At 30.2% G+C, this 953,796-nt stretch overlaps 76 protein-coding genes, 12 long non-coding RNA genes and 1 other non-coding gene across 158 annotated transcripts; 42 read left to right on the top strand and 47 right to left on the bottom strand.

The window, feature by feature from the left end:
• Nucleotides 1–312: 312 nt before the first annotated feature.
• On the bottom strand, nucleotides 313–9,060 carry LOC111422292 (putative inorganic phosphate cotransporter). 2 transcript variants are annotated; one of them, XM_023055499.2, is made up of 7 exons: nucleotides 8,873–9,060; nucleotides 8,639–8,820; nucleotides 8,139–8,381; nucleotides 1,436–1,535; nucleotides 891–1,385; nucleotides 597–835; nucleotides 313–541 (listed from the first exon to the last, which is right to left on the bottom strand). In XM_023055499.2, the coding sequence occupies exons 1-7, from the start codon at nucleotides 8,904–8,906 to the stop codon at nucleotides 365–367; spliced, it is 1,470 nt and encodes a 489-aa protein (XP_022911267.2). In that variant the 5' UTR covers nucleotides 8,907–9,060; the 3' UTR covers nucleotides 313–364. The 2 variants fall into 2 exon arrangements, with proteins under 2 accessions (XP_022911267.2, XP_071052200.1); XM_071196099.1 differs by having other exon boundaries at nucleotides 8,883–9,060.
• A 4,132-nt stretch (nucleotides 9,061–13,192) lies between these two features.
• LOC111422274 (putative inorganic phosphate cotransporter) lies at nucleotides 13,193–20,898 on the bottom strand. The gene is made up of 7 exons (XM_023055472.2): nucleotides 20,687–20,898; nucleotides 15,038–15,228; nucleotides 14,732–14,974; nucleotides 14,266–14,554; nucleotides 13,909–14,208; nucleotides 13,618–13,856; nucleotides 13,193–13,561 (listed from the first exon to the last, which is right to left on the bottom strand). The coding sequence occupies exons 1-7, from the start codon at nucleotides 20,745–20,747 to the stop codon at nucleotides 13,328–13,330; spliced, it is 1,557 nt and encodes a 518-aa protein (XP_022911240.2). The 5' UTR covers nucleotides 20,748–20,898; the 3' UTR covers nucleotides 13,193–13,327.
• LOC111422275 (serine/arginine-rich splicing factor 4-like) lies at nucleotides 13,780–76,069 on the top strand. Of its 8 annotated transcripts, XM_071195748.1 has the most exons (8): nucleotides 13,780–13,870; nucleotides 49,104–49,227; nucleotides 70,857–70,936; nucleotides 71,535–71,614; nucleotides 71,664–71,821; nucleotides 72,420–72,687; nucleotides 75,181–75,607; nucleotides 75,674–76,069. In XM_071195748.1, the coding sequence occupies exons 4-8, from the start codon at nucleotides 71,598–71,600 to the stop codon at nucleotides 75,986–75,988; spliced, it is 1,185 nt and encodes a 394-aa protein (XP_071051849.1). In that variant the 5' UTR covers nucleotides 13,780–13,870; nucleotides 49,104–49,227; nucleotides 70,857–70,936; nucleotides 71,535–71,597; the 3' UTR covers nucleotides 75,989–76,069. The 8 variants fall into 8 exon arrangements, with proteins under 8 accessions (XP_071051849.1, XP_022911244.2, XP_071051853.1 ...); XM_023055476.2 differs by lacking the exons at nucleotides 13,780–13,870; nucleotides 49,104–49,227 and adding an exon at nucleotides 70,641–70,728; XM_071195752.1 differs by lacking the exons at nucleotides 13,780–13,870; nucleotides 49,104–49,227 and adding an exon at nucleotides 70,641–70,728 and having other exon boundaries at nucleotides 71,664–71,988.
• On the bottom strand, nucleotides 36,583–44,311 carry LOC111422272 (SET and MYND domain containing, class 4, member 2). Its single transcript, XM_023055470.2, has 4 exons — nucleotides 43,959–44,311; nucleotides 43,730–43,901; nucleotides 37,232–38,297; nucleotides 36,583–37,149 (listed from the first exon to the last, which is right to left on the bottom strand). The coding sequence occupies exons 1-4, from the start codon at nucleotides 44,151–44,153 to the stop codon at nucleotides 36,600–36,602; spliced, it is 1,983 nt and encodes a 660-aa protein (XP_022911238.2). The 5' UTR covers nucleotides 44,154–44,311; the 3' UTR covers nucleotides 36,583–36,599.
• On the bottom strand, nucleotides 49,350–69,452 carry LOC111422271 (transcription elongation factor Spt6). 2 transcript variants are annotated; one of them, XM_023055468.2, is made up of 13 exons: nucleotides 69,295–69,452; nucleotides 68,998–69,079; nucleotides 68,753–68,943; nucleotides 68,596–68,703; nucleotides 68,486–68,503; nucleotides 68,233–68,402; nucleotides 67,823–68,177; nucleotides 62,959–63,740; nucleotides 58,740–60,125; nucleotides 53,418–54,919; nucleotides 53,220–53,356; nucleotides 50,091–50,373; nucleotides 49,350–50,033 (listed from the first exon to the last, which is right to left on the bottom strand). In XM_023055468.2, exons 1-13 carry the CDS (start codon nucleotides 69,334–69,336, stop codon nucleotides 49,669–49,671), a joined length of 5,421 nt encoding a protein of 1,806 aa, XP_022911236.2. In that variant the 5' UTR covers nucleotides 69,337–69,452; the 3' UTR covers nucleotides 49,350–49,668. The 2 variants fall into 2 exon arrangements, with proteins under 2 accessions (XP_022911236.2, XP_022911237.2); XM_023055469.2 differs by lacking the exon at nucleotides 68,486–68,503.
• LOC111422276 (carbonyl reductase [NADPH] 1-like) lies at nucleotides 69,505–70,645 on the top strand. Its single transcript, XM_023055481.2, has 3 exons — nucleotides 69,505–69,612; nucleotides 69,666–70,165; nucleotides 70,218–70,645. The coding sequence occupies exons 1-3, from the start codon at nucleotides 69,589–69,591 to the stop codon at nucleotides 70,534–70,536; spliced, it is 843 nt and encodes a 280-aa protein (XP_022911249.2). The 5' UTR covers nucleotides 69,505–69,588; the 3' UTR covers nucleotides 70,537–70,645.
• A 5,949-nt stretch (nucleotides 76,070–82,018) lies between the features above and the next one.
• LOC111422285 (poly(A)-specific ribonuclease PARN-like) lies at nucleotides 82,019–89,872 on the bottom strand. Its single transcript, XM_023055493.2, has 6 exons — nucleotides 89,782–89,872; nucleotides 89,541–89,733; nucleotides 88,766–89,485; nucleotides 82,654–83,003; nucleotides 82,517–82,603; nucleotides 82,019–82,467 (listed from the first exon to the last, which is right to left on the bottom strand). Exons 1-6 carry the CDS (start codon nucleotides 89,798–89,800, stop codon nucleotides 82,079–82,081), a joined length of 1,758 nt encoding a protein of 585 aa, XP_022911261.2. The 5' UTR covers nucleotides 89,801–89,872; the 3' UTR covers nucleotides 82,019–82,078.
• Nucleotides 89,873–91,436: 1,564 nt separating this feature from the next.
• LOC111422286 (phosphatidylinositol glycan anchor biosynthesis class Q) lies at nucleotides 91,437–96,076 on the top strand. The gene is made up of 7 exons (XM_023055494.2): nucleotides 91,437–91,584; nucleotides 91,639–92,110; nucleotides 92,160–92,399; nucleotides 92,455–92,735; nucleotides 95,445–95,637; nucleotides 95,698–95,812; nucleotides 95,871–96,076. Exons 2-7 carry the CDS (start codon nucleotides 91,646–91,648, stop codon nucleotides 96,038–96,040), a joined length of 1,464 nt encoding a protein of 487 aa, XP_022911262.2. The 5' UTR covers nucleotides 91,437–91,584; nucleotides 91,639–91,645; the 3' UTR covers nucleotides 96,041–96,076.
• LOC111422283 (kinase suppressor of ras) lies at nucleotides 96,057–121,184 on the bottom strand. 3 transcript variants are annotated; one of them, XM_023055488.2, is made up of 16 exons: nucleotides 121,101–121,184; nucleotides 120,770–120,859; nucleotides 109,016–109,355; nucleotides 108,656–108,929; nucleotides 108,330–108,602; nucleotides 108,090–108,249; nucleotides 105,328–105,464; nucleotides 105,017–105,274; nucleotides 104,561–104,670; nucleotides 104,390–104,507; nucleotides 104,105–104,322; nucleotides 103,686–104,045; nucleotides 97,203–97,336; nucleotides 97,018–97,152; nucleotides 96,834–96,963; nucleotides 96,057–96,779 (listed from the first exon to the last, which is right to left on the bottom strand). In XM_023055488.2, exons 2-16 carry the CDS (start codon nucleotides 120,829–120,831, stop codon nucleotides 96,627–96,629), a joined length of 2,862 nt encoding a protein of 953 aa, XP_022911256.1. In that variant the 5' UTR covers nucleotides 120,832–120,859; nucleotides 121,101–121,184; the 3' UTR covers nucleotides 96,057–96,626. The 3 variants fall into 3 exon arrangements, with proteins under 3 accessions (XP_022911256.1, XP_022911257.1, XP_022911258.1); XM_023055489.2 differs by having other exon boundaries at nucleotides 105,017–105,271; XM_023055490.2 differs by having other exon boundaries at nucleotides 108,432–108,602.
• LOC111422284 (MOXD1 homolog 1) lies at nucleotides 114,669–139,722 on the top strand. Its single transcript, XM_023055491.2, has 8 exons — nucleotides 114,669–115,065; nucleotides 121,071–121,538; nucleotides 133,556–134,183; nucleotides 138,016–138,278; nucleotides 138,390–138,506; nucleotides 138,555–138,859; nucleotides 138,920–139,250; nucleotides 139,306–139,722. Exons 2-8 carry the CDS (start codon nucleotides 121,086–121,088, stop codon nucleotides 139,498–139,500), a joined length of 2,292 nt encoding a protein of 763 aa, XP_022911259.2. The 5' UTR covers nucleotides 114,669–115,065; nucleotides 121,071–121,085; the 3' UTR covers nucleotides 139,501–139,722.
• On the bottom strand, nucleotides 124,419–170,183 carry LOC139429853 (uncharacterized). 3 transcript variants are annotated; one of them, XR_011640430.1, is made up of 4 exons: nucleotides 169,940–170,183; nucleotides 125,803–126,591; nucleotides 125,363–125,743; nucleotides 124,419–125,293 (listed from the first exon to the last, which is right to left on the bottom strand). It is a non-coding gene; the product is annotated as an uncharacterized lncRNA (long non-coding RNA). The 3 variants fall into 3 exon arrangements; XR_011640428.1 differs by having other exon boundaries at nucleotides 124,419–125,743; XR_011640429.1 differs by lacking the exon at nucleotides 169,940–170,183 and adding an exon at nucleotides 127,004–127,149 and having other exon boundaries at nucleotides 124,419–125,743.
• Nucleotides 144,763–146,100, top strand: LOC111422287 (beta-1,4-glucuronyltransferase 1-like). The gene is made up of 3 exons (XM_023055495.2): nucleotides 144,763–144,820; nucleotides 144,874–145,366; nucleotides 145,513–146,100. The coding sequence occupies exons 2-3, from the start codon at nucleotides 145,013–145,015 to the stop codon at nucleotides 146,083–146,085; spliced, it is 927 nt and encodes a 308-aa protein (XP_022911263.2). The 5' UTR covers nucleotides 144,763–144,820; nucleotides 144,874–145,012; the 3' UTR covers nucleotides 146,086–146,100.
• On the top strand, nucleotides 159,152–160,473 carry LOC111422291 (beta-1,4-glucuronyltransferase 1-like). The gene is made up of 3 exons (XM_023055498.2): nucleotides 159,152–159,547; nucleotides 159,606–160,199; nucleotides 160,249–160,473. The coding sequence occupies exons 1-3, from the start codon at nucleotides 159,260–159,262 to the stop codon at nucleotides 160,450–160,452; spliced, it is 1,086 nt and encodes a 361-aa protein (XP_022911266.2). The 5' UTR covers nucleotides 159,152–159,259; the 3' UTR covers nucleotides 160,453–160,473.
• Nucleotides 170,184–170,239: 56 nt separating the features above from the next.
• Nucleotides 170,240–215,997, bottom strand: LOC111422290 (neuropeptide CCHamide-1 receptor-like). 5 transcript variants are annotated; one of them, XR_011640268.1, is made up of 7 exons: nucleotides 215,921–215,997; nucleotides 195,546–195,792; nucleotides 184,702–184,928; nucleotides 184,013–184,329; nucleotides 171,351–171,592; nucleotides 170,946–171,291; nucleotides 170,240–170,856 (listed from the first exon to the last, which is right to left on the bottom strand). XR_011640268.1 is itself a non-coding variant. In XM_071195725.1 (7 exons), the coding sequence occupies exons 2-7, from the start codon at nucleotides 195,749–195,751 to the stop codon at nucleotides 170,840–170,842; spliced, it is 1,209 nt and encodes a 402-aa protein (XP_071051826.1). In that variant the 5' UTR covers nucleotides 195,752–195,792; nucleotides 215,921–215,997; the 3' UTR covers nucleotides 170,240–170,839. The 5 variants fall into 5 exon arrangements, 2 of the variants coding, with proteins under 2 accessions (XP_071051826.1, XP_071051825.1); XR_011640269.1 differs by lacking the exon at nucleotides 215,921–215,997 and adding an exon at nucleotides 215,456–215,661; XR_011640270.1 differs by lacking the exon at nucleotides 215,921–215,997 and adding an exon at nucleotides 201,184–201,351.
• Nucleotides 215,836–224,428, top strand: LOC111422080 (glutathione hydrolase 1 proenzyme-like). Of its 2 annotated transcripts, none has more exons than XM_071195723.1 (5): nucleotides 215,836–216,098; nucleotides 216,157–216,371; nucleotides 222,872–223,076; nucleotides 223,141–223,758; nucleotides 223,810–224,428. In XM_071195723.1, the coding sequence occupies exons 1-5, from the start codon at nucleotides 215,944–215,946 to the stop codon at nucleotides 224,339–224,341; spliced, it is 1,725 nt and encodes a 574-aa protein (XP_071051824.1). In that variant the 5' UTR covers nucleotides 215,836–215,943; the 3' UTR covers nucleotides 224,342–224,428. The 2 variants fall into 2 exon arrangements, with proteins under 2 accessions (XP_071051824.1, XP_022911053.2); XM_023055285.2 differs by having other exon boundaries at nucleotides 222,872–223,080; nucleotides 223,145–223,758.
• LOC111413575 (ketimine reductase mu-crystallin) lies at nucleotides 223,344–233,369 on the bottom strand. 2 transcript variants are annotated; one of them, XR_011640271.1, is made up of 3 exons: nucleotides 232,504–233,369; nucleotides 231,896–232,453; nucleotides 223,344–224,337 (listed from the first exon to the last, which is right to left on the bottom strand). XR_011640271.1 is itself a non-coding variant. In XM_023044599.2 (2 exons), exons 1-2 carry the CDS (start codon nucleotides 233,189–233,191, stop codon nucleotides 232,179–232,181), a joined length of 963 nt encoding a protein of 320 aa, XP_022900367.2. In that variant the 5' UTR covers nucleotides 233,192–233,369; the 3' UTR covers nucleotides 231,792–232,178. The 2 variants fall into 2 exon arrangements, 1 of the variants encoding a protein (XP_022900367.2); XM_023044599.2 differs by lacking the exon at nucleotides 223,344–224,337 and having other exon boundaries at nucleotides 231,792–232,453.
• A 2,345-nt stretch (nucleotides 233,370–235,714) lies between these two features.
• LOC111413626 (peritrophin-1-like) lies at nucleotides 235,715–236,518 on the bottom strand. The gene is made up of 2 exons (XM_023044661.2): nucleotides 236,443–236,518; nucleotides 235,715–236,386 (listed from the first exon to the last, which is right to left on the bottom strand). Exons 1-2 carry the CDS (start codon nucleotides 236,447–236,449, stop codon nucleotides 235,767–235,769), a joined length of 627 nt encoding a protein of 208 aa, XP_022900429.2. The 5' UTR covers nucleotides 236,450–236,518; the 3' UTR covers nucleotides 235,715–235,766.
• Nucleotides 236,519–238,072: 1,554 nt separating this feature from the next.
• On the bottom strand, nucleotides 238,073–238,880 carry LOC111418005 (peritrophin-1-like). The gene is made up of 2 exons (XM_071196218.1): nucleotides 238,800–238,880; nucleotides 238,073–238,747 (listed from the first exon to the last, which is right to left on the bottom strand). Exons 1-2 carry the CDS (start codon nucleotides 238,804–238,806, stop codon nucleotides 238,125–238,127), a joined length of 630 nt encoding a protein of 209 aa, XP_071052319.1. The 5' UTR covers nucleotides 238,807–238,880; the 3' UTR covers nucleotides 238,073–238,124.
• Nucleotides 238,881–239,023: 143 nt separating this feature from the next.
• LOC111418001 (peritrophin-1-like) lies at nucleotides 239,024–239,855 on the top strand. Its single transcript, XM_023050440.2, has 2 exons — nucleotides 239,024–239,118; nucleotides 239,175–239,855. The coding sequence occupies exons 1-2, from the start codon at nucleotides 239,112–239,114 to the stop codon at nucleotides 239,801–239,803; spliced, it is 636 nt and encodes a 211-aa protein (XP_022906208.2). The 5' UTR covers nucleotides 239,024–239,111; the 3' UTR covers nucleotides 239,804–239,855.
• Nucleotides 239,856–244,267: 4,412 nt separating this feature from the next.
• LOC139429894 (uncharacterized) lies at nucleotides 244,268–245,911 on the bottom strand. Its single transcript, XR_011640487.1, has 3 exons — nucleotides 245,520–245,911; nucleotides 245,368–245,438; nucleotides 244,268–245,035 (listed from the first exon to the last, which is right to left on the bottom strand). It is a non-coding gene; the product is annotated as an uncharacterized lncRNA (long non-coding RNA).
• Nucleotides 245,912–247,283: 1,372 nt separating this feature from the next.
• LOC111417999 (forkhead box K) lies at nucleotides 247,284–262,202 on the bottom strand. The gene is made up of 7 exons (XM_023050438.2): nucleotides 261,775–262,202; nucleotides 254,673–254,914; nucleotides 251,707–252,161; nucleotides 250,552–250,697; nucleotides 250,232–250,494; nucleotides 248,696–248,816; nucleotides 247,284–248,639 (listed from the first exon to the last, which is right to left on the bottom strand). Exons 1-7 carry the CDS (start codon nucleotides 262,197–262,199, stop codon nucleotides 248,501–248,503), a joined length of 1,791 nt encoding a protein of 596 aa, XP_022906206.1. The 5' UTR covers nucleotides 262,200–262,202; the 3' UTR covers nucleotides 247,284–248,500.
• A 206-nt stretch (nucleotides 262,203–262,408) lies between these two features.
• Nucleotides 262,409–272,770, bottom strand: LOC111417997 (transmembrane channel-like protein 5). Of its 2 annotated transcripts, XM_071196217.1 has the most exons (13): nucleotides 272,407–272,770; nucleotides 271,572–272,147; nucleotides 271,386–271,521; nucleotides 269,405–269,775; nucleotides 269,202–269,352; nucleotides 268,908–269,149; nucleotides 268,636–268,756; nucleotides 268,464–268,579; nucleotides 268,049–268,336; nucleotides 267,851–267,991; nucleotides 267,659–267,789; nucleotides 262,618–262,710; nucleotides 262,409–262,558 (listed from the first exon to the last, which is right to left on the bottom strand). In XM_071196217.1, exons 2-12 carry the CDS (start codon nucleotides 272,057–272,059, stop codon nucleotides 262,625–262,627), a joined length of 2,271 nt encoding a protein of 756 aa, XP_071052318.1. In that variant the 5' UTR covers nucleotides 272,060–272,147; nucleotides 272,407–272,770; the 3' UTR covers nucleotides 262,409–262,558; nucleotides 262,618–262,624. The 2 variants fall into 2 exon arrangements, with proteins under 2 accessions (XP_071052318.1, XP_022906205.2); XM_023050437.2 differs by lacking the exons at nucleotides 268,464–268,579; nucleotides 268,636–268,756.
• A 1,681-nt stretch (nucleotides 272,771–274,451) lies between these two features.
• On the bottom strand, nucleotides 274,452–276,914 carry LOC111417995 (SAM_USH1G_HARP domain-containing protein Sans). Of its 2 annotated transcripts, XM_071196195.1 has the most exons (6): nucleotides 276,652–276,840; nucleotides 276,506–276,556; nucleotides 276,139–276,282; nucleotides 275,804–276,083; nucleotides 275,275–275,577; nucleotides 274,452–275,221 (listed from the first exon to the last, which is right to left on the bottom strand). In XM_071196195.1, exons 2-6 carry the CDS (start codon nucleotides 276,526–276,528, stop codon nucleotides 274,508–274,510), a joined length of 1,464 nt encoding a protein of 487 aa, XP_071052296.1. In that variant the 5' UTR covers nucleotides 276,529–276,556; nucleotides 276,652–276,840; the 3' UTR covers nucleotides 274,452–274,507. The 2 variants fall into 2 exon arrangements, with proteins under 2 accessions (XP_071052296.1, XP_022906201.2); XM_023050433.2 differs by having other exon boundaries at nucleotides 276,506–276,914.
• A 27-nt stretch (nucleotides 276,915–276,941) lies between these two features.
• Nucleotides 276,942–287,286, top strand: LOC111417994 (dyslexia-associated protein KIAA0319-like protein). 2 transcript variants are annotated; one of them, XM_071196193.1, is made up of 12 exons: nucleotides 276,942–277,155; nucleotides 277,225–278,738; nucleotides 278,808–279,436; nucleotides 279,488–279,858; nucleotides 279,913–280,126; nucleotides 284,063–284,233; nucleotides 285,015–285,390; nucleotides 285,443–285,606; nucleotides 285,661–286,076; nucleotides 286,135–286,606; nucleotides 286,660–286,810; nucleotides 287,066–287,286. In XM_071196193.1, the coding sequence occupies exons 3-12, from the start codon at nucleotides 278,821–278,823 to the stop codon at nucleotides 287,100–287,102; spliced, it is 2,988 nt and encodes a 995-aa protein (XP_071052294.1). In that variant the 5' UTR covers nucleotides 276,942–277,155; nucleotides 277,225–278,738; nucleotides 278,808–278,820; the 3' UTR covers nucleotides 287,103–287,286. The 2 variants fall into 2 exon arrangements, with proteins under 2 accessions (XP_071052294.1, XP_071052295.1); XM_071196194.1 differs by having other exon boundaries at nucleotides 276,944–277,155; nucleotides 286,865–287,286.
• A 236-nt stretch (nucleotides 287,287–287,522) lies between these two features.
• Nucleotides 287,523–311,627, top strand: LOC139429831 (uncharacterized). The gene is made up of 7 exons (XR_011640392.1): nucleotides 287,523–287,610; nucleotides 287,818–287,989; nucleotides 288,197–288,368; nucleotides 295,726–295,792; nucleotides 304,853–304,993; nucleotides 307,952–308,366; nucleotides 310,692–311,627. It is a non-coding gene; the product is annotated as an uncharacterized lncRNA (long non-coding RNA).
• LOC111417996 (protein amun) lies at nucleotides 289,766–311,290 on the bottom strand. Of its 2 annotated transcripts, none has more exons than XM_023050435.2 (5): nucleotides 311,213–311,290; nucleotides 298,126–298,282; nucleotides 296,877–297,133; nucleotides 296,566–296,820; nucleotides 289,766–291,508 (listed from the first exon to the last, which is right to left on the bottom strand). In XM_023050435.2, exons 2-5 carry the CDS (start codon nucleotides 298,272–298,274, stop codon nucleotides 291,135–291,137), a joined length of 1,035 nt encoding a protein of 344 aa, XP_022906203.1. In that variant the 5' UTR covers nucleotides 298,275–298,282; nucleotides 311,213–311,290; the 3' UTR covers nucleotides 289,766–291,134. The 2 variants fall into 2 exon arrangements, with proteins under 2 accessions (XP_022906203.1, XP_022906202.1); XM_023050434.2 differs by lacking the exon at nucleotides 311,213–311,290 and adding an exon at nucleotides 298,403–298,624.
• On the top strand, nucleotides 308,374–310,500 carry LOC111424212 (piggyBac transposable element-derived protein 4-like). The gene is made up of 2 exons (XM_023057667.1): nucleotides 308,374–308,687; nucleotides 308,739–310,500. The coding sequence occupies exon 2, from the start codon at nucleotides 308,747–308,749 to the stop codon at nucleotides 310,493–310,495; it is 1,749 nt and encodes a 582-aa protein (XP_022913435.1). The 5' UTR covers nucleotides 308,374–308,687; nucleotides 308,739–308,746; the 3' UTR covers nucleotides 310,496–310,500.
• A 6,560-nt stretch (nucleotides 311,628–318,187) lies between the features above and the next one.
• Nucleotides 318,188–325,798, bottom strand: LOC111418006 (RAD50 interactor 1). The gene is made up of 6 exons (XM_023050443.2): nucleotides 325,648–325,798; nucleotides 325,360–325,595; nucleotides 324,842–325,303; nucleotides 319,575–319,680; nucleotides 318,474–319,522; nucleotides 318,188–318,424 (listed from the first exon to the last, which is right to left on the bottom strand). Exons 1-6 carry the CDS (start codon nucleotides 325,762–325,764, stop codon nucleotides 318,211–318,213), a joined length of 2,184 nt encoding a protein of 727 aa, XP_022906211.2. The 5' UTR covers nucleotides 325,765–325,798; the 3' UTR covers nucleotides 318,188–318,210.
• On the top strand, nucleotides 325,795–334,589 carry LOC111418007 (alcohol dehydrogenase [acceptor]-like). Its single transcript, XM_023050444.2, has 3 exons — nucleotides 325,795–326,323; nucleotides 326,374–326,579; nucleotides 332,945–334,589. The coding sequence occupies exons 1-3, from the start codon at nucleotides 326,176–326,178 to the stop codon at nucleotides 334,469–334,471; spliced, it is 1,881 nt and encodes a 626-aa protein (XP_022906212.2). The 5' UTR covers nucleotides 325,795–326,175; the 3' UTR covers nucleotides 334,472–334,589.
• Nucleotides 334,590–338,392: 3,803 nt separating this feature from the next.
• Nucleotides 338,393–358,542, top strand: LOC111418008 (ankyrin repeat domain-containing protein 12-like). 3 transcript variants are annotated; one of them, XR_011640334.1, is made up of 7 exons: nucleotides 338,393–339,043; nucleotides 339,104–339,434; nucleotides 339,488–339,592; nucleotides 343,691–347,407; nucleotides 353,993–354,200; nucleotides 357,592–358,272; nucleotides 358,353–358,542. XR_011640334.1 is itself a non-coding variant. In XM_023050445.2 (6 exons), exons 1-6 carry the CDS (start codon nucleotides 338,746–338,748, stop codon nucleotides 357,886–357,888), a joined length of 4,956 nt encoding a protein of 1,651 aa, XP_022906213.2. In that variant the 5' UTR covers nucleotides 338,393–338,745; the 3' UTR covers nucleotides 357,889–358,542. The 3 variants fall into 3 exon arrangements, 1 of the variants encoding a protein (XP_022906213.2); XR_011640333.1 differs by having other exon boundaries at nucleotides 358,347–358,542; XM_023050445.2 differs by having other exon boundaries at nucleotides 357,592–358,542.
• Nucleotides 354,220–356,865, bottom strand: LOC111418009 (mitochondrial intermediate peptidase). The gene has a single exon (XM_071195820.1). It carries the CDS (start codon nucleotides 356,321–356,323, stop codon nucleotides 354,266–354,268), a length of 2,058 nt encoding a protein of 685 aa, XP_071051921.1. The 5' UTR covers nucleotides 356,324–356,865; the 3' UTR covers nucleotides 354,220–354,265.
• A 94-nt stretch (nucleotides 358,543–358,636) lies between the features above and the next one.
• On the bottom strand, nucleotides 358,637–390,104 carry LOC111413567 (neuron derived neurotrophic factor nord). Of its 3 annotated transcripts, XM_071195822.1 has the most exons (10): nucleotides 390,086–390,104; nucleotides 389,849–389,928; nucleotides 389,681–389,792; nucleotides 386,104–386,183; nucleotides 385,968–386,047; nucleotides 370,127–370,347; nucleotides 369,685–369,803; nucleotides 369,361–369,625; nucleotides 359,371–359,767; nucleotides 358,637–359,317 (listed from the first exon to the last, which is right to left on the bottom strand). In XM_071195822.1, exons 6-10 carry the CDS (start codon nucleotides 370,285–370,287, stop codon nucleotides 358,676–358,678), a joined length of 1,584 nt encoding a protein of 527 aa, XP_071051923.1. In that variant the 5' UTR covers nucleotides 370,288–370,347; nucleotides 385,968–386,047; nucleotides 386,104–386,183; nucleotides 389,681–389,792; nucleotides 389,849–389,928; nucleotides 390,086–390,104; the 3' UTR covers nucleotides 358,637–358,675. The 3 variants fall into 3 exon arrangements, with proteins under 3 accessions (XP_071051923.1, XP_071051924.1, XP_071051922.1); XM_071195823.1 differs by lacking the exons at nucleotides 389,681–389,792; nucleotides 389,849–389,928; nucleotides 390,086–390,104 and adding an exon at nucleotides 386,337–386,353; XM_071195821.1 differs by lacking the exons at nucleotides 385,968–386,047; nucleotides 386,104–386,183; nucleotides 389,681–389,792; nucleotides 389,849–389,928; nucleotides 390,086–390,104 and adding an exon at nucleotides 384,183–384,327.
• Nucleotides 390,105–392,758: 2,654 nt separating this feature from the next.
• LOC111413541 (adenylosuccinate lyase) lies at nucleotides 392,759–419,898 on the bottom strand. Its single transcript, XM_023044551.2, has 3 exons — nucleotides 419,608–419,898; nucleotides 402,775–403,070; nucleotides 392,759–393,824 (listed from the first exon to the last, which is right to left on the bottom strand). Exons 1-3 carry the CDS (start codon nucleotides 419,761–419,763, stop codon nucleotides 392,807–392,809), a joined length of 1,470 nt encoding a protein of 489 aa, XP_022900319.2. The 5' UTR covers nucleotides 419,764–419,898; the 3' UTR covers nucleotides 392,759–392,806.
• On the top strand, nucleotides 403,304–404,458 carry LOC111413545 (smooth septate junction protein snakeskin). The gene is made up of 4 exons (XM_023044557.2): nucleotides 403,304–403,509; nucleotides 403,735–403,931; nucleotides 403,987–404,116; nucleotides 404,181–404,458. Exons 1-4 carry the CDS (start codon nucleotides 403,459–403,461, stop codon nucleotides 404,286–404,288), a joined length of 486 nt encoding a protein of 161 aa, XP_022900325.1. The 5' UTR covers nucleotides 403,304–403,458; the 3' UTR covers nucleotides 404,289–404,458.
• On the bottom strand, nucleotides 408,132–409,508 carry LOC111413546 (uncharacterized). The gene is made up of 3 exons (XR_011640332.1): nucleotides 409,403–409,508; nucleotides 408,642–409,351; nucleotides 408,132–408,582 (listed from the first exon to the last, which is right to left on the bottom strand). It is a non-coding gene; the product is annotated as an uncharacterized lncRNA (long non-coding RNA).
• Nucleotides 409,918–412,777, top strand: LOC111413544 (uncharacterized). The gene is made up of 2 exons (XM_023044556.2): nucleotides 409,918–410,433; nucleotides 410,485–412,777. Exons 1-2 carry the CDS (start codon nucleotides 410,326–410,328, stop codon nucleotides 410,875–410,877), a joined length of 501 nt encoding a protein of 166 aa, XP_022900324.2. The 5' UTR covers nucleotides 409,918–410,325; the 3' UTR covers nucleotides 410,878–412,777.
• Nucleotides 417,035–418,402, top strand: LOC111413542 (uncharacterized). Of its 2 annotated transcripts, XM_023044553.2 has the most exons (5): nucleotides 417,035–417,393; nucleotides 417,460–417,788; nucleotides 417,845–417,993; nucleotides 418,045–418,126; nucleotides 418,174–418,402. In XM_023044553.2, exons 1-5 carry the CDS (start codon nucleotides 417,316–417,318, stop codon nucleotides 418,367–418,369), a joined length of 834 nt encoding a protein of 277 aa, XP_022900321.2. In that variant the 5' UTR covers nucleotides 417,035–417,315; the 3' UTR covers nucleotides 418,370–418,402. The 2 variants fall into 2 exon arrangements, with proteins under 2 accessions (XP_022900321.2, XP_022900322.2); XM_023044554.2 differs by lacking the exon at nucleotides 417,460–417,788 and having other exon boundaries at nucleotides 417,044–417,393; nucleotides 418,174–418,399.
• LOC111413543 (uncharacterized) lies at nucleotides 418,512–419,606 on the top strand. 2 transcript variants are annotated; one of them, XM_023044555.2, is made up of 4 exons: nucleotides 418,512–418,872; nucleotides 418,928–419,088; nucleotides 419,144–419,307; nucleotides 419,383–419,606. In XM_023044555.2, exons 1-4 carry the CDS (start codon nucleotides 418,585–418,587, stop codon nucleotides 419,583–419,585), a joined length of 816 nt encoding a protein of 271 aa, XP_022900323.2. In that variant the 5' UTR covers nucleotides 418,512–418,584; the 3' UTR covers nucleotides 419,586–419,606. The 2 variants fall into 2 exon arrangements, with proteins under 2 accessions (XP_022900323.2, XP_071051920.1); XM_071195819.1 differs by having other exon boundaries at nucleotides 419,144–419,329.
• Nucleotides 419,899–420,315: 417 nt separating the features above from the next.
• Nucleotides 420,316–432,966, bottom strand: LOC139429850 (uncharacterized). Its single transcript, XR_011640426.1, has 4 exons — nucleotides 432,681–432,966; nucleotides 432,533–432,626; nucleotides 429,724–429,861; nucleotides 420,316–420,791 (listed from the first exon to the last, which is right to left on the bottom strand). It is a non-coding gene; the product is annotated as an uncharacterized lncRNA (long non-coding RNA).
• On the top strand, nucleotides 421,514–427,704 carry LOC111413580 (Pumilio and CPL domain-containing protein penguin). Its single transcript, XM_023044605.2, has 3 exons — nucleotides 421,514–422,034; nucleotides 426,288–427,451; nucleotides 427,511–427,704. The coding sequence occupies exons 1-3, from the start codon at nucleotides 421,594–421,596 to the stop codon at nucleotides 427,679–427,681; spliced, it is 1,776 nt and encodes a 591-aa protein (XP_022900373.2). The 5' UTR covers nucleotides 421,514–421,593; the 3' UTR covers nucleotides 427,682–427,704.
• On the top strand, nucleotides 428,099–429,529 carry LOC111413620 (innexin inx2-like). The gene is made up of 2 exons (XM_023044654.2): nucleotides 428,099–428,431; nucleotides 428,485–429,529. Exons 1-2 carry the CDS (start codon nucleotides 428,188–428,190, stop codon nucleotides 429,342–429,344), a joined length of 1,104 nt encoding a protein of 367 aa, XP_022900422.2. The 5' UTR covers nucleotides 428,099–428,187; the 3' UTR covers nucleotides 429,345–429,529.
• An 87-nt stretch (nucleotides 432,967–433,053) lies between the features above and the next one.
• Nucleotides 433,054–435,782, top strand: LOC111413595 (integrator complex subunit 9). The gene is made up of 6 exons (XM_023044619.2): nucleotides 433,054–433,162; nucleotides 433,218–433,612; nucleotides 433,670–433,871; nucleotides 433,922–434,585; nucleotides 435,028–435,425; nucleotides 435,478–435,782. Exons 1-6 carry the CDS (start codon nucleotides 433,154–433,156, stop codon nucleotides 435,736–435,738), a joined length of 1,929 nt encoding a protein of 642 aa, XP_022900387.1. The 5' UTR covers nucleotides 433,054–433,153; the 3' UTR covers nucleotides 435,739–435,782.
• A 441-nt stretch (nucleotides 435,783–436,223) lies between these two features.
• Nucleotides 436,224–437,138, bottom strand: LOC111413528 (28 kDa heat- and acid-stable phosphoprotein-like). The gene is made up of 2 exons (XM_023044533.2): nucleotides 436,992–437,138; nucleotides 436,224–436,919 (listed from the first exon to the last, which is right to left on the bottom strand). The coding sequence occupies exons 1-2, from the start codon at nucleotides 437,002–437,004 to the stop codon at nucleotides 436,375–436,377; spliced, it is 558 nt and encodes a 185-aa protein (XP_022900301.2). The 5' UTR covers nucleotides 437,005–437,138; the 3' UTR covers nucleotides 436,224–436,374.
• Nucleotides 437,139–437,314: 176 nt separating this feature from the next.
• Nucleotides 437,315–437,998, top strand: LOC111413586 (BUD31-like protein). Its single transcript, XM_023044609.2, has 3 exons — nucleotides 437,315–437,499; nucleotides 437,548–437,837; nucleotides 437,887–437,998. The coding sequence occupies exons 1-3, from the start codon at nucleotides 437,406–437,408 to the stop codon at nucleotides 437,935–437,937; spliced, it is 435 nt and encodes a 144-aa protein (XP_022900377.1). The 5' UTR covers nucleotides 437,315–437,405; the 3' UTR covers nucleotides 437,938–437,998.
• Nucleotides 437,999–438,054: 56 nt separating this feature from the next.
• On the top strand, nucleotides 438,055–446,350 carry LOC111413585 (guanine nucleotide-binding protein G(o) subunit alpha-like). The gene is made up of 6 exons (XM_023044608.2): nucleotides 438,055–438,453; nucleotides 438,511–438,695; nucleotides 438,745–438,905; nucleotides 438,957–439,200; nucleotides 445,371–445,545; nucleotides 445,596–446,350. Exons 1-6 carry the CDS (start codon nucleotides 438,318–438,320, stop codon nucleotides 445,784–445,786), a joined length of 1,092 nt encoding a protein of 363 aa, XP_022900376.1. The 5' UTR covers nucleotides 438,055–438,317; the 3' UTR covers nucleotides 445,787–446,350.
• Nucleotides 446,351–446,889: 539 nt separating this feature from the next.
• On the top strand, nucleotides 446,890–453,039 carry LOC111413573 (synaptogyrin). Its single transcript, XM_023044596.2, has 5 exons — nucleotides 446,890–447,222; nucleotides 447,416–447,653; nucleotides 447,702–447,841; nucleotides 447,913–448,090; nucleotides 452,109–453,039. The coding sequence occupies exons 1-5, from the start codon at nucleotides 447,121–447,123 to the stop codon at nucleotides 452,138–452,140; spliced, it is 690 nt and encodes a 229-aa protein (XP_022900364.2). The 5' UTR covers nucleotides 446,890–447,120; the 3' UTR covers nucleotides 452,141–453,039.
• On the bottom strand, nucleotides 452,958–467,897 carry LOC111413531 (lethal (2) 41Ab). The gene is made up of 7 exons (XM_023044536.2): nucleotides 466,898–467,897; nucleotides 458,920–459,767; nucleotides 458,658–458,866; nucleotides 458,392–458,607; nucleotides 458,153–458,341; nucleotides 453,483–453,641; nucleotides 452,958–453,429 (listed from the first exon to the last, which is right to left on the bottom strand). Exons 1-7 carry the CDS (start codon nucleotides 467,890–467,892, stop codon nucleotides 453,190–453,192), a joined length of 2,856 nt encoding a protein of 951 aa, XP_022900304.2. The 5' UTR covers nucleotides 467,893–467,897; the 3' UTR covers nucleotides 452,958–453,189.
• LOC111413529 (probable serine/threonine-protein kinase DDB_G0282963) lies at nucleotides 459,828–615,280 on the top strand. 2 transcript variants are annotated; one of them, XM_071196088.1, is made up of 7 exons: nucleotides 459,828–459,896; nucleotides 468,354–468,429; nucleotides 513,389–513,462; nucleotides 544,971–547,193; nucleotides 597,432–597,616; nucleotides 613,992–614,349; nucleotides 614,411–615,280. In XM_071196088.1, the coding sequence occupies exons 4-7, from the start codon at nucleotides 544,981–544,983 to the stop codon at nucleotides 614,871–614,873; spliced, it is 3,219 nt and encodes a 1,072-aa protein (XP_071052189.1). In that variant the 5' UTR covers nucleotides 459,828–459,896; nucleotides 468,354–468,429; nucleotides 513,389–513,462; nucleotides 544,971–544,980; the 3' UTR covers nucleotides 614,874–615,280. The 2 variants fall into 2 exon arrangements, with proteins under 2 accessions (XP_071052189.1, XP_022900302.2); XM_023044534.2 differs by lacking the exons at nucleotides 459,828–459,896; nucleotides 468,354–468,429 and adding an exon at nucleotides 476,934–477,206.
• On the top strand, nucleotides 491,327–495,324 carry LOC111413532 (SAFB-like transcription modulator). Of its 10 annotated transcripts, none has more exons than XM_071196091.1 (5): nucleotides 491,352–491,456; nucleotides 492,543–492,676; nucleotides 492,746–492,858; nucleotides 493,428–493,672; nucleotides 493,723–495,324. In XM_071196091.1, the coding sequence occupies exons 4-5, from the start codon at nucleotides 493,432–493,434 to the stop codon at nucleotides 495,291–495,293; spliced, it is 1,812 nt and encodes a 603-aa protein (XP_071052192.1). In that variant the 5' UTR covers nucleotides 491,352–491,456; nucleotides 492,543–492,676; nucleotides 492,746–492,858; nucleotides 493,428–493,431; the 3' UTR covers nucleotides 495,294–495,324. The 10 variants fall into 10 exon arrangements, with proteins under 10 accessions (XP_071052199.1, XP_071052192.1, XP_071052190.1 ...); XM_071196089.1 differs by having other exon boundaries at nucleotides 492,336–492,676; XM_071196095.1 differs by having other exon boundaries at nucleotides 492,336–492,676; nucleotides 493,410–493,672.
• Nucleotides 512,773–524,342, bottom strand: LOC111413533 (carboxylic ester hydrolase-like). Its single transcript, XM_023044538.2, has 9 exons — nucleotides 524,186–524,342; nucleotides 518,616–518,753; nucleotides 518,426–518,560; nucleotides 517,841–518,260; nucleotides 517,498–517,789; nucleotides 517,278–517,453; nucleotides 513,396–513,537; nucleotides 513,221–513,344; nucleotides 512,773–513,161 (listed from the first exon to the last, which is right to left on the bottom strand). Exons 1-9 carry the CDS (start codon nucleotides 524,276–524,278, stop codon nucleotides 512,969–512,971), a joined length of 1,713 nt encoding a protein of 570 aa, XP_022900306.2. The 5' UTR covers nucleotides 524,279–524,342; the 3' UTR covers nucleotides 512,773–512,968.
• On the bottom strand, nucleotides 596,047–605,524 carry LOC139429849 (uncharacterized). 2 transcript variants are annotated; one of them, XR_011640425.1, is made up of 5 exons: nucleotides 605,317–605,524; nucleotides 605,071–605,256; nucleotides 604,612–605,019; nucleotides 604,367–604,551; nucleotides 596,047–596,581 (listed from the first exon to the last, which is right to left on the bottom strand). It is a non-coding gene; the product is annotated as an uncharacterized lncRNA (long non-coding RNA). The 2 variants fall into 2 exon arrangements; XR_011640424.1 differs by lacking the exon at nucleotides 596,047–596,581 and adding an exon at nucleotides 602,973–604,315.
• A 158-nt stretch (nucleotides 615,281–615,438) lies between the features above and the next one.
• On the bottom strand, nucleotides 615,439–617,091 carry LOC111413596 (STIP1 homology and U-box containing protein 1). Its single transcript, XM_023044620.2, has 5 exons — nucleotides 616,654–617,091; nucleotides 616,085–616,519; nucleotides 615,970–616,026; nucleotides 615,795–615,911; nucleotides 615,439–615,741 (listed from the first exon to the last, which is right to left on the bottom strand). Exons 1-5 carry the CDS (start codon nucleotides 616,771–616,773, stop codon nucleotides 615,616–615,618), a joined length of 855 nt encoding a protein of 284 aa, XP_022900388.2. The 5' UTR covers nucleotides 616,774–617,091; the 3' UTR covers nucleotides 615,439–615,615.
• Nucleotides 617,092–618,244: 1,153 nt separating this feature from the next.
• LOC139429744 (uncharacterized) lies at nucleotides 618,245–619,080 on the bottom strand. The gene is made up of 3 exons (XR_011640312.1): nucleotides 619,051–619,080; nucleotides 618,519–618,611; nucleotides 618,245–618,436 (listed from the first exon to the last, which is right to left on the bottom strand). It is a non-coding gene; the product is annotated as an uncharacterized lncRNA (long non-coding RNA).
• Nucleotides 619,081–619,394: 314 nt separating this feature from the next.
• Nucleotides 619,395–675,167, bottom strand: LOC111413605 (uncharacterized). Of its 3 annotated transcripts, XR_011640417.1 has the most exons (7): nucleotides 674,072–674,403; nucleotides 670,712–670,810; nucleotides 637,160–638,354; nucleotides 630,921–631,043; nucleotides 630,335–630,793; nucleotides 620,591–622,030; nucleotides 619,395–619,463 (listed from the first exon to the last, which is right to left on the bottom strand). XR_011640417.1 is itself a non-coding variant. In XM_071196083.1 (6 exons), exons 3-6 carry the CDS (start codon nucleotides 637,838–637,840, stop codon nucleotides 621,485–621,487), a joined length of 1,809 nt encoding a protein of 602 aa, XP_071052184.1. In that variant the 5' UTR covers nucleotides 637,841–638,354; nucleotides 670,712–670,810; nucleotides 675,078–675,167; the 3' UTR covers nucleotides 619,528–621,484. The 3 variants fall into 3 exon arrangements, 2 of the variants coding, with proteins under 2 accessions (XP_071052184.1, XP_071052183.1); XM_071196083.1 differs by lacking the exons at nucleotides 619,395–619,463; nucleotides 674,072–674,403 and adding an exon at nucleotides 675,078–675,167 and having other exon boundaries at nucleotides 619,528–622,030; XM_071196082.1 differs by lacking the exon at nucleotides 619,395–619,463 and having other exon boundaries at nucleotides 619,528–622,030.
• LOC139429848 (uncharacterized) lies at nucleotides 631,052–632,810 on the bottom strand. The gene is made up of 3 exons (XR_011640421.1): nucleotides 632,735–632,810; nucleotides 631,467–631,770; nucleotides 631,052–631,416 (listed from the first exon to the last, which is right to left on the bottom strand). It is a non-coding gene; the product is annotated as an uncharacterized lncRNA (long non-coding RNA).
• A 1,457-nt stretch (nucleotides 675,168–676,624) lies between the features above and the next one.
• LOC111413610 (uncharacterized) lies at nucleotides 676,625–679,206 on the top strand. Of its 2 annotated transcripts, XR_011640418.1 has the most exons (5): nucleotides 676,625–677,058; nucleotides 677,117–677,232; nucleotides 677,280–677,484; nucleotides 677,536–678,219; nucleotides 678,282–679,206. XR_011640418.1 is itself a non-coding variant. In XM_023044645.2 (4 exons), the coding sequence occupies exons 1-4, from the start codon at nucleotides 676,895–676,897 to the stop codon at nucleotides 677,615–677,617; spliced, it is 567 nt and encodes a 188-aa protein (XP_022900413.1). In that variant the 5' UTR covers nucleotides 676,625–676,894; the 3' UTR covers nucleotides 677,618–678,234. The 2 variants fall into 2 exon arrangements, 1 of the variants encoding a protein (XP_022900413.1); XM_023044645.2 differs by lacking the exon at nucleotides 678,282–679,206 and having other exon boundaries at nucleotides 677,536–678,234.
• A 4,483-nt stretch (nucleotides 679,207–683,689) lies between these two features.
• On the bottom strand, nucleotides 683,690–685,340 carry LOC111413606 (NAD-dependent methylenetetrahydrofolate dehydrogenase). Of its 2 annotated transcripts, none has more exons than XM_023044638.2 (4): nucleotides 685,205–685,340; nucleotides 684,647–684,825; nucleotides 683,979–684,590; nucleotides 683,690–683,921 (listed from the first exon to the last, which is right to left on the bottom strand). In XM_023044638.2, exons 1-4 carry the CDS (start codon nucleotides 685,213–685,215, stop codon nucleotides 683,809–683,811), a joined length of 915 nt encoding a protein of 304 aa, XP_022900406.2. In that variant the 5' UTR covers nucleotides 685,216–685,340; the 3' UTR covers nucleotides 683,690–683,808. The 2 variants fall into 2 exon arrangements, with proteins under 2 accessions (XP_022900406.2, XP_071052185.1); XM_071196084.1 differs by lacking the exon at nucleotides 685,205–685,340 and adding an exon at nucleotides 684,927–685,074.
• A 629-nt stretch (nucleotides 685,341–685,969) lies between these two features.
• Nucleotides 685,970–688,203, bottom strand: LOC111413608 (clavesin-1-like). 2 transcript variants are annotated; one of them, XM_071196085.1, is made up of 2 exons: nucleotides 688,130–688,203; nucleotides 685,970–687,055 (listed from the first exon to the last, which is right to left on the bottom strand). In XM_071196085.1, exon 2 carries the CDS (start codon nucleotides 687,041–687,043, stop codon nucleotides 686,204–686,206), a length of 840 nt encoding a protein of 279 aa, XP_071052186.1. In that variant the 5' UTR covers nucleotides 687,044–687,055; nucleotides 688,130–688,203; the 3' UTR covers nucleotides 685,970–686,203. The 2 variants fall into 2 exon arrangements, with proteins under 2 accessions (XP_071052186.1, XP_022900407.1); XM_023044639.2 differs by lacking the exon at nucleotides 688,130–688,203 and adding an exon at nucleotides 687,534–687,623.
• On the top strand, nucleotides 687,754–693,891 carry LOC111413609 (androgen-induced gene 1 protein-like). Of its 5 annotated transcripts, XM_023044644.2 has the most exons (4): nucleotides 687,754–687,828; nucleotides 691,055–691,197; nucleotides 693,271–693,381; nucleotides 693,430–693,891. In XM_023044644.2, the coding sequence occupies exons 2-4, from the start codon at nucleotides 691,153–691,155 to the stop codon at nucleotides 693,865–693,867; spliced, it is 594 nt and encodes a 197-aa protein (XP_022900412.2). In that variant the 5' UTR covers nucleotides 687,754–687,828; nucleotides 691,055–691,152; the 3' UTR covers nucleotides 693,868–693,891. The 5 variants fall into 5 exon arrangements, with proteins under 5 accessions (XP_022900412.2, XP_022900408.2, XP_022900409.2 ...); XM_023044640.2 differs by lacking the exons at nucleotides 687,754–687,828; nucleotides 691,055–691,197 and adding an exon at nucleotides 687,974–688,244; XM_023044641.2 differs by lacking the exons at nucleotides 687,754–687,828; nucleotides 691,055–691,197 and adding an exon at nucleotides 691,894–692,138.
• A 7,596-nt stretch (nucleotides 693,892–701,487) lies between these two features.
• On the bottom strand, nucleotides 701,488–705,119 carry LOC111413568 (GRIP and coiled-coil domain-containing protein-like). Its single transcript, XM_023044592.2, has 6 exons — nucleotides 704,995–705,119; nucleotides 702,638–704,931; nucleotides 702,392–702,588; nucleotides 702,204–702,340; nucleotides 702,021–702,142; nucleotides 701,488–701,945 (listed from the first exon to the last, which is right to left on the bottom strand). Exons 2-6 carry the CDS (start codon nucleotides 704,809–704,811, stop codon nucleotides 701,726–701,728), a joined length of 2,850 nt encoding a protein of 949 aa, XP_022900360.2. The 5' UTR covers nucleotides 704,812–704,931; nucleotides 704,995–705,119; the 3' UTR covers nucleotides 701,488–701,725.
• Nucleotides 705,120–705,462: 343 nt separating this feature from the next.
• On the top strand, nucleotides 705,463–712,952 carry LOC111413527 (peptidyl-prolyl cis-trans isomerase G-like). 2 transcript variants are annotated; one of them, XM_023044532.2, is made up of 7 exons: nucleotides 705,463–705,585; nucleotides 705,707–705,877; nucleotides 706,221–707,346; nucleotides 707,404–708,225; nucleotides 711,199–711,360; nucleotides 711,663–711,778; nucleotides 712,455–712,952. In XM_023044532.2, exons 1-7 carry the CDS (start codon nucleotides 705,562–705,564, stop codon nucleotides 712,458–712,460), a joined length of 2,427 nt encoding a protein of 808 aa, XP_022900300.2. In that variant the 5' UTR covers nucleotides 705,463–705,561; the 3' UTR covers nucleotides 712,461–712,952. The 2 variants fall into 2 exon arrangements, with proteins under 2 accessions (XP_022900300.2, XP_022900299.2); XM_023044531.2 differs by having other exon boundaries at nucleotides 711,663–712,952.
• A 120-nt stretch (nucleotides 712,953–713,072) lies between these two features.
• LOC111413536 (uncharacterized) lies at nucleotides 713,073–716,322 on the bottom strand. Of its 2 annotated transcripts, XR_011640420.1 has the most exons (5): nucleotides 716,085–716,322; nucleotides 715,039–715,415; nucleotides 713,727–714,984; nucleotides 713,495–713,662; nucleotides 713,076–713,432 (listed from the first exon to the last, which is right to left on the bottom strand). It is a non-coding gene; the product is annotated as an uncharacterized lncRNA (long non-coding RNA). The 2 variants fall into 2 exon arrangements; XR_011640419.1 differs by having other exon boundaries at nucleotides 713,073–713,432; nucleotides 713,495–714,984.
• Nucleotides 716,323–719,928: 3,606 nt separating this feature from the next.
• On the bottom strand, nucleotides 719,929–732,596 carry LOC111413633 (DNA mismatch repair protein Msh6). Its single transcript, XM_023044669.2, has 7 exons — nucleotides 732,388–732,596; nucleotides 726,847–727,763; nucleotides 726,319–726,785; nucleotides 726,108–726,263; nucleotides 721,395–721,641; nucleotides 720,637–721,341; nucleotides 719,929–720,583 (listed from the first exon to the last, which is right to left on the bottom strand). Exons 1-7 carry the CDS (start codon nucleotides 732,530–732,532, stop codon nucleotides 720,005–720,007), a joined length of 3,216 nt encoding a protein of 1,071 aa, XP_022900437.2. The 5' UTR covers nucleotides 732,533–732,596; the 3' UTR covers nucleotides 719,929–720,004.
• Nucleotides 732,597–732,675: 79 nt separating this feature from the next.
• Nucleotides 732,676–734,098, bottom strand: LOC111413638 (uncharacterized). Its single transcript, XM_023044675.2, has 2 exons — nucleotides 733,092–734,098; nucleotides 732,676–733,038 (listed from the first exon to the last, which is right to left on the bottom strand). The coding sequence occupies exons 1-2, from the start codon at nucleotides 734,045–734,047 to the stop codon at nucleotides 732,705–732,707; spliced, it is 1,290 nt and encodes a 429-aa protein (XP_022900443.2). The 5' UTR covers nucleotides 734,048–734,098; the 3' UTR covers nucleotides 732,676–732,704.
• Nucleotides 734,099–734,155: 57 nt separating this feature from the next.
• Nucleotides 734,156–739,406, bottom strand: LOC111413640 (myeloid leukemia factor). Of its 4 annotated transcripts, XM_023044679.2 has the most exons (5): nucleotides 739,257–739,406; nucleotides 738,528–739,124; nucleotides 738,338–738,427; nucleotides 738,181–738,233; nucleotides 734,517–734,608 (listed from the first exon to the last, which is right to left on the bottom strand). In XM_023044679.2, exons 1-4 carry the CDS (start codon nucleotides 739,307–739,309, stop codon nucleotides 738,212–738,214), a joined length of 762 nt encoding a protein of 253 aa, XP_022900447.1. In that variant the 5' UTR covers nucleotides 739,310–739,406; the 3' UTR covers nucleotides 734,517–734,608; nucleotides 738,181–738,211. The 4 variants fall into 4 exon arrangements, with proteins under 4 accessions (XP_022900446.1, XP_022900445.1, XP_022900448.1 ...); XM_023044678.2 differs by lacking the exon at nucleotides 738,181–738,233 and having other exon boundaries at nucleotides 734,156–734,608; nucleotides 738,338–738,424; XM_023044677.2 differs by lacking the exon at nucleotides 738,181–738,233 and having other exon boundaries at nucleotides 734,156–734,608; nucleotides 739,257–739,405.
• A 190-nt stretch (nucleotides 739,407–739,596) lies between these two features.
• LOC111413644 (uncharacterized) lies at nucleotides 739,597–743,806 on the bottom strand. Of its 2 annotated transcripts, XM_071195815.1 has the most exons (4): nucleotides 743,634–743,806; nucleotides 742,933–743,574; nucleotides 742,409–742,874; nucleotides 739,597–740,012 (listed from the first exon to the last, which is right to left on the bottom strand). In XM_071195815.1, exons 2-4 carry the CDS (start codon nucleotides 743,465–743,467, stop codon nucleotides 739,655–739,657), a joined length of 1,359 nt encoding a protein of 452 aa, XP_071051916.1. In that variant the 5' UTR covers nucleotides 743,468–743,574; nucleotides 743,634–743,806; the 3' UTR covers nucleotides 739,597–739,654. The 2 variants fall into 2 exon arrangements, with proteins under 2 accessions (XP_071051916.1, XP_071051917.1); XM_071195816.1 differs by having other exon boundaries at nucleotides 742,933–743,806.
• A 628-nt stretch (nucleotides 743,807–744,434) lies between these two features.
• LOC111413645 (UPAR/Ly6 domain-containing protein crok) lies at nucleotides 744,435–745,168 on the top strand. The gene is made up of 2 exons (XM_023044684.2): nucleotides 744,435–744,787; nucleotides 744,840–745,168. Exons 1-2 carry the CDS (start codon nucleotides 744,538–744,540, stop codon nucleotides 745,046–745,048), a joined length of 459 nt encoding a protein of 152 aa, XP_022900452.2. The 5' UTR covers nucleotides 744,435–744,537; the 3' UTR covers nucleotides 745,049–745,168.
• A 60-nt stretch (nucleotides 745,169–745,228) lies between these two features.
• On the top strand, nucleotides 745,229–750,586 carry LOC111413636 (chloride channel protein 7). 3 transcript variants are annotated; one of them, XM_071195812.1, is made up of 12 exons: nucleotides 745,229–745,382; nucleotides 745,430–745,588; nucleotides 745,640–745,838; nucleotides 745,916–746,025; nucleotides 746,088–746,231; nucleotides 746,290–746,467; nucleotides 746,977–747,268; nucleotides 747,317–748,109; nucleotides 748,165–748,407; nucleotides 748,461–748,541; nucleotides 748,603–748,722; nucleotides 750,509–750,586. In XM_071195812.1, the coding sequence occupies exons 1-11, from the start codon at nucleotides 745,314–745,316 to the stop codon at nucleotides 748,702–748,704; spliced, it is 2,370 nt and encodes a 789-aa protein (XP_071051913.1). In that variant the 5' UTR covers nucleotides 745,229–745,313; the 3' UTR covers nucleotides 748,705–748,722; nucleotides 750,509–750,586. The 3 variants fall into 3 exon arrangements, with proteins under 3 accessions (XP_071051913.1, XP_071051914.1, XP_022900441.2); XM_071195813.1 differs by lacking the exon at nucleotides 750,509–750,586 and adding an exon at nucleotides 749,007–750,311; XM_023044673.2 differs by lacking the exon at nucleotides 750,509–750,586 and having other exon boundaries at nucleotides 748,603–748,783.
• Nucleotides 749,030–750,181, bottom strand: LOC111413643 (cation-dependent mannose-6-phosphate receptor-like). Its single transcript, XM_023044682.2, has 5 exons — nucleotides 749,951–750,181; nucleotides 749,782–749,897; nucleotides 749,644–749,728; nucleotides 749,286–749,495; nucleotides 749,030–749,232 (listed from the first exon to the last, which is right to left on the bottom strand). Exons 1-5 carry the CDS (start codon nucleotides 750,179–750,181, stop codon nucleotides 749,158–749,160), a joined length of 717 nt encoding a protein of 238 aa, XP_022900450.2. The 3' UTR covers nucleotides 749,030–749,157.
• LOC111413634 (death-associated protein kinase dapk-1-like) lies at nucleotides 750,578–760,508 on the top strand. 3 transcript variants are annotated; one of them, XM_023044670.2, is made up of 10 exons: nucleotides 751,035–751,167; nucleotides 751,225–751,357; nucleotides 751,475–751,629; nucleotides 751,756–752,054; nucleotides 752,106–752,224; nucleotides 754,288–754,498; nucleotides 754,549–754,790; nucleotides 755,127–755,519; nucleotides 758,703–758,885; nucleotides 759,583–760,508. In XM_023044670.2, the coding sequence occupies exons 1-10, from the start codon at nucleotides 751,085–751,087 to the stop codon at nucleotides 760,351–760,353; spliced, it is 2,589 nt and encodes an 862-aa protein (XP_022900438.2). In that variant the 5' UTR covers nucleotides 751,035–751,084; the 3' UTR covers nucleotides 760,354–760,508. The 3 variants fall into 3 exon arrangements, with proteins under 3 accessions (XP_022900439.2, XP_022900438.2, XP_022900440.2); XM_023044671.2 differs by lacking the exons at nucleotides 751,035–751,167; nucleotides 751,225–751,357 and adding an exon at nucleotides 750,578–750,666; XM_023044672.2 differs by lacking the exons at nucleotides 751,035–751,167; nucleotides 751,225–751,357 and having other exon boundaries at nucleotides 751,364–751,624.
• A 10,601-nt stretch (nucleotides 760,509–771,109) lies between these two features.
• Nucleotides 771,110–776,022, bottom strand: LOC111413637 (Inositol phosphate kinase 2). The gene is made up of 5 exons (XM_023044674.2): nucleotides 775,861–776,022; nucleotides 774,882–775,139; nucleotides 772,076–772,371; nucleotides 771,876–772,011; nucleotides 771,110–771,818 (listed from the first exon to the last, which is right to left on the bottom strand). The coding sequence occupies exons 2-5, from the start codon at nucleotides 775,102–775,104 to the stop codon at nucleotides 771,169–771,171; spliced, it is 1,305 nt and encodes a 434-aa protein (XP_022900442.2). The 5' UTR covers nucleotides 775,105–775,139; nucleotides 775,861–776,022; the 3' UTR covers nucleotides 771,110–771,168.
• Nucleotides 776,023–776,141: 119 nt separating this feature from the next.
• LOC111413639 (U2 small nuclear riboprotein auxiliary factor 50) lies at nucleotides 776,142–786,884 on the top strand. The gene is made up of 8 exons (XM_023044676.2): nucleotides 776,142–776,427; nucleotides 776,490–776,607; nucleotides 776,668–777,077; nucleotides 779,729–779,889; nucleotides 781,104–781,226; nucleotides 781,281–781,454; nucleotides 786,343–786,486; nucleotides 786,549–786,884. The coding sequence occupies exons 1-8, from the start codon at nucleotides 776,409–776,411 to the stop codon at nucleotides 786,678–786,680; spliced, it is 1,281 nt and encodes a 426-aa protein (XP_022900444.1). The 5' UTR covers nucleotides 776,142–776,408; the 3' UTR covers nucleotides 786,681–786,884.
• A 5,301-nt stretch (nucleotides 786,885–792,185) lies between these two features.
• LOC111413581 (calcium-binding and coiled-coil domain-containing protein 2-like) lies at nucleotides 792,186–793,133 on the bottom strand. The gene is made up of 3 exons (XM_023044606.2): nucleotides 793,010–793,133; nucleotides 792,758–792,953; nucleotides 792,186–792,701 (listed from the first exon to the last, which is right to left on the bottom strand). The coding sequence occupies exons 1-3, from the start codon at nucleotides 793,052–793,054 to the stop codon at nucleotides 792,295–792,297; spliced, it is 648 nt and encodes a 215-aa protein (XP_022900374.1). The 5' UTR covers nucleotides 793,055–793,133; the 3' UTR covers nucleotides 792,186–792,294.
• Nucleotides 793,134–793,308: 175 nt separating this feature from the next.
• Nucleotides 793,309–793,776, top strand: LOC111413579 (mitochondrial ribosomal protein S33). The gene has a single exon (XM_023044603.2). The coding sequence runs from the start codon at nucleotides 793,359–793,361 to the stop codon at nucleotides 793,707–793,709; it is 351 nt and encodes a 116-aa protein (XP_022900371.2). The 5' UTR covers nucleotides 793,309–793,358; the 3' UTR covers nucleotides 793,710–793,776.
• Nucleotides 793,730–794,603, bottom strand: LOC111413578 (protein canopy b). The gene is made up of 3 exons (XM_023044602.2): nucleotides 794,413–794,603; nucleotides 794,010–794,356; nucleotides 793,730–793,953 (listed from the first exon to the last, which is right to left on the bottom strand). Exons 1-3 carry the CDS (start codon nucleotides 794,510–794,512, stop codon nucleotides 793,765–793,767), a joined length of 636 nt encoding a protein of 211 aa, XP_022900370.2. The 5' UTR covers nucleotides 794,513–794,603; the 3' UTR covers nucleotides 793,730–793,764.
• Nucleotides 794,604–794,667: 64 nt separating this feature from the next.
• LOC111413577 (host cell factor 1-like) lies at nucleotides 794,668–796,443 on the top strand. The gene is made up of 2 exons (XM_023044601.2): nucleotides 794,668–794,824; nucleotides 794,908–796,443. The coding sequence occupies exon 2, from the start codon at nucleotides 794,936–794,938 to the stop codon at nucleotides 796,307–796,309; it is 1,374 nt and encodes a 457-aa protein (XP_022900369.1). The 5' UTR covers nucleotides 794,668–794,824; nucleotides 794,908–794,935; the 3' UTR covers nucleotides 796,310–796,443.
• A 59-nt stretch (nucleotides 796,444–796,502) lies between these two features.
• LOC111413576 (Sec7 domain-containing protein garz) lies at nucleotides 796,503–812,157 on the bottom strand. The gene is made up of 10 exons (XM_023044600.2): nucleotides 810,265–812,157; nucleotides 809,809–810,135; nucleotides 809,492–809,700; nucleotides 805,719–807,168; nucleotides 801,801–802,026; nucleotides 801,596–801,747; nucleotides 801,378–801,539; nucleotides 797,398–797,901; nucleotides 797,195–797,341; nucleotides 796,503–797,136 (listed from the first exon to the last, which is right to left on the bottom strand). The coding sequence occupies exons 1-10, from the start codon at nucleotides 812,050–812,052 to the stop codon at nucleotides 796,723–796,725; spliced, it is 5,379 nt and encodes a 1,792-aa protein (XP_022900368.2). The 5' UTR covers nucleotides 812,053–812,157; the 3' UTR covers nucleotides 796,503–796,722.
• LOC111413652 (U6atac minor spliceosomal RNA) lies at nucleotides 801,106–801,198 on the bottom strand. The gene has a single exon (XR_002706199.1). It is a non-coding gene; the product is annotated as a U6atac minor spliceosomal RNA (small nuclear RNA).
• A 380-nt stretch (nucleotides 812,158–812,537) lies between the features above and the next one.
• Nucleotides 812,538–813,759, top strand: LOC111413587 (glyoxylate reductase/hydroxypyruvate reductase). Its single transcript, XM_071195817.1, is given in 1 exon segment — nucleotides 812,538–813,759. A coding segment is annotated over 1 exon segment (1,113 nt). The 5' UTR covers nucleotides 812,538–812,612; the 3' UTR covers nucleotides 813,726–813,759.
• A 23-nt stretch (nucleotides 813,760–813,782) lies between these two features.
• LOC111413588 (thioredoxin domain-containing protein bug) lies at nucleotides 813,783–814,776 on the top strand. The gene is made up of 2 exons (XM_023044612.2): nucleotides 813,783–813,892; nucleotides 813,944–814,776. Exons 1-2 carry the CDS (start codon nucleotides 813,844–813,846, stop codon nucleotides 814,732–814,734), a joined length of 840 nt encoding a protein of 279 aa, XP_022900380.2. The 5' UTR covers nucleotides 813,783–813,843; the 3' UTR covers nucleotides 814,735–814,776.
• A 206-nt stretch (nucleotides 814,777–814,982) lies between these two features.
• On the top strand, nucleotides 814,983–820,291 carry LOC111413540 (zinc finger protein 260-like). Of its 2 annotated transcripts, XM_023044549.2 has the most exons (3): nucleotides 814,983–815,085; nucleotides 815,193–815,719; nucleotides 818,532–820,291. In XM_023044549.2, exons 2-3 carry the CDS (start codon nucleotides 815,225–815,227, stop codon nucleotides 820,116–820,118), a joined length of 2,082 nt encoding a protein of 693 aa, XP_022900317.2. In that variant the 5' UTR covers nucleotides 814,983–815,085; nucleotides 815,193–815,224; the 3' UTR covers nucleotides 820,119–820,291. The 2 variants fall into 2 exon arrangements, with proteins under 2 accessions (XP_022900317.2, XP_022900318.2); XM_023044550.2 differs by lacking the exon at nucleotides 814,983–815,085 and having other exon boundaries at nucleotides 815,096–815,719.
• A 741-nt stretch (nucleotides 820,292–821,032) lies between these two features.
• On the top strand, nucleotides 821,033–826,947 carry LOC139429755 (uncharacterized). The gene is made up of 2 exons (XR_011640330.1): nucleotides 821,033–821,259; nucleotides 826,433–826,947. It is a non-coding gene; the product is annotated as an uncharacterized lncRNA (long non-coding RNA).
• LOC111413564 (phosphatase and tensin-like protein) lies at nucleotides 826,704–861,927 on the bottom strand. 8 transcript variants are annotated; one of them, XR_011640329.1, is made up of 7 exons: nucleotides 845,517–845,680; nucleotides 844,763–845,074; nucleotides 844,271–844,704; nucleotides 838,860–839,333; nucleotides 835,246–838,802; nucleotides 834,173–834,803; nucleotides 826,704–833,295 (listed from the first exon to the last, which is right to left on the bottom strand). XR_011640329.1 is itself a non-coding variant. In XM_023044584.2 (6 exons), exons 1-6 carry the CDS (start codon nucleotides 861,371–861,373, stop codon nucleotides 833,592–833,594), a joined length of 1,731 nt encoding a protein of 576 aa, XP_022900352.2. In that variant the 5' UTR covers nucleotides 861,374–861,927; the 3' UTR covers nucleotides 826,704–833,591. The 8 variants fall into 8 exon arrangements, 5 of the variants coding, with proteins under 5 accessions (XP_022900352.2, XP_022900355.2, XP_022900353.2 ...); XR_011640328.1 differs by having other exon boundaries at nucleotides 826,704–834,803; nucleotides 835,246–838,259; nucleotides 838,341–838,802; XR_011640327.1 differs by having other exon boundaries at nucleotides 826,704–834,803.
• Nucleotides 853,062–853,591, top strand: LOC111413566 (uncharacterized). The gene is made up of 2 exons (XR_002706184.2): nucleotides 853,062–853,301; nucleotides 853,353–853,591. It is a non-coding gene; the product is annotated as an uncharacterized lncRNA (long non-coding RNA).
• Nucleotides 861,928–862,658: 731 nt separating the features above from the next.
• Nucleotides 862,659–864,233, bottom strand: LOC111413574 (outer mitochondrial transmembrane helix translocase-like). The gene is made up of 2 exons (XM_023044598.2): nucleotides 863,906–864,233; nucleotides 862,659–863,853 (listed from the first exon to the last, which is right to left on the bottom strand). The coding sequence occupies exons 1-2, from the start codon at nucleotides 864,079–864,081 to the stop codon at nucleotides 862,890–862,892; spliced, it is 1,140 nt and encodes a 379-aa protein (XP_022900366.1). The 5' UTR covers nucleotides 864,082–864,233; the 3' UTR covers nucleotides 862,659–862,889.
• Nucleotides 864,234–864,927: 694 nt separating this feature from the next.
• On the top strand, nucleotides 864,928–866,215 carry LOC111413535 (UbiA prenyltransferase domain-containing heix). Its single transcript, XM_023044546.2, has one exon. It carries the CDS (start codon nucleotides 865,004–865,006, stop codon nucleotides 865,976–865,978), a length of 975 nt encoding a protein of 324 aa, XP_022900314.2. The 5' UTR covers nucleotides 864,928–865,003; the 3' UTR covers nucleotides 865,979–866,215.
• Nucleotides 866,216–867,025: 810 nt separating this feature from the next.
• On the bottom strand, nucleotides 867,026–950,917 carry LOC111413558 (Ig-like and fibronectin type-III domain-containing protein 2). The gene is made up of 10 exons (XM_023044573.2): nucleotides 950,651–950,917; nucleotides 916,765–916,819; nucleotides 910,982–911,014; nucleotides 895,137–895,340; nucleotides 893,109–893,252; nucleotides 892,447–892,854; nucleotides 891,425–892,389; nucleotides 878,240–879,199; nucleotides 877,942–878,188; nucleotides 867,026–868,912 (listed from the first exon to the last, which is right to left on the bottom strand). The coding sequence occupies exons 2-10, from the start codon at nucleotides 916,817–916,819 to the stop codon at nucleotides 867,642–867,644; spliced, it is 4,287 nt and encodes a 1,428-aa protein (XP_022900341.2). The 5' UTR covers nucleotides 950,651–950,917; the 3' UTR covers nucleotides 867,026–867,641.
• Nucleotides 879,257–884,708, top strand: LOC139429741 (galactose mutarotase-like). The gene is made up of 2 exons (XM_071195774.1): nucleotides 879,257–879,762; nucleotides 883,276–884,708. The coding sequence occupies exons 1-2, from the start codon at nucleotides 879,318–879,320 to the stop codon at nucleotides 884,637–884,639; spliced, it is 1,809 nt and encodes a 602-aa protein (XP_071051875.1). The 5' UTR covers nucleotides 879,257–879,317; the 3' UTR covers nucleotides 884,640–884,708.
• Nucleotides 896,868–937,582, top strand: LOC111418004 (uncharacterized). 3 transcript variants are annotated; one of them, XR_011640310.1, is made up of 19 exons: nucleotides 896,868–897,245; nucleotides 897,323–897,537; nucleotides 897,896–898,114; nucleotides 898,412–899,105; nucleotides 918,144–918,264; nucleotides 918,588–918,708; nucleotides 918,952–919,072; nucleotides 919,396–919,516; nucleotides 919,839–919,959; nucleotides 920,283–920,403; nucleotides 920,647–920,767; nucleotides 922,379–922,715; nucleotides 934,712–935,034; nucleotides 935,121–935,443; nucleotides 935,529–935,851; nucleotides 935,938–936,260; nucleotides 936,347–936,703; nucleotides 936,756–937,078; nucleotides 937,165–937,582. It is a non-coding gene; the product is annotated as an uncharacterized lncRNA (long non-coding RNA). The 3 variants fall into 3 exon arrangements; XR_011640308.1 differs by having other exon boundaries at nucleotides 936,347–936,669; nucleotides 937,165–937,490; XR_011640309.1 differs by having other exon boundaries at nucleotides 936,340–936,669; nucleotides 937,165–937,490.
• Nucleotides 950,918–953,796: the final 2,879 nt, after the last annotated feature.

The raw sequence follows: 953,796 nt of genomic DNA, 5'->3' as shown, positions 1-953,796 counted from the left end.
TTAGAAAAATGTGTTAAAATTTCTGAACTTTGATGGCCCATATCTTGGCCATTTGAAGACTTTTATAATAATTTTTTTTCACGAATCGTCATCACTTTTGCTCTAGTATATGAGGTTAATTTTATGCCCCGAGTCACCGGAACACCCTGTATACACTTGACACAAGTTCAAGCCAACTCCAAATCAACATAACATAAGGCACTTACAGATAGTTTCTGCTCTTCTGGAAGATTCGACAGATTCCAAAGTATACAAAATTCCAAAGAATCAAAAAAGATTAAACTAAATTTTATTTATAATAATTTTTATTATTATTTTTTTACAAAAAATAATTACTACATTTACAAATAATCTCATCATATTTTTAATAAACTTCCGTCATACGTATATCCTTTTCTTTAATACATTTATCATTATTTTCATTTGGTGGTTGATCCCACCATTGAGTTTTTGCAGTTCCAAAATACAAATATTGAAGATTTGTTGCAGCTAAAACTCCCAAAGTTATCCAAAACACCAATCTCCATTGGCTTAGAGTATGCTTTAAAAAAACTTGATTGATTTCAAAATATTTTGAAAATTATTCAAAATCTTACATCTTCAGTTAACGCCCCTATCAAATAAGGTGTTATAATTCCAGAAACCGCCCCTAAGCCATTAACAATAGCCATCGTAATCCCTGCGTAATTCGGGGATAAATCTAAAGCGTTTACTTTCGTGCTGCAAAAATATGGTCCCATAAAACCCATCGATATTGTAAACAAACTAACTGCTAAAGCTCGATTACATTCAGCGTAAGATGCAGCTACTATAAAAATTCCAGGACCGATAGAAGCTAGAAGAAAAAAATAATAATTACAAGTTCTTTCTGATAAAAAAATAACTTTTACCAATGGTTGTAAAAAATTTTCTTGCAAAACTAATCGAAAACCAATTCTTTTTTAGACAATAATCTGAAAAATAACCCATTCCAACTGCAACGATCCACATTACAATATATGGAAGTGACGACCACAACCCATTTTCACCAACATTAAATTTCATAACATCAGACATATACTTAGGAAGATCAGTTACCATTGAAAAAAAACCCCAATCGTGTCCAATCTGAACAATAACCAACGACCAAAGTGGAATCGACGTTAAAATACTCCTCCAAGGAACGATTTTTCGCTCATTTTCTTGATGCAAATGACTCAATTCATCCTTTAAAAACAAGCGTTCCCGGTCGCTTATAAAAGGATGATTTTCCGGGTCAGAAAATGTTAAAACCAACGACAACAAAAACCATATTATTCCAATTACACCAAAAACGTAAAAAACCGAAGACCAAGTTCCGGTTATTTCAATTAAATAACCACTTAAAACATTTCCAATTACAGTACCTTAAAAAAATTTGTTAAAAATTGTTATTTCAAATTTTCTTTATTTCAACCTAAATGTGAACCGGAAAATACGATTCCACTCATTCTTGCTCGTTCACCTAACGGCACCCAACGTGCTAAAAGAGCGGTTACAGCAGGATATGTTGTACCCTTACAACAATTATAAATTAATAATAATTATGAATGATAACGATTTAATTTGTGTTGACTAATCATAGGATAAAATTTAATTAATTAGCAATTTCTAACGGAGATATCAACGTTCTTATCGATTCCTCTTGAGATTATTCTTTTATTGGGTTTTGTGGAAAAATCGGATCATAAAAACATTCATAAAGTTATAAAAAATGATCAGGCTACTGAGTAATGCCGAGATTAAAATTTTTTAAACTTGAGTTTCGTATTCCAATATTTTATCTATCAATATTGACATTGATGTGTTTTTTGATGGTTTAAATTTATTGCAAAATTGTACCAATATGTTTCTTATTTCAATCATTTTGTTCAAATTATCACGTTTTTAGTTAACTATTATTAATGATAACACAATGTGTGATTTTGTAAGAGAACGCGCGTGGTGATGTTTATGCTTAGATACAATTCAAAGGAAATAAATTAAAGGTATCTTGACTAGATTATAGAAAACCTTGATCTCCAGGTGAAGGATACACACCACGATATCATGTCAGAATCAAAATCAAAATGGTCAGTATTGGGCAAAAGGAAATCCCAGATGGATGAGAAAACAATACACCCAGTATCCTGAAAAAAATAATGTTTGGGGAGGAATTATCAACAATCAAATTATTGGACCTTACTTTTTTGAAGAAACATGAACGGTCCATGATATCTTGATTTTTAGGCGTCTGATGGATGAATTGAGAAATCAAGCAAATAAGGCAGTGAGAATATAAAGCTATCTAGTTGTAAGAGATATAATATGGCACAATACATACATGGGTGTAGAAACCAAAGTCCGAATATACAAGACGTTTCATACTAAAGTCATAATGAGGACTACAGAAATGAGGAAAACTTGGTAACTTTGATACCAAACGCAGCCTCCTCAACCTCAATCCTACCCAACTACATTTTACACGTATTCATTTACATTATTGGATTACCCAATTAATAATATTAGTATTTATTTAATTCAGAAAAGTGGGTCATTTTTAAAAGAAGCATCATTATAACTTGTAGGCAAATTACTATGAGAAAAAATGGAGAAGGGAAATCCAGGAGTAGTGAGGGATTAATGGATCCCCACAAAGAGTGATTTGAAAAACTTTAGTCAAATTCGAAGGCGATGACAAACCTAAAATCATGGTCAAGAAACCAGTTCAATTTAGGTACTAAGTTTTTTTTATTGCGATTTAATAATTAATAAAATTTGACCTAAAAAATTATTAGTGGGTGGATTGAGTAGCTCATTGGGTATAACTGCCTGTCCCCCCAAGTCATGATAAAGGAGGAGGATCTATAGTCTATAGGTTAGGTTCACTAAGCTCACAGAACTACTGGTAAAGCATCGAGAAATGAACGATTGACATGATGGACAAATGCATCACAAGAATAGCTTGTTGGAATATAACTTCATGGAATGGAAGGGACTAGGAGATCGTGGCTGATATACCACCAAGAAGAGTCAGGCAAGGTGACAGTCTCAGTCCATTCTTATTTAATCTGCTAATGGACAATGTTATAGAAACTATGCACCTTGGTTACACAATAGGACAAAAACAACTTTACAAGATCTACCAAATGAACAAAGAACTGAACATGCTGGTCTCTACTGATTAAACCAAATGCATGGTGATAGCAAAGGGAGCCAATAAGATGTAAATTGGTCGTTGGAAACACTCTAATCGAGTAGGTCATAAAGTTTGTCTACCTGGGCGTACAAACTTCCAGCTACAATGATGCTGTTAAAGACCTAAGACCACAAACTAATAAGACAGCAGTAAAATCATTCGCCTTAGAGACCTTTGGTATAATAAATACATAAGAACTGACAGCAAAGTTAGAATATATAAGACGTGCATAATGTCCAACAATAATAACAAAAAGAAGAATGTCACGAGGGAGAATGAAAAAAATAGAAAGAAGCGAAAACGCTTATAATACGATGGTTATGGCTTATGATTTTTACTACACATTCAAATTTTTAATGCAAAAATAGTGCTTTTTGTTTTTCATTTACATTCAGCAGTTATCAATATGTTTCTTTGAAACAGATTTTTCAGTCACTAAGTTGAAGATTTGTATAATTACACTTCAAATGTTCGCTAGTGAAATAAATACAACTAATTACAGTTGTATTGATCTACAGGATGGCCAAAAACTGAAGTAGATGTGATATTAATCACTGGTCTACAATTTCATGTGATAAAGCCGAGGCGCAGTAATATGATCACCAGTTTCAGCTTGTTAAAATATTAATCGCAGAGCCTCGGTCGCAAGCAACCTCAGTTTAATGAGATAACATACAGTTCCCATTTTAATTACAGCCGAGGCCGCTTTTACGATTTCACGTCATGAAAAGCTGAGTCTGTTTGCGACTGAGGCATAGTAATATGAAAACCAGATTCATTTTCATATAATATTAATTACTGAGCCTCGGCCGCAAGCGACCTCGGCTTTAATTATAGCTGAGGTTGTTTGCGGCCGAGGCACAGCGATATAACCAGTTTTGTTAATTTCTTGACCAGTTGATTAGATCGGCTAAATTAGACCGGAAGCGGCGAACATATTGTAACTATTTTAGATCGAAAGATAGGGATGAACACTTCATATACAGGGTGTGCCAAATGTCTGGAATATAATCAATAATTTCGCCATTTGTGATTTCTAAGGAAAATGTTTCAAATATTAGTTTCTTAAGCCGCAACCTCGGCTTAATTAGATAAAATCATACACTTCCCACTTTAATTAAAACTGGGACCGCTTACGACGACGTTAATCATAATTACAGCCGAGGCACAGCAATGTTACAACCTTTTTCAGGTTGATATGACATTAATCAATGAGCCTCGGCCGCAAGCGACCTCAGTTTAATGAGATAACATACAGTTAACATTTTAATTACAGCCGAGGCCGGTTTTTCGATTTCACGTTATGAAAAGCTTGCGACGAAACCAGATTCATTTTCATATAATATTAATCACCGAGCCTCGGCCGCAAGCGACCTCGGCTTTAATTATAGCTGAGGTCGTTTGCGGCCGAGGCACAGCGATATAATGACCAGTTTTGTTAATTTCTTGACCAGTTGATTAGATCGGTTAAATTAGACCGGAAGCGGCGAACATGTTGTAACTATTTTAGATCGAAAGATAGGGATGAACACTTCATATACAGGGTGTGCCAAATGTCTGGAATATAATCAATAATTTCGCCATTTGTGATTTCAAAGAAAAATGTTTCAAATATTAGTTTCTTAAGCCGCAACCTCGGCTTAATTAGATAAAATCATACACTTCTCACTTTAATTAAAACCGGGACCGCTTACGACGACGTTAATCATAATTACAGCCGAGGCACAGCAATGTTACGACCTTTTTCAGGTTGATATGACATTACTCAATGAGCCTCGGCCTCAAGCGACCTCGTCTTAATTAATCAAAAGATTTACAATGTCACGTGATAAAACCGAGGCGCGGTAATATGATCACCAGTTTCAACTTGTTATAATATTAATCGCAGAGCCTCGGTCGCAAGCAACCTCAGTTTAATGAGATAACATACAGTTAACATTTTAATTACAGCCGAGGCCGATTTTTCAATTTCACGTTATGAAAAGCTTGCGACGAAATCAGATTCATCTTCATATAATATTAATCACTGAGCCTCGGCAGCAAACGACCTCAGCTATAATTAATGCCGAGGCAATATAATTAATTTGCGGCCGAGGCACAGCGATATAATGACCAGTTGATTAGATCGGCTAAATTAGACCGGAAGCGGCGAACATGTTGTAACTATTTTAGATCGAAAGATAGGGATGAACACTTCATATACAGGTGTGCCAAATGTCTGGAATATAATTTTACCATTTGTGATTTCAAAGAAAAATGTTTCACATACTTGTTTCTTTATTAATCGAGGCGCATTTTTTGGCAATATTTGTTTGTATTGTTTTTTGTTTCGTTGTTATGGCAACTAACATTATTATTTTAAGTGAGATGCATATATTTTTTTGCATACTTTGATAGAGGATAAATCCTTCTATGCAATGAACATATCAAATCATATGGTTGTGTAGGAATAAAATCGAGAAAAAATGCGTTTTCTAAAATTTTAAATAAAATAAGGCCCTTGACAGCTTTAAATGTCAAAAAAATGACAGTTTAAACAAATATGGCGCAATTAAGCGAACGCAAGGAATCCAAATGTTAATAATGTATGGGTACGGTGCAGGTTATAGATTTGATTTGATCCTTTATCAAAAAATGCAAAAAAACATATGAATCCCGTTTAAAATAACAATGTTGGTTGCCATAGCAACGAAACAAAAACAATACAAACAAGAGGATATCGCCAAAAAATGCGCAGCGATTAATAAAGAAACTTATATTTGAAACATTTTTCTTTGTTGGCGAAGTTATTGACTATATTCCAGACATTTGACACACCCTGTATACAGGGTGTTTCGGTGACTCGGGGAACAAATTTAATCACATATACTAGAGTGAAAATGATAACGATTCATGTAAAAACAATAGTATCTAACTTCGCGGGAACAATACTATACAGGCTGTTCCTAAAGTTTGTTTGCTCAGAACTTTTTTATTCCATCATAACCCTACATTTATTTTTACAGTTTCTAATAGTAAATTTAGTTTAGAAACTTTTATTACTCTTAGATAATATTGATAAAAATCGCCGGTTTTGTGTTAAGTGTAAAAATGTTCCGATTTCAATAATAGCATTAAAAAAAAAAAGAAATCTAAGTTATCACATTAGTTATGACAGCTCAGTTCGATTTTCACTTGTCATTGCCAATTCAGATTATTTATTTATTTTTTTTTAGTGTTATTGAATTCGGAACCTAACATTTTTGCATTTAATACGAAAAGGGTGGTTTTTATCAATGTTCTCTAAGAGTGATAAAAGTTTTTAAACTAAATTTACTATTAGAAACTGCAAAAATAAATGTAGGGTTTTGATAGAATAAAAAAGTTCTGATCAAACAAACTTTAGGAACACCCTGTATAGCATTGTTCCCGCGTACCGATCCAACTCAAAAATTGCCTAGTGATTTTTGGTGATATTAGTTTACACTATACCAAATTTCAACGCTTTACCATAAATAGTTATTTTAGGAATATAGGTGTAATGGAACCAAAATAAACAGGGTGTCCCTAAACTTTTGGCGGACACTATATGTTGTGTTCATACTACACTGACAGTGTTAAAGTGTTGTTTTTGTGACAAATATTAAGACATTTTATAAAAATTATGAATATGTCAAAATTGACGTTGACATTCTTAACCGGAAGTTGAGCATAACTTCATTAATATTGAAGATAAATATGTCGTGTTTGTACTCATTTTAAAGGATTTTTAATGAAGATTATAAATATGTCAAAATTGAGGTTGACATTTTAAACCTGAAGTTAGTTATCATATAATAGACAAATGGACAACTTCATGGTGTACTTTCATGATGTATTCTTTATTAAAAAAAACCTTTAAAATTTGTCAAAACACGACGCATTTATCTTAAAAAACAAAAAAGTTAAAATAAAAAACATTAAACCCGAAGTTAGCAACAATGAAGATGGTAATTTAATTTTTAAATGTTAATACCAACCTCAATTTTTTATTTTTTTTTATTATATTTTTGTTTTTGTGCCAAAATTTAACACGTTTTTTAAAAATTATGAATATGTCAAAATGACATTGACATTTCAAACCGGAAGTTGTTTATATCTCGAGCAATATTGGAATTAAACCTATTGTGTTTGGACTCATTTTAAAGGATTTTTCACGACGATTACAAATATGTCAAAATTGACGTTGACATTCTTAACCGGAAGTTGACCATAACTTCATTAATATTGAAGATAAATATGTCGTGTTTGTACTCATTTAACAGGATTTTTAATGAAGATTACAAATATGTCAAAATTGAGGTTGACATTTTAAACCTGAACCTTGTCATTGCCAATTCAGATTATTTATTTATTTTTTTTTAGTGTTATGGAATTCGGAACCTAACATTTTTGCATTTAATACGAAAAGGGTGGTTTTTATCAATGTTCTCTAAGAGTGATAAAAGTTTTTAAACTAAATTTAATATTAGAAACTGCAAAAATAAATGTAGGGTTTTGATAGAATAAAAAAGTTCTGATCAAACAAACTTTAGGAACACCCTGTATAGCATTGTTCCCGCGTACCGATCCAACTCAAAAATTGCCTAGTGATTTTACGTGATATTAGTTTACACTATACCAAATTTCAACGCTTTACCATAAATAGTTATTTTAGGAATATAGGTGTAATGGAACCAAAATAAACAGGGTGTCCCTAACCTTTTGGCGGACACTGTATGTTGTGTTCATACTCCTAACAGTATTAAAGTGTTGTTAAGCAACATCTTTCCTTTAATTTATGAAATTATTATTTTGTTATAATTGATTTCTCCTTTATATTGTCCAAAAAAGTGCTAAAGTGATTTTTGGCACAAAAAGTGAATTGCCAAATTTTCCTCACAAAATTAATACTTAAATTATGAAAACTTTTTATATATCTTACTTCTCCAAGTCCTTCCAACGCTCTTAAAGTAATCAATCCTTGCCATTCAAATTTTTCGACGACAATCGGAGTTAATAGCGTAAAAATAGCGGTCGATAAAATACCTAAATTTAACAGATATTTTCCTCCATATCTTCCAGCTAAGATTCCACCTGGAAGATGGGTAATTACATAGCCCCAATAAAACGATGAAAGTATTAATCCTTGCCTGGTCTCGCTCCAATCATACAAATTATCAGTATCCTTAAATATACCAACTTATTAAAACAAAAATAAATAAAAAGGAAATGCGATTTAAAATATAAAAAGGAAATCATTGATCAAACAAATCTAATAATCTTTAAGGATTAACAAAATTCCAAACGCTTATTTTTACTTAAATTATTTTGATCGATGCAATTCGTTTTTTATCTAAATTATAGATTGACATCGTAATCTATAATTCTTATCAAAATTGAGTTTTATTTTTATTAAAAATCATTGTTCGTCATTTTTCTTACCATAATCGTTTTATTTCCCGAATTCGGATTTGGGCACGTATCATCGTGGTTGATGGAACTTGAATTTTTTGGCAGAACCATTTCTGTTATTGCCACCGATAAACAAATTCTCATCGTGTAAGCGTTAAAAATCGCGAAAAACCCCATTATTGCAATAACATATCTTTGTGGGATTAAAAATGCTAAAATATGAATTAAATTTTTGTTAATTTTTATTATTTTTTTTTTACTTACTTTTTGATACAGATTTTTTCCAACCCAACAACATTATTGATTTGATCTTTTTGTTAGCTTTTGTGATTTGCTTTCACAACAAATTTTCATTTAGTAGTGTTCAATGCAATAGTGATGTTAATATTAACATTTTATCTTATATTTTATCTTTATGGTTTGCATAAAAATGGTTTGGATTTAATGTTCCTCAGTTTCATTTCGTTTGATAGAGGTATTGTGATGAATGCAAATAATAGATAAGAATTTTTTGTAATAAACTTGATTTATATGTTTTATTGTTGGGATTTTATTTTGATGGAAATATTGCATAAAGTATAAGAAATTCCAACGTTTAAAAAAATATTTTTTGTTTGGTAGACCACTAATCATAATACAATTGACCGTTAAACCGTTTTAAGTGTGTAATTGTGTCCTGCACATTCATTGTTTCATTATTAACAAACATAGGCCCATTTTATTATTATTACTATTCATTACTTTTATTTTCAAATTACATCATCATGCCTAATTATATTAATTTAAATAGGTAGTGTATGGAAAAATATTCGACACATATATTGTTATTTCTGCCCGATCGCCGATTAATAATAATTTAGTAATAATTAGTAATAATTCAAAATCTAGAACAATCTAGAACTATACTCTGTTTTTAAACCAGGAGGAGTAATCTGACTTTCGCGCTTACTCCTCCTGGTTTAAAAACAGAGTATAGTTCTAGTGCAAGTGTTAGTTCTAGTTTTAATTGTTATTCAGCGCTAAGTTGTATATTTTTAAGTTTCGGCTTTAGCCCTGTGTCTTCAGACGCTGAATGTTAGGTAAGGTTAGTTTTGTTTACAAACATTAATTATACCATGAAGTATTCTTTGGCAATTAGTAATGGCAATTATAGCGTGAAGTTTTCTTTTGTAATGTCAATTATAGCGTGAAGGAATGTTCGGTAAGGTTAGTTTTGTTTACAAACATTAATTATACCATGAAGTTTTCTTTGGCAATTAGTAATGGCAATTATAGCGTGAAGTTTTCTTTTGTAATGTCAATTATAGCGTGAAGGAATGTGAGGTAAGGTTAGTTTTGTTTACAAACATTAATTATACCTTGAAGTTTTCTTTGGCAATTATATAGAATCGTTCGGGTTTAGCCGTCTTGAGAGACGTGCGGCTAAATCCGAATGTTTCTAGTTCTCGGTCTAGTGTTAGTTCTAGTGGCAGTGGTAGGTAGCGCTTGTTAGTTGTCAATGTCAACTTTAATTTTATTATTATATTCGTAATCTTCATAAAATAACCTTTAAAGTGAGTCCAAACTTGACGCATTTATCTCAAAAAACCAAAAAGTTCGAACTTTCAACCTCAATTTTGACATATTTGTAATCTTCATTAAAAATCCTTTAAAATGAGTCCAAACTCGACATATTTAACTTTAATAGCAATGGAAATACAATCACTTCCGGTTTGAAACGTCAACGTCAATTTTGACATATTTGTCATCTTCATTAAAAGACCTTTAAAATAAGTCCAAACATGACGCACTTATCTCAAAAAACAAAAAAGTTTGAATAAAAAACATTAAACACGAAGTTGGCAACAATGAAGATAGCAATTTAATTTTTAAAAATTAATACCAACCTCAATTTTTTATTTTTTTTTATTATCTTTTTATTTTGTTTTTGTGACAAATATTAAGACATTTTATAAAAATTATGAATATATCAAAATGACATTGACATTTCAAACCGGAAGTTGTTTATATCTCGAGTAATATTGGAATTAAACGTATCATGTTTGGACTCATTTTAAAGGATTTTTCACGACGATTACAAATCTGTCAAAATTGACGTTGACATTCTTAACCGGAAGTTGACCATAACTTTATTAATATTGAAGATAAATATGTCGTGTTTGTACTCATTTTAAAGGATTTTTAATGTAGATTGCAAATATATCAAAATTGAGGTTGACATTTTACACCTGAAGGTAGTTGTCATATAATAGACAATGGACAACTTCATGGTGTACTTTCATGATGTATTCTTTATTAAAAAAACCTTTAAAATGTGTCAAAACATGACGCATTTATCTCAAAAAACAAAAAAGTTAAAATAAAAAATATTAAACCTGAAGTTGGCAACAATGAAGATAGCAATTTAATTTTTAAAAATTAATACCAACCTCAATTTTTTATTTCTTTTTATTATATTTTTGTTTTTGTGACAAATATTAAGACATTTTATAAAAATTATGAATATGTCAAAATGACATTGACATTTCAAACCGGAAGTTGCTTATATCTCGAGTAATATTGGAATTAAACGTATCATGTTTGGACTCATTTTAAAGGATTTTTCACGACGATTACAAATCTGTCAAAATTGACGTTGACATTCTTAACCGGAAGTTGACCATAACTTCATTAATATTGAAGATAAATATGTCGTGTTTGTACTCATTTTAAAGGATTTTTAATGTAGATTGCAAATATATCAAAATTGAGGTTGACATTTTACACCTGAAGGTAGTTGTCATATAATAGACAAATGGACAACTTCATGGTGTACTTTCATGATGTATTCTTTATTAAAAAAACCTTTAAAATGTGTCAAAACATGACGCATTTATCTCAAAAAACAAAAAAGTTAAAATAAAAAATATTAAACCCGAAGTTAGCAACCATGAAGATGGCAATTTAATTTTTAAATATTAATACCAACCTCAATTTTTTATTTTTTTTTATTATATTTTTGTTTTTGTGATAAATATTAAGACATTTTATAAAAATTAAGAATATGTCAAAATTGACGTTGACATTCTTAACCGGAAGTTGACCATAACTTCATTAATATTGAAGATAAATATGTCGTGTTTGTACTCATTTTAAAGGATTTTTAATGTAGATTGCAAATATGTCAAAATTGAGGTTGACATTTGACACCTGAAGGTAGTTGTCATATAATAAACAACTGGACAACTTCATGGTGTACTTTTATGATGTATTCTTTATTAAAAAAACCTTTAAAATTTGTCAAAACATGACGCATTTATTTCAAAAAACAAAAAAGTTAGAATAAAAGACATTAAACCCGAAGTTAGCAACAATGAAGATAGCAATTTAATTTTTAAAAATTAATACCAACCTCAATTTTTTATTTTTTTTTAATATATTTTTTTTTGTGACAAATATTAAGACATTTTATAAAAATTATGAATATGTCAAAATGACATTGACATTTCAAAGCGGAAGTTGTTTATATCTCGAGTAATATTGGAATTAAACCTATCGTGTTTGGACTCATTTTAAAGGATTTTTCACGACGATTACAAATATGTCAAAATTGACGTTGACATTCTTAACCGGAAGTTGAGCATAACTTCATTAATATTGAAGATAAATATGTCGTGTTTGTACTCATTTTAAAGGATTTTTAATGAAGATTACAAATATGTCAAAATTGAGGTTGACATTTTAAACCTGAAGTTAGTTATCATGTAATAGAAGTTTTATAACCAGAGCCCGGACAGTTTAGGAAAATTATCCTAAAACGCCTCCCACTCCAGTCTCAATATTCAATCGAAGCGTGCGAAGCTGTCGGATACGTCATACCTTATGTCACGAAATAAATTATAATTAATTTATTAATTATAAATTTAATAAAACCAAAAATGAATAATTCAGTGCGTATCTTTATATTATTTTTATTAATTCATTAGTTAATGTTGCGCTGCAAGTTCTTCGCTAAGGTACGCTCATCGCTCTTCGAAATTCAATTTTGAAGAGTAACTTAAAAGGTGTCAAAAGCGACAACAACGTACTTACGTCATTGTCATGGAAATCGTTTCGTGTAGAGGGGCGCACTTTTCCTAAACTGTCCGGGCTCTGTTTATAACTGAAGTTAATCTAGTGTTGGTCACTTTTTCGCACTTTCTTTTTATTTTTAACGTGTTTTTGGGTCATTCTTGATTTTTTCTCAAGTTTCCTAATATTTCGAATCGTCATGTAAAGTTCAATTGTCTTGCCATCTTTTTTATAGTCTTCTGCTGATTTTCTGTCCATTGCTATACGTGGCAGTTTATGTTTGCCCTTTTCTCTTCTAATCTAGGATAGTTCTTAAAGTTTTCATTTGCTGTAATGTATTTTGTAGTTCTGAGTTCTTTTGCATTCTTGTTTATGTATGAGATGTTTTATGTTGACTCCATAATGTGCTCTCCATAATTTTGCCATCCCACTAAATAGTAAGGTGTACTCTCCATATTTTGATGCTCCTTAACCCCGTTTTGCAATCTTCATTTAAATTATTAAAGTATTTAAATGGAAACAAGAAAAAATTGGTATGATTAAAAATTTCGTATTCAATTTTATTTCTAATTTAACAATTTCATAGAAACTATTCAATAAATAAGTAAAATTAAAGAAAAAGATCTGTACAAGTTTATCTTAAAATATAACAAAAAATATCACAAAAGATTAAAGTTTAGTCGTTTCGTTTTTCGTCACTACTTTATCTTTATTTTTCAAATCTTGGTTTTTATCGCTTTGATTTGCTTCTACATTGTTTTTATTGGTTTTGGTGAAATTTGAATGATTTGGATTGTTCCACCATTGCTCTTCGCCACTACCAAAAAGAACGAACACCACGTTCGAGGTTAATAGCACCCCCAACGTGATCCAAAAAACTAATCTCCACTGCGATAATGAATGCTAGAATAAAAAATAATTACTTTTTCTTTCTTTTCTAGGTTATGATGGATACTTACATCTTCTGTTAAAGTTCCAATTAAATATGGAGTAATCATCCCGCTAATTGCCCCAATACCATTAACAATCGCCATCAAAGTTCCTGCATAATTCGGAGATAAATCCAAAGCGTTCACTTTCATCCCACAATAAAAGGTGCCCATAAAACCCATCGCTATGGTAAATAACAAGACCACGGTTACTCTATCGCAGCCAGCATAAGAAGCCCCAATTATAAAGATTCCAGGACCAATTGAAGCTAAAAAATGAAATGTAAGTACCCCTTTTTGTTGTCTTTTTTTGTGCTTTACCTATTGATGTAAAGAATTTCCTTGCAAACGTAATCTTCATGTAATTCTTTTGGATAATGTGGTCACATAACCACCCGGAACTTAACGAGATAATCCACATAAACAAATAAGGCAAAGATGACCAAAACCCGTTCTCTTTTACTTTAAATTTTAATATATCAGACATATATTTGGGGAGATCAGTGACCATAGCGAAAAATCCCCAATCGTGACCAATTTGGGCGGCTACCAAAGCCCATAAAGGTATCGAAGTTAAAATGGGTTTCCAAGGGATCTTTTTATCCTTATTTGAAATTGTAACTAAAAAAAATTAATTATTTATTTACAAACATAAGAATGTGTTTAAAAAGTTTTTACCTAATTGTTTCCTAAGATACCGTTTTTCATCCTCGGTGATAAAAGGATGCGATTCTGGGTCATTGTAACAAAGAAAAGTCCAAAAAATGAACCAAACGATACCGAAACCGCCGAATAAATAGAAAACGCTCGCCCAATCTTCCGTAACGTGAATAATATAACCGCTTAAAAAGTTTGAAACGATCGTCCCTATTTGACTTCCGGCGAAAACTAAGGTACCAATTTTTGATTTTTCACTAGGAGGGACCCATTTCCCCAACAAAGCGTTTAAAGCGGGAAAAGTTGTACCCTAAAATTATATAATGTCACTTTTTTATAACTAGTGATGTAATGATTTCATTATATCACTTAGTGATGTAATGATTTCATTATATCACTAGTGATGTAATGAATTACCAGAATAAGTCAAGTTTTGAACTAAAATTGCTTTTTTTAATGGAATTAGATAAAATTACTATTTATTTACCTCCCCAGCTCCTTCTAAAACCCTCAAAACAATTAACCATTTATAATCGCCTAAATAAACAACGGCTGGTGTTAAAATCGTAAAAATCGCTGTTGATAAAATTCCAAAACCCAAAGAATGTTTTCCGCCGTATCTTTCAGCTAAAATTCCTCCCGGAAGATGGGTGATTACATAACCCCAATAAAATGAGCTTAAAATTAAGCCTTGCGTTGTTTCGTCCCAGTTATACAATTTATCCGGATGCTAAAAAAACATTAATATGTAGTAATCGATGTCAATTAAAAATGTTAATGAGATTATTCTTACTGTAACCGTTCCTGTATTTGTAAATGTTCCGTCCGGATTTGGGCACGAATCGATTATATGTTTTTCGGTCCGATTTATTGGAGCTACCATTTCTGTAATTGCTACGGATAATGTCGTTCGCATCGTATATGCGTTTATTACAGCTAAAAAACCCATTATTCCTAAAACGTAGCGTTGGGGAATTATAAAACCTGGAAGAAAAAAAATTATTAATAATTTGTAACTGCCTTAAAACAGATTTTTAATCTCAAACAACATCTTTTACGTGTGTTAAACCCATATCCTTAACTTTTTATCCCCTAAGACACTGTTTCATCCGGAAAGTCATGATATAACTTAAAATATACAAGCTGCGAAAGCATAAAATGAGGTTGTAAGGGGTTTAGATCATCTGGAATAACACTTAATGTCGGCTCTAATAATACATAGTCCTTGACATCCCTTAATGTTGTCTTTATTACTACTTCAAGCATCCCTCAATATCACCTTGGGAAGCTCTCACTGTGATCTTAAACATCCTTCAATATCATCCCTACGATACCACAACGTCATCCTGACAGCCCTCAATATCGTTATCGACATCTCCCATCATCTCTAACACACCTCAACATCATCCTGATCAGCGCCTCTTGTCATCTTTGTCAACCCTAGAATCATCTCTATCTTGGACAGCTATCACTGTCAACCTTAAACATCTCTCAATATTCTCTTAGACAACGATCAGCATCGTTCTGTACAATAACATCAACCTGGATCACCTATCATTCCTCAATATCATACTTTGGATTTCCCTCCATATCGTCCTTGTCAAAACATGCTCCTTCAAACATCCTCTTATTAACATCATCATTTTATTCTTGGAATTTCTGCTCCTTCATTTACAACAATGAAATATTGGATGGCAAAGGTTAAGCAAGGTCTTGTGACTGAATAAAAACATTATCCAGGATACCTCTTTACATCAACCTTGGCACATCGTTCTGTGTATCGCCCAATTTAATTCCTGGAACCTCTTAACATTGTCCCAATTGTTGTTTCTCAATATAGTTTCTAATAAATCAACATCACCCCGAATGGCAATTCATTTTGACTCTTTGATATCATCTCAAATATATTAATATTATTCAAAGAACCTCTCAATATCGTTTCAATAACATCTTATTACCCACAAATCAATATCGTCCCGATGATCTCTCGATATCATATCATGCCTATGATATCGACATCAACCCAAACAGCGTTTAATTTCGCCTCTGGCAATTTCGATATCATATAATATCCCTTAATATTGTCTCTGACAACCCACAGCATTATTCTGGAGATCTTCCTGTAACACTCTTGTTCGTTAGATTTCCTCCTTCTGGGCTACGTCAATTATAAGGTTGTTTATTTAATGTAATTTATTACTGGAATTACGATTATTTTGAGATTAGGCTGGGTTGTCGTTTACAATAACGAGTGAATTGTCTTAACATTCGAAATAATAGTTCCATAAACTCCAGCTACACACTTTCTATTACCAACCTTAATGTTTCTGTCCAACTTGTTTAATATGGCTTCCTTGTCCACTTTTTCTATGGCAGTTGTTAAATTTTCTATATGATCATCGATGTTTTTGTCCATGATGTTCGGACACCCTCAACGGATTGCCTCTGACAACCCTCAACATCATTCCGGACATCTCTCAATATCACTCTTGATACAGCAGTTAATAAATAAACATCGTCTCAACTGTCCCTTAATATCGTTCCTGGCATTTTTCAGTATTATCTCTGGCAACCGTCAAGATCGTCCTGAACATCTCTGTCTATCTCAATATTGGTACTTAGAATCTTCCGAGTCATCAACCAACATTGTCCTGGCCTTTCCTTAATAGAATTTTAGATCGCACTCATTGTCATCTATGATAAGCCTAGAAATAGATAGCACTCAATGTCGTCTCGGAAACCTCAATATCATACCAAACATCACTCAGTATTGTCGCTGACAACTCTTAAGATCGTTCCATACGTCTCTCTATCAAACAATATCATCCTGACTATAGTCTGTTTTTAAACTAGGAGGAGCATTTTAAATTTGTCACCAGATTGACCTTGCACGTGATTGGTTGAATGCGAGGAAGGTTCACATAGGCAATTTTGAATGTGACGGTTAAGTTATTAATCAATCGACAGTTTCAATGAAGTCCAGCTTATATCAACATTGTCTAGATTTTATCATCATTATCATACTTGACATCTCTTAACATAGTTTATGGCCTTCCACAACATTCTCCAAATATTATTTTCAATATCGTTTTTGACATTAACCACAATTAAAATCCTAATTCCTTTTCCTCAACATCATTGATAAGATATTGTCCTCGAACAATATGATTCCCAACATTTATCAATATCTATATATCAATTTAGGATTTGCTGAAGCAAGCAAAACAAAAATACTTTCACCTTTATGTATAGCTTTTATGTATAGCAAATTCTGGGTTACAAAGAATTTCTCATCAATTTAGTTTGAAGTACATCTTTTTCCTCATCATATCTAAAACAGCAAAAGTTGTTTAGAAAACCAGTTTTTTTTTTGGATTTTTTCAAATTTCGAGTTAAGCAGAATATTTGATTTTAAATTAATTAAACTAACTTTTCTGTCTTTCGTTTTTCTCTTCGTTTTTGTGGTATTTCTGCAAATTTCGAGTTGTGTAGAAGTTTTGATCAATTTAATTTGAAGTAAATCGTATTCCTCGTCCTTAAAGTCACAAATGAGCACAGAAGATTTTTCTTGGTTAAATTGATTATCATTTTATTTTTTTCCTCTAAAAATCTATTAACAAATCTTGCAAAATAAGTAAGGAAAATGATTACAAAATTGATAGCCAATTAAAATCGACAATTTTTTTTAATCAATGTGAAATGATCCAAAAAACACGTTAAAAATAAAAACAAAGTGCGGAAAAGTTACTAACTTCAGTTATAAAACTTCTATTACATGATAACTAACTTCAGGTTTAACATGTCAACCTCAATTTTGACATATTTGTAATCTTCATTAAAAATCCTTTAAAATGAGTACAAACACGACATATTTATCTTTAATATTAATGAAGTTATGGTCAACTTCCGGTTTGAAATGTCAATGTCATTTTGATATATTCTTAATTTTTATAAACTGTCTTAATATTTGTCACAAAAACAAAAAGATAATAATAAAGATCCAAAATTTAAGGTTGGTATTAATATTTAAAAATTAAATTGCTATCTTCATTGTTGCCAACTTCGGATTTAATGCTTTTTATTCAAACTTTTTTGTTTTTTGAGATAAGTGCATCATGTTTGGACTCATTTTAAAGGTTTTTTAATGAAGATGACAAATATGTCAAAATTGACGTTGACGTTTCAAACCGGAAGTGATTGTATTTCCATTAATATTAAAGTCAAATATGTCGAGTTTGGACTCATTTTAAAGGATTTTTTATGAAGTTGACAAATATGTCAAAATAAAGATATATTCATAATTTTTATAAAATATCTTAATATTTGTCACAAAAAAAAATCAAAAATTAAGGTTGGTATTAATATTTAAAAATTAAATTGCTATCTTCATTGTTGCTAACTTCGGATTTAATGTTTTTTATTCTAACTTTTTTGTTTTTTGAGATAAATGCGTCATGTTTTGACACATTTTAAAGGTTTTTTTAATAAAGAATACATCATGAAAGTACACCATGAAGTTGTCCATTTGCCTATTATATGATAACTACCTTCAGGTGTAAAATGTCAACCTCAATTTTGATATATTTGCAATCTACGTTAAAAATCCTTTAAAATGGGTACAAACACGACGTATTTATCTTCAATATTAATGAAGTTATGGCCAACTTCCGGTTAAGAATGTCAATGTAAATTTTGACATATTTGTAATCGTCGTGAAAAATCCTTTAAAATGAGTCCAAACATGATACGTTTAATTCCAATATTACTCGAGATATAAGCAACTTCCGGTTTGAAATGTCAATGTCATTTTGACATATTCTTAATTTTTATAAACTGTCTTAATATTTGTCACAAAAACAAAAAGATAATAAAAAAGAATCAAAAGTTAAGGTTGGTATTAATATTTAAAAATTAAATTGCTATCTTCATTGTTGCCAACTTCGGGTTTAATGCTTTTTATTCAAACTTTTTTGTTTTTTGAGATAAGTGCATCATGTTTGGGCTCATTTTAAAGGATTTTTAATGAAGATGACAAATATGTCAAAATTGACGTTGACGTTTCAAACCGGAAATAATTGTATTTCCATTAATATTAAAGTCAAATATGTCGAGTTTCTACTCATTTTAAAGGATTTTTTATGAAGTTGACAAATATGTCAAAATAAAGATATATTCATAATTTTTATAAAATATCTTAATATTTGTCACAAAAAAAAATCAAAAATTAAGGTTGGTATTAATATTTAAAAATTAAATTGCTATCTTCATTGTTGCTAACTTCGGATTTAATGTTTTTTATTCTAACTTTTTTGTTTTTTGAGATAAATGCGTCATGTTTTGACACATTTTAAAGGTTTTTTTAATAAAGAATACATCATGAAAGTACACCATGAAGTTGTCCATTTGCCTATTATATGATAACTACCTTCAGGTGTAAAATGTCAACCTCAATTTTGATATATTTGCAATCTACGTTAAAAATCCTTTAAAATGAGTACAAACACGACGTATTTATCTTCAATATTAATGAAGTTATGGCCAACTTCCGGTTAAGAATGTCAATGTAAATTTTGACATATTTGTAATCGTCGTGAAAAATCCTTTAAAATGAGTCCAAACATGATACGTTTAATTCCAATATTACTCGAGATATAAGCAACTTCCGGTTTGAAATGTCAATGTCATTTTGACATATTCTTAATTTTTATAAACTGTCTTAATATTTGTCACAAAAACAAAAAGATAATAAAAAAGAATCAAAAATTAAGGTTGGTATTAATATTTAAAAATTAAATTGCTATCTTCATTGTTGCCAACTTCGGGTTTAATGCTTTTTATTCAAACTTTTTTGTTTTTTGAGATAAGTGCATCATGTTTGGACTCATTTTAAAGGTTTTTTAATGAAGATGACAAATATGTCAAAATTGACGTTGACGTTTCAAACCGGAAGTGATTGTATTTCCATTAATATTAAAGTCTTTCCTTTTAAAGTTTTTCCAATAAATTTTGAATCAAAAAATTAGTGTCTCGCTAAAATCTATTAACAAATCTTGCAAAATAAGTAAGGAAAATGATTACAAAATTGATAGTCAATTAAAATCGATAAAATTCTATTAAAATTCCTTTTTGAATTCCTTTAAAATCGCCGTTGTTACTATTTCAAGAGAGATACAATTAATCACACCGGATCACCAAGCAAAGCAAAACTTGCACAAGAAGAGAATGTCACTTGAATTTCGAATCGAACCGGTGGCGGCAACTTTGCGAAGAAAGTTTCCGCGAGAATTTCAATCGGAAAGTTTTTTGTTTCTCTTTTTTTTCTTTCTTTTGCAAAACATGCGCCGCCGCAAAAGACAACTAATTATAATAAACACGTTCTGTTCGGTACCTTTTACTTTTCAACTCGTACCAAAATAAAATCGCTATAAAAAAGTATACTTACATTTCGATATCGACTTTTTCCAATCTTTTTTTATCGGAATCTTTTCTTCACTTTTCTTCATATTTAAGATTCACTCACAACAAAAATCACTTTCACTCTAATATAAGATATAGTAAATAATGTTACACGATTTATTTTGATTGAAATTTCGTTGTGGCACAATTCGTAATTTTATTGTCAGGTGTTGAATTGACGTTTCGACTCTTAAGAACCGCTTAATTAGCCGGACGGTAATTTTATAAAACGTGCGGCTTCCACCTCCGCCTCTTGTGGCCACCACGCCAATGTTCTAGAATGCCTAACCTTTCGTGAAATTATTTCAAACATTCAGAGGTGAAGAGGCTCCAACAGCTGATAAAATCACTAATACGCTTTTTGTATAATAAATAGTTACGCCAAATGTGTCATAAAACATTTTTGTGGAAAAATGTTTCAAATTGATGATTCTCAACATCAAGTTAAAAAAAATATTTGACATTGAAACGTATTCAAGAATTAGAAAAAAAAATTCTAGATAAGTGATCCATTCTATGTAAAACAGCGAATCTATCCTCCGTGATTTATCTCTTGAAGTATCTAGGCCAAGTTAAGTTAATGTAAACGCAAAAAAAAATCTTAAAAATTTAAAAAATTAAGTTATAACAATAACAAAAAAAAAGGGAAAGGGAAACTGCAAAAAAAGGTCAAACAAATTTAAATTTCGGAAATATTTTCTGACTCGAATACGTAATTACAATAGAATCTAATACGTTTAACATATCACGAACGAATGTTTTGCGGTCAAGGGTAAACAAAAAGGTTTTTTTTATAATGTTCTTTCTTTCGTGTCCGATTGAAAATGAAAAAACGGGCGCCAGAAGATTCAGCAGGGGCTAAGAAGGTCTTTTCCTCGTTCCGTTGAGGACGTATGTTAATCAACAACCACGTCGCGTTTACAAAAAAGGAACTACCGTTTTTTTTATTCTTCGTTCCTTCTTTCTTTGAGGACTAATAACAAATAACCGACTTTTTTCGTTAGTATTCACCCGGCGAAATCAACAAACCGACGCAGCTCCGAATCCCTTTTTAATCACAAATTAAACCGTTTATAAGCTATAAGCGATTAAGCAATTACAATTGTTAAACCATTTTTGGAATAAGTTCTTTGAATACGGTATTATTTTTTGGTTTAATATAATATGATGATAATTGTAATATTTCGTTAAAACAAATCTGCAATGGCAGAATAATGTGTGAAATGTGCAGAAAATTATTCGTTGGAGATTTTTTATGCCACCCACCAGAAAAATCTTGTCCAGGAGCTCCCAAATCACTCAAGAAACAAGTTCATTGCGAAGCCACGTGTCAATAAAGCATTTAAACAGCAAATCATAAACTTCACTCCAACAGAACACAAAGATGAAGCAACTTAGGAAAAATTTTGTAGTCAGCTTGAAGCAGCTTATTGACTTATTATCCTCAAATGAGATCAAGATACAGACGACTTCGCTTGCAACATGAATATCGTGGTGAGCTTAAAGTGCTTCTAGACATCCATAAGAAAAAACATGGGCGTCACTTGATGGAAATATATTTAACTTAAAAATCGACGATTTTTTTTAATCAATGTGAAATGATCCAAAAAAACACGTTAAAAATAAAAAGAAAGTGCGGAAAAGTTCCTAACTTCAGTTATAAAACTTCTATTACATGATAACTAACTTCAGGTTTAACATGTCAACCTCAATTTTGACATATTTGCAATCTTCATTAAAAATCCTTTAAAATGAGTACAAACACGACATATTTATCTTCAATATTAATGAAGTTATGGTCAACTTCCGGTTAAGAATGTCAACGTCAATTTTGACATATTTGTAATCGTCGTGAAAAATCCTTTAAAATGAGTCCAAACATGATACGTTTAATTCCAATATTACTCGAGATATAAGCAACTTCTGGTTTGAAATGTCAATGTCATTTTGACACATTCATAATTTTTATAAAATGTCTTAATATTTGTCACAAAAACAAAAAGATAATAAAAAAAATCAAAAATTAAGGTTGGTATTACTATTTAAAAATTAAATTGCTATCTTCATTGTTGCCAACTTCAGGTTTAATGTTTTTTATTTAAACTTTTTTTGTTTTTTGAGATAAATGCGTCATCTTTTGACACATTTTTTTAATAAAAATACATCATGAAAGTACACCATGAAGTTGTCCATTTGTCTATTATATGATAACTACCTTCAGGTGTAAAATGTCAACCTCAATTTTGATATATTTGCAATCTACATTAAAAATCCTTTAAAATGAGTACAAACACGACATATTTATCTTCAATATTAATGGAGTTATGGTCAACTTCCGGTTAAGAATGTCAACGTCAATTTTGACATATTTGTAATCGTCGTGAAAAATCCTTTAAAATGAGTCCAAACATGATACGTTTAATTCCAATATTACTCGAGATATAAGCAACTTCCGGTTTGAAATGTCAATGTCATTTTGACATATTCATAATTTTTATAAAATGTCTTAATATTTGTCACAAAAACAAAAAGATAATAAAAAAAAATCAAAAATTAAGGTTGGTATTAATATTTAAAAATTAAATTGCTATCTTCATTGTTGCTAACTTCGGGTTTAATGTTTTTTATTCTAACTTTTTTGTTTTTTGAGATAAATACGTCATGTTTGGACTCATTTTAAAGGTTTTTTAATGAAGATGACAAATATGTCAAAATTGACGTTGACGTTTCAAACCGGAAGTGATTGTATTTCCATTAATATTAAAGTTAAATATGTCGAGTTTGGGCTCATTTTAAAGGATTTTTTATAAAGTTGACAAATATGTCAAAATTAAAAGTTGAAAGTTCGAACTTTTTGGTTTTTTGAAATAAATGCACCATGTTTGGACACATTTTAAAGGTTTTTTTAATAAAGAATACATCATGAAAGTACACCTTGAAGTTATCCATTTGTCTATTATATGATAACTACCTTCAGGTGTAAAATGTCAACCTCAATTTTGATATATTTGCAATCTACATTAAAAATCCTTTAAAATGAGTACAAACACGACATATTTATCTTCAATATTAATGGAGTTATGGTCAACTTCCGGTTAAGAATGTCAACGTCAATTTTGACATATTTGTAATTGTCGTGAAAAATCCTTTAAAATGAGTCCAAACATGATACGTTTAATTCCAATATTACTCGAGATATAAACAACTTCCGGTTTGAAATGTCAATGTCATTTTGACATATTCATAATTTTTATAAAATGTCTTAATATTTGCCACAAAAACAAAAAGATAATAAAAAAAAATAAAAAATTAAGGTTGGTATTAATATTTAAAAATTAAATTGCTATCTTCATTGTTGCTAACTTCGGGTTTAATGTTTTTTATTCTAACTTTTTTGTTTTTTGAGATAAATACGTCATGTTTGGACTCATTTTAAAGGTTTTTTAATGAAGATGACAAATATGTCAAAATTGACGTTGACGTTTCAAACCGGAAGTGATTGTATTTCCATTAATATTAAAGTTAAATATGTCGAGTTTGGGCTCATTTTAAAGGATTTTTTATAAAGTTGACAAATATGTCAAAATTAAAAGTTGAAAGTTCGAACTTTTTGGTTTTTTGAAATAAATGCACCATGTTTGGACACATTTTAAAGGTTTTTTTAATAAAGAATACATCATGAAAGTACACCATGAAGTTGTCTATTTGTCTATTATATGATAACTACCTTCAGATGTAAAATGTCAACCTCAATTTTGATATATTTGCAATCTACGTTAAAAATCCTTTAAAATGAGTACAAACACGACGTATTTATCTTCAATATTAATGAAGTTATGGCCAACTTCCGGTTAAGAATATCAATGTAAATTTTGACATATTTGTAATCGTCGTGAAAAATCCTTTAAAATGAGTCCAAACATGATACGTTTAATTCCAATATTACTCGAGATATAAGCAACTTCCGGTTTGAAATGTCAATGTCATTTTGACATATTCATAATTTTTATAAAATGTCTTAATATTTGTCACAAAAACAAAAATATAATAAAAAAAAATCAAAAATTAAGGTTGGTATTAATATTTAAAAATTAAATTGCTGTCTTCATTGTTGCTAACTTCGGGTTTAATGTTTTTTATTCTAACTTTTTTGTTTTTTGAGATAAATACGTCATGTTTGGACTCATTTTAAAGGTTTTTTAATGAAGATGACAAATATGTTAAAATTGACGTTGACGTTTCAAACCGGAAGTGATTGTATTTCCATTAATATTAAAGTTAAATATGTCGAGTTTGGACTCATTTTAAAGGATTTTTTATAAAGTTGACAAATATGTCAAAATTAAAAGTTGAAAGTTCGAACTTTTTGGTTTTTTGAGATAAATGCACCATGTTTTGACACGTTTTAAAGGTTTTTTTAATAAAGAATACATCATGAAAGTACACCTTGAAGTTATCCATTTGTCTATTATATGATAACTACCTTCAGGTGTAAAATGTCAACCTCAATTTTGATATATTTGCAATCTACATTAAAAATCCTTTAAAATGAGTACAAACACGACATATTTATCTTTAATATTAATGAAGTTATGGTCAACTTCCGGTTAAGAATGTCAATTTTGATATATTTGTAATCGTCGTGACAAATCCTTTAAAATGAGTCCAAACATGATACGTTTAATTCCAATATTATTCGAGATATAAGCAACTTCCGGTTTGAAATGTCAATGTCATTTTGACATATTTATAATTTTTATAAAATGTCTTAATATTTGCCACAAAAACAAGAAGATAATAAAAAAAATCAGAAATTAAGGTTGGTATTAATATTTATTGCTATCTTCATTGTTGCTAACTTCGGATTAAATGTTTTTTATTCTAACTTTTTTGTTTTTTGAGATAAATACGTCATGTTTGGACTCATTTTAAAGTTTTTTTAATGAAGATGACAAATATGTCAAAATTGACGTTGACGTTTCAAACCGGAAGTGATTGTATCTCCATTAATATTAAAGTCAAATATGTCGAGTTTGGACTCATTTTAAAGGATTTTTTATGAAGATTACGAATATAATAATAAAATTAATGTTGACACTGACAACTGAAAGTAGTAATAATAGTAATTTTAATATATGTCTGTATTTAATCTACTTATAGCTACTTTGTAGTTATAATATTCATCAACGATGAACAAATCAAGAATGTATAAGTGCGATCTTATAGATTAGACATAGTGATGCAATACAAATTGATAAAACTTAACTCGATAAAAAATTGTTTTTATATCGATGTATTTATTTTGAACTTGACTTTTTTTTGTAAAAATCAATATTGTGAAAGTCAGGTATCAGAATTAATTAGAAACTATTAATTCGATTGTTGAAATGTAGTTTAATGTATAACTAAGTTTTGATAGATAATCTGGTTGTAGCGGCTAATGTCAATAGCCATTTCCAGTAATGCAGTATTAGGCATTACAAGTTTGTTGAATCATTTGCCATTTTAGCAAATTAATTTCCTTGCCCATCAAATTATTTCTATTTAATCTTGAACATTTTTAAATCATTCCTGGCAGAAAGCAAAGAAACAGAGACAACAAATAAGTAATATGGTGCATCCTGCTGTATTTTATTTAAGTCAAGAAGTTCAAAAACTGCATTTATTTATTACCCTATTTCTTGGTATATCTCTTTCTTGGTATTTCCTGGTTTCACTCATCTTTAAGATATATCTCATCCATCTTATACTTTGAGCTTTGGCAAACCTAACAAGGTTGTTAAATTCTTTATTAAAAAAATGTTATGAACATTTTTCTCAATGCAACACAATGATATCCGGGTTTTTAAAAAAAAATCGAAAGATCTTCAATTAATATTTTTAAATCATCTAATAAACATTAAATACATCTCAAATAAAATAACTTCGTGATCTTCGAAGAGATCATTAAAAACAATTCCGTCACGAAAAATTAAAAATTGAAAGAAAATCAACACGTGTTCTTAATTTAATTAAGATTAATAAAAACGAAACAAATTAAATTTTCTTTTAAATAAAATAACACTAAATTTATTTAATTTAATCGTTACAACGATCTTAACGATTTAAACATTATCCTTTTTGTATTTTCCGTGCTCGGAATTACGAAAAAAAAGAATAAAATAGTTTAAACCTTGGTTTCTATGCGTTGCTTTTTAAATGGCATTGAATTAACATTGGATTAAACACTAGATTGTTGTTATAAATATTTTCGGACCAGTTTTTTTTTTGATATCAATTTCAACTACCTACTTTAAATCGTAATTTATTTCAATTTTAATTTAATTTCTTGGGTAAAACAAAAACAAAGTTTATTGATCCTTTGTTTTTATAAAATAAATGTGTTTATTATCTATCGTCTCGGTTCGAAATAAAAAAAAATAAAAATAATTTTCTTTTTTGAAAAAATCAAATTGATAAAAACAGCGATAAAGGTGTAAATCGTAACTAAATAAATCACAATCGAGTATCTTTACAATATATCCTTAATCCGATAGTTGATTGACGAACAATGTGTTTATTATTAATTATTACACATGGAGCGATTTCTTTAAGTTTATTGGGGTTAATAAAGCATCGCAAAAATACGATTGAAAATGACCTTAACCGTATCAGATTCGCGATTAAATTTAATGTGATCAATGATAAATTAATAAACTTACCGCTTCGTTTATTTTTTTCTAATAATGGAGAGGTTTCGTTTAAAACCATTCTATTTTCTTGATTATTACAACAATTAAAACAGAACTTAACACAACACCGTGTTTATACAAATTGGAATTTAAACTCGATTATTTAGGTTTTATGTAAACTCTTCGTTATCTTTGTACAAACTATATTAATTGATGGAATATTCCTATTAAAAGAATTAAAAGAAAAAAAATATTTTGAATTATGTACAGGGTGTCCAAATTTACAATGCCGCAAACCAAATTTTCATCCTCTTCCTTTTTGATATACAGGGAGTATTTCAAAAAGTTCAATAAAAAAATAAAATATAGGTGGTTCCATTTAAAAAAAACCTAAGTTGTGTTTATAACTCAAAAACCGTGATGACTAGAAAAATTTTACGTGCACCATTGGATTCTCCGTGAAAAAATCTATTAGAACCCGTTTTTACTTTTTTACTAAGTTTCCGAATAGCCGAGATACGGAGAAATTTTGAAATACTCCCTGTATATCAAAAACGAAGAGGTCTATGAAAATTTGGTTTGCGGCATTATAAGTTTCACAAAAAAGTAGCTAAGGTTCGCGAAAACCGCAACTTTCTATCTTACATAATAACTGAGATATCCTGCAAACCCATCGAAATTTGGACACCCTGTATAGTTTCCGATATTTCTGGTGGTTTAACGCCAGAGTTTAGGGTTTATAAACCACCTGTTTACAACCCCGTCTTTGTTCGTTATAGGATTGCAATTAAGTCATAAAAACCACCAGAAATATCGGAAACTATACAGGGTGTCCCAATTCCGATGTCCGCATAGGCTATCTCCGAAACTAAAAGAGATAGAAAAAAAGCAGCTTACATGTCATGATCTCGTTTTTCGAGAAAATGTTAATGCCGAAAACTCCGAACAGCTATCGTCTTTTGTTTTCGCCCTATCGGCAAAAACTGAAAATTTTGCACATATCTCACTTGAGATCATGACATGTAAGCTACTTTTTTTGTATCTCTTTTAGTTTCGGAGATAGCCTATGCGGACATCGAAATTGAGACACCCTGTACTTTTCTGGAATCAGCTAAAAACATTTTGCCCAATATGAACATACTGCTTTTTGAACATACTCCTTGATATTATCTAACTCTCCTGAACCAGTTATTTATTGCGCACAACCAAAATATGGAGTCTTACAGACATCCTTTGCTTATCCAGTATTTTGCATTCTCGCTCTCCATAAACTTAGCAGCCGGGAGAACCCATTCTCTCCAAAAACCTTGCTTCAATAAAGCTTGTACAGTTCCATCCTCTCCTCAACAATATCCTACCCTCTCTCTCTATGAACGATAAAATTTTCTGCACTTTTCTATGGCGAAGGCCAAATAAATCGGTCTGACCCAGCCCTGTGGTTTCAGTAGCCACAGAACCCTGTATTTCTTCCACTCCTCGAGAAACACTTCCTGGCGCAGACATCCCTCAATCACTCTTCTCCATTCACGCTTAAAAACCTCCCATGACTTTTTCACCACTTGCCCATGCTTGATTTTGTTCCTTCCTTCTTTATCCATAACCTTCCTATCCAGCTTGATTAGCTTGCTTTGTAGTTGACTTACATTAACCCACTAGCTGCCACGATCCTCATTTGGGGATTGTAGATTTTAACGTACTTTGCTTGGTGCGAAATGTATATTAGCTATATGTCTTAACCCAAGCTACGAAAGCATTTGGTACTTTTTTTAAATATAAAATATTTTTATTGACTGTTAATGAGTTAAGGATAGAATGGGTTGCTTTGAAGTTTGCTTTGAATTGAAGCTAATTTATAGATACCCAACCCAACTCAACTACGTGTTAAAGTTGAATTACAATTTTTGGTTGGGTTGGTTTCGGGTTGAGTTGCTGTGAGGTTGCGATTTGAAGCGAAATCGTTCCTTATACAGGCTGTCCCGAATCATCCCGTATAATGCTCTGATGCGGAAGATACGGGACAGCCTGTATGCTTTGATAAAGATATAAGTGTCTCATAAGAAGATATTTATCCTCAAATCGCCGAGGTCTCTAAAACTGACGAAATTGAGTTGATCTATCAAATAATGCGCCTCGCCCGTGAGCGACTTCGGCGATTTGAGGATAAATATCTTCTTATGACAGATTTGTACCTTTATCAAAATATGTAAGGAACGATTTCGCCTCATTTCGCCAAGGTCACTTGGCTAATACCTTCCAAAGTTAATAATTTCATGCTGATGTATGAAAATCTTGATGAAGATACAAAAACTTTAGCTTCAAACCTTGCAGGATTCTAGCGCCTCGCTCGCAAGCGACCTTGACGATTTGAGAGGAAATTATTGTTTATACAGGATGTTTCTAAATGAATATCGCGGTTTTAACGCTTTGTAGTATGGTTTTAAGTTTCATGTAATAAATACTACGATATTCATTTAGAAACACATATACAGGATGTTTCACGTAACTGGTTCGTTAAAACTTTTTTAGGTTCCGCTATTCGTGTAGTTTTGAAATGTTGGTATCATGGATTGTTCATTCGGAACTTTCGATCTAAAATATTTTCAAGATGGCTGCCATTTCCGGTCTACCGGAAGCATCGTTCGTTTTCGTGTTATTTTGATTTTAAGTTTTTTTTGGCAAATTTCACCATGCTCTATAAAATCTCATATCCCAACCAACATTCATTCAAAAAAGCTCTAAATTGACACGATTACTCTTCAGATGCTGTGAAATAGATTGTCATTTATTGTACCAGAGTATCTTATACAGGGTGGTTAAAAATTGAATTTCTCCATATTTAATCGCAAGAAAGTCGAAAATTTTAAATGGAACGATCAATATTTTATTAGCCTACCCGAAAGGGAATTTAATTCTCTACAATTTATCTATAAACATTCTTATACTTACCTATTTATTGTAGTACCTGTATAAATTTCCCAATATGAGGTAAACTACAATAAATAGGTATAGGAATGTTCATAGATAATTTGTAGAGAATTAAATTCCCTTTCTGATAGCCTAAAAAAATATGGAGCGTTCCATTTAAAATTTTCAAGTTCCTCACAATTGAATATGGAGAAAACAGTAATTCAATTTTTGACCACCCTGTATCAGATACCCCGATACAACAAATGACAATCCATTTGACAACATCTGAAGAGTAATCGTGCCAATGTAGATGTTTTTTGAATGAACATTGCCTGAGATATGGGGTACAATTAAACGGTGTAATAAAAACTATAGCATTCAAGCTTTTAAATATACAGGGTGTCTCACGTAACTGGTTCGTTAGAACTTTTTTAGGTTCCACTATTTGTAGAGGTTTGAAATTTTGGTAGCATGGCTTGTTCATTTTAAACTTTCGATCTAAAATATTTTCAAGATGGCCACCCCTTCCGGTCTACCGGAAGTAGACCACAACTTCGTTATTTTAAATGGAATGCTATAGTTTTTATTACACCTTTCAATTATACATAAAAAAATACGTTGACTTTGATAAAAGTTGTTGGTACCTACCATTTTTTGTTTTCGAGTTATTTTGATTTTAAGCTTTTTTTAGCAAATTTCACCATGCTCTTTAAAAGCTTATATCTCAGTTAACGTTCATTAAAAAAACCTCTAAATTGGCACGATTACTCTTCAGATGTTGCCAAATAGATTGTCATTTATTGTACCAGAGTATCTTATACAGGGTGGTTAAAAATTGAATTTCTCCATATTTAATCGCAAGAAAGTCGAAAATTTTAAATGGAACGATCAATATTTTATTAGCCTACCCGAAAGGGAATTTAATTCTCTACAATTTATCTATAAACATTCTTATACCTATTTATTGTAGTTTCTCTCATATTGGGAAATTTATCAAAACATGCAGGGAATGCAATAAACCGTTTGTATTTTATTAGAAGGCCAATTTCGTTTAATTTATTTCTATTATTATTTGTACTATTAATCTTTTAGTTTACTAGCTTTTACTTACCAAAAATAACAAAGAAAAGATCTAATCATTATGTCCACATAATCTCATTATGTGTTCGACACATTCTGTCCAAAAGTTTACTACATTCGCCATCGATACAAAATAAATTTCAAATATCAGCGTTGGAATAATCTGCCTCATAGATCAGCCTAATGTTCAATGACAATAATACAAACATGGACCAGAAACTGTCAAAATTCCATAGCTTTCTAATAAAAGAACCGATGAGGTAAACTACAATAAATAGGTATAGGAATGTTCATAGATAATTTGTAGAGAATTAAATTCCCTTTCTGATAGCCTAAAAAAATACGGGGCGTTCCATTTAAAATTTTCAAGTTCCTCACAATTGAATATGGAGAAAACAGTAATTCAATTTTTGACCACCTGTATCAGATACTCCGATACAACAAATGACAATCCATTTGACAACATCTAAAGAGTAATCGTGCCAATGTAGATCTTTTTTGAATGAACATTGCCTGAGATATGGGGTACAATTAAACGGTGTAATAAAAACTATAGCATTCAAGCTTTTAAATATACAGGTGTCTCACGTAACTGGTTCGTTAGCACTTCTTTAGGTTCCACTATTCGTAGAGGTTTGAAATTTTGGTAGCATGGGTTGTTCATTCTAAACTTTCAATCTAAAATATTTTCAAGATGGCCACCACTTCCGGTCTACCGGAAGTAGACCACAACTTCGTTATTTTAAATGGAATGCTATAGTTTTTATTACACCTTTCAATTATACATCAAAAAATATGTTGACTTTGATAAAAGATATTGGTACCTACCATTTTTTGTTTTCGAGTTATTTTGATTTTAAGCTTTTTTTTAGCAAATTTCACCATGCTCTTTAAAAGCTTATATCTCAGTTAACGTTCATTAAAAAAACCTCTAAATTGGCACGATTACTCTTCAGATGTTGCCAAATAGATTGTCATTTCTTGTATCAGAATATACTTATACTTATACAGGGTGGTCAAAAATTGAATTACCGTTTCTCCATATTCAATGGCTAGAAAGTCGAAAATTTTAAATGGAATACCCCGTATTTTTTTACCCTATCAGAAAGGGAATTTAATTCTCTACAAATTATCTATAAACATTCCTATACCTATTTATAGTAGTTTCCCTGATATTGGTAAATTAATCAAAATCAGACATAAAATCCCAAAGCCCGTTTGTGTTTTTGTTAGCAGGCCAAGACATTTTGACAGTTCATCGTTTAATTTATTTAAATTATGCTATAAAAACTGTAGCTTCAAAAAGTTTTAACGAACCAGTTACGTGAGACACCTGTATACAGGCTGTCCCGTTAAGCGTACGGAGCGGCTGTATCTCGACAACGGTAAGGCCTAGAGGTTTGGGAAAAAAATCTTTATAAGCAAAGTGACCAAGAGAAATAGCTGGAAATTATTTTGAACTTCGTAATTCGACCGCTAGGGGCGTAACTGCCATTGAGAAACATAAAATTGCCGCTATCTCAGAAACTTAGACGATGAGCTATAATTTTGACAACATCATTTAATAGCTTGGATAATACCGCATCGCTTTTGTTTTGCGATATTTCTCATATCTGTCATAATAAGGGAGGGGGAGGCCAATGCGTTTTCATATGTTTACATTTTAATATCTCCTGGACCATTCAACCGATTTGAATATTTTTGGTGTTGTTTGAAAGAGCATTTTATGCTCTTTTTAAAGATATTTTCAGTAAGACCGTTTGCTTTAAAACAAATAAGCTAGAGGGCGTTATCTGCAGCGATTACATATTTTTGTGATTTTTGAAGAAAAGTTAAATGGAACGATACTATCTACTTCACAAATTCTTAGTCACCTTAAAATTTGCTAAATTTTAGTGAAAACCGCATCTCGATATCGCTACCCGTTCTCGAATTATAGAAGAAAATGTTAAAAACTCGAGTGCCATCAATCGCATCCAGTTACCTCATTGATAAAAACAAATCACATAACCATGGTAACTGTAAACATGTCATTTATCAACGCAGAAGCGTATGATTGATAGAGCGTATGATGATTTATTTTCAATGTTTCGAATACGATGCAACTGCGTGGCAAAAATGTGCAATGCAATTACGACAAAGAAAGACATTTTTCTCTAGAAGTGTTTTTAAGATTGATTTAGTGATTACGGAAAACTGGCAACATGTAGCCCATTCAGACATCCCTATGACTTCGTAAACCACATTGGTGCGCAATGCATGGAGTTCACACATAATCTGGATTCCTCAAGAGAATAATATCTTCACCACGTTGTTTTACATCAGGCCTTAACAGATACCGATTATAATAACAGACTGCACTATTATCATTGACTTTTAAATATGATTTGGACAAATCCTTTTATCACAAATGCTATGGATGCATGAAGCATCTGTCCACAAGCTGGTGTAAACTTGCATAATATGCATTCTTGGTTAGAGCAAAACCCACATTGCTTTCACCCCTTTATCTATTGCGTAGACTAAACGACCTGACCTGAAAGGAGGGCCTCAACTAAAAAGAGGAGCCCTAGCCTGGTACACCGATGCTTCAAAGACAGTAAGATCTGGAGTAGGCATGGGCATCAGTGGACCAAATAGCCACATCAAATTGCCCCTCAGCTCGGACTTAACAATTTTCCAAGCAGAAGTTCTTGCTATAAACTTCTGCACCGCTTTGAACCTACAGAAGGGACAAAAAGGTGCATCCATAAACATTTTCACAGACAGTCGGGCCGCCTTAAAGGCAATTCAGACCTACACGTGTGGCTAGAGAGTGCACCAACAACCTGAGAGAACTCGCTAGGGGCAATGATGTTACCCTATGGTGGGTTCCAGGTCACAGCAACATTGAGGGTAATGAGAAGGCCGACAAGCTGGCCAAAGAGGCAGCAAACACGCCCTTCATTGGACCCCAACCTGGATGTGGACTACAAAAAAGCCATCTAAAACAAATAATCAACAATTGAGAGGCTTCAAAGATAGCCTTACGCTGGAAAGAACTTCCAGGTCACAGACAAGCGAAGAGTATGATAACTCCGTCGCAAAACAAAACCAAAGAGGTTTTATGCCTCAGCAAAGGGGATCTAAGAACGCTCTCAGGCTACCTGACCGGCCATGTGCCCCTAAAATACCACCTCTTCCACATTGGACAAGCTGAGGATCAAACTTGTCGACTATGCAACGACGAGTCAGAAACTGCTGAACATATACTGTGCAATTGTTTCCTCCAAGAATTTGTTTCCTAAGGTAACTTGATCCGATTAAGATATACGAATTTTTAACATTTTCTTCTATAATTCGAGAATGGATGGAGATATCGAGATGCGGTTTTCACTATTATTTAGCAAATTTTATAGTGATTAAGGGTCTGTGAAGAAAACAGTACCGTTCCATTTAACTTTTTTTCAAAAATCACAAAAATATGTAACCGCTGCAGATAACGCCCTCTAGCTTATTTGTTTTAAACCAAGCGGTCTTACTGAAAATATCTTTTAAAAGAGCATGTAATGCTCTTTCAAACAAGATCAAAAATATTCAAATCGGTTGAACGGTCCAGGAGATATTAAAATGTAAACATTTGAAAACGCATTGGCCTCCCCCTCCCTTATTATGACAGATATGAGAAATATCGCAAAACAAAAGCGATGCGGTATTATCCAAGCTACTAAATGATGTTGTCAAAGTTATGGCTCATCGTCTAATTTTCTGAGATAGCGGGAATTTTATGTTTCTCTATGGCAGTTACGCCCCCTAGGGGTCGAATTACGAACTTCAAAATAATTTCCGGCTATTTGTCTTGCTCACTTTGGGTAAAAGGATTTTTTTCCCAAAGCTCTAGGCCTTACCGTTCTAGAGATACAGCCGCTCCGTACGCTTAACGGGACAGCCTGTATACAGGTGTCTCACGTAACTGGTTCGTTAAAACTTTTTGAAGTTATAGTTTTTATAGCATAATTTAAATAAATTAAACGATGAACTGTCAAAATGTCTTGGCCTGCTAACAAAAACACAAACGGGCTGTGGGATTTTATGTCTGATTTTGATTAATTTTCCAATATCAGGGAAACTACTATAAATAGGTATAGGAATGTTTATAGATAATTTGTAGAGAATTAAATTCCCTTTCTGATAGGGTAAAAAAAATACGGGGTATTCCATTTAAAATTTTCGACTTTCTAGCCATTGAATATGGAGAAACGGTAATTCAATTTTTGACCACCCTGTATAAGATATTCTGATACAAGAAATGACAATCTATTTGGCAACATCTGAAGAGTAATCGTGCCAATTTAGAGTTTTTTTTAATGAACGTTAACTGAGATATAGACTTTTAAAGAGCATGGTGAAATTTGCCAAAAAAAGCTTAAAATCAAAATAACTCGAAAACCAAAAATGGTAGGTACCAACAACTTTTATCAAAGTCAACATGTTTTTTTTATGTATAATTGAAAGGTGTAATAAAAACTATAGCATTCTATTTAAAATAACGAAGTTGTGGTCTACTTCCGGTAGACCGGAAGGGGTGGCCATCTTGAAAATATTTTAGATCGAAAGTTTAAAATGAACAACCCATGCTACCAAAATTTCAAACCTCTACGAATAGTGGAACCTAAAAAAGTCCTAACGAACCAGTTACGTGAGACACCCTGTATATTTAAAAGCTTGAATGCTATAGTTTTTATTACACCGTTTAATTGTACCCCATATCTCAGGCAATGTTCATTCAAAAAAGATCTACATTGGCACGATTACTCTTCAGATGTTGTCAAATGGATTGTCATTTGTTGTATCGGAGTATCTGATACAGGGTGGTCAAAAATTGAATTACTGTTTTCTCCATATTCAATTGTGAGGAACTTGAAAATTTTAAATGGAACGCCCTGTATTTTTTTAGGTTATCAGAAAGGGAAGCTACTAAATGATGTTGTCAAAGTTATAGCTCATCGTCTAACTTTCTGAGATAGCGGGAATTTTATGTTTCTCTATGGCAGTTACGCCCCCTAGGGGTCGAATTACGAACTGCAAAATAATTTCCGGCTATTTGTCTTGCTCACTTTGGTTAAAAGGATTTTTTTCCCAAAGCTCTAGGCCTTACCGTTCTAGAGATACAGCCGCTCCGTACGCTTAACGGGACACTCTGTATAGAGAGGTTTCGTTAAAAATGATTAATTAATAAATCAAGTTATTTAGAAAAAAATTTTATTCAGAATCAGGATAAGGTTTTAAACAAACATGTACATTCCCAGAATCGGCTAAAAACGATCTTAAAACTTCTTGCCCAATATGAACATCTTTATGCGGAGGAGTCGAAACTTTATGAAACAATTCAATCGCATTATTCAACAATGGTATTCCCTTTTCGGGTTCTTGCGTTTCAACAAGTTCGAACGCCGCTTGGAGTTGTTCCTCGCATATTTTCATTTGCAAGATGTTATCGGTTAAAGACACCTTCTTTTTGCAACGGGGACACTTCATCGTTTCGTTTTGAACGGGTAATGTAAAAAAGTAGGAACATTTTTGAGTTGGACAGCGGATTTTTCGCGGATACGTTTCTAACCCATTTTCGTATGTTGGCCAATCTTGAGTGCAAGCGGTGCATTGGCAGGTAAACCAATATCTCCCAGATAAAGATTTTTGTCTATCGGATAACGGGCGGCGGGTAAAAACGGGGCCGTAATTTTCTGCTATTAATTCTCCCGGTGATATTGGCCGCACTGCGTTTATTACGATGTTTTTTCCAACGAAATATCTAAAAATTAAATTATTTTTTTTAATTACTTAATACGATTTATGATAAGATTATTAATTAATCCTTTTATTGAGCTTCTTACCTCGTAACTCCTGGATAACAATCGTGATTAAATAAAGCTACCGTAGGATAAATTGCAACTCCAATATAAGAAGCTCGAGATCCTCTTAATCTGTGCTGAGGAGTGATTCGAGTTTCATAAATTTCGTGCGCATTAAATTGCAACATTTGTAAACAAAACAAAATTAACTCTCCGATTTTAAATTCAACATCCGTCGGAATACAATTATCCTCATCTTCGCGTCCGAAATATCCACTCTTTTGCAAAATTCTTAACAAAAACGCTGCCATTATGGTTCTTTGGATAAAATCTCTTGGTGGTCGCAAACTTGAATTTGTACATAACGAATAAACTTGCTCCAAGCTGCGATTTTCATGGATTTTTAAGTTTTTTTCTAAACTATTTTGAGTTATCATCCTCAAACAAGTATGGGCTAAAATACTCATACCAGATCCGATCAACAAATCAATAAATTTGCATTCAAAACGATGATAACTCGACAAAGCGATATCACGACACTCGGGTTTACAAAACGCAACATTCGAACATTCTGGACATCCAACAGGAGAAATTAATCGCTCAAAACAATGATGACAATTCGTCCCAAAACATTCCGGGAGTAAACAAGAAGCATGAGGTGGCTCAACAACAATAACCTCTCCAGTTTTAATATGTTCTTTAGCAACAACGAATCTCCCAAAACCCTCTTCTTCTTTAACCAACATTTTCTTCGTCGCATTCGGGTAATCGGGATGTTTTTTAGTTACAAACGGCATAACTCTGCGATTTTCGTGTTTATTTTCTTTGTATTCTTTATCAATATCGTTTCGAAGACTTTCGAGCTCATTTTCTGGAAGCAATTTAGCCGCTATGTTGAATGACACTCTCGCCCGGTTCAATTCGTTGATGGCTTTGTAACAAATTCCCATTCGACGGAAAGCTTCGGCTTTATCGGTTATGTTCTCTTTTAAAGCCGTTTGAATGTCTCGTAATGCTAAAGAATATTCTCCCAATCTCATTAAAACTTCTGATCGACCCCATAATGATAGGGTTAATGATAAACCATCATCGACGTGAATGTTTTCACCTAAAAGAAAATAAGAAATTAGTTAATTTGTGTCAAAAAGTCTCTAACATATAAAGTTGTATTGAAACAACCCATTTTATCACGTCGGAAATAAAAAATCCTTTAAAACGAGTCCAAACACGACTTATTTATTCCAAAAAATAAAAAAGTTACAACCGGAAGTTAGTAATAAAAAGTGAGGTTAATAATAATAATTAATATTATTACCCCGCTCATTTTTAAAAATAACCACATCGAGTTTGGGCTCATTTTGAATCATTTTTAATCGCGATTATGAATTTATTACCATAAAATTAAAAAACGGAAGTTGATAACCGGAAGTTAAGTTAATTATTACTTTTAAACATAATCGTATTGGGTTGGAGCTTATTTTAAACGATTATAATCGGGATTAAAATCGATATTTAAAAATTTTTAATCGAATTTTATGGCATAAAGGGTTAAGAAACACCGGAAGTTATTTAATAAGCAAGAGTTGTATTAAAATAGCCCATTTTATCACGTCGGAAATAAAAAATCCTTTAAAATGAGTCCAAACACGACTTATTTATTCCAAAAAATAAAAAAGTTACAACCGGAAGGTAATAATAAAAAGTGAGGTTAATAATAATAATTAATATTATTACCTCGCTCATTTTTAAAGATAACCACATCGAGTTTGGGCTCATTTTGAATCATTTTTAATCGCGATTATGAATTTATTAGCATAAAATTAAAAAACGGAAGTTGATAACCGGAAGTTAAGTTAATTATTACTTTTAAACATAATCGTATTGGGTTGGAGCTTATTTTAAACGATTATAATCGGGATTAAGATCGATATTTAAAAATTTTTAATCGAATTTTATGGCATAAAGGGTTAAAAAAACGCCGGAAGTTATTTAATAAGCAAGAATTGTATTAAAATAGCCCATTTTATCACGTCGGAAATAAAAAATCCTTTAAAATGAGTCCAAACACGACGTATTTATTCCAAAAAATAAAAAAGTTACAACCGGAAGTTAGTAATAAAAAGTGAGGTTAATAATAATAATTAATATTATTACCTCGCTCATTTTTAAAGATAACCACATCGAGTTTGGGCTCATTTCAAATCATTTTTAATCGCGATTGTGAATTTATTTGCTAAAATTAAAAAGCGGAAGTTGATAACCGGAAGTTAAGTTAATTATTACTTTTAAACATAATCGTATTGGGTTGGAACTTATTTTAAACGATTATAATCGGGATTAAAATCGATATTTAAAAATTTTTAATCGAATTTTATGGCATAAAGGGTTAAGAAACACCGGAAGTTATTTCATAAGCAAGAGTTGTATTAAAATAGCCCATTTTATCACGTCGGAAATAAAAAATCCTTTAAAATGAGTCCAAACACGACCTATTTATTCCAAAAAATAAAAAAGTTACAACCGGAAGTTAGTAATAAAAAGTGAGGTTAATAATAATAATTAATATTATTACCCCGCTCATTTTTAAAGATAACCATATCGAGTTTGGGCTCATTTTAAATCATTTTTAATCGCGATTATGAATTTATTACCATAAAATTAAAAAACGGAAGTTGATAACCGGAAGTTAAGTTAATTATTACTTTTAAACATAATCGTATTGGGTTGGAGCTTATTTTAAACGATTATAATCGGGATTAAAATCGATATTTAAAAATTTTTAATCGAATTTTATGGCATAAAGGGTTAAGAAACACCGGAAGTTATTTAATAAACAAGAGTTGTGTTAAAATAGCCCATTTTATCACGTCGGAAATAAAAAATCCTTTAAAATGAGTCCAAACACGACTTATTTATTCCAAAAAATAAAAAAGTTACAACCGGAAGTTAGTAATAAAAAGTGAGGTTAATAATAATAATTAATATTATTACCCCGCTCATTTTTAAAGATAACCATATCGAGTTTGGGCTCATTTTAAATCATTTTTAATCGCGATTATGAATTTATTTACATAAAATTAAAAAACGGAAGTTGATAACCGGAAGTTAAGTTAATTATTACTTTTAAACATAATCGTATTGGGTTGGAGCTTATTTTAAACGATTATAATCGGGATTAAAATCGATATTTAAAAATTTTTAATCGAATTTTATGGCATAAAGGGTTAAAAACACCGGAAGTTATTTAATAAACAAGAGTTGTGTTAAAATAGCCCATTTTATCACGTCGGAAATAAAAAATCCTTTAAAATGAGTCCAAACACGACTTATTTATTCCAAAAAATAAAAAAGTTACAACCGGAAGTTAGTAATAAAAAGTGAGGTTAATAATAATGATTAATATTATTACCTCGCTCATTTTTAAAGATAACCACATCGAGTTTGGGCTCATTTTAAACCATTTTTAATCGCGATTATGAATTTATTTGCTAAAATTAAAAAACGGAAGTTGATAACCGGAAGTTAAGTTAATTATTACTTTTAAACATAATCGTATTGGGTTGGAGCTTATTTTAAACGATTATAATCGGGATTAAAATCGATATTTAAAAATTTTGAATCGAATTTTATGGCATAAAAGGTTAAGAAACACCGGAAGTTATTTAATAAACAAGAGTTGTATTAAAATAGCCCATTTTATCACGTCGGAAATAAAAAATCCTTTAAAATGAGTCCAAACACGACGTATTTATTCCAAAAAATAAAAAAGTTACAACCGGAAGTTAGTAATAAAAAGTGAGGTTAATAATAATAATTAATATTATTACCTCGCTCATTTTTAAAGATAACCACATCGAATTTGGGCTCATTTTGAATCATTTTTAATCGCGATTATGAATTTATTACCATAAAATTAAAAAACGGAAGTTGATAACCGGAAGTTAAGTTAATTATTACTTTTAAACATAATCGTATTGGGTTGGAGCTTATTTTAAACGATTATAATCGGGATTAAGATCGATATTTAAAAATTTTTAATCGAATTTTGTGGCATAAAGGGTTAAGAAACACCGGAAGTTATTTAATAAGCAAGAGTTGTATTAAAATGGCCCATTTTATCATGTAGGAAATAAAAAATCCTTTAAAATGAGTCCAAACACGACTTATTTATGTCAAAAAATAAAAAAGTTACAACCGGAAGTTAGTAATAAAAAGTGAGGTTAATAATAATAATTAATATTATTACCTCGCTCATTTTTAAAGATAACCACATCGAGTTTGGGCTCATTTTAAATCATTTTTGATCGCGATTATGAATTTATTACCATAAAATTAAAAAACGGAAGTTGATAACCGGAAGTTAAGTTAATTATTACTTTTAAACATAATCGTATTGGGTTGGAGCTTATTTTAAACGATTATAATCGGGATTAAGATCGATATTTAAAAATTTTTAATCGAATTTTGTGGCATAAAGGGTTAAGAAACACCGGAAGTTATTTAATAAGCAAGAGTTGTATTAAAATGGCCCATTTTATCATGTAGGAAATAAAAAATCCTTTAAAATGAGTCCAAACACGACTTATTTATGTCAAAAAATAAAAAAGTTACAACCGGAAGTTAGTAATAAAAAGTGAGGTTAATAATAATAATTAATATTATTACCTCGCTCATTTTTAAAGATAACCACATCGAGTTTGGGCTCATTTTAAATCATTTTTGATCGCGATTATGAATTTATTACCATAAAATTAAAAAACGGAAGTTGATAACCGGAAGTTAAGTTAATTATTACTTTTAAACATAATCGTATTGGGTTGGAGCTTATTTTAAACGATTATAATCGGGATTAAAATCGATATTTAAAAATTTTTAATCGAATTTTATGGCATAAAGGGTTAAGAAACACCGGAAGTTATTTAATAAGCAAGAGTTGTATTAAAATAGCCCATTTTATCACGTCGGAAATAAAAAATCCTTTAAAATGAGTCCAAACACGACGTATTTATTCCAAAAAATAAAAAAGTTACAACCGGAAGTTAGTAATAAAAAGTGAGGTTAATAATAATAATTAATATTATTACCTCGCTCATTTTTAAAGATAACCACATCGAGTTTGGGCTCATTTTAAATCATTTTTAATCGCGATTATGAATTTATTTGCATAAAATTAAAAAACGGAAGTTGATAACCGGAAGTTAAGTTAATTATTACTTTTAAACATAATCGTATTGGGTTGGAGCTTATTTTAAACGATTATAATCGGGATTAAAATCGATATTTAAAAATTTTTTATCAAATTTTATGGCATAAAGGGTTAAGAAACACCGGAAGTTATTTAATAAGCAAGAGTTGTATTAAAATAGCCCATTTTATCACGTCGGAAATAAAAAATCCTTTAAAATGAGTCCAAACACGACATATTTATGTCAAAAAATAAAAAAGTTACAACCGGAAGGTAATAATAAAAAGTGAGGTTAATAGTAATAATTAATATTATTACCTCGCTCATTTTTAAAGATAACCACATCGAGTTTGGGCTCATTTTAAATCATTTTTAATCGCGATTATGTATTTATTAACATAAAATTAAAAAACGGAAGTTGATAACCGGAAGTTAAGTTATTATTACTTTTAAACATAATCGTATTGGGTTGGAGCTTATTTTAAACGATTATAATCGGGATTAAAATCGATATTTAAAAATTTTTAATCGAATTTTATGGCATAAAGGGTTAAGAAACACCGGAAGTTATTTAATAAGCAAGAGTTGTATTAAAATAGCCCATTTTATCACGTCGGAAATAAAAAATCCTTTAAAATGAGTCCAAACACGACATATTTATGTCAAAAAATAAAAAAGTTACAACCGGAAGGTAATAATAAAAAGTGAGGTTAATAGTAATAATTAATATTATTACCTCGCTCATTTTTAAAGATAACCACATCGAGTTTGGGCTCATTTTAAATCATTTTTAATCGCGATTATGTATTTATTAACATAAAATTAAAAAACGGAAGTTGATAACCGGAAGTTAAGTTATTATTACTTTTAAACATAATCGTATTGGGTTGGAGCTTATTTTAAACGATTATAATCGGGATTAAAATCGATATTTAAAAATTTTTAATCGAATTTTATGGCATAAAGGGTTAAGAAACACCGGAAGTTATTTAATAAGCAAGAGTTGTATTAAAATAGCCCATTTTATCACGTCGGAAATAAAAAATCCTTTAAAATGAGTCCAAACACGACATATTTATGTCAAAAAATAAAAAAGTTACAACCGGAAGGTAATAATAAAAAGTGAGGTTAATAGTAATAATTAATATTATTACCTCGCTCATTTTTAAAGATAACCACATCGAGTTTGGGCTCATTTTAAATCATTTTTAATCTTGTCGTCATTTTTGTGATTATTTTTAAGTTTTATGGAAGATTTTTTTCACTATTGATAAGAAGAGCCATCAAATTAGCACTTTTCGCATCAGATATTTAAATGAATTCAATTTAATCGTTTTCTATTTAATTTTATTTACCTGTATTTGGGGCTCTTAAAACACTTTGACTATAAAACATCAAAGATTTTTCCAAATCTCCATTTCGAAAATATTTCTCAGCTTCGTGTCTCCTCGCCTTTGAAACATCAGCACTGTTTTTGCGATAAATTTCTTGAACGTGCGTTAAAGTGTACACAATCACACTTTTAGCCTATTACATTATAATATATTTTTTGATTAAATAAGTTATTAATATTAACTAACTTACCGGTTCATATTCGTATAAAATTCTTAACCTCTCATTATCGTTGGTTAACGATCCAAAAACGTTTTCAATCCAATCATCACCGACACTCTCAAGCGTGTTATAAACAAATTGCATGAAAAATCCTTTATCATTTGATTGTAGTGTTTTTTCACTACAAATCGTAGTGTAAACCGGGTCGTGAAAACGTCCGCCCATCGTTTTTTGATGTACTTACTAATTTAATTTTGTCTTCGGCTTTTGGAACGTTTTTCCGAGTTAATTTTAGTTCCAGTTCGGACGAACTATAAATATAAAGTGAAAGAGAGCGAGAGAACCATCAAACGAATTTTAATCGTTGTTCTTAATCAACGTTTTAATATTTAAACGCGGATGTTTATGTTATATAAGACGAAATCGGATGATTTCTTTAACCTATATTTATAGAAACGATAAGAATTTGTTTAATTTTTCTATCTTATTTAATCTCTATTTTAGTGATAGTTTATTAATTTATTTCAAGGATTTTGAAGTTAATAATATTTTCAATAACATACAAGGTATCACAAAAATTCGGTAGCACGATATTATTTTTATTGATAAAAACGGAACGGAAGTACAGTGTGTTAATTAATTATCGTACCCGACGTCATCATTGCAAGTATGCAACCAATATCACAGTATTAGTATTGCAATACGCATATTGTGATATTGGTTGCATACTTAATTAACACACTGTATATAGAGACATGAAATTAGGCATAATTCGCCTTCACACAAGTCCCTAAACGGGTGTGCTTCAGAATGCGCCACCTTAGCTTTGTGGTTCAGCTTAGTCTTGTTGGGTATCCGTTCAAGTGAGCCCAGCTCCAAGGAATCATTTCTTTCATCTGAATCTCTTCAAAGCAGTTTTGATAGTAAATTTTCGCCTCCTACACCAAATTTTCTTCTTTATCTATTGCTATCTATCATTGGTATGCATACCAAAGACTTCAGATAACCATTCGTATGGTTCAAATTACATCAAATACCCAAAAGGTTTGCAGAGGCAAAATAGTTTTTCACCGTGCTTACCAAAGTCATCAATACTCAGCCTTTCTTGGAGTTCAAAAATTATCAATTCAGCATTTGCATCAATTCTCGTAGTTTTGCAAATTTGTCGCCCAGAGGAAGGTTATTATTATCTGCACAGTGGAGATATCTTTTTATCATTCCTCATAGAATTTACTAGTGCTATATTGCAAGATTCGGTTCCTAGCTCCCACCACATTGGGTGCTGATTGCATCAATTTCTCAAAATTCGGAAATCCAGAAATAAGAACGGATTTTTGCCAAATTCTCTTTTTCGGTAACTTCTTTTCTATTTCTGACAAAGGTTCGTTGTCACTATTTGACTCTTCGTTAGTGTTGCTATCACCAATTGTGAAAGTCCGTCTTTGTTTCGTAATTTTAGCTTCTGCTTGAAGCTGACGACCATCTAAACTGTCAAATTTACAAATATGACATTATATTTTCAAAAAATCGTATCATCTCTATTTTTAATGGTAATGATATGATATATATGTTAAATTACAGCTTGGAGATCCTAGTTTATGATATGATATAAAAACCATATGATAATATTAATAGAATTTCCTGAAAAAAGGTACTGAAGAAAACAGTCAAATTTGCAAATATAGAATGACGTCATATTTTCAAAAAATCGTATCATCTCTATTCTTAATGATAATGATATGATGTATATGTTAAATTGAAGCTTGGAGATTGTAGTTTATGATATGATATAAAAACTATATGATAACATTAATAAAATTTTCTGAAAAAAGGTATTAAAGAAAACTGTCAAATTTGCAAATATAAAATGACGTCATATTTTCAAAAAATCATATCATGTTTATTTTTAATGATAATGATATGATGTATATGTTAAATTGAAGCTTGGAGATCCTAGTTTATGACATGATATAAAAACTATATGATAATATTAATAAAATTTCCTGAAAAAAGGTATTGAAGAAAACACTGTCAAATTTGCAAATATAAAATGACATTATATTTTCAAAAAATCGTATCATCTCTATTTTTAATGGTAATGATATGATATATATGTTAAATTGAAGCATGGAGATCCTAGTTTATGATATGATATAAAAACTATATGATAATATTAATAAAATTTCCTGAAAAAAGGTATTTAAGAAAACACTGTCAAATTTGCAAATATAAAATGACGTCATATTTTCAAAAAATCGTATCATCTCTATTTTTAATGATAATGATATGATGTATATGTTAAATTGAAGCTTGGAGATCCTAGTTTATGATATGATATAAAAACTATATGATAATATTAATAAAATTTTCTGAAAAAGGGTATTAAAGAAAACATTGTCAAATTTGCAAATATAAAATGACGTAAGATTTTCAAAAAATCATATCATCTCTATTTTTAATGGTAATGATATGATGTATATGTTAAATTAAAGCTTGGAGATCCTAGTTTATGATATGATATAAAAACTATATGATAATATTAATAAAATTTCCTGAAAAAAGGTATTGAAGAAAACACTGTCAAATTTACAAATATGACATATTTTCAAAAAATCGTATCATCTCTATTTTTAATGGTAATGATATGATATATATGTTAAATTGAAGCTTGGAGATCCTAGTTTATGATATGATATAAAAACCATATGATAATATTAATAAAATTTCCTGAAAAAAGGTATTGAAGAAAACACTGTCAAATTTGCAAATATAAAATGACGTCATATTTGCAAAAAATCGTATCATCTCTATTTTTAATGGTAATGATATGATATATATGTTACATTTAAGCTTGAACATTGTAGTTTATGATATGATATAAAAACTGTATGATAATATTAATAAAATTTCCTGAAAAAACACTGTCAAATCTGCAAATATAAAATGACGTCATATTTTCAAAAAATCATATCATGTTTATTTTTAATGATAATGATATGATGTATATGTTAAATTGAAGCTTGGAGATCCTAGTTTATGACATGATATAAAAACTATATGATAATATTAATAAAATTTCCTGAAAAAAGGTATTGAAGAAAACACTGTCAAATTTGCAAATATAAAATGACATTATATTTTCAAAAAATCGTATCATCTCTATTTTTAATGGTAATGATATGATATATATGTTAAATTGAAGCATGGAGATCCTAGTTTATGATATGATATAAAAACTATATGATAATATTAATAAAATTTTCTGAAAAAGGGTATTAAAGAAAACATTGTCAAATTTGCAAATATAAAATGACGTAAGATTTTCAAAAAATCATATCATCTCTATTTTTAATGGTAATGATATGATGTATATGTTAAATTAAAGCTTGGAGATCCTAGTTTATGATATGATATAAAAACTATATGATAATATTAATAAAATTTCCTGAAAAAAGGTATTGAAGAAAACACTGTCAAATTTACAAATATGACATATTTTCAAAAAATCGTATCATCTCTATTTTTAATGGTAATGATATGATATATATGTTAAATTGAAGCTTGGAGATCCTAGTTTATGATATGATATAAAAACCATATGATAATATTAATAAAATTTCCTGAAAAAAGGTATTGAAGAAAACACTGTCAAATTTGCAAATATAAAATGACGTCATATTTGCAAAAAATCGTATCATCTCTATTTTTAATGGTAATGATATGATATATATGTTACATTTAAGCTTGAACATTGTAGTTTATGATATGATATAAAAACTGTATGATAATATTAATAAAATTTCCTGAAAAAACACTGTCAAATCTGCAAATATAAAATGACGTCATATTTTCAAAAAATCGTATCATCTCTATTTTTAATGGTAATGATATGATGTATATGTTAAATTTAAGCTTGGAGATCCTAGTTTATGATATGATATAAAAACTATATGATAACATTAATAAGATTTTCTGAAAAAAGTTATTAAAGAAAACTGTCAAATTTGCAAATATAAAATGACGTCATATTTTCAAAAAATCATATCATCTTTATTTTTAATGGTAATGATATGATGTATATGTTAAATTAAAGCTTGGAGATTCTAGTTTATGATACGATATAAAAACTATATGATAATATTAATAAAATTTCCTGAAAAAAGGTATTAAAGAAAATATTGTCAAATTAGCAAATATAAAATGACGTAACATTTTCAAAAAATCGTATCATCTCTATTTTTAATGGTAATGATATGATATATATGTTAAATTGAAGCTTGGAGATCCTAGTTTATGACATGATATAAAAACTATATGATAATATTAATAAAATTTCTTCAAAAAACGTATTAAAAAAAACACTGTCAAATCTGCAAATATAAAATGACGTCATATTTTCAAAAAATCATAGCATCTCTATTTTTAATGGCAATGATATGATATATATGTTAAATTGCAGCTTGGAGATCCTAGTTTATGATATGATATAAAAATTATATGATAATATTAATAAAATTTCCTGAAAAAAGGTATTGAAGAAAACACTGTCAAATTTGCAAATATAAAATGACATCATATTTTCAAAAAATCATATCATCTCTATTTTTAATGGTAATGATATGATATATATGTTAAATTTAAGCTTGAACATTGTAGTTTATGATATGATATAAAAACTATATGATCATATCAATAAAATTTCCTGAAAAAAGGTATTAAAGAAGACACTGTCAAATTTGCAAATATAAAATGACATCATATTTTCAAAAAATCATATCATCTCTATCTTTAATGGTAATGATATGATATATATGTTAAATTGAACCTTGGAGATCCTAGTTTATGATATGATATAAAAACTATATGATAATATCAATAAAATTTCCTGAAAAAAGGTATTAAAGAAAACACTTGAAGCTGACGACCATCTAGTTATTGATGTCGTTGCAGAAATCTTCATTGCCGCAAGGCACAATAATTCGTCAAACAATCAGCATGTTTCCTGAAAACATGTTACTGCCTGCAAAATCACGTTGTGACTAATTCCATTATTGGAACTGTGGGCATAAACACAAGAAATGCCACAAAATGACATTGTAGGGAACCCTAAATTATTTTTATTTATAGATAATTCTTCAAATATAAATTTTATATAAATTTTCTGTTTATTTTCAGATCGTGTTACATCTTGATATTTCATCACCTAATTTCTACATTACCACATACGATGGAAAAAACTAGAAAGTTGCTGCAATAACACACCGATGTAATTTCATGGTCCCAAAAACTACAACGAAAGGTAGGAGATGTAATTATTATGTTAATTTTTTAATAAATTTTAATTAGTCAAGTTTCAAACCCTCAAATACTGTCTCTGTAACTAAACTAATTATGGTTACGTTGTCAAAAAACAGATGGCACTTCGTTTCAAATACTAATTTATTGAATTTGGAATATTATGCATCATACAATGAAAAAAAAATTATCTTTATTCTTCAATAATACAATTAAAAAAAAAAAAGAACAAATTATATACATCGAATAACTTCCGGTTAACAAACTACAAAAGAAAATGGTTTATCAAATCATAACATCTTTGCATATCTTATAAGAAAGTTCTAAATTTAGAACAACATAACCTAATAACTTTTCCTACAATCATAAAACCTAACCAATTTCAATAATAATTATCATACCAGCTGTAGTAAAAAAGATAAAAATCGTCTTTTTTAAGAATTCTTTAAATATTTTCGTCATAAAGCGGGGTAGCATCGCCCAAAGACATGGAATGTGGGGACGTATTCGTCCTTGGCGTCGACCGCATCGATCTGGGACTTTTCCCTTTTCCGCGCATCTCTTCAAAACGAGGCGTACGCGTCCCCACAGATCGTGGGGTATTTTTCCCCCCACTTTCACTGCGAGGCGTTGCCCCATCACGTTTCGATCGAGCCCAAGCTTCCGCCGCTTTTTGCCAATCCATCGACTCCTGACTATTTGAGTATCTCCCCGAACGTTCCGAATTATAACTCCCACTTCCTCCGCGATGATCTTGGTGATGATAATTTCGAGGTGATTCAATTGCGTGATGATGATAATTTTTTGAACCTAAATTTGATTCGATTTGATTTAATTTAATTAATTTTTCTATTGATTTTGATTTACCTTCATATTGTCGATGATGATCACTTCCTCCTCCTCCACTACTTGATGTGTTATACCTAGCATGGGGGCTTGGTTGCATAACGGGTGATTGAGTAACGCTTCGATACGATGGGGTTCGTTGCGATGGGGTTACAGCGCTTGGATGCAAAAAGGGGCCGTTCATGTGTGGGGCGGTGTTGGGGATTTGTTGCCCTGGAGTTTGTTGGCCATATCGCGGGGTTTGTTGAGTGTGAGGTGTTTGATAGGGTGTCATAAATGGGGTTTGTCCACTTGGGGTGTATGGCTAAACAAAAATTAAATCAATTAAATTAATAATTGGACCGCAATGATATGATATAAAAACTATATGATAATATTTAAAGAAAACATTGTCAAGTTTATAAATATGACATTATATTTACAAAAAATCGTATCATCTCTATTTTTAATGATAATGATATGATATATATGTTAAATTGAAGCTTGGAGATCCTAGATTATGATATGATATAAAAACTATATGATAATATTAATAAAATTTCCTGAAAAAAGATATTGAAGAAAACACTATCAAATTTGCAAATATAAAATGACATCATATTTTCAAAAAATCGTATCATCTCTATTTTTAATGATAATGATATGATATATATGTTAAATTGAAGCTTGGAGATCCTAGTTTATGATATGATATAAAAACTATATGATAATATTTATGAAATTTTTTCAAAAAAGGTATTGAAGAAAACATTGTCAAATTTACAAATATGACATTATATTTTCAAAAAATCGTATCATCTCTATTTTTAATGGTAATGATATGATATATATGTTAAGTTTAAGCTTGGACATTGTAGTTTATGATATGATATAAAAACTATATGATAATATTAATAAAATTTCCTGAAAAAAGGAATTAAGGAAAACACTGTCAAATTTGCAAATATAAAATGACGTCATATTTTCAAAAAATCATATCATCTCTATTTTTAATGGTAATGATATGATATATATATTAAATTGAAGGTTGGAGATCCTAGTGTATGACATGATATAAAAACTATATGATAATATTAATAAAATTTCCTGAAAAAAGGAATTAAGGAAAACACTGTCAAATTTGCAAATATAAAATGACGTCATATTTTCAAAAAATCGTATCATCTCTATTTTTAATGGTAATGATATGATATATATGTTAAATTGAAGCTTGGAGATCCTAGTTTATGATATGATATAAAAACTATATGATAATATTAATAAAATTTCCTGAAAAAAGGTATTAAAAGAAAACACTGTCAAATTTGCAAATATAAAATGACGTCATATTTTCAAAAAATCATATCATCTCTATTTTTAATGGTAATGATATGATATATATATTAAATTGAAGGTTGGAGATCCTAGTGTATGACATGATATAAAAACTATATGATAATATTAATAAAATTTCCTGAAAAAAGGAATTAAGGAAAACACTGTCAAATTTGCAAATATAAAATGACGTCATATTTTCAAAAAATCATATCATCTCTATTTTTAAAGGTAATGATATGATATATATGTTAAATTAAAGCTTGGAGATCCTAGTTTATGACATGATATAAAAACTATATGATAATATTAATAAAATTTCCTGAAAAAACGTATTAAAGAAAACACTGTCAAATTTGCAAATATAAAATGACATGATATTTTCAAAAAATCATATCATCTCTATTTTTAATGGTAATAATATGATGTATATGTTAAATTAAAGCTTGGAGATTCTAGTTTATGATATGATATAAAAAAAATATGATAATATTAATAAAATTTCCTGAAAAAAGGTATTAAAGAAAACATTGTCAAATTTACAAATATGACATTATATTTTCAAAAAATCGTATCATCTCTATTTTTAATGGTAATGATATGATGTATATGTTAAATTAAAGCTTGGAGATCCTAGTTTATGATATGATATAAAAACTTTATGATAATAATAATAAAATTTTCTGAAAAAAGGTATTATAGAAAACACTGTCAAATTTGCAAGTATAAAATGACATCATATTTTCTAAAAATCATATCATCTCTATTTTTAATGGTAATGATATGATATATATGTTAAATTGAAGGTTGGAGATCCTAGTGTATGACATGATATAAAAACTATATGATAATATTAATAAAATTTCCTGAAAAAAGGAATTAAGGAAAACACTGTCAAATTTGCAAATATAAAATGACGTCATATTTTCAAAAAATCATATCATCTCTATTTTTAAAGGTAATGATATGATATATATGTTAAATTAAAGCTTGGAGATCCTAGTTTATGACATGATATAAAAACTATATGATAATATTAATAAAATTTCCTGAAAAAACGTATTAAAGAAAACACTGTCAAATTTGCAAATATAAAATGACATGATATTTTCAAAAAATCATATCATCTCTATTTTTAATGGTAATGATATGATGTATATGTTAAATTAAAGCTTGGAGATTCTAGTTTATGATATGATATAAAAAAAAATGATAATATTAATAAAATTTCCTGAAAAAAGGTATTAAAGAAAACATTGTCAAATTTACAAATATGACATTATATTTTCAAAAAATCGTATCATCTCTATTTTTAATGGTAATGATATGATATATATGTTAAATTTAAGCTAGGACATTGTAGTTTATGATATGATATAAAAACTATATGATAATATTTATGAAATTTTTTGATTAAACAAAATTATTAAATTTGACATTTAATATCTAAATTACGCTCTGATGGTAATTTATGTTCTTTACGTTTATATTTTTAGATCATAATATTTAGGGTAATTTCTGGATTATTCTATATCCCTTCTAATACATTTTTTATTATTGTAGTTGTGCCTGAAGATGGTCGAATACTATAATAAGCACTGAATATTCTATTTTAATTTCGTCCTTAATTTCATTTTACACCTTTTTCAACTTTAATTTTATAAATTAATAACTAATAATCTGATTTCGACTTTGAGTCTCTGAAGATGACCACTATAAAATAAAAACCAGTTTCAAAGTACAAAATCAAACGACTTACAGAAACACCTGTATAGTTGTAAAACGTAACAAGTTATATTTTTAAAGAGATGAAATTAAATTAAATAAGTAACTTACCGTATTTATATAAGTGTTAGCACCAAAAGCAGTCGGGGTGTGGGGATAATGCGGAGTTTGATTCGCCACAGCTGATAAAGTTTGCATTAATTGCGAAGGGAGGTTTTGAGCGACTCTTTGAATTGCCTCCGAATTCACTGCAACAACAAAAAATTAATTAATTACCTCAATTAATTTTTTTAACATTTTTTAACTAACCAGTATTGAAACTTGGCGTGGCACCCCCACCAGGTTGATAACTTTTTTGTATCCTCGGAGTCCCGGGCGTTCCAGGAATGGGGTCCCGAAAATGTTCCTTAAACCACTTAAACAACGAACCCACCGAATCAAACATTTGCCCCCTAAATCTAAATCCATCGGGAGTTACAGTAACGAATTCGTGCCGAACTTTATTCCTTGGGAGATACGATAAAAGGAATTTTCCGGGATAATTTTTCGACGCGCTAATAACGTAATGAATCTTATTGGGTTGCTTTTTTTTCTCGTCGATTAAAAACTCGGAGGCTTTATCTTTTAACCCCCCCTCCATGTCTTTATAATATTTAAAATAAAGCAAATCGCGAGCATGTCCCGCCATTGGAGTCACATAACGCGCGATTATTTCATCTAAATCCTCGAATTCTTCGCCATTAATCCATAAAGATTTCCCCAAAGAAAACGCGTTTTCTTTACCTTCTTCGCGGACGTCAATGTGTTGATAAATCTTTTCGGCGACTTTCCACGTTATCGTTAAATGATTCGCCCCTTTACTCGATGGTCTAATTATAATTTCGCCTTGTTCCATCGCAGACATCATCTTTTCGGCTTCAACGTAAGAAATATTTTGAAATGAAGGATGTACGATGACTCGTTTGATGTAGGTTTGTCTTTGTTTGTTTTGTTTTTGTTCCCTTTCGTGTCTCATTTCTTTTTCTTCGGAATCGTGGTCGTAATAAGGATCTTTTTTGGGTCTCCACTCGTTATTTTTGTCGGCTAAATCGCTCGATTTCGATGTGCAATCGACAGAGAATCGATCAACGTCGATTTTGGTCATCCGACAATGAATTAATTGCCCGATTTCAACGCGTTCTTCCGGGTTAGAAACGTGCTTATCACTCAAATTTTTGATATGGATGTAACCGGATAATCCATTATCTAATTTTAATTTAACCCCGGTTGCTTGTCCGCAACAAGCACCCGCATCAAAATGATTCCAAACGTCTGATAACTCGGGAAAATCGTTTTTTAAACAAAACGGGCACTGCCATAACCCCGTTTCGTCGTTTCTCACCGGATTCGCTTGATCTAATTGTTCCCCTTGAGGTTTTCTTCGCGTTATTCCCGAAACCATCGCTGTAATCATTTTGCCCACGTAAAAAGTTTCTGGGTTCTCTTTAGTAAGCATGTCAAATAATTCTTCGGGGCCGGGTGCTGCGTAAGGTTGGCGTAAATCGCGGTAGCGCGAATTTAACTCGGCTCGGATGTCGTATAAAGTGATGCTTTTGTTGCCGAAACCTTGCCGTTCAAGTTCCTCGGCGAATGCGTCGAGATCTAAATCGCGGAGACGTTCCGGGGTTTCTAAAATTTCTTCTAAAGCCCCCGCCGGGTTCGCTCCTTCATCGTCGTCGTATTCTAAAGCGTCAACTGCCATTTTTCTAGCCCATTCGTAAGTCTCGGGATGGACACGAGAACCATCTAAGATTTCTACATAAGCTTCCGTGCTAAATAAATAAATAAATAATTTAATTAATTATTATGGGCTAGAATGCTGGAATTTTGTCAAAAAATTAATTGGAAATACTAAGTGAAGTCAGAGGAGGTAAAAATTATAATAATAATAAACTAAGGCAGGAGGAAGAAAGACTAAAATACCAAAAAAAAACAATTTAACACTGAACATGGCAGGATTTTTATGCAGAAAAGTTCAAAGATGAAAAACGGACACTAGAGACATAGCAACTGAAGAGATAACAAAGAAAGAACCACTTTCGGCCGAAACAACCGAAAGTGATGAAACAAAAGCTAATTGCAAACTGTGCAAGTAAGTTTCATTTAAAAAACTTCATTTAAAACGACACCATGAAGATGAATATAAGAAATACCAAGAAAACAAAACTGAAGATAAGAAACTTGAGAAAACGTTAATAGACAAGAATACTAAACGAAAAAATAAACCTTGGGATACAAACGATCCATGAGCTAAAAAAATTACTGTTAAAAATGTTAAAAAGTATTACAAGACATTGGATAACAAATAAATGGGAGAGGGAAAACATTGTGCTGAGTTGCGAGAGCTTTCCAGGAAGTCAAAATAACATGATTAAAGGCTGCAAGGATGCCAAAATTGAATACAAAATCCATTATGACATATTAAATATGTACCATTCCTCATGAAACACCCTGTATATCAAAATTGACGGTTTTTATTACAAAAGTCGATCATAACTCAATAACTAAAAGTGTTGGAGTAAAAAATGTTGAACGTAAATTGTTTATAATGATGCAAGAATACACAATCCATAACCAGATATAGCTTAATTATAATTATGTTATCTAGAAATCTAAAACGTATCAAAGTTGATGGTTTTTGCTACTAAAGTCGATCATAACTCAATAACTAAAGGTGTTGGAGCAAAAAATGTTGAACATAAATTGTTTATAATGATGCAAGAATACGCAATCCATAACCAGATATAGCTCAGTTAGGATTATGTTATCTGGAAATCTACAACATATCAAAATTGATGATTTTTGCTACTAAAGTCCCTGAGGAACTCCAGAAGGAACCGGAAGGGGATCCGAGTATTCGTTGCCCAATCGAACCAACTGACGGCGACCAAACAGGTAACTCCTCAAAAGATCCACAGAACAATTTTCGAAACCAATATGACCCAAAATGGACAACAGTAACTTGTGATTAATAGTGTCAAAAGCTTTACTGTAGTCAAGCAAAACCAATGCACACATCCTACCCCTATCAATTGCCGAGATTATATCATCCAACACATTCAACAGTAACGTAGTACAACTATACCCCTCTCTAAACCCTGATTGCTGTTTTGGTAGAATAGAATTTTGAGTCAAATACTCTTTAATTTGCCTGGCCAGTATCTTTTCAAAAATCTTGGATAAAGTAGGAAGGATGCTGATCGGCCGCAGGTGAGAAAACTCAGCTGGATTGCCATTTTTTGGGATTGGAGTCACGAGAGACGTTCTCCACTCCCGTGGAAAGCAACTATTTTCAATGCAGAAATTGTAGATATGAGTAATGTGAGGCAAAATTAATGGACAAAACAATTGCACAACCGACAACCCCAACCCGTCCGCTCCCACCGCTGTCGATGATTGCTGCAGAACAAGATTAGCTACCTCTGTTTCAGTAGTAGCGATGAACTTAAAAGATTTAGTACTAAACTTGTTAGAAGAATAATAACGTCTGGTATAAGGGTCGGGGGGCTCCGCATTATTATTATTGGCAACAAAGAAATTATTTAGATCATTTGCAGTTCCCAAGTGCGACAAATCCATGTGACAATGAGTTTTATTTAAGATATTTAAATCTCTCAGATGTTTCCAAACGTTGCCCGGATCAGCACCGCTACGATACCGCAGATATGCCTTCTTTTCATGACGAACACTAGAGTTCACCAAATTGCGGAGCTGCCTAAAATACATAAAATCATTATGATTCCTAGAATGCTTAAACTTTCGGTAAGCTTTATCTCTTAGGTTCATCATAAATTTCAAATTCTCGATTATCCACGGTGCGGGAGGCCTCGTGATACGTACAGTTTTTACAGGAGCATGAAAGTCGATCAAACTTAACAAACCCGCATTTAAGAATGAAATTTTGTCGTCAATGTCATGCAACTCATAAATTAAATCCCAACCATAATTGCTAACATCAGCCTCAAATAAATCCAAGTTTATATTTTTAAGATTTCTAAATTGTTTGTACTGATGGGGATTAGAATTTATCTTTCTCAGTCCGATGCTGCAGAAGACCAGAGCATGGTCCGATATAGCTAGAGTTTCATCAACAAGGGCATCCCGCACCGTTAATTCATTAGAAACAATAATAAAATCTATAAGCGTTGAGGTAGTGTGCGTCACCCTTGTAGGCTCCTGAACTACTTGAGTCATATCCAAGGAGTCCAATAAGAGGTTGAACGACAGAACAGGACGCGAGCCACGGTCCAACAAATTGATATTAAAATCGCCCAAACATACCACATGTGAACAGAGTTGTTTTGCCAGCATCAATGTCTCCTCCAGGTTCTCAAAAAATAAATCACCGACATAATTCGGGGGTCTGTACACCACACCCACAGCCAAGACAGCGCCTCTCGAACGTAACTTAACCCAAACATGCTCGTAAGTACCGTTGTCTACTAAATTTAAATGTAAGACATCATATTTGAATTTTTTTCTAATATACAATCCCACTCCCCCTCCTCTGGCGCCGCGGTCCCTCCTCACGAAATTGTATCCCGTAATATCTACAACGTCATCGGTAATAGTCTCTGATAACCACGTTTCAGTAATAGCACAAACATCATAATTTCGCAAATATAATAAATCCTTAACCGATCCAAAATCAGACATAAGTGAACCCACATTCAAATGCGCAAAAGTCACTGTATCATTCGCTAACATACTAAGAAACTTTTCCAATAACAAACCTCAACGCTCACGCTCGCGGGTAGCTCTAAAAAATTTAGGATGATGATGATGGGCAATTCAACCAGCACACAATATACATGGTGTTCCATTTAAAAAACTTATGAAAAAGCCATTTGAAAAACATCAAAAGTAATTAAGCTTTATGAACACGCTGTATAGCGTATCTAACATCTTTGGTTACTATCATTTATCTACTGGCTTTGAATATTATCTGACAAAGTTTCAAGGCAAAATTGGAATCGCTTTTAAAAAGATCCTGCAATGGACACATCTTGGAAAAAACAATTGAATATCGCAGGAACTATGAACGGTATGAGTTAGTAACATATACGGTTGTATAAGCAAATTTAATTCTATTCATAATATGATAAAATGTATAGGGTGTTCCATTTATTTTTTAAGAATCCCGTTACGCTTAAATGGGACATCCTGTATAAGTGAAAATAATTTTACGTAATAAAAAGTGGAAACTTTTGTATAAAACATTTTTGTCTTTCTCAAACGGTTTAGAAACTATAACTCACCTGTATATATTCATATACAGGGTGAGTTATTAATATATTATTATTATTAATATATGAAGGACCCTTGTTATTTGTAATATTAATGGACAGAATGATAAAAAAATAGAAGAACAAATAAATATCAAACAGTAATAAGTTATAAAAGTTTGGAACCAGTAAAAATAGATATTAGGACATAGTGCTGATAGCAGAGAACCATAAAAAGGCAAGGTATTTGAAACAAAGTATAAGGATAAGAAAAAGAGAGAGAAAAAGAAGCACAGAATTACACAAGAACCAGAGGGAATGGAAAAAGTGGAGAAGAATTATTATTAATTAAATTTAAAAAACTCACCTATCTCCAAGACTATTAGTATCAATTTTAACAAATCCAGAACAATTAATAAATACTTTCGGCCCCATATGACACGCAGTAACCAATTGAGTACGATTTTCTAATCGTTGATTAGTCTGTTTCAAAACCCTCAACAAAGCTTGCCCCTTCCTCGGCCCCAATCCGCAAATAAACTGCACCAAATGACTTTTATGCGCTTGTTGAACCGCCAAATTAATATCAACACCAACTTCATTCGTCCGATTAACAAACTCCAAATACAAATTCTCTAATAATTCCTCCTTTTGAAGTTGTTCTTGTAAACTGTGATATCTCAAACTTAAAATTTCGTTATCGGTGTTACATAATTGCGAATACTCTATTAAAGGATCTTGCATTTTCCGTGCGATTGAGATCGCTTGGCGTAATAATTCGGGGTATTCGCGAAAATCGGCGGTTCCTTTATGCGAGTTTGAATAAACTTTGGCTAATTCGTTGTCGACGATTTCCACCGAAATGTTTGGAAATTGTTCCGATTCGACTAAATCGGCTATTATCCCTTTGAAATCTTCCACTAACATCAAAGCTTCGCGGGATTCCCCCCCGATGGCGATTACGTGGGGTTTTTTCGTTGCTATAAAATTTCTTAACGCCGCTAAATCGGATTCTTTTAATAACTTCTCATCATCTCGATAGCTATTTTTACGTTTCAATAAATGTGGGAGACGCAAATAATCGGTGATGTCACCATCGGGACTCGCGATGCAAGTAAAAGCTGATTGGGTGTAATCAGGTACGTAGGCAACCCCCATCACTTTAACACCCTTCGAAGTATCCCAATCGTCGTCTTCTTCTTCAGGAAATTCGGTTTTATACGGAGCGAATTTAATCCAGTTGTATAATTTTCGACAACACGCTTTTAGAACCGCCTCTTTCGCTTCGTTTAACAAATTTCTTTTTAACTCCATTTTTAAGTCGGGGAAAATGCATCGCGTTAAAGCCCTTTCGACGCATTCGACTCGCAATGCGTTCCAATCTTGGACATTTTTGCTAAATTCGTCTTTAATGTATAATTGTTTTACTTCGTCGATGTACGAATTTGATGTGCTACCTTCGATTGATTCATTTATCGTGATTTTTATGAGTTGTTCTTCTTCTGCTAAGGATAATTTAAGGAATTGTTCGTTGGTTAAATCACGAACTGGCTTATCTTTAACGTATTTTAACGTGTAACAATTATGGGTTTCATCAATTTCTTTTATACCTTTCTTTGTGGGGTGAATTGAAATTTTTGCGCGCTCAAAAAACACTTCTCTTACGCATTTTCTAACTAAAGGTTCTCGCGCTATTTGTAAAGCTACCATGTATTTTGCTGCTTGTAATACTTCTTCTACTGTTACAAATTTACTATAAAAAAATAAAATAATTTGGGTTATTTTTTAATTATTTTCTTAATTGGACCACGTTATACATCACTTGACAAAAGGTTCAACTTTTAATTTTGACATATTTGTCAACTTCATAAAAAATCCTTTAAAATGAGTCCAAACTCGACATATTTAACTTTAATATTAATGGAAATACAATCACTTCCGGTTTAAAATGTCAACGTCAATTTTGACATATTTGTCATCTTCATTAAAAAACCTTTAAAATGAGCCCAAAGATGACGCACTTATCTCAAAAAACAAAAAAGTTAGAATAAAAAACATTAAACCCGAAGTTAGCAACAATTTAATTCTTAAATATTAATACCAACCTTAATTTTTTATTTTTTTGTATTATATTTTTATTTTTGTGACAAATATTAATAATAATTGACACACATTTCATATCACGACGTTATTATAGTTTTTATGTGAAAGAAAAAATTTTTTAAAGTAAACAAAATCAATATTTTTTGATTAAATTCGTTTAGGAAATTAAATTTGCTTTAATTTGATACCAAACACGATATATTTCCGGTAAAAATCAAAAATGTTAGGTTAAAAATCAACAAAGAAGCCGCCATTTTGTTTTTGCCTTAATTCCTATATTGTCCAAAATAGGGCGTGTTTGGTATCAAAATTCACGAAATTTTCTATACTTTCACGCTAGAGGGCTTTTAGATCGCTTTTCTCGAATTTATTTATTAATCAATTTCATAAAAATTGTTCTAAATTAAGTAAAATCAATATTTTTTGATTAAATTCGCTTAGGAAATTAAATTTGCTTTAATTTGATACCAAACACGATATATTTCCGGTAAAAATAAAAAATGTTAGGTTAAAAATCAACAAAGAAGCCGCCATTTTGTTTTTGCCTTAATTCCTATATTGTCCAAAATAGGGCGTGTTTGGTATCAAAATTCACGAAATTTTCTATACTTTCACGCTAGAGGGCTTTTAGATCGCTTTTCTCGAATTTATTTATTAATCAATTTCACAAAAATTGTTCTAAATTAAGTAAAATCAATATTTTTTGATTAAATTCGCTTAGGAAATTAAATTTGCTTTAATTTGATACCAAACACGATATATTTCCGGTAAAAATCAAAAATGTTAGGTTAAAAATCAACAAAGAAGCCGCCATTTTGTTTTTGCCTTAATTCCTATATTGTCCAAAATAGGGCGTGTTTGGTATCAAAATTCACGAAATTTTCTATACTTTCACGCTAGAGGGCTTTTAGATCGCTTTTCTCGAATTTATTTATTAATCAGTTTCATAAAAATTGTTCTAAATTAAGTAAAATCAATATTTTTTGATTAAATTCGCTTAGGAAATTAAATTTGCTTTAATTTGATACCAAACACGATATATTTCCGGTAAAAATCAAAAATGTTAGGTTAAAAATCAACAAAGAAGCCGCCATTTTGTTTTTGCCTTAATTCCTATATTGTCGTAAATAGGGCGTGTTTGGTATCAAAATTCACGAAATTTTCTATACTTTCACGCTAGAGGGCTTTTAGATCGCTTTTCTCGAATTTATTTATTAATCAATTTCACAAAAATTTTCTAAATGAAATAAAATTAATATTTTTTGATTAAATTCGCTTAGGGAATTAAATTTGCTTTAATTTGATACCAAACACGATATATTTCCGGTAAAAATCAAAAATGTTAGGTTAAAAATCAACAAAGAAGCCGCCATTTTGTTTTTGCCTTAATTCCTATATTGTCCAAAATAGGGCGTGTTTGGTATCAAAATTCACGAAATTTTCTATACTTTCACGCTAGAGGGCTTTTAGATCGCTTTTCTCGAATTTATTTATTAATCAATTTCACAAAAATTTTCTAAATGAAATAAAATTAATATTTTTTGATTAAATTCGCTTAGGGAATTAAATTTGCTTTAATTTGATACCAAACACGATATATTTCCGGTAAAAATCAAAAATGTTAGGTTAAAAATCAACAAAGAAGCCGCCATTTTGTTTTTGCCTTAATTCCTATATTGTCGTAAATAGAGCGTGTTTGGTATCAAAATTCACGAAATTTTCTATACTTTCACGCTAGAGGGCTTTTAGATCGCTTTTCTCGAATTTATTTATTAATCAATTTCACAAAAATTTTCTAAATGAAATAAAATTAATATTTTTTGATTAAATTCGCTTAGGGAATTAAATTTGCTTTAATTTGATACCAAACACGATATATTTCCGGTAAAAATCAAAAATGTTAGGTTAAAAATCAACAAAGAAGCCGCCATTTTGTTTTTGCCTTAATTCCTATATTGTCCTAAATAGGGCGTGTTTGGTATCAAAATTCATGAAATTTTCTGTACTTTCACGCTAGAGGCGTTTTAGATCGCTTTTCTTGAATTTATTTATTAAACAAACGTCAACGTCAATTTTGACATATTTGTCATCAATTTAATTTTTAAATATTAATACCAACCTTAATTTTTTATTTTTTTTTTATTATATTTTATAAAAATTATGAATATGTCAAAATGACATTGACATTTCAAACCGGAAGTTGCTTATATCTCGAGTAATATTGGAATTAAACGTATCATGTTTGGACTCATTTTAAAGGATTTTTTACGACGATTACAAATATGTCAAAATTGACGTTGAAATTTGTAACCGGAAGTTGACCATAACTTCATTAATATTGAAGATAAATATGTCGTGTTTGTACTCATTTTAAAGGATTTTTAATGAAGAATACAAATATCTTCTTATATTTTTAGAAAAATGAAAAAATTATTCATTTGTCGCTTAGTCAAGTGATACATAACGCGGTCTAATTAACTTACGGTGATAAAAATTCTTTAGCTACTTCAGATGGTTCAATTCCTTCCTGTTCAACTTCATGCCTTTGATAATTATCTCTTAAATTTTCAGCAAAATGTTCGGGGGTTAACCCAAATCGCTTGGCTAAAGCTCCAATTTTCGCTTTAACGCATAAAGCGTACGATCCGGATCTATTGGCGTACTTCAACGTTTCCGGTTCGGGTTCATCGTCTTCCTCATCGGCTTCATCCCCCAAATCAACCCCATCTTCATTATCGGCCAATCTTTGCATCTTCGCCGCCTTTTTCTCAGCCCGTTTTCTCTCTCGTTCTTTTTCCCGCCACGCGGCGTGCATCGCCGGCAAATCCGCCGCGTAATACAACACGAAATGATTATGAACGTCTTGTAGTTCTTCGGCGGTTTGGACATTCTTCAACCTCTCGATGTCGCTTTCTTTCATGACGCGAACCGACTCAGGAATCGGCGCATCCGGGTCTTTCGTTAACTGATCGATTTGATACGAACGCATTTTTTCGAATAATTTTAATAAGTTTTCTTTGCGCGATTTTAATTGGCACCATTTCGCATCGTATTTGTAAATTTTCCATAAATCGTTTATGTTTAATTCCGGCTGTACGTATTCTTTACGATAAAACGCGATAAATGGCACCTCTAGTTGTTGATTTCGCATAAAATCGAGAGCTTTTCTAATTTTTCCAATCGTTTGAGGACCTTTGCGTTGTCTCTCGCGAGCTTCCGCGCTTAAATGTGCGTCTTGTGTTGAAATTGATGGTTTACAGAAAGCCTAAAACAAGAAATTATTTCAAAATTGTAGCACTTTAGTATTTAATTCCTAACAAAATGGTAAAAACATTTAGAGGAAATAAATTATAATAAAGAATATAGTCTTGAATTGCAAGTAGGTACTTTATGTACTTGTACATTATGATACTAAACCAAATTGTTCAAAATCTTTGGAAAAACGTAGCAAAAATGATTACAGAATTGCAAAAGTGTTCAAAATGATAAAAACCTTTATGATGTTTGTTGATAAGTTGTCTAAAATGATTGAAAAGTAATAATTGGTGTCACTGTTAGTTATAAAATTATTTAAAATGATTTAAACCTGATTAGTTATAACAGAAAAGTGGTCTAAATGATTTTAAATCCAAGTTCTTAAAAATCTTTGGAAAAATTATTATAGAATTGCAAAACTGTTCAAAATGACCAAAACTTCGTTGATAATTATCGAAAATTTGTTTTAACGATTAAAAACCGATTCATTGTTAGTCCCAGATGTTTACAATGTTTGCAAAATTGTTGCAAATATGAATATAGTATTGCAAAACTGTCCAAAATAATCAAAACCTGGTTGATGTTCATTAAAAAGTTGTCTAAATGTTTTGCTGCCGGTTGGTGATAAAGATATTTATTCCATCAATCAGCATTACCAACCCAACTAAAGAAAAATAGAAATTTTGACGTTTTCAACAATTTTCTTTTATAACTCATTAATTATATCTGATGGAAAAAAACTTTTCATGCAAAAAAGATTTAGAATTAACCCGTAAAACATATCCAATAAGTTATTTTATTCCATCGATCAGTAGTACCAACCCAACTCAAAAATAAAACCAAATTTTGATGTTTTTGATCATTTTCGGTTATAACTTATTAATTGTGCATGATGGAGAATCATTTTTTAAACAAAAAATGTTTAGAATTGACTCATAAAACGTATTGAATAAAGATATTTATTTCATCAATCAGCATTACCAACTCAACTTAAGAAAAATAGAAATTTTGACGTTTTCAACAATTCTCTTTTATAACTCATTAATTATATCTGATGGAAAAAAACTTTTCATACAAAAAAGATTTAGAATTAACCCGTAAAACATATCCAATAAGTTATTTTATTCCATCGATCAGTAGTACCAACTTAATTTTGATGTTTTTGATCGTTTTCGGTTATAACTTATTAATTGTGCATGATGGAGAATCATTTTTTAAACAAAAAATGTTTATAATTGATTCATAAGACGTATTGAATAAAGATATTTATTCCATCAATCAGCATTACCAACCCAACTAAAGAAAAATAGAAATTTTGACGTTTTCAACAATTTTCTTTTATAACTCATTAATTATATCTGATGAAAAAAAACTTTTCATACAAAAAAGATTTAGAATTAACCCGTAAAACGTATCCAATAAGTTCTTTTATTCCATCGATCAGTAGTACCAACCCAACTCAAAAATAAAACTTAATTTTGATGTTTTTGATCGTTTTCAGTTATAACTTATTAATTGTGCATGATGGAGAATCATTTTTTAAACAAAAAATGTTTAGAATTGACTCATAGGACGTATTGAATAAAGATATTTATTCCATCAATCAGCATCACCAACCCAACTTAAGAAAAATATAAATTTTGACGTTTTCAACAATTCTCTTTTATAACTCATTAATTATATCTGATGGAAAAAAACTTTTCATACAAAAAAGATTTAGAATTAACCCGTAAAACGTATCCAATAAGTTATTTTATTCCATCGATCAGTAGTACCAACCCAACTCAAAAATAAAACTTAATTTTGATGTTTTTGATCGTTTTCGGTTATAACTTATTAATTGTGCATGATGGAGAATCATTTTTTAAACAAAAAATGTTTAGAATTGACTCATAAGACGTATTGAATAAAGATATTTATTCCATCAATCAGCATCACCAACCCAACTTAAGAAAAATATAAATTTTGACGTTTTCAACAATTCTCTTTTATAACTCATTAATTATATCTGATGGAAAAAAACTTTTCATACAAAAAAGATTTAGAATTAACCCGTAAAACATATCCAATAAGTTATTTAATTCCATCGATCAGTAGTACCAACCAAACTCAAAAATAAAACCAAATTTTGATGTTTTTGAACATTTTCGGTTGTAACTTATTAATTGTGCATGATGGAGAATTATTTTTTAAACAAAAAATGTTTAGAATTGACTCATAAGACGTATTGAATAAAGATATTTATTCCATCAATCAGCATTACCAATCCAAATTTAAAAAAATATAAATTTTGACGTTTACAACCATTTTCTTTTATAACTCATTAATTATATCTGATGGAAAAAAACTTTTCATACAAAAAAGATTTAGAATTATCCCGTAAAACGTATCCAATAAGTTATTTTATTCCATCGATCAGTAGTACCAACCCAACTCAAAAATAAAACCAAATTTTGATGTTTTTGATCGTTTTCGGTTATAACTTATTAATTGTGCATGATGGAGAATCATTTTTTAAACAAAAAATGTTTAGAATTGACTCATAGGACGTATTAAATAAAGATATTTATTCCATCAATCAGCATTACCAACCCAACTCAAGAAAAATAGAAATTTTGACGTTTTCAACCATTTTCTTTTATAACTCATTAATTATATCTGATGGAAAAAAACTTTTCATACAAAAAAGATTTAGAATTAACCCGTAAAACGTATCCAATAAGTTATTTTATTCCATCGATCAGTAGTACCAACCCAACTCAAAAATAAAACCAAATTTTGATGTTTTTGATCGTTTTCGGTTATAACTTATTACTTGTGCATGATGGAGAATCATTTTTTAAACAAAAAATGTTTAGAATTGACTCATAAAACGTATTGAATAAAGATATTTATTTCATCAATCAGCATTACCAACTCAACTTAAGAAAAATAGAAATTTTGACGTTTTCAACAATTTTCTTTTATAACTCATTAATTATATCTGATGGAAAAAAACTTTTCATACAAAAAAGATTTAGAATTAACCCGTAAAACATATCCAATAAGTTATTTTATTCCATCGATCAGTAGTACCAACCCAACTTAAAAATAAAACCAAATTTTGATGTTTTTGGTCGTTTTCGGTTATAACTTATTACTTGTGCATGATGGAGAATCATTTTTTAAACAAAAAATGTTTAGTATTGACTCATAAGACGTATTGAATAAAGATATTTATTCCATCAATCAGCATTACCAACCCAACTAAAGAAAAATAGAAATTTTGACGTTTTCAACAATTTTCTTTTATAACTCATTAATTATATCTGATGAAAAAAAACTTTTCATACAAAAAAGATTTAGAATTAACCCGTAAAACGTATCCAATAAGTTATTTTATTCCATCGATCAGTAGTACCAACCCAACTCAAAAATAAAACTTAATTTTGATGTTTTTGATCATTTTCGGTTATAACTTATTAATTGTGCATGAAAAATTTTTAGAATTGACTCATAAGACGTATTGAATAAAGGTATTTACATATTCCATCAATCAGAATCCTCAACCCAACTGACCCAATGTTACCAACTTGAACTGGTTCCATAAAATGTTACTAAAATCGCATTACAACATTAGATGATGTAAAGAGTCTCATTACAGCACCCGTTTTAGTACTGTAATAGCTTTCATTACCGTCGCAAATTACAAAAAAACAACTTACAGTTCGTTTTTTTTTTTTTCTATAATACCTGTCAAATTGTTGTAAAGTTGTCAAAATTAACAGGGAGTTTTGTTTTATCATGTTTTGAAATAAATATGTCACACTGACGTTTATTTGAGCTTTCCTTATTTAAAATATATATTCATTTATCTAAAAATGTATTAATATTTTAACCTCAACTGTTTAGTTACTAAAAATGTTACTAGAAAACAACATAAATTTTATGGTAATACCAACAGAAACAATAAAAAATGTACCTTGATAAGCATTATAGAAAAAAAAAAAACAAACTATACCAGCTGTAATTTAATGTCAAAGTTTTTAATTATGTGGAGCAACTTCATTGGGTTTGTCCTTTTTGTTGAAAATTGATAATTTTTTGAATTACCTGTTTATAAATCCACTCAGCTTCATCATCCAACTCAGTCGAATCTTCAGGAACAACAGTAATGGGAACTTCCCTCAATTGCATCCTTTCAGGAGCGTCCGTATTGCGAATTTCGTTATCCAAATCGGTAAAAAACCCGCGTTTCAACTCGCTAGGTTCGTACACTTCAAAAATCGATTTTTTCGTTGCCTTTTTCCGTTGCGTTTTTTTCATGGGGCGTCTTCTCTCCCCATCGTCGTCGTAATCATAATCATCATCTTCTTCATCTTCATCATCCTCATACTCATCTTCATATTTAGCAAAATCATCATAATCAAAATCGACACCAAACGTTTCTTGCGCTTCTTGTAAAGCACTAAAAAGATAATTTTAACAAAAAAATTTTTTGTTTTAACTTAATTTCAAATTACGCGTCTGTAAAAATAGGTTTTCTCCGTTTTTTCTTATCAGCAATTGGTCTGCCATCGTCATCAACGATAAAATCATCCCCATCAGAGTATTCCCCTTCTTCTTCTTCTTCAGGGAAGTGTTCAGGTTCAGTGACATGTCGGTGACTTCGTTCTGATCTTCTTTCATCATCCTGTTAAATACAAAAAAAGGGTTTTTTATGTATTTAAAATTTATTTAAATAAAAGCAGGTTAAATTAAAAGTGAATTACTCACATGACCATCATCCCTGTCCTTTATTTATTTTGAAAATAAGACCACAAATGTTTAATTGTGTTATAAAAATGAAATTGATTAGAAATGATAAATATAATCAACAAACTTACATCATCTGAGAATAATTCCCCTGCAATTGCCTCACGATCTTGAGTGTTATCAGCTCCTTCTTCATTATCACTTTCTTCATCATTTATTTTTCTTAATCGTTTAAATTTCTAAACAAACTTAATTTTATTACAATCATTATAATTAACAAAAATTTACCCTTCTTTCAACTTTAACCCCTAAATTTTCCTCAATAAGATCATAATCTTCATCCTCTAATTGATCATCATACTCTTCATCATCAGATTTTTTTCGTTTAGGCCCCGCCGAAGTATCAGAATCCCCATCACTCTCCTGAATCGGTGTATCATCAATCAAATCATTAATCTCTTCATGCATGCGGTCATCATCTTTAAAAACACATAATAAAATTTAAAATAACACAAAATTGTTTCAAAACAAACCATCATCATCATCCTCTTCACTACTATCTTGCACTTTTTTAATTTTTTTTAACTTCTTTCGATCATTAGTCTCTAATTCCTCCTAAAATAAAAAAAATTTTTTGTAGGTTATGTCACAAAACTTTACTTTTTAATCAAATAAATATTGAATCATCAAAATATGATCTAAAACGTATTTATTACTTTAACAAATAATTAGATTGCGGTAAATTTTTCGTTTTTGATAGCGTTTATTGTGCAAAAATGTAAAAATGCGCCGAGTTCAATGAAAAAATTAAAAATTAAGAGTTTCCTCACCTCGCTACTTTCCTCAGCCTCCAATTCGATAAAATCGGACATTTCCACACGATCTCGGCGGTTTTCCGCGCGGAAATCGACCAGAAAACGCTAAATATGTTAAATATTTTTTGAGAAAGTAAATATGGAGTAAGGTTGACAGATCCGATTACAGCCTAACTTCATAACCTTCATAACATTCAAAGCAGTAACTTTTTTGTTAATATTTAGGGATATTTCATTTTGACATTTCATTTTAATACAAATTTTTAGGTTATAAACTTAAAGTCGAGTCATTTTGATTAAATAAAAATCATGTCTCAACAAAAATTAGCAATCGTATTTAAATAAAAATTACTTTAATTGTTATAATTAAACGAAATTATTTTTAGGTTACCGGTGGTAATAAAGGTATAGGTTTTGCGATTGTGCAAGGTTTATGCAAAAAATTCCAAGGAATCGTGTATTTAACATCGCGCGATGAAAAATTAGGGAAAGAAGCTGTGGATAAATTAAAAGAATTAGGATTAAACCCTCGTTTTCATCAATTAAACATTGATGACCCAAAAAGTGTTGAAACGTTTAAAAATTACGTCAAAACTAATTACGGCGGTGTCGATATTTTAATTAATAACGCGGGGATTGCATTTAAAGGCGCTTCAACAGAACCTTTTGGTGTTCAAGCTGAGGTTACAATTAAAACTAATTATTATGGTACTCTTCGAATGAGCGAAGCCTTTTTGCCTTTATTAAAGAATGGGGCTCAACTCATCCAAATGTCTAGTTCTGCTGGGCATTTATTTAAAGTGCCTTCCCCTGAATTAAGAAGTAAACTGTCTAGTGATCAACTTACAATCGAAAATTTATCTTTGTTAATGGAGGAATTTATTAGGTTAGGATTTTTTGACACTCAAACTTAATTTATAAAGTTATTATCGTTTTAGAAGCGCTAAAAGCGGGAATAATGTTGAATTGGGTTGGGGATCCTCTGCTTATAGCATTTCGAAAGTCGGTGTGAGCGCTTTAGCTAGGATTCAACAAAGAATGGTCGATGCATTGTATCCAGACAAAAATATTTCAGTTAATAGTTGCCACCCAGGTTATGTTTCTACTGATATGAGTAGTCATAAGGGGCCTTTGACTATTGAAGAAGGAGCTGTTAGTGCTTTATATTTAGCTTTGGCTCCTCATGGATTAAAGGGGAAATATATTTGGAGTGATTGTGCTGTAATTGAATGGACTGCTCCTAATGCTCCATATTAATAACTTTTTTATTCATAAATATATTATTAATATTTTTTTAAAGGCTATGTACTAATTTGGGAATTTGGGTTCTTTTTTCGTTAAAAATAAATTAAGTTGGCAATCTTGATTACACCATAAATGAATAACCTTGCAATTCTTATTAAAAAACGGAAATTGTTTCATTTTTGCGCAATATTAAATAAAATTAAAGTAAGTTCTAACAAAAATATTGATAAACAATCATTTTATAAAGACATTTAAAAAAAAATTAGGTTATGTTTACCATTGTTATTGATTGCTTTTTGGTGCATTTCTGTTAATTCTTAATTTTTATTAAGCATTTCAGATGTAAAGGATCATCTTTAACGTAATTACATTAATCGGTATGAAAAATAATTAGAATGGAATCAAATAAAAGGTAAATTATCAACATAACCTCAAAAATTTCAATCTAAAATGTCTTAAAATTTAACGCCTTTTTTAAAAAGCTTGTTCCAAGTATCTGGACAAAAATGTTTCAAGTAATAGTTGCCATCCGAGTTATGTTTCTACTGATAAGTCATAAGGGGCCTTTGACTATTGAAGAAGGAACGGATAGTCCTTTATATTTAGCTTTGGCTCCTCATGGATTAAAAGGGAAATATATTTGCAAGAATTGTGCTGTAATCGAATGGATAGCTCCTAATGCTCCATATTAATAACTTTCTTATTATATTTTTCATAGAATTAATTTTTTTTTAAGGTTATTTATAAATTTGGGTTCTTTTTATGTTAAAAAAAAATTAGGTTGGCAATATTGATCACACCATAACACAATTTTTTATTAAAAAACAGAAATTGTTTAATTTTTGCGCAATATTAAATACAATTAAAGTAAGTTTTAACTAAAACATTAATAAACAATCATTTTCTAAAGACTTTTTTAAAAGTTTTAGGTTAATTTTGATAGGTTATGTTTACCATTGTTATTGATTGCTTTTTGATGCAATTTTTATTAATTCTTAATTTTTATTAAGCATTTCAGATGTAAAGGATCATCTTTAACGTAATTACATTAACCGGAACGAAAAATAAAAAGGATGGAATCAAATAAAGGGTAAATCATCAACATAACCTCAAAATTTTTCATCTAAAATGTGTTAAAGTTTAAGGCCTTTAAAACGATTGCCGCAAGTAACGTTATGGGAGCTTCGTCGACACACCATCACGGTTAGGAATCCTTTAGCTTGGGATAAAACTGGTTCTGATAAGCCCATACAACGCGATATAGGAGATTTAAGTGAATTGTGTTTGCATCGAGCAGGTAAAACAATAAATAATGACTTACAACTTCAATTAAGTATGTATATTTGCTTAGGAAGCGTTTAAAACATTTTTTGTTTTGTATAAATCGGTAATTGAGCTAGTTTCAGAGAAAGGAAAAGTTTTAGGGTGACCAAAAAGGGGATTGAAGTGGAAACCAACAATGTTGTAAGTATTTTACTTATTATATAAAAGTCTTTTTAAAATAAATTGGTTATTTATTTAATTTTTAATATATTAAGCATTATTTATTACAACAATTCCAGCTTCTTGAAGATTGTGGGTTCCCAAAATAATTATTTTTTCAATATATTTCAATTAACTAATTAAATTCATTAAAAAAAATTAGTTTTATGCATGCTATAAATTCATTAAATAGTCATTTTTATGTTTATTTGTTTAAATATGAATGGAAAATGTTCAAGATCTCTTTTTGGAGTCTCATCGTGGGAGGTTCACCTCGTTTTCTTCTAAATATTAATTAAAATTCTTGAAAATTTCATCTAATTAGTCAAAAAATTTGCTTTTACTCAAATAATCAATATTTTTTGAAATAACTTTCAATTAAATGTTGGATAAATTTGTTTTAAAACTTAAAGGTGAAGGTGCAACGCCCCTTTTCGAAAGGGACGATATCTTAGTTAATCAAGATGGAATGGAACAACGCACGATGCGTATCAAAAGACCACCAGGAGCAAATCGTCGCTCTCAATCAACATCAAGCGATTCAAGTTCAGATTCATCGCGATCAAAAAGTAGCGCGCCTCGATCGAAAGGATGGCGAGCAGAGACAAAACCGATTTATCCAAAACCATTAAGATTTACTTGTGAACGAAAAAACTCGCCAGCTAAAGAAGATTCCTATAGGTTTGTTTGATTGCTTCATTTTTTAACACTAAAATTGGTCAACTATTAGTTTATCTATATTAAATTCTTAAAAACTAAACACTAAAGTGAATATTATGTTCCGGTTAAGAATGTCAACGTCAATTTTGACATATTTGTATTCGTCGTGAAAAATCCTTTAAAATGAGTCCAAACTCGACATATTTAACTTTAATATTAATGGAAATACAATCACTTCCGGTTTGAAACGTCAACGTCAATTTTGACGTATTCGTCATCTTCATTAAAAAACCTTTAAAATGAGTACAAACACGACGCACTTATCTCAAAAAACAAAAAAGTTAGAATAAAAAATATTAAACCTGAAGTTAGCAACAAAGAAGATAGCAATTTAATTTTTAAATATTAATACCAACCTTAATTTTTTTTTTTTATTATATTTTTGTTTTTGTGACAAATAAAATTTTATAAAAATTATGAATATGTCAAAATGACATTGACATTTCAAACCGGAAGTTGCTTATATCTCGATTAATATTGGAATTAAACGTATCATGTTTGGACTCATTTTAAAGGATTTTTCACGGCGATTACAAATATGTCAAAATTGACGTTGACATTCTTAACCGGAAGTTGACCATAACTTCATTAATATTGAAGATAAATATGTCGTGTTTGTACTCATTTTAAAGGATTTTTAATGAAGATTACAAATATGTCAAAATTGAGGTTGACATTTTACACCTGAAGGTAGTTATCATATAATAGACAAATGGACAACTTCATGGTGTTCTTTCATGATGTATTCTTTATTAAAAAAACCTTTAAAATGTGTCAAAATATGACGCATTTACCTCAAAAAAACAAAAAAATTAGAATAAAAAATATTAAACCTGAAGTTGGCAATAATGAAAATGGAAATTTAATTTTTAAATATTAATACCAACCTTAATTTTTTGTATTATATTTTTATTTTTGTGACAAATATTAATAATAATTGTAATACGTCAAAATTGAGGTTGATATTTCAAAGTTGACAACTTCATGGTGTTAATGTCAACTTTAATGTTGATATATTCGTAATCCTTATTAAATAACCTTTAAAATGAGCCCAAACATGACGCATTTATCTCGAAAAACAAAAAAGTTTGAATAAAAAAATATTAAACCTGAAGTTGGCAATAATGAAATTAGCAACATAATTTTTAAATACTAATACCAACCTTAATTTTTGGGATCTTTTCTTGTATTTTCGTTTTTTATGAAAAATTATATTTATTTTAAGACATTTTGATAAAATTACAGATATGTCAAAATCAACGTTGACATTTCTAACCGGAAATTGACCATAACTTCATTAATATTGAAATGAAATATATCGTGTTGGTACTCATTTCAAAGGATTCTTAATGACGATTACAAATACGTCAAAATTGAGGTTGACATTTCAAAGTTGACAACTTCATGGTGTTAATGTCAACTTTAATGTTGATATATTCGTAATCCTTATTAAATAACCTTTAAAATGAGCCCAAACATGACGCATTTATCTCGAAAAACAAAAAAGTTAAAATAAAAAAATATTAAACCTGAAGTTGGCAATAATGAAATTAGCAACATAATTTTTAAATACTAATACCAACCTTAATTTTTGGGATTTTTTCTTGTATTTTCGTTTTTTATGAACAATTATATTTATTTTAAGACATTTTGATAAAATTACGGATATGTCAAAATTGACGTTGACATTTCTAACCGGAAATTGGCCATAACTTCATTAATATTGAAATGAAATATGTCGTGTTGGTACTCATTTCAAAGGATTTTTAATGACGATTACAAATACGTCAAAATTGAGGTTGACATTTCAAAGTTGACAACTTCATGGTGTTAATGTCAACTTTAATGTTGATATATTCGTAATCCTTATTAAATAACCTTTAAAATGAGCCCAAACATGACGCATTTATCTCGAAAAACAAAAAAATTAGAATAAAAAACATTAAACCGGAAGTTAGCAACAATGAAGATAGCAATTTAATTTTTAAATATTAATACCAACCTTAATTTTTGATTTTTTTTAATTATATTTCCGTTTTTGTGACAAATTTTAACACATTTTATAAAAATTAAGAATATGTCAAGATGACATTGACATTTCAAACCGGAAGTTGCTTATATCTCGATTAATATTGGCATTAAACGTATCATGTTTGGACTCATTTTAAAGGATTTTTCACGACGATTACAAATATGTCAAAATTGACGTTGACATTCTTAACCGGAAGTTGACCATAACTTCATTAATATTAAAGATAAATATGTCGTGTTTGTACTCATTTTAAAGGATTTTTCACGACGATTACAAATATGTCAACATTGAGGTTGACATTTTAAACCTGAAGTTAGTTGTCATGTAACACTGTATAAAGTTTAATTTCTATTGCATTCACTCGCGAAATCGCAACCTTTATTCAATATTGAACATTTAGCAAAACAAATTTTTTTAATTAGATCACCACCGCGTCGAAGACAAAGCGTTTCGCCTTATCGAAGAGGAACAAAACGAAAAACGCCGGATAAATCACCTCAAAGACAAGAAAAAGGTTCTTTCAGAACCCGCGATAGAAATAGATCACCACCAAGAAGTGCGAAATCGTCGGAACGAAACGCCGGGAGTTCACATTCCAAATCGGAGAGATCGCGAAGATCCAAATCACCATTACGATCGAGGGAAACTCGCCGAAGATCTCGATCGAGGGATCGATTTAAACGAAATTCCCCCCCGAGTTCAAGACGAAGCCGATCGCCGAGACGGTTAAGTAGAAATCGACACAGAGTTAGGAATCAAACTCCACCTCCAAGTCGATATTCCCCACATAAAGATCAAATCCCACCGATTGATTATGCGCATTTAGCTCATGTAATCACTCAGATGTATGTAAGTATATTTAAAATTGTTTTAATTAATTAATATTATTAATAAACAATTTTTTTTTGTTTTTAGCCAAGACAACCTTTTATCCCACCACATATTGTACCCCCAGTTCCTGAATTTTACCCCCCATACGCGATTCCTCCAGGTCCAATTCCTCCAAGACCTAGATTTCCACCACGACCACCGATTATTTACAATAATAGATCGATAAAAATCTTTAAACCGAATGAAACATCAACTACAGCGTCAAGTACTGTTACAACAACCGTTACGACTGCTTCTTCATCTTCGAATGCGGCCCCTGCGTCTTCTACAGTTACTTCTAATGAAGAATCGTATTCGGAAACGCGAACTGATGAAATACCGAGCGGAACTGATAAATGATGTCGACGTGAGTTTAATTTAAAATCATTTTTTTCTTGAATTTTCGATTTTCGGGTCTAAAAAATAAATGAGTTAGTTAAGGAGGATTCTTTTTGTGGAAATACCTTTGATTTATTAAATTTTCCAAGATCCAGTCATCATTTCCTGTTATAATAAACGAAATTGGTGTTTAAAAATTCATATAAAATCGATTTCTTGGAATATGAGTATGAAAATTTCCCAAAGTGTTAATAAAAGTGTCCTCTTTCCAATGAACCAAACCGTTTTGAAAAATAACTTTTAGTTTTTGAGAAAATAATCTTGGTTTGACGTTTATAGGAAATGAGGTTAATGAAAAAATTGTTTTCTCCAAAACGGTTAGGAACCAAGAAATGAAACTTTTTGAGGTTATAAAGGAACGTTTGAGGTTGGTTTATACCGAATTACAAGGTTCCAGGGTCATTGTTTCGTTTCACACAAACTTTTAAAAATCACCTATTTGATTTGACGTTTATAGGAAGTGAGGTTAATGTAAAAATTATTTTCTCCAAAACGGTTAGGCACCAAGAAATGAAATTTTTTGAGGTTATAAAGGAACGTTTGAGGTTGGTTTATACCGAATTACAAGCTTCCAGGGTCATTGTTTCGTTTCACACAAACTTTTAAAAATCACCTATTTGATTTGACGTTTATAGGAAGTGAGGTTAATGAAAAAATTGTTTTTTAAGTTTTGTTTCAACATTTTCTTTCTCAATATTTTTCCAATCCAACTCAACGATTATTATACATCATTTTAAAGAGAAAGCTTTGAGCTTTAATTTAGAACAAGTCTCATTCCTTAATTTCAATAAATACGGCTTCCAGGAATTTTTAAATTAGCATCTTTTTTGACACTTTTAGGTTATACGAAAATGTAAGTTTTGTTTCAACATTTTTTTTCTCAATATTTTTCCAATCCAACCCAACAATTATTATATATCATTTTAAAGAGAAAACTTTGAGCTTTAATTTAGAATAAGTCTCATTAATTAATTTCAATAAATACGGCTTCCAGGAATTTTTAAATTAGCATCTTTTTTGACACTTTTAGGTTATACGAAAATGTAAGTTTTGTTTCAACATTTTTTTTCTCAATATTTTTCCAATCCAACCCAACAATTATTATATATCATTTTAAAGAGAAAGCTTTGAGCTTTAATTTAGAATAAGTCTCATTAATTAATTTCAATAAATACGGCTTCCAGGAATTTTTAAATTAGCATCTTTTTTGACACTTTTAGGTTATACGAAAATGTAAGTTTTGTTTCAAAATTTTTTTTCTCAATATTTTTCCAATCCAACCCAACAATTATTATACATCATTTTAAAGAGAAAGCTTTGAGCTTTAATTTAGAACAAGTCTCATTCCTTAATTTCAATAAATACGGCTTCCAGGAATTTTTAAATTAGCATCTTTTTTGACACTTTTAGGTTATACGAAAATGTAAGTTTTGTTTCAACATTTTTTTTCTCAATATTTTTCTAATCCAACCCAACGATTATTATACATCATTTTAAAGAGAAAGCTTTGAGCTTTAATTTAGAACAAGTCTCATTCCTTAATTTCAATAAATACGGCTTCCAGGAATTTTTAAATTAGCATCTTTTTTGACACTTTTAGGTTATACGAAAATGTAAGTTTTGTTTCAAAATTTTTTTCTCAATATTTTTCCAATCCAACCCAACGATTATTATACATCATTTTAAAGAGAAAGCTTTGAGCTTTAATTTAGAACAAGTCTCATTAATTAATTTCAATAAATACGGCTTCCAGGAATTTTTAAATTAGCATCTTTTTTGACACTTTTAGGTTATACGAAAATGTAAGTTTTGTTTCAACATTTTTTTTCTCAATATTTTTCCAATCCAACCCAGCGATTATTATACATCATTTTAAAGAGAAAGCTTTGAGCTTTAATTTAAAACAAGTCTCATTCCTTAATTTCAATAAATACGGCTTCCAGGAATTTTTAAATTAGCATCTTTTTTGACACTTTTAGGTTATACGAAAATGTAAGTTTTGTTTCAACATTTTTTTTCTCAATATTTTTCCAATCCAACCCAACGATTATTATACATCATTTTAAAGAGAAAGCTTTGATCTTTAATTTAGAACAAGTCTCATTCCTTAATTTCAATAAATACGGCTTCCAGGTATTTTTAAATTAGCATCTTTTTTGACACTTTTAGGTTATACGAAAATGTAAGTTTTGTTTCAACATCTTTTTTCTCAATATTTTTCCAATCCAACCCAGCGATTATTATACATCATTTTAAAGAGAAAGCTTTGAGCTTTAATTTAAAACAAGTCTCATTCCTTAATTTCAATAAATACGGCTTCCAGGAATTTTTAAATTAGCATCTTTTTTGACACTTTTAGGTTATACGAAAATGTAAGTTTTGTTTCAAAATTTTTTTTCTCAATATTTTTCCAATCCAACCCAACGATTATTATACATCATTTTAAAGAGAAAGCTTTGAGCTTTAATTTAGAACAAGTCTCATTCCTTAATTTCAATAAATACGGCTTCCAGGAATTTTTAAATTAGCATCTTTTTTGACACTTTTAGGTTATACGAAAATGTAAGTTTTGTTTCAACATTTTTTTTCTCAATATTTTTCCAATCCAACCCAACGATTATTATACATCATTTTAAAGAGAAAGCTTTGATCTTTAATTTAGAACAAGTCTCATTCCTTAATTTCAATAAATACGGCTTCCAGGTATTTTTAAATTAGCATCTTTTTTGACACTTTTAGGTTATACGAAAATGTAAGTTTTGTTTCAACATTTTTTTTCTCAATATTTTTCCAATCCAACCCAACGATTATTATACATCATTTTAAAAAGAAAGCTTTGATCTTTAATTTAGAACAAGTCTCATTCCTTAATTTCAATAAATACGGCTTCCAGGAATTTTTAAATTAGCATCTTTTTTGACACTTTTAGGTTATACGAAAATGTAAGTTTTGTTTCAACATTTTTTTTCTCAATATTTTTCCAATCCAACCCAGCGATTATTATACATCATTTTAAAAAGAAAGCTTTGAGCTTTAATTTAAAACAAGTCTCATTCCTTAATTTCAATAAATACGGCTTCCAGGAATTTTTAAATTAGCATCTTTTTTGACACTTTTAGGTTATACGAAAATGTAAGTTTTGTTTCAACATTTTTTTTCTCAATATTTTTCCAATCCAACCCAACGATTATTATACATCATTTTAAAGAGAAAGCTTTGATCTTTAATTTAGAACAAGTCTCATTCCTTAATTTCAATAAATACGGCTTCCAGGTATTTTTAAATTAGCATCTTTTTTGACACTTTTAGGTTATACGAAAATGTAAGTTTTGTTTCAACATCTTTTTTCTCAATATTTTTCCAATCCAACCCAGCGATTATTATACATCATTTTAAAGAGAAAGCTTTGAGCTTTAATTTAAAACAAGTCTCATTCCTTAATTTCAATAAATACGGCTTCCAGGAATTTTTAAATTAGCATCTTTTTTGACACTTTTAGGTTATACGAAAATGTAAGTTTTGTTTCAAAATTTTTTTTCTCAATATTTTTCCAATCCAACCCAACGATTATTATACATCATTTTAAAGAGAAAGCTTTGAGCTTTAATTTAGAACAAGTCTCATTCCTTAATTTCAATAAATACGGCTTCCAGGAATTTTTAAATTAGCATCTTTTTTGACACTTTTAGGTTATACGAAAATGTAAGTTTTGTTTCAACATTTTTTTTCTCAATATTTTTCCAATCCAACCCAACGATTATTATACATCATTTTAAAGAGAAAGCTTTGATCTTTAATTTAGAACAAGTCTCATTCCTTAATTTCAATAAATACGGCTTCCAGGTATTTTTAAATTAGCATCTTTTTTGACACTTTTAGGTTATACGAAAATGTAAGTTTTGTTTCAACATTTTTTTTCTCAATATTTTTCCAATCCAACCCAACGATTATTATACATCATTTTAAAAAGAAAGCTTTGATCTTTAATTTAGAACAAGTCTCATTCCTTAATTTCAATAAATACGGCTTCCAGGAATTTTTAAATTAGCATCTTTTTTGACACTTTTAGGTTATACGAAAATGTAAGTTTTGTTTCAACATTTTTTTTCTCAATATTTTTCCAATCCAATCCAACGATTATTATACATCATTTTAAAGAGAAAGCTTTGAGCTTTAATTTAGAATAAGTCTCATTCCTTAATTTCAATAAATACGGCTTCCAGGAATTTTTAAATTAGCATCTTTTTTGACACTTTTAGATTATACAAAAATGTAAGTTTTGTTTCAAAATTTTTTTTCTTAATATTTTTCCAATCCAACCCAACAATTATTATACATCATTTTAAAGAGAAAGCTTTGATCTTTAATTTAGAACAAGTCTCATTCCTTAATTTCAATAAATACGGCTTCCAGGAATTTTTAAATTAGCATCTTTTTTGACACTTTTAGGTTATACGAAAATGTAAGTTTTGTTTCAACATTTTTTTTTCTCAATATTTTTCTAATCCAACCTAACGATTATTATACATCATTTTAAAGACAAAGCTTTGAGCTTTAATTTAGAATAAGTCTCATTCCTTAATTTCAATAAATACGGCTTGGAGGAATTTTTAAATTAGCATCTTTTTTGACACTTTTAGGTTATACGAAAATGTAAGTTTTGTTTCAATATTTTTTTTCTCAATATTTTTCTAATCCAACCCAACGATTATTATACATCATTTTAAAGAGCAAGCTTTGAGCTTTAATTTAGAACAAGTCTCATTCCTTAATTTCAATAAATACGGCTTCCAGGAATTTTTAAATTAGCATCTTTTTTGACACTTTTAGGTTATACGAAAATGTAAGTTTTGTTTCAACATTTTTTTTCTCAATATTTTTCCAATCCAACCCAACGATTATTATACATCATTTTAAAGAGAAAGCTTTGATCTTTAATTTAGAATAAGTCTCATTCCTTAATTTCAATAAATACGGCTTCCAGGAATTTTTAAATTAGCATCTTTTTTGACACTTTTAGGTTATACGAAAATGTAAGTTTTGTTTCAACATTTTTTTTCTCAATATTTTTCCAATCCAACCTAACGATTATTATACATCATTTTAAAGAGAAAGCTTTGAGCTTTAATTTAGAACAAGTCTCATAACTTAATTTCAATAAATACGGCTTCCAGGAATTTTTAAATTAGCATCTTTTTTGACACTTTTAGGTTATACGAAAATGTAAGTTTTGTTTCAACATTTTTTTTCTCAATATTTTTCCAATCCAACCCAACGATTATTATACATCATTTTAAAGAGAAAGCTTTGAGCTTTAATTTAGAACAAGTCTCATTCCTTAATTTCAATAAATACGGCTTCCAGGAATTTTTAAATTAGCATCTTTTTTGACACTTTTAGGTTATACGAAAATGTAAGTTTTGTTTCAACATTTTTTTTCTCAATATTTTTCCAATCCAACCCAACGATTATTATACATCATTTTAAAGAGAAAGCTTTGAGCTTTAATTTAGAACAAGTCTCATTCCTTAATTTCAATAAATACGGCTTCCAGGAATTTTTAAATTAGCATCTTTTTTGACACTTTTAGGTTATACGAAAATGTAAGTTTTGTTTCAACATTTTTTTTCTCAATATTTTTCTAATCCAACCCAACGATTATTATACATCATTTTAAAGAGAAAGCTTTGAGCTTTAATTTAGAACAAGTCTCATTCCTTAATTTCAATAAATACGGCTTCCAGGAATTTTTAAATTAGCATCTTTTTTAACACTTTTAGGTTATACGAAAATGTAAGTTTTTTTTCAATATTTATCTCCATATCAGGTACCCAATCGTTATCTTAATGAGTCACAGAGAAGCCCAAAATTACATAGCAAAAACATTTTGCAAAACAGAGTTCTCTTTGATGTTAATTGCTTTATAGGATTGTGCTGAATAATCTCATTGGAGACTTGGCGATAGAATTTGTGATAAAAATAAAACAAAAATTAATTAAAACATGTATCTATTGTTTACAAAAACACCTTTTCTTATTAAAAAAGTAGTCCTCATTCCCAACTATTATCTTCAGCGAACGTTTTCGAAATAGTTCGTTTCCGGCTCGGTTTAACAATGGGCACCGGTTCGGACGTTATTAAAGAATCAACAAACGCATCTCCTTTTCCGGGCGAATCCATGTCCGAATTTTGATTTCTATCGGATTCGTGTCGCTCCGAGATTTTCCTCCGTTTCGTGGCATGACCCTCGGGCCACTTACTCCGGGTTAAAGTCTCTTTATTCAACGAAGCAGCCCCCAATTGAATTTGTCGGCTATCGTAGGTCATTATCCTGTAGGTGTCGCTCTGTGACAATGTGTTAAGTACTATTGCCGCTTGATTGCGTTTCGCTAATCCTACATAAGCAGATCTATCGTTTATCCATGAAATATGTACAGATCCTAAACATTCAAGAAATTAATTTAAATTTTTGATAGTTTTTAAAGTTACCGAAAGGACTAAAAAGTTGTACTATATCATTTTGTTTCCATTCCTTGGGAAAAGTTAGATAAAAAACGTGATCTCGTGGGGGAATCGCTACAAAAAAAATTTAAATATATAAATTCCTTTTTTTTTAATTATCTTACGATCGTCTCCTCCTAAATGGATGTACGGAGTGTCTTGTAATCGCATTAAAAATAATTTATTAATATAAGGTGTTAAAAGTCGAAAATTTCCAAAATTTTGGTCGTAATCGAAATTTTCAATCGACCCCAAATGGCGCCACATCGCCAAAAACGCTACCCCGGTTATAAAAGCGTCATAACCAGCCTCATGTTCCCTTTTATCTTCCAAACTATAACCTTCACTTTCAACGTTTATTCGTGGCGTTTCAAAAGGATCTTTCGAAACCGTTTCTAAAAGGTGCCCCAAAACGTTTGATGTAATCAGCGATTTAAACGGGTCCATACAAGACATAAATTTTGTATCTAAAACTCTTTAGGCAAGATTAAATTGTTAATTAATTTGGTAAAATTCAAGAATTATCAAGTCGCTTAAAAATCGACTCAAATAAAGCGTTACAAATTAAAAAAAAGTGAGAAAAATCGCTTTAAAATTGGCAAAAGACTAATTATTGCTGCCAAAAAATTAAATACTGCTAGTAAATGCAAAAAAAGTAAATTTCAAAAAGTTATTTACTGCCAACCAACATAAAAAGACCAAAATAACTGTTTTCAAAATAATACCTAAAAAACTATCTTTTTAAAAATTATCTACTTTTAAATGTTGTTAGATTGTGCTATATTTTTATTGAAAGTATTTTTTTGGAACAGTTTCGACGCACGGCTAAAAAAAACTTTCACGTCAACTTTAATTTCATCGTTATATTCGTAATCGTTATTAAATCAGCTTTAAAATGAGCCCAAACATGACGCATTTATCTCGAAAAACAAAAAAGTTAGAATAAAAAATATTAAATCTGAAGTTGGCAACAATGAATGAATACTAATACCAACCTTAATTTTTGGGATTTTTTCTTGTATTTTCGTTTTTTATGAAAAATTATATTTATTTTGAGACATTTTGATAAAATTACGGATATGTCAAAATTGACGTTGACATTTCTAACCGGAAATTGGCCATAACTTCATTAATATTGAAATGAAATATGTCGTGTTGGTACTCATTTCAAAGGATTCTTAATGACGATTACAAATACGTCAAAATTGAGGTTGACATTTCAAAGTTGATAACTTCATGGTGTTAATGTCAACTTTAATCTTGATATATTCGTAATCCTTATTAAATAACCTTTAAAATGAGCCCAAACATGACGCATTTATCTCGAAAAACGAAAAAGTTAGAAAAAATATTAAACCTGAAGTTGGCAACAATGAAGTTAGCAATATAATTTTTAAATACTAATACCAACCTTAATTTTTGGGATTTTTTCTTGTATTTTCGTTTTTTATGAAAAATTATATTTATTTTAAGACATTTTGATAAAATTACGGATATATCAAAATTGACGTTGACATTTCTAACCGGAAATTGGCCATAACTTCATTAATATTGAAATGAAATATGTCGTGTTGGTACTCATTTCAAAGGATTTTTAATGACGATTACAAATACGTCAAAATTGAGGTTGACATTTCAAAGTTGACAACTTCATGGGATTAATGTCAACTTTAATCTTGATATATTCGTAATCCTTATTAAATGACCTTTAAAATGAGCCCAAACATGACGTATTTATCTCGAAAAACGAAAAAGATAGAATAAAAAATATTAAACCTAAAGTTGGCAATAATGAAGTTAGCAATATAATTTTTAAATACTAATACCAACCTTAATTTTTGGGATTTTTTCTTATATTTTCGTTTTTTATGAACAATTATATTTATTTTAAGACATTTTGATAAAATTACGGATATATCAAAATTGACGTTGACATTTCAAACCGAAAATTGGCCATAATTTCATTAATATTGAAATGAAATATGTCGTGTTGGTACTCATTTCAAAGGATTTTTAATGACGATTACAAATACGTCAAAATTGAGGTTGACATTTCGAACTTAACAACTTCATGGTGTTAATGTCAACTTTAATGTTGATATATTCGTAATCCTTATTAAATAACCTTTAAAATGAGCCCAAACATGACGCATTTATCTCGTAAAACGAAAAAGTTAGAATAAAAAATATTAAACCTAAAGTTGGCAACAATGAAGTTAGCAATATAATTTTTAAATACTAATACCAACCTTAATTTTTGGGATTTTTTCTTGTATTTTTGTTTTTTATGAAAAATTATATTTATTTTAAGACATTTTGATAAAATTACGGATATGTCAAAATTGACGTTGACATTTCTAACCGGAAATTGGCCATAACTTCATTAATATTGAAATGAAATATGTCGTGTTGATACTCATTTCAAAGGATTCTTAATGACGATTACAAATACGTCAAAATTGAGGTTGACATTTCAAAGTTGATAACTTCATGGTGTTAATGTCAGCTTTAATCTTGATATATTCGTAATCCTTATTAAATGACCTTTAAAATGAGCCCAAACATGACGTATTTATCTCGAAAAACGAAAAAGATAGAATAAAAAATATTAAACCTAAAGTTGGCAATAATGAAGTTAGCAATATAATTTTTAAATACTAATACCAACCTTAATTTTTGGGATTTTTTCTTGTATTTTCGTTTTTTATGAAAAATTATATTTATTTTAAGACGTTTTGATAAAATTACGGATATGTCAAAATTGACGTTGACATTTCAAACCGGAAATTGGCCAAAACTTTATTAATATTGAAATGAAATATGTCGTGTTGGTACTCAATTCAAAGGATTCTTAATGACGATTACAAGTACGTCAAAATTGAGGTTGTCATTTCAAAGTTGACAACTTCATGGTGTTAATGTCAACTTTAATCTTGATATATTCGTAATCCTTATTAAATGACCTTTAAAATGAGCCCAAACATGACGCATTTATCTCGAAATACAAAAAAATTAGAATAAAAAATATTAACCCTGAAGTTGGCAATAATTAAATTAGCAATATAATTTTTAAATACTAATACCAACCTTAATTTTTGAGATTTTTTCATGTATTTTTGTTTTTTATGAAAAATTATATTTATTTTAAGACATTTTGATAAAATTACGGACATGTCAAAATTGACGTTGACATTTCAAACCGGAAATTGGCCATAACTTCATTAATATTGAAATGAAATATGTCGTGTTGGTACTCATTTCAAAGGATTTTTAATGACGATTACAAATACGTCAAAATTGAGGTTGACATTTCAAAGTTGACAACTTCATGGTGTTAATGTCAACTTTAATGTTGATATATTCGTAATCCTTATTAAATAACCTTTAAAATGAGCCCAAACATGACGCATTTATCTCGAAAAACGAAAAAGTTAGAATAAAAAATATTAAACCTGAAGTTGGCAACAATGAAGTTAGCAATATAATTTTTAAATACTAATACCAACCTTAATTTTTGGGATTTTTTCTTGTATTTTCGTTTTTTATGAAAAATTATATTTATTTTAAGAAATTTTGATAAAATGACGGATATGTCAAAATTGACGTTGACATTTCAAACCGGAAATTGGCCATAACTTCATTAATATTGAAATGAAATATGTCGTGTTGGTACTCATTTCAAAGGATTTTTAATGACGATTACAAATACGTCAAAATTGAGGTTGACATTTCGAACTTGACAACTTCATGGGGTTAATGTCAATTTTAATGTTGATATATTCGTAATCCTCATTAAATAACCTTTAAAATGAGCCCAAACATGCCGCATTTATCTCGAAAAACAAAAAAGTTAGAATAAAAAATATTAAACCTGAAGTTGGCAATAATGAATATAATTTTTAAATACTAATACCAACCTTAATTTTTGAGATTTTTTCTTGTATTTTCGTTTTTTTATGTAAAATTATATTTATTTTAAGACATTTTGATAAAATTACGGATATGTCAAAATTGACGTTGACATTTCTAACCGGAAATTGGCCATAACTTCATTAATATTAAAATGAAATATGTCGTGTTGGTACTCATTTCAAAGGATTTTTAATGACGATTACAAATACGTCAAAATTGAGGTTGACATTTCAAAGTTGATAACTTCATGGTGTTAATGTCAACTTTAATCTTGATATATTCGTAATCCTTATTAAATGACCTTTAAAATGAGCCCAAACATGACGCATTTATCTCGAAAAACGAAAAAGTTGGAATAAAAAATATTAAACCTGAAGTTGGCAACAATGAAGTTAGCTACATAATTTTTAAATACTAATACCAACCTTAATTTTTGAGATTTTTTCTTGTATTTTTTATATTTGTTTTAAGAAATTTTGATAAAATGACGGATATGTCAAAATTGACGTTGACATTTTAAACCGGAAATTAGCCATAACTTCATTAATATTAAAATGAAATATGTCGTGTTGGTACTCATTTCAAAGGATTTTTAATGACGATTACAAATACGTCAAAATTGAGGTTGACATTTCAAAGTTGACAACTTCATGGTGTTAATGTCAACTTTAATGTTGATATATTCGTAATCCTTATTAAATAACCTTTAAAATGAGCCCAAACATGACGCATTTATCTCGAAAAACGAAAAAGTTAGAATAAAAAATATTAAACCTGAAGTTGGCAACAATGAAGTTAGCAATATAATTTTTAAATACTAATACCAACCTTAATTTTTGGGATTTTTTCTTGTATTTTCGTTTTTTATGAAAAATTATATTTATTTTAAGAAATTTTGATAAAATGACGGATATGTCAAAATTGACGTTGACATTTCAAACCGGAAATTGGCCATAACTTCATTAATATTGAAATGAAATATGTCGTGTTGGTACTCATTTCAAAGGATTTTTAATGACGATTACAAATACGTCAAAATTGAGGTTGACATTTCGAACTTGACAACTTCATGGGGTTAATGTCAACTTTAATGTTGATATATTCGTAATCCTCATTAAATAACCTTTAAAATGAGCCCAAACATGCCGCATTTATCTCGAAAAACAAAAAAGTTAGAATAAAAAATATTAAACCTGAAGTTGGCAATAATGAATATAATTTTTAAATACTAATACCAACCTTAATTTTTGAGATTTTTTCTTGTATTTTCGTTTTTTTATGTAAAATTATATTTATTTTAAGACATTTTGATAAAATTACGGATATGTCAAAATTGACGTTGACATTTCTAACCGGAAATTGGCCATAACTTCATTAATATTAAAATGAAATATGTCGTGTTGGTACTCATTTCAAAGGATTTTTAATGACGATTACAAATACGTCAAAATTGAGGTTGACATTTCAAAGTTGACAACTTCATGGGGTTAATGTCAACTTTAATGTTGATATATTCGTAATCCTTATTAAATAACCTTTAAAATGAGCCCAAACATGACGCATTTATCTCGAAAAACAAAAAAGATAGAATAAAACAATATTAAAGGTGAAGTTGGCAACAATGAAGTTAGCAACCTAATTTTTAAATACTAATACCAACCTTAATTTTTGAGATTTTTTCTTGTATTTTCGTTTTTTATGTAAAATTATATTTATTTTAAGACATTTTGATAAAATTACGGATATGTCAAAATTGACGTTGACATTTCAAACCGAAAATTAGCCATAATTTCATTAATATTGAAATGAAATATGTCGTGTTGGTACTCATTTCAAAGGATTTTTAATGACGATTACAAATACGTCAAAATTGAGGTTGACATTTCAAAGTTGACAACTTCATGGTGTTAATGTCAACTTTAATCTTGATATATTCGTAATACTCATTAAATAATCTATTTTGTGATAAATTTTAAGACATTTTAATAAAAATTAAGAATATATCAAAATGAAATTGACATTTCAAACCGGAAGTTGCTTATATCTCGGGTAATATTGAAGTTAAACATATCATGTTTGGACTCATTTTAAAGGATTTTTAATGAAGATTACAAATATGTCAAAATTGACATTTTTAACCGGAAGTTGACCATAACTTCATTAATATCAAAGATAAATATGTCGTGTTTGTACTCATTTTAAAGGATTTTTAATGAAGATTATTATTAATATAATTAATTTTTTAACGTATTTTTTTGGATTGATTTAAAAAAATCGTCGATTTTTAAGCAACATGATTCATTAATTTTTTAAAATATAAATTACTGCGAAAAAAGCATATGGGCGCAATCCTTAAATTCGTTGTAATCCTCAGGAAGGGGAATTAAAAATTTATCTATGGTGTGTAAAAGATCCAAGCACATGTTATGTCCAATAACCAACTTTCCTGATTGAGTGATACATTGAATAACTTTTGAAAACCCAATTGTGCCATCTAACTCATTTTCCTCTTCCTGGACGGTCCTTTTTTCTTCATCCAACCGATCTTGAATCCCTTTAAACTTTGTAACCACCAAGACTTTATCGCGATCGCGACTTTTAACATTAACTTTATCATCAAAATCGTGCTTAATTAATTGGAAAACCAAAAATTGTAAAAATCCGTTACATTTTGGTAAAACTAATTCTTCATCTTTCGATTTAATAAAGTCTTTAATTGACTTGGTTACGTTTTCAATAAAAATTTTATCTTGCTCTTTCGAAGAAACAACGCGACTTTCGTTCAAATTGTTTGAAGATGCTTGAGTTGCGCGAACTTTTTGTACTTCTTTCAAAGAATCGCGGTATTTCGCTTCTTGGTGTTCGTTTAAATAAGGAATACCGTCCCTAAATAACTTATTAAAATCGAAATTTTGAGTTATTAAGAAATCTATGCTCGAAGCTTGGCACAAAAATCGTTGATCGGGGACGTGTTTTGGTACGGCTTTTGGAAAAATGTAGAAATTAAATGCTTGGTGTTTAAACGATTTCGATTTTTCGTCATATCTACGAAATTAAAATCAAATTATTTACGAAATAAGTAATAATTTGAAGAGATAACCTAAAAGTACAAATTCCGTATTGAATAACGAGGAAATCTTTACATCCTTTTCTAACTTTTTCATAATACGATTTTTGCGTATCATAACTGTTAACGTCGTTGGTGGTGCTTAATCCGGTTAATTCACAATCGATGGTTAAAAAGGTTGATTTGTCCACCGATTCTTTAATTTTTGGGAGAACTTCTTCAAAATCTAAAAATAAATTTTAATTGATACGAATTAAAACAAGATTGTACTTACTTGTTTTAGTAACTTCCATATTTTTGTGGTATTTTTGAACGGTTTTCTTTAAAATAACATCAACAACCACAAAACGTGAACTTTATAGGTTATGTTACGGCTTTTTTTTTGTAGTCGAATTTTTATCTTCGTGTTTTCTTCATTTGGATTTAGAGACGATTTTTTTATGAATAATTAACGGCTAATTAATTAATCGATTTAAACTCAACGGGTTCATTATTTTTTTAAAACGTTTTTTTTACACTTCGGTTTTTTAGGTTTACATCGTGCTGCCATCTAACGGAATTTTAAATTTTTTTGACGTTGACAACATTTTTTTTAGGTTACTTCTTTTTTTATTTATTTATCTCAATGTGGTACAATAACATTGTACAACAAACAACCAGTTGTATACAAATTAAATTATAGATCACAATAACAATAATGAGTTAAGTTTAGGTGATATAAATATCATATCTCAAATGAGCGCCCAAGGCAACACATCAACTGCAACAAAGAGCAATTTTTTAAATGCATAGAAAGAAAGCTGATAAAGAAACACTATCATGTAAGTGCATTTTCAAAATTAACATTTAATAAAGTATCTTACAAAACGTTCTCCGACGTTTGTATAAATTAACATTCGTACAGATTTCTATTTTATCAACATATTTTACAGATCCCTGTACTCGATAATTGTCAAAAGTCAAAACGGTAAATCGATTAAACGATTTCGATTTTTCGTCATATCTGCTATTATTAACAAAATAACGTAATAATTTGAAGAGTTAACCTAAAAGTGCAAATTCCCTATTGAATAAGGAGGAAATCATTACATCCTTTTCGAACTTTTGAGTATCATAACTGTTAAGGTCGTCGAATTAGATGTTAACATTGATATGAAAGAGAAGAACTTATTTAATTGTAAGTAATTACTTTAATTTTACTAAACTTTTAATTCATTTAATTAAATTTGATTAATTAATTTTAAAACATAACCTAAAATAATTGCCCAAGGAGCCCAAAACAAACATCGCCATTTTGGCTCGCAAGTCAAGCGGGAAATTTAAAACTATGTCGTTCTATTGATAACATTACGCCAAAACTCCATTTTCTTTCATTTTATTTTGATCACCCGGTATAATTTTTTACTTAGGAGAGAAACAAATTATCTCAAAATAAATTTTAATTGACCTTTAGCGACATTTCTTATTCATTAGTTGAACTAATAGTAATTAGTTAAGTTGCGAACGCATTTTTTTGAAAATTTAATCTTATATATTGGTTAATTCGTATTATTATATTATTTGTTATCAAGCGAAGAAATAAAAATCGCATTTTGTTCAACAATTTTATTAATATAAATTAGTATTTGTACAGATTTCTATTTTACCAACACATTTTACAGTTCCCTGTAATCGATAATTGTCAAAACGGTAAATATAAAACTAAAATAATAAATTTAACGATGTTAAGACGTCCGATGACCGAAATTGAATTAAACCCCGATGATATTTCGGAGTACGAAAGCGTAAGAAGAGAAGTTGAAAGCGCCAAGGATAAGAATAAAAGTAAAACTTTGAAAGAATGTGATCTCCCTAACCTTAACGTGGTGCCGAAAACTTACAAAGAAATTAACGCGAGAATTGGATATAACGTTCCTAAAAAATAAGTTAATTATGTAATAATAATAATAATAATGTAAAATAATTATTATTAATAACAAAAAAAAAATTAACCTCACTTTTATGAACCTAACCTCACTTTAATCGGCGTCAATACACCGGATTACAACCGGCTTTAAACGTTTTTTTCTTAACCAAAGTAAGTATAAATTATTAATTTAACTAAAAAATGAATAATCAAATTGATTTTTAGGTTAATCATGAAATCAATCCTAATTTTTCATCCAAACACTTTCAAAGCAAACCAAATCGGCCTTTTAGAAGGTGTTACCATTAATTCGGGTGATAGTTTAATATTTTTCATCACAAATCCGGATGTTGTTATTTCTGGAAATCAAACTATCGGGTATTGCAGTTATAACACTCCGAATGAATCGAAAATGGATAAATCGGAATTGCTGCACTTAAATATTTCCACCAAAGAATACAGTATTTTTAACGTTAATTTCGAGGAGTACGACGAAAATTATTTATGTGTTAATTACGATTTAAACAAATTGAGTCAATGTGATGGAGCTACATTTAAATCATTAAAGTATGGAGAATTAATTAATAATTTACATGAGATTGTTTATGATAAAAAAAGTGATTATAAAAGGGATAAGAAAGGATTTTTGGAGGTATTTTTTGGTTCTTTTATTATGTTTTTGTGTTATTTATTAAAGGTAAGATTTATTCTGTAAGATTTTTCGATATTATCTTAAATTTTGACAGTTTCTAGCAAAAATTGAAGATTTAACTAAATATTGCACAACAATAACTCATCTAAAGGACAGTTTGAGTACATTAAAAGATGTTTTGGAGGAGATTTTTGTAAAAAAACGTGAAATCTCACTAAAAATAATCAACACTTTATTATCAAAGTTAATCGATTTCTTTTGTGGTTATGTTTTGTTGTACATCTTTTTTAAGTATGAACATTTAATATTTCAAAATTTAAACACAACAATTGAGGTGATTATTTTAATTAATTTTGTGATTAAACTTGATTTTTTTTTCTTTGTTGCAGTTAATTATTGAAAATTTAAAAACGCTTTTATTGTTTCTTCGAGGATCTCCAATAGGATTAAAACTCAATCATAATTTCAATACGACGCTAAACTCGTTTTTCTTTTATCACATATTTTTATGGAAAACTTTTGTGGAGTTTATTAAACCCCATTTGTACTCCATTTTTTATGTGTTGTTGATACCAGCTGGTTTTGGAGTTAGTTATCAAGCAGCTGTCATTGATGATTTAATTAAATTTTGTACTATTCATGTTTATTGCATTTATAATTATGCAGCAAGGTAAGAAATTATAATTTCAACTAAAACTATAACTAACACTACATCTAGGAACTTTTCTTGTGATTATTTGGTAATAATTTGTGGCTCTGGTCTTATTGAAATCTACATTGCGTTCCTTTCTTGGTTTGTGACACTTTTTGTTTGTTGTGGATTTTGTCCCTTTCCCATTAAAATCGTTTTTTGCAACAATTTTATTAATATAAATTAGCATTTGTACAGTTTTCTATTGTACCGACATATTTTACAGTTTTCTGTAATCGGTGATTGTCAAAACAGCAAATGCAAACATAAAATAATAAATTTAACAACGTTAAGACGTTCGATGATCGAAATTGTATTTTATTAACGATAAACAAAGAAATTTGAAGCCGAGGTCGCTTGCGACCGAGGCAGTAGATGAAGTATGCAATATTTCAATTTTCCTGCCTTATCATTGGCGAACGAAAAAGTTTGAAGCCGAGGTCGCTTGCGGCCGAGGCAGTAGAGTAGGTAAACAACTTACAAGTTTTTCTGCTTTATTACCGACGAACAAAGAAATTTGAAGCCGAGGTCGCTTGCGGCTGAGGCAGTAGATTAAGTATGCAACATTTCAATTTTTCTGCCTTATCGTTAGCGAACGAAAAAGTTTGAAGCCGAGGTCGCTTGCGGCCGAGGCAGTAGAGTAGGTAAACAACTTACAAGTTTTTCTGCTTTATTACCAACGAACAAAGAAATTTGAAGCCGAGGTCGCTTGCGGCTGAGGCAGTAGATTAAGTATATAACATTTAAGTTTTTCTGCCTTATCATTGACGAACGAGGAAGTTTGAAGCCGAGGTCGCTTGCGGCCGAGGCAAAAGCGTATGTAAACAACTTATAAGTTTTTCTGCTTTATTACCGACGAACAAAGAAATTTGAAGCCGAGGTCGCTTGCGGCCGAGGCATTAGATTAAAAATGCATCATTTAATTTTTTTGTTTTATTAACAATTAACAAAGAAATTTGAAAGCCGAGGTTGCTTGCAGCTGAGGCAATAGATTCACCGTTTGGGTCTTTTCATACTTATTTAACAAAAGTGCGGATACCGCAAGAGACAAAAGCAAATTAAATGACTTAAACGTTGCATACTTGATATACTGCCTCGGCCGCAAACATTTTCGGCTTGAAACTTGTTTGCTCGTCATTGATACACCAGAAATGAATTAAATGTTGTATACTTAATCTTCTATCGCAGCCGCAAGCAACCTCGGTTTCAAACTTTTGTTCCTCATTCATACACCAGAAATGACTTAAATGTTGTATACTTGATCTACTGCCTCGGCCGCAAGCGACCTCGGCTTCAAACTTGTTTGCTCGTCATTAATACACCAGAAATGACTTAAATGTTACATATTTAATCTACTACCTCGGTCTTCAAACTTATTTGCTCATCATTGATACCCCAGAAATAACTTAATTGTTGTTACTTAATCTTCATATTAATAGTTAGATAACTAACTTCAGGTTTAAAATGTCAACCTCAATTTGGACATATTTGTAATATTCATTAAAAATCCTTTAAAATGAGTACAAACACGACATATTTATCTTCAATATTAACGAAGTTATGGTCAACTTCCGGTTAAGAATGTCAACGTCAATTTTGACATATTTGTAATCGTCGTGAAATATCCTTTAAAATGAGTCCAAACATGATACGTTTAATTCCAATATTACTCGAGATATAAGCAATTTCCTGTTTGAAATGTCAATGTCATTTTGACATAATCTTAATTTTTATAAAATGTATTAAAATTTGTCACAAAAACGGAAATATAATTAAAAAAAATTAAGGTTGGTATTAATATTTAAAAATTAAATTGCTATCTTCATTGTTGCCAACTTCGTGTTTAATGTTTTTTATTCAAACTTTTTTTTTTTTGAGATAAGACATCCTGTTTGGACTAATTTTAAAGGTTTTTTAATAAAGAATACATCATGAAAGAACACCATGAAGTTGTCCATTTGTCTATTATATGATAACTAACTTCAGGTTTAAAATGTCAACCTCAATTTTGACACATTTGCAATCTTCATTAAAATTCCTTTAAAATGAGTACAAACACGACATATTTATCTTCAATATTAACGAAGTTATGGTCAACTTCCGGTTAAGAATGTCAATGTCATTTTGACATATTCTTAATTTTTATAAAACGTGTTAAAATTTGTCACAAAAACGAAAATATAATTAAAAAAAATCAAAAATTAAGGTTGGTATTAATATTTAAAAATTAAATTGCTATCTTCATTGTTGCCAACTTCGTGTTTAATGTTTTTTATTCCAACTTTTTTGTTTTTCGAGATAAGTGCGTCATGTTTGGACTCATTTTAAAGGTTTTTTAATGAAGATGACAAATATGTCAAAATTGACGTTGACGTTTCAAACCGGAAGTGATTGTATTTCCATTAATATTAAAGTTAAATACGTCGAGTTTGGACTCATTTTAAAGGATTTTTTATGAAGATGACGAATATGTCAAAATTAAAAGTTGGAATTTTTTGGGATAAATGCGAGAAATCAACAATCATATTGTGTCAAATCAATCTCACCATCTTTTCACTCCCAGCCTCCAAACCATCCAAGTCTAGTCTTTCTTATTTCAATTTTAAGACGTTTCACTAGACGCAAAAGTGTTCTATACATGCAGTAATCGTGACTTATTATTATTTATTAAAAAATTTTTTCTTTTAGATTATATGGAGTACAAATTTATGCGTTAATATCATTATGGCGCCTCTTCATTGGAAGGAAATTTAATCCTTTAAGGAACCGCGTCGATTCTTACCAATACAATCATAACCAATTATTTATAGGAACTTTAACGTTCACCATATTATTGTTTTTGTTACCCACTACTTTGTTATATTACGTCGTATTTACAACGGTGAGTTAATTTCAGTTGTAATTAATTAATTAATCGGAGATAACCTTTTTAATTTTTCAGTTTCGATTGTTCCTGAAAGTTTTGAATTATTTATTGAGTTCGATTAGAATTTTATTACAACACCTCCCAATTTATTCTTTGATTTTGTGGGGTATTCGATCGCCGAAGATTGCAGGTTAAATTAATTAATTAAATCACTTAGATCAATTAATTAAGAGAAAATTCTTTTTTAGGTTTAATCATACTAAAATCGTCCAAAAATAATTCTAACCTCAATTTGGAATTAAAATCGTTACCTTTAATAAATTGTTTAACCAATACGATTCCCACAACGAAGTTCGTCGCACCAAAAATTAATTTTAAGGATGGATTGAATAAGATTGTTGGTGGAAAATTGTTGTGAATAAAACTTCTTGGTCTATTTTTTTTCTTGAACATATCTTGATTCTTTTTTTGTGGTTTTTATTCATTTTTTAAAGTATTTATTGATAACATTAGTTCCCTTATACAATTACATTGACTGTGAACCAGAATGTATTTAGTAATAGGCGTTCAAAGATCAAATAAAATCGATCTTAAACAAAAAAAAAATTGACTAGAACATATCGGGAATGCATCTTTTCATTAATCATATCGAATACATTTACAAAAAAAATGTTCTCCATTAACTTAAAAACAAGAACATTTTTTTATTTTAATATGTACAAGTGTTGCAACAAATTCCTTTTTAATAATCATAATTTTTTAATTCGGGGTTTAAGAAATGAACCCCGCCACAAAATACGATATAACTTTATCCCTTAATTATCTTCCTAACGTTTCGAAAAATACTGATTTAAAAATAAAAACATTTCCGTGATGAAATAAATTAATTAAATCGAGGAACGTGAAATTAACCGACGAGATCATAAACACGATTAATTAACGAATGAATTAATTAAAAATGTTTTCTTTTTTTAACAAGCGAACCCCCTCTCCTGCAGGATTAACTAAAACACCGACTCTGCCGATCGTGAAAGATGAACCGGATGAGATGGGCTCCGCGCCAAGCGCTTTTTCGGCAGCCGATCGAGGATTTCAAAGAGTTTATTAAAGTTGGGGCGGTCTTTTACCAAAAACGACCAACACAGCATTAAAATATCCTGCGTTTTTTTAGTATTAATCAATTAATAAATAAAAAGAATTAATTAACCTACCTTTACGTCTCTTGAAGCTTGGAGATTAGCTAAAGATTGTTTCATCCCTTTCCCAACCTGCCAAATAATCGTTTCTGGGGGTTGATCTTTAAAGGGCCATTCCCCACAAAGTAATTCATACCAAACCGTTCTAAACGAAATTGTTTGATGATATAGTTAAAAAAAATTGTTAGTGGTTTTTTACCCGAATGCATAAACATCTGAGGCGTTGCTAAATGGTAAATCTTCGTTATGGGCTTGATCGGCGTGCAAACTGCGGATTAATTCGGGGGCTAAGTAACAAAGCCAACCTGGGGGGATCCCCAAAGAGTCTCCTTTTCTAAAATTTGAGCTCAATTTTTGTTTGTAATTTATTTTTTATGGTCTAACCTGTCTCCGTGGCATAATTTAGTGACGCTGAAAAGTCCAAAATCTGTTATAACAACTTTACCATTTTCCAAGAAAATGTTTTTTGTTTTCAAATCTTTGTGGAGGATTCCTTTAGCGTGTAAATATCCCATTCCCTACAACACCAAAACGATTAAATTCAATTTAAAGTTGTATAAGAATAGCGTAGAAATGTCATCAAGAAATAATGAGTACAAAAAAACGCAATAAAAACATCAAAATTTCTATTTTTATTACGTTGGGTTGGTAATGCTGATTGATGATTTATTCAATGCGTCTTATGAGTCAATTCTAAACATTTTTTATTTAAAAAATAATTCTCCATCATGCTCAATTAATAAGTTACAACCAAAAATGATCAAAAACATCAAAATTAGGATTTATTTTTGAATTGGGTTGGTACTACTGATCGATGGAATAAAATAAGTTAATGGATATGTTTTGCGGGTTAATTCAAAATCTTTTTCGTATGAAAAGTTTTTCTCCAACACATATAATTAATGAGCTATAAAAGAAAATTGATGAAAACGTCAAAATTTCTATTTCTCTTACGTTGGGTTGGTAATGCTGATTGATGGAATAAATATCTTTATTCAATGCGTCCTATGAGTCAATTCTAAACATTTTTTGTTTAAAAAATAATTCTCCATCATGCACAATTAATAAGTTACAACCGAAAATGATCAAAAACATCAAAATTAGGTTTTATTTTCGAGTTGGGTTGGTACTACTGATCGATGGAATAAAATAACTTATTGGATATGTTTTACGGGTTAATTCTAAATCTTTTTTGCATGAAAAGTTTTTTTCCATCAGATATAATTAATGAGTTATAAAAGAAAATTGTTGAAAACGTCAAAATTTCTATTTTTCTTTAGTTGGGTTGGTAATGCTGATTGATGGAATAAATATATTTATTCAATACGTCTTATGAGTCAATTCTAAATATTTTTTGTTTAAAAAATAATTCTCCATCATGCACAATTAAGAAGTTACAACCGAAAATGATCAAAAACATCAAAATTAGGTTTTATTTTTGAGTTGGGTTGGTACTACTGATCGATGGAATAAAATAAGTTAATGGATATGTTTTGCAGGTTAATTCTAAATCTTTTTTGTATGAAAAGTTTTTTTCCATCAGATATAATTAATGAGCTATAAAAGAAAATTGATGAAAACGTCAAAATTTCCATTTCTTTCACGCTGGGTTGGTAATGCTGATTGATGGAATAAATATCTTTATTCAATGCGTCTTATGAGTCAATTCTAAACATTTTTTGTTTAAAAAATAATTCTCCATCATGCACAATTAATAAGTTATAACCGAAAATGATCAAAAACATCAAAATTAGGTTTTATTTTTGAGTTGGGTTGGTACTACTGATCGATGGAATAAAATAACTTATTGGATATGTTTTGCGGATTAATTCTAAATCTTTTTTGTATGAAAAGTTTTTTTCCAACAGATATAATTAATGAGCTATAAAAGAAAATTGATGAAAACGTCAAAATTTCTATTTCTCTCACGTTGGGTTGGTAATGCTGATTGGGGGAATAAATATCTTTATTCAGTGCGTCTTATGAGTCAATTCTAAACATTTTTTGTTTAAAAAATAATTCTCCATCATGCTCAATTAATAAGTTACAACTGAAAACGATCAAAAACATCAAAATTAGGTTTTATTTTTGAATTGGGTTGGTACTACTGATCGATGGAATAAAATAAGTTAATGGATATGTTTTGCGGGTTAATTCTAAATCTTTTTCGTATGAAAAGTTTTTTTTCAACACCTATAATTAATGAGTTATAAAAGAAAATTGATGAAAACGTCAAAATTTCTATTTCTCTCACGTTGGGTTGGTAATGCTGATTGATGGAATAAATATCTTTATTCAATGCGTCCTATGAGTCAATTCTAAACATTTTTTGTTTAAAAAATAATTCTCCATCATGCACAATTAATAAGTTACAACCGAAAACGATCAAAAACATCAAAATTTGGTTTTATTTTTGAGTTGGGTTGGTGCTACTGATCGATGGAATAAAATAACTTAATGGATATGTTTTGCGGGTTAATTCTAAATCTTTTTTGTATGAAAAGTTTTTTTCCATCAGACATAATTAATGAGTTATAAAAGAAAATTGATGAAAACATCAAAATTTCTCTTTCTCTTACGTTGGGTAGGTAACGCTGATTGATGGAATAAATATCTTTATTCAATGCGTCTTATGAGTCAATTCTAAACATTTTTTGTTTAAAAAATAATTCTCCATCACGCACAATTAATAAGTTACAACCGAAAATAATCAAAAACATCAAAACTAGGTTTTATTTTTGAGTTGGGTTGGTACTACTGATGGATGGAATAAAATAAGTTAATGGACATGTTTTGCGGATTAATTCTAAATCTTTTTTGTATGAAAAGTTTTTTTCCAACACATATAATTAATGAGTTATAAAAGAAAATTGATGAAAACGTCAAAATTTCTATTTCTCTCACGTTGGGTTGGTAATGCTGATTGGGGGAATAAATATATTTATTCAATGCGTATTATGAGTCAATTCTAAACATTTTTTGTTTAAAAAATAATTCTCCATCATGCACAATTAATAAGTTACAACCGAAAATGATCAAAAACATCAAAATTAGGTTTTATTTTTGAGTTGGGTTGGTACTACTGATCGATGGAATAAAATAACTTATTGGATATGTTTTGCGGGTTAATTCTAAATCTTTTTTGTATGAAAAGTTTTTTTCCAACACATATAATTAATGAGTTATAAAAGAAAATTGATGAAAACGTCAAAATTTCTATTTCTCTCACGTTAGGTTGGTAATGCTGATTAACGGAATAAATATCTTTATTCAATGCGTCTTATGAGTCAATTCTAAATATTTTTTGTTTAAAAAATAATTCTCCATCATGCACAATTAATAAGTTACAACCGAAAATTATCAAAAACATCGAAATTAGGTTTTATTTTTGAGTTGGGTTGGTACTACTGATCGATGGAATAAAATAAGTTAATGGATATGTTTTGCGGGTTAATTCTAAATCTTTTTTGTATGAAAAGTTTTTTTCCATCAGATATAATAATTAATGAGCTATAAAAGAAAATTGATGAAAACGTCAAAATTTCCATTTCTTTCACGCTGGGTTGGTAATGCTGATTGATGGAATAAATATCTTTATTCAATGCGTCTTATGAGTCAATTCTAAACATTTTTTGTTTAAAAAATAATTCTCCATCATGCATAATTAATAAGTTACAACCGAAAATGATGAAAAACATCAAAATTAGGTTTTATTTTCGAGTTGGGTTGGTACTACTGATCGATGGAATAAAATAAGTAATGGATATGTTTTGCGGGTTAATTCTAAATCTTTTTTGTATGAAAAGTTTTTTTCCAACACATATGATTAATGAGTTATAAAAGAAAATTTATGAAAACGTCAAAATTTCTATTTCTCTCACGTTGGGTAGGTAATGCTGATTGATGGAATAAATATCTTTATTCAATACGTCTTATGAGTCAATTCTAAACATTTTTTATTTAAAAAATAATTCTCCATCATGCTCAATTAATAAGTTACAACCGAAAATGATCAAAAACATCAAAATTAGGTTTTATTTTTGAGTTGGGTTGGTACTACTGATCGATGGAATAAAATAACTTATTGGATATGTTTTACGGGTTAATTCTAAATCTTTTTTGTATGAAAAGTTTTTTTCCAACACATATAATTAATGAGATATAAAAGAAAATTGATGAAAACGTCAAAATTTCTATTTCTCTCACGTTGGGTTGGTAATGCTGATTGATGGAATAAATATCTTTATTCAATACGTCTTATGAGTCAATTCTAAACATTTTTTATTTAAAAAATAATTCTCCATCATGCTCAATTAATAAGTTACAACCGAAAATGATCAAAAACATCAAAATTAGGTTTTATTTTTGAGTTGGGTTGGTACTACTGATCGATGGAATAAAATAACTTATTGGATATGTTTTACGGGTTAATTCTAAATCTTTTTTGTATGAAAAGTTTTTTTCCAACACATATAATTAATGAGATATAAAAGAAAATTGATGAAAACGTCAAAATTTCTATTTCTCTCACGTTGGGTTGGTAATGCTGATTGATGGAATAAATATCTTTATTCAATACGTCTTATGAGTCAATTCTAAACATTTTTTATTTAAAAAATAATTCTCCATCATGCTCAATTAATAAGTTACAACCGAAAATGATCAAAAACATCAAAATTAGGTTTTATTTTTGAGTTGGGTTGGTACTACTGATCGATGGAATAAAATAACTTATTGGATATGTTTTACGGGTTAATTCTAAATCTTTTTTGTATGAAAAGTTTTTTTCCAACACATATAATTAATGAGATATAAAAGAAAATTGATGAAAACGTCAAAATTTCTATTTCTCTCACGTTGGGTTGGTAATGCTGATTGATGGAATAAATATCTTTATTCAATGCGTCTTATGAGTCAATTCTAAACGTTTTTTGTTTAAAAAATAATTCTCCATCACGCACAATTAATAAGTTACAAGCGAAAATGATTAAAAACATCAAAATTAGGTTTTATTTTTGAGTTGGGTTGATAGTACTGATCGATGGAATAAAATAACTTATTGGATATGTTTTACAGGTTAATTCTAAATCTTTTTCGTATGAAAAGTTTTTTTCCAACACATAATTAATGAGTTATAAAAGAAAATTGATGAAAACGTCAAAATTTCTATTTCTCTCACGTTGGGTTGGTAATGCTGATTGATGGAATAAATATCTTTATTCAATACGTCTTATGAGTCAATTCTAAACATTTTTTATTTAAAAAATAATTCTCCATCACGCACAATTAATAAGTTACAACCGAAAATAATCAAAAACATCAAAACTAGGTTTTATTTTTGAGTTGGGTTGGTACTACTGATCGATGGAATAAAATAACTTATTGGATATGTTTTGCGGGTTAATTCTAAATCTTTTTCGTATGAAAAGTTTTTTTCCAACACATATAATTAATGAGCTATAAAAGAAAATTGATGAAAACGTCAAAATTTCTATTTCTCTCACGTTGGGTTGGTAATGCTGATTAACGGAATAAATATCTTTATTCAATGCGTCTTATGACTCAATTCTAAACATTTTTTGTTTAAAAAATAATTCTCCATCATGCACAATTAAGAAGTTACAACCGAAAATGATCAAAAACATCAAAATTAGGTTTTATTTTTGAGTTGGGTTGGTACTACTGATCGATGGAATAAAATAAGTTAATGGACATGTTTTGCGGGTTAATTCTAAATCTTTTTTGTATGAAAAGTTTTTTTCCAACACATATAATTAATGAGTTATAAAAGAAAATTGATGAAAACGTCAAAATTTCTATTTCTCTTTCGTTGGGTTGGTAATGCTGATTGGGGGAATAAATATCTTTATTCAATGCGTCTTATGAGTCAATTCTAAACATTTTTTGTTTAAAAAATAATTCTCCATCACGCACAATTAATAAGTTACAACCGAAAATAATCAAAAACATCAAAATTAGGTTTTATTTTTGAGTTGGGTTGGTACTACTGATCGATGGAATAAAATAAGTTAATGGATATGTTTTGTGGGTTAATTCTAAATCTTTTTTGTATGAAAAGTTTTTTTCCAACACATATAATTAATGAGTTATAAAAGAAAATTGATGAAAACGTCAAAATTTCTATTTCTCTCACGTTGGGTTGGTAATGCTGATTGGGGGAATAAATATATCGTTATTCAATGCGTCTTATGAGTCAATTCTAAACATTTTTTGTTTAAAAAATAATTCTCCATCATGCACAATTAATAAGTTACAACCGAAAATGATCAAAAACATCAAAATTAGGTTTTATTTTTGAGTTGGGTTGGTACTACTGATCGATGGAATAAAATAACTTATTGGATATGTTTTGCGGGTTAATTCTAAATCTTTTTTGTATGAAAAGTTTTTTTCCAACAGATATAATTAATGAGCTATAAAAGAAAATTGATGAAAACGTCAAAATTTCTATTTCTCTCACGTTGGGTTGGTAATGCTGATTGATGGAATAAATATCTTTATTCAATGCGTCTTATGAGTCAATTCTAAACGTTTTTTGTTTAAAAAATAATTCTCCATCATCCACAATTAATAAGTTATAACCGAAAATGATCAAAAACATCAAAATTAGGTTTTATTTTCGAGTTGGGTTGGTACTACTGTGCTAGTGTAAAACTAGAACTAACAGTTCGAGAGAATCGTGCGTATCATAAGACGGACTCAAGAGTGTCATAAGGATACATACTTTAACTGCTACGATTTTTTTTGTATCAGACCTTTCTAAAAGTTTAACAAATTTGGATCCCTGCCCATATTGATATAACAAGACATTTCATAATATTAAACATTTTTAATTAAATTAATTACCTGAGTGATTTGTTGCGCAACAATCGTAGTTTTATTCATATTAAATTTGTCCTTCCTCAAATGTATAAGAGTATACAACGTGTGCCCCTTGCTCAAACTGGTTACAATAGCCAATCTGGGCGGTTTCATACACGCCCCCATAAACAAAACCAAATTTTCGTGCCGCGTCTTTCGAAACGTCGACACCTCCATTTTAAAATGTTCCAACGTTGTCTCGTCATTAACATATTCCATGTTTAACACTTTAATAGCGACGTCTCCATACCAATAACCGCGATAAACTTTGCCGAATCTTCCAGTACCGATTAAATCTTCAACGTCAAGTTCATCGTATGGTATATCCCATTCTTTCATTGATAACTAATCAAAAAAATTGTAATTATTTTTAATTAAATTAATTTTATTAATTTTTAACTTACACTATTTTGTCTATTTGTCCATCTAGGTCCATCGGTTAATGTATCGGTATCGGAAACTTGGCTATCTTGAGAATCGACGCGAACGGGAGTTCGATCGGAATCGCTTGTACTCGTACTTCCGGTTACCGTTTGATCGCTACCTTCGCTTTGTTGTTCTTCCACGACTGAAGGTACAGTCAGGAGGGGAAAAGTTTGTAAAGTTACACCATTTTCAACATCTATGTATTTCAAATAATAAAAAGAAATTGTAGAATTTAAGAAATAATTAATAATTTTTTGTTGTACCTGGAAAATGAAAAGCTGGTGGAACATACTGGTGTTGAGGTGGGGTCTGTGCTGGTTGTAAAGCGGGGCTTGACGGTGTAGAACTATTACAACTCGAGTTCGAACTTGAATCATGTAACTAAAAATTTTTTCGTTTAATTTTTTATTTAATTTTTTTTTAAATAAATTTACCGGAAAAGGGATGTTATTTCCGGGTTGCGGGTGCGAATGTTTTCTTGGTTTCTTTAAATTTTTAAAATTTTTATTCGCCCTTCCTGTATTGGGGGAATAAAAAACAACTTCTACAAAATATAATTAATATTAATATATTAATAGCTCATTATATATGAGTAAAATACTAATACTTTGCCCAAGACTATTGAAATGGATTCCATACATTTATTTTTTTAAATAAAGTTTAAACGTCAATGTGACACAAATTGATTGTTACTAACTTCACAATTTGTCAATTTTATGAAACGTCATGTTGGTTTGAAATTTTGACGTTTCAACTTCACGTGAATAATGATTATTCAATGTGTGAAAAATGACAACCCTTTTCTTTTAGAAATCTTATTTATAAGGTATGTATATATTATAAGGTAGTCGTGGACAAAATATATTAATATAATTAATAATTAAATTAACCTTCGCAATTCTTTTTAAATTCATCCAAAAGTTCGGGTGGTAACCCGCAAGATGGCGTCACTTTATCTTCGCATTCCCTATGACACTTGTATTTACACTCTTTACATTTTAATCCCGTTCCGAAATAAATCGGTTTTAAACAAACTCCGCAAGTTGTTACTACTTTAAAGGTTTTCGTGAAACGATGGGCTATTTGATGACCCATCCCTCGCCCTATTGTAGGAGTTCTCGGTGATTTTGGTACTTGAAGAGTTGCTGCTAAAATTTTCGAATCATTATTTTCATCAAAATTTTTATCTCTTCTTTATTACATTTAAAACTGTTATCATCACTATCTGTGTTATACGGTGGGGATCGTACAGGACTTGGTAATAAGGGGCTGTTATAACCTTGAGTTCCCTCAGGTCCGGGTTCTGTTGGTAATCTTGCACGTCTTCCGGTTGTTTCACTACAAATTAAATATAATTATTATTGTAGCGCCATCTATTAATTTCATATGGTAGCAAAATGAAAATTAAAGTTAGATACCGGGAATCACGCTTGGATTTCAAGAGACTTTGGTGTGATTGTCTTTTATATATTCGAAATATTAGAACGTACCCTAAAGCGACAAGTTCAAATTGTTGAATTGTCATTTTTAACTTCAAATCAGTGTTTCAACAAAAACGTTAAATTCAAAGCGTCATTTTGAACCTAAAACGTTTAATTCCAAGATATTTAAAACGTCAAAAACAAGATTTCAATATTCATAATTTCAAGTTGACGTAAAGCGGTATATTCGACATTTTAGAACGTTGCCTAAACCGACAAGTTCAAATTGTCGAATTGTCATTTTTAACTTCAAACGTTTAATTCAAAGCGACATTTTGAACCTCAAACGTTTAATTCCAAGATATTTAAAACGTCAAAAACAGGATTCCAAATTGACGTGAAGCGGTATATTTGAAATTTTAGAACGTTGCCTAAAGCGACAAGTTCAAATTGTCATTTTTAACTACAAATCAGTGTTTCAACTAAAACGTTAAATTCAAAGCGACATTTCGAACCTGAAACGTTTAATTCCAAGATATTTAAAATATCAAAAACAAGATTTCAAAATTTATAATTTTAAATTGTCGTAAAGCGGTGTATTCGTAATTTTAGAACGTTGCCTAAAGCGACAAGTTCAAATTGTCGAATTGTCATTTTTAACTTCAAATCAGTGTTTCAACTAAAACGTTAAATTCAAAGTGTTATTTCGAACCTAAAACGTTTAATTCCAAGATATTTAAAACGTCAAAAACAAAATTTCAATATTTATAATTTCAAATTGTCGTAAAGCGGTATATTTGAAATTTTAGAACGTTGCCTAAAGCGACAAGTTCAAATTGTCATTTTTAACTACAAATCAGTGTTTCAACTAAAACATTAAATTCGAAGCGACATTTTGAACCTGAAACGTTTAATTCCAAGATGTTTAAAACGTCAAAAACAAAATTTATAATAATTAAATTGTCGTAAAGCGGTGTATTCGTAATTTTAGAACGTTGCCCAAAGCGACAAGTTCAAATCGTTGAATTGTCATTTTTACCTTCAAATCAGTGTTTCAACTAAAACGTTAAATTCAAAGTGTTATTTCGAACCTAAAACGTTTAATTCCAAGATATTTAAAACGTCAAAAACAAAATTTCAATATTTATAATTTCAAATTGTCGTAAAGCGGTATATTTGAAATTTTAGAACGTTGCCTAAAGCGACAAGTTCAAATTGTCATTTTTAACTACAAATCAGTGTTTCAACTAAAACATTAAATTCGAAGCGACATTTTGAACCTGAAACGTTTAATTCCAAGATGTTTAAAACGTCAAAAACAAAATTTATAATAATTAAATTGTCGTAAAGCGGTGTATTCGTAATTTTAGAACGTTGCCCAAAGCGACAAGTTCAAATCGTTGAATTGTCATTTTTACCTTCAAATCAGTGTTTCAACTAAAACGTTAAATTCAAAGTGTTATTTCGAACCTAAAACGTTTAATTCCAAGATATTTAAAACGTCAAAAACAAAATTTCAAAATTTATAATTTTAAATTGACGTAAAGCGGTATATTCGAAATTTTAGAACGTTGCCTAAAGCGACAAGTTCAAATCGTTGAATTGTCATTTTTAACTTCAAATCAGTGTTTAAATTCAAAGTGTTATTTCGAACCTAAAACGTTTAATTCCAAGATATTTAAAATATCAAAAACAACATTTCAAAATTCATAATTTTAAATTGTCGTAAAGCGGTATATTCGAAATTTTAGAACGTTGCCTAAAGCGACACGTTCAAATTGTTGAATTGTCATTTTTAACTTGAAACCAATGTTTCAAAAAAAAACGTTAAATTCAAAATGTCTATATTCCAGACATTTGACACACCTGTATAAGTAAATCTATCGAGTGTCAAAGATATAAAGCGACTCAGAAACCTGCTGGGTTGGCTCAAAGATTTGAGACCATCGCATCCTGGATAGTGGAGGATGTGTCATCTAAGTACGTGGAACTATTTGGGTTGGAGAAGTCTTTTGCGGAAGAATGCGCCAAGGCCCTAATTATCGAAATATTCCTTAGATATGGAGTACCACGACGAATGATATCTGTCAATGGAGTCCTATTTGTAAGTAACATAATGTAATGTGTCACATCAAAACCTAATTTCGCAATACCACCCCAAGGTAACAAAATCAAAAAAATTTGGTCCCAGAGATCATCTGTATCTACAACAATTACTCAAAATTGCTCAAAAACGTTGTTGTTATAAAAATTATCAGCCCTACTACGTCTTTTTGCCTTTGGAGATGCAAAATTAGCAGTAAGAAGGGCTTTCGACTCTTCAAAGTACCAGGAGAAAAAAAAAAAAATAAAATTTAGCAAAATTTTATCAACGACTTTTAAATTTCCCGCTTGACTTTCACCAAAATGGCGCTAGGGAGAGCCTGTAACGCCATCTATTGATTCCATACGGTAACAAAATAAATCGGTAATGAAGAAAACCGCGCGAAAAAATTTATTTATTAAAAATAAATATTAATAATTAATTAAAAAATTAACTCACTTTGAATTGTGTATCTCGTTATTATCATTTTTTGTAGCAGCCAATTGAAGTTCGTGCGATCTACTTTTAGTTAAAGGATATATTTCTGGAGAAAAAACCGTCGATTGTACCCCAATATTTAAACGATGTTGCGGTGGTGGAGTTGTGGGTAATTTAACAACTAAAAATTAATTTTTTATTATAAATAATTTTCTTTTAAAAACTTAAGGTAGCAATTAAGGAAGCATGCAATGTTTATACCTTTTCCCCTGCCCTGTGGGGGTGGTGTTAATGGGGACCACGGGTTAGTTTGAGCATTCAAGGAACTGATACTAGAGACAGAACATGAAGGCGGCAGCGCACCTCCTCGATTATTATTCAATCCTAAACTTTCTACCGAAGGAACTGAAGCTCTTGAAGAACGCCCGCGAGGGGGGCGCGGCGAATTGTTTAACTTTAAAGCGGTGTTTTGGCGATCCCAAGAATCCCAATGTAGTGGTTGTTCACAGTCTTTATCACCCCTTTTTAATACATCTACAATTTAATCATTAAATACAAAACAATTAACACAAAAATAATTAATTTACCCATGCATTTTTTTAAATTTTTAACAGCTCGACACAATCTACTCAATTCTTCAGTTCTAGCCCCCTTATCTGATAAAATACTCTTCAATTCATATTCGCTCCTTTCTTGTAATTCCTCAACTGAAGATATTTTTTGACACAATCCTTGAATGGAATTTTGACACAACCCAACAACTTGTAACCACTGGGTTAAAGATGGACTATGGGGCATCTCACCATATCTCAATTTCCCCTTCATCACTAATAATTCCGAAAACATCTTAATCAATTTTCCCTAAAATCAAAACAAATTTTTTAGGTTATGTTGCTCAATCGGTTGAAATTTCGAGAGGAAAACGATGTATTTGTTGCGGTACTCACCTCGAGGGTACGAATTTCTTGTTGAGTGAGCTCCGCGCTCGTTGCACATTGAGTGCGGAGCCCCTCGAGCCGTTCGGCCGAAGCGTCTATCATCGATTGCATTATAGCGATGTTTTTCTTTAACTCCTTGTCGGCCGTTTCATCTGCCATCACAGAGAAGTCGTTTACGGTCGCACTTTCACTACCGAGAGAGACTAACCCCCCGTTTTTATTTAACACAGAAACTTCATCGGAATTATCTACCTTTTTCCCCGTTTCTATCTTGTATTTATCTTGAAAAAGGGGCGCATCACTTTGACATGTAAACGTTTTAACTGATCGGCGCCATTTTGAAAATTGTCTATACATAAGTTAATGTCGGTAAAGAAGGAAAATATAAAATTATTTTTATAAATAAGGATAAATAATCGAAATATTAATTGTAAAAATAAGTAAGAATAAAAATGATTAAAATTAATTTGTTTATAATAAATTAATGCATTTGTAACGAATTAATTTTTGAAATTACAAATTTTTGTCCATAGATGTCGCTAGTTTGTATTAAAACAAATTAATCAAAAAAAAATTAATTATTAAATACGTATCTTTTTAATTGATTAATTTAATTAATTAAATCATATTTTTTAATATTTTTAAAATAATCGGTTAAAAATGCATTATATTTTTTAAGTCGATAAATTAGAAATTTTTGATAAGTCAAAATTAATTTTTAAAATAACTTTTAAATAAAAAAAAAATTCTTTGTGAGTAAAAAAAAAGGAAGATTAATGAGGGTTTTAGCGCGACAAATATTTTTTTGTGCTCGAAGAAAATCTCCATAGCAAAACCATTAGGGGGATTTCAACACTTCTTTTTTATTTCCCTTTTCCACACAAATAAATAGTTTTCGTCTCAAGTAGAGCGCATTTTATTCGCGTATAAATTAAACCAAGATGTAATATCAATATTTATGTGAGGTTATTAAGTTGGGATTTAATTTAGTTGCAATATATCATCTTAAAATATGTTAGTTTATCTTTTGAGTTTGAATTAATTAGTTTTAGATTTTTAGCTTCGAAGTTATTATCTCAATAGGTTCAAGAAGAACGTATTGTTAAGGTTTGGCATAATCCCTTCTATTATCCGTAGCCGCTAAATCCCACATCCCATCTCAATTTAGGCCCCTTTAGAATTTAGATTAATCAATTAAATCAACATGGAACTAAAATACAATCAATTGAAAACGCGAAATGAAAAATAAATTTCCGTATTAATAGATTTAATTAAGGTGGTGCAATTTAATAGTTTGTAGATGTACTTCCTGTTAGCTCGCACCCTCTTCATTTATAGTTTCTGCAGTTGACATCTTTGACACCAAACTTGCTGTCGACGATGCGTTCAAACAAATTGCGTTGGATGGAATGATTAAGTAGTTGCGAATTGAAAAGTTTTAATTACTTTTTAAGACTTGGTGGTGTTGATGACGATCAAAATTAGTTTATTATTCGCTGTTTGTTACTCTTAACGTCCTTGATGGGGTATGACGAGGAAGTTTTATTGGAAACTGTTGGAATCGAGGGATTTGACGGATAAAATGTTTCGGATCGATTGAAAAAACTAGCCATTTCGTGGGAATTTTTTTAATCCGATTTTCAGTTGAAAATGTAAATGGGGTTCGATGTGGGGTAAAGGTTTTTAATGGAAAAAACGGAAAAATATAATAACATAATCTTCAAAGGTTGTAAAGAAGATATAAAAGTAGATTTGCCTGAAATTTCAATTGATTTCAAAAATGTATATCTCAATTACTGAGAAAGATAAATCAAAACGGATTTTATCGTTGAAAAGTAGACACTTTGATTCATAATTGGTGATAATTTCGTAATGATTTTCCAAAAAATCGATTTTCTACGTATTTTTAAAATGAATTGACGAAAGCTTGAAATTTTCAAAAAATTTCGATTGATTTCAAACATTTATAACTCAACTATTGAGAGAGATACATCAAAACGAATTTTATGGTTGAAAAGTAGACACTTTGATTCATAATTGGTGAAAATTTCGTAATGATTTTCCAAAAAATCGATTTTCTACGTATTTTTAAAATGAATTCACGAAAATTTGAAATTTTCCAAAAATTTCGATCGAATTCAAAAATTTATATCTCAATTGCTGAGAGAGATAAATCAAAACGGATTTTATGGTTGAAAAGTAGACACTTTGATTCATAATTGGTGATAATTTCGTAATGATTTTCCAAAAAATCGATTTTCTACGTATTTTTAAAATGAATTCACGAAAACTTTAAATTTTCCAGAAATTTCGATCGATTTCAAAAATTTATATCTCAATTGCTGAGAGAGATAAATCAAAACGGATTTGATGGTTGAAAAGTAGACACTTTGATTCATAATTGGTGAAAATTTCGTAATGATTTTCCAAAAAATCGATTTTTTACGTGTTTTTAAAATGAATTGACGAAAACTTGAAATTTCCAGAAATTTTGACTGATTTCAAAGAGTTATATCTCAACTGGTGTGAGAGATAAATCAAAATGGATTTTATGGTCGAAAAGTAGACACTTTGATTCATAATTGGTGATAATTTCGTAATGATTTTCCAAAAAATCGATTTTGTACGTATTTTTAAAATGAATTCACGAAAACTTTAAATTTTCCAGAAATTTCGATCGATTTCAAAAATTTATATCTCAATTGCTGAGAGAGATAAATCAAAACGGATTTTATGGTTGAAAAGTAGACACTTTGAAAAGTATACTTATGTTTTATTAATAAGCCGAGGTCGCGTAGCGGGCGAGGCACAGCCTCGATAGCATTTTCTAAGGATGTCGATTATAACACCTCGACTATAAATAATCTCAGCCATATGAATTGGCAACCAGCATCTTCATTGTCTTAATATAAAATAGTTGTATAACAAACATCACAATGTTTTATCATTAAGCCGAGGTCGCGTAGCGGGCGAGGCAGAGCCTCGATAGCATCTCGACTATAAAGCATCTCAGCTATAACAATTCACGACCAACTTCTTCACTATAATAATTAGTTGTATAATAAGAAGATGATTTTTTATTAATAAGCCGAGGTCGCGTAGCGGGCGAGGCACTGCCTCGATAGCATTCTTCTTTAAGAATTGATTGTAACGCCTCGGCTATAAATAATCTCAGCAATATGAATTCGCGACCAGCATCTCTATTGTGTTAACATAAAATAGTTGTATAACAAAGATCACGATGTTTTATCATTAAGCCGAGGTCGCGTAGCGGGCGAGGCAGAGCCTCGATAGCATCTCGACTATAAAGCATCTCAGCTATAACAATTCACGACCAACTTCTTCACTATAATAATTAGTTGTATAACAAGAAGATGATTTTTTATTAATAAGTGAGGTCGCGTAGCGGGCGAGGCACTGCCTCGATAGCATTCTTCTTTAAGAATCGATTGTAACGCCTCGGCTATAAATAATCTCAGCAATATGAATTCGCGACCAGCATCTCTATTTTGTTAACATAAAATAGTTGTATAACAAAGATCACGATGTTTTATCATTAAACCGAGGTCGCGTAGCGGGCGAGGCAGAGCCTCGATAGCATTTCGACTATAAAGCATCTCAGCTATAACAATTCACGACCAACTTCTTCACTATAATAATTAGTTGTATCACAAGATGATGATTTTTTATTAATAAGCCGAGGTCGCGTAGCGGGCGAGGCACTGCCTCCATAGCATTTTTCTTTAAGAATCGATTGTAACGCCTCGGCTATAAATAATCTCAGCAATATGAATTCGCGACCAGCATCTCTATTGTGTTAACATAAAATAGTTGTATAACAAAGATCACGATGTTTTATCATTAAGCCGAGGTCGCGTAGCGGGCGAGGCAGAGCCTCGATAGCATCTCGACTATAAAGCATCTCAGCTATAACAATTCACGACCAACTTCTTCACTATAATAATTAGTTGTATAACAAGAAGATGATTTTTTATTAATAAGCCGAGGTCGCGTAGCGGGCGAGGCACTGCCTCGATAGCATTTTTCTTTAAGAATCAATTGTAACGCCTCGGCTATAAATAATCTCAGCAATATGAATTCGCGATCTCTATTGTGTTAACATAAAATAGTTGTATAACAAAGATCACGATGTTTTATCATTAGCTCTATCATGAGCTCGATAGCTTTTTTCTTTAATAGTCGATTGCAACACCTCGGCTATAAAGGATCTCAATTATAACAATTCACGACCAACTTCTTCACTATCTTAAAATGTAATAATTAGTTGTATAATAAAATGATGATGTTATTAATAAGCCGAGGTCGCGTAGCGGGCGAGGCACTGCCTCGATAGCATTTTCTTTAAGGGTGTCAATTATAACACGTCGACCTTGTTTGACCAGGTCATAAGGTTTTATCATTAAAAGTCATGTAGTGGCCGAGGCAGTACATAGAAAAGCATTTTTTTTTAAGAGTCTTGATTGTAACACCTCGTCCTTAAGTGGTCTTAGCTATAATAATTTGCAACCACTACCTTCGCTGTCTTAATATAAAATAGTTAGTTGTATTACGTCGAGGTCGCTTGCGGCCGAGGCAGTAACAATATTGACTACTAAAAACGTACAGGGTGAGGCAATATTCACTCTCCAGATCTCGGAGATGTGTTCTACACTTAAAAATAAGGCAAAAACTAAGAATATTAAAATCCCAATAGCAAAGTTATTTTCAGGTAAGATTTATATGACTATAGGATATTAAGAATACAGGATATTGCTGATGCTGGAGATTATATATTGAAGAGTATGATAAATGGGACTTGCAAAAAATTGAATACATCTGTATTGCAGAAAAAGAACAATATGTGCTTATCTCGGAGAAACAAAACATTAAACATTGCAGGTCATACAAATATCTCTTATTTCTTATTTATATAAATATCTCTTATTTCTCTTATTACCTCGGACATTCATTTTTTGGTAAAAACGCGTTAAATCCAACTTCCAATTTCACGAGTTCGTCAAAATATCCATTGACATATTTAGAGTTTTTATCTTCAACTCAGATATTTTTTATTTTACTCATATTAGTCGAAACATTTTCAATTCCAATACGAATTATCCGCAAAATCCGCAACAAACAAAACCGCAAAAACAATTAGATGTCTTCATTTCCTGTTTGTAACAATTTTTTTTATAAAAACATGATAAAATATGAAACCGCAAAATACTTTTCCAGAAAAAAATGCATTTGGTTAAATACAAATAAATCTTATTTCATATTTCCTTCCTCTTTCTTCTTTATCGTCATCTCTTATTAGTTAACAGCTGATCGACCCTGAATGATTTTTTTTTCAAACTGAGCGTCATAATGAGTCAGTTTTTCCGTTACGTAAACTCAAGGTGCGTTCTTCTTACACGTGCCCTCTAAATTCAGGTCCAGATGGTCCCTTTTTTCTCCTTTTCCATTTAGATCAAAGGGAATTTCTTAGAAATTCGGCTTCTTTTAAACATTAAAGCACCTTGGGTACACAGGAACCTCTTTTATCGTGCGTTGTGTGTCTTTAAAAAAGAAATTCCTTTCGTTTACCTTTAAATCATTTCTTGTGTAAATATACATTTTTTAAAACAATCAAAATTGTTTTACAAAATTTTTGTGTAGTTATTTTTGGATTTAATCGTCATTTCTTTTTTGTTTTCGTTGTGTTGAGACGGGATGATTGAAGAAAAGGTAGCCATAGGTAGCAAAAGAACGGCTGGCTGCTGGTTTCTCTCCCAACTCCTAATTCTCCCCAACAACAACTGGAGTTGAGGTTGGCTGGTTGTGGTTCGGTTGGTTCATAGTTGGTTCAGTTATGCCACGACCAACGTGATGTTAAGAACAAATTTAGTTTTTAAAATTCCGGTGAAGTAATCTTAAATAATCTAAATACTACAATTTTAAATTTATCAGTGAGAGTTTATATTTAAATCAAACTTTGTGGATTCAATGAATGAAAAGGAGACCAAAAATTATTGTGTATTAACTAAAATCTTTAATTTCTTTTGAGTTTTTTTGAAAAGGTATGATTTTTTTTCCTTATATTAAACCCCTGTTAATAAGAACTGCCCACGACAGCTTCATAAGTTGTGCAATCAACGTCTAATTAGAGATCGAACCGTAAAAGAGGCTTTCGTACGCAGACATTTATTTTAATTATAAGGTTGTTTGTGGGAGAATTTGTAAATATAACATTTGTTTAGGGGAGTTGAAATGATGAGTGTTGTTTCTGGCAGATTTAAAAGATAATATTAAAACGCCCAAATTATATAATTAATAATCTTACAGACTTGAAATTATTACCAAAATAAAGATGAATTGTTCTTTTATTACCTCAAAAAGTTTTATTCCTTAAGACCCATTAGTTATTTAGAAAAGAATTTTTTTTTAACAATCATGTCAAAAATTATTTCGATTTTAGGTTATGTCTACTTTATGATTTTTTATCAAAAAAACAAAATCCTACAAATTTGAAATTATTACCAAATTAAAGAAGAATCTTTCTTTTATTACCTCAAAAAGTTTAATTCTTTAAGACCCATTAGTTTCTTAGAAAAGAATTTTTAAAATCTATTATGTCAAAATTACTTCAATTTTAGGTTATGTCTACTTTATGATTTTTTATCAAATAAACTAAAAATCCTACAGACTTGAAATTATCCCCAAATTAAAGAAGGATTCTTCTTTTATTACCTCAAAAAGTTTAATTCTTTAAGACCCAAAAGTTTGTTAGAAAAGAATTTTTAAAACCTATTATGTCAAAATTAGTTCAATTTTAGGTTATGTCTACTTTATGATTTTTTATCAAAAAAACTAAAAATCCTACAGGGTTGAAATTATTACCAAATTAAAGAAGAATTCTTCTTTTATTACCTCAAAAAGTTTAATTCTTTAAGACCCAAAAGTTCCTTAGAAAAGAATTTTTAAAATCTATTATGTCAAAATTACTTCAATTTTAGGTTATGTCTACTTTATGATTTTTTATCAAATAAACTAAAAATCCTACAGACTTGAAATTATCACCAAATTAAGGAAGAATCCTTCTTTTATTATCTCAAAAAGTTTAGTTCTTTAAGACCCATTAGTTTCTTAGAAAAGAATTTTTAAAATCTATTATGTCAAAATTACTTCAATTTTGGGATAAGTCTACTTTATGATTTTTTATCAAAAAAACTAAAAATCCTACAGACTTGAAATTATCACCAAATTAAAGAAGAATTCTTCTTTTATTACCTCAAAAAGTTTTATTCCTTAAGACCCATTCATTATTTAGAAAAGAATTTTTTTAAACAATCATGTCAAAAATTATTTCGATTTTAGGTTATGTTGGGTTTATCATTTTTTATCAAAGAAACTAAAAACCCTACAGACTTGAAATTATTACCAAATTAAAGATGAATTCTTCTTTTATTACCTCAAAAAGTTTAATTCTTTAAGACCCATTAGTTTCTTAGAAAAGAATTTTTAAAATCTATTATGTCAAAATTACTTCAATTTTAGGTTATGTCTACTTTATGATTTTTTATCAAAAAAACTGAAAATCCTACAGACTTGAAATTATAACCAAATTAAAGAAGAATCCTTCTTTTATTATCTCAAAAAGTTTAATTCTTTAAGACCCATTAATTTCTTAGAAAAGAATTTTTAAAATGTATTATGTCAAAATTACGTCAATTTTGGGATAAGTCTACTTTATGATTTTTTATCAAATAAACTAAAAATCCTACATACTTGAAATTATCACCAAATTAAAGAAGGGTTCTTCTTTTGTTACCTCAAAATGTTTTATTCCTTAAGACCCATTCATTATTCAGAAAAGAATTTTTTAAAACAGTCATGTCAAAAATTATTTCGATTTTAGGTTATGTCTACTTTATGATTTTTTATCAAAAAAACTAAAAATCCTACAGACTTGAAATTATCACCAAATTAAAGAAGAATTATTCTTTTATTACCTCAAAAAGTTTAATTCTTTAAGACCCATTAGTTTCTTAGAAAAGAATTTTTAAAATCTATTATGTCAAAATTACTTCAATTTTAGGTTATGTCTACTTTATGATTTTTTATCAAATAAACTAAAAATCCTACAAACTTGAAATTATTACCAAATTAAAGAAGAATTCTTCTTTTATTATCTCAAAAAGTTTAATTCCTTAACACCCAAAAGTTTCTTAGAAAAGAATTTTTAAAATCTATTATGTCAAAATTACTTCAATTTTAGGTTATGTCTACTTTATGATTTTTTATCAAAAAAACTAAAAATCCTACAGACTTGAAATTATCACCAAATTAAAGAAGGATTCTTCTTTTATTACCTCAAAATGTTTTATTCCTTAAGACCCATTCATTATTCAGAAAAGAATTTTTTTAAACAATCATGTCAAAAATTATTTCGATTTTAGGTTATGTTGGGTTTATCATTTTTTATCAAAGAAACTAAAAACCCTACAGACTTGAAATTATTACCAAATAAAAGAAGAATTCTTCTTTTATTACCTCAAAAAGTTTAATTCTTTAAGACCCAAAAGTTTCTTAGAAAAGAATTTTTAAAATCTATTATGTCAAAATTACTTCCATTTTAGGTTATGGCTACTTTATGATTTTTTATCAAAAAAACTAAAAATCCTACAGACTTGAAATTATCACCAAATTAAAGAAGGATTCTTCTTTTATTACCTCAAAATGTTTTATTCCTTAAGACCCATTCATTATTCAGAAAAGAATTTTTTTAAACAATCATGTCAAAAATTATTTCGATTTTAGGTTATGTTGGGTTTATCATTTTTTATCAAAGAAACTAAAAACCCTACAGACTTGAAATTATTACCAAATTAAAGAAGAATTCTTATTTTATTACCTCAAAAAGTTTAATTCTTTAAGACCCAAAAGTTTCTTAGAAAAGAATTTTTAAAATCTATTATGTCAAAATTACTTCCATTTTAGGTTATGGCTCCTTTATGATTTTTTATCAAATAAACTAAAAATCCTACAAACTTGAAATTATTACCAAATTAAAGAAGAATTCTTCTTTTATTATCTCAAAAAGTTTAATTCCTTAACACCCAAAAGTTTCTTAGAAAAGAATTTTTAAAATCTATTATGTCAAAATTACTTCAATTTTAGGTTATGTCTACTTTATGATTTTTTATCAAAAAAACTAAAAATCCTACAGACTTGAAATTATCACCAAATTAAAGAAGGATTCTTCTTTTATTACCTCAAAATGTTTTATTCCTTAAGACCCATTCATTATTCAGAAAAGAATTTTTTTAAACAATCATGTCAAAAATTATTTCGATTTTAGGTTATGTTGGGTTTATCATTTTTTATCAAAGAAACTAAAAACCCTACAGACTTGAAATTATTACCAAATAAAAGAAGAATTCTTCTTTTATTACCTCAAAAAGTTTAATTCTTTAAGACCCAAAAGTTTCTTAGAAAAGAATTTTTAAAATCTATTATGTCAAAATTACTTCCATTTTAGGTTATGGCTACTTTATGATTTTTTATCAAAAAAACTAAAAATCCTACAGACTTGAAATTATCACCAAATTAAAGAAGGATTCTTCTTTTATTACCTCAGAAAGTTTTATTCCTTAAGACCCATTCATTATTCAGAAAAGAATTTTTTTAAACAATCATGTCAAAAATTATTTCGATTTTAGGTTATGTCTACTTTATGATTTTTTATCAAAAAAACAAAATCCTACAAATTTGAAATTATTACCAAATTAAAGAAGAATCTTTCTTTTATTACCTCAAAAAGTTTAATTCTTTAAGACCCATTAGTTTCTTAGAAAAGAATTTTTAAAATCTATTATGTCAAAATTACTTCAATTTTAGGTTATGTCTACTTTATGATTTTTTATCAAATAAACTAAAAATCCTACAGACTTGAAATTATCCCCAAATTAAAGAAGGATTCTTCTTTTATTACCTCAAAAAGTTTAATTCTTTAAGACCCAAAAGTTTGTTAGAAAAGAATTTTTAAAACCTATTATGTCAAAATTAGTTCAATTTTAGGTTATGTCTACTTTATGATTTTTTATCAAAAAAACTAAAAATCCTACAGGGTTGAAATTATTACCAAATTAAAGAAGAATTCTTCTTTTATTACCTCAAATAGTTTAATTCTTTAAGACCCAAAAGTTCCTTAGAAAAGAATTTTTAAAATCTATTATGTCAAAATTACTTCAATTTTAGGTTATGTCTACTTTATGATTTTTTATCAAATAAACTAAAAATCCTACAGACTTGAAATTATCACCAAATTAAGGAAGAATCCTTCTTTTATTATCTCAAAAAGTTTAGTTCTTTAAGACCCATTAGTTTCTTAGAAAAGAATTTTTAAAATCTATTATGTCAAAATTACTTCAATTTTGGGATAAGTCTACTTTATGATTTTTTATCAAAAAAACTAAAAATCCTACAGACTTGAAATTATCACCAAATTAAAGAAGAATTCTTCTTTTATTACCTCAAAAAGTTTTATTCCTTAAGACCCATTCATTATTTAGAAAAGAATTTTTTTAAACAATCATGTCAAAAATTATTTCGATTTTAGGTTATGTTGGGTTTATCATTTTTTATCAAAGAAACTAAAAACCCTACAGACTTGAAATTATTACTAAATTAAAGATGAATCCTTCTTTTATTACCTCAAAAAGTTTTATTCTTTAAGACCCATTAGTTTCTTAGAAAAGAATTTTTAAAATCTATTATGTCAAAATTACTTCAATTTTAGGTTATGTCTACTTTATGATTTTTTATCAAAAAAACTAAAAATCCTACAAATTTGAAATTATTACCAAATTAAAGAAGAATTCTTCTTTTATTACCTCAAAAAGTTTAATTCTTTAAGACCCATTAGTTACTTAGAAAAGAATTTTTAAAATCTATTATGTCAAAATTACTTCAATTTTAGGTTATGTCTACTTTATGATTTTTTATCAAATAAACTAAAAATCCTACAGACTTGAAATTATCACCAAATTAAAGAAGAAATCTTCTTTTATTACCTCAAAAAGTTTTATTCCTTAAGACCCATTCATTATTTAGAAAAGAATTTTTTTAAACAATCATGTCAAAAATTATTTCGATTTTAGGCTATGTTGGGTTTCTCATTTTTCATCAAAGAAACTAAAAACCCTACAAACTTGAAATTATTACCAAATTAAAGATGAATCCTTCTTTTATTACCTTAAAAAGTTTCATTCTTTAAGATCCATTAATTTCTTAGAAAAGAATTTTTAAAATCTATTATGTCAAAATTACTTCAATTTTAGGTTATGTCTACTTTATGATTTTTTATCAAATAAACTAAAAATCCTACAGACTCGAAATTATTACCAAATTAAAGAAGGGTTCTTCTTTTATTACCTCAAAATGTTTTATTCCTTAAGACCCATTCATTATTCAGAAAAGAATTTTTTTAAACAATCATGTCAAAAATTATTTCGATTTTAGGTTATGTCTACTTTATGATTTTTTATCAAAAAAACTAAAAATCCTACAGACTTGGAATTATCACCAAATTAAAGAAGAATTCTTCTTTTATTACTTCAAAAAGTTTTATTCTTTAAGACCCATTAGTTTCTTAAAAAGGCATTGTTGAAATCAATCGTGTTAAGAATTGGCAAAGTTATGTCATTTTCTTAAGTTATGTTTTTTCTGTTTTAATAAATGTTTTCGAGGAAAAATTAGCAACATATAAAAAAAATCACTCACCTTGTTATAAGTCCCTTGTATCTGAGGAAAGCAGATTGCATCTTCCTTGGTTCATGAATCATCAATGTTGGATTTATGGCAGAATGCGATCTAAGACTGATAAAAATAATACATTAAATACATGAATATTATTTTAAAATTTCTTTCTAATATTGAATGTTTTATGACTCATTCCATTCAGTAAGATCAATAGAAACTTTCCAAACTCATAAAACCTAACTAAAAGTAGTTAAACTTTCTAGAAAAAAAATTCATTAAAAACTTTATGGTCTAATAATCTAAAATATCTTTTCTTTTTCAGGTTATCAAAAATACAATGTTAATTTCTCACCGAAAAATGATTCCATCCAATTTCTATTTAATTTTCTTTAACTTCCTCCTCATCAAATCCTCCTTTTCTTCACCATCATCATCACCATCAGAAGAAGACTTATTAGATGAATACGTTAACCACGTGGGACGAGTGAACAGTGTTCGTAAACCTACAAAGAACGAAAACAAAGTTATTTTTAATTTCGGTGCTAACAGAAAACTGAAAAGTGTAGTTGATAGCGCGTTAATCGAAGAGGAACAATGGACCCATTCCGAATTTTTAGACGCCGAGCGAAAAGTGCTATTGAGGTGGCAACCCCGGCATCAAGAAATTTTATTTCGCATCGAAGCCAAAACTTTAGGATATGTAGGAATTGGATTTAGCCCAAACGGCGGTATGGAACAAGCCGATATCGTTATTGGATGGGTTGATAAGTATGGAAAGGCCGTGTTATTGGTGAGTTAATAAAGTTTTTTTCTTAGAATTTGAATAATAGAAATGTTATTAAACAATTTTCGTAACAATCTATTGTTCCATTGAAACGATTCGGTTTAAAAGGGGCTCAATTCTTATTTCGTTCGATTGTTCAATCTGAATTGAAGATGAATATAACTCACTCGATTTTATTCCCGGTTTGGGTCTACATATTCTTTTTGATTGGCCTTGTCCAATTAGAACGTGAGTAATTAATTAATTTTTGTTAAATTTTTTGTTACATTAAGAATAGTTTTAGGTCCTTTTTGTAAAACCCACGAAGATTGCCAAAATTATTGCTTCCAACGTTCTTATCAATCGGAATATTGCACCGAATTCGGTTGCGGGTGTTACAGGCCAATCATAAAAGGGGATTAATCATGTTAAATGAAACGATTTTAAATGAATAAAAATAATCGCAGCATACAAATTCTTAATCTTTTTGAAAAATCCTTTAAAATGAATCCAAACACGACCTACTTTGCAATTAAAGTTTCCGAGATATTTCGATTTTTAAATTTTTTTTAAATTCAAGATGGCCGAAAACAAATGCTACATAAATATTGTGATAGATAATTAAAAATTATGTGCAATGAGTCCAAACTCGACATATCTAGGTGTAATAATACCGCAGATATCTAGATTTTTGTAAAAACAAGATGGCCGAAAACAAAACACTAAGAAATCGTGTCATCTAAATGAATTTTATGATAGATATAGGGTGTGATATATCAAATTATGTTAAATTTTTTTGATCTTTACAAAAATCTTATTCTTTTTGGTGTTTATGAAAAATTTAATAAATGTTGCTCTTTTAATTAACACAAAAAATAAATATTTGTTATTTTCATGACCAATCCTTTAAAGTGGATCTAAACACGACGTATTTTGCTATAAAATTGTTCGAGGTATTTTGATTTTGACAATTTTGATAACATCCAAGATGGCCGAAAATTAATGATTCGTAAATATTAATGTAGATAATTAAAAATTATGTAAAATGAGTCCAAACTCGACATATCTAGGTGTAATAACACCGCAGATATCTGCATTTTTATAAAAACAAGATGGCCGAAAACAAAACACTAAAAAATCGTGTCATCTATGCTTTTAAGAATGAATTTTATGCTAGATATAGGGTGTGATATATCAAATTATGTTAAATTTTTCTGATATTTACGAAAATCTTATTATTTTTGATGTTTATGAAATATTTAATAAATGTTGCTCTTTTAATTAAAACAAAAAATAAATATTTGTTATTTTCATGAAGAATCCTTTGAAGTGGATCTAAACATGACGTATTTTATTATAAAACTGTTCGAGGTATTTTGATTTTGACAGTTTTGATAACATCCAAGATGGCCGAAAATTAATGATTCGTAAATATTAATGTAGATAATTAAAAATTATGTAAAATGAGTCCAAACTCGACATATCTAGGTGTAATAACACCGCAGATATCTGCATTTTTATAAAAACAAGATGGCCGAAAACAAAACACTAAAAAGTCGTGTCATCTATGCTTTTAAGAATGAATTTTATGCTAGATATAGGGTGTGATATATCAAATTATGTTAAATTTTTCTGATCTTTACGAAAATCTTATTCTTTTTGATGTTTATGAAATATTTAATAAATGTTGCTCTTTTAATTAAAACAAAAAATAAATATTTGTTATTTTCATGAAGAATCCTTTGAAGTGGATCTAAACATGACGTATTTTATTATAAAACTGTTCGAGGTATTTTGATTTTGACAGTTTTGATAACATCCAAGATGGCCGAAAATTAATGATTCGTAAATATTAATGTAGATAATTAAAAATTATGTAAAATGAGTCCAAACTCGACATATCTAGGTGTAATAACACCGCAGATATCTGCATTTTTATAAAAACAAGATGGCCGAAAACAAAACACTAAAAAGTCGTGTCATCTATGCTTTTAAGAATGAATTTTATGCTAGATATAGGGTGTGATATATCAAATTATGTTAAATTTTTCTGATCTTTACGAAAATCTTATTCTTTTTGATGTTTATGAAATATTTAATAAATGTTGCTCTTTTAATTAAAACAAAAAATAAATATTTGTTATTTTCATGAAGAATCCTTTGAAGTGGATCTAAACATGACGTATTTTATTATAAAACTGTTCGAGGTATTTTGATTTTGACAGTTTTGATAACATCCAAGATGGCCGAAAATTAATGATTCGTAAATATTAGCGTAGATAATTAAAAATTATGTAAAATGAGTCCAAACTCGACATATCTAGGTGTAATAACACCGCAGATATCTGCATTTTTATAAAAACAAGATGGCCGAAAACAAAACACTAAAAAATCGTGTCATCTAAATGAATTTTATGATAGATATAGGGTGTGATATATCAAATTAGGTTAAATTTTTCTGATCTTTACGAAAATCTTATTCTTTTTGATGTTTATGAAAAATTTGATAAATGTTGCTCTTTTAATTAAAACAAAAAATAAATATTTGTTATTTTCATGAAGAATTCTTTGAAGTGGATCTAAACATGACGTATTTTATTATAAAACTGTTCGAGGTATTTTGATTTTGACAGTTTTGATAACATCCAAGATGGCCGAAAATTAATGATTCATAAATATTAATGTAGATAATTAAAAATTATGTAAAATGAGTCCAAACTCGACATATCTAGGTGTAATAACACCGCAGATATCTGCATTTTTATAAAAACAAGATGGCCGAAAACAAAACACTAAAAAATCGTGTCATCTAAATGAATTTTATGATAGATATAGGGTGTGATATATCAAATTATGTTAAATTTTTCTGATATTTACAAAAATCTTATTCTTTTTGATGTTTATGAAAAATTTGATAAATGTTGCTCTTTTAATTAAAACAAAAAATAAATATTTGTTATTTTCATGAAGAATCCTTTGAAGTGGATCTAAACATGACGTATTTTATTATAAAACTGTTCGAGGTATTTTGATTTTGACAGTTTTGATAACATCCAAGATGGCCGAAAATTAATGATTCATAAATATTAATGTAGATAATTAAAAATTATGTAAAATGAGTCCAAACTCGACATATCTAGGTGTAATAACACCGCAGATATCTAGATTTTTATAAAAACAAGATGGCCGAAAACAAAACACTAAAAAATCGTGTCATCTATGCTTTTAAGAATGAATTTTATGATAGATATAGGGTGTGATATATCAAATTATGTTAAATTTTTCTGATCTTTACGAAAATCTTATTCTTTTTGATGTTTATGAAAAATTTAATAAATGTTGTTCTTTTGATTAACACAAAAAATAAATATTTCTTATTTTCATGACCAATCCTTTGAAGAAAATGGATCTAAACACGAAAAATATTTTTGTATATTGCATCTAAAATAAAATTCCCTATATAATAAAGAATAATTACCATTTTAGTGCTTGAATTCAAGCGGAGAACGGTAAATCAGTCGCGTCTTAATTAATTAGGAGCGTGAAACAACGCTAATGTTTCACGGCGGTTTAAATTTGCAATTTCCTCCGAGAGGAAATTCGTGCCCGTTCGATTTCGTTCATTTTCGCCGACTCACTTCGGGGTTCCCATTCGGTTTTTAAAGACGTGCGAAGTACGAAGCATATGGGATGGGAAAAACAGCTGTCGTTCATTTGAAGTCTTAAAAACACCTGCTTTGAAACTTTGAACAACTAGAGTAGTTCCATTTCCTTTCACCTGCCTAATTTTTTAAATAAAAACTTAAATGATAAAGTTGAAATAGATTGAGAAATATAACAGTTATAATCACCCTGGGAAACAATTTTAGCCCCTTTTAAAAACTGGTAGTTCCGATATCGTTACCTGAATTGGGGAGCAAGAATTTTTTGTACCCCTCTATTGTCGGAGCGACGATACGTTCCCGTGAGAAATTTTTAAAAGTGTCTTTGAGACGATTCTGTCTAAAGAACGGGATTCTTTGTTCGTTTAACACATTTTATGTTTGATATTCGATGCTTATTTAATTATCTCCGAAACTTTTGGTTCCATTTCGTGCGGGAAAGAGCACGTGTCGAAGACAGGTGCGAGTTAAACTGGCGACATATGCGTACTTGAACCAAACAGAGGGGGTAATTCTCTTTATTAAAATGGAAAAAAGGTTTTTTTGCACCACCAACTGTTCAATCTAAAGCTAAAATAAAGAAAAATCGAAATTAACTTCCAATAAAACTAAAACTATCTAACAACTACCTGGAGCCAAAAGTTTTAATGTGAACGCGTAGACAGGATACAGCCTCCATTACACCGGTCGACTTCCTGTTTCTGCGCCGGCGGTTCGAGGACGTCTCGTTAATTTAATTCATTCATCTCGTTTTATTATTTTTTACTTTTCCTAGGATCTAATAACGATTAACTTCTACAAAATGATTTTTTTCACATCAATTCATCCCAGGATTCGTGTCTTTGTGAAACCCTCTTCAACGTCGAGAATGAAATATGAAGTTTTAACACTTGGGTGTCAATAAAATTGATGAAATATCCTTAAATTAGGTAAAATTTGTGTAGAAAACGATGTGGTTTAGTAATTTCGGTTCCTTCTGGTTTCCTTTGGATGAGTTTGAGACCGGAAACGGTTCCGCTGTACGCTAAAGATTTCATCCAGAGCGTGACAGCGAATAGGATCAAACACCGGAAGTCCGTTTTTTTACACGCATTGTTTTTTTTTATTCTACAAGAATAAAAAAACGAATAAGGAAGGTATTCTTGAATTGGAATGGTTTTGGTGTTGGCATCTTAGGCGTTTGATGGTATTTGCGTTCGTTTAATTCACGAATAACTAGAATCACGTAACACGACGAGTCTTGATACTCGATTCGAGTCATGCACCTTCCTCATAAGTCGCAGCAGCTACTTTGCATGCAGTACGTTTTCCGTCGGTACTGGTTCGAAAGGTGTGGGAAAATATGAGTCAAGCAGTCGAAATGTATTTTGTGGATCACAAAAACAAATTTTTGAAAAATTCCATTTATTCTTTTCTTCCTAGAAAAACAGAAAAAAATAATTTAATCAAAAAACTCATTTGTATTAAAAATTTATAATTAATAAAACTTTTTAAATTATGGTATGAATTAATTAGTAACAAAATGAATTAAAATCTTGAAACACTTTGAATAGCGGGGTAAAATAATTAGGTTATGTTATATATCAAACAATTTTTTTTTAATTTAGAGCGATAAAATTACTTCGTGGAATCCTATATCACTAAAAATAAATAGATTGAATGTGAAAAAACGTATATAATAAGTAATAAGTTGAAAATCCACGAATTGCAAAAGAAATGATTGAGGTTATGTTTCCTGTCAAACCCTTCGTTGCTTAATTAGGGCGATAAAATCATTTCGGGAAATCTTAAATCACTAAAACTAAATAACTTGAGTATTTAAATACGTACTTTGAACGTTATTGAGGTTCAATTAAACTTTTTTTCGAAGAAAATCTTAAATTTTAAAGAATAACGTGCAGAATGTCAATCGGAATCGAAACTTCAAAAATACTTTCATTAATTATCACTAGATGGAGTGAGAAATTGTTTTATTTAAAAATTAATTTTTTGATAATTTTTAAAGAATTATTAATTGTAAAAATTTGTATCTAAATAAGGTTCGTTATTAAAAAATTCATCTATAATTAATTTTTTTTTCATATAAATAATTCAAAATACAATTTAATACACGTAATTACTAATAGATGGAGTAACTATAAAATCGTTTAAATCATAACCTCACCAGGCTCAGACTGGATTAATCCCATCATATCTCCATAAAATTAAGGTAAAAGAAAATCCAAACTGTGAATGCGGAGATGAGGGATCCCAGTCTATCTAAATAAAGATTAATTTTCTTCTTTTATTTTCATTCTGTTACTATGTGTGTTCTTAAATAACTTAAAAATCCACGAATTGCAAAAGAAATGATTGAGGTTATGTTTCCTGTCAAACTCTTCGTTGCTTAATTAGGGCGATAAAATCATTTCGGGGAACCTTAAATCACTAAAACTAAATAACTTGAGTATTTAAATACGTACTTTGAACGTTATTGAGGTTCAATTAAACTTTTTTTCGAAGAAAATCTTAAATTTTAAAGAATAACGTGCAGAATGTCAATCGGAATCGAAACTTCAAAAATACTTTCATTAATTATCACTAGATGGAGTGAGAAATTGTTTTATTTAAAAATTAATTTTTTGATAATTTTTAAAGAATTATTAATTGTAAAAATTTGTATCTAAATAAGGTTCGTTATTAAAAAATTCATCTATAATTAATTTTTTTTTCATATAAATAATTCAAAATACAATTTAATACAGGTAATTACTAATAGATGGAGTAACTATAAAATCGTTTCAATCATAACCTCACCAGGCTCAGACTGGATTAATCCCATCATATCTCCATAAAATTAAGGTAAAAGAAAATCCAAACTGTGAATGCGGAGATGAGGGATCCCAGTCTATCTAAATAAAAATTAATTTTCTTCTTTTATCTTCATTCTATTACTATGCGTGTTCTTAAATAACTTAAAAATCCACGAATTGCAAAAGAAATGATTGAGGTTATGTTTCCTGTCAAACTCTTCGTTGCTTAATTAGGGCGATAAAATCATTTCGGGGAATCTTAAATCACTAAAACTAAATAACTTGAGTATTTAAATACGTACTTTGAACGTTATTGAGGTTCAATTAAACTTTTTTTCGAAGAAAATCTTAAATTTTAAAGAATAACGTGCAGAATGTCAATCGGAATCGAAACTTCAAAAATACTTTCATTAATTATCACTAGATGGAGTGAGAACTTGTTTTATTTAAAAATTAATTTTTTGATAATTTTTAAAGAATTATTAATTGTAAAAATTTGTATCTAAATAAGGTTCGTTATTAAAAAATTCATCTATAATTAATTTTTTTTTCATATAAATAATTCAAAATACAATTTAATACAGGTAATTACTAATAGATGGAGTAACTATAAAATCGTTTCAATCATAACCTCACCAGGCTCAGACTGGATTAATCCCATCATATCTCCATAAAATTAAGGTAAAAGAAAATCCAAACTGTGAATGCGGAGATGAGGGATCCCAGTCTATCTAAATAAAGATTAATTTTCTTCTTTTATCTTCATTCTACTACTATGCGTGTTCTTAAATAACTTAAAAATCCACGAATTTCAAAAGAAATGATTGAGGTTATGTTTCCTGTCAAACTCTTCGTTGCTTAATTAGGGCGATAAAATCATTTCGGAGAATCTTAAATCACTAAAACTAAATAACTTGAGTATTTAAATACGTACTTTGAACGTTATTGAGGTTCAATCAAACTTTTTTTCGAAGAAAATCCTAAATTTCAAAAAATAATATGCAGACTGTCAATCAGAATCGAAACTTCAAAAATACTTTCATTAATTATCACTAGATGGAGTGAGAAATTGTTTTATTTAAAAATTAATTTTTTGATAATTTTTAAAGAATTATTAATTGTAAAAATTTGTATCTAAATAAGGTTCGTTATTAAAAAATTCATCTATAATTAATTTTTTTTTCATATAAATAATTCAAAATACAATTTAATACAGGTAATTACTAATAGATGGAGTAACTATAAAATCGTTTCAATCATAACCTCACCAGGCTCAGACTGGATTAATCCCATCATATCTCCATAAAATTAAGGTAAAAGAAAATCCAAACTGTGAATGCGGAGATGAGGGATCCCAGTCTATCTAAATAAAAATTAATTTTCTTCTTTTATCTTCATTCTATTACTATGCGTGTTCTTAAATAACTTAAAAATCCACGAATTGCAAAAGAAATGATTGAGGTTATGTTTCCTGTCAAACTCTTCGTTGCTTAATTAGGGCGATAAAATCATTTCGGGGAATCTTAAATCACTAAAACTAAATAACTTGAGTATTTAAATACGTACTTTGAACGTTATTGAGGTTCAATTAAACTTTTTTTCGAAGAAAATCTTAAATTTTAAAGAATAACGTGCAGAATGTCAATCGGAATCGAAACTTCAAAAATACTTTCATTAATTATCACTAGATGGAGTGAGAACTTGTTTTATTTAAAAATTAATTTTTTGATAATTTTTAAAGAATTATTAATTGTAAAAATTTGTATCTAAATAAGGTTCGTTATTAAAAAATTCATCTATAATTAATTTTTTTTTCATATAAATAATTCAAAATACAATTTAATACAGGTAATTACTAATAGATGGAGTAACTATAAAATCGTTTCAATCATAACCTCACCAGGCTCAGACTGGATTAATCCCATCATATCTCCATAAAATTAAGGTAAAAGAAAATCCAAACTGTGAATGCGGAGATGAGGGATCCCAGTCTATCTAAATAAAGATTAATTTTCTTCTTTTATCTTCATTCTACTACTATGCGTGTTCTTAAATAACTTAAAAATCCACGAATTTCAAAAGAAATGATTGAGGTTATGTTTCCTGTCAAACTCTTCGTTGCTTAATTAGGGCGATAAAATCATTTCGGGGAATCTTAAATCACTAAAACTAAATAACTTGAGTATTTAAATACGTACTTTGAACGTTATTGAGGTTCAATTAAACTTTTTTTCGAAGAAAATCCTAAATTTCAAAAAATAATATGCAGACTGTCAATCAGAATCGAAACTTCAAAAATACTTTCATTAATTATCACTAGATGGAGTGAGAAATTGTTTTATTTAAAAACTAATTTTTTGATAGTTTTTAAAGAATTATTAATTGTAAAAATTTGTATCTAAATAAGGTTCGTTATTAAAAAATTCTTCTATAATTAATTTTTTTTTCATATAAATAATTCAAAATACAATTTAATACAGGTAATTACTAATAGATGGAGTAACTATAAAATCGTTTAAATCATAACCTCACCAGGCTCAGACTGGATTAATCCCATCATATCTCCATAAAATTAAGGTAAAAGAAAATCCAAACTGTGAATGCGGAGATGAGGGATCCCAGTCTATCTAAATAAAGATTAATTTTCTTCTTTTATCTTCATTCTATTACTATGCGTGTTCTTAAATAACTTAAAAATCCACGAATTGCAAAAGAAATGATTGAGGTTATGTTTCCTGTCAAACTCTTCGTTGCTTAATTAGGGCGATAAAATCATTTCGGGAAATCTTAAATCACTAAAACTAAATAACTTGAGTATTTAAATACGTACTTTGAACGTTATTGAGGTTCAATTAAACTTTTTTTCGAAGAAAATCTTAAATTTTAAAGAATAACGTGCAGATTGTCAATCGGAATCGAAACTTCAAAAATACTTACATTAATTATCACTAGATGGAGTGAGAAATTGTTTTATTTAAAAACTAATTTTTTGATAGTTTTTAAAGAATTATTAATTGTAAAAATTTGTATCTAAATAAGGTTCGTTATTAAAAAATTCTTCTATAATTAATTTTTTTTTCATATAAATAATTCAAAATACAATTTAATACAGGTAATTACTAATAGATGGAGTAACTATAAAATCGTTTAAATCATAACCTCACCAGGCTCAGACTGGATTAATCCCATCATATCTCCATAAAATTAAGGTAAAAGAAAATCCAAACTGTGAATGCGGAGATGAGGGATCCCAGTCTATCTAAATAAAGATTAATTTTCTTCTTTTATCTTCATTCTATTACTATGCGTGTTCTTAAATAACTTAAAAATCCACGAATTTCAAAAGAAATGATTGAGGTTGTGTTTCCTGTCAAACTCTTCGTTGCTTAATTAGGATGATAAAATCATTTCGGGAAATCTTAAATCACTAAAACTAAATAACTTGAGTATTTAAATACGTACTTTGAACGTTATTGAGGTTCAATTAAACTTTTTTTCGAAGAAAATCTTAAATTTTAAAGAATAACGTGCAGAATGTCAATCGGAATCGAAACTTCAAAAATACTTTCATTAATTATCACTAGATGGAGTGAGAACTTGTTTTATTTAAAAATTAATTTTTTGATAATTTTTAAAGAATTATTAATTGTAAAAATTTGTATCTAAATAAGGTTCGTTATTAAAAAATTCATCTATAATTAATTTTTTTTTCATATAAATAATTCAAAATACAATTTAATACAGGTAATTACTAATAGATGGAGTAACTATAAAATCGTTTAAATCATAACCTCACCAGGCTCAGACTGGATTAATCCCATCATATCTCCATAAAATTAAGGTAAGAGAAAATCCAAACTGTGAATGCGGAGATGAGGGATCCCAGTCTATCTAAATAAAGATTAATTTTCTTCTTTTATCTTCATTCTACTACTATGCGTGTTCTTAAATAACTTAAAAATCCACGAATTGCGAAAGAAATGATTGAGGTTATGTTTCCTGTCAAACTCTTCGTTGCTTAATTAGGGCGTAAAATCATTTCGGGGAATCTTAAATCACTAAAACTAAATAACTTGAGTATTTAAATACGTACTTTGAACGTTATTGAGGTTCAATTAAACTTTTTTTCGAAGAAAATCTTAAATTTTAAAGAATAACGTGCAGAATGTCAATCGGAATCGAAACTTCAAAAATACTTTCATTAATTATCACTAGATGGAGTGAGAACTTGTTTTATTTAAAAATTAATTTTTTGATAATTTTTAAAGAATTATTAATTGTAAAAATTTGTATCTAAATAAGGTTCGTTATTAAAAAATTCCTCTCTAATTAATTTTTTTTTCATATAAATAATTCAAAATACAATTTAATACAGGTAATTACTAATAGATGGAGTAACTATAAAATCGTTTAAATCATAACCTCACCAGGCTCAGACTGGATTAATCCCAAGGTCTATAGAACATAAGGTTACCCAATACCGATTCTCCTCCTCTGAGAGGCAAGGTGGGTCAGTGACGTAGCTGGTTCTATGAACAACACAACACGATGCGAGGTTTAAATATTTTATATAGACTGTACCACAGTATAGGCACGTGTATAGGCTATCTTTTATTCTGACTGTATCGAACCAGTGACGTCAATTTGCGGGGTAATAATCGATACTACAGAGGCATAGGGAATGAGGTAACCTTATGTTCTATAAACCTTGGATTAATCCCATCATATCTCCATAAAATTAAAGTAAAAGAAAATCCAAACTGTGAATGCGGAGATGAGGGATCCCAGTCTATCTAAATAAAAATTAATTTTCTTCTTTTATCTTCATTCTATTACTATGCGTGTTCTTAAATAACTTAAAAATCCACGAATTTCAAAAGAAATGATTGAGGTTATGTTTCCTGTCAAACTCTTCGTTGCTTAATTAGGGCGATAAAATCATTTCGGGGAATCTTAAATCACTAAAACTAAATAACTTGAGTATTTAAATACGTACTTTGAACGTTATTGAGGTTCAATTAAACTTTTTTTCGAAGAAAATCTTAAATTTTAAAGAATAACGTGCAGAATGTCAATCGGAATCGAAACTTCAAAAATACTTTCATTAATTATCACTAGATGGAGTGAGAAATTGTTTTATTTTTATTTTATTTAAAAATAAATTATGTGATAGTTTTTAAAGAATTATTAATTGTAAAAATTTGTATCTAAATTAAAAAATTCGTCTATAATTAATTTTTTTTTCATATAAATAATTCAAAATATAATTTAATACATGTAATTACTGATAGATGGAGTAACTATAAAATCTTTTTTATGAAGTTTATCATAAATTGGATGGTAGATTCTTGTTTAGAACTCAATTTCGCGTCGGAATTAACAATAAATCAGAACAACTTACACCGATTGTGCATTAAATTGCAAACAATCCCCATTTTGTCCAAGTTACACGTTTGGGATATCAAAACAAACAGCAAATTCGTGTAGGGAAGGTAATTTTCCTTACGAATCGTCTCAATGGATATATTTCAATTTTAATTCATTTAAAATTAATTTATAAAGTTATTAATATTTTATTTGTGTGTTTAAGGATTGTCACGGTGTTCCAAAATCCCAAGGAAGCGCCCCAGTAAAAGACGAACACGACAATTACACTTTAATGAAAGGCATCGAAAACGGCACCCACACAATTCTCGAGTTTCGCCGAGCTTTGGATACTTGCGATCCAGACGATTATGCATTAAGTTCCGATACGGTTCGTGCAATTTGGGCTTTACACGATAAAGATCCGCACGCCGATTTCGAAATGATTTATCACGGCGAGAAGCGAGGTTCGCAAAGTTTACATTTATTCGGGCCACCTCCGATCGTACAGAACGAAAATCCCGATTTTTTACGGACTTGGGATGTGACGTTGAAGGATTTTACGATTAACGATAGTATGGATACGGTGTATTGGTGCAAGATATTTAAGGCGCCCACTTTGCAATTGAAGCATCACATCATCGGATATGAGCCGGTTATTGGGACGAATCATACCGGGTTTGTTCATCATATGCTTTTGCACGAATGCGAGGTCGATTTGAATCAATTACAAAAACGCATGGAGTGGGATAGTTTTTCGAAAGAAAAGGGGAGGAGGTGTTATACTCCGGAAATGCCATTGGAGTGGGAAAAATGTACTACGCCTATTGTTGCTTGGGCTATTGGGTCTAAAGGTGATTTTTTTAATTAAACTAAAACTAGAACTAAAATTAACACTATCAAAGATTTCTAAAACTTTTCCTTCTAATTCTACATACAAGACTTCTTAGATTTTTAATTTATCAAAAATAAGTGTGAAATTCGAAAAGATCACCCTCAAATTATTCGAAATGATACCCAACAACACAGATTTTCAAAAAAAAACCATAATGGTAGCCATCTTGATTTTTTTTGTAAATAATTATAACTTTTAGTATTAAATTTGGATAGAGGAGGTCAAATTCATTCGAATTGATACCCAAGAATGTTAATTTTGGTGAAAAAATGAAAAAGTTACGTTGAAATGTCAACAATGACAGGCGGCCATTTTGTTTTTTGTCTCTCTTTATCATTTATTGAAAAACCAAAATAACTATCGAAGTAATTAAGATAACTTAGTCGTGTTTGGAATTAAATTAACGCATTTTTGATCGAATTAGTGAGGTTAGAATTAAAAAAGTTGCATTGCGACCATCTTAGATTTTTAATTTATTAAAAATAAGTGTGAAATTCGAAAAGATCACCCTCAAATTATTCGAAATGATACTCAATAAAGCACATTTTCAAAAAAAAAACCTATTGGTAGCCATCTTGATTTTTTTTGTAAATAATTATAACTTTTAGTATTAAATTTGGATAGAGGATGTCAAATTTATTCGAATTGATACCCAAGAATGTTAATTTTGGTGAAAAAATGAAAAAGTTACTTTGAAATGTCAACAATGACAGGCGGCCATTTTGTTTTCTATCTCTCTCTATTATTTATAAAAAAACTAAAATAAATAGCGAAGTAATTAAGATAACTTAGCCGTGTTTTGAATTAAATTAAAGCATTTTTGATTTTTGATCGAATTAGTGAGGTTAGAATTAAAAAATGTTGTATTGCGACCATCTTAGATTTTTAATTTATTAAAAATAAGTGTGAAATTCGAAAAGATCACCCTCAAATTATTCGAAATAATACCCAACACCACACATTTTCAAAAAAAAAAACCATATTGGTAGCCATCTTGATTTTTTTTGTAAAAAATTATAACTTTTAGCACTAAATTTGGATAGAGGAGGTCAAATTTATTCGAATTGATACCCAAGAATGTTAATTTTGGTGAAAAAATGAAAAAGTTACGTTGAAATGTCAACAATGACAGGCGGCCATTTTGTTTTCTATCTCTCTTTATTATTTATACAAAAACTAATATAACTAGAGAAGTAATTAAGATAACTTAGCCGTGTTTTGAATTAAATTAAAGAATTTTTGATTTTTGATCGAATTAGTGAGGTTAGAATTGAAAAATGTTGCATTGCGACCATCTTAGATTTTTAATTTATTAAAAATAAGTGTGAAATTCGAAAAGATCACCCTCAAATTATTCGAAATGATACCCAACAACACACATTTTCAAAAAAAAAAACCATATTGGTAGCCATCTTGATTTTTTTTGTAACTAATTATAAGTTTTAGTACTAAATTTGGATAGAGGAGGTCAAATTTATTCGAATTGATACCCAAGAATGTTAATTTTGGTGAAAAAATGAAAAAGTTACTTTGATATGTCACAATGACAGGCGGCCATTTTGTTTTCTATCTCTCTTTATTATTTATACAAAAACTAATATAACTAGAGAAGTCATTAAGATAACTTAGTCGTGTTTGGAGTTAAATTAAAGAATTTTTGATTTTTGATCCAATTAGTGAGGTTAGAATTAAAAAATGTTGCATTGCGACTATCTTAGATTTTTAATTTATTAAAAATAAGTGTGAAATTCGAAAAGATCACCCTCAAATTACTCGAAATGATACCCAATAACACACATTTTCAAAAAAAATCATATTGGTAGCCATCTTGATTTTTTTTGTAAATAATTATAACTTTTAGTACTAAATTTGGATAGAAGAGGTCAAATTTATTCGAATTGATACCCAAGAATGTTAATTTTGGTGAAAAAATGAAAAAGTTACTTTGAAATGTCAACAATGACAGGCGGCCATTTTGTTTTCTATCTCTCTTTATTATTTATAGAAAAATTAAAATAATTAGAGAATTAATTAAGATAACTTAGTCGTGTTTGGACTTAAATTAAAGCATTTTTGATCCAATTAGCGAGGTTAGAATTAAAAATGTTGCATTGCAACCATCTTAGATTTTTATTTAATTAAAAATTAGTTTGAAATTCGAAAAGATCACCCTCAAATTATTCGAAATGATATCCAACAACACACATTTTCAAAAAAAAAACCTATTGGTAGCCATCTTGATTTTTTTTGTAAATAATTATAACTTTTAGTATTAAATTTGGATCGAGGATGTCAAATTTATTCGAATTGATACCCAAGAATGTTAATTTTGGTGAAAAAATGAAAAAGTTACTTTGATATGTCACAATGACAGGCGGCCATTTTGTTTTCTATCTCTCTTTATTATTTATACAAAAACTAATATAACTAGAGAAGTCATTAAGATAACTTAGTCGTGTTTGGAGTTAAATTAAAGAATTTTTGATTTTTGATCCAAGTAGTGAGGTTAGAATTAAAAAATGTTGCATTGCGACTATCTTAGATTTTTAATTTATTAAAAATAAGTGTGAAATTTGAAAAGATCACCCTCAAATTACTCGAAATGATACCCAATAACACACATTTTCAAAAAAAAATCATATTGGTAGCCATCTTGATTTTTTTTGTAAATAATTATAACTTTTAGTACTAAATTTGGATAGAAGAGGTCAAATTTATTCGAATTGATACCCAAGAATGTTAATTTTGGTGAAAAAATGAAAAAGTTACTTTGAAATGTCAACAATGACAGGCGGCCATTTTGTTTTCTATCTCTCTTTATTATTTATAGAAAAATTAAAATAATTAGAGAATTAATTAAGATAACTTAGTCGTGTTTGGACTTAAATTAAAGCATTTTTGATCCAATTAGCGAGGTTAGAATTAAAAATGTTGCATTGCAACCATCTTAGATTTTTATTTAATTAAAAATTAGTTTGAAATTCGAAAAGATCACCCTCAAATTATTCGAAATGATATCCAACAACACACATTTTCAAAAAAAAAACCTATTGGTAGCCATCTTGATTTTTTTTGTAAATAATTATAACTTTTAGTATTAAATTTGGATCGAGGATGTCAAATTTATTCGAATTGATACCCAAGAATGTTAATTTTGGTGAAAAAATGAAAAAGTTACTTTGAAATGTCAACAATGACAGGCGGCCATTTTGTTTTCTACCTCTCTTTATCATTTATAGAAAAACTAAAATAACTAGAGAAGTAATTAAGATAACATAGCCGTGTTTGGTATTAAATTAAAGCATTTTTGATTTTTGATCCAATTAGTGAGGTTAGAATAAAAAAATGTTGGATCGTGACCATCTTAGATTTTTAATTTATTAAAAATAAGTGTGAAATTCGAAAAGATCACCCTCAAATTACTCGAAATGATACCCAATAAAGCACATTTTCAAAAAAAAAACCATATTGGTAGCCATCTTGATTTTTTTTGTAAAAAATTATAACTTTTAGTACTAAATTTGGATAGAGGAGGTCAAATTTATTCGAATTGATACCCAAGAAAGTTAATTTTGGTGGAAAAATAAGAAAGTTACGCTGAAATGTCAACAATGACAGGCGGCCATTTTGTTTTCTATCTCTCTTTATTATTTATAGAAAAACTAAAATAACTAGCGAATTAATTGAGATAACTTAGTCGTGTTTGGACTTAAATTAAAGCATTTTTGATTTTTGATCCAATTAGCGAGGTTGGAACTATTTAATATTAATTATTAATTTTGTTGGTTTAGGTGAAAACTTCCCACCTCACGTTGGGCTCCCTTTGGACAACGCGAAAACGAAATATTACATGTTAGAAGTTCATTTCGATAATCCCCGAATGCGTCGTGCGCAAGATACCTCTGGAATCGCTCTTAAATACACCGGGAAGCTGCGTAATCACGATGGTGGTGTCATGGCAACAGGGATTTCAATCTCGGAATTTCACATTGTCCCCCCACGACAAAAAGAATATAAATCTGTCGGATTCTGCACGGCAGATTGTACGAAAGAGGTACTCTTCTTTACTCTATTCTATTTAAATAGATTACGTCATTGCTGAGAGGGTTTGAAATCCCTTTGAAGCGTTACTCGGAGCTCCCTTTTTAGTCTTTTATAATTATAGGTTTTTCCGCGGGATGGCGTCAACGTCGTTTCGGTGTTGTTACATTCGCATTTAGCCGGGAGGAAGTTGAAATTGCGACATTTGAGGGGTGGGAAGGAGTTGATCCCTTTGGCTGAGGTAAATTTTTTTTAAATTTAATGTTTTGATTTAAAATGAACTTTTTAGGATGATCACTACGATTTTAATTACCAACAATCTCGCCAATTATCGCACGAAATCAAGATTTTACCGGGTGATTCATTAATAACGGAGTGTAGTTACAAAACGAGTGATAGGAAATCGCCTACTTTCGGGGGGTATTCCACGCAAGAAGAGATGTGCTTAGCCTTTATTTTGTATTACCCCAAAACGGAGTTAGCGGGGTGTTTCTCAATGCCTCCGATTAAATATTTTTTTGAAACTTTGGGGGTTAAGGAATTCTATAACACTTCATGGAACGAGTTGCAAGAAGAAATTCTTCACGCAGAAACGTAATTTAAATACAAAAATTAAGATGTTATTGAAGAAATAATTAATAATTTCGTTTTTAGTGTTGAAACTAGCTCGGTTTCGCCTAAAAAAGATCGCCCTTTATTCACATATCAACCGGGGGATGAATATTCCGCGGAAGCCCATCAAAGAGCTGTCGAAGCAATTTTGAAAGCGGATCCTTACTTAATAGAAACAGACCCAGAGCAGCAACAATCTCCTTTCGGGAGATTGATTATAAAGGAACCGTTCGAGTTTCAAAACAAGAGCTTTCTAGCTCATTTGCAGGATATACCGTACGAGGAAGCTTTGATAACGAAAAAAATTGAGGAGTACTTCCACAAAGGGCTACACTTGACGTTTTGTAGGAAAAGGGATGGATCTTTAGCGATTGTAAGTTGATTAAAATTTAATTAAATCAAAAAAACAAATTCTTTTTTTGTTGTAGAAAGAAAATGTAGAAAGATTCCCGAATTTTACCGAATACAATTTGAGTAAACAATCTCAATGTAGTTATAGATCGCGAGTTTCGAGGAATAATAAAAATTCGGCGGTGGGAATTTGCGTTCGTGATGATATGTTTTTGAATTTAACTCGGGTTTTTCTCGCTTCTTTTGTGTTTTGGATAAATACGACTTTTTAAAAACTGTATCGAATCGAAGAAAAAGAAGTTTGCTTGTAAATAGTCCATTTCTTACCAAAAAATATCTTAAAAAAATAAAAACGAGTACTTATACAAAAAAATGATGCGAAAATTTAGTTTTAAGATATTTTAGGTTAAATTTACGTTTAAAAAATGCTGTGAAATAGATTTATAATTAATTTATTCTTCAATACACCAATTTAAAATTGGAAAAAATGTGTTTTGAAAATTGAAATGTTCCTTCTCGTCTACTTAAGTAAATTTTAAGAATTTTGAAAAATTTTTCAAACAAAAAATATTAATAATTTGATTTTAAACAAATTTTATTTGAAAATTTTTTTGATACGACCTTTAATTATCGAGATAACCTCAAAAAATATCAATTCTATATGAGTATACAGCGCCATCTTGTGGAAATATTAAAAGTTTAAATTAAAAAAAACGATTTTAAATCGTACTCTAATTAAGTATTATATGAAACATTTTTCGAAAAAAACAAAAATACGTATCTTGAAATGCCGTACTATTCAGAGGGAAATAAAAAACACCTTATACTAGCAAACAGTATCATCTAGCAGGAAATTTAAAAAATGTTTCAAACGAAAATTATGTTAAATTTGATTTTAAACAAATTTTATTTGAAAAACTTTTTGATACGACCTTTAATTATTAAGATATCCTCAAAAAATGTCAATTCTATACGAGTATACAGCGCCATCTTGTGGAAATATCAAAAGTTTGTTTTGATAAAACGATTTTAAATCGTATTCTAATTAAGTATTATATGAAACATTTTTCGAAAAAAACAACAATACGTATTTTGAAATGCCATACTATGCAGAGGGAAATAAAAAACATCTCATACTGGTAAACAGCGCCCCTAGCAAGAACTTTAAAAAATTTTTCAAACAAAAAATATTTCTCATTTCATTTTAAACAAATTTTATTTGAATAACTTTTTGATACGACCTTTAATTATTAAGGTAACCTCAAAAAATGTCAATTCTATATCAGTATACAGCGCCACCTTGTGGAAATATTAAACGTTTGTTTTGATAAAACGATTTTAAATCGTATTCTAAGTAAGTATTATATGAAACATTTTTCGAAAAAAACAACAATACGTATTTTGAAATGCCATACTATGCAGAGGGAAATAAAAAACATCTCATACTGGTAAACAGCGCCCCTAGCAAGAATTTTGAAAAATTTTTCAAACAAAAAATGTTTCTAATTTGATTCTAAACAAATTTTAGTTGAAAAACTTTTTGATACGACCTTTAATTAATAAGATAACCTCAAAAAATGTCAATTTTATATCAGTATACAGCGCCACCTTGTGGAAATATTAAACGTTTGTTTTGATAAAACGATTTTAAATCGTATTCTAATTAAGTATTATATGAAACATTTTTCGAAAAAAACAAAAATACGTATTTTGAAATGCCATACTATGCAGAGGGAAATTAATCTCATACTAGTAAACAGCGCCACCTAGCAAGAATTTTCAAAATTTTTTCAAACAAAGAATATTTCTAATTTGATTTTAAACAAATTTTATTTGAAAAACTTTTTGATACGACCTTTAATTATTGAGATAACCTCAAAAAATATCAATTCTATATGAGTATACAGCGCCATCTTGTGGAAATATTAAAAGTTTGTTTTGATAAAACGATTTTAAATTATATTCTAATTAAGTATTATATGAAACATTTTTCGAAAAAAACAAAAATACGTATCTTGAAATGCCGTACTATTCAGAGGGAAATAAAAAAACCCCTTATACTAGCAAACAGTATCATCTAGCAGGAAATTTAAAAAATTTTTCAAACGAAAATTATGTTAAATTTGATTTTAAACAAATTTTATTTGAAAAATTTTTTGATACGACCTTTAATTATTAAGATAACCTCAAAAAATATCAATTCTATACGAGTATACAGCGCCATCTTGTGGAAATATTAAAAGTTTGAATTTAAAATAACGATTTTAAATCGTATTCTAAATATGTATTATATGAAACATTTTTCGAAAAAAACAAAAATAAGGTTTAGATATATCTTAAAATGTCGTACTATTCAGAGGGAAATAAAAAACATCTCATACTAGTAAACAGCGCCACCTAGCAAGAATATTAAAAAAATTTTCAAACAAAAAATATTTCTAATTTGATTCTAAACAAATTCTATTTGAAAAATTTTTTGATACGACCTTTAATTATTAAGATAACCTCAAAAAATATCAATTCTATATCAGTATACAGCGCCACCTTGTGGAAATATTAAAAGTTTGTTTTGAAAAAACGATTTTAAATCGTACTCTAATTAAGTATTATATGAAACATTTTTCGAAAAAAACAAAAATGCGAATCTTGAAATGCCGTACTATTCAGAGGGAAATAAAAAACCCCTTATACTAGCAAACAGTATCATCTAGCAGGAATTTTGAAAACTTTTTCAAACGAAAATTATGTTAAATTTGATTTTAATCAAATTTTATTTGAAAAATTTTTTGATACGACCTTTAATTATTAAGATAACCTCAAAAAATATCAATTCTATACGAGTATACAGCGCCATCTTGTGGAAATATTAAAAGTTTGAATTAAAAAAAACGATTTTAAATCGTATTCTAAATATGTATTACATGAAACATTTTTCGAAACAAACAAAAATAAGGTTTAGATATATCTTAAAATGTCGTACTATTCAGAGGGAAATAAAAAACATCTCATACTAGTAAACAGCGCCACCTAGCAAGAATTTTGAAAAATTTTTCATACAAAAAATATTTCTAATTTGATTTTAAACAAATTTCATTTGAAAAACTTTTTGATACGACCTTTAATTATTAAGATAACCTCAAAAAATATCAATTCTATATGAGTATACAGCGCCATCTTGTGGAAATATTAAAAGTTTGAATTAAAAAAAACGATTTTAAATCGTATTCTAAATATGTATTATATGAAACATTTTTCGAAAAAAACAAAAATAAGGTTTAGATATATCTTAAAATGTCGTACTATTCAGAGGGAAATAAAAAACATCTCATACTAGTAAACAGCGCCACCTAGCAAGAATTTTAAAAAAATTTTCAAACAAAAAATGTTTCTAATTTGATTCTAAACCAATTTTATTTGAAAAATTTTTTTATATAACCTTTAATTATTAAGATAACCTCAAAAAATATCAATTCTATATGAGTATACAGCGCCATCTTGTGGAAATATTAAACGTTTGTTTTGATAAAACGATTTTAAATCGTACTCTAATTAAGTATTATATGAAACATTTTTCGAAAAAAACAAAAATACTAATCTTGAAATGCCGTACTATTCAGAGGGAAATAAAAAACCCCTTATACTAGCAAACAGTATCATCTAGCAGGAATTTTGAAAACTTTTTCAAACGAAAATTATGTTAAATTTGATTTTAATCAAATTTTATTTGAAAATTTTTTTGATACGACCTTTAATTATTAAGATAACCTCAAAAAATGTCAATTCTATATCAGTATACAGCGCCACCTTGTGGAAATATTAAACGTTTGTTTTGATAAAACGATTTTAAATCGTATTCTAATTAAGTATTATATGAAACATTTTTCGAAAAAAACAAAAATGCGTATTTTGAAATGCCATACTATGCAGAGGGAAATTAATCTCATACTAGTAAACAGCGCCACCTAACAAGAATTTTAAAAAAATGTTCAAACAAAAAATATTTCTCATTTCATTTTAACCAAATTTTATTTGAATAACTTTTTGATACGACCTTTAATTATTAAGATAACCTCAAAAAATGTCAATTCTATATCAGTATACAGCGCCACCTTGTGGAAATATTAAAAGTTTGTTTTGATAAAACGATTTTAAATTGTATTCTAATTAAGTATTATATGAAACATTTTTCGAAAAAAACAAAAATACGTATTTTGAAATGCCATACTACGCAGAGGGAAATAAAAAACATCTCATACTAGTAAACAGCGCCGCCCAATAATAATTTTGAAAAATTTTTCAAACAAAAAATATTTCTAATTTGATTCTAAACAAATTTTATTTGAAAAAATTTTTTATATAACCTTTAATTATTAAGATAACCTCAAAAAATATCAATTCTATATGAGTATACAGCGCCATCTTGTGGAAATATTAAACGTTTGTTTTGATAAAACGATTTTAAATCGTATTCTAAGTAAGTATTATATGAAACATTTTTCGAAAAAAACAAAAATGCGTATTTTGAAATGCCATACTATGCAGAGGGAAATTAATCTCATACTAGTAAACAGCGCCACCTAACAAGAATTTTAAAAAAATGTTCAAACAAAAAATATTTCTCATTTCATTTTAAACAAATTTTATTTGAATAACTTTTTGATACGACCTTTAATTATTAAGATAACCTCAAAAAATGTCAATTCTATATCAGTATACAGCGCCACCTTGTGGAAATATTAAACGTTTGTTTTGATAAAACGATTTTAAATCGTATTCTAATTAAGTATTATATGAAACATTTTTCGAAAAAAACAAAAATACGTATCTTGAAATGCCGTACTATTCAGAGGGAAATAAAAAACACCTTATACTAGCAAACAGTATCATCTAGCAGGAAATTTAAAAAATGTTTCAAACGAAAATTATGTTAAATTTGATTTTAAACAAATTTTATTTGAAAAACTTTTTGATACGACCTTTGATTATTAAGATAACCTCAAAAAATGTCAATTTTATGTCAATATGCAGCGCCACCTGGTGGAAGCATTGAAAGTTTGTGTTAAAAAATTGATTTTAAATCACATTCAAAACAGTTACGATAAAAATAAGAATAAATGGCAAGCTTTGAACAATATTTAGATAAGTAATGAGAGTTTTGGATCAAAAGTTAATTCTTTTATAGTGTAGGGGTAGGGTATAAAAGTAACTAGATTTAGGTTGGTATTGGAAAAGCTGCCCTTGGCCTTCCGTATCTAGTTACTTTTTTCCCCCAGATTTAGGTTGGTCACTTTCGCTATAGTTATAACATTGGAGCGTGACGTCATAGGGGATTAAATTTTGATCCAGAACTCTCTTGACTTGTCTACTAATGAAGCTCTTCTCAAATAATAATAGCTGAAGTATTCAACTCAATGACCATGTTGTTATTACCTTCATTATATTAATATTGGCAAGTAATATATGTATCAAAATTAAATCAGAAAAATAATTGAAATAAACGTCAAAAATAATTTGTGACAATTCAAAACACAAAATGTACTCTCGTTATAAAAAAAGAAATAAATCGAATTTTACAACATTCAAGAAGAACAGGTAACATCTAATGAAAGTAAATAAGTATGTAAAATAAATTAAGTTATTTTTAGGAAACTTTTTAAAAAACCTGAAGATTCCTCAACGATCCACTCCGAAAACAGAAAAAACCGCTTTATATTCGCAATAATATTCATAGCGGTCGCAATTTTTGGATTATCTTACGACCAATTTCGTTTAAAAAATCCAAAAATGAGCTACCTAAAAAACCTAACAAAGTGCGAAAACATCCGTATTGAATCGAAATTCGAAACCGTCGACGATTATCGCGTCTTTTACAATTTTATTGCCGCCGGTAAACGTTTCGAATGCGACGAAAGCATCACTTTCGCCACTTACGCGCGCTCGTTACCTGAAGACCTGTTACGTCTTGAAGATGCCGTTTCATCCTTTGACGGACCTTTTAGCATCGCCGTTTATTTGCCGGGAGATCAATTTTACAACGTAATGGAAATTATTTCTTACCTAAGACGCTGTCGAACGAAAAAGATTAAAAAAATGGTTACCTTTCATTTGATATTTAAACGAGACGATTTACCCAAAACGGTAAATTTAATTTCATATTCATTTTGGTAACAAAATAATTATTGCCGTTAATTTACGGTTGACGCATTAATTTTATTATTAAATTTGTCGCGTTCATGTATAATCAATAATTTAACGTTTATTTTTGTTTTTATTTTTATTTTTAGGATTCCTCGTCTCAATTAATAAAAGCGTTTAGCGACGATTTTAAATGTTCCGAATCCAACGATTTTAAACAAAAATTTAAGAATGTCCAAAACAAAAAATATCCGATTAATTTAGCCGAGAATGTTGCTAAATACGCGAGTCAAACTCATTTTATTTTTTCTTCAAGAATCGATTTGATCCCCCCGAAAAATTTGGTGAATTCATTTTTTAACATGTTAAAAAATCATCGTGATTATTACGATTTTAAACCGGCGATCTTTGTTTTACCCCTTTTTCAAATCGATGAGAATGTTGGGGTGCCAAGAAATAAAAGGGAGTTGAAGGAGGTTTTATTGAACGGAACTGGGAGGGTTTATTTAAAAACTAATTGTTTTGGGTGTAAGGAAATTAATATTTCCGATTATTTATCGCGCGATTTTGAGGAGTTAGAGGGCGATTTTGATGTGGTTAGTTTTGATAAGAAGTTGCCTAATTTGAAATTATTTTACATTGGCAGTAAGGATGAAGATGAGAAAAATCGATTCGAAGATTATAATTTTTTGATTTTAAATACGTTTTTGATTCAGAAATAAATGTTCGATTCATTACTCTGTATTTATTTTAATATAAAGAAACACAGACGATAAACGAGTCAATTTTAACGCGATTAAGTGATTCCATGATTATCACAGTTCTCAAGAATGTATGAGTCGAAGCCGAGGTTGCTCGCGGCCGAGGCGCTACATCGATAAGATAACGATACAAAAGTAGACAGTTTTTAAGAATTTGAGTCAACTAAGACATTACATTGATATGATATCAAGTGACCTATTAAAGTGTTTTGAATTCTAGACCACTTCTACAACTAAAGAGACTTAGAATTACAAAACGCCGAAGCGCTTTAAGTCGAAACTATGTTTTGTTGTGATAATTTGAAGAAATGACCTTGAACAAATTAAATACTAATTAAATTTACTTTTAAATGCTTGTTATTTCATGTTGATATCTAAATTCGTTCGTGAGATATGATTCCATAAAGGTCGTTGTTTTTCAACCTAATATCTATTGGTATGGTTGAAACAAAAAAAAATGTTTCTTCGGAATTTGAAAATTTGAAGAAATGACCTTGAACGTACTAAATATAAATTAAATTCTCTATAAAATGCTTTTTATCTCATTGCATTATCTCAATTAGTTCTTGAGATATAATATTTTAAAGATTGATGTCTTTGAATCTTCTGTGTATGATTGTGTTTATATTCAAAAAATCATAACCTCAAAGTTTGAAAATACGAAGATATGACATTGAACATACCGGTTATGAATTAAATTTCCTATAAAATGCTTTTTATCTCAGGACAATATCTCAATTAGTTCTTAAGATATAACTTGACAAAAATTCATGTCTTTTAACTCATTGTATGTGAGTGTGATTGAAGTCAAAAAAGGATTTACTCGAAATTGGAAGTTTTGAAGAAATGACCTTGAAAGTACTAAATATAAATTAAATTCTCTATAAAATGCTTTTTATCTCATTGCATTAACTCAATTAGTTCTTGAGATATAACATTTTAAAGATTGATGTCTTTGAATCTTCTGTGTATGATTGTGATTGTATTCAAAAAATCATAACCTCAAAGTTTGAAAATACGAAGATATGACATTGAACATACCGGTTATGAATTAAATTTCCTATAAAATGCTTTTTATCTCAGGACAATATCTCAATTAGTTCTTAAGATATAACTTGACAAAAATTCATGTCTTTTAACTCATTGTATGTGAGTGTGATTGAAGTCAAAAAAGGATTTACTCGAAATTGGAAGTTTTGAAGAAATGACCTTGAAAGTACTAAATATAAATTAAATTCTCTATAAAATGCTTTTTATCTCATTGCATTAACTCAATTAGTTCTTGAGATATAACATTTTAAAGATTGATGTCTTTGAATCTTCTGTGTATGATTGTGATTGTATTCAAAAAATCATAACCTCAAAGTTTGAAAATACGAAGATATGACATTGAACATACCGGTTATGAATTAAATTTCCTATAAAGTGCTTTTTATCTCAGGACAATATCTCAATTAGTTCTTAAGATATAACTTGACAAAAATTCATGTCTTTTAACTCATTGTATGCGAGTGTGATTGAAGTCAAAAAAGGATTTACTCGAAATTGGAAGTTTTGAAGAAATGACCTTGAGCGTACTAAATATAAATTAAATTCTCTATAAAATGCTTTTTATCTCATTGCATTAACTAAATTAGTTCTTGAGATATAACATTTTAAAGATTGATGTCTTTGAATCTTCTGGGTATGATCATGATTGTATTCAAAAAATCATAACCTCAAAGATTGAAAATACGAAGATATGACATTGAACATACCGGTTATGAATTAAATTTCCTATAAAATGCTTTTTATCTCAGGACAATATCTCAATTAGTTCCTAAGATATAACTTGACAAAAATTCATGTCTTTTAACTCATTGTATGCGAGTGTGATTGAAATCAAAAAAGGATTTACTCGAAATTGGAAGTTTTGAAGAAATGACCTTGAACGTACTAAATATAAATTAAATTCTCTATAAAATGCTTTTTATCTCATTGCATTAACTCAATTAGTTCTTGAGATATAACATTTTAAAGATTGATGTCTTTGAATCTTCTGTGTGTGATTGTGATTGTATTCAAAAAATCATAACCTCAAAGTTTGAAAATACGAAGATGTGACATTGAACATACCGGTTATGAATTAAATTTCCTATAAAATGCTTTTTATCTCAGGACAATATCTCAATTAGTTCTTAAGATATAACTTGACAAAAATTCATGTCTTTTAACTCATTGTATGCTAGTGTGATTGAAATCAAAAAAGGATTTACTCGAAATTGGAAGTTTTGAAGAAATGACCTTGAACGTACTAAATATAAATTAAAATTCTCTATAAAATGCTTTTTATCTCATTGCATTAACTCAATTAGTTCTTGAGATATAACATTTTAAAGATTGATGTCTTTGAATCTTCTGTGTATGATTGTGTTTATATTCAAAAAATCATAACCTCAAAGTTTGAAAATACGAAGATATGACATTGAACATACCGGTTATGAATTAAATTTCCTATAAAGTGCTTTTTATCTCAGGACAATATCTCAATTAGTTCTTAAGATATAACTTGACAAAAATTCATGTCTTTTAACTCATTGTATGCGAGTGTGATTGAAGTCAAAAAAGGATTTACTCGAAATTGGAAGTTTTGAAGAAATGACCTTGAACGTACTAAATATAAATTAAAATTCTCTATAAAATGCTTTTTATCTCATTGCATTAACTCAATTAGTTCTTGAGATATAACATTTTAAAGATTGATGTCTTTGAATCTTCTGTGTATGATTGTGATTGCATTCAAAAAATCATAACCTCAAAGTTTGAAAATACGAAGATATGACATTGAACATACAGGTTATGAATTAAATTTCCTATAAAATGCTTTTTATCTCAGGACAATATCTCAATTAGTTCTTAAGATATAACTTGACAAAAATTCATGTCTTTTAACTCATTGTATGTGAGTGTGATTGAAGTCAAAAAAGGATTTACTCGAAATTGGAAGTTTTGAAGAAATGACCTTGAAAGTACTAAATATAAATTAAATTCTCTATAAAATGCTTTTTATCTCATTGCATTAACTCAATTAGTTCTTGAGATATAATATTTTAAAGATTGATGTCTTTGAATCTTCTGTGTATGATTGTGATTGTATTCAAAAAATCATAACCTCAAAGTTTGAAAAATCGAAGATATGACATTGAACATACCGGTTATGAATTAAATTTCCTATAAAATGCTTTTTATCTCAGGACAATATCTCAATTAGTTCTTAAGATATAACTTGACAAAAATTCATGTCTTTTAACTCATTGTATGCGAGTGTGATTGAAGTCAAAAAAGGATTTACTCGAAATTGGAAGTTTTGAAGAAATGACCTTGAGCGTACTAAATATAAATTAAATTCTCTATAAAATGCTTTTTATCTCATTGCATTAACTAAATTAGTTCTTGAGATATAACATTTTAAAGATTGATGTCTTTGAATCTTCTGGGTATGATCATGATTGTATTCAAAAAATCATAACCTCAAAGATTGAAAATACGAAGATATGACATTGAACATACCGGTTATGAATTAAATTTCCTATAAAATGCTTTTTATCTCAGGACAATATCTCAATTAGTTCCTAAGATATAACTTGACAAAAATTCATGTCTTTTAACTCATTGTATGCGAGTGTGATTGAAATCAAAAAAGGATTTACTCGAAATTGCAAGTTTTGAAGAAATGACCTTGAACGTACTAAATATAAATTAAATTCTCTATAAAATGCTTTTTATCTCATTGCATTAACTCAATTAGTTCTTGAGATATAACATTTTAAAGATTGATGTCTTTGAATCTTCTGTGTATGATCGTGATTGCATTCAAAAAATCATAACCTCAAAGTTTGAAAATACGAAGATATGACATTGAACATACCGGTTATGAATTAAATTTCCTATAAAATGCTTTTTATCTCAGGACAATATCTCAATTAGTTCCTAAGATATAACTTGACAAAAATTCATGTCTTTTAACTCATTGTATGTGAGTGTGATTGAAGTCAAAAAAGGATTTACTCGAAATTGGAAGTTTTGAAGAAATGACCTTGAGCGTACTAAATATAAATTAAATTCTCTATAAAATGCTTTTTATCTCATTGCATTAACTCAATTAGTTCTTGAGATATCACATTTTAAAGATTGATGTCTTTGAATCTTCTGTGTATGATTGTGATTGTATTCAAAAAATCATAACCTCAAAGTTTGAAAATACGAAGATGTGACATTGAACATACCGGTTATGAATTAAATTTCCTGTAAAATGCTTTTTATCTCAGGACAATATCTCAATTAGTTCTTAAGATATAACTTGACAAAAATTCATGTCTTTTAACTCATTGTATGCGAGTGTGATTGAAGTCAAAAAAGGATTTACTCGAAATTGGAAGTTTTAAAGAAATGACCTTGAACGTACTAAATATAAATTAAATTCTCTATAAAATGCTTTTTATCTCATTACATTAACTCAATTAGTTCTTGAGATATAACATTTTAAAGATTGATGTCTTTGAATCTTCTGTGTATGATTGTGATTGTATTCAAAAAATCATAACCTCAAAGTTTAAAAATACGAAGATATGACATTGAACATACCGGTTATGAATTAAATTTCCTATAAAATGCTTTTTATCTCAGGACAATATCTCAATTAGTTCTTAAGATATAACTTGACAAAAATTCATGTCTTTTAACTCATTGGATGTGAGTGTGATTGAAGTCAAAAAAGGATTTACTCGAAATTGGAAGTTTTGAAGAAATGACCTTGAACGTACTAAACATAAACTAAATTCTCTATAAAACGCTTTTTATCTCATTGCATTAACTCAATTAGTTCTTGAGATATCACATTTTAAAGATTGATGTCTTTGAATCTTCTGTGTATGATTGTGATTGTATTCAAAAAATCATAACCTCAAAGTTTGAAAATACGAAGATATGACATTGAACATACCGGTTATGAATTAAATTTCCTATAAAATGCTTTTTATCTCAGGACAATATCTCAATTAGTTCTTAAGATATAACTTGACAAAAATTCATGTCTTTTAACTCATTGTATGTGAGTGTGATTGAAGTCAAAAAAGGATTTACTCGAAATTGGAAGTTTTGAAGAAATGACCTTGAACGTACTAAATATAAATTAAATTCTCTATAAAATGCTTTTTATCTCATTGCATTAACTCAATTAGTTCTTGAGATATCACATTTTAAAGATTGATGTCTTTGAATCTTCTGTGTATGATTGTGATTGTATTCAAAAAATCATAACCTCAAAGTTTGAAAATACGAAGATATGACATTGAACATACCGGTTATGAATTAAATTTCCTATAAAATGCTTTTTATCTCAGGACAATATCTCAATTAGTTCCTAAGATATAACTTGACAAAAATTCATGTCTTTTAACTCATTGTATGTAAGTGTGATTGAAGTCAAAAAAGGATTTACTCGAAATTGGAAGTTTTGAAGAAATGACCTTGAAAGTACTAAATATAAATTAAATTCTCTATAAAATGCTTTTTATCTCATTGCATTAACTCAATTAGTTCTTGAGATATCACATTTTAAAGATTGATGTCTTTGAATCTTCTGTGTATGATTGTGATTGTATTCAAAAAATCATAACCTCAAAGTTTGAAAATACGAAGATATGACATTGAACATACCGGTTATGAATTAAATTTCCTATAAAATGCTTTTTATCTCAGGACAATATCTCAATTAGTTCTTAAGATATAACTTGACAAAAATTCATGTCTTTTAACTCATTGTATGTGAGTGTGATTGAAGTCAAAAAAGGATTTACTCGAAATTGGAAGTTTTGAAGAAATGACCTTGAACGTACTAAACATAAACTAAATTCTCTATAAAACGCTTTTTATCTCATTGCATTAACTCAATTAGTTCTTGAGATATCACATTTTAAAGATTGATGTCTTTGAATCTTCTGTGTATGATTGTGATTGTATTCAAAAAATCATAACCTCAAAGTTTGAAAATACGAAGATCTGACATTGAACATATCGGTTATGAATTAAATTTCCTGTAAAATGCTTTTTATCTCAGGACAATATCTCAATTAGTTCTTAAGATATAACTTGACAAAAATTCATGTCTTTTAACTCATTGTATGTGAGTGTGATTGAAGTCAAAAAAGGATTTACTCGAAATTGGAAGTTTTGAAGAAATGACCTTGAACGTACTAAATATAAATTAAAATTCTCTATAAAATGCTTTTTATCTCATTGCATTAACTCAATTAGTTCTTGAGATATAACATTTTAAAGATTGATGTCTTTGAATCTTCTGTGTATGATTGTGTTTATATTCAAAAAATCATAACCTCAAAGTTTGAAAATACGAAGATATGACATTGAACATACCGGTTATGAATTAAATTTCCTATAAAGTGCTTTTTATCTCAGGACAATATCTCAATTAGTTCTTAAGATATAACTTGACAAAAATTCATGTCTTTTAACTCATTGTATGCGAGTGTGATTGAAGTCAAAAAAGGATTTACTCGAAATTGGAAGTTTTGAAGAAATAACCTTGAACGTACTAAATATAAATTAAATTCTCTATAAAATGCATTTTATCTCATTGCATTAACTCAATTAGTTCTTGAGATATAACATTTTAAAGATTGATGTCTTTGAATCTTCTGTGTATGATTGTGATTGTATTCAAAAAATCATAACCTCAAAGTTTGAAAATACGAAGATATGACATTGAACATACCGGTTATGAATTAAATTTCCTATAAAATGCTTTTTATCTCAGGACAATATCTCAATTAGTTCTTAAGATATAACTTGACAAAAATTCATGTCTTTTAACTCATTGTATGTGAGTGTGATTGAAGTCAAAAAAGGATTTACTCGAAATTGGAAGTTTTGAAGAAATGACCTTGAACGTACTAAACATAAACTAAATTCTCTATAAAACGCTTTTTATCTCATTGCATTAACTCAATTAGTTCTTGAGATATCACATTTTAAAGATTGATGTCTTTGAATCTTCTGTGTATGATTGTGATTGTATTCAAAAAATCATAACCTCAAAGTTTGAAAAATCGAAGATATGACATTGAACATACCGGTTATGAATTAAATTTCCTATAAAATGCTTTTTATCTCAGGACAATATCTCAATTAGTTCTTAAGATATAACTTGACAAAAATTCATGTCTTTTAACTCATTGTATGCTAGTGTGATTGAAATCAAAAAAGGATTTACTCGAAATTGAAAGTTTTGAAGAAATGACCTTGAACATACTAAATATAAATTAAATTCTCTATAAAATGCTTTTTATCTCATTGCATTAACTCAATTAGTTCTTGAGATATAACATTTTAAAGATTGATGTCTTTGAATCTTCTGTGTATGATTGTGATTGCATTCAAAAAATCATAACCTCAAAGTTTGAAAATACGAAGATATGACATTGAACATACAGGTTATGAATTAAATTTCCTATAAAATGCTTTTTATCTCAGGACAATATCTCAATTAGTTCTTAAGATATAACTTGACAAAAATTCATGTCTTTTAACTCATTGGATGTGAGTGTGATTGAAGTCAAAAAAGGATTTACTCGAAATTGGAAGTTTTGAAGAAATGACCTTGAACGTACTAAATATAAATTAAATTCTCTATAAAATGCTTTTTATCTCATTGCATTAACTCAATTAGTTCTTGAGATATAATATTTTAAAGATTGATGTCTTTGAATCTTCTGTGTATGATTGTGATTGTATTCAAAAAATCATAACCTCAAAGTTTGAAAATACGAAGATATGACATTGAACATTCCGGTTATGAATTAAATTTCCTATAAAATGCTTTTTATCTCAGGACAATATCTCAATTAGTTCTTAAGATATAACTTGACAAAAATTCATGTCTTTTAATTCATTGTATGTGAGTGTGATTGAAGTCAAAAAAGGATTTATTCGAAATTGGAAGTTTTGAAGAAATGACCTTGAACGTACTAAATATAAATTAAATTCTCTATAAAATGCTTTTTATCTCATTGCATTAACTCAATTAGTTCTTGAGATATAATATTTTAAAGATTGATGTCTTTGAATCTTCTGTGTATGATTGTGATTGTATTCAAAAAATCATAACCTCAAAGTTTGAAAATACGAAGGTATGACATTGAACATTCCGGTTATGAATTAAATTTCCTATAAAATGCTTTTTATCTCAGGACAATATCTCAATTAGTTCTTAAGATATAACTTGACAAAAATTCATGTCTTTTAACTCATTGGATGTGAGTGTGATTGAAGTCAAAAAAGGATTTACTCGAAATTGGAAGTTTTGAAGAAATGACCTTGAGCGTACTAAATATAAACTAAATTCTCTATAAAATGCTTTTTATCTCATTGCATTAACTCAATTAGTTCTTGAGATATAATATTTTAAAGATTGATGTCTTTGAATCTTCTGTGTATGATTGTGATTGTATTCAAAAAATCATAACCTCAAAGTTTGAAAATACGAAGATATGACATTAAACATACCGGTTATGAATTAAATTTCCTATAAAATGCTTTTTATCTCAGGACAATATCTCAATTAGTTCTTAAGATATAACTTGACAAAAATTCATGTCTTTTAACTCATTGGATGTGAGTGTGATTGAAGTCAAAAAAGGATTTATTCGAAATTGGAAGTTTTGAAGAAATGACCTTGAACGTACTAAATACAAATTAAATTTTCTATAAAATGCTTTTTATCTCATTGCATTAACTCAATTGGTTCTTGAGATATAATATTTTAAAGATTGATGTCTTTGAATCTTCTGTGTATGATTGTGATTGTATTCAAAAAATCATAACCTCAAAGTTTGAAAATACGAAGATGTGACATTGAACATTCCGGTTATGAATTAAATTTCCTATAAAATGCTTTTTATCTCAGGACAATATCTCAATTAGTTCTTAAGATATAACTTGACAAAAATTCATGTCTTTTAACTCATTGTATGCGAGTGTGATTGAAATCAAAAAAGGATTTACTCGAAATTGGAAGTTTTGAAGAAATGACCTTGAACGTACTAAACATAAATTAAATTTTCTATAAAATGCTTTTTATCTCATTGCATTAACTCAATTAGTTCTTGAGATATAACATTTTAAAGATTGATGTCTTTGAATCTTCTGGGTATGATCGTGATTGTATTCAAAAAATCATAACCTCAAAGATTGAAAATACGAAGATATGACATTGAACGTACCGGTTATGAATTAAATTTCCTATAAAATGCTTTTTATCTCAGGACAATATCTCAATTAGTTCCTAAGATATAACTTGACAAAAATTCATGTCTTTTAACTCATTGTATGCGAGTGTGATTGAAATCAAAAAAGGATTTACTCGAAATTGGAAGTTTTGAAGAAATGACCTTGAACGTACTAAATATAAACTAAATTCTCTATAAAATGCTTTTTATCTCATTGCATTAACTCAATTAGTTCTTGAGATATAACATTTTAAAGATTGATGTCTTTGAATCTTCTGTGTATGATTATAATTGTATTCAAAAAATCATAACCTCAAAGTTTGAAAATACGAAGATATGACATTGAACATACCGGTTATGAATTAAATTTCCTATAAAATGCTTTTTATCTCAGGACAATATCTCAATTAGTTCTTAAGATATAACTTGACAAAAATTCATGTCTTTTAACTCATTGGATGTGAGTGTGATTGAAGTCAAAAAAGGATTTACTCGAAATTGGAAGTTTTGAAGAAATGACCTTGAACGTACTAAATATAAATTAAATTCTCTATAAAATGCTTTTTATCTCATTGCATTAACTCAATTAGTTCTTGAGATATAACATTTTAAAGATTGATGTCTTTGAATCTTCTGTGTATGATTATAATTGTATTCAAAAAATCATAACCTCAAAGTTTGAAAATACGAAGATATGACATTGAACATACCGGTTATGAATTAAATTTCCTATAAAATGCTTTTTATCTCAGGACAATATCTCAATTAGTTCCTAAGATATAACTTGACAAAAATTCATGTCTTTTAACTCGTTGTATGTGAGTGTGATTGAAATCAAAAAAGGATTTACTCGAAATTGGAAGTTTTGAAGAAATGACCTTGAACGCACTAAATATAAATTAAATTCTCTATAAAATGCTTTTTATCTCATTGCATTAACTCAATTAGTTCTTGAGATATAACATTTTAAAGATTGATGTCTTTGAATCTTCTGTGTATGATTATAATTGTATTCAAAAAATCATAACCTCAAAGTTTGAAAATACGAAGATATGACATTGAACATACCGGTTATGAATTAAATTTCCTATAAAATGCTTTTTATCTCAGGACAATATCTCAATTAGTTCTTAAGATATAACTTGACAAAAATTCATGTCTTTTAACTCATTGTATGCGAGTGTGATTGAAATCAAAAAAGGATTTACTCGAAATTGGAAGTTTTGAAGAAATGACCTTGAACGTACTAAACATAAATTAAATTTTCTATAAAATGCTTTTTATCTCATTGCATTAACTCAATTAGTTCTTGAGATATAACATTTTAAAGATTGATGTCTGAATCTTCTGTGTATGATTGTGATTGTATTCAAAAAATCATAACCTCAAAGATGGAAAATACGAAGATATGACATTGAACATTCCAGTTATGAATTAAATTTCCTTTAAAATGCTTTTTATCTCAGGACAATATCTCAATTAGTTCTTAAGATATAACTTGACAAAAACTCATGTCTTTTAACTCATTGTATGCGAGTGTGATTGAAATCAAAAAAGGATTTACTCGAAATTGGAAGTTTTGAAGAAATAACCTTGAACGTACTAAATATAAATTAAATTCTCTATAAAATGCTTTTTATCTCATTGCATTAACTCAATTAGTTCTTGAGATATAACATTTTAAAGATTGATGTCTTTGAATCTTCTGGGTATGATCGTGATTGTATTCAAAAAATCATAACCTCAAAGATTGAAAATACGAAGATATGACATTGAACGTACCGGTTATGAATTAAATTTCCTATAAAATGCTTTTTATCTCAGGACAATATCTCAATTAGTTCTTAAGATATAACTTGACAAAAATTCATGTCTTTTAACTCGTTGTATGTGAACGTGATTGAAATCAAAAAAGGATTTACTCGAAATTGGAAGTTTTGAAGAAATGACCTTGAAAGTACTAAATATAAATTAAATTCTCTATAAAATGCTTTTTATCTCATTGCATTAACTCAATTAGTTCTTGAGATATAATATTTTAAAGATTGATGTCTTTGAATCTTCTGTGTATGATTGTGATTGCATTCAAAAAATCATAACCTCAAAGTTTGAAAATACGAAGATATGACATTGAACATACCGGTTATGAATTAAATTTCCTATAAAATGCTTTTTATCTCAGGACAATATCTTAATTAGTTCTTAAGATATAACTTGACAAAAATTCATGTCTTTTAACTCATTGTATGCGAATGTGATTGAAGTCAAAAAAGGATTTACTCGAAATTGGAAGTTTTGAAGAGATGACCTTGAAAGTACTAAATATAAATTAAATTTGCTATAAAATGTTTTTTATCTCAGGACAATATCTCAATTAGTTCTTAAGATATAACTTAATAACCAAGATAATTGCACTTGTTGGTTTTACGATATTTTCAGTTTTGGCCTCTAGGGGAAAAACAAAAGACGATAGCGTTTTGAGGTTTTCGGCATTAGCAGTTTCTCGAAAAACGAGATCATGACATGTAAGCTACTTTTTTTCTAACTCTTATAGTTTCCGAGTTAGCCCATTCGGACATCGAATTTGAACCACCCTGTGTACAGGGGGTTAAAAAGATATGGATGCATAATTTATTGTGACAATATATTATTTTCGAAATTAGGTGATCTTGCGTTGTACACGTCATTTCAAGGACAAGGAAAGTTTATACATATAAAGTCCGGTCCGAAAATGCTTCCTAAGAACTCAAAAAATACTTTTTTAGCGTTATCTCAAAAACGGCAAGGGTTAGAATGCCGAAATTTGGTGTATATCTTTATTTTTTCTGCTGTTTTAATTGCATTAAAAATTGTTTACAACCAGTTGTTTCCAAATATATAAATATTATTCTAAATATCCTAGTAAATATTCTATTACTGTCAAACGATGAATAAAAAGCAGTTGTAACCTATTTTTGAATTCAAATTGCTATTAAAATTCTCAAAATGGTTGAATATTCATTCGACGTGTATACCAATATCCATTTTATGCATGGTAAGGCCGATGGAAATGCTCGGGAAGCTCGAATTTGTATGCAAAAGAGTTTGTAAAAGTTTTACAACTTTTAATATGAAAGAACTAGGATAATATACTTATGTCGCAAATCGTTTAATGCAATTTTTCTTCGAAACGACTAGTTTTAAACATTTCGTTTATAAACGCAATTTCCGGACACGCTGTATAGAGAACCAAATGAAGTGGGGGTTTGAAAATTTTTTAACTAAAATATTTTCAGTTTCCAGGTACTTGTGGTTATACCGGAAGAGGTAACAGTTTGATATTTCAAATAGCCTACATTTTTGAAATCTTTCCCTGTATACAGGGTGTCCAATTAGTGCGATATCGGACGATATCTCCTTACAGGGTGTCGCTAGAAGAAAATGTTTATATATAAAGTTGTTTGATGCTCGAAGGTGCATAATCTAAAAATATTTTTGTTTATACAGGGTGCTGCAAAAACAAAGTACAAGGTACAACTTCGTAAATTTAAATGGAACACCCCATATTTTATTACATTTTATTACACTAATTGGACACCCGGTATATTCAGAATATAAATAAATATAAAAAGGTCTTAAAGAATGTGTTAAAGAATGCTTTAAAACTAGGTTATCGTTATCCTCAACCTCATTTCAACTTTAAATCGCAATGAAAATGAGCCAAGTTAAAACTCAAAATGAATTTTAAAGCGTTATATTTTTTAATAATTAATTTAATTGATTTCTCGACAAGTTCCGATGAATTAAGTCTCGGGAAAAGGCTTTTAAAATTAATCGACTGCAATAATCGGGTTTTGGTGAAAAGTATCGGGATGCGAGGGAAGTATTTCGTTCTTTACAATTACGTTTTACCAAGTTTAAGCTTTAATTGTCGCGAAAGTGTCACTTACACCACTCACGGCGATTTTAGTTTCTTGGAAAATATAGAAACTTTAGTTGATCGTTGGGACGGGCCAATTAGCTTGGCAGTTTACGCACCTGGAAGCGATTTTGAGCTCTCTTTAAGAAGTATTAAGTATTTGAGGAATTGTAGACACTCGAAAATTAAAAAATTTGTCACGTTCCACGTTTTTTTTGATTGGGAGCATTTCCCGGTTAAGGTAAAAATGTTAAAAAATAATACAATAAGTTAAAACATTAAAAAAAATTCTTTTATAGGAGTCTAAACCCCCGATTATTAATCGGTACAACGACGAAATTAATTGCAACCAAAAACCGCCTTACTCAATAAAAGAATCATCAAGTTACAGATTCTCAAAGAATTTAACTTACCCCATAAACACCGCGAGGAACATCGCAAGACAAACATCTCAAACCCATTTCGTTTTAGCCAGCGACATCGAGCTTTACCCCCCGATTAATTTTTCGGCAAAATTTTTAAATATGATCGCAAATAAAAGCCACATCAACCAAATAAACGTTAAGAAACCCCACGTTTTTGTAACCCCCGTTTTTGAATTGGCGAAACATTCCAAAATCCCCAACAATAAAACCCAACTACAAACACTCCTAAAAGAAAAGTTAGCGCAACTATTTCATCACGACATCTGTTCGATTTGCCACCGAATCCCAAAACTAAATGAATGGATCGAAAGCAAAGAAGAAATTGATGATGAAGCTTACGATGTTTTCGCCGTTGGTGAGAGGACGAAAAAATACTCTCATTGGGAGCCTTTTTATGTGGGAACGAGAAATGATCCACCTTTTGATGAACGATTAACGTGGGAGGGGCAAAGCAATAAAATCCCACAGGTAAAATTTAAATTTACCAAATTCACGTTTAATTTTTAAATAATTTTAGGCTTATTCGATGTGCCTCTTGGATTACCAATACTTAGTTCTAAACAACGCCTTTTTAGTACATCGTCCTGGAATTAAAAAAAGCAAAGATCAACTCACAAAATTTTCGAAATTAGTCGCAAAAACGAATTATTTGCTAAGAAACGTAATTCATCACGAATTAATGAGTTTGTATGGTAAAAAGAAAGGTTGTAGGTTATATTAAAAGAATTTGAAATCATTAAAGGAGTTTGTTTTGGAAAAGAAAGGGTTTTAATGAAAAGAATGTACAAAAAAGGGAGTTTAAAAGACTTGGTGGTTTATTTTTTTAATTAACGCCACGCCGACTTTTATGGATAATTGTTGGGGATTCCCAACGGATTATCCCTTCGTTTTCATTCAAACCACCCTAAGTAACTTTGAAATTGTTTGTACTTAATTAATTTTGGAAAAGAAATTTCATCATTATGATCACCACAAAATGAAAGCAATAGGGTTATTTATCATGCTAGAAAAGGCTAAAACTGTAGTGTTAAGTAGCGAGAATAAATTGTAAAAAGCTCAAAAATATGGAATGTAATTCCTAAGTTCAAAATTCCACCAAATTACCAAAAGATTTGGTGTGATAGAGATCATACAACGCTCAAATAGGTGTTTTAAAATCTCCATTGTTGCCCGAAATGTGTAAGCTGTTGTTTATAAAATAAAATAACCTTTAAAGTGAGTCCAAACTCTCAAAAAACCAAAAAATTACTATTAATTCTGACATATTTGTCAACTTCATAAAAAATCCTTTAAAATGAGTCCAAACTCGACATATTTAACATTAATATTAATGGAAATACAATCACTTCCGGTTTGAAACGTCAACGTCAATTTTGACATATTTGTCATCTTCATTAAAAAACCTTTAAAATGAGTCCAAAGATGACGCACTTATCTCAAAAAACAAAAAAGTTAGAATAAAAAGCATTAAACCCGAAGTTAGCCGCAATGAAGACAGCAATTTAATTTTTAAATATTAATACCAACCTTAATTTTTGATCTTTTTTAATAAATTTTTGTTTTTGTGACAAATATTAAGACATTTTATAAAAATTAAGAATATGTCAAAATGACATTGACATTTCAAACCGGAAGTTGCTTATATCTCGAGTAATATTGGAATTAAACGTATCATGTTTGGACTCATTTTAAAGCATTTTTCATCAAACATGACGCATTTATCTCGAAAAACAAAAAAGTTAGAATAAAAAACATTAAACCTGAAGTTGGCAAAAATGAAGTTAGCAACATAATTTTTAAATACTAATACCAACCTTAATTTTTGAGATTTTATCTTGTATTTTCGCTTTTTATGAAAAATTAAAATTGACGTTGACATTTCTAACCGGAAATTGGCCATAACTTCATTAATATTGAAATGAAATATGTCGTGTTGGTACTCATTTCAAAGGATTCTTAATGACGATTACAAATACGTCAAAATTGAGGTTGACATTTCAAAGTTGACAACTTCATGGTGTTAATGTCAACTTTAATGTTGATATATTCGTAATCCTTATTAAATAACCTTTAAAATGAGCCCAAACATGACGCATTTATCTCGAAAAACAAAAAAGTTAGAATAAAAAAATATTAAACCTGAAGTTGCCAATAATGAAATTAGCAATATAATTTTTAAATACTAATACCAACCTTAATTTTTGAGATTTTTACATGTATTTTCGTTTTTTATGAAAAATTATATTTATTTTAAGACGTTTTGATAAAATTACGGATATGTCAAAATTGACGTTGACATTTCAAACCGAAAATTGGCCATAACTTCATTAATATTGAAATGAAATATGTCGTGTTGGTACTCATTTCAAAGGATTCTTAATGACGACTACAAATACGTCAAAATTGAGGTTGACATTTCAAAGTTGACAACTTCATGGGGTTAATGTCAACTTTAATGTTGATATATTCGTAATCTTTATTAAATAACCTTTAAAATGAGCCCAAACATGACGCATTTATCTCGAAAAACAAAAAAGTTAGAATAAAAAAATATTAAACCTGAAGTTGCCAATAATGAAATTAGCAATATAATTTTTAAATACTAATACCAACCTTAACTTTTGAGATTTTTTCATGTATTTTCGTTTTTTATGAAAAATTATATTTATTTTAAGACGTTTTGATAAAATTACGGATATGTCAAAACTGACGTTGACATTTCAAACCGAAAATTGGCCATAACTTCATTAATATTGAAATGAAATATGTCGTGTTGGTACTCATTTCAAAGGATTCTTAATGACGATTACAAATACGTCAAAATTGAGGTTGACATTTCAAAGTTGACAACTTCATGGGGTTAATGTCAACTTTAATGTTGATATATTCGTAATCCTTATTAAATAACCTTTAAAATGAGCCCAAACATGACGCATTTATCTCGAAAAACAAAAAAGTTAGAATAAAAAAATATTAAACCTGAAGTTGCCAATAATGAAATTAGCAATATAATTTTTAAATACTAATACCAACCTTAATTTTTGAGATTTTTACATGTATTTTCGTTTTTTATGAAAAATTATATTTATTTTAAGACGTTTTGATAAAATTACGGACATGTCAAAATTGACGTTGACATTTCAAACCGAAAATTGGCCATAACTTCATTAATATTGAAATGAAATATGTCGTGTTGGTACTCATTTCAAAGGATTTTTAATGACGATTACAAATACGTCAAAATTGAGGTTGACATTTCAAAGTTGACAACTTCATGGTGTTAATGTCAACTTTAATGTTGATATATTCGTAATCCTTATTAAATAACCTTTAAAATGAGCCCAAACATGACGCATTTATCTCGAAAAACAAAAAAGTTAGAATAAAAAAATATTAAACCTGAAGTTGCCAATAATGAAATTAGCAATATAATTTTTAAATACTAATACCAACCTTAATTTTTGAGATTTTTACATGTATTTTCGTTTTTTATGAAAAATTATATTTATTTTAAGACGTTTTGATAAAATTACGGATATGTCAAAATTGACGTTGACATTTCAAACCGAAAATTGGCCATAACTTCATTAATATTGAAATGAAATATGTCGTGTTGGTACTCATTTCAAAGGATTCTTAATGACGACTACAAATACGTCAAAATTGAGGTTGACATTTCAAAGTTGACAACTTCATGGGGTTAATGTCAACTTTAATGTTGATATATTCGTAATCTTTATTAAATAACCTTTAAAATGAGCCCAAACATGACGCATTTATCTCGAAAAACAAAAAAGTTAGAATAAAAAAATATTAAACCTGAAGTTGCCAATAATGAAATTAGCAATATAATTTTTAAATACTAATACCAACCTTAACTTTTGAGATTTTTTCATGTATTTTCGTTTTTTATGAAAAATTATATTTATTTTAAGACGTTTTGATAAAATTACGGATATGTCAAAACTGACGTTGACATTTCAAACCGAAAATTGGCCATAACTTCATTAATATTGAAATGAAATATGTCGTGTTGGTACTCATTTCAAAGGATTCTTAATGACGATTACAAATACGTCAAAATTGAGGTTGACATTTCAAAGTTGACAACTTCATGGGGTTAATGTCAACTTTAATGTTGATATATTCGTAATCCTTATTAAATAACCTTTAAAATGAGCCCAAACATGACGCATTTATCTCGAAAAACAAAAAAGTTAGAATAAAAAAATATTAAACCTGAAGTTGCCAATAATGAAATTAGCAATATAATTTTTAAATACTAATACCAACCTTAATTTTTGAGATTTTTACATGTATTTTCGTTTTTTATGAAAAATTATATTTATTTTAAGACGTTTTGATAAAATTACGGACATGTCAAAATTGACGTTGACATTTCAAACCGAAAATTGGCCATAACTTCATTAATATTGAAATGAAATATGTCGTGTTGGTACTCATTTCAAAGGATTTTTAATGACGATTACAAATACGTCAAAATTGAGGTTGACATTTCAAAGTTGACAACTTCATGGTGTTAATGTCAACTTTAATGTTGATATATTCGTAATCCTTATTAAATAACCTTTAAAATGAGCCCAAACATGACGCATTTATCTCGAAAAACAAAAAAGTTAGAATAAAAAAATATTAAACCTGAAGTTGCCAATAATGAAATTAGCAATATAATTTTTAAATACTAATACCAACCTTAATTTTTGAGATTTTTACATGTATTTTCGTTTTTTATGAAAAATTATATTTATTTTAAGACGTTTTGATAAAATTACGGATATGTCAAAATTGACGTTGACATTTCAAACCGAAAATTGGCCATAACTTCATTAATATTGAAATGAAATATGTCGTGTTGGTACTCATTTCAAAGGATTCTTAATGACGACTACAAATACGTCAAAATTGAGGTTGACATTTCAAAGTTGACAACTTCATGGGGTTAATGTCAACTTTAATGTTGATATATTCGTAATCTTTATTAAATAACCTTTAAAATGAGCCCAAACATGACGCATTTATCTCGAAAAACAAAAAAGTTAGAATAAAAAAATATTAAACCTGAAGTTGCCAATAATGAAATTAGCAATATAATTTTTAAATACTAATACCAACCTTAACTTTTGAGATTTTTTCATGTATTTTCGTTTTTTATGAAAAATTATATTTATTTTAAGACGTTTTGATAAAATTACGGATATGTCAAAACTGACGTTGACATTTCAAACCGAAAATTGGCCATAACTTCATTAATATTGAAATGAAATATGTCGTGTTGGTACTCATTTCAAAGGATTCTTAATGACGATTACAAATACGTCAAAATTGAGGTTGACATTTCAAAGTTGACAACTTCATGGGGTTAATGTCAACTTTAATGTTGATATATTCGTAATCCTTATTAAATAACCTTTAAAATGAGCCCAAACATGACGCATTTATCTCGAAAAACAAAAAAGTTAGAATAAAAAAATATTAAACCTGAAGTTGCCAATAATGAAATTAGCAATATAATTTTTAAATACTAATACCAACCTTAATTTTTGAGATTTTTACATGTATTTTCGTTTTTTATGAAAAATTATATTTATTTTAAGACGTTTTGATAAAATTACGGACATGTCAAAATTGACGTTGACATTTCAAACCGAAAATTGGCCATAACTTCATTAATATTGAAATGAAATATGTCGTGTTGGTACTCATTTCAAAGGATTTTTAATGACGATTACAAATACGTCAAAATTGAGGTTGACATTTCAAAGTTGACAACTTCATGGTGTTAATGTCAACTTTAATGTTGATATATTCGTAATCCTTATTAAATAACCTTTAAAATGAGCCCAAACATGACGCATTTATCTCGAAAAACAAAAAAGTTAGAATAAAAAAATATTAAACCTGAAGTTGCCAATAATGAAATTAGCAATATAATTTTTAAATACTAATACCAACCTTAATTTTTGAGATTTTTACATGTATTTTCGTTTTTTATGAAAAATTATATTTATTTTAAGACGTTTTGATAAAATTACGGACATGTCAAAATTGACGTTGACATTTCAAACCGAAAATTGGCCATAACTTCATTAATATTGAAATGAAATATGTCGTGTTGGTACTCATTTCAAAGGATTCTTAATGACGATTACAAATACGTCAAAATTGAGGTTGACATTTCAAAGTTGACAACTTCATGGTGTTAATGTCAACTTTAATGTTGATATATTCGTAATCCTTATTAAATAACCTTTAAAATGAGCCCAAACATGACGCATTTATCTCGAAAAACAAAAAAGTTAGAATAAAAAAATATTAAACCTGAAGTTGCCAATAATGAAATTAGCAATATAATTTTTAAATACTAATACCAACCTTAATTTTTGAGATTTTTACATGTATTTTCGTTTTTTATGAAAAATTATATTTATTTTAAGACGTTTTGATAAAATTACGGATATGTCAAAATTGACGTTGACATTTCAAACCGAAAATTGGCCATAACTTCATTAATATTGAAATGAAATATGTCGTGTTGGTACTCATTTCAAAGGATTCTTAATGACGACTACAAATACGTCAAAATTGAGGTTGACATTTCAAAGTTGACAACTTCATGGGGTTAATGTCAACTTTAATGTTGATATATTCGTAATCTTTATTAAATAACCTTTAAAATGAGCCCAAACATGACGCATTTATCTCGAAAAACAAAAAAGTTAGAATAAAAAAATATTAAACCTGAAGTTGCCAATAATGAAATTAGCAATATAATTTTTAAATACTAATACCAACCTTAATTTTTGAGATTTTTTCATGTATTTTCGTTTTTTATGAAAAATTATATTTATTTTAAGACGTTTTGATAAAATTACGGATATGTCAAAATTGACGTTGACATTTCAAACCGAAAATTGGCCATAACTTCATTAATATTGAAATGAAATATGTCGTGTTGGTACTCATTTCAAAGGATTCTTAATGACGATTACAAATACGTCAAAATTGAGGTTGACATTTCAAAGTTGACAACTTCATGGTGTTAATGTCAACTTTAATGTTGATATATTCGTAATCCTTATTAAATAACCTTTAAAATGAGCCCAAACATGACGCATTTATCTCGAAATACAAAAAAAAATAGAATAAAAAATATTAAACCTAAAGTTGGCAACAATGAAGTTAGCAACATAATTTTTAAATACTAATACCAACCTTAATTTTTGGGATTTTTTCTTATATTTTCGTTTTTTGTGAACAATTATATTTATTTTAAGACATTTTGATAAAATTACGGATATGTCAAAATTGACGTTGACATTTCAAACCGAAAATTGGCCATAACTTCATTAATATTGAAATGAAATATGTCGTGTTGGTACTCATTTCAAAGGATTCTTAATGACGATTACAAATACGTCAAAATTGAGGTTGACATTTCAAAGTTGACAACTTCATGGGGTTAATGTCAACTTTAATGTTGATATATTCGTAATCTTTATTAAATAACCTTTAAAATGAGCCCAAACATGACGCATTTATCTCGAAAAACAAAAAAGTTAGAATAAAAAAATATTAAACCTGAAGTTGCCAATAATGAAATTAGCAATATAATTTTTAAATACTAATACCAACCTTAATTTTTGAGATTTTTTCATGTATTTTCGTTTTTTATGAAAAATTATATTTATTTTAAGACGTTTTGATAAAATTACGGATATGTCAAAATTGACGTTGACATTTCAAACCGAAAATTGGCCATAACTTCATTAATATTGAAATGAAATATGTCGTGTTGGTACTCATTTCAAAGGATTCTTAATGACGACTACAAATACGTCAAAATTGAGGTTGACATTTCAAAGTTGACAACTTCATGGTGTTAATGTCAACTTTGATGTTGATATATTCGTAATCCTTATTAAATAACCTTTAAAATGAGCCCAAACATGACGCATTTATCTCGAAAAACAAAAAAGTTAGAATAAAAAAATATTAAACCTGAAGTTGCCAATAATGAAATTAGCAATATAATTTTTAAATACTAATACCAACCTTAATTTTTGAGATTTTTACATGTATTTTCGTTTTTTATGAAAAATTATATTTATTTTAAGACGTTTTGATAAAATTACGGACATGTCAAAATTGACGTTGACATTTCAAACCGAAAATTGGCCATAACTTCATTAATATTGAAATGAAATATGTCGTGTTGGTACTCATTTCAAAGGATTCTTAATGACGATTACAAATACGTCAAAATTGAGGTTGACATTTCAAAGTTGACAACTTCATGGGGTTAATGTCAACTTTAATGTTGATATATTCGTAATCCTTATTAAATAACCTTTAAAATGAGCCCAAACATGACGCATTTATCTCGAAATACAAAAAAATTAGAATAAAAAATATTAAACCTAAAGTTGGCAACAATGAAGTTAGCAACATAATTTTTAAATACTAATACCAACCTTAATTTTTGGGATTTTTTCTTGTATTTTCGTTTTTTATGAAAAATTATATTTATTTTAAGACATTTTGATAAAATTACGGATATGTCAAAATTGACGTTGACATTTCTAACTGGAAATTGGCCATAACTTCATTAATACTGAAATTAAATATGTCGTGTTGGTACTCATTTCAAAGGATTTTTAATGACGATTACAAATACGTCAAAATTGAGGTTGACATTTCAAAGTTGACAACTTCATGGGGTTAATGTCAACTTTAATGTTGATATATTCGTAATCCTTATTAAATAACCTTTAAAATGAGCCCAAACATGACGCATTTATCTCGAAATACAAAAAAATTAGAATAAAAAATATTAAACCTAAAGTTGGCAACAATGAAGTTAGCAACATAATTTTTAAATACTAATACCAACCTTAATTTTTGAGATTTTTACATGTATTTTCGTTTTTTATGAAAAATTATATTTATTTTAAGACGTTTTGATAAAATTACGGATATGTCAAAATTGACGTTGACATTTCTAACTGGAAATTGGCCATAACTTCATTAATACTGAAATTAAATATGTCGTGTTGGTACTCATTTCAAAGGATTTTTAATGACGATTACAAATACGTCAAAATTGAGGTTGACATTTCAAAGTTGACAACTTCATGGGGTTAATGTCAACTTTAATCTTGATATATTCGTAATCCTCATTAAATAACTTTTCGAATGAGACCAAACGTCAATTAATTTATCTTAAAAAACAAAAAAGTTTGTATAAAAAATATCATACCTGAAGTTAGCAACATAATTTTTAAATATTAATACCGAAATTTAATTTTTAAGCTTATTTTTTTATATTTTCGTTTTTTGTGATAAATTTTAAGACATTTAATTAATAAAAATTAAGAATATATCAAAATGACATTGACATTTCAAACCGGAAGTTGCTTATATCTCGGGTAATATTGAAGTTAAACATATCATGTTTGGACTCATTTTAAAGGATTTTTAATGAAGATTACAAATATGTCAAAATTGAGGTTGAATGGCAAAGGATCACAAAAAACTACAAAGGCAGGAAATTAACACTCAACATCACTCCTTAAAGCCACCAAGCAATTCCTTAAGACCTCTCAATGTCAGACATCAAGAGTTAAGAAATGAAAATGAAAATAATAAGTCTTGAAAGGTCTTGAAAGCACTCATCGTGCTCAAGTTGCAGTCTATGCTTTAAATCATGTTACCAAACAACGTAGCACGTTTACTTGAATGATTATAATAAATTCCTAATATCAAGCAATCCTAAGTAATCCCTAATACCTCTCCACGTGGATTAATTACTCCGAATGGCTTTCAATAAATTTTAATATTATTCCCAATACTTTTCATTGATTACTAATTAATCCGAGTGATTTTTAATGCCTCCCAATTGTTCTCAAGTAATTCCTAAGACCTCTCAATACATCCCAATTACTCCGAATGGCTTTAAATCAATTTTAATGTTATTCCCAATACTTTTCATTGGTTACAAATTACTCCGAGTGATTTAGAATACTTCCCAATGGCTCTCGATTACTCCAAAAATTATTTACTTACTACAATAACTTGTGTCTAATCTATAGTTGTAATGGAATTGGATTAATTCCCCTTGGAGCTTATTAAGTTTAATATAAAAGTGCGTATTCATGTTAGAAGGAAAAATAATACTTGAGTGTACTTACATTGCACCTTGCTGTAGCTTCGCATCATTTGGAGTATGGATAAGGTGGTCGTTATTGTTCCTCTTGACTAAGATTTATGAGTTTCTTTTCCCTACGTATTTCCTTGGCTTTCTCAAAACGCTACCGAACCTAAATGTTCTCGCCGACATCGTTTTCAATTTCTCACATCGTTTAAATTAGGATATCTGCAGAAACACAGTTAACTAAGTTTTAATCCAAATTCAACATTTTTTCAAAATATAACAAATTGTTACAAAAAATAACTAATTAAGAAAATAAAAATAAAACTTCTTAAAATAATTAATTTAATTAGTTTTTATTTCTAAGAGAAAATAAATAGCTTAATTATTCCTTTTTTTTAATCACATTTCCTTATTTTTTAATACACATTACTCAAAAATAAGTTATCGTATTTACACAGATAAATTATTTATTTCCGTTTCCGTTAGACGTTTCAATTTTTCACGGCATGTTTGTTTTATCTAAAAAGTTAATATAATTTTCTAGTTTTCTCGGGAGTTTGAAATGATAAAATGAAAATCCAATAAAGTTGGTTTGTTCGGGGCTAACAAACAGAATGGGATTCATTTCGCGCCCTGAATCTATTATTATTATTATTACGTTACGTGTACATACATATACAATGACAACAAGAAAGGTTTTCGGTTATTATTTGTGTAAATATTCAAAATGTACATACAACATACGCACGAACGAATTTTCCACCTCATTTTCTATTTTACAACGAAAATAACTCCGAGTTTTAATTAAATTTTTTTTCTTGAATTCCGGGCAAGTTTTCTTTTGATTAGATTTTAGTTTTAATTAAAAAAAAAAAACATTATTAATGTAAATTATTGTGTAATGTAATAAGCGTTGTATTATCCCCTTTTTTCTTATTTATTTTGAACTGAAATCTGAAAAAATAAATAATTAAAAATAAAATTAAAATTAAATTAAATTCTTTTTGGATTAATTTGAAGATAAAGCAAAAAAAATCACCTACTTTGTTATTAATTATTATTTTCCTCCACCCACACATTTTTATTTTAACACTTTTCACAAGTTAAAGCGCACTTTTCACTTAAAATTATTTTGTTAGCAACAAAGAGTTAATAAAGAGTCACATTTTAGTACAAGCATGATCCATACCATTCCCTAGTAGTGTAATCGATGTTTCTTGGCCCAAAATGTGCTCGTTATTCTTGCGGTTAATCGACACTTGACGCCCTTGGTGTCTTTTAACACAAAAAGATTGGTGCCGTTTTGAAGATGCCATCGACATCGACGTCGCGCGATTACCTTGACACGTATCGCATCTTACCCTTTTCGGTTTTATACAAAGAAGATATCTTTAAATAAATTTTTTTTTAATTAATTAATTAATTAACATTAAAATCTTAATTCTTACCTGTTAAAATGCTTTCTAAACGCGCCGCTAACCCAATAAAGCGCAATAGGATTGGCGCAAGAGTTAAGATAACGCAAACAGAATCCGAGAATTCGGAAATAATGCCAGAAATCGTTGTAGACGTTGTCCGCGCTAGGATAGAAGTAAAAGAAGAGCATGAAGGCGTGATATGGCAGCAGGCAGATGGCGAAAACGAAGACGAATATCAGTACGGTTATCGCCACCTTTTTCCTGGCACGAATCTACGACAAAGATACATAATACACAAAGAGGGAACAAGAGACGAGTTTTATGTATGTTTTAAGAACGAAAAATCTCGTTGTTTTACGACGTTCAATTCGATGCGAAAATAAAAAGTAAAACGGTTTTAAAAGAAAGGGATATGATGGATAATAAGATTTGTAAGGCATCGATTTTTTTTTAAATGGCGTTTCGTGGTTTTGATAATGGAGATAATTATCATAAATAATCGGAAGTTATTGGTGATTTTGACGTAACGGGTTTATGAGCATTAATTACAATTTACAACGTTGACGTTGGCCGTTCTCGTTACGCGAGGGTGAGAACCTCGCCGGGATCAGATCCGATACGGGAGAAAATTTACACAGGACGAACCGACGTCCGTCCGTTTATTTATCCCTCGGATAACACCCATTCATTGTTATATACGAGCTAGAATTGGATTTAATCAATCTATTAACTTCAATTTGTAAATTTTATATCATTAAAACCATTCTAACTTTTTTTTTAATCATGAAAGATCACCATGAAGTTGTCCATTTGTCTATTATATCATAACTAACTTCAGGTTTAAAATGTAAACCTCAATTTTGACATATTTGTAATCTTCATTAAAAATCCTTTAAAATGAGTACAAACACGACATATTTATCTTCAATATTAGTGAAGTTATGGTCAACTTCCGGTTAAGAATGTCAATGTCAATTTTGACATATTTGTAATCGTGGTGAAAAATCCTTTAAAATGAGTCCAAACATGATACGTTTAATTTCAATATTAATCGAGATATAAGCAACTTCCGGTTTGAAATGTCAACGTCATTTCGATATATTCTTAATTTTTATAAAGTGGCTTAATATTTGGTACAAAAATAAAAATATAATAGAAAAAAATAATAAATTAAGGTTGGTATTAATATTTAAAAATTAAATTGCTATCTTCATTGTTGCTAACTTCAAGTTTAATGTTTTTATTCTAACTTTTTTGTTTTTTTAGATAAGTGCGTCTTGTTTGGACTCATTTTAAAGGTTTTTTTAATAAAAAATACATCATTAAAGAACACCATGAAGTTGTCCATTTGTCTATTATATGATAACTAACTTCAGGTTTAAAAATGTCAACCTCAATTTTGACATATTCGTAATCTTCATTAAAAATCCTTTAAAATGAGTACAAACACGACATATTTGTCTTCAATATTAATGAAGTTATGGTCAACTTCCGGTTAAGAATGTCAACGTTAATTCTGACATATTTGTAATCGTCGTAAAAAATCCTTTAAAATGAGTACAAACATGATACGTTTAATTTCAATATTACTCGAGATATAAACAACTTCCGGTTTGAAATGTCAATGTCATTTTGACATATTCTTAATTTTTATAAAATATCTTAATATTTGTCACAAAAACAAAAATATAACAAAAAAAATCAAAAATTAAGGTTGGTATTAATATTTTAAAATTAAATTGCTATCTTCATTGTTGCTAACTTCAGGTTTAATGTTTTTTATTGTAACTTTTTTGTTTCTTGAGATAAGTGCGTCATCTTTGGACTCATTTTAAAGGTTTTTTAATGAAGATGACAAATATGTCAAAATTGACGTTTCAAACCGGAAGTGATTGTATTTCCATTAATATTAAAGTTAAATATGTCGAGTTTGGACTCATTTTAAAGGATTTTTTATAAAGTTGACAAATATGTCAAAATTAAAAGTTGAAAGTTCGAACTTTTTGGTTTTTTGAGATAAATGCATCATGTTTGGACACATTTTAAAGGTTTTTTTAATATAGAATACATCATGAAAGAACACCACGAAGTTGTCCATTTGTCTATTATATGAATAACTAACTTCAGGTTTGAAAAGACAACCTCAATTTTGACATATTTGTAATTTTCATTAAAAATCCTTTAAAATGAGTACAAACACGACATATTTATCTCCAATATTAGTGAAGTTATGGTCAACTTCCGGTTAAGAATGTCAACGTCAATTTTGACATATTTGTAATCGTCGTGAAAAATCCTTTAAAATGAGTCCAAACATGATACGTTTAATTTCAATATTACTCGAGATATAAACAACTTCCGGTTTGAAATGTCAATGTCATTTTGACATATTCTTAATTTTTATAAAATATCTTAATATTTGTCACAAAAACAAAAATATAACAAAAAAAATCAAAAATTAAGGTTGGTATTAATATTTAAAAATTAAATTGCTATCTTCATTGTTGCTAACTTCAGGTTTAATGTTTTTTATTGTAACTTTTTTGTTTCTTGAGATAAGTGCGTCATCTTTGGACTCATTTTAAAGGTTTTTTAATGAAGATGACAAATATGTCAAAATTGACGTTTCAAACCGGAAGTGATTGTATTTCCATTAATATTAAAGTTAAATATGTCGAGTTTGGACTCATTTTAAAGGATTTTTATAAAGTTGACAAATATGTCAAAATTAAAAGTTGACAAATATGTCAAAATTAAAAGTTGAAAGTTCGAACTTTTTGGTTTTTTGAGATAAATGCATCATGTTTGAACACATTTTAAAGGTTTTTTTAATACATGAATCATGAAAGAACACCACGAAGTTGTCCATTTGTCTATTATATGAATAACTAACTTCAAGTTTAAAAATGTCAACCTCAATTTTGACATATTTGTAATCTTCATTAAAAATCCTTTAAAATGAGTACAAACACGACATATTTGTCTTCAATATTAATGAAGTTATGGTCAACTTCCGGTTAAGAATGTCAACGTCAATTCTGACATATTTGTAATCGTCGTGAAAAATCCTTTAAAATGAGTCCAAACATGATACGTTTAATTTCAATATTACTCGAGATATAAACAACTTCCGGTTTGAAATGTCAATGTCATTTTGACATATTCTTAATTTTTATAAAATATCTTAATATTTGTCACAAAAACAAAAATACAACAAAAAAAATCAAAAATTAAGGTTGGTATTAATACTTAAAAATTAAATTGCTATCTTCATTGTTGCTAACTTCAGGTTTAATGTTTTTTATTGTAACTTTTTTGTTTCTTGAGATAAGTGCGTCATCTTTGGACTCATTTTAAAGGTTTTTTAATGAAGATGACAAATATGTCAAAATTGACGTTTCAAACCGGAAGTGATTGTATTTCCATTAATATTAAAGTTAAATATGTCGAGTTTGGACTCATTTTAAAGGATTTTTATAAAGTTGACAAATATGTCAAAATTAAAAGTTGACAAATATGTCAAAATTAAAAGTTGAAAGTTCGAACTTTTTGGTTTTTTGAGATAAATGCATCATGTTTGAACACATTTTAAAGGTTTTTTTAATACATGAATCATGAAAGAACACCACGAAGTTGTCCATTTGTCTATTATATGAATAACTAACTTCAAGTTTAAAAATGTCAACCTCAATTTTGACATATTTGTAATCTTCATTAAGAATCCTTTAAAATGAGTACAAACACGACATATTTATCTCCAATATTAGTGAAGTTATGGTCAACTTCCGGTTAAGAATGTCAATGTCAATTCTGACATATTTCTAATCGTCGTGAAAAATCCTTTAAAATGAGTCCAAACATGATACGTTTAATTTCAATATTACTCGAGATATAAACAACTTCCGGTTTGAAATGTCAATGTCATTTTGACATATTCTTAATTTTTATAAAATATCTTAATATTTGTCACAAAAACAAAAATATAACAAAAAAAATCAAAAATTAAGGTTGGTATTAATATTTTAAAATTAAATTGCTATCTTCATTGTTGCTAACTTCCGGTTTAATGTTTTTTATTGTAACTTTTTTGTTTCTTGAGATAAGTGCGTCATCTTTGGACTCATTTTAAAGGTTTTTTAATGAAGATGACAAATATGTCAAAATTGACGTTTCAAACCGGAAGTGATTGTATTTCCATTAATATTAAAGTTAAATATGTCGAGTTTGGACTCATTTTAAAGGATTTTTTATAAAGTTGACAAATATGTCAAAATTAAAAGTTGAAAGTTCGAACTTTTTGGTTTTTTGAGATAAATGCATCATGTTTGGACACATTTTAAAGGTTTTTTTAATATAGAATACATCATGAAAGAACACCACGAAGTTGTCCATTTGTCTATTATATGAATAACTAACTTCAGGTTTGAAAAGACAACCTCAATTTTGACATATTTGTAATTTTCATTAAAAATCCTTTAAAATGAGTACAAACACGACATATTTATCTCCAATATTAGTGAAGTTATGGTCAACTTCCGGTTAAGAATGTCAACGTCAATTTTGACATATTTGTAATCGTCGTGAAAAATCCTTTAAAATGAGTCCAAACATGATACGTTTAATTTCAATATTACTCGAGATATAAACAACTTCCGGTTTGAAATGTCAATGTCATTTTGACATATTCTTAATTTTTATAAAATATCTTAATATTTGTCACAAAAACAAAAATATAACAAAAAAAATCAAAAATTAAGGTTGGTATTAATATTTAAAAATTAAATTGCTATCTTCATTGTTGCTAACTTCAGGTTTAATGTTTTTTATTGTAACTTTTTTGTTTCTTGAGATAAGTGCGTCATCTTTGGACTCATTTTAAAGGTTTTTTAATGAAGATGACAAATATGTCAAAATTGACGTTTCAAACCGGAAGTGATTGTATTTCCATTAATATTAAAGTTAAATATGTCGAGTTTGGACTCATTTTAAAGGATTTTTATAAAGTTGACAAATATGTCAAAATTAAAAGTTGAAAGTTCGAACTTTTTGGTTTTTTGAGATAAATGCATCATGTTTGGACACATTTTAAAGGTTTTTTTAATATAGAATACATCATGAAAGAACACCACGAAGTTGTCCATTTGTCTATTATATGAATAACTAACTTCAGGTTTGAAAAGACAACCTCAATTTTGACATATTTGTAATTTTCATTAAAAATCCTTTAAAATGAGTACAAACACGACATATTTATCTCCAATATTAGTGAAGTTATGGTCAACTTCCGGTTAAGAATGTCAACGTCAATTTTGACATATTTGTAATCGTCGTGAAAAATCCTTTAAAATGAGTCCAAACATGATACGTTTAATTTCAATATTACTCGAGATATAAACAACTTCCGGTTTGAAATGTCAATGTCATTTTGACATATTCTTAATTTTTATAAAATATCTTAATATTTGTCACAAAAACAAAAATATAACAAAAAAAATCAAAAATTAAGGTTGGTATTAATATTTAAAAATTAAATTGCTATCTTCATTGTTGCTAACTTCAGGTTTAATGTTTTTTATTGTAACTTTTTTGTTTCTTGAGATAAGTACGTCATCTTTGGACTCATTTTAAAGGTTTTTTAATGAAGATGACAAATATGTCAAAATTGACGTTGACGTTTCAAACCGGAAGTGATTGTATCTCCATTAATATTAAAGTTAAATATGTCGAGTTTGGACTCATTTTAAAGGATTTTTTATAAAGTTGACAAATATGTCAAAATTAAAAGTTGAAAGTTCGAACTTTTTGGTTTTTTGAGATAAATGCATCATGTTTGGACACATTTTAAAGGTTTTTTTAATATAGAATACATCATGAAAGAACACCACGAAGTTGTCCATTTGTCTATTATATGAATAACTAACTTCAGGTTTGAAAAGACAACCTCAATTTTGACATATTTGTAATTTTCATTAAAAATCCTTTAAAATGAGTACAAACACGACATATTTATCTTCAATATTAATGAAGTCATGGTCAACTTCCGGTTAAGAATGTCAACGTCAATTCTGACATATTTGTAATCGTCGTGAAAAATCCTTTAAAATGAGTCCAAACATGATACGTTTAATTTCAATATTACTCGAGATATAAACAACTTCCGGTTTGAAATGTCAATGTCATTTTGACATATTCTTAAGTTTTATAAAATATCTTAATATTTGTCACAAAAACAAAAATATAACAAAAAAAATCAAAAATTAAGGTTGGTATTAATATTTAAAAATTAAATTGCTATCTTCATTGTTGCTAACTTCAGGTTTAATGTTTTTTATTGTAACTTTTTTGTTTCTTGAGATAAGTGCGCCATCTTTGGACTCATTTTAAAGGTTTTTTAATGAAGATGACAAATATGTCAAAATTGACGTTGACGTTTCAAACCGGTAGTGATTGTATCTCCATTAATATTAAAGTTAAATATGTCGAGTTTGGACTCATTTTAAAGGATTTTTTATGAAGATGACGAATATAATAATAAATTTTGTCTTATTTTTGTAATAGTAATTAGGAATTAACCGACTGAAATGTCAAATTTAATAATTAACATTTTATGAAATATTTTTAATTACTCAATTTATCGCGAACAACACACTAAATGAAAATCCGAAATTGTATGAATCTAGTTTGAACTAGAAAGCAAAGTCTAATATTACACTATCACAGTTTGTATCTGCAAGATTTATTTTATTGCGAAAGCATTATGTGCACGTTTAAGTCCTCACAATAAACGAATGAGAAATCAATATCCTGTTTCGCATTATGGAAGTGAAACACTCGTTTATCATCAATAGGACTATTCGTTATTCGAAATAACTTTTTGTGAAGAGTCTCTCGAGCCGTTACTTCAAATATTTAAATGAGTATAAAAATATATTTCCATAGAAACCAGGAAATTTTAATTTGCAAATAATGAAATGATAAAAAGAACCTATTCTGAGCCTCAACCGCAAGACTTAAATAATCAAAATCAGACATTTCCTTTTCTTAGTTAATCCAAAGTCGTAAATGTGTATTGAGTTGATAATCCGAAAAATGCACTGTGTAATATGTACTATAAGCTGGTTGCCCAAATTCCAGAAAAATGGCAAAAGACCCAATTGCTGCCAAAATACAAGGTCTCAATGCGTGCTACGTTCGGGAAGATACTGCCACAAAAAACAATCTCAGTATAAGCCATAAAATTCAACACTGCTAGTGTTAGATCACTAGAACAAACAGTAGATCTAGAAATAGAAATATTCAGGTTTAGCCGAACGTCTTTTAAGGCAAAACCCGAATATTTCTAGTTCTAGGTCTAGTGTTAATTCTAGTTTTACACTAGCACTATCACTAGAACTAACACAACACCTAGAACTAGACTTATTCGGGTTTAGCCGCCTTGAGAGACGCAGAATACTGCAGAGAAAGACCACAACTTACTTGGAAAAGACTAGATACTGTTTTCAAAATTATACGTATTACTTCCAGAATGCTAAACACTGCTGTTAAAGGTTGTGACTTTGTTGGACAGGCAGAATACTGCTTCAAGACCACTTATTGCTTTCAAAGACTTGTTTGGAAAAGAGATTTGCTTTTCAAAAAGTTACCTATCGCTTCCAGAATGTTAGATATTGCTGGAAAAGATTAATAACTACTTGGAAAGAAGAGTTATGCTCTTCAAAGAAGGTACCAAAATGCTAGATACTGGTGGAAAAGATTATAATCTGCTTGGAGAAGACTAGATACTGCTTCCATAACACCACTTACTGCTTTCAGGATCTGGAACTACTCCTAGCTGCTACAAGCGAATGACATTGCGGTCGTTTTATAGTAGGGCGTCGATTTACCTTCTAGAGCATCTTGATACGACAAGTTCTTTGAGGTTAATTCTTTAAAACAAATGCCATTCTATTGGCGCGAATTGTTTTTAGACATATATTTCAATAAATAATTCAAAACTGTAACTTTTGGGTTACTCCTGAAATTTTCTTTTATCTGTATCATTCGTGGTGTTATCTATCAAAAAGAGAGTAGGGACTATGAAAGTTTCACGCACACTTCCCCTAAAACAATTGTAATAAAAATGTTGAGAAACGTCTTTGATGGGCTATAACATAAATAAGATAGTTTCATATCGTGTAAACCTACTTAGGTGAATGGATCGAGAAGATTCCAAATGGCATGGAATGAATTATGGAAGTTGAAACTACAAATTAACCAAGGATAGCAAAAAGGTCTTCTTATCGTGTTCAACGCACCGTGGTTCTTGCCCCATTTTTCTTAGTCTAAAATTGATCCGTCGAGCTGGATACTCGGATTATCGCCATTTATTATACTACATATCAATTCATTCATTTTGAATTAACTACTTCTTAAGCAGCTCATTTAAAAAATCGTCGTGTTAGTTAATTGGAATTGAATCGAGTTATATTATGATATTTATGATATATTGCAAGAGATATACATTCATATAAGTTGATAAGATGTTTTTATTGGGTTAAGATTCCATTTTAATGAAAATATGACCCTAAAGGAAAATCTTATCCGCAGAAAAACTGTATTTCCGGGCCCGAAATAGCGGAGAAATTGCAATCTTTATTAAATTATAACCAAGAAGATTTTTATGGCTCGTTTATGCTGCGATGAATAATTAACCTTCATAAATAAATCAAACGGAGAGTTATAAAACTTTATAACCTCACTTTTTAAGAAATGTTAACAAGTTTCTATAAATAATAATAACTCAATCAGAACCAGCCGACATTAATTTTCCATTAAGTTTGAGAAATAAGAGTAAATAAAACGAAACCGGATGAGATAGAGAAATACCAAGAAATATTGAATATTCAAAAGCCCTCAATTTATCTTGGCAATTTAGGATTTACTTTTCCAGTGGCGGTATAAAATGAATCCTTCCCGACAAGTTCGATTTTATGTACAACCCATTTTCAACCTTTTCGCATCGTTCCCGTCTCGAGCAGAGACGGCGAAACAACGTTTTGAGCGAACGCGATAAGTTCAAGCTAAAGACCTCTCCCTAATTGAATTTACAACGGGATTAACTCCCGCGAGTCATAAATTTAAGATGAAATAAATGCATCACTTGACTAAGCGACTAATGAATTATGGTGAGAAAAACGGGATTTTCGTTTTCATCTCTTTAAAAATATAAAACTTCTCAGAATAGACAGGCTCAAACTATTGAAAATTGTTTGGTACCTGTCCCTTTTTATTTATCACAGAACACTGATGACAGCTATCACAAGCACAGAGGGCATACAGGGTGTTTCTGTAAGTCGTGGCATAAATTTAATCACTAAAACTAGAGAGAGTGTAAAAATGTTTGAAGAAAATAAGCTAGAGTTTGATTTTGTACTCTTAACTAACTTCAGATTTAAAATATCAACCTCAATTTTGACATATTTATAATCTTCCTTAAAAATCCTTTAAAATGAGTACAAACACGACATATTTATCTTCAATATTAATGAAGTTATGGTCAACTTCCGGTTAAGAATGTCAACGTCAATTTTGACATATTTGTAATTGTCGTGAAAAATCCTTTAAAATGAGTCCAAACATGATACGTTTAATTCCAATATTACTCGAGATATAAGCGACTTCCGGTTTGAAATGTCAATGCCAGTCTGATATATTAATAATTTTTATAAAATGTTTTAATATTTGTCATAAAAACAAAAATTAATAAAAGTTATATTAAAAAAAAAAAAATTAAGGTTGGTATTAATATTTAATAATTAAATTGCTATCTTCATTGTTGCTAACTTCGGGTTTAACTTTTTCTAACTTTTTTGTTTTTTTAGATAAGTACGTCATCTTTGGATTCATTTTAAAGGTTTTTTAATGAAGATGACAAATATGTCAAAATTGACGTTGACGTTTCAAACCGGAAGTGATTGTATTTCCATTACTATTAACGTTAAATATGTCGAGTTTGGACTCATTTTAAAGGATTTTTTATGGAGTTGACAAATATGTCAAAATTAAAGGTTCAAGAACACTCTTTTATAACAAAAGAAATATTAAGAAACTTGGGAAAAATTCAATAATCATCATGTGCCTTAAAAATCGGGGATCCAAGAAAAACACGTTAAAAATAAAAAGAAAGTGCGGAAAAGTGACTAACACTAGATTAACATCAGTTATAAGACTTCTATTATATGATAATTAACTTTAGGTTTAAAATGACAACCTCAATTTTGACATATTTGTAATCTTCATTAAAAATCCTTTGAAATGAGTGCAAACACGACATATTTATCTTCAATATTAATGAAGTTATGGTCAACTTCCGGTTAAGAATGTCAACGTCAATTTTGACATATTTGTAATCGTTGTGAAAAATCCTTTAAAATAAGTCCAAACATGATACTTTAAATTCCTATATTACTCGAGATATAAGCAACTTCCGGTTTGAAATGTCAATGTCATTTTGACATTTATAATTTTTATAAAATGTGTTAATATTTGTCATAAAAACAAAAATATAACAAAAAAAAATTAAAAATTAAGGTTGGTATTAATATCTAAAAACTAAATTGCTATTTTCATTGTTGCTAACTTCGGGTTTAATGTTTTTTATTCTAATTTTTTTGTTTATTGAGATAAATGCGTCATCTTTGGGCTCATTTTTAAGGTTTTTTAATGAAGATGACAAATATGTCAAAATTGACGTTGACATTTCAAACCGGAAGTGATTGTATTTCCATTACTATTAACGTTAAATATGTCGAGTTTGGACTTGTTTTAAAGGATTTTTTATGGAGTTGACAAATACATCAAAATTAAAAGTTCAAACACTCTTTTATAACAAAAGAAATATTAAGAACCTTGGGAAAAATTCAATAATCATCATGTGCCTTAATAATCGACGATTTTTTTTTAATCAATGTGAAATGATCCAAGAAAAACACGTTAAAAATAAAAAGAAAGTGCGGAAAAGTGCTAACACTAGATTAAGTTCAGTTATAAAACTTCTATTATACGATAACTAACTTCAGGTTTAAAATGTCAACCTCAATTTTGATATATTTGTAATCTTCATTAAAAATCCTTTAAAATGAGTACAAACACGACATATTTATCTTCAATATTAATGAAGTTATGGTCAACTTCCGGTTAAGAATGTCAACGTCAATTTTGACATATTTGTAATCGTTGTGAAAAATCCTTTAAAATAAGTCCAAACATGATACTTTAAATTCCTATATTACTCGAGATATAAGCAACTTCCGGTTTGAAATGTCAATGTCATTTTGACATTTATAATTTTTATAAAATGTGTTAATATTTGTCATAAAAACAAAAATATAACAAAAAAAAATTAAAAATTAAGGTTGGTATTAATATCTAAAAACTAAATTGCTATTTTCATTGTTGCTAACTTCGGGTTTAATGTTTTTTATTCTAATTTTTTTGTTTATTGAGATAAATGCGTCATCTTTGGGCTCATTTTAAAGGTTTTTTAATGAAGATGACAAATATGTCAAAATTGACGTTGATGTTTCAAACCGGAAGTGATTGTATTTCCATTATTATTAACGTTAAATATGTCGAGTTTAGACTCATTTTAAAGGATTTTTTATGAAGTTGACAAATATGTCAAAATTAAAAGTTCAAGAACACTCTTTTATAACAAAAGAAATATTAAGAAACTTGGGAAAAATTCAATAATCATCATCTGCCTTAAAAATCGACGATTTTTTTTTTAATCAATGTGAAATGATCCAAGAAGAACACGTTAAAAATAAAAAGAAAGTGCGGAAAAGTGCTAACACTAGATTAACTTCAGTTATAAAACTTCTATTATATAATAACTAACTTCAGGTTTAAAATGTCAACCTCAATTTTGACATATTTGTAATCTTCATTAAAAACTCTTTAAAATGAGTACAAACATGACATATTTATCTTCAATATTAATGAAGTTATGGTCAACTTTCGGTTAAGAATGTCAACGTCAATTTTGACATATTCTTAATTTTTATAAAATGTCTTAATATTTGGCATAAAAACAAAAATATAATAAAAAATTAAGGTTGGTATTAATTTTTAAAAATTAAATTGCTATTTTCATTGTTGCTAACTTCAGGTTTAATATTTTTTATTCTAACTTTTTTGTTTATTGAGATAAATGCGTCATCTTTGGGCTCATTTTAAAGGTTTTTTAATGAAGATGACAAATATGTCAAAATTGACGTTGACGTTTCAAACCGGAAGTGATTGTATTTCCATTAATATTAAAGTTAAATATGTCGAGTTTGGACTCATTTTAAAGGATTTTTTATGAAGTTGACAAATATGTCAAAATTAAAAGTTGAAAATTCGAACTTTTTGGTTTTTTGAGATAAATGCGTCAAGTTTGGACTCATTTTAAAGGTTATTTTATGAAAATTACTAATATAATAACAAAATTAAAGTTGACATCTTATGCTAACTAGCGCTACCTACTGCTGTCGTTTGTAAAATGGATAAAATAAGAGATATTAATCTATTTGTAGAGTCTGTGAAGATAACCAAGAACTGAAACTAGTTGGACTTTAATTCTATATAAAATAAAAGACATAAACTTTTAATTTTATACTAATATCTAGAAAACAAAATATCTAACAAAAATTAAAATTATCCTAACTAACCTGTCTTTGTGTTCCTTGAATTTCCCCGGGAACGTTTCTTGTGCTCACGATGAGGTAATTTGCCATGTTCAAATAGAAAACGGCAATAATCGTCAGCGGGATTACGTAAAGTATTAAAAATTTCAGCATGACGTTTACTTGTGGGTATTTATTGTTGAGCCAGTTTTTCGGGAATGGATAGCAAACGGTGAATATGATGCGGCCTTCGAAATCTACGAGATGCGAACCGATTGCGGAAGGAATCGCCAAAATTATTGCCAAAATCCAAATTGAAATTGCCACTCCGAAGGTGAAACTGGTCGCTCCTTTTACACTCCCTTAAAATAAATAAGAATTAATTTTTTATGATTTCGTGTCAAAAAATCATTTCTTTAACTTGGATTTTTATGTTTTATGTAAATTTTTTTGGAATCAAAGTTCACGAGGCAATTATACACATGTATTGCGTGACTTTGTTGATTTTAGAGTTAACATTTACCACTGTTGTAAAGAAAAATGCAACGCAAGGGGTAAAAATTAATATGCAACGGTTGACGTTTCTAAAAATAAACGTTCAAGCTTAAAGGATTATATTGTTCATCGTTGAGTTTTAAGAAGGTCGTAATACTAAAAGTGCTCTTCTCCGTCGCAATAAACGTCTTGGAAAATTAAACATTAAACCGACAACAAAAAATAACTATTTTACTTACCACTGTTGTGAAATTTCTTCATGGGATCGACGATTGCGAAAAATCTATCCGCTGAAAGGGCTGTTAATGTAAAAACTGAAACACCGATTGAAACATCTTGAGCTGTTTCAGATATTTTGCAGATGATTTCACCCCATGGCCAAGACTCGTACGTGTAAACGATTGAAGTGAAGGGTACTGATGTTAACAAGACGACGAGGTCGCCCAAAGCCAAAGACAGGATATAGCTGAAATAGAAAGAAAATAAAATTAAAATTGAGGGAATAAAACATTTAAAATACAGAGAAAAGGTAATTTACATTCATTTCAAAAGAGATTGGAAGCGTCGTTTTTCCTCTTTGTAGTTTAAAGTCACTTATACGGCGGATAAAGAGGATGAAAATTCGTTTTCAAACGAGAATTAATTGGTGAACATCGGCGTAGACAAATTAAATTATCGATATGTATTCATGAACTTTTCCGATTTTAACTCGATTCTAATTCAAATTTTAAACAACTCCGTTATGGTCTAAAAATATAAAATTTTGTATTTGATAATAAATTGAAAAGTTTAATTTCCATATTTAAATGTAAATGTATTTATTATAGTACAAAAATGTAAAAATTCATTAAAAAATAAAATTTTATTATATCAAAACATTTTTATTTCATTTATAAAAGTTAATTACGAAGACTTTTGATATAAAAATTTCAACAAAAGTATTTTTGTTGAAGGCGTCTTTGGAAATTTTCTATTCGAAAAGTTTTAATATCGTTCGTGTGTCAGGTTTAATCACGTTTCTAGCAATATCTAATATTAACCGTTACAATCCAGTGCACGTGACAAGCTCTATTCTTTTCATCGGCGATAATTAAGGCCACTTTATTATAAAAATAACTTATTTTGTTTATATATTTCCAAACTTCACCCTCTTGTCTCACCCTTCTAATCTCTTCCGCCTCCCTCTCCCTCAATTCTTTCTTTTTTCTTTTGCATATCTCTTTATATCCCCTCAATGCTTCCCTATATTCTTCCACCCCCGCCAACCCTCTCCGCCACTGTCTCAACTTCCTTCTCGCCTCTCTCTTCGCCCCCATGCACTCACCATCCCACCATTCGTTCCTGCCTAGCTTTGCACTGCCCCCTCGTACGTACTCTTTCTTCGATATCGCTTCCCCCGCCACCCGCGCCAGCTCGTCCACCCCCCTAGACATCTCCACTCTCCGTCGCCACCCTTCCAACTTTTCCCTAAAGTGTTTCCGACCAGTCAGCCCTTATACTTTTTCTTTCCCGATTCAAACTCCCTCTCCCCCACGCGCCCCTTAGTACCAATTCCAGCGGTTGGTGATCCGATTCTACTGATTCTCCCACCCTATCCCACATCTCTTGGTCCACCACCACGTAATCAATTACCGACGCCCCCCTTGTCCCTGTATATGTGTACTCCCCTTCTTCTCCCTCCTCCTTATTACCGTTCAGTATCTCCCATCCGTTCTTCTCCACCCACTGCAACAATTCTCTTCCTTTCCCATTCTGCACCTTATCCTTCAACCCTCGCCCCCTCTCCTCTCCCCATGTCCCCAGCCTTCCTCCCCCTTCCCCCACTCTCGCGTTGAAGTCTCCTCCCATTATTATATACCCCTCCTTCCCTTCTCCCAACATCCCTTCCCATTGATTCTTTGTCTCCTTCATAGATCTGCTGTACACCGTGACTATTTGCACCTTTTCCCTTCCCAGCCTGATCTCCCTCTTCACCATCCCTTTTTTTCTCCACTCCGCCTCCATCTCGCTTTCCTCCACCCTCCCCCTGGTGATTCCAGTTATAATTCCACCACTCGCCCTCCCCTTCTTGCTCCTCCTTTCTGCATGGACGCAGTCCCATCTGTACCCCCCTGGCATTTTCCCCTTTATCCTCTCCCACCCCGCTTCGTCTACCCATGTCTCCGCCAAACAGATCACGTCAAAGCCCTTCAAGTATTCCCAGAACTGCGTTCCTTTATTCGTTACACCTGCCACATTCCAAAACACCACTTTCGTCCGGCCCCTGTCTCCCACCAACTCGCTCGTATCCTTTGCCATTCCTCCTTCCCCCCCTCACCTAGTTTTTTGGTAAATTTCCCCGGACCTTTTCCATTACCACACCCTCTCCTTCATAATCAGTCATCCTGTCCCTTCTCTCCAACTCCCTCACCCTCTGTGGACACTCCTTGCTCCCAGCTTCATGATCCCCCTTCATCCCTACCTCCCTGCAGTTTGCGCATGCCGGGTCCTGTCCCTTCTGTTTGCACTCTCTATATTCATGTCCCTCAGTCGCACAATGTCCGCACCTCTTTCCGTTCTTGGCATCTTTGGCATCTATAACACCTAGTCAGCCCCCTGTAATCCTCTACTCCGCATGATCCCCAGATACACCCTCCCTCTCCTCAATAGCCCAACCCTCAGCCTCGCCGTCACTTCCATCACATAATTTACCAGATCCTCCCCCTTTCGCCCCGTTTTGAACTTAATTTTCGCCCCTTTCAAAAACTCCTCATACCCCATCCCCAAGCTTTCTAAGTTCTTCTCCCACATCTGCCTCATTATCTTTTCCTCCTCCATTTCCCTTGGCACACCAAATACCACAATCTTCGGGTCTATCTCCTCCTTTATCAGGTCTACGTCCCTCTTGGACTCCCCCTCTACCAACACCCTATTTCCCTTCGTTCCCCACACCGCATTTACCCTTAGATCCCCCTCTTTTCCCTTTAATCCTTCCATCACCTCCGCCTTCAAATCCCTTCCCTCACCGTCTTCCTTCCCTTCCCCTCTCTGATCTTCAATAACTATCACCCTTCCTTTAGCACGTCTTCTATCTTTCCCTACAACCCCCGCGTAGTTTCTGCCCAACAACCCCCCTTCCTCATATCTTTCCTTCCCGGTAATCAAGTTTTTCATCTCCTCCATCCTTTTCCCCATTTCCGTCTCCAACCGCCCCCACATCTCTCTCATTCTCTCCCCCTCTCCCATCCTGAACCTCTCTCTCTCCTCCAGCTCTCTGTTCTTAATTTCCAAATTCAAAACCAAGTCCTCCATTCTCACGAATGCCCCTAATACCTCTTGTATAACTCCTTTCTGGTTGTCCGTCAACTCCTCCATCAAGGTCTTCTCCAGCCTCCTCCTCTCCTCCCTCGCCATCTCCCATCCTCCACAGTGTTCTCCTCCCTCGCCTTTCTCTTTCCGTCCCCTTTTTCTCCCTTGCGACCTCGTCTCCGACACCCCTGAAGATACCGATCCTGCCCTGGATCGGTCTAACTAGCGGTATAACTAGGGAAAGGGGGTTACGGGCAACGAGGGAGGGAGGAATATTTCAGAAGGGTGGGGTACTCAGTGAAAGCGGTAGATGATAGAAGGAGGGAAGGGATTGAGATGTGGAAAGAGCTGGAGAGCAGGGATAGAGACGTACAGAGGCAAGAAAGAAGGGGGCAGATAAGGGAGAGCAGGTACAACCCTAAGTACGAGGAAATAATAACGGAAGGATTGCCGAAGTACCTGTCGGTGGAGGGGGATGAGGAGGGGAAAAGGATGGTGGCAAGATTCAGATGCAGCAATGAGGAGAGAGCGCATAGGTATTGGATGAGAGATGATGAGAGGGGTTGTAGGCTATGTGGGGGGGAGTGGGAGTCGTTGGAGCACCTACTGAGGGAGTGTGACGAGCTAAGAGAGGAGGTGATCGGCTAGAAGCAGGTGCTGGGGGAGAGGGCAGAGGTGGTGGCGACAAGGAAGCGTAGGGAGATGCGGGGAGGAGATATATACCTATGTAGGATGCGCTTCACTAAAGATAAAAGATAAGGATCTTATTATGATTTTGGAAGATTGTAGTTAAGTTGGTTTGTGATCAAGATTCACCAAAAGAAGATACTAAGACAGCTAACCTCCTACTATCCGTGCAGAAAGTCAAGACCCCTCACTTTAGAGATCGATATCTTCGCAACCGCTCCATAAAAAAAATTGCAACAAAGTTTGTTGTAATCACTGAACATTTCTACGTAACTTATGTTAATCTGAAAATTTTCGGATCCACGTTTTTTTTGTTACCGCGAGTTAAATGAAAAATGTACCCGATTTTTTACGGAATTAGCAACTTTATCAACTTTGCGATTTTTTTTCTCGAAAACTATCGTACGAAAAAATTTTAATTTTGAACAGGTGGTAGTCTGATGTGTTCTCAATGAGTGGCATGTTTTATTTTTTCGATATTCCATACAGTTTCGCGGAAAATCGCGGTTTAGTATGACGCCGTTATGTCGAAAACGGTTGGGTGGATTTCTTCGCGGATTTGACCAAAATATGTCAAATAATGTTGGTTGTCGGATTCCGTTATCAGTTTTTCAAAATTAAGGCTCTCTATTTTTTTAAGAGCGATTTAATGGAATTACAAATTAAAAAGAAACAGAAATAAGCTCTGCGGGGTGACGAGGGTTCCAGACAGGACGTCGCGCCTTATTTCTTTATGTAGGCAAGATAAAGGCGCGACGTACTGTCTGGGACGCACCATCTGTTCCGATTGGACGGAACCTTCCTCTCCCCGCATAACTCATTTCTGTTTCTCTTTAATTTGTAATTCCATTAAATTGCTCTTAAAAAATTAGGGAGCCTTATTTTTGAAAAACTGATAACGGAATCCGAAAATCCGCGTTATTTGACATATTTTGGTAAAAACCGCGTTGAAATTCGCAAGGTCGTTTTCGAAATAACCGCATCCTACTAAACCGCGATTTTCCGCGAAATAATATGGAATATCGAAAAAATAAAATATACCCCACATTAAGAACACATCGGTTTGCCACCAGTTCAAATTTGAAATTTTTTCGTCAAATAGTGTTGGAGAGAAAAAATCGCAAAGTAGACAAAGTTGCTGGCACTCTCAAAAATCGGGTACTTTTTTCACTTAACTTGCGATAAAAGTAAAACCGCGGACCCGAAAATTTCCAAATTAACATGTGATACGCAGAAATGTTCACTGATTACAATAAACTTTACAGCAATTTTTTCCATCGAGCGGTTACGAAGATATCGATCTCTAAAGTGAGGGGCCTTGACTTTTTGCACGGATAGTAGGAGCTGTAGTTCTGTATATTATAGACAACAACAATAAAGGTGATTTTGCAAATTTGGGGTTGTCATTGAAAAGAGGGCACTTTTATTAATAAGTAGTGAAGAAGATATCAACAAAATTTAAAATTTAACATAATTACGATTATGTTCAAAATATTGTATCTCAAAAACTAAGAGTGATTTAGTAAATCTGACTTCTTCGCCAGAAAGAGGATGCTTTAATTAATATATAGTGAAAAATTCATAAAGATTTTCCACCAAATCGATTTTTCCCAACATTTTAAAATTTCCCCAAAAAATTTCAATTTTTCATAATTTCTTTTATGTTTAAAGTACTGTATTTCAGAATCTAAAGGTGATTTTGCAAAGCGGGGGTTATCATTGAAAAGAGGACACTTTTATTAATAAGTAGTGAAGAAGCAGCAGAGTTCTTTTGGCAAGCTGATTTTTAACAAATTTTTAAAGCGATTTCAATAAAATTTAAAATTTAACATAATTACGATTATGTTCAAAACATTGTATCTCAAAAACTAAGAGTGATTTAGTAAATCTGACTTCTTCGTTAGAAAAAGGATGCTTTAATTAATATATAGTGAAAAATTCATAAAGATTTTCCACCAAATCGATTTTTCCCAACATTTTAAAATTTCCCCAAAAAATTTCAATTTTCCATAATTTCGTTTATGTTTACAGCACTGTATTTCAGAATCTAAAGGTGATTTTGCAAAACGGGGGTTGTCATTGAAAAGAGGACACTTTTATTAATAAGTAGTGAAGAAGCAGCAAAGTTCTTTTGGCAACTTGATTTTTTCCAATTTTCTAAAGCGATTTCAATAAAATTTAAAATTTAACATAATTACGATTATGTTCAAAATATTGTATCTCAAAAACTAAGAGTGATTTAGTAAATCTGACTTCTTCGCCAGAAAGAGGATGCTTTAATTAATATATAGTGAAAAATTTATAAAGATTTTCCACCAAATCGATTTTTCCCAACATTTTAAAATTTTCCCAAAAAATTTCAATTTTCCTTAATTTCGTTTATGTTTAAAGCAATGTATCTCAGAATCTAAAGGTGATTTTGCAAAGCGGGGGTTGTCATTGAAAAGAGGACACTTTTATTAATAAGTAGTGAAGAAGCAGCAGAGTTCTTTTGGCAACTTGATTTTTTCCAATTTTCTAAAGCAATTTCAACAAAATTTAAAATTTAACATAATTACGATTATGTTCAAAATATTGTATCTCAAAAACTAAAAGTGATTTAGTAAATCTGACTTCTTCGTTAGAAAAAGGATGCTTTATTTAATATATAGTGAAAAATTCATAAAGATTTTCCACCAAATCGATTTTTCCCAACATTTTAAAATTTCCCCAAAAAATTTCATTTTTCGATAATTTCGTTTATGTTTAAAGCACTGTATTTCAGAATCTAAAGGTGATTTTGCAAAGCGGGGGTTGTCATTGAAAAGAGGACACTTTTATTAATAAGTAGTGAAGAAGCAGCAAAGTTCTTTTGGCAACTTGATTTTTTCCAATTTTCTAAAGCGATTTCAACAAAATTTAAAATTTAACATAATTATGATTATGTTCAAAACATTGTATCTCAAAAACTAAAAGTGATTTAGTAAATCTGACTTCTTCGCCAGAAAGAGGATGCTTTAATTAATATATAGTGAAAAATTCATAAAGATTTTCCACCAAATTGATTTTTCCCAACATTTTAAAGTTTCCCCAAAAAATTTCAATTTTCCATAATTTCGTTTATGTTTAAAGCAATGTATTTCAGAATCTAAAGGTGATTTTGCAAAGCGGGGGTTGTCATTGAAAAGAGGACACTTTTATTAATAAGTAGTGAAGAAGCAGCAGAGTTCTTTTGGCACGCTGATTTTTAACAAATTTTTAAAGCGATTTCAACAAAATTTAAAATTTAACATAATTACGATTATGTTCAAAATATTGTATCTCAAAAACCAGGAGTGATTTAGTAAATCTGACTTCTTCGTTAGAAAAAGGATGCTTTAATTAATATACAGTGAAAAATTTATAAAGATTTTCCACCAAATTGATTTTTCCCAACATTTTAAAATTTCCCCAAAAAATTTCAATTTTCCTTAATTTCGTTTATGTTTAAAGTACTGTATCTCAGAAACTAAAGGTGATTTTGCAAAGCCGGGGTTGTTATTAAAAAGAGGACACTTTTATTAATAAGTAGTGAAGAAGCAGCAAAGTTTTTTTGGCAACTTGATTTTTTCCAATTTTCTAAAGCGATTTCAATAAAATTTAAAATTTAACATAATTACGATTATGTTCAAAATATTGTATCTCAAAAACTAAAAGTGATTTAGTAAATCTGACTTCTTTGCCAGAAAGAGGATGCTTTAATTAATATATAGTGAAAAATTTATAAAGATTTTCCACCAAATCGATTTTTCCCAACGTTTTAAAATTTCCCCAAAAAATTTCAATTTTCCTTAATTTCGTTTATGTTTAAAGCACTGTATTTCAGAATATAAAGGTGATTTTGCAAAGCCGGGGTTGTCATTGAAAAGAGGACTCTTTTATTAATAAGTAGTGAAAAAGCAGCAGAGTTCTTTTGGCAACCTGATTTTTTCCAATTTTCTAAAGCGATTTCTACAAAATTTAAAATTTAACATAATTGCGATTATGTTCAAAATATTGTATCTCAAAAACTAAGAGTGATTTAGTAAATCTGACTTCTTCGTTAGAAAAAGGATGCTTTAATTAATATATAGTGAAAAATTCATAAAGATTTTCCACCAAATCGATTTTTCCCAACATTTTAAAATTTCCCCAAAAAATTTAAATTTTCCATAATTTCGTTTATGTTTAAAGCAATGTATCTCAGAATCTAAAGGTGATTTTGCAAAGCGGGGGTTGTCATTGAAAAGAGGACTCTTTTATTAATGAGTAGTGAAGAAGCAGCAGAGTTCTTTTGGCAACTTGATTTTTTCCAATTTTCTAAAGCGATTTCAATAAAATTTAAAATTTAACATAATTACGATTATGTTCAAAATATTGTATCTCAAAAACTGAAAGTGATTTAGTAAATCTGACTCCTTCGCCAGAAAGAGGATGCTTTAATTAATATATAGTGAAAAATTTATAAAGATTTTCCACCAAATCGATTTTTCCCAACATTTTAAAGCTTCCCCAAAAAATTTCAATTTTCCTTAATTTCGTTTATGTTTAAAGCAATGTATCTCAGAATCTAAAGGTGATTTTGAAAAGTGGGGGTTGTCATTGAAAAGAGGACACTTTTATTAATAAGTAGTGAAGAAGCAGCAGAGTTCTTTTGGCAAGCTGATTTTTAACAAATTTTTAAAGCGATTTCAACAAAATTTAAAATTTAACATAATTACGATTATGTTCAAAACATTGTATCTCAAAAACTAAGAGTGATTTAGTAAATCTGACTTCTTCGCCAGAAAGAGGATGCTTTAATTAATATATAGTGAAAAATTTATAAAGATTTTCCACCAAATCGATTTTTCCCAACGTTTTAAAATTTCCCCAAAAAATTTCATTTTTCCATAATTTCGTTTATGTTTACAGCACTGTATTTCAGAATCTAAAGGTGATTTTGCAAAACGGGGGTTGTCATTGAAAAGAGGACACTTTTATTAATAAGTAGTGAAGAAGCAGCAAAGTTTTTTTGGCAACCTGATTTTTTCCAATTTTCTAAAGCGATTTCTACAAAATTTAAAATTTAACATAATTGCGATTATGTTCAAAATATTGTATCTCAAAAACTAAGAGTGATTTAGTAAATCTGACTTCTTCGCCAGAAAGAGGATGCTTTAATTAATATATAGTGAAAAATTCATAAAGATTTTCCACCAAATCGATTTTTCCCAACATTTTAAAATTTCCCCAAAAAATTTAAATTTTCCATAATTTCGTTTATGTTTAAAGCAATGTATCTCAGAATCTAAAGGTGATTTTGCAAAGCGGGGGTTGTCATTGAAAAGAGGGCACTTTTATTAATAAGTAGTGAAGAAGCAGCAGAGTTCTTTTGGCAAGCTGATTTTTAACAAATTTTTAAAGCGATTTCAATAAAATTTAAAATTTAACATAATTACGATTATGTTCAAAACATTGTATCTCAAAAACTAAAAGTGATTTAGTAAATCTGACTTCTTCGTTAGAAAAAGGATGCTTTAATTAATATATAGTGAAAAATTTATAAAGATTTTCCACCAAATCGATTTTTCCCAACATTTTAAAATTTCCCCAAAAAATTTCAATTTTCCATAATTTCGTTTATGTTTAAAGCAATGTATTTCAGAATCTAAAGGTGATTTTGCAAAGCGGGGGTTGTCATTGAAAAGAGGACTCTTTTATTAATAAGTAGTGAAGAACCAGCAGAGTTTTTTTGGCAACCTGATTTTTTCCAATTTTCTAAAGCGATTCAACAAAATTTAAAATTTAACATAATTACGATTATGTTCAAAATATTGTATCTCAAAAACTAAGAGTGATTTAGTAAATCTGACTTCTTCGCCAGAAAGAGGATGCTTTAATTAATATATAGTGAAAAATTTATAAAGATTTTCCACCAAATCGATTTTTCCCAACGTTTTAAAATTTCCCCAAAAAATTTCATTTTTCCATAATTTCGTTTATGTTTACAGCACTGTATTTCAGAATCTAAAGGTGATTTTGCAAAACGGGGGTTGTCATTGAAAAGAGGACACTTTTATTAATAAGTAGTGAAGAAGCAGCAAAGTTCTTTTGGCAACTTGATTTTTTCCAATTTTCTAAAGCGATTTCAATAAAATTTAAAATTTAACATAATTACGATTATGTTCAAAACATTGTATCTCAAAAACTAAAAGTGATTTAGTAAATCTGACTCCTTCGCCAGAAAGAGGATGCTTTAATTAATATATAGTGAAAAATTTATAAAGATTTTCCACCAAATCGATTTTTCCCAACGTTTTAAAATTTCCCCAAAAAATTTCAATTTTCCTTAATTTCGTTTATGTTTAAAGCAATGTATCTCAGAATCTAAAGGTGATTTTGAAAAGTGGGGGTTGTCATTGAAAAGAGGACACTTTTATTAATAAGTAGTGAAGAAGCAGCAGAGTTCTTTTGGCAACTTAATTTTTTCCAATTTTCTAAAGCGATTTCAATAAAATTTAAAATTTAACATAATTACGATTATGTTCAAAATATTGTATCTCAAAAACTAAAAGTGATTTAGTAAATCTGACTTCTTCGTTAGAAAAAGGATGCTTTATTTAATATATAGTGAAAAATGTATAAAGATTTTCCAACAAATCGATTTTTCCCAACATTTTAAAGATTCCCTAAAAAATCTAAAAGTGATTTTAGAAAAAATTCTTATATATCTCGTAGTTTGATTTGAAGCCTTCCAGCGATTCCAACTTAGTTAGACTTGCTACCTAGTTAGTGTGTCTGGTTAGATTTCTTCACCGGAGATTCTGTATTAGTTGCACTTCAGAGTTCCCAGAATTATCGAACTACACATTCGTATCCATTCGAGGGCTTTCAAATATTGACCTGAATTTTCCGATGAATCGCTTGATTCGAGCTTAGGACATTTTATAACTTTTGTAACAATAATTTATGATTTATGGATAAATCTTTCAACATGAATTCAAGAAGAGTTATCAATATTTTTAATAAATTGATATTATTCGATTTATAATATGAATTTGATTCAATTTAATGTTGCTATACATTTTTCACCTTTCCTTTAAAAGAATCAACTTGATTTAGAACTTACGTGTTAGGAACATTTCTCATCGTCCTATGTCGTACAAAAATAACAACCAAAGTTCCATTTCCAAGCACTCCGATAACAAATATCAGGAAGAACAGTACAGGAACGAAGTAAGTTTCTGGTCGTTTATGATAAGGAATATATTCCGATTCGTTCCCCGCGAAAGAACCATTCAAACCCAACGTCTTATTGAAAAAATTTTCATCCATTTTTCTTCTAAATAAATTTTCTTCCAATCTCCTTATTACATCTAGAATCAAAAATAAAACAAATTAACGCAAATTCTTTTTTAATTAAAACATGAACGATTTATTAAATAACAAATATGTTAATTGTCAACGGCTAATTAACACGAACTACATCCACAAAGTGTTAAAAAGTGTTAGTAAAAGGTTAACAAGATTATTTTAACGACGATATTCGTGGAAAAGTTTTCTTTCCAGCCAACAAGTTCAAGTTTTCAAAGTCAAAGAGAACGAGAAGGACGAATAAGTTTATCCAGTAATCTCCGAAATGCACACAAGAAAATTTTGTTGAAACTTGTTGTGAATTATGAACAACTTCCTTTCTTTAACGACCGGATTTATTTAATTAAATTAAAATCAACTGAAATTAGGTGTCAAGTATAAATTGAGAAAATCTGCGTACGATGGGATGTAATTACAAAAGAAAGGTAAGTAAGAGAAATTAAGGAGATAAGAAGAATAAATTGGCAATCTCAGAATCCAACTAGAAACCATTTTCGTTTGAGATTAAAACGAATTTATTTTCGAATTATGATTCGGATTTTCATTTTTGAAACCAAATTGATTTGTTAGCGAGTTATTTTTAAAGAAAAAGTTGTTAATTTGCGAAATTATGAACTTTACTGGCACAAACGAGGTATTAATTTTTAAAATCATTTTTTTTATTGCAAAAAAGGCAATTTTAAAATGTAATTACCGAATATTGAGGGTTTTATTATCCATCGATGTGTAGATAAAAGGAATTTTGTGTTAATAAAGAGTATTTTATAACGTGAAAGGATCCCTATTGGATAATAAATATCTATCTTTCATTTTTTGTAAATAATTTGCTATGATTATGATGATATTGAGGTGCTAATCTATGTATATTGGATGGGATAGAAACCTGGTCAATGCAAGATAAGCAGAATAATAGCTGCAGAAATGAGTTAACTAAAGCGAAGAAGGGATAAAACCATAAGAGAGGAATTAGAGATAGATCCTTTAATGAAAACCAAAACGCTGGACAGCATCAAGAGTGCAATTCTGGAGAAGGAAAAGAACATTGAGGAAGTAAAGAGGATAGCGCAGAATAGAACAAAGAACTAAAAATGGATCGAGGATGAAGTTGTCAAAAAAATGTAAAAATTTCCATAACTTAAAAATAATATAACAACTATTAGGCATTAATTAGATTTGTGACGAAATGGAAATTGAGTGAATTGAGTCTGAGTGACATTTAATGGATAAGAACAAGATGGAACGTGACAAGTAGTGTAATAATGAGAGTTCTGCATCCCCCAAATCCCCCTGTGACGTCACGCTCCAATGTTATAAGTATAGGGAGCGGTGCCAACCTAAACTTAGGGGAGAAAAATTAGGTAAGAATTTTCATTCAAAAAGCCAAAAAGTGTACTGTCAGAAAAGTTATTGTTATTTTAATCCGTAAAGAATACATTACAAACTCTACCGTTTCAAATTTCGGGTTATCAAATAATTTAGAAGTTGTTGCAGAAGTTATTACAGGTCACTGTAAGTGGGCACTGTGAGTTAGTGAACCTAGAACTAGAAAATTTTAGGTGTAGCCGGGCCTCTTACAATTAGACAAGAACTTAGAAAAGTCTGAAAACGCATGACTAAACTCGATTATTATTTCTAATTTTACACTATTACCAGAACTAACACAAGACCTAGAACTAGAAACAGTCGAGTTTAGTCGTGAAAAAAACTGTCAGTTGTCAATGTCAATTTTAATTTTATTATATTCGTAATCTTCATAAAATAATCTTTAAAGTAAGTCCAAACTTGACGCATTTATCTCAAAAAACCAAAAAGTTCGAACTTCCAACTTTTAATTTTGACATATTTGTCAACTTCATAAAAAATCCTTTAAAATGAGTCCAAACTCGACGTATTTAATTTTAATAGTAATGGAAATACAATCACTTCCGGTTTGAAACGTCAACGTCAATTTTGACATATTTGTCATCTTCATTAAACAACCTTTAAAATGAGCCCAAAGATGACGCATTTATCTCAAAAAACAAAAAAGTTTGAATAAAAAACGTTAAACCCGAAGTTAGCAACAATGAAGATAACAATTTAATTTTTAAATATTAATACCAACCTTAATTTTTGATTTTTTTTAATTATATTTTTGTTTTTGTGACAAATATTAAGACATTTTATAAAAATTAAGAATATGTCAAAATGACATTGACATTTCAAACCGGAAGTTGCTTATATCTCGAGTAATATTGGAATTAAACGTATCATGTTTGGACTCATTTCAAAGGATTTTTCACAACCATTACAAATATGTCAAAATTGAGGTTGACATTCTTAACCGGAAGTTGACCATAACTTCATTAATATTGAAGATAAATATGTCGTGTTTGTACTCATTTTAAAGGATTTTTAATGAAGATTATAAATATGTCAAAATTGAGGTTGTCTTTTTAAACCTGAAGTTAGTTATTCATATAATAGACAAATGGACAACTTCGTGGTGTTCTTTCATGATGTATTCTTTATTAAAAAAACCTTTAAAATGTGTCCAAACATAATGCATTTATCTCAAAAAATCAAAAAGTTCGAACTTTCAACTTTTAATTTTGACATATTTGTCAACTTTATAAAAAATCCTTTAAAATGAGTCCAAACTCGACGTATTTAATTTTAATAGTAATGAAAATACAATCACTTTCGGTTTGAAACGTCAACGTCAATTTTGACATATTTGTCATCTTCATTAAACAACCTTTAAAATGAGCCCAAAGATGACGCATTTATCTCAAAAAACAAAAAAGTTTGAATAAAAAACGTTAAACCCGAAGTTAGCAACAATGAAGATAACAATTTAATTTTTAAATATTAATACCAACCTTAATTTTTGATTTTTTTTAATTATATTTTTGTTTTTGTGACAAATATTAAGACTTTTTATAAAAATTAAGAATATGTCAAAATGACATTGACATTTCAAATCGGAAGTTGCTGATATCTCGAGTAATATTGGAATTAAACGTATCATGTTTGGGCTCTTTTTAAAGGATTTTTCACAACGATTACAAATATGTCAAAATTGACGTTGACATTTCAAACCGGAAGTTGCTTATATCTCGAGTAATATTGGAATTACACGTATCATGTTTGGACTCATTTTAAAGGATTTTTCACGACGATTACAAATATGTCAAAATTGACGTTGACATTCTTAACCGGAAGTTGACCATAACTTCATTAATATTGAAGATAAATATGTCGTGTTTGTACTCATTTTAAAGGATTTTTAATGAAGTTTATAAATATGTCAAAATTGAGGTTGTTTTTTTAAACCTGAAGTTAGTTATTCATATAATATGGACAACTTCGTGGTGTTCTTTCATGATGTATTCTTTATTAAAAAAACCTTTAAAAATAAAATGTGTCCAAACATGATGCATTTAATTTTAATTGTAATGGAAATATAATCACTTCCGGTTTAAAACGTCAACGTCAATTTTGACATATTTGTCATCTTCATTAAACAACCTTTAAAATGAGCCCAAAGATGACGCATTTATCTCAAAAAACAAAAAAGTTTGAATAAAAAACGTTAAACCCGAAGTTAGCAACAATGAAGATATCAATTTAATTTTTAAATATTAATACCAACCTTAATTTTTGATTTTTTTTAATTATATTTTTGTTTTTGTGACAAATATTAAGACATTTTATAAAAATTAAGAATATGTCAAAATGACATTGACATTTCAAACCGGAAGTTGCTTATATCTCGAGTAATATTGGAATTAAACGCATCATGTTTGGACTCATTTCAAAGGATTTTTCACAACCATTACAAATATGTCAAAATTGAGGTTGACATTCTTAACCGGAAGTTGACCATAACTTCATTAATATTGAAGATAAATATGTCGTGTTTGTACTCATTTTAAAGGATTTTTAATGAAGAATATAAATATGTCAAAATTGAGGTTGTCTTTTTAAACGTGAAGTTAGTTATTCATATAATAGACAAATGGACAACTTCGTGGTGTTCTTTCATGATGTATTCTTTATTAAAAAAACCTTTAAAATGTTTCTTGCATCTACAATCCTTTCCCACTTATTTTTTCAATCACTTTTCAAGCTTTTCTTCTATTACTTTCCACATTCCTGTCTTCCTAATCTCTATGCAGTATATTTCTATTACCAGAGTTTTTCCAGTCTAGATAATATCTGGAACTTATTTTTGCTTTTAAAGTCTCACTCCACTCTCCCAATTTTCTACCTAGATTTTCATTCTTTTTAGTGTTTCGGTTTAGGTTATTTCTATTTTCAATCTTTTTCCACTCATCAAAAGATGAGACATGACTTTCCAACCTAAGTCAACACCTCTCTTTTATTTCCATTTTCAATGCCTTCATTAGATGCTTATTCATTTCTATTCTCCAAATTCGTTGGTTCTAAATATATCTCACTTGATGTCTTTGTAGTTTTGTACAGATAGATAAATTAATAGATAAGATTGGATTATGTTTTATCGATGCAATTTTCCATGCAATTAAATACACTAAATGCGAATATTAATACATCTTTAAAAAAAACGATTTGATTCGAAAAAACGTAATAAAAGCAGAGTGGGTCCATATAAAACACAAAATTTCCAGGTAAAAACTAATTTTTGGGGAGATTTTTGAACTTTGAAGCCCACGCAGTTACAAAATGAAACGAAGTTATTACAACAACAAAAACATCAGTTTCCGGTGCAAATTTGCTTTTAATTATGTGCGCACGTGAAATGAAAACGGTTCAGAAGCGAAACAATTAATTGAGACCCACGCAATTCTCCTCGTATCCCAACCACCAGGTTCACAACATCATTGGTAGCCCGTAACCCGAGGGGTCCAAAACAAGAGATATTAAATGAACGGAGAGAAAAAGTTAGATTTTATACAGCAAGAAGAGATCGTAAATCTTTTTCATATGGTAATGAAAAGAGCAGTAGCAGCTGTTGTTGAGACGACTACGATTAAGAACTAAGAACATGAAGAATAATATCATTTCAAGACAACGTAGTGTTAAGATTAATTATCGGTTATTTTCTTAAATTTTATACAAAGTCTCAACGAAATGAGATGATAATTAAAACGGAGTTTTCTTAAATTAAATTAACAAATTAGTAAGATGTAAATTTTTTTTCTCATAAAACAACTCAAAGGATCCTCTTTTAATCTTCAATCTTCGTTTTAAAAGGTCTGGTTCGAAATGGATCCAAAAAGAAAGTACAAAATAAACCTTAAGGAACTATTATAGAAAAGGGTTTTAAATCGTCCAGAAGTACTTACTTCTATCAAAAAAGGGAGTCGTAAATCACAAAATAAAAGGAAAAAAATCGGAAATAAACCGCCCTCTTTCGAGGATGTACTCACAAAAGACCGAATCAATATATCCGTTTCAGGTTTTATGAACAAATTGGTTTTTTTTCACTATTTAAATCACCACTAAAATGCACAAAACAAACTGGGTATTTGATACGAAGTTTACTAGTTAATAGTCAAGATGGTAAACTCGATAAACTTGGGCAAACATTGTAAAATTAACAAACCAACGCTAATATAAAGCACCGACACCGTTCGAAAAGGACTAATTCAGTTGTTATCTGGGGATTTTTACACAAAGTGGTTTGGTTTTATGTTTAAATATATAACCTGTTTTTTTTAGTTTCTATTTTGAAGAAGATGATGAATCGAATTAAATAAATCAAAATGTTAATTTATACAAGATCAATAAAGATTTGTTTTATACCGTAAAATATTTCCATTGGATTTATTATGTTTTAATTAGACAGCAAATATTTTCGTGAAATCACTAAATTAATTCCCTAGTAGAAATAAATTCGGACATTTTGAACACTTTATTCACATTCTTCTTTCTTTCACTTCCAGTACTCAGAATCCATTTCAACCCACCAACAACCCATCTCATTTGAAAGATCTTAGGCCTATAAGTATTTTGCCTGTTCTCATATTTTTAATTTAGTTCTTTTAATTAGAATCGATTTAAATTAACTACAATTAACGAATTTGTTATGAATGCGAAATAATCGTAATGAAAAATGTTTTTGAAAAATAATTGATAAAAAAATCGGAATAAAATTTTATTATTTTAAGGTTATCCAACTTGACTGGGTTACCATGGTGATTAAGATCCAAATATTGCAGTTGCTTGTCAAAATTGACGTTGAATTTAAGTTTTTTTTGTGAAAAACACCTAATTAATAGGATTTAAAGGTCGTATTTAATTCAAAATGGGTAAATGGATGAAATTATAAGCAAGGTAAGTGGATTAAATCAAAAAAAAATTTTTTAGATCAATTAAAATGTACAAGAACTAAATTAAAGTATAATTGCCAAAGAAAACTTCAAGGTATAATTAATGTTTGTAAACAAAACTAACCTTACCGAACATTCCTTCACGCTATAATTGACATTACAAAAGAAAACTTCACGCTATAATTGCCATTACTAATTGCCAAAGAAAACTTCATGGTATAATTAATGTTTGTAAACAAAACTAACCTTACCTAACATTCAGCGTCTGAAGACACAGGGCTAAACCCGAAACTTAAAAATATACAACTTAGCGCTGAATAATAATTAAAACTAGAACTAACACCTGCACTAGAACTATACTCTGTTTTTAAACCAGGAGGAGTAAACGCGAAAGTCAGATTTACACTGGGAAAAATCACCAGAAAATATCACTAGATATTTTGGCGGTAAATTTAAATTAATAATTATTATTTATTTATTTACTTATTATTGTATTTATTTTCGTTTGTTATCGTCAACACTATACATTATTATAAAATAATTTATAAAATAATAATACATTATTATATTCGTAATCTTCATAAAATAACCTTTAAAGTGAGTCCAAACTTGACACATTTATCTCAAAAAACCAAAAAGTTCGAACTTCCAACTTTTAATTTTGACATATTTGTCAACTTCATAAAAATTCCTTTAAAATGAGTCCAAACTCGACATATTTAACTTTAATATTAATGGAGATATAATCACTTCCGGTTTGAAACGTCAACGTCAATTTTGACATATTTGTCATCTTCATTAAACAACCTTTAAAATGAGCCCAAAGATGACGCATTTATCTCAATAAACAAAAAAATTTAAACAAAAAACGTTAAACCCGAAGTTAGCAACAATAAAGATAACAATTTAATTTTTAAATATTAATACCAACCTTAATTTTTGATTTTTTCTTAATAAATTTTTGTTTTTGTGACAAATATTAAAACATTTTATAAAAATTAAGAATATGTCAAAATGACATTGACATTTCAAACCGGAAGTTGGTTATATCTCGAGTAATATTGGAATTAAACGTATCATGTTTGGACTCATTTCAAAGGATTTTTCACAACCATTACAAATATGTCAAAATTGAGGTTGACATTCTTAACCGGAAGTTGACCATAACTTCATTAATATTGAAGATAAATATTCGTGTTTGTACTCATTTTAAAGGATTTTTAATGAAGATTATAAATATGTCAAAATTGAGGTTGTCTTTTTAAACCTGAAGTTAGTTATTCATATAATAGACAAATGGACAACTTCGTGGTGTTCTTTCATGATGTATTCTTTATTAAAAAAACCTTTAAAATATGTCCAAACATGATACATTTATCTCAAAAAACCAAAAAGTTCGAACTTTCAAATTTAATTTTGACATATTTGTCAACTTCATAAAAAATCCTTTAAAATGAGTCCAAACTCGACATATTTAACTTTAATATTAATGGAGATATAATCACTTCCGGTTTGAAACGTCAACGTCAATTTTGACATATTTGTCATCTTCATTAAACAACCTTTAAAATGAGCCCAAAGATGACGCATTTATCTCAATAAACAAAAAAGTTTGAATAAAAAACGTTAAACCCGAAGTTAGCAACAATAAAGATAACAATTTAATTTTGAAATATTAATACCAACCTTAATTTTGGATTTTTTTTTAATATATTTTTGTTTTTGTGACAAATATTAAGACATTTTATAAAAATTAAGAATATGTCAAAATGACATTGACATTTCAAACCGGAAGTTGGTTATATCTCGAGTAATATTGGAATTAAACGTATCATGTTTGAACTCATTTCAAAGGATTTTTCACAACCATTACAAATATGTCAAAATTGAGGTTGACATTCTTAACCGGAAGTTGACCATAACTTCATTAATATTGAAGATAAATATGTCGTGTTTGTACTCATTTTAAAGGATTTTTAATGAAGATTATAAATATGTCAAAATTGAGGTTGTCTTTTTAAACCTGAAGTTAGTTATTCATATAATAGACAAATGGACAACTTCGTGGTGTTCTTTCATGATGTATTCTTTATTAAAAAAACCTTTAAAATGTGTCCAAACATGATACATTTATCTCAAAAAACCAAAAAGTTCGAACTTTCAAATTTAATTTTGACATATTTGTCAACTTCATAAAAAATCCTTTAAAATGAGTCCAAACTCGACATATTTAACTTTAATATTAATGGAGATATAATCACTTCCGGTTTGAAACGTCAACGTCAATTTTGACATATTTGTCATCTTCATTAAACAACCTTTAAAATGAGCCCAAAGATGACGCATTTATCTCAATAAACAAAAAAGTTTGAATAAAAAACGTTAAACCCGAAGTTAGCAACAATGAAGATAACAATTTAATTTTTAAATATTAATACCAACCTTAATTTTTGATTTTTTTTTAATTATATTTTTGTTTTTGTGACAAATATTAAGACATTTTATAAAAATTAAGAATATGTCAAAATGACATTGACATTTCAAACCGGAAGTTGGTTATATCTCGAGTAATATTAGAATTAAACGTATCATGTTTGGACTCATTTCAAAGGATTTTTCACAACGATTACAAATATGTCAGAATTGACGTTGACATTCTTAACCGGAAGTTGACCATAACTTCATTAATATTGAAGATAAATATGTCGTGTTTGTACTCATTTTAAAGGATTTTTAATGAAGATTACAAATATGTCAAAATTGAGGTTGACATTTTAAATCTGAAGTTAGTTATCGTATAATAGACAACTTCATGGTGTTCTCTTATGATGTATTCTTTATTAAAAAAACCATTAAAATGAGTTCAAACATGATGTTGCTAGATATTATTATGTTGTATATTTTTATTGCACTAAAACTAGAACTAACTAAAAGTTTCGGGTTTAGCCGCACGTCTCTAAAAACGGCTAAACTCGAATATTTCTAATTGTATATTTAGTGTTCGGAATTCGAGGTACTTGACGATCTCGGATATCTAGATTAATGTTATTAGTTAAATTTTCTTAATAAACAATTTTTAAATTTTTTTCAAAAATGTTTTGATATAAGAGTACTAAAATTTTACATAATCGTAAAGAGAAAACATGTGTTATTCGTTGCTCATTTGTTTTCTGAAATAAAAACAATTGAATGCTGTCTTATTATGGCAAATAAAATATTAAACAGCTTTTGTATAAAATGTTTTTTTATAAAATTGATACTTATATACCAAGATATATACCAGGGGTGGCCAAGCTCTTTGATCGTTCGAGCCATTTTTCGCGAGCCGCAATTAAATACGTATATATGAAAAAGATATGCAAAAACAGTATTACAAAAATTTTTGTTACAGAATGTACATACATACATTTATCGAGAGCCACAAAAATAATCCTTCAAAGAGTCACAAATCCCCGTCAACGTCAATTTGTTCGACTTGGTTAACCTTATAACCAATACTCAACGGACTTTGGTTTTCGGCATTAACAGTTTCTCGAAAAACGAGATCATGACATGTAAGCTACTTTTTTTTTAACTCTTATAGTTTCCGAGATAGCCTATTTGGACATCGAATTTGAACCACCCTGTACAGATAATATGTTATTATTGAAAACCTTGAACTACTGCCTTGGCTTGTAAGTAATGCATTTGTATTAAAAAAAACTTTACTTTATTTTAAGTACCAAAACCAATTTTATAAAATTCAACTTAATTTTAGCTTTAAACAGCTTTTATATTTCAATTCAATTTATCATAATTACTTTGTTTGATTATGCTATTCGATTAAACAAAAGGAAATAATGAAAGCTTCCGTTTGCTATTGTCACCGTCAACATCAATGTTTATAATCTCCCTTTTACTAAAAGGGGGTTGTGAGGCGATTATTGTAGACCTCCGTGTTTACAACCTGCCCACCGTACCGTACTACAGTTATATTATAATGCCCAGACCGAATATGATTAATTAACCGACCCGGTTTCCATTACGTTGATCGATTTTGACGTTGGGAATTGACGGAATCGCCATCGACGCAAAGATAATAGGATATTGATAATAATAACATTCACGATAATAACTCTATCTATAAGTATTATCTTTAAGCACTTCTTTTTTGTTACAAAAAATTACAAAAAAAATTAAATTAAAATAATAAGCCACTTTGACGTAAAACTTGGGAAAGATGATTAAAACTTTAAGAATTAAACGCGCCTCGAGCTAATTATAGACATCTGTACCTTTTAAAGATCGTTTAAAATATCATATTAAAATTTAAATCATTTCGTGTTATTACACTACTTTCAGTAACTCTTAATCTATCGGCAAAGATTGCTGATTTTGCCAGTATATGTGTTTATATTAGACCACACCAATTTAAACTTCAATGAGATCAACATAATCCAAAAATTCTCTTTAAACTCCGAACAAAACGCAAAAAGCACGAGAGATTTTCCTTTTAGGTAAGAGTTATTTCGAAAAAGCTTCTAGTTTAATGATGTTCTACAAGAAAGGAGTATATATAAACGAGCATCGTTACAAGCAAAACGATACGCCAAAGGTATGGATTCATGTCGTTTGGATATCGATGATAACCCACAAAGTAACGAATCAGTTCTTAAACCACATATAATAATTTGAAGGGGGGGAAAATATTTTATGTCTTACACAATGGTAAGAAGATGACAGGACATATACCAGGGGTGGGCATAACGCGACTGTCAAAATCAAAACACCTCGAACAATTTTATAGGAAAATACGTCGCGTGTTTACATCTACTTTTTTTCAAAGGATTGTTCATAAACATAAGATATATTCAATTTCTTTTTAATTAAAAGAACAACATTTATTAAATTTTTCATAAACATCAAAAACAATAAGATTTTCGTAAAGATCAGAAAAATTTAACCTAATTTGATATATCACACGATATATCTATCATAAAATTCATTCGTAAAAGCATAGATGACACGATTTTTTAGTGTTTTGTTTTCGGCCATCTTGTTTTTATACAAATCTAGATATCTGCGGTATTATTACACCTAGATATGTCGAGTTTGGACTCATTTTACATAACTTTTAATTATCTACAGTAATATTTATGCATCATTAATTTTCGGCCATCTTGGATGTTATCAAAACTGTCAAAATCAAAATACCTCGAACAATTTTATAGGAAAATACGTCGTGTTTACATCTACTTTTTTTCAAAGGATTGTTCATAAACATAAGATATATTCAATTTCTTTTTAATTAAAAGAACAACATTTATTAAATTTTTCATAAACATCAAAAACAATAAGATTTTCGTAAAGATCGGAAAAATTTAACCTAATTTGATATATCACACGATATATCTATCATAAAATTCATTCTTAAAAGCATAGATGACACGATTTTTTAGTGTTTTGTTTTCGGCCATCTTGTTTTTTTAAAAATCTTGATATCTGCGGTATTATTACACCTAGATATGTCGAGTTTGGACTCATTTTACGTAACTTTTAATTATCTATAGTAATATCTACGAATCATTAATTTTCGGCCATCTTGGATGTTATCAAAACTGTCAAAATCAAAATACCTCGAATAGTTTTATAGCAAAATACATCGTGTTTAGATCCACTTCAAGGCCTTATTTATGAACATAAAAAGTATTCAATTTTTGTTTTAATTAAAAGAACAACATTTATTAAATTTTTCATAAACATCAAAAACAAGAAGATTTTCGTAAAGATCAGAAAAATTTAACCTAATTTGATATATCACACGATATATCTATCATAAAATTCATTCTTAAAAGCATAGATGACACGATTTTTTAGTGTTTTGTTTTCGGCCATCTTGTTTTTATAAAAATCTTGATATCTGCGGTATTATTACACCTAGATATGTCGAGTTTGGACTCATTTTACATAACTTTTAATTATCTACAGTAATATTTATGCATCATTAATTTTCGGCCATCTTGGATGTTATCAAAACTGTCAAAATCAAAATACCTCGAATAGTCTTATAGCAAAATACGTCGTATTTAGATCCACTTCCTTCAAAGGATTGTTCATAAACATAAGATATATTCAATTTCTTTTTAATTAAAAGAGCAACATTTATTAAATTTTTCATAAACATCAAAAACAATAAGATTTTCGTAAAGATCGGAAAAATTTAACCTAATTTGATATATCACACGATATATCTATCATAAAATTCATTCTTAAAAGCATAAATGACACGATTTTTTAGTGTTTTGTTTTCGGCCATCTTGTTTTTATAAAAATCTTGATATCTGCGGTATTATTACACCTAGATATGTCGAGTTTGGACTCATTTTACATAACTTTTAATTATCTACAGTAATATCTACGAATCATTAATTTTCGGCCATCTTGGATGTTATCAAAACTGTCAAAATCAAAATACCTCGAACAATTTTATAGGAAAATACGTCGTGTTTACATCTACTTTTTTTCAAAGGATTGTTCATAAACATAAGATATATTCAATTTCTTTTTAATTAAAAGAACAACATTTATTAAATTTTTCATAAACATCAAAAACAATAAGATTTTCGTAAAGATCGGAAAAATTTAACCTAATTTGATATATCACACGATATATCTATCATAAAATTCATTCTTAAAAGCATAGATGACACGATTTTTTAGTGTTTTGTTTTCGGCCATCTTGTTTTTATAAAAATCTTGATATCTGCGATATTATTACACCTAGATATGTCGAGTTTGGACTCATTTTACATAACTTTTAATTATCTACAATAATATCTACGAATCATTAATTTTCGGCCATCTTGGATTTTATCAATACTGTTAAAATCAAAATACCTCGAACAGTTTTATAGCAAATACGTCGTGTTTAGATCTATTTTCTTCAAAGGATTGTTCATAAACATAAGAAATATTCATTTTTTTTAAATTAAAAGAACAACATTTATTAAATTTTTCATAAACATCAAAAACAATAAGATTTTCGTAAAGATCAGAAAAATTTAACCTAATTTGATATATCACACGATATATCTATCATAAAATTCATTCTTAAAAGCATAGATGACACGATTTTTTAGTGTTTTGTTTTCGGCCATCTTGTTTTTATAAAAATCTTGATATCTGCGGTATTATTACACCTAGATATGTCGAGTTTGGACTCATTTTACATAACTTTTAATTATCTACAGTAATATTTATGAATCATTAATTTTCGGCCATCTTGGATGTAATCAAAACTGTCAAAATCAAAATACCTCGAACAGTTTTATAGCAAAATACGTCGTGTTTAGATCCATTTTCTTCAAAGGATTGTGCATGAACATAAGAAATATTCATTTTTTTTAAATTAAAAGAACAACAATTATTAAATTTTTCATAAACATCAAAAACAATAAGATTTTCGTAAAGATCAGAAAAATTTAACCTAATTTGATATATCACACGATATATCTATCATAAAATTCATTCTTAAAAGCATAGATGACACGATTTTTTAGTGTTTTGTTTTCGGCCATCTTGTTTTTATAAAAATCTTGATATCTGCGATATTATTACACCTAGATATGTCGAGTTTGGACTCATTTTGCATATTTTTTAATGATCTATCACAATATTTATGTACGATTTGTTTTCGGACATCTTGAATTTTACAAAAAATTTAAAAATCGAACTTTATTTTAAAGGATGTTTCAAAAAGATTAAAAACTTCTGGGTCTAGTGTTAGTTCTAATGGTAGTGTTAGGTTCAGTTTTAGTTTTAGAGATCCGTTATATCCAGGTTTTACTGTATTGTTATTACAACGTTCTTCAGAGGTAGAATTTAGTAGGACGTAATTTTGAGTAAAGGTACTTTAATTTTATTACCCTCGTAAAATTAACTTTGAAATGTTCACAGCAAATAAATAATAAGCGCCCTCTTCACTTTCCGCCCGCAAATAAAAATACGATTTAACTTTGAATTCAAACTTCAAAGTTTAATCGAGAAAAATGTTTCTTTCATAAACAATTAAGTTAATACGTTCCTGTTTCTCGTTTATTTAAATAAAAAACCTACTTAACCTTAATTTCTACTTCAATTATCATTTCTTAACATAAATTTTTGATTAGAATCGATAAACAATTTACGTAAACTTTTTTACTATCTGGTTACGCGGTGCTAATGGGGTAAAGAGGGCGACTTTCCATTAACACGTTCAATTTAGCTCAACCCCTAGTTCGCGGTAATGGTTAAAGCAGGTACGATAATTGAGCGAGTAATTAACGAAACCATTCCACACTTTGACATTCTGTGGTAAACATCCAAACAGAACAAACATTGTATTTTAAAGTCTTAATTTATTTTTGAAATAAAATCATTTTTATTCTCCAATTTATTACGAAGTCTTAAATGAAAGTAAAACGAAAGATGGGAGAGAGTATTAAGTTAGCCTTGGTACGAATTTTTTTCGTGGGGGAAAATACAATATTGTGCTCCGGCGATATTTTCGTATGTAAAATTGATTTTATGCACAGTTCGATGGGTACTATATATCTGCTCGATTTTTCCAATATCAAAAAGCAATTTTTCCCATCGTCGATTCACCACCCGTCGATATTTCCTATAAAATACAGCGTATCTCGATCAAAAGCGTCCAAATATTTAATAAGCGGCCGAAACGTGATCATAATAAATTAATTTTAATGCGTGACAAAAAAACAACATTTTAAAAATTGCGTGCGATGCATATTAATGCATCATAGTTTTTTAAAACTTATATTGCACCATTTCAAACTAGGTTAATTTGTGGTGAAGAGATTCGCAACGTAGTTTCTAGCGTAACATAGTTAGTTAGCAACTTTGTCCAACTGCAGATAAATCTTAAACGTCGCTGTAATTAAAATTGATTCAATAAACAACGATTACTGCAGAAATTAGTTCACTCCTTGTATTGAAACCGAATTAATCTTAACGCTTGAAGACCAAACAGAAAGCAAATGTTCCCAAAAGTTGGTTCAAATGTATTAGGCTGAAAGATTCCCTTTGAAAGAATGCTGCATTAATCCTTTGTCTGTGTATTGCTTTCGGGTAGTAATCAAATTCCGCTCGACGATTTTTTGTTAATTTAGACCTGTTGGATAAATTCTTCTTTTTTCCTTTTAAATGATTAAATTATTCGTTGCAATATATCCTATTTGATTCTGAAACTAAGTTCCTGCTTTATGACTCTTTTAATTTTTTGTATCTCATCCAAGCTGTAAAAGCTTTTGGGCAAGTTACCAAACTTATAATCGAAGTGCTTTGGGTCATAATCTCTTACGTTTAATATTGTTGTTGATAACACATTTCTTATTTCAAGCCTTGCTGTATCAGCTGTCAAAATATGTTATGATTATATTATACGGCTTAAGTGTGAAGTTGGTTGTGATGAGTCACTCTGTTGGGAAAAAACAGAATTACTTTCTGGATAAAAGTTCTAATATATTACCATAACTGTATTATCGATGTTTGTTCTGATCGAATTTAGTACTCGTTAAGTACTTTCGTTATATCTCTTCAATAAGCTTATAAGCTTGAATTGACTTAATTTTGCAACAAGTTTGCGTAAGTGGATCTTCATCATATACTAAGAACTAGTAGCATTTCTGTCTAAAATGTACAGGGTGGTTCAAATTCGATGTCCGAATAGGCTAACTCGGAAACTATAAGAGTTAGAAAAAAAGGAGCTTACATGTCATGATCTCGTTTTTCGAGAAACTGCTAATGCCGAAAACCTTATAGCGCTATCGTCTTTTGTTTTTCCCCTAGAGGCCAAAATTGAAAATATCGTAATAAGTGCAATTATCTTGGTTATTATTATAGGTGGAGTATTATAACTACGACATTATATGGACACTTTTTTACAGAGAATTTCAAGACATAGTCAAAAAGAATTTTTCGGTTTTAGATTTTGAGATATCATGATAATTTTGGTTTTTTTAAATGGAAACAACCACTTATTAAATTCGTTATTTTTTTCTGATTACAAAAATATAGGGTCTATTTCTTATTGTTTTAGAATAAAGCTAAAAATAAACTTTTTTTATAAAATTTCCATCTAGTGTCGTCGAGGAAATTAAATTTACAGTTTCCTGTAAGTTACGGGGCGGTAGGTAAAATCTAAAAAGTTAACAATTAAATACGAAGATAACTTCTGGTATTTAAAAACAAATCATTTTTCAATATGTAACATTCTACGATGTCAAACTTTTCAAAATTTTCGTAATTGATCTTAAAAACAGGATTTTTAAAGTGACATTTCAGAAAATTTTTGAATACAAACAAATGTTGCTGTTTATTTGAATTTTAAAAAAATAAAGCGCCATCTATCGATAATTTATTAAGTAATTTAAAAATAATATTAAATCGTAATAAAAAATGTGAAATAATGCAATCTATTCCAACTTTTGTGTAAAACATTTATAAATTAAACAGTTCAACAAATATATTTGTTTCAAATATCAGAAATATGTTTTTTTAATTTTTAGTTATAATTTACAGGAAACTGTAAATTTAATTTCTTCGACGACACTAAAAGAAAAGTTTATTTTTAGTTTTATTCTAAAACAATAAGAAATAGACCCGTCAAACCCTATATTTTTGTAATCAGAAAAAAATAACGAATTTATTAAGCGAATAATCAGTGGTTGTTTCCATTTAAAAAAACGAAAATTGTGATAATATCTCAAAATCTAAAACCGACAAAATTTTTTTGACTACGTCATCAAATTCTCTGTAAAAAAGTGTCCATATAATGTCTTAGTTATAATACTCCACCTATAATAATAACCAAGATAGCGAGATGATAGCAAGATAACCAAAAAACGATAGCGTTTTGAGGTTTTCTCGAAAAACGAGATCATGACATGTCAGCTACTTTTCTTCCAACTCTTATAGTTTTCAAGTTAGCCTATTCGGACATCGAATTTGAACCACCCTGTACATGCTTCCTAAGACATGCAGCTAAAATTTTATTTCTGCCAATAATACTTTACTTCCACAAATAAGATTCTCTTTTGCAAAACAGATTTTAGACTTTGTCTAAAAATTTGCCCATGATATTTTGCTTCTGAACATGATATTTTGTTTCTCCTCAAGATGTTTTGCTCCCGAAAATAACACTATTTTTCTGCCTTTGATATCAATCCATAATATTATTTTTGCCCATAATATTTTGAAAGCTAAATATGGTGTATTATTCAGCTTTAAGTGCCTTATTTCTGAAAACATAAAGCACAAGTTGATGCAGGGTAACCTCTTGAAATCCTCAAAGACCCATGTCTAAATCACTTGATTGAAATTAAAACGAACGTTATACCGACAGAATACAAGTTCGACCAGCCGTATAAGGTCCTATTTCGAAGCAGGGATGATTGGACGAAGGGTTGGGTTGGGTTCATTGTGCCTATTGAGTGTTCTGGGAAAATATTGGAGAGGCTCATAAACAGAAGGATGACGGTGGAGATCAGGAGTAAACTCCCTTAACACATAAAGATCTCTCTATAATGGTAATTCTAGATATAAGAAATACATTCAACTCAGCACCGTGGGGGAAGATAACGGAGGATGGAGGAGGGAGGATTCTCAAAAGGAGTAAAAAGAATTGTCAGATCATATCTCTCAGAAAGGAAGATAATATTTCCAGGAGGAAGAGAAGGGAGTACATGTGGTGTACCTCAAGGTTCAATCATAGGAGCGACGTTCAAATAAAACTTGCTCATTTTGTCATGAAGAATAGCATAGTGATGAAAAATATATACAGGGTGTTCCGGTGACTCGGGGCATAAAATTAACCTCATATAGTAGAGCAAAAATGATGACGATTCGTGAAAAAAAATTATTATAAGAGTCTTCAAATGGCCAAGATATGGGCCATCCAAGTTCAGAAATTTTAACACATTTTTCTAAATATTTTCAATACCATTTATGGTAGAGCGTTGAAATTTGGTAGAAGATAAACAAATATCAAGCAAAATCATTGAACCAATTTTGACTTTGATCGGGCGGCGGCAACCATGCTATACAGGCTGTCCCTAAAATTTGTTTGCTCAGAACTTTTTTGTTCGCTCTATTAGTATCTATAGTTCTATTAGTTAGTTATTATTAATTTTAAGGGTTCAAAATGGAGAGTTACACATTTAGTGAACAAACTGACATGATTTTGACATTAGGGCAATGTCAATGCATATTGCAGCCGCAGTGGGCAATTGGCCAGTCTGCGCATTTGGCATATTGCCAAATAATGCAGCACAAAATCCAAATTGATGATCAGTTTTTAGAAAAAGTACTTTTTACAGATAAATTCACTTTTTCTAAAGATGGAATCATCTCTTTGAGAAATTTACATAGTTGGGCAGACGAAAATCCAAGATTTAAGAAAACTTGGAAATCACAATGGAGATTTTCTCATAACGTTTGGGCTGGCATTGTGGGCGATGTAATTATTGGACCCGTTTTCTTACCATCAAGGCTGGATGGACATACATACAGGCGACATTTAGAGAAATTAGATGATTTTTGAGATGATGTTCTTTTAAACACAAGGCAAGTAATGTGGTATATGCATGATGGTGCTCCTGCGCATAACACACAGGCTGTCCAAGAATTTCTGAGGGAACGTTTTCCGGGACGGTTTTAACTGAAACTTTTTTCAGCATTTCATACTCAGCTCCTAATAGCTCGCATCTTCGTCTAACGATTTATTTCTGACATGATATTTTTTAGCCATAGCACATCTTATATCTTCTAAAATGTTTTGCTTTTTGGCATGACATCTTGTTTCTGCAAATAACATTTTGAATCTGATCATAACGTTTTATTTCTTTACACCTTTCCAAGATATTTTTTTCTCTTAGGATATTTTGTTACTACATGACAAGTAATTAATGGAGAAAAGCTTGTAAGATTTCACAGAAAGCTAAAATACAAGGGCTGCGGATGTGTCTAAAACCATCGTATCACCACAAAGGTTTATATTGGGGTGACAACGAAATATATTTCAAATGGATATAGTTACAACCCTACAAAGACAGAAGAGAGATGCAAGTGATTAATGAAATAGTGCTAAATTACAAGTAATGTAGGCAACTTTTTCACCATTTGAAAGAACTCAAGGTAAGGATTTCATGGCAAATATAGTCCATCAAACAAAATTTGTTATCTGCCTTATCAACATTTAATGAGACATGTTAATGACAAAAAAAGGCAAGATTCGATATACTTGTAAACATTATAAATACAAAAATGTATAAACTTTTTTATATACAGACTTAAAATTAGATAATAAATCATGTAATTTTTTATACAAGCTTACCTTTAGCTTAACACAGAAATAAATTTGCTTAGAACCCAACTTTAAAAGCAATACCGACGTAAACTTTATAATAAGCTTTTCTAAGAGTACTTTTTTGAATTAAAATCGACACGATTTCCCTTTTAAAAGGGTTTCTCGCGTGATATATCGCGTAATTTCCCTAATAACAACGTACAACCTCCCCGAATGGTAGGCAACGACGCACTGAAAGCTGAAAGCGCCACTGAAAATTTATCCCGGCTGCGTTGAATTCGTAAAACCCAAAGTTGCGCGAAACGACACGGAAATTCACGAAATAAAAAGCTTCCATAAAAAATTTAAACATTAAAAAAAATTATTATTAATCTTATAAATCAATTTGATTGATTGAAATTTTATGATTGAAATTGTCAATCAAATTTTAATTAATTTTAATTTTTTTTGTTGGTTTTTTAAGGAAGAAGAAAAAAGTTATTAATGACTCACCTTATTAAAGTGAATTCGAACATATGGAGGTGAAGTTCTTCGCGTTTTGGTTGTTGACGCTGTGTTGTTTGATGGAAAAACCGAATTCATCATTTGAGCACGTCCACCGGAAACAAAGCGATTCCCTCAATAAAGCGGCCGTTGTTACGAATTCTTTTGAATGCACCAACATTGGATTGTAAGTCATGTTTCTTTCTACAAAAAAAAAAAATGAAAAATAACTCAACGTTAAATAGAAATATTTTAAAATGTGGTGGAAGTGTCGCCGACGCAGCCATAGCAGCGCTTTTTTGTGAGGGCGTTTCAAATCCGCAAAGTATGGGGTTAGGAGGTGGTTTTCTTTTGACCATTTTTAAGAAATCTTCAGGAACAGTTCAAGTTTTAAACGCTCGGGAAAATGCTCCGTATAAAGCTCATAAAGATATGTTTAATGAATGTGGTTCGGAAAACGGTAAGTAAATTTTTTTTTTACAAAGATTATTGTAAAATGTACTAAATTTGCATAAAAAATTGTATTCAATAAAACAAGTATCGTTTTTTACGATATCTAAAGCCGATATCTATCAGTCATCTCAAAATTTAAAGTCGAGGTAATAAAGTTTGGCAGTTCCTGGCTTTTGTTGACCTCTGTTAGTTAAGTGATGGTTGATCTCATATTTTTTCCAAGCGTGAAATAATGTCACTCCCATTTCACGCTTCCCATCGATTTTCGAGCAATATTTCCTCTTTATTGCTGCAAATCCGGATTCAAATAAATCGCAAAAGGAATGAAAAAATCTTATAATTTCCAAAATCGCACTCTTTTTTTAATGTAGACTTCTCGGCAAAGTTCTGGAAAATAAAGTTGAACCGTTTAATTATAAAACTAAGGAATGTTATAAACGGAATTTATGAACACCCCAGAATGTTGAGCTGGGCTAGTTGCATCTAAGCACTTGTGTAATTCACAAGAGGCGTTCTTTTATAATTTAAGTTTCATTAATAACTTATTCTCTCTGTTAATACGAATTTTCTGAGTACAAGTCAAAATTATTCGACTTCACTTTTAAACTAATTAATCTCAGGGTACTAAGAAAAATAGTATATTATAATACGAATATAGTATATTATAAATGAGGGCTATTTATAGAGATATGTGAATATGTGAGATATGATTCCATAAATTAAATTTTTTTAAAGAAATGTTTGAATAAGATTTAAACGTCAATGTGACACAAATTCAATGTTACCAACTGTAACCAACTTCACAACAATTTGTCAAAATTAAATGTCAATTTTATGAAACGTCATGTTCCTTTTTACGAAAATTAATTAATTTTAGCCTAATTCATACGAAAAAAGTAATTTTGTTTTCTAAAACTCATCTATAAGGTATATATTATAAGGATAAAATTGTTTAACGACATCCATGAAGGATTTAATTTATCGCAGTTAACACTTTGTTAAGATTTATCACGTAGTTAAGACGAAGTCTTATACAACATAATGTGGTAAAGATACAAGAAGTTCATCTGCGCCACATAGGATACATACTCCCTCTATGAATGTGTAGCATAAATAGTGAACAAGGGTTACAAATTACCTTAAATAATATGATGTTAATTTCATCATAACTATAATAAGAAGAGGAGCGTGTAACAAAGAAAATGTAGGAAAAAAATGTTTGAACCCTCTTTTTGGTGGATGAATTTGTTCTTTATGAACCTGAAAAACGTATTCTATTAAAATTTTTGACACGTTGATCAGTTACACCAACTAAAATTAGATACAAAAGGATATATCTGAAGTTGGCGTTTTTGACATAATAAAAAATGGGAAAAAAATCATGATTGAAAAGAGATTGAAGAAAGTGTTTCGGACAAAAAATGTTCTTTATCAATCTAAAGACATATTCCATAAATAATTTTAATACATTGATTTGGTTAGAAAGTAAATGTTTCTGAAATTGGTGTTGTTGGCATAAAAATTAAATAAAATTCCGAGAATGAAAAGAGATGGAAGAAAATGTTTCGGACAAAAAATGTTCCTTATCAACCTAAAAACATATTCCAAAAACATTTGTAACACATTGATCAGTAATACCAATTTTATTTGGTTAGAAAATAAATATTTCTGAAATTGACGTTTTTGGCATAAAAATCAGATAAAATTCCGAGAATGAAAAGAGATGGAAGAAAATGTTTCGGACAAAAAATGTTCCTTATCAACTTAAAGACATATCCCAAAAACATTTGTAACACATTGATCAGTAATACCAATTTTATTTGGTTAGAAAGTAAATATTTCTGAAATTGACGTTTTTGGCATAAAAATTAGATAAAATTCCGAGAATGAAAAGAGATGGAAGAAAATGTTTCGGACAAAAAATGTTCCTTAGCAACCTAAAGACATATTCCAAAAACATTTGTAACACATTGATCAGTAATACCAATTTTATTTGGTTAGAAAATAAATATTTCTGAAATTGACGTTTTTGGCATAAAAATCAGATAAAATTCCGAGAATGAAAAGAGATGGAAGAAAATGTTTCGGACAAAAAATGTTCCTTATCAACTTAAAGACATATCCCAAAAACATTTGTAACACATTGATCAGTAATACCAATTTTATTTGGTTAGAAAGTAAATATTTCTGAAATTGACGTTTTTGGCATAAAAATTAGATAAAATTCCGAGAATGAAAAGAGATGGAAGAAAATGTTTCGGACAAAAAATGTTCCTTAGCAACCTAAAGACATATTCCAAAAACATTTGTAACACATTGATCAGTAATACCAATTTTATTTGGTTAGAAAATAAATATTTCTGAAATTGACGTTTTTGGCATAAAAATTAGATAAAATTCCGAGAATGAAAAGAGATGGAAGAAAATGTTTCGGACAAAAAATGTTCCTTATCAACTTAAAGATATATTCCAGAAATAATTGTAATACATTGATCAGTTATACCAATTTTATTTGGTTAGAAAATAAATATTTCTGAAATTGACGTTTTTGGCATAAAAATCAGATAAAATTCCGAGAATGAAAAGAGATGGAAGAAAATGTTTCGGACAAAAAATGTTCCTTATCAACCTAAAAACATATTCCAAAAACATTTGTAACACATTGATCAGTAATACCAATTTTATTTGGTTAGAAAGTAAATGTTTCTGAAATTGGCGTTTTTGGCATAAAAATCAGATAAAATTCCGAGAATGAAAAGAGATGGAAGAAAATGTTTCGGACAAAAAATGTTCCTTATCAACCTAAAGATATATTCCAGAAATAATTGTAATACATTGATCAGTTATACCAATTTTATTTGGTTAGAAAATAAATATTTCTGAAATTGACGTTTTTGGCATAAAAATCAGATAAAATTCCGAGAATGAAAAGAGATGGAAGAAAATGTTTCGGACAAAAAATGTTCCTTATCAACCTAAAGACATATTCCAAAAACATTTGTAATACATTGATCAGTAATACCAATTTTATTTGGTTAGAAAATAAATATTTCTGAAATTGACGTTTTTGGCATAAAAATCAGATAAAATTCCGAGAATGAAAAGAGATGGAAGAAAATTTTTCGGACAAAAAATGTTCCTTATCAACTTAAAGACATATTCCAAAAACATTTGTAACACATTGATCAGTAATACCAATTTTATTTGGTTAGAAAATAAATATTTCTGAAATTGACGTTTTTGGCATAAAAATTAGATAAAATTCCGAGAATGAAAAGAGATGGAAGAAAATGTTTCGGAGAAAAAATGTTCCTTATCAACCTAAAGACATATTCCAAAAACATTTGTAACACATTGATCAGTTATACCAATTTTATTTGGTTAGAAAATAAATATTTCTGAAATTGACGTTTTTGGCATAAAAATCAGATAAAATTCCGAGAATGAAAAGAGATGGAAGAAAATGTTTCGGACAAAAAATGTTCCTTATCAACTTAAAGACATATCCCAAAAACATTTGTAACACATTGATCAGTAATACCAATTTTATTTGGTTAGAAAATAAATATTTCTGAAATTGACGTTTTTGGCATAAAAATTAGATAAAATTCCGAGAATGAAAAGAGATGGAAGAAAATGTTTCGGAGAAAAAATGTTCCTTATCAACCTAAAGACATATTCCAAAAACATTTGTAACACATTGATCAGTTATACCAATTTTATTTGGTTAGAAAATAAATATTTCTGAAATTGACGTTTTTGGCATAAAAATCAGATAAAATTCCGAGAATGAAAAGAGATGGAAGAAAATGTTTCGGACAAAAAATGTTCCTTATCAACTTAAAGACATATCCCAAAAACATTTGTAACACATTGATCAGTAATACCAATTTTATTTGGTTAGAAAGTAAATGTTTCTGAAATTGGCGTTTTTGGCATAAAAATCAGATAAAATTCCGAGAATGAAAAGAGATGGAAGAAAATGTTTCGGACAAAAAATGTTCCTTATCAACCTAAAGATATATTCCAGAAATAATTGTAATACATTGATCAGTTATACCAATTTTATTTGGTTAGAAAATAAATATTTCTGAAATTGACGTTTTTGGCATAAAAATCAGATAAAATTCCGAGAATGAAAAGAGATGGGAAAATGTTTCGGACAAAAAATGTTCCTTATCAACCTAAAGATATATTCCAGAAATAATTGTAATACATTGATCAGTTATACCAATTTTATTTGGTTAGAAAATAAATATTTCTGAAATTGACGTTTTTGGCATAAAAATCAGATAAAATTCCGAGAATGAAAAGAGATAGAAGAAAATGTTTCGGACAAAAAATGTTCCTTATCAACCTAAAGATATATTCCAGAAATAATTGTAATACATTGATCAGTTATACCAATTTTATTTGGTTAGAAAATAAATATTTCTGAAATTGACGTTTTTGGCATAAAAATCAGATAAAATTCCGAGAATGAAAAGAGATGGAAGAAAATGTTTCGGACAAAAAATGTTCCTTATCAACTTAAAGACATATCCCAAAAACATTTGTATCACATTAATCAGTAATACCAATTTTATTTGGTTAGAAAATAAATATTTCTGAAATTGACGTTTTTGGCATAAAAATCAGATAAAATTCCGAAAATGAAAAGAGATGGAAGAAAATGTTTCGGACAAAAAATGTTCCTTATCAACTTAAAGACATATCCCAAAAACATTTGTAATACATTGATCAGTTATACCAATTTTATTTGGTTAGAAAATAAATATTTCTGAAATTGACGTTTTTGGCATAAAAATCAGATAAAATTCCGAGAATGAAAAGAGATGGAAGAAAATGTTTCGGACAAAAAATGTTCCTTATCAACCTAAAGACATATTCCAAAAACATTTGTAACACATTGATCAGTAATACCAATTTTATTTGGTTAGAAAATAAATATTTCTGAAATTGACGTTTTTGGCATAAAAATCAGATAAAATTCCGAGAATGAAAAGAGATGGAAGAAAATGTTTCGGACAAAAAATGTTCCTTATCAACCTAAAGATATATTCCAGAAATAATTGTAATACATTGATCAGTTATACCAATTTTATTTGGTTAGAAAATAAATATTTCTGAAATTGACGTTTTTGGCATAAAAATCAGATAAAATTCCGAGAATGAAAAGAGATGGAAGAAAATGTTTCGGACAAAAAATGTTCCTTATCAACCTAAAGACATATCCCAAAAACATTTGTAACACATTGATCAGTAATACCAATTTTATTTGGTTAGAAAATAAATATTTCTGAAATTGACGTTTTTGGCATAAAAATCAGATAAAATTCCGAGAATGAAAAGAGATGGAAGAAAATGTTTCGGACAAAAAATGTTCCTTATCAACTTAAAGACATATTCCAAAAACATTTGTAACACATTAATCAGTAATACCAAGTTTAGTTACTAATTTACAAAATTAAAGTATAAAAAGTTGTAAAATGAAATTAAGGACGAAGTGCGAAAAATTCAAGAATCATCATGTGATTTTGTTTTAATCAATGTGAAATAACCCAAAAAACACGTTAAGTGACTAACACTAGATTAATTTCAATTGTAAAACTTCTATTATATGATAACTAATTTCAAGTTTAAAATGTCAACCTCAATTTTGACACATTTGTAATCTTCATTAAAAATCCTTTAAAATGAGTACAAACACGACATATTTATCTTCAATATTAAGGAAGTTATGGTCAACTTCCGGTTAAAAATGTCAACGTCAATTTTGATATATTTGTAATCGTCGTGAAAAATCCTTTAAAATGAGTCTAAACATAATACGTTTAATTCCAATATTACTCGAGATATAACCAACTTCCGGTTTGAAATGTCAATGTCATTTTGACATATTGTTAATTTTTATAAAATGTATTAAAATTTGTCACAAAAACAAACATATAATAAAAAAAAAAAATTAAGGTTGGTATTAATATTTAAAAATTAAATTGCTATCTTCATTGCGGCTAACTTCGGGTTTAATGTTTTTTATTCTAACTTGTTGGTTTTTTGAGATAAGTACGTCTTGTTTGGACTCATTTTATAGGTTTTTTAATGAAGATGACAAATATGTCAAAATTGACGTTGACGTTTCAAACCGGAAGTGATTGTATTTCCATTAATATTAAAGTTAAATATGCCGAGTTTGGACTCATTTTAAAGGATTTTTAATGAAGATTACAAATATGTCAAAATTGAGGTTGAAATTTCGAACTAGTGCAAAAACATATCGAATTCTGTGCACAATCAATAATTTTCAGCTTGTTGTTAATTAGTAACATTAATAACATAACCTAATAATAAATAAATTATTATTTATATCATAATGAATTTCAATTATGTATGAATTTATTAATCAAACATGGTTTAAAAACGAAATTAGAATTCTAACATTAACAGTACATTTTATAATAACAACTAAATCATTTTCTTTTAATTAAATTTATCTCTAATATTTAGAAATGTCTTCCGGTGGTTTATCCGTTGCAGTTCCCGGCGAACTAAAAGGTTATTGGGAGCTCCATAAAAAATACGGTAAACTCCCGTGGTCTCATCTAGTAAAGCCAACGATAAAACTCCTCCAAAGGGGAATTTACGTTAGCAATTATCTCTCAAAAATGATTAAAGCTTTAGAAAACGAAATCGTACGCTCCCCCAGTTTGAAGTTAGTAAGTTTCAAAAATTCAATTTCAATTCGAACCATCTTTTTTCCCATCGTTTCGTTTTAGAAAGATTTTTTTAAACAGACAAACAGGGAAACTTTACCAAGAAGGTGACGTCATGAATCGGCCGAGACTTGCCGAAACGCTCGCTAAAATCGCAGAAAAAGGCCCGAATGTGTTATATAACGGTCCATTAACGGATTGTTTTATTCAGGATATTCAAGATGCGGGTGGGGTAATTACAAAGGATGATCTAAAAAAATACAAACCTCGATGGATGAAACCGTTGTCGACAACAATCGCTACAGATTTCACCATTTATACAGTCCCATCTCCAGGAGCTGGTTCATTTCTTTTATTAATCACCGATTTAATGTCTCGAATGATTATTAATTGTTCTCCGGTGACGTTTTGGCACCGTTTAATCGAAGTGTGGAAGTTCGCTTATGGTTTAAAAACTCAACAATCCGGTCCGAATATGGCAATAAGAAATTTAGATGAGCATTGTTATAATTCAACGGTTACTCATTTTATTCGGTGTCGCATTAAAGATTCTTGTACAAGTAATGATCCAAGTAATTATTTTGGGGTTTATGAGCAACCCGAGGACCACGGAACTGCTCATATTAGTATTTTAGCACCGAATGGGGATGCAATTTCTGTTACAAGTACAATTAATTTGGTGTAATTAATGTAATTCTTAATTTTTCGAGTTTTAATCATTTTATGTTTTAGTTTCGGGGCTTTTTTTGCTTCACCATCAACCGGAATCATCTTAAACAACCAAATGATGGACTTTGCAATTCCTAATCGTCATCCGTGGAAAGCAAACCCATCGAATTATATTAAACCCCAACGCCAGCCAGTTTCAACGATGTGTCCAACGATTATTTTAAGCTCAATTGATAATTCCGTTAGGATGATTGTGGGGGCTTCTGGTGGATTTAAAATACTTTCGGCGACTTCTCTAGTGGTGATAAGACATCTACTTTTAGGGGAGTGCCTCGAAGAAGCCGTCGCGCAACCGAGATTACATCATCAATTGGTGCCGATGGAGATCGAATATGAACCGGGGTTTCCCCCGGCGATTTTAAAAGGGTTATCTCGCCGTGGGCATGTTATTAAGCAGTATAAAACGGATGTCCAATGTGCTGAAGGTTCGCTTAATATGCCGATTACTTCCGCTGTTAATGCCATCTCGGTTTGTAACGATAATATTGAGGCGATTGGTGATCGAAGACGACATGGTTATGGTGAAGGGTTCTGAAATTAAAAAAAAAATTAAATTAAGATTATTATTATATTATATTTATATAATTTTTACGGATAATTAAACAAAAACTAAATTAAAAAAGACAAATCTATGCAATTAATCTCGTTTTTAATTAACTAAACCAAGGTGATGGGATCAAAAAAATCAAACAAAAATGTACGTAATAAAATCCGTTTTGTTATTAACGTTACTTGTTGGATTTAATTCAATAACAACAATAAAATTAAACCCTTTTTTTTTCAAAAAACACGTTACGGAAAAGTGACTAACACTAGATTAATTAATTAACTAACTTCAGGTTTAAAATGTCAACCTCAATTTTGACATATTTGTAATCTCCATTAAAAATCCTTTAAAATGAGTACAAACACGACATATTTATTTTCAATATTAATGGAGTTATGGTCAACTTCCGGTTAAGAATGTCAACGTCAATTTTGACATATTTGTCATCGTTGTGAAAAATCCTTTAAAATGAGTCCAAACATGATACGTTTAATTTCAATATTACTCGAGATATAGCCAACTTCCGGTTTGAAATGTCAATGTCATTTTGACATATTCTTAATTTTTATAAAATGTCTTAATATTTGTCACAAAAACAAAGATATCATAAAAAGAATCAAAAATTAAGGTTGGTGTTAATATTTAAAAATTAAATTGCTATCTTCATTGCGGCTAACTTCGGGTTTAATGCTTTTTATTCTAACTTTTCTGTTTTTTGAGGTAAGTGTTAATCTTCATCTTTGGACTCATTTTAAAGGCTTTTTTTAATAAAGAATACATCATGGAAGGACACCATGAAGTTGCCCATTTGTCTATTATATGATAGCTAACTTCAGGTTTAAAAACGTCAACCTCAATTTTGACATATTTGTAATCTTCATTAAAAATCCTTTAAAATGAGTACAAACACGACATATTTATTTTCAATATTAATGGAGTTATGGTCAACTTCCGGTTAAGAATGTCAACGTCAATTTTGACATATTTGTCATCGTTGTGAAAAATCCTTTAAAATGAGTCCAAACATGATAGGTTTAATTTCAATATTACTCGAGATATAACCAACTTCCGGTTTGAAATGTCAATGTCATTTTGACATATTCTTAATTTTTATAAAATGTCTTAATATTTGTCACAAAAACAAAGATATCATAAAAAGAATCAAAAATTAAGGTTGGTATTAATATTTAAAAATTAAATTGTTGCTAACTTCGGGTTTAATGCTTTTTATTCTAACTTTTCTGTTTTTTGAGATAAGTGTTAATCTTCATCTTTGGACTCATTTTAAAGGCTTTTCTTAATAAAGAATACATCATGGAAGGACACCATGAAGTTGCCCATTTGTCTATTATATGATAGCTAACTTCAGGTTTAAAAACGTCAACCTCAATTTTGACATATTTGTAATCTTCATTAAAAATCCTTTAAAATGAGTACAAACACGACATATTTATTTTTAATATTAACGAAGTTATGGTCAACTTCCGGTTAAGAATGTCAACGTCAATTTTGACATATTTGTCATCGTTGTGAAAAATCCTTTAAAATGAGTCCAAACATGATAGGTTTAATTTCAATATTACTCGAGATATAACCAACTTCCGGTTTGAAATGTCAATGTCATTTTGACATATTCTTAATTTTTATAAAATGTCTTAATATTTGTCACAAAAACAAAGATATCATAAAAAGAATCAAAAATTAAGGTTGGTATTAATATTTAAAAATTAAATTGTTGCTAACTTCGGGTTTAATGCTTTTTATTCTAACTTTTCTGTTTTTTGAGATAAATGTTAATCTTCATCTTTGGACTCATTTTAAAGGCTTTTTTTAATAAAGAATACATCATGGAAGGACACCATGAAGTTGCCCATTTGTCTATTATATGATAGCTAACTTCAGGTTTAAAAACGTCAACCTCAATTTTGACATATTTGTAATCTCCATTAAAAATCCTTTAAAATGAGTACAAACACGACATATTTATCTTCAATATTAATGAAGTTATGGTCAACTTCCGGTTAAGAATGTCAACGTCAATTTTGACATATTTGTAATCGTCGTGAAAAGTCCTTTAAAATGAGTCCAAACATGATACGTTTAATTTCAATATTACTCGAGATATAACCAACTTCCGGTTTGAAATGTCAATGTCATTTTGACATATTTTTAATTTTTATAAAATGTATTAAAATTTGTCACAAAACAAAGATATAATAAAAAGAAAAAAATTAAGGTTGGTATTAATATTTAAAAATTAAATTGCTATCTTCATTGCGGCTAACTTCGGGTTTAATGCTTTTTATTCTAACTTTTTTGTTTTTTGAGATAAGTGCGTCTTGTTTGGACTCATTTTATAGGGTTTTTAATGAAGATGGCAAATATGTCAAAATTGACGTTGACATTTCAAACCGGAAGTGATTGTATTTCCATTAATATTAAAGTTAAATATGTCGAGTTTGGACTCATTTTAAAGGATTTTTAATGAAGATTACAAATATGTCAAAATTGAGGTTGAAATTTCGAACTAGTGCAAAAACATATCGAATTCTGTGCACAATCAATAATTTTCAGCTTGTTGTTAATTAGTAACATTAATAACATAACCTAATAATAAATAAATTATTATTTATATCATAATGAATTTCAATTATGTATGAATTTATTAATCAAACATGGTTTAAAAACGAAATTAGAATTCTAACATTAAAAATTGAGGTTGAAAGTTCGATCTTTTTGGTTTTTTGAGATAAATGCGTCATGTTTGGACTCACTTTAAAGGTTATTTTATGAAGATTACGAATATAATAACAAAATTAAAGTTGACATTAACAACTGAAAGATAGTCTAAACCCGAATGATTCTAGTTTTAAGTTAAAAAAATTAAATTAAGATTATTATTATATTATATTTATATTGATATTTATATAATTTTTACGGATAATTAAGCAAAAACTAAATTAAAAAAGACAAATCTATGCAATTAATCTCGTTTTTAATTAACTAAACCAACGTGATGGGATCAAAAAATCAGTCTTTCATTAAAATCAAACAAAAATGTACGTAATAAAATCCGTTTTGTTATTAACGTTACTTGTTGGATTTAATTCAATAACAACAATAAAATTAAACCCTTTTTCGCAAAACAAATATACAGTAACGTTCAATTACGGAGTAATTAAACATCAAGATTCCGAGTACATTTACGATTTGGAATTAAAAAACGTTATGGTTAATAAAACGAAAAAAGCTTTCAGTGTGATTTATTGTGTTAAACAAAAATTGGATGGGCCTAGTTTTAAAGTAAATTATTTACTAATTTATTGTTTTTATTTAATTATTCATTTCATTTTAGTTAAATATAAAAGCTTTGACGTTATCTTATAACATTCCGAGAGATGTTTTGTTTCAATTCGACGTAAAAGTTTGCGAAATGTTAAATAATAATTTTTTCGGGGCAAAAAATACTTTAAAAAGTGGAAATGGAACGACTTGTCCTATCGAGAAAGGGTGTTATAAGCAAGATAACTTTGTTTTGGATGAGAAGAAATTTCCCCCTTTCATCCCACCGAACGTGTATAGGCTCGATTTGAGTTATTTTTATTATAAAAAGGTTATTGTTGAAGCTCAAATTACGATTGAAGTTAAATATGGATTATGATTTAATATGATTCAACACTAAAATGGATTGTATTACAAAGTTACAAATTGTATGGTTCGATTAATTTTATACACGTTTGTTTTAAATTAAAAGTTTTTTCTGAATAAAATAAAATTATCTATCTACAGGTGTTTCCGAAATGCGTGTACAACGGAAGACCACAGATTCCTTGGCTCAAAATAGGTCGATTTAAGCTAAGTTATCTATATCTTCAAGTTAGATTTCAAAGTTAGCAAAAAAATTCTTTTATTTTTTATAACTCGTAAATCAATTGAAACCATTTTTCAGAAGTGAGTTCCTAGGTTCAATTAACGTGTTTTTATGGTATTCGATACAATTTTAGAAACACAGGAATGATGGAAAAGTCATGTATTCACCGAATATTTTTCCATTTTTTTTTTTCTGGCCAGGCGACAATTACATTATTATAGTTTTTGAATAGTCCATTTATTTCTAAACCGTTTTTGCCTCTTATAAGATTTTGATTACATAAGTGGTTAAGCCAGAAAAAAGGTATTTTTAAATATCTGCAAGCCTTGTTTACGTCATTGCAGTTACCAGAGGGGGCGCTACCACCCGGGCGCTGCTTAAAAGGGGGCGCCGGCGCCTTTTTAATGTTTTCTCCAACAATATCTTATCTTTCTTTTATAGTATTTAGACCTGTCAGCAGTATCTAGTCTTCAGAAAGCAGTATTTAATCTCCACAAAGCAATTTTAGTCTTTAGAAAGCAGTATTTAGTGTTCCAGACGCTGTATTTAGACCTGTCGGCAGTATCTAGTCTTCAGAAAGCAGTATTTAGTGTTCTAGAAGCAGTATCTAGTCTTCTGCCAAAGTTATGTATGTTTTTTCCAAAATATTTTATCTTTCTTTTGCAGTATTTAGACCTGTCAGTAGTATCTAGTCTTCAGAAAGCAGTATTTAATCTCCACAAAGCAATTTTAGTCTTTAGAAAGCAGTATTTAGTGTTCCAGACGCTGTATTTAGACCTGTCGGCAGTATCTAGTCTTCAGAAAGCAGTATTTAGTCTTCTAGAAGCAGTATCTAGTCTTCTGCCAAAGTTATGTATGTTTTCTCCAAAATATTTTATCTTTCTTTTGCAGTATTTAGACCTGTCAGTAGTAGTTAGTCTTCAGAAAGCAGTATTTAATCTCCACAAAGCAATTTTAGTCTTTAGAAAGCAGTATTTAGTGTTCCAGACGCTGTATTTAGACCTGTCGGCAGTATCTAGTCTTCAGAAAGCAGTATTTAGTCTTCTAAAAGCAGTATCTAGTCTTCTGCCAAAGTTATGTATGTTTTCTCCAAAATATTTTATCTTTCTTTTGCAGTATTTAGACCTGTCAGTAGTAGTTAGTCTTCAGAAAGCAGTATTTAATCTCCACAAAGCAATTTTAGTCTTTAGAAAGCAGTATTTAGTGTTCCAGACGCTGTATTTAGACCTGTCGGCAGTATCTAGTCTTCAGAAAGCAGTATTTAGTCTTCTAGAAGCAGTATCTAGTCTTCTGCCAAAGTTATGTATGTTTTCTCCAATATATTTTATCTTTCTTTTGCAGTATTTAGACCTGTCAGTAGTAGTTAGTCTTCAGAAAGCAGTATTTAATCTGCACAAAGCAATTTTAGTCCTTAGAAAGCAGTATTTAGTGTTCCAGATGTTGTATTTAGACCTGTCGGCAGTATCTAGTCTTCAGAAACCAGTATTTAGTCTTCTAGAAGCAGTATCTAGTCTTCTGCCAAAGTTATGTATGTTTTCTCCAATATATTTTATCTTTCTTTTGCAGTATTTAGACCTGTCAGTAGTAGTTAGTCTTCAGAAAGCAGTATTTAATCTGCACAAAGCAATTTTAGTCCTTAGAAAGCAGTATTTAGTGTTCCAGATGTTGTATTTAGACCTGTCGGCAGTATCTAGTCTTCAGAAACCAGTATTTAGTCTTCTAGAAGCAGTATCTAGTCTTCTGCCAAAATTATGTATGTTTTCTCCAATATATTTTATCTTTCTTTTGCAGTATTTAGACCTGTCAGTAGTAGTTAGTCTTCAGAAAGCAGTATTTAATCTCCACAAAGCAATTTTAGTCTTTAGAAAGCAGTATTTAGTGTTCCAGATGCTGTATTTAGACCTGTCGGCAGTATCTAGTCTTCAGAAACCAGTATTTAGTCTTCTAGAAGCAGTATCTAGTCTTCTGCCAAAGTTATGTATGTTTTCTCCAATATATTTTATCTTTCTTTTGCAGTATTTAGACCTGTCAGTAGTAGTTAGTCTTCAGAAAGCAGTATTTAATCTCCACAAAGCAATTTTAGTCTTTAGAAAGCAGTATTTAGTGTTCCAGATGTTGTATTTAGACCTGTCGGCAGTATCTAGTCTTCAGAAAGCAGTATTTTATCTTCCAGAGCAGTATCTAGTCTTCAGAAAGCAGTATTTAGTTTTTTAGAAGTAGTATCTAGTCTTCTGCCAACGTTATGTATGTTTTGTTCTTGATACTGACAGCTACTTCTTTCTGGGTGTCTATCATCTTTTTGGGAGCCTCTTATTATCCATACGGATCTTGTACCACCCGGTACCTCATTTCTGCAGTTGTTACTTTACTTTTGTGCTTATCCTGCATTGGCAAAGTTTCCGTATTGGTGATTTCCTGTCCTCTGCAATAACAAGACAAGTCCATTGGTTTCTTGTTCATATTTTTCGCATTCTTTTATTGAACACATAAGTATTGCCATGAAAAATCATGTTTGGTTTATAATCAATTTTTTGTTTTCTCTGAACAGTAATTTCAGACTTCATATGGACTTTGGACAATGTAATTCCTGTTTTTTGCTGAAGTCTAGTTTATAACTACTTTATTTTTTTAAATGGAACACATATATTTTTACATATTTGGATCTGTTTTCAAGATTTATGAATAACTTTACAGGATGTTCCAAAACTCCTAATTAAAATAACTCAAAAACTAAAAGCACCAGATATCAACATGTCTCATCACAGTCAATACATTTTTATACAGGTTGTTTCTGTAAGTCGTGTTATCACCAATACTAGAATCATAACGATGACAATTCGTGTAAAAATGTTTGGTTTAACCAAACTTCTGATAAACACCCTGTATAATAACATCCAATAGTATTAGCGGCGTTCGAAAGACTCTATCTTTGTTTATGCATTTAAAATTTGATATGTAAAAAGATACAAAGTTCCATTTAAAAAAATTAAATTGAATACGATCCTGGAATAGCAAAACATCCTGTATACATCCTATAACATAAAAACATTTTTTTAATTTTCAACAATAAACCCACTATCTTCCGTCCTCGCATTGACTCACCCTGTATAATAAAATCTATATCATTCCATTTAAACTAACATGTTTATTTTGATACGTCGTTATGAAACATCCTGTATGTATAAAAATAGTTTCAACTTTTCTCCAAAGAAGAACTTTTGTATTTTACCGCTTATTTAAGACACCTGTATATTTAGCCCCGCTGTAGATGTTAGAACAGGTTAAAAAAAGGGTTAATAATGAAATTCCCTCAATATTTCACCTTAATTAATACCACATATTATTTTATTTCGTATTACTTACTCTTTAAATTGGCTTCAAACGCGAATAAAATAATCTGATTTACATTATCTAACTTTCAACACAAGAACAGCCGGTTAAAAAAAAACTGCGATGTTTTTGCCCGAACAAGTTTTCGTTGCTAAGCAACCTACAATCGCAACTAAGGGAAATTAACCTAAAAAGGTTGAAAAAAAAGGTTGAAATTATTAACTTAAAATAAATGAATGATTTAAAACAAGCTTTATTGGTTAAAATAGTACTTTAACGAGAATAAAAATAAGATATTTATGTTATTTACGTGTTGATTTTAAATTATTAAAAAAACTTACGTTTTTGTCCCTTTTCAAACACCAAATTAAAAAAAACGTGATTATTGATAACTTTACAGAACTAAACACTGAATTTGATTAAACCAAACTTAAACAAAATTAGATTAACTATAATTAAAACTTTCGTTGTTGTAATGGCGACGATTGTTGGTTTTCTGATCGTCAATTATTTTAAAAGACGCCAAGTTATAAATCAACGCCACCTCTGGTTTAATAAGGCGATTCAAATAAGAACCAAGAGATGGCGCTACCTAACTAATTTAATTTTTTAAAATTATTTTAATTAATTATTCTTATTAATAAACTTAGAATAAATTAATTGAGCGACAACGCAATCTTCTACGGCCATTCCCAAACTTTGAAAAACCGTATTTTGTTGATTAACAGGATAAGGTTCAATCTTTTCAATTAAAGCACCAATTTCGTTTTTAAAAACAACCCCTTTTTCGAGTAAATGTTTTAACTCCTCTTTCGCCCCAGATAAATGATCAACATAAACGTGAGCATTCTGATACGTTTCCAAATCAATTTCCATCGGATTACTTCCAGCACCAACGGCTAAAATATAAATTAATTATTAATTTAATTATAATTAATTAATTAATTACCGCAAATGTGATAACCACTTTTTAACCACTCAAACTTTAAAATTGGCTCTTTAGCGTAAGTTGTTGTTATAACAACATCGGCGTTTTCAACGCAACTTTTTGGATCAGAAACTAATTCGATTTCATTTAGCCCCAATTCTTGTATTAATTTTTCAACATTTTTTTGGGTTCTTCCCCAAATCTTCACCTTTTTGAATTTGAAAAAATGTTGGAACGCTAAGATGTGAATTTTCGCTTGTATTCCACTTCCTAATATTGCCAAAATTTCCTTTTTCGGTTTATTCATTGTTAAATATTTAGTTGCAACAGCCGAGGCAGCCGCAGTTCTCCAAGAAGTGATCTCAGTGGCGTCAATAACCGCTTGAAGTTGTCCCGTTTCTTGATTAAAAAGTAAAATGTTTGCTAAAATCGATGGTAACCCTTTTTTGGTGTTCTCGGGGAACGAAGTAACCAATTTACATGCTAAAGCGTTAATTTCGGCGTTATTTCCAATAAATCCTGGCATCGAAAAGAGGATGTTTTGGGTTTCTGGTATTTGGGTCAATGAACGAGGATTTTGAATTACCCGCTTTTTTGTTACACTTTTTAATGCGATTTCGATCGCTTTAAAGATTTCGTCCCAGTTTAATAAGGTTAAAACTTCTTTTTCGGTTATGTATAACATGTTCTTCGTGGGTTTTTGCAACATTATGTAATTATTAATAATAACAACAAAAATTATGATAAGTTTAGGCTTGGTTTATATCATTACAAAAAAAAGCATTTATTTTAAAGAATTATTTTTAAATTCTATTAATTAAGTTAAATAATTGTTTAAATAAATGTTTTTGTTTCAATTTGTACTTTAATTTTTTCATAAAGAGTGTTTAAAGAAAATTATTTGTAACGTATCAACTAAGCCTTAAAAAATTTTTGGTGACGCACCCTAAATAAAGATTAACGTGTTAATTAGTAATTAATTAATTATTAACGCAAAATTGATTGTAAATGATTGTTTTATAAACATTTTTGGATTAAAAATAATTAATTAATAATTTTTAATCGAATCAACAAAAATAATTTGACGTGGCGTGTCAATAACCTCAAAAAATTTTCCCACCTAACCTTGATTTCCGCACATTGCGCACCAAGTTATTAATTTCCTTTAGTATTATTTAATTAAACCGTTTTAGAATAATGGATGTTTGGCAAACAACGGAAGATATGGATTTCGATTTGTTCACAATATCGGAATTTACCGATGGGCAAAGATACGAACCTCCAACTCCAACGTTAATGACAACAAAAAAAGACGAAAAGGTGATATCTACAAGACCGAAATTTAAAAGTTTGTACGATTTCGATGATTTATCTGATATGGACGAAGTGGAGAGGCAAAAACTCGCGAGAAAACATTTACAATCAGCAGGGAGAGGTTATGTTGTGAAAAAATATCAGCACATGAACAAAGGAAATAACGTGATGTCACCACGTGTTTTGGCGCAAACGGAACGCGATATACGAGAAGTTTGTCCAATGGGTTACTCGAATGAGATTATTGAAGCTGTGTATAAGAATGCTAAGGATGAAATACCGACAAATGAAAAATTCAAATTTATTCCAAGCTCGGATATAACCAAAGGGGCGATTCCAAAAAAATTAAATGAAAACACGTCTTCTAACGATTTACCAAATGGATTTATTGAATATAATGTAGACTCCAATTTAAAATTAAGCGATAATGGTGAATTTCCAAAGTTGTAAGATCTTTTTTAAACAGCTGTCTAAGTGTTGTAATATTTGTATTGCAATTTGTGATCGATTTTTGACTTAAGCACTTTTGCAATCTTGTTGACTAAACTATTATTTGGTGTTATATAGTGATAAAGACATTAAACATTAACAAATATTAAGATATTAAACAGCTGGTTAAAAAAATGTCAAGACTCAAGAACCAATGTTATTCAAACAAAGGATGTATATATATATTAATAATTAAATAGTATCAATTGTTTTATAATTAATTTGTTGTAGAAAAGAAAATATATTTTTATTACCATTCAATTTTGTTTTGAATGTGCAGGAAATTGTGGGGATTAAAAATGTTAAAACAATAATTAAAACTTTTAAAATTCTTAGCTGCAATTTAAAAATTGGAATCACCTTTTAAATTAAAAAAACGATAATATACCAAGGGTTGATTTACTGTTTTGACAATTATCGAAACAGGGAACTGTAAAATATGTTGGTAAAATAAAAATCTGTACGAATACTAATTTATATAAATAAATAATAAAATTGTTGGAAAAAAGCGATTTTTATTTCTTCCCACCTAATAAACAATTAATTTTATGTTTAAATTAACTCAAATTATTATTAATTAAAAATATATTGCCGAAAAAAAGATAGATTGAAAAAGTTATAAATTCATATTTTATATTTCCCGCTAATTACTCCTGGTATTTTAATTTACCTCCTCGATTTGATCTCATAATATCGAGAAGTTATTTCTCAAAGTATTAGGGGGTATAATTTTAAAGCGGGAATGTTTATAGTATTCAGTTGACAGCTGTATATTGGGTTGCATACTTCTAAAAATAATTTGAAAATTATCAATTTTATTAGTAAAGTATGTTTTATTAATCTTTTAGGTTACAAAAAACGTTTTTTTAGGCACAATATTCATTATATTATTAAATTAAGGTTACTTTAAACATAAATAAATTTTATGTTTTTTTTTTGTAACAAAATTTTAGGTTGGTACGAAAATTAAACGTGAATACGTCAACGTCGGATCAAATTCGTTCAATGGATTTTCGTTCTCAATATTTTTTAGTTCCAATAACTAAATCAAGAAAAAAATGTGTAAAAGTGAGTTTGGGTATAGGCTTTCGTGTTTTTTAGTCCATAAATGCGAAATTAAAGCTTAAAATTGAACTGAGATAACCGAGAATTATTCAAATCAGTACGTTCTATAAAAAATTGTTTTGATTCAATCCATAAATGCAGGTGAGTTCCAAATATAACTTTATTTATTATCCTATGTCCCTTAATAACCTCCTAAACGATGGCATGAAGCTTCTTATTCAAATCAGATAATGGGTAAAAATTTGTTGGATATGAATAGTTTTAAAATTGGATAATAGATGTCGCTTTAACAAAATCTAACTTTTCAGCGAGGTAATTAAATAAATTCAATTCAGCAAATTTTAATTGAAAGAAAAATAAGAAATAATTTATAATAATGCAGTATATTTTATTTCTTTATATCAATTACAAAACATTTAGATATCGCATCCTGCATCAGCTGGCCAATCACAAACATTAAGTTCGGTGTTGAAGTGAAGACCATCTGGGCATGGCATATCGTAGGCAACCCCCCAATCGCATTGGCAGAATCTTCCGCAAGTTTCAGGGTGGGCGAAATAAACTGGGTATTCATCATTAACAGCTGGGCATTTGTCGTTGGGGCATTTTCCGCTGTTTCCTTCATTGCTTCCGGTTTCATTGCTTTCAGAACTAGAGCTGGAGCTAGAACTATCGGATTCTTCTTCTTCTGGTTCTGGTGCTGCTTCGGTTGGAGTCTCAGTAACTACTTCTTCTTCATCTTCATCGCTTTCACTGCTGCTACTATCGCTGTTAGAGTTACCTTCTTCAGAGTTACCACCACATCCAGCTCTATCTGGCCAGTCGCAAACTTCCAAGTCTTTGTTGAAATGTAATCCAGATGGGCAATCGAATTTAACAGCTTTTCCCCAATCGCATTTGTAGAAAACGGTGCAATCTCCATCATCGACCAAAAAATCGACTTTCTCTGGGTTCATGTCGCTGGGGCATGTTCCAACTGGTTCGGCTTGAGTGTATTGGAGAGCAGCCACGAAGGTGGCGAATAAAACGAAAGCAACTAAAAAGTTTTTTTAATAAAAACCAATTTAATTTATTAATTTAAAATTAACTTACCTTTCATGTTGATTGAGTCTTCACAAATTGTCGAACAAACTTGAATGACACCCTCGACGTTTCTTACTCCCCCTTATATAGGTACCCAATATATTTTTTTATTTAAAACAATAGATTAATTTATTAAAATCATTAAGATAAAACCAATTAATTTAAGTGATTGACTATTCACCTTTGATTAAATCAATTATTAATTACTAATTAATTGGATCAGATAAAGTAATCAAGTAAAAAAATAATTTGGGTATAAAATAGACGCATCAAATAGTTTGACAAAGGATTATATAATTCAAAATTTTTAAAAAACTTTCAGTTGCCAATGTCAACTTTAATTATATTCATAATCTTCATAAAATAAGCTTTAAAGAGAGTCCAAACTTGACGCATTTATCTCAAAAAACCAAAAAGTTCGAACTTTTAATTTTGACATATTTGTCATCTTCATTAAAATACCTTTAAAATGAGTCCAAAGATGACGCCCTTATCCCAAAAAACAAAAATGTTCATTAATATTGAAGATAAATATGTCGTGAAAAATTTTTACTGCAATTTATTTGAATCACCCGGTATAATTTTTTATTTAGCCGTGTTACGAACCCTCCAAAAATTCGTTGGTAACTTGACTAGTTCCATTAATGAATGAAAGATGTCGCTTAAGGTTGTTTAAAAATAAAGTACCTAGATTCACAAAGTACCAGTTGACAACTTGTCACTGCATCTCACCACTTATTTACAAAAATATTGCCGTCTTGTTGCCTTTGGAGTTGCAAAAATAGCAGTAAGGAGAGCTTTCGACTCTTAAGAGTACCACGAGAAAAAATAATGGAATTTTGGCGTAATGTTATCGACATAGTCTTAAATTTCCCGCTTGACTTTCGAGCTAAAATGGCGGCAAACCGGTACTTAGTAAATCTAGGGACTTTATTTAAAAATTATTTTTGAATGGTTTGCGTCTTTGTTAAGTAAAAAATTATATCCGGCGATCCAAATAGGAAATTTTTGCGAAAAAATTGCGTTTCAATCAATTTTATTTGGATTACCCGGTATAATTTTTCGTTTAGCCGAGCAACAAACCCGTAAAAAATTGGTTCGCAACTTAGCTAACTGTCAATGGTTTTATTATTGAATAATAGATGTCGCTTGGAATTTTTTAAAGTTTAATAAAATAGTACTAAAAATACTTTTCATCATTTATTTGAAATCAATCAAGTATAATACGATAAACTACTTAAATTGAACATCAATTATGCAGGGTGCTGCATCCCCAATAATAATACTCTTCTATTTAGTGCCCTCGTTAAACTCCCTAACTCTCATCACTTATTTCATCCCTTTACATCATGATATTTTTGAATAAACTTAACGCACATTGCTTCAAAAACACTTTAAAAGGAATTTTACCTTCCACATCCATGAGTTTTCTGGAAAAAGTTGCAAAAACGACAGGAATAAGAGGACGCTTACAAAATGGCGATGTTTGTTTAGGGTTCGTTGGGCAATTGTTTTGAGGTTATGTTTTAAAATTAATCAAATTTAATTAAATGAATTAAAAGTTATTATAATAGTAACTTAGTAGTCATTTTGACTCTAGCATTTGTGATTAAATTTATATAAGAAAAATAAAGCAAAATTTATAATAATGCAAAATATTTTATTTCTTTATATTAATTATTACAAAACATTTAGATATCGCATCCTGCATCAGCTGGCCAATCACAAACATTAAGTTCGGTGTTGAAGTGAAGACCATCTGGGCATGGCATATCGTAGGCAACCCCCCAGTCGCATTGGCAGAATCTTCCGCAAGTTTCAGGGTGGGCAAAATAAACTGGGTATTCATCATTAACAGCTGGGCATTTGTCGTTGGGGCATTTTCCGCTGTTTCCTTCATTGCTTCCGGTTTCATTGCTTTCAGAACTAGAGCTGGAGCTAGAACTATTTGATTCTTCTTCTTCTGATTCCGGTTCTGCTTCAGTTTGAGTCTCAGTAACTACTTCTTCTTCATCTTCATCGCTTTCGCTGCTGCTGCTGCTATCGCTGTTAGAGTTACCTTCTTCAGAGTTACCACCACATCCAGCTCTATCTGGCCAATCGCAAACTTCCAAGTCTTTGTTGAAGTGTAATCCAGATGGGCAATCGAATTTGACGGCTTTTCCCCAATCGCATTTGTAGAAAACGGTGCAATCTCCATCATCGACCAAAAAATCGACTTTCTCTGGGTTCATGTCGCTGGGGCATGTTCCAACTGGTTCGGCTTGAGTGTATTGGAGAGCAACCACGAAGGTGGCGAATAAAACGAAAGCAACTAAAAAAATTTGAATAAAAAATTTTGAATTAAAACATTTTTTTGTGCTTACCTTTCATGATTGTAGTTTTATTGGGAGTCAAACAAACTATTTGATGCTTCGAGTTGTTCTCACCCTATTTTATACCCAAATTATTTTTTTATTTGATTACTTTATCTGATCCAATTAATTAGTAATTAATAATTGATTTAATCAAAGGTGAATAGTCAATCACTTAAATTAATTGGTTTTATCTTAACGATTTTAATAAATTAATCTATTGTTTTAAATAAAAAAATGTATTGGGTACCTATATAAGGGGGAGTAAGAAACGTTGAGGGTGTCATTCAAGTTTGTTCGACAATTTGTGAAGACTCAATCAACATGAAAGGTAAATTAATTTTAAATTAATTAATTAAATTTGTTTTTATTAAAAAAACTTTTTAGTTGCTTTCGTTTTATTCGCCACCTTCGTGGCTGCTCTCCAATACACTCAAGCCGAACCAGTTGGAACATGCCCCAGCGACATGAACCCAGAGAAAGTCGATTTTTTGGTCGATGATGGAGATTGCACCGTTTTCTACAAATGCGATTGGGGAAAAGCCGTCAAATTCGATTGCCCATCTGGATTACACTTCAACAAAGACTTGGAAGTTTGCGATTGGCCAGATAGAGCTGGATGTGGTGGTAACTCTGAAGAAGGTAACTCTAACAGCGATAGCAGCAGCAGCAGCGAAAGCGATGAAGATGAAGAAGAAGTAGTTACTGAGACTCAAACTGAAGCAGAACCAGAACCAGAACCAGAAGAAGAAGAATCCGATAGTTCTAGCTCCAGCTCTAGTTCTGAAAGCAATGAAACCGGAAGCAATGAAGGAAACAGCGGAAAATGCCCCAACGACAAATGCCCAGCTGTTAATAATGAATACCCAGTTTATTTTGCCCACCCTGAAACTTGCGGAAGATTCTGCCAATGCGACTGGGGGGTTGCCTACGATATGCCATGCCCAGATGGTCTTCACTTCAACACCGAACTTAATGTTTGCGATTGGCCAGCTGATGCAGGATGCGATATCTAAATATTTTCTAATTGATATAAACAAATAAAATATACTGCATTATTATAAATTATTTCTTATTTTTCTTTCAATTAAAATTTGCTGAATTGAATTTTTTTGAAATAAAAATTTATTTAATTACCTCGCTGAAAAGTTAGATTTTGTTAAAGCGACATCTATTATCCAATTTTAAAACTATTCATATCCAACAAATTTTTACCCATTATCTAATTTGAATAGGAAGCTTCATGCCATCGTTTAGGAGGTTATTAAGGGACATAGGATAATAAATAAAGTTATATTTGGAACTCACCTGCATTTATGGATAGAATCACAACAATTTTTTATAGAAAGTAATGATTTGAATAATTCTCGGTTATCTCAGTTCAATTTTAAGCTTTAATTTCGCATTTATGGACTAAAAAACACGAAAGCCTATACCCAAACTCACTTTTACACATTTTTTTCTTGATTTAGTTATTGGAACTAAAAGATATTGAGAACGAAAATCCATCGAACGAATTTGATCTGACGTTGACGTATTCACGTTTAATTTTCGTACCAACCTAAAATTTTGTTACAAAAAAAAAACATAAAATTTATTTATGTTTAAAGTAACCTTAATTTAATAATATAATGAATATTGTGCTTAAAAAAACGTTTTTTTGTAACCTAAAAGATTAATAAAAACATACTTTACTAATAAAATTGATAATTTTCAAATTATTTTTAAAAGTATGCAACCCAATATACAGCTGTCAACTGCATACTATAAACATTCCCGCTTTAAAATTATACCTCTGAATGGCAAACTCTTAAAGAATAGTCTTGAAACGCAATGGGACGATGCGACATGGAAGAACAGGGTGGTTTCCGAGCAAAAAGATCTTGAACTAATAATGTTTTTCGTCCCTCAACAAATAATAGAAAAGCGCAAAGCGAGGGATTTGTCACCCATTTAGTTTTTATAGATCTAGAAACATTTATAGGAACCCAAGATAGTCATTAAGGTGATTATTAAGACCCAGTGATATCACTGCCTATGTGGTTGGACTACCTCTCCTTGCTGTGTCGCCATCGCAAATATAATTTGTATACCTCACTCCCAAGATCTTTCCAACATCTCTTTTATAGCATCTATCTTATCAGATGATCCTTCATGATTTGCCTAACAATTCTCTTCATGTTCATCCAAGTATTATATTCCTCAGCCCCAGATCTTGATTTAAATAGTCGACAAGCCTAACGATTTCACTCACTTTTCCACTATATTTTCCGATAAGAGTTGTCATTCCAAATACTGAATTAAATCCCCTCTATGTATATATTTTCTAGAGCAGTATAGTATAATGTCGAACTAAACCCTTGCGATAAATCCTAATCTCATGACCAACATTAACCTTCTATTTACTTCGTAGGATATGTTTTCAATCATAGGAGAAGATAGTATATATCAGTGGTGTCCATAACTATAGGTTCACTATAATTTCGTAGCTGATGTACTTGTAAACGTAGTTTTCGTCTCCTCCGTATATCTATTCCCGACTTTTTGAATGTTTTCTATCTATTCTTTCTGCCGCCTTCTCCCTCCTAACTCCTTCAATTGCACCTCCAACAGTTGATGATACGAATCTACCATATCTCCCACCCTGGCAGTGCCCATTAGACCTTGATCGTACTGTCATGTTTTCACTCTTCTCTCAAGAAGGATTTAGCACAGAAATACTTCAATCTGAAATACAGTACACTACATACTCCAGCTGTAAGCTTGCTTAATCCGAAGTTTCTGGTAGTATAGTCCTGCCCCGACATTTTTGATCCATCTCTGAATATGTAAATGTCTGCCAGAACGAGAGAATTTCAAGTAACACACAATCTGGTATAGTGTCTTCCGCAGCCTATTGATAGAACACGTCGGAGCAGTTTTGCGAGTATTACTTAAACCTGTGAATGGTAGTTCTAGCCACTTTCTCCATATGCAAATGAGATAGGCCAAACAAACCATTTATTGCTAGAGTTGGTGTTGAGTTTATCGAACCAGAGATTGCCGATCCAATTCAATTATTACACTGAACTTGCTCTATACTACACAGTCATACAGAGTCTTTCAGACCCAAATTTTTTCCACAAGGATTACGACAAGTCCACAAGGATAATCTAGTTTTGTGTAAAACATTCTTCAAATATCCATTCCCTGAGAGTTTTGTCTAGGATTGCTCCTAGATACTTTTCTTCTAATAGATCTTCTGTCATAAATGATTTATCACAAATAGTTGACAATTTGTACCATGAAGGAGACACGAATCTATCGAAAACCAAATTATCTTCACCAAGTCTTGCATTTTAAGTACTGTAAAAACATCGTTTAAGAACACAACATTTCCGAAATATTTGGACACATGGCAACTTAATTAACTTTTTATTACTGCTTATGTACAGTAGGAAAATGGATGGGTGGTAAAGTATGTACAGCTAACCGGATCTAAGATTTATACCGGACTAGAGTGGCAGAAAGATGCTTTTACTAATTGCTAGAAGTCTAAAGTTGGTACCAAAATTCGAATCAAAGCAGCTAAAGTTTCTCGAATCAAAGCCATTTCTCGCATTTCAACCACCAACGGTCCTTATCATTCCAATTATTTTCACCCAGTCCTCTTCATCTCCACATTGATATTCTGGATCAATTTTTTCCTAGGCCAAGTTTCAAACCTTAAGTGGGATTTTCTCTTTACTCATTCGGCGTAGATGTCCATACAATTTTAGTTGCTTTTTATTTATAGTGTATATTATTGAGTTTTGTGTAAATATTCTTCTTAGTTATTTCCACACTTCTAACTTAATGGTTCTATAATGGCCATAAAAATATTTTTCTTTTAAATATTTATTGTGCTACCGGTCTACATGTTTTAGTATGTCAGTCTCTTCCTGTTCCTCCAATTACCATATACAGGGTGTACAAAAAGTATGGAATAATGGTTCTACAACTTAAACTTCAACTTATATTAAAAAAAGTTTTAAATAAAAAGATTTGACGTAACGACAACCAAATTATGGCGTCGTTATGGAATAGACAACCTAAGCCTTGACGTCACAGAGATAAATCACCATATACAATTTTCTATTAGTGTTAAAATAAAATAAACTAAGTGATGACATTTCAAATGACATTTTTTGGCGATTTATCTTAGCAACGAAATTGTTTAGAGTCAGTATGAGCTACGTCCATCTTTGTGACGTCACGTCTATTCCATAATGACCCTATAATTTGGTTCTCGCTACGTTTTAGACACTACAGTTTAAAGCATTAAAACCTTATGGCATTTTGCAACACTTTGTCAAAAGGAATCCAAAAACCTTCAAATATACAGGGTGTTCTATTTAAAAAACACACTCAGACGCCATTTTACATCATTTTTATTTTATTTCTACGCCAACATATGCGGAAAATAGTTTTAATAGTTAACTTTTTTTAAGATAAGTTACAACCATTATTCCATACTTTTTGTACACCCTGTATTATCTTTGTTCATTTCCAAGCTCCATTTATTCGATTTTTCTTCTAGTTACAGCATGAACTAGAAGAACTTAGGTTGCATTTCCTTTTCCAACGTTTTAGGCTTGAGTGAATATAGATCTTGAATATTGTGGGAGAGAAGCAGCATCACTGTTAGACACCTTTTTTAGGAGATAAAGCATCAGTTATGAGTTTTTTTTACCTGAACCTATGACGCATTATCCATGTAATAAGTTCTATTCATACCTACATCTATCAGGGCAATCCATAATTTCTGAAGCGGGGCCACATCTAACGCTTTTCTCAACTAGGTGTCTAAACGTCAAATTATCTACGCAAAATCTTTCAAGACTGAAACCACTTTGCTCCTTAATTTCCCTTTCTATCCTAGTTTTCAGGATTCTTCCATATAACCTTCTTTATCGATCTTGTGATATTATAGCTCACTTACCACACTCAAATTGATGAAATAAACATCAATATACCGAACAGTAAAAAATTCATCTTGGTGTATAAAAAATTTATAGACGCCAAAGATTAACTTTTTCATAAAAAAAAATTATCAGCTTAAAATTTTATAATCAGGAATAAACCTGCGATTAATTTATCGCAAGCACTAAACCCATCTTTTATTACTCAGTCAAATAAAAAATTATTTGCATAATAACCCAAAACGTTTAATTTCATATTTCTAATCCTAATCAAATTTTATTTATAACAACAATAATTAGGAGCTTTCATCACTTTCGCTAGAAGAACTTGATGATTTACTTTCACTGCTATTTCCATCTTCAACCTCTCCACCATTAATTTCGCACCCCGCCTCATTTGGCCAATCGCAAACTTGTAATTCCCGGTTGAAATGCAAACCGTGGGGGCAATTTAATTTGATGGGGTTCCCCCAGCTGCATTGGTAAAAAATGTTACAATCGGTATCGTCGGGTAAGAACTCAACAGCTCCTTCAGAACATTCCCCAACTGGGTTCGCTTTAACATGATAGAAAGTAACCAAGAAAGTGGCACACAAAAAAAAGGCAACTAAAAAATTTGAAATTAATTTTGATTTGTATTAAAAAATAATTTTATTTTTACCTTTCATGTTTAAAGAGTTAACTTGTCAAAGGATAATTTTTTAATGGATTTGGTTAATTAAATAGATCTTTTTTATAGTAGCGAGATTTATTGCTAATCCATCAATTTTTTAAATCCATGATAACATCTTATTTTAAATGAGTTAAAAAAAAACAAATAATTTTAATAATATAAAAGACTAATGAATGAATACTTATAACTTATAATTAATTAATAGATTGTAATCTAAAAATTAGTGCAAATATCTATAATGACACTGTTTTAGATAAGAATTTAATTATTTTAATAAAAATCAATTTTTTTAGTTGCATTTCTTATACATAAAGTTTGCAATTGGCCAAATTGGCTTTGGAAGCTCTAATTAATTGAAAATTATTAATTATTTACCACGAATAGCATTGGGATAAGTGTCCAATGAAACTCCAACCACATAAAAATTCTAATTAATGATATAATCAACTTTAAAAACATAGATAAATAAAGACCAAAACTTGCATGAGCATTACTTTAAGGAAAATTCCACTAAAAGAGTATCTTTTGCATATAAAGGATGCTAATTCCGCCTTATTAATCATTTTTATCAATCAACACAACAAACTTTCTGACATTCATGACTTTATATATGTATCCTTGACGTTGAAGTAGACCTGTGATAAATACATAACAATTTAATACATATTAAAGGAAATATATGAAAAAAGTTTGGTTAGGTTATTAATCAGGTGATTTTAATCAATCTATTTCAAGTTCACGATCGATTTGATTTGATAAACCTATTAAGTGAAGTGTTAATAACAATTATTTATACCTATATCACAATTATTGTATTATTTATTATCTTGTAGTCAATAATTTTTCAATACTGAGAAACACTATTTTTAACTGTCAAATTTTGTGACAGTTCTTTCAAAGCTACCAACTTCAATAAATGAAAAAAAAAATTTTTGAGGTTAGAAAATATTGTTTAAAAATTACTTACATGCAAAATCTTTTTTAACATTATAAATGAATCTTGTTTAAACAATAACCAACCTCATTTTCGTACTAAACCTACAAAAAAAGTTAATGTAATTAATTAACCTCCACTTTTTGAAGTGTATAATTAATAAAGTTTTAAATTTTGTTACTAACCTGTGTAATGTTTTATAACTTCTTGTTGTTTAGAAGTCGTTTACACAAAAAATCACCGAATTTGTTAATATTTCTCGATTTAATTATAACATTATTTTTTATCTGTCAAATTTGACTTAGTTTCTTCAAAGCTACCAACTTCACTTAATAAAAGAAACAACTTTATAACACAAATAGCGCCATCTATTGAACGTTTTTGAAATAATTTTAATAAACAAATTAAAATTAACAATATTAAATTAATAATCTTATAAATTACGTGATAATATCAATAAACATAATGAAATTCAAAATTACGCAAAAAAAAGCATGTTACTAAAAAAAAAAAACGTTATTTTTAATTTGTTTAAACCCATAGTTGATGACATAATTAATAAATAACATTTTTATTGTTTCACTAACCTGTATAATATTCCATAACTTCTTGTTGAATTCCTAAATTGTTTAAATCCGCATTTTTAATCTCCTAAATTGAGAATTATTTATGAACTGTCAAATTATAATTTAGTTACTTCAAAGCTACCAACCTCACTTAATAAAAAAAACTTTAAAAAACCTAACTTCATCAACAATATTATCATTTAAAATATCATTTTAATTTATTTTTAACACTTAATAATTGTTGATTTAATTCAATTTTATTGTTAAAACAATTTTAAAATTTTTCTCATTTTGACGATTTTTTATTTTATAGCACAAATAGCGCCATCTGTTAAAAAATTTTAGAACAACTTTAATAAACAAATTAAAATTAACACAATAATCTTATAAATTATATGTTAATATCAATAAACATAATAAAATCGACGTTAAATGAGTCATATTTAAGCAAAAAACAGCATGTTTTCGTTGTTACTAAACAAAAACGTTATTTTAAGTTCTGTTTAAACCCATATTTGATGACACAATTAATAAATAACATTTTGATTGTTTCACTAACCTGTATAATATTCCATAATATCTTGTTGAATCCCTCACACAAGATTTAATTCCAAAAACGTTGGGAATTGGGAATTATTTCTGAACTGTCAAATTATGACTTAGTTTCTTCACAGCTACCAACCTCACTTAGTAAAAAAAACTTAATTACAACAAATTATTTAAAAAGATCATTAAATTCAGTTAATAATCACTAAAAATTGTTGATTTACCTGAAGTTAACCATTATTAAAATCATTTTTGATCAAATTTATTATTTTCTCAATTCTACAAATTTTTTTTATCTTATTTAATTAGATAGCGCCATCTTTGGAGAAAAACTTCAGTAATAATTTGTAATAATATTTAAAACATTAATTTTTAAGTTCTGTTTAAACCCATATTTGATGACACAATTAATAAATAACATTTTGATTGTTTCACTAACCTGTATAATATTCCATAAAATCTTGTTGAATTCCTAAATTGTTTACACAAGATTCGATTCCAAAAACGTTGGGAATTAGGAACTGTCAAATTATGACTTAGTTTCTTCAAAGCTACCAACCTCACTTAGTAAAAAAAACTTAATTACAACAAATTATTTCAAAAAAATCATTAAATTGAGTTAATAATCATTAAAAATTATTGATTTAGTTTAACTTAATCATTATTAAAATCATTTTTAATCAAATTTATTATTTTCTGATTTCTACAATAATTGATCTTATCTAATTATGTAGCGCCATCTTTGGAAAGAAACCTCAATAATAAATAGTAATAAAATAATTAATGTTAAAATGTTCTTTTTTTGTTAAAGATTGAAAAGGATATTAAAAGAAAGGATCAAATTTCAACAAATCTCTCTTTAATCAATTTAAAAACTGAAACATATACAAACCATACCACGTTAACAATAAAATATCTCAACAAATAGATCATAAAGTCGGTATTATTTTTTTTTAGTAATTAATTATTTATTTATAAATTGAGGGTGGAGAGGTCGGTTTTCATTTTTAAAAATGCTACTATAGAATAATAGATGCGTTTTATTATTTTTGTTTATTATCAGTTTTCTTTTCTTTTCCTTTTAATAATACGATTTTTCGCTTGAAACTTTGTGGATAATAAAAAGCCCTTTTAATAATCACTCCTAACTCTAAACGCTACGATTTGTACCGGCGGGTGGTGTGAAAAACATCTTCCTTTTTTCTTTTTCATTCTCTTCATCGTTTTTTTACCATTCTCGAATAGTTTTGTTAAAAATTATAATTTGATTTCAAAAAATACAATTTTTTTTTTAATGTTTTAGGTTTTTTTTACAAAAGAAAAAGGTAGGCGAGTATAATTTCGGTCTTTTTTCCCTAATAATTAATTATTTTATTAATTTATCTTATTTTTCTTTTAATGTATACACAAGTAAAAACAATTTGTATAGCATTAAATATAATAATCACTGTTTTTCTTATTTAATTTTTTTTAAATTTTATTTTAAATTAATTATTTTTTTTTTCTAAAGCAGCTGTAGCTACTTAATGCTGATGCTGGTGACTTAATTCTTTTTATTTTTGTAAAATAAAAAAAAGATACACTTTTTTTGCTACGCCCTGTATATTTTATACAAACTATTCATTTTTTTTACTTATCTTGTACGAAATATCAAGTTAAATCTTAACTTTATGTATTATACAACTCTTTTTATATATATAATTAAATTATACAAATCAATTAATAAAATGTAAACAAAATCAAATCAATACAGAAATCTTTGGCTGAAACAATTAATTATTAAAAAAGAAATAATAATCATCTCATTTATTATTCTATTTTGTTGAGTAATTCGAGATTCTTAAAACAAACCCAAAAAATACTGCTTTTTTTATAAAATCTTGACCTAATTTTTATTAATATTGCAGTCAAAAATTAATATGCGAGGTACACAATTAATTTAAAAAATGCATTTCACCATAATCATTTAAAAATTATTAATTTTAAACTTGATATTTCGACATCTATCTTACAAAAAAAAAAAAAAAACAAACAAAAAAAGAAAAAACTTAAACTCACTCCGTCTCGTACGGCTCGGACTTAGGCCTTTTGCACTTATGAAAGGGATCCTGGGGTTCCTCACCACTTTCCGGGCTCCCCTGATCGTCAATGTGTCTTTTTAAATCCAACCCCGGATCCCCATAATTAATTTCACTAATCAAAATAAAATAAATTACTTTTTTTTAAAAAAAGTTAGGTTAAGTACTTACGTTGTATAAGCATAATTCGCCGGTTGTACTATTACCGGTTGTGGTTGCGGTGAATAAGCAGCTGGAGATAAAGACCTATCTTCTAACGTAGCACCAGATGTAATTACATGATACTTTTCCACTACAAAATAAAAATTAATTATAATTTTGACACTGACAGACGTCAAATTGCAACTAGAATTGAGGTTAAGTACGCAAAATCTTTTTATTTGTTTAACTTTGTTTATACCATATTAAAAATTGTAATTTTTTGATAAATCAACTCAAATTGAATCATTTTTTAAAAATTAATTGAATAAATAATTAAAAAATTTCGTTAAAATAAAAAAAAAATTTACATTTTTCTCGCGCCATCTAGTAGTAAATAACTTAAATAAAAATTAATTATAATCTTGACAGTTGTCAAATCAACGTTGAGGTTATTTACCCAAAATCTTTTTATTTGTTTAACTTTGTTTATAGCATATTAAAAATTGTAATTTTTTGAAAAATCAACTCAAATTGAATCATCTTTTAAAAATTAATTGAATAAATAATTAAAAAATTTCGTTAAAATAAAAAAAAAATTTACATTTTTCTCGCGCCATCTAGTAGTAAATAACTTAAATAAAAATTAATTATAATCTTGACAGATGTCAAATCAACATTGAGGTTATTTACCCAAAATCTTTTTATTTGTTTAACTTTGTTTATAGCATATTAAAAATTGCAATTTTTTGAAAAATCAATTCAAATTGAATCATTTTTTTAAAATTAATTGAATAAATAATTAAAAAATTTCGTTAAAATAAAAAAAAATTTTACATTTTTCTTGCGCCATCTAGTAGTAAATAACTTAAATAAAAATTAATTATAATGTTGACAGAATAGATATCAAATCAACATTGAGGATATTTACCCAAAATCTTTTTATCTGTTTAACTTTGTTTATAGCATATTAAAAATTGTAATTTTTTGAAAAATCAACTCAAATTGAATCATTTTTTAAAAATTAATTGAATAAATAATTAAAAAATTTCGTTAAAATAAAAAAAAAAATTTACATTTTTCTCACGCCATCTAGTAGTAAATAACTTAAATAAAAATTAATTATAATCTTGACAGATGTCAAATCAACATTGAGGTTATTTACCCAAAATCTTTTTATTTGTTTAACTTTGTTTATAGCATATTAAAAAATTTAATTTTTTGATAAATCAACTCAAATTGAATCATTTTTTAAAAATTAATTGAATAAATAATTAAAAAATTTCGTTAAAAATAAAAAAAAATTTTACATTTTTCTCGCGCCATCTAGTAGTAAATAACTTAAATAAAAATTAATTAAAATCTTGACAGATATCAAATCAACATTGAGGTTATTTACCCAAAATCTTTTTATTTGTTTAACTTTGTTAATAGCATATTAAAAATTGTAATTTTTTGAAAAATCGACTCAAATTGAATCATTTTTTAAAAATTAATTGAATAAATAAATAAAACATTACGTTAAAATTCAAAAAAATTAAATTTCTTTTTAATAATGAATTTAATTACCTTCTCTATGTTCTTGACCATTAGAACTTCCACCCAAATGTTCCTGGTCACGATGGGGTAATAATAATCGTGCTTTCGACATGGATTGGTGTCCAATAACCCCCGCAGAGGTCTGATACACAATACCTTGGGCCCCCGGACTTCCGGGAGCTGATTGGCTAATTTCTATAATGTGTTCAGGTGCGGGGGAACCTTCCCTCGATAGACATTCGGGCGTCATCAAACCAGACATGCTTACATGACTTGGGGAGGCTGGTGCGCTTCTAAAAAAATATTATAATCACATTTAATGATAATAAATTAAATACAAAATTTATTACCTTGAACTGAGACCAAACGGTGCTCTAAAACAAGGAACTCCACGTTGCCGCCTTCGTCTGAACGCCTGTTCAATTAATTTTGTTTCAGACTGAGCGTCTATCCTCCAAAAACTACCTTTTCCCGGTTCTTCTTGACTCCTAGGTACCTAGAAAAAAATTTAGAATAAATACGTTGTATTTGAATAAATTGATCAGATTTAATAGTTTTAGAACGTAAAAAATAGTAATGTGAGGTTAGAAACGACGATTTTGAAGTGACAGTTCAATTAGGATGCACATAACCTCACTTATAATTTGATGAAAATATATTCGGTCATAAAATACAGTTTTTAAAGCTAAAACTAAATAACTTGAGTACTTAAATACGTACTTTGAACGTTATTGAGGTTCACTTAAACTATTTTTCGAAGAAAATCCTAAATTTTAAAGAATAATATGCGAAATGTCAATCGGAATCGAAACTTCAAAAATACTTTCATTAACTATCACTAGATGGAGTGAGGAATTGTTTTATTTAAAAATAAATTTTTTGAAATTTTTTAGAGAATTGATAATTGTAAAAATTTGTATCTAAATAAGGTTTGTTATTAAAAAATTCCTCTCTAATTAATCTTTTTTTTTTTCATATAAATAATTCAAAATACAATTTAATACAGGTAATTACTGATAGATGGAGTAACTATAAAATCGTTTAAATCATAACCTATTAATTTTACAAACTGTTATTAGTTTTACAATCTACATCATATTTGAATAAATCGATATCAAATTAAGAGATTTAATACTTTTAGAACGTAAATGTCAGTATTCTGAGGTTTGAAACAACGATTTTGAAGTGACAGTTCAATTAGAATGAACATAACCTCACTTATTATTTGATGAAAATATATTCGGTCATAAAATATAGTTTTTAAAGTATCTATAAGGTAATTCAGTCAAATAAAATAGCTTAATTTATAAAGAAGTTGACGAAAATGGGTCTTTGTGAAAAACGAAAATTCAAACGTCAAAGTGGTACCAACACATGATTTAACAAAATTCCCTATTAATCTTACAAACTGTTATTAGTTTTATAATAATTTGAAGCATTTAGCCATTGAAGCAGGTTTTAAAACACGAAAAAGCTATTTTACAAGTTAATTTTTTAATAATTACCTTAATAAAATATCTATTCAAACTTAAATTGTGTCTTATAGAATTTTGCCATCCCTTATCAGCGGTCCTATAGTACGGATAGTTCTTGGTAATGTAACTGTAGATCCCAGACAGGGTTAATTGTTTGTCGTGCGCGCTTGCGATCGCTTGCACTATCAACTGGGCATACGAATATGGCGGTTTTGAATCATCTTTTCCGCCACCGCCGCCGGAAACCCCTCCGACAACGGAACCGGATGAACCATAACCACCGCCTTCGTTTATAACCACGGACGGCGGCATCGAACCACTTCCGTTCGATGTCGGCTGTTGGTGGTGTCTCGGATGGTATTGGTCCGACGGCGGACTGTGTTGACCCTGCTGGTGAATTTGGTGTCCTTCTTCAGTTTTTTGTACGATTTGGGCCGCGTACGTTACGGCCATGTGTAAATCTGCAGGAACACTTCTATGACCACCTAAAAATAAATTATTTATTAAATTATTAACTCAAAAATAACTTGTATCTTAAAAACTAAAAGAAATTTAGTAAATCTGACTTCTTCGTTAGAAAGAAGACGCTTTAATTAATACATAGTGAGAAATTCATGATGATTTTCCAACAAATTGATTTTTCCCAACATTTTAAAATTACCCCAAAAAATTGTTGGGTTGGTACTACTGATCGATGGAATAAAATAACTTATTGGATATTTTTTAAAGGTTAATTCTAAATCTTTTTTGTATGAAAAGTTTTTTTCCAACAGATATAATTAATGAGTTATAAAAGAAAATTGATGAAAACGTCAAAATTTCTATTTCTTTTACGTTGGGTTGGTAATGCTGATTGATGGAATAAATATCTTTATTTAATACGTCTTATGAGTCAATTCTAAACATTTTTTGTTTAAAAAATAATTCTCCATCATGCATAATTAATAAGTTACAACCGAAAATGATCAAAAACATCAAAATTAGGTTTTATTTTTGAGTTGGGTTGGTACTACTGATCAATGGAATAAAATAACTTAATGGATATTTTTTAAGGGTTAATTCTAAATCTTTTTCGTATGAAAAGTTTTTTTCCAACACATATAATTAATGAGTTATAAAAGAGAATTGTTGAAAACGTCAAAATTTCTATTTCTCTCACGTTGGGTTGGTAATGCTGATTGATGGAATAAATATCTTTATTTAATACGTCTTATGAGTCAATTCCAAACATTTTTTGTTTAAAAATAATTCTCCATCATGCACAATTAATGAGTTACAACCGAAAATGATCAAAAACATCAAAATTAGGTTTTATTTTCGAGTTGGGTTGGTACTACTGATCGATGGAATAAAATAAGTTAATGGATATGTTTTACGGGTTAATTCTAAATCTTTTTCGTATGAAAAGTTTTTTTCCAACACATATAATTAATGAGTTATAAAAGAAAATTGATGAAAACGTCAAAATTTCTATTTCTTTTACGTTGGGTTGGTAATGCTGATTGATGGAATAAATATCTTTATTTAATACGTCTTATGAGTCAATTCTAAACATTTTTTGTTTAAAAAATAATTCTCCATCATGCACAATTAATAAGTTATAGCCGAAAATGATCAAAAACATTAAAATTATGTTTTATTTTTGAGTTGGGTTGGTACTACTGATCGATGGAATAAAATAAGTTAATGGATGTGTTTTGCAAGTTAATTCTAAATCTTTTTTGTATGAAAGGTTTTTTTCCAACAGATATAATTAATGAGTTATAAAAGAGAATTGATGAAAACGTCAAAATTTCTATTTCTCTTACGTTGGGTTGGTAATGCTGATTGATGGAATAAATATCTTTATTTAATACGTCTTATGAGTCAATTCTAAACATTTTTTGTTTAAAAAATAATTCTCCATCATGCACAATTAAGAAGTTATAACCGAAAATGATCAAAAACATCAAAATTAGGTTTTATTTTTGAGTTGGGTTGGTACTACTGATCGATGCAATAAAATAACTTATTGGATATGTTTTACGGGTTAATTCTAAATCTTTTTCGTACGAAAAGTTTTTTTCCAACACATATAATTAATGAGTTATAAAAGAAAATTGATGAAAACGTCAAAATTTCTATTTCTCTTATGTTGGGTTGGTAATGCTGATTGATGGAATAAATATCTTTATTTAATACGTCTTATGAGTCAATTCTAAATATTTTTCGTTTAAAAAATAATTCTCCATCATGCACTATTAATAAGTTATAACCGAAAATGATCAAAAACATTAAAATTATGTTTTATTTTTGAGTTGGGTTGGTACTACTGGTCGATGGAATAAAATAACTTAATGGATATGTTTTACGGGTTAATTCTAAATCTTTTTTGTATGAAAAGTTTTTTTCCAACAGATATAATTAATGAGTTATAAAAGAAAATTGATGAATACGTCAAAATTTCTGTTTCTCTTATGTTGGGTTGGTAATGCTGATTGATGGAATAAATATCTTTATTTAATACGTCTTATGAGTCAATTCTAAATATTTTTCGTTTAAAAAATAATTCTCCATCATGCACTATTAATAAGTTATAACCGAAAATGATCAAAAACATTAAAATTATGTTTTATTTTTGAGTTGGGTTGGTACTACTGATCGATGGAATAAAATAACTTAATGGATATGTTTTACGGGTTAATTCTAAATCTTTTTTGTATGAATAGTTTTTTCCAACACATATAATTAATGAGTTATAAAAGAAAATTGATGAAAACGTCAAAATTTCTATTTCTCTTACGTTGGGTTGGTAATGCTGATTGATGGAATAATTATTGTTATTCAATACGTCTTATGAGTCAATTCCAAACATTTTTTGTTTAAAAAATAATTCTCCATCATGCACAATTAATAAGTTATAACCGAAAATGATCAAAAACATCAAAATTAGGTGTTAGTTTTGAGTTGGGTTGGTACTATCTCTACATATGCAGTTTTGACTGTATTTTGTTTACCTCTTGGACTGGCTGGGCAACTATTAGCAGCACTAATAGTTCCTGTAGGTGACGGAAACGGACTACTATAACTATCAGTTTCCGGTATGTTGATCCTTAAAGGAGGTAGAGGGTGGTATCTCGATGCATTATTGGCAAATCTATTTTGTCTTTCTCTTAATTTCGGAGGGGGATCACCATTTTCGTCTATTAATGAATGAAAAGCCAGTTTTATTGTAGTGCTAGGGAACCTAAACATGCACCTAAAACAGAAAAGAAACAAATATTAGAATTAATTAAACAATCAACTTTTTTTTAAGATAAAACAAAGTTTTCAGATAAAGTAAGTTTTAAAAATAAAACTATGTGTTTACACTTAAGTTAGTTAAAGCGACCTTGAATAAAGAAAATATCCTCGGAATGTCCTTTTTTAAATGGATATAAATAAATACCCGTTAGATATGTCTTTTTTTCTTTTCTTTAACTTGAATATAAAAGACGTTAAATCGCTTCAAAACAAACGGCAAAGTAATAATAAATAGATTAAATATAAATTAATTAATCAAGAAATTGAAAGGATAAAGAAGAATCCGAAAAAACTTATAAATAAACTAATCTTAACACATTTAGCCAAGATTAAAGGTCGCTTTGTTACTATTCCCAGCAACCTTATCCGAATTGGCTAATTATAATGAATCAAAAACATGTTCGTTGTAAATAACGTAGTGTGGAGTATATTCTAAGTAAGAGTGCATAAAAATAACCCAAAATAACCTTGATGCGGATTTCAAGTTAATAAAAAAAATCGATTTAATAAATTTACATAAAAAAAAAAGATCGAACATAAATAAATTTTCCATCAAAAAATACACCAAAAAGATATTGCGAAACTTTTAAATAAACTTTTTTTTGTGTACTTTTCAAATTTAAATATCTAATTCGAATTCGCAACAACAGATGGCGTCCGACTACCGAATCCATTGAATCAAGCCGTCCGTATATTTGTAAATAAAAGCGAAGGCCGCGCGTCTCGATTGAAAAATAATGGTGGGGGATAAAGAGAAGGGGTAAAGGTCACTCAATAAGCGCGGCTCACTACGACGATGACGACGCCGTCACTATGACGCTTGCGTTACAATTTTGATCGGAATTATGAACAATCGAGAAATAGTGGTTCACTTCGTAGTAGTAGGAGGCGTTGTAAATAGGCGAAAACGAACCAAACCAAACGAGGAAAAGAAACGGGGAAAAAAGTAGTGGGGGGAAGAACCGCCACGTGACTGAATAACAAATGCTTGCGGCGAATCCGGACGAAAGGTCTATTTTCGGATACAAACACTTTGGTTGCCATGTGCGGAGTTTTCGCCTTTTTTTTTTCGTTAGGTTGTTTCGAGTCGCGATTGTTTTGATCGGAGAGTGAGATGGAAAATGGAGGATGACGAAATGAGAGAGTAATAATGCGCTGGAAGGAGATAGATTCTAATATCGATACGTGTGGTGGCGTTTATGAGTAACATGTAAACACACAATTTCGTTTTATTTTGTTGTTATTACTCATTTACGGGGAATTTTATTTCGTTTGACGAAAAAATCAATGACAAACTTTTAAGATTAAACTGTGAAGGTTGAAAATGGCGAGTTGAGATAATTTTTTGAATATTTAGTTAATCAAATAATGTTTTTTTAAAATATGAATACATTATAAAAGAACATCATGAAGTTATCAATTTGTCTATTACATGATAACTAACTTCAGGTTTTAAATGTCAACCTCAATATTGACATATTTGTAATCTTCATTAAAAATCCTTTAAAATGAGTACAAACATGATATGTTTAATTTCAATATTACTCGAGATATAAGCAACTTCCGGTTTGAAATGTCAATGTCATTTTGACATATTCTTAATTTTAATAAAATGTCTTAATATTTGGCACAAAAAGAAAAATATAATAATAAAAAAAAAAAAAATTAAGGTTGGTATTAATATTTAAAAATTAAATTGCTATCTTCATTGTTGCTAACTTTGGGTTTAATGTTTTTTATTCTAACTTTTTTGTTTTGACAAGCTAAAAATGTCATTTCTCAGGTTTAAATATGATATGTCAAATTGAAAATGCCATTTTTATACTATAAACATCATCTGTCAAGATACAACTGTAGTATGTCAAGCTAGAAATGTCATTTCTAAGGTATAAATAACATATAGTAAGTTAGAAATGTCATTTCTATACTATAAATGTCATCTGTCAAATTAGAACTTCTATATGACAAGCTAAAAATGTCATTTCTCAAGTTTAAATGTCATATGTCAAATCGAAAATGCCATTTTTATACTATAAATATCATCTGTCAAGTTACAACTGTAGCATATCAAACTAGAAATGTCATTTCTAAGGTATAAATAACATATAGTAAGTTAGAAATGTCATTTTCAAAGTAGAAATGTCATTTCTATACTATAAATGTCATCTGTCAAGTTAGAACTTCTGTATGACAAGTTAAAAATGTCATTTCTCAAGTTTAAATGTCATATGTCAAATTGAAAATGCCATTTTTATACTATAAATATCATCTGTCAAGATACAACTGTAGCATGTCAAGCTAGAAATGTCATTTCTAAGGTATAAATAACATATAGTAAGTTAGAAATGTCATTTTCAAAGTAGAAATGTCATTTCTATACTATAAATGTCATCTGTCAAGTTAGAACTTCTGTATGACAAGCTAAAAATGTCATTTCTCAAGTTTAAATGTCATATGTCAAATTGAAAATTCCATTTCTATACTATAAATATCAACTGTCCAGTTACAACTGTAGCATGTCAAACTAGAAATGTCATTTCTAAGGTATAAATAACATATAGTAAGTTAGAAATGTCATTTTCAAAGTAGAAATGTCATTTCTATACTATAAATGTCATCTGTCAAGTTAGAACTTCTGTATGACAAGCTAAAAATGTCATTTCTCAAGTTGAAATGTCATATGTCAAATTGAAAATGCCATTTTTATACTATAAATATCATCTGTCAAAATACAACTGTAGCATGTCAAGCTAGAAATGTCATTTCTAAGGTATAAATAACATATAGTAAGTTAGAAATGTCATTTCTATACTATAAATGTTATCTGTCACGTTAGAACTTCTGTATGACAAGCTAAAAATGTCATTTCTCAAGTTTAAATGTCATATGTCAAATTGAAAATACCATTTCTATACTATAAATATCATCTGTTCAGTTACAACTGTAGCATGTCAAACTAGAAATGTCATTTCTAAGGTATAAATAACATATAGTAAGTTAGAAATGTCATTTTCAAAGTAGAAATGTCATTTCTATACTATAAATGTCATCTGTCAAGTTAGAACTTCTGTATGACAAGTTAAAAATGTCATTTCTCAAGTTGAAATGTCATATGTCAAATTGAAAATGCCGTTTTTATACTTCAAATATCATCTGTCAAGTTACAACTATAGCATGTCAAGCTAGAAATGTCATTTCTAGGGTATAAATAACATATGGTAAGTTATAAATGTCATTTTCAAAGTAGAAATGTCATTTCTATACTATAAATGTCATCTGTCAAATTAGAACTTCTGTATGACAAGTTAAAAATGTCATTTCTCAAGTTTAAATGTCATATGTCAAATTGAAAATGCCATTTTTACACTATAAATATCATCTGTCAAGATACAACTGTAGTATGTCAAGCTAGAAATGTCATTTCTAAGGTATAAATAACATATAGTAAGTTAGAAATGTAATTTCTATACTATAAATGTCATCTGTCAAGTTAGAACTTCTGTAAGACAAGCTAGAAATGTCATTTCTCACGTTTAAATGTCATATGTCAAATTGAAAATGCCATTTTTATACTATAAATATCATCTGTCAAGTTACAACTGTAGCATGTCAAACTAGAAATGTCATTTCTAAGGTATAAATAACATATAGTAAGTTAGAAATGTCATTTTCAAAGTAGAAATGTCATTTCTATACTATAAATGTCATCTGTCAAGTTAGAACTTCTGTATGACAAGCTAAAAATGTCATTTCTCAAGTTTAAATGTCAAATGTCAAATTGAAAATGCCATTTTTATAATATAAATATCATCTGTCAAGTTACAACTGTAGCATGTCAAACTAGAAATGTCATTTTCAAAGTACAAATGTCATTTCTATACTATAAATGTCATCTGTCAAGTTAGAACTTCTGTATGACAAGCTAAAAATGTCATTCCTACGGTTTAAATGTCATATGTCAAATTGAAAATGCCATTTTTATACTATAAATATCATCTGTCAAGATACAACTGTAGCATGTCAAACTAGAAATGTAATTTCTAAGGTATAAATAACATATAGTAAGTTAGAAATATCATTTTCAAAGTAGAAATGTCATTTCTATACTATAAATGTCATCTGTCAAGTTAGAACTTCTGTATGACAAGCTAAAAATGTCATTTCTCAAGTTTAAATGTCAAATGTCAAATTGAAAATGCCATTTTTATAATATAAATATCATCTGTCAAGTTACAACTGTAGCATGTCAAACTAGAAATGTCATTTTCAAAGTACAAATGTCATTTCTATACTATAAATGTCATCTGTCAAGTTAGAACTTCTGTATGACAACCTAAAAATGTCATTCCTAGGGTTTAAATGTCATATGTCAAATTGAAAATGCCATTTTTATACTATAAATATCATCTGTCAAGATACAACTGTAGCATGTCAAACTAGAAATGTCATTTCTAAGGTATAAATAACATATAGTAAGTTAGAAATGTCATTTCTATACTATAAATGTCATCTGTCAAGTTAGAACTTCTGTATGACAAGCTAAAACTGTCATTCCTGGGGTTTAAATGTCATATGTCAAATTGGAAATGCCATTTTCAAAGCAGAAATGTCATTTTTATATCGTAAATGTCCTGTGTCAAGTCACAATTGTTGTATGTCAAGCTATAAATGTCAATCCTAGGGTTTAAATGTCATATGTTAAATGGGAAATGTCATTTTCAACTTTGAAATGTCATTTTGATACTGTAAATGTCATCCGTCAAGTGAGAACTGTGGTATGTCAAGCTAGAAATGTCATTTTTATACTATAAATGTCATCTGTCAAGTCAGAACTTCCGTTTGACAAGCTATAAATGTCATCTCTCAGGTTTAAATGGTTAATTAAATTAAAGGCATTGCAATTAATATCATCTCTACAGAAAGCTTATAAATACATATTAGAACGCCTCGGCTAATCAATGTGCAGAAATTCGCGACTTTGCCTGAGTATTAATTGCAATTAATGCCATGAAAGCTCATTAATGCATATTAACATGTCTCGGTCGTCGGCAACCTCGTCTCAAAGCTCCTAAGCTCATAAATACATATTAGAATGCTTCGGTAATCTAAACCTCAAACTTGATGCACAAAATTTGTCTCTATCGCTTATAATTTCTGATTTATGGCAGATTTATGGCAGATTTATGAATATGACGGCTGGTATAAGACTAAATATTGCAGGTAGAGAACTAAGTACTGCTTGCAGAAAAGTAGATACTGCTGGCAGAGGACTACTTCTAATGAAACCCGTGATATTACTTTCAGATCTTTAAATGCTGATAGCAGAACACTGCATACTGCAGACAGAAAATAAGATACTGCTAATAGAAGATTACATACTACTAGAAGAAGGTTTGTCTTCTTTTACTGCTTGCAAAAAAGTAAATACTGCTGACCTTTATGCAGAAATCCGTGATTTATACATATTAGAACTCGGCTGCGAGCAACCTCGGGTAATAGCTAGATGGAGAATATATATTTTAGTCTGATTATAATGAAGTCATTTGCGACCAAGAATTCAGAACAGAGGTTATAAGATATTCCTTGATTAAATTGAGAGCGATTCCAGGCGGTGCTCTACATTTAACACGATACCAACCTAAAAGTGGTCAATACAGTGTACTTACTTTCCTTGTAATACTGATAATGGATAAGTTCTTCGGACAAATATTGCAAGTCCAAACTTGTTCTAAAACCGGTGAGCGGATTAAGTATTTCATAGAAATACGAAATCCCGGGAACATTCCGAAACCAAATACTGAGGCTGGAATCTTTGTTTGTCAACATTCTAAAGAACAGACAAAGGCAATTTTTGTAGCTAATCCTTATTTATACATAAATCCGTAGTTTCTGAAAATAAACGGATAAACTATGCATTAACAGTTTATAAATACCGACAAAATGATTCCTAGTGCTTCCTTAACACATTAGTGGTCATTGCTTAACTAACTTAATAAAACCCGTACAGTTTTATATCCCTTGAACCTACAAAATATATTCAAAAATTATTTTTGACAGATATAGGTAAACATCTGTCAAGTATGATTAAATGTCAACGTCAAGTAAATAGTGTTACCAACTTAACTATAAATAATTTATCTAAAATACCAAAACGTGCTTAATTCTAACCTTAAAACAATAAAAAAGAAAAAAAATACGGCGATAAATTATATCTAACCTCATTTTTAAGGAATGCTAAGATTTATTTTAGAAAAACAATTCTATTTTTAGAATAAGAATTGAATAGTTATACCAAAAATGTTTAAATTTGTTTGTTACAAACGATGTATTTAATGACTTTCTATTTAATCCTAACCTCAAAATAAACAACGTGGAAAATAACATTTTCGCATGAATCGTTCGTTTAGGCAACCACACCAACGAAAACGATCCACTCGCATACACGTATTGTGTGTACAAACACCAGAACCACGTGGGCAATAATGGTGGACCAAAACTCGATAACAAAAAAAAAATAACATAACCTATTTATTGAGAGATCACACAAAAAAAAATTAATAAAAAATCGTTTAAAATCGATTCGTTTAGGGCGAATTAACGATTTTATTTGTTAAAATTTAGGTTAGGTTAACTCCGATTATGAATGAATGATATAATCTATGCGCGGTGATGACGTCACCCATTTTCCACAAACGCAAAACAACAAAAACAAATCCATCAATAATACCAATAGAATAAAAAAAATGATTTTGTTTTTCTTAAAATCTTGTTTTGATTGTATCTTTTAAGATTGATAAAACGTGCGTGAATACTTACGATCTGGGTAATTTAATAGAAGGACTTCCTTTTCCTTGGAACACGCCGTCAATGAAAATTCCATTTTTGCCGCTACACTGTAGGTAAAAATTCGGATGGTCGAAGACGAGCTCGAGGTGGCGCCTAGAGATAAAACTCGAGTGCCCCATGTTTACATCGACGGCCCCCCGCGAACTATTTCTTCCAATAACAACCGGACTATGTCTCACCATATACTCAAAATCGCGACCCTCGATCCTCGCGATAGGGCCCATCATCGTGGTGGTTGTACCTTCGTCGGCGATGGGGCTCCATGGTTGGGCCGTTTTAGCCGGACTGCTCGGTGCTGATTTTCTGAGTGCTAAGAGGGCCCACGCGTCGTCACTTTCCGCTGCTGTGGTGGTGCGATGATGCGCGGCGGCCGCCTGCGATGGGGCCGCGGTCATGGCACGCTACGACGCGAACTTACTGTTCAGACTCCGTTCCGTAGTCTATTTCATAACACGGCGACTCGATGAGACGGCGGCGCCACGATCGACCGTCGGTTTGTAAACACGTGAGGTCGCAGACGGCGACTTATTCGATTAGAAAAGGAAAAAAATATTGGTGAGATTATTATTAACGCCATCTAACTATCAAAACGTACACTACAATATCATGTCATCCTAATTTAACTTCATTGATTTATTAATAGATGGCGTCACATATGTATATATAAATATTTTATAAAATTTATTTATTATTAAAATTAATTTAATATATTACCTAAGAACACTTTCTTATTCATAATTATCGCGTGGATTGTCTAAAAAATAAAATGATTTGACAGTTTTCACCATCATTTTAAATCAACTTGCTACAAACCATCATTTCAACTAGTTGATTTATAAATACGTGGGGCTACTATCGTTGGATCCATATAAACTTCTTGATTGTCAGACTTTCTATAATTAAAACCTAAACGGAAAGTAATTAAATATACAGGTTGTCTCAGCGAGATCGCTAATTATGGTTCATAAGACATTTATGGGGCTCTCTCATCGGTTATAGCTTCTGACTTATGGCAGATTTATGAACATAAGTGCTGAAATTTGACATTTAGAAGATTATGGATTAGTTTGCAAAAAATGCAGCCATCTAGAAGAGATCTTTGTTCTGGATTATGCTTTTTTGGTTCTAAATGAAGAATTTTGGTCCACAACTTTTTTCTCCATCGCTAATAATTTCTGACTTATGGTAAATTTATGAACATAAGTGCTGTAATTTGACATTTAGAAGATTATGGGTTGCTTTGCATAAAATGCAGACAACTAGAAGAAATCTTTGTTATGGATTATGCATTTCTGGTTCAAAATGAACAATTTTGGTGCAAAACATTTTTCTCTATCGCTTATAGTTTCTGACTTATGGCCAGATTTATGAAGTGATCGATGTTGACATTTAGAAGATTATAGATTAGTTTGCAGAAAATGCAGCCATCTGGAAGAGATCTTTGTTATGGATTATGCTTTTTTGGTTCAAAATGAACAATTTTGGTCTACAACATTTTCTTCCACCGCTTATAGTTTCTGACTTATGGTAAATGTATGAACATAAGTGCTGTAATTTGACATTTAGAAGATTATGGGTTGCTTTGCAGAAAATGCAGACAACTAGAAGAAATCTTTGTTATGGATTATGCATTTCTGGTTCAAAATGAACAATTTTGGTGCAAAACATTTTTCTCTATCGCTTATAATTTCTGGCTTATGGCCAGATTTATGAAGTGATCGATTTTGACATTTAGAAGATTATGGATTAGTTTGCAAAAAATGCAGCCATCTAGAAGAGATCTTTGTTCTGGATTATGCTTTTTTGGTTCTAAATGAACAATTTTGGTCTACAACATTTTCTTCCATCGCTTATAGTTTCTGACTTATGGTAAATTTATGAACATAAGTGCTGTAATTTGACATTTAGAAGATTATGGGTTGCTTTGAAGAAAATGCAGACAACTAGAAGAAATCTTTGTTATGGATTATGCATTTCTGGTTCAAAATGAACAATTTTGGTGCAAAACATTTTTCTCTATCACTTATAGTTTCTGACTTATGGCCAGATTTATGAAGTGATCGATTTTGACATTTAGAAGATTATGGATTAGTTTGCAGAAAATGCAGCCATCTAGAAGAGATCTTTGTTATGGATTATGCTTTTTTGGTTCAAAATGAACAATTTTGGTCTACAACATTTTCTTCCATCGCTTATAGTTTCTGACTTATGGTAAATTTATGAACATAAGTGCTGCAATTTGACATTTAGAAGATTATGGGTTGCTTTGCAGAAAATGCAGACAACTAGAAGAAATCTTTGTTATGGATTATGCATTTCTGGTTCAAAATGAACAATTTTTGTGCAAAACATTTTTCTCTATCACTTATAGTTTCTGACTTATGGCCAGATTTATGAAGTGATCGATTTTGACATTTAGAAGATTATGGATTAGTTTCCAAAAAGTGCAGCCATCTAGAAGAGATCTTTGTTATGGATTATGCTTTTTTGGTTCTAAATGAAGAATTTTGGTCCACAACTTTTTTCTCCATCGCTAATAATTTCTGACTTATGGTAAATTTATGAACATAAGTGCTGTAATTTGACATTTAGAAGATTATGGGTTGCTTTGCATAAAATGCAGACAACTAGAAGAAATCTTTGTTATGGATTATGCATTTCTGGTTCAAAATGAACAATTTTGGTGCAAAACATTTTTCTCTATCGCTTATAGTTTCTGACTTATGGCCAGATTTATGAAGTGATCGATTTTGACATTTAGAAGATTATGGATTAGTTTACAAAAAATGTAGCCATCTAGAAGAGATCTTTGTTATGGATTATGCTTTTTTGGTTCAAAATGAAGAATTTTGGTCCACAACTTTTTTCTCCATCGCTAATAATTTCTGACTTATGGTAAATTTATGAACATAAGTGCTGTAATTTGACATTTAGAAGATTATGGGTTGCTTTGCATAAAATGCAGACAACTAGAAGAAATCTTTGTTATGGATTATGCATTTCTGGTTCAAAATGAACAATTTTGGTGCAAAACATTTTTCTCTATCGCTTATAGTTTCTGACTTATGGCCAGATTTATGAAGTGATCGATTTTGACATTTAGAAGATTATGGATTAGTTTGCAAAAAATGTAGCCATCTAGAAGAGATCTTTGTTATGGATTATGCTTTTTTGGTTCAAAATGAAGAATTTTGGTCCACAACTTTTTTCTCCATCGCTAATAATTTCTGACTTATGGTAAATTTATGAACATAAGTGCTGCAATTTGACATTTAGAAGATTATGGGTTGCTTTGCAGAAAATGCAGACAACTAGAAGAAATCTTTGTTATGGATTATGCATTTCTGGTTCAAAATGAACAATTTTTGTGCAAAACATTTTTCTCTATCACTTATAGTTTCTGACTTATGGCCAGATTTATGAAGTGATCGATTTTGACATTTAGAAGATTATGGATTAGTTTGCAAAAAATGTAGCCATCTAGAAGAGATCTTTGTTATGGATTATGCTTATTTGGTTCAAAATGAAGAATTTTGGTCCACAACTTTTTTCTCCATCGCTAATAATTTCTGACTTATGGTAAATTTATGAACATAAGTGCTGCAATTTGACATTTAGAAGATTATGGGTTGCTTTGCAGAAAATGCAGACAACTAGAAGAAATCTTTGTTATGGATTATGCATTTCTGGTTCAAAATGAACAATTTTTGTGCAAAACATTTTTCTCTATCACTTATAGTTTCTGACTTATGGCCAGATTTATGAAGTGATCGATTTTGACATTTAGAAGATTATGGATTAGTTTCCAAAAAGTGCAGCCATCTAGAAGAGATCTTTGTTATGGATTATGCTTTTTTGGTTCTAAATGAAGAATTTTGGTCCACAACTTTTTTCTCCATCGCTAATAATTTCTGACTTATGGTAAATTTATGAACATAAGTGCTGTAATTTGACATTTAGAAGATTATGGGTTGCTTTGCATAAAATGCAGACAACTAGAAGAAATCTTTGTTATGGATTATGCATTTCTGGTTCAAAATGAACAATTTTGGTGCAAAACATTTTTCTCTATCGCTTATAGTTTCTGACTTATGGCCAGATTTATGAAGTGATCGATTTTGACATTTAGAAGATTATGGATTAGTTTACAAAAAATGTAGCCATCTAGAAGAGATCTTTGTTATGGATTATGCTTTTTTGGTTCAAAATGAAGAATTTTGGTCCACAACTTTTTTCTCCATCGCTAATAATTTCTGACTTATGGTAAATTTATGAACATAAGTGCTGTAATTTGACATTTAGAAGATTATGGGTTGCTTTGCATAAAATGCAGACAACTAGAAGAAATCTTTGTTATGGATTATGCATTTCTGGTTCAAAATGAACAATTTTGGTGCAAAACATTTTTCTCTATCGCTTATAGTTTCTGACTTATGGCCAGATTTATGAAGTGATCGATTTTGACATTTAGAAGATTATGGATTAGTTTGCAAAAAATGTAGCCATCTAGAAGAGATCTTTGTTATGGATTATGCTTTTTTGGTTCAAAATGAAGAATTTTGGTCCACAACTTTTTTCTCCATCGCTAATAATTTCTGACTTATGGTAAATTTATGAACATAAGTGCTGTAATTTGACATTTAGAAGATTATGGGTTGCTTTGAAGAAAATGTAGACAACTAGAAGAAATCTTTGTTATGGATTATGCATTTCTGGGTCAAAATGAACAATTTTGGTGCAAAACATTTTTCTCTATCACTTATAGTTTCTGACTTATGGCCAGATTTATGAAGTGATCGATTTTGACATTTAGAAGATTATGGATTAGTTTGCAGAAAATGCAGCCATCTAGAAGAGATCTTTGTTATGGATTATGCTTTTTTGGTTCAAAATGAACAATTTTGGTCTACAACTTTTTTCTCCATCGCTTATAGTTTCTGACTTATGGTAAATTTATGAACATAAGTGCTGTAATTTGACATTTAGAAGATTATGGGTTGCTTTGAAGAAAATGCAGACAACTAGAAGAAATCTTTGTTATGGATTATGCATTTCTGGTTCAAAATGAACAATTTTGGTGCAAAACATTTTTCTTTATCACTTATAGTTTCTGACTTATGGCCAGATTTATGAAGTGATCGATTTTGACATTTAGAAGATTATGGATTAGTTTACAAAAAATGCAGCCATCTAGAAGAGATCTTTGTTATGGATTATGCTTTTTTGGTTCTAAATGAACAATTTTGGTCTACAACATTTTCTTCCATCGCTTATAGTTTCTGACTTATGGTAAATTTATGAACATAAGTGCTCTAATTTGACATTTAGAAAATTATGGGTTGCTTTGCAGAAAATGCAGACAACTAGAAGAAATCTTTGTTATGGATTATGCATTTTTGGATCAAAATTAACAATTTTGATGCACAACATTTTTTTCTATCGCTTATAGTTTCTGACTTATGGTAGATTTATGAATATGACTGCTGGCAGAGAAATAGATACTGCTAATGCAAGTCGTGATGTTACTTGCGGAACATTAAATGCTGAAAGTAAGATACTAGAATCCACTGCTTGCAGAAAAGTAGATACTGCAGACAGAGGACTAGATAATTCTAATGAAAGCTGTGATATTACTTTCAAATCTTTGAATGTTCATAGCAGAACACTGGATACTGCAGGCAGAAAAATAAATACTGCTGACCGATGACTAAAGACTTTTTGCATGGATAGTAAGTACTAGAAAGCTGTGTTAGAAGTCTGAAAATATTTTACTCCAAGCCATTTTAGCCAGCACCCCATAAACGTCTAATGAACGGTCTTGTTGAGACATGTATAAAATGTAATAAATAATTACCATGAGAAGCTTCAGTAATTCTTTCCAACAAAAACGTTTTATCAATTGAAACTAAAGATAAACGATATCTTAAAAATTCAACCATTTCAATTTGTGCATTAGCCACGGCTCTTAAATAATACACACCAAACCTAAAAAGTAAACAAATTTAACAAATAAATCTAAAATGATAATAACAAAAATAAAACGTACGCCAAAGCGATTAAAATACAAGTTACAACTCCCGGTTTTATAAAGAATAAAAGAATTTCATCAAAAAGATTCTCTCCTGTTAAACTGGTGAAGTCGCTGCTTGTTAAAGGACCGCAATTACGGGAAGACTTAATTTGGTCACTGCAAATAAAATATAACAATAAAATTAACGTTTTAAAAGAAAAAAAGCTTAATTACCTAAAAATATGAAACCCGTGTACGAAAAGGAGCAAGAGCGACCATAAAAACGCGATTATAAGGAACCAAGTTTGCGTTTGGGCGGCTCTCCACGATTTTTTCGGCGCTTGACAACAATTTAACAACACAATACTTCTCACGTAAAATATCAGGAACAATTTTAACACAATTACCACCCCCAACAACGGCGAGAAGTAGAATCCGACCCAAAATAATGTTTGATTATAAATTATTGAGAGCGTATTTGTTGCTATATCAAATTCAGGAGCTTCAATCAAATCGGTTAACCTAAAAATTATTTGATTTAAATTGAGTGGCTAACTTCATGGCGTAAAATTAATTCGTTGAGGTAATACTAGATGGCGGGAGATAATTAATTTAAATTATAAATAATTTAATAAATAATAATAATTACTTGTGTATGAGAAACCAAGATAAATCAATAAGTGTTTTAAATAAAGTTGAAAAGAAAAAATCGAATATGATTAAACGATATACTTCTTTGGCAAAATTATTTTCCCAACAGTTTTCCTAAACAAAAAAAAAATTATAATAATAAAATTAAAATAATTGTTAATAAAATTTACCGTATCACTTGATGCTTTTAAATAATAATAAATTAAAACTGCTACAACACATAATTCTAAAAATATCGTCCTAGCTAATGTAATAAATAATGTAATTCTCGGACTTTTATAATCTTCGTAACTAAAAAAAGAATAAATTAATAATTTATTTATATTTTTATAATTATTTAATTAAATCAAAATAATAAAAAATTTTAATTAAATTTTTAGCAACCTAATTAACTTCTTTGTTATTTGGGTTGCATATCTGTAAACGTCAAAAATTTACACACCTTGCAATTATCCTAAAAATCATTGGAATTACGACCATAACAATATTAATACAAACTGCGAGTACAATACTCTTCTCGCCATCATCATGTTCATCAGATTCTAATAACGTGTACATCAAATACCCAGCGCCTAATGAAACGGCGATAGAAAATAAGTGGGCCACCCCCTGCATGGTATAGAGGCGAAATTTATCGCATGGACTTAATTTGCGTTTGGTGTTGTTTACATCGTTTAATGATTCCTATTAAAAAGATTGTTTTTGAATCAATAATTTAAAATTAAGATTATTTTACCATTAATTCGTTATAAATTGATTTCATTTTTAAATCAGCTGCGTTTCTCGTTTGTATACTATAATCCCAACCACAAAAAATTTTGTTGGCGAAAATGTTTTGTACTCCACCTTCAGTCATGATAAAACTTTTCTTATAAGAACTTGCCATACTAAAAAAAGAATTATTTATAAAGTTAAATTAAAAAAAATTAATTTTCTTACCTGATACTGATTAAAATAAATATGGCGATATAAAGAACTGGCATTGTAAAGAAATAAGCTGAGGGTATGTTATAACCTCCAATGGTACCATTCGAATATGATCCATAATATAGCAATGATTCACTTAAATAACCATTTCCGTCTAATAAATCCATAGCGGAAAAATTTGTCCCAGTTGGTACTTCCAAAACGATTTGTGGAATTATTATAAAGCAAAGAGATAATATGGTCATCGCTAAGTTTATAATAAAGAGCCATCGAAGGAATTTAAAATAACTTGCCACTCCACTACCGAAATTTCCTTCAATTTTCTTTAACCAACTATACCAAAGTTCAAACGTATACGATAAATCCTTTATGTTTCCTTTTAACTACAACAAAAAATAATAATTAGTTTTATGATTACGCGCCATTTCTTCTTCTATTTGAGTATTTTGGTTTTTTTTTTACAAAATAATAATTTAGCGAGTTCAGGCTCAAAAATAAAGTTTAAATTACAGATTTTTATTTTCAAATAATGACAGATGTCAAAAAATCTTTAGAAGTTCGTAAAAACGCCATCTAGCGGATTTCTTTCGTACCGCTCAAAATTCCAAAACTTATTTTATTTATATCTTCTTTAATTCTTCACTAATCCGGATGAAACTTCGTATTTGAAGCATATATCCTTGTATTTCAACCGTCCATTGGAAGTTTCAAGATTCTCCAACCACAAAAAAAGCTTGAATTTAACAAATTTTAAATCCAATTTTCAAGGTTAAATCATTCAAAATCTTCGAAATGTAATAAATTAGATGTAACTGATACTGATTTTCCCGTTTTGGATGGTCTTAAAAAAGATACTTTAAGCTTTAATTTGATACCCAGATCGTTTGTTAATTCCAATAAATAAAGTAGATACGACGATTTTTTAAAGTTTGACATTTTTAAGGATACGTTCTAAAATGACCAAGCTTTAGAATTTGCTTAAAAAATTCTTTTCTCTAAAATTTTATGGATCTACTCAAAACTATTTATATGGTCTTAAAATAGATACTTTAAACTTTAATTCGACACACAGATTGTGGGTTAATTCCAACAAATAAAGTAGATACGATTCTTTAAAGTTTGACATTTATAAGAGTACGTTCTAAAATAACCAATTTTTAGGGGTTGTTTAAAAAATTCTTTTCTCCTAAATTTTATGGATCTACTCAAAACTATTTATATGATCTTAAAATAGATACTTTAAACTTTAATTCGACACACAGATTGTGGATTAATTCCAACAAATAAAGTAGATACGATTCTTTAAAGTTTGACATTTATAAGAGTACGTTCTAAAATAACCAATTTTTAGGGGTTGTTTAAAAAATTCTTTTCTCCTAAATTTTATGTATCTACTCAAAACTATTTATATGGTCTTAAAATAGATACTTTAAACTTTAATTCGACACACAGATTGTGGATTAATTCCAACAAATAAAGTAGATACGATTCTTTAAAGTTTGACATTTATAAGAGTACGTTCTAAAATAACCAATTTTTAGGATGTCAAAGAAGATATGAATAAAATAAGTTATTTCATTTAATTCTTCACTAATCCGGATGAAACTTAGCATTTGAAGCATATATCCTTCTATTTCAGCCGTCCATTGGAAGTTTCAAGATTCTCCAACCACAAAAGAAGTTTGATTTTACAAATTTTAAATTCAATTTTTAAGGTTAAATCGTTCAAAATCTTCCGAAATTTAATAAATTAGATGTAACTGATACTGATTTTTCCGTTTTGGATGGTTTAGAAAGGATATTAACAGTTTTAAGAGAATTATGAGTAAATAAAAATTAACTGTCAAATAAATTGAGGTTATGTTTCTCTCTCTGGGGTAAAACCTGTTTTGGAAGCTTTATTACAATATTTTATCAAGACAAGAACGACAGAGACGAAATAACTATAAAGGAAAGACAAGAAAAAATGATAAAGAATCAATTAATTACTTACATGTGCCCAAGACATAGCAATTTGATACTTCATCATTTTAAACATTCCAACAGTTTTTCTGGATCTTCTATTTGAAGTGGTTTGTTTAACACGTTTCTTTACAGCTAAGCTTTGAGGCATATCTCTTAAAGTTTGCCTTAAATATGATAAATAAATTATTTAAATTAACTCATATTAAATACTTACATTCGTAATAACTCAGCTTCTTGACTATCAGTCTTTGACTCCATCTCTTTGTACTCCTTATCCATATGTTCAACAATTGCTTTAATGTGTTGGTCAAAATCTTGTTCTACATAAGCCTTTGGAAGTGATATATTGGGTGTGGCACCCTTACGATGAAGAGAAACCGTTCGTCTTTGTAAAGAAGTTTCATAAGAAGGTCTAGGAGTTAAATAATCAGATGGTGCAAGTTCTAAATATGTAGGATCCTGGATTTCTTCGGCGTAATTTCTTGGATAATCATAATATTGATGTTGTGATGATTCTGATTGGAGGATTTCTTCAGGATAATTTCTTGGGTTTTCATAATATTGATGTTGTGATGATTCTGATTGTAATTCTTCAGAAGGAAGATAATTTTCTTCAATATCATCAAAATTATTATCGATGAAGCTATCGAGTCGTTCTAAATGATCATCACCCCTAATATCGGGGTTGTTTTGTTGTGCCATGAGTTGCTGTCGTTGTTGAAATGCTCGCCCCAAATTGCTTCCACCTTCAAAGGCGTTTTCAAGCCCTCCCGGGTAGTTTAGAATGGATCTAAAAGAGAAATTTTAATTTTAGAGGTAATAAATATGATTCATAATGCGCCTCACCGTCGCATCGTTTTAAAGGTAACTGAATCAACAAAGATTTGGAACATAAACTTATCATCATGCTGTTTTATTAAACATTTTTTTGGGGAGTGAGATAAGAGGGAAAACATGTTATTTTTGTAAAGAATTTGAAGAGAATTTTCAAGTTGTACAAATCGTTGATAAAGTTATATGTTTTAAGATAAATTGTGGTAAGTACAAACCTGATTTAGATTTAAGTGGTCAAATCTGGGCCCATCGAGTCTGCATCATGTTTTTCACAATGTTTTTTTTTTTATGGAAATAAACCACTTAATGCGTATCCTGTTTTGTTCAATATCTACGGCTGTGATTAGATATATCTGCGAATATATTATTGATAAGACGGATTTGTGACTAAAAAATTGGATGGGTTAAAGTCAAGGGTTTGTCACTATTTTTGCTATCGGATTATAAATAATAATTTTGGATTAAAAAATAACTTGAACTTAAAAGATTAAGTAGTCAATAAAGCAATAAAAACACTTTTAAAAGGGTAAAAACATAAAAAATAAAAACATAACCTCAAAAAAAAAGATTATGACATTTAAACATAACCTCAAAAAAAAAATTATGAAAAATAATTAAAAAAAAAATAGTTAACAGGATAAAATATTGTATTGAAAGATATCAACTTAACTTAAACGATATTTTTTGTATTTTTATTCTATTTCATTTACAATGACTTACAGAAACACCTTGTATAAAGTTGTATAAGAAGAAAGTTGCCAACATGGTGATACAATAAAGAATTTAAAGGAAAGGTTTTGTCGATTTAATGTATTTTTTAATAATTATTGTTAATTGTTTAATTTAAATTAATTTTTCAATTAGCAATACAATATACGATTGTGTATGTTTGGTTGCCTATTTAATAAGTAAGATATATTAAATTAATATTTATTGCCAAAAAGTTATTATTAATAAAATTTATTGCTAAATATTAAATAAATATAAAAAATCTATTCTGAATTGTCGTTTTAATTAGGTAAATTTAAAAGAGATTTATTATTGTTAGTGGAGTTACTAAATCATAGATGTCGCTGGATAACTCATCTAAAATTAAACCTCCTAATACTAATGGGTACTATTTAACATTAAATAAATGCGCTCTCGACGGTAATGGTTAAACCCTTTCCAAGGTCTTTTTCAAGACGCACAGAACCGACGTAATTCATTTAAAATGTTTCACGATTTAAAATGTCAACCTCAATTTTGACATATTTGTAATCTTCATTAAAAATTCTTTAAAATGAGTACTAAAAATCTAAAAATATTCTTTTTTGATTTAATCCACTTACCTTGCTTATAATTTCATCCATTTTGATTTAAATACAACCTTTAAATCCAATTAATTATGCGTTTTTCATTAAAAAGAACTTAAATTCAACGTCAATTTTGAGAAGCAACTGCCATATTTGATTCTTAATCACCATGGTAACCGAGCGAAGTTGGATAACCTTAAAATAATAAAATTTTATTCCGATTTTTTTATCAATTCGAATTCTTTACGATTATCTCGCATTCATAACAAATTTGTTAATTGTAGTTAATTTAAATCGATTCTAATTAAGAGAAATAAATTAAAAATATCTTTTTTTGATTTAATCCAACGGTTAAAATTTTATTATTTTTAGGTTATCCAACTTGACTCGGTTACCATGGTGATTAAGCTCCAAATATTACAGGTGCTTGTCAAAATTGAATTTTAAGTTTTTTTTTAAGGAAAAAGTCTTATTTAATTGGTTTAAAAGGCTGTATATAACTCAAAATTGGTTTATCTAAGGAATTATAAACAAGGTAAGTTTATATCATAACTCCTAAAGAGATAATGATGGGGCAAAATGTTATGAATAAATTTTGTTCATTATAAATCCTAAAAGATATGATTCTTAACCGATTTTATTCTAGCTCTATTAGTTTCTCTATTACATACGTAAGAAGCTGAAAACCTAAAAATTAACGATTTTGAAGACTAAAATCGGTCATAATTCTTAAATTTAAAATCATGGGGCAAAATTTTATGAATAAATTTTGTTCATTATGAATCCTAGAAGATATATTTCTTAATCGATTTAATTCCAACTTTATTAGTTTCTCTGTTATATACCAAAGATGTTGAAAACGTCAAAATTTTTTTTTTAGTATTTAAGGTTATGTTATTATCGTAAATGTCAAATAATTGGGATACGTTCATAAAATCATATGAATGATTAACAATTTATTAAAATTGCATTAATAAATTTTTATTTAGATATTCAAAAAATATAATAATATAATCCTCAATTATAATTTTCCATCGATTATTTCACCAGGACTCTCCAAAGCCAATTTTCGTTCATTAATCGCGGTGATTAATTTTCTATGTGGCCCCAAAGGCAAATTTAAACTTTTCAAATCACCCTCCGTCAACAAAAGTAGTGTATCCAAATCAATTTTTTGCTCCTCGAATTTATCCAAATACTCTTTCAACCCCCACGCGGTTAAAAATCGCTCCAACGGACTTTTTTCGTCGGTTTCTTCGTCAGACGAAGAATCCATATCGCTTATATTATCTTCAGAAAAACCGAAATTTTTCGGTCGCGAAGCTAAACTTCCCGCCGAACCAATCGAATTTACATCTAATCGTGCTTGTTCCGCCATCGACATAGCTTGTAAAGTATTTGTAATGCTTTTTCGAAACGCTAAAGACCCAATCCCTGGACGAATAAATATACTAGGTGCTTCAACATTCGGGGTGGATTCTTGCGGTGTTTCTGACGCGTTTTTGATGTCGTTTAAAATGTTTGGTTGAGATATTGACCGAGTTAAAGTCCCAATTTGTTGTCCAATGAATGTGTCGTTTTCCTCATGGTTAAGATCATCATTATTACCATTAAACACATCGTTTAATTTACCCCGTTTACTATCGACTTGACCGGTGTAAAGAACTTCGGATCCGCGTCCTTTTAACCCCCTTATTGAGCGAACTGAGCGTTTTCCATCTTCAATTTCACTTATCTAAAAAATAATTTTTTAATTCTTTGATTTAATTAAAAAAAAAATAATCTAACTTTAAAATCGTCATTTGCAGCGTCGTTATTTCGTTGTTTGGATCGCGCCTTTCTCTCGACGGCGCTAAAAACACCTCTCGTTGTTCCATTTCCGCTTACGATCGTGCTAAATCTTGGTGTTGAGCTAATTTGACTTGGATTTGTGCTGATTTGTTCTAAACCGGCGTTTTGTAAATTGGGGTTTGAGGCGTATTGGCGACTTTTAATTCGATTTTTTAGGGTGTTAAATAATCTCCCGTTTGATTTTTTCCCGATTTTTGGTTCCACCGATTCGTAAAGTTTAGCTTGACGTTTGTTGAATTTCTAAAAAGAAAATTGAGGTAACTTGGGTTGCCTAACTAAAATATAGATGTAAAAATATAGATTAAGTAGAAATGTGAGTGTGACTGGAGTTTTAAAAATATTTAACTGAATGAGATACAAACTAATTTGAATTATTAAATATAGGTAAATTTAAATTAAATTTTAAAAAAATAAATATAAAAAAATATAGGCAACCAATTTTACGCCATTTTAATTTTTTTCTAACCTTAATTCGTTTTTCAGTCTCTTTTTTCGCTTTTTCTTTCATTTCTTTTGATTTCTTCTTATCAATCGACTCCAATTTAGCGGTTGCTTGATCTAAGAAGATCATTATATCTTCTCGGTTGCTAATTCCTGCTAATTCTTTCGCAGTTCTTTCATCGATGTCCATTGCATAAATGTTGGCCCCAAAATTGACGAGGAACGTCACAACGGCTTTGTGGCCTTGAGCCGCGGCTAAATGAAGGGCGGTGTTTCCGAAATGGTCGGCTTTATCTGGATTTCCACTGTTAAATTAAAAAAAATTAAGTTTGATCTTTTTTGACATTAATTTGAGCGCACCCTCGCCCACATAATAACCGTAAGGAGTCTAAATGGCCATAAAAAGCTGCATATAAAGTTGGTGTCATCCCTTGTTCATCTTTTGTGTTGCAATCGCTTCTTGTTGCTTCTTTTAGTACCTCAATATAACCATCTTTAGCTGCTCTAAGGGTTTAAAAGGATTGTATTAAAATTAGTAATAATTTATTAATACTTTAGATGATTTTTGGAGATTAGTTTGAACATCATTTATCTAAATTGGATCGCAAAAAACAATGAATCGATTGATTTATCCGCTCATTGTTATCTATTGGTTATCTATTTCTCAATAAAATGAATATGATAAAGGAAAGAATTTTCGATATTGACTAATTAAAAAAAAACTTACTTGTGGAACCTTAAACTAGCCATTTTCGTTATTTTATATAGCAAAAATTATCTGGAAAACGAAGTTTTTGAATTAATCCATTTGAATGTTTTAAATGAATTTAAGTAATAAAGTAGATACAACACTCAAAACCAAACCAAACTCACTCAACTAAACTAAAAAAACGAAATATTATGTTATTATATTGTTGTAAAGAGTTGATAAAACGCAACTAATTCAATGCGAATCTGAGAATTTAAGTGAACCGAGCTAACAGGTGAAACGTAGGTGAAAATATGGGGGGGATGATAATAAAGGTCAATAGAAAGTAGTGGGAATAAAACATTAAAACGCTTTTAAACAATAAATTACGATTACATTGATTATTTAATTGAGTAAGTTACTTAAAAGTTGTAATCGAAAAGATTCAAAAATAAGTTTTAGAAATATGTGACAAAAATTTGGGGAATTTCACAATATCATTTTAATAATTGGCGACCCTTACTGTCACATGTCACATGTCCAATCAGATAACCATCACAAATCGTCAAATCAACACAAAACAATTAATTTATTAAGAAATATCATCAAAAAAATTGGTTTTGCGAAGTATAGATTAAAAAGTAGACATCGCGGATGTAATATATCAAAAATTCAATAAGTAATAAGAGGTTAGTACGAAATAATCGTATCAATAATAATAACATAACCTAAAATAAATTTTCTTTATCCACAATTAGAAAAAAATGATGAATCCTATTTTATTACTACTTTATATGCTAAATTTAAAGATATATATCAATATATACCACAATTTCTTGAAGTAAATCTGAGAAAATTGAAATTTCATCGAAAATTGGGGTTGAATTAACGATTTATATCTTAAGAACTAAGAGTGATTTTTAAAAATGAACTTATTCCTTAAAAAGTAGATGATTTCCTTGATGTTTGGCGAATGTTTCATAGATTTTCAAAAAAATAGAATTTCTACAAATTTAATATAAGAAAACTTAAATATGTTCAACAATTATGATTGAGTTCAGAAGATGGAATCTCAAAAACTAAAGGTGATTTTTCAAAACGGGTTACTTCGTTAAAAAGTAGATGCATTAATTAATAATTGATGAAAATTTCATAATTATTATCCAAGAAATCGAATTTCCATAATTTTTTAAAATAAATCTAAGAAAATTGAAATTTCATCAAAAATTGGGGTTGAGTTTAAAGATTTATATCTTAAGAACTAAGAGTGATTTTTAAAAACGGATTTCTTAAAAAATAGACGATTTCCTTGATGGTTGACAAATTGTTGTGAAGTTGGTTATAGTTGGTAACATTGAATTTGTGTCACATTGACGTTTAAATTTAGTTCAAAAATTTATTAAAAAAAATAAATTTGTCCACTACTACCTTATAAATGAGTTTTAACATTTTAAAGTTTGACGTTCAAAAGACGTAATCCCTTTTTTCGTATGATTTAAGCATAAATTAATTAATTTTCATAAAAAAAAAATATGACGTTTCATAAAATTGACATTTAATTTTGACAAATTGTTGTGAAGTTGGTTACAGTTGGTGACATTGAATTTGTGTCACATTGAGTTGAATTTAAACTTTTTTCAAATGTGTATTTAAAAAAATAAATTTATGTAATCATCTTATAACCTTATTAATCTTTAGCCGCTCTAAGTGTTTAAAAAGATTGTATTAAAATGTGTAATAATTATATTGGTTATATATTTAACAATAAACCAATAGGGATAAAGGAAAGAATTCGTGATATTGACTAATTAAAAAAAACTTCCTTGTGGAACCTAAACTAGTTATTTTCGTTATTTTATATAATAAAAATGATCTGGAAAACAATGTTTTTGAATTAATCCGTTTGAAGGTCCCTTTTGATGATTTAATATCCTAAATTGAATGTTTTAAATGAATTTAAATTATAAAGTAATTAAATTGCGACCACATTGATTATTTAATCGAGTAAATTATTTAAAGTTATAATCCAAAAGAACCAAAAATAAGTTTTTGAAATATGTTCCAAAAATTTGGGGAATTTCATAATATTATTTTAATAATTGGCAACCCTTACTGTCACATGTCAAATCAGATAACCATCACAAATCCTCAAATCAACCGAAACAATTCGTTTATTAAGAAATATCAGCAAAAAAAATTGGTTTTACGAAATATAGATTATAAAGTAGACATCGCGGATGTAATATCTCAAAAATCCGATAAGTAATAAGAGGTTAGTACGAAATAATCTTATCAATAATAATAACATAACCTAAAATAAATTTTCCTTATCCACAATTAGAAAAAAAAAAAAAATGTGGACGAAACCTATTTTATTACTACTTATAACGACTCTTTTCTTCGAATATAACCGCGCTAAAAAAAACACGTTATGCCCGAAATTATATGGGAAACTATTTAATGGTTATGTTCCTGCCGGTAATATGTCCTCTGGAGTATTTAGCGCAGTTCCCGACGCTGAAGATCAACGATCATGTGTATTAGATTGTTGTGAAAAGAATGATTGCAACGTAGCGTTTATCGCGGACGAGAAATGTTATCATATTAAATGTCAAAATTCAACAATTTGTTTACCAATTTATATCGGGAGTGGAAACAGCAAAGAAGAAGACGACTATGCAAGCCGTGTTAGTATGGTTTTGGTAAAACCGGTTGAGGAAGATGTAGAATGGGTCGAATTACTCCTGGAAAATCGAAAAAACGACGAAGCGACATCTATGGAGGCGAAAGATAACTACGAATTTGCATCAATGTTTTCGCGCAAAGAAGAATTGGAAAATGATTATAATAAGTTATTGCAAATGGAAGAAACGCGGTTTCCTACTTTTGGCGACGGTTGTGAAGTTAATATCCCTGATAATTGTCCTTTAAATGAAGAATGTATTCAAAATAACGTTAGAGGGCGTGGAGGTAAAAAATTAATTTAATAATTTTATTTCTATATTATATCATTTTGTTAAGGTACTTGCAAATGTAAAAGTGGTTATCTACGAAATAGTGAAAATGAATGCATTTTTATGGAAAAAACGATCACAACAACCCCTAAAATATTTGACATAACCTCAAAAATGAATTTGACTCAATCAATTCCCACAAAAGGTTCATTAGATGTAACAGCTGAATCAAAAGTGGTTAAACTCCCAGAAAGTGAAGTAAGTTTAACAGCTGTAGTCAATCAACAACCCGAATCAGAAATAAATCCCTTAAAAGATGTTCAATATCGTTATGAGTGGACTGCTTTAACACAACCTGATGGAAGTGGTGCTGTTAAACATCAAAACGGGGAAACGTTACAATTAACGAAATTATCTGAAGGATTGTACACATTTAAAGTAAGTATTAAAACAACTAGTTTTATCTGAAATAATTTTTATTTTTTAATTTAGGTTGCAGTTTCAAATGAAACCATGTACGGGGAAACCTTTGTGAATGTGACAGTATTACCACCATCAAGAATTAATAAACCTCCAGAAATTGTTATAACACCTGCTAATCAAACGATTAAATTACCAAATAATGGCGCTGTTTTGGATGCTTCTTCATCAACTGATGATGATGGGATTGTTACATTCCATTGGGAACTTCAACAAGGACCACTTGGTAAAAAAATTCATTTAAATTAACAACTTGAATTATTGTTTGTCAGGGCTTCAACTCTGAATGTTAAAGTTTTCCATCTTGTTGGCAGCATGAGCTTTTCTACATCTAGAGTTCCATTTTGTCTTTTAAATTCTGCCAACTTGTTGGCAACATGACCTGTCTTGTCTTGAAACAGCAATTCTGCATGTTATAAGCTGCCAACTTGTTGGCAGCATGAGCTCTTTTGTCTAGAGAGATCAATTTTGATTTTTAAGCTGCCAACTTGCTGGCAGCATGAGCTCTTTTATCTAGAGACATCAATTTTGACTTATAAGCTGCCAACTTGTTGGCAGCATGAGCTCTTTTGTCTAGAGAGATCAATTTTGACTTTTAAGCTGCCAACTTGTTGGCAGCATGAGCTCTTTTGTCTAGAGAGATCAATTTTGATTTTTAAGCTGCCAACTTGTTGGCAGCATGAGCTCTTTTATCTAGAGACATCAATTCTGGACTTTATAAGCTGCCATCTTGTTGCTAGCATGAGCTTTTTTACATCTAGACTTCCATTTTGTCTTCTAAAGGCTGCCAACTTGTTGGCAGCATGGGCTCTTTTATCCAGAAACATCAATTCTGGACCTTATAGGCTGCTAACTTGTTGGCAGCATGAGCTGTCTTATCTGGAGACATCAATTCAGCATCTTATAAGCTGCCAACTTGTTGGCAGCATGAGCCGTCTTGTCTTGAAACACCAATTCTGCATGTTATAAGCTGCCAACTTGTTGGCAGCATGAGCTCTTTTGTCTAGAGAGATCAATTTTGACTTTTAAGCTGCCAACTTGTTGGCAGCATGAGCTCTTTTATCTAGAGACGTCAATTTTGACTTATAAGCTGCCAACTTGTTGGCAGCATGAGCTCTTTTATCTAGAGACATCAATTCTGGACCTTATAAGCTGCCAACTTGTTGCTAGCATGAGCTTTTTTACATCTAGACTTCCATTTTGTCTTCTAAAGGCTGCCAACTTGTTGGCAGCATGGGCTCTTTTATCTAGAAACATCAATTCTGGACCTTATAAGCTGCTAACTTGTTGGCAGCATGAGCTGTCTTATCTGGAGACACCAATTCAGCATCTTATAAGCTGCCAACTTGTTGGCAGCATGAGCTGTCTTGTCTTGAAACACCAATTCTGCATGTTATAAGCTGCCAACTTGTTGGCAGCATGAGCTCTTTTGTCTAGACAGATCAATTTTGATTTTTAAGCTGCCAACTTGTTGGCAGCATGAGCTCTTTTATCTAGAGACATCAATTTTGACTTATAAGCTGCCAACTTGTTGGCAGCATGAGCTCTTTTATCTAGAGACATCAATTCTGGACCTTATAAGCTGCCAACTTGTTGCTAGCATGAGCTTTTTTACATCTAGACTTCCATTTTGTCTTCTAAAGGCTGCCAACTTGTTGACAGCATGGGCTCTTTTATCTAGAAACATCAATTCTGGACCTTATAAGCTGCTAACTTCTTGGCAGCATGAGCTGTCTTATCTGGAGACATCAATTCAGCATCTTATAAGCTGCCAACTTGTTGGCAGCATGAGCTGTCTTGTCTTGAAACACCAATTCTGCATGTTATAAGCTGCCAACTTGTTGGCAGCATGAGCTCTTTTGTCTAGAGAGATCAATTTTGATTTTTAAGCTGCCAACTTGTTGGCAGCATGAGCTCTTTTATCTAGAGACATCAATTCTGGACCTTATAAGCTGCCAACTTGTTGCTAGCATGAGCTTTTTTACATCTAGACTTCCATTTTGTCTTCTAAAGGCTGCCAACTTGTTGGCAGCATGGGCTCTTTTATCTAGAAACATCAATTCTGGACCTTATAAGCTGCTAACTTCTTGGCAGCATGAGCTGTCTTAACTGGAGACATCAATTCAGCATCTTATAAGCTGCCAACTTGTTGGCAGCATGAGCTGTCTTGTCTTGAAACACCAATTCTGCATGTTATAAGCTGCCAACTTGTTGGCAGCATGAGCTCTTTTGTCTAGAGAGATCAATTTTGATTTTTAAGCTGCCAACTTGTTGGCAGCATGAGCTCTTTTATCTAGAGACATCAATTTTGACTTATAAGCTGCCAACTTGTTGGCAGCATGAGCTCTTTTATCTAGAGACATCAATTCTGGACCTTATAAGCTGCCAACTTGTTGCTAGCATGAGCTTTTTTACATCTAGACTTCCATTTTGTCTTCTAAAGGCTGCCAACTTGTTGGCAGCATGGGCTCTTTTATCTAGAAACATCAATTCTGGACCTTATAAGCTGCTAACTTCTTGGCAGCATGAGCTGTCTTATCTGGAGACATCAATTCAGCATCTTATAAGCTGCCAACTTGTTAGCAGCATGAGCTGTCTTGTCTTGAAACACCAATTCTGCATGTTATAAGCTGCCAACTTGTTGGCAGCATGAGCTCTTTTGTCTAGAGAGATCAATTTTGATTTTTAAGCTGCCAACTTGTTGGCAGCATGAGCTCTTTTATCTAGAGACATCAATTTTGACTTATAAGCTGCCAACTTGTTGGCAGCATGAGCTCTTTTATCTAGAGACATCAATTCTGGACCTTATAAGCTGCCAACTTGTTGCTAGCATGAGCTTTTTTACATCTAGACTTCCATTTTGTCTTCTAAAGGCTGCCAACTTGTTGGCAGCATGGGCTCTTTTATCTAGAAACATCAATTCTGGACCTTATAAGCTGCTAACTTCTTGGCAGCATGAGCTGTCTTATCTGGAGACATCAATTCAGCATCTTATAAGCTGCCAACTTGTTAGCAGCATGAGCTGTCTTGTCTTGAAACACCAATTCTGCATGTTATAAGCTGCCAACTTGTTGGCAGCATGAGCTCTTTTGTCTAGAGAGATCAATTTTGATTTTTAAGCTGCCAACTTGTTGGCAGCATGAGCTCTTTTATCTAGAGACATCAATTTTGACTTATAAGCTGCCAACTTGTTGGCAGCATGAGCTCTTTTATCTAGAGACATCAATTCTGGACCTTATAAGCTGCCAACTTGTTGCTAGCATGAGCTTTTTTACATCTAGACTTCCATTTTGTCTTCTAAAGGCTGCCAACTTGTTGGCAGCATGGGCTCTTTTATCTAGAAACATCAATTCTGGACCTTATAAGCTGCTAACTTCTTGGCAGCATGAGCTGTCTTATCTGGAGACATCAATTCAGCATCTTATAAGCTGCCAACTTGTTAGCAGCATGAGCTGTCTTGTCTTGAAACACCAATTCTGCATGTTATAAGCTGCCAACTTGTTGGCAGCATGAGCTCTTTTGTCTAGAGAGATCAATTTTGATTTTTAAGCTGCCAACTTGTTGGCAGCATGAGCTCTTTTATCTAGAGACATCAATTTTGACTTATAAGCTGCCAACTTGTTGGCAGCATGAGCTCTTTTATCTAGAGACATCAATTCTGGACCTTATAAGCTGCCAACTTGTTGCTAGCATGAGCTTTTTTACATCTAGACTTCCATTTTGTCTTCTAAAGGCTGCCAACTTGTTGGCAGCATGGGCTCTTTTATTTAGAAACATCAATTCTGGACCTTATAAGCTGCTAACTTGTTGGCAGCATGAGCTGTCTTATCTGGAGACATCAATTCAGCATCTTATAAGCTGCCAACTTGTTGGCAGCATGAGCTTTTCTACATTTAGACATCCATTTTGTTTTCTAAAGTCTGCCAACTGGTTGGCAACATGATCTCTTTTATCTAGAGACATCAATTCAGATCTTATAAGCTGCCATCTTGTTGGTAGCATGAGTTGTCTTATTTTGGTATTACTGTGTTTCCAATGTGTAGTATCTAATAGGTAATATGTAAGTTTTTGTGAAAGCTTTTCCTTTCTACCTTCAATTTGCCCATTTGAAGCGGAGTTTATGTTTTCAATAATTTTTAATTCTTTTTTCACATTTTTTTAGGTTACCAACCCCAACTTCATGATACACCAACATTAGAATTAAACGATTTGAATATGCCCGGAAATTACACTTTTAAATTAACGGTAACCGACACAGATAAAGCGATAAGTGTCAGTACAGCCAATGTGACTGTTCTAAAAATAACTGATTATCCACCGGAAGCTAATGCAGGTAAATTAATTATTTTTGTCCACCACTACCTTATAAATGAGTTTTCTAAAGCAAAATAGTCATTTTTCACAATCATTATTCACGTCAAATAGAAACGTCAAAATTTCAAAAAACGTCAATTTAATTTAATTTTTTTAGGACTTTTTAAAGGTTTAACATTAAAAAAACGTAAAGAAATACCTTTTTTTCTTTAATTTAGGCATAAATTAATTAATTTTCGTAGAAAACGTGACGTTTCATAAAATTGGCTTTTAATTTTGACAGATTGTTGTGAAGTTGGTTACAGTTGGTGACATTGAATTTGTGTCACATTGACGTTTAAACTTTATTCAAAAATTTATTTAAAAAAGTAAATTTCTCCACAACTATCTTATAATATATACCTTATAAATGAGTTTTCTAAAACAAAAAGGTAGTTATTTTTCACAGAGTGAATAATCGTTATGAGAGACTAATAATAATTATTTGAAACGTCAAAATTTCAAAAAACATCAATTTAATTTAATTTTTTTAGGTCTTTTAAAGATTTGACATTAAAAAAACGTAATCAAATTCCTTTTTTCATATGATTTAAGAATAAATTAAGTTTCGTAAAAAAACATGACGTTTCATAAAATTGACATTTAATTTTGACAAATTGTTCTGAAGTTGGTAACATTGAATTTGTGTCACATTGACGTTTAAACTTTGTTCAAAAATGTATTTAAAAAAATTAATTTATAAAATCAATTTTAATATAGAATTTAGGTTAATAATAGACCTCATTATATGTTTTTAATAGGTCAAGATACAATAATTTATTTACCACACAATCAAATAACATTAAACGGAAATCAAAGTATTGATGATCACATGATAACCACATGGGAATGGACCAAAAGTCCCGATGACGCTGAAAAAGCCGTGGATATGCAAGACACGCGAACACCTTACTTAAAACTCTCCGATTTAGAAGAAGGAATGTACACCTTTGCATTAAAAGTTACCGATAGCGCTAATCAAAGCAGTACAGCTCAAGTACATGTTTTTGTTAAACCCCCAACAAATAAACCACCGATAGCTAATGCTGGAGGGAACTTAACGATTAGTTTACCGCAAACTTGGGTCGTTATTGATGCAGGAAACAGTACAGATGATAATCGAATTGAGAAATACAAGTAAAAATTAATTAAAATCGCTTTTATCCAACCAATTAGTTTGTTCTTTTAGATGGGAGCAAGTAAGTGGACCCTCTACGGTTACTTTCGTTAATCCGAATGCTACAAAAACGAACGTAACTGGTTTAACAAAAGGGGGTTATGCCTTCAAAGTAACAGTAACCGATGATAATGATAACGTTGCTTCTGACACCGCTTTTATAACGGTCGATCAAAGTAAGAATAAATTTAATTGATACTTTTTCTTAATATTAATTTATGTTTAAATAGATAAGAATCAAAAACCAATAGCAAACGCGGGTGGAAATCTATCCATAGAACTTCCAAGAAACGTCGTCTACGTAAACGGTTCGAAATCAACAGACGATTGGTCGATAGTTCGTTGGAAATGGACGCGATTAGAAAATTCGTTATCCTTAGGAAACATCGCTGAAGGATCAGACGAAACCCCCATATTAATTCTAACAGACTTAAAAAGCGGAATTTACGCCTTTAATTTAACAGTATACGACGAACAAGGATTGAGCGATTCCCAAACGGTTCAAATATCAGTTTTGGACGATCCAAAGTTGATGTTTTTGGTTGATATGGTGGTGGATGTCGAAGCTGATGAGTTAACTGAGAGTCAGTATGGAATTTTAAAGGGGAAATTGGCGTTGCTTATTGAGGATAATTCTAAATTACAGGTTAATTAATATTTCTCCTCGAATTAATGAAATAATTAATTAATTTTTTGTGTTTTAGGTTCGATCAATTAAACAACAACCAGGCACCACAAACCCAATAATAACATTTTACGTCGAATCGGGAGTTGATAATCAAACCCCACTTCCAGCAAACGACGTAGTGAAACATCTCCGAAAAAAATTAGCAATCGACGCCGGATTATTAGGATTCACAATCTCCCGCTTGCAAACAACAATCTGCCAAAATAACTGTTCCGGTCACGGCGTTTGTAACGAATTGAGTCGAAAATGTACTTGCGAATCATTTTGGATGGAAGATTTATTTAAGATTTACTTATCCGACGGTTACGAAGACTCCAATTGTAGTTGGAGCGTTCTCTACGTCGTTTTGGGAGTCTTATCTTTCGTTGTAACGGTTGCGGCCGTTATTTGGGCTTTGATTTATTTGTGTTTGAATGGATTCTCGAAAAGGAATCGGCAAAAACCCGCCAGTTATAAACTTATACAAGATTCCGACGATGTTTTACCATGTTAGTTTCAATTTTATTTCATTTATTGTGTTAATAATTGATTATTTTATAAGATTCAGGAAGAAAAGCTGATTTATCAGACTCTGACACAGATTCCGACGTAGTTTTTGAATCAAGGAATAAACCAAGTAGATTCGGTGATATTAGAAATGGGCATAAATCGATTAGAAATGGATTTTCGAAAATTGGACGACGAGTTAAAACGTAAGTTAATTAACATTTTGGTTTTCACAAACACTAGAATTGTATTTTTTTTAGTTAACTTTGCCACTGTGCCTCTCTTCAAATTAAACAACTTTTTTTTAATCAACCCAATTCCTATAAAATTACTTAACCATGTAACTAGTCATTCGAACACTTATTATTGATTAAGTTAGGTTGTGCAGGTTTAAGTTAGTTTAAGGGAAAATAAGGTTGCGAAAAGTACCAGATTTTTTGGTGGTTTTTCTTTTTTTTCAGTAAAAAGAAGAAGAATTTTACAATTAATAGAGCTTAAGGAAAGTTTTTTTAAACATAAAAGATGAATATTGTGTGTGTGAGTGTGTTTTTGCCAAATTTAATCATGTGATATAAAAAAAATGTCTTGAAGAAGAAGTAATCGCACCTTTCTTTTCGTTTTATGTAATGATTTTATAAAAATGTACTATGTATTATAAATATTATAAATTTTAAAACGAAAATTAATTTTAATCATTCAAATTTCCCGCCAAAATATTATTTTAAATAAATATTTAATATTACAGTTTTTAATTGATTTTTTTTTAAAAATGTAATTAATAAATCGTTTCTTTTTTTTAAATTCATATAAACTTAAATTATAATTAAATAATAATTAAAAAGTAAATTAATTAAATAAAAAACTGGCGCCATCTCAACGATTTGAAGCGAATCTTTAAAAACAATCGAAAAACACAAAGTTCGCCATTTTGCACGCGTTTTGTATTCCCGTTTTTCCAGCCGATTTTTACAGGAAATTGTGGATATTTTACAGGAATCGACACAAGGTGAGTTTAATTTTGAGAAATATTCCAACTTGCAAACGATGGATCAGGAGTACATGATATTTAAGAGTTAAAATTTTTCAAACACCTCCTAACCTATTTCAAGTTTGAATTACTCCTCGATTTTATATGCTCCACATCCAAAATTGCAAATTTTGACCCATCCGTTAGTCGTGCATGTTTCCTGTAAAGTTTCCTTTTAATTTATAGAAATAAATTAATTAGAAAAGTGGCGCCACCTCGACGAATTGAATCGAATCTTTAAAAACAATCGACGAAAAATCCGCAATCAAAGTTCGCCATTTTGGACGCGTCCCGTGTTCCCGACTTTCCAGCCGATTTTTACAGGAAATTGTGGATATTTTACAGGAATCGACACAAGGTGAGTTTAATTTTGAGAAATATTCCAACTTGCAAACGATGGATCAGGAGTACATGATATTTAAGAGTTAAAATTTTTCAAACACCTCCTAACCTATTTCAAGTTTGAATTACTCCTCGATTTTATATGCTCCACATCCAAAATTGCAAATTTTGACCCATCCGTTAGTCGTGCATGTTTCCTGTAAAGTTTCCTTTTAATTTATAGAAATAAATTAATTAGAAAAGTGGCGCCACCTCGACGAATTGAATCGAATCTTTAAAAACAATCGACGAAAAATCCGCAATCAGAGTTCGCCATTTTGGACGCGTCCCGTGTTCCCGACTTTCCAGCCGATTTTTACAGGAAATTGTGGAAATATTACAGGAATCGATACAGGGTGAGTTTAATTTTGAGAAATATTCTAACTTATAAATGATGGATTAGGAATACATGATGTCGAGGAGGTTAAAAATGTTCGAACACCTGATCTGTTTGATTTAGTCCTCGATTTTATGTGCTCCTAATCTAGAACCGCAAATCCTTTCGTTATACAAAGGATTGATTCTGCTGAGGCAGAAGTGTGGTGTTTCGAAACAAACAGGTATCCTCTATTCGTTATAAATGCTACCTTTAGTTGCCGAGGCAGCTATGCTGCTGAGGCAGGAGCGTAAGTAGGCAGTAAATAAACAGATAAGCTTCCTTTATCACAAATGTCTTTAATTGCCGAAGCAGCTATGCTGCTGAGGCAGAAGTGTGGTGTTTTCTAAACAAACAGGTATCCTCTATTCGTTATAAATGCTACCTTTAGTTGCCGAGGCAGCTATGCTGCTGAGGCAGGAGCGTAAGTAGGCAGTAAATAAACAGATAAGCTTCCTTTATCACAAATGTGTTTAATAGCCGAAGCAGCTATGCTGCTGAGGCAGAAGTGTGGTGTTTTCTAAACAAACAGGTATCCTCTATTCGTTATAAATGCTACCTTTAGTTGCCGAGGCAGCTATGCTGCTGAGGCAGGAGCGTAAGTAGGCAGTAAATAAACAGATAAGCTTCCTTTATCACAAATGTGTTTAATTGCCGAAGCAGCTATGCTGCTGAGGCAGAAGTGTGGTGCTTTCCAAACAAACAGATATCCTCTCTTCATTATAAACGCTATCTTTAGTTGCCGAGGTAATTATGCTGCTGAGGCAAAAGCACAAGCACTTAGTAAATAATTAAAAGGATTTTATCAATATAACTGTGTCAATTATTTGCCGAAGCAGCTATGCTGCTGAGGCAGGAGCGTGAATAGACAATAAATAAACAGATAACCTTCCTTTATTATAAAGATTGTTTTTAATTGCCGAAGCAGCTACGCTGATGAGGCAGGAGTTTCGTCCATACGAAACAAACAGGTATCATTTCTTCATTATAATTGCTACAAACCGTAAACATTGTCTTTAACTGCCGAAAGAAGCAATGTTGCTGAGGCAGGAGTGTGTTGTTTACGAACCAAATAGGTATCCTTTCTTTATTATAATTGCTACCGAGGCAAAAGCGCGATCACTTAATAAATAATTAAGATTTTGCCAATATAACACGGTTACTTTATTGTAAATATTGTCTTCAATTACCGAAATAAACTCTCTAACTAAATTACCTCCGATATTGAATCATAGATGTCGCACGCAATTCTTTAAAATCAAATTTAGGTTGTATCTCAAAAGATGGCGCTACTTACCACATTTATTTTTGATTAGACTTCATTAATTTAATAATTATAAATGATTTAAATGAAAAAATGTAAATAAAAAAACAAAATTTAGCAGTGAAAGATTTATATTTATGAAAATATCCTACAAAAAACCTCAAACTCATCTCTACAAACTGATATTTTTTACAAATACAGTGTGTTTTCAAACGAACGGACGACGTTTCGGACCAGGTTTTCATTAATTATCTTTATTTAATCATTACAAAGCGGTTCATTTCCAATTTTCTAGCTATTTTTATACATAATACGATTTTTGTTAATATGCGATTTTTATTATATACAGTCGTCCCGAAAGTTTCCACCAAAGCGTTTTAAATGTTTTGTATAAAATTATTAGGATTTTTTGGTTGGAGAAAACCTCGTCTAAAACGTAAAATTTTTAAAAAATAAACACCTCACTATACATGTTTTTTTAAATATTTTTTTATTTATTGTTATTAAATAATTTTCGACTATTTTTGCTTCATTTTTTTATCATTTTTTTTACGTTATTTTATGTAAAAGTGTATACGATTTACTACAGTATTATTTTTTTTTTCTTGTAAAGGCATTCAGTTTTTTTCTCTTTTTCTCTCATTTTTATTTTTATTCTCTTAGTACTTATTTTTTGTGTTTATCTATATATAATATATGTATTTTATATATAAATAGTTGATATATTATTAAAAATGGAGCTATTTCTTTCAACTTTCAATAAAAGAGGTGGAAATTTTATTTAATTTTTTTCGAACTAGTATATTTTCTTTTTTTAACAAAAAAAGATTTATATTGTTTTTTTTTTGTTATTTTGGAATGTTGTATTTCTTTTTATTTCTTATTTATAATGAAATGAATGCCGCATTTATAAAAAAAAATAAATGTGTGGAAAAATAAAACAAATACGTAACGAAATAAAAACGAAATAAATTACTTAAACTAATAACTCTACGAAAAGAAGTGATTTTATGCAGAAAAAATAATTTTTAACTTGTAATTTCTATCTTAGACGCTATAACGACGAGTAAAAAAAAGATTTTTTCCATCCATGGTTTTTTATTTTGTTTTTTAACTTCAATTTTGGAAAGTAAACGCAAAAAAACGTGGTAACTTAGTTTTAAAAGTTTTGTTTTTTCAAAAACGTGTCTTAATCTTTAAAATGTTTAATTAGTTCATTTTGAATCTCCATTTTATACACGTCCAATAACTTTTTTCTTTCCAATTTAGTTTTAATCCTAAATTATTGTTATTAATATTACAAAAAAAACTCGAAAAGAAATCCCTACCTAATAATTAATCAATAATTAGTTAATAATAAATTTTTTTAAAGGTAAAAAGTAAAAAAAGGGGCTCTCACGATATTAACCGTTCTTCCATTTCTTCATCCACATTCCCCCTTCTACCCATCCTTCTCATCCCCATCCCATTTTCTTCATTTTGTCACTTATTCCCAACATCATCTTTCACTTTCTTATTCGGTTGATCGACGGAACTCGAGTTATCTTCGTCTTCCTCTTCCTCCCGAATCCTACGTTTCGTATTAAAACCTAAGTTATTACTCGATCGCGAGTCGTTGGTCGATTCGGACACGATGGAATCATTCGTTTCCTCTTCGTTCGCGATCGTTATCGGCGTCGAAGGTTTATCCAAGCTATCTTCTGTGTACGAAGTGTTTGTATCCTCGTCTAATAGCGGCCCTGAAGATTTACCATTTAAAGGGGGACCTTGATTACTCTCATCCGATGTGGTATTGTCCAGTGAATCACCGTTTTGAATAAGAGAATTTGGTACGGAGTTTCCATTCTCTAAAATTGCTACAAAAAAAATTTCTTTTAGATCTAAATCTAATAATTATCCAAGGATTTTGAAAAAATTTCAAACAAAATTGAAAGTGGACGGATTTAAAGTTGGCAACTCTGGCGAGAAAAAGGTTACCAGAATGGAACACCACCAATGGACATCCAGAATCTCAGACTGCTTGAGAAACGTCATAGAGGAACAGATATTTTGGAATGGAGAGCAAAATAAGAATCCCAAGATGCAGCAAATCACGCTAACAGTTAAAATGATAATAATAAGAAGCATCTGTGGAAGCACACTAGATGGCAGAATCAGAAGTGAAAACAAAATGGATGACGATAGCCTTACAAAAAGTGTCAAATCACCAAAACACTGTGTTGGACATATTCATCCAAAGAGAGATAGGAGAAGAAAGCAAAGGGTTTGCATTACCATAGATTGTCTAAAGTTGACTGGAATTTCCAAAGAAAGAGAGAAAAAAATAACGCCAACCTTAATCAAGATGAAACACCATGTTGAGTCTAGGAAATGGAGAGCAAAATAAGAATCCCAAGATGCAGCAAATCACGCTAACAGTTATAAAATGATAATAATAAGAAGCATTTGTGGAAGCACACTAGATGGCAGAATCAGAAGTGAAAACAAAATGGATGACGATAGCCTTGCAAAAAGTGTCAAATCACCAAAACACTGTGTTGGACATATTCATCCAAAGAGAGATAGGAGAAGAAAGCAAAGGGTTTGCATTACCATAGATTGTCTAAAGTTGACTGGAATTTCCAAAGAAAGAGAGAAAAAAATAACGCCAACCTTGATCAAGATGAAACACCATGTTGAGTCTAGGAAATGGAGAGCAAAATAAGAATCCCAAGATGCAGCAAATCACGCTAACAGTTATAAAATAATAATAATAAGAAGCATTTGTGGAAGCACACTAGATGGCAGAATCAGAAGTGAAAACAAAATGGATGACGATAGCCTTGCAAAAAGTGTCAAATCACCAAAACACTGTGTTGGACATATTCATCCAAAGAGAGATAGGAGAAGAAAGCAAAGGGTTTGCATTACCATAGATTGTCTAAAGTTGACTGGAATTTCCAAAGAAAGAGAGAAAAAAATAACGCCAACCTTGATCAAGATGAAACACCATGTTGAGTCTAGGAAATGGAGAGCAAAATAAGAATCCCAAGATGCAGCAAATCACGCTAACAGTTATAAAATGATAATAATAAGAAGCATTTGTGGAAGCACACTAGATGGCAGAATCAGAAGTGAAAACAAAATGGATGACGATAGCCTCGCAAAAAGTGTCAAATCACCAAAACACTGTGTTGGACATATTCATCCAAAGAGAGATAGGAGAAAAGAGTTTGCATTGCCATGGATTGTCTAAAGTTGACTGAAATTTCCAAAGAGAGAAAAAATTAATGCCAACCTTGATCAAGATGAAACACACCATGTTGAGTCTAGGAAGAAAACAGGCAAGGTATATTTACCACACGTAGAAAGAAAGAAAAAGTCAAAGGGTTTGCATTGCTATAAATTGTCTAAAGTTGACTAGAATTTCCAAAGGATCCAAACAAAAAGAGAAGAAAATAACACCAATCTGCCTCAATATGAAAAAATATCATATTGAATCTGCTGAGATCCGTAAGATTTTGATTAGGATAGAACAAGCATTAAATGAAAAAGAATTGACAAGACCTTCAAAGATCGGCAAGAACACTGCAAAGAGAGAATGTTAGACATCTTCATCCAGAGAGTTCCAGAGGTTTGCATATTGGTATAGATTGTCTAAAGTTGACTGGAATATTTCCAAGGATCCAAAAAAAAAAGAGAAGAAAGTAACGCCAAATTTCCTCAAGATTGAACACCATGATAAGTCTACAGCCCATAGGATCTTGATTAGGGTGGAACAAGCACTACTATGAGAAAGAATTGGCAAGACCTTCAAAGATTAGCTACAAATAAGTGAGAGGTTACTACAACTCGACCACTTCCAATTCTATGATCAGAGAAGACTGGGGCAAAATAGACAGAATAAGCATAGAGAAGGCGAAACGCAAAAGACTTGTTAAGATATGTTATTGTCTTTTACAATTCCTGTAGGTTTGTTGGGATTTCTAGATGATTTTCAGAGAGTTCCTATACATTTTGTAAAGCTGTTCAGAAATGTCCAAATACACTCTGGGATTTCTAAATGATTTCCTGAGGTTGCCTCAACATTTCAAAAAGATTCCAATTTAATTCTAAAGATTTCCATAGACATCAAGAAATTTCGAAAGAGTTCCTGAGACTTTGAGAAATCCAAAATTTTGAAAAATATCGATTAGTTTTTAAAGACTCTTTAGATTTCCAAGGTTACCAAAAATAACCAGAAATCTATCTAAGAGTTTTCAAAATGTTATTATCTAGAAATAAGATTAGGTAGGATTTTTAAAAAATCCAAAGTCTGAGAAAAATTTTTAATGTATCAAAAGATTTCTTGGGATTTCTAGATGATTTTTAGAGTTTCTAAATATTTTCAAAAAATTCCAAAGGATTTCTAAAATTATACAAAGCTGTTCGGAAGTGTCCTAATATATTCTAGGATATCCCAACATTTCAAAAAGATTATTTTAAAGATGTCTAGGAATTTCTAATCACGATTAGGGAGTTCCTAAAAATGTTAAACATTTGGCAAAGATATAATCGATACATTTCTAAAGATTTTAGAACTTTCTAGAATATTTTAATGATTTTCCAGAAGATTTTCAAAAACATCGAATCAGTGGCAAATCCGATTTAAAAGTTACCCAAGATTTCCAGGATAAATCTAACAACTCTGGGTATTTCCAAAGATGTTCAGAAAACTTTTTGAAGATATCGTAAGATTTCTGGAGGTTTTTAAAAATTCTCAGAAATGTTTCCTGGAGCTGCTCAAAACTTTTTTAAGGATTTATACGGATTATTAAAGAAATGTAGTAATTTTTAAGTTGCCTGGATATTATTGAAAGAGTATTCACGGATGTTATCAGATCTCTAAATTTGAGTTATTCTTCGACTCTTAACCGTCATAGGGAGCTGAAAAGGATGATGTGAGCAGAATACCAAAAACTGCTAAACAGAAAAGTTTTGATTGACAGAAATAACAAAATCTTAGTAGACGTTGAAGAAAAGCTACAACGATGGAAAGAGAGTAAGTGATGACGCCTAGCTCAAGTGACCATCTCAAAGTGATGCTAAAAGGCTGATAAGAAACCTAAAAACGCTTCCTATTGCAACGCATCATTCCCACGCGTACATAAGCAAAGAAGCAAGTTGCGCTTTATTGACTATCAAAAAGGTTTCAACTGCATCTCAGATGGGAAGCTTGCAGAAATTCTTAAATCTTCTCACCTTGATGAAGACGACTTGCGTGTCACCATACAACTATACTGGTGTCAAAATGCAGAAAGGATCGAATCTGATGAAATAGTGCTATCTCTTCTCCTTTTTAATATCTACTTGGAGACCATATTCTAAAAAGCTGAGGGAGGATCAACGTTTTGCTGATAACACTATATGCAGCTTATAAATACTGCCAAGGCTAAAATGATAGTGTTCTCAAAAGGCAAATTTGCAAATTAACAGCTGGAAAACAGAACAAGAGTCATCCAAACAAGAAATCCTATCATGAATCAACCAGGCCAGAAGAATGTTTATCTCTATGGAGACTCTGCGCAAATTCAGATCTAAGCCCGCAGCTTTTTGTGCGCTTGCTGCGTTGTTATATATTTGCCGTCCTTCTCTATGGAGCTGAGAGAACACTCAAGCAATCGCTAGTAAGTACTGAAGATGTATCTAAACCATTGCATTCTATGCATCATGGATAGACTGGATAAGAAATGAGGAGATACTCCAACAGATGGGCAAAAGTAAGAAATTCCTGATAACCATTACAGAATAGAAGCTTCAGTACAACGGACATATTATGAGGGAGGTGGAGCGCTACGAAATGTTTGCACAGCGCAATTATAGCCAATTTGGTTATCACACACCATTATAGCCGGTTGGAATACTTATCCTGCAATACTTTAGAATGCCAAATTCTAGTTCTAACATGTAAATATTTTAGACTCACTAACAAAAACAGCAGAAGTAATTTTGTTGCTAGAAAGATATTTCAAAATGCGTCATGTGTAGAAATACTTATTAACTACTTTATGAATTGTGTTATATTTCAAATAATTCGTTTTTTTTTACCTTTCAGGAATTACTCAAAAAAGCCGTTCAATGACAAAGGTGTAACCCAGCTTTGGACGTATTAATATATTTCTGTAAGTTTTTCCAACAAAATCATTTTCTTTTGCATGCAACTAAAGCTTTTCCAATTTTGAATTTGATAAAAAAATGTTTATGTCTGATGATGTAACATAATCAGTAAAAAAATCTAATTTTAAGAGAAATGAAATCTGAAACCTTGTGTCAAAACTGTGGGAGATATTTACCACGAAATTTACAAAAGAGACGTAAAGACTAATGTATGAACAGCGTATTTGGAATATGGCGAAGGAAATATTTGTGGCAATGTGGCTTCCAGAAAAGGTATTTTGGCCGAAAGCGCAAGAATTACTCGGAGAATTTGGATAAAAATTCTTAATCGCCGTGGCACAATTCGGAGTTTGACGAAGCAGAACCAGAAAGGCACTGCAAAAGCAAACTGTACATAACTAAAGTTATGTTTATGGCTGCAGTGGCCAGACCATACTATGACAGTGCCAAAAAACAGTATTTCAATGGCAAAATAGGACTCTCCTTTTGTTTATAAAAAACCTGCAAAAACTAGGCAAGAGGAACAATGATGTCCAAAAACATCGAGTCTATTAACGCTGCAGAATGCAAAAAGATGATTAAGCTAAGACCATTTCTGTTCAACAAGATTGCTGGCAGAAGGATCAAGAGATGGATTAAATTCAAATCACAGAATAGTCCTGATTTGAATGTTTTAGACTTTGGCTTCTTCAATGCTACTAACTAAATAAAAAATAGATAGACACTACAAGTGCATGGAGTTAAAGTGATGGCTAAAAGATATTTATTAAATACTTACAAGAGAGCAATTCCGGTTTAAGTTCAGATACAATGTAATGGGTCCAAATAGCCAATTCGACTTTATGAGGTGACCAACTAAATTTATTCGTCGTATTCGGGTTTTTATTTAACCTCTCGACGACGTTCTGTATGTGATTGACGAACTTTAGGTACTCTTTGGTCGTGTAATCGATACCTTCGATTTCCGGAATCGCCATCAGACACTCGTCGGCCATGAAGGGAGCACTTTCCGGACACGCAGCAGCCAATAAAGCTAAACAATCGGAATTAAATCATTTACAACTTCATTATAACGACGTTCTTTTTTACCTGATGCCATCGTTGTCCCGACTCCTTTCAAATTCGACAAGGCGGTAATCGCCTGTTCCAAATTGGGCAGTTTTCTAAAGGCCTTCTTGGTTTCTGCCATTACAGCTCGCGGAGTGTTCACTTTGACCAGATACGATAGTTGCGGGTAAAATTTTCCGCGGATTTGTTTCCATTTCATCGTTTGAACGAGCTCTTCGTGAACCATGTGCGCGTCTTTTCCTCGACTTTTTATCTTTTTCGGCAGCTCATTTTGGTACCTTTATTTAAAATATATTTTAATTGTAACTTTTTTTTTTTTTAGATACATTAAAGTAAAATAAAATATAGTCGGAAATTAATGACTGAGTCAACAACACGATGTGGGAATTTTCCATGGCGGTGTCTCCGTCGGCTTGGAACGTTCGTTTCCGGGAAGCTAAATTCTTATTTTAACAGGAAGGACTAAAAACCTTCCAAGGGGTTTTAGTGTTTAGTTAAATATTTTCCGTGTCTTTATTATATTATATTAGGTATATTCTATTAGTCTTATCCCCCCCCCACTTAAAATCATTGCGATATAATACTTAATTAGTATATTGAGTAAATCAAATTTGTTGATGTTATTATATATTTTTGAAAAAATTTTGGACGTTATAAGCGATAAAATCCGTTATATCCATGTTTGAGGTAGACGGCTTTTGTTTAACTGGGCTCCATTTTGAAAGGCAACAGCCGACTTGGATAAATTTGATTTTGCAAAGGAAATTTCGATAAAAAATGTTTTTGTGATACTCATCATATCCTAAGAATCTTTTATATTCGAAATGTTTGATGTAGTTTGATATTTTCTTTATAATAACTAAAAATTGAACTGATACGAAACAGAGACGCCATATTACAATATGTTTCCATTCTAGAATCGCGAATAAATTCGTTAATCGGGATTAAACGCACACAGCTCACTACAATTCATAACAAACTAAAGCAAAAAAAAATAAAAATATCAACTTGGCTGCGTTTACAACCGCGTAAAGATAATGTAGGGGGGTGGCGTGCTTAGTGTGTGTGCGATTTTGATCGAATCGCGACCACACTCATAACAACAACAACCGTGAGATGATTTTGTTTCGATTTAAATTGGGTTGGGGTGGGTGAACAAGTTCAATGACACCTCCTCATCCACCGTCTCTACTTGATTCAGCTTGATTACTTGATATTTTAGTTTCGCGTCGTCGTCCGTCACTACAACCACCACCACTACCAAACTTACCAGTTATCCAATTTTATCAGTTCCTCAGGTTTCTTCGTTTTCCGTTCGGCTTTCAGGCGGAGCGCTTGAGGATAAAGGGTGAGAACCCGTTCGAATTGGGTACTGGTACCGTGATGGAAGAACGTTGCCGTATCCTTCGTTGAAGCCATACTTTCTTCTTTAATAAAACAAAAAAATAAAAAAAAACACTTCTAACCACGCCTACTTGGAAATTGTTTTTTTTTTAAATTTTGTTTTCGAGTTTCAATTTTTTTTTGTTTCAATTTTAATATATAACCTCTTTATTTTTCGGGGTTTTCGTTCCGTTGTGTGCACGACTCTGGTGCCCGTTAAAGGCCGACTAATAGTTAAGTGGATGGTCGCACGGAGGCAGCACTATCGAACTCGCATACAAACCCAACCTAAACCAGCAACACACAGAAAGCGACGCGCGCACACGCACGAAACACACACATACATACAGCCACACACACACACACACACAAATGTGGGACTCGAACTCAACGTGTTGTGTCCTCGATGATCCTTCCCCCGGCCCGAACGTGCGACGTCTGACGTTCTCAAAGGCAACGTTGCCAATTTTACACTAAATACTCGTTGTCGTGTGCGCCGAAGCGTTCGCAACTCTCTCTATCTTCATCCAATAATCGACTATTTTCCTTCTCTCTCTCGTATTCTTGTTTCCACTGTAGATACCCGTTTCAACCGTCGCGACCTCTCTCTACGCTCTTTGGCAGCCTGTAACTTAACGAACGAAACGCCTAGTATACAGAGTGATTCTAAAAAAAATCGTTTAGATAACACAGATCACTTATTTATAACAAAATTTAATTTCTTAAAAATCGTACAATTTATTATGTTAAATTTATTAATTTAGAAACAAAGTGCGCATCATGGGACACATACTTTGATTCATTAAAATAATAAGGCGAAAAACATAGAAACAACAAAATTATGTGGTTAAATCAAGATACACCAAGGAAGCAAGTCGAATATCGAACGGAACTGTCAAAATATAAAAGAATGATAACGACAAACATGGATGATGCAAAAAGTGTAAAGAACTAGATAGGTACCTGTTTCACGAACCTCAATGGCGTGATGCCTAATACGATTTTTATACCTGTATCGGTATGGAAATAACATTATGACAAAGAATCGATCATATAACTTCGACTGCAAAATAGTAAAATTTAAAACACAGCTTTGTATCGATACAAAACCTCAGTGGCAAGTGAGATAGAGATAGAAGTGTCGGATTAATTAAGCCTCACATTCTTGAGAATAGTGCTGCTTTTATATCCATATGGTATCAATATAGGCGCTATTGCCTCGGCTTAACTATACCAACAATTCTTGATAACTGTCTAGTTTTGTATCTATGTAAAGCCTCGGCTCAATTTAGCATCATAGCCTTACAATCTGCATGGTGCGCATCAATATAGGCACTATCGCCTCGGCCGCAAGCGACCTCGGCTTAATTATACCATATAATATTAACAATTATCTGTTTTGTATCTGTATGGTATTGCAAAAATGCCTCGGCCGCAAGCGATCTCGGCATAGTACCATGCATTCTTGACTATTGTTTGATTTTGTGTCAATTGGACATTGATGTAACGCCTCGGCCGCAAGCAACCTCGGTTTAATTTATCCTCATAACCTTAAAAACTATCCAGGTGTTATAGCATCAACATATAGGCGCTATTGCCTCGGCCGCAAGCGACCTTGGCTTAATTATACCATATGATATTAACAATTATCTGTTTTGTATCTGTATGGTATTGCTAAAATGCCTCGGCCGCAAGCGATCTCGGCATAGTACCATGCATTCTTGACTATTGTTTGATTTTGTGTCAATGGGACATTGATGTAACGCCTCGGCCGCAAGCAACCTCGGTTTAATTTATCCTCATAACCTTAAAAACTATCCAGGTGTTATAGCATCAACATATAGGCGCTATTGCCTCGGCCGCAAGCGACCTTGGCTTAATTATACCATATGATATTAACAATTATCTGTTTTGTATCTGTATGGTATTGCTAAAATGCCTCGGCCGCAAGCGATCTCGGCATAGTACCATGCATTCTTGACTATTGTTTGATTTTGTGTCAATGGGACATTGATGTAACGCCTCGGCCGCAAACAACCTCGGTTTAATTTATCCTCATAACCTTAAAAACTATCCAGGTGTTATAACATCAACATATAGGCGCTATTGCCTCGGCCGCAAGCGACCTCGGCTTAATTATACCATATGATATTAACAATTATCTGTTTTGTATCTGTATGGTATTATTGAAATGCCTCGGCCGCAAGCGATCTCGGCATAGTACCATGCATTCTTGACTATTGTTTGATTTTGTATCAATGTGACATTGATGTAATGCCTCGGTTTAATTTATCCTCATAACCTTAAAAACTATCCAGATGTTATAGCATCAACATATAGGCGCTATTGCCTCGGCCGCAAGCGACCTTGGCTTAATTGTACCATATAATATTAACAATTATCTGTTTTGTATCTGTATGGTATTGCTAAAATGCCTCGGCCGCAAGCGATCTCGGCATAGTACCATGCATTCTTGACTATTGTTTGATTTTGTATCAATGTGACATTGATGTAATGCCTCGGTTTAATTTATCCTCATAACCTTAAAAACTATCCAGATGTTATAGCATCAACATATAGGCGCTATTGCCTCGGCCGCAAGCGACCTTGGCTTAATTATACCATATAATATTAACAATTATCTGTTTTGTATCTGTATGGTATTGCAAAAATGCCTCGATCGCAAGCGATCTCGGCATAGTACCATGCATTCTTGACTATTGTTTGATTTTGTATCAATGTGACATTGATGTAACGCCTCGGCCGTAAGCGACCTTGGTTTAATTTATCCTCATAACCTTAAAAACTATCCAGGTGTTATAGCATCAACATATAGGCGCTATTGCCTCGGCCGCAAGCGACCTCGGCTTAATTATACCATATGATATTAACAATTATCTGTTTTGTATCTGTATGGTATTGCTGAAATGCCTCGGCCGCAAGCGATCTCGGCATAGTACCATGGATTCTTGATTATTGTTTGATTTTGTATCAATGTGGCATTGATGTAACGCCTCGGCCGCAAGCGACCTCGGTTTAATTTATCCTCATAACCTTAAAAACTATCCAGGTGTTATAGCATCAACATATAGGCGCTATTGCCTCGGCCGCAAGCGACCTTGGCTTAATTAAGCCTCCTACCTTTAAAATTATACAGCTGGGTATCAATGCAGCATCAATATATGTATAGGCGCTATTGCCTCGGCCGCAAGCGACCTCGGCTTAATTATACCAACAATTCTTGATAACTCTAGTTTTTTATCTATGTAAAGCCTCGGCTCAATTTAGCATCATAGCCTTACAATCTGCATGGTGTGCATCAATATAGGCACTATCGCCTCGGCCGCAAGCGACCTCGGCTTAATTATACCATATGATATTAACAATTATCTGTTTTGTATCTGTATGGTATTGCTAAAATGCCTCGGCCACAAGCGATCTCGGCATAGTACCATGGATTCTTGATTATTGTTTGATTTTGTATCAATGTGGCATTGATGTAACGCCTCGGCCGCAAGCGACCTCGGTTTAATTTATCCTCATAACCTTAAAAACTATCCAGGTGTTATAGCATCAACATATAGGCGCTATTGCCTCGGCCGCAAGCGACCTTGGCTTAATTATACCATATGATATTAACAATTATCTGTTTTGTATCTGTATGGTATTGCTAAAATGCCTCGGCCGCAAGCGATCTCGGCATAGTACCATGCATTCTTGACTATTGTTTGATTTTGTATCAATGTGACATTGATGTAATGCCTCGGTTTAATTTATCCTCATAACCTTAAAAACTATCCAGGTGTTATAGCATCAACATATAGGCGCTATTGCCTCGGCCGCAAGCGACCTCGGCTTAATTATACCATATGATATTAACAATTATCTGTTTTGTATCTGTATGGTATTGCTGAAATGCCTCGGCCGCAAGCGATCTCGGCATAGTACCATGGATTCTTGATTATTGTTTGATTTTGTATCAATGTGGCATTGATGTAACGCCTCGGCCGCAAGCGACCTCGGTTTAATTTATCCTCATAACCTTAAAAACTATCCAGGTGTTATAGCATCAACATATAGGCGCTATTGCCTCGGCCGCAAGCGACCTTGGCTTAATTATACCATATGATATTAAGAATTATCTGTTTTGTATCTGTATGGTATTGCTGAAATGCCTCGGCCGCAAGCGATCTTGGCATAGTACTATGCATTCTTGACTATTGTTTGATTTTGTATCAATGTGACATTGATGTAACGCCTCGGCCGCAAGCGACCTCGGTTTAATTTATCCTCATAACCTTAAAAACTATCCAGGTGTTATAGCATCAACATATAGGCGCTATTGCCTCGGCCGCAAGCGACCTTGGCTTAATTATACCATATGATATTAACAATTATCTGTTTTGTATCTGTATGGTATTGCTGAAATGCCTCGGCCGCAAGCGATCTCGGCATAGTACCATGCATTCTTGATTATTGTTTGATTTTGTATCAATGTGGCATTGATGTAACGCCTCGGCCGTAAGCGACCTCGGTTTAATTTATCCTCATAACCTTAAAAACTATCCAGGTGTTATAGCATCAACATATAGGCGCTATTGCCTCGGCCGCAAGCGACCTTGGCTTAATTATACCATATGATATTAACAATTATCTGTTTTGTATCTGTATGGTATTGCTAAAATGCCTCGGCCGCAAGCGATCTCGGCATAGTACCATGCATTCTTGACTATTGTTTGATTTTGTGTCAATGGGACATTGATGTAACGCCTCGGCCGCAAGCAACCTCGGTTTAATTTATCCTCATAACCTTAAAAACTATCCAGGTGTTATAGCATCAACATATAGGCGCTATTGCCTCGGCCGCAAGCGACCTTGGCTTAATTATACCATATGATATTAACAATTATCTGTTTTGTATCTGTATGGTATTGCAAAAATGCCTCGGCCGCAAGCGATCTCGGCATAGTACCATGCATTCTTGACTATTGTTTGATTTTGTGTCAATTGGACATTGATGTAACGCCTCGGCCGCAAGCAACCTCGGTTTAATTTATCCTCATAACCTTAAAAACTATCCAGGTGTTATAGCATCAACATATAGGCGCTATTGCCTCGGCCGCAAGCGACCTTGGCTTAATTATACCATATGATATTAACAATTATCTGTTTTGTATCTGTATGGTATTGCTAAAATGCCTCGGCCGCAAGCGATCTCGGCATAGTACCATGCATTCTTGACTATTGTTTGATTTTGTGTCAATGGGACATTGATGTAACGCCTCGGCCGTAAGCGACCTCGGTTTAATTTATCCTCATAACCTTAAAAACTATCCAGGTGTTATAGCATCAACATATAGGCGCTATTGCCTCGGCCGCAAGCGACCTTGGCTTAATTAAGCCTCCTACCTTTAAAATTATACAGCTGGGTATCAATGCAGCATCAATATATGTATAGGCGCTATTGCCTCGGCCGCAAGCGACCTCGGCTTAATTATACCAACAATTCTTGATAACTGTCTAGTTTTGTATCTATGTAAAGCCTCGGCTCAATTTAGCATCATAGCCTTACAATCTGCATGGTGCGCACCAATATAGGCACTATCGCCTCGGTCGCAAGCGACCTCGGCTTAATTATACCATATAATATTGACAATTCTCTAACCACACATTCTAGACTATTGTTTGATTTTGTATCAATGCAGCATTAATTTATGTATAGGCGCTATTGCCTCGGCCGCAAGCGACCTCGGCTTAATTATACCACGCTTTCTTAATAAGTGTTTGGTTTTGTATATATTTGCGACCGTAAGTAACCTTATCTTAATCACACTCACATTCACAGACGAAGTAAGGATATACTATTTTACTGAAAAATTAGTTTCATTTGCAGCTTTTATTTGCTTTATTAATAAATTTCTCGCACACCAGAGTAACACCAATTACAGCGTTTGCGATGCAAATCAGCAAAACGTAGTACAAACAAGTACCGAGCGTAAAATTGAAGTATGCAAGGCTGGAGAAGTTGAGTCTATTTTTATTGTCCTTCTTCATAACGTACAGAGTGTTCAAAATAAATCTTTTATAACAACAAAAGGATATATTGGAAATGTGGCAACAGCGCGATTTCATTTCATTTCATTTATTCCGTTATCTCAAACTCCTTCTCTTTTCTCTCTTTAGTACTTTCAGTTCTGCGTAAACTGTTAGGAGAAGGACGGTTTTCACCCTGAAAGCCCGCAGGCAACAGCAGTACCGAAGACGCGCGGTTTTAAACGAGGGCTTCGTCTCGAATTATAAAAAAGGACCACACCAACAACGGCACCGTGGTCCCGGGAGAAACATGGAGGAGGGGGCGGCCCCGATTCAACTTGGGTTATTCCATCGGAGGCGTCAATACGATAAAATAAAACAATTTTATTTATTTCAAACGAAATTACATTCGAAGAAATATTAGCAAATTTTAACGTGCGTTAAAAAAAGAGAAAGTTCTAAAACTTTCTATTTTTTTGCATAAAAGTTTGTTCCAATTTTTTTTGACAAATCTTTCATAAAATATCAAAACCGTACTCTTCACAGGGAAATAATTTCAGCTTTATTTTTATTTTTTACAGAACACAAAACCGACCTAAAAAGAAAGCAAACAAAAAGACTATGTAGGAATTAACACATCAAAACAGAGCGATACATCGTAAAACGAGTGAAAGAGAAGGAGGGAAAATAAGAGTGAAAAAGAAGAAAGCAAACTCCGGTAGGTATATAGATGTATGTGTGTGTGTTACGGTTTACGCGCCCATTCAGTAAATCGTGTCGCGGATGCGTTTTATTCATGAAAATCAGAGTCAGACCACGCCGTCGACGAAAAAGGACGACGATGTCCATCGCGTGGAGAGGAAGACGGCGCGATGCGACGCGTGAATCGTATTTTGCTGGTGCTCACTTCTGTTCGGGGATCGGTGGTGATTCAGTTTTAGTACTAGTTCAATTGTAGTTGGTGTGAGGAGTGTGTAGTAGCAGGTTTCGTCACGGTCAAGGTCGGCCAAGGTTGTCCCAACGTAATCATAAATATAGAAAGTCTCTTTTTGTTCTATTAGCTTCCTTTTCTTATCCTAATATCCTCATCTAAACTAATAATATCTTAACATCGTTGTAGAAAATTATTTTTTTTTAAATTTCTATAATCATAATCTCACTATTGCCAAATAGGTTCGCTACGAGATGGTATTTAAGTGTTGCGCAGTTCATTCCTTTATTAATAACAATCTTTGTTGAATTATTGAAGTTTTTGTTTTGCAATTATAACTCTGAATAATGGGTTAGTATAGCCAAGATTATATCATAACAATCAATTCAATCCTAATATTGAATTAAGTTTTCGCAGGGAAGGCAGCGTATCATTCGAAAGTTAAAAATTTCATTACAACATCAACTATTTTCATTGCGTGAGTTGAGTTCTCTGTAATCATACTATATCTACTGTATTATAGCTACTCGCCTTAATCGATATTAATAAAATACGCCATCTTTGTCTTGCGTACTTCGTCTTTGGAGTTTTCATCTAAAACCTTCGTGCATTCTTCTTTTCTGGTTCGTATTTTGAAAAGTTCTATCATTCATGTTGATATATCAGCTCACAATAGTTATTGGAAGTAGTAATTATCTGGCTGTATTGAACTAGGTTGGGGTAACATTGATTCCGAGTATCTAGGATGAGAATAGTATTAGATTGTGATTAAGGTATGATTAAGGTTAAGGATGCGAGGACTTCAAAATAAGTTGGTAGTATTGGAAGGTAAAGAAAATTGTGAATGTTGGAAGGTGCTAATTTATGAGAAGAAATAATAACTAGAATATTGAGGAAGGAGGTGAGTGCTTATTGGTGGTAAGGGAGGAAGATAAACAAGTTAGCATAAAGATAGAGGGTGTGGACTTGGAAATAGTTTGAGGGATTACCAGAGATCATAGAATGAGAAACATAGCTAATAAGGCAAGAATTGAAATTCCAGAAAAAACAGTTAAGCTTATGGGGCCATCTACAAACAATGAATAGTAATAGATTGGTGTAAAAAGTTTGGACTGCGATAGATATGGAATGAAGCTATGAGGGAAGCGTTGGAGAGAAGAGAAATAAATTGGATGGAAGCTAGAATATTGACAATTCTGACATATTGCATATTTCTGATCGTTTTTCATTACATTTTCCATCGAAACACGGTACCAACCTAACCTAACCCCACAAAAAATATGATGCTAAAGTTTTGTCCAACCCAAGTCTTGTCATTTTATGCACACTGCATCGAAATTCTTATGTGTCTAGCAACAAAACTAGATGGTCTTATAGATGGAATAGGAGTCACAAATATATATTATATACTTATTACTACTTAATAGGATTATTTACATAGATTTTATTATTGGTGCTAATTATGCATTGTTTTAGTAACCCCGAATATTCGCAGTTTGAATTTAATTTTAATCGTAAGAAATGCTTGACCATTAATACAACTTTAACATTCTATATCTTTGCAATTATTACGTTGTAGTCAAAACATGATTATATAACCTTTTAATCTGCTCCGTATGTTATAAATCACCCTGTATAATCCAAGAACCCGTCTATGATTTAATGGTCGGTTGCTTTCCTCCAGTTGCTATTCCCGTCTTTCAATATTCTTGTTCCTGCTTGTATATATTTTTGCCTTCCATACTCTTTTAACATGTAGTTCCTCTTCAATATATACCATTCTTCATTTCTTCTCTTACTCTTCTCAGATAGCACCTTTACACTCCTTGTACCTTACTCCTCAGTTATTTTGTTAAGATGTAAGTGTAACGTCTATTAAATCAAAAGTTACGCAGAATTTGATTCTGTTTATTATTTAACTTTTCGTAGAACCACTAGGAACGGAGTTATTCCTGAAATTATTATTTCAAGCGCCATCTTTCCAAGATGGTTCTGATTTCCCTCTTCTTTGATATATCAAAATATTACTAGTGTCAAATTAAATTGACGTGTTGCATTTTATGTAAACAATTAGATTTGAGACTTTATTGAGGTCTGTAGTTTAATGCCTCGGCTTGCCAGATGATAATGTTTCATATTTTAGTTGATTTATTGCTTGGTATTTCCTTTTTAATGCATATCTAGGTGGACAATCAGAAGAGATAATAATTACATGTCTTGGTTTTCACTTTTGCAGAGGCAACTTGAGACTGTTCTGTTTTGTATCCATCATATATATTTTTTATATCTACGGCAGCTTGCAATTCATGAATTACGATTGTCGGGAATAACGTCATTTTAATTAATTTCTCAATTATTTGTTGACGAGAGTCTTTGGCTAGAAACGTTATCTTCTTGCTTTTGGACTTGGCTTAAATTTCTCAAGACTTTCTTTTTTGCACTTGTATTGACTACTGGGACTATGCATCTTCTGTAATTGGTTGGATGACCTTTTTGGTTCCTTACACTATACACCTAAATATTAGTGGGCAGAAAAAATACCACCAATGGTGCGCAGTGGAAGAAGACCATGTTGGAGCCATGACCAGTTGGACTTATAGTAGCACTTCTATTCTTGAAAACTAAATACGACACTATCATACATTAATGGTAAAACATATATATTTATGTGGGTATCTATAAATACAAAGGAGTTAATTTAAAAAAATTAATTGAATTAAAATTTACAAAGAAAATCGTTTTTAGGTAGCCGAGTTGAACCTGGTTGTATGCCGTCGCGACGCTAGGTTTCAAAGCGACGCTCAAATCGATACGGTCGACGACGTACATAAATAAAATCAAGAATTTCCATGAAATTTAAAAAAAAAAAATTTAATTTTAACACCCATACAAAATATAAACCGTGTGGAAAACACGATTGCAACAAGTGTTTCTATACTTGTTTATGACCACCACTACTTAGGTAATAAACGAACGCACGTGGTTATCCACGTGATAAAAATCTATCTGAGATTTCTAATAAAGATTTCATTTTTTTCTTTTTTAATTTTGTTAAATCAATTTATTTCGTGTTTATTATTAATTCTATTGTAGCAATTTATGTTTTAAATTGATAAAAATGTTTTATTTATTAAAAACAGTCGAAAGTTTTTAAAACGAAGTTCGTTAACCTTTCAGTACACGCGCGCGGACCGTCACTCCGCAAAATTCAAACGGTTTAATTTGCCCGTGGCGCCATCTGTTGTTGAGTTGACAAGTCTCTTTTCCACGTCATCCGTAGACCGCGTGTGCATTTCACTGTTTACTGTTTGACAGAGAGTACGAAGTAAATAGTTGTTGTTAATAGTAAATAGTTGTTCTTGTTTTATATTATTATTAAGTAGATTTTAGTTAGTGTTAGTTAGTAATAGTGTTTTGTGTTTAGTAAAGACTTAATAGTAGTGTAAGTAAATAGGTTATTGTGGAGTATTGTTTGGTTAAAACAGGTAAATAAAAGTACGATTTCATTAAATTGTTGTCTTGAATGCGACGTTTAGTTTTCAGAATGTGTTCCAATAAAGACGATGAGGTGCAACTGGAAACGTTTTTAAACAGTTTCACATTGGATGATGCAGCAATCGACCCACAGTACGAGGACGATGAAGACGATGATGAAGCAGATCATTTGGAAGAGAGAACGGAGTGCACAGACACTGAAGAAGAGATCTCAGATACTGAGGAGGATTTCGGTACATCACCGACTTCAGACGCCTTTTATGTATGTAAAGACGGAGTGACAAAATGGAACAAAAAATTAGCACCGAAACATGAAAGAGTGCCTGAAAATTTATTGAAGCATTTACCTAGTCCTAGAACCGCCACTAAAAATCTCATATCTGAAATAGATATTTGGAGCTATTTTTTCAATGAAGGTATGTTGAAGGTTATAGTTGATTGCACAAATCAACACATAAGTGGCACCAAATCACACTTTAGTCGAGAAAGGGATGCTGAAGATACAAATATTCATGAAATTAAGGCGTTGTTGGGCTTAATATATATGGCTGGAGTTTTGAAAGCAAATCGATTGAATGCCAGAGAATTATTCAGCACTCAGGGATGTGGAATAGAAATATTTCGCCTGACAATGTCGATAAATAGATTTTTATTTCTTATGCGTAATGTCCGTTTCGACAACAAGGAAACTCGTGAGCAACGAAAAGAAATCGATAAATTAGCGCCAATTCGCCAGATTTTTGATAATTTTGTCGTAAACTGTCAAAGTGCTTACAGCCCGTTTCATTGTGTCACCATCGATGAAAAGTTGGAAGGTTTTCGAGGACGCTGTTCGTTCAAGCAATACATACCTAGCAAGCCGAATAAATATGGCATAAAAATTTTCGCGCTAGTAGACGCCAAATGCTATTTTACTACCAATTTAGAAGTCTATGTTGGCAAGCAACCAGATGGGCCATATGCTGTGGACAACTCTGCCAGCGCTGTTGTACAGAGATTGTGCGAACCAATAAACGAATCAGGTAGAAATGTTACTACCGATAACTGGTTTACCAGTATACAGTTACTGGAAGCTTTAAAGGAAAAAAAACTCACATTATTGGGTACAATACGAAAAAATAGAAAAGGGTTACCAAAAGAATTCACACAACCACCAAAATCCAGAGCTGTAATGTCCACCCTGTTCGGATTTCGCGACAACGCTACTTTAGTATCGTATAAACCGAAAAAAAATAAAAATGTTTTATTAATTTCAAGTGGACATCATGACGACGGCATTGACGAAAATACTCAGAAGCCAAATATGATCCTTGATTACAACAACACAAAGGGCGGTGTTGATACTGTGGATAAGTTGTGTGCAAGTTATAATTGTGCAAGGATTACACGAAGATGGCCGATGGTGGTTTTTTATGCACTATTAAATATTGCTGGGATTAATAGTATTGTTATCCATAAATTTAATAATCCGACAGTGACACAACCGAGAAGAACATTTCTAAGAAATTTGTCAATGGCATTAATTGATGGTCATCTTCGGCAGCGAGCTCAGCTTCATTGTCTTCCCAGGCAAATGTCATCCAGGATTAGAGAAATTACGGGATATGAAGAGCCACTACAAGGAGCTGCAGCAACACCGAGCGATGAAAATATTCCAAAGCGAGGTCGCTGTGCATATTGCGACAGGAGAAAAAACCGGCCGACAAAATATTCCTGTACAACTTGTCAAAAATTTATGTGTTTAGAACATTGTACAATCGTTTGTGAAGAATGTTTTAATAAAGACGAAATTTTCTAAATATATTTTGATAATTTTTTTAAATGTATAAATTTATTCAATTAATTTCATACTCATATAAAAACCAAAAAAAAAAATTAAATTTTATAATTTTTCTAGCGCCATCTTTCGCCTGGTGGCAAAAATATATTTTAATGCGGACTCTCAGTCCGGCGCGTGTAATCTTGTGTGTATTAAAAACCGCGTGTACTGGAAGGTTAAATAACAGTGTGGTGTAGAGAGGATCGAGTAGGCTTGGGTTCGTGTCGACTGGAATAGCAACGTGCTGACGTCACAGCCGCTGCTTGCTAAGCCACGCCACGGCCGACCGCGATAACATGACACATCAAATTCGTGTCTCGCTCTCGTTGTATATTTTGTTGAGCAAGCGCTCGTCCGACCAAAGCCAACTTGTTTTCACATTTTGCCGCTCAATTTTGAAATCATCTTTACATTTCAAAACAGCCATTTTTATTCATCTGTTTTCTCTAATTTCGTATTAACCACATTCAATTTTTCACCTTAATTATTACACCGATTATAATTATAACGAAATTTTCGTTAAATTATATATTAATACATTAAATTAATAGATTTGTTCTATTATTTATTAATTATTTTTCGTTCATTAACTCTAACCTAACAAACAATTTTATCGGTTTTTGTTTGTTTACAAATTACGTGCGCACAACACGTGGTTGATGATCGATAAAATAAGAGTGCATGTGGTTAACTTACCGATTGTAGATGCGTACGTAGGCTTATTTAAATCGGGTGGTCTCAAAACGTGACGGAAGACAGATCTTGCGTATTATTTTATCCGAATGACAGCACGAAATAGAAACGGTAGCGCCATCTATCGCTTCATGTTATAAAGTCGTCAACAAAACGGTTTTGGTTCGAAACTTCGATTAAAATTAATTTATTTTTTGATTTTAACCAAAATAAACAAATAAACCACTTATTATTTTATAATTTAATAATACAATCAGAGGCATAAAAAAAGCATCACCTAAAATGATGACATAAGAAGTTTGTACAGTTGTAGCCATGCAAATTGATGAAAACATTTCAGTCACAATGACGTTTAGTGTCGTTAACGTCGTTGATTGCCTTTAAGTCTTGCAGAATTGCTCAATTAGTGACTTTGGTGGAAGATCAGACAACCTAAGTCAGGAAGAAGATGCAGCACACAACCTCGTGATGATAGATATATTGTAATAATGACTGTGTTACAAAATCGACATACCACAGAAGTTGAGATAAGAAATTATCTGTAGTAAGTGTATTGGGTGAACGTGAGAGCACAGTAAGAAGGAGATTTGAAGAAGCGGGGTTGAGATCACAGAGACCATCAACCCATTTGAAAACAACTCATGAATTTAATGTGACGAAAAAATCAAAGAAGAGAGTTTCAAAACCAAGAAGAAAGATGAACTTTCAGAAGTGTTGGCCAGTATGACTGCTCAAGATGGTTTGCCATTTCATATCTTTATTACCTTTCAAAATATCAGAGAAAGTTTATGAGCAAGATGATTTGCAGATATTCCAAAAACTTTCTCTGAAGGCAAATTCAGAGCAGTTTACTGGTTATGTTAGAGAAATTTTGACTTAAGACATTGCATTCAAGTGTTAGATATCCTGTCTGAACAAGAAAGTTGATTTGGGTGAACATCAAGAAAAAAATGAGATACTGCAACGCATAACTAAAGTATCCCTAACGAAGTTCATTGCTTCATTAAGCAAATGATTCTCACTTACAGCTACAGAAGAAGAAGCACTACTACTTGAAGATCTACAAGAACCACCCTGTTCATCATCAGACATAGAAATCATCTAGTCCTCCATCTCTATATGATCGCGACATTACCAAATCAATTAGTCTCTCATCATTTCTTTTAAAGATACTTGAAAGGCTATGTGAACATTAATAGCACTTTAGTAGCTACTTTTACTACACCTTTAGTAGCATTAATCTAGCACTGTAATTTCGAAGAGTGCCATTGGTCATCACACAGTACAAAGAGCTGTGGTTATTTGAGACGTGTAGCTATTTTGTTAAGAGGTGAACCTGACAATTTTCTTTGTTATAGAATGCAGCAGGCGCTTAAACTTGTTCAATCCTAAAAAGACTGAGACTGTTTTTTTCCACTAAACAGAAGAAACTGGGACACTTAACTCCGCCCAATTTCTGTAATAACCTTTGCTCCAGGGGTGAAATATCTTGGTGTTATCTTAGACAAACGATTAACTTGGACATCACACGTTAATTGCAAAACCAAAAAAGCAACGATTGTACTGAGCCAGTGACGAAGGCTCTGCCTGTAATAGACCGGTAATGTAAATGATCTGTAAATGCCTACCTAATCACAGGCGCTATGAGATCTACACTTACGATTGCGATGGAGACTATGCTGAACGTGCTGCCCCTAGATATTTTTATCAGGAAGGTGGCCGTGATGGTGTTGCTTCGATTGCTGTCAGTAAATGATAAGTAGGTTGTAAAATAGGAATAGTCCGGAGCAAGCTCTGGAGTGAGGTTGTTCGTAAACAACCCTTCCGTAAAGCTCGCACAGACTACATTACACCTACTTTCTTAGGCAAGTCACACTTTGGCATTGAAACGATACCCCAGAGCAACTCATGTCACTGATGTCACTCACTGATGGATCAAAGAAGGCTGGAGGTTCCGGAGCGGGAATTTTCACCTTTCCACTTCGTTAGGATCGTATTGCATGACTGTTCAAGCCGAAATAACTGCTATAAACATATCGACTCCAAAAAAGTCGGCAGAAACGTAATACATTATCGTTGGTGAAGTCTTGTCAGCAATCACTCGAGGAGGCAAACGTCATACAACAACGTCGCGATAAAGTGGCACATCGGAATTAAAACACATGATGATGCAGACAGGCTGGCGAAATGGGTGGCTAACAAGTCACCGATCTCCCCTGAACCGTTTGTACCACTAGCTGTTAATACAGCATCAAAGCTGATAAACTCCATCTCCCATTGAGCTTTTTGCAACAGATGGGATGGGACAGCAACAGGTGTCTTTGCTAAGACTACCCTGACTGGAAGAGATCTACTCAGTTTCTAGGAAAATCAAAAAGTGACTTGAGACTTCTCACCCACTTCTTGACCGGAAGCTGGCGAAGACGAGACGATAAGTGATATTGTTGCGACTCTCCCAACCTCGCGTACTTAAGGGAATCCATTTTCGGAGTACCTTGGCTCCAAATTTCGGATATAAGGAACATACCTTTCTGTACTATATTAACGTTCATGAAAAGATGGTACTGGTTTTCTGACCCTTGAATGATCAGTAATTGTGGGGACGTGCAAAGGGCCCTAAGTGCTGTGAAGAAACTCACCCCCACGTAAAACTACATATATACAGGGTGTCCCGTTAAGCGTACGGAGCGGCTGTATCTCTAGAACGGTAAGGCCAAGAGGTTTGGGAAAAAAATCCTTATAAGCAAAGTGACCAAGAGAAATAGCTGGAAATTATTTTGAAGTTCGTAATTCGACCGCTAGGGGGCGTAACTGCCATTGAGAAACATAAAGTTGCCGCTATCTCAGAAAGTTAGACGATGAGCTATAACTTTGACACCATCATTTAATAGCTTGGATAATACCGCATCGCTTTTGTTTTGCGATATTTCTCATATCTGTCATAATAAGGGAGGGGGAGGCCAATACGTTTTCATATGTTTACATTTTAATATCTCCTAGACCATTCAACCGATTTGAATGTTTTCGGTGTTGTTTGAAAGAGCATTTTATGCTCTTTTTAAAGATATTTTCAGTAAGACCGTCTGCTTTAAAACAAATGAGCTAGAGGACGTTATCTGCAGCGATTACATATTTTTGTGATTTTTGAAGAAAAGTTAAATGGAACGATACTATTTACTTCACAGACCCTTAGTCACCTTAAAATTTGCTAAATTTTAGTGAAAACCGCATCTCGATATCGCCACCCGTTCTCGAGTTATAGAGGAAAATGTAAAAAATTCGTATATCTTAATCGGATCAAGTTACCTTAGGAAACAAATAAGAGATAACAAAAATTTTATTATCTAGAACCTTCCTTCACACTTTATCCAAGCTTAGAACTGCTTCAAAACTACTTTTGAGGCGTGTTGAAAAGCTTTCAAACAAGACCAAAAATATTCAAATCGGTTGAATGGTCCAGGAGATATTAAAATGTAAACATTTGAAAATGCATTGGCCTCCCCCTCCCTTATTATGACAGATATGAAAAATATTGCAAAACAAAAGCGATGCGGTATTATCCAAGCTACTAAATGATGTTGTCAAAATTATAGCTCATCGTCTAACTTTCTGAGATAGCGGGAATTTTATGTTTCTCAATGGCAGTTACGCCCCCTAGCGGTCGAATTACGAACTTCAAAATAATTTCCAGCTATTTCTCTTGCCCACTTTGCTTATAAAGATTTTTTTCCCAAACCTCTAGGCCTTACCGTTGTTGAGATACAGCCGCTCCGTACGCTTAACGGGACACCCTGTACAGGATGTCCCACGACGAACTGCGTCGATCGATATAGGAGAAACTATGAGTAGTATCTTTCTGAAAATTTGTAGGTGCACTTATGTCGATATGCCCAACTCACCTAAAATATTTTCAAGATTGTCGCACTTCCGGTTATACCGGAAGTAGACAACAACTTCGTTATTTTAAATGGAACCACCTATATATTATTACATATTTAGATTCTACGTCCGATTTTAATTAACTTTTACTTAAACATCTTATATAAAATTCTTACCCGTTTCTGAAATATTTACAAATTTATGTAAAAAAATTACCTATGCAGGCTTGTATGTTATGTGTATTTCTGCTAACACTGTTAAGTATTTGTTATATCTGATGAAAGGAATTTGAAGAAGAGACTATAGCTTAACTTTTGGTAGCTCATATGTTGTCCTACTACATACAGGGTGTTCAAAAAAAGCTGCCAAATATTTATATAAGAAAAAGCGAAAAACTCAAAAAAATTAAATGGAAACCATATATTTTTTTAATTGTATCTGAATCTACATTAAAAATAAAGGTAACTTTATGTAAGGTTCCCTATATCTAACTATCGCCGTTTCTTTGTAATTTTCGTTTTAAATAGTTTAAGATTATTCAAAACAATTTTGTGTCAAAGACGGCCATGACTACCGAGAAACAAATGAAGGTAACACAAATGTCATATCATTTATAAAATTCACTATGCCCGCACGTTTAAATTATACTAATGAAGATTATCTAAATCTATTTATTATCTATGGAGAATGTAACAAAGTTTTAACAAGAACATGCGATACATTTGCTGCTCGATATCCGCAAAAACGAAAACCATCCCCGAATACCTTGAAACAAATAATTTATAACTTCAAGACACATGGTTCCGTAAAAGGAAAAGTTCTCAAAAAGAAGCCTATTGTAGATCATGAAAATGTGGAAATCGCTGTTTTAGGATATTTCAATGCATATCCGACAATATCTCTCATTGTCAGACAAGTTTCAAAAGAATCTGGACTTTCCAAAAGCTCAATCCACAGAATTTTGAAAAAACATAAGTATCATCCGTATTCAATTTCCATAGTGCAACATTTAAGAGATACTGACTTCGCAAGAAGAGTGAATTTATTTTAACTGAACACTATGGAAATAATCAATTTTTGGACAATATTATTTGGTCTGACGAGGCAAAATTTACCAAAAATGGTTTGTTTAATAGACATAATTCGCATTATTGGAGTGATTCTAATCCTCACAAATTTACGACGAGTAATTTTCAAGGAAGCTGGCAATTCAATGTCTACTGCGCTATAAGAAACGATAGAGTAGTAGCGTTACATTTTTATGAGGAAAATCTAAATGGTAAATAATTAAGAAATAATTGGTATAACGAATAATTTACAATTAATTTTAATTGCTGCAATTAATTTTTTTCTAGGCGAAAGATATTTAAACATTTTACGAAATTTTGATACTAATTATTTAGAAAATTTACCTCTGGTTGAATTAACACAAATTTTTTACCAACACGATGGAGCGCCTCCGCACAACGGCTATTTAGTTAGCAATTTCCTCGAAAATATATTTAATGGCCAATGGATTGCTAATAATGGACCTTTCTTGTGACCACCTATATCACCTGATTTGTCGGTTTTAGATTACTTTATATGGGGTACTATCAAAAATCAAGTTTATAGCACGACATTGACCACTCAGGAAAATTGTATGGAAAGAGTGCGAAATGCGTTCAATAACTTAAATCCAGATTTTTTGAGAAAGGCTACCCATCAACAAGTCATCTTGCGATGCGAAAAATGTTTAGAAGTTCAAGGGAAAAATTTTGAACATTTATTAAAGTAGAGTTAGTTTTCTCATACTTAGTACGTTAAATACAAATTACTTAATACATAATTTGTTTCTCGGGAGATTGTTTAAAATGTTGAAGTTATGAATTATTTGTTTTAAGGTATTCGGGGATGGTTTCCGTTTTCGCGGATATCGAGCAGCAAATGTATCGCATGTTCTTGTTAAAACTTTGTTACATTCTCCATAAATAATAAATAGATTTAGATAATCTTCATTAGTATAATTTAAACGTGCGGGCATAGTGAATTTTATAAATGATATAATGACATTTGTGTTACCTTCATTTGTTTCTCGGTAGTCATGGCCGTCTTTGACACAAAATTGTTTTGAATAATCTTAAACTATTTAAAACGAAAATTACAAAGAAACGGCGATAGTTAGATATAGGGAACCTTACATAAAGTTACCTTTATTTTTAATGTAGATTCAGATACAATTAAAAAAATATATGGTTTCCATTTAATTTTTTTGAGTTTTTCGCTTTTTCTTATATAAATATTTGGCAGCTTTTTTTGAACACCCTGTATGTAGTAGGACAAGATATGAGCTACCAAAAGTTAAGCTATAGTCTCTTCTTCAAATTCCTTTCATCAGATATAACAAATACTTAACAGTGTTAGCAGAAATACACATAACATACAAGCCTGCATAGGTAATTTTTTTACATAAATTTGTAAATATTTCAGAAACGGGTAAGAATTTTATATAAGATGTTTAAGTAAAAGTTAATTAAAATCGGATGTAGAATCTAAATATGTAATAATATATAGGTGGTTCCATTTAAAATAACGAAGTTGTTGTCTACTTCCGGTATAACCGGAAGTGCGACAGTCTTGAAAATATTTTAGGTGAGTTGGGCATATCGACTTAAGTGCGCCTACAAATTTTCAGAAAGATACTACCCATAGTTTCTCCTATATCGATCGACGCAGTTCATCGTGGGACACCTGTACATACGCTCCAGCACTGCTGAGCTTATAAGTACGCTGACGACACTCAGTTAGTCTATAGTTTTCACATAAATTCTATTAATGTCGCTCAAGAACGAATAAATTCTGAACTGGGTGCACTTATCAGGGCTGACACAGGAATTAGGTGTCTGCTATCAGCATAGTTCAGTGTCTAATAAGGCCGAAATATTGACTTTTCAGTCAACTCATTATAGCGAAAATCCTCCTTAACGCTCAAGGCCGCAGAACTTAGACTTTTCAGTTATTACAAACGCTTCATTCTGGACAATGATGTTCAGAGATATTTGTTTCCATGTGAAGTTAGCCAAATATAAAATTGAGGTTACGTCATTAAATCAAACTAAATTAATTTTATTTATTTATTAATCTTAATCAATCGCCAATCTATCAACGGCAATATCCGCTCGTTGATTTAAAATTTGCAAAGCCATCGATGGAGTAAAACTAATAACTCCAACATCTTTTAAAGCAGCCCCCCTCTGATCTTCAATTCCCGTAGCCCCTTCTAAGCTGACTAAATTTTCTATGAGATGTAAAGCGCTCCCATTTGCTAAATTTAATAAAACGCACGTATCATTTAACCTAAAAAATAATTTTTTTTAATTTAAAAATGATTAATTAAATTACTTACAATGGAAAAAAATTATCTGGTTTTTCACAAAACTGTGAAAATAACGGAAATAAATTCCGCGTTACGTCATGTTGTAATTGTAAAGCTCCTCCTTTATTAAAACGAGTATCCACCACTAAATTCTCGTATAAATACTCATCTAATTGTTTCGCAATTAAATGCCAAACGAATTTAAATAACTTCGGCGAAAGAGCGTTTTGCAATTGGTGTAATCGCGTTCCTAAAACTTCAAACATTGGACAAGCCGAAGGAGTTAAAGATAATATATCTTTATGTTTTCGATTCATCCTCGACCATATTTCGTGCTGATATTCTCTACTTCTTGTTTTAACTTCACCTAAAACAATTTCTCCTAACTTGGAGAGAATTTCGAATCTTTTGTGGCGGTATAAAGAGAGAATGGGCGTAAAAATAGTTTCCATTTCAATTTCAAAATCATCGAAATCTTCAGTTTTTTGACTTTTATAATAATACAAACTTAAAAAGTGTAAAGTGTTGCTCCAATCGATCAAAACATTCTCAATATAATACAAAGTATTCGCAATCATCGGACTTTTCAAGTCTGAAACGGAATTTCCCGTTTCCGCATTCGTCAATTGACATAATCGAACTCGAAAATCATCCAACAATTCTAACTGTAATTCAAGAAATTGCAATCGATGTCCAGGTTGTTGTAACAATTCGTATCTTTCCGTAATTGTTTGTAATAAAGTTACGAAAGTATCGGCACATTGATTTATTTTATGCTCATCCGTTTCGATGGAAATGATGTTTTGAAAGGCCGAATTCGGAGATAACATTAAATCCATTTTTTCCGTCGCGTATTTTTTTTCCATGTTTTTCCACTTAACGAAGACGTGAGGTTGGGTTAAAACGGCTAAAATGCTCGATTGGGTTGGTGGGTAATTGTAAGCTTCTCGCAACTCTTTTTCGAAACCTAAAGCTTCATCGATTGAGTGGGAAAAAACGAAATCGTCGAATTGTAAGTTTGGTAAATCGGAATGTAACTTTTCAACGGATAATTGAACCAAACCTCTCATAAATTCTAACTAAAACGATAATTATTTAATTTTTTGATTTGTTTTAATCGTGGTTAATTACTTTTGCATCTACATGATGTAATCCTAATTTGTCTACAATTGGTTGAATATATTTTTCGATAAAATCAACGTGATCCCTTATCCATGATAAAATTTGGGTAAAATACCTAAAAAGAAATTCACATAATGTTGTATGCAAGTAGAAATGAGTACATCTTTGTCATATATCATTTCTGGCATGCTTCAGAAAGATATTGGAAGTTTTAGCTAATAGTGTGGAGTGGTTGTTTGATCACCAACTTCTTCTAGGCTTTAGTAAGAAGGTTTTGTTGGAATTTGGCACATGATGTAGTGTTGTTCCAAGTTTTTGCCGATTCTGTATTATAATGTTAAGCTCTAAGCTATGAACTCTTTAGAGACAAAGCTATACGAGCAATGTTTCATATTTTTATTGCACTAAAACTAGAACTAACACTAGACCTAAAACTAGAAAGGTCTTTCTAGTTCTAGTGTTAGTTCTAGTTTTACTTTTCAAACTGACACCTTAATTCAACTTCTACGTTTCTTCTACTTTTAGTTCAATAAAAATAACAACAATCTAGCGTTGAACAACAATTAAAATTAAAACTAACACTGACAGAACTGACACTAGACTAAGTAATGTTAGTTCTAGACATTAAAGACATACGGCTAAACCTGAATGCTCCTAGTTCCAAGTCTAGAGTTAGTTCGATAAAAATATATAATAACCTGGCATTAAATAACAACAAAAAAAAATCTAGAACTAAAAAGTAGCGAGTTTAAAATTTGGAAAAAACTTAAAAAGAAAACGTTTTAACCTTACCTGACATTTGTGACTGTCAAATTATTTTTTTAATGTCACTTTACCTAATTTACAAAATCACTAAAATCGTAATATTCCAATACTGTCAATGTCAAACTTAAAATTCTGTCATATTAAGATTTTTGTATACTTAACTAATTAATTTATTTATTTATTTACCCGAATGTTTCTAGTTCTAGTTTTAATGTTAAAGCCGATTAGTAATCTTCATAAAATAACGCATTAATCTCAAAAAACCAAAAAGTTCGAACTTTCAACTTTTAATTTTGCCATATTTGTCAACTTCATTAAAAAACCTTCATTAAACCCGAACTTAGCAACAACGATATTAATACCAACCTTAATTTTTGATTTTTTTAAATAAAATTTTTGTTTTGTGGCAAATATTAAGACATTTTATAAAAATTAAGAATATGTCAAAATGACATTGACATTTCAAACCGGAAGTTGCTTATACCTCGAGTAATATTGGTATTAAACGTATCATGTTTGGACTCATTTCAAAGGATTTTTCACGACGATTACAAATATGTCAAAATTGACGTTGACATTCTTAACCGGAAGTTGACCATAACTTCATTAGTATTGAAGATAAATATGTCGTGTTTGTACTTATTTTAAAGGATTTTTAATTAAGATTATAAATATGTCAAAACTGAGGTTGACATTTTAAACCTGAAGTTAGTTATCGTATAATAGACAAATGTATAACTTCATGGTGTCCTTTCATAATGTATTTTTTATTAAAAACCCTTTAAAATGAGTCCAAACATGACGCACTTATCTCAAAAAACAAAAAAGTTAGAATAAAAAACATTAAACCCGAAGTTAGCAACAACGAAGATAGCAATTTAATTTTTAAATATTAATACCAACCTTAATTTTTGATTTTTTTTAATAAAATTTTTATTTTGTGGCAAATATTAAGACATTTTATAAAAATTATGAATATATCAAAATGACATTGACATTTCAAACCGGAAGTTGCTTATACCTCGATTAATATCGGTATTAAACGTATCATGTTTGGATTCATTTCAAAGGATTTTTCACGACGATTACAAATATGTCAAAATTGACGTTGACATTCTTAACCGGAAGTTGACCATAACTTCATTAGTATTGAAGATAAATATGTCGTGTTTGTACTCATTTTAAAGGATTTTTAATGAAGATTACAAATATGTCAAAACTGAGGTTGACATTTTAAACCTGAAGTTAGTTAGACAAATGTACAACTTCATGGTGTCCTTTCATGATGTATTTTTTATTAAAAACCCTTTAAAATGAGTCCAAACATGACGCACTTATCTCAAAAAGCAAAAAAGTTAGAATAAAAAACATTAAACCCGAAGTTAGCAACAATGAAGATAGCAATTTAATTTTTAAATATTAATACCAACCTTAATTTTTGATTTTTTTTTTAATAAAATTTTTGTTTTGTGGCAAATATTAAGACATTTTATAAAAATTAAGAATATGTCAAAATGACATTGACATTTCAAACCGGAAGTTGCTTATACCTCGAGTAATATTGGTATTAAACGTATCATGTTTGGACTCATTTCAAAGGATTTTCCACGACGATTACAAATATGTCAAAATTGACGTTGACATTCTTAACCGGAAGTTGACCATAACTTCATTAATATTGAAGATAAATATGTCGTGTTTGTACTTATTTTAAAGGATTTTTAATGAAGATTACAAATATGTCAAAACTGAGGTTGACATTTTAAACCTGAAGTTAGTTAGACAAATGTACAACTTCATGGTGTCCTTTCATGATGTATTTTTTATTAAAAACCCTTTAAAATGAGTCCAAACATGACGCACTTATCTCAAAAAGCAAAAAAGTTAGAATAAAAAACATTAAACCCGAAGTTAGCAACAACGAAGATAGCAATTTAATTTTTAAATATTAATACCAACCTTAATTTTTGATTTTTTTTTAATAAAATTTTTGTTTTGTGACAAATATTAAGAATATGTCAAAATGACATTGACATTTCAAACCGGAAGTTGCTTATACCTCGATTAATATTGGTATTAAACGTATCATGTTTGGACTCATTTCAAAGGATATTCCACGACGATTACAAATATGTCAAAATTTGACGTTGACATTCTTAACCGGAAGTTGACCATAACTTCATTAGTATTGAAGATAAATATGTCGTGTTTGTACTTATTTTAAAGGATTTTTAATGAAGATTACAAATATGTCAAAACTGAGGTTGACATTTTAACCTGAAGTTAGTTAGACAAATGTACAACTTCATGGTGTCCTTTCATGATGTATTTTTTATTAAAAACCCTTTAAAATGAGTTAGCAACAACGATATTAATACCAACCTTAATTTTTGATTTTTTTTTAATAAAATTTTTGTTTTGTGACAAATATTAAGACATTTTATAAAAATTAAGAATAAGTCAAAATGACATTGACATTTCAAACCGGAAGTTGCTTATACCTCGATTAATATTGGTATTAAATGTATCATGTTTGGACTCATTTCAAAGAATTTTTCACGACGATTACAAATATGTTAAAATTGACGTTGACATTCTTAACCGGAAGTTGACCATAACTTCATTAGTATTGAAGATAAATATGTCGTGTTTGTACTCATTTTAAAAGATTTTTAATGAAGATTACAAATATGTCAAAATTGAGGTTGACATTTTTAAACCTGAAGTTAGTTATCATATAATAGACAAATGGACAACTTCATGGTGTTCTTTAATGATGTATTTTTTTATTAAAAAACCTTTAAAATGAGTCCAAAGATGACGCATTTATCTAAAAAAACAAAGAAATTAGAATAAAAAACATTAAACCCGAAGTTAGCAACAATGAAGATAGCAATTTAATTTTTAAATATTAATACCAACCTTAATTTTTAATTTTTTTCTATTATATTTTTACTTTTGTACCAAATATTAAGCCACTTTATAAAAATTAAGAATATATCAAAATGACATTGGCATTTCAAACCGGAAGTTGCTTATATCTCGAGTAATATTGGAATTAAACGTATCATGTTTGGACTCATTTCAAAGGATTTTTCACAACCATTACAAATATGTCAAAATTGACGTTGACATTCTTAACCGGAAGTTGACCATAACTTCATTAATATTGAAGATAAATATGTCGTGTTTGTACTTATTTTAAAGGATTTTTAATGAAGATTACAAATATGTCAAAACTGAGGTTGACATTTTAAACCTGAAGTTAGTTAGACAAATGTACAACTTCATGGTGTCCTTTCATGATGTATTTTTTATTAAAAACCCTTTAAAATGAGTCCAAACATGACGCACTTATCTCAAAAAACAAAAAAGTTAAAATAAAAAACATTAACCCCGAAGTTAGCAACAACGAAGATAGCAATTTAATTTTTAAATATTAATACCAACCTTAATTTTCGATTTTTTTTTTAATAAAATTTTTGTTTTGTGGCAAATATTAAGACATTTTATAAAAATTATGAATATGTCAAAATGACATTGACATTTCAAACCGGAAGTTGCTTATACCTCGAGTAATATTGGTATTAAACGTATCATGTTTGGACTCATTTGAAAGGATTTTTCACGACGATTACAAATATATCAAAATTGACATTGACATTCTTAACCGGAAGTTGACCATAACTTCATTAATATTGAAGATAAATATGTCGTGTTTGTATTCATTTTAAAGGATTTTTAATGAAGATTACAATTATGTCAAAATTGAGGTTGGCCTTTTAAACCTGAAGTTAGTTATCATATAATAGAGTCACTTTTCCGTATTTTCTTTTTACTACACGACTTACAAAAACACCCTGTATCGTAAAACGTAATAAGTTGGACACTTTTAAAGAGAAACTCCTCTTTCTATCAGAGATAGAGGAAAAATGATATCAGTGCGTGAGGCTCGATTTTTATAACAAATTTAATGGCGAAAACCGCATATCGATATCTCTTACGGTTTCAGAGATACAGGTGTTTTTCAAAACTTTGTCATAACTTTTTTCTTATTACCACAACATTTTCTATACTAAATCAGTATAGAAAATATTATACAGTTGTAACATTGTACAATTGAAGTTTTGTTTTGTTTTAAAAGTGTCTAACTTGGGCCATCCTGTACATATATTTTAGCACCTCTATCAAATCATACCTTTAGTCCATTGTATTACTGATATAGTTTATTTACAAGATGTACATATAAGTTAGGTTTAGAGGTAATGAGGTGATAAATTCATTTTTGGATAACAAATCAACAGTAGAAGAACATTACAGATTTCTGTAATGCAGTGCTAACAGTTTTTAGCTTCTTATTTTATATTTATCTCAGTTTAGAAAAGTTTAATCTGTTATTTATACAGTTTGACAACTTTAAAGCTATATTATTTCATTGTTACGACATCTTTTAGACTAATGCTGAGGTAATTACACAAAAAACATCTTTAGAGAACAACTTTATTACTTACCATTCTGGTTTATCAACACGATTAGTTTGTCTAGTTCCATGAAAATGATATATAAACCTTTTACGAAGTGGACTAACCAAATAATATACAGGCAAAGATAATGGAGGAAAATTAGATAACAAAGCTGAGGTTATAATGGGATTAGCCGATTCTTCAGGAAGTTCAATTTGAAGTAAATACTCAGCAATAATTTGCAATTTTTGTATAACTGTAGGAGATGGCGTTTGTAGACTGAAATTGGTGTTGACAAAGGGCCATTTTAAACTTTTTAAAATATCCTCGAATTTCATAGAAAATTTTTCTTTTAACACTTCGTGCCAATGATATAGAGTTTCTTTGAAGTGTTGTTTTATATGTGGGGCGTTCAAACTCATCAAATGACCGCTTATATCGCAGAGATTTGCAAAAATTGTTGCGCATTTTTCGTCATCGTCGTTTAAGATTTCTTTTTCTAATTCTTTACTAAAAAAAATTTATATATATATTTTTTTTTTTAAGTAAATTAAATTTTTACTTACCTTAATCTTTCCACTCGTTGTATTATTTTTATATATTGTATAAGACATTCTAAATTCGAGATTTTATCGATATAGTCTTGAGTGTCGCTTCTTAAACGTTTCGTTTCAATCAAATGCAAATCAACGTCGGTTATTAATTTTTCTGAGCTATTAAGGCATTTTTCTAATCTTTTCGTATCGTTATTTATGATTTTAATCACTTTTCCCACTTTTGATTCTTCATCATTAACATCCAACTAAAAAGTTATACGATTTAATTAAATTTTTAAACACGTTTTAACGAATTACCGCTTTCTCTGTATTTTCCACGATTTTCTTACGCTCATTTAATAATTCCCGACACTTTTCTACGTTTAATAAATCTTTTCCTAAACTATTTAAATAATTTGTGGTTAAATTTGACATTTTAGGTTATGTTTTTATGACGAATATGTCAAACGTGTCAAATGTGATGTGTCGCCATCTAGAGGTTATATTAATAGACACTTTTTAATTAATTTTTTATTATAAACAAATTAATTTATTATTTTATTTAATTCATTTCATTTTTAATTCGCATATAACATCGCATAATACATTTTTTAATCTATTCTATTTTTGGGTTCATGGTTTGTTATAACATAACCTAACTTATTTTTCTTTCGGCTAACCTCAAAAAATAAATAAAAATGTTTTAAATTTAAACATTTATAAGTAAGAACATTTGTAACATTAATTAAATAATATACGTATACAGAAATCTTCTTAACCTATAAAATTAAAAAAAATGACAAGAAAATTATATCAATCAAGTTATAATAATCGAATTAAACGAAAATGTGTGGAAAAATTGCGTTTGCAACGCTTTATTGCGCATTATTGTTAAATTTTAGCACCTACATATGCTTATTAGATTGGTACGAGTTTTTTACAACCTTATCTCTCATCGATTTAAATAAAGAATACAAATTTGATTACATTATCGGTAAGACACTTCATTAAATTAAACTTATTGCTATATTACTTAATTTTTAGTTGGTGGAGGCACAGCTGGAAGCATTTTAGCGTTCAGATTATCCCAAAACCCCAACAATAAAGTTTTACTTCTCGAGGCAGGTTCGATGGGAAAATCTAGCATACTAGACATTCCCTTAATAACACCTTTATTACATAAATCCATTTATGATTGGAAATATAGAACTGTTCCCCAAGACAATGCTTGTTGGGCGTTTAAAGATAACGTAATTTAATTAATAATTAAAAAAAAAAAAAATAAGAATCATCATGTGGCTTAAAAATCGACGATTTTTTTTTTAATCAATGTGAATAGATCCAAAAAATACGTTAAAAATAAAGAGAAGGTGCGGAAAAGTGTACAACATACCGAAAAATCACTTTAAAGTTGCGATGTGACGTTACAAGAAATGTTAATTCCTACTTTACCTACAATTTGCTTATTTGCTTATTTTTTTTTAACTTTTCACAACATTCCTTTCGGTGATGATTGACGTTTGTAAACAAAATTAACCCTCTCCAACATTCTATCTAAAGCTAGTCATCATATTGCCACTGTTATTGCAGTGCTTTGGCCTCAAGCGGCCTTGGCTTTATCAAATAAAACTACAGATCTGAACTCTTGATCAGGTGTAGTGGTATGGTAGATCTTTTGACAGATTATGCTGACTTGAGATTATTCTGCAACCAATTTCTAGCCTATTGGTAGGAATAACTAACCTTCTATAGACAATATCTATCTTCTGCAAGCATTTTTTAATATTGTATAGGTAGTATTTGTCTTCTGAAAGGAGTTTTTAGTCTTCTGTCGGCAGTGTTTAGTCCTCTACAGGCAATATTAATATTCTGCAACCAATTTCTAACCTGTTGGTAGCAGTACCTAGCCTTTTATAGACAATATCTATCTTTTTAAGCAATTTCTAGTATTGTATATGTAGTATTAGTCTTTCGCAAGGAGTTTTTAGTCCTCTGTCGGCAGTATTTAGTTTTCTACAAGCAATATTAGTATTCTTCAACCAGTTTGTAGTCTATTGGTAGCAATAACTAACCTTCTATAGACAATATCTATCTTCTGCAAGCATTTTTTTAGTATTGTTTAGGTAGTATTTGTCTTCCACAAGAAATTAGTCTTCTGTCGGCAATATTTAGTCTTCTGCAAGCAATATTAGTATTCTGCAACCAATTTCTAGTCTGTTGGTAGCAGTACCTAGCCTTTTATAGACAATATCTATCTTTTTAAGCAGTTTCTAGTATTGTGTAGGTAGTATTACTCTTTTGCAAGGAGTTTTTAGTCTTCTGTCGGCAGTATTTAGTCTTCTACAAGCAGTATTAGTATTCTGCAATCAATGTGTAGTCTATTGGTAGCAATAACTAACCTTCTATAGACAATATCTATCTTCTGCAAGCATTTTTTAATATTGTATAGGTAGTATTTGTCTTCTGGAAGGAGTTTTTAGTCTTCTGTCGGCAGTGTTTAGTCCTCTACAGGCAATATTAATATTCTGCAACCAATTTCTAACCTGTTGGTAGCAGTACCTAGCCTTTTATAGACAATATCTATCTTTTTAAGGAATTTCTAGTATTGTATATGTAGTATTAGTCTTTCGCAAGGAGTTTCTAGTCTTCTGTCGGCAGTATTTAGTTTTCTACAAGCAATATTAGTATTCTGCAACCAATGTGTAGTCTATTGGTAGCAATAACTAACCTTCTATAGACAATATCTATCTTCTGCAAGCATTTTTTTAGTATTGTTTAGGTAGTATTTGTCTTCCACAAGAAATTAGTCTTCTGTCAGCAATATTTAGTCTTCTGCAAGCAATATTAGTATTCTGCAACCAATTTCTAATCTGTTGGAAGCAGTACCTAGCCTTTTATAGACAATATCTATCTTTTTAAGCAGTTTCTAGTATTGTATAGGTAGTATTACTCTTTTGCAATGAGTTTTTAGTCTTCTGTCGGCAGTATTTAGTCTTCTACAAGCAGTATTAGTATTCTGCAATCAATGTGTAGTCTATTGGTAGCAATAACTAACCTTCTATAGACAATATCTATCTTCTGCAAGCATTTTTTAATATTGTATAGGTAGTATTTGTCTTCTGGAAGGAGTTTTTAGTCTTCTGTCGGCAGTGTTTAGTCCTCTACAGGCAATATTAATATTCTGCAACCAATTTCTAACCTGTTGGTAGCAGTACCTAGCCTTTTATAGACAATATCTATCTTTTTAAGGAATTTCTAGTATTGTATATGTAGTATTAGTCTTTCGCAAGGAGTTTCTAGTCTTCTGTCGGCAGTATTTAGTTTTCTACAAGCAATATTAGTATTCTGCAACCAATGTGTAGTCTATTGGTAGCAATAACTAACCTTCTATAGATAATATCTATCTTCTGCAAGCATTTTTTTAGTATTGTTTAGGTAGTATTTGTCTTCCACAAGAAATTAGTCTTCTGTCAGCAATATTTAGTCTTCTGCAAGCAATATTAGTATTCTGCAACCAATTTCTAATCTGTTGGAAGCAGTACCTAGCCTTTTATAGACAATATCTATCTTTTTAAGCAGTTTCTAGTATTATATAGGTAGTATTACTCTTTTGCAAGGAGTTTTTAGTCTTCTGTCGGCAGTATTTAGTCTTCTACAAGCAGTATTAGTATTCTGCAATCAATTTGTAGTCTATTGGTAGCAATAACTAACCTTCTATAGACAATATCTATTTTCTGCAAGCATTTTTTAGTATTGTATAGGTAGTATTTGTTCTCCCCAAGGAGTTTTTAGTCTTCTGTCGGCAGTATTTAGTCTTCTACAAGCAATATTAGTATTCTGCAACCAATTTCTAGTCTGTTAGTAGCAGTACCTAGCCTTTTATAGACAATATCTATCTTTTTAAGCAGTGTCTAGTATTGTATTGGTAGTATTATTCATTATTAAACTGAATCGAGTAATTTATTTATCATTTTATCTGACAGACACTTTTCCCCGATTGCTTAAAAAAATCGTGTAAAATCGATTTCTTCACCAATCATTTTGAAATTATCACCACTTATAAATGAAGATGTCTTCTTTTAAACGCACCAAACCGTTTTTGGAAATCTCATTTCGTTTTTGAGATAAACATTATTAAACTCAATCAAGTTGTTTGGAATTTTATGTGATAGACACTTTTCCCCGATTGCTTAAAAAAATCGTGAAAAATCGATTTCTTCACCAATCATTTTGAAATTATCACCACTTATAAATGAAAATGTCTTCTTTTAAACGCACCAAACCGTTTTTGGAAATTTCATTTCATTTTTGAGATAATCATTATTAAACTCAATCAAGTTGTTTGGAATTTTATGTGATAGACACTTTTCCCCAATTGATGAAAAAAATCGTGAAAAATCGATTTCTTCACCAATCATTTTGAAATTATCACCACTTATAAATGAAGATGTCTTCTTTTAAACGCACCAAACCGTTTTTGGAAATCTCATTTCATTTTTGAGATAATCATTATTAAACTCAATCAAGTTGTTTGGAATTTTATGTGATAGACACTTTTCCCCAATTGATGAAAAAAATCGTGAAAAATCGATTTCTTCACCAATCATTTTGAAATTATCACCACTTATAAATGAAGGTGTCTTCTTTTAAACGCACCAAACCGTTTTTGGAAATCTCATTTCATTTTTGAGATAATCATTATTAAATTTAATCAAGTTGTTTGGAATTTTATGTGATAGACACTTTTCCCCAATTGATGAAAAAAATCGTGAAAAATCGATTTCTTCACCAATCATTTTGAAATTATCACCACTTATAAATGAAAATGTCTTCTTTTAAACGCACCAAACCGTTTTTGGAAATTTCATTTCATTTTTGAGATAATCATTATTAAACTCAATCAAGTTGTTTGGAATTTTATGTGATAGACACTTTTCCCCAATTGATGAAAAAAATCGTGAAAAATCGATTTCTTCACCAATCATTTTGAAATTATCACCACTTATAAATGAAGGTGTCTTCTTTTAAACGCACCAAACCGTTTTTGGAAATCTCATTTCATTTTTGAGATAATCATTATTAAATTTAATCAAGTTGTTTGGAATTTTATGTGATAGACACTTTTCCCCAATTGATGAAAAAAATCGTGAAAAATCGATTTCTTCACCAATCATTTTGAAATTATCACCACTTATAAATGAAGATGTCTTCTTTTAAATGCCCCAAACCGTTTTTGGAAATCTCATTTCATTTTTGAGATAATCATTATTAAACTCAATCAAGTTGTTTGGAATTTTATGTGATAGACACTTTTCCCCAATTGATGAAAAAAATCGTGAAAAATCGATTTCTTCACCAATAATTTTGAAATTATCACCACTTATAAATGAAAATGTCTTCTTTTAAACGCACCAAACCGTTTTTGGAAATCTCATTTCGTTTTTGAGATAATCATTATTAAACTCAATCAAGTTGTTTGGAATTTTATGTGATAGACACTTTTCCCCAATTGATGAAAAAAATCGTGAAAAATCGATTTCTTCACCAATCATTTTGAAATTATCACCACTTATAAATGAAGATGTCTTCTTTTAAACGCACCAAACCGTTTTTGGAAATCTCATTTCGTTTTTGAGATAATCATTATTAAACTCAATCAAGTTGTTTGGAATTTTATGTGATAGACACTTTTCCCCAATTGATGAAAAAAATCGTGAAAAATCGATTTCTTCACCAATCATTTTGAAATTATCACCACTTATAAATGAAGATGTCTTCTTTTAAACGCACCAAACCGTTTTTGGAAATCTCATTTCGTTTTTGAGATAAACATTATTAAACTCAATCAAGTTGTTTGGAATTTTATGTGATAGACACTTTTCCCCGATTGCTTAAAAAAATCGTGAAAAATCGATTTCTTCACCAATCATTTTGAAATTATCACCACTTATAAATGAAAATGTCTTCTTTTAAACGCACCAAACCGTTTTTGGAAATTTCATTTCATTTTTGAGATAATCATTATTAAACTCAATCAAGTTGTTTGGAATTTTATGTGATAGACACTTTTCCCCAATTGATGAAAAAAATCGTGAAAAATCGATTTCTTCACCAATCATTTTGAAATTATCACCACTTATAAATGAAGATGTCTTCTTTTAAACGCACCAAACCGTTTTTGGAAATCTCATTTCATTTTTGAGATAATCATTATTAAACTCAATCAAGTTGTTTGGAATTTTATGTGATAGACACTTTTCCCCAATTGATGAAAAAAATCGTGAAAAATCGATTTCTTCACCAATCATTTTGAAATTATCACCACTTATAAATGAAGGTGTCTTCTTTTAAACGCACCAAACCGTTTTTGGAAATCTCATTTCATTTTTGAGATAATCATTATTAAATTTAATCAAGTTGTTTGGAATTTTATGTGATAGACACTTTTCCCCAATTGATGAAAAAAATCGTGAAAAATCGATTTCTTCACCAATCATTTTGAAATTATCACCACTTATAAATGAAAATGTCTTCTTTTAAACGCACCAAACCGTTTTTGGAAATTTCATTTCATTTTTGAGATAATCATTATTAAACTCAATCAAGTTGTTTGGAATTTTATGTGATAGACACTTTTCCCCAATTGATGAAAAAAATCGTGAAAAATCGATTTCTTCACCAATCATTTTGAAATTATCACCATTTATAAATGAAAATGTCTTCTTTTAAACGCACCAAACCGTTTTTGGAAATTTCATTTCGTTTTTGAGATAATAATAATTAAACTTAATCAAGTTACTTGCCATTTTATGTGATAAACACTTTTCCAGTATTTAGTTTTCTACAAGCAGTATTAGTATTCTGCAATCAATGTGTAGTCTATTGGTAGCAATAACTAACCTTTTATAGACAATATCTATTTTCTGCAAGCATTTTTTTAGTATTGTTTAGGTAGTATTTGTCTTCCACAAGAAATTTTTAGTCTTCTTCAGCAATATTTAGTCTTCTACAAGCCATATTAGTATTCTGCAACCAATTTCTAGTCTGGTGGTAGCAATACCTAGCCTTTTATAGACAACACCTATCTTTTTAAGCCGTTTTTAGTATGGTATGGGTAGTATTAGTCTTTTGCAAGAAGTTTTTAATCTTCTGCCAATAGTATTTATCACAATCTGTCTTTGGTAAACATTTTCTAATATTAAAGAGAATAAGATCCAAAAAATGATTAAGCTGATGATAGTATTAAATATCCGAAATCGGTACTCTTATTAAAACATTTTTAGAAGAATAGTTTCAGTAAATAGTCTTTTAGCTTGTAATCTCCAAGCACTTAGTAGTGTTTTGGCAGCAGTATATAGTCTTTGCCAACAATATCTAGCATTCTGGCAGCATTAGGTAGCTTTTTGGGAAGCATATCTCTTCTTTCCAAGTAATTATTAGTATTTTCCAGTAGTATCTAACATTCTGGAAGCAGTAGGTAACTTTTTGAAATTGTATTTTCTCTTCCCAATCAATTTTTAGTCTCTTAGAAGCAGTTTTTTTTAAGCCACATGATGATTACTTGAATTATCCCAATTTTTTGACGTTTTATTTAATTATTTTTAAACCATTTAAGTCGAGTTCATGGCCAAGCGGAAAAGTTTTGGGTGGTTCAGGAAGATTAAACCACATGCTTTACACTAGAGGACACCCCGATGATTATAAAGAGTGGTTCATAGATTGCGATTGCGATTTTAATTACGAACAAGAAATTTTATATTACATGAAAAAATCCGAAAATCAAGTTGGGTCACAATCGAATAACGAATATTATCACGGAAGAGGTGGCACATTAATCGTAGACGATATGGTTTATCAATCCGAGTTATACGACTCAATTTTTAACGCAGCAAATTGTTTAAATTTACCGATTAGAGATGTAAATGGAAAATTTAGTAGTGGGTTTTCACCGATTCAAATCAATATAAAAAATGGGAAACGATTCACTCCAATACATCATCTTTTACAAAATCAACAGCCAAATTTAGTCATTAAAACCCAATCCACGGCGAAAGAGATTCTTTTAAATGCAAATTTAGAGGCGTATGGGGTAAATTTTATAAAATCGGGTGATAAATACGACGTTTTTGCATCAAAAGGGGTTATAATAAGCTCTGGGACTATTGGAAGTCCAAAATTGTTAATGTTATCAGGGATAGGCCCCAAAAAGCATTTACAAAGCATCGGGATTAAATCAAAACTCGATTTACCTGTAGGATATAACTTACAAGATCATATCAGTACAGGTTTTGACTTAATCATATTTGAAGAACCCCTCGATTTTCATAAAAAATTCGTTTCACCTCTTGAAGTACTTAAATACATTTTAAAAGAAAACGGGATCCTTACAAGCGTTGGGGTGGAAGTTTTAGCGTTTTTAAACACTTTTTGTTTAGAGAATGTTATAGGTTATGATCTTTGCGAGGCTGAATTTAATCATCGCCCTAATATCGAGTTCCTTTTTATGCAAGCCGGATTAGCAACTGATTATGGAATGAGAATGAGACATATCGTCGGTTTAAAAAGCGTCGTTTGGAAAGAGTATTACTCAAAATTTGTTAATAATTACACAGCAAGTTTTCTTCCGATACTTTTAAGACCGAAAAGTCGAGGTTATGTGAAATTAAAAAACTCAAAAATCGATTCAAAACCAATCATTAATCCAAATTATTTGTCAGAGAAAGATGACATAAACATTTTATTAGCCGGAATTAGATTTATTAAGAAACTCGTGGAAACGCCCCCAATGAGAAAGATAGGGGCAAGATTTAATCGAGAAATTTTCCCTTTTTGCAAAACTTTTACGTTCGATTCTGATGATTATTGGAAATGTTACATAAAGTACATGTCGTTTACGATATATCACCCGGTTGGAACGTGTAAAATGGGAAGTTTTAGCGATGAAAGCGCCGTCGTTACGCGCGATTTTAAAGTTAAAGGTGCTAAGAAACTTTACGTTGTTGACGCTTCCGTTATACCTAAACTAATTAGTGCTAATACTAACGCTGCTGTCGCTATGATTGCCGAAAAAGCTGCGGATTCTATTAAAATGTCTGAAGTGTCTTCCAAAAAAATGTGTAAAGCACAACCTATTTGTAATTAAAATTGAAAAAATCAACATATTCATAAATGTCAAATTTATTTTGAAATGAAAGCGCCATCTATTATCGATTAAGTACTTAACTTGGTGAATTTTAATAAATAAATGTTTTTATATTATATATATATCTTTAAATCAATTAAATAATCACTTTATTTATGTTTAAATTTAATTTTAAATAAATTGTTTAAATTTCATTTAAATATAAATAATTTTGATACAAAATATTTATTTTTAATATGAAATCTATTCAATAGATGGCGCTAGTATGAATTTATTTAACATTTATAATGAGATATTATAAATCTTTAATAATTATTAAATTTTTCATTTTATATGTATTTAATATACTATTAAAACAACTAATTATAACATCAACAATCTAAATTAAAAAAACAACATATTCATAAATGTTAAATTTATTTTGAAATGAAAGCGCCCTCTATTATCGATTAAGTACTTAACTTGGTAAATTTTAATAAATAAATGTTTCTATATTGTATACAAACTTTAAATCAATTAAATAATCATTTTATTTATGTTTAAATTTAATTTTAAATAAATTCTTTAAATTTCATTTAAATATAAATAATTTTGATACAAAATATTTATTTTTAATATGAAATCTATTCAATAGATGGCGCTAGTATGAATTTATTTAACATTTATAATGAGATATTATAAATCTTTAATAATTATTAAATTTTTCATTTTATATGTATTTAATATATTATTAAAACAACTAATTATAACATCAACAATCTAAATTAAAAAAACAATATATTCATAAATGTTAAATTTATTTTGAAATGAAAGCGCCCTCTATTATCGATTAAGTACTTAACTTGGTGAATTTTAATAAATAAATGTTTTTATATTATATACAAACTTTAAATCAATTAAATAATCATTTTATTTATGTTTAAATTTAATTTTAAATAAATTGTTTAAATTTCATTTAAATATAAATCATTTTGATATAAAATATTTATTTTTAATATGAAATCTATTCAATAGGTGGCGCTAGTATGAACTTATTTGGCATTTATATTGAGATATAAATCTTTAATAATTATTAAATTTTTCATTTTATATATATTTAATATATTATTAAAACAACTAATTATAACATCAACAATCTAAATTAAAAAAACAACATATTCATAAATGTTAAATTTATTTTGAAATGAAAGCACCCTCTATTATCGATTAAGTACTTAACTTGGTAAATTTTAATAAATAAATGTTTTTATATTGTATACAAACTTTAAATCAATTAAATAATCATTTTATTTATGTTTAAATTTAATTTTAAATAAATTGTTTAAATTTCATTTAAATATAAATAATTTTGATATAAAATATTTATTTTTAATATGAAATCTATTCAATAGATGGCGCTAGTATGAATTTATTTGACATTTACAATGAGATATAAATCTTTAATAATTATTAAATTTTTCATTTTATATGTATTTAATATATTATTAAAACAACTAATTATAACATCAACAATCAAAATTTAAAAAACCAATATATTCATAAATGTTAAATTTATTTTGAAATGAAAGCGCCCTCTATTATCGATTAAGTACTTAACTTGGTAAATTTTAATAAATAAATGTTTTTATATTGTATACAAACTTTAAATCAATTAAATAATCATTTTATTTATGTTTAAATTTAATTTTAAATAAATTCTTTAAATTTCATTTAAATATAAATAATTTTGATACAAAATATTTATTTTTAATATGAAATCTATTCAATAGATGGCGCTAGTAGGAATTTATTTGGCATTTATATTGAGATATAAATCTTTAATAATTATTAAATTTTTCATTTTATATATATTTAATATACTATTAAAACAACTAATTATAACATCAACAATCAAAATTAAAAAAACCAACATATTCATAAATGTCAAATTTATTTTGAAATGAAAGCGCCATCTATTATCGATTAAGTACTTAACTTGGTGAATTTTAATAAATAAATGTTTTTATATTATATAAATATCTTTAAATCAATTAAATAATCACTTTATTTATGTTTAAATTTAATTTTAATTAAATTGTTTAAATTTCATTTAAATATAAATCATTTTGATATAAAATATTTATTTTTAATATGAAATCTATTCAATAGATGGCGCTAGTATGAATTTATTTGGCATTTAAATTGAGATATAAATCTTTAATAATTATTAAATTTTTCATTTTATATGTATTTAATATACTATTAAAACAACTAATTATAACATCAACAATCAAAATTAAAAAAACCAACATATTCATAAATGTTAAATTTATTTTGAAATGTAAGCGCCCTCTATTATCGATTAAGTACTTAACTTGGTAAATTTTAATAAATAAATGTTTTTATATTATATACAAACTTTAAATCAATTAAATAATCACTTTATTTATGTTTAAATTTAATTTTAAATAAATTGTTTAAATTTCATTTAAATATAAATCATTTTGATATAAAATATTTATTTTTAATATGAAATCTATTCAATAGATGGCGCTAGAATGAATTTATTTGACATTTACAATGAGATATAAATCTTTAATAATTATTAAATTTTTCATTTTATATGTATTTAATATATTATTAAAACAACTAATTATAACATCAACAATCTAAATTAAAAAAACAATATATTCATAAATGTTAAATTTATTTTGAAATGAAAGCGCCATCTATTATCGATTAAGTACTTAACTTGGTGAATTTTAATAAATAAATGTTTTTATATTATATACAAACTTTAAATCAATTAAATAATCACCTTATTTATGTTTAAATTTAATTTTAAATAAATTGTTTAAATTTCATTTAAATATAAATCATTTTGATAAAAATATTTATTTTTAATATGAAATCTATTCAATAGATGGCGCTAGTAGGAATTTATTTGATTTGACATTTGTAAATATAGATATTAGATTTCTACTTTTATAAACAATTATGTTTTGCAAAAACATGATTAAAAATCTTGTATAACAGCAGTTATCTACACAAAAATACGATCTTGTATCACTTAACAGAAGAATAGTTTCAGTAAATAGTCTTCAGCCAGTAGTATTATAATCTTCAAGCACTTAGTAGTCTTTCCAACAATACTTAGCATTCTGAAACTCTTTCCAAGCAGTTTTTAGTCTTCTACCAGCAGTGTTTAATCTTCTGATAACAATAATTAGGTTATTTACACAAAAATACAATCTTGTGACCTGTCCAACCAAATACATTTGTTGTAGTCAACTTTGAATAAAACGCACTTGTTGAACTGTATAGATAATGAAGACATCCACTTTTCTTTTTACTCTTCTAAGTGAATCTCTCAGTATTTTGTAACAAAAAAGAAATATTCTACATTCGAATTTCAATGATAAAATCTGTGGTTTAAACTTATTCTACCTGTAACTTTAGATATAAATCACCATTTAATTCCTCTTATTAAAGTTAGTATTGTTTACTAACGTTATTTCGAAAGATTCTAAAAATCATTTCAATTTAATTTTTAGGTTGTTTTTTTTTAACCTCAAAATGTCAAAAATAAATTAATTATTTTATGTAATGTTTTTCTGTGGTTGTTTGTTATAGTTTATGTTCTTCATTTTTAAATATTCTTTAGGATAATATATCATAATTTGTGGTATATGCCATAAAAAAATTAATTTCCAATATTTACATATGATTCATTAGTTATCTCGTTTGTCACCAGAGGCAGCACTGTTTGTATCGAAGTTCCGACCCAACTCAATTAATTTAATTTAATTTGTTTATTTATAAATAATTTTAATTATTAGTAATTTTAATTGCATTTATCACTTAATTTTTGAAGAATATTTCAAATTTCTCGTAATTATATGCCTTAATGACATTTGTATTAAATCATTGTCACCAACATAAAGGGACATTCATAAAAAGTAACCAGATATTGATTTAGGGAAGATGTTAAATGTATATATATTTTGTCAAATTTATTAAAAAAAAACCTTGATTAATAATTTTTTAACTAGTGCAATTAGATATATAGTTTAAATCTATTTTAAGTTTACACCGATACGTTTGATCTTGATAAAATGTATAGGACCGTTCAGGATATTTGGTGAGCAACCAGAGTTTATTTACAAATACGTGTGTTATTCGGGGGTTTAAGTGAAAAGTGCACGTGTACAGCACGTTTTAATTAGATCGAATGTTTGTAAATTGACCGATAACGTCGTTATACAAATGTCCCGATAAAAATTCGCCTCGTCAAGATGTTGGCTGAAGAAGAATCAAGCCAAGGGACTGAAAGCGTCGAGGAAAATGACAAAAACGAGCCACTGCCAAGTGAAATTGACGAAAAAACGGACGACCCGGGCGGTTTACTGTCCCTTGATGAAAAACCAAGCGTCACTGATAACTTATTGAACATAAATTCGCCAAAACAGACGCTTTTGGGGAAATTAAAAGCGAAACAGCGGCTACAAGCTTTTTTATCACCCAAACCAACGTTGTCTCCGCATAAAAAAACGAAAGAAATTGAAGAAGTTAAAATTAAAAAACCAAAAAAACGTGAGTTAATTAATTTCTTTTTGTTAATAAGTACTTAGTTGATAAAAATTGATTCTTTAGGAATTGTAAAACAAAAATCATTGATTGAGGAACTCGAACAGATTAAAAAAGATGAACAAAACATGTTTGAAAACTCCGAATCAAAAAAAGAAGATACTAGTTTTAGTGATAGAAGAAAATCCAACGTTGGGCTTCACCATCGATCGTTTTCCACCCACTTAAAAGAGTACAAAGAGAAGAGACAGTCGAGTTTGGAAGAAAAGAAAAAATACGACCACAAAAAGTATCCAAAAAATTGGCACGAAGTTTCCGAACGGAATTTATCCATTGAAGATTGTATAAGAATCAAAAACGGATTGGGATCGAGTCGAAAAAAAGGAATTACAACCGAGTAAGTTACAAAAAAATTATTTAATTAATAAATTAATTCAAAAAAAATTTTAGTTTTCGAATACAACTTCTTTATAATTCGTCTCCGATTGAACTTAACCCTTTGATTATAAAAAGTATTCAAGGATCAGAAAAAACAATCTCACCCCCGTATATAAGGTAATTATTTAATTAATTAATTTATATTAAAAAATGATTTTTCAACAAATTCTAACCTGCAAATGTCAAATGACAGTTCTTAAAATGACAGTTGTTTAGTGATTAATTTATTAGTATTTAGTTTATTTGTGTTATTACAATCTATATATGAGGTAATTATTTAATTAATTAATTTATATTAAAAAATAATTTTTCAAAAATTCTAACCTGCAAATGTCAAATGACAGTTCTTGAAATGACAGTTCTTAAAATGACAGTTGTTTAGTGATTAATTTATTAGTATTTAGTTTATTTGTGTTATTAATGTTATTACAATCTATCCCCCGTATATGGTGATTATTTAATTAATTAATTTATTATAAAAATGATGTTTCAAAAAATTCTAACCTGCAAATATGAAATGACAGTTCTTAAAATGACAGTTGTTTAGTGATTAATTTATTAGTGTTTAGTTTATTTGTGTTATTATAGCATATATGTTAGGTATGTATGCTTTTTATCCTTTAATATAACATTTTAATGAATTAAAATTTGAATCTATACAAATTTTTAATTTAAATTTTTTAGAGAACTAAAATTTGACGTTCAAGAAATAATTATTTGTTGAAAATTGTGCAAATACTCTGCTCAAACGATGCCAGGAGACCTTTCTTCCATTGCAGCTGTCTCTCTTAAAAATTAATTATTCTTGACTCTCAAAAAAAATGTATTCTTGAATGTATGTCTTAGAAACAACTCTCAAAATATCAATTTTTTGTATCAAAAAATTCATTCTTACGTCAATTATTTATGATACTGAAATGAAGATTTATACAAGATTGTTGTTACTTTTTCTAATAACTTAGATACATTATTCTTGACTTAAGAAATCTATTCTCGATACGAAAATGGGATTATTGACGCAACACTAAGATACTGTTTTTCAGGATTATTGATTTCACTTACAATTAGAATTCGTTTTCTTGAGAGTTTTCTTTTCTCAACAAAATGATCTTCTTGTGGATATACAGGAATGTGATAAGCTTGACCCAAGCTATAACCCCAATAAGTTTCATTTCTTAGTTCCTAATCGTTTTGGAGAAAACAATTTTTTCATTAACCTCACTTCCTATAAACGTCAAATCAAATAGGTGATTTTTAAAAGTTTCTGTGAAACGAAACAATGACTCTGGAAGCTTGTAATTTGGTATAAACCAACCTCAAATGGTCCTTTATAAGCTCAAAAAGTTTCATTTCTTGGTTTCTAACCGATTTTGAGAAAACAATTTTTTCATTAACCTCACTTCCTATAAACGTCAAATCAAATAGGTGATTTTTAAAAATTTGTGTAAATCGAAACAATGACCCTGGAAGCTTGTAATTTGGTATAAACCAACCTCAAACGTTCCTTTATAAGCTCAAAAAGTTTCATTTCTTGGTTTCTAACCGTTTTGGATAAAACAATTTTTTCATTAACCTCACTTCCTATAAACGTCAAACCAAATAGGCGATTTTTAAAAGTTTGTGTGAATCGAAACAATGACCCTGGAAGCTTGTAATTTGGTATAAACCAGCCTCAAACGTTCCTTTTTAATCTCAAAAAGTTTCATTTCTTGGTTCCTAATCGTTTAGCAGAAAACAATTTTTTCATTAACCTCACTTCTTATAAACGTCAAATCAAATAGGTGATTTTTAAAAATTTGTGTGAATCGAAACAATGACCCTGGAAGCTTGTAATTTGGTATAAACCAGCCTCAAACGTTCCTTTTTAATCTCAAAAAGTTTCATTTCTTGGTTCCTAACCGTTTTGGAGAAAACAATTTTTTCATTAACCTCACTTCCTATAAACGTCAAACCAAATAGGCGATTTTTAAAAGTTTGTGTGAATCGAAACAATGACCCTGAAAGCTTGTAATTTGGTATAAACCAGCCTCAAACGTTCCTTTTTAATCTCAAAAAGTTTCATTTCTTGGTTCCTAACCGTTTTGGAAAAAATAATTTTTTCATTAACCTCACTTACTATAAACGTCAAATCAAATAGGTGATTTTTAAAAATTTTTGTGAATCGAAACAATGACCCTGGAAGCTTGTAATTTGGTATAAACCAACCTCAAACGTTCCTTTTTAACCTCAAAAAGTTTCATTTCTTGGTTCCTAATCGTTTAGCAGAAAACAATTTTTTCATTAACCTCACTTCTTATAAACGTCAAATCAAATAGGTGATTTTTAAAAATTTGTGTGAAACGAAACAATGACTCTGGAAGCTTGTAATTTGGTATAAACCAACCTCAAACGTTTCTTTATAACCTCAAAAAGTTTCATTTCTTGGTTCCTAACCGTTTTGGAGAAAATAATTTTTTCATTAACCTCACTTTTTATAAACGTCAAATCAAATAGGTGATTTTAAAAGTTTGTGTGAAACGAAACAATGACCCTGGAAGCTTGTAATTTGGTATAAACCAACCTCAAACGTTCCTTTATAAGCTCAAAAAGTTTCATTTCTTGGTTTCTAACCGTTTTGGAGAAAACAATTTTTTCATTAACCTCACTTCCTATAAACGTCAAATCAAATAGGTGATTTTTAAAAATTTGTGTGAAACGAAACAATGACCCTGGAAGCTTGTAATTTGGTATAAACCAACCTCAAACGTTTCTTTATAACCTCAAAAAGTTTCATTTCTTGGTTCCTAACCGTTTTGGAGAAAACAATTTTTTCATTAACCTCACTTCCTATAAACGTCAAACCAAATAGGCGATTTTTAAAAGTTTGTGTGAAACGAGACAATGACCCTGGAAGCTTGTAATTTGGTATAAACCAACCTCAAACGTTCCTTTATAACCTCAAAAAGTTTCATTTCTTGGTTCCTAACCGTTTTTGAGAAAACAATTTTTTCATTAACCTCACTTCTTATAAACGTCAAATCAAATAGGTGATTTTTAAAAGTTTGTGTGAAACGAAACAATGACCCTGGAAGCTTGTAATTTGGTATAAACCAACCTCAAACGTTTCTTTATAACCTCAAAAAGTTTCATTTCTTGGTTCCTAATCGTTTAGCAGAAAACAATTTTTTCTTTAACCTCATTTTCTACAAACGTCAAATCAAATAGGTGGTTTTTAAAAGTTTGTGTGAAACGAAACAATGACCCTGGAAGCTTGTAATTTGGTATAAACTAACCTCAAACGTTTCTTTATAACCTCAAAAAGTTTCATTTCTTGGTTCCTAACCGTTTTTGAGAAAACAATTTTTTCATTAACCTCACTTCCTATAAACGTCAAATCAAATAGGTGATTTTTAAAAATTTGTGTGAAACGAAACAATGACCCTGGAAGCTTGTAATTTGGTATAAACCAACCTTAAACTTTACTTTATAATCTCAAAAAGTTTCATTTCTTAGTTCCTTATCGTTTTGGAGAAAGCAATTTTTTCATTAACCTCTGTTCTTATAAACGTCAAATCAAATAGGTGATTTTTAAAAGTTTGTGTGAATCGAAACAATGACCCTGGAAGCTTGTAATTTGGTGTAAACCAGCCTCAAACGTTCCTTTTTAATCTCAAAAAGTTTCATTTCTTGGTTCCTAACCGTTTTGGAGAAAACAATTTTTTCGTTAACCTCACTTCCTATAAACGTCAAACCAAATAGGTGATTTTTGAAGCTTGTAATTTGGTATAAATAAAATGAAATTTTTTGATGTACAGTGTTTATATTAATAGTAGTCTTCAATGCTTCTTCAAGGGACATAAAATACATAAAATATGAAGAGAAATTCATCTATTGAACTTTTGGACAATTCATAGCTAATGAGAAGACTCAAAAGACTCTTTGTTAACTAAAATCACTGGATTTTGAAAGATATTGTTGAGTATACTTTAATTTAAGATTATTTTGTATTAATTTAAGTAAAACATTAATTTTTGTCTCTCATGTTGGTATCAATGCCTGTCGTAATTATTGTTACAAGATGGCGCTTCGATTTGAAACAAATCTGTCAATCGAAATAATTATAACCTAAAACATTTTGGTTAGGTTTTGAATCTCGAATTGTCTCTTTGCCTTTCGTTTTATTTTATTTTCTTTATTCAGGTAACAAAATTAATAAATTTTTCTGTTTTTTTTTAGATACACAAGAAAATTTCCACCTATTTCTTATTCAGTGAATCCAACGAAGTGTGCACCTTATTTTTTATCATCTCGTGAAATTTACAATTACGTTCCGGAAATACATAAAGATGTTATTGATAAAATAAGAAATCACGCGGAAGAAAGTGTACCGAAAAGTTTAAAAAACGCCCCAAAACAAACTTCGCGAAAATGGTTTCCAAAAACTATTTTGGAACCGTTTCAAAAAGAATGTGAGCTTTTGGAGCCATCCTCGTTGGGGTTAAGTGTAATTCAGGGTTATGTTGATGCTGAAGAAGAAGAGGTACCTAATGTTTCGAATATTGAGGTGGATGAAAAGAAAAAGATGAAAAATAAGAAAGTAAAAGATGATAAGAAGGAGGAGGAGGTTAAAAAGAAGAAGATTAAGAAGAAGAAAAAGGATAAAAAAGTGAGTAAAAAAATAAAAAAGAGTGAAAAAAAGTTAAAACGTAAACAAGAGAAGAAATTGAGAAAGAAAAAGGAAAAAGAAAATGAGGAAGGAAAAATAAATAAAGAAAAAGAAGAAAAAACTAAAGTTAAAGAAAGTATTGAAAAAGATCTCGATAAAATACCCAAAAAAGATAGGTTAAGATCATCTTCTTATTCAAAAGAAAAAGAAATTGTTAAAGAAAAACCCAAGTCAAAGAGTAAACACAAATCTCGATCAAAAAGCAAAGAGAAATCTCGTTCAAAAAGCAAAGAAAACCCAAATCACGAAAATAAAAAAGATAAAGATAAAACTGTTTATCAAGAACCAAACAAAGACGACCAAAAAGAAACTAAAGATAAAGAAATTAAATCAAATGTAACCTCAAAAAAAGTTAAAAACGTTTCAAATGTCGCTTTGCATTACGACGATGTTGATATTTTCCCCGAACACGATGATGGAGGATATAAAAAATCAAAAAAAGATGAAGAAAAAAAGATTAAATCACAAAAAGTTAAAAAATCACCCCCAAAATCCGATACGGGAACCCCAGACACCGACGAATATCATTCTTATTGGGAAAGCGACGAAGACGTCACAAATATAATCTCATTTTCCCCCAAAAAATTAGACATGTCATGGGACAGCGATGATGAACCGATCGAGAGAAGCAAAAGACCACGACGACAACAAGAATATTCCCCAGAACGAACGATTGATCGCCCTGGAAAGATTAAAAAGGGTGGGGAACGGTCTTTGGAGATGCCTCTAAATATTAAACACGTCTCTAGGAAAGTTGAGGGTAATGATGAGCTTTGGAGAGATCGAGAATCGGAACGATTACGACATGAAATGGAAGTTTTGAGCCATGAGAGGAAATTATTGGAGATGGAGAAGAGATTAATCGCTGAGAAATTGAGAGAGGTGAAAAATACGGAGATGGAGATGAATTATGTTGAGTTTAAAGATGAGAAAAATGTTGATAAAGATAAAATTAATGAGAAATTGAAATGTGAGGAGATTAAATTAGAAAGTAATAAAGAAAAGAATAGAAAGAAACGAAAATTATCTTGTAAGGAAGATAAAAAAGATGATTTAAATGAAGATGAATTAAAAATAAATGATAAAACGAATGTTTTAGAGAATGAATATGAAGAATTTTTGAAAGCTGTGACCACTGATATTTCTGTAAAAACAGAAGCTTTCACTAAAGTGATAGAAAACGAGATAAAACCAAAAAAATCGTCGAAATTAAAACGAAAATTAAAAGAAAAAAGAAAACGTAAACAAAAAAAAGAAGGAAAGAAGTGGAAAAAACGTTACAGAAATAGCTCAAGTAGCTCGGATTCATCCTCTTATAGTAGCTCTTCTTCTTCATCAAGTAGCTCATCAAGTTCTAGTTCAAGTTCTTCTAGTGATGACTCAAGAGATAGAAAAAAAAAGCGTCGAAAGAAAAATTTCAAATTAATCAAACCCGTGATTGAAAATTTAGACGATTTGGAGAAAATCCCCAACGAACATTTAAGGGTTAAAATTAAAGAGGAAATAACCGAAACTAATCTAAATCCAAATTCATCCTCCGTTTCATCAATTTCATCGTTTTATTCATCAAATTTAATAATTTCCCCCATCTTATCCAAATTACAACCCCCCGCGATCGTCCCACCACCCGAAATCGTCCCCCCACCATCAAATTTCAAAAATTTCCTTTCCATCAAAATCGAAAAAGACGAAATTTCCACTTCGCATGATTTATCGAACATTAATTTATCATCTAAAGCCGATTCAACGACTTCTTTATCACAAACGAATGATAGTTTCGAAAATGAGAGTATTAAAAATTTAGAATTAACATCAAATTATTCTTTTACAATTTCAAAGAAGCAAAATGCGATCGTTTATGATGCCATCCCAGATGAAAATAGTCAAGATTTTACTGATTTGTTGAAAATTAAGAAAGATAATGATGGGGAGGATGAATTTGGTGAAAGAAATAATTGTAGACGTGATTTATCGCCGGGGTTAAGAAGTTTAAGAAAATCGATTTCCCCCACGATACGAAGAAGTGAGAGGAAAAGTCGAAGATTATCGCCTTTATCTCCGAAACGAAGGAGGAGATCGAATTCGCCGAGATACCGGAAACGGAGTTATTCCCCTAGAATTAATCGAAAACGCTCGGTGAGTCCGCGAAGAAAAAATCATTCACCAAGACACGATCGATACGAACGAAAAAGATCGTATTCGCCGAATTCGCAACGATTTAAACGTTATAAAAGAAGTTATAGCAGATCTCCGATAAATCGAAAAGAACCGATACAAATTACGTTACAAAGAATCGCCGCTGGCGAAGATTACCGAAAATCCCCGATTACTAACTCACCAGTTGATGGGTTCAAACGAAGTTTAGCCGATTCAACGATAAGCGACGAACAATTATTGCAACAAAATCGAAATGAAATCGTTGATTCCCCCATTTATAATTACCATAAAAGAATCGAGCACGGATTAACTTCCCCGAAAAGAATCCCTTTAGACGACCGAATTAACCAAGTCTTAGGCATAGAAAAGGAGCAAATGAAACCCCCGGAACAACCACATTATAATTATTACAACTACGATTACAACAACCACCAATACGGCCAAAATCAAGTTCGCCAAATCGGAAACGTTCTCGAAGTAGTTCCAAGAGACGATTTAGATATCGCTCAAAATAAACCTTCAACCCAAACCACACAAATTCTCCAAATCGGAAATGTACTTCAAGTTGTTCCAACACCGTCTCTTCCTCCAAATTCAAATCCAAATCCAAATCTAAATTTAAATAACCCGATCCAAACCCCCAATTACATCCACAACGCTACTAATAATAATTTAATTGAAATGGTAATTGAAACTCCACAACACCAATCGATTGAATTGGAGAAAATCTCGCCCGAAGATACGTTGAAGAAGAAATTGGCGGAACGAAGGGCGGAAAAACAGAAACGTCACGAAGAAAGGGAAAAGAAACGGAAAGATAAGGAGGTGAGGAAATCGGAGAAGGAAAAAAGGAAGCAGATGAAATTGAAAATGAAGACGGAGACGATGATTAAGCATGCGCTTAAATTGGAAACGGAGGCGTTGGCGATGGGGGGTGATAGTAATGAGGAAAATGAGGAGTTTGTTGGGGCGAATGGGGATGAAATTGTTGGAGGGTTTTGGTCGAAAGGGATTGGGTCGAGTCCGATGTTGAGACCGGCTGGGAAAAGTATTTTAATTAATAAAATAAGGTGAGTTTTTATTAAACTTATTTTAATTACTGTATAATATTAGTATATTAAAAAACAAGTTTCGTAAGACACGAAATGCACGAATTCAAGTTGAAAAACGAAATTGTAATTCGCGTTTTTATACTTTTTTTTTACAAAAATAAATTTTGGCAATGTAGGGAAATAGGTATGTAGCAGTTGGTAACACTTGAAAATAGAAACTTTGAATTGACAATTAGAAACTGTCAAAACACAAATATTTATAAATATTTATTATAAAATTTCCATCTACTGTCATCGACGAAATTAAATTTACAGTTTCCTGTAAATTACGGTACTATAACTAAAAATTATTCTACTAAAAATTTATATAAAATTTACTTTATTTTCTAATATGTAACATTCTAACATGTTAAACTTTTCGTAATCCATCTTAAAAAACAGGATTTTTAGAAAATTTTTGAATACAAACAAATGTTGCTATGTTTAGGTTGAATTAAAAAAATATATATGAGCGCCATCTATCAATAATTTATTAAGTCATTTAATAATAATATTAAATATTAATATAAAAATGTGAAATAATGCAATCTATTCAAACTTTTGTGTAAAACATATATAAATTAAACAGTTTAACAAATATATTTGTTTCAAATATAAGAAATATGTTAAATTATAGAACCGTAATTTACAGGAAACTGTAAATTTAATTTCTTCGACGACACTAAAATAAAAGTTTATTTTTGGTTTTATTCTAAAACAATAAGAAATAGACCTGTCAAACCCTATATTTTTGTAATCGGAAAAAAATAACGAATTTAATAAGCGAATAATCAGTGGTTGTTTCCATTTAAAAAAACGAACATTGTGTTAATATCTCAAAATCTAAAACCGAAAAAATTTTTTTGACTACGTCATCAAATTCTCTGTAAAAAAGTGTCCATATAATGTCTTAGTTATAATACTCCAGCTATAATAATAACCAAGATAATTGCGCTTTCTGGTTTTACGATATTTTCAATTTTAGCCTCTAGCGGAAAAACAAAAGGCGATAGCGTTATGAGGTTTTCGGCATTAGCAGTTTCTCGAAAAACGAGATCATGACATGTAAGCTACTTTTTTTCTAACTCTTATAGTTTCCGAGTTAGCCTATTCGGACATCGAATTTGAACCACCCTGTACACCTCCCAAAATAAGAGAAATTGCTCAGAGTCAATGTCCTCATCATTGTGGACTTTGTATTCGATGCTAAGAACGTGTTTAAACATCCATAGACAAAAATTGTCACATTGACAACTAGAAAAATTAATGACCCAATGTCACCAACTTGAACTGGTTCCATAAAATGTTACTAAAATCTCATTACAGCATCGGATGCTGTGAGGAGTCTCATTACAGCACCCGTTTGAGTACTGTTATAGCTTCCATTACCGTAGCGAATTACAAAAAATAATATACAGGTGTTTATTATAAAAGTGACATCTTCGAGGTTATCTTAATAATAAAATTAAAGGTCGTATACAAAAAATTTATTTATGATTTAATTCTAAACAAATTTTGTTTGAAACATTTTTCAAAATTCCTGCTAGATGATACTCTTTGCTATACTCTGTTTTTAAACCAGGAGGAGTATTTTAAATTTGTCACCAGATTGGTTGAATGCGAGGATGGTTCACACACAGGCAATTTTGAATTTGAAGGTTAGATTATTGACAATTCGACAGTTTCGTGTCATTATTGTATATTTTGTGTTCTTAAACCCTTTTTTATTATATTTTGAAATAAATACACTCATAACTTCAATGTTAATTTGTATGTATAGTGTTGACGATAACAAACGAAAATAAATACAATAATAAGTAAATAAATAAATAATAATTATTAATTTAAATTTACCGCCAAAATATCTAGTGATATTTTCTGGTGATTTTTCCCAGTGTAAATCTGACTTTTGCGTTTACTCCTCCTGGTTTTAAAAACAGAGTATAGTTCTAGTGCAAGTGTTAGTTCTAGTTTTAATTGTTATTCAGCGCTAAGTTGTATATTTTTAAGTTTCGGGTTTAGCCCTGTATCTTCAGACGCTGAATGTTAGGTAACCTTACCTAACATTCATCGTTTGTTTTGTTTACAAACATTAATTATACCATGAAGTATTCTTTGGCAATTAGTAATGGCAATTATAACGTGAAGTTTTCTTTTGTAATGTCAATTATAGCGTGAAGGAATGTTAGGTAAGGTTAGTTTTGTTTACAAACATTAATTATACCATGAAGTTTTCTTTGGCAATTAGTAATGGCAATTATAGCGTGAAGTTTTCTTTTGTAATGTCAATTATAGCGTGAAGGAATGTGAGGTAAGGTTAGTTTTGTTTACAAACATTAATTATACCATGAAGTTTTCTTTGGCAATTAGTAATGGCAATTATAGCGTGAAGTTTTCTTTTGTAATGTCAATTATAGCGTGAAGGAATGTTAGGTAAGGTTAGTTTTGTTTACAAACATTAATTATACCTTGAAGTTTTCTTTGGCAATATCATAAGATAAATATATAATATTAAAATATAATAATAATAAATATATTATATGATAATATATATAATAATATATATATATTATATAATATATACAAGGTGGTTCAGTTTTTAATCGGGAAACTTTACTAGGACGTACTACTTGCCAAAAAACACAGCTGTCAAAGTTGAGCCAAAAATTTACATTTTATCTTTTATTTCGGGTATGAGTAAACCACAGAATATGAAATTTTGTATGTATGTATTACTGGTTCATATCTTATTTTCAACCATACCTTAAACTTCCCTAGCGCCCTCTAAGGGGATGAAATTCACAACGTGTTTGATTTTTTTATAACAACTTCTTAACGCCATGGAATATTAACATAAAAAAATATGGGTTGTAAAGCTTATTCATTATTGGTACTTTTTTGTCTCTTTAGTTTTTTCCTTAAAGATAATAGTTTTAGCGTAAAAAAAGAAAATATGCTACATTGGACTGTAAAGCGCTGCTATTATTAAAAAATTTTTTTTCTTTATAGGTAGCTATGGAAGTTGTGCACTTACTAGGATCTAGTACTAACTAAATAACACCAATTAATTGTGATTTTCATAAGAAAAACCATAAATAAGATTAATGCCTGTCTGAACAAATTACGTTGTTTTAAACAATATTAAAAAATTGATGCTCTTGCTTAATAACCGTCAAAAATTATTAATAACCAGAAATAATTATGAGGATTCACTGTAAATAAAACTTACATGTTCTCAGAGCTAACTTTTAGAATAATTTTAGCTAAACATGGCGGCATATAGCGGTACATGGCACGATATTTTATTTTTTTACACGGAAACTATTAACTATAAGGAAAATACTAAAGAGACAAAAAAGTACCACTAAAGAATAAGCTATACAATCCATATTTTTTTATGTTAATATTCCATAGCGTTAAAAAGTTCTTATAAAAAAATCAAGAGAGTGGTGAATTTCATCCCTTTAGAGGGCGCTAATGAAGTTTAAAGTATGCTTGAAAATAAGGTCTTAACCAGTAGTGAATACGTACAAAGTTTCAAATTCAACGGTTTACGTACAGCCGAAATACAAAACAAAATGTAAATTTTTGGCTCAACTTTGATCGCTCATAGCTCTAAAACAAAAGAGTTGCGACCCTATGTTTATATAAAATACTTGTGTTATTTTGGCAAGTACTACATCCTAGTAAAGTTTCCCGAATAAAAACTGAACCACCCTGTATATATTATTATATATATTATTATTATGATAATATAATAGACAGGGTGCCCATTATGTATGGAACATACATAATTTAATGAGATTTTTTTTCTCTTTACGATGACGTAAAATTTTTGAAACAAATGTAATAATTGTTTATTAAGAAAATTTAACTAATAACATTAATCTAGATATCCGAGTCGTCAAGTACCTCGAATTATTGGAGATGTACACTAATTTTTCGTTTATTTGTTTTATTTTGTATGTAAATTTAATTTACAGTAATAATTCGAGGTACTTGACGATCTCGGATATCTAGATTAATGTTATTGATTAATTTTTATTAATAAACAATTTTTCTCAAAAATTTTCTGATGTAAGGATACAAAAATTTTACGCCATCGTAAAGAGAAAAATAATCTCTATCAAATGAGCCTAAAGAAAGAATACATTGCTATTTAAAAAAATTTAAGTATTATTCTTTACTCATTTGTTTTCTGAATTAAAAACAATTGACTGCAGTCTTATTATGGCAAATAAAATATTAAACAAGTTTTGTATAAAATGTTTTTCTATAAAGTTGATACCTACAAAGATATATACTATATTCCATACATAATGGGCACCCTGTATTATAATATTATATATTATATTATCATTATTTTTAATATTTCCACTAGATGGCGCTGTATACTCATATAGAATTGATATTTTTTGAGGTTATCTTAATAATTAAAGGTCGTATCAAAAAGTTTTCCAAATAAAATTTGTTTAAAATCAAATTAGAAATATTTTTTGTTTGAAAAATGTTTCAAAATTCTTGTTGGGCGGCGCTGTTTACTAGTATGAGACGTTTTTTATTTCCCTCTGCATAGTATGGCACTTATTATTAACAGCTTCAAGTTCTATGGTGGTACGCTGATGGTGGGCACCATGTTGCGCAGTGTCTAGGACGTTCAATCATTTAGTTAGTTGTGATTTTTTATATAAACTAGAACTTTAAATATAGATCAATTTATAAAATTTTGGGTAAAAATGGTTTCTAGTCAATCATTACCAACTTCTAGTTTTCTGCCAAAAGTCTTCTATAAAAAGATTTAGATTTCTATTATAGCCATATTTCTGACAATCAATGATTGTCTCTTCTGACAATAATACCTAATGTTCTTTTTACAGTTTCCAGTCTTTTGCAAGCAACAGATACTTTTCCGGAGGCAGTATGTAGTCTTCTGCAAGTATCTGCTCTTTCATTAACATCTTCAAAAAATATATTTTGTCATTTTTTGTATGAATTAGGAACCTGGTCTTAGTCTTCGTCACTTACTCTTTTGCTAGCTATATCTGGTCTTTTGCAAGCAAAATTTGGTCGTCAGCAATCAGTATCTAGTCTTCTACAAGCAGTATCTGGTCTTCTAGTACCTAGCCTTCTACTAGCAGTATCTCGTCTTTGGCAGTATTTAATTCTGTGTCAGAAACAGCTTGTCTTCTTGCAGCTGTATATATATATATATAGTTTTCTCCAAACCTTTTCTGATCTTCTGTAACAAAAAATAATAATATATAATATAACTGTTTAATTAACAATGGAAAGGTTGGGCTAGATAGAATCATTTTCTATTCTATTTCTAATGTTGTATGCTGGTTCTAAGCGCGAGTTTACTGCTCTTTGCAGCCCAATGTATTCATTCCATCTTATTTTCTTAGCGTGTATTCAAGACCAAGTTCAGGTTGCTGTTCTGAACTTTGAAATGCTTACTTTTTGTGTTTTCGCTATTTCAAATTTAATCAGATTGATTAATCGCTTCTTGTTGAATGTACAACATTAATGTTGAACGCCTTTAAATGTTTATAATAATGAATAATTGTTAAGAAAACTGTTTTTATATTGACATTTAGAACTGTCAAACTAATGTCATTTTGGTTGCCTATATTACGAATTATTTTTTTTTAATTAATTTATTTTACACTAAATCATTTATTATTGAATCAGGTTGCGATCGCTTCTTATTGAATGTTTATAATTATGATGAAAACTGTTTTTGTACTTACATTTAAAATTGTCAACCAATATCGTTTTGGTTGCTTATATTACGAATTATTTTTTTTTAATTAATTTATTTTACATTAAATCATTTATTATTGAATTAGGTTGCGATCACTTCTTATTGAATGTACAACATTAATGTTGAACGTCTTTGAATGTTTATAATTATGAAGAAAACTGTTTTTGTACTTACATTTAAAACTGTCAACCAATGTCATTTTGGTTGCCTATATTACGAATTATTTTTTTAAATTAACTTATTTTACAGTAAATCATTTATTATTGAATTAGGTTGCGATCGCTTCTTATTGAATGTACAACATTAATGTTGAACGTCTTTGAATGTTTATAATTATGAAGAAAACTGTTTTTGTACTTACATTTAAAATTGTCAACCAATGTCATTTTGGTTGCCTATATTACGAATTATTTTTTTTAAATTAATTTATTTTACAGATTATTGAATCAGGTTGCGATCGCTTCTTATTGGATGTACAACATTAATGTTGAACGTCTTTGAATGTTTATAATTATGATGAAAACTGTTTTTGTACTTACATTTAAAATTGTCAAGCAATGTCGTTTTGGTTGCCTATATTACGAATTATTTTTTTTAATTAATTTATTTTACACTAAATCATTTATTATTGAATCAGGTTGCGATCGCTTCTTATTGAATGTACAACATCAATGTTGAACGTCTTTGAATGTTTATAATTATGAAGAAAATTGTTTTTGCACTTAATTTAAAACTGTCAACCAATGTCATTTTGGTTGCCTATATTGCGAATTATTTTTTAAAATTTATTTATTTTACAGTAAATCATCTATTAACATCGAACATTTTGTTGATCGAAAGAAAATGGTAATATTCGCTGATGGAATAGTTCCTGGTGAAGGAACATCAACATCGGGTGGTGAAGAACTTTCATCACCACCGCCTTTACAGGCAGTTGTACCGACCGAGAAACGCGTTAAAAAGATCAAAAAGAAGAAATCAAAAGCTTCCAAGAAGAAAAAAATCAAGGTAAGTCAAAAATACAAAATTTTACAAGATAATAATTTATTTTATGTTCAAAAAAAAACTTCTTTCTACAATTGCTTAACTTCAATATCATTTATAAGAGATTTGGCTAATAAAGCGGGTGTAGGTTCCAATTTTAAAAAATCAGCGACAAGATTCCATGGTGGTTTTCCACCACCATGAGCTAAACACTCCCTTCGATATCGCTCGCCTTGTTCGCGGCTAAACGGGTCATTTTTGAAATAACTCTGCCAAATCCATGATGCCAACGCTCTCGAAACTAAATAAGAGTAATATTTAGCACCATATCCTACTAAGTGACTAAATCGTAATTGCCACGCGGTGTTTTTTACGTAAGGTAGCCCGTAATATTCATTTTGAACCTCTTCGAGTATTTGGGTCGTTGAGGAATTAAAAGGTTTGTCGTGATACCTTTGATCTAGGGCGGAATAAAAAATTTGCAATTGCATTTCGGAGGCGTTAAAAATATGCTTTGATTCGCAAAGTTTCTCCAGCATGGGTTCTGGAATCGGTTGCTTCGTTTGATAGTGTTTAGCGAATGTTTTGATGACTCTTGGATCGGCGGCGAAATATTCCATTAAAACCGATGGGACTTCAGCTAAATCGGTGCTACATCTTGTCCCTGTAGTGTGTTGATACTTGGTACGCCCCAACATCGAATGCATCGCGTGTCCCATTTCGTGAAATAAATTATCAACCATCCCTGGAGTTAACAAACACGGATTTCCCCATTTCGGGGTGGGCAAATTTAACATTAACACAACGATGGGTAATTGATAAGTTCCGTCTGATAAAGTTTTTCCACCGCGAATCGTGAAGTGGCAATCTTGATTTGGTTTTCCTGATCGCTCGTAAAAATCGCAATAAATGTAGCCTAAAAGGCCTTCATCTTCGTGAATCACCCCCAATTTATAAACGTCTTCAATCCAAGTTTCGCCAGGATTTATTTTAACCTCCTCCAATGTGATTCCGTAAAGCGAAGTAAATAAATGATTTAATCCATCCATGCAAGCCCCCAATGAAAAATACGGGGAATATTCGATTGTGTTTAATTTAAAGTGTTCTTTTTTGACTTTTTGGGTGTAATATGGGATATCCCATGGTGCTAATGGGCCTGAGTTGGGATATTCGGATTTTTTTAATTTTGAGATGTACTCGAAATCTTTTCCGGCTTTTTCGCGGATATTTTCCGAGAGGTTGTTTAAAAATTCCATCACCAATTGGGGCGAATCGATCATCCCGCCGTTTAACGCTTTATTAGCGTACGTTTCGAATCCGCAAATATCGGCCAATTCAAATCGCGACATAAAAAGTTCTTTAAGAATCGTTTCTTGATGCATTTCGGGTTGTAAAAAAATTCGATACGCGAATTCTCTTATAACGGGATTTGCGGAATCTCCATGTAACCCAGAAACGATTACGTAATCCCCTTCGTTTGTAAAAACGCTTCGAATAAACTTTGGGGTAAGATTTTTTTTGATGTATCGCGGTTGTCCGGTTCCAGCGACGAATTGTTGCCCCAATTGGAGGATAATATCGTTTAATTTAACCGCTTTGTGTCGTGAGTTATCGTCGAGGTGGATTCCTGATTGTTCGAAATCGAATAAGAATAAATCGGCGACGTGTTGGTCGATTGGATCGGTTTTGATGATATCTCCGTTTAAAGAAACCCCGCGTAAAGCGTTGTATAAATTACGATTTGTGTTTAATTTTTCAACAACGCCACTTACCGCGCAACAAGCGGATTCCGCCGCTATAGAATAAGCCCCATCTGGATGTGCCAATCGAATAAATTCAGCCAAATCGGCCACTTTACATAACGTGTTTGATAATTCATCGAAAATTTCGACGATTTTCCGATTTCGGGAGCTCCCAACTGCTTCGCACATTAACTCGTCGGTTCGCCGAGCGCATTGATCTTGTAGTTCGTAAAATCCGTTGCTTGTACTTAATTCGGGGATGTTAAAAAGACCCCCTGTTTTTGCACCTTTCGTGTTTTGAACTGGGCGAGTGTTGAATGTTGTTGTAAGCGGAGACCATGTTTTTAAGAACCTTCTATTATATGGAACGTGGGTTCTTCGTATCAAAGAAAGGAGTTCTTTCATTTTTTAATGTTTGTCAAATCCGGATTGATTAAAAAAAGTTTAAACATTTCTACCTTGTCATTGTCAAATAACAACTTTTTTTTAATTTTATTTTGAGGTTAGGTTGTGACTTATTTGACGTTTATTAATCGGTATCGGTAAAGCAGATTTCTTTAGTTATTAAAATGTAGGGAACTTCTTTTTCGTTAGTTTTTCATGGATTTATTTATTAAAATTTTTTGTTAAGTTAAAATAGATTTCAATTCAGCAACTTTCCGTTTGCATTGATCTTGTAGTTCGTAAAATCCATTGCTTGTACTTAATTCGGGGATGTTAAAAAGATCCCTGTCTTTGCACCTTTCATGGTTTGAGCTGGGCGAGTGTTGAATGTTGTTGTAAGCGGAGACCATTCTTCGTATCAAAGAAAGGAGTTCTTTCATTTTTTAATGTTTGTCAAATCCGGATTGATTAAAAAAAGTTTAAACATTTCTTACCTTGTCATTGTCAAATAACTTTTTTTAAATTTTATTTTGAGGTTAAGTTTTGACTTATTTGACGTTTATTAATCGGTATCGGTAAAGCAGTTTTCTTTAGTTATTAAAATATAGGGATCTTCTTTTTCGTAAGTTTGTCACCAACGATTTATTTATTAAAAACTTTTTTTTAATAAACGACAATAATAAATGACGATTAGGAGTTGAAGAAAGTAAAGACGATTTCCAGTTTTGGAGAGTAACGAAAACTAACCTTGAAATTTCATACATTGTTATTTCAGGATTTGAGGTAAATCTTTTAACATTCGACACCGGTTATTTTTTTGTGTTTTATGTATAGTTTGCATAGTTTGAGTTTTTCATGGTTTGTTATAGATATGATTGTGATTAAGAGTAATAAAGTTGTGGACTGAAGATGGGAGGTGATCCCGAAACAATTTGATTTGACGTTTATTCGTTTATAAATCAATATCGGTAAAGCAGATTTCGTTACTTATTAAAATATAGGGATCTTCTTTTTCTTTAGTTTGTCATTAATGATTTATTTAATTAAAAATCGGGGCGCATTGATCTTGTACTTCGTAAAATCCATTGCTTGTACTCAATTCGGGGATGTTAAAAAGTATTTTGAGCCGGGCGAGTATTGAATGTTGTTGTAAAAGAAGTTTAAACATTTTAGATTTTGACGTTTATAAATCAATACTGATAAAGCAGATTTCTTTAGTTATTAAAATCTAGGAAACTTCTTTATCTTTAGTTTGTCACCAACGATTTATTTAAAAAATTTTTTTTTAGGTTAAAGTACCAAAAAAATCGTCTGAACCATGCGAGGATGACACTGAATTGTATAATTTACCACCTCCGTCACCACCACCAGGATCTCCGCCCCCTCACATATTCCCGGCGCGTATAAAAACGCATACAATAAACAATATCCATCCGAGTTATGGGGCCCCCGTTCCGTTTATGCCGGTAAATTACCCACAACAACAGCAATACAGGACGAGTTTGCCCGATATCAGCGTGCCTCCGCCCCCTACTTTGGCGATGGCCGGTCTTTTACCCACCGGACCTCCGCCCCAACGATCGTAAATCAATGGAAACTAGAAAATGGGAGAATTCTGCGAGATTATGGAGAATTAGATGTGTAGAATTTGAGTGGTTTTTCCTTTATAAGTGTACATAAGTTACATAATAATTTAATCATATGATACACATTATATGTTACATATAAATAATTTAATCAATTATCATAGAGTTTATGATTTTTTTCTTTATATGTTTTTGATTTATGTAATAAAATTGGAAACACTTTTCTGGAAATAACGACTTTTTATATTATAATAATTAATTTTCTGTTTATAGATGTTGGATTTTAATTGAAAATTAGATATAAAAAAAATCTTAACCTAATTTTTAGGAACCAATAGGATGAGGGATAAAACGAATTATTTTTCTAATTAATCCTGATTAATGGTGAGTTTTATAACTTTATTATAATAATTTCAAAATTAATTAAGGTGGTGATATTTCTCGATTTTTTTTATTAGTTTTAGTTAATTAATAGGATATCGAAAGTCCTCCAGGTGAGCCTAGAACCATTTGCGTTTGGTGTAAGGAAGAGAAAAGTGTTTGAAACAAAATGGATTCAAATTGTTATTACAGGGAACTGTAAAATATGTTGATAAAATAAAAATCTGTACAAATGCTAATTTATATAAATAAATAAAATTGTTGCAAAAACGATTAATTTTGTTTAATTAGTAATAATCGTGTTGCTAATTATACAATTCCTTTATATTGAAATCATATTTAAGGATTGTATGGAATTAAAAAAATGTTTTATTTTAATAAAATTTTATTAAATATAGACAATAAATTAACTACATTCAGCTTTGGTGTAAGCTTGTAATAAATCGTAAGATAAAGTTTTCCCCTTTTTCTTTTGTATCGAAACGTAAACAACGTAACTTTCCCCCGATTCCAAATTTTCAATAGTTTCCATGATTATTTCATCCTGCGATGATAAAACACTTTTAAACTCCTTAAATTCTTTACAATACGTAACCCCCAACGATTTTAAATTAAAATCTCGGCAACGATCCGTTAAATCCAACTTATCATTTTGCGTTTGCAATTTTCCCTTTTTTATAGCCACACAATATTTCGCGTTATTTTTCATGGGGGAAGCGTACCACCCGATGGTGATTTGGTCGCATTTTCGCATTGATATGTATTCGTGGACTTCCGTTCGTGAGGGAAGCACCGGGAATGGTATTTTTGATGGTTTTGTTGTCGCCAAAACCTTAACTCCTGAAGATCTTCGAATATCGGATGAAAAATTGCGATCGAGGACTCGTAAGAAGTATTTTAATGGGGTTGGGTTATCGATGGTGATTTTCCCGAAATTTTTTAAGCGGGATTTCGATTTTGTTCCGTTGTGTTTTAGGATTATTTCGATGTCCATTAACCCGCATGGGATGAAATAAAATTCTAACGAATTTTCCGATGATTTTTCTAACTAAAATTTGCTAGAATAAGGATGTTTATTAAATTTATTTTAATAATTATTACCTTGTAAATAAATTCGGCTTTTCCATCTAACTTTTTTAAATTAACGAATGTTAATTTCCCGTCTTTAAGGGATGTGGGTTTGATGTAAGCGTCGAATTTGGTTTTTGTTGAACCATAAGGGTACGTTAAATTTGTTTGTTGGTTGATTGCGAATACATCGACGAAATAATTTTGTCCTTTTTGTAAATCGTTTAATGTGAAATGAGTACGTTTTCCGACGCAACTTATTTTTGGTAAGGATAAGTCTTTATTTAAGTCTTTCCGGCGTTTGTGGTGATGATGATCGTATTTGATAACTTGGGGTTCTTCGTTTTCGTATTGTGCGGAACACAACGTTCGATAAGACTTTATTGTGTTGATAACGACGCAATAATCTGTTACGTGGGGATCGATTAAACTAAAAAAAATTGCATCCTAATTAGTGATGAAGACAAAGATAAAATTCACAAAATTTTCACAAAAATAGTGATTCTTGTGAGTTATTACCACGTGAATATTATTATAACCAAAAATGTTCGTTTTTAAAACCAAGCACGATTTATAAATATTAAAAAATTAAAATTCACAAAGTTTTCACAAAAATAGTGATCGTTGTGAATGACTACCACAATTGCGAACCTAGTAAAACGTTTTTTATTTGAAAATGTTTGATTTTGATGCCTATTATAACATATTTAAGTAATATAATCAAAATTCGCAACATTTTCACAATAAATAGTGATTGTAGTGAACGGTTAGCACAATTGATGAACCTAAAGAGACAATTTTTTAGTTAATAGTGTCTGTTTTTGACACCAAATCCAACATATTTAAATTTTAGAAATAAATTCACAAAATTTTCACTAAAATAGTGATCCTTGGGAGTTATTACCACGCGAATATCATCTAGCAACATATTATTTTAATCAAAAAGGTTCGTTTTTATACCAAGCACGATTAATAAATATTAAAAAATTAAAATTCACAAAGTTTTCACAAAAATAGTGATCGTTGTGAATGACTACCACAATTGCGAACCTATTAAAACGTTTTTTATTTGAAAATGTTTGATTTTGATGCCTATTATAACATATTTAAGTAATATAATCAAAATTCACAACATTTTCACAATAAATAGTGATTGTAGTGAACGGTTAGCACAATTGATGAACCTAAAGAGACAATTTTTTAGTTAATAATGTCTGTTTTTGACACCAAATCCAACATATTTAAATTTTAGAAATAAATTCACAAAATTTTCACAAAAGTAGTGATTCTTGTGAGTTATTACCACGCGAATATCATCTAGCAACATATTATTTTAACCAAAAAGGTTCGTTTTTAAAACCAAGCACGATTTATAAATATTAAAAAATTAAAATTCACAAAGTTTTCACAAAAATAGTGATCGTTGTGAATGACTACCACAATTGCGAACCTAGTAAAACGTTTTTTATTTGAAAATGTTTGATTTTGATGCCTATTATAACATATTTAAGTAATATAATCAAAATTCACAACATTTTCACAATAAATAGTGATTGTAGTGAACGGTTAGCACAATTGATGAACCTAAAGAGACAATTTTTTAGTTAATAATGTCTGCTTTTGACATCAAATACAACATATTTAAATTTTATAAATAAAATCACAAAATTTTCACAAAAATAGTGATTCTTGTGAGTTATTACCACGTGAATATCATCTAGCAACATATTATTTTAATCAAAAAGGTTCGTTTTTATACCAAGCACAATTTATAAATATTAAAAAATTAAAATTCACAAAGTTTTCACAAAAATAGTGATCGTTGTGAATAACTACCACAATTGCGAACCTAGTAAAACGTTTTTTATTTGAAAATGTTTGATTTTGATGCCTATTATAACATATTTAAGTAATATAATCAAAATTCACAACATTTTCACAATAAATAGTGATTGTAGTGAACGGTTAGCACAATTGATGAACCTAAAGAGACAATTTTTTAGTTAATAATGTCTGTTTTTGACACTAAATCCAACATATTTAAATTTTAGAAATAAAATTCACAAAATTTTCACAAAAATAGTGATTCTTGTGAGTTATTACCACGTGAATATCATCTAGCAACATATTATTTTAATCAAAAAGGTTCGTTTTTATACCAAGCACGATTAATAAATATTAAAAAATTAAAATTCACAAAGTTTTCACAAAAATAGTGATAGTTGCGAATGACTACCACAATTGCGAACCTAGTAAAACGTTTTTTATTTGAAAATGTTTGATTTTGATGCCTATTATAACATATTTAAGTAATATAATCAAAATTCACAACATTTTCACAATAAATAGTGATTGTAGTGAACGGTTAGCACAATTGATGAACCTAAAGAGACAATTTTTTAGTTAATAATGTCTGCTTTTGACATCAAATACAACATATTTAAATTTTATAAATAAAATCACAAAATTTTCACAAAAATAGTGATTCTTGTGAGTTATTACCACGTGAATATCATCTAGCAACATATTATTTTAACCAAAAAGGTTCGTTTTTAAAACCAAGCACGATTTATAAATATTAAAAAATTAAAATTCACAAAGTTTTCACAAAAATAGTGATCGTTGTGAATAACTACCACAATTGCGAACCTAGTAAAACGTTTTTTATTTGAAAATGTTTGATTTTGATGCCTATTATAACATATTTAAGTAATATAATCAAAATTCACAACATTTTCACAATAAATTGTGATTGTAGTGAACGGTTAGCACAATTGATGAACCTAAAGAGACAATTTTTTAGTTAATAGTGTCTGTTTTTGACACCAAATACAACATATTTAAATTTTAGAAATAAATTCACAAAATTTTCACAAAAATAGTGATCGTTGTGAATGACTACCACAATTGCGAACCTAGAACAACGTTTTTTATTTGAAATTGTTTGATTTTGCAATATCAAAAATGTTATCAAAACTTCAAATATTGTTTTCTCAAAAACTTTATGACCACCCTGTATAAGATACTGTGATACAGTAAATGACAATCTATTTGACAGCATTTGAAGAGTAATCGTGCCAATTTAGAGCTTTTTTGAATGAAAGTTTGCTGGGTTTTAAAGAGCATGGTGAAAATTGACAAAAAAAACTTAAAAGTCGAAGTTGTAGTCTACTTCCGGTGGACCGGAAGTGGCCACCATCTTGAAAATGTTTTAGATCGAAAAATCAGTATGAACCTCCTATATAAATTTAATTTCAGAAACGTAGATACAATGGAATAGAAATGAAACGGGTGTTGCCGACTTTTTGGCGAGCACTGTATATGTTAAGTTATACAGGGTGTGTCAAATGTCTGGAATATAGCCAATAACTTTGCCATTTGTGATTTTAAAGAAAAATGTTTCAAATACAAATATCATTATTAATCGTGGCGCACTCTTTGTCAGTATTTGCTTGCTTGTATTGTTTTTTGTTTCGTTGCTATGGCAACCAATATTGTTATTTTAAATGGGATGCATATTTTTTTTTGCATACTTTGATAGACGATAAGTCCCTCTATACGATGAACATATCAAATCATATGGTTGTATAAGAAAACATTAAATCAGTAATTTACAATAAAAGTAGGTACCGAAAGAATGCCATTGACAGCTTTAAATGTCAAAAAATGACAGTTAATGAATAATTAATAATGTATGGGTACGGTGACACACATTTAATGTAGTTTCGTCATCACACGTTTTTAACACTTCCGGTGTTAAGGAATTTTCGTCATATTTTGGTTAAACTGTCACTTAATTTGCGTAATTTGCTGATTTAATATTTTCAAAAAACGCATTTTTTCTTGATTTTTTTCTTATACAACCACATGATTTGGTATGTTCATCGCGTAGAGGGATTTATCTTCTATCAAAATATGCAAAAAAAACATATACATCCCATTTAAAATAAAAATGTTGGTTGCTATAGCAACGAAACAAAAAACAATACAAGCAAGCAAATATCGCCAAAAAATGCGCCACAATTAATAAAGAAACTTTTATTTGAAACATTTTTCTATAAAACCACAAATAGCGAAGTTATTGGCTATATTCCAGACATTTGACACACCCTGTATATACAAATAGGGTGGTCCATTTAATGTTAGACAAGCGATTATCTCGAAAACGGTTCATTTAACATAAAAATGAACCAAATGAAAGTGCGAAACCATATGACGATAACATTTTTTGACCTTGATCGTATTTTCAAGGTCACGAACAATTTTTTTAATGGCACCCTATGTTTTTGATTGCAAAATCTGAATTTATGGATAAAAGTAAAATAATTAAAGAAAAAAATACCGTGTGGTTTTGCCAGTACGACGGCGAAACATCTTTTATAGACAAAATCTAAATAAAAAAAATAACAATATTGGTTGCCATAGCAACGAAACAAAAAACAATACAAGCAAGCAAATATCGCCAAAAAATGCGCCACGATTAAAAAGAAACTTTTATTTGAAACATTTTTCTATAAAACCACAAATGGCGAAGTTATTGGCTATATTCCAGACATTTGACACACCCTGTATAACTTAACATATACAGTGCCCGCCAAAAAGTCGGCAACACCCGTTTCATTTCTATTCCATTGTATCTACGTTTTTGAAATTTAATTTATATAGGAGGTTCATACTGATTTTTCGATCTAAAATATTTTCAAGATGGTGGCCACTTCCGGTCCACCGGAAGTAGACTACAACTTCGACTTTAAGTTTTTTTTGTCAATTTTCACCATGCTCTTTAAAACCCCATATCTCAGCAAACTTTCATTCAAAAAAGCTCTAAATTGGCACGATTACTCTTCAAATGCTGTCAAATAGATTGTCATTTACTGTATCACAGTATCTTATACAGGGTAGTCATAAAGTTTTTGAGAAAACAATATTAGAAGTTTTGATAACATTTTTGATATTGCAAAATCAAACAATTTCAAATAAAAACGTTGTTCTAGGTTCGCAATTGTGATAGTCATTCACAACGATCACTATTTTTGTGAAAACTTTGTGAATTTTAATTTTTTAATATTTATAAATCGTGCTTGGTTTTAAAAACGAACCTTTTTGGTTAAATTAATATGTTGCTAGATGATATTCACGTGGTAATAACTCACAAGAATCACTATTTTTGTGAAAATTTTGTGAATTTATTTCTAAAATTTAAATATGTTGGATTTGGTGTCAAAAACAGACACTATTAACTAAAAAATAGTCTCTTTAGGTTCATCAATTGTGCTAACCGTTCACTACAATCACTATTTATTGTGAAAATGTTGTGAATTTTGATTATATTACTTAAATATGTTATAATAGGCATCAAAATCAAACATTTTCAAATAAAAAACGATGTTACTAGGTTCGCAATTGTGACAGTTATTCACAACGATCACTATTTTTGTGAAAACTTTGTGAATTTTAATTTTTTAATATTTATAAATCGTGCTTGGTTTTAAAAACGAACCTTTTTGGTTAAAATAGTATGTTGCTAGATGATATTCACGTGGTAATAACTCACAAGAATCACTATTTTTGTGAAAATTTTGTGAATTTATTTCTAAAATTTAAATATGTTGGATTTAGTGTCAAAAGCAGACATTATTAACTAAAAAATTGTCTCTTTAGGTTCATCAATTGTGCTAACCGTTCACTACAATCACTATTTATTGTGAAAATGTTGTGAATTTTGATTATATTACTTAAATATGTTATAATAGGCATCAAAATCAAACATTTTCAAATAAAAAACGTTTTACTAGGTTCGCAATTGTGGTAGTCATTCACAACGATCACTATTTTTGTGAAAACTTTGTGAATTTTAATTTTTAATATTTATAAATCGTGCTTGGTTTTAAAAACGAACCTTTTAAAATAGTATGTTGCTAGATGATATTCACGTGGTAATAACTCACAAGAATCACTATTTTTGTGAAAATTTTGTGAATTTATTTCTAAAATTTAAATATGTTGGATTTAGTGTCAAAAGCAGACATTATTAACTAAAAAATTGTCTCTTTAGGTTCATCAATTGTGCTAACCGTTCACTACAATCACTATTTATTGTGAAAATGTTGTGAATTTTGATTATATTACTTATATATGTTATAATAGGCATCAAAATCAAACATTTTCAAATAAAAAACGTTTTACTAGGTTCGCAATTGTGGTAGTCATTCACAACGATCACTATTTTTGTGAAAACTTTGTGAATTTTAATTTTTAATATTTATAAATCGTGCTTGGTTTTAAAAACGAACCTTTTTGGTTAAAATAGTATGTTGCTAGATGATATTCACGTGGTAATAACTCACAAGAATCACTATTTTTGTGAAAATTTTGTGAATTTATTTCTAAAATTTAAATATGTTGGATTTGGTGTCAAAAACAGACACTATTAACTAAAAAATAGTCTCTTTAGGTTCATCAATTGTGCTAACCGTTCACTACAATCACTATTTATTGTGAAAATGTTGTGAATTTTGATTATATTACTTAAATATGTTATAATAGGCATCAAAATCAAACATTTTCAAATAAAAAACGATGTTACTAGGTTCGCAATTGTGACAGTTATTCACAACGATCACTATTTTTGTGAAAACTTTGTGAATTTTAATTTTTTAATATTTATAAATCGTGCTTGGTTTTAAAAACGAACCTTTTTGGTTAAAATAGTATGTTGCTAGATGATATTCACGTGGTAATAACTCACAAGAATCACTATTTTTGTGAAAATTTTGTGAATTTATTTCTAAAATTTAAATATGTTGGATTTAGTGTCAAAAGCAGACATTATTAACTAAAAAATTGTCTCTTTAGGTTCATCAATTGTGCTAACCGTTCACTACAATCACTATTTATTGTGAAAATGTTGTGAATTTTGATTATATTACTTAAATATGTTATAATAGGCATCAAAATCAAACATTTTCAAATAAAAAACGTTTTACTAGGTTCGCAATTGTGGTAGTCATTCACAACGATCACTATTTTTGTGAAAACTTTGTGAATTTTAATTTTTAATATTTATAAATCGTGCTTGGTTTTAAAAACGAACCTTTTAAAATAGTATGTTGCTAGATGATATTCACGTGGTAATAACTCACAAGAATCACTATTTTTGTGAAAATTTTGTGAATTTATTTCTAAAATTTAAATATGTTGGATTTAGTGTCAAAAGCAGACATTATTAACTAAAAAATTGTCTCTTTAGGTTCATCAATTGTGCTAACCGTTCACTACAATCACTATTTATTGTGAAAATGTTGTGAATTTTGATTATATTACTTATATATGTTATAATAGGCATCAAAATCAAACATTTTCAAATAAAAAACGTTTTACTAGGTTCGCAATTGTGGTAGTCATTCACAACGATCACTATTTTTGTGAAAACTTTGTGAATTTTAATTTTTAATATTTATAAATCGTGCTTGGTTTTAAAAACGAACCTTTTTGGTTAAAATAGTATGTTGCTAGATGATATTCACGTGGTAATAACTCACAAGAATCACTATTTTTGTGAAAATTTTGTGAATTTATTTCTAAAATTTAAATATGTTGGATTTAGTGTCAAAAGCAGACATTATTAACTAAAAAATTGTCTCTTTAGGTTCATCAATTGTGCTAACCGTTCACTACAATCACTATTTATTGTGAAAATGTTGTGAATTTTGATTATATTACTTAAATATGTTATAATAGGCATCAAAATCAAACATTTTCAAATAAAAAACGTTTTACTAGGTTCGCAATTGTGGTAGTCATTCACAACGATCACTATTTTTGTGAAAACTTTGTGAATTTTAATTTTTAATATTTATAAATCGTGCTTGGTTTTAAAAACGAACCTTTTTGGTTAAAATAGTATGTTGCTAGATGATATTCACGTGGTAATAACTCACAAGAATCACTATTTTTGTGAAAATTTTGTGAATTTATTTCTAAAATTTAAATATGTTGGATTTAGTGTCAAAAGCAGACATTATTAACTAAAAAATTGTCTCTTTAGGTTCATCAATTGTGCTAACCGTTCACTACAATCACTATTTATTGTGAAAATGTTGTGAATTTTGATTATATTACTTAAATATGTTATAATAGGCATCAAAATCAAACATTTTCAAATAAAAAACGTTTTACTAGGTTCGCAATTGTGGTAGTCATTCACAACGATCACTATTTTTGTGAAAACTTTGTGAATTTTAATTTTTTAATATTTATAAATCGTGCTTGGTTTTAAAAACGAACCTTTTTGGTTAAAATAGTATGTTGCTAGATGATATTCACGTGGTAATAACTCACAAGAATCACTATTTTAGTGAAAATTTTGTGAATTTATTTCTAAAATTTAAATATGTTGTATTTGGTGTCAAAACCAGACATTATTAACTAAAAAATTGTCTCTTTAGGTTCATCAATTGTGCTAACCGTTCACTACAATCACTATTTATTGTGAAAATGTTGTGAATTTTGATTATATTACTTAAATATGTTATAATAGGCATCAAAATCAAACATTTTCAAATAAAAAACGATGTTACTAGGTTCGCAATTGTGACAGTTATTCACAACGATCACTATTTTTGTGAAAACTTTGTGAATTTTAATTTTTTAATATTTATAAATCGTGCTTGGTTTTAAAAACGAACCTTTTTGGTTAAAATAGTATGTTGCTAGATGATATTCACGTGGTAATAACTCACAAGAATCACTATTTTTGTGAAAATTTTGTGAATTTATTTCTAAAATTTAAATATGTTGGATTTAGTGTCAAAAGCAGACATTATTAACTAAAAAATTGTCTCTTTAGGTTCATCAATTGTGCTAACCGTTCACTACAATCACTATTTATTGTGAAAATGTTGTGAATTTTGATTATATTACTTAAATATGTTATAATAGGCATCAAAATCAAACATTTTCAAATAAAAAACGTTTTATTAGGTTCGCAATTGTGGTAGTCATTCACAACGATCACTATTTTTGTGAAAACTTTGTGAATTTTAATTTTTTAATATTTATAAATCGTGCTTGGTTTTAAAAACGAACCTTTTTGGTTAAAATAGTATGTTGCTAGATGATATTCACGTGGTAATAACTCACAAGAATCACTATTTTTGTGAAAATTTTGTGAATTTATTTCTAAAATTTAAATATGTTGGATTTAGTGTCAAAAGCAGACATTATTAACTAAAAAATTGTCTCTTTAGGTTCATCAATTGTGCTAACCGTTCACTACAATCACTATTTATTGTGAAAATGTTGTGAATTTTGATTATATTACTTAAATATGTTATAATAGGCATCAAAATCAAACATTTTCAAATAAAAAACGTTTTACTAGGTTCGCAATTGTGGTAGTCATTCACAACGATCACTATATTTGTGAAAACTTTGTGAATTTTAATTTTTTAATATTTATAAATCGTGCTTGGTTTTAAAAACGAACCTTTTTGGTTAAAATAATATGTTGCTAGATGATATTCACGTGGTAATAACTCACAAGAATCGCTATTTTTGTGAAAAATTTGTGAATTTATTTCTAAAATTTAAATATGTTGTATTTGGTGTCAAAAGCAGACATTATTAACTAAAAAATTGTCTCTTTAGGTTCATCAATTGTGCTAACCGTTCACTACAATCACTATTTATTGTGAAAATGTTGCGAATTTTGATTATATTACTTAAATATGTTATAATAGGCATCAAAATCAAACATTTTCAAATAAAAGACGATGTTACTGGGTTCGCAATTGTGGTAGTCATTCACAACGATCACTATTTTTGTGAAAACTTTGTGTCAAATGACGATAACATTTTTTGACCTTGATCGTATTTTCGAAAAAGAAAAGAAAATTAAAGAAATTGCAATTTATCAAAACTAGTTAATTATTAACTATCCGTTCCACCACTAATCCTAATAATAACTTGTAAGAATAAAGAATAGGACGTGAACGGAAAATGCAATAAAATAAAAAAAAAAACCTTGGATTCCAGGTTACTGTTAGACGTTTCCTTCTTCGTTTCGAGACTTTTAAATTCGAATGCGAATTTTGTAGTGCATCAAATGGAAACTCGATAACTGTACTAACGTACAGGTGCAAGAACGTTGACTTGTATTCCGATTTGACGTTTATCGCGTACAATCCTTTCTGGGTCCAGAAACTGAGCGTGTCGATGTCTACCACTTTTCTGCTACTCGACGACAAGTTTCCTAACAAGTTCTTTCGGTTCTTGTTATCGACAGCACCTAAAATTTGTTATTTATCGAGCGACTTAACGGCATTTCTTTTCCTTCCTTAATTTTACCGTCCACATCAACGCTGCTATTATCCAAACTGTAATCCAACGTCCAAATCAACTCCGAAGAACACGTTAAGATCGTTATTGACAAATAAGAGTTGTTTGTATTCGACCAGGTATAGAATCTAAAAAGTGTTATAAATAGAAATGTTAGAAATGTTTTATTCGCCCGGATTATTTTGGTACGAGTAAATGAGTCAACAGACACAAAACACAAAAATTGACAATGAACGAACTGTAACGTTTAAATATAGAGAGTGTTCGGTCTTTGATGAAAATTATGACTGAAATGGGCCATTTAACGCGCTTTCAGTGTCGTTTAAAGCGCGATTAATTTATTTTTATTTCTAATTTATTATTATTGCCGTTTTTTTGCGTGTTTTATCGTCCACGTGCACTCCGTTTGGATTTAACTCCGGAATAAATGAATCGGAAATCGGATACTTGCGTCTTGTTCTGTCCTTGGCGAAGGAACGCCGTTATCTGAGCGTCTTTCCGGACGAATTTGACAAATTGCTCCTCGCGAAGCTGTGGAGGCGGCGGATTGCTCGGCTTCGTTCTCTTCGATTTGCGACAGAATACGTCTTCGAAACGGCACGAAATTATCATCAGTACTATTAACAGTGATAGAGTTGTCCAAGAATGAGAAGGCGTTTTCGTTAAAAGAATCTACAAGTAATAAAGAAATTGTGTTAAAATAATAATAAAATTAATTAATATGGTAAAAATATAATGTAAAAGATAATCTTCTTTGTATATGTTACTGTAAAAGTCTGAACTATGGTAAATCTTAAGATTTTCCAGTGAGACCTAACATTTACCAACTCTGAGTGGTAAAAGTCCGAAATGTCTCCGTCGTTATCCGAGTTTTTTTTTCATATTACAGGAAAAGTTTTAGTTTTTAAGCATAAATTAAATACAATCTTTAATAGATATAGGGAGGCCAGGAGAGGATACAGAGAGTTATGCAGTAGAAAGAAAACAGAACTGAGGGAGAAGGAGGCGACAGAGATTAGAGGGATAACAAGGGAAGGGGAGGTCTGGAGGTATCTGAAAAAGAGAAAAAAGGATAGGGAGAGGATAACCAGCGAAATACACATGACAGAATGGAAGAGTTACTTTATGAGATTATTGGGAGGGGTAGAAACGAGGCTAACGGGTTTGGGAGGCTATGAGGGAGATCGGGGGGAGGAGACAGCAGAAGAGGAGATGGAAGCAGTGCTTAGGGGATTGAAGAAGGGAAAGGCGCCAGGGGAAGATGGGATCCAGAACGAGGCATGGTTGGAAGCATCAAGGGTGGTGAGAGTGAAGTTGTTGGGGGGGATGAATAGCGTATGGAGGAGGGATGGAAAGTGGGGGTAATTTGCCCAGTATATAAAAAGAGTAGAGAGCTACAGGGGAATTAACCTACTAGACTCGGCATACAAGGTATACAAGAAGATACTACTGGGAAGACTGGAGGAAGAGATGGAGTTGGGGGGAGTTTTGCCGGATGGGCAGGCAGGCTTTCGGAAGGGAAGGGGAGCAATCGACAACGTGTACGTGCTGAAGCATCTAGCAGATAGAGAGCTGGATAAGAAGGGAGGGAAATTGTACGCCCTGTTTATAGATTTGAAGGCGGCTTTTGATAAGGTGGATAGGGGAAAGTTGTGGGGGATCACGGAACACCTAATTGCGAGAGTGAAGGAAATATACATGGAGACTACGCTGAGCCCAAGTCTGTTTGCACTGTATACGGCGGACCTGGAGGATAGATTGGGGAAGAGGCAAATGGGAGGGTTGGTGGTGGGAGGTAGAAAGGTGCATATGTTAGCATACGCGGATGACATCGTGGTCATGGCGAGAGAAGCGGCGGAATATGATAAAGACATTGGAGAGATACACTGTTGGAAATAATTCACGAGCACACCCTATATAATCTGAACGCGTGAAGATAAATCCATAATATTTGTGGAGCACAAAGGTTTACTGTAGACGAGTGTATTCAGCGAGTTTCGAGTTGTTCCGTCGCGGCATTGTTGACTGAGCCGCCCTTCCAAGTGGAACATTCCGTCGCTATGGAGACCGAAGTGGATGGAAAATACCGATCGTTTTTAGTGTGGTGTGAGGGACCACATTGTTATCGTACTCTGTGCGCAATGGATGGGCGATCGCGTTACTTAAGCGTCCTCCTCAAGGCAAGTTGGAGCTGTTTGGCCACCGGCAGGGGAAGGCGCACTCACTACGCGAACTGTATGGCGCACCGTAGCATACGTCACGAGTGGGTCAACGCTAGGCATTAGTGGGTTGCCGAGTAGAGGGACATTTTGTTTTCCGACGAATCAAAATTCGAATTGAGCACCGGTGATGCGCGAATTTTAGTTCGTCAGAGACGTGGTGATCGTCTACTCGAGCAGTGCGTGCAAGAATGCCCTACCCACCGACAACCGAGCATTATGGTATGGGGTGCTATTACACATGGTGGACGTACACGTCTGCTGCGTGTATAGCAGACCATGACGGGTCAACGATACGTAGATGAGGTGCTACGGTCCGTTGTGCTTCCCTACGTTCGGCGGCGCCCAGGTCTCCTATACATGCACGATAACGTCCGAACGCACATCGGGCGTATTGTACAGACCTTTGTGGAAGAGCACCGTATACGAATGCTTCCTAGGCCACTCGTTTTCCGGATATGAATCCAATCGAACATGTTTGGGACATGACTGGGTCGGAGACTTCAACGTTATCCGGCTTCCCCAGCTAACGTTGAGGAGCTATGGAGGCGAGTTGAGGTGGCATAGTTGGCCATCCCTCTCACTACAATACAGCGACTTATAGACTCCATGCCACGTCGTGTAGCGATGGTACGCGAAGCTCACGGGGGATACTCGCTATTGAAGTTTCATCTCCCAGCAGAGTTGTGCCGCTCTCCATGTGAGAGTAAATTACGCTACTTTAGTACTACTTCCATACCAAATTTTATTCCGCTAGACACACGCGTTCAGATTATACAGGGTGTGCTCGTGAATTATTTCCAACAGTGTGGGAAGGGGCTGGAAGTGAACGTGGGGAAGACAAGGATGATGAAATTTTGTAAGGGTGGGAGAAAAAGAACAGAAAACTGGAAATGGGAGGGAAAAGAGATCTAGGAGGTTAGGGAGTATATTTACTTGGGGTATGTGTTCAGGGAGGGGTCGCATGTGATAGCTATGGCAAAAAAGACGAATAAGGTGATGGGACAAGTATGGGGTTGGGGGAAGAGAGTCTTTGGAAGGAATGTGGAGAGTCTGGTTAGCAGTGTGATGATGTATGGGGATGGAAAGAGCAGGCAATGCTGGAGGACGTGCAAGCTAGATACTGGAGATGGGTGCTTGGGGTGGCGAGAGAAACACCGGGGTATATACTGAGGGAAGAGGTAAAGGTGGATAAGGTCAGAGTGGAGGCGCGCAGGAGAGCAGTGAAATATGAAGAAAGAATAGAAGGGAGGCCAAACTGCGGGATCTTGGGGGAGTGTTGGAGAGAAATTAGAAAGGGAAAGATCAGATATGGGAAAGGAGACAGAGACAACTATTATAGACGAGCGGGCTACTCGGTAACTGAGATAAATAGTAGACGAAGGGTGGGTAGGGAGATGTGGAGGGAGTTGAGAGATAGGGACCGAGATGTGCAGAGATAGGAAAGAAGGACACAAATAAAAGAGGGAAGGTATAACGAAAGGTACAGGGACATAATTATGGAGGGGCTGCCTAGATACTTGTTATTGGAAGGAGATGAGGAAGGGAAGAAGTTGGTGGCTAGGTTCCGTTGTGGAAACGAGGAGAGAGCTAACAGATACTGGATGGCCGATGAGGAGAGGTAGTGTAGGCTATGCAGGGAGGAATGGGAAACGTTGGAACATATGTTGAATGGGTGCAGTGAGTTGAGGGAGGAGGAGTTGGACCGAGGTCAGATCTTAGGAGAGGGGGAGAGGGGAAACGATGGATGAGAATGGATGATTGGGCCGAGGAGCCGAGGGTATGGAAATGGAGGAAGAGGGTAGAGGGTGAAAATAATATATTTATAAAATATATTAAAAGGTATTAAGGGGAAAATTGTAAATATCAAAAACAATAAAATGCTTATATAATACAATCTTTAATAATAAAACTTGAGATACCGTCGTCGCTAAGTGTAAATTCATATTATAATCGTTTGATACAGATTTCTACCTCCTCGACAGAAAATGGAATAATGGACAGTTGACTTGTTAGTTACAGTTATAGGTTCAGGATTGAAGGCTTCAGAAAACAAGACACTACTCCCAGATGATCAGAGATTTTCAAAGCAGTTAATGATAATATTTGGATATCAGAGAATGTTACAAAAAAACTCTTAGAACAAAAGTTGTAGCAAATTTTATACTTAGCAATAATGCTCTCTTGTACTTTTGCCCTCAGATGAATAGATATTGAGAAAAATACGAAATTATGACAATTTGATGAATTTCGCTATTTTCAAAGCAGTTAATGATAACACTTGGATATCCGAGAATGTTACAAAAAAACTTTTAGAACAAAAGTTGTAGCAAATTTTATACTTAGCAATATTGCTCTCTTGTACTTTTGCTCTCAAATGCATAGATATTGAGAAAAGTACCAAATTATGAAAATTTGATGAATTTCGCTGTTATCAGAACAGTTAATGATAACATTTGGATATCAGAGAATGTTACAAAAAAACTTTTAGAACAAAAGTTGTAGCAAATTTTATACTTAGCAATATTGCTCTCTTGTACTTTTGCTCTCAAATGCATAGATATTGAGAAAAGTACCAAATTATGAAAATTTGATGAATTTCGCTGTTATCAGAACAGTTAATGATAACATTTGGATATCAGAGAATGTTACAAAAAAACTTTTAGAACAAAAGTTGTAGCAAATTTTATACTTAGCAATATTGCTCTCTTGTACTTTTGCTCTCAGATGAATAGATATTGAGAAAAATACGAAATTATGACAATTTGATGAATTTTGCTATTTTCAAAGCAGTTAATGATAACACTTGGATATCCGAGAATGTTACAAAAAAACTTTTAGAACAAAAGTTGTAGCATATTTTATACCTATTAATATTGCTCTCTTGTACTTTTGCTCTCAGATGAATAGATATTGAGAAAAATACGAAATGATGACAATTTGATGAATTTCGCTATTTTCAAAGCAGTTAATGATAACACTTGGATATCCGAGAATGTTACAAAAAAACTTTTAGAACAAAAGTTGTAGCAAATTTTATATTTAGCAATATTGCTCTTTTGTACTTTTGCTCTCAAATGAATAGATATTGAGAAAAATACGAAATTATGACAATTTCGCTATTTTCAAAGCAGGTAATGATAACACTTGGATATCCGAGAGTGTTACAAAAAAACTTTTAGAACAAAAGTTGTAGCATATTTTATACCTAGCAATATTGCTCTCTTGTACTTTTGCTCTCAGATGCATAGATATTGAGAAAAATACGAAATTATGACAATTTCGCTATTTTCAAAGCAGGTAATGATAACACTTGGATATCCGAGAGTGTTACAAAAATACTTTTAGAACAAAGGTTGTAGCATATTTTATACTTAGCAATATTGCTCTCTTGTACTTTTGCTCTCAGATGCATAGATATTGAGAAAAATACGAAATTATGACAATTTTATGAATTTCGCTATTTTCAAAGCAGTTAATGATAACATTTGGATATCAAAGAAGGTTACAAAAAAACTTTTAGAACAAAAGTTGTAGCAAATTTTATACTTAGCAATATTGCTCTCTCGTACTTTTGCTCTCAGATGCATAGATGTTGAGTAAAATACGGAATTATGACAATATGATGAATTTCGCTATTTTCAAAGCAGGTAATGATAATACTTGGATATCCGAGAATGTTACAAAAAAAACTTTTAGAACAAAAGTTGTAGCATATTTTATACTTAGCAATATTGCTCTCTTATACTTTTGCTCTCAGATGCATAGATATTGAGAAAAATACGAAATTATGACTATTTTATGAATTTCGCTATTTTCAAAGCAGTTAATGATAACATTTGGATATCAGAGAAGGTTACAAAAAAACTTTTAGAACAAAAGTTGTAGCAAATTTTATACTTAGCAATATTGCTCTCTTGTACTTTTGCTCTCATATGAATAGATATTGAGAAAAATACGAAATTATGACAATTTGATGAATTTCGCTATTTTCAAAGCAGGTAATGATAACATTTAGATATCAGAGAATGTTACAAAAAAACTTTTAGAACAAAAGTTGTAGCATATTTTATACTTAGCAATATTGCTCTCTTGTACTTTTGCTCTCAGATCAATAGATATTGAGAAAAATAGGAAATTATGAAAATTTGATGAATTTCGCCATTTTCAAAGCAGGTAATGATAACAGTTGGATATCCGACAATGTTACAAAAAAACTTTTAGAACAAAAGTTGTAGCAAATTTTATACTTAGCAATATTGCTCTCTTGTACTTTTGCTCTCATATGAATAGATATTGAGAAAAATACGAAATTATGAAAATTTTATTAATTTCGCTATTTTCAAAGCAGTTAATGATAACATTTGGATATCAGAGAATGTTACAAAAAAACTTTTAGAACAAAAGTTGTAGCAAATTTTATACTTAGCAATATTGCTCTCTTGTACTTTTGCTCTCAGATGAATAGATATTGAGAAAAATACGAAATTATGAAAATTTGATGAATTTCGCCATTTTCAAAGCAGTTAATGATAACACTTGGATATCCGAGAATGTCACAAAAAAACTTTTAGAACAAAAGTTGTAGCATATTTTATACTTAGCAATATTGCTCTCTTGTACTTTTGCTCTCAGATGCATAGATATTGAGAAAAATACGAAATTATGAAAATTTTATGAATTTCGCTATTTTCAAAGCAGTTAATGATAACATTTGGATATCAGAGAATGTTACAAAAAAACTTTTAGAACAAAAGTTGTAGCAAATTTTATACTTAGCAATATTGCTCTCTTGTACTTTTGCTGTCAGATGCATAGATATTGAGAAAAACACATTAATTTAGTTAACGATGGATTAAAAAGACTAATTTTTTTGTCGCCCATCCATGTCAATTAAGGATCATTAGAACTTCAATTAAAATATATTTATTGTTGAAATGTAATTGTTTTCATGCACATCATAATAAATTTAACCCCATAATCGATTAAATAACCAATTTTCCAAAAAAAACAACAAACTTTTGTGTCTTATTGACGTAGAAAAATGTTTCAGTTGTCGTTGATTGTTTCACGAATAAAAATGTATAAAACTTGGGGTTATATGATGCTTGAGAATCGTTTTCGCGATTTTCATTGTTGGCCGAAAGGGATAAAAGGTTGGGGGAGTTCTTTTTTGATTATTACAGTATTATTATTTATCGCGCCTATACATATAATACCAAGTAAGTTATTAATTATATCTTAATTCGATGGTTATTAAATTTTATTTTATAGCGTTTGGGATGAATTATCGAAAATATTTGTTTCACCAACAATTTTTTATATCAGGGTTGGCTATAATGTCGGTAAATCTACATTTTTGGCTCAACAAACAACAACTTTTCGATCTCATCGAAGCGATGAGCAATTTCGATAAATTCGGCGTTCCAAAAAAATTGCAAGATTTAGAAAAAAAATTAAAAATTGCGATTATATTATATCGCTGGTTGGGAATTAGTGGTACAACGATTATGTCGATTGTTAAATTATTCGATAAATCTTGTACGTACGATTCTAATGTACCAATAACTTGTAATACAATTTTGGAGTATTACGTGCCGTTTAAAGTTGAACCTTTGTTTCAAACTTTTATTATACTTCTTCAAGGATATACATTTGCCAGCGAGTCGAATCATTACAATTGTATCGTTTTGTTTTATAGCTATTCTTTGGAGCTTTTAGTGATTCGTTTGGAACATATCACCGAGTTACTCAACGAGCTCGAATTTAAACCGAACGAGAAAAGGAACGAAAAATTTAGGAATATAATTTTGTACCATCAACACGTGATTAAGTGAGATTAACAAAAAAAATTAATTCAAATCATTTAACAATACATTTTTTAGACTTTTTGGAACAGCCACTAACTTTATAAACAAAGTTATCGTTCCTCAAAGATTTGGTCTTGTATTTACAATAATAATATCAGCAACAGGATTTGTTTTGGTTAAAAATGTCTTAAAATTTTAAAGTGTTTTAACAAACTTTCCTTTTTTTTTTAGTGGAGAGATATATCTTGTTTGGTGATGTTTAGCACGTTTTTGATAACCATAACTATTTGCCATATGAGTGGACAACGCATCATTAATGCGGTAAAATCATGTTTTTTCTTTCATTTGAGATCAATTTTAAGTTTTAAAGTATTTAATGCGTTTGGTTAATTATACATATCATTAGAAAGCTTCTTAGTCGTTTATGACATCTTCAAAAATGTCCAGGATGCATTTTGACACTTCTTGATAGTTATGGTACCCTTTTGAGGTTAAGTGGTTTACTTGGGATATCATTATAAAGCTTCTGGCAACCTTTATAACTGTCTAGAAAGCGTTTAGACACTTTTTGACATCTTAATAAATGTCCAGAAATCTTTTAAACACTTGTATTGTAATCTCCAAGCACTTAGTAGTGTTTTGGCAGCAACCTTGGTAGTGTTCTGATAGCATTAAATAGTGTTTTTGTCTATAATATCTAGCTTACTCCAAGCAATTAGTAGTTTTTCCAACAATATTTAGCATTCTGAAAGTTGTTAATAGTCTTTTGAAAATAGTATCTCGTCTTTCCAAGCAGATAATAGTCTCTTCCAGCAATATTTAGTCTTCTCCAAACATGTTGTAATCTTTTCTAGTAGTATATAGCGCTCTGAAAGTAGTAAGTAGTCTTATGGAAGCAGTACCTGGTCTTTCCAATCAGTTTGTAGTTGTTTAGCAGCACTATTTAGTTTTCTCCAAGCAAAGCAGATTGTAACCTTTTCCACCAGTATCTAGCATTTTGGAAGCAGTAGGTACCTTTTTTGCAGAGCATATCTCTTCTTTTCAAGTAGTCATTAGTCTTTTCCAGTAGTATATAGCATTCTGACAGCATTAGGTAGCTTTTTGGGAAGCATAGCTCTTCTTTGCAAGTAGTTATTAATCTTTTCCAGTGGTATTTAACATTCTGGCAGCATTAGGTAGCTTTTTGGGAAGCATATTTCGCCTTTCTAAGCAGTTATTAGTCTTTTCCAGCAGTATCTAACATTTTGGAAGCGGTGAAAAAGAGGCACATCTCTTTTCCAAACAATTATTAAAGTCTTTGAAAGCAATAAGTGGTCTTGGAAGCAGTATTCCGCCTATCCACTAGGTCAAACCTTTAACAGCAGTGTTTCGAATTCTGGTAGCAATATTGAAGCAATATCGCTCTCTTGTACTTTTGCTCTCAGAGGCATAGATATTGAGAAAAATACAAAATTATGATAACACTTGGATATCGGAGCTTGCTACAAAAAAACTCTTAGAACAAAAGTTGTAGCAAATTTTATACTTAGCAATATTGCTCTCTTGTACTATTGCTCTCAGATGTATAAATATTGAGAAAAATACGAAATTATGAAAATTTGATGAATTTCGTTGTTTTCAAACCAGTTAATGATAACAGTTGAATATCGGAGCTTGCTACAAAAAATCTCTTAGAACAATTGTTGTGGCAAATTTTATACTTAGCAATATTGCTCTCTTGTACTTTTGCTCTCAGATGCATAGATATTGAGAAAAATACGAAATTATGAAAATTTGATGAATTTTGTTGTTTTCAAAGCAGTTAATGATAACAGTTGGATATCGGAGCTTGCTACAAAAAAACTCTTAGAACAAAAGTTGTAGCAAATGTTATACTTAGCAATATTGCTGTCTTGTACTTTTGCTCTCAGATGCATAGATATTGAGAAAAATAAGAAATTATGAAAATTTGATGAATTTCGTTGTTTTCAAAGCAGTTAATGATAACATTTGGATATCGGAGCATGCTACAAAAAAACTTTTAAAACAAAAGTTGTTGCAAATTTTATACTTAGTAATAATGCTCTCTTGTACTTTTGCTCTCAAATGCATAGATATTGAGAAAAGTACCAAATTATGAAAATTTGATGAATTTCGCCGTTTTCAAAGCAGTCAATGATAACATTTGGATATCGGAGCATGCTACAAAAAAAACTTTTAAAACAAAAGTTGTAGCAAATTTTATACTTAGCAATATTGCTCTCTTGTACTTTTGCTCTCAGATGCATAGATATTGAGAAAAATACGAAATTAGGAAAATTTGATGAATTTCGTTCTTTTCAAAGCAGTTAATGATAACAGTTGGATATCGGAGCTTGCTACAAAGAAACTCTTAGAACAAAAGTTGTAGCAAATTTTATAGTTAGCAATATTGCTCTCTTGTACTATTGCTCTCAGATGTATAGATATTGAGAAAAATAAGAAATTATGAAAATTTGATGAATTTCGTTGTTTTCAAAGCAGTTAATGATAACAGTTGGATATCGGAGCTTGCTACAAAAAAGCTCTTAGAACAAAAGTTGTAGCAAATGTTATACTTAGCAATATTGCTCTCTTGTACTTTTGCTCTCAGATGCATAGATATTGAGAAAAATACAAAATTATGAAAATTTGATGAATTTCGTTATTTTCAAAGCAGTTAATGATAACAGTTGGATATCGGAGCTTGCTACAAAGAAACTCTTAGAACAAAAGTTGTAGCAAATTTTATAGTTAGCAATATTGCTCTCTTGTACTATTGCTCTCAGATGTATAGATATTGAGAAAAATAAGAAATTATGAAAATTTGATGAATTTCGTTGTTTTCAAAGCAGTTAATGATAACAGTTGGATATCGGAGCTTGCTACAAAAAAGCTCTTAGAACAAAAGTTGTAGCAAATGTTATACTTAGCAATATTGCTCTCTTGTACTTTTGCTCTCAGATGCATAGATATTGAGAAAAATACAAAATTATGAAAATTTGATGAATTTCGTTATTTTCAAAGCAGTTAATGATAACAGTTGGATATCGGAGCTTGCTACAAAGAAACTCTTAGAACAAAAGTTGTAGCAAATTTTATAGTTAGCAATATTGCTCTCTTGTACTTTTGCTCTCAGATGCATAGATATTGAGAAAAATAAGAAATTATGAAAATTTGATGAATTTCGTTGTTTTCAAACCAGTTAATGATAACAGTTGAATATCGGAGCTTGCTACAAAAAGACTCTTAGAACAATTGTTGTGGCAAATTTTATACTTAGCAATATTGCTCTCTTGTACTTTTGCTCTCAGATGCATAGATATTGAGAAAAATACGAAATTATGAAAATTTGATGAATTTCGTTGTTTTCAAAGCAGTTAATGATAACAGTTGGATATCGGAGCTTGCTACAAAAAAACTCTTAGAACAAAAGTTATAGCCAATTTTATACTTAGCAATATTGCTCTCTTGTACTTTTGCTTTCAGATGCATAGATATTGAGCAAAATACGAAATTATGAAAATTTGATGAATTTCGTTGTTTTCAAAGCAGTTAATGATAACACTTGGATATCGGAGCTTGCTACAAAGAAACTCTTAGAACAAAAGTTGTAGCAAATGTTATATTTAGCAATATTGCTCTCTTGTACTTTTGCTCTCAGACGCATATATATTGAGAAAAATACGAAATTATGAAAATTTGATGAATTTCGTTGTTTTCCAAGCAGTCTCGAGCTAGAATCATTCGGCTTAGTGCATAGTAGTCTATGAGTTATATGAAATTCCTGGTATAATTTTTACTCTTTTCCAGGGAGCTTCCGTACCAGAAGCAATCTATAACACAAATTGGTACGAAGCTGATTTAACACTTCAAAAGGACGTCTTGTTTTTTCTGGCAATGAGTCAACGGATTTTAATCGTTGAGTTACCACTTCTTGGTCGATTATCACATCAAGCATTAATCGATGTAAAGTTGATTATAAAGAAATATTCTTTTTTTTTTATTTGAGTGCTTTTAGGAGTACACAAGAATATTTGCTTGGTTTAATTGGATTGGAACGATGGCGAAAAAGAAAGATTTCTTCGCAAATAAATAATCTATATAACGAAAGAAACTCGGTAATTGTCTGGGATTGGGTTTTGTGGTAAACTTTTCTTTGCTGCTGAGGCAGTAGTTCAAGGTTTACAATATAAACCGAGGCAGTGGCTCTAGTACTTAAAATAAAGTTTTTTTTTATACAAATGCATTACTTAGAAGCCGAGGCAGCCGAGCTGCCGAGACAATAGTTCTATGTTTTTAATAATAACATATTGTTTGAAAACCGAGGCAGCTGTGCTGCTGAGGCAGTAGCTCTAGTACTTAAAATAAAGTTTTCTTTAATACAAATGCATTACTTAGAAGGCAACCATGAAAAATAACGCAACCATCAAAAAACCAAAAAGTTCGAACTTTCAACTTTTAATTTTTCCATATTTGTCAACTTCATTAAAAAATCTTTAAAATGAGTCCAAAGATGACGCACTTATCTCAAAAAACAAAAAAAGTTAGAATAAAAAACATTAAACCCGAAGTTAGCAACAATGAAGATAGCAATTTAATTTTTAAATATTAATACCAACCTTAATTTTTGATTTTTTTGTGATAACTGCGTCATGTTTGGACTCATTTTAAAATTTTTTTAATTATGAATAAATCGTGAAAAAAACATCATGATGTTATCTATGTCCATTATATGATAACTAACTTCAGGTTTAAAATGTCAACCTCAATTTTGACATATTTGTAATTTTCATTAAAAATCCTTTAAAATGAGTACAAACACGAGATATTTATCTTCAATATTAATGAAGTTATGGTCAACTTCCGGTTAAGAATGTCAACGTCAATTTTGACATGTTTGTAATCGTCGTTTAATTTCAATATTACTCGAGATATAAGCAACTTCCGGTTTGAAATGTCAATATCATTTTGACATATTCTTAATTTTTATAAAATGTCTTAATATTTGTCACAAAAACAAAAATACAATGATTAAAAAAAAAAAATTAAGGTTGGTACTAATATTTAAAAATTAAATTGCTATCTTCATTCAGATTTAGTGTTTTTTATTCAAACTTTTTTGTTTTTTGAGATAACTGCGTCATGTTTGGACTCATTTTAAAGGTTTTTTAATGAAGATGTCAAATATGTCAAAATTGACGTTGACGTTTCGAATTTTTTTTTATTATATTTTTGTTTTTGTTACAAATATTGACATTTTATAAAAATTAAGAATATGTCAAAATGACATTGACATTTCAAATCGGAAGTTGCCTATATCTCGAGTAATATTGGAATTAAACGTGTCATGTTTGGACTCATTTTAAAGGATTTTTCACGACGATTACAAATATGTCAAAATTGACATTCTTAACCGGAAGTTAAAAATAACTTCATTAATATTGAAGATAAATATGTCGTGTTTATACTCATTTTAAAGGATTTTTTATGAAGATTACAAATATGTCAAAATTGAGGTTGGCATTTTAAACCTGAAGTTAATCTAGTGTTAGTCACTTTTTCACATTGATTAAAAAAAATCGTCGATTTTTAAGCCACATGATGATTCTTGAATGTTTCCCAAGTTTCGTCGTGTGTGGTCTAATTTTAGTTCTAGTGGCAGTGCAAGTGTAAAAACACTAGACCTACAACTAGAATCATTCGGGTTTAGCCGTCTTTAGAGACGTGCGGCTAAACCCAAATGATTCTAGTTCTAAGTCTAGTGTTAGTTCTAATTTTAGTTCCATGAAAAGTATACCACAATTAAACAACATCTAAAGCCAGAATTAACACTAGCATTCGAACTAGAACTAAAAACATTTGGGTTTAACAACAAAATACACCAATATGAGTTTCTGATCTAAGTAAAAAAGGAATTTAAGAAGGAAAACATTCATTATCACTCAGATTTAGATTTATGGCAGATAAGGAGTTGAATTTTGAACTTGACAAGTACTGAATTTTAAGACACGGTTTCATTTGAGTCACCCGCAAAGTTATTCCTGTCAGCTAGTGCTTTAAATGGTCTATTTCCAAACACCTACATTTATCTGTCAGCAAAGTTTAACAAGAGATATATAAAATATAATTAAATTATGACTAATATTGAATGTAATAACTTTAATATTAAATATATTTGAATTATTTTAAGCAGAAAAATCATTTTATTAACCTTAATTCTATGCAAAGCCAAAAAAACGTTTCTATTCAACTTAATAAATTTTGTGATTGTAAATACGGATTTAAATTTACTGCAACCAGATGTCGTCGCGGATGGCGCATTTACAAAACGGAGGCTATTTTCAAAATGATGGGTCATAAAAATGATGTTGGTGTTGACTGAAGTGTTCCGTCGTTCAAAACGCCAAAGAGGCGATGTTTTAAACGATTATTTATGTAATAATAAAATAAAATGATTTTAAATTAACTAAAAACTTACCATTTTAACGATTTTTTAATAAACTACAATAAAATAATTTTTAATTAGATTCAAAAAAGCACTGAAAATTATTATTAAAACTTTTTAACACCGAACAATCAAAAAAATCTTCTTCGGGGCCCCGTTTCAGTTTATCTACTACCTGAAGTCGGCGCTTCAAGTCGATAGTAATTCACTTCTTCGGTACCCCCACCATCAAGGCGCCCCCTTACAAACCCCCCCAACTGAATGAAAATGAAGCCCGCGGTCCTCTTCGTGAAGGATATCGGATTTGGATCGATTGTGCTTCTAATTGAATTAGCCCCCCTCCCCTTCAAGTTAAAGGGTGACACGGTCGAGTCATGTTATGAGGGCCCCAAGGCTATTTATCTTATATTTAAAGTGTTTTACGAAATCTCATTGAAAAATCAAAGGGTCGACTAATGGACCTCGAGATTTGCTATTAGCAACAAAGTCAGGCCCGTATTAGATTCTGGTTCGCAACCCGTTTATTAAGTTATTACCGTTGATGACTGAGTTGGGATTATCGAGGTTTTTTTGAAAAATAATAACGATATTCGATCGGGTAAAAAATGATTGAGTCGACCTCGATGGTATTTATAAAAATTAAAAGATGGTTTTTAATGTAAGTTTGAAAAATATGCTTTTTTTGTTAAAATTCTTTTTCGAGTTAGTTCTGTGTGGGGTCAGAAGACAACACACGTGTGTCATCGCTCAATTCGCGTGTTCCCATGGCCGAATCGGACATGTTTTATTTATCTGGCAGACAGCGGACATAGTTTATAGATGTATTATGCCGTCCGGACCGAGAGAAAAAATAAAAAGGAAAAAGCCGCGCCGCTGTCCCGGTTCCTGTCGTTTGGGCTTTTTGCCAAAAGTTCGTCAGCAAAGCGCCCCCCTTGTTTTCTTCTCCATCGTCTTCTTCTTCATCACAGCATCCCAACATCGGTCAGTCAGTCGTTCAATTAGCTCTCCCTCCGGGATCGTTTTAACCGGTCGTTTAAAATCCTCGAAACGTCATTACCATTTAAACTCAATCTCTTCTCAATACTTTTTAAAACTCTCAATAAGTCTCTTTCGAGATAAAAAAAATAAATATTCACTCTTTATAGTTTAGTAGAGATAATTCGTTCCGTTGTAAATGGAAATTGGAAGTTAATTTTTTTTCTTGCGTGTGAAGATTTCTTTTTCGAGAGAAATTTTCCCTTCAAAAAAATCTTTATTTATTTCTTATTTTTAATTTTTTTGGGGCGGTATCTGTCAAACGAAATTCGAAGAAAACTCGAGCAAAAAGAGTTTTGCGGCGGCGATTTCGGTGGAACCGTTTTCTGCGCGGCGGCAATTTGCCGATCCGATTATTTAGCGGTTCGGCCCACGAGGGCGCGGCCGAAGAACCCCATTTGCATAATGCCGGAAAGCGACCCACACCGTCGTACGAGAGAAAGAGGACCGTCCTCGTCTTCTCTTGGTAATGACCCCGCAATTTTCCCCCGTAAAATCGACGCGCCATTCATCAAAACGACGCGTACGGGGAGCCAAAATCAATTAAATAAATTACCCTCGAGCCACATCTTCACATCGATTGGTGACGATCAATTTATGTTATATTACCAACGTACCAACATCGGGCTTTATTAAATAATTTAAAAAAAGATTGTTGAGACTTTAGTTAAGTCACAATTAAGATTGAAAATAAAATCTCCATACTTCTTAAGAACAATAAACTCAAATATTGTTCTCTTAACCATGACAAAATTATATTAAAGAAATTATTCTACCACTAACTTGTCTTATTTGTAGTGATTACTCCACAAATCGATTTTTTTTCCATATTAGTGCTTATAATGTTGTTATTCTTCATCCTCCTACAAATTATGGCACAAAATTATTTTGTTAATAATTCTAATTAATTCAATATTACCTGCAATTATTCCTCCAAGAATTGATAATAATTCTGTGTACATTTTGATCCAGGTTCTAAGTGATGGATGGATTCAGGTTCTGGAAGTTAAATAAAAAGATATTTTAAACGTCAAATTTACAATTAACTTAAAATAATGATGATTTTTAATAAAACTTTTACATGCCATCATTAAAACATCAAAAAAAAGCTTTGTTGTTGATTATCTTATAATAATAACTAATAAAACTTACTTAATTCAAAATCTAATCTAATCGTTGATACGTCATAAAATAACATAACCTCAAATGTCAAAGAATTAATTTTAAATAAAAATTTTTAAATAAAGCTTAAATTAAACTAAATTAATTAATAAATTTACTAATTGATTTTAATAAAACGAATTGAGACTGGTAATAAATAAAATGGTGATAAAATCACTTTAAAAATGTTAATAAAAATAATATTTTTTTTAGTAATTTTGTTTATTTGATGTTGGTGAAATTGGAAATCGGCCATCTTGGCTAATCGTAGTGTTGGCGTTAAATCTTTAAATTTAAAATATAAATAAATTAATTTTTTAAATTAAATAAAATTTAAAAAAAAGTTTACTATGATGATTGATTGTTAAATATTAAAAATGACATTTATATAATAACTCATATACGCTTGTTACTTATACGTCAAAAATGACGTTTCATTACAATAGAAATGTCAAAATTTGACTTCTAATTAAATTGTTATTAAGAAATTATTCAATTATGATTATTGTACAAGAAGTACATTGACAAAAATTCATTGGCTTGATTCATCGGCGAATTCTGATGTATTACTAAATCTATGGATTAATAAAAACTTCTAAGGTTGTCTTTAAATTCCTAATTATTTTCAGGTTATTCTAAGTAAATCTTTGTAAATCTAAGTAAAACGTTTGTTAATATAGCTTTGTTCGTTGGGACTGCACTACTCTGCACGACATGGCACTCGTATGACGTCATAGTGCAATGTCATGTTAACTTAGTGCAGCTCAGAAAAGTGTATAAACCGTGATCCCAACGAACAGATTTTTATAAAAAAAGTGTATAATATTTGAAATGGACGAACAGGAGATTGTCAGGGAAATACTCGTGGAAAATGAAATTATCGCAGAATGTTTTTGTTCACATGCTAAATTGCACCAAAATCGATAAGCAGTACTTGCAACAACAAAAAAATTTGGGGTGGTCAGGGTAGTTAACCCCAGCCACCCCTAAATGAGAAAAAACACATAATTAATAATTTTAAATGTACTATAAGTGTATTTAAGGGGGGAAATTCATTTAGAACCGTCAAAAAACTGAAATTTTTTTTTCCATAAAAAGTTGCCTGCACATCTTAAGAATATGATAGCAAAATTTTAAAGCGAAATTCTAAGTACTTGAGTTTTTTACCGTGTTCAGTGCTTTGGCTAATGTTGTTATTTGTTGCAAATGTAAAGATACCATATAATTTGAGGTAGATGGAATGAGAGGTCTTGGGTTCAAGCTCGTTTTGCTTTGTCATTGTGGCCGAAGAGACATAAATTCCGGACCGTTAATTCAAACTGGTTATGAAATAAATCGTAGAATTGTTTTTGTTATGCGTCTGCTGGGCATTGGGAGGCAAGGGATAAATTTATTTTGCAATTTTATGGATATATGCGACGGTTTGAGTAATAGTGCATACAATAATATTGTTAAACATCAGCATTCAGCCACCAAATCGGTGTTCGAATATTTCAGCGGAAAAGCTGTTGAAGAAGAAAAGAAAGAAAATGAAAGGCAAGAAAGGTCAATCTTGAATTTAAAAGTATCTGGTGATGGTTCTTGGAAAAAGCGCGGATTCAAATCATTATAACATCGCTTATTGGGTACTATTCTGGTAAAGTTATCGATGTAGCTGTAAAAAGCAGTTATTGTCAAGCCTGTACATTTTATAAAAATAAAGAAAATACAAAAGAATATATTGACTGGTATGAAGAACATAAAGAAAATTGCATAAAAACTCACGAGGGTCTGCCGGTAAATGGAAGTCGATGCAATTGTAGAGATGTTTTTGAGATCCGAAGAAAAGTTTGGTGTAAAATACGGCAACTATATAGGGGACTGAGATTCCAAAACGTTCAAAGCAATTTTAGAACAAAATCCATATGGCGACGATTTTCCAGTAATTAAAAATGAATGTATTGGACATGTTGAAAAGAGGATGGGATCCCGACTACGAAACATAAAGAAAACATACAAACTTGGCGGAAAAGGAAAATTGACAGATACTCTAATCAGAAAACTTACGACATACTCCGGTCTTGCTATCCGTAGAAATATCAACAGTGCAGAGGACATGAAAAAACCGATAATGGCTAGTTATTAGCACATGTGCTCTACAGATGAACATCCAAATCACCAACATTGTCCGTCAGGATCCGAGAGCTGGTGCAAGTGGCAAAAAGCTAAATCAAATGAGTCGGATTCCTTGATGAAGCATCCAGTGCCATTGCATCCAGATGTTCAGACACACATATATTCAATTTATGAAGATTTATCCAGAGAAAATTTATTAATAAGATGTTTGGGGGGCCACACTCAAAATACCAATGAAAGTTTCAACTCTACTATTTGGCGATTGGCTCCAAAGCACCTGAATTCTGGCTTAAAAATAGTGGATATTACTACATATATTGTGGCTAGTTTATTTAATGAAGGACACAGTAGCATATTGGAAATAATGAGTAAATTAAATCTAATTATTGGGAGGCAAGCCAACATATATGCTGAACAAATGGACGAACGTCGAATTACTCGGCGGTAACGATGTAACGAATCTGTGTTTAAAGAAGCTCGAAAAGCACAAAAAGACCAGTTGGCGATCGAAAGTGAATTTTATGAAGAAGCTGAAGGTCTGATATACGGTCCGGGTATTGCAGACTAGCCAATAAGTTATTCAAGATTGAAAAAAATTTGTTTTTACGACTTGAAACTTTAACGCGCTTTTTCTCAAATCAATGTATTTACACCTTATAAGCACGATAACTAATAAACTACTTGACCGATTTTCATTAAATTTGTTACACATATAAATAGTAATATCACCTTCTATTTGAACCTCTAAGTATACATAAGTTATGTTAAAAAATTACTTTTTTATTAATTTATATATCAATATTTTCTTAAAAAGTTATAACATTATTTTAAAACACCTGTATTTTTTAAATGCTTAAATTTTTTAAACTTTTTTTTGGTTCGCATAGAAGATATGAATGTTGGGAACAATTTAAAAGCATTCGCAAGTAATTCTAGCCACTGTAGCGAATGCTAGAATGTTTGAAACGGAACCGCTCACTCCGTAACGTTTCCCTATCTGATCACTATTTGCCGTTCGCCTATAAAAGTTTTAGAATATGTGAATACATATTTTTATAGCACAAAGCATCACTAAATAGTAGTGGGTATCAAAAAGGTTTTAAACTAATTTCAACTTCACGAAAAAATAACTTGAAAATGCGCTTATTTTAGCTCGTCTAAATGTACTTCCCCCCTTAACCATGACAAAATTATATTAAAGGAATTATTCTACCACTAACTTGTCTTATTTGTAGTGATTACTCCACAAATCGATTTTTTTTCCATATTAGTGCTTATAATGTTGTTATTCTTCAAATGTTGATTAAAATCTTGAATTAGATCCTCACCCTCCTACAAATTATGACACAAAATTATTTTGTTAATAATTCTAATTAATTCAATATTACCTGCAATTATTCCTCCAAGAATTGATAATAATTCTGTATAAATTTTGACCCAGGTTCTAAGTGATGGATGGATTCAAGTTCTGGAAGTTAAATAAAAAGATATTTTAAACGTCAAATTTGACAATTAATTAACTTAAAATAATGATGATTTTTAATAAAACTTTTACATGCCATCATTAAGACATCAAAAAAAGCTTTGTTGTTGATTATCTTATAATAATAACTAATAAAACTTACTTAATTCAAAATCTAATCTATTCGTTGATACGTCATAAAATAACATAACCTCAAATGTCAAAGAATTAATTTTAAATAAAAATTTTTAAATAAAGCTTAAATTAAATTGAATTAATTAATAAATTTACTAATTGATTTTAATAAAACGAATTGAGACTGGTAATAAATAAAATGGTGATAAAATCACTTTAAAAATGTTAATAAAATAATATTTTTTTTAGTAATTTTGTTTATTTGATGTTGGTGGAATTGGAAATCGGCCATCTTGTTTAATCGTAGTGTTGGCGTTAAATCTTTAAATTTAAAATATAAATAAATTAATTTTTTAAATTAAATAAAATTTAAAAAAAATTTACTATGATGATTGATTGTTAAATATTAAAAATGACATGTATATAATAACTCATATACGCTTGTTACTTATACGTCAAAAATGACGTTTCATATTTGACGTTTCATTACAACAGAAATGTCAAAATTTGACTTCTAATTAAATTGTTATTAAGAAATTATTCAATTATGATTATTGTACAAAAAGTACATTGACAAAAATTCATTGGCTTGACTCATCGGCGAACTCTGATGTATTACTAAATCTATGGATTAATAAAAACTTCTAAGGTTGTCTTTAAATTCCTAATTATTTTCAGGTTATTCTAAGTAAATCTTTGTAAATCTAAGTAAAACGTTTGTTAATATATGTCAGAACATTTTCAAGGTTATTCTATGAATATCTATGGATTTCCAGACATTTGTTGATAATTATTTCAGGATTTCCAAGCATATTTAAGTATCACTGAATAAATCTACAGATTGACAAAACATTTAGGGAAGGTTTTCAAGGGATTTCAGAGAATATTTAAGAATTTTTACTGTAATTACCCGGGAATTACCTGCTATATCCAGGAGTTGCTGAAGTTATCTGGGCATTTAATGCAAATACCAAGAAACTTCTTAGGGTTTTACCACGAGTTTTCTTGTGTTTCTAAACGATTTGCAGAAGAGTTTATCGAAATTTCTATGAAATACCTGCACAATTTCAAAATTTTTCTATTTTTTGATCGATTTTTATTGGCTCCCAGAAACCTTTTTGCCAAACAGAAATATATTTGTCAAATTACTAATTAAAAAGTCTCGTAATACATCTGCCAAGAGTTGAAGCAGCAGTTTTAATAATAAATTACTATTTTAAGTAACTCCATTGATTAATAATACTTACAAACTTCTAATTGTCCAAAATGTACTTAGTATAAATACACAGTGTGAGTTAAATTGATCGCCATAAACCTCGAAAGCGAATAGAAACTAAACCAAGATGAAGTAATAAATCTTTTCATTATTAAAGGTAAAAGGTGTACCATATTATTTTTGAATTATTTGTAGAATTAATACCTTGTTAACCTCAATCTAGGAGTATTAGAGATATTAATGGTGGATAATCTCTTTCAGCAAAGAAGAATTTCGAATTCTCTTATTATGAGAGATGCAAATAGGTTTATCGACATCTCTCCAGTTAAAGCTATAAATGTTAGAATTAGACCGCGATATCAGAGAATTTTAATCCTCATTATCATTCATGAAAGCAATAAGCATCTTCATTAATAAATATGACTCAATTTCGTTGTTTTAAATGTTTTGGTGTAAAACAAATTGATATTTCTTGCATAAATTTCTTCGGAGAGATCCCATAAGACCCGAAAAGGGTCAGTTTTATTTAAAAAACGCTTTTATTTTAGCTTTTTGTTTCGAAATCGGCAAAACCCCGGAGTATCGTATTACAAAACAAATGCGTCCAGTCACTTCTCGTTTCCCCCCGTTTATTTATCGTCCCGAAACGGTGTGTAACGTGAAACCCGCGGGCGAAGAACCCGCGGCGAGGTCCCTTTTCCCCCGATTCACCTCCCTCCTCGAGCTCGGTGGTATCCAAGTTCGCCGATTTCGCGCGTCCCCGAAAAATCTCACAATTTATTTCAGCGGGTGTCCCGTTTCTTTTGGTCCGCCACCTTCAATTTCTTATTCTTCTACTTTTTTTCCTCACCTTCATCTTCTCTCCTCTACCTCTGTTAAGTTCGTTTTGTGAATTACGCGAGCGAAATGTTAATTTTGCCATCTTAAGTATAAAATTTATAAACTCGCGTAATTTGTAGGATATCGAATATTGTTGGGGGGGGAATCTTTTTTGTAATGTAAATAAATGGTGCGAAAGCGGCCAGAGAGTTTGGTTAATCTTCGCGTAAATTTTCTTTTACATAAATATAACGATAAAATTGGTGATAAAATCGGCAATAAATTTCGTTTCGAGTTTTCTTTCCGTTCGATAAACTACCAAAGTTGTTTTATAAACCGTTTTGTTTCTCTTTTTCGATTGTATTATAAGGGGGGCTCGATGATGTTTTGGCGAAGTTTCTGTTCAATATTTTGCTTCGTTTTGGCGCCGAGAAATTATTATTATATTACATTGTAAACTAATCGTGTTAAAAAAAATATTTTTGTATCAAAACCTAGAAAGGAAAACAGTTTGGTTGTTATTGTTGGATCATCAACTGGTGCAATTGGTTGGAAATGTATCAGGAGATCATGTTTTTGAGGAGGTGAAAATTGGAGTTAAATTATAGGGATAGGCAACTTAATTTGCTTTGGTGTAAAATGGGTTGCATAACTCATTAAAAATCGTTACATAATAAATCCTTTTAATTTTACAACAAACAAATTAATAAATCCCTAAATTTGAAGTTCTTCATTTCCTCCAACATTTTCCAAAGCTTTTTTGTAAGTCTTAATAACAGGATTTACAAAATCCTCCAAAAACTCATCAACTTGTTGTTCAGCTCTCCCAGTGAACAACTTTTCATCTAAAATTTGATCAAGATCCGCCCAAATAACCTCGAAGAACTCATCATTTTTAACTCTCTCAATCAAATCGTTCCTTTTCCCTTCGATTTTAACCACATTCCCGGCTTCTTGCGCCAACACCCTCAATTTTTCATGGCAAATTTGTCGATCTTTGCCTTTACCCACCATAGCCATCAAAATATTTTCGCTGGCCATAAAAGGAAGTTCTTCTTGGACGTGTTTTTTAATAACGTTTGGATAAACGACGAGATTCTTCGTAATATTTATTAAAGTTAAAAGAATCGAATCGATTGTTAAGAAAGATTCGGATAAAGTTAGCCGCCTATTAGCGGAATCATCGAGGGTTCTTTCAAACAACTGAGTTGAATGAACTTGAATAGTATTAAAATAAAGGCTGGTTACGAATTTCGCTAAAGAACAAACTCGCTCGCATTTCATTGGATTCCTTTTGTACGGCATCGCTGAACTTCCAATTTGAGTCTTTTCATCAAAACTTTCTTCGATTTCTTTAAACCCGGCTAATATGCGCAAATCCATACACATTTTATGAACGGAACTCGCCAAACCCGATAAACATGCCAAAATTTGAACGTCGACTCGCCGAGAATACGTTTGACCAGTAACCGGAAACGAGTCGGTAAAACCGCTCAATTTCGACACTAACCCATCGAGTTCTTTCACTTTATTATGATCGTTATCAAATAATTTTAAGAATGAAGCTTGCGTACCAGTTGTTCCTTTACAGCTGCGAAATTTCAAATCGTTGCGACAACGTGATATATCACGTTCGTCCATTAATAAATCTTGGATCCATAAACATGCTCGTTTTCCAACGGTGGTTAATTGAGCTGGTTGGAGATGTGTAAATCCTAAAGTTGGTAATGATCTATAAAAAAAAAGAAATAAATTTAGTTGATCAAATTTTTACTTATTCTAATTATATATGAAAAAGTATGCAACCAATATCACAGTATTTGCGATATTGGTTGCATACACTTTTAATGATGACGTCGGGTACGATAATTAATTAACACACTGTATATTATTATATAAAAATGAAGTAAAAGTATACAGGATGGTTCAGTTTTTAATCGGGAAACTTTACTAGGACGTAGTACTTGCCAAAATAACACAAGTTTTTTATATAAACATAGGGTCGCAACTCTTTTGTTTTCGAGCTATGAGCGATCAAAGTTGAGCTAAAAATTTACATTTTATTATTTATTTCGGCTATAAGTAAACCGAAGAATTTGAAATTTGGTATGTATTTACTACTGGTTAACATCTTGTTTTCTAGCATACCTTAAGCTTCCCTAGCGCCCTCTAAGGGGATGAAATTCACCACCCCCTTGGTTCTTTTTAGAAGAACTTTTTAACGCCATGGAGTATTAACATAAAAAAATATTGGTTATAAAGCTCATTCTTTAATGGTACTTTTTTGTCTGTTTAGTTTTTTTCCTAAAATTGATAGTTTTTGTGTAAAAAAATGGAATGTCGTGCCATGTACCGCCATGCTTAGCTAAAATTACTCTAAAAGTTGGCTTTGATTTTCAAAAAACAATTTATGTTTGTATTGAGACGAGCTGTTAGTTACGTTAAATCCTCTTAATTGTTGACAATTATTGAAAATATTTCTTGATTGTTATTAAGTAAAAGTATCATTATTTTTTTATTGTTGATCATTGTTTAAAAAACTAGGAAAAATTGATCATGCCACGATTATTTTCGACAGAAGAACATTCATTTTATTTATGGTTTTTGTGATGGAAATGCGGAAGCGGCATCTAGAGAATACGCTAGAAGGTTTCCTAATAGAAGATGTCCTGATCCTCAGGTATTTATCAATACACATCAACGTTTTCGACAATATGGTTTAAATACCCAGCAAGTACGAAATAATCAAAATAACAGAAACCAAAGAGCAATTTTAAACCTTTTTGATAATGACAGCACATTAAGCAGTCGCATAGCTGCTAGACTACTTCAAGCTCAAAATTTACGAGTCTCAAGAAGTACAATTTTACGAACTCTGAAGAAGGACCACAGGAAACCCTATCGTTTTCAACCTGTACAAAATTTAAGACCTGAAGATGGTCCTAAAAGAGTAACTTTCTGTAGGTGGCCAAAATTTTTGTAAGAAGATTTTGTGGACAGATGAAGCCACGTTTACAAGAAGGGGTGTCGTAAATTACCATAACTTACATAGTTGGGAGCATGAAAATCCCCATGCAATACGTCCAAAAACCTACCAAACAGAGTTTAGTTTTAATGTGTGGATGGGTGTCTGATAGATGCACGCTTAAAGACGATTGAAAAAGGCTTAATCTTCTTAATAAAACGCGGGACAACTCTTACTCGTTTTATTATTGAATTAACATAACCTCACATTACTCATCTCTTATTAACTATATGTTTACATATACATACATGTGTATGTGGTTGCCTAACACCCTCCCTTAAACATATATTACTGTTAATCATTAACATTTAAAAAAAAACTTAACATAATCCAAAACAATTGTTACAAAAAATAAATTTTGACCTGAAGAGGGGTTTGGTGAGACTGTCTGCTGCCATTTCATCGGTATTTATATGTCGGATAGTTAGTTCCTTCTGATCGATTTTTTCGCGTATGAAATGGTGGCGAACATCAATGTGTTTCGACCTCTGTCGATAGCCACTTGTTTTCGCTAAATCTATAGCTCCTTTGTTATCACAGTAGATGATAGTTTCTTCTTTGGCATAATCTGGGTCTAGTTCTGATATTAGTGATTTTAACCAGATTCCTTCTTGACATGCAGAACTTAAACTCATATATTCTGCTTCGGTGGTGGAAAGAGCGACTGTATTTTGTTTTTTTGTGGACCAAGAAACTGCTGCTCCTTGCATTTTAAATATGTATCCAGTGATGCTCTTTCTGTCCGAGTGGTTCGCCCAATCAGCGTCGCTGTATCCTTCCAAAAACTGATCTGAACTCTTATTGAAAGTTAATTTTAATTCAGTTGTTCCTTTCAAATATCTAAAAATTCGTTTAACTGCATTCCAATGTGGTAGTCCAGGATTGTTACAAAATCTGCTGACCAGATTCGTCGCATAGCTTATGTCTGGCCTGCTGACCTGACAAAGGAAGAATAAAGCTCCTATAGCTTGTCTATATGGTATCTTCGCCATAGCTTCTTTCTCTTTCACACTGCTTGGACTCATTTCATCATTTAGCTTTTGGTTTGGGTCGCAAGGCGTAGCGGTTGGATTACAATCCTCCATATTGAATCTTTCAAGAATTCTTCGGATGTAACCAGTCTGATCGATAGAAACAGAATTCCTGTTCTTGGTTATTCTCATACCTAATATGTTACTGGCCTTTCCCAGGTCCTTTATTTTGAAGTGTTCCTGTAGTTCAATCTTACATTTCTTGATTTTTCCTTCATCATTTGCTAGGATCATTATATCGTCAACATAAATTGCAATTATAATCATGTTATCGCCTGACCCTTTATAAAAAATGCATTGATCGGTGTTTGACTTGTTGTAACCCAAGTTATTCAAAACATCAGATAACTTCCTATTCCAAGCTCTCCCATTTTGTTTTAATCCGTACATTGCTTTCTTTAATTTTAGTGCTTTATGTTCATTTTTCGATGATCTTAGAAATTCTGGAATTTCGATGTAGATATCTTCATCTAACGGTCCTTGGAGGTATGCTGTCGTTACGTCTACATGATGCACTGACAAATCATATTTAACAGCCAAGGAGAGTAAATATCGGATCGAGTTGTATCTTACGACGGGTGAATATGTTTCGGTATAATCGATGCCTTCTATTTGATTGCACCCTTTTACAACTAGTCTCGCTTTATATCTTTCTATTTTACCATCAGGATTCCTTTTTATCTTCAATACCCATCTTGTTTTTAGTAATTTTCTGTCATCTGGTGGTTTCACTTCATCCCACGTTTGATTTTCTAATAAGGAATTGATTTCTTCTTTCATTGCTTCTGACCATTGTTCCTTATTTGATCCTTTTAGTGCTTCTTCAACAGTACTGGGTTCACCATCCTGCCTTAAGGAGAAATATGTAACAAAGTCTTCCATAAGCCTTGGTTTGGGTTGTCTACTAGACCTTCGAACTTCGTGTACTTTGACTTGTGCCTGGTCCTCCGAGTCGTCTTTCGATACTTCATTTGGTGTATATGACTCGTCCGTTTCTTCTCTTTCTTCTTCGGTTTCACTATTTTCCGCGTTGACCTCATTCTGTCCTTCCTCTTCTTCCTTTTCTTGTTGGAATGTTATCTTCATTGGTAACCTCTGATCCGAATTTTCTGGATGTTTTCCATTTTCTAAGAAAATCACATCTCGGCTTTTTGTTATCTTCCGTGTGACAGGGTTAATAAGTCTATAACCTTTGGTTTCTTCACAATAACCCATGAAGATCAATTCTTCAGACTTTGGGTCCCATTTTTGACGCTTTTCTTTCGGTATATAAACCATAGCAGGACAACCAAAAACTCGTAAATTCGACAGATCTAGCAACGTTCCTGACCATAATTCTTCTGGTGTACGGCCTGTGGCGAAAGCGGGTGATCTATTTATTAGATAGACTGCCGTATTTACTGCTTCAGCCTAATACTTTGTAGGTAATTTGGCAGCTATCAGCATTGACCTGGCTCGTTCTACGATGGTACGATTCATCCTTTCGGCAAGACCATTTTGTTGAGGGCTGTATGGTACTGTAGTTTGATGTCGGATACCAGCCTTCTGCAACAAATTTCTTAAATCATGGTTTACGTATTCCTTACCGTTATCACTGCGAAGAGTTATTATTTTCTTGTTAGTTTGATTCTCGACCATAGTTTTGAATTCTGAAAAAACTTTTTTAACTTGGTATTTGCCCTTTAAGAAATAAACAAACACCTTTCTTGAATGATCGTCTATTAGGGTTAGGAAATATTTTGCTCCGCCAATTGAGGTTTCTTCCATGGGACCACATAAATCAGAATGGATTAAGTTCAGTATGCTATTTGAACGTTTCCCACTAAAACTGAAAGGGAGTCTCGCTTGTTTCCCTTTAATACACGCAATACATGTATCTTCTGTTATTTCCATCCCATCTAATCCATTGGCTAGACCTTTCATTAACAGTTGCATCCCTTTTCTGCCTAAATGTCCCAGGCGTTGATGCCAAATGTTTCCCAAACAAGTCGCAATCATAGCAGATTCCCCATTTACTTTTTTGGTATTTAACTTGTAAATTCCTCCAGTTTCTGTACCGGTTGCTATTACTTTGCCTGACTTGTCAATTATGTTGCATCCTGTTTTGTTAAAAATAACATTATAGTCATTACGAACTATTTTGCTGATTGAAAGGAGATTTACTGCAAGATCAGGTACGTGTAGTACATTTTTCGCGACAATGACATCTTCATCGTCTTCTGAGGTATGAATAAATACTTCCCCTTTGCTTTCGGAAGGTAATTTTGACTTATTAGCTGCTATCACTTCAGTTCTGGTATGCAATTGTGCTTTTTCTATTAGTTCAGCATGCGGTGTCATGTGAGATGAAGCGCATGAATCTAAATACCAGCTTTGGTCTTCTTTTAACTTAACAGAACTGTATAGAGCAAAAAATGCCTTTTGTTTACTCTTAGGATTGTTTTCCCCTTCTTGTTTATTCGACTTGTTTTTGCATTCCGAAGCGTAATGTCCGTATTTGTTACAAGCATAACATCGTATGGCCTTTTTGTTATTTTTCTTCTCGGGAAAACTTTTGAATGAAGAACCTTTTTTCTGTACGTACATCGCCGACTCAGCATCTTCCGTATGGTTGACATCTTGTAAAAGTTTTGTTTTAATTGAGTCACCTGTTATTGGGGTTCCGGAGCTCTCTAAACCCATGATCATCGGTTTATATTCTTCAGGTAGGCCTGCCAACAACAACGCTCCGATCCATTCTTCGCCCACTTTAAAATTTAAACTATTTAATTTGTGTGCGGTCGTCGTGATTGTATTCACATATTCTGCAGTCGATTTACAACTTGTAAGCCGTGTAGTAACCAGCTGCCTGAGGAGACCAACCTTTCTTGTTAAGCCTGAGTCCTCGAATGTAGACTGTAATTTATCCCAAGCCTCTTGTGCTGTTTTGGTGTCTTGTATGTGACTGTAATTGATTGGATCTACCGATAATATTATTTTTGCTCTAGCTTTTGTCACCCTTTTAATATCAGCGGTATACGTTGAATTTCCGATGACGCATCCCCATAAGTCCTCGTGCTCAAGAAGCGCTTGCATAGCGAACTTCCACGTGTTATAATTCTCCTGACCTGTTAGCTTTTCCACAGCAGGTAAACTGGAGCTAGCCATAATTCCCGTGATAACCAATAAATCAAAAAAGAACAACGTGATCGTCTGTGACGAGGTTCGATTTTTTTTTAGGTTAGTTTTTTTAACGTTCCGGTCGAATCGACTTTCGCTTTTTTTCTTCTACTGATCGTCCTTTACTCACATAGGCGCGATCTGGGCCCATAACCTGATAGATGCACGCTTAAAGACGATTGAAAAAGGCTTAATCTTCTTAATAAAACGCGGGACAACTCTTACTCGTTTTATTATTGAATTAACATAACCTCACATTACTCATCTCTTATTAACTATATGTTTACATATACATACATGTGTATGTGGTTGCCTAACAGTGTCATTAATAATAACCTCTGTGGGCCTTATTTTTTGCCACCTCGTTTGAACGCAACGATGTTTTTAAATTTTTTGCAAAACGATTTGGCGGAATGTTTATCGGACGTTCCTCTAGGTGATCTGGAGCAACATTGGCTTCAGATGGATGGGGCACCATCGCATTACAGCGCTAACGTACGTGCATGGTCATAGACGGATAGGACGACTAGGTCCTGTCAATTATCAAGAGGCAAACCGAGGTCCCGTTGCCTGGCCACCAAAGTCTCCTGATCTTAACGTTTTAGATTTTTTTGTGTGGGACTATATGAAAAATCTAGTTTACGCCGCTCCAATAAACACTTTAAGGAACAATCCGTTTCAAATATTAGCAGCAGTTAATTCTGTTGTTACAAGATGCCAAAAATGCATTGATAACAATGGCATGCATTTTGAACAATTTTTAAATTAATTGTGTTTATTTTTGTAATGAGTTTTTTTGATAAATTTGTTTCATTTTGATTCTTAATTAGTTTTCTGTTTGTTTTTTAACATTTTTCTCTTGTAATTTCCATTTTTTTAGTATACTATTTAATTTATTATTAAATGTTACTTATCTTTTGAATGATTATTTTAACTTAAATTTAATTCAATTTTTTATTACTTTAATGAGAAAACAAGTCAAGAGACGAAATCGTAAATAATTTGTGTTATTGTGTTAGCCCAAAATCCTGGTAAGTTTACATCTTCCATAGCCAACTTAAAATTTTGTTTTTTATTTGTAGGGAGCGCTTTGCCGAGCAATGTAACATATTTTATTTTTTTACGCAAAAACTATCAATTTTAAGAGAAAAACTAAAGAGACAAAAAAGAACCACTAAAGAATGAGCTGTACAACCCATATTTTTCTATGTTAATATTGCATTGCGTTAAAAAGTTCTTCTAAAAAGAACCAAGCTTAAGGTATGCTAGAAAACAAGATGTTAACCAGTAGTAAATACATACCAAATTTCAAATTCTTCGGTTTACTTATAGCCGAAATAAATAATAAAATGTAAATTTTTAGCTCAACTTTGATCGCTCATAGCTCGAAAACAAAAGAGTTGCGACCCTATGTTTATATAAAAAACTTGTGTTATTTTGGCAAGTACTACGTCCTAGTAAAGTTTCCCGATTAAAAACTGAACCACCCTGTATATTAAAGTAAAAGAGAAATGAAGTATTAACTACGAATATTGCTCAATTTAATGGATTTATTGTATATTTAATCTTATTCTTATCAATGTCAGTATTCCTACAACAATTCAAATGGCAAAGATTAAACCTGACATGTACAAAACGAGATATTAAACAATAATCTGCAGGAACATTAGGAAAATCAAAAACAAATCTAAAAACATATCCACAAAAACATGGACAAGGCTAAAACAAACTTTCTTTCTTGTAGTTGTAGTAAAGGCGCTGTTTTAACTCTGATTTCATTGAAGGCATCCCTACCGTAGGAGTGCAGCTTGATTGATATGCGTTAGATAGTTGTTAGACAGATGGCTCTTTTATAGACAAATCGAACAAATCACTTCAGCATTCATACTCCAACACAGTAGGTTGATAGGTCTGAGACTCAACAGGAACTTAGCAGCTAGCATAAAAGATTTAAGACGTTCAGTAAAAAGCAATGACAACAGATGATTATCTCGGTTTCATATTCATCAATAAGAAGGTGGGGAACAATTTCCAACCCATAGGTACTGAGGAATCTACTTAGAATATACTACTTTTTGAACGCTTGCCGCAAATGTCCCCGAAAAAAGCTATCTTGAAAAATTGAAACGACATGAACATTAAAATGGGTCTGTTGGAACTGGAGAATGGCTTGGAGGTAATTGCGTTTTGCAGAAACAACCAACATAAAGTCGAAAGGGTCATATTCGAATTAGAACAGACATTGGAAACACAAAATGTAGTTAAAAAAATCTCATCCCGACTAATCTTGCTACTCCAACAGAATAGAAGAGCTGAATGAGCCCACTGCGTTGCACAGCGAATGAGTACAGGTTGTACCACAAAATAATAAGAAACCAGGAGCACTCTTGAGTTCCTTGACTTGGACTGCACGATTACGGCAAAAGAGGTTAAAGCGGCAATTGAAGGCTGACATAAAAATAAATCTCGAGGTGAAACGCTGCTACCGTTGTTTTGGCTATGGCTCAAAATATTTGTCTTAACTGTGGCAAAACGACGCACATGAGGGTCGAATGTAAGAATTTGACAACATGTTTTTAACCTCTATTAACCACGTGTACTTATTATTACATGGACGAGAGGTGAGCTGGGAATTTAATACCCCAATTCTCAGTGACACGAAATTCTTAACACTCGGTGTTCATTACTTAATCTCAGCCAAGAAAAAAACTGGTTTCTTCATGGGACAAAGATTTCGTACGAAAAATCAAACCCAACCCAAGTAATTTAATGTGATGGGTTGGAGAAAAAATAACCCATCGCAGGTTCCACCTCTGTTTTTTATCTGGTTAGAGTTAGATAAAATATAATGGAAGGAAGCCTACAATATTTTGCACCGCCTCCACGAAGAGGCAGCGATTCCCATGGAGCCGTGGCACAATTTCAAAATCACTGTTTAGGGGCAGCGGATCTACAACATTATGATCGTCGAGCTCATCAAATGAAGATAAAGAAATCTATGATTTACCAACTAATGACTTTTATAGAGCTTTATTGGTAACTTCGGTAAAATGAATAAAATTTGACCTTAACTGAATTAGAATTCGGTGTGTACCATGGTTTTGTTCAATTCCATTTTTAGAGCAGTTCGCTATTCAGAATGAATCAGCATTATATGTTTAATCACAACTCGATAAACTTATGGCTCGAGTTAAGCGATCCGTGTCGCTCTGCATTTGAAGCGGCTAATAATTTCTCAGTGACCTCTGTTTCGTTCGAAATATTTGGTCCATATGGATCAATAACCTTAAACTAGTCTACTTGAATACTTTATTATTATATCTTAATCCTTTTATCATTATAATCTATCTATAGAGAGTTTCTCCAACCTTTTCATGCAGAACTACATCGCAATGTAGGATTTTGGCAATGAAATAGCTTTGAATAAAAAAGACCTTAATTACTCTTCTAATTTAGTATTTACTTACTTATGTTGTTCAGCAAATCGTGATAAATTATCAATAACTCGCGCCAAACGTGGTAAAATCAAATCGAATCCATCCCGAATGATAATCAAATCCGTATTATCTCCAACGAAACAACTCGTTGCCCCCAAATGGATTATCGGAGCGGCTGTTGGACATTGCTTAGCAAAAACGTGAACGTGAGCCATCACATCATGACGCGTTAATTTTTCCTCCTCTTGGGCCGCTTTAAAATCAATTCGATGAACGTTCGATTGCATCTCCTCGATTTGCGCATCGGTTATGTTAAGACCCAATTGCTAAAAATAACAAAAAACAATAAATGAATACATTATCAGATCCTAAACAAGGTGATTTAATAAGAAAGAATGTTTTCTAAATAATTTCGTAGAAAAACAGGTCATATTTAATTTACCAGTTCTAGATAAACCTATCTGACTCAAATTAAACAAAACATTTTCGATACATTATCGCTGAAATAAAGAGAGAAGGGGATTATTTCAACATATCTGGGCAAATATCAGCTTGATAAGAGAACTGATAAGAGAATGAAGGTGGATTTTGAGCCAGTTTTACACACCTGTTTACACCACGAACTAAACGAATAATACGAATTCTTTAAATACTACATCAAATTAATTAATTTTAATTATTATTAATTTCGAAATTATTTGGTTGAAGTGAAAAATGACGAATATCGCAACTGTTGGTTCTATAATCATTAAAGTTTTAAAGTTGGTGAGTTAATTAATTAATTAATTAATTAAAAATGTTTTTTTTTTGGTTTTATTTAAGTTGTATTTGTAATTTTGAAGAAAAAGTTAAAAATGACCCATTTTTTGGTTCAATTCGCATGCGCTGTAATGGCAAGGCGCGGTTTTGTTATCAATTAATAATTATTTATTATCAAAAATGATCTCATCTTTTCAATAAAAAATTTCCAAAATTTCTTTTTTGTTTTAGGTGCTAAATTTGATCATTTTGGTTCTTTATCGAACTGGTTATGGCGGGCAATTTTTGGGAGTTGGAGGCACATGGAATTTGAATGAGGAAAAAAACCCCGATACTGAAATCGTAGCTTCAGGAGTTTTTGTTGGGTTCTTTATTTATACAGCCGTTTCATTGTTTAGTTATTGCTTTGCAACGGGTGACCACAAACAGTAAGATAATTTATGACTTAAAATTTTTTTAATAATTTCTCGCTTCTTTTTTAAGCACTTTCGTTGATATCGTTATGAATATCGTGGGGATTTTTATGTGGCTCGCGGTGGGGAGTGCTGCTTTACATTATTGGCATGGATATATGGCCGAACATAGGTTCTTGTATGTTTCAACAGAACGACAAGTAAGTTCATCATTTTTTTGCATACTTAAGTCTATTCATTCATTAATTTAATTTTCAATTTTAGGTTGGGTTAGCTTTGGGTTCTCTCTGCATAATCATGGGGGCGATTTATATCTTAGACAGTGTTTTATCATCGATTCATTATTTCAAAACCAAAATGATGAGCGATTAAAATTAAGATATAGTGCTGCTCACAAAACAGCTAACTTATATTTTAAATTAGCATTAAAACTTAATTAAGTGTATAGAAGTAGCTTTTTTGAATATACATTAAGATTTTTTTTTAATTTTTAATAACAATAACAATTTTGGTTCTAAATAAAATGACAATTTCAAAATAAATCTAATTTTTCATCTCGATAACTTTAACAATAAAATCGATTAAGCAAAGAACTGCACAAATCGAAGTCAACATTCCCATCGAAATCCAAAAACAAGACGTGCTAACCATCATAAATTCATTATAATCCGAGTACAAAATAAAAATTAAAATCGTTGAAACGAGGTGATAGACGAAGCCGAAAAGTGTGAAACAAATTTCCAAGAAATCTTGAGATTCCGCGAAAATATAGGTGAGTATAAAGATGAAACTGATGAATGCGTAGCCGATGATGGCCACTGAAATGGTATCGTGACTTTCCACATCTTTAAACACTTTTCCTGGGGGATCTACGTACCAAATTATCCAAGCGGAGAGGCAAATAACCTAATTAAATTAAAATTTGGTTAAATAAAAAAGATTTAAATGAAATAACTTACAAGTTGGAATAATTTTAGGATAAAATGGACGTTTTTGAATAAATCTTTGATGTTGTTACCCATTAAAATAAATAATTAAATCGAAGAAAATGTATTGACAGTTTAATTGTCAAAATTTTTCAAATTAAATGGCGGTTAATCTATTCACCAATAGATGGTGCTAATATTAAATTCGACAAATTTAATACACTAAGTTTAAAAAAGAAAGAAATTTTTTTGTTATAAAACTGTTCCTTTTTAACATAAATGGATAGAAAATTAAAAATCCTTTAAAATGAGCGCAAACTCGACCTATTTATCTCCAAGCGTTATTGAGATATCTTAATTTTTAGCAAAAAAAAAATGGCGATTTTGACATTTGACAGTTTATAACCTAACTTTTTATTTTTCAACGTAAACATGTCGTGTTTGGTATCAAATTAAAGCATTTTTGATTCTTATTAAAATCATTTCAATATTTATCAAAAAATCGTTATATTTAATTTTGACATTTGACAGTTTCTAACCTAACTTTTTTAGTTTTTAACCCAAATATATCATGTTTGGTATCAAATTAAAGCATTTTTGATTCTTATTAAGATAATTTCAATATTTATCAAAAAATCGTTATATTTAATTTTGACATTTGACAGTTTCTAACCTAACTTTTTTAGTTTTTAACCCAAATATATCATGTTTGGTATCAAATTAAAGCACTTTTCATTCTTTTAAGAACTATTATCGAGATATCTTAATTTTGAACAAAAATACAGTGATTATTTGACATTTGACAGTTTATAACCTAACTTTTTTATTTTTTAACCCAAACATATCGTGTTTGGTATCAAATTAAAGCATTTTTGATTCTTATTAAGATCATTTCAATATTTATCAAAAAATCGTTATATTTAATTTTGACATTTGACAGTTTCTAACCTAACTTTTTTAGTTTTTAACCCAAATATATCATGTTTGGTATCAAATTAAAACACTTTTGATTCTTATTAAGAACTGTTATCGAGATATCTTAATTTTTAGTAAAAAAAAAGCGTTTATTTGACATTTGACAATTTATAACCTAACTTTTTTTTATTTTTTAATCCAAACATATCGTGTTTGGTATCAAATTAAAGCATTTTTGATTCTTATTAAAATCATTTCAATATTTATCAAAAAATCGTTATATTTAATTTTGACATTTGACAGTTTCTAACCTAGCTTTTTTATTTTTGAACCCAAATATACCATGTTTGGTATCAAATGAAAGCATTTTTGATTCATATTACGATCATTTCAATATTTATCAAAAAATCGTTATATTTAATTTTGACATTTGACAGTTTTTAACCTAACTTTTTTATTTTTGAACCTAATATATCATGTTTGGTATCAAATGAAAGCATTTTTGATTCATGTTAAGATCATTTCAATATTTATCAAAAAATCGTTATATTTAATTTTGACATTTGACAGTTTCTAACCTAACTTTTTTAGTTTTTAACCCAAATATATCATGTTTGGTATCAAATTAAAACACTTTTGATTCTTATTAAGAACTGTTATCGAGATATCTTAATTTTTAGCAAAAAAGCGCTTATTTGACATTTGACAATTTATAACCTAACTTTTTTATTTTTTAACCCAAATATATCATGTTTGGTATCAAATTAAAGCATTTTTGATTCTTATTAAGATCATTTCAATATTTATCAAAAAATCGTTATATTTAATTTTGACATTTGACAGTTTCTAACCTAACTTTTTTAGTTTTTAACTCAAATATATCATGTTTGGTATCAAATTGAAGCATTTTTGATTCTTGTAAGAACTATTATCGAGATATCTTAATTTTGAACAAAAACACGGTAATTATTTGACATTTGACAGTTTATAACCTAACTTTTTTATTTTTTAACCCAAACATATCGTGTTTGGTATCAAATTAAAGCATTTTTGATTCTTATTAAGATCATTTCAATATCAAAAAATCGTTATATTTAATTTTGACATTTGACAGTTTCTAGTCAACATTTTTACTTTTTAACACAAATATATCATGTTTGGTATCAAATTAAAGCATTTTTGATCCTTATTAAGATCATTTTAATATTTATCAAAAAATCGTTATATTTAATTTTGACATTTGACAATTTATAACCTAACTTTTTTTTATTTTTTAACCCAAATATATCATGTTTGGTATCAAATTAAAGCATTTTTGATTCTTATTAAAATCATTTCAATATTTATCAAAAAATCGTTACATTTAATTTTGACATTTGACAGTTTCTAGCCTAACTTTTTTATTTTTTAACCCAAATACATCATGTTTGGTATCAAATTGAAGCATTTTTGATTCTTGTAAGAACTATTATCGAGATATCTTAATTTTGAACAAAAGCACGGTAATTATTTGACATTTGACAGTTTATAACCTAACTTTTTTATTTTTTAACCCAAACATATCGTGTTTGGTATCAAATTAAAGCATTTTTGATTCTTATTAAGATCATTTCAATATCAAAAAATCGTTATATTTAATTTTGACATTTGACAGTTTCTAGTCAACATTTTTACTTTTTAACACAAATATATCATGTTTGGTATCAAATTAAAGCATTTTTGATCCTTATTAAGATCATTTTAATATTTATCAAAAAATCGTTATATTTAATTTTGACATTTGACAATTTATAACCTAACTTTTTTTTATTTTTTAACCCAAATATATCATGTTTGGTATCAAATTAAAGCATTTTTGATTCTTATTAAAATCATTTCAATATTTATCAAAAAATCGTTACATTTAATTTTGACATTTGACAGTTTCTAGCCTAACTTTTTTATTTTTTAACCCAAATACATCATGTTTGGTATCAAATTAAAGCATTTTTGATTCTTGTAAGAACTATTATCGAGATATCTTAATTTTGAACAAAAACACGGTAATTATTTGACATTTGACAGTTTCTAACCTAACTTTTTTAGTTTTTAACCCAAATATATCATGTTTGGTATCAAATTAAAACACTTTTGATTCTTATTAAGAACTGTTATCGAAATATCTTCATTCAAAAAAAAAAAAAATTGGCGATTTTTGACATTTGACAATTACCTAACTTTTTTATTTTTTAACCCAAACATATCGTGTTTGGTATCAAATTAAAGCATTTTTGATTCTTATTAAGATTATTTCAATATGTATCAAAAAATCGTTATATTTAATTTTGACATTTAATTGTTTCTAACCTAACTTTTTTACTTTCTAACCAAAATATATCGTTTTTATTATAAAAAATACAATGGGATTTTCAAAACGCATAGTTTTTTTTTACAATATGTAACATAAAATCGATGACCATAATTCCCGCTGCACAAAGGGCGCAAATCGCAACCACAAGTGCCGCGTCCATTTGCTCAAGACTCCATACATTGTCCTCGAAATCGCCGAGAGTCCGCATCGACCATATCGTATCGGTGTGTTTGAAATATTCGATTAATACAAAAATGCATGAGAGTAAATTGTGTATGGCGCCGACCGCCAGTAAACATATTTCGATGACTCTTGTCGATTTACCACTATCTTCTAAAACAATGTACGCAACGATAAACGAACCAATAATGAATACGTAACCGTACTGGGCAAATGCTAAATTATCGGACCATATTGTTGTTTGTAAATCGAAAGGATATAATTTTCGAGCTATAGCTCCAGCGAAACATAAACCCTACGACATGAAATCAATATAATATTACGGAGTTATAATAAAATTATTGCATTACTCACGAATTGGAAAATTTTAAAAATAAAATGGCTATTCCCAAACAAATTTTTCGCCCTTGCCATTTAGGAATAATAAAAACCGATTATAAATATTAAAAAATAATATTTTTTGATGTCTATTATGACATTTCTAACTTCAAAACAAAATATTCATCTAACTCCAACAGATATGTGTTAGAACATTTCAATGTTAGGTATTTTGTATATTAGGTCTAATATTTGGCTTCATTGTGATTATGAAAGAGACGAATAATAAAAAACATTTTTATTGTAGAAAATACACAGATTAGATTTTGTCAAAAAGCAAAATTTCTTTTTGCTATATGCAACAAACAATCAACCACCATTATTCCTCCACAACAAAAAGCGCAAATCGCTACTAAAAGTGCAGCATCCATTTGGTCAAGATCCCATACAATTTCCTCGGTATCACCACCAGTTCGCATCGACCAAATCGAATCGGTGTGTTTGAAATATTCGATTAATACGAAAATACATGCCAATTTATTGTGTATAGCCCCAATTATCAAAAGACATATTTCGATGACTCTCGTAGAACTACCGGCATCTTCCAAAATAATGTATGCAATGATCAACGTACCAGTAATGAATACGTAACCATATTGGGCAAAGGCTACGTTATCAGACCATATCGTTGTTTGTAAATCGAAAGGGTACAATTTTCTGGCGAAAGCTCCAGCACAACATAAACACTACGTTTTGGAATGTTTGAAAAATTAACTTTAAAATTAAGTAATACTTACAAATTGGCAAAGTTTAAAAACGAAATGGTTGTTTGCAAATAATTTTTTTATATTTTTCATTATGAAATGATGAAAAAATCATTTAAAATGTTAAGTCAACGAAATTGTCATGATATGTACCTAACTTCATAATACAGGATCGCTACGGGTTGGTTGCCCGCACTCTACGTCACATTATTTGCCACGCCCAGTTAACTGTCATTAAGTTTTTAGAGGTTATATGTTACACAATGAAAGATTTATTTTTGAAGTTAATATGAATACGTCTACGATATAACCTCTAAAAATATACAGCAAACTCATAGAATAGAATAACAGCTGACAGGGCGGGGGAAATGGTGATATTAAATAATAAAATTAATAATTACATAACACGCAATAACCAACCCAATACCAAATAACAACACGTAAAGAATTACAAATATATTACAAGTTCCATCTGTATGCGTTGTTCGAGTGCAATATTTCAAGGTCGGCAATTATGCTACGTATTTTTGTTGTCATTACGTTATTTTTCAGTTTGTTTTTAAACTCGTAATGATAAACAACGCATAAGAAAACAACCAAATAAACAAATAAGAACGAAATTAAAATAAAACCGTTTTGAATCATTAAGAGATGAATCATACCGAACAACTAGAGTAATTATTTTACGTGGGCGTGAAGAAATAAAGGTACAAAACGAATTTTAGTGTGGTATACGGTTAAAAGGGTCAATTGATGTTAATTAAAAAAATTAGAACCTTTAACGGACGAGAAGAACATCTTCAGTAAGGACAGTTTGAATGAAACGTGTCTTGAAAGAGGTCGAATTTTAAAAAATTAATTTCAAAAAAAACTTCAAAATTGAGCCCACCGTCAGATTTAAACCGGTAAAAACGTATTACGAGGTGCCGAAAAAAATTAAAATCGGCCAAGTCGAAATGGAAGATGACAAAGCGGAGGATGAAAAGGTGGATTTGCCGAAAAAGAAAAGTTTAAGGAAAAGAATTAAATCTAATTGGCACGTTGTAATAAAAATAATTGAAATGGTGAGTTATTAAACGAAAAATAAATTTGATTATTTTTGTTATTTTATTTAGAGCTTGTGCATCGTTTGTATCGGACTAATTTACGAACCACTTCAAAATCAAGACATAATTAAGGGGCATCTACACCATTTGGGCGTAATTTACACCAGTTTCTCCGGATATTTATTAATAATGTGCGTAATGTTTACGAGTTTTTTGTTTAATGAAGCGATCGGTTATAAAACTTCGACCATGTTTTCGATTTGCGCCGCTTGTCTTAACATAATAACTGCCATATTAATATTCACCGATAAAGATCATTTTAAAAGTAGGATTTTTCACCCAAACATGTATTTATTACCTTTACTAATCGGTTGTAGCGTTTGCGCATTCGTAAACGGGATTGTTTATTTTGTTGATGCGGTTTTTACATTTAAATATAAAAGGGATTTTGGTCCAAATTAATTTTCTTTTATCGATTAGGTTAAGTTGTATATTTTTGTTGCATTTTTATCAATAATCCGTCCAATTTTTTGTATAGATCAATTTGTATTAATAAATTTATTACTTTTTACAAATTTTCTGTTTTCCAATTAACTATATACGGCTTTGCAGACAACCAGATACTACTTCATGATTGCCAAAAATCACATATTGCTTCTAGAAGACTTAATACTGCTTGAAGGAGATAAAATATTGCTTTGCAGAAGGATAAATACTCTTTGCAGAAAACTAAATACTATTTGTAGAGGACTAGGTAGTGTTTTAAGGTTGGCAAGAATCACATGGTAGTTACAGGATACCAGATAATGTTTTCAGAAGACTTGATATTGCTCGAAGGACAACTAGATACTACTTATAGGAGACTAGATACTACTTCATGATTGCCAAAAATCACATATTGCTTCTAGAAGACTTAATACTGCTTGAAGGAGATAAAATACTGCTTTGCAGAAGGATAAATACTCTTTGCAGAAAACTAAATACTATTTGTAGAGGACTAGGTAGTGTTTTAAGGTTGGCAAGAATCACATGGTACTTGTAGGATACCAGATAATGTTTTCAGAAGACTTGGTATTGCTCGAAGGACAACTAGATACTACTTATGGGACTAGATACTCTTTGAGGATTGGCGAAAATCAAATAATGTTTGGAGGAGACCAGATATTTTTTGCAGAAGACTTAATACTGCTTTGCAGAGAAGTAGATACTACTTGTAGAGGACTAGATACTGTTTGAAGATTGGCAAAAATCACAAATGACTATAAAAAGCTATATGCGGCTCGCAGGAGATCAGATAATGCTTGCACAAGACTTGATATTGCTTAAATACTGCTCCAAGATACAAACAAATGAAAATCGGAAGGAACTAGGTCTGTACTATAGGGACTCTAACTTCCCAATTGTGATTGTAAAACGAGGCCTGATTCCTTTCGTTAACCTTCCTCTTAGTTTCTAGCTTGGTGTACTTTTAAGAATTTGATAATAAATATCTCTACCACGTCATCGAGCCTTTTTTTGATTCTGGAATATGCCCACGTTTTGTCTCCTCAAGCTATAGACTCTACAAAACCGTTTTCCAGACAATAAGTTCCATTATTTGCATTTTATGTTGGTCGGTCAACATTTTTGGTAACCATCTTGCGATACAATTTCATGAATAACTTCTAGGAATGCCGAGCAATTTCCCTTATTTTTAACCAACGATCTCTTGGAACCAGCGTATCTAACAAAATTCATTGTAATCTGATTTAAGAACCATTTCGAATTAAAAAATTAGGTCGTTATTTTTATTTATGTGGTGTAATCAACACATTAAGTATCAAATCTTATCTGGAAAAGCATTGGCTCATTTAATCATATTAACTTCAAAAATAAATCTTTTATTGTGTAACATATAACCTCTAAAAACGCAATGACAGTTAACTGGGCGTGGCAAATAGTGTGACGTAGAGTGCGGGCAACCAACCCGTAGCGATGTAACAGTCCTGTATTATGAAGTTAGGTACATATCATGACAATTTCGTTGACTTAACATTTTAAATGATTTTTTCATCATTTCATAATGAAAAATATAAAAAAATTATTTTAAAAGTAGGATTTTTCACCCAAACATGTATTTATTACCTTTACTAATCGGTTGTAGCGTTTGCGCATTCGTAAACGGGATTGTTTATTTCGTTGATGCGGTTTTTACATTTAAATATAAAAGGGATTTTGGTCCAAATTAATTTCCTTTTATCGATTAGGCTAATAAGATTAATAATTTTAGGTTAAGTTGTATATTTTTGTTGCATTTTTATCAATAATCCGTCCAATTTTTTGTATTGATCAATTTGTATTAATAAATTTATTACTTTTTACATATTTTCTATTTTCCAATTTAAGAAAAATCATTAAAATTCATTCACTCAATGAATTTCAAAAGGAAGTGTTTAATAATGTTATGTATAACCTTATTTTATGTTTTAAATTTTGTACCACAAACTAAAATGTAAAGGATACTACTTGCAAAAGACTAGATACTGTTTTAAGATTACTAAAAATGACGTAGTGCTTGGAAGACACCAGAAAATGTTTTTATAAGACTTGATATTGCTTGAAAGAGACTAAACACTGCTTTGCAGAAGGCTAAATGATGCTTACAGATAACTACATAATACTTATAGAGCACTAGATACTGTTTGAAGATTGAAAAAATGAAATATTGCTTGTAGCCCACCAGATAATGTTTGCAGGAAGACAGATATTATTTGCAGAAGACTTAATACTGCTTGAGGGAGACTAAATACAGTTTGCAGGTTGCAAAAGACTAGAATAGACTGCTTCAAGATTGCCAAAAATCACATATTGCTAGTAGGAAATCAGATAATGCTTGCAGAAGACTTAATACTGCTTTAAGGAGACAAAATACTGCTTTGCAAAAAGCTAAATACTGCTTAGATTCCTCCTACTTGTAGAGGACTAATAACAAGCGTTTTATTCTTTTTTATATTTACAATTCAGTTCTCTCGACATTTCACCTCTTTCCGCTCTTCTGTTTTCGATCCCAATTAGTAAATATCCCACTCTTCTATAATATTCTTCCCTGTCTATTTGCCCATAGATCAACCTCCTCTCCTTAATTTCCCTCCAGCACTCTTCCAGGATCCTACAATGCGATCTTGGTTCTATCATTTCCTCATACTTCACTGCTCTTCTCCTTTACTGCATCCACCTTAACCTGCTCCCTCACTACATACCCTGGAATCTCCCTTACCAACCCTAGTACCCATCTCCAATACCGTGTTTGTATATCCTCCAGCAATCCTTGTTCTCTCCATCCCCATACTTCTGCGTCGTACATCATTGTGCTCCTTACCAAGCCATCAAACATAATCTTTCTTTTTCCCACATCCCTCCCAAAAGTTCTTTCCCCCTATCCCCAAACCTGTCCCATCACCCTGTTCGCTCTTTTTGCCATCGCCTTCACGTGCGCGCCGACCTTATTACTTTCCGCGAACCCATATCCCAGGTACTTGCTCTATCTCTCTTCCCTGCCAGCTCCATTCCTTCTTCTTTCTTCTCCCCTCTTTGCAGAACTTCATTATATTTGTTTTCTCGACGTTTATCTCCAACCTTTTCACCTTAAAATATCTTTCCATCATCTCCTCCATCTCCACCGCCTGTCTATCCACCACCACAAAATCGTCCGCATACGCCAAGGCGTGCACCTTTGTTCCTCCTATCACCACCCCACCCATTTGCCCCTTCATCAGTCTCTTTTCCAAGTTCGCCGCATATATTGCAAATTACAGCAGGGGAGGTCTTTGTTGTTGCCAATTTTGGTAAAAATTTTTACGGGTATCTTACATACCCAAAGCGGGCCGTTCGGTCCCTACTTCTAATGCCTTTCGACCCATCAGCCTAACGTCATTTCTGCTGAAAACCCTTGAAAAAGTTCTGGAACGGTATATCTGTACGGGGCCATTGGTATCTGGTCCACTGAGTCGCCACCAGTATGCTTATCAAGCGGGAAAATCAGCAGTATTGGCTCTACACAACTTAGTTGGTAGAGTATCCAGGACGCTGCAGGATAAAGAGATCTTGGTTTGTGCGTTTCTGGATATAGAGGGAGCGTTCAACAACGCAATACCACAATCTCTTGAAAGAGCTGCTCTTGACAGGGGCGTTGAAGCAACTATAGCGGGTTGGGTCCGCAATATGCCAGATAGTAGAATAGTTTCTACTTCACTCCACGGTGATACGATACGCTTCAGGCCGGGAGGTGGCTGCCCGCAGGGAGGGGTGTTATCTCCCCTGCTTTGGTCCCTCCTAGTTGACGATCTTATTGCGATAGTCGAAGCCGTTGGTGTGGAAATACAAGCTTATGCTGATGACATTGTCGTTATGGTCAAAGGAACGTGTTTGCCGAGGATATCTAAAGTCCTCCAGGTGACCCTAGATACCATTTGCGCTTGGTGTAAGGGAGAGAACCTCTCAATAAACCCGCAAAAGACAATTGTTGTGCCCTTCACCGGGAAGCGAAAGTTGGATGGACTAATCTGCCCAACTATCCAAGGTGAAGAAATTCCTTTCTCAAAGGAAGTCAAATATCTAGGAGTAATCCTAGACAAAACCCTGTCATGGAATGGAGATTTGCAGAGAGTTTTGCACAAAGCTAGATTATCTTTGTGGAAAATATTGGGGCCCTATGATCACATACGGAGCAGCAGCCTGGTATAGGAAAGTCCGACAGACTTCAGTTATCAGTAAACTTTCACGAATTCAACGAGTAGCTGGATTGGCAATCTCTGGTGCGATAGGCACAACGCCAACTCTAGCAATGGAGGTTCTGCTTGGCTTATCTCCTCTGCATTTGCATATAGAGAAAGTGGCTAGAACAACCATTTACAGATTTAAGCAATATGCTCAAAACTGTTCCGACATGTCGTACCAATAGGCTGCGGAAGACATTATAAGCACTGATATTGTGCTATCAATGCCGTCAGATTTGGCGGTATCACTATCAGTGATTAATGCTCGATACCAGATTGTACTGCCTGAGCGGCAGTCCTGGGTCGAAAATGAAAATTCTCTGGTTCGGGCAGACATTTGCTTGTACACAGATGGATCAAAAACGCCTGAAGGGGTAGGAGCAGGAGTATACTGCTAGACACCTCGAATTAAGCAAGCCTACAGCCTGGGTACGTACTGTACTGTATTCCAGGCGGAAGTATTTGCTATTGACATGGGTGCTAAAATCCTTCTTGAAAGAGGGGTGAAGAACATGACAGTACGAATTTTCTCAGACAGTCAAGCCGCTCTCCAGGCGCTGCAAGCCGTGAAAACGGTGTCGGCTCTGGTTAATGATTGTAAGAGAACATTAAACACACTGAGTTGTGATAACAGAGTCTCTCTGATCTGGGTCCCGGGTCACTCTGGGGTTGCTGGCAATGAAGCGGCAGATAAGCTAGCACGAGATGGCAGCGCTGAAGCGTTTGTGGGGCCGGAACCAGCAGTTGGTGTATCATTTGCGATGGCCAAATATAGGATTGGACTGTGGGCTGTGAGACTTCGCCTACTGTGGACCAGTTCTCCTGGAATGAGACCCGGGAATATTTTAGGACTTGCCCGTAGTAGCATAAAAGTTCTAATGGGTGTTTTTACTGGGCACTGCCGATTAAAAGCACATCTCAACTTGTTGGGTTTAGCCGACGATGTTGAATGCCGACTATGTGCGGAGGAAGCAGAGACGGTTGAGCATGTTTTATGCCTTTGAGCATTGGACTGCACGGTGAAATTTGATAACGATATCTATCGGGGTACAATAGATCCTTAGGGTCGCGGTGCAAGGTTGGTTGGTCCGCTTACCCGATATGTATTCTATGTAATGTAATGTAATGTAATATATTGCAAATGCAAGAAACCGGTTGAAAAACCCAGAAGACGATGAGTTGGAACATGTCAGGAGTTGCAAACTTGAAAAGAGTATCAGAAGTCAAAGATGGATGGAGTACCTCATCGTCGTCATCATGATCTACACTAGTAGTCACAAGAAGCCAATTTTTAACATTTTACAGAATTTATCCCACCTACTATGGACTCAGGAAATAACTGGAGAAGGATGTGGTAATGCAAGACAGAAGGAGAGCGATAAGGGAAAGTAGGTACAACCCAGAATATGCCGAAATTGTAGCGGAAGGGCTACCAAAGTACCTGATGATTGAGGTTTTGCTGTGGCAATGAAGAATAGATATTGGATGAAGGATGAGGAGAGAGGGTGCAGACTATGTGGGGAAGGCTGGGAGTCTTTACACCATCTGCTGGTGGAGTACAGTGAGTTGAGGGAAGAGGAGATGGATTGGAGGCAGGAGCTTTTTAATTTACAACAATTTAATAGCACTTTCTAGCTTTTAGAGCGCCATCTAACGAAATTTATTATAATCTTATACAAAAACCATTTCAAATTGAAAAAGAAGGCCGTTATTTATATTTATGTGGTGTAATCTACACATTAAATATCAAATCTTATCTGGAAAGATTGGCTCATTTAATCTAAAGCGATTTCATTCTATCTTATCACAATACTAAACCACCATATCAGAAATGACATCACTTTTAATCCAATTTGATTTATACTCGTTATAGACTCGTTAATTTCGCTTAAAAGCTGCTTTGATATTTTAGTAAATTGATTGTGACAAAATGTCACTATGACACTACAAAATCCCTTATTAAATATGCATCCTATGTGATTTGGTGGTTTCGCCCAATAAGATGTGATGAAAATTTAAAGCTTAATCACTGAATTTTCAAAAATAACATGACATAACTACCAACCGAAATTTTTTTTTAAATTAACTTCAATTAACATCACAAGATGTCACGTTTAATTTTTGACGGATTCGTAAAAAAATTAATATGGGTGAATGCAATGTGTTATGTTGTAAAAAAGATCGAAGAAGAGGACCGTGTAATGAGGTTAGGTTTATTGAATTTGTAAGTATTTTTGTTTAATGTAAAATATACATTAAGTAATCTCTTATTTCCCATTAATTGTTGTAGTTTTTATCGTTATTATGCTTAATTTCTGCGTTAGTTGCGTCAAATCAAGGTCACCTTAACACCAAATCCTCGATCCATTGGGTGTTCGCCCCTTTATACGGAATCCCAATAACTTATTTATTCATTACGTTCGTCGATATAATCGTCACTTGGACTTATTTTCCAATCGGTTGGAGAGCTTGGATTTTATTTTCAGTTGGTGGAGGGCTTCTATTCCTTTTTTGTTGTGGGATATCACCTTTAATACAATCGCATCTTTTCTTTTTGTACACTTTGTTGTATATAATCACCGGTTTTGTGTTTTTAATGGATGGATTATGTATTGTTTGGTTGGTATTAGTTGCTATGGACTTTGACACATTTCAATTTTTACACTTCTTTTTAGCATGATTCGCTCTTTAAAGCTTGGTACTGACCAAAGTCAGCATCAACCTTGCTGCAACACAGCTTGTGGGCATAAAGCGACTCAAATCGCACCGGAAATTAATAGTGTTGATTCAATATCTCAAACTGACCCGAATTTACAACGAAAAGGTAATTAAATACAAGAAATTGAGTTATACATGTTAAATTTTAATTGGTTAGGTCCACCAATTGGGGATTATAATGAGTATCCGAGTACCCAAAAACGAAGAAATGACCCATATCAAGATAGGGAACCTCAAAAGTAAGTTGATTTGATTTGAATAAATCGGTTCTATTTGTTTTGATTAGTATGAAGGGGGATTATGGACGAGATATGCAAGAAAGTGGTAGAAACGAAGAGAAAAAAGATATTGTTGAGAAAATTAATGACTCAAAAACAGTTTCTGCTATTCAGAAGACAATGTGGGCTTCGAGGAAGTTAAAACCAGTCGATATGACTCCTTTACATAACCCATTTTTAGCTCAAAGTCAAATAAATAAATAATTTATAAAAAGAATTTAGGGATTTTAGTGTTTTAACCTCAACTCTATTTACTAGTTACTAAAATCAGGAAAACAACATAAATTTTATAAGTAATACCAACATAAACCATAAATAATTTATTATTTAGGGATTTTAATTTTTTAATTGACGTTTTAAAATTGACAAGATGATTTAATAACGAAAAAAATTGATTTTTTATTTAAAAGAAATTTAATATGTCAAGATCTACAAAATTACGATCCCCTGATAAGCATTCCAATAAATCGTCATCCAGCGAAACAAAAATGATTCAAAATCAACGAGTAACGTCAAGAACTTGTCCAAAAACATGCCCAAAACATCAACAATTAAAACGAAATCCTCCACCACCAAATCGAACTCGATTAACTTCACTGGATGATGGAAGCGAATCATCGGGAATTTCACCAGAACGTCAAAAATTATCAAAAAAACATGGAAATCGTCTCAACATTGATTGTAAAGCCCTGGACAATGCGAACGAGGTGACTTAAACAACTTTAAAAAGATAATCTTATAAATTATTACCATTTTTAATAGGGGTACCAACAAATTAATTGCAACGACACAATTTGGACAATAAAAATAATGAAAGATGCCGCAAATACCGCAAAATGTTTAAATTATAACCCCGCAATCGTTCAAACGAGCTTAACAACAATCATAAACGCGAATAAATTAGAAACTTTATTACCCATAAAGTGAGTTAATCAAAATAACAAAAAAAAATAACCTAAAATCGTTAAAAATCTTTAGAGAACGTTATAAAGAAGAATTACCCTCAGAAACGGCTTTATCCTCCTCAAATCGTCCTCAACGACAAAAAAAAATTCAAACTGAAGTTCCCACTGAAGGTTTCCTTGTGTGTGTACCATGTCAGGAAGCTTTGATGCGCCAAAACAAACCTGCTTTAGCAATAGGTGATTAAAAAAGTTAAAAAAAGTAGAGGACCCAAAAAAAAAATTAATCAAAAATCTAACTTTTTTAATACCCAGACGAAGTCAAAATGAAAGAATCGAAAACTACTCAAGATAATCAAAGATGTGAACCTTGTAGTAGATCTCGATCGAGAAGTAGATCGCCGAAATCTTGTTGTATGTGCTTCCGGAAACGGAAGAAAAGGTATCCTCGACAAAAATCAGTACGTATTGTGAGACCTGATTATCATACTAATTGTAGTGAAAATTATATTTGTTGAATAAACTAAAAATTAAACTTACTTTTTGCGCCTTCGCCAAATTAATCCAAAGTTTACGCCAAGTCGAAAATTTTTTTTGGTCGCTGAAATTGTATTTCATGTTGTCGGAAGCGTATCGGGTACATAACGGGGACCGATACGTGGTAAATTCCGATTGAGACATTATTTCCTGATCCATTTTTATTAATTAAACTTCGAAAATCACTTAAAAAATCACTTAACCTCAAATTCACCTTTATGTCAAAACAAAAAAACGCCGAGTGAAGTGAGACAAGACCAGAGTGAAGTGGTACCAACGCTTAAATAAATAATTTAAATAATCGTAAACATGTTTTTGCCGTTTTATTAATAATTATTGCATTAATGTCATGACCTCTTTTATCTAATAAAAATTTCTTATGCGTAATTTGATTTTGAAATAATTTTATGTTAAATATAGACATAAATTGTTTATGCTTTTTTTTGACATAAATACGCAAAAAATTTAAATGATTTGTAATTAAAGGAAAAATGAATTATTTTTATCCTTAACTTGTCTAAAAAGACCCTTTAACAAGCAGACCGTTTAAAAATTACAATAATCCCGATTATTTCGCAAAAATCAACAAAGCGCGAGTTCCGTCTTTCACCAATAGATGGCGCTGACCATTTAAAATTTAAAAATTAATAAATAAATAATTCTCAAAATTTCAAATTTGTTGTATTTATATGAAATTTAGCTTACCTTGTTTTATTAGGCATCAATTTTTGTTGTAATAGTCCAAAACCACACTTATAGGGAGTTTAGGATGCTTCTAAAGGTGTCTTTTTTGCCTTTTTCTTAGTTCTTATTACTCTCAAAATAATAATAATGAGATCAACCCAACAAATAATAGCGCAGATTGAACACAACACACATATCATAACCCAAGAACCACGAGTTTCTTCCACGTATTCCCAATAATGTGGGTCTAAATACAATTTCCAAGTTAACCATGACGCAATGGTGTGATAAATAGCCCCAAAAAATGTTAGAGACGTTTCTAAGAAATCATTTCGGGTTTCGTTTAAAACGAAATTGGTTATTAAGCAAAAACTGATTATTGCATAACCAATAACGGCAACTGGAATACAATCGTGCTCTTCTATGATTTCTTGGGCTTTAAATGGTATTAAATGTCGCAGGGGTACTTTATACCAAATAATCCAAGAGATGAGGCAAATTATCTGGAAAAAAAATGATTAAGTAAGTTTGATATCTTATTTAACAAAGAGACATACAAATTCAAATATTTTTAAGAGAAAATTTATATTTTTGAATAAATCTTTAACGTTATAACCCAAAGAGATGGTAGTTTTCGTTCGGATAATCTTCATAACAAAATCAAAGCAGCAAAGAGCACCACCAAATAAAGTTAAAACCGCCATTTTAATCCAAAAAGAACGCAGTTTATTTGGCATGTAGTTCTTGTAATTTTGGAAAGTTATGTTTATTAAAATCCCTGCTAAGATGTGGTATAAAGCTCCAAAAATCGTTAACATAATCTCTAAGAAATCGTGGGTTTCCACAAAGATATAGGCGATTAAAATTGTAAAACTGATTATTGTGTAAGTGATAATCGCGATTGGGATGCAATCGTGACTTTCCATGTTATTAAACACCTTTGGGGATTGATCCAAGTACCAAAGAACCCAAGCTGTGATTGAAATGTTCTAAAATTTAAAAAAAATTGATACATTTTGGAAGGGTTAAATGAAACTTACAAATTGGATTAATTTTAAGATAAAGTGGATGTTTTTAAATAAATCTTTAATGTTATTAACCATTATAACGTTTATTTTTATTTTTATTGTCAAATTGACAACATTAAATTTAAAATTCTATCAAACGCATTCTATTAAACGTCAAATCTACCAAAAGAACAAAAAGTACTAAAATTGACATTTCTGTCAAAACATAAACCAACTTAACCTATAAAACACGTGTTGTTCTATTAAGTTGTTAATTTTACTTAAAAAAACGGTGAAAATGATTGTTTCTAAAAGGAAATCGGAAGAAAACGTTGAATCAAAAAAATTTAAGAAAATCAAATCGGAAAATTCCCAATCTTACGGTAAAAAAAAAAGTGAGGTTAGAAAATTTGATAAATCAGGACAGAAAAATGCAACTTTGGATAAACCACCAAATTGGAACGAGTTTAAGAAGCAAAAAAAGGAGTTAAAAATCAAACGTAAACGAAGCAAAACGTTGTATGATGTGAGTGTTAAAGCGAAACAAATCAGTGAGAAATTGAGGAAGAAGAATTTGGAAGGTGGGAAAGAAGAAAGGGATAAATTGGTTATTGAGTTACATAAAATGTTAGGGGGTAAAAATAATTATGTTAAATTCGTGCTGTCTCATGATATGGGTAGAGTTGTACAGTATTTATTAAAATTTGGGCGGCAGGATATTCGAGATGATATTGCTAAGGTAAACTAAATTTTTTAAATAAATTAACACTTAATAGGGTAAATCATAAGTACAGTTATTAAATAGATTACAACAAATTACATTTGTAATTATTTCTTGCAAAAAAGTTGGACACTTATAGTAATGTTATAGTTATTAGCTGAAACTTGATTTTTTTCATTTCATGTATGTACTCATTGTATAAAGTATTTCTTTTTTCATTTTTATCCAATCCTTTATTGTCTTAATGTTGTTTCTTGTCTTACTGATATTGCAAGGATCATGATTAATGTTGTTATTCTGCCATGTTATTAACGCCAGTTTCAAGTTGTTCAAACTCGACTGTATTTAATGAGTCTTCATCGCAGGACGTTACTTCCACGCAAAAGTAAGCACTTGCCTGCACCCTGGCTCAACAATGACGTAGAGATCTCATGCGCAGACGCAACTCTTTTTTGAAGACATCCTTCCAATGCTAATTGGAAAATCTACCGTAAAAAAATTGTATATTTATCGGAAATTGTCCCCCAATACTTTCTGGAAAACCATGCGTTCTCTCCTCTATCACTCTCGACGATTCAATTAAAGCATCAACAATTCTCGCCATTAATATCTCCGCTAATATCAGTTCTAGATTTTCCTTGGAGTTGTTTGACGAAATTCAAGTCCGCCACGCTCTCAGACATTCTCAGTCCACTAATGTTGGTGCTGATGATGTCAGCATTAAGCAGCTCCTTCCTACTTTTTTATCATTCTTCCCCTACTCCATATACTTAAGTTCTCCATTGAGACATCGTCGCAGACGCATTTCTTCATATTGGAAATTTCTCCATTTCAATAGATACACTAATACATATTGGAGAGGTAAGATTCAATTAGTTTATAGGATGTACCTCTTATTCCATAAAAGTGCAATTTATTTAGAAGTAACCTGTGATCTACAGTATCGAAAGCTTTACTGAGATCATAGCATATCAATTTGGTTTTTCCAAATTCATCATGTGCTGTTGTTATCTCATTTATGATCCTGATATTGCAGAGATCGTAGATTTACCATATTTATATCGTCGTAGATTTACATTAGTTTTTCGCAAGGAGTTTTTAGTCTTCTACAGGCAATATTAGTATTCTGCAACCAATTTCTAATCTATTGGTAGCAATAACTAACCTTCTATAGACAATATCTATCTTCTGCGAGCATTTTTTAGTATTGTATAGGTAGTATTTGTCTTCCGCAAGAAGTTTTTAGTCTTCTGTCGGCAGTATTTAGCCTTCTACAAGTATTATTAGTATTTTACAATCACTATGTAGTCTATTGGTAGCAATAACTAGCCTTCTATAGACAATATCTATCTTCTGCAAGCATTTTTTGGTATTGTACAGGTAGTATTTGTCTGCCGCAAGGAGTTTTTAGTCTTTTGCCGGCAGTATTTAGTCTTCTAGAAGCAGTATTAGTGTTCTGCACTCAATGTATAGTCTAGTGGTAGCAATAACTAACCTTCTATAGACAATATCTATCTTCTGCGAGCATTTTTTAGTATTGTATAGGTAGCATTTGTCTTCTACATGTATTATTAGTATTTTACAATCACTATGTAGTCTATTGGTAGCAATAACTAGCCTTCTATAGACAATATCTATCTTCTGCAAGCATTTTTTGGTATTGTACAGGTAGTATTTGTCTGCCGCAAGGAGTTTTTAGTCTTTTGCCGGCAGTATTTAGTCTTCTAGAAGCAGTATTAGTATTCTGCAATCAATGTATAGTCTAGTGGTAGCAATAACTAACCTTCTATAGACAATATCTATCTTCTGCGAGCATTTTTTAGTATTGTATAGGTAGTATTTGTCTTCTACAAGTATTATTACTATTTTACAATCAATGTATAGTCTATTGGTAGCAATAACTAGCCTTCTATAGACAATATCTATCTTTTGCAAGCATTTTTTGGTATTGTACAGGTAGTATTTGTCTTCCGCAAGGAGTTTTTAGTCTTTTGTCGGCAGTATTTAGTCTTCTAGAAGCAGTATTAGTATTCTGCAATCAATGTATAGTCTAGTGGTAGCAATAACTAACCTTCTATAGACAATATCTATCTTCTGCGAGCATTTTTTAGTATTGTATAGGTAGTATTTGTCTTCTACAAGTATTATTAGTATTTTACAATCAATGTATAGTCTATTGGTAGCAATAACTAGCCTTCTATAGACAATATCTATCTTCTGCAAGCATTTTTTGGTATTGTACAGGTAGTATTTGTCTTCCGCAAGGAGTTTTTAGTCTTTTGTCGGCAATATTTAGTCTTCTTGAAGCAGTATTAGTATTCTGCAATCAATGTATAGTCTATTGGTAGCAATAACTAACCTTCTATAGACAATATCTATCTTCTGCGAGCATTTTTTAGTATTGTATAGGTAGTATTTGTCTTCTACATGTATTATTAGTATTTTACAATCAATATGTAGTCTATTGGTAGCAATAACTAGCCTTCTATAGACAATATCTATCTTCTGCAAGCATTTTTTGGTATTGTACAGGTAGTATTTGTCTTCCGCAAGTAGTTTTTAGTCTTTTGTCGGCAGTATTTAGTCTTCTAGAAGCAGTATTAGTATTCTGCAATCAATGTATAGTCTAGTGGTAGCAATAACTAACCTTCTATAGACAATATCTATCTTCTGCGAGCATTTTTTAGTATTGTATAGGTAGTATTTGTCTTCTACAAGTATTATTAGTATTTTACAATCAATGTATAGTCTATTGGTAGCAATAACTAGCCTTCTATAGACAATATCTATCTTCTGCAAGCATTTTTTGGTATTGTACAGGTAGTATTTGTCTTCCGCAAGGAGTTTTTAGTCTTTTGTCGGCAGTATTTAGTCTTCTAGAAGCAGTATTAGTATTCTGCAATCAATGTATAGTCTAGTGGTAGCAATAACTAACCTTCTATAGACAATATCTATCTTCTGCGAGCATTTTTTAGTATTGTATAGGTAGTATTTGTCTTCTACAAGTATGATTAGTATTTTACAATCAATATGTAGTCTATTGGTAGCAATAACTAGCCTTCTATAGACAATATCTATCTTCTGCAAGCATTTTTTGGTTTTGTACAGGTAGTATTTGTCTTCCGCAAGGAGTTTTTAGTCTTTTGTCGGCAGTATTTAGTCTTCTAGAAGCAGTATTAGTATTCTGCAATCAATGTATAGTCTAGTGGTAGCAATAACTAACCTTCTATAGACAATATCTATCTTCTGCGAGCATTTTTTAGTATTGTATAGGTAGTATTTGTCTTCTACAAGTATGATTAGTATTTTACAATCAATATGTAGTCTATTGGTAGCAATAACTAGCCTTCTATAGACAATATCTATCTTCTGCAAGCATTTTTTGGTATTGTACAGGTAGTATTTGTCTTCCGCAAGGAGTTTTTAGTCTTTTGTCGGCAGTATTTAGTCTTCTAGAAGCAGTATTAGTATTCTGCAATCAATGTATAGTCTAGTGGTAGCAATAACTAACCTTCTATAGACAATATCTATCTTCTGCGAGCATTTTTTAGTATTGTATAGGTAGTATTTGTCTTCTACAAGTATGATTAGTATTTTACAATCAATATGTAGTCTATTGGTAGCAATAACTAGCCTTCTATAGACAATATCTATCTTCTGCAAGCATTTTTTGGTATTGTACAGGTAGTATTTGTCTTCCGCAAGGAGTTTTTAGTCTTTTGTCGGCAATATTTAGTCTTCTAGAAGCAGTATTAGTATTCTGCAATCAATGTATAGTCTGTTGGTAGCAATAACTAACCTTCTATAAATAATATCTATCTTCTGCTAGCATTTTTTAGTATTGTATAGGTAGTATTTGTCTTCTACAAGTATTATTAGTATTTTACAATCAATATGTAATCTATTGGTAGCAATAACTAGCCTTCTATAGACAATATCTATCTTCTACAAGCATTTTTTGGTATTGTACAGGTAGTATTTGTCTTCCGCAAGGAGTTTTTAGTCTTTTGTCGGCAGTATTTAGTCTTCTAGAAGCAGTATTAGTATTCTGCAATCAATGTATAGTCTATTGGTAACAATAACTAACCTTCTATAGACAATGTCTATCTTCTGCAAGCATTTTTTTGTGTTGTATAGGTAGTATTTGTCTTCCTTAAGGAGTTGTTAGTCTTCTACAGGCAATAGAATAGTAATAGAATAATAGTATCTATAACTTCAGAAACCTTGTCAAAACCTTTAGCAAAATGACTAGGGCAAAATTATTTTTACAGGAACTAATCCCATCAACTGTACTATTAATCCAATCAATTTATGGTAAATTCTGCATAAAAACATTACTAAAATACGGAAACACTCAAATTCGTACTGATATACTTCGAGCTTGTTACGGAAACGCCGTAAAATTAGCAAGCCATTCAGTGAGTGCCCACGTTTTCGAATTTGCTTATAGAACATACGGACATCCGCGAGAAAAAAATCATTTAATCCAAGAATTTTTCGGAGACATTTACAAAAAATCCAAAGATGACTCCATCAAACATATACGAGACGTTTACGAGAAATCACCCGATTTAAAAAAAGCCGCTTTAGACTGTACAAAAGCAAATTTGCAACGAGTACTAAACAAAAAATTATTAGATTCAAATTTAGTACAAACGGTTTTGTCGCAATACCTTTCTGAGTGTTCAGAAAATGATAGAAGTGAATTATTAACCCAATTAGCTCCACATTCGGTCGTTTTAAGTAACAGTAAAGACGGAGCGAGAGTTGTAATGATGATTATTTGGCTCGGGACGAATAAAGACCGAAAAGTTGCGATGAAATCGCTTAAAGAACACATTTTAGATTTGTGTAGACACGAAACTGGACACACAACGATTATTGCGTTATTAGATGCTGTTGATGACACAGTTTTATTAAACAAAACGATTTTAAGCGATATTTTAAAGAATTTGTTGGAGTTGGCTAAAGATGAGTGGGGAAGAAAAGTTTTACTTTGGTTAATAAACCCGGGTTGTTCAAAATATTTTCACCCAACGTTTATGAATGAGTTACAAAAAGGGAGGGAAAATTCCACGTGTAAAAAACCGGTGGAAACTCGTCGAGAAGAAATTTGGAATTATTCAGTAACCCATTTTATGGATTCTATCGAAAACGAATCCGAAAAATGGTTGGAAAATACTTCAATGGCTTCAATAGTTGCCAATATTATCGAAAAAGGAAATCAAAATAAAACCGTTTTAGAAAATATTTCAAAAATTATTACCAATCACGAATGGAAAATCAATGATGACGAAGATAAATCAATATTGGGAATTGAACATTCTGGTTTACAAATGGTTATTAAAACGATGATTTTGAATGATTCAAAGATAATTGGAACTGAATCTGGATTGTTTAGTCGTGTTTTATGCGACCATATTAATCCTGAAATGGTAAATTTGATTTATTAAATAAATAACTTAATTTATAAGTAATATCGATTTCTTTTTAGCTTGAAATTTGGTTAAAATTGAATCGTGGATGCTTCACTTTGATTGCAATGCTTGAAAAGGGCCCCAAAGATGTTCAGGATAAATTAAAAAGTATTTTAAGTTCTTATATTGATTTACTTGGTAAACAAAAAAATATTGGGGCGCAAATTTTGTTAAAAAAACTTCAATAAATAAATGTATTTACCTTTTAAAACGTTTTTGTTGTAATTGTAACCTCGAATTTGATTAAATTTTTTATTAACCTCAAAAAAAAATAATTAATTTATATTTATCGTAATAATTATTTTTTATTTCTAAATAATTTTTATTAATCGAATTCATAATAATTATTAATTAATTTACTTTTAATAATTAAATAAAATAAATAAATAAAAAAATTTTAACCTTACATTTTTTACCAACCTCACAAAAATAAATAAAAATTAAATTATTTTTTATATTTATAATAATAATTATTTTTTATTTCGAATTTAGATCTAAAATCATTTTTATTAATCGAATCAATAATAATTATTAATTAATTTATTTTTAATAATTAAATAATTAAGTTTTCCTAAAATAATTTTTAAGTTGGTAGCCATTATGACTTAAAACTTCAAACGTCAACAACAAACTGGTTTTTTTACACAAAAACACGTTTTTCCCTTAATTTTGTATTAATCGTCTCATTTTCAATATGATGGACTTTTTGAATTCGTTTAAATCGCTTATAAAGGTGGAACAAATCCACACCGATGACAATATCTTCAAGTTACACTACAAATTTACGGTGATTATGTTGATAGTTTTTTCCGTTTTGTTAACTTCGAAACAATATTTTGGTGATCCGATTAATTGTGAGATACATTCGAAAAGTTCTGAGGTTATTGAGACTTATTGTTGGATTTATGGGACGTTTACGGTGAAAAAAACATTAAAAGGTAACTTATTTTTGGTGATAATAATTTGTTGTACTAATTTTTTGTTGTTGTAGAGAATATTTTAAGTGGTTTGGGCCCAGATCCACGATTATTATTAAGTGAGACCCCTCAAGATTCATCAGACGAAATAATAACGCAAAAATATTACCAATGGGTGTGCATTGTTTTTTGTTTTCAAGCTTTGTTGTTTTATATTCCAAGATATTTATGGAAAACTTGGGAAGGTGGGCGATTACGCTTACTAGCCAAAGATTTAGGGGGCCCTTTAATCCCAAATTGTTGGAGTGAAGAAACGAAAGAACGCTTGATTAGTTACATGATAAGTGGAAATTATTCGCATAATCTTTATGCTTTAAGATTCGCTTTTTGCGAATTATTAAATTTTATAAACGTCGTTTGTCAAATTATCTTCATGGATTGGTTTTTAAGTGGGCAATTCACTAGTTATGGCATAGCATTGGCACTTTACAATGGAGAAAATCCAATGACTCGGGTGTTTCCAAAAGTGACAAAATGTACTTATTATAATTATGGTCCTTCTGGAGGTAGACAAAAGCAAGATGCTTTGTGTGTTCTTCCATTAAACATTGTTAATGAAAAGCTTTTTTTGATATTATGGGTGTGGTTTTTGGTGCTTACCATTGTTAGTTTTTATGCATTAATGTATAGAATGATCGTTTTAGTTTCACCCAAAGTTAGGATGTACCTCTTGATGGCTCACGCTAAATTTTTATCGAAAAAAACCGCGAATGTTATATCTAAAAAGATTTCATTCGGCGATTATTTCTTTTTGTATCAATTGGGCAAAAATTTAAACCCTTTGATTTATAAAGATTTATTGATTAGCATCTCTAAAGGTTTAATGGATAAATCATCTTTGCCTTATAACCCAGAGGTTACCATGCCTGTTTAAAATTATTCTAATCATGAAATGTTTAGTTAAAACAATCAAAAAAGAGTTTTCCTAGTTTAAAAATTGTGTGATTTTATTTTATACGTTTGTTTATGCGTTTAAATAGATGTATGTTATATTTAGTTTTAAGTTTATTTAAAAAATAAGCTATAATAAGTTTTCTAATAAAAATAGTTTCATGATCATTTTTTATTTTTAACTCTCCTTTATGTTTTTATGCTTTCAGAACGAAACCATTAAGACTGGACGTGAGTGAATATCTTGCAATGTTAGATAGTCATGCAAAAACTTCTATCAGGATTTAACCCCAAATAAAATGAAAGGAATAAGTTAGGCGTGCAAGTGCCAACACTATGATAAACTAAGTTTTGGTACAAACCTTTAAAAGGTTGAGCTGCTATGATCTCTGCTCTGTATTGGTTCCTGTGGTGCTAGAAAATAACACACCACTTTGTCTCTTAAACTGGCTTAGACTGGAGGCGGGATCTTTCTTATTGATGTTAGTTAGTAGATGAATCTAAAAGGAAAAGATGTGTAGTCAACAAATAATTGAAATAAACGTCGTTAGAAAGAAAAGTGAGCAAGAGGTAGTGATAAAGATTGTATTTAGCGAAGCTTGTGCAGAAAATGAAGGTCTTGGAGGAGTTGGTTGAAAGAAAATTGATAACTTAAGGAATTAAGGAAGATTTGGAGAAGTTCTTAACAAACGATTCAATATCGCTATTACCAGTGATATGATGCCAAAACAAAATTATTGCTGCTATCTCTATAAAGAAAAAAAATCTTTATTTGAAGAACGAAAAATAAAAACTTTAAAAAAAATGTGGAATTTGATAAGAGATAAAATAAAGGGGTATGGGTACATTGCATCTCCTCTCCAAATAGAGAACAAGTGGAAGAGTCTTGAAAGAGGCTATAAAAACAAATTCTTAACATCAAAGAAAACTGGAAGAGGTAGAAGATCCTGCCCATATGAAAGGGAATTAGAGGATATTTTAGCAAAGCGTCACTATATACAACCCATTTGTACCTTAGGGAGCTCTACAATGGGGAATAATATCGTTGATATTATGGGAAAACCAGATTGTGCAATAGAAGAATGCATAGAAGATGAACAAATTGCAGGACCTTCGAACGTTTCGGTTCCTGAAGCCGAAAGATGCTTTACACCAACAGTGTAACTGACCAAGTGGTGATTCAAGAAATACAAACTCCATTCCATAAGAACATATATTAATTGATTGTCAGATGAATCGCTACTAGAAAAACATTCTGCGATGATTTCATTCGGACGATGAGTTCGTCCATTTCAAATATAAACCACGCTTTACACACTTTTCTAACCTGCGCTTAGTTGACATAACTTTGCACTTACTTACACTTAATTACACTATGACGTCATACTAGTGCCATGTCGTGCAGAGTAGGGAAATCCCAACGAACAAATCCCATCAATTCGGCAGCAATAAAAAAAAAAAGGTGCTACCTATAAGTAAGTCATTTGACTCCAGGATCCGAGGTCGTCCAGTATGGATTCGTGAGACGACGATAATTTCGAACCCCAAGTGGTGACGATGCCTATTACCATTGCTTCTAACAAATGGAAAGGTGAAGTTGAGGATATTAAGGATAATTGGGAAGATGAGGACGAGGAAAAAAAGGAGGAAGTTCCAGCACCAATCCAACAAAAACCCAAGAAGAAAAGTATACAGGAAAATGGCAGGAAAGAGAGGTTGCGAGCTGAAGAATTAGCACGAAAAAGAAAGGAATAAGATGATGATGATCTTCCTCCTGAAGAAAGATTAAGAAGGCATAAAGAATCGGATCTGAACACTGCATTAGAAACAACATTCGGCAGCAGTAATACTCCAACAGAGTATCCAAGAATTGGCAAATGCAATCGTAGATAGATAGTTTATAGCAAGAACTTCTGCTTGGAAATTTGTTATGTCCGAGCTGAGAGGCAGTGTAATGTGGCTGTTTGGTCCACTGATGCCCATACCTACTCAGGATCTAACTGTCTTTGAAGCATCGGTGTACCAGGCTACGGCTCCTCTTTTTACTTGAGGCTCTCCCTTCGCTCAATCATCCCTGCTTCTAAATATGACCTTATACGGCTGGTTGAAATTGTATTCTGGTGATTTAAACATGGGTCCTTGAGGATTTCGAGGTGTCCTTTGACGTTGCCCTGCATCAACTTGACTGAAGAAACTATTTCCAGTGATGAGGCACTTGAAGCTGCCTTATTTGAATCCGTTTTCTGTTAGGGTGTTCATCAAGTCATCAACTACCAGACACCATAATAGAGGTGATAGCACTCCCCCTTGGGGACACCCTCTTGGAGTCTTTATAGTCAGCGACCCGCCTCCCAGACTGGCTGTGATCTGCCGACTTTTCAACATGGCTATACGCTATTTGATTGTCGACGGATATATATCTATTACATTTAGAGCCTTCTCTATGGATTCATAGGTGGTATCAAACGCACCCTCTATGTCCCTCTTTGGTTGCAATTGCCTCCTCTAAAGTGCTAGTCAAAGCATGGAGAGCAGTAATTGTTGATTTTGCTTTCTGGTAAGCATGTTGGCTAGGGTGGAGCGGATTAGTGACCATTTTGGAGATGTTCTTTACGTGCTTGACAGTTCAGTTTGTTGTCTAAATGTATTCCTAGCAGCTATAAAACTGTTCTTGCAATTCAGATTCTGGATAAGGTATTCTACACATTTTCAATCAGTCTGAAAAATCTGGATAGTCCAAGTTCAATCTTCTTGATGTATCATTGAATCGAAAACAAAAAGAGCCTCTCACGATTCTACCACACGATTTCAAATTCCAATAAAACTTTATTCATGGCAATTTATTTAGATTTGGTTACCTACATAATTATTTAAACCTAAGTTTTGTAATCTGTATGTATTAAAATGTATTAAATGTATTAAACATTAGGGCAAGGTTCCCCTGGGTTGAGGTCATGTGTTTATTTTTATTGTGTTTATGAGGTTTCTTCAGAAGATGTTGTGATAAATGAATAATTTGTGCGTAAAGGTATTAGGTAGGATTATTTTTGCGGTAAGGTTGGCAACAGCTCTTAACCAATGGAAATATATAGGTCGTTCACCAAATTGTGGCCAATGTGAAGACGACAACAACACCTCTTCAGTGTGAACTTCCCTTTAAATATTACTTACCCAAATTTTCTCTAGACCACCACAGAGTCTTAAAAAAGACTTTCGAAGAAATTAGATATGCCCTCAAACGTAGTTGAAGTAAAACGCTAAAAATCTTGAAATTTTTTTTTTATTATCTTGTTTATTATTGATATAAATTATAACTTACCGATTTCTTCTTTTAATTAACACTAAATCTTTAAAATAACGTTGGATTAAAATAGATGTAAGTTTAGAAAAAGAACGAAAGGTAAACGAGGTAATAAATAAGCACAATAACCACAAAAATATCATAAACAATTTAAAACAACAATGGCGTCGTATCGTTTAAATTTTGACATAATTTGATCTCCAACTTCGCTAATTAAGTTAAAGCGCCATCTATTGCGAGAATAAGTCAGATTTAATTAATACCTAACTTCTCTTTTAATAACAATTACATAAAAATAAAAATTATTATTATTTTTAATAATATAACAATTAATTCTTAACAATAACTTCCCAAAAACAATAATATTTATAATAATAATATTACAAACGATTTTTTGAGGTATCTACATTTCAAACTAACCTCAAAAACAATTAGGTTATGTATACATAAACATCAAAACATAAAGTAATAATTTAAAAGTTTGATTCATCATGAAACTGGTACTTAATGTTAAATTAAATTAATTAAATATCTACGTTTAATATTTTTTTTTAGTATTGTTTAAGTAACGATCCAAATAAACCATGTCATGTTTTAACGTTCAAAGAAATCACTTTGATGCTTGATTGTGGCCTTTCGATGCAATCTGTGTTAAGATTTTTACCTTTATCGTTCGTGCCGTTAAATCGGCTTCAAAATTTACCTAATTGGATGCCTGCAGATTCCTCAGAACCGGATATTGAAGGCGAATTAAAAGAAAATTGTGATCGAATATTTGTGGATTCCCCACCAGAATTTTGCCCCCCTTTAGATAAATTGATTGATTTCTCTCAAGTTGATGTTATATTAATTTCGAATTATATGTGTATGATGGCTTTACCATTTATTACAGAAGGTACAGGGTTTGAAGGGAGGATTTATGCTACTGAACCTACTTTACAGATTGGGAGGTAATTTTTAATCTTATTTTTTTTATCTAAGTTAATTATTTATATATTTATTTAAAGATTATTATTGGAGGAAGTTGTGGTTTATATAGAACAATGTCCAAAAGCAAATTTTGCCACACAATGGAAAAATCTTCTTCATAAACTCCCATATCCATTAAGTGATTCATTCAAACCAAAATCATGGAAACAAATTTATAATATGGCAAATGTAAATGCAAGTTTATCTAGGATACAAATGGTGGGGTATAATGAGAAGATTGTAAGTTATTAAAAAAATTAACTAATTTAAACTAAACTAATTGTTTTAAGGATGTTTATGGTGCATTAAAAGTTATCCCAGCTTCATCAGGTTATTGTTTGGGTTCAAGCAATTGGGTTATAACTTCTGACCATGAAAAAATCGTTTATTTAAGTGGCTCAAGCACTCTAACAACCCACCCCCGCCCCATGGATCATAACGCGTTAAAAAACGCCGACGTTTTAATCATGACCGATTTAACCCAAACCCCAATTAGCAACCCAGATTCAATGTTGGGTGTTTTATGCGTCGTTGTTGGGTTAACTTTGCGTGGTGGCGGAAATGTTTTAATTCCATGTTACCCCACGGGGGTTATTTATGATCTTTTCGAGTGTTTATCAATTAAAATGAGTGAATTAGGGGTCTCAAATTGTCCCATGTTTTTTGTTTCTCCAGTTGCTGATATGTCGTTGGCTTATTCGAATATTTTAGCTGAATGGTTATCATCAGTAAAGCAAAATAAGGTGTATTTACCTGATGAGCCTTTTCCACATGCTATGTTGGTTAAGAATAGCCGATTAAAGTTTTGTAAGCATATCTATTCGGAGGGATTTAGCACGGATTTTCAGGAACCTTGTATCGTTTTTTGTGGGCACCCAAGTTTAAGGTTTGGGGATGCGGTACAATTTATTGAGATGTGGGGGAATAATCCAAGAAATTGTATTATTTTTACAGGTAAATTTTTTCCCAGTTTTTCAGTCTGCAAATTGATTCCATAAATTTATTTTTTTAAATAAATTTTTGAATAAAGTTTAAACGTCAATGTGACAGAAATTCAATGTTACCAACTGTAACTAACTTCACAATAATTTGTCAAAATTAAATGTCAATTTTATGAAACGTTAATAGACTACACATTGATTGCAGAATACTAGTATTGCTTGTAGAAGACTAAATACTGCCGACAGAACACTAAAAACTCCTAGAAAATTAAATCAAATTGATGTTTTTTGAAATTTTGACGTTTCAAATAATGTCTAAAATTTTTGAATTACAGTTTCCTACTTTACTACTTTGTTGTTGCAATATTTGGCAAAATATATTTGATCTATATTTGATCTTGTTGAGTACTAATTTTATTGTTCAAATAGTGGTCAATTTTAATTTTGATTTTTAGAACCCGATTTTGATTATATCGAAGCATTGGCACCTTATCAACCCTTACAAATGAAAGTGGCTCATTGCGCTATCGATACATCATTGAATTTTACCCAAGCGAATAAATTAATTAAAGATTTAAAACCAACGACTTTAGTGGTACCGGAATGTTACACGCAACCTCCAACAACAGCGCAAAATTTAACGGAATTAGTGATTGAAAATAGCCCCGATAGGACCTTAATACCATATAAATGGGGCGAAGTAATAAATTTACCCTTAAAACGAAAACAAGGTCAATTATTCATCGAAAACAACATCGCACAAAATCTTAAACCGGTCGAAGTAAAACCCGGCGTTAATTTATCAACAATAACCGGAAATTTAAATGTTAAAGATAACGTTCATAACGTTGAGGTTAGTTTAAACCCATTTCAACATTTTAGTTCTTATTTATGTATATTTTAAGGAAATCACCGAGCGCCAAATGCAATGTAACGTAAAATACGAATTTGGAAATGTTAATATAACCGATTTTTTACAAAAACTCGCCAAGGAAGGTGTCACCGATGCTAAAGTTGAATCAAGCGGAAGTGGGGTTATGATTCATTTGCAACATGAAGATGCTCTTATTCAAATTGATGATAATTCAACACACATTTTATGTAGCAATGAGAGTTTAAGAGTTAAATTGCGATTAATTCTGATGCAGTGTATTAAAAAGTTTTAAAAAATAAAAATCTAACCTCAAATCAAAAAAAAATTAATTAAGGATTATTTATTTTATTTACAACATGAAGATTAATAGTAACTCCACGCACGTTTTATGTAGCAATGAGAGTTTAATTGCGTCTCATTTTGATGCAGTGTATTTAAAAATAACATTCTAACCTCAAATGAAAAAAATTTATTAAGGATTATTTATTTTACTTACAACATGAAGATCGATGATAATTCCACGTACATTTTATGTAGCAATGGGAGTTTGAGTTAAATTGCGTCTCATTTTGATGGGGTGTATTAAAAAGTTTTAAAAAATAACATTCTAACCTCAAATCAAAAAAAATAATGATTATTTATTTCATTTATAACAATAAGATGTTCTTAAACAAATTGATGATAACTCCACACACATTTTATGTAGTAATGAGAGTTTAATTGCGTCTCATTTTGATGTGATGCATTAAAAAGTAAAAAAAAAATAAAATTCTAACCTCAAATGAAAAAAATTAATTAAGGATTATTTATTTCATCATATTTTTCTTTACAGAAATCGAAAGATTCATTAAAAATAGTTAATACGAACAAAGAAAAATGAAAAAAACAAATCTGTGCCAAGCCTTTTTTTTAAATAAAGGCTCCACTTTTATTTTTTGCCAAGTGCTTTTTGAGTTTGCGCCGTTTTAGCTTTAACAGCATCCTCCTTGGCTTTCTTATCAGCTTCCCTCCTTTTTTGCGCCTCCTCACGTTGTTGCTTAATTATTGCAAGTCTTGCTAAATCCGCCCTAGCTTGATCTGTTTTACCTTCGGCGTGAAGCTTTTGGTAATGTGCTTGAGCCCTTTGTTTCTCAATTTCTTCGCGTTCCCTCCTGGATAATTGTGGTTTTTCTGGGGGTACGTCCACTGTTAACGTGGTAAGTTTTTTATTCTTCTTTTGTACACGATTTGGATTTTCTATTTCTATTAAATTTGAAACACCCTTCGCTTTCTTTCCCTCTTCGTCATCGCTTGATTCGTCTTCACTATCTGAACCTCCTGAAGCCTCATCATCCTCCTCCTCCTCTTCTTCTGAACTCACTTCACCTCGTTTTTGTCTCCACCTTTTTGCCTCCTCTTCCTTCCGACGTTCTTCCTCTAACTCTTCCGGGTTGGTAAATCGACGGTTTCTACCCTTGTGGTTGATGTGTTTTCCTGGTTATAAAGAAAGTGCGTTGAAATTAGCGTGGAGGTTATGGCGAGTAAACAAAGAAAAATTTGGGTTACCTGGTTTGGGCATGATGTAATAAGACGCGGGGAAACGGAATTTTAAGTTGTGGTGGTTGAAAACGCGCTATTTTTGATATAATTAGTGAAGAAATTTTAACAAATGTCAACAAATTTCCAGTTGACGTACACCCGACATTTTTTTTGGTGGCAACCTTAAAACACCAAATTTAATTACGCATTTTTTTTAATTCCTTTTTAAAATATGCTCAATATGAATCGATTTATTAACTATTTAGCACCTTTTTTTATTAATAATTAAAAATTAATTTTTAAAACGTAAATAATTAAAATTAAATATAATTTTTAGGATTTCTTTCGATTTAGGTTGGTAACAACAACTCGATATAATAACAATAATAATCTGTCAAAAGTTAATGTTTTATTTTTCGATATATTAAATAAATAAATAAAATGCCTAAAGTTAGAAGGAGTAAAAAGGCACCCCCCGAAGGTTGGGAATTAATTGAACCCACTTTAGACGAGTTAGAACAAAAAATGAGAGAGGGTAACTTAACCTAATTTAAAAAAAAATATTTTAATGATTTTTTTGCAGCCGAAACTGAATCTCACGAGGGTAAACGCAAACAAGAGTCGCTTTGGCCCATATTTAAGATACACCATCAAAAATCGAGGTACATTTACGATTTATTTTATCGAAGAAAAGCGATTAGTAGGGAGTTGTACGATTATTGTTTAAACGAAAATATCGCCGATAAAAATTTGATTGCGAAGTGGAAAAAGCCGGGTTATGAAAATTTATGTTGCTTAAGATGTATTCAAACGCGAGATACAAATTTTGGGACTAATTGTATTTGTAGAGTACCTAAAGGAAAATTGGAGGAGGTAAAATTAATTTTTTAGGTTATTTTTTTTTAAACTTTGTATTTTATAGGGAAGGATTGTTGAATGCGTTCATTGCGGATGCCGTGGTTGTTCTGGATAATTAATTTAAGATAATTTTATGTATTAATAAAGAATTAAAAAATTAAATTTTGTCCGCTAGATGTCACTCCTTTTTCTACTAAAATCCGGTAGATGTCGCCACATAAAAAGTAACAACATTGTTTGTTTACATGGTTATAATTGAAAATAATTAGAATAATTCGCGTATTTGTTATCAAAAAGAATAAATAAGTGGAATAAGTGATAAAGGGGATCAAATTTCGAAATAATCGGCTCGAATGTCGTAAAAGGTTAGTTTAAGTGTAAAAGCACGTGAAGCGTCCTTGAGGTTGTGTTAAATGTCCCAATGAGCTTTAATTGGGGCCAATTTGGAAACGAATTACAAAGAAATTACATTGTTTGGGAACAAAATTGGAAATTATGAAAGAAAAAATGGGTGGTTGTCTGACTGTGGAACGCGAAGAGGGACAAGCGAGGAAAAGAAGCGAAGAAATCGACCGGGAGCTGGGAGAATTCGCCAAACAGAGAAATAATGTTATTAAAATACTTTTATTAGGTACTAATATGCATATATTTATGTTGGTGTGTTCTAATTGTTGTTTTTTTGATTTAGGCGCTGGTGAAAGTGGGAAAAGTACTTTAGTTAAGCAAATGAAAATCATTCACACAGATGGATATAGTTTTGAGGAATTAAGTAGTTATAGACCGACGGTTTTAGATAATTTATTGGCTTCTATGAAGTACGTTTTATCAGGAATGGGGTTATTAAGAATTAATTTGGAATTTTCAAGAAATAAAGTAATTAATCATTATTAATTTAATCCTGACTTAATTAAAATTGTTTTAGTATCACGCCCAAATGGTTTTAACAAGTAAATCATGTTTTGATATGAATTTTTTTGTAATACCTGATGTGGCAGCTTCTTTACAAGCTTTATGGGCGGACCGTGGGGTTCGATTAGCAGTGACCAGGGGTTATGAATATGAATTAAATGATTCAGCTCTCTAGTAAATTAAAATTCATTAATAATTTTTAAATTATTTTGTATCATTTTTTAGTTTATTCGAAAATATGGATAGAATTTGTGATCCAAAATATGTTCCAACCCCAACAGATGTTTTAAGGGCTAGAGTAAGAACTCAAGGGATAATAGAGACGAATTTTCGAATTAATGATATAATTGTAAGCATGTATGATGTTGGAGGGCAAAGATCTCAAAGAAAAAAGTGGATTTATTGTTTTGATGATGTTCGAGCTGTACTTTTTGTTGTCTCATTAAGTGGATATGATATGACGCTATTAGTAAAGTTATTAACAGGGCACTTTTGTAACAAAACGATACGATTTCCCCCCTCCACTCGTTTTCAGAAAATCTTGATTAAAAGAACACCATACTGTTCAGTGGGAAATTAAAATTTCAAGTTAGAAAAAAATTGTGTTAACAAAAATTGTTCCTGAAACAATTCTAAACAAACTTTGTCAACAATTTTTTTTGATTTAATCAATAATTAAGGAGATAACCTCAAAATAATAGATTTTCCGTTTTTATACAAAATTATACTTAGAAGCTTAATTAATAGAGATGTAAAAAAATTTTATTAAGATAATTGATTCAGAATCGAAATTGAAACAAATTTTATTAAAAACATTTTTTAATAAAAACAATAACTGTTGAGATAATTAATTTTGATAGGATACTATTCAGAGGGAAATTAAAATTTCAAGTTAGCAAAAAATTGTATTAACAAACACTGTTCCTGAAGTAATTCTAAACAAATTTTGTTAACACAATTTTTTGATTAAATCAACAATAAGGATATAACCTCAAAAATATTAATTTTTGTACCATACTATTCAGTGGGAAATTAAAATTTCAAGTTAGAAAAAAATTATGTTAACAAAAATTGTTCCTGAAACAATTCCAAACAAACTTTGTCAACAATTTTTTTTGATTTAGTCAATAATTAAGGAGATAACCTCAAAATAATAATTTTTCCGTTTTTATACAAAATTATACTTAGAAGCTTAATTAATAGAGATGTAAAAAATTTTTATTAAGATAATTGATTCAGAATCGAAATTGAAACAAATTTTATTAAAAACATTTTTTAATAAAAACAATAACTGTTGAGATAATTAATTTTGATAGCATACTATTCAGAGGGAAATTAAAATTTCACGTTAGCAAAAAATTGTATTAACAAACACTGTTCCTGAAGTAATTCTAAACAAATTTTGTTAACAATATTTTTTGATTAAATCAACAATAAGGATATAACCTCAAAAATATTGATTTTTGTAGCATACTGTTCAGTGGGAAATTAAAATTTCAAGTTAGAAAAAAGTTGTGTTAACAAAAATTGTTCCTGAAACAATTCTAAACAAACTTTGGCAACATTTTTTTTTGATTTAATCAATAATTAAGGAGATAACCTCAAAATAATAATTTTTCCGTTTTTATTCAAAATATACTTAGAAGCTTAATTAATAGAGATGTAAAAAAATTTTATTAAGATAATTGATTCAGAATCGAAATTGAAACAAATTTTATTAAAAACATTTTTTAATAAAAACAATAATTGTTGAGATAATTAATTTTGATAGCATATTATTCAGAGGGAAATTAAAATTTCAAGTTAGCAAAAAATTGTATTAACAAACACTGTTCCTGAAGTAATTCTAAACAAATTTTGTTGACAAAATTTTTTGATTAAATCAACAATAAGGATATAACCTCAAAAATGTTGATTTTTGTAGCATACTGTTCAGTGGGAAATTAAAATTTCAAGTTAGAAAAAAATTGTGTTAACAAAAATTGTTCCTGAAACAATTCTAAACAAACTTTGTCAACATTTTTTTTTGATTTAATCAATAATTAAGGAGATAACCTCAAAATAATAATTTTTCCGTTTTTATACAAAATTATACTTAGAAGCTTAATTAATAGAGATGTACAAATTTTTTATTAAGATAATTGATTCAAAATCGAAATTGAAACAAATTTTATTAAAAACATTTTTTAATAAAAACAATAATTGTTGAGATAATTAATTTTGATAGCATGCTATTCAGAGGGAAATTAAAATTTCAAGTTAGCAAAAAATTGTATTAACAAACACTGTTCCTGAAGTAATTCTAAACAAATTTTGTTAACAATATTTTTTGATTAAATCAACAATAAGGATATAACCTCAAAAATATTGATTTTTGTAGCATACTGTTCAGTGGGAAATTAAAATTTCAAGTTAGAAAAAAATTGTGTTAACAAAAATTGTTCCTGAAACAATTCTAAACAAATTTTGTCAACAATTTTTTTTGATTTAATCAATAATTAAGGAGATAACCTCAAAATAATAATTTTTCCGTTTTTATACAAAATTATACTTAGAAGCTTAATTAATAGAGATGTAAAAAAATTTTATTAAGATAATTGATTCAGAATCGAAATTGAAACAAATTTTATTTAAAACATTTTTTAATAAAAACAATAATTGTTGAGATAATTAATTTTGATAGCATACTATTCAGAGGGAAATTAAAATTTCAAGTTAGCAAAAAATTGTATTAACAAACACTGTTCCTGAAGTAATTCTAAACAAATTTTGTTAACACAATTTTTTGATTAAATCAACAATAAGGATATAACCTCAAAAATATTAATTTTTGTACCATACTATTCAGTGGGAAATTAAAATTTCAAGTTAGAAAAAAATTATGTTAACAAAAATTGTTCCTGAAACAATTCCAAACAAACTTTGTCAACAATTTTTTTTGATTTAGTCAATAATTAAGGAGATAACCTCAAAATAATAATTTTTCCGTTTTTATACAAAATTATACTTAGAAGCTTAATTAATAGAGATGTAAAAAATTTTTATTAAGATAATTGATTCAGAATCGAAATTGAAACAAATTTTATTAAAAACATTTTTTAATAAAAACAATAACTGTTGAGATAATTAATTTTGATAGCATACTATTCAGAGGGAAATTAAAATTTCACGTTAGCAAAAAATTGTATTAACAAACACTGTTCCTGAAGTAATTCTAAACAAATTTTGTTAACAATATTTTTTGATTAAATCAACAATAAGGATATAACCTCAAAAATATTGATTTTTGTAGCATACTGTTCAGTGGGAAATTAAAATTTCAAGTTAGAAAAAAGTTGTGTTAACAAAAATTGTTCCTGAAACAATTCTAAACAAACTTTGGCAACATTTTTTTTTGATTTAATCAATAATTAAGGAGATAACCTCAAAATAATAATTTTTCCGTTTTTATTCAAAATATACTTAGAAGCTTAATTAATAGAGATGTAAAAAAATTTTATTAAGATAATTGATTCAGAATCGAAATTGAAACAAATTTTATTAAAAACATTTTTTAATAAAAACAATAATTGTTGAGATAATTAATTTTGATAGCATATTATTCAGAGGGAAATTAAAATTTCAAGTTAGCAAAAAATTGTATTAACAAACACTGTTCCTGAAGTAATTCTAAACAAATTTTGTTGACAAAATTTTTTGATTAAATCAACAATAAGGATATAACCTCAAAAATGTTGATTTTTGTAGCATACTGTTCAGTGGGAAATTAAAATTTCAAGTTAGAAAAAAATTGTGTTAACAAAAATTGTTCCTGAAACAATTCTAAACAAACTTTGTCAACATTTTTTTTTGATTTAATCAATAATTAAGGAGATAACCTCAAAATAATAATTTTTCCGTTTTTATACAAAATTATACTTAGAAGCTTAATTAATAGAGATGTACAAATTTTTTATTAAGATAATTGATTCAAAATCGAAATTGAAACAAATTTTATTAAAAACATTTTTTAATAAAAACAATAATTGTTGAGATAATTAATTTTGATAGCATGCTATTCAGAGGGAAATTAAAATTTCAAGTTAGCAAAAAATTGTATTAACAAACACTGTTCCTGAAGTAATTCTAAACAAATTTTGTTAACAATATTTTTTGATTAAATCAACAATAAGGATATAACCTCAAAAATATTGATTTTTGTAGCATACTGTTCAGTGGGAAATTAAAATTTCAAGTTAGAAAAAAATTGTGTTAACAAAAATTGTTCCTGAAACAATTCTAAACAAATTTTGTCAACAATTTTTTTTGATTTAATCAATAATTAAGGAGATAACCTCAAAATAATAATTTTTCCGTTTTTATACAAAATTATACTTAGAAGCTTAATTAATAGAGATGTAAAAAAATTTTATTAAGATAATTGATTCAGAATCGAAATTGAAACAAATTTTATTTAAAACATTTTTTAATAAAAACAATAATTGTTGAGATAATTAATTTTGATAGCATACTATTCAGAGGGAAATTAAAATTTCAAGTTAGCAAAAAATTGTATTAACAAACACTGTTCCTGAAGTAATTCTAAACAAATTTTGTTAACACAATTTTTTGATTAAATCAACAATAAGGATATAACCTCAAAAATATTGATTTTTGTAGCATACTGTTCAGTGGGAAATTAAAATTTCAAGTTAGAAAAAAATTGTGTTAACAAAAATTGTTCCTGAAACAATTCTAAACAAACTTTGTCAACAATTTTTTTTGATTTAATCAATAATTAAGGAGATAACCTCAAAATAATAATTTTTCCGTTTTTATACAAAATTATACTTAGAAGCTTAATTAATAGAGATGTAAAAAATTTTTATTAAGATAATTGATTCAGAATCGAAATTGAAACAAATTTTATTAAAAACATTTTTTAATAAAAACAATAACTGTTGAGATAATTAACTTTGATAGCATACTATTCAGAGGGAAATTAAAATTTCACGTTAGCAAAAAATTGTATTAACAAACACTGTTCCTGAAGTAATTCTAAACAAATTTTGTTAACAATATCTTTTGATTAAATCAACAATAAGGATATAACCTCAAAAATATTGATTTTTGTAGCATACTGTTCAGTGGGAAATTAAAATTTCAAGTTAGAAAAAAATTGTGTTAACAAAAATTGTTCCTGAAACAATTCTAAACAAACTTTGTCAACAATTTTTTTTGATTTAATCAATAATTAAGGAGATAACCTCAAAATAATAAATTTTCCGTTTTTATACAAAATTATACTTAGAAGCTTAATTAATAGAGATGTAAACAAATTTTATTAAGATAATTGATTCAGAATCGAAATTGAAACAAATTTTATTAAAAACATTTTTTAATAAAAACAATAACTGTTGAGATAATTAATTTTGATAACATACTATTCAGAGGGAAATTAAAATTTCACGTTAGCATAAAATTGTATTAACAAACACTGTTCCTGAAGTAATTCTAAACAAATTTTGTTAACAATATCTTTTGATTAAATCAACAATAAGGATATAACCTCAAAAATATTGATTTTTGTAGCATACTGTTCAGTGGGAAATTAAAATTTCAAGTTAGAAAAAAATTGTGTTAACAAAAATTGTTCCTGAAACAATTCTAAACAAACTTTGTCAACAATTTTTTTTGATTTAATCAATAATTAAGGAGATAACCTCAAAATAATAATTTTTCCGTTTTTATACAAAATTATACTTAGAAGCTTAATTAATAGAGATGTAAAAAAATTTTATTAAGATAATTGATTCAGAATCGAAATTGAAACAAATTTTATTAAAAACATTTTTTAATAAAAACAATAACTGTTGAGATAATTAATTTTGATAGCATACTATTCAGAGGGAAATTAAAATTTCACGTTAGCAAAAAATTGTATTAACAAACACTGTTCCTGAAGTAATTCTAAACAAATTTTGTTAACAAAATTTTTTGATTAAATCAACAATAAGGATATAACCTCAAAAATATTGATTTTTGTAGCATACTGTTCAGTGGGAAATTAAAATTTCAAGTTAGAAAAAAATTGTGTTAACAAAAATTGTTCCTGAAACAATTCTAAACAAACTTTGTCAACAATTTTTTTTGATTTAATCAATAATTAAGGAGATAACCTCAAAATAATAAATTTTCCGTTTTTATACAAAATTATACTTAGAAGCTTAATAATAGAGATGTAAACAAATTTTATTAAGATAATTGATTCAGAATCGAAATTGAAACAAATTTTATTAAAAACATTTTTTAATAAAAACAATAACTGTTGAGATAATTAATTTTGATAGCATACTATTCAGAGGGAATTTAAAATTTCAAGTTAGCAAAAAATTGTATTAACAAACACTGTTCCTGAAGTAATTCTAAACAAATTTTGTTAACAAAATTTTTTGATTAAATCAATAATTAAGAATATAATCTCAAAAAAAATTTTATGTATTTTTTTATTGAGAAAATCGTTTTAGAATTTAATTTAGAACAACTTTTGTATGAAATTTTCTGCTGAGAACGAGTGGAGGGGGGAAATCGTATCGTTTTGTTACAAAAGTTCCGTGCCCTAGTTATTAATAGACGTTTTTAATAATAATATTATTTTAGGAGGATCCAAATGTAAATCGATTAGTGGAGAGTTTAAATTTATTTAAACAGATTGTAAATAACCCATTTTTTCGAGATGCCTCATTCGTTTTATTATTAAACAAATTTGATTTGTTTAGAGAGAAGATTTTGTATTCTAATAGACATTTAAGGATTTATTTTAATGATTATAATGGTATTAATCAAATTAATTGAGTTAATTCAATTTTAATGATTTAAATTTAGGTCCTGATCGAGACGTCGATCGCGGTGCTTTATTCATCCAACACAAATTCGTTTTACAAAACTGTGATTCAAGAAAAGTTCTCTACCCCCATTTCACCACAGCTACAGATACGGCGAATGTCCGCGTCGTTTTCCAATCAATCATGGATATGGTGATATCAGAGAATTTGGGAAGGGTTACACTTCTTTAGTTAATTTTTATTTCTTTTTTAATCTTATGAGGCTTTATTTTAAGATTTAACTTAGTTAAAATCGACCTAACCTCAAAATTTTTTTTTGACATTTCGTTTTATAGGTTAGGTTTGATTTAAAAAGTGATATTTTTTAAATGAAATGGTTTAATTAAGCTATACGTTGATATTATTTTTTGTTCATACAATCATTTTCATTGATACAATCAAAAAATCATTTAAAACCAAATTAATCGATCTCAATGTGTGTTCAAATCTTTTCTTTATTTTAAATTGATTTCGATTTAATTTAATTTAGAAAAGGTAGATGATTTAGTTTGTTTAGAAGATTATCGTGCTGCTTATCCCCTTAAATAATAAGAATACAAAAGCGATTTAATAAATTAAAACGATTTAAATAATTACTTAACCTGTGATACAGTGCCTTTTTCTAAATCTCAATGTAACATAAATTGATTTTTTGGATGTTTATTAAAGATGGTTATAAGGATGGTTATATTTATTTAAGAATTTGCTGTGTTTTTTACAACTTATCCTACAAAATAAAGAATTAATTAATTTAAATTTCCTGCTGTTTAACCCATCTTTGCCCACAACCTCAGCAACTTTAGTGATAGTGAGTGGTAAAAGATAGTGCCAATGTTACTCTACTATCTAATTTTTCTTCTGCTTTACCACTTGGAGCTGTCAAAAGATATAATAGAAAAGCAATAAAATATACTAACGTCAGTGTTCCACAAAGAATGTTAAAAAAAAGGCTCAAGTAATGGATCAGTTAACATTTAGAAGTGCCATTACAAGAGATCTTCTGTTGGATAAAGATTTCTCATTGGATAATGCTGATTTTGCATCTACTTCATCATCCAAGTGCAAATGAGTCAAAAATCATTCTCCATTTCTTTGTAAAAATGAATTTACATCCAAAATGCATATTTTATTCAAATTACATATTTTTTTTTAATATGTCAAAATGGTTTAAATCAAATAGTTTCCTTTTTTATCGACTCCCCAATAACCCTTCGATTACATCCAGAATTATTCCCCCCACTTAAGAAACCGGAAACTTCCCCCTTTAAAGCGCATGTCCGGTAATCATGCGCAGTAAATTCGTCCCCCTAAAAATCAACCACCACCGACGAAGACTCCTCTCAACGTCGAACGTCCGTTAATAGCAAATTTTTTTTTAAAGCTAGATCGAAATAATTCCAAAATTCCTTACAATAGAAATTGGATTACAGTTTTTTTTTGAAATCCCCGCTTACATACGTAAAATTTAACGAGGAAGAGGAAGTTTTCTTTTTGTTGTGTGTTGTGTTAGTGGTGGGAGGGCTCCAATGGAGGGTTTGGGCGCTTACGGCGGTGGAAAGGCCGGCGGCTCCTTCGACCCGATCGGTTTTATTCGGCGGCCCCAAGTCATTTTAAGGGCCGTTTGTTGGGTGAGTAAGGAAAATTAAAAATGAAATTAAAGATTTTTTTATAAATTAATTAGCGTGTGTATTGTGTGAATGTAGCTACGAATCGATTCTTAGTCGAGCATTTTTGACAGATGAAAAGAAGATTTCTATTTTTCTTTCTTTTGTTATTGATTGCTGTTTAGCGTCGTTTTGCATAAATTTCTTTATTTTATAGCTCTTTTCAATCATAATTTTCGGCTGTATATCTTCACAAGGATGGATTAAGAATCCAACCACGAAAAAGGAAGAATGCTTGTATAATAATGATAGTAATGCTTGTAATTATGGGGTTGGAATAAGTGTGATAGCCTTTTTGGCCAGTATGGGGTTTTTAGCTGGAGAATATTTATTTGAGCAGATGTCGTCGGTTAAAACTCGCAAACATTACGTATTAGGCGATTTGGGATTCTCAGGTAAAACTCAAATTTAAATCAAATTTATCTAATCAATAATGTCTTTAGGATTTTGGTCATTTTTATTTTTCGTTGGATTTTGGTACCTAACCAGACAATGGGGAAAATCTGAAACACCTCCCAATGGTTATGGAGTGAATAATGTTCAAGCTGCTATCGCATTTTCTTTTTTCTCTATATTTACTTGGGTAAGTTAATTTTTTAATCAAATTAATTTATTTCATAATTAATAATAAACATAATAATGAATTGTGTATAGGCTGGGTGTGCATGGTTCGCTTATCAACGTTTTAGACAAGGTGCAGATGCTGCTTTTGCAACGAATTTCGAAGCGGACTCTACTTTACCGACATCTTATCCCAGTTATCCCGGCGGGCCGGATATGATGGACCAACAATATCAGCAACCACCTTTTTCTGCTGGTATAAATCAAAGAGGTAATTATTTTTATTAATTTTTAATGATTTAATTACTTAAAAGTGAAACATAACCTATTTTAAACGCCAAAACAAAGTTGTTACCAACACGAATTACCAAAATAACTGTCAATTTAACCTAAATTTTATTTATTTATTTATAACTTTGAAAATCGATTGTATTTGGTTAATTAGTTTATTTAACATGAAGAAAAACGAAAATGGATCATTTTTTAATAATATTTACTTCAAAAACATCAACATACATGGCTTTAGCCATTTGGATTATTTTATTTTTAATGACAATTAATTAAATGTCAAATCAAAAGCGAAACATAACCTATTTTAAACGCCAAAACAAAGTTGGTACCAACATGAATTACCAAAGTAACTGTCAATTTAAGCTCATTTTTATTTATTTATTTATTAGGTTTGAAAATCTAAACTGTTCAAAATAGAAAGCGACTGGAAAGAAAATTTAATAAAAAATACTTCTAGATACAAATTTTGACATTAATGAATACAATTATTAGTCAAAATATATGTATCATTGAAAACATGTTTAGGTCAAATTTGGAAATTACAAGTCCTCAACGCAATCGACACAGCACTTTTCGCGATGTTATCACAAATTCTTTGTGGTAGGTTTCGAAGAAGGCCATGTTTTCTTCTTGAAACCTGTTTTAACTTTTCACAATATTAATGACGTAAATTTCATATGCATTCATAAGTACAATGTTCAGAATTCCATAAAATACGACATGGACGCTTCTGGACATCTTTAAAAATCATCTGGAAATCTTTATCACTGTCTAGAAAGCGTTTAAACACTATTTGACAATTATAGAGACCATTAGAAAGTTTCTGGACACTTTTAGACAGCTTTAAAGTCCCCTAATTTATTACTACAAGTAGAACTAACACTAGAACTAGAAACATTCGGGTTTAGCCATCTTGAGAGACAAGCAAAAATCATTAAAAAGTTTCTGAACACTTCTGGACATCTTTAAAAAGCTTCTGGAAATCTTTATCACTGTCTAGAAAGCTTTTAAACACTATTTGATAATTATACAGACAATTAGAAAGCTTCTGGACACTTTTGGACATTTTTAAAGTCCCCTAATTTATTACTACAAGTAGAACTAACACTAGAACTAGAAACATTCGGGTTTAGCCGCCTTGAGAGACGAGCGAGAAATCATTAAACAGCTTTTAGACGCTTTAGGACATCTTTAAAAATCATCTGGAAATCTTTATCACTGTCTAGAAAGCGTTTAAACACTATTTGACAATTATAGAGACCATTAGAAAGCTTCTGGACACTTTTGGACATCTTTAAAGTCCCCAAATTTATTGCTACAAGTAGAACTAACACTAGAACTAGAAACATTCGGGTTTAGCCGTCTTGAGAGATGAGCGAAAAATCATTAAACAGTTTTTGGACATGTTTAAAAATCATCTGGAAATCTTTATCACTGTCTAGAAAGCGTTTAAACACTATTTGATAATTTTAGAGATCATTACAAAGCTTCTGGACATTTTTGGACATCTTTAAAGTCCCCTAATTTATTACTACAAGTAGAACTAACACTAGAACTAGAAACATTCGGGTTTAGCCGTCTTGAGAGATGAGCGAAAAATCATTAAACAGTTTTTGGACATGTTTAAAAATCATCTGGAAATCTTTATCACTGTCTAGAAAGCGTTTAAACACTGTTTGATAATTTTAGAGATCATTACAAAGCTTCTGGACATTTTTGGACATCTTTAAAGTCCCCAAATTTATTGCTACAAGTAGAACTAACACTAGAACTAGAAACATTCGGGTTTAGCCGTCTTGAGAGATGAGCGAAAAATCATTAAACAGTTTTTGGACATCTTTAAAAATCATCTGGAAATCTTTATCACTGTCTAGAAAGCGTTTAAACACTATTTGATAATTTTAGAGATCATTACAAAGCTTCTGGACATTTTTGGACATCTTTAAAGTCCCCTAATTTATTACTACAAGTAGAACTAATACTAGAACTAGAAACATTCGGGTTTAGCCGTCTTGAGAGATGAGCGAAAAATCATTAAACAGTTTTTGGACATCTTTAAAAATCATCTGGAAATCTTTATCACTGTCTAGAAAGCGTTTAAACACTATTTGATAATTTTAGAGATCATTACAAAGCTTCTGGACATTTTTGGACATCTTTAAAGTCCCCAAATTTATTGCTACAAGTAGAACTAACACTAGAACTAGAAACATTCGGGTTTAGCCGCCTTGAGAGACGAGCGAAAAATCATTAAACAGTTTTTGGACATGTTTAAAAATCATCTGGAAATCTTTATCACTGTCTAGAAAGCGTTTAAACACTATTTGATAATTTTAGAGATCATTACAAAGCTTCTGGACATTTCTGGACATTTTTGGACATCTTTAAAGTCCCCTAATTTATTACTACAAGTAGAACTAACACTAGAACTAGAAACATTCGGGTTTAGCCGTCTTGAGAGATGAGCGAAAAATCATTAAACAGTTTTTGGACATGTTTAAAAATCATCTGGAAATCTTTGTCACTGTCTAGAAAGCGTTTAAACACTATTTGATAATTTTAGAGATCATTACAAAGCTTCTGGACATTTTTGGACATCTTTAAAGTCCCCTAATTTATTACTACAAGTAGAACTAACACTAGAACTAGAAACATTCGGGTTTAGCCGTCTTGAGAGATGAGCGAAAAATCATTAAACAGTTTTTGGACATCTTTAAAAATCATCTGGAAATCTTTATCACTGTCTAGAAAGCGTTTAAACACTATTTGATAATTTTAGAGATCATTACAAAGCTTCTGGACATTTTTGGACATCTTTAAAGTCCCCAAATTTATTGCTACAAGTAGAACTAACACTAGAACTAGAAACATTCGGGTTTAGCCGCCTTGAGAGACGAGCGAAAAATCATTAAACAGTTTTTGGACATGTTTAAAAATCATCTGGAAATCTTTATCACTGTCTAGAAAGCGTTTAAACACTATTTGATAATTTTAGAGATCATTACAAAGCTTCTGGACATTTTTGGACATCTTTAAAGTCCCCTAATTTATTACTACAAGTAGAACTAACACTAGAACTAGAAAGATTTGGGTTTAGCCGTCTTGAGAAACGAGCAAAAATCATTAAAAAGTTTTTGAACACTTTTGGACATCTTTAAAAATTTTCTGGAAATCTTTATCACTATCTAGAAAGCGTTTAAACACTATTTGATAATTATAGAGACGAAGATTATTTTATTTTTAATGACAATAATGTTTAATAATGTTATTAACATAACCTATTTTAAACGTCAAAACAAAGTTGTTACCAACATGAATTACCAAAGTAACTGTCAATTTAACCTCATTTTTATTTATTTATTTATTAACTTTGAAAATCGATTGTATTTACATAATTAGTTTATTTAACATGAAGAAAGACAATAATGGATCATTTTGTAATAATATTTACTTCAAAACATCGACATACATGGCTTTAGTTAGTTGGATTATGTTATTTTTAATGACAATTAATTAAATGTCAAATCAAAAGCGAAACATAACCTATTTTAAATCAAAACAAAGTTGGTACCAATGAATTACCTAAGTAACTGTCAATTTAACCTCAATTTCATTTATTAACTTTGAAAATCGATTGTATTTAGTTAATTAGTCAATTTAATGTGAAGAAAAACAAAAATGGATCTTTTTTAATAATATTTACTTCAAAACATCGACATACATGGCTTTAGTTAGTTGGATTATGTTATTTTTAATGACAATTAATTAAATGTCAAATCAAAAGCGAAACATAACCTATTTTAAATCAAAACAAAGTTGGTACCAATGAATTACCTAAGTAACTGTCAATTTAACCTCAATTTCATTTATTAACTTTGAAAATCGATTGTATTTAGTTAATTAGTTAATTTAACATGAAGAAAAACAAAAATTGATCATTTTTGAATAATATTTACTTCAAAACTTCAACATTTATTAACTTTTTTATTTTTTTTAAGGTTCAGGCGAATTTCAAGCACCAGCTTATTAAAAAGAAATAAATATATACTGGATTTATCATTAACAGGAAATAACAAAAAAGATGTTATATCAGGTAGTATTATATGTAAGTAAATTAAAAAAAGAATGTTATCAGTACTTATAGATCTGTAATAGTAAAAAAAAAACAAGAAATAAAAGGAAAGTTAAAAATGATGGAAAAATTATAAATATAACGATATATATTTAAGGAATACTTAAAAGTATTTTTTGATGAAAAGAGGTGAAAAAAAAGACATTTTATTTATTTTCTTTGATACGTTAAGAAAGTTTGGTTAGATTTGACTTTGTGATATATTTTTTTGATTTGCCAAGAAACTAGCTTTATTTTATTTTTAATTTAGCGATTTTAAATGGGATTCTCGTGAATAAATGTTTAGAAGTCTGTGTAAAGATAAAAAATACTAACTAAGTATTAAAAGAAGCTTCTAGCACAAATTAGACTCGATTTTATTTCTTAATTGATATTTTACCATGAAATTAAGCTTGTATACAGTTTGTATAATAAGTAGGGGTTACAATGTAGTAAATGCAGCAGCATTTTAGTATTGTTCACATCTAGATACTTATTATGGAAATGTTTTCGGCAATAAAATGTAGATATATTTAACAAAATGAAATAATAATATACTTTAATGTAATTAATTGTACAAAATGTACTTTTTTTTTCTATAAAGGAAAAAAAGACGGAGTGTTGAGTATAATTGTTGATTTTTTTAAAATATTTATTTCATCAAAGTATTATTTTACTTAAAAAAAAAATTTGGGTTAATTTCATTGATTATTGTAATTACAATAAGAAAAAAAAATCGATTGAATATTATATTGTGGGTGTATATTTGTAAAATCGAAACATTACGATAAGTTACAAATAAATGTTATCAAAAATTATTTATTTATATTTTTTTTTTAATAAAAAAGAAATAAATAATACAAACCCATCAATCCAAATCGAATCCAAATCAAACCAAACCCAACCTAAATCACGTTTCATTTTCTTTCCATAATTTTTGTCAACTTTCCTTTTATTCAAAAAAAAAATCAAATAATAGTCGATAATTTTAAATTATTCATTATACGTTGAAAAATGTGTTTATGGTCAGGAATTTCAGTCAATAACTCTTGAACCACCGCTTGTAATCGCGTATTAATATCTTTTTGCTTCGTGTATTCCTCCATTATCTTCGAATCAGTTTTATAAGTTAAGAAAGGTTTTCTACCTTTAGCTAATTCAACGTAAATTTTTAATTTGCGCTGATTCAAAGCGAGAAGATCCAATTTCTAAAATTAAAAAATTTATGTTTATTAATGTTTGGTATTTTATGGTATTTTACCATTTGTTTGTCGGTTTTTTCTTCTTCAATTTGTTCCTTTAAATCTGCTTGTTTTTGTACAATACTTTCAGTTTCAACTTCTAACGAAGCGATTTGTTCTTCAGCTTGTTTAATTTCTTCGCTAACACGTTCTATTTGAGCTTCCAAATTTTCAACATCCTATAAAAATTTATTAAACTATTATTAATAATTTATTTTGTAAAGCGTTTGTAATGTATTTCTTAGACAATTAACTCCTCAGAAAGATTTACCAAGACCGTTGTATGTATTAAAGGGACTATTTTTTGCTATGACTAAAATTTGAATATGTTCAAAACAAGTTTGTATCAAAATTGGGGCTTCACTCGTCTATCGTCAATAGCATCTATAAAAAGGTAGTCAAATGAAGCCGAAGGTTAATTACTTGTGTTGGTTCAAAAAGAATTAATTCAGTCTTTGATGGGTTAGATTATGATGTTCAGAAATATCAGCTTTACTCTGAAGATCAGAGTTAATGCGTTCACAAGCAGCTGTCGCATCAGACGGCGGAAAAGAGCAGTACAGTTGAGTATCATCAGCGTAAAAATATGATCTACAATATTTTATGCAGGTTTTAAAATGACATGTATACAAAAGAGGTCCAAGAATGGATCCTTGTGGTACTGTCACCAACAATAACGGATTGTCGACGATTTTCTAAATAACTGCGCAGCAATCCAGACCAACATATTGTAAAATAGAACACGGTAGGTTTTGGTTGATTGTGTCAAATGCTTTGGAAAAATCTACAAGATACAAAACTGTGGCATTTCCCTTGTCTATTTCAGATACAACATGATCTATAATGGAAATTAATGCGGTGGTAGAACTGAAACCTGGTCTAAATCCAGACGGCAAGATACCGTTTTTGTCTAAAATCAGTAGGGTTCTTAATTTTTGATAACAGTCTAACCAGAGCAATGGTCAAATATAAAAGAATATGAGGACATGATAACTTAATTAACCCAATGCGATGTTGTATCTTCAAGCCGAGGTTCGCTTCTGGCCGAGGTTCGCTTCTGGCCAAGGCAGTAGCTCTATAACGTTTTATCTTTATGGGGCTTCATTGTAGCGCCTCGCCCGCGCGCGACCTCGGCTATAAACTGTATTAAACATTAAAAATATATCTTCCTTGCCTCAGCTTGCAATTGCAGTTTATATAAAAAAGTTTTCGAGGTTATATCTTCAAGCCGAGGTCGCTTGCGGCCGAGGCAGTAGCTCTATAACGTTTTATCTTTATGGGGTTTCATTGTAGCGCCTCGCCCGCAAGCGCCTCGTCTTTCCAACTTTATAATCAGCAAAAATACGTTTTCCTTACGTTAATATACAATAGCTATGTGCATAACAAGGTTGCGATGTAGTATCTCTATAAGGTTCTATCTTTATAGAACCTCATTGTAGCGCCTTGCCCGCATGCGACCTCGGCTATAAACTCCAATAAACATTAAAAATATATCTTCCTTGCCTCAGCTTGCAATTGCAGTTTATATAAAAAAGTTTTCGAGGTTATATCTTCAAGCCGAGGTCGCTTGCGGCCGAGGCAGTAGCTCTATAACTTTTTATCTATATGGGGCTTCATTGTAGCGTCTCGCCCGCAAGCGTCTCGTCTTTACAACTTTATAATCAGCAAAAATACGTCTTCCTTATGTTAATATACAGTAGCTATGTGCATAACAAGGTTGCGATGTAGTATCTTTAAGTCGAGGCAGTATCTCTATAAGGTTTTATCTTTATAGAACCTCATTGTAGCGCCTCGCCCGCACACAACCTCGGCTATAAACTCTAATAAACGTTAAAAATATATCTTCCTTGCCTCAGCTTGCAATTGCAGTGTATATAAAAAAGTTTTCGAGGTTGTATCTTGAAGCCGAGGTCGCTTGCGGCCGAGGCAGTAGCTCTATAACGTTTTATCTTTATGGAGCTTCATTGTAGCGCCTCGCCCGAAAGCGCCTCATCTTTACTACTTTATAATCAGCAAAAATACGTCTTCCTTATGTTAATATACAGTAGCTATGTGCATAACAAGGTTGCGATGTAGTATCTTTAAGTCGAGGCAGTATCTCTATAAGGTTTTATCTTTATAGAACCTCATTGTAGCGCCTCGCCCGCACGCGACCTCGGCTATAAACTCTAATAAACGTTAAAAATATATCTTCCTTGCCTCAGCTTGCAATTGCAGTTTATGTAAAACAGTTTTCGAGGTTATATCTTGAAGCCGAGGTCGCTTGCGGCCGAGGCAGTAGCTCTATAACGTTTTATCTATATTGGGCTTCATTGTAGCGCCTCGCCCGCAAGCGCCTCGGCTTTACAACTTTATAATCAGAAAAAATACGTCTTCCTTACGTTAATATACAGTAGCTATGTGCATAACAAGGTTGCGATGTCGTATCTTCAAGCCGAGGTCGCTTGCGACCGAGGCAGTATCTCTATAAGCTTTTATTTTTATAGAACCTCATTGTAGCGCCTCGCCCGCAAGCGCTTCGGCTTTACAACTTTATAATCAGAAAAAATACGTCTTCCTTACGTCAATATACAGTAGCTATGTACATAACAAGGTTGCGATGTAGTATCTTTAAGTCGAGGCAGTATCTCTATAAGGTTTTATCTTTATAGAACCTCATTGTAGCGCCTCGCCCGCAAGCGACCTCGGCTATAAACTCTAATAAACGTTAAAAATGTATCTTCCTTGCCTCAGCTTGCAATTGCAGTATATATAAAACAGTTTTCGAGGTTATATCTTGAAGCCGAGGTCGCTTGCGGCCGAGGCAATATCTCTATAAGGTTTTATCTTTATAGAACCCCATTGTAGCGCCTCGCCCGCAAGCGACCTCGGCTATAATATCTCTAATAAACGTTAAAAATATATCTTCCTTGCCTCAGCTTGCAATTGCAGTTTATATAAAAAAGTTTTCGAGGTTATATCTTCAAGCCGAGGTCGCTTGCGGCCGAGGCAGTATCTCTATAAGGTTTTATCTTTATAGAACCCCATTGTAGCGCCTCGCCCGCAAGCGACCTCGGCTATAAACTCTAATAAACGTTAAAAATATATCTTCCTTGCCTCAGCTTGCAATTGCTGTTTATATAAAAAAGTTTTCGGGTTTATATCTTCAAGCCGAGGTCGCTTGCGGCCGAGGCAGTAGCTCTATAACGTTTTATTTTTATGGGGCTTTATTGTAGCGCCTCGTCTTTACAATTTATAATCAGCAAAAATACGTCTTCCTTACGTTAATATACAGTAGCTATGTGCATAACGAGGTTGCGATGTAGTATCTTCAAGCCGAGGTCGTTTGCGGCTGAGGCAGTAGTTCTATAACTTTTTATCTATATGGGGCTTCATTGTAGGGTCTCGCCCGCAAGCGTCTCGTCTTTACAACTTTATAATCAGCAAAAATACGTCTTCCTTACGTCAATATATAGTAGCTATGTGCGTAACAAGGTTGCGATGTAGTATCTTCAAGCCGAGGTCGCAGTATCTTTATAAGATTTTATCTTTATGGAACCTCATTGTAGCGCCCCGCCCGCGCCAGTGTTGCGTTCAGCCCATTCACTCTGTTTCAAGATAACTAATTCGAATCGAAATGATCTGGCCATCTATCTATATCTGTAGAATTACTTTTTATTGAAGATATGCTTTTCATAATATCAATGTCATTAACTGGGTTAACTTAGATTATTTCACCACATACATTTAAATGTAGGTTATGTTAGTAATGGAGGTTATATGTCAAACATTGTCAAAGATATTAATTTAATGATTTTGCTTTCAAAGAAAACATTTTCAGCTTGTGAAAACACTAACAGATTCATGACAACGCTCACAAGACGTTTCGATTTGAGGTTATAATCATAGAGTGACATCCCTTAGAAGAACAGACGTACTTTTTCGACGTGGCCATTTGAATTGTACACCAGACATATTAAACTAATGCTATCTCTTTCCAACACACATTACTCTCTAGCGGTTTGTGAACTACGTATGGCATTTGTAAGAGCGGAAAATGATGATTTACTGCCAGCTCTCGTGGCGTCTACTATAATCAACTTATTATTCATATAAAAGTCAGAAAGTTAATTATCCTGAATCAGGACTCATAACTGATGCATTTTGCGCTATGGAGTTTACAAAAAAAAAGTGGTTTATCTTGTCAGAATTACGGAGATATCCAGCAATTATGCTGTGCTTAATGTTATTCAACCCAAGTGATTTGATACCAATCCATGCGTTATAGCTTTCTTTTTCCTGTCTATAGCAGTATTTGTCATATTTCTTAAATCTTTATAGTAATTCCATGCTGGAAGTCCTAAAATCTTTTCTTTATGTGGATGAACTTCTTTTGGCACAGTTTGTCTTTTTTGTATATGGGGCATATTATTGCCTTGTTCCATTTCTTTGGTATACCTTGTTTTTGCCATACCTTTGTAATCATTACATGTAAAATTTCCTACTTCCTATTCTGAACAGTTTTGACTAAATATCACCAATGCTAGGATATTCCTTTGGCAAATTAAGCCAAAGGAAAAATTAAGCAAATTAAGCTTTTCTGAAATTGAAAATGCTTGATATGAGATAACCGGATATAGCAGAGATATTCGTTTGAATTGTGCCAACTTAATGGTGAATATTATGATATAAAGTTAAAAAAAAATCATACATCTTGCATTTGCTTCAATTTATTTTTGGCATCATCCAATTTCCTCGCAATAATAATCCCGCTTTGTCCCGTTTTGCTCTTTTTTTCTCGAGCTTCCGCGTTCGTTACAATCGCATCCCTCCTTGAGATGCAATGATCCAAATCGTGAATTAGTTTGTCTTGGGCCCTCTTTAATTGACCGTATCTAACCTAAAAAAAATTTGATAATTATTTAATTCCTCATTTTGAATCATTTTTACCCTCATCCTATGAATTTCACTTCTCATCATTCCAACCTCCCCACCCGCCGATTTCGCGTCATTGATATTCTTTTTCGTTTCAACCAACATTTTCCAATGTTTCTCCCATTCTAAAGCTTCGCGATTTTTATCGATTAGGTCGGTGCTGAGTTGTTGAATATCGTTTTGTAAGTCTTGTATGTCCGATTCTAATTTTATTATTGACATTTCAAAATCCTAAAATATTTAAAAAAGTAATAATAATTAATATTTTATTAATTAATCACTTTTAATCGGCAAGTAAAATCATTCTGAAACATTTCATTCGCTTCATCGAGAAATTGTTTGCTGCTTTTCTTTTTCCCTAATTGCTCGGTGCAATTTAAAATTTGATTTTGTAACTTTTTAATCGACCTCGTCATATTCGCCTCTTGTTTATTATACAAATCTAATTCATCGTTCACTTTTAAATTTCTTTGCTCGAGAATCATTGTTTCTAAAAATTAAAATTCTTAAACATTTTTTTTTATTACTTATTATAAAATTTACGTTTTCTTAATAGATTGCTGTCGTGAATTTGTTGTTGGCGTTGTTCCGATAAAAATACAACGTGGCTTTGTTCTCTTAACCAAAATCTTTGTAACTCTTTATTTTTTTCTTGTACTTCCGCAATGTGTTGTTCTAAAGCGTTAATTTTTAATTCGTGAGGACTTCTTTCCACATTTCCAGCCCTTTCCATTAAAGCCTCGTATTTTTGGTTCAAAACGTGAACATCTCGTTCTCTTTTCGCAGTTAAATTCACCAAATATTCACTTTGGCTGATTACGGAATTCAATTTCATCTCAACCTCGTTTTGTTGCACCAACAACTCCTTTAAATGACTTTCAAGTTCAGCGTTGAACCTTTTTTGGCTTTCAATATCCATAAGAATTTTTGCGTTTTTATTTTCAGTTGTGCTTAAAGATATTTCTAAAACCCGATTTTTTTCTCGGACTTCCCGCAACGTTTTCGCCATGTATTTCGATGCTTTATCGTTGGTTATTTGATCTTGAAGCGCCGTCACTATCGCTTCTTCAATTTCGTGCTTTTTCACATCAAACTTTTGGATATCGTGCAATGTTGCGTTGATTTGCTTGGTTAAAACGTGATTTTCTATCGCTGCTTTTTGTAAATCTCGTTCTGTTTGATCAACTATTGCTTGAACTTGCATTACCGCTCTTTCCAAAGCGAGCCGTTTTGATTCTTCGACGTCAACTTGGTGTCTACACGCGCTTATATCGCTTTCTAATCTTGCTTTAAACATCGTTAATGACTCGTTTATGTTCATTTCTGTTTTGCAAAGTTTTTTTAATTGTTCCGTTTCGGTTATTATACTTCTTAATTTTTCATTTGCTGTCCTATATAAATATAAAAATTAAATATCTAAATTTAAAATTCTTTTGTTTTACACAGGGACGATAGAATCTAATGGGTGAACAGCTCGATGGACCGTTCGTGACGTCACGCATGGGTCTGAAGACACACGGGTAAGCCCAAAACATTCTTGTTCTAGGCCTAGTGTTGCTAGTAGAGATAGTGGTAGTACTAATAGCTTGAAAGATCTATTCTAGAAGTTTAAATCTAGGATGGATCTTCTAAATGTCAAAATCGATCAATTACATTCATAAAGCTACCATAAGTCAGAAACTATAGCGGATAGAATAAAATGTTGTGCACCAAAATTGTTCATTTTGAACCAAAAAAGTACAATCCATAACAAAGATTTCTTCTAGATGTCTGCTTTTCTGCAAACCAACCTATGATCTTCTAAATGTCAAAATCGATCGCACATTAATAAATCTGGCATAAGTCAGAAACTATAAGCGATAGATAAAAAAGTTTTCCACCAAAATTGTTCATTTTGAACCAAAAAGGTATAATCCATAACAAAGATTTCTTCTAGTTGTCTGCATTTTCTGAAAAAACTAATCCATAACCTTCTAAATGTCAAATTCCAACAGTTATGTTCATAAATCTGATATAAGTCAGAAGCTATAACTGATAGAGAAAAATATTGTGAACCAAAATTGTTCATTTTGAATCAAAAAAGCATAGTCCATAACGAAAATCTCTTCTAGATATCTGCATTTTCTGCAAACCAACCTATGATCTTCTAAATGTCAAAATCGATCGCACATTAATAAATCTGGCATAAGTCAGAAACTATAAGCGATAGAGAAAAATGTTTTGCATCAAAATTATTCATTTTGAACCAAAAAAGTATAATCCATAACAAAGATTTCTTCTAGATGTCTACTTTTCTGCAAACCAACCTATGATCTTCTAAATGTCAAAATCGATCGCACATTAATAAATCTGGCATAAATCAGAAACTATAAGCGATAGAGAAAAATGTTTTGCATCAAAATTATTCATTTTGAACCAAAAAAGTATAATCCATAACAAGGATTTCTTCTAGATGTCTGCATTTTCTGCAAACCAACCTATGATCTTCTAAATGTCAAAATCGATCGTACATTAATAAATCTGGCATAAGTCAGAAACTATAAGCGATAGAGAAAAATGTTTTGCATCAAAATTATTCACTTTGAACCAAAAAAGTATAATCCATAACAAAGATTTCTTCTAGATGTCTGCTTTTTTGTAAACCAACCTATGATCTTCTAAATGTCAAAATCGATCGCACATTAATAAATCTGGCATAAGTCAGAAACTATAAGCGATAGAGAAAAATGTTTTACATCAAAATTGTTCATTTTGAACCAAAAAAGTATAATCCATAACAAAGATTTCTTCTAGATGTCTGCATTTTCTGCAAACCAACCTATGATCTTCTAAATGTCAAAATCGATCGCACATTAATAAATCTGGCATAAGTCAGAAACTATAAGCGATAAAGAAAAATGTTTTGCATCAAAATTGTTCATTTTGAACCAAAAAAGTATAATCCATAACAAAGATTTCTTCTAGATGTCTGCTTTTCTGCAAACCAACCTATGATCTTCTAAATGTCAAAATCGATCGCACATTAATAAATCTGGCATAAGTCAGAAACTATAAGCGATAGAGAAAAATGTTTTGCATCAAAATTATTCATTTTGAACCAAAAAAGTATAATCCATAACAAAGATTTCTTCTAGATGTCTGCTTTTCTGCAAACCAACATATGATCTTCTAAATGTCAAAATCGATCGCACATTAATAAATCTAGCATAAGTCAGAAAGTATAAGCGATAGAGAAAAATGTTTTGCACCAAAATTGTTCATTTTGAACCAAAAAAGTATAATCCATAACAAAGATTTCTTCTAGTTGTCTGCATTTTCTGAAAAAACTAATCCATAATCTTCTAAATGTCAAATTCCAACAGTTATGTTCATAAATCTGATATAAGTCAGAAGCTATAACTGATAGAGAAAAATATTGTGAACCAAAATTGTTCATTTTGAATCAAAAAAGCATAGTCCATAACGAAGATCTCTTCTAGATATCTGCATTTTTTGCAAATCAACCTATTATCTTCTAAATGTCAACATCGATCACACATTAACAAAACCTGGCATAAGTCAGAAACTATAAGCGATAGAGAAAATGTTTTGCATCAAAATTGTTCATTTTGAACCAAAAAAGTACAATCTATCACAAAGATTTCTTCTAGATGTCTGCTTTTCTGCAAACCAACCTATGATCTTCTAAATGTCAAAATCGATCGCACATTAATAAATCTGGCATAAGTCAGAAACTATAAGCGATAGAGAAAAATGTTTTGCATCAAAATTATTCATTTTGAACCAAAAAAGTATAATCCATAACAAAGATTTCTTCTAGATGTCTGCTTTTCTGCAAACCAACCTATGATCTTCTAAATGTCAAAATCGATCGCACATTAATAAATCTGGCATAAGTCAGAAACTATAAGCGATAGAGAAAAATGTTTTACATCAAAATTGTTCGTTTTGAACCAAAAAAGTATAATCCATAACAAAGATTTCTTCTAGATGTCTGCATTTTCTGCAAACCAACCTATGATCTTCTAAATGTCAAAATCGATCGCACATTAATATATCTGGCATAAGTCAGAAACTATAAGCGATAGAGAAAAATGTTTTGCATCAAAATTATTCATTTTGAACCAAAAAAGTATAATCCATAACAAAGATTTCTTCTAGATGTCTGCTTTTCTGCAAACCAACCTATGATCTTCTAAATGTCAAAATCGATCGCACATTAATAAATCTGGCATAAGTCAGAAACTATAAGCGATAGAGAAAAATGTTTTACATCAAAATTGTTCGTTTTGAACCAAAAAAGTATAATCCATAACAAAGATTTCTTCTAGATGTCTGCATTTTCTGCAAACCAACCTATGATCTTCTAAATGTCAAAATCGATCGCACATTAATAAATCTGGCATAAGTCAGAAACTATAAGCGATAGAGAAAAATGTTTTGCATCAAAATTATTCATTTTGAACCAAAAAAGTATAATCCATAACAAAGATTTCTTCTAGATGTCTGCTTTTCTGCAAACCAACCTATGATCTTCTAAATGTCAAAATCGATCGCACATTAATATATCTGGCAAAAGTCAGAAACTATAAGCGATAGAGAAAAATGTTTTACATCAAAATTGTTCGTTTTGAACCAAAAAAGTATAATCCATAACAAGGATTTCTTCTAGATGTCTGCATTTTCTGCAAACCAACCTATGATCTTCTAAATGTCAAAATCGATCGTACATTAATAAATCTGGCATAAGTCAGAAATTATAAGCGATAGAATAAAATGTTTTGCATCAAAATTGTTCATTTTGAACCAAAAAAGTATAATCCATAACAAAGATTTCTTCTAGATGTCTGCATTTTCTGCAAACCAACCTATGATCTTCTAAATGTCAAAAACGATCGCACATTAATAAATCTGGCATAAGTCAGAAACTATAAGCGATAGAATAAAATGTTTTGCACCAAAATTGTTCATTTTGAACCAAAAAAGTATAATCCATAACAAAGATTTCTTCTAGTTGTCTTCATTTTCTGAAAAAACTAATCCATAATCTTCTAAATGTCAAATTCCAACAGTTATTTTCATAAATCTGATATGTCAGAAGCTATAACTGATAGAGAAAAATATTGTGAACCAAAATTATTCATTTTGAATCAAAAAAGCATAGTCCATAACGAAGTTCTCTTCTAGATGCCTGCATTTTCTGCAAACCAACCTATGATTTTCTAAATGTCAAAATCGATCGCACATTAATAAATCTGGCATAAGTCAGAAACTATAAGCGATAGAGAAAAATGTTTTGCATCAAAATTATTCACTTTGCACCAAAAAACCATAATCCATAAAAAATTTCTTCTAGATGTCTACATTTTCTGAAAAAACTAATCCATAATCTTCTAAATGTCAAATTTCAGCACTTATGTTCATAAATCTGCTATAAGTCAGAAGCTATAACTGATAGAGAAAAATATTGTGCACCAAAATTGTTTATTTTGAATCGAAAAACCATAATCCATAACAAAGATTTCTTCTAGATGTATACATTTTCTGCAAACTAATCCATAATCTTCTAAATATCAATTTCTAGCACTTATGTTCATAAATCTGCTATAAATCATAAGCCATAACTGATAGAAAAAAATATTGTCCATCAAAATTGTTCATTTTGAACCAAAAAAGCATAATCCATAAAAAGAATTTCTTCTAGATATCTACATTTTCTGAAAAAACTAATCCATAATCTTCTAAATGTCAAATTCCAGCACTTATGTTCATAAATCTGCTATAAGTCAGAAGCTATAACTGATAGAGAAAAATATTGTGCACCAAAATTGTTCATTTTGAATCGAAAAAGCATAATCCATATCAAAGATTTCTTCTAGATGTCTGCATTTTCTACAAACTAATCCATAATCTTCTAAATGTCAAATTCCAGCACTTATGTTCATAAATCTGCCATAAGTCAGAAGCTGTAACCGATAGAGAAAAATATTGTGCACCAAAATTGTTCATTTTGAATCGAAAAAGCATAATACATAACAAAGATCTTTTCTAGATGTCAGAATTTTCTGCAAATCAACCTATGATCTTCTAAATGTAAAAATCGATTACACACCTTAATAAATCCTGGCATAAGTCAGAAATTATAAGCGGCAGGGAAAAATATTTGGCACCAAAATTGTTCATTTTGAACCAAAAAAGCATAATCCATATCAAATTCTTCTAGATGTCTGCATTTTCTGCAAACTAATCCATAATCGTCTAAATATCAAATTCCAGCACTTATGTTCATAAATCTGCCATAAGTCAGAACCTATAACCGATAGAGAAAAATATTGTACACCAAAATTGTTCGTTTTGAATCGAAAAAGCATAATCCACAACAAAGATCTCTTCTAGATGTCAGCATTTTCTGCAAACGAACCTATGATCTTCTAAATGTCAAAATCGATCACACATTAATGAATCTGGCATAAGTCAGAAACTATAAGCGATAGAGAAAAATGTTTTGCACCAAAATTGTTCATTTTGAACCAGAAAAGCATAATCCATAACAAATATCTTTTCTAGATGTCAGAATTTTCTGCAAATCAACCTATGATCTTCTAAATGTCAAAATCGATTACACATTAATAAATCTGGCATAAGTCAGAAACTATAAGCGATAGAGAAAAATATTGTGCACCAAAATTGTTCATTTTGAATCGAAAAAGCATAATCCATAACAAATATCTTTTCTAGATGTCAGAATTTTCTGCAAATCAACCTATGATCTTCTAAATGTCAAAATCGATTACACACCTTAATAAATCCTGGCATAAGTCAGAAATTATAAGCGGCAGGGAAAAATATTTTGCACCAAAATTGTTCATTTTGAACCAAAAAAGCATAATCCATATCAAAGATTTCTTCTAGATGTCTGCATTTTCTGCAAACTAATCCATAATCGTCTAAATATCAAATTCCAGCACTTATGTTCATAAATCTGCCATAAGTCAGAAGCTATAACCGATAGAGAAAAATATTGTGCACCAAAATTGTTCATTTTGAATCGAAAAAGCATAATCCATAACAAAGATCTTTTCTAGATGTCAGAATTTTCTGCAAATCAACCTATGATCTTTTAAATGTAAAAATCGATTACACACCTTAATAAATCCTGGCATAAGTCAGAAACTATAAGCGGTAGGGAAAAATATTTTGCACCAAAATTGTTCATTTTGAACCAAAAAAGCATAATCCATAACAAAGATTTCTTCTAGATGTCTACATTTTTTGAAAAAACTAATCCATAATCTTCTAAATGTCAAATCCAGCACTTATGTTCATAAATCTGCTATAAGTCAGAAGCTATAACTGATACAAAAAAATATTGTGCACCAAAATTGTTTATTTTGAATCGAAAAAGCATAATCCATAACAAAGATTTCTTCTATATGTCTACATTTTCTGCAAAGCAACCTATGATCTTCTAAATGTCAAAATCGATCGCTTATATTAATAGATCTGCCATAAATCAAAAACTATAAGCGATAGAGAAAAATGTTTTGCACCAAAATTCTTCATTTAGTACCAAAAAAGCATAATCCATAACAATGATCTATTCTACATGTCTGCATTTTCTGCAAAGTAACCCATAATCGTCCAAATATCAAAGTCGAACACTTTCACTAATATATCTGACACTGCTCAAAAATTGTGATCGATAGAGAATGTTCACCACAAAAATTGTTGATTTTGTACCAAGAAAGCATAATCCATAACAAAGATCTATTCTACATGTCTGCATTTTTTGCAAAGTAACTCATAATCTTCAAAATATGAAAATCGAACACTTACATTAAAAATCTGTTACAACTCAAAAGTTATGATCGATAGAGAAAAATGTTGCACACCAAAATTGGTCATTTTGAACCAAGAAAGCATAATTTACAACAAACTTACTCATAATCTTCTACATCCGTTCTAAAAGTAAAGTAAAGGTCTAACTGCTCCTCTATTTTGCCCAAGCCTCGCCGAATATGTGTGTCGCTTGAAATTGTAATTGTTTATCACCATCGTAGTTTCAAGTAATTTCTATGTATTCTTAATTTGAAAGTTAATTTCAAGGATAGCTAGGAAACTAAAAAACTTTTTCAAAATTTTTTTTCACCACTAATTGGTGAAAAAAAATTAGGAATAAATCACCAAGTTTATGCGTATAAGTTGAGAATCACCTGTATATGTTAATTAAAAAGAAACAGAAATAAGCCGTGCGGGAAGAGGAAGGTTCCGTTCCGACCAATCGGAAAAGATGTTCTAAACTGGACGTTACGCCTTTATTTCTTTATGTAGGAAAAATAAAGGTGTGACATTCTGTCTGGAACACACACCACCTCGTTTGGGGTCGAAATTTTTTCGGTAGATTATTTTTGGAATAATAATTAAAACGAGACTAACGCTAGGACTAGAACTAGCTAGATTTTAGTTATAGATCATTTTTGTATTACTCCTTTTAGATTCTACCGTCTTTAATTGTACTTACTGTAACTCTTGATAAATTTGATTATAATATTTATCCCTAGCACCAATAGCAATTACAACGGAGTGCCATCCTCGAATTAAACATCGATGTTCAGCTTGCGTCGCTTCAATATCAGTATTACTCATAGCTAAATTTTGCGCCAAAGTTTCACGTTCTGCCTCCTTAACCCTAAGTTGCATCAAAATAGTTTCTAATTCAGCTTCAAGTTTCCAAATTTCCGTCGTTAATTTATAGACTAAAACGTCGAGTTCGCGTTTTTCTTCGGCAAATTTCAACTTATCTTTTCTGGTTTTATCGAAAATTCTTTGATTCGTTTTTAATTCGCTTTCGATGTCAGTTTCCCATTCTTGCATTTGGTTCATTAATAAATGCACCGATTCGACTTCCTTTCTTAATTCGATCTCTGTCTTTTCAGCTTCGAATTCTCGCTGTTTTTCTTCGTTAAAAAGTTTGGTGCTTTCTTGAAGTTCATTCTCCATTTCTTCGCGTGCTTCCGTTATATTTTCCAAATCGCTCACGAATTCGTCGATATCTTTTTGTTGTTTTATAACCCCTAATTGAAATTCGTAAGCTTGAGTACCCAAAGATTCTTTCTCCCCGATTTTTAGTTTAGCTCCGGCTTCGTATTCGAAAGCTTCGTTTTTTAAATGTTCGATTTGTCTTAAAAGGTGCTCTTTTAAGGCGAGTTGAAACTTTTGTAAAAGCGGATGTTCGGGTTCTAAGACCGCGTTTGCGGCTTCATCATCTTCTTCTGCTTTCTTTTTAGCTTCTTCTTCCTCTTTTTTCTTGGTTTCTTCGTCCTTTTCGTCGTCGCGAGGCGATCCCGGTTGAGAATCTCCATCACCGTCTTCGCGCTTTGTCACAAAATATTTTTTAATCACAACCGGGGGTTGATTTTCGAAAAAATCAAAGCTTTTATCCAAAGAATCATCATCGTTTTCACCCTTATCGACTTTTTCAACTTTTTCACCGTTATCACCACTTCCGCTAGCCATTTTTACTGTCATTAAAACATTACGTTACCATGGCAACTAAAGTTTCCATGGAAACATTTAAAAATTGTAGGAAACTGTAATCGAAAATTCGTTTTCACGCAATAGATGGCTCTTTTTGAATTGATTTATTTAAAAAAATCGTTTTGTAAGATCAACTAGTGAATAGTGGCAAATTTAAGACCTACATTTCCATTTCAATACCGAAAATCAACCCTATAAGTTAACCCCACGCGTAGGGTATTCATCATAACTCCCTTCGTACACGTTCGATATTAAAGTCACGTTCGACACTAAATCGTGTCCGAAAACCTCTTATATCACTTAATAAACCATCGTTGAATCTAAAGGGATCGTAAATGATGTTATTTTATTGGTTAAAAATATTAATTCGACGTTTTGAACTGGTCGAGTTTAGTTGCATTTTTATTATAACTGACTATTTATTTTTTCTTAATTTTTAGAAACGCAGAATTTCGAAATATGCATCACCTTTCAAAGGATTGAAGAAGATTTCAACTATTTAAAGTGAAGACAAAGGTATGTTGCATTAATTTTGGATTATTTTTTAAACTCTATGTGCATGAACAATATAAAAATGGACCACAACATGACTAAAATAAGTATTGAAGTCATTTGTAACCAAAATATACGACGAGAAATTTGCACTATGAAGATTATATCACTATATTATCTTCAATAATCAAATGTGCAGTGTTGTGCTTAAAAAGTTCTGAAAACGCTGTTTATGAAAAGTAAGAAATTATTTAAGGCACACTCAAACTAGATTAATTTTGCTTTAAAATGCTGTTTATTACATCATTATATCTCTATTAATTCTTGAGATATGACATTTTACATTTTTACATCTTTAGTAATCAAATGTGCAGTGTTGTGCTTAAAAAATTCTAACAACGTTGTTTATGAAAAATAAGAAATTATTTAAGGCACACTCAAACTAGATGAATTTTGCTTTAAAATGTTGTTTATTACATCATTATATCTCAATTCATTCCTGAGATATGACATTTTAAATTTTGAATCTTCACATCTTTAGTAATCAAATGTGCAGTGTTGTGCTTAAAAAATTCTAACAACGTTGTTTATGAAAAATAAGAAATTATTTAAGGCACACTCAAAGTTGATTAAATTTGCTTTAAAATGCTGTTTATTACATCATTATATCTCAATTAATTTTTGAGATATGACATTTTAAATTTTGAATCTTCACATCTTTAGTAATCAAATGTGCAGTGTTGTGCTTAAAAAGTTCTAACAACGTTGTTTATGAAAAATAAGAAATTATTTAAGACACACTCAAAGTTGATTAAATTTGCTTTAAAATGTTGTTTATTACATCATTATATCTCAATTAATTTTTGAGATATGACATTTTAAATTTTTAATCTTTACATCTGCAGTAATCAAATGTGCAGTGTTTTAAAAAACTCTAAAAACGTTGTTTATGAAAAAGAAGAAATTATTTAAGGCACACTCAAAGTTGATTAAATTTGCTTTAAAATGTTGTTTATTACATCATTATATCTCAATTAATTTTTGAGATATGACATTTTAAATTTTTACATCTTTAGTAATCAAATGTGCAGTGTTGTGCTTAAAAAATTCTAACAACGTTGTTTATGAAAAAGAAGAAATTATTTAAGGCACACTCAAAGTTGATTAAATTTGCTTTAAAATGTTGTTTATTACATCATTATATCTCAATTCATTCCTGAGATATGACATTTTAAATTTTGAATCTTCACATCTTTAGTAATCAAATGTGCAGTGTTGTGCTTAAAAAATTCTAACAACGTTGTTTATGAAAAAGAAGAAATTATTTAAGGCACACTCAAACTAGATTAAATTTGCTTTAAAATGTTGTTTATTACATCATTATATCTCAATTCATTCCTGAGATATGACATTTTAAATTTTGAATCTTCACATCTTTAGTAATCAAATGTGCAGTGTTGTGCTTAAAAAATTCTAAAAACGTTGTTTATGAAAAATAAGAAATTATTTAAGGCACACTCAAAGTTGATTAAATTTGCTTTAAAATGTTGTTTATTACATCATTATATCTCAATTAATTTTTGAGATATGACATTTTAAATTTTGAATCTTCACATCTTTAGTAATCAAATGTGCAGTGTTGTGCTTAAAAAATTCTAACAACGTTGTTTATGAAAAAGAAGAAATTATTTAAGGCACACTCAAACTAGATTAAATTTGCTTTAAAATGTTGTTTATTACATCATTATATCTCAATTCATTCCTGAGATATGACATTTTAAATTTTGAATCTTCACATCTTTAGTAATCAAATGTGCAGTGTTGTGCTTAAAAAATTCTAAAAACGTTGTTTATGAAAAATAAGAAATTATTTAAGGCACACTCAAAGTTGATTAAATTTGCTTTAAAATGTTGTTTATTACATCATTATATCTCAATTAATTTTTGAGATATGACATTTTAAATTTTGAATCTTCACATCTTTAGTAATCAAATGTGCAGTGTTGTGCTTAAAAAATTCTAACAACGTTGTTTATGAAAAATAAGAAATTATTTAAGGCACACTCAAACTAGATTAAATTTGCTTTAAAATGTTGTTTATTACATCATTATATCTCAATTAATTTTTGAGATATGACATTTTAAATTTTTAATCTTTACATCTGCAGTAATCAAATGTGCAGTGTTTTAAAAAACTCTAAAAACGTTGTTTATGAAAAAGAAGAAATTATTTAAGGCACACTCAAACTAGATTAAATTTGCTTTAAAATGTTGTTTATTACATCATTATATCTCAATTCATTCCTGAGATATGACATTTTAAATTTTGAATCTTCAAATCTTTAGTAATCAAATGTGCAGTGTTGTGCTTAAAAAATTCTAACAACGTTGTTTATAAAAAATAAGAAATTATTTAAGGCACACTCAAAGTTGATTAAATTTGCTTTAAAATGTTGTTTATTACATCATTATATCTCAATTCATTCCTGAGATATGACATTTTAAATTTTTAATCTTTACATCTTTAGTAATCAAATGTGCAGTGTTTTAAAAAACTCTAAAAACGTTGTTTATGAAAAAGAAGAAATTATTTAAGGCACACTCAAACTAGATGAATTTTGCTTTAAAATGTTGTTTATTACATCATTATATCTCAATTCATTCCTGAGATATGACATTTTAAATTTTGAATCTTTACATCTTTAGTAATCAAATGTGCAGTGTTGTGCTTAAAAAGTTCTAACAACGTTGCTATGAAAAATAAGAAATTATTTAAGGCACACTCAAAGTTGATTAAATTTGCTTTAAAATGTTGTTTATTACATCATTATATCTCAATTCATTCCTGAGATATGACATTTTAAATTTTTAATCTTTACATCTTTAGTAATCAAATGTGCAGTGTTTTAAAAAACTCTAAAAACGTTGTTTATGAAAAAGAAGAAATTATTTAAGGCACACTCAAACTAGATGAATTTTGCTTTAAAATGTTGTTTATTACATCATTATATCTCAATTCATTCCTGAGATATGACATTTTAAATTTTGAATCTTTACATCTTTAGTAATCAAATGTGCAGTGTTGTGCTTAAAAAGTTCTAACAACGTTGCTATGAAAAATAAGAAATTATTTAAGGCACACTCAAAGTTGATTAAATTTGCTTTAAAATGTTGTTTATTACATCATTATATCTCAATTCATTCCTGAGATATGACATTTTAAATTTTGAATCTTCACATCCTTAGTAATCAAATGTGCAGTGTTGTGCTTAAAAAATTCTAACAACGTTGTTTATGAAAATTAAGAAATTATTTAAGGCACACTCAAAGTTGATTAAATTTGCTTTAAAATGTTGTTTATTACATCATTATATCTCAATTAATTTTTGAGATATGACATTTTAAATTTTGAATCTTCACATCTTTAGTAATCAAATGTGCAGTGTTGTGCTTAAAAAATTCTAACAACGTTGTTTATGAAAAATAAGAAATTATTTAAGGCACACTCAAACTAGATTAAATTTGCTTTAAAATGTTGTTTATTACATCATTATATCTCAATTAATTTTTGAGATATGACATTTTAAATTTTTAATCTTTACATCTGCAGTAATCAAATGTGCAGTGTTTTAAAAAACTCTAAAAACGTTGTTTATGAAAAAGAAGAAATTATTTAAGGCTCACTCAAACTAGATGAATTTTGCTTTAAAATGTTGCTTATTACATCATTATATCTCAATTCATTCCTGAGATGTGACATTTTAAATTTTGAACCTTCACATCTTTAGTAATCAAATGTGCAGTGTTGTGCTTAAAAAATTCTAACAACGTTGTTTATGAAAAAGAAGAAATTATTTAAGGCACACTCAAACTAGATTAATTTTGCTTTAAAATGTTGTTTATTATATCATTATATCTCAATTCATTCCTGAGATATGACATTTTAAATTTTGAATCTTCACATCTTTAGTAATCAAATGTGCAGTGTTGTGCTTAAAAAATTCTAACAACGTTGTTTATGAAAAATAAGAAATTATTTAAGGCACACTCAAAGTTGATTAAATTTGCTTTAAAATGCTGTTTATTACATCATTATATCTCAATTAATTTTTGAGATATGACATTTTAAATTTTTAATCTTCACATCTTTAGTAATCAAATGTGCAGTGTTGTGCTTAAAAAATTCTAACAACGTTGTTTATGAAAATTAAGAAATTATTTAAGGCACACTCAAAGTTGATTAAATTTGCTTTAAAATGTTGTTTATTACATCATTATATCTCAATTAATTTTTGAGATATGACATTTTAAATTTTGAATCTTTACATCTGCAGTAATCAAATGTGCAGTGTTTTAAAAAACTCTAAAAACGTTGTTTATGAAAAAGAAGAAATTATTTAAGGCACACTCAAAGTTGATTAAATTTGCTTTAAAATGTTGTTTATTACATCATTATATCTCAATTCATTCCTGAGATATGACATTTTAAATTTTGAATCTTCACATCTTTAGTAATCAAATGTGCAGTGTTGTGCTTAAAAAATTCTAACAACGTTGTTTATGAAAAATAAGAAATTATTTCAGGCACACTCAAAGTTGATTAAATTTGCTTTAAAATGTTGTTTATTACATCATTATATCTCAATTAATTTTTGAGATATGACATTTTAAATTTTTAATCTTTACATCTGCAGTAATCAAATGTGCAGTGTTTTAAAAAACTCTAAAAACGTTGTTTATGAAAAAGAAGAAATTATTTAAGGCACACTCAAACTAGATTAAATTTGCTTTAAAATGTTGTTTATTACATCATTATATCTCAATTCATTCCTGAGATATGACATTTTAAATTTTGAATCTTCACATCTTTAGTAATCAAATGTGCAGTGTTGTGCTTAAAAAATTCTAACAACGTTGTTTATGAAAAATAAGAAATTATTTAAGGCACACTCAAACTAGATGAATTTTGCTTTAAAATGTTGTTTATTACATCATTATATCTCAATTAATTTTTGAGATATGACATTTTAAATTTTTAATCTTTACATCTGCAGTAATCAAATGTGCAGTGTTTTAAAAAACTCTAAAAACGTTGTTTATGAAAAAGAAGAAATTATTTAAGGCACACTCAAACTAGATTAAATTTGCTTTAAAATGTTGTTTATTACATCATTATATCTCAATTCATTCCTGAGATATGACATTTTAAATTTTGAATCTTCACATCTTTAGTAATCAAATGTGCAGTGTTGTGCTTAAAAAATTCTAACAACGTTGTTTATGAAAAATAAGAAATTATTTCAGGCACACTCAAAGTTGATTAAATTTGCTTTAAAATGTTGTTTATTACATCATTATATCTCAATTAATTTTTGAGATATGACATTTTAAATTTTTAATCTTTACATCTGCAGTAATCAAATGTGCAGTGTTTTAAAAAACTCTAAAAACGTTGTTTATGAAAAAGAAGAAATTATTTAAGGCACACTCAAACTAGATGAATTTTGCTTTAAAATGTTGTTTATTACATCATTATATCTCAATTCATTCCTGAGATATGACATTTTAAATTTTGAATCTTCACATCTTTAGTAATCAAATGTGCAGTGTTGTGCTTAAAAAATTCTAAAAACGTTGTTTATGAAAAATAAGAAATTATTTAAGGCACACTCAAAGTTGATTAAATTTGCTTTAAAATGTTGTTTATTACATCATTATATCTCAATTCATTTTTGAGATATGACATTTTAAATTTTTAATCTTTACATCTGCAGTAATCAAATGTGCAGTGTTTTAAAAAACTCTAAAAACGTTGTTTATGAAAAAGAAGAAATTATTTAAGGCACACTCAAACTAGATGAATTTTGCTTTAAAATGTTGTTTATTACATCATTATATCTCAATTAATTTTTGAGATATGACATTTTAAATTTTTAATCTTTACATCTGCAGTAATCAAATGTGCAGTGTTTTAAAAAACTCTAAAAACGTTGTTTATGAAAAAGAAGAAATTATTTAAGGCACACTCAAACTAGATGAATTTTGCTTTAAAATGTTGTTTATTACATCATTATATCTCAATTCATTCCTGAGATATGACATTTTAAATTTTGAATCTTCACATGTTTAGTAATCAAATGTGCAGTGTTGTGCTTAAAAAATTCTAACAACGTTGTTTATGAAAAATAAGAAATTATTTAAGGCACACTCAAAGTTGATTAAATTTGCTTTAAAATGTTGTTTATTACATCATTATATCTCAATTAATTTTTGAGATATGACATTTTAAATTTTTAATCTTCACATCTTTAGTAATCAAATGTGCAGTGTTGTGCTTAAAAAATTCTAACAACGTTGTTTATGAAAAATAAGAAATTATTTAAGGCACACTCAAAGTTGATTAAATTTGCTTTAAAATGTTGTTTATTACATCATTAAATCTCAATTAATTTTTGAGATATGACATTTTAAATTTTTAATCTTTACATCTTTAGTAATCAAATGTGCAGTGTTTTAAAAAACTCTAAAAACGTTGTTTATGAAAAAGAAGAAATTATTTAAGGCACACTCAAACTAGATGAATTTTGCTTTAAAATGTTGTTTATTACATCATTATATCTCAATTCATTCCTGAGATATGACATTTTAAATTTTGAATCTTTACATCTTTAGTAATCAAATGTGCAGTGTTGTGCTTAAAAAGTTCTAACAACGTTGCTATGAAAAATAAGAAATTATTTAAGGCACACTCAAAGTTGATTAAATTTGCTTTAAAATGTCGTTTATTACATCATTATATCTCAATTCATTCCTGAGATATGACATTTTAAATTTTGAACCTTCACATCTTTAGTAATCAAATGTGCAGTGTTGTGCTTAAAAAATTCTAACAACGTTGTTTATGAAAAATAAGAAATTATTTAAGGCGCACTCAAAGTTGATTAAATTTGCTTTAAAATGTTGTTTATTACATCATTATATCTCAATTAATTTTTGAGATATGACATTTTAAATTTTTAATCTTTACATCTGCAGTAATCAAATGTGCAGTGTTTTAAAAAACTCTAAAAACGTTGTTTATGAAAAAGAAGAAATTATTTAAGGCTCACTCAAACTAGATGAATTTTGCTTTAAAATGTTGTTTATTACATCATTATATCTCAATTCATTCCTGAGATATGACATTTTAAATTTTGAACCTTCACATCTTTAGTAATCAAATGTGCAGTGTTGTGCTTAAAAAATTCTAACAACGTTGTTTATGAAAAATAAGAAATTATTTAAGGCACACTCAAAGTTGATTAAATTTGCTTTAAAATGCTGTTTATTACATCATTATATCTCAATTAATTTTTGAGATATGACATTTTAAATTTTTAATCTTTACATCTACAGTAATCAAATGTGCAGTGTTTTAAAAAACTCTAAAAACGTTGTTTATGAAACAGAAGAAATTATTTAAGGCACACTCAAACTAGATTAATTTTGCTTTAAAATGTTGTTTATTACGTCTTTATATCTCAATTCATTCTTGAGATATGGTATTTTAAACGTGCAGAGTTGGATTTAAAAACTCGTAGCAACGATGATTATGGAAATCAAGAAATTATCTATTTCACAGTAAATCTGCATTAAATTTGCTTTAATATGGTCCTTATTTCATGATGATATCTCAATCCGTTCTTGAGATATTCTATTTTTAAATATGTAACAATACAACTTGCAGGGTTGGGTTTAAAAAATCGTAGCAACGATGATTATGGAAAACAAGAAATTATCTATGGTATAAATCTCCATCAAATTTGCTTTAATATGGTCCTTATTTCATGGTGATATCTCAAATCGTTCTTGAGATATGATTTTTCAAATTTTTACTCTTCACATCTGCAGTAATCAAATGTGCTGTGTTGGCTTAAAAGATACTGTTTATCCCATGGCCCCAAATTTTGGACATAAAGAACATTCCCTTCCGTTCTATATTAACGTGCATTAGAATTTGGGCTGGTTTTTTGACCCCTGAATGAACTGTAAATTGTGGGGATATACAAAGGGACCGCTGGGGCCTAAGTGCTGTGAAGGAATTCACCCCCACACGAACCTACATACATACAAGGGTAAAAGTTTATTGCTGATAGGTTTGTTTAAAAAAAAATTTAATAACAATGTTATTTTAAAATTGCCACCATTTTTTTAATTACAATTACTGCCAATAGATGGTGGTCATTTTGACATTTTTTAATTTATTTTTAAAAAAATTGCAAAAAACCTTGATTTAATCGATTCAAATCGATTTAAAATTGTTTAATTAATTCAAAATTAATTAATCCCTTTCAATTTTACACCATCATTTAACAATATGATATAAAAAAATCAAAAACAATATGAAGTTAGTTACAAACAAACCTAAAAAAAAATTAAATTTCGAAGCTTTTTGTACGAGAACTCCGACAAGGACGACGCTGCGACGTTTTAATAGGCGTCGCGCGTCGTCGATGCGTCACGACGCGCTCAGTCCGCGCGAAACCGTCGTCGAGTTCGGTCTCCGCCGTTTCAACAATTCAAATTTCCCGCCGAACAAAAGACGAGTACGAGATTAATTTTTATTTTGACAGTGTGTAAAAAACGTTGGAAAGAATAAGACGAATATTTATTTTCCACGATTAAACTGACTCAAATTGATAATAAAACGTGTATAGATATTAGATAGTGAGTTGTGATTATTGAAGATTTGAATTTTGAAGAGATCGATTTTCATTTGGGTTAAAAATTTGAAGGTTATCTTTTACCGTGGTGAGGTTAAGGTAAGTTATTCTTTTTTTAATCATATTTAAATGAATATTGTGTTATAATTGTTTTTCTTTTTTTGTTTGAGTTGACAAATAAGTTCTTGGAAGTTATTGTTAGAAGAAAAGTACTTGTGATGTAGTTTGAAAAGTTTTATCGGCAAAGTTGGGAAGGGTTGTGGAAGAAAAGCTCTCTTTATTCGTTTATACCCTTCGCTTAACCTTTAAAAAGTTTTTTTTTACTTTCAATTTTGGCCCAATTGAAAGAATTCCTCATTTTGATCAAATTACCCAATTATCAAATGTGCTAATTATGACATTATTAATTTTTTTAGGTTATTACTTTAATTTTAATTGAAATTGTGATTAAAATTATGTTTTCTCCATGCTAAAACAACAATCTCTAATTATTCCAAGTTAGGATGTTGGATTTGAGTGACATTTTAGCTACACAAACTTAAAGTTGAGCTTAGTTCAACATTCGCACATTAATAATTCCTCCCTTTCATTTATAATTCTCATGGAAACACATTCTGATGTAAATTTTCTTTCCGGTGGTTGCTGGATTCACGTTAATTAATTATCATGAAAGGGGGTTCCACCCCCCAACACATTAATGTTATATGATTTAAAAGGATTGGAATAAAGAAGTGTTTAAATAGAGGTGGAAGTAATTAAAAATTTTATTGGGAGAGGTTGTGCTTGGATAATTGCTACTTGATTAATTAAAAAGCGTCCATGGGGTTTGAAATTAAATTGTCAAAGTTTGTTAACCCTCTAGTAAAACGGGAGGAAACGTTTTTTTTTGTTGTTCCCCAAATTCCGTGAGAATTGAGTTTGGAAAGTTGAGGAAAAGGGTGGGTTTAACCGGAAACAAGGCGCAAAAAACATTTTTTGTACTCCCCGTGTTTGAAGTGAAATTAAAAAAAAAATAATGTGATTTATAGGAAATTTTTTCCATCAACTATTGTATTCGGGGGCTGTTTACGATCTCTTCGCGATACCCTTCCCCCATTTCGAGGGTGACGATGAAAAATGACCACAACCCAAGCGCAGACATCCCACCCTCGTTTTAGAGCACCCCATTGGGGGGCATCGAGAACCCGAATCGCGTTTTCGGGGCAATTTTGGTTTTGCTATGTCTACCTACCGCGCAGTTTGCACGTTTTGAACCGGATGCGATATTAAATTATGACAGGGTGATGTAGAACATGACGTGGAAAATGGGGCTGCTACATTTACGAGGGGATCAAATTAATTTAATGGAAAATACACTAAATATCTTTTTAATTGAGTGTTATATTTCAAAACCATGTTTTGGAATTGACAAGATGGTGTATTCATCAAAATCGATTAGATTTTTTCATAAAAAGAATTAAAAGGAGATCACCTTCACCCTAAACATCCCCCCTTCCTCACGTTTGAATCGCGGAGCTTTTAGCAAATTGTACCAATCTGGCTTTCCATTAATCAGCGGTTTTCGACCGTCGAAAACCCCTTCGTCGAAACTAATTTCAACCACACCCCCTCATTCGATGATAAATTTAAACCACGTCAACATCGAAGCTACACATCCATCACTCATTTAAAAAATAATTTTCACTAGTTTAATTTCTTTGATTAAGGTATTTTTTAATGAATTTTATTTTAATTTTTCCTTTTTTGTCGTCTGCATCGCGTGTTACTTTTAGAGGGGCGTCGCGGCGCCAACCTAATTGATTTAGGCGCGCCCTCGCCGTCTCCGCCACCGGTGGTTTGTGCTAATGGAGATTAACAAAGGTTCCGCGTGGGGCGCCAAAAAGGAACCCCCGAGGTCGGAAGGATTAAAAGAGAAGGCGTTTATGAGGATGAAAGGTAGTGGTTGTAAAGAGCCTCTTAAAATGCGCTATTAGTGGAGTAGAGGATGTAGAGAATTTAAAACTATTATGATTTAGGTGAATGAAAAAATTGTGTTTCGTTTCCTTTTAAATTTTCTTTATTTATGTCTTGAATTAAATATTCTTTTAATCATCGGTGTAAGAAATATCTTCTTGGGGTGTTTTAAACACTTTTAATATTCACAATTTTATTCTGAACACTTTTAAATTTCTGCAAATCAATTTTTTTCTTCTCGTTAAGTATCTTGATAAGGTTTTGATTCACACCAATCATGTTTTCCTATATTCAAAAGTCTTTGAATTTTCTGGAAAACGTCACCTTTAACATTATCAACTCGTTTTATCTTGGTCAAATAACCTCGAGATGTTTATAATCAGTTAATACCATTTTGACACATATCAATAAGGTTTCCCTATACATTATCGAAATTGAAGTATGCTTGTATTGCTTAGTTATAATACTATACTTCTAATCCGCAAATGGTCGAGCATGTGCCCAAAAAAAAACATTCTTCCAAGACGAAAAACTAATCTCCACACTGCTATATGTAATTTACTTCACAGACAACGTTGGGTCAATATGTAGACCCAGAAGCTGATCCAGTCCAAGCTGATAGAGTCAGCTATTTGCAAGCCATTTTGCGCTTATCCGATCAGACACATTCACATTTTTCTATTTAGCTAAGAATGGGAACTATGTTATTAGTATAGCTTTGCATAGCTTGACTTCCGGAGCTATACTAATAAAGTGGCTGCAATCTCAGCATGTTTCTTCTTGAGGTGCCTATCCGATTTGAACGTTGGCAATTATGTGAGCTGTCCGTGGTATTTTGAGCATTCGTTTGTATAGCCACATTTCAAAGGCTTCCAGTTTTTTAGTTATGGCTTTTGTCAGGTCCAAGATTCCATGCGATATAACAGTGTGGAAAACACATAATCCCGGTGTGAATCCCAGGCCGGTGTGAATTAAACTAAGATTAGAACTAAAACTAGAACTAACACTAGAAACTTTCGGGTTTTGCCGTGCGTCTTTTAATAAAAGGTTTGACATTTCGGATGCCATGTTGCAACCTTCTTCAGAAACTGGTTCGAAGTGACGAGATCAAAAAATCGGTAACTATATATAAGTCGGAAAAACTAATTAATAACTAATTGCCCAGCCATCCTCTCTGTTGACGTTATTTTTATGTCGGTGAATCTCTATGGCTTCTCTTGTCAGTCTTTGGTAGTATCTGTTGTCCCTAGCCAGCACCTTTGTTTATTCGGTGCCCCTCTGCATGGCAATGTTCCGCAACCGCCGACTGCTGGATCTCCCTCTCATGCTCCTTGATGCGGCACTCGACATTGCGTCCAGTTTGGCCAACATAAACCTTCCCACAACTACACGATAGTCGATAGACTCCCGCTCCTTTTAATGGAGTTAGTTTGTCCTTGGCTATCGGGAGTGCCGTACCGCACTACGATGTCGTTCTTCTTGAGGTGCCTAGCAATTCGTTCCGTTACACCTGAAACATAGGGAAGACAGATAAATCCAAGTGGTTTTGTACTTACCGTGTCCTCTTTCTGCTTTCGCTGCTTGATGGCCTGGTTGATGTCCCTCGAAGTGTATCCATTCTTCTTTAGCACGCCTCGTAGAAAGTGTTGCTCCTTCTTCAAGTTCTCTCCTTCACATAGTCTCGCTGAAATAATGTACGGATCACGGACCTCTTCTGTTGCGGATGATGATGTGAACATGCCTGTAAATACCTGTTGGTATGGGTCTTCTTTCGGTATACACCAAGTTCTATATCTCCATTTGTCGTCCTGGTGACCAACACATCTAGGAAAGGCAGTTTTTTGGCAGTTTCTGTTTCCATGGTGAACTTAATCATAGGATGTTGAGAGTTCAAGTGATCCAAGAACTCTTAGAGCCGTTTTTGACCATGTTGCCATATCACAAACGTGTCATCCACATATCGGAGCTATAGTTTTGGTTTCCACTGGCTCTTCTTCAAAGCGTCCTCTTCGAATAATTCCATGTAGAAATTAGCTATAAATGGCTGCCCCTTCGAACTGCTCGTAAAATTATCCTTTCCAGCTGAAATACGTCGACGATAAGCAATACTCCACCAGATCTGGCACGTATCATGGTAAACCCTCCGGAATGAGTTTTCGGCGAAGACCCTCTACAGCATCCTTAACTGGTACCCTAGTAAAAAGGGATTCCACATCGAAACCTTTTACCGATTCCACAAAATGTGTAGAATCCCTGACATACGATTCCGTGTTACCTGGAAAGGGGGACAGAATCTTTGCAAGATGTTTCGCCAGCTGGTATGTTGGGGAGTTGATGGCGCTGACGATAGGGCGGAGGGGGACGTCTGGTTTGTGAATCTTCGGTAGTCCGTAGATTCTTGGTGGTACCGGCGCCTGCACAAACAAACCTTTCTGCTGTTCGAGATATATTTAGTTTTGTAAAGGCTTGGGAAAAAAATATGCTTCGGCAGGATGTGATTATTATTGAGAAAATTATAATATTCTTGAAGCTATTATAAGATAAGCAACAAGAAAGCATGGTTGGCTATTCGAAGCAACTAAGACACATTGGAAATAATTTTTAGCCTCTCTGTGTGATGGATTGAGATATCTATGCTAGTTTGGATCTAGCTAAAGTATTAGGAACGATTTCGATAAAATGACAACAATTAGTATCTATTAGAAGCTATTCTGAGGATATGCATTGGGAGCAATGAAGAGTTTTGTAGTAACTGAATAATCTTATACAACAATCTTATAAGTCTTAAAAAGCGATTTGTAAGCTCTAACCCAGTATGTGGTTATAGTTGCCATAGCGACTCTCAATTACTTGCTGCTCAGCTATCAATCTAACAAGCCCTGATATGGAGGAACGTCTAGAAACAATCGGGCTGATTTTTTTTATTGGTCTTTCATACAGCAGACTTATTCGCCTTATTCACAGATTTGTTATAGTTTCTGCCTTAAAATTCCAGTCTTATCTTTTTTTTATCTTTTATATTCATTTCGCTGTAATCGGCTTATAGCCGGTATAGTAATCTTAACCAATACAAACATGAGTGAAAAAATCCGTTGTTTTCGAACAAATCGAATCAATGTTATAGTTGTCATAAACGATGAGGTTGGTAGCATTAACGATGATAATGATGATTCTGAGCATTCGGCCACCGAAATCTCATAAGCATAATATGTGATCCTTAATAAGGATCAATTAAAAAAATTTTTTTGGTTATAAAGCTGTTCCTTTGTTAATATTAATGTATGGAAAATTAAAAATCTTTTAAAATGAACCCAAACTCGACTTAGTTAGCTCCAACCGTTATCGAGATATCTTATTTTTAGCAAAAAAAAATGGCGATTATTTGACATTTGACAGTTTCTAACCTAACTTTTTCAATTTTTAACCCAAATATATCGTGTTTGGTATCAAATGAAAGCATTTTTGATTCTTATTAAGATCATTTCAATATTTATCAAAAAATCGTTACATTTAATTTTGACATTTCACAGATTTTAACCTAACTTTTTTATTTTTTAACTCAAATATATCGTGTTTGGTATCAAATTAAAGCATTTTTCATTCTTATTAACATTACTTATCACAAATTAGACCTAAGACTTGACTAAGTGACAAATGAATAATGTTGAGAAAAACGAGATTTACAAACAAGTTTCATCAATGTGAAATAACCCAAAAAGCACGTTAAAAATAAAAAGAAACTTTGAATAACCCTAGATTAACTTCTGTTATAAAACTTCTATTACATGATAACTAACTTCAGATTTAAAATGTCAACCTCAATTTTGACATATTTGTAATCTTCGTTAAAAATCCTTTAAAATGAGTACAAACACGACATATTTATCTTCAATATTAATGAAGTTATGGTCAAACTTCCGGTTAGAAATGTCAACCTCAATTTTGACATATTCTTAATTTTTATAAAATATCTTAATATTTGTCACAAAAACAAAAATATAATAAAAAAATCTAAAAAATTAAGGTTGGTATTAATATTTAAAAATTAAATTGCTATCTTCATTGTTGCTAACTTCGGGTTTAATGTTTTTTATTCTAACTTTTTTGTTTTTTAAGATAAGTGTGTCATGTTTGGACTTATTTTAAAGGTTTTTTAATGAAGATGACAAATATATCAAAATTGACGTTGACGTTTCAAACCGGAAGTGATTGTATTTCCATTAATATCAAAGATAAATATGTGAAGTTTGGAGTCATTTTAAAGGATTTTTTATGAAGTTGACAAATATGTCAAAATTAAAAGTTAAAAGTTCGAACTTTTTAGTTTTTTGAGATAAATGCGTCAAGTTTGGACACATTTTAAAGGTTTTTTTAATAAAGAATATATCATGAAGTTGTCCATTTGTCTATTATATGATAATTACCTTTTGTTTATAACACGAAAACGAAATCGTACTAAGTGCCAATAAACGAATGATCTCATATACAACCTGTAATATTTACTTAGTAAGACGCAAAAAGACATATATTTATAAGTACGAAGGCTTTCACGGCCGGTGTGAATTCAACTAACGAGGGGACCTTACGGGTTCGTCATCACCGATTTTGTTCATATTCATAGGGATTGAAGATCAGTACTCGGACATCATTTTCCTGAAGCAGTTCGATCCCATGCTGGAAAATATCCGAGAAAATCGATTTCAAAATTTTCAAAATATTTCGCAACAATAGAAATGCGGTAAATTGTATCTTCCATCATAATGCCGATTGGCCGAGTGGCGCGAGTGGGGCTTTGGATGCCCAAGGTCGCAGGTTCAATCCTTGCTGTTCGCTTTATTTTTTTTTATTTTTGCATTATTGATGATAATCATTATTTTTAATGATTATTAACAAATATTAAATAAATTCAAAAATAATATTAAAAACAATAGCATAATGTCATCTGTTCATTGTCAAACCAAATAAATAATCCAGATCACCCATACGGATGGCATAGTGTTGACAAAATAATTTATTTATTGTTAGGAGTATTATATAATATGAAATATATTAACAATACGAATAATATACGAACAATACGATAATAACAATATATGTACATATATTACATTACATTACATAGATTACATATGGGATAAGCGGACTAACCAACCTCGCGAAGCAAGGTATTGTTATCAAATTTTACCGTGCAGTCGCTCTTAACGAACATTAATACCTTGCTCGATAAAAGGTCATTCAAATCCTTTGGGGAGATAAACTGTCACCCAAAAATCGAGAATCTGATACGGTTAACAGCAGGGCATGGGCAGTTCATGTAATATTGATTAAAAATAGTAATCTGTTGTTATTATAATTTATTGTTATATCTATATACAGGGTGCCCGGTATCTTTCGCATCAGAGCATTATACGGTTGTAGGATACATTTTCTGAAGCGATCTTTCTAATAAATTTTTTTCGAAATGTTTATAATAACCGCACGGGAACTGTTTAAAGTCATCCACTATTGTCCAATGAACAGATGACATTGTGCTATTATTTTTAATATTATTTTTGAATTTATTTAATATTTGTTAATAATCATTAAAAATAATGATTATCATCAATAAAGAAAAAATAAAAAAAAATAAAGCGAACAGCAAGGATTGAACCTGCGACCTTGGGCATCCAAAGCCCCACTCACACCGCTCGGCTAATCAGCATTATAAACGAAAATACAATTTACCGCATTTCTATTGTTGCGAAATATTTTGAAAATTTTGAAATCAATTTTCTCAGATATTTTCCAGCATGGGATCGAACTGCTTCAGGAAAATGATGTCCGAGTACTGATCTTCAATCCCTATAAATATGAACAAAATCGGTGATGACGAACCCGTAAGGTCCCCTTGTAAGATTAGAACTAACACTAGAAACTTTCGGGTTTTGTTGTGCATCTTTTAATAAAAGGTTTGACGTTTCGGATGCCATGTTGCAACCTTCTTCAGAAACTGGTTCGAAGTGACGAGATCAAAAAATCGGTAACTATATATAAGTCGGAAAAACTAATTACTAATCAGTTAACGCTAATTACAAACTAATTAATAACTAATTGCGTCGCGTCCGGTGTGAGGCGGGAAGAGGTCTTCGTGTTCACCACCATCTTCCATGTTCTGCTAAGCTCCCAGCCATCCTCTCTGTTGACGTTATTTTTATGTCGGTGAATCTCTATGGCTTCTCTTGTCAGTCTTTGGTAGTATCTGTTGTCCCTAGCCAGCACCTTTGTTTGTTCGAAGTCTATTCGGTGCCCCTCTGCATGGCAATGTTCCGCAACCGCCGACTGCTGGATCTCCCTCTCATGCTCCTTGATGCGGCACTCGACGTTGCGTCCAGTTTGGCCAACATAAACCTTCCCACAACTACACGATAGTCGATAGACTCCCGCTCCTTTTAATGGAGTTAGTTTGTCCTTGGCTATCGGGAGTGCCGTACCGCACTACGATGTCGTTCTTCTTGAGGTGCCTAGCAATTCGTTCCGTTACACCTGAAACATAGGGAAGACAGATAAATCCAAGTGGTTTTGTACTTACCGTGTCCTCTTTCTGCTTTCGCTGCTTGATGGCCTGGTTGATGTCCCTCGAAGTGTATCCATTCTTCTTCAGCACACCTCGTAGAAAGTGTTGCTCCTTCTTCAAGTTCTCTCCTTCACATAGTCTCGCTGAAATAATGTACGGATCACGGACCTCTTCTGTTGGGGATGATGATGTGAACATGCCTGTAAATACCTGTTGGTATGGGTCTTCTTTCGGTATACACCAAGTTCTATATCTCCATTTGTCGTCCTGGTGACCAACACATCTAGGAAAGGTAGTTTTTTTGGCAGTTTCTGTTTCCATGGTGAACTTAATCACAGGATGTTGAGAGTTCCAAGAACTCTTGGAGCCGTTTTTGACCATGTTGCCATATCACAAACGTGTCATCCACATATCGGAGCCATAGTTTTGGTTTCCACTGGCTCTTCTTCAAAGCGTCCTCTTCGAATAATTCCATGTAGAAATTAGCTATAAATGGCTGCCCCTTCGAACTGCTCGTAAAATTCTCCTTTCCAGCTGAAATACGTCGACGATAAGCAATACTCCACCAGATCTGGCACGTATCCTGGTAAACCCTCCGGAATGAGTTTTCGGCGAAGACCCTCTAGGTACCCTAGTAAAAAGGGATTCCACATCGAAACTTACCAACATATCCCCAGCATCCAGCTTTACACCTTTTACCGATTCCACAAAATGTGTAGAATCCCTGACATACGATTCCGTGTTACCTGTGAAGGGGGACAGAATCTTTGCAAGATGTTTAGCCAGCTGGTATGTTGGGGAGTTGGGGAGCGCTGACGATAGGGCGGAGGGGGACATCTGGTTTGTGAATCTTCGGTAGTCCGTAGATTCTTGGTGGTACCGGCGCCTGCACAAACAAACATTTCTGCTGGAATTCCTGTAGATTTTATCAGTTCCTTCATTTTTCTAACGATTTTGTCTGTGGGGTCCCTTTTGATCTTCCTGTAGGTGGCTGGGTCCAGTAAGTTCATCATTTTGTCGTCGTATTCTTTCCTGTCCATAACAACGGTGGCATTCCCCTTGTCTGCTGGTAACACGACGATTTCTGATTTTTCTTTTATAGATCGGAGTGCCTTCTTTTCACCAACCGTCAAGTTGGATTTTGGTGGTTTTGCTGACTTCAATACCGTCGCAACTTCTTGTCGGATCTCTTCGGCTTTCAGTGCAGGCATCCCTCGAACAGCTGCTTCCACTTCGCAGATGATTTCCTCCTTTGGGACCTTCTTCGGGGCGATTGCGTAGTTTCGCACAAAGGTTTCGTCTTTCGTTAGTGGGACATTCGATCTGTTAATGACGATTGTTTCTACTGGTAAACTATTACCATATAAAACACATAATATCTTAGTTGTCTTACTTTTGTTTTGAGACATTATATGGAAACATAAGGATTGAAAGTAAGACAAGAAATGTGTACGTCCAGTGCTAATCTAAGAAGACATAAGACTAAGTTGCGGAATTCAAGACGTGAGATGGCGGTAAGAGAGCGCTGAAATGAAAACCAGAAGGAAAACGTCCACCAAGAAGATCACCAAAGAGATTTTTAAAGTAACATAGTTATCTCAAGAAATGAAACAATAATCAGTTACCGAACCTTCTTCAAGTTGATTTTCTGGGTTATTTCATTTTTTTGGTTTTTCTGGGTTTTCGTGGTATCACTTTGACGTCATTCTGTTTCCTTCAGTATCATTTATTTTCGACTTCTTTCTTTCTTTCTGGCTTCTATCTACCGTCTACGTCTTTTGTCTACATTATTTCATCTTTTAATCCTGAATCTGGCTACCATGAACCTATCTTCTTTCGATATTTCTACATTATATTTGTCTTTGTTTGGATTTCTTTCTTTCTGGCATCTTCTAGTATCTTCTCAATTCTTCCTTGTTTCTAAGTTATTTCTTTTTGTGTCTTTATTCCATAGCCATTGTTTCTAATTTCTTTCTTTCTGGATTCGTAGTGATTTCCTTTTTTATTTGTATGCCTTCTTCTGGCTTCGCTTTCTATTTTCTCAAGTATTTCGGTCTTCTCACACGGTATTTTCTATTTCCTTATTTCTAGTCATCTTCAGTGTTTTGGTATCATTTCTTCTAATTCTTTCTTCTCACCTTTTAATCTTGTATCTGGTTAACTTGAATCTAGCTTATTTCTACATTTCTGCATTGTATCTGGCTTTAATCGGGTTTCTAATTTTCTGTTTTGGCACCATATTGGCTTCTTTAACTTTATTACCAATTCTTTTTTCTGCTCCTTACAACTTTTCTGCCATCTTCAAGATTCTGATTTATACTCAGCTTCTCTTCTTCTGGTTTCATTACGACATTTTCTTTCATTATATCTCTTAACCTTGAATCAAGTCTTCCTCGAAGTCTTTATTCTGTTTTTTTCTTCTTCTTGGCACTTCATGCTTCTCCATTAGAAATGATTTTTCTCGTTTTGGAATCTGTGTAATTTTTTCCTAGTTTCTAACTTTTTGCTTTCTTTTCTGTATAACTTCTTCTTGCTTATTTTCAGCTCATTTCAACTCCTTACAGCTTTTCTACAAATATCTCTCGTTAAATTTATCTCGTAGATAAATACAGTTACGATAACATTTAAACAGTTGTAAATGTGGCTACAATCTCACGGTTAGCTTAATCAGATGGTAGCGGCGGACCAAAGAACAACGAAAAGTTTAAATATCTTTCTATGAATTGTAAGGGCATGGTTGATTTAGTTTAGGGACTCAAATTTGTAAATGTCTACCGATAAAGCCGAACGTAGCGTTGTATCTCAATTGAAATCTACCCCAACTCAATACATTTAAAACTTTGTAAGAGGGGGTTGGAAAAAATTTGTCTAAAACAACTTTTTTTATGAAAAGGGAGGGGTCGTTATTTTTTGTAAATATTTTTTTGTGTTCGAGTTCTAAAAAGATAGAGTTTCCGTGTGTGAATGAAATAAAAAGGGGGTTTTGTCCACCCCCTTTTTTATCCAACCCCCACCGTTAGGTTGGGTTGTCGCCGAAGAAAAGCCTCCTCGACCGCCCCCGGTTACTCAATTAATCCCTGCACTAATGGATGTGTTTAGTTCTGAGCCGGTGACTAAAACCCTTAGCCCTTTTGAACACCAGCAACAGTTTTACAGGGGTGGTAAAACTTTTCAACTACATCACAAGAATTCCACTTTTATTTTAAAAACTGTTGTTGTAATTTTTTTTTTTAACTGAAAACTTTATGATATATTTTTCCGGTTATCGGTTTCTTTATCGTCGAAAGCTCGGGGGGTTGTTTTCTTACGGTCGTTGGTGCCGAGGTTGTTTGCTCCGGTTCTAGAGCGCGAGATTCGGAGGACAACAGCCGCGGGGCGAATTCGGTCGGGTAAGCAAATATTTTCTTCCGTTGGAAACGCGCCCCTTTTGTTATAAAAGTAAGAAAAATCTAAAAAAAAGCGAGTAAAAGGGTACCAAATGTAATAGACTGCCTCTTTTCCTTCCTTCCTTTCCGGATTCTTCTCTTTTCGGTTTTATCTTTTCTTGCTTCCGGGAAAAATACAAATTACCTTCAACTAGAGTGTATTAATTAATTATCATACTCGAGTATGCAACCAATATCGCAAATCGCGTATTGCAATACGCATACTGTGATATTGGTTGCATACTTGCAATGATTACGTAATTTTTTAAATTTTTCAAATCTTTTTCGCTAATTTATTTGATATTCAAGCGAAATACGGCTTTTGATAACAAAGAAAAAAATGGGAATCCATCCTGTACGAAACGACCATTGCGTTGAAAACGTTATTTTATGCAAATTCAGTTTGGGGAGGCAACTCCGTCAACGTTTTCAACCCTCGCATGTTATTCGTTACTCTTCCAACCCCGTTTTTTTTACCACATCAAATTTACTAAACGCGTTTTTAAATTTTTCATTTCCACACTTCAATTTATAATTCTCCTCATTCAAACGGGATTATACGAAGTTAAAAACATTAAAATTGGTAATAATAACTTTTATAACCTATTTTATATACAAATTTTGTGGGAGTCAGAAAACAAAAAAGGAAAAGGTGGTTTTTGGGTACGAAAAGGGGTGGATTTCCAGTTTTCGTTCTCTCTAGAGAGGGACCTCTGCCGGTATAATTAGCTGCGCTGAACGGCTGCGGTTGGCAAGGTGATATATGGTCGAAATGGGGCCTCGGAAAGTACCCCGGCTATATTCGGTGTGGTGGTCGAAAAACCGCCTCCGACGCAGCCATAGAACCCGACCCTATTCCAACCCCCTGCCTAAAAAGAGGGTGAGATCTCTCTCTCTCTCTCGTTTTCCTTGCCCGGTTACTACAACCACTTGGGAAACCGCCACCCGAAAACTAAATGTGTAATATCATTTAAACCGTGAAATGTCGTCTTGGAATTAGAATTAGGGTGGAAAGATTTTGTTAAAACCTAATCGAAATCAACAAACAATAATTTAAAGGTTTAATTCGCAATATGCTTTAAATACGTCGAAGTATGCCATTTATTAAGTGTGGATTACAACCTTAATTGGAACTTCTTGAATATCCACAACACACTTTGTCTTTCGGAAATCCACAAAAACCATTTAATTTCCAGAAATTACGATTGTAAGCTATAAAAAGTACACACTTTCATAATCCATTCATAAGCCAACATTTTGGCTGATTAATTTTGTTAATTCGACCGATTTCGACCTAAGAACACTCTTCAGGAACAATCATATTGACATAAAATTCGTTAATACATTTCTAGGACTAAATACTACACCGATTAGCATTCTTAGAAATTCAGATCCATCTTCAATAAACTTTATACTCATTTATTAAATACTGCTCCGAGAGTCATTGAAAATGAGAAGTTGCAAAAACCTTCAAAATCATCTAAATTCCTTGAAAATTCTCTCAAATGTTTCCTTCTTTGGTTGAAAACTTTCAAAATTCCTAAAAACTTACAAATTCTTTAAAAATCTTCAAATCCCATGGAAATGTAATCAAATATTAATAAATAATTGGACCGCGTTATGCATCACTTGACTAAGCGACAAATCAATAATGTTGAGAAAAACATTATTTCGTTTCTGTAAGAAAGTGCGAAAAACTTCTATTATATGATAACTAACTTCAGGTTTAAAATGTCAACCTCAATTTTGACATATTTGTAATCTTCATTAAAAATCCTTTAAAATGAGTACAAACACGACATATTTATCTTCAATATTAATGAAGTTATGGTCAACTTCCGGTTTAGAATGTCAACGTCAATTTTGACATATTTGTAATCGTCGAAAAAAATCCTTTAAAATAAGTCCCAACATGATACGTTTAATTCCAATGTACTCGAGATATAAATGTTTATGTTGGCGTGTCATTTAGAATGTCAAGCTGTAAAAAAAATTGTTAATTTAATCTTTAAGATGTCATTCAAATGTCACTTTTGATATTAAAATATTCGTGTGATGCAAAATCATCAAATTTGACAGTTAGAACGTCAATTGGTAGCAAAAATTGAGGTTGACATATCATTTGGAATGTCAAATTGTAAATTTAATCTTTAAAATGTCATTTAAATGTCATTTTTGATATAAGAAAACCATTTGGAATGCATAATTAGTAAAATAGCATAATTAATAAAATTTCTCTAAAAATTAGTTATTTTTAAATTTGATAAAATTTAGGTTGGTAGCCCTCCATGTCATTTCGATTTTTTTGACAGAAACGGTTTCTTGTCAAGTTTTACTTAATTTGTTATTAATTATCTAATTATTAAGTGTTTTATTATGTTTATTCTTCACGAATCGGTTCTTTTTAGTTATAACTCGGTGAGTAAATAGTTTTTATCGACTTGAAATTCTTTTCTAAAATAATCTTTGCTTTAATTAATTTTAAGTTGAGATTAAAAGAAATTACCGAGATTTTTGGTTTTAGTAATGTAATTATCACTTCAATTTTTTTAGTTTAATAACAATTTAAATTATAAATTAATAATTTCATTAATAATATTTCTCTAAAAATTAGTTATTTTTAAATTTGATAAAATTTAGGTTGGTAGCCCTCCATGTCATTTCGATTTTTTTGACAGAAACTGTTTTTTTGTCAAGTTTTAATTAATTTTCTAATTATTAAGTGTTTTATTATGTTTATCTTCACGAATCAGTTCTTTTTAGTTATAACTCGGTGAGTAAATAGTTTTTATCGACTTGAAATTCTTTTCTAAAATAATCTTTGCTTTAATTAATTTTAAGTTGAGATTAAAAGAAATTACCGAGATTTTTGGTTTTAGTAATGTAATTATCACTTCAATTTTTTAATTTAATAACAATTTAAATTATAAATTAATAATTTCATTAATAATATTTCTCTAAAAATTATTTATTTTTAAATTTGATAAAATTTAGGTTGGTAGCCCTCCATGTCATTTCGATTTTTTTGACAGAAACGGTTCCTTGTCAAGTTTTAATCAATTTGTTATTAATTATCTAATTATTAAGTGTTTTATTATGTTTATTCTTCACGAATCGGTTCTTTTTAGTTATAATTCGGTGAGTAAATAGTTTTTACCAAGATTTTTGATAAAATGTCGCTTAGTCGAGTGATACTTTCTTAATAGTTTTTTCTTTAACTGTTAGATTTATTTTTATTATACCTTATTACATTTTGCTACAAAACATTGAAATTAATCAAAATATATGGTGGTCTAGAATCTAGAACATTGTGTTTTAACGGACGAACGTGCGTAAAGGTTGGAGAATAGAATAGAATAAACCGCGAGGTTGGGTGGGTTTTGGTGCATAGAGAAAGGGATTTGGCGTTAATGTCATGTAATACATACACACGGCCGAAGCTTTCAGTTCTCAGCTTTCAGTTTGCGCGCAGATTTATGTAGCCCCCTACGAAATCTGTTGCAGTTCGGCGAGCTTGAGCAATTTACGACCTAATTTGTAACGGCTAGAATCCCGGAAAAACAAGAACGAGGACGAAGAAGTTATTGGAAAAGATATATGGTGAAAAGTTTTTTTCATTTTCGATTAAAATTGGAATTGTTAGTAATCGTTAAGCATTTGGTGGATGATTTTCGAATCGAATCGAATTTAAAAATAAAACTTTCCAGGTAGAATAGAGAGAGGTTTTGTATTGCGAACGTGCTAGTACAAGTTTGCGGTTGGTTGGAGTTTTGCTCCCTCGTCCTTTAGAATTCCCGGATTTGTTTGTTTTTCGAGAAGGGTGAGTTGAAAAACAATTCGAAACCCCTACACTGCAATAAAACAAATCGGTATCGGACAACAGCAGGTGATTTCCGAACCGGACCGGGTTCAATCTGAAACTCCCCGAATTCCTGCTGCAATTTAAATACAACCAAACTCACCGGAAGTTGTGAAACTTTGATTTTTAACCCCGCAACCGGTTTTTCTCATATTTTATTGATTTGAGTCAATAAATCATCGTGGGGTGAATGTAACGAGCTCCCAAGAGCTTTCGTGATGGGCAAATTTTATTAATAAATCGCGGGGGAATCGACTACGCGAAACGATCGCTGTTGGAATGGATGGACGGACGGTTCGCGCGGGTTTCGAGTCCCCAAGGGGGCACTTCGTTCGCGTTCTCGTCCCCCCAATTAGTCCGTCCATTGTGTTTAGGTTTCACAAAGCTTTACTTCGGTCGCTAAAACCAAACCGAATCTATATTAAACGTAAACGTTTGCTTACACACAAAGAGAAATTTTAAGTGTTTACATTTGAGAGGAACTAAAATATTGCTTAATATGTTTTATGAAGAAAGGAATCTCTTAACAGGATCATGGAAGTTGCAACTTCAACGACGACCATGTCGGATGGAGTTGAGAGTGTTATGACCGAGAATGAGGGTGCTAAAAACGAAGCGGATATTAATGGGGTTGAGGATGATAAAGAAGGAGTCGAAGAAGATGGTGCTGGTAAAGTTAAGGAGGAAGATGAGTTAATTGGGGAGAAGGAAATTTCTTCTTCGGCGATTCCCGAACAACAGAGTCAAAATAAAGAAGAAAAAGAAGAAGAACCAGGTTATTAACTTAGTCATAGTTTTTTGTTTTTGGTTTCAATTTTTTTTCAGATGTTAAGAAGAAAAATGAAACTCCTGATGTGTTGTGTCTCCAATTGGATGAGGGTGATAATTTGGACGTTTATTTCGAGAAGGAAAAGGCTCGAAAAAAGGAGTTGGAGATGAGCAAAATGCTGAAAGAGGAGGAAAAGATTAATCATCAAGAACAAAATGAGAAGAAAAGCTTCGAAAAGAAGAAAAAATCGATTAAAATCACCCCGAAGAAAGTTAAAAGCAAAATAGAGAGTGTTAATAAAGATAAAGATCAAGAAAAGTTAGAGGAAAATTTGGAAAATCAAGGTGATTCTAAAGAAAATGCTGATGATAACGAGATTAAGCAAGAGTTGAATCAACAACCTGAAGTTACAGTTAAAAGCACCGTGGTTAAATGCGAAAAAAATAAAGGTGATGATAAAGAGAATAAAGATAATAAGGAAAATCGATTTTTGTGGGTTTCAAATATAAATCGTTACACGAAAGCTAATGATTTAAAAGTTCATTTTACTCCCCACGGAAAAGTTCAAACAGCCCGAATTGTAACCGATGGAAAAAATTATTACGGTTATTTATTGATGGAGAGAAAAGAAGATGTGGAAAATTGTATTGAAAAATTGCAAGGAACTAACTTTGATGGGATTACAATACATTTAAGCGAAAAAAAACCAGAACAAAAATCAAAAAGCACCGAAAGAAAAATCGACTCAAGAAGAAAATCAACATCGTCCATCAAAAACGACCCCCTAACATTAAAAGTAAAAGATTACAAAAACGAAAAAGAAACAACATTACACAAAAAACGTTCCGACGAAGAACAACGTCGAAAAAATCGCGAAGCCGAAAGAATTCGCGAGGAACGTCGCAAAGAACGTATAAAATACGAAGAGAGAAAAGCGCAAGAAATGAAAATCGAACGTGAAAAAAGAAAATTAGAACACGAGAGGCGTTTAATCGAAGAAGAAAAAATAAATTTACTTCGCTTACAAAAACGTTTGGCCGTTACGGAACGTTCGATAATTCAACGTCAAAAACAAGATTTAGAACGAGACATTAAAAATTTAGAATATAAAAAGCGCAAAACCGAAACAACCACATACGAAAGAAAACCAAAATTAACTAAAATCGATGAAAAATATTGGAAGAAAGATTCTTCCTCGAAAAGTTACGATGAAAATTATAAAAAAGTCGATTCGATTTTAGTCCCACCACCCCCCGTTTTATCCGAAAATTATCACCAAAAAACTAATGTTGGTGATAAAGAAAGAAATTGGAAAGAAATTTCGAAAGAAAGCACCTTAGAAAGTCGATTCTCTTACGATTATGAACGATACCAAAAAGATCATCGTTACAAAGAAAAAGAAAAAAATTATCATTGGGAAAGTGGATATAATTGTGGAAATAATTCCGCTAACAATAACGCTTGGAGAGGACAAGAACAAAGAAATGTTAATCGACATAGCGTCTCCTCATTCCCCGTTACCACCGGAAATGTTTATCAAGTTCAAAGTTCGACTCCCAGTTATTATCAAGGAAATAGAAAATCATCGAATGATTATTATTATCGAGGGGGCGATCGAAAATATTAAAAATATTTACTTTTTTTCTTAAGAGTTAATTTTTGAGTTAATTATAAAAAATACTTTGTTTTGAAATAGTTGATGAGGCGAAAATCAAAAAAAAAAAACATATTTTGTTTGAGAGTTAATATTTGAGTTGATTTTGAATAAAGAAAAAAAATGTTAAAAAATTGTTGTTTGTACACCAAAATGAAGAAGATGGTGGATTTTAGATATTAAATTATTATTAAATGGTTTTTTATGTGTATAGAGTTTAATAATAGCTCATTATATGCTAGTAGAATACTATACTTTGTCCATAAATTTATTTTTTAAATAAATTTTTGAATAAAGGTTAAACGTCAATGTGACACAAATTCAATGTTACCAACTGTAACCAACTTCACAACAATTTGTCAAAATTAAGTGTCAGTTTTATAAAACGTCGTTTTCTTTACGAAAATTAATTAATTTATGCTTAAATCATAAAAAAAAAGGAATTTGTTTAGGTTTTTTTAATGTCAAACATTTAGAAACATAAAAAATTGAATTAAATTGACGTTTTTTGAACTTTTAACGTTTCAAATATTATTAGTCTGGTCAAGATGACTACCCGCGAATAATGACAGTACGGAAAAGTGTAAAAATCACTTTAAAGTTTCGACATAACCTCACTTTTTGTGACGTCACCACTTATTTTCGCAGTACATTTGGTTAAAACGCATATTTTCGCGTTTTCAACAAATAACGCCTAAAATGTCGTTGTTTACCATCTACCATAAACTAAAGATAACCTAAAATCTATACCTGATGCTTTAACCTTTAATTGGTGAGTTGAGTAAATGTTACTTTTGTGAAATCCCATACATTAAGTATACATTTTTAATAAACTCAATACTTTTAACCTTCGGAGTACAAAAATTAATTAATTATCCGATCTGACGTCACCTTCGAAAGTATGCAACCAATATCACAGATTGGTATTGCAACGCGACGAAAGTTCCTAGAAACGATGGCGATAATTCATTATTTATTGTAAAAATGTGCTACAAACTAATGAAATAGAACAAAACACCTTTTTTAGGTAAACAAATGGCAAATAAACACCCCAAATCATTTTTTATGCGTCTTCATCACTGACGTCAGTGTGACATGATTCAAAACATGATAAAACAAAATTCCCTGTTAATTTTCCCAACTTTCCAATAATTTGACAGGTATTATAGAAAAAAACGGCTATAGTCGTGAAAAAAACTTTCAGTTCTCAATGTTAACTTTAATTTTATTATTATATTCGTAATCTTCATAAAATAACCTTTAAAGTGAGTCCAAACTTGACGCATTTAACTTTAATATTAATGGAAATACAATCACTTCCGGTTTGAAACGTCAACGTCAATTTTGACATATTTGTCTTCTTCATTAAAAAACCTTTAAAATGAGTCCAAAGATGACGCACTTATCTCAAAAAACAAAAAAGTTAGAATAAAAAACATTAAACCCGAAGTTAGCAACAATGAAGATTTTTAAATTTTAATACCAACCTTAATTTTTAATTTTTTTTTATTATATTTTTGTTTTTGTGACAAATTTTAACACATTTTATAAAAATTAAGAATATATCAAATGACATTGACATTTCAAACCGGAAGTTGCTTATATCTCGAGTAATATTGGAATTAAACGTATCATGTTTGGACTCATTTTAAAGGATTTTTCACGACGATTACAAATATGTCAAAATTGACGTTGACATTTCTAACCGGAAGTTGACCATACCTTCATTAATATTGAAGATAAATATGTCGTGTTTGTACTCATTTTAAAGGATTCTTAATGAAGATTACAAATATGTCAAAATTGAGGTTGACATTTTAAATCTGAAGTTAGTTATCATATAATAGACAAAGAGAATAGTCAAAGCATTACTTAAAACTGGAAATAAAAAAAAATAATAAAATAAACATAAATTTAGAAACTGTAGAAGGAAGGAACAAAAGTCTGTTTTTGTTTTAATTTAATCAATTTGGGGTTGATTTAACTTTAATTTTATTATTATATTCGTAATCTTCATGAAATAACCTTTAAAATGAGTCCAAACATGACGCATTTATCTCAAAAAACCAAAAAGTTCGAACTTTCAACTATTAATTTTGACATATTTGTCAATTTCATAAAAAATCCTTTAAAATGAGTCCAAACTCGACATATTTAAATTTAATATTAATGGAGATACAATCACTTCCGGTTTGAAACGTCAACGTTAATTTTGACATATTTATCTTCTTCATTAAAAAACCTTTAAAATGAGTCCAAAGATGACGCACTTATCTCAAAAAACAAAAAAGTTAGAATAAAAAACGTTAAACCCGAAGTTAGCAACAAAGAAGATTTTTAAATTTTAATACCAACCTTAATTTTTTATTTTTTTTTTATTATATTTTTGTTTTTGTGACAAATTTTAACACATTTTATAAAAATTAAGAATATATCAAATGACATTGACATTTCAAACCGGAAGTTGCTTATATCTCGATTAATATTGGAATTAAACGTATCATGTTTGGGCTCATTTTAAAGCATCTTTCACGACGATTACAAATATGTCAAAATTGACGTTGACATTCTTAACCGGAACTTGACCATAACTTCATTAATATTGAAGATAAATATGTCGTGTTTGTACTCATTTTAAAGGATTTTTAATGAAGATTACAAATATGTCAAAATTGAGGTTGACATTTTAAACCTGAAGTTAGTTATCATATAATAGACAAATGAACTACTTCATTGCGTTCTTTCACGTATTTTTTTATTAAAAAAAAACCTTAAAATGAGATCAAATATGATGCATTTATCATGCATTTAAAAATATTAAACCCGAAGTTAGCAATTTAATCTTTAAAAATTAATACCAACCTTAATTTTTTATTTTTTTTTTATTATATTTTTGTTTTTGTGACAAATTTTAACAAATTTTTCAGGTAGTCATGTGAAAAATGACTACCATTTTGTTTTAGAAAACTCATTCATAAGGTATACAGGGTGTCCCGTTAAGCGTACGGAGCGGCTGTATCTCTAGAACTGTAAAGCCTAGAGGTTTGGGGAAAAAATCCTTATAAGCAAAGTGACCAAGAGAAATAGCTGGAAATTATTTTGAAGTTCGTAATTCGACCGCTAGGGGGCGTAACTGCCATTGAGAAACAAAGTTTCCGCTATCTCAGAAACTTAAACGATGAGCTATAACTTTGACAACATCATTTAATATTTCTCATATCTGTCATAATAAGGGAGGGGGAGGCCAATGCGTTTTCATATGTTTACATTTTAATATCTCCTAGACCATTCAACCGATTTGAATATTTTCGGTGTTGTTTGAAAGAGCATTTTATGCTCTTTTAAAAGATATTTTCAGTAAGACCGTCTGCTTTAAAACAAATGAGCTAGAGGACGTTATCTGCAGCGATTACATATTTTTGTGATTTTTGAAGAAAAGTTAAATGGAACGATACTATTTACTTCACAGACCCTTAGTCACCTTCAAATTTGCTAAATTTTAGTGAAAACCGTATCTCGATATCGCCACCCGTTCTCGAGTTATAGAAGAAAATGTTAAAAACTCGAGTGCCATCAATCGGATCCAGTTACCTCATCGAGAAAAACAAATCACATAACCATGGTAACTGTAACCATGTCATTTACTAACGCAGAAGCGTATGATAGAGCGTATGATGATTTATTTGCAATGTTTCGAATACGATGCAACTGCATGGCAAAAATGTGCAATGCAATTACGACAAAGAAAGACATTTTTCTCTAGAAGTGTTTTTACGATTGACTTAGCAATTACGGAAAACTGGCAACGTGTAGCCCATTCAGACATCTCTATGAATTCGTAAATCACATTGGTGCGCAATGTGATCTCACATAATCTGGGAACTCCGAAAACAATTGTCCATAAGAGTTCTCAAGAGAATAATATCTCCACCACGTTGTTTTACATCAGGCCTTAACTGATACCGATTATGATAACAGACTGAACTATTACCATTAACTTTTAAATATGATTTGGGCGAATTTGGGGAATGCTATGGATGCATGAAGCATCTGTCCACAAGCTGATGTAAACTTGCATAATATGCATTCTTGGTTCGAGAAAAACCCACATTGCTTTCACCCCTTTATCTATTGGGTAGACTAAACGACCTGACTTTTCAAGAAAAACTAATAACCAGGGAAAATATGACAAAACACTAAATACCAGTAGAAACGTGTGCAGGGCCGAGACTTAAGCAGCGCTTTTTTTTCGTCGAAACTAGATTAAATAAATGCATCGAGGTTTATGGAAGGCATTTCGCACATTAATGAGTTATTTTTGCCAAAAATTTAAGTTATTCTAAGTGTTTTGGTTTATTTTGTTTTATTATCATTGTTGATGTTTCATTGATCCGTTGGCTTTTCAACACGCCTCAAAAGTAGTTTTGAAGCAGTTCTAAGCTTGGATAAAGTGTGAAGGAGTAATAAAATTTTTGTTCTCTCTTATTTGTTTCCTAAGGTAACTTGATCCGATTAAGATATACGACTTTTTAACATTTTCTTTTATAATTCGAGAATGGATGGAGATATCGAGATGCGGTTTTCACTAATATTTAGCAAATTTTATGGTGATTAACGGTTTGTGAAGTAAATAGTACCGTTCCATTTAACTTTTTTTCAAAAATCACAAAAATATGTAACCGCTGCAGATAACGCCCTCTAGCTTATTTGTTTTAAACCAAGCGGGCTTACTGAAAATATCGTTTAACGGGACACCCTGTATATTATAAGGTAGTCGTGGACAAAATCTATTACTTAGGCCCACTTTTACCATCCTCCTCATAAACTATCTAGAGGATAGTTGCCATGGTTACGGCGGTTTTAAGCGCTCTCATTGGCTAAAAATTGGATTTATCTATCGGATAAATTTATCAGGAGGTGGTAAAAGTGGGCCTTAACACATAAAAAAATTAAATTTAAAATTTAATAAATTCTAATTTCGCATTAGCGCCATCTATTATTGGCTAGCTGTTTCAAATGACAATATTGACAGACAATAATAAAAATTTTAATAAATATTAATATTTGTAAAATGTTGTATATATAATATACAAAACATGTAAAACATGTTTCTATAGTTCGTTTTTTTTCTATAATACTTGTCAATGTAAATTATTTAGGGTTTCTGTTGGTATTATCTAGGACCCTTATAAAATTTATGTTGTTTTCATGATTTTTAGTAACATTTTCAGTAACTATTTAGTTGAGGTTAAAATACTAATAAAATACATTTTTAATTAAATACGATTTTCACGAAGTACATATTTGTTGTAAAAACGTGCTACAAAGTAATTAATAGAATAAAATACCTTTTCTAGGTAAATAAATGGCAAATAAACACCCCACAACACTTTTTATGCACCTTTTCTCAAACGTCAATGTGACATATTTACTTCAAAACATGATAAAACAAAACTTCCTGTTAATTTTGCCAACTTTACAATAATTTGACAGGTATTATAGAAAAAAAGTGAACTTATAGTTTTAGGTCTAGCATTAGTAGAACTAACTTTTAATTCAATAAAAATATAGAACAATTTAGCGCTGCACAACAACTAAAATTAGAACTAACACGAGACCTAGAACTAGAAATGTTCTGGATTAGCCGTTCGTCTCTTAACCCTTTGTGTCCCAAGAAGTCAAACATTTTGAAACTTTGTGACAGAATCAGACAGAATTAAAACGCTATCAAAATACACTCAGTAAAGGCCTTTGGAATAAAATTTTAGCAAAATATGCAATCCCCCTATTTTCGCATAGTCTAACAATAAGTGTCAAAAAATATGCTAATTCAAAAATTCCTGGAAACCGTGTTTATTGAAATTAAGAAATAAAACTTATTTTAAATTGAAACTTGAAGCTTTCTGTTTAAATCGATGTATAACAATCGATGGGTTGAATTAAAAAAATATTGAGAAAAAGAGTATTGAGTTAAAACTAACATTTTCGTATAACCTAAAAGTGTCAAAAAAGATGCTAATTTAAAAATTCCTGGAAGCCGTATCTATTGAAATTAAAGAATGAGACTTATTTTAAATTAAAGCTCAAAGCTTTCTTTTTAAAATGATGTATAATAATTGTTAGGTTGGATTGGAAAAATATTGACAAAAAATATGTTGAAACAAAACTTACATTTTCGTATAACCTAAAAGTGCCAAAAAAGATGCTAATTTAAAAATTCCTGGAAGCCGTATTTATTGAAATTAAGGAATGAGGCTTATTCTATATTAAAGATCAAAGCGTTCTCTTTAAAATTATGTATAATAATTGTTAGGTTGGATTGGAAAAATATTAAAAAAAAACATGTTGAAACAAAACTAACATTTTCGTATAACCTAAAAGTGCCAAAAACGATGCTAATTTAAAAATTCCTGAAAGCCATTTTTATTGAAATTAAGGAATAAAACTTATTTTAAATTAAAGCTCAAAGCTTTTTCTTTAAAATGATATATAATAATTGTTGGGTTGGATTGGAAAAATATAGAGAAAAAAAATGTTGAAACAAAACTTAGATTTTCGTATAACCTAAAAGTGTCAAAAAAGATGCTAATTTAAAAATTCCTTTAAGCCGTATTTATTGAAATTAAGGAATGAAACTTATTTTAAATTAAAGCTCAAAGTTTTCTCTTTAAAATGATGTATAATAATTGTTGGGTTGGATTGGAAAAATATAGAGAAAAAAAATTTTGAGACAAAACTTACATTTTCGAATAACCTAAAAATGTTAAAAAGATGCTAATTTAAAAATTCCTGTAAACCGTATTTATTGAAATTAAGGAATGAAACTTATTTTAAATTAAAGCTCAAAGCTTTCTCTTGAAAATGATGTATAATAATTGTTAGGTTGGATTGGAAAAATATAGAGAAAAAAAATTTTGAGACAAAACTTACATCATCGAATAACCTAAAAATGTTAAAAAGATGCTAATTTAAAGATTCCTGTAAACCGTATTTATTGAAATTAAGGAATGAAACTTATTTTAAATTAAAGCTCATAGCTTTCTCTTTAAAATGGTGTATAATAATTGTTGGGTTAGATTGGAAAAATATAGAGAAAAAAAAAGTTGAAATAAAACTTACATTTTCGTATAACCTAAGAGTGTCAAAAAAGATGCTATTTTAAAAATTCCTGGAAGCTGTATTTATTGAAGTTAAGGAATGAAACTTATTTTAAATTAAAGCTCAAAGTTTTCTTTTTAAAATGATGTATAATAATTGTTGGGTTGGATTGGAAAAATATTTAAAAAAAACATGTTGAAACAAAACTAACATTTTCGTATAACCTAAAAGTGTCAAAAAAGATGCTAATTTAAAAATTCCTTTAAGCCGTATTTATTGAAATTAAGGAATGAAACTTATTTTAAATTAAAGCTCAAAGCTTTCTCTTTAAAATGATGTATAATAATTGTTGGGTTGGATTGGAAAAATATAGAGAAAAAAAAAGTTGAAATAAAACTTACATTTTCGTATAACCTAAGAGTGTCAAAAAAGATGCTATTTTAAAAATTCCTGGAAGCTGTATTTATTGAAGTTAAGGAATGAAACTTATTTTAAATTAAAGCTCAAACTTTTCTCTTTAAAATGATGTATAATAATTGTTGGGTTGGATTGGAAAAATATAGAGAAAAAAAATGTTGAAACAAAACTTACATTTTCGTATAACCTAAGAGTGTCAAAAAAGATTCTATTTTAAAAATTCCTGGAAGCTGTATTTATTGAAGTTAAGGAATGAAACTTATTTTAAATTAAAGCTCAAAGCTTTCTCTTGAAAATGATGTATAATAATTGTTGGGTTGGATTGGAAAAATATAGAGAAAAAAAATTTTGAGACAAAACTTACATTTTCGAATAACCTAAAAATGTTAAAAAGATGCTAATTTAAAAATTCCTGTAAACCGTATTTATTGAAATTAAGGAATGAAACTTATTTTAAATTAAAGCTCAAAGCTTTCTCTTTAAAATGATATATAATAATTGTTGGGTTGGATTGGAAAAATATAGAGAAAAAAATGTTGAAACAAAACTTAGATTTTCGTATAACCTAAAAGTGTCAAAAAAGATGCTAATTTAAAAATTCCTTTAAGCCGTATTTATTGAAATTAAGGAATGAAACTTATTTTAAATTAAAGCTCAAAGCTTTCTCTAGAAAATGATGTATAATAATTGTTGGGTTGGATTGGAAAAATATAGAGAAAAAAAATTTTGAGACAAAACTTACATTTTCGAATAACCTAAAAATGTTAAAAAGATGCTAATTTAAAAATTCCTGTAAACCGTATTTATTGAAATTAAGGAATAAAACTTATTTTAAATTAAAGCTCAAAGCTTTCTCTTTAAAATGATATATAATAATTGTTGGGTTGGATTGGAAAAATATAGAGAAAAAAAATGTTGAAACAAAACTTAGATTTTCGTATAACCTAAAAGTGTCAAAAAAGATGCTAATTTAAAAATTCCTTTAAGCCGTATTTATTGAAATGAAGGAATGAAACTTATTTTAAATTAAAGCTCAAAGCTTTCTCTTGAAAATGATGTATAATAATTGTTGGGTTGGATTGGAAAAATATAGAGAAAAAAAAAGTTGAAATAAAACTTACATTTTCGTATAACCTAAGAGTGTCAAAAAAGATGCTATTTTAAAAATTCCTGGAAGCTGTATTTATTGAAGTTAAGGAATGAAACTTATTTTAAATTAAAGCTCAAACTTTTCTCTTTAAAATGATGTATAATAATTGTTGGGTTGGATTGGAAAAATATAGAGAAAAAAAATGTTGAAACAAAACTTACATTTTCGTATAACCTAAGAGTGTCAAAAAAGATTCTATTTTAAAAATTCCTGGAAGCTGTATTTATTGAAGTTAAGGAATGAAACTTATTTTAAATTAAAGCTCAAAGCTTTCTCTTGAAAATGATGTATAATAATTGTTGGGTTGGATTGGAAAAATATAGAGAAAAAAAATTTTGAGACAAAACTTACATTTTCGAATAACCTAAAAATGTTAAAAAGATGCTAATTTAAAAATTCCTGTAAACCGTATTTATTGAAATTAAGGAATAAAACTTATTTTAAATTAAAGCTCAAAGCTTTCTCTTTAAAATGATATATAATAATTGTTGGGTTGGATTGGAAAAATATAGAGAAAAAAAATGTTGAAACAAAACTTAGATTTTCGTATAACCTAAAAGTGTCAAAAAAGATGCTAATTTAAAAATTCCTTTAAGCCGTATTTATTGAAATGAAGGAATGAAACTTATTTTAAATTAAAGCTCAAAGCTTTCTCTTGAAAATGATGTATAATAATTGTTGGGTTGGATTGGAAAAATATAGAGAAAAAAAAAGTTGAAATAAAACTTACATTTTCGTATAACCTAAGAGTGTCAAAAAAGATGCTATTTTAAAAATTCCTGGAAGCCGTATTTATTGAAGTTAAGGAATGAAACTTATTTTAAATTAAAGCTCAAAGTTTTCTCTTGAAAATGATGTATAATAATTGTTGGGTTGGATTGGAAAAATATAGAGAAAAAAAAAGTTGAAATAAAACTTACATTTTCGTATAACCTAAGAGTGTCAAAAAAGATGCTATTTTAAAAATTCCTGGAAGCTGTATTTATTGAAATTAAAGAATGAAACTTATTTTAAATTAAAGCTCAAAGCTTTCTCTAGAAAATGATGTATAATAATTGTTGGGTTGGATTGGAAAAATATAGAGAAAAAAAATTTTGAGACAAAACTTACATTTTCGAATAACCTAAAAATGTTAAAAAGATGCTAATTTAAAAATTCCTGTAAACCGTATTTATTGAAATTAAGGAATGAAACTTATTTTAAATTAAAGCTCAAAGCTTTCTCTTTAAAATGATATATAATAATTGTTGGGTTGGATTGGAAAAATATAGAGAAAAAAAATGTTGAAACAAAACTTACATTTTCGTATAACCTAAGAGTGTCAAAAAAGATGCTATTTTAAAAATTCCTGGAAGCTGTATTTATTGAAATTAAGGAATGAAACTTATTTTAAATTAAAGCTCAAAGCTTTCTCTTGAAAATGATGTATAATAATTGTTGGGTTGGATTGGAAAAATATAGAGAAAAAAAATTTTGAGACAAAACTTACATTTTCGAATAACCTAAAAATGTTAAAAAGATGCTAATTTAAAAATTCCTGTAAACCGTATTTATTGAAATTAAGGAATGAAACTTATTTTAAATTAAAGCTCAAAGTTTTCTCTTTAAAATGATGTATAATAATTGTTGGGTTGGATTGGAAAAATATTAAGAAAAAAAATGTTGAAACAACACTTACATTTAAAAGAGTCAAAAAAGATGCTAATTTAAAAATTCTTAGAAACCATGTTTATTGAAATTAAGGAATGAGACTTATTTTAAATTTAAGCTCAATGTTTTCTTTTTAAAATGATCTGTAATAATCACACCTAATAACCATTTATCAAAGAAATACCTTCTTGAACAACAAAATTCAACAGCACCACTTTTCACTAAACTTCTAACCTCACATCTGGATGAATAAGTTTAAAGTGTACCTAAAAATCCTGCAGTGCGGATTACGACGTTTTTTATACAGATTATTTTACACTTGTATAGTATAAAGTACAGACAGCTTTAAATGCGCCGAATAGATAACTACAGTTTAAAATGAGTGTTTAAAATTACCGGTACTTTAAAGTACCGTCGGGACACAAAGGGTTAAAACGGCTAAGCTCGAATGATTCTATTACTAGTTCTGGTGATAGTACTAGTGCAAAACTAGTTCCTTTTTCAGCGCTAGATTGTTGTATATTTTTATTAAAATAAACCTAGAACTAGAAAGTTTCGTGTTTTGATCGTTTCTATTGGCAATTATGAACTTAGAGTTCCCCTAGTGTGACTCTTATACATTACGCGTGTACTGAAAGGTTAAGATTTAAATTACAATTTAGAAAAGTTAATAATCAAGTATAACTTAGTTCTCGTTAGTTTGAAACAAGACTTTAATTTGATTAAGTTGAAGCAAAGTTTCACCAAAAATCAAACAATATCGTACGAAGAGAACTTAAAGTTATATTATACACAAAAATATTAATTAAATTTGCAAACATTAAAATTAAAATGACGTTTCATGAAGCACCTTAATTTGTAGATATTTACGCCATAAATCAAAATTAATTAAATTCATAAATCTACAACGACGAAATACGAAATAAACAGTTAATTTAATATAATTAAACCAGATTAAATTATTAATAAAAAAAAATCGTTATAAATTCCAATTTTATTATATTGGATTGGAAATATGAAATTAAATTTTAAAATTGAAACGTGTCGTAAAATTGGACTAAATTGCGATTCCCTCGACCTAGATCGAATCATTTTTCAATAAATTTAACGTTTCCATTACGATAAAAAAGCATGTTTATAACGTTACCTAAACAATTTCGATTTTTATGTGAGATTGAAATTAGAGTAACTTCGGAAGTTACGTTGAAATTGAACCACGCCCGTTTTAGATGGAAAATAGATTAGGAAATATTCGTAATTTGATTTTCGACGAAACAGGTGCAAATTTTGTTTCTTTATTTTTTAATTAATAACGAAAAATTCCGATAGCGAGGCGACGACGTTCTTATTGTTACGCGAAAAATTTTAATTTAAAATCGTGCCAAAGATTCCGAGATAAAAGAAAATAGAGTTTTTTTTTTTGTTTAAATTAATTTAAAGGTTTTATTGGACTCTAATAATAATAAGTGTCGAGAATAGAAGTGTTATCTTAAAATGTTGATTAAATTGATATGATTAAAAGTAATTTTTTAACCACATTAACTTCGCAGATTTTAATGGAATAACCAGGTAAGTTCATCACGTCCTTCTTTTGGATCGTCGATTACTGCTCGAACTATTTCGCAATTTCAAATATTAGTTTCTATGAATGTGTCAAAAAAACTCATCCAAGATCCTAGATCTTGATCTACAATAATTATTAATATACTACATTAATCCATATTAAGACTACATTAGCATGATTTTTTTTTGGCATTGATTCTTTATCTGCAGTGTACCTCGATGGGCACACTGAGCTAACTATGGGTATTAGGAATCTGCTAACAGACACCCTTCCATAATCAGCAAGGTAGAATCGGGTCGTGATCTTTGTAATATCTTACGTTTTTATGCGCCCCCATCTCCGATCTCTCTTCTGGACCAGACTTCATCTATTTTTCTTACTATTCTTGCCAACTTGGATTTTCTTTCTTCTAGCAATTCGCACAATGGTTTTTTCTCTATATCTTCTACCATGTCTGTCTTTCTGACATAATATGGAGTATTCGTTGCTGAACGTAGAATTATTTTCTCGATATTATATTTTTCTCAATATCTATGCATCTGAGAGCAAAAGTACAAGAGAGCAATATCGCTAAGTATAAAATTTGCTACAACTTTTGTTCTAAAAGTTTTTGTGTGGCAAGCTCCGATATCCAAGTGTTACCATTAATTGCTTTGAAAATCATCTAAATTTCATAATTTCGTATTTTTCTCAATATCTATGCATCTGAGAGCAAAAGTACAACAGAGCAATATTGCTAAGTATAAAATTTGCCACAACTTTTGTTCTAAAAGTTTTTTTGTGGCAAGCTCCGATATCCAAGTGTTACCATTAATTGCTTTGAAAACAATGAAAATCATCTAAATTTCATAATTTCGTATTTTTCTCAATATCTATGCATCTGAGAGCAAAAGTACAACAGAGCAATATTGCTAAGTATAAAATTTGCCACAACTTTTGTTCTAAAAGTTTTTTTGTGGCAAGCTCCGATATCCAAGTGTTACCATTAATTGCTTTGAAAACAATGAAAATCATCTAAATTTCATAATTTCGTATTTTTCTCAATATCTATGCATCTGAGAGCAAAAGTACAACAGAGCAATATTGCTAAGTATAAAATTTGCCACAACTTTTGTTCTAAAAGTTTTTTTGTGGCAAGCTCCGATATCCCAGTGTTACCATGAACTACTTTGAAAACAACGAAATTCATCAAATTATCATAATTTCGTATTTTTCTCAATATCTATGCATCTGAGGACAACAGTACAAGAGAGCAATATTGCTAAGTATAAAATTTGCTACAACTTTTGTTCTAAAAGTTTTTTTGTGGCAAGCTCCGATATCAGAGTGTTACCATGAACTACTTTAAAAACAACGAAATTCATCAAATTTTCATAATTTCTTATTTTTCTCAACATCTATGTATCAGAGAGCAAAAGTACAAGAGAGCAATATTGCTAAGTATAAAATTTGCTACAACCTTTGTTTTAAAAGTTTTTTTGTGGCAAGCTCCGATATTCTAGTGTTACCATGAACTACTTTAAAAACAACGAAATTCATCAAATTTTCATAATTTCTTATTTTTCTCAACATCTATGCATCAGAGAGCAAAAGTACAAGAGAGCAATATTGTTAAGTATAAAATTTGCTACAACCTTTGTTTTAAAAGTTTTTTTGTGGCAACCTCCGATATTCTAGTGTTACCATGAACTACTTTAAAAACAACGAAATTCATCAAATTTTCATAATTTCTTATTTTTCTCAACATCTATGCATCAGAGAGCAAAAGTACAAGAGAGCGATATTGTTAAGTATAAAATTTGCTACAACTTTTGTTCTAAAAGTTTTTTTGTGGCAAGCTCCGATATCAGAGTGTTACCAGGAACTACTTTAAAAACAACGAAATTCATCAAATTTTCATAATTTCTTATTTTTCTCAACATCTATGTATCAGAGAGCAAAAGTACAAGAGAGCAATATTGCTAAGTATAAAATTTGCTACAACCTTTGTTTTAAAAGTTTTTTTGTGGCAAGCTCCGATATTCTAGTGTTACCATGAACTACTTTAAAAACAACGAAATTCATCAAATTTTCATAATTTCTTATTTTTCTCAACATCTATGCATCAGAGAGCAAAAGTACAAGAGAGCAATATTGTTAAGTATAAAATTTGCTACAACCTTTGTTTTAAAAGTTTTTTTGTGGCAACCTCCGATATTCTAGTGTTACCATGAACTACTTTAAAAACAACGAAATTCATCAAATTTTCATAATTTCTTATTTTTCTCAACATCTATGCATCAGAGAGCAAAAGTACAAGAGAGCGATATTGTTAAGTATAAAATTTGCTACAACCTTTGTTTTAAAAGTTTTTTTGTGGCAACCTCCGATATTCTAGTGTTACCATGAACTACTTTAAAAACAACGAAATTCATCAAATTTTCATAATCTCTTATTTTTCTCAATATCTATGCATCTGAGAGCAAAAGTACAAGAGAGCAATATCGCTAAGTATAAAATTTGCTACAACTTTTGTTCTAAAAGTTTTTGTGTGGCAAGCTCCGATATCCGAGTGTTACCATGCACTACTTTGAAAACAACGAAATTCATCAAATTTTCATAATTTCTTATTTTTCTCAACATCTATGCATCAGAGAGCAAAAGTACAAGAGAGCAATATTGTTAAGTGTAAAATTTGCTACAACCTTTGTTTTAAAAGTTTTTTTGTGGCAACCTCCGATATTCTAGTGTTACCATGAACTACTTTAAAAACAACGAAATTCATCAAATTTTCATAATTTCTTATTTTTCTCAATATCTATGCATCTGAGAACAAAAGTACAAGAGAGCAATATTGCTAAGTATAAAATTTGCTACAACTTTTGTTTTAAACATTTTTTTATAGCAAGCTCCGATATCCGAGTGTTACCATGCACTACTTTGAAACCAGCGACTTCATCAAATTTTCATAATTCCGTATTTTTCTCAATATTTATACATCTGAGAGCAAAAGTACAAGAGAGCAATATTGCTAAGTATAAAATTTGCTATAACTTTTGTTTTAAACATTTTTTTGTAACATGCTCCGATATCCAAGTGTTACCATTAACTGCTTTGAAAACAGCGAAATTCCTCAAATTTTCATATTTTCGTATTTTTCTCAATATCTATGCATCTGAGAACAAAAGTCCAAGAGAGCAATATTGCTAAGTATAAAATTTGCTATAACTTTTGTTTTAAACATTTTTTTGTAACATGCTCCTATATCCAAATGTTACCATTAATTGTTTTGGAAACAACAAAATTCACCAAATTTTGATATTTTCGTATTTTTCTCAACATCTATGCATCTGAGAACAAAAGTACAAGAGAACAATATTGCTAAGTATAACATTTGCTACAACTTTTGTTTTAAACATTTTTTTATAGCAAGCTCCGATATCTGAGTATTACCATGCACTACTTTGAAACCAGCGACTTCATCAAATTTTCATAATTCCGTATTTTACTCAACATCTATGCATCTGAGAGCAAAAGTACAAGAGAGCAATATTGCTAAGTATAAAATTTGCTATAACTTTTGTTTTAAACATTTTTTTGTAACATGCTCCGATATCCAAGTGTTACCATTAACTGCTTTGAGAACAGCGAAATTCCTCAAATTTTCATATTTTCGTATTTTTCTCAATATCTATGCATCTGAGAACAAAAGTACAAGAGAGCAATATTGCTAAGTATAAAATTTGCTACAACTTTTGTTTTAAACATTTTTTTATAGCAAGCTCCGATATCCGAGTGTTACCATGCACTACTTTGAAACCAGCGACTTCATCAAATTTTCATAATTCCGTATTTTACTCAATATCTATGCAACTGAGAGCAAAAGTACAAGAGAGCAATATTACTAAGTATAAAATTTGCTATAACTTTTGTTTTATACATTTTTTTGTAACATGCTCCGATATCCAAGTGTTACCATTAACTGCTTTGAAAACAGCGAAATTCCTCAAATTTTCATATTTTCGTATTTTTCTCAATATCTATGCATCTGAGAACAAAAGTCCAACAGAGCAATATTGCTAAGTATAAAATTTGCTATAACTTCTGTTTTAAACATTTTTTTGTAACATGCTCCTATATCCAAATGTTACCATTAATTGTTTTGGAAACAACAAAATTCACCAAATTTTGATATTTTCGTATTTTTCTCAACATCTATGCATCTGAGAGCAAAAGTACAAGAGAGCAATATTGCTAAGTATAAAATTTGCTATAACTTATGTTTTAAACATTTTTTTGTAACATGCTCCGATATCCAAGTGTTACCATTAACTGCTTTGAAAACAGCGAAATTCCTCAAATTTTCATATTTTCGTATTTTTCTCAATATCTATGCATCTGAGAACAAAAGTCCAAGAGAGCAATATTGCTAAGTATAAAATTTGGCATAACTTCTGTTTTAAACATTTTTTTGTAACATGCTCCTATATCCAAATGTTACCATTAATTGTTTTGGAAACAACAAAATTCACCAAATTTTGATATTTTCGTATTTTTCTCAACATCTATGCATCTGAGAACAAAAGTACAAGAGAGCAATATTGCTAAGTATAAAATTTGCTACAACTTTTGTTTTAAACATTTTTTTATAGCAAGCTCCGATATCCGAGTGTTACCATGCACTACTTTGAAACCAGCGACTTCATCAAATTTTCATAATTCCGTATTTTACTCAATATTTATGCATCTGAGAGCAAAAGTACAAGAGAGCAATATTGCTAAGTATAAAATTTGCTATAACTTTTGTTTTAAACATTTTTTTGTAACATGCTCCGATATCCAAGTCTTACCATTAACTGCTTTGAAAACAGCGAAATTCCTCAAATTTTTGAAACCAGCGACTTCATTCCACTGTTGGTGTTGTTGACGAGTCAGTATCACTTCCACTTTCCAGTTTCCTTGTTATATCACCAACGAACGTATCTCGGCATTAAGTTTTAAAAATAAACTTTTGCTTCCTCGAAAATCCTGCAGGTTTATATTAATTTCTTATGGATTGTAGCTCCTCGGCCTCAAACGACCTTGATATAATATATCTTAAGATTTTGGTTATTTACTCCTATTATTTAAATAATTTAGTCCGTTCAAAATGGATTAAAGGTTACTTAAAAGATATCTCTTTTAAATTACAACTAAAAAACTTACGTTAAAAAAGGAAAAAGATTTTTTTCTTTTTATTGAAAAGTACAAGTTTTTAGTTTTCTCTCAACTTTTCCCCAAAGGAATCGGTCAAGACTTGTTCCCCAGGAAAACTTTATTTTTACCTTATTTAAGATTTTTTTGCTTCCATAAAAATAGAAAGGAAGGAATAAGAAGAGGAAAAGCCATCCGTATTCGTCATAACGAGACCACCAGCTCCTTAACCCAGAGAAGTTTTCAATTTTATTTGTTGGGCCTCCTTTATACAGATAGATCGAAACCGAACCTCGCAAAACTTTGTAAAAATTTCTTCTTTAAAACTTACCTAATACGAATCGATGTAGTGGTGGTACATTTATTTGCGTAAAATGAAAAATAAAAATAAAAACGATAAATAATAATAGAAGATATTTAAGATATATTTAAAACGATCTAAATAGTAACTATTTATACATTAAGGAGTGACCTTAGTCGTGACGTTCGCATTTAAGAAACGTTTTAGTTGACGTCATCGCCCATTTTATTTTTAACCAACCCTCAAAATGTCGAGAGACAACTCGAACCCAACTCGATTATTTTATTTTAGCACCGTTAGTAAGTTGTGTAAGGCCGTCTACCGTAATCTTTATAAATTTCATTCCAAAATTCCATCGCCGATTTCCTCGGATTCTGTTTTACCGACAACTTTTTATCGATATCCAAAAAATTTAAGTCACCATTCCCAGCCAACATTTCCGGCCAAACCAAATTTTGAAGCTCAAGGTCCTTAATTGGAGTTGGATTACTAAAAATTAGAATCAAAAAGTAAAATCCTTTTAATTTAAAAAAAAATCATTTTTTTACCCAGTTTTTACAAAATTCGATAAGATTTTAACGAACATTTTTCGCACTGCAATGTCGTTTTTGTGGGAAGCTCGTTGATCTTCGTTTTTAAAAACGTACCAAAGCTCTTCGGAATGAGCCACACCTAATAAATAGTTTTTTTAAAACCTTTTCTTTGATTTTTTGCAGATTTTACCGTTTACTTGGCGCAATTGGTTGTCGAGGAAATGTCCCAAATCGCCTTGATATGAAAATTGATACAGGTAAGTGGGGGCTTTTTTACCTCTTAATTTTGCTTCTTCGATAATTCCTTTAAGAAATTGATTATCGCTGATAAACTTAAACAAAAAAGATTTAATTTATTTAAGATATACGGCAAAACCTCAATATAAAACGGATTAATACGGAGCCTTCCCCGTATTAATCCGTTATAACCAAATTTTAATGCGTTCAGGTGACTTTATGTTTATACCAAGGATGGTAGAATCTAAGATGACTGCTACATCCTGGAAGCAGGAATCAGGAGTTATGCACCTGATAGCTCTAAGACCCGTTCGTGACGTCAGCGCTCAATAATAATTAAAAGTAGACCTAGAACTGGAAAGTTTTGGGTTTAGCGGTGCGTGTTCAGAATTAGAAACCCAGGTAGCCGAGCTGCTGAGGCAATAGTTCAGAAACCGAGGCTGCTGTGCTGTCGAGGCAGTGGCTCTAGTACTTAAAATAAAGTAAAGTTTTGTTAAACACACATATATTACTTAAAAGCCGAGGCAGTAGCTCAAGACCATCAATGATAACATATTATTAAGAAACCGATGCAGTGGTTCTAATACTTTTGTACTGTGATTCGGTCTATGGCCCCTGCTTCACTAAAGAAAATTACTGATTTATGGCATACAAAAATATCAGAGAGTTTCACATAAGTTGACGGAGTGTGGTTGGCTGAATATGCATAATAGGATGACTCTACATAGCTTATTTCAAAATCTTAAAAGACAAAATTCCTGTTTATTTAAGCAATAAAATAACCTATCGTACTGATGTATGTACATAATGTCAATATTCGCAGAAAAGATACATTATTTGTTGTAGTACATAGGAGCCAAGGGAAGAGCAGGCCTCACTTAATTAACCTTCTTATTTTTAAAGTTTAAATATTTCAATATCTATACATCTGAGAGGAAAAGTGGACTTAGCAAGATTGCAAGTATAAAATTTGCTACAGCTTTTGTCTTAAAAGTTTCTTTGTTGTAAGCTTCGATATCCGAGTGGTACCATGAACTACTTTGAAAACAACGAAATTCATAAAATTTTCATAATTTCGTAGTTTTCTCGATATCTAGGCATCTGAGAGCAAAAGTACAAGAGAGCAATATTGCTAAGCATAAAATTTGCTACAACTTTTGTTTTAAAAGTTTTTTTGTAACATACTCCGATATACAAGTGTTACCATTAACTCCTTTGAAAACAACAAAATTCACCAAATTTTCATAATTTCGTATTTTTCTCAACATCTATGCATCTGATAGCAAAAGTACAAGAGAGCAATATCGCTAAGTATAAAATTTGCTACAACTTTTGTTCTAAAAGTTTTTTTGTAATGTGCTGCGATTTCCCAGTGCTACCATTACCAACTTGCAAAAAAACAAGGAATCGTCAAATTTTCATAATTTCGTATTTTTCTCAATATCTATGCATCTGAGAGCAAAAGTACAAGAGAGCAATATTGCTAAGTACAAAATTTGCTACAACTTTTGTTTTAAAAGTTTTTTTGTAACATGCTCCGATATCCAAGTGTTACCATTAACTGCGTTGAAAACAACGAAATTCATCAAATTTTCGCAATTTCGTATTTTTCTCAACATCTATGCATCTGAGAACAAAAGTACAAGAGAGCAATATTGCTAAGTATAAAATTTGCTACAACTTTTGTTTTAAACCTTTTTTTTGTAACATGCTCCGATATCCAAGTGTTACCATTAACTGCTTTGAAAACAGCGAAATTCCTCAAATTTTCATATTTTCGTATTTTTCTCAATATCTATGCATCTGAGAGCAAAAGTACTACAGAGCAATATTGCTAAGCATAAAATTTGCTACGACTTTTGTTTTAAAAGTTTTTTTGTAACATGCTCCGATATCCAAGTGTTACCACTAACTACTTTGAAAACGACAAAATTCATAAAATTTTGATATTTTCGTATGTTTCTCAATATCTATCCATCTGAGAGCAAAAGTGCAAGAGAGCAATATTATTAATAATAAAATTCGCAACAACTTTTGTTGTAAAAGTTTTTTCGTAACATGCTCCGATATCTAAGTGGTATCATTAACTGCTTTGAAAATAACGAAATTCATCAAATTTTCATAATTTCGTATTTTTCTCAACATCTATGCATCTGAGAGCAAAAGTCCAAGAGAGCAATATTGCTAAGTATAAAATTTGCTATAACTTTTGTTCTAAAAGTTTTTTTGTGGCAATCTCCGATATCCCAGTGTTACCATGCACTACTTTGAAAACAACGAAATTCATCAAATTATCATATTTTCGTATTTTTCTCAATATCTATGCATCTGAGAGCAAAAGTCCAAGAGAGCAATATTGCTAAGTATAAAATTTGCTATAACTTTTGTTATAAAAGTTTTTTTGTGGCAATCTCCGATATCCCAGTGTTACCATGCACTACTTTGAAAACAACGAAATTCATCAAATTATCATAATTTCGTATTTTTCTCAATATCTATGCATCTGAGAGCAAAAGTCCAAGAGAGCAATATTGCTAAGTATAAAATTTGCTATAACTTTTGTTCTAAAAGTTTTTTTGTGGCAATCTCCGATATCCCAGTGTTACCATGCACTACTTTGAAAACAACGAAATTCATCAAATTATCATAATTTCGTATTTTTCTCAATATCTATGCATCTGAGAGCAAAAGTATAAGAGAGCAATATCGCTAAGTATAAAATTTGCTACAACTTTTGTTCTAAAAGTTTTTTTGTGGCAATCTCCTATATCTAAATGTTACCATTAACTGCTTTGAAAACAACAAAATTCACCAAATTTTCATAATTTCGTATTTTTCTCAACATCTATGCATCTGAGAACAAAAGTACAAGAGAGCAATATTGCTAAGTATAAAATTTGCTGCAACTTTTGTTTTAAACCTTTTTTTGTAACATGCTCCGATATCCAAGTATTACCATTAACTGCTTTGAAAACAGCGAAATTCCTCAAATTTTCATATTTTCGTATTTTTCTCAATATCTATGCATCTGAGAGCAAAAGTACAAGAGAGCAATATTGCTAAGTATCAAATTTGCTACAACTTTTGTCTAAAAGTTTTTTTGTAACATGCTTCGATATCCAAGTGTTACCATGAAGTACTTTGAAATCGACAAAATTCAACAAATTTTCATTTTTTCGAATTTTTCTCAATATGTATCCATCTTAGAGCAAAAGTATAAGATAATAATGTTGTTAATAATTAAATTTGCTACAACTTTTGTTCTAAACGTTTTTTTATAGCAAGCTCCGATATCCGAGTGTTACCATGCACTACTTTGAAACCAGCGAACTTCACAAAATTTTCATAATTCCGTATTTTACTCAATATTTATGCATCTGAGAGCAAAAGTACAAGAGAGCAATATCGCTAAGTATAAAATTTGCTACAACTTTTGTTCTAAAAGTTTTTTTGTAATGTGCTGCGATTTCCCAGTGCTACCATTACCAACTTGCAAAAAAACAAGGAATCGTCAAATTTTCATATTTTCGTATTTTTCTCGATATCTATGTATCTGACAGAAAAATTCAAGAGAGCAATATTGTTAACTATGAAATTTACTATTCTAAAACTTTGCGTCTGAAGACGCACGGCTAAACACGAAACTTTCTAGCTGTAGTGTAGTGTAGTGTAGACCTAGCACTCTCACCAGAACTGGCTTTAGCCGAGTCTCTAGCCTAGTTTTAGGTCTAGAGTTGATTCTAGTAATCTAACACTAGCACTATCACTAGATCTAGAACTGGAAACATTCGGGTTTCTAGAAACATTAATCTAATAAGAAAAAAAAATTGTTTACGTGTAAAATTTGCGTCTTATTCGCAACCGCCAACGGATCCAATCCAAAATAAAAATTTTTAATCTTATTCCCAACCGTAATCTCGTCGGGATGAAACGTCGGGATATTTAAATCCGAGGGAATTAATCGTTGCGGCATTTCATAACTTAGAAATAACGGCCGAAGAAAATCTAAAACTATCCAAAACATTAAACGAATTTCCTTTACCACAAAACCCTACTATATTGAAAGACAGCTCCTTCCAACGAATTAAATCCCGTAATAAAAGGTACGCTCCCCAACGACGCTTCCTTCAACATCTCCAAAGGCCCTCTACTTAACACCGCGTCGGGATGATCAGGTTCTATCGTTGGCGCGAATGATAATCCGTTCATCGGATTTATCGAGTCGAGTAACATGGCGCTTCTTTCGGCGAAATGCAAAAAGTCGTAATCGAGTTTGCGAAGTCGTTTTACTAAATTTTTCGTTCTCGGTTCGATTACTCCGGCAGCTGTTGCAACCGCATAAGTTATCTAAAAATAAGTTTTATATAAATAAAATTTAACCTAAAGCAAAAACTTAACTTGTAAAGGATTTCGGCTTAAAGCCCACGGACACAATGAGCTTCCACTAAAACTAATCGCTCGATGGAATAACCCCTTTGCTTTCGGTGCTAACATCAAATAGCTTACGGAAGCCGCTCCGGCACTTTCACCAAAAATCGTTACGGAATTGGGATCGCCCCCGAAATTTCGGATGTTCCTTCGGATCCATTTTAACACTTCGATTTGATCTTTTAACCCGTAATTTCCCGGCGAAGACATATCGTCGGTGCTTAAAAATCCGAATACCCCAACGCGGTAATTAAATGTTACCACGATTACATCTTGTTCTAACAAGTAATCCGGGCCGTAAACGGTTTGGTTGCTTTGGCCGAATTTCCAACCTCCGCCGTAAATAAAGACGGTTACGGGTTGAAGAGATTTTATTGCTACTGATGGAGACTGAAATAAAATGAAATTATTAAATTTAATGTAAAAATTATTGCAAGTATGCAACCAATATCACACTACTGGTATTGCAATACGCGCTTTGCGTATTTGGTTGCATACTTGATGACGTCGTGTACGATAAATAATTAAATTAATTAATTAATTAACATAGTGTACTTGTTTTGTGAAGACGTTAACGTAGAGACAATCTTCGGAACCGATATGAAAGATGATTTCGGTGTCTTGTGTACAGGTGTTTCCCTCGTGGGTTGCTTGAAGAACCCCGGACCATTTCTCATTTTGAACGGGGTTCTAAAAAAAATTTTATGTTTTTTTTATTGTATCTTATTTATTTTTTTCGTCGTACCGAAAATCTTAAGTTCCCAACAGGTGGTTTGGCGTAAGGAATCCCTAAGTAGCCGTAATAGGGTTCTCCGAGTTGTTCCGTAAACATTTTCTTTCCTTGAACGATCCCATCGTTTAAAATTAATTGGAGTTCAGGACGCTAATAGAAAAAGAAAGAAATTGATATTTAAAATGTTTATTATTTCAGGTATTACATGAATTCTACTTCATTTATTACTTCTTTTTTGTGAAGTGCTGCGATTTCCCAGTGCTACCATTACCAACTTGCATAAAAACAACGAAATTCATCAAATTTTCATAATTTCGTATTTTTCTCAATATCTATGATTCTGAGAGCAAAAGTACAAGACAGCAATATTGCTAAGTATAAAATTTACTACAATTTTTGTATTAAAAGTTTTTTTGTAACATGTTCCGATATCCAAGTGGTACCATGAATTACTTTGAAAACGACAAAATTCATAAAATTTTAACATTTTTGTATGTTTCTCAATATCTATCCATCTAAGAGCAAAAGTGCAAGAGAGCAATATTGTTAATAATAAAATTTGCTACAACTTATGTTGTAAAAGTTTTTTTGTAACATGCTCCAATCTCCAAGTGTTACCATGAACTACTTTGAAAATAACAAAATTCAAGAAATTTTCAGAATTTCGCATTTTTCTCAATATCTATGCTTCTGAGAGCAAAAGTACAAGAGAGCAATATTGTTAATAATAAAATTTGCTACAACTTATGTTGTAAAAGTTTTTTTGTAACATGCTCCAATCTCCAAGTATTACCATAAACTACTTTGAAAACGACAAAATTCATAAAATTTTGATAATTTCGTATGTTTCTCAATATCTATCCATCTGAGAGCAAAAGTGCAAGAGAGCAATTTTGTTAATAATAAAATTCGCAACAACTTTTGTTGTAAAAGTTTTTTCGTAACATGCTCCGATATCTAAGTGGTATCATTAACTGCTTTGAAAATAACGAAATTCTTCAAATTTTCAGAATTTCGCATTTTTCTCAATATCTATGCTTCTGAGAGCAAAGGTACAAGAGAGCAATATTGCTAAGTATAAAATTTGCTACAACTTATGTTGTAAAAGTTTTTTTGTAACATGCTCCAATCTCCAAGTGTTACCATGAACTACTTTGAAAATAACAAAATTTAAGAAATTTTCATAATTTCGCATTTTTCTCAATATCTATGCTTCTGAGAGCAAGAGTACAAGAGAGCAATATTGCTAAGTATAAAATTTGCTATAACTTTTGTTCTAAAAGTTTTTTTGTAACATGCCCCGATATCCAAGTGTTACCATGAACTACTTTGAAAACGACAAAATTTATAAAATTTTGATATTTTCGTATGTTTCTCAATATCTATCCATCTGAGAGCAAAAGTGTAAGAGAGCAATATTGTTAATTATAAAATTTGCTACAACTTATGTTGTAAAAGTTTTTTTGTAACATGCTCCAATCTCCAAGTGTTACCATGAACTACTTTGAAAATAACAAAATTCAAGAAATTTTCAGAATTTCGCATTTTTCTCAATATCTATGCTTCTGAGAGCAAGAGTACAAGAGAGCAATATTGCTAAGTATAAAATTTGCTATAACTTTTGTTCTAAAAGTTTTTTTGTAACATGCCCCGATATCCAAGTGTTACCATGAACTACTTTGAAAACGACAAAATTTATAAAATTTTGATATTTTCGTATGTTTCTCAATATCTATCCATCTGAGAGCAAAAGTGTAAGAGAGCAATATTGTTAATTATAAAATTTGCTACAACTTATGTTGTAAAAGTTTTTTTGTAACATGCTCCAATCTCCAAGTGTTACCATGAACTACTTTGAAAATAACAAAATTCAAGAAATTTTCAGAATTTCGCATTTTTCTCAATATCTATGCTTCTGAGAGCAAAAGTACAAGAGAGCAATATTGCTAAGTATAAAATTTGCTACAACTTTTGTTCTAATAGTTTTTTCGTAACATGCTCCGATATCTAAGTGGTATCATTAACTGCTTTGAAAATAACGAAATTCTTCAAATTTTCAGAATTTCGTATTTTTCTCAATATCTAGGCATCTGAGAGCAAAAGTACAAGAGAGCAATATTGTTAATAATAAAATTTGCTACAACTTATGTTGTAAAAGTTTTTTTGTAACATGCTCCAATATCCAAGTGTTACCATGAATTACTTTGAAAACGACAAAATTCATAAAATTTTGACATTTTCGTATGTTTCTCAATATCTATCCATCTGAGAGCAAAAGTGCAAGAGAGCAATTTTGTTAATAATAAAATTCGCAACAACTTTTGTTGTAAAAGTTTTTTCGTAACATGCTCCGATATCTAAGTGGTATCATTAACTGCTTTGAAAATAACGAAATTCTTCAAATTTTCAGAATTTCGTATTTTTCTCAATATCTAGGCATCTGAGAGCAAAAGTACAAGAGAACAATATTGTTAATAATAAAATTTGCTACAACTTATGTTGTAAAAGTTTTTTTGTAACATGCTCCAATATTCAAGTGTTACCATGAATTACTTTGAAAACGACAAAATTCATAAAATTTTGACATTTTCGTATGTTTCTCAATATCTATTCATCTGAGAGCAAAAGTGCAAGAGAGCAATATTGTTAATAATAAAATTTGCTACAACTTATGTTGTAAAAGTTTTTTTGTAACATGCTCCAATCTCCAAGTGTTACCATGAACTACTTTGAAAATAACGAAATTCTTAAAATTTTCAGAATTTCGTATTTTTCTCAATATCTAAGCATCTGAGAGCAAAAGTACAATAGAGCAATATTGTTAATAATAAAATTTGCTACAACTTCTATTCTAAAAGTTTTTTTGTAACATGCTCCAATCTCCAAGTGTTACCATGAACTACTTTGAAAACAACGAAATTCATCAAATTATCAGAATTTCGTATTTTTCTCAATATCTAGGCATCTGAGAGCAAAAGTACAAGAGAGCAATATTGTTAATAATAAAATTTGCTACAACTTATATTGTAAAAGTTTTTTTGTAACATGCTCCAATCTCCAAGTGTTACCATGAACTACTTTGAAAACAACGAAATTCATCAAATTATCAGAATTTCGTATTTTTCTCAATATCTAGGCATCTGAGAGCAAAAGTGCAAGAGAGCAATATTGTTAATAATAAAATTTGCTACAACTTATGTTGTAAAAGTTTTTTTGTAACATGCTCCAATCTCCAAGTGTTACCATGAACTACTTTGAAAATAACAAAGTTCAACAAATTTTCATAATTTCGCATTTTTCTCAATATCTAGGCATCTGAGAGCAAAAGTACAAGAGAGCAATATTGTTAATAATAAAATTTGCTACAACTTATGTTGTAAAAGTTTTTTTGTAACATGCTCCAATCTCCAAGTGTTACCATGACTTACTTTGAAAACGACAAAATTCATAAAATTTTGATATTTTCGTATGTTTCTCAATATCTAGCCATCTGAGAGCAAAAGTGCAAGAGAGCAATATTGTTAATAATAAAATTTGCTACAACTTATGTTGTAAAAGTTTTTTTGTAACATGCTCCAATATTCAAGTGTTACCATGAATTACTTTGAAAACGACAAAATTCATAAAATTTTGACATTTTCGTATGTTTCTCAATATCTATTCATCTGAGAGCAAAAGTGCAAGAGAGCAATATTGTTAATAATAAAATTTGCTACAACTTATGTTGTAAAAGTTTTTTTGTAACATGCTCCAATCTCCAAGTGTTACCATGAACTACTTTGAAAATAACGAAATTCTTAAAATTTTCAGAATTTCGTATTTTTCTCAATATCTAAGCATCTGAGAGCAAAAGTACAATAGAGCAATATTGTTAATAATAAAATTTGCTACAACTTCTATTCTAAAAGTTTTTTTGTAACATGCTCCAATCTCCAAGTGTTACCATGAACTACTTTGAAAACAACGAAATTCATCAAATTATCAGAATTTCGTATTTTTCTCAATATCTAGGCATCTGAGAGCAAAAGTGCAAGAGAGCAATATTGTTAATAATAAAATTTGCTACAACTTATGTTGTAAAAGTTTTTTTGTAACATGCTCCAATCTCCAAGTGTTACCATGAACTACTTTGAAAATAACAAAGTTCAACAAATTTTCATAATTTCGCATTTTTCTCAATATCTAGGCATCTGAGAGCAAAAGTACAAGAGAGCAATATTGTTAATAATAAAATTTGCTACAACTTATGTTGTAAAAGTTTTTTTATAACATGCTCCAATCTCCAAGTGTTACCATGAACTACTTTGAATATAACAAAGTTCAACAAATTTTCATAATTTCGCATTTTTCTCAATATCTAGGCATCTGAGAGCAAAAGTACAAGAGAGCAATATTGTTAATAATAAAATTTGCTACAACTTATGTTGTAAAAGTTTTTTTGTAACATGCTCCAATCTCCAAGTGTTACCATGACTTACTTTGAAAACGACAAAATTCATAAAATTTTGATATTTTCGTACGTTTCTCAATATCTATCCATCTGAGAGCAAAAGTGCAAGAGAGCAATATTGTTAATAATAAAATTTGCTACAACTTATGTTGTAAAAGTTTTTTTGTAACATGTTCCAATCTCCAGGTGTTACCATGAACTACTTTGAAAATAACAAAATTCAAGAAATTTTCATAATTTCGCATTTTTCTCAATATCTATGCTTCTGAGAGCAAAAGTACAAGAGAGCAATATTGCTAAGTATAAAATTTGCTACAACTTTTGTTGTAAAAGTTTTTTCGTAACATGCTCCAATCTCCAAGTGTTACCATGAACTACTTTGAAAAGAACAAAATTCAACAAATTTTCATAATTTCGCATTTTTCTCAATATCTATGCTTCTGAGAGCAAAAGTGCAAGGGAGTAATATTGCTAAGTATAAAATTTGCTACAACTTTTGTTCTAAAAGTTTTTTTGTAACATGCTCCGATATCTAAGTGGTATCATTAACTGCTTTGAAAATAACGAAATTCATCAAATTTTCATAATTTCGTATTTTTCTTGTTTTTTGCTTGTAAAAGAGTACTTGCTGTTAATGGTGGAGTAGGTATTGCTAATAGAAGACTGGATGCTGCTTGCAGAAAACTAGATACTGCTTCCAAAAGACTAGATACTGTTTCCAGAAGATTTAATATTGCTAATGAGGGCCTAGATATTACTAATAGAAGTGCTTATATTGATTGCCGATACTGCTTCTGGAAGGCTAAATGCTGCTAACGTAAGACTAGATATTGCTAAGAGAACAATAAATATTGCTTGTAGAAAATTAGATACAATTTGCAGAAGCATTAATAATATTTGCAGACAACTAGATGACACAACACCCCAAAATGTTATACTTAGACCAGTATATAAAGCCATCTGATGGAGTAATCGAAAACTTTTAATTTCATTTATCTTGAAATGTCACATTACTGTACTATTCACAGGGAAATTAAATCGAAATGTTTTGAAACTTCCACCACCATCATTTTTATGTTTTTTATTTTTATTTAAAAATAAAACATTTATAAATTAATTTAAATTCACTCACCTGATTCTTTTCATCAACGAATCTCAACGAATTTCCATCTTGAAGAAGAACACAGAAATAAAACGAGATTGCTACAAAGTGAGTTGTTAACATTTTTCCTTTTTATGTAATCCAACCGCGAAGAAAATGAAACTTCTTCTGCGTATTGTAGTTTTCTCGCTTTGAAAGTAAGAGTTAAGAGATTGTTAATGACATTGAAATTATTTTAATAACGGATTCGATTCTATCCGTAATAGATTTATAACGTAATTACTTTCATTGAACGTGAATGAAAAACGTGCATTTTTTTCGGATTCAGAAAATGATTATGAAAAGGTTAATTATTTTTGGATTTTTTAAAAAATCAAGGATATTACTAATCGATTTTTATCCTATTTTATCACCCTCAATATCCACTTGGATGACTTCTCTAATAACACAGTCACACTTCATATACTTTACTTTAACGAAGTTCGGTATTGAAGTTCGTAGTCGTGAAACTTGATGAGATGGGGCAAAATCTTATGCGAAGAAATACGAATTTTCAACCACCCCTGTTTAGTAAGTAACTGTGACGATGTTTCGTAATAATGTACAGTAATCACTTTTGGTGGGTTCGAAATCTTTACCCTCAGGGTGTAAAAGTAGGGGGACGGATTATCGAAACGAATCTAAGGGTGGAGAAGTTTCGTGTTAGATTTGGAAAGGGGGAGTTGGAAAACTCGCGTTGTTAGAAACGTGGTTGACACGTGTTATGTCTCATTTTACTGAGGGGGGTGCCTTTCACATCGATTTTCTTCTAGCTACACAAATTTTAAAGATTTGTGAACTTGAAAAGTAAATGTTTTAAGGGTACGACCATCAGCAAGTTAATGTCGTCGTTTTAGGTCCGTAAGAATCGTATAAATGATCGGAACCGACGGTTTTCGGGGTTCTAACAAAAGCCGTAAAGTACCGAAAATGATTCCTAACGTCGTCGTCGTCTTCGTCGCCCAACCCAACCCCAGTTGGAAACAATAACCTTTTTACGGTTTCTCCCAGGCTCAAATCCCCGGTGAAATATGCGATCTTTTAACGTTTCTTAACTTTTCCACCGTGATATCACCTCCACATTTCATATCATTTGATATCTTCATTTTATATTATCGTTTATATCGTTATCTACAGTGTATTAATTAATAATCGTACCCGAGTATGCAACCAATAACGCAATTTGCGTATTTCAATACGTATACTGTGATATTGGTTGCATACTTACAATAATGAATTAACACAATGTAGTTAAAAAAAGAAATCCGAAAGCTCTTTATAAGGAGGGAATTTCGCTTAGCTGCAATATCTGTTGACGTCATCGTTGGTGACGAGCTTTTAAAAGGGCTAATATCGAAAAAAAATAAAGTTGTATAAAATACGTTGGAAATTATTGTGATTTGAAACGTTGATTAAATAAATAAATGTGTAGTGTGTGCTTTAGACAGAAACAAAAAGCGAGTTTTATGCATTATTTACAAATGCCCTTCTATTTTTGACCGGAAAAGCGAATTGCATAACGGCAGTAATCGCGTAAAATTCCCAATTCGACAACGAAAACAGTGTGGAAAAATCGATGACCAATTCAAACTCGCCCCCGTCCCCCATGAATAGCGTTATTATTTACTTGCTTTGTGTTTCCTGTATTCCCAAATGGTGCCCACGTTCATAAATTCAATAGGTTTTGTATCCTGAAAAAAGCTACTCTGCTCAATAACAAAAACAATTGACTGCTTTACCGATCAGTTTTGGTAACGTTAATTTTACCTACGAAATATTATTATGGTTTTTGAAAAATATTACTTTATTATGCATTTTTCAATGTTCCAATTTGCTACAACTTTTGTATGTTAATTTCGTATTTTTCTCAATATCTATGCATCTGAGAGCAAAAGTGCAAGAGAGCAATATTGCTAAGTATAAAATTTGCTACAAGTTTCGTTTTAAAAGTTTTTTTGTAACATGCTCCGATATCGAAGTGTTACCATGAACTGCTTTGAAAGCAACGAAATTCATCAAATTTTCATAATTTCGTATTTTTCTCAATATCTATGCATCTGAGAACAAAAGTACAAAAGAGCAATATTGCTAAGCATAAAATTTGCTACAACTTTTGTTCCAAAAGTTTTTTTATAACATGCGCCGATATCTAAGTGGTATTATTAACTGCTTTGAAAATAACAAAATTCAACAAATTTTCATAATTTCGCATTTTTCTCAATATCTATGCTTCTGAGAGCAAAAGTACTAGAGAGCAATATTGCTAAGTATAAAATTTGCTACAACTTTCGTTGTAAAAGTTTTTTTGTAACATGCTCCGATATCTAAGTGGTATCATTAACTGCTTTGAAAATAACGAAATTCTTCAAATTTTCAGAATTTCGTATTTTTCTCAATATCTATGCATCTGAGAGCAAAAGTATAAGAGAGCAATATTGCTAAGTATAAAATTTGCTACAACTTTTGTTTTAAAAGTTTTTTTGTAACATGCTCCGATATCCAAGTGTTACCATGAACTACTTTGAAAACGATAAAATTCATAAAATTTTGATATTTTCGCATTTTTCTCAATATCTATGCATCTGAGAACAAAAGTACAATAGAGCAATATTGCTAAGTATAAAATTTGCTACAACTTTTGTTTTAAAAGTTTTTTTGTAACATACTCCGATATTCAAATGTTATCATTAACTGCTTTGAAAACAACGAAATTCATAAAATTTTCATAATTTCGTATTTTTCTCAATATTTATGCATCTGAGAGCAAAAGTGCAAGAGAGTAATATTGCTAAGTATAAAATTTGCTACAACTTTTGTTTTAAAAGTTTTTTTGTAACATACTTGGATATCCAAATGTTATCATTAACTGCTTTGAAAACCACAAAATTCATAAAATGTTGATATTTTCGCATTTTTCTCAATATCTATGCAGCTGAGAGCAAAAGTACAATAGAGCAATATTGCTAAGTATAAAATTTGCTACAACTTTTGTTTTAAAAGTTTTTTTGTAACATACTCCGATATTCAAATGTTATCATTAACTGCTTTGAAAACAACAAAATTCATAAAATTTTCATAATTTCGTATTTTTCTCAATATTTATGCATCTGAGAGCAAAAGTGCAAGAGAGTAATATTGCTAAGTATAAAATTTGCTACAACTTTTGTTCAAAAAGTTTTTTTGTAACATGCTCCGATATCCAAGTGTTACCATGAACTACTTTGAAAACGACAAAATTCATAAAATTTTCATAATTTCGTATTTTTTTGAATACCTATGCATCTGAGAGCAAAAGTGCAAGAGAGCAATATTGCTAAGTATAAAATTTGCTACAACTTTTGTTTTAAAAGTTTTTTTGTAACATATTCGGATATTCAAATGTTATCATTAACTGCTTTGAAAACAACGAAAATCATCAAATTTTCATAATTTCGTATTTTTTTGAATACCTATGCATCTGAGAGCAAAAGTGCAAGAGAGCAATATTGCTAAGTATAAAATTTGCTACAACTTTTGTTTTAAAAGTTTTTTTGTAACATGCTCCGATATCGAAGTGTTACCATGAACTGCTTTGAAAGCAACGAAATTCATAAAATTTTCATAATTTTGTATTTTTCTCAATATCTATGCATCTGAGGGCAAAAGTACAAGAGAGCAATATTGCTAAGTATAAAATTTGCTACAACTTTTGTTTTAAAAGTTTTTTTGTAACATACTTGGATATCCAAATGTTATCATTAACTGCTTTGAAAACCATAAAATTCATAAAATGTTGATATTTTCGCATTTTTCTCAATATCTATGCATCTGAGAGCAAAAGTGCAAGAGAGCAATATTGCTAAGTATAAAATTTGCTACAACTTTTGTTCAAAAAGTTTTTTTGTAACATGCTCCGATATCCAAGTGTTACCATGAACTACTTTGAAAACGATAAAATTCATAAAATTTTGATATTTTCGCATTTTTCTCAATATTTATGCATCTGAGAGCAAAAGTGCAAGAGAGCAATATTGCTAAGTATAAAATTTGCTACAAGTTTCGTTTTAAAAGTTTTTTTGTAACATGCTCCGATATCGAAGTGTTACCATGAACTGCTTTGAAAGCAACGAAATTCATAAAATTTTCATAATTTCGTATTTTTCTCAATATTTATGCATCTGAGAGCAAAAGTGCAAGAGAGCAATATTGTTAAGTATAAAATTTGCTACAAGTTTCGTTTTAAAAGTTTTTTTGTAACATGCTCCGATATCGAAGTGTTACCATGAACTGCTTTGAAAGCAACGAAATTCATCAAATTTTCATAATTTCGTATTTTTCTCAATATTTATGCATCTGAGGGCAAAAGTAGAAGAGAGCAATATTGCTAAGTATAAAATTTGCTACAAGTTTCGTTTTAAAAGTTTTTTTGTAACATGCTCCGATATCGAAGTGTTACCATGAACTGCTTTGAAAGCAACGAAATTCATCAAATTTTCATAATTTCGCATTTTTCTCAATATCTATGCATCTGAGGGCAAAAGTATAAGAGAGCAATATTGTGAAATATAAAATTTGCTACAACTTTCGTTCTAAAAGTTTTTTTTGTAGTGCTAGTGTAAAACTAGAACTAACACTAGACCTAGAATTTAACGAAAAATGTGTCAATAGCTAATTTTTATGGTATTTTCTATCAATATCACATTCTATTTATTATTTGTGCTAACAGCTACAATATTGTAACCTTTATTTTTCTAACAGAAATCGATAGCTGATTAATCCGTACCGGTGCAGTAGTCCTAAAAATACAACTCTCCTTTCGGAATCATTTGTGAGCCGTCAAAGATGCAGAAACGAGTCCTCGTCGCCGTCGTTCTCGACAGAAAGACGTTTCCTTTCGGTTTGTCGCAGAGGCAATTTTGAATATTTGCACATGATCGCTCAATTTCTCGACTCGGGGTCTTGGTCTATGCGCCACCATTTCCATCTTACCTTTTTCTCCGTCGCTGTCCCTCTTTTTCTTTCCGAATCCTTAGGCAAATCTTTTATCGATTACCCCCTTTTATTCCTTTGAACTAGCTTATTTCATTTCATAGAGTGAAATAAAAAATAAACTTAACCCAAAAGTTTCGAGTGTCTGAAGGATTAATTAGGTCAAAATCGATCGATTCCTTTTACTGGTAGTGTAGTACGCCGGAGGTGTTAATGGTTTTACCAACCTAAGGGTGCAAAGTGGAGTGCACTCAATATATTATGGGAACATACCAAAACCGTTTCAAGTAGTCGCGCCCCCGTTTGCTTGAATAGAGAAAGGGAAAACACAGTCGAAATGGTCGTTGAGGAAATAACAAGTTTTGACCTGAATGTTTTTTGAAGAGGATGTCTTAGAACAATCCCGTTTTAATTTTCCGCAAACTCGTTGCAACAGAGAACGGAAAAAGCACCGGGGAAAACGAGGGAAGAAAATATTTTCTACCACCACCACCGCGGGGGACGAAAACCACCGTTATCGTCGTCATTTGCGCTCGGTGACAATTGTCCCAGTTTTCAGATAGAACAATAGAGGTTGAGAAAAATATAGAGAAGACCTAGTTTCCTCACAAGAATAGAAAAAAAAATTTAAGATGAATAACTCTTGTTCAAATTGAGTTAAAATCTCGAGAAAGCTTAAGAAAATCCTAACAAACCTAAGATAAACGAAGTAATCCGTTTCTGGACACTTTATTTTTCTGGGGAAATCTCGGCTCGTTAAGAAAACTCGTTTAGAGAACCTCCCACTAATAGAGAGACAAAAACAAAACCCCCAAAAAAAAAGTAAATCTGTAAAAAAAATTTCTTCTCCTTGCTACTTAGACCCTAATGTTCTCGTTCCTGCAGGGCTGCAGATTACGGTGGATACGATCGAGTTACGGTAACGCCTCATTCCTAGAGAGCAACCCTCTTCGGGTCTTAAAGCGCCACGGAGTTCCATCCTCTTTTTGTCCTTTTTTCCTTTTCGTCCCCTTTGGTTTTCTAGAATGGAGGGAAATCCTCTCGGGAAAAAGTGAATTTTCCGCCCACGGCGACGAAGCGTCATTCCGTCAAAGTGAAATGGCCTGCGATCTTTTGCGTTCCCTTTACGTACTTTACTTCTTATTATATCTTTTTATGGGCTTCCTTTTTTTACGAATACATTCTTTTGGTTACCATTATTATCGGTTAATTTCAATATTAACAATGAAAAGAGCGTAAAGAAGACTTTCAATTAGAACCTAGAATTAGAAAGTATCTTGTTTAGCCGTCTTTAGAGAATTCTAGATATAGTGTTAAGTCTAGTTTTACACTTGCCGTGTCACTAGAACTAACATATGTTGATTTTGAAAAAGATGGTGATATAACTAGGAAGGTGTTGGGAAGTGATGAGGACTGTTTTTAGGATGACATAGAGTTGCTAAGGAAAAGTAAAAACCATGTTAAAAGTTATCATAGGCGATGTTACAAATTTTAAGAATAATTAAATGTAATCAAAGATAATATTGACAGATGATAGAGAAGATATTATTGAGAGAAGTCAGGAAAGTCTTGAGAGATGTTACAGATTATGATGAAAAATATTAGCTACAATGTCTAAGAAAGATCAAATCATCCCTGATGTTCGATGATCGGAAGATGTTCCAAAAGTTTTTTTCAAATTTTCATAATTTCGTATTTTTCTCAATATCTATACTTCTGAGAGCAAAAGTACAAGAGAGCAATATTGCTAAGTATAAAATTTGCTACAACTTTTGTTCTAAAAGATTTTTTGGAACATACCCCGATATCCAAGTGTTATCATTAACTGCTTTGAAAATAACGAAATTCAACAAATTTTCATAATTTCGCATTTTTCTCAATATCTGTACTTCTGAGAGCAAAAGTATAAGAGAGCAATATTGCTAAGTATAAAATTTGCTACAAGTTTCGTTTTAAAAGTTTTTTTGTAACATGCTCCGATATCGAAGTGTTACCATGAACTGCTTTGAAAGCAAGGAAATTCATAAAATTTTCATAATTTCGTATTTTTCTCAATATCTATGCATCTGAGAGTAAAAGTACAAGAGAGCAATATTGCTAAGTATGAAATTTGCTACAACTTTTGTTGTAAAAGTTTTTTTGTAACATGCTCCGATATCTAAGTGATATCATTAACTGCTTTCAAAATAACAAAATCCAACAAGTTTTCATAATTTCGCATTTTTCTCAATATCTATGCTTCTGACAGCAAGAGTACAAGAGAGCAATATTGCTAAGTATAAAATTTGCTACAACTTTTGTTCTAAAAGTTTTTTTGTAACATGCTCCGATATCTAAGTGGTATCATTAACTGCTTTGAAAATAACAAAATTCAACAAATTTTCATAATTTCGCATTTTTCTCAATATCTATGCTTCTGAGAGCAAAAGTACAAGAGAGCAATATTGCTAAGTATAACATTTACTACTACTTTTGTTCTAAAAGTTTTTTTGTAACATACTCCGATATCTAAGTGTTATCATTAACTGCTTTGAAAACAACAAAATTCAACAAATATTCATAATTTCACATTTTTCTCAATATCTATGCTTCCGAGAGCAAAAGTACAAGAGAGCAATATTGCTAAATATAAAATTTGCTACAACTTTTGTTCTAAAAGTTTTTTTGTAACATGCTCCGATATCTAAGTGGTATCATTAACTGCTTTGAAAATAACAAAATTCAACAAATTTTTATAATTTCGCATTTTTCTCAATATCTATGCTTCTGAGAGCAAAAGTAGAAGAGAGCAATATTGCTAAGTATCAAATTTGCTACAACTTTTGTCTAAAAGTTTTTTTTTGTAACATGCTTCGATTCTCAAATGTTACCATTAGCTAATACTAAAACAAGGAAATTCATCAAATTTTCATATTTTCATATTTTTCTCAAAATACACGCATCTAAGAGCAAAAATGTAAAGGAGCAATATTGTTAAGAATTAAATTTGCTACAACTTTTGTTCTAAAAGGTTTTTTGTGACATGCTTCGATTCTCAAATGTTGCCATTAGCTAATAGTAAAACAAGGAAATTCATCAAATTTTCATATTTTCATATTTTTCTCAAAATTGACGCATCTAAGAGCAAAAATATAAGAGAGCAATATTGTTAAGAATAAAATTTGCTACAAATTTTGTTCTAAAAGTTTTTTTATAACGTGCTTCGATTCTCAAATGTTACCATTAGCTAATAGTAAAACAAGGAAATTCATTAAATTTTCATATTTTCATGTTTTTCTCAAAATTGACGTATCTAAAAATAAAAATGTATGGAGTAATATTGTTAAGAATAAAATTTGCTACATATTTTGTTCTAAAAGTTTTTTTGTAACATGTTTCGATTCTCAAATGTTACCATTAGCTGATAGTAAAACAAGGAAATTCATCAAATTTTCATATTTTCAAATTTTCTCAAAATTGACGCATCTAAGAGCAAAAATGTAAGGGAGCAATATTGTTAAGAATAAAATTTGCTACAAATTTTGTTCTAAAAGTTTTTTTGTAACATGCTTCGATTCTCAAATGTTACCATTAGCTAATAGTAAAACAAGGAAATTTATCAAATTTTCATATTTTAAAATTTTCTCAAAATAGACGCATCTAAGAGAAAAAATGTAAGGAAGCAATATTGTTAAGAATAAAATTTGCTACAACTTTTGTTCTAAAAGTTTTTTTGTAACATGCTCCGATATCTAAGTGGTATCATTAACTGCTTTGAAAACAACGAAAATCATCAAATTTTCATAATTTCGTATTTTTCTCAATATCTATGCTTCTGAGAGCAAAAGTCCAAAAGAGCAATATTGCTAAGTATAAAATTTGCTACAACTTTCCTTCTAAAAGTTTTTTTATAACATGCTCCGATATCTAAGTGGTATCATTAACTGCTTTGAAAATAATAAAATTCAACAAATTTTCATAATTTCGCATTTTTCTCAATATCTATGCTTCTGAGAGCAAAAGTACAAGAGAGCAATATTGTTAGCAATAAAATTTGCTACTACTTTTGTTCTAAAAATTTTGTTGTAGCAAGCTCAGATATCCAAGTGGTACCATGGACTACTTTGAAAACAACGGAATTTATCAAATTTTCATATTTTCGTATTTTTTTCAATATCTATCCATCTGAGAGCAAAAATGCAAGAGAGCAATATTGTTAGTAATAAAATTTACTACAACTTTTGTTTTAAAAGTTTTTTTATAGCAAGCTCCGATATCCGAGTGTTACCATGAACTATTTTGAAAACAACAAAATTCGTCAAAACTTGATAATTTCGTATTTTTCTCAATATGTATCCATCTGAGATCAAAAGAACAAGACAGTAATATTATTAATAATTAAATTTGCTACAATTTCTGTTCTAAACGTTTTTTTGTAGCAAGCTCCGATATCCAAGTGTTACCATGAACTACTTTCAAAACAACGAAATTCATCAAATTTTCATAATTTCGCATTTTTCTCAATATCTATACTTCTAAGAGCAAAAGTACAAGAGAGCAATATTGCTAAGCATAAAATTTGCTACAACTTTTGTTGTAAAAGTTTTTTTGTAACATGCTCCGATATCTAAGTGGTATCATTAACTGCTTTCAAAATAACAAAATTCTTCAAATTTTCATAATTTCGCATTTTTCTCAATATCTATGCATCTAAGAGCAAAAGTATAAGAAAGCAATATTGCTAAGTATAAAATTTGCTACAACTTTTGTTCCAAAAGTTTTTTTGTAATATGCTCCGATATCTAAGTGGTATGATTAACTGCTTTCAAAATAACAAAATTCAACAAATTTTCATAATTTCACATTTTTCTCAATATCTATGCATCTGAGAGCAAAAGTATAAGAGAGCAATATTGCTAAGTATAACATTTGCTACAACTTTTGTTCAAAAAGTTTTTTTGTAACATGCTCCGATATCCAAGTGTTACCATGAACTACTTTGAAAATAACAAAATGCAAAAAATTTTCATAATTTCGCATTTTTCTCAATATCTATGCTTCTGAGAGCAAAAGTGCAAGAGAGCAATATTGCTAAGTATAAAATTTAATACAACTTTTGTTCTAAAAGTTTTTTTGTAACATGCTCCGATATCTAATTGTAAGTGGTATCATTAACTGCTTTGAAAATAACAAAATTCAACAAATTTTCATAATTTCGCATTTTTCTCAATATCTATGCATCTAAGAGCAAAAGTATAAGAAAGCAATATTGCTAAGTATAAAATTTGCTACAACTTTTGTTGTAAAAGTTTTTTTGTAACATGCTCCGATACCTAAGTGGTATCATTAACTGCTTTGAAAATAACAAAATTCAACAAATTTTCATAATTTCGTATTTTTCTCAATATCTATGCTTCTGAGAGCAAAAGTATAAGAGAGCAATATTGCTAAGTATAAAATTTGCTACATCTTTTGTTTTAAAAGTTTTTTTGTAACATACTTGGATATCCAAACGTTATCATTAACTGCTTTGAAAACAACGAAATTCAACAAATTTTCATAATTTCGCATTTTTCTCAATATCTATGCTTCTGAGAGCAAAAGTCCAAGAGAGCAATATTGCTAAGTATAAAATTTGCTACAACTTTTGTTCTAAAAGTTTTTTTGTAACATGCTCCGATATCTAAGTGGTATGATTAACTGCTTTCAAAATAACAAAATTCAACAAATTTTCATAATTTCGCATTTTTCTCAATATCTATGCTTCTGAGAGCAAAAGTCCAAGAGAGCAATATTGCTAAGTATAAAATTTGCTACAACTTTTGTTCTAAAAGTTTTTTTGTAACATGCTCCGATATCTAAGTGGTATCATTAACTGCTTTGAAAATAACAAAATTCAACAAATTTTCATAATTTCGCATTTTTCTCAATATCTTTCTTTTTCAATCAACTTTTCAACATGTTATTTCCCTATTAATGTTGTACAATTTAATAAAGCACTATTTTTGTCATCTTGAATAACGAAAGTTTAAACGTCAAAGTGATGACATAACAAAATTCCCTAAAATGTTGCCAACTGTCATCAACTTTGCAATAATTTGACAACTATAAAAACAATTAAGTGTATTGGAATTTTATTACTATAATACATTCTTATTGCATTATAACGTAATGTTGGTAGCCTAAAATCACACAAAATAAATTTAAAATTTATTAATCATTTATTATTAGGCAACCAATATAGCACACTCTACTTGACTCGAAAAATATTTCTAAATTGTAATTTTAATTATAATTATAAAATTAATTTCTAGTTTGAATTGTAAAAGTTAAAGAGACCATCTGGTCGTTTTAATTTCATCGAAAGCGGATTAAGAAAACGTAGACGGAGCTTTGAATCGATTTCAAGTAACTCCTTCTCTGGGTGCTAATTTATTCTATCGCTGGGAGGAATTTAATTTATCCGGCAGGTCGAGTGTAAAAACGAATTATTTAGCCTTTAGCGCAGAACGCCGGAGGCAGTTTGCGAATTCGATTGAATTCTTTTTTCTCAATTCGAAAGTTAAACATTTTCAATTTTTGACGTCGAAAGGAACGATCCGTCGCCAAACGGCGAACTTTTCCGTGTGCTCGTAATGTAATTAGTCAACTAGGTCGTGTGTGAAAACCGTAAAACCTGCGAGTTTCCTCGCAAGTTTCGAACATAGTTTGACGATTTATTTCAGACGCAATGGTTTGGTTGGTTGGTTAAGTTTTCAAACAACTCAACCAGAAATACTTGGTTAATCAATATGATTCCCTTTAAAATCCTTCTATTTTTATCACCCTATTTATTTCCGTTCCCAAATTGTTGTGAGAGAATGTTGAGGGAAGAGTCTAGTCGTAGTGTTGGGTTATTTTTAACATAAAGTAGCCATTTGGCGCCGCTCCAAAAAAGATATCTAACTCATTGATACTCTTTTTTTGGTACTCAATTTTTTTCTTTGTTTATAACATTAAAAAAGCAAAAATTAGCGTGTTTTATGACCGTAATAAATTGCTTTATCGTCATTAGACAAAGACACCGGAGCTTCCGTATCAAATGACCCATTTTGAGGGGGAAACCGTATCGCTTTATGTGTACGCCCCCGAAAGTGATCGATGACTGCTTTTTTGTAACATGTTTTTCCTAACAATTTTCATAATTTCGCATTTTTCTCAATATCTATGCTTCTGAGAGCAAAAGTACAAGAGAGCAATATTGCTAAGTATAAAATTTGCAATAACTTTTGTTCTAAAAGTTTTTTTGTAACATGCCCCGATATCCAAGTGTTACCATGAACTACCTTGAAAACGACAAAATTCATACAATTTTGATATTTTCGTATGTTTCTCAATATCTAGCCATCTGAGAACAAAAGTGCAAGAGAGCAATATTGTTAATAATAAAATTTGCTACAACTTATGTTGTAAAAGCTTTTTTGTAACATGCTCCAATCTCCAAGTGTTACCATGAACTACTTGGAAAATAAGAAAATTCAAGAAATTTTCATAATTTCGCATTTTTCTCAATATCTATGCTTCTGAGAGCAAAAGTACAAGAGAGCAATATTGCTAAGTATAAAATTTGCAATAACTTTTGTTGTAAAAGTTTTTTTGTAACATGCCCCGATATCCAAGTGTTACCATGAACTACCTTGAAAACGACAAAATTCATAAAATTTTGATATTTTCGTATGTTTCTCAATATCTAGCCATCTAAGAGCAAAAGTGCAAGAGAGCAATATTGTTAATAATAAAATTTGCTACAACTTATGTTCTAAAAGTTTTTTTGTAACATGCTCCAATCTCCAAGTGTTACCATGAACTACTTTGAAAATAACAAAATTCAAGAAATTTTCATAATTTCGCATTTTTCTCAATACCTATGCTTCTGAGAGCAAAAGTACAAGAGAGCAATATTGCTAAGTATAAAATTTGCAATAACTTTTGTTCTAAAAGTTTTTTTGTAACATGCCCCGATATCCAAGTGTTACCATGAACTACCTTGAAAACGACAAAATTCATAAAATTTTGATATTTTCGTATGTTTCTCAATATCTAGCCATCTGAGAGCAAAAGTGCAAGAGAGCAATATTGTTAATAATAAAATTTGCTACAACTTATGTTGTAAAAGTTTTTTTGTAACATGCTCCAATCTCCAAGTGTTACCATGAACTACTTTGAAAATAACAAAATTCAAGAAATTTTCATAATTTCGCATTTTTCTCAATACCTATGCTTCTGAGAGCAAAAGTATAAGAGAGCAATATTGCTAAGTATAAAATTTGCAATAACTTTTGTTCTAAAAGTTTTTTTGTAACATGCCCCGATATCCAAGTGTTACCATGAACTACCTTGAAAACGACAAAATTCATAAAATTTTGATATTTTCGTATGTTTCTCAATATCTAGCCATCTGAGAGCAAAAGTGTAAGAGAGCAATATTGTTAATAATACAATTTGCTACAACTTATGTTGTAAAAGTTTTTTTGTAACATGCTCCAATCTCCAAGTGTTACCATGAACTACTTTGAAAATAACAAAATTCAAGAAATTTTCATAATTTCGCATTTTTCTCAATATCTATGCTTCTGAGAGCAAAAGTACAAGAGAGCAATATTACTAAGTATAAAATTTGCTACAACTTTTGTTCTAAAAGTTTTTTTGTAACATGCTCCGATATCTAAGTGGTATTATTAACTGCTTTGAAAATAACAAAATTCAACAAATTTTCATAATTTCGCATTTTTCTCAATATCTTTGATTCTAAGAGCAAAAGTACAAGAGAGCAATATTGCTAAGTATAAAATTTGCTACAACTTTTGTTCTAAAAGTTTTTTTGTAACATGCTCCGATATCTAAATGGTATCATTAACTGCTTTGAAAATAACAAAATTCAACAAATTTTCATAATTTCGCATTTTTCTCAATATCTATGCTTCTGAGAGCAAAAGTACAACAGAGCAATATTGCTAAGTATAAAATTAGCAATAACTTTTGTTCTAAAAGTTTTTTTGTAACATGCCCCGATATCCAAGTGTTACCATGAACTACCTTGAAAACGACAAAATTCATAAAATTTTGATATTTTCGTATGTTTCTCAATATCTAGCCATCTGAGAGCAAAACTGCAAGAGAGCAATATTGTTAATAATAAAATTTGCTACCACTTATGTTGTAAAAGTTTTTTTGTAACATGCTCCAATCTCCAAGTGTTACCATGAACTACTTTGAAAATAACAAAATTCAAGAAATTTTCATAATTTCGCATATTTCTCAATATCTATGCTTCTGAGAGCAAAAGTACAAGAGAGCAATATTGCTAAGTATAAAATTTGCTACAACTTTTGTTCTAAAAGTTTTTTTGTAACATGCTCCGATATCTAAGTGGTATCATTAACTGCTTTGAAAATAACAAAATTCAACAAATTTTCATAATTTCGCATTTTTCTCAATATCTATGATTCTAAGAGCAAAAGTACAAGAGAGCAATATTGCTAAGTATAAAATTTGCTACAACTTTTGTTCTAAAAGTTTTTTTGTAACATGCTCCGATATCTAAGTGGTATCATTAACTGCTTTCAAAATAACAAAATTCTACAAATTTTCGCATTTTTCTCAATATCTATTTTTTTCTTTGTTTATAACATTAAAAAAGCAAAAAGTAGCGTGTTTTAGGACCGTAATAAATTGCTTTATCGTCATTAGACAAAGACACCGGAGCTTCCGTATCAAATGACCCATTTTGAGGGGGAAACCGTATCGCTTTATGTGTACGCCCCCGAAAGTGATCGATGACCGCTTACTTTCAAAAGAGATGGAAAAAAAATCGACGTTTCTCATATTTCTTCGTCTTTACTTTCTCCATTTTTTATTTTATTAATATAAAAGTGGCCTCAGAAATTAGTTATTCTGGTAGTTTTGAAACGAAATTCTTTTCGCTTTGTTTTCTGTGGTTGAGTTATTATATTTCACGCCTGCGGTTGAGACCTAAGATAACGGGAAAGTGGTGTTTTCATTAAAAAAATTAATGTCACTGACCACTCCGGTGCAAACCTCAATTTCGATGGGAGGGAAAGTGGTCGAGCAACGGCGGTAGAAGGAAAAATAAAAATGCGGGAGTTCATGACACACTTTCGAAACTCCTTCTCTAAAACTAAACAACACATAAATTTAAACCGATTATTATTTTTATTTATCTTCGATTTTTCAGCTTCAAATTGGAAATGTACTTCTTACTTCAAAGAGAGCTTGCTTTTATTGCATCCAAAACCGATTAACAATAAATAAAATTAATAATTATAACACCAATAAACATTTAAAGACAAATATCGCTTTCACCTAAGTGATTAAATAAGAATTAACTTTATCGAGTAATCTAAAATGACATCTATTAAAGGAATTTATCAATCTCGAGAAAACAATAAAGCATAAGAATCAAGCGGATAAGGAAGCTGGGAAACCGCAGGAATGTAGGAATGTTTTTGACCACCCTGTATAAGATACTCCGATACCATGAAAAAGTTCTAACGAACCAGTTACGTGAGACACCCTGTATATTTAATAGTTATGAACCAGTTTTAATCTTTTAGACAAATTTTAGGCAATCATCAACTAGTTTTCAATAAACTTGTTGCTCTAATATGACACCAATGTGTTTTGCTTATGTTATACAAAAATTTTGATCAACTTAAATTAGGCTTTTAACGATATAAACAATTTTTCAATGATTATCAGTCAATTCGTGATTATTTTGAACACTTCTGCAAAGCTGTAACAGGTTTGCAACCATTCTGCAATGACTATGAATAGCTTGAATACACTTTATAAACATTTTGAACAGCTTTGCAATGTTATAAACTTATTTTGAATTAACTATAAAGCAGGTCTCATGCTTTTGGACAAGTTTGAAACTATTTTGAACAACATGGAAGAGCTCTAAATCAATTTTCAATCATTTAGACAATGTTCCACCTATTTTGCGTTTCTATTCTTTTCTTTTGACGATGATGTGCAATACTGACTTGTCCACAAATCTGTCCTGGTGTTCCTTCCTCTTTTAGTTGATCTATAAATATTATAAACAAAGTTGGAGTTAATCCTCCATCTTTGGACGAATTCTCTTGATCTTAAATTTCCATATATCAACTGTATGATTCTTAATGTTTTCCCACCAATTCCTCTTCTTTGTAGTATTTCCCAAACAGACTCTTCTATTTTGCTGAATTATCATTTCCGCAATATGTTGGATTGGAAATACTGTGTCCTTAGTCTTCATTTGAATCATTTTGAACAATTTTGCAATTCTGTAATAATTTTTGCAACAATTTTCTAATCATTCTAAGCATCTAGAACTAATAATTAAACAGTTTTCAATCATTTAGACCACTTTTCCCTCAACACCCACCAGGTTCGAATCATTTTGAATAATTTTGCAACAATTTTCTAATCATTCTAAACATTTAGAACTAATAATTGAATGTTTTTAATCATTTAGACCACTTTTCCTTCAACTCCAACCAGGTTCGAATCATTTTGAACAATTTTGGAATTCTGTAATAATTTTTGCAACAATTTTCCAAAGATTCTGAACAACTACATTATGTTAACTAAAAATAAATTGAAATCACAAAGAATTGTAAATAATTTAATGCGCAATTTCAGTACGTTTTGAATATTTTATTTCGCAAATTAAATATGCCCTTTGGGTTTATTGATTATTATAATGGAAAATTCAGTAAACGTGTAATTGTATCAATCAAAATGGTCTTTAATTATTAAAAGTTATTTAAAGTGATTTATGGATTTGTAAAACAAAAAAATCGAGCAATTTTATGTTGTTCAAAATCATGGTGATCTTTAATAACTTGTCTAAATGATTGAAAATTGTTTCATTAGTAATCCAAGTTGTCAAAAATCTTTGGAAAATTGTTACAGAATTGCAAAACTGTTCAAAATGATGAAAATGTGGTTGGTTACCACAGAAAAGTTGTCTAAATGATTGAAAACTGTTTAATTATTAGTTCTAGATGTTTAGAATGTTTGGCAAATTGTTGCAAAAATTAGTACAGTATTGCAAAATTGTTCAAAATGATTCAAACCTGGTTGGTTATCACAGAAAAGTGGTCTAAATGATTGAAAACTGTTTAATTTGTAGTTCTAGATGTTAAAAATGTTTGGAAAATTGTTGCAAAAATTATTACAGAATTGCAAAATTGTTCAAAATGATTCAAACCTGGTTGGTTATCACAGAAAAGTGGTCCAAATGATTGAAAATTGTTTAATTATTAGTTGTAGATGTTTAGAATGATTGGAAAATTGTTGCAAAAAATGATGTATAATAATTGTTGGGTTGGATTGGAAAAATATTGACACAAAACTTACATTTTCGTTGTCAAAAAAGATGCTATTTTAAAAATTCCTGGAAGCCGTGTTTATTGAAATTAAGGAATGAGACATATTCTAAATTAAAGCTCAAAGCTTTCTTTTTAAAATGATGTATAATAATTGCTGGGTTGGATTGGAAAAATATTGAGAAAAAAAATGTTGAAACAAAACTTACATTTTCGTATAACCTAAAAGTGTCAAAAAAGATGCTAATTTAAAAATTCCTGAAAGCCGTGTTTATTGAAATTAAGGAATGAGACATATTCTAAATTAAAGCTCAAAGATTTCTCTTTAAAATGATGTATAATAATTGTTGGGTTGGATTGGAAAAATATTGAGAAAAAAAATGTTGAAAGAAAACTTACATTCTCGTATAACCTAAAAGTGTCAAAAATGATGCTAATTTAAAAATTCCTGGAAGCCGTGTTTATTGAAATTAAGGAATGAGACTTATTCTAAAATAAAGCCTAAAGCTTTCTCTTTAAAATGATGTATAATAATTGTTGGGTTGGATTGGAAAAATATTGAGAAAAAAAATGTTGAAAGAAAACTTACATTCTCGTATAACCTAAAAGTGTCAAAAAAGATGCTAATTTAAAAATTCCTGGAAGCCGTGTTTATTGAAATTAAGGAATGAGACTTATTCTAAATTAAAGCTCAAAGCTTTCTTTTCAAAATGATGTATAATAATTGTTGGGTTGGATTGGAAAAATATTGAGAAAAAAAATGTTGAAAGAAAACTTACATTTTCGTATAACCTAAAAGTGTCAAAAAAGATGCTAATTTAAAAATTCCTGGAAGCGGTGTTTATTGAAATTAAGGAATGAGACTTATTCTAAATTAAAGCTCAAAGCGTTCTCTTTAAAATGATGTATAATAATTGTTGGGTTGGATTGGAAAAATATTGAGAAAAAAAATGTTGAAAGAAAACTTACATTTTCGTATAACCTAAAAGTGTCAAAAAAGATGCTAATTTAAAAATTCCTGGAAGCCGTGTTTATTGAAATTAAGGAATGAGACTTATTCTAAATTAAAGCTCAAAGCTTTCTTTTCAAAATGATGTATAATAATTGTTGGGTTGGATTGGAAAAATATTGAGAAAAAAAATGTTGAAAGAAAACTTGCATTTTCGTATAACCTAAAAGTGTCAAAAAAGATGCTAATTTAAAAATTCCTGGAAGCGGTGTTTATTGAAATTAAGGAATGAGACTTATTCTAAATTAAAGCTCAAAGCGTTCTCTTTAAAATGATGTATAATAATTGTTGGGTTGGATTGGAAAAATATTGAGAAAAAAAATGTTGAAACAAAACTTACATTTTCGTATAACCTAAAAGTGTCAAAAAAGATGCTAATTTAAAAATTCCTGGAAGCGGTGTTTATTGAAATTAAGGAATGAGACTTATTCTAAATTAAAGCTCAAAGCTTTCTTTTCAAAATGATGTATAATAATTGTTGGGTTGGATTGGAAAAATATTAAGAAAAAAGATGTTGACACAAAACTTACATTTTCGTATAACCTAAAAGTGTCAAAAAAGATGCTAATTTAAAAATTCCTGGAAGCAGTGTTTATTGAAATTAAGGAATGAGACTTATTCTAAATTAAAGCTCAAAGCTTTCTTTTTAAAATGATGTATAGTAATTGTTGGGTTAGATTGGAAAAATATTGAGAAAAAAAATGTTGAAAGAAAACTTACATTCTCGTATAACCTAAAAGTGTCAAAAAAGATGCTATTTTAAAAATTCCTGGAAGCCGTGTTTATTGAAATTAAGGAATGAGACATATTCTAAATTAAAGCTTAAAGCTTTCTCTTTAAAATGATGTATAATAATTGTTGGGTTGGATTGGAAAAATTTTGAGAAAAAAAATGTTGAAATAAAACTTACATTTTCGTATAACCTAAAAGTGTCAAAAAGGATGCTATTTTAAAAATTCATGGAAGCCGTATTTATTGAAATTAAGGAATGAGACTTATTCTAAATTAAAGCCCAAAGCTTTCTCTTTAAAATGATGTATAATAATTGTTGGGTTGGATTGGAAAAATATTGAGAAAAAAAATGTTGAAACAAAACTTACATTCTCGTATAACCTAAAAGTGTCAAAAAAGATGCTAATTTAAAAATTCCTGGAAGCCGTATTTATTGAAATTAAGGAATGAGACTTATTCTAAATTAAAGCTCAAAGCTTTCTCTTTAAAATGATGTATAATAATTGTTGGGTTAGATTGAAAAAATATTGAGAAAAAAAATGTTGAAACAAAACTTACATTCTCGTATAACCTAAAAGTGTCAAAAAAGATGCTAATTTAAAAATTCCTGGAAGCCGTGTTTATTGAAATTAAGGAATGAGACATATTCTAAATTAAAGCTCAAAGCTTTCTTTTTAAAATGATGTATAATAATTGTTGAGTTGTATTGGAAAAATATTGAGAAAAAAAATGTTGAAACAGAACTTACATTCTTGTATAACCTAAAAGTGTCAAAAAAGATGCTAATTTAAAAATTCCTGGAAGCCGTATTTATTGAAATTAAGTAATGAGACTTATTCTAAATTAAAGCTCAAAGCTTTCTTTTCAAAATGATGTATAATAATGGTTGGGTTTGATTGGAAAAATATTGAGAAAAAAAATGTTGAAACAGAACTTACATTCTCGTATAACCTAAAAGTGTCAAAAAAGATGCTAATTTAAAAATTCCTGGAAGCCGTGTTTATTGAAATTAAGGAATGAGACTTATTCTAAATTAAAGCTCAAAGCTTTCTTTTCAAAATGATGTATAATAATTGTTGGGTTGGATTGGAAAAATATTGAGAAAAAAAATGTTGAAATAAAATTTACATTTTCGTAAAACCTAAAAGTGTCAAAAAAGATGCTAATTTAAAAATTCCTGGAAGCCGTATTTATTGAAATTAAGGAATAAAACTTATTTTAAATTAAAGCTCAAAGCTTTCTCTTTAAAATGATGTATAATAATTATTGGGTTGGATTGGAAAAATATTGAGAAAAGAAATGTTGAAACAAAACTTACATTTTCGTATAACCTAAAAGTGTCAAAAATAATGCTAATTTAAAAATTCCTGGAAGCCGTGTTTATTGAAATTAAGGAATGAGACTTATTTTAAATTAAAGCTTAAAGCTTTCTTTTTAAAATGATGTATAATAATTGTTGGGTTTTTTTTTTTCGAGATAGATTTTGTTACTTTTTTATTTATTTTTCCGAACTGTGTGTGGATACTATCCATAAAATAAACACAAAGAGAATTCGTGACTAGAAGAATCGTAAACGCGCCGTGTCCTCTTGGGAGGAACAGATCTAAGATTTCTCCTTCCCCGTTCAATAATTTAATAAAAGATCCCGACCCTACGTTTTCCTTCGGGTTTTTCCTCGCAGACATCTTTTCTAAAACAACTTTTTTATTTCCAGGTGTGACATAATGCCAGAAACGATGGCCACATTTCCAAATAAAGACGAAGACATCCCACCCGACATTCAAAACTACTTCTCTTCCACATCTAGTCCTAAATTAACGCCAAAATTAAACTGTGATGATCTAAATTCAAAATTGGCCGTTAAAACTGAAGACTCAAGCTTTTCTAGTTATAATTTAAAGTCATCTATTGATAACGATGATAGTTATAGCACTAATTTAACCGACGAAGCTTTTGGCAGTTATGAAGCGAATTTAGCTGGGTTTAATGATAAGAATAAGATAATTAAAGATAGTAAGTCGAATCAGACTAGTTTTAGTGATTTATCATCGCTGACGATTTATTATATTGAGAGTGATGATGATGATGATGTTTTGAGGAATAATAATGTTGATGCCTCGACTGAAACAACATCAACTAATTTAAGTTATCGCTTAAGAAAGTGTATTTCTGATCCTGTTTATAACAATTCTAATTCGGGTAAGAAAATAAGGAATTCTTTTCATAAAGACTTAAACGAAGCTTTAAGTTCGCTGTTATGGCAGCCGTACGAATATCAAAATGTTGAAAGTACTGATGATGAAAATCAAAACGAAGACGAAGAAGAAATAGAGGATTCTTCCATCGATTGCAGCGACCTTGAAGATACGAACAATGGTGAAGAAGCAGTGAATAACCTGCACCGGCAGCAACGACAACAACGGCAAAAGCACCAGCAGCTACAGCAGCAACGCACGGACGAAGAAGAAGAGGGGGACCCTCAACGTCGGTCACGTGATGGTTTGCCTCTCTCCAGAAGTAGGTTGAGTACGGCTCCCAACAACAGTTTTAGTGCGAGTTGCGCGAACGAAGGATCCGCTGCGTTGCGCGTTCGTGATGGTATTTTTAGTGAAATGACCGAAAATTTATCGGCAACCACCGAAAAGGTGATCCAACAAAATGGCGAAAACGCCACCATCGCTTTGAGGAATTTAAGCCAAGTGAATATCGTCGGATTACCCAGTAACAGATCAAACGTGAGGAACACTAACTCGTTAACAACGGGGCAGTTTAAATACAACGCGAACGTTAATTCGGCCAATATAGTTAATTTAAATAATCACCACCATCTTAACCACCACCATAATCATCACCATCAAAGGCACCACTCTCAAATTGAAACTAATCAACAACAAACAGTTCCTATTAGTCATATTAGGAGCTTGTCGGTGCCGAAAAAGTTGGATAATAACAATTCGAGTGATGAACAACGCAGATTTCCTCCTATTAACGTCAGCAATGTTAATGTTAATTATTACCGGGCGGTCCCAGCAAATGTGGTATCCACCGTTCCTCAAATACAATGTGTTACATCCAACGATTGCGTCTCAAACGTCAACATCGTTCAAGCCATGCCATTAGGATCAACGAGTTATTCGAATTTGGCACAAAATCAACAAAACCTCCAACAATGTGCTGTAACAACTTTCGGAAGTAGCATAATCACGCAACACTTTCCAAGTGGAAACACTTACAACATCACCTCTTCAGTTCCGATTCAAGTTCAAACGAATCAAAACGTTTTTAGCACTAACACAACCGAAGTGACCATTCACGGTGCTCCGAATACGTCAAATTCGAATTCGACCAATTTGATTCAATCGAATCCGATCCAAAGTAATAATAATAATCATCAGATTCAAATTATTAATCGGCCAACGGAAGTGACGAGAACTTTCACGTCGACGGAAGCCCAAACTGATGATACTTTGGGATTACAACCGGACGTTCAAACGCAAACAACGACGACTTCGACCTCAACGACGTCTAATAATCAAACGAGTAGGGAGCAACGAAGAAGGGAACGAAGGGAGAGGCGACATCATAGGAGGACGAATAATTCGATTAATTCAAATAATGGAAATGGGAATTTGTTGATGCATCAAATTCAACAAAATGATCATCGCCTCCCCGATTTATTAAACTCGCATATGCCGCCGTCTTATAATAATTCAGTGCTTGGTGGTGGACCTCCCCCTATGGTTAATGGTGCCGGTTTAGTGAGTGCTCCTTTGGTGCAAACGATGGTACCAAATCCAATCGTGGGTAGCCCCTTGGTCACTTTTCCTGGCCCCGTTGTTGCCGGGCAAGTGCCTCTCGTTCAACCCGGTCCTATGCCAGTTCAAGTAGCTGCACCCAGCGGATTTAGGTTTCCATTTCAAGGAACTGGATTTAGAAGGTAAGAATTTGTTGTAATAATCTCGCTAATTAGGAAGTTGCGTAAGATTCTCTTCCTCGCTGGGTGGGTAATAAAAGCTTTAATATAATAACACAATAGCGAAACGCACAAATATACACATATGGCCGCTTGTATAATAATGGCGTTAAAAGTTTCTCTTTTTGCTAGCACGCCCACTTTCACGTGGAAAAATTAACGAGGAAACGGCAATGCACCGTGAAATAAATTGAGCGAATCTAATGAAACTGTTTCCGGTTTAATATCAAAACTACATCTAATAGCAAAACGATAATCGCGCCATTCTTGTTATTGTTACTTACATCCTAAAATAGAGTTGGATTAAAAAGATGATATCAATGAAAATAATTGTCTTTGGTGAGTTGAAACTAGATTAAATTTGCTTTAAGATCCTTCTTATTTCATTACGATATCTCAATTAGTTTTTGAGATACGATTTTTTAAATTTAAATGTCTCTAAATACAAAGAATTTAAAATTTAAACTTGTGGCCATAGATTTAAAACATCATAAAAACCAAGTTTATAGAATCGAAGATATTATTTATTGCACCTTAAATCTTGATTAAATTTGCCTTAAAATACTTCTTATTTCATTGCGATATATTATTTGGTTTTTGAGATACGATTATTTAAAATTTCAATAAAAAAGAACTTGCAAAGTTTAATTAAAAAAATGATAACAACGAAATGTATGGAATGGAAGAAATTATTTATTGCACATTAAATCTTGATTAAATTTGCTTCAAAATGCTTCTTAATTCATTACGATATCTCAATTAGTTTTTGAGATACGATTTTTTAAATTTAAACGTATCTAAATATAAAGAATTTAAAATTTAAACTTGTGGCCATAGATTTAAAACATCATAAAAACCAAGTTTATAGAATCGAAGATATTATTTATTGCACCTTAAATCTTGATTAAATTTGCCTTAAAACGCTTCTTATTTCATTGCGATATCTTATTTGGTTTTTGAGATACGATTATTTAAAATTTCAATAAAAAAGAACTTGCAAAGTTTAATTAAAAAAATCATAACAACGAAATGTATGGAATGGAAGAAATTATTTATTGCACATTAAATCTTGATTAAATTTGCTTCAAAATGCTTCTTATTTCATTACGATATCTCAATTAGTTTTTGAGATACGATTTTTTAAATTTAAAAGTATCTAAATACAAAGAATTTAAAATTTAAACTTACAGCCATGGATTTAAAACATCATAAAAACCAAGTTTATAGTATCGAAGAAATTATTTATTGCACCTTAAATCTTGATTAAATTTGCCTTAAAACGCTTCTTATTTCATTGCGATATCTTATTTGGTTTTTGAGATACGATTATTTAAAATTTCAATAAAAAAGAACTTGCAAAGTTTAATTAAAAAAATCATAACAACGAGATGTATGGAATGGAAGAAATTATTTATTGCACATTAAATCTTGATTAAATTTGCTTCAAAATGCTTCTTAATTCATTACGATATCTCAATTTGTTTTTGAGATACGATTTTTTAAATTTAAACGTATCTAAATACAAAGAATTTAAAATTTAAACTTGTGGCCATGGATTTAAAACATCATAAAAACCAAGTTTATAGTATCGAAGAAATTATTTATTGCACCTTAAATCTTGATTAAATTTGCCTTAAAACGCTTCTTATTTCATTGCGATATCTTATTTGGTTTTTGAGATACGATTATTTAAAATTTCAATAAAAAAGAACTTGCAAAGTTTAATTAAAAAAATCATAACAACGAGATGTATGGAATGGAAGAAATTATTTATTGCACATTAAATCTTGATTAAATTTGCTTCAAAATGCTTCTTAATTCATTACGATATCTCAATTTGTTTTTGAGATACGATTTTTTAAATTTAAACGTATCTAAATACAAAGAATTTAAAATTTAAACTTGTGGCCATGGATTTAAAACATCATAAAAACCAAGTTTATAGAATCGAAGAAATTATTTATCGCACCTTAAATCATGATTAAATTTGCCTTAAAACGCTTCTTATTTCATTGCGATATCTTATTTGATTTTTGAGATACGATTATTTTAAATTTCAATAAATTTCGGTAAAAAAGAACTTACAAAGTTTAATTAAAAAAATGATAACAACGAAATGTATGGAATGGAAGAAATTATTTATTGCACATTAAATCTTGATTAAATTTGCTTCAAAATGCTTCTTAATTCATTACGATATCTCAATTAGTTTTTGAGATACGATTTTTTAAATTTAAACGTATCTAAATATAAAGAATTTAAAATTTAAACTTGTGGCCATAGATTTAAAACATCATAAAAACCAAGTTTATAGAATCGAAGATATTATTTATTGCACCTTAAATCTTGATTAAATTTGCCTTAAAACGCTTCTTATTTCATTGCGATATCTTATTTGGTTTTTGAGATACGATTATTTAAAATTTCAATAAAAAAGAACTTGCAAAGTTTAATTAAAAAAATCATAACAACGAAATGTATGAAATGGAAGAAATTATTTATTGCACATTAAATCTTGATTAAATTTGCTTTAAAATGCTTCTTAATTCATTACGATATCTCAATTAGTTTTTGAGATACGATTTTTTAAATTTAAACGTATCTAAATACAAAGAATTTAAAATTTAAACTTGTGACCATGGATTTAAAACATCATAAAAACCAAGTTTATAGAATCGAAGAAATTATTTATTGCACCTTAAATCTTGATTAAATTTGCCTTAAAACGCTTCTTATTTCATTGCGATATCTTATTTGGTTTTTGAGATACGATTATTTAAAATTTCAATAAAAAAGAACTTGCAAAGTTTAATTAAAAAAATGATAACAACGAAATGTATGGAATGGAAGAAATTATTTATTGCACATTAAATCTTGATTAAATTTGCTTCAAAATGCTTCTTATTTCATTACGATATCTCAATTAGTTTTTGAGATACGATTTTTTAAATTTAAATGTCTCTAAATACAAAGAATTAAAAATTTAAACTTGTGGTCATGGATTTAAAACATCATAAATACCAAGTTTATAGAATCGAAAAAATTATTTATTGCACCTTAAATCTTGATTAAATTTGCCTTAAAACGCTTCTTATTTCATTGCGATATCTTATTTGGTTTTTGAGATACGATTATTTTAAATTTCAATAAATTTCGGTAAAAAAGAACTTGCAAAGTTTGATTAAAAAAATGATAACAACGAGATGTATAGAATCGAAGAAATTATTTATTGCACATTAAATCTTGATTAAATTTGCCTTAAAACGCTTCTTATTTCATTGCGATATCTTATTTGGTTTTTGAGATACGATTATTTTAAATTTCAATAAATTTGGGTAAAAAAGAACTTGCAAAGTTTAATTAAAAAAATGATAACAACGAGATGTATGGAATGGAAGAAATTATTTATTGCACATTAAATCTTGATTAAATTTGCCTTAAAACGCTTCTTATTTCATTGCGATATCTTATTTGGTTTTTGAGATACGATTATTTTAAATTTCAATAAATTTCGGTAAAAAAGAACTTGCAAAGTTTGATTAAAAAAATGATAACAACGAGATGTATAGAATCGAAGAAATTATTTATTGCACATTAAATCTTGATTAAATTTGCCTTAAAACGCTTCTTATTTCATTGCGATATCTTATTTGGTTTTTGAGATACGATTATTTTAAATTTCAATAAATTTGGGTAAAAAAGAACTTGCAAAGTTTAATTAAAAAAATGATAACAACGAGATGTATGGAATGGAAGAAATTATTTATTGCACATTAAATCTTGATTAAATTTGCTTCAAAATGCTTCTTATTTCATTACGATATCTCAATTAGTTTTTGAGATACGATTTTTTAAATTTAAATATCTCTAAATACAAAGAATTTAAAATTTAAACTTGTAGCCATGGATTTAAAACATCATAAAAACCAAGTTTATAGAATCGAAGAAATTATTTATTGCACATTAAATCTTGATTGAATTTACCTTAAAACGCTTCTTATTTCATTGCGATATCTTATTTAGTTTTTGAGATACGATTATTTAAAATTTCAATAAATTTCGGTAAAAAAGAACTTGCAAAGTTTAATTAAAAAAATGATAACAACGAAATGTATGGAATCGAAGAAATTATTTATTGCACATTAAATCTTGATTAAATTTGCTTCAAAATGCTTCTTATTTCATTACGATATCTCTATTAGTTTTTGAGATACGATTTTTTAAATTTAAACGTATCTAAATACAAAGAATTTAAAATTTAAACTTGTGGCCATGGATTTAAAACATCATAAAAACCAAGTTTATAGAATCGAAGAAATTATTTATTGCACCTTAAATCTTGATTAAATTTGCCTTAAAACGCTTCTTATTTCATTGCGATATATTATTTGGTTTTTGAGATACGATTATTTTAAATTTCAATAAATTTCGGTAAAAAAGAACTTGCAAAGTTTGATTAAAAAAATGATAACAACGAAATGTATAGAATCGAAGAAATTATTTATTGCACATTAAATCTTGATTAAATTTGCTTCAAAATGCTTCTTATTTCATTACGATATCTCTATTAGTTTTTGAGATACGATTTTTTAAATTTAAACGTATCTAAATACAAAGAATTTAAAATTTAAACTTGTGGCCATGGATTTAAAACATCATAAAAACCAAGTTTATAGAATCGAAAAAATTATTTATTGCACCTTAAATCTTGATTAAATTTGCCTTAAAACGCTTCTTATTTCATTGCGATATCTTATTTGGTTTTTGAGATACGATTATTTTAAATTTCAATAAATTTCGGTAAAAAAGAACTTGCAAAGTTTGATTAAAAAAATGATAACAACGAGATGTATAGAATCGAAGAAATTATTTATTGCACATTAAATCTTGATTAAATTTGCTTCAAAATGCTTCTTATTTCATTACGATATCTCAATTAGTTTTTGAGATACGATTTTTTAAATTTAAATATCTCTAAATACAAAGAATTTAAAATTTAAACTTGTAGCCATGGATTTAAAACATCATAAAAACCAAGTTTATAGAATCGAAGAAATTATTTATTGCACCTTAAATCTTGATTGAATTTACCTTAAAACGCTTCTTATTTCATTGCGATATCTTATTTGGTTTTTGAGATACGATTATTTAAAATTTCAATAAAAAAGAACTTGCAAAGTTTAATTAAAAAAATGATAACAACGAGATGTATAGAATCGAAGAAATTATTTATTTCACATTAAATCTTGATTAAATTTGCTTCAAAATGCTTCTTATTTCATTACGATATCTCTATTAGTTTTTGAGATACGATTTTTTAAATTTAAATGTCTCTAAATACAAAGAATTAAAAATTTAAACTTGTGGCCATGGATTTAAAACATCATAAAAACCAAGTTTATAGAATCGAAAAAATTATTTATTGCACCTTAAATCATGATTAAATTTGCCTTAAAACGCTTCTTATTTCATTGCGATATCTTATTTGATTTTTGAGATACGATTATTTAAAATTTCAATAAATTTGGGTAAAAAAGGACTTGCAAAGTTTGATTAAAAAAATGATAACAACGAGATGTATGGAATGGAAGAAATTATTTATTGCACATTAAATCTTGATTAAATTTGCTTCAAAATGCTTCTTATTTCATTACGATATCTCAATTAGTTTTTGAGATACGATTTTTTAAATTTAAATGTGTCTAAATATCAAGATTTTAAAATTTAAACATGCCTTGATGGATTTAAAACATCACAACAACCAAGGTTATAGAATCGAAGAAATTATTTATTGCACATTAAATCTTGATTAAATTTGCTTTAAAATGGTGTTTATTTCATGGCGATATCTCAATTCGTTTTTGAGATACGATTTTTTAAATATTTTATAACATTAAAAACGACACAGTTGGATTAAAAAAATCATATCAATGAAATTAATAGAATCGAAGCAATTATTTTTGGTGAGTTGAAACTAGATTAAATTTGCTTTAAAATGTTTTTTAAATCATCTTGATATCTCAATTACTTTTTGAGATACGTTCTTTTAAAATTTGTTGTTTTAACTTAACCCTTCATAAATTGACGTGGAGAGGTGAACTAAAAAAAATCATAACTCCGAATTTTTTTAAAATCAAGAAATAATTTTTATCTCATTAACTATTAATTAAATTTGTTTTAAAATGGTGTTTATTTCATGATGATATCTCAATTCGTTTTTGAGATACGATTTTTTAAATAATATTTTTATAACATTAAAAATGATAGAGTTGGATTAAAAAAATCGTATCAATGAAATTAATAGAATCGAAGCAATTATTTTTGGTGAGTTGAAACTAGATTAAATTTGCTTTAAAATGTTTTTTAAATCACCTTGATATCTCAATTACTTTTTGAGATACGTTCTTTTAAAATTTGTTGTTTTAACTTAACCCTTCATAAATTGACGTGGAGAGGTGAACTAAAAAAAATCATAACTTCGAATTTTTTTAAAATCAAGGAATAATTTTTATCTCATTAATTATTAATTAAATTTGCTTTAAAATGGTGTTTATTTCATGATTATATCTCAATTCGTTTTTGAGATACGATTTTTTAAATAATATTTTATAACATTAAAAACGACACAGTTGGATTAAAAAAATCATATCAATGAAATTAATAGAATCGAAGCAATTTTTTTTGGTGAGTTGAAACTAGATTAAATTTGCTTTAAAATGTTTTTTAAATCATCTTGATATCTCAATTACTTTTTGAGATTCGTTCTTTTAAAATTTGTTGTTTTAACTTAACCCTTCATAAATTGACGTGGAGAGGTGAACTAAAAAAAATCATAACTCCGAATTTTTTTAAAATCAAGGAATAATTTTTATCTCATTAATTATTAATTAAATTTGCTTTAAAATGTTGTTTATTTCATGGCGATATCTCAATTCGTTTTTGAGATACGATTTTTTAAATAATGATACATGAATTGGTAAATGTGAGTATTTTTTAAACAAAAGATAATATTAAACAATTTTTCTCGAAGGCTCACTTCTTTATCTTTAACAACTACTTCTAATAATCTTTATAAAGTCTTCAAAGCATGAGGTAAACTGTTTCTTAGTTCAATTTTCGTACCCTTTGAATCCCATGAAGGACAGGTTCTTTCTTTTTCGATATTGTTGGCTCTTCAGTTATAAAAACTTCCTGAGATCGAGTCGCATCATATCTCTGAATCGTTGTATGAGAATTAATCGTTGTATTTACACCGAATATGTGTATACGTGTCTATTTTTCTACATTTACCGTGTCTCTGCGGTAAAACCTAAGATTTACCGTGTAAAAAAGTTCGAAATTAATTTCTTTGTGATTTAACTTCTTTTTGATTATAATTCCTAACGCTGGTTTATTTAATAAATCGTTTACACATAGTTCTCACCCGCATTCCTAGTGGTACCTGCATCGTCCTCATTTATTTCTTTCGCAACATCTGCTCGGAAAAGTATCGGAATTACTTCAAAGAATAATCTGTTGGTGTTTATATTTCATAATAAAGCAAATTAGAATATTTATTTATTAATTAAACATTTTTAAGTTTATCTTATTTCCTCAATACATGCTTCTTTTTTAACTTTAAAGTAATGTATTCGCATACGATGAGGACGACGATGCACACCCGGTATGTTCTTGCATCCTGTCTCTATATTTACCGCTACTCCGTGTTGTAGTCGTCGTCGTCGGTTCGTTTCGTTCGTCCTTTACCTCCTCCTCTCGCCGTCTTTTTCTGGGCGGCTCAACAGCGGCTCGTGAGGACGAAGAGATCGTCGAACTGTACACTATAACACCACGCCTGGAACACCTGACCAACACACTTCTGGCTCGACTTCCCCCATATATTACAAAAAAAGATAATCAAAATCAAAGAAGAAATTCAAAAATCTAAATTCATGGAGGAATTTTAGGAGTTATTAGAACGGAAAGTTTCAAAATGAGGAAATGTCGCTTTAAATCGTCAAAGAAAAGTATGAATCCGGTTTTCTTTCATTCCCTTTTTTTCTTTGTGCCAAATCGGTTATTGTACAACCTACACGTTTGAAACCATAAATCACCCAACGAGTTATTCATGTAAGAGAATGAATGAGGGTGGGTGGGTAGTCGAAGAACAGATGTTGTCGGACCCTCGACACCAGTTGGGGCAGTTTCCTTTTAATAAATATTGGAAAAAGCACGAACAACAAACATAACATCAAGTATGCAACCAAATACGCAAATCGCATATTGCAATACGCACCCTGTGATGTTGGTTGCATACTTGTAATGATGAAGATAATTAATTAACACAGTGTAGTCGTAATTCGCCTTTTCGTCGTTTAAAATTAATTGGTTAGCCCGTGGGGGTAGATTTATACGAAAAGTTAACGAAATTATCTATGCTAATAGCGCACGGATAGAGCCATAACTAAAGTATTTACTGCTGTTTAAACACGGAAAAGCAGTTTGAAACTTCCAAACCTACCTAGTAGAGGTAAAGAGGGAGGAACCCCAACATTTTAACTCTGAATTATGGACGTAATCGCTTAAACACACCGAGTAAATATCCTGAACGTTTCGTTTCAGTTTTAAATCGTCAAAAATTAAAAATGTTTCCCTCCCGTTATCAGTTATCGGATAATCCGGATATAGTCGGTTGGACTTGGTAATGGTGCGTGCGTTCGTAATTGCAACATATATAGACGAACAAGCGAAAACGAGCTTGTTTACCGTGAGGCATTGCAAGTTCGTACCAGAAATTAATTATTGCACTATCGCTCGCGATTTTGAATTAGTGTTTGGCGTGCAATTTGTAACTAGTAATGACGTCCCAACTCTATTTGCATTGCGACCAATTATTACATTTTTAACAATAAAAGAATTTCTTTTCTCGCCACGAAATTTTCATCGGCGCTCGGAAAATTGGTCAATTCACGAGGAGCACTGCAAAGGCGGGATTTAGGGCCTCGTTTACTGGATGATAATGCAATTTGGAGGAGACAAAGTAACTAACTCGGCGACGAGGGAAGCCAAAAAGCTCGAAATTTCGACGTTTCACATTCTCCTCCACCTCCCTTTTAGTTTAGATCACTTTTACACAAAAAAAGTGTAATCAAAAAATGTATTGGTATAACGCGATGTGAAACTTTAGGGAAACTTTTATTCGATCAAATATTCATTATCGAGTTGAAACGTTTTCGATGTTCAAAATCCGGCGGGGCAAATTGACAGGTGGTCATATTGAAACGCGACGAGGGACGTAGATCAGAAATTTATCCGTTAATCCATTAAAAAAAGTTGGATGAAACGTGACACTATTTCAATTCAACTTTCAGTATGATATAAACACAATGTGAAGCTCGGTTTCAAAACGAGATCGATTATTACCTTTGTTGTAATGGTTAAGGGAGATAAAAAAATTGTGTTTTTAATTAATTCGACGTTTTGAATTTTAAGAAAACGTATCTCAAAAACGAATTGAGATATTATTATAAAATAAACACCATTTTAAAGCAAATTTAATTAATAATTAATGAGATAAAAATTATTTCTTGATTTTAAAAAAATTCAAAGTTATGATTTTTTTTAGTTCACCTCTCCACGTCAATTTATGAAGGGTTAAGTTAAAACAACAAATTTTAAAAGAACGTATCTCAAAAAGTAATTGAGATACCAAGATGATTTAAAAAACATTTTAAAGCAAATTTAATCTAGTTTCAACTCACCAAAAATAATTGCTTCGATTCTATTAATTTCATTGATATGATTTTTTTAATCCAACTGTGTCGTTTTTAATGTTATAAAATATTTAAAAAATCGTATCTCAAAAACGAATTGAGATATCGCCATGAAATAAACACCATTTTAAAGCAAATTTAATCTAGTTTCAACTCACCAAAAATAATTGTTTCGATTCTATTAATTTCATTGATACGATTTTTTTAATCCAACTCTATCATTTTTAATGTCATAAAAATATTATTTAAAAAATCGTATCTCAAAAACGAATTGAGATATCGCCATGAAATAAACACCATTTTAAAGCAAATTTAATTAATAATTAATGAGATAAAAGTTATTTCTTGATTTTAAAAAAATTCGAAGTTATGATTTTTTTTAGTTCACCTCTCCACGTCAATTTATGAAGGGTTAAGTTAAAACAACAAATTTTAAAAGAACGTATCTCAAAAAGTAATTGAGATATCGAGATGATTTAAAGAACATTTTAAAGCAAATTTAATCTAGTTTCAACTCACCAAAAATAATTGCTTCGATTCTATTAATTTCATTGATACGATTTTTTTAATCCAACTCCATCATTTTTAATGTTATAAAAATATTATTTAAAAAATCGTATCTCAAAAACGAATTGAGATATCGCCATGAAATAAACACCATTTTAAAGCAAATTTAATTAATAATTAATGAGATAAAAATTATTCCTTGATTTTAAAAAAATTCGAAGTTATGATTTTTTTTAGTTCACCTCTCCACGGTAATTTATGAAGGGTTAAGTTAAAACAACAAATTTTAAAAGAACGTATCTCAAAAAGTAATTGAGATATCAAGGTGATTTAAAAAACATTTTAAAGCAAATTTAATCTAGTTTCAACTCACCAAAAATAATTGTTTCGATTCTATTAATTTCATTGATATGATTTTTTTAATCCAACTGTGTCGTTTTTAATGTTATAAAATATTATTTAAAAAATCGTATCTCAAAAACGAATTGAGATATCGCCATGAAATAAACACCATTTTAAAGCAAATTTAATTAATAATTAATGAGATAAAAATTATTTCTTGGTTTTAAAAAAATTCGAAGTTATGATTTTTTTTAGTTCACCTCTCCACGTCAATTTATGAAGGGTTAAGTTAAAACAACAAATTTTAAACGAACGTATCTCGAAAAGTAATTGAGATATCAAGATGATTTAAAAAACATTTTAAAGCAAATTTAATCTAGTTTCAACTCACCAAAAATAATTGTTTCGATTCTATAAATTTCATTGATACGATTTTTTTAATCCAACTCATCATTTTTAATGTTATAAAATATTTAAAAAATCGTATCTCAAAAACGAATTGAGATATCGCCATGAAATAAACACCATTTTAAAGCAAATTTAATTAATAATTAATGAGATAAAAATTATTCCTTGATTTTAAAAAAATTCGGAGTTATGATTTTTTTTAGTTCACCTCTCCACGTCAATTTATGAAGGGTTAAGTTAAAACAACAAATTTTAAACGAACGTATCTCAAAAAATAATTGAGATATCAAGATGATTTAAAAAACATTTTAAAGCAAATTTAATCTAGTTTCAACTCACCAAAAATAAATGTTTCGATTCTATAAATTTCATTGATACGATTTTTTTAATCCAACTCATCATTTTTAATGTTATAAAATATTTAAAAAATCGTATCTCAAAAACGATTTGAGATATCATCATGAAATAAACACCATTTTAAAGCAAATTTAATTAATAATTAATGAGATAAAAATTATTTCTTGATTTTAAAAAAATTCGAAGTTATGATTTTTTTTAGTTCACCTCTCCACGTCAATTTATGAAGGGTTAAGTTAAAACTACAAATTTTAAAAGAACGTATCTCAAAAAGTAATTGAGATATTGAGATGATTTAAAAAACATTTTAAAGCAAATTTAATCTAGTTTCAACTCACCAAAAATAATTGCTTCTATTCTATTAATTTCATTGATATGATTTTTTTAATCCAACTGTGTCGTTTTTAATGTTATAAAAATATTATTAAAAAAATCGTATCTCAAAAACGAATTGAGATATCATCATGAAATAAACACCATTTTAAAGCAAATTTAATTAATAATTAATGAGATAAAAATTATTTCTTGATTTTAAAAAAATTCGAAGTTATGATTTTTTTTAGTTCACCTCTCCACGTCAATTTATGAAGGGTTAAGTTAAAACAACAAATTTTAAAAGAACGTATCTCAAAAAGTAATTGAGATATCAAGATGATTTAAAAGACATTTTAAAGCAAATTTAATCTAGTTTCAACTCACCAAAAATAATTGCTTCGATTCTATTAATTTCATTGATACGATTTTTTTAATCCAACTGTGTCGTTTTTAATGTTATAAAATATTTAAAAAATCGTATCTCAAAAACGAATTGAGATATAATCATGAAATAAACACCATTTTAAAGCAAATTTAATTAATAATTAATGAGATAAAAATTATTCCTTGATTTTAAAAAAATTCGAAGTTATGATTTTTTTTAGTTCACCTCTCCACGTCAATTTATGAAGAGTTAAGTTAAAACAACAAATTTTAAAAAAACGTATCTCAAAAAGTAATTGAGATATCAAGATGATTTAAAAAACATTTTAAAGCAAATTTAATCTAGTTTCAACTCACCAAAAATAATTGTTTCGATTCTATTAATTTCATTGATACGATTTTTTTAATCCAACTGTGTCGTTTTTAATGTTATAAAATATTTAAAAAATCGTATCTCAAAAACGAATTGAGATATCGCCATGAAATAAACACCATTTTAAAGCAAATTTAATTAATAATTAATGAGATAAAAATTATTCCTTGATTTTAAAAAAATTCAAAGTTATGATTTTTTTTAGTTCACCTCTCCACGTCAATTTATGAAGGGTTAAGTTAAAACAACAAATTTTAAAAGAACGTATCTCAAAAAGTAATTGAGATATCAAGATGATTTAAAAAACATTTTAAAGCAAATTTAATCTAGTTTCAACTCACCAAAAATAATTGTTTCGATTCTATAAATTTCATTGATACGATTTTTTTAATCCAACTCTATCATTTTTAATGTTATAAAAATATTATTTAGAAAATCGTATCTCAAAAACGAATTGAGATATCATCATGAAATAAACACCATTTTAAAGCAAATTTAATTAATAATTAATGAGATAAAAATTATTTCTTGATTTTAAAAAAATTCGAAGTTATGATTTTTTTTAGTTCACCTCTCCACGTCAATTTATGAAGGGTTAAGTTAAAACCACAAATTTTAAAAGAACGTATCTCAAAAAGTAATTGAGATATTGAGATGATTTAAAAAACATTTTAAAACAAATTTAATCTAGTTTCAACTCACCAAAAATAATTGCTTCTATTCTATTAATTTCATTGATATGATTTTTTTAATCCAACTGTGTCGTTTTTAATGTTATAAAAATATTATTAAAAAAATCGTATCTCAAAAACGAATTGAGATATCATCATGAAATAAACACCATTTTAAAGCAAATTTAATTAATAATTAATGAGATAAAAATTATTTCTTGATTTTAAAAAAATTCGAAGTTATGATTTTTTTTAGTTCACCTCTCCACGTCAATTTATGAAGGGTTAAGTTAAAACAACAAATTTTAAAAGAACGTATCTCAAAAAGTAATTGAGATATCAAGATGATTTAAAAGACATTTTAAAGCAAATTTAATCTAGTTTCAACTCACCAAAAATAATTGCTTCGATTCTATTAATTTCATTGATACGATTTTTTTAATCCAACTGTGTCGTTTTTAATGTTATAAAATATTTAAAAAATCGTATCTCAAAAACGAATTGAGATATCGCCATGAAATAAACACCGTTTTAAAGCAAATTTAATTAATAATTAATGAGATAAAAATTATTCCTTGATTTTAAAAAAATTCGGAGTTATGATTTTTTTTAGTTCACCTCTCCACGTCAATTTATGAAGGGTTAAGTTAAAACAACAAATTTTAAACGAACGTATCTCAAAAAGTAATTGAGATATCAAGATGATTTAAAAAACATTTTAAAGCAAATTTAATCTAGTTTCAACTCACCAAAAATAATTTCTTCGATTCTATAAATTTCATTGATATGATTTTTTTAATCCAACTGTGTCGTTTTTAATGTTATAAAATATTTAAAAAAACGTATCTCAAAAACGAATTGAGATATAATCATGAAATAAACACCGTTTTAAAGCAAATTTAATTAATAATTAATGAGATAAAAGTTATTTCTTGATTTTAAAAAAATTCGAAGTTATGATTTTTTTTAGTTCACCTCTCCACGTCAATTTATGAAGGGTTAAGTTAAAACAACAAATTTTAAAAGAACGTATCTCAAAAAGTAATTGAGATATCAAGATGATTTAAAAAATATTTTAAAGCAAATTTAATCTAGTTTCAACTCACCAAAAATAATTGCTTCGATTCTATTAATTTCATTGATACGATTTTTTTAATCCAACTGTGTCGTTTTTATGTTATAAAATATTTAAAAAATCGTATCTCAAAAACGAATTGAGATATCGCCATGAAATAAACACCATTTTAAAGCAAATTTAATTAATAATTAATGAGATAAAAATTATTCCTTGATTTTAAAAAAATTCGAAGTTATGATTTTTTTTAGTTCACCTCTCCACGTCAATTTATGAAGGGTTAAGTTAAAACAACAAATTTTAAAACAACGTATCTCAAAAAGTAATTGAGATATCAAGATGATTTAAAAAACATTTTAAAGCAAATTTAATCTAGTTTCAACTCACCAAAAATAATTGTTTCGATTCTATTAATTTCATCGATACGATTTTTTTAATCCAACTGTGTCGTTTTTAATGTTATAAAATATTTAAAAAATCGTATCTCAAAAACGAATTGAGATATCGCCATGAAATAAACAACATTTTAAAGCAAATTTAATTAATAATTAATGAGATAAAAATTATTTCTTGATTTTAAAAAAATTCGGAGTTATGATTTTTTTAGTTCACCTCTCCACGTCAATTTATGAAGGGTTAAGTTAAAACAACAAATTTTAAACGAACGTATCTCAAAAAGTAATTGAGATATCAAGATGATTTAAAAAACATTTTAAAGCAAATTTAATCTAGTTTCAACTCACCAAAAATAATTGTTTCGATTCTATTAATTTCATTGATATGATTTTTTTAATCCAACTGTGTCGTTTTTAATGTTATAAAATATTTAAAAAATCGTATCTCAAAAACGAATTAAGATATCGCCATGAAATAAACACCATTTTAAAGCAAATTTAATTAATAATTAATGAGATTAAAATTATTCCTTGATTTTAAAAAAATTCGAAGTTATGATTTTTTTTAGTTCACCTCTCCACGTCAATTTATGAAGGGTTAAGTTAAAACAACAAATTTTAAAAGAACGTATCTCAAAAAGTAATTGAGATATCAAGATGATTTAAAAAACATTTTAAAGCAAATTTAATCTAGTTTCAACTCACCAAAAATAATTGCTTCGATTCTATTAATTTCATTGATATGATTTTTTTAATCCAACTGTGTCGTTTTTAATGTTATAAAATATTTAAAAAATCGTATCTCAAAAACGAATTGAGATATCGCCATGAAATAAACACCATTTTAAAGCAAATTTAATTAATAGTTAATGAGATAAAAATTATTTCTTGATTTTAAAAAAATTCGAAGTTATGATTTTTTTTAGTTCACCTCTCCACGTCAATTTATGAAGGGTTAAGTTAAAACAACGAATTTTAAAAGAACGTATCTCAAAAAGTAATTGAGATATCAAGATGATTTAAAAAACATTTTAAAGCAAATTTAATCTAGTTTCAACTCACCAAAAATAATTGCTTCGATTCTATTAATTTCATTGATATGATTTTTTTAATCCAACTGTGTCGTTTTTAATGTTATAAAATATTTAAAAAATCGTATCTCACAAACGAATTGAGATATCATCATGAAATAAACACCATTTTAAAGCAAATTTAATTAATAATTAATGAGATAAAAGTTATTTCTTGATTTTAAAAAAATTCGAAGTTATGATTTTTTTTAGTTCACCTCTCCACGTCAATTTATGAAGGGTTAAGTTAAAACAACAAATTTTAAAAGAACGTATCTCAAAAAGTAATTGAGATATCAAGATGATTTAAAAAACATTTTAAAGCAAATTTAATCTAGTTTCAACTCACCAAAAATAATTGTTTCGATTCTATTAATTTCATCGATACGATTTTTTTAATCCAACTGTGTCGTTTTTAATGTTATAAAATATTTAAAAAATCGTATCTCAAAAACGAATTGAGATATCATCATGAAATAAACACCATTTTAAAGCAAATTTAATTAATAATTAATGAGATAAAAATTATTCTTTGATTTTAAAAAAATTCGAAGTTATGATTTTTTTTAGTTCACCTCTCCACGTCAATTTATGAAGGGTTAAGTTAAAACAACAAATTTTAAAAGAACGTATCTCAAAAAGTAATTGAGATATCAAGATGATTTAAAAAACATTTTAAAGCAAATTTAATCTAGTTTCAACTCACCAAAAATAATTGCTTCGATTCTATTAATTTCATTGATATGATTTTTTTAATCCAACTGTGTCGTTTTTAATGTTATAAAATATTTAAAAAATCGTATCTCAAAAACGAATTGAGATATCGCCATGAAATAAACACCATTTTAAAGCAAATTTAATTAATAGTTAATGAGATAAAAATTATTTCTTGATTTTAAAAAAATTCGAAGTTATGATTTTTTTTAGTTCACCTCTCCACGTCAATTTATGAAGGGTTAAGTTAAAACAACGAATTTTAAAAGAACGTATCTCAAAAAGTAATTGAGATATCAAGATGATTTAAAAAACATTTTAAAGCAAATTTAATCTAGTTTCAACTCACCAAAAATAATTGCTTCGATTCTATTAATTTCATTGATATGATTTTTTTAATCCAACTGTGTCGTTTTTAATGTTATAAAATATTTAAAAAATCGTATCTCAAAAACGAATTGAGATATCGCCATGAAATAAACACCATTTTAAAGCAAATTTAATTAATAATTAATGAGATAAAAATTATTTCTTGATTTTAAAAAAATTCGGAGTTATGATTTTTTTTAGTTCACCTCTCCACGTCAATTTATGAAGGGTTAAGTTAAAACAACAAATTTTAAAAGAACGTATCTCAAAAAGTAATTGAGATATCAAGATGATTTAAAAAACATTTTAAAGCAAATTTAATCTAGTTTCAACTCACCAAAAATAATTGCTTCGATTCTATAAATTTCATTGATACGATTTTTTTAATTCAACTCTGTCGTTTTTAATGTTATAAAAATATTATTAAAAAAAATTTTATCTCAAAAACGAATTGAGATATCATCATGAAATAAACACCATTTTAAAGCAAATTTAATCAATAATTAATGAGATAAAAATTATTCCTTGATTTTAAAAAAATTCGAAGTTATGATTTTTTTTAGTTCACCTCTCCACGTCAATTTATGAAGGGTTAAGTTAAAACAACAAATTTTAAACGAACGTATCTCGAAAAGTAATTGAGATATCAAGATGATTTAAAAAACATTTTAAAGCAAATTTAATCTAGTTTCAACTCACCAAAAATAATTGCTTCGATTCTATTAATTTCATTGATACGATTTTTTTAATCCAACTGTGTCGTTTTTAATGTTATAAAATATTTAAAAAATCGTATCTCAAAAACGAATTGAGATATCGCCATGAAATAAACACCATTTTAAAGCAAATTTAATTAATAGTTAATGAGATAAAAATTATTTCTTGATTTTAAAAAAATTCGGAGTTATGATTTTTTTTAGTTCATCTCTCCACGTCAATTTATGAAGGGTTAAGTTAAAACAACAAATTTTAAAAGAACGTATCTCAAAAAGTAATTGAGATATCAAGATGGTTTAAAAAACATTTTAAAGCAAATTTAATCTAGTTTCAACTCACCAAAAATAATTGCTTCGATTCTATTAATTTCATTGATACGATTTTTTTAATCCAACTGTGTCGTTTTTAATGTTATAAAATATTTAAAAAATCGTATCTCAAAAACGAATTGAGATATCGCCATGAAATAAACACCATTTTAAAGCAAATTTAATTAATAATTAATGAGATAAAAATTATTTCTTGATTTTAAAAAAATTCGAAGTTATGATTTTTTTAGTTCACCTCTCCACGTCAATTTATGAAGGGTTAAGTTAAAACAACAAATTTTAAAAGAACGTATCTCAAAAAGTAATTGAGATATCGAGATGATTTAAAAAACATTTTAAAGTAAATTTAATCTAGTTTCAACTCACCAAAAATAATTGTTTCGATTCTATAAATTTCATTGATACGATTTTTTTAATCCAACTCTATCATTTTTAATGTCATAAAAATATTATTTAAAAAATCGTATCTCAAAAACGAATTGAGATATAATCATGAAATAAACACCATTTTAAAGCAAATTTAATTAATAATTAATGAGATAAAAATTATTTCTTGATTTTAAAAAAATTCGAAGTTATGATTTTTTTTAGTTCACCTCTCCACGTCAATTTATGAAGGGTTAACTTAAAAACAAATTTTAAACGAACTTATCTCAAAAAGTAATTGAGATATCAAGATGATTTAAAAAACATTTTAAAGCAAATTTAATCTAGTTTCAACTCACCAAAAATAATTGCTTCGATTCTATAAATTTCATTGATACGATTTTTTTAATCCAACTCTATCATTTTTAATGTCATAAAAATATTATTTAAAAAATCGTATCTCAAAAACGAATTGAGATATAATCATGAAATAAACACCATTTTAAAGCAAATTTAATTAATAATTAATGAGATAAAAATTATTTCTTGATTTTAAAAAAATTCAAAGTTATGATTTTTTTTAGTTCACCTCTCCACGTCAATTTATGAAGGGTTAAGTTAAAACAACAAATTTTAAAAGAACGTATCTCAAAAAGTAATTGAGATATCGAGATGATTTAAAAAACATTTTAAAGTAAATTTAATCTAGTTTCAACTCACCAAAAATAATTGTTTCGATTCTATAAATTTCATTGATACGATTTTTTTAATCCAACTCTATCATTTTTAATGTCATAAAAATATTATTTAAAAAATCGTATCTCAAAAACGAATTGAGATATAATCATGAAATAAACACCATTTTAAAGCAAATTTAATTAATAATTAATGAGATAAAAATTATTTCTTGATTTTAAAAAAATTCAAAGTTATGATTTTTTTTAGTTCACCTCTCCACGTCAATTTATGAAGGGTTAAGTTAAAACAACAAATTTTAAAAGAACGTATCTCAAAAAGTAATTGAGATATCGAGATGATTTAAAAAACATTTTAAAGCAAATTTAATCTAGTTTCAACTCACCAAAAATAATTGTTTCGATTCTATTAATTTCATTGATACGATTTTTTTAATCCAACTCTATCATTTTTAATGTTATAAAAATATTATTTAAAAAATCGTATCTCAAAAACGAATTGAGATATCACCATGAAATAAACACCATTTTAAGGCAAATTTAATTAATAATTAATGAGATAAAAATTATTCCTTGATTTTAAAAAAATTCGAAGTTATGATTTTTTTTAGTTCACCTCTCCACGTCAATTTATGAAGGGTTAAGTTAAAACAACAAATTTTAAACGAACGTATCTCAAAAAGTAATTGAGATATCAAGATGATTTAAAAAACATTTTGAAGCAAATTTAATCTAGTTTTAACTCACCAAAAATAATTGCTTCGATTTTATTAATTTCATTGATATGATTTTTTTAATCCAACTGTGTCGTTTTTAATGTTATAAAATATTTAAAAAATCGTATCTCAAAAACGAATTGAGATATCACCATGAAATAAACACCGTTTTAAAGCAAATTTAATTAATAATTGATGAGATAAAAATTATTCCTTGATTTTAAAAGAATACGAAGTTATGATTTGTTTTAGTTCACCTCTCCACGTCAATTTATGAAGGGTTAAGTTAAAACAACAAATTTTAAACGAACGTATCTCAAAAAGTAATTGAGATATCAAGATGATTTAAAAAACATTTTAAAGCAAATTTAATCTAGTTTCAACTCACCAAAAATAATTGCTTCGATTCTATTAATTTCATTGATATGATTTTTTTAATCCAACTGTGTCGTTTTTAATGTTATAAAATATTTAAAAAATCGTATCTCAAAAACGAATTGAGATATCGCCATGAAATAAACACCGTTTTAAAGCAAATTTAATTAATAATTAATGAGATAAAAGTTATTTCTTGATTTTAAAAAAATACGAAGTTATGATTTTTTTAGTTCACCTCTGAACGTCATTTAAGTTAAAAAATCTTAAAAACAAAATTCAAAAAAAACCTTTTTACTCCCAAACAGTTCAGAATTAAAAAATGAAACTTTCTGAGGTTGTAAAAGAATATTTGAGGTTGGAGTAGCCCAAATTTTAAGATTCCAAGTTGAAGCGATTTTCTGCAATGCATTTTATGAATATGAATTTGACGTTTCTTAAAAATAAGGTTAAAAGAAAACCTTTTTTCTCCTAAACAGTTTAAAATTAAAAAAATGAAACTTTCTGAGGTTGTAAAAGAATATTTGAGGTTGGAGTAGCCCCTTTGATTATATATAATATGGATTGAGCCAACGAGAGAGATAGCTTGCGCAAGGTGATCGAACCGAGATAGACATAGAAGCGTACTGCCATATAATGGGTGTACTGATAGAAGTGAGATAGATATAGAAGCGTACTGACATATAATATATATATCTTTGTTACACTTTCACATTATCGCTTTCCATCTGCGTCTATTCACCTTGAGCAACATTTTTGTTACTAGATATATTCAGTTAGCTCAATCCATATTATATATAATCAAAGAGTAGCCCAAATTTGGAAGCTTTGTTTAGTACCATTTGTTGATGCAAGAATTTGATGAGCTTGATCTGCTTTGGTCGCTTTTTTGAATTGCAATTGAAGAGACATCCAAGAAGGTCATCACAGGAATGCACTTAGTTATCGAATCGGAACAAATCCTGGTTTTCAATAATCATGGAACGAAATAATTCTATTTGCTGAGGTGACTGCATTTCTCTTTCCTTTACAGTCTCTTCCTAGTCTCCTTTTTTTCCGAACAGTCTAATTACTAGTCACATTCCAGTCTTTCTCTCCATTATATAGTATTTTTGTATATATTTTAGTAGCTTTCTGTTTTCTTCTCAATTCAATAATCCAGTCAGTTTACATTTTCCCAGCCTCCTTCTTGCTTTTATCTTCTTTGTTTAGTCTCATTCTTCTTTTATTAGCTTCGATCCAGTGTCTCTCCTCTTATGCTCAAGTCTCCTTTCTGACTTTCCAGTATCTGTTCAGTCTCATTACAGCGTCCCTCCTTTCTGCCCAATCTCTTCCATTCTTTCTAGTCTATGTTCAGTTTGTTTCCTTTGCTACCAGCATCTTTTTTCTCTTTTCAGACTCTTACAGTAAGAGGAGTCTCTTTCTTGTCTCTCTACTCCACGTATTAGTCACTTTTCAGTTTTTCTCAACTCTGCCTAGTATCTTTCTTGCTTGTACCTGATTCAGGGAACCAAATCGAATTGTGGCCAAAGTGTTAAAATGATTTTGGACTTAATCGTATCAAAAAATTTTTGTTTAAATTCCATATCACGCCAATTACCGGGATGAAGAAGCGGTGTCATCTTCTTATTCATATCCCGACATTCTTCATTCACCATCTGGCCATCGAGAGCTGCGTCGTCTGCGTCCCCGCCGAGCCCAATCCGGTAATACCAACCGAAGGACGGTATTCCGCCACTAATTTAAATAACACGAGTGAAAGGGATTTGAACTTTTCGTTAGTGGTAAAAAAAAACCAGCACCGATAGAGGATCGACCAATGTTCCCACGAAGGTGAAGTCCTTTCTCGCTCGCTCGCCCAGTCCACTTAGCACGCCGATCTCTTTCTCATTCTTGCTTCATCTTCATTTCTTCCATCTCTTTCTTTCTCCTTCCATCTTTAATGCCGGCCAGCTTTCGAGTCGGCCTGCTTTGAAGCTAACCTTAAAGTCTCCGTTTTAAAGACTTCTCGGTTGTACTCGTTCTCTTTCTTCATCTTTTTGCTTTTCGTCTCGTTTCGTCTTTCTCTCTTCTTCTTCTTCGAAAAGACCAACACCGCCGGCAATTACTCCTCGATATCTCGGCCGATTTTCCATTGAGAAGGTAACCAGAGACAAAGAGAGAACTAAAAGAGAGTTTCTTAAGACCCTGTTCGTGATTTGCTTCGGAAGGTGGGTTAACGTCTTTTTTCTTTTCAATTTTATCTCTCTCTCTTTCGCTCTTTATTCGTGCTTTTTTCTTCTTCGTCATCGGTGAAGAAGAGAAAACCGGCAACGTGCGATCAAAAGATTTGTGGTGAGATTTTCTTGTTGCCTGTTTCAACCTGTCGTTATGACGTAACTTGTATAAAGTTAAGAATTAGATGGAAATATTTTTGTTCCATTTTTTTTGGGTCTTACTCTTTTATGTGGAAAGGACAAAAGCTTTTCTGTCAGCTTGTAACCAGCCCCTGACAGCTGCGAATGTGTGCTTGCTCCATATAGATACACCAGGACATTGAGAGGTGGTGGTGGTGGTGGAGAGGAGTAAAGGGGGAAATAGCGGGTGGTTGTGAAGCCGAGAAGGGTGAAATGTGAAATTTACCTTCCCCCTCTCGCCTCCTTTTCACGTCCTAGACACAAAGCTTCGTTGACTGTCCCTTTTATTTCGGCCAGATGTTCCAACTCCCTTCATGGTTATAATTATTGCCATTGTTTGTATTCTTGCTAAATTATTTTTAAATTAATTAAAATTAAGATTAGAACTTCAACAATGCTCTTTTCTCTCTTTTTAAACGTTAATTTTAAAGGTGCTCGTCGTCGGCACTCGAACCGATTAAAAATTCAAACGGGTTAAGTGCTCTTTAAATGGAAACGAAGAACACAAAAAACAATTTAAATCATTTTTTTAACTTTATATCATTGCAGTGAAATAGACGAGTTCGAAATAGTAGCGTTAGAAATCGAAGTGTGTCACTGGGTTATAGGAGATCATCGAGCAAATCTCTCTTTTGCAAGATTCGAGATGCTTAGAGTAGGTAAAAGAAAATGGTAGGGATAATAAACGCGGTGACCGGTTAAATTGGATCTCTTATTTTTTTCCCTTCATCATCGTCATTTCGTTTAAATCATTTCGTTTAAATCGTTCCGTTTTATATCTTTGATGCTTTTTTATTTTCTTTCCGTTTGGAAATTGACGGTGTGGTTTTAAAATGGTGGGAAAGGTCGTAACCTTTTACCGTAGTTTACACAATGGGAGAACCGACTGCGTTAGAAATGCAGGAATTCGGGGGGAAATTGCGAGCAACCTCTCCTCAACTCGCGACTCCGCGACTCCTCGACTCTTAGAACTCTAACTAGAGGTAATTTGCTGTCTCAATGGATTAAAATCCGATTTCAATTCATAAATTTTAAACTAAATTATAGAACAACCTCGATATAACGGACAAAATATTATTAAATCATGCTATTAATATTATCTATGTAAAACAACAGTACATTTAAATATAAATGTTAGCGAAGAATTCATAAAATTTTCACATTTTCTTATTTTTCTTGGTTTTCGGCGCATCTGAGAGCAAAAGTGCATGAGAGCAATATTGTTAGTAATAAAATTTGCCACAATTTTTGTTGTAAAAGTTTTTTTGTATCAAGCTCCGATATCCGAGTGTTACCATGAGCTGCTTTAAAAATACAAAATTCATAAAATTTTCATATATTCGTATTTTTCTCAATATCTGTCCATCTGAGAGCAAAAGTGCAAGAGAGCAATATTGTTAGCAATAAAATTTGCTGCTACTTTTGTTCTAAAAATTTTGTTGTAGCAAGCTCAGATATCCAAGTGGTACCATGGACTACTTTGAAAACAACGGAATTTAGCAAATTTTCATATTTTCGTATTTTTCTCAATAACTATCCATCTGAGAGCAAAAGTGCAAGAGAGCAATATTGTTAGTAATAAAATTTGCTACAACTTTTGTTTTAAAAGTTTTCTTGTAGCAAGCTCCGATATTCAAGTGCTATCTAATTACTTGGAAAACAACGAAATTCATGAAATTTTCATAATTTCGTAGTTTTCTCAATATCTATCCATCTGAGAGCAAAAGTGCAAGAGAGCAATATTGTTAGTAATAAAATTTGCTTCAACTTTTGTTATAAATGTTTTTGTGTGGCAAGCTCCGATATCCAAGTGCTATCTAGCTACTTTGAAAACAACAAAATTCATAAAATTTTCATATTTTCGTATTTTTCTCAATATCTATCCATCTCAGAGCAAAAGTACAACAGAGTAATATTGTTAGTTACAAAATTTGCTACTACTTTTGTTCTAAATATTTTGTTGTAGCTAGCTCAGATATACAACGGAATTTATCAAATTTTCATATTTTCGTATTTTTATCAATATCTATCCATCTGAGAGTAAAGGTGCAAGAGAGCAATATTGCTAAGTATAAAGTTTGCTACAACTTTTGTTCTAAAAGTTTTTTTGTATCAAGCTCCGATATCCGAGTGTTACCATGAACTACTTTGAAAACCACGAAATTTTCATAACTTCGTATTTTTTTTTAATATCTATCCATCTGAGAGCAAAAGTGCAAAAGAGCAATATTGTTAGTAATAAAATTTGCTACAACTTTTGTTTTAAAAGTTTTTTTGTAGCAAGCTCCGATATTCAAATGCTATCTAACGACTTTCAAAACAACGAAATTCATAAAATTTTTATAATTTCGTATTTTTCTCAATATCTATCAATCTGAGAGCAAAAATGCAAGAGAGCAATATTGTTAGTAATAAAATTTGCTACAACTTTTGTTCTAAAAGTTTTTTTTGTAGCAAGCTCCGATATCCGAATGTTACCATGAATTACTTTGAAAACAACGAAATTCGTCAAAATTTGATAATTTCGTATTTTTCTCAATATCTATCCATCTGAAAGCAAAAATGCAAGAGAGCAATATTGTTAGTAATAAAATTTGCTACAACTTTTGTTCTAAAAGTTTTTTTGTAGCAAGCTCCGATATCCGAGTGCTACCATGAACTACTTTGAAAACGACGAAATTCATAAAATTTTCATATTTTCGTATTTTTCTCAACATCTATCCATCTGGGAGCAAAAGTGCAAGAGAGCAATATTGTTAGCAATAAAATTTACTACTACTTTTGTTCTAAAAATTTTGTTATAACAAGCTCAGATATCCAAGTGGTACCATGGACTACTTTGAAAACAACGGAATTTATCAAATTTTCATATTTTCGTATTTTTCTCAATATCTATCCATCTGAGAGCAAAAGTGCAAGAGAGCAATATTGTTAGTAATAAAATTTGCTTCAACTTTTGTTCTAAAAGTATTTCTGTATCAAGCTCCGATATCCGAGTGTTACCATGAGCTGCTTTAAAAATACAAAATTCATAAAATTTTCATATTTTCGTATTTTTCTCAATATCTATCCATCTGAGAGCAAAAATGCAAGAGAGCAATATTGTTAGTAATAAAATTTGCTACAACTTTTGTTTTAAAAGTTTTTTTGTAGCAAGCTCCAATATCCGAGTGTTACCATGAGCTGCTTTAAAAACAACAAAATTCATAAAATTTTCATAATTTCTTATTTTTCTCAATATCTAGTCATCTGAGAGCAAAAGTGCAAGAGAGCAATATTGTTAGCAATAAAATTTGCTACTACTTTTGTTCTAAAAATTTTGTTGTAGCAAGCTCAGATATCCCAGTGGTACCGTGGGCTACTTTGAAAACAACGGAATTTATAAAATTTTCATATTTTCGTATTTTTCTCAATATCCATCCATCTGAGAGCAAAAGTGCAAGAGAGCAATATTGTTAGCAATAGAATTTGCTACTACTTTTGTTCTAAAAATTTTGTTGTAGCAAGCTCAGATATCCAAGTGGTACCATGGGCTACTTTGAAAACAACGGAATTTATCAAATTTTCATATTTTCGTATTTTTCTCAATATCCATCCATCTGAGAGCAAAAGTGCAAGAGAGCAATATTGTTAGCAATAGAATTTGCTACTACTTTTGTTCTAAAAATTTTGTTGTAGCAAGCTCAGATATCCAAGTGGTACCATGGGCTACTTTGAAAACAACAGAATTTATCAAATTTTTATATTTTCGTATTTTTCTCAATATCTATCCATCTGAGAGCAAAAGTGCAAGAGAGCAATATTGTTAGCAATAAAATTTGCTACTACTTTTGTTCTAAAAATTTTGTTGTAGCAAGCTCAGATATCCAAGTGGTACCATGGGCTACTTTGAAAACAACGGAATTTATCAAATTTTCATATTTTCGTATTTTTCTCAATATCCATCCATCTGAGAGCAAAAGTGCAAGAGAGCAATATTGTTAGCAATAGAATTTGCTACTACTTTTGTTCTAAAAATTTTGTTGTAGCAAGCTCAGATATCCAAGTGGTACCATGGGCTACTTTGAAAACAACAGAATTTATCAAATTTTTATATTTTCGTATTTTTCTCAATATCTATCCATCTGAGAGCAAAAGTGCAAGAGAGCAATATTGTTAGCAATAAAATTTGCTACTACTTTTGTTCTAAAAATTTTGTTGTAGCAAGCTCAGATATCCAAGTGGTACCATGGGCTACTTTGAAAACAACGGAATTTATCAAATTTTCATATTTTCGTATTTTTCTCAATATCCATCCATCTGAGAGCAAAAGTGCAAGAGAGCAATATTGTTAGCAATAGAATTTGCTACTACTTTTGTTCTAAAAATTTTGTTGTAGCAAGCTCAGATATCCAAGTGGTACCATGGGCTACTTTGAAAACAACGGAATTTATCAAATTTTCATATTTTCGTATTTTTCTCAATATCCATCCATCTGAGAGCAAAAGTGCAAGAGAGCAATATTGTTAGCAATAGAATTTGCTACTACTTTTGTTCTAAAAATTTTGTTGTAGCAAGCTCAGATATCCAAGTGGTACCATGGGCTACTTTGAAAACAACAGAATTTATCAAATTTTTATATTTTCGTATTTTTCTCAATATCTATCCATCTGAGAGCAAAAGTGCAAGAGAGCAATATTGTTAGCAATAAAATTTGCTACTACTTTTGTTCTAAAAATTTTGTTGTAGCAAGCTCAGATATCCAAGTGGTACCATGGGCTACTTTGAAAACAACGGAATTTATCAAATTTTCATATTTTCGTATTTTTCTCAATATCCATCCATCTGAGAGCAAAAGTGCAAGAGAGCAATATTGTTAGCAATAGAATTTGCTACTACTTTTGTTCTAAAAATTTTGTTGTAGCAAGCTCAGATATCCAAGTGGTACCATGGGCTACTTTGAAAACAACGGAATTTATCAAATTTTCATATTTTCGTATTTTTCTCAATATCTATCCATCTGAGAACAAAAGTGCAAGAGAGCAATATTGTTAGTAATAAAATTTGCTACAATTTTTATTCTAAAAGTTTTTTTGTAGCAAGCTCCGATATCCAAGTGTGACCATGAAGGAAATTCAAAACATTTTCTATACCTCAGACAATAAGAACAATATTGTTAATTATAAAGTTCTCTACAACTTTTATATTAAATAGTATATTGTTTTATATGGAAGAGAAGCAGTGCTTTTTATGGCGTGGTCTGTCGCTTAGCGACGAACGCAGTGAGTCGCTAATGACAGATGAGCCGTTAAAATTGTGGCGTGTCCGACAGTTTGCCGGACGAACGAAGTGAGTCCGGCAATGACGGACCAGCCACAAACGAATCTGCTTCTCTTCCGAATAAAACATAGTATTTTTTCTTCAAACGTTTCAAATAATACGGCGCTAAAGTGAAATGTTTTTCAGCGCTATGGCGCTAAAGTGAAATTTACTTTAGCGCCATAACGCTGAAGTACTTTTTTGCTATGTTGATCTTACCAACCGTCGTTATGCAACAATGACTTACTTCTACCGCGAGTAAACACGACAACAAAGTTGTCATTTAATGACGTTTGAAGAAAAACATTTTTTCTAAAACGTTCGGAATCCCATGCTTAGACTAACTAAATTAATTTTTTCTTATCGTGATTCTTTCGCAATATTTTTTAGCGTTTCAGCGGAATTCAAGGATTAAGCTTTCGAATTAGATATTGTTCTTCAAAATCTTGTTACAATAAAAATAAAAACTGTGGACTAGAAAATTGCGGGCTAACTTCGCAGAGATGTTTTTTTTTTATGTGTTGGTTGAGTAGATTTGATGGATGAGTTTAGGGGAGGTCCAATTATCGATATAGACAGTGTTTTGCTGACCGAAAGCTCGTAGTCTCTCTTTGGCAAACGTCTGGTTCGTTGTTTGCCCATCGTCTACGTTTAAAACGCTCGACGGAGCGAGATTACGTTTTGAATCAATTCCTTTTTTTATTTCATTTTCATTATTACTCAATGTTTATCTGTTTTAACACGTGTAAACTAAACTAAACTACATTCATTGTTGTTGTTTTCGTTTCAAAAAACAAGGTTAAATGACGAGTTCAAATTCGTTTTAAAAAGAAAAACATAAAACAACACCACACATAATGAATAAGAACACGTGTTTGAACGAATAAGTCGCGCATTGTTCACTGAAGACAATTAAACGGATTCGGAACGAAACGTTCTTTGTGTTATTACGGTTTTTGTTAAAACACAAAAAAATTTAATAAGTTACAATTACGTCATGAAAGGTCGCGCACAAAAACGTCCTTGAGGAATATTTCTGAAAATACCGTTTGTGTGAACTTTTACTTTTTCCGTTATAATAAACTGTTGGTTTAGAAAGTTAAAAATGAGGGTTGTAAGGAGGGACGTAAAAAATAGCCGAAGGGGAACGAGATAAAAAGGAGTTTATTAAGTGCAAAAAATTTAATGAAGTTGTTTTTTTTTAATGAAGATATATATAAAGGGGAGGATGAAAGAAAACGTATTTTTTTTTAATTGCGTAATTATTAAACCGGTAAATTTAAATAAATCAAGTTTCAGTTATATCTGCAAAATGTGACTGTTAACCTTTTAAAAGAATCAACGTTTAAAGTTTCTCGCTGAAAACGGTTCACGTTGTAGGCCAACCACAATATGCAGTTAGTTATTCGTGAAATGTCAGGAATACGATCGATACACGCGTTATTTGCATTGCTTTTATATAAAATGAGTTAACTTTCTATATTAAAATAACGATTTAGCGATCTTAATTTAATTAATTATTTACGTTGTTTATTATGTAAGAAATTTTGGGTTGTTTTAATGTTCTTAAATTTTAAAATTTGGTGCGATCTAACCTCAAACGTTTCTACATAACCTCAAAAAGTTTCATTTCTTAAATTTGAATCGTTTCGGAGAAATTAACTTTTTCTCTAAGAGATGTCAAATTTAATCGGTGATTTTCAAAAATATATATTAAATGAGTGGAACACCATGGAAGCTTGAAATTTGGTACAACCTAACCTCAAATGTTCTTGTATAACCTCAAAAAGTTTCATTTACTAAATCCTAACCGATTTGGAGAAAAAAAATTTTTTTTAACCTCACTTTTAAAAGATGTCAAATTGAATCGATAATTTTCAAAAATTAATATTAAAAGAATGGAACAACATGGAAAGTTGAAATTTGGTACAACCTAACCTCAAACGTTCTTGTATAACCTCAAAAAGTTTCATTTACTAAATCCTAACCGATTTGGAGAAAAAAAATTTTTTTTAACCTCACTTTTAAAAGATGTCAAATTGAATCGATAATTTTCAAAAATTAATATTAAATGAATGGAACAACATGGAAAGTTGAAATTTGGTACAACCTAACCTCAAACGTTCTTTTATAACCTCAAAAAGTTTCATTTACTAAATCCTAACCGATTTGGAGAAAACAATTTTTTTCTTTAACCTCACTTTTAAAAGATGTCAAATTGAATCGGTGATTTTCAAAAATAAATATTAAATGAGTGGAATACCATGGAAAGTTGAAATTTGGTACAACCTAACCTCAAACGTTCTTGTATAACCTCAAAAAGTTTCATTTACTAAATCCTAACCGATTTGGAGAAAAAAATTTTTTTCTTTAACCTCACTTTTAAAAAATGTCAAATTGGATCGGTGATTTTCAAAAATTAATATTAAATGAGTGGTTCACCATGGAAATTAGAAATTTGGTACAACCTAACCTCAAACGTTCTTGTATAACCTCAAAAAGTTTCATTTACTAAATCCTAACCGATTTGGAGAAAAAAAATTTTTTTTAACCTCACTTTTAAAGATGTCAAATTGAATCTATAATTTTCAAAAATTAATATTAAATGAATGGAACAACATGGAAAGTTGAAATTTGGTACAACCTAACCTCAAACGTTCTTGTATAACCTCAAAAAGTTTCATTTACTAAATCCTAACCGATTTGGAGAAAACAATTTTTTTCTTTAACCTCACTTTTAAAAGATGTCAAATTGGATCGGTGATTTTCAAAAATTAATATTAAATGAGTGATACACCATGGAAATTAGAAATTTGGTACAACCTAACCTCAAACGTTCTTTTATAACCTCAAAAAGTTTCATTTACTAAATCCTAACCGATTTGGAGAAAACAATTTTTTTCTTTAACCTCACTTTTAAACGATGTCAAATTGAATCGATAATTTTCAAAAATTAATATTAAATGAATGGAACACCATGGAACGTTGAAATTTGGTACAACCTAACCTCAAACGTTCTTTTATAACCTCAAAAAGTTTCATTTACTAAATCCTAACCGATTTGGAGAAAACAATTTTTTTCTTTAACCTCACTTTTAAACGATGTCGAATTGAATCGGTGATTTTCAAAAATAAATATTAGATGAGCAGAACACCATGGAACGTTGAAATTTGGTACAACCTAACCTCAAACGTTCTTTTATAACCTCAAAAAGTTTCATTTACTAAATCCTAACCGATTTGGAGAAAACAATTTTTTTCTTTAACCTCACTTTTAAAAGATGTCAAATTGGATCGGTGATTTTCAAAAATAAATATTAGATGAGCAGAACACCATGGAACGTTGAAATTTGGTACAACCTAACCTCAAACGTTCTTTTATAACCTCAAAAAGTTTCATTTACTAAATCCTAACCGATTTAGAGAAAACAATTTTTTTCTTTACCTCACTTTTAAAAGATGTCAAATTGAATCGGTGATTTTCAAAAATTAATATTAAATGAGTGATACACCATGGAAATTAGAAATTTGGTACAACCTAACCTCAAACGTTCTTTTATAACCTCAAAAAGTTTCGTTTACTAAATCCTAACCGATTTGGAAAAAAAAAATTTTTTCTTTAACCTCACTTTTAAAAGATGTCAAATTGAATCGGTGATTTTCAAAAATTAATATTAAATGAGTGATACACCATGGAAATTAGAAATTTGGTACAACCTAACCTCAAACGTTCTTTTATAACCTCAAAAAGTTTCATTTACTAAATCCTAACCGATTTGGAGACAAAAAATTTTTTTTAACCTCACTTTTAGAAGATGTCAAATTGAATCGGTGATTTTCAAAAATCAATATTAAATGAGTGGTTCACCATGGAAACTTGAAATTTGGTACAACCTAACCTCAAACGTTCTTTTATAACCTCAAAAAGTTTCATTTACTAAATCCTAACCGATTTGGAGAAAAAAAATTTTTTTTAACCTCACTTTTAAAAGATGTCAAATTGAATCGATAATTTTCAAAAATTAATATTAAATGAATGGAACAACATGGAAAGTTGAAATTTGGTACAACCTAACCTCAAACGTTCTTGTATAACCTCAAAAAGTTTCATTTCTTAAATCCTAACCAATTTGGAGAAAACAATTTTTTTAACTTCTAATAGATGTTAAACTAAAAAAGGAGGTTAATTATAATCAAACTTTTCGTGTTTCTTTACAAAATATTATTATTTAAACAGAAAAATCTTAAAGAATGAGTCCAAACTCGATATGTTTATCTCCAAAAACAACCGAGATACGATCATTTAAACATGAAGTTTTTAGGTTAAGTATTAAACCGGAAGTGATGATATCTTCGTTGTTTTTTGAGATAATCCTATCGTGTTTGGGCTCATTTTAAACGATTTTTTACCTTTTAGAAGATTATAGATGTAAAAATGTTTTTTCCTAAACACATTTTCAACTAAGCCTAAGCCTTTTTTAATCCCCACTCTATAATTACTGAACATTAATATAAATTATAGTTAAATATTTTGATTTAATAGTTACAGTCTAGATCCATTCTAAATCCTACGTTGTACAACTTGTGAATAACTAATTTGAATTTTGCATAAATTGGTCATAGAATCGACCCCTTTCCGCATCCGCCCTCCCACACCCCCTAAATGGGCTCCATAACGGCCGCAACCGCCGCCCAACGTAGTCGAAGCGTAATTTTGGGCCGGCGATAGCCATAAATATTTAAATTAGCGTAGGTAAATGCGGTGTACGCCCAAGTTGCCAAACCAAGCAAGCACAGCATTTACTACCATGCCATAAGGGCCGGCCCCATAGTACTCGAGCAAGTAGCACCAGTTCTGCTCAGTTCGGCAGATATTAAACGTGCTCAATCACGCGGTCGACACGCCAAAAACGCAATCGTCTCCTAACCCTCGTGATTTAAAGCTTTTAATAATAGCGGACTCGTAAAGAGGTTCTAAAGCTAAATCAAAAACTTGGTTTCTTTAAATCATCATTTTTTCTTTTTCAATTAAGATGCGAGTTGAGACGACATTGGAAACAATTCAATGTTACGAAATTGACCGAGAAAATGAGAACGAGATCGTAATAATAACGCGTAATAACATATGACCTAATGGTGGGTGCATGAATATGCATTCTAAATGTCACGTTGTGAAATTTGCACAGCTCTTAATTCGCAATTTCAATGGGAATGTTATTCTTTAAGAAACTTTATCGTTGAACTTACAATCAGTCAGCAAATCCTAAATAAATAATGTGAATCATAATAAGATAAAATTAACAATTAAAGAAAAAAATCCGTTACACAACCAACGAAAGAACTTAACGAAGTTGTGTCGAATGGAATCCCGACCTAAATACTACAAGAGTAAAACTCGTCTCTGACCTCGCCACGCGGATCTCGTCCAACTCTTCCCAATTCTACGCCCTTTACGAGATTCCCGCGTTCGAATCCTCATCCTTTTGAAGTTTCGAACTTGGTAAAACGCAAAAGCAGCCGGAGAAGTTCGGACACGAGCCACATTCAAAAAGATTTTCGAGGGCGAAACGAGCCGGAATGGAAAACCGAGACTTTTAACAGTATTAAAAAACAGAACTCGCCCAAAATGAATCCCCCCCTTTAAAATGAACTCGAACCGCTTTTCTCGATTCTTTTACTTTTTCGTTTCGATCAAAACGGTTCAAAGGATTCAAGCTAATTAATTTATAAGTTACATTTTTTTACCTATGCGACTTAGCCCCTAATTAGATTGAATTTTACATGTATACTATGCTGATTATAACAGATGATAACAAAACGATTTTGATGAAGAAGTAGCTTAATCCTTGGCTAAAACGAAAATGGAAATGCACGATTCAAAATATTCTTTGAATTCTTCTAAATATGTAAAAGCTCTACCAACAACAATATTTAAAACAACGATTTCATCAAATTTTTATAATTTCGTACTTTGCTCAATATTTATGCATCTGAGAGCAAAAGTACAAGAGAGCAATATTGCTAAGTATAAAATTTGCTACAACTTTTGTTTTAAAAGTTTTTTTGTAACATGCTCCAATATCCAAGTGTTACCATAAAGTGCTTTCAATACGACAAAATTCATAATTTCGTATTTTTCTCAATATCTATCCATCTGAGAGCAAAAGTACAAGAGAGCAATATTGTTAAGCTTAAAATTTGCTACAACTTTTGTTTTAAAAGTTTTTTTGTAACATGCTCTGATATCCAAGTGTTACCATGAAGTGCTTTCAATACGAGAAAATTCATAAAATTTTCATAATTTCGTATTTTTCTCAATATCTATCCATCTGAGAGCAAAAGTGCAAGAGAGCAATATTGTTAGTAATAAAATTTGCTACAACTTTTGTTTTAAAAGTTTTTTTGTAACATGCTCCAATATCCAAGTGTTACCATGAAGTGCTTTCAATGCGGCAAAATTCATAATTTCGTATTTTTCTCAATATCTATCCACCTGAGAGCAAAAGTACAAGAGAGCAATATTTCTAAGTATAAAATTTGCTACAACTTTTGTTTTAAAAGTTTTTTTGTAACATGCTCCGATATCCAAGTGTTACCATAAAGTGCTTTCAATACGACAAAATTCATAAAATTTTCATAATTTCGTATTTTTCTCAATATCTATCCATCTGAGAGCAAAAGTACAAGAGAGCAATATTTCTAAATATAAAATTTGCTACAACTTTTGTTTTAAAAGTTTTTTTGTGACATGGTCCAATATCCAAGTGTTCCATAAAGTGCTTTCAATACGACAAAATTCATAATTTCGTATTTTTCTCAATATCTATCCATCTGAGAGCAAAAGTACAAGAGATCAATCTTGTTAATAATGGAATTTGCTACAACTTTTGTTCTAAACGTTTTTTTGTAATATGCTCCGATATCCAAGTGTTACCATGAAGTGCTTTCAATACAACAAAATTCATAAAATTTTCATAATTTCGTCTTTTTCTTAATATCTATCCATCTGAGAGCAAAAGTACAAGAGAGCAATATTGCTAAGTATAAAATTTGCTACAACTTTTGTTTTAAAAGTTTTTTTGTAACATGCTCCAATATCCAAGTGTTACCATAAAGTGCTTTCAATGCGGCAAAATTCATAATTTCGTATTTTTCTCAATATCTATCCACCTGAGAGCAAAAGTACAAGAGAGCAATATTTCTAAATATAAAATTTGCTACAACTTTTGTTTTAAAAGTTTTTTTGTAACATGCTCCGATATCCAAGTGTTACCATGAAGTGCTTTCAATACGACAAAATTCATAAAATTTTCATAATTTCGTATTTTTCTCAATATCTATCCATCTGAGAGCAAAAGTACAAGAGAGCAATATTTCTAAATATAAAATTTGCTACAACTTTTGTTTTAAAAGTTTTTTTGTGACATGGTCCAATATCCAAGTGTTCCATAAAGTGCTTTCAATACGACAAAATTCATAATTTCGTATTTTTCTCAATATCTATCCATCTGAGAGCAAAAGTACAAGAGATCAATCTTGTTAATAATGGAATTTGCTACAACTTTTGTTCTAAACGTTTTTTTGTAATATGCTCCGATATCCAAGTGTTACCATGAAGTGCTTTCAATACAACAAAATTCATAAAATTTTCATAATTTCGTCTTTTTCTTAATATCTATCCATCTGAGAGCAAAAGTACAAGAGAGCAATATTGCTAAGTATAAAATTTGCTACAACTTTTGTTCTAAAAGTTTTTTTGTATCAAGCTCCGATATCCGAGTGTTACCATGAGCTGCTTTAAAAATACAAAATTCATAAAATTTTCATAATTTCTGTATTTTTCTCAATATCTATCCATCTGAGAGCAAAAGTACAAGAGAGCAATATTGCTAAGTATAAAATTTGCTACAACTTTTGTTTTAAAAGTTTTTTTGTAACATGCTCCAATATCCAAGTGTTACCATAAAGTGCTTTCAATACGACAAAATTCATAATTTCGTATTTTTCTCAATATCTATCCATCTGAGAGCAAAAGTACAAGAGATCAATCTTGTTAATAATGGAATTTGCTACAACTTTTGTTCTAAACGTTTTTTTGTAATATGCTCCGATATCCAAGTGTTACCATGAAGTGCTTTCAATACAACAAAATTCATAACATTTTCATAATTTCGTCTTTTTCTTAATATCTATCCATCTGAGAGCAAAAGTACAAGAGAGCAATATTGCTAAGTATAAAATTTGCTACAACTTTTGTTTTAAAAGTTTTTTTGTAACATGCTCCAATATCCAAGTGTTACCATAAAGTGCTTTCAATGCGGCAAAATTCATAATTTCGTATTTTTCTCAATATCTATCCACCTGAGAGCAAAAGTACAAGAGAGCAATATTTCTAAATATAAAATTTGCTACAACTTTTGTTTTAAAAGTTTTTTTGTAACATGCTCCGATATCCAAGTGTTACCATGAAGTGCTTTCAATACGACAAAATTCATAAAATTTTCATAATTTCGTATTTTTCTCAATATCTATCCATCTGAGAGCAAAAGTACAAGAGAGCAATATTTCTAAGTATAAAATTTGCTACAACTTTTGTTCTAAAAGTTTTTTTGTATCAAGCTCCGATATCCGAGTGTTACCATGAGCTGCTTTAAAAATACAAAATTCATAAAATTTTCATAATTTCGTATTTTTCTCAATATCTATCCATCTGAGAGCAAAAGTACAAGAGAGCAATATTGCTAAGTATAAAATTTGCTACAACTTTTGTTTTAAAAGTTTTTTTGTAACATGCTCCGATATCCAAATGTTACCATGAAGTGCTTTGAAAACAACGAAATTTATAAAATATTCATATTTTCGTATTTTTCTCAATATCTATCCATCTGAGAGCAAAAATACAAGAGAACAATATTGTTAAGAATGGAATTTGCTACAAGTTTTGTTCTAAAAGTTTTCACCTAAATCGGAAGCTTTCTAGTTTTAGGTCTAGTGTTAGTGCTAGATTGTGGTGTATTTTTATTGAATTAAAGGTAGAGTCAACACTAAACCTACAACTACTAGAATCATTCGAAATTATGTGCATTAAAATTATTTATTCAAACACCTTAAAGTATTTAAATATCATTTTCGGGGACATTCATTTGGGAAATTCAACCCGAACGCAGAGAAAACAATGACTCCAACTCTAAACTATAAATATGATAGGAGCTGTAATTAGTTGGACGCTGGTAACAATTCCATTTTACAGAAATTGTTTTTGGTTTAATTAAAACTAACGTTTCAAAATTTCTACCTGAAAAAGGAATTTTACCCTTCGAATCCCATATTTTTTTTCCTCCCCCTATCGGGGATTTCTATCTCCTTGTAGAAGGGACGTGTGTGTATTCGGGGTTTGGTCCTTTATAATCGTATATTCTCCCGAACAATAGATCCCTTACAAGGACTAGATCGTGTTTGGCGCAAGGTCTAAAAATGGAAAAGGGAGAAAGAATTCTTGTCTGTCCAGGTAGAAATGTTCCGAACGAAATTAATGTTAGAAAAAAAGCGTGAAGGCGACGAAAATTGCAAAAAAAATATATTTTTTTTTGTGTTGAAAAAAGTGGACCCGCGTTGAAAATTGGGTCGAAAGCGCTCAATTTAACAGGTGGTGGCGGTGCTCCCTCGCGTTAGATGACACGTTTTAATTAAACTCCCCTCGGACAACGGATCACAAAATTTCAATTCCAATTATTCGCGCTTCGTTGGATAGCTACTCTCCGACGTTATAAATGACTATCCATTCTCTCGACCGTTTTCAGTTTGATAAATTTCAATATTTCCAAACCCAATTTTACTTTGTTCATTTTCTTTTCGTGTAATTAAAACATTTTTTCCTAAATAATTTAAAAAAATTTCCAAAATAATTTATATTTACATCTATAATCGTCTAAAAAATAAAAAATCATTTAAAATGAGCCCAAACACGATAGGATTATCTCAAAAAACAACCAAGATATCAGCACTTCCGGTTTAATACTTAACCTAAAAACTTCATGTTTAAATGATCGTATCTCGGTTGTTTTTGAAGATAAACATATCAAGTTTGGACTCATTCTTTAAGATTTTTCTCTTTAAATAATAATATTTTGTAATGAAACACGAAAAGTTTGATTATAACTAACCTCCTTTTTTAGTTTAACATCTGTTAGAAGTTAAAAAAATTGTTTTCTCCAAATTGGTTAGGATTTAAGAAATGAAACTTTTTGAGGTTATACAAGAACGTTTGAGGTTAGGTTGTACCAAATTTCAACTTTCCATGGTGTTCCATTCATTTAATATTAATTTTTGAAAATTATCGATTCAATTTGACATCTTTTAAAAGTGAGGTTAAAACAAATTTTTTTTCTCCAAATCGGTTAGGATTTAGTAAATGAAACTTTTTGAGGTTATACAAGAACGTTTGAGGTTAGGTTGTACCAAATTTCAACTTTCCATGTTGTTCCATTCATTTAATATTAATTTTTGAAAATTATCGATTCAATTTGACATCTTTTAAAAGTGAGATCAAAAAAAATTTTTTTTCTCCAAATCGGTTAGGATTTAGTAAATGAAACTTTTTGAGGTTATACAAGAACGTTTGAGGTTAGGTTGTACCAAATTTCAAGTTTCCATGGTGTATCACTCATTTAATATTAATTTTTGAAAATCACCGATCCAATTTGACATCTTTTAAAAGTGAGGTTAAAGAAAAAAATTGTTTTCTCCAAATCGGTTAGGATTTAGTAAATGAAACTTTTTGAGGTTATACAAGAACGTTTGAGGTTAGGTTATACCAAATTTCAACTTTCCAAGGCATTCCATTCATTTAATAATTATTTTTAAAAATCACCGATTCAATTTGACATCTTTTAAAAGTGAGGTTAAAGAAAAAAATTGTTTTCTCCAAATCGGTTAGGATTTAGTAAATGAAACTTTTTGAGGTTATACAAGAACGTTTGAGGTTAGGTTATACCAAATTTCAACTTTCCATGGCATTCCATTCATTTAATAATTATTTTTAAAAATCACCAATTCAATTTGACATCTTTTAAAAGTGAGGTTAAAACAAATTTTCTTTCTCCAAATCGGTTAGGATTTAGTAAATGAAACTTTTTGAGGTTATACAAGAACGTTTGAGGTTAGGTTGTACCAAATTTCAACTTTCCATGTTGTTCCATTCATTTAATATTAATTTTTGAAAATTATCGATTCAATTTGACATCTTTTAAAAGTGAGATCAAAAAAAATTTTTTTTCTCCAAATCGGTTAGGATTTAGTAAATGAAACTTTTTGAGGTTATACAAGAACGTTTGAGGTTAGGTTATACCAAATTTCAACTTTCCAAGGCATTCCATTCATTTAATAATTATTTTTAAAAATCACCGATTCAATTTGACATCTTTTAAAAGTGAGGTTAAAGAAAAAAATTGTTTTCTCCAAATCGGTTAGGATTTAGTAAATGAAACTTTTTGAGGTTATACAAGAACGTTTGAGGTTAGGTTATACCAAATTTCAACTTTCCATGGCATTCCATTCATTTAATAATTATTTTTGAAAATCACCGATTCAATTTGACATCTTTTAAAAGTGAGGTTAAAGAAAAAAATTGTTTTCTCCAAATCGGTTAGGATTTAGTAAATGAAACTTTTTGAGGTTATACAAGAACGTTTGAGGTTAGGTTATACCAAATTTCAACTTTCCATGGCATTCCATTCATTTAATATTTATTTTTGAAAATCACCGATTCAATTTGACATCTTTTAAAAGTGAGGTTAAAGAAAAAAATTGTTTTCTCCAAATCGGTTAGGATTTAAGAAATGAAACTTTTTGAGGTTATACAAAAACGTTTGAGGTTAGGGTATACCAAATTTCAACTTTCCATGGCATTCCATTCATTTAATAATTATTTTTAAAAATCACCGATTCAATTTGACATCTTTTAAAAGTGAGGTTAAAGAAAAAAATTGTTTTCTCCAAATCGGTTAGGATTTAAGAAATGAAACTTTTTGAGGTTATATAAAAACGTTTGAGGTTAGGTTATACCAAATTTCAACTTTCCATGGTATTCCATTCATTTAATATTAATTTTTGAAAATCACCAATTCAATTTGACATCTTTTAAAAGTGAGGTTAAAGAAAAAAATTGTTTTCTCCAAATCGGTTAGGATTTAGTAAATAAAACTTTTTGAGGTTATACAAGAACGTTTGAAGTTAGGTTATACCAAATTTCAACTTTCCATGACATTCCATTCATTTAATATTTATTTTTGAAAATCACCGATTCTATTTGACATCTTTTAAAAGTGAGGTTAAAGAAAAAAATTGTTTTCTCCAAATCGGTTAGGATTTAGTAAATGAAACTTTTTGAGGTTATACAATAACGTTTGAGGTTAGGTTATACCAAATTTCAACTTTCCATGGCATTCCATTCATTTAATATTTATTTTTGAAAATCACCGATTAAATTTGACATCTTTTAAAAGTGAGTTTAATAAAAGCAGTTTGTAATGGAATTCTCGATTGTTTATAAAATAATTCGATACGATCAATAATTATTAAGATAATCTAATATAAACAATTGGTTACCATGGTTACGAGCGATGGTAACCATGGGGATTTAGGAATTAACTCGTTACTTTTATGAAGCACTGTATAATAATAAATCGGTTACTGGCAAACATTGGAGTCGTATAAAGGTGATTAGATTAAGTGTTGAGGGTGGTACAAAGAAAGTCAAAATGTTCAATACCTCAATAAGCCATTGATCTGAAAGCCAGGGTCGCGATTTCATTGTTCGTATAAAGCTGCAATCAATTCATCTCGTGCTAAAGTTTTGCTCAACCTGTAATTGGCACAAAATTCAAGGTAAACTGGTTTCATAAAGATATAAAAACTAACAAACATAATTTTCTTTCTGGATTCGCTATCTTAAATGATGACGAGTACGATAGAGTTGAAATTAAATAGATCAGAAATTCTGCCCAGGCAAAAATTTGCAAAATTGCTTGATTATGTGTTTTGAGACATGGCAAGTATTTATATATTCAATAGATTATGAACAATACAACTGAAATTGTTAATTATATACTAGAGATTACCGTTTAGAATAAATTAATTTATATTATAGCATTAGATTAATAATATTTAGCAAATTAATTCGATCGATTGATTGGATAACATCAGTTACGGGATTATCTTTAATGATACATGGAAATGTGATTAAAATTTGATATTTAATCGAACGGCATAAAAACTCCCATCAAATATTTATGAATATTAAAAATAACGAGATTTCACGTCAAATTTAATGGATTTCCCCCATCGAAAATCTGTTGACGGTTTAATGTCCGATGCGTGTCGCGATTTTGTTGCCGCTAATTGCTCAAATTAATTGCTAATCGATAATTCAATTAGCCTCCCCTTCATTTACCACAAAAAAATTAAAATAAATCAAAAAACCTCTCGAATCATCACGATAATCATTTGAAAGAAATATTGTGGCTTAAAAATCGACGATACTTTTTTTTAATCATTGAGAAATGACCCAAAAAACACGTCAAAAATAAAAAGAAAGTGTTATAAAACTTCTATTACATGATAACTAACTTCAGGTTTAAAATGACAACCTCAATTTTGACATATTTGTAATCTTCATTAAAAATCCTTTAAAATGAGTACAAACACGACGTATTTATCTTCAATATTAATGAAGTTATGGTCAACTTCCGGTTAAGAATGTCAACGTCAATTTTGACATATTTGTAATCGTCGTGAAAAATCCTTTAAAATGAGTCCAAACATGATACGGTAAATTCCAATATTACTCGAGATATAAGCAACTTCCGGTTTGAAATGTCAATGTCATTTTGACATATTCTTAAATTTTATAAAATATCTTAATATTGTTACAAAATCAAAAATATAATAAAAAAAATTAAGGTTGGTATTAATATTTAAAAATTAAATTGCTATATTCATTGTTGCCAACTTCGGGTTTAATGTTTTTTATTCTAACTTTTTTGTTTTTTGAGATAAGTGCGTTATCTTTGGACTCATTTTAAAGGTTTTTTAATGAAGATGATAAATATGTCAAAATTGACGTTGACGTTCCAAACCGGAAGTGATTGTATCTCCATTAATATTAAAGTTAAATATGTCGAGTTTGGACTCATTTTAAAGGATTTTTTATGAAGTTGACAAATATGTCAAAATTAATAGTTGAAAATTAATAAAATTTTTCGTTTTATTAATGTAATTATCACTTCAATTTGTTAGTTTAATAACAATAAATTAATAATTTCATTAATAATATTTCCCTAAAAATTAGTAATTTTAAAATTTGTTCAAATTGAGGTTGGTATCATTTCGATTTTTTGACAGAAACGGTTTCTTGTCAAGTTATAATTAATTTATTATTAATTATCTTAATTATTAAGTGTTTTATTATGTTTATTCTTTACGAATCGACCCCTTTTTAGTTACAACTCAGTAAGTAAATAGTTTTTATCGACTTGAAATTCTTTTCTAAAATAATCTGCTTTAATTAATCTTGGGTTGAGATTAAAAGGAATTACCAAGATTTTTGGGCTTATTAATGTAATTATTACTTAATTTTTTTAATTTAATAACAATTTAAATTATAAATAAATAATTTCATTAATAATATTTCAATAAAAATTAGTTATTTTTAAATTTGATAAAATTGAGGTTGGTACCCCTTCCTATCATTTCGATTTTTTTGACAGAAACGGTTTCTTGTCAAGTTTTAATTAATTTATTATTAATTATCTTAATTATTAAGTGTTTTATTATGTTTATTCTTCACGAATCGATCCTTTTTAGTTACAACTCAGTAAGTAAATAGTTTTTATCGACTTGAAATTCTTTTCTAAAATAATCTGCTTTAATTAATCTTGGGTTGAGATTAAAAGGAATTACCAAGATTTTTGGGCTTATTAATGTAATTATTACTTAATTTTTTTAATTTAATAACAATTTAAATTATAAATAAATAATTTCATTAATAATATTTCAATAAAAATTAGTTATTTTTAAATTTGATAAAATTGAGGTTGGTACCCCTTCCTATCATTTCGATTTTTTTGACAGAAACGGTTTCTTGTCAAGTTTTAATTAATTTATTATTAATTATCTTAATTATTAAGTGTTTTATTATGTTTATTCTTCACGAATCGATCCTTTTTAGTTACAACTCAGTAAGTAAATAGTTTTTATCGACTTGAAATTCTTTTCTAAAATAATCTTTGCTTTAATTAATCTTGGGTTGAGATTAAAAGGAATTACCAAGATTTTTGGGCTTATTAATGTAATTATTACTTAATTTTTTTAATTTAATAACAATTTAAATTATAAATTAATAATTTCATTAATATTTCCCTAAAAATTAGTTATTTTTAAATTTGATAAAATTGAGGTTGGTAGCCCTTCCTATCATTTCGATTTTTTGACAGAATCAAGATTTAATTAATTTATTATTAATTATCTTAATTATTAAGTGTTTTATTATGTTTATTCTTCACGAATCGATCCTTTTTAGTTACAACTCAGTAAGTAAATAGTTTTTATCGACTTGAAATTCTTTTCTAAAATAATCTTTGCTTTAATTAATCTTGGGTTGAGATTAAAAGGAATTACCAAGATTTTTGGGCTTATTAATGTAATTATTACTTAATTTTTTTAATTTAATAACAATTTAAATTATAAATAAATAATTTCATTAATAATATTTCAATAAAAATTAGTTATTTTTAAATTTGATAAAATTGAGGTTGGTAGCCCTTCCTATCATTTCGATTTTTTTGACAGAAACGGTTTCTTGTCAAGTTATAATTAATTTATTATTAATTATCTTAATTATTAAGTGTTTTTTCTTCACGAATCGATCCTTTTTAGTTATAACTCAGTAAGTAAATAGTTTTTATCGACATGAAATTTTAATTAATCTTGGTGTATCTTGAAATCGTATAACATGATTGGCACTTAGCTTTATCCTTTCAAACAAAAAGTGTTTTAGGTCTTTCGGTATTCTGCATTTTTTTCTAAGATAAGTTGGACACCTTTACCTACCAGACAGCACGAAAATCTCTAAAAATGATAAAATGTCGCTTAGTCAAGTGATCCAAGTGGTCCAATTATCAAGTTGATTTCGAATTTGTAAGGAATCGAAATGCGAAATTGTTGGAAAATGTAACCAACGCGATTCTCTGTATGCACGTGTAATGAAGCGACACAAACGCCACCTTCAATGCACCTACACACACAAATGCAGACACAAATAGAAATCGAGAAAGATAGAGAGACGTTACTGGAAGCGATGCGATGGGAGTGATCGAGAAAGATGGAAAGCGAGAGTGACGGAGATGGCGAGATCGAATGTGATTGTTGGGCGCCGCGACGCCGACGCCGCCATAAGCGGCCATAAATCATAACGCGCCCGCCGGCAACGGCAACGGCCCGGAACCCGACGTAGTACATCGCGTCGCACCAGAGACGAGTCCGGAATTTAATTAAAACAATTGCCAACTGTAACGAAGTAATTTACAGGCGCAAGTTAACGTCGAGGAGGTTGGTTGTCCTGGTTGGGTGACGTGTTATTGTTTTTTTTTTTTTTTAGTAAAGTTCATTCTCATTTTAAGATAAGTATCTTAAATATTAATCAATTTTAAACAAAAAATTTTTATTATATTTTCGCCTGTCATTATGTCAAATGTCAAATGAAATTATGTCAATACACCTAATATACAAAATTCCTAATATCGAAATATTCCAATACCTTTGACAGAAGGAAAATTCTTGTCAAACAGCATTTACATCTAAATAAATCGCATCGGATTGATCAAAAGAAAAGGACTGCGCAAGGTAAAAGGGAATGATTTGAGAATTGCGAACCATGAGATCATTTTATGGAGTACAGAAAATAAACATCACTACTTTGTAAGAGACCAGGTGGACATGATTGTGTATATTAAAAGAAAGCATCCATACAGAGAGTCTGATTTTGTTCCCTTTATAAAGATTTGTCAGAAAACACGCCCAGAGAATGAAGGACGATGACATCCTCAAGTCGATATAGGCATTGATGATGAAGAAGAATTAACATTCTTAACTCAACTAGGCTACGTGCCAAAAAAATTGTAACACATCAAAAAAGATGAGTGATCAAACTGAAATCTTAACAAACTAAGTGGATAAAAAACCATAATAATGTAATAAATGCCATTTGATACAATGACGGTTTAATCAATAGTCTGACTTTGAAAGAGAAACTCTTCAACAGTGCTTCGAGCATGGACTACGTGGTCTGAAGAACATAACCAACATCGTCTACTACTTCTTAATCTCATGTAGGTAGCTTAAAAAGCTACCATAACTAGTGATCGCACTATAATGACAAGTTCTTTATAAACATAGTCGCCCATCCTGTGTATTTTTGCTATCATTTCTGCTACTTCGCCATCATCGACTTGTTGATGTCTGTTTTAGTTTGATCTTCCTAATTCAAACTAGGAGGTCCAATAATCGGCAGCCATCTCGGAGCTTTCATTGCGGTTGCTTTCACTTCTCTCTTCCTATGTGAGAGTCCGCCATTCTAGGCGTCAATCTGGATATCACATTTTCGATCTTCGCTAGTTTTTAAGATATAGACTTGTGGCATCCACTTTACTGGTAAAATCATAGTCGTTTCATAGTCGTATGTCATTCAGCGACTTCTTTGATGGAGTACTCTGCTTATTGAATCATTGCCTCCATTACTGCAATTGTAAGATCATCTCCATTTGGAAGGATAATCGCTGTCTATGATGTGTCTCGCTGTGGCTTCTATTTGCTCAAGATCGCTTCAAGGTGTTCAGTAAGGATTGAGCATTCTTTCAAGCAACTTTCCGACTGCACTCAGGAGGCATAGGGGTCAATATGACTGTACTTGATTAGGGTTCAGAAATTTCTCAACCAACACTAATTGAGCATCATTTGCATCATCATTAATCATTTTCTAGTATTTAACTGGGCAAGCCTACTCCTCTATCTGTGATATAACGGTGGTTCTCTTCTATTGACTTCTTCTGAGACAGTGGGGAAAAGCTTACAGTACTGCCTTTGGATAGTGGCCTCGTCAAGTTGTGCTAATACTATTTTAGATCTTTAGAATTAGAATCATCATGTGGCTTAAAAATCGACGATTTTTTTTTAATCATTGAGAAATGACCCAAAAAACACATTAAAAATAAAAAGAAAGTGTTATAAAACTTCTATTACATGATAACTAACTTCAGGTTTAAAATGGCAACCTCAGTTTTGACATATTTGTAATCTTCATTAAAAAACCTTTAAAATGAGTACAAACACGACATATTTATCTTCAATATTAACGAAGTTATGGTCAACTTCCGGTTAAGAATGTCAACGTCAATTTTGACATATTTGTAATCGTCGTGAAAAATCCTTTCAAATGAGTCCAAACATGATACGGTAAATTCCAATATTACTCGAGATATAAGCAACTTCCGGTTTGAAATGTCAATGTCACTTTGACATATTCTTAATTTTTATAAAATGTAATCTTTGTTACAAAAACAAAAATATATAAAAAAATAAAAAATTAAGGTTGGTATTAATATTTAAAAATTAAATTGCTAACTTCCGGTTTAATGTTTTTTTATTCTAACTTTTTTGTTTTTTGAGATAAGTGCGTCAAGTTTGGACTTATTTTAAAAGTTTTTTAATGAAGATAACAAATATGTCAAAATTGGCGTTGACGTTTCAAACCGGAAGTGATTGTATCTCCATTAATATTAAAGTTAAATATGTCGTGTTTGCACTCATTTTAAAGGATTTTTTATGAAGTTGACAAATATGTCAAAATTAATAGTTGAAAATTAATAACATTTTTCGTTTTATTAATGTAATTATCACTTCAATTTGTTAGTTTAATAACAATAAATTAATAATTTCATTAATAATATTTCCCTAAAAATTAGTAATTTTAAAATTTGTTAAAATTGAGGTTGGTATCATTTCGATTTTTTGACAGAAACGGTTTCTTGTCAAGTTATAATTAATTTATTATTAATTATCTTAATTCGACGATTTTTTTTTTAATCATTGAGAAATGACCCAAAAAGCACGTTAAAAATAAAAAGAAAGTGTTATAAAACTTCTATTACATGATAACTAACTTCAGGTTTAAAATGACAACCTCAATTTTGACATATTTGTAATCTTCATTAAAAAATCCTTTAAAATGAGTATACACACGACGTATTTATCTTCAATATTAATGATGTTATGGTCAACTTCCGGTTAAGAATGTCAACGTCAATTTTGACATATTTGTAATCGTCGTAAAAAATCCTTTAAAATGAGTCTAAACATGATACGGTAAATTCCAATATTACTCGAGATATAAGCAACTTCCGGTTTGAAATGTCAATGTCATTTTGACATATTCTTAAATTTTATAAAATATCTTAATATTGTTACAAAATCAAAAATATAATAAAAAAAATTAAGGTTGGTATTAATATTTAAAAATTAAATTGCTATATTCATTGTTGCCAACTTCGGGTTTAATGTTTTTTATTCTAACTTTTTTGTTTTTTGAGATAAGTGCGTCATCTTTGGACTCATTTTAAAGGTTTTTTAATGAAGATGATAAATATGTCAAAATTGACGTTGACATTTCAAACCGGAAGTGATTGTATCTCCATTAATATTAAAGTTAAATATGTCGAGTTTGGACTCATTTTAAAGGATTTTTTATGAAGTTGACAAATATGTCAAAATTAATAGTTGAAAATTCGAACTTTTTTGTTTTTTGGGAGAAATGCGTCAAGTTTGGACTCACTTTAAAGATTACGAATATAATAATAAAATTTTTCGTTTTATTAATGTAATTATCACTTCAACTTGTTAGTTTAATAACAATAAATTAATAATTTCATTAATAATATTTCCCTAAAAATTAGTAATTTTAAAATTTGTTTAAATTGAGGTTGGTATCATTTCGATTTTTTGACAGAAACGGTTTCTTGTCAAGTTATAATTAATTTGTTATTAATTATCTTAATTATTAAGTGTTTTATTATGTTTATTCTTTACGAATCGATCCTTTTTAGTTACAACTCAGTAAGTAAATAATTTTTATCGACTTGAAATTCTTTTCTAAAATAATCTGCTTTAATTAATCTTGGGTTGAGATTAAAAAAAATTACTAAGATTTTTGGTTTTATTAATGTAATTATCACTTCAATTTGTTAGTTTAATAACAATAAATTAATAATTTCATTAATAATATTTCCCTAAAAATTAGTTATTTTTAAATTTGATAAAATTGAGGTTGGTAGCCCTTCCTATCATTTCGATTTTTTTGACAGAAACGGTTTCTTGTCAAGTTTTAATTAATTTATTGTTAATTATCTTAATTATTAAGTGTTTTATTATGTTTATTCTTTACGAATCGATCCTTTTTAGTTACAACTCAGTAAGTAAATAATTTTTATCGACTTGAAATTCTTTTCTAAAATAATCTTTGCTTTAATTAATCTTGCGTTGAGATTAAAAGGAATTACCAAGATTTTTGGGCTTATTAATGTAATTATTACTTAATTTTTTTAATTTAATAACAATTTAAATTATAAATAAATAATTTCATTAATAATATTTCAATAAAAATTAGTTATTTTTAAATTTGATAAAATTGAGGTTGGTAGCCCTTCCTATCATTTCAATTTTTTTGACAGAAACGGTTTTTTGTCAAGTTATAATTAATTTATTATTAATTATCTTAATTATTAAGTGTTTTATTATGTTTATTCTTTACGAATCGATCCTTTTTAGTTACAACTCGGTAAGTAAATAGTTTTTATCGACTTGAAATTCTTTTTTAAAATAATCTGCTTTAATTAGTCTCGGGTTGAGATTAAAAGAAATTACCAAGATTTTTGGCTTTATTAATGTAATTATCACTTCAATTTTTTAGTTGAATAACAATTTAAATCATAAATTAATAATTTCATTAATATTTCCCTAATAATTAGTTTTTTAAATTTGAGTGAAATTTCAGTGGGGAAAAGCTTACAGTACTGCCTTTGGATAGTGTCCTCGTCAAGTTGTGCTAATACTATTTTAGATATTATGCTCAAGTTCAAGACAAAAGTCCTTCTTTAAGTCTTTAATCATAGCTGTCAGGATATACAACGGATATACTCATTACTTATTCTGTCAACTGTCATGACATTTAATTTTTTTATATCAAATGAGCTAATGTACAAAATCTCTAATATCGAAATAATCTAAGTACAACTTTCTCTACATAAAACATTAATCTTAAAATTATTTAAATTCATCGTATAAAATAAAATTAAGTCTCAATTTTAATTAAGATGCCTTTTTACGTCGACCAGATGTTTCGTTGAAAAGTAAATAACGAAACTTTCACTTCTTTATCTTCATCTTAAAGCAAAAAATTATTTAAGCTATCCTCTAACTCTAACTAGATACTTCCGGTTAAAATAATAATCCAGGAAACGAGTTCAACCCATCATGTTGTAGCGGTTTAATATTCAATTTGGTTGGAACGAATTGCGCTTTCACTCGAGGATCATCTCGAATGATATCGAAAGATCACGAATATGCCTTGCGATTTCTAAATCCCTGAACCATCTCAAAAATCGAATCGGATTTAATTCTACCTGAAATAATAACAGATATAATTTGATCTTTGGAAAGTTTTAGTTCTTATTGAAACATTTATGTTATGTAACGAAATAGCGCGATAATTTTACGACCGTTTTCAAAATTGAATAGAAACACAATCGAAATTTTAAGATCAATATGTAACTAACTGACCTACATAACAGTTGTTTTACAACTTTCACTCTAATAATAAATTGATACGATTTAGGATATAATCTTTGAATGAGAGCCACTCGATAAAGCAACTCGAATGTAATAAATTTGGTCCAAAATCCGAACGGTCACACGATCCCATCAATATTAATGAGTGACGACCTCCGGTGGTAATCTCGGTTTTGCGCGGGTCTTCCTCCCACACGCCGATGATAATCGTCGATTTATATCGAATCTGGCACTGAATTGCTCCCATTAGATCTATCTGGTAGCAAATTTAATGAAACGTTTAAAACAACAATATAACTCTAACCCCAAAAAGATGTTCGGCATTCATTGAATTGTTTGAGGTGCGCTTCTCCCCTATTGTTGCACGGAATAACACCAAAACGTAGTCTTTCGCTTTCTCTGTCTCACCATTGTGCCAACAGACAATTTCTAAGCTCCTTCGTGTAACCCGGCCCTTTCTATATGTCTCTTCTACTGTATATGGAGATCACATTCATCCCCGTCTACTAGTTACACCCTTTTCCAAGTTGTCTGTCGGCAACCCTTATCATTTCAAAGGGACAACAATGACAAAACTGTGTTATGCAAATTGAACGAGTTGAAAAACGACTACAAATAAAGCCGTAATTGTTTTAATTGTGTTTGTTCCTTTTATTTATCCACCCTCTTTTTTTTTTGTTGCAGATCGAGATACTCCGAGGATTCGCCGAAGAGTTGTTGCGGTTTATTGTCTATGAAACCGGGTTCGTTGAGATGGTTTATCGCGTTAATTGCTTTCGTGGCGGTTTGCTGTGTTCTCGTTGGTACCGTTTTGGGTGCAATGCGAACGTCGGGGAGGGATCATCTAACTGTATCGCTGCTTATGATTGGTAAGTTATTAAATCTTTTTAATCAAAAAGGTTAAAATTTTCGAAATAATCAGAAATTTTTAGTTTGATTTGATGTATCACACCATGTATACATCATAAAATTCACTTTTAAAAGTGTAAACGTCAAAGTTTGTGTTTTGTTTTCGGCCATCTTGGATTTTTTAAGTATATTAAAATCGAAATATCCTAATTTGATGTATCACACTGTATATTTGTAATCAAATTCGTGATTACAGATATAGATGGCGCTAACTAACACTTTAGATTTCGGCCATCTTGGTTTTAAGTATTAGGATTTAACTTGGAAAAGATTAAAAATGTGTTTTCTGTTTTATATGCTCATATTATATAGGTAGCTTCTTTATGACGAGTTTACAATGGAAGCAATATAATTATGCCAAAAATAGTTAATTGGCAAAAATTCAAAAATGATTATCTCAAGAACGAATAGAGATTTTTAAAAATGGTTTAGTTCATAAGAAAGTACATACTTTCCTCTATAAGTGGACAAAGTTTCAATAAAGTATCTTAAGAATTCGATTTTTCACGATTTTTTCAAACTTATCCAACTACTTTTAAAACAAGAAAATTCATCAAATTTTCATAATTTCGTATTTTTCTCAATATTTATGCATCTGAGAGCAAAAGTACAAGAGAGCAATATTGTTAAGTACAAAATTTGCTACAACTTTTGTTCTAAAAGTTTTTTTGTAACATGCTCCGATATCCAAGTGTTACTATGAAGTGCTTTCAATACGACAAAATTCATCAAATTTTCATAATTTCGTATTTTTCTCAATATCTATGCGTCTGAGAGCAAAAGTACAAGAGAGCAATATTGCTAAGTATAAAATTTGCTACAACTTTTGTTCTAAAAGTTTTTTTGTAACATGCTCCGATATCCAAGTGTTACCATGAAGTGCTTTCAATACGACAAAATTCTTAAAATTTTCATAATTTCGTATTTTTCTCAATATCTATCCATCTGAGAGCAAAAGTACAAGAAATCAATCTTGTTAATAATGGAATTTGCTACAACTTTTGTTCTAAAAGTTTTTTTGTAACATACTTTGACATCCAAGTGTTATCATTAACTACTTTTAAAACAACAAAATTCACCAAATATTCATAATTTCGTATTTTTCTCAATATTTATGCATCTGAGAGCAAAAGTACAAGAGAGCAATATCGCTAAGTACAAAATTTGCTACAACTTTTGTTCTAAAAGTTTTTTTGTAACATGCTCCGATATCCAAGTGTTACTATGAAGTGCTTTCAATACGACAAAATTCATCAAATTTTCATAATTTCGTATTTTTCTCAATATCTATGCGTCTGAGAGCAAAAGTACAAGAGAGCAATATTGCTAAGTATAAAATTTGCTACAACTTTTGTTCTAAAAGTTTTTTTGTAACATGCTCCGATATCCAAGTGTTACCATGAAGTGCTTTCAATACGACAAAATTCTTAAAATTTTCATAATTTCGTATTTTTCTCAATATCTATCCATCTGAGAGCAAAAGTACAAGAAATCAATCTTGTTAATAATGGAATTTGCTACAACTTTTGTTCTAAAAGTTTTTTTGTAACATACTTTGACATCCAAGTGTTATCATTAACTACTTTTAAAACAACAAAATTCACCAAATATTCATAATTTCGTATTTTTCTCAATATTTATGCATCTGAGAGCAAAAGTACAAGAGAGCAATATCGCTAAGTACAAAATTTGCTACAACTTTTGTTCTAAAAGTTTTTTTGTAACATGCTCCGATATCCAAGTGTTACTATGAAGTGCTTTCAATACGACAAAATTCATCAAATTTTCATAATTTCGTATTTTTCTCAATATCTATGCGTCTGAGAGCAAAAGTACAAGAGAGCAATATTGCTAAGTATAAAATTTGCTACAACTTTTGTTCTAAAAGTTTTTTTGTAACATGCTCCGATATCCAAGTGTTACCATGAAGTGCTTTCAATACGACAAAATTCTTAAAATTTTCATAATTTCGTATTTTTCTCAATATCTATGCGTCTGAGAGCAAAAGTACAAGAGAGCAATATTGCTAAGTATAAAATTTGCTACAACTTTTGTTCTAAAAGTTTTTTTGTAACATGCTCCGATATCCAAGTGTTACTATGAAGTGCTTTCAATACGACAAAATTCATCAAATTTTCATAATTTCGTATTTTTCTCAATATCTATGCGTCTGAGAGCAAAAGTACAAGAGAGCAATATTGCTAAGTATAAAATTTGCTACAACTTTTGTTCTAAAAGTTTTTTTATAACATGCTCCGATATCCAAGTGTTACCATGAAGTGCTTTCAATACGACAAAATTCTTAAAATTTTCATAATTTCGTATTTTTCTCAATATCTATGCGTCTGAGAGCAAAAGTACAAGAGAGCAATATTGCTAAGTATAAAATTTGCTACAACTTTTGTTCTAAAAGTTTTTTTGTAACATGCTCCGATATCCAAGTGTCACCATGAAGTGCTTTCAATACGACAAAATTCTTAAAATTTTCATAATTTCGTATTTTTTTCAATATCTATCCATCTGAGAGCAAAAATACAAGAGATCAATCTTGTTAATAATGGAATTTGCTACAACTTTTGTTCTAAAAGTTTTTTTGTAACATGCTCCGATATCCAAGTGTCACCATGAAGTGCTTTCAATACGACAAAATTCATCAAATTTTCATAATTTCGTATTTTTCTCAATATCTATGCGTCTGAGAGCAAAAATACAAGAGAGCAATATTGCTAAGTATAAAATTTGCTACAACTTTTGTTCTAAAAGTTTTTTTGTAACATGCTCCGATATCCAAGTGTTACCATGAAGTGCTTTCAATACGACAAAATTCATCAAATTTTCATAATTTCGTATTTTTCTCAATATCTATCTATCTGAGAGCAAAAGTACAAGAGATCAATCTTGTTAATAATGGAATTTGCTACAACTTTTGTTCTAAAAGTTTTTTTGTAACATGCTCCGATATCCAAGTGTTACCATGAAGTGCTTTCAATACGACAAAATTCTTAAAATTTTCATAATTTCGTATTTTTCTCAATATCTATCCATCTGAGAGCAAAAGTACAAGAGAGCAATATTGTTAAGTACAAAATTTGCTACAACTTTTGTTCTAAAAGTTTTTTTGTAACATGCTCCGATATCCAAGTGTTACCATGAAGTGCTTTCAATACGAGAAAATTCATCAAATTTTCATAATTTCGTATTTTTCTCAATATCTATCCATCTGAGAGCAAAAGTACAAGAGAGCAATATTGCTAAGTATAAAATTTGCTACAACTTTTGTTCTAAAAGTTTTTTTGTAACATGCTCCGATATCCAAGTGTTACCATGAAGTGCTTTCAATACGACAAAATTCTTAAAATTTTCATAATTTCGTATTTTTCTCAATATTTATGCATCTGAGAGCAAAAGTACAAGAGAGTTATATTGCTAAGTATAAAATTTGCTACAACTTTTGTTCTAAAAGTTTTTTTGTAACATACTTTGATATCCAAGTGTTACCATTAACTACTTTTAAAACAACAAAATTCACCAAATATTCATAATTTCGTATTTTTCTCAATATTTATGCATCTGAGAGCAAAAGTACAAGAGAGCAATATTGTTAAGTATAAAATTTGCTACAACTTTTGTTTTAAAAGTTTTTTTGTAACATGCTCCGATATCCAAGTGTTACCATGAAGTGCTTTCAATACATACAATCATGTACAATACATGAACATTAATTGTAATTGTAGTATAGAAAAACATTAAAATAGTTTCCTAACATTCTCTTAAAGTTACTTGCGTTATACTGTAGTGTGCCATGGAAAAAAAAAAATAAAAAAACAACTTATATGTATCATTTACAACTGCTTCGAGCATTGAAATAACATTTAATGACAATTATCAGTTTTGCGCGTTCTTTCTTCCATGGCACACAGTATTACAGAAGTGACTAAGACAATGTTCGGAAAATGTTTTAATTGTTTTCCTCTGCTAAAATTACAATTAATGTTAATGTATTGTACATCATTGGGTTCAGAAAAAAAATCTCTATACAATAACGTGTAGAAAAACATACCGAGCAGTTTGAAAATCAAAAGTTGATAATCGCTTGAAATTAAAGATAGCGCTGGAAAAAGTTTATTTGTAGCATGAATCATAGTATTCATCAAACCATTTCATTTGATACCTCGTTCATGAAAATCAGAAGGTAAATGACAAAGTTACAGCTTGCGGCGTTCTTGTGTGATAACCTGTATATACAGGTGTCTTTTCTTTGCTAAAATTACTTTCAAAATGGATGTATTGTATATCAATGGATTCAGAAAAACAATCTCCATCCAATGACGTGAAGAAAAATATATGGAGCAATTTGAAAAACAAAAGTTAATAATCGTTTAAAATTGAAGATGATCTTGGCAAAAATTTATTTGTAGCATGCACCATAGTATTTATCAAACCATTTCATTTGTTACCTCACTCATGAAAATCGGACTGTAAATGACAGTTACAGCTTGGGGCGTTTTTTGTGTGACACCCTGTATATCCATCTGAGAGCAAAAGTACAAGAGATCAATCTTGTTAATAATGGAATTTGCTACAACTTTTGTTGTAAAAGTTTTTTTGTAACATGCTCCGATATCCAAGTGTTACCATGAAGTGCTTTCAATACGACAAAATTCTTAAAATTTTCATAATTTCGTATTTTTCTCAATATCTATCCATCTGAGAGCAAAAGTACAAGAAATCAATCTTGTTAATAATGGAATTTGCTACAACTTTTGTTCTAAAAGTTTTTTTGTAACATACTTTGATATCCAAGTGTTATCATTAACTACTTTTAAAACAACAAAATTCACCAAATATTCATAATTTCGTATTTTTCTCAATATTTATGCATCTGAGAGCAAAAGTACAAGAGAGCAATATCGCTAAGTACAAAATTTGCTACAACTTTTGTTCTAAAAGTTTTTTTGTAACATGCTCCGATATCCAAGTGTTACCGTAAAAGTGCTTTCAATACGACAAAATGCATCAAATTTTCATAATTTCGTATTTTTCTCAATATCTATGCATCTGAGAGCAAAAGTACAAGAGAGCTATATTGCTAAGTATAAAATTTGCTACAACTTTCGTTTTAAAAGTTTTTTTGTAACATGCTCCGATATCCAAGTGTTACCATGAAGTACTTTCAATACGACAAAATTCATAATTTCGTATTTTTCTCAATATCTATCCATCTGAGAGCAAAAGTACAACAGAGCAATATTGTTAAGTATAAAATTTGCTACAACTTTTGTTTTAAAAGTTTTTTTGTAACATGCTCCAATATCCAAGTGTTACCATGACGTGCTTTCAATACGACAAAATTCTTAAAATTTTCATAATTTCGTATTTTTCTCAATATCTATCCATCTGAGAGCAAAAGTACAAGAGATCAATCTTGTTAATAATGGAATTTGCTACAACTTTTGTTCTAAAAGTTTTTTTGTAACATGCTCCGATATCCAAGTGTTACCATGAAGTGCTTTTAAAACAACAAAATTCACCAAATATTCATAATTTCGTATTTTTCTCAATATTTATGCATCTGAGAGCAAAAGTACAAGAGAGCAATATTGCTAAGTATAAAATTTGCTACAACTTTTGTTCTAAAAGTTTTTTTGTAACATGCTCCGATATCCAAGTGTTACCATGAAGTTCTTTCAATACGACAAAATTCTTAAAATGTTCATAATTTCGTATTTTTCTCAATATCTATCCATCTGAGAGCAAAAGTACAAGAGAGCTATATTGCTAAGTATAAAATTTGCTACAACTTTTATGCTAAAAGTTTTTTTGTAACATGCTCCGATATCCAAGTGTTACCATGAAGTACTTTCAAAACAACGAAATTTATCCAATTTTCATATTTTCGTATTTAGAGATTTCTCAACCAACACTAATTGAGCCTTTATCTTTGGATATCTTTGGAAAATTACCAATCTTCAAGTAATCATTAAAGACATGCAGGAAGGCTCTCGGGTCCGTTTCAACGCAGACTCATAATATTTCGTTGGTGATATTATCTGTTCCAGGAACTTAATTGGGCAAGGGATAGTCTTGCTTCTCTATCTGTGGTATAACGGTGATTCTCTTCTGTTGACTTCTTCTCAGACAGTGGGGAAGAGCTTACAGGATTCCTATTCTTTTGATGACAATCTTTGCTTTTCTTAATCATAGTTGTCAGATCTTTTGCGCCAATACTTCTGTTTTCTATGGGCAGTATGAAATTCTTTTCATTACGCACTCTAGTTGACTGCCTAAGGAGGGAAGATTTGAAACAGCCCTGTACTTTGTTGTTAAACTTTTTTGTTACTTCAACTTTCTTCTTTTTCACTTCCAAGTCCAGTATTCAGCAAACTCTTCTGAAGCAAGTGTTGGTCATTGATCTAGTGAGTCATATCCTCCTCAAGTCTTGTTTTTGCGTTGAAATCTCCGCAGATAACCACCGTTTTATGGTCCGCTCTGTTTCTAGTTGTTTATTCTCTGAATCGCTTTCCTTCTCCATGTTATACCATAATAATAAATCACGCTTCAGAATTGTAACAATATAGAGTATTAAAACATTAGGATTCGTTTCTTCAGGTTAAGTTATTGGAGGAAATTCTCATCTGATTAAAAGTAAAATCAAATATCTAAACAGAGAATATTTTATAATCAAAAATTAAAAAGAAAAGGTAACAAACCTAATTTGTCATGATTATATCCACATTTGTCGCTCCATTTCTTTTCTTAATACTTTTTTACCTTGAGATTATTGACATTAATAAAATTTTTTGACAGTCTTCCATTTTGACTTTAAAACGGTTGCTATGGCAACGCGATACGATGAAAACGACAAATTCTTTCTTTAATGTTTTTGAACATAACCCTAATATCATTTCATTTAAACATGATAACAAAAATATAAAAAGAAATTATAAAAACTTACCATTTGAATCATTTTAAAATCGATTTGATTAATTGGTATTTCGTATTTAAAAGTTGGTAGCCCTTTTTGTGTTTGTATCAAACTTCATAGTGACGCTTTAATCTGTTTATAACAAGAAGAACAATATAACGTGTATATAAAGGAATTAAACGATTCTAAAAGTATTTCGAATCGTTTAAAACTATTTAAAAAAGAATTTAAAAGTTGTGGATACTCTTCAAATAGTAAGTTGGGTGTGTTGATTAGAAATTCTTGTTTATTCTCTGAATCGCTTTCCTTCTCCATGTTATACCATAATAATAAATCACGCTTCAGAATTATAACAATATAGAGTATTAAAACATTAGGAAACCTTCAGGTTAAGTTATTGGAGGAAATTCTCATCTGATTAAAAGTAAAACCAAATATCTAAACAGAGAATATTTTATAACCAAAAATTAAAAAGAAAAGGTAACAAACCTAATTTGTCATGATTATATCCACATTTGTCGCTCCATTTATTTTCTTAATACTTTTTTACCTTGAGATTATTGACATTAATAAAAATTTTTTGACAGTTTTCCATTTTGACTTTAAAACGGTTGCTATGGCAACGCGATACGATGAAAACGACAAATTCTTTCTTTAATGTTTTTGAACATAACCCTAAAATCATTTCATTTAAACATGATAACAAAAATATAAAAAGAAATTATAAAAACTTACTTTGAATCATTTTAAAATCGATTTGATTAATTGGTATTTCGTATTTAAAAGTTGGTAGCCCTTTTTGTGTTTGTATCAAACTTCATAGTGACGCTTTAATCTGTTTATAACAAGAAGAACAATATAACGTGTATATAAAAGAATTAAACGATTCTAAAAGTATTTCGAATCGTTTAAAACGATTTAAAAGAGAATTTAAAAGTTGTGTTACATAATCATCATTAATAAAACGCACAAGGTTGTTACCAACGTTAAAATAAAATAATGAAATGTCATCAACACCTAACCTTAACCTATAAAAAAAAGTGGTATTGTCTAATTCATTTTTGGAAAAGTAATTTAGAATTAAAAGGTGATGTAATAATTTGAAATGAGTCTAAAAATTACAAACACATGTAACGCATGAAAACGTGTTCTTGCGGCGCGAACCAAATCTAGTGTAATAATTCCCGGTCACGTCCGGAAAGAGGAACGATGCGCTGAATTTTAAGTACAAATAGGTGTGTACATTGGGTCCGAGGACGAGGAATCGTCGCAACGCTGCAGGCAAATGGGGACATCTGTAAAACGGTCGCATTTCGACTGCAATAATCCAAATAAAACGAACAATTAATTCCCCGCGGGGTCATCGCCGAGGCGCATAACAAACCAAAAAGGAAACTATTATTGTACCGTTTTTGGATTGCGGTTTTGGCCAGGTAAATTTCTTATTTATTAAATGAAACGAAATTAGATAGCGATAATGAAATTGAAACAAATTAAAATTTGCGTTTAATTACATCATTCGACGTAGCGTTCTCCCATTAACCTTCTCGACATTTACCTAACTGGATTTCCCTTCCGACGGAGGTATCTCATAAATCTTGAAATTACCTCCTCTTGCTTCACCTTCGTCTACCCAGTTAAAATTTTCCTAATTCTTCGAGATTGGAAATTAAGCTTAAAACTCGATTTCCGACCGTCGACGTCGAGAAAAGAGGCAAAAGTACCTGGCGCGGAAATAACATCAACTTTGACTGCCTTAAATTTAATTTAAACTAAATGCATATTTAATCAGTACGACACAATGGACCGCTTCCCCTCAGGGGGGATTTCCCTTTGCTTCCCCACCGGAGACACGTCAATTTGAACTAGACAATACGGAAGCATGCCACCCCTCGCGCAATTCCCCATCCCTTCGTATCCTTCAGGGATGCAATGCGTAGCTCACCCAAAGTTAATTATCGCATTACTAAACTCGATGGATTGTTGATGTCTGTTCTGATGATGATATAAATTATTAATACAGTCAAATCTAAGTCTAAGCACGTCGATAAAACTATTTATTTACTGAGTTGTAACTAAAAAGGATCGTTTCGTGAAGAATAAACATAATAAAACACTTCTTCTTCTTCTTCTTCACAATGATAAGGCTTGGCAATGGGATTTGGATGCTTGTCCCTATTATCTCCCAGTCACTGCGTTTAGATTTCGTATTATTATTCTAGTGCGCTGATCCTATTTACTACACCAAAAAGCAGCCAACAAAAAAGAAAACAAAAGCCCCGCGCCTGAATTCTCTATACATAAATACAGAAAAGATTGCAATATACTACATATCTATCAAGCAGCCATTGAATCAAAGCAATTTAAACGTAGCAGTGATTATAAAGTGCAAATAAAACAAAAGCCATTAAAAGCCATGCAACTCATGCCATTCAAATAAAGGAAAAAAGGAAACATACACATAAACTCTTCTCGAGTCTGAGGGCTGAGACTCATTTCTGGAACACAAGAAAAGAATGAACACAAAAAATTAAATAAGTAAACAAATAAAATTCAAATTGCAAGTACGTTTTAACTTCCCTATCTAGAACCTTGATTAAATAAACTTTTCAGTCTTAACAATAAAATAATATATACTCTTGTAAATATCGACATTTTTGGTTTTCAATATATCTCTAATGTCTTTGGTTTCCTGCAAGTTGTGTTGTAGTAGTTTGAGTCTTAAATCAGATCTTGTATCTTCGTAAAGTGGACAGTCAAGTATATAGTGGTTGATGTCCCCCGAGTTCCACAATCACAGTCTGGACTATCTCTTTGTCCAATTTTGTGCAAGTACGCTTCAGTTGCAGCCTGTCCGGTTCTTATCCTGTTAATGAACGTACAGAAGTATCTCGAAACGTAGGGAATTTCCTCAAACCAAGCAGGTTTTCCAATGTTTGGCCTTAACTTGGCATACCATCTTCTTTTAAATAATGTTGTTTCACGCCAATCTACCGCCCATTCCTTGTTAATTGAATCTGTGAAATAAGGATATGTGTCCATGACATCAATACACACCTGCCGCGGAGATAATTTTAGACCTTCACGGGCCAAATGATCTGCTGTCTCATTGCCATGAATTCCGCAATGAGATGGTACCCAACACAACTTCACTTCCTGTCTCTCCTTCCCAATTAAACTCAATTTCCTCATAACTGATGCGAGTAAATAGTGCACCGATCTTCCTGGTCTAAAGTTTCTAAGTGCCTGTAGCGTACTTAAGGAATCAGTAAATACAATAGTCTTCTCAAGCTTTTGACGTATTACTATATTGAGAGCTTCGCCAATTGCCAGTATTTCAGCTGCAAAAATGGACATGCAGGCTGGTAGTCCTATCGATAGCTGTGTATCATGGGTGGGAGAGTAAACACCACATCCAACCGCTCTGGGTTCGTGTACAAGGGAACCGTCTGTAAAGAAAAATGCGAAGTCCTTCCATCTGTCTCTCACATATTCCATAAAAATGCTATTGGCTCCCATCATCGTGATACCCCTTATAATGTTCCTGTAAATCGGAATATCAAAGATCAGTCCAAATGCTTCGAAAGATACTTCATATGGGACTGTAAAGCTGCTATGTCTTACGTCTTGTTTAAGATTGAATTTGTCTTTCTTAAGTTCTCTGAGGATTTGTATCGCGAGTGGTGTACGTATCGTCGGGATTTGACGATTTTCCATTTCTAAATTTAATCTTTTAAGCAGCATTATTATTGGACTATTTGTCTGTTGTAAGTTTTTGATTATAAATTTTTTTGCCCTTAGTTTTATTGTTAACTTGAGTGGACGTTCATTAGCTTCCATTTCTAACACATTTGTAGGAGTAGTAATTGGCAAGCCCAAAATGCACCGAAGACCCCGGTATGCCGTTCTTTCCAAGAGCGCGAACGATGTTTGAGGAACTGGCATCATGCTGTGTAACATAAATTCTAGCCTAGATCTAACTAGTGCGCGGTAAAGTATTCTCAGAATTACAGGGTCTCCACCCCACTTGGTCGATGAAATTGCCTTTAAGATATCCATTGCCTTCGTGGCAGCGCCAGTCGATACTCTAATTTGTTCTTTCCAACTCAGTTTTGTATTAAACCGTACCCCGAGGTACCTTATAGAGTTCGTGTATGATATCATTTCACCTCCTATGTATATATTTGGGTAGTTCAATTTCCTCTTCCTGCTAAATATTATGGCCTTAGTTTTTGGAATTGATACCTCCAGAACCCTCCCTTCCAAAAATGTAAAAATAGTCTCCAAAGCCTCATTGAGCGCCTTCGCGCATCTCTCTATGGTGCTATCCGACGTAAATATTACGATGTCATCTGCATAAGACACTGCAGTGCATCCAGTTCCCATTATTTCTTTATTTAATCCATTAATATACAAGTTGAACAATAATGGGCTTAATGGGCTGCCTTGAGGAAGTCCACGGTAGCTTATCCTAGATCCTACTCCATCAGGGTCATCTTTAAGTTTCATCTTCTTCCATTGAAATAATGAAAATATAACATTTATGATCTTGGATGGCACTCCGTGTTGCGACAAAATTTCTACTAGTACCGGAATCGAGACGTTATCGTAAGCTGCTTTTAAATCAAGAAATACAGCTATTAATGGTATTCTCCTGGTCATTGCCATCTGCACCGAGGTTGTGAAATATGATATACAGTGAGCGATTCCCTTTCCCTTTCTAAAGCCAAATAGAAGATGATCAAACAGCATACCCCTCTCGATAAACCATTCCAACCTATTTGCGATAATTTTTTCAAACAATTTTCTGAAACATGATAATAATGATATCGGTCTATAACCCGTGGCCAGTCTTCTATCTCCCCCCTGCTTGGGTATGGGCACTATATTGATGTGGTACCATGTTTTAGGGATATCACCGCCATTTAGTATGATGTTAAATTCCCGCAAAATCTGCTGTTTTGCTGTGGCAGGCAAGGATCTTAGCATTGGGTAAGTAATTTTGTCGCTCCCCGGAGAAGAATTCCTGACGAACGATAAAGCCTTTAACATCTCGGACATACCTATGTGATCTGTAAAGGGGGTTACATTATCATTTTTGTTTATACTCCATGACAAATTGATCTCCCTGCTCTGAGGAACATACACTGGACACACGCTATTCAAAAAAAACGTATGCCAGTTTGTTTGAATAGACGTATCATTTGAACATCCTTGCAGCTGATTTGTAAGAGACCTGATTTTTCCCCATATTTGACTAAGAGGGGTATCTCTATTAATAGAACAGCAGAATCTTCTGAAGTGTTCACGTTTTTTGCCTATTAACAATTTTTTAGCCTTTGCAATATACCTTTTGGCAATAATATAATTTACTTCCGTTTTGTTACTCGAGAATTCCTTTATCAGAAATCTTCTTAAGTTTACCACTCTGTCGCATTCCATATCCCACCATGGGCAAAGATGTTCATTATCTGTGTTCTGATATTTTAACGGGGATGACACTTGCTTAGCCTCCTGCATAACATTTGCCAAATCCTCCAGTGTATTTCCCAGTCCCATGCTTAAACATCTCTGTACATGTCCACCATACATTTTCCAATCATGTGTTTCCCTTGTGAGACGGCGATTGTATTTTTGTCTTCGTTTAGTTACTAAATTAATGGCGAAATGTGTGGTGACAGGGAAATGATCGCTCCCTAGCGTGTCGTCTGTTGTTAGGCAGACAGCTGATGTTGCAATATCTGGAGAGCATATCATAAGATCAATAACGCTAACATTGTTGTTGGGGGACAGTAAAGTGGATTTGCCATCGTTGATGACGCACAGATTATACTTATTTATAATTGCCTGTAAAGCTCTACCCCTTTGGTTTATCAAATGTGCGCTACTCCATGCGGGCAAGTGCGCGTTAAAATCACCCAATAGCACGAAATTTGAATGATGCGGAATCTCTCTAAGCACGTCTTCCCATTCTTCTGAGCCGAAGTGAACGTCTGGGGGGATGTATCCGGCGAGAATAGTGATGTTATTTATGGAAATGCATAAAAAGTGTGCTCTATCCACCGAACATGAAACGTTATCATAATATGTGAAGTTTATTTTTTTATTTATTAAAATAGATAAACCTCCATATCCGTCATCTCTACATATGTATAAATGACTATATTGAGGTGTGGATATAATATATTTTTGCTTCATCCAAGTTTCAGTAATTATCACTATCTTTATTCTTGGCAAGACCCCTCGAATTCCAAAGTAATGTCCTCATCGATAGGAATTTCTTCTTCTAGAAATACTCTTTGTCTTCTTCTGTCTTGCATTACTAAATTATTTAAATTTGTAAATGTTTCTTCACCTTCTGACTCTGATATTGGGTCTTGAGATTCTTTTGTAAAGGTAAGTGGAGTTCTGATTTCTTTTGTAAATGCTACACCTCGTGTAGACATATTACCAGGTGGCTTTTTGTGTGGATTTTTTATTTTGTTGTGAGTTTTTTCTTCTGGGGAGGCAGGAAACTTTCGTTTAGAACTCTCTTGACTTTTATATCCCATCGTTGGTGAGGTCATTGTTGAGTTTTTTGGAGTAGTTCCAGTGATTTTTTGTTGTGTTTGTTTTTTGACTATATCAGAGTAGTCCACCACTTGTCTTCGAGGCGCTGTGCTAGCAGCAAAATTGATTGTCCTCTGTATAACGTCATCTTTCTTTAGAGGAGGAAAATCAGTGTGGTATATATTTCTAATGTTTTTCTCTAGCTGCACTTGTTCAGGGTTCTTTATTAGTAGATTAGCTTCATAAGCCGAGTAATTATGAGTGGCCATAATTTCTTTTATTTTCTTTTGGCGTAAGTATTCTGGGCACACTCTGTTTGCTAACGGAGTACCAGCCTCAGTAGAAAGGTGTGGTTGTCCACAATGAATACATTTTATAATGTCGCTTTGACACATATGTAAATCATGATGATCAGAACACCTAGAACATCTCTTTTGCGACTTGCACAACGTTTTTGTATGTCCATATCTTAAACAATTAAAACATTGTATGACAGGGGAAATGTACACTTCCGGAATACGATGGCTATACCAAATTGATACGTGTCTAGGTAATGTAGTACCTGCAAACGTAGCGACAATAGTTCCTGTTGTTACAAATATTATTTCTCCTTGTTCATTGGTTGTTTTTCTTTTTAATCTTCTGATATGTAAAACTTCACGTCTATTTTCCGTTTTTATTAATTTTAAAATTGTTTCTTCTGATAATGAGGTATCGACACCCCGAATAATTCCTTTGCATGTTACTCTGTGTGAGGGGATGAATGCCCTCCAGTTTTCTTTTTTGACTAAAAAACATGATAAAAATTCATTAGCATTGTTATAATTGTTAAACTCAGTCTCAATCCTGTTTCTCCCTCTTTTGTCCACTCTCAAGATTCCTCTTAAACCGCTTTCAAACAGTTTTTTGCCTACTTGCATATCATGCAAGTTTCCAATACTCTTATCCAAGGATTCCACATATACTATATATGGGGGTAAATCCATACAACAATATCTGTTATTATCATTGTTGTGTGAATTTTCATTAATTTTATCGGGGGGACTTAATTGAATTGGTGAACCAAACATTTGCTCCGATGGTTGTGATCCGCCATCTGTTACTGATGGCGGATCCACAATTGGATTATTCATTTTAAGAGCCGGTAAACCCGGCTCTTTGAGATACCTTTTATGAGCGACTAAATTTCTTTCTTATTGTTTGAAATTAAATCTATCACTTACCGCGGGGCTTAGATTACTTAACTAGTATTTAATCAGCGCACTAGAAATAACCAGAACCACCTTCGGAATTAATAAAACACTTAATTATAATAAATTAATTAAAACTTGACAAGAAATCATTTCTGTCAAAAAATCGAAATGAAAGGAAGGGCTACCAACTTAAATTTTATCAAATTTAAAAATAACTAAATATTTTTAATGAAATTATTTATTTAAAATTTAAATTGTTATTAAACTAAAAAATTGAAATGATAATTACATTAATAAAAGCAAAAATCTTGGTAATTTCTTTTAATCTCAACCCAATGTTAATTAAAGCAGATTATTTTAGAAAAATTTCAAGTCGATAAAAACTATTTACTTACTGAGTTGTAACTAAAAAGGATTAATTCGTGTAGAATAAACATAATAAAACACTTAATAATTAGATAATTAATAATAAATTAATTAAAACTTGATTCTGCCAAAAAATCGAAATGATAGGAAGGGCTACCAACCTCAATTTTATCAAATTTAAAAATAACTAATTTTTATTGAAATATTATTAATGAAATTATTTATTTATAATTTAAATTGTTATTAAATTAAAAGATTTAAGTAATAATTACATTAATAAACACAAAAATCTTGGTAATTCCTTTTAATCTCAACCCAAGATTAATTAAAGCAAAGATTATTTTAGAAAAGAATTTCAAGTCGATAAAAACTATTTACTTACTGAGTTGTAACTAAAAAGGATTAATTCGTGTAGAATCAACATAATAAAACACTTAATAATTAAATAATTAATAATAAATTAATTAAAACTTGATTCTGTCAAAAAATCGAAATGATAGGAAGGGCTACCAACTTGAATTTTATCAAATTTAAAAATAACTAAATATTTTTAATGAAATTATTTATTTAAAATTTAAATTGTTATTAAACTAAAAAATTGAAATGATAATTACATTAATAAAAGCAAAAATCTTGGTAATTTCTTTTAATCTCAACCCAATGTTAATTAAAGCAGATTATTTTAGAAAAATTTCAAGTCGATAAAAACTATTTACTTACTGAGTTGTAACTAAAAAGGATTAATTCGTGTAGAATAAATATAATAAAACACTTAATAATTAGATAATTAATAATAAATTAATTAAAACTTGATTCTGCCAAAAAATCGAAATGATAGGAAGGGCTACCAACTTAAATTTTATCAAACTTAAAAATAACTAAATAATATTTTTAATGAAATTATTTATTTAAAATTTAAATTGTTATTAAACTAACAAATTGAAGTGATAATTACATTAATAAAAGCAAAAATCTTGGTAATTTCTTTTAATCTCAACCCAAGGTTAATTAAAGCAAAGATTATTTTAGAAAAGAATTTCAAGTCGATAAAAACTATTTACTTACTGAGTTGTAACTAAAAAGGATTAATTCGTGTAGAATCAACATAATAAAACACTTAATAATTAGATAATTAATAATAAATTAATTAAAACTTGATTCTGTCAAAAAATCGAAATGATAGGAAGGGCTACCAACTTGAATTTTATCAAATTTAAAAATAACTAAATAATATTTTTAATGAAATTATTTATTTATAATTTAAATTGTTATTAAACTAAAAAATTAATACTTTTTTTGTAGGTGTTGGAATCGTTTTAATAACCGTAAGCGGAATAGCATGGAAATTAACTTCTCACGATTCCTCAACATGTCGATCCATGCTCGGTTTGGGATCCACCGAATCGGTTGATGCTTGCGCCCGACGTTTCGTGCCACGATTACCCCCATCTTACGGTCGACCCCATCATCCATACGCAGCGATGATGTACCCAGAATTCCAATATCGCCCACCACCACCAAGTTACCAAGCTTCCATGCAAGAGTACCGCCTAAGACTTCTCCTTTTGGATCGGGGGCACACCCCTCAAATCCAAGCGGGGATTCAAAACGCAGTTTCGCCACCACCGACTTATCGGAGTCACGCTGGAAGTTTATTAAGGTAAATTTGATTAATTTTGTGGTTTAAAGCGATTTATTTAAATTGGTTTTGAATCTTATAGGGCTCCTTTATCGAGTAGAAGAGATGCGCAATCGGAATATAGTTGCCCCCCTTCGTATAGATCGCAAACGTCTTCATCAAATCGTCCAAATGGGGCTAATAACAACACTTTACCGCCATCTTCAGTATTACATAGTAGGGCGCAATCGTTGAGTTTATCCGAATCGAATCACGAATCGGTTAACGTTGTTCTTCATAACGCTGAGGAGGATATCGGGTTGGATAATATCACGTTGGACAGTTTGAAAATGGAACCAGAACCGGAATTGAATCCGTTAAAAATGTTATTGAAAGGGAGTACGAGTGATTTGGAAGGGAACAAAGATGGGAATTTGGTGACGATCGTGCAAACGAGCGATCAAAGCCCGGTTATTGTGACGGTTAGCGGAAGCTCGAATACGGAGGAGTTGAATTTGCAAACCACCGACATTCAATCAGAAATGCAAATTTTAGCCCATTTATAGCTAGAACCAAACAGTTTTTATTGTATTAATTTCTTTTAAGCGAAATCAATTAATGTTATGGGTAAATTAAATTAATACAATCAAAAACTGATTAAATTAACGATTAAAAGAGAGATTGTGAATACTTTTTTTTTGTAAATTCGTGTAAATAATTTATTGTAATAGTAAGTAGATAAATTGCGATTATTATTGTGTTTTTTCTCGTATTTTACCAACCACCAGTGTATATTTTAATTATTAATTTTTATTTCATCAAGTAGATTGGTAAATAAACTTTGTATATTTGAAATACTGTGCCTATACTAAGTAATAAATAAAAAAAACTGAGATAATGTAGATATTGTTGTAATATACGCAAACAAATCATATTAAAGATTTTTTTTATAATAAATTAAAAAAATTATAAATGCTGTTTTATTTATATTAATTAAATTTGTCAAAAAATGACATTTCAATTTATTATTAATTTGGCGGGAAATATGAATTTATAATTTTTTCGGCACAATTTCTATTTTACCGACATATTTTACAGTTCCCTGTAATCGATAATAATAAAAATCATTAATTTTAATCCAAACGTATATTTCAGAATAAATCAACACATTTGTATATAAACGGTTCCAAAAAGAAAAAAAAAATAACGTAATTACAATTCACAAAACCGATTTTAAACTTAATGTATCACTGATATTACAAAAAAAAGTGCGATTTTAACAATTGCAACCCCTTGCAATGAATATTATTAATAATCCAAAGCCCATTCGTTATCTTGGAGGAAGGCATCGACGACTTCTTTCATTGCAAAGTTTGGAATCAGTTGATCTTGTGTTAATTGTACTCTTGTAACTGGATCGAAATGGCCCACGCGCTAAAATTTAACACATTAAGCGTTGTGAAATGAATTAAAAGGGATTTTTTTACTTGTAAATGTTCTTCGATGTCTTTTTTTTCGTAAGTAATCCCACTGGGGGTTATAACCGGTTCTTGTAAGATTTCAAAACTAATTTTTCCACATAAATAATCTGGCACGTCGCGTTTCTATAAATCAAAAATAAATATAAAAAAGAAATTTAAAAAAATAATTATTAGACTTCACTCTTCGTTTTTCTTCAACTTTTGCAAAAAGAGTATTTAATTCTGTAAGATAATTGTCCTAAAACATAATTAATACATCAATTAAATTAATTGGAATAAATTAATAAATAAATTACACATTTTTCTTCAATTTCGTGAATATTCTCTTCTGTAAATGAATTATCTTCTTTAAGATTATTAATCAGTCTATCACGGTCGTCCACAAGTAACTTATTCAGATATGTTTGCAATTCGATCTCTTGAGCAATCCTTTTTTCCTCTTGTATTGTAAATCTTTTCTTCCTAGCCATGCGTAACAACGCGGCAATATCGTCACCGTAATTTAATTTCTGTTCTTTTGATAAATCGAAAGCTCTTTGTAAATGTTTAACCGCTTCGTCGTAATTTTCAGTTTCAAGGAGAGCTTGTCCCAGAAAAAAGTGTCCTTTTACCAGATTTTGATCCATATCTAATGCCCTGCGACAATCTGTACAAGCTTGATCGTATTTTAATAATTTTAAATAACATAATGCTCGATTTGTGAAGTAATGGGCAATATCTGGATTTTTAATCTAAAAAAAAATAATAATAAATAAATTTTTTTTATTAACATGAAGTTAGCTTCAAATTTTGACATGAAGTGTCAAAACATGATTTTATTTAATATTGTTGATTTTAATTAATTAATTAATTATTAATAACTTACTATGGCTTTACTATAACAATTCACAGCATCTTCATATTTACGAAGACCAAACAGTCGGTTTCCTTGTTCTTTGAGTTCTTTATCGGATAAATTAGCAGTTGAATACATGTATTTGCTCATTTTAACGAATTATTAAACTAAGTTAGTTTAGATGGCACACTTTAAGCACTGGATGTTTCTAAGATACTGTTAAACTATTTTTAGTTAACGGAGTAAACGTTGAAACTGTGATGGGTAATGATGTTATTCATCGTTTTATTTTTATTAGGTTCATTCCGTTTGATGATTTAACATAATTTGGGAGGATTTTTTATCAAACTTTCAATTGAATTGTTGAGAGAAAACAATTTTTGCATTCACGACACGCACAAAATCAATGATGGGGAATTTTGTGTTTCTATTTTATTTAGGGGAATTTATTTTCCTTTGGAAGTGTTGGTATGAACGGACACGGTAAGTATTCTTTCAAAATGTCATTAATAGATGGAGCGATTTGAGTAATAATAATAATTAATTTAATATTTATTTTAATTTGTACTTAATTTCGATGTAAATAAATTATTATTAAGAAAATTAATTTTACCTAATCTGTAATTATAATTTAAAATTTAAATCGGTTAATACGTCGCACAATAGATGGCGCTTTAAACAATTATGATCACAACCGAAACTCATTTTTATATATTTTTTCTTCATTTAGTTATTAGAACTAAAAAGGTGTTGAGAAAAGTCGAAATAATTATTTAAGTATAGTCTTAACAATTAATCTCACCTGAATTTATTTAAAAAATCGTTTTTTCTTGATAAATCCTAACGTTTGATTTTCGTACCAACCTAAAATTTTGTTACAAAAAAAACATCAAATTTATTTATAACTTAATTTAATAATGATTATTTTTCTTAAAAAATGTTCTTATAACCTAAAACATTGATAAAACATACTTTACTAATAAAGTTGATAAAAATGAAAGAAAATAAATTATTTTTAAAACTATGCAACCCAACATACATTTGACAGAATTGTTAAAATTCTGTCATGTAAAACTTTATTTTATTTATTTATGCGTTTTGATTAACTTTTATGTCAATTGTAAAATGATAAAACCAGAATGGTCGTTAAGAAGATAATGAATAAAGTTATATTTGGAACTTACCTCTATTTATGGATAAAATCGTCTCAACTAAAAATTTTGACTCATCCTTTTTAAACAAAGTGTTGATTTGAATAATTCTCCGTTATCTTAACTTAATTTTCAACTTTAATTTTGCTTTTATAAACTAAAAAAAAAATTTTAATAATTTAATCACAACCTAAACACATTTTTATATATTTTTTCTTCATTTAGTTATTGGAACGAAAAAAATCTGTCAGAAATTTCATCTGACGTTGACGTTTAATTTTAGTACCAACCTAAAATTTTGTTACAAAAAAACCTAAAATTTGTTTGTTTAAATTAATTAGACAATATAATGACTATCTTTCTTAAAAAAAATGTTTTTTATAATCTAAAAGGTTGATAAAACATATTTTACTAATAAAGTTGATAAATTAAGATGAATTAAATTATTTTTAAAACTATGCAACCCAATATACAGTTGACAGAATTGTTAAAATTCTGTCATGCAAAACTTTATTTTAGCTTTTTAATTGACCTTTATATCAATTGTAAAATGATAAAACTAGAATGGTCGTTAAGAAACATCTAAATCATAATAGGACGCTTTCATGCCATCTTTAAGAGGTTGTTTTTCAAGGTAAACTCATTTTCATATATTTTCTTCTCTTCATTTAGTTGTTGGAACCAAAAAGATATTGAGAAAAGTCGTAATATTAATTTAAGTGTAATCTTAACAATTAATCTTACCTAAATTTGTTTAAAAAATTGTTTTTTCCTGAAATATCCTTCGAAGAAATTTGATCTGACGTTGATGTATTGACGTTTAATTTTCGTACCAACCTAAAATTTTGTTACAAAAAAAAACGTAAAATTTATGTTTAAATTAACTTAATTTAACAATAAAATGAATATTTTGCTTCAAAAAAAAATTCTTGTAACCTAAACCATTGATAAAACATACTTTATTAATAAAGTTGATAAATTTTAATAAAAATAAATTATTTTTAAAACTATGCAACCCAATATACACTTGACAGAATTGTTAAAATTCTGTCATGTAAAACTTTATTTTATTTATTTTTGCTTTTTAATTAACCTTTATATCAATTGTAAAATAATAAAACCAAAATGGTCGTTAAGAAACATCTAAATCATATTAAGAAGCTTTTTTAAGAAGATGTTTATATATGTTCTTTTCTTCGTTTAATTATTGCAGCCAAAAAGATATTGAAAAAAGTCGTAATAATTATTTAAGTATAATCTTAACAATTAATCTTACCTGAATTTATTTAAAAAATCGTATTTTATTGATAAATAAAAAAAAAACGTTTAATTTTCGTACCAACCTAAAATATTCTTACAAAAAAAAACGTAAAATTTATGTTTAAATTAACTTAATTTAACAATAAAATGAATATTTTTCTTATAACCTAAAAGATTGATAAAACATACTTTACTAATAAAGTTGATAAATTTCAATGAAACTAAATTATTTTTAATAGTATGCTACTCAATTACAGTTGACAGAACTAATTTATTATTAGAACTAAAAAGATATTGAGAAATCATAATAATTATTTAAATATACGATGAAGAATAAATCTAATCTTACCTGAATTTATTTAAAAAATCGTCCGAAGAAACTTCACTCGATCTGACGTTGACATATTCACGTTTAATATTCGTACCAACCTAAAATAATGTGACAAAATAAATTAAAAAAAGCGGGAAATTCAAAAAATTGAAATCAAATCAATCAATTTGACATACATTTTTATTTGAGATATTCATCTAACGATTTCTCTTAATAGGTAACCATGTGAAGACTGAGTTTCTCGTCGATAAATACTAGCGCATCTAAAAATACTATAATTTACACGGACTTTTTTTCCGTATTATTACAAAAACGGGCCGCATGTAATAAAAAAAATCTCGCGTAAACCTTTTTTTTTTATTAACAAAAAACAACTTTCAACTTAGGAATTTGACTTTATCAAGAAGTTTTACTTTCAAAGAGAATTCATCTTTTGAAACGTCTTCGAAAGCATAACAAATAACAATTAATTAACTAGGACCTTAACAAAGATATGTCGATTTCTATTTTATTTTATTTTTTTTTTACTTTTTTCGATTGTCCCCAAATCTTTTATTTTTTACATTCTCGTTTTAATCATTATAGGTCATAATTTGATTAGCTTAATACTAAGCGACAAAGTCAAATTCTTTATTCATCTTAGGCCAGTTTAAAGAAAAACGATGAGTTCTTCTACATTTTTTTTTCTTTAAGATGTAGATCTTAGATGTGTTTTTCTAGATTATGCTTCTAGTTTTTTTTTTATAGACATTTTTTCGTTCTAGACATTTATTTATTTTAAGTCTGGCGTGATTATTTTCGTTATTATTTTTGGTTCACGTTCGTCATGTAAAAGAATAAAAAAGAACTAGGCTCTATATCATGTACAATAGCAAAAATCACGGTTTTTTTTCGCATCCAAATTTACACATTCAATAGTTTTCGAATATATTAATAAAATTGTTGTAAAAAAGTATTTATATGCAAAATTTAAATTTATACTTTCACACCAACGCCATCTCTTGTTGATTAGCTGTTTCAAATAACAATATTTAAATCAATTCGATATTATCGACAAGGAACAATAACTATTAATATATCAATACGAAACACAATATTTACTTAACAATTATTGACATTTCTAACGTATTAAGGGACATCTCAAACGTCAATAAGTCATTTCTAACTTAATAAATGTCATTTCTTACATAAATGATACTTTATACGATAAAATATTATTTCTTACTTTTTAATAGTTCTCCGTTGACAATCATCTTATATCATCTTCGTTTTGTTTCTTAACCTTTCATTTTGTATGAATGTAAATAAACGGGTAACACAAAACTTCGTTTTAACCTAAAATTTTTGACAAGTTGATAAGTTAGATTTCTAATTAACCATAAATTGGATACGTTCCTAAATACTGCTGTCAATAAATTAATTTTACAACAATTTTATTAAATACTCATCTTATTCATATTTTTTTTTGTATTTCTTTATTCTAATAATAAATTTAGGACCCACTTTTTATTAGTTTTTTAAACTCCGACTCAGCCTTAGTAAAGTTATAGGTATTTTTTTCGTTTACAGTAAAATCAGCTTATTTTTAAACGTTTCAGCTATTATTTTATTGGTTTTCGCGCAACACACAGCTTTATTCGCCTCAATTTTATTAAAAACTATGATTAACGAGTACTTTTTTCGTTAAACATTACACATACATTTTTCTCGTTAATTTCTTTACAGTTTTCTTTAAACACTGATTATTCCATTTTTTGGTTTCTTGTATATACTTTTTTTTTAATATTCTTTTTTACCCTGTATTACATATAGTTACATCAGAAGCGGTTATTATTATTAATTAAATAGTTGCTATCTTTTTATCAATAAAGATCGGAGTAGTGGGTCCTTTTTTTAATTAATTAATTTATTAATTAGGATTCGTTAGGATTTTTCGTGCCAATTCCTTATTGTTTATTGTAAGTTGGGTTATGATTTATGATTTATTTTAAATCTTAATGACAACGTTTTTTTTGAAACACATTTTTTGACTTTTTTTTGTTATCAATGAGATTTAAAATAATCAATTTAAAATAGCACCTAAAATACACCGTATTTTTATAAATACTTCTTATTTTTCCTATTTTTTTCCACCATCTAATTGTAAAGGGCTCAACAAAATCTCACTCACACCTTTATTTAACTGATTATTATTCTGTCTCACTCCTTTATTATTAATAATCTCATCATTTCTTCTTTCACCATCAACAGCACTTTCGTTCACGATAGCACCTGAATTCATCGTTGTTGTCACTAAATCAACAACAAGACAAGAAGTTTCATCGCATTCATCACTGTTATTAAATCTATTTTTATTATTCGTTTGAGTTGGTTGATGGACGATCGAAAATTGTTCTTCTTGCACTTGAATGACGTTTTTGGTGTTTTTCTCCGAGTGACGATTATTAATAATATTGTTATCGTCGCTTTCGCTGCCGCTCGATACGGATTCGATTTCGAATGTAGCTTCGAAGTTTTGGAGTTCGATGAAGGAATTGTCGGGCGACGGTGGTCGATGGGTGACGCAATTGAATTCGGCGAGATCCGGTATGGAAATGAGTGGGATTTCGGGAGGCTTTTGTGTGGCGTGGGTGATGATTTCGTCTTCAACGTAAATTATCGGTTCCTTAAAAAAATTATTTAAGATATATTATATTAAAACAAATTTTAATCATTTATATACAGTGTGTTAATTAATTATCGCACCTGAGTATGCAACCAATATCACAGTATTGGCGCAGTATCGTGAAAAAAATTTCAGTTGTCAATGTCAACTTTAATTTTATTATTATATTCGTAATCTTCATAAAAAATCCTTTAAAATGAGTACAAACTCGATATATTTAACTTTAATATTAATGGAGATACAATCACTTCCGGTTTGAAACGTCAACGTCAATTTTGACATATTTGTTATCTTCATTAAAAAACTTTTAAAATAAGTCCAAACATGACGCACTTATCTCAAAAAACAAAAAAGTTAGAATAAAAAAACATTAAACCGGAAGTTAGCAATTTAATTTTTAAATATTAATACCAACCTTAATTTTTTATTTTTTTATTATATTTTTGTTTTTGTAACAAAGATTAAGACATTTTATAAAAATTAAGAATATGTCAAAATGACATTGACATTTCAAACCGGAAGTTGCTTATATCTCGAGTAATATTGGAATTAAACGTATCATGTTTGGACTCATTTTAAAGGATTTTTCACGACGATTACAAATATGTCAAAATTGACGTTGACATTCTTAACCGGAAGTTGACCATAACTTCATTAATATTGAAGACAAATATGTCGTGTTTGTACTCATTTTAAAGGATTTTTCACGAGGATTACAAATATGTCAAAAAGTTAGAATAAAAAACATTAAACCCGAAGTTAGCAACAATGAAAGTAGCAATTTAATTTTTAAATATTAATACCAACCTTAATTTTTGATTTTTTTTTTATTATATTTTTGTTTCTGTGACAAATTTTAAGACATTTTATAAAAATTAAGAAACTGTCAAAATGACATTGACATTTCAAATCGGAAGTTGCTTATATCTCGAGTAATATTGGAATTAAACGTATCATGTTTGAACTCATTTTAAAGGATTTTTCACGAATATGTCAAAATTGACGTTGACATTCTTAACCGGAAGTTGAGCATAACTTCATTAATATTGGAGATAAATATGTCGTGTTTGTACTCATTTTAAAGGATTTTTAATGACGATTACAAATACGTCAAAATTGAGGTTGACATTTTAAACTTGAAGTTAGTTATCATATAATAGACATGAGAACTTCATGGTGTTCTTCCATGATGTATTCTTTATTACAAAAAATCTTTAAAATGAGTAAAAAGATGACGCACTTATCTCAAAAAACAAAAAAGTTAGAATAAAAAACATTAAACCCGAAGTTAGCAACAATGAAGGTAGCAATTTAATTTTTAAATATTAATACCAACCTTAATTTTTTATTTTTTTATTATATTTTTGTTTTTGTAACAAAGATTAAGACATTTAATAAAAATTAAGAATGTCAAAGTGACATTGACATTTCAAACCGGAAGTTGCTTATATCTCGAGTAATATTGGAATTCAACGTATCATGTTTGGACTCATTTTAAAGGATTTTTCACGACGATTACAAATATGTCAAAATTGACGTTGACATTCTTAACCGGAAGTTGACCATAACTTCGTTAATATTGAAGATAAATATGTCGTGTTTGTACTCATTTTAAAGGATTTTTAATGAAGATTACAAATATGTCAAAATTGAGGTTGACATTTTAAACCTGAAGTTAGTTATCATATAATAGAAGTTTTATAATTGAAATTAATTTAGTGTTCGTCACTTTTCCGCACTCTCAGTGTTGAGATATATCGATTTTGATACCATAGATGATGTTGAGGATGTACAAGTGTGATATTCCAGGATATTAGGGACAATGTTGAGTGCTATCAAGGACAATGTTTACTGAACCTTAGGTTGATGTTGATTTTGCCGTAGGCAAGATGGAGGAAGGCCAAGAACGATACTCATCGCTATTAGGAAAAATGTTGAAAGATATTTGAAATGATATTGGCGCATACAAAGGATGCTTAGAGATATTAAAAAATCCCATAGATGATGTTGAGGATGTCCAAGTGTGATATTCCAGGATATTCTAGAAAAGTTTGAGTGATCCAGGGAGATTAATAAATTGAAAGGGATGATGAGATCAATGGGGACATACTTTGAAAGCAAATATTTGGAGATGAACGTTGAAAAAAAAAATCTGCAATTATAGGAAATGAAAAGGCAAAAAAAGGGGTTGGAAGGAGGGAGATGTGGATGAGGTAAGGAACTTTACGTACTTAGGTTTTGCATTTCAAGCGGATAATGGGGTGGGAGTTCATGTTAGGCAAAGAATTAGAAAGACAAGTGGACTATTGCAGAAATATTGCAAGTAGGTCGAGCAAAGAGACTCCGGGACATACAGGGTGTTTCTGTGAACTAATTTAGAAGAATGAAATTTGACAGACAACTGTTGCTAATAAAATGGCAGGCACACGGAGAAGATGGGATTCAAAACGAGGCATGGGTGGAGGCAACGGTGGAGGTAAGGGAGATATTGTAGATGGCGTTGAGCAAGGTATGGAAGAGAGAAGGGTTTCCGAAGAGGTAGACGACGGCGATAATAAGATAGAGAAATGGATCAAAAGGGGGGAAGCTTTATGCTTTATTTATAGATCTAAAGGCGACGTTTGACAGAGATTAAATAGAGAGAAATTATGGAAGGAGAAAGTGTAATGATGTAGGGGTGAAGATATGTGGATGGAAGGAGCAAGGGCTTTTAGAGGATGTGCTGGGAGTCTCTACACCATCTCTGGTGAAGTGTAGTGAGTTGAGGGAGGAGGTGATGGATTGGCGACAGGTGTTGGGGGGGAGGACGGAGGGAAGAAGATGGATGGGGGAGGTGGTGCCAGCGAGGCAGGGGAAAGGGGTAGGATTTAGATTAGTTATGGATAATGTTGTTCTTTTTTGTAATATTGTAATCTTCTGGAGACAATAAATTATTATAATTATTATTAACACCAAAATTATTAGTTTAATCACAAAAAAATAAAATAATGCACATGTTCATTTGACATAATTCAAAGATTGGTTATTGTTTGTTAAGAAAAATCAAGTAGGCTGATGTCAAAAGACGTCATAACGACAAATTATGATTTTTATTGATAAATCATCCTTTAAAATTTTTCGCATCAATTTAGAAACACTCTGTATAGTGAGAAAGGAGTTGAAACTGACGAAGATAAGGTTGGAAGCATTTTGGGAAGGTTTATGGGGGGGTAATATAATACAACTTATTTTTACAGCCAAGCTGGATAAGCTTCATAGTGAAGGTGCTTTTAATTAGTCAAACAAAGCATATTTTGATTGAAAGGAGAAAAAACATTTTTTAATAAGAGTGTTCCTATTTCATTCAACGTTTAACTGCCACCAAAACGAGATATACAGGGTGATTCACATAAGAACCGACACAGAGCAGGGACATGTAGAGGACAATAAATTAAAATGATTTAATGCAACTTATCTCTATACCAAGTTGTACCCCTGAGGAGTTATAGGCCTTCAAAGTTGGTCTTAAATTTTTAAAACATTGAATATCTTCGTAATACATTAAGCTAGAAAAACCATTATCACCTCATTTCATGTGGAATTTAATTCTAAAACTTTTTTTACTCTTACTATTTTTTAGAAAACATTGTCGTTTTCATAAAAAACTCAAAAAACTAAAGACGCGTATCTTGTTAATGCTACTTAAAATATATATAATTTGAGAAATAAACTGTTTATTATGAGCTAAAAAGACATCATCCATAAACCAATTTAGTTTAGGCATAATAATTTTTTAGTGATAAAGAGAAAATCCCCAAAATGTCAAAATTAAGTACTTTTGGTTTTAAAATCGATCATAACTCAAGAATGAAAGGTGATGACGAAAACTTTTTTAGGAATAAATTGTTTATTATGAACTAAAAAGATATTATTGATAAACAGATTTTGTTTAGATGTAATGATTTTCTAGTGATAAAGAGAAAATCCCCATAATGTCAAAATTGAGTACTATTGTTATCAAAATCGATCATTACTCAAAAATTAATTGTGATGGAGATAAGTTTTTTTGAAATAAATTGTTTATTATGAACTAAAAAGACATCATCCATAAACAGATTGGGTTTAGTTATAATGATTTTCTAGTGATAAAGAAAAAATCACCAAAATGTCAAAATTGAGTACTTTTGGTATTAAAATAGATCATAATTCAAAAATTAAAGGTGATGGAGAAAAGATGGAGAAAACCTTGTCGTCAAATAACTTTATAACCTATTTGTCAAGTTTAAAAACCAAGTATTTGGTCAAAAAAGTCATAAAAATGATTTACTTACTGAGTTATATCGATTCGTGAAGAATAAACATAATGAAACACTTAATAATTAGATAATTAATAATAAATTAATTAAAACTTGACAAGGAACCGTCTCTGTCAAAAAATTGAAATGATAGGAAGGGCTACCAACCTCAATTTTATCAAATTTTAAAATAACTAATTTTTAGGGAAATATTATTAATGAAATTATTAATTTATAATTTGAATTGTTATTAAACTAACAAATTGAAGTAATAATTACATTAATAAAACCAAAAATCTTGGTAATTTCTTTTAATCTAAACCCAACATTAATTAAAGCAAAGATTATTTTGGAAAAGAATTTCAAGTCGATAAAAACTATTTACTTACTGAGTTGTAACTAAAAAGGATCGATTCGTGAAGAATAAACATAATAAAACACTTAATAATTAGATAATTAATAATAAGTTAACCAAAACTTGACAAGAAACCGCTTCTGTCAAAAAATCGAAATGATAGGAAGGGCTACCAACCTCAATTTTATCTAATTTAAAAATAACTAATTTTTATTGAAATATTATTAATGATATTATTTATTTATAATTTAAATTGTTAAATTAATGTGTTATTGTTATTTTAACAAAGTGTCTTTTTAAATAAATATATTTGACGTCATTTTATGTTTGCAAATTTGACAATGTTTTCTTTAATACCTTTTTTCTGAAAATTTTATTAATATTATCATACAGATTTTATATCATATCATAAACTAGAATCTTCAAGCTTTAATTTAACATATACATCATATCATTACCATTAAAAATAGAGATGATATGATTTTTTGAAAATATGACGTCATTTTATATTTGCGAATTTGACAGTTTTTTCTTTAATACCTTTTTTCAGGAAATTTTATTAATATTATCATATAGTTTTTATATCATATCATAAACTAGAGTCTCCAAGCTTTAATTTAACATATACATCATATCATTACCATTAAAAATAGAGATGTTATGATTTTTTGAAAATATGACACGTCATTTTATATTTGCGAATTTGACAGTCTTTTCTTTAATACCTTTTTTCAGGAAATTTTATTAATATTATCATATAATTATCATATCATATCATAAACTAGAATCTCCAAGCTTTAATTTAACATATACATCATATCATTACCATTAAAAATAGAGATGTTATGATTTTTTGAAAATATGACACGTCATTTTATATTTGCGAATTTGACAGTCTTTTCTTTAATACCTTTTTTCAGGAAATTTTATTAATATTATCATATAATTATCATATCATATCATAAACTAGAGTCTCCAAGCTTTAATTTAACATATACATGATATTATTACCATTAAAAATAGAGATGATACGATTTTTTGAAAATATGATGTCATTTTATATTTGTAAATTTGACAGTGTTTTCTTTAATACCTTTTTTCAGGAAACTTTATTAATATTATCATATAGTTTTTATATCATATCATAAACTAGAATCTCCAAGCTTTAATTTAACATATACATCATACCATTACCATTAAAAATAGAGATGTTATGATTTTTTGAAAATATGACACGTCATTTTATATTTGCGAATTTGACAGTCTTTTCTTTAATACCTTTTTTCAGGAAATTTTATTAATATTATCATATAATTATCATATCATATCATAAACTAGAGTCTCCAAGCTTTAATTTAACATATACATGATATTATTACCATTAAAAATAGAGATGATACGATTTTTGAAAATATGATGTCATTTTATATTTGCAAATTTGACAGTGTTTTCTTTAATACCTTTTTTCAGGAAATTTTATTAATATTATCATATAGTTTTTATATCATATCATAAACTAGAATCTCCAAGCTTTAATTTAACATATACATCATACCATTACCATTAAAAATAGAGATGATATGATTTTTTGAAAATATGACGTCATTTTATATTTGCGAATTTGACAGTCTTTTCTTTAATACCTTTTTTCAGGAAATTTTATTAATATTATCATATAATTATCATATCATATCATAAACTAGAGTCTCCAAGCTTTAATTTAACATATACATGATATTATTACCATTAAAAATAGAGATGATACGATTTTTGAAAATATGATGTCATTTTATATTTGCAAATTTGACAGTGTTTTCTTTAATACCTTTTTTCAGGAAATTTTATTAATATTATCATATAGTTTTTATATCATATCATAAACTAGAATCTCCAAGCTTTAATTTAACATATACATCATACCATTACCATTAAAAATAGAGATGATATGATTTTTTGAAAATATGACGTCATTTTATATTTGCGAATTTGACAGTCTTTTCTTTAATACCTTTTTTCAGGAAATTTTATTAATATTATCATATAATTATCATATCATATCATAAACTAGAGTCTCCAAGCTTTAATTTAACATATACATTATATCATTACCATTAAAAATAGAGATGATACGATTTTTTGAAAATATGACTTCATTTTATATTTGCGAATTTGACAGTGTTTTCTTTAATACCTTTTTTCAGGAAATTTTATTAATATTATCATATAGTTTTTATATCATATCATAAACTAGAATCTCCAAGCTTTAATTTAACATATACATCATACCATTACCATTAAAAATAGAGATGATATGATTTTTTGAAAATATGACGTCATTTTATATTTGCGAATTTGACAGTCTTTTCTTTAATACCTTTTTTCAGGAAATTTTATTAATATTATCATATAATTATCATATCATATCATAAACTAGAGTCTCCAAGCTTTAATTTAACATATACATGATATTATTACCATTAAAAATAGAGATGATACGATTTTTGAAAATATGATGTCATTTTATATTTGCAAATTTGACAGTGTTTTCTTTAATACCTTTTTTCAGGAAATTTTATTAATATTATCATATAGTTTTTATATCATATCATAAACTAGAATCTCCAAGCTTTAATTTAACATATACATCATACCATTACCATTAAAAATAGAGATGATATGATTTTTTGAAAATATGACGTCATTTTATATTTGCGAATTTGACAGTCTTTTCTTTAATACCTTTTTTCAGGAAATTTTATTAATATTATCATATAATTATCATATCATATCATAAACTAGAGTCTCCAAGCTTTAATTTAACATATACATGATATTATTACCATTAAAAATAGAGATGATACGATTTTTTGAAAATATAATGTCATTTTATATTTGTAAATTTGACAGTGTTTTCTTTAATACCTTTTTTCAGGAAACTTTATTAATATTATCATATAGTTTTTATATCATATCATAAACTAGAATCTCCAAGCTTTAATTTAACATATACATCATACCATTACCATTAAAAATAGAGATGTTATGATTTTTTGAAAATATGACACGTCATTTTATATTTGCGAATTTGACAGTCTTTTCTTTAATACCTTTTTTCAGGAAATTTTATTAATATTATCATATAATTATCATATCATATCATAAACTAGAATCTCCAAGCTTTAATTTAACATATACATGATATCATTACCATTAGAAATAGAGATGATATGATTTTTTGAAGGAATGAGTTGTTTATTGTCAACTAAGAAGACATCATCCATAAACAAATTTAGTTTAGATGTAATGATTTTCAGGTGAAATGTCAAAATTGGGTACTTTTGGTGTTAAAATCGATCATAACTCAAGAATGAAAGGTGATGGAGAAAAGATGGAGAAAACCTTGTCGTCAAATAACTTTATAACCTATTTGTCAAGTTTGACGTACAATTTCATAGCCGACTACTAAATTTTCTTTTATTTTAAGTAACATTACGAAATACGTGTCTTTAGTTATTTAAGTTTTTTATGAAAACGACAAAGTTTTTTAAAAAATAATACGAGTAAGAAAAGTTTTAGAATTAAATTCCACATGAAATGAACCAGTAATGTATTACATCCGACAAAAGGTTAAAAAAATGTGTAGTTTAATAAAGTTTCATAAAAAAATGAACTTACATTCATAGTACTAGTACTTGGTACAGCATGACTAGTACCTGCCGCAATCGAAACCTTTTTATGATTCGATTTTTGCCTCATCAACGACGCTTGTTCAACCGGAACGAAGTCTTTCCGTCGATCGCGTTTCTTCGGATTCCTATTATTCAACATACCGTGCGTCGCGCACGCATCCTTTTTTCTCGTCTTTTTCCGCCGTCGCAAACACGTCGAGGGACACGTGCATAACAACACGCGAATGACGCAACAAAGTAAACCGCATGCCATCAGGGTCGGTCCGATCAATCTTAATTCGACCGTTTTAAAACCTTTGTCGCCGGTTCCCACGAAGAAAATCACGCTCCCTATCGCCATCGTTCCCAAACCGACGTAAAGAAGCGCGTTTGCCGCAGCACTTTGTTGGTAGACGTTGAAAATGTCTTCTTCGTCACTACTACCACCAAAACCAGTGTCGTGAATCTATAAAAAAAATTATTAAATTAATTAGTATTAAAGCAACCAAATATGCAAATCGCGTATTGCAATACAGGTAGTGTGATATTGGTTGCATACTTTAGTATAAAATTTTTTTATTGTTATTTCTTACTCTGTTTCTTTTCATCCATCGGTGATGGGCTTCTGATTGTTTCAGGCGGTGTTGTTTGGCGTTTCCCGAGAGCGAACAGCGCCTTCGTTCCCTTTCCTGCCAAGCTGCCCTTCCCTGTGAACACTACACAGAAAAAAATTACCTAAATATAAACTAATTTTGGTTTAAACGAAAAAAACCGATTTGGGTATGTTATTAATTCTTAAAAACATTTACATTTTCTTCAAATAAAGTAAAATCTAGAAATCTCGTTGGGTGTTGAAGCCAGAAAAAAGTATTTTTGTCACCTTTTAGGTCATTTTTATTTATTGCTACCTCATACACGTTGTTAATATTTCACGCGTCTTGCATATGGATGCGAGTTTTCCCCGATATATTGCGTGACTTGGACCCGTTATGTGGCGTGCCAACCGTTGGAAATCCATGGAATACAAAAAAAAGCTCTTCTTATCGGCTACGTCACGGCAAAACAACAACTACAAAAATATCTGTTGAACTAGAATAAAATTAAATCTGTATATAGCTTTTTTTATCAACTTTCAATACTTTGTTGTTGTTAAATTCTTTTTTTTTTGGGTTACGATCATTATTTAGCCATTAAATAAAGGTGTTTTCTCGACCAGAACGCATAACGACGTTCCTCCCGATAATCAATAGTTGGATGAAGGGTTCGAGGTTGGAATTGTTCGCGGTAAATGCATTAGCAGTTCCGTTAAAGTGTCCCACAGGCTTCCTGTTCGAATTATTAACCGGTTTACCTACCTATTATTACTAAATTTCCTTCCGTGTATATTACAAAATCCATTCCAACGTCAATTTAGTTTTGCTTTCTTGTTGATTAACTTCGGTTCTAACTACATTAAAAATAATTTCAAAATTAAAACCAAATTAGGTTAAAATTCGAGAACGGGAAGTTTTAGAGTTCTGAAAACAATGTTGACCTTTAGCTTAGTTGCGGTTTTTCACGTTCCAACCTTAAACGTATCGATTCGTGGCTGTTTTTAAAGGTTAATATCATTAGGAGTTTATTATGCTATTTGCTAAATTATCTTTTTGAACAATAAATTGTAATAATTGGACGTTTTTAAAAAATCTTGGTAGTTTCTTTTAATCTTAACCCAAGATTAATTAAAGCAGATTATGTTAGAAAAGAATTTCAAGTCGATAAAAACTATTTACTTACTGAGATGTAACTAAAAAGGATCGATTCGTGAAGAATAAACATAATAAAACACTTAATAATTAGATAATTAATAATAAAACTTGACAAGAATCCGTTTCTGTCAAAAAATCGAAATGATAGGAAGGGCTACCAACTTAAATTTTATCAAATTTAAAAATAACTAAATAATATTTTTAATGAAATTATTTATTTAAAATTTAAATTGTTATTAAACTAAAAAATTGAAGTGATAACTACATTAATAAAACCAAAAATCTTGGTAATTTCTTTTAACCCATCAAAATTAATTAAAGCAAAGATTATGTTAGAAAATAATTTCAAGTCGATAAAAACTATTTACTCACTGAGTTGTAACTAAAAAGGATCAATTCGTGAAGAATAAATATAATAAAACACTTAATAATTAGATAATTAATAATAAATTAATTAAAACTTGATTCTGTCAAAAAATCGAAATGATAGGAAGGGCTACCAACCTCAATTTTATCAAATTTAAAAATAACTAATTTTTAGGAAAATATTATTAATGAAATTATTATATAGAATTAAATATTAATCAGCAATAAATTTGGCTATTTAACTTAAGCTAAAAAAAAATTTCTAACGATAAAAGAATACATACATTACTTACCCAAGATCCTGGAGGATATTGTGGAAAAGGGGCGATATCCTTGGTGGCCACATGACTCGGTAATTCCGATCTGCGTCTAAATTTTTTTGACCTAAGACGCTGTTTCTCTCTGATTAACAACGCCGCCTGCATTCCTGCTGATACCGCCGTGCTCATATACAGAAAATCAACTTGGTAAACATTTAGTCACGTCTTGATCACCACATTTTTATTATTTTTTAGTACTTCTTCCAACCATTTTGAAATATTAATATTTATAATTTTGATACTTTTGTAGGATTTATTTTAATCAGAGTATGAAAATATAAATTTTCTTCTTCTACTTCTTCGTTAATTTGTTTTTCTTTAAATCTTATTTAATAACTCGGTGTATAACATTTTTATTTTTATTTATTTCTTTTTGTTTCATAAGGTGTATAATAATTTTGATTCTCGTCGTTTCATTTCTTGTTGTAAACTAATATCTACGTGGACTTTCAATATTACAGAGTTATCTTTTGTAGTTATGATATGTTCCGTGATTTTTTCGATTCTAAATAATAACGGTATATTGGTCATATTATAGGTGATGGCCCCACGTTGAATTAGTTTGTATCCCATTTTTATGTATTTTTTTATTTTATTCTATCCTGGATCTAATCTCTTAATCATTTTTTATCTCACTCCCCAACTCACAGTGGTAGTACTTATGGTGATAATAAAACGACGTTTTTCGTAAATTCAATTTCTGTTTAAAACAAATTTTTTCTTTGTTAACATCAACAATCAAAAAAATAAATCCTTTTCGATACCTTTTTATTTGTAGGAAGCCTTTTAATTGATTATACCCAACGATTAAAGTAAAAGTACCTTCATTTTTCAAATACAGTAAAACCTCGATATAAAAACCAAGTATTTTGTCAAAAAAGTCATAAAAATAATTTACTTTCTGAGTTATATTGATTCGTGAAGAATAAACATAATGAAACACTTAATAAGAAATGACAAGAAACCGTCTGTCAAAAAATTGAAATGATAGGAAGGGCTACCAACCTCAATTTTATCAAATTTCAAAATAACTAATTTTTAGGGAAATATTATTGATGAAATTATTAATTTATAATTTGAATTGTTATTAAACTAACAAATTGAAGTAATAATTACATTAATAAAACCAAAAATCTTGGTAATTTCTTTTAATCTAAACCCAAGATTAATTAAAGCAAAGATTATTTTGGAAAAGAATTTCAAGTCGATAAAAACTATTTACTTACTGAGTTGTAACTAAAAAGGATCGATTCGTGAAGAATAAACATAATAAAACACTTAATAATTAGATAATTAATAATAAGTTAATTAAAACTTGACAAGAAACCGCTTCTGTCAAAAAATCGAAATGATAGGAAGGGCTACCAACCTCAATTTTATCAAATTTAAAAATAACTAATTTTTATTGAAATATTATTAATGAAATTATTTATTTATAATTTAAATTGTTAAATTAATGTGTTATTGTTATTTTAACAAAGTGTCTTTTTCAATAAATATATTTGACGTCATTTTATGTTTGCAAATTTGACAGTTTTCTTTAATACCTTTTTTCAGGAAATTTTATTAATATTATCATATAGTTTTTATATCATATCATAAACTAGAATCTCCAAGCTTTAATTTAACATATACACCATATCATTACCATTAAAAATAGAGATGATACGATTTTTTGAAAATTGATGTCATTTTATATTTGCAAATTTGACAGTGTTTTCTTTAATACCTTTTTTCAGGAAATTTTATTAATATTATCATATAGTTTTTATATCATATCATAAACTAGAATCTCCAAGCTTTAATTTAACATATACATCATATCATTACCATTAAAAATAGAGATGATACGATTTTTTGAAAATATGATGTCATTTTATATTTGCAAATTTGACAGTGTTTTCTGTAATAGCTTTTTTCAGGAAATTTTATTAATATTATCATATAGTTTTTATATCATATCATAAACTACAATCTCCAAGCTTTAATTTAACATATATATCATATCATTACCATTAAAAATAGAGATGATACGATTTTTTGACAATACGATGTCATTTTATATTTGCAAATTTGACAGTGTTTTCTGTAATAGCTTTTTCAGGAAATTTTATTAATATTATCATATAGTTTTTATATCATATCATAAACTAGGATCTCCAAGCTTTAATTTAACATATACACCATATAATTACCATTAAAAATAGAGATGATACGATTTTTTGAAAATATGATGTCATTTTATATTTGCAAATTTGACAGTGTTTTCTGTAATACCTTTTTTCAGGAAATTTTATTAATATTATCATATAGTTTTTATATCATATCATAAACTACAATCTCCAAGCTTTAATTTAACATATATATCATATCATTACCATTAAAAATAGAGATGATACGATTTTTTGACAATATGATGTCATTTTATATTTGCAAATTTGACAGTGTTTTCTGTAATAGCTTTTTCAGGAAATTTTATTAATATTATCATATAGTTTTTATATCATATCATAAACTAGAATCTCCAAGCTTTAATTTAACATATACATCATATCATTACCATTAAAAATAGAGATGATACGATTTTTTGAAAATATGGTGTCATTTTATATTTGCAAATTTGACAGTGTTTTCTTTAATACCTTTTTTCAGGAAATTTTATTAATATTATCATATAGTTTTTATATCATATCATAAACTAGAATCTTCAAGCTTTAATTTAACATATACATCATATCATTACCATTAAAAATAGAGATGATACGATTTTTTGTAAATATGATGTCATTTTATATTTGCAAATTAGACAGTGTTTTCTTTAATACCTCTTTTCAGGAAATTTTATTAATATTATCATATAGTTTTTCTATCATATCATAAACTACAATCTCCAAGCTTTAATTTAACATATATATCATATCATTACCATTAAAAATAGAGATGATATGATTTTTTGAATATATGACGTCATTTTATATTTGCAAATTAGACAGTGTTTTCTTTAATACCTCTTTTCAGGAAATTTTATTAATATTATCATATAGTTTTTCTATCATATCATAAACTACAATCTCCAAGCTTTAATTTAACATATATATCATATCATTACCATTAAAAATAGAGATGATATGATTTTTTGAATATATGACGTCATTTTATATTTGCGAATTTGACAGTCTTTTCTTTAATACCTTTTTTCAGGAAATTTTATTAATATTATCATATAGTTTTTATATCATATCATAAACTAGAATCTCCAAGCTTTAATTTAACATATACACCATATTATTACCATTAAAAATAGAGATGATACGATTTTTTGAAAATTGATGTCATTTTATATTTGCAAATTTGACAGTGTTTTCTTTAATACCTTTTTTTCAGGAAATTTTATTAATATTATCATATAGTTTTTATATCATATCATAAACTAGAATCTCCAAGCTTTAATTTAACATATACATCATATCATTACCATTAAAAATAGAGATGATACGATTTTTTGAAAATATGATGTCATTTTATATTTGCAAATTTGACAGTGTTTTCTTTAATACCTTTTTTCAGGAAATTTTATTAATATTATCATATAGTTTTTATATCATATCATAAACTACAATCTCCAAGCTTTAATTTAACATATACATGATATCATTACCATTAAAAATAGAGATGATATGATTTTTTGAAAATCTTACGTCATTTTATATTTGCAAATATGACAGTGTTTTCTTTAATACCTTTTTTCAGGAATTTTGTTAGGATTAAATAGGATCTTATTATGAAGTGACAGTTTTAGTGTAAAACTAGAACTAACACTATACCTAGAACTAGAATCATTCGGGTTTAACCGTCTTAAGAGACGTGCGGCTAAACCCGAATGTTTCTAGTTCTAGGTCTAGTGTTAGTTCTAATGCTAGTGTTAGTTAGTAATATCGAGGTTTTTCTGTACATACATTATAAAAGAAAACTCGAACATGCAATTTAAACGGACGATTTTGAAATTGGGTCAGACGTTTACCAAGTCGGGGTTAAATAAGGCATGCGAGGTTTTAATAATTAATTCGCGGGGCACTTTGCGTCGTCGACTAGCTATAACTCGGTAACGCTGGCGAAAGCTCAAAGCTCGGACCCGGTTACGTCCTCGGAACTGAGTTATGGCAACGTATAAAGGCGCGACCGTTAAAACGAAACGAAACGCAAATCTTAAGTTGGTCGAATTGCTAATTGGAAGTACACACAAAGCGGAAAATTTATTTAACGGAAAAGTTTTAACTCCCTTTTTTTATTCGAGTGTAAATTGTGAGCTTTGAAATGTGATAAACAACATTGACATGTCTCGAGGGTGTTCCAAAATAACATAACCAAATCGTTTTACTCATAATAAAAAAATTTTACCTCACTAAACGGATAATCCCAACTACCAAACGTCGATTTATCATACTCCGTATAATAAGTAGTCCCAACGTTATTCTCCCAAGCTTTCTCCTTAATTTCAAAGTTACAAATATGATTGCATCTATCCAAAACGTTCCCTCCACCACCACCCTCCGTGGTAACCTTCTCCATTTCCTCCACTTGCCGTACGAAACTGCATCTTCTCTCCAACGACGATTTGTCTCCTCCTTCCGGTATCGTAATCTGTGGTAATTGACTTTGAACCGAAGGTGAATGTGGCACCGGAACGTGATTTTGTTGAACTAACGTACACGGACTTAAAGGTTGTACTGAATCCTTTTGGTTTTGATGGTGATGATGGTGATTTGGAACAACTGGGATACATATTGAAGGACTTTCCCGGATTCGAGCTCTCGATGGTTCTTTTAAATGATAATTCGACGTGCTGTGTCTTCGTTCGTGAGGCGCCGCTTGTGGCGGTTTTAACGCGTTTCGTTCAACTCGAGATAGTTTCGGAACGTTTTGGTCGGTGTAATTATGAAATTGTTTTGCTTGAGGTGGTTTTGGTATTAATTCAGTTGCCTTTTGACTCGCTTTTTGTAATTGGGCTTTTTTATTTTGTCTTTGACGTTGTCGTGCTTGACGACTTGCTAAACTTGCACCACCAGCTGCTGCGTACATTTTGAAATTTTTTTCTTTTTAACTTAGACTATATGATTCAACAATTATTATTAACAACTTTTTTATTTCCTTAGTTGTCTTGAAGAAATTGTGCGTTTTTTATTTAAATATTGTATTTTTTTCTTCGTTTCTTTGTACTTTTTTTTTTATAAAAAGTGAAAATTCCACAACAATTTTCTTTTATTTGTTCCTTTTTTATTATTTCGGAGAAATCGAGTTTAAATTTTGATTTAATTTTGATTATCCAGTTACGTTTTTAATTCTTCTCCCGTTCCAATTTTTTGCGCGCCCCGTTTTAAGTTTGATTTTGGCGCATTTCAACTTTACTGATTTGATTCCGGGCCAGGTCATCTTAATCTTCGAGTTTCTTCAAAAATACAAGCAACCGTCGATCTCATGGTTGTTATTATTTTGCTTCTTTTAAACGTTTTCAAAACGATTTCGACACCATCGTTTCTTCGCAACCGATTAAATCAAAATAAAATTTTTTCGATATTGAAATTCTTGGAAACATCTAAATATTAAAAAAAATGTTTTAATTTTAAATCTCATTTAAAATCGACCTTGTACTTTGCAAGAATACGCAATAAGGATAACAAAAATCGGTAAATAAATAAAATCGATCGATTCAATAAGAACATTCCGAGACGGAAGTGAGATAACGAGAAAAAGATCTCGCAGAACGAACGAGGTGGTTAAAAAGATGTGGAAATTGCGTTTGGAAACTGAGCGATTCATTTCGCGAGGCGCTCGATGACCCAGTACACTTTGACATTCAACCTTTCTCGGTCATATTGCATCCCGAACTATTCCACAAGGGATTCAGAAAACCCTAAAGTACTCTTATTAATTTATTTTTTTTCTTTTTTGGAACGAAAAAGGAATTTATTAAGATCGTAATCTTCAAAATCCTTTTAATTGCTTTTTGCAAACATATAAAAAGTTATTTAATTAATTATTAAAAAAACTGAATGAAAATTGAAAGAAACTGAAAAGAGAAAAAGCTGGGTGGTAGGAATTTTATGGAGAGAAGTGGAAAACTGAAGAAATTGAATAAAAACTGGGAAAAGGACTGGATTGGGAAGACAGAGACTAGAAAAAGACCATAAAAGCAAAAAAGATACTAGACATAGAGGAAGAGCTGATAAAAACTAGAAAAACAAGAAGAATTGTCGATCATTTCAAAAATTTTTTTCTCAAAAACTAAAAGTGATTTTTCAAAACGGCTTTTTGCATTAAAAAGAGAGTACTTTAATTAATAATTGGTGATATTTCCACAAGGACCCTTCAAGAAATTAATTTTATAGCGAATTTTGAAAGTTATCGATGAAAATTGCAACATCGAAAATTTTATCAAAACTTCAAACATCGTTTTTTCAAAAACTAAAGGTTATTTTTCAAAATGGGTTAGTTCACTGGAAAGAGGGCACTTTTATTAACACTTTGGGAAATTTTCATACTCATATCCAAAAAAATCGATTTTATACGAATTTTTAAAACTTAATCGGCGAAAATTGCAAAATTCGAAAAAATTGTCGATTATTTCTAAAATTTATTTCTCAAGAACTAAAAGTGATTTTTCAAAACGGCTTTTTGCATTAAAAAGAGAATACTTTAATTAATAATTGGTCATATTTCCCCAAGGATCCTTCAAGAAATTAATTTTATAGCGAATTTTGAAAGTTATCGATGAAAATTGCAACATCGAAAATTTTATCAAAACTTCAAATATTGTTTTCTCAAAAACTAAAAGTTATTTTTCAAAATGGGTTAGTTCATTGGAAAGAGGACACTTTTATTAATACTTTGGGACATTTTCATACTCATATCCAAAAAAATCGATTTTATACGAATTTTTAAAACTTAATCGGCGAAAATTGCAAAATTTGAAAAAATTGTCGATTATTTCCAAAATTTATTTCTCAAGAAATAAAGGTGATTTTTCAAAACGGCTTTTTGCATTAAAAAGAGAATACTTTAATTAATAATTGGTCATATTTCCCCAAGGATCCTTCAAGAAATTAATTTTATAGCGAATTTTGAAAGTTATCGATGAAAATTGTAACATCGAATATTTTATCAAAACTTCAAACATTGTTTTCTCAAAAACTAAAAGTTATTTTTCAAAATGGGTTAGCTCATTGGAAAGAGGACACTTTTATTAACACTTTGGGAAATTTTCATACTCATATCCAAAAAAATCGATTTTATACGAATTTTTAAAACTTAATCGGCGAAAATTGCAAAATTTGAAAAAATTGTCGATTATTTCCAAAATTTATTTCTCAAGAACTAAAAGTGATTTTTCAAAACGGCTTTTTGCATTAAAAAGAGAATACTTTAATTAATAATTGGTCATATTTCCCCAAGAATCCTTCAAGAAATTAATTTTATAGCGAATTTTGAAAGTTATCGATGAAAATTGCAACATCGAAAATTTTATCAAAACTTCAAACATCGTTTTTTCAAAAACTAAAGGTTATTTTTCAAAATGGGTTAGTTCACTGGAAAGAGGGCACTTTTATTAACACTTTGGGAAATTTTCATACTCATATCCAAAAAAATCGATTTTATACGAATTTTTAAAACTTAATCGGCGAAAATTGCAAAATTTGAAAAAATTGTCGATTATTTCCAAAATTTATTTCTCAAGAACTAAAAGTGATTTTTCAAAACGGCTTTTTGCATTAAAAAGAGGATACTTTAATTAATAATTGGTGATATTTCCCAAAGGATCCTTCAAGAAATTAATTTTATAGCGAATTTTGAAAGTTATCGATGAAAATTGCAACATCGAAAATTTTATCAAAACTTCAAATATTGTTTTCTCAAAAACTAAAAGTTATTTTTCAAAATGGGTTAGTTCATTGGAAAGAGGACACTTTTATTAATACTTTGGGACATTTTCATACTCATATCCAAAAAAATCGATTTTATACGAATTTTTAAAACTTAATCGGCGAAAATTGCAAAATTTGAAAAAATTGTCGATTATTTCCAAAATTTATTTCTCAAGAAATAAAGGTGATTTTTCAAAACGGCTTTTTGCATTAAAAAGAGAATACTTTAATTAATAATTGGTCATATTTCCCCAAGGATCCTTCAAGAAATTAATTTTATAGCGAATTTTGAAAGTTATCGATGAAAATTGTAACATCGAATATTTTATCAAAACTTCAAACATTGTTTTCTCAAAAACTAAAAGTTATTTTTCAAAATGGGTTAGCTCATTGGAAAGAGGACACTTTTATTAACACTTTGGGAAATTTTCATACTCATATCCAAAAAAATCGATTTTATACGAATTTTTAAAACTTAATCGGCGAAAATTGCAAAATTTGAAAAAATTGTCGATTATTTCCAAAATTTATTTCTCAAGAACTAAAAGTGATTTTTCAAAACGGCTTTTTGCATTAAAAAGAGAATACTTTAATTAATAATTGGTCATATTTCCCCAAGGATCCTTCAAGAAATTAATTTTATAGCGAATTTTGAAAGTTATCGATGAAAATTGTAACATCGAATATTTTATCAAAACTTCAAACATTGTTTTCTCAAAAACTAAAAGTTATTTTTCAAAATGGGTTAGCTCATTGGAAAGAGGACACTTTTATTAACACTTTGGGAAATTTTCATACTCATATCCAAAAAAATCGATTTTATACGAATTTTTAAAACTTAATCGGCGAAAATTGCAAAATTTGAAAAAATTGTCGATTATTTCCAAAATTTATTTCTCAAGAACTAAAAGTGATTTTTCAAAACGGCTTTTTGCATTAAAAAGAGAATACTTTAATTAATAATTGGTCATATTTCCCCAAGAATCCTTCAAGAAATTAATTTTATAGCGAATTTTGAAAGTTATCGATGAAAATTGCAACATCGAAAATTTTATCAAAACTTCAAACATCGTTTTTTCAAAAACTAAAGGTTATTTTTCAAAATGGGTTAGTTCACTGGAAAGAGGGCACTTTTATTAACACTTTGGGAAATTTTCATACTCATATCCAAAAAAATCGATTTTATACGAATTTTTAAAACTTAATCGGCGAAAATTGCAAAATTTGAAAAAATTGTCGATTATTTCCAAAATTTATTTCTCAAGAACTAAAAGTGATTTTTCAAAACGGCTTTTCGCATTAAAAAGAGGATACTTTAATTAATAATTGGTGATATTTCCCAAAGGATCCTTCAAAAAATTAATTTTATAGCGAATTTTGAAAGTTATCGATGAAAATTGCAACATCGAAAATTTTATCAAAACTTCAAACATTGTTTTCTCAAAAACTAAAAGTTATTTTTCAAAATGGGTTAGGTCGTTGGAAAGAGGACACTTTTATTAACACTTTGGGAAATTTTCATACTCATATCCAAAAAAATCGATTTTATACGAATTTTTAAAACTTAATCGGCGAAAATTGCAAAATTTGAAAAAATTATCGATTATTTCCAAACTTTTTTTCTCAAGAACTAAAAGTGATTTTTCAAAACGGCTTTTTGCATTAAAAAGAGGATACTTTAATTAATAATTGGTGATATTTCCCCAAGGATCCTTCAAGAAATTAATTTTATAGCGAATTTTGAAAGTTATCGATGAAAATTGCAACATCGAAAATTTTATCAAAACTTCAAACATCGTTTTTTCAAAAACTAAAGGTTATTTTTCAAAATGGGTTAGTTCACTGGAAAGAGGGCACTTTTATTAACACCTTGGGAAATTTTCATACTCATATCCAAAAAAATCGATTTTATACGAATTTTTAAAACTTAATCGGCGAAAATTGCAAAATTCGAAAAAATTGTCGATTATTTCTAAAATTTATTTCTCAAGAACTAAAAGTGATTTTTCAAAACGGCTTGTGGCATTAAAAAGAGAGTACTTTAATTAATAATTGGTGATATTTCCACAAGGACCCTTCAAGAAATTAATTTTATAGCGAATTTTGAAAGTTATCGATGAAAATTGCAACATCGAAAATTTTATCAAAACTTCAAACATCGTTTTTTCAAAAACTAAAGGTTATTTTTCAAAATGGGTTAGTTCACTGGAAAGAGGGCACTTTTATTAACACTTTGGGAAATTTTCATACTCATATCCAAAAAAATCGATTTTATACGAATTTTTAAAACTTAATCGGCGAAAATTGCAAAATTCGAAAAAATTGTCGATTATTTCCAAAATTTATTTCTCAAGAACTAAAAGTGATTTTTCAAAACGGCTTTTTGCATTAAAAAGAGAATACTTTAATTAATAATTGGTGATATTTCCCCAAGGATCCTTCAAGAAATTAATTTTATAGCGAATTTTGAAAGTTATCGATGAAAATTGCAACATCGAAAATTTTATCAAAACTTCGAACATTGTTTTCTCAAAAACTAAAAGTTATTTTTCAAAACGCGTTGGTTCATTGGAAAGAGGACACTTTTATTAACGCTTTGGGAAATTTTCATACTCATATCCAAAAAAATCGATTTTATACGAATTTTTAAAACTTAATCGGCGAAAATTGCAAAATTCGAAAAAATTATCGATCATTTCAAACATTTATTTCTCAAAAAAAATGACACTTTAATTAATAATCGAAAGTGATAACAACGACAGTTCTGTTATTAAGATAGAGATTAAGATGTAAGAGATACTAATTCCTGTGAATGATGGAGTACTAAGTAATAGATATCCGGCCGAATTTTAAAAAATTGTAGGATAGGCCGGATACCGGATAGTTGCCAGATATCCGTTCCACCACTACTAGATAGAAAGATGCTACACAGAGAAGGAGAAGACTGGAAGAAAAAATAAAAACAAGAAGATTACTGGTAACAAAAGTAATAGACTAAACAGACTGAAAAGAAATTTTGGAGAAAGGTTAGATACTGGAAATAGACTGTAAAAGCAAAAAAAACAGACTATAAAGAGAGTGATATGTGATATATACATAAGAAAAAACTGAATATTGACTGAAAGATGGAAAGGCAACTAGAGATTTTCAAGATAAGAAGGCGCCTGGTAGCAGAGGAAAGAAACTGAACAGTGAGAAAGAATATAGTAAAGAAGCTATAAAGGTAAGAAAGATGCTAGTGAGAGAAGAAGAACAGAGGAAAGAGGTTGGTAACAGAAGAACAAGTCTGACAATGACTAGTATTAGCTTGCGAAACGCAAGCAGAGGATTGCGAAGGAATTGTAACCGCAAAAATGGTAGAAAGTGCATAGATAACGAACAATATGTCAGTGACAGAATATTACAAATCATGGCACAATAAAAGGAAGTAAGAATTTGTTATAGATTATATCATGATTAATAGAACGATAACACTTAATGCAGCTAACATAGGCAGCTATCACAAACTGGTGCTTTGCAAAATGAGAATACACATGTACAAACTCAATATTAAGTCTCTGGAAGATGAAAGTGTGAAGCAGTTGCACGAAAATAGATTAGGAGAAAAAATTAAAGGAAAACTTAATCATGTGATTGTACAATGGAAAAGTCTAAAAGGAAACATCACCAATGCAGCTAATGAAGCAGTCAAATACCTCCGAAATACGAATCAAGAAAATTGGACACTATACAAAACAGAACGAAACAGAATATGAACAACATGAAACGAATTGATTGAGAAAGATGAAAAAGAAGCAAGATAGATGGAAATATAGAACTAACACTAGTTAAATGAAGCACCACAAATTATAACCATAATGGCCGGATAGATATGCCGGATAACCGGCTTTTCGCAAAATCACTATCCGTTCCATCACTAATAGAAACCAAGAAGACTAAATTATAACAACATAGGTTGGTGCATAATTTTCAGACGTTTCTTAGCATCTTAGTGATGCTTACTGATGTCGATGGAGCAATCAGGAAATTTCACGCAGGAAATGGCTTATTTGTTTCAAAACCAGCTTAGAAAACGTCAACCATCGAATGACGATAACCAAGTAATTTTGGTAACTATGGAAGTTGTCAACTCAAATGCTCAAAAACTTCAACCATCATTGGTGATTTAAAAGAAGCTCAGGAAGGTATTAATTTCTAACTGGTCGAATGCCAATGAAATGAGCAAGCAACATTTCTGTTCTGAAGAATCTTATCACGGAAAGGTCCATATCAGAAAGTTTTAGTTTTTCTAGAAGGTTCATCAAAATGAATCTAGAAATATATGCTATATATTGATGAAATGACATCGATGACAAAATTTCAGACTAAAACACCACCATTCGGTGTAAAAAATAATGTTATCCAATCCATCACTAATATGTGATAAAAACTGCTTCCACGTCCGCCATATTTTTGAAGAATAACGATCTTGTTGCCCGTCACCAATCTTTCAAACGTTATAATGTTAGGAAAATATTAAAAGGAATCGTTTCGATACCAGGAAGAGGTTGGCATTTTAGATAGCAGAAAAATAACTTCCCCGATGTCAATAGATCGATAGTAGAGTTCTTTCTCATCAGAATTCAATGCGTTTTCCGCCAGAAGATTTTCATTCAAAACCAAGTTATGTACCTACATAACGAAGTCGTTAGTTATAAATGTAAGAAACTTGATAACTAAATTGGACAGACGTTATGTGACGTAATTTTTTTTATAACTAGTGATGTAATGAACTCCATAACCTAACTACAAATTGATAAATTGACATCTGTCACTAATAGAATAAGTCAAGTTTTGAACAAAAATTACTTTTTCAATGGAATTAGACCAAATTTTGTACTTAACACGTTATTAAACGATCTTTTCATAACTGGTTACGTAAATAACTATTATCTACAACTATTGAATTATCTATTCGTTATACAATTGATTTTTGACGGGTAATGACACTCATTACCCATGACAGACAAAGTGTTGAATAATGAGGCCATTATTCCACACTTCTGACACTGCCTACTAATCAAAAAATAAAATATTAACAGAAATGACAGCTTTCTTCTATTGAGGTTATGTCTGAAATGTCTATCAAGTTTATTTTTTTTTCGTTTTTTTGATTTTTTTTTCAAAATTAAATAGTTGTAGATAAAGTATAGTATTCAACTTGCGTATAATGGATGTTACCCACTCAGATTACTTCTTACTTCTTCTTCGTGGGTAACAGCCGCCATTATACGCTTGTTGAATAATATACTGTTATCTACGACTGCTTGGATAAGTCATCATTACCGCACTCATTTGAGGTGATTTGAGTTACGTAATGAAGTTCATTACCGCACTGGTTTCATTACGTAACGCATTTTTAAGCTAATCAGAACAGACTTAATTTATTGAAACGAGCAACAATACAAAAGAAAAAGTGCTATCTACTTACAGAGAAACAATACTATTTATTATAAACATTAATTGTTATGTTTTTACACTTCAAAACACTTATTCCAGATTCAAAATTGACAACAATCATTTCAAAATATTTTTATAAATGTCAAATAGACTTTTTAAAAGAAATTGATTTTTTAGTAATTTTTAGCAGTCGTAGATAAAATGCTGTATATCACACGTGGGCTAGAGCATAATTACAGTACGAGTGTAGAGAATTGCACGACGAGGTCGTAGACCGAGTCGTGTAATCACACTTGTAATATAAATAACTATTATGTATGAGTTAAAAGTATTAATAAATAAAAAATAGGAAATTGCTTACATCACTTTAAAATTGCAACGCGACGGCCTATTGACCCGCTTACGTGAAAGAGAACCGTCGTTGAAAGAGGTCGGTCAGCCTTCGACCCCAATTTAGCTATTACAATAACATTGGCGAAGAATCGATAACTGACCTATCTTGTTTTGTAATTGCACCTTTTCGATTATTAATTGATCATAAACGCGAATCACTTTTAGAAAGAGACAGAAAGAAATAAGTAATAGATCGGTTATATCACTTTAATAACCCGTTTAGTAATACATATTACATATCTTGGGTGTAAAGTGAATTAAATACAGTGTAAATTATCGTAAAGAAAATATCTCGAGGGGGTTATAAGTTAAAAGGTCAGATTGTTTAGTTTAATTAAAAAAGGATCGATCGTTTTTTAAAATAGGTTTATTGCGATATTATTAGGTGAAAAATTGTTTGCGAAAATGTAAAGGGCCGATCGATCGGGTTCGCCGATAATAATAAGAGTCGATTTGTCAAGACGATTTCAATGAGGAGTTCGGCGAAAAGAAATTTTCTTGCCGAACAATTTTTAGGTACAATTTGTGACACGCAAAATGGAAATTTCCTACTTTTAAATTTTAAAGGAAATCGGTAAATTTAATGGTGTACTAGATTTAACTAAATTATTATTCTTTTATTAATAACAAATGCTATTATTAAATTAAATTTGCATTCATTTATATTTATCCTAAACCTTACTAGAAAAAAATAGATATCTGATTCTTCTGATCCTAAAACTAGGGAAAGCAGCAAACTCACCTAAAAGCTACAGACTCTTGAAAAGCTCATCTGCAATAGATTCTGTCAGAAGACGCCGAAGACTGGGATCTTGCAATAAGATGAAAAATTAGCAAAGATTCTGACAGCCGACTTAGAGAATCTGGAAAAGTATTTCCCGAAAAGTTGCCTTCAACCAAATGCTAGCACAACTGAAGTAACAAGTTTCATAAACTCGTTGACAAAAAGCTTAGACTACAATTCAAAACAGTCTTCGTGTCCACAACATCGATGCTTACTTACTGCAAAAGTCTGCTTATTAGCTAAGGAAAGCTAAAAAGACTATGTAAATAGCTATTCATCGTTCAAAGCTCTTAGGCGTTATGGTTTTGCATGGCCATTCCACAGTGGAGCTTGCACGAATCTTGTGGATTAACTTAATGCTAAGCGAACCTAAACGTCCTGGAAACTTTCACACTAATAATAAGTCTTTCCTCATCTTTGCAAAAAATCTTAGATATTGGCTAAGAGATATCACTATCACAAAACATTTGTCAAGAAAATCTTAACAAAATAGACTTAATCCTTGTCACACGATATTCAAAAGCTGGTTCTGATTACTATGTTAGGACTAGGTAAAGTAGGATTCTGCGAGGGAGAAGTGGATGGAGCACCATGAAAAATGAGCATCTTGGGTTGGGTTAGGTTGGGAGCCACAAGGAGCTTGTGGAACGTACAACTTTAATAAAGTATATGAGCAAAATTTATTTTTATAAGAAAATACTTCAGCCACGTTGGGCCTATGGTAGTAGTACTTCAAACAGGCAGTATTAGTCACCATAAATCTACGTCATCTTATTTATGCTCTATGTTGGAAAAGAATGATTTGAGGTCTACCATATTACGTTTGAATAGGCCATAACATTGTTACACTCCAGTAGTTAAACGATACAATTTAGCTACCTGTTATGGGACCTATTAGGATAAACATTTGTAAATAAAGGCTTGTTGATACATCTTGTGCGACTCCTCCGTTGTTGAAGACTTCAGATTAAGTGTTTTCGTAAAAGACTAATTAAGCACGGATGAAATCAAAGATTAGGGCTATATCCTAACCTTTGGTAAAATTTGAAGTTGGTCGATGTGAACAGAATGAGTATTGGAAGTTGCAACTTTGCAACCATACATCTTTGCTTAAATAAATAATCGCATACCAAACTTAGATAGGTTGCCAACTCTTTTGATGTTATTATTATCACCTCAACGTCTTTGCACAATCATGGTCTGTGTTGTTGCCCACCCAAAGATATCTCAATTTCATAGTATACAAGGTTCAATGACATGGAAATAGATAAGAAAGATAATAACTTTGTAAATAATCTGCAATCATCGCTTCAATCAGGAAAAGTTTAAGACTTTTTATGGCACAGTAGGATTTTACACTGTTCATAAAAAATTTTTTCTGAACTTTTTTCTGGAATTAAGAACCGGATCATGAAGCAAACGAAGAAATGGTAATTTTAGAGTTTACAGAGTATAAATTCTGGTTTCTGATTCCGAAGCCAAGGACTTTGAAATGTCTAAATCATATGATTACTCGTAGAGCCCTTCTGTTATGAATTACAACTGATAACGCAGCACTTCATTGTACAGGGTGGTTCAAATTCGATGTCCGAATAGGCTAACTCGGAAACTATAAGAGTTAGAAAAAAAGTAGCTTACATGTCATGATCTCGTTTTTCGAGAAACTGCTAATGCCGAAAACCTCATAGCGCTATCGTCTTTTGTTTTTCCCCTAGAGGCCAAAATTGGAAATATCGTAAAACCAGCAAGTGCAATTATCTTCGTTATTATTATAGGTGGAGTATTATAACTCAGACATTATATGGACACTTTTTTATAGAAAATTGGATGACGTAGTCAAAAAAATTTTAATATTATTATTAAATGACTTAATAAATTATTGATAGATGGCGCTCATATATTTTTCTTTTGAATTCAAATAAACATAGCAACATTTGTTTGTATTCAAAAAGTGTCACTTTAAAAATCCTGTAATAATATTAAATATTAATAAAAAATGTGAAATAATGCAATCTATTCCAACTTTTGTGTAAAACATATATAAATTAAATAGTTCAACAAATTTATTTGTTTCAAACATCAGAAATTTGTTTTTTTAATTTTTAGTTATAGTACCATAATTTACAGGAAACTGTAAATTTAATTTCGTCGATGACACTAGATGGAAATTTAAAAAAAAAGTTTATTTTTGGCTTTATTCTAAAACAATAAGAAATAGACCTGTCGAACCCTATATTTTTGTAATCAGAAAAAAATAACGAATTTAATAAGCGAATAATCAGTGGTTGTTTCCATTTAAAAAAACGAAAATTGTGATGATATCTCAAAATCTAAAACCGAAAAAATTTTTTTGACTACGTCATCCAATTCTCTATAAAAAAGTGTCCATATAATGTCTTAGTTATAATACTCCACCTATAATAATAACGAAGATAATTGCACTTGCTGGTTTTACGATATTTCCAATTTTGGCCTCTAGGGGAAAAACAAAAGACGATAGCGCTATGAGGTTTTCGGCATTAGCAGTTTCTCGAAAAACGAGATCATGACATGTAAGCTACTTTTTTTCTAACTCTTATAGTTTCCGAGTTAGCCTATTCGGACATCGAATTTGAACCACCCTGTACGTGCAAATGCTAAACTATAAAATATACTGTCGAATCTGCAAGTATTTTGAAGAATATATTTTTTATTTTTTATTGAAATAGTTATTAATGAATCTTACTTATGAACTTATGAAAGAATTACTAACTGAAACTTCCAAAAATTTTAATTTTCAAAGAGTAAAGTGTTCTTTATAGAGTTGTTCTAGTAAAAATATTAGCTGTTCCAGATTGCTTAGGTATAATAAGTATATATTTGTGATATGGAACTGAAAATAGAAAAACTATGGTCACAGCAATCAACTAGATATTTTGGCAGCCCAACCTATTTTTAGTTATAACTTCGTAATGCTGTATCCCACAATTTTGATTTTCTAGAACAATAACTAGAACAACCCAGAACAACAAAGAAAATTTGATTTTTCCAAAAATGGGGGGCTAGCCAAAAAACAAGTTTTTTTGATTTTCTCGCGGAGTTCTTATTTTTTCGATTTGCCGCTTTGGAACAATGTAGAACAACTCTAGAACAATCTAGAACAACAATAAAAAATTTAAAAATCAAAAAATGGGGGGCTAACTTCCCGCACTCCTAAAATTATCATTTCTTCGTTTGCTTCACGATCCAGTTCTTAATTCCAGAAAAAAGTTCAGATAAAAGATTTTTATGAACAGTGTAAAATCCTACTGTGCCTTAAACTTTTTCTGATTGAAGCGATGATTGCAGATTATTTACAGAGTTGTTATCTTTCTTATCTATTTCCATTTCATTGAACCTTGTATGTATAGTAAGAAATTGAGATATCTTTGGGTGGGCAACAACACAGACCATGATTGTGCAAAGACGTTGAGGTGATAGTAATAACATCAAAAGAGTTGGCAACCTATCTAAGTTTGGTATGCGATTATTTATTTAAGCAAAGATGTATGGTTGCAAAGCTGCAACTTCCAATACTCATTCTGTTCACATCGACCAACTTCAAATTTTACCAAAGGTTAGGATATAGCCCTAATCTTTGATTTAATCCGTGCTTAATTAGTCTTTTACGAAAACACTTAATCTAAGGTCTTCAACAACGGAGGAGTCGCACCAGATGTATCAACAAGCCTTTATTTACAAATGTTTATCCTTCCTAACTTCCCGCACTCTAATTTTAGAGTTTACAGAGTATAAATTCTGGTTTCTGATTCCGAAGCCAAGGACCTTGAAATGTCTAAATCATATGATTACTCGTAGAGCCCTTCTGTTATGAGTTACAACTGATAACGCAGCTTCAACAAAAGGATATCTTAGAACTTCATTGTACAAATCGTAATTTAATTCCTCGAATTTATAAATTTATGATGAGACAATTGTCGGTTGAAGTAAGTAGGATCGTAAGGTTTCTTCTAACTCAATCCATATTTGTTACTATTACTATTCTGTGCTTCTCAACTATAACGTAACAATCAGATTAAACCAGAAGTAATGATTTCTTTTCTTAATTTCAAAACAGATTGTCTTTTCTTGGTTTAAAGTTGCAGAAATCTTTCTTTATTTATTTAATGGGGTAACTTTGAAGTTATCTGGTGATGGTTAATATGATACAGAGGATTCCAAGAATAATGTCGAGGTAATTTATTTCGGAAGCTTGTGGTACATTTCTGCTTACTTAGCTGATTTTGTCAAAAATCATCTTTTAATGGTAAAATCAAGACCAAAATACCTATAAAGTCTTGGCAGATATTTGTACATGAGGAGATTCCAGATATGATAGTTAAAAACACCTACGTGCAGATAGATAAGGTTTTATCAAGAAATTTCAATTAAAATAAAGACGAGATGTATGGATGTGAAATGGAAATGTTTCGTTTTGCAATGATGGTTGTGGAGATTCGTCAGCTCAGCGCTCGAAAAAAAAGTAATTAATTTAATCTTGATAATAAGAGTAGGCTTCAACCTTACCGGAGCTAAGTGGAGCTTGATATAAGTAACATGTAGATGATTTTGATAAAGTTTTAATAACATAAAGGGTCAACTTGAAGTAGGTCACATAGTTTACAAACGAGAAATCACATTAAAAAAATATTTTTGTGGTGATGAAAGGATAAAATATGGCAGAATAAAAAAAAATGAGGTTATAATTATATATAACCTTATTTATAAATAATTATTATTATGGTGTTTAGTAACATTTATATACACAAAATTAAGTTTTTATATACAGGGTGTTTAATTGAGATTAAATTCGTAATAATTTAATAAATTAAGGCTTCCTACAAATTTTTTGAAAAAGAAGAAAATAAAGATACCTTCTTTATAAAAATCACATCTTCCTCTAAACCCACACCAAATCCTAAAAACCATCGATTCGGACGGCAATGACAATAAATCCAATAACCCAAACAACCTCGTCACAGCTATCACAGCGCTGAAAGCGAGTACGATGCCAAACTGTTGCATCCGGACCCGACCTCTTCGTGTCGTGTATTTTATCCGGATGATTTCCAGGAATTAGGAACCGTGCCAAAAAACTTGGTGGTGAAATAATGGTTTTTTACGTAGTTTTTTTTTAGGCTAGAGGAAGGGCGGCGTTTCTGGGTTCGCGGCCAGATAGAACAGGTGCGAATTGATAAATGAACAAAAAAAGGAAAAAATCGCGACCTCCGGACGGCCACCGGATCGGCGTCGGGACGGGAACTGGCAACGCGACGCCGCCGCCGTCGCCCGTAGGCGTCGACAACGGCGACCGGCTCCGGATGTGCCCGATTCTCTAGCTGGGGGAGAAACCGTCGGTGACCGATCTACAGGTGACGAACTGTTGCGTCGAGAAAAAAACAAATCCGTATAGAGAAAAAGATGTCTGCCAAGGTCAGAACGAATAATCATTTTGGAAACATCTGGCAGAATAAGAATTTTATTTATTAAACATTGATTGTCAGTAATCTGGAAATTGGGTTAGATTCAAAAATACGAAAATCCATAAGAATCTAAAGAGATGAAACAAAGCAAAGATCCATGGTCATAGCTAATACCTAATACCTTTATACACAATCAATAACTTTACAGATAGAAAGTACTCGAGTATGTACTTTAGAATGATGTACTCCATAGAATTGTCAAATCTCAGGGTCTTTTCTGTCAACCTCAAGACATCTAAAAAATAGAGTAGATAACGCTTGTATTGTCTTTGGGCAGTGTCACAAAATGGTTCATGGCAGAACATGAAGTGTATCCCATAAGGTAATTTTTTGAAAACACGACTTAAGAATGTTACCATATAACAATATAAGACTTTTTGGCAAACAAGAAACTTTGTTGTTGTGCTTCCAAACAAGAAAACGAGACGATAAAAGGCGATAGTAACAGATTAAAGGATTTTAAGAACACTGCATAGTTTTGTATTAGCAAAAATCTAGCAAAACTAGTAGATTTTTGAAGATAATCTCTAATCTTCTGCAAGCCGTATCTACTTTTGAATTGTTTATGTTGTTCTATTAACAATTTCTAGATGTTTTATCATCTCGTGGTGAACTACAGCCAAATGTTGCAATTACAACTACAAGCGATGTCAAAAAAAACTAACGAAATAGACAGGATAAGATAAAGATAGAGGCAGAATATGTGAGATTAGTAAGAAACGAAAAATTGGAGAAGCAATTAAAGATAAATTGAGGGATTTTCAGAGAAGATCCCATTCCATTTTAGGAAGTGATAAGTAAAATGGAACAATAAATATGGAGAGAGGAGATAGATAGTAAAAGTTATGCAAAAGTGTGGGTCCATCAGAATTTGCTGTTAATTTGAAAATTGATGAATAGAAAGCAACGGAAAGGATTAGAGCAGGAAGAGTAACATCGAGCAGAAATATTTTAAATGGTGTTTTGTAGAATAGGCAATCTAATAGATTTTTAAATGTTGAATCAGAAGCAAAACTTGAATTACCTAGAACCAGTTAATATTGGTTCTTTGAAAATTAATACACAATGAAAATGAATATTTTAAGTGAGGCAAATTCAAATTTATTAGAAATCAAAACTCATATCACTACCATAATTGCAATTTTGTATGGAAATACTATAATATTAATGAAAACCACAAACTAAAACGAGCAGTTGGTGTGAATAATGCATGTTACACAGTTTGTTGGAGATTAATCCGAACGCCCCAAGTGGTAAACTTGGCAAGTATTCGAAATTGCAACCTCAGGGGTGTTATAGAATGACATAAGTTGCAAGTTAGGTGCTAACAAGCCTCCGAGAAACAATTCCAACAATCCACGAATGATTCGGAAAGTTTCAACCACAAACAGTTCATGCTTTATCAATTGAAAAATCTCCCGGAATTCCTGGGTTACTGTAATCGAGAATTTATTTGGATACATTGAAATATTAATGAAAACCGCGGATTAAACCGAGTATTTGATGTGAATAATATATGCTACACAGTTAATTTGCCGCAAGTGGTATTTATAACTTTATGGATGTTATTTTGAAATTAATCAAAAAGGAATATATATTTTTTTGGATTTAGTCCAAGTCTAAGGAATCTAATTAAAATTCTGAGGAAGTTCGCCGAGTGGAATTCCGCGAAATTTACCTACGACCCTGTCTTTCAAGCTACAAGGCTTAATTTCAAGCGTACCCTGAATAATAATGCACCCTCGTCTTTCTGTAATATGCATTAAATTGTCTCCCTGTAGATATAAGACTATCAGCTTCAATGTCCTACTACGACTATTACTCATCCATAATAATATGTCATAATCCTTGAGTTTCCAACAATAACAAGAAAATCAATAAAACGAGGAAAAGAAATATTTTAGTAACAGTTAAGTGACGTTAAGGATAAAAGATGGACCATTACGTTTAAATAACTCAACACGGCTTTCAATTTCGAATGTCGGAAATGCGTTAAAATTTAAAAATAGTTCCACAGATGAAGAATATTTCGCAAATCCAACTTGCGGAATTGGCAAGTTTTCCATTTTAATGAACACGGAAACTGGAAAGTCTTTATCTGATTTTCCTCAACATTTAACTTGCTAATGCGTCGCCTTGTGCCATCTATCGAGCGGGGGACACACTAATTTATCGTCGGGAAAGTAGGAAGCGGTGACATCGACTAAAATCAATATTTCGAAATATGTTAATAAGAAATCAATTTTAAATAAAATTATAACGATTAATTATTATATATAGATTAAAATAATGAATTCGTTTATATTTAAAATCAATTATTCATTAATTTAAATAATATATAAAAAAATAAAATAACATAACCTCACTTTTATGATATGTCAATTTTTTTAATTTATTTTTTTGTAATGATTTTATGAGACAATACAAATTGTCGACTATTTAATACGAGACAACCGTTTAAACGTTGGCAATTCACCATCAGAGAACCGTTTGCATATTGCTTACAATTCAACACAGGCGTTAGAACGTGCGAGATGAACGTGCACGCCCCAAGAACACAATTACACGAAAGCACAATGGGGATGGCGGGTTTGTTCCTACAGAATTCACAATGTATTATCCCCTATGGAATTGTTTCCAAACTAACCGCGTCTCGGTTTTTATTTTAAATTTCGTATTTACAAGAAAAAAAAAAGATTTTGATTGAATTGTTATAAATAACGAAGATTAAGATGAAAGAAATCAAAATTGGTATTAAAAATTTCTGTTTTCTCAAAATTTTATGAAAAATGGATTAATCTATTGAAATAGATATACAGGGTGTCTCACGTAACTGGTTCGTTAGAACCTTTTTAGGTTCCAGTATTCGCACAGTTTTGAAATTTTGGTAGTATGGGTTGTTCAACTTTCGATCTAAAATATTTTCAAGGTGGCTGCCATTTCCGGTCTACCAGAAGTAGACCATAACTTCGTTATTTTAAATGGAATGCTATAGTTTTAATTGCACCTTTTAATTATACGTAAAAAAATATGTTGACTTTCATAAAAGTTATTGGTACCTAGCGTTTTTCGTTTTCGAATTATTTTGATTTTAAGGTTTTTTTGGCAAATTTCACCATGCTCTTTAAAACCCTATATCCCAGCCAACGTTCATTCAAAAAAGCTCTAAATTGGCACGATTACTCTTCTCAAATAGATTGTCATATATTGTATCAGAGTATCTTATACAGGTGGTCAAAAATTGAATTACCGTTTCTCCATATTCAATGGGGAGAAAGTCGAAAATTTTAAATGGAACGCCCTATATTTTATTAGTCTACACGAAAGGGAATTTAATTCTCTACAATTTATCTATAAACATTCCTATACTTATTTATTGTAGTTTCTCTCATATTCGTAAATTTATCAAAACATGCAGAAAATGCAGGAAACCGTTTGTATTTTTATTAGAAGGCCATGACATTTTGACAGTTTTTTGTTTAATTTATTTCTATTATTAGTTGCACTATTAACTACGATTGATAATCTTTTAGTTTACTAGCTTTTACTTACCAAAAATAACAAACAGACGATCAAATAAATGAAGTTATTAAAACAAAAAGTTAATGACAAAAATTAGATTTGAATAAAAATATAAATTTGTTATTAAATTGAATTTGGAAATGCAATAAAATACGTTAAATTATTTATTTCGTTGTTTTGAAATGTGCGATTTCTTTTGGTCTCGATATATCCAGAACTAATAGATTCATTATCAATTTTTTGAAATTTTTCCTCGTGATGGTCGTTAGGTTGGGTTGGGTTGGTTTACCTAACTTTTAACTAATGGCAACAATAATACAAACATGGACCAAAAACTGTCAACATTCCATAGCTTTCTAATAAAAAAACCTGCATTTCGTGCATGTTTTAATAAATTTCGCAATATGAGGCAAACTACAATAAATAGGTATGGGAATGTGTATAGGTAATTTGTAGAGAATTAAATTCTCTTCCTGATAGGCTAAAAAAATATGGGGCGTTCCATTTAAAATTTTCGACTTTCTCCCCATTGAATATGGAGAAACTGTAATTCAATTTTTGACCACCCTGTATAAGATACTCCGATACAACAAATGGCAATCTATTTGACAACATCTGAAGACTAATCGTGCCAAAGTAGATCTTTTTTGAATGAACTTTGGCTGAGATATGGAGTTTTAATGAAATTTACCAAAAAAAGTTTAAAACCAAAATAACTCGAAAACGAAAAACGCTAGGTACCAATAACTTTTATCAAAGTCAACCTATTTCTTTACATACATTTAAACGGTGTAATAAAAAGTATAGCATTCCATTTAAAATAGCGAAGTTATGGTCTACTTCCGGTAGACCGGAAGTGGCGGCCATCTTGAAAATATTTTAGATCGAAAGTTCCGAATGAACAACCCATGCTACCAAAATTTCAAATCTCTACGAATAGTGGCACCTGAAAAAATTCTAACGAACCAGTTACGTGAGACACCCTGTATAAAAATTAATTAAATGTCATGGTCAAATTCAAAAAATAATGAAATTTGTAAAGCGCCATCTTGTGAAATATATTAATAGTTCATTAAATCACATTAAAATAAGATTTTTTCTGGCTCAAAAGAAATAAACTAAGAAATTGAATTTGAATTTAATAAAATTGAGGGCAGAAGAGATAAAAATATGACAAAACCAATTCTAAATTAGACTAAGATCAGAAAATTTGTCAGGTGCGAAAATATCTCATGAGACCTGCTTTGTATTTATTTGTATTTGTTGCAGTTTTGTATCTCTTTTTGCAGATTCCTTCAACAAAGGGGTATAAGACCGTGTACCTATAAATAATTGGTGTTGTATTTGAATTATCAATTAAAATACAAACACACTGTATAAAAAAATTGTTAAACTTCTTTTATGTCTTTGAATTTGAATAAAAAAGAGCATTGAACTATAAAATTCTTGATATACTCTTCCAACATAAATAAAACAGCATAACTCAGTATAAATAACCCATTCTCTCGTTGAACACTTCCACTGCAATGTATCAAACGGTCAACTTTAAATGTATGAATGTAAATCCAAACACAGATATCGCAAACTATGTAATTTGTTCTTTTCCATAAAACAAATAAATAGGAAATCGAATTCGGATAAAGATCGGAATGTCCTAGAATATGTGGAGTTATTTCCTGAAACATTTTGTCACATAAATTAGATTTTTCAATTTCCAGAATTTTGAAATCTTACATTAGTCTTTCTGAGAAAAAGCAACTTTTGTCTTGACTTCTGAATTGAGAAGGAGAATTTGATTATCGATTTGATAATAAAGAGTTAACTTGACAAAGTTCTTATTCGAGGAAATCCTATATAGTGATTGATCTTTTATAGAGCATATGAATTATAAAAAGTTGTTTAATTGATTTTTTTCGTAACCTAGGTTTTATAGCAAAATGCTTACAAAAGAATTTCTTAATATTATTCCTAACCCCCATTGTTCTATCTATATCATATCTAATCATTTCAACAGCCTCTCCAATATTGCGTTGGTTTCTGAGAAACCAATAATTAATTGGTTTCAATACTGTTAATAAATAACTCTCTAACACGTTCCAATAATATCTTTCAAAATCACCCCTTCATCACTCGGCATCATACCTAAATACAATCAATCATCATTGAAATCTTACAACATCCTTCCTCTATTTTCTTATTCTTTCAGAAAAGAAATTAAGCAAGAAAAGAAAAACACATTTACGATATAAATTAACTAAAACTTGTTGAGACTATAAAGCAAGTCAAAATCAGGAGCAAAGTGAACAAGAGAATGTACTAATTAGAACGAGTATTGGGACAAATTTAGTAAAGAGATGGAGAATGACTACAAATCCATATGGAATACCTAAAACAGTCTCAAAGATAAAGCAGGGAGCAATAACAGATAAGCAGAGAGTGGAAGTGCTAACAACCAGCAGAGTATTAGAAGAAGTAAGAAATCTAAAAAATGGAAAATCCCTAGACTTTGCTAACCGAAATTTTTAATACAATTTTGAAAAATACTGCTGTGTTTGAGGTTCAGTACAACCATACTAATATACAATAAGGGATGCGCAATCAATATACAAAATTACTCTTCTAAACAGCTCACTGAAGCTATTCATCAATTCTTTACCTCACTCTTGAGTAAACATATCACTTATTATAAGTGATATTTGTTTAATACATAAATGTCATAATTATTTATTGTCAACAATATCATTAGAGTGATATATCGTTAATGACGATTTTAAACATCCTCTGTGATTCCTTCAACGTGGTCCCTAACTATTTTCCATAACAAATCCAAATGATATCAATATTGTCAATGAGTATTTTTAACATCATCCCTAAATAATTTAAAAGCCGTCTCTAATAATCCTCAAGGTTATCCCTAACTACTTTAAACATCGTTCTTGAGTTTTCTACTTTTATGTTCAATATCGTGTCTAAAAACTTTACATTGATCCTAAAATAGTAATCTTTTAGGATCAATATTATGATTGGTTTCAAAATTGTCTCAATTATCTTCCAAAGTTTTCCCTAAATAACGTCTCTGGCATCGTTTCCAAAAACTATTAACAACATTATTCCATCATATCGTCCCTAACAACTTCAACATCATTTGTAACTTTTCTATATCGACAATAACATCTTATAACTTCTTTCTGATTTCCCTCAATATCGATATTTGTTATCAGCAACATTTTTAACTTGTTTCAGTATAAAATAGCATCATAAAATGGTAATCTTTTAGTGTCAATGTTACGATTGGTTTCAAAATTGTCTCAATTATCGTCCAAAGTTTTTCCTAATTTTCCTAAATAAGGTCTCTGGCATCGTTTCCAAAAACTAGTAACAACATTATTCCATCATATCGTCCCTAACAACTTCAACATCATCTGTAACCTTTCTATATCGACAATAACATCTTATAACTTCTTTCTGATTTCCCTCAATATTGATATTTGTTGTCAGCAACATTTTTAACTTGTTTCAGTATAAAATAGCATCATAAAATGGTAATCTTTTAGGGTCAATGTTACGATTGGTTTCAAAATTGTCTCAATTATCGTCCAAAGTTTTCCCTAATTTTCCTAAATAAGGTCTCTGGCGTCGTTTCCAAAAATTATTAACAACATTATTCCATCAAATCGTCCCTAACAACTTTAACATCATCTGTAACCTTTCTATATCGACAATAACATCTTATAACTTCTTTCTGACTTTCCTTAATATCGAATATTTGTTATCAGCAACATTTTTAACTTGTTTCAGTATAAAATAGCATCATAAAATGGTAATCTTTTATGGTCAATGTTACGATTGGTTTCAAAATTGTCTCAATTATCGTCCAAAGTTTTTCCTAATTTTCCTAAATAAGGTCTCTGGCATCGTTTCCAAAAACTATTAACAACATTATTCCATCATATCGTCCCTAACAACTTCAACATCATCTGTAACCTTTCTATATCGACCATAACATCTTATAACTTCTTTCTGACTTTCCTCAATATCGAATATTTGTTATCAGCAACATTTTTAACTTGTTTCAGTATAAAATAGCATCATAAAATGGTAATCTTTTAGGGTCAATGTTACGATTGGTTTCAAAATTGTCTCAATTATCTTCCAAAGTTTTCCTTAATTTTCCTAAATAAGGTCTCTGGCATCGTTTCCAAAAACTATTAACAACATTATTCCATCATATCGTCCCTAACAACTTCAACATCATCTGTAACCTTTCTATATCGACAATAACATCTTATAACTTCTTTCTGACTTCCCTCAATATCGATATTTGTTGTCAGCAACATTTTTAACTTGTTTCAGTATAAAATGGCATCATAAAGAGGTAATCTTTTAGGGTCAATGTTATGATTGGTTTCAAAATTGTCTCAATTATCTTCCAAAGTTTTCCATAATTTTCCTAAATAAGGTCTCTGTCATCGTTTCCAAAAACTATTAACAACATTATTCCATCATATCGTCCCTAACAACTTCAACATCATCTGTAACCTTTCTATATCGACAATAACATCTTATAACTTCTTTCTGACTTCGCTCAATATCGATATTTGTTATCAGCAACATTTTTAACTTGTTTCAGTATAAAATAGCATCATAAAATGGTAATCTTTTAGGGCAATGTTACGATTGGTTTCAAAATTGTCTCAATTATCGTCCAAAGTTTTCCATAATTTTCCTAAATAAGGTCTCTGGCATCGTTTCCAAAAACTATTAACAACATTATTCCATCATATCGTCCCTAACAACTTCAACATCATCTGTAACCTTTCTATATCGACAATAACATCTTATAACTTCTTTCTGACTTTCCTCAATATCGAATATTTGTTATCAGCAACATTTTTAACTTGTTTCAGTATAAAATAGCATCATAAAATGGTAATCTTTTAGGGTCAATGTTACGATTGGTTTCAAAATTGTCCCAATTATCTTCCAAAGCATTCCATAATTTTCCTAAATAAGGTCTCTGGCATCGTTTCCAAAAACTATTAACAACATTATTCCATCATATCGTCCCTAACAACTTCAACATCATCTGTAACCTTTCTATATCGACAATAACATCTTATAACTTCTTTCTGACTTCCCTCAATATCGATATTTGTTATCAGCAACATTTTTAACTTGTTTCAGTATAAAATAGCATCATAAAATGGTAATCTTTTAGGGCAATGTTATGATTGGTTTCAAAATTGTCTCAATTATCGTCCAAAGTTTTTCCTAATTTTCCTAAATAAGGTCTCTGGCATCGTTTCCAAAAACTATTAACAACATTATTCCATCATATCGTCCTTAACAACTTCAACATCATCTGTAACCTTTCTATATCGACAATAACATCTTATAACTTCTTTCTGACTTTCCTTAATATCGAATATTTGTTATCAGCAACATTTTTAACTTATTTCAGTATAAAATAGCATCATAAAATGGTAATCTTTTAGGGCAATGTTATGATTGGTTTCAAAATTGTCTCAATTATCGTCCAAAGTTTTTCCTAAATAAGGTCTCTGGCATCGTTTCCAAAAACTATTAACAACATTATTCCATCATATCGTCCCTAACAACTTCAACATCATCTATAACCTTTCTATATCGACAATAACATCTTATAACTTCTTTCTGACTTCGCTCAATATCGAATATTTGTTATCAGCAACATTTTTAATTTGTTTTAATATAAACAGTTATAAAATTGTCTCTCAAAGTCATCTCCCATCGTTTTAAACATTCTCTCTAGCCTCATTAACCCTATAAACTGTAATAGATGTTTTTAGTGTTAATAGATTTTAACAGATGGCGTAATTGACACACAGATATCATAGATACTGGAAAATTGCCAGAAAGTATAAAAATTAGTAAAGATTGAGGTTTGTAAGATGATGTTTAGCTTTTTGAAAGCTTTCAAAATTTATCACATAAACAGTCTGGTAATTTAGAGTTTACCCCATCTCGATTGCGTGACAAACACCATTATTACTCAGACACGAACGAGAATTTCAGAAACGAGGGTTAAAACTAGTTATAGAAATTACTCCTAAAGATATTAACATTATAACGAGCATTTTTAGATGATTTCACACCCATTAAGACTTAACTTAAATGTTAAAAAATTTGTAAAAATTGGAGTAAATTTTAAAGATTAATTAAAAATTATCTCAAAAAATAATTCGAGATCTCAAAATCGATCAATTATTAGAAGGTTCCATTTTGAGGTGGGGGGTAGTGAAAATATAAGGGAAAGAGAGTTTCCCCACAAAGAGAGATGGAGAAAAAGAGAGATAGAAAGAGAGACGGAGCCAATCGATCGAAGTCTCGTTTCTCGTCCCTGGCACCGAAAAACCAACCCTAATTCGTCCCCCCTTTAAGACACGAGGCCCCACCCTATGTAACCCCCTTGGCTCGCGCGCACACACACAACGTAAACACGATCTCCTAGGGTTTATCTCCGTAACGACGTAAATTCTCTCGCCTTTGGTACATCTTCCGTCGTCCTTCGACCTCCTCTCGATCAACATCAAATCAACCCTCGATAACACCTCTTAATTACCGAGACCATTACAATCTCGAGGACCAGTCCACAAATCATCCCTAATTAGATATCGATGATGGCCGGATAAGTCAAAAAATGATTAATGGAAACGTTTAATATTAAAAAATAAAATCGAAATGATAACTCTCTCAAATACGCAGAATGAAAAGGTTTGGAAAAAATCCATTTTATATTATTCAAAAGAACCGTATAGAAAAGTTCTTTTAAGAGGATAAAAGTATCAAAAAGATGAAGGAGATTCGATATAAAGACCCAAGAAAAAGATGGATCGAAGCTTTAAAATATCCAAAATGACACCATTTCGTATACAGGGTGTTTAAATTTAACCAAATTTAACCACATATACTAGAGTGAAAATGACGACAATTCATGTAATTTCACATTTTTCCAAATATCTTAAACACTATTTACAGTAGAACGCTGAAATTTACAGTATAATTCAATGTAATGTAAAATCGTTAGGCAATTTATGATTTGGATCGGTCCACGGGAACAATGCTATATAGGCTGTTCCTAAAGTTTCAGAACTTTTTTATTCTATCATAACCCTACATTTATTTTTGCAGTTTCCAATAGTAAATTTAGTTTAGAAACTTTTATTACTCTTAGATAATATTGATAAAAATCACAGTTTTCGTGTTAAATGCAAAAATGTTGGGTTCCGATTTCAATAATAGCACTAAAAAAAAGAAATCTAAGTTTTTGAACATTTCCTTTAGTATTTTTTATTACTTGTCTTGTTATTTTATGTACTTTTTTTATTATTCCTGTTAGTGTTGTCGTTTTTTTGTTTTTGGATTCTTTTATTAAATCAACTAAAACAAATTAAAAATGTGATTTAGCTAAATGTACAGGCTGGTTCAAATTCGATGTCCGAATAGGCTAACTCGAAAACTATAAGAGTTAGAAGAAAAGTAGCTGACATGTCATGATCTCGTTTTTCGAGAAACTGCTAATGCTGAAAACCTCATAGCGCTATCGTCTTTTGTTTTTCCGCTAGAGGCCAAAATTTAAAATATCGTAAAACCCGCAAATGTAATTATCTTGGTTATTATTATAGGTGGAGTATTATAACTAAGACATTATATGGACACTTTTTTACAGAGAATTTGATGACGTAGTCAAAAAAATTTTGTCGGTTTTAGATTTTGAGATATTATTACAATTTTCGTTTTTTTATTATTCGCTTAATAAATTCGTTATTTTTTTCTGATTACAAAAATATAGGGTTTGACAGGTCTATTTCTTATTGTTTTAGAATAAAACTAAAAATAAACTTTTCTTTTAGTGTCGTGGAAGAAATTAAATTTACAGTTTCCTGTAAATTACGGTTCTATAACTAAAAATTAAAAAACATATTTCTGATATTTGAAACAAATATATTTGTTAAACTGTTTAATTTATATATGTTTTACACAAAAGTTGGAATAGATTGCATTATTTCACATTTTTTATTACGATTTAATATTATTTTTAAATGACTTAATAAATTATCGATAGATGGCGCTCATATGTTTTTCTTTTAATTCAAATAAACATAGCAACATTTGTTTGTATTCAAAAATTTTCTGAAATGTCACTTTAAAAATCCTGTTTTTAAGGTCAATTACGAAAATTTTGAAAAGTTTGACATGTTAGAATGTTACATATTAAAAAATTATTTGTTTTTAAATACCAGAAGTTATCTTCGTATTTAATTGTTAACTTTTTAGATTTTACCTACCGCCCCGTAACTTACAGGAAACTGTAAATTTAATTTCCTCGACGACACTAGATGGAAATTTTATAAAAAAAGTTTATTTTTAGCTTTATTCTAAAACAATAAGAAATAGACCTGTCGAACCCTATATTTTTGTAATCAGAAAAAAATAACGAATTTAATAAGCGAATAATCAGTGGTTGTTTCCATTTAAAAAAACGAACATTGTGATAATATCTCAAAATCTAAAACCGAAAAAATTTTTTTGACTACGTCATCAAATTCTCTGTAAAAAAGTGTCCATGTAATGTCTTAGTTATAATACTCCAGCTATAATAATAACCAAGATAATTGCGCTTGCTGGTTTTACGATATTTTCAATTTTAGCCTCTAGCGGAAAAACAAAAGACGATAGCGCTATGAAGTTTTCGGCATTAGCAGTTTCTCGAAAAACGAGATCATGACATGTAAGCTACTTTTTTTCTAACTTTTATAGTTTCCGAGTTAGCCTATTCGGACATCGAATTTGAACCACCCTGTACACTTGGACATGTTGCATACATAATAGTTATGACAGCTCAGTTCGATTTTCACTTGTCATTGCCAATTCAGATTATTTATTTATTTTTTTTAAGTGTTATTGAATTCGGAGCCTAACATTTTTGCATTTAATACGAAAACGGCGGTTTTTATCAATATTCTCTAAGAATGATAAAAGTTTCTAAACTACATTTACTATTAGAAACTGCAAAAATAAATGTAGGGTTATGATAGAATAAAAAAGTTCTGAGCAAACAAACTTTAGGAACAGCCTGTATAGCATTGTTCCCGCGTACCGATCCAACTCAAAAAATGCCTAATAATTTTACGTGATATTAGTTTACACTGTACCAAATTTCAAAGCTTTACCATAAATAGTGTTTAAGATATTTAAAAAAATGTGTTAAAATGTATCTTTGCAATTTGAGCACTTTTATAAATTTTTACATTTATGGTTACATTTGTTCCCGAGTCACCGAAACACCCTGTATAAAGATTCCTTTTTATTCTTTTAGTTTAAAAATTTAAACTATGAATTAAGGTTATAAATTAAGGTTATGAATTAAGGTTACAAATTAAGTGTACAAATGTGATTTTAATTCGAGAATAACCCTTAACGAAGCAAACGAAGCCCTAGTTTCTCAAACAATTACACAAAAGCACACTTTTGTACTCTTTGAAATACAAAAAAACGGGCGGAAAATAAAAAAATAAAAAATCGGGCTAAACAACGTTCTTTAATTGGTGATTAAAACTTTTTTTGCTATCTCAGGAATAATTTCCGGCGTTTAATTTTGCAATTTTAATCTCAACTCGTCTCTCTACGCGATATGAATATTCATGTTGAAAACGTTGAAGTGTGTAATATTTTTTTTGGCTCTTTTCAAAAATATAGTAATCTTGTTGTTATTTAATTAAGATTAATTTTTCAAAATTAATTAACAAGAAAGTGTCATAAATATTTTATATCACTTTAAAGCATGGTCTTCTTTATCTATGCAGATTTAAGTAAAATATTCTAAAGACGACTTTTGCCTTAGGGGATACACGTTTCAATTAACTCTGGAATCCTCTCCTCGTTTTAGCAACCCAGATCTGCTACGAGTTTCACACTATAAAGCTTAACATAACGCTTCGCAGAAGTAGCTAAACTGTTGATGTGATGCTTGAACATCAGATCAATATCAAATAAACCCCCATGTCCTTATTATATTGCCTCAGTTTAGACGAATAAGTTACACCATATTTAGCTATATTAAAACAATTTTTATCAATCATGTTCGGAAACCATATTGAGAATGATATGAGACCAAAAATGTGTAAAATTACCAACGCTGTCATAATAACCTTCCGAAATCGGCAGCAAAATACTTAAAGAAAATCATTAAGTTTCATGGATTTTGTAACGATTTTCAAGAATTTTGAAGAACAACTAGAAATATCTAGGCTTCTAATCAAATGGATAGATTCGTATAAGCATTTCCAAATAGTTCTAGAAAATCTAGGATTTTTAGAGATATCCAGGACTTTTGAGAGTGGGCCGAAATTGAGAAGTAACAAAATTAATTTTGAAATGTTACGGACGGTTTTGACATAGACCTTGGATATCATTAAAGATAGTCTAGGATGCCATTGGAGGATAATTTTGATGATATCAATGATAATATTAATGGTTGTTAAGAATAGGAATAATTTTGGGAAGATCATGAGCAAAATTAAAAATGTTACAGAGGATTTTGACAACATTTCAGCATGAATCTCATGTGTGAGATGATGCTGAGGGAAATGAATGATAATCCTGAGAAATATCAGAGCAACACTTGAAGTAGATGATTGATAGTGGCCATAGATGGCATTAAGTTATGTTAAGAGATGTCAGGGACGACATTGAGAGCTGCTTGGAACGATATTGATTGGGATCGATGTTGGAGATGATGTTGAATCGTGGAACAACAGATATTGAAAGATGTTTAGAATGATATTTAGGGAGTTGAGGAATAACCTTGTGGACGAACCTTACGGATGGAAAATGTTTAGAGATCTCAGGGACAATAAGTGATAATCCTGAGAGATATCAGAACAACATTTAAAGTAGTTAGATATGATGATGAGAGAGGTCATCAAAGGCATTAAGTACGGCTAGGAATAACATTGAGGTTGGAAATAGATGATGTTGAGAGAAGACTTAGCTGGCAGTGAGTGAGGTTATGAGTAATGTTAAGGATGGTGATGGACGATATTAATAAATGTCAGGATAGAAACCAAGGATGATGTTGACAGCGGCTTGGAACGACATTGGTAGATGTTGGAGATGATGTTGAAATGTGGCAAAGAAGATATTGAAAGATGTTTAGATTTAGGAAGTTGAGAGATAACTTTGTGAATGAACCTTGTGGATGGAAAGCGGCCCAAAATAATATTATTAGATGTTGGAAATGATGTTGAAGGGTGCTAGATGAGATATTAAAAGATGTTTAGAATCAAGGACAATAAAATCTAACAGGACTACTACATCCATTGTTGTGACAACGTGTGTTATGTCACACCATTTGTCACGCCCAGTCAGCTGTCATTGAGTTCTATGCGAATGACAGTTAAGTGGGCGTGGCAAATAATGTGACATAGAGTGCGGGCAACCAATCCGTAGTGAGCTACAAACAACAATGGATTCTACTGTCCTTGGTTTAGAATGATATTTAGACAGTTACTGAGCATGAGTTACTGACCATATAAACAGAATCCAGGAATGATATTGACTGTAAACAAAGATAATGTTAGGAAGGCTAGACAAAATTAGAAATGATATTGAACTCATATAGAGAATACTGGAACGATATTGATCGCGCCATAAAATGAATGCCATGAATATCACGAATGCAATGATATTGAGGCAGTCAATGCAATTTCTGAAAGAGTTAGGCATGATGATTAGAGAGGCTTTAAGTACTGTTGGAAATAGTGTTGAGGTTGGTAATAGATGTTGTGGTCAAGCGCCAATGGGTGAATTCAATCATATCGTGATGTTATCTATGAAGTAATAATAAGGAAAATAAGGTATCAGAGCAATATTGGAAATAGTTAAATATGATGTTGAGAGGCGATGGCATTAAGTAGGATTAGGAATAACGTTGAAGTTGATTATGGACGACGTTGAGTATTGTCAAGTATAATGTTTAGCAGTCAATGAGTAATCAATCAGGTACGAGGGCTGAGACCATATTGATTAGGAATAATGGAAAGATCGCTCGTGATATTGCTAGATGTAAGGGACGACATTGCACGATACCTAACAAGATGTCAAAAGATGTATCATATTGAAGAAGGGATAACCTTGAAAGCTAGTAAGCGTCATCCGCAACGGTAATTACGAATAATTCTGGTTATAACTGATGATGGGAAAGGCCATAGATGATGTGAAATTCCAGGGAGGCCAAGGATTATGTTAGCGATGTTGAGAGCAACCTAAGTGTTAAGCGTAGTTAGAAATAAGGTCGAGGATGATCACGGAATGTGTTGACGATGATCAAACATGCCAAGAACTTCATTGAGTGATGAGTAATTTGGGATCGTATTGACAGATATTTGGATTGATATTGAAAGGTACTACACAAAATGTTGGATGTTGTCTGACAACTTGATATCATTATGAGAAGTGAGGTATCAAGATAATACTAAAGGTTGCTAAGGAGATTGACAGAGATCACTGAGATTAATGAGACGATAATCAGAAAGATGTTAAACCTAATATAAAGAGGACATAGACAATATAGAATGTTGTGGAGCTTCGACAAAGAGTTGAGTACAGCTGTGTACAGAAACCAAAGAATCAAAGACTATATGGTATTTGTGACGATATTGAATGATATTCAAAGTGATATTAAGAAATCAGACCAAGTACTGATGTATATCAGAAATAAGTTGATGGTTATCAGAGATGATATTGACAAATATCCAGTACGATGTAGAATATTGCTAAAGAAGAGACTGTGGAAGAGTTACCAGAGAAGAAATTAAAAGATCTTAAAGACAATATTGATTCCAAGTTACCTTACAACAACAAGATAAGTGAATAATCTTAAAGGACACGATTTTCAGAAACTTCAAATACTTTAGAATATGAGAAAAGCTAATTAATCTCAAACAAAATGGTTCTAATTGATTAAAAACATCCCTAACGACGACGAAATAATTAAAAAAAATTTTTTTAAATGTTTCAAAAATATGCATGGTGGATGTCAAAACGATTAGTTACACCTTCAAATCATTTGAATTTTGCAAAACAAGTTAATAACATTTAAGGAGATGTTTTCCAGAAAATTCAAAGACATTAGAAAATGAGAAAAGCTGATTGGTGTCAGTCAAAATGGTTCTAATTGATTAAAAACATCCCTAGGATACTTAATGAGATAGATTCTTTAAGAAGATACTGTGGGGGATGATGTGAAGAGTTACCGAAGAAGATATTGAAAGATATCAAAGACAATATTGATTTGAAGCATTTTTTTTTGGGCAAGTGACAGTTCTGAAATTTGACAGCTGTCATCTACGCTTGCTCCGATTATTAAAAATGCTACACAAAGGAACAACGCGTTATAATTGATAATAAATAAATCAATTGTATAAATCTGTTGCAAACCAGAGTATCGCCCAAACCCCGAAAACATCAATTCGGTATTGTTCATCCTTCAAGGTACACCTGACCCATGAGCTCAAACCAGCAGACTCTGTTTTTGTGAAATCTCACATCGATGCCAATGCGCCACGATCTATTTCCGAGCTCAAAGACGAGTTCCAACACGTCATTGGTGACTTTGCATAAATGTTCAGAATATTTTATTCCATACTTAATGGGAAGATGTCTACTTTATATTGCAAAAAGTATCACAGCTCGCTCAAAAACTACACGTTTCATTTTAAGATTAAATCGGACACTCTTATTGGGGCATCTTATCAATTTACATATTACACATTACAATTTATATTAAATGACAGCATATAATATAAAATTTACACCTAAAATGTCAAATTTTAATTAATTATTCCACTTTAAACTAGGTATGCTGGGCGCCCTACTTTGTATGCATACAATATGCGATGTTTAACAGAAGTTGCCGTCGCGTTCGTTTTAAACGTAAAGTTGTGAGAGGAGACGTCAACATATTAAATATTATTTAACCGTGAAAATATTTCATAGCTAAATTAAAGTTTACGAGAACGTTTCAAAATTGCTATAATTAAGGTGAAAGATATCTGCGTTACAATTAAAAATTTGATTTTTAAAATTTAAATTTTTGAATCACCCTGTATATGACAAAAGGTAAAAATAACTTTTAACATTTTGAATGACATTTAGAAATAAATAGGAAAGAAAAAATTTGGGTTGAATCGTTCTTTTTTATGGAATTTTTCTAAAAAGAACGAAAAGAGTAGGTATAATAAAAAATGAATGGACTTCTCGACTCGACAAAGCGAAAAATGAGCGTAAAATCTAGTATTCTTGCAAAGTTCAGGGCCGTATTGAATGTTGTATATTAGGGAAATCGACTTACCCTTCCGTCACTGTCTCGGTTTCCCTTTATAGATCGAAATATCACAGGCTACCATATTCAAAAACCTCTTCTTAATCTTCTCGTAAAATTTGATGACATCTGCAAAAAAAGAAATAAACAACAATAAATTATTCTTGTAGTACAAACGATTCGATCAATCATAAGTCAACATTAATATTAGAATAAGAATCAACTTCGGAATTTTAAAAGCTGCATCGATCATCGTTTAACATCAAAGTGCGGCTCATTCATAAATAAACATTACCGAGTTGTTAAGTTAAAACACCCGATCGGGGAGAGATAAAGAGCGACTACTTTTTGCTCCCTTCATAAATTAATATTAATCGAAAAGGGCGTTGTTAGGCCTACGCCCTGTCAATGTAAAGCCTTCATTTTCTCCGTGTATATGTAAAAGTGGTGTAATAAATTGGAAAAATACGTCGGAAAAAGTTTTTTGAAAAACACAAAGTAATTATTTCCACACTCACAACGTATTTATTTTATGTATTACGTGCGAAGTGATTGAAATCGAATCGATGAGTGATGACACTTGAAACTTTCATCAATCAGGGAGATGTAAATCTCGTATGCGTTTTAGTATTAATTGCAAAAATAGGATTAAAAAACGATTTGAGTCATAAACGTTTATATCAAGCAATAAATGTTAAAGTAATATCCGAAAAAGCTTGTTGGTGTATGTCAAAATTGTGCCAATTGATTTGAAAACACCTTTAAATTATTTGAAAAAGATAATAATGTTAAATGGAATCATTTCCAGAAAGTTCAAAAAATTTAAAAAACTGATTGGTCGAAATCAAAATGGTCCTAATTGATTAAAAACATGTCTAGGATACTTAACGAGGATGAAATAATTAAAAATTATGATTTTGTGTAGTGTTTAAAAAAATACAAAAATAAAAAAAGATTGTTGTTGCATGTCAAAATGGTGCTAAAAACACATTCAGATCATTTTAGTGAGGCAAAAAAGTTAATAACATTCAAGGGGATGTTTTGCAGAAAAGTTCAAAGACTTAGTATATGAGAAAAGCTAATTGGTGTCAATCAAAATCGATTAAAAACATCCCTGAAATATAGAAAAAAAATGTTGGTGCATTAAGAAACTCCTTCAGATTACTTGACAAAGGCAATACAAGTTAAAGGGAATGTTTTCTCAAATCATCGCCGGCTCAACTTGAATTTTATGCATTCATAACTCTTCCAAGTCTGAAAAATTAGCTCTTATTTGTTCCAATCGCCCACAAAACCAGTTCAAACCAATGTTCGAAATCTCGTTGAAAATTTCTTTAATGGTAAAGAACTAGATAAATCGATTAATCCAGATGAAGCCGTAGCTTACGGTGCTGCTGTTCAGACTGCAATCTTGCACATAGTTGCTATAGAAAACAAGTGTAGACTTCCACAACTTATTCTTATTTCTAAATTTGAGCTTATCGAGATTCCAACAACTCTTAAGAGTTCAAATTAGACTTAAAATATTGCTTCTTTACTGTGCCTCGTTCATGACAAGATGCATTCATAGCCATCATTTGCTCTTTCTAACCAGCCCCAAGCATAAATAACACCTTCTCAACTAATAAGGTAATTTCTTAGACGTTTCTAGGTGTATTGGCAAAAAGGCCTCCCTGACTTTTCCTTGAATTCCTTGATTATGCTTACACAGCAATACTATATAGAGGAAGTGTTGTTAAATACCCGGGTATTTATTTTCAAGAGTAAATTTCCTGGATATTAACATTCCTCATAGTAAAGCATCACATAGACTGAGTTGTACTAAATTGTAACAACCGTATCTTGTAGCTTAAGATCGTAGAAGTTGACATATTGTAATGGTATGCTTCTAGAACCTCAAGAGCCTTCAAGAACTTCAAGAACCTGAGGCAGTGGAAAATCATTAAAATGTAACCAATATTCTACAAGATCGATTTGTAATGCCTTAAGTGATAGACTTCACAAGGTGAAATCAACAATTTATACACAAATGCACCAAGCATTATTACAGTGTAATATAGAGTGTATCTTGAAACTTCAAGACTACAATGCATTGACTCAAGTGGTATTAGCTTTACACACATTAAACTTGCAACTGCCATTAATCCAACATTAAAGAAATGGCCAACATTTCTTATGCAATGTACCCAACATTGGCAAGTTGCAACGGATCTTTCAAGATCCACAATTTCAACAGTTTCCAGAGATCCACAATTTCAAGATTATTTTTTTCCAATTACACTAAAGTATAAAACATTGAAGTATTAAGAAAAATATTAAGTTTAGTACAGCAGTAAAAGTCGCAACACGAACACTACTACCATTTGTAAGTTTTGATCAAAAACTATTGATGAGCTAAAAACTTGTAAACGCAGTTTGAGTTAAGCATAACTTAACCAATCTATTCTATTCAACAGTTTTACACACCAATCTAAGAAAATCATTTCTTAAAAGTTATTAAGTTGTCTAATAACTTGTAAAGTTAAACACAATGGATTCACGAAATAAAATTATTTATTAATTCTTTTCGATACGGTTCCGCGAATCCGCAACCGGGATAAACAACTTGTAAAGAACGGATTTCATCGCAACGAGGGTGAGTTCGAAACGGTGCAAGATGCAACGTGCCGTCAACAAACAGCGAAGTAAATCACCAAGTTGGAGCCGAAGTCTGAATTGAAAACAGCACCCCACGACGTCCCCAAAACAACTTTATACCCCGAAAAGCTTTATTACCACGGAAAAGCTTTTGTTTCGAATCAAAAAGCTTTTTAAAGAATTTAAATGGATATTTATAGTAAGAGAAATAGATACAAAAATTAGTTATTAATTTACCTCAGATATGGTTAATGTAATTTTGAGGTAAAAAAAAGAGGCCATCATTATTATGTTATTCCAAGGTGATTTTTTATCGATTATAGTCCATGCCTAACCCATTTCGGTTTAACAACACGATCGTGTGTACAGCATGCATCTAATAAAAAAAATAAATGGGAGGGAGTTCACCCCTCGAAACGACCAAAAAAAAAATAATAATAATAAAAAGAAAGCTCAGAAATCGTTACTTCTCAAACATGCTCTTTCTATTTAGTCAATGGGGATCGTATCTAACGATAAAAAGGGGAGAATTTCTAATCTATCAGCGTATCAGCACCACCATTAACTAAAAAAAGTTATTTGTATTTGTGCCTTGGGCTATAAAAAAATTGTTTCCTAAAAAAGCCGAGCAGAAAAACAGACTTGTGCTAAAAAAAAAATTAAAAATCGGGAATTTTCTAAAAAAAAATATAACTAATGGAAGATAAAGTATAAGAAAAAAGTCGTGGGGTAATCTACATTTTTGTGCTTTACCTCTTCAATCAGTAATTAATTTTTTTTAATGAATCACCAAATAAAATTAATTTAAGGGGAGTCGCGATTCTAATTATTAAGATTAAAAAAAAATCACTTAACACAAAACTTAAGATTTTTCTTTAGGAACCAAGAAAACGTTTAAAAAGGGTCATCAGCACACAGATGCGAAGGGTTACTTCTTCTTCGTCTTCAACGTTGTGGTTGTTCTTCTTTTAGATACGCGCTCGAATGTTTAATTAAAGGTGTCTTTTAAAAAGTGTCGGGTTCGTTTCGGCATCAATAGAGTTTCGGCCGAAAACGGAGAGGTTAAAGGTGTGAGCGAAAAATTAAAAAAAAAATTCGAGAGATCGTTAGGGAGAGAGTGGGCTGTGGCGGTGCGGAAGGCGCCAAACTGGCAGCAAGTGTAAGGGTGGAAACCGGACCATACCGCGGAGGGATGCGCACCACTCCAACACGCAATAGTCGATAGAGAGCGCAACATTCGAAATTTTCGGCAATTCCCGAACGAGAATCGTCGTTACTTCTTTTAAGGTTATGTGTACGACACACATAGTCCACTTTCCAAGGACATCCATGCAATTAAAATACATTTCACCACAAAAAAAATTAATTTCCAATTTTTAAAAATCAAAAATTATATGTTGAGGTTTAATTAAGGTTCAAAAAAGGGTTTAAAAGTAATTCGATAACAATTTGAACCACCAACACCCCGAAATCAAATCTTCGTAAAATGTGCATGATTTTATAAAAAATTCACGAGAAGCTTTCGTGCCGAACAACGGGCTTTTATTCGATCCAAAAAGTCTAAAACGACCGTTTTCAGTTGTACCTAAAAAATATATTTGAATTAAACAAAATTTTTATGAAATTAAACTTAAAATAACACTAAAAATGTACATAACCTCACTTTTCTTTTCTTTTTTTGCGAAAATACAACAAAAATGCAGCATAAAAACCCCAATTTTAATAAATATAATAAAATTAATAAACAATTTCGACTTACCCAGGCTTTTATCCACAAATTAACTTTAATGAAAATGTTTAAAAAGTTTTTATATGTTTGTATTCGATGTGACAGATGGAGGGAATGAAGTTCGTGCGGATACTACCAACTTAATTTTTTTTCCAAAGGAGACAGTTCCAATTCCGGCCACGTTCAAAGAATGAGTCCAGGAATAATCCCGAAAAGAGCGATGGAATGGAGTCCAACAGAAGGAAGAAGTCCAAAAAAACTGGCACCAGGGGGCTAAAACCACGATTTCCAACTGTACCTAAAAAATATATTTGAATTAAATAAAATTTTTATTAAATTAAACTTTAAATAACACAAAAATGTACATAACCTCACTATTCTTTTCTTTTTTTGCGAAAATACAACAAAAATGCAGCATAAAAACACCAATGTTAATAAATATAATAAAATTAATAAACAATTTCGACTTACCCAGGCTTTTATCCACAAATTAAGTTTAATAAAAATGTTTAAAAAACTTTTATATGTTTGTATTCGATGTGACAGATGGAGGGAATGAAGTTGGTGCGGATACTACCAACTTAATTTTTTTTCCAAAGAAGATAGCTCCAATTCCGGCCACGTTCAAAGAATGAGTCCAGGAAGAATCCCGAAAAGAGCGATGGAATGGAGTCCAACAGAAGGAAGAAGTCCAAAAAAAACTGGCACCAGGGGGCTAAAACCACGATTTCCAACTGTACCTAAAAATATATTTGAATTAAATAAAATTTTTATTAAATTAAACTTTAACACTAAAAATGCACATAACCTCACTTTTCTTTTTTTACGAAAATACACAAGAAATAACAAAAAATGTAGCATAAAATCACCAATGTTAATGAATATAATAAAATTAATAAACAATTTCGTCTTACCCAGGCTTTTATCCACAAATTAACTTTAATAAAAATGTTTAAAAAAAAACTTTTAAATGTTTGTATTTAACGTGACGTGGAGAAGATCGTGCGGATACTACCAACTTAAATTTTTATTATGAAATATAATAATATAATTTTTGTTGTTTATTTTAATTTAATTGCAATTTCTTAGATTGATCTAAAATATCTAAAACGAATGTTTTTAGTGAAATTTGAATTAAATGAAATTTTAATTAAATAAAGCTTTATAATAAAATTGCGCATAACCTCACTTTGTATTTTTTACAAAAATAACCAATAAGTAATAAAGAAAGCATCATAAAAACAGCACTGTTAATAATATAAAATAATATTAATAAGTGATTTCGTCTTACCCACGTTTGTATCAACTAATTAACTTTAATAAAAATGTTTAAAAAAATTTTAAATGTTTGTATTCGACGTGACATGGAGAGGATGAAGATCGTGCGGATGTTACCAACTTAAATTTTCATTTAAATAATTTAATTCTTATTATTTATTTCGATTTATTAAATCAAAATAAATTCAAAGAAATAAACATTATTTATACAAATAATCAAATTTTTATTATACTGTTATGGCTCTTATTATTATAATTCATTAAAAAAAAAAAAAAAAAATAGGTTGGTATTATTCTCCAACTTCTGTCAAAATTGTCAAAAAAATTGTTTTATACATATGCGTTTATCTATCAACAATTCTAATCAAATAATAAACATAACGGTTTAAATTAAACGTGTTTACGTGATACGCATTGCAATAATCAAAATTTAAACAATTTCGATGTAAATATAATAAAATAAACGTAAGTTGCAATTTTTATCATCTTTCAGAACTAAGTTCTTGCTAAATGGAATCATCACACTAAAATTAATCCATAAAAAGAAAACGAATTAAATAGAAAAGAAAATGTCTGGCGTGTATGGACCCACGACTATCGATAGACAAAACTGTGAGAATGGGAATGGAATATCAAGTAATTTACGGTACATATCATCTTTAACTAGAGTCAAAAAGCATCAAATTATAAGGTCATTACCACTTATAATAAGTTTGATTTGTTTAATAATAGGGTGAGTTCAAAAAACGTTATTTAAAGTACTTAAAGTTGATATTTTAACGAATTTTTAGGTTATCTCTTATTTTAATTGGTTCATTAGGGAACTTGGCGATAGAAAAGGATCCTTCAAATTGTATATTAATCATTGTTGGGTTCATACTTTGTGGAATATCATCCGGATTATTCCGTAAGTAAAAATGTCTCAAATTTAGAAATAAATTAACACAAAAATAGTGTTTTATATGAAACGAGCTGGAAAATTATATTGTTGCCCCAAGAAGACCCACTTAGATGTAGCTGGTAAACACGTTTCAACAAATCCTTCAACCGATTTATTAGTTTCTGCAACATACCCCCCTGTTTCGGATGTGGCATATCAACAATCACAAGGTGATACGGAAAATAGTAGACTTATGGTACAAGAACATACCATTTTAAGGTAAATAATTATTTAAATTAATGATTTATTGTTAATATTTTTATATTTAAGTAATGAAGATGCAGATAGAATGATTGAATCGGATCCCAGAATTGTTTTGAGGCCCTTAAAATCAGCAAATGAAGATTGTTAAGATTTCTTTAAAGAAAATCTAAAATCACAATAATCGTCTCTCTTCTTAGAAACTTATTTAAATGCTAAAGAAAATATTTTTATGTAGTTAACAACGATTTTGCTTGCGATAGGATGTCAAGTAAAGTACAAAATTTCAAATGTTACATTAAAAATTGTTAACGTTTTAAAACAAATCTAAAATTAAAAGCAGTATTAGAATTTATCTTGAATATTATAAGCTTAATACGCTTTTTTTTTCATTATTTAGTACACCGTAATGTTTGTAACGCAACTGTGATGAACACATTCCGTTCATATATATATTTTCTTAATTTATTTAATGTAAGACTTTAAAAAAATTGGAAACTTTTCTTATTCTCTTTCGTAGAGAATTCGTATTAAGTTTTTTTGAACTTTATATTTACTAAGATATGTATTAGTAATTTAACGCTTAGAAATAACAATTTAATGAATTCTAATTGCTTTGGAAATCTATTAACGAGTTATTCGTACTAAAATCTTAGCAATAATCGTTTTTAAAAGTTAAATGTACACTCGATGGGCAGTGCAGTTTGGATGTATTTATTTTGCTTCGTTTAATCGCTTGGTAATAATAATAAAGTACGTTATTTCTCATTTATTATTAATTATTGTAATTTTTTCTACAAAAAAAATTTTTTTAGGTTATGTTTACATATGACGTTTAATGATTAAGGTTGGTCAACCTAAAAATAATTAATTCACTGTTTAGTACTCACAGGAGATAGTTTAATCTAATATTTTTATGATATTTCGATGTATAACCGCCTGTTAAATGTATTTTTTGATAAAAATCATTAATAACTATTTCTATCTTCAAAAATAAGTTATTTTTAATCAATTCCCGGTATACTTACTTAATCCATCGATTAGAATTATTTGCTAAAAATAACCTTTAGGATTCAATTTCTTACCTGTTTTCGGCATATATCAAGATTAGGAGTCTCTCTTAAAAATCGATGATTTTTTTTTTAATCGATAGGAAATGAGTCAAAAGAGGCGTTAATGATAAAAAAAAAGTGCGGAAAAGTGTAGTACTTACCGAAAAATCACTTTAAAGTTGCGATTTGACGTTTCTTTTTGGAAGTTCAAAGCAATGTTAAAATTGCATTTTCCTATTAAATTCTAACCTGAAATTGTTTAATTAATACCCACGCACAAAATAAAAAGTTATTTTCACTAAACTTATTGAGATTACAACATATTTTCGGATGAAAACCTTATTTTTTAGGCTATCAATGCATAACGACAACTACCTGTCGTTAAATAGAATTGTTTCTACCAAATGTGTGTTAATAGACTTTGTGTTAATAGATTGTGTATCAATTGATCTGTCAAACGACTGAAATATCTTAATATTGTAAATATAAATGATAAATAAGTATAATAGCTTATTTAATAGTACCTTACTTAAGTTAAAATAGTTAATTAATTAAAAATTATTATTAAAAAAGACGTGTACATGGTTACAAAATAACAATAAAAAAATAACCCGTGTGACGATGGCAACAAACTGTGTATTTAACCAAATGACAATTATAACTAATACACAAGCAATGTTAACCATGACATGTATTTTCGTATTAAATCCTAACCTCAAATTGTTTAATTTATACCCACGCACAAAATAAAAAGTTATTTTCACTTAACTTGGGATTACAACTTAACTATTCATAATGACACCTATGTGAAATTAGCCCCCAATTAGATAGGATTTTACATGTATAGTATTTTGATTATAACATGAGAACCTGTGAACCAATTTCGATAAACAATGTCTCATTCGAAAGCTTAATCTTTGGTCAATACGACAGTGGAAATGCCCGATTCGAAATCTCTTTCGAATTTCGTTAAAACGCCAAAATAATGCGAACATACACAAAAATTACACAAAATTGACCTTCTTTAAATGGTGATAACTCGTAAATGATGTACCCGTTAATCAAGATTTATACGTCACTTGATTCGTCATAGTGTCTTCTATTGAAATTACAAGATGCCCGATTTCAATTCTCTCCCGTTAACTTTATACAGCCCTCGGAATGACACCGTCTTCGGCTCGTTGTTTATGCACGTGTGAACGCTCAAAAGTATAGTCCCCAATATAGAAAAATTAATTTAAACTAAATCGACTATAATTAAAGAACAGTTTGACGGATTTTAATGTTTTATATCTCAATCGAAAGTTTATGTCTGGCTGAATGCTGTTGTCGAAATGCCCGATTCGAAATATTTAAGGATTTTGATTAAAACACAACAAACGAATTAATTAAACAGATCAATTATCTCCGTAACTAATTGACCAATTTTAGTCATCAAAATCTCGGTCGAAAGTATGATCTGCAATGAATGCGAAGGTGGAAATGCCCGATTTCAAAATTTACTAATTATGTACATACAAACATTGAAATGACCCCGCGAGAAATTTCGAGTCGGGCATTTCCACTTTCGTATTGGCCAAAGATTAAGCTTTCGAATGAGATTTTGATTATCGAAATCGATTGGCTGGTTTTCTTGTTATAATCAAAATACTATACATGTAAAATCCTATCTAATTGGGGGCTAGAAAAATTTGGAGCTAACCTCGCATAGGTCATAATGACTAAGAGCCTGTCGTTACCTAGACTGTGTGTCTATTAACTATGTACAAGAGCGTCGCCAGATAGGAGCAAAGATAGATTCGAAAAAAGAAATTGAATAGAATATAAGATACAAATAGATTCTAAAAATCTATTTGAAATGTTTATAATCTGTTATCGCATTTAAATAGAGAGCATGAGAGTTAAATAAAAATTTGTTATTAAAAGACTTCAAACCACTTAAATATTATAATTAGGATAATTATTAGTTAGTTTAACGTTATTTTGGAACTTAATAACACATATTATTGATGAAAATCCCTTTCGTAGTTACAAAGTTTTAACATCAAAAGTTCATAACGTAGGGTGTATGACGTAAGATGGGTTTATGAGAAAGTTGAACTTGTTCATTCATAAGTAGATAGTTATTATTATCTTTATAATTTGTTACACGAATGAAGAAGCTCAACTCCTCCATAATTTATATTATGTTCAGTCTTTATGTGGTGCTGAAAAATATTGGAATTTTCTTTAGTTTTATGTTTCTAGTTTTCAGCCTCCTCAACATTTGTCCGATAGCAACAAACTTGTATCCGTAATTTTTTATCTACTTTCTTAGCTGATATCTTTCTTATTATTGGAGATAATTCGAGATAATAATTAGAGATTCTTTCTCTATCTAAAACCGGTCTTTGTCTGTCGATAAGTTAATACTAAGATCAATCTGTACTTAAACTACAAAGCGGTGGCTCTGTACTTAGATTAAATAGCTTAAAATTACCAAACTTCAAGCCTTTGTGCAATTGTTATCAAACCGATTTTTAAAAAACTATTATCACACTCGGAAAGAGCGCTCTTTAAATTTATTATATCTTAACCCGGGTTTTCGTTGGTAAATGGGTCTATCGGCGTCATGCTTAAATCGCCCTTAATATACATCCCTACACGCAAAAACGTTTAATTACTATTCCTTTAAACAAGTTTCTTATTTGATATTGGGAAAACTATAGAAGTATAGATCTATCTTATCTACAATTTGCTGCTCTTTCTAATGGTGTATAACACGTGGCTATCGCTACTTGGTTATAGAGTTTTTTCCTGGTGATATAAGAAAGTTATTGATCCCAACAATGTTTAAAAGTAGCTAAAACGTGTGAATTTGGTAATTTTTTGACCAAAAACGTCCTTGTGTAAGTCTATAACTTCATGATATACTTCTATAGTTTTCCTCATATCAAATATGTAAGAAAGTTGTTTAGAGGTAGGGCAATTAAACGTTTCTGTATATAGAGATGTATATTAAAGGTGATTTAACCATGATGCTAATTGATATTGACCAACAAAAACCCGGATTAAGATATTTGAAGGAGCGTTCTTTCTGATTGTGAACACAGTTTTTTAAAATTCGGTTTGATAACAATTGCACAAGGGCTTGAAGTTTGGTAATATTAAGCTATTTTACGTACAGAGCGGTGTTCTTCATCTTTTATTGATTTTAATATTAACATATCGGCAAACGAGGACCGACGATTTCATAAAGAAAGAATCAAGCTTTCATATGGTGCATTTAGTGTTCTGCTATATCTAATAATAAGAAAGATATCAGCTAATAAAATAGATAGGAAATTGCGGATAAAAATTTGTTGTTGGAAGGTTTGTTGCTATCGTTGCTATCGTCACATCCTCAATCGGGCATTTCCACTTTCGTATTGGCCAAGGATTAAGCTTTCGAATGAGACATTGTTTATCGAAATCGGTTCACTGGTTCTCATGTTATAATTAAAATACTATACATGTAAAATTCTGTTTAATTGGGGACTAACTTCACATAGGTGTCATTATGAATAATTATGGTGTAATCTCAACAAGTTTAGTGAAAATAACTTTTTATTTAGTGCGTGGGTATAAATTAAACAATTTGAGGTTAGGATTTAATACGAAAATACATGGTTAATATTGCTTGTGTTCATTGTGTTGTCAGTTGTAATTGTCATTTGGTTAAATACACAGTTTGTTGCTATCGTCACACGGGCTATTTATTTATTTTTATTTTGTAACCATGTCTTTTTTAATAACTATTTTAATTTAACTAAACTACTATTAAATAAGCTACTATACTTATTTATCATTTATATTTACAACATAAAGATTGCAAAGAGCTTTCAGTCATTTGACAGATCAATTGATACACAATCCATTAACACAAAGTCTATTAATACACATTTGGTAGAAACAATTCTATCTAACGCCATTTAATTGTCGTTCTGCATCGATAGCCTAAGAAACAAGGTTTTCATCCGAAAATATGTTGTAATCTCAACAAGTTTAGTGAAAATAACTTTTTATTTTGTGCGTGAGTATAAATTAAACAATTTCAGGTTAGAATTTAATACGAAAATGCAATTTTAACATTGCTTTTAACTTCCAAAAAGAAACGTCAAATCGCAACTTTAAAGTGATTTTTCGGTAAGTACTACACTTTTCCGCACTTTTTTTTTATCATTAACGCCTCTTTTGACTCATTTCCTATCGATTAAAAAAAAAATCATCGATTTTTAAGAGAGACTCCTAATCTTGAATTATTCCCTGTTTTCTCCCCACCACATAAAATATGATTATTTATCTTTTGCACGTTTTAAAAGAATATAAAAAATAATAACAATATTTTTAAAACCGAAACGAAATTTGAGGAGTTTACTAGCTTTTTCTTAATCTTCATAGATGTCGCTGATAGTTTTCATTAATATTTTTAAAATTATTAATAAATCATTAATAACTATTTCCATCTTCAAAAATAAGTCTTATTTTTAATCAATTCCCGATATAGTTATTTAATCCATGTATTAGAATTGTTTGCTAAAAATAACCTTTAGGATTCAATTTCTTACCTGTTTATCCATAAAAATGAACTCCTCGCCACATAAAACATGATTATTTATCTTTTGTACGTTTTAAAAGAACAAAAAAGTATTAACAATATTTTTAAAACCAAAACGAAATTTGAGGTTATGTTGACTAGTTTTTTCTTAATCTTCATAGATGTCGCTAGTTGTTTAAATTAATATTTTTAAAATCATTAATAACTATTAATAAATCATTAATAACTATTAATAAATCATTAATAACTAATAAGTTTTATTTTTAATCAATTCCCGGTATAGTTATTTAATCCATCGATTAGAATTGTTTGCTAAAAATAACCTTTAGGATTCAATTTCTTACCTGTTGTTCACAGATGTCGCTAATTGTTTAAATTAAATAAAAATTAATAAATACTAATAATAAAATACAACACTAATTAATTAAAACTATTGAACATTTTGTAATTTATCCACACGAATATATATATTAGGTATATATTATAATTTATAAGTATATTAAGTAAGGTTATGTATTTCAAAACATACAGTTAATGAAAATGGAAAAAAATGTAAATGTTTGCAATATTTATGTGTTATTAAATAATTGAGATGTTATTGTATCCTTGATAATTTATTATGCATAAATTCGATATAAATTCATTTTAAGTACATTATCCATATTTAAATATATAAAAATACTGAAAAAAAAGCGATAATACTTGTTAAAGAATTCATTGTGCTAATAACTTAGCAGCTTTAAAAGTATTTCTCATTAACATAGCAACAGTCATTGGACCAACCCCACCAGGAACGGGTGTTAAATAACCAGCGACTTCTTTAACACCTAAAAATGCAAACAAAAAAAAATAAAATTAATTTTTTATTATAAAAAAAAGTTTACCATTAAAATCAACATCCCCAACCAACTTAGTTTTTCCTTCGGGCGTGGTTATACGAGTAATCCCTACATCAATAACACAAGCCCCTTTTTTAATCATTTCTTTTTTGATTAATCCAACAACTCCTGTTGCACTAATAACGACATCAGCTGATTTAGTAAACATTTCTAATTGTTCTTTAGGCGTATGTCGATGACACAATGTAACAGTTGACTCCAACCCAGGAAGATTATAACGCGCATCCGAGTGCAAAATATTAAAAATGGGAAGTCCAACGTTTTTCGATCGACCACAAACGACGACGTTTTTACCAAAAATTTTCGTCTTAGAGTCTTCCTCAAACCATTTTAGCAACTCAATAACGCCCAGTGCTGTGCATGGAACGAAACAATCCATGTTTAACGTTAATTTTCCAACATTTAAAATATGAAATCCATCTACATCTTTTTTTGGGTCAACTGCGTTACAAACATTGCGTTCGCTCACAGCTTCCGGGACGGGGAGTTGAACTAAAATCCCATCAACTTGCGGGTTTTCGTTTAATTCGTTTATTTTTTTAATTATTTCTTCTTCAGTTGATGTTTTTGGGAGATAAATTCGTTCACTTTTAATACCTAAATTTAATTTTTTTTAATTAATATTAATTTATTCGTGTTATTTTAATACTCACCAACTTCTTTTGAAGCTTCCATCTTTTTATTTACATAAGTTACACTTGCCGGGTCATCTCCGATTATGATCGCATGTAAAGTTGGGGCACGGTGGCCGATTTTAACCCATTCTTCTATTTCGAGTTTTAAGCCATTTTGAATGTCTTTTGCGATTGATTTGCCATCGATTAATTTTGCGCTTCAAAAATATAATCATTTTGATTCAAGAATTTAATACAAAAAAAATATGACGTTTTACATAACCTCAAAGTATTGCAAACTTAAAATAAGCAAATTTACCTAAATAACCTCAAATTGTTTAGATTAATTAATTGTTTTAAATCTTTAACACGGTTAAAAATAATCGACATGTTTTAAAACGAAGAAATTGTTATAAACTGAGTGAAAAATAGGAAAATTTTTGTACATTATTCGATAATGATTGTGTGAGTCAGGAATAGTTTTTTTATCTTTTATGGGTTGGTTATAAAGAATGCATAAAAAATGCAGAATTGATTAGATTAATAATAAATGGTTTAATTTAAATAAATTTGATGGAAACAGTGAGTTTAACGTACCTCTCGGACATTTTTAATTAAATTCTTAATGAATTTAACACCAAATCACTTTTAACAACTACACCTGGTTGAGTTACCACGTATAGGTTATAAAGCCGGTTTTTTAATGTGCTTTTGATAAATCAAGCTTTACTCAGCACGTTTTAGCACGGTGGGGGGTATTTAGTAATAAAACCCAAGGTCGTATTCATTTAGTGTTTAAATTGGATCAAATTTTAATTAAATCATTTTTCGTATTAATTAACGTTTTATATAATTGTTAAATAGAGTTTGATATAAATAACGAAGAAAAATGTTATATAATTTAATATAAATTGTTATAATTTTAAATCTGGGGTAAATTTGATTATTTTTGAGGTTGGTACTAATTTTTATTTTTAAATCTAATTTTTGATAAAAATTGATAATAAATGTAGTAATTGTAGGATTTTAAAGGTAAATAATCGTTTAATTAATAAACAATTTAATGTAAAAAAAATATTAACAAAAAAACATTACGTTTTATATAACCTCAATCTTAAGATAAACAAATTTATCTAAATAGCTTCAAATCCTTGTTTATAGATATAGATGGAAATTGGATTGAATGAATTAATCATTTTTTGTAATAATTAATGTTTTATATAATTGTTATAAATGACGAAAATTTAATTTTTTTGAGGTTGGTACTAATTTTTATTTTAAAATCTAACCTCATCTAATTTTTGATAAAATTTGATAACAAATATAGTAATTATAGGATTTTGAAGGTAAATAATCGCTTAATTAATAAATTTATAGTTTTATTAGATATTTAATGCAAAAAACACATCATTATATTGCCCTTAATTATTATTATTGTCAAGTTAACCTCAAAAATTTCCTTCAGTCAGTGCAAAATCAAATTTAAAATATTCTTGGAATGATCAAGATTAAAATAAGCATCTTGTATATAATATCACAGAGTGTATACAATAAATACATAAATACATTCGTTTTTTGAGATTCTGTTTTTATGAATTAAACTTTGTCGCTTTCCATGAGTTGTTTGAGCCAAACTTCCGGGTTAAAACTGGCTTGTTCGCCCCCCATTTCCGCCGGAAGTATATCGGTAGGCACGTAATTATGAAGCGTACTCAAATTATTTCCGTGTACATAGATGCGTTCCTTAGTTTTTTCTTTTAAAAATGGTTTAATAAGCGCTAAAGCAGCTTCGACGTACCACGGTTGCCCGATGAAATGAACCCCTTTAAATTTCGCGGGGAAACAATCTTGTAGCCCTTCAATCATCGTTTTTAAAATGGCCGGTTTCAAATGGGTCGTTTGGCGGAACGAAAATTCGGTCCAATCGACTAAAATGACGAAACCATTCGCTTGATTGTGAATGTTTTGTATTAAAAATTCTAAAGTATACAAAATAGCGCGATAAATTCCCATTAAAGTGTATTGGGAGCAATCCCAATTGTTCCCATTAATCAATAAAACACACCGCCCTTTTCGATCCCTTGATTCTAAAACCCCGGGGATTCCATTTTCTAAACTTTGTCGAATATCATCTGATTGGATGGTGAAATTGCGAAAAATCTCCGGATTCTTCTTCCTATACCAATAATAATTCCGGATTAATTCGAACGACTCGTTTACGTTAAATTTCTTCGCGTAAAGGAATTTTAAAAGGGTCGAATCATCTTGTTGCATGTTATCTATTAATTCGATGTCCCCGCTCGTTTGGATGGAGCTTCTTAACGATTTTATGGATGTTTGTTCGTCGGTTGGTTCATTTTCTGTGTAAATTTGCTCCCTGAGGATATCTCTTGAAATCATATTACTCTTCCAATCAAATTCTAAGAATTCTGCCATGGTTATTTTTATCTAAAACCAAAAATAAATATAATTAAAGTGGTTTTGTAATGTTTACTGACCTACATTAATTTATTTAAATAAAATTTACGTTAAATATTACTATATACTTTGTAATTTTTGTAGGATGAAATCGAAATTTTTTGAAATGACGAAATGATTTGGTAAAAAGTAAAAGTGTGATAACATTTTAAGGAGATTACTCAGAGATTTGTCTTTGAGATAAGTGAGATTTTAGGAAATCCTGTTTGTAATGATAATAAAAGTATGATAAAATCACTTCCAGACGGACGATAACCTTTGTGATTACTTTTTATGGAATCACAAATAAATGGATGTTGAAATAAAGTCAGTAAGCGGATATAAATTGTGTGCCACGAATTTTAATTGGGATAATCCAACATTAATTAGATTAAACCTCATATTAAGAAATAATATCGAATGAAACGTCCTTGAAACAAGAATTGTTAAATTAAAATTAAGAACTCACCTATTTTGTTGTTAATAATTAATGTAACCTTCTCGATATTGACCAACTGCTCTTTACACAATCAACAAAACTTACTATTTAAAATTGTTGCTATATATTTATATTTTTCGATTATTTCAGATGGAATAAACAAACTAGAGCTTGAGCAAAATACAACGAAAGAAAACCGAAAACCCGAAGGGAAAGCAACAACATTAATACCTAGTTGAGAAAAAAAAACGCACCTGGATGACTCATTTGTGATTTTAACACGACTTAAAACGACGTACGTCCACGTTGGAGGGGTTACCCGCACGTAAGTCCTTTATTACATCATAACCAAACAGAACCGTAACGAAAAAAAAATTAATTTTCTTTTATAATCGCACTTTTTTGATAATATTTTAAACGAGGTTAAAATGAGACGTCCAAGAAAAAGATAGGACGATGTAATATAATAAGTGTAATTTAAATCCGGATTGAATCAATTCAATTCGTTGTGGTTTATCGAAAAGGTTGTACTTATAATTAGTTAAAGTTGAAATTTAAAGGAAGAAAATGGGGTTGAAAGGTTTCGTTTACGTTTTGATGGTGGTTAGTAAATGTTACGCTTTTACCTACGATCAAATGTACGTCGATTTGTCCTTGTTGCTACCTAAAGGTTATGAAGGGAGCTTTTTGGAATTCGGTGGATTAAAAGGAAGATTAAAATACTTAACAATGTGGAATATGGTAATGTCGTTAATTAAGATTTCATCTTATCTTAAAACCATCTTGACATAATCTAAAAGATATAAATCTTTCATTGACATGAAAAAAATTATTTATAGTGAATTGTTTATATTATTATTGTTGTTATATAATTAGTTAAAAATGTTCTTGGAATAACCAAATGTCAAGTTGAGAAAGTTGACAGGTTGTCAAGATTAATTATCTGAACGCTTCCTTTTTTAATACTCACATTTAACTAATTGTAAGCGAATTACTATTTTTTTTAAATTAAAAATAATTTATTTATTTATTATTTATTATAATTATTTGTTATTAGTTAAATGAGGATGTGATAATATTTAAAAAAGGAAGCGTTCAGATAATTAATCTTGACAAACCTGTCAACTTTCTTAACTTGACGTTTAATTATTCCAATAACATTTTTAACCATAGGTTCTAGTTTTAATTGTTATTCAGCGCTATATTTTTAAGTTTCGGGTTTAGCCCTGTGTCTTCAGACGCTAAATGTTAAGTAAGGTTAGTTTTGTTTACAAACATTAATTATACCATGAAGTTTTCTTTGGCAATTAGTAATGGCAATTATAGCGTGAAGTTTTCTTTTGTAATGTCAATTATAGCGTGAAGGAATGTTCGGTAAGGTTAGTTTTGTTTACAAACATTAATTATACCATGAAGTATTCTTTGGCAATTTGTAATGGCAATTATAGCGTGAAGTTTTCTTTTGTATTGTCAATTATAGCGTGAAGGAATGTGAGGTAAGGTTAGTTTTGTTTACAAACATTAATTATACCATGAAGTATTCTTTGGCAATTTGTAATGGCAATTATAGCGTGAAGTTTTCTTTTGTAATGTCAATTATAACGTGAAGGAATGTTAGGTAAGGTTAGTTTTGTTTACAAACATTAATTATACCTTGAAGTTTTCTTTGGCAATTATACTCTGTTTTTAAACCAGGAGGAGTATTTTAAATTTGTCACCAGATTGACCTTGCACGTGATTGGTTGAATGCGAGGAAGGTTCACACACAGGCAATTTTGAATTTGAAGGTTAGGTTATTGACAATTCGACAGTTTCGTGTCATTATTGTAAATTTTGTGTTCTTAAACCCTTCTTTATTATATTTTGAAATGAATACACTCATAACTTCAATGTTAATTTGTATGTTTAGTGTTGACGATAACAAACGAAAATAAATACAATAATAAGTAAATAAATAAATAATAATAATTATTAATTTAAATTTACCGCCAAAATATCTAGTGATATTTTCTGGTGATTTTTCCTAGTGTAAATCTGATTTTCGCGTTTACTCCTCCTGGTTTAAAAACAGAGTATAATTGTAAGCGAATTACTATTTTTTTTAAATAAAAAATAATTTATTTATTTATTATAATTATTTGTTATTAGTTAAATGAGGATATGATAGTATTAAAAAAAGGAAGCGTTCAGATAATTAATCTTGACAACCTGTCAACTTTCTCAACTTGACATTTAGTTATTCCAATAACATTTTTAACTATTTAATTAATTAAGAGTATTTATTGTCAACTAAAAGTTTACAATATTCTGTACAAAACATGACGATGACGTCGATTTGTCTTTGTTGCTACCAAAAGGTTATGAAGAGAGCTTTTTCGAATTCGATGGATTAAAAAAAAGATTAAAATACTTAACAATGTGGAATATGGTAAAATCGTTAATTAACATTTAATCCTATCTTAAAACCATCTTGATATATATTGCAATCTTAAGATTATATTAGATTATATTAGGCTACATTCAGATAATTAACCTTGACAATGTGTGCTGTCACCTGTCAACTTTCTCAACTTGACATTTGGTTATTCCAATAACATTTTTAACTAATTAATCATAATTAATTAATTATATAACAACAAGTACATGCGTGTCAAAACCTCCAACCTTTTATTTTTCGTGCGTCGCTATACACCTCTTATCCAGTAAGTCAACAAACATAATCTTTCTCTTTCTCTAGACCTTCCCCATCACCTTATTAGCTCTTTTTGCCATATCCCTCACATACATCTTACCTGAATCTATACCACAGGTATGTGAATTCAATTAAGATTCAATTTTTAAGATATTTTTGCGTATTTTTGCCTCGTCACTATTCTCACCTCAACTATTAGACACTATCGTTTGAATATTTGGCACCTCTCACCCGCTTGAACATATTTGTTTAAAACATTGAGTTTTATCTTTGAAATAGAGATAGCGCCTCCACTTCAACCGACCGATTCAGGCACCGAAAATAAAGTTTTGATAGTTTGAAAAATTGATTAAAAAATGATTATTTTTTTCTGCATCGTATTCTCACAACTGACAAGTCGTGATTCCATGTTTATGAGCATTATTTTACTTTATTCCTCTATAATTGGCGGTTTTGTGCCTCTTGAAGCGGAGTCTGTTAGTTTACGTTAGACTTGCTGAATTAAACTGTCAAAGATATCTGGAGGAGAACGGTCTTGGCTAGAGACTTCAATGCTGAAGCGATCAAGTCCACTTGGCTTGTAGAACTGGTCTTATTATCGGAAACACAAGAGTGGAGTCAAGGCTTTCTCCCTTCTATACTCATCTCATTGATTCTCTTTTGGTATCTGTCATTGCTCATCCTACTCAGGTATCTGTACCACTGAAGTTGTTTTGTCTTTATTTTGATATAGGATTCTGCTCTATTTCTCTTCTGATACTTTTGTTTCTCGCCCTATCACGTCTCGTTCTTCCTACCATCCATCGTAGGTACTTCATTTCTAGTTCAATTACTTTTAATCGTTGTTTTTCTGTTACAGTCCATGTTTCGGCTGCATATGTTGGGGTAATCGAGAATCTAGTATGAATATTTAGCATGGAACAAACAATTACAGACAAGGGGGATACCATTGAGTAAATGGAGTATTGGCGAAGGTGTTGCAGAAAGACAAAGAGAGATAAAGTGAGGAATGTTGATATCAGACAAGGAGTTGGATTTGACTTGAATTAAAGAGACTTAAATCATGTCGCAATCGTGTGAGAAATTTTGTATGTTTATCTCGTAACTGTGCAAAGTGGCTAAACTTTTGATTCTTTGTGTCTTCTATAAGTCAGTTCTTTCTTTCTCTTAGAGGTTACACCCAGCTAATTACAGAACTCACTTTTATTCAGCAGTTATTGGTTGTTATAGTGTCATTAAGGTTTATGTTTGATATTTTCTCTTAATTTGGTATACGTCCAGGTTGTAATATAATTTGTTAATGCTTCTTTATAGTTTTAAACGGTAAAATTCGTGTATGTTAATAAATTACAAAAAAAAAATAAATTTGAGATGTTCACTAACTATTGGGACACCTATATATGAGGCACCAAATTTTAGCTTGACATTGACATACACATAACCTCAAAAATTAATTTTTTTTTATATAATTTTCTTATTTTATCTCAAAATGTCCTTAATAATCATAAATTATCTTCTAATATGATATTTTTAACATCAATACATTTCCCAAAATCAATCCCCAATTATGATTTAATTAGATGCGAAAAAAAATCAATAAAATGTGCCTCTAAAACTTCGTGAGTAAAAACGATAAGATAATCACTTCCCCTACCAAACACTATCATAAATTTAAGAGGTTATTTAAAAATCTAGTTGTAACGATGATGTTTCAAACGTTGAATCAAACCGGTTAGAAAACTAACGAATTTCGCGTAGGCCAGATAACCTCCAAAAAGGAGATGGGCGTAAAAACGTTTTATTACTTCGCTTTGGTGTCTTATTATTATTTCGCGATTTATTACGATCAGAAATACGTCGATTTGAGCCGATTTGCCCCGGAAAAGTATCGCGGAAAGGAACCTTTCGGGGGAAAATTGAAATATTTAACGATTTGGAACGTGGTAAGGTTATAATTATTAAAATAAAATAATTATTGATTAAAAAAAAATTATAACCTCAAATTTAAGAGATAACCTCGAAATGAATCTTTTGATCGGATCACAAAGTTCAATCATTTTGTTATTGCTGCAGTCGGCATCTGGCCACGAAGCCGTTAAGTTGTGTATTTTGAGTAATTATGTCAGCCAAAGCAATTTTGTATTTTGCAATATCCACTCACTTTTGGCTCGGGTGTTATTACGATTGGAACTATGTTAATATCCCACCGGAAGTACATCCGATCGGAGTTTCATTTGGAAAAACGAAAAAATTGAAATTTTTAACTTATTGGGATGCGGTTCGTACAATTCATTAATAATAATGACACATTTTTTTCTTGAAGTGAATGTTAAGTTTTTAGAATTAATTAACCTTGATTTGTGTGTAAGCATTTTATTTGTTGTACTGTAAGATATAATGAGAGGTTTTTTATCTTTAAGGTTAAATTTTTTTTATTTTTAGATTTAATTGCAAAATAATTTTCAAATTGATTAGATAATTCACTAAATTAACTAATTTCATGGTAATGAAACTTTTTAGTTTTAAATTAATTAAAGAGATGGCGTTATTATGACGTTTTATCTTAGTTTTATCGTTGACGTTGTTGTTGATTTTATTTATCAAATTAATTGATATAAAAAAGTTAATGTGGTTATTGTTGTTATGTACAGAGTCTGTTACGACGAGCTGATATGTATTCGTATTGATACGTATTTAAGCACCGCGCGCGCTGTTTAAACGACCGGAAAGAACTGTCAATTTCTGTCATATTTGAAATGTCAATTTCTGTTGTGCTTTTAATCATGGTGTTTTGTCACGTGTATTGTGCCTATAATAAGTTTTAGTTTTTAATTTTATGCATATAAACCATAAATGTTGATATATACAGGGTGTATAATCAAGAAAATTTCATTTTTGCATCTGTCAAAATTTTTGGAAAAACTGAAATAACTCAAAAAAGCTGCACTCTAGAGATATGATGACTTCTATCAAATTACACATACATATAGACTCAGCTCATCGTGTCAGATCTGTACAAGCTTTTTTAACAAGCTCTTTGAGCATAAACATTGTTAATACTTTATACATTTTTAGCTTCTACAATCGTTTTTCTTCACGATATGTTTTTTAAACGAAGTTATTGGAACATCCGATTTAATACCACCACCAAAAAAAACGTCCTTAATAAGAAAATTTAAAGATATCGTAAGTAATAGAATAAGAACGATTTCTTATTTAATTATTTGTTTTTAGCTCCTACCATCGTTAGCGTTTCCATTATCGATGTTTGTTGGTTTAACGTTTTGGGCGTTATATGCGATCGACAGGGAGCTAGTTTTTCCGAAAGTGATAGATCCCTACTTTCCTTCGTGGCTAAATCATGTGATGCACACGAATATCATGATTTTTATCCTGATCGAGATGTTTACGGCGTTTAGGAAATATCCTTCGAGGAAAATCGGGCTGGGGATTTTGACCGTTTTTATGTTGGCTTATTTGGGGTGGATTCACGTTATTCATGCGTACACGAATTTGTGGGTTTATCCGGTTTTGGACGTTTTGAATTTGCCTGGTAGGGTTGGATTCTTTTTAGGACTGTTTTGTTTGTCCTCGGGGTTGTATCTGTTGGGGGAAAAGTTGAATGCTATTGTTTGGAGGAAACAACTTTCTGAAAAATCTAAACGAAAATGAATAATAAAAGTTTTTGATACTTAAGCTTTCGTTGACTTTTTAGATGTTTATTAATACAGTGATATAATAAAATCTACATACATCCCAGAATAGCTCCTGAAATATAGTCTTTAGAAGTCTAATAAGCACGATTTTAGTTACTTAATTAGGTCTTGTGTTAGTTCTAGTGATAGTACTAGCGCAAAACTAAAACATACAAATAAAACGTTGCGTTAAAATGGCGGATAATATCGAATAAAATTAATTTGACGTTTACAAAGTGAGGTTAGGATTTACCTTTGTGCATAATCACGTAGGAAATTAAAAATCCTTTAAATCAAGTCCAAACACGACCCAATTATCTTAAAAAACACCGGAGATATTCCACATTTAATTTTGACATAACCTCAAAAAAGTGACAACCGAAAGTTGGTGGTGTTTGTTGGTTTTTAAGATAACTCGTCCGAGTTTGGGCTCATTTTAAAGGGAATTTAATGTAGATTACGAATACGATGTTAGATTAATCAAATTCGCTAGTAATAAAAACAAAATGAAGGATGATTTAAGAAAAATGATTCGATTTGAACGAAATAAAATTCGCCGGGTATTTTTAGATCTAAAAAATAAAGAATTTTATTATTATTTAATTAAAATTATTAATCAAGATGGCGAAAAATATCAATTTGACGTTTACAAAGTGAGGTTAGGTTCTTTTTTTTATTCATAATCGGGTGGGGAATTAAAAATCCTTTAAATCGAGTCCAAACACGACCCAATTGTCTTAAAAAACACCCGAGATATCCAACATTTAATTTTGACATAACCTCAAAAAAGTGACAATCGGAAGTTTGTTGTCTTTTAAGATAACTCGACCGAGTTTGGGCTCGTTTTAAAGAGAATTTAATATAGATAACGAATACGATGTTGGTTTAATTAAATTCTGTTAAAATAAAGACAAAATGGCGGATAATATCGAATAAAATTAATTTGACGTTTACAAAGTGAGGTTAGGTTTTATCTTAGTGCATAATCACGTGGGAAATTAAAAATCCTTTAATTTAAGTCCAAACACGACTAAATTATCTTAAAAAACACCCGAGATATTCCACATTTAATTTTGACATAACCTCAAAAAACTGACAACCGGAAGTTGTTGGTGTTTGTTGGTTTTTAAGATAACTCGTCCGAGTTTGGGCTCATTTTAAAGGGAATTTAATGTAGATTACGAATACGATGTTAGATTAATCAAATTCGCTAGTAATAAAAACAAAATGAAGGATGACTTAAGAAAAATGATTCGATTTCAACGAAATGAAATTCGCCGGGTATTTTTCGATCTAAAAATAAAGAATTTTATTATTATTTAATTAAAATTATTAATCAAGATGGCGAAAAATATCAATTTGACGTTTACAAAGTGAGGTTAGGTTCTTTTTTTTTATTCATAATCGGGTGGGGAATTAAAAATCCTTTAAATCGAGTCCAAACACGACCCAATTGTCTTAAAAAACACCCGAGATATCCAACATTTAATTTTGACATAACCTCAAAAAAGTGACAATCGGAAGTTTGTTGTCTTTTAAGATAACTCGACCGAGTTTGGGCTCGTTTTAAAGAGAATTTAATATAGATAACGAATACGATGTTGGTTTAATTAAATTCTGTTAAAGACAAAATTGCGGATAATATCGAATACAATTAATTTGACGTTTACAAAGTGAGGTTAGGTTTTATCTTTGTACATAATCACGTAGGAAATTAAAAATCCTTTAAATCAAGTCCAAACACGACCCAATTATCTTAAAAAACACCGGAGATATTCCACATTTAATTTTGACATAACCTCAAAAAAGTGACAACCGGAAGTTGGTGGTGTTTGTTGGTTTTTAAGATAACTCGTCCGAGTTTGGGCTCATTTTAAAGGGAATTTAATGTAGATTACGAATACGATGTTAGATTAATCAAATTCGCTAGTAATAAAAACAAAATGAAGGATGATTTAAGAAAAATGATTCGATTTCAACGAAATCAAATTCGCCGGGTATTTTTAGATCTAAAAATAAAGAATTTTATTATTATTTAATTAAAATTATTAATCAAGATGGCGAAAAATATCAAACAATATCAATTTGACGTTTACAAAGTGAGGTTAGGTTCTTTTTTTAATTCATAATCGGGTGGGGAATTAAAAATCCTTTAAATCGAGTCCAAACACGACCCAATTGTCTTAAAAAACACCCGAGATATCCAACATTTAATTTTGACATAACCTCAAAAAAGTGACAATCGGAAGTTTGTTGTCTTTTAAGATAACTCGACCGAGTTTGGGCTCGTTTTAAAGAGAATTTAATATAGATAACGAATACGATGTTGGTTTAATTAAATTCTGTTAAAATAAAAACAAAATGGCGGATAATATCGAATAAAATTAATTTGACGTTTACAAAGTGATCTTAGGTTTTATCTTAGTGCATAATCACGTGGGAAATTAAAAATCCTTTAATTTAAGTCCAAACACGACTAAATTATCTTAAAAAACACCGGAGATATTCCACATTTAATTTTGACATAACCTCAAAAAAGTGACAACCGGAAGTTGGTGGTGTTTGTTGGTTTTTAAGATAACTCGTCCGAGTTTGGGCTCATTTTAAAGGGAATTTAATGTAGATTACGAATACGATGTTAGATTAATCAAATTCGCTAGTAATAAAAACAAAATGAAGGATGATTTAAGAAAAATGATTCGATTTCAACGAAATTAAATTCGCCGCGTATTTTTAGATCTAAAAATAAAGAATTTTATTATTATTTAATTAAAATTATTAATCAAGATGGCGAAGAATATCAATTTGACGTTTACAAAGTGAGGTTAGGTTCTTTTTTTTAATTCATAATCGGGTGGGGAATTAAAAATCCTTTAAATCGAGTCCAAACACGACCCAATTGTCTTAAAAAACACCCGAGATATCCAACATTTCATTTTGACATAACCTCAAAAAGGTGACAATCGGAAGTTTGTTGTCTTTTAAGATAACTCGACCGAGTTTGGGCTCGTTTTAAAGAGAATTTAATATAGATAACGAATACGATGTTGGTTTAATTAAATTCTGTTAAAGACAAAATTGCGGATAATATCGAATACAATTAATTTGACGTTTACAAAGTGAGGTTAGGTTTTATCTTTGTACATAATCACGTAGGAAATTAAAAATCCTTTAAATCAAGTCCAAACACGACCCAATTATCTTAAAAAACACCGGAGATATTCCACATTTAATTTTGACATAACCTCAAAAAAGTGACAACCGGAAGTTGGTGGTGTTTGTTGGTTTTTAAGATAACTCGTCCGAGTTTGGGCTCATTTTAAAGGGAATTTAATGTAGATTACGAATACGATGTTAGATTAATCAAATTCGCTAGTAATAAAAACAAAATGAAGGATGATTTAAGAAAAATGATTCGATTTCAACGAAATCAAATTCGCCGGGTATTTTTAGATCTAAAAATAAAGAATTTTATTATTATTTAATTAAAATTATTAATCAAGATGGCGAAAAATATCAAACAATATCAATTTGACGTTTACAAAGTGAGGTTAGGTTCTTTTTTTAATTCATAATCGGGTGGGGAATTAAAAATCCTTTAAATCGAGTCCAAACACGACCCAATTGTCTTAAAAAACACCCGAGATATCCAACATTTAATTTTGACATAACCTCAAAAAAGTGACAATCGGAAGTTTGTTGTCTTTTAAGATAACTCGACCGAGTTTGGGCTCGTTTTAAAGAGAATTTAATATAGATAACGAATACGATGTTGGTTTAATTAAATTCTGTTAAAATAAAAACAAAATGGCGGATAATATCGAATAAAATTAATTTGACGTTTACAAAGTGATCTTAGGTTTTATCTTAGTGCATAATCACGTGGGAAATTAAAAATCCTTTAATTTAAGTCCAAACACGACTAAATTATCTTAAAAAACACCGGAGATATTCCACATTTAATTTTGACATAACCTCAAAAAAGTGACAACCGGAAGTTGGTGGTGTTTGTTGGTTTTTAAGATAACTCGTCCGAGTTTGGGCTCATTTTAAAGGGAATTTAATGTAGATTACGAATACGATGTTAGATTAATCAAATTCGCTAGTAATAAAAACAAAATGAAGGATGATTTAAGAAAAATGATTCGATTTCAACGAAATTAAATTCGCCGCGTATTTTTAGATCTAAAAATAAAGAATTTTATTATTATTTAATTAAAATTATTAATCAAGATGGCGAAGAATATCAATTTGACGTTTACAAAGTGAGGTTAGGTTCTTTTTTTTAATTCATAATCGGGTGGGGAATTAAAAATCCTTTAAATCGAGTCCAAACACGACCCAATTGTCTTAAAAAACACCCGAGATATCCAACATTTCATTTTGACATAACCTCAAAAAGGTGACAATCGGAAGTTTGTTGTCTTTTAAGATAACTCGACCGAGTTTGGGCTCGTTTTAAAGAGAATTTAATATAGATAACGAATACGATGTTGGTTTAATTAAATTCTGTTAAAATAAAGACAAAATGGCGGATAGTATCGAATAAAATTAATTTGACGTTTACAAAGTGAGGTTAGGTTTTATCTTTGTACATAATCACGTAGGAAATTAAAAATCCTTTAAATCAAGTCCAAACACGACCCAATTATCTTAAAAAACACCGGAGATATTCCACATTTAATTTTGACATAACCTCAAAAAAGTGACAACCGGAAGTTGGTGGTGTTTGTTGGTTTTTAAGATAATTCGTCCGAGTTTGGGCTCATTTTAAAGGGAATTTAATGTAGATTACGAATACGATGTTAGATTAATCAAATTCGCTACTAATAAAAACAAAATGAAGGATGATTTAAGAAAAATGATTCGATTTCAACGAAATTATATTCGCCGGGCATTTTTAGATCTAAAAATAAAGAATTTTATTATTATTTAATTAAAGTTATTAATCAAGATGGCGAAAAATATCAAACAATATCAATTTGACGTTTACAAAGTGAGGTTAGGTTCTTTTTTTTATTCATAATCGGGTAGGGAATTACAAATCCTTTAAATCGAGTCCAAACACGACCCAATTGTCTTAAAAAACACCCGAGATATCCAACATTTAATTTTGACATAACCTCAAAAAAGTGACAATCGGAAGTTTGTTGTCTTTTAAGATAACTCGACCGAGTTTGGGCTCGTTTTAAAGAGAATTTAATATAGATAACGAATACGATGTTGGTTTAATTAAATTCTGTTAAAATGAAAACAAAATGGCGGATAATATCGAATAAAATTAATTTGACGTTTACAAAGTGATCTTAGGTTTTATCTTAGTGCATAATCACGTGGGAAATTAAAAATCCTTTAATTTAAGTCCAAACACGACTAAATTATCTTAAAAAACACCGGAGATATTCCACATTTAATTTTGACATAACCTCAAAAAAGTGACAACCGGAAGTTGGTGGTGTTTGTTGGTTTTTAAGATAACTCGTCCGAGTTTGGGCTCATTTTAAAGGGAATTTAATGTAGATTACGAATACGATGTTAGATTAATCAAATTCGCTAGTAATAAAAACAAAATGAAGGATGATTTAAGAAAAATGATTCGATTTCAACGAAATTAAATTCGCCGGGTATTTTTAGATCTAAAAATAAAGAATTTTATTATTATTTAATTAAAATTATTAATCAAGATGGCGAAAAATATCAATTTGACGTTTACAAAGTGAGGTTAGGTTCTTTTTTATTCATAATCGGGTGGGGAATTACAAATCCTTTAAATCGAGTCCAAACACGACCCAATTGTCTTAAAAAACACCCGAGGTATCCAACATTTAATTTTGACATAACCTCAAAAAGGTGACAATCGGAAGTTTGTTGTCTTTTAAGATAACTCGACCGAGTTTAGGCTCGTTTTAAAGAGAATTTAATATAGATAACGAATACGATGTTGGTTTAATTAAATTCTGTTAAAATAAAGACAAAATGGCGGATAATATCGAATACAATTAATTTGACGTTTACAAAGTGAGGTTAGGTTTTATCTTTGTATATAATCACGTAGGAAATTAAAAATCCTTTAAATCGAGTCCAAACACGACCCAATTATCTTAAAAAACACCGGAGATATTCCACATTTAATTTTGACATAACCTCAAAAAAGTGACAACCGGAAGTTGGTGGTGTTTGTTGGTTTTTAAGATAACTCGTCCGAGTTTGGGCTCGTTTTAAAGGGAATTTAATGTAGATTACGAATACGATGTTAGATTAATTAAATTCGCTAGTAATAAAAACAAAATGAAGGATGATTTAAGAAAAATGATTCGATTTCAACGAAATTAAATTCGCCGGGTATTTTTAGATCTAAAAATAAAGAATTTTATTATTATTTAATTAAAATTATTAATCAAGATGGCGAAAAATATCAAACAATATCAATTTGACGTTTACAAAGTGAGGTTAGGTTCTTTCTTTTATTCATAATCGGGTGGGGAATTACAAATCCTTTAAATCGAGTCCAAACACGACCCAATTGTCTTAAAAAACACCCGAGATATCCAACATTTAATTTTGACATAACCTCAAAAAAGTGACAATCGGAAGTTTGTTGTCTTTTAAGATAACTCGACCGAGTTTGGGCTCGTTTTAAAGAGAATTTAATATAGATAACGAATACGATGTTGGTTTAATTAAATTCTGTTAAAATAAAGACAAAATGGCGGATAATATCGAATAAAATTTATTTGGCGTTTACAAAGTGAGGTTAGGTTTTATCTTAGTGCATAATCACGTAGGAAATTAAAAATCCTTTAAATCGAGTCTAAACACGACCCAATTATCTTAAAAAACACCGGAGATATTCCACGTTTAATTTTGACATAACCTCAAAAAGTGACAACCGGAAGTTGGTGGTGTTTGTTGGTTTTTAAGATAACTCGTCCGAGTTTGGGCTCATTTTAAAGGGAATTTAATGTAGATTACGAATACGATGTTGGTTTAATTAAATTCTGTCAAAATAAAGACAAAATGGCGGATAATTCAATGAAAAATGATTCGATCTTAACGAAATAAGTTTTTTAGAAGCTTAATTAAGCTTTTAGATCTAAAAATAAAGTTTTTCGTTATTATTTATAAGATGTCACTATATTGCATATTTTTATTGAATTAAAACTAGAACTAACACTAGACTTGGAACTAGCATTTTCTGGGGTGTACATTAACTTTATTGTATCACTGTATATAGATTTTTTTATAATTTTTATATATTTAGTAAAAAATTAAAAACAAATTGTTTACATAGCAACGCACAAACAACAATTAGATAATCAAATTGAGGTTAGGAAATGTGTGATGATCTTTTAGGCAATAAAAATGTAATTTAAAGTAACGAAAGATTATTTTCGAATTAATTTGACAGTTAAGGTTATGTCACTTACTCATCATAACCTATGGGTATTCGAAAAACTTGAAATTTTTGATTTTTTTTAATAATTTTAATATAATTAGTAAAAATTAAAAATAAATTGTTACCATAGCACTACAACAATTAGATAATCAAATTGAGGTTAGGAAATGTGTGATGATCTTTTAGGCAATAAAAGTGTAATTTAAAGTAACGAAAGATTTATTTTCCTAATAGAAAAAAAGAATTTATTTTTATCGATTTTACAAAATACTTTCTTAACCTATTCTATTTACAATTTAGTGTTATTTGTACACTTTCCTTAATTTTCTCCTTAAATTAAAAAAATCAATCTTTAAGGATTAAAAAATCATTTCTTTTTTAAATTAATTGCACAAAATAAATTAATTGCTCAAACTATATAACACAAAAACTATTCCAACTAAGTTTGTAGATCAAAATTCGTTAAAAAGTACGATTGAAAATGTGATACTTCCACCACATCAGATCGAATTTCAATCACGTGTTTATTTGATGGCATCAAATTCGAATGGGACGATAATTCGGCTATTATCTCATCACCCGTTTTTATATTCCAACAGATTAATCCGTTTTCAAACACCGCACCCAACATGTTATTATCCACACATAATCCTTTTAACCTAAAATTAATTAATTTGACGTTTAAAAAAATTTGACGTTTAAATTAATTTGACAGTTGAGGTTATGTTACTTACTCATCATAACCTATTGGTATTCGAAAAACTTGTAATCTTTTTGATTCTTTGCTGTAACCATTTACAGCAACTAACATTAATATCCTTTGAAAACTGTGGTATTGGACGAAAAATAATAACCCCTAATAATAAAATTAATTTAATTACGAATCAAAATGATTAATTAACGAATTAATTAATTACCCGATCTCGTTCTAACCACAATAACTTAGGATTTGCGTATTTTTGGTTTATTTCGACGGTTTCGAATACTTCCCCATATTCCAACTCCCATAAGATTAATATATTTTCGCCAAAACCGACGACGAAGTTTCCATAATCTAATTTTGTTACAATATTATTTAAAATTAACTCATTTTTATTTAATTTACCTCCCATGGTGTGTAAAGATCGTATATAATGATTAACTGAGGTCATCTCTAACACATTTAGCACAGCTTGATAATCAGGGGATAAAGTATAACAAGTTATGGTTGTTGTTAATGAAGAAGGTGAGTGATTTTCGACCCAACTCACGATGATTTTTCGTGAATTTCGAAGCACCACGTATTGAACATCCTCAATGTTCCTAAAATTACAACGTAAATAAAAGTAATAAAGAAACAAAAATGATTTACCCTTTTATATTAGCTAATTGTAATAATTTCTTATTTAATTCTTGTTGCGAATTGGTCCAAAAATAAACCGTCGCAAAAACATCCGCGAGCGGTAATTCCCGTTTTTCGGATTTGTGTTCTTTCGTCCATAATTCGATGTAAGCGCACGATTTGTTATCGAAATTAACAACGACTTGTCTCGATTCTTTACATTTCGTGTAATTATTATCTAAAGGTAATCTTTGAACGCTTCCTTTTGAGACCCACAAATTTTGAGCACCCAACATGTTCCCCAAAGGACTTTGCGTCCAAAATGAAACCAATTGTTCTTGAACTAAAACTAAATTATACCCTATATAATGCGCCCCTAAGACTTTTCCTTTCGCATAATCAATACGAATCGAGTTCGAAATATCGAAACAATCGTCGGTGTTTTCGTTTTTATTTGAATTTATTTTTTGTTCTAAAATAACGGGGATTTCTTTGTAACTTACAACGTCGGTTGATAATTCTGAGCTACTACTTGATTCGTTTAATAAAAATTCTTTGTTGAAGTGTTCATCTTCAGGGGATAATTTCATGTAATTGTGTTCTTCCCAACAATTATATGAGTTTTGGGATAAATCGATTATGTTGAAGGAATTTTTTGGGGGTGTTTGTTTATTTAATTTTTCAGGTTTAAAACTTAATTTTTTTAATGATGCGGGTGATATCGACGATATTGATTCATCCAAATTTTGCGTAGAATCAGGAATATAGGGTTCAATAGAACATGATATTTTTCTTCTCTTTTTTGGGGTTTTATCTTGATTGAAAGACAACGATCTTTGTACTTTTTTATATTCGATTTTTTCGTTTAATTCAGCCCCATTTTTTTTAGTTATTTCATCATCTATATCAAAACTATTTTTTAAATCTTTAGATAACCTCGAAATCATTAACAATCTCGCCGTTTTTGGCGAATATAACTTTCTAGGTTCACAAATTTCTTTTGTATCGTTTGGTTGAGCTAGAATTTGTTGTTTTTGAATTATTATTTTTGGCGAATCATTCTCAATTAATATATCTTTATCCATTCTAATTTTAGGCTCAACATTTTCATCTTTAATAATTTTAACCTTCTTTTTTATTTTTTTATTATTATTAATCCTTTCTTTATTCATTTTAATCTCACGTTTTTTCTTGATTTTTCTCACCTCCTTTTTATTAAATCGAATTAATTTCTCCAACTTTTTTCTTTTAATATCTCTAATTTTCCTTTCATTTAAAGTAAGCGACTTAATCCCCACATTATTTAAATTAACACAGCTTCTTAGTGACTTAATTTTTTTAATTTTTTCTTTTAATGCTAAAGATTTTATCGTGACATCATTCAAATTAATACAACTTCTCAATGACTTCCTATATTTTTGATTAATTTTCACATCTTTCTTTTTATTCTTCTTTAACAATCTCTTTTTAACATTATTATTATTCTTATTTTCATTTTCCAACCTTTCTTTTATATCTCTCCCATACACATCAATAATTATTTCATCAAAATCTTGAATTTTCCTCAAAACATCATCAGGAATTGCATCAATTTTAAACTGAAACCTCTCAGATAAATCAAAACTTTCTTTAACATCCAATCCAAGCTCAACAAAAGACTTTTTCTCCAAACTCTCCTTAAATTCCTCCAAAAGATTTTGTTCCATCCTCTTTTTCTCACTCATTATCTTTAAATTTTTCACCCTATTCGACCGGCGATTTTGTATAGCACTTACAGTCTTCTTATCCGTGTTATTCATGTTCATTAATTGTAAATATGAGCATAATTCGTTCTTTTTTTGAGATTCCGGGCTCAAAGGAATATCAATTAATAACTGTTTATTTAAATTTTCATCCATTTTTGGTGAGTTACAATCGCGAAAGTTATGGCGGACCAAAATGCTACGTTTTTGCTCATTATCCGAACGCTCGAAATTAAAATATTCCATCTTTTCGTTGCATACTTTCAATGAGTCCATCCATGCTCCAATTTTAACGTTCGTTTCGCAAATATCCTTGCTATTTTCATTAGAAAACCCCCAAAAGTCGTCTTCTCGGTCGTCTAAAGCCTCAGGAGACAGCTTTTCTCTATGAAATAAAGTTCCGTTTGCTTCAAAGCTTTCAAAGACTCCCAGGGGGAACTCATTCTTCCCCATTGATTCCATCGTTAAACTTAACTCATTCTCTTATTTAAACACACGTAGAAAAACTTTTTTTTGTGGTATTTCTCAGATCCAGAAGAATAAACAAGGTTAGGATTTTCTTGCACTTCAAAGTCAAGCGCTCTACGGGAGACATATGTTAACTTGGATCGCTATTTTGTTATTATAATTCAAAACGGCACTCACCTCAACAATTTATTTAATTTTTTTTATTACTTTTTATACGCTTTTTTCCTACAAATTAATCTTAAGCACCGAATATGCGGACATTTACCAACAAACATTAGCCAAGTAACAAACCTCTTTTCACTACTCGAATATAGATGGCGCTGCAGATTTATTTTAATTTACAATTATTTACAAAGACATTATTTATTAATTCAAATAGATGCATTAATTACTTACAACATACACTTTTTAATTAATTCTTTATTGTTTAAAACATTATTATTAACAATTTCATTGTGCCATCTATGCGTCATTAACTAACAAGAATGGTGATAAATAATTTCTTTATAATTTTATTTTATATCTTAAATAACAAATTAATGAGTAATTTTAGATATATAAACATTAAAGTTATAAATTAAATCATTATTTATAAAAATTAAATCTAGGGATATTTAATTGAAAATGACGTCAGCGCTACATCTGTCATACGGTCATTTACACAACCAAACGTACGCCATTTTTTAGTGTTGTTTGTCAAATAAGCCAGCAAAGTAAATCATCGAGGTTTTAAAGAATTTCGGGATGCCGATGGAATTAAAAGAGGAGGTACGTTTTATTTACTCCAATATTATTCATTTCCGATTAAATTAAGCCTAATAAAGCCGCGATCGTTTAGTTTTGCACCTTATGGTGATTAATGCAGTTGTTGTTTATTTTTGTTCTTCAGGTCAATGTTAAGTCGGAGGACGAAGAAGATGAACTGGAGAAATTACGACTCGTCGCTTTGCAATCCTTAAAAAAGCCGGCACCGATTAATAATTTCAAACCTTCCGTTCAAGGTGGTAATATTAATAATACGAATAATAATAAACGGAGGAATTTTGTGAGGAACAGAAATGTAAGTATTATGTTAGAGTTCGTGGAATTCAAGATTTTTCGAATAATTTAAAGAATAATAAATAAAATAATAAATTATTTATTGTTGTGATATAGCGCCATCTTTCGGTTGACATGGCAATGTATAAAGACAACCTAATTTTTTTTTGTTAATTAGGGTTAATTAGGATTAAAAACACCAATCTTATTTTAATCAAAGTATAACGTTAGAGGTGATGAAATTAAAGATATTTCGAATAATTTAAAGAAAAATAAAAAGTTATTTATTGATGTGATGTGGCGCCATCTTTTAATTGACATGACAATGACATAACCTAAAAAAAAATTTTTTTTTGTTAATTTAGGGTCAATTTAGGATTAAAAACACTAATCTTATTTCAATTCCAACGATTGATGATAACCCTCAAAGAAATCAAGATGTTAAAACAAATTCGTTCACTAAATTAATTTTACCTCAAGATCGTTACAGCAACGTAAAAAAGGGGGATGAAAAAACGGAGTCATCGAGTAAATTTGATCGATACGATAACTCGGATAAATCGGAGAGTGAAACCGATTACCGAACTGATTCTGAAACGGAAAATGAATCTCCCGGTAAATTGGAACGTGCGGATAGTTTAGAGGCTTTAATGCAAGAATTAGAGAATGAAATCCAAGGGAATTCGCAAACGAAAAGCGATGAGGTTAAAAAGAAGATTAAGAAGCGCAAAAAACGGTTGGAAGTAGAAGTTAAAGATGAAGTGCCTGAGATTGTAAAGTTGGAAGTGAACCAAGAAACGTTTACAAGTGAAGATGTCAAAATTGAGATTGAAAAGGAAGTTAAAATTACGAAGGAAATTGAAACTAAACCTAATTTAGTTCCTCCTGTTGTTGAAGATTTATTTCCACAAAAACGATCTCCTCCATTACAAAGAAATCGGAGACCTTTTCAAAAATTTGATCAAAAAATTCGAAAACCGCGTCAACCTTACAATAATCATAGTCAGTACACACCTGGTCCTTTAAATTATCAGGTTCCACCTCCATATAATCCTCCCCATTTATATAACCCCCTCCAATATCCCCCAGCGCCGATTATTACCCCACAAATCCATCCTAACCTCCAAATTCCGCAACAACAAAACGTCCCTCCTGATTTACATCACCGAATGTTTTATGAGAGGCCCCTTTCACCATTAAAATTAAACACTGATGATGTGTTAACGATCGCTAGGGCCCCGTTATCGCCGAGAAGTGCCGCTTTTGTGCTTCAAAATAGGGATGCGATCGAACGTAGGAAGAAAAGTCCGCGGAGGAGTTATTCGAGGAGTCCTTCCCCGAGGTATCATCGATCTAAATCTAAGTCGAGGTCGAGGACGCCTTTGAAAGATGAAAGGAGGATAACCCCAGTGAAGGAGATTAGGAAAAGATCACCTCTTAGGAGGAGAAGTGCTGAAAGAAGGAGTCCAGAAAACTTAAAAAAGAAATTAGGTAAAAAATGTTTGATTTTGTTAAATAAATAATTATTAATAATGATGTTTTTGTTAGTTAAAGAAAGATTGGGTAATAAAAAGAAACGAAGTAGAAGTTTATCCCCAGCTGTAACAAATAAAATACAAAAAATTGAAGAAAAACTTGAAGAAAAGCTTGATCCCGTTTTAGAAGCGCGTAAAAGAAAATTTGAAACGAACGGAATTAAAAATAAAGAAGGAATAATCAGGTTAAGACCAAAACAAGAAGATGACATCATCAAAATGGAGCCCCCTAAAACGGAAAACATCAAAATAGAAGATGAGAAGGTCGCTGAAAATCCCACCGAAAACATCCTTCCAAAAGAAGAAGATTCCCCAGAACCCCACGACACCATCGAAGACGATCTAGAAGAAAATTTCGAAGACATATTAAACCCAAAAGTCGACGATATCTTTTCGGACGAAGAAACCGACTCGGAAAACGAAGGAAGATTCAAAAATTCCATCAACAACGAGAAAAAATCGAACGTTCGCGTCGTCCCTTTCAGTAAATTGTTAGATTCAAAACCGAAATCGATTCCTTTAGAACGAACGAGAACGTCGTTACGAAATCGCGATAATCATAAAGTTAAGGGCGACCACAAAGAACGTTTGACGACGCGAAAAGTTAAAACGGAGAGAAAGGAGAAATTGGTGCCGACCATTGAAAGTAAAAAGATTGAAATTAAGATTCGCAATCCGTCGAAATATGAAACGACGAGTAAATATGATGTTAAGAATGAAAAGGAGAGGCCTTCGCGGAAAGTCGAAGTTGCTAAAAAGGAGGAAAATAATGAGTTAAATGCTAAAGTTGATTTGGAAGATGACGAAAATGGTTTTAGTAATCAAAAATGTGATTGTAAGTAATATATTTAAAGAGTACTCTTTTTTACATCTTTTCTTTCGTTGTGTATCCTGTAGATGTCTGCCTCTTATCTATAAAATCGTACAAAGCCTTAATATTTAACTCTTTCCTTATGTCTTTAGAATTGTAGTTGCTTTAGAAGTCATTTGGACAAATTAACATTGATTTAAAATGAAAGGTGTGTGAAAAATGTGAAAGAGTGTATTTTTTTCAAAGTTGAGAGTGGTAATTCATCTTCAGCATCATACTCTTCATTACTTAACATTCGGGTTTAGTCGCAAAAAAAACTTTCAGTTAATGTCAGCTTTAATTTTATTATTATATTCGTCATCTTCATAAAAAACCCTTTAAAATGAGTCCAAACTCGACATATTTAACTTTAATATTAACGGAGATACAATCACTTCCGGTTTGAAACGTCAACGTCAATTTTGATATATTTGTAATATTCATTAAAAATCCTTTAAAATGAGTACAAACACGACATATATATCTTCAATATTAATGAAGTTATGGTCAACTTCCGGTTAAGAATGTCAATGTCATTTTGACATATTCTTAATTTTTATACAATGTCTTAAAATTTGTCACAGAAACAAAAATATAATAAAAAAAATCAAAAATTAAGGTTGGTATTAATATTTAAAAATTAAATTGCTACCTTCATTGTTGCTAACTTCGGGTTAAATGTTTTTTATTCTAATTTTTTTGTTTTTTGAAATAAGTGCGTCTTGTTTGGACTCATTTTAAAGGTTTTTTATAATAAAGAATACATCATGAAAGAACACCATGAAGTTGTCCATGTCTATTATATGATAACTAACTTCAAGTTTAAAATGTCAACCTCAATTTTGACATATTTGTAATCTTCATTAAAAATCCTTTAAAATGAGTACAAACACGACACATTTATCATCAATATTAATGAAGTTATGGTCAACTTCCGGTTAAGAATGTCAACGTCAATTTTGACATATTCGTGAAAAATCCTTTAAAATGAGTCCAAACATGATACGTTTAATTCCAATATTACTCGAGATATAAGCAACTTCCGATTTGAAATGTCAATGTCATTTTGACAGTTTCTTAATTTTTATAAAATGTCTTAAAATTTGTCACAAACAAAAATATAATTAAAAAAAATCAATAATTAAGGTTGGTATTAATATTTAAAAATTAAATTGCTACCTTCATTGTTGCTAACTTCGGGTTAAATGTTTTTTATTCTAACTTTTTTGTTTTTTGAGATAAGTGCGTCTTGTTTGGACTCATTTTAAAGGTTTTTTATAATAAAGAATACATCATGAAAGAACACCGTGAAGTTGTCCATGTCTATTATATGATAACTAACTTCAAGTTTAAAATGTCAACCTCAATTTTGACATATTTGTAATCTTCATTAAAAATCCTTTAAAATGAGTACAAACACGACATATTTATCTCCAATATTAATGAAGTTATGGTCAACTTCCGGTTAAGAATGTCAACGTCAATTTTGACATATTCGTGAAAATCCTTTAAAATGAGTCCAAACATGATACGTTTAATTCCACTATTACTCGAGATATAAGCAACTTCCGATTTGAAATGTCAATGTCATTTTGACAGTTTCTTAATTTTTATAAAATGTTTTAAAATTTGTCACAGAAACAAAAATATAATAAAAAAAAATCAAAAATTAAGGTTGGTATTAATATTTAAAAATCTTCATAGTTGCTAACTTCGGGTTTAATGTTTTTTATTCTAATTTTTTTGTTTTTTGAGATAAGTGCGTCTTGTTTGGACTTATTTTAAAGGTTTTTTATAATAAAGAATACATCATGAAAGAACACCATGAAGTTGTCCATGTCTATTATATGATAACTAACTTCAAGTTTAAAATGTCAACCTCAATTTTGACATATTTGTAATATTCATTAAAAATCCTTTAAAATGAGTACAAACACGACATATTTATCTCCAATATTAATGAAGTTATGGTCAACTTCCGGTTAAGAATGTCAATGTCATTTTGACATATTCTTAATTTTTATATAATGTCTTAAAATTTGTCACAGAAACAAAAATATAATAAAAAAAAATCAAAAATTAAGGTTGGTATTAATATTTAAAAATTAAATTGCTATCTTCATTGTTGCTAACTTCGGGTTAAATGTTTTTTATTCTAATTTTTTTGTTTTTTGAGATAAGTGCGTCTTGTTTGGACTCATTTTAAAGGTTTTTTATAATAAAGAATACATCATGAAAAAACACCATGAAGTTGTCCATGTTTATTATATGATAACTAACTTCAAGTTTAAAATGTCAACCTCAATTTTGACATATTTGTAATCTTCATTAAAAATCCTTTAAAATGAGTACAAACACGACATATTTATCTTCAATATTAATGAAGTTATGGTCAACTTCCGGTTAAGAATGTCAATGTCATTTTGATATATTCTTAATTTTTATAAAATGTCTTAAAATTTGTCACAGAAACAAAAATATAATAAAAAAAAATCAAAAATTAAGGTTGGTATTAATATTTAAAAATCTTCATTGTTGCTAACTTCGGGTTAAATGTTTTTTATTCTAACTTTTTTGTTTTTTGAGATAAGTGCGTCTTGTTTGGACTCATTTTAAAGGGTTTTTAATGAAGATGATAAATATGTCAAAACTGACGTTGACGTTTCAAACCGGAAGTGATTGTATCTCCGTTAATATTAAAGTTAAATATGTCGAGTTTGGACTCATTTTAAAGGTTATTTTATGAAGATTACGAATATAATAATAAAATTAAAACTCTCAGGATTTGCTCTTAATCCTCTTTCCTTTTTCTATCCTTTCCAGCTTATTTTAACCTCATTTATCACTTGGTTCATACTTCCTTTTGTATTCTTTTATTTTCCTGGTGGCGCAGATGTAACTTCGAACTCAAAGTCTAATAAGTTAGAATTAAAATTAAAAAAAAATTTTTTGTTTTAGCTGGAGATTTACGTGCTCAATTAAGTAGGAAAAGGGCTGAACGTCAAAGTAGATTACCAACCGTCGAGAATGTGCCATCGAGATTATTACAAAACGCCCTGCAAGGTGCTGTCTTTAAAAAGCAGAAAAAAATTAAATCGGAAAATGAAACAGCACCTAAAGGTATTAAATTTTTTTTTTTTAAAACCCCTTTTTCCAATTTCCTTTTTCATCTCCTTGATTTTGGTAATGAGTAGAATACGCGGCTGTTAAACGTACCGCGAAGATCGCAAGCGTTACATTTGTAAAGGTTAGAAACGTCCGGTTAAGATGTAACGAAAGAAAAGTAAGATTTTTGCGATCGGATCTCGTCGAAGAATGTTCAGGTAACATAGAGTTGTTGGAGCCCTTTTTTCCTCGTTATTATTAATTCATTTTGCTATTTATGAGATTTTATTAAAGTTTGTATTTATTTGTGATGAAAGATGGAAAAATGCCGATACATTTGAGGCTTGGAATCGCTTCTGGAGGCGGAGAGGGTCCCCAAGAGACGGTCAAACCGAAAAAGGTCCAAGGAAAGAGTAAGGGCCGTGCCGATCAGGTATTATATCCAAAAATTATCAAATACCTCCTTGATTTTCAAACTTTGTACAAAGCCATTTTTATTGGTTTTGTTTGATTTAACAAAAAAGATTTAGTTTAATGAGTGAATCTTAATTATGCATGTTTATTTGAATGATTTAAACGAAACGAATGAATGATTTCTTATTTATTTCATTCACAAATGTTGTAAAAAACCCGTAGTGACCTTTTAATTTCAATTTTATTAAATGGTGAGTAAAAATAAAAATAAAAGAAAACGGGTTAAAAATTAATTTCCAGGGAAACTCTTTCTAGATATAGTTTAAAATGAAAAAGACGTGTAACGTGTGCGTTTTCTATACTCGATTAATTTAAAAAAAAACAACTTAAAAATGAACGAAATAATAGTAGAGTAAGCGCACACTAAAAGTGATTAAAAACGATCTCGTTATTAAAAAAAAATACGTTGTATAAAACCGATATGCGCAAAATATTGTTCGGAAAACGGAAATAATGTTCGTTTATTTTTCATTTTTAATTAATTTAAAGTTTAAAATTTTGTTGTAATATTTGCGCCCCCGTTTTTGTATAAGTTTTATTTTTGGTGTGAAAAGATGCTCGCCATCCGCAAACACGGCTGCTGAGAAAGGCAAAAAGGAATTTTAATTGAGAAATGTTGTTTTGGAAAACCATAGGTGTAACAGCGCCCCAGAGTATGGAGATATTTACAAAAAAAAAAGCTTAAAACAAAATAATTAAAATAAAAGAGGAAGAAAACAACACCCACATTCACAGCCAATGATGATGATCAAAACAGCACGATGTCTTGGAAAAAAACAACTAGCCACCAAGTTTATCGAATAGTTAATTATTTAAGATTGCGTTAATTTAATTAAGTTTTGTGTAATGTATGAGCCAATGTGTTAAAAAAAAGATTTATAAAAGTTGTGAATTAAAAAAAAAATAAGCGAAAAAATACATAAGCAATTAATTAATTAAACAGTAGGAAGTAATATATTTTATTGTATATTTTTAAGGATAATAATGTTTTTTTCTTCTCTCCTCTTAAGATTAAAGTAAACATTGTGTACATAGTGTATTTTTTTGTATATAATAATAACTAATTTCAATTTTAAACTATTTATTACGTACTTTTTTGTTTGTAAATAATAAAAATATTCAAAAAAACTTAATTATTAATTAATATTTCTTTTTAATACATAACCTCAAATTTTTTGACAGCTACAATTTTTATTTATAATTTAATCTTAAGATTAATTAATATTAATTAATTTATTCAATTTTCACTAATAATGTAGCTTAAATTTGTAAAAACATTAATTATTTCATCCGAGATAACCGTAGAAAATAAGCATAGAAAAATTGAACGCATGTGGCGCCATCTGTTGGGGATATTTTGCAATTATTCAGCGAAGAACCGAACCACTAGAATACAGGTGGATTGGGTTTATATATAAAAGCTCCAACCACAGAATAACTGTTTGGAAAGTGGTTTTCAATCACTATGTGGCTTCAATTAACGTTCCGACTGGTTGGGAATTCCTCAGATGCAATTACCTATGGCAATTACACCTGTCAAATAATCCCGTCACATTTGAATATCACGGCGTCATAATATAGCTATAACATCTATAACGTTAGCTGAAACAAAGCTATAATATCAATTATAATCTAATTATTTAATCATACCATTATTACTTCATTATACTCTTACCAAAAAATCACTTTAAAATGACGTTTTCCTCTGTCATCTGTGTTTCAACTTTTTAAAAGCTGAAGTTAGCGTCAAATTTAAAAATATAACACGAATGGGAATCTATACTTTTTAAATTAAAAGAATGATACTGGTAATAATTGTTATTGCTGCCTCTCATCATTTCCACTATTAATAATAAAATTTTTAGTTTAATTAAATTATTTCAGTATAGACGCTAATGCCATCTTACGGTGGGATTTCGACATACAATCAGTCCCAAGTTCTCCTCTCGTTGAATTTTTACCATTAAATAATTCGCGTCTCTTGATGATTGATTTTATCGAATCTTCTTTAATTAATCTTATTCTAACGTATAATTAAGTAATTTTTGTGATGTGAAACTCGAAATTGATCAAATATCCTGCTTAAGCAAGAATTCCAGAGAAGCCGAGCAACCTAACCTACAAAAACAGGTAAGTTTTAAATTTTTTAATCAATTAAGTTAAATAAGAGCAATTTCAATAAAATAAACGTAAATAATCGGTTTCTTCAATTATGATTATCTCAAATGATTCAAAATAACGTTTTTGGTTTAATGTTAAAAACTAAATTTAAATTTATTTTTGTAATGTTTAACTTCACACCAAACCAGCGTTGCCAACCAAATGTCGGTAGAATCAGTGGTAAAAAAATCGGTAGGTTTAAATACAAAGTCAAAAAATATTGTTTCGTAAAAGTTTATAAATGAATTTATAAACATTCCATATCTTCCGCATCAGAACATTATACGGTTCTCGTGCGTCAATATCGAGAAAAGTATGAAAATATGTGAAAGTTTGATGAATTGGTTACTTTTTTAAGTTATTAAAGGTAGGAATCGCAACTTAATTTTAATAATATGTGTTACATATAGGATTCAAGTAAAATAGTTTAGACGTTTACATATAAAAGTGATATAATTAAAAGGAAATAAAATATTACAGGTTAAATCATTTTTAGCGCCATCTAGCGGCGAATAGAGGTAACTAATAGAGAAATTTACAGTAACCTACAATTCAAGTCAGATTTACTTTAATTTTATTAACACTAATTATTATATTATTTTTTGTAATAAAATCGTGAGGCACATGTAAGATAAAATTAACATTACATTTACGAAACACATTGATTTGCTCCCAACCGTAAATTTATTCATGAAACAGCCATAAAAATCAAAACATATTTTAATAAATGATAAAGCAGAGATCATGTATCACTGACATCTTCAGATAGAACATTCTCTGCTAGATGCTTTATGATGTTCTCCAGGGATGCAACCCTTTTTTCCAATCTTGTTACTTTTGATCTTAAACATTTAATTAGTCGCGTTTTCTTTTGTACCTCGGCTTGTGCTAAAGCCACTGCCCTTTTGGCTCTTCGAGGAGTTTCCAAATCAGCAGATGTTATTTCGCCAATATAACGAGGAGAGTGGACTCTTCTTTTCTTGGGAGTGTGTGGTAATGTTTCGTCTAAAAAAGTATTAATCTAAGACATAATTATTTATAAGACAATACAATACACACCCAATTCAGTATCCACACTTTCTGTTAATTGTGGTTCAGCAGGAAATAATTGCTGCTGTATTAATAATGTTGCAGCTATTGTTTGTACAGTAACTGGCGACGGTACTACTCTTTCTGGCAATTTTGTAACCTCATTTTCTGTCGATACAGAAGCTGCGACCATAGATTCACATTTTATGAGTCTATTTGGCACAGATACAGATGGAACTCTACTAGATTTTAACTTTAATACTCCGCCAAATTTCTTGGCATTTGGGTCAATATAATCTTCAGGTAGAAAATGATTTGAACATATCAAAAGGTTAGAAACCTTATCTTTGTCATCGTAATTACATACTTGTTTCCACAAAGCAAGGTTAACATCATCTTTTGGAAAACTGCAATAATATTGATGGTGTTACCTTTCATAACACTTTTTAATGCAATAAAATAAATAAAATAGGGTTTATTTTTATAGGAAACTATACATGGTGATTCTCTACCAGACTGACAAACTTCAGTAAGTGATTCTTTGTCAAAAATTAAGGTTAGGGCAAGATTAAAAACATATATATGGTTCATAATAGAAACTGGCCTTTTTGTTCTTACTGATTAACCAGAAGTGTCATTTTTTTTCTATAATACCTGTCAAATTGTAAAGTTGGCAAAATTAACAGGGAGTTTTGTTTTATCACGTTTTCAAATAAATATGTCACTCTGACGTTTGAGCTTTCGTTATTCAAAAAGAAAAGGTGAATAAAAAATGTTGTGGGGTGCTTATTTGCATTTATTTACCAAGAAAAGGTTTTTACAACAAATATGTACTTCGTTAAAATCGTATTTATTTAAAAATTTATTAGTATTTTAACCTCAACTATTTAGTTATTGAAAACGTTACTAAAAATCAGGAAAACAATATAAATTTTATAAGGGTCCTAGATAATACCAACACAAACCCTAAAAAATGTACATTGACAAGTATTATAGAAAAAAAAACGAATTATATAGATCCTTTTGTGTTAAATCAATGTATCAAATCTGTTTAATGTAAGAATTAATTTACTTACCCATGTAACGTTACTGGACGACCCTTTCCACATATACAGCACCGGCGCTTCTTAGTCATTGCTTACACTTACACGCAATTGAAAGAAAGATACACTAACATTAATGTGATGATGAAAATCAGCTGTTATTGTGTTTGAATCTACCGTACCAACTGTATAATAAATAGCGTGTTCACGCATGCCTTTTGGGTAGAATTTACAAAACAGAGACAGACATGTGTTGCTGCTCTAGTCAGCGATATAGGGACAGTATATACAGGTGTCCCGCAACGATTGTACAATAGTTCAAAGTTTCACTTTCATAGGTTGATCAATTGTTAACATCATTAGTTGTAACGATTTAGATGCAGAATTGTATGATTACCATGGTTAAAAGAGATGTTAAATAAATAATAAGTTAATATTAAGATTCTTTAAAAAATTCTTCAACCGACATAAAAACAGGGAATATTTAAGAATGATGTCAAAAAGCATGCTATAACAAAATTTTTAGAACAAAAGTTGTAGCAAATTTTATTGTTAACATTACTGCTCTTAGATACATCAATATCGAGATAGCATCTACTCTTCTGCTAAAAATATTTAGTCCTTGTAAACAATATCCAATTTTCTGCAAGTACTTTATAGAGTTTTGGGGGATGTATCTAGTCTTCTGCCAGCAGTAACTTGTTTTCTGTAGGCCAATTTAGTTTATTGAAAAGAGTAGTTGTTTCTATTTGCAAGATTTATTATTTTTCCGGAAGCATCTATTTCCAGATGTTCTACCAGCAGGTTTTATTCTTCTGTAAGTTGTATTTAATATTCTACAAGCAGTTATACCTTCTATGTTCAGCATTTAGTTTTTTGCGGTTCATCGAATGTTTTGTCTGCAATATTTTTTTACAATATTTAATATTTTTCCAGCATATTGAACTAAAGCCGCTTGCGACCAAGGCAGTACATTGTTTGACACCAGTCTTGTATTAATATGGCATTAACTGTAGTGCTTAGATTGAAATGTACGATTTCACTGTATTAAGCCGAGGCCGCTTGCGGCCGAGGCAGTAGGTTATTTAACACTAGTCTTGTGTTGATATGGTATTAAGTAAAAGGCTCCGATCGAAAGTAACCTAAGCTTAATACACTCAAATATACGATTTTAGTGTAGTAAGCCGAGGTCGCTTGCGGCCGAGGCAGTACATTATTTAACACCAGTCTTGTGTTGATATGATATTAAGTGTAGCGCCTTGATCGCAAGCAACCTTAATTTAATACACTGAAATATACGATTTTAGTGTACTGTGCCGAGGTCGCTTGCGGTCGAGGCAGTATGTTATTTAACACCAGTTTTGTGTTGATATGGTATTAAGTATAGGGCCTCGATCACAAGCAACCTCAGCTTAATACACTGAAATATACGATTTTAGTGTATTAAGCCGAGGTCGCTTGCGGCCGAGGCAGTACGTTATTTAACACCAGTTTTGTGTTGATATGGTATTAAGTGTAGCGTCTCGATCGCAAGCAACCTCAGTTTAATACACTGAAATATACGGTTTTAGTGTATTAAGCCGAGGTCGCTTGCGGCCGAGGCAGTACATTATTTAACACCAGTCTTGTATTGATATGGTATTAAGTGTAGCGTCTCGATCGCAAGCAACCTCAGTTTAATACACTGAAATATACGATTTTAGTGTACTGAGCCGAGGTCGCTTGCGGCCGAGGCAGTATGTTATTTAACACCAGTTTTGAATTGATATGGTATTAAGTATAGGGCCTCGATCACAAGCAACCTCAGCTTAATACACTGAAATATACGATTTTAGTGATTAAGCCGAGGTCGCTTGCGGCCGAGGCTGTACGTTATTTAACACCAGTTTTGTGTTGATATGGTATTAAGTATAGGGCCTCGATCACAAGCAACCTCAGCTTAATACACTGAAATATACGATTTTAGTATATTAAGCCGAGGTCGCTTGCGGCCGAGGCAGTACATTATTTAACACCAGTTTTGTGTTGATATGGTTTTAAGTGTAGCGCCTCGATCGCAAGCAACCTCAGTTTAATACACTGAAATATACGATATTAGTGTATTAAGCCGAGGTCGCTTGCGGCCGAGGCAGTACATTATTTAACACCAGTCTTGTGTTGATATGATATTAAGTGTAGCGCCTCGATCGCAAGCAACCTCAGTTTAATACACTGAAATATACGATTTTAGTGTACTGAGCCGAGGTCGCTTGCGGCCGAGGCAGTACGTTATTTAACACCAGTTTTGTATTTGATATGGTATTAACTGTAGTACTTAGATCGCAAGCAACCTCAGCTTAATACACTGAAATATACGATTTTAGTATATTAAGCCGAGGTCGCTTGCGGCCGAGGCAGTAGGTTATTTAACACTAGTCTTGTGTTGATATGGTATTAAGTGTAGCGCCTCGATCGCAAGCAACCTCAGTTTAATACACTGAAATATACGATTTTAGTGTACTGTGCCGAGGTCGCTTGCGGCCGAGGCAGTATGTTATTTAACACCAGTTTTGTGTTGATATGGTGGTCTCGGCTTAATACACTGAAATCCTACATTTGAGTGATTAAACTAAGGTTGCATGCAATCTAGGCACTATAATTAATGCCATATCAATACAAGACTGGTGTGAAACAATGTAGTGCCTCGGCCTGCTTACTTTGGCATGCTGATATGGTGTATGATTCTTTGAATTAAGCCGAGGTCGCTTGCGGCCGAGGCGCTACAATTAATACTATTGTCATCAACACAAATCTGTTGTAAATAACGTATTGCCTCAGCCGCAAGCGACCTCGGCTTAATACACTGACATCGTACATTTCAGTGTATTAAGCTGAGGTTGCTAGCGATCGAGGTGCTTCACTTAATACCATATCAACACAAGCCTGGTGTTAAATAACGTACTGCCTCGGCCGCAAGCGACCTCGGCTTAATACACTAAAATCGTAAATTTCAGTGTATTAAGCTGAGGTTGCTTGCGATCGAGGCCCTATACTTAATACCATATCAACACAAAACTGGTGTTAAATAATGTACTGCCTCGGCCGCAAGCGACCTCGGCACAGTACACTTCAATCATATATTTCAGTGTATTAAACTGAGGTTGCTTGCGATCGAGGCGCTACACTTAATACCATATCAACACAAGCCTGGTGTTAAATAACGTACTGCCTCGGCCGCAAGCGACCTCGGCTTAATACACTAAAATCGTCAATTTCAGTGTATTAAGCTGAGGTTGCTTGCGATCGAGACCCTATACTTAATACCATATCAACACAAAACTGGTGTTAAATAATGTACTGCCTCGGCCGCAAGCGACCTCGGCACAGTACACTAAAATCGTACATTGCAGGGTATTAAGCTGAGGTGCTACACTTAATACCATATCACAAGACTGTTCATTGAATCTTCTGTCTCAAGATGACCTAGCCTTCTACCAATGCTATTTAGTAGTTTACTACCAGTATTTAATGTTTCAATACGGCATCTGCTACTCTGAGAGCAGTATTTAATCTTGTGTATACCGTGTTTAGTCTTCTACAAGCATCTAGTATTATACTATAAGTATCTGGTCTTCCATTAGCAGTATTTTGTCTCATGCAAGCAATACTCATTCAGCTACAAGCAGATCTATCTTGTTCTATTGCAGGCTACTTCTTCACGTTTAGAATATCTTTCTTTATTAGATACTCTACTTCCAATCTTGTTGGGATATGCTTAATTTGCGATTTGTGTAATTCAGTTTGTTTTTCAGCTGATAATTTTAATACGTCTTAAAAGTTCTTCAATTTAATACTACAATAAAATTAGGTGTAAATTAATTTGTTAATAAATATTACAAAATATTTAATTTTCTTTATTTTTAACACAAAAACAAGATCTTAATACTACTTAAAATGAAGATTCATGGTAACATTCAGATCAATAACTCCCTAATTTTAAGAACATCATCACACATAAAAACATTTTTCATCAACTCTCTCGTTTTGGTTAAACTTTCAAGTTCGCGAGCAAGCTCCCTGCTTCTACTAATAATAGATTGAGGTAATCCGGCTAATTTAGCCACGTTAAATCCATACGATTTCGGGCAAACCCCCCTCGCCATTTGATACAGAAACACGACCGTTTCTTTCGCATCGTCACCCTCGTTCTCCACCAAACACTCCATATGCCCCAATTGGACATCACCGTGCCCTTCGAAATGATCGACGAGATTATGATAATGCGTTGAGTACATAACGCGGCATTTAATGTCCGTTAATTTTTGCAGATAAGATGTGGCGATCGCGTTTCCGTCGTGCGTTGATGTCCCTCGGCCCAATTCATCGATGAGAACTAAAGATTGACGAGTTGCGTGTTGAAGAATCGCGGATGCTTCAGTTGCTTCAACTAAGAACGTTGATTGGCCTTTTATGATGTCATCGTGTGCTCCTAATCGAGTGAAAATTCGGTCTGTTATGGTTAATTCGCACGAGACTCCAGGTATGTAACTTCCCTAAATTAAAACTATTTAATACTTTATTTTTTAATAATTTATTTAATGCTTACGATTTGTGCCATGATGTTAATTAAAGCAACTTGTCGCATTAAAGTGGATTTTCCACCCATGTTAGGACCTGTTAATAATAAAACGGATGGGTGATCTTTAGTGCCAAGTTCTGTGGTGTTTGGAACGAAGTTATCGATGTTTGGAATACAAGGATGTCGACCCGTTTCGATTTTAATGTGGGGATTATTAGAAATGGGGAGAATTTTCGGTTGGCAAATATCTTGTGAGAAAACCCTTGCGTACTCGGCCAGCGAACATAAAACATCCAAAATCGCTAAACATTGCGTAACTTGATCCCATCCATCGTATCGATCGCTGAATTTATGAAACACCCTTCGATTTAAATCTTGAATAATTTTGTTACGCTCCGATTCCGCTTTCATCATTTTTGAAAGTAACATTTTTGTAGTTGGAGTTGAGTAACGTTTCGCAGGATTTTTCCCTTTTTTCGTCCCTTCCAATTGGTACTCATCGGTAACTTTGTGACATTTGTTATCCGGAATTTCTAATTGATAGCGCTTTTTATCCGAACCGAAATAACAAACTTGTTGAGATCCGAATTTTTTCTTTTGCGAATCTAAGTAGTTCGAAATTTCTTGATTTATCTCTTTGATTTCGTCCTCGATGTTATCGTAATCTTCTTCTACGCCGGTTTGTGGTAAAATTTGGCCCTCTTTTTCTGCTTCAACGTGATCAAAGGCTTCCTAAAATTAATTTTTTTTATTTATTTGAAAATTAAGAATTTTTATGAGATAACCTTAAAATAATTTAAATCTTCGCTTAAATCATTAAACATTCCTTCGGGAGGGTGTTGAGTGATGCTTTTTAATAATTTAGCTTGGCAACCATTAAAAATTTGGGAAATTTCTTGTGCTTTCTCAAATCCTCTTAGTGTGGTTAAAAGATCTAAAATTTTTCGTTTTGAGTAAGTTTTTGCTTCATAAAGGACAGCTCTTGAATCGGGATGATTTTCTGCACAATATTTATTGCCAAATGTATGAATTCTATAAAAGAAATAAATAAAGGATTAAAAATGATTAAGATAAATTATGACTATAATCTTTCGAGTTTATCCCTGCGTCTTTTGAATAAGTGTTCGACGTTTCGGATTCCGTGCAGCAACCTTCTTCAGAAACAAATTCAAAGTCAAGGACATGGTATTAATTGAAGCCTCGATCGTAAGCAACTTCAGCTTAATACAATGTACGATTTCAGTGTATTAAGCCGAGGCCACTTGTGGCCGAGGCAGTACGTTATTTAACACCAGTCTTGTGTTGAAATGGTATTAAGTGTAACGCCTCGATCGCAAGCAACCTCAACTTAATACACTGAAATGTACGATTTTAGTGTATTAAGCCGAGGTCGCTTGCGGCCGAGGCAGTACATTATTTAACACCAGTCTTGTGTTGATATGGTATTAAGTGTAACGCCTCGATCGCAAGCAACCTCAACTTAATACACTGAAATGTACGATTTTAGTGTATCAAGCCGAGGTCGCTTGCGGCCGAGGCAGTACTTTATTTAACACCAGTCTTGTGTTGATATGGTATTAAGTGTAGCGCTTCCATTGCACGCAATCTCAGTTTAATGCACAGAAATGTATGATATCAGTATATTAAGCCGAGGCCACTTGTGGCCGAGGCAGTACGTTATTTGACGCCAGTCTTGTATTGATATAGTATTAACTGTAGTACTTAGATCGCAAGCAACCTCAGCTTAATACACTGAAATGTACTATATCATTGTATTAAGCCGAGGTCGCTTGCGGCTGAGGCAGTAGGTTATTTAACACTAGTCTTGTGTTAATATGGTATTAAGTGCACTGTTTCCATCGCACGCAATCTCAAGTTAATGCACTGAAATGTGTGATATCAGTGTATTAAGCCGAGGTCGCTTGCGGCCGAGGCAGTACGTTATTTAACACTAGTCTTGTGTTGAAATGGTATTAAGTGTAACGCCTCGATCGCAAGCAACCTCAACTTAATATACTGAAATGTACGATTTTAGTGTATTAAGCCGAGGTCGCTTGCGGCCGAGGCAGTACATTATTTAACACCAGTCTTGTGTTGATATGGTATTAAGTGTAGCGCCTCGATCGCAAGCAACCTCAGTTTAATACACTGAAATATACGATTTTAGTGTATCAAGCCGAGGTCGCTTGCGGCCGAGGCAGTACTTTATTTAACACCAGTCTTGTGTTGATATGGTATTAAGTGTAGCGCTTCCATTGCACGCAATCTCAGTTTAATGCACAGAAATGTATGATATCAGTATATTAAGCCGAGGCCACTTGTGGCCGAGGCAGTACGTTATTTGACGCCAGTCTTGTATTGCTATAGTATTAACTGTAGTACTTAGATCGCAAGCAACCTCAGCTTAATACACTGAAATGTACTATATCAGTGTATAAAGCCGAGGTCGCTTGCGGCCGAGGCAGTAGATTATTTAACACCAGTCTTGTGTTAATATGGTATTAAGTGCACTATTTCCATCGCACGCAATCTCAGGTTAATGTACTGAAATGTATGATATCAGTGTATTAAGCCGAGGTCGCTTGCGGCCGAGGCAGTACGTTATTTACCACTAGTCTTGTGTTGATATGGTATTAATCGATCGCAAGCAACCTCAGCTTAATATACTGAAATGTACAGCGCAAACCAAATTTTCATAGCCCTCTTCATTTTTGATATACAGGGAGCGTTTGAAATTTACGATTTTCAGACACCTCCTGTATCTCGGCTATCCGCAAACTTAGTAAAAAAGTAAGAACGGGTTTTTATAGATATTTTCACGTTTTGAGTTATAAACACAACTCAAATACTGAATACTCAACTTCTAAAATACTTAACTCTTTATAACCGTGATGAATAGAAAAATTCTACGTCCACCATTGGATTCTACGTGAAAAAATCTATTAGAACCCGTTTTTACGTTTACGGATAGTCGAGATACAGGGGTCTCTAAAAATCGTAAATTTTGAAACACACCCTGTATATCAAAAACGAAGAGGGCTATGAAAATTTGGTTTGCGCCATTGGAAGTTTCACAAAAAAGTAGCTCAGTCTCTATCTTTCATAATAACTGAGATACCCTGCAAACCCATCGAAATTTGGACACACTGTACAGGATGTCCCAATTTCGATGTCCGCATAGTCGAGTATTATAAATAAAACATTATATGGGCAACTTTTTACGAAGAATTCAGTGGCGTAGGTAGATTTGGTATTTGCTTCTGATAACAAATATACAGGGTGTCACACAAAAAACGCCCCAAGCTGTAACTCTGTCATTTATATTCTGATCTTCATGAGCGAAGTATCAAATGAAATGGTTTGATGAATGCTATGATTCATGCTACAAATAAATTTATTCCAAGGCCATCTACAATTTCAGGCGATTATTAACTTTTGTTTTTCAAATTGCTCCATATATTTTTCTTCACGTCATTGGATAGAGATTCTTTTTCTGAATCCATTGATGTACAATACATCCATTTTGAATGTAATTTTAGCAGAAAAAAGACAAAAGTTTATAATTGTATGAAATTGAAGATGGCGTTAGAAAAAATTTATTTGTAGCATGAATCATAGTATTTATAAAACCATTTTATTTGATACCTGGGTCATGAAAATCGGAGTTACAGGTTACAGGTTGGGGCGTTTTTTGTGTGACACCCTGTATATAGTTTGTGGGGTATATTTCTTATAGTTATTGAATAATTAACAAAAATTCAAAAAAAGTTAATACAGGTTGTCTCAGCGAGACCGGTCATTAGACGTTTCTGGGGTTCTGGCGAAAATAAAAATTTGAAAATTCAGACTTAAGTATTATCAATTACGATCTCTTCGACTAAAATATTTTTAGATTTCTTGCACTTCCGGTTATATCGGAAATCGCCACCTACTTTATTTTTTTAACGGAACACCCTGTATATTTTTACATATTTGGATTTGTCTGCTTTCAAGGTTTATAAATAACTCAGGTTCGCAACTTTCTATCTTTCATAACTGAGATATCCTGCATCCCTCGAAATTTGGACACCCTGTACATGTTAAGAGATACCTCAAGATCTTTTATACGGCTCATTAATGATGGTAGAAGAGAAAATGGGCAGCATTTTGAACAATTTCTAAATATTAAATAAATTAATACCTACTTGTTGAGCAACGTTTAGTAATTGTTTATAGTTTGTTGCTGCGTTTCCTTCAAATAATTTTGTAATATATAAAATTAATTATATTTTTTGTATTTTTATCACGTTTTGATTGTTTATTAAAGTTTTTTTTTAATTGTATTTCAATATAATGTTACTGATTTACAAATGACAGATAAACAAACAAAATTACATTCTATCACTTTTTTAAGTACAATAATGACATTTTATTACACATTTTGCTTTAAATTCTAAATATCAGGAAAACTATTCAAGTTAGACATATGACATACTTATTATTAATTAAAGCGAACTTGATGAGCAATTCAACTAGCACACAATGCACAGGGTGTTCCATTTGAAAAACATCAAAAGTAACTAAGCTTTATAAACAACCTGTATAGTGATCATGTAATGGGCACATTTGGGAAGAACAGAGGAACTATGAACGCTGTGAAATAGTAACATATACGGTCGTATAAACAAATTTAGTTGTATTCATAATATACAGGGTGTTCCATTTAAACAAATTTAATTCACCCTGTATAGCTGCCTATTTAGCAAAGAAATATAAAGATTATACAAAATAAAAGAGGTTATAATTATAACGTACCATCTTGGGTGTAACATACACACTTATATCTTATGGAATGGAATAAATTAAGTATTTTCTTCCATGCGTGACGTCATCAAGCACATTGAGTTTGACAATATATTTGTCGCGTATTCCTAAGGGGTGATTTCTTTGATGAAAGATTGGAGTTGGTTTTAGTGATAAGATGAAATACAAAAAGCACAGCTGTATGTTTCGCTTGTACCATTCCCCTTTACTCCCCTGTGGCCTCCATACCGACCGGCGCCAAAACATTAGGCGAGGAATTAAATTCATTATTATTTTCTGTCGTGGATCTGATTTTCAACCTTGCTGCTTATATCGAGGCTGACTTTTAGAACACCATATGGAGAAAAGGACTGCTCTTTCATCAAATGAGCACACTACAGAGAACCAGATAGACCATATAGTACTGAGCAGCAAGTTTAGAGAGTCTTTAATGGACGTTAGGAACAAACTAAGTGCACCTTGTTTCTGACTGAAAATTGTAGCTGCTAAACGAATTCTGCATAGAACTGAAAAATCGCTTTGAGTCACCACCAGAACAAGAACAGGAAGAGATGATAAAACGCCTTGGTGCTAACCACACCATATGGAGAGCCTTTAATGCTAAGAACGACATGGCATCAAAAACGTCAAACACTTTTTCATAAGACACATGGCTAAAAATTTTTAGGTCTAGTTTTAATTTAAATTATAAATACTTTGCAACTTGTCGTTCTAAATCAGGAAGTTTTTTTAAAACACCCCGAGTGTTTTGTAATAATTCTGAATTATTTAGCAACTCTGAAACAGCTTCTTGACGCTTTTCTATTATCTCAACATTGCATAACGGTCTACAAATCCATTGTTGAAGTAACCTAAAAAAGAAGACATTAATTAAATTCTGCATAAAATCCTCAATAAATAATTAACCTCTTCCCAAACGGGGTTGAGCATAAATCCAAAGTTCCTTGCAAAGTTCCTTTCCCACCAAGAAGTTTTAAATTATCAATAGTAACCGAATCAAGAACCATATATTCTTGCTGATTCACCACACCACTTCCAATTAGTGGTTCGTACATATTAAATTTACCAATGCTCAATAATTGGGCATCAATTTGTGAATCTTTTAGATACCAAAGGACACCACCCAAAGCTTTTAAGCACAATTCATATTCCGGTTTAGGCGCTCCATTCGATATTAACTCCTTTAGAGTATTGGGCCAATGAAAATCGCCATCTCCGTTTTTAAAGTATGAGCCAAAATGTAATTTCTCCAAAGTTGTCGATCCCGAATAAAATTGCGATTGAGATTTTAAAGTTTCGCGGCGAACATTTCCAAATCGACGTTTTAAAATATCGTTTGTCTCTAATGAGGAATGTCCATTTTCCGTTAATATCTAAAATTTGAAATAAAATTAATTTTTAAAAAGCTAAATTTATCGTAAAATTAATATTTACTAATCCCGGGGGATTTTGCGCAAGTAAAACCAATAACTTCGAACAATGCTTATCATCAATAAATTCGGATAAATTAAAAATTCCGATTGATGTGTCAACGAAACATACTCCATATCGACTTGAGAAACCCGAAATTTGTTTTTCAGCTATTGAGATCATATAACAAGGTAACGGATTTTTGGCATCAGTTAATTGGGCTCCATAAACTGTGGCTCCCCTCGAAGAAATTTGGCAAACTTCGCGCCGAACGACTTTATCAAATTTTGTAACTTTTCGCCCTTTACAACGATCCGCCATCATTTCCGGCGTTTCCGTTTGTTCTACTCGAAGCACTTTAAACCCTTGCTCGATTAACGACGAAGCCATTCGACCGTAAGCTATTTCGGGGAACCCCGAATGCGCAAATTCCCCTTTCATATAAGAAAATCCTAAGTTGTTAACCCCAACTGTCGCATCCATGTGATATAATTCGTAAAATTTCCCAACTTTAAAAAAAATAACGCAATCCGTGTGTTCACTTTTTATTTCCCACCATTGTCGCATAGCCGGTGTTATTGAGTTTAAATAATTTTCAGGGACGTATAAAGTTTTTGGGTCATAATTAGGATCGCCTAGTTTCTTTTTGTTCTTATCTCGGATGTTTTCCGGTTTTAAAAAGTCTAATTTTTCGTGGGTCCATCTATGCTTTTCAACGGGGGAGATTGAAGTTTCCACTTTTTTTTGTGGCGGGGGTGGAGAAGATTCTAATTTTAATTTTTTATCTTTCCGTGATGTTTTTAATACATTCAAAACTGATTTAGAGTTTTCGTTGTCTGAGTCGCTATCACTGAAAGCTCGGATGCGTTTTCGTGATTGCGAGGATTTTATTATATCTTCATCGTCATCGCTTAATACTTCATTTTTCATTTCCCTGTCAACTTTAATATAAACTTTAATGGTATAATTCAAAAATCATCATGTTAAAACGCATATTTTCGGGTGAAATACCATCTATAAACTAAAGATAACTTAAAACTGTTGGCAAAAGACTAAATATTGCTATCAAAAGATTAAATACTGCTAATAAAAGACTAAAAACTGCTTGGAAAGAGGAAATACTATTTCAAAAAATTACCTATTGTTTCTAAAATGCTAGATACTGCAGGAAAAGATTAGATACTCTTTTCAAAATAATACCTATTGATTCCAGAACGCTAAACACTGCTGTCAAAGGTTTTGACCTACTTGGATAGGCGGAATACTGCTTCCAAGACTACTTATTGTTTTCAAAGACTTTAATAATTATTGTTTAGAAAAGAGGTATGCTCTCGAAAAGGCTAGATACTGGTGGAAAAGATTGTCTAAGTAGTATTTGTGTTCCGCAAGGAGTTTTTAGTCTTCTGGCGGCAGTATTTGGTCATCTACAAGCAATATTAGTATTCCGCAACCAATTTCTAGTCTGTTGGTAGCAGTTACCTAGCCTTTTATAGGCAGTATCTATCTTTTTAAGCAGTTTTTAGTCTTCTATCGGCAGTATTTAGCCTTCTACAAACAGTATTAGTATTCTGCAATCAATGTGTAGTATATTGGTAGCGATAACTAACCTTCTATAGACAATATCTATCTTCTGCAAGCATTTTTAGTATTGTATAGGTAGTATTTGTCTTCCGCAAGAAGTTTTTAGTCTTCTGGCTGCAGTATTTAGTCTTCTACAAGCAGTATGAGTATTCTACAATCAATGTGTAGTCTATTGGTAGCAATAACTAACCTTCTATAGACAATATCTATCTTCTGCAAGCATTTTTTAATATTGTATAGGTAGTATTTGTCTTCCACAAGAAGTTTTTAGTCTTCTGGCTGCAGTATTTAGTCTTCTACAAGCAGTATGAGTATTTTGCAATCAATTTCTAGTCTTTTGGTAACAATAACTAACCTTCTATAGACAATATCTATCTTCTGCAAGCATTTTTTAGTATTGTATAGGTAGTATTTGTCTTCAGCAAGAAGTTTTTAGTCTTCTGGTTGCAGTATTTAGTCTTCTACAAGCAATATTAGTATTCTGCAACCAATTTCTAGTCTTTTGGTAGCAGTGCCTAGCTTTTTATAGACAATATCTATCTTCTGCAAGCATTTTTTAGTATTGTATAGGTAGTATTTGTCTTCAGCAAGAAGTTTTTAGTCTTCTGGCTGCAGTATTTAGTCTTCTACAAGCAGTATGAGTATTTTGCAATCAATGTGTAGTCTATTGGTAGCAATAACTAACCTTCTATAGACAATATCTATCTTCTGCAAGCATTTTTTAGTATTGTATAGATAGTATTTGTCTTCCGCAAGAAGTTTTTAGTCTTCTGGCGGCAGTATTTGGTCTTCTACAAGCAATATTAGTATTCTGCAATCAATTTCTAGTCTTTTGGTAGCAGTACCTAGCCTTTTATAGACAATATCTATCTTCTGCAAACATTTTTTAGTATTGTATAGGTAGTATTTATCTTCCGCAAGAAGTTTTTAGTCTTCTGGCGGCAGTATTTGGTCTTCTACAAACAATATTAATATTCTGCAACCAATTTCTAGTCTTTTGGTAGCAATGCCTAGCTTTTTATAGATAATATCTATCTTTTAAAGCAGTTTCTAGTATTGTGTAGGTGGTATTAGTCTTTCGCAAAGAGTTTTTAATCTTCTGTCGGCAGTATTTAGTCTTCTACAAGCAATATTAGTATTCTGCAATCAATGTGTAGTTTATTGGTAGCAATAACTAACCTTCTATAGACAATATCTATCTTCTGCAAGCATTTTTTAGTATTGTATAGGTAGTATTTGTCTTCAGCAAGAAGTTTTTAGTCTTCTGGCGGCAGTATTTGGTCTTCTACAAGCAATATTAGTATTCTGCAATCAATTTCTAGTCTTTTGGTAGCAGTACCTAGCCTTTTATAGACAATATCTATCTTCTGCAAGCATTTTTTAGTATTGTATAGGTAGTATTTGTCTTCCGCAAGAAGTTTTTAGTCTTCTGGCGGCAGTATTTGGTCTTCTTCAAGCAATATTAGTATTCTGCAATCAATTTCTAGTCTTTTGGTAGCAGTACCTAGCCTTTTATAGACAATATCTATCTTCTGCAAACATTTTTTAGTATTGTATAGGTAGTATTTATCTTCCGCAAGAAGTTTTTAGTCTTCTGGCGGCAGTATTTGGTCTTCTACAAACAATATTAATATTCTGCAACCAATTTCTAGTCTTTTGGTAGCAATGCCTAGCTTTTTATAGATAATATCTATCTTTTAAAGCAGTTTCTAGTATTGTGTAGGTGGTATTAGTCTTTTGCAAAGAGTTTTTAATCTTCTGTCGGCAGTATTTAGTCTTCTACAAGCAATATTAGTATTCTGCAATCAATGTGTAGTTTATTGGTAGCAATAACTAACCTTCTATAGACAATATCTATCTTCTGCAAGCATTTTTTAGTATTGTATAGGTAGTATTTGTCTTCAGCAAGAAGTTTTTAGTCTTCTGGTTGCAGTATTTAGTCTTCTACAAGCAATATTAGTATTCTGCAATCAATTTCTAGTCTTTTGGTAGCAGTACCTAGCCTTTTATAGACAATATCTATCTTCTGTAAGCATTTTTTAGTATTGTATAGGTAGTATTTGTCTTCCGCAAGAAGTTTTTAGTCTTCTGGCGGCAGTATTTGGTCTTCTTCAAGCAATATTAGTATTCTGCAATCAATTTCTAGTCTTTTGGTAGCAGTACCTAGCCTTTTATAGACAATATCTATCTTCTGCAAGCATTTTTTAGTATTGTATAGGTAGTATTTGTCTTCCGCAAGAAGTTTTTAGTCTTCTGGCGACAGTATTTAGTCTTCTACAAGCAATATTAGTATTCTGCAACCAATTTCTAGTCTTTTGGTAGCAGTGCCTAGCTTTTTATAGACAATATCTATCTTCTGCAAGCATTTTTTAGTATTGTATAGGTAGTATTTGTCTTCAGCAAGAAGTTTTTAGTCTTCTGGCGGCAGTATTTAGTCTTCTACAAGCAGTATAAGTATTCTGCAATCAATGTGTAGTCTATTGGTAGCAATAACTAATCTTCTATAGACAATATCTATCTTCTGCAAGCATTTTTAGTATTGTATAGGTAGTATTTGCTTTTCGCAAGAAGTTTTTAGTCTTCTAACGGCAGTATTTGGTCTTCTACAAGCAATATTAGTATTCTGCAATCAATTTCTAGTGTTTTGGTAGCAGTGCCTAGCTTTTTATAGACAATCTCTATCTTCTGCAAGCATTTTTTAGTATTGTATAGGTAGTATTTGTCTTCAGCAAGAAGTTTTTAATCTTCTGGCGGCAGTATTTAGTCTTCTACAAGCAGTATAAGTATTCTGCAATCAATGTGTAGTCTATTGGTAGCAATAACTAACCTTCTATAGACAATATCTATCTTCTGCAAGCATTTTTTAGTATTGTATAGGTAGTATTTGTCTTCAGCAAGAAGTTTTTAGTCTTCTGGCGGCACTATTTGGTCTTCTACAAGCAATATTAGTATTCTGCAATCAATTTCTAGTCTTTTGGTAGCAGTACCTAGCCTTTTATAGACAATATCTATCTTTTAAAGCAGTTTCTAGTATTGTGTAAGTAGTATTAGTCTTTCGCAAGGAGTTTTTAGTTTTCTGTCGGCAGTATTTAGTCTTCTACAAGCAGTATTAATATTCTGCAATCAGTGTGTAGTCTATTGGTAGCAATAGCTAACCTAGTATTTGTTTTCTGCATTTAGATATTGTTGACAAAGACTATTTAATGCTTTCAGAAGACTATATACTGCTGCCAAAACACTACTAAGTGCTTGGAGATTACAATACTACTGGCTGAAAACTATTTACCAAAACTATTCTTCTGTTGAGCGATATCGAGTATGTGTTTTTGAAAGAGTTTCGACGCACGGCTTATAAAAAAACTTTCACGTGTTAATGTCAACTTTAATTTTATTATTATATTCGTAATCTTTATAAAATAACCTTTAAAATGAGTCCAAACATGACGCACTTATCTCAAAAAACAAAAAAGTTAGAATAAAAAACATTAAACCCGAAGTTAGCAACAATAAAGATTTTTAAATATTAATACCAACCTTAATTTTGACCTTTTTTTTTATTATATTTTCGTTTTTATGACAAATTTTAAGACATTTTATAAAAATTACAAATATGTCAAAATTGACGTTGACATTTCTAACCGGAAGTTGACCACAACTTCATTAATATTGAAGATAAATATGTCGTGTTTGTACTCATTTTAAAGGATTTTTAATGAAGAAGTTAGTTATCATATAATAAGCAAATGATAAACACAGAGTCTATCTAACGACAGGTACTCAATCGTTATACATCGAAAGCCTAAGAAAAACAAGGGTATTTCATCCGTAAATATACGTTGTAATCTCACCTAGTTTAGGCAAAAATAACTTTAGGTTAGGTGTTGATCGGTTTAATATAAAAATGCACGATTAACATTGTTTGTGACTTCACAAAACGTGGGATTATTAACAAACGATTATTTAGGCTAAAAATTAAGTTTTTACCTTCGATTATTGGAGCTTTTTTGGGAGTTTCATTTTTCGATTCACTCTCCGAGTTCGATGACGATCCTAACCTCGGTTTTGATTTAGGCGATTGGAAGTAATTAAGTAAGGTGTTTCCTTGCGTACTTGCCCTTTTCTTCGACATTTTTCTTTTTATGTTGATGCATTAATATTGAACGCTTCGTTTTTGGCGCGGAACATAACCTCAACTGTCACTTTGAAAAATATTTTATATCCCACCGCCATCTCTTATTTATAATTTCAACTAAAATAATTACAGATTCCTACTTGCTTTTAAATACTTTATTAGTGGTATTTTAAACATTCTTATTATTTATACAATCATGTTTCCACCTATTTTCTAACACATCATAAATCTTAATCTTTTTCCTACATTTCGAACAAGTAAACGTACTTTCCGGTTTATGATGAATCCTAAAATGTTCAGTTGCCTTCGCAAAACTGTCTCTTTTCCCAAAACTTATTGAGCACTCCAAGCAGCTGAACACAACCGAATCGTTTACTTGATCAACAAAGCGTTTTCGCTGTTTGGGTGTTGAAATCAAGCTCGATTGGGGTTTAAATTTTAATATGGCGAGAATAACTTGTGGTACCAGCACTTCTTTATAATATAAAGGATCTGGATCACCCCTAAAATGAAAAAAATCGATTAATTTTTAATTCTTTAAGTAATCTTAACTTACGTATTATCTTTGTGAACAACTCGTTTATTTCGCACATAAAATTCTTCGCCGTAACGACAACCCATACTTGCAGGAACTTCCACCATCTCCTCATCCCCTATTTTCTGTAAATCTAAACAGAATTCTTCAAAAACGACTCCTAATTGGTAACAGACGTCAATTTTATCTCTAAGGTCTTTGGTACATTTTAAAAATTTCACTATGAATTCTAAAATATCCTTTTTTTTATGTTTCCTATAAGTTAGGGAGTCAATTTTTTTAGAAGTGATTTGATTCGGATCTCCCGTAGGTTTCAAATCATCAAAATTAAAATCGTTGCTCCAACCGTGTCGTTGATACCCCATAATTGAAGTTCTACGTATTTGTATATATGGCAAATTAATTTCGACGTTAACATAGGGGTAATGTAGGAACTCTAAGAAGTTTAATGGTAACCATTCAGGTTGTATTTCATCGTCTTCGATGATGTAAGGTTTTGCAGGTTTATTATTAATTTTACTTTGTTCCCCTTCAAGGGTTAAAACGTAACAATCTTGTTCGTTCCGCCGTTTTAAAAACTCCAAATCGTTCACGTTTTTAGCCGGTTTGCAGAATTTTTTTTGGTGCTCAACTAGAAATTTGATTTTTGAGGTTATGTAACTTTTCAAATCTTCGAACGTCGCCGAAGAATTCCTCCAACCGTTCCAAATTTGCAAATAAAAGCACAAACATTCCGAAAGGCCGTATTTCATTAAGTACGAAACGTTTTCGTAGTCGATTTTTAACTCATTTATGAAGATTTCTTTGCAAACAGTTAACGTTACCGTAATTTCGAGGTTAGAATCGCCTTTATATTTTCCGAAGATGTCTTGGAGGTGATTGGTGGTTTTAATACATTTTCTGTCGGTTTCTGAGGTTGAAAATAAAGTTTCGCGTTTAAAAACGGCGAAACCTTCCGGTAATTTCGGTGTTTCCATTCTTTTTATTAATAATGTTAAGTTTTTAACAACTGTCAATGTCAAATTTAAACTGTCAAATTGAATATAGATGGCGCTTGAATTAAAGTTTTGATAAAAACGAAAAAGCTCAATAAATTGTACTTTATTGATCTAGAACTTAATAATACATTATAGAGGAGAGAACAAACAGGATTTTACAAGACCTATCTGAGCGTTTTATTAAAATTATTAAGTTAAATTATAATATTATCTAAATTAAATGAGTTTTTAATGTCCCTTGTTTGGGATAACCTAAAATCGATATAAAATTACGTTTAAATTAAAAAATAATATTTTAATTCTTTTAAATAGTAATAACTCTTTGATTTTGAACAACCAAAAAAAAGTAGATGACGCGGTACACATTTTTGAACCATTTTAACCCAATTCAATACTATAATCATATTTTTTTAATATTGAAACGAAAATCGATGGATTTATATATCGGGAGGTGGTGATCCAGAAACTGTTTTAATGTTCTTGTTCTTCCTGGTGGTTGACGCCGAACCTGGAGGACTGTAAGGTCTTCGAGATGTCGAGCTAATTCAAAAAAGTCTTTATTAATAATTGGACCGCGTTATACATCACTTGACTAAGCGACATTTTAAAATCATATCATTTCTATTTTTAATGTTTTTTAATATTAAAATGCCAAGTTTGACAGTTTAAATGTCAAAAATATTAGAATTAAAAGATTTATTGTTATTAAAACGTTTACAAATGTCAAATATGACAGTATAAAGTCAATAACTTTAAAGGTTTTGATTTTAGAATTTGAAAATATGTCATATTTGACAGTTTAAATGTCAAAAGATTTGGAAATAATAAATTTCTTGATGTTAAAATGTCAAATTTGACAATTTGAAAGATTTCTTGCTATTAAAATATGTACAAATGTCAAATTTGATAGTTAAAATATCAAAAATACTAGATAGAAAAGATATCTTGAGAACTAGAAACATTCGGCTTTAGTCGTGAAAAAAACTTTCAGTTGTCAATGTCAATTTTAATATTATATTCATAATCTTTATGAAATAACCTATAAAATGAGTCCAAACATGACGCACTTATCTCAAAAAACAAAAAAGTTAGAATAAAAAACATTTAACCCGAAGTTAGCAATTTAATTTTTAAATATTAATACCAACCTTAATTTTTTATATTTTTTTTTTTGTGACAAATATTAACACATTTTATAAAAATTAAAAATATGTCAAAATGACATTGACGTTTCAAACCGGAAGTTGCTTATATCTCAAGTAATATTGGAATTAAAAGTAACATGTTTGGACTCATTTTAAAGGATTTTTCACGACGATTACAAATATGTCAAAATTGACGTTGACATTCTTAATCGGAAGTTGACCATAACTTCATTAATATTGGAGATAAATATGTCGTGTTTGTACTCATTTTAAAGGATTTTTAATGAAGATTACAAATATGTCAAAATTGAGGTTGACATTTTAAACCTGAAGATAGTTATCATATAATAGACAAATGGACAACTTCATGGTGTTCTTGCATGATGTATTCTTTATTATAAAAAACCTATAAAATGAGTCCAAACAAGACGCACTTATCTCAAAAAACAAAAAAGTTAGAATAAAAAACATTAAACACGAAGTTAGCAACAATGAAGGTAGGAATTTAATTTTTAAATATTAATACCAACCTTAATTTTTGATTTTTTTTTATTATATTTTTGTCTCTGTGACAAATTTTAAGAAATTTTATAAAAATTAAGAATATGTCAAAATGACATTGACATTTCAAATCGGAAGTTGCTTATATCTCGAGTAATATTAGAATTAAACGTATCTTGTTTGGACTCATTTTAAAGGATTTTTCACGAATATGTCAAAATTGACGTTGACATTCTTAACCGGAAGTTGACCATAACTTCATTAATATTGGAGATAAATATGTAGTGTTTGTACTCATTTTAAAGAATTCTTAATGAAGATTACAAATATGTCAAAATTGAGGTTGACATTTTAAACTTGAAGTTAGTTATCATATAATAGACATGGACAACTTCACGGTGTTCTTTCATGATGTATTCTTTATTATAAAAAACCTTTAAAATGAGTCCAAACAAGACGCACTTATCTCAAAAAACAAAAAAGTTAGAATAAAAAACATTAAACCCGAAGTTAGCAACAATGAAAGTAGCAATTTAATTTTTAAATATTAATACCAATCTTAATTTTTGATTTTTTTTTATTATATTTTTGTTTCTGTGACAAATTTTAAGACATTTTATAAAAATTAAGAATATGTCAAAATGACATTGACATTCTTAACCGGAAGTTGACCATAACTTCATTAATATTGGAGATAAATATGTAGTGTTTGTACTCATTTTAAAGAATTCTTAATGAAGATTACAAATATGTCAAAATTGAGGTTGACATTTTAAACTTGAAGTTAGTTATCATATAATAGACATGGACAACTTCACGGTGTTCTTTCATGATGTATTCTTTATTATAAAAAACCTTTAAAATGAGTCCAAACAAGACGCACTTATCTCAAAAAACAAAAAAGTTAGAATAAAAAACATTAAACCCGAAGTTAGCAACAATGAAGGTAGCAATTTAATTTTTAAATATTAATACCAACCTTAATTTTTGATTTTTTTTTATTATATTTTTGTTTCTGTGACAAATTTTAAGACATTTTATAAAAATTAAGAATATGTCAAAATGACATTGACATTCTTAACCGGAAGTTGGCCATAACTTCATTAATATTGAAGATAAATATGTCGTGTTTGTACTCATTTTAAAGGATTTTTAATGAAGATTACAAATATGTCAAAATTGAGGTTGACATTTTAAACCTGAAGATAGTTATCATATAATAGACAAATGGACAACTTCATGGTGTTCTTTCATGATGTATTCTTTATTATAAAAAACCTTTAAAATGAGTCCAAACAAGACGCACTTATCTCAAAAAACAAAAAAGTTAGAATAAAAAACATTAAACACGAAGTTAGCAACAATGAAGGTAGGAATTTAATTTTTAAATATTAATACCAACCTTAATTTTTGATTTTTTTTTATTATATTTTTGTCTCTGTGACAAATTTTAAGAAATTTTATAAAAATTAAGAATATGTCAAAATGACATTGACATTTCAAATCGGAAGTTGCTTATATCTCGAGTAATATTAGAATTTAACGTATCTTGTTTGGACTCATTTTAAAGGATTTTTCACGAATATGTCAAAATTGACGTTGACATTCTTAACCGGAAGTTGACCATAACTTCATTAATATTGGAGATAAATATGTCGTGTTTGTACTCATTTTAAAGGATTTTTAATGAATATTACAAATATATCAAAATTGAGGTTGACATTTTAAACTTGAAGTTAGTTATCATATAATAGACATGGACAACTTCATGGTGTTCTTTCATGATGTATTCTTTATTATAAAAAACCTTTAAAATGAGTCCAAACAAGACGCACTTATCTCAAAAAACAAAAAAGTTAGAATAAAAAACATTAAACCTGAAGTTAGCAACAATGAAAGTAGCAATTTAATTTTTAAATATTAATACCAACCTTAATTAATGATTTTTTTTTTAATATTTTTGTTTCTGTGACAAATTTTAAGACATTGTATAAAAATTAAGAATATGTCAAAATGACATTGACATTCTTAACCGGAAGTTGACCATAACTTCATTAATATTGAAGATAAATATGTCGTGTTTGTACTCATTTTAAAGGATTTCTAATGAAGATTACAAATATGTCAAAATTGAGGTTGACATTTTTAACCTGAAGTTAGTTATCATATAATAAAAGTTTTATAACTGAAATTAATCTGTAAACTTGTAACACTTCGTCCTTAATTCCATTTTACAACTTTTTAAACTTCAATTTTGTAAATTAGTAACTTTTTTAACAAAACAAAAAGAAATATTGAGAAATCACATTTTTAGAGAGATGAAAACGAAAATCCCGTTTTTCTCAACATTATTTATTTGTCGCTTAGTAAAGTGATGTCGAATTCAAAAACAAATAAAAACGAAAATCATCATAAAACATTAACAACAAAAGCAGTATCAAACAAAAAAGCAATCCAATTACTTACATTCACTACAAAAAACAAACTACACCATACTTTAACAATATCTTTTCAAGGACCTAAAAGACATACACCAAAATATTAACAAAATTTGATCTCAAAATATTACAAGAAGCCACCCAAACAACAAAACAAACAAAAAAAGTGCGTTTATTAACCGTACCTTGAAGTGCTTTGATGTGAAACATTCAAAGATGGTCTAATACTTCGCCTGGCAGGTACCAAACTCGACCCCGTTCTATGTCGCCGACTACTAAACCATGCAAACATCAAAAATATACAAAAAGAAACTTCTACCATAAATAAAAATAAAGAGGCAAGAAAAAATAACTTTAATAAATCAAAAAAATCACCTTGGACCGGCTGTAATAGCTGGAACTCCAGAATGATGCACCCCATGATGCCTTCTATACCTCGAAACACCCCCAATTTCATTTCTACTCTTAGCTTTAGTCTCCCATTCATGATTAAAACCCTCCGCATCGTCCTCATCCAAATTAATAAATTCTTGGCGCTCCTCTTGATCTCCAGAGTGCACATTTTGTTCGCGTTCGATAATATGAGCCCTATCTCCGATATGATGACCAATAGCCATTTTTTTGGTTCCCGTTCTTGAGTCAGAAACGGTATTTTGAGTTTCTTTTATGCCGCCAGGTGCGATACGAGTGCTTGAACTTGCTTTGTACACTTGGGGACGACCGTCAGGTCCCGAAACCATGCTTACAACGGTACTCGAACTGTAGCAATGCGAATTATTCCCCAAATTATCTAAAGAACCGCTTAATAAACGATTCATGTTTGGCATCGCGAACGGGGAGAGGGCCATAGACGGTGCAGGAGCACGGTGAGTTAACATACGATCCCCAAAATCATTGTTCATTATTCCAAAAGGATCCGTAAAAAGCGAGTTCATCATGGTGTTCATTTGACGCATTGTGCGCATATGGGAACTGGTGGTTAAAAGAGAATAGAAGTTATATTACATAAAAAAAATAAAATTGAAATTTATTAAATGGCGGAAGAAAAGATGTGTTAAGAATGAGTATTTTATTAAGAAATGAGTTTTGGTTTAAATTACGCACCCAAACAGAGGATCATCCTCCATGTCGTTAAAAAATGACCCGAAACGAGCCATTTCGCAAAGATTTCGCTCCGGTTTAATCGAAAAAGCTGGATATTTTGTGATAAGATGACGAGTTTCTAGAAAATGACAGGTTTATGTTGTCAATCAACGGTGTGAATATAGTACAATCAGGAATACCAACCTAATTTTTTTTCTTTTTAGTTTGTTTTAAAATTTTATTTTTATTAACTAAATTATTATAGGTTTTTTGAAATTGTTATTCATTTTTTCGTTACAGATGATCCAAATGAGAAGTGATATTTCCACTTGTTGCAGTTTACTGGTGAGTTTTTAAATAATTTCAATAAAATTATATAAATAAACTCTTACACTAATCATCACTTAATCTTCTTTTACTTATGTTTGGCAATTATGATACCATCTTGTCGATGCCAAATTGGGTACATCAAACTTGTTGCGACATTTAAAACATACAACTTCTTGTTCGCCTTTATGTACAATTCGGAAATGGTCCATACATTCAAAATAGCAATGCTCTCCTTGATATACTTTATTGCACAACGTACAACTAAACGTAACGCAATTATTAAGAACCTGTAAATATAGTTTAGACCCCATTTTAAGTAATTTGTCCATTGAATTTAAATCCATAAAAGTATTTGTGCTTCCGCTTTCTGCAACGTTAAATTCTTCGAGTGAAAATGCGACTTTTGGAGTTAGGATTTGGCAAAAATGTATTACATTTTTGTTTTTGCTAAAAATAAAATTGTTGTTTGTTAAATTTTACGTCTACACAGTGAATTTCATTTAAGATGTAGAATATACAACAATATATTTCCATAGAAACCAGGAAGTACCTACTTATTTTATCCCACATAAAATGGTTTTCTGATAATTTTTGACATTTTTTCTTATATTTTCGGCTTTTATGAAAAATTGTATTTATTTTAAAAGACATTTTGTTAAAATTACGAATATGTCTAAATTGACATTGACATTTCAAACCGGAAATTGACCGTAACTTTATTAATATTGAAATTAAATATGTCGTGTTGGTACTCATTTCAAAGAATTCTTAGTGACGATTACAAATACGTTAAAATTGAGGTTGACATTTCAAAGTTGACAACTTCATGGTGTTAATGTCAACTTTAATATCGATGTATTCGTAATCCTTATTAAATAATCTTTCAAATGAGCCCAAACATGACGCATTTATCTCGAAAAACAAAAAAGTTAGAATAAAAAATATTAAACGTAAAGTTGACAACAATGAAGTTAGCAACATAATTTTTAAATATTAATACCAACCTTAATTTTTGAGATTTTTTCTTGTATTTTCGTTTTCTATGAAAAATTATATTTATTTTAAGACATTTTAATAAAATTACGAATATGTCAAAATTGACGTTGACATTTCAAACCGGAAATTGATCATAACTTCATTAATATTGAAATTAAATATGTCGTGTTGGTACTCATTTCAAAGAATTCTCAGTGACGATTACAAATACGTCAAAATTGAGGTTGACATTTCAAAGTTGACAACTTCATGGTGTTAATGTCAACTTTAATATTGATGTATTCGTAATCCTTATTAAATAATCTTTCAAATGAGCCCAAACATGACGCATTTATCTCGAAAAACAAAAAAGTTAGAATAAAAAAATATTAAACGTAAAGTTGACAACAATGAAGTTAGCAACATAATTTTTAAATATTAATACCAACCTTAATTTTTGAGATTTTTACTTGTATTTTCGTTTTCTATGAAAAATTATATTTATTTTAAGACATTTTAATAAAATTACGAATATGTCAAAATTGACGTTGACATTTCAAACCGGAAATTGATCATAACTTCATTAATATTGAAATTAAATATGTCGTGTTGGTACTCATTTCAAAAGATTTTTAATGAGGATTACATATACGTCAAAATTGAGGTTGACATTTCAAACCAAAGGTTCAAAGGTTAACAACTTCATGGTGATGTGTCAATATTAATTTTGAAGTATTCGTAATCCTTATTAAATAACTATTTAAATAACAATAAAAATATTAAACCTGAAGTTGGCAACAATGAAGTTAGCAACATAATTTTTAAATAGTAATACCAACCTTAATTTTTGACATTTTTTTTTATATTTTCGGTTTTTATGAAAAATTAAATTTATTTTAAGACATTTTGTTAAAATTACGAATGTCTAAATTGACGTTGACATTTCAAACAGAAAATTGACCGTAACTTTATTAATATTGAAACAAAATATGTCGTGTTGGTACTCATTTCAAAAGATTTTTAATGAGGATTACATATACGTCAAAATTGAGGTTGACATTTCAAACCAAAGGTTCAAAGGTTAACAACTTCATGGTGATGTGTCAATATTAATTTTGAAGTATTCGTAATCCTTATTAAATAACTATTTAAATAACAATAAAAGTATTAAACCTGAAGTTGGCAACAATGAAGTTAGCAACATAATTTTTAAATATTAATACCAACTTTAATTTTTGACATTTTTTTTTTATATTTTCGGCTTTTATGAAAAATTGTATTTATTTTAAGACATTTTGTTAAAATTACGAATATGTCTAAATTGACATTGACATTTCAAACCGGAAATTGACCGTAACTTTATTAATTGAAATGAAATATGTCGTGTTGGTACTCATTTCAAAGGATTCGTATTGACAATTACGAATACGTCAAAATTGAGGTTGACATCTCAACTTCATGGTGTTATGTCAAATTTAATCTTGATATATTCGTAATCCTTATTAAATAACCATTCAAATGAGAATAAAAAGTACTAAACCTGAAGTTGGCAACAATGAAGTTAGCAACATAATTTTTAAATATTAATACTAACCTTAAGTTTTGACATTTTTTTCTTATAAGGACGTCACTATTTTCAAGCAAAACTTTTTCGTTACAAAACTACTCAATTCCTGTACTATTAAGCTATGTCGCATTTTATGTGGTAGAGTGCAAGCGCACAATATTTTCATAACTATGGTTATTGCATTCATATACAGAGTGTTTCATAATATATGCGCAGGACTTTGTTCAAATTTTTGGATTATGAAACATCCGGTATATTGCAAATTATATGAAATTCCCGGTATAATTGATTATTAACTTACCTTTTGCTAGCACAAGCAACAGTTTTTTTATTACGAACATAAACATTTTTCCCAATATTAAAAGTTACCATAAAAGGTGATGCCATCGTGCATCCATTTATATTACAGTCCTTAATATCCCTTAAATACTCATTCATGATGCTTTGAATCAATAAGCAATTCTTAACGTTATATTTCGCCATGATGGATATTAATTGTTCAAAATAAGCAGAGATGAAATTGAATGAAAACACTTTAGGTGTTACATTAGAAGTTTTTACAACTTCACTAATAAAGTCTGTTTTGAGACAAGATGCCATATCCCCATCATCTGTTAAATAACTTTTATAATCATGGATATTAGAGCGTGAAAATAGAATTTTGGGTAAATTGATACTAATTTTAACATAAGGATGGTTTAGAAAAAATGTTGTTGAGGGTGCCAGCTTCCATGGTTTCTCTGAATGCTGTTTTAGCAAAAAGTTATCTAAAAATAAAAATTAATTCACTTTTAAATCTGAAAATAACTTAATGTTTAAACTTACTGTTTATTTCAACAAAAACCATATTATTTAAAAAATGTGGTGGTCCAGAAATAGTTAAACTAAAAGGAGCTTCTGGTTTATTATTTTTTGGTGGCAAATCCGTTTGTGTTTCAGCAGCAACCATTGTTGGTTTTGGTTTATTGCTTCTTTTACAAAATTCACCCTCATTTTCAACAATATAGGTTAACTTTGCCCGGAGATAATCTTTGAATTTCGAAAAACATTCATCCTTTAACACCAAATTTTTATATTCTTTCCATCCAGACCAATTTTTTATAAAATAACACAACGATTCTGCAAGCACATTTTTCATAGGCCGTGACACATTTGTCAAATCAATTCTTAAACTGCTTGAAAGTACTGAGATTAACGATTGAAAGTTTAAACGTAAAGTTTCACTATTTGCAATACTGTTGAAGTATTCTTTAAGGGGATCTTCGGTTGATTGTTTTGGATCTAATTTTGAGTTCTTTGTTGACTTATTTCTTGAGTCATTTGTGGTTTCTTTCAAAGCTGTTTCATTAACGGAATTCATTGTTGAGTCTTTATTTAAATAAAATCTTCGGGATTCCTTTAAAACGTTTCTTTAAGACAAAAAACTTTTGGTTGGGGCTCCTTACTCCATTTTGAAGGCTATTTTACCTTAAACATTTAAAACAGACAAGTTAACTAATTAAATCTGCAGAATCACCATATCACACCATAAAAAAACTTTTACTAGTGTTTTACCGATAAGTTTTTCATTATTACAAGAAAATTTCAATTTTAAACTAGATAACCTAAAAAATTATGAACGAAGGAATTCTCTCCGATAGATGGCGCTCATTACGTTAAATTTAATTAAAAAATTCGTTATTTTTAATTTTGCTTGAATAGGGTTAAATTAATAACGAAATTTTCTTATTATTTATTATAAATAAGGTTAATATAATAATTAAATAAGTCATAATTTGACATAATTTTGTTGTTGATTGATAACTTAAAAAGAATTACAGAAACCTGTAAAAAAATAACCCAACCCATGTTTTGTCAACAACTAGATGATTAATCCATTATTTTAATTAACACCAAAATATCTTCTTCATCTTATTCACATCGTTATTTCTAACAACAGAAGCGATAAGGTGTTTTCAGTGTAGTTCTGATAACGATGGAAAAAAAATCAAATAATTAATGGGCCTATCGTAAGTTTGATCGCGATTGAATGCACCAGAGATGAAAACCACTTGCCCGGTTCGTTTTTTCCAGTGTTTTAGCGAGAAGTTTTTGATTATTACAATTTTAAGCTAGATAACCTTAAGAATTATAATTTTATTAATTTTGTCCGATAGATGGCGGTCATTAAAATCAAATTAAATTAAAAAATTCGTTATTTTGAATTACCCTTGATAAGGTGAAATTAATAACGAAATTTTATTATTATTTATTATAAACGAGGTTAATATAATAATTAAATAAGTGATAATTTGATATGATTTAGTTGTTGATAACATAACCTAAAAAAAATTACAGAAACCTGTAAAAAAATAACCCAACCCATGTTTTGTCAACAACTGGATGATTAATCCATTATTTTAATTAAGACCAAAAAAAGAATATTAAACAATGTTTAAAGTTTCACTAAAACACCTAAATATCTTCTTCGTCTTATTCATATCGTTATTTTTAACAACAGAAGCGATAAGGTGTTTTCAGTGTAGTTCTGATAACGATGGAAAAAATCAAGATAATTGTGGGGCCTATCGTAAGTTTGATAAGCGGGAGCACATCGCGATTGAATGCACTAGCGATGAAAGCCACATGCCTGGTTCGTTTTGTTTAAAAAGCACGCGACAAAGCCCAAAAGGATTCATTTGTAAGTTTCTTGACTGCTTTAAGAATGTGTTATTATACATTAATTACTTTAGGGGATGGACGATGGAGACAAGTAATACGACAATGTGCTTCTGTTGCTGAAACGGGTATTACTGGAGTTTGCAATTGGGGTGTTTATCCCAATGGGGTCTTTTGGCAAGAGTGTTATTGCTCAAGTGATGAATGCAACTCAACGACGACGCTAAAGTTATCTTTTGGATTAGGTTTTATCGTTTTATTAAACGTTTATTATTTTTATTAGTTAAAACAAAATTTAATTAGTATTATAGAATCTCATCTAACAAAAAATGTATGTTAAGAAACCAATCCGTCCATAATATCAAAAACTTTTTATATTAAAACAATTTTATATCAAAAACAATTTATTGACTTAACCTAAAAAAATTTTTTTGACAGATAAAGGTAAACAAAAAACATAACCTCAAATAAAATAAAATCTCAATTACTTCTAATGAATCATCCTCATTCCTTATCTATAACACAAAAGAAACCTAAATGAGGCAAATATGGACGAAAACAATGATTTAGGGGCGAGTACCAGCTCGCAAGATGAAATAAAAGCGAAAAGATTTAGAGTAAGTTAAAATCAAAAAAAATGAGGTAATTAATTCCTTATTTGTAGAACCTCCAATCAGTTAATTCAGCAAGTAATGATGATTTAGACGAAATAATTACAACAAACGATGAAAATCCGTTATTATCTTCGGTTAGGTGTAGGACGCAAAAAAGGGGCGGATTCGTCGAACCGGGCTCGTTAAACGTTCTCTCAGCTAAATATGAGGTGATTTTATTAATTTCATTGCCTCAATATCGTTTAAAGAGTTCATTGTAGAGTTTAGATTATGATATATGCGAAAATCATTTGTTATTGGACGAAGAACGCGAAAAAGATGACACATATTTTATGAAACGAAACGTAGCCCGATGGTTTATTTTTTTATTAATAGGAATGGTCACTGCTTTAGTAGCTTGTACCATTGATATATCAATTGAGGAGTTGTCTCAAATCAAATATAGATCGTTAAGCAAACGTATCCTTTTAATAAATTAATATTTTTAGGTTATGTTTTAACCAAAATAAATATATTTTACTTTATCTTACATTTAGTTGTTGATAAATATGTAATAGAAGGCAAGCTATATATTCCCTATCTTTATTGGATGTTGTACAATTTAATTCCTGTCTTAATTGGATCACTTTTAGTTGCATATGTTGAGGTATCATAACCTTAAAATTTCTTTTTTTAAATCAATTTATTGTTTGATTTGTTTTATTTAAGCCGATTGCAGCTGGGAGTGGAATTCCACAAGTTAAATGTTATTTAAATGGAGTTAAAGTTCCAAGAGTTGTTCGAATAAAAACGTTAGCTGTTAAAAGTATTGGAGTAATTTGTTCAGTTGTTGGAGGATTAGCCGGAGGAAAAGTTTGTTTTATTTCGATTTTGTTACAACAATGTTTATAAAAAGTTTTTATTTCATTAGGAAGGTCCCATGATTCATTCCGGAGCGGTCGTTGCAGCTGGAATTTCGCAAGGAAAATCGACAACTTTTCGTACAGATTTTAAATTGTTTAAATATTTTCGGGAGGACCATGAAAAACGAGATTTCGTTTGTGGTGGGGCCGCAGCGGGTGTTTCGGCGGCGTTTGGAGCCCCCGTTGGTGAGTTAAATTTTTAAGTAAAAATCAAAATGGCGGTTTGACAGCTTGTCAGTGCATTTCACCACTTATTTGCAAAAATAATGCCGTCTTATTGTCTTTGGAGCTGCAAAAATATCAGCAAGAAGGAGTTTCGACTCTTCAAAGTACCACGAGAAAAAAAAAGAAAGGAAATTTGGCGTAATTTTATCAACAAAACGACATAGTTTTAAATTTCCCGCTTGATTTTCGAACCAAAATGGCGGCAAATTTCGGTACTTTGACAATCTAGGGATTTTATTTTATTTTCCTTTTATTACTGCCATCTAGCGCATGCAAACAACAATAAGTATGTTTAAAAATACAAAAAAAAAACATATTAATATATAAGCATAAATTAATTAATTTTCGTAAAAGAAAACGTTTCATAAAATTGACATTTAATTTTGACAAATTGTTGTGAAGTTGGTTACAGTTGGTGACATTGAATTTGTGTCACATTGACGTTTAAACTTTATTTGAACTTTTTTTAGGTGGCGTTTTATTCAGTTTGGAGGAAGGTTCAAGTTTTTGGAATCAAAGTTTAACTTGGAGGACATTTTTCGCTTCAATCGTGAGCACTTTTACACTCAACACGATTTTATCCGCTTATCACGGAGTTCCCGGCGATTTGAGTTACCCGGGTTTATTAAATTTAGGAAAATTTGAATCTGGATCATACGAAATATTTGAATTACCCCTTTTTGTATTTATGGGATTTTTAGGGGGGTTATTTGGAGCGTTGTGGAATCACATTAATTATAAATTATCGGTTTTTAGAATTATGTAAGTATTTTTATTATTTTTTAATTAATTAATTAATTTTTGAATTAGTTATTTAAGAAAACGTTGGTTAAGAGTGATTGAAGCATGTCTTGTAGCCGTTATGTCCGCAACGTTAGGAATAATGATGATGTTTGCGCTAAATGATTGCAAACCACTTGGGCAAGATCCAACGAAATATCCAACGCAAATGTATTGCGAAGACGGCCAATATAACGTTTTGGCTAGTATTTGGTTTCAAACTCCGGAAGCGAGCGTGCGATCGCTACTCCATGATCCTCCAAATACTCACAACGCTTTATCTTTGGCTGTTTTCGTGGTTTTTTATTTTTTACTTTCATGTTGGACTTTTGGTTTAGCGACTTCTAACGGTTTATTCATCCCGTCGTTATTAACAGGAGCTGCTTGGGGGAGATTATTCGCTGTTGGGCTAAACAATATTTTCCCCGAAATGATTACAATGCATCCAGGGAAGTATGCTTTAATCGGAGCCGCCGCTCAACTAGGAGGAATTGTCCGAATGACGATCAGTTTAACTGTGATTATAATGGAGACAACTGGAAATATATCATTCGGTTTACCGCTAATCGTTGCATTAATAGCGGCTAAATGGACTGGCGATTTCTTTAACGAAGGCATTTACGACACTCACATCCAATTAAACGGGATTCCTTTATTACCGTGGGATCCCCCGCCGATGGCTAATAGCATTTATGCTAGTGAGGTTATGTCACATCCCGTTGTAACTTTAAAAACGGTGGAAAACGTTGGACATATCGTTGAGTTATTGAAATTAACGACTTATAACGGATTTCCGGTCGTTGATCCACCCCTAACAGATCAAGTAAACTCGTAATCCCTTATTTTATTGCCTCATATTGAAATAAAATCATTTTTAGCAAGAGGTAACAACTTACGGGAGAATTCGCGGGTTAATTTTACGATCTCAATTGATTGTGATTTTAAAAAAGAAACTTTTTAACGAATCCGTCGACGATTGGGAACAAATTGACTCAAATATTTTCAGAGATGAATACCCAAGATACCCAACAATCGAAGAAATCGAAATAGACGACCAAGAAAAAACTTACTCAATCGATTTGAGACCGTTCATGAATAGATCCCCTTACACAATTTTACATGTAATTAAATTAATTAATTTAAATTTATTTTTCGTGACAATTCTCTTTTGTAGTCGTTTACTTTACCAAGAATGTTCCGTTTATTTAGAGCGTTAGGTTTGAGACATTTACCAGTTGTAAATGACAGAAATGAAGTAAGATTTAACCTAAAAATCATAAAAGACAAACATAACCTCACTTTGAATTAATTTTTAGGTTATAGGAATGGTTACGAGAAAAGATTTAGCTAGATATCGACTTTGGAAGCATCGGGGGCGAATGGGAATAGAAGAATTACCGGTTTCGAAAGAAATTTAAAAATGTTAAAAGATTATGGTAAATATGTATATTTTTTTTAGTTAAATTTGTAAAATAATCAACATGTCATAATAAGTGAGGTTAAACTTTTTTTTTACCTCTGCTTTTTCACTATTTACTACTGTTACTTACTAGGCAAGATCAAATTACGTGATTGTCAACTACTTTAAACCCTGCAAGCAGGTTTTCTTTGAATTCTCCTATTTTAGTGGAATAATGTAAATTTTTCAAAAATTTCCACCGTTTTCATTCATAACTTTAGTAAGTTGGCAATAGTCATCTTCATTTAATCATTATTTTAGGTTGGTAATTAAACATAAATCAATTTATTTAAACATCTTTATTATTAATCTATATTAGAAAATTTATAAATACACTAATGAATCCAGTCGAGGAGTTAATAATAAACACACACACACACACAAAAACATGAAAGGAAAATAATTTCAGAGTTTATATTCGATCATAAGATTCAGCAGTGGATACAGCAGTTGGTCTACAGCCATTTAATAAATATATTACACCATCCTACAACAAAATATGCTATAATAATCAAACCTTCAAATTATTTTTAATCTTACCTTTACTAAACCAGGCAAATTTTGCCAAAAATCAATATTTGGTATCATCTCTTTTCCACGAGCTCCTCTAATACAATAAAGTACAATCGATCCACCCACAAAATAAACAGCAAATCCAACTAATAATAAAACAACCAAAGTCCCACCTGTACTCATCCCATGATGTTGAATGATTATTGCACAACCTTTATTCGAAAATATAAATAACACCTAAAAAAAAAAGGATGATTTAAAATCATTTTTTTAATTTTGAGTTCGATAAAATAATTTTTCTTTTTAAAGTTGGCATCTTGAAATTTGACATTTAACCTAAATGTCATTAAATTATTTTAAGGAACTCTTTTACATAAAAACTTACAGGCTCATTAACTTTTGATATGTCTTTTTCTACTAATACAGATTCATTAAAATGTTCTGTGCAAATCAAACCAATTCTACTTTTACTACAAAATAAAAATTAAAAAGACCTAACCGTCAAATTTTAAAATCAACCTACCTATAAATAATATCATAATCGGCTCCGATCTTTGAGTTTTCGAATTGCATATCCTTTTGATTACCCAAACTGGTCCATTTGGTTGTATTTTCGTTAATTTTTTCTTCCAAGCACAACTACGGAATTAAAAATTAATCGCGATTAAAATTAAAAAGAAAGTTAAACTTACGGTTGTCTCTTTACAATCGTTATTTAAAACGGTATTTTTACACCCGTAATAATGATAAGTAACGCTCCCCACGGTTCTATCACCTTTCAATTCGGTGAAATTCAGGTATTTATCTTCGCTTAGCTGACATTTACATGGATCAGAACCGCAATTGATACCATAAGTCTTCGCCGCTAGTAAAATAACGAATATGAGGGAGTAATAAACTAATTCGAGTAATTTCCAGGCCATGATTCATTACTTTACAATAACAAAATAAAATTTTAGGTTAGGTTTTGAATAATGTCAAATGTTGGTTTAAGAAAAGTATAATAGATGGCGCTAAGTTTTTTTTTTAATTAATAAATTAATTTTATTATTATTATATCTTTCTTTTTTGATAATCAAATAAATAATTAAAAAGTTAAAATAATAATAAAAAAATATATCTTTATTTCAATTAAGAACGAATCGTATTGAAAGTTGAAACGCTCATTAATAGATGGCGTAATAATAACTTTTATAGGTTAGGCAAGAATTAAAAATTTTTGAATTCATTTAATATTTGTTTTTTTTTAGCAAACAATAAGAACTTGGAAGACTTAAAGCACTGGAAGATAGTTGATGTTTTGACCAATTATGAGCCCCATGGATCCATCAAAGCGTTCTAATTAGGATTTTAACCCATTGAGGTTCAAAAATGAGACAAGATGATGACACGTTATTAAGGATACATGGTAAATATGTCAATACAATTTTTTTATTTATATCTAAAATAACATCTAAAAGTTAAATTAAAAACCCTTTAATAAAAATTAGTTAACAAAATTAATCAATCAAAACAAAAGTCGCTAAAGTAGGTAATGCTAATATACATCAGTCGGATCATCTCGGTCGTATTAATATCAAAATTATTATATTTTTTTAAATAATTAAAATTAATGAATTATTATTATATAGTTAATAACTATAATAAAATAAAATGATCTTTTATTTTACTTTTTAAACAAATCGTATTAAAACTCTCACCAATAGATGGCGCTCTGATTCATTTTTTCCCTTATTGGTGGTGAATTATTGAAAATATCGAAATTATAAAAAATATTGATATATAAATGCGTTTTTTCGAATAAATTATTAATCAAAAATAGAATAATGAGTAGAAGATCGTCGTATTCACTTGATGATTACACAAAATTACAAATAGCCGCCCTTGAGGGGTGTCTTTTAGAGGTTAGGTATGTAATAATAAAAATTATAATCATTATAAATCGTGTAAATAAATAAATTTTTAGATATTTAGTTGAGGAAGGGGTCGAATTGGATGTAGGCCCCGATCCGGCGCTACATTTATCGTTACGAAAAAAGTACACAACAATAGCCCTTTATTTGTTACAAGCAGGGGCTGATTTCGAGTTAAAAGACTCTGTAAGAAAACTAAAACAAAGAAATTATTAGTTTTTTTTTTTAGTTTATAGTATTAAGGAGGGTGTTTTGGGGCATGAATTATCTTATTGTTGTTTCTTCTGTAATTTCTCTTTCTAGCATGGGGATTATCCGATTCATATAGCTTGCGCGTTAGGTTTATTAGAGGTAGTTCAAACTCTGTGTGCTCTCGGTTGTAGTGTAGAGGTTACAACAACTGGGGGGCTTTTCCCCTTGCATCTAGCAGCCAGAAATGGACATATTCACGTTGTAAGGTAGAAATCTTTTTTTTTTATTCATTTAGACATAACCTACATTTTTTTTTTGGTTTTAATTTAGTTTAGAAGAATTTCTTTTTAAATTATTTGGGTTTTAATAAAAATATATTAAAATCCTTTTAGATGTTTATGTACAGCTGGTTGTAATATTGAAGTAAAAAATTCTGATAATATCCGCGCCGATATAACCGCTTTAAAATATGGTCATAATGATATAGCAGAGTTGTTAGATAAATTGAGAGCGACGGGACAAAGAGATGTTTTTGCGCGACAATTAGTACCAACTTCGAAACCGGCTTTGAGGATTTCGCTTCGCATTTTGGGACATTGCGGAGTTGGAAAAACTTCGTTGGTTAAATCGTTAAATGCGGGACTTTTTAGTTCGTTGTTTCGACGATCGAGTTCGTTGCAAAGCAATAAATGTAAATGTAAAACATTTTTTTTAAATTGAGTTTAAAATTTTTTAATTTTAGCTCGACCATCATCTCCAATTAACTCCCAAATCGAAATGGGGATAACTTCACGCCAAAATTCGTTAACTTTTGAGTCACCCTGTAATTATCAATCCACAAATGGGATTAATATGCAAAATGTAAATAAATAATCATTTTTTCGAAAACCTATTAAAAGTTGACAAAACAATCAACATTTAATTGTTTTATCATTTCATTTCATGTTTAAATGAAAATTTATAATGTGACGTTTAATTAATAGACATAACATTGAAACGTCAAATTCTAAATGTCATTACTTTATTTGGTCGTTTTATATTAATTTATAAATTTTAGCCAGCGAAATTCTTTTGCAACCTCGAACGATTTTTTTGTGTAATACTTACCGAAAAATCACTAAAGTTTCGACGTGACGTCACTTCTTGTGATATCTATATATATTAGTGTGGTTACAATTAATGAATGTTTTCAGATTTTTAGTTTATTAAAAATAAGTGTGAAATTCGAAAAGATCACACTTAAATTATTCAAAATGATACACCCAACAACACATTTTCAAAAAAAAATCCATATTGGAAGCCATCTTGATTTTTTAGTAATTAATTATAATTTTTAGTACTAAATTTGGATTGAGGAGGTTGGATTTATTCGAATTGATACCCAAGAATGTTAGTTTTGGTGGAAAAATGAAAAAGCTACATACGTTGCAATGTCAATAATGACAGGTGAAACGTCATTTATCTTAATTTTTTTTGTTTTCATCGTTACCAATACATTAAGGGTAAAAAATCCTTTAAAATGAGCTCAAACACGACTTATTTATTTTTAAAAATACATTTTTATTAAAATTAACCTAAAACGTCAAACGTCAACTGTCAAAATAATTTTATTTTATCATTTTGCTTGTTTTTGGTGATAATTTAGTCGTGTTTGGGTTCGTATTAAAGGAAATTTAATGGAGATTAAGAATTTCGATGAAAAAAACTTTAAATTTTTAAAACCGGAAGTACTCATTTTTCGTTTTTTTTTTATTTTTCATCGTTACCACTGCATAAAGGGTGAAAAATTCTTTAAAATGAACCCAAACACGACTTATTTATCCTTAAAAATACATTTTTATTAAAATTAACCTAAAACGTCAAACGTCAACTGTCAAAATAATTTTATTTTAACATTTTGGTTATTTTTGGTGAGAATTTGGTCGTGTTCGGGTTTGTATTAAAGGAAATTTAATGGAGATTAAGAATTTCGATGAAAAAACTTTAAATATTTAAAACCGGAAGTACTCATTTTTCGTTTTTTTTTTATTTTTCATCGTTACCAATGCATAAAGGGTGAAAAATCCTTTAAAATGAACCCAAACACGACTTATTTATCTTTAAAAATACATTTTTATTAAAATTAACCTAAAATGTCAAACGTCAACTGTCAAAATAATTTTATTTTAACATTTCGGTTGTTTTTGGTGATAATTTAGTCGTGTTTGGGTTTGTATTAAAGGAAATTTAATGGAGATTAAGAATTTCGAGGAAAAAAACTTTAAATTTTTAAAACCGGAAGTACTCATTTTTCGTTTTTTTTTGTTTTTCATCGTTACCAATGCTTTAAAGGTAAAAAATCCTTTAAAATTAAGCTCATACACATCCTATTTATCTTTAAAAATAAATTTTTATTAAAATTAACCTAAAATGTCAAACGTCATCTGTCAAAATAATTTTATTTTAACATTTTGGTTATTTTTGGTGAGAATTTAGTCGTGTTTGGGTTTGTATTAAAGGAAATTTAATGGAGATTAAGAATTTCGATGAAAAAACTTTAAATATTTAAAACCGGAAGTACTCATTTTTCGTTTTTTTTTTATTTTTCATCGTTACCACTGCATAAAGGGTGAAAAATCCTTTAAAATGAACCCAAACACGACTTATTTATCTTTAAAAATACATTTTTATTAAAATTAACCTAAAATGTCAAACGTCAACTGTCAAAATAATTTTATTTTAACATTTTGGTTGTTTTTAGTGATAATTTAGTCGTGTTTGGGTTCATATTAAAGGAAATTTAATGGAGATTAAGAATTTCGATGAAAAAACTTCGAAACTTTAATGTGATTTTTCGGTATATTCTACACTTTTTTATTTTTAACGTGTTTTTTGGGTCATTTCACATGGAATTTTCCTAAATTATTAATTTTTCTTTATTTTAGGTGGAAATTTCGAATGTGGGCGATGTAAGCGTGTGGGATTTTTCAGGCCAAGAAAACTTTCTCCCCACGTACCACCATTTTTTATGGCCCTCCCCGTATACTTTAACGGCGATTCTTTTTAACTTGGAAGACTCCCCCGCCGTTCAAGTCCAACAAGTTTGTTTTTGGCTAAATTTTATTTTAGCGAGACAACCTGCGGATGTTCCAACAAGTTAATTAATTAAGCAATAATAATTTTATATAACTTAGTTATATTTTTAGCTGAATATGGTAAAATAATTTTAATAGCAACCCACGTAGACACCACCCGCGCCATAAAAAACCAACACGGTGAGTGGATTAGTACGGATGCCCAAAAAACGGTTGAAACACTACGAAAAATGGTACCACACGCCCCCAATTTGATCGTAAACCCCATTGTTATGGACTGCAATGTTCCCGCTTCGCACGCTTTTAAACAATTAAAATCAATTTTGACGTCAATTAAGCAAGATTGTATCCAGGTAATTTGACTCAAAAAATTAATTTGTAAAACTAAGAAATAAATAAACGTTTACAGGGTGTTTATGTAAAATCTTGCGTTAGGAAAGGGAACTCTTACGATTTGATTACGTCTAAAACGAAGGTATCTTGTGTGTTAAGAGCAATTTTTAAATAAACTCAAAAAATTTATTCATTTAGCACACAAAATGTGTTGTGATTCACAATTTTTTTCCTGTACATAATCGTTTTATTTTGATTTCGTGTGTAAAGTTAATCGTAATCAAATTTTAAATCAAAAATCTTAATTATTTTATATTAAATTTTTTTTTTTAATATTTTATTAATTGTTTTTTTAGCAAACAATTGGAACTTGGACTGGATTACTCGAATCAACTTTAAATTATTTAACAACCCTTCAAAAAGACCACGAACAATTTCCTGTTTTAACCCGCCCGATTTTTTCGGAATATCTACGTCTTCACGTTAATATCTTGGCGTCGGACGATCACATTCACGAATTACTCCAACAATTGCACGCCATGGGTGAAGTATTTTGCGTAAACGATTTGGTCGTTTTAAACGTTTCTTGGTTAGGAACTCAATTAATCGGCGAATTACTTTCAAATCAATTTATTTTACACGCTCGGGTTACTGGAGTTTATACTGCTGAAGATTTTCAAGCCAGTTATAATCAATGTGATGCTATTGGAGTTTTGGAATTGTTAAGATCTCTAGAATTATGCATCGAGGTAATTAATCAAAATTTTTAAACAATTTAATACTTAAATTTAATATAATCTAACTTCAATTATTATTTTAAAACTTTCAACATTTTTAATTTCACTTTCTTCTTCTTTCTCTTAACCTTAGATATTTATTATTTACCACGCAAAGTTGTATTTAACAATTGCTGAAAACGAGGTTCATACAGTATTAGAATTAATTTTTTAGATGCTGAAACTAAATTAAATTTGCTTTAAAATGCTGGTTATTTCATCTTTATATCTCAATTAGTTCTTGAGATATGATGTTTTAAAATTTCAACCTTAGTTATACATTATTTAACGTTGCAGATGTAATTGGAGTCTCTGCCATCAATATCTGGTTCTCTGCAAGCAGTATTTAACCCTCCATCAATATCTATTTTCTGCCAGCAGTATCTAGTCTTCCTTTAGTAATACTTATTTTCTGCCAGTAAAATCTAGCATTTAACCATCCCTTATTAAAATTTACTTTCTGCCATCAATATTTAGTCATCTGCTAGCAGTATCTAGCCTTCCCTTGGTAATAATTAGTTTCTGTCATCAACATCTAGTCTACTCGCAACAATATCTTACCTTCTCTTAGTAACATCTAGTTTCTGCCATCAATATTTAGTCATCTACCAGCAATATCTAACCTTTCAAAAGCAATTCTTAGTGTTTGTCATCTATATTTAGTCATCATAGTGTTTCTTCCGCATTCCATACCTGATTTTCCATTTTCAATTTTTTTTAGCTATTTTTGCAGAAAATTCAGCAAAAAGTTCCTCCTGAAGTTCTCCTTCATACTCCTCCCTTCTTTCCTGATTTTCCAATTTCCAATTTTAGTCTTTCATATGTTGTTTCTTTCGGAGGTGCTTTTAGGTTGGTAGTTCTGCTGCTCTTATTACCTTCATCTTTTATACTGCATATCTCATGTATCTAGAATAAATTATATAGTCTATTCTTCCGCTTCTTTCGTTATTTTATGAATATTTTTATGTTTAAACAAAGAATTTCCTATTAATAATTGACCGTTAATACAGAAATCTATCATTCTTTCTTGCTTAACCTCACTTTTCAAAAAATTAAACGTCAAATTAAAATTTAGCGTAACCTAACCTAAAACGTTTCTTTCGGAAGTAAAAAAATTTTATCTCGTAAATCTTAATCCGTTTTGGATAAAATTATTATCTATCAAAATTTATTTCTTTTTAGTGTGATGTTGATATGGTGATGGTTATTTTATGAATATTTTTATGTTTGAACAAAGAATTTCCTATTAATAGTTGATCGTTAATACAGAAATCTTTAATTTTTCTTAACCTCACATTTCAAAAAATCAAAACGTCAAATTTAAATTTAGTGTAACCTAATCTAAAACGTTTCTTTCAGACGTAAAAAAGTTTTATCTCGTAAATCTTAATCCGTTTTGGATAAAATTATTATTTATCAAAATTTATTTCTTTTTAGTGTGATGTTGATATGGTGATGGTTATTTTATGAATATTTTTATGTTTGAACAAAGAATTTCCTATTAATAGTTAATCGTTAATACAGAAATCTTTCATTTTTCTTAACCTCACTTTTCAAAAAATTAAAACGTCAAATTAAAATTTAGCGTAACCTAACCTAAAACGTTTCTTTCGAACGTAAAAATGTTTTATCGCGTAAATCTTAATCCGTTTTGGATAAAATTATTATTTATCAAAATTTATTTCTTTTTAGTGTGATGTTGCTATGGTGATGGTTATTTTATGAATATTTTATGTTTGAACAAAGAATTTCCTATTAATAATTGATCGTTAATACAGAAATCTATCATTCTTTCTTGCTTAACCTCACTTTTCAAAAAATTAAAACGTCAAATTAAAATTTAGCGTAACCTAACCTAAAACGTTTCTTTCGAACGTAAAAAAGTTTTACCTCGTAAATCTAAATCCGTTTTGGATAAAATTATTATTTATCAAAATTTATTTCTTTTTAGTGTGATGTTGCTATGGTGATGGTTATTTTATGAATATTTTTATGTTTGAACAAAGAATTTTCTATTAATAGTTGATCGTTAATACAGAAATCTTTAATTTTTCTTAACCTCACTTTTCAAAAAATTAAAACGTCAAATTAAAATTTAGCGTAACCTAACCTAAAACGTTTCTTTCGAACGTAAAAAAGTTTTATCGCGTAAATCTTAATCCGTTTTGGATAAAATTATTATTTATCAAAATTTATTTCTTTTTAGTGTGATGTTGATATGGTGATGGTTATTTTATGAATATTTTATGTTTGAACAAAGAATTTCCTATTAATAGTTGATCGTTAATACAGAAATCTGTCATTTTTCTTAACCTCACTTTTCAAAAAATTAAAACGTCAAATTAAAATTTAGCGTAACCTAACCTAAAACGTTTTTTTCGAACGTAAAAAAGTTTTACCTCGTAAATCTAAATCCGTTTTGGATAAAATTATTATTTATCAAAATTTATTTCTTTTTAGTGTGATGTTGATATGGTGATGGTTATTTTATGAATATTTTATGTTTGAACAAAGAATTTCCTATTAATAGTTGATCGTTAATACAGAAATCTGTCATTTTTCTTAACCTCACTTTTCAAAAAATTAAAACGTCAAATTAAAATTTAGTGTAACCTAATCTAAAACGTTTCTTTCGGAAGTAAAAAAGTTTTATCTCGTAATTCTAAATCCGTTTTGGATAAAATTATTATCTATCAAAATTTATTTCTTTTTAGTGTGATGTTGATAGTTATTTTATGAATATTTTATGTTTGAACAAAGTATTTCCTATTAATAATTGATCGTTAATACAGAAATCTTTCATTTTTCTTAACCTCACTTTTCAAAAAATTAAAACGTCAAATTAAAATTTAATGTAACCTAATCTAAAACGTTTCTTTCGGACGTAAAAAAGTTTTATCTCGTAAATCTAAATCCGTTTTCGACAAAATTATTATCTATCAAAATTTATTTGTTTTTAGCGTGATGATTTTTATGTTTGAACAAAAAATTTCCTATTAATAGTTGATCGTTAATACAGAAATCTGTCATTTTTCTTAACCTCACTTTTCAAAAAATCAAAACGTCAAATTAAAATGAACGTAAAAAAGTTTTATTTCGTAAATCTAAATCCGTTTTGGAGAAAATTATTATCTAACAACATTTATTTGTTTTTAGTGTGATGTTGATGGTGATGTAGAATACGAATTGCCGATTTACAACCACATAGAAACGTTATCGGGATTATGGGATCCTGGAGACCCTCGATATAGAACCACAGGGGCTTGTTATGGAGGTTTAAGATTGTACACCCCACCGGAAACGTGCCATTTATTTTCATCGATGTTTCCCTACATTCAAGTAAGTGATAAAGCGATTATTTTTATTGTGATTTTGTTAAATAGCTTTTTGCTTTTATTTCTTCTCGCAATTCAAAATATTAACAAAAATATAAGCTGTTTCAGCAGCATTGAAGAACCACAGGTTCTTGTTGATTTTTTTATAAAACCTATGTAAATTTCAAATTTAATAATAATCTTTGAGGTTGTGTTTAGTTAATGGGAAAAATGCAATTATTATTAAAATGTTCCATCATCTGGAATCTGTTTGTAGCTATATAAAACATTTAGCCGCCTGCTTTAACACTTTCATCAATTAGAATTTCAAAATTAAAGAGTTAAAATTATCTTTGCTCTGGCCTTAAACCATCTCTTTTTCTCCTTTATCCTGCCAGACATCTGTCTTAACTCTCTCTTACGTCGTAGACGACGAATTGTACTCTGACAATGAGTCACTCCAGCTTGGCTCAGCCACAAAATCGTTATGAACAAAATTACAACATCGCAAAGTTAGGTTCCCAAACTTTTGGGACACCTGTATATCACATTGAAAGACATTGTACTTATTGAGCATGTCTTAAATGCTGCTGAAACGAAGTTTTCCCCAAATTTGTTTTAATTTCTACATTTATAGAGCAATATTATTTTATGTTCGTTTGTATGTTAGTAAATGTTTTGAGTTAAACCCCAAATACTAACAAACAAATTCAATTGCTTAGATTGAATTAAGACGTTCAACATTAAACTCATCATTCGGTGACGTCGATATAGACCTGTATCAATGGTACCACGGTTCAAAGCTGTGCACGACCACCCTAGAAACGTTAATAACCCTAAACGAGGATGTCAGAGGCGTCGAATACGTCGAGATAAAAATCCGCGGTCCCCGCCAATCCTCAAAATTCTCGTTTGCGTTTTTCGACCAAACAATGAAAATAATAACCGAGGCGATTTCGACGATTTGCCCAGGTTTATTGTACGAAAAACACGTTTTAAGTAGCCACCAATTGCGCGTTCATCACTCCGAGCCGTATTGTTATAACCCCCAAACGATTATTTCGGCGATTCTCGATTCGGAATCGATTCCGGATGTGACCGTTTTTAACCCGGATATAGAAAAAGCGGAGAGTATGGTGCAATTGGTTTTATTTGGAGACGCGGAACTCGCTAATAGCATCCAATGGGGGTGTGGGTTAAAAATTTACGATTTACCACCTCCCACGAAATTAAAACTTTGCGGATTATTGGATCCGCCTGATCCGCATGGAAGAGATTGGTGTTTGTTGGCTTTAAAAGTTGGATTGAGCCAAGAAAGGATCGCCGCGTTGGATTCTCAACATACGAGTCATACGATGAGGTTATTAACGATTTCTGATTGTTCGATAGGGAATTTAATTACGAGTTTGATCGAATTGGATCGATTGGATGCTTCTGAAGTCGTTTTGAGATCGACTTCTATCTTTAAAGCCGTTGATCCGTTGGAGGTTTAAGCACAAATATAAAAGCCGTCCCGATTTCTTTTGAATCATTTAAACACCTCTAAATTATTAAATTTACGAATCAGCACAGTATTAATTAATTAATTAAATTAATGAAATTGTGATATAATGTGTGAATTGATGAATTAAAATTTTTCTGGAAATTATTTATAATTAACCCTATTATTTCTGAACACTATCCAAAAATAGAGTATCTTAGCTTTAAATTAAGATTTAAATCACTTTTTAATTCCTCTAAATAAGGTTGTTATGATTTATTTAAATTTTAATTTTTTTTGGCATTTCGCAAATTGACAGATTTTCATTCAAAACTCGTTTTCTGCAAATTGTTTATAACAAACCCCATTATATTTCGGCGTTATCATAAAATAGAATCTTTTAGCTTTAATTTAAGGTATACATCACGTTCCAACTCCTTAAAATAAGGTCAATGCGAATTTTTTAAGTTTACACTTTTACTGAAATTGCAGAAAAACGGGTTTTTCGATAAAATTGTTTTTGTGGAAATTATTTATTATAAACCCTATTATTTCTGAACATTATCCAAAAATAGAGTCTCTTAGCTTCAAATTAAAATATAAATCATTTTTTAATTCCTCAAAATAAGGTTGTTATGATTTATTTAAATTTTAATTTTTTTTGGCATTTCGCAAATTGACATATTTTCATTCAAAACTCGTTTTCTGCAAATTGTTTATAATAAACCCCATTATATTTCGGCGTTATCATAAAATAGAATCTTTTAGCTTTAATTTAAGGTATACATCACGTCCCAACTCCTTAAAATAAGGTCAATGCGAATTTTTTAAATTTACACTTTTACTGAAATTGCAGAAAAACGGGTTTTTCGATAAAATTGTTTTTGTGGAAATTATTTATAATAAACCCTATTATTTCTGAACATTATCCAAAAATAGAGTCTCTTAGCTTTAAATTAAAATATAAATCATTTTTTAATTCTTCAAAATAAGGTTGTTATGATTTATTTAAATTTTAATTTTTTTTGGCATTTCGCAAATTGACAGATTTTCATTCAAAACTCGTTTTCTGCAAATTGTTTATAACAAACCCCATTATATTTCGGCGTTATCATAAAATAGAATCTTTTAGCTTCAATTTAAGGTATACATCACGTCCCAACTCCTTAAAATAAGGTCAATGCGAATTTTTTAAGTTTACACTTTTACTGAAATTGCAGAAAAACGGGTTTTTCGATAAAATTGTTTTTGTGGAAATTATTTATTATAAACCCTATTATTTCTGAACATTATCCAAAAATAGAGTCTCTTAGCTTCAAATTAAAATATAAATCATTTTTTAATTCCTCAAAATAAGGTTGTTATGATTTATTTAAATTTTAATTTTTTTTGGCATTTCGCAAATTGACATATTTTCATTCAAAACTCGTTTTCTGCAAATTGTTTATAATAAACCCCATTATATTTCGGCGTTATCATAAAATAGAATCTTTTAGCTTTAATTTAAGGTATACATCACGTCCCAACTCCTTAAAATAAGGTCAATGCGAATTTTTTAAATTTACACTTTTACTGAAATTGCAGAAAAACGGGTTTTTCGATAAAATTGTTTTTGTGGAAATTATTTATAATAAACCCTATTATTTCTGAACATTATCCAAAAATAGAGTCTCTTAGCTTTAAATTAAAATATAAATCATTTTTTAATTCTTCAAAATAAGGTTGTTATGATTTATTTAAATTTTAATTTTTTTTGGCATTTCGCAAATTGACAGATTTTCATTCAAAACTCGTTTTCTGCAAATTGTTTATAACAAACCCCATTATATTTCGGCGTTATCATAAAATAGAATCTTTTAGCTTCAATTTAAGGTATACATCACGTCCCAACTCCTTAAAATAAGGTCAATGCGAATTTTTTAAATTTACACTTTTACTGAAATTGCAGAAAAATGGGTTTTTCGATAAAATTGTTTTTGTGGAAATTATTTATAATAAACCCTATTATTTCTGAACATTATCCAAAAATAGAGTCTCTTAGCTTTAAATTAAAATATAAATCATTTTTTAATTCTTCAAAATAAGGTTGTTATGATTTATTTAAATTTTAATTTTTTTTGGCATTTCGCAAATTGACAGATTTTCATTCAAAACTCGTTTTCTGCAAATTGTTTATAACAAACCCCATTATATTTCGGCGTTATCATAAAATAGAATCTTTTAGCTTCAATTTAAGGTATACATCACGTCCCAACTCCTTAAAATAAGGTCAATGCGAATTTTTTAAATTTACACTTTTACTGAAATTGCAGAAAAACGGGTTTTTCGATAAAATTGTTTTTGTGGAAATTATTTATAATAAACCCTATTATTTCTGAACATTATCCAAAAATAGAGTCTCTTAGCTTTAAATTAAAATATAAATCACTTTTTAATTCCTCTAAATAAGGTTGTTATGATTTATTTAAATTTTAATTTTTTTTGGCATTTCGCAAATTGACAGATTTTCATTCAAGACTCGTTTTTTGCAAATTGTTTATAACAAACCCCATTATATTTCGGCGCTGTTATAAAATAGAATCTTTTAGCTTTAATTTAAGGTATACATCACGTCTCAACTCCTTAAAATAAGGTCAATACGAATTTTTTAAATTTACACTTTTACTGAAATTGCAGAAAAACGGGTTTTTCGATAAAATTGTTTTTGTGGAAATTATTTATAATAAACCCTATTATTTCTGAACATTATCCAAAAATAGAGTCTCTTAGCTTTAAATTAAAATATAAATCACTTTTTAATTCCTCTAAATAAGGTTGTTATGATTTATTTAAATTTTAATTTTTTTTGGCATTTCGCAAATTGACAGATTTTCATTCAAGACTCGTTTTTTGCAAATTGTTTATAACAAACCCCATTATATTTCGGCGCTGTTATAAAATAGAATCTTTTAGCTTTAATTTAAGGTATACATCACGTCTCAACTCCTTAAAATAAGGTCAATACGAATTTTTTAAATTTACACTTTTACTGAAATTGCAGAAAAACGGGTTTTTCGATAAAATTGTTTTTGTGGAAATTATTTATAATAAACCCTATTATTTCTGAACATTATCCAAAAATAGAGTCTCTTAGCTTTAAATTAAAATATAAATCACTTTTTAATTCCTCTAAATAAGGTTGTTATGATTTATTTAAATTTTAATTTTTTTTGGCATTTCGCAAATTGACAGATTTTCATTCAAGACTCGTTTTTTGCAAATTGTTTATAACAAACCCCATTATATTTCGGCGCTGTTATAAAATAGAATCTTTTAGCTTTAATTTAAGGTATACATCACGTCTCAACTCCTTAAAATAAGGTCAATACGAATTTTTTAAATTTACACTTTTACTGAAATTGCAGAAAAACGGGTTTTTCGATAAAATTGTTTTTGTGGAAATTATTTATAATAAACCCTATTATTTCTGAACATTATCCAAAAATAGAGTCTCTTAGCTTTAAATTAAAATATAAATCACTTTTTAATTCCTCAAAATAAGGTTGTTATGATTTACTTAAATTTTAATTTTTTTTGGCATTTCGCAAATTGACAGATTTTCATTCAAAACTCGTTTTCTGCAAATTGTTTATAACAAACCCCATTATATTTCGGCGTTATCATAAAATAGAATCTTTTAGCTTCAATTTAAGGTATACATCATGTTCCAACTCCTTAAAATAAGGTCAATGCGAATTTTTTAAATTTACACTTTTACTGAAATTGCAGAAAAACGGGTTTTTCGATAAAATTGTTTTTGTGGAAATTATTTATAATAAACCCTATTATTTCTGAACATTATCCAAAAATAGAGTCTCTTAGCTTTAAATTAAAATATAAATCATTTTTTAATTCTTCAAAATAAGGTTGTTATGATTTATTTAAATTTTGATTTTTTTTGGCATTTCGCAAATTGACAGATTTTCATTCAAAACTCGTTTTCTGCAAATTGTTTATAACAAACCCCATTATATTTCGGCGTTATCATAAAATAGAATCTTTTAGCTTCAATTTAAGGTATACATCACGTTCCAACTCCTTAAAATAAGGTCAATACGAATTTTTTAAATTTACACTTTTACTGAAATTGCAGAAAAACGGGTTTTTCGATAAAATTGTTTTTGTGGAAATTATTTATAATAAACCCTATTATTTCTAAACATTATCCAAAAATAGAGTCTCTTAGCTTTAAATTAAGATTTAAATCACTTTTTAATTCCTCAAAATAACATTGTTATGATTTATTTAAATTTTAATTTTTTTTGGCATTTCGCAAATTGACAGATTTTCATTCAAAATTCGTTTTCTGCAAATTGTTTATAACAAACCCAATTATATCTCGGCGTTATCATAAAATAGAATCTTTTAGCTTCAATTTAAGGTACACATCACGTTCCAACTCCTTAAAATAAGGTCAATACGAATTTTTTAAATTTACACTTTTACTGAAATTGCAGAAGAACGGGTTTTTCGATAAAATTGTTTTTGTGGAAATTATTTATAATAAACTCTATTATTTCTGAACATTATCCAAAAATAGAGTCTCTTAGCTTCAAATTAAAATATAAATCATTTTTTAATTCCTCAAAATATGGTTGTTATGATTTATTTAAATTTTAATTTTTTTTGGCATTTCGCAAATTGACAAATTTTCATTCAAAACTCGTTTTCTGCAAATTGTTTATAACAAACCCCATTATATTTCGGCGTTATCATAAAATAGAATCTTTTAGCTTCAATTTAAGGTATACATCACGTCCCAACTCCTTAAAATAAGGTCAATGCGAATTTTTTAAATTTACACTTTTACTGAAATTGCAGAAAAACGGGTTTTTCGATAAAATTGTTTTTGTGGAAATTATTTATTATAAACCCTATTATTTCTGAACATTATCCAAAAATAGAGTCTCTTAGCTTTAAATTAAAACATAAATCATTTTTTAATTCCTCTAAATAAGGTTGTTATGATTTATTTAAATTTTAATTTTTTTTGGCATTTCGCAAATTGACATATTTTCATTCAAAACTCGTTTTCTGCAAATTGTTTATAACAAACCCCATTATATTTCGGCGTTATCATAAAATAGAATCTTTTAGCTTCAATTTAAGGTATACATCACGTTCCAACTCCTTAAAATAAGGTCAATGCGAATTTTTTAAATTTACACTTTTACTGAAATTGCAGAAAAACGGATTTTTCGATAAAATTGTTTTTGTGGAAATTATTTATAATAAACCCTATTATTTCTGAACATTATCTTAAAATAGAGTCTCTTAGCTTCAAATTAAGATTTAAATCACTTTTTAATTCCTCAAAATAAGGTTGTTATGATTTATTTAAATTTTGACTTTTTTTGGAATTTCGCAAATTGACAAATTTTCATTCAAAACTCGTTTTCTGCAAATTGTTTGTAACAAACCCCATTATATTTCGGCGCTATCATAAAATAGAATCTTTTAGCTTTAATTTAAGGTATACATCACGTCCCAACTCCTTAAAATAAGGTCAATGCGAATTTTTTAAATTTACACTTTTACTGAAATTGCAGAAAAACGGCTTTTTCGATAAAATTGTTTTTGTGGAAATTATTTATAATAAACCCTATTATTTCTAAACATTATCCGAAAATAGAGTCTCTTAGCTTTAAATTAAGGTTTAAATCACTTTTTAATTCCTCTAAATAAGGTTGTTATGATTTATTTAAATTTTGATTTTTTTTTGGCATTTCGCAAATTGACAGATTTTCATTCAAGACTCGTTTTCGGCAAATTGTTTATAACAAACCCCATTATATTTCGGCGTTATCATAAAATAGAATCTTTTAGCTTTAATTTAAGGTATACATCACGTTCCAACTCCTTAAAATAAGGTCAATGCGAATTTTTTAAATTTACACTTTTACTGAAATTGCAGAAAAACGGCTTTTTCGATAAAATTGTTTTTGTGGAAATTATTTATAATAAACCCTATTATTTCTGAACATTATCCAAAAATAGAGTCTCTTAGCTTTAAATTAAAATATAAATCATTATTTAATTCTTCAAAATAAGGTTGTTATGATTTATTTAAATTTTGATTTTTTTTGGCATTTCGCAAATTGACAGATTTTCATTCAAAACTCGTTTTCTGCAAATTGTTTATAACAAACCCCATTATATTTCGGCGTTATCATAAAATAGAATCTTTTAGCTTTAATTTAAGGTATACATCACGTTCCAACTCCTTAAAATAAGGTCAATGCGAATTTTTTAAATTTACACTTTTACTGAAATTGCAGAAAAACGGCTTTTTCGATAAAATTGTTTTTGTGGAAATTATTTATAATAAACCCTATTATTTCTGAACATTATCCAAAAATAGAGTCTCTTAGCTTTAAATTAAAATATAAATCATTATTTAATTCTTCAAAATAAGGTTGTTATGATTTATTTAAATTTTGATTTTTTTTGGCATTTCGCAAATTGACAGATTTTCATTCAAAACTCGTTTTCTGCAAATTGTTTATAACAAACCCCATTATATTTCGGCGTTATCATAAAATAGAATCTTTTAGCTTTAATTTAAGGTATACATCACGTTCCAACTCCTTAAAATAAGGTCAATGCGAATTTTTTAAATTTACACTTTTACTTAAATTGCAGAAAAACGGCTTTTTCGATAAAATTGGTTTTGTGGAAATTATTTATAATAAACCCTATTATTTCTGAACATTATCCAAAAATAGAGTCTCTTAGCTTTAAATTAAAATATAAATCACTTTTTAATTCCTCTAAATAAGGTTGTTATGATTTATTTAAATTTTAATTTTTTTTGGCATTTCGCAAATTGACAGATTTTCATTCAAGACTCGTTTTTTGCAAATTGTTTATAACAAACCCCATTATATTTCGGCGTTATCATAAAATAGAATCTTTTAGCTTTAATTTAAGGTATACATCACGTTCCAACTCCTTAAAATAAGGTCAATGCGAATTTTTTAAATTTACACTTTTACTGAAATTGCAGAAAAACGGGTTTTTCGATAAAATTGTTTTTGTGGAAATTATTTATAATAAACCCTATTATTTCTGAACATTATCCAAAAATAGAGTCTCTTAGCTTTAAATTAAGATTTAAATCACTTTTTAATTCCTCAAAATAAGGTTGTTATGATTTATTTAAATTTTAATTTTTTTTGGCATTTCGCAAATTGACAGATTTTCATTCAAAACTCGTTTTCTGCAAATTGTTTATAACAAACCCCATTATATTTCGGTGTAATCATAAAATAGAATCTTTTGGCTTTAATTTAAGGTATACATCACGTTCCAACTCCTTAAAATAAGGTCAATGCGAATTTTTTAAATTTACACTTTTACTGAAATTGCAGAAAAACGGATTTTTCGATAAAATTGTTTTTGTGGAAATTATTTATAATAAACCCTATTATTTCTGAACATTATCCAAAAATAGAGTCTCTTAGCTTTAAATTAAGATTTAAATCACTTTTTAATTCCTCAAAATAAGGTTGTTATGATTTATTTAAATTTTGATTTTTTTTGGCATTTCGCAAATTGACAGATTTTCATTCAAAACTCGTTTTCTGCAAATTGTTTATAACAAACCCCATTATATTTCGGCGTTATCATAAAATAGAATCTTTTAGCTTCAATTTAAGGTATACATCACGTTCCAACTCCTTAAAATAAGGTCAATGCGAATTTTTTAAATTTACACTTACTGGAATTGCAGAAAAACGGGTTTTTCGATAAAATTGTTTTTATGGAAATTATTTATAATAAACTCTATTATTTCTAAACATTATCCAAAAATAGAGTCTCTTAGCTTTAAATTAAAATATAAATCACTTTTTAATTCTTCAAAATAAGGTTGTTATGATTTATTTAAATTTTTATTTTTTTTTGGCATTTCGCAAATTGACATATTTTCATTCAAAACTCGTTTTTTGCAAATTGTTTATAACAAACCCCATTATATCTCGGCGTTATCATAAAATAGAATCTTTTAGCTTCAATTTAAGGTATACATCACGTCCCAACTCCTTAAAATAAGGTCAATGCGAATTTTTTAAATTTACACTTTTATTGAAATTGCAGAAAAACGGGTTTTTCGATAAAATTGTTTTTGTGGAAATTATTTATAATAAACCCTATTATTTCTGAACATTATCCAAAAATAGAGTCTCTTTGCTTTAAATTAAGATTTAAATCATTTTTTAATTCCTCAAAATAAGGTTGTTATGATTTATTTAAATTTTGATTTTTTTTGGCATTTCGCAAATTGACAAATTTTCATTCAAGACTCGTTTTCTGCAAATTGTTTATAACAAACCCCATTATATTTCGGCGTTATCATAAAATAGAATCTTTTAGCTTCAATTTAAGGTATACATCACGTCCCAACTCCTTAAAATAAGGTCAATGCGAATTTTTTAAATTTACACTTACTGAAATTGCAGAAAAACGGGTTTTTCGATAAAATTGTTTTTGTGGAAATTATTTATAATAAACCCTATTATTTCTGAACATTATCCAAAAATAGAGTCTCTTAGCTTTAAATTAAAATATAAATCACTTTTTAATTCCTCTAAATAAGGTTGTTATGATTTATTTAAATTTTAATTTTTTTTGGCATTTCGCAAATTGACAGATTTTCATTCAAGACTCGTTTTTTGCAAATTGTTTATAACAAACCCCATTATATTTCGGCGCTGTCATAAAATAGAATCTTTTAGCTTTAATTTAAGGTATACATCACGTCTCAACTCCTTAAAATAAGGTCAATACGAATTTTTTAAATTTACACTTTTACTGAAATTGCAGAAAAACGGGTTTTTCGATAAAATTGTTTTTGTGGAAATTATTTATAATAAACCCTATTATTTCTGAACATTATCCAAAAATAGCGTCTCTTAGCTTTAAATTAAAATATAAATCACTTTTTAATTCCTCAAAATAAGGTTGTTATGATTTACTTAAATTTTAATTTTTTTTGGCATTTCGCAAATTGACATATTTTCATTCAAAACTCGTTTTCTGCAAATTGTTTATAACAAACCCCATTATATTTCGGCGTTATCATAAAATAGAATCTTTTAGCTTTAATTTAAGGTATACATCACGTTCCAACTCCTTAAAATAAGGTCAATGCGAATTTTTTAAATTTACACTTTTACTGAAATTGCAGAAAAACGGGTTTTTCGATAAAATTGTTTTTGTGGAAATTATTTATAATAAACCCTATTATTTCTGAACATTATCCAAAAATAGAGTTTCTTAGCTTTAAATTAAAATATAAATCACTTTTTAATTCCTCTAAATAAGGTTGTTATGATTTATTTAAATTTTAATTTTTTTTGGCATTTCGCAAATTGACAGATTTTCATTCAAGACTCGTTTTTTGCAAATTGTTTATAACAAACCCCATTATATTTCGGCGCTGTTATAAAATAGAATCTTTTAGCTTTAATTTAAGGTATACATCACGTCTCAACTCCTTAAAATAAGGTCAATACGAATTTTTTAAATTTACACTTTTACTGAAATTGCAGAAAAACGGGTTTTTCGATAAAATTGTTTTTGTGGAAATTATTTATAATAAACCCTATTATTTCTGAACATTATCCAAAAATAGAGTCTCTTAGCTTTAAATTAAAATATAAATCACTTTTTAATTCCTCAAAATAAGGTTGTTATGATTTACTTAAATTTTAATTTTTTTTGGCATTTCGCAAATTGACATATTTTCATTCAAAACTCGTTTTCTGCAAATTGTTTATAACAAACCCCATTATATTTCGGCGTTATCATAAAATAGAATCTTTTAGCTTCAATTTAAGGTATACATCATGTTCCAACTCCTTAAAATAAGGTCAATGCGAATTTTTTAAATTTACACTTTTACTGAAATTGCAGAAAAACGGGTTTTTCGATAAAATTGTTTTTGTGGAAATTATTTATAATAAACCCTATTATTTCTGAACATTATCCAAAAATAGAGTCTCTTAGCTTTAAATTAAAATATAAATCATTTTTTAATTCTTCAAAATAAGGTTGTTATGATTTATTTAAATTTTGATTTTTTTTGGCATTTCGCAAATTGACAGATTTTCATTCAAAACTCGTTTTCTGCAAATTGTTTATAACAAACCCCATTATATTTCGGCGTTATCATAAAATAGAATCTTTTAGCTTCAATTTAAGGTATACATCACGTTCCAACTCCTTAAAATAAGGTCAATACGAATTTTTTAAATTTACACTTTTACTGAAATTGCAGAAAAACGGGTTTTTCGATAAAATTGTTTTTGTGGAAATTATTTATAATAAACCCTATTATTTCTGAACATTATCCAAAAATAGAGTCTCTTAGCTTCAAATTAAAATATAAATCATTTTTTAATTCCTCAAAATATGGTTGTTATGATTTATTTAAATTTTAATTTTTTTTGGCATTTCGCAAATTGACAGATTTTCATTCAAAACTCGTTTTCTGCAAATTGTTTATAACAAACCCCATTATATTTCGGCGTTATCATAAAATAGAATCTTTTAGCTTTAATTTAAGGTATACATCACGTTCCAACTCCTTAAAATAAGGTCAATACGAATTTTTTAAATTTACACTTTTACTGAAATTGCAGAAGAACTGGGTTTTTGATTAAACTGTTTTTGTGGATATTATTTATAATAAATATCTTAGCTTTAATTTAATGAATTATTAAAAATAATTAAAGGAAAATTAATTATTTATTAATGAAAAAAATCCTGTTTATTTTAAATTTTTATTTTATAAATTAATTTTAATTTCGGTTTCGATTAAGAAATCCTCAAACACTTTGATTAGATTGTTTAACCCCTCTAAAAAGTTAGTGTCGATTTCGTTATTTGGAAAAACGTGGGTGAAATCGATAATTTTGACGCTAACCCACATTTTGTGTTTTTTATCGCTAACCAATTCATCCAAAATCGCGTTATAATCGTTCTTCATACTTTGCAAATCTTTATCGTAGTTATTTTGGAACGAGTGCATCCGTTTTAACGTGGGCCTACTTCGCTTGATTTCCGTTTCGTTTAAATTAATTTGTTTAATCCGCGTCGGTGATGTTTGGCACCCAAAAATTGGTCCATCCTCTGCTAATTGCCCGCTAAATCCCGCTTTTAAAGTTTCCAATTTTTCGTTACAAACGACGCTTATAGGTCTGGTTAAACTATTTGTACGTTGAATTTTTCTTGTGTTTATTTTATTGGGATTAATAATCTTTGGTGTTAATTCTCTTAATTTTCTTGCGTCATAAACAAGGAGGATTGACGACGCGATTAATTTTATTTGGCGCTGCTTTCTTGCCCAATTTTGTATCCTCCACAACGAGGTTAACATTTGAATTATTAAGCTACGATTTAAATACGACGAGGTTCCGTTTAAAAATATTCGGAAAGCTAAAAATTAATTTTTTTATCATTAAATTAAATTATTAAATCAAAAAAGGAAATTACCATCGATTGCCGTTTCTTTGTTTAATTGTTTCCCATAATCTTTTCCATACTTGCTTAATTTCCCATTTGAGGTGTTATAAACTTGGAACCCTGGGATGGCAATTCCAAGATCTCGCTTGCACTCGATATATTTGGTCTAATCAAATTTTAAAAAAAATTAACTCAAAATTGTTTAATTTAATTTAATTTAATTAACTTACTTTTTCTTTCATAATTTTTTCTTGACTAGCTAATGGATCGTAAGTAACTCTCCCTATCTTAACGTCCATGATGCACGGTTCTCGGAAATCCTTCGTAACATCGTCCAAAGCGATGTATTTAATTTCTTTCCCATCGATTAGATGAGTTTCAGCCCCAAAATATTTCGGGACGAATTCCTTAAAATCCCTCAAAATCGGATCTTTGCTAAATCGGAGTTTCTCGTAGAAATCAATCTCGCGATCCCCCGTTTTTGATGTGATCGGTTTATAAACGACTCCGTTTCTTTTCATTAAACCTGGAAAAATAAAAATAACTTTCACTTAACCCTTTGGGACACAAAGTCAAAAATTTTGAAGCTTTGTGACTGAATTAAAACACTATCAAAATACTAATTTTAGCAAAATATGACAATCCTTCTATTCCAGGGGTGTGGAATAGCTACATTATGATATTCAGAAAAACAGTTCTTTCTTTCATTACAACATAAATAAACATTGCACGTAGTAAGTACATTTTGCTAGCTTTGGCAGAACAATTTTCACAACTTCCTCTTTCTTTTGAAACTCGCGCTACGACATTTTCGTGGACGCAGTAAAGTTGAATATTTATTTATCAGACCTGTAGCTACACAACGACGAAAATCTGGTAGAATATTGAGCAAAAACTAACATTTTCGCATAATCTAAGTGTCAAAAAAGATGCTAATTCAAAAATTCCTGTAAGCCGTGTTAAATTGAAGCTTAAAGCTTTTTGTTTAAATCGATGTATAATCATCGTTGGGTTGGATTGGAAAAATATTGAGAAAAAAAATGTTGAAACAAAACTTACATTTTCATATAACCTAAAAGTGTCAAAAAAGATGCTAATTTAAAAATTCCTGGAAGCTGTATTTATTGAAATTAAGGAATGGGACTTGTTCCAAATTAAAGCTCAAAGCTTTCTCTTTAAAATGATGTATAATAATTGTTGGGTTGGATTGCAAAAATATTGAGAAAAAAAATGTTGAAATAAAACTTACATTTTCGTATAACTTAAAAGTGTCAAAAAAGATGTTAATTTAAAAATTCCTGAAAGCCGTATTTATTGAAATTAAGGAATGGGACTTATTCTAAATTAAAGCTCAAAGCTTTCTCTTTAAAATGACGTACAATAATTATTGGGTTGAATTGGAAAAATATTGAGAAAAAAAATGTTGAAACAAAACTTACATTTTCATATAACCTAAAAGCGTCAAAAAAGATGCTAATTTAAAAATTCCTGGAAGCTGTATTTATTGAAATTAAGGAATGAGACTTGTTCCAAATTAAAGCTCAAAGCTTTCTCTTTAAAATGATGTATAATAATTGTTGGGTTGGATTGCAAAAATATTGATAAAAAAAATGTTGAAATAAAACTTACATTTTCATATAACCTAAAAGTGTCAAAAAAGATGCTAATTTAAAAATTCCGGGAAGCCGTGTTTATTGAAATTAAGGAATGGGACTTGTTCCAAATTAAAGCTCAAAGCTTTCTCTTTAAAATGATGTATAATAATGATTGGGTTGGATTGGAAAAATATTGAGAAAAAAAATGTTGAAATAAATCTTACATTTTCGTATAACCTAAAAGTGTCAAAAAAGATGCTAATTTAAAAATTCCTGGAAGCCGTGTTTATTGAAATTAAGGAATGGGACTTATTTTAAATTAAAGCTCAAAGCTTTCTCTTTAAAATGATGTATAATAATTGTTGGGTTGGATCGCAAAAATATTGAGAAAAAAAATGTTGAAACAAAACTTACATTTTCATATAACCTAAAAGTGTCAAAAAAGATGCTAATTTAAAAATTCCTGGAAGCCGTGTTTATTGAAATTAAGGAATGGGACTTATTTTAAATTAAAGCTCAAAGCTTTCTCTTTAAAATGATGTATAATAATTGTTGGGTTGGATTGCAAAAATATTGAGAAAAAAAATTTTGAAACAAAACTTACATTTTCGTATAACCTAAAAGTGTCAAAAAAGATGCTAATTTAAAAATTCCTGGAAGCCGTGTTTATTGAAATTAAGGAATGGGACTTATTTTAAATTAAAGCTCAAAGCTTTCTCTTTAAAATGATGTATAATAATTGTTGGGTTGGATTAGAAAAATATTGAGAAAAAAATGTTGAAAATTATTACAATTATGCGTGATATGTTTTAACAGTTTAACAAACCTTTTTATTACTTTTATATTATATATAACTACTCATAAAACATTAATGCACTCTTTATTGGGATTGCTTTGTGATAAAATATAACATTTCAACGCTCCCCCTCAAGGCCAATCATAGTTATAAACTTTTCTTAACAAAAAAAAAAGTAAACAAAGTTTAAGTAAGGTCTCTTAAGACGGCCGAAAACTTTTCCCTTACAAAATTACCCAATGCCTATACTATTAAGCTATGTTACATTTTATGTGGGACTATTTATTATGGTTACTGCATTCTTATATTGCTAAGTTACATGAAATTCCTGGTATGCAAATTGAAAACCAAATATTAACTTGGTTAATAAACAAAGTTTGTTTTTTTTTTGTTGCTACTTGCTTAATGTTATAAATTGAATTATTACCCGGCTATTTTAAATGCCATAAAAAAGTAAACAAAACGCTAAACGGGAGAGAATGTTGAATCGAGAGTGTAAATAAGCGATTAATCATCGTTGCAAATTATAAATGCATAGGAAAAAAATTCTTACAAGGCTTCTAATTTAAATTTACAACTAAAAAAATAATTATTCGATTTGGTGTTTTTGTGGTTAGAATTTTATTAAACGAAAAAAAAACTTACCCAAATGCACCCCATCACTCATATGACCACCGACTTGATGATTACAATGTTCCATACCTTCCGGTAATGCGTACAAATTTTTATTTACACTCTGACCGTTCTCATTATTATTATTGTTATTATTATTATTAAATCCATTTTGCCAGGATTTTTTATCATTAAGCCCATTAATCTTTACCGTAAGGTGATTCGGACGCATTTTGTCCACTTTGCTCTTCCCCATTTGAAGAATCTTACACGGATTTACGATAACGTTATCTAAGAATTAAAAAGCTTAATTATTTATTTACTTTTAACTCAAATCTCTTTTTTTTAATATAATTTTTTTAAATTGACAATTTTAAATGTCACTTTGACATTTCATTTTTTTTTTTAGGTTATGTTAATACTTCAAATTTGACATTTAATCATTTTCCAAGTAATTATTTTTATCTTTTTTTAAGTATTAAATCATCAAATAAATAAATAGAACACCTAATAATGATTCATTGGGATCCCGCAAACCGAAATTAATTCCTGGAATTAATTTTTTTAAAAAATTAAAGGAAAAACAAAGTAAATCACTTAATTAGTGGCTGAAATAATTTTTATACCCGATTTTAGATTAAATCCGGATAACAATAGGCGAGAGATAAAAAAGGGCTTAAAAACGGTATAAAAAAAATTATTTGATATCAGGAAATATTAATAACACATTCATTAAATAGATAAAACAATTATTTTTGGTTTTGTATATACAAAATTAAATTAAGTCATTGATAAATATTAAAATTACTTTTAATTTAAACGTTTAAACGCAATTTAAAAAAAAATTGCGTATCAAGAAGGCGTTGATGGAGTATGACGCACTCTAAATTATTAATTAATTCCAAGTAAACATCATTAACCTCTTATTATTAACTAATTACTTTAAATTAATTAATTTAAAAAAAAATTATTTATTAAAACGCAACATGTGTAACAAATAAAATTAACTTACTGTTTTATAGATAGCCACATAACCTAAATTGGCACCGAAATTTGTAATAACGTTCAATTCGAGCCAGACACTATCAATATCAAAATCTGCTCGTAAAATGTGGAAATCGCGCTCCGTCAAGTTTATATACGGCGACCGATTCTTTCGAAAATTATATTGATATGCAAATTGGTCCCTCAAGGTTTGTATACATAAACGGTGGCGCCACCTGGACCATAACCTAAAAGGCCTAAAAGCATTCGTCTCGCCATCTCTTTTCTTTTAACGAAACGTCGTTTAATTATTTCGGATTCGATCGTAAATCAATCGTACTTTTTCCATTTTCGGAATAAATTAACATTTAAATTTTAAACTTTTTTTATTATTACAAAAAAAGAAAAACTTAAAATTTTCGAGCGGGGATTTTAATTTTTACGCGGTTGCCGGTTTGTTTTTCAGTCGGCGTCCGGCCATCTTTATGTCAAAAATAATTAAATTGACAGAACGAACGCGTTGTGTTTATAACGATTTTTATTAATTGTGATTAAATTAATTATACAACAATTATAATGGGAGAAGAAAGTAAAGGTAATTTTTTTAATTCCCGGTTATTAATTTTCTCTCATTTTTATGTATTTTATCGGCTTTAGAACGCGAAGATCGTGATAGACGCAGAAGATCCAGATCTAGGGACCACAGAAGACGATCTAGATCAAGGAGTAGGGAACGAACCGACCGGAGAGAACGTAATAGAAGAAGTCGATCTGGGTATAAATCAGTTTTTTATTAAAAATACTTGTAATAATCACTTAATTTCTTTATATTTAGATCAAGACATAAAAGTTCATCACGTAGACGTAAACCATCCCTTTACTGGGATGTCCCACCACCAGGTTTTGAACACATAACCCCTCTACAATACAAAGCCATGCAAGCAGCAGGTCAAATTCCTGCAAATATAGTTGCAGATACGCCCCAAGCGGCTGTTCCGGTTGTTGGATCGACGATTACGCGTCAGGCGAGACGATTATACGTTGGAAATATCCCATTTGGAGTTACGGAAGAGGAGATGATGGAGTTTTTCAATCAGCAGATGCATCTTAGCGGGTTGGCGCAAGCCGCCGGAAATCCAGTTTTAGCGTGCCAGATTAATTTGGATAAAAATTTTGCATTTTTGGAGTTTAGGTCGATTGATGAAACAACTCAAGCCATGGCTTTTGATGGAATTAATTTTAAAGGTTTGTATTTTAAGTATATCACCAAAGACGAGAGGGTCGACCCCGTCAACTCAACTGTTGTAAGATAATTTGTAAAACGAAAAAAGGATCCCAAAATGTGCATTTATTTGAGTAAAACGAAAGTAAGACATCTTGGAAAGCTCAAAGTTGTACTTAGTTTATAAAACAAGATATGAAAGTAATATAAGTACACATTTAATAACAACAAAACGCAATTTAACAAACAAAAAGACTTAAAAATTAATTATAATTATTTATATTTTAAATTGACAGTTTAAAATGTCACTTTGACATTTTTTTTAAGGTTATGTTTACTTCAAATTTGACATTTAATTTTTTTGCAAGAAAATCTTATTATTTTTATCTTTTTTTTAGAATTAAATCATCAAATAAGTCTTTTATTTAAGTAAAACATTTTGGAAAACTCAACATATACTTAGTTCATAAAACAACAAACATATGAAAGTAATATAAATACATATTTAATTTATTTTATATTAGGAACAAAAAAAGACTCTAAAAAATTAATTATAACATGAACTATCAATCTCATCACTTAAGCTTTCTTGATGTGATTCTGGCTCAATTAGGGAAGATCTTGGGTTGACAAAAATTTATTGGAACCAACAAATTAGCTAAATGTATTGGTTTTATTGATTTATTCATTCTTGACATTAAAATACTTTTAATTATGTCCTGCTCATCTTGAAATATCAATGTTGATAACAATTATTGTCGTAATATACCAACTTCTATTTCCAAAAAGGGGTCAAAAACCTTTGATATTGCTTCAGAGAAGCATTTGCTTCAAAATATTGAATCCAATTCAAATTGGTTTTAATATGTGGTACATTATGGAAACAGTTTTTGGTTTTTGATCTGGAGAGCATATTTTGTATTAAGAATTCAATTAAAGAAAACCATTCTAAAAGCTAATGAACACAATTTTATATTAAAATATCTTCAAAGTATCAAATTTAAGAACACCAACTTATCAAAATTCCCCACTTACCTTGGAATTAAATAATATGATCACTCTTATACTCTTTGCCATTGTTTATAAATTTTCAACTCGTCACTAAAACTGATTTAAAACTGATAAAATTCCCTGATTTCCTTGATATTACAGACATCATAGAGCGATTTTAACTGTTAAAGTGTTGACGTATAAGGTTGGCGCTTTCCTTGGCGCCAGATTATTTTCTTCAAACATTTTTACACGAATCGTCATCATTTAGTCTCTAGTTTTAATGATTAAATTTATGCCACGACTTACAGAAACACCCTGTATGTGCTGGTGATAGTTGTCATTAGTGTTCTGTGATAAAAAAAGACATGACTGATGCATAACGCGGTCCAATTATAAAAGTTTAGCTGTCAAACAAATAAAAAAAAATTTAATCATGGATAATCAACTTGACAGATTAATAATAGTTATTTGAAACGTCAAAATTTCAAGAAACGTCAATTTTATTTAAATGTTTTAGGAGTTTCTAAAGGTTAGATATTAAAAAATTCCTCTTTTCCTATGATTTAAACATAAATTAATTAATTTTCGTAAAACAAAACGACGTTTCATAAAATTAACATTTAATTTTGAGAAATTGTTGTGAAGTTGGTTACAGTTGGTAACATTTGTGTCACATTGACGTTTAAATTTTATTCAAAAATTTATTTAAAAACATTAATTTATGGAATCAATTTCAACAGTAATTTTTACAACCTTAGTTGGTAATTTTATAACCAACGATTTAATTTATAAGTTCGTTTTTTTTCTATAATATTTGTCAATGTGAATTATTTAGGGTTTCTGTTGGTATTATCTAGGACCCTTATAAAATTTATGTTGTTTTCATGATTTTTTAGTAACACTAATTAGTTGAGGTTAAAATACTAATAAATTTTTAGATAAATACGATTTTGACGAAGTACATATTTGTTATAAAAACGTGCTACAAAGTAATTAAATAGAATAAAATACCTTTTCTAGGTAAGTAAATGGCAAATAAACACCCCACAACACTTTTTATGCACCTTTTCCTTTTGAATAACGAAAGCTCAAACGTCAATGTGACATATTTACTTCAAAACATGATTTTGCCAACTTTACAACAATTTGACAGGTATTATAGAAAAAAAATGAACTATAGTAACAATTTGAACTAAAGTTAGGTTATGTTGTGTAATCACGGGTAATCAACTTGACAGACTAATAATAAAATCAAAATTTCAAAAAACGTTAATTTAATTTAATTTTTTACGACTTTCTAAAGGTTTGACATTAAAACAATATAAACAAATTCCTTTTTTCGTATGATTTAAGCATAAATGAATTAATTTTCGTAAAAAAAAAATATGACGTTTCATAAAATTGACGTTTAATTTTGACAAATTGTTGTGAAGTTCGCGACATTGAATTTGTGTCATATTGACGTTTAAACTTTATTCAAAAATTTATTTAAAAATAAATAAATTTATGGAATCAATTTCAAGTGGTTGTGGAAAAAGAAAAAGAAGGTTAGGTTATATTGTGTACTGCTTAATTTTTAAGATTAATTAATTTTTTTTTCTTATAACATTCTTTATTTACTCATTTTACATCATTGGGTTGTGATGTTTATAATTAATTAATGATTGTAATTTGTTTGTAGGTCAAAGTTTAAAAATAAGAAGACCACACGATTACCAACCAATGCCGGGAATGGCAGAAAGTGCTATAACAGTACCAGCTGGAGTAATAAGTACAGTAGTTCCGGATTCACCCCATAAAATATTTATAGGTGGTTTGCCGAATTACTTAAACGAAGATCAGGTACGTTTTTTCTAGGAGGAATTTTAGAGGGTGGTTCGGGTTTAAATAAATCTTAAATGTGTCAAAGAAAAATGTTTAGATTGAATCTGTAATGTTTAAGATTTGTTAAAGCCTCCCAAAGGTGTGTGTTTGTGCGAGATACAACAAAAGCATTCCAACCTCTTTTCTTAGCTTAGCGAGAAATGCGCAGCGTACCGACAGCACAGTAAAAATATCAGCAGCAAAACGAGAATATTTTTTTAGAACAGATATCGATCTTTTTTGCAGGTCCTTTTTTCTCTAGGTCGTTGTTTGTGTCGCTGGTTAATTTTTTCAGGATTAAAATACGTTCGATTTCGATTAAAATTGACCGAATTTTTTTTTGTTATTGCGAAACGGGCTCTTTCACATCGTTTTTTTTTTTTTTTTTTATTAAAGAGAAACGTTTTGGTACAAAAACGAGGTGTTTTAAAAAAAAAATCAAATTCGTATTTTTTAATCGATTTTAAAATTATGAATTTGATGGGTTTTTTTTTAAACATTTCGTAAATTCGAGTTATTTTTTCAGTAAACAGGTTGCGGCAAAATTTTCAGGTTTTCTATTTTTCAGTAGTCACACACACGTAAGCGATCTTTGCAGGTCGACGTTTTTTTCAGTGAATTAATTTTCAGGATTAAACGAACAAAAAAAGATTAAAATCATTTTTTTTTAATTACTACTTAAACCGCGCGTACCGTATCGATCAAAACTTTTTGATCGATATTGTACGCGACAAAAAAAAGTTATTATAAAAACACCAAGGAATCAAACTAGTTGACAAAGATATTAACTTCTGCTTGTTTGCCCAATAGCTGGGGTTTGGCTCGCCCAACAATTACGCACGTACCAAAAAAACCGTGATGCCTTGTGGAGTAGCAGGCAAGTTCTCGATTTAAACCAAAATAAAAAAAATAGTGACAAAATAACCGGCGGCGGTGTTGCAATACGTTTTTACTGTGCCGCGAAAACCCAACTCGTTTAATTATTTATTTATTATTTTAATTAATTTCATTTCAAATCACTTTCCGTATCAAAACATCACGTTTTATCAAAAATCCGAATTAATTTGCGATCAATAAATAAAAAATCTATCAAGACATCTAAAATCAACAAAAAATTCGTTTTAAATCTCAAAGAACTTTGCGGTTCTTTTGAGATTTAAGAACTCGTTATCGATGTTTATCCTGGTTTTTAGGTTAAAGAACTCTTGATGTCTTTTGGTCAACTTCGCGCCTTTAATTTGGTCAAGGACTCCGCTACTGGACTCAGTAAAGGATATGCTTTTGCCGAATATATTGATATTACCATGACGGATCAGGTAAAATTATTTCTTTCGTTAAATCTTATTCGTTTAATCCAAATTTTTTGATAGGCTATTGCAGGTTTGAATGGAATGCAGCTTGGCGATAAGAAACTTATCGTTCAACGTGCTAGTGTTGGGGCGAAAAATACCACGATTGTACCAAGCGTACAAATTCAAGTGCCAGGGTTGAGTTTGGTGGGTGCTTCTGGACCACCCACGGAGGTTTTGTGTTTATTAAATATGGTAAGTCAATATAAATATAGTCAAATTTCGATATAACGGATTAATACGGGGAAGGTAATGTCATATTTGAACAGTTATTAGAGAAATGTCAAAAATTATGTTGCAAACTTCAGCTTTAATACTTTTTATTCTCATTTGAATGGTTATTTAATAAAAATTACGAATACATTAAAATTAATGTTGACACTATCACCATAAAGTTGTTTAGTTTGAAATGTCAACCTCAATTTTGACGTATATCACGACATATTTCATTTCAATATTAATAAAGTTACGGTCAATTTTCTGTTTGAAATGTCAACGTCAATTTGGACATATTCGTAATTTTAACAAAATGTCTTAAAATAAATTTAATTTTTCATAAAAACCGAAAATATAAAAAAAAATGTCAAAAATTAAGGTTGGTATTAATATTTAAAAATTATGTTGCTAACTTCAGGTTTAATACTTTTATTGTTATTTAAATAGTTATTTAATAAGGATTACGAATACTTCAAGATTAATATTGACACATCACCATGAAGTTGTTAACCTTTGGTTTGAAATGTCAACCCAAATTTTGACGTATATGTCATCCTCATTAAGAATCTTTTGAAATGAGTACCAACACGACATATTTCATTTCAATATTAATAAAGTTAGGGTCAATTTTCTGTTTAAAATGTCAACGTCAATTTAGACATATTCGTAATTTTAACAAAATGTCTTTTAAAATAAATTTAATTTTTCATAAAAACCGAAAATATAAAAAAAAAAATGTCAAAAAATTGAGGTTGGTATTAATATTTAAAAATTATGTTGCTAACTTCATTGTTGCCAACTTCAGGTTTAATACTTTTATTGTTATTTAAATAGTTATTTAATAAGGATTACGAATACTTCAAAATTAATATTGACACATCACCATGAAGTTGTTAACCTTTGGTTTGAAATGTCAACCCAAATTTTGACGTATATGTCATCCTCATTAAGAATCTTTTGAAATGAGTACCAACACGACATATTTCATTTCAATATTAATAAAGTTACGGTCAATTTTCTGTTTGAAATGTCAACGTCAATTTAGACATTCGTAATTTTAACAAAATGTCTTTTAAAATAAATTTAATTTTTCATAAAAACCGAAAATATAAAAAAAAATGTCAAAAATTAAGGTTGGTATTAATATTTAAAAATTATGTTGCTAACTTCATTGTTGCCAACATCAGGTTTAAAACTTTTATTGTTATTTAAATAGTTATTTAATAATGATTACGAATACTTCAAAATTAATATTGACACATCACCATGAAGTTGTTAACCTTTGGTTTGAAATGTCAACCTCAATTTTGACGTATATGTAATCATCATTGAGAATCTTTTGAAATGAGTACCAACACGACATATTTCATTTCAATATTAATAAAGTTACGGTCAATTTGCTGTTTGAAATGTCAACGTCAATTTAGACATTCGTAATTTTAACAAAATGTCTTTTAAAATAAATTTAATTTTTCATAAAAACCGAAAATATAAGAAAAATGTCAAAATTGAGGTTGGTATTAATATTTAAAAATTATGTTGCTAACTTCATTGTTGCCAACTTCAGGTTTAATACTTTTATTGTTATTTAAATAGTTATTTAATAAGGATTACGAATACTTCAAAATTAATATTGTCACATCACCATGAAGTTGTTAACCATTGATTTGAAATGTCAACCTCAATTTTGACGTATATGTAATCATCATTGAGAATCTTTTGAAATGAGTACCAACACGACATATTTCATTTCGATATTAATAAAGTTACGGTCAATTTGCTGTTTGAAATGTCAACGTCAATTTTGACATATTCGTAATTTTAACAAAATGTCTTTTAAAATAAATTTAATTTTTCATAAAAACCGAAAATATAAAAAAAAAATGTCAAAAATTAAGGTTGGTATTAATATTTAAAATTTATGTTGCTAACTTCATTGTTGCCAACTTCAGGTTTAATACTTTTATTGTTATTTAATAAGCATTACGAATACTTCAAAATTAATATTGACACATCACCATGAAGTTGTTAACCTTTGGTTTGAAATGTCAACCCAAATTTTGACGTATATGTAATCCTCATTAAGAATTTTTTGAAATGAGTACCAACACAACATATTTCAATTCAATATTAATAAAATTACGGTCAATTTTCGGTTTGAAATGTTAACGTCAATTTAGACATTCGTAATTTTAACAAAATGTCTTAAAATAAATTTAATTTTTCATAAAAATCGAAAATATAAGAAAAAATGTCAAAAATTGGGGTTGGTATTAATATTTAAAAATTATGTTGCTAACTTCATTGTTGCCAACTTCAGGTTTAATACTTTTATTGCTATTTAAATAGTTATTTAATAAGGATTACGAATACTTCAAAATTAATATTGACACATCACCATGAAGTTGTTAACCTTTGGTTTGAAATGTCAACCCAAATTTTGACGTATATGTAATCCTCATTAAGAATGTTTTGAAATGAGTACCAACACGACATATTTCATTTCAATATTAATAAAGTTACGGTCAATTTTCTGTTTGAAATGTCAACGTCAATTTAGACATTCGTAATTTTAACAAAATGTCTTTTAAAATAAATTTAATTTTTCATAAAAACCGAAAATATAAAAAAAAATGTCAAAAATTAAGGTTGGTATTAATATTTAAAAATTATGTTGCTAACTTCATTGTTGCCAACATCAGGTTTAAAACTTTTATTGTTATTTAAATAGTTATTTAATAATGATTACGAATACTTCAAAATTAATATTGACACATCACCATGAAGTTGTTAACCTTTGGTTTGAAATGTCAACCTCAATTTTGACGTATATGTAATCATCATTGAGAATCTTTTGAAATGAGTACCAACACGACATATTTCATTTCAATATTAATAAAGTTACGGTCAATTTGCTGTTTGAAATGTCAACGTCAATTTAGACATTCGTAATTTTAACAAAATGTCTTTTAAAATAAATTTAATTTTTCATAAAAACCGAAAATATAAGAAAAATGTCAAAATTGAGGTTGGTATTAATATTTAAAAATTATGTTGCTAACTTCATTGTTGCCAACTTCAGGTTTAATACTTTTATTGTTATTTAAATAGTTATTTAATAAGGATTACGAATACTTCAAAATTAATATTGTCACATCACCATGAAGTTGTTAACCATTGATTTGAAATGTCAACCTCAATTTTGACGTATATGTAATCATCATTGAGAATCTTTTGAAATGAGTACCAACACGACATATTTCATTTCGATATTAATAAAGTTACGGTCAATTTGCTGTTTGAAATGTCAACGTCAATTTTGACATATTCGTAATTTTAACAAAATGTCTTTTAAAATAAATTTAATTTTTCATAAAAACCGAAAATATAAAAAAAAATGTCAAAAATTAAGGTTGGTATTAATATTTAAAATTTATGTTGCTAACTTCATTGTTGCCAACTTCAGGTTTAATACTTTTATTGTTATTTAAATAGTTATTTAATAAGCATTACGAATACTTTAAAATTAATATTGACACATCACCATGAAGTTGTTAACCTTTGGTTTGAAATGTCAACCCAAATTTTGACGTATATGTCATCCTCATTAAAAATCTTTTGAAATGAGTACCAACACGACATATTTCATTTCAATATTAATAAAATTACGGTCAATTTTCTGTTTGAAATGTCAACGTCAATTTAGACATTCGTAATTTTAACAAAATGTCTTTTAAAATAAATTTAATTTTTCATAAAAACCGAAAATATGAAAAAAAATGTCAAAAAATTGAGGTTGGTATTAATATTTAAAAATTATGTTGCTAACTTCATTGTTGCCAACTTCAGGTTTAATACTTTTTATTCTCATTTGAATGGTTTTTTTCATAAAAATCGAAAATATAAGACAAAATGTCAAAAATTAAGGTTGGTATAGTAGAAACCACGAGAGCTGGCAGTGACGACGTTTAAAAATGGTATGAATCAAGATATGGACGTACGACTTAGATTATTTCACCACATACATTTAAATGTATGTTAGGTTAGTAATGGAGGTTATATGTCAAATTTAGGAGAGGTTAAGCAGCGAAAAATCGTTAATTTTAATTTATAATAAAATTTATGTAATTATTAATTTATTTAACAAATGCTTTAAAAGGTTATTTACAGGTCGCAAGGGATTAAGTAAGTTTTATTTAAACAGTGGTTCATAATTTATTCATTAATTATTAATTTATTTCATTTACTAACTGTCAAAAATTGAGGTTAGTGTTAATATTTAAAAATTATGTTGCTAACTTCAGGTTTAATGCTTTTTGTTCTTTATTTGAATGGTTATTTAATAAGGATTACGAATATATCAAAATTAATGTTAACATAAAAACCAAAATATAAAAAAAAATTTAAATAATTAAGGTTGGTATTAATATTTAAAAATCATGTTGGCAACATCGGATCTAATATGTTTTTGTTTTTTAAGGTAAGTGCGTCATATTTGGGTTCATTTTAAAGGTTATTTTATAAAGATTACGAATATAATAATAAAATTAAAGTTGACGTTAACACCTGAAAGTTTTTTTTTAGCCATGCGTGTTAACTCTTTCAAAAAACACCAAAATCAAGTCATAATCATACATACTTCTGATTGACATCTAATTGTTAGGTTAAAATTAATAATCTATATCTTTCTTCAACGATAAATTTCTATCTAATTTAATATAAAAAATTAAAAATCAATTTGTTAAAACGTCATTTTTATGACAATTACTTTTTGACATTTAACTGTCAAGTTGACATTCCACAAAAATCACTTTGTGTAACATCATTAATAACTTTAAATTAATTTAATTTAATTATTTCAAAATAGGTGACGCCTGACGAATTAAAAGATGAAGAAGAATACGAAGATATTCTTGAGGATATTAAAGAAGAATGTAACAAGTATGGTGTCGTTCGAAGTATAGAAATTCCGCGTCCAATCGATGGGGTTGAAGTTCCTGGCTGTGGAAAAGTACTAAATTATTTATATTTTATTTATTTATTTACAAATAACGATTTTTTTATTCCATAAAGGTGTTTGTGGAGTTCAACTCGGTGTTGGATTGTCAGAAAGCCCAACAAACACTCACCGGGCGGAAGTTTAGCAACCGGGTCGTCGTTACATCTTACTTTGACCCTGATAAGTATCACCGGAGGGAGTTTTAAGTCCGATTTCTCCTAAACTACTTCTTAAATTAGTCTTATTTTTTTGTTTCAGTTTTAACAACATGTTAAAGTGTTTTGTGTTTAATTTTTTTTGTATTTCAGAGTGTAATGAGTAAAAAAAAAAGAGAATTACCTTCATATTAATTAAAATTAATAAAATAATTGAAATAAAATTATAATTAAAAATTAATTATAGCATACCAATTGAAGGCTTTTTTATTTAAGGAGGTGCACTTCTACTTCATGAATTGTTTTGAGGAATGATTAAAAAAAAGGTATGAATAATTTTATTATTTGTATGTTGGTGTTCTTTGTGATTGTGATGAAAGTGAATTATTATTATTATTAATAGTGGTAAGTTTATGCAATAAGTATAAAAATGGTGTTAAATATGTTTGTTTTATATTTTTTGATAGACCAGAGTGATAACAAGATGGTTATTAAGGATGAAAGCCAGCATTTTTTACAACGTTTTGAGATGTAATTGTTTAACCTTTGCCGTCCCAAAATAAAGATCCATGAAATCCCAAAACTACGTTAATGGTGACCCACTTAGAAATTTATAAATATAACAAAATAGCAGACACATTTTTGCTTTTTAGGTAAGACATTCTTTTTTATGAACGAAATCCTGATCACTCATTAATAAGACCTTCAAAAAGGTCTTAGTCTCTCCATGTTCCATTGTTAGATGCCACAACAAATCAAAACAACAAGACAAGTTCAATCAATACCAATAAGTTTGGAACAAGATTCATAACGAGTCTTGATAGGTAATTAAATAGGACCACGTGATTCAGAAATATCTGATGGTGATCAGAAACATAGAAGATATCAAGTAAGAAGGGAAAAGGTCTCTTTGTTAGAAGATCTCTGCTTTACAACAACCATGACTCTAATAGGATGGAATTCTTGGAACACCCCGCGCAGTTATCTGGAAAAAGAGACTACCTTGACAAATTTAAGCAAAACGGGGAGTGTGAAATGAAAATAGAATTTTTCTATGTTCTTGTGCAACTGGAAGAGGCTCTGTAAGTTATCGTTTATTCTAGAAGCAACCCAAATAAAGTTAAAGCAATATTTTCTACAGTTTGAAAAATACTGTGAAGAGTACAAACAACGCAAATCGATGTCAGCGCCACAAAATGAATGGATAAATGTAAAAAGAAACTGAAAGACAAGAAAAAACGATTCGATAATTATGCAGCAGCTCAGAAACACTCTAAGACTATAAACCTGGTACTCAGAACAAAAAAGGAAAACATTTTCCTTGCACTTAGCTATGTTAAAAATAAAAAGTCCTTCAGCAAGAAAATAATTAAGATTCCTGGAGGTACTCTCCTTAGATTGTGCGCTGAAATGCTGTTGGTAAATAATCAGGTACAGCTAACAGAACATTAGATATTAGTAGAAAGTGAGAAAAAGACTAGAGATTACATTCAAATTGCAGTTAATGGAAGACCAGACTTTATTGGCAGCAGAATAAATATTGCTGAAAGAAAACTAAACATTGCTGGGAAATCATTTACTGCTTGTCAAATGCAAGATACTTCTGCCAGATGGCGCTATATTACCAATGGAAGACTCCACCTTGCTTATAGAAAACTAACACCGTTTACAGAAGTCTAGACATCACTGCCAGAAGACTACTTACCACCAGCAATATGCTGGATACTGCTCGTAGAAGACAAAATACTACCAGTGGAGGAGCAAATCAGCATTATAGAAGACCAACAGTACTTATTGAAGATTAGATGTTGATGGAAGAAGATGATTTGGACCGCGTTATGCATCACTTGACTAAGTGACAAATGAACAATGTTGAAAAAAAAATAATATGACTTCTCAGAATAGACAGACTCAAACTATTGAAAATTGTTTGGTGCCTGTCTATTTTTATCACAGAATACTGATGGCAACTATCACAAGATTATACAGGGTGTTTCTGTAAGTTGTATCATAAAAAACTTCAAGGTATAATTAATGTTTGTAAACAAAACTGACCTTACCTAACATTCCTTCACGCTATAATTGACATTACAAAAGAAAACTTCACGCTATAATTGCCATTACTAATTGCCAAAAAAAACTTCATGGTATAATTAATGTTTGTAAACAAAACTAACCTTACCTCACATTCCTTCACGCTATAATTGACATTACTAATTGCCAAAGAAAACTTCATGGTATAATTAATGTTTGTAAACAAAACTAACCTTACCGAACATTCCTTCACGCTATAATTAACATTACAAAAGAAAACTTCACGCTATAATTGCCATTACTAATTGCCTGAATGATGAGTAAATAATCTAGAGTTTGATTTTGTACTTTTAAACTGATTTTTATTTTATATAGAATTTAAGCCTTTGGCCATCTTCAGAGCCTTGTAGAGTATAGATTAACATCTCTCGCCTTATCCGTTTTACAAACAAGTTTCTCAATATTTCTTTTTGTTTTGTTAAAAAAGTTACTAATTTGCAAAATTAAAGTTTAAAAAGTTGTAAAATTAAATTAAGGACGAAGTGTTACAAGTTTACAGTTTTTTAACAAAAGAAATATTAAGAAACTTGGGAAAAATTCAAGAATCATCATGTAACTTCAAAATCGATACGAACACTATTAACTTCAGTTAGAAAACTTCTATTATATGATAACTAACATCAGGTTTAAAATGTCAACCTCAATTTTGACATATTTGTAATCTTCATTAAAAATCCTTTAAAATGAGTACAAACACGACATATTTATCTTTAATATTAACGAAGTTATGGTCAACTTCCGGTTAAGAATGTCAACGTCAATTTTGACATATTTGTAATCGTCGTGAAAAATCCTTTAAAATTAGTCCTAACATGATACGTTTAATTCCAATATTACTCGAGATATTAGCAACTTCCGGTTTGAAATGTCAATGTCATTTTGACATATTCTTAATTTTTATAAAATGTCTTAATATTTGTCACAAAAACAAAAATATAATAAAAAAAAATCAAAAATTAAGGTTTGTATTACCATTTAAAAATTAAATTGGTATCGTCATTGTTGCTAACTTCGTGTTTAATGTTTTTTGAGATAAATGCATCATATTTGGACTCATTTTAAAGGTTTTTTAATAAAGAATACATCATGAAAGAACACCATGAAGTTATCCATTTGTCTATTATATGATAACTAACCTCAGGTTTAAAATGTCAACCTCAATTTTGACATATTTGTAATCTTCATTAAAAATCCTTTAAAATGAGTACAAACACGGCATATTTATCTTCAATATTAATGAAGTTATGATCTTTCGGTTAAGAATGTCAATTTTGACATATTTGTAATCGTCGTGAAAAATCCTTTAAATTGAGCCCAAACATGATACGTTTAATTCCAATATTACTCGAGATATAAGCAACTTCCGGTTTGAAATGTCAATGTCATTTTGACATATTCTTAATTTTTATAGAATGTCTTAATATTTGTCACAAAAACGGAAATTTAATAAAAAAAAAAATAAAAAAAATTAAGGTTGGCACTAATATTTAAAAATTAAATTCTAACTATCTTCATTGTTGCTAACTTCGGGTTTAACGTTTTTTTTTATTCTTTTTTCTTGTTTTTTGAGAGAAATGCATCATGTTTGGATTCATTTTAAAGGTTTTTTAATAAAGAATACATCATGAAAGAACACCATGAAGTTATCCATTTATCTATTATATGATAACTAACTTCAGGTTTGAAATGTCAACCTCAATTTTGACATATTTGTAATCTTCATTAAAAATCCTTTAAAATGAGTACAAACACGACATATTTATCTTCAATATTAATGAAGTTATGGTCAATTTCCGGTTAAAAATGTCAACGTCAATTTTGACATATTCGAGAAAATCCTTTAAAATGAGTGCAAAAATGATACGTTTAATTCCAATATTAGTCAAGATATAAGCTTTCGCATTAAAATGTCAATGTCATTTTGAGATATTCTTAATTTTTATAAAATGTCTTAATATTTGACACAATAATATAACAAAAAAAAATAATAAAATTAAGGTTGGTATTAAAATTTAAAAATTAAATTGCTATCTTCATTGTTGCTAACTTCGGGTTTAATGATTTTTTTCTACCTTTTTGTTTTTTTGAGATAAGTGCGTCATGTTTGGATTCATTTTAAAAGCTTTTTAATTATGAATACATCATGAAATTATCCATTTGTCTGTTATATGATAACTAACCTCAGGTTTAAAATGTCAACCTCAATTTTGACATATTTGTAATCTTCATTAAAAATCCTTTGAAATGAGCCTAAACATGATTAATTCCAATATTTCTCAAGATATACGCCACTTCCGATTGGAACTGTCAATGTCACACAAAAATATAATAAAAAAAATCAGAAATTAAGGTTGGTATTAATATTTAAAAATTAAATTGCTACTTCATTGTTGCTAACTTCGGGTTTAATGTTTTCTATTCTTTTTTGAAATAAGTGCATCGTGTTTGGACTCATTTTAAAAGTTTTTTTTTTAAAGAATACATCATGAAGTTATCCATGTCAACGTCAATTTTGACATATTTGTAATCGTCGTGAAAAATCGAAAATATAATAAAAAATTAAGGTTGGTATTAATATTTAAAAATTAAATTGCTATCTTATTATTGCTATATATGAAGTTGACAAATACCTCAAAATTAAAAGTTGAATGTTCGAACTTATTTTTTTGAGATAAATGCATCAAGTTTGGAGTAATTTTAAAAGTTTTTTTTTTAAAGAATACATCATGAAGTTATCCATTTCTCTATTATATTATATGATAACTAACTCTGGTTAAGAATGTCAACGTCAATTTTGACATCATTGTTAACTATGACTTATTGACTCATTTAAAATGAGTCCAAAAATGACACGTTTAATTAATATTTGTCACAAAAACGAAAATATAATAAAAAATTAAGGTTGGTATTAATATTTAAAAATTAAATTGCTATCTTCATTGTTGCTAATTTCGGGTTTAATGATTTTTATTCTAACTTTTTTGAGATAATTGCGTCATTTTTGGATTAATTTTAAAGGTTTTTTTTAATGAAGTTGACGTTTTAAACCGGAAGTGATTGTATTTCCATTAATACTAAAGTTAAATATATCGAGTTTGGACTCATTTTAAAAGATGAAGTTGACAAATACGTCAAACTTGACACTTTAAAGGTTATTTTAAATTAGTAAAATTTCGTTTTATTTAGGAAAGAAGCGGACTTTTATTTATCTCCCAGTTCTGCTAAGTTACATGGAAGTGATTAAATAATAGGAGGTAAAGTAATCCATGCAGTCAATAGGAAGAAAGGTAGGTGTTAAATTTACAATAACTTAGTATGTAGGATATAATATTGATCTTCTGATCATTATCAACCTCAAAATATTCAAAAATTTGAGGTTATATAGCATGATTTCCTTATTTGATCCATTTTCTCTGCTTAAGACAAAAGTCTTTTTAACCCCACAACAAAATAAAACTCATCTAATCAAAAATAATTTATTTCAATAAAACCTAAACTCTAAAGAAAGCGTTTTACTTTTCTTTACCTTTAATCAAATCAATTTTATTGCACAAATCCCTTTCGCGTCCTTTTAATACAGAGGAAACGGTGGTAAAGGATCTAATTCCTCTAAATCAACATCAAAATGCTTCGTTTTTTTATCATTTTTCTTCGTCATCGTCATTTCATCAACCTTTTCTTTTAACCCATCGATTTCAGCTTGCTGATGCAGCATCAAACTTTGCATATTCGTCAATATATTCATAACCGCCCTCATTTTATGCCGAAACAATTGATTCTCCGCCTTTAATTCCCCAATTTCCTTCTCCAAATCGCTCCCGCTATAAGCGCTATCACACATCGACGATTTTAACGAATCGTACAATTTCGATTTTGATTTAACAAATTGAAACGGCGTACTTACACCATAAGTTTCGTTATGGTTGCTGATGTAACATAATTGGAATAAATCTGTTGTGTTTTTGGGTAATGAATATTCTAGAATTGTTTGGGATTAAAATTAAGTGGGGGTAAAAGATTTATTTGTAACTTACTGTTGAAACAAACTGAATTTTCTTTATTGTTGTTTATTGGGACCCATTCGAAAGCGAAATATTGTTTAACACTGTTCCAACCTACTTTGTATATTGCGATGCGATCACCTTCTTGACTCGTGTACCCCATCAGGCTATAACAACACTTAAAGGGTTTACCCTGTATGTATTCTACTTCAACGTCTTTAAAATGTACCTAAATGATATAAATTTAATTTTTTTTTGGGTTATTTTATTTTATGGCTTACTTACATATTGTTTTATTGAGAGGAACTCTTCTAGCCCTTTTTGATCCATTTGGGGCCCTTTCTTTTGTTCAATATTTTTAGCTAAACATAATGTCTATTTTTGGATAAATTTATGTCTAAACTGACAGATGACAGATTTTTTTTTAATTGTTGGCTACACTGGTGGGGCAAAATTTAAAATTATTTTTAAATAAATATTGATTATTTATTTATAAAATCATCTTTTTTTTTTAATTAATTAATTCATTTATTAAGATTTTTTCATTTAATTTTAATCAAAAAAACAATTTTTTTTAACCTCACTTTTTTGACACATAACCTAACTTTTCCTCTCGCAACAAAAATCAACAAAAATGAGTAAATACGCTCGTTACGCGGATTTGGTTAAACAAACCACGGAATATTCGCGTAGAATGACGAGATTAAGTAATAGAATATTTGGGGAAGTCGCTAGGCCGACGAATGCGAAGTCGATGAAGGTGGTAAAATTATTTAGCGAAGAACCTGTGAATCAAAGGAAAGAAATTCACGCTTATTACCCCCGGCACATCGAAACGGGGAAATTGATGATGTTATTGCGACATTATGGGTTATATCGCGATGAGCACGCCGATTTTAAAGAGGAAATGGATCGAATGAGGATGTTGCGAGGCAAAGCAAAACCAGAAAGGAAATATAAAAGCGAAAAGAAACCGTTTCCTTAAAAATAAATAAACAAATTAAGTAGTTCTTTGTAAATTTATTGATTAAAAAAGGTTATTATAGCTCAGATTTATTCTTTTTAACGTTTTTTCCATTATCTCCTTTTAATTTTTCACTTAAACATGATGATTCTTCTTCATCAAGGACTCTGTCAGCGCATAAATAGTGTTTTAGGGGCACTTTCCCTTGCAAATTAAAGTACCAATCTTCTATGTCCCCCTCATTTTGTTCAAGCATTGTTTCACACTAAAAAATCATTCAAATTTAACTAATTAAGTAAAAGAATTGTTAATAATACTAACTTGGGTCTTCATGTTGGTTATTTCAGCGCTTGGTTTATCCCAAAGCTCATAAGGAATCCCAAGCTCCACTTTAACCCCTTTATCAACAAGTCCATGTAAAGCTTGAAAAGTTTGACTCATTCCTTTCGCGAATCGCGTGCTATCAGTTCGCTCTTTATGTATGTTATACTCTAAGATTTTCTCGCAAATCCCTTCTAACGATTCCACCAGTCTTAATTCGGATTTTTTGTATTCTTTCTTTTTCTTTGGTTTGACGTCGTCGACGGCGTACCCCGTTTCTATCACATCGTGAGATTTCCCCGTCTCTTCTAAACGATTTTCTAATTCTACAGCTAAGATTTTACAAACTAAAAAGAAATGTGTTAAGAAATGGGGGGTACAAAATGGAGGAACCTAACCTTACCTTCACATCTATTTGCGTATTTAACTCCTTCGTCTTCTTCGGTTCTACAGTTAATGTTATTTATTATTATTAAAAAGTATGCTAAAACTAGCTTATTCATTTTATGGCAGTTTATTTTGGTTAAAATTAATTAAAACCAACTCCGTATGAACGTTGTTGTTTATGAACGTATCCTCTCGCAAAGCCTTGCTGTGACGTTGACATTTAAATGCCAATTCTGTTAGATGGCGATTCTATTAAATGCCAATTCTGTTAGATGGTGATACAAAGTGAAGTTGGCACGTTGACTCCAAACAATTTTATACAAAAATAACCGAGAAATCTTAAAATAACGCAAAATAAGTGTTTATTATTAATTAAATTAATTAATAATGCTTTATTATTAATCAAACGAATCGTTCCAAATAACCAGGTAATGTTATAAACTTTATTTTGATGTTTTATTGACGTACAACATAACCTCAAAAAATAAAAAGACGCTTTTTAATTTTCTAGGTAAAAATTAAGGTATTTCCTCTAAAAAATGGAAACGGATGAAGCGCAAAGTATCCCCGCCGAGGAAACCCCAACTCAGCCCTTAATGGGGGAAACCTCGATGGATATTGAGCCAGAAATGATGAGCGACGAAAAAATAGAGGAGCCCCAAATCCCGTTGGAAGAAACCGAACCTTTACCAGCTTTACCAAGTGGTGATATGGATATGGAGGTAGACCAGCAAGAACAAGACCAAGAAACTCCTTTAGAACAAGAAGGTGTTGTTTTACCGGTTGAAAACAACGAAATAACCCCACAAAATGAATCAGAAGACCAAGTTGATAGTTTAACGAACGAGGAAGGCGAAAAAGAAGTTGATGAAGTTGAAAAAGAAGAAATGCAACAAATTGATGGAGGAAATGAAACTCCAGGAGAACTTGGAACTGAAAATTTAGACATAAAACCACGTTTGGAGGATTTGGAGCAATTACAAGATGAAATGGAACAACAAGAATACACTCCCCAAGAAGAGAAAGGTGAGAATGAACCAAATGAACTAAATGATGAGGTTAAAAAAGAACCTGAAGAGGAAGATTTACCGCCTTTAGACGATGTTGCGCAAATTCAAATGAATAATGAAAATATTCGGTCGTTACCGCCTCAAGAAGAGAATCAACAGGAAGAAGAAGAAAAGGAAGAATCGCGAAATGACGTTGAAAATGCTCTCTCAGCTTTAGCAACGGCCGCAATTGATCACGCGAAAGAAACTGAAATAAAACAAGAAATGGAGCAGAAAGATCCCAAAGAAATTTGGCACACCGTAGGGTTTATTAAAGGGACGAGTTTTAACGTTCAAGAATATTTTTATTTAGACGATTCAACCGATTTCACCGAAGATCAACTCCCCGACACAACGGGATTCCCCCGAATCGCTTTAGAACCGGGAACCGCATACAAATTCCGCGTCGCCGCGATTAACTCGGTCGGACGAAGCAATTGGAGCGAAGTTTCCGCGTTTAAAACTTGCGTCCCCGGATTTCCAAGCGCTCCATCGGCGATTAAAATTGCTAAAAGTGCCGATGGGGCTCATATTTCTTGGGAACCACCGAAGGGGTTGATTACGGAGTACTCGGTTTATTTGGCAGTGAGAAATTCGAAAGAAAATGTAACTCCCGCTTCAATGGCTTTTGTACGAGTTTACGCGGGGCCGAGTAATTCGTGTGTTGTGCCCCTTTCGTCGTTATCGACGGCTCATGTTGATACAACGACGAAATCGGCGATTATTTTTCGAATTGCCGCGAGGAACGAGAAAGGTTATGGCCCCGCCACGCAAGTTAGGTGGTTGCAAGAAACGGCGAATAAAGCGGTGAAAAGACCGAATGATGATGGGCAAGGCGGCGTTAAGAAGACTAGGGCTGATTAAGATGAGAATTTTTAAGGAAAAAATTATTTTAAGAATTTTAAATGATTTTTATTGATGCAAACTTAGTTATAAATATAATGTTTAGTGTTTAAAACGATTTTGGAATATAATAATAATATAAGTGTAGAGAAAAATGTTTTTTTTATTTATTTATTTCCCATCTAAATTTTTAAGGTAAAAATTAATCACACAATTACACAGATAAAATACTCACTTTTATTGATTTCATTAATTAATATACAATTTCAATAACAAGAAAAATAAAAATATACAATCTGGTTTAAAATTCTTTCATCTGTCATTTTAACTTAATTAATTAATTTCAAATGGTGGAGAACAACAAAATGCAACGTTAATTTGATTATAATACAATAAATATACATCTACATTCAGGTAATAATTAATTAACATTTTCATTTTAAGTCACTTTCGATGGTAGACACGTTTTGGTACAAAATTTCAGACCCTGGTGGAATAAAACCTTGTTGTTGGGGGTCTTTACAGAAATAATTTGCAGATTGGAACACGTTTTCGTTACTTATTTGCGATTGATTGGTTGGATCTTGATTTTGCACCAAATTTACCGTCCCAACGTTACCGTACATGAAGTTGTTATCATTTGCTTGTAAATTTAAGTTATACGGGTTCTGTATGTACTCGGTGTAAAGCGATGAAGGTTGAACCTCTTGGGAGTTGTACAAAATCGGAAAAGTGTGACCTTGACTGTTTGGTATTGAGGTTATGTTTATTTGATTCAGCTTAATTGGTGATTGTTGATTTGATGTGGTTTGTTGAGTTTCAGGGGGCCCTATTGGTGTTGAAACCATCTAAAATTTGATTTAATTCACTTAATTTTATTGTTATTTAACGCATTTATGCAAGTACCTGTCCCAAATGGGCAAATAAAGGTGAATTTAACACGTTTTGGGTTGGTTGTAAGATTATACTAGATCTCGTTGCGTTTTCAATGTTATGTTGAGTTGGTTTAGGTGTTGATTCTTCGATTTGTGAAGGTTGTTCTATTTGTATGTTCTTAAAAATGATAAATATAAATAATCAAATAAATTCAAGCCCTATTTCTTACTTACTTTATTACTAGACTCAATATTTTTAATTTCCTCTCTTTCTTTAAACAATTCATCCTTTAAATTTGGTAAAAACTTATTAATTCTATCCCAAGTTTGCATCCACAACAAATTTCGTCCTTCTGCGCCCTCAAAAACTTTCGCCGACTCCATCACCAACAACATATTCTTCAAAGACTCAGGAATGGCTTCGAATAACACATCACTATTCTCCGCATGCATGTATCGATCCATAAAATCCAAAATAGTTAACCATAAACTCCCGAACGTTGGTAACGATAATAAGGGGGTTAAATGGTGGAGGAACACTTTCGATAAAACGGTCGCGGCTCGCATCCGGGTTTCCTCAACAGCTATGGGGTCTCTTGTTCCAATTGGTTCCAATAATTGCATTAATAAAGGGAATAAAACTCTGTGGAAGCAAGCCTCCCATTCTGGAGCGGAGAGGGTTTGTAAATCATGCACTAAAAGTGCTCGTTGTAAGTAAGAAATTGCGCTTAAACGAACCTAAAAGAGAAAAAAAATTAATTTTAAATTTTTAAGGTTATGTTATGACAATTTCATTGACAGCGATGTGAAGTTAGCTAATTAAATTATTTCAAATTAAAATAAAAAACGTAACATTTTTTTAACCTAGAAATAAATGTTATAAATAATTATACTTTACAATAAACTGCCTAAGTCTGACGTTTACAGAGCTTATACCATAGAAAGAAAATAGCTTCGTAGAAAAACAAAAACTTCGCACTAAAAATTGAACGCATGTGGCGCCATCTGTTAGGGATATTTTGGAATTATTCAGCTAAGAATCGAACCACTAGAATACAGATTTGATTGGGTTTATATATACAAGCTCCAAATAACTGTTAAGAAATTTTATGTGATTATAATCTAATTATTTAATCATACCACTATTACTTTATTATACTCTTACCGAAAAATCACTTTAAAATAACATTTTCATCTGTCATTCTGAACAAACGTCAACGTTTAAAATTCTTAGCGGCAAATTTAAAAATATAACACGAATTGGAATCTATACTTTTTAAATTAAAAAAATGATACTGGTAATAATTGTTATTGCTGTCTCTCATCATTCCCAGTATTAATAATAAAATTGTTAGCTTAATTAAATTATTTAAAAAAAAAAATTATTGAAAAATTATTAATTTTGACATATTTGTCAATTTCATAAAAAATCCTTTAAAATGAGTCCAAACTCGACATATTTAACTTTAATATTAATGGAGATACAATCACTTCCGGTTTGAAACGTCAACGTCAATTTTGACATATTTGTCATCTTCATTAAAAAACCTTTAAAATGAGTCCAAAGATGACGCACTTATCTCAAAAAACAAAAAAGTTAGAATAAAAAATGTTAAACCGGAAGTTAGCAAAGCAATTTCATTTTTAAACATTAATGCCAACCTTAATCTTTTATTTTTTATTATATTTTTGTTTTTGTGACAAATATTAAGACATTTTATAAAAATTAAGAATGTTCAAAATGACATTGACATTTCAAACCGGAAGTTGCTTATATCTCGAGTAATATTGGAATTAAACATATCATGTTTGGACTCATTTTAAAGGATTTTTCACAACCATTACAAATATGTCAAAATTGAGGTTGACATTCTTAACCGGAAGTTGACCATAACTTCATTAATATTGAAGATAAATATGTCGTGTTTGTATTCATTTTAAAGGATTTTTAATGAAGATTATAAATATGTTGAGGTTGTCTTTTTAAACCTGAAGTTAGTTATTCATATAATAGACAAATGGACAACTTCGTGGTGTTCTTTCATGATGTATTCTTTATTAAAAAAACCTTTAAAATGTGTCCAAACATGATACATTTATCTCAAAAAACCAAAAAGTTCGAACTTTCAAATTTAATTTTGACATATTTGTCAACTTTATAAAAAATCCTTTAAAATGAGTCCAAACTCGACATATTTAACTTAAATATTAATGGAGATATAATCACTTCCGGTTTGAAATGTCAACGTCAATTTTGACATATTTGTCATCTTCATTAAACAACCTTTAAAATGAGCCCAAAGATGACGCATTTATCTCAATAAACAAAAAAATTTAAATAAAAAACGTTAAACCCGAAGTTAGCAACAATGAAGATAGCAATTTAATTTTTAAATATTAATACCAACCTTAATTTTTGATTTTTTTTATTATACTTTTGTTTTTGTGACAAATATTAAGACATTTTATAAAAATTAAGAATATGTCAAAATGACATTGACATTTCAAACCGGAAGTTGCTTATATCACGAGTAATATTGGAATTAAACGTATCATGTTTGGACTCATTTTAAAGGATTTTTCACAACGATTACAAATATGTCAAAATTGACGTTGACATTTCTAACCGGAAGTTGACCATATCTTCATTAATATTGAAAATAAATATGTCGTGTTTGTACTCATTTTAAAGGATTCTTAATAAAGATTACAAATATGTCAAAATTGAGGTTGACATTTTAAATTTGAAGTTAATTATCATATAATAGACAAAGAGAATAGTCAAAGCATTACTTAAAACTGGAAATAAAAAAAATAATAAAATAATAAACATAAATTTAGAAACTGTAGAAGGAAGGAACAAATGTCTGTTTTTGCTTTAATTTAATCAATTTAGATTTAACTTTAATTTTATTATTATATTCGTAATCTTCATGAAATAACCTTTAAAATGAGTCCAAACATGACGCATTTATCTCAAAAAACCAAAAAGTTCGAACTTTCAACTATTAATTTTGACATATTTGTCAATTTCATAAAAAATCCTTTAAAATGAGTCCAAACTCGACATATTTAACCTTAATATTAATGGAGATACAATCACTTCCGGTTTGAAACGTCAACGTCAATTTTGACATATTTGCCATCTTCATTAAAAAACCTTTAAAATGAGTCCAAAGGTGACGCACTTATCTCAAAAAACAAAAAAGTTAGAATAAAAAATGTTAAACCGGAAGTTAGCAAAGCAATTTGATTTTTAAACATTAATGCCAACCTTAATCTTTTATTTTTTTTTTATTATATTTTTGTTTTTGTGACAAATATGAAGACTTTTTATAAAAATTAAGAATGTCAAAATGACATTGACATTTCAAACCGGAAGTTGCTTATATCACGAGTAATATTGGAATTAAACGTATCATGTTTGGACTCATTTTAAAGGATTTTTCAGAACGATTATAAATACGTCAAAATTGACGTTGACATTTCTAACCGGAAGTTGACCATAACTTCATTAATATTGAAGATAAATATGTCGTGTTTGTACTCATTTTAAAGGATTTTTAATGAAGATTACAAATATGTCAAAATTGAGGTTGACATTTTAAATCTGAAGACGCACGGCTAAACCCGAAATTTTCTAGTTCTAGTTTTAATTGTTACTAAGCGTTAAATTGTTGTCTATTTTTATTGCCAAAAATTTTTACACTAAACATCATTTTTACTCTAATATTTGTGATTAAATTTATGCCACGACTTCCAGAAACACCCTGTATAATCGTAAAACAACTGACCAAGCGGATTCTGTGCTTGTGATGGCTGTCGTTAGTGTTCTGTGATAAAAATAGGTAGGCACCAAACAATTTTGGTATAGATTGTTCTTTTTTAACCAAATGATTTTCCAAAGATGGCACCACTGTTCTAAATTAAGTTGGTAACAAAAAAAAAATGTGGTTAAGGTGCCTTAACCATATTTGTGTTATAATTCCATCCTTGTCTAGGGGAGTGCTAACCGTCTCTCCTTTCATACAACACAAAAAACAAATCAAGTAACTAACCTTATATAGTTAATGGAACAAAAATGGTTTCAACAAGAACACCAATTTCAATTAATTTTAACAACAAAATAGCAACAAATATCAAAAAATTATTATAGGAATTAGATTTAATACAACAAACTGGATTAATCCATAAAAAAATTTCTTTAAATTTACCTGTTTTCGAGTATCACAACATAACCTTGCTATCCCTTGAAGTAAGGGACACCAACCTTGCGTCCACAACGACATATCTTGGGTTAATTCGCCGCCTTCTTCAGCCCACCAACGGAAAATTTGGGCCGTTCTAGTATGTAATGTATGCATTAAATCTAATAACTAAAAATTCATTAAAAAAAAATTATAATATTAAGTTAATATTAATATTAACTTACTTGAATACAAACTTGATGATAACCGCTCGGTAAATTTTCCTCATCCGATTCTGTGTCTTCATCAGGGCTACTAACCGGGCTATAATGAGGTCTTTGCCTTGGTTTTCGTCTGGGGCGTGATTCTCTTTTGGAATTTCTTCGCGTTCTTTTCACTAAAAGAATCGAAATCGAATCGATGTTTAACTTGATGGGGAATAAAATTTACCTCCGTGTAAACTGGCTTCGACGAACGTTCTTATGCAATGTACGCAATCGTCGAAATTGTATGGGGTGATATGGGCGACGTCGCGCACTAAAAACGCTAAACTTTCGCAGCATTTTACAAGACCGCTTTTATCGTGGGGTCCTAAATTTCTGTCTAATGCTAAACCGTATTGAATTGGTGGTAAAGTTCTTCCAACAACCGGTTGAACATCACCTTCATTTCCGACCTATAAAATTAAACAATAATTAGAAAGAATTCAATTTTGTTTTAAATTTTAAATCAAAAGTAAACATAACCTTGTTTTAGGTAATTTTAAACGTCAAAATCAATTAAAATGACACTCCCCTAGTGATTTTTAGTTTAACCAACCTAATTTCATTTTGACATATCGAGAATTATTTTATGAGTGAATTATAATTTTTAAATTTAACTGAAAGTAAAAAAAAAACATCCTCTTTAGAAGACTCGTAAAAAATATATAATTTATGATTGCGTTCTTAAAAAATATTGGATTGTCATATATCAAGTTTAATTAATGAATGGTTCCTACAACGCATGAAAGTTTTAAATTTATTTATGAATAAATGAGGAGAAAGACTTAATGAAAATTAATTTTAATGCAATTAAATAACAAAGAAAATAATTAATGGGAAAAATAATATTGTTAAATGATTCTACAAAATTAAAGAAATCTGTAGATTATTTATTAATAACTTCAACAGATGTCAGCCCTGGTCAACAGAATACATCGCGTGGCCTTGCAACACCAGCAGTATGAATTTAAACACTTTCAGAGAACATAAAAGACATGTTGACCAAGTCGTTTTTATAAGATTTGAAATTATTGAAGACATTTCTAAAAAATATGAAACATTTGTAATCTACATTAAAAATCCTTTAATTTGATACCAAACACACCATATTTACGTAGAAAATCAAAAAAGTTAGGTTAGAATCAAAAGATACATAACCGCCATCTTGTTTTTTTGTTGTTCGTTAAATTTGTTGTATCTTGGTTAATTTTATAGATAACCCTATCGAGTTTAGACTCATTTTGAAGGATTTATAATTTCTTATACGATTCGAAATGAGTAAAGTTTATTTAAAAAATTATAAAAATAAAATTGCATTTTTAATCAGGGTAATAATATATTGATCGTAATCTACATTAAAAATCCTTTAATTTGATACCAAACACGCCATATTTGCGTTGAACATCAAAAAAGTTAGGTTAAAATCAAAAGTGACATAACCGCCATCTTGTTTTTTTGTTATTTGTTAAAATTCGTTGTATCTTGGTTAATTTTATAGATAACCCCATCGAGTTTAGACTCATTTTGAAGGATTTTTAATTTCTTATACGATTCGAAATGAGTAGAGTTTATTTAAAAAATTACAAAAATAAAATTGCATTTTTAATCATGGTAATAATATATTAATCGCAATCTACATTAAAAATCCTTTAATTTGATACCAAACACGCCATATTTGCGTTGAACATCAAAAAAGTTAGGTTAAAATCAAAAGTGACATAACCGCCATCTTGTTTTTTTGTTATTTGTTAAAATTCGTTGTATCTTGGTTAATTTTATAGATAACCCCATCGAGTTTAGACTCATTTTGAAGGATTTTTAATTTCTTATACGATTCGAAATGAGTAAAGTTTATTTAAAAAATTATAAAAATAAAATTGCATTTTTAATCATGGTAATAATATATTGATCGTAATCTACATTAAAAATCCTTTAATTTGATACCAAACACGCCATATTTGCGTTGAACATCAAAAAAGTTAGGTTAAAATCAAAAGTGACATAACCGCCATCTTGTTTTTTTGTTATTTGTTAAAATTCGTTATATCTTGGTTAATTTTATAGATAACCCTATCGAGTTTAGACTCATTTTGAAGGATTTTTAATTTCATATACGATTCGAAATGAGTAAAGTTTATTTAAAAAATTACAAAAATAAAATTGCATTTTTAATCATGGTAATAATATATTAATCGCAATCTACATTAAAAATCCTTTAATTTGATACCAAACACACCATATTTGCGTTGAACATCAAAAAAGTTAGGTTAAAATCAAAAGTGACATAACCGCCATCTTGTTTTTTGTTATTTGTTAAAATTCGTTGTATCTTGGTTAATTTTATAGATAACCCCATCGAGTTTAGACTCATTTTGAAGGATTTTTAATTTCTTATACGATTCGAAATGAGTAAAGTTTATTTAAAAAATTATAAAAATAAAATTGCATTTTTAATCAGGGTAATAATATATTGATCGTAATCTACATTAAAAATCCTTTAATTTGATACCAAACACGCCATATTTGCGTTGAACATCAAAAAAGTTAGGTTAAAATCAAAAGTGACATAACCGCCATCTTGTTTTTTTGTTATTTGTTAAAATTCGTTGTATCTTGGTTAATTTTATAGATAATCCCATCGAGTTTAGACTCATTTTGAAGGATTTTTAATTTCTTATACGATTCGAAATGAGTATAGTTTATTTAAAAAATTATAAAAATAAAATTGCATTTTTAATCATGGTAATAATATATTAATCGCAATCTACATTAAAAATCCTTTAATTTGATACCAAACACGCCATATTTGCGTTGAACATCAAAAAAGTTAGGTTAAAATCAAAAGTGACATAACCGCCATCTTGTTTTTTGTTATTTGTTAAAATTCGTTGTATCTTGGTTAATTTTATAGATAACCCCATCGAGTTTACACTCATTTTAAAGGATTTTTAATTTCCTATACGGTTGGTAGCGTTTGAAGTTAATTTTTAAAAATTAAAAAAAAAATGTTCGCATTTTTAATCATGGGAATATTAAATTCGTAATTTGCATTAAAACCCCGTTAATTTGATACCAAACACACCATATTTACGTTTAAATTCATAAAAAGTTAGGTTAAAATCAACAAAGACTTCACCGCCATTTTGTTTTTACTTATAACTGGTTGTATCTTGCTTAGTTTTATAGATAACCCCATCGCGTTTAGACTCATTTTAAAGGATTTTTAATTTCCTACACGATTCTTAATGTTAGAAGTTTTTTTTTTAAATTCCCAAAAAAAATATTTGAATTTTTAATATTGAAAATATTAAATTCGTAAGCTGCATTAAAATCCCATTAATTTGATACCAAACACACCATAATTACATTGAAAATCAAAAAAGTTAGGTTAAAACCAAGGACTTCACCGCCATCTTGTTTTTTTTTGTTTTTACATATAACTTGTTGTATCTTGCTCAATTTTATAGATAACCCCATCGAGTTTACACTCATTTTAAAGGATTTTTAATTTCCTATACGGTTGGTAACGTTTGGAGTTAATTTTTAAAAGTTAAAAAAAAAATGTTCGCATTTTTAATCATGGGAATATTAAATTCATAATCTGCATTAAAACCCCGTTAATTTGATATCAAACACACCATATTTACGTTTAAATTCATAAAAAGTTAGGTTAAAATCAACAAAGACTTCACCGCCATCTTGTTTTTACTTATAACTTATTGTATCTTGCTTAGTTTTATAGATCACCCCATCGAGTTTAGACTCATTTTAAAGGATTTTTAATTTCCTACACGATTTTTGATGTTAGAAGCTTTTTTTTAAATTCCCAAAAAAAATTTTTGAATTTTTAATACTGAAAATATTAATTTCGTAAGCTGCATTAAAATCCCATTAATTTGATACCAAACACACCATAATTACATTGAAAATCAAAAAAGTTAGGTTAAAATCAACAAAAACTTCACCGCCATCTTGTTTTTTTTTTTTTGCATTTATCTTAGATAACTCGGTTGTTTTTATAGATAACCCTACCGAGTTTGGACTCATTTTAAAGCATTTTCAATTCTCTTTACGGCTAAAATGTATTAATTGAAATAAAACTCACCAAAATCCATCCTCCAGAATTATTTTGAGGTGGGGGGACTGTTTGTGGTGGTACAATAACCGGACTAGTCGATCGATGCCCATTAAATTTCGGACTTTTACTTAATTCCGAATCAGAAGTGTACCCCCGATCTGAAACCGATTCCTCTTCGCTACTAACCGGACCTTCACCCTCCGATTTCGTCCCCAAATCGACTTGATTCTCGTCCGCCACCGGTTTAGGAAGTTGAGCTCCAGCTCCAACACATTCCAACAAAGTAAAAATAATCGACCAATCATTTTTTGTATGAATATTTTGGGCAGAAGTTTTTAATAGTTCGTATAAACCGAACGAAATTTGCCTGGATATTCGAAATAAAATGGCCGGTTTTAATAAAAGCAACATTCGTAACGATTGGAGTACGGTTGCTGACATTTCTTCGTTCCTCATCAACCGAATTGCTAATCTTAAAAGCCCAATAACGCTTCGTTCCAATAAAAATTGATAATCACAATGCGAAGCGTTCATTAAAACTGTATAAAGGTGATCTCGAACCGTTTGCCATATCTTCATCACTCGATCACGGTTTTGAATCACGATTTTTAAAAGTAACTCCAAGAAAAATACGGCTACGTTCTCGTTGTATACGTAACCTAAATGTTTTTGATATTCAGGTCCTCGTGATAACTCAATTAATGATTTAACCAGCTCAATTAACGATTCTTCGTGTAAAAATTTCGAATCGCTTATGATTTGTTCTAAATTGCATTCTTTTAGGCATGATTTTGCGATGTCTGTGTATTCTTGTTCTTCTTGTGACGGTAATCGAGATAAATTTTCCGATGAAACCATGTACGAATATAAAGAACTAAATAAACCCGATTCTTGTTTTTGCAACGTCGATTGAACGTCTTTAAAAATTAAAATAATCTTTCCACTAACTTCAATAAAATCTTCCGCTTCAACGTATAATTTAGGCAACAAACTTCCGGTGTATAAAGTTAATATTAAATCAAAAACATTTTTCCAACCTTCTCGTAAATTCGCACCGTGCTCATGGATTAAATTAAAAACGCTTTTTAAAGCTAATTGAGCTTTTTGATTCATCCCTAATTGTACCGATAAATTCGTGTTTTTCGGTTGGTTGTTTAAAAAGGTGTATTTACATAACGTTAAAACTAACATGTCTAAATTTGTGGTTAAACCGAAATGGGATGAGATGAAAGCGCAACGCTCGAAACCGGTTATTGCACGTTTGTAGATTAAGGGGTCTTCTGAACGCTCGAAAACGAATGATAAAGCTGATAAAACGGGCCCCCAGATTAATTGGAATAAATCACGGTCGTATAGCCCGGAATTAGCGTGAATGTAAACGCCGTCTTTTGATGATCCACGTCTTAATAATACTTTCCATAAATAATTTTCTTTAACTATTCCCGTTTGTTCGGCTGGCATCACAATTTCTTCATTTCTAGAAAAAAAATTAAATATAATAAAGTTATTTGTTTTCACAAAGTAAATGAGATTTATCTCAGGGATTTCAGGAACACAGGTAATTTCTCCTCAATTTATTTTCGATGTTTAAATTACATTTAATTTTTCTTTTTTAGGTTATAAAAATCTTAATTCGGCGTTAAATTTGGATTAATATAGTCGGAGAACCAATTTAAGGTTAGGAAACTCTTTTTGACATTTATAGGTTAGATTTTTTACTAAAATTTAACCGTACTCTTCCTCTTACTAAATTAGACTGACTTGGTTCAACTTTTTCCTCTTCTTATATACCCTTTTCCCCTTCCCCAGAAAATTATCTTTTAACCCTCGCTCCTGATTGGTTGATGGGTTTCGCGCCATTTCTTCCCTTAAAATAATTTTAAATCTTTTTAAATTTCGAAAACGCCATCTAGCGGATTTCTTTCGAACTACTCAAAATTCCAAAACTTATTTTATTCATACCGTCTTTAATTCTTCACTAATCTGGGTGAAACTTCGTATTTGATGCAAATATCCTTCTATTTCAGCCGTCCATTGGAGTTTTCAAGATTCCCCAACCACAAAAGAAGTTTGAAATTTACAAATTTAAAATACAATTTTTAAGGTTAAAATCGTTCAAAATCTAATAAATTAGATGTAACTGGTACTGATGTTCGCGTTTTGGATGCTTTAGAAAGGATATTAAGAGTTTTAAGAGAATTATGAGTAAATAAAAATTAACTGTCAACTGAATTGAGGTTATGTTTCTCTTTTAGGTAAAACCTGTCTTGGGAGCTTTATTACAATGTTTTATTAAGACAAGAATAATAGAGACATACTAAATATAAAGGAAAGACAAGAAGAAATGATAAAGAAACCGATTAGCACAAAAAATGATCAAGAAAATCAACAAATATTTAATTCCAAAAAAGAAGAAAGACATGTAGAAGTTGAAACAACAGAAATAGAAGCAAGTATTTAAAATAAAAATAATAATTTAGCGATTTCAGGGACAAAAAGAAAAGTTTAAATTACAGATTTCTATTTTTAAATAATAACAGATGTCAAAAAATCATTAGAAGTTCGGAAAACGCCATCTAGCGGATTTCTCTCGAACCACTCAAAATTCCAAAACTTATTTTATTCATATCTTCTTTAATTCTTCACTAATCTGGATACAACTTCGCATTTGAAGCATATATCGTTCTATTTCAGCTGTCCTTTGGAGGTTTCAAGAATCTCCAACCACAAAAGAAGCTTGAATTTAACAAATTTTAAATCCAATTTTCAAGGTTAAAATTGCTCAAAATCTTTCGGAATCTAATGAATTAGATGTAACTGGTACTGATCTTCCCGTTTTGGATGGTTTAGAAAGGATATTAAGAGTTTTAAGAGAATTATGAGTAAATAAAAATTAACTGTCAAATGAATTGAGGTTATGTTTCTCTTTTAGGTAAAACCTGTCTTGGGAGCTTTATTACAATGTTTTATTAAGACAAGAATAATAGAGACATACTAAATATAAAGGAAAGACAAGAAGAAATGATAAAGAAACCGATTAGCACAAAAAATGATCAAGAAAATCAACAAATATTTAATTCCAAAAAAAAAGAAAGACATGTAGAAGTTGAAACAACAGAAATAGAAGCAAGTATTTAAAATAAAAATAATAATTTAGCGATTTCAGGGTCAAAAAGAAAAGTTTAAATTACAGATTTCTATTTTTAAATAATAACAGATGTCAAAAAATCATTAGAAGTTCGGAAAACGCCATCTAGCGGATTTCTCTCTAACCACTCAAAATTCCTAAACTTATTTTATTCATATCTTCTTTAATTCTTCACTAATCTGGATAAAACTTCGCGTTTGAAGCATATATCGTTCTATTTCAGCCGTCTTTTGAAGGTTTCAAGAATCTCCAACCACAAAAGAAGCTTGAATTTAACAAATTTTAAACCCAATTTTCAAGGTTAAAATTGTTCAAAATCTTTCGGAATTTAATAAATTAGATGTAACTGGTACTGATCTTCTCGTTTTGGATGGTTTAGAAAGGATATTAAGAGTTTTAAGAGAATTATGAGTAAATAAAAATTAACTGTCAAATGAATTGAGGTTATGTTTCTCTTTTAGGTAAAACCTGTCTCGGAAGCTTTATTATAATAAATATTGAATGTTAATGGATGAAGCAATGAATTATTAAAATTAATTGAATTAAACATAAAAATTTACTATAAATAAGTTTTAACCTCAAAAAGTAAAAAACCAAACTCAAAAAATTAATTTAATATAAATTATTATTAATAAATTGTTGATTTACTTACTTTATAGCGTTATAGATATCGTCCAACATATCCTGATCGAAATCGCTGTTTCCATTAACTTTTTTTAAGTTTTTCTTAAAATCTTCGGGTCTCATCGGAACACTCTGTTTCTTCACATTATGGTTGTGTTGATCAACGTTTAACATGATGATCGCGTAGGCTAACGTAAAAGCGGCGTCCGCATCAGCAAAAGGTTCCCCATTACATTTCTAAACGGAAAATTATTTGTTATAAAAAAATAAAAAAACAACATAACCTCACTTTTTTTTTAATTTATTTTCCAAATAAAATATAAAGATAAAGGAAGATTAACTTACATGCCAATGTTCCGCAAAATGTTCCAATATCAGTGATATAAGGGGCGCTTCTCCGGGTAACCTAAAAGTTTCTAAATACTGTCGGAGAGCCTCATCGATTCGGGTGTCGGTGAAATCGAACATTTTCACAAACGCCTCTAACACTTGCAGGTTATTGCGACTACTGATGAATTCCCCGATCATTTTTTTGTCCAAATTCGGATTTTCACGCAGAAAAATTACGATCTCCTCCGAGTCGAGTTCCGGTTTTAAAACGCCGTGCTCCTGAAGAAATTGTATTCCTTTTTTCGGTTTTAAATTAAAATATTCTGTACCAGTTGGTAACCACTAAACAAATATTTTAAAAATATTTATTAATATTATTAGAATAACCTCACAAAAAACAAACATAACCTCACAAAAAAGAAACCCAAAACGTCATATAAATCAAACATAACCTCACATAATTTTATTTACCTTTTTAATATTTTTAATAGATAATAATTCTTGTCTCGTGGGTACTTTTTCGGATAATTTTTGCCTAGAATTGCTATTAGTAACTTTATTTTGATCATCAAAACATTCCCCATCATCACTTTTAAGGTTACAATTACCCTCGATGCTTTCAATAACCGTTAATAAAGCATCCAATGATAATAAATGCGTGTTATAAATTCCAGCGGTAACTGGGAACGCATTTTTCGCCAACAATTTCGTCAAATCCTCATATAAATTTGTACAATACATGTCGCAATCGTAATTTAAATACAATTCAGTAACTAACCCTGGAATTCTCCACAATTGCAATATATTATCTAAAGCGATCTCTTTATGTTCATAAGTGACTTTAACCGATTCCGAAACAACAATTTCAATTAATTTTGTTAAATAAAATTCTTGTTGGAACTTTAAGTGGGTTCGTAACGACTCAAACATCAAAAATGATAATTGTAAATCGGCTGCGAATACCGATATTCGCTCGCTGTGTAATAAAGAAAATAAATTTCGGCATAAATCGTCTTTTACTAGGGTTAGGAGGCTTGAATATTTCCCGATGCTATCCGCGCCGACCTCGAATGCAACCGTGAGGAGGCTCAAACCAACTTGGGTCATAACTTCCGTGTTTTGGCGATCCATCGGGTTACAAAGACTGATTAAAAAGCGAAATAATTCTCGAACTGAAGCTAAACCATAAGGAATTAAAGTTTCTTCTTCTTGGGATTGAGGTGTAAATCTTATTCCTCGAGGATTAACATATTCTTGATCAATGCTTTCAACATTTTCAATAATTTCTTGTTCATTATCATCATTATTTATTGATTCATGAAGTGATTCTTCATTTTTTAATTCCTCATCTTTCTCTTTTTCCATATTTTCTTGAAATAAATTTGTATTCTCTTGATTAATATTTTCTTGATTAGAATTTTCTTGAGAAATTGAACCTTGCATATCTACAATATTTTGAATACTTTGTGATTCATTTGGAGAAATTGAGGTTAAATTTGGTTTGGGAATTAATTTATCATCTTCTTGACTTTTATCTTGTTTATTTTCAACTTTATTTTTACCACGAAACGAATTTCTTGATTTTCGTTTAGTTCTAGTAGCTTCGACGGCCCCCGGTCGCATTCGAAACTTTGTGCCCCCTGAATACACGTCGGGGAATTGGGGTAATCGCATAAAAACGAGTTGAACCATGTCTTTTAAGTATAATTCGGCGGTTTTTCTTAATAATTCACCTAATCGTGTTTCAAAACATATTTTGAAACAACTCAACATGATGGCGCATATATTTTCGTTGGTTAATGAAGCCCCTTCTGGGGATAAAGTTAGTGTTCTTAGAACTTGTAGGATTTTCATTAAAACAATGCTATCTGATGATTGATCTGTTCCAACGAATCTCGCTCGAGTTATTGAATCAGCTATGCTTTTTATTGTTGATAAAATGTTGGAATGAGATGGATCTAATAAGCCGTATGATAAAAATTTATTTACCGCCGAAAGGGCTAAGTTTGTAACAGGACCGGTTGTATCTTCTGATTTAATCACATCTAAAAAAGGATTTAAAAAAATTATAGGCTCAATTTGGCGCAAATCCTCAACGCTGTTCAATAACGTTTTTAGATCTTGCAACGATTTCATGAGAGGGTCCAAATTTTCGTCTTGGTGCGAATGCGAAGTCCAACGCGAGCTCCTTCGCATCGCCGTCATCAAGTTCGACATTTCCCCACGCACCACGAATATACCATTTCCGGGTAACCCCATTTTTTCCGGCTCTTTTTACACCACACTTATTACTGAACCATTTACATACTTTATTTTTTAATCGAAATTATTATGAGAAAACGTCAAGTTCCAACTGTACAAGTTTTCGAACTGTCAACGTCATAAACATATGGAAATGTCAAAAAAAAATTTTTTTTAACTTATTATTTAGAAATGAAGATGTTTTTATAAAATATTAATGATTTAGATGTTTTTTTAATAAATTTTAAATTAAATAATGCATAACAATTAATATTTCATTTACTTTTTAATTTATTAAAAATATATTAAATATGTAACGCCAACCTAAATACTATTTAGGTTGGCATTACATATTTCTTTTGAATTGACTTATTTTTTGTTATACTTTATTTATTTACTTATTATTAATTTTTTTTAAACAATTTATAACGATTAAGATGTATTTTTAATAAATTATCATCTTGAAAGCGTTTTAGATATATAATATTTAGATGAAAACATAACCTAACTTTTAAGTTCTAAAGTCCATTTTTTACTCAAAAATAAACATTTTTAATTAATTAATTAATTAATTACCAATGATTTTATTCAAAACAGTACAATCAAGAGTTAATTTATTCAAAACGTCATCTATTATCAAAAAATCAAAACAATATTATAACCCCAATTATTACTCCACAATGGCAAAACCAACTTTATATTTAACAAGAGAAATTAACGAGGAAGCTTTTAATTTATTAAAAGTATTTTCGTTTAAACTTAATATAACCTAACTTATTAACGATGTTTTTCATAGATTTGATGTTTCAATGTGGTTAGGACCAGGTGCTGTCCCTAGAGAAGAACTTTTAAAAAACATCCCAAATAAAGATGCGTTATTTTGTTTATTAACTGATAAAATAGATTTAGAAGTGATTCAAAAAGCTAATAAATTAAAAATATTAGGAACCATGTCTGTAGGTTATGATCATTTAGATTTAAAAGAATTAAAGAATAGGAATATTAAAATTGGATACACCCCGGGTGTTTTAACAGACGCCACAGCTGAATTAACAATGTCTTTATTATTAGCAACAAGTAGGAGGTTATTAGAAAGCAATGAAGAAGCAAAAAATGGGGGATGGTCAACTTGGTCCCCATTTTGGATGTGTGGCCCTGGATTAAGTAATTCCACCGTAGGAATCGTCGGTTTCGGTAGAATAGGCCAAACAGTGGCAAAAATGTTAAAACCATTCAATGTAAAACAAATTTTGTACCAAAATCGATCAGAAAAAAGCAAAGAAGCCGAAGAAATCGGCGCTAAAAGAGTCGATTTTGATACCTTAATAAAAACAAGCGACTTTATCATCGCTACGATATCTTTAACACCCGAAACGGAGGGTTTATTTAATAAAAATGTCTTTAAAATGATGAAAAAATCGGCGGTTTTTGTAAATACGAGTCGAGGGGGTGTGGTTAATCAAGATGATTTGGTTGATGCGTTAGAATCGGGGGCGATTTGGGCAGCGGGATTAGATGTAACCACCCCTGAACCTTTACCGATTAATCATAAACTGTTTAAGCTCAAAAATTGCGTTGTTTTACCACACATTGGAAGTGCATCTATTCAAACTAGGAAAAATATGGCTATGATGACCGTTAAGAACATTTTAGCCGCTTTGGATGGAGAAAAGATGCCTGGAGAACTCTAAAATTAAATTGTAAAAATAAAATAAAAATCTTATTTTAGAATTAATAATTTTGATATGACCTGTACATTAACTGTCAAATATGTCAAATGACATTTAAAAAATTTTAGGTTAGAAAATCATGAAGTTGAATCCAGCAATTTTATTCGTTTTCTTATCACTTTTAAAACGTAAAAGCGTTAAATTCAACATTTATTATTTATAATTTTCATTATTTTTAGTAAATACATGTCATGAAGACGATAACGATCCAATTTTTTTGGATAACATCCCGATTGTTCCCGCGAGTAACGAAGAAACAACTTCGGAGGTGAAAGAATCCGATTTACCTACATATTCAGACTCAACAAACACAACGATAGTCAAAGAAGATGGATTAGAAGCCAATTCGACTGTAAATAGCACTCAAAAATACATAACGTGTGTCTCAAATTTTGGAAGTTCTGAAGTACAATTAGTTAATGATACAGAGCTTTTAAAGCTGTTATTACCGAATTCAAACATAACAAGTCGAGAAGAAGCCGCAAATTGCGTCGTGGTTCTGTTTTATTCGAAATATTGTCCTTTCTCGAGTATGGCGGCTCCGCATTTTAACGCTTTACCAAGAAGTTTTCCTGATATTAAAATGGTGGCTATAAACGCGATGATGTATCACTTATTTAACACCCAAAATGGGATTGTTGGAGTCCCATCGTTATTGTTGTTTCATAACGGACGCGCTGCGGCGAAATTTAATTATTCTGATTACAATTTAGATACTTTTATTAAGTTTATAACGAAACATACGCGTATTTTACCGGCTGAAAAGAGTTTTGTTACGTCCGCTGACTTTGCTGGTCCTATTTCTAGCGTTCCAACGAAAGAAACCGATATTTTTTTGGGGTTATCGTGGAGCTTTATTATTATTTGCGCGATTTATTACTTTACTAAATCGAAATGGTGGAAATGGATTGTTGATACGATTCAGAGTAATTGGAGGGAATCCGAAGCACAACACGAACATAATGATTAATAAAATTAATTTATTTAGTTAATAAAAAAAATTTAATTTTTAGGTTAGTTTTTTTTTAGAAAAAAATAAATAAATAAGGTTGGTACCATTAATCAAATAAAATTAATTCCTAATCATTTTTTAATTAATTTTTATTAAAAAATACTTTAATTGTTTAAAATTAACGATTAATAAAAAAAATTCAAATTAAATTCGCGTTTTTTATTGATTATTTCAAAAGAAAAAAAATTTTTTTGTTTACGCGTCGTTACAATTGGCAGCATTGTAAGACGTGAAGCTGACGCCATAAGTTCACGGCTCGATCATCCAACTTCAGCGCAAAGTTTCTCTCCAAAAAACCGGGCCCGTTCGGTATGAAGTTATTTAATTATTAACACTTAAGAAATTAGCAACGAAAATTCAAAAAAAAGTTTCTTTTCGACCTCATCTAAAAGACTAATTCTCCTTTTTTTTGATAGGACGTGTCTAACGGCACGTATAAGACCACGAAATGGTCGACAAATTAACGATTCGTTGTCCGTTATGTTGTAATGAAACCTTCGAATCGCACAACAGTCTCAAATATCATCTACTGAGCATAAACGATAATTTGCACTGCATTGAGTGCTCCCAACGTTTCGATTCAATCTTAGAGTTAGCCGAACACATTGGAAGGAGGTGTGGGAAAGATAATGAAGTGGAAGAAAACAACCAAGAATCCTGTGAGGTTATGAATAAACAAATAAAAACGGAAGTAGACAAAGATTTAGATGGGCAAATTAATAATAGCATCTTAGCTAAGGCCCTTTTAAGAAATGACAAGGATGTTGAAAAACAAGAAGTTGAAATTAGCGGAATGGAAGTTGAAGAAGAATGTGTGGAGCAAAATGAAAGAAATGACGACGAGGAGGAGGAATGTTTTTATTGCTCAACTTGTGCAATTAGTTTTACTTCAGTTGGGGAGCATTTAGAGAAATATCATGAGGGACAAGAAGTTTTTGTTGAGGTATAATATAATTTTTTTTTTTAAGTGAGGTTAGATTGCTTTTTATCGCAGTATAACAGAATAAAGGTCTAATTTTTTTTTAATCGACGAGAAATTACTGAAATAAGCCGTTATAAATAAAAAAAAAGTACCGAAAAGTGTAAAAATCACTTTGAATTTTCGACATAACCTCACTTTTTGTGACGTCACCATTTATTTTTGCAGTACATTTGGTTAAAACGCATGTTTTCGGGTGAAATATGGTTATTTCTTAGGTTTTCAACAAATAACGCCTAAAATGTCGTTGTTTACCATCTACCATAAACTAAAGATAACCTAAAATCTATACCTGATGCTTTAACCTTTAATTGGTGAGGTGAATAAATGTTACTTTTGTGAAATCCCATACATTAAGTATACATTTTTAATAAACTCAATACTTTTAACCTTCGGAGTACAAAAATTAATTAATTATCCGATCTGACGTCATCTTCGAAAGTATGCAACCAATATCACATTGCAACGCGACGAAAGTTCCTAGAAACGATGGCGACAATTCATTAATTCAGTATTTATTGTAAAAACGTGCACAAACTAATAAAATAGAACAAAATTCCCTGTTAATTTTGCCAACTTTCCAATAATTTAACAGGTATTATAGAAAAAAACGGCTTTAGTCGTGAAAAAAACTTTCAGTTGTCAATGTCAACTTTAATTTTATTATTATATTCGTAATCTTCATAAAAAATCCTTTAAAATGAGTCCAAACTCGACATACTTAACTTTAATATGAAAAACATGGAAATACAATCACTTCCGGTTTGAAACGTCAACGTCAATTTTGACATATTTGTCATCTTCATTAAAAAACCTTTAAAATGAGACCAAACATGATGCATTTATTTTAAAAAATAAAAAAGTTAGAATAAAAAACGTTAAATCCGAAGTTAGCAACAATGAAGATTTTTAAATTTTAATACCAACCTTAATTTTTTATTATATTTTTGTTTTTGTGGCAAATTTTAACACATTTTATAAAAATTAAGAATATATCAAAATGACATTGACATTTCAAACCGGAAGTTGCTTATATCTCGATTAATATTGGCATTAAACGTATCATGTTTGGGCTCATTTTAAAGGATCTTTCACGACGATTACAAATATGTCAAAATTGACGTTGACATTCTTAACCGGAACTTGACCATAACTTCATTAATATTGAAGATAAATATGTCGTGTTTGTACTCATTTTAAAGGATTTTTAATGAAGATTACAAATATGTTAAAATTGAGGTTAACATTTGAAACCTGAAGTTAGCAATTTAATTTTTAAATATTAATACCAACCTTAATTATTTATTTTTTTTATTATATTTTTGTTTTTGTGACAAATTTTAACACATTTTATAAAAATTAAGAATATGTCAAAATGACGTTGACATTTCAAACCGGAAGTTGCTTATATCTCGATTAATATTGGAATTAAACGTATCATGTTTGGGCTCATTTTAAAGGATCTTTCACGGCGATTACAAATATGTCAAAATTGACGTTGACATTCTTAACCGGAACTTGACCATAACTTCATTAATATTGAAGATAAATATGTCGTGTTTGTACTCATTTTAAAGGATTTTTAATGAAGATTACAAATATGTCAAAATTGAGGTTGACATTTTAAACCTGAAGTTAGTTATCATATAATAGACAAATGGACTACTTCATTGCGTTCTTTCACGTATTTTTATTAAAAAAACCTTTAAAATGAGATCAAATATGATGCATTTATCTCAAAAAACAAAAAAGTTAGAATAAAAAACATTAAACCCGAAGTTAGCAATTTAATTTTTAAATATTAATACCAACCTTAATTTTTTATTTTTTTTTATTATATTTTTGTTTTTGTAACAAATTTAAACACATTTTATAAAAATTAAGAATATGTCAAAATGACGTTGACATTTCAAACCGGAAGTTGCTTATATCTCGATTAATATTGGAATTAAACGTATCATGTTTGGACTCATTTTAAAGGATTTTTCACGGCGATTACAAATATGTCAAAATTGACGTTGACATTCTTAACCGGAACTTGACCATAACTTCGTTAATATTGAAGATAAATATGTCGTTTTTGTACTCATTTTAAAGGATTTTTAATGAAGATTACAAATATGTCAAAATTGAGGTTGACATTTTAAACCTGAAGTTAGTTATCATATAATAGAAGTTTTATAACTGAAATTAATCTAATGTTAGTCACTTTTCCGTGGTTTCTTTTTATTTTTAACGTGTTTTTTGGGTTAATTAAAAAAAAATCGTTGATTTTTAAGTCATTTTACAACTTTTTAAACTTTAATTTTGTAAATTAGTAACTAATAATCTGATTTCGACTTTGATGTGATCTTTTTTAACGAAACAAAAATAAATATTAAGAAACTTGTTTGTAAAATGGATAAGATGAGTTACAAAATGAGTTTTAATTTGTCTATTCTGAGAAGTCTCATATTTTTAGAGAGATGAAAACGAAAATCCCGTTTTTCTCAACATCGTAAAAAAACATGATGTTTCATAAATTTGACATTTCATTTTGACAAATTGTTGTGAAGTTGGTTACAGTTGGTGACATTGAATTTGTGTCACTGTGACGTTTAAACTTTATAATATTTATGCTGTTTTATATACTATTTGTTACAATGCAATATTAAAAGTAGTATTTTTGTATATATCGTCACAAAACGTGACGTCACATCGAAACTTCAAAGTGATTGTTCTCCACTTTCTCGTTATTTTTAAGGTGGTTATTATCACATGATGATTTTATTTCTAGACCGATGAGCAACAAGAAGATGTTGAAAAATCATTCGTCGTCATGAATAAAGACCACGAAGATTCCGAAGAAATCCTCGACGAAGACTCAAACGCCGACTTATTAAATACATTACAACAAGAAGAGATTTTAGATAAAGACGGTCGCGTTTATACCCGAAAAGTGGTTCAAATTGAGAAATTTTGGAACGACGACCAAAATAAAAAAATCAAAGACCCTCCCTTAACCCATAAATACGTCGTTGAGAACAACAAAGTCAGCAAACTCAACGACGATGCCCCAGAAATCGAAAAAAACACGTTAGATATCCATCAATGCTCGAATTGCAGCTTAAATTTTTGCAAATTAGAACAATATTACAGACACAAATGTAATCCAAAAAATAACTCAAACGAACATAAATGCAATAAATGTAACGCTACATTTCAAACCGTTCGCTCGTTAAGCGTTCACATGAAAAGTCACAACAACGAAAAATCAGATCAAACCGACACTTTCGTTTGCGAGTTTTGCTCCACGGAATTCCCTTCGTTCAAATCTCTCCGCTTACACAGTAGAATGCACGAACCCGTTAAAGCGAAAGAAATCGAACCCCCCGCGCATTACGGAATTTTAGGCGAAGACACCGGCGATAAAATCGGCGTTCGAGTCATGTTCGTCTGTCACATTTGCAATAAAACCTACGACAAAGAATACGAAGAGGTCCACATGAAAAGTCACACTGAGGAACAAAATTACGATTGCGAAATTTGTAATCGCAAGTTTTATACTAAAACTAACCTCGAGATGCACATGAGGGTGCACTCGAATGGAAAAAAATTTACATGTTCTTATTGTAAAAAAGCGTTTTTAAATTACGAAAATTTACAAAATCACGTTAAACATTTGTGTCAAAGTAGACCGTACGAATGTCAATATTGCGGCCGCCGGTTTATGAGACCTCACGAAAAAGTTAAACACGAACGAATCCACACCGGGGAAAAACCACACGTTTGTGAAATTTGTGGAAAAGCTTTCCGCGTTAGTTATTGTTTAACTTTGCATATGAGAACTCACTCAGGGGCGCGACCATATCAATGCAATCATTGCGGAAAACGCTTTAAAGCCCACAGCGTTTATAATCACCACTTATTAACTCATTCAACCGCGAGGAATTATAAATGTCCGTATTGCCCAAAAGCCTTTAAAACGGGAGTACAATTAGCCGGGCATAAAAATAGTCACATTAAACCATTCACTTGTACCGAATGTAATCGGCCATTCGCTTCATTATACGCGGTTAGGGCCCATATGGAAACGCATAAACGAGAAAATAACTTAAAATATAGTTGTTGTTTATGCGGGGCTTCGTACGCGAGATCTTTTGCGTTAAGGGATCATATTAAGGAACATCATGCGGGGGAAACTGTCGAAGTTTTTGAGATGGACAAAGGTTTAATGGAAACTGAGAGTGAATACGAGATGGTTTCTGAAGGTTTAAACGCTAGTAACATGATTTTGAAAGATGAAGAAGCTACTAATGACGTTTTGGTCGTTTTAGATGAGACTATGGAGAATGTTGAAATGGTGGAGGAAGTCGCTACGTAAAATTAAATGTAAAATAATGAGATGTATTCAGTTTTTTTTTATGTCAAAAAGTTTTATTGATTAATTAATCTTGTAATAATTTTAATTTAAATAATATGTACCCAATTTAAATGTTACATAAAAGTTAAGAATGTTTTTTGGAGAATTTGAAAATACATTGAGATGTAAAATTATGCATAATTTAATTTTTTTCCCCACTTCACTATAATAATAGAATATTTATTATTATATTCGTGCCAATTCTAAACTTGTTTAATATTTATATGAGTTTTTAATTAATAATGTGAGTAGTATTGAGTAGTTATTGTACTAATAACCGATTACCTTAATTTGATTACTTTTCGTATTGATCGTAGAAGAATTTATGAACAATTATAAAATAAATCTACTATTGTTACTGTTAGATGCTATTCACTAGTGAATTTCGATACATTTTATTGTTCTTTAATGTTCTGATCCTAAAATATCACTTGTAAAGTCGATACGAAGTAATTTAAAAAATTCTCGATATAACATAACCTCAATTTAAATTTTTTTAAATTATTTATTTAAATCTTTATCTACCCGGTTCAAACCTATCGAAAACGATAACCTTAACTTAGTTAACAAAGAAAATAATCAATATTTGTATGGAATAATGAAATTTAGACGAAAATTTACAAAATTAATTTGAACATATTGGAAAATTTATCGTTAAATCAGAAGAAAATGAATAGATATTTGAAAATTGATTTAAAAGAGCATCAAAATTATGAAATATCATGCATAATTATAAATAATTTTAAAATTTTTAAATAATAATTTGACAAATTGAATTAGAGATATTTCAAATGTCAAAGTTGGTAACTTTGAAAAAACTAAAGTACAAATTTCAAACCAATGAATTCAACCAATCAGGCGACGTTATTTGAAAATTTAACATTCGAAAAACGGAATTTATCAACAAACATGGTGGTTTCTGATGTACGAAGAAACGCACGCATTTTTTTTTGGTCTCCAAAAAAATTAATCTACGTTTAACGAGTGTGAAAAAAAATATCCGTTCCTGTTCACAACCATCGAAATCCTGAATCCAACTGTTCCTATCACGAAGAAAATATTATCCCGAGTTTGACCTTCCGAAGTTTAGCCAACAAATTGGGTAAGTTAAGTTATTTTTTTTATAATTTATTGTTTTCTTTTGTTGATTCAAATTAAAAAGAAAACTCTTACCTTCAAAAAGTTTTCTAAGTTACTATAAAACTCATAATAAAATTTTTGAGGTTAGGATTACAATTTCCCTAATTAATTTAATTTTTCACGAGGTTAAAACCATAACAATATCCAAGTTGATAAATATTAACTAATCTGGAGAATTTGTTCCTTATATTCAGTAAATTCTGCTAATTTTGTCGATAAAAAAATGATTGGAAAGACAAAGCAGCTAAGATAGAACTAAATTCAGGAATTGAACATGAAAATAGAAAAGGCAATGTATTAGCTTCTAGAAAAATGGGAGTGTCATGCGAAGAAAACTGCAGAAGTGAGTACCAAGAGAAACTTGATGAAAACCAAAGGAATTTGCAAACATAATTAATGTTTGTAAACAAAACTAACCTTACCTAACATTCATTCACGCTATAATTGACATTACAAAAGAAAACTTCACGCTATAATTGCCATTACTAATTGCCAAAGAAAACTTCATGGTATAATTAATGTTTGTAAACAAAACTAACCTTACCGAACATTCCTTCACGCTATAATTGACATTACAAAAGAAAACTTCACGCTATAATTGCCATTACTAATTGCCAAAGAAAACTTCATGGTATAATTAATGTTTGTAAACAAAACTAACCTTACCTAACATTCCTTCACGCTATAATTGCCATTACTAATTTCCAAAGAATACTTCATGGTATAATTAATGTTTGTAAACAAAACTAACCTTACCTCACATTCCTTCACGCTATAATTGACATTACAAAAGAAAACTTCACGCTATAATTGCCATTACTAATTGCCAAAGAAAACTTCATGGTATAATTGAATGCTTCGCACGAATAACGTTGCAAACGACAAAATTGTGAAATATGATTTTCTTATGGAACATCTTTGATTATACTAATACTTATCCATATCTTAGGGTTCAAGCAGAAATAATGTTTTTGTCTTTGCCAAACTTATGTTAGTAACCTAGAGCGCTGAACGTAAACAGCAGAACAACGTTGCTAATACCGACAAGGCGTCGTTTTAGTCAACAATTCGCGTAAGTTCAACTGAGTTAAACGATATTAATAAACGTAAAAGAAGAAAAATAGACATTACAAACAGGAAGGATTTCAAAAAGAAGATGTTAAAAGATGCAGGAAAACCCTACATAAGTCGAAGGGGAAAACCGTGAGCGGTAAACCGGGACCAAGTCATGTTGGTTGGAACAACGTGCTTTGTGCGTTTAATGTTATTCATTTTAATTTTCTAAACTTTTGTTTGATTAAAGTTGCGTGATTTTAATATGCACCATAATATTTTCGTTTTACCATTCTGTTACAGGATTTACAGTGTAAATGTAAATATATGTGTTGTAAAAATATTACTGAGGAAGAAAAACTAGATTTATACACAGACTTTTATAAGAAAACTTACAATGAACAAAATTTATTTTTGCAAGGCTGTATAGATGTGATGGAGCCTAAAAGAAGACGTATTGCTGAAGAAGTTTCTACCAGACATTGTACAGTAAAATATTCACTAATAACTAAAAATGGACGGCTCAATGTATGTCAGAAATCTTTATGTAACGTGTTAAGTGTCACACGTCGGCGGTTACAGCTATTAGTAAATAAAATAAAATTCCAACCCAACCGTCCTCATAAAATACCTGATTTTCATATTGATACCATTAAGTCTCACATTACCAGCTTTCCTGCTCAAGAGAGTCATTATTCGAGGTCTTCTAATAAGAAAAAATGTCTTGATCCATCTCTATCTATACAAAAAATGTTTCAACTGTACATAGAGAAATACCCAGACTCACCTATTAAGTATAATACATACAGACACATATTTAAGTCAAGATTCGGTACCCCAAGATCAGACACCTGTAAGTTGTGTGACAAATATTACATTAAACTTATTGCTACCGAAGATGATGAAACTCGAAATAAAATTGCTGCAGAAGCTGCACTTCATCACAGAAAGGCCGAAAAAGCTTATGAAACCTTGCATAGGGATGCAGAGACTGCAAAACAAAATCAAGATTTTGTAGTTTTGTGTGTTGATTTACAGCAGGTGTTGTTCACACCTAATTTAACACACTCGGATGTTTTCTACCAAAGACAATATTCAAATTATAATTATGCTGTGCATAACATGGGTAATTCACAAGTAACTATGTATTTATGGCATGAATCTGTAGCTAAATGCGGTTCCGCTGAAATTACTTATTCAGCATGTTGTGCATTATTTCAGTGTACTTCAAGCAGGGCAAGAACGGAAGTTAACAATCTGGTCAGACCGCTGCATTGGCCAGAATAATAACTTTAAAATGAACCCAAAACTAACCTTACCTAACATTCAGCGTCTGAAGACACAGGGCTAAACCCGAAACCTAAAAATATACAACTTAGCGCTGAATAACAATTAAAACTAGAACTAACACTTGCACTAGAACTATACTCTGTTTTTAAACCAGGAGGAGTAAACGCGAAAGTCAGATTTACACTAGGAAAAATCACCAGAAAATATCACTAGATATTTTGGCGGTAAATTTAAATTAATAATTATTATTTATTTATTTACTTATTATTGTATTTATTTTCGTTTGTTATCGTCAACACTATACATACAAATTAACATTGAAGTTATGAGTGTATTTATTTCAAAATATAATAAAAAAGGGTTTAAGAACACAAAATATACAATAATGACACGAAACTGTCGAATTATCAATTTAAAATTGCCTGTGTGTGAACCTTCCTCGCATTCAACCAATCACGTGCAAGGTCAATCTGGTGACAAATTTAAAATACTCCTCCTGGTTTAAAAACAGTATAATTTTATTGAGGATCTTCAAAAGGTATTGGTGACCCCTCAGTCAAAAATTAGTACATTTTATTACAAAAGCAAAATTGCTACATACAATTTTATAATTTATGACATGGGCAATAATCAAGGATACTATTTCAAAGTATTTCTCTATTCCAAAGAAATTGTATAATTAGAAGCAGCATTGCCTATCCCCGCCCGTATACGAGATTGAAGCCAACGTTCGAGCGTTTGTTTTGGTTTTGGTCCCACTGACAGTGGCGTGTATAGTTTCGGCAAAATCAGACTTACACAGTGGCGTTCATGAAGAAATGTATATTATCATTATTTTTTTTTATTGAGCAGGTTTTTCAAAATTTGATGTGCAATTTATACGCTATATTGATTGAAATGTTTATTAAGGAATGTAAACTTTGAGTTCTTTTGTAATTAATTATTGTAACCGTATAAATTGTGAACGGTTTATTTCTTACAAGTAAATTAAAGATGATATAATTAGAATTTTACAGTACTTTCATGGTAAATAATGCAGTAAAAATATTGTATTTGCAAATAACATTGATATTTTGTTTCAAAATTTTTATTACATAACAAAAAACTTAAAACTTAACTTATAAATATAAATTTTAAAATAACTCTCATTGATTTGAAAATACTATTTGTTTGTTTAACATATGTCAAAGCCTTGATTCTTGATTTATTAACTTGGTTTTATTAAATAACTTTACGTTAATAAATTTTGTTATTATTAACTTTATACATTGTATTTCATGTCCATCAATAACATCATCATACGCATGATCTCCAAAAAGATCATATACCAAATATTTTGAGGTAAATTTAATAAAATGGAATTAGTTAACTTTAATAATGTTCTTGTTACTGAATAATACATTTTATCGTTAATAGTCTCTAATAATTTTTTCACTAATTAAGTAAAGTTTGCCTACAAACTCAGAAGCTTTAGTCAAAACCCCATATGTCTTTTATACCTATATAGCATTGAAATATCACTAGTTCCTTCTACCATATTTAAACAAAATTGGCAAGTAATATCAGTTTTTAGAAAATAGTAGTTAGGTAGTTAAATGCATGTTCTCTAAGTTCGCAACGTCTATAATGTCTTCTGTAACTTCTGACTTTCTGACGTCTGACTTTCTGATTACCCCCACCACCACCACATACGCACTCTAGATTATATATAAGACCTTAATGGTGAAAACGTAAACAAAACACATCGAACGCTGGCTTCAACTCTTGGTGTTTATATGTGCTTCTAGTAATACAATTTCTTTGCTCTATTCTGACAACTGGAAGGCAAAACACGACAATAATAGACAATAAACAATAATGAAACTAAAACGACATTATTAAAGACACAAAATATAGACATAAGGAAGGCATTGGAAGTATACAGAACAAAGGATCCATGACCATAAAAAATGAAGAAATAGAAATGTTAAAAAGAAAAGGACATAGAGAAAATGCGACAGAAACCATAAATATTAGTGATAGAACACTAATAGTTTCCACTTTAGTTTCTCAAAAACTAAAAATTACTTTTCAAAACGGGTTGGTTCATTGGAAAGAGGGCACTTTTATTAACATTTTGGGAAATTTTCATACTCATAATCCAAGAACTGGATTTTATAGGAATTTTTAAAATTTGAAAAAACTTCAAAAACTTATTCCTCAAAAACTGAAAGTGATTTTTTAAAACGGCTTTTTGCATTAAAAAGAGGATACTTTAATTAATAATTGGTGATATTTCCACAAGGACCCTTCAAGAAATTAATTTTATAGCGAATTTTACCATTTTCAAATTGCCATTTGTTTACAAACATTTTTTAAATTCTTAAAGATAGGGCAAAAAGTGTTGTAACGAAAAAAACTATAATTTATCTAAACTTTAAAATGCACACACTTTTTTGTTATGTTAATAAATCGGAATTCCGAGAAAAACGACACTTTTAGTCATTTTTTTTGTTTTTCGGCCATATTTTAAAAACTAAAACGGCTAGATCCAAAAACTTTATTGAAAAATGATGAGATACGCAACTTTGCCCCCATTTAACCATTTCTGTATCTCTTATGGTTTTTGTGATCCCAATGGTGGGGGTCGAATTTGAATTCGTTTTTGTATTGTATTGACAAACAAATAAAAATTATTATTATCACTTACCTTCAATACTTAATAATTTAGATTTACACTTTTCTGTTTTTCTTATTCATTTTTCAAAATCCTTCTATATTGATGAATCCGACTGGTTTTTATTAACTTATAGGAAGTGAACTAAGGTTTTGGATCTCTGGGAATGTTGCAACGGGATTAGATCTGTACAAAAAAAGGAAATAATAACTTAGTTTTAATCAATAAAAATAAAAGGAGAATGCAAAAAAAATAGGATATGAAAAGTTGTGAAAATGACTGGAAGTGAAGTTATTAATAATAATAAACAATGATAACAATAATTTGCGTTAAAACCACTTTTCGATTTATAAGGAGATGGAAATCGGATTTTTGTGAGGATAAATTACTCCAAAATTAAAAAAAAATTAAATATTTTAATACAATTTATTTGTTTTTCCTCTTTTTATTGATTGAAAAGTGCGCATTCAGATCTAACATGTGTGTTTAAAAACAAATAATAATAGAAAAAAAATATATATACAACAAGTGGAGAAAATACAATAATTTAAATAGTTAAAAAAACACTTTCTAATTTTAATTATTTGATGTGGTTAAAATTTTTAATTCGATCGTCGTTTCGCAAATTAGAAATAAAAAATTAAACTCGTTTTTCGATTGTAACTTTTTTAAGGGCGTTTTCTAATATAGACGTTTTTCGTACATATTATTATAAAAATATTCGTCAATATGCACACACTTTTTTTTTAATTAGAAATTTTCCATCCTCTCTAATTACTATATTTATATTAATATGTATTAATTTTTTTTGTTTAATTTCTCTTTCTTTTTAAATTTATTATTTCCAGTTATATTTCTAGTTTATAAACTACGGGAGCTATCACATCTGAATTCACTTAGTATAGGTATATAATTTATATCGTGAAAAAACTTAAAAAAAAAAATTAAAATGACATAAAAATAAATAAATTAAAATGGTTTTAATTAATTTTTTTTCTTCAAAAAGGCATTGTGTGAAAAAATATTTACATCTTATTCTTATGTCACGTTTATTTAATTTATTAATTGTTTTTTCGTTAGTTAAGTATCGCTCATTACTTAAATTAATTTAAAAAAATGAAAATTAAAGTTCAAAGAAAGGACAGAAAAACAATCTAATCCAATTTAATCCGTGTGATATAATTCACTGGGAATTATAATTCAAATCTTTGAAAATTTGGCATTGTAAACAGAAAATTGGGCTAAAAAAATTAATTATTAAATTAAGAAAAAGCACACTTACATATTTACAATGTACAAAAAAAAATAACCTACTTTTTAAAATTTAAAACAATTTTTTTATATTATAATAAAAAATATTTAGGTTATTATCACATTTACTTTTTTTTTGTTTCAATTTCCAAATTAATTACTTTGTCAATTAATTAATTAAGTTATACTTAAGAAAAAAAAATGGCATTTATAGCAAAAAACAACATCGGCAAGACGTTTTATCTAATTTATTGATTAATTTACATTTTAACCTTTCAATACACGCGCGCAATTCAAATTTTTAATTTCTCAATGGCGCCATCTTTTGTTGACTAGTCTGTTTCAAATGACAATTTTTTTTATCAATATTAATATTTTTTAAATGTAATGTTTTCTAGGTTTAGTGTTGTATATATTTATTTAACTAAAACTAGAACAAACACAAGACCTGGTACTAAAAAGCTTTTAATAAAAATTATAATTTGTTTAGAAATGACCTTAATTGCTTTGATATATCATCATACTATTCAGAGGGAAAATAAAATCATGTTATTTTAAAAAATTTTGTTAATAAAAGTTGTGTGTAATTTAATTCTAAACAAATATTGTAAATATAAAAATTTTGTATCATAAATAATCATTGAGATAACCTCAAAATATTCATTTTTATACCAGTATATAGCGCCACCTGGTGGAGATATGAAATTTTTGTATTAAAATAATCGATTTCAAATTTCATTTTAAACAAATATTATTTGAAACATTTTTCGATAAAGATTATAATTTGGTTAAAAATTACTTTGATATACCATACTATTCAGAGGGAAATTAAATTTAGTATATTATTTAAAAAAAAAATTGTTAATAAAAGTTGTGTGTAATTTAATTCTAAACAAATATTGTTAACAAAAAAATTTGATATCATAAATAATGATTGAGATAACCTCAAAAATATTCATTTTTATATCAGTAGACAGCGCCACCTGGTGGAGATATCAAATTTTTTTATTAAAATAATCGATCTCAAATTTTATTTTAAACAAATATTATTTGAAACATTTTTCGATAAAGATTATAATTTGGTTAAAAATTACTTTGATATACCATACTATTCAGAGGGAAATTAAATTTAGTATATTATTTAAAAAAAAATTGTTAACAAAAGTTGTGTGTAATTTAATTCTAAACAAATATTGTTAACAAAAAAATTTGATATCATTAATAATTATTGAGATAACCTCAAAAATATTCATTTTTATATCAGTATATAGCGCCGCCTGGTGGAGATATCAACATTTTTTATTATAATAATGGATCTAAAATTTTATTTTAAACAAATATTATTGGAAACATTTTTCGATAAAGATTATAATTTGGTTAAAAATTACTTTGATATACCATACTATTCAGAGGGAAATTAAATTTAGTATATTATTTAAAAAAAAATTGTTAATAAAAGTTGTGTGTAATTTAATTCTAAACAAATATTGTTAACAAAAAAATTTGATATCATTAATAATTATTGACATAACCTCAAAAATATTCATTTTTGTACCAGTATACAGCGCCACCTGGTGGAAATATCAAATTTTTTTATTAAAATAATCGATATCAAATTTTATTTTAAACAAATATTATTTGAAACCCTTTTCGATAAAAATAATATTTTGGTTAGAAATGTCCTTAATTGCTTTGATATATCATACTATTCAGAGGGAAATTAAAATTAAGTATGTTATTTTAAAAAATGTTGTTAATAAAAGTTGTGTGTAATTTGATTCTAAACAAATATTGTTAACAAAAAAATTTGATATCATTAATAATTATTGAGATAACCTCAAAAATATTCATTTTTATATCAGTATATAGCGCCGCCTGGTGGAGATATCAACATTTTTTATTATAATAATGGATCTAAAATTTTATTTTAAACAAATATTATTTGAAACATTTTTCGATAAATATTATAATTTGGTTAAAAATTACTTTGATATACCATACTATTCAGAGGGAAATTAAATTTAGAATATTATTTAAAAAAAAATTGTTAATAAAAGTTGTGTGTAATTTAATTCTAAACAAATATTGTCACAAAAAAATTTGATATCATTAATAATTATTGAGATAACCTCAAAAATATTCATTTTTATATCAGTATATAGCGCCACCTGGTGGAAATATCAACATTTTTTATTATAATAATCGATCTCAAATTTTATTTTAAACAAATATTATTTGAAACATTTTTCGATAAAGATTATAATTTGGTTAATAATTACTTTGATATACCATACTATTCAGAGGGAAATTAAATTTAGTATATTATTTAAAAAAAAATTGTTAATAAAAGTTGTGTGTAATTTAATTCTAAACAAATATTGTTAACAAAAAAATTTGATATCATTAATAATGATTGAGATAACCTCAAAAATATTCATTTTTATATCAGTATATAGCGCCACCTGGTGGAAATATCAACATTTTTTATTATAATAATCGATCTCAAATTTTATTTTAAACAAATATTATTTGAAACATTTTTCGATAAAGATTATAATTTGGTTAATAATTACTTTGATATACCATACTATTCAGAGGGAAATTAAATTTAGTATATTATTTAAAAAAAAATTGTTAATAAAAGTTGTGTGTAATTTAATTCTAAACAAATATTGTTAACAAAAAAATTTGATATCATTAATAATTATTGAGATAACCTCAAAAATATTCATTTTTATATCAGTATATAGCGCCGCCTGGTGGAGATATCAACATTATCTATTATAATAATCGATCTCAAATTTTATTTTAAACAAATATTATTTGAAACATTTTTCGATAAAGATTATAATTTGGTTAAAAATTACTTTGATATACCATACTATTCAGAGGGAAATTAAATTTAGTATGTTATTTAAAAAAAATTTGTTAATAAAAGTTGTGTGTAATTTAATTCTAAACAAATATTGTAGACAAAAAAATTTGATATCGTCAATAATTATTGACATAACCTCAAAAATATTCATTTTTATATCAGTATATAGCGCCACCTGGTGGAGATATCAACATTTTTTATTATAATAATCGATCTAAAATTTTATTTTAAACAAATATTATTGGAAACATTTTTCGATAAAGATTATAATTTGGTTAAAAATTACTTTGATATACCATACTATTCAGAGGGAAATTAAATTTAGTATATTATTTAAAAAAAAATTGTTAATAAAAGTTGTGTGTAATTTAATTCTAAACAAATATTGTTAACAAAAAAATTTGATAGCATTAATAATTATGGAGATAACCTCAAAAATATTCATTTTTATATCAGTATATAGCGCCACCTGGTGAAGATATCAAATTTTTTTATTAAAATAATCTATCTCAAATGTTATTTTAAACAAATATTATTTGAAACATTTTTCGATAAAAATAATATTTTGGTTAGAAATGTCCTTAATTGCTTTGATATATCACCGTACTGTTCAGAGGGAAATTAAAATTAACTATGTTATTTTAAAAAATGTTGTTAATAAAAGTTGTGTGTAATTTAATTCTAAACAAATATCGTTAACAAAAAAATTTGATATTAATAATTATTGAGATAACCTCAAAAATATTCATTTTTATATCAGTATATAGCGCCACCTGGTGGAAATATCAACATTTTTTATTATAATAATCGATCTCAAATTTTATTTTAAACAAATATTATTTGAAACATTTTTCGATAAAGATTATAATTTGGTTAATAATTACTTTGATATACCATACTATTCAGAGGGAAATTAAATTTAGTATATTATTTAAAAAAAAATTGTTAATAAAAGTTGTGTGTAATTTAATTCTAAACAAATATTGTTAACAAAAAAATTTGATATCATTAATAATTATTGAGATAACCTCAAAAATATTCATTTTTATATCAGTATATAGCGCCACCTGGTGAAGATATCAAATTGTTTTATTAAAATAATCTATCTCAAATGTTATTTTAAACAAATATTATTTGAAACATTTTTCGATAAAAATAATATTTTGGTTAGAAATGTCCTTAATTGCTTTGATATATCACCGTACTGTTCAGAGGGAAATTAAAATTAACTATGTTATTTTAAAAAATGTTGTTAATAAAAGTTGTGTGTAATTTGATTCTAAACAAATATTGTTAACAAAAAAATTTGATATCATTAATAATTATTGAGATAATCTCAAAAATATTCATTTTTATATCAGTATATAGCGCCACCTGGTGGAGATATCAACATTTTTTATTATAATAATCGATCACAAATTTTATTTTAAACATATATTATTTGAAACATTTTTCGATAAAGATTATAATTTGGTTAAAAATTACTTTGATATACCATACTATTCAGAGGGAAATTAGATTTAGTATATTATTTAAAAAAAAATTGTTAATAAAAGTTGTGTGTAATTTAATTCTAAACAAATATTGTTAACAAAAAAATTTGATATCATTAATAATTATTGAGATAACCTCAAAAATATTCATTTTTATATCAGTATATAGCGCCACCTGGTGGAGATATCAAATTTTTTTATTAAAATAATCGATCTCAAATGTTTTTTTAAACAAATATTACTTGAAACACTTTTCGATAAAAATAATATTTTGGTTAGAAATGTCCTTAATTGCTTTGATATATCACCGTACTGTTCAGAGGGAAATTAAAATTAACTATGTTATTTCAAAAAATGTTGTTAATAAAAGTTGTGTGTAATTTAATTCTAAACAAATATTGTTAACAAAAAAATTTGATATCATAAATAATGATTGAGATAACCTCAAAAATATTAATTTTTTTTACTAAAGTCCCTAGATTTACAAAGTACCGCGGTTCATGACGCCTGTTTTCGAGCCAAAATGGCGGTTTGACAACTTGACACTGCATCTCACCACTTATTTACAAAAATATTGCCGTCTTGTTGCCTTTGGAGTTGCAAAAATAGCAGTAAGAAGGGCTTTCGACTCTTAAGAGTACCACGAGAAAAAAGAAAGGAGTTTTGGCGTAATTTTATCAATAGAACGACATAGTTTTAAATTTCCCGCTTGACTTTCGAGCCAAAATGGCGGCAAACTGCGTAAATCTAGGGACTTTATTTTTTACCAGAATATAGTGCCACGTGGTGAATTTATCAAAAATTCCAGGTCTAGTGTTAGTTCTAGTTTTATTTGTTATTCAGCGCTAGATTGTTGTATATTTTTATTAAACTAAAACCAAAATTAACACTAAACATAGAACTAAACCCGAATGATTCTAGTTCTAGGTTTAATGTTAGTTCTAGTGCAAAGAAGTAAATAATAAATTTAAAATTTAATAACTTCTAAGAAACTGTGTAAGCGCGTATACTGAAAGATTAAATTAATTAATTAAAATTAACAATTACGATCAATTAATGAGATCCCTACACAAAGAAAAATTTGTACTTTCTACTTCTTTCCTTATTTTTAACCTTTTTCATTTCGGTGGTATACAAAAAAGTAATAAAAATGTCATCCTCAACATATCATCGTTATTATTATTATTGTACACCTTTATCTTAATCGGTTTTAATTGGTTTTGATATGATGGCGATGATGGTATGATACAAAAAAAGCATGCTCTTAGAGAAAAAAGCGCTTAAACAACACAAATAACCCACAACTACAAAATTATTATTATCATTTCATTTCATTCCAATCATTTTCTCCACTTAATTATCACAAGTACGTCGATTCGCCTGGAAAATAAACATAAAAAACTAGGTTATGTTTATGAACACAACAAAAGAATAAAAAAAAAGAAGAAAAATAAGATGGCTTAATTTTTTTCGAAACAAAAAGCACAAAATAAAACTCGTCAAAACTAATTTTTAAACAATTTTATTTTTTTTAATTGAAATACTAATATAAATAGATATCATTATCGTGTTTATATATAGTGTTATATTTGTGTGTGTGCTTTAAATGTACGTTTTTATTTATTTAAGGATTATTTTGTACTCTTATTCGAAAAATTTTGTTGATATCTAAATGTTTAAGCCGCCATTAGATGGTCTCCACCACCACCACCACCTGACGACGTGGATCCCAACGGGAAACTCAGATCCGATTCAGAAAGCAATCGGTAACCGAACTCTCTCGGTTGTCGATCATCCATTGAAGTTGACTCTATTTCCAATGCTGCGGGGGAACACAAAATAGAACAGAGAGAAAGAAAAGAGAGAGAAAACAAACAACGAAAACAATTAAATTAAACGATCAACATTAATTTTATTCCAACCGAGAATTAGATCGTTTTCTTTAATAACCATGCTTTTATCCATTTCAAGCAACACCTCACAAAAGCGCACATATTAAAGCAATAATGATCATGAAATATATACAAAGAATTTTTTCAATTTTGTGATTATTTCTGCCTTTTTTAATCATGGTGATTACTTATCAAAATAGATGGGAATATATTGGTGCTTCAATTCTTAGAAGTAATATAACCTCAAAATAATTTCTTTTTTGACAGGATGATAATAAATAATAAGTGGAAGTGGGTGTATTTAAGTTTTTAACATTTAAACGCATTAAATAAAGTACTAACTAAAGACTAATTCAAAAACTCACCTCGTTAAAAGACTTTTCACAAAAACTTTAAATAAAATTGCATCTTTATCCAACCACAAAAACACTACATTAAATTTATAGGTTATGTCGGTATTGTAGTGCAGATTCCTGTAAAATATTTTCTTCTAATTAATGATTTAATAAATTAATTCTAATTATTTTTTTTTAATTAAAACATATTTGAAGCTAAATTAAGCTTTTTATAATTTAATTTTTGTTATTAAACAATTTAACCTAAATTGATTGTTTTTCGATAAAAATTAATTTTTATAACAATTTTTGTTAATAACAAGTAAATTTATACAAAATTAGGTCGATATAAAAGAATTTCGATTTAAACAGTTTAGAGCCACCTTATTATATGTCCATTTTGATTTAAATCTTTTAAAATCTTGAAAACTGTTAAAGGAATGAGATATACCTATTTAGAGTGTATTATATGAAGATAAAGACATCGTAATTGATGCCATAATGATTTAAACGCATTAATCAAGGTACAAAGTTATACTAATTCAAAAACTCACCTCATTAAAAGATTTTTCACAAAAACTTTTATAAAAATACATCTTTATCCAAGCGCGAAAACACTACATTTAATTTATAGGTTATGTCGGTATTGTAGTGTAGATTCCTGTAAAATATTTTCTTCTAATTAATGATTTAATTAATTTTTTTTATAATTAAAGCATATTTGGAGCTAAATTAAGCTGTTTATAATTAAATTTTTATTATTAAACAATTTAGTTTTATAAATATCGATAATACCGACAATAAAACATAACCTAAATTGATTGTGTTTGGATAAAAATTAATTTTTATAACAATTTTTGTTAATAACAAGTAAATTTATACAAAATTAGGTTGATATAAAAGAATTTTGGTTTATACAGTTTAGAGCCACCTTATTAGATGTCCATTCTGATTTGAATCTTTTAAAATCTTAAAAACTGTTAAAAGTAACGAGATATACCTATTTAGAGTGTATTATATGAAGATAAAGACATCGTAATTGATGCCATAATGATTTAAACGCATTAATCAAGGTACAAAGTTATACTAATTCAAAAACTCACCTCGTTAAAAGACTTTTCACAAAAACTTTTATAAAAATACATCTTTATCCAAGCACGAAAACACTACATTTAATTTATAGGTTATGTCGGTATTGTAGTGTAGATTCCTGTAAAATATTTTCTTCTAATTAATGATTTAATTAATTTTTTTTATAATTAAAGCATATTTGAAGCTAAATTAAGCTGATTATAATTAAATTTTTGTTATTAAACAATTTAGTTTTATAAAAATCGATAATACCGACAATAAAACATAACCTAAATTGATTGTGTTTGGATAAAAATTAATTTTTATAACAATTTTTGTTAATAACAAGTAAATTTATATAAAATTAGGTTGATATAAAAGAATTTTGGTTTATACAGTTTAGAGCCACCTTATTAGATGTCCATTCTGATTTGAATCTTTTAAAATCTTGAAAACTGTTAAAAGTAATGAGATATCCTATTTAGAGAGTATTATATGAAGATAAAGACATCGTAATTGATGCCATAATGATTTAAACGCATTAATCAAGGTACTAAGTTATACTAATTCAAAAACTCACCTCGTTAAAAGACTTTTCACAAAAACTTTTATAAAAATACATCTTTATCCAAGCACGAAAACACTACATTTAATTTATAGGTTATGTCGGTATTGTAGTGTAGATTCCTGTAAAATATTTTCATCTAATTAATGATTTAATTAATTTTTTTATAATTAAAGCATATTTTAAGCTAAATTAAGCTGATTATAATTAAATTTTTGTTATTAAACAATTTAGTTTTATAAAAATCGATAATACCGACAATAAAACATAACCTAAATTGATTGTGTTTGGATAAAAATTAATTTTTATAACCATTTTTGTTAATAACAAGTAAATTTATAAAAGAATTTTGGTTTATACAGTTTAGAGCCACCTTATTAGATGTCCATTCTGATTTGAATCTTTTAAAATCTTGAAAACTGTTAAAAGTAATGAGATAATCCTATTGAGAGAGTATTATATGAAGATAAAGACATCGTAATTGATGCCATAATGATTTAAACGCATTAATTAAGGTACAAAGTTATACTAATTCAAAAACTCACCTCGTTAAAAGACTTTTCACAAAAACTTTTATAAAAATACATCTTTATCCAAGCGCGAAAACACTACATTTAATTTATAGGTTATGTCGGTATTGTAGTGTAGATTCCTGTAAAATATTTTCTTCTAATTAATGATTTAATTAATTTTTTTTATAATTAAAGCATATTTGGAGCTAAATTAAGCTGTTTATAATTAAATTTTTATTATTAAACAATTTAGTTTTATAAAAATCGATAATACCGACAATAAAACATAACCTAAATTGATTGTGTTTGGATAAAAATTAATTTTTATAACAATTTTTGTTAATAACAAGTAAATTTATACAAAATTAGGTCGATATAAAAGAATTTTGATTTATTCAGTTTAGAGCCACCTTATTATATGTCCATTTTGATTTAAATCTTTTAAAAGCTTGAAAACTGTTAAAAGTAATGAGATAATCCTATTTAGAGAGTATTATATGAAGATAAAGACATCGTAATTGATGCCATAATGATTTAAACGCATTAATCAAGGTACAAAGTTATACTAATTCAAAAACTCACCTCGTTAAAAGACTTTTCACAAAAACTTTTATAAAAATACATCTTTATCCAAGCACGAAAACACTACATTTAATTTATAGGTTATGTCGGTATTGTAGTGTAGATTCCTGTAAAATATTTTCTTCTAATTAATGATTTAATTAATTTTTTTTATAATTAAAGCATATTTGGAGCTAAATTAAGCTGTTTATAATTAAATTTTTGTTATTAAACAATTTAGTTTTATAAAAATCGATAATATCGACAATAAAACATAACCTAAATTGATCATGTTTGGATAAAAATTAATTTTTATAATAATTTTTGTTAATAAGAAGTAAATTTATATAAAACTAGGTTGATATAAAAGAATTTTGGTTTATACAGTTTAGAGCCACCTTATTAGATGTCCATTCTGATTTGAATCTTTTAAAATTTTGAAAACTGTTAAAAGTAATGAGATATCCTATTTAGAGAGTATTATATGAAGATAAAGACATCGTAATTGATGCCATTATGATTTTTTGACTGAACATAAACTCTTGGAATGTGCTAAGAAATTCCTTCTGTTCACTAAATGTGATATAAAGAATAAATAAAGAATTTTCCATTCAGGAAATGAAAACAACTAAATACACATTAAGAATAATACGGTTGGTTGTAAAAAAGAACTTAAAACGAATTGCATAATATAAATTCTTTTCAATACCTGTCAAATTGTTGTAAAGTTGGTGACAGTTGGCAACATAATTTGGATTGAAATCAATTTGTCACACTTTTGTAATTCAAAACGATAAAATTCAATTTATAATTTAATATTTATACATAAATAATAGAAATGAAATTAAGATTTCTTTCAATTAAATATTGAAAATGTTACTAGAATTCAGAAAAAAGGACCCTAGGTGATACCAACCTAAGAAAGTTTTCGCAAAAATTAAAGGATACGTTCAAGAAGTAACTAGATAGACGTTTAATTACTTATTATAAATGATTAATGGCCCTAAACCATAATATAATAACAATTTTACTTAAAAAGTGTCGCCTATACAGTGGTTCTATCAACGTCTGATAAATTGAATAAAGAAAAATGAATTAAAATAATGAATTAAAGAAAAATGTCTTCTTTTTATATCAAATTAACCTTAATAGCTATTAGTTAGCAATAAATAAAAGGAAAAATTACTCTTTAAGTATCAAAAACCTAAATTACATCTACATCCACTTATTTTTATTTTATTTTGAGGTTAAATTTCAATGACGTTTTATAAACGTCACTTTGACGTTTAAAAAAAGTTATTTTATAAAATTAGATAAATTTAGATCAATACCTTTTTAATTATTTCTTAGAGTATGAAAAGTCTAAGAAATTGAAATGCTTAATATTCCTCCATCTATTGACCATGTTCTGTACAAAAAAAAAATAATTTAACGTATCTTTACAAGGCCAAATTTTAACTGTTACAAAAATAAATAAATTGAAAATCACTTTTTATCCTTTTTTGTTCATATTTTCACCTATCAACAATTCCGCCGTACTTTTATCATCGGCGACAATTTCAAAAACGACGTTAGGCGAAGATTCGCCTCTGCCTCGGTCGTCAATCATCATCATAATTCCTCGACACTCACCACTATCCCAGCCGTCCTCGTCGTCGTCGTCGTCGTCCTCATCCTCGTCACTTTCCGGACTGACATCGTCGTCGCATTCCGGCGAATCGTCGTCTCCGGAACCCGACGAACTCACGCTTGGTGTCGTGTCCTGTTGTAGCAACGACGTTTGATTTCGTCCGTTATTTCCGGTGGTCGTCGTCATCGTCGTTTGGTCGTGTAACATGGTGGTCGTCGTCGTACTTTGATGATGACCACCTTGGTGGAGGCAAGTTGATTTAGGGGGCGATGCGCCCCAACGCGTCGGATCTTTTGGCACTCGCCTAAACACAACGGTTACCTAGAAATTAAATTTGTCAATTAATTAATTAATTAATTAATCAAAAGTAATAAATACCTTAAAATCCTCAGTAAACGCTTTATTCTGTTTATCCTTTTTATTAACAATATCCAATTCGTTTTTTCTTAAAACCAATTCAATATCACCCGCGGAATTCGGTCCGTTATACCGCGATACGAAGAACGTGTTCACCCAGAAATGAAACTGTTTTTCCTTGTAGAGTTTTTTCGTGTAAAACTTAACTTTAACGTCTCCGAAAATCGGCACGCAACTATCCGTTTCGAGAATCAAACCCGCGTTTTGATTCCGTTTCACCTCGTACATACAGCTTTTGTACTTTTCGATCACTTCACCGCCACTCGCGGAACCGTCCGTGGCCGTTTCTTGTTGCGATATACTAAACGATACGCTTCCTTGTCCCCCGACGAAAATTGGCGCCGGTTCTAAACGTATCTGATGGACGTAGAGCACTTCCGATGCGTATGTTAGGTTATCTTGAAGTAGTTTACCGTAATAATGGACATAACGAACCTAAAAATTAATCATTAACAATGATTTTTATGTTTTATTGAGGGTATATAATAGTTTACGTTGATTATTTAGATTTTGTGGTAATCTTAAATGACACAATATGGCTCAGTTGATAAAATACACAGAAAGACACAGTTATAGTATATACAAGAGTGACACCAAGGCGTTTTTCTTATCCTGGTTCATTCGATTATGTTTAGCAGCATGTATACCTGCGTAAATAAGAAAGACTGATTTTAAACCAGACATCATCATGTTCAAAATGGCTCGAAAAGGAAGTCAATACACGAATCAAAATGTAATATTGTTATGTATCAACCTCATTTTGAAGTAAATGAGATTTGATAACATATTTATGTGGAATTAGCAAAATTTGCTTTTTCTTATTACCTGTCAATGCCAAATTTCGGTAAAATTTTATGTTGGTATTGCCCAAGTATTAATTAACAAAGTTTATGGTTTTTTTTTGATTTCTACTAACATTTTTAGTTAGAAATCTTTGTTTTATTATAAATATTTGTGTACAAATAAAAAATAAATACTGTATATTATCTTTTTAAAAGAAAATTAAAACGTGAGTGTGACATAAATGAACGTTGCCAACTGTTACCAACTTCACAACAATTTGACAGGTGACACATTTCTAGATCACTATCTTCTAGATCTTACTGGATGAATTTTTTAGTTTTGATTAAAAATGTTATAAAATATAAAGTTAAAAAATACAAAGCCAAGCATTCCTTGTATTTTAAATGGAGTTACAAAAACTTGAAATTTGTATGGGCACCTTTTTTTAGCACATTAAATCCCTGTTTGTCAAGCCTCATGCAATCAGTTATGAACCAATCTCTTGGGAGGTCATCCATGTGACATGTGGTCTTATTACTCATTTTTTCTTCATGTTCCATCCACATCTTTTTTTTGTATAAGAATCATCCTTGTTAACACAGCTTATTTTGCACTAACCCACATACTAAGATCTAAATCGTCCATTGTAACAATAAACTTAGAGTATATAAGACAATTATAAGATCTACTATATGTTACAGATGCAACAAAAAGAAAACGAAGTATAAATGAAACAAAGAAACTAAATATTGTTGTTAGAGGACTAGATACTGGTGATAATAACTGGATACTGGATATTGCTGCTAGACGACGAGATACTGCTGGCAGAAAACTAGATACTGCTGATAATAACTAGATACTGTATGCAGAAGACTAAATATTGGTGGTAGAGGACTAGATACAGCTGATAATAACTAAATACTGTTTGCAAAAGACTAAATATTGTTGTTAAAGAACTAGATACTGCTTCCAAACTTTAAATATTGCTGCTAGACGACGAGATATTGTTGTTAGAGGACTTGATACTGCTGACAGAAAAGTAGATACTGCTGATAATAACTAGCTTTTCTTTAATTTCAAAAATAAACGAAATATGAGCATTTTTTGAAATCGCGAAATATTGTCAATGTCACCTTTAATTTTATTATTATATTCGTAATCTTCATAAAATAATCTTTAAAGTGAGTCCAAACTTGACGTATTTATCTCAAAAAACCAAAAAGTTCGAAGTTTCAACTTTTAATTTTGACATATTTGTCATCTTCATAAAAAATCCTTTAAAATGAGTCCAAACTCGACATACTTAACTTTAATATTAATGGAAATACAATCACTTCCGGTTTGAAACGTCAACGTCAATTTTGACATATTTGTCATCTTCATAAAAAAACCTTTAAAATAAGTCCAAACATGACGCATTTATCTCAAAAAATAAAAAAGTTAGAATAAAAAACATTAAACCCGAAGTTAGCAACAAATTAATTTTTAAATATTAATACCAACCTTAATTTTTTTTTTTATTATATTTTTGATTTTGTGACAAATATTAAGACATTTTATAAAAATTAAGAATATGTTAAAATGACATTGACATTTCAAACCGGAAGTTGCTTATATCTCGAGTAATATTGGAATTAAACGTATCATGTTTGGACTCATTTTAAAGGATTTTTCACGAGGATTACAAATATGTCAAAATTGACGTTGACATTCTTAACCGGAAGTTGACCATAACTTCATTAATATTGAAGATAAATATGTCGTGTTTGTACTCATTTTAAAGGATTTTTCACGAGGATTACAAATATGTCAAAATTGAGGTTGACATTTGAAACCTGAAGTTAGTTACCATATAATAGACAAATGGATAATTTCATTGCGTTCTTTCACGTATTTTTTATTAAGAAAAACCCTTAAAATGAGACCAAATATGATGCATTTATCTCAAAAAACAAAAAAGTTAGAATAAAAAACATTAAACCCGAAGTTAGCAATTTAATTTTTAAATATTAATAAAAATTCTAACTTTCAACTTTTAATTTTGACATATTTGTCATCTTCACAAAAAATCCTTTAAAATGAGTCCAAACTCGACATATTTAACTTTAATATTAATGGAAATACAATCACTTCCGGTTTGAAACGTCAACGTCAATTTTGACATATTTGTCATCTTCATAAAAAAAAACCTTTAAAATGAGTCCAAACATGACGCACTTATCTCAAAAAACAAAAAAGTTTGAATAAAAAACATTAAACCCGAAGTTAGCAACAAATTAATTTTTAAATATTAATACCAACCTTAATTTTTTTTTTTATTATATTTTTGATTTTGTGACAAATATTAAGACATTGACATTTCAAACCGGAAGTTGCTTATATCTCGAGTAATATTGGAATTAAACGTATCATATTTGGACTCATTTTAAAGGATTTTTCACGAGGATTACAAATATGTCAAAATTGACGTTGACATTCTTAACCGGAAGTTGACCATAACTTCATTAATATTGAAGATAAATATGTCGTGTTTGTACTCATTTTAAAGGATTTTTCACGAGGATTACAAATATGTCAAAATTGAGGTTGACATTTGAAACCTGAAGTTAGTTACCATATAATAGACAAATGGACAATTTCATTGCGTTCTTTCACGTATTTTTTATTAAGAAAAACCCTTAAAATGAGACCAAATATGATGCATTTATCTCAAAAACCAAAAAAGTTAGAATAAAAAATATTAAACCCGAAGTTAGCAATTTAATTTTTAAATATTAATAAAAATTCGAACTTTCAACTTTTAATTTTGACATATTTGTCATCTTCATAAAAAATCCTTTAAAATGAGTCCAAACTCGACATACTTAACTTTAATATTAATGGAAATACAATCACTTCCGGTTTGAAACGTCAACGTCAATTTTGACATATTTGTCATCTTCATAAAAAAACCTTTAAAATGAGTCCAAACATGACGCACTTATCTCAAAAAACAAAAAAGTTTGAATAAAAAACATTAAACCCGAAGTTAGCAACAAATTAATTTTTAAATATTAATACCAACCTTAATTTTTTTTTTTTATTATATTTTTGATTTTGTGACAAATATTAAGACATTTTATAAAAATTAAGAATATGTCAAAATGACATTGACATTTCAAACCGGAAGTTGCTTATATCTCGAGTAATATTGGAATTAAACGTATCATGTTTGGACTCATTTTAAAGGATTTTTCACGAGGATTACAAATATGTCAAAATTGACGTTGAAATTCTTAACCGGAAGTTGACCATAACTTCATTAGTATTGAAGATAAATATGTCGTGTTTGTACTCATTTTAAAGGATTTTTCACGAGGATTACAAATATGTCAAAATTGAGGTTGACATTTGAAACCTGAAGTTAGTTACCATATAATAGACAAATGGACAATTTCATTGCGTTCTTTCACGTATTTTTTATTAAGAAAAACCCTTAAAATGAGACCAAATATGATGCATTTATCTCAAAAACCAAAAAAGTTAGAATAAAAAATATTAAACCCGAAGTTAGCAATTTAATTTTTAAATATTAATAAAAATTCGAACTTTCAACTTTTAATTTTGATATATTTGTCATCTTCATAAAAAATCCTTTAAAATGAGTCCAAACTCGACATACTTAACTTTAATATTAATGGAAATACAATCACTTCCGGTTTGAAACGTCAACGTCAATTTTGACATATTTGTCATCTTCATAAAAAAACCTTTAAAATGAGTCCAAACATGACGCACTTATCTCAAAAAACAAAAAAGTTTGAATAAAAAACATTAAACCCGAAGTTAGCAACAAATTAATTTTTAAATATTAATACCAACCTTATTTTTTTTTTTTAATTAAATTTTTGATTTTGTGACAAATATTAAGACATTTTATAAAAATTCAGAATATGTCAAAATGACATTGACATTTCAAACCGGAAGTTGCTTATATCTCGAGTAATATTGGAATTAAACGTATCATGTTTGGACTCATTTTAAAGGATTTTTCACGAGGATTACAAATATGTCAAAATTGACGTTGAAATTCGTAACCGGAAGTTGACCATAACTTCATTAATATTGAAGATAAATATGTCGTGTTTGTACTCATTTTAAAGGATTTTTCACGAGGATTACAAATATGTCAAAATTGACGTTGACATTCTTAACCGGAAGTTGACCATAACTTCATTAATATTGAAGATAAATATGTCGTGTTTGTACTCATTTAAAAGGATTTTTAATGAAGATTATAAATATGTATATTAAAAAAAATCCTGTTTTTCTCAACATTATTAATTTGTTGCTTAGTTAAGTGATGCATAACGCGGTTCAATTCGTTCAAGCATAAATAAGATTGTAATTAATTAATTAAAAAAAATTAAGTGTCACCTAAACCTTTTAGTTTTATAGACACTCATAATATTTAATTACTATTGGTTATCAGGCTGATATGATGAGTGGTCCCCGACGTTTTCCTGTTTCATTTTAAAATTTCATCAACGTAAACACTAATCTACCCAAAGATAACCCAAATATTTAAAATTATTAATAAAATGTTTTACTTGAGACGGTATAGTGACTCCTTTTTGGTCTTGCGTCCGTTTACTATCGTAATGTTCGAGCGCCTTCGTCGGATCGGTAAACATTTTCGAATGCAACAGATAGCAACAAATCATGGTTCCCGTTCGTCCTTTTCCGGCTTTGCAATGAACGGCGGCGACGTTTTTCGAATCCACCTGTAACCAACGGTGGACGCTCTCGCAGAACGGCTGGATCAATTCGATTTTTGGCGGATTGTGATCGTCGAACGGAAACTGTTCGACGCGATCGCAAAATTTCGATTTGTCATAGTTCCTCTCCGAACACAAGTTGTACACTTTGTAGTGATCCCCGTGTTCTGATTGTAAAAATCTGGCGACGTCTTCGATTTTGTTCCTATAAACTCCTTCTATATTCGAAGCGGGGTAACCCATCGCTATGATGTTTCTTGTAATATCTAAAAACGTATTATTTATTTATATGTATTTTCTTATTATTATTATAATTATAATTACAGGTTAAATCAAGATTGAATCCGTCCTTTTTGTAACGATTCCTACGTTTGCTGACCATTTGCTTGATTGCATTTGACATACTTTGTCGTTTTTGGTCGACTAGCCCCTTGTTGTTGCCTGATGACGAACCGCAATTTTCGCTGACGGTCGTCAGCGGCAGCAGCAGCGGGGGCGCAATACCACCGTTCAACGGATCACTTTTGTTAGCCACCGCGACTACGTTATTTTCAACTTCAATTGGGATGGGGTGTTGTTGGATGTGAAGAGGAGAAACCGCCGATTGAAGAGATGAACATATCTTAGTTCCTTTATCTAAAACAATTAAAAATTAAAACACATTTCGTGGAATCTTTTAAAATTCAAATTTAATGAGTAATAAGGTGTTTACTGAAAATAGGTCATTTATAATTCATATAGATCTAATTGTAAGTCAAGTCTATTAAGCACCATGTTATAAGACGCATTTCAAAACGTATTTGTTCCGTTTCAATAATTAATTTGAATACGTTTTAAGTAATTAATTTATTTCAAGTAAAATTTTAGGATATAAGAAATTTAAATGTAAAAAAAATCGCTTTATTATCGTTAGCTGTGGGCAATTATCGTTTATCTTTGAATAACCAGACGAACGAACGAACGGACGCACTGACAAGGTTATCGAACATCAAACATCAAAAACTAAACGTTACGCACGAGACAAAACGCACGTTTTAGAATTTAGTCAAAATTAAAAACGATTATTTAAAAATTTTACCCCAACTGTGTAGATGTAATTTACGTTGGATGTAATTCATAATTTTTTTCATATTTTTAATCAAACGTTTCACTTCCTATTAATTATTTCTTCTTAAATTTATTGTATTATTCATAAACACTTTATTATATTTTGAATCGCGCACATTTTAAAACCGAATTCGATCTTTATAACACACCAAATGGTTTGTGGTCGAGTCGATTGGATTTATCGTTATCTTATCTAAACTGCAAGGCGGTAGACAAAAAAACATAGTGCATTATTTGTTTTATTTCTATAGAAATATTAATAAATTTCGCAATAATTTCTATTTGAAAAGAATTTGATTGCAAATTTTATTTTAAATTGAAAACGATTCATTTTGTATTCAATTTTACGTAACCTTAATGAACTTAGACGAAGAAACATGAAAAAATGTTTTTGGCATCGTGCAAAATCCTCGAATGTCTAAATCTGGAACGCGGTAATAAATTATGGGCGCTTTAAATATGTGTGTCCATTATTTCTTAAAAAATAATGATCAACACATGGGACTAAGAGTTTTCAGAAAAATTTAATCCTTCAAAAGTTAATCAATCAATAGCTAATAATGTATTAATATTTGAAATGATTCCCTTTGTCGGTCCTGATGAAGCTCGGATGGTTGGGGAATCCCACAGACATGAATTCACGAAATTTTAAATTTTCCAGAAATTTCGATTAATTTCAAACATTTATATCTCAACTCCTGAGAGAGATAAATCAAAACGGATTTTATGGTTGAAAAGAAGACACTTTGATTCATAATTGGTGAAAATTTCGTAATGATTTTCCCAAAAATCGATTATTTACGTATTTTTAAAATGAATTCACGAAAATTTGAAATTTTCCACAAATTTCGATTGAATTCAAACATTTATATCTCAACTCCTGAGAGAGATAAATCAAAACGGATTTTATGGTTGTAAAGTAGACACTTTGATTCATAATTGGTGAAAATTTCGTAATGATTTTCCAAAAAATCGATTTTTTACGTATTTTTAAAATGAATTCACGAAAATTTGAAATTTTCCAGAAATTTCGATTGATTTCAAAAATTTATATCTCAACCCCTGAGAGAGATAAATCAAAACGGATTTTATGGTTGAAAAGAAGACACTTTGATTCATAATTGGTGAAAATTTCGTAATGATTTTCCAAAAAATCGATTTTTTACGCATTCTTAAAATGAATTCACGAAAACTTGAAATTTTCCATAAATTTCGATTGAATTCAAAAATTTATATCTCAACTCCTGAGAGAGATAAATCAAAACGGATTTTATGGTTGAAAAGAAGACACTTTGATTCATAATTGGTGAAAATTTCGTAATGATTTTCCAAAAAATCGATTTTTTACGTATTTTTAAAATGAATTCACGAAAATTTGAAATTTTCCACAAATTTCGATTGATTTCAAACATTTATATCTCAACTCCTGAGAGAGATAAATCAAAACGGATTTTATGGTTGAAAAGAAGACACTTTGATTCATAATTGGTGAAAATTTCGTAATGATTTTCCAAAAAATCGATTTTTTACGTATTTTTAAAATGAATTCACGAAAATTTGAAATTTTCCACAAATTTCGATTGATTTCAAACATTTATATCTCAACTCCTGAGAGAGATAAATCAAAACGGATTTTATGGTTGAAAAGAAGACACTTTGATTCATAATTGGTGAAAATTTCGTAATGATTTTCCCAAAAATCGATTTTTTACGTATTTTTAAAATGAATTCACGAAAATTTGAAATTTTCCACAAATTTCGATTGATTTCAAAAATTTATATCTCAACTCCTGAGAGAGATAAATCAAAACGGATTTTATGGTTGAAAAGAAGACACTTTGATTCATAATTGGTGAAAATTTCGTAATGATTTTCCCAAAAATCGATTTTTTACGTATTTTTAAAATGAATTCACGAAAATTTGAAATTTTCCACAAATTTCGATTGATTTCAAAAATTTATATCTCAACTCCTGAGAGAGATAAATCAAAACGGATTTTATGGTTGAAAAGAAGACACTTTGATTCATAATTGGTGAAAATTTCGTAATGATTTTCCCAAAAATCGATTTTTTACGTATTTTTAAAATGAATTCACGAAAATTTGAAATTTTCCACAAATTTCGATTGATTTCAAACATTTATATCTCAACTCGTGAGAGTGATAAATCAAAACGGATTTTATAGTTGTAAAGTAGACACTTTGATTCATAATTGGTGAAAATTTCGTAATGATTTTCCCAAAAATCGATTTTTTACGTATTTTTAAAATGAATTCACGAAAATTTGAAATTTTCCACAAATTTCGATTGATTTCAAAAATTTATATCTCAACTCCTGAGAGAGATAAATCAAAACGGATTTTATGGTTGAAAAGAAGACACTTTGATTCATAATTGGTGAAAATTTCGTAATGATTTTCCCAAAAATCGATTTTTTACGTATTTTTAAAATGAATTCACGAAAATTTGAAATTTTCCACAAATTTCGATTGATTTCAAACATTTATATCTCAACTCCTGAGAGAGATAAATCAAAACGGATTTTATGGTTGAAAAGAAGACACTTTGATTCATAATTGGTAAAAATTTCGTAATGATTTTCCAAAAAATCGATTTTTTACGTATTTTTAAAATGAATTCACGAAAATTTGAAATTTTCCACAAATTTCGATTGAATTCAAAAATTTATATCTCAACTCCTGAGAGAGATAAATCAAAACGGATTTTATGGTTGTAAAGTAGACACTTTGATTCATAATTGGTGAAAATTTCGTAATGATTTTCCAAAAAATCGATTTTTTACGTATTTTTAAAATGAATTCACGAAAACTTGAAATTTTCAAGAAATTTCGATTGAATTCAAAAATTTATATCTCAACTCCTGAGGGAGATAAATCAAAACGGATTTTGTGGTTGTAAAGTAGACACTTTGATTCATAATTGGTGAAAATTTCGTAATGATTTTCCAAAAAATCGATTTTTTACGTATTTTTAAAATGAATTCACGAAAACTTGAAATTTTCAAGAAATTTCGATTGAATTCAAAAATTTATATCTCAACTCCCGAGAGAGATAAATCAAAACGGATTTTATGGTTGAAAAGAAGACACTTTGATTCATAATTGGTGAAAATTTCGTAATGATTTTCCAAAAAATCGATTTTTTACGTATTTTTAAAATGAATTCACGAAAATTTGAAACTTTCCAAAAATTTCGATTGAATTCAAACATTTATATCTCAACTCGTGAGAGAGATAAATCAAAACGGATTTTATGGTTGTAAAGAAGACACTTTGATTCATAATTGGTGAAAATTTCGTAATGATTTTCCAAAAAATCGATTTTTTACGTATTTTTAAAATGAATTCACGAAAACTTGAAATTTTCAAGAAATTTCGATTGAATTCAAAAATTTATATCTCAACTCCCGAGAGAGATAAATCAAAACGGATTTGATGGTTGAAAAGAAGACACTTTGATTCATAATTGGTGAAAATTTCGTAATGATTTTCCAAAAAATCGATTTTTTACGTATTTTTAAAATGAATTCACGAAAATTTGAAATTTTCCACAAATTTCGATTGATTTCAAACATTTATATCTCAACTCCTGAGAGAGATAAATCAAAACGGATTTTATGGTTGAAAAGAAGACACTTTGATTCATAATTGGTGAAAATTTCGTAATGATTTTCCAAAAAATCGATTTTTTACGTATTTTTAAAATGAATTCACGAAAATTTGAAATTTTCCACAAATTTCGATTGATTTCAAAAATTTACATCTCAACTCCTGAGAGAGATAAATCAAAACGGATTTTATGGTTGAAAAGAAGACACTTTGATTCATAATTGGTGAAAATTTCGTAATGATTTTCCAAAAAATCGATTTTTTACGTATTTTTAAAATGAATTCACGAAAATTTGAAATTTTCCACAAATTTCGATTGATTTCAAAAATTTACATCTCAACTCCTGAGAGAGATAAATCAAAACGGATTTTATGGTTGAAAAGAAGACACTTTGATTCATAATTGGTGAAAATTTCGTAATGATTTTCCAAAAAATCGATTTTTTACGTATTTTTAAAATGAATTCACGAAAATTTGAAATTTTCCACAAATTTCGATTGATTTCAAACATTTATATCTCAACTCCTGAGAGAGATAAATCAAAACGGATTTTATGGTTGAAAAGAAGACACTTTGATTCATAATTGGTGAAAATTTCGTAATGATTTTCCAAAAAATCGATTTTTTACGTATTTTTAAAATGAATTCACGAAAATTTGAAATTTTCCACAAATTTCGATTGATTTCAAAAATTTACATCTCAACTCCTGAGAGAGATAAATCAAAACGGATTTTATGGTTGAAAAGAAGACACTTTGATTCATAATTGGTGAAAATTTCGTAATGATTTTCCAAAAAATCGATTTTTTACGTATTTTTAAAATGAATTCACGAAAATTTGAAATTTTCCACAAATTTCGATTGATTTCAAAAATTTACATCTCAACTCCTGAGAGAGATAAATCAAAACGGATTTTATGGTTGAAAAGAAGACACTTTGATTCATAATTGGTGAAAATTTCGTAATGATTTTCCAAAAAATCGATTTTTTACGTATTTTTAAAATGAATTCACGAAAATTTGAAATTTTCCACAAATTTCGATTGATTTCAAACATTTATATCTCAACTCCTGAGAGAGATAAATCAAAACGGATTTTATGGTTGAAAAGAAGACACTTTGATTCATAATTGGTGAAAATTTCGTAATGATTTTCCAAAAAATCGATTTTTTACGTATTTTTAAAATGAATTCACGAAAATTTGAAATTTTCCACAAATTTCGATTGATTTCAAAAATTTACATCTCAACTCCTGAGAGAGATAAATCAAAACGGATTTTATGGTTGAAAAGAAGACACTTTGATTCATAATTGGTGAAAATTTCGTAATGATTTTCCAAAAAATCGATTTTTTACGTATTTTTAAAATGAATTCACGAAAACTTGAAATTTTCCAGAAATTTCGATTGAATTCAAAAATTTATATCTCAACCCCTGAGAGAGATAAATCAAAACGGATTTTATGGTTGAAAAGAAGACACTTTGATTCATAATTGGTGAAAATTTCGTAATGATTTTCCAAAAAATCGATTTTTTACGTATTTTTAAAATGAATTCACGAAAATTTGAAATTTTCCACAAATTTCGATTGATTTCAAAAATTTACATCTCAACTCCTGAGAGAGATAAATCAAAACGGATTTTATGGTTGAAAAGAAGACACTTTGATTCATAATTGGTGAAAATTTCGTAATGATTTTCCAAAAAATCGATTTTTTACGTATTTTTAAAATGAATTCACGAAAATTTTAAATTTTCCAGAAATTTCGATTGATTTCAAAAATTTATATCTCAACTCCTGAGAGAGATAAATCAAAACGGATTTTATGGCTGAAAAGAAGACACTTTGATTCATAATTGGTGAAAATTTCGTAATGAATTTCCCAAAAATCGATTATTTACGTATTTTTAAAATAAATTCACGAAAATTTGAAATTTTCCACAAATTTCGATTGATTTCAAAAATTTATATCTCAACTCCTGAGAGAGATAAATCAAAACGGATTGCATGGTTGGAAAGTAGACACTTTGATTCATAATTGGTGAAAATTTCGTAAAGATTTTCCAAAAAAATCGATTTTTTACGCATTTTTAAAATGAATTCACGAAAACTTGAAATTTTCCAAAAATTTCGATTGAATTAAAAAATTTTTATCTCAACTCCTGAGAAAGATAAATCAAAACGGATTTTATGGTTGGAAAGTAGACACTTTGATTTATAATTGGTGAAAATTTCGTAATGAATTTCTCAAAAATCGATTATTTACGTATTTTTAAAATAAATTCACGAAAATTTGAAATTTTCCACAAATTTCGATTGATTTCAAAAATTTATATCTCAACTCCTGAGAGAGATAAATCAAAACGGATTTTATGGTTGTAAAGAAGACACTTTGATTCATAATTGGTGAAAATTTCGTAATGATTTTCCAAAAAATCGATTTTTTACGTATTTTTAAAATGAATTCACGAAAATTTGAAATTTTCCACAAATTTCGATTGATTTCAAAAATTTATATCTCAACTCCTGAGAGATAAATCAAAACGGATTTTATGGTTGTAAAGAAGACACTTTGATTCATAATTGGTGAAAATTTCGTAATGATTTTCCAAAAAATCGATTTTTTACGTATTTTTAAAATGAATTCACGAAAATTTGAAATTTTCCACAAATTTCGATTGATTTCAAAAATTTATATCTCAACTCCTGAGAGAGATAAATCAAAACGGATTTTATGGTTGTAAAGAAGACACTTTGATTCATAATTGGTGAAAATTTCGTAATGATTTTCCAAAAAATCGATTTTTTACGTATTTTTAAAATGAATTCACGAAAATTTGAAATTTTCCACAAATTTCGATTGATTTCAAACATTTATATCTCAACTCCTGAGAGAGATAAATCAAAACGGATTTTATGGTTGTAAAGAAGACACTTTGATTCATAATTGGTGAAAATTTCGTAATGATTTTCCAAAAAATCGATTTTTTACGTATTTTTAAAATGAATTCACGAAAATTTGAAATTTTCCACAAATTTCGATTGATTTCAAAAATTTATATCTCAACCCCTGAGAGAGATAAATCAAAACGGATTTTATGGTTGAAAAGTAGACACTTTGATTCATAATTGGTGAAAATTTCGTAATGATTTTCCAAAAAATCGATTTTTTATGTATTTTTAAAATGAATTCACCAAAACTTGAAATTTTCCAGAAATTTCGATTGAATTCAAAAATTTATATCTCAACTCCTGAGAGGGATAAATCAAAACGGATTTTATGGTTGGAAAGTAGACACTTTGATTGAGTAATGACTAAATCAAAAAGAAGAAATTGCGTTGGATTGGAACATACTAAGGAAGTCTCATGGAGCAGTTGAGATATCAGGAATATGGAGACGAGAGTCCGCAAGAAAGAGTTGAGGAAAAAGCAATTGGAGCAAACATTCTGATGATAAAAACATTTATTTTGTACAAATAAAATCATCGTTCATTTTGATTTTTAATTATTATCCTATGAGTCTACAAAAAGCTTTTGGAACGCAAATACCCCACTCATTTCTAGCATAACCATCAATACAATAACATCTCTTATTGGCTTTAATATTTACGATGTAACAGGATTGATCCAGCTTTGCGCAGGTTTGGTCACAAGATGGACCTTCCCCATAAACTTCATTTAAACCTCCACATTCACATGCATCTATAATACCAAAATTACAATTAAATAAACTTAAAAAATCGATTTGAAGTTTACCTGTACATGCTATATAAGTTGTGGCCACTAAAATGGCAAAAACGATTGCGTACTTCATTGTGAAAATTAATTTTCACTGCGTATGAATAAAAATGTTAAGATGTATTTTTTTTATACTAAGAATTATTTGAGATTTGTAAATAATGAATGTTTAACTTTTCATAAAAAGTCAGACAACAATTACTTTTGAAAAAATACAACTCTCAACATATTTATTTTTCTTTTCACGATAATTTACTACATTTCCTGGGGTATATAAACCAACAGAAATGCTTTATTTTTTTATACCGTTTCTGAAAGAGTTTACGATGAAATATCTAACAGGAACAATTGTAGTGATGGTACTCGTTTATTATTGTTCAGCAGGTAAGAAATTCTATATAGCATAGATATTTAAAAATTTTTATTACCTCGTAGAAGATTGCTGCGACAATATAAGCGAGGAATATGGATACACGACAGTTTGTGACAATGTTTGTGGAAAAGTAGGGTGTCCTATTCAAACTATTTTACCAGTTCTACGGTGCAAATGCATTGAAAATCATTGTAGAGACGAATGGAATGTTTGTGTACCGATAGGCTCTGTTTGATTTGAAACATTTTTATAGTCTCGACTACATTTCATATAAATTCAATAAAAAGAAATTTACTAATAACTTTAATATCAATTATTTATTAACCCCATTTTTGCAAATATTCCATTTTATTTCCTCAATGTTTTGGTTTTCTCAACATAAAAAACTCAAATTGAAAGTTAGAATTGATAAAATTGTTGTTATTTTAAATTTTCTTATTTTGAACAATTTTGCCACCTTATAAACCAATATTGGACAATGTTGGTGCAGTTTTCAGTAATTGTGAGCAACCTGGACTTGCTACAAACTAGTAGAAACTAGTTTTTAATGACTATCAACCAGTTTTTAGTCATTTTTAACAACGTGGATTGTTTAAAAAGTAGTTGTTAATCATTTAGACAAGTATAAAATTATGCTCAACCAGTTTTTAATGACTTAGAACAACATGAGATGGCTATGAACCTGTTTCGAAACATTTTGAACAATTTTGCTACCTTATAAACTAAATTTGGACAATGTTGGTGCTATTTTCAGACATTCTGAGCTACCTGGTCTTGCTATAAACTAGTTCTTATACATTTAGACAAGTTTTTAATGACAATCAACCAGTTTTCAGTCATTTTTAACAACGTGGATTGTTTAAAAAGTAGTTGTTAATCATTTAGACAAGTATAAAATTATGCTCAACCAGTTTTTAATGACTTAGAACAACATGAGATGGCTATGAACCTGTTTCGAAACATTTTGAACAATTTTGCTACGTTATAAACTAAATTTAGACAATGTTGGTGCTATTTTCAGACATTCTGAGCTACCTGGTCTTGCTATAAACTAGTCTTTATACACTTAGACAAGTTTTTAATGACAATCAACCAGTTTTCAGTCATTTTTAACAACGTGGATTGTTTAAAAAGTAGTTGTTAATCATTTAGACAAGTATAAAATTATGCTCAACCAGTTTTCAATTATTTTGAACAACATGAGATGGCTATGAACTTGTTTCGAAACATTTTGAACAATTTTGCTACCTTATAAACTAAATTTAGACAATGTTGGTGCTATTTTCAGACATTCTAAGCTACCTGGTCTTGCTATAAACTAGTTCTTATACACTTAGACAAGTTTTTAATGACAATCAACCAGTTTTCAGTCATTTTTAACAACGTGGATTGTTTAAAAAGTAGTTGTTAATCATTTAGACAAGTATAAAATTATGCTCAACCAGTTTTTAATGACTTAGAATAACATGAGATGGCTATGAACCTGTTTCGAAACATTTTGAACAATTTTGCTACCTTATAAACTAAATTTGGACAATGTTGGTGCTATTTTCAGACATTCTGAGCTACCTGGTCTTGCTATAAACTAGTCTTTATACACTTAGACAAGTTTTTAATGACTATCAACCAGTTTTCAGTCATTTTTAACAACGTGGATTGTTTAAAAAGTAGTTGTTAATCATTTAGACAAGTATAAAATTATGCTTAACCAGTTTTCAATTACTTTGAACAACATGTGATGGCTCTGAACCTGATTCGAAACATTTTGAACAATTTTGCTACGTTATAAACTAAATTTAGACAATGTTGGTGCTATTTTCAGACATTCTGAGCTACCTGGTCTTGCTATAAACTAGTTCTTATACATTTAGACAAGTTTTTAATGACAATCAACCAGTTTTCAGTCATTTTTAACAACGTGGATTGTTTAAAAAGTAGTTGTTAATCATTTAGACAAGTATAAAATTATGCTCAACCAGTTTTTAATGACTTAGAACAACATGAGATGGCTATGAACCTGTTTCGAAACATTTTGAACAATTTTGCTATGTTATAAACTAAATTTAGACAATGTTGGTGCTATTTTCAGACATTCTGAGCTACCTGGTCTTGCTATAAACTAGTCTTTATACACTTAGACAAGTTTTTAATGACAATCAACCAGTTTTCAGTCATTTTTAACAACGTGGATTGTTTAAAAAGTAGTTGTTAATCATTTAGACAAGTATAAAATTATGCTCAACCAGTTTTTAATGACTTAGAACAACATGAGATGGCTATGAACCTGTTTCGAAACATTTTGAACAATTTTGCTATGTTATAAACTAAATTTAGACAATGTTGGTGCTATTTTCAGACATTCTGAGCTACCTGGTCTTGCTATAAACTAGTCTTTATACACTTAGACAAGTTTTTAATGACAATCAACCAGTTTTCAGTCATTTTTAACAACGTGGATTGTTTAAAAAGTAGTTGTTAATCATTTAGACAAGTATAAAATTATGCTCAACCAGTTTTTAATGACTTAGAACAACATGAGATGGCTATGAACCTGTTTCGAAACATTTTGAACAATTTTGCTACGTTATAAACTAAATTTAGACAATGTTGGTGCTATTTTCAGACATTCTGAGCTACCTGGTCTTGCTATAAACTAGTCTTTATACACTTAGACAAGTTTTTAATGACAATCAACCAGTTTTCAGTCATTTTTAACAACGTGGATTGTTTAAAAAGTAGTTGTTAATCATTTAGACAAGTATAAAATTATGCTCAACCAGTTTTCAATTATTTTGAACAACATGAGATGGCTATGAACTTGTTTCGAAACATTTTGAACAATTTTGCTACCTTATAAACTAAATTTAGACAATGTTGGTGCTATTTTCAGACATTCTAAGCTACCTGGTCTTGCTATAAACTAGTTCTTATACACTTAGACAAGTTTTTAATGACAATCAACCAGTTTTCAGTCATTTTTAACAACGTGGATTGTTTAAAAAGTAGTTGTTAATCATTTAGACAAGTATAAAATTATGCTCAACCAGTTTTTAATGACTTAGAACAACATGAGATGGCTATGAACCTGTTTCGAAACATTTTGAACAATTTTGCTACGTTATAAACTAAATTTAGACAATGTTGGTGCTATTTTCAGACATTCTGAGCTACCTGGTCTTGCTATAAACTAGTCTTTATACACTTAGACAAGTTTTTAATGACAATCAACCAGTTTTCAGTCATTTTTAACAACGTGGATTGTTTAAAAAGTAGTTGTTAATCATTTAGACAAGTATAAAATTATGCTCAACCAGTTTTCAATTATTTTGAACAACATGAGATGGCTATGAACTTGTTTCGAAACATTTTGAACAATTTTGCTACCTTATAAACTAAATTTAGACAATGTTGGTGCTATTTTCAGACATTCTAAGCTACCTGGTCTTGCTATAAACTAGTTCTTATACACTTAGACAAGTTTTTAATGACAATCAACCAGTTTTCAGTCATTTTTAACAACGTGGATTGTTTAAAAAGTAGTTGTTAATCATTTAGACAAGTATAAAATTATGCTCAACCAGTTTTTAATGACTTAGAATAACATGAGATGGCTATGAACCTGTTTCGAAACATTTTGAACAATTTTGCTACCTTATAAACTAAATTTGGACAATGTTGGTGCTATTTTCAGACATTCTGAGCTACCTGGTCTTGCTATAAACTAGTCTTTATACACTTAGACAAGTTTTTAATGACTATCAACCAGTTTTCAGTCATTTTTAACAACGTGGATTGTTTAAAAAGTAGTTGTTAATCATTTAGACAAGTATAAAATTATGCTTAACCAGTTTTCAATTACTTTGAACAACATGTGATGGCTCTGAACCTGATTCGAAACATTTTGAACAATTTTGCTACGTTATAAACTAAATTTAGACAATGTTGGTGCTATTTTCAGACATTCTGAGCTACCTGGTCTTGCTATAAACTAGTTCTTATACATTTAGACAAGTTTTTAATGACAATCAACCAGTTTTCAGTCATTTTTAACAACGTGGATTGTTTAAAAAGTAGTTGTTAATCATTTAGACAAGTATAAAATTATGCTCAACCAGTTTTTAATGACTTAGAACAACATGAGATGGCTATGAACCTGTTTCGAAACATTTTGAACAATTTTGCTATGTTATAAACTAAATTTAGACAATGTTGGTGCTATTTTCAGACATTCTGAGCTACCTGGTCTTGCTATAAACTAGTCTTTATACACTTAGACAAGTTTTTAATGACAATCAACCAGTTTTCAGTCATTTTTAACAACGTGGATTGTTTAAAAAGTAGTTGTTAATCATTTAGACAAGTATAAAATTATGCTCAACCAGTTTTTAATGACTTAGAACAACATGAGATGGCTATGAACCTGTTTCGAAACATTTTGAACAATTTTGCTATGTTATAAACTAAATTTAGACAATGTTGGTGCTATTTTCAGACATTCTGAGCTACCTGGTCTTGCTATAAACTAGTCTTTATACACTTAGACAAGTTTTTAATGACAATCAACCAGTTTTCAGTCATTTTTAACAACGTGGATTGTTTAAAAAGTAGTTGTTAATCATTTAGACAAGTATAAAATTATGCTCAACCAGTTTTTAATGACTTAGAACAACATGAGATGGCTATGAACCTGTTTCGCAACATTTTGAACAATTTTGTTACCTTATAAACTAAATTTGGACAATGTTGGTGCTATTTTCAGACATTCTAAGCTACCTGGTCTTGCTATAAACTAATTCTTATACATTTAGACAAGTTTTTAATGACTATCAACCAGTTTTCAGTCATTTTTAACAAAGTGGATTGTTTAAAAAGTAGTTGTTAATCATTTAGACAAGTATAAAATTATGCTCAACCAGTTTTTAATGACTTAGAACAACATGAGATGGCTATGAACCTGTTTCGCAACATTTTGAACAATTTTGTTACCTTATAAACTAAATTTGGACAATGTTGGTGCTATTTTCAGACATTCTAAGCTACCTGGTCTTGCTATAAACTAATTCTTATACATTTAGACAAGTTTTTAATGACTATCAACCAGTTTTCAGTCATTTTTAACAACGTGGATTGTTTAAAAAGTAGTTGTTAATCATTTAGACAAGTATAAAATTATGCTCAACCAGTTTTTAATGACTTAGAACAACATGAGATGGCTATGAACCTGTTTCGCAACATTTTGAACAATTTTGCTACCTTATAAACTAAATTTGGACAATGTTGGTGCTATTTTCAGTCATTCTGAGCAACCTGGTCTTGCTATAAACTAGTTCTTATACATTTAGACAAGTTTTTAATGACTATCAACCAGTTTTCAGTCATTTTTAACAACGTGGATTGTTTAAAAAGTAGTTGTTAATCATTTAGACAAGTATAAAATTATGCTCAACCAGTTTTTAATGACTTAGAACAACATGAGATGGCTCTGAACCTGTTTCGAAACATTTTGAACAATTTTGCTACGTTATAAACTAAATTTAGACAATGTTGGTGCTATTTTCAGACATTCTGAGCTACCTGGTCTTGCTATAAACTAGTCTTTATACACTTAGACAAGTTTTTAATGACAATCAACCAGTTTTCAGTCATTTTTAACAAAGTGGATTGTTTAAAAAGTAGTTGTTAATCATTTAGACAAGTATAAAATTATGCTCAACCAGTTTTTAATGACTTAGAACAACATGAGATGGCTATGAACCTGTTTCGAAACATTTTGAACAATTTTGCTACGTTATAAACTAAATTTAGACAATGTTGGTGCTATTTTCAGACATTCTGAGCTACCTGGTCTTGCTATAAACTAGTCTTTATACACTTAGACAAGTTTTTAATGACAATCAACCAGTTTTCAGTCATTTTTAACAACGTGGATTGTTTAAAAAGTAGTTGTTAATCATTTAGACAAGTATAAAATTATGCTCAACCAGTTTTCAATGACTTAGAACAACATGAGATGGCTATGAACTTGTTTCGAAACATTTTGAACAATTTTGCTACCTTATAAACTAAATTTGGACAATGTTGGTGCTATTTTCAGACATTCTGAGCTACTTGATCTTGCTATAAACTAGTTCTTATACATTTAGACAAGTTTTTAATGACTATCAACCAGTTTTCAGTCATTTTTAACAACGTGGATTGTTTAAAAAGTAGTTGTTAATCATTTAGACAAGTATAAAATTATGCTCAACCAGTTTTTAATGACTTAGAACAACATGAGATGGCTATGAACCTGTTTCGAAACATTTTGAACAATTTTGCTACCTTATAAACTAAATTTAGACAATGTTGGTGCTATTTTCAGACATTCTGAGCTACCTGGTCTTGCTATAAACTAGTTCTTATACACTTAGACAAGTTTTTAATGACAATCAACCAGTTTTCAGTCATTTTTAACAACGTGGATTGTTTAAAAAGTAGTTGTTAATCATTTAGACAAGTATAAAATTATGCTCAACCAGTTTTTAATGACTTAGAACAACATGAGATGGTTATGAACCTGTTTCGAAACATTTTGAACAATTTTGCTACATTATAAACCAATTTTGGACAAAGTATAGTAGATTTAGACAAGTATTAATGATATTTGCTATATGAGGTAAGATTACAGGACACACAACATTTGATCATATATTATGTAATTCAGCTAAAATATCACAAACTTAAATGAGGCAACACCAGGGCCAAATTTTGCCTTACCAATGTCATTAATCAAATTATCAACCCTACAGTGGGCTCTACAGTTTTTTAAGTGTTGTGGGAGAGAATGAACCTTACATTGTAATAAATTGTTTTTTCCCAACACTTTTCAGACACATTCTGTAATGTAAGCACGTTTTTCACACTTAATCAGAAGATTTCTTAATTCTTTGTAATATGTAGTTCCAGTCAGAGTGACTTTTTGATTTATTGCTTCTTGGCATTGGAATGCTTAAATCAATATGAAAAAGTCTATAATGATTTAGCAAAAAAACATACGCAATTGTTAATTACGGATTTCATGACAAAGTCTGGAGATCTTCCCTAATTCGTCAACCATTGAGTCATTCTTATGGTTGTTGTTTTATGAACTAAGTAAAATTTTGTGTTTTCTGTCTTAACCTTGTTTTATTTAAATAAATGACTGAATCATGTACATTTTGGGGTTTTCTTCATTTTACATAATAATAAGTGTATCTCAAAATATCTAAAATTTCATAAACAAACACTGATGAAATGTTTATTAAAATGATTCAACCAAAAATGTTTAATAATTTTAGTTTAAACGACCTGAATGTTGTTATTTATTTTGTAATTCTGTTTTTTTTTTCAGTTTTTTGTTGTAAGCAAAAATTGTTTATTTATATTTACAACATCCTGATTGAATAATGTCATAAATTTGCCTACATAATAAAATCGGTTATCTGTATTATCTCAAATTAGTAAAAAAATGTTGATTAAATTTCCCATTAAAATTAATCTCAATAAAATAGTATAAAAAAAATTATTTATAAATCTCCAATTTTTGATTTGGATGAATCGTACCCAAAACAATTACGTTATCGAGGAAAAAATTGCGCAATTTTCAATATGAATTCGTATTTTTAAACATTGCGTTATTTAAAACGAACTTAATGTTTAGAATAAAAAAAATTTTTAACTAATCAATACTACGAAGTTCTTTGTTCTTTTTATCTTGGAGTTTTTGTTAATAAGAAACATTATGTATCTAAAATAAATCAAAATAAAATAATTTTGAAGAGATTGAAGAGAAATTTTTTTTAGGTTATGTTGAAATTAAAGTTTTGCGCTAATTATTACTTACATACTGAAATATATTCTGTTTCTATGCACACATAGGCGACCTTCGCCGTGTTTCCGGTGAATCCGATCGTGTTAAATTTCTTTTTATAGAAAAAAAATTCCAAAACCACAAAATCGATGTTTTAACCAAAAAAACGCCATCAAAAACAAACGAACAAAAAAAAAACAATAACTAACCTTTAAATCGCCTCCTCGATTTTGTACAACTATAACAGATACCCATAAAAAAGTAAAACCTCCGTGTTCTTCTTCCTCTTTAACTTAACTTCTTTTTTGTGTTAAAAAAATCATAACTTAAACACTATTAAACCATAATTTTCTTACTTTTTTTTGTTTTTAATTTTTGACACACAACTATAATGATGATTCCAACTCACTAATAGACCACGTTCTATTTTTACACCCTTTACTATTATTATTATTATACTCGAACATTATTTTAGTTTTTCTTTTAATTTCTTCGCCTTTTTTTCTCCTCGATCAAACGTCCAAAAACTTCTTTTTCTTCTTCACCAGCCTTCTTATAACAACCAATAACAAAAAAAGATTCTAAAGGAACGCGTTCGACGCCATCTCACACGCGATTTAACATTTCACACTCTTTCATTCACTAATTACGTCGCTTTCTCGTTACGTTTCATCTGGTTTTAGTTTATCGCGAATTTCTTCTCGATTCGAAAATGAAACGAACGCGAACGAGACATTTTGCTGCACCGAACGCCACCGTTCTTGTCCACCGTCTGGTTTTATCACGTTTTAGTGAATTTTTTTGTTTGTAAGTTGGTATTAACAGTGAAGTTCGTTTCTAAATCATATTAAAACACGATTTTTTTTTAATTTATAATAAATAAATTAAAAATCAATTTTTAAATTTAAATAAATAACATTAATTAATTCATTCTCCAAAATTAATAACATTAAATAAAAAGTTTGTAATAAAAAATAAGATTATGAGTGAAGTTCGTTTAGTTCGCTTCTCATTTTCTAAATCGTATTAAAACACAATTTTTTTTATTTATAATAAATTAAAAATCAATTTTTAAATTTAAATAAATAACATTAATTAATTCATTCTCCAAAATTAATAACATTAAATAAAAAGTTTTGTAATAAAAATAAGATTATGAGTGAAGTTCGTTTAGTTCGCTTCTCATTTTCTAAATCATATTAAAACACAATTTTTTTATTTATAATAAATTAAAAATCAATTTTTAAATTTAAATAAATAACATTAATTAATTCATTCTCCAAAATTAATAACATTAAATAAAAAGTTTGTAATAAAAAATAAGATTATGAGTGAAGTTCGTTTAGTTCGCTTCTCATTTTCTAAATCATATTAAAACACAATTTTTTTATTTATAATAAATTAAAAATCAATTTTTAAATTTAAATAAACAACATTAATTAATTCATTCTCCAAAATTAATAACATTAAATAAAAAATTTGTAATAAAAAATGAGGTTATGTAGGAAATTTGACATCTGACATAAATCTAACCTAAAAATTATTTTTTTTATAAATTTTTATTTTATTTAACCCAAAAATTAAAACTACTATTTATTACAAAAACAAAAAGGCATTTTTAAACTTCTCACATCATTTTCATTAACAAAACGAACAAAAAAATCGATTTCGAAGCGATTTCCTACATTTTTTTATACCGAGTACATCGTTCAAAAACCACATTATCCTTCGCTTCCCCCCCGTTCAAGTAACACCCGAGTATCTCGTAATACTAATCAAGATCGATCCTCTCAGTGTGTAAACTACCGCAATGCAACTTTGATTCTTTCATCTTATTCATGGAAATCATCAAATCATCCATTGAAATCGGCCGTAAAGCGTCGTGGAATTCATCCTCGCTTTCCCCCAGCGTGCTAGTCGATTGTGTGGACCTTACAGTGACTCTATTATTCTTCATATAATCACGAACGCGATATACAGAAGCGTTTCGACATAATTCTCTTAAATCTGAGCCAGAAAACCCGTCAGTTGAACGCGCAATTTTATTAACATCAACATTATCTTCAACTGGTTCATTAATTAAGATTAATTCGAGAATTTGCCGCCTTTGGGTGGCGTTAGGAAGGGGGATATGGAACGCGGCGGGCATTCGGCGCAAAATCGCTCTATCTAAGTCTTGGGGACGATTTGTAGCCCCCATTATAATAACAGTACAATTTGGATCAGTTATTAGACCATCCCAAAACGACATAAATTGCGCTTTCATCATCGCGGTCGCTTCATGATCTGTGCTATTTCGAGCGCGCAAAAACGAGTCAATTTCATCAATAAATATGATACAAGGTTGTATTTTTACAGCTAAAGTAAACACGGCCGCCGCTAATTTCTGACTCTCACCATACCACTTATCAGTTAGAATAGAAACATCTAAATTAATAAAACAAGTCCCCGCTTCTCGCGCTGTCGCTTTTGCAATTAAAGTTTTTCCACAACCAGGAGGTCCATGTAATAAAACACCTTTCGGAGCTTGAGTTAATTGAGAATCAGCGAAGAGTTCGCGACGTTGAATTGGTAAAATCACCGTTTCTCTTAATTCTTGAACAGTACTTTCTAATCCGGCGATATCAGACCATGTTACGTTTATATCTTCAGGATGTATTAAGTGAGAAGCTATCATAATTTCATAATCGGATAATTTTTCTATCGGAAGAACGTGACTTCCACTTTTAGCTAACCTAAAATTAATTTTTAAGCAACATAACCTCAAAATTAAAAATTTGTAATTACCGCGCTAATTGTTCCGTGGCTTTCTTTCGCGCACTCTTTTTGCTTTTATTTGTCGGATCGACTTGGTTCATGAACCATTTAATCCCGTAGTAAGACATCGCGGATACGAAAACGATGCGCAACATCATCCCGAAGATTTCCGGCCTCCTTAAGTACCCCAAAGTATCGTCCGCCATCGTTTTCAATTTCCTAAACGGTAAACGATCCGTGTTTTTTTCGTATTATTCGAGGAAAATGAATCCGATTATCTTCTCATCGTTCTCGCACGCGTAATTCTTCTCGGATGGAAGTAGAAGGAAATGACAGTTCTTGTGATAAAATTTGACGTAGCCGGTAAAGAGGTTATCCGCTCAAATTCTTTTTTGTTGGTAACACTGACTATTAATTTTTAAAATTAATTAATTTATTATACAATACAACCACTTATTTGTTTAAGATCATAAATATATCTTAAGAATTCAATTTTTGGCGATTTTTAAGAAATGATTACTAACTTCATAAAGTTAAACAATGCAGGTTATGTTTAAATAGTATTATCTCAAGAACGAATGGAGTTCTTCAAGACCGGTTTTTTTCAAGAAAAAGCTCATACTTTCTTTTAATAATTGGAGGACGTTTCATAAAAATATCTTAAGAATTCAATTTTTGGCGATTTTTTAAAAATGATTGAATTTCCTAATTAAAATTAAAAACTAATCGTTTTAGTAATCCAGGGACTGCTTTAGACTCATAATCTTTTCCATTAACCAAGTTTTAACCATTAATTTTGCAACATTTACAAATAAAACACTGTTATTTAGTTTTTTTACATTTTGTTATTACACAATTAGGTACTATAAGTTCAAAGTGTTCAAAGCAAGTTTAAAAATTAAAATAAAAATATTATATAATATAAAATTTAAAAATAAGTTTATAACAAATATAATTAACTTTTAATTATTTATTAATAATATAAAAAAAGTATTAAATTTCTACTTTACCAACTTACCAACATTACAGATTTGTTTACCTTTGACGTTTGACAATTTTGACGTTTAACGTCCAGTGACATTCAAAAGTAAGGTTAAGTTAACCTCATTTTAAGCAAAATTATCGAAAATGACCGAAAAACAAGAACTTTTAAATGGAAATTTAACGAAAAAATCGAACAGCCGATCGGGTTTAATGAAAATTTCGAGTTATATCTTAGCGTTAAGACCATGGTCGTGGAGTGGAAGTTTAATGCCAACCCTTCTTGGGTCAACCCTCGCCTACAAAAATCTCAACGACACCACCGACGGTACCGATTTTAATTACATAACGTTACTTTTAACGTTATTCACCGTCGTTTGTGTTCATGGAGCCGGAAACCTCGTCAATACATATTTCGATTTCATAAAAGGAATTGATACCCGAAAATCCGACGATAGAATTCTAGTCGATCATATTTTAACTAAAGACGAAGTCGTTTCACTTGGAGCGTTGCTTTATTTTTTCGGCTGCATTGGTTTTATTCTTTTAGCCGCTTTATCACCAGCCAAAATGGAACATCTCGCCTTAGTTTATTTCGGCGGTTTATCATCAAGTTTTCTTTACACCGGTGGAATTGGACTGAAATATATCGCATTAGGAGATGTAATTGTGTTAACAATTTTTGGACCTGTAGCTGTATTATTCGCTTTTATGTCTCAAACTGGTCGTTTGGAATGGGCAACTATATATTATGCCATTCCTTTAGCTTTAAACACTGAAGCTATCTTACATAGTAATAATACGAGGGATTCTGAGCATGATAAACGCGCGGGGATTGTTACTTTAGCTATTTTAATCGGCCACACGGCTTCTCACGTTTTATATGCGTTTTTATTGTTTATTCCTTACATTATGTTCGTTGTTGCGTCAATGAAATACTCAAAATGGTTCGTTTTACCGTTAGTTACGTTACCGAATGCTTTTAAAATTGAAAAGCAGTTTCGCTCGAACGATATTGATTTTGTACCGAGACGAACTGCTAAATTAAATTTGTATTTTGGGTTATTGTTTGTTATAGCGTGTTGTTTTATCGAGGATTTACCGTTTATTACTAAAAGATAGGTTCTTTTTAAGTTTTTTTTGATATTTATATTTATTTTTTTCTATGTTTCTAATTATATTAAAAGAGAGGCTTTAAAACAGATTTCTTTTCGTTTAATACTTCCAGTTTATGACAATAATGATTGATTAAAAAGAAACAGAAATAAATTAAAATTAGGTTAGACTGTATTTAAACAAATAAGTGGTTGTATTGTATAATAGATCGGTTTAAAACAATAAAATAACTAACAATTTTAAGGTTTTTTAATAATTAATTTAAATTTTAAAAATTAATAACCAACAAAAAAAAATTTTAATCGGTAACCTCTTTACCGGCTACGTCACATTTCATGACAAGAACTGTCATTTCCTTCTAATTCCATCCGAGAAGAATAAAGCGTGCAAAAACGATTAATTTTCCTCGATTAATACGAAAAAATAACGTTCTTGAGATGATATTATTTAAACATGACCTGCATTGTTTAACTTTATGAAGTTAGCAATTTTTATCAATCATTTTTAAAAAATCGCCAAAAATTGAATTCTTAAGATATTTTTATGAAACGTCGCCCACTAATAAAAGAAAGTATGAGCTTTTTCATGAACAAAGCCGATCTTGAAAAACTCCATTCGTTCTTGAGATATTACTATTTAAACATGACCTGCACTGTTTGACTTTATGAAGTTATTAATCATTTTTAAAAAATCGCCAAAAATTGAATTCTTAAGATATTTTTATGAAACGTCGCCCACTAATAAAAGAAAGTATGAGCTTTTTCATGAAAAAAACCGATCTTGAAAATCTCCATTCGTTCTTGAGATAATACTATTTAAACTTGACTTAAATTTTTTGACTTCATGACGTTAACAATTTTTATCAATAATTTTAAAAAATCGCCAAAAATTGAATTCTTAAGATATTTTTATGAAACGTCGTCCACTAATAAAAGAAAGTTTGAGCTTTTTCATGAACAAAACCGATCTTGAAAAACTCCATTCGTTTTTGAAATATTAACATTTAAAGTTGACTTAAATTTTTTGAAATTAATAAAAAATTCATGTTTTTTTTAAATTTTTTTATTCCTTATTATAAGTGTACTTTTATTTTACAAATGGTAATACATCAATTTTATTTTTCTTCTAATTAACAGGAAAAAAGTATGAAGGCACATATTGATTATTTTATAGTCACTAAATTTTTTTTTAATTAATTTTTTTAAATTTTATTATTTTTTTAAGTCCCTAATTTTATTTTACAAATATTTAATCTACTTAGATATTTTTTTTGCACTTATAAGAAGGGTATTGAGCTTATTTAATAATTTATTTAAGTCGGGGGGTTTTTTTTTTTAATTATTTATTTATCGGTTGATATTCACGCCATCACATGACTAGAATTAAAAAGAAAATTTAACCTTTTTACCCTCCTTATATCAAAAATTGATTTTCTTATTATTCAAAAATGTAAAAAATTTTAATTTTTTTGTCCTTTTTTTCAGTCGAAATAATCTTTTTACATTTTTTTGGGTGAATTCTCCTACAACATTTATACAAAACCTACATTTACAAGTATTAAACTAAAAAAATCACATTTCCTTCTTTATTAAACCCTAAAAAAAAAATCTCGTTTCATTTTAAATCAATTAAATGATTAAAATCGAGATTCTTTCGGAAAAATTTTTCGCTATGGTTTCAATCTTTTAAATCCAACCCCATCTTGCCCAAGTTTTAATTCTTCGTATAAAGTCGGGTTAACTTCGTGTGAAGATGGAACGTGTAACGGTTCGTGTTTCCACCCGGAAGTTGCAGAAACCGAAGAAATTCCATTAACCATAGAACTCGAATCGGTTTGATTTTGAATATGATCCATATTAACTTCCCTTAAATAACTAGGATTCTCAAAAGCAACCCCTCCTTGGTTTTTCGCCCCCCTTTTCGTTCGAACGAACCAAAAAGCACCAAAAATCAACATCCCAACTACAATCAAAGCTAAAATAACCCCAATTGCCACTCCGAAGTGAGACGAATTCTCTAAACTCGTTGAAGTTAATTGAGAATCTTCAACTGTAAATTTAATTGATTCGCTTAAAATCGAAGTTCCACGGTGATTAATCGCTTTAACGACGAATTCGTAAGTTTTTTCTTCCTCTAAATCTTTCAAGATAATAAAATTATCTTTAGTGTCTTCTTTTTTTGATGTTAAATCGTCCTCTAATTTCCAATACACCCTATACATTTCGGTTTTGTGGGGATTCTTCACCGGGGGTGACCAAGAAATTCGGATCGTTTTTGAATCTAAATTTTCAACTTTAACATTTTGAGGTGGCCCCGGTAATAAATCTTTATTTTCGTGGAAACAATTCATTATTTGCTTTGTGTATGATAAAACGCAAGCTTTGTTAGATGATTTTGGATCACCTCTACAATAATCTAAGCAAGATCTTGGAACTTCTTGGTCCGCGCAACATTTTCTATGATCCGAACCATCAGCAGCGCATTTAATTAATTTATCAAAATCATTAACACATTCTAATTTATTTATAACCGCATCGATGTCTAAATAAAAAGAGCACGCATCCATGCATAAAGTTGAAACGTTATGTTCAATACAACATTGTGTTATGTTTGTTACGGTAGCTGTATGACGTATTCGAACGGAAACTGGTTGGGTTGAGCTTCCAAAGGCGTTTTCGGCGTGGCAAAAATAATCTCCAACATCGGTATCTACTATGTTTTTGATCGTTAGTTGCATGATGTATTTAAAGTTATCGATTTTGTCTTTTGCTTTGTTTATGAGGATGTCGTATTTTCCACCTTGGATAACTGGTTTTCGATCTTCGTGGTCTTGCCAGAAAATCATTTTTGGTTCTGGGTGGGCATCCACTTTGCATTCTAATAGGACCGTATCTCCGTATGCTGCCATTGTTATTCCGGAAGCTTGAATGTGAGGAAGATCTGGAAAAAAAATGAATTAAATGGTAGTTATTTATAGGTTAGTTTATGAGTATTTTGTAGCTGTTAATATTAAGTATGTACTCTTTAATGAAGCACTCTTTACCACACTGTTATACGGCATGGAATCCTGGATCAGTAGCCACAACTAAAAAAAACTGGAAGCTTTTGAGATATGGGTGTATAGATGAATGCAACCTACTAAAGTATTTGATCCTTTTCTAGTAGTAAAGAAGTATTTAGAAACGGTATCTAGCCTTCTGGAAATAGTAAGAAATCTTTGTAAGCAGTATATAATCTTCTGCAAACAGGAAATTGTCATTTACAAGCACCAAGAAGCTTTCCTAAGCAGTATATAGTCTTTTGCCAGTAGCAAAAGAGTATTTAAAAGCAGTATGTAGCTTTTGGAAGTAGTAAGGAGTCTTTGTAAGCAGCATATAATCTTCTGCAAACAGGAAATTGTCTTCTACAAGCATTAAGTAGCCTTCCCAAGCAGCATCAAGCATTAACAAGTCTTCCTAAGCAGTATTTAGAACTTTTCCAGTAGTAAAAGTATATTTAGAAACAGTATCTAGCTCTTTGGAAGTAATAAGGAGTCGTTCTAAGCAGTATATAATCTTCTGCAAACAGGAAATTGTCATTTACAAGCACCAAGAAGCTTTCCTAAGCAGTATATAGTCTTTTGCCAGTAGCAAAAGAGTATTTAAAAGCAGTATGTAGCTTTTGGAAGTAGTAAGGAGTCTTTGTAATCAGCATATAATCTTCTGCAAACAGGAAATTGTCTTCTACAAGCATTAAGTAGCCTTCCCAAGCAGCATCAAGCATCCAGAAGTCTTCCTAAGCAGTATTTAGTACTTTTCCAGTAGTAAAGGAATATTTAGAAACAGTATCTAGCTCTTTGGAAGTAGTAAAGAGTCTTTCTAAGCAGTATATGATCTTCTGCAAGCACTAAGAAGCTTTCCTAAGCAGTATTTAGTCTTTTGGTAGTAGCAAGAGAGTATTTATAAGCAGTATGTAGCTTTTGGAAGTAGTAAGAAGTCTTTTTAAGTAATATATAATCTTCTGCAAGCAGGAAATTGTCTTCTACAAGCATTAAGTAGCCTTCCCAAGCAGCATCAAGCATTCAGAAGTCTTCCTAAGCAGTATTTAGTACTTTTCCAGTAGTAAAGGAATATTTAGAAACAGTATCTAGCTCTTTGGAAGTAGTAAAGAGTCTTTCTAAGCAGTATATGATCTTCTGCAAGCACTAAGAAGCTTTCCTAAGCAGTATTTAGTCTTTTGCCAGTAGCAAGAGAGTATTTAAAAGCAGTATGTAGCTTTTGAAAGTAGTAAGGAGTCTTTGTAAGCAGCATATAATCTTCTGCAAACAGGAAATTGTCTTCTACAAGCATTAAGTGGCCTTCCCAAGCAGCATCAAGCATTCAGAAGTCTTCCTAAGCAGTATTTAGTACTTTTCCAGTAGTAAAGGAATATTTAGAAACAGTATCTAGCTCTTTGGAAGTAGTAAAGAGTCTTTCTAAGCAGTATATGATCTTCTGCAAGCACTAAGAAGCTTTCCTAAGCAGTATTTAGTCTTTTGGTAGTAGCAAGAGAGTATTTAAAAGCAGTATGTAGCTTTTGAAAGTAGTAAGGAGTCTTTGTAAGCAGCATATAATCTTCTGTAAACAGGAAATTGTCTTCTACAAGCATTAAGTAGCCTTCCCAAGCAGCATCAAGCATTAACAAGTTTTCCTAAGCAGTATTTAGAACTTTTCCAGTAGTAAAAGTATATTTAGAAATAGTATCTAGCTCTTTGGAAGTAGTAAGGAGTCGTTCTAAGCAGTATATAATCTTCTGCAAGTATTAAGAAGCTTTCCTAAGCAGTATTTAATCTTTTGTCAGTAGCAAGAGAGTATTTAAAAGCAATATGTAGCTTTTGGAAGTAGTAAGGAGTCTTTGTAAGCAGCATATAATCTTCTGCAAACAGGAAATTGTCTTCTACAAGCATTAAGTAGCCTTCCCAAGCAGCATCAAGCATTAACAAGTCTTCCTAAGCAGTATTTAGAACTTTTCCAGTAGTAAAAGTATATTTAGAAACAGTATCTAGCTCTTTGGAAGTAGTAAGGAGTCGTTCTAAGCAGTATATAATCTTCTGCAAGTATTAAGAAGCTTTCCTAAGCAGTATTTAGTCTTTTGTCAGTAGCAAGAGAGTATTTAAAAGCAGTATGTAGCTTTTGGAAGTAGTAAGGAGTCTTTGTAAGCAGCATATAATCTTCTGCAAACAGGAAATTGTCTTCTACAAGCATTAAGTAGCCTTCCCAAGCAGCATCAAGCATTAACAAGTCTTCCCAAGCAATATTTAGAACTTTTCCAGTAGTAAAAGTATATTTAGAGACAGTATCTAGCTCTTTGGAAGTAGTAAAGAGTCTTTCTAAGCAGTATATGATCTTCTGCAAGCACTAAGAAGCTTTCCTAAGCAGTATTTAGTCTTTTGGTAGTAGCAAGAGAGTATTTAAAAGCAGTATGTAGCTTTTGGAAGTAGTAAGGAGTCTTTGTAAGCAGCATATAATCTTCTGCAAACAGGAAATTGTCTTCTACAAGCATTAAGTAGCCTTCCCAAGCAGCATCAAGCATTAACAAGTCTTCCTAAGCAATATTTAGAACTTTTCCAGTAGTAAAAGTATATTTAGAGACAGTATCTAGCTCTTTGGAAGTAGTAAAGAGTCTTTCTAAGCAGTATATGATCTTCTGCAAGCACTAAGAAGCTTTCCTAAGCAGTATTTAATCTTTTGCCAGTAGCAAGAGAGTATTTAAAAGCAGTATGTAGCTTTTGAAAGTAGTAAGGAGTCTTTGTAAGCAGCATATAATCTTCTGCAAACAGGAAATTGTCTTCTACAAGCATTAAGTAGCCTTCCCAAGCAGCATCAAGCATTAACAAGTCTTCCTAAGCAGTATTTAGAACTTTTCCAGTAGTAAAAGTATATTTAGAAACAGTATCTAGCTCTTTGGAAGTAGTAAAGAGTCTTTCTAAGCAGTATATGATCTTCTGCAAGCACTAAGAAGCTTTCCTAAGCAGTATTTAATCTTTTGCCAGTAGCAAAAGAGTATTTAAAAGCAGTATGTAGCTTTTGAAAGTAGTAACGAGTCTTTGTAAGCAGCATATAATCTTCTGTAAACAGGAAATTGTCTTCTACAAGCATTAAGTAGCTTTCCCAAGCAGCATCAAGCATTCAGAAGTCTTCCTAAGCAGTATTTAGTACTTTTCCAGTAGTAAAGGAATATTTAGAAACAGTATCTAGCTCTTTGGAAGTAGTAAAGAGTCTTTCTAAGCAGTATATGATCTTCTGCAAGCACTAAGAAGCTTTCCTAAGCAGTATTTAATCTTTTGCCAGTAGCAAGAGAGTATTTAAAAGCAGTATGTAGCTTTTGAAAGTAGTAAGGAATCTTTGTAAGCAGCATATAATCTTCTGCAAACAGGAAATTGTCTTCTACAAGCATTAAGTAGCCTTCCCAAGCAGCATCAAGCATTAACAAGTCTTCCTAAGCAGTATTTAGTACTTTTCCAGTAGTAAAGGAATATTTAGAAACAGTATCTAGCTCTTTGGAAGTAGTAAAGAGTCTTTCTAAGCAGTATATGATCTTCTGCAAGCACTAAGAAGCTTTCCTAAGCAGTATTTAGTATTTTGGTAGTAGCAAGAGAGTATTTAAAAGCAGTATGTAGCTTTTGAAAGTAGTAAGGAGTCTTTGTAAGCAACATATAATCTTCTGCAAACAGGAAATTGTCTTCTACAAGCATTAAGTAGCCTTTCCAAGCAGCATCAAGCATTAACAAGTCTTCCTAAGCAGTATTTAGTACTTTTCCAGTAGTAAAGGAATATTTAGAAACAGTATCCAGCTCTTTGGATGTAGTAAAGAGTCTTTCTAAGCAGTATATGATCTTCTGCAAGCACTAAGAAGCTTTCCTAAGCAGTATTTAGTCTTTTGCCAGTAGCAAAAGAGTATTTAAAAGCAGTATGTAGCTTTTGAAAGTAGTAAGGAGTCTTTGTAAGAAGCATATAATCTTCTGCAAACAGGAAATTGTCTTCTACAAGCATTAAGTAGCCTTCCCAAGCAGCATCAAGCATTAACAAGTCTTCCTAAGCAGTATTTAGAACTTTTCCAGTAGTAAAAGTATATTTAGAAACAGTATCTAGCTCTTTGGAAGTAGTAAAGAGTCTTTCTAAGCAGTATATGATCTTCTGCAAGCACTAAGAAGCTTTCCTAAGCAGTATTTAATCTTTTGCCAGTAGCAAAAGAGTATTTAAAAGCAGTATGTAGCTTTTGAAAGTAGTAACGAGTCTTTGTAAGCAGCATATAATCTTCTGTAAACAGGAAATTGTCTTCTACAAGCATTAAGTAGCTTTCCCAAGCAGCATCAAGCATTCAGAAGTCTTCCTAAGCAGTATTTAGTACTTTTCCAGTAGTAAAGGAATATTTAGAAACAGTATCTAGCTCTTTGGAAGTAGTAAAGAGTCTTTCTAAGCAGTATATGATCTTCTGCAAGCACTAAGAAGCTTTCCTAAGCAGTATTTAATCTTTTGCCAGTAGCAAGAGAGTATTTAAAAGCAGTATGTAGCTTTTGAAAGTAGTAAGGAATCTTTGTAAGCAGCATATAATCTTCTGCAAACAGGAAATTGTCTTCTACAAGCATTAAGTAGCCTTCCCAAGCAGCATCAAGCATTAACAAGTCTTCCTAAGCAGTATTTAGTACTTTTCCAGTAGTAAAGGAATATTTAGAAACAGTATCTAGCTCTTTAGAAGTAGTAAAGAGTCTTTCTAAGCAGTATATGATCTTCTGCAAGCACTAAGAAGCTTTCCTAAGCAGTATTTAGTATTTTGGTAGTAGCAAGAGAGTATTTAAAAGCAGTATGTAGCTTTTGAAAGTAGTAAGGAGTCTTTGTAAGCAACATATAATCTTCTGCAAACAGGAAATTGTCTTCTACAAGCATTAAGTAGCCTTTCCAAGCAGCATCAAGCATTAACAAGTCTTCCTAAGCAGTATTTAGTACTTTTCCAGTAGTAAAGGAATATTTAGAAACAGTATCCAGCTCTTTGGATGTAGTAAAGAGTCTTTCTAAGCAGTATATGATCTTCTGCAAGCACTAAGAAGCTTTCCTAAGCAGTATTTAGTCTTTTGCCAGTAGCAAAAGAGTATTTAAAAGCAGTATGTAGCTTTTGAAAGTAGTAAGGAGTCTTTGTAAGAAGCATATAATCTTCTGCAAACAGGAAATTGTCTTCTACAAGCATTAAGTAGCCTTCCCAAGCAGCATCAAGCATTAACAAGTCTTCCTAAGCAGTATTTAGAACTTTTCCAGTAGTAAAAGTATATTTAGAAACAGTATCTAGCTCTTTGGAAGTAGTAAAGAGTCTTTCTAAGCAGTATATGATCTTCTGCAAGCACTAAGAAGCTTTCCTAAGCAGTATTTAATCTTTTGCCAGTAGCAAAAGAGTATTTAAAAGCAGTATGTAGCTTTTGAAAGTAGTAACGAGTCTTTGTAAGCAGCATATAATCTTCTGTAAACAGGAAATTGTCTTCTACAAGCATTAAGTAGCTTTCCCAAGCAGCATCAAGCATTCAGAAGTCTTCCTAAGCAGTATTTAGTACTTTTCCAGTAGTAAAGGAATATTTAGAAACAGTATCTAGCTCTTTGGAAGTAGTAAAGAGTCTTTCTAAGCAGTATATGATCTTCTGCAAGCACTAAGAAGCTTTCCTAAGCAGTATTTAATCTTTTGCCAGTAGCAAGAGAGTATTTAAAAGCAGTATGTAGCTTTTGAAAGTAGTAAGGAATCTTTGTAAGCAGCATATAATCTTCTGCAAACAGGAAATTGTCTTCTACAAGCATTAAGTAGCCTTCCCAAGCAGCATCAAGCATTAACAAGTCTTCCTAAGCAGTATTTAGTACTTTTCCAGTAGTAAAGGAATATTTAGAAACAGTATCTAGCTCTTTAGAAGTAGTAAAGAGTCTTTCTAAGCAGTATATGATCTTCTGCAAGCACTAAGAAGCTTTCCTAAGCAGTATTTAGTATTTTGGTAGTAGCAAGAGAGTATTTAAAAGCAGTATGTAGCTTTTGAAAGTAGTAAGGAGTCTTTGTAAGCAACATATAATCTTCTGCAAACAGGAAATTGTCTTCTACAAGCATTAAGTAGCCTTTCCAAGCAGCATCAAGCATTAACAAGTCTTCCTAAGCAGTATTTAGTACTTTTCCAGTAGTAAAGGAATATTTAGAAACAGTATCCAGCTCTTTGGATGTAGTAAAGAGTCTTTCTAAGCAGTATATGATCTTCTGCAAGCACTAAGAAGCTTTCCTAAGCAGTATTTAGTCTTTTGCCAGTAGCAAAAGAGTATTTAAAAGCAGTATGTAGCTTTTGAAAGTAGTAAGGAGTCTTTGTAAGAAGCATATAATCTTCTGCAAACAGGAAATTGTCTTCTACAAGCATTAAGTAGCCTTCCCAAGCAGCATCAAGCATTAACAAGTCTTCCTAAGCAGTATTTAGAACTTTTCCAGTAGTAAAAGTATATTTAGAAACAGTATCTAGCTCTTTGGAAGTAGTAAAGAGTCTTTCTAAGCAGTATATGATCTTCTGCAAGCACTAAGAAGCTTTCCTAAGCAATATTTAGTCTTATGCCAGCAGCAAGAGAGTATTTAAAAGCAGTATGTAGCTTTTCGAAGTAGTAAGGAGTCTTTCTAAGTAGTATATAATCTTCTGCAAGCATAAAATAGTCTTTCGCAAGCACTAAGAAGCCTTCCCAAGCAGCATCTAATCTTCTGCAAATATTAATAAGTCTTCCTAAGCAGTATTTAGTCTTCCATTCAATCTTCTGTTTCAAGAAGAGCCAAGAGTTACAATTTACAAAACTTCCCAATTTTTAAGGAGCCACTACAAATTTTCAAATCAATTCCAAATTGCTCAATATTGATCTCATTTGTATTTGTGTTGAGAGGATTTACTTTGAACGCGAGAGTATTTTTGTTTGTTTTGAATTGCTTGAATCTCTCAGCGAATCTATCTATATACTCTCTGTCTTTAACAAAAAGAAGTACCTTGCAGTTTTAGATTTAGTTCATTTAGTTTCATTGTGGTATCTGCCATGAAGTTGAATTTTAGCAGCAGAATTTTTGCAAAGTGGATATCTATTTCTTCGAGGAAATTTTTAAACTAAAATGGTAGAGTGTTTTTACCAAGATTACTTTTGGCTCCATCAGTTGCTATAAAAACGATTTTATTTATATCGATTCCATTGACTTTCAGTTCAATTATTGCACAATTTCAATTATAGATAATATCGGTATTGATTTCGTTAAATATTGGGGTTGGCATTTTTTCACATCGTCTCTAGCATCACTTTACATTCTTCCCAATATAACCTCTAACACATTTCTTTCCTTTTTATCTCACTTTCTCAACAATTTCCAAAATAAATCTCATATCTTCTATTATTTCCCTATATATTGTAGATATTGATAGATATTGCAATATTGCCTTAGCCCTTTAACAGTTTTTTTCTTCCTTGGTATCAATTGACATCTTTTAATAATATCCTAGCCTATTAACATCATCAGTATCATTTATCAACATCTTTCTTGATATCTCCAAATATCGTTACAGAGTCTTCCTCAACAATTTGTTTCTGACATAAAGCTTTCTTGACTAATTACAGTTTCATCCTTAACATCTTGTCTGTCCCAACATCTTATCATCTAACAATATCGTCTTTGATATCATTAAACATTGCCCTTGATATCTTTTAGCATCATTTATGATATATCTCAACATTAAGACAGATATGATCAATTATGGTTTCTCTCCTACCTGAGTCAATGCAATTTCTTGGTGTATTAATATCTCACCATCATCTAGCAACAATGTTAGAAACATCATCTCTCATATTTCTTAAGATCCTGCGCTGATCTTCAGCAACATCGCATATAACATCCATAATATTGTTCATTTATCAACTTAATATCGATTAAAATCGTCTCTGATATCTCTCAACATCGTTTTTGATATTTCGCAATATTCTTCTTAATTTTGATAAGCATCGGCGTTGATTTTCTGCGATATCATGAACATCATATCATTTTCCTCATCTCAACCTCGTTCCTTCTAATTAAGTTATCCTCCAATATTGTTTTCGGTTTTCCTCAACGTCGTCTGTGGCATCCTTTTTTACAATCTCTAACTAACTCAACACCATTATGGGGTATTTTCTCATTTTTTACTTCATATAATAACGATATTTAAAAAAAAATCTCTTTCTAAACGAAATCATACAAATTTGACGTTTATTGAAATGGCGGCCATTTACAAACGTTAACGGTTTATGAACGTATCCATTGGCCACGTTCAACAACCGTCCAAGTTTTTAATTTTCGTTAAAATTATTGATTATTAAAAATTATTAATTTATTGTTTAATTTCTATTAATTAAGAATATTAATAAATTAATAATGAATCATAGGCGTTTGCTAAAATTAGACGAAATTTGCAAACGTTGACGTTTGTTGAACGTCACCAATGGGTGCGTTCATAAACCGTTATTTTGACATAATTAATTTCAAAATTTGACGTTAACATATTTTTTAACGTCAAAATTTGATTGAACTCAATACCATTATGGGATATTTTCTCATTTTTTACTTCATATAACGATATTTAAAAAAAAATATCTTTCTAAACGAAATCATACAAATTTGACGTTTATTGAAATGGCGGCCATTTGCAAACGTTAACGGTTTATGAACGTATCCATTGGCCACGTTCAACAATCGTCAAAGTTTTTAATTTTTGTTAAAATTATTAATTATTAAAAATTATTAATTTATTGTTTAATTTCTATTAATTAAGAATATTAATAAATTAATAATGAATCATAGGCGTTTGCTAAAATTGGGAGAAATTTGACGTTTGTTGAACGTCACCAATGGGTGCGTTCATAAACTTGAATGAAAATGAAATGTCATTTTGACATAATTTCAAAATTTGATTGTTTATCGATAAAGTGTTTACTTACGACTAATTGTAATCTTTTTTGAAGCTTGCATCGGTGTACCATACCCATTATCGGCATAACAAGAAATTTCATCCATATCTCTTGTAACATTATGAACAACAGTCACCATATGACGAGTTGTTTCTTGTCGAACCAATCGCCCGGTGATATACAATGAAATTGTCGGCATAGGAGTCCCCATAGCAATACAAAGAATGGTCATACTACTTCCTTCGATGACTAAATTAATTGGATGAACAGTTGGAGGCTAAAACAGCAACAAATCAAAACTAAAATTAGTAAAATGTGTTAAAATTACTTCGACAAACGCTGGATAAGCGGGATCGGTCCAAGCGATTAAAGTTTCCGATGGTAAGCTCGCCCCTTTTTTCGAAATGGCTTTAACATAAACAATATATTGAGTGTTTGGGGATAATCCATCGATCATGTGAGTTGTAACTGTTGTGTTTGTGATATTAAAAGCTTCCTCTGATGATGATTTATAAAATAAATTGTAAATGATTCGTTCTGATGGGTGGCTAAATTCAGGGGGTTGCCAAGAAATGGTGACCCAAGTTGCACTATGACTCGCAACGGCTAAAGAATGAGGTGGGGAAGTAACCCCATTAACTTGCACATTTCTTCTAACTTTAATCATTAACATAGAAGACGGAAGAGATGTTCCAAATTTGTTCCGCGAAACCACAAACATATGATACAACCCATCAATTTCTAAGTCTTTTAAGATAATTGAAGTTTCTGTAACGTTTAATTGATGATCTAGTTTTAATAAAGTTTCATGTATCGACATGTTATCAACTTTTTGGTAATGAATCTCATAATCGATAACTTGACTTCCATCCGTCGGGGGTTCCCACTCTAACACAACCGAGTTATCTTCTAAAACATCCGCGTGTAAATCAGAAACTGGTCCAGGTAATTTCCCGGTACCTTCCTCAAAACACAAAGCTATATTTCCGATGTACGGCATACACGTAGTTGCTGTTAACAACAAAGAATCCACGATAACTCCCGAGCATAACGAAACGCAAGCTGGGGGAACCCCACGCCGGGAACAACAAGAACCATGATTTCTTCCACCAGCTCCACATCGCACGATTTTATGGAATTCCGACGCACAAACTCCAGCGAGAGTTTTAATATCGGTCATATTCGCGTTGTAAGAACATATTGGGAGGCAGTGGTCGCTTAAATCTGCTTCGATGCAACATTCCGTGACGTTGTATGTTAAGGATTGCTCGATTTCTTCTTCGATTACCTGAGAATAAAAGAATATTGACATAAAATAAATGACACTAATTAATTAATTACGTAAAATCAATTTTTGGAAAAAATTAATCAAAATTAATAGTATTTGAACTCAAAAATAAAAAAAAATGTCTAAACAAGATGTTAAAGATGATGTAAAACCCGACCCAAGTAAAGTGGATCCTCCTGAAATCCCTAAAAAAGTCGATAAACCTAAAAATGGTTCTCAATCAAAAATTTATGTTGATAACAAAAATATTACACTAACTGAGGATGTTTTTGGAATGATTCAAAATGCGAAAGGATGCCGGGAAAAAGTTTTTCGATACACTTGGAGTAATCATAACAAAATCGAAGTGGAAGTGATTACTTACGGGGCAAGAATAAGAAGCATTAAAATGCCGAATAAAAAGGGAGTTGTTGATGATATCGCTTTGGGGTATAAAGATTTGGCTGGTTATGTTTATTATGATACGTATCCGTTTGGTGCAACGTTGGGAAGAGTGACGAGTTATATTGAAAATAGTACTTTTGTTATTGATGGAAAACAGTATTGGGTATCTTCAAATGAAGGTAAATAATTTTTTATCTTTAAAATTAGACTTAAACGATTTTATAACATGAGTGTCTTAAATTTTATGACAAGTCCGTATTAATTTGACGTTTAAATTAATTTATAACCTAACTTTTGGTTAATGGTGTGAAGTTGGCAACGATTTTTAAATGTCATATCTTACATAATTACATTTGCAGATTTTTCAACTGCTAGATATGGTGTTTCTTACATAGTTGCTAATAATTTCTTGGTTTAGTTAGATTTTAGTAACACCAATGATTATTCTTTCATTACACTTTCTTTCAATAATGATAAATTTGTCTATCATCAAAGTGTCATCAATAAAGTTGGTATCCCAAGTATCAGAAGTCTAGATATAGCTGGCAGAAGGCTAGATAAGACACCGCATGTAAAAGAATAGATACTGCTAGTTGAAAATTAGATACTGCTTACATGCTCTTTGAAGACGAGATATTGCTGGTATAAAACTGGATACTGCTTTCAGAAGACAAGATTCTCCTTATAAAAGACTAAATAATGCTAACAGAAAATAAGATACTGCTGACACAAGAGTAACTACTACTCTAAGAGGACTAGATACTACTCTAAATAGGTTAAATTCTAACAGAAGAGTAGATACTGTTCTAAGAAGGCTAGATACTGTCACTAAAGAACTGGATACTGCTAAAACAAGACAAGATATTGCTAACTTTATAGAAGACTTGCTCTAAGAAGACTAAATACTGCTTTCAGAACACTAGATACTGCTCTCAGAATACTAGATACTGCCGCCTAAGAACTAGACACTGGTAAAAGAAGACTAGATAATAACAAGATTTTACTAATAGAAGTTTTGGTCGCTCTTATAGATGCCTTGCTTTAGGAAGATAGGATAGTGCTAGAAAAAGACTAAATACTGTTTATAGATAACTATATACTGTTTTTAGAACACTCAACAATGTTAATAGAAGACTAATAATTAAAACATTTGATAATTACTGCTCTTAGAAGACTAGATACAGCTGGTAGAAGGTTAGATACTGCTAGCAGAAGACTAGATAATGCTTTTAGAGAACTTGACACTGCCGCCAAAGGACCAGACACTGGTAAAACAATACTAGATATTGCTAACAGAAGACAACCTTCTTTTAATGGAAGTTTTAAACACCCTTATAGAAGACTTGCTTTAAAAAGATTAGATAATGCTGTAAAAAAGACTACATACTGCTCCCAGAAGACTATAAACTCTTAATAGAAGACTAGATATAGCTGGCGATAAGCTAGATAAGACACTGCATGTAAAAAAATAAATATTGCTGGTAGAAGACAAAATTTGCTAATGGAATTAGCACGTAATTATTGAAGTCTAGATTCTGGTAGAAAAAACTATATTCTCCTTATTAAAGACTAAATACTGCTTACATGGTCTTGTATAGTCCATAAATATAATTAATTAGAAATAGCATTTAAGTAACAAACAATGAACTCTGCTGAACTCTTATTTGATGAGCACGCAGAGTGAACCACTGTAATATGTAATAAAAAAACTGAAAACGAAATAATATTGCTTTTTAGTGTTATTTTATCTTGCTTTATTTATGATTTTATTAAACCATTATTAAATAATAAACTAATGTGAAAATTCCAAAAAGGACAAGTTATCACACTTACAAGACTAGATGTTATTGGTAGTAGACAAGATATTTCTAACAGAAAACTAGATACTATTGGCAGAAGAGTAGATACTGCTCTAAGAGGACTAGATACTACTCTAAAAAGGTTAGATACTTCTGGCAGAAGGCTAGATACTGCTGGCAGAACATTACATCTGCTGTCAGAGAACGTGATACTGCCATTAAAGGACTAGATACTGATAAAACAAGACTATATAATGTACAAGATTCTACTAATAGAAATATGGATCGCTCTTATAGATCACTCATAGATCGCTCTTAAGAAGACGACTTTATATACTGCTAAATTAGACTAGACACTGCTGGTAAAAGACTAAATAGTGTCTGCGAAAGAGTAGATATTCCCTAGAGTACTTGATACGGCTCCCACAGGACTAGACATTGCTAAAAAAGGATTATATATTGCCAAAAGAATACAGAACTGTGCTAATGGAAGTTTTGATAGGTCTTATAGAAGATTTGCTCTAAGAAGACGTGATACTGCTGGAAAAAGACCAGATACTACTTGTAGAGAACTAGATACTACTGGTAAAAGACTAGATACTGCTTACACGCTCTTAGAAGACCAGATACTGCTAACAGAAAACTATATACTGTTGACAGAAGAGTAGATACCGCTCTAAGAAGGCTAGATACTGCTGGTAAAAGACTAAATAGTACTTGCGAAAGACTAGATATTCCCTAGAGTACTTGATACGGCTGCCACGGGACAAGACATTGCTAAAAAAGGATTATATATTGCTAAAAGAATACAGAACTGTGCTAATGGCAGTTTTGATAGGTCTTATAGAAGATTTGCTCTAAGAAGACGTGATACTGCTGGAAAAAGGCCAGATATTACTTGTTGAAAACTAGATACTACTAGTAAAAGACTAGATACTGCTTGCACGCTCTTAGAAGACCAGATACTGCTAACAGAAAACTATATACTGTTGACAGAAGAGTAGATACCGCTCTAAGAAGGCTAGATACTGCTGGTAAAAGACTAGATATTCTCTAGAGTATCTGATACAGCTGCCACAGGACTAGACATTACTAAAAAAAAGGATTATATATTGCCAAAAGAAGACAGAACTGTGCTAATGGAAGTTTTGATAGGTCTTATAGAAGATTTGGTCTAAGAAGACAAGATACTGCTGAAAAAATACCATATACTACTTGTAGAGAACTAAATGTTACTTGTAAAAGACTAGATACTGCTAATGGAGACTATACATAGCTTATAAAAGGTTATATATTGCTAATAGAAGGTAGGATTCTTGAAAATCTTTGATTGCCTTTATAGATACTGTTTGTAGAAGACTAGATACTACCTGTAGAAGAGTAGATACTGCTTATGGAACATTAGGTACTATTTGTTGAAGACTAAATACTGTAATTGAGATTATACATAGAAGACTTGGTCTTAGAAGAGTAGATGCTGCTGGCAAAACGCTAGATACTGTTGGCAAGACTAAATACTGCTGGAAAGAGACTATCTGCAATTTGTAGAAGATTAGATATTGTTGGCAGAAGACTAGATAGTACTAATGGAGACTAGACACTGCTTATAAAAGAGTCGATACTACTAAATGATTACAAGCTATTGGCAGAAGACCACATACTATTAAGGAAAGGATAGATTCTACCCATAGAACACTAGATAAACACCAATAGATCTTCTATTTAGTGTAAAAACTCTTAGCATTCTTCGAATGATAATGATGAAATAAAATTAACTTGCTTTTTACACGACTTTAATTGACTCTTAACTGTTTTTATTAACTTCCATTTATTATCTAGTAATTTAACATTACCTACTTGGTATTTTATTACATTCGTGGTTTTTTATTACAGGTAAACACAATTATAACGGTGGAATAACCGGATTCGATGGAGTTATTTTTACCCCTTACGTCGATGGAACCAAAGTAATCCTAAGTTACATATCACCAGATTTAGACGAAGGATTCCCCGGAACCTTAACAGTCAGAATCACATTCGAATTATCCACAAAAAACGAATTCACCATCAACATGGAAGCTTCAACGACCAAACCCACATTGGTAAATCTCTCGAATTTGTTATATTTTAATTTGGCGGGCCATCAAAGCGGCCCGGAAGAGCTTTATAAACACACCGTAACAATAAATTCGAATTGTTACACCATTTATGACGAAAATAAACTCCCCGATAAACTTCCAACGGGGGATATACAAAACGTCGTTAACACCGAATTCGATTTCCAAATTCCGATTGTTTTAAAAAGCTGTTTAGGGGTTGTTCCTGATGATGGTTTCGACCAAAATTATTGTGTTAATAAAGGGATCGATCAAGGGATATGTTTCGCTGCGAGGGCTTTACACGTTCCTTCTGGAAGGATTTTGGAGGTTTATAGCAACCAGTGGGGGGTTAATTTTAGTACTGGGAATGATTTTGGATCTGGGTTAATCAAAACTTGCCCTTTTCCATATAAATCATCCGATTGCTTATCCGAAACTGACGATGATGTTTTTAAAATCCTCGATTCGATTTATTATATTATGTTAAATAGTGATGAAGAATTTAATGATAACGGCGATAAATCCGGAGAAGATGAAGAAAAATTAATCGGATTAATCGGGAAATTAACACGGTGTAAATACCCAAAGAAAGATTTAAACGGAAATGTTGGCGAGGAAGAGATGCCCGATTTCGAGGCTGAGCACATCTCGAAAGATTTACAGCTTAGTTATTTACTTGAAATTAAAGAAATCGCGAAAAAAGCTGTCGAAAATGAAGTCGACGTTGAAACAGCAATTTATCAAATTATGGATATCTCCCAAAATGTTGATCGGGATGTGTTTAAAAGTGAGAGTAAAAATAGTTCGAAAGAAATTTTGGCTAAATACACAAGTTTAATGAATGGGACTCAATCTAAAACAAGCAATAACACAATAAATAATAAACGAAACGATAGTATTATAATGCCGAAAAGGAAACCGAAAGGAATTATAATCCCTAATTGTTATAAAGATGGGCGAATTCACGGGAAGAACGACGCGATTTATAAAAGACATGGAGGGATCGCGTTTCGGACGCAAAATTACCCCAACGCGATTTATCACACAAATTTTCCTAATTCAATTTTACGCCCCGGCGAAACCTATCAACATACCATCGTTTATAAGTTTTACGTTCAAGGTGGTAATCCTGGGAAATGGATCAAAAGATGTTGTTAATTGTTATGATTATTACAAATAACTTTATTAAAGAACAGAGTAACAATTACACTTAATTTTACCTTGTAATTTATTAAATTTGTTGCTATTTCGAATCGGAGCTTGCTATAAGAAAACTTTTGTAACAAAAATTGTTGCAAATTTTATTGTTAACAATATTGCACTTTTGCTCTCAGATACGTCAATATCGAGGTAGATACGAAAATATGAAAATTTGATGAATTTGTTGCTCTTTCAAGTTATTAAAGATAACACTTGGGAATCGGAGCATGTTATAAAAAAACTTTTAGCACAAAAGTTGTAGCAAATTTTATTGTTAACAATATTGCTCTCTTGCACTTTTGCTCTTAGATACGTCAATATCGAGATATATACGAAAATATGAAAATTTTATGAATTTGTTGCTATTTCAAGTTATTAAAGGTAGCACTTGGGAATCGGAGCATGTTACAAAAAAACTTTTAGCACAAAAGTTGTAGCAAATTTTATTGTTAACAATATTGCTCTCTTGCACTTTTGCTCTTAGATAAGTCAATATCGAGGTAGATATGAAAATATGAAAATTTGATGAATTTGTTGCTATTTCAAGTTATTAAAGGTAGCACTTGGGAATCGGAGCATGTTATAAAAAAACTTTTAGCACAAAAGTTGTAGCAAATTTTATTGTTAACAATATTGCTCTCTTGCACTTTTCCTCTTAGATACGTCAATATCGAGATATATACGAAAATATGAAAATTTTATGAATTTGTTGCTATTTCAAGTTATTAAAGGTAGCACTTGAGAATCGGAGCTTGCTATAAGAAAACTTTTGTAACAAAAATTGTTGCAAATTTGATTGTTAACAATATTGCTCTCTTGCACTTTTAGTCTTAGATACGTCAATATCGAGGTAGATACGAAAATATGAAAATTATGAATTTGTTGCTCTTTCAAGTTATTAAAGATAACACTTGAGAATCGGAGCTTGCTATAAGAAAACTTTTTTAACAAAAATTGTTGCAAATTTTATTGTTAACAATATTGCTCTCTTACACTTTTGCTCTTAGATACGTCAATATCGAGATATATACGAAAATATGAAAATTTTATGAATTTGTTGCTGTTTCAAGTTATTAAAGGTAACCCTTAGAAATTGCAGCATGCTACAAAAAAACTTTTAGCACAAAAATTGTAGCAAATTTTATTGTTATCAATATTGCTCTCTTGCACTTTTGCTCTTAGATACGTCAATATCGAGATATATACGAAAATATGAAAATTATGAATTTGTTGCTCTTTCAAGTTATTAAAGATAGCTCTTGGGAATCGGAGCATGTTATAAGAAAACTTTTAGCACAAAAGTTGTAGCAAATTTTATTGTTAACAATATTGCTCTCTTGCACTTTTGCTCTTAGATACGTCAATATCGAGATATATACGAAAATATGAAAATTTTATGAATTTGTTGCTTTTTCAAAGTTATTAAAGGTAGCACTTGGGAATCGGAGCATGTTATAAAAAAACTTTTAGCACAAAAATTGTAGCAAATTTTATTGTTAACAATATTGCTCTCTTGCACTTTTGCTGGTAGATACGTCAATATCGAGATAGATGCGAAAATATGAACATTTTATGAATTTGTTGCTGTTTCAAATTATTAAAGATAGCACTTGGGAATCGGAGCATGTTATAAAAAAACTTTTAGCACAAAAGTTGTAGCAAATTTTATTGTTAACAATATTGCTGTGTTGCACTTTTGCTCTTAGATACGTCAATATCAAGATATATACAAAAATATGAAAATTTGATGAATTTGTTGCTTTTTCAAATTATTAAAGATAGCACTTGGGAATCGGAGCATGTTATAAAAAAACTTTTAGCACAAAAGTTGTAGCAAATTTTATTGTTAACAACATTGCTCTCTTGCACTTTTGCTGTTAGATACGTCAATATCGAGGTAGATACGAAAATATGAAAATTTTATGAATTTGTTGCTTTTTCAAATTATTAAAGATAGCACTTGGGAATCGGAGCTTGCTATAAGAAAACTTTTAGCACAAAAGTTGTAGCAAATTTTATTGTTAACAATATTGCTCTCTAGCACTTTTGTTCTTAGATACGTCAATATTGAGATATAAACGAAAATATGAAAATTTTATGAATTTGTTGCTTTTTCAAGTTATTAAAGGTAGCACTTGGGAATCGGAGCAAGTTACAAAAAAACTTTTAGCACAAAAGTTGTAGCAAATTTTATTGTTAACAATATTGCTCTCTTGCACTTTTGCTCTTAGATACGTCAATATCGAGATATACAGGGTGGTTCAGTTTTTAATAGGGAAACTTTACTAGGATGTAGTACTTGCCAAAATAACACAAATTTTTTATATAAACATAGGGTCACAATTCTTTTGTTTTCGAGCTATGAGCGATCAAACTTGAGAAAAAAATTTACATTTTGTTTTGTATTTCGGCTGCAAGTAAACCGTAGAATTTGAAACTTTGTACGTATGTACTACTGGTTAAGAACTTATTTTCAACCATACCTTAAACTTCCCCAGCGCCCTCTTAGGGGATGAAATTCACTACCCCCTTGTTTTTTTTATAACAACTTTTTAACGCTATGGAATATGAACATAAAAAAATATGGGTTGTAAAGCTCACTCTTTAGTGGTACTTTTTTGTCTCTTTAGTATTTTCCTTAAAGTTAATAGTTTCCGTGTAAAAAAATAAAATATCGTGCCATGCACTGCTATGTGCCGCCATGTTTAGCCAAAATTATTCTAAAAGTTTGCTCTGAGAACTTGTAAGTTTCATTTACAGTGAATCCTCATAATTATTGCTGGTTATTAATAATTTTTGACGGTTATTAAACCAGAGTATCAATTTTTTAATATTGTTTAAAACAACGTAATTTGTGCAGACAGGCATTAATCTTATTTATGGTTTTTCTTATGAAAATCACAATTAATTGGTGTTATTTAGTTAGTACTAGATCCTAGTAAGTGCACAACTTCCATAGCCACCTATAAAGAAAAATTTTTTTTAATAATAGCAGCGCTTTACAGTACAATATAGCATATTTTATTTTTTTACGTTAAAACTATTATTTTTAAGGAAAAATCTAAAGAGAGAAAAAAGTACTAGTAATGAATAAGCTTTACAACCCATATTTTTCTTTGTTAATATTCCATGGCGTTAAGAAGTTGTTATAAAAAAATCAAAGGGGCTGTGAATTTCATCTCCTTAGAGGGCGCTAGGGAAGTTTAAGGTATGGTTGAAAATAAGATATTAACCAGTAGTACATACATACCAAATTTCAAATTCTATGGTTTACTCATACCCGAAATAAAAGATAAAATGTAAATTTTTGGCTCAACTTTGACAGCTCATAGCTCGAAAACAGAAGAGTTGCGACCCTATGTTTATATAAAAAACTTGTTTATTTTGGCAAGTACTACGTCCTAGTAAAGTTTCCCGATTAAAAACTGAACCACCCTGTATACGAAAATATGAAAATTTGATGAATTTGTTGCTTTTTCAAATTATTAAAGATAGCACTTGGGAATCGGAGCATGTTACAAAAAAACTTTTAGCACAAAAGTTGTAGCATATTTTATTGTTAACAATATTGCTCTCTTGTACTTTTGCTCTTAGATACGTCAATATCGAGATAGATGCGAAAATATGAAAATTTTATGAATTTGCTGCTCTTTCAAGTTATTAAAGGTAGCACTTGGGAATCGGAGCATGTTACAAAAAAACTTTTAGCACAAAAGTTGTAGCAAATTTTATTGTTAACAATATTGCTCTCTTGCACTTTTGCTCTTAGATACGTCAATATCGAGATATATACGAAAATATGAAAATTTGATGTATTTGTTGCTTTTTCAAGTTATTAAAGGTAGCACTTGGGAATCGGAGCTTGCTATAAGAAAACTTTTGTAACAAAAATTGTTGCAAATTTTATTGTTAACAATATTGCTCTCTTGCACTTTTGCTCTTAGATACGTCAATATCGAGGTAGATACGAAAATATGAAAATTTGATGTATTTGTTGCTTTTTCAAGTTATTAAAGGTAACACTTGGGAACCGGAGCATGTTATAAAAAAACTTTTAGCACAAAAGTTGTAGCAAATTTTATTGTTAACAATATTGCTCTCTTGCACTTTTGCTCTTAGATACGTCAATATCGAGATATACAGGGTGATTTATAACATACGGAGCAGATTAAAAGAGCAAGTACTAGGGGCCAAACTGAAGATATTTTCTTAATAATGTTTTGACTACAACGTAATAATCACAAAGATATAGAGCATTAAAGTTGAATTAATTGCCCAGCATTTCTTACGATATACGGTATTACACTACGTTTAAATTCAAACTGCGAATATTTCGGGGTTACTTAAGCAATGCCTGATTAGCACCAATAATAAAATCTTTGTAATATGGCAGTTACGGCTATTTAAAAATTTGTTAAATCACTCAAAAACTGGTGTTTGTTTTTTGAGAACCGCTGATACCATGTTTTTATTGCTGTCAATCCAGTTGACTTGGTTACCTAGCAACGGACATGTCATTTAATTTTCATAATCAATGTCATTTAACGTCAAAATTAGAATTTTTACTATAGTAGAAACCACGAGAGCTGGCAGTGACAGGTCGCTTAAAAATGGTATGAATCAAGATATGGACGTACGACTTAGATTATTTCACCACATACATTTAAATGTAGGTTATGTTAGTAATGGAGGTTATATGTCAAACATTGTCAAAGATATTATTTAATGATTTTCCTTTCAAAGAAAACATTTTCGGCTTGTGAAAACACTAACATATTCATGACAACGCTCACAAGACGTTTCGATTTGAGGTTATAATTATAGAGTTATATCCCTTAGAAGAACAGACGTACTTTTTCGACGTGGCCATTTGAATTGTACAGCAGACATATTAAACTAATGCTATTTCTTTCCAACACACATTACTCTCTAGCGGTTTGTGAACTACGTATGGCATTTGTAAGAGCGGAAAATGATGATGTACTGCCAGCTCTCGTGGCGTCTACTATAATCAAAAAATACAATGGTAATGTACAGTAACGAAGAATACGTAGATATGCTTATTATTTATGGAGCTGCTGGAGAAAACGCTGCACACGCAAGACGTCTGTATTTAGAACGATATCCAAATCGACAGATCCCTTCTGAAAACACTTTTCTTCGGTTAATGCAGCGGGGAAGAGAGACAGGAAATTTGCAACCTAAGAAAGGTCTTGGTGGCGGTAGACTAAACAGACATGGAGTGAATGTGGAAGAAGAAATTCTAGAAATTGTGGAAGCGGATCGAAGCACGAGTACTCGTCAAATTTCTCACCAACTCGAGGTATCCCAGAATTTTGTTTGGCGTACGTTGAAAAGTAACGGTTTACACCCCTATCATTTTCAAAAAGTGCAAGGACTGACTCCCGCTGACTATCCTTTGCGGTTGCAATTTTGCGAGTGGCTACTAAATCGTACCAACAGAGAAGCAGATTTTGCGGACAGTATACTGGTAACGGATGAATGCTGTTTTACCAGAAATGGTGTTCTAAATGTTCACAATTCCCATGTGTGGTCGGACGAAAATCCACACGTTATTCGTCAAGGCTCTTTTCAACAACGATTCAGAGTGAATCTATGGGCGGGAATTGTGAACAATACGTTAATAGGACCTTTCGAATTACTAGGAACTCTTAATGGAACTTCTTATTTACAGTTTTTACAAGAAAATCTGCCAGTACTCCTGGAAGATATTCCGCTTATGCAACGTGAGATGTGGTTTATGCACGACGGTTGTCCTGCACATTTTAGTCGTAATTTACGAGATTTCCTCGATAATGCTTTTCGGCAAAAATGGATTGGTCGAGGTGGACCTAATCCATGGCCACCACGTAGTCCCGATCTTAACCCATTGGACTTTTTTTATGGGGATTCATGAAGGATAGAGTATATGCCACCGAGGTTAATACAATCGACGAACTACGACATCGCATCACTGCCGCTACAGAGGACAATCGTCCACGATTTCCACGATTATCGTTAAATTGGATTCGTCGTGCGCAGTTGTGCGTCGAAATGCAAGGACAGCACTTTGAACATATGTTATAAAGAGATTATTATTATTATTATGTTATTTTCTTGTTTTAGAGATTTTGTAATTTTGCATTTAAAACATTATTAGTATCCGTTTCATAAATTAACATCTATTATTTCTTTTCATAAATTACGTATTAAAACTAAACAATTAAATTGTCTACTTTGACAGCTCCTTCAAAAATGAGGATGGCGTTCACAAGTATTTTAATTGTTCTTTAGTGAATATCAGCGGTTCTCAAAAGTTGACGCTAACTTATTTAAAAAATTAACATGCGATATCTATGTAACTATTAAGATTTTAACAAAACATTATTAAGAAAATCTCTTCAGTTTGATCTCAAGTACCTACCCATTTAGTCTACTCCGTATATTATAAATCACCCTGTATACGAAAATATGAAAATTTGATGAATTTGTTGCTATTTCAAGTTATTAAAGGTAGCACTTGGGAATCGGAGCATGTTACAAAAAAACTTTTAACAAAACTTTGTTAAATTTTGAAAATCGGTAGGGTTGGCAACACTGCTCTGACAGCTCCAGATCATACAGTAATGAAATCTTACTACTATAAGAATACATAAGCGTCATCTAAGTAGGGACGTGAAGTAAAAAATTATTCGACGTGAGATTGCAGCCTTTAACGTTAATTAATTAAAAAAATAAATTACCTTACTTCCAGTCCTAAAATTAATCCTAACGCTCGGCTCCCCAACTCCATGCGCATTAACAGCTTCGATAAAAAACTCATAATCCATATCGCTTTCTAATCCTTCCAAAATATAGGGACTATGCACTTTATACAACCCCCTATACTCGTTATCGTACGTCGTTAACATCCTAAATTTAACGTTGTAGTACAAAACGGTGTCACCCAAAGATTTCGGCGTAAACCAATGCAAAATAGCAAATTCCGTGTCGATGTTAGTGACGTGAACTTGAGTGGGGGGACTTGGTAAAACCCCGTATCCTTGGAACAAACAATTTTTGTATTCCCCCATATACCGGAAACATTTAAAAACGTTAAAATCGATGTTAACCGTCGTATTTCCCAAACAAAACTGTTGACACTTTTCGGGTAATCCCCGTTCTTTGCAACACGCGGTGTGATCTAATTTATCGGCTAAACAACTAAAAGTCGTGGGCGCCCACGGGGCGCAAATCATATAATCCGTAATTTCCGCGACGTCAATAATCGAGGGGTCGCATAATTTATTTAAACACGTTTTTTGGGTTATTCCCCGGTCGGAACAACATTTTCTCGTATCGGGTAATTGGGGAATTCTTCCGCCGTTTTTTCGCGTATCCGGAGTTAAAGTTAATGCCCTTACTGAATAAGTCGGCAAACTACTTCCGTGGTTATTCGTCGCGAACACCGTGATTTCGTACATTGTAAATTCTTTGAGGTTATTAACTAAAGTTTGATTTTGATGGGCGGGAACTTTAATTAAAATCGTCTCTTGAGTGTTATTGTTCGACTCGGAAATGTGAGGATCGAATTTTTTTAATGCTGTTATATTAACGGTGTAAGTCGGGAATGATTCGTTGTTTTCCGGGGGGTTTGACCAAGTTATTTTGATCGATTTTTCGGTTATCGCTTCAACTTCGAGGTTTTCCGGCGATTTGGGTAAAAGTTCTAAAAGAAATTTTCATAAACACCACTTAATTTAATGCATATTTGAATTTAACTCACCAATTCCTTCGATAATACAAGCTAAAGTTTGCTCGGTATACGCGGAACAAGAAAAATGGGTTTTAATGTTATTTGTAATCGCGGTGTATTCTCCTCGACAAACATCTTGGCAAATATCCGGCACCCTTTCTTGTATACAACAAGGAACATGATTTCTCCCATCAGCCATACATTTAACGATCGAAGGAAAATCGCTTTCACAATGCTCAGGATCTTGCCCTGTACTTCCCTCCAAAATACTTTGGATGTTACAAAAACCCAAACAATTAACGGTAACATTTTTCGATAAACAACAATCGGTGTAATTGTGGTTTAGGCTACTAAAAACGGGCGGCTTCAAATCGTCGAAACTTCCCTCGGAAATGGCTGAGGTGACGTTTTGCGGTGGCTGTAGATCCTTGGATAAAACTACAAAGGAAACGAACGTTGTAAAGAACGTTGTGGAGAGATAATCCTCTGAATACGAAGGAAACAGCGCAAAGTTAAAAGGTGCCTCCTATTCAACTTTTAACCTCGCGGCTGCCTGCTCGTAATCCGCGATTAAAACTTTTAACCGACCCAGTGGTTTTAGTGTTGTCAGTTGAGAGGGGGGTAAATGTACGAGGAGTTTATTATTCATAAAGCTACTCGAACATTTTTGAGAATGCAAAAATGTTTTTTACCACTCAATTTGTGGAAACTCCTAACGATTGGATTGCTGTTGATCTCGCACACGTAAATCCCCGAATCACTTGGTTTTACACTTTTAATAACCAAAACCCAAACATCACCGCCTGATCTTACTTCCCAACTTTCTTGAGCTGGAGCTGAAAGCAATAAATAAGAATGTTTATTATTACTATTAGAGTGTGTTTTAGATTTATATTATTAGTTGGCAACAATGCGAGTTATTATAATTTTTGACATATTCTTTAAGTACAACGTAATTTGTAATTATATTCTCTCAATGTTGTTTGCAGGGCCTTCCCGGCCAAAAATGCTGGACAGTTCAGAAAATGCGTAACATCCGGCTCCAAAAGCGTGATTTAGGGTAATGATTCAAATTTTGATACAAAAAATTGCACTTACCGTGTTAAATTCATCAAAAATATGATATTTCTTGTTTATTATGCAATGATAAACAATAAAACTTATTTATTTTAAGAAATTAACTCCAACAATTCAAATAATCAATTGTAACTTGTCAAACGATTAGATATGTCATAATGTCAAATGTCAAAAATCAGTTTTAAATTAGAACTTATATAAAGATGAATTTATTAAGTAAAACGAATTTGAATTAGTAATTAATAAAAATTACAATAAAACCACTTACAAAAATATGTTATATATGATAATATGTTAAATTCTTTTATAATTAACATATACGTAGTACATTTAATTCTCAATAGATGGCGTTAGAGTAAGATTTAATATTTTAATTTATTTCTTTAATAAATTCAATATTATTTTCGTTGAATTAAAAGTTTTTATTAAGGTTTTAAAATATAAAATTAGTTAGAAAATATTTTTATTTGGTGGACAAGCTTTATTGTTTGACGTACGAATTTCACTTCATTGGAGATTAAAATTTTTAACTTTTTTAATAATTAATTTGATTTAGAAACTAACCTTAATTGTTGATAATTAATCATTAAAATGATATTTTTGATGTACTTTATAAGTATTTGTTTGAAATAGAATTTTATAATAAGATACCTATACGTAGTATATTTAATTCTCAATAGATGGCGTTACTGTAAAATTCAATGGTTTAATTTCAAATATAATTTATTTTATTATTTCAATGAATTCAATGTTATTTTCGTTAAATTAAACGTTTTAATTCAGTTTAATTATAAGATAAAAGATTTACAATTAAATTCAAAAAATCGTAATTTAATTTATTAATTTGACATTTAATTGTTATTTTATTATTAAGTTAGTAAGTTACCAAGTTGATTATAATTTGATTAACGTCAAATTTAAACAATTTAATTAATTTTTAGTCTTTGAAATAGAATCCTAAATTATACATACATATAGTATATATAATTCCCAATAGATGGCGTTAGAGTAACATTCAACGTTTTAATTTCAAATATAATTTATTTTATGTTTTTAATACAAAATCAAATTTTATTTTAATTAAATTAACCATTTTTATTAATTTTTATAAATATAAATCGCAAATTACTTAAAAAAGTGTTTGGGCGAACTTCATTGTTAAAGTACGAATTTCAGTTCATTCGAAATTAAGTTTTTGTTAACTGTCAATGTCAGTTTAATTAAAATAGTGCATTTTAAGGTAATTTTTTAACTTGGATGGATTATTTATGTTATTAATTTATTTTTTATAGACCCACTCAAAGTTTTTTATCCCTTTTTTGAGAAATAATTGAATTAGAGGGACCGCCAATCACGATAAATGTCAAAAACTCCTAACGAAAAATCGATTTCGTCGGGATTAGGGGACACGAAGGCGTTTTATTGGAAAAGTTGGATCTTTTAATTAATGCCGTCCGAAAAAAAGGGCATGGTGCAAAATTTAACAACAAAGCTTCATCAAAACTAGGAGAGTGAACAAGAAGGAGGGTTGTTTCGGTACGAGGAATGTGTACGTATTGTCTCGATTAATATACCACAGCTCTACCCCAAAATTCCTGCGAAATTCCTAATACTAGGGATATTAAAAAATTTTTATCACCCACCTGAATCGTGGAGTACGGAGAATCGCTTATCGGCGGTAACCCTCGTTGAACCGGCTGTTAAAACGGTCCTACTGTGACGTTCCCGGTCTTCTTTGCGCCACATAACCGAGTTTTCTCCGATATTTTTCACGACGCACGTTATTAATGCGTCGTCTCCTTCGTACACATGGATCGGGTAATTTAAACTATCTCGCATCGAGGGGCCTAGAAATAAAACAAACAAAAAGTTAAATAAAAACCGCAATAACTCATCCTCATTGTTCTCGTAAAGTTTAAGAGAATATTCAATGAGAATAGAACGATTCTCTCTAGTACTTTTATTGCTTTTCCGAGGGTGGGGTTTAATTCATCAAAACTTTTCGCAATAAGTCGAGACCCCATCACAATAATAATCTTTTTTCCACGATTAGTCGAGAAATATAATAAAAATCTCCCCTCATCACATTTTCTTACTTTAATACTAATAAAAATAACTCATCTTAATGGTGACATTTTCTTCCCTACGAGGATTTAAGAATGAGTTATTATATTAGGTTAACAAAAAATCGTCATTTTTAGGAAATCAACTCTTAAATTGTATTTTATGGTTTTGAAATTTTAATTTGAGTGTAACCATCGTATAAATTTGGGGCGTTAATGCGATGAAAACCACGAAATCATCTATCAAATGGAGCAATATCCGATGAGGTTTAATTTATAACTTCATAATTAGGGTTTCCCGCTGGCGGATATTGCTAAAATGGGGGATAGAATCTAAGATGGGGACGTTTAATTTAAGAAAATGATCAATTTTTTTTAAGTGTAACTTGTTTTTCGAAAAATAAGACGTCATCTGTATCAAAATCTTCTTTGGTAAAAAGAATCACGTATGAAATGGCAGCGTGCTACACCGGCCGCGTACAAAAGGGGTTTAATTAAAGTTAGGAAATTCCGAAATAACCTCGCAGTAAACTTTAATTGCTGTATACAACGGGGTGGTACATACAGCACGTCAAAAAGTTTTAAAATAATTTTGAAATAAAATCGATGAAAGCAGAGCTAAAAAGTAACACCCGTTTGGTAATCCGTTATTCTCCCATAGGAAAACACAGGAACTGCATCGTTTTTCGTTCGGGGAAAACACAGAGTTCCGAAAAAGTGTTTATGCGCACCAAGTGTTCAAATGCAGAAGTTGCATCCCTCATTCTGCATTCCTATAACACCACGTTCGACAACGGAAAAGTTTTTCGCGAGAATGTGTCTGGGAGTGCGATTGAAAGTAAATAACGTAAAAAAAGTTTTTTTTAGAGATTGGAACAAAGATGGGGTATTTGTGAAGTTCCTATTAAAAGTTTTCGTCGTAATTAAACTTCAATTCCCGAAAATTCGTCTATTAAAACGGTTCAAACTCGTTTCGCACACCTGGAGTTAAAGTCGGGGATTCATCCGGCTTTTAGGACATTTTTGGCGGGCTTAATTGGCACCGAAAACAATTCGCGCCTGTCGTAGTTTCCATTTTAGGAAAGTTAGCTGGTTTCCTAATGACGTTTTACTAGATTACCGAAACTCAACCCTTTACGCGAAAGTTAGTTGACCGAAAATAAATTAACAAGCTTAACGTAATGAGCCAACGAGGAAAATAAAAATGAAATTTTTTAATTAGTACTCATTTATCTTTTGAACTCATTACATCTTGAAGATATTGATATATCTTGTGTGTTTTTACACAAGTTATTAAACTATAAATTTGGGTTTCTTTAATTTTAAGAGACTCAGGGTTTCGGGCAAGTTCAGGTTCAAAAAGAAAATTAATCAGGTTCGACAAAAATTCATTTAATTAAACACAAAATCAAATTAACTCGTTTTATGAGTAACAAAAAAAAAATTGTTTTCCTAAATTTACTTTAATAACAATGCTTATTTACGAGAGATAACTTTTAAATAAAATAGATAACTGCGGTTATCGACTGAAATATCGATATTAGAGAGAACCCGTTTATTATTTGAGAGAGAGAAAGATAAAACTCGTTAGAACCGTTCTTTGTCTTCGTTGTCATCAAACTCGTTGAAGAAAAATAGAGTTAAATAAATGAACGTTATTCAAGAAACCTAATAAATCTTTACCCACAAGTAAGTATTGATCAAAATTATAGGAAACTCTTGTGAATTGTTCTTTGAGTTTGATTCTTTGATTTTTCTTTTTGTAGGTTATGTTAAATAAGAAAATAAAATTATCATCCGACTTACTGCGAAAAAGAAAGGATTGGAGGAGTTCAATGTGGTATCTGGATTATGGATTGTCTCTTGTGTTTGGGGCACTAACTAATTTTCTGGATTGTCTACAGGATTCTTCTTACAGGAAATTGAACTGCTTGTTCTTCGGAAATAGGGTCTTGGATGATTCTCTTTTTATTTTAATATCGTAAGTTGATTTGACTTTAAAAAATTATCTTAAATTTTTGAGGTTATCTCTTGAGATTCAAAATTTCTTCTATCTGACGACGTGGATTCGACGCTGGTCCGACGACGACTCCCTCACTCCCTGTTCGCGATCTCCTTATATACCCCGGCACTCCAACTGTTTTTTTCTCGTTTCTGATTGGCCCTTAGCTTCGCGCCCTTTTCAAAATTCAAAATTCTTGCTTCGAAACTAGCGTCATCTCTTGATTTTTCTCGGAATTAACCTTCAAAATTTAATTCTTTTTTCGTTGATTTCTCCCTTATTCCTTTATGAAACGTAATAAAACTTCGTATTCAACGTTGTCTTTTCTTGTTTTTAGACATACATTGGAGTACACGCCAAATTTCAACAATGAGCAAAGTTAGAAAAATTCAATTTTAAATCAAGGATTTTCTCCTTAAAATAACGTTAAAACATCAAAGGATGGATGAAAAATATGCTTTAGGAGCTGAACTATATTAATTGATACTTTTGGAAGCAAACTAAACGGTTTTAGATAAGATTTCCACCAACAAAAAATCTGTGTCAAAATTTCAAGGTTATGTTCTCTCGGTGAACTAAACGATGGTTAATTTTATCACAGTATTGATTAAATTTAGTATTTCCCAAAATTTCTAATTAATTCATTACAAAAACATTATTTTTACACTAATTATTATTAAAAAAGATTAAATTTAATTTGATTTTGTAATTCTCGCATCGAAACTAGCGTCATCTCTTGATTTTTCTCGGAATTAACCTTCAAAATTAAATTCTTTTTTCGTTGATTTCTCCCTTAATCCTTTATGAAACGTAATAAAACTTCGTATTCAACGTTGTCTTTTCTTGTTTTCAGACATACATTGGAGTACATGCCAAATTTCAAGAATGAGTAAAGTTAGAAAAATTCAAATTTAAATCAAGGATTTCTTCCTCAAAATAACGTTAAAACCTCAATAGATGGATGAAAAATGTGCTTTAGGAGCTGAACTATAATAATTGATACTTTTGGAAGCAAACAAAACGGTTTAAGATAAGATTTTCACCAACAAAAAATCTCTCTGTCACAATTTCTAGGTTATGTTCTCTCGGTGAACTAAGAGAATGTTAAAATTATCACAATTTATACGTATAAAGTGTCAGAAATTAGTTGTACAATGTCGCTGATTTCGGAAGAATTGATCAGAAACCTTATTGAAGATATATTATCTCGTATTCTTGATGATCCAATAAGATATTGGTATGATAAAGCTTAAAAGCTAGATTCAGGTGCTAAATATCTTTAAAAGAATACAGGTATGTATCTATGTTATAAACCACACTGTAGTTTTATAATTTTAGGTAACGAGGTTCAAAAACGTTGGATTAACCTGCGGACTTGTTTTCGTAGAGAGAACGCACAAAAAATACGAAATCAGGCCAGACTGCCAGAAAGAAGCGCAAATATATTTACTTCGATAAAATGTTATTTTTACTGCTATGCTGTGATAATCGTTGCATTCCGTTTTACTATGGCTGGTTCAATTAATCCGACAAGTTCGTTAAAATTGGTAATGCTCATTCTATAAAAAGCAAAAAACTTTTTGGGATACTCTAGTAGGTTATAATATAATGCAGCGTGCGAAACTGTCATAGCAATAATCGATAGTATAAATTGGATGCACCCATAACATAACATAAACGAGATTGAGCACGAACCGAACATATTGTAAGCAGAGGTAGAGGTGGCAATAACAATACGAGAGAGACCATATTCGGAAAGGATGGAAGAAGAATGGAATGTGATTGAGGGAGCTACCACGAATATAGCAAATGAAGGCATCAGTATAAAAACGAATTGCAGAAATGTGGAATGGTAGCGCATATGCAAATCTAAGAAAAGAGAGTATATTAGTTATAGAGAGTAGTATATAAAAAGGGTAATAAGGGAAGGGTAGAGAGCTACAGAGGAATTAACCTACTAGACTCGGCATACAAGGTATACACGAAGATACTGCTGGGAAGACTGGAGGAGGAGATGGAGTTGGGGGGAATTTTGCCGGATGGGCAGGCATGCTTTCGGAAGGGAAGGGGAGCAATCGACAACGTGTACGTGTTGAAGCATCTGGCAGATAGAGAGCTGGATAAGAAGGGAGGGAAATTGTACGCCCTGTTTATAGATTTGAAGGCGGCTTTTGATAAGGTGGATAGGGGAAAGTTGTGGGAGGAGATGGGGAGGAAGGGGATCACGGAACACCTAATTGCGAGAGTGAAGGAAATATACATGGAGACTATGGCTAGGATAAAAGTGGGAGATAAGCTGAGCGATGTGTTCTGGACGACGAAGGGACTGAGGCAGGGATGTCCGCTGAGCCCAAGTCTGTTTGCACTGTATACGGCGGACCTGGAGGATAGATTGGGGAAGGGGCAAATGGGAGGGTTGGTGGTGGGAGATAGAAAGGTGCATATGTTAGCATACGCGGATGACATCGTGGTCATGGCGAGAGAAGCGGCGGAGATGAAAGATATGATAAAGACATGGGAAAGATATTTTAGGGGGAAGGGGCTGGAAGTGAATGTGGGGAAGACAAGGATGATGAAGTTTTGTAAGGGTAGGAGAAAAAGAACAGAAAACTGGAGATGGGGGGGGAAAAGAGATCGAGGAGGATCGCATGTGATTGCTATGGCAAAAAAGGCGAATAAGGTGATGGGACAAGTATGGGATTGGGGGAGGAGAGTTTTTGGAAGGAATGTGGCAGCGAGGAAGATTATGTTTGAAGGTCTGGTTAGCAGTGTGATGATGTATGGGGCAGAGGTATGGGGATGGAGGGAGCAGGGACCGCTGGAGGACGTGCAGGGTAGATATTGGAGATGGGTGCTTGGAGTGGCGAGAGAAACACCGGGGTATATAGTGAGGGAAGAGGTAAAGGTGGATAAGGTCAGGGTGGAGGCGGGCAGGAGGGCAGTGAAATATGAAGAAAGAATAGAAGGGAGGCCAAGCTGCGGGATCCTGGGGGAGTGTTGGAGGGAAATTAGAGAGGGAAAGGTCAGATATGGGAAAGGACACAGAGACAACTATTATAGACGAGCGGGATGTGCAGAGACAGGAAAGAAGGACACAAATAAAAGAGGGGAGGTATAACGAAAGGTACAGGGACATAATAACGGAGGGGCTGCCTAGATACTTGTTATTGGAAGGAGATGAGGAAGGGAAGAAGTTGGTGGCTAGGTTCCGTTGTGGAAACGAGGAGAGAGCTAACAGATACTGGATGGCCGATGAGGAGAGGTGGTGTAGGCTATGCAGGGAGGAATGGGAAACGTTGGAACATATGTTGAATGGGTGCAGTGAGTTGAGGGAGGAGGAGTTGAGTTGGAATAAGGGCAGATCTTAGGAGAGGGGGGAGAGGGGAAACGATGGATGAGAATGGTTGTGGGGGTAAGGAAACAAAGGGAAGGATGAGAGGATGATTGGGCCGAAGAGCCGAGGGTATGGAAATGGAGGAAGAGGGTAGAGGGTGAAAATAATATACTAATAATATATATTAGAATGTATTAAGGGGATAAAAATTGTAAATATTAAAAACAATAAAATGCTTATTAATAGTTATAGAGAGTATATTAATGGATCATATACAGAGAAACTTCGCAGAGAGGGGCTTCTACAAGATAATTAAGATGAAAACCACCCAAAAATAGCGTGTGTAAAAACAAGGAAGTAGAAGTACTAATTGGAAGTAAGGGATAATGGAGAGATGGAAGCAATATTTCGATGAATTACTGAGTATCGTGCACCATGGAGAAGATGTAAATAGAGAATGTAAATAAAGTGAGCACGACGAAAGTTATGATAGCAAGGATGAAAAACAACAATGCCCCAGGAGATGATAACATCACTACTGAGCTCCTAAAAATTAGTGGAAAAGCAATAGAAAGAAGACGCCATGAACTAATAACAACCTTCTGGGATGAAGAAAGACTTACATTATTCAACGTAGGCTACGAGAAAGTTTATTAAGTTCTTCTGTCATTATTTGTATCCTATATATCGATGGAGCAAAGAACGCATATACTTCTTCGATAATCATAAAAAAGGAAGTGGCCATAGTGTAACACTTAAAGTTGGCAGCTTACATTACATTACAGGTGGACCTACAGTTTATAGTGGATTCTGAACCATTGGAGATAAACTCCAGACCAGAGAAGGTGTGCAAGCTGCGCAAACTCATACAGGGCAGAAGCATGGACGTTGAATACTGTAGATGACATCTCTTTGAGGGTGCTCGAAAGAAAGAATATATGAAGATGGAATATACCGAAGCGGAAGGAATTATGAACTGGATACGTTGATGGAAGGGAAAAATATAGTTTGAATTGTGAAGAGACGAAGGATAGGATGATTGGGGCATGTGATTTAAAAAAGGATCTTTGTCGCAGTATCTGGAATAACGAGAGCTAGATGAAGCCTTAGAGAACGCTGGAAAGATGATGTATGGCAGAACCTAAAGATGGTAAGAGTGCCATGGAAGAGGCTAACGTCAGAAACCAAAACCCACCCTGTGTTGTCTTATTTCCTTGTTATAGGGTTAATTTGCTTTGGGTTGAGTTACTTTGAGGTTTGATTTGACATAAGCCCATAAAATAATTTTTTTAATAAACGCCCAAAACGTTTACTGCTACGAACAGAATTATGACCTCGTTACTCATGTTGACGACAACCACCGATGTAATCGTATTTACAAACCGGCTGAAAATATAGCATGAAAACACGGCCAAAGCTTTCACTACTCCCGGTCGGGTTTACATTCAACAACGGAACTAAATTATGAAAGCTGTGTTGTATAAATTTAATTCTAATCCATGCTGATTTTAATTTAATCATACTAACTCAAACAAGAAAAAAATAACCTCAATCATCTTTTGGTGGAAACAAAAAGGGTGTAAAATAAAATACCCGAAAGAAAACAATCTATCTAGTTAGAACACCTATATAGGGTATATAAAAGAATTTATCTTTCGGTGACAGGTAAAGTAAAAATGCGGGTTTACGACAAAATATTGCACCCCCGTTCGTGTGACACACGAGTCGTCGCGCGGAGGTCAGCAACGTCTATTAATTCGCCTCAGTGTCGACAGAACTACCCCCATCTTTTGTCGACTGGAACACCGCACCGCGACGAAGATAAATTATTACATCCACCACCTGTATTTTATTATGATTTACGAGATTTACAACTTTTAATGATTATAGTAACACATTATTTTTTGGAGTAAAACAATTTATTTTACTAAATAGAAATTTAGATGAAACGTTAAAAAGCTTTGTTCTTATTTATGTTCTACGTGCGTCCGAGTTGCGGAAGGTGTTTGAGAAACAGTTGCACCTCGTTTTCTGGCAAAACTTTAGTCTTTGTGCTGTATGTAACTCTGGGGGTATAATGCGCGCGATTTAGCAATGCGGGCGAGGAAGGTTTAATTTACTGTAATTGGGTTTTCGCGCGGTTCGGTTGGATTATTTGGTCGTTCTGACCGAAAATCGAACTTACGAGGCTCAGATAAAACCGAAATTAGAATTAAATATGATTTAACAAAAAGAAAATAAATGGTGGAGGTGTTGGGGAATACACCAAAACCTCGATATAACGGATTTTTTAAGTCATACTATTAATATTATCTAGAACTAACACTAGACCTAGATCTAGAAAGTTTTAAGTAGTATAAATTCATTATTGAGAAGCTGAAACAACCACACTGCTGAGGCAACAGTTTTAGGATTTCAATAGTAACATAACATTTAAAAACCGAGGCAGTGGCTTCAGTATATAAAATAAAGTTTGCTTTAATTTTCGAAAAGCCAACTTTCCTGGCTTTTATGATAAACTGCTTTATACGGATTGGTTTTTTCTAAATGCGCAGGTTAATGCGGATGATGCTTTGCGAACTTTCTATACAAAGTTGTATGATATTTTGGATTTATTTGTTCTTAAGAGATTGTGTCGTAGATTCACATACCCTATTTGGTACACTCCAGAAATGAAGCGGCTATTAAAGTTGAAAGAGTATTTTAGGAAGAAATGGAAGAGAAGAATATAAAAGACGCGTACACTTCCTTTACTATGTATTAGTGCCGAAAACAACGACTCAATATCCTGGCAAAATGATATCTGATGATGCTTTTGCATATCAATTTTCTGGAGTATACACTGGTGTCTGATTTGGGAGTTACTTTTGACTGCAAATTGTCTTTTGTACCTCACATTGAAGATATTGCATCTTCTGCAGAGAGAATGCTTGGTTTGCGTTTTGTGCATCTTGCTTTTTCTGACATCAGTGTGTACAACTCCCTCTTTTTGACCTTTGTACTGTCAGAAATGGAATATGGCTTTGTACTATATTGGAAAGAATTTAGAGGAGATTTCTCTTCGCTTGGATGGATCATACTCGGATCGTGGAACGGATTATGCATCCCTGCTACAACGTCACAACTTTTCTGCACTAGACCTGAGAAGACAGATGACCAGTGTATCAAATTTTTACAAAAGTTAGTGCAAGGTGAATTGGATTGTGGTTGCTTGTTGTCCCGGATTGCTGTACATTTTTATTGAATTAAAAATTAAATTAATATCAATCAGTTTTACAACAACTTAAAATGATATTTACCATATTTTAACAATTTTTAATGATATGGATCAATTTCGCATAGAATTTTAGTGATATCTTTTAATAATGCTGCGATTTTGAACACCAAATATTAATTTGACGCTAATTTCAAATGATATTAACAAGTTTTTACCGAGTAGAACAATAATTATCACTTTTACTGTGATTTTAAATGATATATATCCACCTTGGACGATCTTAAACAAAATAAATCACATTGATGTCGAGTTCTGATATTTATCACTACATTATCATTTTGAATGATATAGACACAGAATTTTAGTGATATCTATTAATAATACTGTGATTTTGAATACCAAATATTAATTTGACGCCAAATTCGAATGATATTAACAAGTTTCTACCATGTGGAAGGATATTTGTCACTGTTGCGGCGATTTTAAATGATATATATTTGATTTTGACGATATTAAACGAAATTAATCACATTGATTTCGAGCTCTAATCATATCTATTAATTATATTACTATTTTGAATAATCTTAATCGGTTTTATGGCGATTTAAAATGATATGTATCATATTTTAACAATTCTCAATGATATAGACATAGAGTTTTAGCGACATCTATTAATATTACTGCGATTTTGTATATTAAACATTAATTAGGTGCCAATTTAAAGCGATATCAACAAATTTCTACTATATAAAACGATATTTATCATTTTTATGACGATTTTAAATGATATATATTCGATTTTAGCGATATTAAACGAAATTAATCACATTGATTTCGAGCTCTAATCATATCTATTAGTTATATTACTATTTTGAATAATCTTAATCGGTTTTATGACGATTTAAAATGATATGTATCATATTTTAACAATTCTCAATGATATAGACATAGAGTTTTAGCGACATCTATTAATATTACTGCGATTTTGTATATTAAACATTAATTAGGTGCCAATTTAAAGCGATATCAACAAATTTCTACCATATAAAATGATATTTATCATTTTTATGACGATTTTAAATGATATATATTCGATTTTAGCGATATTAAACGAAATTAATCACATTGATTTCGAGCTCTAATCATATCTATTAGTTATATTACTATTTTGAATAATCTTAATCGGTTTTATGACGATTTAAAATGATATGTATCATATTTTAACAATTCTCAATGATATAGACATAGAGTTTTAGCGACATCTATTAATATTACTGCGATTTTGTATATTAAACATCAATTAGGTGCCAATTTAAAGCGATATCAACAAATTTCTACTATATAAAACGATATTTATCATTTTTATGACGATTTTAAATGATATATATTCGATTTTAGCGATATTAAACGAAATCAATCACATTGATTTCGAGCTCTAATCATATCTATTAGTTATATTACTATTTCGAATAATCTTAATCGGTTTTATGGCGATTTAAAATGATATGTATCATATTTTAACAATTCTCAATGATATAGACATAGAGTTTTAGCGACATCTATTAATATTACTGCGATTTTGTATATTAAACATTAATTAGGTGCCAATTTAAAGCGATATCAACAAATTTCTACCATATAAAATGATATTTATCATTTTTATGACGATTTTAAATGATATATATTCGATTTTAGCGATATTAAACGAAATCAATCACATTGATTTCGAGTTCTAATCATATCTATTGGTTATATTATTATTTTGAATAATATCAATCGGTTTTATGGCGATTTAAAATGATATATATCATATTTTAACAATTCTCAATGATATAGACATAGAGTTTTAGCGACATCTATTAATATTACTGCGATTTTGTATATTAAACATCAATTAGGTGCCAATTTAAAGCGATATCAACAAATTTCTACCATATAAAACGATATTTATCATTTTTATGACGATTTTAAATGATATATATTCGATTTTGCGATATTAAACGATATCAATCACATTGATTTCGAGTTCTGATCATATCTCTTAGTTGTATTACTATTTTGAATAATATCAATCGGTTTTATGGCGATTTAAAATGATATATATCATATTTTAACAATTCTCAATGATATAGACATAGAGTTTTAGCGACATCTATTAATATTACTGCGATTTTGTACATTAAACATCAATTAGGTGCCAATTTAAAGCGATATCAACAAATTTCTACCATATAAAATGATATTTATCATTTTTATGACGATTTTAAATGATATATATTCGATTTTAGCGATATTAAACGAAATCAATTACATTGATATCGAGTTCTAATCATATCTATTAGTTATATTACTATTTCGAATAATCTTAATCGATTTTATGACGATTTAAAATGATATCCATCATATTTCAACGATTCTCAATGATATAAATATACAGTTTTAGCGACATCTATTAATATTACTGCGATTTTGTATATTAAACATCAATTAGGTGCCAATTTAAAGCGATATCAACAAATTTCTACCATATAAAATGATATTTATCATTTTTATGACGATTTTAAATGATATATATTCGATTTTAGCGATATTAAACGAAATCAATCACATTGATTTCGAGCTCTAATCATATCTATTAGTTATATTACTATTTTGAATAATCTTAATCGGTTTTATGACGATTTAAAATGATATGTATCATATTTTAACAATTCTCAATGATATAGACATAGAGTTTTAGCGACATCTATTAATATTACTGCGATTTTGTATATTAAACATTAATTAGGTGCCAATTTAAAGCGATATCAACAAATTTCTACCATATAAAATGATATTTATCATTTTTATGACGATTTTAAATGATATATATTCGATTTTAGCGATATTAAACGAAATTAATCACATTGATTTCGAGCTCTAATCATATCTATTAGTTATATTACTATTTTGAATAATCTTAATCGGTTTTATGACGATTTAAAATGATATGTATCATATTTTAACAATTCTCAATGATATAGACATAGAGTTTTAGCGACATCTATTAATATTACTGCGATTTTGTATATTAAACATCAATTAGGTGCCAATTTAAAGCGATATCAACAAATTTCTACTATATAAAACGATATTTATCATTTTTATGACGATTTTAAATGATATATATTCGATTTTAGCGATATTAAACGAAATCAATCACATTGATTTCGAGCTCTAATCATATCTATTAGTTATATTACTATTTCGAATAATCTTAATCGGTTTTATGGCGATTTAAAATGATATGTATCATATTTTAACAATTCTCAATGATATAGACATAGAGTTTTAGCGACATCTATTAATATTACTGCGATTTTGTATATTAAACATTAATTAGGTGCCAATTTAAAGCGATATCAACAAATTTCTACCATATAAAATGATATTTATCATTTTTATGACGATTTTAAATGATATATATTCGATTTTAGCGATATTAAACGAAATCAATCACATTGATTTCGAGTTCTAATCATATCTATTGGTTATATTATTATTTTGAATAATATCAATCGGTTTTATGGCGATTTAAAATGATATATATCATATTTTAACAATTCTCAATGATATAGACATAGAGTTTTAGCGACATCTATTAATATTACTGCGATTTTGTATATTAAACATCAATTAGGTGCCAATTTAAAGCGATATCAACAAATTTCTACCATATAAAACGATATTTATCATTTTTATGACGATTTTAAATGATATATATTCGATTTTGCGATATTAAACGATATCAATCACATTGATTTCGAGTTCTGATCATATCTCTTAGTTGTATTACTATTTTGAATAATATCAATCGGTTTTATGGCGATTTAAAATGATATATATCATATTTTAACAATTCTCAATGATATAGACATAGAGTTTTAGCGACATCTATTAATATTACTGCGATTTTGTACATTAAACATCAATTAGGTGCCAATTTAAAGCGATATCAACAAATTTCTACCATATAAAATGATATTTATCATTTTTATGACGATTTTAAATGATATATATTCGATTTTAGAGATATTAAACGAAATCAATTACATTGATATCGAGTTCTAATCATATCTATTAGTTATATTACTATTTCGAATAATCTTAATCGATTTTATGACGATTTAAAATGATATCCATCATATTTCAACGATTCTCAATGATATAAATATACAGTTTTAGCGACATCTATTAATATTACTGCGATTTTGTATATTAAACATCAATTAGGTGCCAATTTAAAGCGATATCAACAAATTTCTACCATATAAAATGATATTTATCATTTTTATGACGATTTTAAATGATATATATTCGATTTTAGCGATATTAAACGCAATCAATCACATTGATTTCGAGTTCTAATCATATCTATTGGTTATATTATTATTTTGAATAATATCAATCGGTTTTATGGCGATTTAAAATGATATATATCATATTTTAACAATTCTCAATGATATAGACATAGAGTTTTAGCGACATCTATTAATATTACTGCGATTTTGTATATTAAACATCAATTAGGTGCCAATTTAAAGCGATATCAACAAATTTCTACCATATAAAACGATATTTATCATTTTTATGACGATTTTAAATGATATATATCCGATTTTGGCGATATTAAACAAAATCGATCACATTAATGTCGAGTTCTGATCATATCTATTAGCTATATCACTATTTTGAATGATATCAATCCGTTTTATGACAACTTAAAATGATATCTATTATGTTTAACGATGATATGGATTAGTTTTATAGAGTATTAGCGATATTTATTAATGATACTGCGATTTTGAATAATAACTATTAATTGTGTGGTGTCGATTTAAAATGATATCATCAAAATTCTGTTATGTGAAATGATATTAATCATTATTATGGTGATTTAAAAAGATATGTATCCGGTTTCGACTACATCAAATGCTTTTTATCAGTTATATGATGACTTAAAATGATATCTATCATGTTTTGACGATTTTGCTATGATATGAATCGTTTGTACGACAATTCTCAGTGATATTTATTACGATTCGGAATACTAAACATCAGTTTGGTGGCGATTTAAAATGATTTTAATATACAGGGTGTTTAGAAATTGGCGGATAATGAACGCGTAGTTAAATGCGTTTTTCATGAACATATGATAATAAAAAAATGTTAATGAAAATAACTTTAACAAAAAAAGTAGTTTTCATAACTCGTTTTATTCTCTATTTATCAACAGATATTGAATATTAATGATTATTTATGGATAAATTATCCGAACTTTGAGAGCCTCATGAAGACACTACGTGTACATTATCCGCCAATTTCTAAACAGCCTGTATATAATCTTTACCGCGATTTAAAACGATATTCAATTCAATTTTGACTACATGAAATGCTATTAATCAGTTTGATGTAGAGTTAATGATATCTATTAGTAGAATTAAAAATCGTACTTGACTACTTAAAATGATATCTATCACGTTTTGATGATTTCCAATGATATTAATAATGCTGCCTCGGTTTCTACATAATATGTTATTATTAAAAATTTTGAACTACTGCCTCGGTAACGTGGCTGCCTCGGCTTCTAAGCAATGCATTTGTATTAACAAAAACTTTCTTTTATTTTAAGATCAAAAACTACTGCCTCGAAAGCCACGGCTGCCTCGGTTTCTAAATAATATGTTATTATTAAAAAAATCTTGATCTACTGCCTCGGCAGCATGGCTGCCTCGGCTTCTAAATAATATTTGCATTAAAGAAAACTTTACTTTATTAAGTAATATAGCCACTGCCTCGGTTCTAAATAATATGTTATTATAGAAAAGTTAGGACTATTGCCTCGGCTGCCTCGGTTAAGTCTAAAAACCCCGTTTTACAATACATCAAATTTTTATTCGAAACTCTTATTACGTATGCAATTTTCTTTTGGAATGGACCATAATTCACATCGTCAGTCCAAAACAGAAGCCCTTATATTAATTTAGCGTGCGACATCTGTTCAGGTTTTCCGATTTAGACGAGAATATACAGTGTGACTTATCGCTTTAGAGAACACGTCAAAACAAGCCGTAAATCGCGAGACGGCGTTTGTCCGTCTCGTCGAGAATTTTCGTTCTCTCTCGAATTTTCGTTAAGATTTATCGAGGAAAATTCCGCGAAAACTCTTGTGTTGTTGGAATTTACCCAACTATAAGCGGAACGATATTGCGTTTTTGAAGTTGTTTCGATTTACGAAAACTTCGCTTTACCAAGTTTTGTTTTTTTTTCTTTTCGTCGTTTTTTTTTTACAAGTTTTAGCTGAAATTTTCGCCCTGAAATTTGCTCCTTCAGTTTTCACGCCACGTCCTTTAATAGTTCCACACCTCGAGCACTGAATTCATAATTTCTTTCAGTTTTTTTTTTTTTATTTTATTTTTTATTTCTTATGAAGAGGTCGGCGAAGTCTGGAAGACTTTTTTTTTATCATAAATTTTATGGTCTCAAAACTTTGGGTTATATGCAAATTTTTTTTTTGTTCTTTTGATTTAAACTTAAATATTTACTAAAAATAAAATAACAAAACGTGATGAATTTCGATTTTTTCACGCGTAAAAATTGAATCCAATTTCGAGTTGAGCAAACAGAGCTTTCATCTTGCACCTGGGGGTTCTCTTTTGTAAACAAACCGGCCGCTAGGGGTTGGCTATTCAAATTGAAACTATCTCTGAACTAGACTCGCCTTAAACGATAATAAAATGACGATCTTGTTAAATTTGTGATATCATTTGTTAAGTAAAAGAAAACAAAAAATGAAAGGCGAGATTACGGGTTGAAATTGGAACATAACTTACCTTTCGAAGTCGTAGACATTGCGCGAGGGATTCCTGGAAAAAAGGAAAAAAATCGTTAAACGAGACGTTAAAAAAAGACCTGGAATTGTATAGTGGGTTAGTTGAATGGATTAATCAGGGTTTCGAAGGGATGTTTTATCGGATCTTTTCGATTAAATTAAAAGGAAAAGAGATACAAGTCTTCGTTGTTGATTTAAAAAAAGGAAATAGACAGATTTTGCAAATTCTAAAATAATTTTAATTGATTTTGATTAAGAAAGAGGATGAGTTTGTGATCAATTTTATGTAGAACTTTCAAGCGAGCTGTTAGTTGTTACGTAACTTTGAATAATTACTATAAAGTTATAGTAATGAGAATTTTAAATGATATCTATTAGTTATAATGCAATTATGACTCATCCTCATCAACAATAAAATGATATCCTCCACAATTTGACGTATCTAAAGATGCATTTTGATTAATATCTATCATGTTGGCGATTTTAAATGAAATAAATCAATTTTATTCGAAATTATTGTGATATTTATATCTATCAGACTAAAAATGATATAAAACGATAAAGATTTTCATCAGCTTTTCGTTTTCAAATGATATCGATTAGCTTCACGTAGAGCTTTATGGCGTCTATTAGTTACAATGCCATTTTGAATAATATCTCAGAGTTTTAATGTACTTTCTTAATGTGTAATATTTAATATCAATTTGGTACCAATTTAAAATAATATCAACAAATTTGCTACCATGTAGAGCTATATTTTTAACGATTTTAAATGATATATATCCGATTTTGGCAATATTAAAGGATATCAATCACATTGATTTCGAGTTTTGATCATATCTATTAGTTGTATTACTATTTTGAATAACATCAATCGGTTTTATGACGATTTAAAATGATATCAATCATATTGTAACGATTTTCAATGATATAGACACAGAGTTTTAGTGATATCTATTAATATTACTGAGATTTTGTATATTAATATCAATTAGGTGCCAATTTAAAGCGATATCAACAAGTTTCTACCATGTAAAACGATATTTATCATTTTTATGGTGATTTAAAATGATATATATCCGATTTTGGCGATATTAAACGATATCAATCACATTAATTTCGAGTTCTGATCATATCTATTAGTTGTATTACTATTTTGAATAATATCAATCGGTTTTATGACGATTTAAAATGATATCAATCATATTTTAACGATTTTCAATGATATAGACACGGAGTTTTAGTGATATCTATTAATATTACTGAGATTTTGTATATTAAATATCAATTAGGTGCCAATTTAAAGCGATATCAACAAGTTTCTAGCATGTAAAACGAAATTTATCATTTTTATGACGATTTTAAATGATATATATCCGATTTTGCGATATTAAACAATATGAATCACTTTGATTTCGAGTTCTGATCATATCTATTAGTTGTATTACTATTTTGAATAATATCAATCGGTTTTATGACGATTTAAAATGATATCAATCATATTTTAACGATTTTCAATGATATAGACACGGAGTTCTAGTGATATCTATTAATATTGCTGAGATTTTGAATATTAAATATCAATTAGGTGCCAATTTAAAGCGATATCAACAAGTTTCTACCATGTAAAACGATATTTATCATTTTTATGACGATTTTAAATGATATATATCCGATTTTGGTGATATTAAACGATATCAATCACATTGATTTCGAGTTTTGATCATATCTCTTAGTTGTATTACTATTTTGAATAATATCAATCCGTTTTATGACGATTTAAAATGATATCAATCATATTTTAACGATTTTCAATGATATAGACACAGAGTTTTAGTGATATCTATTAATATTACTGAGATTTTGTATATTAAATATCAATTAGGTGCCAATTTAAAGCGATATCAACAAGTTTCTACCATGTAAAACGATATTTATCATTTTTATGACGATTTTAAATGATATATAACCGATTTTGCGATATTAAACGATATCAATCACATTGATTTCGAGTTCTGATCATATCTATTAGTTGTATTACTATTTTGAATAATATCAATCGGTTTTATGACGATTCAAAATGATATCAATCATATTTTAACGATTTTCAATGATATAGACACAGAGTTTTAGTGATATCTACTAATATTACTGAGATTTTGTATATTAAATATCAATTAGGTGCCAATTTAAAGCGATATCAACAAGTTTCTAGCATGTAAAACGAAATTTATCATTTTTATGACGATTTTAAATGATATATATCCGATTTTAGCAATATTAAACGATATCAATCACATTGATTTCGAGTTTTGATCATATCTATTAGTTGTATTACTATTTCGAATAATATCAATCGGTTTTATGACGATTTAAAATGATATCAATCATATTTTAACGATTTTCAATGATATAGACACAGAGTTTTAGTGATATCTACTAATATTACTGAGATTTTGTATATTAAATATCAATTAGGTGCCAATTTAAAGCGATATTAACAAGTTTCTACCATATAAAACGATATTTATCATTTTTATGATGATTTTAAATGATATATATCCGATTTTGGCGATATTAAACAATATCAATCACATTAATTTCGAGTTTTGATCATATCTATTAGTTGTATTACTATTTTGAATAACATCAATCGGTTTTATGACGATTTAAAATGATATCAATCATATTGTAACGATTTTCAATGATATAGACACAGAGTTTTAGTGATATCTATTAATATTACTGAGATTTTGTATATTAATATCAATTAGGTGCCAATTTAAAGCGATATCAACAAGTTTCTACCATATAAAACGATATTTATCATTTTTATGACGATTTTAATGATTCTAGTCCTAGGTCTTGTGTTAGTTCTACTGATAGTGTTAGTGTAAAATTAGAACTACCACTAGACCTAGAACTAGAAGCATTCGGGTTTAGCCGTACGTCTCTAAAGACGGCTAAACCCGAATGATTCTAGTTCTAGGTCTTGTGTTAGTTCTACTGATAGTGTTAGTGTAAAGCTAGAACTAACACTAGAACTAGAAGCATTCAGGTTTAGCCGCACGTCTCGTAAGACGGCTAAACCCGAATGATTCTAGTTCTAGGTCTAGTGTTAGTTCTAGTGATAGTGTTAGTGTAAAACTAGAACTAACACTAGAACTAGAAGCATTCAGGTTTAGCCGCACGTCTCGTAACACGGCTAAACCCGAATGATTCTAGTTCTAGGTCTTGTGTTATTTCTAGTGATAGTGTTAGTGTAAAACTAGAACTAATACTAGACCTAGAACTAGAATCATTCGGGTTTAGCCGTCTTTAAAGACGTGCGGCTAAACCCGAATGATTCTAGTTCTAGGTCTTGTGTTAGTTCTACTGATAGTGTTAGTGTAAAACTAGAACTACCACTAGACCTAGAACTAGAAGCATTCGGGTTTAGCCGCACGTCTCTAAAGACGGCTAAACCCGAATGATTCTAGTTCTAGGTCTTGTGTTAGTTCTACTGATAGTGTTAGTGTAAAGCTAGAACTAACACTAGAACTAGAAGCATTCAGGTTTAGCCGCACGTCTCGTAAGACGGCTAAACCCGAATGATTCTAGTTCTAGGTTTTATGTTATTTCTAGTGATAGTGTTAGTGTAAAACTAGAACTAACACTAGACCTAGAACTAGAATCATTCGGGTTTAGCCGTCTTTAAACACGTGCGGCTAAACCCGAATGATTCTAGTTCTAGGTCTAGTGTTAGTTCTAGTGATAGTGTTAGTGTAAAACTAGAACTAACACTAGAACTAGAAGCATTCAGGTTTAGCCGCACGTCTCGTAAGACGGCTAAACCCGAATGATTCTAGTTCTAGGTCTAGTGTTAGTTCTAGTGATAGTGTTAGTGTAAAACTAGAACTAACACTAGAACTAGAAGCATTCGGGTTTAGCCGCACGTCTCTAAAGACGGCTAAACCCGAATGATTCTAGTTCTAGGTCTAGTGTTAGTTCTAGTGATAGTGTTAGTGTAAAACTAGAACTAACACTAGAACTAGAAGCATTCGGGTTTAGCCGCACGTCTCTAAAGACGGCTAAACCCGAATGATTCTAGTTCTAGGTCTTGTGTTAGTTCTACTGATAGTGTTAGTGTAAAGCTAGAACTAACACTAGAACTAGAAGCATTCAGGTTTAGCCGCACGTCTCGTAAGACGGCTAAACCCGAATGATTCTAGTTCTAGGTTTTATGTTATTTCTAGTGATAGTGTTAGTGTAAAACTAGAACTAACACTAGACCTAGAACTAGAATCATTCGGGTTTAGCCGTCTTTAAACACGTGCGGCTAAACCCGAATGATTCTAGTTCTAGGTCTAGTGTTAGTTCTAGTGATAGTGTTAGTGTAAAACTAGAACTAACACTAGAACTAGAAGCATTCAGGTTTAGCCGCACGTCTCGTAAGACGGCTAAACCCGAGTGATTCTAGTTCTAGATCTAGTGTTAGTTCTAGTGATAGTGTTAGTGTAAAACTAGAACTACCACTAGACCTAGAACTAGAAGCATTCGGGTTTAGCCGCACGTCTCTAAAGACGGCTAAACCCGAATGATTCTAGTTCTAGGTCTAGTGTTAGTTCTACTGATAGTGTTAGTGTAAAACTAGAACTACCACTAGACCTAGAACTAGAAGCATTCGGGTTTAGCCGCACGTCTCTAAAGACGGCTAAACCCGAATGATTCTAGTTCTAGGTCTAGTGTTAGTTCTAGTGATAGTGTTAGTGTAAAACTAGAACTACCACTAGACCTAGAACTAGAAGCATTCGGGTTTAGCCGCACGTCTCTAAAGACGGCTAAACCCGAATGATTCTAGTTCTAGGTCTTGTGTTATTTCTAGTGATAGTGTTAGTGTAAAAGCCGTCTTGAGAGACGTGCGGCTAAACCCGAATGCTTCTAGTTCTAGGTCTTGTGTTAGTTCTAGTTATAGTGTAAAACTAGAACTAACACTAGATCTAGAACTAGGAAGTTTCTAGAATGTTTCTAGTTCTAGGTCTAGTGTTAGTTCTAGTTTTAGTTCAACAAAAATATACAACATAGTGATATCTTATCTTAACTAGCGCTATCTACCACTGTCACTAGAACTAACATTAATCCTAGAACAAGAAACATTCAGACATGTTACATTTTATATATAGCATTTTAAGTAAAATTCACCGTATGCTGATCATTATTATTATAATAATCAAAATGATAGAATTTAAAAGAACTTGTTAACAGAATTCCATTACAATTGAGTGACGATATTAAACGGAGTGTCGGGATTAATTTCCAACCCCTAATCCCAACAATATTCGGATCAGTAGGTTATCAAAACCGATTCGACGTTGAACAATGAACGCATTGATTTGGTGATTTGGAGATCCATTGTAAACTCGGGGAATCGCATTGATTTAGGTTCTGTTTAGCTTTGGGAGCGGAGGCTCTAAATACTCGGGATAAACACGATATTACGGTTCATCTTAGATGGATCGACGAAAACTAACTAGAACTAGAAACGATTTCCAGCCGGAAGGAGTTCTTTTCGGAGCGAGATTTTAATTTAAAAGGGGGTTTTAATTAGTGCAGTTTATGGGCGACGTCGATTTACCTTTTGCGCGGCTTGCACTTGAAGGAAACAAAAGGGATAGGGAGCTTAGAATCGGGTTTTAATTAAAAATCGCTTTGTACCTTGCTAAGGTTAAGTTTAACGAAGACGAAAACGTTTTTCTTTTCGTCTCCAAGAATTCGAAATAAATTTAAAAAACGTTAAGTACTTACCATCGGCTATCGTTGTTGTTAAAAAAGTCGATAAAATGAGAATAATCTTCACCATCTGTAACAAAAAATAAATTACTAAACGTATAAAAAAATAAAGAGTTGGTTAAAGAAATTAAAGTCCAACGGATGGTGGTGAAATCCCTTAAATCCCCAAGTGGTTGTCGAAAGAAGCAAAAAAGAAACATTAAGCTCACTATGAGCGTTGGAAGTTGAAGCTTTTGCTGCGCAATTAAAGCGGACGCCGAGCTTACGTTTTCCCCGCCAAAAAGGATTCTTGCAGCGTATAAGAGGCTTATGGTTTTACGGAAACTCTCTCTGTGTCGCAAAATACCAACGACAACAACTATCATCAACATAAAAACAAAAATCTTTTACGGAGATTATTTAATGCGGTCTCGTAATCGCTTTCATTTAATTTTCTCAAATTCACCTTAAACGAATTATAATTATTATTAAAATATTGAGATTTAACAACAATTTCAATTGAAGTTTGACGTAAAAAACGTCAAAATTAATTTTGTGATAATTAATTTACGAAATTACTTGGAGTTAATTCAATCGTAATTAAAATTAATAATTTTAAAGAATTTTCCATATCTAAAAACAAATTAACTTTTTAATTCGTTGATTAATAATAATTAATTAATAAAAGTTAGCGAAAAAATCGATAGATGGCGGTACACTTCGAATTTTAACGCGATTAGAATAGGTCAATTTACATTAATTTATTTGTAAAAATAGATTAATCTAATTAATCGACGACTCAATTAACGGTTATTAATAAATTTTTGTGTATTTAAAAACGAAATATTATAATAAATCTAAACATCTTATTAAAGTAACTAACTTCATTTTGTTTACGGTGCGTTGTGATTGACAGTTTTAAAGTCGTTAAAAATTTTTAAGTTTTAAGCGTAAATATTTGTTTAAATATTACGTTCCGGGATCTAAGTCATGTCTAAACCAATTCCGCGGATGATAAATTAAGTATCACAACTATTTAATCTGTAAAAATATAAGAAAATAAAGTTAAGTGTAATGAGTGAATTTAACTTATAATTTGCTAGGAGATTATAATATAAGAGAAAATATAACCTCAAAATGGGTAAGATTCAAAGTTATATGGTTAATTTTTTGTAATATTGTTAAATAATTATTTAATAAAAATTTAATAATTGTAGCGCCCTCTATTGATTATTATTTTGACTTAATTTTGCTAATGAAGTTAGATTTAAATGATTTTATTACAATTTTTCTTTATTATATTTAAATGTTTCTATTTATATATTTAAATAATAATAATTCGCATCATTTATATATAAGTTAAATAACATATAAATTTTTGTTTGTTTTATACAACTAACTTCACTTTGTTTTAGGTTTTGTGGCTGTCATTGAGTGGTTGACAGTTTTGAATGTTAAGATTTAATTGAAAATATTTCGTTAAACATTACTTCTGGAGAACGAATCCCGTTCTAAATCGCTTCTAGGGGTACTAAGGTAAGTGTAACAACAAGTATTCGATCTCTATATACTAAAAAAATTGTTAAAATTAGGGTTGAATTTTTCAAGAACATAACCTCAAAATCTATTTTGACGCTAAGATTTGGCATACACTTTAATAGTTACAGTGCCATCTATTGATGATTATTTTGACTTAAATTCGTTAATGAAATTAGTTTGAAATGATTTTATTACAAATTTATTAATTTTTCTTTATTATATTTAAATAATACTAATTCGCGTCATTTATATATAATTTAAATAACATTGTATACATTTTTGTGTGTTTGTTTTAAACAACTAACTTCACTTTGTTTTAGGTTTTGTGACTGTCATTGAGTGGTTGACAGTTTTGAATGTGAAGATTTAATTGAAAATATTTCGTTAAATATTACTTCCTGCGAACGAATCCCGTTCTAAATCGCTTCTAGGGGTACTAAGGTAAGTGTAACAACAAGTATTCGATCTCTATATACTAAAAAAATTGTTAAAATTAGGGTTGAATTTTTCAAGAACATAACCTCAAAATCTTTTTTGACACGAAGATTTGGCATACACTTTAATAGTTACAGTGCCATCTATTGATGATTATTTTGACTTAAATTCGTTAATGAAATTAGTTTTAAATGATTTTATTACAAATTTATTAATTTTTCTTAAACAACTCACTTCACTTTGTTTTAGGTGTTGTAGCTGTCATTGAGTGATTGACATTTTTGAATGTGAAGATTAAATTGGAAATATTTCGTTAAATATTACTTCCTGCGAACGAATCCCTCTCTGAATCGCTTCTATGGGTACTAAAGTAAGTGTAACAACAATTTTTCGATGTCTATGAGATAAAGAATTTGCTAAAATAGAGGTTCAATTTTTAAAGAACATAACCTCGAAATCTATTTTGACGCTAAGATTTGGCATACACTTTAATAGTTACAGTGCCATCTATTGATGATTATTTTGACTTAAATTCGTTAATGAAATTAGTTTGAAATGATTTTATTACAAATTTATTAATTTTTCTTTATTATATTTAAATAATACTAATTCGCGTCATTTATATATAATTTAAATAACATTGTATACATTTTTGTGTGTTTGTTTTAAACAACTAACTTCACTTTGTTTTAGGTTTTGTGACTGTCATTGAGTGGTTGACAGTTTTGAATGTGAAGATTTAATTGAAAATATTTCGTTAAATATTACTTCCTGCGAACGAATCCCGTTCTAAATCGCTTCTAGGGGTACTAAGGTAAGTGTAACAACAAGTATTCGATCTCTATATACTAAATAAATTGTTAAAATTAGGGTTGAATTTTTCAAGAACATAACCTCAAAATCTTTTTTGACGCGAAGATTGGCATACACTTTAATAGTTACAGTGCCATCTATTGATGATTATTTTGACTTAAATTCGTTAATGAAATTAGTTTGAAATGATTTTATTACAAATTTATTAATTTTTCTTTATTATATTTAAATAATACTAATTCGCGTCATTTATATATAATTTAAATAACATTATATACATTTTTGTGTGTTTGTTTTAAACAACTAACTTCACTTTGTTTTAGGTTTTGTGGCTGTCATTGAGTGGTTGACAGTTTTGAATGTGAAGATTTAATTGAAAATATTTCGTTAAATATTACTTCCTGCGAATGAATCCCGTTCTAAATCGCTTCTAGGGGTACTAAGGTAAGTGTAACAACAAGTATTCGATCTCTATATACTAAAAAAATTGTTAAAATTAGGGTTGAATTTTTCAAGAACATAACCTCAAAATCTTTTTTGACGCGAAGATTTGGCATACACTTTAATAGTTACAGTGCCCTCTATTGATGATTATTTTGACTTAAATTCGTTAATGAAATTAGTTTGAAATGATTTTATTACAAATTTATTAATTTTTCTTTATTATATTTAAATAATACTAATTCGCGTCATTTATATATAATTTAAATAACATTATATACATTTTTGTGTGTTTGTTTTAAACAACTAACTTCACTTTGTTTTAGGTTTTGTGGCTGTCATTGAGTGATTGACAGTTTTGAATGTGAAGATTTAATTGAAAATATTTCGTTAAATATTACTTCCTGCGAACGAATCCCGTTCTAAATCGCTTCTAGGGGTACTAAGGTAAGTGTAACAACAAGTATTCGATCTCTATATACTAAAAAAATTGTTAAAATTAGGGTTGAATTTTTCAAGAACATAACCTCAAAATCTTTTTTGACGCGAAGATTTGGCATACACTTTAATAGTTACAGTGCCATCTATTGATGATTATTTTAACTTAAATTCGTTAATGAAATTAGTTTTAAATGATTTTATTACAAATTTATTAATTTTTCTTAAACAACTCACTTCACTTTGTTTTAGGTGTTGTAGCTGTCATTGAGTGATTGACATTTTTGAATGTGAAGATTAAATTGGAAATATTTCGTTAAATATTGCTTCCTGCGAACGAATCCCTCTCTGAATCGCTTCTATGGGTACTAAAGTAAGTGTAACAACAATTTTTCGATGTCTATGAGATAAAGAATTTGCTAAAATAGAGGTTCAATTTTTAGAGAACATAACCTCGAAATCTATTTTGACGTGAAGTTTTTAATTCATATAAATAATGTTTTTTTAATAAGAAAAGAAATCTTTAAAACATTTTTTTACCTGAAACTTCATGTTTATATTCAACAAAACCCATTGTCCAGAGAAAGAAAAAAGATATGTAGCGTGCAATGGGGGGGAGGAAAAAATTACGCCTCAGCGGTCATATTTCAGCTCGCTCCGGCCAATTTCCCGGCGCACCAGATATAAGGTTTCTTCCGAACTGAACTTAATAGCTACTCCGGAGGGTCGGAAACTGAAAGAGGGGCGCCCTTCGAGTGCACTTATAGTAATCTAGAAGGTTCAAAAACTTTTCAACTCGACGTTTCTATAGTCTAGTTTATGACTCGATTGTATTCAATATAAGAGAAGTTAATAAGCAAAAAAAAAGTTGCTACTAAAACATCGATGTACGATTTAAATTAACATTGAAATTTCGTAATAAAAATCGATTTTTCACGCTATTTCTAGAGTCGCCGTTACTGTCATGTAGTTGGATAAGCTACCGTTAAGGGACGTTTTGCTCAATGGTCCCGTTAAAACGGTTATTGCGCGGCTCGATTCATGCGGCGAATGTGAAATTACGCGAATAATGTCTTCGTATAAAGGAGCTTTAGAAAAGGGCTTAATTTTTTTTCGTCGTCGCTCCTAGCTGCTTCCGTTGTACCTTGTACCCCAGGGATAGTAGCAAAACATGGGAAATAAAATTAGAGACGATAATTTATTTCACAAAAATGAAATACGAGGTAAAATTACCTTTCCATTTCTTAATGGGGTTCTTTTAGACAAACCCCAGATGTAACAAACGGAAGAGGAAAAACAAAGCGAGGAAAATTTCGAATGCATAAATACACTAAAGTAATTCCGTTAAAATTTGTACTGTTTTAAGAACGTTTTCGGTTAATCCAGAGTTTTTTTATTAGTTTGGGGATTAAGAAATGATTTATTTTTGTTATTTAAAGACTCTATTTTAAAATAACACAATAATACGATTGGAAATAGCTCTTGATTTATCAAGAAAATATGGCAAATTCTGTTGAACATAAAAGATTGTAAAATGGGTATAATGAGAATCATAAAACTCCTTGAGGGAATTTAATGATTTATGGTTCAATCGAAAGCTTGCTTTACGTTGAATATAAATGTCGTCCGATTCGGAATTCAAACTTGATCAAATACTTTTACTCTCAAGACGATTAAAAAGCCCTCCGGGATTTTCGAGCTTTCGTAATAATCATTGTTGTAATTTGCGGTTGTTTTAGGATATTCTCTTCTTGTTAAAGCGTCTCACTTAAGGTTATCGTTCCACCATTTCCATGCGAAGCGGGTGTTTTTCGATGTGAGGGAGCTGTTCCAAGTCGAAATAATACAAGTAGAATCATTTCTCTTGCAAAGTTGTTCTAAAGTGCTCCAAACAGATCCTATTAAGTTCCTGTTAATACTGTGTTATGCAAAGTTTTAAATATCGGTAATGTTATGATGAATTATTAATTCTTCATTTCTTCAGAGTTCAAAGAAAAAAGTCTGAAAAAATACGTACAAAATAGAACGTAGAAGAACAGAACAAACTACATTGAGAAAGGAATTAAGCAAAAAGTATAATAAAGAAAGAGAAGAACACCTGGAAGGAATATGAAAGAATAATTTAAGAAAACTACAACAATAACTGGAAGGAATTCTGGAATCCTGGAGAGAACAGTATACTTTCGTAGACACTTTCGGGAAAACAAAGGAGGAAAACATGGATAAAAAACAGGAAGACATAGACGAAGCACAAACACAAGAACCTATAGTGGAAGAGGAAATAGGGGGAAGATAGAATAATATCCGAAATGCTCAAAAAGGTAAGAACAATTGTTAACAAAAATTTCGATGGAATTAACCCATAAAACATATCCAATAAGTTATATTAATCCATCGATCAGTAGTACCAACCCAACCTAAGAAAAATAGAAATTATGACGTTTTCAACAATTTTCCTCTATAACTCAATAATTATAACCGATGGAAAAAAATATTTCTTACAAAAAAGATTTAGAATTAACCCATAAAATATATCCAATAAATTATTTTAATCCATCGATCAGTAGTACCAACCCAACCCAAGAAAAATAGAAATTTTGACGTTTTCAACAATTTTCCTCTATAACTCAATAATTATAATCGATGGAAAAAAATATTTCTTACAAAAAAGGTTTAGAATTAACCCATAAAATATATCCAATAAATTATTTTAATCCATCGATCAGTAGTACCAACCCAACCCAAGAAAAATAGAAATTTTGACGTTTTCAACAATTTTCCTCTATAACTCAATAATATAACCGATGGAAAAAAATATTTCTTACAAAAAAGGTTTAAAATTAACCCATAAAATATATCCAATAAATTATTTTAATCCATCGATCAGTAGTACCAACCCAACCCAAGAAAAATAGAAATTTTGACGTTTTCAACAATTTTCCTCTATAACTCAATAATTATAACCGATGGAAAAAAATATTTCTTACAAAAAAGGTTTAGAATTAGCCCATAAAATATATCCAATAAATTATTTTAATCCACCGGTCAGTAGTACCAACCCAACCCAAGAAAAATAGAAATTTTGACGTTTTCAACAATTTTCCTCTATAACTCAATAATTATAACCGATGGAAAAAAATATTTCTTACAAAAAAGGTTTAGAATTAACCCATAAAATATATCCGATAAATTATTTTAATCCATCGATCAGTAGTACCAACCCAACCCAAGAAAAATAGAAATTTTGACGTTTTCAGCAATTTTCCTCTATAACTCAATAATTATAACCGATGGAAAAAAATATTTCTTACAAAAAAGGTTTAGAATTAACCCATAAAATATATCCTATAAATTATTTTAATCCATCGATCAGTAGTACCAACCCAACCCAAGAAAAATAGAAATTTTGACGTTTTCAGCAATTTTCCTCTATAACTCAATAATTATAACCGATGGAAAAAAATATTTCTTACAAAAAAGGTTTAGAATTAACCCATAAAATATAACCAATAAATTATTTTAATCCATTGATCAGTAGTACCAACCCAACCCAAGAAAAATAGAAATTTTGACGTTTTCAACAATTTTCCTCTATAACTCAATAATATAACCGATGGAAAAAAATATTTCTTACAAAAAAGGTTTAAAATTAACCCATAAAATATATCCAATAAATTATTTTAATCCATCGATCAGTAGTACCAACCCAACCCAAGAAAAATAGAAATTTTGACGTTTTCAACAATTTTCCTCTATAACTCAATAATTATAATCGATGGAAAAAAATATTTCTTACAAAAAAGGTTTAGAATTAACCCATAAAATATATCCAATAAATTATTTTAATCCATCGATCAGTAGTACCAACCCAACCCAAGAAAAATAGAAATTTTGACGTTTTCAACAATTTTCCTCTATAACTCAATAATATAACCGATGGAAAAAAATATTTCTTACAAAAAAGGTTTAAAATTAACCCATAAAATATATCCAATAAATTATTTTAATCCATCGATCAGTAGTACCAACCCAACCCAAGAAAAATAGAAATTTTGACGTTTTCAACAATTTTCGTCTATAACTCAATAATTATAACCGATGGAAAAAAATATTTCTTACAAAAAAGGTTTAGAATTAACCCATAAAATATATCCAATTAATTATTTTAATCCATCGGTCAGTAGTACCAATCCAACCCAAGAAAAATAGAAATTTTGACGTTTTCAACAATTTTCCTCTATAACTCAATAATTATAACCGATGGAAAAAAATATTTCTTACAAAAAAGGTTTAGAATTAACCCATAAAATATATCCAATAAATTATTTTAATACATCGGTCAGTAGTACCAACCCAACCCAAGAAAAATAGAAATTTTGACGTTTTCAACAATTTTCCTCTATAACTCAATAATTATAACCGATGGAAAAAAATATTTCTTACAAAAAAGGTTTAGAATTAACCCATAAAATATATCCAATAAATTATTTTAATCCATCGGTCAGTAGTACCAACCCAACCCAAGAAAAATAGAAATTTTGACGTTTTCAACAATTTTCCTCTATAACTCAATAATTATAACCTATGGAAAAAAATATTTCTTACAAAAAAGGTTTAGAATTAACCCATAAAATATATCCTATAAATTATTTTAATCCATCGATCAGTAGTACCAACCCAACCCAAGAAAAATAGAAATTTTGTTGATTTCAGTATTTAATGAATCATACCGGCATTCAGAAAATGATTGTAGCATCAAGTTGCAGGGTAGAATGTTCATAATGATTAGTTCTAGTATTCAGGAGTAAAATGCTGCATTCGAAGTAATTACTTTTAGCACTCGGTGGTTGATTTCAGCATCTAATGACTGATTTCAGTATACAGGGGATGATCCTAACATCCAGTTGTTAGGTGCAAAGTCCAAAGCGATTAATTCCAGTATTCAGAAGTTAGATAGAGTATTCTTAGTACTTATTTCCAGTACTCAGTGGTTGATTCCAGTATACAGGAGATGATGTAACATCCAGTTATTAGGTGCGATTGATTCCAGTATCTAGAAGTTAAATACAAAAACATCTATTGTTCTGAGGTTGATTCCAGTATCTAGTGTATAATTCTAGAACCAAGATATTGATTTGTTTCAAATCATCGAAACGTTTAGGAATGCCTTTCCATCACTATTGGTAATCAAGCATTAGCAGTAACGTAACGTGATGTAAGACTATACTTTGATCATATTTGCTTAAAAAGGTTTATGGCTTCTTGTAAGCGATTTTAACAGTTTCTTAGGATCCAAACTTAGAAATTGTAGCAAAGTGACAAGTTTACAATAAGAAGGCAATTTCAAAATATAACGTTGGAACACCAGTGTCAAAACACGCAGTAGAAAGAAATACACAAATTAATACGTATATTATTGAAATATTATTGTAATTCAGCTTCTCTAATATATCAAACGGCATTTACTTATAGTTGTATATTCGATTTTTGTTAATAAAGGTATTCGGCTTTATGAATCATTCAAAATGAAGAATGTCATTACGGCTTTCAGTGTCAGGTTCGATTTAATTAAGCTTTATTTAAAGAACCGTAAAGAGCCGGTTGAATGGAGTTGTCAAAGAGGTAATTTAAAAAAATTATACTTCACCGTCCCTTTGGGGCGCATTGTCCGGTAAATTTTTTATAATTTACGTAAAGGACCAACAATATGAAGTATAATGTTACTATAAATGATGATACAATTAATTAGATGCGAGACAAATTAAAGCTTTCCAAACAACGTAAATAATATTTGAAACTGGAAAAAGTAAATAGCCGATTGTAAATTGAAAATAGGAAAGGGGAAATGCTGAATGCATAATGCAAAAGCTTGTAACACATCTCGGAGTCTTCTCGTGAACGACGACAGATTAAATTTCCCCGATTCAAAAAGCAAGAATCGTCTCTTTTGTATGTAGTTATAAATGTGTCCGATGCGGAAAATACGTTTCCACCCCATCTTATTTAATTTTAAAGCAAATTCAATTTGTACTTCAAATGACAATAACATTTATTAAAGTACCAACTACGAATAAAAACTACAAAGCCGCTTATAGTGTTCCCATTCCGTATTTTTCCTCCCTCGATTTAAAGGGATGGGCTAAGTCCTTCTTGTTACGACCCCGTCGGCGTTACCACTCCTCGACTGAAATGAAACATAAATAAGAAATAAGCTCCTACATCTTTCTGCGCCAAGATATCTTGATCTTGCAGTTCCTCAGGGCAGCAACAGCTTCCCTAAGAAGAGGGTAGAAAGGAGATGGAGACACGTCTATAGCAAAGGTACGATAAAAGTCGACCTTTTCAGCCCCTCACTTTCTTCTTGTACCATACAATGTCCATAAATGGGTAAGTTTTTGGAAATGTTCCATAAAAATTCTATAGACTTTTTTCTTATCGTTATTGAAACTTAAAAATCTTATTTAAAAACGGTAAAACCGCGATATAACGGATTAATATGATAATCGAGTAGGTTTCTATTTCGTTGCGTTCTGTATTAGTTAGTTCTACTTCTAGTAGTTAAAGTAAAGTAATTATATTCAGTGGCCATGCTGAATAAGGGAGACAACAGGAGCAACTTGCACTTCACTAAGATGCCTCATGACGCTTCTAATCCATGAAAATTGACAACTGAATTCATTTGTCATCTTTAATAGGCTTTCATTCGCGAATTCAAAGCATACTTGACATTTTTCCACTTTGCTTTGCGTTATTAATTTACATTTTTATGTCTAACTCTACCCCTTGAACTTTGTTGCAGTTATTCAGATACAACCCTGTATATAAATGTATCTCTGTGTGGGTGGGCTTTGGAAATGTTTTCACAGAAAGGAAGATTTATCAATAAGAAAAAATTATGACGTTATAAAAATCGAGCCTGAGACACAGATATCGTTTTCCCTCTATCTCTTATAGGAAAAATAAGAGTTTTCAATAAGAAAATTCGAAAATGCACTTTTTTGATAAACACCCTGTATCTCTGAAACCGTAAGAGATATCGATATGCGGTTTTCGCCATTAAGTTCCTTATAAAAATCGAGCCTGAGACACAGATATCGTTTTCCCTCTATCTCTTATAGGAAGAGTAAGAGTTTTCAATAAGAAAATTCGAAAATGCACTTTTTTGATAAACACCCTGTATTTCTGAAACCGTAAGAGATATCGATATGCGGTTTTCGCCATTAAGTTCCTTATAAAAATCGAGCCTGAGACACAGATATCGTTTCCCTCTATCTCTTATAGGAAGAGTAAGAGTTTTCAATAAGAAAATTCGAAAATGCACTTTTTTGATAAACACCCTGTATCTCTGAAACCGTAAGAGATATCGATATGCGGTTTTCGCCATTAAGTTCCTTATAAAAATCGAGCCTGAGACACAGATATCGTTTTCCCTCTATCTCTTATAGGAAGAGTAAGAGTTTTCAATAAGAAAATTCGAAAATGCACTTTTTGGTAAACACCCTGTATCTTTGAAACCGTAAGAGATATCGATATGCGGTTTTCGCCATTAAGTTCCTTATAAAAATCGAGCCTGAGACACAGATATCGTTTTCCCTCTATCTCTTATAGGAAGAGTAAGAGTTTTCAATAAGAAAATTCGAAAATGCACTTTTTTGATAAACACCCTGTATCTCTGAAACCGTAAGAGATATCGATATGCGGTTTTCTGCATTAAGTTCCTTATAAAAATTGAGCCTGAGACACAGATATCGTTTTCCCTCTATCTCTTATAGGAAAAATAAGAGTTTTCAATAAGAAAATTCGAAAATGCACTTTTTTGATAAACACCCTGTATCTCTGAAACCGTAAGAGATATCGATATGCGGTTTTCGCCATTAAGTTCCTTATAAAAATCGAGCCTGAGACACAGATATCGTTTTCCCTCTATCTCTTATAGGAAAAATAAGAGTTTTCAATAAGAAAATTCGAAAATGCACTTTTTTGATAAACACCCTGTATCTCTGAAACCGTAAGAGATATCGATATGCGGTTTTCGCCATTAAGTTCCTTATAAAAATCGAGCCTGAGACACAGATATCGTTTTCCCTCTATCTCTTATAGGAAGAGTAAGAGTTTTCAATAAGAAAATTCGAAAATGCACTTTTTGGTAAACACCCTGTATCTTTGAAACCGTAAGAGATATCGATATGCGGTTTTCGCCATTAAGTTCCTTATAAAAATCGAGCCTGAGACACAGATATCGTTTTCCCTCTATCTCTTATAGGAAGAGTAAGAGTTTTCAATAAGAAAATTCGAAAATGCACTTTTTTGATAAACACCCTGTATCTCTGAAACCGTAAGAGATATCGATATGCGGTTTTCTGCATTAAGTTCCTTATAAAAATTGAGCCTGAGACACAGATATCGTTTTCCCTCTATCTCTTATAGGAAAAATAAGAGTTTTCAATAAGAAAATTCGAAAATGCACTTTTTTGATAAACACCCTGTATCTCTGAAACCGTAAGAGATATCGATATGCGGTTTTCGCCATTAAGTTCCTTATAAAAATCGAGCCTGAGACACAGATATCGTTTTCCCTCTATCTCTTATAGGAAAAATAAGAGTTTTCAATAAGAAAATTCGAAAATGCACTTTTTTGATAAACACCCTGTATCTCTGAAACCGTAAGAGATATCGATATGCGGTTTTCGCCATTAAGTTCCTTATAAAAATCGAGCCTGAGACACAGATATCGTTTCCCTCTATCTCTTATAGGAAGAGTAAGAGTTTTCAATAAGAATATTCGAAAATGCACTTTTTTGATAAACACCCTGTATCTCTGAAACCGTAAGAGATATCGATATGCGGTTTTCTGCATTAAGTTCCTTATAAAAATTGAGCCTGAGACACAGATATCGTTTTCCCTCTATCTCTTATAGGAAAAATAAGAGTTTTCAATAAGAAAATTCGAAAATGCACTTTTTTGATAAACACCCTGTATCTCTGAAACCGTAAGAGATATCGATATGCGGTTTTCGCCATTAAGTTCCTTATAAAAATCGAGCCTGAGACACAGATATCGTTTTCCCTCTATCTCTTATAGGAAAAATAAGAGTTTTCAATAAGAAAATTCGAAAATGCACTTTTTTGATAAACACCCTGTATCTCTGAAACCGTAAGAGATATCGATATGCGGTTTTCGCCATTAAGTTCCTTATAAAAATCGAGCCTGAGACACAGATATCGTTTCCCTCTATCTCTTATAGGAAGAGTAAGAGTTTTCAATAAGAATATTCGAAAATGCACTTTTTTGATAAACACCCTGTATCTCTGAAACCGTAAGAGATATCGATATGCGGTTTTCGGCATTAAATTCCTAATAAAAATCGAGCCTGAGACACAGATATCGTTTCCCTCTATCTCTTATATTAAGAGTAAGAGTTTTCAATAAGAAAATTCAAAAATACACTTTTTTGATAAACACCCTGTATCTCTGAAACCGTAAGAGATATCGACATGCGGTTTTCGCCATTAAGTTCCTTATAAAAATCGAGCCTGAGACACAGATATCGTTTTCCCTCTATCTCTTATAGGAAGAGTAAGAGTTTTCAATAAGAAAATTCGAAAATGCACTTTTTGGTAAACACCCTGTATCTTTGAAACCGTAAGAGATATCGATATGCGGTTTTCGCCATTAAGTTCCTTATAAAAATCGAGCCTGAGACACAGATATCGTTTTCCCTCTATCTCTTATAGGAAGAGAAAGAGTTTTCAATAAGAAAATTCGAAAATGCACTTTTTTGATAAACACCCTGTATCTCTGAAACCGTTAGAGATATCGATATGCGGTTTTCGCCATTAAGTTCCTTATAAAAATCGAGCCTGACACACAGATATCGTTTTCCCTCTATCTCTTATAGGAAGAGTAAGAGTTTTCAATAAGAAAATTCGAAAATGCACTTTTTTGATAAACACTCTGTATCTCTGAAACCGTTAGAGATATCGATATGCGGTTTTCGGCATTAAGTTCCTTATAAAAATCGAGCCTGAGACACAGATATCGTTTTCCCTCTATCTCTTATAGGAAGAGTAAGAGTTTTCAATAAGAAAATTCGAAAATGCACTTTTTTGATAAACACCTTGTATCTCTGAAACCGTAAGAGATATCGATATGCGGTTTTCGCCATTAAGTTCCTTATAAAAATCGAGCCTGAGACACAGATATCGTTTCCCTCTATCTCTTATAGGAAGAGTAAGAGTTTTCAATAAGAAAATTCGAAAATGCACTGTTTGGTAAACACCCTGTATTTCTGAAATCATAAGAGATATCGATATGCGGTTTTCTGCATTAAGTTCCTTATAAAAATTGAGCCTGAGACACAGATATCGTTTTCCCTCTATCTCTTATAGGAAGAGTAAGAGTTTTCAATAAGAAAATTCGAAAATGCACTTTTTTGATAAACACCCTGTATCTCTGAAACCGTAAGAGATATCGATATGCGGTTTTCGCAATTAAGTTCCTTATAAAAATCGAGCCTGAGACACAGATATCGTTTCCCTCTATCTCTTATAGGAAGAGTAAGAGTTTTCAATAAGAAAATTCGAAAATGCACTTTTTTGATAAACACCCTGTATCTTTGAAACCGTAAGAGATATCGATATGCGGTTTTCGCCATTAAGTTCCTTATAAAAATCGAGCCTGAGACACAGATATCGTTTTTGCTCTATCTCTTATAGGAAGAGTAAGAGTTTTCAATAAGAAAATTCGAAAATGCACTTTTTTGATAAACACCCTGTATCTCTGAAACCGTAAGAGATATCGATATGCGGTTTTCGCCATTAAATTCCTTATAAAAATCGAGCCGGAGACACACATATCGTTTTCCCTCTATCTCTTATAGGAAGAGTAAGAGTTTTCAATAAGAAAATTCGAAAATGCACTTTTTTGATAAACACCCTGTATCTCTGGAACCGTAAGAGATATCGATATGCGGTTTTCGCCATTAAGTTCCTTATAAAAATCGAGCCTGAGACACAGATATCGTTTTCCCTCTATCTCTTATAGGAAGAGTAAGAGTTTTCAATAAGAAAATTCGAAAATGCACTTTTTTGATAAACACCCTGTATTTCTGAAACCGTAACAGATATCGATATGCGGTTTTCGCCATTAAGTTCCTTATAAAAATCGAGCCTGAGACACAGATATCGTTTCCCGCTATCTCTTATAGGAAGAGTAAGAGTTTTCAATAAGAAAATTCGAAAATGCACTTTTTTGATAAACACCCCCTGTATCTCTGAAACCGTAAGAGATATCGATATGCGGTTTTCGCCATTAAGTTCCTTATAAAAATCGAGCCTGAGACACAGATATCGTTTCCCTCTATCTCTTATAGGAAGAGTAAGAGTTTTCAATAAGAATATTCGAAAATGCACTTTTTTGATAAACACCCTGTATCTCTGAAACCGTAAGAGATATCGATATGCGGTTTTCGCCATTAAGTTCCTTATAAAAATCGAGCCTGAGATACAGATATCGTTTCCCTCTATCTCTTATAGGAAGAGTAAGAGTTTTCAATAAGAATATTCGAGAATGCACTTTTTTGATAAACACCTGTATCTCTGAAACCGTAAGAGATATCGATATGCGGTTTTCGGCATTGAGTTTCTTATAGAAATCGAGCCACACTGATATCATTTTCCTCTATCTCTTATAGAATTTACGATTTAAAATTAAATTAAAATATTTTGGCCCATTCTGTACATCGGACGAAATAGATTTCAGTTGAAATGAACCTTTGTCAATAGACTCTGTATAAAGAGAGAACAATAAGTGACTATTTCAATAATACCTTACAAGATATATATGTACATCGTATAGACAACCGGGGAATACCCCGAGTTTATCTATAAACTTGGAATACGGCAATTAGGGGAATAACCCGAGTTGTATTCTATCTATGAGCGCTAACATTTATATGTAAATATACTGAATAGATAATATTAATAGTACGACTAAAAAATGTATTATTCGAGATTCTACTGTATTGAAAAATCGGCAAATTCATTCCAAGTTTATTTCTGGGGGCGATTTTGTTACACTTTTTAAAGTCTTGCGAGATGTTTATTTTTCCTCGTAACCGGATTCGCTTCCTACTATACCCCGGAAACCAGTAACGAAGCTATTAAAATGCAAGCTTCGGTTTAAAGTAAATAAAAGCACTTCGATCCGGTGGTGGTGGGTGGATAAAGTAAAACTTTTCACGACAAAATTACAAAATAAAAAAAGGATACCTTAATTTTAATTTTAATCATTCTTTAGAGTCGAAAAAAAATTTTTTTTCGGGTATAAATCCAGAACTAAACGCAAAAATGTCTGCACGTGTCGTATTAATAGCGAATAGCCGCTGTAACGGATTGCAAGTTTGAAATTAGCGTTAGGATACGATTTACGAGCGGTTTGGAACGTCGACAAAAAAATCTGGAAAAAATAGGCAAAAAAGAAGAAATCGAGGATTTAAATTTAGATCGCTTCTTTGTTTCAATTTTAGACTGCTTAAAATCGTTTTAGGTCTTCTTTTATAACACCTATTTTGAGTGGAATTTTTAAAATTCGAAATTGATTTATTTGAGTCAAAAATCTCACATTAATCTCGAAAAAGCTTTTATTACAAAACGATTGAATTTTTCGATCCCCCCTTTTCCAATTTATTTTATTCATATGGTTTTTTTCACGCTTCCATGGACCGTATCCAATTTTCTTTTATGGATAATGAATTTTCAATTTCACTTAAATTTTTATCAACACCTCAATTTAAATATGAAATAATAATATGATTTCGCACAAATTTGACAAAAATCTACATTATCTTGTAGTTTCGTAATTATACGCTTGCAAGTTTCACAAAACTAAAACCGACGCAATTTCGCTAAAAGCCCTTCTTGCTGCAACTTCTCGCTTTCGCCCAATCAAGTTAAGAAGCTTCAGGTTCTTGAGTTGTACACATAGATGAGATTGCGTTGAAGTTTTGACGCCCTCCTTTTTTGACCTTAATTTTGCAACCTAATTTTTCTTTAATTTGTGTATTTATTTATTTAAGTTTCATTTTCCTCCTGTATCATATCAACCTAATTTAAGCTCCAACATAATTTAATGATCAAGTTAGTAATCCGAATCCTCCGCGTCCAAAGGGGATTTATCTCTATCCGGAGAGTTTAGTTTAGGTAGGTACCGGTATCTAAATCCCCAAAGGTGAACCTTGGTTTGTATCGAGAATTAAAATTATTCAAGTTTCGAGCTTTTGGGTAATTTAAAATTATCGGGATCTTATAAATAATGATTTTATGGAAAAATATTTTTCGCAATTCTCGGATAAAAGATAAAACGTTAAATATTTTTTTATCTAGGTTCATAAAATACCTTTTATAGACCCCCATTTCCGTTTGTTCTCGCTCGGATTTTTCTTTGTGATCCAGAACTAACGGCTAAAGGTCTGACCAAAACGTCGTATTTACAATAAATTGGTACGTTTTTATCTCTTTTTAGTTATCGACTTTGCGATGTATTGTTTCAAGATATTTTTTAAATATTTCCTCTCTATTTCTGTCGTTTATCTCCCGTCAACTCGTCTCTTTGAAATTTCATTGATCCATAAAAGATGCGAAACTTCCCCTGGGGAGACGAAGACGAAGCTTCGTCGCGACGACGTTTTCTCCGTTTACTTCTTCTAATTTTTTTTTTATTTCACTTTGGATTTAACTGTAAAGTTCGTTTTAATGGTTTCCGAAAAAGTTTAATGGAAGAGTTCAAATTTGCCCTTTTCCCTTATATATTTTGACATAAAATAGGTTTATTATAAACATTTTGTATGACACTAAAACTCATTTAAAGTATTAATTGTTGAGACATACTTAATGTATGCGTGCAATACCTAGGTAATGCGTAGACTGTAAAACGTGCTCCACTTTCTACTCCTCCTCTGGATTACATGAGAAAGATTGTTGAAGAGATGAAGAGTGAGGTTATGTTCTGGATTCTAGTGGTTGGAAGTTGCGAGGAGGTTTGATGCGAGTGCATAAAAACTCTGCAAAACTTTATATGTTTGTACTACTATGGGTTAAAGATTGCGTAGAGTCTGCAAACTTCAATTGTGCAAAATTCACAGTTTAGAACTTAATGTGCCAAAGTTTATTCAAATAAAGTCTGCAATGTTCCAGGTTCTAATGATTGCAAATTCAAGTTTATACAGAGTTTTGTAAGTCTGACTCGAAAATACCTTATTCTCAAATGTAGATGTATAGCACTCTTTTTTATAAAACTTTTTCATAACTTAATTTGCAGAAGTTTGGAGTCAAGTGTTTGATTAAGTGCTTAGTGTTCTGGATAATAGTGATTACATGAGAAAGATTGTTGAAGAGATGAAGAGTGAGGTTATGTTCTGGGTTCTAGTGGTTGGAAGTTGCGAGGAGGTTTGATGCGAGTGCATAAAAACTCTGCAAAACTTTATATGTTTGTACTACTATGGGTTAAAGATTGCGTAGAGTCTGCAAACTTCAATTCTGCAAAATTCACAGTTTAGAACTTAATGTGCAAAAGTTTATTCAAATAAAGTCTGCAATGTTCCAGGTTCTAATGATTGCAAATTCAAGTTTATACATAGTTTTGTAAGTCTGACTCGAAAATATCTTATTCTCAAATGTAGATGTATAGCACTCTTTTTTATAAAACTTTTTCATAACTTAATTTGCAGAAGTTTGGAGTCAAGTGTTTGATTAAGTGCTTAGTGTTCTGGATAATAGTGATTACATGAGAAAGATTGTTGAAGAGATGAAGAGTGAGGTTATGTTCTGGATTCTAGTGGTTGGAAGTTGCGAGGAGGTTTGATGCGAGTGCATAAAAACTCTGCAAAACTTTATATGTTTGTACTACTATGGGTTAAAGATTGCGTAGAGTCTGCAAACTTCAATTCTGCAAAATTCACAGTTTAGAACTTAATGTGCCAAAGTTTATTCAAATAAAGTCTGCAATGTTCCAGGTTCTAATGATTGCAAATTCAAGTTTATACAGAGTTTTGTAAGTCTGACTCGAAAATACCTTATTCTCAAATGTAGATGTATAGCACTCTTTTTATAAAACTTTTTCATAACTTAATTTGCAGAAGTTTGGAGTCAAGTGTTTGATTAAGTGCTTAGTGTTCTGGATAATAGTGATTACATGAGAAAGATTGTTGAAGAGATGAAGAGTGAGGTTATGTTTTGGATTCTAGTGGTTGGAAGTTGCGAGGAGGTTTGATGCGAGTGCATAAAAACTCTGCAAAACTTTATATATTTGTACTACTATGGGTTAAAGATTGCGTAGAGTCTGCAAACTTCAATTCTGCAAAATTCACAGTTTAGAACTTAATGTGCAAAAGTTTATTCAAATAAAGTCTGCAATGTTCCAGGTTCTAATGATTGCAAATTCAAGTTTATACATAGTTTTGTAAGTCTGACTCGAAAATATCTTATTCTCAAATGTAGATGTATAGCACTCTTTTTTATAAAACTTTTTCATAACTTAATTTGCAGAAGTTTGGAGTCAAGTGTTTGATTAAGTGCTTAGTGTTCTGGATAATAGTGATTACATGAGAAAGATTGTTGAAGAGATGAAGAGTGAGGTTATGTTTTGGATTCTAGTGGTTGGAAGTTGCGAGGAGGTTTGATGCGAGTGCATAAAAACTCTGCAAAACTTTATATATTTGTACTACTATGGGTTAAAGATTGCGTAGAGTCTGCAAACTTCAATTCTGCAAAATTCACAGTTTAGAACTTAATGTGCAAAAGTTTATTCAAATAAAGTCTGCAATGTTCCAGGTTCTAATGATTGCAAATTCAAGTTTATACATAGTTTTGTAAGTCTGACTCGAAAATACCTTATTCTCAAATGTAGATGTATAGCACTCTTTTTTATAAAACTGTTTCATAACTTAGTTTGCAGAAGTTTGGAGTCAAGTGTTTGATTAAGTGCTTAGTGTTCTGGATAATAGTGATTACATGAGAAAAATTGTTGAAGAGATGAAAAGTGAGGTTATGTTCTGGATTCTAGTGGTTGGAAGTTGCGAGGAGGTTTGATGCGAGTGCATAAAAACTCTGCAAAACTTTATATGTTTGTACTACTATGGGTTAAAGATTACGTAGAGTCTGCAAACTTCAATTCTGCAAAATTCACAGTTTAGAACTTAATGTGCCAAAGTTTATTCAAATAAAGTCTGCAATGTTCCAGGTTCTAATGATTGCAAATTCAAGTTTATACAGAGTTTTGTAAGTCTGACTCGAAAATACCTTATTCTCAAATGTAGATGTATAGCACTCTTTTTTATAAAACTTTTTCATAACTTAATTTGCAGAAGTTTGGAGTCAAGTGTTTGATTAAGTGCTTAGTGTTCTGGATAATAGTGATTACATGAGAAAGATTGTTGAAGAGATGAAGAGTGAGGTTATGTTCTGGATTCTAGTGGTTGGAAGTTGCGAGGAGGTTTGATGCGAGTGCATAAAAACTCTGCAAAACTTTATATGTTTGTACTACTATGGGTTAAAGATTGCGTAGAGTCTGCAAACTTCAATTCTGCAAAATTCACAGTTTAGAACTTAATGTGCAAAAGTTTATTCAAATAAAGTCTGCAATGTTCCAGGTTCTAATGATTGCAAATTCAAGTTTATACATAGTTTTGTAAGTCTGACTCGAAAATACATTATTCTCAAATGTAGATGTATAGCACTCTTTTTTATAAAACTTTTTCATAACTTAATTTGCAGAAGTTTGGAGTCAAGTGTTTGATTAAGTGCTTAGTGTTCTGGATAATAGTGATTACATGAGAAAGATTGTTGAAGAGATGAAGAGTGAGGTTATGTTCTGGATTCTAGTGGTTGGAAGTTGCGAGGAGGTTTGATGCGAGTGCATAAAAACTCTGCAAAACTTTATATGTTTGTACTACAATGGGTTAAAGATTGCGTAGAGTCTGCAAAATTCACAGTTTAGAACTTAATGTGCAAAAGTTTATTCAAATAAAGTCTGAAATGTTCTAGGTTCTAATGATTGCAAATTCAAGTTTATACAGAGTTTTGTAACCTTATTCTCAAATGTAGATGTATACAGAATGCAAGAAAAGTGTAGAAATGCTTAACTTACTCCTAAATAAGTAGCCATAATCCTCAAAAATTTGTGATATGCCTATTATGCCTAAATCGACACAATTTAAGATATTAGAATGATATAAATTCCTTAAAACCAATACTCAAAAAAGACAAAAAGTTTTGAAAACATGCAGAAATTTCAAAGACTTGTCTGAAATCAATTTGAATCAAATACGGTTTTAATAACGAGAAGTTCTAGCTCATTTTGGCATAAATGTTCGGCGTTATCTAGATGAGATATTTCCTGGACAAAATGGGTTGGCAGAAAAACACATTAAGTTTTTTCCAACAATCACTTAAAGTGATAAGCTGAAAACAAAAACACTTTACTACAAAACGGAATTGTTTGTTTTGAAATTGAGCCAAAATAATGTGTCAACAAATGATAAAATGTTGTTGATATCGCTACCCAAAAATCAATTTTAACTTTATCTGTTTGTTTATTTTGTATGTATAGTGAAGTACATGAATAAAGTTCTAGCACTTTATTTACCAATATCTTCGTTGTCTTTTTTGGAGATAGGGAAATATAAATAATAAAAAACACCATTAGAATTCCTCGTTTTTTCTTGGTCTAAAATTGCTTTCTATGCAGTGTTACCAAAATTAATTCATTAAAATCAATTTTTAAATGACATGATGGCAATTAAAGTAGGGAAAAAGTTTATTGCATCATTGTAATGGAAGCATATCATGATTAGAGGACGATGGTAAAAAAAATTAATACAACCAAAAGATGCCAAATTTTGCTTGTCCAGATATAATTTAGAACAATGTTGTCCACAAAGAAATAAACTCCGGGTTAATAAATTAAGCATGAAGCTTATTTGCGAAAATGCAGAGTGATATCTAACTTTGTTGGTTGAAATAATGCATATTTAATACACGATTTTCCAATTACACTTAAATAATGATATCCTTTCAACTTTAATATTGGAAAGTTTCTTTGTACATGCTCGACGTGCCACTTACAAACATCAACCTTAACACGTTAATTAACTGCCAATATCGCGCAAACGAGACAAAACATCGAGCACTTAAGATATTTTTAGTTATCTGTGATTCATTGACAGTTCCAAAGATTTATGGAAACAAGTTTAAACTGATTCTGGTTTAAATCAATGTTTGGTAACAATAAAAAGAAAATTATTTAGATAAAAAAGTTCTTTATCTTAATATGAAACTTTTATATTTTCCCTCGTTCTCAGAACCCCTGAAATTAGCGAGATGGGTTTGTCGGGAAAACTCATTTATAATTTTTCAAGTCATCCCGGGCATTTTTCAACTCACTCAGGGACCGTTTTTTTTTTATAAAAATTCAAAACTCGATTTCGATGACATTAACGTTTATTTTTACCACTTCCATAGCTTCCAACTCCCGGGCAAAAAATTGTTATATCCATTTTAATTCTCCTCTTTATTCAGCATCAATCAAAAAAAGAAGTCAGTTTAAAATTTGTATTTATGATTATTTAAAATGAGGCATTGACTTTTTAACATTAATGAAAAATTTAAGATGACCTTGTAAAAAATAGAAAAAAATCTTTCCATAACCATTAGAAGAAGAAATAGGCGAGATAAAATCGATAAAGGCGTGTAAATTGACGAAGACTGGTTCTTCATCAAGAGAAGTCACCTTGTACTCATCTCTTCTAATGAACAACGATTAGAGCGGCATCTGGGGCTCGCTATCCTTGGAAAAGGTCGATGAATCGACGCGAAAAACCACCTGGTCGAAACGATTTATTTAAATTATTATTAATTTATTCCGAAATGAATTGATCGAAACACCTCCAAGTTGAAATCTCAACTTGAGATATAAAATGATAATGGTGGAGGTCGATGGCAGAGCCTCGTCTCGGCGTAAAATTGGAATCATCAAAACGAGATTTTCTGTTCTATCGCTTCGAAACAATGCCGCCAACCGTATATATAGATATAGATATAGATAGGGATGTATGGAAGGAAAGATCGCTTCACGTCGACTGACGTTCCGAGAGAAATTATTATTACGGGGAATATATTTTCCAACAGTTGGAGGCAATGGCTGTCATCATAGCTGACGGGAAACGGAAATATACTCGCTATCTTTATGTCCACCTCTTTTTAAAGTTAAATCAGAGTCAAAAGATATTCAATAAACTTTTGAGTTATTCTATAAAATATCTACAGCAAAAGCAGTATTATAAAAAAGAAGGATTAATAACCTCAACTCAGAACAGGAAGAAACATGGTTATAGATCAACAAAACCGTTATTCAAACATTCCTCGAGGATATCGAAGACCTTGGCCACTAGATAATTTTTGTTTTTACATCTTTTATATGAGGCAACCATATCATTAGAGACTTGAATTAAAGTATTTCAAAAGACACGTAGTAAAGAAAGGAAGGAACCATAACAATATATTTTAAAAATGGAAGATTACTTTGTATAAAAAGTAGTACTATTATAAAATATTTGCAATACTAATTCCAATAGAGTTGGTAATTTGTACAGAAATTTAATTTTTATGATATACAGTGTGCGCCAAAACTCACGTTTCTAAATATTTGTTTATATCTATAGGATGTCACAAAATTGTTATTTTAAATGGTTTTTATCAAGGACAGTAAAATCTAACAGGACTGCTACATTCATTATTGTGACAACTTGCCCGCAAACTACGTCATACCATTTGCCACGCCCAGCTCTATGCGTTTGCTGTGTATTTTTAGACGTTATATCGTAGACGTATTCATATTATTTTTGAAGTTTTATTTTTTTAGACGTATTAAAGCCTATCATGTAAGCTCTAAATCTCTAAAAACACACAGCAAACACATAGTACTCAATGACAGTTAACAGGGCGTGGCAAATAGTGTGACGTAGAGTGCGGGCAACCAACCCGTAGTGGGCTACAAAAATATAATGCATGTAGCAGTCTTGTTAGATTCTACTGTCCTTGGGTTTTTATTACATTATTTATACAAAAATAGGTTGATTTAACACTATAAGCAAAATAGTATATTATTCAACAAGCGTATAATGGCGGCTGTTACCCACGAAGAAGAAGGAGTGGGTAACATCCATTATACGCAAGTTGAATACTATACTTTATCTACAACTATTTAATTTTGAAAAAAAAATCAAAAAAACGAAAAAAAAAATAAACTTGATAGACATTTCAGACATAACCTCAATATAAGAAAGCTGTCATTTCTGTTAATATTTTATTTTTTGATTAGTAGGCAGTGTCAGAAGTGTGGAATAATGGCCTCATTATTCAACACTTTGTCTGTCATGGGTAATGAGTGTCATTACCCGTCAAAAATCAATTGTATAACGAATAGATAATTCAATAGTTGTAGATAAAAGTTGATAATTTGTATAATTATACTTCAAATGATCATAAATTGACAACTAAGTACGCTACATTTGGTCTATTTTATACAGGTGGTCCAAAATTAAATTTGCTATTCAATTGCCAATTCATTAAAATACAACATATTAAGAGGAGCTCTGTTGCACGCTGTTACAGTTATTAATTTATAAAGAAATTTATTAGGTAAAGTTGTTGGTGTTTTGACTAATTAAGCCAAGGTTGGGTTGGGTTGTGTCCCAGGAGGTACACTTTCTTTCAGCATCATTCTTTTTACTTCCTCAATTTTCCTTCCCGTTTGCTTAATCGCACTTTTGATGCTGTTTAGCCACTACAACTGTTTGTTTTGTAGTTTATTATTCACCTTAGGTACCTCATTTCTGCAGTTGTTTCTTTGTTTCAGTTCTTTTTTATTTTTCAATGTCGTGTTTATCTGGTAATACACTTTTGTTACTTTGGACGTTCTGTTTCTTATTTCCTTCTCTATTCTCCTATAATTGCTCATTACTACCTTCAGCTATTCGTAGTGATGTACTACCTCTAATCTGTTCTGTCCACATGTGATGTTTATGTCTTCTACCTCATCACAGATTTGTTCGCTAATCTTTCTACATTGATATTCCATTTGTTGCTTGCGGTCTGCAACTTTCTGACTATGTCCGTCAGTAATACCATGTTCTTGTTATTCTTATTTTGACTATTCCTACTTATTACTTTGATCAACTGGTCATCAATTCGTGCCGCTTCCATGACTTTATACAGGGTGTATACAGTGTGTATACAGGGTGATTCTCAACTTATACGCATAAACTTGAGGATTTATTCCTCATGACAAATAGTGACTAATAGATGAAAAAATTGTAGTAAAAGTTTTTTAGTTTCCTCGATATCCGATATAATCGGCGACATCTAGATCATGTGTTCCTGGAGGATGGATAGGTCGAGATGGCTCACTGGCCTGGCCACCGTGATCTTAAAAAGCACAGTGTAAGTTAATATTCAGCAAATATTGCAAAATCAGGTACAGGGTGTCCCAATTTCGATGTCCGCATAGGCTATCTCCGAAACTAAAAGAGATAGAAAAAAAGTAGCTTACATGTCATGATCTCGTTTTTCGAGAAAATGCTAATGCCGAAAACTCCGAACAGCTATCGTCTTTTGTTTTCGCCCTATCGGCAAAAACTGAAAATTTTACAAAAACGACAATCGCGAATATCTTACTTATTATCAAAGATGGAGTACTATAAATAAAACATTATATGGCTAATAATAGTAAATATAAATATAATAATATAAATGAAACCATAGTTGGCTATGACTTAAAATAATTTGTTATTTTCTAACATAATGTAAACATAATGTACATGTACGAACATAATGTATCAAATAATTACCAAAGTTTGTATTTAAAAATTCGATAACAACTCTGGCATTATGTGCTGGTACGATGCACCAGCATGCTAAGTGTCAAAGTATAACAAAACTGAATAAATCTTTACAATGAATTTCGAAAATTATGAAAAATGTAACATGATGGAATACTATATGTTATCAGATAAGAATGCGCCGTTAGCCGCGGAATTTTATTTCACAAGATATCCAGAAAGAAGACAACCACACGAAAAACCTTCAGCCGATTAGCAGAAAATTTAATAGATATTTGGTCCTTTCCCAAACCACATACAAAAACATACCAAAATGACCTGCAAGAGAAATTGCAACAAGACGTCTGACCCAAAAGCCGCTGCTCCCGAATATGAAAGAAAAATAAGTATAAACCATACAAAGCGGGGCTAACTCATTATTTACGTGCCGGAGATGTGAATCGAAGATTAGAATTTTGTAGATGATATTTAAAAAAATTAAATAATCTGCTGTTTGTTCAAAATGTTATCTGGACCGATGAAGTCTCTCAGTGTTCAAAGAAGATTTGGGTTTAATGTATGGTGCGCCCTTTTAGATAATAGAATTTTGGCATATAGTATCTACCATAAAAACTTAAACTCAGGGAAATACCTCAATATATTAAGGCAGCACATTGAGCCTTGGTCGACAATTTGCCATTAAATATGTCTCAAATGATATATTTTCAATATGACGGAGCACCAGCACATAATGCCAGAGTTGTTAGTGAATTTTTAAATACTACTACAAACTCAAGGACAATAGAATCTAACAGGACTGCTACATCCATTGTTGTGACAGCCTACCCGCAAACTACGTCACACCATTTTCCACGTCCAGCTGTTGTTATGGTCTATGCCAGAGGTGGGCAAACAGTATTGGAGATCACAAAAGTTTTTCAAATACTATTTAGTGAATATAAACCCAATTTTAATTAACTCAGTGATAAAATGGAATGCCATGCGTCCACATCCAAAAAATAAATTATATATATTGATATGAATAAATAATTTAATTACCATTCATTGCGTTATTTTTTTCCTATTTCTGAAAATGTCCATCGCCATTAACCAGCTAACATTTACGTCGATCATTGAACATTAAACTTTGCCCACCCCTGGTCTATACGTTTGCTGTGAGAGGTTATATCTTAGACGTATTCATATTAGTTTCCTTCATATAACCTCTAAAAACATAGACAGTTACCAGGCGTGGCAAATAGTGTGACGTAGACTGCGATGTAGCAGTCCTGTTAGATTCTACTGTCCTTGCTACAAACTTTGGCAATAATTGGAAACAATGCTTTCCCTCATGGTATGGTTATCACCATAACAACATTAAGTTTTAAATACACACAATAGTTTTAGAAAGAACAAAAAAAATTGATACATTATATTCCATCATAGTATGTATGGTTATCACCATAGCAACATTAACTTTTAAATACATACATTAGATTTAGATGTAACAAAATGAATTTTTGTTAATTATTCAATAACTATAAGAAATATACCCCACAAACTATATATATTTGTTATCAGAAGAAAATAACAAATTATTTTAACTCATAGCCAACTATGGTTTCCATTTAAAAAAATAAAGTTATGTCTAAAATCTCGAAAATAAAAGATGGGAAAAAAATTCTACCTACGCCACTGAATTCTTCGTAAAAAGTTGCCCATATAATGTTTTATTTATAATACTACATCTTTGATAATAAGTGAGATATTCGCGATTGTCGTTTTTGCAAAATTTTCAGTTTTTGCCGATAGAGCGAAAACAAAAGACGATAGCTGTTCGCAGTTTTCGGAATTAGCATTTTCTCAAAAAACGAGATCATGACATGTAAGCTACTTTTTTTCTATCTCTTTTAGTTTCGGAGATAGCCTATGCGGACATCGAAATTGGGACACCCTGTACATGCGGCTGCGCTAGTTGGAGATCGTGAATTCGGGGAACCCAATTGATAGAAAATATGGGATATAACTTCGAACACTTGCTATTTTTTCATCTATTAGTCACTATTTGTCATGAGGAGTAAATTCCCAAGTTTATGCGTATAGGTTGAGAATCACCCTGTATATGTGATCTTGATTTTGTCTATTTTTTCGATATACAGTTTGTTTTTTCTGCATTCCTTTATCTATGTAATTATGACATTTCTTCCTAATCTCTAAATATGTTTTCTTCTGACATATTCTTTGGCTTCTGTTTTCATATACTTATTTCTTTAAACTGTGTCTTTCAAGCATCGCTCTCACAGTTTGATTTTTTTGGTTCACTTTTACTTTTCAATACATCAAATCAATTAATATCGCCCAGGTCGCTTGAGTTCGAGGTAGTGGATCTGATATTATTGATAACAAAGCTTATGTAGCAACCTCAGCAATAGTATTAAATTAATATCTTAGTAATAATTCGGGTCAGTTCAATCCTAATTATTTGATTAGTTTGATTAGTCACACCCGTGACATAAAGCTGCGTCGCACCCGTTACAAATTCAAAAAAATATAAATAATTAAATTGCAATTCCAAAATTTATTAATAAAAGCTATATGTATATAAGCTTTGACGTTAACCATTTTTTGATGAGTTGATTTATTTCTTATAAGTGTAAAAAAAAATCTCCTTGACCCATTTAGAATCGTTAAATTTTCCTTTAGTGACTGAAACCGCGGTTATTGATTTCACGCAAACTATCTCATACATGCAAACAACCGGGTTCTAAATCCAGCTTGGAATTTCGTCGTCGAAAACAGAATCTCGTAATCTGTTATCCTCTTCAGCGACAATTAAAAGTTTTAAAGGAATTAGTTGGAGAGTTTTTTTGTTATGTTTCGGTTAAATTTGATACGAATACATTTATTAATCGAAAAACATTTTTCTCGCGCTGAATTCCCAAACTGAAATAATGAAATAACTACTATTGCCGCGGATATAAAATAGTCGAAATAAAAAATTAGAGGAAAAAAAAATAATGGGGAAAAATTCCCCGATGAAACGCGAACCGTACATATCCACATTCAGAGGTTTAAACTACGAGAAAAATGACAAATGGATATCAAAATTTTGTATTAAAACCGAAAAAATAAACGTGTATTTTTAAAAGTTATGTAATATGGTTCATTTTTTGTTTGATTCGCTTTTAGGTTTCAAGCAGGAAGCTAAAAATAAAAGTCGATCGTACCATATACATTGTGGTTCCAGTCGTCAAGTAATTTCACTCGAAAAATGCATGAGGAGTTTGTAATGCTTCCTATTTAACTTTCCTTTAATGCGTGTTCACTCATATGTGTTATTATAAAATAGATAGATTAAACAAAAAAGTTTGTTATAAAAACAATCAATTCTTATTCAATTTTCTGATCATATCTCAGTTATTTATTAAGAAGATCAAAAAACGTTTCATTTTCCCCAAGAAAATTACTTTGGAATTATTAGATTTAGATAAAATAGAAATGGAATTTGAGACAATTCGAATGTGACATCACCTGATCCTTGAATATATAATGTATATAAACGCGTACTTAGTAGAGGATTTGCGCAAGAGAAATTTTGCAATATATTATCTCATATTTATTCATGGTCACGTTTATTAGACATTCGAGTTCTTTGTGTTAATGAGAGTTAAAATGTGTTTTACCCAATCTAACCTAAAATTTACAATTTTTCATTTTCATTTAGGTCGTATCTTAGTTTATTCCAAGGTTCGTTGAGTATCATTTTAATGTTTATTATAATTCGTGGTAAATAAAGAAAGTAAGTAAAAATTGTTGTGGTTTGAAGGAAATATGCAATAATTAAGAAAAACTGCACGAAAACATAATAACTTAGTATAGAGCTTATATTGTTTATTGATGACGTAATGGACAACATCAATTTGGATTTAGATACACTTTATCTTGTATTATAGTTAATAAGAAGTGTAAAAGTAGTTACTTACGAAAGCGTGAAATTTATGGAGAATTTCGCTTAGCATCAAAGTTTTCGGACGCCGAGTTTATAAATTATTTTCTAATTAATCGCATCCATTATAAAGTCCGCTTTGCTAAATAAATATAAGTAGTAACAAGAGAAAACGTAACAATTTATTAATATAAATTTTTAACGATATTTATCTATTGATAACTACACCGTCTTTCCTGGCAAAGACATACAAATTCTTTAGGTGTATTTGTTCATTAAATATACTCTCTTTGAAGTCTTACAAATAATAGCAGAAAAGGTAAAAATTATGTGGCGAAAACATTCACCTTTAGCATCCAGCACCACGACGAGTGATCTTTGGAACCGCTCCATAAATATAGTTAGTGTGCAACACCTTTCCTTTTTTACAGCTATTTAGATGCTTTGTCTTTTGAATTAATATAATAAAGGTTGCGTTTTCGAAAAAATAGCATTGTTTTAAAATTTCCTCTCTTAGAGAATCTTAAATTACTCACCAAACCACTTCATTTTAGATATTAGAATTAACGTGGTGTTATAATCATTTTTAACCGCCTTCATCTTTAAATGAAACTTGTGTATAAGCCCCTGGGGGCCTAAAAAGTTATTAGATTTAGGTTGGTATTGGAAAAGTAACTAAATCTGATAACTTTTCCAATACCAACCTAAATCTAGTAACATTTTAGCCCCCCAACTTAAACCTGGGGGGCTAAAAAGCTACTAGATTTAGGTTGGAATTGGAAAAGTAACTAAATCTGATAACTTTTCCAATACCAATCTAAATCTAATAACTTTTTAGCCCCCCAGGTTTAAGTTGGGGGGCTAAAAGTAACTAAATCTGATAACTTTTCCAATACCAACCTAAATCTAGTAACATTTTAGCCCCCCAACTTAAACCTGGGGGGCTAAAAAGTTATTAGATTTAGGTTGGTATTGGAAAGGTAACTAAATCTGATAACTTTTCCAATACCAACCTAAATCTAATAACTTTTTAGCCCCCCAGGTTTAAGTTGGGGGGCTAAAAAGTTATTAGATTTAGGTTGGTATTGGAAAAGTAACTAAATCTGATAACTTTTCCAATACCAACCTAAATCTAATAACTTTTTAGCCCCCCAGGTTTAAGTTGGGGGGCTAAAAGTAACAAAATCTGATAACTTTTCCAATACCAACCTAAATCTAGTAACATTTTAGCCCCCTAACTTGAACCTGGGGGGCTAAAAAGTTATTAGATTTAGGTTGGTATTGGAAAAGTAACTAAATCTGATAACTTTTCCAATACCAACCTAAATCTAATAACTTTTTAGCCCGCCAAGTTTAAGTTGGGGGGCTAAAAGTAATTAAATCTGATAACTTTTCCAATACCAACCTAAATCTAGTAATATTTTAGCCCCCCAACTTAAACCTGGGGGGCTAAAAAGTTATTAGATTCAGGTTGGTATTGGAAAAGTAACTAAATCTGATAACTTTTCCAATACCAACCTAAATCTAATAACTTTTTAGCCCCCCAGGTTTAAGTTGGGGGGCTAAAAAGTTATTAGATTTAATTTGGAATTGGAAAAGTAACTAAATCTGATAACTTTTCCAATACCAACCTAAATCTAATAACTTTTTAGCCCGCAGGTTTAAGTTGGGGGGCTAAAAGCAACTAAATCTGATAACTTTTCCAATACCAACCTAAATCTAGTAACATTTTAGCCCCCCAACTTAAACCTGGGATGCTAAAAAGTTACTAGATTTAGGTTGGAATTGGAAAAGTAACTAAATCTGATAACTTTTCCAATACCAACCTAAATCTAATAACTTTTTAGCCCCCCAGGTTTAAGTTGGGGGGCTAAAAGTAACTAAATCTGATAACTTTTCCAATACCAACCTAAATCTAGTAACATTTTAGCCCCCCAACTTAAACCTGGGGGCTAAAAAGTTACTAGATTTAGGTTAGAATTGGAAAAGTAACTAAATCTGATAACTTTTCCAATACCAACCTAAATCTAATAACTTTTTAGCCCCCCAGGTTTAAGTTGGGGGGCTAAAAGTAACTAAATCTGATAACTTTTCCAATACCAACCTAAATCTAGTAACATTTTAGCCCCCCAACTTAAACCTGGGGGGCTAACAAGTTATTAGATTTAGGTTGGTATTGGAAAAGTAACTAAATCTGATAATTTTTCCAATACCAACCTAAATCTAGTAAAATTTTACCCCCCCAACTTAAACCTTGGCAACAAAAACCTGAAACACCCCCTGTATATCTAATTTTAGTAGTTTTCCTGATATTAAGAATTTAAAGAATAATGTGTAATAAAATATGAGTCTATATATGATATTGTCTATTTTTTTGCTGTATATTGTATCTAATATCTTTGAACACTATCATCTACCTACAGGCTTTGACTATTGTCTGACGTAGTTTCAAAGCAAAATCAGAAAAAATGTCGTTTTTACATCGTTTTTAAAAAATTCCTGTAATTTGCACATTTTAGAAGAACAATTGAATATCTCAGGAACTAAGAACACTGTGAAATAGTTACATATACAGTTGTATAAACAAATTTAGTTGTATTCATAATATGATAAAATATACAGGGTGTTCCATTTAAATAAATATATATACTCTCTGTTACGCTTAAATGGAACACCCTGTATAAGTGAAAATAATTTTGCGTTAAACAACTTTTGTATAAAAAATTTTTTTGTTTTTCAAACGGTTTAGCAAATAACTCACCCTGTATAATAACTCATCTTGAGCAGTAAATCTTTGTATGAAACTCATGATCATAACGTTATCTTTATCTTACACATTAACATATTGCCCTGATGACGGCGATTAATCGCCGAAACCGGTTAATAATGAAATATTAAGAAATTTTTGAAATTTTTTCGATTAGAAAAATTATTAAGATGAGATTGAATGTTTTAAAATGTCTTGTAACATAACATCGCGGTGTAAAAGTGCAAGGCCACGCGATACACACCACTCCTTTTAAGAGTTTTTCCTTGTCAATTACTTTCTAGTGCCAATCCCACTCTTCCCTACACACTTCTTGGCCTTTGTCCAATAAGTTAACTTCTTAACTTCTCCGACCGAGAAATTTCGACAATGCCTTTCTTACAAAACGATCCCTCGTTTCATTTTAATCGTTTCAGCTCATTTTTGTACCATTTTCTTGCTTAACAATGCGGTTTTATTAATTTTTTTTTATGGAACAAAGAAAATTATTCTAATCAAAAAAGTAAATAAAGAAATCGTTGTTGTTGCATAACGGTTGAGTTGTTTAGTAAATAGTTGGCGAGGTGTTTTGATGCGGCCTTGAACCAAATCGGGTGTCCGTCTTTTTTAATTGCCACCTTCCACCTGAAACGACGACGACGATGACGATGACGATGAAGGCAAATTGAAATTGAAGGCAAATTGGTCGATTTACTCGTTAGTTGTTTTGCTATTGCGATCGACTTGGATAATTGAAGGTTGAAATTAACATTTTTATTCTTGAAAAATGGTTCAAACAGATGGTTTAATTTTTTTTATCTAGTTTGAACCCCCCTTTCTATAAATAAAGTTTAAACGAATCTGTATTGTTCAATAATTGCCAATTGAAACATCCAGTTTAAAATACACGATGTATTTCCTATTCACAGAGAGGTCTTTACTCTTTATCCTTCCTGTTTTTATTAAATTAATTTTTTTTTTTTTGTAATTATTGAAACCGTAAAATATATTGAAATAATGTTGAAACCTCAATTTCAAATTAATTTATGATTCATAATGATTTCTTAAACAATCCATGAAGCAATTTGAAATTTATTTTTTTTCTAATCAAGGTTGTTTTCAATCTCAAAAAACAAAGAAAATCCATATCATTTTTTAGTTACATCATCATTATGATTAATAACCTTGCTTAGATGGTAACCTTGTCCTTGATATTGACACTGAGATGTTAGGATGTTTTTAAAAATATCTTAACAACAACGCGCTATAAACATTTAATTCTCACCTTACATAACAACTCTAAGCTAAGCCAATAAAATGAAATTTACCACAAAATGGATTATTTATTTATTTTTTTTTTTTTTATTTTCATTTGGTAAGGCAAAGATAATTAAAGGGGGCAATCTTGTTAACGGTGCTTGGCTTATTGGATTAGGAGACTGATTTCTGGTCTCCCTCGGTAATCTCGTTTAAGTTCAGCCTCGGATGACGCGCGTCATCTTTGCCCTAATTATCAAAATTTAATAAAAAACGTTTTTTTAAACTTAGCAAAAAAAGGGATAATACATTTTCTTGTAGTACTTTTAATTTTTTTTTAATCGATAAATATTCAAACAAGTCCTCGGTTTATTGTTGTTATTGTTACTGTTAAAACATAAACAAGTCTTTCTTTTATTGAAAAATCTCGCTTACCTTGTAGAAGAAATCTCCGTGTAGCTCAAGTACAACTTTTATTTATTTCTTTATTAATAACACTTAAGATTAAAAAAAAATTGTATAAAAAAAATTATGACTAATTAAAAAAAAATTAAAAAATCGAGGATACCTCAAATAAAAATCTACAAAAACTATTTTATTGATAAATATTAAATTACAGTTTATTATACAGCGTTCTTTTTTGTCGTCTTTTCAGGAGTTCGAAACACCCCGCGCGAAACACGTCCAAATCGCGCGGAAACCGAACGCGAACTGAAACTCAGTTCTTGATTTTCTACAATTACCAGAGCGGTGCCAGTAGCAGAGCAATAGAGAAGAACTCGGAAATGGTCGTTTCACCTCGGTTTTCATCGACCTAATCTGAAAAATAATTTCGGTAAGTTTAGATAATCCATACTTATTTCATATTTATCAATCACTAGATTTTAGTGATAAATCACAAAATGTCACAATTTCACGATTTTTCTTAATAAAATCAACTATAACATAAATACTATAAGTGATGGAGGAAGTCGTTATGAATAAAAAACATTCCTGATGCGTCAATAAATCATGATCCATACTTATTTCATATTTATATATCGCCAGTTTCTTGTGATATAGCACAAATCACAAAACGTCAAAATAAGACGATTTTTCTTAATAAAATCAACTATAACATAACAACTAAAACTGATGGAGAAAGATGTTATGAATAAAAAATATTCCTAATGCACCAAGAAATCATAATTCACACTTATGTCATATTTACCTATCACTAGTTTTTTGTGATATAGCATAAATCTCAAAATGTCAAAACTGAACGATTTTTCTTAATAAAATCAACTGTAACATAAGTACTAAAAGTGATGGAGAAAAACGTTATGAATAAAAAGCATTCCTAATGTATCAATAAATCATGATCCATACTTATTTCATATTTATCTATCGCCAGTTTCTTGTGATATAGCACAAATCACAAAACGTCAAAATAAGACGATTTTTCTTAATAAAGTCAACTGTAACATAAGTAATAAAAGTGATGGAGAAAAACGTTATGAATAAAAAACATTCCCGATGCATCAATAAATCATGATCCATACTTATTTCATATTTATCTATCGCCAGTTTCTAGTGATATATCACAAATCACAAAACGTCAAAATAAGACGATTTTTCTTAATAAAATCAACTATAACATAACAACTAAAACTGATGGAGAAAGATGTTATGAATAAAAAATATTCCTAATGCACCAAGAAATCATAATTCACACTTATGTCATATTTACCTATCACTAGTTTTTTGTGATATAGCATAAATCTCAAAATGTCAAAACTGAACGATTTTTCTTAATAAAATCAACTGTAACATAAGTACTAAAAGTAATGGAGAAAAACGTTATGAATAAAAAACATTCCTAATGTATCAATAAATCATGATCCATACTTATTTCATATTTATATATCGCCAGTTTCTTGTGATATAGCACAAATCATAAAACGTCAAAATAAGACGATTTTTCTTAATAAAGTCAACTGTAACATAAGTAATAAAAGTGATGGAGAAAAACGTTATGAATAAAAAACATTCCTGATGCATCAATAAATCATGATCCATACTTATTTCATAGTTATATATCGCCAGTTTCTTGTGATATAGCACAAATCACAAAATGTCAAAATTGGACGATTTTTCTTAATAAAATCAACTATAACATAACAACTAAAACTGATGGAGAAAGATGTTATGAATAAAAAATATTCCTAATGCACCAAGAAATCATAATTCACACTTATGTCATATTTACCTATCACTAGTTTTTTGTGATATAGCATAAATCTCAAAATGTCAAAACTGAACGATTTTTCTTAATAAAATCAACTGTAACATAAGTACTAAAAGTGATGGAGAAAAACGTTATGAATAAAAAACATTCCTAATGTATCAATAAATCATGATCCATACTTATTTCATATTTATCTATCGCCAGTTTCTTGTCATATAGCACAAATCACAAAACGTCAAAATACGACGATTTTTCTTAATAAAATCAAATATAACGTAACTACTAAAACTGATGAAGAAAAACGTTATGAATAAAAAATATTCCTTATGCGTCAATAAATCATGATCTATATTTATTTCATATTTATCTATAACCAGTTTTTAGTGATATAGCATAAATCACAAAATGTCAAAATTGGACGATGTTTCTTAATAAAATCAACTATAACATAACAACTAAAACTGATGGAGAAAGATGTTATGAATAAAAAATATTCCTAATGCACCAAGAAATCATAATTCACACTTATGTCATATTTACCTATCACTAGTTTTTTGTAATATAGCATAAATCTCAAAATGTCAAAACTGAACGATTTTTCTTAATAAAATTAACTGTAACATAAGTACTAAAAGTGATGGAGAAAAACGTTATGAATAAAAAACATTCCTGATGTATCAATAAATCATGATCCATACTTATTTCATATTTATATATCGCCAGTTTCTTGTGATATAGCACAAATCACAAAACGTCAAAATAAGACGATTTTTCTTAATAAAATCAAATATAACGTAACTACTAAAACTGATAAAGAAAAACGTTATGAATAAAAAATATTCCTTATGCGTCAATAAATCATGATCCATATTTATTTCATATTTATCTATAACCAGTTTTTAGTGATATAGCATAAATCACAAAATGTCAAAATTGGACGATTTTTCTTAATAAAATCAACTATAACATAACAAATAAAACTGATGGAGAAAGATGTTATGAATAAAAAATATTCCTAATGCACCAAGAAATCATAATTCACACTTATGTCATATTTACCTATCACTAGTTTTTTGTGATATAGTATAAATCATAAAATGTCAAAACTGAACGATTTTTCTTAATAAAATCAACTGTAACGTAAGTACTAAAAGTGATGGAGAAAAACGTTATGAATAAAAAACATTCCTAATGTATCAATAAATCATGATCCATACTTATTTCATATTTATCTATCGCCAGTTTCTTGTGATATAGCACAAATCACAAAACGTCAAAATAAGACGATTTTTCTTAATAAAATCAAATATAACGTAACTACTAAAACTGATAAAGAAAAACGTTATGAATAAAA

This window comes from Onthophagus taurus, chromosome 5 (genome assembly GCF_036711975.1).
Source record: "Onthophagus taurus isolate NC chromosome 5, IU_Otau_3.0, whole genome shotgun sequence".
NCBI lineage: Eukaryota > Metazoa > Arthropoda > Insecta > Coleoptera > Scarabaeidae > Onthophagus > Onthophagus taurus.
This window is presented reverse-complemented; position numbering and strand designations above follow the sequence as displayed.

What these genes read in the sequence shown, in the direction of transcription:
- LOC111413580 (XM_023044605.2), top strand. Translation starts at nt 421,594, where the DNA reads ATGATTGTTTCTAAAAGGAAATCGGAAGAAAACGTTGAATCAAAAAAA. An exon ending in TTCGAGATGATATTGCTAAG is followed by an intron (nt 422,035 to 426,287) that starts GTAAACTAAATT and finishes TTATTTTTACAG; the next exon opens with GAACTAATCCCATCAACTGT. An exon ending in ACCATATTAATCCTGAAATG is followed by an intron (nt 427,452 to 427,510) that starts GTAAATTTGATT and finishes ATTTCTTTTTAG; the next exon opens with CTTGAAATTTGGTTAAAATT.
- LOC111413634 (XM_023044670.2), top strand. Translation starts at nt 751,085, where the DNA reads ATGAGTAGAAGATCGTCGTATTCACTTGATGATTACACAAAATTACAA. An exon ending in ACCTGCGGATGTTCCAACAA is followed by an intron (nt 754,499 to 754,548) that starts GTTAATTAATTA and finishes TTATATTTTTAG; the next exon opens with CTGAATATGGTAAAATAATT. An exon ending in TTAAGCAAGATTGTATCCAG is followed by an intron (nt 754,791 to 755,126) that starts GTAATTTGACTC and finishes TTGTTTTTTTAG; the next exon opens with CAAACAATTGGAACTTGGAC.
- LOC111413586 (XM_023044609.2), top strand. Translation starts at nt 437,406, where the DNA reads ATGCCTAAAGTTAGAAGGAGTAAAAAGGCACCCCCCGAAGGTTGGGAA. An exon ending in AGAACAAAAAATGAGAGAGG is followed by an intron (nt 437,500 to 437,547) that starts GTAACTTAACCT and finishes ATTTTTTTGCAG; the next exon opens with CCGAAACTGAATCTCACGAG. An exon ending in CTAAAGGAAAATTGGAGGAG is followed by an intron (nt 437,838 to 437,886) that starts GTAAAATTAATT and finishes TGTATTTTATAG; the next exon opens with GGAAGGATTGTTGAATGCGT.
- LOC111418009 (XM_071195820.1), bottom strand. Translation starts at nt 356,323, where the DNA reads ATGAAAGAACTCCTTTCTTTGATACGAAGAACCCACGTTCCATATAAT.
- LOC111413588 (XM_023044612.2), top strand. Translation starts at nt 813,844, where the DNA reads ATGAAGTTGAATCCAGCAATTTTATTCGTTTTCTTATCACTTTTAAAA. An exon ending in TTTCTTATCACTTTTAAAAC is followed by an intron (nt 813,893 to 813,943) that starts GTAAAAGCGTTA and finishes CATTATTTTTAG; the next exon opens with TAAATACATGTCATGAAGAC.
- LOC111422274 (XM_023055472.2), bottom strand. Translation starts at nt 20,747, where the DNA reads ATGAAGAAAAGTGAAGAAAAGATTCCGATAAAAAAAGATTGGAAAAAG. An exon ending in GTATCTTAGGAAACAATTAG is followed by an intron (nt 14,209 to 14,265) that starts GTAAAAACTTTT and finishes AATTTTTTTTAG; the next exon opens with TTACAATTTCAAATAAGGAT. An exon ending in TTGGAACTTTAACAGAAGAT is followed by an intron (nt 13,562 to 13,617) that starts GTAAGTATCCAT and finishes TTTTTATTCTAG; the next exon opens with CATTCATTATCGCAGTGGAG.
- LOC111413544 (XM_023044556.2), top strand. Translation starts at nt 410,326, where the DNA reads ATGGAAGATGACAAAGCGGAGGATGAAAAGGTGGATTTGCCGAAAAAG. An exon ending in TAATAAAAATAATTGAAATG is followed by an intron (nt 410,434 to 410,484) that starts GTGAGTTATTAA and finishes TATTTTATTTAG; the next exon opens with AGCTTGTGCATCGTTTGTAT.
- LOC111422272 (XM_023055470.2), bottom strand. Translation starts at nt 44,153, where the DNA reads ATGGGCGGACGTTTTCACGACCCGGTTTACACTACGATTTGTAGTGAA. An exon ending in TTTTATACGAATATGAACCG is followed by an intron (nt 43,902 to 43,958) that starts GTAAGTTAGTTA and finishes ATAATGTAATAG; the next exon opens with GCTAAAAGTGTGATTGTGTA. An exon ending in TGTTATCCAGGAGTTACGAG is followed by an intron (nt 37,150 to 37,231) that starts GTAAGAAGCTCA and finishes TTTAATTTTTAG; the next exon opens with ATATTTCGTTGGAAAAAACA.
- LOC111413638 (XM_023044675.2), bottom strand. Translation starts at nt 734,047, where the DNA reads ATGGAAACACCGAAATTACCGGAAGGTTTCGCCGTTTTTAAACGCGAA. An exon ending in GTTGTTCACAAAGATAATAC is followed by an intron (nt 733,039 to 733,091) that starts GTAAGTTAAGAT and finishes TTTTCATTTTAG; the next exon opens with GGGTGATCCAGATCCTTTAT.
- LOC111422290 (XM_071195724.1), bottom strand. Translation starts at nt 195,751, where the DNA reads ATGGATGAAAATTTTTTCAATAAGACGTTGGGTTTGAATGGTTCTTTC. An exon ending in ATGAGAAATGTTCCTAACAC is followed by an intron (nt 184,929 to 195,545) that starts GTAAGTTCTAAA and finishes TTTCTATTTCAG; the next exon opens with CTATATCCTGTCTTTGGCTT. An exon ending in TTTAGAAAGCATTTTAACAG is followed by an intron (nt 171,292 to 171,350) that starts GTAAGAATTAAG and finishes ATTTATTTAAAG; the next exon opens with ATATCTTCTTTGTATAAAAC.
- LOC111417994 (XM_071196193.1), top strand. Translation starts at nt 278,821, where the DNA reads ATGTGGACGAAACCTATTTTATTACTACTTATAACGACTCTTTTCTTC. An exon ending in AAGGATTGTACACATTTAAA is followed by an intron (nt 279,859 to 279,912) that starts GTAAGTATTAAA and finishes TTTTTAATTTAG; the next exon opens with GTTGCAGTTTCAAATGAAAC. An exon ending in TTCCGACGATGTTTTACCAT is followed by an intron (nt 286,607 to 286,659) that starts GTTAGTTTCAAT and finishes TTATTTTATAAG; the next exon opens with ATTCAGGAAGAAAAGCTGAT.
- LOC111422292 (XM_023055499.2), bottom strand. Translation starts at nt 8,906, where the DNA reads ATGTTGTTGGGTTGGAAAAAATCTGTATCAAAAA. An exon ending in GAAAAAATCTGTATCAAAAA is followed by an intron (nt 8,821 to 8,872) that starts GTAAGTAAAAAA and finishes TTCATATTTTAG; the next exon opens with CATTTTTAATCCCACAAAGA. An exon ending in ATTTTCCGGTTCACATTTAG is followed by an intron (nt 1,386 to 1,435) that starts GTTGAAATAAAG and finishes AATTTTTTTAAG; the next exon opens with GTACTGTAATTGGAAATGTT.
- LOC111413567 (XM_071195821.1), bottom strand. An exon ending in TAGCAGCGTTGATGTGGACG is followed by an intron (nt 369,626 to 369,684) that starts GTAAAATTAAGG and finishes AACAAATTTTAG; the next exon opens with GTGCTGTCGATAACAAGAAC. An exon ending in AAGCCGAATTTATTTACAAG is followed by an intron (nt 359,318 to 359,370) that starts GTAATAATTATT and finishes AGCAAATTTTAG; the next exon opens with TTAGAAAAATCATCGGAAAA.
- LOC111422283 (XM_023055488.2), bottom strand. Translation starts at nt 120,831, where the DNA reads ATGATTCATGAACCAAGGAAGATGCAATCTGCTTTCCTCAGATACAAG. An exon ending in CCCACAGGGCAGGGGAAAAG is followed by an intron (nt 108,250 to 108,329) that starts GTATAAACATTG and finishes ATTAATTTTTAG; the next exon opens with TTGTTAAATTACCCACAACT. An exon ending in AACGAGATACACAATTCAAA is followed by an intron (nt 105,465 to 108,089) that starts GTGAGTTAATTT and finishes TTTAATTTGTAG; the next exon opens with TGAAACAACCGGAAGACGTG.
- LOC111418007 (XM_023050444.2), top strand. Translation starts at nt 326,176, where the DNA reads ATGTGTGGAAAAATTGCGTTTGCAACGCTTTATTGCGCATTATTGTTA. An exon ending in CAAATTTGATTACATTATCG is followed by an intron (nt 326,324 to 326,373) that starts GTAAGACACTTC and finishes CTTAATTTTTAG; the next exon opens with TTGGTGGAGGCACAGCTGGA. An exon ending in GTTGGGCGTTTAAAGATAAC is followed by an intron (nt 326,580 to 332,944) that starts GTAATTTAATTA and finishes AAACCATTTAAG; the next exon opens with TCGAGTTCATGGCCAAGCGG.
- LOC111417997 (XM_071196217.1), bottom strand. Translation starts at nt 272,059, where the DNA reads ATGGCACAACAAAACAACCCCGATATTAGGGGTGATGATCATTTAGAA. An exon ending in TCTTGGTTTCTCATACACAA is followed by an intron (nt 268,337 to 268,463) that starts GTAATTATTATT and finishes AATAATTTTTAG; the next exon opens with GTTAACCGATTTGATTGAAG. An exon ending in CACGGGTTTCATATTTTTAG is followed by an intron (nt 267,992 to 268,048) that starts GTAATTAAGCTT and finishes TTTTATTTGCAG; the next exon opens with TGACCAAATTAAGTCTTCCC.
- LOC111413645 (XM_023044684.2), top strand. Translation starts at nt 744,538, where the DNA reads ATGTTTAAAGTTTCACTAAAACACCTAAATATCTTCTTCGTCTTATTC. An exon ending in AAGCCCAAAAGGATTCATTT is followed by an intron (nt 744,788 to 744,839) that starts GTAAGTTTCTTG and finishes TAATTACTTTAG; the next exon opens with GGGATGGACGATGGAGACAA.
- LOC111422276 (XM_023055481.2), top strand. Translation starts at nt 69,589, where the DNA reads ATGTCTCAACAAAAATTAGCAATC. An exon ending in CTCAACAAAAATTAGCAATC is followed by an intron (nt 69,613 to 69,665) that starts GTATTTAAATAA and finishes AATTATTTTTAG; the next exon opens with GTTACCGGTGGTAATAAAGG. An exon ending in TTAATGGAGGAATTTATTAG is followed by an intron (nt 70,166 to 70,217) that starts GTTAGGATTTTT and finishes TTATCGTTTTAG; the next exon opens with AAGCGCTAAAAGCGGGAATA.
- LOC111413540 (XM_023044549.2), top strand. Translation starts at nt 815,225, where the DNA reads ATGGTCGACAAATTAACGATTCGTTGTCCGTTATGTTGTAATGAAACC. An exon ending in GACAAGAAGTTTTTGTTGAG is followed by an intron (nt 815,720 to 818,531) that starts GTATAATATAAT and finishes TTTTATTTCTAG; the next exon opens with ACCGATGAGCAACAAGAAGA.
- LOC111422284 (XM_023055491.2), top strand. Translation starts at nt 121,086, where the DNA reads ATGTTAATTTCTCACCGAAAAATGATTCCATCCAATTTCTATTTAATT. An exon ending in CGGCAGATTGTACGAAAGAG is followed by an intron (nt 138,279 to 138,389) that starts GTACTCTTCTTT and finishes TTATAATTATAG; the next exon opens with GTTTTTCCGCGGGATGGCGT. An exon ending in GAAATTCTTCACGCAGAAAC is followed by an intron (nt 138,860 to 138,919) that starts GTAATTTAAATA and finishes TTTCGTTTTTAG; the next exon opens with TGTTGAAACTAGCTCGGTTT.
- LOC139429741 (XM_071195774.1), top strand. Translation starts at nt 879,318, where the DNA reads ATGTCTAAACAAGATGTTAAAGATGATGTAAAACCCGACCCAAGTAAA. An exon ending in TTGGGTATCTTCAAATGAAG is followed by an intron (nt 879,763 to 883,275) that starts GTAAATAATTTT and finishes TTTTTATTACAG; the next exon opens with GTAAACACAATTATAACGGT.
- LOC111413531 (XM_023044536.2), bottom strand. Translation starts at nt 467,892, where the DNA reads ATGGCTAGCGGAAGTGGTGATAACGGTGAAAAAGTTGAAAAAGTCGAT. An exon ending in AATTGAAGCAAATGCAAGAT is followed by an intron (nt 453,642 to 458,152) that starts GTATGATTTTTT and finishes AAATTTTTATAG; the next exon opens with GATGTTGAAAATTTGGAAGC. An exon ending in AAAAAACCGACAAACAAATG is followed by an intron (nt 453,430 to 453,482) that starts GTAAAATACCAT and finishes TTTTAATTTTAG; the next exon opens with AAATTGGATCTTCTCGCTTT.
- LOC111413574 (XM_023044598.2), bottom strand. Translation starts at nt 864,081, where the DNA reads ATGGCGGACGATACTTTGGGGTACTTAAGGAGGCCGGAAATCTTCGGG. An exon ending in GCCACGGAACAATTAGCGCG is followed by an intron (nt 863,854 to 863,905) that starts GTAATTACAAAT and finishes AATTAATTTTAG; the next exon opens with GTTAGCTAAAAGTGGAAGTC.
- LOC111422275 (XM_071195748.1), top strand. An exon ending in ATTGTGTTTGCATCGAGCAG is followed by an intron (nt 71,822 to 72,419) that starts GTAAAACAATAA and finishes TAAAACTTAAAG; the next exon opens with GTGAAGGTGCAACGCCCCTT. An exon ending in GCTAAAGAAGATTCCTATAG is followed by an intron (nt 72,688 to 75,180) that starts GTTTGTTTGATT and finishes TTTTTTAATTAG; the next exon opens with ATCACCACCGCGTCGAAGAC.
- LOC111413541 (XM_023044551.2), bottom strand. Translation starts at nt 419,763, where the DNA reads ATGGATCAGGAAATAATGTCTCAATCGGAATTTACCACGTATCGGTCC. An exon ending in ATTTGGCGAAGGCGCAAAAA is followed by an intron (nt 403,071 to 419,607) that starts GTAAGTTTAATT and finishes TGTTATTTTTAG; the next exon opens with CAATTGGGTCTTAACATAAC. An exon ending in CGATTTGCTGAACAACATAA is followed by an intron (nt 393,825 to 402,774) that starts GTAAGTAAATAC and finishes TTTTTTTTATAG; the next exon opens with ATCATTACCAACTTTAGGAT.
- LOC111413640 (XM_023044677.2), bottom strand. Translation starts at nt 739,309, where the DNA reads ATGGCTCGTTTCGGGTCATTTTTTAACGACATGGAGGATGATCCTCTG. An exon ending in GAGGATGATCCTCTGTTTGG is followed by an intron (nt 739,125 to 739,256) that starts GTGCGTAATTTA and finishes TTTAACCACCAG; the next exon opens with TTCCCATATGCGCACAATGC. An exon ending in GCTATTACAGCCGGTCCAAG is followed by an intron (nt 738,428 to 738,527) that starts GTGATTTTTTTG and finishes TGCATGGTTTAG; the next exon opens with TAGTCGGCGACATAGAACGG.
- LOC111413610 (XM_023044645.2), top strand. Translation starts at nt 676,895, where the DNA reads ATGTCTGGCGTGTATGGACCCACGACTATCGATAGACAAAACTGTGAG. An exon ending in AATATCATCCGGATTATTCC is followed by an intron (nt 677,233 to 677,279) that starts GTAAGTAAAAAT and finishes ACACAAAAATAG; the next exon opens with TGTTTTATATGAAACGAGCT. An exon ending in CAAGAACATACCATTTTAAG is followed by an intron (nt 677,485 to 677,535) that starts GTAAATAATTAT and finishes TTTATATTTAAG; the next exon opens with TAATGAAGATGCAGATAGAA.
- LOC111413639 (XM_023044676.2), top strand. An exon ending in AATAGAAGAAGTCGATCTGG is followed by an intron (nt 776,608 to 776,667) that starts GTATAAATCAGT and finishes CTTTATATTTAG; the next exon opens with ATCAAGACATAAAAGTTCAT. An exon ending in TGATGGAATTAATTTTAAAG is followed by an intron (nt 777,078 to 779,728) that starts GTTTGTATTTTA and finishes ATTTGTTTGTAG; the next exon opens with GTCAAAGTTTAAAAATAAGA.
- LOC111413609 (XM_023044640.2), top strand. Translation starts at nt 688,071, where the DNA reads ATGGGGTTGAAAGGTTTCGTTTACGTTTTGATGGTGGTTAGTAAATGT. An exon ending in ACTTAACAATGTGGAATATG is followed by an intron (nt 688,245 to 693,270) that starts GTAATGTCGTTA and finishes ATACATTTTTAG; the next exon opens with CTTCTACAATCGTTTTTCTT. An exon ending in TAAGAAAATTTAAAGATATC is followed by an intron (nt 693,382 to 693,429) that starts GTAAGTAATAGA and finishes ATTTGTTTTTAG; the next exon opens with CTCCTACCATCGTTAGCGTT.
- LOC111413595 (XM_023044619.2), top strand. An exon ending in TGGGGTATAATGAGAAGATT is followed by an intron (nt 433,872 to 433,921) that starts GTAAGTTATTAA and finishes AATTGTTTTAAG; the next exon opens with GATGTTTATGGTGCATTAAA. An exon ending in ATAACGTTCATAACGTTGAG is followed by an intron (nt 435,426 to 435,477) that starts GTTAGTTTAAAC and finishes GTATATTTTAAG; the next exon opens with GAAATCACCGAGCGCCAAAT.
- LOC111413535 (XM_023044546.2), top strand. Translation starts at nt 865,004, where the DNA reads ATGACCGAAAAACAAGAACTTTTAAATGGAAATTTAACGAAAAAATCG.
- LOC111413532 (XM_071196098.1), top strand. Translation starts at nt 493,432, where the DNA reads ATGGAAGTTGCAACTTCAACGACGACCATGTCGGATGGAGTTGAGAGT. An exon ending in AGAAAAAGAAGAAGAACCAG is followed by an intron (nt 493,673 to 493,722) that starts GTTATTAACTTA and finishes ATTTTTTTTCAG; the next exon opens with ATGTTAAGAAGAAAAATGAA.
- LOC111413581 (XM_023044606.2), bottom strand. Translation starts at nt 793,054, where the DNA reads ATGGATCAAAAAGGGCTAGAAGAGTTCCTCTCAATAAAACAATAT. An exon ending in TCCTCTCAATAAAACAATAT is followed by an intron (nt 792,954 to 793,009) that starts GTAAGTAAGCCA and finishes TATATCATTTAG; the next exon opens with GTACATTTTAAAGACGTTGA. An exon ending in AAATTCAGTTTGTTTCAACA is followed by an intron (nt 792,702 to 792,757) that starts GTAAGTTACAAA and finishes AAACAATTCTAG; the next exon opens with AATATTCATTACCCAAAAAC.
- LOC111413564 (XM_023044583.2), bottom strand. Translation starts at nt 845,568, where the DNA reads ATGAAAAAAATTATGAATTACATCCAACGTAAATTACATCTACACAGT. An exon ending in ATTACATCTACACAGTTGGG is followed by an intron (nt 845,075 to 845,516) that starts GTAAAATTTTTA and finishes TAATTGTTTTAG; the next exon opens with ATAAAGGAACTAAGATATGT. An exon ending in CGAGGACGGCTGGGATAGTG is followed by an intron (nt 833,738 to 838,483) that starts GTGAGTGTCGAG and finishes GTTCCCCCGCAG; the next exon opens with CATTGGAAATAGAGTCAACT.
- LOC111417995 (XM_023050433.2), bottom strand. Translation starts at nt 276,528, where the DNA reads ATGGCTAGTTTAAGGTTCCACAA. An exon ending in GCTAGTTTAAGGTTCCACAA is followed by an intron (nt 276,283 to 276,505) that starts GTAAGTTTTTTT and finishes TTAAACCCTTAG; the next exon opens with AGCAGCTAAAGATGGTTATA. An exon ending in AGACTGAAAAACGAATTAAG is followed by an intron (nt 275,578 to 275,803) that starts GTTAGAAAAAAA and finishes TTTTCTTTTTAG; the next exon opens with AAATTCAACAAACGTCAAGC.
- LOC111413605 (XM_071196083.1), bottom strand. Translation starts at nt 637,840, where the DNA reads ATGTACGCAGCAGCTGGTGGTGCAAGTTTAGCAAGTCGTCAAGCACGA. An exon ending in GATGGATGAAAAGAAACAGA is followed by an intron (nt 630,794 to 630,920) that starts GTAAGAAATAAC and finishes TTTTTTTTATAG; the next exon opens with ATTCACGACACTGGTTTTGG. An exon ending in CAAGTACTAGTACTATGAAT is followed by an intron (nt 622,031 to 630,334) that starts GTAAGTTCATTT and finishes AATTTTTTTAAG; the next exon opens with GAACCGATAATTTACGTTGA.
- LOC111422286 (XM_023055494.2), top strand. Translation starts at nt 91,646, where the DNA reads ATGAAATCAATCCTAATTTTTCATCCAAACACTTTCAAAGCAAACCAA. An exon ending in ATTTATAATTATGCAGCAAG is followed by an intron (nt 92,736 to 95,444) that starts GTAAGAAATTAT and finishes TTTTTCTTTTAG; the next exon opens with ATTATATGGAGTACAAATTT. An exon ending in TCGATCGCCGAAGATTGCAG is followed by an intron (nt 95,813 to 95,870) that starts GTTAAATTAATT and finishes ATTCTTTTTTAG; the next exon opens with GTTTAATCATACTAAAATCG.
- LOC111422287 (XM_023055495.2), top strand. Translation starts at nt 145,013, where the DNA reads ATGAGCTACCTAAAAAACCTAACAAAGTGCGAAAACATCCGTATTGAA. An exon ending in GAGACGATTTACCCAAAACG is followed by an intron (nt 145,367 to 145,512) that starts GTAAATTTAATT and finishes TTTTATTTTTAG; the next exon opens with GATTCCTCGTCTCAATTAAT.
- LOC111413633 (XM_023044669.2), bottom strand. Translation starts at nt 732,532, where the DNA reads ATGTCGAAGAAAAGGGCAAGTACGCAAGGAAACACCTTACTTAATTAC. An exon ending in TTAGAACGACAAGTTGCAAA is followed by an intron (nt 721,642 to 726,107) that starts GTATTTATAATT and finishes TTTCTTTTATAG; the next exon opens with AATTCATACATTTGGCAATA. An exon ending in TTAACATCATGGCACAAATC is followed by an intron (nt 720,584 to 720,636) that starts GTAAGCATTAAA and finishes GTTTTAATTTAG; the next exon opens with GGAAGTTACATACCTGGAGT.
- LOC111418008 (XM_023050445.2), top strand. Translation starts at nt 338,746, where the DNA reads ATGTTGGCTGAAGAAGAATCAAGCCAAGGGACTGAAAGCGTCGAGGAA. An exon ending in ATCTCACCCCCGTATATAAG is followed by an intron (nt 339,593 to 343,690) that starts GTAATTATTTAA and finishes GTTTTTTTTTAG; the next exon opens with ATACACAAGAAAATTTCCAC. An exon ending in CCAAGAAGAAAAAAATCAAG is followed by an intron (nt 354,201 to 357,591) that starts GTAAGTCAAAAA and finishes ATTTTTTTTTAG; the next exon opens with GTTAAAGTACCAAAAAAATC.
- LOC111417999 (XM_023050438.2), bottom strand. Translation starts at nt 262,199, where the DNA reads ATGACCGCGGCCCCATCGCAGGCGGCCGCCGCGCATCATCGCACCACC. An exon ending in TGAATAGATATTTTATTAAG is followed by an intron (nt 250,698 to 251,706) that starts GTAATTATTAAA and finishes ATTTTTTTCTAG; the next exon opens with GTACCTAGGAGTCAAGAAGA. An exon ending in GCGAATTATGCTTATACAAC is followed by an intron (nt 248,640 to 248,695) that starts GTAAGTACTTAA and finishes TATTTTGATTAG; the next exon opens with TGAAATTAATTATGGGGATC.
- LOC111422080 (XM_071195723.1), top strand. Translation starts at nt 215,944, where the DNA reads ATGGAGGTGAAGTTCTTCGCGTTTTGGTTGTTGACGCTGTGTTGTTTG. An exon ending in GAATGCACCAACATTGGATT is followed by an intron (nt 216,099 to 216,156) that starts GTAAGTCATGTT and finishes AACGTTAAATAG; the next exon opens with AAATATTTTAAAATGTGGTG. An exon ending in GTACGCTCCCCCAGTTTGAA is followed by an intron (nt 223,077 to 223,140) that starts GTTAGTAAGTTT and finishes GTTTCGTTTTAG; the next exon opens with AAAGATTTTTTTAAACAGAC.
- LOC111413608 (XM_071196085.1), bottom strand. Translation starts at nt 687,043, where the DNA reads ATGGCAGAATTCTTAGAATTTGATTGGAAGAGTAATATGATTTCAAGA.
- LOC111424212 (XM_023057667.1), top strand. Translation starts at nt 308,747, where the DNA reads ATGTGTTCCAATAAAGACGATGAGGTGCAACTGGAAACGTTTTTAAAC.
- LOC111413643 (XM_023044682.2), bottom strand. Translation starts at nt 750,181, where the DNA reads ATGGCCTGGAAATTACTCGAATTAGTTTATTACTCCCTCATATTCGTT. An exon ending in ACGATTGTAAAGAGACAACC is followed by an intron (nt 749,898 to 749,950) that starts GTAAGTTTAACT and finishes TTAATTCCGTAG; the next exon opens with TTGTGCTTGGAAGAAAAAAT. An exon ending in GATTATGATATTATTTATAG is followed by an intron (nt 749,729 to 749,781) that starts GTAGGTTGATTT and finishes TTTATTTTGTAG; the next exon opens with TAAAAGTAGAATTGGTTTGA.
- LOC111413596 (XM_023044620.2), bottom strand. Translation starts at nt 616,773, where the DNA reads ATGAGCAAATACATGTATTCAACTGCTAATTTATCCGATAAAGAACTC. An exon ending in ACGAAATTGAAGAAAAATGT is followed by an intron (nt 616,027 to 616,084) that starts GTAATTTATTTA and finishes ATTATGTTTTAG; the next exon opens with GACAATTATCTTACAGAATT. An exon ending in ACATCGAAGAACATTTACAA is followed by an intron (nt 615,742 to 615,794) that starts GTAAAAAAATCC and finishes GTTAAATTTTAG; the next exon opens with CGCGTGGGCCATTTCGATCC.
- LOC111413533 (XM_023044538.2), bottom strand. Translation starts at nt 524,278, where the DNA reads ATGTTAACAACTCACTTTGTAGCAATCTCGTTTTATTTCTGTGTTCTT. An exon ending in TTGGGAACTTAAGATTTTCG is followed by an intron (nt 518,561 to 518,615) that starts GTACGACGAAAA and finishes AATTTTTTTTAG; the next exon opens with AACCCCGTTCAAAATGAGAA. An exon ending in CCAATTGCGCCAAGTAAACG is followed by an intron (nt 513,345 to 513,395) that starts GTAAAATCTGCA and finishes ACTATTTATTAG; the next exon opens with GTGTGGCTCATTCCGAAGAG.
- LOC111413545 (XM_023044557.2), top strand. Translation starts at nt 403,459, where the DNA reads ATGACGAATATCGCAACTGTTGGTTCTATAATCATTAAAGTTTTAAAG. An exon ending in TCATTAAAGTTTTAAAGTTG is followed by an intron (nt 403,510 to 403,734) that starts GTGAGTTAATTA and finishes TTTTTGTTTTAG; the next exon opens with GTGCTAAATTTGATCATTTT. An exon ending in ATGTTTCAACAGAACGACAA is followed by an intron (nt 404,117 to 404,180) that starts GTAAGTTCATCA and finishes TTTCAATTTTAG; the next exon opens with GTTGGGTTAGCTTTGGGTTC.
- LOC111422285 (XM_023055493.2), bottom strand. An exon ending in TACGGAATTTGTACTTTTAG is followed by an intron (nt 89,486 to 89,540) that starts GTTATCTCTTCA and finishes TTAATTTCGTAG; the next exon opens with ATATGACGAAAAATCGAAAT. An exon ending in CCATTTAGGAGGAGACGATC is followed by an intron (nt 82,604 to 82,653) that starts GTAAGATAATTA and finishes TTTTTTTTGTAG; the next exon opens with CGATTCCCCCACGAGATCAC.
- LOC111413644 (XM_071195816.1), bottom strand. Translation starts at nt 743,467, where the DNA reads ATGAATTCCGTTAATGAAACAGCTTTGAAAGAAACCACAAATGACTCA. An exon ending in GGTTTTTGTTGAAATAAACA is followed by an intron (nt 742,875 to 742,932) that starts GTAAGTTTAAAC and finishes TTTTATTTTTAG; the next exon opens with ATAACTTTTTGCTAAAACAG. An exon ending in GTTGCTTGTGCTAGCAAAAG is followed by an intron (nt 740,013 to 742,408) that starts GTAAGTTAATAA and finishes TTTTATTTTTAG; the next exon opens with CAAAAACAAAAATGTAATAC.
- LOC111413529 (XM_071196088.1), top strand. Translation starts at nt 544,981, where the DNA reads ATGCCAGAAACGATGGCCACATTTCCAAATAAAGACGAAGACATCCCA. An exon ending in CAAGGAACTGGATTTAGAAG is followed by an intron (nt 547,194 to 597,431) that starts GTAAGAATTTGT and finishes TTTTTGTTGCAG; the next exon opens with ATCGAGATACTCCGAGGATT. An exon ending in TGTATCGCTGCTTATGATTG is followed by an intron (nt 597,617 to 613,991) that starts GTAAGTTATTAA and finishes CTTTTTTTGTAG; the next exon opens with GTGTTGGAATCGTTTTAATA.
- LOC111413578 (XM_023044602.2), bottom strand. Translation starts at nt 794,512, where the DNA reads ATGAATAAGCTAGTTTTAGCATACTTTTTAATAATAATAAATAACATT. An exon ending in ATACGCAAATAGATGTGAAG is followed by an intron (nt 794,357 to 794,412) that starts GTAAGGTTAGGT and finishes ATTTCTTTTTAG; the next exon opens with TTTGTAAAATCTTAGCTGTA. An exon ending in TAACCAACATGAAGACCCAA is followed by an intron (nt 793,954 to 794,009) that starts GTTAGTATTATT and finishes ATGATTTTTTAG; the next exon opens with TGTGAAACAATGCTTGAACA.
- LOC111413585 (XM_023044608.2), top strand. Translation starts at nt 438,318, where the DNA reads ATGAAAGAAAAAATGGGTGGTTGTCTGACTGTGGAACGCGAAGAGGGA. An exon ending in TGGAATTTTCAAGAAATAAA is followed by an intron (nt 438,696 to 438,744) that starts GTAATTAATCAT and finishes AAATTGTTTTAG; the next exon opens with TATCACGCCCAAATGGTTTT. An exon ending in GATATGATATGACGCTATTA is followed by an intron (nt 439,201 to 445,370) that starts GTAAAGTTATTA and finishes ATATTATTTTAG; the next exon opens with GAGGATCCAAATGTAAATCG.
- LOC111413620 (XM_023044654.2), top strand. Translation starts at nt 428,188, where the DNA reads ATGATGGACTTTTTGAATTCGTTTAAATCGCTTATAAAGGTGGAACAA. An exon ending in GGTGAAAAAAACATTAAAAG is followed by an intron (nt 428,432 to 428,484) that starts GTAACTTATTTT and finishes TTGTTGTTGTAG; the next exon opens with AGAATATTTTAAGTGGTTTG.
- LOC111413575 (XM_023044599.2), bottom strand. Translation starts at nt 233,191, where the DNA reads ATGTTGCAAAAACCCACGAAGAACATGTTATACATAACCGAAAAAGAA. An exon ending in AAGTGGTTATCACATTTGCG is followed by an intron (nt 232,454 to 232,503) that starts GTAATTAATTAA and finishes TTTATATTTTAG; the next exon opens with CCGTTGGTGCTGGAAGTAAT.
- LOC111418006 (XM_023050443.2), bottom strand. Translation starts at nt 325,764, where the DNA reads ATGTCAAATTTAACCACAAATTATTTAAATAGTTTAGGAAAAGATTTA. An exon ending in CAACGAGTGGAAAGATTAAG is followed by an intron (nt 325,304 to 325,359) that starts GTAAGTAAAAAT and finishes AATTTTTTTTAG; the next exon opens with TAAAGAATTAGAAAAAGAAA. An exon ending in TACATCATGTAGATGCAAAA is followed by an intron (nt 319,523 to 319,574) that starts GTAATTAACCAC and finishes TTATCGTTTTAG; the next exon opens with TTAGAATTTATGAGAGGTTT.
- LOC111413527 (XM_023044531.2), top strand. Translation starts at nt 705,562, where the DNA reads ATGCCGATGGAATTAAAAGAGGAG. An exon ending in CGATGGAATTAAAAGAGGAG is followed by an intron (nt 705,586 to 705,706) that starts GTACGTTTTATT and finishes TTTGTTCTTCAG; the next exon opens with GTCAATGTTAAGTCGGAGGA. An exon ending in AAACTTAAAAAAGAAATTAG is followed by an intron (nt 707,347 to 707,403) that starts GTAAAAAATGTT and finishes TGTTTTTGTTAG; the next exon opens with TTAAAGAAAGATTGGGTAAT.
- LOC111413576 (XM_023044600.2), bottom strand. Translation starts at nt 812,052, where the DNA reads ATGGGGTTACCCGGAAATGGTATATTCGTGGTGCGTGGGGAAATGTCG. An exon ending in CGAAGCCAGTTTACACGGAG is followed by an intron (nt 801,748 to 801,800) that starts GTAAATTTTATT and finishes CGATTCTTTTAG; the next exon opens with TGAAAAGAACGCGAAGAAAT. An exon ending in ATATTGAGTCTAGTAATAAA is followed by an intron (nt 797,342 to 797,397) that starts GTAAGTAAGAAA and finishes ATCATTTTTAAG; the next exon opens with AACATACAAATAGAACAACC.
- LOC111413637 (XM_023044674.2), bottom strand. Translation starts at nt 775,104, where the DNA reads ATGGGGAAGAGCAAAGTGGACAAAATGCGTCCGAATCACCTTACGGTA. An exon ending in AAAAAATTATGAAAGAAAAA is followed by an intron (nt 772,012 to 772,075) that starts GTAAGTTAATTA and finishes AAATTTGATTAG; the next exon opens with ACCAAATATATCGAGTGCAA. An exon ending in CAAAGAAACGGCAATCGATG is followed by an intron (nt 771,819 to 771,875) that starts GTAATTTCCTTT and finishes ATTAATTTTTAG; the next exon opens with CTTTCCGAATATTTTTAAAC.
- LOC111413558 (XM_023044573.2), bottom strand. Translation starts at nt 916,819, where the DNA reads ATGGTGAAGATTATTCTCATTTTATCGACTTTTTTAACAACAACGATA. An exon ending in GAGTTTCCACAAATTGAGTG is followed by an intron (nt 892,855 to 893,108) that starts GTAAAAAACATT and finishes TTTCCTTTGTAG; the next exon opens with TTTTATCCAAGGATCTACAG. An exon ending in TTGTATTATCGAAGGAATTG is followed by an intron (nt 892,390 to 892,446) that starts GTGAGTTAAATT and finishes AATTTCTTTTAG; the next exon opens with AACTTTTACCCAAATCGCCG.
- LOC111413543 (XM_023044555.2), top strand. Translation starts at nt 418,585, where the DNA reads ATGTCAAGATCTACAAAATTACGATCCCCTGATAAGCATTCCAATAAA. An exon ending in CCCTGGACAATGCGAACGAG is followed by an intron (nt 418,873 to 418,927) that starts GTGACTTAAACA and finishes CATTTTTAATAG; the next exon opens with GGGTACCAACAAATTAATTG. An exon ending in GAAACTTTATTACCCATAAA is followed by an intron (nt 419,089 to 419,143) that starts GTGAGTTAATCA and finishes AAAAATCTTTAG; the next exon opens with AGAACGTTATAAAGAAGAAT.
- LOC111422271 (XM_023055468.2), bottom strand. Translation starts at nt 69,336, where the DNA reads ATGTCCGATTTTATCGAATTGGAGGCTGAGGAAAGTAGCGAG. An exon ending in CTGAGTGGATTTATAAACAG is followed by an intron (nt 63,741 to 67,822) that starts GTAATTCAAAAA and finishes TTCTTGTTTTAG; the next exon opens with GCTTTCTGTAAACCATCAAT. An exon ending in ACTAATAGTCTTGGAGATAG is followed by an intron (nt 54,920 to 58,739) that starts GTGAGTTTTTTA and finishes TTATTTATTTAG; the next exon opens with CACGGAAGCTTATGTAGAAA.
- LOC111413606 (XM_071196084.1), bottom strand. Translation starts at nt 684,997, where the DNA reads ATGTCGATTATTTTTAACCGTGTTAAAGATTTAAAACAATTAATTAAT. An exon ending in AACAATTTGAGGTTATTTAG is followed by an intron (nt 684,826 to 684,926) that starts GTAAATTTGCTT and finishes ATATTTTTGAAG; the next exon opens with CGCAAAATTAATCGATGGCA. An exon ending in TGGGGATGTTGATTTTAATG is followed by an intron (nt 683,922 to 683,978) that starts GTAAACTTTTTT and finishes TTGCATTTTTAG; the next exon opens with GTGTTAAAGAAGTCGCTGGT.
- LOC111417996 (XM_023050435.2), bottom strand. Translation starts at nt 298,274, where the DNA reads ATGGCTTCAACGAAGGATACGGCAACGTTCTTCCATCACGGTACCAGT. An exon ending in CTGATAAAATTGGATAACTG is followed by an intron (nt 297,134 to 298,125) that starts GTAAGTTTGGTA and finishes TTTTAAATAAAG; the next exon opens with GTACCAAAATGAGCTGCCGA. An exon ending in CGGGACAACGATGGCATCAG is followed by an intron (nt 296,821 to 296,876) that starts GTAAAAAAGAAC and finishes CCGATTGTTTAG; the next exon opens with CTTTATTGGCTGCTGCGTGT.
- LOC111413636 (XM_071195812.1), top strand. Translation starts at nt 745,314, where the DNA reads ATGGACGAAAACAATGATTTAGGGGCGAGTACCAGCTCGCAAGATGAA. An exon ending in ATATAGATCGTTAAGCAAAC is followed by an intron (nt 745,839 to 745,915) that starts GTATCCTTTTAA and finishes TCTTACATTTAG; the next exon opens with TTGTTGATAAATATGTAATA. An exon ending in TTGTAAATGACAGAAATGAA is followed by an intron (nt 748,542 to 748,602) that starts GTAAGATTTAAC and finishes ATTAATTTTTAG; the next exon opens with GTTATAGGAATGGTTACGAG.
- LOC111413573 (XM_023044596.2), top strand. Translation starts at nt 447,121, where the DNA reads ATGGAGGGTTTGGGCGCTTACGGCGGTGGAAAGGCCGGCGGCTCCTTC. An exon ending in TTTTAAGGGCCGTTTGTTGG is followed by an intron (nt 447,223 to 447,415) that starts GTGAGTAAGGAA and finishes TTTATTTTATAG; the next exon opens with CTCTTTTCAATCATAATTTT. An exon ending in AGGCGATTTGGGATTCTCAG is followed by an intron (nt 447,654 to 447,701) that starts GTAAAACTCAAA and finishes TAATGTCTTTAG; the next exon opens with GATTTTGGTCATTTTTATTT.
- LOC111413577 (XM_023044601.2), top strand. Translation starts at nt 794,936, where the DNA reads ATGGAAACGGATGAAGCGCAAAGTATCCCCGCCGAGGAAACCCCAACT.
- LOC111413542 (XM_023044553.2), top strand. Translation starts at nt 417,316, where the DNA reads ATGGGTGAATGCAATGTGTTATGTTGTAAAAAAGATCGAAGAAGAGGA. An exon ending in AGGTTAGGTTTATTGAATTT is followed by an intron (nt 417,394 to 417,459) that starts GTAAGTATTTTT and finishes TAATTGTTGTAG; the next exon opens with TTTTTATCGTTATTATGCTT. An exon ending in GATGGATTATGTATTGTTTG is followed by an intron (nt 417,789 to 417,844) that starts GTTGGTATTAGT and finishes ACTTCTTTTTAG; the next exon opens with CATGATTCGCTCTTTAAAGC.
- LOC111413568 (XM_023044592.2), bottom strand. Translation starts at nt 704,811, where the DNA reads ATGGAATCAATGGGGAAGAATGAGTTCCCCCTGGGAGTCTTTGAAAGC. An exon ending in CAATTAGCTAATATAAAAGG is followed by an intron (nt 702,589 to 702,637) that starts GTAAATCATTTT and finishes TTGTAATTTTAG; the next exon opens with GAACATTGAGGATGTTCAAT. An exon ending in ATCTTTACACACCATGGGAG is followed by an intron (nt 702,341 to 702,391) that starts GTAAATTAAATA and finishes TAACAAAATTAG; the next exon opens with ATTATGGAAACTTCGTCGTC.
- LOC111413579 (XM_023044603.2), top strand. Translation starts at nt 793,359, where the DNA reads ATGAGTAAATACGCTCGTTACGCGGATTTGGTTAAACAAACCACGGAA.
- LOC111422291 (XM_023055498.2), top strand. Translation starts at nt 159,260, where the DNA reads ATGCGAGGGAAGTATTTCGTTCTTTACAATTACGTTTTACCAAGTTTA. An exon ending in GGGAGCATTTCCCGGTTAAG is followed by an intron (nt 159,548 to 159,605) that starts GTAAAAATGTTA and finishes ATTCTTTTATAG; the next exon opens with GAGTCTAAACCCCCGATTAT. An exon ending in AAAGCAATAAAATCCCACAG is followed by an intron (nt 160,200 to 160,248) that starts GTAAAATTTAAA and finishes AAATAATTTTAG; the next exon opens with GCTTATTCGATGTGCCTCTT.